This window comes from Ambystoma mexicanum, chromosome 5q (assembly GCF_040938575.1).
Source record: "Ambystoma mexicanum isolate Mex_15411 chromosome 5q, UKY_AmexF1_1, whole genome shotgun sequence".
Classification (NCBI taxonomy): domain Eukaryota; kingdom Metazoa; phylum Chordata; class Amphibia; order Caudata; family Ambystomatidae; genus Ambystoma; species Ambystoma mexicanum.
Genome location: NC_090933.1, coordinates 630,877,910 through 632,031,342, shown reverse-complemented (window position 1 = coordinate 632,031,342; position 1,153,433 = coordinate 630,877,910). Strand labels below are relative to the sequence as shown.

The following is a 1,153,433-nucleotide window of genomic DNA, read 5'->3' as shown; positions in this document are numbered from 1 at the left end:
CTGCCGCCACCGAAGGTAGCAGCCCAGCCCATACTGCTAGGCCAGGTCCCCTCTGCACAGAAAACCAAGCAACCCCAGACATGTTTTGGCCTTGTTGGACCTCCTCAGTGAGGTGCAGCCTGGTTCCCTGTGGTGCAGCGAGCAAGGGACCCACGTCTGGGCATACCCTCTCTCACAGGGAGAAACAAACTGACCACAAAAGTGATGGGTGGAAGGTTTCGAATGAATCTAAACCACTGGCAATTGCTCTGGGCAACCTTCCACACCACCGTTTTTTAGCCCGTCTGCGCCATTGCAAAAGGGGACCAGCTGTGTGCAAATCAGTCAGCAGCTGCCGCCACCGAAGGTAGCAGCCCAGCCCGAACTGCTAGGCCAGGTCCCCTTTGCACAGAAAACCAAGCAACCGCAGACATGTTTCGGCCTGTTGGACCTCCTCAGTGAGGTGCAGCCTGGTTCCCTGTGGCGCAGCGAGCAAGGGACCCACATCGGGGCATACCCTCTCTCACAGGGAGAAACAAACTGACCACAAAAGTGATGGGTGAAAGGTTTTGAATGAATCTAAACCACTGGCAATTGCTCTGGGCAACCTTCCACACCACCATTTTTTAGCCCGTCTGCGCCATTGCAAAAGGGGACCAGCCGTGTGCAAATCAGTCAGCAGCTGCCGCCACCGAAGGTAGCAGCCCAGCCCAAACTGCTTAGCCAGGTCCCCTCTGCACAGAAAACCAAGCATCCCCAGACATGTTTCAGCCTTGTTGGACGTCCTCAGTGAGGAGCAGCCTGGTTCCCTGTGGCGCAGCGAGCAAGGTACTCACATCTGGGCATACCCTCTCTCACAGGGAGAAACAAACTGACCACAAAAGTGATGGGTGGAAGGTTTTGAATGAATCTAAACCACTGGGAATTGCTCTGGGCAACCTTCCACACCACTGTTTTTTAGCCCGTCTGCGCTATTGCAAAAGGGGACCAGCCGTGTGCAAATCAGTCAGCAGCTACCGCCACCGAAGGTAGCAGCCCAGCCCAAACTGCTAGGCTAGGTCCCCTCTGCAGAGAAAACCAAACAACTCCAGACATGTTTCGGCCTTGTTGGACCTCCTCAGTGAGGTGCAGCCTGGTTCCCTGTAGCGCAGCGAGCAAGGGACCCACGTCTGGGCATTCCCTCTCTCACAGGGAGAAACAAACTGACCACAAAAGTGATGGGTGGAAGGTTTCGAATTAATCTAAACCAGTGGCAATTGCTCTGGGCAACCTTCCACACCACAGTTTTTTAGCCCTTCTGCGCCATTGCAAAAGGGGACCAGCCGTTTGCAAATCAGTCAGCAGCTGCCACCACCGAAGGTAGCAGGCCAGGTCCCCTCTGCACAGAAAACCAAGCAACCCCAGACATGTTTCGGCCTTGTTGGACCTCCTCAGTGAGTTACAGCCTGGTTCCCTGTGGTGCAGCGAGGAAGGGACCCACGTCAGGGCATACCCTCTCTCACAGGGAGAAACAAACTGACCACAAAAGTGATGGGTGGAAGGTTTCGAATGAATCTAAACCACTGGCAATTGCTCTGGGCAAGCTTCCACACCACTGTTTTTTAGCCCGTCTGCGCCATTGCAAAAAGGGAACCAGCCTTGTGCAAATCAGTCAGCAGTTTCCGCCACCGAAGGTAGCAGCCCAGCCCGAACTGCTAGGCCAGGTCCCCTCTGCACAGAAAACCAAGCAACCCCAGACATGTTTCGGCCTTGTTGGACCTCCTCAGTGAGGAGCAGCCTGGTTCCCTGTGACGCAGCGAGCAAGGTACTCACATCTGGGCATACCCTCTCTCACAGGGAGAAACAAACTGACCACAAAAGTGATGGGTGGAAGGTTTTGAATGAATCTAAACCACTGGCAATTGCTCTGGGCAACCTTCCACACCACCGTTTTTTAGCCGTCTGCGCCATTGCAAAAGGGGACCAGCCGTGTGTAAATCAGTCAGCAGCTGCCGCCACCGAAGGTAGCAGCCCAGCCCAAGCTGCTTAGCCAGGTCCCCTCTGGACAGAAAACCAAGCATCCCCAGACATGCTTCAGCCTTGTTGGACGTCCTCAGTGAGGAGCAGCCTGGTTCCCTGTTGCGCAGCGAGCAAGGTACTCACATCTGGGCATACCCTCTCTCACAGGGAGAAACAAACTGACCACAAAAGTGATGGGTGGAAGGTTTCGAATGAATCTAAACCACTGGGAATTGCTCTGGGCAACCTTCCACACCACTGTTTTTTAGCCCGTCTGCGCTATTGCAAAAGGGGACCAGCCGTGTGCAAATCAGTCAGCAGCTGCCGCCACCGAAGGTAGCAGCCCAGCCCAAACTGCTAGGCTAGGTCCCCTCTGCAGAGAAAACCAAACAATTCCAGACATGTTTCGGCCTTGTTGGACCTCCTCAGTGAGGTGCAGCTTGGTTCCCTGTAGCGCAGCGAGCAAGGGACCCACGTCTGGGCATTCCCTCTCTCACAGGGAGAAACAAACTGACCACAAAAGTGATGGGTGGAAGGTTTCAAATGAATCTAAACCAGTGGCAATTGCTCTGGGCAACCTTCCACACCACAGTTTTTTAGCCCTTCTGCGCCATTGCAAAAGGGGACCAGCCGTGTGCAAACCAGTCAGCAGCTGCCACCACCGAAGGTAGCAGGCCAGGTCCCCTCTGCACAGAAAACCAAGCATCCCCAGACATGTTTCGGCCTTGTTGGACCTCCTCAGTGAGTTACAGCCTGGTTCCCTGTGGTGCAGCGAGGAAGGGACCCACGTCAGGGCATACCCTCTCTCACAGGGAGAAACAAACTGACCACAAAAGTGATGGGTGGAAAGTTGCGAATGAATCTAAACCACTGGCAATTGCTCTGGACAACCTTCCACACCACCATTTTTTAGCCCGTCTGCGCCATTGCAAAAAGGGAACCAGCCTTGTGCAAATCAGTCAGCAGTTTCCGCCACCGAAGGTAGCAGCCCAGCCCGAACTGCTAGGCCAGGTCCCCTCTGCACAGAAAACCAAGCAACCCCAGACATGTTTCAGCCTTGTTGGACCTCCTCAGTGAGGTGCCGCCTGGTTCCCTGTGGCGCAGCGAGAAAGGGACCCACCTCTGGGCATACCCTCTCTCACAGGGAGAAACAAACTGACCACAAAAGTGATGGGTGGAAGGTTTCGAATGAATCTAAACCACTGGCAATTGCTCTGGGCAACCTTCCTCACCACCGTTTTTTAGCCCGTCTGCGCCATTGCAAAAGGGGACCAGCTGTGTGCAAACCAGTCAGCAGCTGCCGCCACCGAAGGTAGCAGCCAGCCTGAACTGCTAGGCCAGGTCCCCTCTGCACAGAAAACCAAGCAACCCCAGGCATGTTTCGGCCTTGTTGGACCTCCTCAGTGAGGTGCAGCCTGGTTCCCTGTGGCGCAGCGAGCAAGGGACCCACGTCTGGGCATACCCTCTCTCACAGGGAGAAACAAACTGACCACAAAAGTGATGGGTGGAAGGTTTTGAATGAATCTAAACCACTGGCAATTGCTCTGGGCAACCTTCCACACCACTGTTTTTTAACCCGTCTGCGCCATTGCAAAAGGGGACCAGCCGTGTGCAAATCAGTCAGCAGCTGCCGCCACCGAAGGTAGCAGCCCAGTCCAAACTGCTAGGCCAGGTCCCCTCTGCACAGAAAACCAAGCAACCCCAGACATGTTTCAGCCTTGTTGGACCTCCTCAGTGAGGTGCAGCCTGGTTCCCTGTGGCGCAGCGAGCAAGGGACCCACGTCTGGGCATACCCTCTCTCACAGGGAGAAACAAACTTACCACAAAAGTGATGGGTGGAAGGTTTCGAATGAATCTAAACCACTGGCAATTGCTCTGGGCAACCTTCCACAACACCGTTTTTTAGCCCGTCTGCGCCATTGCAAAAGGGGACCAGCCGTGTGCAAATCAGTCAGCAGCTGCTGCCACGGAAGGTAGCAGCCCAGCCCGAACTGCTAGGCCAGGTTCCCTCTGCACAGAAAACCAAGCATCCCCAGACATGTTTTGGCTTTGTTGGACCTCCTCAGTGAGGTTCCCTGTGGCGCAGCGAGCAAGGGACCCAAGTCTGGGCATACCCTCTCTCACAGGGAGAAACAAACTGACCACAAAAGTGATGGGTGGAAGGTTTCGAATGAATCTAAACCACTGGCAATTGCTCTGGGCAACCTTCCACAACACCGTTTTTTTAGCCCGTCTACGCCATTGCAAAAGGGGACCAGCCGTGTGCAAATCAGTCAGCAGCTGCCGCCACCGAAGGTAGCAGCCCAGCCCGAACTGCTAGGCAAGGTCCCCTCTGCACAGAAAACCAAGTAACCCCAGACATGTTTCGGCCTTGTTGGACCTCCTCAGTGAGGTGCAGCCTGGTTCCCTGTGGTGCAGCGAGCAAGGGACCCACGTCAGGGCATACCCTCTCTCACAGGGAGAAACAAACTAACCACAAAAGTGATGGGTGGGAAGTTTCGAATGAATCTAAACCACTGGCAATTGCTCTGGGCAACCTTCCACACCACTGTTTTTGAACCTGTCTGCGCCATTGCAAAAGGGGACCAGCCGTGTGCAAATCAGTCAGCAGGTGCCGCCACGGAAGGTAGCAGCCCAGCCCGAACTGCTAGGCCAGGTCCCCTCTGCACAATAAACCAAGCAACCCCAGGCATGTTTCGGCTTTGTTGGACCTCCTCAGTGAGGTGCAGCCTGGTTCCCTGTGGCGCAGCGATAAAGGGATCCACGTCTGGGCATACCCTCTCTCACAGGGAGAAACAAACTGACCACAAAAGTGATGGGTGGATGGTTTTGAATGAATCTAAACCACTGGCAATTGCTCCTGGCAACCTTCCACACCACCGTTTTTTAGCCCGTCTGCGCCATTGCAAAAAGGGGACCAGCCGTGTGCAAATCAGTCAGCAGCTGCCGCCACCGAAGGTAGCAGCCCAGCCCGAACTGCTAGGCCAGATCCCCTCTGCACAGAAAACCAAGCAACCCCAGGCATGTTTCGGCTTTGTTGGACCTCCTCAGTGAGGTGCAGCCTGGTTCCCTGTGGCGCAGCGAGAAAGGGATCCACGTCTGGGCATACCCTTTCTCACAGGGAGAAACAAACTGACCACAAAAGTGATGGGTGGAAGGTTTTGAATGAATCTAAACCACTGGCAATTGCTCTGGCAACCTTCCACACCACCGTTTTTTAGCCCATCTGCGCCATTGCAAAAGGGGACCAGCCGTGTGCAAATCAGTCAGCAGCTGCCGCCACCGAAGGTAGCAGCCCAGCCCATACTGCTAGGCCAGGTCCCCCCTGCACAGAAAACCAAGCAACCCCAGACATGTTTTGGCCTTGTTGGACCTCCTCAGTGAGGTGCAGCCTGGTTCCCTGTGGCGCAGCGAGCAAGGGACCCACGTCTGGGCATACCCTCTCTCACAGGGAGAAACAAACTGACCACAAAAGTGATGGGTGGAAGGTTTCGAATGAATCTAAACCACTGGCAATTGCTCTGGGCAACCTTCCACACCACCGTTTTTTAGCCCGTCTGCGCCATTGCAAAAGGGGACCAGCTGTGTGCAAATCAGTCAGCAGCTGCCGCCACCGAAGGTAGCAGCCCAGCCCGAACTGCTAGGCCAGGTCCCCTTTGCACAGAAAACCAAGCAACCGCAGACATGTTTCGGCCTGTTGGACCTCCTCAGTGAGGTGCAGCCTGGTTCCCTGTGGCGCAGCGAGCAAGGGACCCACATCGGGGCATACCCTCTCTCACAGGGAGAAACAAACTGACCACAAAAGTGATGGGTGAAAGGTTTTGAATGAATCTAAACCACTGGCAATTGCTCTGGGCAACCTTCCACACCACCGTTATTTAGCCCGTCTGCGCCATTGCAAAAGGGGACCAGCCGTGTGCAAATCAGTCAGCAGCTGCCGCCACCGAAGGTAGCAGCCCAGCCCAAACTGCTTAGCCAGGTCCCCTCTGCACAGAAAACCAAGCATCCCCAGACATGTTTCAGCCTTGTTGGACGTCCTCAGTGAGGAGCAGCCTGGTTCCCGGTGGCGCAGCGAGCAAGGTACTCACATCTGGGCATACCCTCTCTCACAGGGAGAAACAAACTGACCACAAAAGTGATGGGTGGAAGGTTTTGAATGAATCTAAACCACTGGGAATTGCTCTGGGCAACCTTCCACACCACTGTTTTTTAGCCCGTCTGCGCTATTGCAAAAGGGGACCAGCCGTGTGCAAATCAGTCAGCAGCTACCGCCACCGAAGGTAGCAGCCCAGCCCAAACTGCTAGGCTAGGTCCCCTCTGCAGAGAAAACCAAACAACTCCAGACATGTTTCGGCCTTGTTGGACCTCCTCAGTGAGGTGCAGCCTGGTTCCCTGTAGCGCAGCGAGCAAGGGACCCACGTCTGGGCATTCCCTCTCTCACAGGGAGAAACAAACTGACCACAAAAGTGATGGGTGGAAGGTTTCGAATTAATCTAAACCAGTGGCAATTGCTTTGGGCAACCTTCCACACCACAGTTTTTTAGCCCTTCTGCGCCATTGCAAAAGGGGACCAGCCGTGTGCAAATCAGTCAGCAGCTGCCACCACCGAAGGTAGCAGGCCAGGTCCCCTCTGCACAGAAAACCAAGCAACCCCAGACATGTTTCGGCCTTGTTGGACCTCCTCAGTGAGTTACAGCCTGGTTCCCTGTGGTGCAGCGAGGAAGGGACCCACGTCAGGGCATACCCTCTCTCACAGGGAGAAACAAACTGACCACAAAAGTGATGGGTGGAAGGTTTCGAATGAATCTAAACCACTGGCAATTGCTCTGGGCAACCTTCCACACCACTGTTTTTTAGCCCGTCTGCGCCATTGCAAAAAGGGAACCAGCCTTGTGCAAATCAGTCAGCAGTTTCTGCCACCGAAGGTAGCAGCCCAGCCCGAACTGCTAGGCCAGGTCCCCTCTGCACAGAAAACCAAGCAACCCCAGACATGTTTCGGCCTTGTTGGAGCTCCTCAGTGAGGTGCCGCCTGGTTCCCTGTGGCGCAGCGAGAAAGGGACCCACCTCTGGGCATACCCTCTCTCACAGGGAGAAACAAACTGACCACAAAAGTGATGGGTGGAAGGTTTCGAATGAATCTAAACCACTGGCAATTGCTCTGGGCAACCTTCCTCACCACCGTTTTTTAGCCCGTCTGCGCCATTGCAAAAGGGGACCAGCTGTGTGCAAACCAGTCAGCAGCTGCCGCCACCGAAGGTAGCAGCCAGCCTGAACTGCTAGGCCAGGTCCCCCCTGCACAGAAAACCAAGCAACCCCAGGCATGTTTTGGCCTTGTTGGACCTCCTCAGTGAGGAGCAGCCTGGTTCCCTGTGGCGCAGCGAGCAAGGTACTCACATCTGGGCATACCCTCTCTCACAGGGAGAAACAAACTGACCACAAAAGTGATGGGTGGAAGGTTTTGAATGAATCTAAACCACTGGCAATTGCTCTGGGCAACCTTCCACACCACCGTTTTTTAGCCCGTCTGCGCCATTGCAAAAGGGGACCAGCCGTGTGCAAATCAGTCAGCAGCTGCCGCCACCGAAGGTAGCAGCCCAGCCCAAACTGCTTAGCCAGGTCCCCTCTGGACAGAAAACCAAGCATCCCCAGATATGTTTCAGCCTTGTTGGACGTCCTCAGTGAGGAGCAGCCTGGTTCCCTGTTGCGCAGCGAGCAAGGTACTCACATCTGGGCATACCCTCTCTCACAGGGAGAAACAAACTGACCACAAAAGTGATGGGTGGAAGGTTTCGAATGAATCTAAACCACTGGGAATTGCTCTGGGCAACCTTCCACACCACTGTTTTTTAGCCCGTCTACGCTATTGCAAAAGGGGACCAGCCGTGTGCAAATCAGTCAGCAGCTGCCGCCACCGGAGGTAGCAGCCCAGCCCAAACTGCTAGGCTAGGTCCCCTCTGCAGAGAAAACCAAACAATTCCAGACATGTTTCGGCCTTGTTGGACCTCCTCAGTGAGGTGCAGCCTGGTTCCCTGTAGCGCAGCGAGCAAGGGACCCACGTCTGGGCATTCCCTCTCTCACAGGGAGAAACAAACTGACCACAAAAGTGATGGGTGGAAGGTTTCAAATGAATCTAAACCAGTGGCAATTGCTCTGGGCAATCTTCCACACCACAGTTTTTTAGCCCTTCTGCGCCATTGCAAAAGGGGACCAGCCGTGTGCAAACCAGTCAGCAGCTGCCACCACCGAAGGTAGCAGGCCAGGTCCCCTCTGCACAGAAAACCAAGCAACCCCAGACATGTTTCGGCCTTGTTGGACCTCCTCAGTGAGTTACAGCCTGGTTCCCTGTGGTGCAGCGCGGAAGGGACCCACGTCAGGGCATACCCTCTCTCACAGGGAGAAACAAACTGACCACAAAAGTGATGGGTGGAAAGTTGCGAATGAATCTAAACCACTGGCAATTGCTCTGGACAACCTTCCACACCACCATTTTTTAGCCCGTCTGAGCCATTGCAAAAAGGGAACCAGCCTTGTGCAAATCAGTCAGCAGTTTCTGCCACCGAAGGTAGCAGCCCAGCCCGAACTGCTTAGCCAGGTCCCCTCTGCACAGAAAACCAAGCATCCCCAGACATGTTTCAGCCTTGTTGGACGTCCTCAGTGAGGAGCAGCCTGGTTCCCTGTGGCGCAGCGAGCAAGGTACTCACATCTGGGCATACCCTCTCTCACAGGGAGAAACAAACTGACCACAAAAGTGATGGGTGGAAGGTTTTGAATGAATCTAAACCACTGGGAATTGCTCTGGGCAACCTTCCACACCACTGTTTTTTAGCCCGTCTGCGCTATTGCAAAAGGGGACCAGCCGTGTGCAAATCAGTCAGCAGCTACCGCCACCGAAGGTAGCAGCCCAGCCCAAACTGCTAGGCTAGGTCCCCTCTGCAGAGAAAACCAAACAACTCCAGACATGTTTCGGCCTTGTTGGACCTCCTCAGTGAGGTGCAGCCTGGTTCCCTGTAGCGCAGCGAGCAAGGGACCCACGTCTGGGCATTCCCTCTCTCACAGGGAGAAACAAACTGACCACAAAAGTGATGGGTGGAAGGTTTCGAATTAATCTAAACCAGTGGCAATTGCTCTGGGCAACCTTCCACACCACAGTTTTTTAGACCTTCTGCGCCATTGCAAAAGGGGACCAGCCGTGTGCAAATCAGTCAGCAGCTGCCACCACCGAAGGTAGCAGGCCAGGTCCCCTCTGCACAGAAAACCAAGCAACCCCAGACATGTTTCGGCCTTGTTGGACCTCCTCAGTGAGTTACAGCCTGGTTCCCTGTGGTGCAGCGAGGAAGGGACCCACGTCAGGGCATACCCTCTCTCACAGGGAGAAACAAACTGACCACAAAAGTGATGGGTGGAAGGTTTCGAATGAATCTAAACCACTGGCAATTGCTCTGGGCAACCTTCCACACCACTGTTTTTTAGCCCATCTGCGCCATTGCAAAAAGGGAACCAGCCTTGTGCAAATCAGTCAGCAGTTTCCGCCACCGAAGGTAGCAGCCCAGCCCGAACTGCTAGGCCAGGTCCCCTCTGCACAGAAAACCAAGCAACCCCAGACATGTTTCGGCCTTGTTGGACCTCCTCAGTGAGGTGCCGCCTGGTTCCCTGTGGCGCAGCGAGAAAGGGACCCACCTCTGGGCATACCCTCTCTCACAGGGAGAAACAAACTGACCACAAAAGTGATGGGTGGAAGGTTTCGAATGAATCTAAACCACTGGCAATTGCTCTGGGCAACCTTCCTCACCACCGTTTTTTAGCCCGTCTGCGCCATTGCAAAAGGGGACCAGCTGTGTGCAAACCAGTCAGCAGCTGCCGCCACCGAAGGTAGCAGCCAGCCTGAACTGCTAGGCCAGGTCCCCTCTGCACAGAAATCCAAGCAACCCCAGGTATGTTTCGGCCTTGTTGGACCTCCTCAGTGAGGAGCAGCCTGGTTCCCTGTGGCGCAGCGAGCAAGGTACTCACATCTGGGCATACCCTCTCTCACAGGGAGAAACAAACTGACCACAAAAGTGATGGGTGGAAGGTTTTGAATGAATCTAAACCACTGGCAATTGCTCTGGGCAACCTTCCACACCACCGTTTTTTAGCCGTCTGCGCCATTGCAAAAGGGGACCAGCCGTGTGTAAATCAGTCAGCAGCTGCCGCCACCGAAGGTAGCAGCCCAGCCCAAGCTGCTTAGCCAGGTCCCCTCTGGACAGAAAACCAAGCATCCCCAGACATGCTTCAGCCTTGTTGGACGTCCTCAGTGAGGAGCAGCCTGGTTCCCTGTTGCGCAGCGAGCAAGGTACTCACATCTGGGCATACCCTCTCTCACAGGGAGAAACAAACTGACCACAAAAGTGATGGGTGGAAGGTTTCGAATGAATCTAAACCACTGGGAATTGCTCTGGGCAACCTTCCACACCACTGTTTTTTAGCCCGTCTGCGCTATTGCAAAAGGGGACCAGCCGTGTGCAAATCAGTCAGCAGCTGCCGCCACCGAAGGTAGCAGCCCAGCCCAAACTGCTAGGCTAGGTCCCCTCTGCAGAGAAAACCAAACAATTCCAGACATGTTTCGGCCTTGTTGGACCTCCTCAGTGAGGTGCAGCTTAGTTCCCTGTAGCGCAGCGAGCAAGGGACCCACGTCTGGGCATTCCCTCTCTCACAGGGAGAAACAAACTGACCACAAAAGTGATGGGTGGAAGGTTTCAAATGAATCTAAACCAGTGGCAATTGCTCTGGGCAACCTTCCACACCACAGTTTTTTAGCCCTTCTGCGCCATTGCAAAAGGGGACCAGCCGTGTGCAAACCAGTCAGCAGCTGCCACCACCGAAGGTAGCAGGCCAGGTCCCCTCTGCACAGAAAACCAAGCATCCCCAGACATGTTTCGGCCTTGTTGGACCTCCTCAGTGAGTTACAGCCTGGTTCCCTGTGGTGCAGCGAGGAAGGGACCCACGTCTGGGCATTCCCTCTCTCACAGGGAGAAACAAACTGACCACAAAAGTGATGGGTGGAAGGTTTCAAATGAATCTAAACCAGTGGCAATTGCTCTGGGCAACCTTCCACACCACAGTTTTTTAGCCCTTCTGCGCCATTGCAAAAGGGGACCAGCCGTGTGCAAACCAGTCAGCAGCTGCCACCACCGAAGGTAGCAGGCCAGGTCCCCTCTGCACAGAAAACCAAGCACCCCCAGACATGTTTCAGCCTTGTTGGACCTCCTCAGTGAGGTGCCGCCTGGTTCCCTGTGGCGCAGCGAGAAAGGGACCCACCTCTGGGCATACCCTCTCTCACAGGGAGAAACAAACTGACCACAAAAGTGATGGGTGGAAGGTTTCGAATGAATCTAAACCACTGGCAATTGCTCTGGGCAACCTTCCTCACCACCGTTTTTTAGCCCGTCTGCGCCATTGCAAAAGGGGACCAGCTGTGTGCAAACCAGTCAGCAGCTGCCGCCACCGAAGGTAGCAGCCAGCCTGAACTGCTAGGCCAGGTCCCCTCTGCACAGAAAACCAAGCAACCCCAGGCATGTTTCGGCCTTGTTGGACCTCCTCAGTGAGGTGCAGCCTGGTTCCCTGTGGCGCAGCGAGCAAGGGACCCACGTCTGGGCATACCCTCTCTCACAGGGAGAAACAAACTGACCACAAAAGTGATGGGTGGAAGGTTTCGAATGAATCTAAACCACTGGCAATTGCTCTGGGCAACCTTCCTCACCACCGTTTTTTAGCCCGTCTGCGCCATTGCAAAAGGGGACCAGCTGTGTGCAAACCAGTCAGCAGCTGCCGCCACCGAAGGTAGCAGCCAGCCTGAACTGCTAGGCCAGGTCCCCTCTGCACAGAAAACCAAGCAACCCCAGGCATGTTTCGGCCTTGTTGGACCTCCTCAGTGAGGTGCAGCCTGGTTCCCTGTGGCGCAGCGAGCAAGGGACCCACGTCTGGGCATACCCTCTCTCACAGGGAGAAACAAACTGACCACAAAAGTGATGGGTGGAAGGTTTTGAATGAATCTAAACCACTGGCAATTGCTCTGGGCAACCTTCCACACCACTGTTTTTTAACCCGTCTGCGCCATTGCAAAAGGGGACCAGCCGTGTGCAAATCAGTCAGCAGCTGCCGCCACCGAAGGTAGCAGCCCAGTCCAAACTGCTAGGCCAGGTCCCCTCTGCACAGAAAACCAAGCAACCCCAGACATGTTTCAGCCTTGTTGGACCTCCTCAGTGAGGTGCAGCCTGGTTCCCTGTGGCGCAGCGAGCAAGGGACCCACGTCTGGGCATACCCTCTCTCACAGGGAGAAACAAACTTACCACAAAAGTGATGGGTGGAAGGTTTCGAATGAATCTAAACCACTGGCAATTGCTCTGGCCAACCTTCCACAACACCGTTTTTTAGCCCGTCTGCGCCATTGCAAAAGGGGACCAGCCGTGTGCAAATCAGTCAGCAGCTGCTGCCACGGAAGGTAGCAGCCCAGCCCGAACTGCTAGGCCAGGTTCCCTCTGCACAGAAAACCAAGCATCCCCAGACATGTTTTGGCTTTGTTGGACCTCCTCAGTGAGGTTCCCTGTGGCGCAGCGAGCAAGGGACCCACGTCTGGGCATACCCTCTCTCACAGGGAGAAACAAACTGACCACAAAAGTGATGGGTGGAAGGTTTCGAATGAATCTAAACCACTGGCAATTGCTCTGGGCAACCTTCCACAACACCGTTTTTTTAGCCCGTCTGCGCCATTGCAAAAGGGGACCAGCCGTGTGCAAATCAGTCAGCAGCTGCCGCCACCGAAGGTAGCAGCCCAGCCCGAACTGCTAGGCAAGGTCCCCTCTGCACAGAAAACCAAGTAACCCCAGACATGTTTCGGCCTTGTTGGACCTCCTCAGTGAGGTGCAGCCTGGTTCCCTGTGGTGCAGCGAGCAAGGGACCCACGTCAGGGCATACCCTCTCTCACAGGGAGAAACAAACTGACCACAAAAGTGATGGGTGGGAAGTTTCGAATGAATCTAAACCACTGGCAATTGCTCTGGGCAACCTTCCACACCACTGTTTTTGAACCTGTCTGCGCCATTGCAAAAGGGGACCAGCCGTGTGCAAATCAGTCAGCAGGTGCCGCCACGGAAGGTAGCAGCCCAGCCCGAACTGCTAGGCCAGGTCCCCTCTGCACAAAAAACCAAGCAACCCCAGGCATGTTTCGGCTTTGTTGGACCTCCTCAGTGAGGTGCAGCCTGGTTCCCTGTGGCGCAGCGATAAAGGGATCCACGTCTGGGCATACCCTCTCTCACAGGGAGAAACAAACTGACCACAAAAGTGATGGGTGGATGGTTTTGAATGAATCTAAACCACTGGCAATTGCTCCTGGCAACCTTCCACACCACCGTTTTTTAGCCCGTCTGCGCCATTGCAAAAAGGGGACCAGCCGTGTGCAAATCAGTCAGCAGCTGCCGCCACCGAAGGTAGCAGCCCAGCCCGAACTGCTAGGCCAGATCCCCTCTGCACAGAAAACCAAGCAACCCCAGGCATGTTTCGGCTTTGTTGGACCTCCTCAGTGAGGTGCAGCCTGGTTCCCTGTGGCGCAGCGAGAAAGGGATCCACGTCTGGGCATACCCTTTCTCACAGGGAGAAACAAACTGACCACAAAAGTGATGGGTGGAAGGTTTTGAATGAATCTAAACCACTGGCAATTGCTCTGGCAACCTTCCACACCACCGTTTTTTAGCCCATCTGCGCCATTGCAAAAGGGGACCAGCCGTGTGCAAATCAGTCAGCAGCTGCCGCCACCGAAGGTAGCAGCCCAGCCCATACTGCTAGGCCAGGTCCCCCCTGCACAGAAAACCAAGCAACCCCAGACATGTTTTGGCCTTGTTGGACCTCCTCAGTGAGGTGCAGCCTGGTTCCCTGTGGCGCAGCGAGCAAGGGACCCACGTCTGGGCATACCCTCTCTCACAGGGAGAAACAAACTGACCACAAAAGTGATGGGTGGAAGGTTTCGAATGAATCTAAACCACTGGCAATTGCTCTGGGCAACCTTCCACACCACCGTTTTTTAGCCCGTCTGCGCCATTGCAAAAGGGGACCAGCTGTGTGCAAATCAGTCAGCAGCTGCCGCCACCGAAGGTAGCAGCCCAGCCCGAACTGCTAGGCCAGGTCCCCTTTGCACAGAAAACCAAGCAACCGCAGACATGTTTCGGCCTGTTGGACCTCCTCAGTGAGGTGCAGCCTGGTTCCCTGTGGCGCAGCGAGCAAGGGACCCACATCGGGGCATACCCTCTCTCACAGGGAGAAACAAACTGACCACAAAAGTGATGGGTGAAAGGTTTTGAATGAATCTAAACCACTGGCAATTGCTCTGGGCAACCTTCCACACCACCGTTATTTAGCCCGTCTGCGCCATTGCAAAAGGGGACCAGCCGTGTGCAAATCAGTCAGCAGCTGCCGCCACCGAAGGTAGCAGCCCAGCCCAAACTGCTTAGCCAGGTCCCCTCTGCACAGAAAACCAAGCATCCCCAGACATGTTTCAGCCTTGTTGGACGTCCTCAGTGAGGAGCAGCCTGGTTCCCGGTGGCGCAGCGAGCAAGGTACTCACATCTGGGCATACCCTCTCGCACAGGGAGAAACAAACTGACCACAAAAGTGATGGGTGGAAGGTTTTGAATGAATCTAAACCACTGGGAATTGCTCTGGGCAACCTTCCACACCACTGTTTTTTAGCCCGTCTGCGCTATTGCAAAAGGGGACCAGCCGTGTGCAAATCAGTCAGCAGCTACCGCCACCGAAGGTAGCAGCCCAGCCCAAACTGCTAGGCTAGGTCCCCTCTGCAGAGAAAACCAAACAACTCCAGACATGTTTCGGCCTTGTTGGACCTCCTCAGTGAGGTGCAGCCTGGTTCCCTGTAGCGCAGCGAGCAAGGGACCCACGTCTGGGCATTCCCTCTCTCACAGGGAGAAACAAACTGACCACAAAAGTGATGGGTGGAAGGTTTCGAATTAATCTAAACCAGTGGCAATTGCTTTGGGCAACCTTCCACACCACAGTTTTTTAGCCCTTCTGCGCCATTGCAAAAGGGGACCAGCCGTGTGCAAATCAGTCAGCAGCTGCCACCACCGAAGGTAGCAGGCCAGGTCCCCTCTGCACAGAAAACCAAGCAACCCCAGACATGTTTCGGCCTTGTTGGACCTCCTCAGTGAGTTACAGCCTGGTTCCCTGTGGTGCAGCGAGGAAGGGACCCACGTCTGCGCATTCCCTCTCTCACAGGGAGAAACAAACTGACCACAAAAGTGATGGGTGGAAGGTTTCGAATTAATCTAAACCAGTGGCAATTGCTTTGGGCAACCTTCCACACCACAGTTTTTTAGCCCTTCTGCGCCATTGCAAAAGGGGACCAGCCGTGTGCAAATCAGTCAGCAGCTGCCACCACCGAAGGTAGCAGGCCAGGTCCCCTCTGCACAGAAAACCAAGCAACCCCAGACATGTTTCGGCCTTGTTGGACCTCCTCAGTGAGTTACAGCCTGGTTCCCTGTGGTGCAGCGAGGAAGGGACCCACGTCAGGGCATACCCTCTCTCACAGGGAGAAACAAACTGACCACAAAAGTGATGGGTGGAAGGTTTCGAATGAATCTAAACCACTGGCAATTGCTCTGGGCAACCTTCCACACCACTGTTTTTTAGCCCGTCTGCGCCATTGCAAAAAGGGAACCAGCCTTGTGCAAATCAGTCAGCAGTTTCCGCCACCGAAGGTAGCAGCCCAGCCCGAACTGCTAGGCCAGGTCCCCTCTGCACAGAAAACCAAGCAACCCCAGACATGTTTCGGCCTTGTTGGAGCTCCTCAGTGAGGTGCCGCCTGGTTCCCTGTGGCGCAGCGAGAAAGGGACCCACCTCTGGGCATACCCTCTCTCACAGGGAGAAACAAACTGACCACAAAAGTGATGGGTGGAAGGTTTCGAATGAATCTAAACCACTGGCAATTGCTCTGGGCAACCTTCCTCACCACCGTTTTTTAGCCCGTCTGCGCCATTGCAAAAGGGGACCAGCTGTGTGCAAACCAGTCAGCAGCTGCCGCCACCGAAGGTAGCAGCCAGCCTGAACTGCTAGGCCAGGTCCCCCCTGCACAGAAAACCAAGCAACCCCAGGCATGTTTTGGCCTTGTTGGACCTCCTCAGTGAGGAGCAGCCTGGTTCCCTGTGGCGCAGCGAGCAAGGTACTCACATCTGGGCATACCCTCTCTCACAGGGAGAAACAAACTGACCACAAAAGTGATGGGTGGAAGGTTTTGAATGAATCTAAACCACTGGCAATTGCTCTGGGCAACCTTCCACACCACCGTTTTTTAGCCTGTCTGCGCCATTGCAAAAGGGGACCAGCCGTGTGCAAATCAGTCAGCAGCTGCCGCCACCGAAGGTAGCAGCCCAGCCCAAACTGCTTAGCCAGGTCCCCTCTGGACAGAAAACCAAGCATCCCCAGATATGTTTCAGCCTTGTTGGACGTCCTCAGTGAGGAGCAGCCTGGTTCCCTGTTGCGCAGCGAGCAAGGTACTCACATCTGGGCATACCCTCTCTCACAGGGAGAAACAAACTGACCACAAAAGTGATGGGTGGAAGGTTTCGAATGAATCTAAACCACTGGGAATTGCTCTGGGCAACCTTCCACACCACTGTTTTTTAGCCCGTCTACGCTATTGCAAAAGGGGACCAGCCGTGTGCAAATCAGTCAGCAGCTGCCGCCACCGAAGGTAGCAGCCCAGCCCAAACTGCTAGGCTAGGTCCCCTCTGCAGAGAAAACCAAACAATTCCAGACATGTTTCGGCCTTGTTGGACCTCCTCAGTGAGGTGCAGCCTGGTTCCCTGTAGCGCAGCGAGCAAGGGACCCACGTCTGGGCATTCCCTCTCTCACAGGCAGAAACAAACTGACCACAAAAGTGATGGGTGGAAGGTTTCAAATGAATCTAAACCAGTGGCAATTGCTCTGGGCAATCTTCCACACCACAGTTTTTTAGCCCTTCTGCGCCATTGCAAAAGGGGACCAGCCGTGTGCAAACCAGTCAGCAGCTGCCACCACCGAAGGTAGCAGGCCAGGTCCCCTCTGCACAGAAAACCAAGCAACCCCAGACATGTTTCAGCCTTGTTGGACCTCCTCAGTGAGGTGCCGCCTGGTTCCCTGTGGCGCAGCGAGAAAGGGACCCACCTCTGGGCATACCCTCTCTCACAGGGAGAAACAAACTGACCACAAAAGTGATGGGTGGAAGGTTTCGAATGAATCTAAACCACTGGCAATTGCTCTGGGCAACCTTCCTCACCACCGTTTTTTAGCCCGTCTGCGCCATTGCAAAAGGGGACCAGCTGTGTGCAAACCAGTCAGCAGCTGCCGCCACCGAAGGTAGCAGCCAGCCTGAACTGCTAGGCCAGGTCCCCTCTGCACAGAAAACCAAGCAACCCCAGGCATGTTTCGGCCTTGTTGGACCTCCTCAGTGAGGTGCAGCCTGGTTCCCTGTGGCGCAGCGAGCAAGGGACCCACGTCTGGGCATACCCTCTCTCACAGGGAGAAACAAACTGACCACAAAAGTGATGGGTGGAAGGTTTTGAATGAATCTAAACCACTGGCAATTGCTCTGGGCAACCTTCCACACCACTGTTTTTTAACCCGTCTGCGCCATTGCAAAAGGGGACCAGCCGTGTGCAAATCAGTCAGCAGCTGCCGCCACCGAAGGTAGCAGCCCAGTCCAAACTGCTAGGCCAGGTCCCCTCTGCACAGAAAACCAAGCAACCCCAGACATGTTTCAGCCTTGTTGGACCTCCTCAGTGAGGTGCAGCCTGGTTCCCTGTGGCGCAGCGAGCAAGGGACCCATGTCTGGGCATACCCTCTCTCACAGGGAGAAACAAACTTACCACAAAAGTGATGGGTGGAAGGTTTCGAATGAATCTAAACCACTGGCAATTGCTCTGGGCAACCTTCCACAACACCGTTTTTTAGCCCGTCTGCGCCATTGCAAAAGGGGACCAGCCGTGTGCAAATCAGTCAGCAGCTGCCGCCACGGAAGGTAGCAGCCCAGCCCGAACTGCTAGGCCAGGTTCCCTCTGCAGAGAAAACCAAGCATCCCCAGACATGTTTTGGCTTTGTTGGACCTCCTCAGTGAGGTGCAGCCTGGTTCCCTGTGGCGCAGCGAGCAAGGGACCCACGTCTGGGCATACCCTCTCTCACAGGGAGAAACAAACTGACCACAAAAGTGATGGGTGGAAGGTTTCGAATGAATCTAAACCACTGGCAATTGCTCTGGGCAACCTTCCACAACACCGTTTTTTTAGCCCGTCTGCGCCATTGCAAAAGGGGACCAGCCGTGTGCAAATCAGTCAGCAGCTGCCGCCACCGAAGGTAGCAGCCCAGCCCGAACTGCTAGGCAAGGTCCCCTCTGCACAGAAAACCAAGTAACCCCAGACATGTTTCGGCCTTGTTGGACCTCCTCAGTGAGGTGCAGCCTGGTTCCCTGTGGTGCAGCGAGCAAGGGACCCACGTCAGGGCATACCCTCTCTCACAGGGAGAAACAAACTGACCACAAAAGTGATGGGTGGGAAGTTTCGAATGAATCTAAACCACTGGCAATTGCTCTGGGCAACCTTCCTCACCACTGTTTTTTAGCCCGTCTGCGCCATTGCAAAAGGGGACCAGCCGTGTGCAAACCAGTCAGCAGCTGCCGCCACCGAAGGTAGCAGCCCAGCCCGAACTGCTAGGCCAGGTCCCCTCTGCACAGAAAACCAAGCAACCCCAGATATGTTTCAGCCTTGTTGGACCTCCTAAGTGAGGTGCAGCCTGGTTCCCTGTGGCGCAACGAGCAAGGGACCCACGTCTGGGCATACCCTCTCTCACAGGGAGAAACAAACTGACCACAAAAGTGATGGGTGGAAGGTTTCGAATGAATCTAAACCACTGGCAATTGCTCTGGGCAACCTTCCACACCACCGTTTTTTAGCCCGTCTGCGCCATTGCAAAAGGGGACCAGCCGTGTGCAAATCAGTCAGCAGCTGCCGCCACCGAAGGTACCAGCCCAGCCCGAACTGCTAGGCCAGGTCCCCTCTGCACAGAAAATCAAGCAACCCCAGACATGTTTCGGCCTTGTTGGACCTCCTCGGTGAGGTGCAGCCTGGTTCCCTGTGGTGCAGCGAGCAAGGGACCCGCGTCAGGGCATACCCTCTCTCACAGGGAGAAACAAACTGACCACAAAAGTGATGGGTGGAAAGTTTCGAATGCATCTAAACCACTGGCAATTGCTCTGGACAACCTTCCACACCACCGTTTTTTAGCCCGTCTGCGCCATTGCAAAAAGGGGACCAGCCTTGTGCAAATCAGTCAGCAGCTGCCGCCACCGAAGGTAGCAGCCCAACCCGAACTGCTAGGCCAGGTCCCCTCTGCTCAGAAAACCAAGCAACCCCAGACATGTTTCAGCCTTGTTGGACCTCCTCAGTGAGGTGCCGCCTGGTTCCCCGTGGCGCAGAGAGAAAGGGACCCACGTCTGGGCATACCCTCTCTCACAGGGAGAAACAAACTGACCCCAAAAGTGATGGGTGGAAAGTTTCGAATGAATCTAAACCACTGGCAATTGCTCTGGGCAACCTTCCTCACCACCGTTTTTTAGCCCGTCTGCGCCATTGCAAAAGGGGACCAGCCGTGTTCAAACCAGTCAGCAGCTGCCGCCACCGAAGGTAGAAGCCCAGCCCGAACTGCTAGGCCAGGTCCCCTCTGCACAGAAAACCAAGCACCCCCAGGCATGTTTCGGCCTTGTTGGACCTCCTCAATGAGGTGCAGCCTGGTTCCCTGTGGCGCAGCGAGCAAGGGACCCACGTCTGGGCATACCCTCTCTCACAGGGAGAAACAAACTGACCACAAAAGTGATGGCTGGAAGGTTTCGAATGAATCTAAACCACTGGCAAGTGCTCTGGGCAACCTTCCACACCACCGTTTTTTAGCCCGTCTGCGCCATTGCAAAAGGGGACCAGCCGTGTGCAAATCAGTCAACAGCTGCCGCCACCGAAGGTAGCAGCACAGCCCGAACTGCTAGGCCAGGTCCCCTCTGCACAGAAAACCAAGCAACCCCAGGCATGTTTCGGCCTTGTTGGACCTCCTCAGTGAGGTGCAGCCTGGTTCCCTGTGGTGCAGTGAGCAAGGGATCCACATCTGGGTATACCCTCTCTCACAGGGAGAAACAAACTTACCACAAAAGTGATGGGTGGAAGGTTTCGAATGAATCTAAACCATTGGCAATTGCTCTGGGCAACCTTCCATAACACTGTTTTTTAGCCCGTCTGCGCCATTGCAAAAGGGGACCAGCCGTGTGCAAATCAGTCAGCAGCTGTCGCCACCGAAGGTAGCAGCCCAGCCCGAACTGCTAGGCCAGGTTCCCTCTGCACAGAAAACCAAGCAACCCCAGACATGTTTCGGCCTTGTTGGACCTCCTCAGTGAGGTGCAGCCTGGTTCCCTGTGGCGCAGCGAGCAAGGGACCCACGTCTGGGCATACCCTCTCTCACAGGGAGAAACAAACTGACCACAAAAGTGATGGCTGGAAGGTTTCGAATGAATCTAAACCACTGGCAAGTGCTCTGGGCAACCTTCCACACCACCGTTTTTTAGCCCGTCTGCGCCATTGCAAAAGGGGACCAGCCGTGTGCAAATCAGTCAGCAGCTGCCGCCACCGAAGGTAGCAGCCCAGCCCGAATTGCTAGGCCAGGTCCCCTCTGCACAGAAAATCAAGCAACCCCAGACATGTTTCGGCCTTGTTGGACCTCCTCAGTGAGGTTCCGCCTGTTTCCCTGTGGCGCAGCGAGCAAGGGACCCACGTCTGGGCATACCCTCTCTCAAAGGGAGAAACAAACTGACCATAAAAGTGATGGGTGGAAGGTTTCGAAGGAATCTAAACCACTGGCAATTGCTCAGGGCAACCTTCCACAACATTGTTTTTTAGCCCGTCTGCGCCATTGCAAAAGGGGACCAGCCGTGTGCAAATCAGTCAGCAGCTGCCGGCACCGAAGGTAGCAGCACAGCCCAAACTGCTAGGCCAGGTCCCCTCTGCACAGAAAACCAAGCAACCCCAGACATGTTTCGGCCTTGTTGGACCTCCTCAGTGAGGTGCAGCCTGGTTCCCTGTGGCGCAGCAGCAAGGGACCCACGTCTGGGCATACCCTCTCTCACAGGGAGAAACAAACTGACCACAAAAGTGATGGGTGGAAGGTTTTGAATGAATCTAAACCACTGGCAATTGCTCTGGGCAACCTTCCACACCACTGTTTCTTAACCCGTCTGCGCCATTGCAAAAGGGGACCAGCCGTGTGCAAATCAGTCAGCAGCTGCCGCCAACGAAGTTAGCAGCCCAGCCCGAACTGCTAGGCCAGGTCCCCTCTGCTCAGAAAACCAAGCAACCCCAGATATGTTTCAGCCTTGTTGGACCTCCTCGGTGAGGTGCAGCCTGGTTCCCTGTGGTGCAGCGAGCAAGGGACCTGCGTCAGGGCATACCCTCTCTCACAGGGAGAAACAAACTGACCACAAAAGTGATGGGTGGAAAGTTTCGAATGAATCTAAACCACTGGCAATTGCTCTGGACAACCTTCCACACCACCGTTTTTTAGCCCGTCTGCGCCATTGCAAAAAGGGGACCAGCCTTGTGCAAATCAGTCAGCAGCTGCCGCCACCGAAGGTAGCAGCCCAACCCGAACTGCTAGGCCAGGTCCCCTCTGCTCAGAAAACCAAGCAACCCCAGACATGTTTCAGCCTTGTTGGACCTCCTCAGTGAGGTGCCGCCTGGTTCCCCGTGGCGCAGAGAGAAAGGGACCCACGTCTGGGCATACCCTCTCTCACAGGGAGAAACAAACTGACCCCAAAAGTGATGGGTGGAAAGTTTCGAATGAATCTTAACCACTGGCAATTGCTCTGGGCAACCTTCCTCACCACCGTTTTTTAGCCCGTCTGCGCCATTGCAAAAGGGGACCAGCCGTGTTCAAACCAGTCAGCAGCTGCCGCCACCGAAGGTAGAAGCCCAGCCCGAACTGCTAGGCCAGGTCCCCTCTGCACAGAAAACCAAGCACCCCCAGGTATGTTTCGGCCTTGTTGGACCTCCTCAATGAGGTGCAGCCTGGTTCCCTGTGGCGAAGCGAGCAAGGGACCCACGCCTGGGCATACCCTCTCTCACAGGGAGAAACAAACTGACCACAAAAGTGATGGGTGGAAGCTTTTGAATGAATCTAAACCATTGGCAATTGCTCTGGGCAACCTTCCACACCACTGTTTTTTAACCCGTCTGCGCCATTGCAAAAGGGGACCAGCCGTGTGCAAATCAGTCAACAGCTGCCGCCACCGAAGGTAGCAGCCCAGCCCGAACTGCTAGGCCAGGTCCCCTCTGCACAGAAAACCAAGCAATCCCAGGCATGTTTCGGCCTTGTTGGACCTCCTCAGTGAGGTGCAGCCTGGTTCCCTGTGGTGCAGTGAGCAAGGGATCCACGCCTGGGTATACCCTCTCTCACAGGGAGAAACAAACTTACCACCAAAGTGATGGGTGGAAGGTTTCAAATGAATCTAAACCATTGGCAATTGCTCTGGGCAACCTTCCATAACACTGTTTTTTAGCCCGTCTGCGCCATTGCAAAAGGGGACCAGCCGTGTGCAAATCAGTCAGCAGCTGTCGCCACCGAAGGTAGCAGCCCAGCCCGAACTGCTAGGCCAGGTTCCCTCTGCACAGAAAACCAAGCAACCCCAGACATGTTTCGGCCTTGTTGGACCTCCTCAGTGAGGTGCAGCCTGGTTCCCTGTGGCGCAGCGAGCAAGGGACCCACGTCTGGGCATACCCTCTCTCACAGGGAGAAACAAACTGACCACAAAAGTGATGGGTGGAAGGTTTCGAATGAATCTAAACCACTGGCAATTGCTCTGGGCAACCTTCCACAACATCGTTTTTTAGCCCGTCTGCGCCATTGCAAAAGGGGACCAGCCGTGTGCAAATCAGTCAGCAGCTGCCGCCACCGAAGGTAGCAGCCCAGCCCAAACTGCTAGGCCGGGTCCCCTCTGCACAGAACACCAAGCAACCCCAGACATGTTTCAGCCTTGTTGGACCTCCTCAGTGAGGTGCAGCCTGGTTCCCTGTGGCGCAGCGAGCAAGGGTCCCACGTCTGGGCATACCCTCTCTCACAGGGAGAAACAAACTGACCACAAAAGTGATGGGTGTAAGGTTTTGAATGAATCTAAACCACTGGCAATTGCTCTGGGCAACCTTCCACACCACTGTTTTTTAGCCCATCTGTGCCATTGCAAAAGGGAACCAGCCGTGTGCAAATCAGTCAGCAGCTGCCGCCACCGAAGTTAGCAGCCCAGCCCGAACTGCTAGGCCAGGTCCCCTCTGCACAGAAAACCAAGCAACCCCAGACATGTTTCAGCCTTGTTGGACCTCCTCAGTGAGGTGCAGGCTGGTTCCCTGTGGCGCAGCGAGCAAGGGAACCACGTCTGGGCATACCCTCTCTCACAGGGAGAAACAAACTGACCACAAAAGTGATGGGTGGAAGGTTTCGAATGAATCTAAACCACTGGCAATTGCTCTGGGCAACCTTCCACACCACCGTTTTTTAGCCCGTCTGCGCCATTGCAAAAGGGGACCAGCCGTGTGCAAATCAGTCAGCAGCTGCCGCCACCGAAGGTAGCAGCCCAGCCCGAACTGCTAGGCCAGGTCCCCTCTGCACAGAAAACCAAGCAACCCCAGACATGTTTCAGCCTTGTTGGACCTCCTCAGTGAGGTGCAGCCTGGTTCCCTGTGGCGCAGCGAGCAAGGGACCCACGTCTGGGCATACCCTCTCTCACAGGGAGAAACAAACTGACCCCAAAAGTGATGGGTGGAAAGTTTCGAATGAATCTAAACCACTGGCAATTGCTCTGGGCAACCTTCCTCACCACCGTTTTTTAGCCCGTCTGCTCCATTGCAAAAGGGGACCAGCCGTGTTCAAACCAGTCAGCAGCTGCCGCCACCGAAGGTAGAGGCCCAGCCCGAACTGCTAGGCCAGGTCCCCTCTGCACAGAAAACCAAGCACCCCCAGGCATGTTTCGGCCTTGTTGGACCTCCTCAATGAGGTGCAGCCTGGTTCCCTGTGGCGAAGCGAGCAAGGGACCCACGTCTGGGCACACCCTCTCTCACAGGGAGAAACAAACTGACCACAAAAGTGATGGGTGGAAGCTTTTGAATGAATCTAAACCACTGGCAATTGCTCTGGGCAACCTTCCAAACCACTGTTTTTTAACCCGTCTGCGCCATTGCAAAAGGGGACCAGCCGTGTGCAAATCAGTCAACAGCTGCCGCCACCGAAGGTAGCAGCCCAGCCCGAACTGCTAGGCCAGGTCCCCTCTGCACAGAAAACCAAGCAACCCCAGGCATGTTTCGGCCTTGTTGGACCTCCTCAGTGAGGTGCAGCCTGGTTCCCTGTGGTGCAGTGAGCAAGGGATCCACATCTGGGTATACCCTCTCTCACAGGTAGAAACAAACTTACCACAAAAGTGATGGGTGGAAGGTTTCGAATGAATCTAAACCATTGGCAATTGCTCTGGGCAACCTTCCATAACACTGTTTTTTAGCCCGTCTGCGCCATTGCAAAAGGGGACCAGTCGTGTGCAAATCAGTCAGCAGCTGTCGCCACCGAAGGTAGCAGCCCAGCCCGAACTGCTAGGCCAGGTTCCCTCTGCACAGAAAACCAAGCAACCCCAGACATGTTTCGGCCTTGTTGGACCTCCTCAGTGAGGTGCAGCCTGGTTCCCTGTGGCGCAGCGAGCAAGGGACCCACGTCTGGGCATACCCTCTCTCACAGGGAGAAACAAACTGACCACAAAAGTGATGGGTGGAAGGTTTCGAATGAATCTAAACCACTGGCAAGTGCTCTGGGCAACCTTCCACACCACCGTTTTTTAGCCCGTCTGCGCCATTGCAAAAGGGGACCAGCCGTGTGCAAATCAGTCAGCAGCTGCCGCCACCGAAGGTAGCAGCCCAGCCCGAACTGCTAGGCCAGGTCCCCTCTGCACAGAAAATCAAGCAACCCCAGACATGTTTCGGCCTTGTTGGACCTCCTCAGTGAGGTTCCGCCTGTTTCCCTGTGGCGCAGCGAGCAAGGGACCCACGTCTGGGCATACCCTCTCTCAAAGGGAGAAACAAACTGACCATAAAAGTGATGGGTGGAAGGTTTCGAAGGAATCTAAACCACTGGCAATTGCTCAGGGCAACCTTCCACAACATTGTTTTTTAGCCCGTCTGCGCCATTGCAAAAGGGGACCAGCCGTGTGCAAATCAGTCAGCAGCTGCCGGCACCGAAGGTAGCAGCACAGCCCAAACTGCTAGGCCAGGTCCCCTCTGCACAGAAAACCAAGCAACCCCAGACATGTTTCGGCCTTGTTGGACCTCCTCAGTGAGGTGCAGCCTGGTTCCCTGTGGCGCAGCAGCAAGGGACCCACGTCTGGGCATACCCTCTCTCACAGGGAGAAACAAACTGACCACAAAAGTGATGGGTGGAAGGTTTTGAATGAATCTAAACCACTGGCAATTGCTCTGGGCAACCTTCCACACCACCGTTTTTTAACCCGTCTGCGCCATTGCAAAAGGGGACCAGCCGTGTGCAAATCAGTCAGCAGCTTCCGCCACTGAAGGTAGCAGCCCAGCCCGAACTGCTAGGCCAGGTCCCCTCTGCACAGAAAACCAAGCAACCCCAGACATGTTTCGGCCTTGTTGGACCTCCTCAGTGAGGTGCAGCCTGGTTCCCCGTGGCGCAGCGAGCAAGGGACCCATGTCTGGGCATACCCTCTCTCACAGGGAGAAACAAACTGACCACAAAAGTGATGGGTGGAAGGTTTCGAATGAATCTAAACCACTGGCAATTGCTCTGGGCCACCTTCCACACCACTGTTTTTTAGCCCGTCTGCGCCATTGCAAAAGGGGACCAGCCGAGTGCAAATCAGTCAGCAGCTGCCGCCACCGAAGGTAGCAGCCCAGCCCGAACTGCTATGCCAGGTCCCCTCTGCACAGAAAACCAAGCTACCCCAGACATGTTTCAGCCTTGTTGGACGTCCTCAGTGAGGTGCGGCCTGGTTCCCTGTGGCGCAGTGAGCAAGGTACACACATCTGGGCATACCCTCTCTCACAGGGAGAAACAAACTGACCACAAAAGTGATGGGTGGAAGGTTTCGAATGAATCTAAACCACTGGGAATTGCTCTGGGCAACCTTCCACACAATTGTTTTTTAGCCCGTCTGCGCCATTGCAAAATGAGACCAGCTGTGTGCAAATCAGTCAGCAGCTGCCGCCACCGATAGTAGCAGCCCAGCCCGAACTGCTTGGCCAGGTCCCCTCTGCACAGAAAACCAAGCAACCCCAGACATGTTTCGGCCTTGTTGGACCTCCTCAGTGAGGTGCAGCCTGGTTCCCTGTGGTGCAGCGAGCAAGGGACCCATGTCAGGGCATACCCTCTCTCACATGGTGAAACAAACTGACCACAAAAGTGATGGGTGGAACGTTTCAAATGAATCTAAACCACTGGCAATTGCTCTGGGCAACCTTCCACACCACTGTTTTTTAGCCCATCTGCGCCATTGCAAAAGGGAACCAGCCGTGTGCAAATCAGTCAGCAGCTGCCGCCACCGAAGTTAGCAGCCCAGCCCGAACTGCTAGGCCAGGTCCCCTCTGCACAGAAAACCAAGCAACCCCAGACATGTTTCAGCCTTGTTGGACCTCCTCAGTGAGGTGCAGCCTGGCTCCCTGTGGCTCAGCGAGCAAGGGAACCAAGTCTGGGCATATCCTCTCTCACAGGGAGAAACAAACTAACCACAAAAGTGATGGGTGGAAAGTGACGAATGAATCTAAACCACTGGCAATTGCTCTGGGCAACCTTCCACACAACTGTTTTTTATCCTGTCTGCGTCATTGCAAAAGGGGACCAGCCCTGTGCAAATCAGTCAGCAGCTGCCGCCACCGAAGATAGCAGCACAGCCCAAACTGCTAGGCCAGGTCCCCACTGCACAGAAAACCAAGCAACCCCAGACATGTTTCGGCCTTGTTGGACCTCCTCAGTGAGGTGCAGCCTGGTTCCCTGTGGCGCAGCGAGCAAGGGACCCACATCTGGGCATACCCTCTCTCACAGAGAGAAACAAATTGACCACAAAAGTGATGGGTGGAAGGTTTCGAATGAATCTAAACCACTCGCAATTGCTCTGGGCAACCTACCACACCACCTTTTTTTAGCCCGTCTGCGCCATTGCAAAAGGGTACCAGCCGTGTGCAAATCAGTCAGCAGCTGCCGCCACCGAAGGTAGCAGCCCAGTCCCAACTGCTAGGCCAGGTCCCCTCTGCACAGAAAATCAAGCAACCCCAGAAATGTTTCGGCCTTGTTGGACCTCCTCGGTGAGGTGCAGCCTGGTTCCCTGTGGCGCAGCGAGCAAGGGACCCACGTCTGGGCATACCCTCTCTCACAGGGAGAAACAAACTGACCACAAAAGTGATGGGTGGAAGGTTTCAAATGAATCTAAACCACTGGCAATTGCTCTGGGCAACCTTCCACACCACTGTTTTTTAGCCCATCTGCGCCATTGCAAAAGGGGACCAGCCGTGAGCAAATCAGTCAGCAGCTTCCGCCACCGAAGGTAGCAGCCCAGCCCGAACTGCTAGGACAGGTCCCCTTTGCACAGAAAACCAAGCAACCCCAGACATGTTTCGGCCTTGTTGGACCTCCTCAGTGAGGTGCAGCCTGGTTCCCTGTGGCGCAGCGAGCAAGGGACCCATGTCTGGGCATACCATCTCTCACAGGGAGAAACAAACTGACCACAAAAGTGATGGGTGGAAGGTTTCGAATGAATCTAAACCACTGGCCATTGCTCTGGGCAACCTTAAACACCACCGTTTTTTAGCCCATCTGCGCCATTGCAAAAGGGGACCAGCCGTGTGCAAATCAGTCAGCAGCTGCCGCCACCGAAGGTATCAGCCCAGCCCAAACTGCTAGGCCAGGTCCCCTCTGCACAGAAAACCAAGCATCCCCAGACATGTTTCAGACTTGTTGGACCTCCTCAGTGAGGTGCAGCCTGGTTCCCTGTGGCGCAGCGAGCAAGGGAACCACGACTGGGCATACCCTCTCTCACAGGGAGAAACAAACTGACCACAAAAGTGATGGGTGGAAGGTTTCGAATTAATCTAAACCACTGGCAATTGCTTTGGCAACCTTCCACACCACTGTTTTTTAGCCCATCTACGCCATTGCAAAAGGGGACCAGCCGTGTGCAAATCAGTCAGCAGCTGCCGCCACCGAAGGTAGCAGCCCAGCCCGAACTGCTAGCACAGGTCCCCTTTGCACAGAAAACCAAGCAACCCCAGACATGTTTCGGCCTTGTTGGACCTCCTCAGTGAGGTGCAGCCTGGTTCCCTGTGGCGCAGTGAGCAAGGGACCCACGTCTGGGCATACCATCTCTCACAGGGAGAAACAAACTGACCACAAAAGTGATGGGTGGAAGGTTTCGAATGAATCTAAACCACTGGCCATTGCTCTGGGCAACCTTAAACACCACCGTTTTTTAGCCCATCTGCGCCATTGCAAAAGGGGACCAGCCGTGTGCAAATCAGTCAGCAGCTGCCGCCACCGAAGGTATCAGCCCAGCCCAAACTGCTAGGCCAGGTCCCCTATGCACAGAAAACCAAGCATCCCCAGACATGTTTCGGCCTTGTTGGACCTCCTCAGTGAGGTGCAGCCTGGTTCCCTGTGGCGCAGCGAGCAAGGGACCCACATCTGGGCATACCCTCTCTCACAGAGAGAAACAAATTGACCACAAAAGTGATGGGTGGAAGGTTTCGAATGAATCTAAACCACTGGCAATTGCTCTGGGCAACCTACCACACCACCATTTTTTAGCCCGTCTGCGCCATTGCAAAGGGGGACCAGCCGTGTGCAAATCAGTCAGCAGCTACCGCCACCGAAGGTAGCAGCCCAGCCCGAACTGCTAGGCCAGGTCCCCTCTGCACAGAAAATCAAGCAACCCCAGAAATGTTTCGGCCTTGTTGGACCTCCTCGGTGAGGTGCAGCCTGGTTCCCTGTGGCGCAGCGAGCAAGGATCCCACGTCTGGGCATACCCTCTCTCACAGGGAGAAACAAACTGACCACAAAAGTGATGGGTGGAAGGTTTCGAATGAATCTAAACCACTGGCAATTGCTCTGGGCAACCTTCCACACCACAGTTTTTTAGCCCGTCTGCGCGATTGCAAAAGGGGACCAGCCGTGTGCAAATCAGTCAGCAGCTGCCGCCACCAAAGGTAGCAGGCCAGCCCGAACTGCTAGGCCAGGTCCCCCCTGCACAGAAAACCAAGCAACCCCAGACATGTTTCAGCCTTGTTGGACCTCCTCAGTGAGGTGCAGCCTGGTTCCCTATGGCGCAGCGAGCAAGGGGCCGACGTCTGGGCATACCCTCCCTCACAGGGAGAAACAAACTGACCACAAAAGTGATGGGTGGAAAGTTTCGAATGAATCTAAACCACTGGCAATTGCTCTGGGCAACCTTCCACACCACTGTTTTTTAGCCCATCTGCGCCATTGCAAAAGGGGACCAGCCGTGTGCAAATCAGTCAGCAGCTGCCGCCACCGAAGGTAGCGGCCCAGCCCGAACTGCTAGGCCAGGTCCTCTCTGCATAGAAAACCAAGCAACCCCAGACATGTTTCGGCCTTGTTGGACCTCCTCAGTGAGGTGCCGCCTGTTTCCCTGTGGCGCAGCGAGAAAGGGACCCACGTCTGGGCATACCCTCTCTCACAGGGAGAAACAAACTGACCACAAAAGTGATGGGTGGAAGGTTTTGAAGGAATCTAAAGCACTGGCAATTGCTCTGGGCAACCTTCCACACCACCGTTTTTTAGCCCATCTGCGCCCTTGCAAAAGGGGACGAGCCCTGAGCAAATCAGTCAGCAGCTGCCGCCACCGAAGATAGCAGCACAGCCCAAACTGCTAGGCCAGGTCCCCTATGCACAGAAAACCAAGCATCCCCAGACATGTTTCGGCCTTGTTGGACCTCCTCAGTGAGGTGCAGCCTGGTTCCCTGTGGCGCAGCGAGCAAGGGACCCACATCTGGGCATACCCTCTCTCACAGAGAGAAACAAATTGACCACAAAAGTGTTGGGTGGAAGGCTTCAAATGAATCTAAACTACTGGCAATTGCTCTGGGCAACCTACCACACCACCATTTTTTAGCCCGTCTGCGCCATTGCAAAGGGGGACCAGCCGCGTGCAAATCAGTCAGCAGCTGCCGCCACCGAAGGTAGCAGCCCAGCCCGAACTGCTAGGCCAGGTCCCCTCTGCACAGAAAATCAACCAACCCCAGAAATGTTTCGGCCTTGTTGGTCCTCCTCGGTGAGGTGCAGCCTGGTTCCCTGTGGCGCAGCGAGCAAGGATCCCTCGTCTGGGCATACCCTCTCTCACAGGGAGAAACAAACTGACCATTAAAGTGATGGGTGGAAGGTTTCGAATGAATCTAAACCACTGGCAATTGCTCTGGGCAACCTTCCACACCACTGTTTTTTAGCCCATCTGCGCCATTGCAAAAGGGGACCAGCCGTGTGCAAATCAGTCAGCAGCTGCCGCCACCGAAGGTAGCAGCCCAGCCCGAACTGCTAGGACAGGTCCCCTTTGCACAGAAAACCAAGCAACCCCAGACATGCTTCGGCCTTGTTGGACCTCCTCAGTGAGGTGCGCCTGGTTCCCTGTGGCGCAGCGAGCAAGGGACCCACGTCTGGGCATACCAGCTCTCACAGGGAGAAACAAACTGACCACAAAAGTGATGGGTGGAAGGTTTCGAATGAATCTAAACCACTGGCCATTGCTCTGGGCAACCTTAAACACCACCGTTTTTTAGCCCATCTGCGCCATTGCAAAAGGGGACCAGCCGTGTGCAAATCAGTCAGCAGCTGCCGCCACCGAAGGTATCAGCCCAGCCCAAACTGCTAGGCCAGGTCCCCTCTGCACAGAAAACCAAGCATCCCCAGACATGTTTCAGACTTGTTGGACCTCCTCAGTGAGGTGCAGCCTGGTTTCCTGTGGCGCAGCGAGCAAGGGAACCACGTCTGGGCATACCCTCTCTCACAGGGAGAAACAAACTGACCACAAAAGTGATGGGTGGAAGGTTTCGAATGAATCTAAACCACTGGCAATTGCTCTGGGCAACCTTCCACACCACCGTTTTTTAGCCCGTCTGCGCCATTGCAAAAGGGGACCAGCCGTGTGCAAATCCGTCAGCAGCTGCCGCCACCGAAGGTAGCAGCCCAGCCCAAACTGCTAGGCCAGGTCCCCTCTGCACAGAAAACCAAGCATCCCCAGACATGTTTCAGCCTTGTTGGACATCCTCAGTGAGGTGCGCCTGGTTCCCTGTGGCGCAGCGAGCAAGGGACCCACGTCTGGGCATACCAGCTCTCACAGGGAGAAACAAACTGACCACAAAAGTGATGGGTGGAAGGTTTCGAATGAATCTAAACCACTGGCCATTGCTCTGGGCAACCTTAAACACCACCGTTTTTTAGCCCATCTGCGCCATTGCAAAAGGGGACCAGCCGTGTGCAAATCAGTCAGCAGCTGCCGCCACCGAAGGTATCAGCCCAGCCCAAACTGCTAGGCCAGGTCCCCTCTGCACAGAAAACCAAGCATCCCCAGACATGTTTCAGACTTGTTGGACCTCCTCAGTGAGGTGCAGCCTGGTTTCCTGTGGCGCAGCGAGCAAGGGAACCACGTCTGGGCATACCCTCTCTCACAGGGAGAAACAAACTGACCACAAAAGTGATGGGTGGAAGGTTTCGAATGAATCTAAACCACTGGCAATTGCTCTGGGCAACCTTCCACACCACCGTTTTTTAGCCCGTCTGCGCCATTGCAAAAGGGGACCAGCCGTGTGCAAATCCGTCAGCAGCTGCCGCCACCGAAGGTAGCAGCCCAGCCCAAACTGCTAGGCCAGGTCCCCTCTGCACAGAAAACCAAGCATCCCCAGACATGTTTCAGCCTTGTTGGACATCCTCAGTGAGGTGCAGCCTGGTTCCTTGTGGCGCAGTGAGCAAGGGATCCACGTCTGGGCATACCCTCTCTCACAAGGAGAAACAAACTTACCACAAAAGTGATGGGTGGAAGGTTTCGAATGACTCTAAACCACTGGCAATTGGTCTGGGCAACCTTCCACAACACCGCTTTTTAGCCCGTCTGCGCCATTGCAAAAGGGGACCAGCTGTGTGCAAATCAGTCAGCAGCTGCCGCCACCGAAGGTAGCAGCCCAGCCCGAACTGCTAGGCCAGGTTCCCTCTGCACAGAAAACCAAGCAACTCCAGACATGTTTCGGCCTTGTTGGACCTCCTCAGTGAGGTGCAGCCTGGTTCCCTGTGGCGCAGCGAGCAAGGGACCCACGTCTGGGCATACCCTCTCTCACAGGGAGAAACAAACTGACCACAAAAGTGATGGGTGGAAGGTTTCAAATTAATCTAAACCACTGGCAATTGCTCTGGGCAACCTTCCACAACACAGTTTTTTAGCCCGTCTGCGCCATTGCAAAAGGGGACCAGCCGTGTGCAAATCAGTCAGCAGCTGCCGCCACCGAAGGTAGCAGCCCAGCCCAAACTGCTAGGCCAGGTCCCCTCTGCACAGAAAAGCAAGCAACCCCAGACATGTTTCAGCCTTGTTGGACCTCCTCTGTGAGGTGCAGCCTGGTTCCCTGTGGCGCAGCGAGCAAGGGTCGCAGGTCTGGGCATACCCTCTCTCACAGAGAGAAACAAACTGACCACAAAAGTGATGGGTGGAAGGTTTTGAATGAATCTAAACCACTGGCAATTGCTCTGGGCAACCTTCCACACCACAGTTTTTTAGCCCGTCTGCGCGATTGCAAAAGGGGACCAGCCGTGTGCAAATCAGTCAGCAGCTGCCGCCACCAAAGGTAGCAGGCCAGCCCGAACTGCTAGGCCAGGTCCCCTCTGCACAGAAAACCAAGCAACCCCAGACCTGTTTCGGTCTTGTTGGACCTCCTCAGTGAGGTGCAGCCTGGTTCCCTGTGGCGCAGCGAGCAAGGGGCCTACGTCTGGGCATACCCTCTCTCACAGGGAGAAACAAACTGACCACAAAAGTGATGGGTGGAAGGTTTTGAATGAATCTAAACCACTGGCAATTGCTCTGGGCAACCTTCCACACTCCGTTTTTTAGCCCATCTGCACCATTGCAAAAGGGGACCAGCCGTGTGCAATTCAGTCAGGATCTGCCGCCACCGAAGGTAGCAGCCCAGCCCGAACTGCAAGGCCAGGTCCCCTCTGCACAGAAAACCAAGCAACCCCAGACATGTTTCGGCCTTGTTGGACCTCCTCAGTGAGGTGCAGCCTGGTTCCCTGTGGTGCAGCGAGCAAGGGACCCACGTCTGGGCATACCCTCCCTCACAGGGAGAAACAAACTGACCACAAAAGTGATGGGTGGAAAGTTTCGAATGAATCTAAACCACTGGCAATTGCTCTGGGCAACCTTCCACACCACTGTTTTTTAGCCCATCTGCGCCATTGCAAAAGGGGACCAGCCGTGTGCAAATCAGTCAGCAGCTGCCGCCACCGAAGGTAGCGGCCCAGCCCGAACTGCTAGGCCAGGTCCCCTCTGCATAGAAAACCAAGCAACCCCAGACATGTTTCGGCCTTGTTGGACCTCCTCAGTGAGGTGCCGCCTGTTTCCCTGTGGCGCAGCGAGCAAGGGACCCACGTCTGGGCATACCCTCTCTCACAGGGAGAAACAAACTGACCACAAAAGTGATTGGTGGAAGGTTTCGAAGGAATCTAAACCACTGGCAATTGCTCTGGGCATCCTTCCACACAACTGTTTTTTAGCCCGTCTGCGCCATTGCAAAAGGGGACCAGCCCTGTGCAAATCAGTCAGCAGCTGCCGCCACCGAAGGTAGCAGCCCAGCCCAAACTGCTAGGCCAGGTCCCCTCTGCACAGAAAACCAAGCAACCCCAGACATGTTTCAGCCTTGTTGGACCTCCTCAGTGAGGTGCAGCCTGGTTCCCTGTGGCGCAGCGAGCAAGGGACCCGCGTCTGGGCATACCTTCTCTCACAGGGAGAAACAAACTGACCACAAAAGTGATGGGTGGAAGGTTTAGAATGAATCTAAAGCACTTGCAATTGCTCTGGGCAACCTTCCACACCACCGTTTTTTAGCCCATCTGCGCCATTGCAAAAGGGGACCAGCCGTGTGCAAATCAGTTAGCAGCTGCCGCCACCGAAGGTAGCAGCCCAGCCCGAACTGCTAAGCCAGGTCCCCTCTGCAAAGAAAACCGAGCAACCCCAGACATGTTTTGGCCTTGTTGGACCTCCTCAGTGAGATGCAGCCTGGTTCCCTGTGGCGCAGCGAGCAAGGGACCCACGTCTGGGCATACCCTCTCTCACAGGGAGAAACAAACTGACCACAAAAGTGATGGGTGGAAGGTTTCGAATGAATCTAAACCACTGGGAATTGCTCTGGGCAACCTTCCACACCACTGTTTTTTAGCCCGTCTGCGCTATTGCAAAAGGGGACCAGCCGTGTGCAAATCAGTCAGCAGCTGCCGCCACCGATAGTAGCAGCCCAGCCCAAACTGCTAGGCCAGCTCCCCTCTGCAGAGAAAACCAAACAACTCCAGACATGTTTCAGCCTTGTTGGACCTCCTCAGTGAGGTGCCGCCTGGTTCCCTGTGGCGCAGCGAGCAAGGGACCCACGTCTGGGCATACCCTCTCTCACAGGGAGAAACAAACTGACCACAAAAGTGATGGGTGGAAGGTTTTGAATGAATCTAAACCACTAGCAATTGTTCTGGGCAACCTTCCACACCACCGTTTTTTAGCCCATCTGTGCCATTGCAAAAGGGGACCAGCCGTGTGCAAATCAGTCAGCAGCTGCCGCCACCGAAGGTAGCAGCCCAGCCCGAACTGCTAGGCCAGGTCCCTTCTGCACAGAAAACCAAGCAACCCCAGACATGTTTTGGCCTTGTTGGACCTCCTCAGTGAGGTGCAGCCTGGATCCGTGTGGCGCAGCGAGCAAGGGACCCACGACTGGGCATACCCCCTCTCACAGGGAGAAACAAACTGACCACAAAAGTGATGGATGGAAGGTTTTGAATGAATCTAAACCACTGGCAATTGCTCTGGGCATCCTTCCACACCACTGTTTTTTAACCCGTCTGCGCCATTGCAAAAGGGGATCAGCCGTGTGCAAATCAGTCAGCAGCTGCCGCCACCGAAGGTAGCAGCCCAGCCCGAACTGCTAGGCCAGGTCCCCTCTGCACAGAAAACCAAGCATCCCCAGACATGTTTCAGCCTTGTTGGACGTCCTCAGTGCGGTGCAGCCTGGTTCCCTGTGGCGCAGCGAGCAAGGGACCCACATCTGGGCATAACCTCTCTCACAGGGAGAAACAAACTGACCACAAAAGTGATGGGTGGAAGGTTTCGAATGAATCTAAACCACTGGCAATTGCTCTAGGCAACCTTCCACACCACCGTTTTTTAGCCCGTCTGCGCCATTGCAAAAGGGGACCAGCCGTGTGCAAATCAGTCAGCAGCTGCCGCCACCGAAGGTAGCAGCCCAGCCCGAACTGCTAGGCCAGGTCCCCTCTGCACAGAAAACCAAGCAACCCCAGACATGTTTCGGCCTTGTTGGACCTCCTCAGTGAGGTGCCGCCTGTTTCCCTGTGGCGCAGCGAGCAAGGGACCCACGTCTGGGCATACCCTCTCTCACAGGGAGAAACAAACTGACCACAAAAGTGATTGGTGGAAGGTTTTGAATGAATCTAAACCACTGGCAATTGCTCTGGGCAACCTTCCACACCACAGTTTTTTAGCCCGTCTGCGCGATTGCAAAAGGGGACCAGCCGTGTGCAAATCAGTCAGCAGCTGCCGCCACCAAAGGTAGCAGGCCAGCCCGAACTGCTAGGTCAGGTCCCCTCTGCACAGAAAACCAAGCAACCCCAGACCTGTTTCGGTCTTGTTGGACCTCCTCAGTGAGGTGCAGCCTGGTTCCCTGTGGCGCAGCGAGCAAGGGGCCTACGTCTGGGAATACCCTCTCTCACAGGGAGAAACAAACTGACCACAAAAGTGATGGGTGGAAGGTTTTGAATGAATCTAAACCACTGGCAATTGCTCTGGGCAACCTTCCACACTCCGTTTTTTAGCCCATCTGCACCATTGCAAAAGGGGACCAGCCGTGTGCAATTCAGTCAGGATCTGCCGCCACCGAAGGTAGCAGCCCAGCCCGAACTGCTAGGCCAGGTCCCCTCTGCACAGAAAACCAAGCAACCCCAGACATGTTTCGACCTTGCTGGACCTCCTCAGTGAGGTGCAGCCTGGTTCCCTGTGGTGCAGCGAGCAAGGGGCCCACGTCTGGGCATACCCTCCCTCACAGGGAGAAACAAACTGACCACAAAAGTGATGGGTGGAAAGTTTCGAATGAATCTAAACCACTGGCAATTGCTCTGGGCAACCTTCCACACCACTGTTTTTTAGCCCATCTGCGCCATTGCAAAAGGGGACCAGCCGTGTGCAAATCAGTCAGCAGCTGCCGCCACCGAAGGTAGCGGCCCAGCCCGAACTGCTAGGCCAGGTCCCCTCTGCATAGAAAACCAAGCAACCCCAGACATGTTTCGGCCTTGTTGGACCTCCTCAGTGAGGTGCCGCCTGTTTCCCTGTGGCACAGCGAGCAAGGGACCCACGTCTGGGCATACCCTCTCTCACAGGGAGAAACAAACTGACCACAAAAGTGATGGGTGGAAGGTTTCGAAGGAATCTAAACCACTGGCAATTGCTCTGGGCATCCTTCCACACAACTGTTTTTTAGCCCGTCTGCGCCATTGCAAAAGGGGACCAGCACTGTGCAAATCAGTCAGCAGCTGCCGCCACCGAAGGTAGCAGCCCAGCCCAAACTGCTAGGCCAGGTCCCCTCTGCACAGAAAACCAAGCAACCCCAGACATGTTTCAGCCTTGTTGGACCTCCTCAGTGAGGTGCAGCCTGGTTCCCTGTGGCGCAGCGAGCAAGGGACCCACGTCTGGGCATACCTTCTCTCACAGGGAGAAACAAACTGACCACAAAAGTGATGGGTGGAAGGTTTAGAATGAATCTAAAGCACTGGCAATTGCTCTGGGCAACCTTCGACACCACGGTTTTTTAGCCCATCTGCGCCATTGCAAAAGGGGACCAGCCGTGTGCAAATCAGTCAGCAGCTGCCGCCACCGAAGGTAGCAGCCCAGCCCGAACTGCTAGGCCATGTCCCCTCTGCAAAGAAAACCGAGCAACCCCAGACATGTTTTGGCCTTGTTGGACTTCCTCAGTGAGGTGCAGCCTGGTTCCCTGTAGCGCAGCGAGCAAGGGACCCACGTCTGGGCATACCCTCTCTCACAGGGAGAAACAAACTGACCACAAAAGTGATGGGTGGAAGGTTTCGAATGAATCTAAACCACTGGGAATCGCTCTGGGCAACCTTCCACACCACTGTTTTTTAGCCCGTCTGCGCTATTGCAAAAGGGGACCAGCCGTGTGCAAATCAGTCAGCAGCTGCCGCCACCGATAGTAGCAGCCCAGCCCAAACTGCTAGGCCAGGTCCCCTCTGCACAGAAAACCAAACAACTCCAGACATGTTTCGGCCTTGTTGGACCTCCTCAGTGAGGTGCAGCCTGGTTCCCTGTAACGCAGCGAGCAAGGGACTCACGTCTGGGCATACCCTCTCTCACAGGGAGAAACAAACTGACCACAAAAGTGATGGGTGGAAGGTTTCGAATGAATCTAAACCACTGGCAGTTGCTCTGGGCAACCTTCCACACCACAGTTTTTTAGCCCTTCTGCGCCATTGCAAAAGTGGACCAGCCGTGTGCAAATCAGTCAGCAGCTGCCACCACCGAAGGTAGCAGGCCAGGTCCCCTCTGCACAGAAAACCAAGCAACCCCAGACATGTTTCGGCCTTGTTGGACCTCCTCAGTGAGGTGCAGCCTGGTTCCCTGTGGTGCAGCGAGCAAGGGACCCACGTCAGGGCATACCTTCTCTCACAGGGAGAAACAAACTGACCACAAAAGTGATGGGTGGAAAGTTTCGAATGAATCTAAACCACTGGCAATTGCTCTGGACAACCTTCCACACCACCGTTTTTTAGCCCGTCTGCGCCATTACAAAAAGGGGACCAGCCTTGTGCAAATCAGTCAGCAGCTGCCGCCACCGAAGGTAGCAGCCCAGCCCGAACTGCTAGGCGAGGTCCCCTCTGCACAGAAAACCAAGCAACCCCAGACATGTTTCAGCCTTGTTGGACCTCCTCAATGAGGTGCCGCCTGGTTCCCTGTGGCGCAGCGAGCAAGGGACCCACGTCTGGGCATACCCTCTCTCACAGGGAGAAACAAACTGACCACAAAAGTGATGGGTGGAAGGTTTTGAATGAATCTAAACCACTGGCAATTGTTCTGGGCAACCTTCCACACCACCATTTTTTAGCCCATCTGTGCCATTGCAAAAGGGGACCAGCCGTGTGCAAATCAGTCAGCAGCTGCCGCCACCGAAGGTAGCAGCCCAGCCCGAACTGCTAGGCCAGGTCCCCTCTGCACAGAAAACCAAGCAACCCCAGACATGTTTTGGCCTTGTTGGACCTCCTCAGTGAGGTGCAGCCTGGATCCGTGTGGCGCAGCGAGCAAGGGACCCACGACTGGGCATACCCCCTCTCACAGGGAGAAACAAACTGACCACAAAAGTGATGGGTGGAAGGTTTTGAATGAATCTAAGCCACTGGCAATTGCTCTGGGCAACCTTCCACACCACTGTTTTTTAACCCGTCTGCGCCATTGCAAAAGGGGATCAGCCGTGTGCAAATCAGTCAGCAGCTTCCGCCACCGAAGGTAGCAGCCCAGCCCGAACTGCTAGGCCAGGTCCCCTCTGCACAGAAAACCAAGGATCCCCAGACATGTTTCAGCCTTGTTGGATGTCCTCAGTGCGGTGCAGCCTGGTTCCCTGTGGCGCAGCGAGCAAGGGACCCACATCTGGGCATAACCTCTCTCACAGGGAGAAACAAACTGACCACAAAAGTGATGGGTGGAAGGTTTCGAATGAATCTAAACCACTGGCAATTGCTCTGGGCAACCTTCCACACCACCGTTTTTTAGCCCGTCTGCGCCATTGCAAAAGGGGACCAGCCGTGTGCAAATCAGTCAGCAGCTGCCGCCACCGAAGGTAGCAGCCCAGCCCAAACTGCTAGGCCAGGTCCCCTCTGCACAGAAAACCAAGCAACCCCAGGCATGTTTTGGCTTTGTTGGACCTCCTCAGTGAGGTGCAGCCTGGTTCCTTGTGGCGCAGTGAGCAAGGGATCCACGTCTGGGCATACCCTCTCTCACAAGGAGAAACAAACTGACCACAAAAGTGATGGGTGGAAGGTTTTGAATGAATCTAAACCACTGGCAATTGCTCTGGGCAACCTTCCACACCACAGTTTTTTAGCCCGTCTGCGCGATTGCAAAAGGGGACCAGCCGTGTGCAAATCAGTCAGCAGCTGCCGCCACCAAAGGTAGCAGGCCAGCCCGAACTGCTAGGCCAGGTCCCCTCTGCACAGAAAAGCAAGCAACCCCAGACCTGTTTCGGTCTTGTTGGACCTCCTCAGTGAGGTGCAGCCTGGTTCCCTGTGGCGCAGCGAGCAAGGGGCCTACGTCTGGGCATACCCTCTCTCACAGGGAGAAACAAACTGACCACAAAAGTGATGGGTGGAAGGTTTTGAATGAATCTAAACCACTGGCAATTGCTCTGGTCAACCTTCCACACTCCGTTTTTTAGCCCCTCTGCACCATTGCAAAAGGGGACCAGCCGTGTGCAATTCAGTCAGGATCTGCCGCCACCGAAGGTAGCAGCCCAGCCCGAACTGCTAGGCCAGTTCCCCTCTGCACAGAAAACCAAGCAACCCCAGACATGTTTCGGCCTTGTTGGACCTCCTCAGTGAGGTGCAGCCTGGTTCCCTGTGGCGCAGCGAGCAAGGGACCCACGTCTGGGCATACCCTCTCTCACAGGGAGAAACAAACTGACCACAAAAGTGATGGGTGGAAGGTTTCGAAGGAATCTAAACCACTGGCAATTGCTCTGGGCATCCTTCCACACAACTGTTTTTTAGCCCGTCTGCGCCATTGCAAAAGGGGACCAGCCCTGTGCAAATCAGTCAGCAGCTGCCGCCACCGAAGGTAGCAGCCCAGCCCAAACTGCTAGGCCAGGTCCCCTCTGCACAGAAAACCAAGCAACCCCAGACATGTTTCAGCCTTGTTGGACCTCCTCAGTGAGGTGCAGCCTGGTTCCCTGTGGCGCAGCGAGCAAGGGACCCACGTCTGGGCATACCTACTCTCACAGGGAGAAACAAACTGACCACAAAAGTGATGGGTGGAAGGTTTAGAATGAATCTAAAGCACTGGCAATTGCTCTGGGCAACCTTCCACACCACCGTTTTTTAGCCCATCTGCGCCATTGCAAAAGGGGACCAGCCGTGTGCAAATCAGTCAGCAACTGCCGCCACCGATAGTAGCAGCCCAGCCCAAACTGCTAGGCCAGGTCCCCTCTGCAGAGAAAACCAAACAACTCCAGACATGTTTCGGCCTTGTTGGACCTCCTCAGTGAGGTGCAGCCTGGTTCCCTGTAGCGCAGCGAGCAAGGGACTCACGTCTGGGCATACCCTCTCTCACAGGGAGAAACAAACTGACCACAAAAGTGATGGGTGGAAGGTTTCGAATGAATCTAAACCACTGGCAGTTGCTCTGGGCAACCTTCCACACCACAGTTTTTTAGCCCTTCTGCGCCATTGCAAAAGGGGACCAGCCGTGTGCAAATCAGTCAGCAGCTGCCACCACCGAAGGTAGCAGGCCAGGTCCCCTCTGCACAGAAAACCAAGCAACCCCAGACATGTTTCGGCCTTGTTGGACCTCCTCAGTGAGGTGCAGCCTGGTTCCCTGTGGTGCAGCGAGCAAGGGACCCACGTCAGGGCATACCTTCTCTCACAGGGAGAAACAAACTGACCACAAAAGTGATGGGTGGAAAGTTTCGAATGAATCTAAACCACTGGCAATTGCTCTGGACAACCTTCCACACCACCGTTTTTTAGCCCGTCTGCGCCATTGCAAAAAGGGGACCAGCCTTGTGCAAATCAGTCAGCAGCTGCTGCCACCGAAGGTAGCAGCCCAGCCCGAACTGCTAGGCCAAGTCCCCTCTGCACAGAAAACCAAGCAACCCCAGACATGTTTCAGCCTTGTTGGACCTCCTCAGTGAGGTGCCGCCTGGTTCCCTGTGGCGCAGCGAGCAAGGGACCCACGTCTGGGCATACCCTCTCTCACAGGGAGAAACAAACTGACCACAAAAGTGATGGGTGGAAGGTTTTGAATGAATCTAAACCACTGGCAATTGTTCTGGGCAACCTTCCACACCACCGTTTTTTAGCCCATCTGTGCCATTGCAAAAGGGGACCAGCCGTGTGCAAATCAGTCAGCAGCTGCCGCCACCGAAGGTAGCAGCCCAGCCCGAACTGCTAGGCCAGGTCCCCTCTGCACAGAAAAACACGTAACCCCAGACATGTTTTGGCCTTGTTGGACGTCCTCAGTGAGGTGCAGCCTGGATCTGTGTGGCGCAGCGAGCAAGGGACCCACGACTGGGCATACCCCCTCTCACAGGGAGAAACAAACTGACCACAAAAGTGATGGATGGAAGGTTTTGAATGAATCTAAACCACTGGCAATTGCTCTGGGAAACCTTCCACACCACTGTTTTTTAACCCGTCTGCGCCATTGCAAAAGGGGATCAGCCGTGTGCAAATCAGTCAGCAGCTGCCGCCACCGAAGGTAGCAGCCCAGCCCGAACTGCTAGGCCAGGTCCCCTCTGCACAGAAAACCAAGCATCCCCAGACATGTTTCAGCCTTGTTGGACGTCCTCAGTGCGGTGCAGCCTGGTTCCCTGTGGCGCAGCGAGCAAGGGACCCACATCTGGGCATAACCTCTCTCACAGGGAGAAACAAACTGACCACAAAAGTGATGGGTGGAAGGTTTTGAATGAATCTAAACCACTGGCAATTGTTCTGGGCAACCTTCCACACCACCGTTTTTTAGCCCATCTGTGCCATTGCAAAAGGGGACCAGCCGTGTGCAAATCAGTCAGCAGCTGCCGCCACCGAAGGTAGCAGCCCAGCCCGAACTGCTAGGCCAGGTCCCCTCTGCACAGAAAACCAAGCAACCCCAGACATGTTTTGGCCTTGTTGGACCTCCTCAGTGAGGTGCAGCCTGGATCTGTGTGGCGCAGCGAGCAAGGGACCCACGACTGGGCATACCCCCTCTCACAGGGAGAAACAAACTGACCACAAAAGTGATGGATGGAAGGTTTTGAATGAATCTAAACCACTGGCAATTGCTCTGGGAAACCTTCCACACCACTGTTTTTTAACCCGTCTGCGCCATTGCAAAAGGGGATCAGCCGTGTGCAAATCAGTCAGCAGCTGCCGCCACCGAAGGTAGCAGCCCAGCCCGAACTGCTAGGCCAGGTCCCCTCTGCACAGAAAACCAAGCATCCCCAGACATGTTTCAGCCTTGTTGGACGTCCTCAGTGCGGTGCAGCCTGGTTCCCTGTGGCGCAGCGAGCAAGGGACCCACATCTGGGCATAACCTCTCTCACAGGGAGAAACAAACTGACCACAAAAGTGATGGGTGGAAGGTTTCAAATGAATCTAAACCACTGGCAATTGCTCTGGGCAACCTTCCACAACACTGTTTTTTAGCCCGTCTGCGCCATTGCAAAAGGGGACCAGCCGTGTGCAAATCAGTCAGCAGCTGCCGCCACCGAAGGTAGCAGCCCAGCCCAAACTGCTAGGCCAGATCCCCTCTGCACAGAAAAGCAAGCAACCCCAGACATGTTTCAGCCTTGTTGGACCTCCTCTGTGAGGTGCAGCCTGGTTCCCTGTGGCGCAGCGAGCAAGGGTCCCACGTCTGGGCATACCCTCTCTCACAGAGAGAAACAAACTGACCACAAAAGTGATGGGTGGAAGGTTTTGAATGAATCTAAACCACTGGCAATTGCTCTGGGCAACCTTCCACACCACAGTTTTTAGCCCGTCTGCGCGATTGCAAAAGGGGACCAGCCGTGTGCAAATCAGTCAGCAGCTGCCGCCACCAAAGGTAGCAGGCCAGCCCGAACTGCTAGGCCAGGTCCCCTCTGCACAGAAAACCAAGCAACCCCAGACCTGTTTCGGTCTTGTTGGACCTCCTCAGTGAGGTGCAGCCTGGTTCCCTGTGGCGCAGCGAGCAAGGGGCCTACGTCTGGGCATACCCTCTCTCACAGGGAGAAACAAACTGACCACAAAAGTGATGGGTGGAAGGTTTTGAATGAATCTAAACCACTGGCAATTGCTCTGGGCAACCTTCCACACTCCGTTTTTTAGCCCATCTGCACCATTGCAAAAGGGGACCAGCCGTGTGCAATTCAGTCAGGATCTGCCGCCACCGAAGGTAGCAGCCCAGCCCGAACTGCTAGGCCAGGTCCCCTCTGCACAGAAAACCAAGCAACCCCAGACATGTTTCGGCCTTGTTGGACCTCCTCAGTGAGGTGCAGCCTGGTTCCCTGTGGTGCAGCGAGCAAGGGACCCACGTCTGGGCATACCCTCCCTCACAGGGAGAAACAAACTGACCACAAAAGTGATGGGTGGAAAGTTTCGAATGAATCTAAACCACTGGCAGTTGCTCTGGGCAACCTTCCACACCACTGTTTTTTAGCCCATCTGCGCCATTGCAAAAGGGGACCAGCCGTGTGCAAATCAGTCAGCAGCTGCCGCCACCGAAGGTAGCGGCCCAGCCCGAACTGCTAGGCCAGGTCCCCTCTGCATAGAAAACCAAGCAACCCCAGACATGTTTCGGCCTTGTTGGACCTCCTCAGTGAGGTGCCGCCTGTTTCCCTGTGGCGCAGCGAGCAAGGGACCCACGTCTGGGCATACCCTCTCTCACAGGGAGAAACAAACTGACCACAAAAGTGATGGGTGGAAGGTTTCGAAGGAATCTAAACCACTGGCAATTGCTCTGGGCATCCCTCCACACAGCTGTTTTTTAGCCCGTCTGCGCCATTGCAAAAGGGGACCAGGCCTGTGCAAATCAGTCAGCAGCTGCCGCCACCGAAGGTAGCAGCCCAGCCCAAACTGCTAGGCCAGGTCCCCTCTGCACAGAAAACCAAGCAACCCCAGACATGTTTCAGCCTTGTTGGACCTCCTCAGTTAGGTGCAGCCTGGTTCCCTGTGGCGCAGCGAGCAAGGGACCCACGTCTGGGCATACCTTCTCTCACAGGGAGAAACAAACTGACCACAAAAGTGATGGGTGGAAGGTTTAGAATGAATCTAAAGCACTGGCAATTGCTCTGGGCAACCTTCCACACCACCGTTTTTTAGCCCATCTGCGCCATTGCAAAAGGGGACCAGCCGTGTGCAAATTAGTCAGCAGCTGCCGCCACCGAAGGTAGCAGCCCAGCCCGAACTGCTAGGCCAGGTCCCCTCTGCAAAGAAAACCGAGCAACCCCAGACATGTTTTGGCCTTGTTGGACCTCCTCAGTGAGGTGCAGCCTGGTTCCCTGTGGCGCAGCGAGCAAGGGTTCCACGTCTGGGCATACCCTCTCTCACAGGGAGAAACAAACTGACCACAAAAGTGATGGGTGGAAGGTTTCGAATGAATCTAAACCACTGGGAATTGCTCTGGGCAACCTTCCACACCACTGTTTTTTAGCCCGTCTGCGCTATTGCAAAAGGGGACCAGCCATGTGCAAATCAGTCAGCAGCTGCCGCCACCGATAGTAGCAGCCCAGCCCAAACTGCTAGGCCAGGTCCCCTCTGCAGAGAAAACCAAACAACTCCAGACATGTTTCGGCCTTGTTGGACCTCCTCAGTGAGGTGCAGCCTGGTTCCCTGTAGCGCAGCGAGCAAGGGACTCACGTCTGGGCATACCCTCTCTCACAGGGAGAAACAAACTGACCACAAAAGTGATGGGTGGAAGGTTTCGAATGAATCTAAACCACTGGCAGGTGCTCTGGGCAACCCTTCACACCACAGTTTTTTAGCCCTTCTGCGCCATTGCAAAAGGGGACCAGCCGTGTGCAAATCAGTCAGCAGCTGCCACCACCGAAGGTAGCAGGCCAGGTCCCCTCTGCACAGAAAACCAAGCAACCCCAGACATGTTTCGGCCTTGTTGGACCTCCTCAGTGAGGTTTGTTTGTTTGTTTGTTTGTTTGTTTTATTATTTATAATGCGCAAGCGTACCCGGGGGTATCAGGGCGCAGACTTTACAAGAATTTTCGAAGCTTGGTTACACTACACGAGGAAAATACATAATACAAATATAGGTGCACAAATGTTATATACAATATATACAAATCAACAGTAGGCCAGCAGGCCGTAATGTAATATACAGATAAGCAAGAGGCACACGTGGGTACGATGTGTGCGTGTAGCGCTGGACACTACCTGGTTTTAGTGGGTCTCCAGTTTCAGCCAGGAGATTAACTTGGAACGGAAGTTCTGATAGGGCAAGTCTGCTCTGAGGTTTGGAGGCAGGGAGTTCCAGAACTTGGCAGCTTTTACCGGGAAGCTGTTGCCTCCTATAGTGGCCCGTTTGTAGTGGGGGACAGATAAGCAATCTTTGTATGCGGTTCTGATGGGTCTTGAGGTGGATAGTTTGTGGAACCTGTTGATCAGGTAAGTTGGGGCTGCGTTGTTGAGAGACTTGTGGGTGAGGGATGCCGTTTTTAAGAGAATTTTATCTCTGGTGGGGAGCCAATTGTTCTGTTGGCTGAATCCTGTAATGTGTTCTCTTCTGGAGATGCCCAGAGCTGCTCTGAGAGCGTTGTTCTGAAGGGTTTGCAGTTTATTGGTGATGGCCTTGGTGGATCCTAGGTAGAGGGCGTTACAATAGTCAAGGCGAGACAGTATGAGGGCTCTGGCGAGTGTCAGACAACTAGTGTCGGACAGGAAAGGTTTGGCTGCACGGATTAATTTGCACGTGTAAGCCGTGGAGGATGCAAGGGAGCTCACTTGTCTTTTGAGGGAGAAATTGGAGTCTAGATAGAATCCCAATGTTTTGACCTCCAGTCCGACTTTGATGTTGTTCCCGTCAATCATGAAGGATTTATAAGCCGGGCCAAGTTTCTTTATACTGATTGTGGTGCCTAAGATGATGAGTTCTGTTTTATCATCATTCAGGCATAGTCCATGAGTAGCCATCCATGCCTGGATGATGATGTACACCCTATTTAACAAGGCCAAATCCTTTCCATAATCTCCTGAAAGCGGAAGGAGGATCTGAGTATCATCTGCATAGTTAGTGTAGGTGATACCAAGATGATCCAAATCATCGAAAAGGGGCTTGGTAAATATGTTATATAATGTGGGGGAGACACAAGAGCCCTGAGGAACACCACAGGTGATGGGTATAGGGTCTGCTGCCGCCGTGGGAGAGAAGACCCTCATAGTCCTGCCGTTAAGGAAGGATGTGATCCAGGTGATGGCCTCGCTGGAGAAATGAGCCGAGGAGTGGAGGTGTGAGCAAAGGACGGAGTGATCGACCAGATCGAAGGCTGCAGATAGGTCGAGGAGGAGGAGTAGGGCGGCTTGTCCGTTGTCTCTGAGCGAATCGATCTGCGCTTTCAAGTCAATAAGGGCGGTTTCAGTCCCGTGTTGGGGACGGAATCCAGATTGTCTAGAGCCTAAGAGGTTGTGTTCTTCCAAGTGCTTCTGTATTTGTACATAGGCAACCTTGTCCAGAATTTTTAGTAGAAAGGGAACAGTAGTTATGGGTCGGTAGTTTGTGGGTGTGGCTGGGTCGAGTGTAGGTTTTTTCAGTAGAGGTAGTACCCAGGATTGTTTTAGGTTAGTAGGGATGGAGCCAGTGGCAAAGGAGGCATTGATCAATTTTGTAATGAAAGGGGAGAGGTCGCGGGCAGCATCTTTAATGAGCTGTGCAGGGCATAGATCTCCCTGGCAGTTAGACGGTTTCAAGGACAGGATAATTTTTTCGACTTCCAGTATGTTGACTTTGGTGAATTGGAAGCGGGCTAGGTCAGTGGGTGTGGGTTTGTCCGGAATTATTGAGTTGAGGGTGTCATTCAGGGATGCTCTTTTGCTAGTGATTTTACTTTGAAGAGTCGCAATCTTGATGGCTAGGGCACTTTGAATTTCTGAGCACCAGTTTTTATCTTTGGTGCACGTGTCAAGGGGTGCTATGGGGGTTTCTATTTCTTTGAGGATGGAGAAAAGTTCTTTCATGTTAGATTTCGCTTGGGATATACGAGAGTCAAAGGAGGCTCGTTTGGCCAGGTAGATTTCTTTTTTGTAGAGTGCGGCTAGTTTGGAGAGTTTTAGTTTATTAGAGACTGAAGGGGATTTTTTCCAGATGGCCTCGCAGTTTCTTTTTTGCTGTCTTAGTTTTTTGAGGAATGGTGAGTACCATTTGTTGAGGTGCGTTTTCGGTTTACTAGATCTCAGTTTAAGGGGGGCGATGCGGTCCAGTGAGGTGGCCATAATCTTGTTATATTCTTCAACTAAGGACTCAGGGTCCAAGTTATCAGGAAGTGAGTTGAGAATGGGGAGGAGGTCAGGGATAAGTCTTTCTACTGTCATGTTCTTCTTGTTTCTAGTGAGAGTGGGTGGGGCCTTGATGGTGGGCGGGGGTGGGGGTCTGTCGGTGGAGAGCATGAATGATACCAAGTGGTGGTCGGTCCAGGCTTGGGGTGAGATATTAGTGATGTTCACTAGGCAGTTATGGTCGGCCACCCAGTCAAGTGTTCTACCTTTCGTGTGCGTAGGTGTCATACATCTTTGCACAAAGCCTAATTCAGTAAGAGTATTAGCTATGGTACTAGCGGAATGGTCTTCTAAGTCATTGTAGCCCAAGTTAAAGTCTCCTAAGGTGAGGGCTTGAGTGGAGCTTTTGAGGTTGCTGGATAGGATGGAGTTAAGGTCTTCATCGAAGGTGCCGATGGGGCCTGGCGGACGGTAGATCAGGTAGATGTTAAGAGTTTGGGAGTTAGTGAGTGGTATTTTGACTGCTAGTGATTCGCAAGAGAGGGCGTCGGTCGAGGTGGTTAGTCTCATGGTAAGACTGCACTTGTGGATAAAGGCGACACCACCTCCTCTAGAGTTAGGGCGGTCTTGTCTCAGGATAGAATAGTTATCTGGGACTGCCAACATAAGCATAGGGCCTGCTGCTGGGTGTAGCCAGGTCTCAGTGATGGCGAGGAAGTCAAGGTTTTCGGTGAGTATTAGGTCTGCAATTTCTGTAGCATGAGCTACTAGCGACCTGGCATTGATCAAGGCTCCCTTGATATTGGGGCTAGCTTTGTTTTTAGAGATGGTAGCTATATTTTTTGAGGTAGTAGTATGGCGCTTGTCTTGTGTAAGTTTAGGGGTACCCTGGTTGCGGGAGTTCTGAAGGGTTTGTAGTGGGTTACTGGGTTGTGTAGAGGTAATAGGTCGCGGTGGCAGCGATCTAGAGTTATGTGTAGTGGACAGTGAGCGGGCAAGTGGTTCATGGATTTTGGCTAGTCTAGCTCTAAGTCCTAAGTTCCTTTCTGTGGTGGTGCGAGGGTGACTGGAAGATAGTGTCTGAGAGGCGTTTAAATCTGAGTAAGGTACTTGGTTGTTACGCCTGGGTAGGGCTGGCATGTTGGGTAGGTGTGGAGCCATCTTGGTCGGAAATGTGGTATTGAGGCTGGTCATGACGTAGGCAAGCAAGATGGAGGTGAGTAGATACATGCTAAATGGTGGGGTCGAGAATGTTATGGAAACGCTGAGTAATACCTGGTTAAGGTGACCGTGTTTGGGATGGTCTATGTAGCCCCTAGAAAGGTAGTTGATAGGGTTGTGATGCCGGGGGTCTGGCCGTCGGCAGGCACTGGCGTGTAACAGGTATGAAATAGGCACCCGCCTTGTTTCAATAGTGTGGTCTAAATACGACCATAGGCACAACACAGTAGTGTGGTCTAAATATGACCATAAGGCACAACACAGTAGTGTGGTCTAAATACGACCATGAGGCACAACACAGTAGTGTGGTCACTATGCGACCATAAGGCACAACACAGTAGTGTGGTCTAAATACGACCATGAGGCACAACACAGTAGTGTGGTCTAAATACGACCATAGGCACAACACAGTAGTGTGGTCTAAATACGACCATAAGGCACAACGCAATAGTGTGGTCACTATGCGACCATAAGGCACAACACAGTAGTGTAGTCTAAATACGACCATAAGGCACAACACAGTAGTGTGGTCTAAATACGACCATAAGGCACAACGCAATAGTGTGGTCACTATGCGACCATAAGGCACAACACAGTAGTGTAGTCTAAATACGACCATAAGGCACAACACAGTAGTGTGGTCTAAATACGACCATAAGGCACAACACAATAGTGTGGTCACTATGCGACCATAAGGCACAACACAGTAGTGTAGTCTAAATACGACCATAAGGCACAACACAGTAGTGTGGTCTAGATACGACCATAAGGCACAACACAGTAGTGTGGTCACTATGCGACCATAGAGTAGAACACAGTAGTGTGGGCACTGTGCGACCATAAGGTACAGCACAGTAGTGTGGTCTAAATACGACCATAGGCACAACACAGTAGTGTGGTCTAGATACGACCATAAGGCACAACACAGTAGTGTGGTCTAAATACGACCATGAGGCACAACACAGAAGTGTGGTCTAAATACGACCAAAAGGCACAACGCAGTAGTGTGGTCTAAATACGACCATGAGGCACAACACAGTAGTGTGGTCTAAATACGACCATGAGGCACAACACAGTAGTGTGGTCTAAATACGACCATGAGGCACAACACAGTAGTGTGGTCTAAATACGACCAAAGGGTGTGTGACTGGTAGTAGTGACCATAGACCATCTCAGTAGAGGTGGCTAAAAGTACATGCATGCAGTAATGTCCCGGTACTTGCAGGAACTTACAGTACGTTCTCCTTATGCGAGAGGGTTCTGGTGGAGGGTAGGGTGTAAGTTGAGCCGAGTTGAGGTGCAGCCTGGTTCCCTGTGGTGCAGCGAGCAAGGGACCCACGTCAGGGCATACCTTCTCTCACAGGGAGAAACAAACTGACCACAAAAGTGATGGGTGGAAAGTTTCGAATGAATCTAAACCACTGGCAATTGCTCTGGACAACCTTCCACACCACCGTTTTTTAGCCCGTCTGCGCCATTGCAAAAAGGGGACCAGCCTTGTGCAAATCAGTCAGCAGCTGCCGCCACCGAAGGTAGCAGCCCAGCCCGAACTGCTAGGCCAGGTCCCCTCTGCACAGAAAACCAAGCAACCCCAGACATGTTTCAGCCTTGTTGGACCTCCTCAATGAGGTGCCGCCTGGTTCCCTGTGGCGCAGCGAGTAAGGGACCCACGTCTGGGCATACCCTCTCTCACAGGGAGAAACAAACTGACCACAAAAGTGATGGGTGGAAGGTTTTGAATGAATCTAAACCACTGGCAATTGTTCTGGGCAACCTTCCACACCACCGTTTTTTAGCCCATCTGTGCCATTGCAAAAGGGGACCAGCCGTGTGCAAATCAGTCAGCAGCTGCCGCCACCGAAGGTAGCAGCCCAGCCCGAACTGCTAGGCCAGGTCCCCTCTGCACAGAAAACCAAGCAACCCCAGACATGTTTTGGCCTTGTTGGACCTCCTCAGTGAGGTGCAGCCTGGATCCGTGTGGCGCAGCGAGCAAGGGACCCACGACTGGGCATACCCCCTCTCACAGGGAGAAACAAACTGACCACAAAAGTGATGGGTGGAAGGTTTCGAATGACTCTAAACCACTGGCAATTGCTCTGGGCAACCTTCCACAACACCGTTTTTAGCCCGTCTGCGCCATTGCAAAAGGGGACCAGCTGTGTGCAAATCAGTCAGCAGCTGCCGCCACCGAAGGTAGCAGCCCAGCCCGAACTGCTAGGCCAGGTTCCCTCTGCACAGAAAACCAAGCAACTCCAGACATGTTTCGGCCTTGTTGGACCTCCTCAGTGAGGTGCAGCCTGGTTCCCTGTGGCGCAGCGAGCAAGGGACCCACGTCTGGGCATACCCTCTCTCACAGGGAGAAACAAACTGACCACAAAAGTGATGGGTGGAAGGTTTCAAATGAATCTAAACCACTGGCAATTGCTCTGGGCAACCTTCCACACCACAGTTTTTTAGCCCGTATGCGCGATTGCATAAGGGGACCAGCCGTGTTCAAATCAGTCAGCAGCTGCCGCCACCAAAGGTAGCAGGCCAGCCCGAACTGCTAGGCCAGGTCCCCTCTGCACAGAAAACCAAGCAACCCCAGACCTGTTTCGGTCTTGTTGGACCTCCTCAGTGAGGTGCAGCCTGGTTCCCTGTGGCGCAGCGAGCAAGGGGCCTACGTCTGGGCATACCCTCTCTCACAGGGAGAAACAAACTGACCACAAAAGTGATGGGTGGAAGGTTTTGAATGAATATAAACCACTGGCAATTGCTCTGGGCAACCTTCCACACTCCGTTTTTTAGCCCATCTGCACCATTGCAAAAGGGGACCAGCCATGTGCAATTCAGTCAGGATCTGCCGCCACCGAAGGTAGCAGCCCAGCCCGAACTGCTAGGCCAGGTCCCCTCTGCACAGAAAACCAAGCAACCCCAGACAAGTTTCGGCCTTGTTGGACCTCCTCAGTGAGGTGCAGCCTGGTTCCCTGTGGTGCAGCGATCAAGGGACCCACGTCTGGGCATACCCTCCCTCACAGGGAGAAACAAACTGACCACAAAAGTGATGGGTGGAAAGTTTCAAATGAATCTAAACCACTGGCAATTGCTCTGGGCAACCTTCCACACCACTGTTTTTTAGCCCATCTGCGCCATTGCAAAAGGGGACCAGCCGTGTGCAAATCAGACAGCAGCTGCCGCCACCGAAGGTAGCGGCCCAGCCCGAACTGCTAGGCCAGGTCCCCTCTGCATAGAAAACCAAGCAACCCCAGACATGTTTCGGCCTTGTTGGACCTCCTCAGTGAGGTGCCGCCTGGTTCCCTGTGGCGCAGCGAGCAAGGGACCCACGTCTGGGCATACCCTCTCTCACAGGGAGAAACAAACTGACCACAAAAGTGATGGGTGGAAGGTTTCGAATGAATCTAAACCACTGGGAATTGCTCTGGGCAACCTTCCACACCACTGTTTTTAAGCCCGTCTGCGCTATTGCAAAAGGGGACCAGCCGTGTGCAAATCAGTCAGCAGCTGCCACCACCGAAGGTAGCAGGCCAGGTCCCCTCTGCACAGAAAACCAAGCAACCCCAGACATGTTTCGGCCTTGTTGGACCTCCTCAGTGAGGTGCAGCCTGGTTCCCTGTGGTGCAGCGAGCAAGGGACCCACGTCAGGGCATACCTTCTCTCACAGGGAGAAACAAACTGACCACAAAAGTGATGGGTGGAAAGTTTCGAATGAATCTAAACCACTGGCAATTGCTCTGGACAACCTTCCACACCACCGTTTTTTAGCCCGTCTGCGCCATTGCAAAAAGGGGACCAGCCTTGTGCAAATCAGTCAGCAGCTGCCGCCACCGAAGGTAGCAGCCCAGCCCGAACTGCTAGGCCAGGTCCCCTCTGCACAGAAAACCAAGCAACCCCAGACATGTTTCAGCCTTGTTGGACCTCCTCAGTGACGTGCCGCCTGGTTCCCTGTGGCGCAGCGAGCAAGGGACCCACGTCTGGGCATACCCTCTCTCACAGGGAGAAACAAACTGACCACAAAAGTGATGGGTGGAAGGTTTTGAATGAATCTAAACCACTGGCAATTGTTCTGGGCAACCTTCCACACCACCGTTTTTTAGCCCATCTGTGCCATTGCAAAAGGGGACCAGCCGTGTGCAAATCAGTCAGCAGCTGCCGCCACCGAAGGTAGCAGCCCAGCCCGAACTGCTAGGCCAGGTCCCCTCTGCACAGAAAACCAAGCAACCCCAGACATGTTTTGGCCTTGTTGGACCTCCTCAGTGAGGTGCAGCCTGGATCTGTGTGGCGCAGCGAGCAAGGGACCCACGACTGGGCATACCCCCTCTCACAGGGAGAAACAAACTGACCACAAAAGTGATGGGTGGAAGGTTTTGAATGAATCTAAACCACTGGCAATTGCTCTGGGAAACCTTCCACACCACTGTTTTTTAACCCGTCTGCGCCATTGCAAAAGGGGATCAGCCATGTGCAAATCAGTCAGCAGCTGCCGCCACCGAAGGTAGCAGCCCAGCCCGAACTGCTAGGCCAGGTCCCCTCTGCACAGAAAACCAAGCATCCCCAGACATGTTTCAGCCTTGTTGGATGTCCTCAGTGCGGTGCAGCCTGGTTCCCTGTGGCGCAGCGAGCAAGGGACCCACATCTGGGCATACCCTCTCTCACAAGGAGAGACAAACTTACCACAAAAGTGATGGGTGCTAGGTTTCGAATGACTCTAAACCACTGGCAATTGCTCTGGGCAACCTTCCACAACACCGTTTTTTAGCCCGTCTGCGCCATTGCAAAAGGGGACCAGCTGTGTGCAAATCAGTCAGCAGCTGCCGCCACCGAAGGTAGCAGCCCAGCCCGAACTGCTAGGCCAGGTTCCCTCTGCACAGAAAACCAAGCAACTCCAGACATGTTTCGGCCTTGTTGGACCTCCTCAGTGAGGTGCAGCCTGGTTCCCTGTGGCGCAGCGAGCAAGGGACCAACGTCTGGGCATACCCTCTCTCACAGGGAGAAACAAACTGACCACAAAAGTGATGGGTGGAAGGTTTCGAATGAATCTAAACCACTGGCAATTGCTCTGGGCAACCTTCCACAACACCGTTTTTTAGCCCGTCTGCGCCATTGCAAAAGGGGACCAGCCGTGTGCAAATCAGTCAGCAGCTGCCGCCACCGAAGGTAGCAGCCCAGCCCAAACTGCTAGGCCAGGTCCCCTCTGCACAGAAAAGCAAGCAACCCCAGACATGTTTCAGCCTTGTTGGACCTCCTCTGTGAGGTGCAGCCTGGTTCCCTGTGGCGCAGCGAGCAAGGGTCCCACATCTGGGCCTACCCTCTCTCACAGAGAGAAACAAACTGACCACAAAAGTGATGGGTGGAAGGTTTTGAATGAATCTAAACCACTGGCAATTGCTCTGGGCAACCTTCCACACCACAGTTTTTTAGCCCGTCTGCGCGATTGCAAAAGGGGACCAGCCGTGTGCAAATCAGTCAGCAGCTGCCGCCACCGAAGGTAGCAGCCCAGCCCGAACTGCTAGGCCAGGTCCCCTCTGCACAGAAAACCAAGCAACCCCAGACATGTTTCGGCCTTGTTGGACCTCCTCAGTGAGGTGCAGCCTGGTTCCCTGTGGTGCAGCGAGCAAGGGACCCACGTCTGGGCATACCCTCCCTCACAGGGAGAAACAAACTGACCACAAAAGTGATGGGTGGAAAGTTTCGAATGAATCTAAACCACTGGCAATTGCTCTGGGCAACCTTCCACACCACTGTTTTTTAGCCCATCTGCGCCATTGCAAAAGGGGACCAGCCGTGTGCAAATCAGTCAGCAGCTGCCGCCACCGAAGGTAGCGGCCCAGCCCGAACTGCTAGGCCTGGTCCCCTCTGCATAGAAAACCAAGCAACCCCAGACATGTTTCGGCCTTGTTGGACCTCCTCAGTGAGGTGCCGCCTGTTTCCCTATGGCGCAGCGAGCAAGGGACCCACGTCTGGGCATACCCTCTCTCACAGGGAGAAACAAACTGACCACAAAAGTGATGGGTGGAAGGTTTCGAAGGAATCTAAACCACTGGCAATTGCTCTGGGCATCCTTCCACACAGCTGTTTTTTAGCCCGTCTGCGCCATTGCAAAAGGGGACCAGCCCTGTGCAAATCAGTCAGCAGCTGCCGCCACCGAAGGTAGCAGCCCAGCCCAAACTGCTAGGCCAGGTCCCCTCTGCACAGAAAACCAAGCAACCCCAGACATGTTTCAGCCTTGTTGGACCTCCTCAGTGAGGTGCAGCCTGGTTCCCTGTGGCGCAGCGAGCAAGGAACCCACGTCTGGGCATACCTTCTCTCACAGGGAGAAACAAACTGACCACAAAAGTGATGGGTGGAAGGTTTAGAATGAATCTAAAGCACTGGCAATTGCTCTGGGCAACCTTCCACACCACCGTTTTTTAGCCCATCTGCGCCATTGCAAAAGGGGACCAGCCGTGTGCAAATCAGTCAGCAGCTGCCGCCACCGAAGGTAGCAGCCCAGCCCGAACTGCTAGGCCAGGTCCCCTCTGCAAAGAAAACCGAGCAACCCCAGACATGTTTTGGCCTTGTTGGACCTCCTCAGTGAGGTGCAGCCTGGTTCCCTGTGGCGCAGCGAGCAAGGGACCCACGTCTGGGCATACCCTCTCTCACAGGGAGAAACAAACTGACCACAAAAGTGATGGGTGGAAGGTTTCGAATGAATCTAAACCACTGGGAATTGCTCTGGGCAACCTTCCACACCACTGTTTTTTAGCCCGTCTGCGCTATTGCAAAAAGGGACCAGCCATGTGCAAATCAGTCAGCAGCTGCCGCCACCGATAGTAGCAGCCCAGCCCAAACTGCTAGGCCAGGTCCCCTCTGCAGAGAAAACCAAACAACTCCAGACATGTTTCGGCCTTGTTGGACCTCCTCAGTGAGGTGCAGCCTGGTTCCCTGTAGCGCAGCGAGCAAGGGACTCACGTCTGGGCATACCCTCTCTCACAGGGAGAAACAAACTGACCACAAAAGTGATGGGTGGAAGGTTTCGAATGAATCTAAACCACTGGCAGTTGCTCTGGGCAACCTTCCACACCACAGTTTTTTAGCCCTTCTGCGCCATTGCAAAATGGGACCAGCCGTGTGCAAATCAGTCAGCAGCTGCCACCACCGAAGGTAGCAGGCCAGGTCCCCTCTGCACAGAAAACCAAGCAACCCCAGACATGTTTCGGCCTTGTTGGACCTCCTCAGTGAGGTGCAGCCTGGTTCCCTGTGGTGCAGCGAGCAAGGGACCCACGTCAGGGCATACCTTCTCTCACAGGGAGAAACAAACTGACCACAAAAGTGATGGGTGGAAAGTTTCGAATGAATCTAAACCACTGGCAATTGCTCTGGACAACCTTCCACACCACCGTTTTTTAGCCCGTCTGCGCCATTGCAAAAAGGGGACCAGCCTTGTGCAAATCAGTCAGCAGCTGCCGCCACCGAAGGTAGCAGCCCAGCCCGAACTGCTAGGCCAGGTCCCCTCTGCACAGAAAACCAAGCAACCCCAGACATGTTTCAGCCTTGTTGGACCTCCTCAATGAGGTGCCGCCTGGTTCCCTGTGGCGCAGCGAGTAAGGGACCCACGTCTGGGCATACCCTCTCTCACAGGGAGAAACAAACTGACCACAAAAGTGATGGGTGGAAGGTTTTGAATGAATCTAAACCACTGGCAATTGTTCTGGGCAACCTTCCACACCACCGTTTTTTAGCCCATCTGTGCCATTGCAAAAGGGGACCAGCCGTGTGCAAATCAGTCAGCAGCTGCCGCCACCGAAGGTAGCAGCCCAGCCCGAACTGCTAGGCCAGGTCCCCTCTGCACAGAAAACCAAGCAACCCCAGACATGTTTTGGCCTTGTTGGACCTCCTCAGTGAGGTGCAGCCTGGATCCGTGTGGCGCAGCGAGCAAGGGACCCACGACTGGGCATACCCCCTCTCACAGGGAGAAACAAACTGACCACAAAAGTGATGGGTGGAAGGTTTCGAATGACTCTAAACCACTGGCAATTGCTCTGGGCAACCTTCCACAACACAGTTTTTAGCCCGTCTGCGCCATTGCAAAAGGGGACCAGCTGTGTGCAAATCAGTCAGCAGCTGCCGCCACCGAAGGTAGCAGCCCAGCCCGAACTGCTAGGCCAGGTTCCCTCTGCACAGAAAACCAAGCAACTCCAGACATGTTTCGGCCTTGTTGGACCTCCTCAGTGAGGTGCAGCCTGGTTCCCTGTGGCGCAGCGAGCAAGGGACCCACGTCTGGGCATACCCTCTCTCACAGGGAGAAACAAACTGACCACAAAAGTGATGGGTGGAAGGTTTTGAATGAATCTAAACCACTGGCAATTGCTCTGGGCAACCTTCCACACTCCGTTTTTTAGCCCATCTGCACCATTGCAAAAGGGGACCAGCCATGTGCAATTCAGTCAGGATCTGCCGCCACCGAAGGTAGCAGCCCAGCCCGAACTGCTAGGCCAGGTCCCCTCTGCACAGAAAACCAAGCAACCCCAGACAAGTTTCGGCCTTGTTGGACCTCCTCAGTGAGGTGCAGCCTGGTTCCCTGTGGTGCAGCGATCAAGGGACCCACGTCTGGGCATACCCTCCCTCACAGGGAGAAACAAACTGACCACAAAAGTGATGGGTGGAAAGTTTCGAATGAATCTAAACCACTGGCAATTGCTCTGGGCAACCTTCCACACCACTGTTTTTTAGCCCATCTGCGCCATTGCAAAAGGGGACCAGCCGTGTGCAAATCAGTCAGCAGCTGCTGCCACCGAAGGTAGCGGCCCAGCCCGAACTGCTAGGCCAGGTCCCCTCTGCATAGAAAACCAAGCAACCCCAGACATGTTTCGGCCTTGTTGGACCTCCTCAGTGAGGTGCCGCCTGGTTCCCTGTGGCGCAGCGAGCAAGGGACCCACGTCTGGGCATACCCTCTCTCACAGGGAGAAACAAACTGACCACAAAAGTGATGGGTGGAAGGTTTCGAATGAATCTAAACCACTGGGAATTGCTCTGGGCAACCTTCCACACCACTGTTTTTTAGCCCGTCTGCGCTATTGCAAAAGGGGACCAGCCGTGTGCAAATCAGTCAGCAGCTGCCGCCACCGATAGTAGCAGCCCAGCCCAAACTGCTAGGCCAGGTCCCCTCTGCAGAGAAAACCAAACAACTCCAGACATGTTTCGGCCTTGTTGGACCTCCTCAGTGAGGTGCAGCCTGGTTCCCTGTAGCGCAGCGAGCAAGGGACTCACGTCTGGGCATACCCTCTCTCACAGGGAGAAACAAACTGACCACAAAAGTGATGGGTGGAAGGTTTCGAATGAATCTAAACCACTGGCAGTTGCTCTGGGCAACCTTCCACACCACAGTTTTTTAGCCCTTCTGCGCCATTGCAAAAGGGGACCAGCCGTGTGCAAATCAGTCAGCAGCTGCCACCACCGAAGGTAGCAGGCCAGGTCCCCTCTGCACAGAAAACCAAGCAACCCCAGACATGTTTCGGCCTTGTTGGACCTCCTCAGTGAGGTGCAGCCTGGTTCCCTGTGGTGCAGCGAGCAAGGGACCCATGTCAGGGCATACCTTCTCTCACAGGGAGAAACAAACTGACCACAAAAGTGATGGGTGGAAAGTTTCGAATGAATCTAAACCACTGGCAATTGCTCTGGACAACCTTCCACACCACCGTTTTTTAGCCCGTCTGCGCCATTGCAAAAAGGGGACCAGCCTTGTGCAAATCAGTCAGCAGCTGCCGCCACCGAAGGTAGCAGCCCAGCCCGAACTGCTAGGCCAGGTCCCCTCTGCACAGAAAACCAAGCAACCCCAGACATGTTTCAGCCTTGTTGGACCTCCTCAGTGACGTGCCGCCTGGTTCCCTGTGGCGCAGCGAGCAAGGGACCCACGTCTGGGCATACCCTCTCTCACAGGGAGAAACAAACTGACCACAAAAGTGATGGGTGGAAGGTTTTGAATGAATCTAAACCACTGGCAATTGTTCTGGGCAACCTTCCACACCACCGTTTTTTAGCCCATCTGTGCCATTGCAAAAGGGGACCAGCCGTGTGCAAATCAGTCAGCAGCTGCCGCCACCGAAGGTAGCAGCCCAGCCCGAACTGCTAGGCCAGGTCCCCTCTGCACAGAAAACCAAGCAACCCCAGACATGTTTTGGCCTTGTTGGACCTCCTCAGTGAGGTGCAGCCTGGATCTGTGTGGCGCAGCGAGCAAGGGACCCACGACTGGGCATACCCCCTCTCACAGGGAGAAACAAACTGACCACAAAAGTGATGGGTGGAAGGTTTTGAATGAATCTAAACCACTGGCAATTGCTCTGAGAAACCTTCCACACCACTGTTTTTTAACCCGTCTGCGCCATTGCAAAAGGGGATCAGCCGTGTGCAAATCAGTCAGCAGCTGCCGCCACCGAAGGTAGCAGCCCAGCCCGAACTGCTAGGCCAGGTCCCCTCTGCACAGAAAACCAAGCATCCCCAGACATGTTTCAGCCTTGTTGGATGTCCTCAGTGCGGTGCAGCCTGGTTCCCTGTGGCGCAGCGAGCAAGGGACCCACATCTGGGCATACCCTCTCTCACAAGGAGAAACAAACTTACCACAAAAGTGATGGGTGGAAGGTTTCGAATGACTCTAAACCACTGGCAATTGCTCTGGGCAACCTTCCACAACACCGTTTTTTAGCCCGTCTGCGCCATTGCAAAAGGGGACCAGCTGTGTGCAAATCAGTCAGCAGCTGCCGCCACCGAAGGTAGCAGCCCAGCCCGAACTGCTAGGCCAGGTTCCCTCTGCACAGAAAACCAAGCAACTCCAGACATGTTTCGGCCTTGTTGGACCTCCTCAGTGAGGTGCAGCCTGGTTCCCTGTGGCGCAGCGAGCAAGGGACCCACGTCTGGGCATACCCTCTCTCACAGGGAGAAACAAACTGACCACAAAAGTGATGGGTGGAAGGTTTCGAATGAATCTAAACCACTGGCAATTGCTCTGGGCAACCTTCCACAACACCGTTTTTTAGCCCGTCTGCGCCATTGCAAAAGGGGACCAGCCGTGTGCAAATCAGTCAGCAGCTGCCGCCACCGAAGGTAGCAGCCCAGCCCAAACTGCTAGGCCAGGTCCCCTCTGCACAGAAAAGCAAGCAACCCCAGACATGTTTCAGCCTTGTTGGACCTCCTCTGTGAGGTGCAGCCTGGTTCCCTGTGGCGCAGCGAGCAAGGGTCCCACATCTGGGCATACCCTCTCTCACAGAGAGAAACAAACTGACCACAAAAGTGATGGGTGGAAGGTTTTGAATGAATCTAAACCACTGGCAATTGCTCTGGGCAACCTTCCACACCACAGTTTTTTAGCCCGTCTGCGCGATTGCAAAAGGGGACCAGCCGTGTGCAAATCAGTCAGCAGCTGCCGCCACCAAAGGTAGCAGGCCAGCCCGAACTGCTAGGCCAGGTCCCCTCTGCACAGAAAACCAAGCAACCCCAGACCTGTTTCGGTCTTGTTGGACCTCCTCAGTGAGGTGCAGCCTGGTTCCCTGTGGCGCAGCGAGCAAGGGGCCTACGTCTGGGCATACCCTCTCTCACAGGGAGAAACAAACTGACCACAAAAGTGATGGGTGGAAGGTTTTGAATGAATCTAAACCACTGGCAATTGCTCTGGGCAACCTTCCACACTCCGTTTTTTAGCCCATCTGCACCATTGCAAAAGGGGACCAGCCGTGTGCAATTCAGTCAGGATCTGCCGCCACCGAAGGTAGCAGCCCAGCCCGAACTGCTAGGCCAGGTCCCCTCTGCACAGAAAACCAAGCAACCCCAGACATGTTTCGGCCTTGTTGGACCTCCTCAGTGAGGTGCAGCCTGGTTCCCTGTGGTGCAGCGAGCAAGGGACCCACGTCTGGGCATACCCTCCCTCACAGGGAGAAACAAACTGACCACAAAAGTGATGGGTGGAAAGTTTCGAATGAATCTAAACCACTGGCAATTGCTCTGGGCAACCTTCCACACCACTGTTTTTTAGCCCATCTGCGCCATTGCAAAAGGGGACCAGCCGTGTGCAAATCAGTCAGCAGCTGCCGCCACCGAAGGTAGCGGCCCAGCCCGAACTGCTAGGCCAGGTCCCCTCTGCATAGAAAACCAAGCAACCCCAGACATGTTTCGGCCTTGTTGGACCTCCTCAGTGAGGTGCCGCCTGTTTCCCTATGGCGCAGCGAGCAAGGGACCCACGTCTGGGCATACCCTCTCTCACAGGGAGAAACAAACTGACCACAAAAGTGATGGGTGGAAGGTTTCGAAGGAATCTAAACCACTGGCAATTGCTCTGGGCATCCTTCCACACAGCTGTTTTTTAGCCCGTCTGCGCCATTGCAAAAGGGGACCAGCCCTGTGCAAATCAGTCAGCAGCTGCCGCCACCGAAGGTAGCAGCCCAGCCCAAACTGCTAGGCCAGGTCCCCTCTGCACAGAAAACCAAGCAACCCCAGACATGTTTCAGCCTTGTTGGACCTCCTCAGTGAGGTGCAGCCTGGTTCCCTGTGGCGCAGCGAGCAAGGGACCCACGTCTGGGCATACCTTCTCTCACAGGGACAAACAAACTGACCACAAAAGTGATGGGTGGAAGGTTTAGAATGAATCTAAAGCACTGGCAATTGCTCTGGGCAACCTTCCACACCACCGTTTTTTAGCCCATCTGCGCCATTGCAAAAGGGGACCAGCCGTGTGCAAATCAGTCAGCAGCTGCCGAGACCGAAGGTAGCAGCCCAGCCCGAACTGCTAGGCCAGGTCCCCTCTGCAAAGAAAACCGAGCAACCCCAGACATGTTTTGGCCTTGTTGGACCTCCTCAGTGAGGTGCAGCCTGGTTCCCTGTGGCGCAGCGAGCAAGGGACCCACGTCTGGGCATACCCTCTCTCACAGGGAGAAACAAACTGACCACAAAAGTGATGGGTGGAAGGTTTCGAATGAATCTAAACCACTGGGAATTGCTCTGGGCAACCTTCCACACCACTGTTTTTTAGCCCGTCTGCGCTATTGCAAAAGGGGACCAGCCGTGTGCAAATCAGTCAGCAGCTGCCGCCACCGATAGTAGCAGCCCAGCCCAAACTGCTAGGCCAGGTCCCCTCTGCAGAGAAAACCAAACAACTCCAGACATGTTTCGGCCTTGTTGGACCTCCTCAGTGAGGTGCAGCCTGGTTCCCTGTAGCGCAGCGAGCAAGGGACTCACGTCTGGGCATACCCTCTCTCACAGGGAGAAACAAACTGACCACAAAAGTGATGGGTGGAAGGTTTCGAATGAATCTAAACCACTGGCAGTTGCTCTGGGCAACCTTCCACACCACAGTTTTTTAGCCCTTCTGCACCATTGCAAAAGGGGACCAGCCGTGTGCAAATCAGTCAGCAGCTGCCACCACCGAAGGTAGCAGGCCAGGTCCCCTCTGCACAGAAAACCAAGCAACCCCAGACATGTTTCGGCCTTGTTGGACCTCCTCATTGAGGTGCAGCCTGGTTCCCTGTGGTGCAGCGAGCAAGGGACCCACGTCAGGGCATACCTTCTCTCACAGGGAGAAACAAACTGACCACAAAAGTGATGGGTGGAAAGTTTCGAATGAATCTAAACCACTGGCAATTGCTCTGGACAACCTTCCACACCACCGTTTTTTAGCCCGTCTGCGCCATTGCAAAAAGGGGACCAGCCTTGTGCAAATCAGTCAGCAGCTGCCGCCACCGAAGGTAGCAGCCCAGCCCGAACTGCTAGGCCAGGTCCCCTCTGCACAGAAAACCAAGCAACCCCAGACATGTTTCAGCCTTGTTGGACCTCCTCAGTAAGATGCCGCCTGGTTCCCTGTGGCGCAGCGAGCAAGGGACCCACGTCTGGGCATACCCTCTCTCACAGGGAGAACCAAACTGACCACAAAAGTGATGGGTGGAAGGTTTTGAATGAATCTAAACCACTGGCAATTGTTCTGGGCAACCTTCCACACCACCGTTTTTTAGCCCATCTGTGCCATTGCAAAAGGGGACCAGCCGTGTGCAAATCAGTCAGCAGCTGCCGCCACCGAAGGTAGCAGCCCAGCCCGAACTGCTAGGCCAGGTCCCCTCTGCACAGAAAACCAAGCAACCCCAGACATGTTTTGGCCTTGTTGGACCTCCTCAGTGAGGTGCAGCCTGGATCTGTGTGGCGCAGCGAGCAAGGGACCCACGACTGGGCATACCCCCTCTCACAGCGAGAAACAAACTGACCACAAAAGTGATGGGTGGAAGGTTTTGAATGAATCTAAACCACTGGCAATTGCTCTGGGCAACCTTCCACACCACTGTTTTTTAACCCGTCTGCGCCATTGCAAAAGGGGATCAGCCGTGTGCAAATCAGTCAGCAGCTGCCGCCACCGAAGGTAGCAGCCCAGCCCGAACTGCTAGGCCAGGTCCCCTTTGCACAGAAAACCAAGCATCCCCAGACATGTTTCAGCCTTGTTGGACGTCCTCAGTGCGGTGCAGCCAGGTTCCCTGTGGCGCAGCGAGCAAGGGACCCACATCTGGGCATAACCTCTCTCACAGGGAGAAACAAACTGACCACAAAAGTGATGGGTGGAAGGTTTCGAATGAATCTAAACCACTGGCAATTGCTCTGGGCAACCTTCCACACCACCGTTTTTTAGCCCGTCTGCGCCATTGCAAAAGGGGACCAGCCGTGTGCAAATCAGTCAGCAGCTGCCGCCACCGAAGGTAGCAGCCCAGCCCGAACTGCTAGGCCAGGTCCCCTCTGCACAGAAAACCAAGCAACCCCAGGCATGTTTTGGCTTTGTTGGACCTCCTCAGTGAGGTGCAGCCTGGTTCCTTGTGGCGCAGTGAGCAAGGGATCCACGTCTGGGCATACCCTCTCTCACAAGGAGAAACAAACTTACCACAAAAGTGATGGGTGGAAGGTTTCGAATGACTCTAAACCACTGGCAATTGCTCTGGGCAACCTTCCACAACACCGTTTTTTAGCCCGTCTGCGCCATTGCAAAAGGGGACCAGCTGTGTGCAAATCAGTCAGCAGCTGCCGCCACCGAAGGTAGCAGCCCAGCCCGAACTGCTAGGCCAGGTTCACTCTGCACAGAAAACCAAGCAACTCCAGACATGTTTCGGCCTTGTTGGACCTCCTCAGTGAGGTGCAGCCTGGTTCCCTGTGGCGCAGCGAGCAAGGGACCCACGTCTGGGCATACCCTCTCTCACAGGGAGAAACAAACTGACCACAAAAGTGATGGGTGGAAGGTTTCAAATGAATCTAAACCACTGGCAATTGCTCTGGGCAACCTTCCACAACACCGTTTTTTAGCCCGTCTGCGCCATTGCAAAAGGGGACCAGCCGTGTGCAAATCAGTCAGCAGCTGCCGCCACCGAAGGTAGCAGCCCAGCCCAAACTGCTAGGCCAGGTCCCCTCTGCACAGAAAAGCAAGCAACCCCAGACATGTTTCAGCCTTGTTGGACCTCCTCTGTGAGGTGCAGCCTGGTTCCCTGTGGCGCAGCGAGCAAGGGTCCCACGTCTGGGCATACCCTCTCTCACAGAGAGAAACAAACTGACCACAAAAGTGATGGGTGGAAGGTTTTCAATGAATCTAAACCACTGGCAATTGCTCTGGGCAACCTTCCACACCACAGTTTTTTAGCCCGTATGCGCGATTGCATAAGGGGACCAGCCGTGTGCAAATCAGTCAGCAGCTGCCGCCACCAAAGGTAGCAGGCCAGCCCGAACTGCTAGGCCAGGTCCCCTCTGCACAGAAAACCAAGCAACCCCAGACCTGTTTCGGTCTTGTTGGACCTCCTCAGTGAGGTGCAGCCTGGTTCCCTGTGGCGCAGCGAGCAAGGGGCCTACGTCTGGGCATACCCTCTCTCACAGGGAGAAACAAACTGACCACAAAAGTGATGGGTGGAAGGTTTTGAATGAATCTAAACCACTGGCAATTGCTCTGGGCAACCTTCCACACTCCGTTTTTTAGCCCATCTGCACCATTGCAAAAGGGGACCAGCCGTGTGCAATTCAGTCAGGATCTGCCGCCACCGAAGGTAGCAGCCCAGCCCGAACTGCTAGGCCAGGTCCCCTCTGCACAGAAAACCAAGCAACCCCATACATGTTTCGGCCTTGTTGGACCTCCTCAGTGAGGTGCAGCCTGGTTCCCTGTGGTGCAGCGAGCAAGGGACCCACGTCTGGGCATACCCTCCCTCACAGGGAGAAACAAACTGACCACAAAAGTGATGGGTGGAAAGTTTCGAATGAATCTAAACCACTGGCAATTGCTCTGGGCAACCTTCCACACCACTGTTTTTTAGCCCATCTGCGCCATTGCAAAAGGGGACCAGCCGTGTGCAAATCAGTCAGCAGCTGCCGCCACCGAAGGTAGCGGCCCAGCCCGAACTGCTAGGCCAGGTCCCCTCTGCATAGAAAACCAAGCAACCCCAGACATGTTTCGGCCTTGTTGGACCTCCTCAGTGAGGTGCCGCCTGTTTCCCTGTGGCGCAGCGAGCAAGGGACCCACGTCTGGGCATACCCTCTCTCACAGGGAGAAACAAACTGACCACAAAAGTGATGGGTGGAAGGTTTCGAAGGAATCTAAACCACTGGCAATTGCTCTGGGCATCCTTCCACACAACTGTTTTTTAGCCCGTCTGCGCCATTGCAAAAGGGGACCAGCCCTGTGCAAATCAGTCAGCAGCTGCCGCCACCGAAGGTAGCAGCCCAGCCCAAACTGCTAGGCCAGGTCCCCTCTGCACAGAAAACCAAGCAACCCCAGACATGTTTCAGCCTTGTTGGACCTCCTCAGTGAGGTGCAGCCTGGTTCCCTGTGGCGCAGCGAGCAAGGGACCCACGTCTGGGCATACCTTCTCTCACAGGGAGAAACAAACTGACCACAAAAGTGATGGGTGGAAGGTTTAGAATGAATCTAAAGCACTGGCAATTGCTCTGGGCAACCTTCCACACCACCGTTTTTTAGCCCATCTGCGCCATTGCAAAAGGGGACCAGCCGTGTGCAAATCAGTCAGCAGCTGCCGCCACCGAAGGTAGCAGCCCAGCCCGAACTGCTAGGCCAGGTCCCCTCTGCAAAGAAAACCGAGCAACCCCAGACATGTTTTGGCCTTGTTGGACCTCCTCAGTGAGGTGCAGCCTGGTTCCCTGTGGCGCAGCGAGCAAGGGACCCACGTCTGGGCATACCCTCTCTCACAGGGAGAAACAAACTGACCACAAAAGTGATGGGTGGAAGGTTTCGAATGAATCTAAACCACTGGGAATTGCTCTGGGCAACCTTCCACACCACTGTTTTTTAGCCCGTCTGCGCTATTGCAAAAGGGGACCAGCCGTGTGCAAATCAGTCAGCAGCTGCCGCCACCGATAGTAGCAGCCCAGCCCAAACTGCTAGGCCAGGTCCCCTCTGCACAGAAAACCAAGCAACCCCAGACCTGTTTCGGTCTTGTTGGACCTCCTCAGTGAGGTGCAGCCTGGTTCCCTGTGGCGCAGCGAGCAAGGGGCCTACGTCTGGGCATACCCTCTCTCACAGGGAGAAACAAACTGACCACAAAAGTGATGGGTGGAAGGTTTTGAATGAATCTAAACCACTGTCAATTGCTCCTGGCAACCTTCCACACTCCGTTTTTTAGCCCATCTGCACCATTGCAAAAGGGGACCAGCCGTGTGCAATTCAGTCAGGATCTGCCGCCACCGAAGGTAGCAGCCCAGCCCGAACTGCTAGGCCAGGTCCCCTCTGCACAGAAAACCAAGCAACCCCAGACATGTTTCGGCCTTGTTGGACCTCCTCAGTGAGGTGCAGCCTGGTTCCCTGTGGTGCAGCGAGCAAGGGACCCACGTCTGGGCATACCCTCCCTCACAGGGAGAAACAAACTGACCACAAAAGTGATGGGTGGAAAGTTTCGAATGAATCTAAACCACTGGCAATTGCTCTGGGCAACCTTCCACACCACTGTTTTTTAGCCCATCTGCGCCATTGCAAAAGGGGACCAGCCGTGTGCAAATCAGTCAGCAGCTGCCGCCACCGAAGGTAGCGGCCCAGCCCGAACTGCTAGGCCAGGTCCCCTCTGCATAGAAAACCAAGCAACCCCAGACATGTTTCGGCCTTGTTGGACCTCCTCAGTGAGGTGCCGCCTGTTTCCCTATGGCGCAGCGAGCAAGGGACCCACGTCTGGGCATACCCTCTCTCACAGGGAGAAACAAACTGACCACAAAAGTGATGGGTGGAAGGTTTCGAAGGAATCTAAACCACTGGCAATTGCTCTGGGCATCCTTCCACACAGCTGTTTTTTAGCCCGTCTGCGCCATTGCAAAAGGGGACCAGCCCTGTGCAAATCAGTCAGCAGCTGCCGCCACCGAAGGTAGCAGCCCAGCCCAAACGGCTAGGCCAGGTCCCCTCTGCACAGAAAACCAAGCAACCCCAGACATGTTTCAGCCTTGTTGGACCTCCTCAGTGAGGTGCAGCCTGGTTCCCTGTGGCGCAGCGAGCAAGGGACCCACGTCTGGGCATACCTTCTCTCACAGGGACAAACAAACTGACCACAAAAGTGATGGGTGGAAGGTTTAGAATGAATCTAAAGCACTGGCAATTGCTCTGGGCAACCTTCCACACCACCGTTTTTTAGCCCATCTGCGCCATTGCAAAAGGGGACCAGCCGTGTGCAAATCAGTCAGCAGCTGCCGAGACCGAAGGTAGCAGCCCAGCCCGAACTGCTAGGCCAGGTCCCCTCTGCAAAGAAAACCGAGCAACCCCAGACATGTTTTGGCCTTGTTGGACCTCCTCAGTGAGGTGCAGCCTGGTTCCCTGTGGCGCAGCGAGCAAGGGACCCACGTCTGGGCATACCCTCTCTCACAGGGAGAAACAAACTGACCACAAAAGTGATGGGTGGAAGGTTTCGAATGAATCTAAACCACTGGGAATTGCTCTGGGCAACCTTCCACACCACTGTTTTTTAGCCCGTCTGCGCTATTGCAAAAGGGGACCAGCCGTGTGCAAATCAGTCAGCAGCTGCCGCCACCGATAGTAGCAGCCCAGCCCAAACTGCTAGGCCAGGTCCCCTCTGCAGAGAAAACCAAACAACTCCAGACATGTTTCGGCCTTGTTGGACCTCCTCAGTGAGGTGCAGCCTGGTTCCCTGTAGCGCAGCGAGCAAGGGACTCACGTCTGGGCATACCCTCTCTCACAGGGAGAAACAAACTGACCACAAAAGTGATGGGTGGAAGGTTTCGAATGAATCTAAACCACTGGCAGTTGCTCTGGGCAACCTTCCACACCACAGTTTTTTAGCCCTTCTGCTCCATTGCAAAAGGGGACCAGCCGTGTGCAAATCAGTCAGCAGCTGCCACCACCGAAGGTAGCAGGCCAGGTCCCCTCTGCACAGAAAACCAAGCAACCCCAGACATGTTTCGGCCTTGTTGGACCTCCTCATTGAGGTGCAGCCTGGTTCCCTGTGGTGCAGCGAGCAAGGGACCCACGTCAGGGCATACCTTCTCTCACAGGGAGAAACAAACTGACCACAAAAGTGATGGGTGGAAAGTTTCGAATGAATCTAAACCACTGGCAATTGCTCTGGACAACCTTCCACACCACCGTTTTTTAGCCCGTCTGCGCCATTGCAAAAAGGGGACCAGCCTTGTGCAAATCAGTCAGCAGCTGCCGCCACCGAAGGTAGCAGCCCAGCCCGAACTGCTAGGCCAGGTCCCCTCTGCACAGAAAACCAAGCAACCCCAGACATGTTTCAGCCTTGTTGGACCTCCTCAGTAAGATGCCGCCTGGTTCCCTGTGGCGCAGCGAGCAAGGGACCCACGTCTGGGCATACCCTCTCTCACAGGGAGAACCAAACTGACCACAAAAGTGATGGGTGGAAGGTTTTGAATGAATCTAAACCACTGGCAATTGTTCTGGGCAACCTTCCACACCACCGTTTTTTAGCCCATCTGTGCCATTGCAAAAGGGGACCAGCCGTGTGCAAATCAGTCAGCAGCTGCCGCCACCGAAGGTAGCAGCCCAGCCCGAACTGCTAGGCCAGGTCCCCTCTGCACAGAAAACCAAGCAACCCTAGACATGTTTTGGCCTTGTTGGACCTCCTCAGTGAGGTGCAGCCTGGATCTGTGTGGCGCAGCGAGCAAGGGACCCACGACTGGGCATACCCCCTCTCACAGCGAGAAACAAACTGACCACAAAAGTGATGGGTGGAAGGTTTTGAATGAATCTAAACCACTGGCAATTGCTCTGGGCAACCTTCCACACCACTGTTTTTTAACCCGTCTGCGCCATTGCAAAAGGGGATCAGCCGTGTGCAAATCAGTCAGCAGCTGCCGCCACCGAAGGTAGCAGCCCAGCCCGAACTGCTAGGCCAGGTCCCCTTTGCACAGAAAACCAAGCATCCCCAGACATGTTTCAGCCTTGTTGGACGTCCTCAGTGCGGTGCAGCCAGGTTCCCTGTGGCGCAGCGAGCAAGGGACCCACATCTGGGCATAACCTCTCTCACAGGGAGAAACAAACTGACCACAAAAGTGATGGGTGGAAGGTTTCGAATGAATCTAAACCACTGGCAATTGCTCTGGGCAACCTTCCACACCACCGTTTTTTAGCCCGTCTGCGCCATTGCAAAAGGGGACCAGCCGTGTGCAAATCAGTCAGCAGCTGCCGCCACCGAAGGTAGCAGCCCAGCCCGAACTGCTAGGCCAGGTCCCCTCTGCACAGAAAACCAAGCAACCCCAGGCATGTTTTGGCTTTGTTGGACCTCCTCAGTGAGGTGCAGCCTGGTTCCTTGTGGCGCAGTGAGCAAGGGATCCACGTCTGGGCATACCCTCTCTCACAAGGAGAAACAAACTTACCACAAAAGTGATGGGTGGAAGGTTTCGAATGACTCTAAACCACTGGCAATTGCTCTGGGCAACCTTCCACAACACCGTTTTTTAGCCCGTCTGCGCCATTGCAAAAGGGGACCAGCTGTGTGCAAATCAGTCAGCAGCTGCCGCCACCGAAGGTAGCAGCCCAGCCCGAACTGCTAGGCCAGGTTCCCTCTGCACAGAAAACCAAGCAACTCCAGACATGTTTCGGCCTTGTTGGACCTCCTCAGTGAGGTGCAGCCTGGTTCCCTGTGGCGCAGCGAGCAAGGGACCCACGTCTGGGCATACCCTCTCTCACAGGGAGAAACAAACTGACCACAAAAGTGATGGGTGGAAGGTTTCAAATGAATCTAAACCACTGGCAATTGCTCTGGGCAACCTTCCACAACACCGTTTTTTAGCCCGTCTGCGCCATTGCAAAAGGGGACCAGCCGTGTGCAAATCAGTCAGCAGCTGCCGCCACCGAAGGTAGCAGCCCAGCCCAAACTGCTAGGCCAGGTCCCCTCTGCACAGAAAAGCAAGCAACCCCAGACATGTTTCAGCCTTGTTGGACCTCCTCTGTGAGGTGCAGCCTGGTTCCCTGTGGCGCAGCGAGCAAGGGTCCCACGTCTGGGCATACCCTCTCTCACAGAGAGAAACAAACTGACCACAAAAGTGATGGGTGGAAGGTTTTCAATGAATCTAAACCACTGGCAATTGCTCTGGGCAACCTTCCACACCACAGTTTTTTAGCCCGTATGCGCGATTGCATAAGGGGACCAGCCGTGTGCAAATCAGTCAGCAGCTGCCGCCACCAAAGGTAGCAGGCCAGCCCGAACTGCTAGGCCAGGACCCCTCTGCACAGAAAACCAAGCAACCCCAGACCTGTTTCGGTCTTGTTGGACCTCCTCAGTGAGGTGCAGCCTGGTTCCCTGTGGCGCAGCGAGCAAGGGGCCTACGTCTGGGCATACCCTCTCTCACAGGGAGAAACAAACTGACCACAAAAGTGATGGGTGGAAGGTTTTGAATGAATCTAAACCACTGGCAATTGCTCTGGGCAACCTTCCACACTCCGTTTTTTAGCCCATCTGCACCATTGCAAAAGGGGACCAGCCGTGTGCAATTCAGTCAGGATCTGCCGCCACCGAAGGTAGCAGCCCAGCCCGAACTGCTAGGCCAGGTCCCCTCTGCACAGAAAACCAAGCAACCCCATACATGTTTCGGCCTTGTTGGACCTCCTCAGTGAGGTGCAGCCTGGTTCCCTGTGGTGCAGCGAGCAAGGGACCCACGTCTGGGCATACCCTCCCTCACAGGGAGAAACAAACTGACCACAAAAGTGATGGGTGGAAAGTTTCGAATGAATCTAAACCACTGGCAATTGCTCTGGGCAACCTTCCACACCACTGTTTTTTAGCCCATCTGCGCCATTGCAAAAGGGGACCAGCCGTGTGCAAATCAGTCAGCAGCTGCCGCCACCGAAGGTAGCGGCCCAGCCCGAACTGCTAGGCCAGGTCCCCTCTGCATAGAAAACCAAGCAACCCCAGACATGTTTCGGCCTTGTTGGACCTCCTCAGTGAGGTGCCGCCTGTTTCCCTGTGGCGCAGCGAGCAAGGGACCCACGTCTGGGCATACCCTCTCTCACAGGGAGAAACAAACTGACCACAAAAGTGATGGGTGGAAGGTTTCGAAGGAATCTAAACCACTGGCAATTGCTCTGGGCATCCTTCCACACAACTGTTTTTTAGCCCGTCTGCGCCATTGCAAAAGGGGACCAGCCCTGTGCAAATCAGTCAGCAGCTGCCGCCACCGAAGGTAGCAGCCCAGCCCAAACTGCTAGGCCAGGTCCCCTCTGCACAGAAAACCAAGCAACCCCAGACATGTTTCAGCCTTGTTGGACCTCCTCAGTGAGGTGCAGCCTGGTTCCCTGTGGCGCAGCGAGCAAGGGACCCACGTCTGGGCATACCTTCTCTCACAGGGAGAAACAAACTGACCACAAAAGTGATGGGTGGAAGGTTTAGAATGAATCTAAAGCACTGGCAATTGCTCTGGGCAACCTTCCACACCACCGTTTTTTAGCCCATCTGCGCCATTGCAAAAGGGGACCAGCCGTGTGCAAATCATTCAGCAGCTGCCGCCACCGAAGGTAGCAGCCCAGCCCGAACTGCTAGGCCAGGTCCCCTCTGCAAAGAAAACCGAGCAACCCCAGACATGTTTTGGCCTTGTTGGACCTCCTCAGTGAGGTGCAGCCTGGTTCCCTGTGGCGCAGCGAGCAAGGGACCCACGTCTGGGCATACCCTCTCTCACAGGGAGAAACAAACTGACCACAAAAGTGATGGGTGGAAGGTTTCGAATGAATCTAAACCACTGGGAATTGCTCTGGGCAACCTTCCACACCACTGTTTTTTAGCCCGTCTGCGCTATTGCAAAAGGGGACCAGCCGTGTGCAAATCAGTCAGCAGCTGCTGCCACCGATAGTAGCAGCCCAGCCCGAACTGCTAGGCCAGGTCCCCTCTGCACAGAAAACCAAGCATCCCCAGACATGTTTCAGCCTTGTTGGATGTCCTCAGTGCGGTGCAGCCTGGTTCCCTGTGGCGCAGCGAGCAAGGGACCCACATCTGGGCATACCCTCTCTCACAAGGAGAAACAAACTTACCACAAAAGTGATGGGTGGAAGGTTTCGAATGACTCTAAACCACTGGCAATTGCTCTGGGCAACCTTCCACAACACCGTTTTTTAGCCCGTCTGCGCCATTGCAAAAGGGGACCAGCTGTGTGCAAATCAGTCAGCAGCTGCCGCCACCGAAGGTAGCAGCCCAGCCCGAACTGCTAGGCCAGGTTCCCTCTGCACAGAAAACCAAGCAACTCCAGACATGTTTCGGCCTTGTTGGACCTCCTCAGTGAGGTGCAGCCTGGTTCCCTGTGGCGCAGCGAGCAAGGGACCCACGTCTGGGCATACCCTCTCTCACAGGGAGAAACAAACTGACCACAAAAGTGATGGGTGGAAGGTTTCGAATGAATCTAAACCACTGGCAATTGCTCTGGGCAACCTTCCACAACACCGTTTTTTAGCCCGTCTGCGCCATTGCAAAAGGGGACCAGCCGTGTGCAAATCAGTCAGCAGCTGCCGCCACCGAAGGTAGCAGCCCAGCCCAAACTGCTAGGCCAGGTCCCCTCTGCACAGAAAAGCAAGCAACCCCAGACATGTTTCAGCCTTGTTGGACCTCCTCTGTGAGGTGCAGCCTGGTTCCCTGTGGCGCAGCGAGCAAGGGTCCCACATCTGGGCATACCCTCTCTCACAGAGAGAAACAAACTGACCACAAAAGTGATGGGTGGAAGGTTTTGAATGAATCTAAACCACTGGCAATTGCTCTGGGCAACCTTCCACACCACAGTTTTTTAGCCCGTCTGCGCGATTGCAAAAGGGGACCAGCCGTGTGCAAATCAGTCAGCAGCTGCCGCCACCAAAGGTAGCAGGCCAGCCCGAACTGCTAGGCCAGGTCCCCTCTGCACAGAAAACCAAGCAACCCCAGACCTGTTTCGGTCTTGTTGGACCTCCTCAGTGAGGTGCAGCCTGGTTCCCTGTGGCGCAGCGAGCAAGGGGCCTACGTCTGGGCATACCCTCTCTCACAGGGAGAAACAAACTGACCACAAAAGTGATGGGTGGAAGGTTTTGAATGAATCTAAACCACTGGCAATTGCTCTGGGCAACCTTCCACACTCCGTTTTTTAGCCCATCTGCACCATTGCAAAAGGGGACCAGCCGTGTGCAATTCAGTCAGGATCTGCCGCCACCGAAGGTAGCAGCCCAGCCCGAACTGCTAGGCCAGGTCCCCTCTGCACAGAAAACCAAGCAACCCCAGACATGTTTCGGCCTTGTTGGACCTCCTCAGTGAGGTGCAGCCTGGTTCCCTGTGGTGCAGCGAGCAAGGGACCCACGTCTGGGCATACCCTCCCTCACAGGGAGAAACAAACTGACCACAAAAGTGATGGGTGGAAAGTTTCGAATGAATCTAAACCACTGGCAATTGCTCTGGGCAACCTTCCACACCACTGTTTTTTAGCCCATCTGCGCCATTGCAAAAGGGGACCAGCCGTGTGCAAATCAGTCAGCAGCTGCCGCCACCGAAGGTAGCGGCCCAGCCCGAACTGCTAGGCCAGGTCCCCTCTGCATAGAAAACCAAGCAACCCCAGACATGTTTCGGCCTTGTTGGACCTCCTCAGTGAGGTGCCGCCTGTTTCCCTATGGCGCAGCGAGCAAGGGACCCACGTCTGGGCATACCCTCTCTCACAGGGAGAAACAAACTGACCACAAAAGTGATGGGTGGAAGGTTTCGAAGGAATCTAAACCACTGGCAATTGCTCTGGGCATCCTTCCACACAGCTGTTTTTAGCCCGTCTGCACCATTGCAAAAGGGGACCAGCCCTGTGCAAATCAGTCAGCAGCTGCCGCCACCGAAGGTAGCAGCCCAGCCCAAACTGCTAGGCCAGGTCCCCTCTGCACAGAAAACCAAGCAACCCCAGACATGTTTCAGCCTTGTTGGACCTCCTCAGTGAGGTGCAGCCTGGTTCCCTGTGGCGCAGCGAGCAAGGGACCCACGTCTGGGCATACCTTCTCTCACAGGGACAAACAAACTGACCACAAAAGTGATGGGTGGAAGGTTTAGAATGAATCTAAAGCACTGGCAATTGCTCTGGGCAACCTTCCACACCACCGTTTTTTAGCCCATCTGCGCCATTGCAAAAGGGGACCAGCCGTGTGCAAATCAGTCAGCAGCTGCCGAGACCGAAGGTAGCAGCCCAGCCCGAACTGCTAGGCCAGGTCCCCTCTGCAAAGAAAACCGAGCAACCCCAGACATGTTTTGGCCTTGTTGGACCTCCTCAGTGAGGTGCAGCCTGGTTCCCTGTGGCGCAGCGAGCAAGGGACCCACGTCTGGGCATACCCTCTCTCACAGGGAGAAACAAACTGACCACAAAAGTGATGGGTGGAAGGTTTCGAATGAATCTAAACCACTGGGAATTGCTCTGGGCAACCTTCCACACCACTGTTTTTTAGCCCGTCTGCGCTATTGCAAAAGGGGACCAGCCGTGTGCAAATCAGTCAGCAGCTGCCGCCACCGATAGTAGCAGCCCAGCCCAAACTGCTAGGCCAGGTCCCCTCTGCAGAGAAAACCAAACAACTCCAGACATGTTTCGGCCTTGTTGGACCTCCTCAGTGAGGTGCAGCCTGGTTCCCTGTAGCGCAGCGAGCAAGGGACTCACGTCTGGGCATACCCTCTCTCACAGGGAGAAACAAACTGACCACAAAAGTGATGGGTGGAAGGTTTCGAATGAATCTAAACCACTGGCAGTTGCTCTGGGCAACCTTCCACACCACAGTTTTTTAGCCCTTCTGCACCATTGCAAAAGGGGACCAGCCGTGTGCAAATCAGTCAGCAGCTGCCACCACCGAAGGTAGCAGGCCAGGTCCCCTCTGCACAGAAAACCAAGCAACCCCAGACATGTTTCGGCCTTGTTGGACCTCCTCATTGAGGTGCAGCCTGGTTCCCTGTGGTGCAGCGAGCAAGGGACCCACGTCAGGGCATACCTTCTCTCACAGGGAGAAACAAACTGACCACAAAAGTGATGGGTGGAAAGTTTCGAATGAATCTAAACCACTGGCAATTGCTCTGGACAACCTTCCACACCACCGTTTTTTAGCCCGTCTGCGCCATTGCAAAAAGGGGACCAGCCTTGTGCAAATCAGTCAGCAGCTGCCGCCACCGAAGGTAGCAGCCCAGCCCGAACTGCTAGGCCAGGTCCCCTCTGCACAGAAAACCAAGCAACCCCAGACATGTTTCAGCCTTGTTGGACCTCCTCAGTAAGATGCCGCCTGGTTCCCTGTGGCGCAGCGAGCAAGGGACCCACGTCTGGGCATACCCTCTCTCACAGGGAGAACCAAACTGACCACAAAAGTGATGGGTGGAAGGTTTTGAATGAATCTAAACCACTGGCAATTGTTCTGGGCAACCTTCCACACCACCGTTTTTTAGCCCATCTGTGCCATTGCAAAAGGGGACCAGCCGTGTGCAAATCAGTCAGCAGCTGCCGCCACCGAAGGTAGCAGCCCAGCCCGAACTGCTAGGCCAGGTCCCCTCTGCACAGAAAACCAAGCAACCCCAGACATGTTTTGGCCTTGTTGGACCTCCTCAGTGAGGTGCAGCCTGGATCTGTGTGGCGCAGCGAGCAAGGGACCCACGACTGGGCATACCCCCTCTCACAGCGAGAAACAAACTGACCACAAAAGTGATGGGTGGAAGGTTTTGAATGAATCTAAACCACTGGCAATTGCTCTGGGCAACCTTCCACACCACTGTTTTTTAACCCGTCTGCGCCATTGCAAAAGGGGATCAGCCGTGTGCAAATCAGTCAGCAGCTGCCGCCACCGAAGGTAGCAGCCCAGCCCGAACTGCTAGGCCAGGTCCCCTTTGCACAGAAAACCAAGCATCCCCAGACATGTTTCAGCCTTGTTGGACGTCCTCAGTGCGGTGCAGCCAGGTTCCCTGTGGCGCAGCGAGCAAGGGACCCACATCTGGGCATAACCTCTCTCACAGGGAGAAACAAACTGACCACAAAAGTGATGGGTGGAAGGTTTCGAATGAATCTAAACCACTGGCAATTGCTCTGGGCAACCTTCCACACCACCGTTTTTTAGCCCGTCTGCGCCATTGCAAAAGGGGACCAGCCGTGTGCAAATCAGTCAGCAGCTGCCGCCACCGAAGGTAGCAGCCCAGCCCGAACTGCTAGGCCAGGTCCCCTCTGCACAGAAAACCAAGCAACCCCAGGCATGTTTTGGCTTTGTTGGACCTCCTCAGTGAGGTGCAGCCTGGTTCCTTGTGGCGCAGTGAGCAAGGGATCCACGTCTGGGCATACCCTCTCTCACAAGGAGAAACAAACTTACCACAAAAGTGATGGGTGGAAGGTTTCGAATGACTCTAAACCACTGGCAATTGCTCTGGGCAACCTTCCACAACACCGTTTTTTAGCCCGTCTGCGCCATTGCAAAAGGGGACCAGCTGTGTGCAAATCAGTCAGCAGCTGCCGCCACCGAAGGTAGCAGCCCAGCCCGAACTGCTAGGCCAGGTTCCCTCTGCACAGAAAACCAAGCAACTCCAGACATGTTTCGGCCTTGTTGGACCTCCTCAGTGAGGTGCAGCCTGGTTCCCTGTGGCGCAGCGAGCAAGGGACCCACGTCTGGGCATACCCTCTCTCACAGGGAGTAACAAACTGACCACAAAAGTGATGGGTGGAAGGTTTCAAATGAATCTAAACCACTGGCAATTGCTCTGGGCAACCTTCCACAACACCGTTTTTTAGCCCGTCTGCGCCATTGCAAAAGGGGACCAGCCGTGTGCAAATCAGTCAGCAGCTGCCGCCACCGAAGGTAGCAGCCCAGCCCAAACTGCTAGGCCAGGTCCCCTCTGCACAGAAAAGCAAGCAACCCCAGACATGTTTCAGCCTTGTTGGACCTCCTCTGTGAGGTGCAGCCTGGTTCCCTGTGGCGCAGCGAGCAAGGGTCCCACGTCTGGGCATACCCTCTCTCACAGAGAGAAACAAACTGACCACAAAAGTGATGGGTGGAAGGTTTTCAATGAATCTAAACCACTGGCAATTGCTCTGGGCAACCTTCCACACCACAGTTTTTTAGCCCGTATGCGCGATTGCATAAGGGGACCAGCCGTGTGCAAATCAGTCAGCAGCTGCCGCCACCAAAGGTAGCAGGCCAGCCTGAACTGCTAGGCCAGGTCCCCTCTGCACAGAAAACCAAGCAACCCCAGACCTGTTTCGGTCTTGTTGGACCTCCTCAGTGAGGTGCAGCCTGGTTCCCTGTGGCGCAGCGAGCAAGGGGCCTACGTCTGGGCATACCCTCTCTCACAGGGAGAAACAAACTGACCACAAAAGTGATGGGTGGAAGGTTTTGAATGAATCTAAACCACTGGCAATTGCTCTGGGCAACCTTCCACACTCCGTTTTTTAGCCCATCTGCACCATTGCAAAAGGGGACCAGCCGTGTGCAATTCAGTCAGGATCTGCCGCCACCGAAGGTAGCAGCCCAGCCCGAACTGCTAGGCCAGGTCCCCTCTGCACAGAAAACCAAGCAACCCCATACATGTTTCGGCCTTGTTGGACCTCCTCAGTGAGGTGCAGCCTGGTTCCCTGTGGTGCAGCGAGCAAGGGACCCACGTCTGGGCATACCCTCCCTCACAGGGAGAAACAAACTGACCACAAAAGTGATGGGTGGAAAGTTTCGAATGAATCTAAACCACTGGCAATTGCTCTGGGCAACCTTCCACACCACTGTTTTTTAGCCCATCTGCGCCATTGCAAAAGGGGACCAGCCGTGTGCAAATCAGTCAGCAGCTGCCGCCACCGAAGGTAGCGGCCCAGCCCGAACTGCTAGGCCAGGTCCCCTCTGCATAGAAAACCAAGCAACCCCAGACATGTTTCGGCCTTGTTGGACCTCCTCAGTGAGGTGCCGCCTGTTTCCCTGTGGCGCAGCGAGCAAGGGACCCACGTCTGGGCATACCCTCTCTCACAGGGAGAAACAAACTGACCACAAAAGTGATGGGTGGAAGGTTTCGAAGGAATCTAAACCACTGGCAATTGCTCTGGGCATCCTTCCACACAACTGTTTTTTAGCCCGTCTGCGCCATTGCAAAAGGGGACCAGCCCTGTGCAAATCAGTCAGCAGCTGCCGCCACCGAAGGTAGCAGCCCAGCCCAAACTGATAGGCCAGGTCCCCTCTGCACAGAAAACCAAGCAACCCCAGACATGTTTCAGCCTTGTTGGACCTCCTCAGTGAGGTGCAGCCTGGTTCCCTGTGGCGCAGCGAGCAAGGGACCCACGTCTGGGCATACCTTCTCTCACAGGGAGAAACAAACTGACCACAAAAGTGATGGGTGGAAGGTTTAGAATGAATCTAAAGCACTGGCAATTGCTCTGGGCAACCTTCCACACCACCGTTTTTTAGCCCATCTGCGCCATTGCAAAAGGGGACCAGCCGTGTGCAAATCAGTCAGCAGCTGCCGCCACCGAAGGTAGCAGCCCAGCCCGAACTGCTAGGCCAGGTCCCCTCTGCAAAGAAAACCGAGCAACCCCAGACATGTTTTGGCCTTGTTGGACCTCCTCAGTGAGGTGCAGCCTGGTTCCCTGTGGCGCAGCGAGCAAGGGACCCACGTCTGGGCATACCCTCTCTCACAGGGAGAAACAAACTGACCACAAAAGTGATGGGTGGAAGGTTTCGAATGAATCTAAACCACTGGGAATTGCTCTGGGCAACCTTCCACACCACTGTTTTTTAGCCCGTCTGCGCTATTGCAAAAGGGGACCAGCCGTGTGCAAATCAGTCAGCAGCTGCTGCCACCGATAGTAGCAGCCCAGCCCGAACTGCTAGGCCAGGTCCCCTCTGCAGAGAAAACCAAACAACTCCAGACATGTTTCGGCCTTGTTGGACCTCCTCAGTGAGGTGCAGCCTGGTTCCCTGTAGCGCAGCGAGCAAGGGACTCACGTCTGGGCATACCCTCTCTCACAGGGAGAAACAAACTGACCACAAAAGTGATGGGTGGAAGGTTTCGAATGAATCTAAACCACTGGCAGTTGCTCTGGGCAACCTTCCACACCACAGTTTTTTAGCCCTTCTGCGCCATTGCAAAAGGGGACCAGCCGTGTGCAAATCAGTCAGCAGCTGCCACCACCGAAGGTAGCAGGCCAGGTCCCCTCTGCACAGAAAACCAAGCAACCCCAGACATGTTTCGGCCTTGTTGGACCTCCTCAGTGAGGTGCAGCCTGGTTCCCTGTGGTGCAGCGAGCAAGGGACCCACGTCAGGGCATACCTTCTCTCACAGGGAGAAACAAACTGACCACAAAAGTGATGGGTGGAAAGTTTCGAATGAATCTAAACCACTGGCAATTGCTCTGGACAACCTTCCACACCACTGTTTTTTAGCCCGTCTGCGCCATTGCAAAAAGGGGACCAGCCTTGTGCAAATCAGTCAGCAGCTGCCGCCACCGAAGGTAGCAGCCCAGCCCGAACTGCTAGGCCAGGTCCCCTCTGCACAGAAAACCAAGCAACCCCAGACATGTTTCAGCCTTGTTGGACATCCTCAGTGAGGTGCCGCCTGGTTCCCTGTGGCGCAGCGAGCAAGGGACCCACGTCTGGGCATACCCTCTCTCACAGGGAGAAACAAACTGACCACAAAAGTGATGGGTGGAAGGTTTTGAATGAATCTAAACCACTGGCAATTGTTCTGGGCAACCTTCCACACCACCGTTTTTTAGCCCATCTGTGCCATTGCAAAAGGGGACTAGCCGTGTGCAAATCAGTCAGCAGCTGCCGCCACCGAAGGTAGCAGCCCAGCCCGAACTGCTAGGCCAGGTCCCCTCTGCACAGAAAACCAAGCAACCCCAGACATGTTTTGGCCTTGTTGGACCTCCTCAGTGAGGTGCAGCCTGGATCTGTGTGGCGCAGCGAGCAAGGGACCCACGACTGGGCATACCCCCTCTCACAGGGAGAAACAAACTGACCGCAAAAGTGATGGGTGGAAGGTTTTGAATGAATCTAAACCACTGGCAATTGCTCTGGGCAACCTTCCACACCACTGTTTTTTAACCCGTCTGCGCCATTGCAAAAGGGGATCAGCCGTGTGCAAATCAGTCAGCAGCTGCCGCCACCGAAGGTAGCAGCCCAGCCCGAACTGCTAGGCCAGGTCCCCTCTGCACAGAAAACCAAGCATCCCCAGACATGTTTCAGCCTTGTTGGACGTCCTCAGTGCGGTGCAGCCTGGTTCCCTGTGGCGCAGCGAGCAAGGGACCCACATCTGGGCATAACCTCTCTCACAGGGAGAAACAAACTGACCACAAAAGTGATGGGTGGAAGGTTTCGAATGAATCTAAACCACTGGCAATTGCTCTGGGCAACCTTCCACACCACCGTTTTTTAGCCCGTCTGCGCAATTGCAGAAGGGGACCAGCCGTGTGCAAATCAGTCAGCAGCTGCCGCCACCGAAGGTAGCAGCCCAGCCCGAACTGCTAGGCCAGGTCCCCTCTGCACAGAAAACCAAGCAACCCCAGACATGTTTTGGCTTTGTTGGACCTCCTCAGTGAGGTGCAGCCTGGTTCCTTGTGGCGCAGTGAGCAAGGGATCCACGTCTGGGCATACCCTCTCTCACAAGGAGAAACAAACTGACCACAAAAGTGATGGGTGGAAGGTTTCAAATGAATCTAAACCACTGGCAATTGCTCTGGGCAACCTTCCAAAACACCGTTTTTTAGCCCGTCTGCGCCATTGCAAAAGGGGACCAGCCGTGTGCAAATCAGTCAGCAGCTGCCGCCACCGAAGGTAGCAGCCCAGCCCAAACTGCTAGGCCAGGTCCCCTCTGCACAGAAAAGCAAGCAACCCCAGACATGTTTCAGCCTTGTTGGACCTCCTCTGTGAGGTGCAGCCTGGTTCCCTGTGGCGCAGCGAGCAAGGGTCCCACGTCTGGGCATACCCTCTCTCACAGAGAGAAACAAACTGACCACAAAAGTGATGGTGGAAGGTTTTGAATGAATCTAAACCACTGGCAATTGCTCTGGGCAACCTTCCACACCACAGTTTTTTAGCCCGTCTGCGCGATTGCAAAAGGGGACCAGCCGTATGCAAATCAGTCAGCAGCTGCCGCCACCAAAGGTAGCAGGCCAGCCCGAACTGCTAGGCCAGGTCCCCTCTGCACAGAAAACCAAGCAACCCCAGACCTGTTTCTGTCTTGTTGGACCTCCTCAGTGAGGTGCAGCCTGGTTCCCTGTGGCGCAGCGAGCAAGGGGCCTACGTCTGGGCATACCCTCTCTCACAGGGAGAAACAAACTGACCACAAAAGTGATGGGTGGAAGGTTTTGAATGAATCTAAACCACTGGCAATTGCTCTGGGCAACCTTCCACACTCCGTTTTTTAGCCCATCTGCACCATTGCAAAAGGGGACCAGCCGTGTGCAATTCAGTCAGGATCTGCCGCCACCGAAGGTAGCAGCCCAGCCCGAACTGCTAGGCCAGGTCCCCTCTGCACAGAAAACCAAGCATCCCCAGACATGTTTCGGCCTTGTTGGACCTCCTCAGTGAGGTCAGCCTGTTTCCCTATGGTGCAGCGAGCAAGGGACCCACGTCTGGGCATACCCTCCCTCACAGGGAGAAACAAACTGACCACAAAAGTGATGGGTGGAAAGTTTCGAATGAATATAAACCACTGGCAATTGCTCTGGGCAACCTTCCACACCACTGTTTTTTAGCCCATCTGCGCCATTGCAAAAGGGGACCAGCCGTGTGCAAATCAGTCAGCAGCTGCCGCCACCGAAGGTAGCGGCCCAGCCCGAACTGCTAGGCCAGGTCCCCTCTGCATAGAAAACCAAGCAACCCCAGACATGTTTCGGCCTTGTTGGACCTCCTCAGTGAGGTGCCGCCTGTTTCCCTGTGGCGCAGCGAGCAAGGGACCCACGTCTGGGCATACCCTCTCTCACAGGGAGAAACAAACTGACCACAAAAGTGATGGGTGGAAGGTTTCGAAGGAATCTAAACCACTGGCAATTGCTCTGGGCATCCTTCCACACAACTGTTTTTTAGCCCGTCTGCGCCATTGCAAAAGGGGACCAGCCCTGTGCAAATCAGTCAGCAGCTGCCGCCACCGAAGGTAGCAGCCCAGCCCAAACTGCTAGGCCAGGTCCCCTCTCCACAGAAAACCAAGCAACCCCAGACATGTTTCAGCCTTGTTGGACCTCCTCAGTGAGGTGCAGCCTGGTTCCCTGTGGCGCAGCGAGCAAGGGACCCACGTCTGGGCATACCTTCTCTCACAGGGAGAAACAAACTGACCACAAAAGTGATGGGTGGAAGGTTTAGAATGAATCTAAAGCACTGGCAATTGCTCTGGGCAACCTTCCACACCACCGTTTTTTAGCCCATCTGCGCCATTGCAAAAGGGGACCAGCCGTGTGCAAATCAGTCAGCAGCTGCCGCCACCGAAGGTAGCAGCCCAGCCCGAACTGCTAGGCCAGGTCCACTCTGCAAAGAAAACCGAGCAACCCCAGACATGTTTTGGCCTTGTTGGACCTCCTCAGTGAGGTGCAGCCTGGTTCCCTGTGGCGCAGCGAGCAAGGGACCCACGTCTGGGCATACCCTCTCTCACAGGGAGAAACAAACTGACCACAAAGGTGATGGGTGGAAGGTTTCGAATGAATCTAAACCACTGGGAATTGCTCTGGGCAACCTTCCACACCACTGTTTTTTAGCCCATCTGCGCTATTGCAAAAGGGGACCAGCCGTGTGCAAATCAGTCAGCAGCTGCCGCCACCGATAGTAGCAGCCCAGCCCAAACTGCTAGGCCAGGTCCCCTCTGCACAGAAAACCAAGCAACCCCAGACATGTTTCGGCCTTGTTGGACCTCCTCAGTGAGGTGCAGCCTGTTTCCCTGTGGTGCAGCGAGCAAGGGACCCACGTCTGGGCATACCCTCCCTCACAGGGAGAAACAAACTGACCACAAAAGTGATGGGTGGAAAGTTCCGAATGAATCTAAACCACTGGCAATTGCTCTGGGCAACCTTCCACACCACTGCTTTTTAGCCCATCTGCGCCATTGCAAAAGGGGACCAGCCGTGTGCAAATCAGTCAGCAGCTGCCGCCACCGAAGGTAGCGGCCCAGCCCGAACTGCTAGGCCAGGTCCCCTCTGCATAGAAAACCAAGCAACCCCAGACATGTTTCGGCCTTGTTGGACCTCCTCAGTGAGGTGCCGCCTGTTTCCCTGTGGCGCAGCGAGCAAGGGACCCACGTCTGGGCATACCCTCTCTCACAGGGAGAAACAAACTGACCACAAAAGTGATGGGTGGAAGGTTTCGAAGGAATCTAAACCACTGGCAATTGCTCTGGGCATCCTTCCACACAACTGTTTTTTAGCCCGTCTGCGCCATTGCAAAAGGGGACCAGCCCTGTGCAAATCAGTCAGCAGCTGCCACCACCGAAGGTAGCAGCCCATCCCAAACTGCTAGGCCAGGTCCCCTCTCCACAGAAAACCAAGCAACCCCAGATATGTTTCAGCCTTGTTGGACCTCCTCAGTGAGGTGCAGCCTGGTTCCCTGTGGCGCAGCGAGCAAGGGACCCACGTCTGGGCATACCTTCTCTCACAGGGAGAAACAAACTGACCACAAAAGTGATGGGTGGAAGGTTTAGAATGAATCTAAAGCACTGGCAATTGCTCTGGGCAACCTTCCACACCACCGTTTTTTAGCCCATCTGCGCCATTGCAAAAGGGGACCAGCCGTGTGCAAATCAGTCAGCAGCTGCCGCCACCGAAGGTAGCAGCCCAGCCCGAACTGCTAGGCCAGGTCCCCTCTGCAAAGAAAACCGAGCAACCCCAGACATGTTTTGGCCTTGTTGGACCTCCTCAGTGAGGTGCAGCCTGGTTCCCTGTGGCGCAGCGAGCAAGGGACCCACGTCTGGGCATACCCTCTCTCACAGGGACAAACAAACTGACCACAAAAGTGATGGGTGGAAGGTTTCGAATGAATCTAAACCACTGGGAATTGCTCTGGGCAACCTTCCACACCACTGTTTTTTAGCCCATCTGCGCTATTGCAAAAGGGGACCAGCCGTGTGCAAATCAGTCAGCAGCTGCCGCCACCGATAGTAGCAGCCCAGCCCAAACTGCTAGGCCAGGTCCCCTCTGCAGAGAAAACCAAACAACTCCAGACATGTTTCGGCCTTGTTGGACCTCCTCAGTGAGGTGCAGCCTGGTTCCCTGTAGCGCAGCGAGCAAGGGACTCACGTCTGGGCATACCCTCTCTCACAGGGAGAAACAAACTGACCACAAAAGTGATGGGTGGAAGGTTTCGAATGAATCTAAACCACTGGCAGTTGCTCTGGGCAACCTTCCACACCACAGTTTTGTAGCCCTTCTGCGCCATTGCAAAAGGGGACCAGCCGTGTGCAAATCAGTCAGCAGCTGCCACCACCGAAGGTAGCAGGCCAGGTCCCCTCTGCACAGAAAACCAAGCAACCCCAGACATGTTTCGGCCTTGTTGGACCTCCTCATTGAGGTGCAGCCTGGTTCTCTGTGGTGCAGCGAGCAAGGGACCCACGTCAGGGCATACCTTCTCTCACAGGGAGAAACAAACTGACCACAAAAGTGATGGGTGGAAAGTTTCGAATGAATCTAAACCACTGGCAATTGCTCTGGACAACCTTCCACACCACCGTTTTTTAGCCCGTCTGCGCCATTGCAAAAAGGGGACCAGCCTTGTGCAAATCAGTCAGCAGCTGCCGCCACCGAAGGTGGCAGCCCAGCCCGAACTGCTAGGCCAGGTCCCCTCTGCACAGAAAACCAAGCAACCCCAGACATGTTTCAGCCTTGTTGGACATCCTCAGTGAGGTGCCGCCTGGTTCCCTGTGGCGCAGCGAGCAAGGGACCCACGTCTGGGCATACCCTCTCTCACAGGGAGAAACAAACTGACCACAAAAGTGATGGGTGGAAGGTTTTGAATGAATCTAAACCACTGGCAATTGTTCTGGGCAACCTTCCACACCACCGTTTTTTAGCCCATCTGTGCCATTGCAAAAGGGGACCAGCCGTGTGCAAATCAGTCAGCAGCTGCCGCCACCGAAGGTAGCAGCCCAGCCCGAACTGCTAGGCCAGGTCCCCTCTGCACAGAAAACCAAGCAACCCCAGACATGTTTTGGCCTTGTTGGACCTCCTCAGTGAGGTGCAGCCTGGATCCGTGTGGCGCAGCGAGCAAGGGACCCACGACTGGGCATACCCCCTCTCACAGGGAGAAACAAACTGACCACAAAAGTGATGGGTGGAAGGTTTAGAATGAATCTAAAGCACTGGCAATTGCTCTGGGCAACCTTCCACACCACCGTTTTATAGCCCATCTGCGCCATTGCAAAAGGGGACCAGCCGTGTTCAAATCAGTCAGCAGCTGCCGCCACCGAAGGTAGCAGCCCAGCCCGAACTGCTAGGCCAGGTCCCCTCTGCACAGAAAACCAAGCAACCCCAGACATGTTTTGGCCTTGTTGGACCTCCTCAGTGAGGTGCAGCCTGGATCCGTGTGGCGCAGCGAGCAAGGGACCCACGTCAGGGCATACCTTCTCTCACAGGGAGAAACAAACTGACCACAAAAGTGATGGGTGGAAAGTTTCGAATGAATCTAAACCACTGGCAATTGCTCTGGACAACCTTCCACACCACCGTTTTTTAGCCCGTCTGCGCCATTGCAAAAAGGGTACCAGCCTTGTGCAAATCAGTCAGCAGCTGCCGCCACCGAAGGTAGCAGCCCAGCCCGAACTGCTAGGCCAGGTCCCCTCTGCACAGAAAACCAAGCAACCCCAGACATGTTTCAGCCTTGTTGGACATCCTCAGTGAGGTGCCGCCTGGTTCCCTGTGGCGCAGCAAGCATGGGACCCACGTCTGGGCATACCCTCTCTCACAGGGAGAAACAAACTGACCACAAAAGTGATGGGTGGAAGGTTTTGAATGAATCTAAACCACTGGCAATTGCTCTGGGCAACCTTCCACACCACTGTTTTTTAACCCGTCTGCGCCATTGCAAAAGGGGATCAGCCGTGTGCAAATCAGTCAGCAGCTGCCGCCACCGAAGGTAGCAGCCCAGCCCGAACTGCTAGGCCAGGTCCCCTCTGCACAGAAAACCAAGCATCCCCAGACATGTTTCAGCCTTGTTGGACGTCCTCAGTGCGGTGCAGCCTGGTTCCCTGTGGCGCAGCGAGCAAGGGACCCACATCTGGGCATAACCTCTCTCACAGGGAGAAACAAATTGACCACAAAAGTGATGGGTGGAAGGTTTCGAATGAATCTAAACCACTGGCAATTGCTCTGGGCAACCTTCCACACCACCGTTTTTTAGCCCGTCTGCGCCATTGCAGAAGGGGACCAGCCGTGTGCAAATCAGTCAGCAGCTGCCGCCACCGAAGGTAGCAGCCCAGCCCGAACTGCTAGGCCAGGTCCCCTCTGCACAGAAAACCAAGCAACCCCAGGCATGTTTTGGCTTTGTTGGACCTCCTCAGTGAGGAGCAGCCTGGTTCCTTGTGGCGCAGTGAGCAAGGGATCCACGTCTGGGCATACCCTCTCTCACAAGGAGAAACAAACTTACCACAAAAGTGATGGGTGGAAGGTTTCGAATGACTCTAAACCACTGGCAATTGCTCTGGGCAACCTTCCACAACACCGTTTTTTAGCCCGTCTGCGCCATTGCAAAAGGGGACCAGCTTTGTGCAAATCAGTCAGCAGCTGCCGCCACCGAAGGTAGCAGCCCAGCCCGAACTGCTAGGCCAGGTTCCCTCTGCACAGAAAACCAAGCAACTCCAGACATGTTTCGGCCTTGTTGGACCTCCTCAGTGAGGTGCAGCCTGGTTCCCTGTGGCGCAGCGAGCAAGGGACCCACGTCTGGGCATACCCTCTCTCACAGGGAGAAACAAACTGACCACAAAAGTGATGGGTGGAAGGTTTCAAATGAATCTAAACCACTGGCAATTGCTCTGGGCAACCTTCCACAACACCGTTTTTTAGCCCGTCTGCGCCATTGCAAAAGGGGACCAGCCGTGTGCAAATCAGTCAGCAGCTGCCGCCACCGAAGGTAGCAGCCCAGCCCAAACTGCTAGGCCAGGTCCCCTCTGCACAGAAAAGCAAGCAACCCCAGACATGTTTCAGCCTTGTTGGACCTCCTCTGTGAGGTGCAGCCTGGTTCCCTGTGGCGCAGCGAGCAAGGGTCCCACGTCTGGGCATACCCTCTCTCACAGAGAGAAACAAACTGACCACAAAAGTGATGGGTGGAAGGTTTTGAATGAATCTAAACCACTGGCAATTGCTTTGGGCAACCTTCCACACCACAGTTTTTTAGCCCGTCTGCGCGATTGCAAAAGGGGACCAGCCGTGTGCAAATCAGTCAGCAGCTGCCGCCACCAAAGGTAGCAGGCCAGCCCGAACTGCTAGGCCAGGTCCCCTCTGCGCAGAAAACCAAGCAACCCCAGACCTGTTTTGGTCTTGTTGGACCTCCTCAGTGAGGTGCAGCCTGGTTCCCTGTGGCGCAGCGAGCAAGGGGCCTACGTCTGGGCATACCCTCTCTCACAGGGAGAAACAAACTGAACACAAAAGTGATGAGTGGAAGGTTTTGAATGAATCTAAACCACTGGCAATTGCTCTGGGCAACCTTCCACACTCCGTTTTTTAGCCCATCTGCACCATTGCAAAAGGGGACCAGCCGTGTGCAATTCAGTCAGGATCTGCCGCCACCGAAGGTAGCAGCCCAGCCCGAACTGCTACGCCAGGTCCCCTCTGCACAGAAAACCAAGCAACCCCAGACATGTTTCGGCCTTGTTGGACCTCCTCAGTGAGGTGCAGCCTGGTCCCCTGTGGTGCAGCGAGCAAGGGACCCACGTCTGGGCATACCCTCCCTCACAGGGAGAAACAAACTGACCACAAAAGTGATGGGTGGAAAGTTTCGAATGAATCTAAACCACTGGCAATTGCTCTGGGCAACCTTCCACACCACTGTTTTTTAGCCCATCTGCGCCATTGCAAAAGGGGACCAGCCGTGTGCAAATCAGTCAGCAACTGCCGCCACCGAAGGTAGCGGCCCAGCCCGAACTGCTAGGCCAGGTCCCCTCTGCATAGAAAACCAAGCAACCCCAGACATGTTTCGGCCTTGTTGGACCTCCTCATTGAGGTGCCGCCTGTTTCCCTGTGGCGCAGCGAGCAAGGGACCCACGTCTGGGCATACCCTCTCTCACAGGGAGAAACAAACTGACCACAAAAGTGATGGGTGGAAGGTTTCGAAGGAATCTAAACCACTGGCAATTGCTCTGGGCATCCTTCCATACAACTGTTTTTTAGCCCGTCTGCGCCATTGCAAAAGGGGACCAGCCCTGTGCAAATCAGTCAGCAGCTGCCGCCACCGAAGGTAGCAGCCCAGCCCAAACTGCTAGGCCAGGTCCCCTCTGCACAGAAAACCAAGCAACCCCAGACATGTTTCAGCCTTGTTGGACCTCCTCAGTGAGGTGCAGCCTGGTTCCCTGTGGCGCAGCGAGCAAGGGACCCACGTCTGGGCATACCTTCTCTCACAGGGAGAAACAAACTGACCACAAAAGTGATGGGTGGAAGGTTTAGAATGAATCTAAAGCACTGGCAATTGCTCTGGGCAACCTTCCACACCACCGTTTTTTAGCCCATCTGCGCCATTGCAAAAGGGGACCAGCCGTGTGCAAATCAGTCAGCAGCTGCCGCCACCGAAGGTAGCAGCCCAGCCCGAACTGCTAGGCCAGGTCCCCTCTGCAAAGAAAACCGAGCAACCCCAGACATGTTTTGGCCTTGTTGGACCTCCTCAGTGAGGTGCAGCCTGGTTCCCTGTGGCGCAGCGAGCAAGGGACCCACGTCTGGGCATACCTTCTCTCACAGGGAGAAACAAACTGACCACAAAAGTGATGGGTGGAAGGTTTCGAATGAATCTAAACGACTGGGAATTGCTCTGGGCAACCTTCCACACCACTGTTTTTTAGCCCGTCTGCGCTATTGCAAAAGGGGACCAGCCGTGTGCAAATCAGTCAGCAGCTGCCGCCACCGATAGTAGCAGCCCAGCCCAAACTGCTGGGCCAGGTCCCCTCTGCAGAGAAAACCAAACAACTCCAGACATGTTTCGGCCTTGTTGGACCTCCTAAGTGAGGTGCAGCCTGGTTCCCTGTAGCGCAGCGAGCAAGGGACTCACGTCTGGGCATACCCTCTCCCACAGGGAGAAACAAACTGACCACAAAAGTGATGGGTGGAAGGTTTCGAATGAATCTAAACCACTGGCAGTTGCTCTGGGCAACCTTCCACACCACAGTTTTTTAGCCCTTCTGCACCAGTGCAAAAGGGGACCAGCCGTGTGCAAATCAGTCAGCAGCTGCCACCACCGAAGGTAGCAGGCCAGGTCCCCTCTGCACAGAAAACCAAGCAACCCCAGACATGTTTCGGCCTTGTTGGACCTCCTCAGTGAGGTGCAGCCTGGTTCCCTGTGGTGCAGCGAGCAAGGGACCCACGTCAGGGCATACCTTCTCTCACAGGGAGAAACAAACTGACCACAAAAGTGATGGGTGGAAAGTTTCGAATGAATCTAAACCACTGGCAATTGCTCTGGACAACCTTCCACACCACCGTTTTTTAGCCCGCCTGCGCCATTGCAAAAAGGGGACCAGCCTTGTGCAAATCAGTCAGCAGCTGCCGCCACCGAAGGTAGCAGCCCAGCCCGAACTGCTAGGCCAGGTCCCCTCTGCACAGAAAACCAAGCAATCCCAGACATGTTTCAGCCTTGTTGGACCTCCTCAGTGAGGTGCCGCCTGGTTCCCTGTGGCGCAGCGAGCAAGGGACCCACGTCTGGGCATACCCTCTCTCACAGGGAGAAACAAACTGACCACAAAAGTGATGGGTGGAAGGTTTTGAATGAATCTAAACCACTGGCAATTGTTCTGGGCAACCTTCCACACCACCGTTTTTTAGCCCATCTGTGCCATTGCAAAAGGGTACCAGCCGTGTGCAAATCAGTCAGCAGCTGCCGCCACCGAAGGTAGCAGCCCAGCCCGAACTGCTGGGCCAGGTCCCCTCTGCACAGAAAACCAAGCAACCCCAGACATGTTTTGGCCTTGTTGGACCTCCTCAGTGAGGTGCAGCCTGGATCTGTGTGGCGCAGCGAGCAAGGGACCCACGACTGGGCATACCCCCTCTCACAGGGAGAAACAAACTGACCACAAAAGTGATGGGTGGAAGGTTTTGAATGAATCTAAACCACTGGCAATTGCTCTGGGCAACCTTCCACACCACTGTTTTTTAACCCATCTGCGCCATTGCAAAAGGGGATCAGCCGTGTGCAAATCAGTCAGCAGCTGCCGCCACCGAAGGTAGCAGCCCAGCCCGAACTGCTAGGCCAGGTCCCCTCTGCACAGAAAACCAAGCATCCCCAGACATGTTTCAGCCTTGTTGGACGTCCTCAGTGCAGTGCAGCCTGGTTCCCTGTGGCGCAGCGAGCAAGGGACCCACATCTGGGCATAACCTCTCTCACAGGGAGAAACAAACTGACCACAAAAGTGATGGGTGGAAGGTTTCGAATGAATCTAAACCACTGGCAATTGCTCTGGGCAACCTTCCACACCACCGTTTTTTAGCCCGTCTGCGCCATTGCAAAAGGGGACCAGCCGTGTGCAAATCAGTCAGCCGCTGCCGCCACCGAAGGTAGCAGCCCAGCCCGAACTGCTAGGCCAGGTCCCCTCTGCACAGAAAACCAAGCAACCCCAGGCATGTTTTGGCTTTGTTGGACCTCCTCAGTGAGGTGCAGCCTGGTTCCTTGTGGCGCAGTGAGCAAGGGATCCACGTCTGGGCATACCCTCTCTCACAAGGAGAAACAAACTTACCACAAAAGTGATGGGTGGAAGGTTTCGAATGACTCTAAACCACTGGCAATTGCTCTGGGCAACCTTCCACAACACCGTTTTTTAGCCCGTCTGCGCCATTGCAAAAGGGGACCAGCTGTGTGCAAATCAGTCAGCAGCTGCCGCCACCGAAGGTAGCAGCCCAGCCCGAACTGCTAGGCCAGGTTCCCTCTGCACAGAAAAGCAAGCAACTCCAGACATGTTTCGGCCTTGTTGGACCTCCTCAGTGAGGTGCAGCCTGGTTCCCTGTGGCGCAGCGAGCAAGGGACCCACGTCTGGGCATACTCTCTCTCACAGGGAGAAACAAACTGACCACAAAAGTGATGGGTGGAAGGTTTCGAATGAATCTAAACCACTGGATATTGCTCTGGGCAACCTTCCACAACACCGTTTTTTAGCCCGTCTGCGCCATTGCAAAAGGGGACCAGCCGTGTGCAAATCAGTCAGCAGCTGCCGCCACCGAAGGTAGCAGCCCAGCCCAAACTGCTAGGCCAGGTCCCCTCTGCACAGAAAAGCAAGCAACCCCAGACATGTTTCAGCCTTGTTGGACCTCCTCTGTGAGGTGCAGCCTGGTTCCCTGTGGCGCAGCGAGCAAGGGTCCCACGTCTGGGCATACCCTCTCGCACAGAGAGAAACAAACTGACCACAAAAGTGATGGGTGGAAGGTTTTGAATGAATATAAACCACTGGCAATTGCTCTGGGCAACCTTCCACACCACAGTTTTTTAGCCCGTCTGCGCGATTGCAAAAGGGGACCAGCCGTGTGCAAATCAGTCAGCAGCTGCCGCCACCAAAGGTAGCAGGCCAGCCCGAACTGCTAGGCCAGGTCCCCTCTGCACAGAAAACCAAGCATCCCCAGACCTGTTTCGGTCTTGTTGGACCTCCTCAGTGAGGTGCAGCCTGGTTCCCTGTGGCGCAGCGAGCAAGGGGCCTACGTCTGGGCATACCCTCTCTCACAGGGAGAAACAAACTGACCACAAAAGTGATGGGTGGAAGGTTTTGAATGAATCTAAACCACTGTCAATTGCTCTGGGCAACCTTCCACACTCCGTTTTTTAGCCCATCTGCACCATTGCAAAAGGGGACCAGCCGTGTGCAATTCAGTCAGGATCTGCCGCCACCGAAGGTAGCAGCCCAGCCCGAACTGCTAGGCCAGGTCCCCTCTGCACAGAAAACCAAGCAACCCCAGACATGTTTCGGCCTTGTTGGACCTCCTCAGTGAGGTGCAGCCTGGTTCCCTGTGGTGCAGCGAGCAAGGGACCCACGTCTAGGCATACCCTCCCTCACAGGGAGAAACAAACTGACCACAAAAGTGATGGGTGGAAAGTTTCGAATGAATCTAAACCACTGGCAATTGCTCTGGGCAACCTTCCACACCACTGTTTTTTAGCCCATCTGCGCCATTGCAAAAGGGGACCAGCCGTGTGCAAATCAGTCAGCAGCTGCCGCCACCGAAGGTAGCGGCCCAGCCCGAACTGCTAGGCCAGGTCCCCTCTGCATAGAAAACCAAGCAACCCCAGACATGTTTCGGCCTTGTTGGACCTCCTCAGTGAGGTGCCGCCTGTTTCCATGTGGCGCAGCGAGCAAGGGACCCACGTCTGGGCATACCCTCTCTCACAGGGAGAAACAAACTGACCACAAAAGTGATGGGTGGAAGGTTTCGAAGGAATCTGAACCACTGGCAATTGCTCTGGGCATCCTTCCACACAACTGTTTTTTAGCCCGTCTGCGCCATTGCAAAAGGGGACCAGCCCTGTGCAAATCAGTCAGCAGCTGCCGCCACCGAAGGTAGCAGCCCAGCCCAAACTGCTAGGCCAGGTCCCCTCTGCACAGAAAACCAAGCAACCCCAGACATGTTTCAGCCTTGTTGGACCTCCTCAGTGAGGTGCAGCATGGTTCCCTGTGGCGCAGCGAGCAAGGGACCCACATCTGGGCATACCTTCTCTCACAGGGAGAAACAAACTGACCACAAAAGTGATGGGTGGAAGGTTTAGAATGAATCTAAAGCACTGGCAATTGCTCTGGGAAACCTTCCACACCACCGTTTTTTAGCCCATCTGTGCCATTGCAAAAGGGGACCAGCCGTGTGCAAATCAGTCAGCAGCTGCCGCCACCGAAGGTAGCAGCCCAGCCCGAACTGCTAGGCCAGGTCCCCTCTGCAAAGAAAACTGAGCAACCCCAGACATGTTTTGGCCTTGTTGGACCTCCTCAGTGAGGTGCAGCCTGGTTCCCTGTGGCGCAGCGAGCAAGGGACCCACGTCTGGGCATACCCTCTCTCACAGGGAGAAACAAACTGACCACAAAAGTGATGGGTGGAAGGTTTCGAATGAATCTAAACCACTGGGAATTGCTCTGGGCAACCTTCCACACCACTGTTTTTTAGCCCGTCTGCGCTATTGCAAAAGGGCACCAGCCGTGTGCAAATCAGTCAGCATCTGCCGCCACCGATAGTAGCAGCCCAGCCCAAACTGCTGGGCCAGGTCCCCTCTGCAGAGAAAACCAAACAACTCCAGACATGTTTCGGCCTTGTTGGACCTCCTCAGTGAGGTGCAGCCTGGTTCCCTGTAGCGCAGCGAGCAAGGGACTCACGTCTGGGCATACCCTCTCTCACAGGGAGAAACAAACTGACCACAAAAGTGATGGGTGGAAGGTTTCGAATGAATCTAAACCACTGGCAGTTGCTCTGGGCAACCTTCCACACCACAGTTTTTTAGCCCTTCTGCACCATTGCAAAAGGGGACCAGCCGTGTGCAAATCAGTCAGCAGCTGCCACCACCGAAGGTAGCAGGCCAGGTCCCCTCTGCACAGAAAACCAAGCAACCCCAGACATGTTTTGGCCTTGTTGGACCTCCTCAGTGAGGTGCAGCCTGGTTCCCTGTGGTGCAGCGAGCAAGGGACCCACGTCAGGGCATACCTTCTCTCACAGGGAGAAACAAACTGACCACAAAAGTGATGGGTGGAAAGTTTCGATGAATCTAAACCACTGGCAATTGCTCTGGACAACCTTCCACACCACCGTTTTTTAGCCCGTCTGCGCCATTGCAAAAAGGGGACCAGCCACCAGCCTTGTGCAAATCAGTCAGCAGCTGCCGCCACCGAAGGTAGCAGCCCAGCCCGAACTGCTAGGCCAGGTCCCCTCTGCACAGAAAACCAAGCAACCCCAGACATGTTTCAGCCTTGTTGGACCTCCTCAGTGAGGTGCCGCCTGGTTCCCTGTGGCGCAGCGAGCAAGGGACCCACGTCTGGGCATACCCTCTCTCACAGGGAGAAACAAACTGACCACAAAAGTCATGGGTGGAAGGTTTTGAATGAATCTAAACCACTGGCAATTGTTCTGGGCAACCTTCCACACCACCGTTTTTTAGCCCATCTGTGCCATTGCAAAAGGGGACCAGCCGTGTGCAAATCAGTCAGCAGCTGCCGCCACCGAAGGTAGCAGCCCAGCCCGAACTGCTAGGCCAGGTCCCCTCTGCACAGAAAACCAAGCAACCCCAGACATGTTTTGGCCTTGTTGGACCTCCTCAGTGAGGTGCAGCCTGGATCCGTGTGGCGCAGCGAGCAAGGGACCCACGACTGGGCATACCCCCTCTCACAGGGAGAAACAAACTGACCACAAAAGTGATGGGTGGAAGGTTTTGAATGAATCTAAACCACTGGCAATTGCTCTGGGCAACCTTCCACACCACTGTTTTTTAACCCGTCTGCGCCATTGCAAAAGGGGATCAGCCGTGTGCAAATCAGTCAGCAGCTGCCGCCACCGAAGGTAGCAGCCCAGCCCGAACTGCTAGGCCAGGTCCCCTCTGCACAGAAAACCAAGCATCCCCAGACATGTTTCAGCCTTGTTGGACGTCCTCAGTGCGGTGCAGCCTGGTTCCCTGTGGCGCAGCGAGCAAGGGACCCATATCTGGGCGTAACCTCTCTCACAGGGAGAAACAAACTGACCACAAAAGTGATGGGTGGAAGTTTCGAATGAATCTAAACCACTGGCGATTGCTCTGGGCAACCTTCCACACCACCGTTTTTTAGCCCGTCTGCGCCATTGCAAAAGGGGACCAGCCGTGTGCAAATCAGTCAGAAGCTGCCGCCGCCGAAGGTAGCAGCCCAGCCCGAACTGCTAGGCCAGGTCCCCTCTGCACTGAAAACCAAGCAACCCCAGGCATGTTTTGGCTTTGTTGGACCTCCTCAGTGAGGTGCAGCCTGGATCCTTGTGGCGCAGTGAGCAAGGGATCCACGTCTGGGCATACCCTCTCTCACAAGGAGAAACAAACTTACCACAAAAGTGATGGGTGGAAGGTTTCGAATGACTCTAAACCACTGGCAATTGCTCTGGGCAACCTTCCACAACACCGTTTTTTAGCCCGTTTGTGCCATTGCAAAAGGGGACCAGCTGTGTGCAAATCAGTCAGCAGCTGCCGCCACCGAAGGTAGAGGCCCAGCCCGAACTGCTAGGCCAGGTTCCCTCTGCACAGAAAACCAAGCAACTCCAGACATGTTTCGGCCTTGTTGGACCTCCTCAGTGAGGTGCAGTCTGGTTCCCTGTGGCGCAGCGAGCAAGGGACCCACGTCTGGGCATACCCTCTCTCACAGGGAGAAACAAACTGACCACAAAAGTGATGGGTGGAAGGTTTCAAATGAATCTAAACCACTGGCAATTGCTCTGGGCAACCTTCCACAACACCGTTTTTTAGCCCGTCTGCGCCATTGCAAAAGGGGACCAGCCGTGTGCAAATCAGTCAGCAGCTGCCGCCACCGAAGGTAGCAGCCCAGCCCAAACTGCTAGGCCAGGTCCCCTCTGCACAGAAAAGCAAGCAACCCCAGACATGTTTCAGCCTTGTTGGACCTCCTCTGTGAGGTGCAGCCTGGTTCCCTGTGGCACAGCGAGCAAGGGTCCCATGTCTGGGCATACCCTCTCTCACAGAGAGAAACAAACTGACCACAAAAGTGATGGGTGGAAGGTTTTGAATGAATCTAAACCACTGGCAATTGCTCTGGGCAACCTTCCACACCACAGTTTTTTAGCCCGTCTGCGCGATTGCAAAAGGGGACCAGCCGTGTGCAAATCAGTCAGCAGCTGCCGCCACCAAAGGTAGCAGGCCAGCCCGAACTGCTAGGCCAGGTCCCCTCTGCACAGAAAACCAAGCAACCCCAGACATGTTTCGGCCTTGTTGGACCTCCTCAGTGAGGTGCAGCCTGGTTCCCTGTGGTGCAGCGAGCAAGGGACCCACGTCTGGGCATACCCTCCCTCACAGGGAGAAACAAACTGACCACAAAAGTGATGGGTGGAAAGTTTCGAATGAATCTAAACCACTGGCAATTGCTCTGGGCAACCTTCCACACCACTGTTTTTTAGCCCATCTGCGCCATTGCAAAAGGGGACCAGCCGTGTGCAAATCAGTCAGCAGCTGCCGCCACCGAAGGGAGCGGCCCAGCCCGAACTGCTAGGCCAGGTCCCCTCTGCATAGAAAACCAAGCAACCCCAGACATGTTTCGGCCTTGTTGGACCTCCTCAGTGAGGTGCCGCCTGTTTCCCTGTGGCGCAGCGAGCAAGGGACCCACGTCTGGGCATACCCTCTCTCACAGGGAGAAACAAACTGACCACAAAAGTGATGGGTGGAAGGTTTCGAAGGAATCTAAACCACTGGCAATTGCTCTGGGCATCCTTCCACACAACTGTTTTTTAGCCCGTCTGCGCCATTGCAAAAGGGGACCAGCCCTGTGCAAATCAGTCAGCAGCTGCCGCCACCGAAGGTAGCAGCCCAGCCCAAACTGCTAGGCCAGGTCCCCTCTGCACAGAAAACCAAGCAACCCCAGACATGTTTCAGCCTTGTTGGACCTCCTCAGTGAGGTGCAGCCTGGTTCCCTGTGGCGCAGCGAGCAAGGGACCCACGTCTGGGCATACCTTCTCTCACAGGGAGAAACAAACTGACCACAAAAGTGATGGGTGGAAGGTTTAGAATGAATCTAAAGCACTGGCAATTGCTCTGGGCAACCTTCCACACCACCGTTTTTTAGCACATCTGCGCCATTGCAAAAGGGGACCAGCCGTGTGCAAATCAGTCAGCAGCTGCCGCCACCGAAGGTAGCAGCCCAGCCCGAACTGCTAGGTCAGGTCCCCTCTGCAAAGAAAACCGAGCAACCCCAGACATGTTTTGGCCTTGTTGGACCTCCTCAGTGAGGTGCAGCCTAGTTCCCTGTGGCGCAGTGAGCAAGGGACCCACGTCTGGGCATACCCTCTCTCACAGGGAGAAACAAACTGACCACAAAAGTGATGGGTGGAAGGTTTCGAATTAATCTAAACCACTGGGAACTGCTCTGGGCAACCTTCCACACCACTGTTTTTCAGCCTGTCTGCGCTATTGCAAAAGGGGACCAGCCGTGTGCAAATCAGTCAGCAGCTGCCGCCACCGATAGTAGCAGCCCAGCCCAAACTGCTAGGCCAGGTCCCCTCTGCAGAGAAAACCAAACAACTCCAGACATGTTTCGGCCTTGTTGGACCTCCTCAGTGAGGTGCAGCCTGGTTCCCTGTAGCGCAGCGAGCAAGGGACTCACGTCTGGGCATACCCTCTCTCACAGGGAGAAACAAACTGACCACAAAAGTGATGGGTGGAAGGTTTCGAATGAATCTAAACCACTGGCAGTTGCTCTGGGCAACCTTCCACACCACAGTTTTTTAGCCCTTCTGCGCCATTGCAAAAGGGGACCAGCCGTGTGCAAATCAGTCAGCAGTTGCCACCACCGAAGGTAGCAGGCCAGGTCCCCTCTGCACAGAAAACCAAGCAACCCCAGACATGTTTCGGCCTTGTTGGACCTCCTCAGTGAGGTGCAGCCTGGTTCCCTGTGGTGCAGCGAGCAAGGGACCCACGTCAGGGCATACCTTCTCTCACAGGGAGAAACAAACTGACCACAAAAGTGATGGGTGGAAAGTTTCGAATGAATCTAAACCACTGGCAATTGCTCTGGACAACCTTCCACACCACCGTTTTTTAGCCCGTCTGCGCCATTGCAAAAAGGGGACCAGCCTTGTGCAAATCAGTCAGCAGCTGCCGCCACCGAAGGTAGCAGCCCAGCCCGAACTGCTAGGCCAGGTCCCCTCTGCACAGAAAACCAAGCAACCCCAGACATGTTTCAGCCTTGTTGGACCTCCTCAGTGAGGTGCCGCCTGGTTCCCTGTGGCGCAGCGAGCAAGGGACCCACGTCTGGGCATACCCTCTCTCACAGGGAGAAACAAACTGACCACAAAAGTGATGGGTGGAAGGTTTTGAATGAATCTAAACCACTGGCAATTGTTCTGGGCAACCTTCCACACCACCGTTTTTTAGCCCATCTGTGCCATTGCAAAAGGGGACCAGCCGTGTGCAAATCAGTCAGCAGCTGCCGCCACCGAAGGTAGCAGCCCAGCCCGAACTGCTAGGCCAGGTCCCCTCTGCACAGAAAACCAAGCAACCCCAGACATGTTTTGGCCTTGTTGGACCTCCTCAGTGAGGTGCAGCCTGGATCCGTGTGGCGCAGCGAGCAAGGGACCCACGACTGGGCATACCCCCTCTCACAGGGAGAAACAAACTGACCACAAAAGTGATGGGTGGAAGGTTTTGAATGAATCTAAACCACTGGCAATTGCTCTGGGCAACCTTCCACACCACTGTTTTTTAACCCGTCTGCGCCATTGCAAAAGGGGATCAGCCGTGTGCAAATCAGTCAGCAGCTGCCGCCACCGAAGGTAGCAGCCCAGCCCGAACTGCTAGGCCAGGTCCCCTCTGCACAGAAAACCAAGCATCCCCAGACATGTTTCAGCCTTGTTGGACGTCCTAAGTGCGGTGCAGCCTGGTTCCCTGTGGCGCAGCGAGCAAGGGACCCACATCTGGGCATAACCTCTCTCACAGGGAGAAACAAACTGACCACAAAAGTGATGGGTGGAAGGTTTCGAATGAATCTAAACCACTGGCAATTGCTCTGGGCAACCTTCCACACCACCGTTTTTTAGCCCGTCTGCGCCATTGCAGAAGGGGACCAGCCGTGTGCAAATCAGTCAGCAGCTGCCGCCACCGAAGGTAGCAGCCCAGCCCGAACTGCTAGGCCAGGTCCCCTCTGCACAGAAAACCAAGCAACCCCAGGCATGTTTTGGCTTTGTTGGACCTCCTCAGTGAGGTGCAGCCTGGTTCCTTGTGGCGCAGTGAGCAAGGGATCCACGTCTGGGCATTCCCTCTCTCACAGGGAGAAACAAACTTACCACAAAAGTGATGGGTGGAAGGTTTCGAATGACTCTAAACCACTGGCAATTGCTCTGGGCAACCTTCCACAACACCGTTTTTTAGCCCGTCTGCGCCATTGCAAAAGGGGACCAGCTGTGTGCAAATCAGTCAGCAGCTGCCGCCACCGAAGGTAGCAGCCCAGCCCGAACTGCTATGCCAGGTTCCCTCTGCACAGAAAACCAAGCAACTCCAGACATGTTTCGGCCTTGTTGGACCTCCTCAGTGAGGTGCAGCCTGGTTCCCTGTGGCGCAGCGAGCAAGGGACCCACGTCTGGGCATACCCTCTCTCACAGGGAGAAACAAACTGACCACAAAAGTGATGAGTGGAAGGTTTCAAATGAATCTAAACCACTGGCAATTGCTCTGGGCAACCTTCCACAACACCGTTTTTTAGCCCGTCTGCGCCATTGCAAAAGGGGACCAGCCGTGTGCAAATCAGTCAGCAGCTGCCGCCACCGAAGGTAGCAGCCCAGACCAAACTGCTAGGCCAGGTCCCCTCTGCACAGAAAAGCAAGCAACCCCAGACATGTTTCAGCCTTGTTGGACCTCCTCTGTGAGGTGCAGCCTGGTTCCCTGTGGCGCAGCGAGCAAGGGTCCCACGTCTGGGCATACCCTCTCTCACAGAGAGAAACAAACTGACCACAAAAGTGATGGGTGGAAGGATTTGAATGAATCTAAACAACTGGCATTTGCTCTGGGCAACCTTCCACACCACAGTTTTTTAGCCCGTCTGCGCGATTGCAAAAGGGGACCAGCCGTGTGCAAATCAGTCAGCAGCTGCCTCCACCAAAGGTAGCAGGCCAGCCCGAACTGCTAGGCCAGGTCCCCTCTGCACAGAAAACCAAGCAACCCCAGACCTGTTTCGGTCTTGTTGGACCTCCTCAGTGAGGTGCAGCCTGGTTCCCTGTGGCGCAGCGAGCAAGGGGCCTACGTCTGGGCATACCCTCTCTCACAGGGAGAAACAAACTGACCACAAAAGTGATGGGTGGAAAGTTTCGAATGAATCTAAACCACTGGCAATTGCTCTGGGCAACCTTCCACACTCCGTTTTTTAGCCCATCTGCACCATTGCAAAAGGGGACCAGCCGTGTGCAATTCAGTCAGGATCTGCCGCCACCGAAGGTAGCAGCCCAGCCCGAACTGCTAGGCCAGGTCCCCTCTGCACAGAACACCAAGCAACCCCAGACATGTTTCGGCCTTGTTGGACCTCCTCAGTGAGGTGCAGCCTGGTTCCCTGTGGTGCAGCGAGCAAGGGACCCACGTCTGGGCATACCCTCCCTCACAGGGAGAAACAAACTGACCACAAAAGTGATGGGTGGAAAGTTTCGAATGAATCTAAACCACTGGCAATTGCTCTGGGCAACCTTCCACACCACTGTTTTTTAGCCCATCTGCGCCATTGCAAAAGGGGACCAGCCGTGTGCAAATCAGTCAGCAGCTGCCGCCACCGAAGGTAGCGGCCCATCCCGAACTGCTAGGCCAGGTCCCCTCTGCATAGAAAACCAAGCAACCCCAGACATGTTTCGGCCTTGTTGGACCTCCTCAGTGAGGTGCCGCCTGTTTCCCTGTGGCGCAGCGAGCAAGGGACCCACGTCTGGGCATACCCTCTCTCACAGGGAGAAACAAACTGACCACAAAAGTGATGGGTGGAAGGTTTCGAAGGAATCTAAACCACTGGCAATTGCTCTGGGCATCCTTCCACACAACTGTTTTTTAGCCCGTCTGCGCCATTGCAAAAGGGGACCAGCCCTGTGCAAATCAGTCAGCAGCTGCCGCCACCGAAGGTAGCAGCCCAGCCCAAACTGCTAGGCCAGGTCCCCTCTGCACAGAAAACCAAGCAACCCCAGACATGTTTCAGCCTTGTTGGACCTCCTCAGTGAGGTGCAGCCTGGTTCCCTGTGGCGCAGCGAGCAAGGGACCCACGTCTGGGCATACCTTCTCTCACAGGGAGAAACAAACTGACCACAAAAGTGATGGGTGGAAGGTTTAGAATGAATCTAAAGCACTGGCAATTGCTCTGGGCAACCTTCCACACCACCGTTTTTTAGCCCATCTGCGCCATTGCAAAAGGGGACCAGCCGTGTGCAAATCAGTCAGCAGCTGCCGCCACCGAAGGTAGCAGCCCAGCCCGAACTGCTAGGCCAGGTCCCTTCTGCAAAGAAAACCGAGCAACCCCAGACATGTTTTGGCCTTGTTGGACCTCCTCAGTGAGGTGCAGCCTGGTTCCCTGTGGCGCAGCGAGCAAGGGACCCACGTCTGGGCATACCCTCCCTCACAGGGAGAAACAAACTGACCACAACAGTGATGGGTGGAAGGTTTCGAATTAATCTAAACCACTGGGAATTGCTCTGGGCAACCTTCCACACCACTGTTTTTTAGCCCGTCTGCGCCATTGCAAAAGGGGACCAGCCGTGTGCAAATCAGTCAGCAGCTGCCGCCACCGATAGTAGCAGCCCAGCCCAAACTGCTAGGCCAGGTCCCCTCTGGAGAGAAAACCAAACAACTCCAGACATGTTTCGGCCTTGTTGGACCTCCTCAGTGAGGTGCAGCCTGGTTCCCTGTAGCGCAGCGAGCAAGGGACTCACGTCTGGGCATACCCTCACTCACAGGGAGAAACAAACTGACCACAAAAGTGATGGGTGGAAGGTTTCGAATGAATCTAAACCACTGGCAGTTGCTCTGGGCAACCTTCCACACCACAGTTTTTTAGCCCTTCTGCGCCATTGCAAAAGGGGACCAGCCGTGTGCAAATCAGTCAGCAGCTGCCACCACTGAAGGTAGCAGGCCAGGTCCCTTCTGCACAGAAAACCAAGCAACCCCAGATATGTTTCAGCCTTGTTGGACCTCCTCAGTGAGGTGCAGCCTGGTTCCCTGTGGCGCAGCGAGCAAGGGACCCACGTCTGGGCATACCTTCTCTCACAGGGAGAAACAAACTGACCACAAAAGTGATGGGTGGAAGGTTTAGAATGAATCTAAAGCACTGGCAATTGCTCTGGACAACCTTCCACACCACCGTTTTTTAGCCCATCTGCGCCATTGCAAAAGGGGACCAGCCGTGTGCAAATCAGTCAGCAGCTGCCGCCACCGATAGTAGCAGCCCAGCCCAAACTGCTAGGCCAGGTCCCCTCTGCAGAGAAAACCAAACAACTCCAGACATGTTTCGGCCTTGTTGGACCTCCTCAGTGAGGTGCAGCCTGGTTCCCTGTAGCGCAGCGAGCAAGGGACTCACGTCTGGGCATACCCTCTCTCACAGGGAGAAACAAACTGACCACAAAAGTGATGGGTGGAAGGTTTCGAATGAATCTAAACCACTGGCAGTTGCTCTGGGCAACCTTCCACACCACAGTTTTGTAGCCCTTCTGCGCCATTGCAAAAGGGGACCAGCCGTGTGCAAATCAGTCAGCAGCTGCCACCACCGAAGGTAGCAGGCCAGGTCCCCTCTGCACAGAAAACCAAGCAACCCCAGACATGTTTCGGCCTTGTTGGACCTCCTCATTGAGGTGCAGCCTGGTTCTCTGTGGTGCAGCGAGCAAGGGACCCACGTCAGGGCATACCTTCTCTCACAGGGAGAAACAAACTGACCACAAAAGTGATGGGTGGAAAGTTTCGAATGAATCTAAACCACTGGCAATTGCTCTGGACAACCTTCCACACCACCGTTTTTTAGCCCGTCTGCGCCATTGCAAAAAGGGGACCAGCCTTGTGCAAATCAGTCAGCAGCTGCCGCCACCGAAGGTGGCAGCCCAGCCCGAACTGCTAGGCCAGGTCCCCTCTGCACAGAAAACCAAGCAACCCCAGACATGTTTCAGCCTTGTTGGACATCCTCAGTGAGGTGCCGCCTGGTTCCCTGTGGCGCAGCGAGCAAGGGACCCACGTCTGGGCATACCCTCTCTCACAGGGAGAAACAAACTGACCACAAAAGTGATGGGTGGAAGGTTTTGAATGAATCTAAACCACTGGCAATTGTTCTGGGCAACCTTCCACACCACCGTTTTTTAGCCCATCTGTGCCATTGCAAAAGGGGACCAGCCGTGTGCAAATCAGTCAGCAGCTGCCGCCACCGAAGGTAGCAGCCCAGCCCGAACTGCTAGGCCAGGTCCCCTCTGCACAGAAAACCAAGCAACCCCAGACATGTTTTGGCCTTGTTGGACCTCCTCAGTGAGGTGCAGCCTGGATCCGTGTGGCGCAGCGAGCAAGGGACCCACGACTGGGCATACCCCCTCTCACAGGGAGAAACATACTGACCACAAAAGTGATGGGTGGAAGGTTTAGAATGAATCTAAAGCACTGGCAATTGCTCTGGGCAACCTTCCACACCACCGTTTTATAGCCCATCTGCGCCATTGCAAAAGGGGACCAGCCGTGTGCAAATCAGTCAGCAGCTGCCGCCACCGAAGGTAGCAGCCCAGCCCGAACTGCTAGGCCAGGTCCCCTCTGCACAGAAAACCAAGCAACCCCAGACATGTTTTGGCCTTGTTGGACCTCCTCAGTGAGGTGCAGCCTGGATCCGTGTGGCGCAGCGAGCAAGGGACCCACGTCAGGGCATACCTTCTCTCACAGGGAGAAACAAACTGACCACAAAAGTGATGGGTGGAAAGTTTCGAATGAATCTAAACCACTGGCAATTGCTCTGGACAACCTTCCACACCACCGTTTTTTAGCCCGTCTGCGCCATTGCAAAAAGGGTACCAGCCTTGTGCAAATCAGTCAGCAGCTGCCGCCACCGAAGGTAGCAGCCCAGCCCGAACTGCTAGGCCAGGTCCCCTCTGCACAGAAAACCAAGCAACCCCAGACATGTTTCAGCCTTGTTGGACATCCTCAGTGAGGTGCCGCCTGGTTCCCTGTGGCGCAGCAAGCATGGGACCCACGTCTGGGCATACCCTCTCTCACAGGGAGAAACAAACTGACCACAAAAGTGATGGGTGGAAGGTTTTGAATGAATCTAAACCACTGGCAATTGCTCTGGGCAACCTTCCACACCACTGTTTTTTAACCCGTCTGCGCCATTGCAAAAGGGGATCAGCCGTGTGCAAATCAGTCAGCAGCTGCCGCCACCGAAGGTAGCAGCCCAGCCCGAACTGCTAGGCCAGGTCCCCTCTGCACAGAAAACCAAGCATCCCCAGACATGTTTCAGCCTTGTTGGACGTCCTCAGTGCGGTGCAGCCTGGTTCCCTGTGGCGCAGCGAGCAAGGGACCCACATCTGGGCATAACCTCTCTCACAGGGAGAAACAAATTGACCACAAAAGTGATGGGTGGAAGGTTTCGAATGAATCTAAACCACTGGCAATTGCTCTGGGCAACCTTCCACACCACCGTTTTTTAGCCCGTCTGCGCCATTGCAGAAGGGGACCAGCCGCGTGCAAATCAGTCAGCAGCTGCCGCCACCGAAGGTAGCAGCCCAGCCCGAACTGCTAGGCCAGGTCCCCTCTGCACAGAAAACCAAGCAACCCCAGACCTGTTTCGGTCTTGTTGGACCTCCTCAGTGAGTTGCAGCCTGGTTCCCTGTGGCGCAGCGAGCAAGGGGCCTACGTCTGGGCATACCCTCTCTCACAGGGAGAAACAAACTGACCACAAAAGTGATGGGTGGAAAGTTTCGAATGAATCTAAACCACTGGCAATTGCTCTGGGCAACCTTCCACACTCCGTTTTTTAGCCCATCTGCACCATTGCAAAAGGGGACCAGCCGTGTGCAATTCAGTCAGGATCTGCCGCCACCGAAGGTAGCAGCCCAGCCCGAACTGCTAGGCCAGGTCCCCTCTGCACAGAACACCAAGCAACCCCAGACATGTTTCGGCCTTGTTGGACCTCCTCAGTGAGGTGCAGCCTGGTTCCCTGTGGTGCAGCGAGCAAGGGACCCACGTCTGGGCATACCCTCCCTCACAGGGAGAAACAAACTGACCACAAAAGTGATGGGTGGAAAGTTTCGAATGAATCTAAACCACTGGCAATTGCTCTGGGCAACCTTCCACACCACTGTTTTTTAGCCCATCTGCGCCATTGCAAAAGGGGACCAGCCGTGTGCAAATCAGTCAGCAGCTGCCGCCACCGAAGGTAGCGGCCCAGCCCGAACTGCTAGGCCAGGTCCCCTCTGCATAGAAAACCAAGCAACCCCAGACATGTTTCGGCCTTGTTGGACCTCCTCAGTGAGGTGCCGCCTGTTTCCCTGTGGCGCAGCGAGCAAGGGACCCACGTCTGGGCATACCCTCTCTCACAGGGAGAAACAACTGACCACAAAAGTGATGGGTGGAAGGTTTCGAAGGAATCTAAACCACTGGCAATTGCTCTGGGCATCCTTCCACACAACTGTTTTTTAGCCCGTCTGCGCCATTGCAAAAGGGGACCAGCCCTGTGCAAATCAGTCAGCAGCTGCCGCCACCGAAGGTAGCAGCCCAGCCCAAACTGCTAGGCCAGGTCCCCTCTGCACAGAAAACCAAGCAACCCCAGACATGTTTCAGCCTTGTTGGACCTCCTCAGTGAGGTGCAGCCTGGTTCCCTGTGGCGCAGCGAGCAAGGGACCCACGTCTGGGCATACCTTCTCTCACAGGGAGAAACAAACTGACCACAAAAGTGATGGGTGGAAGGTTTAGAATGAATCTAAAGCACTGGCAATTGCTCTGGGCAACCTTCCACACCACCGTTTTTTAGCCCATCTGCGCCATTGCAAAAGGGGACCAGCCGTGTGCAAATCAGTCAGCAGCTGCCGCCACCGAAGGTAGCAGCCCAGCCCGAACTGCTAGGCCAGGTCCCTTCTGCAAAGAAAACCGAGCAACCCCAGACATGTTTTGGCCTTGTTGGACCTCCTCAGTGAGGTGCAGCCTGGTTCCCTGTGGCGCAGCGAGCAAGGGACCCACGTCTGGGCATACCCTCCCTCACAGGGAGAAACAAACTGACCACAACAGTGATGGGTGGAAGGTTTCGAATTAATCTAAACCACTGGGAATTGCTCTGGGCAACCTTCCACACCACTGTTTTTTAGCCCGTCTGCGCCATTGCAAAAGGGGACCAGCCGTGTGCAAATCAGTCAGCAGCTGCCGCCACCGATAGTAGCAGCCCAGCCCAAACTGCTAGGCCAGGTCCCCTCTGGAGAGAAAACCAAACAACTCCAGACATGTTTCGGCCTTGTTGGACCTCCTCAGTGAGGTGCAGCCTGGTTCCCTGTAGCGCAGCGAGCAAGGGACTCACGTCTGGGCATACCCTCACTCACAGGGAGAAACAAACTGACCACAAAAGTGATGGGTGGAAGGTTTCGAATGAATCTAAACCACTGGCAGTTGCTCTGGGCAACCTTCCACACCACAGTTTTTTAGCCCTTCTGCGCCATTGCAAAAGGGGACCAGCCGTGTGCAAATCAGTCAGCAGCTGCCACCACTGAAGGTAGCAGGCCAGGTCCCTTCTGCACAGAAAACCAAGCAACCCCAGATATGTTTCAGCCTTGTTGGACCTCCTCAGTGAGGTGCAGCCTGGTTCCCTGTGGCGCAGCGAGCAAGGGACCCACGTCTGGGCATACCTTCTCTCACAGGGAGAAACAAACTGACCACAAAAGTGATGGGTGGAAGGTTTAGAATGAATCTAAAGCACTGGCAATTGCTCTGGGCAACCTTCCACACCACCGTTTTTTAGCCCATCTGCGCCATTGCAAAAGGGGACCAGCCGTGTGCAAATCAGTCAGCAGCTGCCGCCACCGAAGGTAGCAGCCCAGCCCGAACTGCTAGGCCAGGTCCCCTCTGCAAAGAAAACCGAGCAACCCCAGACATGTTTTGGCCTTGTTGGACCTCCTCAGTGAGGTGCAGCCTGGTTCCCTGTGGCGCAGCGAGCAAGGGACCCACGTCTGGGCATACCCTCTCTCACAGGGACAAACAAACTGACCACAAAAGTGATGGGTGGAAGGTTTCGAATGAATCTAAACCACTGGGAATTGCTCTGGGCAACCTTCCACACCACTGTTTTTTAGCCCATCTGCGCTATTGCAAAAGGGGACCAGCCGTGTGCAAATCAGTCAGCAGCTGCCGCCACCGATAGTAGCAGCCCAGCCCAAACTGCTAGGCCAGGTCCCCTCTGCAGAGAAAACCAAACAACTCCAGACATGTTTCGGCCTTGTTGGACCTCCTCAGTGAGGTGCAGCCTGGTTCCCTGTAGCGCAGCGAGCAAGGGACTCACGTCTGGGCATACCCTCTCTCACAGGGAGAAACAAACTGACCACAAAAGTGATGGGTGGAAGGTTTCGAATGAATCTAAACCACTGGCAGTTGCTCTGGGCAACCTTCCACACCACAGTTTTGTAGCCCTTCTGCGCCATTGCAAAAGGGGACCAGCCGTGTGCAAATCAGTCAGCAGCTGCCACCACCGAAGGTAGCAGGCCAGGTCCCCTCTGCACAGAAAACCAAGCAACCCCAGACATGTTTCGGCCTTGTTGGACCTCCTCATTGAGGTGCAGCCTGGTTCTCTGTGGTGCAGCGAGCAAGGGACCCACGTCAGGGCATACCTTCTCTCACAGGGAGAAACAAACTGACCACAAAAGTGATGGGTGGAAAGTTTCGAATGAATCTAAACCACTGGCAATTGCTCTGGACAACCTTCCACACCACCGTTTTTTAGCCCGTCTGCGCCATTGCAAAAAGGGGACCAGCCTTGTGCAAATCAGTCAGCAGCTGCCGCCACCGAAGGTGGCAGCCCAGCCCGAACTGCTAGGCCAGGTCCCCTCTGCACAGAAAACCAAGCAACCCCAGACATGTTTCAGCCTTGTTGGACATCCTCAGTGAGGTGCCGCCTGGTTCCCTGTGGCGCAGCGAGCAAGGGACCCACGTCTGGGCATACCCTCTCTCACAGGGAGAAACAAACTGACCACAAAAGTGATGGGTGGAAGGTTTTGAATGAATCTAAACCACTGGCAATTGTTCTGGGCAACCTTCCACACCACCGTTTTTTAGCCCATCTGTGCCATTGCAAAAGGGGACCAGCCGTGTGCAAATCAGTCAGCAGCTGCCGCCACCGAAGGTAGCAGCCCAGCCCGAACTGCTAGGCCAGGTCCCCTCTGCACAGAAAACCAAGCAACCCCAGACATGTTTTGGCCTTGTTGGACCTCCTCAGTGAGGTGCAGCCTGGATCCGTGTGGCGCAGCGAGCAAGGGACCCACGACTGGGCATACCCCCTCTCACAGGGAGAAACATACTGACCACAAAAGTGATGGGTGGAAGGTTTAGAATGAATCTAAAGCACTGGCAATTGCTCTGGGCAACCTTCCACACCACCGTTTTATAGCCCATCTGCGCCATTGCAAAAGGGGACCAGCCGTGTGCAAATCAGTCAGCAGCTGCCGCCACCGAAGGTAGCAGCCCAGCCCGAACTGCTAGGCCAGGTCCCCTCTGCACAGAAAACCAAGCAACCCCAGACATGTTTTGGCCTTGTTGGACCTCCTCAGTGAGGTGCAGCCTGGTTCCCTGTGGCGCAGCAAGCATGGGACCCACGTCTGGGCATACCCTCTCTCACAGGGAGAAACAAACTGACCACAAAAGTGATGGGTGGAAGGTTTTGAATGAATCTAAACCACTGGCAATTGCTCTGGGCAACCTTCCACACCACTGTTTTTTAACCCGTCTGCGCCATTGCAAAAGGGGATCAGCCGTGTGCAAATCAGTCAGCAGCTGCCGCCACCGAAGGTAGCAGCCCAGCCCGAACTGCTAGGCCAGGTCCCCTCTGCACAGAAAACCAAGCATCCCCAGACATGTTTCAGCCTTGTTGGACGTCCTCAGTGCGGTGCAGCCTGGTTCCCTGTGGCGCAGCGAGCAAGGGACCCACATCTGGGCATAACCTCTCTCACAGGGAGAAACAAATTGACCACAAAAGTGATGGGTGGAAGGTTTCGAATGAATCTAAACCACTGGCAATTGCTCTGGGCAACCTTCCACACCACCGTTTTTTAGCCCGTCTGCGCCATTGCAGAAGGGGACCAGCCGTGTGCAAATCAGTCAGCAGCTGCCGCCACCGAAGGTAGCAGCCCAGCCCGAACTGCTAGGCCAGGTCCCCTCTGCACAGAAAACCAAGCAACCCCAGGCATGTTTTGGCTTTGTTGGACCTCCTCAGTGAGGTGCAGCCTGGTTCCTTGTGGCGCAGTGAGCAAGGGATCCACGTCTGGGCATACCCTCTCTCACAAGGAGAAACAAACTTACCACAAAAGTGATGGGTGGAAGGTTTCGAATGACTCTAAACCACTGGCAATTGCTCTGGGCAACCTTCCACAACACCGTTTTTTAGCCCGTCTGCGCCATTGCAAAAGGGGACCAGCTGTGTGCAAATCAGTCAGCAGCTGCCGCCACCGAAGGTAGCAGCCCAGCCCGAACTGCTAGGCCAGGTTCCCTCTGCACAGAAAACCAAGCAACTCCAGACATGTTTCGGCCTTGTTGGACCTCCTCAGTGAGGTGCAGCCTGGTTCCCTGTGGCGCAGCGAGCAAGGGACCCACGTCTGGGCATACCCTCTCTCACAGGGAGAAACAAACTGACCACAAAAGTGATGGGTGGAAGGTTTCAAATGAATCTAAACCACTGGCAATTGCTCTGGGCAACCTTCCACAACACCGTTTTTTAGCCCGTCTGCGCCATTGCAAAAGGGGACCAGCCGTGTGCAAATCAGTCAGCAGCTGCCGCCACCGAAGGTAGCAGCCCAGCCCAAACTGCTAGGCCAGGTCCCCTCTGCACAGAAAAGCAAGCAACCCCAGACATGTTTCAGCCTTGTTGGACCTCCTCTGTGAGGTGCAGCCTGGTTCCCTGTGGCGCAGCGAGCAAGGGTCCCACGTCTGGGCATACCCTCTCTCACAGAGAGAAACAAACTGACCACAAAAGTGATGGGTGGAAGGTTTTGAATGAATCTAGAGAAACTGGGAAGATTCACTGCAAAGCACGGTGAATGAACTGAGGCACAGCAATAAGCAACAAATGTTGCAATGATTCAATTATATGTAAGGAAACATCAATGAGTATAATGTAATCAAAGTAATTCAAATAATAAACAATTGTGTGAAGTACACAATTCAGTGTTCCATTTTTTATAAACAACATATACTGGTATTTCAACATACACTAGTTCTTTAGTTGGTACAAATTCTAATAACAGTGAAAGAAACTGCTTCAAGTGCTTTGTATTTCAACAGCAACTTCATTAACATAGTAACCATCTCATGACAAAAATTCAAAAATTCAAAAAGTATCAAAAAAATCAAAAAAATCAAATCAAATCCCAATATATGAGTAGACTTCAATTGTGTGATGTTTATATTACAAATGTCTTCTCTTCTTAACTACGCGTTTCGGGCGGTAAACACCCTTCTTCAGGTTATATATATTGGGTGAAGGCTCTCTAAATCCCTCCTGCAAATAATTACAAAAAATATTTCAATAGGAGTTACCATTTTTAAGTATATAAGTAATAATACTGAATTCCTTAACGGCATAAAATGGCACTAACCTTGTTGGTGGACCTGGAGTTAAGTCCAAATATTTACATTCTGGTAGACTGTAAATTAACTGAAAGACATATGTGCATATGTGTTATTCAGAAATGGAAAAGTGTGAATTGTGGCTAAGGGGGAGCAGGCGCCATCATTATAGCGCTGGGTCCCCCTGTTGCCACACATGGTTAAATACAACAATGCAAATATACCAACTGAAAACAGTCTAAATCTTACCTAAAAGTTATATATGACCAAAGTCAATCTGTTTAAGTCGGCAAAGGAAACTTGGTGGATTCTCGAAGTGCCGGATTAGGTTCAAATACCGGACCTGTAACATATATTATATGCTAAATTACGAAATTCACTAACATATTTCGATATGTATGTAATTAAAGAGAGACAGCCTACCTGTCTCAAGAGCAGCATTCAGTGTATCATCTGTCCTGCTGCGAGTCACGACAAAATCACTCAATTCACTCGTGTATACGAGTTGAAGAAAAAAGTCTCTGCTGCAAAACCAAAACAGAGTATGCGATATGCGGATGCTGTATATGTGGCCATAGCTTTAAATAATTGTTTTCTGTCTCATAATTTGAAGATACCTTGAACATATAAGTCCACTCAGAATTCTTTTCTCTGCACGATCCAATGTCTGTTTACCTCCGCCGTCTCAATTGAAGAAACGCGGGTTCCATAGTAATGTTTCTACCTTAAATGTCCTTCTATTATTTCTATGACTACTCGAGTACGGGCGCCATCTTAGAATGGATCAGGATGCTGATTCCATAGTAATGTTTGTGCCTTAAATATCCTTCTATTGTTTCTATAACTACTCAGGCGCGAGCGCCATCTTAGAATGGATCAAGACGCAAATAGATGTGTACGTCTAATTTTCTGCCTGGTCTATTTATGCTCGTAAACGATACCAAATTTTTGGGGAAATATTATTATGATGTAAGTAGTTCAAAGTATAACTTATGTTTTGTTGTGATATTTCAACATCAATATAACAAAAAAATACATCATAATACTGCAGGTGACAACAAGGGTAACTGTTTTAACAAAGCCCCCTATCACAACACAAAATCAGTTGACAAATATACAGTGCATACCACTTACTAAGTGTGGGTACATGGTTCCAAAGAGGCACAATGGTGTACTGTACCTATATATTAGCTTCAGAAAAAGAGAATCTCAATCCATTTAGCGCTGATTTCAACAGAATTGCATTTTCACATCACTTCCCACTTAAAATATCACAAAAAACAATTCAAATCCCAGTCAATATTCATTCCACGGGGATACATAGTATCAAGTTTCTCGATCCAAAAGATCTCTCTCTGTTGTAATAATTTCATCAGATTGCCCCCCCTTCTGGGGAGTTTAACCGATTCCAAAATCACAAATTTCATCTGTGCAATGGTGTGTCTTTCTGTCATAAAGTGTTGTGCTACCGGTGACTTTGTAGAACAATTCCTAATGTTTGACTTATGTTCTCCCCATCTCACTTTAGCTTTTCTACTGGTGAGTCCGACGTAATATATGCCACAAGGGCATTTTATTCCATATATTACATTTTTCGTGTCACAGGTAGATGTATGAAATAATGAAATGTTTTTACCATTGTGTGGATGGCAAATAGAATTTCCCCTCAATACATTATTGCAACAATTGCAATTGTTGCATGTTAGTGTGCCCCTGTATGTTTGTTCCACTTCAGTTTTTTGCGAAAAATCAGATTTTATTAAGTGGTCTTTCAACGATTTGCTCTTGCTGTAAGCAAAAAGTGGCGGAGTAGGGAATAATTTTTCAAGTGTTGGATCCAGATTTTATTAAGTGGTCTTTCAACGATTTGCTCTTGCTGTAAGCAAAAAGTGGCGGAGTAGGGAAGAGCAAATCGTTGAAAGACCACTTAATAAAAAATGGTAAAAACATTTCATTATTTCATACATCTACCTGTGACACGAAAAATGTAATATATGGAATAAAATGCCCTTGTGGCATATATTACGTCGGACTCACCAGTAGAAAAGCTAAAGTGAGATGGGGAGAACATAAGTCAAACATTAGGAATTGTTCTACAAAGTCACCGGTAGCACAACACTTTATGACAGAAAGACACACCATTGCACAGATGAAATTTGTGATTTTGGAATCGGTTAAACTCCCCAGAAGGGGGGGCAATCTGATGAAATTATTACAACAGAGAGAGATCTTTTGGATCGAGAAACTTGATACTATGTATCCCCGTGGAATGAATATTGACTGGGATTTGAATTGTTTTTTGTGATATTTTAAGTGGGAAGTGATGTGAAAATGCAATTCTGTTGAAATCAGCGCTAAATGGATTGAGATTCTCTTTTTCTGAAGCTAATATATAGGTACAGTACACCATTGTGCCTCTTTGGAACCATGTACCCACACTTAGTAAGTGGTATGCACTGTATATTTGTCAACTGATTTTGTGTTGTGATAGGGGGCTTTGTTAAAACAGTTACCCTTGTTGTCACCTGCAGTATTATGATGTATTTTTTTGTTATATTGATGTTGAAATATCACAACAAAACATAAGTTATACTTTGAACTACTTACATCATAATAATATTTCCCCAAAAATTTGGTATCGTTTACGAGCATAAATAGACCAGGCAGAAAATTAGACGTACACATCTATTTGCGTCTTGATCCATTCTAAGATGGCGCTCGCGCCTGAGTAGTTATAGAAACAATAGAAGGATATTTAAGGCACAAACATTACTATGGAATCAGCATCCTGATCCATTCTAAGATGGCGCCCGTACTCGAGTAGTCATAGAAATAATAGAAGGACATTTAAGGTAGAAACATTACTATGGAACCCGCGTTTCTTCAATTGAGACGGCGGAGGTAAACAGACATTGGATCGTGCAGAGAAAAGAATTCTGAGTGGACTTATATGTTCAAGGTATCTTCAAATTATGAGACAGAAAACAATTATTTAAAGCTATGGCCACATATACAGCATCCGCATATCGCATACTCTGTTTTGGTTTTGCAGCAGAGACTTTTTTCTTCAACTCGTATACACGAGTGAATTGAGTGATTTTGTCGTGACTCGCAGCAGGACAGATGATACACTGAATGCTGCTCTTGAGACAGGTAGGCTGTCTCTCTTTAATTACATACATATCGAAATATGTTAGTGAATTTCGTAATTTAGCATATAATATATGTTACAGGTCCGGTATTTGAACCTAATCCGGCACTTCGAGAATCCACCAAGTTTCCTTTGCCGACTTAAACAGATTGACTTTGGTCATATATAACTTTTAGGTAAGATTTAGACTGTTTTCAGTTGGTATATTTGCATTGTTGTATTTAACCATGTGTGGCAACAGGGGGACCCAGCGCTATAATGATGGCGCCTGCTCCCCCTTAGCCACAATTCACACTTTTCCATTTCTGAATAACACATATGCACATATGTCTTTCAGTTAATTTACAGTCTACCAGAATGTAAATATTTGGACTTAACTCCAGGTCCACCAACAAGGTTAGTGCCATTTTATGCCGTTAAGGAATTCAGTATTATTACTTATATACTTAAAAATGGTAACTCCTATTGAAATATTTTTTGTAATTATTTGCAGGAGGGATTTAGAGAGCCTTCACCCAATATATATAACCTGAAGAAGGGTGTTTACCGCCCGAAACGCGTAGTTAAGAAGAGAAGACATTTGTAATATAAACATCACACAATTGAAGTCTACTCATATATTGGGATTTGATTTGATTTTTTTGATTTTTTTGATACTTTTTGAATTTTTGAATTTTTGTCATGAGATGGTTACTATGTTAATGAAGTTGCTGTTGAAATACAAAGCACTTGAAGCAGTTTCTTTCACTGTTATTAGAATTTGTACCAACTAAAGAACTAGTGTATGTTGAAATACCAGTATATGTTGTTTATAAAAAATGGAACACTGAATTGTGTACTTCACACAATTGTTTATTATTTGAATTACTTTGATTACATTATACTCATTGATGTTTCCTTACATATAATTGAATCATTGCAACATTTGTTGCTTATTGCTGTGCCTCAGTTCATTCACCGTGCTTTGCAGTGAATCTTCCCAGTTTCAGTATTTTCTAGTAAAGGTAGCACTTTACTCTCTGGGAGCACCTAAAGTTGTTTAGTAAAATCAACAAATCAGACTGACTTTAGAACTTAAAATCATAAATTCCTTAAATCTAATGGTGTGCATCTCTACACTTCACCCACTTTGAATGAATCTAAACCACTGGCAATTGCTCTGGGCAACCTTCCACACCACAGTTTTTTAGCCCGTCTGCGCGATTGCAAAAGGGGACCAGCCGTGTGCAAATCAGTCAGCAGCTGCCGCCACCAAAGGTAGCAGGCCAGCCCGAACTGCTAGGCCAGGTCCCCTCTGCGCAGAAAACCAAGCAACCCCAGACCTGTTTTGGTCTTGTTGGACCTCCTCAGTGAGGTGCAGCCTGGTTCCCTGTGGCGCAGCGAGCAAGGGGCCTACGTCTGGGCATACCCTCTCTCACAGGGAGAAACAAACTGACCACAAAAGTGATGGGTGGAAGGTTTTGAATGAATCTAAACCACTGGCAATTGTTCTGGGCAACCTTCCACACCACCGTTTTTTAGCCCATCTGTGCCATTGCAAAAGGGGACCAGCCGTGTGCAAATCAGTCAGCAGCTGCCGCCACCGAAGGTAGCAGCCCAGCCCGAACTGCTAGGCCAGGTCCCCTCTGCACAGAAAACCAAGCAACCCCAGACATGTTTTGGCCTTGTTGGACCTCCTCAGTGAGGTGCAGCCTGGATCCGTGTGGCGCAGCGAGCAAGGGACCCACGACTGGGCATACCCCCTCTCACAGGGAGAAACAAACTGACCACAAAAGTGATGGGTGGAAGGTTTTGAATGAATCTAAACCACTGGCAATTGCTCTGGGCAACCTTCCACACCACTGTTTTTTAACCCGTCTGCGCCATTGCAAAAGGGGATCAGCCGTGTGCAAATCAGTCAGCAGCTGCCGCCACCGAAGGTAGCAGCCCAGCCCGAACTGCTAGGCCAGGTCCCCTCTGCACAGAAAACCAAGCATCCCCAGACATGTTTCAGCCTTGTTGGACGTCCTAAGTGCGGTGCAGCCTGGTTCCCTGTGGCGCAGCGAGCAAGGGACCCACATCTGGGCATAACCTCTCTCACAGGGAGAAACAAACTGACCACAAAAGTGATGGGTGGAAGGTTTCGAATGAATCTAAACCACTGGCAATTGCTCTGGGCAACCTTCCACACCACCGTTTTTTAGCCCGTCTGCGCCATTGCAGAAGGGGACCAGCCGTGTGCAAATCAGTCAGCAGCTGCCGCCACCGAAGGTAGCAGCCCAGCCCGAACTGCTAGGCCAGGTCCCCTCTGCACAGAAAACCAAGCAACCCCAGGCATGTTTTGGCTTTGTTGGACCTCCTCAGTGAGGTGCAGCCTGGTTCCTTGTGGCGCAGTGAGCAAGGGATCCACGTCTGGGCATTCCCTCTCTCACAGGGAGAAACAAACTTACCACAAAAGTGATGGGTGGAAGGTTTCGAATGACTCTAAACCACTGGCAATTGCTCTGGGCAACCTTCCACAACACCGTTTTTTAGCCCGTCTGCGCCATTGCAAAAGGGGACCAGCTGTGTGCAAATCAGTCAGCAGCTGCCGCCACCGAAGGTAGCAGCCCAGCCCGAACTGCTATGCCAGGTTCCCTCTGCACAGAAAACCAAGCAACTCCAGACATGTTTCGGCCTTGTTGGACCTCCTCAGTGAGGTGCAGCCTGGTTCCCTGTGGCGCAGCGAGCAAGGGACCCACGTCTGGGCATACCCTCTCTCACAGGGAGAAACAAACTGACCACAAAAGTGATGAGTGGAAGGTTTCAAATGAATCTAAACCACTGGCAATTGCTCTGGGCAACCTTCCACAACACCGTTTTTTAGCCCGTCTGCGCCATTGCAAAAGGGGACCAGCCGTGTGCAAATCAGTCAGCAGCTGCCGCCACCGAAGGTAGCAGCCCAGCCCAAACTGCTAGGCCAGGTCCCCTCTGCACAGAAAAGCAAGCAACCCCAGACATGTTTCAGCCTTGTTGGACCTCCTCTGTGAGGTGCAGCCTGGTTCCCTGTGGCGCAGCGAGCAAGGGTCCCACGTCTGGGCATACCCTCTCTCACAGAGAGAAACAAACTGACCACAAAAGTGATGGGTGGAAGGTTTTGAATGAATCTAAACAACTGGCATTTGCTCTGGGCAACCTTCCACACCACAGTTTTTTAGCCCGTCTGCGCGATTGCAAAAGGGGACCAGCCGTGTGCAAATCAGTCAGCACCTGCCTCCACCAAAGGTAGCAGGCCAGCCCGAACTGCTAGGCCAGGTCCCCTCTGCACAGAACACCAAGCAACCCCAGACATGTTTCGGCCTTGTTGGACCTCCTCAGTGAGGTGCAGCCTGGTTCCCTGTGGTGCAGCGAGCAAGGGACCCACGTCTGGGCATACCCTCCCTCACAGGGAGAAACAAACTGACCACAAAAGTGATGGGTGGAAAGTTTCGAATGAATCTAAACCACTGGCAATTGCTCTGGGCAACCTTCCACACCACTGTTTTTTAGCCCATCTGCGCCATTGCAAAAGGGGACCAGCCGTGTGCAAATCAGTCAGCAGCTGCCGCCACCGAAGGTAGCGGCCCAGCCCGAACTGCTAGGCCAGGTCCCCTCTGCATAGAAAACCAAGCAACCCCAGACATGTTTCGGCCTTGTTGGACCTCCTCAGTGAGGTGCCGCCTGTTTCCCTGTGGCGCAGCGAGCAAGGGACCAACGTCTGGGCATACCCTCTCTCACAGGGAGAAACAAACTGACCACAAAAGTGATGGGTGGAAGGTTTCGAAGGAATCTAAACCACTGGCAATTGCTCTGGGCATCCTTCCACACAACTGTTTTTTAGCCCGTCTGCGCCATTGCAAAAGGGGACCAGCCCTGTGCAAATCAGTCAGCAGCTGCCGCCACCGAAGGTAGCAGCCCAGCCCAAACTGCTAGGCCAGGTCCCCTCTGCACAGAAAACCAAGCAACCCTAGACATGTTTCAGCCTTGTTGGACCTCCTCAGTGAGGTGCAGCCTGGTTCCCTGTGGCGCAGCGAGCAAGGGACCCACGTCTGGGCATACCTTCTCTCACAGGGAGAAACAAACTGACCACAAAAGTGATGGGTGGAAGGTTTAGAATGAATCTAAAGCACTGGCAATTGCTCTGGGCAACCTTCCACACCACCGTTTTTTAGCCCATCTGCGCCATTGCAAAAGGGGACCAGCCGTGTGCAAATCAGTCAGCAGCTGCCGCCACCGAAGGTAGCAGCCCAGCCCGAACTGCTAGGCCAGGTCCCTTCTGCAAAGAAAACCGAGCAACCCCAGACATGTTTTGGCCTTGTTGGACCTCCTCAGTGAGGTGCAGCCTGGTTCCCTGTGGCGCAGCGAGCAAGGGACCCACGTCTGGGCATACCCTCCCTCACAGGGAGAAACAAACTGACCACAACAGTGATGGGTGGAAGGTTTCGAATTAATCTAAACCACTGGGAATTGCTCTGGGCAACCTTCCACACCACTGTTTTTTAGCCCGTCTGCGCCATTGCAAAAGGGGACCAGCCGTGTGCAAATCAGTCAGCAGCTGCCGCCACCGATAGTAGCAGCCCAGCCCAAACTGCTAGGCCAGGTCCCCTCTGGAGAGAAAACCAAACAACTCCAGACATGTTTCGGCCTTGTTGGACCTCCTCAGTGAGGTGCAGCCTGGTTCCCTGTAGCGCAGCGAGCAAGGGACTCACGTCTGGGCATACCCTCACTCACAGGGAGAAACAAACTGACCACAAAAGTGATGGGTGGAAGGTTTCGAATGAATCTAAACCACTGGCAGTTGCTCTGGGCAACCTTCCACACCACAGTTTTTTAGCCCTTCTGCTCCATTGCAAAAGGGGACCAGCCGTGTGCAAATCAGTCAGCAGCTGCCACCACTGAAGGTAGCAGGCCAGGTCCCTTCTGCACAGAAAACCAAGCAACCCCAGACATGTTTCGGCCTTGTTGGACCTCCTCAGTGAGGTGCAGCCTGGTTCCCTGTGGTGCAGCGAGCAAGGGACCCACGTCAGGGCATACCTTCTCTCACAGGGAGAAACAAACTGACCACAAAAGTGATGGGTGGAAAGTTTCGAATGAATCTAAACCACTGGCAATTGCTCTGGACAACCTTCCACACCACCATTTTTTAGCCCGTCTGCGCCATTGCAAAAAGGGGACCAGCCTTGTGCAAATCAGTCAGCAGCTGCCGCCACCGAAGGTAGCAGCCCAGCCCGAACTGCTAGGCCAGGTCCCCTCTGCACAGAAAACCAAGCAACCCCAGACATGTTTTGGCCTTGTTGGACCTCCTCAGTGAGGTGCAGCCTGGATCCGTGTGGCGCAGCGAGCAAGGACCCACGACTGGGCATACCCCCTCTCACAGGGAGAAACAAACTGACCACAAAAGTGATGGGTGGAAGGTTTTGAATGAATCTAAACCACTGGCAATTGCTCTGGGCAACCTTCCACACCACTGTTTTTTAACCCGTCTGCGCCATTGCAAAAGGGGATCAGCCGTATGCAAATCAGTCAGGAGCTGCCGGCACCGAAGGTAGCAGCCCAGCCCGAACTGCTATGCCAGGTTCCCTCTGCACAGAAAACCAAGCAACTCCAGACATGTTTCGGCCTTGTTGGACCTCCTCAGTGAGGTGCAGCCTGGTTCCCTGTGGCGCAGCGAGCAAGGGACCCACGTCTGGGCATACCCTCTCTCACAGGGAGAAACAAACTGACCACAAAAGTGATGAGTGGAAGGTTTCAAATGAATCTAAACCACTGGCAATTGCTCTGGGCAACCTTCCACAACACCGTTTTTTAGCCCGTCTGCGCCATTGCAAAAGGGGACCAGCCGTGTGCAAATCAGTCAGCAGCTGCCGCCACCGAAGGTAGCAGCCCAGCCCAAACTGCTAGGCCAGGTCCCCTCTGCACAGAAAAGCAAGCAACCCCAGACATGTTTCAGCCTTGTTGGACCTCCTCTGTGAGGTGCAGCCTGGTTCCCTGTGGCGCAGCGAGCAAGGGTCCCACGTCTGGGCATACCCTCTCTCACAGAGAGAAACAAACTGACCACAAAAGTGATGGGTGGAAGGTTTCGAATGAATCTAAACAACTGGCATTTGCTCTGGGCAACCTTCCACACCACAGTTTTTTAGCCCGTCTGCGCGATTGCAAAAGGGGACCAGCCGTGTGCAAATCAGTCAGCAGCTGCCTCCAAAAGGTAGCAGGCCTGCCCGAACTGCTAGGCCAGGTCCCCTCTGCACAGAAAACCAAGCAACCCCAGACCTGTTTCGGTCTTGTTGGACCTCCTCAGTGAGGTGCAGCCTGGTTCCCTGTGGCGCAGCGAGCAAGGGGCCTACGTCTGGGCATACCCTCTCTCACAGGGAGAAACAAACTGACCACAAAAGTGATGGGTGGAAAGTTTCGAATGAATCTAAACCACTGGCAATTGCTCTGGGCAACCTTCCACACTCCGTTTTTTAGCCCATCTGCACCATTGCAAAAGGGGACCAGCCGTGTGCAATTCAGTCAGGATCTGCCGCCACCGAAGGTAGCAGCCCAGCCCGAACTGCTAGGCCAGGTCCCCTCTGCACAGAACACCAAGCAACCCAGACATGTTTCGGCCTTGTTGGACCTCCTCAGTGAGGTGCAGCCTGGTTCCCTGTGGTGCAGCGAGCAAGGGACCCACGTCTGGGCATACCCTCCCTCACAGGGAGAAACAAACTGACCACAAAAGTGATGGGTGGAAAGTTTCGAATGAATCTAAACCACTGGCAATTGCTCTGGGCAACCTTCCACACCACTGTTTTTTAGCCCATCTGCGCCATTGCAAAAGGGGACCAGCCGTGTGCAAATCAGTCAGCAGCTGCCGCCACCGAAGGTAGCGGCCCAGCCCGAACTGCTAGGCCAGGTCCCCTCTGCATAGAAAACCAAGCAACCCCAGACATGTTTCGGCCTTGTTGGACCTCCTCAGTGAGGTGCCGCCTGTTTCCCTGTGGCGCAGCGAGCAAGGGACCCACGTCTGGGCATACCCTCTCTCACAGGGAGAAACAAACTGACCACAAAAGTGATGGGTGGAAGGTTTCGAAGGAATCTAAACCACTGGCAATTGCTCTGGGCATCCTTCCACACAACTGTTTTTTAGCCCGTCTGCGCCATTGCAAAAGGGGACCAGCCCTGTGCAAATCAGTCAGCAGCTGCCGCCACCGAAGGTAGCAGCCCAGCCCAAACTGCTAGGCCAGGTCCCCTCTGCACAGAAAACCAAGCAACCCCAGACATGTTTCAGCCTTGTTGGACCTCCTCAGTGAGGTGCAGCCTGGTTCCCTGTGGCGCAGCGAGCAAGGGACCCACGTCTGGGCATACCTTCTCTCACAGGGAGAAACAAACTGACCACAAAAGTGATGGGTGGAAGGTTTAGAATGAATCTAAAGCACTGGCAATTGCTCTGGGCAACCTTCCACACCACCGTTTTTTAGCCCATCTGCGCCATTGCAAAAGGGGACCAGCCGTGTGCAAATCAGTCAGCAGCTGCCGCCACCGAAGGTAGCAGCCCAGCCCGAACTGCTAGGCCAGGTCCCTTCTGCAAAGAAAACCGAGCAACCCCAGACATGTTTTGGCCTTGTTGGACCTCCTCAGTGAGGTGCAGCCTGGTTCCCTGTGGCGCAGCGAGCAAGGGACCCACGTCTGGGCATACCCTCCCTCACAGGGAGAAACAAACTGACCACAACAGTGATGGGTGGAAGGTTTCGAATTAATCTAAACCACTGGGAATTGCTCTGGGCAACCTTCCACACCACTGTTTTTTAGCCCGTCTGCGCCATTGCAAAAGGGGACCAGCCGTGTGCAAATCAGTCAGCAGCTGCCGCCACCGATAGTAGCAGCCCAGCCCAAACTGCTAGGCCAGGTCCCCTCTGGAGAGAAAACCAAACAACTCCAGACATGTTTCAGCCTTGTTGGACCTCCTCAGTGAGGTGCAGCCTGGTTCCCTGTAGCGCAGCGAGCAAGGGACTCACGTCTGGGCATACCCTCTCTCACAGGGAGAAACAAACTGACCACAAAAGTGATGGGTGGAAGGTTTCGAATGAATCTAAACCACTGGCAGTTGCTCTGGGCAACCTTCCACACCACAGTTTTTTAGCCCTTCTGCGCCATTGCAAAAGGGGACCAGCCGTGTGCAAATCAGTCAGCAGCTGCCACCACTGAAGGTAGCAGGCCAGGTCCCTTCTGCACAGAAAACCAAGCAACCCCAGACATGTTTCGGCCTTGTTGGACCTCCTCAGTGAGGTGCAGCCTGGTTCCCTGTGGTGCAGCGAGCAAGGGACCCACGTCAGGGCATACCTTCTCTCACAGGGAGAAACAAACTGACCACAAAAGTGATGGGTGGAAAGTTTCGAATGAATCTAAACCACTGGCAATTGCTCTGGACAACCTTCCACACCACCGTTTTTTAGCCCGTCTGCGCCATTGCAAAAAGGGGACCAGCCTTGTGCAAATCAGTCAGCAGCTGCCGCCACCGAAGGTAGCAGCCCAGCCCGAACTGCTAGGCCAGGTCCCCTCTGCACAGAAAACCAAGCAACCCCAGACATGTTTTGGCCTTGTTGGACCTCCTCAGTGAGGTGCAGCCTGGATCCGTGTGGCGCAGCGAGCAAGGACCCACGACTGGGCATACCCCCTCTCACAGGGAGAAACAAACTGACCACAAAAGTGATGGGTGGAAGGTTTTGAATGAATCTAAACCACTGGCAATTGCTCTGGGCAACCTTCCACACCACTGTTTTTTAACCCGTCTGCGCCATTGCAAAAGGGGATCAGCCGTATGCAAATCAGTCAGGAGCTGCCGCCACCGAAGGTAGCAGCCCAGCCCGAACTGCTAGGCCAGGTCCCCTCTGCACAGAAAACCAAGCATCCCCAGACATGTTTCAGCCTTGTTGGACGTCCTCAGTGCGGTGCAGCCTGGTTCCCTGTGGCGCAGCGAGCAAGGGACCCACATCTGGGCATAACCTCTCTCACAGGGAGAAACAAACTGACCACAAAAGTGATGGGTGGAAGGTTTCGAATGAATCTAAACCACTGGCAATTGCTCTGGGCAACCTTCCACACCACCGTTTTTTAGCCCGTCTGCGCCATTGCAAAAGGGGACCAGCCGTGTGCAAATCAGTCAGCAGCTGCCGCCACCGAAGGTAGCAGTCCAGCCCGAACTGCTAGGCCAGGTCCCCTCTGCACAGAAAACCAAGCAACCCCAGGCATGTTTTGGCTTTGTTGGACCTCCTCAGTGAGGTGCAGCCTGGTTCCTTGTGGCGCAGTGAGCAAGGGATCCACGTCTGGGCATACCCTCTCTCACAAGGAGAAACAAACTTACCACAAAAGTGATGGGTGGAAGGTTTCGAATGACTCTAAACCACTGGCAATTGCTCTGGGCAACCTTCCACAACACCGTTTTTTAGCCCGTCTGCGCCATTGCAAAAGGGGACCAGCTGTGTGCAAATCAGTCAGCAGCTGCCGCCACCGAAGGTAGCAGCCCAGCCCGAACTGCTAGGCCAGGTTCCCTCTGCACAGAAAACCAAGCAACTCCAGACATGTTTCGGCCTTGTTGGACCTCCTCAGTGAGGTGCAGCCTGGTTCCCTGTGGCGCAGCGAGCAAGGGACCCACGTCTGGGCATACCCTCTCTCCCAGGGAGAAACAAACTGACCACAAAAGTGATGGGTGGAAGGTTTCAAATGAATCTAAACCACTGGCAATTGCTCTGGGCAACCTTCCACAACACCGTTTTTTAGCCCGTCTGCGCCATTGCAAAAGGGGACCAGCCGTGTGCAAATCAGTCAGCAGCTGCCGCCACTGAAGGTAGCAGCCCAGCCCAAACTGCTAGGCCAGGTCCCCTCTGCACAGAAAAGCAAGCAACCCCAGACATGTTTCAGCCTTGTTGGACCTCCTCAGTGAGGTGCAGCCTGGTTCCCTGTGGTGCAGCGAGCAAGGGACCCACGTCTGGGCATACCCTCCCTCACAGGGAGAAACAAACTGACCACAAAAGTGATGGGTGGAAAGTTTCGAATGAATCTAAACCACTGGCAATTGCTCTGGGCAACCTTCCACACCACTGTTTTTTAGCCCATCTGCGCCATTGCAAAAGGGGACCAGCCGTGTGCAAATCATTCAGCAGCTGCCGCCACCGAAGGTAGCGGCCCAGCCCGAACTGCTAGGCCAGGTCCCCTCTGCATAGAAAACCAAGCAACCCCAGACATGTTTCGGCCTTGTTGGACCTCCTCAGTGAGGTGCGGCCTGTTTCCCTGTGGCGCAGCGAGCAAGGGACCCACGTCTGGGCATACCATCTCTCACAGGGAGAAACAAACTGACCACAAAAGTGATGGGTGGAAGGTTTCGAAGGAATCTAAACCACTGGCAATTGCTCTGGGCATCCTTCCACACAACTGTTTTTTAGCCCGTCTGCGCCATTGCAAAAGGGGACCAGCCCTGTGCAAATCAGTCAGCAGCTGCCGCCACCGAAGGTAGCAGCCCAGCCCGAACTGCTAGGCCAGGTCTCCTCTGCACAGAAAACCAAGCAACCCCAGACATGTTTCAGCCTTGTTGGACCTCCTCAGTGAGGTGCAGCCTGGTTCCCTGTGGCGCAGCGAGCAAGGGACCCACGTCTGGGCATACCTTCTCTCACAGGGAGAAACAAACTGACCACAAAAGTGATGGGTGGAAGGTTTAGAATGAATCTAAAGCACTGGCAATTGCTCTGGGCAACCTTCCACACCACCGGTTTTTAGCCCATCTGCGCCATTGCAAAAGGGGACCAGCCGTGTGCAAATCAGTCAGCAGATGCCGCCACCGAAGGTAGCAGCCCAGCCCGAACTGCTAGGCCAGGTCCCCTCTGCAAAGAAAACCGAGCAACCCCAGACATGTTTTAGCCTTGTTGGACCTCCTCAGTGAGCTGCAGCCTGGTTCCCTGTGGCGCAGCGAGCAAGGGACCCACGTCTGGGCATACCCTCTCTCACAGGGAGAAACAAACTGACCACAAAAGTGATGGGTGGAAGGTTTCGAATGAATCTAAACCACTGGGAATTGCTCTGGGAAACCTTCCACACCACTGTTTTTTAGCCCGTCTGCGCTATTGCAAAAGGGGACCAGCCGTGTGCAAATCAGTCAGCAGCTGCCGCCACCGATAGTAGCAGCCCAGCCCAAACTGCTAGGCCAGGTCCCCTCTGCAGAGAAAACCAAACAACTCCAGACATGTTTCGGCCTTGTTGGACCTCCTCAGTGAGGTGCAGCCTGGTTCCCTGTAGCGCAGCGAGCAAGGGACTCACGTCTGGGCATACCTTCTCTCACAGGGAGAAACAAACTGACCACAAAAGTGATGGGTGGAAAGTTTCGAATGAATCTAAACCACTGGCAATTGCTCTGGACAACCTTCCACACCACCGTTTTTTAGCCCGTTTGCGCCATTGCAAAAAGGGGACCAGCCTTGTCCAAATCAGTCAGCAGCTGCCGCCACCGAAGGTAGCAGCCCAGCCCGAACTGCTAGGCCAGGTCCCCTCTGCACAGAAAACCAAGCAACCCCAGACATGTTTCAGCCTTGTTGGACCTCCTCAGTGAGGTGCCGCCTGGTTCCCTGTGGCGCAGCGAGCAAGGGACCCACGTCTGGGCATACCCTCTCTCACAGGGAGAAACAAACTGACCACAAAAGTGATGGGTGGAAGGTTTCGAATGAATCCAAACCACTGGCAATCGCTCTGGGCAACCTTCCACACCACCGTTTTTTAGCCCGTCTGCGCCATTGCAAAAGGGGACCAGCCGTGTGCAAATCAGTCAGCAGCTGCCGCCACCGAAGGTAGCTGCCCAGCCCGAACTGCTAGGCCAGGTCCCCTCTGCACAGAAAACCAAGCAACCCCAGGCATGTTTTGGCTTTGTTGGACCTCCTCAGTGAGGTGCAGCCTGGTTCCTTGTGGCGCAGTGAGCAAGGGATCCACGTCTGGGCATACCCTCTCTCACAAGGAGAAACAAACTTACCACAAAAGTGATGGGTGGAAGGTTTCGAATGACTCTAAACCACTGGCAATTGCTCTGGGCAACCTTCCACAACACCGTTTTTTAGCCCGTCTGCGCCATTGCAAAAGGGGACCAGCTGTGTGCAAATCAGTCAGCAGCTGCCGCCACCGAAGGTAGCAGCCCAGCCCGAACTGCTAGGCCAGGTTCCCTCTGCACAGAAATCCAAGCAACTCCAGACATGTTTCGGCCTTGTTGGACCTCCTCAGTTAGGTGCAGCCTGGTTCCCTGTGGCGCAGCGAGCAAGGGACCCACGTCTGGGCATACCCTCTCTCACAGGGAGAAACAAACTGACCACAAAAGTGATGGGTGGAAGGTTTCAAATGAATCTAAACCACTGGCAATTGCTCTGGGCAACCTTCCACAACACCGTTTTTTAGCCCGTCTGCGCCATTGCAAAAGGGGACCAGCCGTGTGCAAATCAGTCAGCAGCTGCCGCCACCGAAGGTAGCAGCCCAGCCCAAACTGCTAGGCCAGGTCCCCTCTGCACAGAAAAGCAAGCAACCCCAGACATGTTTCAGCCTTGTTGGACCTCCTCTGTGAGGTGCAGCCTGGTTCCCTGTGGCGCAGCGAGCAAGGGTCCCACGTCTGGGCATACCCTCTCTCACAGAGAGAAACAAACTGACCACAAAAGTGATGGGTGGAAGGTTTTGAATGAATCTAAACCACTGGCAATTGCTCTGGGCAACCTTCCACACCACAGTCTTTTAGCCCGTCTGCGCGATTGCAAAAGGGGACCAGCCGTGTGCAAATCAGTCAGCAGCTGCCGCCACCAAAGGTAGCAGGCCAGCCCGAACTGCTAGGCCAGGTCCCCTCTGCACAGAAAACCAAGCAACCCCAGACCTGTTTCGGTCTTGTTGGACCTCCTCAGTGAGGTGCAGCCTGGTTCCCTGTGGCGCAGCGAGCAAGGGGCCTACGTCTGGGCATACCCTCTCTCACAGGGAGAAACAAACTGACCACAAAAGTGATGGGTGGAAGGTTTTGAATGAATCTAAACCACTGGCAATTGCTCTGGGCAACCTTCCACACTCCGTTTTTTAGCCCATCTGCACCATTGCAAAAGGGGACCAGCCGTGTGCAATTCAGTCAGGATCTGCCGCCACCGAAGGTAGCAGCCCAGCCCGAACTGCTAGGCCAGGTCCCCTCTGCACAGAAAACCAAGCAACCCCAGACATGTTTCGGCCTTGTTGGACCTCCTCAGTGAGGTGCAGCCTGGTTCCCTGTGGTGCAGCGAGCAAGGGACCCACGTCTGGGCATACCCTCCCTCACAGGGAGAAACAAACTGACCACAAAAGTGATGGGTGGAAAGTTTCGAATGAATCTAAACCACTGGCAATTGCTCTGGGCAACCTTCCACACCACTGTTTTTTAGCCCATCTGCGCCATTGCAAAAGGGGACCAGCCGTGTGCAAATCAGTCAGCAGCTGCCGCCACCGAAGGTAGCGGCCCAGCCCGAACTGCTAGGCCAGGTCCCCTCTGCATAGAAAACCAAGCAACCCCAGACATGTTTCGGCCTTGTTGGACCTCCTCAGTGAGGTGCCGCCTGTTTCCCTGTGGCGCAGCGAGCAAGGGACCCACGTCTGGGCATACCCTCTCTCACAGGGAGAAACAAACTGACCATAAAAGTGATGGGTGGAAGGTTTCGAAGGAATCTAAACCAGTGGCAATTGCTCTGGGCATCCTTCCACACAACTGTTTTTTAGCCCGTCTGCGCCATTGCAAAAGGGGACCAGCCCTGTGCAAATCAGTCAGCAGCTGCCGCCACCGAAGGTAGCAGCCCAGCCCAAACTGCTAGGCCAGGCCCCCTCTGCACAGAAAACCAAGCAACCCCAGACATGTTTCAGCCTTGTTGGACCTCCTCAGTGAGGTGCAGCCTGGTTCCCTGTGGCGCAGCGAGCAAGGGACCCACGTCTGGGCATACCTTCTCTCACAGGGAGAAACAAACTGACCACAAAAGTGATGGGTGGAAGGTTTTGAATGAATCTAAACCACTGGCAATTGCTCTGGGCAACCTTCCACACCACTGTTTTTTAACCCGTCTGCGCCATTGCAAAAGGGGATCAGCCGTGTGCAAATCAGTCAGCAGCTGCCGCCACCGAAGGTAGCAGCCCAGCCCGAACTGCTAGGCCAGGTCCCCTCTGCACAGAAAACCAAGCATCCCCAGACATGTTTCAGCCTTGTTGGACATCCTCAGTGCGGTGCAGCCTGGTTCCCTGTGGCGCAGCGAGCAAGGGACCCACATCTGGGCATAACCTCTCTCACAGGGAGAAACAAACTGACCACAAAAGTGATGGGTGGAAGGTTTCGAATGAATCTAAACCACTGGCAATTGCTCTGGGCAACCTTCCACACCACCGTTTTTTAGCCCGTCTGCGCCATTGCAAAAGGGGACCAGCCGTGTGCAAATCAGTCAGCAGCTGCCGCCACCGAAGGTAGCAGCCCAGCCCGAACTGCTAGGCCAGGTCCCCTCTGCACAGAAAACCAAGCAACCCAAGCATGTTTTGGCTTTGTTGGACCTCCTCAGTGAGGTGCAGCCTGGTTCCTTGTGGCGCAGTGAGCAAGGGATCCACGTCTGGGCATACCCTCTCTCACAAGGAGAAACAAACTTACCACAAAAGTGATGGGTGGAAGGTTTCGAATGACTCTAAACCACTGGCAATTGCTCTGGGCAACCTTCCACAACACCGTTTTTTAGCCCGTCTGCGCCATTGCAAAAGGGGACCAGCTGTGTGCAAATCAGTCAGCAGCTGCCGCCACCGAAGGTAGCAGCCCAGCCCGAACTGCTAGGCCAGGTTCCCTCTGCACAGAAAACCAAGCAACTCCAGACATGTTTCGGCCTTGTTGGACCTCCTCAGTGAGGTGCAGCCTGGTTCCCTGTGGCGCAGCGAGCAAGGGACCCACGTCTGGGCATACCCTCTCTCACAGGGAGAAACAAACTGACCACAAAAGTGATGGGTGGAAGGTTTCAAATGAATCTAAACCACTGGCAATTGCTCTGGGCAACCTTCCACAACACCGTTTTTTAGCCCGTCTGCGCCATTGCAAAAGGGGACCAGCCATGTGCAAATCAGTCAGCAGCTGCCGCCACCGAAGGTAGCAGCCCAGCCCAAACTGCTAGGCCAGGTCCCCTCTACACAGAAAAGCAAGCAACCCCAGACATGTTTCAGCCTTGTTGGACCTCCTCTGTGAGGTGCAGCCTGGTTCCCTGTGGCGCGGCGAGCAAGGGTCCCACGTCTGGGCATACCCTCTCTCACAGAGAGAAACAAACTGACCACAAAAGTGATGGGTGGAAGGTTTTGAATGAATCTAAACCACTGGCAATTGCTCTGGGCAACCTTCCACACCACAGTTTTTTAGCCCGTCTGCGCGATTGCAAAAGGGGACCAGCCGTGTGCAAATCAGTCAGCAGCTGCCGCCACCAAAGGTAGCAGACCAGCCCGAACTGCTAGGCCAGGTCCCCTCTGCACAGAAAACCAAGCATCCCCAGACCTATTTCGGTCTTGTTGGACCTCCTCAGTGAGGTGCAGCCTGGTTCCCTGTGGCGCGGCGAGCAAGGGTCCCACGTCTGGGCATACCCTCTCTCACAGAGAGAAACAAACTGACCATAAAAGTGATGGGTGGAAGGTTTCGAAGGAATCTAAACCAGTGGCAATTGCTCTGGGCATCCTTCCACACAACTGTTTTTTAGCCCGTCTGCGCCATTGCAAAAGGGGACCAGCCCTGTGCAAATCAGTCAGCAGCTGCCGCCACCGAAGGTAGCAGCCCAGCCCAAACTGCTAGGCCAGGCCCCCTCTGCACAGAAAACCAAGCAACCCCAGACATGTTTCAGCCTTGTTGGACCTCCTCAGTGAGGTGCAGCCTGGTTCCCTGTGGCGCAGCGAGCAAGGGACCCACGTCTGGGCATACCTTCTCTCACAGGGAGAAACAAACTGACCACAAAAGTGATGGGTGGAAGGTTTTGAATGAATCTAAACCACTGGCAATTGCTCTGGGCAACCTTCCACACCACTGTTTTTTAACCCGTCTGCGCCATTGCAAAAGGGGATCAGCCGTGTGCAAATCAGTCAGCAGCTGCCGCCACCGAAGGTAGCAGCCCAGCCCGAACTGCTAGGCCAGGTCCCCTCTGCACAGAAAACCAAGCATCCCCAGACATGTTTCAGCCTTGTTGGACATCCTCAGTGCGGTGCAGCCTGGTTCCCTGTGGCGCAGCGAGCAAGGGACCCACATCTGGGCATAACCTCTCTCACAGGGAGAAACAAACTGACCACAAAAGTGATGGGTGGAAGGTTTCGAATGAATCTAAACCACTGGCAATTGCTCTGGGCAACCTTCCACACCACCGTTTTTTAGCCCGTCTGCGCCATTGCAAAAGGGGACCAGCCGTGTGCAAATCAGTCAGCAGCTGCCGCCACCGAAGGTAGCAGCCCAGCCCGAACTGCTAGGCCAGGTCCCCTCTGCACAGAAAACCAAGCAACCCAAGCATGTTTTGGCTTTGTTGGACCTCCTCAGTGAGGTGCAGCCTGGTTCCTTGTGGCGCAGTGAGCAAGGGATCCACGTCTGGGCATACCCTCTCTCACAAGGAGAAACAAACTTACCACAAAAGTGATGGGTGGAAGGTTTCGAATGACTCTAAACCACTGGCAATTGCTCTGGGCAACCTTCCACAACACCGTTTTTTAGCCCGTCTGCGCCATTGCAAAAGGGGACCAGCTGTGTGCAAATCAGTCAGCAGCTGCCGCCACCGAAGGTAGCAGCCCAGCCCGAACTGCTAGGCCAGGTTCCCTCTGCACAGAAAACCAAGCAACTCCAGACATGTTTCGGCCTTGTTGGACCTCCTCAGTGAGGTGCAGCCTGGTTCCCTGTGGCGCAGCGAGCAAGGGACCCACGTCTGGGCATACCCTCTCTCACAGGGAGAAACAAACTGACCACAAAAGTGATGGGTGGAAGGTTTCAAATGAATCTAAACCACTGGCAATTGCTCTGGGCAACCTTCCACAACACCGTTTTTTAGCCCGTCTGCGCCATTGCAAAAGGGGACCAGCCATGTGCAAATCAGTCAGCAGCTGCCGCCACCGAAGGTAGCAGCCCAGCCCAAACTGCTAGGCCAGGTCCCCTCTACACAGAAAAGCAAGCAACCCCAGACATGTTTCAGCCTTGTTGGACCTCCTCTGTGAGGTGCAGCCTGGTTCCCTGTGGCGCGGCGAGCAAGGGTCCCACGTCTGGGCATACCCTCTCTCACAGAGAGAAACAAACTGACCACAAAAGTGATGGGTGGAAGGTTTTGAATGAATCTAAACCACTGGCAATTGCTCTGGGCAACCTTCCACACCACAGTTTTTTAGCCCGTCTGCGCGATTGCAAAAGGGGACCAGCCGTGTGCAAATCAGTCAGCAGCTGCCGCCACCAAAGGTAGCAGACCAGCCCGAACTGCTAGGCCAGGTCCCCTCTGCACAGAAAACCAAGCATCCCCAGACCTGTTTCGGTCTTGTTGGACCTCCTCAGTGAGGTGCAGCCTGGTTCCCTGTGGCGCAGCGAGCAAGGGGCCTACGTCTGGGCATACCCTCTCTCACAGGGAGAAACAAACTGACCACAAAAGTGATGGGTGGAAGGTTTTGAATGAATCTAAACCACTGGCAATTGCTCTGGGCAACCTTCCACACTCCGTTTTTTAGCCCATCTGCACCATTGCAAAAGGGGACCAGCCGTGTGCAATTCAGTCAGGATCTGCCGCCACCGAAGGTAGCAGCCCAGCCCGAACTGCTAGGCCAGGTCCCCTCTGCACAGAAAACCAAGCAACCCCAGACATGTTTCGGCCTTGTTGGACCTCCTCAGTGAGGTGCAGCCTGGTTCCCTGTGGTGCAGCGAGTAAGGGACCCACGTCTGGGCATACCCTCCCTCACAGGGAGAAACAAACTGACCACAAAAGTGATGGGTGGAAAGTTTCGAATGAATTTAAACCACTGGCAATTGCTCTGGGCAACCTTCCACACCACTGTTTTTTAGCCCATCTGCGCCATTGCAAAAGGGGACCAGCCGTGTGCAAATCAGTCAGCAGCTGCCCCCACCGAAGGTAGCGGCCCAGCCCGAACTGCTAGGCCAGGTCCCCTCTGCATAGAAAACCAAGCAACCCCAGACATGTTTCGGCCTTGTTGGACCTCCTCAGTGAGGTGCCGCCTGTTTCCCTGTGGCGCAGCGAGCAAGGGACCCACGTCTGGGCATACCCTCTCTCACAGGGAGAAACAAACTGACCACAAAAGTGATGGGTGGAAGGTTTCGAAGGAATCTAAACCACTGGCAATTGCTCTGGGCATCCTTCCACACAACTGTTTTTTAGCCCGTCTGCGCCATTGCAAAAGGGGACCAGCCCTGTGCAAATCAGTCAGCAGCTGCCGCCACCGAAGGTAGCAGCCCAGCCCAAACTGCTAGGCCAGGTCCCCTCTGCACAGAAAACCAAGCAACCCCAGACATGTTTCAGCCTTGTTGGACCTCCTCAGTGAAGTGCAGCCTGGTTCCCTGTGGCGCAGCGAGCAAGGGACCCACGTCTGGGCATACCTTCTCTCACAGGGAGAAACAAACTGACCACAAAAGTGATGGGTGGAAGGTTTAGAATGAATCTAAAGCACTGGCAATTGCTCTGGGCAACCTTCCACACCACCGTTTTTTAGACCATCTGCGCCATTGCAAAAGGGGACCAGCCGTGTGCAAATCAGTCAGCAGCTGCCGCCACCGAAGGTAGCAGCCCAGCCCGAACTGCTAGGCCAGGTCCCCTCTGCAAAGAAAACCGAGCAACCCCAGACATGTTTTGGCCTTGTTGGACCTCCTCAGTGAGGTGCAGCCTGGTTCCCTGTGGAGCAGCGAGCAAGGGACCCACGTCTGGGCATACCCTCTCTCACAGGGAGAAACAAACTGACCACAAAAGTGATGGGTGGAAGGTTTCGAATGAATCTAAACCACTGGGAATTGCTCTGGGCAACCTTCCACACCACTGTTTTTTAGCCGGTCTGCGCTATTGCAAAAGGGGACCAGCCGTGTGCAAATCAGTCAGCAGCTGCCGCCACCGAAGGTAGCGGCCCAGCCCGAACTGCTAGGCCAGGTCCCCTCTGCATAGAAAACCAAGCAACCCCAGACATGTTTCGGCCTTGTTGGACCTCCTCAGTGAGGTGCGGCCTGTTTCCCTGTGGCGCAGCGAGCAAGGGACCCACGTCTGGGCATACCATCTCTCACAGGGAGAAACAAACTGACCACAAAAGTGATGGGTGGAAGGTTTCGAAGGAATCTAAACCACTGGCAATTGCTCTGGGCATCCTTCCACACAACTGTTTTTTAGCCCGTCTGCGCCATTGCAAAAGGGGACCAGCCCTGTGCAAATCAGTCAGCAGCTGCCGCCACCGAAGGTAGCAGCCCAGCCCGAACTGCTAGGCCAGGTCTCCTCTGCACAGAAAACCAAGCAACCCCAGACATGTTTCAGCCTTGTTGGACCTCCTCAGTGAGGTGCAGCCTGGTTCCCTGTGGCGCAGCGAGCAAGGGACCCACGTCTGGGCATACCTTCTCTCACAGGGAGAAACAAACTGACCACAAAAGTGATGGGTGGAAGGTTTAGAATGAATCTAAAGCACTGGCAATTGCTCTGGGCAACCTTCCACACCACCGGTTTTTAGCCCATCTGCGCCATTGCAAAAGGGGACCAGCCGTGTGCAAATCAGTCAGCAGCTGCCGCCACCGAAGGTAGCAGCCCAGCCCGAACTGCTAGGCCAGGTCCCCTCTGCAAAGAAAACCGAGCAACCCCAGACATGTTTTAGCCTTGTTGGACCTCCTCAGTGAGCTGCAGCCTGGTTCCCTGTGGCGCAGCGAGCAAGGGACCCACGTCTGGGCATACCCTCTCTCACAGGGAGAAACAAACTGACCACAAAAGTGATGGGTGGAAGGTTTCGAATGAATCTAAACCACTGGGAATTGCTCTGGGAAACCTTCCACACCACTGTTTTTTAGCCCGTCTGCGCTATTGCAAAAGGGGACCAGCCGTGTGCAAATCAGTCAGCAGCTGCCGCCACCGATAGTAGCAGCCCAGCCCAAACTGCTAGGCCAGGTCCCCTCTGCAGAGAAAACCAAACAACTCCAGACATGTTTCGGCCTTGTTGGACCTCCTCAGTGAGGTGCAGCCTGGTTCCCTGTAGCGCAGCGAGCAAGGGACTCACGTCTGGGCATACCCTCTCTCACAGGGAGAAACAATCTGACCACAAAAGTGATGGGTGGAAGGTTTCGAATGAATCTAAACCACTGACAGTTGCTCTGGGCAACCTTCCACACCACAGTTTTTTAGCCCTTCGGCGCCATTGCAAAAGGGGACCAGCCGTGTGCAAATCAGTCAGCAGCTGCCACCACCGAAGGTAGCAGGCCAGCCCGAACTGCTAGGCCAGGTCCCCTCTGCACAGAAAACCAAGCAACCTCAGACATGTTTCGGCCTTGTTGGACGTCCTCAGTGAGGTGCAGCCTGGTTCCCTGTGGTGCAGCGAGCAAGGGACCCACGTCAGGGCATACCTTCTCTCACAGGGAGAAACAAACTGACCACAAAAGTGATGGGTGGAAAGTTTCGAATGAATCTAAACCACTGGCAATTGCTCTGGACAACCTTCCACACCACCGTTTTTTAGCCCGTTTGCGCCATTGCAAAAAGGGGACCAGCCTTGTCCAAATCAGTCAGCAGCTGCCGCCACCGAAGGTAGCAGCCCAGCCCGAACTGCTAGGCCAGGTCCCCTCTGCACAGAAAACCAAGCAACCCCAGACATGTTTCAGCCTTGTTGGACCTCCTCAGTGAGGTGCCGCCTGGTTCCCTGTGGCGCAGCGAGCAAGGGACCCACGTCTGGGCATACCCTCTCTCACAGGGAGAAACAAACTGACCACAAAAGTGATGGGTGGAAGGTTTCGAATGAATCCAAACCACTGGCAATCGCTCTGGGCAACCTTCCACACCACCGTTTTTTAGCCCGTCTGCGCCATTGCAAAAGGAGACCAGCCGTGTGCAAATCAGTCAGCAGCTGCCGCCACCGAAGGTAGCTGCCCAGCCCGAACTGCTAGGCCAGGTCCCCTCTGCACAGAAAACCAAGCAACCCCAGGCATGTTTTGGCTTTGTTGGACCTCCTCAGTGAGGTGCAGCCTGGTTCCTTGTGGCGCAGCGAGCAAGGGATCCACGTCTGGGCATACCCTCTCTCACAGGGAGAAACAAACTGACCACAAAAGTGATGGGTGGAAGGTTTCAAATGAATCTAAACCACTGGCAATTGCTCTGGGCAACCTTCCACAACACCGTTTTTTAGCCCGTCTGCGCCATTGCAAAAGGGGACCAGCCGTGTGCAAATCAGTCAGCAGCTGCCGCCACCGAAGGTAGCAGCCCAGCCCAAACTGCTAGGCCAGGTCCCCTCTGCACAGAAAAGCAAGCAACCCCAGACATGTTTCAGCCTTGTTGGACCTCCTCTGTGAGGTGCAGCCTGGTTCCCTGTGGCGCAGCGAGCAAGGGTCCCACGTCTGGGCATACCCTCTCTCACAGAGAGAAACAAACTGACCACAAAAGTGATGGGTGGAAGGTTTTGAATGAATCTAAACCACTGGCAATTGCTCTGGGCAACCTTCCACACCACAGTTTTTTAGCCCGTCTGCGCGATTGCAAAAGGGGACCAGCCGTGTGCAAATCAGTCAGCAGCTGCCGCCACCAAAGGTAGCAGGCCAGCCCGAACTGCTAGGCCAGGTCCCCTCTGCACAGAAAACCAAGCAACCCCAGACCTGTTTCGGTCTTGTTGGACCTCCTCAGTGAGGTGCAGCCTGGTTCCCTGTGGCGCAGCGAGCAAGGGGCCTACGTCTGGGCATACCCTCTCTCACAGGGAGAAACAAACTGACCACAAAAGTGATGGGTGGAAGGTTTTGAATGAATCTAAACCACTGGCAATTGCTCTGGGCAACCTTCCACACTCCGTTTTTTAGCCCATCTGCACCATTGCAAAAGGGGACCAGCCGTGTGCAATTCAGTCAGGATCTGCCGCCACCGAAGGTAGCAGCCCAGCCCGAACTGCTAGGCCAGGTCCCCTCTGCATAGAAAACCAAGCAACCCCAGGCATGTTTCGGCCTTGTTGGACCTCCTCAGTGAGGTGCAGCCTGGTTCCCTGTGGTGCAGCGAGCAAGGGACCCACGTCTGGGCATACCCTCCCTCACAGGGAGAAACAAACTGACCACAAAAGTGATGGGTGGAAAGTTTCGAATGAATCTAAACCACTGGCAATTGCTCTGGGCAACCTTCCACACCACTGTTTTTTAGCCCATCTGCGCCATTGCAAAAGGGGACCAGCCGTGTGCAAATCAGTCAGCAGCTGCCGCCACCGAAGGTAGCGGCCCAGCCCGAACTGCTAGGCCAGGTCCCCTCTGCATAGAAAACCAAGCAACCCCAGACATGTTTCGGCCTTGTTGGACCTCCTCAGTGAGGTGCCGCCTGTTTCCCTGTGGCGCAGCGAGCAAGGGACCCACGTCTGGGCATACCCTCTCTCACAGGGAGAAACAAACTGACCATAAAAGTGATGGGTGGAAGGTTTCGAAGGAATCTAAACCAGTGGCAATTGCTCTGGGCATCCTTCCACACAACTGTTTTTTAGCCCGTCTGCGCCATTGCAAAAGGGGACCAGCCCTGTGCAAATCAGTCAGCAGCTGCCGCCACCGAAGGTAGCAGCCCAGCCCAAACTGCTAGGCCAGGCCCCCTCTGCACAGAAAACCAAGCAACCCCAGACATGTTTCAGCCTTGTTGGACCTCCTCAGTGAGGTGCAGCCTGGTTCCCTGTGGCGCAGCGAGCAAGGGACCCACGTCTGGGCATACCTTCTCTCACAGGGAGAAACAAACTGACCACAAAAGTGATGGGTGGAAGGTTTTGAATGAATCTAAACCACTGGCAATTGCTCTGGGCAACCTTCCACACCACTGTTTTTTAACCCGTCTGCGCCATTGCAAAAGGGGATCAGCCGTGTGCAAATCAGTCAGCAGCTGCCGCCACCGAAGGTAGCAGCCCAGCCCGAACTGCTAGGCCAGGTCCCCTCTGCACAGAAAACCAAGCATCCCCAGACATGTTTCAGCCTTGTTGGACATCCTCAGTGCGGTGCAGCCTGGTTCCCTGTGGCGCAGCGAGCAAGGGACCCACATCTGGGCATGACCTCTCTCACAGGGAGAAACAAACTGACCACAAAAGTGATGGGTGGAAGGTTTCGAATGAATCTAAACCACTGGCAATTGCTCTGGGCAACCTTCCACACCACCGTTTTTTAGCCCGTCTGCGCCATTGCAAAAGGGGACCAGCCGTGTGCAAATCAGTCAGCAGCTGCCGCCACCGAAGGTAGCAGCCCAGCCCGAACTGCTAGGCCAGGTCCCCTCTGCACAGAAAACCAAGCAACCCAAGCATGTTTTGGCTTTGTTGGACCTCCTCAGTGAGGTGCAGCCTGGTTCCTTGTGGCGCAGTGAGCAAGGGATCCACGTCTGGGCATACCCTCTCTCACAAGGAGAAACAAACTTACCACAAAAGTGATGGGTGGAAGGTTTCGAATGACTCTAAACCACTGGCAATTGCTCTGGGCAACCTTCCACAACACCGTTTTTTAGCCCGTCTGCGCCATTGCAAAAGGGGACCAGCTGTGTGCAAATCAGTCAGCAGCTGCCGCCACCGAAGGTAGCAGCCCAGCCCGAACTGCTAGGCCAGGTTCCCTCTGCACAGAAAACCAAGCAACTCCAGACATGTTTCGGCCTTGTTGGACCTCCTCAGTGAGGTGCAGCCTGGTTCCCTGTGGCGCAGCGAGCAAGGGACCCACGTCTGGGCATACCCTCTCTCACAGGGAGAAACAAACTGACCACAAAAGTGATGGGTGGAAGGTTTCAAATGAATCTAAACCACTGGCAATTGCTCTGGGCAACCTTCCACAACACCGTTTTTTAGCCCGTCTGCGCCATTGCAAAAGGGGACCAGCCATGTGCAAATCAGTCAGCAGCTGCCGCCACCGAAGGTAGCAGCCCAGCCCAAACTGCTAGGCCAGGTCCCCTCTACACAGAAAAGCAAGCAACCCCAGACATGTTTCAGCCTTGTTGGACCTCCTCTGTGAGGTGCAGCCTGGTTCCCTGTGGCGCGGCGAGCAAGGGTCCCACGTCTGGGCATACCCTCTCTCACAGAGAGAAACAAACTGACCACAAAAGTGATGGGTGGAAGGTTTTGAATGAATCTAAACCACTGGCAATTGCTCTGGGCAACCTTCCACACCACAGTTTTTTAGCCCGTCTGCGCGATTGCAAAAGGGGACCAGCCGTGTGCAAATCAGTCAGCAGCTGCCGCCACCAAAGGTAGCAGACCAGCCCGAACTGCTAGGCCAGGTCCCCTCTGCACAGAAAACCAAGCATCCCCAGACCTGTTTCGGTCTTGTTGGACCTCCTCAGTGAGGTGCAGCCTGGTTCCCTGTGGCGCAGCGAGCAAGGGGCCTACGTCTGGGCATACCCTCTCTCACAGGGAGAAACAAACTGACCACAAAAGTGATGGGTGGAAGGTTTTGAATGAATCTAAACCACTGGCAATTGCTCTGGGCAACCTTCCACACTCCGTTTTTTAGCCCATCTGCACCATTGCAAAAGGGGACCAGCCGTGTGCAATTCAGTCAGGATCTGCCGCCACCGAAGGTAGCAGCCCAGCCCGAACTGCTAGGCCAGGTCCCCTCTGCACAGAAAACCAAGCAACCCCAGACATGTTTCGGCCTTGTTGGACCTCCTCAGTGAGGTGCAGCCTGGTTCCCTGTGGTGCAGCGAGTAAGGGACCCACGTCTGGGCATACCCTCCCTCACAGGGAGAAACAAACTGACCACAAAAGTGATGGGTGGAAAGTTTCGAATGAATTTAAACCACTGGCAATTGCTCTGGGCAACCTTCCACACCACTGTTTTTTAGCCCATCTGCGCCATTGCAAAAGGGGACCAGCCGTGTGCAAATCAGTCAGCAGCTGCCCCCACCGAAGGTAGCGGCCCAGCCCGAACTGCTAGGCCAGGTCCCCTCTGCATAGAAAACCAAGCAACCCCAGACATGTTTCGGCCTTGTTGGACCTCCTCAGTGAGGTGCCGCCTGTTTCCCTGTGGCGCAGCGAGCAAGGGACCCACGTCTGGGCATACCCTCTCTCACAGGGAGAAACAAACTGACCACAAAAGTGATGGGTGGAAGGTTTCGAAGGAATCTAAACCACTGGCAATTGCTCTGGGCATCCTTCCACACAACTGTTTTTTAGCCCGTCTGCGCCATTGCAAAAGGGGACCAGCCCTGTGCAAATCAGTCAGCAGCTGCCGCCACCGAAGGTAGCAGCCCAGCCCAAACTGCTAGGCCAGGTCCCCTCTGCACAGAAAACCAAGCAACCCCAGACATGTTTCAGCCTTGTTGGACCTCCTCAGTGAAGTGCAGCCTGGTTCCCTGTGGCGCAGCGAGCAAGGGACCCACGTCTGGGCATACCTTCTCTCACAGGGAGAAACAAACTGACCACAAAAGTGATGGGTGGAAGGTTTAGAATGAATCTAAAGCACTGGCAATTGCTCTGGGCAACCTTCCACACCACCGTTTTTTAGACCATCTGCGCCATTGCAAAAGGGGACCAGCCGTGTGCAAATCAGTCAGCAGCTGCCGCCACCGAAGGTAGCAGCCCAGCCCGAACTGCTAGGCCAGGTCCCCTCTGCAAAGAAAACCGAGCAACCCCAGACATGTTTTGGCCTTGTTGGACCTCCTCAGTGAGGTGCAGCCTGGTTCCCTGTGGAGCAGCGAGCAAGGGACCCACGTCTGGGCATACCCTCTCTCACAGGGAGAAACAAACTGACCACAAAAGTGATGGGTGGAAGGTTTCGAATGAATCTAAACCACTGGGAATTGCTCTGGGCAACCTTCCACACCACTGTTTTTTAGCCGGTCTGCGCTATTGCAAAAGGGGACCAGCCGTGTGCAAATCAGTCAACAGCTGCCGCCACCGATAGTAGCAGCCCAGCCCAAACTGCTAGGCCAGGTCCCCTCTGCAGAGAAAACCAAACAACTCCAAACATGTTTCGGCCTTATTGGACCTCCTCAGTGAGGTGCAGCCTGGTTCCCTGTAGCGCAGCGAGCAAGGGACTCACGTCTGGGCATACCCTCTCTCACAGGGAGAAACAAACTGACCACAAAAGTGATGGGTGGAAGGTTTCGAATGAATCTAAACCACTGGCAGTTGCTCTGGGCAACCTTCCACACCACAGTTTTTTAGCCCTTCTGCGCCATTGCAAAAGGGGACCAGCCGTGTGCAAATCAGTCAGCAGCTGCCACCACCGAAGGCAGCAGGCCAGGTCCCCTCTGCACAGAAAACCAAGCAACCCCAGACATGTTTTGGCCTTGTTGGACCTCCTCAGTGAGGTGCCGCCTGGTTCCCTGTGGCGCAGCGAGCAAGGGACCCACGTCTGGGCATACCCTCTCTCACAGGGAGAAACAAACTGACCACAAAAGTGATGGGTGGAAGGTTTTGAATGAATCTAAACCACTGGCAATTGTTCTGGGCAACCTTCCACACCACCGTTTTTTAGCCCATCTGTGCCATTGCAAAAGGGGACCAGCCGTGTGCAAATCAGTCAGCAGCTGCCGCCACCGAAGGTAGCAGCCCAGCCCGAACTGCTAGGCCAGGTCCCCTCTGCACAGAAAACCAAGCAACCCCAGACATGTTTTGGCCTTGTTGGACCTCCTCAGTGAGGTGCAGCCTGGATCCGTGTGGCGCAGCGAGCAAGGGACCCACAACTGGGCATACCCCCTCTCACACGGAGAAACAAACTGACCACAAAAGTGATGGGTGGAAGGTTTTGAATGAATCTAAACCACTGGCAATTGCTCTGGGCAACCTTCCACACCACTGTTTTTTAACCCGTCTGCGCCATTGCAAAAGGGGATCAGCCGTGTGCAAATCAGTCAGCAGCTGCCGCCACCGAAGGTAGCAGCCCAGCCCGAACTGCTAGGCCAGGTCCCCTCTGCACAGAAAACCAAGCATCCGCAGGCATGTTTTGGCTTTGTTGGACCTCCTCAGTGAGGTGCAGCCTGGTTCCTTGTGGCGCAGTGAGCAAGGGATCCACGTCTGGGCATACCATCTCTCACAAGGAGAAACAAACTTACCACAAAAGTGATGGGTGGAAGGTTTCGAATGACTCTAAACCACTGGCAATTGCTCTGGCCAACCTTCCACAACACCGTTTTTTAGCCCGTCTGCGCCATTGCAAAAGGGGACCAGCTGTGTGCAAATCAGTCAGCAGCTGCCGCCACCGAAGGTAGCAGCCCAGCCCGAACTGCTAGGCCAGGTTCCCTCTGCACAGAAAACCAAGCAACTCCAGACATGTTTCGGCCTTGTTGGACCTCCTCAGTGAGGTGCAGCCTGGTTCCCTGTGGCGCAGCGAGCAAGGGACCCACGTCTGGGCATACCCTCTCTCACAGGGAGAAACAAACTGACCACAAAAGTGATGGGTGGAATGTTTCAAATGAATCTAAACCACTGGCAATTGCTCTGGGCAACCTTCCACAACACCGTTTTTTAGCCCGTCTGCGCCATTGCAAAAGGGGACCAGCCGTGTGCAAATCAGTCAGCAGCTGCCGCCACCGAAGGTAGCAGCCCAGCCCAAACTGCTAGGCCAGGTCCCCTCTGCACAGAAAAGCAAGCAACCCCAGACATGTTTCAGCCTTGTTGGACCTCCTCTGTGAGGTGCAGCCTGGTTCCCTGTGGCGCAGCGAGCAAGGGTCCCACGTCTGGGCATACCCTCTCTCACAGAGAGAAACAAACTGACCACAAAAGTGATGGGTGGAAGGTTTTGAATTAATCTAAACCACTGGCAATTGCTCTGGGCAACCTTCCACACCACAGTTTTTTAGCCCGTCTGCGCGATTGCAAAAGGGGACCAGCCGTGTGCAAATCAGTCAGCAGCTGCCGCCACCAAAGGTAGCAGGCCAGCCCGAACTGCTAGGCCAGGTCCCCTCTGCACAGAAAACCAAGCAACCCCAGACCTGTTTCGGTCTTGTTGGACCTCCTCAGTGAGGTGCAGCCTGGTTCCCTGTGGCGCAGCGAGCAAGGGGCCTACGTCTGGGCATACCCTCTCTCACAGGGAGAAACAAACTGACCACAAAAGTGATGGGTGGAAGGTTTTGAATGAATCTAAACAATTTCTCTGGGCAACCTTCCACACTCCGTTTTTTAGCCCATCTGCACCATTGCAAAAGGGGACCAGCCGTGTGCAATTCAGTCAGGATCTGCCGCCACCGAAGGTAGCAGCCCAGCCCGAACTGCTAGGCCAGGTCCCCTCTGCACAGAAAACCAAGCAACCCCAGACATGTTTCGGCCTTGTTGGACCTCCTCAGTGAGGTGCAGCCTGGTTCCCTGTGGTGCAGCGAGCAAGGGACCCACGTCTGGGCATACCCTCCCTCACAGGGAGAAACAAACTGACCACAAAAGTGATGGGTGGAAAGTTTCGAATGAATCTAAACCACGGGCAATTGCTCTGGGCAACCTTCCACACCACTGTTTTTTAGCGCATCTGCGCCATTGCAAAAGGGGACCAGCCGTGTGCAAATCAGTCAGCAGCTGCCGCCACTGAAGGTAGCGGCCCAGCCCGAACTGCTAGGCCAGGTCCCCTCTGCATAGAAAACCAAGCATCCCCAGACATGTTTCGGCCTTGTTGGACCTCCTCAGTGAGGTGCCGCCTGGTTCCCTGTGGCGCAGCGAGCAAGGGACCCACGTCTGGGCATACCCTCTCTCACAGGGAGAAACAAACTGACCACAAAAGTGATGGGTGGAAGGTTTAGAATGAATCTAAAGCACTGGCAATTGCTCTGGGCAACCTTCCACACCACCGTATTTTAGCCCATCTGCGCCATTGCAAAAGGGGACCAGCCGTGTGCAAATCAGTCAGCAGCTGCCGCCACCGAAGGTAGCAGCCCAGCCCGAACTGCTAGGCCAGGTCCCCTCTGCACAGAAAATGAAGCAACCCCAGACATGTTTCAGCCTTGTTGGACCTCCTCAGTGAGGTGCCGCCTGTTTCCCTGTGGCGCAGCGAGCAAGGGACCCTCGTCTGGGCATTCCCTCTCTCACAGGGAGAAACAAACTGACCACAAAAGTGATGGGTGGAAGGTTTCGAAGGAATCTAAACCACTGGAAATTGCTCTGGGCAACCATCCACACAACTGTTTTTTAGCCCGTCTGCGCCATTGCAAAAGGGGACCAGCCGTGTGCAAATCAGTCAGCAGCTGCCGCCACCCAAGGTAGCAGCCCAGCCCGAACTGCTAGGCCAGGTCCCCTCTGTACAGAAAACCAAGCAACCCCAGACATGCTTCGGCCTTGTTGGACCTCTTCAGTGAGGTGCAGCCTGGTTCCCTCTGGCGCAGCGAGCAAGGGACCCACGTCTGGGCATACCCTCTCTCACAGGGAGAAACAAACTGACCACAAAAGTGATGGGTGGAAGGTTTCAAATGAATCTAAACCACTGGCAATTGCACTGGGCAACCGTCCACACCACAGTTTTTTAGCCCATCTGCGCCATTGCAAAAGGGGACCAGCCGTGTGCAAATCAGTCAGCAGCTGCCGCCACCGAAGGTAGCAGGCCAGGTCCCCTCTGCACAGAAAACCAAGCAACCCCATACATGTTTCGGCCTTGTTGGACCTCCTCAGTGAGGTGCAGCCTGGTTCCCTGTGGTGCAGAGAGCAAGGGACCCACGTCTGGGCATACTCTCTCTCACAGGGAGAAACAAACTGACCACAAAAGTGATGGGTGGAAAGTTTCGAATGAATCTAAACCACTGGCAATTGCTCTGGACAACCTTCCACACCACTGTTTTTTAGCCCGTCTGCGCCATTGCAAAAAGGGGACCAGCCGTGTGCAAATCAGTCAGCAGCTGCCGCCACCGAAGGTAGTAGCCCAGCCCGAACTGCTAGGCCAGGTCCCCTCTGCACGGAAAACCAAGCAACCCCAGACATTTTCGGCCTTGTTGGACCTCCTCAGTGAGGTGCCGCCTGGTTCCCTGTGGCACAGCGAGAAAGGTACCCACGTCTGGGCATACCCTCTCTGACAGGGAGAAACAAACTGACCACAAAAGTGATGGGTGGAAGGTTTCGAATGAATCTAAACCACTGGCAATTGCTCTGGGCAACCTTCCACACCACCGTTTTTAGCCCGTCTGCGCCATTGCAAAAGGGGACCAGCCGTGTGCAAATCAGTCAGCAGCTGCCGCCACCGAAGGTAGCAGCCCAGCCCGAACTGCTAGGCCACATCCCCTCTGCACAGAAAACCAAGCAACCCCAGGCATGTTTCGGCTTTGTTGGACCTCCTCAGTGAGGTGCAGCCTGGTTCCCTGTGGCGCAGCGAGAAAGGAATCCACGTCTGGGCATACCCTCTCTCACAGGGAGAAACAAACTGACCACAAAAGTGATGGGTGAATGGTTTCGAATGAATCTAAACCACTGGCAATTGCTCCTGGCAACCTTCCACACCACCGTTTTTTAGCCCGTCTGCGCCATTGCAAAAAGGGACCAGCCGTGTGCAAATCAGTCAGCAGCTGCCGCCACCGAAGGTAGCAGCCCAGCCCAAACTGCTAGGCCAGGTCCGCTTTGCACAGAAAACCAAGCAACCCCAGACATGTTTCAGCCTGTTGGACCTCCTCAGTGAGGTGCAGCCTGGTTCCCTGTGGCGCAGCGAGCAAGGGACACACGTCTGGGCATACCCTCTCTCACAGGGAGAAACAAACTGACCACAAAAGTGATGGGTGAAAGGTTTTGAATGAATCTAAACCACTGGCAATTGCTCTGGGCAACCTTCCACACCACCGTTTTTTAACCCGTCTGCGCCATTGCAAAAGGGGACCAGCCGTGTGCAAATCAGTCAGCAGCTGCCGCCACCGAAGGTAGCAGCCCAGCCCGAACTGCTAGGCCAGGTCCCCTCTGCAAAGAAAACCGAGCAACCCCAGACATGTTTTGGCCTTGTTGGACCTCCTCAGTGAGGTGCAGCCTGGTTCCCTGTGGCGCAGCGAGCAAGGGACCCACGTCTGGGCATACCCTCTCTCACAGGGAGAAACAAACTGACCACAAAAGTGATGGGTGGAAGGTTTCGAATGAATCTAAACCACTGGGAATTGCTCTGGGCAACCTTCCACACCACTGTTTTTTAGCCCGTCTGCGCTATTGCAAAAGGGGACCAGCCGTGTGCAAATCAGTCAGCAGCTGCCGCCACCGATAGTAGCAGCCCAGCCCAAACTGCTAGGCCAGGTCCCCTCTGCAGAGAAAACCAAACAACTCCAGACATGTTTCGGCCTTGTTGGACCTCCTCAGTGAGGTGCAGCCTGGTTCCCTGTAGCGCAGCGAGCAAGGGACTCACGTCTGGGCATACCCTCTCTCACAGGGAGAAACAAACTGACCACAAAAGTGATGGGTGGAAGGTTTCGAATGAATCTAAACCACTGGCAGTTGCTCTGGGCAACCTTCCACACCACAGTTTTTTAGCCCTTCTGCGCCATTGCAAAAGGGGACCAGCCGTGTGCAAATCAGTCAGCAGCTGCCACCACCGAAGGTAGCAGGCCAGGTCCCCTCTGCACAGAAAAGCAAGCAACCCCAGACATGTTTTGGCCTTGTTGGACCTCCTCAGTGAGGTGCAGCCTGGTTCCCTGTGGTGCAGCGAGCAAGGGACCCACGTCAGGGCATACCTTCTCTCACAGGGAGAAACAAACTGACCACAAAAGTGATGGGTGGAAAGTTTCGAATGAATCTAAACCACTGGCAATTGCTCTGGACAACGTTCCACACCACCGTTTTTTAGCCCGCCTGCGCCATTGCAAAAAGGGGACCAGCCTTGTGCAAATCAGTCAGCAGCTGCCGCCACCGAAGGTAGCAGCCCAGCCCGAACTGCTAGGGCAGGTCCCCTCTGCACAGAAAACCAAGCAACCCCAGACATGTTTCAGCCTTCTTGGACCTCCTCAGTGAGGTGCCGCCTGGTTCCCTGTGGCGCAGCGAGCAAGGGACCCATGTCTGGGCATACCCTCTCTCACAGGGAGAAACAAACTGACCACAAAAGTGATGGGTGGAAGGTTTTGAATGAATCTAAACCACTGGCAATTGTTCTGGGCAACCTTCCACACCACCGTTTTTTAGCCCATCTGTGCCATTGCAAAAGGGGACCAGCCGTGTGCAAATCAGTCAGCAGCTGCCGCCACCGAAGGTAGCAGCCCAGCCCGAACTGCTAGGCCAGGTCCCCTCTGCACAGAAAACCAAGCAACCCCAGACATGTTTTGGCCTTGTTGGACCTCCTCAGTGAGGTGCAGCCTGGATCCGTGTGGCGCAGCGAGCAAGGGACCCACGACTGGGCATACCCCCTCTCACAGGGAGAAACAAACTGACAACAAAAGTGATGGGTGGAAGGTTTCGAATGAATCTAAACCACTGGCAGTTGCTCTGGGCAACCTTCCACAACACTGTTTTTAGCCCGTCTGCGCCATTGCAAAAGGGGACCAGCCCTGTGCAAATCAGTCAGCAGCTGCCGCCACCGAAGGTAACAGCCCAGCCCAAACTGTTAGGCCAGGTCCCCTCTGCACAGAAAACCAAGCAACCCCAGAGATGTTTCGGCCTTGTTGGACCTCCTCAGTGAGGTGCCGCCTGTTTCCCTGTGGCGCAGCGAGCAAGGGACCCACGTCTGGGCATACCCTCTCTCACAGGGAGAAACAAACTGACCACAAAAGTGATGGGTGGAAGGTTTCGAAGGAATCTAAACCACTGGCAATTGCTCTGGGCATCCTTCCACACAACTGTTTTTTAGCCCGTCTGCGCCATTGCAAAAGGGGACCAGCCCTGTGCAAATCAGTCAGCAGCTGCCGCCACCGAAGGTAGCAGCCCAGCCCAAACTGCTAGGCCAGGTCCCCTCTGCACAGAAAACCAAGCAACCCCAGACATGTTTCAGCCTTGTTGGACCTCCTCAGTGAAGTGCAGCCTGGTTCCCTGTGGCGCAGCGAGCAAGGGACCCACGTCTGGGCATACCTTCTCTCACAGGGAGAAACAAACTGACCACAAAAGTGATGGGTGGAAGGTTTAGAATGAATCTAAAGCACTGGCAATTGCTCTGGGCAACCTTCCACACCACCGTTTTTTAGACCATCTGCGCCATTGCAAAAGGGGACCAGCCGTGTGCAAATCAGTCAGCAGCTGCCGCCACCGAAGGTAGCAGGCCAGCCCGAACTGCTAGGCCAGGTCCCCTCTGCAAAGAAAACCGAGCAACCCCAGACATGTTTTGGCCTTGTTGGACCTCCTCAGTGAGGTGCAGCCTGGTTCCCTGTGGAGCAGCGAGCAAGGGACCCACGTCTGGGCATACCCTCTCTCACAGGGAGAAACAAACTGACCACAAAAGTGATGGGTGGAAGGTTTCGAATGAATCTAAACCACTGGGAATTGCTCTGGGCAACCTTCCACACCACTGTTTTTTAGCCGGTCTGCGCTATTGCAAAAGGGGACCAGCCGTGTGCAAATCAGTCAGCAGCTGCCGCCACCGATAGTAGCAGCCCAGCCCAAACTGCTAGGCCAGGTCCCCTCTGCAGAGAAAACCAAACAACTCCAAACATGTTTCGGCCTTATTGGACCTCCTCAGTGAGGTGCAGCCTGGTTCCCTGTAGCGCAGCGAGCAAGGGACTCACGTCTGGGCATACCCTCTCTCACAGGGAGAAACAAACTGACCACAAAAGTGATGGGTGGAAGGTTTCGAATGAATCTAAACCACTGGCAGTTGCTCTGGGCAACCTTCCACACCACAGTTTTTTAGCCCTTCTGCGCCATTGCAAAAGGGGACCAGCCGTGTGCAAATCAGTCAGCAGCTGCCACCACCGAAGGCAGCAGGCCAGGTCCCCTCTGCACAGAAAACCAAGCAACCCCAGACATGTTTCAGCCTTGTTGGACCTCCTCAGTGAGGTGCCGCCTGGTTCCCTGTGGCGCAGCGAGCAAGGGACCCACGTCTGGGCATACCCTCTCTCACAGGGAGAAACAAACTGACCACAAAAGTGATGGGTGGAAGGTTTTGAATGAATCTAAACCACTGGCAATTGTTCTGGGCAACCTTCCACACCACCGTTTTTTAGCCCATCTGTGCCATTGCAAAAGGGGACCAGCCGTGTGCAAATCAGTCAGCAGCTGCCGCCACCGAAGGTAGCAGCCCAGCCCGAACTGCTAGGCCAGGTCCCCTCTGCACAGAAAACCAAGCAACCCCAGACATGTTTTGGCCTTGTTGGACCTCCTCAGTGAGGTGCAGCCTGGATCCGTGTGGCGCAGCGAGCAAGGGACCCACGACTGGGCATACCCCCTCTCACACGGAGAAACAAACTGACCACAAAAGTGATGGGTGGAAGGTTTTGAATGAATCTAAACCACTGGCAATTGCTCTGGGCAACCTTCCACACCACTGTTTTTTAACCCGTCTGCGCCATTGCAAAAGGGGATCAGCCGTGTGCAAATCAGTCAGCAGCTGCCGCCACCGAAGGTAGCAGCCCAGCCCGAACTGCTAGGCCAGGTCCCCTCTGCACAGAAAACCAAGCATCCGCAGGCATGTTTTGGCTTTGTTGGACCTCCTCAGTGAGGTGCAGCCTGGTTCCTTGTGGCGCAGTGAGCAAGGGATCCACGTCTGGGCATACCATCTCTCACAAGGAGAAACAAACTTACCACAAAAGTGATGGGTGGAAGGTTTCGAATGACTCTAAACCACTGGCAATTGCTCTGGCCAACCTTCCACAACACCGTTTTTTAGCCCGTCTGCGCCATTGCAAAAGGGGACCAGCTGTGTGCAAATCAGTCAGCAGCTGCCGCCACCGAAGGTAGCAGCCCAGCCCGAACTGCTAGGCCAGGTTCCCTCTGCACAGAAAACCAAGCAACTCCAGACATGTTTCGGCCTTGTTGGACCTCCTCAGTGAGGTGCAGCCTGGTTCCCTGTGGCGCAGCGAGCAAGGGACCCACGTCTGGGCATACCCTCTCTCACAGGGAGAAACAAACTGACCACAAAAGTGATGGGTGGAATGTTTCAAATGAATCTAAACCACTGGCAATTGCTCTGGGCAACCTTCCACAACACCGTTTTTTAGCCCGTCTGCGCCATTGCAAAAGGGGACCAGCCGTGTGCAAATCAGTCAGCAGCTGCCGCCACCGAAGGTAGCAGCCCAGCCCAAACTGCTAGGCCAGGTCCCCTCTGCACAGAAAAGCAAGCAACCCCAGACATGTTTCAGCCTTGTTGGACCTCCTCTGTGAGGTGCAGCCTGGTTCCCTGTGGCGCAGCGAGCAAGGGTCCCACGTCTGGGCATACCCTCTCTCACAGAGAGAAACAAACTGACCACAAAAGTGATGGGTGGAAGGTTTTGAATTAATCTAAACCACTGGCAATTGCTCTGGGCAACCTTCCACACCACAGTTTTTTAGCCCGTCTGCGCGATTGCAAAAGGGGACCAGCCGTGTGCAAATCAGTCAGCAGCTGCCGCCACCAAAGGTAGCAGGCCAGCCCGAACTGCTAGGCCAGGTCCCCTCTGCACAGAAAACCAAGCAACCCCAGACCTGTTTCGGTCTTGTTGGACCTCCTCAGTGAGGTGCAGCCTGGTTCCCTGTGGCGCAGCGAGCAAGGGGCCTACGTCTGGGCATACCCTCTCTCACAGGGAGAAACAAACTGACCACAAAAGTGATGGGTGGAAGGTTTTGAATGAATCTAAACCACTGGCAATTGCTCTGGGCAACCTTCCACACTCCGTTTTTTAGCCCATCTGCACCATTGCAAAAGGGGACCAGCCGTGTGCAATTCAGTCAGGATCTGCCGCCACCGAAGGTAGCAGCCCAGCCCGAACTGCTAGGCCAGGTCCCCTCTGCACAGAAAACCAAGCAACCCCAGACATGTTTCGGCCTTGTTGGACCTCCTCAGTGAGGTGCAGCCTGGTTCCCTGTGGTGCAGCGAGCAAGGGACCCACGTCTGGGCATACCCTCCCTCACAGGGAGAAACAAACTGACCACAAAAGTGATGGGTGGAAAGTTTCGAATGAATCTAAACCACTGGCAATTGCTCTGGGCAACCTTCCACACCACTGTTTTTTAGCGCATCTGCGCCATTGCAAAAGGGGACCAGCCGTGTGCAAATCAGTCAGCAGCTGCCGCCACTGAAGGTAGCGGCCCAGCCCGAACTGCTAGGCCAGGTCCCCTCTGCATAGAAAACCAAGCATCCCCAGACATGTTTCGGCCTTGTTGGACCTCCTCAGTGAGGTGCCGCCTGGTTCCCTGTGGCGCAGCGAGCAAGGGACCCACGTCTGGGCATACCCTCTCTCACAGGGAGAAACAAACTGACCACAAAAGTGATGGGTGGAAGGTTTAGAATGAATCTAAAGCACTGGCAATTGCTCTGGGCAACCTTCCACACCACCGTATTTTAGCCCATCTGCGCCATTGCAAAAGGGGACCAGCCGTGTGCAAATCAGTCAGCAGCTGCCGCCACCGAAGGTAGCAGCCCAGCCCGAACTGCTAGGCCAGGTCCCCTCTGCACAGAAAATGAAGCAACCCCAGACATGTTTCAGCCTTGTTGGACCTCCTCAGTGAGGTGCCGCCTGTTTCCCTGTGGCGCAGCGAGCAAGGGACCCTCGTGTGGGCATTCCCTCTCTCACAGGGAGAAACAAACTGACCACAAAAGTGATGGGTGGAAGGTTTCGAAGGAATCTAAACCACTGGAAATTGCTCTGGGCAACCATCCACACAACTGTTTTTTAGCCCGTCTGCGCCATTGCAAAAGGGGACCAGCCGTGTGCAAATCAGTCAGCAGCTGCCGCCACCCAAGGTAGCAGCCCAGCCCGAACTGCTAGGCCAGGTCCCCTCTGTACAGAAAACCAAGCAACCCCAGACATGCTTCGGCCTTGTTGGACCTCTTCAGTGAGGTGCAGCCTGGTTCCCTCTGGCGCAGCGAGCAAGGGACCCACGTCTGGGCATACCCTCTCTCACAGGGAGAAACAAACTGACCACAAAAGTGATGGGTGGAAGGTTTCAAATGAATCTAAACCACTGGCAATTGCACTGGGCAACCGTCCACACCACAGTTTTTTAGCCCATCTGCGCCATTGCAAAAGGGGACCAGCCGTGTGCAAATCAGTCAGCAGCTGCCGCCACCGAAGGTAGCAGGCCAGGTCCCCTCTGCACAGAAAACCAAGCAACCCCAGACATGTTTCGGCCTTGTTGGACCTCCTCAGTGAGGTGCAGCCTGGTTCCCTGTGGTGCAGAGAGCAAGGGACCCACGTCTGGGCATACTCTCTCTCACAGGGAGAAACAAACTGACCACAAAAGTGATGGGTGGAAAGTTTCGAATGAATCTAAACCACTGGCAATTGCTCTGGACAACCTTCCACACCACCGTTTTTTAGCCCGTCTGCGCCATTGCAAAAAGGGGACCAGCCGTGTGCAAATCAGTCAGCAGCTGCCGCCACCGAAGGTAGTAGCCCAGCCCGAACTGCTAGGCCAGGTCCCCTCTGCACGGAAAACCAAGCAACCCCAGACATTTTCGGCCTTGTTGGACCTCCTCAGTGAGGTGCCGCCTGGTTCCCTGTGGCACAGCGAGAAAGGTACCCACGTCTGGGCATACCCTCTCTGACAGGGAGAAACAAACTGACCACAAAAGTGATGGGTGGAAGGTTTCGAATGAATCTAAACCACTGGCAATTGCTCTGGGCAACCTTCCACACCACCGTTTTTAGCCCGTCTGCGCCATTGCAAAAGGGGACCAGCCGTGTGCAAATCAGTCAGCAGCTGCCGCCACCGAAGGTAGCAGCCCAGCCCGAACTGCTAGGCCACATCCCCTCTGCACAGAAAACCAAGCAACCCCAGGCATGTTTCGGCTTTGTTGGACCTCCTCAGTGAGGTGCAGCCTGGTTCCCTGTGGCGCAGCGAGAAAGGAATCCACGTCTGGGCATACCCTCTCTCACAGGGAGAAACAAACTGACCACAAAAGTGATGGGTGAATGGTTTCGAATGAATCTAAACCACTGGCAATTGCTCCTGGCAACCTTCCACACCACCGTTTTTTAGCCCGTCTGCGCCATTGCAAAAAGGGACCAGCCGTGTGCAAATCAGTCAGCAGCTGCCGCCACCGAAGGTAGCAGCCCAGCCCAAACTGCTAGGCCAGGTCCGCTTTGCACAGAAAACCAAGCAACCCCAGACATGTTTCAGCCTGTTGGACCTCCTCAGTGAGGTGCAGCCTGGTTCCCTGTGGCGCAGCGAGCAAGGGACACACGTCTGGGCATACCCTCTCTCACAGGGAGAAACAAACTGACCACAAAAGTGATGGGTGAAAGGTTTTGAATGAATCTAAACCACTGGCAATTGCTCTGGGCAACCTTCCACACCACCGTTTTTTAACCCGTCTGCGCCATTGCAAAAGGGGACCAGCCGTGTGCAAATCAGTCAGCAGCTGCCGCCACCGAAGGTAGCAGCCCAGCCCGAACTGCTAGGCCAGGTCCCCTCTGCAAAGAAAACCGAGCAACCCCAGACATGTTTTGGCCTTGTTGGACCTCCTCAGTGAGGTGCAGCCTGGTTCCCTGTGGCGCAGCGAGCAAGGGACCCACGTCTGGGCATACCCTCTCTCACAGGGAGAAACAAACTGACCACAAAAGTGATGGGTGGAAGGTTTCGAATGAATCTAAACCACTGGGAATTGCTCTGGGCAACCTTCCACACCACTGTTTTTTAGCCCGTCTGCGCTATTGCAAAAGGGGACCAGCCGTGTGCAAATCAGTCAGCAGCTGCCGCCACCGATAGTAGCAGCCCAGCCCAAACTGCTAGGCCAGGTCCCCTCTGCAGAGAAAACCAAACAACTCCAGACATGTTTCGGCCTTGTTGGACCTCCTCAGTGAGGTGCAGCCTGGTTCCCTGTAGCGCAGCGAGCAAGGGACTCACGTCTGGGCATACCCTCTCTCACAGGGAGAAACAAACTGACCACAAAAGTGATGGGTGGAAGGTTTCGAATGAATCTAAACCACTGGCAGTTGCTCTGGGCAACCTTCCACACCACAGTTTTTTAGCCCTTCTGCGCCATTGCAAAAGGGGACCAGCCGTGTGCAAATCAGTCAGCAGCTGCCACCACCGAAGGTAGCAGGCCAGGTCCCCTCTGCACAGAAAAGCAAGCAACCCCAGACATGTTTTGGCCTTGTTGGACCTCCTCAGTGAGGTGCAGCCTGGTTCCCTGTGGTGCAGCGAGCAAGGGACCCACGTCAGGGCATACCTTCTCTCACAGGGAGAAACAAACTGACCACAAAAGTGATGGGTGGAAAGTTTCGAATGAATCTAAACCACTGGCAATTGCTCTGGACAACGTTCCACACCACCGTTTTTTAGCCCGCCTGCGCCATTGCAAAAAGGGGACCAGCCTTGTGCAAATCAGTCAGCAGCTGCCGCCACCGAAGGTAGCAGCCCAGCCCGAACTGCTAGGGCAGGTCCCCTCTGCACAGAAAACCAAGCAACCCCAGACATGTTTCAGCCTTGTTGGACCTCCTCAGTGAGGTTCCGCCTGGTTCCCTGTGGCGCAGCGAGCAAGGGACCCATGTCTGGGCATACCCTCTCTCACAGGGAGAAACAAACTGACCACAAAAGTGATGGGTGGAAGGTTTTGAATGAATCTAAACCACTGGCAATTGTTCTGGGCAACCTTCCACACCACCGTTTTTTAGCCCATCTGTGCCATTGCAAAAGGGGACCAGCCGTGTGCAAATCAGTCAGCAGCTGCCGCCACCGAAGGTAGCAGCCCAGCCCGAACTGCTAGGCCAGGTCCCCTCTGCACAGAAAACCAAGCAACCCCAGACATGTTTTGGCCTTGTTGGACCTCCTCAGTGAGGTGCAGCCTGGATCCGTGTGGCGCAGCGAGCAAGGGACCCACGACTGGGCATACCCCCTCTCACAGGGAGAAACAAACTGACAACAAAAGTGATGGGTGGAAGGTTTCGAATGAATCTAAACCACTGGCAGTTGCTCTGGGCAACCTTCCACAACACTGTTTTTAGCCCGTCTGCGCCATTGCAAAAGGGGACCAGCCCTGTGCAAATCAGTCAGCAGCTGCCGCCACCGAAGGTAACAGCCCAGCCCAAACTGTTAGGCCAGGTCCCCTCTGCACAGAAAACCAAGCAACCCCAGAGATGTTTCGGCCTTGTTGGACCTCCTCAGTGAGGTGCAGCCTGGTTCCCTGTGGTGCAGCGAGCAAGGGACCCACGTCAGGGCATACCCTCTCTCACAGGGAGAAACAAACTGACCACAAAAGTGTTGGGTGGAAAGTTTCGAATGAATCTAAACCACTGGCAATTGCTCTGGACAACCTTCCACACCACCGTTTTTTAGCCCGTCTGCGCCATTGCAAAAAGGGGACCAGCTTTGTGCAAATCAGTCAGCAGCTGCCGCCACCGAAGGTAGCAGCCCAGCCCGAACTGCTAGGCCAGGTCCCCTCTGCACAGAAAACCAAGCAACCCCAGACATGTTTCAGCCTTGTTGGACCTCCTCAGTGAGGTGCAGCCTGGTTCCCTGTGGCGCAGCGCGCAAGGGACCCACGTCTGGGCATACCTTCTCTCACAGGGAGAAACAAACTGACCACAAAAGTGATGGGTGGAAGGTTTCGAATGACTCTAAAGCACTGGCAATTGCTCTGGGCAACCTTCCACACCACCATTTTAGAGCCCGTCTGCGCCATTGCAAAAGGGGACCAGCCGTGTGCAAATCAGTCAGCAGCTGCCGCCACCGAAGGTAGCAGCCCAGCCCGAACTGCTAGGCCAGGTTCCCTCTCCACAGAAAACCAAGCAGCCCCAGACATATTTCGGCCTTGTTGGACCTCCTCAGTGAGGTGCAGCCTGGTTCCCTGTGGCGCAGCGAGCAAGGGACCCACGTCTGGGCATACCCTCTCTCACAGTGAGAAACAAACTGACCACAAAAGTGATGGGTGGAAGGTTTCAAATGAATCTAAACCACTGGCAATTGCTCTGGGCAACTTTCCACAACACCGTTTTTTAGCCCGTCTGCGCCATTGCAAAAGGGGACCTGCCGTTTGCAAATCAGTCAGCAGCTGCCGCCACCGAAGGTAGCAGCCCAGCCCAAACTGCTAGGCCAGGTCCCCTCTGCACAGAAAACCAAGCAACCCCAGACATGTTTCAGCCTTGTTGGACCTCCTCAGTGAGGTGCAGCCTGGTTCCCTGGGGCGCAGCGAGCAAGGGTCCCACGTCTGGGCATACCCTCTCTCACAGTGAGAAACAAACTGACCACAAAAGTGATGGGTGGAAGGTTTCGAATGAATCTAAACCACTGGCAATTGCTCTGGGCAACCTTCCACACCACTGTTTTTTAGCCCGTCTGCGCCATTGCAAAAGGGGACCAGCCCTGTGCAAATCAGTCAGCAGCTGCCGCCACCAAAGGTAGCAGCCCAGCCCAAACTGCTAGGCCAGGTCCCCTCTGCACAGAAAACCAAGCAACCCCAGACATGTTTCGGCCTTGTTGGACCTCCTCAGTGAGGTGCAGCCTGGATCCGTGTGGCGCAGCGAGCAAGGGACCCACGAATGGGCATACCCCCTCTCACAGGGAGAAACAAACTGACCACAAAAGTGATGGGTGGAAGGTTTTGAATGAATCTAAACCACTGGCAATTGCTCTGGGCAACCTTCCACACCACTGTTTTTTAACCCGTCTGCGCCATTGCAAAAGGGGACCAGCCGTGTGCAAATCAGTCAGTAGCTGCCGCCACCGAAGGTAGCAGCCCAGCCCAAACTGCTAGGCCAGGTCCCCTCTGCACAGAAAATCAAGCAACCCCAGACATGTTTCGGCCTTGTTGGACCTCCTCGGTGAGGTGCAACCTGGTTCCCTGTGGTGCAGCGAGCAAGGGACCCGCGTCAGGGCATACCCTCTCTCACAGGGAGAAACAAACTGACCACAAAAGTGATGGGTGGAAAGTTTCGAATTAATCTAAACCACTGGCAATTGCTCTGGACAACCTTCCACACCACCGTTTTTTAGCCCGTCTGCGCCATTGTAAAAAGCGGACCAGCCTTGTGCAAATCAGTCACCAGCTGCCGCCACCGAAGGTAGCAGCCCAGCCCGAACTGCTAGGCCAGGTCCCCTCTGCACAGAAAACCAAGCAACCCCAGACATGTTTCAGCCTTGTTGGACCTCCTCAGTGAGGTGCCGTCTGGTTCCCTGTGGCGCAGAGAGAAAGGGACCCACGTCTGGCCATACCCTCTCTCACAGGGAGAAACAAACTGACCAAAAAAGTGATGGGTGGAAAGTTTCGAATGAATCTAAACCACTGGCAATTGCTCTGGGCAACCTTCCACACCACTGTTTTTAACCCGTTTGCGCCATTGCAAAAGGGGACCAGCCGTGTGAAAATCAGTCAACAGCTTCCGCCACCGAAGGTAGCAGCCCAGCCCGAACTGCTAGGCCAGGTCCCCTCTGCACAGAAAACCAAGCAACCCCAGGCATGTTTCGGTTTTGTTGGACCTCCTCAGTGAGGTGCAGCCTGGTTCCCTGTGGCGCAGTGAGCAAGGGATCCACGTCTGGGCATACCCTCTCTCACAGGGAGAAACAAACTTACCACAAAAGTGATGGGTGGAATGTTTCGAATGAATCTAAACCACTGGCAATTGCTCTGGGCAACCTTCCACAACACCGTTTTTTAGCCCGTCTGCGCCATTGCAAAAGGGGACCAGCCGTGTGCAAATCAGTCAGCAGCTGCCGCCACCGAAGGTAGCAGCCCAGCCCAAACTGCTAGGCCAGGTCCCTTCTGCACAGAAAACCAAGCATCCCCAGACATGTTTCAGCCTTGTTGGACCTCCTCAGTGAGGTGCAGCCTGGTTCCCTGTGGCGCAGCGAGCAAGGGACCCACGTCTGGGCATACCCTCTCTCACAGGGAGAAACAAACTGACCATAAAAGTGATGGGTGGAAGGTTTCAAATGAATCTAAACCACTGGCAATTGCTCTGGGCAACCTTCCACACCACCGTTTTTTAGCCCGTCTGCGCCATTGCAAAAGGGGACCAACCGTGTGCAAATCAGTCAGCAGCTGCCGCCACTGAAGGTAGCAGCCCAGCTCGAACTGCTAGGCCAGGTCCCCTCTGCACAGAAAATCAAGCAACCCCAGACATGTTTCGGCCTTGTTGGACCTCCGAGTGAGGTGCCGCCTGTTTCCCTGTGGCGCAGCGAGCAAGGGACCCACGTCTGGGCATACCCTCTCTCACAGGGAGAAACAAACTGACCATAAAAGTGATGGGTGGAAGGTTTTGAAGGAATCTAAACCACTGGCAATTGCTCTGGGCTACCTTCCACACAACGTTTTTTTAGCCCGTCTGCGCCATTGCAAAAGGGGACCAGCCCTGTGCAAATCAGTCAGCAGCTGCCGCTACCGAAAGTAGCAGCCCAGCCCAAACTGCTAGGCCAGGTCCCCTCTGCACAGAAAACCAAGCAACCCCAGACATGTTTCGGCCTTGTTGGACCTCCTCAATGAGGTGCAGCCTGGTTCCCTGTGGCGCAGCGCGCAAGGGACCCACGTCTGGGCATACCTTCTCTCACAGGGAGAAACAAACTGACCACAAAAGTGATGGGTGGAAGGTTTCGAATGACTCTAAAGCACTGGCAATTGCTCTGGGCAACCTTCCACACCACCATTTTATAGCCCGTCTGCGCCATTGCAAAAGGGGACCAGCCGTGTGCAAATCAGTCAGCAGCTGCCGCCACTGAAGGTAGCAGCCCAGCCCGAGCTGCTAGGCCAGATCCCCTCTGCAAAGATAACCAAGCAACCCCAGACATGTTACGGCCTTGTTGGACGTCCTCAGTGAGTTGCCGCCTGGTTCCCTGTGGCGCAGCGAGAAAGGTACCCACGTCTGGGCATACCCTCTCTCACAGGGAGAAACAAACTGACCCCAAAAGTGATGGGCGGAAGGTTTCGAATGAATCTAAACCACTGGCAATTGCTCTGGGCAACCTTCCACACCACCGTTTTTTAGCCCGTCTGCGCCATTGCAAAAGGGGACCAGCCGTGTGCAAATCAGTCAGCAGCTGCCGCCACCGAAGGTAGCAGCCCAGCCCGAACTGCTAGGCCAGATCCCCTCTGCACAGAAAACCAAGCAACCACAGGCATGTTTTGGCCTTGTTGGACCTCCTCAGTGAGGTGCAGCCTGGTTCCCTGTGGCGCAGCGAGCAAGGGACCCACGTCTGGGCATACCCTCTCTCACAGGGAGAAACAAACTGACCACAAAAGCGATGGGTGGAAGGTTTCGAATGAATCTAAACCACTGGCAATTGCTCTGGGCAACCTTCCACACCACTGTTTTTTAACCCGTCTGCGCCATTGCAAAAGGGGATCAGCCGTATGCAAATCAGTCAGGAGCTTCCGCCACCGAAGGTAGCAGCCCAGCCCGAACTGCTAGGCCAGGTCCCCTCTGCACAGAAAACCAAGCATCCCCAGACATGTTTCAGCCTTGTTGGACCTCCTCAGTGAGGTGCCGCCTGGTTCCCTGTGGCGCAGAGAGAAAGGGACCCACGTCTGGGCATACCCTCTCTCACAGGGAGAAACAAACTGACCACAAAAGTGATGGATGGAAGGTTTTGAATGAATCTAAACCACTGACAATTGCTCTGGGCAACCTTCCTCACCACCGTTTTTTAGCCCGTCTGCGCCATTGCAAAAGGGGACCAGCCGTGTGCAAACCAGTCAGCAGCTGCCGCCACCGAAGGTAGCATCCCAACCCGAACTGCTAGGCCAGGTCCCCTCTGCACAGAAAACCAAGCACCCCCAGGCATGTTTCGGCCTTGTTGGACCTCTTCAGTGAGGTGCAGCCTGGTTCCCTGTGGCGCAGCGAGCAAGGGACCCACGTCTGGGCATACCCTCTCTCACAGGGAGAAACAAACTGACCACAAAAGTGATGGATGGAAGGTTTTGAATGAATCTAAACCACTGACAATTGCTCTGGGCAACCTTCCACACCACTGTTTTTTAACCCGTCTGCGCCATTGCAAAAGGGGACCAGCCGTGTGTAAATCAGTCAGCAGCTGCTGCCACCGAAGTTAGCAGCCCAGCCCGAACTGCTAGGCCAGGTCCCCTCTGCACAGAAAACCAAGCAAACCCAGACATGTTTCAGCCTTGTTGGACCTCCTCAGTGAGGTGCCGCCTGGTTCCCTGTGGCGCAGAGAGAAAGGGACCCACGTCTGGGCATACCCTCTCTCACAGGGAGAAACAAACTGACCACAAAAGTGATGGGTGGAAAGTTTCGAATGAATCTAAACCACTGGCAATTGCTCTGGGCAACCTTCCTCACCACTGTTTTTTAGCCCGTCTGCGCCATTGCAAAAGGGGACCAGCCGTGTGCAAACCAGTCAGCAGCTGCCGCCACCGAAGGTAGCAGCCCAGCCCGAACTGCTAGGCCAGGTCCCCTCTGCACAGAAAACCAAGCAACCCCAGACATGTTTCAGCCTTGTTGGACCTCCTCAGTGAGGTGCAGCCTGGTTCCCTGTGGTGCAGCGAGCAAGGGACCCACGTCTGGGCATACCCTCTCTCACAGGGAGAAACAAACTGACCACAAAAGTGATGGGTGGAAGGTTTTGAATGAATCTAAACCACTGGCAATTGCTCTGGGCAACCTTCCACACCACCGTTTTTTAGCCCGTCTGCGCCATTGCAAAAGGGGACCAGCCGTGTGCAAATCAGTCAGCAGCTGCCGCCACCGAAGGTAGCAGCCCAGCCCGAACTGCTAGGCCAGGTCCCCTCTGCACAGAAAATCAAGCAACCCCAGACATGTTTCGGCCTTGTTGGACCTCCTCAGTGAGGTGCCGCCTGTTTCCCTGTGGCGCAGCGAGCAAGGGACCCACGTCTGGGCATACCCTCTCTCACAGGGAGAAACAAACCGACCATAAAAGTGATGGGTGGAAGGTTTCAAAGGAATCTAAACCACTGGCAATTGCTCTGGGCAACCTTCCACACAACTGTTTTTTAGCCTGTCTGCGCCATTGCAAAAGGGGACCAGCCCTGTGCAAATCAGTCAGCAGCTGCCGCCACCGAAGGTAGCAGCCCAGCCCAAACTGCTAGGCCAGGTCCCCTCTGCACAGAAAACCAAGCAACCCCAGACATGTTTCGGCCTTGTTGGACCTCCTCAGTGAGGTGCAGCCTGGTTCCCTGTGGCGCAGCGAGCAAGGGACCGACGTTTGGGCATACCCTCTCTCACAGGGAGAAACAAACTGACCACAAAAGTGATGGGTGGAAGGTTTTGAATGAATCTAAACCACTGGCAATTGCTCTGGGCAACCTTCCACACCACTGTTTTTTAACCCGTCTGCGCCATTGCAAAAGGGGACCAGCCGTGTGCAAAACAGTCAGCAGCTGCCGCCACCGAAGGTAGCAGCCCAGCCCAAACTGCTAGGCCAGGTTGCCTCTGCACAGAAAACCAAGCAACCCCAGACATGTTTCGGCCTTGTTGGACCTCCTCAGTGAGGTGCAGCCTGGTTCCCTGTGGCGCAGCGAGCAAGGGACCCACCTCTGGGCATACCCTCTCTCACAGGGAGAAACAAACTGACCACAAAAGTGATGGGTGGAAGGTTTCGAATGAATCTAAACCACTGGCAATTGCTCTGGGCAACCTTCCACAACACCGTTTTTTAGCCCGTCTGCGCCATTGAAAAAGGGGACCAGCCATGTGCAAATCAGTCAGCAGCTGCCGCCACCGAAGGAAGTAGCCCAGCCCAAACTACTAGGCCAGGTCCCCTCTGCACAGAAAACCAAGCAACCCCAGACATGTTTCAGCCTTGTTGGACCTCCTCAGTGAGGTGCAGCCTGGTTCCCTGTGGCGCAGCGCGCAAGGGACCCACGTCTGGGCATACCCTATCTCACAGGGAGAAACAAACTGACCACAAAAGTGATGGGCGGAAGGTTTCGAATGAATCTAAACCACTGGCAATTGCTCTTGGCCACCTTCCACACCACCGTTTTTTAGCCCGTCTGCGCCATTGCAAAAGGGGAACAGCCGTGTGCAAAAAGTCAGCAGCTGCCGCCACCGAAGGTAGCAGCCCAGCCCAAACTTCTAGGCCAGGTCCCCTCTGCACAGAAAACCAAGCAACCCCAGACATGTTTCAGCCTTGTTGGACCTCCTCAGTGAGGTGCAGCCTGGTTCCCTGTTGCGCATTGAGCAAGGGACACATGTCTGGACATACCCTCTCTCACAGGGAGAAACAAACTGACCACAAAAGTGATGGGTGGAAGGTTTCGAATGAATCTAAACCACTGGCAATTGCTCTGGGCCACCTTCCACACCACTGTTTTTTAGCCCGTCTGCGCCATTGCAAAAGGGGACCAGCCGTGTGCAAATCAGTCAGCAGCTGCCGCCACCGAAGGTAGCAGCCCAGCCCAAACTTCTAGGCCAGGTCCCCTCTGCACAGAAAACCAAGCAACCCCAGACATGTTTCAGCCTTGTTGGACCTCCTCAGTGAGGTGCAGCCTGGTTCCCTGTTGCGCAGTGAGCAAGGGACACATGTCTGGACATACCCTCTCTCACAGGGAGAAACAAACTGACCACAAAAGTGATGGGTGGAAAGTGTCGAATGAATCTAAACCACTGGCAATTGCTCTGGGCAACCTTCCTCACCACCGTTTTTTAGCCTGTCTGCGCCATTGCAAAAGGGGACCAGCCGTGTGCAAACCAGTCAGCAGCTGCCGCCACCGAAGGTAGCATCCCAGCCCGAACTGCTAGGCCAGGTCCCCTCTGCACAGAAAACCAAGCACCCCAGGCATGTTTCGGCCTTGTTGGACCTCCTCAGTGAGGTGCAGCCTGGTTCCCTGTGGCGCAGCGAGCAAGGGACCCACGTCTGGGCATACCCTCTCTCACAGGGAGAAACAAACTGACCACAAAAGTGATGGATGGAAGGTTTTGAATGAATCTAAACCACTGACAATTGCTCTGGGCAACCTTCCACACCACTGTTTTTTAACCCGTCTGCGCCATTGCAAAAGGGGACCAGCCGTGTGCAAATCGGTCAGCAGCTGCTGCCACCGAAGTTAGCAGCCCAGCCCGAACTGCTAGGCCAGGTCCCCTCTGCACAGAAAACCAAGCAACCCCAGACATGTTTCAGCCTTGTTGGACCTCCTCAGTGAGGTACCGCCTGGTTCCCTGTGGCGCAGAGAGAAAGGGACCCACGTCTGGGCATACCCTCTCTCACAGGGAGAAACAAACTGACCACAAAAGTGATGGGTGGAAAGTTTCGAATGAATCTAAACCACTGGCAATTGCTCTGGGCAACCTTCCTCACCACCGTTTTTTAGCCCGTCTGCACCATTGCAAAAGGGGACCAGCCTTGTGCAAACCAGTCAGCAGCTGCCGCCACCGAAGATAGCAGTCCAGCCCGAACTGCTAGGCCAGGTCCCCTCTGCACAGAAAACCAAGCCCCCCCAGGCATGATTCGGCCTTGTTGGACCTCCTCAGTGAGGTGCCGCCTGGTTCCCTGTGGCGCAGCGAGCAAGGGACCCACGTCTGGGCATACCCTCTCTCACAGGGAGAAACAAACTGACCACAAAAGTGATGGGTGGAAGGTTTTGAATTAATCTAAACCACTGGCAATTGCTCTGGGCAACCTTCCACACCACTGTTTTTTAACGCGTCTGCGCCATTGCAAAAGGGGACCAGCCGTGTGCAAATCAGTCAGCAGCTGCTGCCACCGAAGTTAGCAGCCCAGCCCGAACTGCTAGGCCAGGTCCCCTCTGCACAGAAAACCAAGCAACCCCAGACATGTTTCAGCCTTGTTGGACCTCCTCAGTGAGGTGCAGCCTGGTTCCCTGTGGCGCAGCGAGCAAGGGACCCACGTCTGGGCATACCCTCTCTCACAGGGAGAAACAAACTGACCACAAAAGTGATGGGTGGAAGGTTTTGAATGAATCTAAACCACTGGCAATTGCTCTGGGCAACCTTCCACACCACCGTTTTTTAGCCCGTCTGCGCCATTGCAAAAGGGGACCAGCCGTGTGCAAATCAGTCAGCAGCTGCCGCCACCGAAGGTAGCAGCCCAGCCCGAACTGCTAGGCCAGGTCCCCTCTGCACAGAAAATCAAGCAACCCCAGACATGTTTCGGCCTTGTTGGACCTCCTCAGTGAGGTGCCGCCTGTTTCCCTGTGGCGCAGCGAGCAAGGGACCCACGTCCGGGCATACCCTCTCTCACAGGGAGAAACAAACTGACCATAAAAGTGATGGGTGGAAGGTTTCAAAGGAATCTAAACCACTGGCAATTGCTCTGGGCAACCTTCCACACAACTGATTTTTAGCCTGTCTGCGCCATTGCAAAAGGGGACCAGCCCTGTGCAAATCAGTCAGCAGCTGCCGCCACCGAAGGTAGCAGCCCAGCCCAAACTGCTAGGCCAGGTCCCGTCTGCACAGAAAACCAAGCAACCCCAGACATGTTTCGGCCTTGTTGGACCTCCTCAGTGAGGTGCAGCCTGGTTCCCTGTGGCGCAGCGAGCAAGGGACCGACGTCTGGGCATACCCTCTCTCACAGGGAGAAACAAACTGACCACAAAAGTGATGGGTGGAAGGTTTTGAATGAATCTAAACCACTGGCAATTGCTCTGGGCAACCTTCCACACCACTGTTTTTTAACCCGTCTGCGCCATTGCAAAAGGGGACCAGCCGTGTGCAAAACAGTCAGCAGCTGCCGCCACCGAAGGTAGCAGCCCAGCCCAAACTGCTAGGCCAGGTCCCCTCTGCACAGAAAACCAAGCAACCCCAGACATGTTTCGGCCTTGTTGGACCTCCTCAGTGAGGTGCAGCCTGGTTCCCTGTGGCGCAGCGAGCAAGGGACCCACGTCTGGGCATACCCTCTCTCACAGGGAGAAACAAACTGACCACAAAAGTGATGGGTGGAAGGTTTCGAATGAATCTAAACCACTGGCAATTGCTCTGGGCAACCTTGCACAACACTGTTTTTTAGCCCGTCCGCGCCATTGCAAAAGGGGACCAGGCGTGTGCAAATCAGTCAGCAGCTGCCGCCACCGAAGGTAGCAGCCCAGCCCGAACTGCTAGGCCAGGTTGCCTCTGCACAGAAAACCAAGCAACCCCAGACATGTTTCGGCCTTGTTGGACCTCCTCAGTGAGGTGCAGCCTGGTTCCCTGTGGCGCAGCGAGCAAGGGACCCACCTCTGGGCATACCCTCTCTCACAGGGAGAAACAAACTGACCGCAAAAGTGATGGGGGGAAGGTTTTGAATGAATCTAAACCACTGGCAATTGCTCTGGGCAACCTTCCACAACACCGTTTATTAGCCCGTCTGCGCCATTGAAAAAAGGGTACCAGCCATGTGCAAATCAGTCAGCAGCTGCCGCCACCGAAGGAAGTAGCCCAGCCCAAACTACTAGGCCAGGTCCCCTCTGCACAGACAACCAAGCAACCCCAGACATGTTTCAGCCTTGTTGGACCTCCTCAGTGAGGTGCAGCCTGGTTCCCTGTGGCGCAGCGCGCAAGGGACCCACGTCTGGGCATACCCTATCTCACAGGGAGAAACAAACTGACCACAAAAGTGATGGGTGGAAGGTTTCGAATGAATCTAAACCACTGGCAATTGCTCTGGGCCACCTTCCACACCACCGTTTTTTAGCCCGTCTGCGCCATTGCAAAAGGGGACCAGCCGTGTGCAAATCAGTCAGCAGCTGCCGCCACCGAAGGTAGCAGCCCAGCCCAAACTTCTAGGCCAGGTCCCCTCTGCACAGAAAACCAAGCAACCCCAGACATGTTTCAGCCTTGTTGGACCTCCTCAGTGAGGTGCAGCCTGGTTCCCTGTTGCGCAGTGAGCAAGGGACACATGTCTGGACAAACCCTCTCTCACAGGGAGAAACAAACTGACCACAAAAGTGATGGGTGGAAGGTTTCGAATGAATCTAAACCACTGGGAATTGCTCTGGGCAACCTTCCACACCACAGTTTTTTAGCCCGTCTGCGCCATTGCAAAAGGGGACCAGCCGTGTGCAAATCAGTCAGCAGCTGCCGCCACCGAAGGTAGCAGGCCAGGTCCCCTCTGCACAGAATACCAAGCAACCCCAGACATGTTTCGGCCTTGTTGGACCTCCTCAGTGAGGTGCAGCCTGGTTCCCTGTGGTGCAGCGAGCAAGGGACCCACGTCTGGGCATACCCTCTCTCACAGGGAGAAACAAACTGACCACAAAAGTGATGGGTGGAAAGTTTTGAATGAATCTAAACCACTGGCAATTGCTCTGGACGATCTTCCACACCACCGTTTTTTAGCTCGTCTGCGCCATTGCAAAAAGGGGACCAGCCGTGTGCAAATCAGTCAGCAGCTGCCGCCACCGAAGGTAGCAGCCCAGCCCGAACTGCTAGGCCAGGTCCCCTCTGCACAGAAAACCAAGCAACCACAGACAATTTTCGGCCTTGTTGGACCTCCTCAGTGAGGTGCCGCCTGGTTCCCTGTGGCACAGCGAGAAAGGTACCCACGTCTGGGCATACCCTCTCTCACAGGGAGAAACAAACTGACCACAAAAGTGATGGGTGGAAGGTTTCGAATGAATCTAAACCACTGGCAATTGCTCTGGGCAACCTTCCACACCACCGTTTTTTAGCCTGTCTGCGCCATTGCAAAAGGGGACCAGCCGTGTGCAAATCAGTCAGCAGCTGCCGCCACCGAAGGTAGCAGCCCAGCCCGAACTGCTAGGCCAGATCCCCTCTGCACAGAAAACCAAGCAACCAAAGGCATGTTTCGGCCTTGTTGGACCTCCTCAGTGAGGTGCAGCCTGGTTCCCTGTGGCGCAGCGAGCAAGGGACCCACGTCTGGGCATACCCTCTCTCACAGGGAGAAACAAACTGACCACAAAAGTGATGGGTGGAAGGTTTCAAATGACTCTAAACCACTGGCAATTGCTCTGGGCAACCTTCCACACCACTGTTTTTGAACCTGTCTGCGCCATTGCAAAAGGGGACCAGCCGTGTGCAAATCAGTTAGCAGCTGCCGCCACGGAAGGTAGCAGCCCAGCCCGAACTGCTAGGCCAGGTCCCCTCTGCACAGAAAACCAAGCAACCCCAAGCATGTTTCAGCTTTGTTGGACCTCCTCAGTGAGGTGCAGCCTGGTTCCCTGTGGCGCAGCGAGAAAGGGATCCACGTCTGGGCATACCCTCTCTCACAGGGAGAAACAAACTGACCACAAAAGTGATGGGTGGATGGTTTCGAATGAATCTAAACCACTGGCAATTGCTCCTGGCAACCTTCCACACCACCGTTTTTTAGCCCGTCTGCGCCATTGCAAAAAGGGGACCAGCCGTGTGCAAATCAGTCAGCAGCTGCCGCCACCGAAGGTAGCAGCCCAGCCCGAACTGCTAGGCCAGATCCCCTCTGCACAGAAAACCAAGCAACCCCAGGCATGTTTCGGCTTTGTTGGACCTCCTCAGTGAGGTGCAGCCTGGTTCCCTGTGGCGCAGCGAGAAAGGGATCCACGTCTGGGCATACCCTCTCTCACAGGGAGAAACAAACTGACCACAAAAGTGATGGGTGGAAGGTTTCGAATGAATCTAAACCACTGGCAATTGCTCCTGGCAACCTTCCATAACACCGTTTTTTAGCCCGTCTGCGCCATTGCAAAAGGGGACCAGCCGTGTGCAAATCAGTCAGCAGCTGCCGCCACCGAAGGTAGCAGCCCAGCCCGAACTGCTAGGCCAGGTTCCCTCTGCACAGAAAACCAAGCAACCCCAGACATGTTTCGGCTTTGTTGGACCTCCTCAGTGAGGTGCAGCCTGGTTCCCTGTGGTGCAGCGAGCAAGGGACCCACGTCTGGGCATACCCTCTCTCACAGGGAGAAACAAACTGACCACAAAAGTGATGGGTGGAAGGTTTCAAATGAATCTAAACCACTGGCAATTGCTCTGGGCAACCTTCCACAACACTGTTTTTTAGCCCATCTGCGCCATTGCAAAAAGGGGACCAGCCTTGTGCAAATCAGTCAGCAGCTGCCGCCACCGAAAGTAGCAGCCCAGCCCGAACTGCTAGGCCAGGTCCCCTCTGCACAGAAAACCAAGCAACCCCAGACATGTTTCAGCCTTGTTGGACCTCCTCAGTGAGGTGCCGCCTGGTTCCCTGTGGCGCAGAGAGAAAGGGACCCACGTCTGGGCATACCCTCTCTCACAGGGAGAAACAAACTGACCACAAAAGTGATGGGTGGAAAGTTTCGAATGAATCTAAACCACTGGCAATTGCTCTGGGCAACCTTCCTCACCACCGTTTTTTAGCCCGTCTGCGCCATTGCAAAAGGGGACCAGCCGTGTGCAAACCAGTCAGCAGCTGCCGCCACCGAAGGTAGCAGCCCAGCCCGAACTGCTAGGCCAGGTCCCCTCTGCACAGAAAACCAAGCACCCGCAGGCATGTTTCGGCCTTGTTGGACCTCCTCAGTGAGGTGCCGCCTGGTTCCCTGTGGCACAGCGAGAAAGGTACCCACGTCTGGGCATACCCTCTCTCACAGGGAGAAACAAACTGACCACAAAAGTGGTGGGTGGAAGGTTTCGAATGAATCTAAACCACTGGCAATTGCTCTGGGCAACCTTCCACACCACCGTTTTTTAGCCTGTCTGCGCCATTGCAAAAGGGGACCAGCCGTGTGCAAATCAGTCAGCAGCTGCCGCCACCGAAGGTAGCAGCCCAGCCCGAACTGCTAGGCCAGATCCCCTCTGCACAGAAAACCAAGCAACCAAAGGCATGTTTCGGCCTTGTTGGACCTCCTCAGTGAGGTGCAGCCTGGTTCCCTGTGGCGCAGCGAGCAAGGGACCCACGTCTGGGCATACCCTCTCTCACAGGGAGAAACAAACTGACCACAAAAGTGATGGGTGGAAGGTTTCAAATGAATCTAAACCACTGGCAATTGCTCTGGGCAACCTTCCACACCACTGTTTTTGAACCTGTCTGCGCCATTGCAAAAGGGGACCAGCCGTGTGCAAATCAGTCAGCAGCTGCACCACCGAAGGTAGCAGCCCAGCCCGAACTGCTAGGCCAGGTCCCCTCTGCACAGAAAACCAAGCAACCCCAAGCATGTTTCGGCTTTGTTGGACCTCCTCAGTGAGGTGCAGCCTGGTTCCCTGTGGCGCAGCGAGAAAGGGATCCACGTCTGGGCATACCCTCTCTCACAGGGAGAAACAAACTGACCACAAAAGTGATGGGTGGAAGGTTTCGAATGAATCTAAACCACTGGCAATTGCTCCTGGCAACCTTCCATAACACCGTTTTTTAGCCCGTCTGCGCCATTGCAAAAGGGGACCAGCCGTGTGCAAATCAGTCAGCAGCTGCCGCCACCGAAGGTAGCAGCCCAGCCCGAACTGCTAGGCCAGGTTCCCTCTGCACAGAAAACCAAGCAACCCCAGACATGTTTCGGCTTTGTTGGACCTCCTCAGTGAGGTGCAGCCTGGTTCCCTGTGGTGCAGCGAGCAAGGGACCCACATCTGGGCATACCCTCTCTCACAGGGAGAAACAAACTGACCACAAAAGTGATGGGTGGAAGGTTTCAAATGAATCTAAACCACTGGCAATTGCTCTGGGCAACCTTCCACAACACCGTTTTTTAGACCATCTGCGCCATTGCAAAAAGGGGACCAGCCTTGAGCAAATCAGTCAGCAGCTGCCGCCACCGAAAATAGCAGCCCAGCCCGAACTGCTAGGCCAGGTCCCCTCTGCACAGAAAACCAAGCAACCCCAGACATGTTTCAGCCTTGTTGGACCTCCTCAGTGAGGTGCCGCCTGGTTCCCTGTGGCGCAGAGAGAAAGGGACCCACGTCTGGGCATACCCTCTCTCACAGGGAGAAACAAACTGACCACAAAAGTGATGGGTGGAAAGTTTCGAATGAATCTAAACCACTGGCAATTGCTCTGGGCAACCTTCCTCACCACCGTTTTTTAGCCCGTCTGCGCCATTGCAAAAGGGGACCAGCCGTGTGCAAACCAGTCAGCAGCTGCCGCCACCGAAGGTAGCAGCCCAGCCCGAACTGCTAGGCCAGGTCCCCTCTGCACAGAAAACCAAGCACCCGCAGGCATGTTTCGGCCTTGTTGGACCTCCTCAGTGAGGTGCAGCCTGGTTCTCTGTGGCGCAGCGAGCAAGGGACCCACGTCTGGGCATACCCTCTCTCACAGGGAGAAACAAACTGATCACAAAAGTGATGGGTGGAACGTTTCGAATGAATCTAAAGCACTGGCAATTGCTCTGGGCAACCTTCCACACCACCGTTTTTTAGCCCGTCTGCGCCATTGCAAAAGGGGACCAGCCGTGTGCAAAAGGGGACCAGCCGTGTACAAATCAGTCAGCAGCTGCCACCACCGAAGGTAGCAGCCCAGCCCGAACTGCTAGGCCAGGTCCCCTCTGCACAGAAAATCAAGCAACCCCAGACATGTTTCGGCCTTGTTGGACCTCCTCAGTGAGGTGCCGCCTGTTTCCCTGTGGCGCAGCGAGCAAGGGACCCACGTCTGGGCATACCCTCTCTCACAGGGAGAAACAAACTGACCATAAAAGTGATGGGTGGAAGGTTTATGGGTGGAAGGTTTTGAAGGAATCTAAACCACTGGCAATTGCTCAGGGCAACATTCCACACAACTGTTTTTTAGCCTGTCTGCGCCATTGCAAAAGGGGACCAGCCCTGTGCAAATCAGTCAGCAGCTGCCGCCACCGAAGGTAGCAGCCCAGCCCAAACTGCTAGGCCAGGTCCCCTCTGCACAGAAAACCAAGCAACCCCAGACATGTTTCGGCCTTGTTGGACCTCCTCAGTGAGGTGCAGCCTGGTTCCCTGTGGCGCAGCGAGCAAGGGACCCACGTCTGGGCATACCCTCTCTCACAGGGAGAAACAAACTTACCACAAAAGTGATGGGTGGAAGGTTTCGAATGAATCTAAACCACTGGCAATTGCTCTGGGCAACCTTGCACAACACTGTTTTTTAGCCCATCTGCGCCATTGCAAAAGGGGACCAGGCGTGTGCAAATCAGTCAGCAGCTGCCGCCACCGAAGGTAGCAGCCCAGCCCGAACTGCTAGGCCAGGTTGCCTCTGCACAGAAAACCAAGCAACCCCAGACATGTTTCGGCCTTGTTGGACCTCCTCAGTGAGGTGCAGCCTGGTTCCCTGTGGCGCAGCGAGCAAGGGACCCACCTCTGGGCATACCCTCTCTCACAGGGAGAAACAAACTGACCACAAACGTGATGGGTGGAAGGTTTCGAATGAATCTAAACCACTGGCAATTGCTCCGGGCAACGTTCCACAACACCGTTTTTTAGCCTGTCTGCGCCATTGCAAAAGGGGACCAGCCGTGTGCAAATCAGTCAGCAGCTGCCGCCACCGAAGGTAGCAGCCCAGCCCGAACTGCTAGGCCGGATCCCCTCTGCACAGAAAACCAAGCAACCAAAGGCATGTTTCGGCCTTGTTGGACCTCCTCAGTGAGGTGCAGCCTGGTTCCCTGTGGCGCAGCGAGCAAGGGACCCACGTCTGGGCATACCCTCTCTCACAGGGAGAAACAAACTGACCACAAAAGTGATGGGTGGAAGGTTTCAAATGAATCTAAACCACTGGCAATTGCTCTGGGCAACCTTCCACACCACTGTTTTTGAACCTGTCTGCGCCATTGCAAAAGGGGACCAGCCGTGTGCAAATCAGTCAGCAGCTGCCGCCACCGAAGGTAGCAGCCCAGCCCGAACTGCTAGGCCAGGTCCCCTCTGCACAGAAAACCAAGCAACCCCAAGCATGTTTCGGCTTTGTTGGACCTCCTCAGTGAGGTGCAGCCTGGTTCCCTGTGGCGCAGCGAGAAAGGGATCCACGTCTGGGCATACCCTCTCTCACAGGGAGAAACAAACTGACCACAAAAGTGATGGGTGGAAGGTTTCGAATGAATCTAAACCACTGGCAATTTCTCCTGGCAACCTTCCATAACACCGTTTTTTAGCCCGTCTGCGCCATTGCAAAAGGGGACCAGCCGTGTGCAAATCAGTCAGCAGCTGCCGCCACCGAAGGTAGCAGCCCAGCCCGAACTGCTAGGCCAGGTTCCCTCTGCACAGAAAACCAAGCAACCCCAGACATGTTTCGGCTTTGTTGGACCTCCTCAGTGAGGTGCAGCCTGGTTCCCTGTGGTGCAGCGAGCAAGGGACCCACGTCTGGGCATACCCTCTCTCACAGGGAGAAACAAACTGACCACAAAAGTGACGGGTGGAAGGTTTCAAATGAATCTAAACCACTGGCAATTGCTCTGGGCAACCTTCCACAACACCGTTTTTTAGCCCATCTGCGCCATTGCAAAAAGGGGACCAGCCTTGTGCAAATCAGTCAGCAGCTGCCGCCACCGAAGATAGCAGCCCAGCCCGAACTGCTAGGCCAGGTCCCCTCTGCACAGAAAACCAAGCAACCCCAGACATGTTTCAGCCTTGTTGGACCTCCTCAGTGAGGTGCCGCCTGGTTCCCTGTGGCGCAGAGAGAAAGGGACCCACGTCTGGGCATACCCTCTCTCACAGGGAGAAACAAACTGACCACAAAAGTGATGGGTGGAAAGTTTCGAATGAATCTAAACCACTGGCAATTGCTCTGGGCAACCTTCCTCACCACCGTTTTTTAGCCCGTCTGCGCCATTGCAAAAGGGGACCAGCCGTGTGCAAACCAGTCAGCAGCTGCCGCTACCGAAGGTAGCAGCCCAGCCCGAACTGCTAGGCCAGGTCCCCTCTGCACAGAAAACCAAGCACCCGCAGGCATGTTTCGGCCTTGTTGGACCTCCTCAGTGAGGTGCAGCCTGGTTCTCTGTGGCGCAGCGAGCAAGGGACCCACGTCTGGGCATACCCTCTCTCACAGGGAGAAACAAACTGATCACAAAAGTGATGGGTGGAACGTTTCGAATGAATCTAAACCACTGGCAATTGCTCTGGGCAACCTTCCACACCACCGTTTTTTAGCCCGTCTGCGCCATTGCAAAAGGGGACCAGCCGTGTGCAAAAGGGGACCAGCCGTGTGCAAATCAGTCAGCAGCTGCCACCACCGAAGGTAGCAGCCCAGCCCGAACTGCTAGGCCAGGTCCCCTCTGCACAGAAAATCAAGCATCCCCAGACATGTTTCGGCCTTGTTGGACCTCCTCAGTGAGGTGCCGCCTGTTTCCCTGTGGCGCAGCGAGCAAGGGACCCACGTCTGGGCATACCCTCTCTCACAGGGAGAAACAAACTGACCATAAAAGTGATGGGTGGAAGGTTTCAAAGGAATCTAAACCACTGGCAATTGCTCTGGGCAACCTTCCACACAACTGTTTTTTAGCCTGTCTGCGCCATTGCAAAAGGGGACCAGCCCTGTGCAAATCAGTCAGCAGCTGCCGCCACCGAAGGTAGCAGCCCAGCCCAAACTGCTAGGCCAGGTCCCCTCTGCACAGAAAACCAAGCACCCCCAGACATGTTTCGGCCTTGTTGGACCTCCTCAGTGAGGTGCAGCCTGGTTCCCTGTGGCGCAGCGAGCAAGGGACCCACGTCTGGGCATACCCTCTCTCACAGGGAGAAACAAACTTACCACAAAAGTGATGGGTGGAAGGTTTCGAATGAATCTAAACCACTGGCAATTGCTCTGGGCAACCTTGCACAACACTGTTTTTTAGCCCGTCTGCGCCATTGCAAAAGGGGACCAGGCGTGTGCAAATCAGTCAGCAGCTGCCGCCACCGAAGGTAGCAGCCCAGCCCGAACTGCTAGGCCAGGTTGCCTCTGCACAGAAAACCAAGCAACCCCAGACATGTTTCGGCCTTGTTGGACCTCCTCAGTGAGGTGCAGCCTGGTTCCCTGTGGCGCAGCGAGCAAGGGACCCACCTCTGGGCGTACCCTCTCTCACAGGGAGAAACAAACTGACCACAAACATGATGGGTGGAAGGTTTCGAATGAATCTAAACCACTGGCAATTGCTCTGGGCAACCTTCCACAACACCGTTTTTTAGCCCGTCTGCGCCATTGAAAAAGGGGACCAGCCATGTGCAAATCAGTCAGCAGCTGCCGCCACCGAAGGAAGTAGCCCAGCCCAAACTACTAGGCCAGGTCCCCTCTGCACAGAAAACCAAGCAACCCCAGACATGTTTCAGCCTTGTTGGACCTCCTCAGTGAGGTGCAGCCTGGTTCCCTGTGGCGAAGCGCGCAAGGGACCCACGTCTGGGCATACCCTATCTCACAGGGAGAAACAAACTGACCACAAAAGTGATGGGTGGAAGGTTTCGAATGAATCTAAACCACTGGCAATTGCTCTGGGCCACCTTTCACACCACCGTTTTTTAGCCCGTCTGTGCCATTGCAAAAGGGGACCAGCCGTGTGCAAATCAGTCAGCAGCTGCCGCCACCGAAGGTAGCAGCCCAGCCCAAACATCTAGGCCAGGTCCCCTCTGCACAGAAAACCAAGCAACCCCAGACATGTTTCAGCCTTGTTGGACCTCCTCAGTGAGGTGCAGCCTGGTTCCCTGTTGCCCAGTGAGCAAGCGACACATGTCTGGACATACCCTCTCTCACAGGGAGAAACAAACTGACCACAAAAGTGATGGGTGGAAGGTTTCGAATGAATCTAAACCACTGGGAATTGCTCTGGGCAACCTTCCACACCACAGTTTTTTAGCCCGTCTGCGCCATTGCAAAAGGGGACCAGCCTGTGCAAATCAGTCAGCAGCTGCCGCCACCGAAGGTAGCAGGCCAGGTCCCCTCTGCACAGAAAACCAAGCAACCCCAGACATGTTTCGGCCTTGTTGGACCTCCTCAGTGAGGTGCAGCCTGGTTCCCTGTGGTGCAGCGAGCAAGGGACCCACGTCTGGGCATACCCTCTCTAACAGGCAGAAACAAACCGACCACAAAAGTGATGGGTGGAAAGTTTCGAATGAATCTAAACCACTGGCAATTGCTCTGGACGATCTTCCACACCACCGTTTTTTAGCCCGTCTGCGCCATTGCAAAAAGGGGACCAGCCGTGTGCAAATCAGTCAGCAGCTGCCGCCACCGAAGGTAGCAGCCCAGCCCGAACTGCTAGGCCAGATCCCCTCTGCACAGAAAACCAAGCAACCACAGGCATGTTTCGGCCTTGTTGGACCTCCTCAGTGAGGTGCAGCCTGGTTCCCTGTGGCGCAGCGAGCAAGGGACCCACGTCTGGGCATACCCTCTCTCACAGGGAGAAACAAACTGACCACAAAAGTGATGGGTGGAAGGTTTCGAATGAATCTAAACCACTGGCAATTGCTCCTGGCAACCTTCCACACCACCGTTTTTTAGCCCATCTGTGCCATTGCAAAAGGGGACCAGCCGTGTGCAAATCAGTCAGCAGCTGCCACCACCAAAGGTAGCAGCCCAGCCTGAACTGCTAGGCCAGGTCTCCTCTGCACAGAAAACCAAGCATCCCCAGACATGTTTTGGCCTTGTTGGACCTCCTCAGAGAGGTGCAGCCTGGTTCCCTGTGGCGCAGCGAGCAAGGGACCCACGTCTGGGCATACCCTCTCTCACAGGGAGAAACAAACTTACCACAAAAGTGATGGGTGGAAGGTTTCGAATGAATCTAAACCACTGGCAATTGCTCTGGGCAACCTTCCACAACACCGTTTTTTAGCCCGTCTGCGCCATTGCAAAAGGGGACCAGCCGTGTGCAAATCAGTCAGCAGCTGCCGCCACCGAAGGTAGCAGCCCAGCCCGAACTGCTAGGCCAGGTTCCCTCTGCACAGAAAACCAAGCAACCCCAGACATGTTTCGGCTTTGTTGGACCTCCTCAGTGAGGTGCAGCCTGGTTCCCTGTGGTGCAGCGAGCAAGGGACCCACGTCTGGGCATACCCTCTCTCACAGGGAGAAACAAACTGACCACAAAAGTGATGGGTGGAAGGTTTCAAATGAATCTAAACCACTGGCAATTGCTCTGGGCAACCTTCCACAACACCGTTTTTTAGCCCGTCTGCGCCATTGCAAAAAGGGGACCAGCCTTGTGCAAATCAGTCAGCAGCTGCCGCCACCGAAGGTAGCAGCCCAGCCCGAACTGCTAGGCCAGGTCCCCTCTGCACAGAAAACCAAGCAACCCCAGACATGTTTCAGCCTTGTTGGACCTCCTCAGTGAAGTGCCGCCTGGTTCCCTGTGGCGCAGAGAGAAAGGGACCCACGTCTGGGCATACCCTCTCTCACAGGGAGAAACAAACTGACCACAAAAGTGATGGGTGGAAAGTTTCGAATGAATCTAAACCACTGGCAATTGCTCTGGGCAACCTTCCTCACCACCGTTTTTTAGCCCGTCTGCGCCATTGCAAAAGGGGACCAGCCGTGTGCAAACCAGTCAGCAGCTGCCGCCACCGAAGTTAGCAGCCCAGCCCGAACTGCTAGGCCAGGTCCCCTATGCACAGAAAACCAAGCAACCCCAGACATGTTTCGGCCTTGTTGGACCTCCTCAGTGAGGTGCAGCCTAGTTCCCTGTGGCGCAGCGAGCAAGGGACCCACGTCTGGGCATACCCTCTCTCACAGGGAGAAACAAACTGACCACAAAAGTGATGGGTGGAAGGTTTCGAATGAATCTAAACCACTGGCAATTGCTCTGGGCAACCTTCCACACCACCGTTTTTTAGCCCGTCTGCGCCATTGCAAAAGGGGACCAGCCGTGTGCAAATCAGTCAGCAGCTGCCGCCACCGAAGGTAGGAGCCCAGCCCAAACTGCTAGGCCAGGTCCCCTCTGCACAGAAAATCAAGCAACCCCAGACATATATCGGCCTTGTTGGACCTCCTCAGTGAGGTGCCGCCTGTTTTCCTGTGGCGCAGCGAGCAAGGGACCCACGTCTGGGCATACCCTCTCTCACAGGGAGAAACAAACTGACCATAAAAGTGATGGGTGGAAGGTTTCGAAGGAATCTAAATCACTGGCAATTGCTCTGGGCAACCTTCCACACAACTGTTTTTTAGCCTGTCTGCGCCATTGCAAAAGGGGACCAGCCCTGTGCAAATCAGTCAGCAGCTGCCGCCACCGAAGGTAGCAGCCCAGCCCAAACTGCTAGGCCAGGTCCCCTCTGCACAGAAAACCAAGCAACCCCAGACATGTTTCGGCCTTGTTGGACCTCCTCAGTGAGGTGCAGCCTAGTTCCCTGTGGCGCTGCGAGCAAGGGACCCACGTCTGGGCATACCCTCTCTCACAGGGAGAAACAAACTGACCACAAAAGTGATGGGTGGAAGGTTTTGAATGAATCTAAACCACTGGCAAGTGCTCTGGGCAACCTTCCACACCACCGTTTTTTAGCCCGTCTGTGCCATTGCAAAAGGGGACCAGCCGTGTGCAAATCAGTCAGCAGCTGCCGCCACCGAAGGTAGCAGCCCAGCCCAAACTTCTAGGCCAGGTCCCCTCTGCACAGAAAACCAAGCATCCCCAGACATGTTTCAGCCTTGTTGGACCTCCTCAGTGAGGTGCAGCCTGGTTCCCTGTTGCGCAGTGAGCAAGCGACACATGTCTGGACATACCCTCTCTCACAGGGAGAAACAAACTGACCACAAAAGTGATGGGTGGAAGGTTTCGAATGAATCTAAACCACTGGGAATTGCTCTGGGCAACCTTCCACACCACAGTTTTTTAGCCCGTCTGCGCCATTGCAAAAGGGGACCAGCCTGTGCAAATCAGTCAGCAGCTGCCGCCACCGAAGGTAGCAGGCCAGGTCCCCTCTGCACAGAAAACCAAGCAACCCCAGACATGTTTCGGCTTTGTTGGACCTCCTCAGTGAGGTGCAGCCTGGTTCCCTGTGGTGCAGCGAGCAAGGGACCCACGTCTGGGCATACCCTCACTAACAGGCAGAAACAAACCGACCACAAAAGTGATGGGTGGAAAGTTTCGAATGAATCTAAACAACTGGCAATTGCTCTGGACGATCTTCCACACCACCGTTTTTTAGCCCGTCTGCGCCATTGCAAATAGGGGACCAGCCGTGTGCAAATCAGTCAGCAGCTGCCGCCACCGAAGGTAGCAGCCCAGCCCGAACTGCTAGGCCAGATCCCCTCTGCACAGAAAACCAAGCAACCACAGGCATGTTTCGGCCTTGTTGGACCTCCTCAGTGAGGTGCAGCCTGGTTCCCTGTGGCGCAGCGAGCAAGGGACCCACGTCTGGGCATACCCTCTCTCACAGGGAGAAACAAACTGACCACAAAAGTGATGGGTAGAAGGTTTCGAATGAATCTAAACCACTGGCAATTGCTCTGGGCAACCTTCCACACCACAGTTTTTGAACCTGTCTGCGCCATTGCAAAAGGTGACCAGCCGTGTGCAAATCAGTCAGCAGCTGCCGCCACGGAAGGTAGCAGCCCAGCCCGAACTGCTAGGCCAGGTCCCCTCTGCACAGAAAACCAAGCAACCCCAGGCATATTTCAGCTTTGTTGGACCTCCTCAGTGAGGTGCAGCCTGGTTCCCTGTGGCGCAGCGAGAAAGGGATCCACGTCTGGGCATACCCTCTCTCACAGGGAGAAACAAACTGACCACAAAAGAGATGGGTGGATGGTTTCGAATGAATCTAAACCACTGGCAATTGCTCCTGGCAACCTTCCACACCACCGTTTTTTAGCCCATCTGTGCCATTGCAAAAGGGGACCAGCCGTGTGCAAATCAGTCAGCAGCTGCCGCCACCAAAGGTAGCAGCCCAGCCTGAACTGCTAGGCCAGGTCCCCTCTGCACAGAAAACCAAGCATCCCCAGACATGTTTTGGCCTTGTTGGACCTCCTCAGTGAGGTGCAGCCTGGTTCCCTGTGGCGCAGCGAGCAAGGGACCCACGTCTGGGCATACCCTCTCTCACAGGGAGAAACAAACTTACCACAAAAGTGATGGGTGGAAGGTTTCGAATGAATCTAAACCACTGGCAATTGCTCTGGGCAACCTTCCACAACACCGTTTTTTAGCCCGTCTGCGCCATTGCAAAAGGGGACCAGCCGTGTGCAAATCAGTCAGCAGCTGCCGCCACCGAAGGTAGCAGCCCAGCCCGAACTGCTAGGCCAGGTTCCCTCTGCACAGAAAACCAAGCACCCCCAGACATGTTTCGGCTTTGTTGGACCTCCTCAGTGAGGTGCAGCCTGGTTCCCTGTGGTGCAGCGAGCAAGGGACCCACGTCTGGGCATACCCTCTCTCACAGGGAGAAACAAACTGACCACAAAAGTGATGGGTGGAAGGTTTCAAATGAATCTAAACCACTGGCAATTGCTCTGGGCAACCTTCCACAACACCGTTTTTTAGCCCGTCTGCGCCATTGCAAAAAGGGGACCAGCCTTGTGCAAATCAGTCAGCAGCTGCCGCCACCGAAGGTAGCAGCCCAGCCCGAACTGCTAGGCCAGGTCCCCTCTGCACAGAAAACCAAGCAACCCCAGACATGTTTCAGCCTTGTTGGACCTCCTCAGTGAAGTGCCGCCTGGTTCCCTGTGGCGCAGAGAGAAAGGGACCCACGTCTGGGCATACCCTCTCTCACAGGGAGAAACAAACTGACCACAAAAGTGATGGGTGGAAAGTTTCGAATGAATCTAAACCACTGGCAATTGCTCTGGGCAACCTTCCTCACCACCGTTTTTTAGCCCGTCTGCGCCATTGCAAAAGGGGACCAGCCGTGTGCAAACCAGTCAGCAGCTGCCGCCACCGAAGTTAGCAGCCCAGCCCGAACTGCTAGGCCAGGTCCCCTATGCACAGAAAACCAAGCAACCCCGGACATGTTTCGGCCTTGTTGGACCTCCTCAGTGAGGTGCAGCCTAGTTCCCTGTGGCGCAGCGAGCAAGGGACCCACGTCTGGGCATACCCTCTCTCACAGGGAGAAACAAACTGACCACAAAAGTGATGGGTGGAAGGTTTCGAATGAATCTAAACCACTGGCAATTGCTCTGGGCAACCTTCCACACCACCGTTTTTTAGCCCGTCTGCGCCATTGCAAAAGGGGACCAGCCGTGTGCAAATCAGTCAGCAGCTGCCGCCACCGAAGGTAGCAGCCCAGCCCGAACTGCTAGGCCAGGTCCCCTCTGCACAGAAAATCAAGCAACCCCAGACATATATCGGCCTTGTTGGACCTCCTCAGTGAGGTGCCGCCTGTTTTCCTGTGGCGCAGCGAGCAAGGGACCCACGTCTGGGCATACCCTCTCTCACAGGGAGAAACAAACTGACCATAAAAGTGATGGGTGGAAGGTTTCGAAGGAATCTAAATCACTGGCAATTGCTCTGGGCAACCTTCCACACAACTGTTTTTTAGCCTGTCTGCGCCATTGCAAAAGGGGACCAGCCCTGTGCAAATCAGTCAGCAGCTGCCGCCACCGAAGGTAGCAGCCCAGCCCAAACTGCTAGGCCAGGTCCCCTCTGCACAGAAAACCAAGAAACCCCAGACATGTTTCGGCCTTGTTGGACCTCCTCAGTGAGGTGCAGCCTGGTTCCCTGTGGTGCAGCGAGCAAGGGACCCACGTCTGGGCATACCCTCTCTCACAGGGAGAAACAAACTGACCACAAAAGTGATGGGTGGAAGGTTTTGAATGAATCTAAACCACTGGCAATTGCTCTGGGCAACCTTCCACACCACCGTTTTTTAGCCCGTCTGTGCCATTGCAAAAGGGGACCAGCCGTGTGCAAATCAGTCAGCAGCTGCCGCCACCGAAGGTAGCAGCCCAGCCCAAACTTCTAGGCCAGGTCCCCTCTGCACAGAAAACCAAGCAACCCCAGACATGTTTCAGCCTTGTTGGACCTCCTCAGTGAGGTGCAGCCTGGTTCCCTGTTGCGCAGTGAGCAAGCGACACATGTCTGGACATACCCTCTCTCACAGGGAGAAACAAACTGACCACAAAAGTGATGGGTGGAAGGTTTCGAATGAATCTAAACCACTGGGAATTGCTCTGGGCAACCTTCCACACCACAGTTTTTTAGCCCGTCTGCGCCATTGCAAAAGGGGACCAGCCTGTGCAAATCAGTCAGCAGCTGCCGCCACCGAAGGTAGCAGGCCAGGTCCCCTCTGCACAGAAAACCAAGCAACCCCAGACATGTTTCGGCCTTGTTGGACCTCCTCAGTGAGGTGCAGCCTGGTTCCCTGTGGTGCAGCGAGCAAGGGACCCACGTCTGGGCATACCCTCTCTAACAGGCAGAAACAAACCGACCACAAAAGTGATGGGTGGAAAGTTTCAAATGAATCTAAACCACTGGCAATTGCTCTGGACGATCTTCCACACCACCGTTTTTTAGCCCGTCTGCGCCATTGCAAAAAGGGGACCAGCCGTGTGCAAATCAGTCAGCAGCTGCCGCCACCGAAGGTAGCAGCCCAGCCCGAACTGCTAGGCCAGATCCCCTCTGCACAGAAAACCAAGCAACCACAGGCATGTTTTGGCCTTGTTGGACCTCCTCAGTGAGGTGCAGCCTGGTTCCCTGTGGCGCAGCGAGCAAGGGACCCACGTCTGGGCATACCCTCTCTCACAGGGAGAAACAAACTGACCACAAAAGTGATGGGTGGAAGGTTTCGAATGAATCTAAACCACTGGCAATTGCTCTGGGCAACCTTCCACACCACAGTTTTTGAACCTGTCTGCGCCATTGCAAAAGGTGACCAGCCGTGCGCAAATCAGTCAGCAGCTGCCGCCACGGAAGGTAGCAGCCCAGCCCGAACTGCTAGTCCAGGTCCCCTCTGCACAGAAAACCAAGCAACCCCAGGCATATTTCGGCTTTGTTGGACCTCCTCAGTGAGGTGCAGCCTGGTTCCCTGTGGCGCAGCGAGAAAGGGATCCACGTCTGGGCATACCCTCTCTCACAGGGAGAAACAAACTGACCACAAAAGAGATGGGTGGATGGTTTCGAATGAATCTAAACCACTGGCAATTGCTCCTGGCAACCTTCCACACCACCGTTTTTTAGCCCTTCTGCGCCATTGCAAAAAGGGGACCAGCCGTGTGCAAATCAGTAAGCAGCTGCCGCCACCGAAGGTAGCAGCCCAGCCCGAACTGCTAGGCCAGATCCCCTCTGCACAGAAAACCAAGCAACCCCAGGCATGTTTCGGCTTTGTTGGAAATCCTCAGTGAGGTGCAGCCTGGTTCCCTGTGGCGCAGCGAGAAAGGGATCCACGTCTGGGCATACCCTCTCTCACAGGGAGAAACAAACTGACCACAAAAGTGGAAGGTTTCGAATGAATCTAAACCACTGGCAATTGCTCCTGGCAAGCTTCCACACCACCGTTTTTTAGCCCATCTGTGCCATTGCAAAAGGGGACCAGCCGTGTGCAAATCAGTCAGCAGCTGCCGCCACCAAAGGTAGCAGCCCAGCCTGAACTGCAATGCCAGGTCCCCGCTGCACAGAAAACCAAGCATCCCCAGACATGTTTTGGCCTTGTTGGACCTCCTCAGTGAGGTGCAGCCTGGTTCCCTGTGGCGCAGCGAGCAAGGGACCCACGTCTGGGCATACCCTCTCTCACAGGGAGAAACAAACTTACCACAAAAGTGATGGGTGGAAGGTTTCGAATGAATCTAAACCACTGGCAATTGCTTTGGGCAACCTTCCACAACACCGTTTTTTAGCCCGTCTGCGCCATTGCAAAAGGGGACCAGCCGTGTGCAAATCAGTCAGCAGCTGCCGCCACCGAAGGTAGCAGCCCAGCCCGAACTGCTAGGCCAGGTTCCCTCTGCACAGAAAACCAAGCAACCCCAGACATGTTTCGGCTTTGTTGGACCTCCTCAGTGAGGTGCAGCCTGGTTCCCTGTGGTGCAGCGAGCAAGGGACCCACGTCTGGGCATACCCTCTCTCACAGGGAGAAACAAACTGACCACAAAAGTGATGGGTGGAAGGTTTCAAATGAATCTAAACCACTGGCAATTGCTTTGGGCAACCTTCCACAACACCGTTTTTTAGCCCGTCTGCGCCATTGCAAAAAGGGGACCAGCCTTGTGCAAATCAGTCAGCAGCTGCCGCCACCGAAGGTAGCAGCCCAGCCGGAACTGCTAGGCCAGGTCCCCTCTGCACAGAAAACCAAGCAACCCCAGACATGTTTCAGCCTTGTTGGACCTCCTCAGTGAAGTGCCGCCTGGTTCCCTGTGGCGCAGAGAGAAAGGGACCCACATCTGGGCATACCCTCTCTCACAGGGAGAAACAAACTGACCACAAAAGTGATGGGTGGAAAATTTCGAATGAATCTAAACCACTGGCAATTGCTCTGGGCAACCTTCCTCACCACCGTTTTTTAGCCCGTCTGCGCCATTGCAAAAGGGGACCAGCCGTGTGCAAACCAGTCAGCAGCTGCCGCCACCGAAGTTAGCAGCCCAGCCCGAACTGCTAGGCCAGGTCCCCTCTGCACAGAAAACCAAGCAACCCCAGACATGTTTCAGCCTTGTTGGACCTCCTCAGTGAGGTGCAGCCTAGTTCCCTGTGGCGCAGCGAGCAAGGGACCCACGTCTGGGCATACCCTCTCTCACAGGGAGAAACAAACTGACCACAAAAGTGATGGGTGGAAGGTTTCGAATGAATCTAAACCACTGGCAATTGCTCTGGGCAACCTTCCACACCACCGTTTTTTAGCCCGTCTGCGCCATTGCAAAAGGGGACCAGCCGTGTGCAAATCAGTCAGCAGCTGCCGCCACCGAAGGTAGCAGCCCAGCCCGAACTGCTAGGCCAGGTCCCCTCTGCACAGAAAATCAAGCAACCCCAGACATATATCGGCCTTGTTGGACCTCCTCAGTGAGGTGCCGCCTGTTTCCCTGTGGCGCAGCGAGCAAGAGACCCACGTCTGGGCATACCCTCTCTCACAGGGAGAAACAAACTGACCATAAAAGTGATGGGTGGAAGGTTTCGAAGGAATCTAAATCACTGGCAATGGCTCTGGGCAACCTTCCACACAACTGTTTTTTAGCCTGTCTGCGCCATTGCAAAAGGGGACCAGCCCTGTGCAAATCAGTCAGCAGCTGCCGCCAACGAAGGTAGCAGCCCAGCCCAAACTGCTAGGCCAGGTCCCCTCTGCACAGAAAACCAAGCAACCCCAGACATGTTTCGGCCTTGTTGGACCTCCTCAGTGAGGTGCAGCCTGGTTTCCTGTGGTGCAGCGAGCAAGGGACCCACGTCTGGGCATACCCTCTCTCACAGGGAGAAACAAACTGACCACAAAAGTGATGGGTGGAAGGTTTTGAATGAATCTAAACCACTGGCAATTGCTCTGGGCAACCTTCCACACCACTGTTTTTTAACCTGTCTGCGCCATTGCAAAAGAGGACCAGCCGTGTGCAAATCAGTCAGCAGCTACCGCCACCGAAGGTAGCAGCCCAGCCCAAACTGCTAGGCCAGGTCCCCTCTGCACAGAAAACCAAGCAACCCCAGACATGTTTCAGCCTTGTTGGACCTCCTCAGTGAGGTGCAGCCTGGTTCCCTGTGGCGCAGCGAGCAAGGGACCCACGTCTGGGCATACCCTCTCTCACAGGGAGAAACAAACTGACCACAAAAGTGATGCGTGGAAGGTTTCGAATGAATCTAAACCACTGGCAATTGCTCTGGGCAACCTTCCACAACACTGTTTTTTAGCCCGTCTGCGCCATTGCAAAAGGGGACCAGGCGTGTGCAAATCAGTCAGCAGCTGCCGCCACCGAAGGTAGCAGCCCAGCCCGAACTGCTAGGCCAGGTTCCCTCTGCACAGAAAACCAAGCAACCACAGGCATGTTTCGGCCTTGTTGGACCTCCTCAGTGAGGTGCAGCCTGGTTCCCTGTGGCGCAGCGAGCAAGGGACCCACGTCTGGGCATACCCTCTCTCACAGGGAGAAACAAACTGACCACAAAAGTGATGGGTGGAAGGTTTCGAATTAATCTAAACCACTGGCAATTGCTCTGGGCAACCTTCCACACCACTGTTTTTGAACCTGTCTGCGCCATTGCAAAAGGTGACCAGCCGTGTGCAAATCAGTCAGCAGCTGCCGCCACGGAAGGTAGCAGCCCAGCCCGAACTGCTAGGCCAGGTCCCCTCTGCACAGAAAACCAAGCAACCCCAGGCATGTTTCGGCTTTGTTGGACCTCCTCAGTGAGGTGCAGCCTGGTTCCCTGTGGCGCAGCGAGAAAGGGATCCACGTCTGGGCATACCCTCTCTCACAGGGAGAAACAAACTGACCACAAAAGAGATGGGTGGATGGTTTCGAATGAATCTAAACCACTGGCAATTGCTCTGGACGATCTTCCACACCACCGTTTTTTAGCCCGTCTGCGCCATTGCAAAAAGGGGACCAGCCGTGTGCAAATCAGTCAGCAGCTGCCGCCACCGAAGTTAGCAGCCCAGCCCGAACTGCTAGGCCAGGTCCCCTCTGCACAGAAAACCAAGCAACCCCAGACATGTTTCAGCCTTGTTGGACCTCCTCAGTGAGGTGCAGCCTAGTTCCCTGTGGCGCAGCGAGCAAGGGACCCACGTCTGGGCATACCCTCTCTCACAGGGAGAAACAAACTGACCACAAAAGTGATGGGTGGAAGGTTTCGAATGAATCTAAACCACTGGCAATTGCTCTGGGCAACCTTCCACACCACCGTTTTTTAGCCCGTCTGCGCCATTGCAAAAGGGGACCAGCCGTGTGCAAATCAGTCAGCAGCTGCCGCCACCGAAGGTAGCAGCCCAGCCCGAACTGCTAGGCCAGGTCCCCTCTGCACAGAAAATCAAGCAACCCCAGACATATATCGGCCTTGTTGGACCTCCTCAGTGAGGTGCCGCCTGTTTCCCTGTGGCGCAGCGAGCAAGGGACCCACGTCTGGGCATACCCTCTCTCACAGGGAGAAACAAACTGACCATAAAAGTGATGGGTGGAAGGTTTCGAAGGAATCTAAATCACTGGCAATTGCTCTGGGCAACCTTCCACACAACTGTTTTTTAGCCTGTCTGCGCCATTGCAAAAGGGGACCAGCCCTGTGCAAATCAGTCAGCAGCTGCCGCCAACGAAGGTAGCAGCCCAGCCCAAACTGCTAGGCCAGGTCCCCTCTGCACAGAAAACCAAGCAACCCCAGACATGTTTCGGCCTTGTTGGACCTCCTCAGTGAGGTGCAGCCTGGTTTCCTGTGGTGCAGCGAGCAAGGGACCCACGTCTGGGCATACCCTCTCTCACAGGGAGAAACAAACTGACCACAAAAGTGATGGGTGGAAGGTTTTGAATGAATCTAAACCACTGGCAATTGCTCTGGGCAACCTTCCACACCACTGTTTTTTAACCTGTCTGCGCCATTGCAAAAGAGGACCAGCCGTGTGCAAATCAGTCAGCAGCTACCGCCACCGAAGGTAGCAGCCCAGCCCAAACTGCTAGGCCAGGTCCCCTCTGCACAGAAAACCAAGCAACCCCAGACATGTTTCAGCCTTGTTGGACCTCCTCAGTGAGGTGCAGCCTGGTTCCCTGTGGCGCAGCGAGCAAGGGACCCACGTCTGGGCATACCCTCTCTCACAGGGAGAAACAAACTGACCACAAAAGTGATGGGTGGAAGGTTTCGAATGAATCTAAACCACTGGCAATTGCTCTGGGCAACCTTCCACAACACTGTTTTTTAGCCCGTCTGCGCCATTTCAAAAGGGGACCAGGCGTGTGCAAATCAGTCAGCAGCTGCCGCCACCGAAGGTAGCAGCCCAGCCCGAACTGCTAGGCCAGGTTCCCTCTGCACAGAAAACCAAGCAACCACAGGCATGTTTCGGCCTTGTTGGACCTCCTCAGTGAGGTGCAGCCTGGTTCCCTGTGGCGCAGCGAGCAAGGGACCCACGTCTGGGCATACCCTCTCTCACAGGGAGAAACAAACTGACCACAAAAGTGATGGGTGGAAGGTTTCGAATGAATCTAAACCACTGGCAATTGCTCTGGGCAACCTTCCACACCACTGTTTTTGAACCTGTCTGCGCCATTGCAAAAGGTGACCAGCCGTGTGCAAATCAGTCAGCAGCTGCCGCCACGGAAGGTAGCAGCCCAGCCCGAACTGCTAGGCCAGGTCCCCTCTGCACAGAAAACCAAGCAACCCCAGGCATGTTTCGGCTTTGTTGGACCTCCTCAGTGAGGTGCAGCCTGGTTCCCTGTGGCGCAGCGAGAAAGGGATCCACGTCTGGGCATACCCTCTCTCACAGGGAGAAACAAACTGACCACAAAAGAGATGGGTGGATGGTTTCAAATGAATCTAAACCACTGGCAATTGCTCTGGACGATCTTCCACACCACCGTTTTTTAGCCCGTCTGCGCCATTGCAAAAAGGGGACCAGCCGTGTGCAAATCAGTCAGCAGCTGCCGCCACCGAAGGTAGCAGCCCAGCCCGAACTGCTAGGCCAGGTCCCCTCTGCACAGAAAACCAAGCAACCACAGACAATTTTTGGCCTTGTTGGACCTCCTCAGTGAGGTGCCGCCTGGTTCCCTGTGGCACAGCGAGAAAGGTACCCACGTCTGGGCATACCCTCTCTCACAGGGAGAAACAAACTGACCACAAAAGTGATGGGTGGAAGGTTTCGAATGAATCTAAACCACTGGCAATTGCTCTGGGCAACCTTCCACACCACTGTTTTTTAGCCTGTCTGCGCCATTGCAAAAGGGGACCAGCCGTGTGCAAATCAGTCAGCAGCTGCCGCCACCGAAGGTAGCAGCCCAGCCCGAACTGCTAGGCCAGATCCCCTCTGCACAGAAAACCAAGCAACCAAAGGCATGTTTCGGCCTTGTTGGACCTCCTCAGTGAGGTGCAGCCTGGTTCCCTGTGGCGCAGCGAGCAAGGGACCCACGTCTGGGCATACCCTCTCTCACAGGGAGAAACAAACTGACCACAAAAGTGATGGGTGGAAGGTTTCAAATGAATCTAAACCACTGGCAATTGCTCTGGGCAACCTTCCACACCACTGTTTTTGAACCTGTCTGCGCCATTGCAAAAGGTGACCAGCCGTGTGCAAATCAGTCAGCAGCTGCCGCCACGGAAGGTAGCAGCCCAGCCCGAACTGCTAGGCCAGGTCCCCTCTGCACAGAAAACCAAGCAACCCCAGGCATGTTTCGGCTTTGTTGGACCTCCTCAGTGAGGTGCAGCCTGGTTCCCTGTGGCGCAGCGAGCAAGGGACCCACGTCTGGGCATACCCTCTCTCACAGGGAGAAACAAACTGACCACAAAAGTGATGGGTGGAAGGTTTCAAATGAATCTAAACCACTGGCAATTGCTCTGGGCAACCTTCCACACCACTGTTTTTGAACCTGTCTGCGCCATTGCAAAAGGTGACCAGCCGTGTGCAAATCAGTCAGCAGCTGCCGCCACGGAAGGTAGCAGCCCAGCCCGAACTGCTAGGCCAGGTCCCCTCTGCACAGAAAACCAAGCAACCACAGACAATTTTCGGCCTTGTTGGACCTCCTCAGTGAGGTGCCGCCTGGTTCCCTGTGGCACAGCGAGAAAGGTACCCACGTCTGGGCATACCCTCTCTCACAGGGAGAAACAAACTGACCACAAAAGTGATGGGTGGAAGGTTTCGAATGAATCTAAACCACTGGCAATTGCTCTGGGCAACCTTCCACACCACCGTTTTTTAGCCTGTCTGCGCCATTGCAAAAGGGGACCAGCCGTGTGCAAATCAGTCAGCAGCTGCCGCCACCGAAGGTAGCAGCCCAGCCCGAACTGCTAGGCCAGATCCCCTCTGCACAGAAAACCAAGCAACCAAAGGCATGTTTCGGCCTTGTTGGACCTCCTCAGTGAGGTGCAGCCTGGTTCCCTGTGGCGCAGCGAGCAAGGGACCCACGTCTGGGCATACCCTCTCTCACAGGGAGAAACAAACTGACCACAAAAGTGATGGGTGGAAGGTTTCAAATGAATCTAAACCACTGGCAATTGCTCTGGGCAACCTTCCACACCACTGTTTTTGAACCTGTCTGCGCCATTGCAAAAGGGGACCAGCCGTGTGCAAATCAGTCAGCAGCTGCCGCCACGGAAGGTAGCAGCCCAGCCCGAACTGCTAGGCCAGGTCCCCTCTGCACAGAAAACCAAGCAACCCCAAGCATGTTTCGGCTTTGTTGGACCTCCTCAGTGAGGTGCAGCCTGGTTCCCTGTGGCGCAGCGAGAAAGGGATCCACGTCTGGGCATACCCTCTCTCACAGGGAGAAACAAACTGACCACAAAAGAGATGGGTGGATGGTTTCGAATGAATCTAAACCACTGGCAATTGCTCTGGACGATCTTCCACACCACCGTTTTTTAGCCCGTCTGCGCCATTGCAAAAAGGGGACCAGCCGTGTGCAAATCAGTCAGCAGCTGCCGCCACCGAAGGTAGCAGCCCAGCCCGAACTGCTAGGCCAGGTCCCCTCTGCACAGAAAACCAAGCAACCACAGACAATTTTCGGCCTTGTTGGACCTCCTCAGTGAGGTGCCGCCTGGTTCCCTGTGGCACAGCGAGAAAGGTACCCACGTCTGGGCATACCCTCTCTCACAGGGAGAAACAAACTGACCACAAAAGTGATGGGTGGAAGGTTTCGAATGAATCTAAACCACTGGCAATTGCTCTGGGCAACCTTCCACACCACCGTTTTTTAGCCTGTCTGCGCCATTGCAAAAGGGGACCAGCCGTGTGCAAATCAGTCAGCAGCTGCCGCCACCGAAGGTAGCAGCCCAGCCCGAACTGCTAGGCCAGATCCCCTCTGCACAGAAAACCAAGCAACCAAAGGCATGTTTCGGCCTTGTTGGACCTCCTCAGTGAGGTGCAGCCTGGTTCCCTGTGGCGCAGCGAGCAAGGGACCCACGTCTGGGCATACCCTCTCTCACAGGGAGAAACAAACTGACCACAAAAGTGATGGGTGGAAGGTTTCAAATGAATCTAAACCACTGGCAATTGCTCTGGGCAACCTTCCACACCACTGTTTTTGAACCTGTCTGCGCCATTGCAAAAGGGGACCAGCCGTGTGCAAATCAGTCAGCAGCTGCCGCCACGGAAGGTAGCAGCCCAGCCCGAACTGCTAGGCCAGGTCCCCTCTGCACAGAAAACCAAGCAACCCCAAGCATGTTTCGGCTTTGTTGGACCTCCTCAGTGAGGTGCCGCCTGGTTCCCTGTGGCGCAGCGAGAAAGGGATCCACGTCTGGGCATACCCTCTCTCACAGGGAGAAACAAACTGACCACAAAAGTGATGGGTGGATGGTTTCGAATGAATCTAAACCACTGGCAATTGCTCCTGGCAACCTTCCACACCACCGTTTTTTAGCCCGTCTGCGCCATTGCAAAAAGGGGACCAGCCGTGTGCAAATCAGTCAGCAGCTGCCACCACCGAAGGTAGCAGCCCAGCCCGAACTGCTAGGCCAGATCCCCTCTGCACAGAAAACCAAGCAACCCCAGGCATGTTTCGGCTTTGTTGGACCTCCTCAGTGAGGTGCAGCCTGGTTCCCTGTGGCGCAGCGAGAAAGGGATCCACGTCTGGGCATACCCTCTCTCACAGGGAGAAACAAACTGACCACAAAAGTGATGGGTGGAAGGTTTCGAATGAATCTAAACCACTGGCAATTGCTCTGGGCAACCTTCCACACCACCGTTTTTTAGCCCGTCTGCGCCATTGCAAAAGGGGACCAGCCGTGTGCAAAAGGGGACCAGCCGTGTGAAAATCAGTCAGCAGCTGCCACCACCGAAGGTAGCAGCCCAGCCCGAACTGCTAGGCCAGGTCCCCTCTGCACAGAAAATCAAGCAACCCCAGACATGTTTCGGCCTTGTTGGACCTCCTCAGTGAGGTGCAGCCTGGTTCCCTGTGGCGCAGCGAGCAAGGGACCCACGTCTGGGCATACCCTCTCTCACAGGGAGAAACAAACTTACCACAAAAGTGATGGGTGGAAGGTTTCGAATGAATCTAAACCACTGGCAATTGCTCTGGGCAACCTTGCACAACACTGTTTTTTAGCCCGTCTGCGCCATTGCAAAAGGGGACCAGGCGTGTGCAAATCAGTCAGCAGCTGCCGCCACGGAAGGTAGCAGCCCAGCCCGAACTGCTAGGCCAGGTTGCCTCTGCACAGAAAACCAAGCAACCCCAGACATGTTTTGGCCTTGTTGGACCTCCTCAGTGAGGTGCAGCCTGGTTCCCTGTGGCGCAGCGAGCAAGGGACCCACCTCTGGGCATACCCTCTCTCACAGGGAGAAACAAACTGACCACAAACGTGATGGGTGGAAGGTTTCGAATGAATCTAAACCACTGGCAATTGCTCTGGGCAACCTTCCACAACACCGTTTTTTAGCCCGTCTGTGCCATTGAAAAAGGGGACCAGCCATGTGCAAATCAGTCAGCAGCTGCCGCCACCGAAGGCAGTAGCCCAGCCCAAACTACTAGGCCAGGTCCCCTCTGCACAGAAAACCAAGCAACCCCAGACATGTTTCAGCCTTGTTGGACCTCCTCAGTGAGGTGCAGCCTGGTTCCCTGTGGCGAAGCGCGCAAAGGACCCACGTCTGGGCATACCCTATCTCACAGGGAGAAACAAACTTACCACAAAAGTGATGGGTGGAAGGTTTCGAAGGAATCTAAACCACTGGCAATTGCTCCTGGCAACCTTCCACACAACCGTTTTTTAGCCCATCTGTGCCATTGCAAAAGGGGACCAGCCGTGTGCAAATCAGTCAGCAGCTGCCGCCACCAAAGGTAGCAGCCCAGCCTGAACTGCTAGGCCAGGTTCCCTCTGCACAGAAAACCAAGCAACCCCAGACATGTTTCGGCTTTGTTGGACCTCCTCAGTGAGGTGAAGCCTGGTTCCCTGTGGTGCAGCGAGCAAGGGACCCACGTCTGGGCATACCCTCTCTCACAGGGAGAAACAAACTGACCACAAAAGTGATGGGTGGAAAGTTTCGAATGAATCTAAACCACTGGCAATTGCTCTGGGCAACCTTCCTCACCACCGTTTTTTAGCCCGTCTGCGCCATTGCAAAAGGGGACCAGCCGTGTGCAAACCAGTCAGCAGCTGCCGCCACCGAAGTTAGCAGCCCAGCCCGAACTGCTAGGCCAGGTCCCCTCTGCACAGAAAACCAAGCAACCCCAGACATGTTTCAGCCTTGTTGGACCTCCTCAGTGAGGTGCAGCCTAGTTCCCTGTGGCGCAGCGAGCAAGGGACCCACGTCTGGGCATACCCTCTCTCACAGGGAGAAACAAACTGACCACAAAAGTGATGGGTGGAAGGTTTTGAATGAATCTAAACCACTGGCAATTGCTCTGGGCAACCTTCCACACCACCGTTTTTTAGCCCGTCTGCGCCATTGCAAAAGGGGACCAGCCGTGTGCAAATCAGTCAGCAGCTGCCGCCACCGAAGGTAGCAGCCCAGCCCGAACTGCTAGGCCAGGTCCCCTCTGCACAGAAAATCAAGCAACCCCAGACATATATCGGCCTTGTTGGACCTCCTCAGTGAGGTGCCGCCTGTTTCCCTGTGGCACAGCGAGCAAGGGACCCACGTCTGGGCATACCCTCTCTCACAGGGAGAAACAAACTGACCATAAAAGTGATGGGTGGAAGGTTTCGAAGGAATCTAAATCACTGGCAATTGCTCTGGGCAACCTTCCACACAACTGTTTTTTAGCCTGTCTGTGCCATTGCAAAAGGGGACCAGCCCTGTGCAAAGAAGTCAGCAGCTGCCGCCACCGAAGGTAGCAGCCCAGCCCAAACTGCTAGGCCAGGTCCCCTCTGCACAGAAAACCAAGCAACCCCAGACATGTTTCGGCCTTGCTGGACCTCCTCAGTGAGGTGCAGCCTGGTTCCCTGTGGTGCAGCGAGCAAGGGACCCACGTCTGGGCATACCCTCTCTCACAGGGAGAAACAAACTGACCACAAAAGTGATGGGTGGAAGGTTTTGAATGAATCTAAACCAGTGGCAATTGCTCTGGGCAACCTTCCACACCACCGTTTTTTAGCCCGTCTGCGCCATTGCAAAAGGGGACCAGCCGTGTGCAAACCAGTCAGCAGCTGCCGCCACCGAAGGTAGCAGGCCAGGTCCCCTCTGCACAGAAAACCAAGCAACCCCAGACATGTTTCGGCCTTGTTGGACCTCCTCAGTGAGGTGCAGCCTGGTTCCCTGTGGTGCAGCGAGCAAGGGACCCACGTCTGGGCATACCCTCTCTAACAGGCAGAAACAAACCGACCACAAAAGTGATGGGTGGAAACTTTCGAATGAATCTAAACCACTGGCAATTGCTCTGGACGATCTTCCACACCACCGTTTTTTAGCCCGTCTGCGCCATTGCAAAAAGGGGACCAGCCGTGTGCAAATCAGTCAGCAGCTGCCGCCACCGAAGGTAGCAGCCCAGCCCGAACTGCTAGGCCAGATCCCCTCTGCACAGAAAACCAAGCAACCACAGGCATGCTTCGGCCTTGTTGGACCTCCTAAGTGAGGTGCAGCCTGGTTCCCTGTGGCGCAGCGAGCAAGGGACCCACGTCTGGGCATACCCTCTCTCACAGGGAGAAACAAACTGACCACAAAAGTGATGGGTGGAAGGTTTCAAATGAATCTAAACCACTGGCAATTGCTCTGGGCAACCTTCCACACCACTGTTTTTGAACCTGTCTGCGCCATTGCAAAAGGTGACCAGCCGTGTGCAAATCAGTCAGCAGCTGCCGCCACGGAAGGTAGAAGCCCAGCCCGAACTGCTAGGCCAGGTCCCCTCTGCACAGAAAACCAAGCAACCCCAGGCATGTTTCGGCTTTGTTGGACCTCCTCAGTGAGGTGCAGCCTGGTTCCCTGTGGCGCAGCGAGAAAGGGATCCACGTCTGGGCATACCCTCTCTCACAGGGAGAAACAAACTGACCACAAAAAAGATGGGTGGATGGTTTCGAATGAATCTAAACCACTGTCAATTGCTCCTGGCAACCTTCCACACCACCGTTTTTTACCCCTTCTGCGCCATTGCAAAAAGGGGACCAGCCGTGTGCAAATCAGTCAGCAGCTGCCGCCACCGAAGGTAGCAGCCCAGCCCGAACTGCTAGGCCAGATCCCCTCTGCACAGAAAACCAAGCAACCCCAGGCATGTTTCGGCTTTGTTGGACCTCCTCAGTGAGGTGCAGCCTGGTTCCCTGTGGCGCAGCGAGAAAGGGATCCACGTCTGGGCATACCCTCTCTCACAGGGAGAAACAAACTGACCACAAAAGTGATGGGTGGAAGGTTTCGAATGAATCTAAACCACTGGCAATTGCTCCTGGCAAACTTCCACACCACCGTTTTTTAGCCCATCTGTGCCATTGCAAAAGGGGACCAGCCGTGTGCAAATCAGTCAGCAGCTGCTGCCACCAAAGGTAGCAGCCCAGCCTGAACTGCTAGGCCAGGTCCCCTCTGCACAGAAAACCAAGCATCCCCAGACATGTTTTGGCCTTGTTGGACCTCCTCAGTGAGGTGCAGCCTGGTTCCCTGTGGCGCAGCGAGCAAGGGACCCACGTCTGGGCATACCCTCTCTCACAGGGAGAAACAAACTTACCACAAAAATGATGGGTGGAAGGTTTCGAATGAATCTAAACCACTGGCAATTGCTCTGGGCAACCTTCCACAACACCGTTTTTTAGCCCGTCTGCGCCATTGCAAAAGGGGACCAGCCGTGTGCAAATCAGTCAGCAGCTGCCGCCACCGAAGGAAGCAGCCCAGCCCGAACTGCTAGGCCAGGTTCCCTCTGCACAGAAAACCAAGCAACCCCAGACATGTTTCGGCTTTGTTGGACCTCCTCAGTGAGGTGCAGCCTGGTTCCCTGTGGTGCAGCGAGCAAGGGACCCACGTCTGGGCATACCCTCTCTCACAGGGAGAAACAAACTGACCACAAAAGTGATGGGTGGAAGGTTTTGAATGAATCTAAACCACTGGCAATTGCTCTGGGCAACCTTCCTCACCACCGTTTTTTAGCCCGTCTGCGCCATTGCAAAAGGGGACCAGCCGTGTGCAAAACAGTCAGCAGCTGCCGCCACCGAAGTTAGCAGCCCAGCCCGAACTGCTAGGCCAGGTCCCCTCTGCACAGAAAACCAAGCAACCCCAGACATGTTTCAGCCTTGTTGGACCTCCTCAGTGAGGTGCAGCCTAGTTCCCTGTGGCGCAGCGAGCAAGGGACCCACGTCTGGGCATACCCTCTCTCACAGGGAGAAACAAACTGACCACAAAAGTGATGGGTGGAAGGTTTCGAATGAATCTAAACCACTGGCAATTGCTCTGGGCAACCTTCCACACCACCGTTTTTTAGCCCGTCTGCGCCATTGCAAAAGGGGACCAGCCGTGTGCAAATCAGTCAGCAGCTGCCGCCACCGAAGGTAGCAGCCCAGCCGGAACTGCTAGGCCAGGTCCCCTCTGCACAGAAAATCAAGCAACCCCAGACATATATCGGCCTTGTTGGACCTCCTCAGTGAGGTGCCGCCTGTTTAACTGTGGCGCAGCGAGCAAGGGACCCACATCTGGGCATACCCTCTCACACAGGGAGAAACAAACTGACCATAAAAGTGATGGGTGGAAGGTTTCGAAGGAATCTAAATCACTGGCAATTGCTCTGGGCAACCTTCCACACAACTGTTTTTTAGCCTGTCTGCGCCATTGCAAAAGGGGACCAGCCCTGTGCAAATCAGTCAGCAGCTGCCGCCACTGAAGGTAGCAGCCCAGCCCGAACTTCTAGGCCAGGTCCCCTCTGCACAGAAAACCAAGCAACCCCAGACATGTTTCAGCCTTGTTGGACCTCCTCAGTGAGGTGCAGCCTAGTTCCCTGTGGCGCAGCGAGCAAGGGACCCACGTCTGGGCATACCCTCTCTCACAGGGAGAAACAAACTGACCACAAAAGTGATGGGTGGAAGGTTTCGAATGAATCTAAACCACTGGCAATTGCTCTGGGCAACCGTCCACACCACCGTTTTTTAGCCCGTCTGCGCCATTGCAAAAGGGGACCAGCCGTGTGCAAATCAGTCAGCAGCTGCCGCCACCGAAGGTAGCAGCCCAGCCGGAACTGCTAGGCCAGGTCCCCTCTGCACAGAAAATCAAGCACCCCCAGACATATATCGGCCTTGTTGGACCTCCTCAGTGAGGTGCCGCCTGTTTAACTGTGGCGCAGCGAGCAAGGGACCCACATCTGGGCATAGCCTCTCTCACAGGGAGAAACAAACTGACCATAAAAGTGATGGGTGGAAGGTTTCGAAGGAATCTAAATCACTGGCAATTGCTCTGGGCAACCTTCCACACAACTGTTTTTTAGCCTGTCTGCGCCATTGCAAAAGGGGACCAGCCCTGTGCAAATCAGTCAGCAGCTGCCGCCACTGAAGGTAGCAGCCCAGCCCAAACTGCTAGGCCAGGTCCCCTCTGCACAGAAAACCAAGCAACCCCAGACATGTTTCGGCCTTGTTGGACCTCCTCAGTGAGGTGCAGCCTGGTTCCCTGTGGTGCAGCGAGCAAGGGACCCACGTCTGGGCATACCCTCTCTCACAGGGAGAAACAAACTGACCACAAAAGTGATGGGTGGAAGGTTTTGAATGAATCTAAACCACTGGCAATTGCTCTGGGCAACCTTCCACACCACTGTTTTTTAACCTGTCTGCGCCATTGCAAAAGGAGACCAGCCGTGTGCAAATCAGTCAGCAGCTACCGCCACCTAAGGTAGCAGCCCAGCCCAAACTGCTAGGCCAGGTCCCCTCTGCACAGAAAACCAAGCATCCCCAGACATGTTTCAGCCTTGTTGGACCTCCTCAGTGAGGTGCAGCCTGGTTCCCTGTGGCGCAGCGAGCAAGGGACCCACGTCTGGGCATACCCTCTCTCACAGGGAGAAACAAACTTACCACAAAAGTGATGGGTGGAAGGTTTCGAATGAATCTAAACCACTGGCAATTGCTCTGGGCAACCTTCCACAGCACTGTTTTTTAGCCCGTCTGCGCTATTGCAAAAGGGGACCAGGCGTGTGCAAATCAGTCAGCAGCTGCCGCCACCGAAGGTAGCAGCCCAGCCCGAACTGCTAGGCCAGGTTCCCTCTGCACAGAAAACCAAGCAACCCCAGACATGTTTCGGCCTTGTTGGACCTCCTCAGTGAGGTGCAGCCTGGTTCCCTGTGGTGCACCGAGCAAGGGACCCACCTCTGGGCATACCCTCTCTCACAGGGAGAAACAAACTGACCACAAAAGTGATGGGTGGAAGGTTTCGAATGAATCTAAACCACTGGCAATTGCTCTGGGCCACCTTCCACACCACCGTTTTTTAGCCCGTCTTCGCCATTGCAAAAGGGGACCAGCCGTGTGCAAATCAGTCAGCAGCTGCCGCCACCGAAGGTAGCAGCCCAGCGCAAACTTCTAGGCCGGTCCCCTCTGAACAGAAAACCAAGCAACCCCAGACATGTTTCAGCCTTGTTGGACCTCCTCAGTGAAGTGCAGCCTGGTTCCCTGTTGCGCAGCGAGCAAGGGACACATGTCTGGACATACCCTCTCTCACAGGGAGAAACAAACTGACCACAAAAGTGATGGGTGGAAGATTTCGAATGAATCTAAACCACTGGGAATTGCTCTGGGCAACCTTCCACACCACAGTTTTTTAGCCCGTCTGCGCCATTGCAAAAGGGGACCAGCCGTGTGCAAATCAGTCAGCAGCTGCTGCCACCGAAGGTAGCAGGCCAGGTCCCCTCTGCACAGAAAACCAAGCAACCCCAGACATGCTTCGGCCTTGTTGGACCTCCTCAGTGAGGTGCAGCCTGGTCCCCTGTGGTGCAGCGAGCAAGGGACCCACGTCTGGGCATACCCTCTCTCACAGGGAGAAACAAACTGACCACAAAAGTGATGGCTGGAAAGTTTCGAATGAATCTAAACCACTGGCAATTGCTCTGGACAATCTTCCACACCACCGTTTTTTAGCCCGTCTGCGCCATTGCAAAAAGGGGACCAGCCGTGTGCAAATCAGTCAGCAGCTGCCGCCACCAAAGGTAGCAGCCCAGCCCGAACTGCTAGGCCAGGTCCCCTCTGCACAGAAAACCAAGCAACCACAGACAATTTTCGGCCTTGTTGGACCTCCTCAGTGAGGTGCCGCCTGGTTCCCTGTGGCACAGCGAGAAAGGTACCCACGTCTGGGCATAACCTCTCTCACAGGGAGAAACAAACTGACCACAAAAGTGATGGGTGGAAGGTTTCGAATGAATCTAAACCACTGGCAATTGCTCTGGGCAACCTTCCACACCACCGTTTTTTAGCCCGTCTGCGCCATTGCAAAAGGGGAGCAGCTGTGTGCAAATCAGTCAGCAGCTGCCGCCACCGAATGTAGCAGCCCAGCCCGAACTGCTAGGCCAGATCCCCTCTGCACAGAAAACCAAGCAACCACAGGCATGTTTCGGCCTTGCTGGACCTCCTCAGTGAGGTGCAGCCTGGTTCCCTGTGGCGCAGCGAGCAAGGGACCCACGTCTGGGCATACCCTCTCTCACAGGGAGAAACAAACTGACCACAAAAGCGATGGGTGGAAGGTTTCGAATGAATCTAAACCACTGGCAATTGCTCTGGGCAACCTTCCACACCACTGTTTTTGAGCCTGTCTGCGCCATTGCGAAAGGGGACCAGCCGTGTGCAAATCAGTCAGCAGCTGCCGCCACCGAATGTAGCAGCCCAGCCCGAACTGCTAGGCCAGGTCCCCTCTGCACAGAAAACCAAGCATCCCCAGACATGTTTCGGCCTTGTTGGACCTCCTCAGTGAGGTGCCGCTTGGTTCCCTGTGGTGCAGCGAGCAAGGGACCCACGTCTGGGCATACCCTCTCTCACAGGGAGAAACAAACTGACCTCAAAAGTGATGGGTGGAAGGTTTCAAATGAATCTAAACCACTGGCAATTGCTCTGGGCAACCTTCCACACCACCGTTTTTTAGCCCGTCTGCGACATTTCAAAAGGGGACCGGCTGTGTGCAAATCAGTCAGCAGCTGCCGCCACCGAAGGTAGCAGCCCAGCCCGAACTGCCAGGCCAGGTCCCCTCTGTACAGAAAACCAAGCAACCCCAGACATGTTTCGGCCTTGTTGGACCTCCTCAGTGAGGTGCAGCCTGGTTCCCTGTGGCGCAGCGAGCAAGGGACCCACGTCTGGGCATATCCTCTCTTACAGGGAGAAACAAACTGACCACAAAAGTGATTGGTGGAAGGTTTTGAATGAATCTAAACCACTGGCAATTGCTCTGGGCAACCTTCCAAACCACAGTTTTTCAGCCCGTCTGCGCCATTGAAAAAGGGGACCAGCCGTGTGCAAATCAGTCAGCAGCTGCCGCCACCGAACGTAGCAGGCCAGGTCCCCTCTGCACAGAAAACCAAGCAACCCCATACATGTTTCGGCCTTGTTGGACCTCCTCGGTGAGGTGCAGCCTGGTTCCCTGTGGTGCAGCGAGCAAGGGACCCACGTCTGGGCATACTCTCTCTCAGAGGGAGAAACAAACTGACCACAAAAGTGATGGGTGGAAAGTTTTGAATGAATCTAAACCACTGGCAATTGCTCTGGACAACCTTCCACACCACCGTTTTTTAGCCCATCTGTGCCATTGCAAAAGGGGACCAGCCGTGTGCAAATCAGTCAGCAGCTGCCGCCACCGAAGGTAGCAGCCCAGCCCAAACTGCTAGGCCAGGTCCCCTCTGCACAGAAAACCTAGCAACCCCAGACATGTTTCAGCCTTGTTGGACCTCCTCAGTGAGGTGCAGCCTGGTTCCCTGTGGCGCAGCGAGCAAGTGACCCACGTCTGGGCATACCCTCTCTCACAGGGAGAAACAAACTTACCACAAAAGTGAGGGGTGGAAGGTTTCGAATGAATCTAAACCACTGGCAATTGCTCTGGGCAACCTTCCACAACACCGTTTTTTAGCCCGTCTGCGCCATTGCAAAAGGGGACCAGTCGTGTGCAAATCAGTCAGCAGCTGCCGCCACCGACGGTAGCAGCCCAGCCCGAACTTCTAGGCCAGGTTCCCTATGAACAGAAAACCAAGCAACCCCAGACATTTTTCAGCCTTGTTGGACCTCCTCAGTGAGGTGCCGCCTGGTTCCCTGTGGCGCAGAGAGAAAGGGACCCATGTCTGGGCATACCCTCTCTCACAGGGAGAAACAAACTGACCACAAAAGTGATGGGTGGAAAGTTTCGAATGAATCTAAACCACTGGCAATAGCTCTGGGCAACCTTCCTCACCACCGTTTTTTAGCCCATCTGCGCCATTGCAAAAGGGGACCAGCCGTGTGCAAACCAGTCAGCAGCTGCCGCCACCGAAGGTAGCAGCCCAGCCCGAACTGCTAGGCCAGGTCCCCTCTGCACAGAAAACCAAGCACCCCCAGGCATGTTTCGGCCTTGTTGGACCTCCTCAGTGAGGTGCAGCCTGGTTCCCTGTGGCGCAGCGAGCAAGGGACCCACGTCTGTGCATACCCTCTCTCACAGGGAGAAACAAACTGACCACAAAAGTGATGGGTGGAAGGTTTTGAATGAATCTAAACCACTGGCAATTGCTCTGGGCAACCTTCCACACCACTGTTTTTTAACCCGTCTGCGCCATTGCAAAAGGGGACCAGCCATGTGCAAATCAGTCAGCAGCTGCCGCCACCGAAGGTAGCAGCCCAGCCCGAACTGCTAGGCCAAGTCCCCTCTGCACAGAAAATCAAGCAACCCCAGACATGTTTCGGCCTTGTTGGACCTCCTCAGTGAGGTGCCGCCTGTTTCCCTGTGGCGCAGCGAGCAAGGGACCCACATCTGGGCATACCCTCTCTCACAGGGAGAAACAATCTGACCATAAAAGTGATGGGTGGAAGGTTTCGAAGGAATCTAAACCACTGGCAATTGCTCTGGGCAACCTTCCACACAACTGATTTTTAGCCTGTCTGCGCCATTGCAAAAGGGGACCAGCCCTGTGCAAATCAGTCAGCAGCTGCCGCCACCGAAAGTAGCAGCCCAGCCCAAACTGCTAGGCCAGGTCCCCTCAGCACAGAAAACCAAGCACCCCCAGACATGTTTCGGCCTTGTTGGACCTCCTCAGTGAGGTGCAGCCTGGTTCCCTCTGGCGCAGCGAGCAAGGGACCCACGTCTGGGCATACCCTCTCTCACAGGGAGAAACAAACTTACCACAAAGGTGATGGGTGGAAGGTTTCGAATGAATCTAAACCACTGGCAATTGCTCTGGGCAACCTTCCACAACACTGTTTTTTAGCCCGTCTGCGCCATTGCAAAAGGGGACCAGGAGTGCGAATCAGTCAGCAGCTGCCGCCACCGAAGGTAGCAGCCCAGCCCGAACTGCTAGGCCAGGTCCCCTCTGCACAGAAAACCAAGCAACCCCAGACATGTTTCAGCCTTGTTGGACCTCCTCAGTGAGGTGCAGCCTGGTTCCCTGTGGCGCAGCGCGCAAGGGACCCACGTCTGGGCATACCCTCTCTCACAGGAGAAACAAACTGACCACAAAAGTGATGGGTGGAAGGTTTCGAATGAATCTAAACCACTGGCAATTGCTCTGGGCCACCTTCCACACCACCGTTTTTTAGCCCGTCTGTGCCATTGCAAAAGGGGACCAGCCGTGTGCAAATCAGTCAGCAGCTGCCGCCACCGACGGTAGCAGCCCAGCCCAAACTTCTAGGCCAGGTCCCCTCTGCACAGAAAACCAAGCAACCCCAGACATGTTTCAGCCTTGTTGGACCTCCTCAGTGAGGTGCAGCCTGGTTCCCTGTTGCGCAGCGAGCAAGGGACACATGTCTGGACATACCCTCTCTCACAGGGAGAAACAAACTGACCACAAAAGTGATGGGTGGAAGGTTTCGAATGAATCTAAACAACTGGGAATTGCTCTGGGCAACCTTCCACACCACAGTTTTTTAGCCCGTCTGCGCCATTGCAAAAGGGCACCAGCCGTGTGCAAATCAGTCAGCAGCTGCCGCCACCGAAGGTAGCAGGCCAGGTCCCCTCTGCACAGAAAACCAAGCAACCCCAGACATGTTTCGGCCTTGTTGGACCTCCTCAGTGAGGTGCAGCCTGGTTCCCTGTGGTGCAGCGAGCAAGGGACCCACGTCTGGGCATACCCTCTCTCACAGGGAGAAACAAACTGACCACAAAAGTGATGGGTGGATAGTTTCGAATGAATCTAAACCACTGGCAATTGCTCTGGACGATCTTCTACACCACCGTTTTTTAGCCCGTCTGCGCCATTGCAAAAAGGGGACCAGCCGTGTGCAAATCAGTCAGCAGCTGCCGCCACTGAAGGTAGCAGCCCAGCCCGAACTGCTAGGCCACGTCCCCTCTGTACAGAAAACCAAGCAACCCCAGACATGTTTCGGCCTTGTTGGACCTCCTCAGTGAGGTGCAGCCTGGTTCCCTGTGGCGCAGCGAGCAAGGGACCCACGTCTGGGCATATCCTCTCTCACAGGGAGAAACAAACTGACCACAAAAGTGATTGGTGGAAGGTTTCGAATGAATCTAAACCACTGGCAATTGCTCTGGGCAACCTTCCAAACCACAGTTTTTCAGCCCGTCTGCGCCATTGAAAAAGCGGACCAGCCGTGTGCAAATCAGTCAGCAGCTGCCGCCACCGAAGGTAGCAGGTCAGGTCCCCTTTGCACAGAAAACCAAGCAACCCCAGACATGTTTCGGCCTTGTTGGACCTCCTCGGTGAGGTGCAGCCTGGTTTCCTGTGGTGCAGCGAGCAAGGGACCCACGTCTGGGCATACCCTCTCTCAGAGGGAGAAACAAACTGACCACAAAAGTGATGGGTGGAAAGTTTTGAATGAATCTAAACCACTGGCAATTGCTCTGGACAACCTTCCACACCACCGTTTTTTAGCCCATCTGTGCCATTGCAAAAGGGGACCAGCCGTGTGCAAATCAGTCAGCAGCTGCCGCCACCGAAGGTAGCAGCCCAGCCCAAACTGCTAGGCCAGGTCCCCTCTGCACAGAAAACCAAGCAACCCCAGACATGTTTCAGCCTTGTTGGACCTCCTCAGTGAGGTGCAGCCTGGTTCCCTGTGGCGCAGCGAGCAAGTGACCCACGTCTGGGCATACCCTCTCTCACAGGGAGAAACAAACTTACCACAAAAGTGATGGGTGGAAGGTTTCGAATGAATCTAAACCACTGGCAATTGCTCTGGGCAACCTTCCACAACACCGTTTTTTAGCCCGTCTGCGCCATTGCAAAAGGGGACCAGCCGTGTGCAAATCAGTCAGCAGCTGCCGCCACCGAAGGTAGCAGCCCAGCCCGAACTGCTAGGTCAGGTTCCCTATGAACAGAAAACCAAGCAACCCCAGACATGTTTCAGCCTTGTTGGACCTCCTCAGTGAGGTGCCACCTGGTTCCCTGTGGCGCAGAGAGAAAGGGACCCATGTCTGGGCATACCCTCTCTCACAGGGAGAAACAAACTGACCACAAAAGTGATGGGTGGAAAGTTTCGAATGAATCTAAACCACTGGCAATAGCTCTGGGCAACCTTCCTCACCACCGTTTTTTAGCCCGTCTGCGCCATTGCAAAAGGGGACCAGCCGTGTGCAAACCAGTCAGCAGCTGCCGCCACCGAAGGTAGCAGCCCAGCCCGAACTGCTAGGCCAGGTCCCCTCTGCACAGAAAACCAAGCACCCCCAGGCATGTTTCGGCCTTGTTGGACCTCCTCAGTGAGGTGCAGCCTGGTTCCCTATGGCGCAGCGAGCAAAGGACCCACGTCTGTGCATGCCCTCTCTCACAGGGAGAAACAAACTGACCACAAAAGTGATGGGTGGAAGGTTTTGAATGAATCTAAACCACTGGCAATTGCTCTGGGCAACCTTCCACACCACTGTTTTTTAACCCGTCTGCGCCATTGCAAAAGGGGACCAGCCGTGTGCAAATCAGTCAGCAGCTGCCGCCACCGAAGGTAGCAGCCCAGCCCGAACTGCTAGGCCAAGTCCCCTCTGCACAGAAAATCAAGCAACCCCAGACATGTTTTGGCCTTGTTGGACCTCCTCAGTGAGGTGCCGCCTGTTTCCCTGTGGCGCAGCGAGCAAGGGACCCACGTCTGGGCATACCCTCTCTCACAGGGAGAAACAAACTGACCATAAAAGTGATGGGTGGAAGGTTTCTAAGGAATCTAAACCACTGGCAATTGCTCTGGGCAACCTTCCACACAACTGTTTTTTAGCCTGTCTGCGCCATTGCAAAAGGGGACCAGCCCTGTGCAAATCAGTCAGCAGCTGCCGCCACCGAAAGTAGCAGCCCAGCCCAAACTGCTAGGCCAGGTCCCCTCTGCACAGAAAACCAAGCAACCCCAGACATGTTTCGGCCTTGTTGGACCTCCTTAGTGAGGTGCAGCCTGGTTCCCTCTGGCGCAGCGAGCAAGGGACCCACGTCTGGGCATACCCTCTCTCACAGGGAGAAACAAACTTACCACAAAAGTGATGGGTGGAAGGTTTCGAATTAATCTAAACCACTGGCAATTGCTCTGGGCAACCTTCCACAACACTGTTTTTTAGCCCATCTGCGCCATTGCAAAAGGGGACCAGGAGTGCGAATCAGTCAGCAGCTGCTGCCACCGAAGGTAGCAGCCCAGCCCGAACTGCTAGGCCAGGTCCCCTCTGCACAGAAAACCAAGCAACCCCAGACATGTTTCAGCCTTGTTGGACCTCCTCAGTGAGGTGCAGCCTGGTTCCCTGTGGCGCAGCGCGCAAGGGACCCACGTCTGGGCATCCCCTCTCTCACAGGGAGAAACAAACTGACCACAAAAGTGATGGGTGGAAGGTTTCGAATGAATCTAAACCACTGGCAATTGCTCTGGGCCACCTTCCAGACCACCGTTTTTTAGCCCGTCTGCGCCATTGCAAAAGGGGACCAGCCGTGTGCAAATCAGTCAGCAGCTGCCGCCACCGACGGTAGCAGCCCAGCCCAAACTTCTAGGCCAGGTCCCCTCTGCACAGAAAACCAAGCAACCCCAGACATGTTTCAGCCTTGTTGGACCTCCTCAGTGAGGTGCAGCCTGGTTCCCTGTTGCGCAGCGAGCAAGGGACACATGTCTGGACATACCCTCTCTCACAGGGAGAAACAAACTGACCACAAAAGTGATGGGTGGAAGGTTTCGAATGAATCTAAACAACTGGGAATTGCTCTGGGCAACCTTCCACACCACAGTTTCTTAGCCCGTCTGCGCCATTGCAAAAGGGGACCAGCCGTGTGCAAATCAGTCAGCAGCTGCCGCCACCGAAGGTAGCAGGCCAGGTCCCCTCTGCACAGAAAACCAAGCAACCCCAGACATGTTTCGGCCTTGTTGGACCTCCTCAGTGAGGTGCAGCCTGGTTCCCTGTGGTGCAGCGAGCAAGGGACCCACGTCTGGGCATACCCTCTCTCACAGGGAGAAACAAACTGACCACAAAAGTGATGGGTGGAAAGTTTCGAATGAATCTAAACCACTGGCAATTGCTCTGGACGATCTTCCACACCACCGTTTTTTAGCCCGTCTGCGCCATTGCAAAAAGGGGACCAGCCGTGTGCAAATCAGTCAGCAGCTGCCGCCACTGAAGGTAGCAGCCCAGCCCGAACTGCTAGGCCAGGTCCCCTCTGCACAGAAAACCAAGCAACCACAGACAATTTTCGGCCTTGTTGGACCTCCTCAGTGAGGTGCCGCCTGGTTCCCTGTGGCACAGCGAGAAAGGTACCCACGTCTGGGCATACCCTCTCTCACAGGGAGAAACAAACTGACCACAAAAGTGATGGGTGGAAGGTTTCGAATGAATCTAAACCACTGGCAATTGCTCTGGGCAACCTTCCACACCACCGTTTTTTAGCCTGTCTGCGCCATTGCAAAAGGGGACCAGCCGTGTGCAAATCAGTCAGCAGCTGCCGCCACCGAAGGTAGCAGCCCAGCCCGAACTGCTAAGCCAGATCCCCTCTGCTCAGAAAACCAAGCAACCACAGGCATGTTTCGGCCTTGTTGGACCTCCTCAGTGAGGTGCAGCCTGGTTCCCTGTGGCGCAGCGAGCAAGGGACCCACGTCTGGGCATACCCTCTCTCACAGGGAAAAACAAACTGACCACAAAAGTGATGGGTGGAAGGTTTCGAATGAATCTAAACCACTGGCAATTTCTCTGGGCAACCTTCCACACCACTGTTTTTGAACCTGTCTGCGCCATTGCAAAAGGGGACCAGCCGTGTGCAAATCAGTCAGCAGCTGCCGCCACGGAAGGTAGCAGCCCAGCCCGAACTGCTAGGCCAGGTCCCCTCTGCACAGAAAACCAAGCAACCCCAGGCATGTTTCGGCTTTGTTGGACCTCCTCAGTGAGGTGCAGCCTGGTTCCCTGTGGCGCAGCGAGAAAGGGATCCATGTCTGGGCATACCCTCTCTCACAGGGAGAAACAAACTGACCACAAAAGTGATGGGTGGATGGTTTTGAATGAATCTAAACCACTGGCAATTGCTCCTGGCAACCTTCCACACCACCGTTTTTTAGCCCGTCTGCGCCATTGCAAAAAGGGGACCAGCCGTGTGCAAATCAGTCAGCAGCTGCCGCCACCGAAGGTAGCAGCCCAGCCCGAACTGCTAGGCCAGATCCCCTCTGCACAGAAAACCAAGCACCCCCAGGCATGTTTCGGCCTTGTTGGACCTCCTCAGTGAGGTGCAGCCTGGTTCCCTATGGCGCAGCGAGCAAAGGACCCACGTCTGTGCATACCCTCTCTCACAGGGAGAAACAAACTGACCACAAAAGTGATGGGTGGAAGGTTTTGAATGAATCTAAACCACTGTCAATTGCTCTGGGCAACCTTCCACACCACAGTTTTTGAACCTGTCTGCGCCATTGCAAAAGGTGACCAGCCGTGTGCAAATCAGTCAGCAGCTGCCGCCACGGAAGGTAGCAGCCCAGCCCGAACTGCTAGGCCAGGTCCCCTCTGCACAGAAAACCAAGCAACCCCAGGCATATTTCAGCTTTGTTGGACCTCCTCAGTGAGGTGCAGCCTGGTTCCCTGTGGCGCAGCGAGAAAGGGATCCACGTCTGGGCATACCCTCTCTCACAGGGAGAAACAAACTGACCACAAAAGAGATGGGTGGATGGTTTCGAATGAATCTAAACCACTGGCAATTGCTCCTGGCAACCTTCCACACCACCGTTTTTTAGCCCATCTGTGCCATTGCAAAAGGGGACCAGCCGTGTGCAAATCAGTCAGCAGCTGCCGCCACCAAAGGTAGCAGCCCAGCCTGAACTGCTAGGCCAGGTCCCCTCTGCACAGAAAACCAAGCATCCCCAGACATGTTTTGGCCTTGTTGGACCTCCTCAGTGAGGTGCAGCCTGGTTCCCTGTGGCGCAGCGAGCAAGGGACCCACGTCTGGGCATACCCTCTCTCACAGGGAGAAACAAACTTACCACAAAAGTGATGGGTGGAAGGTTTCGAATGAATCTAAACCACTGGCAATTGCTCTGGGCAACCTTCCACAACACCGTTTTTTAGCCCGTCTGCGCCATTGCAAAAGGGGACCAGCCGTGTGCAAATCAGTCAGCAGCTGCCGCCACCGAAGGTAGCAGCCCAGCCCGAACTGCTAGGCCAGGTTCCCTCTGCACAGAAAACCAAGCACCCCCAGACATGTTTCGGCTTTGTTGGACCTCCTCAGTGAGGTGCAGCCTGGTTCCCTGTGGTGCAGCGAGCAAGGGACCCACGTCTGGGCATACCCTCTCTCACAGGGAGAAACAAACTGACCACAAAAGTGATGGGTGGAAGGTTTCAAATGAATCTAAACCACTGGCAATTGCTCTGGGCAACCTTCCACAACACCGTTTTTTAGCCCGTCTGCGCCATTGCAAAAAGGGGACCAGCCTTGTGCAAATCAGTCAGCAGCTGCCGCCACCGAAGGTAGCAGCCCAGCCCGAACTGCTAGGCCAGGTCCCCTCTGCACAGAAAACCAAGCAACCCCAGACATGTTTCAGCCTTGTTGGACCTCCTCAGTGAAGTGCCGCCTGGTTCCCTGTGGCGCAGAGAGAAAGGGACCCACGTCTGGGCATACCCTCTCTCACAGGGAGAAACAAACTGACCACAAAAGTGATGGGTGGAAAGTTTCGAATGAATCTAAACCACTGGCAATTGCTCTGGGCAACCTTCCTCACCACCGTTTTTTAGCCCGTCTGCGCCATTGCAAAAGGGGACCAGCCGTGTGCAAACCAGTCAGCAGCTGCCGCCACCGAAGTTAGCAGCCCAGCCCGAACTGCTAGGCCAGGTCCCCTATGCACAGAAAACCAAGCAACCCCGGACATGTTTCGGCCTTGTTGGACCTCCTCAGTGAGGTGCAGCCTAGTTCCCTGTGGCGCAGCGAGCAAGGGACCCACGTCTGGGCATACCCTCTCTCACAGGGAGAAACAAACTGACCACAAAAGTGATGGGTGGAAGGTTTCGAATGAATCTAAACCACTGGCAATTGCTCTGGGCAACCTTCCACACCACCGTTTTTTAGCCCGTCTGCGCCATTGCAAAAGGGGACCAGCCGTGTGCAAATCAGTCAGCAGCTGCCGCCACCGAAGGTAGCAGCCCAGCCCGAACTGCTAGGCCAGGTCCCCTCTGCACAGAAAATCAAGCAACCCCAGACATATATCGGCCTTGTTGGACCTCCTCAGTGAGGTGCCGCCTGTTTTCCTGTGGCGCAGCGAGCAAGGGACCCACGTCTGGGCATACCCTCTCTCACAGGGAGAAACAAACTGACCATAAAAGTGATGGGTGGAAGGTTTCGAAGGAATCTAAATCACTGGCAATTGCTCTGGGCAACCTTCCACACAACTGTTTTTTAGCCTGTCTGCGCCATTGCAAAAGGGGACCAGCCCTGTGCAAATCAGTCAGCAGCTGCCGCCACCGAAGGTAGCAGCCCAGCCCAAACTGCTAGGCCAGGTCCCCTCTGCACAGAAAACCAAGAAACCCCAGACATGTTTCGGCCTTGTTGGACCTCCTCAGTGAGGTGCAGCCTGGTTCCCTGTGGTGCAGCGAGCAAGGGACCCACGTCTGGGCATACCCTCTCTCACAGGGAGAAACAAACTGACCACAAAAGTGATGGGTGGAAGGTTTTGAATGAATCTAAACCACTGGCAATTGCTCTGGGCAACCTTCCACACCACCGTTTTTTAGCCCGTCTGTGCCATTGCAAAAGGGGACCAGCCGTGTGCAAATCAGTCAGCAGCTGCCGCCACCGAAGGTAGCAGCCCAGCCCAAACTTCTAGGCCAGGTCCCCTCTGCACAGAAAACCAAGCAACCCCAGACATGTTTCAGCCTTGTTGGACCTCCTCAGTGAGGTGCAGCCTGGTTCCCTGTTGCGCAGTGAGCAAGCGACACATGTCTGGACATACCCTCTCTCACAGGGAGAAACAAACTGACCACAAAAGTGATGGGTGGAAGGTTTCGAATGAATCTAAACCACTGGGAATTGCTCTGGGCAACCTTCCACACCACAGTTTTTTAGCCCGTCTGCGCCATTGCAAAAGGGGACCAGCCTGTGCAAATCAGTCAGCAGCTGCCGCCACCGAAGGTAGCAGGCCAGGTCCCCTCTGCACAGAAAACCAAGCAACCCCAGACATGTTTCGGCCTTGTTGGACCTCCTCAGTGAGGTGCAGCCTGGTTCCCTGTGGTGCAGCGAGCAAGGGACCCACGTCTGGGCATACCCTCTCTAACAGGCAGAAACAAACCGACCACAAAAGTGATGGGTGGAAAGTTTCAAATGAATCTAAACCACTGGCAATTGCTCTGGACGATCTTCCACACCACCGTTTTTTAGCCCGTCTGCGCCATTGCAAAAAGGGGACCAGCCGTGTGCAAATCAGTCAGCAGCTGCCGCCACCGAAGGTAGCAGCCCAGCCCGAACTGCTAGGCCAGATCCCCTCTGCACAGAAAACCAAGCAACCACAGGCATGTTTTGGCCTTGTTGGACCTCCTCAGTGAGGTGCAGCCTGGTTCCCTGTGGCGCAGCGAGCAAGGGACCCACGTCTGGGCATACCCTCTCTCACAGGGAGAAACAAACTGACCACAAAAGTGATGGGTGGAAGGTTTCGAATGAATCTAAACCACTGGCAATTGCTCTGGGCAACCTTCCACACCACAGTTTTTGAACCTGTCTGCGCCATTGCAAAAGGTGACCAGCCGTGCGCAAATCAGTCAGCAGCTGCCGCCACGGAAGGTAGCAGCCCAGCCCGAACTGCTAGTCCAGGTCCCCTCTGCACAGAAAACCAAGCAACCCCAGGCATATTTCGGCTTTGTTGGACCTCCTCAGTGAGGTGCAGCCTGGTTCCCTGTGGCGCAGCGAGAAAGGGATCCACGTCTGGGCATACCCTCTCTCACAGGGAGAAACAAACTGACCACAAAAGAGATGGGTGGATGGTTTCGAATGAATCTAAACCACTGGCAATTGCTCCTGGCAACCTTCCACACCACCGTTTTTTAGCCCTTCTGCGCCATTGCAAAAAGGGGACCAGCCGTGTGCAAATCAGTAAGCAGCTGCCGCCACCGAAGGTAGCAGCCCAGCCCGAACTGCTAGGCCAGATCCCCTCTGCACAGAAAACCAAGCAACCCCAGGCATGTTTCGGCTTTGTTGGAAATCCTCAGTGAGGTGCAGCCTGGTTCCCTGTGGCGCAGCGAGAAAGGGATCCACGTCTGGGCATACCCTCTCTCACAGGGAGAAACAAACTGACCACAAAAGTGGAAGGTTTCGAATGAATCTAAACCACTGGCAATTGCTCCTGGCAAGCTTCCACACCACCGTTTTTTAGCCCATCTGTGCCATTGCAAAAGGGGACCAGCCGTGTGCAAATCAGTCAGCAGCTGCCGCCACCAAAGGTAGCAGCCCAGCCTGAACTGCAATGCCAGGTCCCCGCTGCACAGAAAACCAAGCATCCCCAGACATGTTTTGGCCTTGTTGGACCTCCTCAGTGAGGTGCAGCCTGGTTCCCTGTGGCGCAGCGAGCAAGGGACCCACGTCTGGGCATACCCTCTCTCACAGGGAGAAACAAACTTACCACAAAAGTGATGGGTGGAAGGTTTCGAATGAATCTAAACCACTGGCAATTGCTTTGGGCAACCTTCCACAACACCGTTTTTTAGCCCGTCTGCGCCATTGCAAAAGGGGACCAGCCGTGTGCAAATCAGTCAGCAGCTGCCGCCACCGAAGGTAGCAGCCCAGCCCGAACTGCTAGGCCAGGTTCCCTCTGCACAGAAAACCAAGCAACCCCAGACATGTTTCGGCTTTGTTGGACCTCCTCAGTGAGGTGCAGCCTGGTTCCCTGTGGTGCAGCGAGCAAGGGACCCACGTCTGGGCATACCCTCTCTCACAGGGAGAAACAAACTGACCACAAAAGTGATGGGTGGAAGGTTTCAAATGAATCTAAACCACTGGCAATTGCTTTGGGCAACCTTCCACAACACCGTTTTTTAGCCCGTCTGCGCCATTGCAAAAAGGGGACCAGCCTTGTGCAAATCAGTCAGCAGCTGCCGCCACCGAAGGTAGCAGCCCAGCCGGAACTGCTAGGCCAGGTCCCCTCTGCACAGAAAACCAAGCAACCCCAGACATGTTTCAGCCTTGTTGGACCTCCTCAGTGAAGTGCCGCCTGGTTCCCTGTGGCGCAGAGAGAAAGGGACCCACATCTGGGCATACCCTCTCTCACAGGGAGAAACAAACTGACCACAAAAGTGATGGGTGGAAAATTTCGAATGAATCTAAACCACTGGCAATTGCTCTGGGCAACCTTCCTCACCACCGTTTTTTAGCCCGTCTGCGCCATTGCAAAAGGGGACCAGCCGTGTGCAAACCAGTCAGCAGCTGCCGCCACCGAAGTTAGCAGCCCAGCCCGAACTGCTAGGCCAGGTCCCCTCTGCACAGAAAACCAAGCAACCCCAGACATGTTTCAGCCTTGTTGGACCTCCTCAGTGAGGTGCAGCCTAGTTCCCTGTGGCGCAGCGAGCAAGGGACCCACGTCTGGGCATACCCTCTCTCACAGGGAGAAACAAACTGACCACAAAAGTGATGGGTGGAAGGTTTCGAATGAATCTAAACCACTGGCAATTGCTCTGGGCAACCTTCCACACCACCGTTTTTTAGCCCGTCTGCGCCATTGCAAAAGGGGACCAGCCGTGTGCAAATCAGTCAGCAGCTGCCGCCACCGAAGGTAGCAGCCCAGCCCGAACTGCTAGGCCAGGTCCCCTCTGCACAGAAAATCAAGCAACCCCAGACATATATCGGCCTTGTTGGACCTCCTCAGTGAGGTGCCGCCTGTTTCCCTGTGGCGCAGCGAGCAAGAGACCCACGTCTGGGCATACCCTCTCTCACAGGGAGAAACAAACTGACCATAAAAGTGATGGGTGGAAGGTTTCGAAGGAATCTAAATCACTGGCAATGGCTCTGGGCAACCTTCCACACAACTGTTTTTTAGCCTGTCTGCGCCATTGCAAAAGGGGACCAGCCCTGTGCAAATCAGTCAGCAGCTGCCGCCAACGAAGGTAGCAGCCCAGCCCAAACTGCTAGGCCAGGTCCCCTCTGCACAGAAAACCAAGCAACCCCAGACATGTTTCGGCCTTGTTGGACCTCCTCAGTGAGGTGCAGCCTGGTTTCCTGTGGTGCAGCGAGCAAGGGACCCACGTCTGGGCATACCCTCTCTCACAGGGAGAAACAAACTGACCACAAAAGTGATGGGTGGAAGGTTTTGAATGAATCTAAACCACTGGCAATTGCTCTGGGCAACCTTCCACACCACTGTTTTTTAACCTGTCTGCGCCATTGCAAAAGAGGACCAGCCGTGTGCAAATCAGTCAGCAGCTACCGCCACCGAAGGTAGCAGCCCAGCCCAAACTGCTAGGCCAGGTCCCCTCTGCACAGAAAACCAAGCAACCCCAGACATGTTTCAGCCTTGTTGGACCTCCTCAGTGAGGTGCAGCCTGGTTCCCTGTGGCGCAGCGAGCAAGGGACCCACGTCTGGGCATACCCTCTCTCACAGGGAGAAACAAACTGACCACAAAAGTGATGCGTGGAAGGTTTCGAATGAATCTAAACCACTGGCAATTGCTCTGGGCAACCTTCCACAACACTGTTTTTTAGCCCGTCTGCGCCATTGCAAAAGGGGACCAGGCGTGTGCAAATCAGTCAGCAGCTGCCGCCACCGAAGGTAGCAGCCCAGCCCGAACTGCTAGGCCAGGTTCCCTCTGCACAGAAAACCAAGCAACCACAGGCATGTTTCGGCCTTGTTGGACCTCCTCAGTGAGGTGCAGCCTGGTTCCCTGTGGCGCAGCGAGCAAGGGACCCACGTCTGGGCATACCCTCTCTCACAGGGAGAAACAAACTGACCACAAAAGTGATGGGTGGAAGGTTTCGAATTAATCTAAACCACTGGCAATTGCTCTGGGCAACCTTCCACACCACTGTTTTTGAACCTGTCTGCGCCATTGCAAAAGGTGACCAGCCGTGTGCAAATCAGTCAGCAGCTGCCGCCACGGAAGGTAGCAGCCCAGCCCGAACTGCTAGGCCAGGTCCCCTCTGCACAGAAAACCAAGCAACCCCAGGCATGTTTCGGCTTTGTTGGACCTCCTCAGTGAGGTGCAGCCTGGTTCCCTGTGGCGCAGCGAGAAAGGGATCCACGTCTGGGCATACCCTCTCTCACAGGGAGAAACAAACTGACCACAAAAGAGATGGGTGGATGGTTTCGAATGAATCTAAACCACTGGCAATTGCTCTGGACGATCTTCCACACCACCGTTTTTTAGCCCGTCTGCGCCATTGCAAAAAGGGGACCAGCCGTGTGCAAATCAGTCAGCAGCTGCCGCCACCGAAGTTAGCAGCCCAGCCCGAACTGCTAGGCCAGGTCCCCTCTGCACAGAAAACCAAGCAACCCCAGACATGTTTCAGCCTTGTTGGACCTCCTCAGTGAGGTGCAGCCTAGTTCCCTGTGGCGCAGCGAGCAAGGGACCCACGTCTGGGCATACCCTCTCTCACAGGGAGAAACAAACTGACCACAAAAGTGATGGGTGGAAGGTTTCGAATGAATCTAAACCACTGGCAATTGCTCTGGGCAACCTTCCACACCACCGTTTTTTAGCCCGTCTGCGCCATTGCAAAAGGGGACCAGCCGTGTGCAAATCAGTCAGCAGCTGCCGCCACCGAAGGTAGCAGCCCAGCCCGAACTGCTAGGCCAGGTCCCCTCTGCACAGAAAATCAAGCAACCCCAGACATATATCGGCCTTGTTGGACCTCCTCAGTGAGGTGCCGCCTGTTTCCCTGTGGCGCAGCGAGCAAGGGACCCACGTCTGGGCATACCCTCTCTCACAGGGAGAAACAAACTGACCATAAAAGTGATGGGTGGAAGGTTTCGAAGGAATCTAAATCACTGGCAATTGCTCTGGGCAACCTTCCACACAACTGTTTTTTAGCCTGTCTGCGCCATTGCAAAAGGGGACCAGCCCTGTGCAAATCAGTCAGCAGCTGCCGCCAACGAAGGTAGCAGCCCAGCCCAAACTGCTAGGCCAGGTCCCCTCTGCACAGAAAACCAAGCAACCCCAGACATGTTTCGGCCTTGTTGGACCTCCTCAGTGAGGTGCAGCCTGGTTTCCTGTGGTGCAGCGAGCAAGGGACCCACGTCTGGGCATACCCTCTCTCACAGGGAGAAACAAACTGACCACAAAAGTGATGGGTGGAAGGTTTTGAATGAATCTAAACCACTGGCAATTGCTCTGGGCAACCTTCCACACCACTGTTTTTTAACCTGTCTGCGCCATTGCAAAAGAGGACCAGCCGTGTGCAAATCAGTCAGCAGCTACCGCCACCGAAGGTAGCAGCCCAGCCCAAACTGCTAGGCCAGGTCCCCTCTGCACAGAAAACCAAGCAACCCCAGACATGTTTCAGCCTTGTTGGACCTCCTCAGTGAGGTGCAGCCTGGTTCCCTGTGGCGCAGCGAGCAAGGGACCCACGTCTGGGCATACCCTCTCTCACAGGGAGAAACAAACTGACCACAAAAGTGATGGGTGGAAGGTTTCGAATGAATCTAAACCACTGGCAATTGCTCTGGGCAACCTTCCACAACACTGTTTTTTAGCCCGTCTGCGCCATTTCAAAAGGGGACCAGGCGTGTGCAAATCAGTCAGCAGCTGCCGCCACCGAAGGTAGCAGCCCAGCCCGAACTGCTAGGCCAGGTTCCCTCTGCACAGAAAACCAAGCAACCACAGGCATGTTTCGGCCTTGTTGGACCTCCTCAGTGAGGTGCAGCCTGGTTCCCTGTGGCGCAGCGAGCAAGGGACCCACGTCTGGGCATACCCTCTCTCACAGGGAGAAACAAACTGACCACAAAAGTGATGGGTGGAAGGTTTCGAATGAATCTAAACCACTGGCAATTGCTCTGGGCAACCTTCCACACCACTGTTTTTGAACCTGTCTGCGCCATTGCAAAAGGTGACCAGCCGTGTGCAAATCAGTCAGCAGCTGCCGCCACGGAAGGTAGCAGCCCAGCCCGAACTGCTAGGCCAGGTCCCCTCTGCACAGAAAACCAAGCAACCCCAGGCATGTTTCGGCTTTGTTGGACCTCCTCAGTGAGGTGCAGCCTGGTTCCCTGTGGCGCAGCGAGAAAGGGATCCACGTCTGGGCATACCCTCTCTCACAGGGAGAAACAAACTGACCACAAAAGAGATGGGTGGATGGTTTCAAATGAATCTAAACCACTGGCAATTGCTCTGGACGATCTTCCACACCACCGTTTTTTAGCCCGTCTGCGCCATTGCAAAAAGGGGACCAGCCGTGTGCAAATCAGTCAGCAGCTGCCGCCACCGAAGGTAGCAGCCCAGCCCGAACTGCTAGGCCAGGTCCCCTCTGCACAGAAAACCAAGCAACCACAGACAATTTTCGGCCTTGTTGGACCTCCTCAGTGAGGTGCCGCCTGGTTCCCTGTGGCACAGCGAGAAAGGTACCCACGTCTGGGCATACCCTCTCTCACAGGGAGAAACAAACTGACCACAAAAGTGATGGGTGGAAGGTTTCGAATGAATCTAAACCACTGGCAATTGCTCTGGGCAACCTTCCACACCACTGTTTTTTAGCCTGTCTGCGCCATTGCAAAAGGGGACCAGCCGTGTGCAAATCAGTCAGCAGCTGCCGCCACCGAAGGTAGCAGCCCAGCCCGAACTGCTAGGCCAGATCCCCTCTGCACAGAAAACCAAGCAACCAAAGGCATGTTTCGGCCTTGTTGGACCTCCTCAGTGAGGTGCAGCCTGGTTCCCTGTGGCGCAGCGAGCAAGGGACCCACGTCTGGGCATACCCTCTCTCACAGGGAGAAACAAACTGACCACAAAAGTGATGGGTGGAAGGTTTCAAATGAATCTAAACCACTGGCAATTGCTCTGGGCAACCTTCCACACCACTGTTTTTGAACCTGTCTGCGCCATTGCAAAAGGTGACCAGCCGTGTGCAAATCAGTCAGCAGCTGCCGCCACGGAAGGTAGCAGCCCAGCCCGAACTGCTAGGCCAGGTCCCCTCTGCACAGAAAACCAAGCAACCCCAGGCATGTTTCGGCTTTGTTGGACCTCCTCAGTGAGGTGCAGCCTGGTTCCCTGTGGCGCAGCGAGCAAGGGACCCACGTCTGGGCATACCCTCTCTCACAGGGAGAAACAAACTGACCACAAAAGTGATGGGTGGAAGGTTTCAAATGAATCTAAACCACTGGCAATTGCTCTGGGCAACCTTCCACACCACTGTTTTTGAACCTGTCTGCGCCATTGCAAAAGGTGACCAGCCGTGTGCAAATCAGTCAGCAGCTGCCGCCACGGAAGGTAGCAGCCCAGCCCGAACTGCTAGGCCAGGTCCCCTCTGCACAGAAAACCAAGCAACCACAGACAATTTTCGGCCTTGTTGGACCTCCTCAGTGAGGTGCCGCCTGGTTCCCTGTGGCACAGCGAGAAAGGTACCCACGTCTGGGCATACCCTCTCTCACAGGGAGAAACAAACTGACCACAAAAGTGATGGGTGGAAGGTTTCGAATGAATCTAAACCACTGGCAATTGCTCTGGGCAACCTTCCACACCACCGTTTTTTAGCCTGTCTGCGCCATTGCAAAAGGGGACCAGCCGTGTGCAAATCAGTCAGCAGCTGCCGCCACCGAAGGTAGCAGCCCAGCCCGAACTGCTAGGCCAGATCCCCTCTGCACAGAAAACCAAGCAACCAAAGGCATGTTTCGGCCTTGTTGGACCTCCTCAGTGAGGTGCAGCCTGGTTCCCTGTGGCGCAGCGAGCAAGGGACCCACGTCTGGGCATACCCTCTCTCACAGGGAGAAACAAACTGACCACAAAAGTGATGGGTGGAAGGTTTCGAATGAATCTAAACCACTGGCAATTGCTTTGGGCAACCTTCCACAACACCGTTTTTTAGCCCGTCTGCGCCATTGCAAAAGGGGACCAGCCGTGTGCAAATCAGTCAGCAGCTGCCGCCACCGAAGGTAGCAGCCCAGCCCGAACTGCTAGGCCAGGTTCCCTCTGCACAGAAAACCAAGCAACCCCAGACATGTTTCGGCTTTGTTGGACCTCCTCAGTGAGGTGCAGCCTGGTTCCCTGTGGTGCAGCGAGCAAGGGACCCACGTCTGGGCATACCCTCTCTCACAGGGAGAAACAAACTGACCACAAAAGTGATGGGTGGAAGGTTTCAAATGAATCTAAACCACTGGCAATTGCTTTGGGCAACCTTCCACAACACCGTTTTTTAGCCCGTCTGCGCCATTGCAAAAAGGGGACCAGCCTTGTGCAAATCAGTCAGCAGCTGCCGCCACCGAAGGTAGCAGCCCAGCCGGAACTGCTAGGCCAGGTCCCCTCTGCACAGAAAACCAAGCAACCCCAGACATGTTTCAGCCTTGTTGGACCTCCTCAGTGAGGTGCAGCCTAGTTCCCTGTGGCGCAGCGAGCAAGGGACCCACGTCTGGGCATACCCTCTCTCACAGGGAGAAACAAACTGACCACAAAAGTGATGGGTGGAAGGTTTCGAATGAATCTAAACCACTGGCAATTGCTCTGGGCAACCTTCCACACCACCGTTTTTTAGCCCGTCTGCGCCATTGCAAAAGGGGACCAGCCGTGTGCAAATCAGTCAGCAGCTGCCGCCACCGAAGGTAGCAGCCCAGCCCGAACTGCTAGGCCAGGTCCCCTCTGCACAGAAAATCAAGCAACCCCAGACATATATCGGCCTTGTTGGACCTCCTCAGTGAGGTGCCGCCTGTTTCCCTGTGGCGCAGCGAGCAAGAGACCCACGTCTGGGCATACCCTCTCTCACAGGGAGAAACAAACTGACCATAAAAGTGATGGGTGGAAGGTTTCGAAGGAATCTAAATCACTGGCAATGGCTCTGGGCAACCTTCCACACAACTGTTTTTTAGCCTGTCTGCGCCATTGCAAAAGGGGACCAGCCCTGTGCAAATCAGTCAGCAGCTGCCGCCAACGAAGGTAGCAGCCCAGCCCAAACTGCTAGGCCAGGTCCCCTCTGCACAGAAAACCAAGCAACCCCAGACATGTTTCGGCCTTGTTGGACCTCCTCAGTGAGGTGCAGCCTGGTTTCCTGTGGTGCAGCGAGCAAGGGACCCACGTCTGGGCATACCCTCTCTCACAGGGAGAAACAAACTGACCACAAAAGTGATGGGTGGAAGGTTTTGAATGAATCTAAACCACTGGCAATTGCTCTGGGCAACCTTCCACACCACTGTTTTTTAACCTGTCTGCGCCATTGCAAAAGAGGACCAGCCGTGTGCAAATCAGTCAGCAGCTACCGCCACCGAAGGTAGCAGCCCAGCCCAAACTGCTAGGCCAGGTCCCCTCTGCACAGAAAACCAAGCAACCCCAGACATGTTTCAGCCTTGTTGGACCTCCTCAGTGAGGTGCAGCCTGGTTCCCTGTGGCGCAGCGAGCAAGGGACCCACGTCTGGGCATACCCTCTCTCACAGGGAGAAACAAACTGACCACAAAAGTGATGCGTGGAAGGTTTCGAATGAATCTAAACCACTGGCAATTGCTCTGGGCAACCTTCCACAACACTGTTTTTTAGCCCGTCTGCGCCATTGCAAAAGGGGACCAGGCGTGTGCAAATCAGTCAGCAGCTGCCGCCACCGAAGGTAGCAGCCCAGCCCGAACTGCTAGGCCAGGTTCCCTCTGCACAGAAAACCAAGCAACCACAGGCATGTTTCGGCCTTGTTGGACCTCCTCAGTGAGGTGCAGCCTGGTTCCCTGTGGCGCAGCGAGCAAGGGACCCACGTCTGGGCATACCCTCTCTCACAGGGAGAAACAAACTGACCACAAAAGTGATGGGTGGAAGGTTTCGAATTAATCTAAACCACTGGCAATTGCTCTGGGCAACCTTCCACACCACTGTTTTTGAACCTGTCTGCGCCATTGCAAAAGGTGACCAGCCGTGTGCAAATCAGTCAGCAGCTGCCGCCACGGAAGGTAGCAGCCCAGCCCGAACTGCTAGGCCAGGTCCCCTCTGCACAGAAAACCAAGCAACCCCAGGCATGTTTCGGCTTTGTTGGACCTCCTCAGTGAGGTGCAGCCTGGTTCCCTGTGGCGCAGCGAGAAAGGGATCCACGTCTGGGCATACCCTCTCTCACAGGGAGAAACAAACTGACCACAAAAGAGATGGGTGGATGGTTTCGAATGAATCTAAACCACTGGCAATTGCTCTGGACGATCTTCCACACCACCGTTTTTTAGCCCGTCTGCGCCATTGCAAAAAGGGGACCAGCCGTGTGCAAATCAGTCAGCAGCTGCCGCCACCGAAGTTAGCAGCCCAGCCCGAACTGCTAGGCCAGGTCCCCTCTGCACAGAAAACCAAGCAACCCCAGACATGTTTCAGCCTTGTTGGACCTCCTCAGTGAGGTGCAGCCTAGTTCCCTGTGGCGCAGCGAGCAAGGGACCCACGTCTGGGCATACCCTCTCTCACAGGGAGAAACAAACTGACCACAAAAGTGATGGGTGGAAGGTTTCGAATGAATCTAAACCACTGGCAATTGCTCTGGGCAACCTTCCACACCACCGTTTTTTAGCCCGTCTGCGCCATTGCAAAAGGGGACCAGCCGTGTGCAAATCAGTCAGCAGCTGCCGCCACCGAAGGTAGCAGCCCAGCCCGAACTGCTAGGCCAGGTCCCCTCTGCACAGAAAATCAAGCAACCCCAGACATATATCGGCCTTGTTGGACCTCCTCAGTGAGGTGCCGCCTGTTTCCCTGTGGCGCAGCGAGCAAGGGACCCACGTCTGGGCATACCCTCTCTCACAGGGAGAAACAAACTGACCATAAAAGTGATGGGTGGAAGGTTTCGAAGGAATCTAAATCACTGGCAATTGCTCTGGGCAACCTTCCACACAACTGTTTTTTAGCCTGTCTGCGCCATTGCAAAAGGGGACCAGCCCTGTGCAAATCAGTCAGCAGCTGCCGCCAACGAAGGTAGCAGCCCAGCCCAAACTGCTAGGCCAGGTCCCCTCTGCACAGAAAACCAAGCAACCCCAGACATGTTTCGGCCTTGTTGGACCTCCTCAGTGAGGTGCAGCCTGGTTTCCTGTGGTGCAGCGAGCAAGGGACCCACGTCTGGGCATACCCTCTCTCACAGGGAGAAACAAACTGACCACAAAAGTGATGGGTGGAAGGTTTTGAATGAATCTAAACCACTGGCAATTGCTCTGGGCAACCTTCCACACCACTGTTTTTTAACCTGTCTGCGCCATTGCAAAAGAGGACCAGCCGTGTGCAAATCAGTCAGCAGCTACCGCCACCGAAGGTAGCAGCCCAGCCCAAACTGCTAGGCCAGGTCCCCTCTGCACAGAAAACCAAGCAACCCCAGACATGTTTCAGCCTTGTTGGACCTCCTCAGTGAGGTGCAGCCTGGTTCCCTGTGGCGCAGCGAGCAAGGGACCCACGTCTGGGCATACCCTCTCTCACAGGGAGAAACAAACTGACCACAAAAGTGATGGGTGGAAGGTTTCGAATGAATCTAAACCACTGGCAATTGCTCTGGGCAACCTTCCACAACACTGTTTTTTAGCCCGTCTGCGCCATTTCAAAAGGGGACCAGGCGTGTGCAAATCAGTCAGCAGCTGCCGCCACCGAAGGTAGCAGCCCAGCCCGAACTGCTAGGCCAGGTTCCCTCTGCACAGAAAACCAAGCAACCACAGGCATGTTTCGGCCTTGTTGGACCTCCTCAGTGAGGTGCAGCCTGGTTCCCTGTGGCGCAGCGAGCAAGGGACCCACGTCTGGGCATACCCTCTCTCACAGGGAGAAACAAACTGACCACAAAAGTGATGGGTGGAAGGTTTCGAATGAATCTAAACCACTGGCAATTGCTCTGGGCAACCTTCCACACCACTGTTTTTGAACCTGTCTGCGCCATTGCAAAAGGTGACCAGCCGTGTGCAAATCAGTCAGCAGCTGCCGCCACGGAAGGTAGCAGCCCAGCCCGAACTGCTAGGCCAGGTCCCCTCTGCACAGAAAACCAAGCAACCCCAGGCATGTTTCGGCTTTGTTGGACCTCCTCAGTGAGGTGCAGCCTGGTTCCCTGTGGCGCAGCGAGAAAGGGATCCACGTCTGGGCATACCCTCTCTCACAGGGAGAAACAAACTGACCACAAAAGAGATGGGTGGATGGTTTCAAATGAATCTAAACCACTGGCAATTGCTCTGGACGATCTTCCACACCACCGTTTTTTAGCCCGTCTGCGCCATTGCAAAAAGGGGACCAGCCGTGTGCAAATCAGTCAGCAGCTGCCGCCACCGAAGGTAGCAGCCCAGCCCGAACTGCTAGGCCAGGTCCCCTCTGCACAGAAAACCAAGCAACCACAGACAATTTTCGGCCTTGTTGGACCTCCTCAGTGAGGTGCCGCCTGGTTCCCTGTGGCACAGCGAGAAAGGTACCCACGTCTGGGCATACCCTCTCTCACAGGGAGAAACAAACTGACCACAAAAGTGATGGGTGGAAGGTTTCGAATGAATCTAAACCACTGGCAATTGCTCTGGGCAACCTTCCACACCACTGTTTTTTAGCCTGTCTGCGCCATTGCAAAAGGGGACCAGCCGTGTGCAAATCAGTCAGCAGCTGCCGCCACCGAAGGTAGCAGCCCAGCCCGAACTGCTAGGCCAGATCCCCTCTGCACAGAAAACCAAGCAACCAAAGGCATGTTTCGGCCTTGTTGGACCTCCTCAGTGAGGTGCAGCCTGGTTCCCTGTGGCGCAGCGAGCAAGGGACCCACGTCTGGGCATACCCTCTCTCACAGGGAGAAACAAACTGACCACAAAAGTGATGGGTGGAAGGTTTCAAATGAATCTAAACCACTGGCAATTGCTCTGGGCAACCTTCCACACCACTGTTTTTGAACCTGTCTGCGCCATTGCAAAAGGTGACCAGCCGTGTGCAAATCAGTCAGCAGCTGCCGCCACGGAAGGTAGCAGCCCAGCCCGAACTGCTAGGCCAGGTCCCCTCTGCACAGAAAACCAAGCAACCCCAGGCATGTTTCGGCTTTGTTGGACCTCCTCAGTGAGGTGCAGCCTGGTTCCCTGTGGCGCAGCGAGCAAGGGACCCACGTCTGGGCATACCCTCTCTCACAGGGAGAAACAAACTGACCACAAAAGTGATGGGTGGAAGGTTTCAAATGAATCTAAACCACTGGCAATTGCTCTGGGCAACCTTCCACACCACTGTTTTTGAACCTGTCTGCGCCATTGCAAAAGGTGACCAGCCGTGTGCAAATCAGTCAGCAGCTGCCGCCACGGAAGGTAGCAGCCCAGCCCGAACTGCTAGGCCAGGTCCCCTCTGCACAGAAAACCAAGCAACCACAGACAATTTTCGGCCTTGTTGGACCTCCTCAGTGAGGTGCCGCCTGGTTCCCTGTGGCACAGCGAGAAAGGTACCCACGTCTGGGCATACCCTCTCTCACAGGGAGAAACAAACTGACCACAAAAGTGATGGGTGGAAGGTTTCGAATGAATCTAAACCACTGGCAATTGCTCTGGGCAACCTTCCACACCACCGTTTTTTAGCCTGTCTGCGCCATTGCAAAAGGGGACCAGCCGTGTGCAAATCAGTCAGCAGCTGCCGCCACCGAAGGTAGCAGCCCAGCCCGAACTGCTAGGCCAGATCCCCTCTGCACAGAAAACCAAGCAACCAAAGGCATGTTTCGGCCTTGTTGGACCTCCTCAGTGAGGTGCAGCCTGGTTCCCTGTGGCGCAGCGAGCAAGGGACCCACGTCTGGGCATACCCTCTCTCACAGGGAGAAACAAACTGACCACAAAAGTGATGGGTGGAAGGTTTCAAATGAATCTAAACCACTGGCAATTGCTCTGGGCAACCTTCCACACCACTGTTTTTGAACCTGTCTGCGCCATTGCAAAAGGGGACCAGCCGTGTGCAAATCAGTCAGCAGCTGCCGCCACGGAAGGTAGCAGCCCAGCCCGAACTGCTAGGCCAGGTCCCCTCTGCACAGAAAACCAAGCAACCCCAAGCATGTTTCGGCTTTGTTGGACCTCCTCAGTGAGGTGCAGCCTGGTTCCCTGTGGCGCAGCGAGAAAGGGATCCACGTCTGGGCATACCCTCTCTCACAGGGAGAAACAAACTGACCACAAAAGAGATGGGTGGATGGTTTCGAATGAATCTAAACCACTGGCAATTGCTCTGGACGATCTTCCACACCACCGTTTTTTAGCCCGTCTGCGCCATTGCAAAAAGGGGACCAGCCGTGTGCAAATCAGTCAGCAGCTGCCGCCACCGAAGGTAGCAGCCCAGCCCGAACTGCTAGGCCAGGTCCCCTCTGCACAGAAAACCAAGCAACCACAGACAATTTTCGGCCTTGTTGGACCTCCTCAGTGAGGTGCCGCCTGGTTCCCTGTGGCACAGCGAGAAAGGTACCCACGTCTGGGCATACCCTCTCTCACAGGGAGAAACAAACTGACCACAAAAGTGATGGGTGGAAGGTTTCGAATGAATCTAAACCACTGGCAATTGCTCTGGGCAACCTTCCACACCACCGTTTTTTAGCCTGTCTGCGCCATTGCAAAAGGGGACCAGCCGTGTGCAAATCAGTCAGCAGCTGCCGCCACCGAAGGTAGCAGCCCAGCCCGAACTGCTAGGCCAGATCCCCTCTGCACAGAAAACCAAGCAACCAAAGGCATGTTTCGGCCTTGTTGGACCTCCTCAGTGAGGTGCAGCCTGGTTCCCTGTGGCGCAGTGAGCAAGGGACCCACGTCTGGGCATACCCTCTCTCACAGGGAGAAACAAACTGACCACAAAAGTGATGGGTGGAAGGTTTCAAATGAATCTAAACCACTGGCAATTGCTCTGGGCAACCTTCCACACCACTGTTTTTGAACCTGTCTGCGCCATTGCAAAAGGGGACCAGCCGTGTGCAAATCAGTCAGCAGCTGCCGCCACGGAAGGTAGCAGCCCAGCCCGAACTGCTAGGCCAGGTCCCCTCTGCACAGAAAACCAAGCAACCCCAAGCATGTTTCGGCTTTGTTGGACCTCCTCAGTGAGGTGCCGCCTGGTTCCCTGTGGCGCAGCGAGAAAGGGATCCACGTCTGGGCATACCCTCTCTCACAGGGAGAAACAAACTGACCACAAAAGTGATGGGTGGATGGTTTCGAATGAATCTAAACCACTGGCAATTGCTCCTGGCAACCTTCCACACCACCGTTTTTTAGCCCGTCTGCGCCATTGCAAAAAGGGGACCAGCCGTGTGCAAATCAGTCAGCAGCTGCCGCCACCGAAGGTAGCAGCCCAGCCCGAACTGCTAGGCCAGATCCCCTCTGCACAGAAAACCAAGCAACCCCAGGCATGTTTCGGCTGTGTTGGACCTCCTCAGTGAGGTGCAGCCTGGTTCCCTGTGGCGCAGCGAGAAAGGGATCCACGTCTGGGCATACCCTCTCTCACAGGGAGAAACAAACTGACCACAAAAGTGATGGGTGGAAGGTTTCGAATGAATCTAAACCACTGGCAATTGCTCTGGGCAACCTTCCACACCACCGTTTTTTAGCCCGTCTGCGCCATTGCAAAAGGGGACCAGCCGTGTGCAAAAGGGGACCAGCCGTGTGAAAATCAGTCAGCAGCTGCCACCACCGAAGGTAGCAGCCCAGCCCGAACTGCTAGGCCAGGTCCCCTCTGCACAGAAAATCAAGCAACCCCAGACATGTTTCGGCCTTGTTGGACCTCCTCAGTGAGGTGCAGCCTGGTTCCCTGTGGCGCAGCGAGCAAGGGACCCACGTCTGGGCATACCCTCTCTCACAGGGAGAAACAAACTTACCACAAAAGTGATGGGTGGAAGGTTTCGAATGAATCTAAACCACTGGCAATTGCTCTGGGCAACCTTGCACAACACTGTTTTTTAGCCCGTCTGCGCCATTGCAAAAGGGGACCAGGCGTGTGCAAATCAGTCAGCAGCTGCCGCCACGGAAGGTAGCAGCCCAGCCCGAACTGCTAGGCCAGGTTGCCTCTGCACAGAAAACCAAGCAACCCCAGACATGTTTTGGCCTTGTTGGACCTCCTCAGTGAGGTGCAGCCTGGTTCCCTGTGGCGCAGCGAGCAAGGGACCCACCTCTGGGCATACCCTCTCTCACAGGGAGAAACAAACTGACCACAAACGTGATGGGTGGAAGGTTTCGAATGAATCTAAACCACTGGCAATTGCTCTGGGCAACCTTCCACAACACCGTTTTTTAGCCCGTCTGTGCCATTGAAAAAGGGGACCAGCCATGTGCAAATCAGTCAGCAGCTGCCGCCACCGAAGGCAGTAGCCCAGCCCAAACTACTAGGCCAGGTCCCCTCTGCACAGAAAACCAAGCAACCCCAGACATGTTTCAGCCTTGTTGGACCTCCTCAGTGAGGTGCAGCCTGGTTCCCTGTGGCGAAGCGCGCAAAGGACCCACGTCTGGGCATACCCTATCTCACAGGGAGAAACAAACTTACCACAAAAGTGATGGGTGGAAGGTTTCGAAGGAATCTAAACCACTGGCAATTGCTCCTGGCAACCTTCCACACCACCGTTTTTTAGCCCATCTGTGCCATTGCAAAAGGGGACCAGCCGTGTGCAAATCAGTCAGCAGCTGCCGCCACCAAAGGTAGCAGCCCAGCCTGAACTGCTAGGCCAGGTTCCCTCTGCACAGAAAACCAAGCAACCCCAGACATGTTTCGGCTTTGTTGGACCTCCTCAGTGAGGTGAAGCCTGGTTCCCTGTGGTGCAGCGAGCAAGGGACCCACGTCTGGGCATACCCTCTCTCACAGGGAGAAACAAACTGACCACAAAAGTGATGGGTGGAAAGTTTCGAATGAATCTAAACCACTGGCAATTGCTCTGGGCAACCTTCCTCACCACCGTTTTTTAGCCCGTCTGCGCCATTGCAAAAGGGGACCAGCCGTGTGCAAACCAGTCAGCAGCTGCCGCCACCGAAGTTAGCAGCCCAGCCCGAACTGCTAGGCCAGGTCCCCTCTGCACAGAAAACCAAGCAACCCCAGACATGTTTCAGCCTTGTTGGACCTCCTCAGTGAGGTGCAGCCTAGTTCCCTGTGGCGCAGCGAGCAAGGGACCCACGTCTGGGCATACCCTCTCTCACAGGGAGAAACAAACTGACCACAAAAGTGATGGGTGGAAGGTTTTGAATGAATCTAAACCACTGGCAATTGCTCTGGGCAACCTTCCACACCACCGTTTTTTAGCCCGTCTGCGCCATTGCAAAAGGGGACCAGCCGTGTGCAAATCAGTCAGCAGCTGCCGCCACCGAAGGTAGCAGCCCAGCCCGAACTGCTAGGCCAGGTCCCCTCTGCACAGAAAATCAAGCAACCCCAGACATATATCGGCCTTGTTGGACCTTCTCAGTGAGGTGCCGCCTGTTTCCCTGTGGCACAGCGAGCAAGGGACCCACGTCTGGGCATACCCTCTCTCACAGGGAGAAACAAACTGACCATAAAAGTGATGGGTGGAAGGTTTCGAAGGAATCTAAATCACTGGCAATTGCTCTGGGCAACCTTCCACACAACTGTTTTTTAGCCTGTCTGTGCCATTGCAAAAGGGGACCAGCCCTGTGCAAAGAAGTCAGCAGCTGCCGCCACCGAAGGTAGCAGCCCAGCCCAAACTGCTAGGCCAGGTCCCCTCTGCACAGAAAACCAAGCAACCCCAGACATGTTTCGGCCTTGCTGGACCTCCTCAGTGAGGTGCAGCCTGGTTCCCTGTGGTGCAGCGAGCAAGGGACCCACGTCTGGGCATACCCTCTCTCACAGGGAGAAACAAACTGACCACAAAAGTGATGGGTGGAAGGTTTTGAATGAATCTAAACCAGTGGCAATTGCTCTGGGCAACCTTCCACACCACCGTTTTTTAGCCCGTCTGCGCCATTGCAAAAGGGGACCAGCCGTGTGCAAACCAGTCAGCAGCTGCCGCCACCGAAGGTAGCAGGCCAGGTCCCCTCTGCACAGAAAACCAAGCAACCCCAGACATGTTTCGGCCTTGTTGGACCTCCTCAGTGAGGTGCAGCCTGGTTCCCTGTGGTGCAGCGAGCAAGGGACCCACGTCTGGGCATACCCTCTCTAACAGGCAGAAACAAACCGACCACAAAAGTGATGGGTGGAAACTTTCGAATGAATCTAAACCACTGGCAATTGCTCTGGACGATCTTCCACACCACCGTTTTTTAGCCCGTCTGCGCCATTGCAAAAAGGGGACCAGCCGTGTGCAAATCAGTCAGCAGCTGCCGCCACCGAAGGTAGCAGCCCAGCCCGAACTGCTAGGCCAGATCCCCTCTGCACAGAAAACCAAGCAACCACAGGCATGCTTCGGCCTTGTTGGACCTCCTAAGTGAGGTGCAGCCTGGTTCCCTGTGGCGCAGCGAGCAAGGGACCCACGTCTGGGCATACCCTCTCTCACAGGGAGAAACAAACTGACCACAAAAGTGATGGGTGGAAGGTTTCAAATGAATCTAAACCACTGGCAATTGCTCTGGGCAACCTTCCACACCACTGTTTTTGAACCTGTCTGCGCCATTGCAAAAGGTGACCAGCCGTGTGCAAATCAGTCAGCAGCTGCCGCCACGGAAGGTAGAAGCCCAGCCCGAACTGCTAGGCCAGGTCCCCTCTGCACAGAAAACCAAGCAACCCCAGGCATGTTTCGGCTTTGTTGGACCTCCTCAGTGAGGTGCAGCCTGGTTCCCTGTGGCGCAGCGAGAAAGGGATCCACGTCTGGGCATACCCTCTCTCACAGGGAGAAACAAACTGACCACAAAAAAGATGGGTGGATGGTTTCGAATGAATCTAAACCACTGTCAATTGCTCCTGGCAACCTTCCACACCACCGTTTTTTACCCCTTCTGCGCCATTGCAAAAAGGGGACCAGCCGTGTGCAAATCAGTCAGCAGCTGCCGCCACCGAAGGTAGCAGCCCAGCCCGAACTGCTAGGCCAGATCCCCTCTGCACAGAAAACCAAGCAACCCCAGGCATGTTTCGGCTTTGTTGGACCTCCTCAGTGAGGTGCAGCCTGGTTCCCTGTGGCGCAGCGAGAAAGGGATCCACGTCTGGGCATACCCTCTCTCACAGGGAGAAACAAACTGACCACAAAAGTGATGGGTGGAAGGTTTCGAATGAATCTAAACCACTGGCAATTGCTCCTGGCAAACTTCCACACCACCGTTTTTTAGCCCATCTGTGCCATTGCAAAAGGGGACCAGCCGTGTGCAAATCAGTCAGCAGCTGCTGCCACCAAAGGTAGCAGCCCAGCCTGAACTGCTAGGCCAGGTCCCCTCTGCACAGAAAACCAAGCATCCCCAGACATGTTTTGGCCTTGTTGGACCTCCTCAGTGAGGTGCAGCCTGGTTCCCTGTGGCGCAGCGAGCAAGGGACCCACGTCTGGGCATACCCTCTCTCACAGGGAGAAACAAACTTACCACAAAAATGATGGGTGGAAGGTTTCGAATGAATCTAAACCACTGGCAATTGCTCTGGGCAACCTTCCACAACACCGTTTTTTAGCCCGTCTGCGCCATTGCAAAAGGGGACCAGCCGTGTGCAAATCAGTCAGCAGCTGCCGCCACCGAAGGAAGCAGCCCAGCCCGAACTGCTAGGCCAGGTTCCCTCTGCACAGAAAACCAAGCAACCCCAGACATGTTTCGGCTTTGTTGGACCTCCTCAGTGAGGTGCAGCCTGGTTCCCTGTGGTGCAGCGAGCAAGGGACCCACGTCTGGGCATACCCTCTCTCACAGGGAGAAACAAACTGACCACAAAAGTGATGGGTGGAAGGTTTTGAATGAATCTAAACCACTGGCAATTGCTCTGGGCAACCTTCCTCACCACCGTTTTTTAGCCCGTCTGCGCCATTGCAAAAGGGGACCAGCCGTGTGCAAAACAGTCAGCAGCTGCCGCCACCGAAGTTAGCAGCCCAGCCCGAACTGCTAGGCCAGGTCCCCTCTGCACAGAAAACCAAGCAACCCCAGACATGTTTCAGCCTTGTTGGACCTCCTCAGTGAGGTGCAGCCTAGTTCCCTGTGGCGCAGCGAGCAAGGGACCCACGTCTGGGCATACCCTCTCTCACAGGGAGAAACAAACTGACCACAAAAGTGATGGGTGGAAGGTTTCGAATAAATCTAAACCACTGGCAATTGCTCTGGGCAACCTTCCACACCACCGTTTTTTAGCCCGTCTGCGCCATTGCAAAAGGGGACCAGCCGTGTGCAAATCAGTCAGCAGCTGCCGCCACCGAAGGTAGCAGCCCAGCCGGAACTGCTAGGCCAGGTCCCCTCTGCACAGAAAATCAAGCAACCCCAGACATATATCGGCCTTGTTGGACCTCCTCAGTGAGGTGCCGCCTGTTTAACTGTGGCGCAGCGAGCAAGGGACCCACATCTGGGCATACCCTCTCTCACAGGGAGAAACAAACTGACCATAAAAGTGATGGGTGGAAGGTTTCGAAGGAATCTAAATCACTGGCAATTGCTCTGGGCAACCTTCCACACAACTGTTTTTTAGCCTGTCTGCGCCATTGCAAAAGGGGACCAGCCCTGTGCAAATCAGTCAGCAGCTGCCGCCACTGAAGGTAGCAGCCCAGCCCGAACTTCTAGGCCAGGTCCCCTCTGCACAGAAAACCAAGCAACCCCAGACATGTTTCAGCCTTGTTGGACCTCCTCAGTGAGGTGCAGCCTAGTTCCCTGTGGCGCAGCGAGCAAGGGACCCACGTCTGGGCATACCCTCTCTCACAGGGAGAAACAAACTGACCACAAAAGTGATGGGTGGAAGGTTTCGAATGAATCTAAACCACTGGCAATTGCTCTGGGCAACCGTCCACACCACCGTTTTTTAGCCCGTCTGCGCCATTGCAAAAGGGGACCAGCCGTGTGCAAATCAGTCAGCAGCTGCCGCCACCGAAGGTAGCAGCCCAGCCGGAACTGCTAGGCCAGGTCCCCTCTGCACAGAAAATCAAGCAACCCCAGACATATATCGGCCTTGTTGGACCTCCTCAGTGAGGTGCCGCCTGTTTAACTGTGGCGCAGCGAGCAAGGGACCCACATCTGGGCATAGCCTCTCTCACAGGGAGAAACAAACTGACCATAAAAGTGATGGGTGGAAGGTTTCGAAGGAATCTAAATCACTGGCAATTGCTCTGGGCAACCTTCCACACAACTGTTTTTTAGCCTGTCTGCGCCATTGCAAAAGGGGACCAGCCCTGTGCAAATCAGTCAGCAGCTGCCGCCACTGAAGGTAGCAGCCCAGCCCAAACTGCTAGGCCAGGTCCCCTCTGCACAGAAAACCAAGCAACCCCAGACATGTTTCGGCCTTGTTGGACCTCCTCAGTGAGGTGCAGCCTGGTTCCCTGTGGTGCAGCGAGCAAGGGACCCACGTCTGGGCATACCCTCTCTCACAGGGAGAAACAAACTGACCACAAAAGTGATGGGTGGAAGGTTTTGAATGAATCTAAACCACTGGCAATTGCTCTGGGCAACCTTCCACACCACTGTTTTTTAACCTGTCTGCGCCATTGCAAAAGGAGACCAGCCGTGTGCAAATCAGTCAGCAGCTACCGCCACCTAAGGTAGCAGCCCAGCCCAAACTGCTAGGCCAGGTCCCCTCTGCACAGAAAACCAAGCATCCCCAGACATGTTTCAGCCTTGTTGGACCTCCTCAGTGAGGTGCAGCCTGGTTCCCTGTGGCGCAGCGAGCAAGGGACCCACGTCTGGGCATACCCTCTCTCACAGGGAGAAACAAACTTACCACAAAAGTGATGGGTGGAAGGTTTCGAATGAATCTAAACCACTGGCAATTGCTCTGGGCAACCTTCCACAGCACTGTTTTTTAGCCCGTCTGCGCTATTGCAAAAGGGGACCAGGCGTGTGCAAATCAGTCAGCAGCTGCCGCCACCGAAGGTAGCAGCCCAGCCCGAACTGCTAGGCCAGGTTCCCTCTGCACAGAAAACCAAGCAACCCCAGACATGTTTCGGCCTTGTTGGACCTCCTCAGTGAGGTGCAGCCTGGTTCCCTGTGGTGCACCGAGCAAGGGACCCACCTCTGGGCATACCCTCTCTCACAGGGAGAAACAAACTGACCACAAAAGTGATGGGTGGAAGGTTTCGAATGAATCTAAACCACTGGCAATTGCTCTGGGCCACCTTCCACACCACCGTTTTTTAGCCCGTCTTCGCCATTGCAAAAGGGGACCAGCCGTGTGCAAATCAGTCAGCAGCTGCCGCCACCGAAGGTAGCAGCCCAGCGCAAACTTCTAGGCCGGTCCCCTCTGAACAGAAAACCAAGCAACCCCAGACATGTTTCAGCCTTGTTGGACCTCCTCAGTGAAGTGCAGCCTGGTTCCCTGTTGCGCAGCGAGCAAGGGACACATGTCTGGACATACCCTCTCTCACAGGGAGAAACAAACTGACCACAAAAGTGATGGGTGGAAGATTTCGAATGAATCTAAACCACTGGGAATTGCTCTGGGCAACCTTCCACACCACAGTTTTTTAGCCCGTCTGCGCCATTGCAAAAGGGGACCAGCCGTGTGCAAATCAGTCAGCAGCTGCTGCCACCGAAGGTAGCAGGCCAGGTCCCCTCTGCACAGAAAACCAAGCAACCCCAGACATGCTTCGGCCTTGTTGGACCTCCTCAGTGAGGTGCAGCCTGGTCCCCTGTGGTGCAGCGAGCAAGGGACCCACGTCTGGGCATACCCTCTCTCACAGGGAGAAACAAACTGACCACAAAAGTGATGGCTGGAAAGTTTCGAATGAATCTAAACCACTGGCAATTGCTCTGGACAATCTTCCACACCACCGTTTTTTAGCCCGTCTGCGCCATTGCAAAAAGGGGACCAGCCGTGTGCAAATCAGTCAGCAGCTGCCGCCACCAAAGGTAGCAGCCCAGCCCGAACTGCTAGGCCAGGTCCCCTCTGCACAGAAAACCAAGCAACCACAGACAATTTTCGGCCTTGTTGGACCTCCTCAGTGAGGTGCCGCCTGGTTCCCTGTGGCACAGCGAGAAAGGTACCCACGTCTGGGCATAACCTCTCTCACAGGGAGAAACAAACTGACCACAAAAGTGATGGGTGGAAGGTTTCGAATGAATCTAAACCACTGGCAATTGCTCTGGGCAACCTTCCACACCACCGTTTTTTAGCCCGTCTGCGCCATTGCAAAAGGGGAGCAGCTGTGTGCAAATCAGTCAGCAGCTGCCGCCACCGAATGTAGCAGCCCAGCCCGAACTGCTAGGCCAGATCCCCTCTGCACAGAAAACCAAGCAACCACAGGCATGTTTCGGCCTTGCTGGACCTCCTCAGTGAGGTGCAGCCTGGTTCCCTGTGGCGCAGCGAGCAAGGGACCCACGTCTGGGCATACCCTCTCTCACAGGGAGAAACAAACTGACCACAAAAGCGATGGGTGGAAGGTTTCGAATGAATCTAAACCACTGGCAATTGCTCTGGGCAACCTTCCACACCACTGTTTTTGAGCCTGTCTGCGCCATTGCGAAAGGGGACCAGCCGTGTGCAAATCAGTCAGCAGCTGCCGCCACCGAATGTAGCAGCCCAGCCCGAACTGCTAGGCCAGGTCCCCTCTGCACAGAAAACCAAGCATCCCCAGACATGTTTCGGCCTTGTTGGACCTCCTCAGTGAGGTGCCGCTTGGTTCCCTGTGGTGCAGCGAGCAAGGGACCCACGTCTGGGCATACCCTCTCTCACAGGGAGAAACAAACTGACCTCAAAAGTGATGGGTGGAAGGTTTCAAATGAATCTAAACCACTGGCAATTGCTCTGGGCAACCTTCCACACCACCGTTTTTTAGCCCGTCTGCGACATTTCAAAAGGGGACCAGCTGTGTGCAAATCAGTCAGCAGCTGCCGCCACCGAAGGTAGCAGCCCAGCCCGAACTGCCAGGCCAGGTCCCCTCTGTACAGAAAACCAAGCAACCCCAGACATGTTTCGGCCTTGTTGGACCTCCTCAGTGAGGTGCAGCCTGGTTCCCTGTGGCGCAGCGAGCAAGGGACCCACGTCTGGGCATATCCTCTCTTACAGGGAGAAACAAACTGACCACAAAAGTGATTGGTGGAAGGTTTTGAATGAATCTAAACCACTGGCAATTGCTCTGGGCAACCTTCCAAACCACAGTTTTTCAGCCCGTCTGCGCCATTGAAAAAGGGGACCAGCCGTGTGCAAATCAGTCAGCAGCTGCCGCCACCGAACGTAGCAGGCCAGGTCCCCTCTGCACAGAAAACCAAGCAACCCCATACATGTTTCGGCCTTGTTGGACCTCCTCGGTGAGGTGCAGCCTGGTTCCCTGTGGTGCAGCGAGCAAGGGACCCACGTCTGGGCATACTCTCTCTCAGAGGGAGAAACAAACTGACCACAAAAGTGATGGGTGGAAAGTTTTGAATGAATCTAAACCACTGGCAATTGCTCTGGACAACCTTCCACACCACCGTTTTTTAGCCCATCTGTGCCATTGCAAAAGGGGACCAGCCGTGTGCAAATCAGTCAGCAGCTGCCGCCACCGAAGGTAGCAGCCCAGCCCAAACTGCTAGGCCAGGTCCCCTCTGCACAGAAAACCAAGCAACCCCAGACATGTTTCAGCCTTGTTGGACCTCCTCAGTGAGGTGCAGCCTGGTTCCCTGTGGCGCAGCGAGCAAGTGACCCACGTCTGGGCATACCCTCTCTCACAGGGAGAAACAAACTTACCACAAAAGTGAGGGGTGGAAGGTTTCGAATGAATCTAAACCACTGGCAATTGCTCTGGGCAACCTTCCACAACACCGTTTTTTAGCCCGTCTGCGCCATTGCAAAAGGGGACCAGTCGTGTGCAAATCAGTCAGCAGCTGCCGCCACCGACGGTAGCAGCCCAGCCCGAACTTCTAGGCCAGGTTCCCTATGAACAGAAAACCAAGCAACCCCAGACATTTTTCAGCCTTGTTGGACCTCCTCAGTGAGGTGCCGCCTGGTTCCCTGTGGCGCAGAGAGAAAGGGACCCATGTCTGGGCATACCCTCTCTCACAGGGAGAAACAAACTGACCACAAAAGTGATGGGTGGAAAGTTTCGAATGAATCTAAACCACTGGCAATAGCTCTGGGCAACCTTCCTCACCACCGTTTTTTAGCCCATCTGCGCCATTGCAAAAGGGGACCAGCCGTGTGCAAACCAGTCAGCAGCTGCCGCCACCGAAGGTAGCAGCCCAGCCCGAACTGCTAGGCCAGGTCCCCTCTGCACAGAAAACCAAGCACCCCCAGGCATGTTTCGGCCTTGTTGGACCTCCTCAGTGAGGTGCAGCCTGGTTCCCTGTGGCGCAGCGAGCAAGGGACCCACGTCTGTGCATACCCTCTCTCACAGGGAGAAACAAACTGACCACAAAAGTGATGGGTGGAAGGTTTTGAATGAATCTAAACCACTGGCAATTGCTCTGGGCAACCTTCCACACCACTGTTTTTTAACCCGTCTGCGCCATTGCAAAAGGGGACCAGCCATGTGCAAATCAGTCAGCAGCTGCCGCCACCGAAGGTAGCAGCCCAGCCCGAACTGCTAGGCCAAGTCCCCTCTGCACAGAAAATCAAGCAACCCCAGACATGTTTCGGCCTTGTTGGACCTCCTCAGTGAGGTGCCGCCTGTTTCCCTGTGGCGCAGCGAGCAAGGGACCCACATCTGGGCATACCCTCTCTCACAGGGAGAAACAATCTGACCATAAAAGTGATGGGTGGAAGGTTTCGAAGGAATCTAAACCACTGGCAATTGCTCTGGGCAACCTTCCACACAACTGATTTTTAGCCTGTCTGCGCCATTGCAAAAGGGGACCAGCCCTGTGCAAATCAGTCAGCAGCTGCCGCCACCGAAAGTAGCAGCCCAGCCCAAACTGCTAGGCCAGGTCCCCTCAGCACAGAAAACCAAGCACCCCCAGACATGTTTCGGCCTTGTTGGACCTCCTCAGTGAGGTGCAGCCTGGTTCCCTCTGGCGCAGCGAGCAAGGGACCCACGTCTGGGCATACCCTCTCTCACAGGGAGAAACAAACTTACCACAAAGGTGATGGGTGGAAGGTTTCGAATGAATCTAAACCACTGGCAATTGCTCTGGGCAACCTTCCACAACACTGTTTTTTAGCCCGTCTGCGCCATTGCAAAAGGGGACCAGGAGTGCGAATCAGTCAGCAGCTGCCGCCACCGAAGGTAGCAGCCCAGCCCGAACTGCTAGGCCAGGTCCCCTCTGCACAGAAAACCAAGCAACCCCAGACATGTTTCAGCCTTGTTGGACCTCCTCAGTGAGGTGCAGCCTGGTTCCCTGTGGCGCAGCGCGCAAGGGACCCACGTCTGGGCATACCCTCTCTCACAGGAGAAACAAACTGACCACAAAAGTGATGGGTGGAAGGTTTCGAATGAATCTAAACCACTGGCAATTGCTCTGGGCCACCTTCCACACCACCGTTTTTTAGCCCGTCTGTGCCATTGCAAAAGGGGACCAGCCGTGTGCAAATCAGTCAGCAGCTGCCGCCACCGACGGTAGCAGCCCAGCCCAAACTTCTAGGCCAGGTCCCCTCTGCACAGAAAACCAAGCAACCCCAGACATGTTTCAGCCTTGTTGGACCTCCTCAGTGAGGTGCAGCCTGGTTCCCTGTTGCGCAGCGAGCAAGGGACACATGTCTGGACATACCCTCTCTCACAGGGAGAAACAAACTGACCACAAAAGTGATGGGTGGAAGGTTTCGAATGAATCTAAACAACTGGGAATTGCTCTGGGCAACCTTCCACACCACAGTTTTTTAGCCCGTCTGCGCCATTGCAAAAGGGCACCAGCCGTGTGCAAATCAGTCAGCAGCTGCCGCCACCGAAGGTAGCAGGCCAGGTCCCCTCTGCACAGAAAACCAAGCAACCCCAGACATGTTTCGGCCTTGTTGGACCTCCTCAGTGAGGTGCAGCCTGGTTCCCTGTGGTGCAGCGAGCAAGGGACCCACGTCTGGGCATACCCTCTCTCACAGGGAGAAACAAACTGACCACAAAAGTGATGGGTGGATAGTTTCGAATGAATCTAAACCACTGGCAATTGCTCTGGACGATCTTCTACACCACCGTTTTTTAGCCCGTCTGCGCCATTGCAAAAAGGGGACCAGCCGTGTGCAAATCAGTCAGCAGCTGCCGCCACTGAAGGTAGCAGCCCAGCCCGAACTGCTAGGCCACGTCCCCTCTGTACAGAAAACCAAGCAACCCCAGACATGTTTCGGCCTTGTTGGACCTCCTCAGTGAGGTGCAGCCTGGTTCCCTGTGGCGCAGCGAGCAAGGGACCCACGTCTGGGCATATCCTCTCTCACAGGGAGAAACAAACTGACCACAAAAGTGATTGGTGGAAGGTTTCGAATGAATCTAAACCACTGGCAATTGCTCTGGGCAACCTTCCAAACCACAGTTTTTCAGCCCGTCTGCGCCATTGAAAAAGCGGACCAGCCGTGTGCAAATCAGTCAGCAGCTGCCGCCACCGAAGGTAGCAGGTCAGGTCCCCTTTGCACAGAAAACCAAGCAACCCCAGACATGTTTCGGCCTTGTTGGACCTCCTCGGTGAGGTGCAGCCTGGTTTCCTGTGGTGCAGCGAGCAAGGGACCCACGTCTGGGCATACCCTCTCTCAGAGGGAGAAACAAACTGACCACAAAAGTGATGGGTGGAAAGTTTTGAATGAATCTAAACCACTGGCAATTGCTCTGGACAACCTTCCACACCACCGTTTTTTAGCCCATCTGTGCCATTGCAAAAGGGGACCAGCCGTGTGCAAATCAGTCAGCAGCTGCCGCCACCGAAGGTAGCAGCCCAGCCCAAACTGCTAGGCCAGGTCCCCTCTGCACAGAAAACCAAGCAACCCCAGACATGTTTCAGCCTTGTTGGACCTCCTCAGTGAGGTGCAGCCTGGTTCCCTGTGGCGCAGCGAGCAAGTGACCCACGTCTGGGCATACCCTCTCTCACAGGGAGAAACAAACTTACCACAAAAGTGATGGGTGGAAGGTTTCGAATGAATCTAAACCACTGGCAATTGCTCTGGGCAACCTTCCACAACACCGTTTTTTAGCCCGTCTGCGCCATTGCAAAAGGGGACCAGCCGTGTGCAAATCAGTCAGCAGCTGCCGCCACCGAAGGTAGCAGCCCAGCCCGAACTGCTAGGTCAGGTTCCCTATGAACAGAAAACCAAGCAACCCCAGACATGTTTCAGCCTTGTTGGACCTCCTCAGTGAGGTGCCACCTGGTTCCCTGTGGCGCAGAGAGAAAGGGACCCATGTCTGGGCATACCCTCTCTCACAGGGAGAAACAAACTGACCACAAAAGTGATGGGTGGAAAGTTTCGAATGAATCTAAACCACTGGCAATAGCTCTGGGCAACCTTCCTCACCACCGTTTTTTAGCCCGTCTGCGCCATTGCAAAAGGGGACCAGCCGTGTGCAAACCAGTCAGCAGCTGCCGCCACCGAAGGTAGCAGCCCAGCCCGAACTGCTAGGCCAGGTCCCCTCTGCACAGAAAACCAAGCACCCCCAGGCATGTTTCGGCCTTGTTGGACCTCCTCAGTGAGGTGCAGCCTGGTTCCCTATGGCGCAGCGAGCAAAGGACCCACGTCTGTGCATGCCCTCTCTCACAGGGAGAAACAAACTGACCACAAAAGTGATGGGTGGAAGGTTTTGAATGAATCTAAACCACTGGCAATTGCTCTGGGCAACCTTCCACACCACTGTTTTTTAACCCGTCTGCGCCATTGCAAAAGGGGACCAGCCGTGTGCAAATCAGTCAGCAGCTGCCGCCACCGAAGGTAGCAGCCCAGCCCGAACTGCTAGGCCAAGTCCCCTCTGCACAGAAAATCAAGCAACCCCAGACATGTTTTGGCCTTGTTGGACCTCCTCAGTGAGGTGCCGCCTGTTTCCCTGTGGCGCAGCGAGCAAGGGACCCACGTCTGGGCATACCCTCTCTCACAGGGAGAAACAAACTGACCATAAAAGTGATGGGTGGAAGGTTTCTAAGGAATCTAAACCACTGGCAATTGCTCTGGGCAACCTTCCACACAACTGTTTTTTAGCCTGTCTGCGCCATTGCAAAAGGGGACCAGCCCTGTGCAAATCAGTCAGCAGCTGCCGCCACCGAAAGTAGCAGCCCAGCCCAAACTGCTAGGCCAGGTCCCCTCTGCACAGAAAACCAAGCAACCCCAGACATGTTTCGGCCTTGTTGGACCTCCTTAGTGAGGTGCAGCCTGGTTCCCTCTGGCGCAGCGAGCAAGGGACCCACGTCTGGGCATACCCTCTCTCACAGGGAGAAACAAACTTACCACAAAAGTGATGGGTGGAAGGTTTCGAATTAATCTAAACCACTGGCAATTGCTCTGGGCAACCTTCCACAACACTGTTTTTTAGCCCATCTGCGCCATTGCAAAAGGGGACCAGGAGTGCGAATCAGTCAGCAGCTGCTGCCACCGAAGGTAGCAGCCCAGCCCGAACTGCTAGGCCAGGTCCCCTCTGCACAGAAAACCAAGCAACCCCAGACATGTTTCAGCCTTGTTGGACCTCCTCAGTGAGGTGCAGCCTGGTTCCCTGTGGCGCAGCGCGCAAGGGACCCACGTCTGGGCATCCCCTCTCTCACAGGGAGAAACAAACTGACCACAAAAGTGATGGGTGGAAGGTTTCGAATGAATCTAAACCACTGGCAATTGCTCTGGGCCACCTTCCAGACCACCGTTTTTTAGCCCGTCTGCGCCATTGCAAAAGGGGACCAGCCGTGTGCAAATCAGTCAGCAGCTGCCGCCACCGACGGTAGCAGCCCAGCCCAAACTTCTAGGCCAGGTCCCCTCTGCACAGAAAACCAAGCAACCCCAGACATGTTTCAGCCTTGTTGGACCTCCTCAGTGAGGTGCAGCCTGGTTCCCTGTTGCGCAGCGAGCAAGGGACACATGTCTGGACATACCCTCTCTCACAGGGAGAAACAAACTGACCACAAAAGTGATGGGTGGAAGGTTTCGAATGAATCTAAACAACTGGGAATTGCTCTGGGCAACCTTCCACACCACAGTTTCTTAGCCCGTCTGCGCCATTGCAAAAGGGGACCAGCCGTGTGCAAATCAGTCAGCAGCTGCCGCCACCGAAGGTAGCAGGCCAGGTCCCCTCTGCACAGAAAACCAAGCAACCCCAGACATGTTTCGGCCTTGTTGGACCTCCTCAGTGAGGTGCAGCCTGGTTCCCTGTGGTGCAGCGAGCAAGGGACCCACGTCTGGGCATACCCTCTCTCACAGGGAGAAACAAACTGACCACAAAAGTGATGGGTGGAAAGTTTCGAATGAATCTAAACCACTGGCAATTGCTCTGGACGATCTTCCACACCACCGTTTTTTAGCCCGTCTGCGCCATTGCAAAAAGGGGACCAGCCGTGTGCAAATCAGTCAGCAGCTGCCGCCACTGAAGGTAGCAGCCCAGCCCGAACTGCTAGGCCAGGTCCCCTCTGCACAGAAAACCAAGCAACCACAGACAATTTTCGGCCTTGTTGGACCTCCTCAGTGAGGTGCCGCCTGGTTCCCTGTGGCACAGCGAGAAAGGTACCCACGTCTGGGCATACCCTCTCTCACAGGGAGAAACAAACTGACCACAAAAGTGATGGGTGGAAGGTTTCGAATGAATCTAAACCACTGGCAATTGCTCTGGGCAACCTTCCACACCACCGTTTTTTAGCCTGTCTGCGCCATTGCAAAAGGGGACCAGCCGTGTGCAAATCAGTCAGCAGCTGCCGCCACCGAAGGTAGCAGCCCAGCCCGAACTGCTAAGCCAGATCCCCTCTGCTCAGAAAACCAAGCAACCACAGGCATGTTTCGGCCTTGTTGGACCTCCTCAGTGAGGTGCAGCCTGGTTCCCTGTGGCGCAGCGAGCAAGGGACCCACGTCTGGGCATACCCTCTCTCACAGGGAAAAACAAACTGACCACAAAAGTGATGGGTGGAAGGTTTCGAATGAATCTAAACCACTGGCAATTTCTCTGGGCAACCTTCCACACCACTGTTTTTGAACCTGTCTGCGCCATTGCAAAAGGGGACCAGCCGTGTGCAAATCAGTCAGCAGCTGCCGCCACGGAAGGTAGCAGCCCAGCCCGAACTGCTAGGCCAGGTCCCCTCTGCACAGAAAACCAAGCAACCCCAGGCATGTTTCGGCTTTGTTGGACCTCCTCAGTGAGGTGCAGCCTGGTTCCCTGTGGCGCAGCGAGAAAGGGATCCATGTCTGGGCATACCCTCTCTCACAGGGAGAAACAAACTGACCACAAAAGTGATGGGTGGATGGTTTTGAATGAATCTAAACCACTGGCAATTGCTCCTGGCAACCTTCCACACCACCGTTTTTTAGCCCGTCTGCGCCATTGCAAAAAGGGGACCAGCCGTGTGCAAATCAGTCAGCAGCTGCCGCCACCGAAGGTAGCAGCCCAGCCCGAACTGCTAGGCCAGATCCCCTCTGCACAGAAAACCAAGCACCCCCAGGCATGTTTCGGCCTTGTTGGACCTCCTCAGTGAGGTGCAGCCTGGTTCCCTATGGCGCAGCGAGCAAAGGACCCACGTCTGTGCATACCCTCTCTCACAGGGAGAAACAAACTGACCACAAAAGTGATGGGTGGAAGGTTTTGAATGAATCTAAACCACTGTCAATTGCTCAGGGCAACCTTCCACACCACTGTTTTTTAACCCGTCTGCGCCATTGCAAAAAGGGGACCAGCCGTGTGCAAATCAGTCAGCAGCTGCCGCCACCGAAGGTAGCAGCCCAGCCCGAACTGCTAGGCCAGATCCCCTCTGCTCAGAAAACCAAGCAACCACAGGCATGTTTCGGCCTTGTTGGACCTCCTCAGTGAGGTGCAGCCTGGTTCCCTGTGGCGCAGCGAGCAAGGGACCCACGTCTGGGCATACCCTCTCTCACAGGGAAAAACAAACTGACCACAAAAGTGATGGGTGGAAGGTTTCGAATGAATCTAAACCACTGGCAATTTCTCTGGGCAACCTTCCACACCACTGTTTTTTAACCCGTCTGCGCCATTGCAAAAGGGGACCAGCCGTGTGCAAATCAGTCAGCAGCTGCCGCCACCGAAGGTAGCAGCCCAGCCCGAACTGCTAGGCCAAGTCCCCTCTGCACAGAAAATCAAGCAACCCCAGGCATGTTTCGGCCTTGTTGGACCTCCTCAGTGAGGTGCCGCCTGTTTCCCTGTGGCGCAGCGAGCAAGGGACCCACGTCTGGGCATACCCTCTCTCACAGGGAGAAACAAACTGACCATAAAAGTGATGGGTGGAAGGTTTCTAAGGAATCTAAACCACTGGCAATTGCTCTGGGCAACCTTCCACACAACTGTTTTTTAGCCTGTCTGCGCCATTGCAAAAGGGGACCAGCCCTGTGCAAATCAGTCAGCAGCTGCCGCCACCGAAAGTAGCAGCCCAGCCCAAACTGCTAGGCCAGGTCCCCTCTGCACAGAAAACCAAGCACCCCCAGGCATGTTTCGGCCTTGTTGGACCTCCTCAGTGAGGTGCAGCCTGGTTCCCTGTGGCGCAGCGAGCAAGGGACCCACGTCTGTGCATACCCTCTCTCACAGGGAGAAACAAACTGACCACAAAAGTGATGGGTGGAAGGTTTTGAATGAATCTAAACCACTGGCAATTGCTCTGGGCAACCTTCCACACCACTGTTTTTTAACCCGTCTGCGCCATTGCAAAAGGGGACCAGCCATGTGCAAATCAGTCAGCAGCTGCCGCCACCGAAGGTAGCAGCCCAGCCCGAACTGCTAGGCCAAGTCCCCTCTGCACAGAAAATCAAGCAACCCCAGACATGTTTCGGCCTTGTTGGACCTCCTCAGTGAGGTGCCGCCTGTTTCCCTGTGGCGCAGCGAGCAAGGGACCCACGTCTGGGCATACCCTCTCTCACAGGGAGAAACAATCTGACCATAAAAGTGATGGTTGGAAGGTTTCGAAGGAATCTAAACCACTGGCAATTGCTCTGGGCAACCTTCCACACAACTGATTTTTAGCCTGTCTGCGCCATTGCAAAAGGGGACCAGCCCTGTGCAAATCAGTCAGCAGCTGCCGCCACCGAAAGTAGCAGCCCAGCCCAAACTGCTAGGCCAGGTCCCCTCAGCACAGAAAACCAAGCACCCCCAGACATGTTTCGGCCTTGTTGGACCTCCTCAGTGAGGTGCAGCCTGGTTCCCTCTGGCGCAGCGAGCAAGGGACCCACGTCTGGGCATACCCTCTCTCACAGGGAGAAACAAACTGACCACAAAAGTGATGGGTGGAAGGTTTTGAATGAATCTAAACCACTGGCAATTGCTCTGGGCAACCTTCCACACCACTGTTTTTTAACCCGTCTGCGCCATTGCAAAAGGGGACCAGCCATGTGCAAATCAGTCAGCAGCTGCCGCCACCGAAGGTAGCAGCCCAGCCCGAACTGCTAGGCCAAGTCCCCTCTGCACAGAAAATCAAGCAACCCCAGACATGTTTCGGCCTTGTTGGACCTCCTCAGTGAGGTGCCGCCTGTTTCCCTGTGGCGCAGCGAGCAAGGGACCCACGTCTGGGCATACCCTCTCTCACAGGGAGAAACAATCTGACCATAAAAGTGATGGTTGGAAGGTTTCGAAGGAATCTAAACCACTGGCAATTGCTCTGGGCAACCTTCCACACAACTGATTTTTAGCCTGTCTGCGCCATTGCAAAAGGGGACCAGCCCTGTGCAAATCAGTCAGCAGCTGCCGCCACCGAAAGTAGCAGCCCAGCCCAAACTGCTAGGCCAGGTCCCCTCAGCACAGAAAACCAAGCACCCCCAGACATGTTTCGGCCTTGTTGGACCTCCTCAGTGAGGTGCAGCCTGGTTCCCTCTGGCGCAGCGAGCAAGGGACCCACGTCTGGGCATACCCTCTCTCACAGGGAGAAACAAACTTACCACAAAGGTGATGGGTGGAAGGTTTCGAATGAATCTAAACCACTGGCAATTGCTCTGGGCAACCTTCCACACCACCGTTTTTTAGCCCGTCTGCGCCATTGCAAAAAGGGGACCAGCCGTGTGCAAATCAGTCAGCAGCTGCCGCCACCGAAGGTAGCAGCCCAGCCCGAACTGCTAGGCCAGATCCCCTCTGCACAGAAAACCAAGCACCCCCAGGCATGTTTCGGCCTTGTTGGACCTCCTCAGTGAGGTGCAGCCTGGTTCCCTATGGCGCAGCGAGCAAAGGACCCACGTCTGTGCATACCCTCTCTCACAGGGAGAAACAAACTGACCACAAAAGTGATGGGTGGAAGGTTTTGAATGAATCTAAACCACTGTCAATTGCTCAGGGCAACCTTCCACACCACTGTTTTTTAACCCGTCTGCGCCATTGCAAAAGGGGACCAGCCGTGTGCAAATCAGTCAGCAGCTGCCGCCACCGAAGGTAGCAGCCCAGCCCGAACTGCTAGGCCAAGTCCCCTCTGCACAGAAAATCAAGCAACCCCAGGCATGTTTCGGCCTTGTTGGACCTCCTCAGTGAGGTGCCGCCTGTTTCCCTGTGGCGCAGCGAGCAAGGGACCCACGTCTGGGCATACCCTCTCTCACAGGGAGAAACAAACTGACCATAAAAGTGATGGGTGGAAGGTTTCTAAGGAATCTAAACCACTGGCAATTGCTCTGGGCAACCTTCCACACAACTGTTTTTTAGCCTGTCTGCGCCATTGCAAAAGGGGACCAGCCCTGTGCAAATCAGTCAGCAGCTGCCGCCACCGAAAGTAGCAGCCCAGCCCAAACTGCTAGGCCAGGTCCCCTCTGCACAGAAAACCAAGCACCCCCAGGCATGTTTCGGCCTTGTTGGACCTCCTCAGTGAGGTGCAGCCTGGTTCCCTGTGGCGCAGCGAGCAAGGGACCCACGTCTGTGCATACCCTCTCTCACAGGGAGAAACAAACTGACCACAAAAGTGATGGGTGGAAGGTTTTGAATGAATCTAAACCACTGGCAATTGCTCTGGGCAACCTTCCACACCACTGTTTTTTAACCCGTCTGCGCCATTGCAAAAGGGGACCAGCCATGTGCAAATCAGTCAGCAGCTGCCGCCACCGAAGGTAGCAGCCCAGCCCGAACTGCTAGGCCAAGTCCCCTCTGCACAGAAAATCAAGCAACCCCAGACATGTTTCGGCCTTGTTGGACCTCCTCAGTGAGGTGCCGCCTGTTTCCCTGTGGCGCAGCGAGCAAGGGACCCACGTCTGGGCATACCCTCTCTCACAGGGAGAAACAATCTGACCATAAAAGTGATGGTTGGAAGGTTTTGAAGGAATCTAAACCACTGGCAATTGCTCTGGGCAACCTTCCACACAACTGATTTTTAGCCTGTCTGCGCCATTGCAAAAGGGGACCAGCCCTGTGCAAATCAGTCAGCAGCTGCCGCCACCGAAAGTAGCAGCCCAGCCCAAACTGCTAGGCCAGGTCCCCTCAGCACAGAAAACCAAGCACCCCCAGACATGTTTCGGCCTTGTTGGACCTCCTCAGTGAGGTGCAGCCTGGTTCCCTCTGGCGCAGCGAGCAAGGGACCCACGTCTGGGCATACCCTCTCTCACAGGGAGAAACAAACTTACCACAAAGGTGATGGGTGGAAGGTTTCGAATGAATCTAAACCACTGGCAATTGCTCTGGGCAACCTTCCACAACACTGTTTTTTAGCCCGTCTGCGCCATTGCAAAAGGGGACCGGGAGTGCGAATCAGTCAGCAGCTGCCGCCACCGAAGGTAGCAGCCCAGCCCGAACTGCTAGGCCAGGTCCCCTCTGCACAGAAAACCAAGCAACCCCAGACATGTTTCAGCCTTGTTGGACCTCCTCAGTGAGGTGCAGCCTGGTTCCCTGTGGCGCAGCGCGCAAGGGACCCACGTCTGGGCATACCCTCTCTCACAGGAGAAACAAACTGACCACAAAAGTGATGGGTGGAAGGTTTCGAATGAATCTAAACCACTGGCAATTGCTCTGGGCCACCTTCCACACCACCGTTTTTTAGCCCGTCTGTGCCATTGCAAAAGGGGACCAGCCGTGTGCAAATCAGTCAGCAGCTGCCGCCACCGACGGTAGCAGCCCAGCCCAAACTTCTAGGCCAGGTCCCCTCTGCACAGAAAACCAAGCAACCCCAGACATGTTTCAGCCTTGTTGGACCTCCTCAGTGAGGTGCAGCCTGGTTCCCTGTTGCGCAGCGAGCAAGGGACACATGTCTGGACATACCCTCTCTCACAGGGAGAAACAAACTGACCACAAAAGTGATGGGTGGAAGGTTTCGAATGAATCTAAACAACTGGGAATTGCTCTGGGCAACCTTCCACACCACAGTTTTTTAGCCCGTCTACGCCATTGCAAAAGGGCACCAGCCGTGTGCAAATCAGTCAGCAGCTGCCGCCACCGAAGGTAGCAGGCCAGGTCCCCTCTGCACAGAAAACCAAGCAACCCCAGACATGTTTCGGCCTTGTTGGACCTCCTCAGTGATGTGCAGCCTGGTTCCCTGTGGTGCAGCGAGCAAGGGACCCACGTCTGGGCATACCCTCTCTCACAGGGAGAAACAAACTGACCACAAAAGTGATGGGTGGATAGTTTCGAATGAATCTAAACCACTGGCAATTGCTCTGGACGATCTTCCACACCACCGTTTTTTAGCCCGTCTGCGCCATTGCAAAAAGGGGACCAGCCGTGTGCAAATCAGTCAGCAGCTGCCGCCACTGAAGGTAGCAGCCCAGCCCGAACTGCTAGGCCACGTCCCCTCTGTACAGAAAACCAAGCAACCCCAGACATGTTTCGGCCTTGTTGGACCTCCTCAGTGAGGTGCAGCCTGGTTCCCTGTGGCGCAGCGAGCAAGGGACCCACGTCTGGGCATATCCTCTCTCACAGGGAGAAACAAACTGACCACAAAAGTGATTGGTGGAAGGTTTCGAATGAATCTAAACCACTGGCAATTGCTCTGGGCAACCTTCCAAACCACAGTTTTTCAGCCCGTCTGCGCCATTGAAAAAGGGGACCAGCCGTGTGCAAATCAGTCAGCAGCTGCCGCCACCGAAGGTAGCAGGCCAGGTCCCCTCTGCACAGAAAACCAAGCAACCCCAGACATGTTTCAGCCTTGTTGGACCTCCTCGGTGAGGTGCAGCCTGGTTTCCTGTGGTGCAGCGAGCAAGGGACCCACGTCTGGGCATACCCTCTCTCAGAGGGAGAAACAAACTGACCACAAAAGTGATGGGTGGAAAGTTTTGAATGAATCTAAACCACTGGCAATTGCTCTGGACAACCTTCCACACCACCGTTTTTTAGCCCATCTGTGCCATTGCAAAAGGGGACCAGCCGTGTGCAAATCAGTCAGCAGCTGCCGCCACCGAAGGTAGCAGCCCAGCCCAAACTGCTAGGCCAGGTCCCCTCTGCACAGAAAACCAAGCAACCCCAGACATGTTTCAGCCTTGTTGGACCTCCTCAGTGAGGTGCAGCCTGGTTCCCTGTGGCGCAGCGAGCAAGTGACCCACGTCTGGGCATACCCTCTCTCACAGGGAGAAACAAACTTACCACAAAAGTGATGGGTGGAAGGTTTCGAATGAATCTAAACCACTGGCAATTGCTCTGGGCAACCTTCCACAACACCGTTTTTTAGCCCGTCTGCGCCATTGCAAAAGGGGACCAGCCGTGTGCAAATCAGTCAGCAGCTGCCGCCACCGAAGGTAGCAGCCCAGCCCGAACTGCTAGGCCAGGTTCCCTATGAACAGAAAACCAAGCAACCCCAGACATGTTTCAGCCTTGTTGGACCTCCTCAGTGAGGTGCCACCTGGTTCCCTGTGGCGCAGAGAGAAAGGGCCCCTTGTCTGGGCATACCCTCTCTCACAGGGAGAAACAAACTGACCACAAAAGTGATGGGTGGAAAGTTTCGAATGAATCTAAACCACTGGCAATAGCTCTGGGCAACCTTCCTCACCACCGTTTTTTAGCCCGTCTGCGCCATTGCAAAAGGGGACCAGCCGTGTGCAAACCAGTCAGCAGCTGCCGCCACCGAAGGTAGCAGCCCAGCCTGAACTGCTAGGCCAGGTCCCCTCTGCACAGAAAACCAAGCACCCCCAGGCATGTTTCGGCCTTGTTGGACCTCCTCAGTGAGGTGCAGCCTGGTTCCCTATGGCGCAGCGAGCAAAGGACCCACGTCTGTGCATGCCCTCTCTCACAGGGAGAAACAAACTGACCACAAAAGTGATGGGTGGAAGGTTTTGAATGAATCTAAACCACTGGCAATTGCTCTGGGCAACCTTCCACACCACTGTTTTTTAACCCGTCTGCGCCATTGCAAAAGGAGACCAGCCGTGTGCAAATCAGTCAGCAGCTGCCGCCACCGAAGGTAGCAGCCCAGCCCGAACTGCTAGGCCAAGTCCCCTCTGCACAGAAAATCAAGCAACCCCAGACATGTTTTGGCCTTGTTGGACCTCCTCAGTGAGGTGCCGCCTGTTTCCCTGTGGCGCAGCGAGCAAGGGACCCACGTCTGGGCATACCCTCTCTCACAGGGAGAAACAAACTGACCATAAAAGTGATGGGTGGAAGGTTTCTAAGGAATCTAAACCACTGGCAATTGCTCTGGGCAACCTTCCACACAACTGTTTTTTAGCCTGTCTGCGCCATTGCAAAAGGGGACCAGCCCTGTGCAAATCAGTCAGCAGCTGCCGCCACCGAAAGTAGCAGCCCAGCCCAAACTGCTAGGCCAGGTCCCCTCTGCACAGAAAACCAAGCAACCCCAGACATGTTTCGGCCTTGTTGGACCTCCTTAGTGAGGTGCAGCCTGGTTCCCTCTGGCGCAGCGAGCAAGGGACCCACGTCTGGGCATACCCTCTCTCACAGGGAGAAACAAACTTACCACAAAAGTGATGGGTGGAAGGTTTCGAATGAATCTAAACCACTGGCAATTGCTCTGGGCAACCTTCCACAACACTGTTTTTAGCCCATCTGCGCCATTGCAAAAGGGGACCAGGAGTGCGAATCAGTCAGCAGCTGCCCCCACCGAAGGTAGCAGCCCAGCCCGAACTGCTAGGCCAGGTCCCCTCTGCACAGAAAACCAAGCAACCCCAGACATGTTTCAGCCTTGTTGGACCTCCTCAGTGAGGTGCAGCCTGGTTCCCTGTGGCGCAGCGCGCAAGGGACCCACGTCTGGGCATCCCCTCTCTCACAGGGAGAAACAAACTGACCACAAAAGTGATGGGTGGAAGGTTTCGAATGAATCTAAACCACTGGCAATTGCTCTGGGCCACCTTCCAGACCACCGTTTTTTAGCCCGTCTGCGCCATTGCAAAAGGGGACCAGCCGTGTGCAAATCAGTCAGCAGCTGCCGCCACCGACGGTAGCAGCCCAGCCCAAACTTCTAGGCCAGGTCCCCTCTGCACAGAAAACCAAGCAACCCCAGACATGTTTCAGCCTTGTTGGACCTCCTCAGTGAGGTGCAGCCTGGTTCCCTGTTGCGCAGCGAGCAAGGGACACATGTCTGGACATACCCTCTCTCACAGGGAGAAACAAACTGACCACAAAAGTGATGGGTGGAAGGTTTCGAATGAATCTAAACAACTGGGAATTGCTCTGGGCAACCTTCCACACCACAGTTTCTTAGCCCGTCTGCGCCATTGCAAAAGGGGACCAGCCGTGTGCAAATCAGTCAGCAGCTGCCGCCACCGAAGGTAGCAGGCCAGGTCCCCTCTGCACAGAAAACCAAGCAACCCCAGACATGTTTCGGCCTTGTTGGACCTCCTCAGTGAGGTGCAGCCTGGTTCCCTGTGGTGCAGCGAGCAAGGGACCCACGTCTGGGCATACCCTCTCTCACAGGGAGAAACAAACTGACCACAAAAGTGATGGGTGGAAAGTTTCGAATGAATCTAAACCACTGGCAATTGCTCTGGACGATCTTCCACACCACCGTTTTTTAGCCCGTCTGCGCCATTGCAAAAAGGGGACCAGCCGTGTGCAAATCAGTCAGCAGCTGCCCCCACCGAAGGTAGCAGCCCAGCCCGAACTGCTAGGCCAGGTCCCCTCTGCACAGAAAACCAAGCAACCCCAGACATGTTTCAGCCTTGTTGGACCTCCTCAGTGAGGTGCAGCCTGGTTCCCTGTGGCGCAGCGCGCAAGGGACCCACGTCTGGGCATCCCCTCTCTCACAGGGAGAAACAAACTGACCACAAAAGTGATGGGTGGAAGGTTTCGAATGAATCTAAACCACTGGCAATTGCTCTGGGCCACCTTCCAGACCACCGTTTTTTAGCCCGTCTGCGCCATTGCAAAAGGGGACCAGCCGTGTGCAAATCAGTCAGCAGCTGCCGCCACCGACGGTAGCAGCCCAGCCCAAACTTCTAGGCCAGGTCCCCTCTGCACAGAAAACCAAGCAACCCCAGACATGTTTCAGCCTTGTTGGACTTCCTCAGTGAGGTGCAGCCTGGTTCCCTGTTGCGCAGCGAGCAAGGGACACATGTCTGGACATACCCTCTCTCACAGGGAGAAACAAACTGACCACAAAAGTGATGGGTGGAAGGTTTCGAATGAATCTAAACAACTGGGAATTGCTCTGGGCAACCTTCCACACCACAGTTTCTTAGCCCGTCTGCGCCATTGCAAAAGGGGACCAGCCGTGTGCAAATCAGTCAGCAGCTGCCGCCACCGGAGGTAGCAGGCCAGGTCCCCTCTGCACAGAAAACCAAGCAACCCCAGACATGTTTCGGCCTTGTTGGACCTCCTCAGTGAGGTGCAGCCTGGTTCCCTGTGGTGCAGCGAGCAAGGGACCCACGTCTGGGCATACCCTCTCTCACAGGGAGAAACAAACTGACCACAAAAGTGATGGGTGGAAAGTTTCGAATGAATCTAAACCACTGGCAATTGCTCTGGACGATCTTCCACACCACCGTTTTTTAGCCCGTCTGCGCCATTGCAAAAAGGGGACCAGCCGTGTGCAAATCAGTCAGCAGCTGCCGCCACTGAAGGTAGCAGCCCAGCCCGAACTGCTAGGCCAGGTCCCCTCTGCACAGAAAACCAAGCAACCACAGACAATTTTCGGCCTTGTTGGACCTCCTCAGTGAGGTGCCGCCTGGTTCCCTGTGGCACAGCGAGAAAGGTACCCACGTCTGGGCATACCCTCTCTCACAGGGAGAAACAAACTGACCACAAAAGTGATGGGTGGAAGGTTTCGAATGAATCTAAACCACTGGCAATTGCTCTGGGCAACCTTCCACACCACCGTTTTTTAGCCTGTCTGCGCCATTGCAAAAGAGGACCAGCCGTGTGCAAATCAGTCAGCAGCTGCCGCCACCGAAGGTAGCAGCCCAGCCCGAACTGCTAGGCCAGATCCCCTCTGCTCAGAAAACCAAGCAACCACAGGCATGTTTCGGCCTTGTTGGACCTCCTCAGTGAGGTGCAGCCTGGTTCCCTGTGGCGCAGCGAGCAAGGGACCCACGTCTGGGCATACCCTCTCTCACAGGGAAAAACAAACTGACCACAAAAGTGATGGGTGGAAGGTTTCGAATGAATCTAAACCACTGGCAATTTCTCTGGGCAACCTTCCACACCACTGTTTTTGAACCTGTCTGCGCCATTGCAAAAGGGGACCAGCCGTGTGCAAATCAGTCAGCAGCTGCCGCCACGGAAGGTAGCAGCCCAGCCCGAACTGCTAGGCCAGGTCCCCTCTGCACAGAAAACCAAGCAACCCCAGGCATGTTTCGGCTTTGTTGGACCTCCTCAGTGAGGTGCAGCCTGGTTCCCTGTGGCGCAGCGAGAAAGGGATCCATGTCTGGGCATACCCTCTCTCACAGGGAGAAACAAACTGACCACAAAAGTGATGGGTGGATGGTTTTGAATGAATCTAAACCACTGGCAATTGCTCCTGGCAACCTTCCACACCACCGTTTTTTAGCCCGTCTGCGCCATTGCAAAAAGGGGACCAGCCGTGTGCAAATCAGTCAGCAGCTGCCGCCACCGAAGGTAGCAGCCCAGCCCGAACTGCTAGGCCAGATCCCCTCTGCACAGAAAACCAAGCACCCCCAGGCATGTTTCGGCCTTGTTGGACCTCCTCAGTGAGGTGCAGCCTGGTTCCCTATGGCGCAGCGAGCAAAGGACCCACGTCTGTGCATACCCTCTCTCACAGGGAGAAACAAACTGACCACAAAAGTGATGGGTGGAAGGTTTTGAATGAATCTAAACCACTGGCAATTGCTCTGGGCAACCTTCCACACCACTGTTTTTTAACCCGTCTGCGCCATTGCAAAAGGGGACCAGCCGTGTGCAAATCAGTCAGCAGCTGCCGCCACCGAAGGTAGCAGCCCAGCCCGAACTGCTAGGCCAAGTCCCCTCTGCACAGAAAATCAAGCAACCCCAGACATGTTTCGGCCTTGTTGGACCTCCTCAGTGAGGTGCCGCGTGTTTCCCTGTGGCGCAGCGAGCAAGGGACCCACGTCTGGGCATACCCTCTCTCACAGGGAGAAACAAACTGACCATAAAAGTGATGGGTGGAAGGTTTCTAAGGAATCTAAACCACTGGCAATTGCTCTGGGCAACCTTCCACACAACTGTTTTTTAGCCTGTCTGCGCCATTGCAAAAGGGGACCAGCCCTGTGCAAATCAGTCAGCAGCTGCCGCCACCGAAAGTAGCAGCCCAGCCCAAACTGCTAGGCCAGGTCCCCTCTGCACAGAAAACCAAGCAACCCCAGACATGTTTCGGCCTTGTTGGACCTCCTTAGTGAGGTGCAGCCTGGTTCCCTCTGGCGCAGCGAGCAAGGGACCCACGTCTGGGCATACCCTCTCTCACAGGGAGAAACAAACTTACCACAAAAGTGATGGGTGGAAGGTTTCGAATGAATCTAAACCACTGGCAATTGCTCTGGGCAACCTTCCACAACACTGTTTTTTAGCCCATCTGCGCCATTGCAAAAGGGGACCAGGAGTGCGAATCAGTCAGCAGCTGCCGCCACCGAAGGTAGCAGCCCAGCCCGAACTGCTAGGCCAGGTCCCCTCTGCACAGAAAACCAAGCAACCCCAGACATGTTTCAGCCTTGTTGGACCTCCTCAGTGAGGTGCAGCCTGGTTCCCTGTGGCGCAGCGCGCAAGGGACCCACGTCTGGGCATACCCTCTCTCACAGGAGAAACAAACTGACCACAAAAGTGATGGGTGGAAGGTTTCGAATGAATCTAAACCACTGGCAATTGCTCTGGGCCACCGTTTTTTAGCCCGTCTGTGCCATTGCAAAAGGGGACCAGCCGTGTGCAAATCAGTCAGGAGCTGCCGCCACCGACGGTAGCAGCCCAGCCCAAACTTCTAGGCCAGGTCCCCTCTGCACAGAAAACCAAGCAACCCCAGACATGTTTCAGCCTTGTTGGACCTCCTCAGTGAGGTGCAGCCTGGTTCCCTGTTGCGCAGCGAGCAAGGGACACATGTCTGGACATACCCTCTCTCACAGGGAGAAACAAACTGACCACAAAAGTGATGGGTGGAAGGTTTCGAATGAATCTAAACAACTGGGAATTGCTCTGGGCAACCTTCCACACCACAGTTTTTTAGCCCGTCTGCGCCATTGCAAAAGGGCACCAGCCGTGTGCAAATCAGTCAGCAGCTGCCGCCACCGAACTTAGCAGGCCAGGTCCCCTCTGCACAGAAAACCAAGCAACTCCAGACATGTTTCGGCCTTGTTGGACCTCCTCAGTGAGGTGCAGCCTGGTTCCCTGTGGTGCAGCGAGCAAGGGACCCACGTCTGGGCATACCCTCTCTCACAGGGAGAAACAAACTGACCACAAAAGTGATGGGTGGATAGTTTCGAATGAATCTAAACCACTGGCAATTGCTCTGGACGATCTTCCACACCACCGTTTTTTAGCCCGTCTGCGCCATTGCAAAAAGGGGACCAGCCGTGTGCAAATCAGTCAGCAGCTGCCGCCACTGAAGGTAGCAGCCCGAACTGCTAGGCCACGTCCCCTCTGTACAGAAAACCAAGCAACCCCAGACATGTTTCGGCCTTGTTGGACCTCCTCAGTGAGGTGCAGCCTGGTTCCCTGTGGCGCAGCGAGCAAGGGACCCACGTCTGGGCATATCCTCTCTCACAGGGAGAAACAAACTGACCACAAAAGTGATTGGTGGAAGGTTTCGAATGAATCTAAACCACTGGCAATTGCTCTGGGCAACCTTCCAAACCACAGTTTTTCAGCCCGTCTGCGCCATTGAAAAAGGGGACCAGCCGTGTGCAAATCAGTCAGCAGCTGCCGCCACCGAAGGTAGCAGGCCAGGTCCCCTCTGCACAGAAAACCAAGCAACCCCAGACATGTTTCGGCCTTGTTGGACCTCCTCGGTGAGGTGCAGCCTGGTTTCCTGTGGTGCAGCGAGCAAGGGACCCACGTCTGGGCATACCCTCTCTCAGAGGGAGAAACAAACTGACCACAAAAGTGATGGGTGGAAAGTTTTGAATGAATCTAAACCACTGGCAATTGCTCTGGACAACCTTCCACACCACCGTTTTTTAGCCCATCTGTGCCATTGCAAAAGGGGACCAGCCGTGTGCAAATCAGTCAGCAGCTGCCGCCACCGAAGGTAGCAGCCCAGCCCAAACTGCTAGGCCAGGTCCCCTCTGCACAGAAAACCAAGCAACCCCAGACATGTTTCAGCCTTGTTGGACCTCCTCAGTGAGGTGCAGCCTGGTTCCCTGTGGCGCAGCGAGCAAGTGACCCACGTCTGGGCATACCCTCTCTCACAGGGAGAAACAAACTTACCACAAAAGTGATGGGTGGAAGGTTTCGAATGAATCTAAACCACTGGCAATTGCTCTGGGCAACCTTCCACAACACCGTTTTTTAGCCCTTCTGCGCCATTGCAAAAGGGGACCAGCCGTGTGCAAATCAGTCAGCAGCTGCCGCCACCGAAGGTAGCAGCCCAGCCCGAACTGCTAGGCCAGGTTCCCTATGAACAGAAAACCAAGCAACCCCAGACATGTTTCAGCCTTGTTGGACCTCCTCAGTGAGGTGCCACCTGGTTCCCTGTGGCGCAGAGAGAAAGGGACCCATGTCTGGGCATACCCTCTCTCACAGGGAGAAACAAACTGACCACAAAAGTGATGGGTGGAAAGTTTCGAATGAATCTAAACCACTGGCAATAGCTCTGGGCAACCTTCCTCACCACCGTTTTTTAGCCCGTCTGCGCCATTGCAAAAGGGGACCAGCCGTGTGCAAACCAGTCAGCAGCTGCCGCCACCGAAGGTAGCAGCCCAGCCCGAACTGCTAGGCCAGGTCCCCTCTGCACAGAAAACCAAGCACCCCCAGGCATGTTTCGGCCTTGTTGGACCTCCTCAGTGAGGTGCAGCCTGGTTCCCTATGGCGCAGCGAGCAAAGGACCCACGTCTGTGCATGCCCTCTCTCACAGGGAGAAACAAACTGACCACAAAAGTGATGGGTGGAAGGTTTTGAATGAATCTAAACCACTGGCAATTGCTCTGGGCAACCTTCCACACCACTGTTTTTTAACCCGTCTGCGCCATTGCAAAAGGGGACCAGCCGTGTGCAAATCAGTCAGCAGCTGCCGCCACCGAAGGTAGCAGCCCAGCCCGAACTGCTAGGCCAAGTCCCCTCTGCACAGAAAATCAAGCAACCCCAGACATGTTTTGGCCTTGTTGGACCTCCTCAGTGAGGTGCCGCCTGTTTCCCTGTGGCGCAGCGAGCAAGGGACCCACGTCTGGGCATACCCTCTCTCACAGGGAGAAACAAACTGACCATAAAAGTGATGGGTGGAAGGTTTCTAAGGAATCTAAACCACTGGCAATTGCTCTGGGCAACCTTCCACACAACTGTTTTTTAGCCTGTCTGCGCCATTGCAAAAGGGGACCAGCCCTGTGCAAATCAGTCAGCAGCTGCCGCCACCGAAAGTAGCAGCCCAGCCCAAACTGCTAGGCCAGGTCCCCTCTGCACAGAAAACCAAGCAACCCCAGACATGTTTCGGCCTTGTTGGACCTCCTTAGTGAGGTGCAGCCTGGTTCCCTCTGGCGCAGCGAGCAAGGGACCCACGTCTGGGCATACCCTCTCTCACAGGGAGAAACAAACTTACCACAAAAGTGATGGGTGGAAGGTTTCGAATGAATCTAAACCACTGGCAATTGCTCTGGGCAACCTTCCACAACACTGTTTTTTAGCCCATCTGCGCCATTGCAAAAGGGGACCAGGAGTGCGAATCAGTCAGCAGCTGCCGCCACCGAAGGTAGCAGCCCAGCCCGAACTGCTAGGCCAGGTCCCCTCTGCACAGAAAACCAAGCAACCCCAGACATGTTTCAGCCTTGTTGGACCTCCTCAGTGAGGTGCAGCCTGGTTCCCTGTGGCGCAGCGCGCAAGGGACCCACGTCTGGGCATCCCTCTCTCACAGGGAGAAACAAACTGACCACAAAAGTGATGGGTGGAAGGTTTCGAATGAATCTAAACCACTGGCAATTGCTCTGGGCCACCTTCCAGACCACCGTTTTTTTACCCGTCTGCGCCATTGCAAAAGGGGACCAGCCGTGTGCAAATCAGTCAGCAGCTGCCGCCACCGACGGTAGCAGCCCAGCCCAAACTTCTAGGCCAGGTCCCCTCTGCACAGAAAACCAAGCAACCCCAGACATGTTTCAGCCTTGTTGGACCTCCTCAGTGAGGTGCAGCCTGGTTCCCTGTTGCGCAGCGAGCAAGGGACACATGTCTGGACATACCCTCTCTCACAGGGAGAAACAAACTGACCACAAAAGTGATGGGTGGAAGGTTTCGAATGAATCTAAACAACTGGGAATTGCTCTGGGCAACCTTCCACACCACAGTTTTTTAGCCCGTCTGCGCCATTGCAAAAGGGGACCAGCCGTGTGCAAATCAGTCAGCAGCTGCCGCCACCGAAGGTAGCAGGCCAGGTCCCCTCTGCACAGAAAACCAAGCAACCCCAGACATGTTTCGGCCTTGTTGGACCTCCTCAGTGAGGTGCAGCCTGGTTCCCTGTGGTGCAGCGAGCAAGGGACCCACGTCTGGGCATACCCTCTCTCACAGGGAGAAACAAACTGACCACAAAAGTGATGGCTGGAAAGTTTCGAATGAATCTAAACCACTGGCAATTGCTCTGGACGATCTTCCACACCACCGTTTTTTAGCCCGTCTGCGCCATTGCAAAAAGGGGACCAGCCGTGTGCAAATCAGTCAGCAACTGCCGCCACTGAAGGTAGCAGCCCAGCCCGAACTGCTAGGCCAGGTCCCCTCTGCACAGAAAACCAAGCAACCACAGACAATTTTCGGCCTTGTTGGACCTCCTCAGTGAGGTGCCGCCTGGTTCCCTGTGGCACAACGAGAAAGGTACCCACGTCTGGGCATACCCTCTCTCACAGGGAGAAACAAACTGACCACAAAAGTGATGGGTGGAAGGTTTCGAATGAATCTAAACCACTGGCAATTGCTCTGGGCAACCTTCCACACCACCGTTTTTTAGCCTGTCTGCGCCATTGCAAAAGGGGACCAGCCGTGTGCAAATCAGTCAGCAGCTGCCGCCACCGAAGGTAGTAGCCCAGCCCGAACTGCTAGGCCAGATCCCCTCTGCTCAGAAAACCAAGCAACCACAGGCATGTTTCGGCCTTGTTGGACCTCCTCAGTGAGGTGCAGCCTGGTTCCCTATGGCGCAGCGAGCAAAGGACCCACGTCTGTGCATACCCTCTCTCACAGGGAGAAACAAACTGACCACAAAAGTGATGGGTGGAAGGTTTTGAATGAATCTAAACCACTGGCAATTGCTCTGGGCAACCTTCCACACCACTGTTTTTTAACCCGTCTGCGCCATTGCAAAAGGGGACCAGCCGTGTGCAAATCAGTCAGCAGCTGCCGCCACCGAAGGTAGCAGCCCAGCCCGAACTGCTAGGCCAAGTCCCCTCTGCACAGAAAATCAAGCAACCCCAGACATGTTTCGGCCTTGTTGGACCTCCTCAGTGAGGTGCCGCCTGTTTCCCTGTGGCGCAGCGAGCAAGGGACCCACGTCTGGGCATACCCTCTCTCACAGGGAGAAACAAACTGACCATAAAAGTGATGGGTGGAAGGTTTCTAAGGAATCTAAACCACTGGCAATTGCTCTGGGCAACCTTCCACACAACTGTTTTTTAGCCTGTCTGCGCCATTGCAAAAGGGGACCAGCCCTGTGCAAATCAGTCAGCAGCTGCCGCCACCGAAAGTAGCAGCCCAGCCCAAACTGCTAGGCCAGGTCCCCTCTGCACAGAAAACCAAGCAACCCCAGACATGTTTCGGCCTTGTTGGACCTCCTTAGTGATGTGCAGCCTGGTTCCCTCTGGCGCAGCGAGCAAGGGACCCACGTCTGGGCATACCCTCTCTCACAGGGAGAAACAAACTTACCACAAAAGTGATGGGTGGAAGGTTTCGAATGAATCTAAACCACTGGCAATTGCTCTGGGCAACCTTCCACAACACTGTTTTTTAGCCCATCTGCGCCATTGCAAAAGGGGACCAGGAGTGCGAATCAGTCAGCAGCTGCCGCCACCGAAGGTAGCAGCCCAGCCCGAACTGCTAGGCCAGGTCCCCTCTGCACAGAAAACCAAGCAACCCCAGACATGTTTCAGCCTTGTTGGACCTCCTCAGTGAGGTGCAGCCTGGTTCCCTGTGGCGCAGCGCGCAAGGGACCCACGTCTGGGCATACCCTCTCTCACAGGGAGAAACAAACTGACCACAAAAGTGATGGGTGGAAGGTTTCGAATGAATCTAAACCACTGGCAATTGCTCTGGGCCACCTTCCAGACCACCGTTTTTTAGCCCGTCTGCGCCATTGCAAAAGGGGACCAGCCGTGTGCAAATCAGTCAGCAGCTGCCGCCACCGACGGTAGCAGCCCAGCCCAAACTTCTAGGCCAGGTCCCCTCTGCACAGAAAACCAAGCAACCCCAGACATGTTTCAGCCTTGTTGGACCTCCTCAGTGAGGTGCAGCCTGGTTCCCTGTTGCGCAGCGAGCAAGGGACACATGTCTGGACATACCCTCTCTCACAGGGAGAAACAAACTGACCACAAAAGTGATGGGTGGAAGGTTTCGAATGAATCTAAACAACTGGGAATTGCTCTGGGCAACCTTCCACACCACAGTTTTTTAGCCCGTCTGCGCCATTGCAAAAGGGGACCAGCCGTGTGCAAATCAGTCAGCAGCTGCCGCCACCGAAGGTAGCAGGCCAGGTCCCCTCTGCACAGAAAACCAAGCAACCCCAGACATGTTTCGGCCTTGTTGGACCTCCTCAGTGAGGTGCAGCCTGGTTCCCTGTGGTGCAGCGAGCAAGGGACCCACGTCTGGGCATACCCTCTCTCACAGGGAGAAACAAACTGACCACAAAAGTGATGGGTGGAAAGTTTCGAATGAATCTAAACCACTGGCAATTGCTCTGGACGATCTTCCACACCACCGTTTTTTAGCCCGTCTGCGCCATTGCAAAAAGGGGACCAGCCGTGTGCAAATCAGTCAGCAGCTGCCGCCACTGAAGGTAGCAGCCCAGCCCGAACTGCTAGGCCAGGTCCCCTCTGCACAGAAAACCAAGCAACCACAGACAATTTTCGGCCTTGTTGGACCTCCTCAGTGAGGTGCCGCCTGGTTCCCTGTGGCACAGCGAGAAGGGTACCCACGTCTGGGCATACCCTCTCTCACAGGGAGAAACAAACTGACCACAAAAGTGATGGGTGGAAGGTTTCGAATGAATCTAAACCACTGGCAATTGCTCTGGGCAACCTTCCACACCACCGTTTTTTAGCCTGTCTGCGCCATTGCAAAAGGGGACCAGCCGTGTGCAAATCAGTCAGCAGCTGCCGCCACCGAAGGTAGCAGCCCAGCCCGAACTGCTAGGCCAGATCCCCTCTGCTCAGAAAACCAAGCAACCACAGGCATGTTTCGGCCTTGTTGGACCTCCTCAGTGAGGTGCAGCCTGGTTCCCTGTGGCGCAGCGAGCAAGGGACCCACGTCTGGGCATACCCTCTCTCACAGGGAGAAATAAACTGACCACAAAAGTGATGGGTGGAAGGTTTCGAATGAATCTAAACCACTGGCAATTGCTCTGGGCAACCTTCCACACCACTGTTTTTGAACCTGTCTGCGCCATTGCAAAAGGGGACCAGCCGTGTGCAAATCAGTCAGCAGCTGCCGCCACGGAAGGTAGCAGCCCAGCCCGAACTGCTAGGCCAGGTCCCCTCTGCACAGAAAACCAAGCAACCTCAGGCATGTTTCGGCTTTGTTGGACCTCCACAGTGAGGTGCAGCCTGGTTCCCTGTGGCGCAGCGAGAAAGGGATCCATGTCTGGGCATACCCTCTCTCACAGGGAGAAACAAACTGACCACAAAAGTGATGGGTGGATGGTTTTGAATGAATCTAAACCACTGGCAATTGCTCCTGGCAACCTTCCACACCACCGTTTTTTAGCCCGTCTGCGCCATTGCAAAAAGGGGACCAGCCGTGTGCAAATCAGTCAGCAGCTGCCGCCACCGAAGGTAGCAGCCCAGCCCGAACTGCTAGGCCAGATCCCCTCTGCACAGAAAACCAAGCAACCCCAGGCATGTTTCGGCTTTGTTGGACCTCCTCAGTGAGGTGCAGCCTGGTTCCCTGTGGCGTAGCGAGAAAGGGATCCACGTCTGGGCATACCCTCTCTCACAGGGAGAAACAAACTGACCACAAAAGTGATGGGTGGAAGGTTTCGAATGAATCTAAACCACTGGCAATTGCTCCTGGCAACCTTCCACACCACCGTTTTTTAGCCCATCTGCGCCATTGCAAAAGGGGACCAGCCATGTGCAAATCAGTCAGCAGCTGCCGCCACCAAAGGTAGCAGCCCAGCCCGAACTGCTAGGCCAGGTCCCGTCTGCACAGAAAACCAAGCATCCCCAGACATGTTTTGGCCTTGTTGGACCTCCTCAGTGAGGTGCAGCCTGGTTCCCTGTGGCGCAGCGAGCAAGGGACCCACGTTTGGGCATACCCTCTCTCACAGGGAGAAACAAACTTACCACAAAAGTGATGGGTGGAAGGTTTCGAATGAATCTAAACCACTGGCAATTGCTCTGGGCAACCTTCCACAACACCGTTTTTTAGCCCGTCTGCGCCATTGCAAAAGGGGACCAGCCGTGTGCAAATCAGTCAGCAGCTGCCGCCACCGAAGGTAGCAGCCCAGCCCGAACTGCTAGGCCAGGTCCCCTCTGCACAGAAAACCAAGCAACCCCAGACATGTTTCAGCCTTGTTGGACCTCCTCAGTGAGGTGCCGCCTGGTTCCCTGTGGCGCAGAGAGAAAGGGACCCACGTCTGGGCATACCCTCTCTCACAGGGAGAAACAAACTGACCACAAAAGTGATGGGTGGAAAGTTTTGAATGAATCTAAACCACTGGCAATTGCTCTGGGCAACCTTCCTCACCACCGTTTTTTAGCCCGTCTGCGCCATTGCAAAAGGGGACCAGCCGTGTGCAAACCAGTCAGCAGCTGCCGCCACCGAAGGTAGCAAACCAGCCCGAACTGTTAGGCCAGGTCCCCTCTGCACAGAAAACCAAGCACCCCCAGGCATGTTTCGGCCTTGTTGGACCTCCTCAGTGAGGTGCAGCCTGGTTCCCTGTGGCGCAGCGAGCAAGGGACCCACGTCTGGGCATACCCTCTCTCACAGGGAGAAACAAACTGACCACAAAAGTGATGGGTGGAAGGTTTTGAATGAATCTAAACCACTGGCAATTGCTCTGGGCAACCTTCCACACCACTGTTTTTAACCCGTCTGCGCCATTGCAAAAGGGGACCAGCCGTGTGCAAATCAGTCAGCAGCTGCTGCCACCGAAGTTAGCAGCCCAGCCCGAACTGCTAGGCCAGGTCCCCTCTGCACAGAAACCCAAGCAACCCCAGACATGTTTCAGCCTTGTTGGACCTCCTCAGTGAGGTGCAGCCTAGTTCCCTGTGGCGCAGCGAGCAAGGGACCCACGTCTGGGCATACCCTCTCTCACAGGGAGAAACAAACTGACCAAAAAAGTGATGGGTGGAAGGTTTCAAATGAATCTAAACCACTGGCAATTGCTCTGGGCATCCTTCCACACCACCGTTTTTTAGCCCGTCTGTGCCATTGCAAAAGGGGACCAGCCGTGTGCAAATCAGTCAGCAGCTGCCGCCACCGAAGGTAGCAGCAAAGCCCGAACTGCTAGGACAGGTCCCCTCTGCACAGAAAACCAAGCAACCCCAGACATGTTTCGGCCTTGTTGGACCTCCTCAGTGAGGTGCAGCCTGGTTCCCTGTGGTGCAGCGAGCAAGGGACCCACGTCTGGGCATACCCTCTCTCACAGGGAGAAACAAACTGACCAAAAAAGTGATGGGTGGAAGGTTTCGAATTAATCTAAACCACTGGCAATTGCTCTGGGCAACCTTCCACACCACTGTTTTTTAGCCCGTCTGCGCCATTGCAAAAGGGGACCAGCCATGTGCAAATCAGTCAGCAGCTGCCGCCACCAAAGGTAGCATCCCAGCCCAAACTGCTAGGCCAGGTCCCCTCTGCACAGAAAACCAAGCAACCCCAGACATGTTTCAGCCTTGTTGGACCTCCTCAGTGAGCTGCAGCCTGGTTCCCTGTGGCACAGCGAGCAAGGGACCCACGTCTGGACATACCCTTTCTCACAGGGAGAAACAAACTGACCACAAAAGTGATGGGTGGAAGGTTTTGAATGAATCTAAACCACTGGCAATTGCTCTGGGCAACCTTCCACACCACCGAAATTTAGCCCGTCTGCGCCATTGCAAAAGGGGACCAGCTGTGTGCAAATCAGTCTGCAGCTGCCGCCACCGAAGGTAGCAGCCCAGCCCGAACTGCTGGGCCAGGTCCCGTCTGCACAGAAAACCAAGCAACCCCAGACATGTTTCGGCCTTGTTGGACCTCCTCAGTGAGGTGCAGCCTGGTTCCCTGTGGTGCAGCGAGCAAGGGACCTACGTCTGGGCATACCCTCTCTCACAGGGAGAAACAAACTGACCACAAAAGTGATGGGTGGAAGGTTTCGAATGAATCTAAACCACTGGCAATTGCTCTGGGCCACGTTCCACACCACCGTTTTTTAGCCCATCTGCGCCATTGCAAAAGGGGACCAGCCGTGTGCAAATCAGTCAGCAGCTGCCGCCACCGAAGGTAGCATCCCAGCCCAAACTGCTAGGCCAGGTCCCCTCTGCACAGAAAACCAAGCATCCCCAGACATGTTTCAGCCTTGTTGGACCTCCTCAGTGAGGTTCAGCATGGTTCCCTGTGGCGCAGCGAGCAAGGGACACACGTCTGGGCATACCCTCTCTCACAGGGAGAAACAAACTGATCACAAAAGTGATGGGTGGAAGGTTTCGAATGAATCTAAACCACTGGCAATTGCTCTGGGCAACCTTCCACAACACCGTTTTTTAGCCCGTCTACGACATTGCAAAAGGGGACCATTTGTGTGCAAATCAGTCAGTAGCGGCCGCCACCGAAGGTAGCAGCCCAGCCCAAACTGCTAGGCCAGGTTCCCTCTGCACAGAAAACCAAGCAACCCCAGACATGTTTCAGCCTTGTTGGACCTCCTCAGTGAGGTGCAGCCTGGTTCCCTGTGGTGCAGCGAGCAAGGGACCCACGTCTGGGCATACCCTCTCTCACAGGAAGAAACAAACTGACCACAAAAGTGATGGGTGGAAGGTTTCGATTGAATCTAAACCACTGGCAATTGCTCTGGGCAACCTTCCACACCACCGTTTTTTAGCCCGTATGCGCCATTGCAAAAGGGGACCAGCCGTGTGCAAATCAGTCAGCAGCTGCCACCACCGAAGGTAGCAGCCCAGCCCAAACTGCTAAGCCAGGTCCCCTCTGCACAGAAAACCAAGCAACCCCAGACATGATTCAGCCTTGTTGGACCTCCTCAGTGAGGTTCAGCATGGTTCCCTGTGGCGCAGCGAGCAAGGGACACACGTCTGGGCATACCCTCTCTCACAGGGAGAAACAAACTGATCACAAAAGTGATGGGTGGAAGGTTTCGAATGAATCTAAACCACTGGCAATTGCTCTGGGCAACCTTCCACAACACCGTTTTTTAGCCCGTCTACGACATTGCAAAAGGGGACCATTTGTGTGTAAATCAGTCAGTAGCTGCCGCCACCGAAGGTAGCAGCCCAGCCCAAACTGCTAGGCCAGGTTCCCTCTGCACAGAAAACCAAGCAACCCCAGACATGTTTCAGCCTTGTTGGACCTCCTCAGTGAGGTGCAGCCTGGTTCCCTGTGGTGCAGCGAGCAAGGGACCCACGTCTGGGCATACCCTCTCTCACAGGAAGAAACAAACTGACCACAAAAGTGATGGGTGGAAGGTTTCGATTGAATCTAAACCACTGGCAATTGCTCTGGGCAACCTTCCACACCACCGTTTTTTAGCCCGTATGCGCCATTGCAAAAGGGGACCAGCCGTGTGCAAATCAGTCAGCAGCTGCCACCACCGAAGGTAGCAGCCCAGCCCAAACTGCTAAGCCAGGTCCCCTCTGCACAGAAAACCAAGCAACCCCAGACATGTTTCAGCCTTGTTGGACCTCCTCAGTGAGGTGCAGCCTGGTTCCCTGTGGCACAGCGAGCAAGGGTCCCACGTCTGGGCATACCCTCTCTCACAGGGAGAAACAAACTGACCACAAAAGTGATGGGTGGAAGGTTTCGAATAAATCTAAACCACTGGCAATTGCTCTGGGCAACCGTCCACACCACCGTTTTTTAGCCCGTCTGCGCCATTGCAACAGCGGACCAGCCGTGTGCAAATCAGTCGGCAGCTGCCGCCACCGAAGGTAGCAGACCAGACCGAACTGCTAGGCCAGGTCCCCTCTGCACAGAAAAGCAAGCAACCACAGACATGTTTCGGTCTTGTTGGACCTCCTCAGTGAGGTGCAGCCTGGTTCCCTGTGGCGCAGCGAGCAAGGGACCTACGTCTGAGCATACCCTCTCTCACAGGGAGAAACAAACTGACCACAAAAGTGAGGGGTGGAAGGTTTTGAATGAATCTAAACCACTGGCAATTGCTCTGGGCAACCTTCCACACCATCGTTTTTTAGCCCATCTGCGCCATTGCAAAAAGGGACCAGCCGTGTGCAATTCAGTCAGGAGCTGCCGCCACCGAATGTAGCAGCCCAGCCCGAACTGCTAGGCCAGGTCCCCTCTGCACAGAAAACCAAGCAACCCCAGACATGTTTCGGCCTTGTTGGACCTCCTTAGTGATGTGCAGCCTGGTTCCCTCTGGCGCAGCGAGCAAGGGACCCACGTCTGGGCATACCCTCTCTCACAGGGAGAAACAAACTTACCACAAAAGTGATGGGTGGAAGGTTTCGAATGAATCTAAACCACTGGCAATTGCTCTGGGCAACCTTCCACAACACTGTTTTTTAGCCCATCTGCGCCATTGCAAAAGGGGACCAGGAGTGCGAATCAGTCAGCAGCTGCCGCCACCGAAGGTAGCAGCCCAGCCCGAACTGCTAGGCCAGGTCCCCTCTGCACAGAAAACCAAGCAACCCCAGACATGTTTCAGCCTTGTTGGACCTCCTCAGTGAGGTGCAGCCTGGTTCCCTGTGGCGCAGCGCGCAAGGGACCCACGTCTGGGCATACCCTCTCTCACAGGGAGAAACAAACTGACCACAAAAGTGATGGGTGGAAGGTTTCGAATGAATCTAAACCACTGGCAATTGCTCTGGGCCACCTTCCAGACCACCGTTTTTTAGCCCGTCTGCGCCATTGCAAAAGGGGACCAGCCGTGTGCAAATCAGTCAGCAGCTGCCGCCACCGACGGTAGCAGCCCAGCCCAAACTTCTAGGCCAGGTCCCCTCTGCACAGAAAACCAAGCAACCCCAGACATGTTTCAGCCTTGTTGGACCTCCTCAGTGAGGTGCAGCCTGGTTCCCTGTTGCGCAGCGAGCAAGGGACACATGTCTGGACATACCCTCTCTCACAGGGAGAAACAAACTGACCACAAAAGTGATGGGTGGAAGGTTTCGAATGAATCTAAACAACTGGGAATTGCTCTGGGCAACCTTCCACACCACAGTTTTTTAGCCCGTCTGCGCCATTGCAAAAGGGGACCAGCCGTGTGCAAATCAGTCAGCAGCTGCCGCCACCGAAGGTAGCAGGCCAGGTCCCCTCTGCACAGAAAACCAAGCAACCCCAGACATGTTTCGGCCTTGTTGGACCTCCTCAGTGAGGTGCAGCCTGGTTCCCTGTGGTGCAGCGAGCAAGGGACCCACGTCTGGGCATACCCTCTCTCACAGGGAGAAACAAACTGACCACAAAAGTGATGGGTGGAAAGTTTCGAATGAATCTAAACCACTGGCAATTGCTCTGGACGATCTTCCACACCACCGTTTTTTAGCCCGTCTGCGCCATTGCAAAAAGGGGACCAGCCGTGTGCAAATCAGTCAGCAGCTGCCGCCACTGAAGGTAGCAGCCCAGCCCGAACTGCTAGGCCAGGTCCCCTCTGCACAGAAAACCAAGCAACCACAGACAATTTTCGGCCTTGTTGGACCTCCTCAGTGAGGTGCCGCCTGGTTCCCTGTGGCACAGCGAGAAGGGTACCCACGTCTGGGCATACCCTCTCTCACAGGGAGAAACAAACTGACCACAAAAGTGATGGGTGGAAGGTTTCGAATGAATCTAAACCACTGGCAATTGCTCTGGGCAACCTTCCACACCACCGTTTTTTAGCCTGTCTGCGCCATTGCAAAAGGGGACCAGCCGTGTGCAAATCAGTCAGCAGCTGCCGCCACCGAAGGTAGCAGCCCAGCCCGAACTGCTAGGCCAGATCCCCTCTGCTCAGAAAACCAAGCAACCACAGGCATGTTTCGGCCTTGTTGGACCTCCTCAGTGAGGTGCAGCCTGGTTCCCTGTGGCGCAGCGAGCAAGGGACCCACGTCTGGGCATACCCTCTCTCACAGGGAGAAATAAACTGACCACAAAAGTGATGGGTGGAAGGTTTCGAATGAATCTAAACCACTGGCAATTGCTCTGGGCAACCTTCCACACCACTGTTTTTGAACCTGTCTGCGCCATTGCAAAAGGGGACCAGCCGTGTGCAAATCAGTCAGCAGCTGCCGCCACGGAAGGTAGCAGCCCAGCCCGAACTGCTAGGCCAGGTCCCCTCTGCACAGAAAACCAAGCAACCTCAGGCATGTTTCGGCTTTGTTGGACCTCCTCAGTGAGGTGCAGCCTGGTTCCCTGTGGCGCAGCGAGAAAGGGATCCATGTCTGGGCATACCCTCTCTCACAGGGAGAAACAAACTGACCACAAAAGTGATGGGTGGATGGTTTTGAATGAATCTAAACCACTGGCAATTGCTCCTGGCAACCTTCCACACCACCGTTTTTTAGCCCGTCTGCGCCATTGCAAAAAGGGGACCAGCCGTGTGCAAATCAGTCAGCAGCTGCCGCCACCGAAGGTAGCAGCCCAGCCCGAACTGCTAGGCCAGATCCCCTCTGCACAGAAAACCAAGCAACCCCAGGCATGTTTCGGCTTTGTTGGACCTCCTCAGTGAGGTGCAGCCTGGTTCCCTGTGGCGTAGCGAGAAAGGGATCCACGTCTGGGCATACCCTCTCTCACAGGGAGAAACAAACTGACCACAAAAGTGATGGGTGGAAGGTTTCGAATGAATCTAAACCACTGGCAATTGCTCCTGGCAACCTTCCACACCACCGTTTTTTAGCCCATCTGCGCCATTGCAAAAGGGGACCAGCCATGTGCAAATCAGTCAGCAGCTGCCGCCACCAAAGGTAGCAGCCCAGCCCGAACTGCTAGGCCAGGTCCCGTCTGCACAGAAAACCAAGCATCCCCAGACATGTTTTGGCCTTGTTGGACCTCCTCAGTGAGGTGCAGCCTGGTTCCCTGTGGCGCAGCGAGCAAGGGACCCACGTCTGGGCATACCCTCTCTCACAGGGAGAAACAAACTGACCACAAAAGTGATGGGTGGAAAGTTTTGAATGAATCTAAACCACTGGCAATTGCTCTGGGCAACCTTCCTCACCACCGTTTTTTAGCCCGTCTGCGCCATTGCAAAAGGGGACCAGCCGTGTGCAAACCAGTCAGCAGCTGCCGCCACCGAAGGTAGCAAACCAGCCCGAACTGTTAGGCCAGGTCCCCTCTGCACAGAAAACCAAGCACCCCCAGGCATGTTTCGGCCTTGTTGGACCTCCTCAGTGAGGTGCAGCCTGGTTCCCTGTGGCGCAGCGAGCAAGGGACCCACGTCTGGGCATACCCTCTCTCACAGGGAGAAACAAACTGACCACAAAAGTGATGGGTGGAAGGTTTTGAATGAATCTAAACCACTGGCAATTGCTCTGGGCAACCTTCCACACCACTGTTTTTAACCCGTCTGCGCCATTGCAAAAGGGGACCAGCCGTGTGCAAATCAGTCAGCAGCTGCTGCCACCGAAGTTAGCAGCCCAGCCCGAACTGCTAGGCCAGGTCCCCTCTGCACAGAAACCCAAGCAACCCCAGACATGTTTCAGCCTTGTTGGACCTCCTCAGTGAGGTGCAGCCTAGTTCCCTGTGGCGCAGCGAGCAAGGGACCCACGTCTGGGCATACCCTCTCTCACAGGGAGAAACAAACTGACCAAAAAAGTGATGGGTGGAAGGTTTCAAATGAATCTAAACCACTGGCAATTGCTCTGGGCATCCTTCCACACCACCGTTTTTTAGCCCGTCTGTGCCATTGCAAAAGGGGACCAGCCGTGTGCAAATCAGTCAGCAGCTGCCGCCACCGAAGGTAGCAGCAAAGCCCGAACTGCTAGGACAGGTCCCCTCTGCACAGAAAACCAAGCAACCCCAGACATGTTTCGGCCTTGTTGGACCTCCTCAGTGAGGTGCAGCCTGGTTCCCTGTGGTGCAGCGAGCAAGGGACCCACGTCTGGGCATACCCTCTCTCACAGGGAGAAACAAACTGACCAAAAAAGTGATGGGTGGAAGGTTTCGAATTAATCTAAACCACTGGCAATTGCTCTGGGCAACCTTCCACACCACTGTTTTTTAGCCCGTCTGCGCCATTGCAAAAGGGGACCAGCCATGTGCAAATCAGTCAGCAGCTGCCGCCACCAAAGGTAGCATCCCAGCCCAAACTGCTAGGCCAGGTCCCCTCTGCACAGAAAACCAAGCAACCCCAGACATGTTTCAGCCTTGTTGGACCTCCTCAGTGAGCTGCAGCCTGGTTCCCTGTGGCACAGCGAGCAAGGGACCCACGTCTGGACATACCCTTTCTCACAGGGAGAAACAAACTGACCACAAAAGTGATGGGTGGAAGGTTTTGAATGAATCTAAACCACTGGCAATTGCTCTGGGCAACCTTCCACACCACCGAAATTTAGCCCGTCTGCGCCATTGCAAAAGGGGACCAGCTGTGTGCAAATCAGTCTGCAGCTGCCGCCACCGAAGGTAGCAGCCCAGCCCGAACTGCTGGGCCAGGTCCCGTCTGCACAGAAAACCAAGCAACCCCAGACATGTTTCGGCCTTGTTGGACCTCCTCAGTGAGGTGCAGCCTGGTTCCCTGTGGTGCAGCGAGCAAGGGACCCACGTCTGGGCATACCCTCTCTCACAGGGAGAAACAAACTGACCACAAAAGTGATGGGTGGAAGGTTTCGAATGAATCTAAACCACTGGCAATTGCTCTGGGCCACGTTCCACACCACCGTTTTTTAGCCCATCTGCGCCATTGCAAAAGGGGACCAGCCGTGTGCAAATCAGTCAGCAGCTGCCGCCACCGAAGGTAGCATCCCAGCCCAAACTGCTAGGCCAGGTCCCCTCTGCACAGAAAACCAAGCATCCCCAGACATGTTTCAGCCTTGTTGGACCTCCTCAGTGAGGTTCAGCATGGTTCCCTGTGGCGCAGCGAGCAAGGGACACACGTCTGGGCATACCCTCTCTCACAGGGAGAAACAAACTGATCACAAAAGTGATGGGTGGAAGGTTTCGAATGAATCTAAACCACTGGCAATTGCTCTGGGCAACCTTCCACAACACCGTTTTTTAGCCCGTCTACGACATTGCAAAAGGGGACCATTTGTGTGCAAATCAGTCAGTAGCGGCCGCCACCGAAGGTAGCAGCCCAGCCCAAACTGCTAGGCCAGGTTCCCTCTGCACAGAAAACCAAGCAACCCCAGACATGTTTCAGCCTTGTTGGACCTCCTCAGTGAGGTGCAGCCTGGTTCCCTGTGGTGCAGCGAGCAAGGGACCCACGTCTGGGCATACCCTCTCTCACAGGAAGAAACAAACTGACCACAAAAGTGATGGGTGGAAGGTTTCGATTGAATCTAAACCACTGGCAATTGCTCTGGGCAACCTTCCACACCACCGTTTTTTAGCCCGTATGCGCCATTGCAAAAGGGGACCAGCCGTGTGCAAATCAGTCAGCAGCTGCCACCACCGAAGGTAGCAGCCCAGCCCAAACTGCTAAGCCAGGTCCCCTCTGCACAGAAAACCAAGCAACCCCAGACATGTTTCAGCCTTGTTGGACCTCCTCAGTGAGGTTCAGCATGGTTCCCTGTGGCGCAGCGAGCAAGGGACACACATCTGGGCATACCCTCTCTCACAGGGAGAAACAAACTGATCACAAAAGTGATGGGTGGAAGGTTTCGAATGAATCTAAACCACTGGCAATTGCTCTGGGCAACCTTCCACAACACCGTTTTTTAGCCCGTCTACGACATTGCAAAAGGGGACCATTTGTGTGTAAATCAGTCAGTAGCTGCCGCCACCGAAGGTAGCAGCCCAGCCCAAACTGCTAGGCCACGTTCCCTCTGCACAGAAAACCAAGCAACCCCAGACATGTTTCAGCCTTGTTGGACCTCCTCAGTGAGGTGCAGCCTGGTTCCCTGTGGTGCAGCGAGCAAGGGACCCACGTCTGGGCATACCCTCTCTCACAGGAAGAAACAAACTGACCACAAAAGTGATGGGTGGAAGGTTTCGATTGAATCTAAACCACTGGCAATTGCTCTGGGCAACCTTCCACACCACCGTTTTTTAGCCCGTATGCGCCATTGCAAAAGGGGACCAGCCGTGTGCAAATCAGTCAGCAGCTGCCACCACCGAAGGTAGCAGCCCAGCCCAAACTGCTAAGCCAGGTCCCCTCTGCACAGAAAACCAAGCAACCCCAGACATGTTTCAGCCTTGTTGGACCTCCTCAGTGAGGTGCAGCCTGGTTCCCTGTGGCACAGCGAGCAAGGGTCCCACGTCTGGGCATACCCTCTCTCACAGGGAGAAACAAACTGACCACAAAAGTGATGGGTGGAAGGTTTCGAATAAATCTAAACCACTGGCAATTGCTCTGGGCAACCGTCCACACCACCGTTTTTTAGCCCGTCTGCGCCATTGCAACAGCGGACCAGCCGTGTGCAAATCAGTCGGCAGCTGCCGCCACCGAAGGTAGCAGACCAGACCGAACTGCTAGGCCAGGTCCCCTCTGCACAGAAAAGCAAGCAACCACAGACATGTTTCGGTCTTGTTGGACCTCCTCAGTGAGGTGCAGCCTGGTTCCCTGTGGCGCAGCGAGCAAGGGACCTACGTCTGAGCATACCCTCTCTCACAGGGAGAAACAAACTGACCACAAAAGTGAGGGGTGGAAGGTTTTGAATGAATCTAAACCACTGGCAATTGCTCTGGGCAACCTTCCACACCATCGTTTTTTAGCCCATCTGCGCCATTGCAAAAAGGGACCAGCCGTGTGCAATTCAGTCAGGAGCTGCCGCCACCGAATGTAGCAGCCCAGCCCGAACTGCTAGGCCAGGTCCCCTCTGCACAGAAAACCATGCAACCCCAGACATGTTTGGCCTTGTTGGACCTCCTCAGTGAGGTGCAGCCTGGTTCCCTGTGGCGCGAGCAAGGGTCCCACGTCTCGGCATACCCTCTCTCACAGGGAGAAACAAACTGACCACAAAAGTGATGGGTGGAAGGTTTCGAATGAATCTAAACCACTGGTGATTGCTCTGGGCAACCTTCCACAACACCGTTTTTTAGCCCGTCTGTGCCATTGCAAACGGGGACCAGCCGTGTGCAAATCAGTCAGCAGCTGCCGCCACCGAAGGTAGCAGCCCAGCCCGAACTGCTAGGCCAGGTCCCCTCTGCACAGAAAACCAAGCAACCCCAGACATGTTTCGGCCTTGTTGGACCTCCTCAGTGAGGTGCAGCCTGGTTCCCTGTGGTGCAGCGAGCAAGGGACCCACGTCTGGGCATACCCTCTCTCACAGGGAGAAACAAACTGACCAAAAAAGTGATGGGTGGAAGGTTTTGAATTAATCTAAACCACTGGCAATTGCTCTGGGCAACCTTCCACACCACTGTTTTTTAGCCCATCTGCGCCATTGCAAAAGGGGACCAGCCATGTGCAAATCAGTCAGCAGCTGCCGCCACCAAAGGTAGCATCCCAGCCCAAACTGCTAGGCCAGGTCCCCTCTGCACAGAAAAGCAAGCATCCCCAGACATGTTTCAGCCTTGTTGGACCTCCTCAGTGAGCTGCAGCCTGGTTCCCTGTGGCACAGCGAGCAAGGGACCCACGTCTGGACATACCCTCTCTCACAGGGAGAAACAAACTGACCACAAAAGTGATGGGTGGAAGGTTTTGAATGAATCTAAACCACTGGCAATTGCTCTGGGCAACCTTCCACACCACCGAAATTTAGCCCGTCTGCGCCATTGCAAAAGGGGACCAGCTGTGTGCAAATCAGTCTGCAGCTGCCGCCACCGAAGGTAGCAGCCCAGCCCGAACTGCTGGGCCAGGTCCCGTCTGCACAGAAAACCAAGCATCCCCAGACATGTTTCGGCCTTGTTGGACCTCCTCAGTGAGGTGCAGCCTGGTTCCCTGTGGTGCAGCGAGCAAGGGACCCACGTCTGGGCATACCCTCTCTCACAGGGAGAAACAAACTGACCACAAAAGTGATGGGTGGAAGGTTTCGAATGAATCTAAACCACTGGCAATTGCTCTGGGCCACGTTCCACACCACCGTTTTTTAGCCCGTCTGCGCCATTGCAAAAGGGGACCAGCCGTGTGCAAATCAGTCAGCAGCTGCCGCCACCGAAGGTAGCAGCCCAGCCCAAACTGCTAGGCCAGGTCCCCTCTGCACAGAAAACCAAGCAACCCCAGACATGTTTCAGCCTTGTTGGACCTCCTCAGTGAGGTTCAGCATGGTTCCCTGTGGCGCAGCGAGCAAGGGACACACGTCTGGGCATACCCTCTCTCACAGGGAGAAACAAACTGACCACAAAAGTGATGGGTGGAAGGTTTCGAATGAATCTAAACCACTGGCAATTGCTCTGGGCAACCTTCCACAACACCGTTTTTTAGCCCGTCTATGACATTGCAAAAGGGGACCATTTGTGTGCAAATCAGTCAGTAGCTGCCGCCACCGAAGGTAGCAGCCCAGCCCAAACTGCTAAGCCAGGTCCCCTCTGCACAGAAAACCAAGCAACCCCAGACATGTTTCAGCCTTGTTGGACCTCCTCAGTGAGGTGCAGCCTGGTTCCCTGTGGCGCAGCGAGCAAGGGTCCCACGTCTGGGCATACCCTCTCTCACAGGGAGAAACAAAATGACCACAAAAGTGATGGGTGGAAGGTTTCGAATAAATCTAAACCACTGGCAATTGCTCTGGGCAACCTTCCACACCACCGTTTTTTAGCCCGTCTGCGCCATTGCAACAGGGGACCAGCCGTGTGCAAATCAGTCGGCAGCTGCCGCCACCGAAGGTAGCACCCCAGCCCGAACTGCTAGGCCAGGTCCCCTCTGCACAGAAAACCATGCAACCCCAGACATGTTTCGCCTTGTTGGACCTCCTCAGTGAGGTGCAGCCTGGTTCCCTGTGGCGCGAGCAAGGGTCCCACGTCTCGGCATACCCTCTCTCACAGGGAGAAACAAACTCACCACAAAAGTGATGGGTGGAAGGTTTCAAATGAATCTAAACCACTCGCAATTGCTCTGGGCAACCTTCCACAACACCGTTTTTTTAGCCCGTCTGCGCCATTGCAAAAGGGGACCAGCCGTGTGCAAATCAGTCAGCAGCTGCCGCCACCGAAGGTAGCAGCCCAGCCCGAACTGCTAGGCCAGGTCCCCTCTGCACAGAAAACCAAGCAACCCCAGACATGTTTCGGCCTTGTTGGACCTCCTCAGTGAGGTGCAGCCTGGTTCCCTGTTGCACAGCGAGCAAGGGACCCACGTCAGGGCATACCCTCTCTCATAGGGAGAAACAAACTGACCACAAAAGTGATGGGTGGAAAGTTTTGAATGAATCTAAACCACTGGCAATTGCTCTGGGCAACCTTCCACACCACTGTTTTTAACCCGTCTGCGCCATTGCAAAAGGGGACCAGCCTTGTGCAATTCAGTCAGGAGATGCTGCCACCGAATGTAGCAGCCCAGCCCGAACTGCTAGGCCAGGTCCCCTCTGCACAGAAAACCATGCAACCCCAGACATGTTTCGGCCTTGTTGGACCTCCTCAGTGAGGCGCAGCCTGGTTCCCTGTGGCGCAGTTAGCAAGGGACCCACGTCTGGGCATACCCTCTCTCACAGGGAGAAACAAACTGACCACAAAAGTGATGGGTAGAAGGTTTCAAATGAATCTAAACCACTCGCAATTGCTCTGGGCAACCTTCCACAACACCGTTTTTTTAGCCCGTCTGCGCCATTGCAAAAGGGGACCAGCCGTGTGCAAATCAGTCAGCAGCTGCCGCCACCGAAGGTAGCAGCCCAGCCCGAACTGCTAGGCCAGGTCCCCTCTGCACAGAAAACCAAGCAACCACAGGCATGTTTCGGCCTTGTTGGACCTCCTCAGTGAGGCGCAGCCTGGTTCCCTGTGGCGCAGTTAGCAAGGGACCCACGTCTGGGCATACCCTCTCTCACAGGGAGAAACAAACTGACCACAAAAGTGATGGGTAGAAGGTTTTGAATGAATCTAAACTACTGGCAATTGCTCTGGGCAACCTTCCCCACCACAGTTTTTTAGCCCGTCTGCGGCATTGCAAAAGGGGACCAGCCGTGTGCAATTCAGTCAGGAGCTGCCACCACCGAAGGTAGCAGCCCAGCCCGAACTGCTAGGCCAGGTCCCCTCTGCACAGAAAAGCAAGCAACCACAGACATGTTTCGGTCTTGTTGGACCTCCTCAGTGAGGTGCAGCCTGGTTCCCTGTGGCGCAGCAAGCAAGGGACCTACGTCTGGGCATACCCTCTCTCACAGGGAGAAACAAACTGACCACAAAATTGAGGGGTGGAAGGTTTTGAATGAATCTAAACCACTGGCAATTGCTCTGGGCAACCTTCCACACCATCGTTTTTTAGCCCATCTGCGCCATTGCAAAAAGGGACCAGCCGTGTGCAATTCAGTCAGGAGCTGCCGCCACCGAATGTAGCAGCCCAGCCCGAACTGCTAGGCCAGGTCCCCTCTGCACAGAAAACCATGCAACCCCAGACATGTTTCGCCTTGTTGGACCTCCTCAGTGAGGTGCAGCCTGGTTCCCTGTGGCGCGAGCAAGGGTCCCACGTCTCGGCATAGCCTCTCTCACAGGGAGAAACAAACTCACCACAAAAGTGATGGGTGGAAGGTTTCAAATGAATCTAAACCACTCGCAATTGCTCTGGGCACCTTCCACACCACCGTTTTTTAGCCCGTCTGCGCCATTGCAAAAGGGGACCAGCCGTGTGCAAATCAGTCAGCAGCTGCCGCCACCGAAGGTAGCAGCCCAGCCCGAACTGCTAGGCCAGGTCCCTTCTGCACAGAAAACCAAGCAACCCCAGACATGTTTCGGCCTTGTTGGACCTCCTCAGTGAGGTGCAGCCTGGTTCTCTTTGGTGCAGCGAGCAAGGGACCCACGTCTGGGCATACCCTCTCTCACAGGGAGAAACAAACTGACCACAAAAGTGATGGGTGGAAGTTTTTGAATGAATCTAAACCACTGGCAATTGCTCTGGGCAACCTTCCACACCACCGTTTTTTAGCCCATCTGCGCCATTGCAAAAGGGGACCAGCCGTGTGCAATTCAGTCAGGAGATGCTGCCACCGAATGTAGCAGCCCAGCCCGAACTGCTAGGCCAGGTCCCCTCTGCACAGAAAACCATGCAACCCCAGACATGTTTCGGCCTTGTTGGACCTCCTCAGTGAGGCGCAGCATGGTTCCCTGTGGCGCAGTTAGCAAGGGACCCACGTCTGGGCATACCCTCTCTCACAGGGAGAAACAAACTGACCACAAAAGTGATGAGTAGAAGGTTTCGAATGAATCTAAACTACTGGCAATTGCTCTGGGCAACCTTCCCCACCACAGTTTTTTAGCCCGTCTGCGCCATTGCAAAAGGGGACCAGCCGTGTGCAATTCAGTCAGGAGCTGCCACCGCCGAAGGTAGCAGCCCAGCCCGAACTGCTAGGCCAGGTCCCCTCTAAACAGAAAACCAAGCAACCCCAGACATGTTTCGGCCTTGTTGGACCTCCTCAGTGAGGTGCAGCCTGGTTCCCTGTGGCGCAGCGAGCAAGTGACCCACGTCTGGGCATACCCTCTCTCACAGGGAGAAACAAATTGACCACAAAAGTGATGGGTGGAAGGTTTCGATTGAATCTAAACCACTGGCAATTGCTCTGGGCAACCTTCCACAGCACCGTTTTTTAGCCCGTCTGCGCCATTGCAAAAGGGGACCAGCCGTGTGCAAATCAGTCAGCAGCTGCCGCCACCGAAGGAAGCAGCCCAGCCCAAACTGCTAGGCCAGGTCCCCTCTGCACAGAAAACCAAGCAACCCCAGACATGTTTCCGCCTTGGTGGACCTCCTCAGTGAGGTGCAGCCTGGTTCCCTGTGGCGCAGCGAGCAAGGGTCCCACGTCTGGGCATACCCTCTCTCACAGGGAAAAACAAACTGGCCACAAAAGTGATGGGTGGAAGGTTTCGAATAAATCTAAACCACTGGCAATTGCTCTGGGCAACCTTCCACACTACCGTTTTTTAGCCCGTCTGTGCCATTGCAAAAGGGGACCAGTCGTGTGCAAATCAGTCAGCAGCTGCCGCCACCGAAGGTAGCAGCAAAGCCCGAACTGCTAGGCCAGGTCCCCTCTGCACAGAAAACCAAGCAACCCCAGACATGTTTCGGCCTTGTTGGACCTCCTCAGTGAGGTGCAGCCTGGTTCCCTGTGGTGCAGCGAGCAAGGGACCCACGTCTGGGCATACCCTCTCTCACAGGGAGAAACAAACTGACCACAAAAGTGATGGGTGGAAGGTTTCGAATGAATCTAAACCACTGGCAATTGCTCTGGGCCACGTTCCACACCACAGTTTTTTAGCCCGTCTGCGCCATTGCAAGAGGGGACCAGCCGTGTGCAAATCAGTCAGCAGCTGCCGCCACCGAAGGTAGCAGCCCAGCCCAAACTGCTAGGCCAGGTCCCCTCTGCACAGAAAACCAAGCAACCCCAGACATGTTTCAGCCTTGTTGGACCTCCTCAGTGAGGTTCAGCATGGTTCCCTGTGGCGCAGCGAGCAAGGGACACACGTCTGGGCATACCCTCTCTCACAGGGAGAAACAAAATGACCACAAAAGTGATTGGTGGAAGGTTTCGAATGAATCTAAACCACTGGCAATTGCTCTGGGCAACCTTCCACAACACCGTTTTTTAGCCCGTCTACGACATTGCAAAAGGGGACCATTTGTGTGCAAATCAGTCAGTAGCTGCCGCCACCGAAGGTAGCAGCCCAGCCCGAACTGCTAGGCCAGGTTCCCTCTGCACAGAAAACCAAGCAACCCCAGACATGTTTCAGCCTTGTTGGACCTCCTCAGTGAGGTGCAGCCTGGTTCCCTGTGGTGCAGCGAGCAAGGGACCCACGTCTGGGCATACCCTCTCTCACAGGAAGAAACAAACTGACCACAAAAGTGATAGGTGGAAGGTTTCGATTGAATCTAAACCACTGGCAATTGCTCTGGGCAACCTTCCACACCACCTTTTTTTAGCCCGCATGCGCCATTGCAAAAGGGGACCAGCCGTGTGCAAATCAGTCAGCAGCTGCCACCACCGAAGGTAGCAGCCCAGCCCAAACTGCTAAGCCAGGTCCCCTCTGCACAGAAAACCAAGCAACCCCAGACATGTTTCAGCCTTGTTGGACCTCCTCAGTGAGGTGCAGCCTGGTTCCCTGTGGCGCAGCGAGCAAGGGTCCCACGTCTGGGCATACCCTCTCTCACAGGGAGAAACAAACTGACCACAAAGGTGATGGGTGGAAGGTTTCGAATAAATCTAAACCACTGGCAATTGCTCTGGGCAACCTTCCACACCACCGTTTTTTAGCCCGTCTGCGCCATTGCAACAGGGGACCAGCCGTGTGCAAATCAGTCAGCAGCTGCCGCCACCGAAGGTAGCAGCCCAGCCCGAACTGCTAGGCCAGGTCCCCTCTGCACAGAAAAGCAAGCATCCACAGACATGTTTCGGTCTTGTTGGGCCTCCTCAGTGAGGTGCAGCCTGGTTCCCTGTGGCGCAGCGAGCAAGGGACCTACGTCTGGGCATACCCTCTCTCACAGGGAGAAACAAACTGACCACAAAAGTGAGGGGTGGAAGGTTTTGAATGAATCTAAACCACTGGCAATTGCTCTGGGCAACCTTCCACACCATCGTTTTTTAGCCCATCTGCGCCATTGCAAAAAGGGACCAGCCGTGTGCAATTCAGTCAGGAGCTGCCGCCACCGAATGTAGCAGCCCAGCCCGAACATCTAGGCCAGATCCCCGCTGCACAGAAAACCATGCAACCCCAGACATGTTTCGCCTTGTTGGACCCCCTCAGTGAGGTGCAGCCTGGTTCCCTGTGGCGCGAGCAAGGGTCCCACGTCTCGGCATACCCTCTCTCACAGGGAGAAACAAACTCACCACAAAAGTGATGGGTGGAAGGTTTCAAATGAATCTAAACCACTCGCAATTGCTCTGGGCAACCTTCCACAACACCGTTTTTTAGCCCGTCTGCGCCATTGCAAAAGGGGACCAGCCATGTGCAAATCAGTCAGCAACTGCCGCCACCGAAGGTAGCAGCCCAGCCCGAACTGCTAGGCCAGGTCCCCTCTGCACAGAAAACCAAGCAACCCCAGACATGTTTCGGCCTTGTTGGACCTCCTCAGTGAGGTGCAGCCTGGTTCTCTTTGGTGCAGCGAGCAAGGGACCCACGTCTGGGCATACCCTCTCTCACAGGGAGAAACAAACTGACCACAAAAGTGATGGGTGGAAGTTTTTGAATGAATCTAAACCACTGGCAATTGCTCTGGGCAACCTTCCACACCACCGTTTTTTAGCCCATCTGCGCCATTGCAAAAGGGGACCAGCCGTGTGCAATTCAGTCAGGAGATGCTGCCACCGAATGAGGCAGCCCAGCCCGAACTGCTAGGCCAGGTCCCCTCTGCACAGAAAACCATGCAACCCCAGACATGTTTCGGCCTTGTTGGACCTCCTCAGTGAGGCGCAGCCTGGTTCCCTGTGGCGCAGTTAGCAAGGGACCCACGTCTGGGCATACCCTCTCTCACAGGGAGAAACAAACTGACCACAAAAGTGATGGGTAGAAGGTTTCGAATGAATCTAAACTACTGGCAATTGCTCTGGGCAACCTTCCCCACCACAGTTTTTAGGCTGTCTGCGCCATTGCAAAAGGGGACCAGCCGTGTGCAATTCAGTCAGGAGCTGCCACCACCGAAGGTAGCAGCCCAGCCCGAACTGCTAGGCCAGGTCCCCTCTGCACAGAAAACCAAGCAACCCCAGACATGTTTCAGCCTTGTTGGACCTCCTCAGTGAGGTGCAGCCTGGTTCCCTGTGGCGCAGCGAGCAAGTGACCCACATCTGGGCATACCCTCTCTCACAGGGAGAAACAAATTGACCACAAAAGTGATGGGTGGAAGGTTTCGATTGAATCTAAACCACTGGCAATTGCTCTGGGCAACCTTCCACACCACCGTTTTTTAGCCCGTCTGCGCCATTGCAAAAGGGGACCAGCCGTGTGCAAATCAGTCAGCAGCTGCCGCCACCGAAGGAAGCAGCCCAGCCCAAACTGCTAGGCCAGGTCCCCTCTGCACAGAAAACCAAGCAACCCCAGACATGTTTCCGCCTTGTTGGACCTCCTCAGTGAGGTGCAGCCTGGTTCCCTGTGGCGCAGCTAGCAAGGGTCCCACGTCTGGGCATACCCTCTCTCACAGGGAAAAACAAACTGGCCACAAAAGTGATGGGTGGAAGGTTTCGAATAAATCTAAACCACTGGCAATTGCTCTGGGCAACCTTCCACACCACCGTTTTTTAGCCCGTCTGTGCCATTGCAAAAGGGGACCAGCCGTGTGCAAATCAGTCAGCAGCTGCCGCCACCGAAGGTAGCAGCAAAGCCCGAACTGCTAGGACAGGTCCCCTCTGCACAGAAAACCAAACAACCACAGACATGTTTCGGTCTTGTTGGACCTCCTCAGTGAGGTGCAGCCTGGTTCCCTGTGGCGCAGCGAGCAAGGGACCTACGTCTGGGCATACACTCTCACACAGGGAGAAACAAACTGACCACAAAAGTGATGGGTGGAAGGTTTTGAATGAATCTAAACCACTGGCAATTGCTCTGGGCAACCTTCCACACCACCCTTTTTTAGCCCATCTGCGCCATTGCAAAAGGGGACCAGCCATGTGCAATTCAGTCAGGAGCTGCCGCCACCGAATGTAGCAGCCCAGCCCGAACTGCTAGGCCAGGTCCCCTGTGCACAGAAAATCATGCAACCCCAGACATGTTTCAGCCTTGTTGGACCTCCTCAGTGAGGTGCAGCCTGGTTCCCTGTGGCGCAGCGAGCAAGGGACCCACGTCTGGGTATACCCTCTCTCACAGGGAGAAACAAACTGACCACAAAAGTGATGGGTGGAAGGTTTTGAATGAATCTAAACCACTGGCAATTGCTCTGGGCAACTTTCCACACCACCGTTTTTTAGCCCATCTGCGCCATTGCAAAAGGGGACCAGCCGTGTGCAATTCAGTCAGGAGCTGCCGCCACCGAAGGTAGCAGCCCAGCCCGAACTGCTAGACCAGGTCCCTGTGCACAGAAAACCAAGCAACCCCAGACATATTTCAGCCTTGTTGGACCTCCTCAGTGAGGTGCAGCCTGGTTCCCTGTGGTGCAGCGACCAAGGGACCCATGTCTGGGCATACCCTCTCTCACAGGGAGAAGCAAACTGACCACAAAAGTGATGGGTGGAAGGTTTTGAATGAATCTAAACCACTGGCAATTGCTCTGGGCAACCTTCCAAACCCCCGATTTTTTGCCCGTCTGCGCCATTGCAAAAGGGGACCAGCTGTGTGCAAATCAGTCTGCAGCTGCCGCCACCGAAGGTAGCAGCCCAGCCCGAAATGCTGGGCCAGGTCCCGTCTGCACAGAAAACCAAGCAACCCCAGACATGTTTCGGCCTTGTTGGACCTCCTCAGTGAGGTGCAGCCTGGTTCCCTGTGGTGCAGCGAGCAAGGGACCCACGTCTGGGCATACCCTCTCTCACAGGGAGAAACAAACTGACCACAAAAGTGATGGGTGGAAGGTTTCGAATGAATCTAAACCACTGGCAATTGCTCTGGGCCATTTTCCACACCGTTTTTTAGCCCGTCTGCGCCATTGCAAAAGGGGACCAGCCGTGTGCAAATCAGTCAGCAGCTGCCGCCACCGAAGGTAGCAGCCCAGCCCGAAATGCTGGGCCAGGTCCCGTCTGCACAGAAAACCAAGCAACCCCAGACATGTTTCAGCCTTGTTGGACCTCCTCAGTGAGGTTCAGCCTGGTTCCCTGTGGCGCAGCGAGCAAGGGACACACGTCTGGGCATACCCTCTCTCACAGGGAGAAACAAACTGACCACAAAAGTGATGGGTGGAAGGTTTTCAAATGAATCTAAACCACTGGCAATTGCTCTGGGCAACCTTCCACAACACCGTTTTTTAGCCCGTCTACGACATTGCAAAAGGGGACCATTTGTGTGCAAATCAGTCAGTAGCTGCCGCCACCTAAGGTAGCAGACCAGCCCGAACTGCTAGGCCAGGTTCCCTCTGCACAGAAAACCAACCAACCCCAGACATGTTTCAGCCTTGTTGGACCTCCTCAGTGAGGTGCAGCCTGGTTCCCTGTGGTGCAGCGAGCAAGGGACCCACATCTGGGCATACCCTCTCTCACAGGGAGAAACAAACTGACCACAAAAGTGATGGGTGGAAGGTTTCGAATAAATCTAAACCACTGGCAATTGCTCTGGGCAACCTTCCACACCACCGTTTTTTAGCCCGTCTGCGCCATTGCAACAGGGGACCAGCCGTGTGCAAATCAGTCCGCAGCTGCCGCCACCAAAGGTAGCAGTCCAGCCCGAACTGCTAGGCCAGGTCCCCTCTGCACAGAAAAGCAAGCAACCACAGACATGTTTCGGTCTTGTTGGACCTCCTCAGTGAGGTGCAGCGTGGTTCCCTGTGGCGCAGCGAGCAAGGGACCTACGTCTGGGCATACCCTCTCTCACAGGGAGAAACAAACTGACCACAAAAGTGAGGGGTGGAAGGTTTTGAATGAATCTAAACCACTGGCAATTGCTCTGGGCAACCTTCCACACCATCGTTTTTTAGCCCGTCTGCGCCATTGCAAAAGGGGACCAGCCGTGTGCAATTCAGTCGGGAGCTGCCCCCACCGAATGTAGCAGCCCAGCCCGAACTGCTAGGCCAGGTCCCCTCTGCACAGAAAACCAAGCAACCCCAGACATGTTTCGGCCTTGTTGGACCTCCTCATTGAGGTGCAGCCTGGTTCCCTGTGGCGCAGCGAGCAAGTGACCCACGTCTGGGCATACCCTCTCTCACAGGGAGAAACAAACTGACCACAAAAGTGATGGGTGGAAGGTTTTGATTGAATCTAAACCACTGGCAATTGCTCTGGGCAACCTTCCACACCACCGTTTTTTAGCCCTTGGTTTTCTGTGCAGAGGGGACCTGGCCTAGCAGTTCGGGCTGGGCTGCTACCTTCGGTGGCGGCAGCTGCTGACTGATTTGCACACGGCTGGTCCCCTTTTGCAATGGCGCAGACAGGCTAAAAATCGGTGGTGTGGAAGGTTGCCCAGAGCAATTGCCAGTGGTTTAGATTCATTCAAAACCTTCCACCCATCACTTTTGTGGTCAGTTTGTTTCTCCCTGTGAGAGAGGGTTTGCCCAGATGTGGGTCCCTTGCTCGCTGCGCCACAGGGAACCAGGCTGCACCTCACTGAGGAGGTCCAACAAGGCCGAAACATGTCTGGGGTTGCTTGGTTTTCTGTGCAGAGGGGACCTGGCCTAGCAGTTTGGGCTGGGATGCTACCTTCGGTGGCGGCAGCTGCTGACTGATTTGCACACGGCTGGTCCCCTTTTGCAATGGCGCAGACGGGCTAAAAAACGGTCGTGTGGAAGGTTGCCCAGAGCAATTGCCAGTGGTTTAGATTCATTCGAAACCTTCCACCCATCACTTTTGTGGTCAGTTTGTTTCTCCCTATGAGAGAGGGTATGCCCATATGTGGGTCCCTTGCTCGCTGCGCCACAGGGAACCAGGCGGCACCTCACTGAGGCGGTCCAACAAGGCCAAAACATGTCTGGGGTTGCTTGATTTTCTGTGCAGAGGGGACCTGGCCTAGCTGTTCGGGCTGGGCTGCTACCTTCGGTTGCGGCAGCTGCTGACTGATTTGCACACGGCTGGTCCCCTTTTGCAATGGCGCAGATGGGCTAAAAAACTGTGGTGTGGAAGGTTGCCCAGAGCAATTGCCAGTGGTTTAGATTCATTCGAAACCTTCCACCCATCACTTTTGTGGCCAGTTTGTTTCTCCCTGTGAGAGAGGGTATGCCCAGACGTGGGTCCCTTGCTCGCTGCACCACAGGGAACCAGGCTGCACCTCACTGAGGAGGTCCAATAAGGCCAAAACATGTCTGGGGTAGCTTGGTTTTCTGTGCAGAGGGGACCTGGCCTAGCAGTTTGGGCTGGGCTGTTACCTTCGGTGGCGGCAGCTGCTGACTGATTTGCACACGGCTGGTCCCCTTTTGCAATGGCACAGACGGGCTAAAAAATGGTGGTGCGGAAGGTTGCCCAGAGCAATTGCCAGTGGTTTAGATTCATTCGAAACCTTCCACCCATCACTTTTGTGGTCAATTTGTTTCTCTCTATGAGAGAGGGTATGCCCAGATGTGGGTCCCTTGCTCGCTACGCCACAGGGAACAAGGCTGCACCTCACTGAGGAGGTCCAACAAGGCCGAAACATGTCTGGGGTTGCTTGGTTTTCTTTGCAGAGGGGATCTGGCCTAGCAGTTCGGGCTGGGCTGCTACCTTCGGTGGCGGCAGCTGCTGACTGACTTGCACATGGCTGGTCCCCTTTTGCAATGGCGCAGACGGGCTAAAAAACGGTGGTGTGGAAGGTTGCCAGATCAATTCCCAGTGCTTTAGATTCATTCGAAACCTTCCACCCATCACTTTTGTGGTCAGTTTGTTTCTCCTTGTGAGAGAGGGTATGCCCAGACGTGTGTCCCTTGCTCGCTGCACCACAGGGAACCAGGCTGCACCTCACTGAGGAGGTCCAACAAGGCTGAAACATGTCTGGGGTTGCTTGGTTTTCTGTGCAGAGGGGACCTGGCCTAGCAGTTCGGGCTGGGCTGCTACCTTCGGTGGCGGCAGCTGCTGACTGATTTGCACACGGCTGGTCCCCTTTTGCAAAAGCGCAGACTGGATAAAAAACAGTTGTGTTGAAGGTTGCCCAGAGCAATTGCCAGTGGTTTAGATTCCTTCGAAACCTTCCACCCATCACTCTTGTGGTCAGTTTGTTTCTCCCTGTGTGAGAGGGTATGCCCAGACGTGGGACCCTTGCTTGCTGTGCCACAGGGAAACAGGCGGCACCTCACTGAGGAGGTCCAACAAGGCCGAAACATGTCTGGGGTTGCTTTATTTTCTGTGCAGAGGGGACCTGGCCTAGCAGTTCAGGCTAGGCTGCTAGCTTCGGTGGCGGCAGCTGCTGACTGATTTGCATACGGCTGGTCCCCTTTTGCATTGGCGCAGACGGGCTAAAAAACGGTGGTGTGCAAGGTTGCCCAGAGCAATTGCCAGTGGTTTAGATTCATTCGAAACCTTCCACCCATCACTTTCGTGGTCAGTTTGTTTCTCCCTGTGAGAGAGGGTATGCCCAGACGTGGGTCCCTTGCTCGCTGCGCCACAGGGAACCAGGCTGCACCTCACTGAGGAGGTCCAACAAGGCTGAAACATGTCTGGGGTTGCTTGGTTTTCTGTGCAGAGGGGACCTGGCCTAGCAGTTCGGGTTGGGCTGCTACCTTCGGTGGCGGCACCTCCTGACTGAATTGCACACGGCTGGTCCCCTTTTGCAATGGCGCAGATGGGCTAAAAAACGGTGGTGTGGAAGGTTTCCCATGGCAATTGCCAGTGGTTTAGATTCATTCAAAACCTTCCACCCATCACTTTTGTGGTCAGTTTGTGTCATGATTGCTTACATGACATGCTTACAAAAGATCAGGACTTGCCCGACTCCCTTGGAAGCAGACCCATAACCCGTTTCCGAGTGCCAGCCAGTCCCAATTGGGACCTTTTGGACCTTGTCCTGGCGCCAGTGGCACCAGGCTCATAAAGATGCCCAGTCCCAGCGTTGGAAGCGCCGGGCTCATAATGCTTGGGTGGACTTACCTGCAGCAGACCATGCTGCTTACTTACCTGCCAGTTGAACCCCTGATCCTCTTCTGTTTGGGACTACTTTTCCTGTTGGGTGGGGCAGGAGCCACTCCCTAGGTTCAGAACACTGGAACTCTTCTGGAAAGCAGGAACTCTTTTCTTACCTAGGCGTGGCTGTGGAAGGAGACACCTAAGCACTACAGGAGGCTATTTAAACCACACCCAATGGATGAATCTTGCTTTGCGTTATTCTGCATTCTCTGCAGCAGAACGCTCATCGTGTCTTCTGCTTCTGATCCTGGGCCTAAGGGAACAAAGGCTTACCATCCTGGAATCCAGTCTTCAGCAGCACCTGTAAAGACAAAGAAAGAACAGGTTAGCACTACGGTCTTCAGTGGCAGCGCATCTCTTACCTGGTCCATCGGCTGTCACCAACGCCTCGCGCTGCATTCCGGCATCTGAAAGACAAAGGCTTACCTACTCTTTGCATGCACCGGAGGTCTTCGCACTGCATTCCGGCATCTGAAAGATAAAAGCTTACCAGCTCTTCGCACGCTCCGGAGGCCTTCGGCGCTGCATCCCGCATCTGAAAGACAAAAGAAGGTGCGTTTAAAGACATTGGGCAACTTTATTACTCACATGCCATTACTCCTTCCCACGCCGAATCCAGTGGGTATTCCAGCACCCTTCAGCTTCTCTAAAGCTCCGAACTTGTACCTGCAAGATAAAAGGGACAGTTAGTGCGCATCGTGAAGCAGGCTACAAGCGCTTACTTACGTGCTTCCAGGCGCTTCTATTCCTCACGCGGGTTCGATCCTCAACTCTCATCAGCCCGCCATCCGCCATCGCCGGAACCCTGCAAAACAAGGGATATCATTACAAAAGACTTTTAAGACATTTGAAGTGCCCAGAACTTACCGTTCGTGCAGTTAACGACGGACAGCAGTCCTCTGAGGTCAAGAGGCCTGCACCCTTATCCAGTGAAGAAACTGGTTACGGCACCCTGCCCCGAGGCAGATGGAGAGCTTGGCTTTCACTTACCTAAGGTGAGGGCGTTAACCTTTGGGGTTCTACAGGAGAAGAGAAAGGGAAGAGGAGAGAGGCACCCAATAACCCCAGTTCATTAATCCCATATTTTCTATCTGCAGACATCTTACTCTTCGAGTCAGACATACTGTGCACAGAGGTCCAGCCCAAAGAGCCAACCGTGTGTTACACATCACCTTTGAAGATACGGCATTCACCCAGTCAAGACCGGCGCCTCTGCGGGAATCAGGTGAGCGTTACAGAACGCAAAGCCTACCGCAAAACTCCCACCCAGGCGCCATGGAAACCTCGGATACCGACCAGCTAGCCCAGTTACTTGGGGAACTAAGAGCAGAAGTGCATGCAGCCTGTCAGGAAACAAATGCTCTAAGAAGGGAACTGATTATTTCCAAGGAGCGAACAGACGATCTCGCTAGACAATTGCTACAGTCACAAGCCGGACAAACTCCGTTACCCGCATCAGGGGCAAATCTTCCTTCAACATCCTCTACGAACCCAGTGCAGATCAACCTACCTGGGAATGTACCTCTGGCTCCGCCCGAACGATTTTCTGGTGACCCAAAGAGGTTTGCAGTATTTATTAATCAGTGCCGGTTGCACTTCTTATGCCGGCCAGCAGCCTTTCCAACTGATCAAGCTAAGGTAGCTTTCGTGCTTTCGTACCTTAGTGGGAATGCGGCAGACTGGTTGATCCCTCTAGTTAATCAAGATGATCCGGTTCTCCATGATTTTCAAGTTTTTCAGCTCAGTATGGAAAAACTGTTTGCAAGACATTCACAGGGGCAGGCCTTGGACAATGAGCTCCTTTCATTGCGACAGGGTAATCAAGACCTTTTGGCTTATATTGCGTCTTTCAACAGACTGATAGTGGAAACTCGATGGCCTGAGGACAAAAGGATTACACTGTTTTATAGAGGTCTACGTGGAGAGCTCAAAGATGTGTTAGCCCAAGTAGTGAATCCCCCGCAAGACTGTTCGGACTATATTGACTTAGTCGTTCAAATTGACCACAGACTGCAGAACAGGAAGGCCGATCGTTCCAAGTTTGATGCTCGAGTATTTTCCAAACCACCAACTCCTACCAAAGGAGTAGACTCCGGGGAACCCATGCAAATAGGGGGTCTGAAAGGACCACTAACACAAAAGGAGCGGGAAAGGAGAAAACAGCTGCAATTATGCCTCTATTGCGGAAACTCGGGGCACTTTCTTCGAGACTGTCCGGTGAAACCAGCCAAGAAGGCAGTAGGAGCTGCAGTTACCAGGGTCACAAACTCTGAGCAGGGAAACGACCTCGCCCGACAAGAATAGAGGTCCTCTTGCCGAGCGTTAAAACCAGTTCCGTGACCTCGCATTTCGTGATACCTAAGGTCCTCATTAGCCCTGAACATCTGGATCGATTACATGCGATTGAAGCTTACGTCGACAGCGGTGCCATCGGCAATTATGTGGATCATGAAATGGTTTTGAGGATGAATCTGACTCTTTGTCCAAAGGCTGTAAAGGACGTCATTACTACGGTGGATGGTACGGAGATAGCCTCCGGACCAGTAACGCATACCACCCAAGAAGTGACGCTAGTAAGTCAAGATGGACACCATGAGAAGATCGTGTTCGATGTGATCAAGGCCCCTCAGTTCCAGATTATTCTAGGAATTCCTTGGTTAGAGAAGCACAATCCTCAGATCGATTGGCGAGCAAGAACAGTTCAGTTTCCAGAATGTGTCTCTACTTGTCACCCTCGACCTGGTGTTGCACTGGCAGCAATTTCCTCGGAGGCTCCCCAGTTACCTGCTGAATACCTAGAATTCCAAGATGTTTTCCGGAAGGATCAGGCTAACTCTCTACCTCCTCATAGGTCTTATGACTGCCAGATAGACCTGATACCTGGATCTACTCCTCCTTGTAGTAGAATTTATGCCCTCACCGAGCCTGAGAATCTTCACCTCCGACAATACCTGGATCAATACCTAGCGAATGGGTTTATTCGCCCTTCCAAGTCCCCTGCTTCCTCAGCTTTGTTCTTCGTTCCAAAAAAAGAAGGGGACCTTAGAACTTGTATAGATTATCGCACCCTGAACCAGATCACCGTTAAAAATAGATATCCGTTACCTTTGATCCCTGAACTCCTGGACCAAGTCAGAAAAGCATGCATATATACAAAGCTGGATCTTAGAGGAGCCTACCACTTGGTACGAGTAAAAGAGGGCGATGAATGGAAGACAGCCTTCCGCACCAAGTATGGGCTATTTGAATATCAGGTCATGCCCTTCGGACTTTGCAATGCCCCGACCGCCTTTCAATATTTTATGAACGATGTCCTCAGAGAGCTCATAGATGTGTGTGTTGTTGTTTACATTGACGACATCCTCGTTTATTCTTCATCGGAAACTGAACATCGGAAACACGTGAAAATGGTCCTCGAGAGATTGCGGCAACACAAACTTTTCGCTAAGTTGGAAAAATGTGTTTTCAACGTGACTGAAGTTGAATTCTTGGGATTCATATTATCACCTAGCAGAGTGCGTATGGATTCAAAGAAGGTCGATGCAATTCTCAAATGGCCATCGCCATCCTCCGTAAAAGGTGTTCAAAGCATGTTAGGCTTCGCTAACTTTTATCGCAGGTTTATCCCCAAATTCTCTCGAATAGTCCGGCCCATCACCGCCTTGTTAAAGAAAAACAAACGTTTTGAATGGTCTACCGATGCGGAACAAGCTTTCTAGGATTTGAAGACTAGATTTATCTCTGCACCGATCTTAAAACATCCTCGCCCAGAACTCCCCTACATCGTTGAAACTGATGCTTCGAGCCTTGCCATGGGGGCAGTTCTATCACAAAAGGACCCAGTAACGAATCAGTTGCATCCCGTGGCATTTTGGTCCCGCAAATTCTCGCCTCCTGAAATCAATTACACTATTACTGATAAGGAACTTCTAGCTATCAAGTCCGCCTTTAAGGCTTGGCGGCATTATCTTCTGGGGGCCCGACACACCGTTACTGTGATTACAGATCACCGAAACCTGCAATATTTGAAAACCGCAAAAGCTCAATCCTCTAGGCAACTCCGTTGGGCACTATTCTTTGCCGAGTTTGACTTCATAATTACATATCGACCTGGTACAAAAAACGGTAAAGCTGATGCCCTTTCTCGGATGGGAGTGGAAGAACATTTGATCAATCCTAAACCTGTACCTATCATTCCCGAACAAAGAATTCTAGGTGTAATCGCCACACAATCCATAGAGGAAGTTAAGGATAAAGCCAGGCTACTGGTAACTCCAGCAGACATACAGAATTGGCATCTGCAGGGAAAGGACTTTACGGTGAAGGACAACCTATTATATTTCCAAGAACGGTTATACCTGCCCAGCACAGATTTACAGAAAAAGGTAATCTCTTGTTATCACGATTCTTTAATGGAAGGACATCCCGGTATGACCAAGACCTCGGAAAAGATCAAGCGCTACTTCTGGTGGCCGTCTTGGAAAAAAGATATCAGAGACTTTATAATGTCCTGTGGAGTATGCGCCCAAAACAAGAGTCAAAAGGAAAAACCAGCCGGCCTCTTACGCCCTATTGACATCCCGCCTCGCCCTTGGCATACGCTTTCTATGGACTTCATCACCGATCTACCTCCATGCTCCGGATACAATACGATCCTAGTAATCGTGGACCTATTCTCCAAGATGGCGCATTTCATTCCACTCAAAGGCTTACCAACAGCAGCAACTCTGGGCCGAAAATTTCTCGAAAACATCGTCCGACTGCACGGTTTTCCTTCAGTTCTAATTTCGGATCGAGGTAGTCAATTTATTTCTCATTTTTGGCGAAGTTGCTGTCGGTCGGCTCAAATTGATGTGAGACTTTCGACCAGCCACCCCCCTCAAACCGACGGACAAACCGAGAGGACCAATCAAACTCTGGAACAGTATTTGCGCTGCATGCTACAACAAACTGAAAAAACTTGGAAAGATATCCTTTGGATAGCCGAATATGCCTACAATAACTCTGTCCACTCGGGAACTGGGAAGACCCTGTTTTTTCTGTTATACGGTAGTCACCCTCGAACCTCGGAGTTGGATCCACTCCAAGATCTTGGAACACCAGCAGTAGACCACCTGCATTCTACAATCACCCAAGCCTTTAAGGAAGCCGTTTCTCACCTTCAAAGGGCTAAAGAACAATACAAGAAAGGAGCAGACCAACATCGGAAGGAAGCCCCCCAATATCAAGTAGGAGATCAAGTCTGGTTATCCACCAAATATCTACCTCTAAAAGGACCACGCACATTCAACCCAAGATACGTTGGTCCCTATTCCATCACTACCATAGTAAATCCAGTAGCGGTCAAGTTGGACTTGCCCCCTCACATGAAGATACATCCGGTCTTCCACGTCTCTCTATTAAAACCCGTGCAACCTCAAACCCGACTAACTACATCTCCAAAACCTATTCTAGTTGATGGAGAACTCGAGATTGAAGTCAAAAGCATCCTGGATTCCAAGATCTCCAAATCTAAACTATTTTACCTGATTGACTGGAAAGGCTATGGTCCCCAAGAAAGATCCTGGGAACCTGCAGAATATGTCCACGCGCCTCGTCTAATCAAAAGATTTCATCGAACATTTCCTAACAAGCCCAAACCCCCGGAGAAGCCCGGTTTGGGAGGGGCCTTGAGGGGGGGTGCTGTCATGATCTCTGCTTCCAAAAGATCAGGACTTGCCCGACTCCTTTGGAAGCAGACCCATAACCCCGGTTCCGAGTGCCAGCCAGTCCCAATTGGGACCTTTTGGACCCTGTCCTGGTGCCAGTGGCACCAGGCTCATAAAGATGCCCAGTCCCAGCGCTGGAAGCGCCGGGCTCATAATGCCTGGGTGGACTTACCTGCAGCAGACCATGCTGCTTACTTACCTGCTAGTTGAACCCCTGATCCTCTTCTGTTTGGGACTACTTTTCCTGTTGGGTGGGGCAGGAGCCACTCCCTAGGTTCAGAACACTGGAACTCTTCTGGAAAGCAGGAACTCTTTTCTTACCTAGGCGTGGCTGTGGAAGGAGACACCTAAGCACTACAGGAGGCTATTTAAACCACACCCGATGGATGAATCTTGCTTTGCGTTATTCTGCATTCTCTGCAGCAGAACGCTCATCGTGTCTTCTGCTTCTGATCCTGGGCCTAAGGGAACAAAGGCTTACCATCCTGGAATCCAGTCTTCAGCAGCACCTGTAAAGACAAAGAAAGAACAGGTTAGCACTACGGTCTTCAGTGGCAGCGCATCTCTTACCTGGTCCATCGGCTGTCACCAACGCCTCGCGCTGCATTCCGGCATCTGAAAGACAAAGGCTTACCTACTCTTCGCATGCTCCGGAGGTCTTCGCACTGCATTCCGGCATCTGAAAGACAAAAGCTTACCAGCTCTTCGCACGCTCCGGGGGCCTTCAGCGCTGCATCCCGCATCTGAAAGACAAAAGAAGGTGCGTTTAAAGACATTGGGCAACTTTATTACTCACGTGCCATTACTCCTTCCCACGCCGAATCCAGTGGGTATTCCAGCACCCTTCAGCTTCTCTAAAGCTCCGAACTTGTACCTGAAAGATAAAAGGGACAGTTAGTGCGCATCGTGAAGCAGGCTACAAGCGCTTACTTACGTGCTTCCAGGCGCTTTTATTCCTCACGCGGGTTCGATCCTCAACTCTCATCAGCCCGCCATCCGCCATCGCCGGAACCCTGCAAAACAAGGGATATCATTACAAAAGACTTTTAAGACATTTGAAGTGCCCAGAACTTACAGTTCGTGCAGTTAACGACGGACAGCAGTCCTCTGAGGTCAAGAGGCCTGCACCCTTATCCAGTGAAGAAACTGGTTACGGCACCCTGCCCCGAGGCAGATGGAGAGCTCGGCGTTCACTTACCTAAGGTGAGGGCGTTAACCTTTGGGGTTCTACAGGAGAAGAGAAAGGGAAGAGGAGAGAGGCACCCAATAACCCCAGTTCATTAATCCCATATTTTCTATCTGCAGACATCTTACTCTTCGAGTCAGACATACAGTGCACAGAGGTCCAGCCCAAAGAGCCAACCGTGTGTTACGCATCACCTTTGAAGATACGGCATTCACCCAGTCAAGACCGGCGCCTCTGCGGGAATCAGGTGAGCGTTACAGTTTGTTTCTCCCTGTGAGAGAGGGTATGCCCAGACGTAGGTCCCTTGCTCGCTGCGCCACAGGGAACCAGGCTGCACCATTGCCATTGCAAAAGGGGACCAGCCGTGTGCAAATCAGTCAGCAACTGCCGCCACCGAAGGTAGCAGCCCAGCCCAAACTGCTAGGCCAGGTCCCCTCTGAACAGAAAACCAAGCAACCCCAGACATGTTTCAGCCTTGTTGGACCTCCTCAGTGAGGTGCAGCCTGGTTCCCTGTGGTGCAGGGAGCAAGGGACCCACGTCTGGGCATACCCTCTCTCACAGGGAGAAACAAACTGACCAAAAAGTGATGGGTGGAGGTTTCGAATGAATCTAAACCACTGGCAATTGCTCTGGGCAATCGTCCACACCACCGTTTTTTAGCCCGTCTGCGCCATTTCAAAAAGGGGCCAGCCGTGTGCAAATCAGTCAGCAGCTGCCGCCACGGAAGGTAGCATCCCAGCCCAAACTGCTAGGCCAGGTCCCCTCTGCACAGAAAACCAAGCAACCCCAGACATGTTTCAGCCTTGTTGGACCTCCTCAGTGAGGTGCAGCCTGGTTCCCTGTGGCGCAGCGAGCAAGGGACCCACGTCTGGGCATACCCTCTCTCACAGGGAGAAACAAACTGACCACAAAAGTGATGGGTGGAAGGTTTCGAATGAATCTAAAGCACTGGCAATTGCTCTGGGCAACCTTCCACACCACCGTTTTTTAGCCCGTCTGCGCCATTGCACAAGGGGAACAGCCGTGTGCAAATCAGTCAGCAGCTGCCGCCACAGAAGGTAGCAGCCCTGCTCGAACTGCTAGGCCAGGTCCCCTCTGCACAGAAAAACAAGCAACCCCAGACAAGTTTCGGCCTTGTTGGACCTCCTCAGTGAGGTGCAGCCTGGTTCCCTGTGGTGCAGCGAGCAAGGGACCCACGTCTGGGCATACCCTCTCTCACAGGGAGAAACAAACTGACCACAAAAGTGATGGGATGAAGGTTTTGAATGAATCTAAATCACTGGCAATTGCTCTGGGCAACCTTCCACACCACCGTTTTTTAGCCCATCTGCGCCATTGCAAAAGGGAACCAGCCGTGTGCAATTCAGTCAGGAGCTGCTGCCATCGAATGTAGCAGCCCAGCCCGAACTGCTAGGCCAGGTCCCCTCTGCACAGAAAACCATGCAACCCCAGACATGTTTCGGCCTTGTTGGACCTCCTCAGTGAGGTGCAGCCTGGTTCCCTGTGGCGCAGCGAGCAAGGGACCCTCTTCTGGGCATACCCTCTCTCACAGGGAGAAACAAACTGACCACAAAGTGATGGGTGGAAGGTTTCGAATGAATCTAAACCACTGGCAATTGCTCTGGGCAACCTTCCCCACCACAGTTTTTTAGCCCGTCTGCGCCATTGCAAAAGGGGACCAGCCGTGCGCAATTCAGTCAGGAGCTGCCGCCACTGAAGGTTGCAGCCCAGCCCGAGCTGCTAGGCCAGGTCCCCTCTGCACAGAAAACCAAGCAACCCCAGACATGTTTCGGCCTTGTTGGACCTCCTCAGTGAGGTGCAGCCTGGTTCCCTTTGGCGCAGCGAGCAAGGGACCTACGTCTGTGCATACCCTCTCTCACAGGGAGAAACAAACTGACCACAAAAGTGATGGGTGGAAGGTTTTGAATGAATCTAAACCACTGGCAATTGCTCTGGGCAACCTTCCACACCACCGTTTTTTAGCCCATCTGCGCCATTGCAAAAGGGGACCAGCCGTGTGCAATTCAGTCAGGAGCTGCCACCACCGAAGGTAGCAGCCCAGCCCGAACTGCTAGGCCAGGTCCCCTCTGCACAGAAAATCAAGCAACCCCAGACATGTTTCGGCCTTGTTGGACCTCCTCAGTGAGATGCAGTCTGGTTCCCTGTGGCGCAGCGAGCAAGGGTCCCACGTCTCGGCATACCCTCTCTCACAGGGGGAAACAAACTGACCACAAAAGTGATGGGTGGAAGGTTTCGAATGAATCTAAACCAGTGGCAATTGCTCTGGGCAACCTTCCACAACACCGTTTTTTAGCCCGTCTGCGCCATTGCAAAAGGGGACCAGCCGTGTGCAAATCAGTCAGCAGCTGCCGCCACCGAAGGTAGCAGCCCAGCCCGAACTGCTAGGCCAGGTCCCCTCTGCACAGAAAACCAAGCAACCCCAGACATGTTTCGGCCTTGTTGGACCTCTTCAGTGAGGTGCAGCCTGGTTCCCTGTGGCGCAGCGAGCAAGGGACCCACGTCTGGGCATAGCCTCTCTCACAGGGAGAAACAAACTGACCACACAAGTGATGGGTGGAAGGTTTTGAATTAATCTAAAGCACTGGCAATTGCCCTGGGCAACCTTCCACGCCGCCGTTTTTTAGCCCGTCTGCGCCATTGCACAAGGGGAACAGCCGTGTGCAAATCAGTCAGCAGCTGCCGCCACCAAAGGTAGCAGCCCAGCCCGAACTGCTAGGCCAGGTCCCCTCTGCACAGAAAACCAAGCAACCCCAGACATGTTTCGGCCTTGTTGGACCTCCTCAGTGAGGTGCAGCCTGGTTCCCTGTGGTGCAGCGAGCAAGGGACCCACATCTGGGCATACCCTCTCTCACAGGGAGAAACAAACTGACCACAAAAGTGATGGGTGGAAGGTTTCGAATGAATCTAAACCACTGGCAATTGCTCTGGGCAACCTTCCACACCACCGTTTTTTACCCCGTCTGCGCCATTGCAAAAGGGGACCAGCCGTGTGCAAATCAGTCAGCAGCTGCCGCCACCGAAGGTAGCATCCCAGCCCAAACTGCTAGGCCAGGTCCCCTCTGCACAGAAAACCAAGCAACCCCAGACATATTTCAGCCTTGTTGGACCTCCTCAGTGAGGTGCAGCCTGGTTCCCTGTGGTGCAGCGACCAAGGGACCCAGGTCTGGGCATACCCTCTCTCACAGGGAGAATCAAACTGACCACAAAAGTGATGGGTGGAAGGTTTCGAATTCATCTAAAGCACTGGCAATTGCTCTGGGCAACCTTCCACACCACCGTTTTTTAGCCCGTCTGCGCCATTGCACAAGGGGAACAGCCATGTGGAAATCAGTCATCAGCTGCCGCCACCGAAGGCAGCAGCCCAGCTCGAACTGCTAGGCCTGGTCCCCTCTGCACAGAAAACCAAGCAACCCCAGACATGTTTCAGCCTTGTTGGACCTCCTCAGTGAGGTGCAGCCTGGTTCCCTGTGGCGCAGCGAGCAAGGGACCCACGTCTGGGCATACCCTCTCTCACAGGGAGAAACAAACTGACCACAAAACTGATGGGTGGAAGGTTTTGAATGAATCTAAACCACTGGCAATTGCTATGGGCAACCTTCCACACCACCGTTTTTTAGCCCGTCTGCGCCATTGCAAAAGGAGACCAGCCGTTTGCAAATCAGTCAGCAGCTGCCGCCACCGAAGGTAGCAGCCCTGCCCGAACTGCTAGGCCAGGTCCCCCCTGCACAGAAAACCAAGCAACCCCAGACATGTTTCAGCCTTGTTGGACCTCCTCAGTGAGGTGCAGCCTGGTTCCCTGTGGCGCAGCGAGCAAGGGACCCACGTCTGGGCATACCCTCTCTCACAGGGAGAAACAAACTGACCACAAAGTGATGGGTGGAAGGTTTCGAATGAATCTAAACCACTGGCAATTGCTCTGGGCAACCTTCCCCACCACAGTTTTTTAGCCCGTCTGCACCATTGCAAAAGGGGACCAGCCATGTGCAATTCAGTCAGGAGCTGCCGCCACCGAAGGTAGCAGCCCAGCCCGAGCTGCTAGGCTAGGTCCCCTCTGCACAGAAAACCAGCCAACCCCAGACATGTTTCGGCCTTGTTGGACCTCCTCAATGAGGTGCAGCCTGGTTCCCTGTGGCGCAGCGAGCAAGGGACCTACGTCTGTGCATACCCTCTCTCACAGGGAGAAACAAACTGACCACAAAAGTGATGGGTGGAAGGTTTTGAATGAATCTAAACCACTGGCAATTGCTCTGGGCAACCTTCCACACCACCGTTTTTTAGCCCATCTGCGCCATTGCAAAAGGGGACCAGCCGTGTGCAATTCAGTCAGGAGCTGCCGCCACCGAAGGTAGCAGCCCAGCCCGAACTGCTAGGCCAGGTCCCCTATGCACAGAAAACCAAGCACCCCCAGACATGTTTCGGCCTTGTTGGACCTGCTCAGTGAGGTGCAACCTGGTTCCCTGTGGCGCAGCGAGCAATGGTCCCACATCTCGGCATACCCTCTCTCACAGGGAGAAACAAACTGACCACAAAAGTGATGGGTGGAAGGTTTCGAATGAATCTAAACCACTGGCAATTGCTCTGGGCAACCTTCCACACCACCGTTTTTTAGCCCGTCTGCGCCATTGCAAAAGGGGACCAGCCGTGTGCAAATTAGTCAGCAGCTGCCACCACCGAAGGTAGCAGCCCAGCCCGAACTGCGAGGCCAGGTCCCCTCTGCACAGAAAACCAAGCAAACCCAGACATATTTCAGCCTTGTTGAACCTCCTCAGTGAGGTGCAGCCTGGTTCCCTGTGGTGCAGTGAGCAAGGGACCCACGTCTGGGCACACCCTCTCTCACAGGGAGAAACAAACTGACCACAATAGTGATGGGTGGAAGGTTTCGAATGAATCTAAACCAGTGGCAATTGCTCTGGGCAACCTTCCACAACACCGTTTTTCAGCCCGTCTGCGCCATTGCAAAAGGGGACCAGCCGTGTGCAAATCAGTCAGCAGCTGCCGCCACCGAAGGTAGCAGCCCAGCCCGAACTGCTAGGCCAGGTCCCCTCTAAACAGAAAACCAAGCAACCCCAGGCATGTTTCGGCTTTGTTGGACCTCCTCAGTGAGGTGCAGCCTGGTTCCCTGTGGCGCAGTGAGCAAGGGACCCACGGCTGGGCATACCCTCTCTCACAGGGAGAAACAAACTGACCACAAAAGTGATGGTTGGAAGGTTTTGAATTAATCTAAAGCACTGGCAATTGCTCTGGGCAACCTTCCACACCACCGTTTTTTAGCCCGTCTGCGCCATTGCACAAGGGGAACAGCCGTGTGCAAATCAGTCAGCAGCTGCCGCCACCGAAGGTAGCAGCCCAGCCCGAACTGCTAGGCCAGGTCCCCTCTGCACAGAAAACCAAGCAACCCAAGACATGTTTCGGCCTTGTTGGACCTCCTCAGTGAGGTGCAGCCTGGTTCCCTGTGGCGCAGCGAGCAAGGGACCCACGTCTGGGCATACCCTCTCTCACAGGGAGAAACAAACTGACCACAAAAGTGATGGGTGGAAGGTTTCGAATGAATCTAAACCACTGGCAATTGCTCTGGGCAACCTTCCACACCACCGTTTTTTAGCCCGTCTGCGCCATTGCAAAAGGGGACCAGCCGTGTGCAAATTAGTCAGCAGCTGCCACCACCGAAGGTAGCAGCCCAGCCCGAACTGCGAGGCCAGGTCCCCTCTGCACAGAAAACCAAGCAAACCCAGACATATTTCAGCCTTGTTGAACCTCCTCAGTGAGGTGCAGCCTGGTTCCCTGTGGTGCAGCGAGCAAGGGACCCACGTCTGGGCCCACCCTCTCTCACAGGGAGAAACAAACTGACCACAAAAGTGATGGGTGGAAGGTTTCGAATGAATCTAAACCAGTGGCAATTGCTCTGGGCAACCTTCCACACCACCGTTTTTTAGCCCGTCTGCGCCATTGCACAAGGGGAACAGCCATGTGCAAATCAGTCATCAGCTGCCGCCAGCGAAGGTAGAAGCCCAGCCCGAACTGCTAGGCCAGGTCCCCTCTGCACAGAAGACCAAGCAACCCCAGACATGTTTCAGCCTTGTTGGACCTCCTCAGTGAGGTGCAGCCTGGTTCCCTGTGGAGCAGCGAGTAAGGGACCCACGTCTGGGCATACCCTCTCTCACAGGGAGAAACAAACTGACCACAAAACTGATGGGTGGAAGGTTTCAAATGAATCTAAACCACTGGCAATTGCTATGGGCAACCTTCCACACCACCGTTTTTTAGCCCGTCTGCGCCATTGCAAAAGGGGACCAGCTGTTTGCAAATCAGTCAGCAGCTGCCGCCACCGAAGGTAGCAGCCCAGCCCGAACTGCTAGGCCAGGTCCCCTCTGCACAGAAAACCAAGCAACCACATACATGTTTCGGTCTTGTTGGACCTCCTCAGTGAGGTGCAGCCTGGTTCCCTGTGGCGCAGCAAGCAAGGGACCTACGTCTCGGCATACCCTCTCTCACAGGGAGAAACAAACTGACCACAAAAGTGATGGGTGGAAGGTTTTGAATGAATCTAAATCACTAGCAATTGCTCTGGGCAACCTTCCACACCACCGTTTGTTAGCCCATCTGCGCCATTGCAAAAGGGGACCAGCCGTGTGCAATTCAGTCAGGAGCTGCTGCCACCGAATGTAGCAGCCCAGCCCGAACTGCTAGGCCAGGTCCCCTCTGCACAGAAAACCATGCAACCCTAGACATGTTTCGGCCTTGTTGGACCTCCTCAGTGAGGTGCAGCCTGGTTCCCTGTGGCGCAGCGAGCAAGAGACCCACGTCTGGGCATACCCTCTCTCACAGGGAGAAACAAACTGACCACAAAAGTGATGGGTGGAAGGTTTTGAATGAATCTAAACCACTGGCAATTGCTATGGGCAACCTTCCACACCACCATTTTTTAGCCCGTCTGCGCCATTGCAAAAGGGGACCAGCCGTTTGCAAATCAGTCAGCTGCTGCCGCCACCGAAGGTAGCAGCCCAGCCCGAACTGCTAGGCCAGGTCCCCTCTGCACAGAAAACCAAGCAACCACAGACATGTTTCGGTCTTGTTGGACCTCCTCAGTGAGGTGCAGCCTGGTTCCCTGTGGCGCAGCAAGCAAGGGACCTACGTCTCGGCATACCTTCTCTCACAGGGAGAAACAAACTGACCACAAAAGTGATGGGTGGAAGGTTTTGAATGAATCTAAACCACTAGCAATTGCTCTGGGCAACCTTCCACACCACCGTTTGTTAGCCCATCTGCGCCATTGCAAAAGGGGACCAGCCGTTTGCAATTCAGTCAGGAGCTGCTGCCACCGAATGTAGCAGCCCAGCCGGAACTGCTAGGCCAGGTCCCCTCTGCACAGAAAACCATGCAACCCCAGACATGTTTCGGCCTTGTTGGACCTCCTCAGTGAGGTGCAGCCTGGTTCCCTGTGGCGCAGCGAGCAAGAGACCCACGTCTGGGCATACCCTCTCTCACAGGGAGAAACAAACTGACCACAAAAGTGATGGGTGGAAGGTTTCGAATGAATCTAAACCACTCGCAATTGCTCTGGGCAACCTTCCCCACCACAGTTTTTTAGCCCGTCTGCGCGATTGCAAAAGGGGACCAGCCGTGTGCAATTCAGTCAGGAGCTGCCGCCACCGAAGGTAGCAGCCCAGCCCGAACTGCTAGGCCAGGTCCCCTCTGCACAGAAAAGCAAGCCACCCCAGACATGTTTCGGCCTTGTTGGACCTCCTCAGTGAGGTGCAGCCTGGTTCCCTTTGGAGCAGCGAGCAAGGGATCTACGTCTGGGCATACCCTCTCTCACAGGGAGAAAGAAACTGACCACAAAAGTGATGGGTGGTGTCATGATCTCTGCTTCCAAAAGATCAGGACTTGCCCGACTCCCTTGGAAGCAGACCCATAACCCCGGTTCCGAGTGCCAGCCAGTCCCAATTGGGACCTTTTGGACCCTGTCCTGGCGCCAGTGGCACCAGGCTCATAAAGATGCCCAGTCCCAGCGCTGGAAGCGCCGGGCTCATAATGCTTGGGTGGACTTACCTGCAGCAGACCATGTTGCTTACTTACCTGCCAGTTGAACCCCTGATCCTCTTCTGTTTGGGACTACTTTTCCTGTTGGGTGGGGCAGGAGCCACTCCCTAGGTTGAGAACACTGGAACTCTTCTGGAAAGCAGGAACTCTTTTCTTAGGCGTGGCTGTGGAAGGAGAAACCTAAGCACTACAGGAGGCTATTTAAACCACACCCGATGGATGAATCTTGCTTTGCGTTATTCTGCATTCTCTGCAGCAGAACGCTCATCGTGTCTTCTGCTTCTGATCCTGGGCCTAAGGGAACAAAGGCTTACCATCCTGGAATCCAGTCTTCAGCAGCACCTGTAAAGACAAAGAAAGAACAGGTTAGCACTACGGTCTTCAGTGGCAGCGCATCTCTTACCTGGTCCATCGGCTGTCACCAACGCCTCGCGCTGCATTCCGGCATCTGAAAGACAAAGGCTTACCTACTCTTCGCATGCTCCGGAGGTCTTCGCACTGCATTCCGGCATCTGAAAGACAAAAGCTTACCAGCTCTTCGCACGCTCCGGAGGCCTTCGGCGCTGCATCCCGCATCTGAAAGACAAAAGAAGGTGCGTTTAAAGACATTGGGCAACTTTATTACTCACGTGCCATTACTCCTTCCCACGCCGAATCCAGTGGGTATTCCAGCACCCTTCAGCTTCTCTAAAGCTCCGAACTTGTACCTGCAAGATAAAAGGGACAGTTAGTGCGCATCGTGAAGCAGGCTACAAGCGCTTACTTACGTGCTTCCAGGCGCTTCTATTCCTCACGCGGGTTCGATCCTCAACTCTCATCAGCCCGCCATCCGCCATCGCCGGAACCCTGCAAAACAAGAGATATCATTACAAAAAACTTTTAAGACATTTGAAGTGCCCATAACTTACCGTTCGTGCAGTTAACGACGGTCAGCAGTCCTCTGAGGTCAAGAGGCCTGCACCCTTATCCAGTGAAGAAAATGGTTACGGCACCCTGCCCCGAGGCAGATGGAGAGCTCAGCGTTCACTTACCTAAGGTGAGGGTGTTAACCTTTGGGGTTCTACAGGAGAAGAGAAAGGGAAGAGGAGAGAGGCACCCAATAACCCCAGTTCATTAATTCCATATTTTCTATCTGCAGACATCTTACTCTTCGAGTCAGACATACGACATACAGTGCACAGAGGTCCAGCCCAAAGAGCCAACCGTGTGTTACACATCACCTTTGAAGATACGGCATTCACCCAGTCAAGACCGGCGCCTCTGCGGGAATCAGGTGAGCGTTACAGAACGCAAAGCCTATCGCAAAACTCCCACCCAGGCGCTATGGAAACCTCGGATACCGACCAGCTAGCCCAGTTACTTGGGGAACTAAGAGCAGAAGTGCATGCAGCCCGTCAGGAAACGAATGCTCTAAGAAGGGAACTGATTATTTCCAAGGAGCGAACAGACGATCTCGCTAGACAATTGCTACAGTCACAAGCCGGACAAACTCCGTTACCCGCATCAGGGGCAAATCTTCCTTCAACATCCTCTACGAACCCAGTGCAGATCAACCTACCTGGGAATGTACCTCTGGCTCTGCCCGAACGATTTTCTGGTGACCCAAAGAGGTTTGCAGTATTTATTAATCAGTGCCGGTTGCACTTCTTATGCCGGCCAGCAGCCTTTCCAACTGATCAAGCTAAGGTAGCTTTCGTGCTTTCGTACCTTAGTGGCAATGCGGCAGACTGGTCGATCCCTCTAGTTAATCAAGATGATCCGGTTATCCATGATTTTCGAGCTTTTCAGCTCAGTATGGAAAAACTGTTTGCAAGACATTCCCAGGGGCAGGCCTTGGACAATGAGCTCCTTTCATTGCGACAGGGTAATCAAGACCTTTTGGCTTAAATTGCGTCTTTCAACAGACTGATAGTGGAAACTCGATGGCCTAAGGACAAAAGGATTACGCTGTTTTATAGAGGTCTACGTGGAGAGCTCAAAGATGTGCTAGCCCAAGTAGTGAATCCCCCGCAAGACTGTTCGGACTATATTGACTTAGTCGTTCAAATTGACCACAGACTGCAGAACAGGAAGGCCGATCGTTCCAAGTTTGATGCTCGAGTATTTTCCAAACCACCAACTCCTACCAAAGGAGTAGACTCCGGGGAACCCATGCAAATAGGGGGCCTGAAAGGACCACTAACACAAAAGGAGCGGGAAAGGAGAAAACAGCTGCAATTATGCCTCTATTGCGGAAACTCGGGCCACTTTCTTCGAGACTGTCCGGTGAAACCAGCCAAGAAGGCAGTAGGAGCTGCAGTTACCAGGGTCACAAACTCTGAGCAGGGAAACAACCTCGCCCGACAAGAATAGAGGTCCTCTTGCCGAGCGTTAAAACCAGTTCCGTGACCTCGCATTTCGTGATACCTATGGTCCTCATTAGCCCTGAACATCCGGATCGATTACATGCGATTGAAGCTTACGTCGACAGCGGTGCCATCAGCAATTATGTGGATCATGAAATGGTTTTGAGGATGAATCTGACTCTTTGTCCAAAGGCTGTAAAGGACGTCATTACTACGGTGGATGGTACGGAGATAGCCTCCGGACCAGTAACGCATACCACCCAAGAAGTGACGCTAGTAAGTCAAGATGGACACCATGAGAAGATCGTGTTCGATGTGATCAAGGCCCCCCAGTTCCAGATTATTCTAGGAATTCCTTGGTTAGAGAAGCACAATCCTCAGATCGATTGGCGAACAAGAACGGTTCAGTTTCCAGAATGTGTCTCCACTTGTCACCCTCGACCTGGTGTTGCACTGGCAGCAATTTCCTCGGAGGCTCCTCAGTTACCTCCTGAATACCGAGAATTCCAAGATGTTTTCCGGAAGGATCAGGCTAACTCTCTACCTCCTCATAGGTCTTATGACTGCCAGATAGACCTGATACCTGGATCTACTCCTCCTTGTAGTAGAATTTATGCCCTCACCGAGCCTGAGAATCTTCACCTCCGACAATACCTGGATCAATACCTAGCGAATGGGTTTATTCGTCCTTCCAAGTCCCCTGCTTCCTCAGCTTTGTTCTTCGTTCCAAAAAAAGAAGGGGACCTTAGAACTTGTATAGATTATCGCGCCCTGAACCAGATCACCGTTAAGAATAGATATCCGTTACCTTTGATACCTGAACTCCTGGACCAAGTCAGAAAAGCATGCATATATACAAAGCTGGATCTTAGAGGAGCCTACCACTTGGTACGAGTAAAAGAGGGCGATGAATGGAAGACGGCCTTCCGCACCAAGTATGGGCTATTTGAATATCAGGTCATGCCCTTCGGACTTTGCAATGCCCCGGCCGCCTTTCAATATTTTATGAACGATGTCCTCAGAGAGCTCATAGATGTGTGTGTTGTTGTTTACATTGACGACATCCTCGTTTATTCTTCATCGGAAACTGAACATCGGAAACACGTGAAAATGGTCCTCGAGAGATTGCGTCAACACAAACTTTTCGCTAAGTTGGAAAAATGTGTTTTCAACGTGACTGAAGTTGAATTCTTGGGATTCATATTATCACCTAGCGGAGTGCGTATGGATTCAAAGAAGGTTGATGCAATTCTCAAATGGCCATCGCCATCCTCCGTAAAAGGTGTTCAAAGCATGTTAGGCTTCGCTAACTTTTACCGCAGGTTTATCCCCGAATTCTCTCGAATAGTCCAGCCCATCACCGCCTTGTTAAAGAAAAACAAACGTTTTGAATGGTCTACCGAGGCGGAACAAGCTTTCCAGAATTTGAAGACTAGATTTATCTCTGCACCGATCTTAAAACATCCTCGCCCAGAACTCCCCTACATCGTTGAAACTGATGCTTTGAGTCTTGCCATGGGGGCAGTTCTATCACAAAAGGACCCAGTAACCAATCAGTTGCATCCCGTGGCATTTTGGTCCCGCAAATTCTCGCCTCCTGAAATCAATTACACTATTACTGATAAGGAACTTCTAGCTATCAAGTCCGCCTTTAAGGCTTGGCGGCATTATCTTCTGGGGGCCCGACACACCGTTACTGTGATTACAGATCACCGAAACCTGCAATATTTGAAAACCGCAAAAGCTCAATCCTCTAGGCAACTCCGTTGGGCACTATTCTTTGCCGAGTTTGACTTCATAATTACCTATCGACCTGGTACAAAAAACGGTAAAGCTGATGCCCTTTCTCGGATGGGAGTGGAAGAACATTTGATCAATCCTAAACCTCTACCTATCATTCCCGAACAAAGAATTCTAGGTGTAATCGCCACACAATCCATAGAGGAAGTTAAGGATAAAGCCAGGCTACTGGTAACTCCAGCAGACATACAGAATTGGCATCTGCAGGGAAAGGACTTTACGGTGAAGGACAACCTATTATATTTCCAAGAACGGTTATACCTGCCCAGCACAGATTTACAGAAAAAGGTAATCTCTTGTTATCAGGATTCTTTAATGGAAGGACCTCCCGGTATGACCAAGACCTCGGAAAAGATCAAGCGCTACTTCTGGTGGCCGTCTTGGAAAAAAGATATCAGAGACTTTATAATGTCCTGTGGAGTATGCGCCCAAAACAAGAGTAAGAAGGAAAAACCAGCCGGCCTCTTACGCCCTATTGACATCCCGCCTCGCCCTTGGCATACGCTTTCTATGGACTTCATCACCGATCTACCTCCATGCTCCGGATACAATACGATCCTAGTAATCGTGGACCTATTCTCCAAGATGGCGCATTTCATTCCACTCAAAGGCTTACCAACAGCAGCAACTCTGGCCCGAGAATTTCTCGAAAACATCGTCCGACTGCACGGTTTTCCTTCAGTTCTAATTTCGGATCGAGGTAGTCAATTTATTTCTCATCATTGTCGGTCGGCTCAAATTGATGTGAGACTTTCGACCAGCCACCACCCTCAAACCGACGGACAAACCGAGAGGACCAATCAAACTCTGGAACAGTATTTGCGCTGCATGCTACAACAAACTGAAAAAACTTGGAAAGATATCCTTTGGATAGCCGAATATGCCTACAATAACTCTGTCCACTCGGGAACTGGGAAGACCCCGTTTTTTCTTTTATACGGTAGTCACCCTCGAACCTCAGAGTTGGATCCACTCCAAGATCTTGGAACACCAGCAGTAGACCACCTGCATTCTACAATCACCCAAGCCTTTAAGGAAGCCGTTTCTCACCTTCAAAGGGCTAAAGAACAATACAAGAAAGGAGCAGACCAACATCGGAAGGAAGCCCCCCAATATCAAGTAGGAGATCAAGTCTGGTTATCCACCAAATATCTACCTCTAAAAGGACCACGCACATTCAACCCAAGATACCTTGGTCCCTATTCCATCACTACCATAGTAAATCCAGTAGCGGTCAAGTTGGACTTGCCCCCTCACATGAAGATACATCCGGTCTTCCACGTCTCTCTATTAAAATCTGTGCAACCTCAAACCCGACTAACTACATCTCCAAAACCTATTCTAGTTGATGGAGAACTCGAGTTTGAAGTCAAAAGCATCCTGGATTCCAAGATCTCCAAATCTAAACTATTTTACCTGATTGACTGGAAAGGCTACGGTCCCCAAGAAAGATCCTTGGAACCTGCAGAATATGTCCACGCGCCTCGTCTAATCAAAAGATTTCATCGAACATTTCCTAACAAGCCCAAACCCCCGGAGAAGCCCGGTTTGGGAGGGGCCTTGAGGGGGGGTGCTGTCATGATCTCTGCTTCCAAAAGATCAGGACTTGCCCGACTCCCTTGGAAGCAGATCCATAACCCCGGTTCCGAGGGCCAGCCAGTCCCAATTGGGACCTTTTGGACCCTGTCCTGGCGCCAGTGGCACCAGGCTCATAAAGATGCCCAGTCCCAGCGCTGGAAGCGCCGGGCTCATAATGCTTGGGTGGACTTACCTGCAGCAGACCATGCTGCTTACTTACCTGCCAGTTGAACCCCTGATCCTCTTCTGTTTGGGACTACTTTTCCTGTTGGGTGGGGCAGGAGCCACTCCCTAGGTTCAGAACACTGGAACTCTTCTGGAAAGCAGGAACTCTTTTCTTAGGCGTGGCTGTGGAAGGAGACACCTAAGCACTACAGGAGGCTATTTAAACCACACCCGATGGAGGAATCTTGCTTTGCGTTATTCTGCATTCTCTGCAGCAGAACGCTCATTGTGTCTTCTGCTTCTGATCCTGGGCCTAAGGGAACAAAGGCTTACCATCCTGGAATCCAGTCTTCAGCAGCACCTGTAAAGACAAAGAAAGAACAGGTTAGCACTACGGTCTTCAGTGGCAGCACATCTCTTACCTGGTCCATCGGCTGTCACCAACGCCTCGCGCTGCATTCCGGCATCTGAAAGACAAAGGCTTACCTACTCGTCGCATGCTCCGGAGGTCTTCGCACTGCATTCCGGCATCTGAAAGACAAAAGCTTACCAGCTCTTCGCACGCTCCGGAGGCCTTCAGCGCTGCATCCCGCATCTGAAAGACAAAAGAAGGTGCGTTTAAAGACATTGGGCAACTTTATTACTCACATGCCATTACTCCTTCCCACGCCGAATCCAGTGGGTATTCCAGCACCCTTCAGCTTCTCTAAAGCTCCGAACTTGTACCTGCAAGATAAAAGGGACAGTTAGTGCGCATCGTGAAGCAGGCTACAAGCGCTTACTTACGTGCTTCCAGGCGCGTCTATTCCTCACGCGGGTTCGATCCTCAACTCTCATCAGCCCGCCATCCGCCATCGCCGGAACCCTGCAAAACAAGAGATATCATTACAAAAGACTTTTAAGACATTTGAAGTGCCCAGAACTTACCGTTCGTGCAGTTAACGATGGACAGCAGTCCTCTGAGGTCAAGAGGCCTGCACCCTTATCCAGTGAAGAAACTGGTTACGGCACCCTGCCCCGAGGCAGATGGAGAGCTCGGCGTTCACTTACCTAAGGTGAGGGTGTTAACCTTTGGGGTTCTACAGGAGAAGAGAAAGGGAAGAGGAGAGAGGCACCCAATAACCCCAGTTCATTAATCCCATATCTTCTATCTGCAGACATCTTACTCTTCGAGTCAGACATACAGTGCACAGAGGTCCAGCCCAAAGAGCCAACCGTGTGTTACACATCACCTTTGAAGATACGGCATTCACCCAGTCAAGACCGGCGCCTCTGCGGGAATCAGGTGAGCGTTACAGGTGGAAGGTTTTGAATGAATCTAAACCACTGGCAATTGCTCTGGGCAACCTTCCACACCACTGTTTTTTAGCCCATCTGCGCCATTGCAAAAGGGGACCAGCCGTGTGCAATTCAGTCAGGAGCTGCCGCCACCGAAGGTAGCAGCCCAGCCCGAACTGCTAGGCCAGGTCCCCTCTGCACAGAAAACCAAGCAACCCCAGACATATTTCAGCCTTGTTCTTAGACCGGCTTAGTGAGGTGCAGCCTGGTTCCCTGTGGTGCAGCGAGCAAGGGACCCACGTCTGGGCATACCCTCTCTCACAGGGAGAAACAAACTGACCACAAAAGTGATGGGTGGAAGGTGTCGAATGAATCTAAACCACTGGCAATTGCTCTGGGCAACCTTCCACAACACCATTGTTTAGCCCGTCTGTGCCATTGCAAAAGGGGACCAGCGGTGTGCAAATCAGTCAGCAGCTGCCGCCACCGAAGGTAGCAGCCCAGCCCGAACTGCTAGGCCAGGTCCCCTCTGCACAGAAAACCAAGCAACCCCAGACATGTTTCGGCCTTGTTGGACCTCCTCAGTGAGGTGCAGCCTGGTTCCCTGTGGTGCAGCAAGCAAGGGACCCACGTCTGGGCATACCCTCTCTCACAGGGAGAAACAAACTGACCACAAAGGTTATGGGTGGAAGGTTTCGAATTAATCTAAAGCACTGGCAATTGCTCTGGGCAACCTTTCACACCACCGTTTTTTAGCCCGTCTGTGCCATTGCACAAGGGGAACAGCCGTGTGCAAATCAGTCAGCAGCTGCCGCCACAGAAGGTACCAGCCCAGCTCGAACTGCTAGGCCAGGTCCCCTCTGCACAGAAAACCAATCAACCCCAGACATGTTTCGGCCTTGTTGGACCTCCTCAGTGAGGTGCAGCCTGGTTCCCTGTGGCGCAGCGAGCAATAGACCCATGTCTGGGCATACCCTTTCTCAGAGTGAGAAACAAACTGACCACAAAAGTGATGGGTGGAAGGTTTCAAATGAATCTAAACCACTGGCAATTGCTCTTGGCAACCTTCCACACCACCGTTTTTTAGCCCGTCTGTGCCATTGCACAAGGGGAACAGCCGTGTGCAAATCAGTCAGCAGCTGCCGCCACAGAAGGTAGCAGCCCAGCTCGAACTGCTAGGCCAGGTCCCCTCTGCACAGAAAACCAATCAACCCCAGACATGTTTCGGCCTTGTTGGACCTCCTCAGTGAGGTGCAGCCTGGTTCCCTGTGGCGCAGCGAGCAATAGACCCATGTCTGGGCATACCCTTTCTCAGAGTGAGAAACAAACTGACCACAAAAGTGATGGGTGGAAGGTTTCAAATGAATCTAAACCACTGGCAATTGCTCTTGGCAAAATTCCACACCACCGTTTTTTAGCCCGTCTGCGCCATTGCAAAAGGGGACCAGCCGTTTGCAAATCAGTCAGCAGCTGTCGCCACCGAAGGTAGCAGCCCAGCCCGAACTGCTAGGCCAGGTCCCCTCTGCACAGAAAACCAAGCAACCACAGACATGTTTCGATCTTGTTGGACCTCCTCAGTGAGGTGCAGCCTGATTCCCTGTGGCGCAGCAAGCAAGGGACCTACGTCTGGGCATACCCTCTCTCACAGGGAAAAACAAACTGACCACAAAAGTGATGGGTGGAAGGTTTTGAATGAATCTAAACCACTGGCAATTGCTCTGGGCAACCTTCCACACCACCGTTTTTTAGCCCATCTGCGCCATTGCAAAAAGGAACCAGCCGTGTGCAATTCAATCAGGATCTGCTGCCACCGAATGTAGCAGCCCAGCCCGAACTGCTAGGCCAGGTCCCCTCTGCACAGAAAACCATGCAACCCCAGACATGTTTTGGCCTTGTTGGACCTCCTCAGTGAGGTGCAGCCTGGTTCCCTGTGGCGCAGCGAGCAAGGGACCCACGTCTGGGCATACCCTCTCTCACAGGGAGAAACAAACTGACCACAAAGTGATGGGTGGAAGGTTTCGAATGAATCAAATCCACTGGCAATTGCTCTGGGCAACCTTCCCCACCACAGTTTTTTAGCCCGTCTGCGCCATTGCAAAAGGGGACCAGCCGTGTGCAATTCAGTCAGGAGCTGCCTCCACCGAAGGTAGCAGCCCAGCCCGAACTGCTAGGCCAGGTCCCCTCTGCACAGAAAACCAAGCAACCCCAGACATGTTTTGGCCTTGTTGGACCTCCTCAGTGAGGTGCAGCCTGGTTCCCTGTGGCGCAGCGAGCAAGGGACCTACGTCTGTGCATACCCTCTCTCACAGGGAGAACCAAACTGACCACAAAAGTGATGGGTGGAAGGTTTTGAATGAATCTAAACCACTGGCAATTGCTCTGGGCAACCTTCCACACCACCGTTTTTTAGCCCATCTGCGCCATTGCAAAAGGGGACCAGCCGTGTGCAAATCAGTCAGCAGCTGCCGCCATCGAAGGTAGCAGCCCAGCCCAAACTGCTAGGCCAGGTCCCCTCTGCACAGAAAAACAAGCAACCCCAGACATATTTCAGCCTTGTTGAACCTCCTCAGTGAGGTGCAACCTGGTTCCATGTGGTGCAGCGAGCAAGGGACCCACGTCTGGGCACACCCTCTCTCACAGGGAGAAACACACTGACCACAAAAGTGATGGGTGGAAGGTTTTGAATTAATCTAAAGCACTGGCAATTGCTCTGGGCAACCTTCCACACCACCGTTTTTTAGCCTGTCTGCGCCATTGCAAAAGGGGACCAGCCGTGTGCAAATCAGTCAGCAGCTGCCGCCACCGAAGGTAGCAGCCCAGCCCGAACTGCTAGGCCAGGACCCCTCTGCACAGAAAACCAAGCAACCCCAGACATGTTTTGGCCTTGTTGGACCTCCTCAGTGAGGTGTAGTGTGGTTCCCTGTGGCGCAGCGAGCAAGGGACCCACGTCTGGGCATACCCTTTCTCAGAGTGAGAAACAAACTGACCACAAAAGTGATGGGTGGAAGGTTTCAAATGAATCTAAACCACTGGCAATTGCTCTGGGCAACCTTCCACACCACCTTTTTTTAGCCCATCTGCACCATTGCAAAAGGGGACCAGCCGTGTGCAAATCAGTCAGCAGCCGCCGCCACCGAAGGTAGCAGCCCAGCCCGAACTGCTAGGCCAGGACCCCTCTGCACAGAAAACCAAGCAACCCCAGACATGTTTCGGCCTTGTTGGACCTCCTCAGTGAGGTGCAGCCTGGTTCCATGTGGCGCAGCGAGCAAGGCACCCACGTCTGGGCATACCCTCTCTCACAGGGAGAAACAAACTGACCACAAAAGTGATGGGTGGAAAGTTTCTGTACATGAAGATAATCAGTTACGTTATGAAAATTGTCAGGTAATACCACTGTTTTTTTGTTTACTTCACTTTCCCTGTATATGCTCTCTTTGTATGTGTTGTTGTCTGTTTGTGTTTTGTGTGCAGTAATGCAATAATGTAGTAAGTGGGTTTTATTAGCTACCTATTAGATGTTTCACAGTAACCAAAACTCTAATAAGAAAGCAGTTATCATTTCACTTTTCAACATGGCAAGATTATGAATATTGCACCTTCATCATATATGCTGCACACACTGCCTATGTTTCTGCATGAGTAGCTTAGTATACTGGATAGAACTTTATAATAGAATGCTATTTATATCAAAGCATTGCTTAATGTACTAATTAGCTCATGATATGTATTCCAATGATCCTTGACACTATTTTGTCAACATTACAATAAGAATCCCTTCCACAGAGTTTTCATGAAAAGTAAATGCACTTGTGATGTCATCAGTGATGTCATCAATGACATTTGTGATGCCATCTTTGATGTCTTGGGTGTTAGTCTTAGCAGTGCACTGTGGTGGCGCAAGTTATGGTTGGTTAGCTTACCATAACTTACGAATTTCAGGGGTTTTTTGGTTTTATTTGGAACCATAACGTCCCTTTAACAAAGTTTTTTTACTGAATTTCATAGGTTTTTAGTAGCGCAACTTAACCATAACATCCCTTTAACAAAGTTTATTTACTGAATTTCATAGGTGTTTAGTAGCACAACTTAACCATAATATCCCTGACTTTATATACATGTAACATAGAACATATTGAACCACCAGCTAGTGATTTTGATGTCTGCGGACTGTGCGTATGTCCGCGGACGGACGCGGACAACACCAACACTACCCAAAAACTCAGGGGTATCTTGAATTGTTATATTGTGCCATATGAACAGTGTACAAGTTCAAAAACCAGCACACAAACACACTAAGAGGCCGATTCATGGAATTAATGTGCGCTGAAAAGTGTGCGAATCGCAGCGCAAGTGCGAAAATCGCAGCGAAACCCGTGCACAGCGATTCATGGAAGTCTGTGCGCGTGTAAATCCATGGATGTGTGCTAAAATCCTGCGTGGCGCACGCTGGCGCACACGTCTTCAAACAGCATGCGCTATGCGCACAGCGGAAGCGCACATAGCAAAGCGCACACAACAAAAGTAGGCGTAACACGGGGCCTAACATGCGGAATGGGGAACAACGTGTGAAAATGTGGGCGTCACGGGGGAAGTACAGGAGGCAAATGCGCGGAACGCCCACACGCGCGCCTACAACACGTATTCATGGAATCGAATGGGGCTAACGCGTGCGCCAAAAAAGACCCGCTAATCCGGAAACACGTACGCCAGCAGGAAGCAGGCGTATGTGGACCCGCGCAGCATAAAAGTGCGCGCAAACAACAAACAAGCTCAGACGCCAAGATGAATACACCGTTCCTCGCAGCAGTGGTCGTGGGATACCGCAGGAGGAGGAGGAGGATAGTCAGGCCCAGAATTTTTACACCCAGAACCAGCCTTTTTGGGAGGCCTGATGACCAGGTGTATGGGAGGGTACAGGTTTCCACCTCACATAATACTCGACCTGGTGAGTGAGTGGGAGGATGACCTCACATCACCCACCCTGTGCTCTGCTCCCAAGCACTGAGCCCCTTGTAAAAGGTGCTCAATGTACTGCACTTCTTGGCCACTGGTTCATTTCAGCGGACTACTGCCATAGTGGGGGGAGTATCACATGCCATGCAGTCACGCTGCCTGCACCAGGTGTTGGCCATCATGACTGTACGCCCATCAGTGCGCAGGCACATATACCTGCCCAGAACACCTGCAGAAAGGCAGGCTGTCGTCCAGGATTTTTACGGGGTGGCACACTTCCCCAAAGTGCTAGGTGCCATTGACTGCACCCATGTGGCTCTACGTCCTCCCAGGGCAACTGAGCACATCTACAGAAACCGCAAGCACTGGCATTCCATCAACGTGCAGGTAGTATGTGATGCCAAGGGAATCATCACCTCAGTATATGCCAACTATCCAGGGTCCACCCATGACAGTTTCATTTACAGAAGGTCAACCCTAAACCGGGACCTAGAAGCTGGGCGGCATGGCGATACATGGCTGCTTGGTGAGTATAAATGCCCCTCCACATGCATGCATGTCAGATACTGAGTAATGTCACAACCCCACTAATGATACCCATCATTACCTCCCCAGGGGACAGTGCCTACACACTGAGCACCCACATGATGACGCCAATTCGGAACCCCCCCACATCACCCGAGGTAAGATACAACACAGCCCATATTGCAACCCGGGGCATAGTGGAGCGCACATTCGGAGTGCTCAAGTCACGCTTTCACTCCCTTGACCGCTCTGGTGGGCAGCTGCTATACGCGCCCTGAGTAGTGTGCAGGATCATAGTGCAGCATGTGTCCTGCACAACGTTGCAACGTGCTGGGGCCTGACTGTGGACACGGTGGTGCCCCCACATCCCCAACAACAAGCACGCCCGCTGCGCATGGGAGGGGAAAGGGCACGTGGTGAGGCAGCCCGTACGCAGCGGGTGGCTAATTACTTCACCTAAAATCACACCCCTGTGGAGTGCACACAGCCCTGGCACATACCAGCTGACAATCAATGATGATGACATAAGGAACAGTCAACTGTCACAACCAGACCAGCCTGAGATTGGTCACCTGGAATTGTTACATTGTGTGCATCCCTACCTGCCGAAAGACAACCAATGCTGTGTCACAAAAAAATCACACATTTATGCTGCCTGAATGACTACCCCCTTGCAAAATACAACATGAAAATAGCGCCATGTCACCCAACCCCTCCCCAGCTCTGCCACCCAACACACCATGGCATGTCATGCAATGTGAAAGCAAACAAAGCAATGCACAAGACCTGACACAAGTGTCACAAAGTGCACTGTCCCAAATGGAAACTGCCCACAGACAATATGCTCCCAGTAATCAATAACAAACAGCACACATGAACAAATACTTACCAGCAACACAATACAGCAACACACCATGAAACATTGCAAAAACATGACAGTACTAAGTCAAAGTAGTAGTAGTCTTACAACCTGAATAAGCCAGCACATCGACCCCTTCCAACTGTAGAGTGTTGCTGCCACGCAAATGTGTCAGTGTACTGCATACAACATGAACTCCATCTGCAAAGGAGATGGCCTTGTGAAGACATGAGGAAGGAACCTGCAAATTAGGAGGAAGACATGGATGCACAAGCACATATCAATACACCATGCAGTGTACAATACAACAATACCCACTAGGGATGTACACACAGTATTGACTACAGACTGCCCACACAGCTCATGGGAGCCCAATGTCACTGTGTAAGTCACTGCCACTTGGTCACACCCTTTGCAAGCCCATGGAAACGGGAAGCAGGAGGGGTGTGTGTGTCACAAACCCAAGCATCTAACCCAAACTCAGGACAAGCCTGCATGCGCCCAGCCGGAATACAGTGGATGCCCACGGGAGCCACACAAGGCAACACACTGGAAAAAAAATTACAACATTTTAAAAAATGACCATGTGGGGACCAGGGGGGGGGCACCCAGGAGGTTCGAGGACAGGGTGCACACCAACACCCACCTGCCTGGATGTTGCGAAAAAAAACATACCTCCATGGGCTCATGGCCTGCACGGCTATGGCATTGTGGGAGAACTGCTGTCGCTCTCTTCACCCTCTGCTGCTGCATCAGGAGGTGGCAGCCCACGCAAAGCCCTGGTATGGTCCTCCATGGCAGCAAGCATGCGGGTCTGGAAGGTCTGATTCTGGAGGATTAAAGTGCAGAGATCCCCATGCAGCACGTCACAGGTTGAGCCTGCAGCTCAGCTGAGAGCGAACGTGTGAGCTGCTCCAGCTGCTGTTCTGCCCTAACATTTCGGGAAGCCTCAAGTTCAAGCAGACTCTGCCTGAGGTTATGGAGTTCCACCCTCAGGGCTTCCCTGTGGCCCTGTGACTCTATTGATATGGATTCGCGCAGAGTCTCCAGTGCCGCCCGTCGGTCCCTGTTGGACACCAACATGTCTTCCCTGTGTTATTGGCAAATGGAGTCTGTTGCCTGCTGTTGTTGCTCCATCTGCCTTTCAGGGGGGATAATGAAAGTGGCCACCCTCTCCATTGCCTGAGCCATCATTTCTACTGATTCTGCCTGTTGGGTTGCCATACCGTACATGGAGTTTTCCCATACAGTATTGCCTAATGGCGCACGGCCACCGCGTCGGCGGGCACCACACCTGTTTGGGGCAAGGCAATCTGCACCTTGCTGTGCTGGCACTGCCTGAGGCTGCAGGACTGCATTCCCTCTCTGTTCTGCTGGCCCAGGAACAGGATCAGATGCTGTGGAGTGTGACCCTGCATCCGTGACCGCCAAAGGCGGACCTACCAACACTGACATCCCCATAGAGGGTTCTACCCTGGTCCAGGTGGGTTGGACAGAACAGAATCCCTGCCAGAAGCACTGACCTGCGACAGCACGTCTCATCATCCGACTCGGCAGCTGAATAGAGGTCTGGGGAGCTGCACCCAGAGTAACCCCTCGACAGTACGGTCTGCAGTACCAACGTGTTTTCACCCACCACCACACCAGGTCCGCACTGGTGCCTGGTTGTGGCTGAGAATCCTCCTGGGTCTGCACCATCTCCTGAACCTCACCAGCATCAAGTGCGTCGTCACCTGCAAAAACAAGAAACACAAGAAATGGAAACAGGCATGAGCACCATAGCACACACATAGGCCTGACAAGACAGAGATCCTGTACATGGTTAACACATGTCCCACATGACCATAACCCTGGCATGCATGCGCTGTCAATGATTCTGAAGGGGAGTCAAAAAGGAAGACAATGAGGACACCAAGATGGAAAAGCAACACATTCGCAGCATGTCGTGTAGCACTGGCATCACACATCAGCCTGTGAGTGGCATGTCCAATACACATACATGACACATGCCAGCACACAGTTGTCATGTAGCAGAGCCATGGTAAATTAGACAACTACAGCAATATGTCAGTGAATGAGTACTGTCACACATCCATGTCACATGGACATGATAAGAAGATTAATGCAGGATAGTGTTACAAAATATGCATGTGCCGCACACTGCAACACATCCAGTGTACAGTTAGATAGTGATTGTAGGCAGATGTACACATCAATGGTTGGTCACTTCAACATGACAGGAAACAACTATCATGTTCCACATGCAAACAGGCCCTAAAAATAAATTTCAGCAGGCCAATACTCCCTCTCCCTGAATGGTTTAAACATTCACATAACCAGGTAACTAAAGTGGCACAATGTGGGGTGTAAACAATGACAGAAGCATGTCACATATGTGGCATTAGGTATGAAAAAAGCATATGAAAAATGGGATAATCTAAACAATCAGCCTGAATGAACACAGAAAAAATCAGAATAATGTTGTTACAAGATGATAGTTCAAGTGCAACAGCAGTAATGTGGGGCTAATTGGCTATTGTGGGCAGAAGGGATACTGTCATACCCAAATCAAAGGCACATGAATGTATTGGAGGAAGCACATGGGTGACCCATGAGTACACACCCTCACCTGGCACTCAATCAAAACCCGTCACCCAAACAACATACACATGGATTACACACACATGCATGGGCACTCGCCGGACAATGCCTCGTAATCAGGTAGCTCTCCCACGCCTTGGGTCTGGTGGAGACCCACCGCCAGTCACCAGAGTAGCGGCATGATTTCAGGCCAGCTTGTTCTTTGCTCTGCGTTTCAGGTCATTCCACCGCTTGTAGCAATCATCAGCTGTGCGCCTCACAAATCCAAGGGCACTAATGTGGTCCGCGATGGTCTGCCAGTGTGCCCTATGTTGACCAGGTATGGTCTTGCACCCTGCAGTCACCACCATTTCGCGGCTATGTGCCGACACATAGGTCACAAGTGCATCAAGTTCGGGGTCATTAAAGCTAGGCTTCCTTGACGTGCCGGACTGTGTAGCCGTGTCTGGGGTCTCAGCCTGTAGTGCCAGAGCACCCTTCTTCCTCTTTTTCAAATGTGGAGCAGAGCCTGAGTGGCTTGCGCCACTCTGGTCAGTAGGGGCAGAAGCACAGGTGGACTGGGTACTGGGAGTGTGCGAAGGCATTGGCTGAAGTGTGATGTTGGCAGGGGCAACGTCAGTTTGATGGACCAGGACCGACACTGTCCTGGCTGGGAGACTCAGATCTGGGGTGGATAGAGCTGCAGCTGCCCCTGCAGCCTCCCCACCCTGCCTACTTGGGGCAGCAGATGACATCGCTGCCCCAGATCCACGTGGCCTGGTGACACCAACTTGCACCGGCACATGTGGCTTAGACTTGCTGACCTGGAAGTCAGCCTGGGAGTCATCCTGTGCCAGGTCAGGTGCCACAATGGGCTGGTCCAACAAGGGCTGAGCTGGGATGGTATCAGCCACGTTTCCCTCAACCATGGGGGGGTATGGGTGTCCCTGATTGGTCCTCCACACATGGGGGTCTAGGGGCACCCTGCAAATCCTGGCCACGTCACCTACCGCGCCCACCATGCCCACCTTTTGGAGGTCCGCCATCTTTGTCTCCCTTACCGCTTGGTCGCCTCCCAACCATGGCACTGATGTTGTTGTGCGTATGGGAGTTGCAGTAAACAATTGTCCTGGGCTATTGGGGGCGAAAGGGGGTGGGTACTAGATGGAATTCGTACCCTAGTGCTCTAGCAAGGCTCTCTGTGACCCCTGGGGGAACATGACGGGTCATGCAACACACAGGCACCCCGAAAACAAAAAGTAACGTGCACGCAACCCCTCATAGACCATGTGCGTGGAAAAATGAACCCGCACTACGCTGTGGCACCCAGAAACACAAAAATAAGCGTATGCGTGTTACACGCAGCCTACAATGACCTCTGATGGGGTATGCGACACACGGGGCAAGCACAGTTGGTAAATGCGTGCGTGACTCACCGTCTGCCTGGAAAAAGAACGTGAAAAAAACACGCGTGTGTGCGTTGGCAACACCCCCGCCAAAAGAAGATTTGTACACTGTCTGAGGAGACAGGACAAAAGAAGAAGTGAACGCTATTTGAGGAAACAGGCCCAAAAAAAAATGAACGCTGTCAGAGGTAACAGGGAGTACGAACGTGAAACGTTGTGAAGTAATCGCGTGTGAACCGACAAGAAGTACAGAATTCACCCACTCGCTCTCCACGAAAAGCACATACAAGGAAATGGGGTCCTACACATACCTTTTAAAGCAGCCCACACGTACAGCGTCACTTACGTGTGTATGCGCTAAGGCCCTTTCCTCCAATTACACGAGCTGACACTCGGACGTGCAGTTTTTGGACGTGTACGATGAACATGCACCCGTGTTGATGGAAACGCCCGCGCGCGTCACGTCACTTATGCGCGTAGGCCCTTTCCTCCGATTACACGCATTCACACGCGGGCGTGCAGTTTTTCACGTGCGCTGAACCACTATGCCCACGTCATGAGGGAAATGCCTGCGCGAGTCACGTCACAGAAGCGCTTAAGCACTAAGGGCCTTTGGTCCAATGAAACCACGTACGTGTGCTGACGCGGTTACGCGTGAATGGCCTTTCCTCGAATTACACGCAGACATGCAAGATTTTCACGTGCCAAATCACTCCGTATCAAGCTGGCCATGCAACAACACCCGGAAGACCACGCTCCTGCCCAGAAGGCCGAATTACTGCCCCCCAGAGCCCCGAGCATGCTCCCACCTGCCATCTGCTGCTGCCTGCCTGCCTGCTGCCCACGTGCCCTGCTATTTACTGCCTGCACATCATCCATCTGCAGGGGTGCAGTTGTTGTGACCCCCCCTGCTGGAACTGAAGACTCCCGACTGGGATACCATCGCTCCACAGCCCAGCCCCAGGACCCAGTTGCCCACCCACACCTGCCTCTGGGGTTGCCATGTCGGGCACACCACCATCTGGCACCTCTGACAACCCCCAGCCAGAGAGGCAGAGGGCCACCAGCTTCAGTGCCAGGGAAGTTGGTGTCCTGGTGGAGCAAGTCCTGGGGCAGTATGATGCCCTCTTTGGTAGTTCTTGCGCCGACTATGAAGAACGGACCAGGATCTGGATGGACATTGTGACTGCCATCAACCAGGAGGGGGTGGCAGTCGGCGACTTCAAACATGTCAAAAAGCGCTGGGAGGACTTCAGGTCCAGGACCCTCGACAAGGCCCGGCGCCTCTTGAAGGCAGCGGATGCCAAGGGGCGACGGGGCCACCTGTCCGACCACCAAATGAGGGTCCTGGAACGCATATGCCCAGCACTCCACGTCCAGGTCCTTGAGAGGCAGACCCGTCTGGAGTCGAGCGGTAAGTGTACATGCATACTGATTGGATGCTGTGCGTGTCGTGGTGTGCCAGTAGTGTGCAAGTTGCACATGTGTTTTTGTAGGGCCATGTATGGATGTGTATGTACAGGGGCGTGAGGCTGACACATGCGAGTCCTGTCATGTGTGAGGCACATGGATGGTGTATGTGTGGGCAAGCATGCAGGCCAAATGCAGATGTGGGAGCACATATGTTTGAATTACTGTGTATGTACTTTGGCATGGTTGTGGTGTCACACATGGATGTTTGGTCCAGCTGCATGTATCTGCACAGTGTACATGTGCATGTGTGTGTATTTGACAAGTGTGCAACTGTGATGCAACATGGATGCATGTGGCACTGACATGTAGAAGGCTGAATGACAGATGTGACATGGATGGTGATCTCATCACTCTGACAGTTGGTGGACATGCACACTTGCATTTAAGTGTGTTGGTGTGTGTGCATGTGTTGTGTACTCCCCGTGTTTCATGTGATGTTAGGCTCACCTTCGGATGCTGATGCTGTTGTATGTGTATGGATGGTGCAATATTGCTGTGGAATAGCTCATGTGTGTGAGTAGAAATGACATATGTGTCAGGGAGTGTGATGCCATGTCTGAAGTTTGAAACTGACACTCATGTACAACTGTCATGTGTGTATCAGTCCATTGTACAGTGCCCTGATGCCTGTGTTCTATCTCTCCCTGACTGCAGCGTCAACTGATGAAGAGGGCAGAGAGGGTGCTGTGGAGCAAAGCAGCAGGGATCGCACCACCAGCCGGAGACACAAGGCCCGGCTCCCCTCCCAGATTGTCATCTCTTCGGGGAGTGAGGAGTCTGGTGCTGCGTCCCAAGCCCCAGCTGCCGAGGGTAGGTCCAAAAGACAGAGGTGGGAGATGGACTCCTCGGCAGCAGAAGGGGCAAAGAGAACGTACAGGGTAAGACGGAGGAAGATGACATGGAGTCATCCAGGTTGGTGGGGGGTTTGGAGGAGGAGGAGGCCGTGGAAGGGACACACATGGGGTCTGGAGGTGGGGATTCCACTGGTGCCAGTGGTGAAGTGCAGGGGCACGGACAGGAGGCAGCACAGGCCGCCGCGGAGGTTCCTGTGTGTAATCTTGTCCCTGATCCTGTGACTGCATCATCCTGCACCAGCAGGGATGCCTAAGTCCAGACCCATTTTCAGGGAGGGGATGGGCGCACAACAACTGGCCTTCCTCTCCCTGCGGACGTGGCTATCCGGGACCGTGTTGAGCCTGTCCTGGCTGGGATAGCGTTGCGTCAACGGGGCATGCGAGTTGACCTGCAGTGTTTTCGTGAAGACACTGCACGTCATCATGGATGCCTCTTTGACCGTGTTGACCTACTGGGACGGGTTACCAGTGCTGGATTCCTCCATGTGCTGGACCTTCTTGCGACCCCTCCTCACCTGAACCCCCTACGCGCCAGTCATCCTCCATGCCATCTTCCCACCCATGTATCACCAGGGTACCCTGTGGAGCTGCCTCTGACCCAGCGGCCAGGCTGGTGGAGGACACATCCCTGCCACAGTCGGGAGTCAGACGTCCAGCAGGGGTGGCCACCACGACAACTGCACCCCAGCCGGAGGAGGATGTGCAGGCAGCAAGAGCCAGGGCGCAGGCACAGGCACAGCAGCAGCAACATGGTGGGAGCAATGATGGCTCGGGGCCTTCAAAATCGGAGGGGCAGGCATCGGCCAGAGGGCAGGAGGACTGTTGCGCTCACCTGGCTCCCACAGAGGCGTCGATCGGAACTGGACAGCTGCGGGCTCCACCAATGTGACGCATAGGGACGAGATGACGGACTGGACTGGCCCACCTAGCTTAGTTTGCTTGGCCCGTAGGAATATTCTTCTGCAAATGGAGAAAGGGAATTAACCACCCGTGGAGTTGAATGTAAATCCCCCCACCCCCGCTGTTCTCCCCACAGATCATCTTTGATGTCCCCTCTTATAGTCTCGCCTGATGGTTTGAAAAGATGAGCTCTCCATCCTGCATTGAGCGCAGGGGCGCGTTGATAACCAGTTGCTTCACTGGCTCGAAGGAATTGGTGAGTTCCAGAACAATATTGACTCCGAGATTCCCGGCAAGATGTCGTACGTATAAAGTTCGTAAGAGTTCAAATACCTGACTTTCACTCTTGTCCGATTCCTTGCAGGTTGCAGCTTGATCCTAATGAAGAGTTCCTCGTGGCAACCGGTAGTATTCTGGTAAGGATTTGTATTTTCCAAAACAGTTCGATAAAATAATGTCAATATGTAACCTGTTGCTTTCTCCCTTACTCAGGCGCTGAGAGAAAGTATGAAGTCTTGCTTGGGGAATAATACCTCTGGCGGTAAAATCAGGTAAGTCTATTGTGGTGAGGAAGGTTCCCCTTGTTAGTCCCTTTGTTTCACCTTGCTGTCCTTTTGTTTCCCCTTAGGGGCCGGGGTTCAGCGAAGATGCAGTCGAAGCTGCGCCGACCCGTGAAGAGGAATAGTACCCCGGGGGTAAAATCAGGTAAGTCTATGAGAGGGTAACTAATATTCCTCTGTGTATTCCCTTGGCTCACCTTGCTGTTCTTGTCTTCTCCTTAGGTGCCGGAGTGCGGCAGGAACATACAGGAGGATGCGGTGGAATGTGAAGATGCTGCGAAGACCGGTGAGTTCAGCGCGGCGCTGCAGCAGGCGAGGCGACATGCATAAAATAACTTCTTTCTTCCAGCTCGAAGGCGCGATGGATCGGGAATTCAGGTAAGGATTAAAGGTATTGCTCTTGTTCTAACCCTTTCTCCTTCTTTCTCCCTTTTTCTAGGAGCTCCAAACTCGAGGCGGGCGTGGCAGAAGGCTGGATGCAGACTTGCAGGCACGGTGAGCGTTACGCTGCTGGATGCAGAATAACGCGAAGCGTGTTCTGCTCTTCGGGCGTGGTTTAAATAGCCTCCAAAGTATGGCGCCAGGACTGACTCTCCATATGAGCCTGGCGCCATAGGCGCCAGGACTGGACCCAAATAGCCCCTAGCAGGGGTTGTTGGGCTTGCTTAGGATAACTTGATGCCTGCTTCTGGGGTTGCTGGACGTGGTCTGGGTGCCCGGGGGAAGGCATCATGACAGCACTCCCCCCCCCAAGGCCCCTCCTAAAGTCGTTCTTCCCTGTGGTTTCGGTTTTTCTGGGAAATTTCGGTGGAATCTTTTCACCAATCGGGGTGCATGAACATGGTCACTAGGTTCCCATGACCTTTCCTGTGGTCCGTAACCTTTCCAGTCGATTAAATAAAAGAGTTTTGACTTTATCAGCTTGGAGTCCAGGATGTTCTTAACTTCAAATTCGGGTTCTCCGTCTACAAGGATAGGGTCTGGTTGCTTGGTTAGTCTTGTCCCTGGTTGCACTGGCTTCAAAAGTGACACATGAAAGACGGGGTGAATACGCATATTAGCAGGTAAGTCCAACTTGACAGCCACCTGGTTGATAATGGCCTTAATAGAGTAAGATCCCAATTATCTGGGGTTAAAGGTCCGTGTTCCCTTTAGAGGTATATGTTTTGTGGCTAACCATACTTGGTCCTCTATCTGTTACTGTGGAGTATCACTTCTATGCCGATCAGCATTTTTCTTGTATTTTTCTTTCGCCTGTTTAAAATGTGTAGTTGCTTCCTTAAAGGCTTGTGTAATTGTAGCATGACGATGGTCCACTGCAGGCATTTCTAAGTGGTGGGGTGAGTCAAGGTCTGAGGTTCGAGGATGGTGCCCATATAAGGTATAAAAGGGGCTTTGTCCAGTTCCAGAGTGTACTGAATTATTGTATGCATATTCGGCGATCCAAAGAATGTCTTTCCAATTACTCTCAGTCTGATGTAGCATACAACACAGGTATTTTTCAAGAGTCTGGTTGGTCCTCTCCGTTTGACCATCGGTCTGGGGGTGGTGACTGGTCGATAACCTCACATCGATTTGCGCCAATTGACAGCATTTTGTCCAAAAATGTGAAATGAATTGACTGCCCGGTCAGAGACCAATATGTATGCAAACAATGTTTTCGAGGAACTCCTTGGCCAGGATTGAAGCTGAAGGTAGTCCCTTTAAAGGAATAAAGTGGGCCATCTTGGAAAAAAGATCCACAATAACTAGAATGGTGTTAAATCCATTGCATGGGGGTAGATCAGTAATAAAGTCTAACGATAAGGTGTGCCATGGTGTAGGCGGAATGTGTAAAGGTTGTAAGAGTCCAGCTGGTTTTTTCTTTTGACTTTTGTTTTGGGCGCAAATGCCACAAGACATCACAAATGATTTAATATCCTTACGCCAGGTGGGCCACCAGAATTATCTTTTAATTTTAGCTTCAGTTTTTGCAATACCTGGGTGCCCCTCCATTAGGGTATCATGATAACGGGAAATGACTAGCTCTTGTAGTTCCTTGTGTGGCAGAAATAGCCGCCCTTGGTGATAAGGCAGATCATTGGTGACAGAGTAGTCCGGGCCTTTTTTTACCCAGTCCTGCAGGGCTGTAGGATCAAAGAGTTGCTGGATCTTTACCTGAATGTCCTCTAGTGTCTGTAGAGTAGTCATGCCAAGAATTCTTTGTTCGGAAATTATAGGTACTGGTTCTGGGTTCACTTCTGCCTCTCCCATCCCTATTCGGGATAAGGCGTCAGCTTTACCATTCTCACAACCTGGTCGATAGGTTATTACGAAATCGAACTCAGCAAAGAACAATGCCCATCGGAGTTGACGTGACGATTGAGCCTTGGCTGTCTTTAAATACTGTAAGTTCCGGTGATCACAGTAATGGTATGCCTGGCACCGAGAAGATAGTGCCGCCATGCCTTGAAGGCGGATTTAATGGCTAATAACTCCTTGTCGGTAACCGCATAGTTTAACTCGGGTGCCGAGAACTTTCTGGACCAAAATGCTACTGGATGAAGCTGGCCAGTTTCCGGGTCCTTATGAGACAGGACAGCTCCCATGGCTAGACTGGATGCATCAGTTTCCACTATGAATGGAAGTTCAGGGTGCAAGTGCTTTAATACAGGTGCAGACGTGAATTTCGCTTTCAGCTCTTGGAAGGCATTTTCAGCTTCTTCAGTCCACATAAAGCGTTTATTTTTTTCTCAAGAGTGCTGTGATCCGGGATGAATCTGCGGTAGAAATTGGCAAAGCCGAGCATGCTTTGTACTCCTTTAACTGAACTTGGTGATGGCCACTTAAGGATTGCATCCACCTTTCGTGAGTCCATTCGGACTCCCTTTGGGGTCAGGATAAACCCAAGGAATTCAACTTCTGCGGCATGAAAAACGCATTTTTCCAGTTTTGCATATAGTTTGTGCTGGCGCAATTTTTCAAGGACTGCTCGGACGTGCTTCACATGGTCAGATTCTGAAGAGGAGTATACTAGAATATCATCGATATATACGACAACACAAACGTCAATGAGTTCACGAAGGACATCGTTCATGAAGTATTGGAAGGCTGCTGGTGCATTGCACAACCCAAAAGGCATCACCTGGTATTCGAATAACCCATACTTAGTGCGGAAAGCAGTCTTCCATTCGTCGCCTTCTTTTACACGTACCAGATGGTATGCCCCCCGGAGATTTAATTTAGTGTATATACAAGCGTCCTTCACTTGGTCTAGTAGTTCAGGTATCAGAGGCAATGGGTATCGGTTCTTAACAGTTATCTGGTTCAATGCGCAGTAATCTATGCACGTTCTGAGGTCACCTTCCTTTTTTGGCCACGAAGAACAAAGCTGAAGATGCAGGTGACTTGGATGGGCGGATAAAGCCATTGGCAAGGTACTGGTCTAAGTATTGTCGTAGGTGAAGGTTCTCAGGTTCCGTAAGGGCATAGATCCTGCTACAAGGGGGTTGTGCACCGGGTATGAGATCGATTTGACAATCGTACGTTCTGTGAGAAGGTAAGGTGTTTGCCTGTTCTTTTTGGAAGACATCCTGGAATTCTTGGTATTCTGGAGGTAGTTGCATGACTGCTGTGGTTACTGTGGCCAGGCCTGCGTTCTGACTTTTCTTTGGGTGACAGGTTTGTGCATAATCCGGGAAGGTTATTCTCTTCTCTCGCCAATCAATACAAGGATTATGTGTTTCCAACCAAGGTATCCCCAGTATTATTTGGAACTGTGGGGCTTTGATTAGATCAAACACAATAGTCTCTCGATGACCATCCTGACCCAATAGTGTCATCTGTGCGGTGGAATGAGTTACAGGCCCAGAGGCAATTTCAGTTCCATCGACTGTGGTGATGACATCTGAGGTGGTTTTTCGGCAGAGAGGTAGATTCATCCTGGAAGCCAATTCATAGTCCACATAGGTTCCTATGGCCCCGCTATCAATGTATGCCCTTACTGCGTGCATACGCGATGGCTGCCCTGGATCTATGAGGACCATTGGTATGATGAAATGCGAGGTCTGAGTATCCTTCTTCAAGCTCGGCAAGCGAACCTCTACGCTTGTCGAGCGTGGTCGTTTCCCGAGTCTGACTCCATATGGCTTTTATCAGCAGCTCCTACCACCTTCTTGGGTGGTTTTACAGGGCAATCCCGTAGAAAATGCCCAGAAGTCCCACAATATAGACACAATTGCATTTGCCGTTTCCTTTCTCTTTCCTTCTGGGTTAAGGATCCTTTAACCCCTCCGATTTGCATGGGTTCTGAAGCATCTGTTCCTTTGGGTTTAGCGTGGGTTTTGACCAACACCCGATTCTCAAACTTGGCTCGATCAGCCTTTCTGTTCTGAAGTCTGTGATCTAACTGGACCACTAAGTCTATATATTCAGCGCAGTCTTTAGGTGGGTTCACGACTTGAGCCAAGACATCCTTGAGTTCTCCTCGAAGCCCTCGATGAAATAACGTGATTCGTTTTACCTCAGGCCATCCAGTTTCCACTATCAACCTATTAAAGGTTGCGATACTTACCTGGGACTACTTTGGAGGCTATTTAAACCACATCCGAAGAGCAGCACACGCTTCACGTTATTCTGCATCCAGCAGCGTAACGCTCACCGTGCCTGCAAGTCTGCATCCAGCCTTCTGCCACGCCCGCCTCGAGTTTGGAGCTCCTAGAAAAAGGGAGAAAGAAGGAGAAAAGGTTAGAACAAGAGCAATACCATTAATCCTTACTTGAATTGCCGATCCATCGCACCTTCGAGCTGGAAGAAAGAAGTTATTTAATGCGCGTCGCCTCGCCTGCTGCAGCGCCGCGCTGAACTCACCGGCCTTTGCAGCATCTTCACATTCCACCGCATCCTCCTGTATGTTCCCGCCGCACTCCGGCACCTAAGGAGAAGACAAAAATGCCTGCTTCCGGGGTTTCTGGACGTGGTCTGGGTCCCCGGGGGTAGGCATCATGACAAGGACACAGGATTGGAAGTGTCTTCTGTGTGGCAGCGGTTGGGCCACGCCATAGATGCAGAGCGGCAGTGGGCAGAAGAGGCACGGCTCACAATGGTCAGGGCGGAGAGCTCCATGCGGAGGGCACTGAGGCGGGCCGAGTGCCTCGAGGCAATTCGCAGGGAGTTGGAGGCCAACATGTCATCGTCCCTGCGAACCCTCGGGGCCATGGAAGAGGACCGCCTCCAGGACATTGAGCGGGAGTTCGATGATGCCCTGGCCCGGGACATCCAAAAGTGAGCTGTCGGACTAGCCCGCTGCCATTGTAAATAGTTAGTTAGTTAGTGTTAGGTTTCATTTTGGTTTTCATTTTGTTTTGGGGCGCTTGGACAATACCCCACATGTTTGTATATAGTTCTTCATTAGTTAGTGTATTTTTGTAGGTTTCATTTGGACAGTTGGGCTCATGGACCCAGGATTTCATCCTTGTAAATAGTTGGAGTGTGGATTTGTCGGCATTTTCTTTTTTGATTTTTCCATGGAGCAATGGATTTTGCTTTTTCATTTCTGTTTGGATTTGCTTTGTTGGAAGGAGACTTTGGAGACATTTTTGATTTCATATATTTTGGATTATGATTTCCTTTTTTTATCATTATGTGACATTCTGCATTGTTTTCCTTATGTCCATTGTTTGGTATTTGATTTTCTTTCACCACATTTTTTGTTCAATACATTTGTTCCCGTACTTCAATGTGTGGTATTCTCTCATTAGTTTCATGCATGTCATGATGTGGGTTTTCACATTCACTGGCACCCATTGTGTGTGTGTGACAGACATGTGTTGATGTAAATCCATGCCATTTGGGTTGTTTTATGTAATGGGCATTTCAATGTGGGGTGTATGTTATGCTTGGTTGGTTATTTGGGCAGGGGTGGCGTTCTGTGGGATTTTGGTGGCCATGAGGGCCATGATTGTGGGTCATGTTGACATGTTGGGGGGGATATGAGTGGGGGCCTGCTGGCAGGTGCCCCTCACTGCTGGGGGGTGGGGGTGCTGGGGGACATGAGTGGGACATGAATGGGGGCCTGCTGGCAGGTGCCCCTCACTGCTAGGGGGTAGGGATGCTGGGGGACATGAGTGGGGGCCTGCTGGCAGGTGCCCTGCACTGCTGGGGGGTTGGGGTGCTGGGGGACATGAGTTGGTGATCACTAGTGCAATGTGACACGTGGCCTGGCTGGGAGGCATGGCCATGGTGGACGGGCTGCCTGCGGGACATGTCCAGCGGTGCAGGGTAGTCCCCTGTGGTGTGGGCTGCCTGCAGGGGCCATGGAAGGGGTAGAGGGGACACCTGGGAGGACCCACACTGCCAATTCACGTGTAGGACGCCCCGCGCACCACACTGGATACACGTAACCCGCTCTGACAGCAAATTCGTGTGTGAAAGTTCGCACGCACCCCAGTAACACACGTACCACGCTCGCACAGGGCCAATCGCGTGTGAAGGTTCCCGCGCACCCCAGTAACACATGTACCCTGCTCGCACAGGGACAATCGCGTGTGAAAGTTCCTGCGCACCCCAGTAACACACGTACCCCGCTCACGCAGGGCCAATCGCGTGTGAAAGTACCCGCACACCCCAGTAACACACGTACCCCGCTCGCACAGGGCCAATCGCGTGTAAAATGTTCCTGCGCACCCCAATTACACACGTACCCTGCTCGCACAGGGCCAATCGCGGGTGAAAGTTCCCGCACACACCAGTAATACACGTACCCCGTTCGCACAGGGCCAACCGCGTGTAAAAGTACCCGCACACCCCAGTAATACACGTACCCCGCTCGCACAGGGCCAATCGCGTGTGAAAGTACCCGCGCACCCCAGTAACACACGTACCCCGTTCGCACAGGGCCAATCGCGTGGGAAACTCCCCGCGGCGGGGTGTACATGTATTCCAAGGGGTGCGCGAGGAGTTTTACTGGCGTTTTCATGGTTCGGGGCCTGTGCGCCATGTACAGGATTTGGGCGCTATGCATGGCGCATGGGGAGGGGTTGGGGGCGTAACTGGCGCTGCTGCAGGTTCGCAACCACGGCTGGTTTTGGAGGCTAAAATCCATGAATACGCTGTGCGTGGAAATGGATTTTAGAGCACGCGGCTGGCGCAGAAAGTCGCACGCGCACACTGTGCGCCAGCCGCGTGCGCCACTTGTGCACTGAATTCTATGAATTACCCTGTATATGTAGTAATAAATAAGAAATAGAACCTATATATCTAACACATCAACCATCCATTTAAATACCATATGTACTAAATGGAATATACCAAAATAAAAAAAGATAGCCTTCAACTTAATTACCTCACAGAAACTGCACAACTAGGAGCAATAGCAGATCTACAGACCACTAAGAACACTACTTACCAGAAGCTAGTAAGTGTACTTTATTTTTCTTATATATTTCTAAAATTTCTGTATTAGATACAATAAAAGTAATATTTTTTTTTCTCACAGAAATGTCCAGTACTTTGGAGTGGCTTGAGGAGAATTTCCCACGTGAGGAAATGTCTGAAGATAGTGACACTAATGGTAGACACTTCGCTATATAACCAAATTAATAAGCATTACTTTATGTACACTTAACATATATATATATATATATATATATACATATATATATATATATATATATATATATATATATATATATATATATATTTTTTTTTTTTTTTAACAGACCATACAAACGTTGAAAATAGTGCACCAAAGATACATTGGATAAGACTCTCCAGCGCATGGAAGAAAAAATGGACATGCTCATGGCAAATTTCAACCATTTGAAGAACTTTGTAGAGGACCACATAAAAGGAAAAACTAAATATCATTGTCCCACATGTACCTGTCCCCCTTCTCCATATCCCAGTCAATTACCTCCATATCCTATCTACAAACAAAAACGTTTTGATGAGACTTCCATCCCTTCATCTCCTCCTATCCATCCTCTTGAAACCCCCAATTCCCCTGTGTTTGTATCAGTTTCTGCTTCCCCTTCTCTTTCATAAATTGTACATCTATATATAATAAAACAAAAATATCATGTGTCTTAATTCAGTTCTTTTTTGTGTGTTTTTTTTAAAAAGGTAGTTGGGGTGTCCGCGGACAGCGCGGGTGTCCGGGATGTCCGTAATTAACCAAAACGGGGGTGTCCTAAGGACACAATACCTGTCCGTACTGTCCGCAAGCAAAATGCAACCGTTCTTAGAACACACTCGGTTTCCGGGATGTCCGCAATTAACCAAAATGGAGGTGTCCTAAGGACACTATACCTGTCTGTACTGTTCGCAGGCAAGTTGAAACTGTTCTAAGAACACACTCGGTGTCCGGGATGTCTGTAAAACCCAAAATGGAGGTGTCCTAAGGACACTATAACTGGCCGTACTGTTCGCAGGCAAGTTGAAACTGTTCTAAGAACACACTCGGTGTCCGGGATGTCCGTAAAACCCAAAATGGAGGTGTCCTAAGGACACTATACCTGTCTGTACTGTTCGCAGGCAAGTTGAAACTGTTCTAAGAACACACTTGGTGTCCGGGATGTCCGTAAAACCCAAAATGGAGGTGTCCTAAGGACACTATACCTGTCCGTACTGTTCGCAGGCAAGTTGAAACTGTTCTAAGAACACACTCGGTGTCCGGGATATCCATAAAACCCAAATGGAGGTGTGCTAAGGACAGTATACCTGTCTATACTGTTCGCAGGCAAGCAGGCATGCTGATCGTGTGTTCAGAATTGCAGACACTTTCCGGGACCCCGAACATATTTAAAGTGCATTTTCAGGCTATCCACAGTATCTTATAGTAAACATTCACCATAGCACATGTCCCAGACAATCACCCTGATTCTCTACATACTTTTTGGAACTTTTTGAGCCTTTTTGGGATATTTGATCTGTCCACGAACGGTGCAGGTGTCAGCACACGCACCCCTATAAAAGGCCACACCCCAGAGCTCATCCTCATTGTGCTTTTGGCTATTTGACAAAGCATTGTCTACTGGTATTTTGCTGCCAATCTTCAGATTTTTCTGAAACCTGATGGCATCCATGGCTCCTCTACTGCCACCTGGTGCTACATCTGCCTCAGCACCACGCCTACCCCCTCCACCACCACCACCTCCCCAAGGGCCTGAAGAGGGGAACAGGATTGAGGATGAAGAGGAGGATGAAGAGGATGACGAGGATGAGTAAGTGGAAGTCCCTACTACCAGCACTAGCCGTCATTGTTGGGTGTGGCGGGTATTTACCATTCATGGTAACGTACCCAAGGCGCGTGCGAACAAAGTAACCTACAAGCAGTGCAAAATGGTGCTGAGTCGCGGGAGGCTTGGTTCGTACAGCTTTGGTACAACTACTATGAAGCGACGCGTAAGGTTGTTCCACGGTCGTACTGTTCGCAAGGTTGTACCTTGCGAGGAGCGTAGTAGGTTGAGTTCCTCTACTTAATCCTCCGTTTCCGCTCCTCTCACCACAAGAGACACCCCTGTGGGAGAGCGCATGCCTCCAGCTGCCTCACAGGCCATTCACAATGCTGATGAAACTTACCTTTCGAGGGTCACAGTTTTGTGTATGTACTGCGACACAGTACTCTGCAGGGGGAGAGACTTCAAAGTTCTTTCAAGACTACAGTCTCGCAGCACGAGAAGACCTGCCCACTACCTAAGTAAGGCCCACCCTACATCTTCCTCTCTCCACCCGCCCTTTCTTATCCCCGTGGTTGGTGTCCCCCTTTCCCTATTTAACCCTCCTCTCCTAGTGTGTCGTGTATAAAAAACGAAAAAAAAAATAAAACAACAAAAATAAAAAAAGGCTCTTTTCAGAGCCGCCTTTCACAGTCAAAAAATAGAAGTGGCAAATAAATTGAGCAGGCTCCTGTGTATTTTTTTTTTTAAGTCCGCGGACAGTTCGCGGTCATCAACAATGATGGGGTGCTGCCCTATCAAAATGATTGCACTTTTCTCTGGGAGGAAGTAGTGGCTCTGAAAAGATCCTTTTGGTGGTGTTTTTTTGTATTTGAAAAACTTGAAATAATCAACACCTACTGCAAAAAAGATGGCTGTAATTCCACAAAAGGACGCAATGCATTTTGTAAATTTCTCAGAAAAATCTGATTACCAGCATAAGTAAGATGAACTCCATCTCTACAAAAAATGTATGTGCTACGAAACATAATATTTTCATTGTGAAACGAGGACATGCCAACATCTCTTAGAAAGGCACAAACAGCCTTATTGACATTGCGCCTCGCTTTCTCCATTTGTGGACCAAATGAAGAAGAACGCAGCCACATTTGTCTCTGCGCAGTACGAGAAAATATTACTTGGGAATTTGGAAACATGTCCATGACCTTCTCAAGTCGTTCTTTCATCGCAAATTGCAAAGAAATTCCTGACACATGTCCCAAACTGTTCCCTCCACAATGAATTATAATTATGTCTGGATGATGCTCTGTCTGCAAACTAGCACAGAGAGGTAGCAAGTCTAGCCACTTCATTCCGCGCACTCCACGCCAGTGCAATTCCACTTGAGGGAATCCAAGATCTGCAGCTACTCCACACTGTTGTGCATGCACTTCCAACCAATGTATCCATGAGTCTCCCAAAATCCACACAATCTGTTTTCTGAAACATACAGCCATAGCTAACTGTTCTTCTCTCAGGAAAAAGACTTTCTGACAAACTCTCTCCTTAAAGAACACACCCACTAAACTTTACTAACCAATCAATTACTGTGCTCACTCTCATTTACATGCCTCTCCACCCCAAAATCCCTGTATGTAATACGTGATGTCCGCGGACTACCGCCATGTACGCAGACATATCGTAACTTGGACAGTTCTCCTACCATTTCCATTTCACTCTCTGTGCATTCCCTCATTGGATAAGCTAACCAGTCACACGACCATCCACCAATCACATCTACGAACTCTACATCTAACTCCATCATCAGAGTTCAGCACTTCAAATGTACTGTTGATCACTCTGAGTACAAGTCTCATATCATTGGAAAGCACCTACTACAAAAACTGCTCTACAAGTCTCCAAGATTTCTATTTGCAGCTGCATGCATATCCACATGCATGAATACAAACTACAGGTATGCATATTTTCTGCACAGTACATTTACAACTCTTATAAATGCATATAAAGAGAGTAACTGCCACTTAAACTGTATAACCTATAAAATGATGAATTTACTGTCATTTATCCCATCTGATATAATCAACTGTCACTTCCAAACCTGTCTACTATCTAATTTTCTTTTTACACACACACCTATCTAAAACATTATAATATTAGAAGATGGGAGAAATAACAATATAATAGCGGAAAAACACTTAGTAGTGTATTATAAAATTATACAAAGCCAGTAAAAGGTCATGCATCTTCATACACTCACACACATAGACACTATAATTGAAAAGCTCCCAGCTGCAATAACTCCAATACCTGTAAATCACATCCTTCTGCTTTATTACCCACACTTTCACAAATGCATACAATCAATGCATTTCTATACAGTTTCTGTCATTTACCTTAAAAAAATTGCAAAATAAATAATATATCATTATTTCTTCTTTCTCCCAACATCCTTTAACACAGCTTTAAAAAACCAAGTGAGTTTCATACACTTAATATTCTACTCATTTGCAAAGCATGTTTAACTAACATATTGTAAATGAAATATGAAGGCTGAACATAGTAAAATGAAACTGCATGCATACACTATGTTCAGATATCAAACACGAATACTACTACAAAAACATAAATATGAATCTCTCACTTAACATCACTGCTATAAGCACACAAAATTACTAACTTATTTCTTTTACAATTGCAGGGAAGATCACTCTCCTGGAAAACAACAACATCTGAACTACAAACACCAACTACAAAGAAACCTGCTCATTCCACAAAAAAAGATTAAGTACAATAGTACCATACTTTCTCTGCCTAGCCTTTAAATCTCTCCACAATCTCGCTCTCCCTTATCTCTCCTCTCTCCTCTCTTTCTACACTCCCTCCCACTCCCTTCACACTGCTGGCCACTTTCTTCTCACTGTTCCTCCTTCCCCTTATACCACACCCCATTTCTGCTCCTTTCATCTCCTAGCCCCCCTGCACTGGAACTCCTTGCCTCTCTCACTCCACTCTATTTCTACCTTTTCCTCATTCTAAACTTTACTCAAATCTCTCCTTCTCCATTCCCCAACATGAAACCCCTCCCACCTTCTTCACACTCCCCCCTTGCCTTATCTCCTTAATCATCTCCCTCCCCTTCCCTCTCGCCCCATTCTCACCTTTAACCCCATCCGTTTCCCTCCTCCTCCTCTTTCCCACCCTTCCCTCTCACTTCTACTGCACTACTCACCTTCTTCCCTTCACTTTAATTGGTCTACTTACTGTTTTCTTGGTCTGATTCTCAATTTTAAATTGTTTCCACTGTTACTGTTATAATTTAACTTGTTATATTTATCATCTTGTTATTAAAATATATTACTCAAACACACAGTGCAAGTGATTCATGTAATTTGTGCACCAAAAAAACAAACATTTGTGTACCATTCTACCCACAAATCACCATTTATTAAACAGGGATTAGAACGTAGAATGGCAGACACATCTCTGTTTTTCAGAGCACAAATGACATAACTCAGCCCCTAGAATATTAGTATTACAAAACAAAGAATAGTTTTAATTTTATACCATTTGATTTACTATTAGTGCTTATCCTCACCACTAGCTCACTTTTACTATCATCTGAACCGCACTATAGTAACACACATATAGAAGAGTAGCCTTCCCAACTAATTGTAGCTGCCCAATGCACAATCACACACCACCAGATACATCTTTACAATCATACTCAAACACTCATGCATACAGCACACATACATTGCACAACAGCCCAACCCATGCCTTCTATTTTTTTGTTTCAACAGACCCCACAGAATGCCTACCAGAAAGCAAGTCCGTAGAAAGCAACGCAGAAATAGAGCAAATGAAAATAAAAATGTCCAAAATAAGCATCCATCTCTAGCAGAGTTTGTACATAAAGTTCAAAGAAAACAGCTAATACAGTCATTTAGCAAAACTAAACAATCTTCCAGTACAGAAACTTTGCCTCCTCTGTCAAAATGTAAAAGAAAACAGAAAATGATTAACAGAAATACAGGCACCACTACTGCTCAAACTGCTCCTATAAATCTTGATATAGCAGGAAGTAATCATACCAAAAAAAAGTATATTAACAAAAATGTTCCGCCACAGAGTCCTTCAGAATCTTATAAAATCAGGAGACAAATCATGCACAACCCTTAAAAACTACAGTAGAAAATTAATCTTAGAAGCTTTGATAGACAGTGCAATCCTTCTCAAAAGAAAGTTATTTATTTTAGTGTTAAACAGAATGAAACCACTAACAAAACTAACTACTAAATTACAAAAAAAGCTTCTCAATAAACGGAATGTTAACAAAAATAACTTCTTAAATATCTGTGGAGGTGAATGGAGTCACACCACTAGCATAGAAACATATTTCAATGAAGAAGCATATAAACAAAATCAAACAAACACAATTGCCATCCATAGCAGTGAACGAGGTTATGAAAAACCTAATAATACCATTATGGAACAAGAAATACTGCTTATAAAAATACCTCCAAAGAACTCAGAATCAATTCTCCATTTGACTGAACCAGAACGTCCAGTATACAAATGGCCATGCACGTCAATGTGTAACATTGTCAAAAAATCTTTCAAATCTTTACGCCAGTTCCTCAATCAATATGTGAAAGGCAAAGACAAAGTGCCTCATTACGACCCAGGCGGTAAGTTACCGCCTGCGTCGTACCTTTACCACCATGGCGTAAACTACGTTTACGCCATGGTGGTTGGCGGATTTACCGCCCCATTCCAATGTGAGTGGGGTGGTAAATCCCCATTTCCCATTTACCCTTCCCCATTCCCATTTTTGCCCCATAGGGCATAATGGGAGTGGGGAAGGAGATAATTACGGCACCGTAAATTACGGTGCCGTAATTATCTCCAAGGTCCCTTAGCGCCATGGATTTTAACGCCTGCAAAAAGCAGGCGTTAAACTCACCATGGCGCTGAGGGACCTTGTAATCAGGCGTTAAGGGTCGGCGCCGTTTACGGCGCCGTAAACCCCTTAACACCTGACTCGTAATGAGGCCCAGACAGATTTCTACTTGCATGCAGGGAAAAAGCGCTATTTCTCAGTTCACAGTTCAATCATGAAAACACACAGCGCACAGCGAGAATATTTTATATGGTGGGAGGAGGAAGAGCGCAGGACAAACAGTGGCATGCAAGAGAATCTGATTGCAATTAGAGTAGCAGTATGACAGGGTTAACATGACATGCTATATGCACAATTAATATACAGAAACACACACGCATGTTCCCTAATTACATGAACATCATGTTGCTTGGAATGTGTGCGTGATGCTTATAAATCTTACCAAAATTGTGTACTTCCACTGCACGCATGAGCGTATGTTGTGAATTCTCCAGCCAATTCCCTCTTTCAGGGTGTCAAAGTTTATCTGAGGGGAGGTCCTCCAGGGGGCCCATGGTTATCCACTGCTGCTGACTCATGTTCCTTTTTAACTCATGCCTGAGTTGAACCAATAGGCTGATCTTTGAAGCAGGTCCGCACATCCAGATTGTGTATCCTTTGGGGTAACAAATCCTGCTGCTGCCAATGCATTTATTGACCTAATGCAACAGGTATGTATAGACAATCTGTCAGAAATAACACCATCTTGCGGCATGTACTATTTTTGATGATGATGGAGCTTTTCATGATGGCATTGATCTATGCCGGCGATTTTAATGCACCCTACGTTTTTCCCCAACTCCAGCAGAATCATTTCCCTCAAACTTCCAGGGCTGCAGTGTGGTGTATGGTTCTCCTGCAGTCACAAAAGGAGTCGATACCATTGGTGGTGGTGTGCCTGTACATTATTCCTGCAGGCAGTGCATCAGTTATAATTGCTGCTCTGTTAGTGAATTGGGGTTTGCTGTTTTATGGGGCGTAATATTAAATTAAACAATTATATAATGGCATGTTATGTATGTAGTGCTTTTTTCTTTCATACTGACTTAACGATACAATATAATATTAGCCCAACTATGAGGCATGGTGTGTATGTATATTCTTTACGTATTTGACATAACCTGCTTATCTGGTGTTCTATGTCCGTGTCCTAGCACTGGTTGTCCTGTAAATGTGTGACTGGATGTAAACTGGTCTCTCTGATCCCCATTTTCGAGCAATAAGCAACTGTACCACCGCTAAACAGGTGACTTGACTTTTTTTCTTTTCTCATTTAACTTGATTCTATTCCTTGTAACCTTGTATTTTTCTTCTCGGCATTTCCGCAGAATTCGATTAGTCTTTCTTACAGCTGCATACATTTCACATGCTTGACTGTGAGTAGCAGACTTGCTCTTGGATGTCACACGTTGTTTTTGTATATTCCTTGAAAAACATTCAATAGCAATGTTTGAACAAAGGAAATAGTAAATGAACGTTAAAATTGGCATGATCACTTCCCTGTTGGCGAGAAGGGAAAGGACGCTTGCTGTAGCAAACGTGGCTCATTATTTCATATATGGTGTGCACTTTGAGAAAGATAATGGTCCAGCAAGTAATACGTTCCCATCATGCTATCATTATTATGTTGTTTCAAATGGCGAAGATTGCATAGCAACATGGCCAATGCAATTTAATGGAGAAGGGCATTACCGTGTACACCGAGGAAAAGGTATTTTATTGTATCCCACACGACTTTCATATTTCTGATTTTGACAATGATGGCTCTACTAATTATGATATATTACTATTGCAGCACACTACACACATTCCATTAGGTACTGCAAACGTGTAAACCCAGCAATCAAACCTAGATTGGACTCAAAACATCAACAGGATGGGGCAGCATTTATGCATCAGTATATCAAGCTCTACAATTACAGTTATAATTGCAACAGTGAGAAAGATTAATGACATTTCGATTGAATATGGTGGGAGGCTTCCTAGATTAACTATGTATATATCTTTAGTGGTAATACTGTATAATTGACCAATGCTTGTCAGTACATTGGCTTTGCTGTAAAAAATGAAACCAGCATTGGATTAGGCAACAATTTGTAATGTTCTGGGTGCATTTACCAGCAATTCAGAATATACCAGATAGTGCCAGCATGTGCCTAGTTCTTGCCATCATTGTCCAGGAATCATCACGATGTCTACTGGCACTCACATGAATCATAGCGACTAATATATGGGCTCCCCTGCTTATTTGATTTTTTTCTCACTGGCACTATCCCCCCTTCCAGGAAGCTGCCACCAATTGTGCCAATTTTCAAGAAGGGAGATTGTGCTGAGACTGACCATTATAGGTCGACATCCCAAATGGATGTTTTTTGCAAAACATTTGAAAAGGCCCTGCTTGTTCGGATTCTCTCTTAATTCCATGATTCCTTCTTTTGACCCAGGTGACGGGCAGCGGGCTTGCCTTTCATAACCAATTAGTAGCTTCACAATCAACGGCACTTATTCATACACGAGGCAAAAGCATTAACATCTGATGTATATTCGAGTGAGTTGTTGGGACCTGCCCATATTTGCCCCATTATAGTGGAAAAAAACAAAGTGCTCATCCCTATAACTGGCAGTACCCCCTCATTGTTAGCTAGAGACAACACAACCTGGGGAGTCTGGTGATCTACCAAGCAGTGGTCCTAAAGCTCTTATTCCTGTGGTATTAAATTGGTTCTAAGCTAGGTCACCTAGTTCATAAAATGCACTTTAATTATGTTAGAGGGGTGCAAAAACAATGCCTTGGCTATCCCTCATAAAACCCAGGGATTTGAGACATAGCTTACAGCAAGCATGGGAGGATTGAACTTCCATCCAGAAGGAGGTTGTGGGGGGTCTAAGGGAGTTGAAAGTGTGTTACTGGGAATGGGAATGATCCAATAATATAGGTTTATTTTGACATTAGGATGTGCCCCTCCTTGGAATATTACTTTGAACACACACATGGTTGTCCTGAGGTGAGGGAAGCATCTATACAAATAAAAATGCTTAGGTATGTTTCCATATTCAGCTGATGCAATTTATCAGTGTTAGGTTGCCCTCCGCTGTGTAAATGTCAATCTGTAACTCTGTGTACCATTCCACTTCAACAACAGCTATCATTTTAACAAACAGAATTAGCACAGTTCGACATGGTCACTGTCACCTTCCACTATTGCAAACATTTGGTATAATTTCAAGTTACTCCTTCGCAACCCCACTTCACTCTACAAAGGGCAAGGCAGTTCCAGTGTCAATGAACAGTTAATTACTGGCTAAATAGTTCAGTCTCTAAAGAGTGAAACGCTGTAGGACGAATGCCTCCTCATGAGCTAAAACTGAAAGTAGGTGCAGATATGATGCGCTGTAATTATGCTACTATGCAATCTATGCCATCACAGGAACTCTGCAATGGACATTCTGTAATGAAACAAGGATGAAAATTACACGTCTAGAAAGGCACATCATAGAGGCATGTCTAACCAATGGATTAAATTTAGATACTGTTCTTCTACAACGCATACCTCTTATTCCATCTGATACAAATATGCTTTTCAAATTCAAAAGAAGTAATTTTCCTATTCGTTTAGCCTTTTCAATGACCATTAATAAGTCACAGGGGCAGAACTTTGACAGAATCTGCCTATATCTTCCGAAACCGGTATTCAGTCAAGGGCAACTATATGTTGCTCTCTCAAGAGTTTGATCATTCTGCTCAGTAAGTGTTGTATCCAAGAATAAAAAGATTGTTGTGTTAACAATGACATATATGAGTGAATAAATATATAAAAGTTCAATGGTATGCCAGATACAGTTAATATGCAAAATTGAGGCTCAGAAAAATCCTTGTAATAGTACATACTTGGAAATAGTTTAGGCCTGAAGCATGTGATTTCCTTTGCCCTCAGGGGTGTTCAAGTCAGGATTCTTCAATTAAGATATTATTCTTATACTCTGAATACCAGGTGCTATGAAGCAGATGGTTGAGGCCTTTTTAGTGGAGGCAGGTGTGTGCCACGGAAAAGAGGCTCTTTTTGTGGCAGGCTTGGGGATTAAGGCATAAAGTGTGGATGAAAAAAGTTTAAAAACCAGGTTGATGCAGTTAAGTTTGAAGGGTGCTCCTCCCAAAGGGGGTACAGCTGTAGACATGATTGTTTTATAATGAGGGATGTTTGTTGTTATAAACATGTAAAGATGGATGCAATTCTTATTGTGTCATAAAAACAACGTTTTTATATTGTGTTATTGCCAATTATGGCATTGATTATTCAAGGTGTGAATCCTTGTTTTTTCGGATAAATCTGAATAAAGCTGCATCTTGTTGTCGTTTTTAACAGGCGTTGCTATTGCATACCAAGTATATTTCGATAGCAAATATTGTACTTACTCCAATGACAGGTGTTTCAATTAAAGTCATATCTACTGACACCACTGGTAGTGTTTTCCAGCAAATGCCCATATACATACATCATTGCCTGGGATGATATGTCTGGCTTGGTGTATGCATTAGGATTCTAGCAATAACTCTGGGGACCACTGCAGACCAGATGGGTGACGCTTAGTGTATGGGAGGAGCCAAGTGCCCACCTCCAACTGCCCCACCCTTATTGCCTCTAGAGTGGGAAACAAACTATGTGACTTATGTGGAACAGTTGAACCAGCAAAGACCAGAGCGTGGACTCTGTGCAGTACCCATAAGAGTACCAGTACCTAATAGAATCTGGGAGGCAAGCTACCCATTGAGAAAACTGTACCTGCATGCAAGACAATATGATGGCCATTTGAATGAGATTCCTGAAGAAGCAGAGCAGATGAAAGGCAAGGATGAATGGTGACATCACACACAAGGAGATGACGCACAGAGAAGAGATGCAGTGACCAGAGAATGCAGATATTCTATAAGGCATCAAGAAAGTACCAAGGATAAGTGACATTTTGGGATCAAGGTGAAGAAGCCACAGACAGACATGAAGACATTAAGCTAGTTTATATGTGTAGAGATGCCACAGAAACGCAAGCAGCAAAGTGATCTTGAAAGTTAGCTTCAAGCTTAATAGTAAATAGATTGCGGTAAGCGCCAAAATATATGTAGATGATTATGAAAAAGGGAGGGTGCTCATATTTGCGAAAAGATTTGACACCTTAAGACAAAAGCTCCCAAAAACAACATCAATTCCCGAGAATGAAGCATCCAGCGCACCATCATACTCTGATGTTGATACCACAGAGAGTGAAAACGAACAGCCCCAAAGAAAGTTGAATTTTTTAGAAGAGATAAGACTCTTAGGAATGGATGGCAGAAGCAGCAATATCAGCAAAAAAACAAGAGGAAGAGGACGGGGGAAATCAACCAAGTCACGAGGAACAAGAAAACAAGGAGGAGCAACCGCCTCAGATGCCATAGAAATTGACAAAACAGGCAGACAAACACGCTCTGGGACAAAAAATTGATGGTAACACAAAGTAAATTACCAGACATGTCCATTATCAACTTAACGTCACGCAATTTCTCGTTGCAAGAACAAAAAGTGTTAAAACTTGGTTTGAATTTCTGTCCCTCCTCTCCCTACAACTACGCAGAAACAAGAATTGATTTTGACAGCTATATGCGTAAGATACGCTTAAAGAAATTCTTCGCCTCCAACCCTCCAAAAGCCAAAGACGATGAACCTCTATGTGGGTACATGCCCTTGGTTATAGAAGACATGCATGTATTGAGAGTTCTCATCCATTTGAAGACTGAATGGCAAGAAAATGAAGATATCAGTGACCCACAATGGGATCTTATGAACATCTGTACTGATTGGCCCTGCAAGAGCAATCTTAAACTAAAATCACGCTTTAATCCCATGTTCAATCCGGGGGGAAATATTGAGGCTTTCCAAGATTTGGTTATCAATGATCTCAAGAAGTTTAGAAAAACAAAAACTTACACCAAAAAAAATCTAACTCACCGAGAAGAGGAGATCCTGTCCAGTATCTGTGCATTGGAAGACTATGTCATTAAACCTGCTGATAAAGGCACCAACATAGTCATAATGAATCGGGAGGACTATACTACTGAAGCAAATAGACAATTGAAAGATCCCAAATGCTACAAGTTACTGGACAAAGACCCCACGCCAGACATGAATGACAAACTGTTTGAATTATTGATGAGATGGAAAGAGAAAGGCTTATTGGAAGAAGATATGTGCAAAAATCTGCATCCTAAGTTTCCAGTGATGCCCACTATTTATTTCCTGCCTAAGGTTCATAAAAGTAAAACTGGACCACCTGGGAGACCCACAGTGACCCTATGTGGGGCACTCCTCAAAAACGTGTCAAAACTAGTAGATGAAACACTGATCAAGTTTGTTACCAGCTTACCGTCATATCTATGAGACACCAAGGATTTCCTTAACAAAATAGATGGTATACCTTGGGAAAAAACCTATCTACTAGCAACACTAGATGTGGTGTCCCTATACACATCAATAAAACATACAGATGGCCTGAAGTCGTGTGAGTATTTTCTAAAAACGAGATCATTGAACTATTTGGAACACGGAAAGATGATTTTAGAGATGATCAACTTTGCCTAACTAACAATAGTTTTTATATTCAATAAAAACTTTTACACTCAGTTTCAAGGAACAGCCATGGGTACAACATTCGCCCCTCATATGCAAATTTAACGATGGGCTGGTGGGAGAAGTTTGCAGTATGGATCCCTTCCAATAGCCACTAAACGGACAAAGTGGTCCTTTGGTTGCGCTATATAGATGCCTCATTTGTAATTTGGAATGGAACAACAGATGAATGGTTGGAGTTTGTTAAGTCGCTTAATGTAAATGAATATAATTTGCAGTTCACCGAATGCCACAGCAAGACTGACATTGTTTACCTAGATATTCGTGTAGGTGTGGCACAGGATGGATTAGTTACTGAACTTTATCGCAAACCAACTAGCTACAACATTCCCCTGCATGCCAAAAGCAGTCATCCCACAGCCCTCAAGTGGAGCATCCCCTATGGTGAATTTATCTGCATAAGATGGAACTGTTCGCAACTGGACACTTATGACAGGAATGCAGAGATATGGCCTTAAGGTTTCAACAAAGAGGCTATCCTAAAAAAGTACTGGAAAGAGTGTACATTAAAGCACGGCAGAAGGATAGTGCCCAAAATTCAATCTGAGAGTGTATTGGAAGAAACAGATACACGACTCATTTTGACTTTCAGTAAAGCTTCCAAGCACATTCGCCATATAATACACAAACATTGGCATGTACTTTAGCAAGATGAACATCTGGGGAGCATTTTGGGTCCTAATGTCAACATAACATATAGACGCTCGACCTCATTGAAAGATGACTTATTTTCCAGTTACATGAGTCCAAAAAATTCACAAACTGCCTCGAGCTGGTTAAATGCCAATCCAGAGGGCTTCCAGAAATGTGCAAAATGTAAAGCGTGTAAATTTGCTAGAAACACTAAAAATTATCGACACCCTGTACTACAAAGAAATGTGACCATAAAATCTAGAATCACATGTGAAACAGAATATGTTGAGTCCGTGCTCACATGCCCATGTGACAAATGGTATGTGGGGAGTACGATCGTCAAACTTAAACTCAGGATATTGCAACACATAAGAGCCATCAAAAATCCTATGGCCTTACATTTCCAAGAGAAGCATGGAGGCAAACTAGAGGGCTTTGGATATTTTGGCATTTACACCATTCCAAAAACAGCAAGAGGTGGTAATCGGGAACTCTTTCTTAGACAATCAGAAACCAAATACATTTTGGACCTCGAAACCAAGAAACCCAAGGGCCATAACCTAGATGAAGAATTGTACACTTTTCTAGGCACTTAAATTGTCTTAGATGATACAACAGCATTGACTACATAGACTTTAAAGAAGATCCCAGACTCCCACACTTTGTTGGGAGGTCCTGTTTTTCCTATAAGCATGTATTTTTAAGAGACTTTTCTTATTACTACAATTGTATGCCTAGTCTTCCTCTTTCCCTTGCCTACTTTTCAAATACGTGTAAAGGCTTCATCTCAATTGGAGTTTACATGAATTTGTCACAGGTTAATGTTTTCCACTAATATTTAAGGACAGAAGGTCTATCGATTTAAGAAAAACTTTTATATCGACTAAGAAAATTGAATGTATTTCAGAACTTTTTCTATCCTTTCCTTCTTGGTTTTTACTCTTCTTTTACTCAACAACCCCCCCCTTTTTTACTTCTCACCTTTTATAGAGTAAGCAACATATTTATTGTTGAAATACTGATGAAACACAGGCAAACTAACAGTCGCACTCACATCACCCTTTTTAGCCATGATTTGATGTTTGTGATTTTAATTCTGATGCGACAACATGACCTAGGAGTTTTTTTTTGATACATGTGTAGTAATGATATTCAGTGCAGTGGGTAATGATTGACATGTATACGTAAAGCACTAAGCACTTTATTTACTTCCGAATGAGGATTATTATGATGATGCTGCTAATGCACGTTGCACTTTACCAACAGTCTGTTGGACTCCCTTGCTGCTAATAGCACAATCACTTTATCAACAATTAGGTTGAATATTGCAGATTTGCACAGTCAGTCATAATAGGTATTCAGGGAAGCAATTCCAATACCTGTCAACCACAGCACATCATGGTCAGGTGCACTAAGCACTTAATCTCTAACATTATATTATATTGTTAGTACTAATAGTGATTACTGACATACACTACATGCTGTAAGAGCATCAGTGCACTTCATAGAGTGCAGTACTTAGCTTTGCATTAATGAGCATATGCGTAAGATCAAGAAAGTGACACTATACGGACAAAGGGTTATTTGTTTCTTTTTAGTTTCCCTCTGTCAATTGACATTGAGCACCATTGTTCATAACCTGTGCGAGATTGAAAACTTACCGGTTAGCAGTTACGCTTGTTTTGGAATTTTTCCATGACAGCGATTACTGCATGAACTTTCAAAGTAGCAACACATAAAATAGCGTGCATTTATTTGCCTTCTGCTTTCCGGTTCCTAAATAGAATGAACTGTGCTGTGCACACAATCTAATATTGATCTCCGCATATAGTTCACAAATGGTTATGTTGCAAATGTTACAATGTCTGTTTATGCAATGCTCGATAACAAATATGACAGTTTGTATTTTAAATGTAACGAACTATGCAAATTACACCATTCAAACATGGCGGCCCTTTAACTGTAAGACTGTGTTTGTAAAAGCGACTCTCTATATTGAAACCATAGAGATGAAGTTAGTTTATAAGTCCCTTTTCTGTGTTTCTTACCCTCAATGTGAACAAGCGGTTTGTTGCTACGAGACGCGTCGTTGTTTTTCGTGTTGCTATCTCTGTCCTGGACATTATATTAATTAAAGCTACTTTTTGTACCTGTAACACCCTGGCTTCCTGTTTCTATGTTTGGAGAAGACTATTAGCCTCAAACTTCTTCCTGGAGTGCCATCCACTTTCTTTGTACTTTTGTACAGAGACCTTTTGAAATATATATATATATATATATATATATATATATATATATATATATATATATATATATATATATATATGCATATGGACAAATAAAAGATGGATGATTCCACTACACACTATAAAGCAGTGGTGCTGAACATAAATGAGAAGGCCTCACTTCAGTGTGTTGCAGTTTAAAGCAATTTTAATTACAAATGAATCTCAGCAGAAGGCGTTGGATGAGCCAAGAAGCCAAAGTCTTATCAAACAGGAATTGGCTGACATTGGATACAAATTATGTGAAGGAACAAGAGGCTCCTGTTCAGAAGGCTTGAGCAAATCAAAAGACATCAGAGGACTATTAAAAAATAATATTAAATACACAAAAAGCTCGATTCCATGGTGTCCAGTCATGGGAAAGGAAGAAATTGGACGATCGAGGTTGTCACACTTACGCAGGCTGTGCCTTCACTCCTTAAAAAGTCTCAGAGCACAGTAAAAACTCAAGGCCAAAGCACTAATTGACACAGGACCATTGAGGTGATGCTGGTTTGATATATTAATTGGTGGGAAGCTAGTGTTTAGATATGCCCGCTAGCACCTGGATGTTCAGTCTGCGTGCTGCTAGCCATAGATGGAAAAGTACTGACGGGGGTTAGAAGCCAACCAATTGTAGAGGACCATGTAATCTATGGTCCTATAGTTTGTGCAGCCAATGAAACGTTGTGTATTTAGTGATGTTCATAGTGGCCATTTTGAGGGGCGGGCTTAGTTGCCCCGCCTGCTGTTAAGTACCCTATCACTCTCCTTCATGGTTCTATACTGATATGGAACTTATGCTTATATATTCACTAAGAGCCTATCACTTTCCTTGATAGGTTTTGTAGTTTGCCACATAGGTAGTGACGCAGGTCAATACGTCACAGATGACGATTTTATGCAATATAACCTCCATTTCTACTAAAATGAGTTCAGTAAGAGGAAAGAATATTGATGTCGTTGTACTCCCTGTTTTATATACTTGTTAATAAAATGGACTCCCCTTTTGCCAAACTACCTGAGTCATTTTGATTATTGATGTATGAATAAAATCTGCATACCCAACCATCTTTAGGGTATTGCTACTCATCGTAAATGGCTGGGCAACCCAGTTCATTATCTTCTGGACACATGATCATCCACTGCAATTCTGACTTTACCAGTGTGTCTATCTGTACTTGTTAAAGTAACTGAAAATTCTATGCGGAATCCCAGCTGGTTTGCAGTGTGACCAGCTATTTAGTACTGCTGGGCTATTGTCTCAGACTGCAGGAAAAGACCTCAATAACACACACATGGGTGCGCTAACTTCCTCAAAAATGTACAAATATCACATATATAACAATGAAAGAAATGGCAGGAGGAAACACAACGCTCATAAAGGGGTATACAACTTTTACACCACATGATCTTCAGATGATGAACATTTGTGTGCAAACCAGTTACCGCCATGTGCATTGTGGCCACTGGTTAGAATGATGGTGACTTTCACGTCGACAGGCTTGACTGAAATGAAAATGTGCATGATGAGGCAACACTCGTATTGCCACCTACTTGTGTGCACTTGGGTCCATTGCACCATTGAAAGGTTATTCGTCCATCATCATTATCCTATCTGTCTCTCCAAAGTATCAACCAGTGCAGCCACTGTCTAAATCCTAGCACCAAACGCATTATCTAGTTTTTCTGCCTCAATCTATTTGACATTAAAACATTCACATCTAGACAGGGGACAAAGAGTATACAACAATTTTGGATGTGATTATCACTGTTGTCAATTTAGTACAATGTGTTACCACTTGGGACAATTTACCACTTAGGAGAACAATTTATTTACCTCTAACAACAAGCAGAGCTACTCAATTCTGTCACTACACTCACAAACTGGAGGGTTATCCTCAATCTATTCAGCTCCACCAAGCAGAAAAGATACTGCCTATCCTCTAGGCACTCTTGTAAACTGGTGGTTCTACCGGTAATTGCCCAAAATGTCACCCTCAGAATTCCGACTCCTGAAATTTTCGACCCCCTTACACCACACATATATATATGTGGGGCGGTATGAGATATAATAGTAGTATGGGGGCTGCAGGGGTCTCCCCCCGCAATTGTATTTGTGTAAAGGGGGTTTACTTATTTTATTATTAAGTCAGCATTTTTGAACGTCGGTATTCTGTGGGTCGTAGTGATCACATACATCCGTTCTACCTTAATGTATTTGGCTATACTACAACATCCTGGGTTCACATCATTACATTTTTGTCTCATTCAATCCATTTAACATCAACCTTATATTAAATGGCCATTATTCCTTAATCTATTTGGCTATACTAACCAGCAGAGCAACCGTCCATGTCCTAGTACCATACTCACAAATGCAATGTCTCTCTCAATATATTTGGCTCTTCGAACCAAAGGAGTCATTTTTGACTCCAAGTACTGTGCTCAGAAATAGGATGGTTTCCTTCAATTTAGTTAATTCTACCAGTCAACGAAGTGGATGTCAACATCGCCGCACTCATTAAATGGAGTTTCTGCCTGAATGTATTTGGCTCTACCTTGACGCAATGCTGCTCCAGTAATTTTGTGGGCTGTCCCAGATTTCCATGTTTCTGCTTTTCTGCATCTTTTGCCCAATCATTTGCAAGAGAGTATGTTGGGACTGCAGTCCTTGTTTTCCCATGGCAGTCACCACTGCAATGAGATCCAACTACCCTGACTGACATTAGCCAGGAAATGCAGGTATGCCTACATTCCTCATTCCTGTCTCTCCGGTCATGCCCAAATGGCACCCCACCCTGAGACTGATGTTCTTGTGGTTGTAAAGTGGCCCTACTGCCGATGGTGCCTGAGGGGTAGGCTGTGCTGGGCTAGGCATTGGAGGTGGGGGTTTGGAATACATTTGTGCTGGTCAAGAGTCAGGGGCATATTAGAGTTGCATGCTAGATTATGACCAATAACAAACTTGTTGGCGCCTTTGCTCCTGGAGGAAAGTACTGCAGTAGTAGGGTCTTTGCCAGATGATGTCCACTGTCTGTACAAATCATTGTGCCACAGTATTTAGGGCCCTCTAGCTTGGGATAACCTGCTACATTGTCTTCTAGCAGAGGTTGCATATTACACTGTTTGATTGCCTCCTGATAGTAATGCCCTAAAACCTGAAGTAATTCCATTTGCATTACCAAATGGGTGGTTATGTCATAGATGGGAATGTATTTAGAGCTGATTTCACCCTCTGGAGGAAAGCATCAACCTGCAGTGAGTACTTCATTGGGCTGGCACAGGTGCAGTGGCCTCAATCTATGTTTCAGGAGCACCTACAGAGTGACCATCCCAGGTTCATCTGCTGATGCAATGGGGTCTCCTGCAGTACCCCCATTTCCTGTTCTCCTTGATTGCATTGTAATCATGCATATAACACATACATGATTATATACGTAGTTACACAGGTAGAAATTCAAACAACACACAAACACAGACACATCCATATTATAAGAAATACAATTGAATACATACAATAATAAATACTTACAATATATGTGGTGAGCATATGTATTAAATGAAATGGATCAGTATAATATGATACATCAATATTAACTTATGCATTATAATTTAATACATAATTAAATGAAATACATATATATATATAATATGAACAAAAATATAAGTTTAATTAAGAATAATAACAAATATGTTGTATTGTTACGTTCGTGTTTCCATGAGGAGCAGCAATATTGAGATGCTCATAACTTTGGTGTCATTTCATGGATACGCAATAGACTTGGCAAATACAAGCACCTCTAAATTATTGAGGAAAGTTTTACAAAGTTAAAAATTATACAGAGGTTGTAAAAGTTACATTTCCCATACATTTTCAGATTGGGAATTTTTGCTCTACCATAGTACGAGAAATAACTGGACGGTATTGCACCAAATCTTCACAATTAGGCCATTTGGACCAAACGATTTGTTTTTCACATTTAGTAAAAATCTGTGCAGTGCTTTTTTAAATAGTCACACATGTGGAGCATTTTGACAATCCATATTTTGGCAGTTAAACACACAGATCTGTTTTATGAACTGAAAAGCATTTATTTTATTGGATGAAGAGACAATAAATGAATTGGATAGTGTGGATTCGAATTGGTGGATATCCGTGGATCCACACATCCCAGTTAGGTGCATCTGTTGATGATGATCCCTTGCACATTTTGGAACACCAGATATATTAGAGCAGAGGATCTAACACAGGTCCATTGGATCCAAAGCAGGAAAATGCCCCAGAAAAAGTGTAAAAAGGACCATGCAGTAACTGTTGACCCATATGCAGGCAGCAATATACCTTTGTTACTTGCTGGAGACTGTGGATAGCTTGCTCCCTCCTTCCCCAAGTATAATGCCACACGTGTCAGGTGTTGACAATAAAAGGCTGTGGGCTTTTATTTGTACAAATATGGTCATAGCAAACATAGTAATAGTCACATATCAAAGTATCTTGTACTTTTGGGCACCAGGTCCTGAGGTTACCCCCTCTAGCCCGTGCCACCACACCTGGGTTGTTTGCCGGCTGCCCAGGTTACCACAAAAGTCTAGGTTAGTGACAGCCTCTGATATCTAGGGAATTGGTTATTTGCCTATACAAATGCTCGAACCCTACACTGGATAGGTGGGTCCCGTCCTTGTGAAAAAGGTCTGGGTTGCCCAGAGTTATTCTCGTGTGTTTTATGAAACCTAGGCCCCTGGATATACAGAATTTTTTGATCCCTCTGTTCAGCTTTCTTCTAGCTGTGTCCACACATTTGTAACAATTGGTCCCCAGCCATGTTTTCCTGGGCAAAATGGCAGAGAAGTAGATTTCCGTGTCCTTCCAATTGTGGGCGATCTCGGCCAGGGAGGTGCATATCTCCTCCTTCAGCCTTTTTCTCCCCATGTTTACCAGATAATTTCCTCCTAAATGAATGATCAGAAATACTGGCAGTTCCCTGTAGGCGACTAGGTTGGCTAGTTTCTCGTAAATTTCTGGCCAGCAGAGGCCTCTGTAGCCCCACCAGGATGCAATTGTGTTGCTAAAGGCCGGCCGTCTTTAGTTTCTTCTGCCCATCGCCCGGTCCTGAATACAAAAGAGTGCCCGACTATCCAGGCTGATCTTAGCGGGGAATCCTGATCTGTTTAGTTGGGAGGGTGGGGGAGAAAAATCTATATTAGTTTGGGCCTGATATATTTTTTGAAACAGTCTGATTTCCACCCTCCTATGTTCATTACTTGTTACGCTCCCATGCCACCCTGCCATGCGGTAGTTGCTGCCCCAATTCTGAAAGAATGTGTTCCAAATTCTTTATGATCCCAACCTGCTTTACAAATGGTTTTCATCAAGACCCCTATGAACTGGTAGTGGTTTAGCGCTGATGTGTCTCTGTGTATTAAAAACCAACCCCTTACCTTGGGGCGTAGCGTGCAGTAGAGATTGGTTATTCATACTGGGCAGTGAGATGCACCATCTATGCAGGAAATGTTTATTAATATTTTCGTCCCCTGTTTTTGATCATTGGACGTCGATGGTGACGCTGTCCACTCTTAGCCTAGTTACCATCATGCCTAGCCCACTGGTGTTTTTGTGCTGGATGATATGAGCTCTCCTATGCGGAATGCCCCAAAATACACGAGGGAAAAATCTGTTTTAAATAACAGTGTTTCGTACAGGTGTGAGCAGATGCCGTCTAACAAGCTTGTTATTTGTATCAGTTTCTCAAAATCTAACTGGCGCCATGTATCTATTTGGGGTCCCTCGACCTTGCCCAAGCCTTTTAGCGCATAGGAAATTAAAGTACTTGTGGGGTCAGAGTCACCTCGCAGTTTTGAGAAATAAGATACTGCCAAATGGTGTCTCTTTTCCTTTTCTCTTTGACAACCTTGATTGTGAACCCACTTTAAAAAAGCATTTATGTCTTTTATCATTAATAACGCAACATGGTTTTGTACTGTCACTTTAAATACTGTTTGTAAGCACTTACTGTATTGCGCTGTAGTGTTGTCCATCAACGCTTTCTTTGCATCTCTACCCGGAATCCCGTGTCAGGGTTTGTATCTGTAGGCAGAACACTGTGGCACCCGTGTTTGAGGTGCCTGGTTGAAGTTGTGCATCCTGGCCCCAGACATTGGGCATTGGCATTGATGCAAATGTGTCTATTCTTCTAGTATCAACCGACAGTCTCTTGGGATTGGTGTCATCTCTTTCTGGGCGTGTGGCGCTAGCTCTTGAAATTTTGTCCACTGAAAGCAAGATAAAGCATCTGCAATGGTATTATCCACTCCTGCAATGTGTTTTGCTGTGACAACAATGTTACTATAACGTGTGATTTTAGTGATGGCTCTTAGGACCTTGAGCACCAAATGGCATTTGGTTGTTCTTTTGTTGATGATCCCTACCACTTGTCAGAACAAGTAGTGAGTTTGAGTGTTTGCTAGGCGCCTGCCCCATATGTGTAGTGCTAACCAGATGGGTAACATTTTTAGCAGTGTAATGGTTTTTGTCCATCATGCTGCATACCAGGCTTCAGGCCATTGTCCTGCTACCCATTCTGTTTCTAACATGGCCCCAAAGTCCTTGCTCCTGGCTGCATCTGTGAACAGGACCCACTTGGCCCCTGAATTCAATGGTGTGTGCCAAAGTACAGCCCGTTGAAATCTGTGAGGCAATGTTACCACTCCTTCAAATCCCTTTTTACATTATCCCTCAATCTGATGTGCAAATGGGGTTCATTGCATAATCTTGTTTTAAATTCCAGACTCCTGGAAAATATCCTTCCTTGTGGTATTATCCCAAATGCAAAATTTAAACTACCTGCCAGTGATTGTATCTCCCTTACTGTGCCTTTTTCTTTATTGCTTAGGTTCCGTATCTTCTCTAACAGTTCTTCCACTTTCTGCTTTGGGATTCTGCATAGTCCAGCATTGGTGTCTATTTCTACCCAAAAGGAAACAATGTTTTTTGATGGGTTGGTTGTTTTGTTGGCTGCCAGGGGAATGCCCCATTGTGCTGCCAATTTGGTCAATTATTTTAGTGCCCTCCCGAATACTTCTGTGCCAGATGGGCCGATTACCATGAAATCTTCCAGGTAGTGTACCATGTAGTGTAATAACGCAACATGGTTTTGTACTGTCACTTTAAATACTGTTTGTAGGCACTTACTGTATTGCGCTGTGGTGTTGTCCGCCAACGCTTTCTTTGCCATCTCTACTCGGAACTTTGTGTCAGGGTTTGGTTCTGTGGGCAGAACACTGCGGGCACCCGTGTTTGCGGTGCCTGGTTGAAGTTGTGCATCCCGGCCCCAGACTTCCAAAGTTGGCATTGCTGCAAATGTGTCTATTCTTCTGGTATCACCCAACAGTCTCTCGGGATTGGTGTCATCTCTTTCTGGGCATGTGGTGCTAGCTGTTGACATTTTGTCCACTGAAAGCAAGATAAAGCATCTGCAATGGTATTATCCGCCCCTGCGATGTGTTTTTCTCTGACAACAATGTTACTATAAAGTGTGATTTTAGTGATGGCTCTTAGGACCTTGAGCACCAAATGGCATTTGGTCGTTCTTTTGACGATGATCCCTACCATCGCCATGTTGACAGACCAAGCAGTGAGTTGAGTGTTTGCTAGGCGCCTGCCCTATATGTGTAGTACTAACCAGATGGGTAAAATGTCTAGCAGTGTAATGTTTTTGGTCCATCATGCTGCATACCATGCATCAGGCCATTGTCCTGCTACCCATTCTGTTTCTTACATTGCTCCAAAGCCCTTGCTCCTTGGTGCATCTGTGAACGGGACCCTCTTGGCCCCTATATTCAATGGCGTGTGCCAAAGTGCGGCCCGTTGAAATTTGTGAGGCAATGTTCCCAGTCCTTCAAATCCTTTTTTACATTATCCCTCAATCTGAAGTGCAAATGGGGTTTATTGTATGATCTTGTTTTAAATTCCAGACTCCTGGAAAATATCCTTCCTTGTGGTATTATCCCGACTGCGAAATTTAAACTGCCTGCCAGTGATTGTATCTCCCTTACTGTGCCTTTGCCTTTATTGCTTAGGTTCCGTATCTTCTCTAACAGTTCTTCCACTTTCTGTTTTGGGATTCTGCATAGTCCAGCATTGGTGTTTATTTCTACCCCAAAGGAAACAATGTTTGTTGATGGGTTGGTTGTTTTGTTGGCTGCTGGGGGAATGCCGCATTGTGCTGCCAATTTGGTCAATTCTTTTAGTGCCCTGCCGCAGTCTTCTGTGCCGGGCGGGCCTATTACCATGAAATCATCCAGGTAGTTTACCACCCTGGCTTATGGTGCTTGTTTATTTAGCACAGTTCAAATTGCTTACAACACACAAAGGAACATGCATAAGGTGAGGGAGCGGCAAGTACAAAGGAAAGTAAACAATGAGCATCAAGGTGAGGATATGGGCGTTGCTTCCGTATCTAAGCCCAAATCATACAGGTAAAGGTGCAACAGCGTCCAAATGTCTTTAGGGCAGCAAGAAGACGGGACCGAGAGTGCAAAGAGTTCCTCATCATCGTTTACCATACATAGATACTTTAAGAAATTGGCCCTGGTCGAGGCGGCCGCAGACTTCCAACACTTAAGAATACAACGCTTGACAATAATACATGAAATATTAAACAATCGTCTTGTGGTCTCCTTCACTTTACCAATGTCACCAAATAAGTATTTCAGAGGAGAGAGAGTCGCCGGGATCGATGTTATGTCTTCAAGATGTTCCGCAACCTCCCCCCAGAATTCCACAATCAATGGGCACGACCAATACATATGATAGGGCACCGCATCCGAGGCATCACATTTGGGGCAGACACCTGTGCAAATGTCCACAAATTTAGCCAACCTGGCAGGGGAGTAATGGAGTTGGTTTAAGACTTTGAATTGAATTAGTCGGAGCCCAGAATTCATAGAAACAGATCGGGTAAGTAGACAGTAGCGAGCCCAGCGGGTCTCATCTATCTGGGTGCCCACATCCGGCTCCCAGACTTCTCTCATCGTGTTACGTGAAGGGGAGTGGGTTTGCACTAGAGAATTGTCATGATCTCTGCTTCCAAAAGGTCAGGGTTTTCCCAACTCCCTTGGAAGCAGATCCATAACCCAGGTTCCGAGTGCCAACCAGTCCCAATTGGGACCTTTTGGACCCAGTCCTGGCGCCAGTGGCACCAGGCTCATAAATATGCCCAGTCCCAGCGCTGGAAGCGCCGGGCTCATAATGCTTGGGTGGATTTACCTGCAGCAGACCATGCTGCTTACTTGCCTGCCAGTTGAGCCTCTGATCCTCTTCTGTTTGGAACTACATTTCCTGTTGGGTGGGGCAGGAGCCACTCCCTAGATTCAGAACACTGGAACTCTTCTGGAAAGCAGGAACTCTTTTCTTACCTAGGCGTGGCTGTGGAAGGAGACACCTAAGCACTACAGGAGGCTATTTAAACCACACCCGATGGATGAATCTTGCTTTGCGTTATTCTGCATCCTCTGCAGCAGAACGCTCATCCTGTCTTCTGCATCTGATCCTGGGCCTAAGGAAAAAGGCTTACCATCCTGAATCCAGTCTTCAGCAACACCTATAAAGACAAGAAAGAACAGGTTAGCATTACGGTCTTCAGTGACAGCTCTTCACTTACCTGGTCCATCGGCTGTCACCAACGCCTCGCGCTGCATTCCGGCATCTGAAAGACAAAGGCTTACCTACTCTTCATGCGCTCCGGAGGTCTTCACACTGCATTCCGGCATCTGAAAGACAAAAGCTTACCAACTCTTCGCATGCTCCGGAGGCCTTCGGCGCTGCATCCCGCATCTGAAAGACAAAACAAGGTGCGTTTAAAGACATTGGGGAACTTTAATACTCACGTGCCATTACTCCTTTCCACATCTAACCCAGTGGGTATTCCGGCACCCTGCAGCCGCTCCGAACTTGTACCTGCAAAATAAAAAGACAGTTAGAGCGCATCGTGAAGCAGGCAACAAGCGCTTACTTACGTGCTTCCAGGCGCTTCTATTCATCACACGGGCTCCATCTTCAACTCACTTCAGCCCGTCATCCACCATCGCCGGAACCCTGCAAAACAAGAGACATCATTACTAAAGACTTTAAAGACATTAGAATTACTCAAAACTTACCGTTTGTGCAGTAAACGACGGACAGCAGTCCTCTGAAGTCAAGAGGCCTGCTCCCCTTATCCAGTGAAGAAACTGGTTACAGCACCGTGCCCCGAGGCAGATGGAGAGCACAGCGTTCACTTACCTAAGGTGAGAGCGTTAACCTTTGAGGTTCTACAGGAGAAGAGAAAGGGAAGAAGAGAGAGACATTCAATAACCCAGTTCCTTAATCCCATATTTTCTATCTGCAGACATCTTACCCTTCGAGTCAGACATACAGTGCACAGAGGTCCAGCCCAAAAAGCCAGCCGTGTGTTACACATCACCTTTGAAGATACGGTATACGCCCAGTCAAGACTGGCGCCTCTACGGGAATCAGGTGAGCGTTACAAGAATATAGCATTGAGACCCGCTTGCCATGGCTGTTCATGGACACTATAGCACTGATGCATTCATGTCTCAGGGGTTCTAGCGGAAATGTTGGCCATCTTGCCGCAAACGCAGTTCTCATTCGGTGGTATTGAAAGCGTTTAAGCTGGCCCCCGCCCACCGCGCCAATGAAGTTCATGAGGTCACAAAACATGCCATCTGGGAACATGTCCCCCAACGTGAAAAGCCCATTCGGGTCCCAGGACTGTTGAAGGGCCTGATCAAATGTGGGGGAGATACCGGAGAATTTCCACAGGGGGACTTCTGGATCATAGGGGGAGTCCAGACCCATTCTCTTATAAAGCCTGGCCCAAGTGTGAGTGGTTGTGTAAACCGGGTCAAAAGGGCATATGTCCCCGTACCTGGGATTAAGAACGACTGAACGTATGACGTTGGGGCGGATGGAGTGTTTTTCAATTAGTATGTGTGGGGCTGTGTCCTCAGGGTCAAACCAATGTTTTGCGAATTGTGCTTGCGCACACAAGTGATATAGCTCAAAGTCTGGTGCAGCGATACCACCCTGTACAAAGGGTTTAACCATCTTATCCCATCCCATCATGACTGTCTTCCCGTTCCAAATAAAAGAGGAGGCGAGTGATTTGAGTTTCGAGAAAAAGGGCCTACCGGGTCAGATAGGAATATTATTGAAATAATATAGGAGTTTGGGGAGGACCACCATCTTGAGTAATGCCACTCTGCCATATAGGGATAGTGGAAGGTTAGCCCATAACTGGAACTTGGTCGACAGGTTTAGCAACAATTCCCCATGATTATGTGTATACAATAGTTGTTTGTCTCTAGCAACCATGATCCCCAAGTAACAAACCCTGGTGGGCGCGGGCCTGAACCCTTCTATCTCAGTAAGGTCACCCGTACCGCTAGTCAGGGGAAATATTTCGGACTTTGGTACGCTGTTCCTATATCCCGAGTATTCTGAAAACTCATGAATGTCTGACATGATGTGTTGTACATTCTCCTTCGGGTCATGGACGTAAAGCAGGGTGTCGTCTGCATATATGCGATATAATCTGAGGAGGACCGGTCATTCTAAGACCTCTGTGTGAGTGGTTCTGACGTACAAATTCCGCCATTGGTTTTATGGTAAGCACAAAAAGTATAGGTGAAAAGGGACAGCCCTTCCTGGTCCCCCTGTGAAGTTGGAATGTTGGAGATAGAGTGGTATTTGTTAAGACCTTAGCAGTCGGCTGGGGGTATAGTAGCCGTACACAGTTAATGTAGTATTGACCGAAACCAAACCGCTCCAGCACCAAGAAAAGATACATCCAGGACACAGAATCAAAAGCCTTCTTGGCATCTAATGCTACCATGGCCGCCTTAGCATCTGTGTCTATTTGCGCCATTACGTTAAATAGGCGTCGCAAGTTGAGAGCCATAGATTGGGCTGGTATGAAGCCAGCCTGGTCCGGGTGGACAAGGATCGGCATATATGGAAGGAGTCTGGTGGCTAATACCTTAGCGAAATTTTCGCATCAGTGCTTATCAAGGACAGGTGTCTATAGGATGCCATGTCTTGTGCCGGTCTACAGGGTTTCAAAAGGACTGTAATGATTGCCTCCCGCATCGATTCCGGAAGAACCCCATGGATCATTGCCTCATCCCACACCTTTAACAGTAGCGGGGCCAATTCGCCACGGAATTCTTTATATAGTTCCGAACCCAGGCCATCCTAGCCAGGGGTGCAGCCACTTGATAGGGATTTGATGGCTTCTGTAATCTCTTCAACAGTAATAGGCCCGTCTAGTATATTGCGGGTCTCAGTGGTTAGTGTAGGCACGTCAAGATTGTCTAAATATCGAAACGTGTCCTCTTTGTTTTTTTTATCATGATTAGAGTAGAGAGAGGAATCGAACTCAGTAAAGGCGGAGTTAAAGTTAATGTCCCGGTCTCTATTAACCGTTACCCGAGCCAGTGTCTGTGTGCTCGGGATCGGATCGTGGTGTCTATCGGTTCTAAGCATATTGGCCAGGAATTTCCCGGCCTTATTACTTTCCTCATACCGTTGGGCTTTGGCCGGAGCGGCCATGTAAAGGACTTCTCTATTGGCCAGCTCGTGAAATTCTTTTAGCGTAGTGTGAATTTATGACAGGGTTCCCTTGTCCTCCGTGACACTATATTCAGTTTGTAACAAGTCTATTTTAGCCTTGGCAATGCCCAGTTCTCTTCTCACTGATTTCAACATACCCGTAGACTTACCAAGGATAACTCCCCGAACCCAGGCCTTAAATGCATCACACAGGGTGGCATAGGTGGTAACCGAGCCCTTGTTTACTTCCAGAAATTCCACGATCTCCATATGTAGTGATTCACAAATGTTGGGGTCTCTTAGGATCGCGGAGGGCATTCTCCACCTTCTCGCTGGAGGGGGTACATCACTTAGGTTAATGTCGAGTGTTACCGGTGAGTGATCTGAAAGGGTGCGGGGATGTATTTCACAACTAGAGACCGCCCCGGCCAGGGATTGACTGATAAGCCAATAGCCTATGCGCGAGTGGGAATCGTGCACCGACGGATAAAATGTACATTTCCTCTCACACGGGCGTAGTGTATGCCAAGTGTCTATCATGCCCATCTGTTCCATTAATTGTATTACAACAAGTGCGGCTTTGGAGGGGGTTCTGGGCGTGGTCGAGGATCGATCTAGGGAATGATCCAATATCATGTTAAAATCACCAACCCAAATTATTTGGGCCTCCCCCGATGTAGACAGCATATCGAGTATTGTGCAATAAAACTGTGGCTCGTCCACATTAGGTCCATATGTGTTGATCAGAATTATTTGGTGCCCCACCATTTCCCCCCATACCAGAACATATCTACCATGCGGGTCTATTTTGCTGGAGTGATATTTGAAACACAGCTTGGGGTGTATGAGTGTCAACACCCCCCTAGATTGTGTTGAATATTCTGTATAATATCTATGGGGGCCCCATTGTGGCAAGAATTTAGTGTTGACATGCCCAAGTGCATGTGTCTCTTGTATAGAAAGGATGTGGAGATTATGGCGTGTTATATATGCTGCAATCTTCCTTGCCTTCACCGGGTTATTTAGCCCCCGGATATTCCAGGAAAGCAACTTAATATTTAACCCCCTATTAGCCTGTGTCATAGTCGTACCTTGTGATAGTCATCTGCCCATAGCCTTGCCCCTGTCGCAAGGGGTATGGACGTCCTGCTACAAAACTGCTCTCTGGTTTTAACTTTACAACTACTCGGAACAATAACTCCCCAAACAGGCCCGGCATATCGCCAGGCATAACCATGACCCGATCCCCCCTAACCCCCACCTGCATCATCAACCCCAACCAGATGATGTATCCCTTGAGCCATAACCTGGGAAAACTCCTGGGGGTGCGAGCTGCACTCACATGGCCGCCATCCCAGGGAACCATCACGGCTCTACTTCAACAAGTAGTAACAATCAGGGCCGCCTCGCCGCCTTTGGTTTAATGCTTTATATCAGTGCAGCAAGAACAGAAGTGTTCAACCAGTGGGGTCATCAGGCTCTCCTGCACCCTGAGGTGGTAGATTCTGGTTCATGGCCCGATCCCGTGCCGGTAAGGGGATAGAGGCTTTGACATACGACATGGCTTCAATAGGATTTTCAAAGAAGTTAGCCCGACCCCCATACTGAATCCTCATTTTCGCTGGGAAGACGAGCGAGTAGGGAACCTGACGGAGTCTCAATTGTTTCTTAACAGGTTCGTAGGATCTTCTCAGTGTTTGTACATTAGTGGTGACGTCCGGGTATATGTGTATCCTGTTATTCTCGTAAAACAAGGTGCCCTTTTCCCTGGAAATCCACAGGATAGCGTCTCTGTCCCTATAATTAAGGAGGCGGGCTATTATCTTGCGAGGTGGTGCTCCAGGTCTAGGCGGAGGTGCCAAAGTGCGATGAGTGTGCTCCACAAGGAAGTGGTCTGAGGAGTCTGGACCCAGGAGATCTTTCAGGAGTGCTTCCACTTGGCATTCCATTGACACCTTACCAAAGGTTTCAGCCACCCCAACCAGACGGATATTGTTCCTCCTGGAACGGGATTCTAGGTCTTCGCACTTATCCAGGGTTTTTCGAACGTCGCCCTTCAACTGGGCAATGTCGCGGCCGTGTTGTATTATCGAATCTTCATTGATTCCAATCCTATTTTCGGCCTCAGCGATACGTGTGCTTTCTTTATCCACCCTCGCCTTCAGGGAAAGAATTGTTGCCCCAATGTCGTCTAGTTTGGTGTTCACTGCCAGGAAGCCGTTTAGGACCATTGCCATTAGTGGGTCCACTCGCTCAACCATCGGTAGATCCAATTAGGTGTCTGTGTGCTTCGGTGGGGGTGAGGTAGACCCGCTGGGCTGGGTGCTGGCGAAGGAGTCCATTGGGCCTGTTTATCTGGAGCGCACTCCCTTCTGCTCGTGGCGGCCCATATGGTGAGTCGAGTGGCCTGTGTCCTCCCACGTCTCCCGGCACACTTGTAGCAATATTTTATGATTCCTCTGTGCAGGGGTTATAGTGTGGATGGGCCCTACTATCAAGCGTCTCTGTGGACGCTGAAAGGTGTCAGGTGCAATCCAAAAGTGATGAGGGCGCAGGGGTTATGCCAATGTCCAATCTTAAAGGGGTGATGTTTCGGTGGCCTCCGCAGTGAAGGATGCCAGGTTCAAGGTATTCGGACGAGAACCAGCTTCACAAGGTGGCGCTTCGTGCGGATTGCAATGGTGCGCCGTGTACAGTAACCCAGCTCAAGCCACAGGCCGACCCCATGGATTAGTGCAGCGATCAGGGGTCCGCGGCTGGCTGTATAGAGGCTGCCCCCAACTTCGTTTTCCAAGCACACGCGGCCGTGTGTAGTCACTGGCAGGGTGCCCCAGCGATCATGCCGAGAGGGCGTAGGCTGCGCTGCCCGCCTGTTGCGCCGTCTGTGCAGGGTATCTGCCTGTGCCACAAGTGTTTCCTCAATGAATTAGGTATGGGGTGATCGTCTCAGCACATTGCCCCCGGCTGCCGCCCCTCCTTGCCAAAGGTGCGTTACCCAGCGGGGCTCGTGTACAATTAAAGTTTTCTTTCCCCAGCTTTCACTTCGTTATATATTTCCCCCTCTGTGTATGTTGCCCTCCGTGTGCTTACTTGTTTTCCGTGTCGGCGGGACTCTCCCACAGTGGTCAACGGCAGAGACAGGGCGCCCGCCCGCTCGTCGGGGCCGCCAAGGATGGCCGCACAGCAGGGTCAGCGGTCGCAGTGTGAATTTGACCGCCGCCTCCGCGGACCTGCTGCCCACCCCCGCTCCTCGCGGCAGCCGACATGGTCTCCGTAGGCAGTCACGCCTCGGCCGCCGAAGCCGCCCACCGCACCCGAACAGTGCCTCCTCACACGGGTCGAGCAATCCAAAGGTCTTGCCGCTCATTCAGGTCTTCCGTGCCTAAGTGTACCAGCGACCCGAAGGCAGCAGCGCCCAGCCCTCACCACTGGGAACAGCCGCAGCGCGGCCCTCAGCACATCACAGCCCCTCCCCCAGTGGCCCAGAGGGAGAATCCCCCGGAGCTCGCTGACGGCCTGTGTCCCAGCCACAGCCCGCAGGATTTTCCGGACGGCCCCACTCCGGTGCGGTCAGTCTCAGCAGCCTCAAATTTTCACAGCTGGTGCCTGCCATCAAGCGCCACTCATCACTGCGCTTTCCTTGCTCCGTGGGCGGCCCTGAAGGAGGATACGAATAGTAAAGAATTCATACGAGCCGGAGCTCTAGGACTAGGCAGCCATTTTAGACGTGCGCAACAGCGCCCCCCCATGGTGCTCGTTTTTAAATGCCCACTGGAAGAAAGAACTAAATTGCTCAAACAGCGCACAAGACACCGCCCAGCCCATGGGGAGGCATCTGTCAACATAGAATGTTTTATCAAAAGTGAAACCCAACCATTGTTGTGAGTTCGGGTGGACAGGGAGTAATCTGAAAGCAGACTCTATGTCCAGTTTTGCCATCAGAGCCTCCCTGCCACAGTCCTGTATTATCATTAGTGCCTCCTGGAAGTGGATGTAGTTTACCGCAGATTCTGTTTTGGGATGCCGTAATTAAGTGACCGTACCTTGGGGTATGATAAGTGATGGATTAACCTCAGCTTTCCTGACTCCTTTTTTGGTACTAAACCTAGTGGTTATATTATAAACTCATGGAATGGCATTACTTCCCAGGGTCCCCCTATTCTACCCAGTATTAGCTCCTTTGTTATTTTTGCTCTCATTATCTCTGGGTTATTTCTCGCTGAGACCAAATGTTTTGTGATTTTTTGTGATCCTTTCCCCTTGAGAGGAATGGTAAAACCTTTCTTGAAACCATGTTTTATTGCTGTGCAGACTCTTTTATCAGGATATTTTTTTAACGCTTCTGTGAAACCTTTAATGTTAATTGGGGTTCTGCCTGGTTCCAATCTTATTATCTGTCCTGCCTTATTGTTCTTCTTTTTTTTTGTATTTTTACTTGGGGTCCTAGTGCAGGTGTTGTTAGGGTGGTCCCCACCACAGTTGGAGCAGTTATGCTTGTACCCAACATTATTTCCCCCATATGGATTGGTTTTTCCCATAATTCCGTCATGTGATTGTACATTTTGTGGAATTGTGTGGCTTGTGCTGACTGCGGGTATTTGACCTAGCCTCCCAGGGCTGGTTCTTACGAAAGGGCTGCTTCCCTTTCTTATGTTTCTCATGTTCTTGGGCCGTGTTCCCCGTTGGATGGTTTTAGTTGTTTTATTGGTAACTTGAGAGATTTCATCCTCTGATGGAGGTTTGCCATTCATTAGTGTAGATCATTTGGTACTTCATCCCATTCTATGGTTGTTCTCTCCGCCATGTTCCTCCTGAACCTTATGCCGTATGCTAACCAGCCATTTCCTTCAAAACCACTCTTGTTGTCGTTTTTAACACGTGTTGCTATTGAATACCAAGTATATTTCGATAGGAAGTATTGTACCTACTCCAATGACAGGTGTTTCAAATAAAATCATATGTACTGGCACCACTGGTAGTGTTTGCTAGCAAATGCCCAGATACACACATCATTGCCTGGGAAGACATGTCTGGCTTGTTGTATGCATTAGGATTCTCACAATAACTCTGGGGACCACTGCAGACCAGATGGTTGATACTTAGTGTATGGAAGGAGCCAAGTGCCCCCCTCCAACCGCCCCAAACTTATTGCCTCTAGAGAGGGAACCAAAGTATATGACTTATGTGGAACAGTTGAACCAGCAAACAGCAGAGCGTGGACTCTGAGCAATACCCAAAAGAGTACCTAAGAGAATCTCGGAGGCAAGGTACCCATTGAGAAAACCGTACCTGTATGCAAGACAATATGATGGCCATTTGAATGAGATTCCTGAAGAAGCAGAGCAGATGAAAGGCAAGGATGAATGGTGACATCACACAGAAGGAGATGACACACAAAGAAGAGATGCAGTGACCAGAGAATGCAGATATTCTATAAGGCATCAAGAAAGTACCAAAGATAAGTGACATCTTGGGATCAAGGTGAAGAAGCCACAGACAGAGATGAAGGCATTAAGCTAGTTTATACGTGTACAGATGCCACAGAAACGCAAGCAGCAAAGTAATCTTGAAAGCTAGCTTCAAGCTTTATAGTAAATAGATTGCGGTAAGTGCCAATATATAGATATATATATTCAGTGAAAAAAACTTTGTTAAAGGGACGTTATGGTTAAGTTGCGCTACTAAAAACCTATGAAATTCAGTGAAAAAACTTTGTTAAAGGGACGTTATGGTTCCAAGTAAAACCGAAAAACCCTTGAAATTCGCCAGTTATGGTAAGCTAAGCAACCATAACTCGCGCCACCACCGTGCTCTGCTAAGACTAACACCCAGGACATCAAAGATGACATCACAAATGTCATTGATGACATCACTGATGACATCACATGTCTGGTTCCGCCTTTTTTCCTTTACTGACATATCTAGGCCACATGGTTTTCTTCACTAACAGTCAGGAATTAAAAGTGGAAATGGTAGTATATTTGTAGACTTATCCTTCAAGTATGTTCTTACAATAATTCCCTTAGGATCCAGTCATATCATATGAAACATATACATAGGGGAAGACACAAGCTGGAAAGACAGCAATCCTTTCTGTGCATTAAAATAATCAGTAGAGTTGTCAGCACTTTCTGATAGTTCTGTTGTTTTTTTATTACTGTACTTTCCCTGTATATGCTCATATTTTTATATCTTGTATTCACACTACTTTCCTTAGAGACCAGGCACATCATGTGATATATATATATATAGGGTAAGTAGCAGCTTTGAAACAGAGCAATCATTTCTCTGCATAAAGGTAATCAGTTAGGTTATGAACAGTTTTTGCTACTACTTCAATTTCCTTGTATATACTCATATTTGTATGTGGTGTTGTCTCTTTGTGTTTTATTATCTACTTATCACATGTTTCACAGTATGCAAAAGTCTAATAAGAAAACAGTTATCATTTCTCTATTCAACATGGCAAGCTTATGAATATTGCACCTCCATCATGTATGCTGCACACAATGCCTATGTTTCTACATGAGCACCTTAGTATACTGGATGGACTAAATAGCCCTTGATATTTATTCCAATGATCATTGACACTTTTTTTAAAATTAACATTACAATAAGAAACCCTTGTACAGACTTTTCATGAAAGGTAAATGCACATGTGATGTCATCAGTGATGTCATCAATGACATTTGTGATGTCATCTTTGATGTCCTGGGTTTTAGTCTTAGCAGAGCACGGTGGTGGCGCGAGTTATGGTTGCTTAGCTTACCATAACTGGCGAATTTCAAGGGTTTTTCGGTTTTACTTGGAACCATAACGTCCCTTTAACAAAGTTTTTTCACCGAATTTCATAGGTTTTTAGTAGCGCAACTTAACCATAACGCCCCTTTAACAAAGTTTTTTTCACTGAATTTCATAGGTTTTTAGTAGCGCAACTTAACCATAACGTCCCTTTAACAAAGTTTTTTCACGGAATTTCATAGGTTTTTAGTAGCAAAACTTAACAATAATGACTTTGACTTTATATACATGTCATATGGAACTGACTAGATCTCTTCTTATGAACTTGATGTCCGCGAAATTATTTAATGTTCGCGGACATGTTCGGAGAACAGTACCACTACCTAAAAACTTTGGGGGGGGTATGTTTGATTGTTATATCATAATATAAGAACATTTAACAAATTCAAAAAGCAGCACACAAACACATTATATATAGTAATACATAAGAAATGTAACCCATATATGTAACACACTAACCATTCATTTAAATACAATATGTTCTGAAATGGAATATACCACAAGAATATAAATTGGCTTCCAACATAATTACCTCACAGACACAACAGAACTGAGAACAAGACCAGACTCACTGAATACATAGGACTTATCTTACCAGAAATAGTAAGTGTACTTCATGTTACTCATATATTTATAAACTTTCTGTATTAGATTAAAAAATATATTATCTTTTCTTTTTTTTCTCACAGAAATGTCTAGTACTCTGGAATGGCTAGAGGACAATTTCCCACATGAAGAAATGTCACAAGATAGTGAAACTAATGGTAAACACTTTATAATATAAACCATTTAAATATTATTATTTTGTATGCATTTAACATATATATATATTTTTATACAGAGCATAACAAAATAGAAACTACCTCTGAAGAAGCTGTTATGGAAAACACGCTTGACAACATAAAAGAAAAAATTGATTTACTGTTGACCAATTTTAATAATTTGAAAACTTTTGTTGAAGATCATTTTAAAACAAAAACGTCATACCATTGCCCCACATGTACTTGTCCCTCCTCACCATATCCCAGTCAATTATCCCCAAACCCTCTCCATAATCCAAAACGTTTTGGTGAGATTTCCATCCCTTCCTCACCTAATACCAATCATGTTGAAACCCCAAATTCTCCTGTTTTTGTTTCTGTTTCTGCCTCACCTTTTCTGTCATAAATTATTAATATATGTTAAATAAAGTTGAATTTTTATATTGTATTGTGAACAGTTTCTGTTTTTTTTTTAAAAACAATAAAAGTGTCCGCGGACAGTGCGAGTGTTCTGAAATGTTCGTACATAAACGAAAATGGAGGTGTCCTGAAGAACACCACACCTGTTCGTACTGTTCGCTAGCAAGTTGAAACTGTTCTAAGAACCCACGTGGTGTCCTGAAATGTTCGTAAAGAAACAAAAATTAAAGTGTTCTAAAGAACACTATAGCTGTCCTTAATGTTCGCTATCAACTTAAAACTGTCCTAAGAACACAATTGCTTCCTAAAATGTTCCTAAATACACAAAAATGATGTGTCCTGAACAATAGTACAACTGTTCGTAGTGTTCGCTACCCAACTGAGAGTGTTCTAAGAACACAATTGGTGTCCTGAAATGTTCCTACATAAACTAAATTACACGTGTCCTGAAGAACACTATATCTGTCCTTACTGTTCGCTACCAAGTTTAAACTGTTCTAAGAACACACGCGGTGTCCTGAAATATTTGTTTCACGTGTGACGCACTTTTAATTACTTCAGAACCCGAACAGTGTCCGTAGGACATCAATGCGCATGCGCTAACCAATCTCTGTGCACTTGGGGTCCTGCGGACAGGCGCTTCCTTCGCAGACTAGTTCGCAAACAGATCATATGACCGCGCCCACGCTCATCGTGTGTCCTGAAATGCGGACACTGTTTGTGTCCCCGAACAATTTAAAAGTACATTTTCAGTTAATCCATAATATTTTTCAATAAAATCTCACCATGCCACAAGTCCCACATAGCAATCTTGACTTTCTATATACCTTTTGAAACTTTACAATCCTTTTTTTGTGTTCGATCTGTCCGCGCACAGTGCGCATGTCCGCGGACCGCGCACAAGCACCCCTATAAAAGACCACGCCCAAGAGCTTATTCCCATTGTGTTTCTGGCTATTCTTCAGAACACAGTGATTTTTGCTGCCACCTGCAGACTAAACCATCATCGACATGGCATCCTTGGCTGCTGAACTGCCACTTGGTGCTGCACCTGCTTCAGCACCACCCCCGCCCCCTCCACCACCACCACCTCCCCAAGGGCCTGAAGAGGGGACCAGGAGTGAGGATGCGGAGGAGGAAGAAGAGGATGATGAGAATGAGGTAGAGGAAATCCCTACTACCCGCACTAGGCGTGAGTCTTGGGTGTGGCAGTTATTTACCATTCATGGGAATGGTCCTAAGGCTCGTGCGAACCATGTTACCTGCAATGAGTGCAAAATGATACTCAGTCGCAGGAAGCACGGTAACTACAGCTTTGGGACCACTACTATGAAGCGACACCTGAGGTCATTTCACTCTGGGGCTATTCGCAGGGTTGTACCTTGCGAAGAACGTAGCAGGTTGATTTCCTCTACTTCATCCTCTGTTTCTGATCCTGTCACCACAAGGACCACCTCTGTGGGACAGCGTCTTTCTCAAGCTGCCTCACAGGCCATACAGAATGCTGATGACCCTTACCTTTCGAAGGTCACAGTTGTATGTATGCACTGTGACACAGTACTCTGCAGGGGGGAGCGACTTCGGAGTTCTTTTGAGACTATCGTCTCAGAGCACGAGAAGACCTGCTCACTACCCAAATAAAACCCACTCTACCTCTTCCTCTCTCAGCTCGCCCTTTCTTATCCCTGTGGTTGGTGTCCCCCCCTTTACCCTCCTTTAGCCTCCTCTCCTACTGTGTCGTGTCTGAAAAACCAAAAAAATACAAAATTACAAAAATCAAAAAAAAATAAGGCTCTTTTCAGAGCCACCTTTCCCAGTTAAAAAATAGAAGTGAAAATAAATGAAGCAGGGCTCTTTGTATTTTTTAGAAGTCCGCAAACAGTTCGCGAACATTAAAAAAATTGGGTTACTACTCCATCACAAACATTGTAATTTTCTCTGGAAAGAAGTGGTGGCTCTGGAAAGAGCCTTTGAGTGGTGTTTGTAAGTCAAAAATTGTAAATGCTTAACATCTACTTCAAAATCGCTGTTGTAATTCCAAAAAAGGTCGCAATGCATTTTGTATATTTCTCAGAAAAATCTGATTGCCAGCATAAGTAAGATGGACTCCATCTCTGCGAAAAATGTATGTACTACAAAACATAATATTTTCATTGTGAAAAGAAGACATGCCAAAATCTCTTAGAAAGCCACAAACAGCCTTATTAACATTGCGCCTTGCTTTTTCCATTTGTGGACCAAATGAAGAAGAACAAAGCCACATTTGTCTCTGCGCAATCCGTGAAAATATCACCTGCGAATTAGGAAACATGTCCATAACCTTCCTCAGTCCTTCTTTCATAGCAAATTGCAAAAAAATTCCAGTCACATGCCCTAAACTGTTCCCTCCACAATGAATTACAATTATGTCTGGATGTTGCTCTGTCTCCAAAGTAGCACAGAGAGGCAGCAAATCCAACCACTTAATTCCACGTACTCCATGCCAGTGTACTTCCACATGTGGGAATCCAAGATCTAGAGCTACTCCACAGCTTTCTGCATGCACCTTCAACCAATATATCCACGAATCTCCTAAAATCCAAACAATCTGTTTTCTGAAACACACAGCCATAGCTATCTTTTGTTCTCTCAGCAAAAAGAGTATCTCAAAAAATCTCTCCTGGCACAACACACCCACCGAACCTTCCTGACCAATCCCTTTCAGTGCTTATTCTCATTTGCATGACTTCTGAACCCAAAAATCCCCAGATGTAACTCCCGATGTCCTGGAACTACCGCCATGCCCGTGGACATATCGTAACATGAACAGCCCTTCTACCATTTCCACTACACTCTCTCTGCCATTCCCTCATTGGATGTACCTCAAAAATCACATGACCATGCACCAATCACATTCAAGACCTCTACATCTGACTGCATCATCATAGATCAGCACTGCAAATGTACTCTGAATCTCTCTGAGTACAAGTGTCATATCATTGGCAAGCAGCATCTACCACAAATACTGTACAAGTCTTCAAGATTTCTACTTGCAGCTCCACGCATATCCATATGCATGAACACAAACTTCAGGTATGCATATTTTCTGTATAGTACATGACATAGCTCTCAACCATTTTTGTTTTACAGGCGGGTGAAATCACCCGATTTTGTTTTTAGCGGGTGAGACGCCCATTGAAATGAATGGGCGTGCAGGAGGCTTGGCGGGTGAGTCTGCCCTTTACAAGGCGTGTGACACCCGCCAAAAGCGTGTGACTTGAGAGCTATGGTAGATGAACACATTTTCAAACAGACTTTTACCTTGTAAAATCTGTTAAATGAATTTACTGTACTTTTTCAATTTCCTAAAATCAACTACCACTTATACACCTTTATACTTTTTACTTTCTTTAAACACACACACTCAAATCATGTTAAACTAACATTTTTTAAATGAAATATACAGACTACATATATTCAAACAAAATTGCATGCAAACACAATCTATGTTTACTTACAGAAATAGTGGTATTCACTAATATATTATAAATTTCACAAGACATAGTAAAGATATTTTATTTTTGCTACAGTTAGTCATTCAATACAATTTGTTCATTAAGAACATATCATATACACTGAACTGATGCAATGTATCTTATGTAAATAAATTAGTTTAATAGTTTTACAGAAGGCACTGATGATTTCAATTAAAAAAATCAATATCTAAATTAAAAACAGTGCTATATACAAACAAAGTTACTAATTTGAAGCTTTCACAGTTGCAGTGAAGACCAGTTTCCTGAAAAGAAGCAGCCGAATTCGAAGAAGAAAGAAAAACTAAGACGTTACCTGTTAATTAAAAAAAAAAGTAAGTAAAATATCCCCATATTATTTATATTATTAATCAAATATACTATAACATTAATACCAGCTATTTTGATTTCTTAAAATAGAGATTTTGTACCATTTTGTCCAAAGATTTCCATGTCGTAAACAGCGATTTACAACCAGAATGGCCCACAAATTTCTATTTTTGGACACACAAATTAGCCAACTGAATCACTACAATTTTCATATTATAGAACAAACAACTGTTTTAATTGTATACATTACATTTACTATTTGTACTTTTCCACACCATTAGCTTACTTTTTTTTGTCATCTGAACCCCAGTTTAGTGACACATAAATTCAAGAATACCTACCCCTACTAGTTTTAGTTCCCAATGCACAATCACACACCATTACATACATCTTTATCATCTTACTCAAACACTCATGCACACAGCACACATACATTCCAGAACACCCCAACCCATATCTTCTTTATTTTTTTCAATAGACCCTAAAGAATGCCTACCAAAAGACAACTCCATAGAAAGCAACGCAAAATTAGAGCAAATGAAAATAAAGGTGTCCAACATAAGCATCCATCACTAGCAGAATTTGTAAAAAAAAGTTGAAACAAAACAGCTAATACAATCATTTAGTGAAACACAAAAAGTTTCAAGTACAACAACTTCGCTTCCTCTATCAAAATGTAAAACAAACCAAAAAACAATTAACAAAAAATCACCTATCAGTACAGATAAAACTACTTCTTCAAATTTTAATATAGTGCAAAGTAAGCATACCAAGAAAAGTATTTTAGCCAAAATATACCGTCACAAAGTCCTTCAAAATCTTATAAAAACAGGAGAGAAATCAGGTTCAAAGCTTAAAACCTATCGTAGGAAATTAATCTTAGAAGCATTGATGGACAGTGCAATTCTTCTCAAAAGAAATGTATTTAGTTTACTGTTAAACAAAATGAAACCACTAACAAAACTAATTACTAAATTACAAACAAGACTTCTCAATAAGCGAAATGTCAACAGAAAGAACTTCTTAAGTATCTGCGGAGGTGAATGGAATCACACTACGAGCACAGAACCATATTTTAATGAAGAAGCGTACAAACAAAAGCAAACAAATACAATTGCCATAAATAGCAGTGGTCGAGGTTATGAAAAAGTGAATAATACCATAATGGAACAAGAAGTACTCCTTACAAAAATATGCCCTGAAAACTTAGAATTACCCCTCCATTCAATTGAATCAGAACGTCTAGTGTAAAAATGGCCATGCACGTCAATGTGTAACATTCCCAAACAATGTTTCAAATCTTTACACCAATTCCTCAATAAATATGTAAAAAGCAAAGACAAAATCAAGATTAAATTACTGCAAAATATAGATACCTGTCCAGTGCACAAGTACACAGGACTACAAGGACATTCATTGGCCTGCATTACAGGACCTACTTGTAAAACCACTTTCCATGATATCAAAAGTATATCAACACATCATTCAACTATAAGAAATCTAGTCTATAAACTGTACTATGCCAAAAGTCCTGCTTTAGCACTAGCAAAGTTAAATAACATCCTTCTACATGGTACAGCAAAAGACCTACTTGAAGAAATTCACTATATCCAGAAAAAATATTTTGGAAGTGAAAGCCATTTACAGAATGAAATAGCTTTAAACCAATTAAGCAACAATTCTACACATGGCAACCTTTTGCTAAACACATACAAAAAAAGAAATACTAAAATTTAAAAGTACATCAGCTGAAGTACCAAACCATGTATGTGTATGTTGCCGTAGAAATTTTTATAAAAGTAACACAAAAACTGTAGACCTATCATACAAAATAGAAGACAATGAAGATTCTAAATGGTTTGAATTAGCTCTCTACCTTGTAGCAGAAAACAAATACGAAATAACTGAGCCCTTAATACTTTGCAGTTACTGCACTACAAAACTTGACAACAACCAAACTCCTTCACGTGCTATCACAAATAATTTGGAATTGTACCCAGTACCAAAACCCCTACAACAACTTAATTTATATGAGAGCATCATAATTCAAACAGTACACCCATTTCAAGCAATAATACACCTTCAACCAAAAACAGCAAAATTACCTCCCTCTGAATTGGTAAAAGGCACTCGTGTAAAAGTAGTTTATTTACCATTAGATCTAAAAGAAAATGTGCATACTCTAGGAGTGCAACATCCAATGCAGCAATCTTTAATTATCTTAGTAAATGGAGTACCTACAAAAGACAAAAAAATGGCAACAGCTGGTAGATTTATATAAAGTTAGACAAGCCTTCCAATATCTTAAAGAGAATAATGAATATTACAAAGAAATTAATATTGAAGAAAACTTGAGAGATACAACTGAAATAATTCAAGAAACACAAGAAGCTGGTCAATTTGAGCTACTAGATCCCGCTACTATATCAAATACTTTAGACCATTATACAATTCATCCTTTTCACTGTAATGACAGCATAGAAAATGTATTGGAAACTTACCAAATGCGTCAAACAAAAGGATCGCCAATCAGCATATGGGAAAAAAGTATAGAAGCACGTGTCTTTTCCTCTACTCTTTCCTACTGGCAAAGGAGGAAGGTATGATGATAGACCTATTCAAATATCAGCTTCAGAATACCGCTCATTACGGATGTATTCTGAAGATCCCAGATTTAGACAAAATGTGGAATACATATTCCACCTACTCTTTGAAAGTGAACTAGCAACTTTATGTTACGGAGTTGCACACATATTAAAATCAGGATCACACTTTCAAAATATGACAGCTACACAATTATTAGCAAAAGTGCAACTAAAGTATGAGGTTTTACAATCAAATATTACAAATCTATTAGCAAATATGCGTGGTACTAAAGAGTACTGGTTTCGAAGTCATGGAAATGTACGTTGTATGATCAGAAACCTTGGCCCACCCACTTGGTTTGTAACATTAAGTTGTGAAGAATATGCATGGGAAGATTTACATGATTTCCTACGCATATCAAATAAAAACAAAACAAACATAGATATACTAACACCTGGAGAACTTTGTTCTTTGGATCCTGTTAATATTTCAAGATATTTTCACCATCGCTTCATTGCTATGCTACATTTTATTTGTAATAAAACTGTTCCTCCCCTTGGAGAAGTGCAACACTTCTTTTGGAGAAAAGAATACCAAGCCAGAGGAGCACCACATATCCACATGCTTTTATGGATTAAAGATGCTCCTAAATTTGTTCAAGACAGTGATGCCACTGTTTTACAGTTTATTGAAAAATATGTCACTTGTGAAATTCCATCAGAAGCCACAAATAGTGATCTTCATGCACACATTTTACAATTTCAAAGACACAAATGTGGAAAATATTGTCGTTGCAAATACAAAAACAAAGGGAAATACTACACCAAACGCCGATTTGGTTTCCCTAGACCAGTTACAAATACAGGTCAAGTGAACAACCTCATGTCTTCAGTTAGACATAGTGTTAAAGGTAAGTCACCTAAAAATACATATTACATAAAAAGAAAAGAAGAAGAAAAATATATCAATGATTATAATGCAATCATTGCCCACTTATGGAATGCAAACATAGATGTGCAGTACATTGCAGACAATTCTACTGCAGTTGCACGATATGTCACAGCATACTTAACTAAAGCAGAAAAGACAGAGCTCCAAGACCTCTGAAATGACCTGTCATCAGATAAAACAGTATCTCAGAAATTATACAGCTTGGGCATAAAAATGCTCACCCATAGAGAATGTGGATCATATGAAGCAGCTGATCATTTAACTGGTACTGCATTGTATGGTAAATCTGAAAATATAGTATGGCTAAGTCTTGGTCCAGCTAAATCTAGAAAAAGAGTTCTAAAATCATATGAAGATATACAAACAATAGCCAAACATGATCCCAACAGCCAAGAAATTTTAAAAAACAATGTATTGGACACATACTACCCAAACAGAAGTAATACTTTGGAAAACATGTGTCTATACCACATAGCCCAAAACTACACATACAAAAATAATATGAAACCTGATGAAAAAAAAGGTAAATATAGAGTGACAAACTGTGAAGGCAGCTTAGTTAAACTCACTAAACCAAATGTAATTAATCATATCAAATTGTCATTAAAGACTCCTCAACATAAAGAAGTATATTACATGTCCCTGCTACAACTCTTCAACCCATGGAGAAAAGAAGAACAATTACTAGATAACTATGACTCATATGAGGATGCTTTCAAAGCAAATGAAAGCACTATAACTGATGTAAACTTTACACAGTACAAAACAATGTTGCACAATGAACAGCAACACGAAGAAGAACTCCAAGCCCAACTAGATAAGGACACTCTTGACACTAGTCAACCTTCTGTAACAGGAAGCCAAGAACCACTGGGAGAACCACTACTAATAAATGAGCAGAATTAGCTATGATAGAAGTAGAACACACCATGTGTCAGTATGAAGATAAGGAAGACTTAACTATATTACAATCAAAACTAAACAATGAGCAAAGTAGCATTTTTCAAGAAGTAACAAAACAAATTGCACATGGTGTAAAACATGAAAATAAAGAATGTTCCTGCCATAATTATAAACCTATAATACTGTACGTCAGTGGTAAAGCTGGTTCTGGCAAAACATTCCTAATCAAAATCATTAGTAAATTCCTTCAACAATTGACAAACAACAAACTGTCAGCTGTTGTCACTGCCCCCACAGGTTTAGCTGCCTATAACATAGGTGGTGTTACATTACACAGATTACTACTATTACCAGTAGAACACCAGAACAAATTAGACTATTACAAACTTTCTGCAGAAGCAGCAATGGAATTACACAGAGTATTGAAACAAATGAAAATGCTACTAGTAGATGAAGTGAGCATGGTCTCCAACCTGATGTTAGCTTTGATTCACCTTAGATTACAAGAAGTACTCAAAATAGACTATGAAGAGCTCTTTGCAGGAAAACACATTATTGTTTTTGGAGATCTGCTTCAATTAACACCAGTAAAAGGTGAGCCTATTTTTAAAACATTAGGACACAAACTCTGCCGTAAAACTGTTGGCAGCATTAGAAATGTCAACCTTTGGCAACATTTCCAATACAGAGAATTAACAGAAAACATGCGGGAATCTGCAGATCTCACTTATGCCAACATTTTAAAAAGTATCAGAGTTGGTATACTTTCTAAAGAAGCAGAAGCAATATTGAAAACCCGGCACATTAATGCACTTTATGGCGATAATGCATGTGCTACAGATGTTATGGAACAATTAGCACACAAAAATGTCAATTGTATGGCCTTAATGCCAACTCTTGCAAGCTGTTTCAAATTCAATGAAATCATGCTAAGTAAAGAAATGCAACCAATCATGGAAATTAGCGCCACAGACAAACTAGATGTACATGTTATGACACTTCCCATGTGTGAGCAAGCCACAACAAGACTAAATAGTTTAGAAAAATCAATCTCAAACACAGCAGGCTTAGAAAAGATATTAAAATTATCCTTAAATTGCAGAGTAATGCTCAAACGTAACCTTGACGTGGACCAAGGACTAGTTAATGGAGCACTGGGTACAGTTATTGGCTTTCAAACATACCCACGCAACAACAAAATTCAGTTTGTCAATATACTCTTTGACAAACTTTCAGAAGTAAAAAGGATAGGACGCTCAACAGCTAGATTCCTTCTCTTCAAAGATATGTATGTATGCAGAGAACAATTTTCTCTAACTCTTGCATACGCAGTCACGATTCATAAATCACAAGGTCTTACCCTAGACAAAGCAATGATAGATATTGGTAACACAGTCTTTAAAGAAGGCATGAGCTATGTAGCACTATCACGCTTACGTACACTTGACGGTCTATTTCTAATCAACTTTGATGCAAGTAAAATAAACACTGATATTCCTTGCATTTTAGAATACAATAGACTTCGCTCACTATACACCCCCCACCTAAACACATATTCTGTTTCACAAAAAGTAAAACGTTATAAAAGAAAAATAAATCAAACAGAAATGCAACAGGATGTCACTGCAAATCCTCCAAAGAGAGTAAAAGGAACTAATACTTCATCAAGTACCACAAGCAAAAAAGAATCCATTAGGGAAAGTAACCAGGTACTTCTTTAAAGAAGGAAGACAAACTCCAAAAAAGCAGTTAGATACAGAACTACCTGGACCATTTAAATTCTCAAATACAGTTGGTGTAAGTTGCTACGCAAATGTAGCAATGAATATTCTATTTCAATTACCACCAATTGTTGACAACATTTACTTACACAGTACAGACCCATTGTGTTTGCAAATGTTAGTACTTCACAGAAATGCAGCAAACAATCCTGACAACACGTATAGTGTTTATGGAATAAGACAATTGGACTACTGTCTGGAATGGTGAATACACTATAAACTCACAGGAAGATCCACAAGAATTTCTAATGTACTTATTACAAGTACTGGAAAACAAAAACATACCTATAAATGAAATCTTTCAGATTTCATACACGTGGAAACATACGTGCACTCTCTGCAACAATGTGACACAAGAAGAAATCCCCAACGAACGCTTCATATATATATCAATACCAAATTGTGAATCCATTCCATTTCAGCGACTTGTACAACATGCAAACCATGGTAGATTATGCTCTACCTGCAATTCATATAATCGCTCCACGTTAGTAATACAAACACATAGTAAATACATAATACTAATGCTTCTACGTTACAATGCAGATGGTACCAAAAACAACTGCAAGCTGACTGGATTCAAACATGGTCAAATATCACTTGGTAAGAAAACCTTCACAACAATAGGTATAATCTACCATGCAGGAGCCACAACCAATTCAGGGCACTACAATGCATACCTAAAAAAGAAAAGTGGATGGTTTGAATGTAATGATAGTACCATTACTCTAAAGCAGAGATTACCAGGAAATCTTACAAACGCTTATTTGATGTTCTTAAAACCAAAATTTGATAACTAAACTGTATTTAAACCCTAACGAAACTTGTGTTAAAAAAATATGAAACTGTTAGAATACTCCAAAAGCTATCTAACTGCTCAAAGATTCTACAACAACTAATCAGATAAATGAATACCACTAAATTAGACCAAAAAATACACAGTTAGAATACGCCAATAGGTATCTAACTGTCCCAACATTTAACAATATCCAAATAGATAAATCAATACCACTAAAATATATAAAAAAAATAGAGTTAGAATACGCCAATTGGTATCTAACTGCTCCAAAATTTTATAATATCAAAACAAATAAATAATATGTTACTGCTCCCAAAAAATACAAGCCAAGGTATAAAGCATTAGCCAGAAACAACAAGTGAACACTGAAAACAAACAAACAAATTAACTGTAGCATAACAGAAAACGTTTTTTTTAATCCAACATGTTTTTCTTTTCTCCCACAGACCCAATGATTTTAGCAACAAATACAGAAACTGAGCAAATTGCACAGTACTCTGCTTTGTAATCTACTAAATATGAGGGTCCAAAAAAAAAGTATATTGATTATACAATGTAATAAGTCATTATAAAATACTAATACTAACATGCTATTTTCTTTTATCACAGAAATTAACAAGAAATACATGTACTCCGGTTACTAGACCAAACAGTAAGTATACAATAATAAGGAGAACCATAGCAGCATATCACATCCATAGTATCTAATACCTTTGTTCCTTATACATTTGTTTTTCACCCAAAGTTATAAGCAAATATCAATGTGATATGCTGTGGTGGTTGTTGCCAGGGCATAGAGTCTTGGTTGCATGTTCAAATACTAAACAGCACAAATCTTTAAGCCACTCTGTTATATTAGGTATAACAAAAAAAGTAAGAAACCTCTATTCCTTCTCATCCGAAGATCTAGATAGTGTAACATTTCCAATTTCACAGGACCCCTTTTTTGTAGAACTATTTTGCAGTTCATCTAATGCAAAGAAAGCTCTGCTTAAAGAATCGAGAAAACAAACTAGAAAACTACGGACTTGGAATTTCAGTCAGTGGCTCTGAAAATGCCCCTATTGAGAACCTTATTCCTATGGAAACCTCTGATTCTAACCAGGAGAAAGTGAAGACTCCAAATATATTAAAATTGAGTAAGGGGGGAACCCTAGAACAAGAAGTTAAAATACAGGAGAATGTACTCTCTAACCTACCAGAGATCCTTTCCCAAGTACTCCAGAAACTAGGTCTAGGCTCGCAGCAACTTTAGAAAAGACAGCCTAAATGTGATCAGTTGGAACTCGCGGGGTCCCAGCAACATCAAAGCCAAAAATATGCGGATACATCTGTTTACTCATGGAGACATCATCCTATTACAAGAAACGTGGTTAGTAAATCCACTTAACATCGAAGGGTATACAGTATTTCCCATCTGTGAAAGGTACAGTGAGCAAAAAGCGTGTGCTGCAAACTCTCATCTCAGAACAGGTTATCATGCCATGTTCTTTCGGGAGAGGAGCGCCTGCTACCTTTTTTTGAAATATTTGTAAGAACTTGGGGTTAGTCACGCTTAGTTACCTGTGGGCAACCAGACGTGGACTCCCTGCTCACTGTGCTCAGAGAGGCACAGCTTCACCTCACTGATGAGGCCCAACAAGGCTGAAACACGTGTATGGGGTTGCTGGTGGCACTCTTGTTCAGAAAAGCATTGCCATAGCATTTCGGTGCTGGACTGCCCATGTGGGCGGGACAAAGACTGATATGCAAATGGATATTTCCCATCTGTGAAAGGTACAGTGAGCAAAAAGCATGTGCTGCAAACTCTCATCTCAGAACAGGTTAGCATGCCATGTTCTTTTCGGGAGAGGAGCGCCTGCTACCTTTTTTTGAAATATTTGTAAGGAACTTGGGGTTAGTCACCCTGAGTTACCTGGGGGCAACCAGACGTGGACTCCCTGCTCACTGTGCTCAGAGAGGCACAGCGTCACCTCACTGATGAGGCCCAACAAGGCTGAAACACGTGTATGGGGTTGCTGGTGGTACTCTTGTTCAGAGAAGAATTGCCATAGCATTTCGGTGCTGGACTGCCCATTTGGGCGGGACAAAGACTGATATGCAAATGGATATTTCCCATCTGTGAAAGGTACAGTGAGAAAAAAGCGTGTGCTGCAAACTCTCATCTCAGAACAGGTTATCATGCCATGTTCTTTCGGGAGAGGAGCACCTGCTACCTTTTTTTGAAGTATACAGTATTGTGCCTTTCAGCATCTCAAAAGGCACAGGGTAGACCCACAGGTGGCCTTCTTATGGCCTTAAAAAATCAAATATTCCAAAGCATAGTCCCAATATGGGAAAACCATATAGGCATTCAAGCTTGTAAAGCACATTTTGTCCAAGAGGGCAAGTCCGCAATATGGAATTTGATTAATATCTACTGGAACCCTGCCAGCTCTAAACTGATCAACCTCTTAGAAAATCTAGGCCTCCTTCTCGAAAAAATTAAAATAGAGTCAACCTGCAGTCATATAATTCTAGCTCGAGATTTCAATGCAAACTGTGTTCAGCCAAAAGAACGTTCTTTGAAAACTCCCACAAATGAGAATTCAAGTAGGGGAAGAATGTGGCTAGGATTTATGAAACATTGGGACCTGAAAATGGTAAATGGTTCCATAGGTGTAGCCAAGATCCAGCTACGACGTGGCACAGAGGAAAATCTGCGTCTATCCTGGACTATATTTTTGTTTCTGAGAGACTATTTACATCCTCTTTAGTCTTTGGAATAAAACAAGATGGGGCAGTGATCATAGTAGATTAGAGCTTACTTTTCCCAATATTCTTAGTTCTTTAATAAACAATGACATCTGGGAATCAGAATGCAACCCCCAAAGATTTACCAACTTTCTCTGGGAAACTTTACCCCCAAGCGAATTAACAGGTATAGAGAAACAAAAACATTTGCATGCATTTGATGAAGCAACTCAAAAGAAAAAAAGAGAACATAGGAAAGCCATAAGAAAAATCAGAGTATCAGGGTTGCCGGATGATGTGTACAAAATAGAATTAAAAAAAGAGGAAACCAATTATAGATAATGGTCATACCTGCAGAAAGAAGCACAAATGCAAAAAGATGGGGAATATGTTTTAAAAACCCTAACAGAACATAGCTCAAAAGATTTCTGGCCAACAATTAGTCATCTAGAGGGGGGAATAGTCAACTCTTTATGCAATCTGTTTTTGGAAGAGGGCTGGGTGAAATACTTGTCAGAAACCTTTGGAAGTCAAAACAGCCAACAATTTCTGCTAAATCCAGAAACACTATGGAAATTAGATTTTGAGGTAAAAGAAATCCAGGAGATCATAATTAATGCCTCAATCTCTAAAGCAGCAGGCCTGAATGGTCTAACCTATCAAACACTTAAGAATGAACCAGAATTGTGGTCACAATTACTGTGATGTCTTTTCAGAGAAATTCTGAGGAAGCAAGCAGTTCCAATATCTTAGAAAACAGCGTTGGTGATACCACTCTTTAAAAATGGAGATCGTCGAGTAGCGGCCAATTACAGACCAATAGCCCTGCTCGACATTGAGAGCAAAATTTTCATGAAGCTCCTCCTAAACCGTATTTTACATTGGGTAGAGGAATATCAAATACTCTCACGTTATCAAACCAGCTTCAGGAAGGGAATGTCGACAATAATAAATGGTTTGACTTTAAACCTGCTAAGTGAACAGACAAAAAGAGACAATTGTCCCCCTTTATATGGAGCACGGATTGATTTGTCAAAAGCTTTTGACCAAGTTGAAAGAGTTTTACTATGGAATAAACTGTGAAGTTGGGGCTTACCAGAATCGCTGTTGTCCATATTGGTGGAACTGCACAAAAACACCAATCTTAGAGTCCGTTTGGATGAAATGGGCCACTTGTCTGAACTCATAGAGGTAAATAGAGGAGTAAGACAGGGCTATCTGGGAGCACCGCTCTTTTTTAATCTCTTTTTGTCAGACATAGGACCCTTCTTAGAATCATCGGCATTGGCCAGCCCCGTTTTGAACAGGAGGAAGATCTGTTGGTTGGCCTACGCTGATGACATAGTACTCTTAGATAGAACACCAATAGGACTTCAATTGCTAACGAGAATGAACGAGTATGCAAAGATCAATGGTCTTTCAATTAACCCAGCCAAAACAAACATTCTTATCTTTAAACATCTGCAGAAAAAAGTAAAATTTACCAGCTGGAAACTAGGTGGAGAGCAAATAAAAGTGGTAGAAAGGGTAAAGTATTTAGGCTATAACATACATGCCAATACTGCTATATATAAGGTAGAGGGCGAGGTGATGGCCAAGGTGACTCAAGCAGCATCACAAATGATCAAGCTAAACCACAACCTCTGCAAATATTCCATTATACCACTAGTGAGGTACTATTTAGCCAAAGTAGTACCAGTAATCTTGTACGGTTTAGAAGCAAGACCAGGTTTATGGTCTACAAACTGGGAGCTTTTTGAGGGGCGACTATGGAAAAAGGCCCTAGGACTCCCAAACTGTACATCCATCGGCAGTTTGAGAATTGAGCTAGGACTCAAATCTATAAGATGTATGGCCAACTGGAAATTAATCAGCTTATACAGAGAGATAGTTATAGGAAAAAGAAACAAGTCTATACAGTGATATGAGAAAGCACATGATAAGCTGTAAATCAGATATCCTCTTGGCCCTAAAGGGAAATGTAATCAAAGCATTAGCTACAACTGAACTTGATATAGAAACACTAGTCTCAAATCCACTTAAAATTAAAAAAGAACTTGAAATCCTAGACTGGATAGAGACAATAGAAAAAGTAAGAAAGGCTCCAGTAGCAAACCCATTTTTAAGGGGAGAAAAGAAGCTTGGGTGTCTCTCAAAATACTTGATGAAATCTCCTGACAGGAAACTCCGCACAAATATTCTCAGAATGAGATTAAATTTAGTTTGCTGTGGGGAAGTGCTGGAGAAATGAAATCAGGGACACAGGGCCAAGAGGTTATGCTCAAACTGTATAAATCCAGCCAAACAGACATTAAGACATCTATTAATGGACTGTGAAGGTTCATGGAAATGCTGTCTCAAATTCTTTGGAAATTTTGTACGAAAGGAAAATGACATCATTTCAGAATTTCTGTGGGATAGAATCACTTCAGGTTCAAATGTTTTGCTCGCTGCAGCCGCAATTCAGGTGTTAATAAATTGTGAAATTGATGTTTAGAGAGATAGTGTTGTAAATAGATAATTTGGATTCCTTTGACCAGTGAATATGTGGTTCCAGTAAAAGGACTGGGGAGCAAAGCAGAACTGAAAAAACAAGCATTTTTGTTGAGCAACCTTATGGGTTGGAACATTTTAAAGGCAGCTTTAGGCTGGATTTATTGTATTTATTGTATTTTTTTAATGTATGTAAAATTGTTCTTGTTGGTCTGTCTGGTATGTTTTGTAAAGACTCATTGAGTCATAAACAAATACAACATTTTTTAAAAATAACAACAGTACTATAAGGAAGTGTTTATAACCTTACTGATCATCTTCATACATAGACAGCATTGCTGTCTTCCAAGTCTGTGTTTTCCCTTATGTATGTTTCATATGCAGTGAGTGAAACCCAAGTGAATTACTGTAAGAACACATTTGAAGTATAAGTCTACAAATATAGTACTTTTTGAATTTTTACGTCCTGACTGTTACTGGCCTAGATTTGTCAGTAAAGGAACAAAGAGGGAGCCAGGCATGTGATGTCATCAGTGATGACAAATACACAAAGCCCAATAATCACATCACAACCATCATCACCTCTCCAGGGGACAGTGCCTACCCTCTGTGTCGAAATAAAAAGTATATCGGGCCTCCTATTGTAATAAATATATTTAATATTGGCCTACGCCAAGCTGCTCGAAAGTCGCTTGCGAAAGAAATCTGTGTTGCAAGGTCCTGACCTTAAATCCATGTAGGCCGCCATTTTAGGTCAAACCGCCATTTTAGGATTTGTGTGTAAGAGTCACCCTGTGAGCTAAAATGGTGGATGATGTCATTGCAAAATAAAACATGGCCGTCTTGACCTCTGTACATAGCTAATGTGTAATCTGCCTGCAGGCCACTTGTTGAGGTCATGAACTGAGACATTGTCCTTCACTGACCCATGTGTAGAAGGATTACTCGTGCAATGAAAACTAATCCGTGCAATGAAAGCTAATCCATGAGCATATGTCGAGACATTGTATTCAAATACTGAACAAAGAACATCTGTTTAACTACGTTGTATTGTGCACTATATAAATAAATTAAATTTAAAAAATACAAATATAAAATAGGAGGAGTGTGTGCTGGGTAATGTACGAGAGCGACCCAGAGGGTGATAACAAATGCGCAAAGCCCCAGGTGTTCCAGGACATGAGTGACCAGTATCATTGTTTATTCATAGCCATGGGCAAAGAATCTGCCAATCATTTCAGCATTGTTTGAATGTCTGAGAGCTGAACCTTGTCTTTGGCCAGGAGATGGGCTGCTGCTGTTGAGGCACTGTTACTGGTTCCTGTGTTAACATGTAGTGAAGGATACATTCAGTCCTCCTAAGCGTACGACTCAACCTACCCTGCCAAGAGACGTGTACGGAAATTTCAAAGAAGTTGCACCGTGGTCTTATGCTTGCAATGGATTGCCGAGACATTAGGGTTGTTACTAGGGCTTTGACGAACTCAAAATCTTCAGATACCAGCACATGCAATTGCGCTACTAAGTGTAAGCGTGCCAAAAAGGCTGTCCGGGATAACCGTTTATCACAGGATTTTTGGTTGGTGTTCTTAATTGTGCACACTTGCCTTCCTTCCAGGAATAGTGTCAGTGCAGGTCTCGTTTTCAAGTTGTACACCCTTCTTGATATTAGGGCTAAAGGGTTGGCTCCTTTGGGACACATTTGGGGTAGAGTTGTTATCAGGAACCTTGGAGGCAGGTTGTGAGGTTTTTGAGTCTAGACTTATATCGTGGTGTTCCAGTGAGGCATTGGGCATATCCACCGAATGTCCCCGCAATGACCAAGCTTGTTAAGTTGGCCAGACTTGTTTCCTGGCGTTTACTATGCACAACCTTTTTGCACACATTTTAGTTTTTTAGCTGTTATGTCTGTAGGTCGTAATGAAGCACCCACCTCACAAGGAATTTTGTGGGCTGCCGCCCGTCTTACTGGACAGTGTTGTTTACATGAAAAAAAGATGGCTGATGAATCAGAAAAGTCATCGTTCACAACAGATGGAGGGGATGGCATAATTCTCCTTTTGTGCTGTGGAAATAGGAGCATTTGCTAGCTGCACTGCTTCTGTGGCAGGCAGCTGATTGGCCGTGTTGCAGGGCGGCTGAAGATGTTCATGAATGCAGCCACAAAGCTTCAGGAGAATTTTCATAGCAAACTGTATAGAAGTCATAAATGATTGCAGTTCTGCAAAGGCTGCCTCATTGTTGATAGAGATTTCCGGCTGTATTGAATCTTTGATTTGCACAGGCCCGGTGGAATCTATAACAAAGGTCGGGGAGGCCGAGAGGCGAGTGGAGGCCACGTTAGAGTCGGGACTCCCCTCCGCTCTGATGACCTGGGCACTCAGAACGAAAGGATTCTCCCTTTATGGTGGCTGATTCTCTGTTACTGCAGCCATATTTTGCTGAATAGTCAAACAGATATCTAGTAAGGAATTATTGTCTATGTCCTCAAATTGAGCAAGTCATTAGATAGACACCCCTCCTGTGTGGGCCATTACGTTATTTCGGGGGCAACCGGGAGGTTGCTTGCAGGTTGTTAGCTTTGAAAGAGTGAGGGCATGGTCCACCTCTGGTGTGTAGTAGCAGCTTTACCTCCTTCCTGCCCATTACCATACCTACTGGTCGAAGCCTGGGTAAGATCATTGTGACTACCACACCCCCGCATTCTCAGGTTGTACCAGGCACTTTTTGGTGTGTTTGGATAAGGCATTTTAGATCAAGCGCAGGAAATTTGACACGTATAGTATTCCACCAAGGCCATGTATGCAAGAAGAATGTAATATCACAATAGGGCGTACAGGCTATGGTGTTAAAAGGTTACCCACCAAACTCCCGACACGCCTATTGTGCTCAAGTCGTAGAGAAGGGCTATGGCGCATAGCTACCACATTCCTGCCATTGCCCCTGTGAGTCTTGAAGAGATGATGGCTCGTTTCAATATAAACACTGTCCAACAGTGAGAAATGGGCTTGCAATAAAACTCTCCAGTCAAACAAACGTGTACCTCTGTATGCACAATTATGAGTAGGAATAAGTTCAAATGGAGGCACTGTAACTGGGTAGCTGGAAAATGAGCTGTGAGAGAGAGGGGGCCGGACTGGGCCTGTGGACCCAAGCTTCAGTGCCTCGCCTGGATTGGCGAAACGTCGATGCCATGATAACACGAAAACACACATGCACACTGCACACTCCATGTAGGGATGTGTTTTTAAGGCCCAGCCTCCAGCAATTGATAGAAAATGTGGACAGACGTCCACTTGCATCCAGGGAAAAAGCGTTCCTTTTCAGCTCACAATTCAAACACGAAAACACATGGCGCACACTGCACGCTCGCATAGGGATGTGTTTTTAAAGCCGAGCCTCCAGCAATTGATAGACAGAGTGCCTCATTAGGACCCAGGCGGTAAGTTACCGCCTGGGTCGTACCTTTACCGCCATGGCGTAAACTACGTTTACGCCATGGTGGTTGGCGGATTTACCGCCCCATTCCAAGGTGAGTGGGGCGGTAAATCCCCATTTCCTATTTACCCTTCCCCATTCCCATTTTTGCCCCATAGGGCATAATGGGAGTGGGGAAGGAGATAATTACGGCACCGTAAATTACGGTGCCGTAATTATCTCCAAGGTCCCTTAGCGCCATGGATTTTAACGCCTGCAAAAAGCAGGCGTTAAACTCACCATGGCGCTAAGGGACCTTGTAATCAGGCGTTAAGGGTCGGCGCCGTTTACGGCGCCATAAACCCCTTAACGCCTGACTCGTAATGAGGCCCAAAATCAAAATAAAACTGCTGCAAAATATGGATACTTGTCCAGTGCGCAAATACACAGGACTGCAAGGACATTCATTGGCCTGCATTTCAGGACCTATTTGCAAAAGCAGCTTCCATCATGTCAAAATGATATCAACACATCATTCAACTATAAGAAATCTAGTCTATAAACTGTACTATGCTTTAAAGTCTTGCTTTAGCACTAGCCAATTTACATAACAATCTTCTACATGGTACAGCCAAAGACCTACTCGAAGAAATCAACCATATCCAGAGTAAATATTTTGGAAGTGAAAACCACTTACAAAATGCAATAGCTTTACAACAGACTAGCAACAATTCTGCACATGGCAACCTTCTACTACACACATACAAAAAAGAAATACTAAAATTCAAAAGTACATCCGCTGAAATACCAAACCATGTGTGTGTGTGTTGCCGCAGAACTTTTTATAAAAAAAACACAAAAACTATAGACATAACATACAAAATAGAAGACAATGAAGATTCCAAATGGTTTGAATTAGCTCTCTACCTTATAGCAGAAAACAAATACGAAATAACTGACCCCTTAACAGTTTGCAGTTACTGCATTACAAAACTTGACAACAATCAATCTCCTTCAGGTGCTATCACAAATAATTTGGAATTATTCCCTCTACCAAAATGCCTGCAACAACTCAATGTATATGCAAGCATCATAATTCAAACAGTATACCCATTCCAAGCAATAATACGCCTTCAACCAAAAACAGCAAAAATTGGTGAAAGGCATTTGCAGCAAAGTAGTATATTTACCATTAGATCTAAACAAAAATGTGCAGACTCTGGGAGTGCAATGTCCAATAGAACAATCTTTAATTGTCATAGTAAATGTTGTACCTACAAAAGACAAAAAAAATTGGCAACAACTGGTAGATTTACATAAAGTTAGACAAGCCTTGCAATATCTAAAAAACAATAATGAATACTACAAAGAAATAAATATTGAAGAAAACTTAAGAGAAACAACTGAAATAATACAATAGTCACCAGAAACTGGTAAATTTGAACTTCTAGATCCTGCTACAATATCCAATATTTTAGACCATTATACAATTCATCCATTACACTCTGAATACACCATAGATGATTCACTAGAAAGGTACCAAATGCGACAAACAAAAGGATCACCAATCAGCAAATGGGAAAAAGTATAGAAGCACATGCTTTTCCTTTACTCTTTCCTACTGGCAAAGGAGTTAGGTACGATGATAGACCCACTCAGATAACAGCATCAGAATACCGCTCATTAATAATGTATTCTGAAGATCCCAGATTTAGACAAAATATGGAATACATATTCCACCTACTCTTTGAAAGTGAACTAACAACTCTATGTTACGGAGTTGCACACACATTAAAATCAGGAACCCACTTTCAAAATATGTCAGATACGCAATTACTACAAAAAGTGCAAGAAAAATATGAAGTTTTACAATCAAGCATTACAAATCTGTTTGCAAACATGCGTGGTATGAAAGAGTACTGGTTCCGACATCACAGAGATGTACGATGCATGATAAGAAACCTTGGCCCCCTCACTTGGTTTGTTACATTAAGTTGTGCAGAATATACATGAGAAGATCTACATGATTTCCTACGCATATCAAACAAAAACAAAACCAACATAGATATACTAACACCTGGAGAACTTTACTCTCTAGATCCTGTTAATGTTTCAAGATATTTCCATCACCGCTTCATTGCTATGCTACACTTTATTTGTAATAAAACTGTTCCTCCCGTCGGAGATGTGCAACACTTCTTTTGGAGAAAAGAATACCAAGCCACAGGAGCACCACATATCCACATGCTTTTATGAATTAAAGATGCTCCTAAATTTGGTCAAGACAGTGATGCCACTGTTTTACAGTTTATCGAAAAAAATGTCACTTGTGAAATTCCATCAGAAGCAACAAATAGTGATCTTCATGCACAAATTGTTCAATTTCAAAGACACAAATGTGGCAAATATTGTCGTCACAAATACAAAAACAAAGGGAAATACTACACCAAATGCCGTTTTGGTTTCCCTAGACCGGTTACAGAAACAGGTGAAGTGAACAACTTCATGTCTTCAGTTAGACATAGGGCCTCATTACGACCCAGGCGGTAAGTTACCGCCTGGGCCGTGACTTTACCACCATGGCGTAAACTACGTTTACGCCATGGTGGTTGGCGGACTTACCGCCCCATTCCGACCTTGGCGGGGCGGTAAGTCCCCAATCCCCATTTACCCTTCCCCATTCCCATTTTTGCCCCATAGGGCATAATGGGAGTGGGGAAGGCGTTAATTACGCCACCGTAAATTACGGTGGCGTAATTAACTCCATGGTCCCTTAGCGCCATGGATTTTAACACCCGCTAAAAGCAGGTGTTAAAAGCACCATGGCGCTAGGGGAACTCGTAATTGGCGGTAAGGGGTCGGCGCAGCTAACGCTGGCGTTAACCCCTTACCGCCAGGGTCGTAATGAGGCCCATAGTGTTAAAGGTAAATCACCTAAAAATACATATTACATAAAAAGAACAGAAGAAGCAAAATATACCAATTATTACAATGCAATCATTGCCCTATTATGGAATGCAAACATAGATGTGCAGTACATTGCAGACAATTCCACTGCAGTTGCATGATATGTTACAGCCTACTTAACAAAAGCAGAAAAAACAGAGCTTCAAGACCTCTGGAATGACCTGTCATCAGACAAAACACTGTCTCAGAAATTGTATAGCTTGGGCATAAAAATGCTCTCCCATAAAGAACGTGGTTGCTATGAAGCTGCAGATCGTTTGACCGGTACTGCTTTGTATGGAAAATCTGAAAATATAGTATGGCTAAGTCTTGGTCCTGCTAAATCTAGAAAAAGATTTCTCAAATCATACGACGACATAGAAACAATAGCCAAAAATGATCCGAACAGCTAAGACATTTTAAAAAACAATTTAATAGACACATCGGGCCTCATTACGACTCAGGCGGTAAGGGGTTTACGGCAGCGTAAACAGCGCCGACCCTTACCGCCTGATTCCGAGGTCCCTTAGCGCCATGGCGGATTTAACACCTGCTTTTAGCAGGTGTTAAAATCCATGGCGCTAAGGGACCATGTTGTTAATTACGACACCGTAATTTACGGTGGCGTAATTAACGCCTTCCCCACTCCCATTATGCCCTATGGGGCAAAAATGGGAATGGGGAAGGGTAAATGGGGATTGGGGACTTACCGCCCCGCCGACCTCGGAATGGGGCGGTAAGTCCGCCAACCACCATGGCGTAAACGTAGTTTACGCCATGGTGGTAAAGGTACGACCCAGGCGGTAACTTACCACCTGGGTCGTAATGAGGCCCATACTACCCAAACAGAAGTAACACTTGGGAAACCATGTGTCTATACCACATAGCCCAAAACTTCACATACAAAAATAATATAAATCTAGATTTAAAAAAAAGGTAGATACAGAGTGACAAATTGTGATGGCAGCTTAGTAAAACTTACCAAACCAAGTTTAATTAATCATATCAAATTGTCATTAAAAACTCCTCTCAACATAAAGAACTATATTACATGTCCCTGCTACAACTCTTTATTTTTTTAAACTTTGGTTTTTATTAGCATTTTTTGATAAAACAAACAATCGTAGAAAACTGAGTGACCCCTTACCCCGCACCGCCTCCATCTCCCCACCCCAACCCCAGCCCACCCTCCTACCCTGTGTCCAGATCAGTGCATTCGTCTAGGGAGGCTCCTAGTGTTCTCTCCCTATCCTGTGCCTCGGAGATGATGCAATTAGTGACTGTGTGGCCGACTGACTTAGCGCCGCCATTCCCCGGGTCGTGGGTCCCCAGGTCGATTGTCATGCATCTCGGGACTAATCCCGCCCCGCTCGGGCCAGGATCTATACCTCAGATTCAGTGAACGTCCCAACCCCAGGATTGTTGCACTCCATACCAGTTCGTGAGGAATGAACTAGTATCATTGTTCACCATAGCAGTCAGTTTGTCCATCAAAAACATGTTTTTCACCTTTTTCAGCCAATCTTCATTTGAGGGGGTTTCCGGGATCTTCCATTTCTGAGCGAGAGCTACTCTGCCCACCCTCAGCATGGTTTCCCACATCCTTGGATATCGGTATAGTTCAGTTTCCTCCGGGGGGGAGACCCAGTAACATCGTTAGGGGATTAAGTGGTAAATGTTCCTCTGTTACTTCCGCTATCCAGCCCCTCACCGACCCCCAGTAGGCCTGTACTTTCGGACAGTGCCACCACATGTGGCATCTGGAGCCTGTCTGACCGCATCCCCTCGGGCACCTTGGTGACACCCCCGGAAACATCTTTGACAGTTTTGCTGGGTCCCTGTGCCACCCCTGCAAGATCCTAAAATTATGCTCCATGTCTGAGGTGAATAAGTTCTCATGAAATGCTATATTGAAAATACTAGCCCAGGCGTCCTCTGAGATCTCTTCTCCCACCAGATCATTCCAGAACATGCGGAAGCTCCTCCTACCCTGAAGGTTATAAGTATTTAAAATGTTATACATACTAGATACCGCACCCTTTCTCGAGGTCGCCGAGTTGAGGAGCTTCTGGAAGGGGGTTAACTGTCTCCTCAGGTTTGGACCCCATGACTGGTCGCAGAGGATGCTCTTAAGGCGGAGGTATTCGAAAATGGAAAGAGACCCTCGTCCGAGAGCGTCCCTCAGGTCCTCGTAGGATAGGAATTTGCCCTCTCTGACCATCTGCCCAGCTCATTCCATTCCCATGTCTGACCAGTTTTGGGAGTGCCGGAACCCTTTACTACCCAATTTGAGGGGGTGGCCCCAGAGAGAAGTCATTGGGGATGGCCATGTGGTAAAGTATGCAGTCTGGGGGCCCTCTTTCCAGATGTCCCAGAGAACTCCCAGGGTTGGTGGGTTTTTAGGTGTTTCGGGATCGTCTTGCGCGGGGCCCATAGGAGGTCACGCACCTTTAGAGGGTGGGCGTCCATATCTTCTAAATATGACCAATACGTTCCCAGTCCTTCTTTCATGTGCTCTAGGAGGACACGCAGTTGGGCGGCACAGAAATAAAGGTGAAAATCCGACAACCCAAATCCCCCCTCCTCCCTCGCTAGAGTCAGGGTGGCCCTCCCGGTCCTTGGGGTTTTCCCCTGCCATACAAAGTCTCGTACCGCATTTTGTAGATCTCTAAAAGTCTGTGCTGGGACGGTGGTTGGGAGAGCTGTGAAAAGGTACAGAAGCCGAGGCAATATGTTCATCTTTACTGCAGTCATCCGGCCATACCATGAGAGGATCATCTTACCCCATCTCCTCAGATCAGATGTGATCTCTGTCATTATGGGGTCATAGTTAGTGGTGCCCAATTTCGATATGTCTCTGGTGAGAAGGACCCCCAGGTACCTTATAGCGACCTTCCCCACTGTAATCCCATGAAACCTGTCCAGGGGGTCTAGCTCTGGGTCCATTGTTCTCATTGGAAGCAAGACAGATTTTGCAGTGTTAATTTTCAGGCCCGAGAAGCACCCAAACGCAGCCACCAGGGTCAGGAAGGGGGAGCGAGGAGCCAGGGTCTACCAGAAAAGCTAAAATATCATCCGCAAACAGGGACAGCTTGAATTCAACCTCACCCCTTCTAATTCCCTTGATGTCCGGGTGAGCTCTGAGCGCTATGGCCAATGCCTCCATCGTAAGGACATATATCAGGTGGGAGAGTGGGAAGTCCTGCCTTGTCCCTCGGGAGAGGGGGAATGATTCGGACAGCTTCCCATTCACCTGAAACCTTGCCGTGGGGGCTCTGTAGAGGGCCGTTTCCCAACTCATAATGTGAGTCCCGAAGCCCATTCTTTGGAGGAGGAGTTCCATATATCTCCACTCGACCCTATCGAAGGCTTTCTCCGAGTCTAGGGAGAGGACACATGCATCGAGCTCCGATGTTTGGGCAAAGTGAAACAGGTCTATTGTTTTGCGAATATTATCTGACCCTTGCCTTCCCCTAATGAAGCCCACCTGGTCCCCACGGACTAGCTTTGGCATTATCCCCTCCATCCACCTCCCCACCACCTTGGCCAGGATCTTAACGTCAATGTTTAACAGCGATATGGGGCGGTAGGAGGAACATTCTGCAGGATCCTTCCCTTACTTAGCAAAACTGCTATCATGGCCCCCATCATGGACTCGGGGAGGATGCCCCCCTCCAGCACGGATTTGAAAACTCTCACTAGGTACGGGGCCAGGGAGGAGTGAAATCTCTTGTAAAAATAAACAGTAAAGCCGTCTTCCCCGGGGGAAGTTCCCACCTTCATCCCACTAATCACCTTGTCCACCTCATCCTCGGTCACTGGGCCCTCCAACCCCTCTGCCATCTCCCTCGGTAGGGATGGGATCTGTATGGAGTTCAGGAAGTCTTCTATCCGAGTATCATCTCCGTCATATTCTGACGAATAGAGTGTCTTGTAGTATTGGCGAAAGGCCTCTCCAATATGGGGAGAGTCACAGCCAAGGGACCCCTGGGCGTCCCTTACCTCCTTCACCCTTCTACTTCTCTGGACCTCCCTCAACTTCCAGGCTAGGAACCTATCCGCTTTGTCCCCTTTATCATAATATTTTTGTTTGACCATTTGGAGACTCCTCTCTGTTTTGTGTAGGAGTAGGTCTTTTAGCTGGAGCCTGTAGTCCTCCAGTGCGGCCACCCGGTCGCGCTCCAGGGCCTGATCCGGGGAGCCCCCCGGCTGGAGACAGGCTATTTCTTCTTGCAGGGCTTTCTCCTGGGCCTCTCTCTCCCTTTTCTTCCGAGCTCCTATTTTTATGAGGACTCCTCGTAAGGTTGCCTTGAAGGCGTCCCAAAGCGTGTGCGTGTCCACCTCCCCGTTATCATTAAGCTCAAAGAACTCTGTTATGGCTTGCAGGGCATCCTGGGCGTGAACCTCGTCTCTCAATAGGGCATCATTAAATTTCCAGCGTCCTCTGCGTTCTCTACACCAACCCACCGCTAAGGTAACTCGGACCATGTCGTGGTCTGACCAAGGGACTGGGTCTATCCTATAGCCTGCGACATATGGACGGAGGATCTCGTCCACAAAGATGTAATCTATCCTAGAGAATGAGTTGTGGATGATCGAGTAGTAAGTAAAGGACGGGACATCTGTTCTGGGGGTCGGGATTGTATCCACCAGGCCAAGATCCTCATTAACCCTCCGAAAGTTTCGCGCCATGGCTTCAGCTGCGGGTCTGAGGTTTTGAGGGCCTACCCGCTTTCTGTCTTTGGTTGGGTCTAGAACCATATTGTAATCCCCCCCACCACCAACAGGCCTTGTACAAACAGCTTGAGCCTGTCCCTTACTTCTTCCCAGAATTGGGCTTGTCCTTCGTTCGGGCCATACACTACTGCCAGGGTTAGGGGGGAGCCCTGTAGGGAGCCCCATACAAACAGGTATCGGCCCTCGGGGTTTTTCAGGATGGCCTCTTTCTCGAAGCCTACGTCCCTTGCTACCAGTATGGCCACCCCTCTTTTTTTTACCTTATGGGAAGCGTGGAAGACCTCTTCGATCCCCCCCTCGCATTTTAGGTTCTTTCCCCCTCGCCCAGTGTGTCTCTTGCAGGAAAAGCAGGTCTAGTTTCGCCCTCCTGAATTCCCTACAAATCAGGGACCTCTTCCTGGTGGTGTTCAGCCCCCGCACATTCAGGGTACCCACACCCAGGGCCGGCCGGCCGGCCATCAGCCATAATATATGTTTCCCTCTCTATTGGTCAACAGCATCGCATCGTTACTCCCTTCTCACTCCCATTGTCTCACCGTTTGGACACTTTTATAACGTTGCCCCAACTGCTCCCCAAATCCCCTCCCAAACAAACAAACCCCAACTAATTTGTGTGCCCCCACCGTGTTCCTCATTCTCGCACCTTTGCTGGTTGGGTCCCCTAGGTGCTCATCCCTCAGAGTCGTTCCGCTCCCCTTCCTTTGCTGGAGAAGGCGTGTTCATGTTTCTGAATTTCCTTGCGCTATTCTTCTTTCTTCGTCCACCCGACGGGCCCGGGCCGTTTGCTCGACCCTGAACTGGCCCAGTTCGTCCCCTTCGGGGGGGTCGGTTCCGTCACATAGTCCTGGATGGCTCCCTTGATGTCCTCCTCTGTGATCAACATCATCCGCTGGCCCAGGTATTCGAAGACTAGGGAGAAGGGGTAGCCCCATCTGTATCGTACCCCCTTCTCTTTCAGCAGATGAGTGAGGGGGCGGCACATCCTACGTTTGACCAGTGTATATGTGGAGAGGTCCTTAAAAATTGAGACCTGGGAATTGTTGTATGTAATCACCTGAGCTTTCCTGGCAGCCTCCAGCACCCATGTCTTTTCCGAGCAGTAGTGGAACCGGATCAGAATCGATCGGGGTCCCCCTGCCCGTCCTCCTGCTCTGTGCACCCGATCAAAAGTGAGTTCAGAAGTCATCTCTTCTTCAAAGAGGAGGGCAATAATGTCTCGCACCACTTGAGTGACCTCTCTCTCCGTCTCCCACTCCACCTCGGGGACCCCGAAAAATCTAAGGTTGTTTCTCCTTTCCCTGTTTTCAAAATCGTCCATTTGTCTCGACCTCTCCTCCTCCCTTTTCTCAAGGGCAGATAGCCTCATATTTGTCTCTACCTCTAGGGTTGCTGAGGACGATTGGTTGGTTTCAATCTGAAGGAGCCTGTCCTCGACTTTGTCAACCCGGTGATCAATTTTTTCAAATTTTTGGGCAATGTCGGAGCGCATGTCCCTTATCTCTTGTAGAATTGAGGCGAAGCCCCTCTCCATTGCCGCCGTTGAGGGTGCCGAGGCTTCCAAATGGGCCATTTCTCTGTCGTGGGACGGGCTGTTATCGTGGGGTCCTGCCTCTTGGTAATGATATTTTTGTAGATTCTTTTGCCAGTTCATCTGGTTACCCCCCGGGCTCGCCGTTGGGTATACCTCGGTTCTGTGGGGGCCACAGGATCACCTCGTATGCTGGCCGGTGCTGTGTAGGTGGGGGCACCCTCCCGGGGAGGGTGGGCAAACAGGGACCACCCCCTCTCGCTTCGGTGGTCCTACGTGGATCTTGGGGGATCGCTATCGGGCAGGCACACGCCCTGTCGGCTTCTGGCGGGTGCCTCGCACCCAGTGCAGATGCCCCAGGGCCTTCGGCGACTTCTGTGCACTCCGGGGAGGGGAGGTTGCTTTGTTCGCCGCGGGGGGGTGGGCTGTGATCCCGTCCAGTTTATGATATTGACGGGGGCCCGTCTGAGCACACTCTCCTGCTGTCTGTTCCTCCTCTGGTGGTGGGGTTGGGAGCCGGGCCCCGGCGAAGGAAGAGGGGAGGGAGTGCCTCTCCCGTGCATGTGCAGCGGTGCAGTCTCGAGGGTCCCCTCACCCAGTGCCAAAATGTTGGTTGCTTCTTGGGGCTGGCAGGCGCGGTGGTGGAGGGGGGATTCCCAGCGCCGGCGCCACCACCCCTTCTTACCTGGGCCTGGTCCGGGGGAATGCGCCTTCCTCCTATCCGGGCACGGGTCTCCGGCGCCTCTCTCCGCCCACGCGGATGAAGTGTAGGGAGGCCGCCGCCTCGATCGGGGGTTGTGGGACCGTTCCATGGGGGGCCCGGTGTCCCCGCTCTGTGGTCCACTCACTTGGGGGCTGGGGGCCAGTCCCGACAGGGAGGGCCGGTCCCTCCCACGCAGTCCTCCAGGTTTGGCGAGCTACGGCTCCTGCTCAGGCCCCGCGGCCACTCAGGTCTCCCGTGGCGTCTTCGCTGCTGAGGCCACGGTTCCGGTTCTCTGCCTTACGGGGGTCCCCGGATGTCGCTGTTTCTCTCAGAGGGAGCCCTGGGGGTTCACTGCCCGCTCAGGCTCTTTTGTTCTCCTTGGGGGAGTCTCGGAGGGGGCTCAATCCCCGTTGCGACCTGGCTTTGGCGGCAGCTTGGGAATCAGGCAGCCATCGCCTGGCGCCCCCTGGTGGCCTCGCTACAACTCTTTAAACCATGGAGAAAAGAAGAACAGTTACTAGATAACTATGACTCCTATGAAGACACTTTCAAAGCAAATGAAAGCACTATCACAAATGTAAACTTTACACAGTACAAAACAATGTTGCACAATGAACAGCAACATGAAGAAGAACTCCAGACTCAACTAAATAAGGACACTCCTGACAGTAGTCAACCTTCTGAAGAGGAAGCCAAGAACCACTGGGACAGCCACTAATAGCAAATGAGGCAGAATTAGCTATGACAGAAGTAGAAAACGCCATGTGTCAGTATGAAGATGCAGAAGACTTAAGTACACTGCAATCAAAACTAAACAATGAGCAGCATAGCATTTTTCAAGAAGTAACAAAAGAAATTGCACATGGTGTACAACATGAAAATAAAGAATGTACTTGCCAAAATTACAAACCTATACTATTATACATCAGTGGTGAAGCTGGTTCAGGCAAAACATTCTTAATCAAAATCATCAGCAAGTTCCTTCAACAATTGACAAACAACAAACTGTGAGCTGTTGTAACTGCCCCCACAGGTTTAGCTGCCTACAACATAGGGGGTGTAACTTTACATCGATTACTACTCATACCAGTAGAAAACCAAAACAAATTAGAATATTACAAACTTTCTACAGAAGCTGCAATGGAACTACGCAAAGTGTTAAAACAAATGAAAATGCTACTAATATATGAAGTGAGCTTGATCTCCAACCTAATGTTGGCTTTGATTCACCTCAGATTACAAGACGTACTCAAAACAAACTACAAAGAGCTCTTGGAGGAAAACACAGTATTGTTTTCGGAGATCTTCTTCAATTGACACCAGTGAAAGGTGAACCAATTTTTAAAACCTTAGGACACAAACTCTGCCGGAAAACTATTGGTAGCATAGGAAATGTCAACCTTTGGCAACATTTCCAATACAGAGAATTAACAGTCTACAGACCTCACCTACGCCAACATTTCAAAAAGTATTGGAGTTGGTGTACTATCTCAAGAAGCACAAGCAATGTTAAAAACCCGTTGCATCCATGCACTTTATGGGCACAACTCATGTGCTACTGATGTTATGGAACAATTAGCACACAATAATATCAATTTTATGGCTTTAATGCCAACTCTTGTAAGCTGTTCCAAATTCAATGAAACAATGTTAAAAAAAGAAATGCAACCAATAATTGAAATTTCCGCAACAGACAAACTGGACGTACATGGTATGACACTACCCATGTGTGAACAAGCCACAACAAGACTAAATACCTTAGAAAATTCTATCTCCAACACAGCTGGTTTGGAAAAAATATTAACATTATCCTTAAACTGTAGAGTAATGCTTAAACGTAACCTTGACCTTGACGTGGAGCAAGGACTAGTTAATGGAGCACTGGGTACAGTTGTTGGCTTTCAAACATACCAACGTGACAATAACATTCAGTTTGTCAATATTTTCTTTGACAAACTTTCAGAAATAAAAAGGATAGGCCATTCAACAGCTCGATTCCTTCTCTTTAAAGACATGTATGTACGCAGAGAACAATTTTCTCTAACTCTAGCATACACAGTCACCATTCATAAATGACCTGGTCTTACCCTAGACAAAGCATTGATTGATATTGGTAACACAGTCTTTAAAGAAGGCATGAGCTACGTAGCACTATCACACTTACGTACACTTGACGGTCTATTTCTAATCAACTTTGATGCAAATAAAGAAAACGCTGATACTCCTTGCATTTTAGAATACAATAGACTACGTTCTCTATACACCCCCAACTAAAAACATATCCTGTTCCACAAAAAAGAAAACGTTGTAAAAGAAAAATAATTCAAACAGAAATGCAACAAGATCTTACTGCAAATCGTCCAAAGAGACAAAAAGAAACAAATACATCATCGATTACCACAACCAAAGAAGAACCTATTGCTCAAAGTAACTCATGTACTTCTTCAAAGAAGCACTCCGAAAAAATGACTTGGACACAGACCTATCTGGTCCATTCAAATTTTCAAATATAACTGGTGTAAGGTGCTACGCAAATGTAGCAATGAATATTCTATTTCAATTACCACCAATTGTTGAGAACATTTACTTACACAGTACAGACCAATTGTGTTTGCAAATGTTAGTACTTCATAGAAACGCAACAAACAATCCTGACAACACGTCTAGTGTTCATGGAATAAGACAAGAATTAGACTACTGGGCTGGAATGGTGAAATTCACTATAAAATCAAAAGAAGAGCCACAAGAATTTCTAATGTACTTACTACAGGTACTGGAAAACAAAAACATACCTATAAATGAAATCTTCTAGATTTCATACATGTGGAAACATACATGCACTCTCTGCAACAATGTGACACAGGAACAAATCCCTAATGAACGCTTCGTGTAGGTATCCATACCTAATTGTGAATCCATTCCATTTCAGCAATTTGTACAAAATGCAAACCATGGTAGATTATGTACTACCTACAATTCAGATAATTGCTCCACCATACTAATACAAACATATAGTAAATACATAATACTAATGCTTCTATGTTACAATGCAGATGGTACCAAAAACAACTGCAAACTAACTGGATACACACATGGTCAAGTATCACTTGGTAAGAAAACCTTCACAACAATAGGTATAATCTACCACGCAGGAGCCACAATCAATGCAGGTCACTACACTGCATATATTAAAAAGAAATGTGGTTGGTTCGAATGTAATGACAGTACCATTACTCTAAAGCAAAGATTACCAGCAAATCTTACAAACGCTTATTTAATATTCTTAAAACCAAAATTTAATAACTAATCTGTACTTAATCATGAACAAAACTTCAATTAAATAACTATAAACTATTTCAATACGCCAAAAGGTATCTAACTGCCCCAACATTCTACAACAACCAAACAGATAAACGAATACCACTAAATTATAACAAAAAATAGACAGAATACGCCAGCAGGTATCTAACTGCCCCAATATTTTGCAACAACCAAACAAATAAATCGATACCACTAAATTATAACAAAAAATAGACAGAATACGCCAACAGGTTTCTAACTGCTCCAAAAATGTGCACCAAGCCAACAGATAGAACATTAGTAAAAAAACAACAAGTGAACAGTAAAAACAAACAAACAAATAGACTGTAGCATACAGGCACAACCGATGCAGGTCACTACACTGCATATGTTAAAAATAAATGCGGATGTTTTGAATGTAATAATAGTACCATTATTCTAAATCAGAGATTACCAGCAAATCTTACAAACACTTCTTTAATCTTCTTAAAACCAAAATGTTCTAACTAATCTGTACTTAAACATTAACAAAACTTCAATTAAAAAACTATAAACTGTTAGAATATGTCAATAGATATCTAACTGCCCCAAGATTCTATAACAACCAAACAGATAAATAAAAACCACTACATTATAACAAGAAACAAACAGTTAGAATATGCCAACAGGTATGTTACTGCCCAAAGATTGTCAACAACCAAATAGATAAAACAATACCACTAAATTATAACAAATAAATAAACAGTTACAATAAACCAACAGGTATCTAACTGCTCCAAAAATATGTAACAAACCAACAGATAGAACATTAGCCAGAAACAATAAGTGAACTCTGAAAACAAACAAACAAATAGACTGTAGCATAACAAAAATTAAAAAAATGTAATCCGACATGGATTTTCTTTTCACCAGAGACCCAATGATTAGAAAAACAAACACAGAAACTGAGCAAATGGCACAGTACACTGGTTTGTAATCTACTAAATATGAGGGTCAAAATGAATAAACAATGTCTATTATTCAATGCTATAAGTCCTTACAAACTACCAATACTAACATGATCTTTTCTTTTATCACAGAAATTGACAAAGAATATATGTACTCCAGTTATCAAACCAAACAGTAAGTATATTATAGTAAGTACAACTCATAAATACTGCTCCATAACACAACCATTGAAGCAAACATGTAACCGTACACCACAATGCAAAATGTTTACTTCCATGGATATGTTATACTGCAGTGCTTGTTACCAATCTCTACAATCTTAATGGCATGATGTAGCCAAAACTTCACATACAAACTATACAAATCAAACAGTGCATAAACTGTAGATTTGCAAATATTTCACACATAAACGGCCTTCGGCCATGCACTCAAGACTCTAGGCCCTGGCCACAACCACCGCAGCATATCACACCCATAGATCACACCCACAGAATCAAACTTTTTAACCATGCAGTATGGGCATTCTTTATGTCCGCGGACACCCAAAGTGTTCTAAGAACAGTTTCAACTTGCCTACGAACAGTACGGACAGGTACAGTGTCCTTAGGACACCTCCATATTTGTTTTTTTTAGAGACAACCCAGACACCATGTGTGTTCTTAGAACAGTTTCAACTTGCCTACGAACAGTACGGACAGATACAGTGTCCTTAGGACACGTCCATATTTGTTTTTTTTACAGACAACCCGGACACCATATGTGTTCTTAGAACAGTTTCAACAGTTTCAACTTGCCACGAACAGTACGGACAGGTACAGTGTTCTTAGGACATATCCATTTTCATTTAATTACGGACATCCAGGACACCGTGTGTGTTCGTAGAACAGTATCACCTTGCCTGCGAACAGTACAAACAGATATAGTATCCTTAGGACATCCCCATATGAGTCGATTACGAACATCGAGGACAGCGCGGCTGTCTGCAGACACAACGAACACAACAGCGGTGCCTACCACCTAAATAGATACAATATTTGAACCATCTCTTACCCCCCATACCCCCAAACAGTCTTACAGATCAACACATTTGCCAAAATTATATTTCCCCACCATTTGTCACTGCGCTGTCCGCAGACGTCCACGGATACAAGATGGCGGACGTTTCCAAAAATCTGACGCACCCCATGCTCTCCACCATCCAATCGGCAAACACGCTGCATGTCCGCGGACATGACGTAAGTTAATTAGCCAATCAGGACACTGTCTGCGGACCAAACATAGATATCACTAAATTTTTTTACCTACTTTTTGGTCATTTTAAAAAAAAATACTGGACAGATTTTCACCAAATTCACAAAAGCACACTTTTGGGACCAAGCTGCTGCTCCTGCCGCAAATTTGGTGAAAATCCGTCCAGCGGTTTGAGCTGTAAGCATGAGCAAAATTTTTCCCCCATTCAGTCTATGGGCAAAAAAGACATTTTGGGACCTCCCCTATAACTTTGTCCCCCCAGACCAAACATCACCAAACTTAAAAATACCAAAATAAAATTCAGAGTGCACCATATATAAGTTTGGTGAGGATTCACTACGCGGCCACTACCATGGCCGTGTTAAATAAATATATATATATATATATATATATATATATATATATATATATATATATATATATATATATATATTCAGTGAAAAAACATTGTTAAAGGGACGTTATGGTTACAAGTAAAACCGAAAAAAAACCTGAAATTCGCCAGTTATGGTAAACTATGCACTGTGTACTGCTAAGACTAACAGCCAGGACATCAAAGAAGACATCACAAATGTCATTTGACATCACTGATGACATCACATGTCTGGTTCCCTCTTTTTTTGTTCACTGACATATCTAGGCCAGGTGGTTTTCTTCACTGTCAGTCAGGAATTTAAAAAAGTAAAAAGTACTATATTTGTAGACCTTACCCTTCTCATATGTTCTTACACTACTTTCATTAGGGTACAGTCACATCATATGATACATATACATAAGAGAAGAAGGAATCCTGAAACACAATAATCCTTTCTGTGCATGAAGTTAATTAGTTAGGTTATGAACACTTTCTGGTAATAATGCAGTTTTTTTGCTTACTTTACTTTCCCTGTATATGCTTCTATTTGTATGCATTGTGGTCTCTTTATGTTTTGTGTATAGTAGTACAATTATGCAGTAAGTGAAGCATTGGTAGGTACTTATGTTTCACAGTATGCAACACCCTGAAATGAAAGCATTTATCATTTTACTATCCAACATGGGAAGATTTTGAATATTGCACCTCTATGGTGCATGCTGCAGACAATGCCTACATTTCTTCATGAATTTGTTCATGTACTGGAAAGAACTCAGTAATGCAATGGTGTTTATAGCAATGCATTGCTTAATAAACTATTTGATACATGATAGTTCTTCAATGATCTCTGATACTTTTCTGTCAACATTATAATGACAATCCCTTGTGGAGGTTGTGCATGAAAACTAAATGCACATGTAATGTCAACAGTGATGTCATCAATGACATTTGTGATGTCATCTTTGATGTCCTGGGTGTTAGTCTTAGCAGTGCACGGTTGTGGCGCGAGTTATGATTGCTTAGCTTACCATAACTGGCACATTTCGGTTTTACTTGTAACCATAATGTCCCTTTAACAATGTTTTTTCACTGAATTTCATAGGTTTTTAGTAGCGCAACTTAACCATAACGTCCCTTTAACAATGTTTGTTCACTGAATTTCATAGGTTTTTATTAGTGCAACTCAACCATAACGTCCCTTTAACAACGTGTTTTTTGCTGAATTTCATAGGATTTTAGTAGCGCAATTTAACCGTAACATCCCTTAAACAATTTATTTTCACTGAATATAGATATAGATATCATGAAATTCATAGGTTTTTACTAGAATACCCCTAGTTTATATAGATATACCATACAACATACTGAACCCCCTGTCCCATGCTAGTGGCTGAAATGTCCGCAGACCATGCGAATGTCCGCGGATGGACTTGGTCAACATCAGCACTATCCAAAAGCTCACGGGGTAACTTACATTGTTGTATCATACAACAAACACACTGAACATGTTCAAAGACCAACCTATAAATAAATTACCTTTAAAAATAAATAAGAAGTACAAACTGTATATGTAAGGCACCTACAGTCCAATTACATGGCAGGCATATGAAACATAATGGAACCTACCAACAAAAAAAAATAACATATGCCTCCAGCAGAAATACCTCACTGATACTTTATACAGAAACTGCACAACAAATATTAACAGCACACCTACAAAGCGCTAACAGGAAAACTGAAAAACAAACTGGTAAGTACACTACATTAATTCCTATAGTTATAAACTTTCTTTAGTAGGATACACTAAAAAATCATTTATCTTTTTTTTACACAGAAATGGCTAGCACTGTGGAGTGGCTTGAAGAAAATGTTCCCCGGGATGAAATGAGTGAAAACAGTGATACTAATGGTAGACACTGCAGTTTTCGAAGCAAGTCAATTAATACACATTATTTTCTATGTACCTAACACATCTTTTTCCTTCAACAGAACATACAGAATATAAGAATAATACTGAAACAGACACTGTGGAAAATCATCTACAGCATTTAGAACAAAAAATGACTCAATTAATGACCAATTTCATTATTTTGAAGCACTTTGTGGAAAACCATATCATGGAAAAAATTAAATATCACTGTCCCACATGCACCTGTACGCCTTCTGCATGTCCCAGTCAACCATCCCCAAAAAAATCACCAAAAACGTTATGAGACTTCAATCCCTTCCTCCCCTACCATCCAACATGTAGAAAACCCTAATTCCCCTGTATTTGTCTCCATTTCTGCGTCCCCCTCTCTTTCATAATTTCTACATTTTTGTACAATAATAAAATATTATGTATACTGTTACTATATTTCTCTGTTTTTTTTAAAAAAAAGGCAGTTGGGCTGTCTGCGGATGGAGCGGCTGTCTGCAATTAACCAAAATGGGGGTGTCCTAAGGACACATAACCTGTCCACATGTCCGTAATTAATCAAAATGAGGTGTCCTAAGAACACCCCCCCGTTCGTATTGTCCACAATCAAAGTGGAGGTATCCGTAGAACACTTAACCCGTCTGCATGTCCGCAAAGTTGTGACACAACTTTAATTAGTTCGGTGACCCAAACCCTGTCCGGTGGACACTTGTGCACATGCACATCCCCCTCTCGGGTCCTACCAACATCATGCCTGCCGTAACTGTGTTGCACTTTTAATTAGTTCGGGGACGCAAACACTGTCCATAGAACATCCGTGCGCATGCGCACAACTGACCCTGCACATTCGGTGTCCTACGGACAGCCGTCCCATTTGCAAACGTGTCTGTGATGTCATCATGTGACCGCACCCACGCTAAGCATGGTTCATTGTTCGCGGACACAGTCCGTGCCCCCGGACACCAAAAAAGTGCTTTTTTGAGCAATCCAAGGTATTTTACTGTGAAATGTCACCCTTGCACATGTCACAGACCAAGTCCCTAATGATCTGGATATTTATTGGAACTTTTTGAGCCCTTTTTGGTGTTCGCAGACAGGGCGGCTGTCTGCGAAGGGTGCACCAGCACCCCTATACAAGGCCACACCCCAGAGATGCTTCTCATTCTGTTTTTGGAGTTCCAGGACATACACTGCTCCACATTGCTGGATTACATTGCTCTTGTTTGCTCTTTCCTGTTTGCAGACTGCTCACATCCTGGTGGTTGCTGACACCATTGAAGAAGGCAACCATGGCTGCTGCTAGTTCTGCCTCAGTACCACACCCACCACCACCACCACCTCCCCAAGGGCCTGGAGAGGGGAACAGGCGTGAAGATGCAGAGAGTGATGAAGAGGATGACGAGGTTGTGGTAGTGGAAGTCCCTACTACTAGCAGCCCCCTTGAATCTTGGGTGTGGAGGCTGTTTACCACCATTAGAGGGGTACCCAAAGCTCGTGCGACAAGGTGCGCTGCACTGAGTGCCAGATGGAGCTCAGTCATGGCAAACCGGGTTTGTACAGTTACAGGACTACCTCCATGTGGCGACACCTGACATCGTTCCACACAGGGGCAATTCGGAGGGTCGTCCCCTAAAATAAAAGTAGTAGGTTGAGTTCCTCTACAGAAAGCTCAGTTTCTGCTCCTGTCATCACAAGAAACACTCCTGTGGGGCAGCGCATCCCTGAACCAGTCTCGCAGGCCATACGCGCTGCAGAAGACCCTTACCTTTCGAGTGTCTCTGTATTGTGTGTGTACTGCGACGTGTTACTCTGCAGGGGGGAACAATTTTGGAGTGCTTTTGAGGCTTTGGTCCGGGAGCATGAGAAAAAGTGCCCCCTGCCCAAGTGAGTCTCACCCAACATCTTCCTCTCTCCACCTACCCTCTCTTATCCCCGTGGTTGTTGCCCCTTCCTTACCCTCCCTCCCCTTCCTTGTGTGTCTTGTTAAAAAAACCAAAAAAAATACAAAACAACAAAAAAACCACTAAAAAAGGCTCTTTTCAGAGCCGCCTTTCACAGTTCAAAAATAAAAGTGGCAATGAAATGCTGCAGGGCCCTGTGCATTTTTAAAAGTCTGCGGACATTAAAACCTTTGGGGTGCTGCGCTATCAAAACCATTGCACTCTTCTTCCGGGAGGAAGTGGTGGCTCTGAAAAGAGCCTTTTCGTGTTGTTTTTATGTGTTTCGAAAACTTCAAGTGGTCAACACCTACTGGAAAAAGGATTGCTATAATTTCAAAAAGGGTCGCAATGCATTTTGTATATTTCGCAGAAAAATCTTCTTCCCAGCATGAGTAAGATGTACTCCATCACTGCGAAAAATGTGTGTGCTACGAAACATAATATTTTCATTGTGAAAAGAGGACATACCAACATCTCTCAAAAAAGCGCAAACAACCTTGTTGACATTGCACCTCGCTTTCGCCAGTTGTGAACCAAATGAAGAACACATCCACATTTGTCTCTGCTCAAAAATTACTCGAGAGTTTGGAAACATGTCCATGACTTCCCCAAGTCCTTTCATTGCAAATTGCAAGGAGATTCCTGAGACATGTTCTAAACTGTTCCCTCCACAATTAATAATAATAATCTCAGTGTGGCAGTGTGTCATCAAAGTGGCACGAAGAGGAACCAAATCTAACCACTTCATTCTGTGCACTCCATGCCAGTGCACAATCACATGAGGGAATCCAAGATCTGCAGCCACTCACAGCGATCTGCATACACCTCCAACCAATTTATCCACGAGTCACCCAAGATCCAGACAATCTGGGCCTCATTACACGGACGGCGGTAAGGGTTAACGGTCACCGTTAATGGCAACGGTGACCGTTAACCCTTACCGCCGTACTACGAGGTCGCTTTGCGGGTTGGAGGATTTAACGCCTGCTTCTTGCAGGTGTTAAAATCCAACCCGCTAAGGGACCTCGGAGCTAATTACGGCACCGCAAAATTGCGGTGGCGTAATTAGCGCCTTCCCCATTTCCATAGAGCCCTATGAGGCAGAAATGGGAATGGGGAAGGGCAATGGCGGAAAGGGGATTTACTGCCCCTCCAACCTTGGAATGGGGCGGTAAATCCCCTTTCCGCCAAGGCGGTGCCAGTATTTTACCGGCATGAGCCATGGCGCTAATAGCGCCATGGCTCACTGCCTACCGTGTAATGAGGACCTCTGTCTTCTGAAAGACACTGTCATAGCTATCTACTCTCCTCTCAGGAAACAGACTTTCTGCCAAAGTCTCTCCTTACACATCACACCCAGTAAACCTTATTGACCAATCCCTTGGTCAATAGTGTACCCAACCTCCCCTTTGAGGTTGTTTCTGAAAAAGTCTTTTTTTTGTTTTTTTGAAAGTGCTTATAAAAAAACACCTTTCGTTTTGTTAATTTTTTCCCACTTATTTTCTTCCTGAGGTTTTCACATTGTCCTCTGTAAAACATTCCTTATATTGTGAAATAACATAGCATTTCCCAATATGGATAAAGACATGTCATCTACTTTAAAATATTCACCATTAACAAAATCAATATTGTCATTGTTACAAGACAACATTTCACTGCTAAACAAGAAAGCAGACATCCCACTGTTCACCAAACACCTTGCACAATTTTGCTGCCTGAACCAAGTTTTCAAGAGCACTCAACACACTAGGAACACTGATGTATCCCAAATGGACAGCACCCCCAATGCAGTACAACTACATCTGGACTCTTCCACACACAGAAACTCTTACAAGCTCCAACCAATGCCTACATATTGGAATCAGGCACCGTTGACCAGAAAACCTCCACTCTTTCAAAACCAAAACTGGCAGCCTTATGTTTAAACATTGCATACCTCTCCAAAATAGATCTCCAAAAACCAACACCCTCACTTTCTTCACCTCTGCCATCTTCACTACACACACAGCCTCTCTTCCTGCTGTCACACTCACCTGTGTCTCTGCAGGAACGATGGATGAGCCTCCTTTGACCCCGAGTTCCCACTTCCCCTGAATTCACCTGTTTCCCCTGGGCCCTTCCCTTCTCTTAATTGTGTGCTTTGATGTCCCCTAAGGGCTTACCTTGATTTTTAGTAGGGTGTGCACTCCATCCTGCATTCGCATGGGCGCGATTCACTCATAGGGATGATGCCAATGTCTGTTGGCTGAGTTCTGATGCCACACGCTGCTATATGCCTTCACAGCGAGGCAGAGTGTTCAATGTGCCAGCTTCTTCACCTCTGCCATCTTCACTACACACACAGCCTCTCTTCCTGCTGTCACACTCACCTGTGTCTCTGCAGGAACGATGGACGAGCCTCCTTTGACCCCGAGTTCCCACTTCCCCTGAATTCACCTGATTCCCCTGGGCCCTTCCCTTCTCTTAATTGTGTGCTTTGATGTCCCCTAAGGGCTTACCTTGATTTTTAGTAGGGTGTGCACTCCATCCTGCATTCGCATGGGCGCGATTCACTCATAGGGATGATGCCAATGTCTGTTGGCTGAGTTCTGATGCCACACACTGCTATATGCCTTCACAGCGAGGCAGAGTGTTCAATGTGCCAGCTTCTTCACTAGCTAGAAGTCCTTTCCACAAGTGAACGTTGCACGGAGGATGTTGAGTGTCCAGAATTGTCCGTAATGTCTTTATTTGCCAAGGTAATTTTGGGTGAGTAGCACTACGTGTAGAAGTCAGCCGCTGGTAGGTATGCGCAGCGTCATAGATTCGAGCGCACCTGGTAATGTCTCTCCTTTCCTTTGCAGGTGTGGATTATGGAGCACTAGTGCCTCGAGTCTGGGTTCAGTGCTACTGCAGACTCGGTGATCTGATAAGTATGCACAGGCGCTTTGGTAAGTATGCACCGCGTTATTGAAAATAGCGCAGTGAATAAAATCTCTGCGTTATTGGAGTGAGCGCTATGAATAATGTTTCTTCTTTCTTTTGCAGGACTTTGAGCGCTCGGACTACGGACCTAGAGGATTCCAGCATAGCGGAAAGATTCGGTGAGTATGTGCAGCGTTACTGAAGTGCGCGCGCTAACGCAGTTCTTCTTTATGCTTAGAGGTGCCGGTGTAGGAGACCCCTCTTGACCGGAGATAGCTGTGGCGTGGAGAAAGCACGGGGGTTCATCCAGAGCAGTTAAGCAGAATGATCCGGAGCAGGTAGGCAGAAGCAGGATGATCCGGAGCAGGTAAGCAGAAGCAGGTTGATCCAGAGCTCGGTGAGTGTGTTGCTAATGCAGCTTACAGTAAGCAACACGAAGCACTGGAAAAATCTTGGGTGTGGCTTATATAGCCAGCCACACCTGAACACTAGAGGGCTCATGGACAGTAATGCACTTCCTGTTTGGCAACAGGAAGTGGTAACCAGGAAGTTATCACAAACACCAGAACTGAATTAGAAGAAGGTATCTGCTATGGGTTGTTTGTGTGCCTATGCTAGGCCTGCCAGGCCTCCACCCAGCTTGCCCCGACTAGATGCCTGGTACCCATGACAGTCTTCCGCCTCAAGACCCCTCCTAATGGTGTGTGTGTGGGTTTTGGTTTATCAGGATAGTCCCGATGGAATCTTCACACCAATCGGGGGGCATGCACGTGTGTGCTGGGTTCCCATGATCTTTCCTGGGGTCCGTACCCCTTCCAATCAATCAAGTAATACAGATTCTTTCGTACTATTTTGGAATCTAATATGTTCTTTACCTCATATTCTGGTGCTTCGTCACCCACTTGTATGGGTGTGGGAGGTGTGGCGGTTCAGATTCCTGGGTGTGCTGGTTTTAATAGTGACACATGAAATACAGGATGTATACGCATATGTTGAGGTAACGCCAGTCTCATGGCTGCTGGATTAATCACTGTCTCAATCGTGTCTGGGCCAATGTATTTAGGCTGAAATGTTTTGGGACCTTTTAAAGCATGTGTCTAGTTGCCAGCCAGACTGAGGGCCTGATCACGACTTTGGCGGTAACCCTTAAATCCGGTGGTTGCGCTATTACCGCTGGATTTAAGGGTCTGCCAAATCAGTACTTTGGCGGATTTCGCCCTAGCTCTGAGCTGGGGAGAAATCCGCTGAGAATTCACGCAATTACCGCCGGCGGGAAATCCACCAGCGGTAAGAGTGCAAATTTTCCCCATTGAGCCCAATGGGGAATGGGGCATTCCCGAATGGGCTCAATGGGGAATGGGGAATTACATTACTGCCGAACTCGTGATCCGGCGCTATTAGCGCCGGGAAGTTCGGCGGTAGGGCTAATAGTTACCGCCAAAGTCGTGATCAGGCCCTGAGTCTCCCACTTCATAATCTGGGGCTTTTCATCAATGGCGATCAGCTTTTCTTTTCTGTGCTTCTTTGGCTTGCTCTAGGTTCTTGCTGGCCTCTTTGGCTGCTTTCATGATGCTGGCATGCAGATTCTTCACTGCGGGCATCTCAATGTTTCCTGGCGGGTCGTAGACAGATGTCCTGGGATTTCGACCATATATAGTAAAGAAGGGTATTGCTTGGGTTGATGAGTGTGTTGAATTGTTGTCTGCCATCCATAGTATTTATGTCCAGCTTTGGCTTGTTTGGTGTAACAGACAGTGCAAATACTGTTCCATGGTCTGGTTCGTGCGTTCGGTTTGGCCATCCATTTGAGGATGGTGACTAGAAGACAGACGGATTTCTACTCTTGCCAGGGCACAACATTTCTTCCAAAAATGAGATAGAAAGTGGCTGCCTCTGTCAGAAACAATTACGGTGGGGAATCTGTGTAACTTCACGATTCGGTCTAGAAAAACCTGCGCCAGAGTCAGAGCTGAGGGAATACCTTCCAGGGCTACGAAATGGGCCATTTGGAGAAGAGGTCCACTACTAAGAGGATGGTATTATAGCCTGAGCTAGGAGGTAAGTCAGTGACAAAGTCCATTGATACTGTGTGCCAGGGCACTGGTGGAATGGTGATTGGCTGAAGGAGGCCGGCTGGTTTTTGCCTGGATGTCTTGTATTGTGCACACACCTCACAGGTACCTATGAGCCTGATCACGACTTGGCCGCTACTGCAGTAATAGCCCTACCGCCGGACTCCCTGGCGCTAATAGCGCCGGATCACGAGTTCGGTGGTAAAGTAATTCCCCATTCCCCATTGAGCCCATTCGGGAATGCCCCATTCCCCATTGGGCTCAATGAGGAATTTTCACGCTCTTACCGCCGGCGGATTTCCCGCTGGTGGTAATAGCGCAAATTTCTGGCAAATTTCCCCCCAGCTCAGAGCTGGGGCGAAATCCGCCAAAGTCCTGATTTGGCGGATCCTTAAATCCGGCGGTAATAGCGCTACCGCCGGATTTAAGGGTTACCGCCAAAGTCGTGATCAGGCCCTATGTAGGTAGCAATATCCTCTCACCAAGTTGGCCACCAATAAGATTTGCTTACTTTCTTCATGGTTTTAGCTATACCTGGATGGGCTTCTAACAGCGAGTCGTGATAGTCTGATATAATTGCTTGTTGCAGATCCTTAGTTGGAACGTAGAGACGTTTTTGGTAGTATGGTAGTTTATCTTGAATGGTGAACTGATCTCCCTTCATGTCCCAAGCCAGTAGGTCTTCTTCAGACATATTTTCTTTTATTGTTTCCTGCAGTGTGTGTAATGGAGATGGGCCAATGTAGAAGCCAACAATTTTATGGCTGGGTATGATTTCCACCGGGTAAGGGGCATTGTAGACTTCCTCTCCTGTACCAATGCGGGATAACGCATCCGCCTTCCTGTTCTTAACTCCGGGGTGGTAGGTGATCACAAAGTCGTATTCCATTAAGGATAGGGCCCAACAGAGCTGTCTAGAAGACTGAGCCTTTGCTGAGCATAAGTATTGCAAGTTCCGATGATCTGTCATTATTGTGATGGTGTGTTTCGCTCCTAGTAAGTAATGTCGCCATTCGCATAGTGCACTCTTGATTGCTAGGAGTTCTTTTTCGGAAATAGCATAGTTTAATTCTGCTGGGGAGAATTTTCTTGACCAAAAGGCAATGGGATGAAGGCATCCGGTTTCGGGATTTTGTTGAGACAATACGGCCCCCATGGCAATGCTTGAAGCGTCCATTTCCACGATGTATGGTAAATGGGGCTGAGGTAAATTTTTCCTTGAGGGCTCGGAAGGCTTCTTCTGCCGCTGGTGTCCATTAGAATTTTCGGTGTTTGCTCAGCAAGGACGTAATTGGGTGTACAATATGTGAGAATCCTGGTATGAAGCGTCGATAGAAATTCGCAAAACCTAAGAAACTCTGTACTCCTTTTACAGACGTGGGTGAGGACCAAGTGAGGATTGCTTGCACTTTTCTATTGTCCATCTTGATTCCCTGCGTTGTCAGTACATATCCCAGAAACTCCACCTCGATGACGTGGAAGGAAAATTTTTTCGAGTTTTGCGTACAGTTGGTTTTCACACAGTTTGCAGAGCACTGCTGGCACATGGGTTACGTGTTCTTGGGGAATGGTGGAATAAATCAGAATGTCATCGATGTAGATGACTGCGCAGACATCGAGGAGTTCCGTAACACATAATTCATAAAATGCTGGAATGCAGCTGGGGCATTGCAAAGCCCAAAGGGCATGACCTGGTATTCATACAAGCCATAGCGGGTACGGAATGCAGTCTTCCAATCGTCCCCTTTCTTGATGCGTACCAGGTGATATGCGCCGCGTAAGTCTAGCTTAGTGAAAATCTTCACCTGTCTCACCTGGTCTATGAGTACTGGTATCAGTGGCTGCGATGATTAAGTTCAAAACCCTCTGCATTGTCCACAAGGCCTTCTGGAGCCTGGGGCCTAAATACCTTCAACTCTCTCTTCCTAAATATCTACCTTCCTGAGCCCTTCGCTCACCTGTCTCCAACTCCCTCAGGGTCAGCCGCTTCTCGAAGCAACAAGCTGGGTGTAGATCTCTCTCTGCGGCAGGGGCCTCCCTCTGGAACAGCCTTCCTGCCTCCCTGAAACTTGAGGAGAACCATCTCCGGTTCCGGAAGCATCTCAAATCCTTCCTCTTTGCTTCTGCTTTCTCTCTCCCTCTCCCCTGCTAAATTCTTCACTGAAACTGCACTGAACCTGCACCTGGGCCACTCTCACCGACCTCGGTCCTTGGCCCAGCCACTCTCCACTTGCACTGCCTCCCTGGCAACCCCTGCACTGCGGGATTGTCTCTGTATCCCTACAGCCCCCCTTCCCAGCACTTGTCTGCACTTACCTTGCACTTGCCACCAGCTGGCCCTATTTATTTATTTTTTAATTCTACTTACCCTGTACTGCACTCCTACCCTCCCCTTCCCCTTGCACTTTTCCCTTCCCCCTACCCCTGCACTTTTGCGATCTAAATGAAACCTGGCCTAGTAGGATCGTTGTCTGTCTTCCCCTTGTTCCCCCCTCCCTGCCTCGTCGCGCCTTCAAACACTTGTGTATAGGCGCGTTACAAATGCCATATCATATCATATCATATCAGAGGTAATGGGTACTTATTTTTTATGATGACTTGATTTAGGGCCCGGTAATCAATACACGTTCTTAAATCTCCCTCTTTCTTCGGTAAGAAGAAGAGCGGGGAGGTGGCTGGTGACTTAGATGGCCTAATGAAACCGTTGGCCAGGTATTGGTCCAAGTAGGTCCGTAGATTAGTGTTTTCTTCCTCGGTTAATGCATAAATGCGGCTGCATGGTACTTGTGCCCCTGGTTGCAGATCGATCTGGCAGTCACAGACTCAATGTTGTGGTAGCGTATTAGCTTGCTCCTTCGCGAACACATCCTGGAACTCCTGGTATTCCACTGGTAAGGTGCCCACCAAACCTAAAACTGCTATCTTTTCCTGTGCAGCTAACAATGGGTTTCTTCGGATCCCTTTGTTGTCGTAGCAGGAAGCGCATTCCATGGAAAAGAGTAAGGTTCGAGCTCACCAATCTATTTTTGGGTTGTGTGTCTCTAGCTACGGTATCCCCAGAATCAGCTGGAATTGGTGAGCAGCAATAAGGTAGAATCTAATACTTTCCCTATGGTCATCTTGGCAGATTAGGGTGAGAGTGGAAGTACACTCTGTTACTGGTCCCGATAAAAAGTTGTGTGCCATCCACAGCTGTCACACTTTCAACGGTGTCCTTATGGTGGAATGCCAATCCCAAGGTTTTCGCAGTGTTTATGTCCAAGTAGTTCCCAATAGCCCCACTGTCTATGAAATCCTTGAGGGCATGCATTCGGGTGGGCTGTGAAGGATCTACCAGGACCACAGAAATACTGAAATGTGAGATCTGAGTGCTCCGTTCCTGGCTCGACAGACCGACCTCTACATCTGCCGGGGGATGGAGTTTTCCGCTTCAGTGTCTTCCTTTGTGTTTTCTAGTACACCCATTGTCTTCCGTGGAGATTTAACCGTGCAGTTCCTCCGTTCTCTGTCTGCTTTGGTGAGTGGTCCCCTGAGAACTCCCAATTGCATGGGCTCTGAGTGTGTTTCGGAAGCCTGTTGATTGGACACTTCTTTTGGTCAGACATGCACTGGTCTATGTTCTGATCTGGTTCGATCGACCTTGCGATCCTGCAACCGGTGGTCTAGTTGCATTGTTAGATTGATGTATTCACTACAATCTTCGGGGGGGTTGACTACTTGTGCCAAAACATCTTTTAATTCTCCTCTCAGTCCTCGATAAAATAACGTTATTCGTTTCCCTTCTGGCCAACCTGATTCGGCTATTAGATGATTGAATGTGGCGACATACGAAAATAAGATCGTGACCACCCTGTCGCAGAGAGAGTAGCTCATCATCCAAGGCCTGACCTCGAGTCCGATTGGAAAATAGTTTTTCCAGTGCACGCTGAAAACCTGGGTAATTTCTCAGTAAGGGGTCGTCCCTAAGCACCAACGGGACAGACCAGTCCGCCGCGTGCCCTCTTAAACAGGAAAGGATGAAAGCTACTTTAGCTTGGTCATTCTGAAAAGAGTCTGGTTTGCATATGAAGTGTAGGCAGCATTGATTCATGAACGCTTCAAATCTCTTGGGATCCCCAGAGAAGCGTTCCGGGGATGCTACAGGGATATTGCCTGGAAACAATAGCTGAACGGGTGTGACTACAGGTGTCACGGTAGGCTGCCCCTGAGGGACTCCACCTGGAAGGGGTGCTAGACCAGCTTGGGTCTGTAAGAGCTGTCTTGCCAAGTTGTCTGTTTTGTCCCTGTTGACTACCAGTTCGCGCCTAAAGGCATTTGTCTCAGAGCGGGCTGCATGCACCTCGGCCTGTAGTTCGCCTAACAATAGGGAAAGCTGGTCTACCTCAGAGGTTTCCATCACTCGGGCAGAGGTATTGAGGAGGGCTTTGTGTTCTGTCACACTCACCTGTGTCTATGCAGGAGCGATGGACGAGCCTCCTTTGACTCCAAGTTCCCACTTCGCCTGTTTCACCCGGAGGGATACCTGTCAAATACAAGATGTACACTCAGACCTGAATTCACCTGATTCCCCTGGGCCCTTCCCTTCTCTTTACTGTGTGCTGTGATGTCCCCTAAGGGCTTACCTTGATTTTTAGTAGGGTGTGCACTCCATCCTGCATTTGCAGGGGCGCGATTCACTCATAGGGATGATGCCAATGTCTGTTGGCTGAGTTCTGATGCCACACGCTGCTATATGCCTTCGCAGCGAGGCAGAGTGTTCAATGTGCCAGCTTCTTCACTAGCTAGAAGTCCTTTCCACAAGTGAACGTTGCATGGAGGATGTTGAGTGTCCAGAATTGTCCATAATGTTTTTATTTGCCAAGGTAATTTTGGGTGAGTAGCACTACTTGTAGAAGTCAGCCGCTGGTAGGTATGCGCAGCGTCATAGATTTGAGCGCACCTGGTAATGTCTCTCCTTTCCCTTGCAGGTGTGGATTATGGAGCACTAGCGCCTCAAGCCACTAGAGACTCAGTGATCTGTACAGGAGCTTTGGTAAGTATGCACCGCGTTATTGAAAAGAGCGCAGTGAATAAAGTCTCAGTGTTATCGGAGCGAGCGCTATGAATAATGTTTTTTCTTTCTTTTGCAGGACTTCGAGCACTCGGACTACGGACCTGGAGGATTCCAGCGTAGCGGAAAGATTCCGTAAGTATGCGCAGCGTTACTGAAGTGAGCGCTAACACAGTTCTTCTTTATGCTTACAGGTGCCAGTGTAGGAGTCCCCTTTTGACCGGAGATAGCTGCGGCGTGGAGAAAGCATGGGGGTTCATCAGGAGCAGGTAAGCAGAAGCAGGATGATCCGGAGCAGGTAGGCAGAAGCAGGATGATCCGGAGCAGGTAGGCAGAAGCAGGATGATCCGGAGCAGGTAAGCAGAAGCAGGTTGATCCGGAGCAGGTAAGCAGAAGTAGGATGATCAGGAGCAAGTAAGCAGAAGCAAGTTGATCCAAACCTCGGCGAGTGTGTTGCTGATGCAGTTTACAGTAAGCAACATGAAGCACTGGAGAATTCTTGGGTGTGGTTTATATAGCTAGCCACACCCGAACACTAGAGAGCTCATGGACAGTAATGCACTTCCTGTTTGGCAACAGGAAGTGGTAACCAGGAATTTATCACAAACACCAGAACTGAATTAAAAGAAGGTATCTGCTATGGGTTTTTTGTGTGCCTATGCCAGGCCTGCCAGGCCTCCACCCAGCTTGCCCCGACTACATGCCTGGTACCCATGACACCTGCAAAGAACAACTTCAACACCTGATTGGCTAATCCCTACAGTCCCCTTTCCATGCAGAATTTGCTGAGAAATCCTGGATGTGGCACGCCCTGTCCGTGAACAGTCACGCTGTCCCCAGAACCCACAACACAGGGGCAGCCCTTTTTCCCTTTCCACATCACTGTCTGCACCACTCTCTCATTGGATACACATAAAGAGTCACACAAAGATCAACCAATCACATCCAAGAACTCTACATCTAACTCTGTCATCACAATTCAGCACTTTAGATGAACTGTTCACTCTGACTACAAGTGCCCTGTGATTGCAAAGTACCCACAGCTAAAACTACTGTAAAACTTTTCAAGATTTCTCCTTCCAGATTCAACTACATCTACATACATCAATACAAACTACAGGTATGAATATTTTGTTTACAGTAAACTTGCAACTATTTTATAAATGCATCTGAACAGGGTACCTGCCATTCACCCTGCATATTCTGCAAAAAAGCATACTCTAATTTCTCCCATCTCCTATAATCAAGTTCAGTTACAAATCTGTCTTCTTTCCAAATTTTTATGTACCCATATTACTCATTGCAATGTCCAACCTATAATTCTCTTATTTCCTTCTGTCATTTTTATAACCACTTAGCCCTCAACACACTATTATATATTCCTATAATGTACCCAAAACAGGAGACCAGCTTTTATCTTACAAAAGCATTGCAAGTACAGAAAGGCATTTATTTAAACAGAATGCCTGACACTTGCCATTCTTGCAAAAGCAAACAAATACAAGTGTACATTCAGAACAGTGCTAATAAGAATGTGCATAACAAAGTAAAAGAACTGAAAGGTTTCCAGCACTCATGTAGGATACATCTATGCAGAAAATAATGAATGGAATTACACACACAAAAACATTCTCCCTTTCATTCTGTACATTTTTCCAAGCTTTCTTTCTCACCCTACTTCCACTAATCTATTACCACACAAAACAGTGCAACAGCAACAAATACTTTCAAAAGTGCTCCTCATAGGACACACCTATAAATACTCCACAACCCCTTAGGAATGAAGCTGATGCTCCAAAATCCCTGTTCATATACAAAGCAATGCAATTTAGAACATACAGTACCTCTTCCTATAAAGAATTCCATTTGCAAATGTAACTAATTTATTTTTCAAGGGAATTACTGTGACATTAACACACATATGTACTAACTTCCCTCTTTCTCAATTGCAGTGAAGACCACACTCCTGAAAACCAGCAGCGTCTGAAGTACAAGACAGAACCCAGAGGAAACCTACTCTTTACATCCAACAAAGTAGGTGCAATGCTGTCATAATGTCCTAACTGTTACTCAAACACTGTAAAACTCTAGTATTGTAGGACAAACAACTGTATCAACCCTACAGCATTACATTCAGTATTACTAATTGCACCTCAACAGGTGCACACTTTGTATTGTTATCTCAACACCAGTATAGTAACACACAAATAAGAGAATAGCCTTCCCAACCCGAAGTAACAGCCCATTCAACAATCACACACCTCTACATACATGCCTACCATCATACTCAGACACTCATGCACAATGCCCACATATATTGCACAACGTCCCATCCCAGACTTTCTCTTTTCCTCCAAATGACACCAAAGAATGCCTACCAAAAAGCAACTCCATAGAAAGCAACGCAAAAATAGAGAAAATCAAAATAAAAGTGTACAAAATAGGCATCCACCTCTAGCAGAATGTATTAAAAAAATTCAAACAAAACAGCTAATACAGTCACTAGCTAAGCTAAAGCAGGTTGCAGTAAAGAAACTTTGACTCCTCTTTCAAAATGTAAAACTAAACAGCCAGTTGTTACAAAGACAGCAGATACCACTAGTGCTTACACTGCACCTATACATCTTAATGTAGCCACAAGTAAGCCTACCAAAAAATGATTTAACAAAAAAGTTTCCACCAGTTTTCAGAACCTTATAAAAACAGGAGAGAAATCCTGCTCAACCCTTAAAACCAACTGCAGAAAACGAATCCTGGAAGCTCTGATAGACAGTGCAATCCTTCTCAAAAGGAAATTATTTATATTAGTTTTAAACAGAATGAAACCACTAGCAAAACTAACTACTTAACTACAACAAGGAAAGCTGGTCTCAACAAAGATAGCTTCGCAAACATCTGTGCGAGTGAGTGGAGTCACACCACCAGCACAGAACCATATTTCAATTAAGAAGCATACAAACAAAAGCAAACAAAACCAATTGCCATACATAGCAGTGGACGAGGGTATGAAAAGATCAATAATACCATCATGGAACAAGAAATGCTGTTCACACAAATATCTCCAGCAAACTTAGCATCAACTCTCCATTCCACTGAACCAATACGTCCAGTCTACAAATGGCCATGCACATCAATGTGTAGCATAGGCAAAACATATTTCACATCTTTATGCCAGTTCCTCAATCAGTATGTGAAAGGCAAAGACAAATTGAAATTAAAACTCTTACAAACTATGGATGCCTGTCCAGTGCGCAAATACACAGCACTGCAAGGACATTCATTAGCCTGCATTTCTGGACCTATTTGCGAAAGCACCTTCCATCATATCAAAATGATAGCAACACACCATTCAACTGTAAGAAATCGCGTTCATAAACTGTACTATGCCAAAAGTCCTGCTTTAGCACTGGCCAATTTAAATAACAATCGTCTACATGGTACAGCCAAACAACTACTCTCAGAAATAGAGCACATCCAGAGAAAACATTTTGAAAGTGAAAGTCACTTGCAAAATCCAATATCTTTACAACAGACTAGCAACAACTTTACAGATGGCAACCTTCTCCTACACACATACAAAAAAGAAATACTAAAGTATAAAAGCACATCTGCTGAAGTATCAAACCATGTGTGTGGGTGTTGCCGCAGGACTTTTCATAAAAATAGCACAAAAGCTGTATACATAATGTACAAAATATAAGACAATGAAGATTCCAAAGATTCCAAATGGTTCCAATTGGCTCTCTATCGTACAGCAGAAAACAAATACGAAATTACTAACCCCTCAATACTTTGCAAATAGTGCACTGCAAAACTTGACAACAACCAAATACCTTCACGTGTGATTACTAATAACTTGGAATTATTCCCACTACCAAAACCACTGCAACAACTTAACTTGTATGAGAGCATTATAATTCCAACAGTGCACCCACTTCAAGCAATAATACGCCTTCAACCAAAAACAGCAAAACTACCCCCCTCTGAATTACTAAAAGGCCTTTGTGGCAAAGTAGTTTATTTGCCATTAGATCTTAAAGAAAATGTACACACTCTGGGAGTGCAACGGCCAATGGAACAATCTTTGATTATCCTAGTAAATGGCGTACATACAAAAGACAAAATAATTTGGCAGCAACTACTGGACTTACATTAAGTTAGAAAAGCCCAGCAATATCTAAAAGACAACAATGAATACTACAAAGAAATAGATATAGAAGAAAACCTGAGGAAACCACCGAAATAATTCAAGACTCATCAGAAACTGCCCAATTTCAACTTCTAGATCCTACGACAGAATCCAATATTTTAGACCATAATGCAATTCACCCATTGCAATCTAAAGACACCATAGATGATGCACTGGAAACTTATCAAATGCGGCAAGCCAAAGGAGCTCCAATCAGCATATGGGGAAAAGGTGTAGAAGCATGAGCCTTCCCTCTACTCTTTCCTACTGGAAAAGGAGGAAGGTACGATGAAAGACCCACACAAATAACAGCATCAGAATACCGCTCTTTGCTAATGTATTCTGAAGACCACAGATTCAGATAAAACGTGGAATACATATTCCACCGTCTCTTTGAAAGTGAACTAGCAACTATGTGCTACTGAGTTGCACACACATTGAAATCAGGTACCAATTTTCAAAATATGTCTGCTAGGCAATTACTACAAAAAGTACAGGACAAAGACGAAGTTTTACAGTTGAGCATTACAAACCTTTTAGCAAACATCCATGGTACAAAGAATACTTGTTCCGACGACACGCAGAAGTACAGTGTATGATAAGAAACCTTAGCCCACCCACATGGTTTGTGACATTAATTTGTGCAGAATATGCATGGGAAGATTTGCACGATTTCCTATGCATGGCAAACAAAAACAAAACAAATATAGATATAAAAACACCTGGAGAACTCTGCTCTCTAGATCCTGTAAATGTATCAAAATATTTCCATCATCGCTTTATTGCCATGCTACACTTCATTTGTAATAAAACAGTGCCTCCCTTAGGAGAAGTGCAGCACTTCTTTTGGAGAAAAGAATACCAAGCCAGAGGAGCACCACACATCCATATGCTTTTGTGGATTAAAAATAATCCTAAATTTGGTCAGCACAGTGATGCCACTGTTTTGCAGTTCATTCAGAAATATGTCACTTGTGAAATCCCTTCACAAATTACACATAGTGACCTAGATGCACAAATTTTACAATTTCAAAGACACAAGTGTGGGAAGTATTGTCGGCTAAAATATAAAAACAAAGGGAAATATTACACCAAATGTCACTTTGGTTTCCCTAGACCAGTTTCAACAACAGGTCAAGTGAACAACTTCATGTCTTCAGTTAGACATAGTGTCAAAGGTAAATCTCCTAAGAACACATACTGCATAAAAAGAACAGAAGGATCAAAGTAAATCAATGATTACAATGCAATCATTGCCCTCCTATGGAATGCAAATATAGATGTGCAATACATTGCAGACAATTCCAGTTGCAGTTGGATGATATGTCACAGCCTACTTAACCAAAGCAGAAAAAACAGAGCTCAAAGACCTCTGGGACAACATATCATCTGACAAAACACTGTCACAGAAATTGTACAGTTTAGGCATAAAAATGCTCTCCCATAGAGAATGTGGCTGCTACGAAGCCGCAGACTGGTTAACCGGCACTGCCTTGTATGGAAAATCTGAAAACATAGTATGGCTAAGCCTTGGTCCTGCTAAATCCAGAAAAAGAGTTCTCAAATCATATGAAGACATAGAAACAACAGCCAAGACATATTGAAAAACAATTTACTAGACACATACTACCCAAACAGGAGTACCACTTTGGAAACCATGTGTCTATACCATGTAGCCCAAAACTTCACATTAAAAACTCCTCCACATAAAGAACTTTATTACATGTCTGTACTACAATTCTTTAAACCATGGAGAAAAGAAGAAGATTTATTAGATACCCATGTCTCCTATGAAGATGCTTTCAAAGCAAATGCAAGCACTATAACAGACATAAACGTTTTGAAATATAAAACAATGTTAGACAATGAACAACAACAAGAAGAGCTCCAAGCACAATCAAATGTAGACACTCCTGACAGCAGTCAACCTTCTCTAACAGGAAGCCAAGAACAACTTGGACAACCACTCATAGCAAATGAGGCTGAATTAGCCATGACCGAAGTAGAAAAAACCATGTACCAGTATGAAGAGTCTGCAGAAGACTTTGCTATACTCAAATCACAATTAAACAATGAACAGCGTAGCATTTTCCTATAAATAACAAAACAAATTGAACATGGTATGCAGCACAAAACTAAAACTTGTACCTGCCAAGACTACAAACCTATACTGCTATATGTGAGTGGTCAAGCTGATTCAGGGAAAACATTCTTAATAAAAATCATCAGCAAGATCCTCCAAAAATTGAAAGACAACAAACTGTCAGCTGTTGTAACTGCCCCCACAGGTTTAGCTGCCTACAACATAGGCGGTGTCACTTTACACCGATTACTACTCCTTCCAGTAGAACACCAAAACAAATTAGACTACTACAAACTTTCTCCAGAAGCTGCAATGGAACTACTCAGAGTTTTGAAACAAATCAAAATGCTGCTAACAGATGAGGTGAGCATGGTCTCCAACCTAATGTTGGCTTTGATTCACCTCAGATTACAAGAGGTCCTAAAAACAGACTACAAACAGCTCTTTGGATGAAAACACATTATTGTTTTCTGAGATCTTCTTCAATTAACGCCAATTAAAGGTGAACCTATTTTTAAAACCTTAGGGCAAAAACTATGCCATAAAACTCTTGGCAGCATAGGAAATGTCAATCTTTGGCAACATTCCCAATACAAAGAATTACCTGAAAATATGTGTCAGTCTGCAGACCTCACCTATGCCAACATTTTGAAAAGTATTCGGATTGGTATTCTATCTAATGAAGCACAGAGTATCTTGAATATCAGACACATCCATTGTTAGTCCATACATGGAATAAATGCACAATGACCATATACTCCATGACACTTCAGTCGTGAGGTTCGATTTCCAAACAAGTCTGGTTTTATTCAAAAGTATCTCAGTCGGCCGATTGGGTCCCAACGCCTCACGACATGGGTTCCCAGACACTGTGAGATGTGAGAGAGCGAACAGCGCTCAAGCAGTCATATATATACATAATACATCATCATTTGCTAATGCTATTCGACCCACCCTTATCCATGTCATGCAGGCTAGGGTTCGGTAATTGACAGTTATGACAAGTCTTCATTTAGTCTAAGCATTATTTATTCTAGCAAAGGCTGCAGAGACAGTTTTCTGTTATTAGGAACATGGGGCACTGGCACAGGGAGGATATTGTGTTCTTAGCAGAGAGACATTCCATACAATGTTATCTGTTTGCTGCGGCACATGAGCTAAGGGTCAGACAGTTCTGAGGCAGAGAAAATACCATCCTTCGGGAAGGAGCACCGCCACTTGCATATAATTCAAGTTTAACTGCCTTTTACAACAGCGCTTGCAAGACAAACTGGCACCTGGGCTACTGGGCTCTTGCACAGTTTCAAGGCCTAGTGAGGGGGAAACAATGTATTTCTGCACGGCTCTACATTCCTGTCTACGTTAGCATTTCAGAGTACAAGCTGTGACTTTGCACCGTGTTTGGATCTGAAGCATAGAATATATTTGCAAAGCGTTACAAAAAAGAAAATGGCCGGCATTTACAAAATGTACTCCCTATGGTCACATTCAGGTTTCACAGTTTGCAATGTTTGTCACATGATGCGATTTGCTTCTGGTCAACATACTATTCATATAATTTGGGCTATGTGATTACATTTTCGGTATAACAAACCCTCTTTTGGCCTTAAGCCAATGGCATCATCATCCAAACATTGCGTCCTCATCAGAACAGGTGTCACTTTCTGAACTACCCATGTCACTATCATCATCATCAGAAATATTGATTGCCATACATTCTTTAATTATTTCATTTTCATGTTTCGGACCATCATTTATCATACGAGGAGTAGATTTCACAATGGTTGTACTAATTGTCTGTACACATTTATTTGTAATTATGGAGCAAATGGCTGGCAAGCATTGTATGCAACAACAGCAGAATATGAGGATACCGAATATCATAACCAGAATTGCAATTAGTTTCCATCCCCAGGATCGTAACAGTTCCCAGAACCATGAATTTATGTTTAAATTTCAGCCACCTCTGGGAACATGAATTTCAGAACTTAGGACATGTAATTTCTTAATTGGTTCAAATATTGTAGGGGAGGAGTCACTTACAAATACACAGCATGCTGATCCCACTAATTTGCATACACCCCCACGGTCAGCCAAAATAATGTCAAGAACCATTCTATTCTGAAGTGCAACTAGCCTGATTGCTTTTTGTTCCAGTGTCATATTGTAAAGTATGTCAGTGGTTCCATTTATTGTTTTCTCTAACACCCTGGGCAGTTTTCTAATATTCCATGAGTTTATTGCCTGTCCCCAGAAAGGGATAAATGATTTTGCTATGTCCCCAAAAATGTGCCCAGCAGTATTATCTCGTTGTGGCTGAGATCTAGATATTTTTGCTATTTCAGAAGTTTTGGCGAGGAATACACCAGGTAAAAGTACCCCTAAATAACAGGTACCCTCCCAGTTTCTAGGTAACCATGGATAAGCTTGGTCTCCACATACAAAATAGACAGAACCTCCTATAAATGATGGTTTCTCTTCGTGCTCAAGTACAGCAGTATTCATGCATCTAGTAAATGTTCCCACTGGGTGGGAACCTTTTTTCCGTAAGCAAAATGGAACAGAATGTGGACTATGATTAATAGTATAGGAGGGAGGCATGGCATCCTTGTTTCCAACCAGAGCCATTTTGAAAGTAATTAGGGACTGGTAAGGCCTAGAGAGTCTATCTACGGGACTGGTCGATGCAGTGTTCATTTTGCTCCTATTTGTAAACACGGAACCACCCAGCGGTGTTAATACCAATCTTTCGAATTCATTTGTGTTTGTTCCATCAAAGTTTCCAGTGACACTATCATTCCATCTTCCAAAAAATAGAGCTCTTAATGATGCATAACAGGCAGTACTAAGGGGTAGAGGATGTACATACTAACCCATTCCTCTTTCCCCGTGCTGGGGTAAATGCGAACACACCCAGCAATTGGATCTATTCAAGATAGCATGAGTCATATTCATAATCAGTAATAGATGCATACCAGTATTCTAGTCGAGCATCTCTCGAAAACCTAGCTCTATACATATTACTCGCTCTAACCGACCATCTCCAGCACCCTAGCCACCACCCCTCTTGACAGTGCTATAATCCTTCCAGCCTAGCCCCGATCCTTTGCCAACACAGCCCACCTAGCCTACCCTACCATCAGATATGGTAACCTGGATCTTCATTATGATGTTTCCATTCTGTGTTATCCCACATGACATCCCATGTACTGGGTCACACCACCTATTCTAACCTAATGGCCTCAGCAGACTAGCCTGCCCAAGACATCATCCCATCCCCTGCCTTACCCCCCTTCTTACCCAACACCAACCCATTTGAACTGCCATGCACTAAGCTGCTTAACCTAGACACCATATCCAAAACCCAAAAAGGATTTCAAACCACCTCCCTTACCTTGCCCATTCATAAGAACGACACCACCAAGACTTCCCACCCTAGTACCAGGGCATTAAGACTCAACCGTCTCAGATCTAGAACCTACATATATCCGACCCTGCCCAAACCAGACAGCAATAACAGATCCAAACCCAAACCAGCCTCCCCCCTCATTGTCACCAGAATCAGTGATATCCTTGTCGGAAAAAGTAGACTCCGAATCTCCTCCCTCCCCTAGCTCCTCACCTTCGTCCTTCTTCCTGGAACCCTTCCTCTACTTTCTTCTGATACACTTTTTTTTGTGGAGATAAGGACGACCATGGAAGGAAGCCACTGTACCACCAGATGAGGTGACCAAGGGCCCCCCCCGGGAGCGCCAAGAGGGGAAAAAGCCCGAAGGCACAAAAAACCCCTGAGAGACCTCGGTGTCAGCTGGAGAGATGCGCAGGCGGAACACTCTTGAGACAAATGCAGGGCAAGGTGAATCAATCCAAGGAGAGATGGCAGTTAAGATCCTGGAGGGGTGAAGTCCAGAGAGGCAACTATGACCCAGTACACGGGGTAACAGGCAACCAGCAAGTAGAACATGTAGAATAATGCAATCCAATAGGCAGGCCGGGATCTGGTACACGTGTGAGCAGTAACAGAGAAAAGAAAACCCACGAGAAGCAGGAAGCAGATTCTAACGGGGGCGAAGGCAGAAAAAGGAAGAGGACAGGGAGAAAAAACAGGAAGAGAGGGAAGGCAAGCAACGAAGAACGGAGGAAGAGAAAGAGAGAGATAGACTATAACAAGAAAAAAGGAAACACAGATGAGAATAGAAGGGGGCAAGGAGAAAGGAAAGGAAGAGAGATGCAATAAGGAATGCAAATGAAGAAGAACCGAACAAAGCAGGAAACAAAAGAAAAGGCACTGAAAACAGAGTCGGCGGGCTGGACGGGAACAATGAACACAGGGAGCGATAGCAACAAGCGGAGTAACCGGAAGCGTTGCGACGCATCCGCAACCCGGAAGAGGTGTAATAAATACTCCGGGCCGCGCCTACGTGAAACAACTAGACCAGTGATAGAAAGATTGTGACGGGTAGGCAGCCACAGCACGATGGAAAGACGATCATCTCCTGCACCGCCAGCGGCTCCACAAGCGCCACCCGCCTCGTGGCATGACAGTATGCTCCCTCCTAAAATTCCCTCCCTCCGGTTTACCCGGATGGAGATAATGAAACTTGCGCAATATAAAAGGGGCTGAAATATGCAAGATGGGTTCCCAGGAGTTCTCAGAAGAGGGGTAACCTTTCCACCATACCAAATATTCAAACTTACCTCTACGATACCTAGAGTCGCAGATTTGAGCTACTTCATATTCAGCCTGAGTGGACGCCTGTGGTAAAGCAACTCTCCCAGAATGACGCGACCAGGCGTCTTCATGGAAGGTCTTCAATTGTGAGGCATGAAAGACTGGATGAACCCTGCTAAGGCAATTTGGAAGTCGTAAACGAAAGGCCACAGGGTTCATCTTCTGGGTGATCCTATAGGGCCCTAGAAACTTAGGGGACTGCTTGGAGGGGTGAGCCCATCGAGGTAAATATCTTGTGGAAAGCATTACTCTTGAACACACTTCCCACCCGGGGACTGGTTGCCGGTGTTTATTAGCCTGAATATTGTAACGCCTTTGAGCTGCCCTAAGACCTTCCCCAGTCTTCTTGTGTATCTCTCTGAGGAGGGAAAGTGAGGAATCTATCGAGGGCAGGTTAGTGGAAAGATCAGAGACAGGTAAGAGGATGGTAACCATAGGTGCAGAAAAATGGACTGAAACCCAGAGCGGAGTGTACCGAGTTATTATAAGAGAATTCTGCCAAAGACAATAATGAGTACCAATTGTCCTGCTGGGAGTTGGTAAAACATCGCAGGTACTGTTCAAGGGTACCGTTGAGACGTTCTGTCTGTCCGTTGGATTGCGGGTGGAACCCAGAAGTCAGGGCCCTTTCTATTCCCAGTCTCTCACAGAGGGCTTTCCAAAATCGGGAAGTGTACTGACTGCCCCTGTCTGAAATGATTTTCGTTGGCATTCCGTGTAACCTGAAGACATCCTTAAGAAACACCTCAGCCATTTCTGCTGCTGAAGGGACACGGGGCAAAGGGGAGAAGTGAGCCATCTTGGTGAACAAATCCACTACCACCATTATACACGTGCATCCCTGAGATTTGGGCAGTTCCACCATGAAGTCAGTTGAAATAGAGCTCCAAGGGCCATCCGGCACTGCACAAGATTCCAGCAATCCAATCGGTCTTTGATGTGAATATTTGTTACGAAGGCAGACAATACAAGACCGAACATAATGGTCAACATCTTCTCTCATTCCCGGCCAGTAAAAATGTCTTTGTAGGTACTTGAGAGTGCCCGTTCCGCCTCTATGACCGGCTAGTTTAGAGTGATGACACCAGGTCAATGCCATCTTCCGAAAGGCTGGTGTGGGTAAGTATAGTCTACCCTTTACCAAGTAAAGACCGTCTCTGACATCGTAAGTCAGGTTCTTGGGATGTTTATCAACCTCAAAACGTCCTCCCGAAGCCTCCTTTATCTGCTTCAAAAACTTAGAAACCAGTCCTATACTCTTAGTCAGGGGAAACATCCGTTCTGGAGGAGGCTCTGATTCAGGCAAATAGTCGCAGCGACGGGAAAGAGTCTGCCACCACATTTTGATTATCGGGTATGTATGTTATGTTGAAATCAAATTGTGCGAAACAGTGAGCCCATCGGGCCTGACGTGTGTTGTAACACTCAAATTGCCTGAGGACCTGCAGATTCTTGTGGTCGGTCCGAATGGTAAATGGATATTTGCCACCCTGAAGGAGATGGCGCCACTCCAAGCAAGCAGATTTCATGGCTAGTAATTCACGTTCTATGACTGAGTAGTTTCTTTGGCTGACATTTAGGGTTTTTGAAAAATACGAGACAGGATGTTCTACTCCTTGAAATTCTTGTAAAAGGACAGCTCCTATGGCAGCTGCCGAGGCGTCAGTCTCAAGGATAAAGGACATGCTTTGATCCGGCTGTTGTAAAATGGGTGCCGCACAAAAGGCCTCTTTGAGGTTACAAAAACCGTGTTCAGCTTCAGCAGATCATTTCAACGGTTCTGAAGACTTCTTGAGAAGAGTTGTTATGGGCACGATTTTTTGAGAAAAATTCAGAATGAATCTCCGATAAAAGTTTGCCAAACCCAAGAACTTTTGGATTTCTTTGACAGAAGTAGGTGATGGCCAATCGAGTATGGAAGACACCTTGTGAGGGGCCATCGAGATTCCTTGTTTGGAGAGGATATACCCCGAATAGGGGATAGATTTGGCTGAAAACACACATTTAGCGAGTTTGACTGAAAGATGGTTGTCTCTGAGTCTTCGGAAAACATCTTTGATGTGCTCTTCGTGTTCTTCAGGGATGTGGGAGAACACAAGGATGTCATCGAGATACACTAAAGTGGTTTGACATAACAGATCAGAAAATAGTCTGTCCATAAAACGTTGGAATATGGAAGGGGCGTTAACTAATCCAAATGGCATTACTTGATACTCGAAAAGTCCGAACGGAGTCCTGAAGGCGGTCTTGCATTCATCTCCTGCCTGCACACGGAGAAGATGGTAAGCATTCCTTAAATCAAGTTAGGTAAATACTGTGGCTCCTTGGACTGCTTGTAGGATCTCAGTTATCAACGGCATGGGATACCGATCCTTCACTGTGACCTTGTTTAAGCCCCGATAATCTATACATGGCCTTAATTCTTTGGTTTCCTTCTTTGGAATGAAAAACAAGGAGGCCCCAGCGGGGAACTTCGAAGGCCTTATGAGACCATTAGCCAAATTTCTGTCTAGATATTCTCTAAGAAATTGCTTGTCCTCCTACGAAAGTGAAAACATCCTGCGAAAGGGCACCAGTGCTCCCGGAGTTAGGTCGATGAAACAGTCCTCAGGTCGGTGTGGAGGTAGCTCGATGGGTGACTTTTCTGTCACTACCTCAGTGAATGCCTTGAGGTAATGTGGCAAGCAATTGACAGCTTTAGTCTCGCAACTGCTCGCAATCTTAACTGTTTCAAATTTGGGTTCAGGTAGACATTCCGACTTACAAAAAGAGGACTGAAAACTTAGTAAGTTCTTTGTCCAATCGATGTTGGGGTTGTGCTTGCGTAGCCAACATATTCCCAAGATAAGAGGGAAGTGAGCCGCTCTAATGATGTCAAAAACGATCCTTTCGGAGTGTTGCTGTATCGACAAGGTGAGTTCTTCGGTGGTGTGGGTGATCATTCCTGAACTCAAAGGTTTGCCGTCTACCCCTTCTACCTTCTGATCTTCTTGTTTGGCTATTCTTTTGACACCCTTCTGTTCGGCCCAATGGGTATCTATGAAGTTGCCGACTGCCCCACAATCGAGTACTTCTAAGGTTGTCACTTCAGTCTTCTCTAACTTGAGGGTTACCATGAGCACCATCAAACGTGAGTCTTCGGAAGAACCTGATGAGGATACTGTTAAAGTAGTACAAGGACCTGAATCAACCCCTCGGAAGTGAGTCCCAACACTTACCGAGGGCGATCGTTTCCCGATCTTCTGGGTGGAACTTCAGGACAGTCGCATAACAAATGTGAGGATGACCCGCAATACATGCACAGGCAGCCATCCCTACGCCGTTTGCGTTCCTCCGGTGTGAGTGGGGCTCGAGTAGTGCCAATTTGCATAGGTTCTTCCTTAATCTGTCATGAGAAGGGTACCGATGTGGACGAGTGAGGTTCCAAGGGAGGGGGTACATTGAACTTAGTCTTTTTCTTTTCCATGCGTCGTTCTGTCATTCTGAAGTCGATTCGAAGAGTAGCTGTAAGGAGATCGGCAAAGGATGTAGGTCTTTCAATCCTGGCCAGTTCATCTTTTAGGTCTTCTCTCAATCCACGTTGAAAGATGGCATACTGAGCCTGCTCCTGCCAACCTGCTTCAGCTGCTACCTGTTTAAAGGTGGTTATGTATGTCAGAAGATCTGAATTCCCTTGTCAAATATCAAGAAGATCTTCCGATGCCATAAAAGTGCTTTCGGTACGCAGGAAGGTCTGCTGCATCAAGGCCTTGAACGCACTATAGTCCTGCAGTAGCGGGTCAGGCTGGTTTACTAGAGGGGTGGCCCATGCCAGGGCATTACCCATCATATGGGTAATCATAAACCCCACCTTGGCGTGATCGGAGGCAAAGGCTTGGGGGCGGAATGAAAAGTGTAGATTGCAAGCGTCCAGGAATTCCTTGACTTTCTTCGGAGAGCCGTCAAGTTTTCCCGACACCAGAGGAAGCGGAGGTAGATCTGCAGAGGGTCGTTCCCTCTCAGTCATACGTTGCTGCAAGGTGGTATTAGCTGCTTTTAGGTTCTGTACTTCCAAATTCAAACTCTGTACTGCGGCTACAAGTTCTTGTACTTGTTGCGGAGTGGCCATCTCAATTTCTGTTGGGCTTTGCAAACTGTCACCAGAATCAGTGATATCCTCGTCGGAAAAAGTAGACTCCAAATCTCCTCCCTCCCCTAGCTCCTCACCTTCGTCCTCCTTCCTGGAACCCTTCCTCTCCTTTCTTCTGGTACTCTCCTTTTTTTTGTGGAGATAAGGACGACCAGGGAAGGAAGCCACCATGCCACCAGATGAGGTGACCAAGGGCCCCCCCGGGAGCGCCAAGAGGGGAAAAAGCCCAAAGGCACACAAAACCCCTGAGAGACCTCGGTGTCAGCTGGAGAGATACGCAGGCGGAACACTCTTGAGACAAATGCAGGGCAAGGTGAATCAACCCAAGGAGAGATGGCGGTTAAGATCATGGAGGGGTGAAGTCCAGAGAGGCAACTATGACCCAGTACATGGGGTAACAGGCAACGAGCAAGTAGAACGTGTAGAATAATGCAATCCAATAGGCAGGCCGGGATCTGGTACACGTGTGAGCAGTAACAGAGAAAAGAAAACCCACGAGAAGCAGTAAGCAGATTCTAATGGGGGCGAAGGCAGAACAAGGAAGAGGACAGGGAGAAAAAACAGGAAGAGAGAGAAGGTAAGCTACGAAGAATGGGGGAAGAGAAAGAGAGAGATAAACTATAACAAGAAAAAAGGAAACACGGATGAGAATAGAAGGGGGCAAGGAGAAAGGAAAGGAAGAGAGATCCAATAAGGAATGCCGGTGAAGAAGAACCGAACAAAGCAGGAAACAACAGAAAAGCCACTGAAAACACAGTCGGCGGGCTGGACGGAAACAATGAACACAGGGAGCGATAGCAACAAGCGGAGTAACCGGAAGCGTTGCGAAGCATCCGCAGCCCGGAAGAGGTGGAATAAATACTCCGGGCCGCGCCTACGGGCAACAACTAGACCGGTGATAGAAAGATTGTGACGGGTAGGCAGCCACGGCGCGACGGGAAGACGATCATCTCCCGCACCGCCAGCGGCTCCACAAGCGCCACCCGCCTCGTGGCATGACACTCATACACACCTTAACACCCAGAGACCAGACCCCCACCTGCCCCAACACTTCCTCACTAGTCCACACCGCTGAAACAATCAAAGGTGCACTTATCAATGTGAGATCCTTAGTCGCCCTCAACATAAGGCACATTCAAAACCAATCTTTCCCTTCCGCCGAACTACTCACCATCAAATTGTCCACAACCCATACAAGCACTATTACCATCCACCTTATCTACAGACCTCTAGGCCCCATAATGTCCTTCAACGATGACATAGCTCTCTTACTCTCCAACAACACCAAACACAACTCACAACTTCTCATTCTAGGCAACTTCAACTTAGGTCTCAATGACCAGAAAGACGACAATGCAAATACCATAGCCAACACCATTTACGAACTTGGTTTCACCCATCACATCTCACAACCCACCCACAACAAAGGCCGCATCCTTGACTGGATAGCCGATCTCAACTGCACCACCACCATCCTCTCCAATACTCCATGTGCCTGGACCGACTACCACCTCATCACCTTCACCATCAATAAAGGCACCCAAACACCAGCCCCGGCTCCTAATGCACCACCAACACGCACTAGAAATAGTAAAAACATCACAGTTAAGAAACTCCTTCCTTTACTCCAACCTATCATCGACCTCTCACCCACCATCACCAACCCCACGGAATTAGTAGACCTCTACAACACAACCATCCTCAAGGCTATAAACACCATAGCACCTCTCAAACATCAGAAAGCCAAACCACACGTGCATCTCAACTCCTGGTTCACTCCTGAACTAAAAATACTCTGCAAATCTAAAAGACAAGCTGAACTTCTTTGGAAACAAATGCCCACCACCACCAACAAGACAGCATACACACTTGCCTCCAACACCTACAAGACAGCCATCATCCAGACAAAAAATACATGTACAATGAAAGAATCTGCAATGTCAAATCCAACACCAAAGAGCTCTTCAACATTCTCAGTGATCTCGAAACCCCCGCTCCCACTCCTGATACCTGCAATAAAGACATATCTTGGTGCACCAACATTCAAGATGCACTCCTAGGCAAAATTGCCATGTTACAAGCCAAAATTGTAACTAAGAAAGAAAGCCTCACCTTCTCTGATAACACCGCCCCCTCACCAATTCACATACAGTGGACGCCGACAATCTATTTGAGTTCTCCTCCATATCCATCAAAGATGTGGAAGACATAATTAACTCACTTAAACCATCCAAGTGCCAAGGCGATATCTGCCCAGCGACCATTATCAAAGACGCAGCCAAACATCTTGCTCCCTTCATTACATCACTGATTAACTCATTGTTTACATCTAGCATAGTGCCCAACAATTTGAAGGACTCCTGGGTTCTTCCACTATTAAAGAAGCCTACCCTCGACCCTAGTGTCCCAACAAACTACAGACCCATCACGACTGTCCCCTTCCTCCTCAAAATCGTTGACAGAGCTGCCTATCTACAGAACCACCTAGAGAAAATAACCTTTTAGGACTCAGACAATCAGGTTTCCGACCCAAACACGGCACCGAGACTGCCTTGATCGACCTCAAGACACAAATGGACAACATCAAAGACAATGGCAAACCTGCACTTCTCCTCCTCCTCGACCTATCAGCGGCGTTCGATTTGGTCAACCATGACATCCTCTGTAAACACCTTACCTCAGCAGCCAAATTCTCTGACAAAGCCAATGCTTGGATCCAGTCCTTCCTGAATAATAGAACCATGAGGGTTTTTTCCCCAACAGCCTCTGCCAACCCAGCCCCAGTCACATGTGGTGTCCCGCAGGGCTCCTGTGTCTCCCCCATACTATATAATGTATTCACTAAACCCCTCTTCGACATACTGGACAGTTTGGGTGTCATCTACACGAATTACGCAGACAACACGCAAATACTTATCCCCCTAACAGGCGACTATGCCATTGATAATACAGCTCTCAACAACATCTACTTCATTATCCAAGAATGGATGGCTAAGCACGGCCTATGCCTCAACGACAACAAGACCGAGCTTCTTCTCCTAGGCACCCAACCCAGACTCAAGAAACTAGACAAACTGTATCAGACATTCTCTATCCATGGGAACATCATCTCTGTATCCAACAATGTCAAAACCCTCAGGATCTACCTTGACTCTTCCATCACTTTGACAAGACAAATCAACGCCATCTCTTCTGCCACCGCTTACACCTGTAAACTTATCAATGCCAGGAGACCATATCTCTCACCCTCCAACTGTACCACACTAGCCAGAGAGCTTGTCCTCTCCAAAGTCGACTACTGCAACGCTCTATATCTAGGCACCAGCCAAAAAAAACATCAACAAGCTACAAGTTATTGAAAATAACGCCCTACGAGCAGCTCTTAACGTTGGCAAACATGAACACATATCTGACACCAGAAGATCTTGCAATTGGCAATCTATATCACAGAGAATTGAATACAAAACGCTCTCGCTTACGCACAAGTGCATATCTAACCAAGCACCCAGATACCTATCTGACAACTTCACATTACACATCTCACCTCGCCCAACCAGGTCAGCGCTAACACACTGTCTAACCAACCCCAAATACAAACTCAAAAAAGCAGACGGCGTAAGCTTTCCCGTGCAGGCCTCCAAACCTTGGAACTCACTGCCACTGCATCTCTGATCAGAACCCTCTTTCCATAGATTCAGATACAGCGTAAAATCATGGTTACTAACCAACGAAGCCTGAATTACTGACACTATTCTACTAACTGTTCATACCGCCCACTACCCAGCAATCCATTCACTACGACACGTTACTGATCTTGTTAAAACAAGTTCTTTGACATAACCTATGTTTGCCATACTCTGCATTTATCTGTACTTACCTGTTTAATGTACCAAATCTGTAATGTATTGTACTACTCTGCAATGTTTGTTATCAATCATAGCGCCTGGATGCCCCAGGGCCAGGCGGCGCTTTACAAATAATAAACTAAACTAAACTATAGAGCATTATTATCATAACCTTTTCTGTGTTTCACATCTCATGACGGAAGAGTGTAAGAAAGCACATGAGCTGGGGTACTGGGAGCATTGACAGTTGGCAATAGAGTGTTCATGGGATGCATAGTTTCCAAGTACCAAAACATTGGGATCAATGTAAATACAATACAGATAGATATGATGATCAGGAGCAGGTTAGTCTTTGTAAACCAAGTCTTTCTTGGGGCAGATTTAATGTCAGTGTCTATATGTCTATCAATGGCAGCATCAGTGCAGACGGCAGCAGGAGCGAATACAGACATCATTTATGAAGCTTATTTAAAAAAAAAGTTTTCTCAGTGTCCGTCAGAAAAGTTCTCCATGGCAACACACGTTGTCAGCAAAGTTAAAACAAGTTCAGTTCAGCCTGCTTGGGATGGCAGCAAGCTGGTGTTTACCTCAACAGCTCCAAGAAGGCAGGAACAACTATCAATATACATTTTTCATAGTGTCGGTACCTTTTGCCCCTGCTTGTTCACGCTAGGTTGCGAAGGCCTTCACTTTCAATGATAGCACCGGGAAACTGCGTGTCAAGCTCTCATTCGATACAGCTCATACGCTCCCTTTCCCTAGGCCTCCGTTCCCAGCTCTGTCTGTGAGCTAGAAACAAAGGCGAAACAATAGCTGCTGCTTACTTCCGATTTCGTGAACGCAGATTGTACCTTACAGCTCCAGTTACAGTGTGATCGATGAACAATGCACTGTCGTTGTTTGCAGCAGATGCAAAATCAGTGCCATTGGGTGATGCAATTCGTGATGATGAGGCAGCAGTCGAACAATGTTGAGGTAGCACTGATGTTTCAATTTTCGTTGCAGTCTCCCCAGGCCCCTTCTCGGGCTTAGGAAGGAATTCTGGCTGAAATTCGGCGCTGACTTTGTGATCAATCATGGCTGGCTTACTTTCAACGTCAGGACTATCGATCTCTTTCTCATGTGGCAAAGGAAACAGGATTCTTTTTGTGTGTGTTGCGTGGATCCAATGCTTTTGACCATTCACTCGTACTGCAGTCTGCGTGGCCAGTAGCACCTGGTATGGTCCCTTCCAATGCGGTGCAAGCAAAGATTTTCTTTCAACGTTTTTCACAAGGGCCCAGTCTCCCAGTTGCAGACAATGTCCTAGGCCTGTATATCTGACATGAAGAGCCTCCTGAACCTGCTGATGAATCAAACACAAGTTTTGAGTCAACTGTCTACAATAGTCAGTGAGCAATGGGTATTTAACATCCTTCAATCTCTTTGGACGTGGCACATTCCAGACATTGGCCGGTCTCCCCATGATTATTTCATATGGGGAGAGACCAGTCCTTGCCTGCACAGACGTGTGCATACACAGTAATGCATCGCCCCATTTCAAATTGCTTTCGGTGCATATCTTGGGCAGTTTATTTTTCAATATACCGTTTTGGCATTCTACCAAACCGGCACTCATCGGGTGCCTAGCTGAATGGAATTGCTTATCGATTTGGAGGCCTGCACAAATCTGTAATATCAAGGCCTCTATGAAATGCGGACCATTGTCTGACCATATGACACATGGTAACCCAAACCTGGGAAAGTACTCTTTTAACATGGATTTCGCTGTTGACATGGCTGAACAATCTTTCAGGGGATAGGCCTCCACGCATTTGCTAAATGCACAAACCACTACGAGGAAATATTTATAGTTCTGGCATCTTTCCATTTCTATGAAGTCAAAATGGATTACCTCAAAGGGCATAGACGGAGGACCAAAACTTCCTACTGGTGTCACTGTTCCTTTCCCAATGTTATGTTGCAAACAAGTAATGCAATTCTCAACCAATCTCTCAGCAGTTTTCTTAATGTTGGCATTGTACCATACAAAATCAAGGTGCTGAGACAATTTTTTTCGCGCATATATGCTTTGGACTATGGGCCATGGTAACCATTGCCATAACATATGCATTTGGCAATATCCATATATTATTTTCTTTGTCCACCCAACAACCCTCACGATCTAATTCTGCTGGACCCTCGGACCATTGTTTTATTTCATCTGGAGTGGCTTCTACTTGTATCTCTTAAACTGTCTCAATTCCATCCTCTATAATGCAGGACACTCTCTCTGCTGTTTCGACATAGATTTTTGTGTGCAAATCAGTGGCAGTTTGTTTCGCAATTCGGTCTGCAAATGCGTTTCCCTTTCCTACATTACACGTTATTTTTTTATGTGCATCCCATTTCATTATTGCTTACCGCTTGGGAAGCGCAAGTACTGACAACAGCCTCACTATCAAAGTGGCATGTTGAATCTTAGTTCCATGTAACATCAGGAAGCCCATTTCAGCCCATAATCGGGCAAAATTGTGGACCACCCCAAAAGCATGTTGGCTGTCAGAGTATATTTTCACACTAAGGTTTGCAGAAATTTCACATGCTTTGACTAGCGTTATTATTTCCGCAGCTTGTGCTGAGTTATATGGGATTCATTTGCTCTCTAGAATAGTTTTCTGTGTAGTTATGGCATAAGCAGCAGTTGATGTGCCATTTGGTAGTTTAAAACAAGAGCCATTGCAAAACAGTTCTCCATCTGGCTCTTTCAGGGGAGTATCAGTTAAATCAATTCTTCCTTTTGTCTCTTGCTCAGTAATAATTAAGCAATCATGTGATAATTGTTTCTCACTCCCTTTTTCACTGGGAGGGGGCAATAACTCGGCCGGATATAAAGCGCAACATCTCTTAATTTGAATATGCGGTGCAAATAGGATAATTTCATACCTTGTTAGTCGTGCAGATGTGATCTGTTGCATTTGCGTTCTAATTAGAAGAACGTCTACTGAATGGGGTACCATCACGTTTAAAAAGGGTGACCTAAAACCATCCCCTTGGTTTGTTTTACTGACGCTGCAGTTGCAGCAACAGCTCGCAAGCAACGTGGCAAAGCACATGCAACAGTATCCAACGTGGAAGAAAAATAACCGCATGGTCTATTTCTGCCCCTGTGTTCCTGAGTCAAGACAGCCAAAGCACATCCATCATTTTCATGTACAAATAACATAAAACACTTCTCATAATTTGCCGTGCCCAAAACCGCAGCTGAGCATAAAGCAGCTCTGAGTAGGTCAAAAGCTTTTTGACACTCCATGTTCCATGGCAAAGGTAAGGTAACATCCTTCCTTGTCAATGCCACTATGGGTTTCACAATCATTGAAAAATTAGCAATCCAGTACCTACAATATGAAGCCATGCCAATTAAAGCCCTGACTTCCTTCTGCGTGTTTGGAATAGGCATATCAGAGATGCTTTCTATGCGTTCTGGTGTCAATATTCTTCCCTCCATCGATAGGAGGTAGCCTAAATTGGCCACCCCCTCTTGAAAATACTGGAATTTCTTTAATGATGCCTTGTGACCGTGTGCCGCTAAATGTTTCAACAAAGCGACAGTGCTTTCTTTACAAATGTCCTCTGAGTCTGTTGCTATAAGCAGATCATCAATATACTGTAACAATATACGCCCTCGTAGTAATTCAAGCAAGTCCAGTTGTTCCTTCAATGCTCTATTGTAAATACTTGGACTCTCAGTGTAGCCTTGTGGAATATGTGTGAATGTGAATGAGCGCCCTCCTAATGTAAAAGCAAACAAATATCTACTCTCTGGATGTACAGGAATACTAAAGAATGCGTTCTTCAAGTCAATCACACTGAAGTGTGATGCGGAAGCTGGAATAATAGTCAAAATCGTGGTTACATCGGGGACTAACAGGAATTGGGGATCAACTACTTTGTTAACCGCACGTAAATCAATTATAAAACGGTAAGGGATATCATTACCTCCTTTCTTGTAAACTGGAAGAATCGGGCTATTGCAGACACTACCAGAAATCTCTTCAATTACATTTATAGCAATTAAGTCTGACACAATATATTTCAACGATCTTTCACCCTCACTCAAAATTTTGTATTGCGGAATACGCAGTAATTTAATTCCTTCCTTCAAAATAATTTTCACTGGTTCTACTTTCAAACATCCAACATCATTATCGTTCACTACCCATATACAAGCCGGCACTTCACTCAATTCAGTCGGTAATGGCATGGATACAAATTGCGATACGGGAGTTTGTTGTGGTGAAATCGGCAAATACACTCCATTAGGAGAACAATAAATTACCGCATTCAATTTCTTCAATAGATTTAATCCCAACAAATCTTTGCCGCAATTTGGCATCAAAAGAAATGGGCAAGATTCAGTAAATGGACCTATTGTGATTGCCACTGGTTGTGAAACTGGACTAATTACTGGCATCCCTGAGAACCCTACTGAGACATTTCTATGCCCTGACAGTGGTATATTTGGAACCCGCTGATGGTCGATCGAACATTTTTGTGCACCGGTGTCCACTAGAAAAATGTGCTCCCCATTCCCAACTTTCATTTCTACGTAGGGCTGTTTCTGGTCAATGGGAATAGGCACTGGTTCCAACCCCTTAGGGGAACAGTACATCATGAGATGTAAAGTCTCCAGAGTAATATACATTGGAGGGATTAGCAAAAACATTTCCACCATTCATGGTGTTCTGTTGTTGATTCTGATTAACCTGATTATTCTGAAATTGTGGCTTCATCTGATTTCTATTCAGACCTGCTATTCCTGGATGACCTCTAAACGGTCTTCTCGAAATAGTTCCATTTCTATTATGTAATTGTGAGCACTGTGCTCGCCAATGGCATTCTTGTCTACAATAGGCACATTGATTTATACCTATTGGACCCCCTTGCATGTTGGATGATAATGCAAATTGGACTCCAGACGGTGCGTTCCTGCCACCTCTATTATTTTTGGCTACCTGTTGCAGTAACACTCTGGTTTTCAAATCTCCTTTCTCCCTTATTTCCTTATCCTTTTCTGAATTTACTCGGTTCTCATAATATTGGGCCATATGTAATACTTCGCTTTGTGATTTTGCTTGCTATGCACTTTCAGATGTCATTATTAATGTCTGAATTTTCAGTAACAATCCTTGCACAAACTTATCAATAAATAATCTCTTCCCTGGTTCGGTACTTAGATCTTGACCACTAAAATCTGCAAATACATCTTCAAACCGGTTTAAAAAAATCTGTCTGCCGATTTGCCTTGTAAGCAAGCAGTCAATTTATCCCAAACTATTCTCTTCTCAGGCACTAAAGTTTTCAATTTCTCTACTATCCGTGAAGGCAAAGTTAAATTTACTTGCGGAGGCTTCTCCCCAGCCTTTCTCTCACTATCAACTCTAATCAAAGTTTCCCATGTATCGCTTAACATCGGCGCATCATTTTTATTTCTAATCTGCTTCCATATGGCCGCAGGAAGAATCACAGGGAACAGTAAATCAATGTCACTCAGTGTAAAAACAGATGAATTTAAAACGGATTCAATTTCTGCTTTACAGTATTCACTTCTTGTCTAGAAAAGGGAACATGTACAAACTGTGCGATATAATGTGCTTCTATCATTCGCTCTGGAGTCGCTCCATCGGCAGCAACCTCTACTTTCGGGACAAACGTGGGAGGCACCTCCATCATCGGTAATTGCAAAGTAGGGGATTCTACATCTGTTTGTCTATTAAGCAACAAAGCCAAATCAAGAGAAAGGCAATCGTTCCAGTGTCAGGCTAAAATGCTCTTTTATAAATCATCATTAAATCAGCAGCACAACACACCTTCTTCTTCATACATTCATCCTGTAAATGCTACACCATAACCTGTAACACCTTTCTCTGCATTTTTGGTGTATACTGACTAAACGTATCATGCACTTCAATCGGGGAAATGGCAGCATCCGTAATCCATCTAAGCGCATCTCGCGTACAAATTCGCATCTCTTCATTAACAGGTTTCAACGGCGGAAGAAACCGTTTCTGAACATATGACATATGCGGTTCACGTTTACTCATTATCTCTTTATGAAACCGATCAAGTTCTCGCTTAAATACAAATATTCGCCCTACATGTTTTCGTATTTTCGCTGCATTATCTCGCAAATTAGAAAGGACAATCAAATCACGCAACTCTTGCGGTACCACTGTATTAGTCAAATCACTCCATATTTCAACAAGGTAATCTCCTATACATTCTAACAATACCTGCTTTTTACCAAGGCCTCTATGATCAGATATGGAACTTTGCACAGCCACTTCATTGCCATGATCAATATACGTGTCAGCCCATTGTTTCAGTGAATCTTTCCGTCCCTTGCTAATCGTACTACGAGTCAGTCCAATGCTTCCTCTTTCAGGCCCCATTGATGCAGAACTGCCAGCTAGAGCGTATAACTCATGCTCTGAAGTAGGTAGAGGAAATTATGTCACGGGCGTGGATGGCATGGCTACTGCAGGTGCAGATGGAATCGTGGGAATAGCAACAGGAAGAGGTACATAAGGAAGCGGTGCAACTGGGTCAGTGCTTGGATGTTCATTTCTTCACTCATTTAGTATCTTATTTATCAGTTTGTCTAATGTATGCAAATCTTGTGAAGGATATATTTTCTGTATGTCTAATTGAAAGGCCCTTTCCATGTTCCTAATGGCTTCTGTCTGCTTCTGCTGATCATGCTCTAGCACTTTCTCTGAATTTGATTTATGTCTACGTGCGTGTTTCTCTCTACTTTTTTTTTATAACACATTTTAGTACATTTTGTGCGCTAATACAAAAACATACAAAACGCAACCATATAACTTTGCATACAAATGGCAGAGTAGTACAAGCGGATATGATCTAGATATAAGCAGACGTGGAAACACAGTTGTTGTGAGATATAGATGAGAACAAGTCAGCAAATGGCCGTTTACATACTAGTCTTTCTCAAGCAGCCTCAAAAGGTGATGTTATCGTTCGTGGGTGGCCTTGGCAGAGTTGCGCAACAAGCTTGTTGTCCATTCTGGATCTGAGTTATAATGCCTGTTCCCATTTACCCCAGATTGTGTCTGCTTTGCCCGGACAGCCTCTAGCTTGGTAGACTCGCCGTTCCATTAGGATGATGGCGTCCACATCTGACATCCATTGGTCATATTTCAGGGTAACTTCTGAGCCCCACAATTGCGCAATGTTCCTTTTGGCAATTCCTGTGGCTGACGAGAGAAGAAGCTTTTCAAAGCGAGACATGTCTCCTGCATCTTCAACGCCCAAAGAAGGAGTTTAGGGTCTATTGGGATCGGGCGGCACATAACTTTAGTGAGTCTTTCGCTACACTTATGCCAGAAGTGTTGTATACGTGTACATTGCCAGAGGATATGATAGAAGGTCCCTTCTTCCTGTTTGCAGCGTAGGCATTTGGGGTTGGTCGTTTTGCCCCAATTATACAAAGCTACTCAGGGATAATATATCCTATGAAGAATCTTCAATTGAACAAGCCTGATTCTTGTGGAGATGGCAGAGTCTCTAGGATACATCAGAGTCGAGATCCAGTCTTCAGGTAATATTGGGCCCACATTGCATTCCCATTTCATCTTCAGATTCAGCAGCTCTTTTGTGGCAAATGAGGAGATAGCGTTGTACATAGTAGACGTGACCTTGTTATTCACACTGTCTATGACTATATTCCTTTCCATATTCGTACATTCCGGCATGTCCGCCATTTGGGCCCTATGTAAGGTGAGTGCATGTTGTAATTGTCCATAGTGATAGTGTTCAGTGTCCGGGAGACCATATGATGCCACAAGCTCGGGAAACTGTATCAACTGATCGTTCACGAATACCTGCTGAATGGTCAGTATGCCGGCTGTTACCCAGTTTGGCCATTTCGGGAGATTGCTGAGGCTCGAGAGGTGAGCATTGTTCCAGATGGGTTGGACTGGGGTAATTTTGTTGTCCCATCCTAGGTGTTTGTGTACTTCCTTCCACACCAAGGCTGTATATGCTACTATCGTACATTCAGGAGGGTGAGTCTGTTTACAGTAGAGGCTTTCAATCGGGGACATGCCGTATCGTGCAGCTAATTCGGCTTTTATATGCGGAATGGACGGGTCTCCGTGCAATATATCATTGACTGTTGCCATCTGTGTCGCCCAGTAGTAGATCTGGATGTTTGGAAGTCCTATTCCCCCCTCCCAGACTGGGCATTGGAGGGTTTTGAGGGCAATTCTCGGTTGTTTCCCACCCCAAAGGAGTTTACGTGTTGTTCCATCTATTCTACGGAACTCTTCGGTGGGGACATGGAGAGGGGCGTTTTGAAGGATGTATAAGAACCGGGATAGGGCCAGCATCTTAAAGAGCGCCGCCCTGCCTAGCAATGTCAGTGGCAATGCTTGCCAGGGGGCTGCATCTTGCTCGTATCTTTTAACTAGTGGATGCAAGTTTCGTTTTACATAGCTATCCAGCCCATTGGTGATTAGAATGCCCAGGTAGCGGAACTGAGTGGTTTCTACTTGATATGGGAAGCCCGATGCTGGTATGCAGTCTACCCCTTTTACCGGAAACAGCACATATTTGGACCAGTTTACTCTAAGTCCACTGGAAGGCTCCATAGTTAATCAGTAGTTGCGTGACCACGGGGCAGGAGGTCGCTGGATCGCCCAGGTATACTAAGAGGTCATCCGCATAGAGGGATATCCTATCTTCCCAGTTCGGCCCCCATCTGAAGCCAGTCCACGTGGTGGTGTCCCGCAGAAGGACTGCCAGTGGTTCCATTATTAGTGCAAACACCATTGCCGAGAGCGGGCAACCTTGTCTGGTTCCTTTCCCTAATCGGATATTACGCGAGGGCCACCCGTTTACTCTGACCTCTGCCGTTGGATTGTTGTAGAGGAGTTGTATCCATTACATGAACAGCTCCCCAAATTGCATCGTGCGCATTATTGCCCATAAGGCCTCCCAGTGAACTGAGTCAAATGCTTTTTCAAAATCTATGGCCAACAATGCGAGTGATTGTTGCAAAGCAGGTGCTCTCTCCAGCGCCATGTGCAGCCTGCAAATGTTCATTCTCGTGGACCTTTGAGGCATGAAGCTGCATTGGTCAGGGTGGATCAGTGACGTAATGACCAATTGTAGCCTGTTGGCTAGTATTTTGGCTAGTATTTTGGCTTCACTGTTGATTAGGGATATGGGTCGGTAGGAGGTGCATTCCTCTTGGGGTTTACCCTTTTTGGGGATCACTACGATGGTGGCTTTACGGAGGTCTGGTGGGAGTTCACCCTTGGCTAGGGAGTGTTCGAACATGTTGAGCAAGTGAATGGGTATATCTAGATGGTTCAGCTTTTTCCAGATGTCAAGTAGGAACACATTGGGACCTGGGGTCTTGCCTGTTTGGAGTTGGGCAATGGCTGTTGATATTTCGTCAGCCGTAATTTTGTTGTCAAGAGTGGTAGCTTGTTCTGTGGTAAGTGTTGGGAGGTCAATGTCGTTCAGTATGGTGCTGACTACAGCATTGCTGGGGGGTTTGTAAAGGTCCTCGTAGAATTCTGCAAAACGTTCTGCAATCTCCGCATCGGAGTAGACAAGATCTGCATTCGAGGTTCTGATGCATTTCACCTTCTGTTGTCCTTCGTCGCGCTTTTCCAGCCACGCAAGCATTTTGCCTGCTTTTTCCCCCGTTTCGTACAGACATGCTTTCATAGCAATGTGTGCCTTTTTGGCACAGTTTAAGGCTAAATTGTGGAGCTTCTTCTGGGCCATTATAAGGGCTCTGTTCGTCTCCGGGTGTCTCTGGCAATGTGATCTAATTCCTTGGACGTGACTTCGCTTTCGGCTTCGGTGATTCTCTCGCATTGTACCTTCTTTTTTGCCGATGTCCATGAGATGATTTCACCGCGTAGGACTGGTTTGTATGCTTCCCATAGTGTATTTGGATTGTCAACCGAGCCTGCGTTCAATTCAAAATAGTTGGAAGTAGCTGCCTCCATCTTTTCTTGAAGGTCCGGGAACCCCAAGTAGTAGGTGTTCAGCCGTCACAAGGGGGGTGGTCGTGTACTTGCCATTTCCAGTTCGAGTACCAGTGGGTGTGGTCGGAGATCCCCCGCGGGAGGAAGAATGCGCTGCATACTTTATGAATATTTTGGCATGGTAAGAAGAAGTAGTCTATTCTGGACATCGAGGCGTGGGCCCCAGAATGGAAAGAATACTGTCGAACCTCAGCGTACAGGTCTCTCCACAAGTCACACAGGCCCAATGCTGACATGAAGGAAGCCAATTTGGTAGTGGTGGCGGGATTCCTGGCTCTCAAGTGCGTGCGATCGAGGATATTGTTCGATGGAGATATTGTTCACCTGATCAATCAATTCATCTCTCAGGACACAATTCGCCCTTATACAGGTGCAACCAACAATCGTCACAACTACGTGTCTGGCACAATTTGCGTCACTTCCAGGACTCTAGCCTCGATACTCTCTGGCCGCTGCTTGTCGATCAGGGATCGGCTGTGTATAGATCTGCAGAGGTGTCTCTAATCACTTCTGCAGGGGCACCCCGAACACCTTTCCCGATCCCGGTCCAACAGCTTCGTCCTTGACTCGTCCTTGCCTTCAACATATGAGATGGAGCTTCACAGGGAGGGTTCCTATTCGGGCGCCATCTTTGTTAGTCCATACATGGAATAAATGCACAATAACCATATATTCAATGACACGTCAGTCGTGAGGTTCGATTTCCAAACAAGTCTATTTTTATTCAAAAGTATCTCAGTCGGCCGACTGGGTCTCAACGCCTCACAACGTGTGTTCCCAGACACTGTGAGATGCGAGAGAGCGAACATCGCTCAAGCAGTCATATGTATACATAATACATCATAATTTGCTAATGCTATTCGACCCGCCCTTATACAGGTCATGCAGGCAATGGTTCAGTAATTGACAGTTATGACAAGTCTTCATTTAGTCTAAACATTAGTTATTCTAGCAAAGGCTGCAGAGACAGTTTTCTGTTATGAGGAACATGGGGCACTGGCACAGGGAGGATATCTTGTTCTTAGCAGAGAGACATTCCATACAACGTTATCTGTTTGCTGCAGCTCATGAGCTAAGGGTCAAACAGTTCTGAGGCAGAGAAAATACCATCCTTCCTGAAGGAGCACCGCTAGTTGCATATAATTCATATTTAACTGCCTTTTACAACAGCGCTTGCCAGACAAACCGGCACCTGGGCTACTGATTAGGCATGGCTCATGCACAGCTTCAAGGCCTCAGTGAGGGGGAAACAATGTATTTCTGCATGGCTCTACATTCCTGTCTACGTTAGCATTTCAGAGTTTAAGCTGTGGCCTCGCACCGTGTGTGGATCTGAAGCATAGAATATATTTGCAAAGTGTTACAAAAAAAAAATGGCAGGCATTTACAAAATGGACACCCTATGGTCACATTCAGGTTTCACAGTTTGCAATGTTTGTCACATGATGCGATTTGCTTCTGGCCAACATACTATTCATATCATTTGAGCTATGTGATTACATTTCTGGTATAACACCATGACCTATACGGCCATAACTGATGTGCTACTGATGTCATGGAACAATTAGCACACACAAATGTAAACTGTATGTCATTGATGCCAACTCTTGCAAGCTGTGCACAATTCAATGAAACAATGTTGAAAAAAGAAATGAAACCAATAGTTAAAATTTGCTCCACAGGCAAACTGGACGTGCACGGTATGACACTACCCATGTGTGAACAAGCCACAGCAAGACTAAATACCTTAGAAAACTCTATCTCTAACACAGCTGGTTTAGAGAAAATATTAAAATAATCTCTAAATTGTAATGCTCAAAGGTAACCTCTACGTGGAGCAAGGACTAGTTAATGGAGCACTTGGTACAGTTGTTGGCTTTTAAACATACCCACGTGACAACAACATTCAGTTTGTCAATATTCACTTTGACAAACTATCAGAGGTTAAAAGAATAGGAAGCTCAACAGTTTGATGTTCTTTTCAAAGACATGTATGTACGCAGAGAACAATTTCCTCTATCTCTAGCATACGCAGTCACCATTCATAAATCACAAGGTCTTACCCTAGATCAAACATTGATAGATATTGGCAGCACAGTGTTTAAAGAAGCCATGAGCTATGTAGCACTATCACGCCTATTTCTAGTCAACTTTGATGCAGGTAAAGTAAACGCTGATATTCCTTGCATTCTAGAATACAATAGACTACATGCACTCTACGCACCCCATCTCAAAAACTATCTTGTTCCTCAAAAAGCAAATGTTTGTAAAAGAAAACTAGTTCAGACTCAAATTATACGGGATCTAACAACCATACCTCCAAAGAAATTTAAAGAAGCTAATATTTCATCAATGACCACAACCAAAGAAGGATCTACTGAACAAACAAAACCAATTACATCTTCAAAGAAACAACGCACAGTTCCAATAAATGTCTTAGCCACAGAACTGTCTGGTCTATTCAAATTTTCAAATACAACTCGTGTAAATTGCTATGCAAATGTAGCAATCAATATTCTATTCCAATTGCCACCAATTGAAAACATTTACTTAAACTGTGGGATGTATCAACCCACTCATCCAAGCCCGGCAACATCACTGTGCATTGCTGGCAGCAGAAACATCATAATGGCCGCCGGAAAGCATGCTGCTCGCTAGAAATGAACAGAAATTGCACAGTGAAAACCTGAAAAATAGGCCACCATCTACTTTTGCCTATCTTAGTGAGCACAGTAGATCAATGCCAAAACCACCATTGGGCTACCCACAAAGTAGCCTGAAACCGCTTGGAAATAGCAATGGTGATTGAAAAAGAAACACAGAGCTGTTTGAAAATCCGTTTCCTTGATTGTCAAAAAATTGCTAAAATCATGGCTCACAAATCACCTAAAAGATCCAACCTCTTTGTTGGGTGTTCCACATAATTTACTGCAAGAATCCACACAAATACAATGTCAGCAAAAATCATATGTTCTCAGAACAAAATCCTATTTTAAGGATATTTGATGGAAAGACAGCTGTCAAAATGGGTGTAGTACCGTTAATCGCCTCTGTCAGGTGCTGGCAATTTATAATTCTGACAGGTGAACTGGTGTTTCAGAAGTTAAATATGCCAAAGAAGAGAATTCCATCAAAATGCCATATAGAGTGCCACACAGTGATTTCATGTTGAAAAGGACTTGATTTAAAGATATGTTGCTTATTTTAAGTTTATAAATGTTATTTTTTCACAAGGAACTATGTTACAATTGATCAGAAAGTAACCTGATACAGTTAAAACTCCAAAAGGCTTGCTTCCCCTGAGAAACCTTCACACCTTGTCATTCCCACCAGACGGAGGATGTTGCATTGGCATGCAAATCAAGAGGGGAGGAGATTTTCTCTGCAGCCCGGAGAAAGGAACAGTAGATGCCTTGGACTGAATGGGAATGCTAATTTGGGGTGTAACTGTCCACAAACTGTTGGTAGGAAACAAGACATGTGACCCTCTGAGTCAGCCCAGCTCTAGGAGGCGGATCAGACTGAGATGTGAATTGAATTGAAAGCAAATGTATGTTTTATAAAAATGCTTATAACAAATTGTACCAAGCTGACAAAAATGGGAAACTTTGGGGTTCTTAAAATGAAAAATTCCCACACGATTTAAGACTAAGCTGGACGCCATGTGATTTTCTGAGACCAAACCCCGGAATGTATTCATATTATAGCTGCTGTGTTGTTGCCAAGAACCAGAAAAATTATAGAAATGTGCCCAGGTGGGGTGTGCAGGCATGTCTAAAATTTGGTGCAGAGAGAATATTGGGAAACCCACCAAAAGCGCATAAAGTGGTCATTTCTGAACCCAAGCTCTGAGGAAGAGGAGAGTTATACAGAAATGGATCTTAATTAATCTGGCATGTAATTTATGTAATATTAATAAGTGGTATATATTGTAAATATGTGTTTTATGGAAAATAGGATATCCTGTACAGACACAAAGGGGAGTTTTTTTCCCTAAGCCATAAAGATGACACGCTGATCCTTTCTCCAATAAGGGGACAGGGAATCCTCTAACCTATCAAATCCTTAGAGGGTTGGGCATGTAGAATCAGCTTCCCCACCCACTTTGAAAATATATAAATAGAGAATGCTTAGGACAGATAAAACACACACACTTTTCCACTACTCAACTTTTCTTGGCGAAGCACTCTACAGGAAGACTCCAGACTCCAGATAGATCCAGAGACCAGACTCTGGAACAAAACTCTAGAACTTTGAAGCAGAGAGGAGTAATTCACAAGCTGAACCCTTCTCATCAGGCCTGCAGAATCTAGCAACCTGATTCTAACCCCTAAAACTCCCAAGGGGCTCTCACCTTCCACAGCCGGGCTGAGCTGTTCTATTCTAGCTAAGAACCTTGTGCTAGAACCAAGGTCCAGACCCAGAAAGCAGAGCTGTATCCAGAACCCGTCAGATCCAGTCCAAGAGGCCACCCAGACCGCCGTGCAGTGCTGAGAGCAGAACCCAAAGTGCCTGAGACCTGTCCGGTGGCAGGAGAGTGAAGCCAAACCTTTGACCAGATCTTTGAAGAGGCCAATTCCAGTCCAAAGCCTAGGAGTGAGTATTTAGTCTAGAACTGTCCATAGTCAACTCTTAGTTTAAAGTAATCTTATTCCATTTCAACCTGTCCAGAACTACATTACAGAACCTCTTTTGTCTATCCTAAATTCTTCTCTCCTCCACATAATTCTTGATAATTGTAGCAATAATCATTTTTGCGCTGATATTTTCTGAAGAGGGACATGTGTTTTGACGGACAGAGATCAGAGCGGTGGTGCCACAGTTCTGGTGGCTGCCCGTTGAGTGTCTTGCTTCTTCATAGCTCCTTAGTTTAAGCCTGTCCTTGTTGGTAAATCTTTAAAGCGCGATCAGTCATTTTTGAAATCTTGACTTTATTTCTGAAAAATCTACCTTCACAAAAACATCCGTAACTTTTAAACTGTATGTCCATTTAACTGTCATTTTGAAGTTAAGATCCTAAACTTTCCAACAAACCTAAAACGACATTCAAATTCAGTATAATTTTTCCGTAATCGCATTTCACGCATGCAGAAAAATTGCCGCGAATTGCAATTTAGCTTCATTTCAACACATGCCAAAATAGCTGTTTCTTGTTTGCAACTGCTGAGATTCGTTTTCAATCTGATAATCATTCATGAATCATTGCTAGTGTTGACCTGAACCAATCCAAAGTAACTCTCACTAGTGATGAATATCCTTTAATGAATTAAAATCATTTTAGCATATTTTCCCATTCATTGCTATCCCATTCTAAAGTATTTTTGCCTGTTTTAAAATCGTACTTGTTTTCTCTAAGCTTGCTGGGGGAACTGGGATTGAACTGCATTATTAATTGTATTCCTGAAACCTGTGTGCCCTCATTTCCACCTCTTCATATTGCATACTGGGGGGAGTGAGAAGTCACAGGGGAAAGAGTGATCATATTGTCTTTTGTTGAAATCATATCAAGTTTATTTCTGTGTTGCATTTTTTCCATCTTGCATTTCCTTGAATCATATTAAGTATTCCCTGCTACCTTATCCTTTCTATTCCTACTCCTAAATGATTAAAGAGATTGTTGATATTGTAATTTTACCCATTGCTGATTACAGTTCATATTCATAAGTGTGCTATTCAGATATTATTTTATTCATAAAAGTGTGATATATTGTTCAATTCTTCAAATAAACCTTTGAATTTGCAAAACAAACCTACTTCTTGGCTCAGTGAGGTCGGGGAGATCCAAAGAGAAGGGCGTTATATAAGGGTTCATCATCCAGATTTAAAGAACTTTGACATACAAATATATAAATAAGGGCTTCCATTGGGCATCCCATCCTAAGCATTGACTTAGTTGGAGTGCTGGATTGAAGTCACTTACAAAACGGAACAGACCAATTATGTTTGCAAATGTTAGTCCTTCACAGAAATGCTACCAAGGGCCTTATTACGAGTTTGGAGGTAGCCATGCCGCTATTTGCTGGGGGGAGTGAGAAGTCACAGGGGAAAGAGTGATCATATTGGCCCTCATTACGACCCTTGCGGAAATCAACCGACCGGACCGCCATAGCGTAAATAGCGTTTCCGCCATTGCACGATGGAGCAAAGTGCGGCTCATTCCGACCCATCGGGCACGAGCACCACGCCATGGCGGAAGTGCAAAGTCCGCGATGGCGGAAATGACCCCAAAACGGCCCACACCGCCGCCGTACGGCGCCCTAGGTGCAATACCGCCACCCATCTTAGCGGACACCGCAGTGAGCGCCAACCGGAAAGTACGGTGACCGTAAATATACGGAAACGGAAGTAAAAGCATGGTCCCGGAACGGGAAACATCACGCCGTACACCTATAAAACCACAAAATCCACACAACCATAAAAAATACTACCCTGAGACACATCCCAACCCGTCATCCACCCTAGTGAAACCAAGAAAAATGGGAAAAGTAGCGAAGAAAGCGTGCGACCGCAAGCGGCAGGTCCACTTCTCCCGTGAGGAACTCACGGTGCTCACAGAGACCCTCCAGGAGAATGCTGCCGTCGTCTTCTCCACGCAAATGACCAGGACGGCACTTGCGAACAAGAAGGCCATATGGGCCCTGGTGGCACAGCGTGTAAGTGCGGTGGGGACCGCACCCCGCAACCCACAGCAATGCAGAAAGCGATGGGACGACCTGCGGATACGCGTCCATAGCATACTGTCTGCCAACCGCAACATTGCCAAAGCTACCGGGGGAGGATCGGAATCACCCATCAAGTTGACCCCCTGGGAAGAAATCTGTGCCTCCACCATTGGAATGGAGAGCATAGAGGGAGTCGGAGGGATGGAGAAAGGAGTGCAGACATCCGAAGAATCAGGTAGGTGTCCCAAATAAAACAATGCCAAAACCACAATGTCCAATCATGTGAAGTACCACGTGCCCACATAGTGCAACAGGAACACATGTCCAGGAGAACGTCCACATACATAGGCCTGATAGCACACTTAAAAACTCACATCAAATACATAAATAATTAAAAATCCTAAAAACACCCTCTACACGTGCAGCAGGCACACCCTAACTGCAGGCTGCCAAACAACTGCACCCTCACTCCACACACAAATGAAACCACCTCCAAGGCCCCGACCCAAATCACCCTCAGGTACCACCCCAATGCATGTGATACATTGCCATTCCAATTCCCACAGACCCATTAATAACGCTCGCCCTCCTTTACTCCACCACAGGGTCCGATCCAAACGACGAGCTCCAGGACACCCCTACCAGCACACCAGGATCAAGACACGGCAGCAGCACAAATCAAGTGACAGCACACAGGAGGGAACTCCAACAGGCACCCCAGCAGCCAGCATGCCCACAACACCACCACCACAGGTCCCCCCAATGGATGCCACAGAAGGCACTGCTTCTGGTGGCAGCAGCACCATAGGTGATACTGCATTAATGGCAGCATGCTCCGACACAGAAAACGGGGATGTAGAAGTTAGATCCATCCATGACCTGTCTCAATCCCCCTGTCTGTTCCATCCCGTACACCATGAGGATACCACGCAGGGGCACCCACAAGACGACGACTGGCCATCCCCCACAAGCCCTGTGGCAAGGCAACATGAGGTGATCAGCCCCTCTGTGACACCACCGCAAATGGCCATGGCCCAGCAGAGGCAACAGTCCCTCGACCAGTTAATCGTGCAACAGCAGCAACTGGCCACGCTCCTCAAGGACCATGCCGATGAATGTGGGGGCACTAAGGCAGACATAGAACATCAACTGAGACACTGAGGGCAGAAATGGAGAGAAGTACAGAGACACTAAGGGCACAAATGGAGAGTAGCACCGAGAGCCTGAGAGTACAAATGGAGAGTAGCACCGAGAGCCTGAGAGTACAAATGGAGAGAAGCACAGAGAGCCTGAGGGGGGAACTGCATGCGACGTCCAAAGACGTATGTGCCGAACTTGCCGCAGTGCGCCGTGTGCTCACTGAGCTCTCACAAACCCTTAGGGACATGCATGGACGTGAGCAGGCAGAGACATCATCCGTTGCAAGTTCCGTCCAGGGCAGCCCCCAACGTAGATCTGGGAGGAACCTGCGCTCCACAGGCAGGGGTACCCCTGATACCCGCAGAGGGGGCTTGCAATAGCGACAGCCCACTGACAATGAGCATCTTTGGACACTGGTGTTCGGGGGGGAGGTAGGAGGGTGGAGGGGGTGTGTTGGGCTCACTTGGGTGGCGGGTCGATAGGGTGTTTAACATGATATCACATATGCCATAAACAATGCACGATCATGCAATGAGATGTGTGGACATTGATCTTTGTGTACGAGGCCATTATAGGCGTACAGTCCATATTGTGCATGTCCCAGACACACACAGTGCCACGAGTCCCGTGTCCATGTATCAGCCACCAGGCGTGAGTGCTAGAAGCATGCATCTATGAGATGCTGACGAATGTCACAGCCCTCCTGTGCCTCGCAGACTCCTTGAGGTACTGCCACATCCCCACCCTCATCATGACCATCATCAGGTGCTTGCAGTTCTGCGTCAGGGGGCATGGGCACATTTCTACGTACGCACATGTTGTGGAGCATGACACATGCCATGACCATCTTTGCAACCTTCACATGGCGGTACAGGAGTGCCCCGCCAGACCTGCTGAGGCAGCGGAAACGAGTCTTCAGTAGGCCGAATGCCTGTTCTATGACTACACGGGTACGTGAGTGGGCATGGTTGTAGTCCTCCTCATGCTGGTCCCGTGGGTTCCGGACTGGTGTGAGGAGCCATCTCTTCAGTGGATACCCGGCATCACCTGTATGTGGACAGGAAAGGAATATTGAGGAATGCCATTGCTACGTACGCCCCCCCCCCCTTCCTGCCAGGTCATTGCCGCATCACATACCCCACATCATCATGCATGAAATGAGACTCACCGAGTAGCCAGGATCTGTTCCCTGCGTGTCGCTCCATGTAGCGTGGTATAGTAGAGTTCCTCAAGACCATAGAATCATGGGTTGATCCAGGGAATCTGGCACAACAATGTGTAATGATCCTGTTGGAGTCACACACCATTTGTACATTCAGGGAATGAAATTGTTTTCGGTTGCGGTACTGGGCCTCCATGGCATGTGGGACGACCAATTCCACATGGGTGCAGTCGATGGCACCAATGCAACCCGGTATGCCGGCAAGTGCATGGAATCCCACTTTTGTGTTCGTAATTTCCTGCTCCGAGCGTGGTAGAGAGATGTAGTCGTCTGCGTGCTTCAGGAGGGCATCGAGTACTTGCAATAGTGTCCGTGAGAACAGTGGCTGTGATATGCCATGCAACTGTCCGACTGTGTGCTGGTAGGTGCCTGTGGCCAGGAAGTGTAGTACAGACACCACCTTCAGTAGGGGTGGGATGGCGGTTGGGCTATCTATCATGCTGACAAGGTCAGCCTGTGTCATGTCCACAATGGCGGTTATGGTGTCCCGGTCCAAACGGTAGAGGGTGTGGATCTGCTCATCAGTGAGGTTGAACGGATGTGCTCGGAGGCGTGGGATTGCGGGCTGCCTGCGTGGTGGTAGTGGCTGTGCTGGCGGCCCTTGCTGGCCCTGCCTTGCCCTCCTCCTCCTCCTGCGTCTCCGCCGTGCGGCCGGTAGTAGTTGGTGTTCGTCTTCTTCTTGAAGTTGGAGTACTTGCAGTGCTATCAGGTCCCCCAGGGCCAACATGGCTAGTCCTGCCGGTAGCATTTCGGAGTGGGTGTGGTTGTGGGAGGAGACTGGGTGTGCAATTTATGTGTTTTCAGGCTGTATGGCCTCCACCTGTGGTGATTCATTCCACCTGTGCAAGCTGCACTCCCCTTTGGGCGAGCACGTCCCGCACACAACGCTGCAATTCGACGAATGGCATCTTGCTATTGCAATCATGTATTTGTACCCGATGGCAGTGTAACATTGGTTGATATGTTCATTCGGCTATGGTCCGATTGTTTCACATACTATCTTTGCAGTCGCGAACAGACTTGTGAAGGGTCAGTGGAACGTAGTACTCGAGTAACGGTGGACCCTCATGCAACACTGTACCGAGCTTCACCGACGGGTGGGGCGTTCCATTTGTGAGTGAAGGCAGTTGCCATTTTCACACACAGCCGCACTAGATGGATTAATTTGTGGTTTCAAGCGGCCACAGATGCCTTTTCGACGTGATGTTGCAAATGAGGAATTCGAAGGGCGGCGCTTTCGGTTTTCAGCTAGCGGCGAGGAGATGCCCACAGGTCTGACTGCAAATATAACGTTCTATTGTTCAATGTCCTTGGGACAGGGGCCATGGCGAGGATGCAATGATTGATATGAATAGTATGGGATGCGCAATAGCGACGTGGGCGATGAGGCCGGACGTTCCCAAATACATGTTACTTCACAACACTGGAATAACGGGCTGGGGCACGGTGGATTTTGCAGGCTGCATAACGCACAGACTCAATGGAAATTTCACATGTTATGTGAGTATGGAAACAGGCGTTTTCATTACGGGATGAGGGAATGATGTATGGATGCATGGACAGATGATTTGATACAGAGTTTGCCATGTACAGGGCTTCTTGGAATCTATCCGCCTCCCCTGCGCTATGTGATGCAGGGCTGCCATAGTGGGGCCATCGTCTATCTGGCCTTGTTGAGCCCTCCCTGTCTCGACGCGCCTTCAGACACTTGTGTCTATGCACGTTACCAATCCCATCTGATGGATTCTGTTTTAACAGACGCATGCACAGGTACACTCGTTTGTGATGGTGTTTTCACCTCGATATAGATAGTTATGATTCGCAAGTGGTTTTTGGGTGGTGATGATCCTTTGGAGTGGGCTAGCATGCATATGGCTGTGGATTTGGTGTGATCATTGAAGTGAGTAATTCAAATGTAGTTCTGATGGCCATACTATTCTTTTTCATTTCATTTGGTTGACAGGTATCTCCTCCCCTTTTGCCACTGCCATCTGTATGCCACTCCTGCAGATGGATTTTACTCCCGACACCTGCTGCTTCGTGTTAATCAGTGGAGCAGCATTACGATTTTATGGGACGATCGCCAATGGGCCACATGCCCTTACGCAGTACTAGTGGCTAGGAGCAACATTTCGGCCTTTCAGCTGGACTAGTGCCTCCCTATTGGGACGGCCCTGCGGTTCTAGGCGCTTCCATGTTGCCTTTTCGTACGGGAATGTAGCCCCTGTGTACCATGAAGGAACAGGGCGTCACACAAGAAGTAGCTGGTCATTTATTGCGGATGCAGCCCACGATAATGAAATATATTTTGGAGTTCATGGCCTAATGGCTGTATGGGCTTGGTGGATTTGTTGTGCATTGAATTTCTATTCTGATATGAACCGTGTAGCGTTCTTCTTTGCGAGTGATGTGGCATATTCCTATTTGGGGAGCGATGTATTGTGAGGAGATCTGCATTGGGTTCCAGCTTCGGAGTATAGTTGCGTGGTACTGTGCTGGGCGCGTTTGCCTACGGAGCCCAGTGAGGTCAAGGATAAGGGCTGCCATTATGACTGTTTTGATGATGTCATGCTCAGGGGCGGGGGATTAGCTTTTGTGTAACAGATGCCGGTCAGCCAGTTGGATTGGTGGAATGATGTGATTATCGGAATATTGCTGGTCACAGGTGCCTGTGTTTTCGTGCGTTTCTTGGTGGGAGACTGAGGTTATGTCCATTTGTATAGCTTCTGTATTCGTGCCATCTGTGCCCTGCAGCTCCCATTGGGCACTCTTGAGATTCATTTGTTCGTTGGCAGGCATGGATGACTTGTACATTTCACTGGTTGCATTGTGTGACTTCATTGCACCTACGGGGGGTTGTACAATGTGGCCAGGGAGCGGTGTACAAGCACTCAGTAGGGCCGTTTACGGTTGATTCGCGATGCCGTACTTCTCACCATGGCGGAATGGTACTTTCCGCCGTGCTTGATGGCGTTAGGTGCATGTCCGCTAGGGTCGGAATTCGCGTACCGTTGCGCCATGGTGCTAATTACGGTTTGGCATGGCGCGCGCGCGCGTGCTTGGTGCAGTTAGCGTTGGCGTTCACTACGGTGTCGCTAATGGCATCGTACTTTGCGGTGACGGGTCATGATCGCACCGAGCGCTATTCGATGGCGGTATTGCATTTCCGCCATCGTTTTTCGATTTCCGCCAGGGTCGTAATGAGGCCCATTGTCTTTTGTTGAAATCATATCAAGTTTATTTCTGTGTTGCATTTTTTCCATCTTGCATTTCCTTGAATCATATTAAGTATTCCCTGCTACCTTATCCTTTCTATTCCTACTCCTAAATGATTAAAGAGATTGTTGATATTGTAATTTTACCCATTGCTCATTACAGTTCATATTCATAAGTGTGCTATTCAGATATTATTTTATTCATAAAAGTGTGATATATTGTTCAATTCTTCAAATAAACCTTTGAATTTGCAAAACAAACCTACTTCTTGGCTCAGTGAGGTCGGGGAGATCCAAAGAGAAGGGCGTTATATAAGGGTTCATCATCCAGATCCACCGCACTCGAAATGAGGCCATTAGTGTTTCTGGAATAAGGCAGGAATTGGACTACTGTGCTGGAATGGTCAGATTCACTATAAACACACAAGAAGATCCACAAGAATGTCTAATGTACTTACTACAAGTACTGGAAAACAAAAAAATACTTATAAATGAAATCCTCCAGATTTCATACATATGGAAACATACATGAACTCTCTGCAACCATGTGGCACAGGAACACATCCCTAATGAACGCTTCGTGTATGTATCCATACCCAACTGTGAATCCATTCCATTTAAGCAACTTGTACCAAATACAAACCGTGGCAGATTATGTACTGCTTGCAATTCTGATAATCGTTCCACTTTATTTATTTATTTATTTATTTTATTTATTTAGATTTATATAGCGCGCAAGCAGCCCACGGGCATTGAGGCGCTGTTACTTGTGAGAGCTTAGTTACAGAGGTACAGGAATGGTAGCAGTTGTTGGTACATTATAAGTATTACAGACATAATACAATACTTACAGCTTCTGCGATTGGTCATTACATTCCAGCATATGCAGTGGGTCAAAATGTATAGTATTCATGCTGATGTGAGGGACCTTATGTGAAGAGGATGGTTTTCATAGCTTTACGGAAGGCGATTACAAATACAATCACATAGTGAATACGTAATAGTAATGCTTTTACGTTACAATGCAGATGGTACCAAAAACAACTGCAAGCTGACTGAATTCACACATGGACAAGTATCACTTGGTAAGAAAACCTTCACAACAGTAGGCATAATCTACCACGCAGGATCCACAACCAATGCAGGTCACTACACTGCATACACAAAAAAGAAATGTGGATTGTTCGAATGTAATGATACTTCCATTATTCTAAAACAAAGATTACAAGCAAATCTTGTAAATGCTTACTTATATTATTAATATTCTTAATACCAAAATGTATTCACTAACCTGAGTATAAACATCTACAAAATGTCCTCAACTACCTTTAAACCCACAAACTAATAGAATAGGATATGACAACAGCTATCTAACAGTGAAAAACTATAAACAGTTAGAATACACCAACCGGTAGATGTATTATATTTCCTGCCTTGTTCAGAAATAAACATATTTAAAAAAAAAAAAAGAATACACCAACCGGTATCTAACTACAGCCAGACAACTGCAATATACATTTTTCTAAGGAAACCCTACAACACTTCTTACGTATAAAAATACACTCAACAACTTCAAAACTATCAACAGTTAGAACACGCCAACAGGTATCTAACTGCCTCAAAATTCTGCAACAACCGAACAAACAGATAAAAGAATACTGCTAAAATGCAACAAGAAATAAACAGTTAGAATACGCCAACAGGTATCTAACTGCCCCAAAATTCTGCAACAACCAAACAGACAAATGAATACTGCTAAAATGCAACAAGAAATAAACAATTAGAATATGCCAACTGGCATCTAATTACAACAATAGTACCACCACTTCCAAACCAAAACCATACACCTATTCAATTCCTCCTACTGAAATCAACCACTGAAAAATATTGTATCATTACGTAGAAAGGTTTTTTTAAATCACAGAGAATGAAAAAACAATGTCTGCTCCAATTTCCGATACCATGAAAAAACTACCTACAACGTCAACAAAACAAACAGTAAGTATACAATGACAGGAGTCATAAACACCGCAACATAACACACCCATAGAAGCAAACACCTAACCACTCACCACAACCCAAAATGCTTGCTTGCATGGGTGTTTTATGCTACGATGGTTGTGACAAGTGCCTACAGTCTTGTGTGACAAAACACTGCATACAGCCTCAACAAATCAAACAGTAAGTATACAATGATTGGAATCACAACCACCTCAACATAACACACCCATGCAAGCGAACACCTGACCACTAACTACAACCCAAAATGCCTAGAGTCTTAGATACCAACATTCTAAACACAGTCCAACAAACCAACTACCACACACCATGTCCACTGTCCTATAAATACTATTACACTACTGGCAACCAATACACAACCTTTTGAAAACATACCCCCTATGCAGCCAACATACCACAGTCAAAATATATGCTTGCATGGGTGTGTAATGTTGCAGTGGTTGTGGCCATGGCCTAGAGTCTTGGGTGCAAGCAAACATCTGCCAACTGACCACAACCCAAAAACATAACACAACCACCTCAAAACCTATCCACTTCACTTGACATACTAATACAGCCAATGAACAAATTCTTCAATCCATGCCCTCTCCACCCAATACACAACTAACTACCCAAAACCAATACATCAGAGCATAACAAAATACCCAGTAGTGCAGTCTTGGTTTGCCAGTAGGAAAACTTTTAAACTTATCAGAACTGGGAGCTTGAGCTTTGGAGCCTATGTACCCCTCCACACCCAATTCATTGAAGTAAAATCTGGATCTGGAGAGAGAGAGATAGAGAGATAAAGAGAGAGAGAGAGAGAGAGAGAGAGAGAGCGAGAGAGAGAGAGTGTGTGTGTGTGTGTGTGTGTGTGTGTGTGTGCGTGTGCGTGTGTGTGAGAGAGACATAGAAAGAGAGAGTGAGAGAGAATGTCTGTGTGAGAGAGTGGGAGAGTGTGTGAGAGTGTGTGTGCATGTGTGTGTGTGTGTATGTGTGAGAGAGAGAGAGAGAGAGAGAGAGGGAGAGAGAGAGAAAGAGAGAGAGAAAGAGTGAGAGAATGTCTGTGTGAGAGAGTGGGAGAGTGTGTGAGAGTGTGTGTGTGTATGTGCGTGTGTGGGTGAGAGAGAGTGAGAAAGAGACTGACTAGATGTACAGCACTGCCCTGTTTGGTCAATAAGTGAGAACTCACAACAATAAAGATTCAAACCAAAATATAGGGGGAGGGGCGATGTCGGCCCAGAGAAAAAATGCCTAGGAAAGGGCAGCAAAAATAAGAGCCAGTGGGAGCATGAACAAGACCTAGAACTGAGAAACATACTCACAGGACACAGGTTCAAATGCCAGCAAGATCCTCTCTGCACCCCTGCTGCTTCTCACACTGCTCACCCAGAGCCCAGCAGACTGCTTCTCGGACTCCTCCCAGCACCCCTGTCCTTTTGACACTGCTCACCCAGCCCCCAGCAGACCGCTTCTTGGGCCCATCTCTGCACCCCTGGTCCGTCTCACACTGCTCACCCAGCCCCCAGCAGACTGCTTCTTGGGCCCTTCTCAGCATGTCCGTGAACAGCCGCGGACACCACGATCACATCACAGCCTTTTCCCACCTAAACAAATACAGCATTTGACCCATCTCTCACTCCCCCACGCTCTCCAGCCATTCTGCCACACCAACACACTCCCCAAAATTTAATTTCAGCTCTGTTCCATGCCACGCTCTCCGCGGATATCCGTGGATCCAACATGGCGGGCACATCGAGGAAATGTGACGTTCCTCACGCTTCACTCCAACCAATCAGCGAACATGTTGCCTGTCCGCAGACATGACACACACACATCGACCAATCGGTGTGCTGTCCGCAGAGCGAACAGGGAATTGTGTCCGTGGACAGGACACAGATATCACACATTTTTTTGCACCTACTTTTTTGTTGTTTAAAAAAAACTACTGGACAGATTTCCACCAAATTTACAAAAGCATGCCTACAAGACCAAGCCGCCGCTCCTGCCACAAATTTGGTGAAAATCCATCCAGTGGTTTTGGCTGTAGGCGTAAGCAAAGTTTTTCTCCATTCAGTCTATCAGAAAAAAAATAATTTGCCCCCCCCCCCCTATAACTTTGCAAAGAAATTCAGAGCTGGCCATATACTTTTGTTTGCAAATTTTGGTGAGGATTCGTCCAGAGGGAGCAAAGTTATAAGCCGTCCAAAAAGTGCTCTTCCTATGAGTAGCAGTAGCGGCCTTGTAGTTATGGTTTAAGTTGCTCAACTCATAGGAAGAGCGGTTTTTGGGTGGCTTATAACTTTGCTCCACATGGGCGAATCCTCACCAAACTTTGCAGAAAAAGTATGTGGGCCGCTCTGAATTTTCTTGGGAAGGTTGGTGAGGTTGCGTCCAGGGGGGCCAAAGTTATAGGGGGGTCCCAAATGTTTTTTTTCCATAGACTGAATGGACAAAAGGTTTGGGCACGTGTACAGGTAAAACTGTTGGACAGATTTTCATGAAATTTGCGGCAGGAGCAGCGGCTTGGTCCCGAAAGCGTGATTTTGTAAATTGTGAAATAATCTGTCCTGTTTTTTTGTAAAATTAGGTGAAATATACCTGTCAAAAAATGGGTCATATCTGGTCTCCGCTCCGCTGTCTCATTTCCCTGTTCGCTCAGAGGTCACAAGTCTGATTGGGCTGGAGGGTTGTGTGATGTTGGCGAACATTGGACGTGCCCAGTGGTTGGCTGGAGGGAAGCGTGATGTGCGTCATAATATTTGGTAACGGCTCCATGTTGTATCCGAGAACAGTGCTGTGCCGAAAGGGCTGCAATACATGCTTTGCAGCATCTGGTGGTGGGAAGAAGGTATGACAAGGGTGGGGGAGTGAGAAATGAATAATCTGATATATTTCATTAGGTGGAAGAAGATGGGGGTGTGGCAGCGGTATCAGTGCATTCTGCGGCAATTCGCAAGTACGTCCTTAGGCGAATACCTTGTGTGGCCAATGCGGTTAGCCTTCGTTATGGCTGCATAGGTCCTGAGGTGACCTCTTTCTGTTGTTACTACTGGCAGGCTCCATTGCAGATGGCAAGTGCATAGCACATGACATGAGCATTTTTACATAGGGTGTAGTAAGCTTTGTTGTGTGTGGTAAGCTCCTAGTGCCTTAGATGCATGGCAGCAGGCCTTGGATGCATGGCTGCAGGCCTTGCATCAAAAAGTATGTCCATTGGTTGCAAGTATGTTTCACATTGTTGCCTTGGTGGTATGGTTTGTCAGCATTGTTCACATTGTTGGTTGCATGGGTGTGGTGTTTGTTAGCACGGTCTCCAGTTTTGGGTACATGGCTGGAGATGGTGGAGTGAACATTCCTGCAGTGTGCCCACTGGGTGAAGTGTTGAAATACTGTGTGCATAGAAATGTATATGGTTCCAGTGGATGGTGTATGTGGTTTGGTTGTCACCATTGTGCAGATTACTCAGTACTGAACTGTATTATGCTGTAGTGGTTCTTTGCAATCAATAGAGTGTTGGGGCCAGGGGCAATGGTCTGAAGATTTTGTGGTTTGGTTGGAAGTAGTAAAATGCTATGTGTATGGAAGTCGGTAGGGGTGCCAGAGGCTGTGTTATGTTTGTGGGTTCTGGTACCTGGTTACATGTTTGCATGCATGGCTGCATTATGTTGTGCGGGTTGGGTAGGACTGCTGGTGTCTGTGTTATGTTTCTGGGTTGTGGTACCTGCTCACATGCTGGCATGCATAGCTGCATTACGCTGCAGTAGGTGTGTTAAGCGTACACTGCTATATGGTGTAGGTTACAGTACTTGTTCCACATTAGGGAGCAATATGCCACTACTTGCGTTTGCTGTGGTTAGCCCCTGAAGAGAGCCTTAGTTTAGACAGTGCAGTAAGCTATTGCGACATGAAAGGAGCTGCTCTGCATCACACATTTAAAATATGCAAAATGTACACAGCCACCCACATATAGTTAAGGTTACCTACAATTTACTTTTACCTACATGTAAAAAAGCTAATACCTTCCACATGATGCAATGAATGTACAGCTGCTACAGTATATAAATGTACATTTACAGGTCCTATCTGCTATCTCTATGTGTAGAGTCTTACGACTGAACGCTGTTGGTTGGCTGACTGCCTGTGCGCGATGGCTGAGCATACGTGGGTGGTATGGCCATCTTACGCACTGTAGTGCCTTTCGGCAAGGACATTTCACACCCTCTTGTTCATGAATGAGACACATTACTTTACAACTCCTTTATCGATTGGAAATCAAGTACAATGTCTGCTTTACAGTGAACTGAACTGATTGTGTTGCCTGTGTGGTAGATTATGGCCATTGGTGAGAAGGTTTTGTTGGCAAGTGGTACCTGTCAGTGTGTGAAGGTTGTAAGCGTGCAGTTATTTTTGTTTCCATCTGCATTACATGTTGAAAGCATTCTTATTACGTATTGCCTATGTGAATGTATATGTAAGGTGGAACGAATACCGGAATTGCAAGGCGTACACAATATGGTATGGTTTTCATTTTGTGCGACTTGCTGAAATGCCATGGAATGTCATTTAGGCATAGATACATAGAGTAAGCGTTCATTCAGGACTTGTTCTGGAATGACATGATTGCAGAGAGTGCATGTATGTTGCCACATGTAGGAAGTCTCAAAGATTTCATGTATGGGTATGTTTTTGTTTCCCTATATTTCTACTAACTACATGAGACCTTTCTGTACATACCCTTCTCTGTTCAACGTGGCCTTGCCATTCTAGCACAGTAGTCCCATTTCTGTCTTAATCCTGAGATTCTACGACTGTTTGTAGGATTGTTTGCAGCACTTCGGTGCAGGAGTACCATTTGTAAACACAAGTGGTGAGAGCAGTTTACAGAACAGCTTTAAAAAATTGAGGCATGTGTAATACATCATTGATTGCTACATTTGCATTGTAATGTTCACGACTTGTATTGCAAAATTTGAATGGACCAGGTAGTTTTGTTTTTGCGTAGTAGACTTTACAAACAGGTTTTTTTTACACTACAATGGTGTGTTGCTAACAATTTCATATGGTGGAAGATACTTTTGTAGGCTGGTTCAGAAATGCAGCTTACCAAGTGTACTGGTACTCCTATGTATTTCTGCACTGGACAGGAGTGAAGAGTCTGTAGTATATTAATTTGTCCGTTCTTGTTGCCTGTCATATGGTGGTCGAGGAACGGAAGCAATGACTTGAAAGGTGTGCTGCCCGTTACACGTTGATATTTACTCTGGGTTGCATTTTCAAGGTGAAACGCCACTGCCTTTCAGAACAGAGGTGCTTACGGCAACTGTGAAAGAATATATTAAGAAAATATGTTTCTTAATGGCATACTGAGTGCATGTGGAGACTACAGTACTTGAAAGGGTCAGGGGATGTGTTGGCAGGAAGACTTAGTGTGTATGTGTAATGGGATGGCTTTGTATATTAATGGGATTTTGGCAGCATTAGAACTGTTGGTGAGGGGGCAAAAGCTTCACTTGTGAGTGTGTTGTACGATGTGCAGTTTAGCAAGTGTGTGCATTGCTGTACGGGTATTTACTTTGGAAATGGGTTACTTGTAGTTGTCTGCATATATGTGCTTTCTACATGAGTGGAGCAATTATTTCACTTGTTGGTTTCATTTATCCACATTTACGATTGCTAGTGTTGTGGATGAACAGAAAATGTTTTCTGCTTTTATACGTAATGTCATACTCTGTGCAGTGTGTAAAGTAAGTGGCAGGCACCCTGTTCTGATGCATGCAATGTATGTTGTTGGTTTGGATCAGTAGGGTGCATTAGGTGCTCCTTTGCTGAGACCATTTTACGAATGTTATACGCGATACGTTAGTGCGGACAACAGTTGTACAATTGCCAGAAGAAAAGAAGAGATTCATTATTTGGATATTGCAATGGTTGATATGGGTAAATGAAACATTTCAAAGCCCATACTATTGCAAGTTGTATTTGATGGTAGGTGATGGGAGAAATGAGCGTATGTTTCCTGAGTAGCTTAGAGGCACTTACACCAGATGTGCAAAAGTAATGTATACAATATATTGCTACCCATCCTTTCTGGTGGTGGGTGGTGATGTGCATTAATCTGGATGCATACATTTTGTATACTTTTACAGATGTTTCTACTGCAGGTGCTTCACGATCACACTAGACTTGTACTGTGAGTGGTTTACGGTACATATGGATTGTTGCGTAGAAATAATATTCTTAGATGCCGAGGTCTTGGATGTGATTGGTGGATGCGTGTGTAACTATTTAACAGTACCCTATGAGGGAGTGCTGGCAAAAGTGTAGTGGAAAGGGAAGAAGCACTGCCCCTGCTTCACTAGGGCACAGTCTTCACAGTAGTTGGGGAAGCGCACGTGCCACAGCCTGCACTTGTCAGCATGCTGGGCATGCAAATGGGACTGTGGGGAGTACCCAATTAGGTGGTGAGGGTGTGCCTCAGTGGAAGGGGCAGTAACATTTTTTTTCATTGCTCTGTGTAGTGAGGATGGCAGGGATCGCGAGTCACACTGTGTTGCTCGCGGGTGATGCCTTTGTGCAAGATCTGCACTGGTATGCCCTGGAAAGATGCATTGCTCAAAATTTCGAAATGGAAGGACTGGGGTGCTGTGGTTGCACTTACAGACATGTGGCCACTGTGGCAACTGTTCACGTTGTCGCTGTGCACTATGGGCCTTGCATTTGGGTTACATTCCTTGTGCACGTTTGCTGCGTCAACTCAAGAAGTTGCTCAAAGCAGTGAAGCAGATTTTCCCCACTGCCAGTGTCCTTTTTTCATGTATACCACCAAGAAGAATATGGGATTATTCGAATGTAATTTGTCCGCAGCCAGTGGTCAGAAGGTGTCTAATTAACAGAAGCATGTTTGAATTTTTGTGTGCAGCTGGGATGTTCTACTGGTACAATGACATCCTTAATCCTAGAAATGTGTACTTTTTCCATGCTAATGGCATTTCTTTGACCACCATTGGAAATGGAATTTTGTTTTACAATCTAAAGGAATCTTTGAAGAGGTTCCTGTAAGAATGTGAATGTAAGGAGGAGAAGAAAAGGAAAATCCCGCCCCCAAAAAAGAAAAAGGTGTTTGCTTGCAAGTGCCTATGTAAAAAAAAGAAAAAAAAGGCTATTTTCAGATCCACCACTATAGACGAAAACTGCTACCTTGGTTGAAATGTGTTCCCCCAGGCTGGTATACAGCACGATATGTCTGCGGATAGAGCTGTATTTGCAGGAACGCACATACCTCATCCGAGGTTTTCCAGGATGGTAGTCATGGCAATGGGACTGTGGAGGCTAACGGATTGGCCAGTCAGGTATCTGGGTGTGGTGGGCAGTGTTGCAAACTTGGTGACGTTCGCTCTGCATTTTGGGGAAATTACGGCCCCCTAGCGACTTTGCACTGCAAAAGCGGCTACCGACAAATGTAGATACTTTCTGCCATTGGTTTGGAGACTTACAGTTTTTTCGATTTGTTTGCAAACCCATACAAAAAAAAGTTGCTAGGTTTTTCGGTACCCATGTAGCTGGTAGTTGCCCATTGTTTCTGAGTCAATACAGCTTATCACATTTTATCAAAATCTGGCACTTGCGTGATATTGAAAAAGTCTGGCACAAAAAAGATGGAACAGCCATTGCAACAGTGGGCCACTTCTTCATTGGTGCCTGACACAGTTTTATGGCCCAGTTCAAAAGTGACGCTCACCTAGCAGGGGGTTCTGCAGATCAGAAGCAGCTAGGTGAGGTGCTTTGGCAGAGCAGTGCATGGTGTCAGTACTGGAATTGCCAAATTTCGGGCGCTTTGAGGTTCCATTAGTGTTCAAACCTGTACAGCTATTTAGGGCTGAACTTCTTTCTGGGTTGAAAGCGAACAAGGGCCCAGCATAGGAATTGTATATGTTTTTATTGATTTCTTCCACATTACACGGTCCGCGGTATCGGGCGTGTAGTTATGGTTAAGTTGCTCATCTCATAGGAAGACCACTTTTTGGGTGGCTTATAACTTCGCTCTCTCTGGACGAATGCATATAAAACTTTGCAAAAAAAATTATATGGCGCACTCTGAATTTTTTGGGGAAGTTGGGTGACGATTTGGTGGGGGGGCGAAAGTTATAGGGGGCGCCCCAAAACATTTTCAAATACACTGAATGGAGAAAAGGTTTGCACAGGCCTACAGGCCAAACGGCTGGACGGATTTTCTACAAATTTGCAGCAGGAGCGGTGCCTTGGTCCAGAAAGCGTTCTTTTGTGAATTTGGTGATAATTAGTCTTGTACTTCTTTTAAAAGCTGGTAAAATGTACATGTCATACATTTATTGATATCTAGCTCCACACCGCTGTCCCATTTCCCTGCGTGTTCTGCAGTCAAAAGTCTGATTGGGCTGCAGTGTGGCGTGATGTTGACAGACATTGGACGCGCCCGGTGGTTGGCTGGAGGGAAGCGTGATGTGAGTCATAAGTTTGCATAATGCCACCATGCTGTAGCTGAGAGATAATGCAGCGTCAAAAGGGTCTGGAAAACATGCATTCCGGCATATGGTGGTGGGAAGAGAAGATGGAAAGGGAGGGGGAGTTTATCCTTGCGTACAGCGCCAATTTGCGGGGACATCCTCAGGCGACTAGCTTGTATGGTGACTGCAGGCAGCCTTTGTTATGGCACCCTATACGTCCTGAGGTGACATGTGGTGAGTGCTAGCAGGCTCAATTGAAGATGGATTGCACATGACATGAGCATTTTGCCATAGGATGTACTAGGCTTGTGTGTGGTAAGCCCCTAGCACCTGCGATGTATGGCTGGACATGTGATTGTGCATTTCCGATATTGTGGCCATTGCGCATATTACTGTATTGTACTTTGATGTATTGGTTCGGTGTACTTAATAGACTGCTGGGAGCAGGGGCAATGTTCTGAAGATTTTGTGGTTTGGTTGGCGGTAGAAAAATACTCTGTGAGTGGAAGTGGGTAGAGGTGCCGGAGGCTGTGTTAGGTTTGTGCATTTTCCTACCTACCTACATATTTGTATACATGGCTGTATAATGGTGCAGGGTTTGGGTAGGAGTGCCGGTGGCTGCATTACGTTTGTGGGTTCTGGTACCTGGCCACATGTTCGCATGCATGGCTGCATAACATTGCCGTGGGTGTGCCCAAGTCCTAGGCTCTTTGGTGCATGGGCAAAGGCTGTAGGCCATGCACCGAAGACGGTAGGCCTTGGCCACACCCACCGCAACGTAATGCAGCTATGTATGCCAACAATGTATACTGGTATATGGATTTTGTTTTTGAATTGTATAGAGCCTGTACATTTGGCACAATTCATGCTTAGCACTGCAGCCTATTTTACACTGAGCTTTTCCACTGTTGATAGAGAGGTATGACAGGTTTCCATTTCCGGCCACCAAGCAATTATAAACACAAAATTAAGGCGGTAAAGTGCTACCATTTGATCGTGCATTTCCAATGCTAAGTACTCCACTTATGTAGAACTTCTCTTTACATACATGGAGACATGTTGGTACATTGTACATGGTGCACATAAAATCAAGGCTCACAAATCACCTAAAAGATCCAACCTCTTTGTTGGGTGTTCCACATAATTTACTGCAAGAATCCACACAAATACAATGTCAGCAAAAATCATATGTTCTCAGAACAAAATCCTATTTTAAGGATGTTTGATGGAAAGACAGCTGTCAAAATGGGTGTAGTACCGTTAATAGCCTCTGTCAGGTGCTGGCAATTTATAATTCTGACAGGTGAACTGGTGTTTCAGAAGTTAAATATGCCAAAGAAGAGAATTCCATCAAAATGCCATATAGAGTGCCACACAGTGATTTCATTTTGAAAAGGACTTGATTTAAAGATATGTTGCTTATTTTAAGTTTATAAATGTTATTTTTTTCACAAGGAACTATGTAACAATTGATCAGAAAGTAACCTGATGCAGTTAAAACTCCAAAAGGCTTGCTTCCCCTGAGAACCCTTCACACCTTGTCATTCCCACCAGAAGGAGGATGTTGCATTGGCATGCAAATCAAGAGGGGAGGAGATTTTCTCTGCAGCCCGGAGAAAGGAACAATAGATGCCTTGGACTGAATGGGAATGCTAATTTGGGGTGTAACTGTCCACAAACTGTTGGCAGGAAACAAGACATGTGACCCTCTGAGTCAGCCCAGCTCTAGGAGGCGGATCAGACTGAGATGTGAATTGAATTGAAAGCAAATGTATGTTTTATAAAAATGCTTATAACAAATTGTACCAAGCTGACAAAAATGGGAAACTTTGGGGTTCTTAAAATGAAAAATTCCCACACTATTTAAGACTAAGCTGGATGCCATGTGATGTTCTGAGACCAAACCCCGGAATGTATTCATATTATAGCTGCTGTGTTGTTGCCAAGAACCAGAAAAATTATAGAAATGTGCCCAGGTGGGGTGTGCAGGCATGTCTAAAATTTGGTGCAGAGAGAATATTGGGAAACCCACCAAAAGCGCAAAAAGTGGTCATTTCTGAATTCAAGCTCTGAGGAAGAGGAGAGTTATACAGAAATGGATCTTAATTAATCTGGCATGTAATTTATGTAATATTAACAAGTGGTATATATTGTAAATATGTGTTTTATGGAAAATAGGATATCCTGTACAGACACAAAGGGGAGGTTTTTTCCCTAAACCATAAAGATGACACGCTGATCCTTTCTCCAATAAGGGGACAGGGAATCCTCTAACCTATCAAATCCTTAGAGGGTTGGGCATGTAGAATCAGCTTCCCCACCCACTTTGAAAATATATAAATAGAGACTGCTTAGGACAGATAGAACACACACACTTTTCCACTACTCAACTATTCTTGGCGAAGCACTCTACAGGAAGACTCCAGACTCCAGATAGATCCAGAGACCAGACTCTAGAACAAAACTCTAGAACTTTGAAGCAGAGAGGAGTAATTCACAAGCTGAACCCTTCTCATCAGACCTGCAGAATCTAGCAACCTGATTCTAACCCCTAAAACTCTCAAGGGGCTCTCACCTTCCACAGCCGGGCTGAGCTGTTCTATTCTAGCTAAGAACCTTGTGCTAGAACCAAGGTCCAGACCCAGAAAGCAGAGCTGTATCCAGAACCCGTCAGATCCAGTCCAAGAGGCCACCCAGACTGCCGTGCAGTACTGAGAGCAGAACCCAGAGTGCCTGAGACCTGTCCGGTGGCAGGAAAGTGAAGCCAAACCTTTGACCAGATCTTTGAAGAGGCCAATTCCAGTCCAAAGCCTAGGAGTGAGTATTTAGTCTAGAACTGTCCATAGTCAACTCTTAGGTTAAAGTAATCTTATTCCATTTCAACCTGTCCAGAACTACATTACAGAACCTCTTTTGTCTATCCTAAATTCTTCTCTCCTCCACATAATTCTTGATAATTGTAGCAATAATCATTTTTGCGCTGATATTTTCTGAAGAGGGACATGTGTTTTGACGGAAAGAGATCAGAGCGGTGGTGCCACTGTTCTGGTGGCTGCCCGTTGAGTGTCTTGCTTCTTCATAGCTCCTTAGTTTAAGCCTATCCTTGTTGGTAAATCTTTAAAGCGCGATCAGTCATTTTTGAAATCTTGACTTTATTTCTGAAAAATCTACCTTCACAAAAACATCCGTAACTTTTGAACTGTATGTCCATTTAACTGTCATTTTGAAGCTAAGATCCTAAACTTTCCAACAAACCTAAAACGACATTCAAATTCAGTATAATTTTTCCGTAATCGCATTTCACGCACGCAGAAAAATTGCCGCGAATTGCAATTTAGCTTCATTTCAACACATGCCAAAATAGCTGTTTCTTGTTTGCAACTGCTGAGATTCGTTTTCAATCTGATAATCATTCATGAATCATTGCTAGTGTTGACCTGAACCAATCCAAAGTAACTCTCACTAGTGATGAATATCCTTTAATGAATTAAAATCATTTTAGCATATTTTCCCATTCATTGCTATCCCATTCTAAAGTATTTTTGCCTGTTTTAAAATCATACTTGTTTTCTCTAAGCTTGCTGGGGGAACTGGGATTGAACTGCATTATTAATTGTATTCCTGAAACCTGTGTGCCCTCATTTCCACCTCTTCATATTGCATACCGGGGGGAGTGAGTAGTCACAGGGGAAAGAGCGATCATATTGTCTTTTGTTGAAATCATATCAAGTTTATTTCTGTGTTGCATTTTTTCCATCTTGCATTTCCTTGAATCATATTAAGTATTCCCTGCTACCTTATCCTTTCTATTCCTACTCCTAAATGATTAAAGAGATTGTTGATATTGTAATATTACCCATTGCTGATTACAGTTCATATTCATAAGTGTGCTATTCAGATATTATTTTATTCATAAAAGTGTGATACATTGTTCAATTCTTCAAATAAACCTTTTAATTTGCAAAACAAACCTACTTCTTGGCTCAGTGAGGTCGGGGAGATCCAAAGAGAAGGGCGTTATATAAGGGTTCATCATCCAGATTTAAAGAACTTTGACATACAAATATATAAATAAGGGCTTCCATTGGGCATCCCATCCTAAGCATTGACTTAGTTGGAGTGCTGGATTGAAGTCACTTACAAAACGGAACAGACCAATTATGTTTGCAAATGTTAGTCCTTCACAGAAATGCTACCAAGGGCCTCATTACGAGTTTGGAGGTAGCCATGCCGCTATTTGCGGCATGGTGGCCTCCAAACTCGGGTCCGGGTTCCCAGAATGGGTTTTACCAGCCGCCCTTAGCGGGACCCGCTAAAGGACCTTGGAATGCGGCGGTAAGGGGTTAACAGCACCGGTATCCTTACCGGCGCCGTTAACCCCTTACCGTCCGCACTCGAAATGAGGCCCTTAGTGTTTCTGGAATAAGGCAGGAATTGGACTACTGTGCTGGAATGGTCAGATTCACTATAAACACACAAGAAGATCCACAAGAATGTCTAATGTACTTACTACAAGTACTGGAAAACAAAAAAATACTTATAAATGAAATCCTCCAGATTTCATACATATGGAAACATACATGAACTCTCTGCAACCATGTGGCACAGGAACACATCCCTAATGAACGCTTCATGTATGTATCCATACCCAACTGTGAATCCATTCCATTTAAGCAACTTGTACCAAATACAAACCGTGGCAGATTATGTACTGCTTGCAATTCTGATAATCGTTCCACTTTACAAATACAATCACATAGTGAATACGTAATAGTAATGCTTTTACATTACAATGCAGATGGTACCAAAAACAACTGCAAGCTGACTGAATTCACACATGGACAAGTATCACTTGGTAAGAAAACCTTCACAACAGTAGGCATAATCTACCACGCAGGATCCACAACCAATGCAGGTCACTACACTGCATACACAAAAAAGAAATGTGGATTGTTCAAATGTAATGATACTTCCATTATTCTAAAACAAAGATTACAAGCAAATCTTGTAAATGCTTACTTATATTATTAATATTCTTAATACCAAAATGTATTCACTAACCTGAGTATAAACATCTACAAAATGTCCTCAACTACCTTTAAACCCACAAACTAATAGAATAGGATATGACAACAGCTATCTAACAGTGAAAAACTATAAACAGTTAGAATACACCAACCGGTAGATGTAATATATTTCCTGCCTTGTTCAAACATAAACATATTTAAAAAAAAAAAAAAGAATACACCAACCGGTATCTAACTACAGCCAGACAACTGCAATATACATTTTTCTAAGGAAACCCTACAACACTTCTTACGTATAAAAATACACTCAACAACTTCAAAACTATCAACAGTTAGAACACGCCAACAGGTATCTAACTGCCTCAAAATTCTGCAACAACCGAACAAACAGATAAAAGAATACTGCTAAAATGCAACAAGAAATAAACAGTTAGAATACGCCAACAGGTATCTAACTGCCCCAAAATTCTGCAACAACCAAACAGACAAATGAATACTGCTAAAATGCAACAAGAAATAAACAATTAGAATATGCCAACTGGCATCTAATTACAACAATAGTACCACCATTTCCAAACCAAAAACCATACACCTATTCAATTCCTCCTACTGAAATCAACCACTGAAAAATATTGTATCATTACGTAGAAAGGTTTTTTTAAATCACAGAGAATGAAAAAACAATGTCTGCTCCAATTTCCGATACCATGAAGAAACTACCTACAACGTCAACTAAAAAAAACGGTAAGTATACAATGATAGGAGTCATAAACACCGCAACATAACACACCCATAAAAGCAAACACCTAACCACTCACCACAACCCAAAATGCTTGCTTGCATGGGTGTTTTATGCTGCGATGGTTGTGACAAGTGCCTACAGTCTTGTGTGACAAAACACTGCATACAGCCTCAACAAATCAAACAGTAAGTATACAATGATTGGAATCACAACCACCGCAACATAACACACCCATGCAAGCGAACACCTGACCACTAACTACAACCCAAAATGCCTAGAGTCTTAGATACCAACATTCTAAACACAATCCAACAAACCAACTACCACACACCATGTCCACTGTCCTATAAATACTATTACACTACTGGCAACCAATACACAACCTTTTGAAAACATACCCCCTATGCAGCCAACATACCACAGTCAAAATATATGCTTGCATGGGTGTGTAATGTTGCAGTGGTTGTGGCCAGGGCCTAGAGTCTTGGGTGCAAGCAAACATCTGCCAACTGACCACAACCCAAAAACATAACACAACCACCTCAGAACCTATCCACTTCACTTGACATACTAATACAGCCAATGAACAAACTCTTCAATCCATGCCCTCTCCACCCAATACACAACTAACTACCCAAAACCAATACATCAGAGCATAATAAAATACCCAGTAGTGCAGTCTTGGTTTGCCAGTAGGAAAACTTTTAAACTTATCAGAACTGGGAGCTTGAGCTTTGGAGCCTATGTACCGCTCCACACCCAATTCATTGAAGTAAAATCTGGATCTGGAGAGAGAGAGAGAGAGAGATAATGAGAGAGAGAGAGTGTGTGTGTGTGTGTGTGTGTGTGTGTGCGTGTGCGTGTGCGTGTGTGTGAGAGAGAGAGAGAAAGAGAGAGTGAGAGAGAATGTCTGTGTGAGAGAGTGGGAGAGTGTGTGACAGCGTGTGTGCATGTGTGTGTGTGTGTGTGTGTGAGAGAGAGAGGGAGAGAGAGAGAAAGAGAGAGAGAAAGAGTGAGACAGAATGTCTGTGTGAGAGAGTGGGAGAGTGTGTGTGAGAGTGTGTGAGAGTGTGTGTGTGTATGTGTGTGTGTGGGTGAGAGAGAGTGAGAAAGAGACTGACTAGATGTACAGCACTGCCCTGTTTGGTCAATAAGTGAGAACTCACAACAATAAAGATTCAAACCAAAATATAGGGGGAGGGGCGATGTCGGCCCAGAGAAAAAATGCCTAGGAAAGGGCAGCAAAAATAAGAGCCAGTGGGAGCATGAACAAGACCTAGAACTGAGAAACATACTCACAGGACACAGGTTCAAATGCCAGCAAGATCCTCTCTGCACCCCTGCTGCTTCTCACACTGCTCACCCAGAGCCCAGCAGACTGCTTCTCGGACTCCTCCCAGCACCCCTGTCCTTTTGACACTGCTCACCCAGCCCCCAGCAGACCGCTTCTTGGGCCCATCTCTGCACCCCTGGTCCGTCTCACACTGCTCACCCAGCCCCCAGCAGACTGCTTCTTGGGCCCTTCTCAGCATGTCCGTGAACAGCCGCGGACACCACGATCACATCACAGCCTTTTCCCACCTAAACAAATACAGCATTTGACCCATCTCTCACTCCCCCACGCTCTCCAGCCATTCTGCCACACCAACACACTCCCCAAAATTTAATTTCAGCTCTATTCCATGCCACGCTCTCCGCGGATATCCGTGGATCCAACATGGCGGGCACATCGAGGAAATATGACGTTCCTCACGCTTCACTCCAACCAATCAGCGAACATGTTGCCTGTCCGCAGACATGACACACACACATCGACCAATAGGTGTGCTGTCCGCAGAGCGAACAGGGAATTGTGTCCGTGGACAGGACACAGATATCACACATTTTTTTGCATCTACTTTTTTGTTGTTTAAAAAAAAAACTACTGGACAGATTTCCACCAAATTTACAAAAGCATGCCTACAAGACCAAGCCGCCGCTCCTGCCACAAATTTGGTGAAAATCCACCCAGCGGTTTTGGCTGTAGGCGTAAGCAAAGTTTTTCTCCATTCAGTCTATCAGAAAAAAAATAATTCCCCCCCCCCCTATAACTTTGCAAAGAAATTCAGAGCTGGCCATATACTTTTTTTTGCAAATTTTGGTGAGGATTCGTCCAGAGGGAGCAAAGTTATAAGCCGTCCAAAAAGTGCTCTTCCTATGAGTAGCAGTAGTGGCCTTGTAGTTATGGTTTAAGTTGCTCAACTCATAGGAAGAGCGGTTTTTGGGTGGCTTATAACTTTGCTCCACATGGGCGAATCCTCACCAAACTTTGCAGAAAAAGTATGTGGGCCGCTCTGAATTTTCTTGGGAAGGTTGGTGAGGTTGCGTCCAGGGGGACCAAAGTTATAGGGGGGTCCCAAATGTTTTTTTTCCATAGACTGAATGGACAAAAGGTTTGGGCACGTGTACAGGTAAAACTGTTGGACGGATTTTCATGAAATTTGCGGAAGGAGCAGCGGCTTGGTCCCGAAAGCGTGATTTTGTAAATTGTGAAATAATTTGTCCTGTTTTTTTGTAAAATTAGGTGAAATATACCTGTCAAAAAATGGGTCATATCTGGTCTCCGCTCCGCTGTCTCATTTCCCTGTTTGCTCAGAGGTCACAAGTCTGATTGGGCTGGAGGGTTGTGTGATGTTGGCGAACATTGGACGTGCCCAGTGGTTGGCTGGAGGGAAGCGTGATGTGCGTCATAATATTTGGTAACGGCTCCATGTTGTATCCGAGAACAGTGCTGTGCTGAAAGGGGCTGAAATACATGCTTTGCAGCATCTGGTGGTGGGAAGAAGGTATGACAAGGGTGGGGGAGTGAAAAATGAATAATCTGACATATTTCATTAGGTGGAAGAAGATGGGGGTGTGGCAGCGGTATCAGTGCATACTGCGGCAATTCGCAAGTACGTCCTTAGGCGAGTACCTTGTGTGGCCAGTGCGGGTAGCCTTCGTTATGGCTGCATAGGTCCTGAGGTGACCTCTTTCTGTTGTTACTACTGGCAGGCTCCATTGCAGATGGGAAGTGCATAGCACATGACATGAGCATTTTTACATAGGGTGTAGTAAGCTTTGTTGTGTGTGGTAAGCTCCTAGTGACTTAGATGCATGGCAGCAGGCCTTGGATGCATGGCTGCAGGCCTTGCATCAAAAAGTATGCCCATTGGTTGCAAGTATGTTTCACATTGTTGCCTTGGTGGTATGGTTTGTCAGCATTGTTCACATTGTTGGTTGCATGGGTGTGGTGTTTGTTAGCACGGTCTCCAGTTTTGGGTACATGGCTGGAGATGGTGGAGTGAACATTCCTGCAGTGTGCCCACTGGGTGAAGTGTTGAAATACTGTGTGCATAGAAGTGTATATGGTTCCAGTGGATAGTGTATGTGGTTTGGTTGTCACCATTGTGCAGATCACTCAGTACTGAACTGTATTATGCTGTAGTTGTTCTTTGCAATCAATAGAGTGTTGGGGCCAGGGGCAATGGTCTGAAGATTTTGTGGTTTGGTTGGAAGTAGTAAAATGCTATGTGTATGGAAGTCGGTAGGGGTGCCAGAGGCTGTGTTATGTTTGTGGGTTCTGGTACCTGGTTACATGTTTGCATGCATGGCTGCATTATGTTGTGCGGGTTGGGTAGGACTGCTGGTGTCTGTGTTATGTTTCTGGGTTGTGGGACCTGCTCACATCCTGGCATGCATAGCTGCATTACGCTGCAGTAGGTGTGTTAAGCGTACACTGCTATATGGTGTAGGTTACAGTACTTGTTCCACATCAGGGAGCAATATGCCACTACTTGCGTTTGCTGTGGTTAGCCCCTGAAGAGAGCCTTAGTTTAGGCAGTGCAGTAAGCTATTGCGACATGAAAGGAGCTGCTCTGCATCACACATTTAAAATATGCAAAATGTACACAGCCACCAACATATAGTTAAGGTTACCTACAATTTACTTTTACCTACATGTAAAAAAGCTAATACCTTCCACATGATGCAATGAATGTACAGCTGCTACAGTATATAAATGTACATTTACAGGCCCTATCTGCTATCTCTATGTGTAGAGTCTTACGACTGAACGCTGTTGGTTGGCTGACTTCCTGTGCGCAATGGCTGAGCATACATGGGTGGTATGGCCATCTTACGCCCTGTAGTGCCTTTCGGCAAGGACATTTCACACCCTCTTGTTCATGAATGAGACACATTACTTTACAACTCCTTTATCGATTGGAAATCAAGTACAATGTCTGCTTTACAGTGAACTGAACTGATTGTGTTGCCTGTGTGGTAGATTATGGCCATTGGTGAGAAGGTTTTGTTGGCAAGTGGTACCTGTCAGTGTGTGAAGGTTGTAAGCGTGCAGTTATTTTTGTTTCCATCTGCATTACATGTTGAAAGCATTCTTATTACGTATTGCCTATGTGAATGTATATGTAAGGTGGAACGAATACCGGAATTGCAAGGCGTACACAATATGGTATGGTTTGCATTTTGTGCGACTTGCTGAAATGCCATGGAATGTCATTTAGGCATAGATACATAGAGTAAGCGTTCGTTCAGGACGTGTTCTGGGATGACATGATTTCAGAGAGTGCATGTATGTTGCCACATGTAGGAAGTCTCAAAGATTTCATGTATGGGTATGTTTTTGTTTCCCTATATTTGTACTAACTACATGAGACCTTTCTGTACATACCCTTCTCTGTTCAACGTGGCCTTGCCATTCTAGCACAGTAGTCCCATTTCTGTCTTAATCCTGAGATTCTACGACTGTTTGTAGGATTGTTTGCAGCACTTCGGTGCAGGAGTACCATTTGTAAACACAAGTGGTGAGAGCAGTTTACAGAACAGCTTTAAAAAATTGAGGCATGTGTAATACATCATTGATTGCTACATTTGCATTGTAATGTTCACGACTTGTATTGCAAAATTTGAATGGACCAGGTAGTTTTGTTTTTGCGTAGTAGACTTTACAAACAGTTTTTTTTTACACTACAATGGTGTGTTGCTAACAATTTCATATGGTGGAAGATACTTTTGTAGGCTGGTTCAGAAATGCAGCTTACCAAGTGTACTGGTACTCCTGTGTATTTCTGCACTGGACAGGATGAAGAGTCTGTAGTATATTAATTTGTCCGTTCTCGTTGCCTGTCATATGGTGGTCGAGGAACTGAAGCAATGACTTGAAAGGTGTGCTGCCCGTTACACTTTGATATTTACTCTGGGTTGCATTTTCAAGGTGAAACGCCACTGCCTTTCAGAACAGAGGTGCTTACGGCAACTGTGAAAGAATATATTAAGAAAATATGTTTCTTAATGGCATACTGAGTGCATGTGGAGACTACAGTACTTGAAAGGGTCAGGGGATGTGTTGGCAGGAAGACTTAGTGTGTATGTGTAATGGGATGGCTTTGTATATTAATGGGATTTTGGCAGCATTAGAACTGTTGGTGAGGGGGCAAAAGCTTCACTTGTGAGTGTGTTGTACGATGTGCAGTTTAGCAAGTGTGTGCATAGCTGTACGGGTATTTACTTTGGAAATGGGTTACTTGTAGTTGTCTGCATATATGTGCTTTCTACATGAGTGGAGCAATTATTTCACTTGTTGGTTTCATTTATCCACATTTACGATTGCTAGTGTTGTGGATGAACAGAAACATTCTTCTGCTTTTATACGTAATGTCATACTCTGTGCAGTGTGTAAAGTAAGTGGCAGGCACCCTGTTCTGATGCATGCAATGTATGTTGTTGGTTTGGATCAGTAGGGTGCATTAGGTGCTCCTTTGCTGAGACCATTTTACAAATGTTATACGCGATACGTTAGTGCGGACAACAGTTGTACAATTGCCAGAAGAAAAGAAGAGATTAATTATTTGGATATTGCAATGGTTGATATGGGTAAATGAAACATTTCAAAGCCCATACCATTGCAAGTTGTATTTGATTGTAGGTGATGGGAGAAATGAGCGTATGTTTCCTGAGTAGCTTAGAGGCACTTACACCAGATGTGCAAAAGTAATGTATACAATATATTGCTACCCATCCTTTCTGGTGGTGGGTGGTGATGTGCATTAATCTGGATGCATACATTTTGTATACTTTTACAGATGTTTCTACTGCAGGTGCTTCACGATCACACTAGACTTGTACTGTGAGTGGTTTACGGTACATATGGATTGTTGCGTAGAAATAATATTCTTAGATGCCGAGGTCTTGGATGTGATTGGTGGATGCGTGTGTAACTATTTAACAGTACCCTATGAGGGAGTGCTGGCAAAAGTGTAGTGGAAAAGGAAGAAGCACTGCCCCTGCTTCACTAGGGCACAGTCTTCACAGTAGTTGGGGAAGCGCACGTGCCACAGCCTGCACTTGTCAGCATGCTGGGCATGCAAATGGGACTGTGGGGAGTACCCAATCAGGTGGTGAGGGTGTGCCTCAGTGGAAGGGGCAGTAACACTTTTTTTCATTGCTCTGTGTAGTGAGGATGGCAGGTATCGCGAGTCGCACTGTGTTGCTCGCGGGTGATGCCTTTGTGCAAGATCTGCACTGGTATGCCCTGGAAAGATGCATTGCTCAAAATTTCGAAATGGAAGGAGTGGAGGTGCTGTGGTTGCACTTACAGACATGTGGCCACTGTGGCAACTGTTCACGTTGTCGCTGTGCACTATGGGCCTTGCATTTGGGTTACATTCCTTGTGCACGTTTGCTGCGTCAACTCAAGAAGTTGCTCAAAGCAGTGAAGCAGATTTTCCCCACTGCCAGTGTCCTTTTTTCATGTATACCACCAAGAAGAATATGGGATTATTCGAATGTAATTTGTCCGCAGCCAGTGGCCAGAAGGTGTCTAATTAACAGAAGCATGTTTGAATTTTTGTGTGCAGCTGGGATGTTCTACTGTTACAATGACATCCTTAATCCTAGAAATGTGTACTTTTTCCATGCTAATGGCATTTCTTTGACCACCATTGGAAATAGAATTTTGTTTTACAATCTAAAGGAATCTTTGAAGAGGTTCCTGTAAGAATGTGAATGTAAGGAGGAGAAGAAAAGGAAAATCCCGCCCCCAAAAAAGAAAAAGGTGTTTGCTTGCAAGTGCCTATGTAAAAAAAAGAAAAAAAAAGGCTATATTCAGATCCACCACTATAGACGAAAACTGCTACCTTGGTTGAAATGTGTTCCCCCAGGCTGGTATACAGCACGATATGTCTGCGGATAGAGCTGTATTTGCAGGAACGCACATACCTCATCCGAGGTTTTCCAGGATGGTAGTCATGGCAATGGGACTGTGGAGGCTAACGGATTGGCCAGTCAGGTATCTGGGTGTGGTGGGCAGTGTTGCAAACTTGGTGACATTCGCCCTGCATTTTGGGGAAATTACGGCCCCCTAGCGACTTTGCACTGCAAAAGCGGCTACCGACAAATGTAGATATTTTCTGCCATTGGTTTGGAGACTTACAGTTTTTTCGATTTGTTTGCAAACCCATACAAAAAAAAGTTGCTAGGTTTTTCGGTACCCATGTAGCTGGTAGTTGCCCATTGTTTCTGAGTCAATACAGCTTATCACATTTTATCAAAATCTGGCACTTGCGTGATATTGAAAAAGTCTGGCACAAAAAAGATGGAACAGCCATTGCAACTGTGGGCCACTTCTTCATTGGTGCCTGACACAGTTTTATGGCCCAGTTCAAAAGTGACGCTCACCTAGCAGGGGGTTCTGCAGATCAGAAGCAGCTAGGTGAGGTGCTTTGGCAGAGCAGTGCATGGTGTCAGTACTGGAATTGCCAAATTTCGGGCACTTTGAGGTTCCATTAGTGTTCAAACCTGTACAGCTATTTAGGGCTGAACTTCTTTCTGGGTTGAAAGCGAACAAGGGCCCAGCAGAGGAATTGTATATGTTTTTATTGATTTCTTCCACATTACACGGTCCGTGGTATCGGCCGTGCAGTTATGGTTAAGTTGCTCATCTCATAGGAAGACCACTTTTTGGGTGGCTTATAACTTCGCTCTCTCTGGACGAATTCATATAAAACTTTGCAAAAAAAATTATATGGCGCACTCTGAATTTTTTGGGGAAGTTGGGTGACGATTTGTGGGGGGGGCGAAAGTTATAGGGGGCGCCCCAAAACATTTTCAAATACACTGAATGGAGAAAAAGTTTGCACAGGCCTACAGGCCAAACGGCTGGACGGATTTTCTACAAATTTGCAGCAGGAGCCGTGCCTTGGTCCAGAAAGCGTTCTTTTGTGAATTTGGTGATAATTAGTCTTGTACTTCTTTTAAAAGCTGGTAAAATGTACATGTCATACATTTATTGATATCTAGCTCCGCACCGCTGTCCCATTTCCCTGCATGTTCTGCAGTCAAAAGTCTGATTGGGCTGCAGTGTGGCGTGATGTTGGCAGACATTGGACGCGCCCGGTGGTTGGCTGGAGGGAAGCGTGATGTGAGTCATAAGTTTGCATAATGGCACCATGCTGTAGCTGAGAGATAATGCGGCGTCAAAAGGGTCTGGAAAACATGCATTCCGGCATATGGTGGTGGGAAGAGAAGATGGAAAGGGAGGGGGAGTTTATCCTTGCGTACAGCACCAATTTGCGGGGACATCCTCAGGCGACTAGCTTGTGTGGTGACTGCAGGCAGCCTTTGTTATGGCACCCTATACGTCCTGAGGTGACGTGTGGTAAGTGCTAGCAGGCTCAATTGAAGATGGATTGCACATGACATGAGCATTTTGCCATAGGGTGTACTAGGCTTGTGTGTGGTAAGCCCCTAGCACCTGCAATGTATGGCTGGACATGTGATTGTGCATTTCCGATATTGTGGCCATTGCGCATATTACTGTATTGTACTTTGATGTATTGGTTCGGTGTACTTAATAGACTGCTGGGAGCAGGGGCAATGTTCTGAAGATTTTGTGGTTTGGTTGGCGGTAGAAAAATACTCTGTGAGTGGAAGTGGGTAGAGGTGCCGGAGGCTGTGCATTTTCCTACCTACCTACATATTTGTATACATGGCTGTATAATGGTGCAGGGTTTGGGTAGGAGTGCCGGTGGCTGCATTACGTTTGTGGGTTCTGGTACCTGGCCACATGTTCGCATGCATGGCTGCATAACATTGCGGTGGGTGTGCCCAAGTCCTAGGCTCTTGGGTGCATGGGCAAAGGCTGTAGGCCATGCACCGAAGACGGTAGGCCTTGGCCACACCCACCGCAACGTAATGCAGCTATGTATGCCAACAATGTATACTGGTATATGGATTTTGTTTTTGAATTGTATAGAGCCTGTACATTTGGCACAATTCATGCTTAGCACTGCAGCCTATTTTACACTGAGCTTTTCCACTGTTGATAGAGAGGTATGACAGGTTTCCATTTCCGGCCACCAAGCAATTATAAACACAAAATTAAGGCGGTAAAGTGCTACCATTTGATCGTGCATTTCCAATGCTAAGTACTCCACTTATGTAGAACTTCTCTTTACATACATGGAGACATGTTGGTACATTGTACATGGTGCACTGAAGGTACAGCTGACCCAATATATACATGTACATTTATGGCTCCTATCTACTGTTTATATGGGCAGTGAGTTACGAATCAACGGTGTATGTTGGCAAACACTGTGTGCAATGGGTACACATATGTGGGTGTCAGGGCCATCGTATGGACGTTAGTGCCTTTGCGGAAGGAGGTTTTTGGGCCTGTGCTTCATGAAAGGAAACAAATTCATTTAGAACTGTTTCAAAGATTGTACATGCTTTCTAATGTACGAAGTGTAGTGACCAGACCTGGTTGTGTCGCCTGTATGGTACATTACGGCTATTGGTGTGAACATTTTGTTGCCATACTACACGTGTACATGTGTGAAGGTAGTAAGGTTGCAGTTAATTGTTTTTTGCCATCCGCATTGTATGTTGAAAGCATTCATGTTATGTGTTGCCTATGGTATTGTATATGTAAGGTGGAATAATTATCGGAATTGGAAGGCCTTTACAATATACTATGGTTTGCATTTTGTACCACCTGTTGAAATGGAATAGAATCACAGTTAGGTATAGATACAGAGAGAAAGCGTTCATTAGGGACTTCTTCCGGAATGACATGATTGCAGAGAATGCATTTATGTTTCCACATGTAGGAAATCGGAACAATTTCATTTATGGGTATGTTTTTGCTTTCCAATACCTGCACTAAGTACATTACCACTTCCTGTGGATTTACTTGTCTATTTAACGTGCATTTTCTATTGCAGCACAGTACTCCAATTCCTGCCTTATTTCTGAGCCTCTGTAACGGTTTGCAGGATTGCGTGCAACGTTTTTGTCCAGCCCTATTATTTGTAAACACAACTGGTGTGAGCCGTTTCAATACATGCTTCAAACACTTAGTGCCATTTACAATACACCATTGGTGGGTGGGTGCCGATGTGGATGAATCTGGATGCACAAATCTAGGATAGTTTCACAGAACTGTGTACTGGGATCGCCCGAGACCTGCACTCTGAATGTGTAACGCCATATATGGAGTGTTGTACAGAACTGATAGCGTTACATGGAGAGGTCTTCATTGTGATTGGTGGATGCTTGTGTGACTATTTAACAGTAACCAATGAGGGAGCGCTGCAAAGAAGCTAGTGGAAAGGGCAGAAGGACTGCTCCTGCTTTACTGGGGCATGGCCCCTGCGGTACTTGGGGAAGAGCACTTGCCACATTCTGTGCTTCTCAGCAGGCTGGCCAATGGGAATGGCACTGTAGGGATTATCCAATCAGGTGCTGATGGTGTGATTCACAGGAAGGGGCAGTAATACTGTTTTTCATTACTCTGCCTAGTGAGGTGGGCTGAAATGGAGAGACGCACTGTGTTGATTGTGGGTGATGCCTTTGTGCTAGATCTGCACAGGGAAGCCCAGGAAAGAGACTTTCATGGCGATTTCGGTTTGGAATGAATGGAGACATTGTGGTGCACTGTCTGCAGCTTCGGCGTTGTGCTTGCACTTTGCAGAGAAGTGGCCAGTTTTGCTACTGTTCATGTTGTTGTCATGCAGTATGGCAGCATGCATTTGGGTTTCATGGCTTGTTCATGTTTGTTCCATCAACTGAAGAGTTTGATGAATGCAGTGAATAGGTTTTTTCCCACTGCCCAGGTGCTTCTTTCATCCATACCACAAAGAAGAGTATGGGACTATCCTAATGTATGTTGTCCCCAGCCAGAGGTTGGAAGGTGTCTCATAAACAGAAGCATGTGTAATTTTTTGTCTGCTGGTGGGATGTTCTTCTGTAACAATGAAATCATTAATTCTCGAAATGCTGAATTTTTCCATGCAAATGGCATTTCTTTGTCGACCATTGGTGATGCTATTTTGTTTGCCCATCTACAGAATTTGTTTTGTTTGTTTGTTTTAATATTTATAGCGTGCACAAGACCCAAGGGTATCAGGGCACAGAAAAAGGCAAGAGAATTTTCAGCTTGGTTTCAGTTCTGTACACAATATATAATAGGGTCGTAGACATAGGTATGTGAGGAAATAGAACATCATATGCAGGTGGAGAAAATATACACAAATTATATACAGGTGGGGATAATATACATCATTAGTAACATGATATGATGTACACAACAGTGGGTGACTCTGTACAGTATAGGCTGGTCATGGAGGTCCATTGGTGGAGCATTATAGGTTAGTGGTTATTTTCTTTAAACCAGTTAATGATATTCCGTCGGAAGTGAGGGTAGGTTTGGTGTGTTCTTAGGGCGGGCGGTAAGGAATTCCACAACTGGGCTGTTTTAACTGGGAAGCTACACCCTCTTGAAGGGCGGTTAGAGGACTGTCTTGTGAATCTTTCTGTGAGGTAACACGGGGCAGCATTATTGAGGCATTTATGTGTAGGTGAGGCAGTCTTTAGACAGATTTTGTCATTAGTTGTGAGCCAATTGTTCAGTCTCATTGTCTCAATATCAACTTTTTTTAGAAATACTCAATGCCACTCTGAGGGCGTTATTTTGTAGTATCTGGATTTTATTAATGATTTGTTTGTTGGCACTTAGATATAGGGCATTGCAGTAGTCCAATCCTGAAAGGATCAGGGCTATGGCCAATGTAATACAGCTAGGTGTTGAGAGGAAGGGTTTGGCCGCTCTGATAAGCTTACATGTGTAGGCCGTGGCAGAGGCCAAGGAATTGACCTGTTTAGAGAGTGAGAGGGTGGGGTCTAGGTAAAAGTCTAGTATTCTAACTTCTTTGGCAACTTTGATTATGTTGCCATTGATGTCAAAACTAGAGTATTTATGGCTGAGTTTATTGATGTTGGTGGCGGTACCAAGGATGATGAGCTCCGTTTTTTCATCATTCAGGCATAGACCGTGGGTGGCCATCCCAGGATGGGTTGAAGAGTTTACTGTAAGAATGTGAGGAGGAGAAGAAAACGCAAAACCCTATAAAAACCAAAGAAAAGGTGTTTCTGTACAAGCACCTAAAGAAATTAATTTAAAAAAGGCTCTTTTCAGAGCCACCCCTAAAGACAAAGGGCCTCATTACGACCCTGGCGGAAAGTGACTGACCGGACCGCAACAGCGTAAATAGCGTTTCCGCCATTGCACGAAGGAGCAAAGTGCGGCTAATCACGACCCATCGGGCACGAGCATTACGCCATGGCGGAATCCGAAAGGCTGCGATGGCGGAAATGACCCCAAAACGGCCCTTACCGCCGCCGTACGCTGCACCAGGTGCAATACCGCCACCCATCTTAGCGGTCACCGTAATGAGCGGTCACCGTAACGAGCGGGCACCGCAAATTACGGCCACCGTAAATATACGGAAACGGAAGTAAAAGCATGTGGCCGGAACGGGAAACAGCACGCCGCACAACTATAAAAACCGAATCCCAACACAACCATTAAAAATCCGACCCTGACACACATCCCAACCCGTTAGCAACCCCAGTTAAAAAAATAAATATGGGAAAGGTAGCCAAGAAAGCGTGTGACCGCAAGCGGCAGGTACACTTCTCCCGAGAGGAACTGACCGTGCTCACCGAGACCCTCCAGGAAAATGCCGCCGTCGTCTTCTCCAGTCAAATGACCAGGACGGCCCTTGCCAACAAGAAGGCCATATGGGCCCTGGTGGCACAGCGCGTAAGTGCGGTGGGGACAACACCCCGCACGCCACAGCAATGTCGCAAGCGGTGGGACGACCTGCGGATCCGCGTACGCAGCATACTTTCTGCGAACAGGAACATCGCCACAGCTACCGGGGGGGGTTCAGAGTCGCCCATCAAGTTGACCCCCTGGGAGGATATCTGCGCCTCCACCATAGGAATGGAGAGCATAGAGGGAGTCGGAGGGATGGAGAAAGGAGTGCCGACATCCGGAGAATCAGGTAGGTTGGCCAAGAGAAACAATGCGAAATCCACAAACCACGAACATGTGCAGTACCATGTGACCCCATAGTGCAATACATACTTTGCCCTGACAGCGCCCTCTAAAAGTCAGAATGAATAAACAAATCAATCAAGATGCCATAAACAACCCCTACATGTGCAGCATGCACCCCCTAACTGCAGGCAGCCAAATGAATGCATCCTCAATCCACACGAAAATGAGACCACCTCCAAGGCCCAGTCCCAAATCAGCCTCATGTACCACCCCAATGCATTTGATACGTTGCCATTCCAAATCCGACAGACCCATAACTAACGCTCGCCCCTCTTTACTCCACCACAGGGTCCGATACCAACGACGAGCTGCAGGACACCCCTACCAGCACGCCTGCAAAGAGGGCCAGGACCAACGTCCCAAGAGCCTCCACCTCAGGTGCAAGGATCAAGACACGGCAGCAGCAGGAATCAAGTGGCAGCACACTGGAGGGGACTGCAACAGGCACCCCAGCAGCCAGCAAGTCCACAACCCCAGCACCACAGGTCCCCCCAAAGAACGTATCTGATGGCACTGCCTCTGGTGGTAGCAGCACCATAGGTGACACAGCTGTCATGCCAGCATGCTCCGACACGGAAAACAGTGCTGGCGACGTAGATACCATCCATGACCTTTCCCAATCCCCCTGCATGTCCCATCCCCTACACCATGACGAAACCACGCAGGGGCACCCTGAAGACGACGACTGGCCAACCCCCACAAGTCCTGTGCCAAGGCAACATGTGTTGAGCAGCCCCCCTGTCACACCACCGCAAATGTCCATGGCCCAGCAGAGGCAACAGTCCCTCGACCTGCTGATCGAGCAACAGCAGGAAGTGTCCACGCTACTCAAGGACCATGCAAATGAATGCGGGGGTTCCAGGGCAGCCATGGAAACATCCACCGAGACACTCAGGGCACAAATAGAGAAAAGTAGTGAGAGCCTCAGGGGAGAAATGGAGAGAAGCACCGAGAGCCTGAGAGCACAAATGGAGAAAAGCACCGAGAGCCTGAGAGCACAAATGGAGAAAAGCACCGAGAGCCTGAGGGGGGAACTGCATGCGACGTCCAAAGACGTTTGTGCTGAACTTGCTGCTGTGCGCCGTGTGCTCTCGGAGCTCTCACAAACCCTCAGAGACATGCATGGACGCGAGCAGGCAGAGACATCATCCGTGGCAAGTTCCGTCCAGGGCAGCCCCCAACGCAGATCTGGCAGGAACCTGCGCTCCACGGGCAGGGGTGCCCCTGATACCCGTAGAGGGGGCTTGCAATAGCGTCCAACCACGGACAGCATGCATATTTGGACACTGGTGTTGGGGGGGGAGGTAGTAGGGTGGAGGGGGTGTGTTGGGCTTCACTGGGTGGCGGGTCCATAGGGTGTATAAATCAAATCACATTAACAATACAGCATCTCATAATCATCCAATGACATGTGTGGACATTGATATTTGCGTACGAGGCCTTCATAGGCGTACAGTCCACAATGTGCCTGTACTACACACACACAGTGCCACAGGTCCCCTTTCCGTGTAATGGGCACCATGCGTGGTTGCTAGAAGCATGCATCTATGATGCTCTGTCGGATTGCACGTGCATCCTGTGCCTCATGGACTCCTTGAGGTGCCTCCACATCCCCACCCTCATCATCATCATCATCTTCAGGTGCATGCAGTACAGCGTCAGGGGGCATGGGCACATTCCTACGTATGCACATGTTGTGCAGCATGACACATGCCATGACCATCTTAGAAACCTTCTCATGGCTGTACATGAGTGCCCCGCCAGACCTGCTGAGGCTGCGGAAACGAGCCTTCAGTAGGCCGAATGCCTGTTCAATGACCACACGGGTACGTGAGTGGGCATGGTTGTAGTCCTCCTCATGCTCGTTCTGTGGGTTCCGGATTGGTGTAAGGAGCCATCTCTTCAGTGGATACCCGGCATCACCTGTATGAGACGAATAAAGGGTGTCAGTGGAATGATAGTGCTAAGTAGCCCCCCCCCCCTCCTGCAAGGTCATTGACGCATCAAATGGGCCACGATGTCATGCATGGAATGAGACTCACCGAGTAGCCAGGATCTGTGCCCTGCGTGTCGCTCCATGTAGCGTGGTATTCTTGTGTTCCTCAGGACCATAGAATCATGGGTAGATCCTGGAAATCTGGCACAACAATGCGTAAATATCTTGTTGGAGTCACACACCATTTGCACATTGATTGAATGAAATTGTTTCCGGTTGCGGTACTGGACCTCCATGGCATGTGGGACAACCAATTCAACATGGGTGCAGTCGATGGCACCAATGCAACCCGGGATGCCGCCAAGTGCATGGAATCCCACTTTTGCGTTGGTAATCTCCTGGTACGTGCGTGGTAGTGTGATGTGGTCGTCGGCGTGCTTCAGGAGGGCATCGTGCACTTGGAAGAGTGTCCGTGAGAACAGTGGCTGTGAAATGCCATGCAACTGTCCCACTGTGTGCTGGTAGGTGCCTGTGGCCAGGAAGTGGAGTGCAGACACCACCTTCAGTAGGGGTGGGATGGCGGTTGGGCTATCTATCATGCTCACGAGGTCAGCATGTGTCATGTCCACAATGGCGATTATGGTGTCCCGGTCCAAACGGTAGAGGGTGTGGATCTGCTCAGCAGTGAGGTTGAACGGATCGGCTCGGAGGCGTGGGATTGCGGGCCGCCTGCGTGGTGGTAGTGGCAGTGCTTGTGGGGCTTGCTGACCCTGCCTTGCCCTCCTCCTCCTCCTTCTCCTCCGTCTCCCCTGTGCGCCCGGTTGTTGTACCTGTTGTTGTTCGTCGTCTTCTTGTAGTTGTAGCACTTGCAGTGCTATCTGGTCCCCCAGGCCCAACATCGCTAGTCCTGCCGGTAGCATTTTGGAGTGGGAGTGGTTGTGGGAGGGGTTTGGGTCTGCTATATATGTGTTGTCGGCCTGTATGGCCTCCACCTGTGCTGATTGAATGATTCTGTGGCAGATGCTATCCCTTCTGGCCGAGCACGTCCCGCACGTAAGGCTGCATTTGGCCGCATGGCATCTTGGGATTGGAATCATGTATCAAATCCCGATGGCAGTGTGATGTACTTTGACTGATTTTCATGCTATGCTCCCATTGTTACACATGCTATGATTGCAGCCGCTTACATACCTGTGAAGAGTCAGTGGTATGTAGGGCTCGATCGATGGCCGACCCTCATGCAGCACAGTAACGTACTTCACCGACGGGCGTGGCGTCCCATTTGTGATTGCAGCCAGTTAGCATCATGACACACAGCCGCACTACATTGATGTAATTGTGAATGCAAGCGTTCACAGAAGCCTTTTCGACGTAATGTTGCAAGTGAGGAATTCGAAGGCCAGCATTTTTGGTTTTGAAGTAGCGGCGAGGATACGCCCACAGGTCTGGCTGGAAATGTAACGTTCTATTGTAGAATGTCCTTGGGACATGGCCCATAACGAGCAGGCAATGAATGATATGAATTGAATGGGATGCGCAATAGCGTAGTGGACGATAAGGCAGGACGTTCCCAAATCCATCTTGCTTCACAACACTACAGATCCGGCCAGGGGCACAGTGGTTTTTGCGGACTGCATTACGCACAGACGCGATGGAAGTTTCACATATAATGTGAGTGAATATTCATGCGTTTTCATTGCGGGATGAGGGAATGATGAATGGATGCATGGACTGATGATTCCGTTTAGGGTCTGCCATGTACATGGGTTTTTTGAATCACTCCCCTTCCCCTGCGCTATGTGATGCAAGGCTGCCATAGTGGGACATACGTCTATCTGCCCTTGTCGGATCCTCCCTGTCTCGACGCGCCTTCATACACTTGTGTCTAGGCATGTTACTAATCCCATGTCATGGGTTCTATCTTGACGGACGCATGCACAGTAACCGACGTTGCCAATGGTGTATTTAGCTCGATTGATTTCGTTATGATTCGATACTGATTTAGGGGTGTGTATATTCCTTTGGAGTGGGCTAGCATGCATATGGGTGTGGATTTGGTGTGTTGAATGAAGATTGTAATGCATCATGAGTCCCGTAATGCAATCGGTTAATTTGTGTTTCTTTTGGGTGACAGGTATCTCCTGCCCTATTGCAGATGCCATCTCTACGCCACTCCTCCAGATGGTTTTTACTCTCGACTCCTGCAGCTTCGGGTGAATCAGTGGAGCACCATTTCGATCTTATGGGACGATCGCCAATGGGCCACATGCCCTTACGCTGTACTGGTGGCTAGGTGCAACATTTCGGCCTTTCAGCTCGACTAGTGCCTGCCTCATGGGACGGACCTGCGGTTCTTGCCGCTTCCATGTTGCCTTTTGGAACGTTGATGTAGGCCCTGTGTGCCATGATGGTACAGGGCGTCACACAAGTGGAAGCTGGTCAATTATTGCAGATGCAGCCCTCGGTGATGATGGTTGTTTTGGTGTTATTTTGCAAATTGCTGTGGGGCCTTTGTCATTTGGATGTGCATTTAAATTGTATTCCGATATTTGTCGTGTTGCGTTGTTCTTTGCAGGTGATGTGGCGATTTTCGCTTTGTGGCGGTATGTATTGCGAGATGATCTGCATTGTGTTCCGCCTTCTGAGTTGAGTTGTGTGGTACAGTACTGGCCGCGTTTGCCTACGTAGCACAGTATGGTCACGGATAGGGGCTGCCATTGTGACTGTTTACATGATGTGCTGTTCAGGGGCGGGGGATTGGCTTTTGGCCGACTGGTGCCTGTCAGCCAGGTCGATTGGTGGAATGATGGGATGTTCAGAATGTGGCTGGTCACAGGTGACTGTGTTTGCGTGCGTTTGTTGGAGGGGGACTGGGGTCATGTCCATTGGAATAGCTTCTGTATTGATGCCATCTGTGCCCTGCAGCTCCCATCGGCCCCTCTTGGGATGAGCCTGGCTGCTCAGTCACTCTGCCAACTTGTGTGGTACATGCTTCTGCTGATGGTTGGTTTGTTTACTGGCAAGAGTACAGGGCTGGTGCAATCCCCCTCAGGATGCTGTTTTGGATGTTGCCTTGCGCTGGTGGCAAGCGATGGGGGACTACTGTTGTTTTGTGTCATGTGTTCTTGATTTTCATTTTGATGTATTGTACCTTCACATGCCTGTGCTGCGTCAGTACGGCTATGGTGACATGCCGTACATGGATGCCCACTCACGGGGCGCTTTGAGCCCCTGCATGCTTTTCTACGTTGGCATGCATGGGTGAATTGTAGATTTCACTGGTTGCATAGTGTGGGTACATTGCGCCTGCCAGGAGTTGTGCAATGTGGCCAGGGAGTGGAGTACAGGCACTCAGTGGGCCATTTACGGTTGGTTCACGATGCCGTATTTCTCGCCATGGCGGAATGGTACTTTACGACGTGCTTGATGGCGTTCAGTACATGTCCGCAAGGGTCAGAATTCGCGTACCGTTGCGCCATGGCGGTGATTCCGGTTTTGCAAGGCGCGCGTGCGCGTACTTGGTGCAGTTAGCGTTGCCGTTCACTGCGGTGTCGCTAATGGCATCGTACTTTACGGTGACGGGTCATGATCGCAACGAGCGGTGTTCGATGGCGGTATTGCATTTCCGCCATCATTTTTCCATTTCCGCAAGGGTCGTAATGAGGCCCAAAGTCCCCTACCCTGGTTGCAATTTATTCCCCCAATCCCGCACACAGCATGAATGCCACATCTGGGGCTTTTGAGGATGGCGGGCATGGAAATAGGACTGTGTAGGCTAAGGGATTGTGCAATAACATTTCTGGGTGTGCTGTTTACACAGATCAGTGTTGTACAGAACTGATATTGTTACATGGAGGGGTCTTTAATGTGATTGGTGGATGCGTGTGTCACTATTTAACAGTACCTAATGAGGGTGTGCTGGAAAGAAGATAGTGTAAAGGGAAGAATGACTGTTCCTGCTGTACTGGGGCGCAGCCCTTGCGGTACTTGGGGAAGAGCACGTGCCATATACTACCATTTTCAGCATGCTGGCCATGGGAATGGAACTGTGGGGATTATCGGTACTGAGGGTGTGCTTTACAGGAAGGGTCGTGAATACTGTTTTCCATTACTGTGCGTAGTGAGCCGGGATCACATGGTTGCCATTAGTTGCAAAGGAAATGTAGCATAGCAGAATTGGTCCAAAATCTAGTACAGCTCAAAGCAATGTGGCCCGCTACTCTGTTCTGAAAAGCTACAAACAGAACGCGTAGCAGCTGTGGGGTGTGGCCTTTTGTAGGGCTGCTGTGGAGACCTTGCAACCGGAAAAGAGGCCTAGATCATTCAAACAAATACATAAATGTGCAATGGCACATTGTGGGGTTTTTGTAAGCGTGTACTTTCACAATAACACTCAGTATATTGAAGCACACTGTACTTTTATGCTGTCCGAGGGTCCGGATTGTGTCCGCAAAATAAGGGCCCATGCGCAGCGGTCGCATGGAAACATTGCAAATGTTCTCGATTGGACGGCTGTACGCAGGATGCGTTTTGGATAGAATACTTTGTGCGCATGTGCATAAGTGTCCTATGCACACCATTGGGATCTCTGGACTGATTAATAGTGCGACACATGTGCGCCAACCATTTTGGGACAAGCTGGGTGTTTGTAGGGTATAGCAGCTGGGATGTTTATGTGTACAGCTACGTGGGTGGGCGCCTCAACCTACTTAAAGTTCGTCACAAGTTTCTTTGCATTTGTTGGGCAGGGGCGGTGTTAACAGGCGTCAGAGGAAGAGGTACGCATGCACGTACTTGTGCATAGGACAAACGTCCACTCCCACAACTAATTATAGGTGGTTCACAAGATGCAGACATGCGGTTCGAACTGGCGTTGTATCGATGCCTCCATTATGATTACGGATAGGCCGGGCAGGTGCAGTGTCTGTTGGCTTGATTGTGGTCATTCCCACCGGTTATCAGTCATTTGGTCGAAAACCAAAGGATCGAATGCCATTTGATCGACAGTCAAATGGTCGAAAAAAATGGTCGATTTTTTTTTTATGGGGGCGTTCCCCCCAAACCCCCAGTTTTCTTTATTAAAAATATTTTTTAACCAACCAAAACTAAACATTTTTTTATAAATAAATAAATAAAAAATTCGACCTCTTTTTTTCCGACCATTTGACTGTCGATCAAATGGTCATTCGATCTTTTATTTTCGACCATTTGACTGGACACCATTCCCACCAGTACTGTGCGCTGCTGAGTCATAACGGGATTTTAAGAACAAATGAAAAGCCACATATACACTCAGCAACAATTTACATATCAACCTTTATTTTCACACATTCATAGATACTATTAGGAAAGGGAAGGGGTAGCAGAAGTGGATACATATAGTGGGGAATTGGGGATTTGTACAAGTTGGTCGCGAGGGGAGGAAGGGATTGAGGTATCATCGTAACGTGTCTGATCACATGGAATTTGAGGGGATGGTGGCCTGTGAAATGGGGAAGGGGTAGACGTGCAGGCCAGGCAGTGGTATTTCTTTTTGTCCATAATATGTTCTTGTATGCAATCTTTTAAGGCGGCAACATTGTTCACCAATTCCTCCATTTTGGCTTCCAGGCTGTCCAGTTTGCTATTTACAGAGTTTCTTTCCTTTCCTGTGCCCGTATGCTGTTGAGGAAGGGGTGGTGCTTGTCCTGCATTGCTTTCCTTTCCAATATGTTCGCTTAAAGAAATAAAAATCTGTTAGGTGTACATGAAGCAATAGGTATTAAATATTTTATGTTTCAGACTCCGGTGCGTACCAATGCGGTTACTATCGTAAGTCATTTCGTCATGAGGGAAATTCTCTTCCAGCCACTCTAAGGTGCTTGCCATTGTTGTGTAAAAAAAAGAAACATTATGCTTATCTACTATTGTATACTGCACCACTTGTGCAATTATCAGACAAACTTTAGTGTGCTTACTACATTGTAATGACGTTCTGGTTTTAGCACTTTCCAGTCCTTACTCTGGCCGTTCGTTCTTTCTTCCTATGTACAGCAGCAGTGCGGTAAGATTGTTCAAGGCAGGCGTCACTTCTCTTGTTGGTGCATTCCGTTATGGTGTACTCCCTATGCCTTTGTTCTGTTTGCTTCATAAGTACACATTTTGCAGACCTACTCTATTTTCCCTTGCAATTCACGTACATGGTGCTGTTTGTATATGTTCCTTGTGTTTGCTGAATTGTACCACTATGTAAGAGAACTCCTGACTTTCTGAGCAGGTTGGATGCCACCCGATGTCTGCTGTGCACATTAACATGGCGCCAGCGGGTTCAGTATGTTGTATGGTACATCTTTACAAATTAAGGGTATCCTGGTAAAAACCTATGAAATTCAGTGAAAAAACGTTGTTAAAGGGATGTTATGGTTTAGGTGCCCTACTAAAAAACTATCAAATTCAGTGCAAAATGTGGGCGTGGCTTGGCAGCCATGGAGTAGGCTGTGTCTCCATCATGCTCCGTGATCCGTCTATTGATCCGCAGTAGCGTGTGCTACCAGACAACAGACTGCTGCATGAAAACCACAGCGTAACTGTATGAAGGTGACAGGAAAAGGAAGCATCAACCACGAGTGATTCGTCCCAAGAGAAGGTGAGAACTGATACATTATATCACCGACCGAAGGCGGCCGTATAATATCAAGATGGCGGCCGCCATCGAACAAAGGGACCTGTGAAGCAGCAAGCGCGTATGTGGAATGGGCTGCTGGAGCTACGAGAAGCTCATGGACACAAGAGGACGTGCAGAGGCTGGGTTGTGACCAGGCCGACCGCAGGCAAAGAGAAACGGAGTGAGCGGTACCTGGGGGAGAGTGCGGGCCGTGTGATACGGAGCAGCGCTGTGAATGGAGCGCGCTGAGGCCGGCTGCCGCTCGCGGAAATAGAACCGCGGACCCGGCTCCCTGTCATTGCGAGGGCGCATCCCGGCAGTAGAACCGGCAGCGCGTGCACGCACGCGGCGTGTGTGGCTGATGGCAGAAAACACCCGCGAGACTAGCAGAGCGGAGGGGGCTTGCGGTCCGTGCCCGCGGGCTGATCGCTCGGCACTGAATGCATGCTGCCCACTGAGGCAGGCACTCAGCTGACACACAACAGATGAATGTTGTGTAACTGGCCTGATATGCCCTTAAGTGCAGCACGGTGAGCTGTGTTGCGTTCTTCTCGACTGCCTCTTCCTGTTCTGATTCGTTGCGGGCTGATGGTGAACATTGCGTGATGTAAGATGGGGGGACCCTGCACATCACGAGGCTAGTAAGTGAGGGCAGCTAGACCCCAGTGCTGTGCTTGGGGAGACTCGGCACTGCAGTTGCTGCAGAGGGTTGGCTGTACCCCTACAAGGACCAAAGACAAGCCAGTGGAAGTGGCTAAACACTAATAACAGGGGGAGTGACAGGAGAGTCATGAGCCCCCTCCCCCTCTGGCGTCGGGCAGACTCAGGCGGTACCGAAGAGGGGGATAAGATCACAAATAGCCCCCTGGGAAGTGACGCACCGCAAAGAGGCTGTGTCAGACTTCCCGGTGGCGGTGCTGCGGACATTGGAGCGTGCGATGAGACAATGAACATGTACCTGGGAGAACTGGATACCCGGATGGGCTGAGGTGCAGGTGGCGACACAGCAGGTGACCTGTAAGAATATAACCTCAACGGACAGTGAAGGTACGTGGGAGAACACAACCCACCTGAAATTGAAGCGCAGTGCATGCTGCCATAGACTGCAGCTCTCTGCGGGAGACGTGCCCGGGCCTGGATTGTTCTGGTGTCGTCGCAGAGCGGCAGAGAGACTGAATTGGTACAACATGAGAAGACCAGAACTGGACACGCAGAAAGGGTTGCACTATGTCGGTTAAAGGACTTAGAGCCAAAAGTAAACAACCCACAATGGACGCCTTTGCCAAGACACCGCAAACTCCCACTGCCCCGGCACTGGGCGCAGCGACAGTCTCCGCGGACAGTACTCCAGGGGGAGAGCATCACCAGGTCCTTGCAGCAATAACGGAACTGAGGAACACATGGGGGATAGCAATGGCAGACCTACGAACGGCCTTAGAGAACAAGATTGATGCAGTGGGAATTGAAGTTACCCTGCTGCGACAAGACGTCAGAGCGTTGGCAGAAAGAACAAGTGGAATGGAGAGCGCAGTGAAAACAAATACAGAAACTTGTACAAATAATGCAAAGGAGGTCCACATATTAAAGCAGCAGGTGGCTAACCTGGAGAACCGAGCGGAGGAGGCGGAAGGGAAGGCGAGACGGAATAACATCCGTGTGGTCGGCTTGCCAGATTGGGAGGAGGGCCAGGACCCCATGGACTACGTGGAGAATATGATCCTGCAAGAGATAGGGGCGGACAAGCTCTCACAGGGGTTTACTGTTCAACGAGCACATCGGGCCCTGATGAGAAAACCACAGCCAGGGGCCCCTACTCGGGCGATAATTGTGAAAATATTGAACTATAAAGACAGAGAAAAAATCCTGGAATACTTTCATAAAGGTGGAACGATTGAAAGGGCATCTACCAGCATCACAGCGTATCCTGATTACACAATGTTGGTGCAAAGACAGAGATACAACTATGTGGCAGTCAATAGTAGACTGCGCGTGGCTGGGATCAAGTACATGCTCTTGTACCCTGCGAGGCTAAAAGTCTTTCACAAAAGTAAAGCGATCTTTTTTGAGGCCCCAGAGGAAGCGGCGGCGTGGCTGGACCTGCAGGGCTGCCCGGAACGAGAGAAGGAACGAGATCACGGGAAGCATGATAAGTGAGGGGGATGTGGTAGGATCACTGGGGTGGCAAGCGGGGGGAGCCCCATTGAGATATGTTAGGACATTTGAATTGTATTATGTCACTTTCGGACTTATCGATCCTGTTGGACTGGAATATAGATAACAAAAAGCACAAGTTGACTGGGAAGTACTAGATGTGGTAAATAGGAGCAATAGAATGGAGGCAACCAACCCCCCAGGAGTTAGTAGTAAAACAGCACTAAGGCGATTTGACCCTGCTGAGCTGCGAGTACGGGCTATTGCCAGAAAGGGCTAGATGTGGGGGTGCCCGAGATCCAGGGATGGAGCTGGGCAACAGTTGGGGAGGGTGTTGTTGGGACAGGACAGGGAGGTGGGTGGTTGGGAGGTTGGGGGGTTTGTTGTGTTTTTAGTGGGGAGTTTAAGTTGGGGTACGAGCCTATACAGACGAGTCAAGCAAATGGATTTGGACCAGACAGGGGAAGGGAGGAGAGGGATTCTGCCATGCCATGGGGGAGCTTAAAGTAGTTACCTGGAACGTCAGGGTCTCAATAGTTACTTGAAGAGGAATAAGGTCATGCTATACCTAAGTAGGCAAAAAATCGATATTGCTCTACTGCAAGAGACGCATTTGACGCGAGACAAGTTGGAGATGGTTGGGAAGAAATGGAAGGGGACTGTGGTGGGTTCGTCATATTCGGCGTGTGCCAGGGTGTGATTATCTGGGTGGCGCCACAAGTCCCATTTCAGCTGCTACAGATGCTGGTTGAGGCGGATGGGAGGATGGTTATAATGAGGGGGTTGGTGGAAAATGGGGAGATAAGTGTGGTGAACACGTACGCCCCAAACCAGAATACAGCGGCATATTTTAAAACATTGTGTAATAACCTCAGTATGTGTGCGGGGAGTGCAGTGATCTTGGGGGTGGGGGGCTTCAACTGTGTACTAAACCCTAAAGTGGACAGATGAGACAGGAAAATAGATAGACCTGCCCCAGCTGCTAAAGCGCTGAAAACACTACTAAATGACTTTGGGGGTGAAGATGTATGGAGGGCACAACACCCCCTAGAGAGGCATTACTCACACTATTCTGCCCCGCAGCAATTACATACGAGGCTGGATTATGTCTTTGTCACGCCAGAGATATTGGCAGAGACCACGTACGTTGAGTACAGAGCGAGAGTCCTCTCAGACCACTCGCCTTTGATCCTGGGATGGTAATATCATCCCCCGAGGGTGAGGATACTGACATGGTGCCTCAGAGCGGAGGCGCTGAGGTACCCCCTTTTTAGGGAGGATATGAGGGAGGAGATTGTGAATTATTTCGAGACAAATACTGGTAGCGTGGACTCGGTGGGCACACTTTGGGAGGCCTTCAAGGTAGTGATGAGGGGAGTAGCTACATCAAAATCCAAAGCACTGCAGGGAGAGATCCTGGCTGACCTGCGGGAAGTGGAGGGTGAACTGGAAAGGGCACAGAAAGGAGGAAATAATACCAAAGAAGAGGCCGAAGTGATACTCAGGCTGCAGCAGAGTGTGCTGGGCATTGGGAGAGACTGTGTAACCTTAACTACAAACAATATATAGAGAGACAGCACGCGGGAGGGGATAAACCTGGGAGGATCTTGGCATGGCTGTATAAGAGTGAAACCCCTAAACCCATGATCAGGACGATAATAAGAGAAGACGGTAGGGTGGTTGATACCCAGGAGGGGGTCAACCAGGTGTTCGTAGATTACTACGGGCAGCTGTACAGAGACGATGGGCAGGATAATTGCGTGACGATTGCAGAAACACTAGCGGACATAGGATTGCCACAGATTAGTGCCGAGGAGAGAGAGGCACTAGATGAACCGATCACTCTGGAGGAGCTAGAGGAGGTGGTGAGACAGTTTGCTGACTAGTAAGACTCCGGGAGCCGACGGACTCCCAAGTGAGTTTTACAAAACATTCAAGGGAGAGGTGCTTCCCTCGCTGTTGGATATGCTGAACGAGGCATATGAGCAGGGCAGGCTGCCTGAGTCACTTAGAGAAGCAGTTATAATACCGCTATCCAAACCAAATAAGCCCGGGCATAGCTGCAGTTCATACAGACCCCTATCAATGTTGAACCAAGACAGTAAAATATTGATGGCGGTCTTGGCAAACAGATTGAGGGGGGTCATTGGCAAATTAATACACCCTGATCAGACAGGCTATGTCCCCAATAAGAACATAACCTATTACCTTAGAAGGCTCCACAAAGTCATTGAATACGGAAACGAGAACGAAGGTGAACTAGAGGTGAACTAGCAATTGTGTCATTGGATGCAATAAAGGCCTTTGATTCGGTGAAATGGCCATGGCTGCTGGCGGCCCTGGCCGGCTATGGGATGAGCCATGTATATTTGCAGTGGGCCAAGATGTTATATAGCGAACCACTGGCTAGAGTCAAAACTGGAGCAGTGATATTGGAAAGGTGGCAGCTCCGTAGGGGCACCAGACAAGGTTGCCTATGGTCCCCTATGCTTTATATACTGGCTCTAGAACCCTTAACGATCTACTTGAGGCAACAATACGATACGATAGGCATCGCTGTCGGGGGTGAACGACATCTGATATCATTATATGCAGATGATGTGCTGTTCTATCTACGACATCCGGAAGAAAACCTCCAATACATTCTGGAAGTAATGGAAAGATACGCGGAGATGTCTGGGATAGCAGTGAACCCTCAGAAGTCCAGCATGTTCCCATTAGGCGGATATAAAGGGATCCCCTTGGACCAACTACCGGTGCTACAGATACCATGGGTGGTAGTCACGTTTCGCGATCTAGGGATAGACATATACCACAAGTTGGAAGAGGAACATAGGTTCAACACATAGGTAGCTATCAAGAAAATTGAAAACTGCATGAGGTTCTGGGTAAAGCTGCCTTTAGCAATGATGGGGCGTGGGGCGATGCTGAAGATGGTGGTTCTGCCTAGGCTCCTGCATTACTTTGGGAACATCCCGCACTGGATACCAAAGAAATTCTTCACTAGACTGGACAGTATGTGCAGGGATTTCCTGTTGCATGGCACGCGGAAGAGAGTGGCCCTCTGGAAACTACAGAATTTCCATGAGAAAGGTGGTAAAAAACTGCCCAATTATGAAGTCTATTATGTAGCAAGCCAACTGCAATATGTTGCTAAATGGCTCTCAGATGAAGTGACTTCTAAGTCCAGGCTGTTTGGACAAGATTGTGCCCCATACTACTTGAAAGAGATGATGTGGTTGCCCAAGACAGAAACGGAAGGGCGTCCCAAGTTGATGATTCTTGGGTGGAGGATGTGCCGTAGGGCATCCCAGATGATGGAGAACCCGTCCCCATGCTCCCCACAAGTACCACTAGTTGCACTGGCAGGGGGAGATGTGCAGCTAAGGGGGATAATCAGAAACCACTGGGTTAGCAACAATGGGTGATATCTGGCAAGAGGGGATTATCATAGATTTAGAGGTGCTGGGCGAGGAAACCGGGTTACACACGGGCCAGTATATCACATACCATAGACTGGTGAGGAAAATTAAGATAACATGGCCTGAAGTGGTACTGGCGGAAGAACCAGACGCCACGATAGACGTGATATATGACATAGCGGAGGGGGGACATGAGATATCCAGAATATACGAAATTATGATGTCTAAAGTAGGTAAAGAAGTAACAAAATTGAGACTAGACTGGGAGGAAGAAGTGGGAATCCCGATGGATGATGGGTTGTGGGAACGGGCCCAAGGGTATCACAAGAAGGTCTCAAGGAATGCGAGATTACAGCAGATACAATTGTATGTCACGCATAGGGCGTATATGACAGCCCAGAGGATATCAAGGTTTAAAGATGTAGGACGGCAAGCATGCCCTAAGTGTGATGAAGAGAATGCGGGCATGGCGCATATGTTTTGGTCATGCCCGGTTATTGAGCGCTTCTGGAGCAAAGTGGCACAAAAACTAGCGGAAAGAGGAGTCAAGATTGTAGTGGACACAGTGTGGGCCTGTTTGTTGGGGGGTTCCCTAGACCACGGGAACTTAAGCATGTGAGCAAACTGAAGGACCTGGCATTTGCACTCGCCAAGAGGAGAATTGCTATGGGGTGGAAGACATGCCATGGGCCACGATTAGAGGTGTGGTGGAAAGACTTGCAGAAATGGGCAGAGGCGGAAACAATGGTATTGCTAGGAGCGAGCAATGCCGGGGGGGAGGAGGAGACAGAGACCCTGATGGCCTGGAAATTATTAATAGCAGAGTTGTTTGGGTCAATACAAGACCCGACGGAAACTGTAGAAGAGGAGACCCTATTATATGAAGCAGGAACAGAATATGAGAAGTAGTAGGCCCGGAACGGGGGGAGGGATAAGGGAAGCAGTGAACATGTTTAAGCAAATATTATGGAAATGTTATCAAATATACTGCAAGTTTGGTTTGTATTGTTTGTTAAGCGAATAAAAATTGTTTTAAAAAAATAAATAAATAAATAAAAATTCAGTGCAAAATCTTTTTCAACGGGACATTATACTTACTTTGCACTAATAACAACCTATTCTTATTATGGTTACTAGAAAAACCGAAAACCCCCAAAAATTCACCAGTTATGGTAAGCTAAGCAACCATAACTCACGCCACCACCGTGCACTGCTAACACTTACACCCAGGACATCAAAGATGACATCACAAATGTCCTGGGTGTTAGTCATAGCAGTGCACAGTGGTGGCATGAGTTATGGTTGCTTAGCTTACCATAACTGGCAAATTTCTGGGGTTTTAGTAGTAGCCATAATATGAATAGGTTGTTATTAGTGCAAAGTAAGTATAACGTCCTGCTGAAAAAGATTTTGCACTGGATTTGATAGCTTTTTAGTAGGGAAACTAAACCATAACGTCCCTTTAACAATGTTTTTGCAGTGAATTTGATAGGTCTTCAGTAGCGCAACTTAACCATATATATATTCAGTAAAAAAACTTTGTTAAAGGGACGTTATGGTTAAGTTGCACTGCTAAAAACCTATGAAATTCAGTAAAAAAACTTTGTTAAAGGGATGTTATGGTTCAAAGTAAAACTGAAAACCCCCTGAAATTCATAAGTTATGGTAAGATAACCAACCATAAATCGCGCCACCACCGTGCACTGCTAAGACTGACACCCAGGACATCAAAGATGACATCACAAATGTCATTGATGACATCACTGTACATCTATATATAATAAAACAAAAATATTATGTGTCAGTTCTTTTTTGCGTTTTTTATTTAAAAATAAAGTTGGGGTGTCCGCGGACAGCGCGGGTGTCCGGGATGTCCGTAATTAACCAAAATGGGGGTGTCCTAAGGACACTATACCTGTCCGTACTGTCCGCAAGCAAAATGGAACCGTTCTTAGAACACACTCAGTGTCCGGTATGTCCGTAAAACCCAAAATGGAGTTGTCCTACGGACACTATACCTGTCTGTACTGTTCGCAGGCAAGTTGAAACTGTTCTAAGAACACACTCGGTGTCCAGGATGTCTGTAAAACCCAAAATGGAGGTGTCCTAAGGACACTATACCTGTCCGTACTGTTCGCAGGCAAGTTGAAACTGTTCTAAGAACACACTCGCTGTCTGGGATGTTCGTAAAACCCAAAATGGAGGTGTCCTAGGGACACTATACCTGTCCGTACTGTTCATAGGCAAGTTGAAACTGTTCTAAGAACACACTCGGTGTCCGGGATGTCCGTAAAGCCCAAAATGGAGGTGTCCTAAGGACACTATACCTGTCTGTACTGTTTGCAGGCAAGTTGAAACTGTTCTAAGAACACACTCGGTATCCGGGATGTCCGTAAAACCAAAAATGGAGGTGTCCTAAGGACACTATAACTGTCAGCCGGCAAAATTTAACCATTCTTAGTACACAGGCGGTGTCCGGGATGTCCGTAATTAACCAAAATGGAGGAGTCCTAAGGACACTATACCTGTCCGTATTGTTCGTAGGCAAATGGGGACTGTACTAAGAACACAATCGGTGTCCGGGTTGTCCGCATATATGTAAAATGTGGGTGTTCTAAGGACACTTTACATGTCCTTACTGCGTAAAGAACATCTACGCACATGTGCACCACACCCATAACGTTTCCGAACATCGCGCCTGTCCATAACTGATTGCGTCACTTGTGTCACACTTTTAATTAATTTCAGGACCCTAACACTGTCCGTATAACACCCGTGCACATGCGCACAACCGTTCCTGTGCATTTGATGTCCTGCGGACACCAATTCCCTTCGCGGACATGTTCGCGACGCCATCATGTGACCGCACCCACGCTGATCGTGTGTTCTGAATTGCGGGCACTGTCCGGGTCCCCAAACATATTTAAAGTGCATTTTCATGCTATCCACAGTATTTTATAGTAAACATTCACCATAGCACATGTTCAAGACAATCACCCTGATTCTCTACATACTTTTTGTAACTTTTTGAGCCTTTTTGGGATGTTTGATCTGTCCGCGGAAAGCGCGAGTGTCTGCGGAGCGCGCACACGCACCCCTATAAAAGGCCACACCCCAGAGCTCATCCTCATTGTGCTTTTGGCTATTTGACAAAGCATGGTCTACTTTGGCTAGTATTTTGCTGCCAATCTTCAGATTTTTCTGAAACCTGATGGCATCCATGGCTCCTCTACTGGCACCTGGTGCTACATCTACCTCAGCACCATCCCCACCCACTCTACCACCACCACCTCCCCAAGGGCCTGAAGAGCGTAACAGGCGTGAGGATGCAGAGGAGGATGAAGAGGATGACGAGGATGAGGTAGTGGAAGTCCCTACTACCAGCACTCGCCGTGAGTCTTGGGTGTACACATAGTAAATACATAATACTAATGCTTCTACGTTACAATGCAGATGGTACCAAAAACAACTGCAAACTAACTGGATTCGCACATGGTCAAGTATCACTTGGTAAGAAAGCCTTCACAACAATAGGTATAATCTTCCACGCAGGAGCCACAACCAATGCAGGTCACTACACTGCATATATTAAAAAGAAATATTGTTGGTTTGAATGTAATGACAGTACCATTATTCTAAAGCAAAGATTACCAGAAAACCTTACAAACTCTTATTTAATATTCTTAAAACCAAAATTTAATAACTAATCTGTACTTAAACATTAACACAACTTCAATTAAATAACTATAAACTGTTTCAATACGCCAAAAGGTATCTAACTGCCACAACATTCTACAACAACTAAACAGATAAACGAATACCACAAAATTATAACAGAAAATAGACAGTTAGAATACACCAACAGGTATCTAACTGCTCCAAGAATGTACACCAAGCCAACAGATAGAACATTAGTCAAAAATAACAAGTGAACAGTAAAAACAAACAGACAAATAGACTGTAGCATAACAAAAAGGGTTTTTTATCTACCACACAGAAGGCACAACCGATGCAGGTCACTGCACTGCATATATTAAAAAGAAATGTGGATGGTATGATTGTAATAATAGTACCATTATTCTAAATCAGAGATTACCAGCAAATCTTACAAACACTTCTTTAATCTTCTTAAAACCAAAATTTTATAACTAATCTGTACTTAAACATTAACAAAATTTCAATTAAAAAACTATAAACTGTTAAAATACGTCAACAGATATCTAACTGCCCCAAGATTCTATAACAACCAAACAGATAAATAAATACCACTACATTATAACAAGAAACAAACAGAATACGCCAACAGGTATCTAACTGCCCCAAGATTTTCAATAACCAAACAGATAAAACAATACCACTAAATTATAACAAAAAATAAATAGTTACAATACCCAACAGGTATCTAACTGCTCCAAAAATATGTAACAAACCAACAGATAGAACATTAGCCAGAAACAACAAGTGGACTCTGAAAACAAACAAACAAATAGACTGTAGCATAACAAAAAAGGGTTTTTTTAATCCGACATGGATTTTTTCTTTCCCACAGACCCAATGATTAGAAAAACAAACACAGAAACTGAGCAAGCAGGACAGTACACTGTTTTGTAATCTACTAAATATGAGGGTCAAAATGAATAAACAATGTCTATTATTCAATGCTATAAGTCCTTACAAACTACCAATACGAACATGATATTTTCTTTTAATACAGAAATTGACAAAGAATATGTGTAGTCCAGTTATCAAACCAAACAGTAAGTATATTATAGTAAGTACAACTCATAAATACTGCTCCATGACACAACCATTGAAGCAAACATAGCCGGTCAAGTGGCACAGCGAGTAGAGCGCTCGCTTTGACATCGGTGCAGAGCCTGCGAACGCAGGTTCGAATCCCGGCAGCGCCAAACTCAGCGTTTCATCCTTCCGAGGTCGATAAATGAGCACCACACACCGTGGGTAATAATAAGCAGCGCTCAGATACCTGAGGGTTCGTAGCGCTATATAAATGCCAAATTATTATTATTATTATTATTAAACATGTAACCGTATACCACAATGCAAAATGTTTACTTCCATGGATATGTTATACTGCAGTGCTTGTTACCAATCTCTACAATCTTAATGGCATGATGTAGCCAAAACTTCACATACAACTATACAAATCAAACACTGCATAAACTGTAGATTTGCAAATATTTCACACATATTTGATTCTATGGGTGTGATATGATGCAGTGGTTGTAGCCAGGGCCTAGAGTCTTGGGTGCATGTTAATGGAGTCCTGGGAACAGTTGTTGGCTTTCAAAGATACCCACATGACAATAACATTCATTTTGTCAATATTCTCTTTGACAAACTTTCAGCAATGAAAAGGATAGGCCGGTCAACAGCTCGATTCCTTCTCTTCAAAGACATGTATACGCAGAGAACAATTTTCTCTAACTCTAGCATACGCAGTCACCATTCATAAATCACAAGGTCTTACCCTAGACAAAGCATTGATAGATATTGGTAACACAGTCTTTAAAGAAGGCATGAGCTACGTAGCACTATCACACTTACGTCACTTGACGGTCTATTTCTAATCAACTTTGATGCAAATAAAGTAAACGCTGACATTCCTTGCATTTTAGAATACAATAGACTACGTTCTCTATACACCCCCATCTAAAAACATATCTTGTTCCACAAAAAAGAAAACGTTGTAAAAGAAAAATAATTCAAACAGAAATGCAACAAGATCTCACTGCAAATCCTCCAAAGAGACAAAAAGAAACAAATACTTCATCAATTACCACAACCAAAGAAGAACCTATTACTCAAAGTAACTCAGGTACTTCTTCAAAGAAGCAACAAACACTCTGAAAAAATGACTTGGACACAGACCTATCTGCTCCATTCAGATTTTCAAATATAACTGGTGTAAATTGCTACGCAAATGTAGCAATGAATATTCTATTTCAATTACCACCAATTGTTGAGAACATTTACTTACACAGTACAGACCAATTGTGTTTGCAAATGTTAGTACTTCATAGAAACGCAACAAACAATCCTGACAACACGTCTAGTGTTCATGGAATAAGACAAGAATTAGACTACTGTGCTGGAATGGTGAAATTCACTATAAACTCACAAGAAGATCCACAAGAATTTCTAATGTACTTACTACAAGTACTGGAAAACAAAAACATACCTATAAATGAAATCTGGAAGATTTCATACATCTGGAAACATGCATGCACTCTCTGCAACAATGTGACACAGGAACAAATCCCTAATGAACGCTTCGTGTATGTATCCATACCTAATTGTGAATCCGTTCCATTTCAGCAACTTGTACAAAATGCAAACCATGGTAGATTATGTACTACCTGCAATTCAGATAATCACTCCACCATACTAATACAAACACATAGTAAATACATAATACTAATGCTTCCACGTTACAATGCAGATCGTACCAAAAACAACTGCAAACTAACTGGATTCACACATGGTCAAGTATCACTTGGTAAGAAAGCCTTCACAACAATAGGTATAATCTTCCACACAGGAGCCACAACCAATGCAGGTCACTACACTGCATATATTAAAAAGAAATATTGTTGGTTTGAATGTAATGACAGTACCATTATTCTAAAGCAAAGATTACCAGAAAATCTTACAAACTCTTATTTAATATTCTTAAAACCAAAATTTAATAACTAATCTGTACTTAAACATTAACACAACTTCAATTAAATAACTATAAACTCTTTCAATACGCCAAAAGGTATCTAACTGCTCCAACATTCTACAACAACCAAACAGATAAACGAATACCACAAAATTATAACAAAAAATAGACAGTTAGAATACACCAACAGGTATCTAACTGCTCCAAGAATGTGCACCAAGCCAACAGATAGAACATTAGTCAAAAACAACAAGTGAACAGTAAAAACAAACAGACAAATAGACTGTAGCATAACAAAAAGGGTTTTTTATCTACCACACAGAAGGCACAACCGATGCAGGTCACTGCACTGCATATATTAGAAAGAAATGTGGATGGTTTGATTGTAATAATAGTACCATTATTCTAAATCAGAGATTACCAGCAAATCTTACAAACACTTCTTTAATCTTCTTAAAACCAAACTTTTATAACTAATCTGTACTTAAACATTAACAAAACTTCAATTAAAAAACTATAAACTGTAAGAATACGTCAACAGATATCTAACTGCCCCAAGATTCTATAACAACCAAACAGATAAATAAATACCACTACATTATAACAAGAAACAAACAGAATACGCCAACAGGTATCTAACTGCCCCAAGATTTTCAATAACCAAACAGATAAAACAATACCACTAAATTATAACAAAAAATAAATAGTTACAAAACCCAACAGGTATCTAACTGCTCCGAAAATATGTAACAAACCAACAGATAGAACATTAGCCAGAAACAGCAAGTGGACTCTGAAAAAACAAACATATAGACTGTAGCATAACAAAAAAAGGGGTTTTTTAATCCGACATGGATTTTTTCTTTCCCACAGACCCAATGATTAGAAAAACAAACACAGAAACTGAGCAAGCAGGACAGTACACTGTTTTGTAATCTACTAATTATGAGGGTCAAAATGAATAAACAATGTCTATTATTCAATGCTATAAGTCCTTACAAACTACCAATACACGATACTTTGATACGATACGAACATGATATTTTCTTTTAATACAGAAATTGACAAAGAATATGTGTAGTCCAGTTATCAAACCAAACAGTAAGTATATTATAGTAAGTACAACTCATAAATACTGTTCCACAACACAACCATTGAAGCAAACATGTAACCGTATACCACAATGCAAAATGTTTACTTCCATGGATATGTTATGCTGCAGTGCTTGTTACCAATCTCTACAATCTTAGTGGCATGATGTTGCCAAAACTTCACATACAACTATACAAATCAAACACTGCATAAACTGTAGATTTGCAAATATTTCACACATATTTGATTCTATGGGTGTGATATGGTGCAGTGGTTGTGGCCAGGGCCTAGAGTCTTGGGTGCATGTTAATGGAGCACTGGGAACAGTTGTTGGCTTTCAAAGATACCCACATGACAGTAACATTCATTTTGTCAATATTCTCTTTGACAAACTTTCAGCAATGAAAAGGATAGGCCGGTCAACAGCTTGATTCCTTCTCTTCAAAGACATGTATACGCAGAGAACAATTTTCTCTAACTCTAGCATACGCAGTCACCATTCATAAATCACAAGGTCTTACCCTAGACAAAGCATTGATAGATATTGGTAACACAGTCTTAAAAGAAGGCATGAGCTACGTAGCACTATCACACTTACGTCACTTGACAGTCAATTTCTAATCAACTTTGATGCAAATAAAGTAAACGCTGACATTCCTTGCATTTTAGAATACAATAGACTACTTTCTCTATACACCCCCATCTAAAAACATATCTTGTTCCACAAAAAAGAAAACGTTGTAAAAGAAAAATAATTCAAACAGAAATGCAACAAGATCTCACTGCAAATCCTCCAAAGAGACAAAAAGAAACAAATACTTCATCAATTACCACAACCAAAGAAGAACCTATTACTCAAAGTAACTCAGGTACTTCTTCAAAGAAGCAACAAACACTCCGAAAAAATGACTTGGACACAGACCTATCTGCTCCATTCAAATTTTCAAATATAACTGGTGTAAATTGCTACGCAAATGTAGCAATGAATATTCTATTTCAATTACCACCAATTGTTGAGAACATTTACTTACACAGTACAGACCAATTGTGTTTGCAAATGTTAGTACTTCATAGAAACGCAACAAACAATCCTGACAACACGTCTAGTGTTCATGGAATAAGACAAGAATTAGACTACTGTGCTGGAATGGTGAAATTCACTATAAACTCACAAGAAGATCCACAAGAATTTCTAATGTACTTACTACAAGTACTGGAAAACAAAAACGTACCTATAAATGAAATCTGGAAGATTTCATACATCTGGAAACATGCATGCACTCTCTGCAACAATGTGACACAGGAACAAATCCCTAATGAACGCTTCGTGTATGTCTCCATACCTAATTGTGAATCCGTTCCATTTCAGCAACTTGTACAAAATGCAAACCATGGTAGATTATGTACTACCTGCAATTCAGATAATCGCTCCACCATACTAATACAAACATATAGTAAATACATAATACTAATGCTGCCACGTTACAATGCAGATCGTACCAAAAACAACTGCAAACTAACTGGATTCGCACATGGTCAAGTATCACTTGGTAAGAAAGCCTTCACAAGAATAGGTATAATCTTCCACACAGGAGCCACAACCAATGCAGGTCACTACACTGCATATATTAAAAAGAAATATTGTTGGTTTGAATGTAATGACAGTACCATTATTCTAAAGCAAAGATTACCAGAAAATCTTACAAACTCTTCTTTAATATTCTTAAAACCAAAATTTAATAACTGATCTGTACTTAAACATTAACACAACTTCAATTAAATAACTATAAACTGTTTCAATACGCCAAAAGGTATCTAACTGCTCCAACATTCTACAACAACCAAACAGATAAACGAATACCACAAAATTATAACAAAAAAGTTGGAATACACCAACAGGTATCTAACTACTCCAAGAATGTGCACCAAGCCAACAGATAGAACATTAGTCAAAGACAACAAGTGAACAGTAAAAACAAACAGACAAATAGACTGTAGCATAAAGAAAAGGGTTTTTTATCTATCACACAGAAGGCACAACCGATGCAGGTCACTGCAATGCATATATTAAAAAGAAATGTGGATGGTTTGATTGTAATAATAGTACCATTATTCTAAATCAGAGATTACCAGCAAATCTTACAAACACTTCTTTAATTTTCTTAAAACCAAAATTTTATAACTAATCTGTACTTAAACATTAACAAAACTTCAATTAAAAAACTATAAACTGTTAGAATACGTCAACAGATATCTAACTGCCCCAAGATTCTATAACAACCAAACAGATAAATAAATAACACTACATTATAAAAAGAAACAAACAGAATACGCCAACAGGTATCTAACTGCCCCAAGATTTTCAACAACCAAACAGATAAAACAATACCACTAAATTATAACAAAAAATAAATAGTTACAATACCCAACAGGTATCTAACTGCTCCAAAATATGTAACAACCCAACAGATAGAACATTAGCCAGAAACAACAAGTGGACTCTGAAAACAAACAAACATATAGGCCCTCATTACGACCCTGGCGGAAAGTGACTGACCGGACCGCCACAGCGTAAATAGCGTTTCCGCCATTGCACGAAGGAGCAAAGTGCGGCCCATTCCGACCCATCGGGCATGAGCACCACGGCATGGCGGAAGTGCAAAGTCCGCGATGGCGGAAATGACCCCAAAACGGCCCACACCGCCGCCGTACGGCGCCCTAGGTGCAATACCGCCACCCATCACAGCGGACACCGCAGTGTGCGCCTACCGGAAAGTACGGTGACCGTAAATATACGGAAACGGAAGTAAAAACATGGGCCCGGAACGGGAAACATCCCGCCGTACACCTATAAAACCACTAAAACCACACAACCACTAAAAACACTACCCTGAGACACACCCCAACCCGTCATCCACCCTAGCGAAACCAAGAAAAATGGGAAAAGTAGCGAAGAAAGCGTGCGACCGCAAGCGGCAGGTCCACTTCTCCCGTGAGGAACTCACCGTGCTAACAGAGACCCTCCAGGAGAATGCTGCCGTCGTCTTCTGCACACAAATGACCAGGACGGCACTTGCAAACAAGAAGGCCATATGGGCTCTGGTGGCACAGCGGGTAAGTGCGGTGGGGACCGCACCCCGCACCCCACAGCAATGCCGAAAGCGATGGGACGACCTGCGGATACGCGTCCGCAGCATACTCTCTGCCAACCGCAACATTGCCACAGCCACCGGGGGAGGTCCTGAATCACCCATCAAGTTGACCCCCTGGGAAGAAATCTGTGCCTCCACCATCGGAATGGAGAGCATAGAGGGAGTCGGAGGGATGGAGAAAGGAGTGCAGATATCCGAAGATTCAGGTAGGTGGGCCAGATAAAACAATGCCAAATCCACAAAGTCCATCCATGTGAAGTACCATGTGTCCACATAGTGCAACAGAAACACATGTCCAGGAGAACGTCCACACACATCGGCCTGATAGCGCACGTTAAAACCCACAATAAATATATAAATAATTAAAAACCCCTAAAACACGCACTACACGTGCAGCAGGCACACCCTAACTGCAGGCTGCCAAACAACTGCACCCTCACTCCACACACAAATGAAAGCACCTCCAAGGCCCCGACCCAAATCACCCTCAGGTACCACCCCAATGCATGTGATACAATGCCATTCCAATTCCCACAGACCCATCAATAACCCTCGCCCTCCTTTACTCCACCACAGGGTCCGATCCAAACGACGAGCTTCAGGACACCCCTACCAGAACACCTGCAAAGAGGGCCAAGACCAACGGCCAAAGACCCTCCACCTCAGCTGCACGCATCAAGACACGGCAGCAGCACAAATCAGGTGGCAGCACAGAGGAGGGAACATCAACAGGCACCCCAGCAGCCAGCATGCCCACACCACCACCACCACAGGTCCCCCCAACGGATGCCACAGAAGGCACTGCCTCTGGTGGCAGCAGCACCATAGGTGACACCCCATTGATGGCAGCATGCTCCGACACAGAAGACGGGGATGTCGAAGTCAGATCCATCCATGACCTGTCCCAATCCCCCTGTCTGTCCCATCCCGTACAACATGAGGATACCACGCAGGGGCACCCACAAGACGACGACTGGCCATCCCCACAAGCCCTGTGGCAAGGCAACATGAGGTCAACAGCCCCTCTGTGACACCCCCGCAAATGGCCATGGCCCAGCAGAGGCAACAGTCCCTCGACCAGTTAATCGTGCAACAGCAGCAACTGGCCACGCTCCTCAAGGACCATGCCGATGAATGTGGGGGCACTAAGGCAGACATAGAAACATCAACTGAGACACTCAGGGCAGAAATGGAGAGAGGTACAGAGACACTAAGGGCACAAATGGAGAGAAGCACCGAGAGCCTGGGAGTCCAAATGGAGAGAAGCACCGAGAGCCTGAGGGGGAACTGCATGCGACGTCCAAGGACGTATGTGCCGAACTTGCCGCAGTGCGCCGTGTGCTCACTGAGCTCTCGCAAACCCTTAGGGACATGCATGGACGTGAGCAGGCAGAGACATCATCCGTTGCAAGTTCCGTCCAGGGCAGCCCCCAAAGTAGATCTGGGAGGAACCTGCGCTCCACAGGCAGGGGTGCCCCTGATACCCGCAGAGGGGGCTTGCAATAGCGACTGCCCACTGACAATGAGCATCTGTGGACACTGGTGTTCGGGGGGGAGGTAGGAGGGTGGAGGGGGTGTGTTGGGCTCACTTGGGTGGCGGGTCGATAGGGTGTACAACATGATATCACATATGCCATAAACAGTGCACGATCAACCAATGAGATGTGTGGACATTGATCTTTGTGTACTAGGCCATCATAGGCGTACAGTCCATATTGTGCATGTCCCAGACACACACGCACGAGTCCCGTGTCCATGTATCAGCCACCAGGCGTGAGTGCTAGAAGCATACATCAATGAGATGCTGACGAATGTCACGGCCCTCCGGTGCCTCGCAGACTCCTTGAGGTGCTGCCACATCCCCACCCTCATCATGACCATCATCAGGTGCTTGCAGTTCTGCGTCAGGGGGCATGGGCACATTTCTACGTACGCACATGTTGTGGAGCATGACACATGCCATCACCATCTTTGCAACCTTCACATGGCGGTACAGGAGTGCCCCGCCAGACCTGCTGAGGCAGCGGAAACGACCCTTCAGTAGGCCGAATGCCTGTTCAATGACTACACGGGTACGTGAGTGGGCATGGTTGTAGTCCTCCTCATGCTGGTCCCGTGGGTTCCGGACTGGTGTGAGGAGCCATCTCTTCAGTGGATATCCAGCATCACCTGTATGTGGACGATAAACGTATGATGTGGAATGCCATTGCTACGTACGCACACCCCCCCCCCTTCCTGCCAGGTCATTGCCGAATCACATACCCCACATTATCATGCATGTAATGAGACTCACCGAGTAGCCAGGATCTGTTCCCTGCGTGTCGCTCCATGTAGCGTGGTATTGTAGAGTTCCTCAAGACCATAGAATCATGGGTTGATCCAGGGAATCTGGCACAACAATGTGTAATGATCCTGTTGGAGTCACACACCATTTGTACATTCAGAGAATGAAATTGTTTTCGGTTGCGGTACTGGGCCTCCATGGCATGTGGGACGACCAATTCCACATGGGTGCAGTCGATGGCACTAATGCAACCCGGTATGCCGGCAAGTGCATGGAATCCCACTTTTGTGTTGGTAATTTCCTGCTCCGAGCGTGGTAGGGAGATGTAGTCGTCTGCGTGCTGCAGGAGGGCATCGAGCACTTGCAATAGTGTCCGTGAGAACAGTGGCTGAGAAATGCCATGCAACTGTCCGACTGTGTGCTGGTAGGTGCCTGTGGCCAGGAAGTGGAGTACAGACACCACCTTCAGTAGGGGTGGGATGGCGGTTGGGCTATCTATCATGCTGACAAGGTCAGCCTGTGTCATGTCCACAATGGCGGCTATGGTGTCCCGGTCCAGACGGTAGAGGGTGTGGATCTGCTCATCAGTGAGGTTGAACGGATGTGCTCGGAGGCGTGGGATTGCGGGCTGCCTGCGTGGTGGTAGTGGCTGTGCTGGCGGCCCTTGCTGGCCCTGCCTTGCCCTCCTCCTCCTCCTGCGTCTCCTCCGTGCAGCCGGTTGTAGTTGGTGTTCGTCTTCTTCTTGGAGTTGGAGTACTTGCAGTGCTATCATGTCCCCCAGGGCCAACATCGCGAATCCTGCCAGTAGCATTTCGGTGTGGTTGTGGGAGGAGACTGGCTGTGCAATTTATGTGTTTTCAGGCTGTATGGCCTCCACCTGTGGTGATTCATTCCACCTGTGCAAACTGCTCTCCCCTTTGGCCGAGCACGTCCCGCACACAATGCTGCAATTCGGGGAATGGCATCTTGCTATTGCAATCATGTATTTGTACCCGATGGCCGTGTAACATTGGTTGATATGTTCATTCTGCTGTGGTCCCATTGTTTCACATACTATCTGTGCAGTCGCGAACAGACTTGTGAAGGGTCAGTGGAACGTAGTACTCGAGTAACGGTGGGCCCTCATGCATCACTGTACCGAGTTGCAACGACGGGCGGGGCGTCCCATTTGTGGGTGAAGGCAGTTGCCATTTTCACACACAGCCGCACTCGATGGATTAATTAGTGATTTCAAACGGCCACAGATGCCTCTTCGACGTGATGTTGCAAATGAGGAATTCGAAGGGCGGCGCTTTCGGTTTTCAGCTAGCGGCGAGGAAATGCCCACAGGTCTGACTGCAAATATAACGTACTATTGTTCAATGTCCTTGGGACAGGGGCCATGGCGAGGATGCAATGATTGATATGAATGGTTTGGGATGCGCAATAGCGACGTGGGCGATGAGGCCGGACGTTCCCAAATACATGTTACTTCACAGCACTGGAATTACGGGCTGGGGCACTGTGGATTTTGCAGGCTGCATAACGCACAGACTCAATGGATATTTCTAATGTTATGTGAGTAAATATTCAGGCGTTTTAATCCCGGGATGAGGGAATGATGAATGGATGCATGGGCAGGTGATTTGATACAGAGTTTGCCATGTACAGGGCTTCTTGGAATCTATCCGCCTCCCCTACGCTATGTGATGCAGGGCTGCCATAGTGGGACCATCGTCTATCTGGCCTTGTTGAGCCCTCCCTGTCTCGACACGCCCTCAGACACTTGTGTCCATGCACGTTACCAATCCCATCTGATGGATTCTGTTTTGACAGACGCATGCACAGGTACACTCGTTTGTGATGGTGTTTACACCTCGATATAGATAGTTATGAGTCACAAGTGGTTTTTGGGTGGTGATGAACCTTTGGAGTGGGCTAGCATGCATATGGCTGTGGATTTAGTGTGATCATTGAAGTGAGTTGTTCGAATGTAGTTCTGATGCCCATTCTGTTCTTTTTCTTTTCTTTTGGTTGACAGGTATCTCCTCCCCTTTTGCCACTGCCATCTGTATGCCACTCCTGCAGATGGGTTTTACTCCCGACACCTGCTGCTTCGTGTTAATCAGTGGAGCAGCATTACGATCTTATGGGACGATCGCCAATGGGCCACATGCCCTTACGCAGTACTGGTGGCTCGGAGCAACATTTCGGCCTTTCAGCTGGACTAGTGCCTCCCCATTGGGACGGCCTTGCGGTTGTGTGCGCTTCCATGTTGCCTTTTCGTACGTGAATGTGGCTCTGTGTACCATGATGGAACAGGGCGTCACACAAGTAGTGGCTGGTCATTTCTTGCGGATGCAGCCCACAATGGTGAAATGTGTTTTGGAGTTCATGGCCTGATGGCTGTATGGGCTTGGTGATTTTGTTGTGCATTAAATTTCTATTCTGATTTGGCCCGTGTAGCGTTCTTCTTTGCAAGTGATGTGGCATATTCCTATTTGGGGAGCGATGTATTGTGAGGAGATCTGCATTGGGTTCCAGCTTCGGAGTTTAGTTGCGTGGTACTGTACTGGGCGCGTTTGCCTACGAAGCCCGTGAGGTCAGGGATGGGGGCTGCCAATATGACTGTTTGAATGTTGTCATGCTCAGGGGCGGGGGATTGGGTTTTGTGTAACAGATGCCGGTCAGCCAGGTGGACTGGTGGAATGATGTGATTTTCGGAATATTGCTGGTCACAGGTGCCTGTGTTTGCGTGCGTTTCTTGGTGGGGGACTGTGGTCATGTCCATTGGGATGGCTTCTGTATTCGTGCCATCTGTGCCCTGCAGCTCCCATTGGCCCCTCTTGTGTTTCATTTGTTCGTTGGCATGCATGGGTGACTTGTACATTTCAATGGTTGCATTGTGACTTCATTGCACCTACGGGGAGTTGTACTTTGTGGGCAGGGAGCGGTGTACAGGCACTCAGTGGGGCCGTTTACGGTTGTTTCGCGATGCCGTACTTCTCACCATGGCGGAATGGTACATTCCGCCATGCTTGATGGCGTTAGGTACATGTCCGCTAGGGTCGGAATTAGCGTACCCTTGCGCCATGGTGGTGTTTACGGTTTGGCATGGCGCGCGCGCGCGTGCTTGGTGCAGTTAGCGTTGGCGTTCACTACGGTGTCGCTAATGGCTTCGTACTTTGCGGTGACGGGTCATAGTCGCACCGAGCGCTATTCGATGGCGGTATTGCATTTCCGCCATCGTTTTCCGAATTCCGCCAGGGTCGTAATGAGGGCCATAGACTGTAGCATAACAAAAAAAGGGTTTTTTTAATCCGACGTGGATTTTTTCTTTCCCACAGACCCAATGATTAGAAAAACAAACACAGAAACTGAGCAAGTAGCACAGTACACTGGTTTGTAATCTACTAAATATGAGGGTCAAAATGAATAAACAATGTCTATTATTCAATGCTATAAGTCCTTACAAACTACCAATACTAACATGATATTTTCTTTTATTACAGAAATTGACAAAGAATATATGTAGTCCAGTTATAAAACCAAACAGTAAGTATATTATAGTAAGTACAACTCATAAATACTGCTCCATAACACAACCATTGAAGCAAACATGTAACCGTGTACCACAATGCAAAATGTTTACTTCCATGGATATGTTATACTGCAGTGCTTGTTACCAATCTCTAAAATCTTAATGGCATGATGTAGCCAAAACTTCACATACAACTATACAAATCAAACACTGCATAAACTGTAGATTTGCAAATATTTCACACATATTTGATTCTATGGGTGTGATATGATGCGGTGGCTGTGGCCAGGGCCTAGAGTCTTGGGTGCATGGCCTTTGGCCTTTGGCCATGCACCCAAGACTCTAGGCCCTGGCCACAACCACCGCAGCATATCACACCCATAGATCACACCCATAGAATCAAACTTTTTAACCATGCAGTATGGGCATTTTTTAGGTCCGCGGAAACCCAAAGTGTTCTAAGAACAGTTTCAACTTGCCTACGAACAGTACGGACAGGTACAGTGTCCTTAGGACACCTCCATATTTGTTTTTTTTACGGAAAACCCGGACACCATGTGTGTTCTTAGAACAGTTTCAACTTGCCTACGAACAGTACGGACAGGTACAGTGTCCTTAGGACACCTCCATGTTTGGTTTTTTTTATGGACAACCTGGACACCATATGTGTTCGTAGAAAAGTATCGCCTTGCCTGCGAACAGTACGAACAGATATAGTGTCCTTAGGACATCCCCATGTGGGTCGATTACGGACATCGAGGACAGCGCGTCTGTCCGTGGACACAATGAACACAACAGCGGTGCCTACCACCTAAATAGATACAATATTTGAACCATCTCTTACCCCCCCACCATCCCCAAACAGTCTTACAGACCAACACACTTGCCAAAATTGCGGATACAAGATGGTGGACGGTTCCAAAAATCTGATGCATGCCATGCTCTGCACCATCCAATCGACGAACATGCCGCATGTCCGCGGACATGACGTAAGTCGATTAGCCAATCAGGACACTGTCCGCATAGTGAACAGGGAAGTGTGTCCGCCGACCGAACATAGATATCACACATTATTTTTTACCTACTTTTTGGTCATTTTTAAAAGAAATTACTGGACGGATATTCACCAAATTTACAAAAGTACACTTTTGGGACCAAGCCGCTGCTCCTGCCACAAATTTGGTGGAAATCCGTCCACCGGTTTGCGCTGTAGGTGTGTGCAAAGTTTTTTCCCCATTCAGTCTACGGGAAAAAAAGACATTTTGGGACCCCCTCTATAACTTTGCCACCCCTAGACCAAACATCACCAAACTTTGCAAACATTTTTAGAGTGCACCACATACTTTTTATTCAAAGTTTGGTGAGGATTCGTCCAGGGAGAGCGAAGTTATAAGCCGCCCAAAAAGTGCTCTTCCTATGGAAACAGCAACTTAACCATAACTACACGGCCAGGTACACTAAGAAAAAGCATTGTTAAAGGGACGTTATGGTTAAAGTGCCCTAGCAAAAACCTATGAAATTCACTAACAAAAAACATTGTTAAAGGAACGTTATGGTTAAGTTGCACTACTAAAAAACCTATGAAATTCAATGGAAAAACATTGCTACAGGGACGTTATGGTTACAGGTAAAACCGAACAACCCTAGAAATTTCGCAAGTTATGGTAAGGTATGCAACCATAACTCCCGCTACCACTGTGCACTGCAAGGACTAGCACCCATGACATCAAAGATGACATCACAAATGTCATTGACGACATCGCTGATGACATCACATGTGCATTTAGTTGACATGAAAAGCCTCCAGAAGGGATTGTCATTGTAATGTTGGCAGAAAACTATTAGAGATCATGGGGAGAACTATCATTACATAAGCAGGTCATTAGACAAGGCATTGCTATAAACAGTATTGCATTACACATTTCTTTCCATTACATGACCAAACTCATGTACAAACGTAAGCAGTGTGTGCAGCATGCAACATACAGGTGCAATATCCAAATTCTTCCTATGTTGCATAGTGAAATGATGCATGCTTTCCTTTTAGACTTTTGTGGACTGTTAAACATGTAATACGTAGCTACAAATTCCTCACTTACTACATAAATGTACTACTGCACACACACCATAAAGAGACCGCAACGCACACAAATATGTGTGCATACCAGGAAAGTAAAGTAACCAAAAAAGCAGCAGTATTACCAGAAAGTGTTAATAACCTAACTGATTAACTTAATGCACAGAAATGATTGCTGTATTTCAGACTTCCTTCTTCCCGTATGTATATGTACCATATGATGTGACTGAACCCTAAGGAAAGCAGTGTGAGAACATATGAGAAGTGTAAGGTGTACAAATATAGTACCTTTTCACTTTGTAGTTCCTCACTGTTAGTGAAGAAAAGCACCTAGTGTAGATATGTCACTAAAAAAAATAGAGGTAGCCAGACCTGTGATGTCATCAGTGATATCATCAATGGCATTTGTGATGTCATCTTTGAAGTCATGGGTGTTAGTCCTTGCAGTGCACAGTGGTGGCGCGAGTTATGGTTGCGTACCATACCATACCTTGCACATTTCTGGGTTTTTAAGGTTTACCTGTAAACATAACATCCCTGTAGCAACTTTTTTCCATTGAATTTTAAAGTTTTTATAGTAGTACAACTTAACCATAACGTCCCTTTAACAATGTTCTTTTTTACTAGGGCACTTTAACCATTATGTTGCTTTGGCCTAGTTTTTTCAATAAAGGGGAAATGTTTTTAGTAGCGTAACTTAACCAAAACGTCCCTTTAACAATGTTTTTTCTTAGTGAATTTCATAGGTTTTTAGTAGGGCACTTTAACCATAACATTCTTACATTGTAGTTTTCTGATGAAAGGTGATAGGGTTTGAGTTGCACAAGTGAACCATAGCGTCCCTGTAATAATGTGTCTTTCAGTGAATTGCATTGGTTTTTTACAGGATACGCTTAGTTTGTAAAGATTTACTGTACAACATACTGAAGCCGGTGACTATATAGTAATAGGCACAAAGGTTGGGAACACACTGCATCCGTTTGTGGAGATATGGTGGAGTCCAACATGCCAGAAAGGGAGGGGTGGTCATAAAAAGTAGTAACATGCAGCAAAGATAAAAAACATATACAAACAGCAGCAAGTGCTGCCTTGAGAAAGTTTGTAGAAGAACATATAATGGGGAAAATAAGGTATCTCTGCCCAACTTGCACATGCCCGCCTTCCACATTTCCCAGACCCCCTTCCCTGCAAATTGAGTGCCATGAGAGACGCTTTAATGAGACCTCAATCCTTTCTTCCCTTCACCAGCAGCTTGTTGAAATGACAAAATCCCCAATATATGTATCTGTTTTTGACCCCCTTCCCTTTCCGAATAGTCACTATGAATGTGTGCTAATAAAGATTGATATGTTAATTTGTACTGACTGTGTGTGTCCCTTTTGTTTTCGGTTAACAAGGCCATTGTAAGTGTGAAGGGCACAGCACTAGTGGGGATGATTGCAAGTAAGAAAAATGGAGGAGGCGGACGACCACTGCACCTGGGTTCCCTATGCGCAATCACAATGAAACCATCTGTAGGACGTCACTACGGGCCGCATGTTTGCATGCACACAACTGCCTGTAAATAGTTGCATGAGCGTCCGTTTATCTGTGGCACAACTGCACACATCCGTATATCGTCCTGTGACGCCTGGTAACACTGTCCCTGGTGAACATATGCAAATAAACGTGTGATGTAGTTGTACTAGCTGGAAGTGTGCACCCACGTCCTGTGAGTATTTTTGCATGTAAACAATCCACCTACTGTATCGTGCTCACAGCAAGCGAAGGTAGAAATGTGCGTGTGCCATATGTTTAAGTAGTCTGGGGATGGCAAGAGTATAGATAGGAGAACTATACACGTGGCCACAAAGTAAAAACGGGCAATGTACGTCCGGCAGACAAGCTTGCAAATGGTGACATCACCATGGTAACGGATCAACGGTGCGCGTGGTCGTTATTTGGCAGACACGACCCAGATCCGTACACATTGAAAGAGGAAATGTTTCGGCTCTGTATGGATTGTTACAGTGGTAATGCACCCTTACAGATATCCTCCACTCTTCCTTCTACATGTAGATATTGTAGGGAAAGAGTTAGTGCCACTTTGCAGTGTCACATGCTCCACATCAACCCTATAAAAGGGCACACCCCACAAGTGCTCTGTTTGGCTTGCTAGAGAAGAGCACCGGTGCACATTGGTTGAGGCAGAAATTGCTTTCTCACCAATTGTGTGCCTGCTAACTACTTTGGCAAGTAAAGGCCACCAGACCTTCTGCTACTACCTCTGACTCAGGAGCACCCACACCCTCACCAGCAACACCTCCTTCTGAAAGTCCTGAGCAAGGGGACAGGCATCGTAATATGGAGGGACATCGAAAAGGAAACGAGATTAAAGTAGAAGGAATCCCCATTGCCTACAGTCAGCGCGAATCCTGGGTGTGGAAACTATTTGGGACCGTTGGAGATGTGCCAAAATTGCGTGAAAACCAGGTGCAGTGCACTGAGTACTAACTCGGTCACAGAAAACGTGGCTTGTACAGCTATAGCACCACCTCCATGCTGAGGCACCTGAAAGCTAACCACTGGGCAGCTATTCGGAGGGTAGTCCCCTTCCAAGCAGGCAGTAAGTTACTGTCCTCTACAGCATCCTCTGCATCTGCTCCTGCCACCACTAGGGACACTCCAGTGGGCCACTGCATTCTGCAAGCAGCCTTGGATGACATACCTAGTGCAACAGACCCCTACATTTCAAAGTTCACTGTATTGTGCATATACTGCGACGCAGTGCTGTCTAGGGGAGAACATTTACGAAGTGCTTGTGAGGCTTCTGTCCAGGAGCATGGCAAACACTGCCACCTACCCAAGTAAGGTACACCCCACATCTTCTGCTCTCAATGTACGATTTCTTATCCCTGTGGTTGGTACCCTTTGCCAAATCTCCCTTCCACTGCTGGCTTTTCTGGCGTGTTTTATAACAGGAAATATGCTACACAGCCAGAAGGTTGGGGGAACAAAAAGGCTCTTTTCAGAGCCACCTTGAACTGTTCACAAATAGAAGTTGAATGCAAGCGGTGAATCTGCCTAGAAGTGCTGCGTGCAGAGATGGCAACAATGGGTGGCGGGACGCCGTCAAAAGCATTGTACGCATTTGCTAAAAGAAGTGGTGGCTCTTAAAAGAGCCTTTTTGTGCTGGTTGTATTTTCAACAGTAAAAGTAGTGAACAACCACAGGGAAAATGCTTCCTGCACTTGCAGGAAGCACTACACAGCATTTTGGATATTGCGCAGAAAGATCTAATTGCCACCATCAGTCAGATGAACGCCATCTGTACGAAAAGAAATGTCCTTCTACTAAATGTAATGTTTTCATTGTGGAAGGAGAACATGCCAACGTTGCGTAAAAAAGTGCGAACAGCCTTGTTTACATTGCACCACACTTTCTCGATTTATGGGCCACAGAAGGAAGAACGCAGCCACATCTGTCTCTGGGCAATGCGAAAAAAATGATGTGTGATTTTGGAAACATTTGCATGAGTTGCCGAAATTCACAACAGTAACATTCGTAAATGTGCATAATTAAGTTAAACCCCAAAAGCAATGACTGCACTCATGTACTAAGCATACATATGCAAAGAACTGCATGCAAATGGACGCCCGAAAACATTGTGCTTTGCTCTCTGTACATCTTTCCACACCTTTTGTCTCATCCTTCCACAATGCGCACGACTGCATTTGTGAAGTAAATAGGCCTACACTAATACACACAAGTTTTTCATAACAAGTGATAACAAACATGCTTATGCTCCCAAGCGCCCTCCATATTGTACACCTTCCATTTATACATGCACACTTTGTCTTCCTGCTAAGACATCCCCCTATAGTTTAGAAAAGTGTAATTTACAAATGTAAGCACTATGCCATTAGGCAACATATTTTCCTACTATCTTCTTAAGCAAGAGCAGTGCCCACTTGTCTCTGGAAAGCCACTGGAGTGTGCACTTCAAAATACAGCCTACAATAAACCTAATCTTTGTAATCAACAAAGTAAGTACAATACCAGCATACTCTTGTATGTCTTACTAAACAAGTGCACTATTGTTGTACTGTAGTATATAGATGTGTGCCCATCCAGCAGTATGTACTTCATTGTTACTTGATGACACCACCATTAGAATAATGCCCACATACTAACATAGTGTCCCCAACCTAACCTTACACACCACTGCACAGCCACACACCTGCAATTAAATAGCTGCCTACCCTCCCATTCACCCAATGACACATATTACACACATATACATGTGAAAATGTGCACACCCACACTTTCTTTTCTTCTCCAACAGCTACTACACAATGCCTACCAAATGGCAATTCCGGAGACAGCAACGCAGAAAGAGTGCCACGCAACCTACAAACACAAAGTAGCCATCCACTGCAAGCTCAATGTGAACAGAAAGGTGACGGAAAAGAGGTAATTCAGTCATTAAGGAAAACTGATGCTACCAGTAAAGACAGTGTAGGCAATCTGGCAAAATGTGAGAATGTACAGAAAACCACTACATACACTGGAACACACAGCTCTTGTAGACAGTGCTATAAGCGGGAAGCGGAAATTGTTTATAGTAATTTTGAAGAGCATGAAACCACTAACAAGATTAATTAGTAAATTGCAAGCACAACTTTGAAACAAACGCAACGTGAGCATAGATACCTTTGGCCACATCTGTACAGGTGAGTGGAGTCACACCACCAACACAGAGCCATACTTCAATCAATGAAGAATCATACAAACAACAACAAACTAACCAAATTTCCTTACATCGGAGTGGTCGAAGGTATGAAAAAATACACAATACCATAATGGAAGAGGAAACGCTGCCTTCAGAAATATCCCCATCAAACTTAGATGCCACTCTCCAATACACCATACCAACACGCCTCGCCTACAAATGGCCTTGGACATCAATGTGCAATGTTCGCCAAAGCCTAATCAAAAATTTGCAGCAATTCCTCAATCAGTATGTCAAAGGCAACAACAAAATAAAAATGAAAATACTGCAAACTATGGACTCCTGTCCAGTGCGCAACTACACTGGAATACGAGGACATTCCTTAGCCTGTATTTCTGAACCAGCTTGCAAAAGGACCTTCCACCGTATTAAAATGTTAGCAACCCACCATTCAACAGTCAGAAATCTAGTGTACAAACTGCACTATGCAAAAACTCCAGCTTTAGCACTCCAACATTTAAATGATATTTGCTGCACGGTACAGCAAAACAAGTGCTCAATGAAATTCAGCACATTCAACGGAATTACTGTGGAACTGAAGAGCAGTTACACACTCCAACATTTTCAGCCAACAGTACTGACAACAGTGCAGCTATCAACTTTTTATATCACACATACAGAAAAAAAATACAAAAGTTCAAAAGCACTTCTGCTGAAATGCCAATCCAAGTATGTGCGTGTTGTCATAGAATCTTCTATAAAAAGAGCACCACAACTGTATATATAATGCAGAAAATAGAAGGCAATGAAGAATCCCAATGGCTTCAATTATCTCTGTACCTTCTAGCATACTGTGCACATACTGCACTACAAAACTTGACTATAACCAAAGGCCTTCACGATCAATTAGTAATAATTTGGAACTATTTCCACTGCCAAGCGCACTGCAGTAGCTTAATTTGTATGAGAGCATTATAATACTAACAGTGCACCCATTTAAAGCAATAATACATCTTCAACCAAAAATTGTAAAATTACCTCCCACTGAATTACTTTAAGGCATTCGTGGTAAAGTAGTCTATTTACCGTTAGATCTCAAAGAAAATGTAGATGCTCTAACAGTGCAAAGGCCAATACACAAATCTTTGATTATCCTGGTGAATGGTGTACCTACAAAATACAAAATAAATCGGCAACACCTAGTGGACTTAAGCAAAGTTAGAGAGGCGTTGCATTACCTTAAAGAAAACAATGAATACCACAAGGAAATAAATGTTCAAGAAAACCTGCGAGAAAGAACCGAAATAATTCAGGACTCCTCAACAAGTGGCCAATTTAAACATCTAGATCCTAGTGCAGCCTCCAGTATTTTAGACCACCATACAATTCACCCACTGCACTCCAAAGACACCATAGACGATGCACTAGAAACATATCAAATGCGGCAAGCCAAAGGAGCGCCAATCAATATGTGGGAAAAAGTGTGGAAGCACAAGCCTTTCCTTTACTCTTCCCCACTGGAAAAGGTGGAAGATATGATGAACGAAGCACACAAATAACAGCATCTTAATACCGCTGTTTACAAATGTATTCTGAAGACCGTAGATCTAGACAGAACATGGAGTACATATTCCACCTGCTTTTTGAAAGTGAACTAGCAACGCTAAGTTATGGAGTTGTCCACACATTAAAAACAGGATCCCATTTCCAAAACATGTCTGCTACAAAACTACTTCAAAAGGTGCAAGAGAAGGACGAAGTTTTACAGTCAAGTGTTACAAATCTCTTGGCAAGGATGCGTGGTACGAAAGAGTGCTGGTTCCGGCGGCACGGCGGCACGGTACACAGATGTATGGTGTATGCTACGCAACCTTGGACCTCCCACATGGTTTGTCACTTTAGGTTGTGCTGAGTATGCATGCAAAGCCTTGCACACTTTCCTATGCATAGCAAACAAAAACAAAAGAGGTATAGACAGGAAAACACCAGGAGAGCTGTGCTCTCTCGATCCAGTAAATGTTTCACGCTACTTTCATCATCGCTTCCTTGCCATGCTGCACTTCATTTGCAATAAAGCACTTCCTCCCCTCTGAGAAGTGGAACACTTCTTTTGGCAAAAAGAATATCACGCCAGAGGAGCACCACACATCCACATGCTTTTGTGGATTAAAAATGCTCCTAAATTTGGTGAGGAAAGTGATGAAACTGTTTTGCAGTTCATTCACTAATATGTCACTTGTGAAATCCCTTTGGAAAGTACCTACAGTGACCTACGAGCACACATTTTACAATTCCAAAAACACAAGTGTGGCAAGTATTGTTGACGCAAATATAAGAACACAGGCAAATACTACACCAAATGCCGCTTTGGTTTCCCTAGACCAATTTCAACAACAGGCCAAGTGAACAGCTTCATGTCTTCGGTTCGACACAGTGTGAAAGGAAAATCTCCTAGAAACACATACTGCATAAAAAGGAGCGAAGCATCAAAGTACATCAATGATTACAATGCAATTATTGCCCTCTTAAGGAATGCCAATGTTGATGTACAGTACATTGCAGACAATTCCACTGCTGTTGCACGATATGTCACTGCCTACTTACCCAAAGCAGAGAAAACAGAGCTCCGAGACCTCTGGGATAACATATCCTCTGACAAAACACTGGCACAAGAATTGTAAAGCTTGGCATTAAAATTCTGTCCCATAGAGAATGTGGCTGCTACAAAGTTGCAGACCGTTTAACCGGTACTGTCTTATATGAGAAATCTGACAACATATTGTGGCTAAGCCTTGGCCCTGCTGCATCCAGAAGAAGAGTACTTAAATTGTACAAAGACACACAAACAATAGCCAAAAGTGATCCCAACAGCCAGGACATTTTGAAGAACAACCCATTGGACACATGCTACCCAAACAGAAGTAATACTTTAGAAGCCTTGTGCTTGTACCAGGTAGCCAAAAACTTCTCATACAAAAACAACATTACACCAAACGAGGAAAACGTGAAAAGTTGTGAAGGCATCCTGGTGAGACTTACCAAATGCAGCCTAATTAATGATATGAAGCTGTCCTTAAAAAAACTCCTCAACACAAAGAACTGTACTACATGGCTCTACTGCAACATTTCAAACCATGGTGAAAAGAAGAAGATTTATTAGCCACCTACACCTCCTATGAAGATGCTTTCAAAGCCACTGAAAGTACATTACAGATGAAAACTTTACAAGGTACAAAACCATATTGGACAGTGAACGCCAACAAGAAGAACTTCAAGTACAACTAACTGTAGACACTTCTGAGAGCAGTGAACCTTCGCGAACAGGCAACCAAGAACCAATTGGAGAGCCACTCATAGCAAATGTGGCACAATTAGCTGTGACAGAGGTAACCACCACTATGCTTCAGTATGAGCACTCTACTGAAGAGTTGGAAGTACTTAAATCCCAACTAAACGATGAACAGCGTACCATTTTTGTAGAAGTAAGTAAAACCATTCAACATGGTATACAGCACGAAAGTAAAACTTTCACCTGTGACAACTACACACCTGTACTGCTGTATGTAAGTGGTGAAGCTGGGTCAGGTAAAACATTATTAATAAAAATGATCAGTAAATACCTCAAACAATTAAACAACAATCTTTCTTGTGTTATAACCGCCCCTGCAGGCTTGGCTGCCTACAACATAGGTGGAGTCACTCTACACTGATTGCTACTCCTTCCAGTAGAACACCAAAACAAATTAGAGTACTATAAACTTTCAGCAGAATCTGCAATGGAGCTACGCAGAGTTTTGAAACTTATGAAAACGCTCCTAATAGATGAGGTGAGCATGGTCTCCACCCTAATGTTGGCTTTGATTCACCTCAAGAGGTACTCAAAACAACTACAAAGAACTCTTTGGAGGAAAACATGTCATTATTTTCGGAGATCTCCTTTGAACCTATCTTCAAAACCTTAGCACACAAACAGTGCCATAAAAGTCTTGGAAGCATTGGGAATGTAAAACTTTGGCAAGATTTCTAATACAGAGAACTAACTCAAAACATGTGTCAGTCTGCAGACCTCACCTATGCCAACATTTTAAAAAAACATACGGATTGGTGTACTATCAAAGGAAGCGCAGTCTACCCTCAATAGTAGATGCATCCATGAGCTGTACGGGCTTAACACATGTGCTACTGATGTCATAGAACAGTTAGCTCAGAAAAATGTCAGCTGTATAACCTTAATGCCAACTCCATTAACCTGTGCACAATTTAATGCAACAATGCAGCAAAAATCAAAACAACCACTAGTGCAAATTCATGCCACAGACAAACTGGACGTACACGGTATGACAATGTCTATGTGTCAACAAGGCATAACACGACTACAAGCCTTGGAGAGCTCCATCTCCAACACAGCTGGTTTGGAGAAAAGTTTAACTTTATGTGTCAACTGTACAGTTATGATAAAGCGTGACATTGACGTGGAGCAGGGTTTAGTTCATGGAGCACTTGTTACAGTTGTCAGCTTCCAGACATACCCACGAGACAACAGCATTCAGTTTGTAAACATCAAGTTTGGTAAACTTTTAGAAATCAAAAATATAGGATGCACAACTGCGAGATCCCTTCTTTTCAAAGGCATTTATGTACATAGAGAACAGTTTCCTCTCTCACTAGCTTATGCAGTAACTATTCATAAATCGCAAGGTCTGACCTTGGATGAAGCATTGATTGATATTGGCAACACAGTCTTCAAAGAAGGCATGAGTTACGTAGCACTGTCACGGCTACGTAGACTGGAAGGACTGTATCTAGTTAATTTTGATGCAACTGCAGTCAGTGCAGAGATTCCTTGTATCATAGAGTACAATAGATTATGTGCACTGTACACACCCCATCTAAAAATTTACCATATTCCTCAAAAACCAAAAGGTTTGAAAAGAAGGCTCATTCCATCAGAAGTACTAAATGATTTTGCCACACTACCATCAAAGAAATTGAAAGAAACTCATACTACAGCAATGACCAAAAGCACATACAAAAGGAGTAAAATAGACAAACCATACCCAACTCCACCCACACAAAAAATGCCTCTGCAAAGAAACCACGTACCCTTCCATCAAAGGGCTCAAACACAGAAGTTCCTGGACCATTCAAATTTTCCAATACAACAGGTGTTAATTACTGTGCAAATGTAGCAATCAATGTTCTATTCCAAATACCAGCAGTGGTTGAAAACATGTATTTAAATGGTGCAGACCAGTTGTGTTTGCAAATGCTTGTTCTTCACAGAAATGCGGTAAGTAATCCTGACACCATTTACAGTGTCTCAGGAATAAGGCAAGAATTGGACTACAGTGCTGGAATGGTGAAATTCACTTTAAACCGACAAGAAGATCCACAGGAATTTCTAATCTACTTACTACAAATACTGGAAAGAAAAAACATACTTATAAATGAAATCTTTCACATTTCCTACATGTGGAAACATATATCCACTCTTTGCAACCATGCCATTGAGGAGCAAATTCTTTGTGTATGTATCAATACCCAACTGACTCGATTCCATTTCAGCAACTGGTGCAAAATGCAAACCATAGCATATTGTGTACATCGTGCAATTCTGATATTCGTTCAATGCTACATATACACTCACATAGTCAATATGTGATATTAATGCTCTTAAGATACAATGCCGACGGTACCAAAAACAACTGCAAACTTATTGCCTTCAGTCATGGACAGGTATCACTTGGCAAAAAAACCTTCACAACTGTAGCCATAATCTACCACACAGGCGACTCCACCAATTGAGGCCCCTATACTGCATACATTAGAAAGCAATCGTCATGGTGGGAATGCAATGATACTTCCATCAGTCCAAAGCACAGACTCCTGGCAAATCTTGCTAATGCCTACTTAATATTCTTAAAATGAACTCATTGATGTACAAACGTACTGTACCTTACTCCCCAGCACCAACCAGTACCTTTGTAAGTGGACAAAAAATGTTTTTCCTTCCACACTATCGATCTAAAGCAAAGTACCATACTGAAAGCATTGACGAAATGCACTACAGTGTGTGTTGGACAATGTGTGTTGGACAATTTTATCCCCACTGAACCCAAGGAGTACAGTCACGCAAACAGTACGTGTACCCAAAGCACAATACCAGTATTTTCCACTGGATATGTGGAAGGGAAAATGCCAAGCATGAGGGTTCAAAAGTATCCTCAGTAACTTCTAAAATCACCACGTATACAAATGAGTCACCAGCTCTCTGAGAATGGTCATACAACTCCAACACATATGGACATACCACCTCGTAAATCTTTGACAGTACCACTTCAAAATGTACACAGATGTCCAAGTAACCACAGGAATGCACAAGCTTCTCTACATACCCTTTACAAACGGGACACTGTAAACAGTTAGAATACACCACCTGGTATCTAACTGTAACCTGAATACGACAATGTTATTTGCGGCATCACAATTACTGTGCTACAAACATAGCGTCACACACTTCCAAACTATGAGCAGTTGCAGTACGCCAGCAGGTACGTAACTACAGTCAGAATTCTGCATTAGCACAGAACAATGTCATAATACTTGCAAACCACCAGCAGCAACCAAACACATAAAGAAACAGTGGTACAAAAAGCAGGAAAACATTTACAATCACCATCTGCACAATCACAACGCAACTTCATGCATGCATCAATACATCTTAGATAACTGTCCTAACTGCTGCAACATTTGGCTCCTTGCTTTCCACTGGCACCGTGTAGGCCATTAGGTCATTTTCATTGTTATGAAAACCATTTCCAAGAAACGTATCCAACCCATATTTCAATGAAGCGCATACATCATAGCTCCCCAACAATATAGCAACCATTGCCTTACTGCTTAACTTTTTAAACTTGTTTCCCTTTTTTATTGTGTAAAAGAAAAAACCATTTAAAGCCCATAACCGCCTTACAATGTTAGACAAACTTTCACACTAACTGCTTTCCTTTCCTGAACAGTAGCCCCAAACAAGGTCATGCAGCACAACTCCAAACTGCTTACGATGACCACCCACCAACGTCTTCTGAAACAGCTAACACAGTCTGACATTACCCACCGTTGGCTGTTAACACACTGCACATATAACTGGTCCTTACCTACTGTAAAAGCACATTTTATGTATTTTGCCATCTGTGCATTCATGGGACCATTTGTACGGCACCATAATTTCAACTTGTACATTGCACTACCTTCACCGTAATGAAATACCAACATTAGTAACTACATGCTACAATCGAAACACCTTGCCAGCTGATTCCTTCCTTTTTTTTCCTGCATCATCTCCGGAAATCGAAACCTAACATACCACTTCTTCAACAGAACACACACTCATTATAAAACAGCCTTGAGGGGGAAGCATGTTTAACTCCAAGGTCAGATATTGTATAGAGGTCTAGCAAAAAAGAGAGAACTTACACTGCAGTTCCTCTGTCCATGTGCCCCAAAGGTAGTCTGCAACAATCCCATACGGCGTACAGTGCAATTTCACGCCTACCCAATAAAAGCATGGAATTTGCCGAAATTATGTAAGTACACCTTTACATCACATGTGTATTACAATTAACATTTATTAATGTGCTCCTCAGTATACATATTTAACAATTTACCGCTCACTTCCTCTCTCTACATTACACAGACCTTTGTGACAGCAGTAAAAAAAAAGCTGTGTTACACTGCAATATCTCCGCCGTTCCCAGTAAATTGCAACTGTCATTGTACGTTCTTTTGCTGCCATTCTTCCTGGCCCCCTACTAATGCACACCTACAAGGCAAGACGAACATGGAAACGCCAAGTCGTACAGTAAAGCATCACACCTTCTGCGCACTTATACACTGCTGCATTCCCTGTTCAGCCCTTTGTATGCCCTTTCACACAATTACTACGTCTACCCTCAGTGTTCTGTACTGTACGTTATAACAGCCACAGGTGCACGCAGCGGTCAACCGGCACACACATTGTATTACTTTCTTTGCAGACAGACAGACACATTGTGCCGTGGGTCCAACTACACTCGCTACCACTGTCAACTTTTGTAAAAAGGAAACACATGAAAACAGCATCTAGTCCAAACGGTTCCAAGACATTTTCTTGTGTGCAGCCGTACAATCACAGTATTACCTACAAACCACAGACCAAGGCAGTGGGTTAACATATGATTTATGCAAATGACCTAAGGCAAAGTGAAAGTACTTTTTGTACATATGTCTGCAATCCACATACCAATATCACAGTACTCACATATATAGCAGCATTGCGTTGCCGGTTTGTTACTCCTTCGCCACACCCACTGCAAAGCAATAGACCCATGCAGGGAAACATGTCACCACTTACCTTTTCGGTCCACACGTACGTATTGATTCAGTAATGAACCCAATCAAGGCACCTTTCTGTTACCTACTTCCAACCGGTGCCCACTTCGTCATGTCCAACGACCCCAGCCATGCACACAAGCCGGTATGGGTTTTGCATGCACAATACAATATAGCACTTCAACTGCAAATATCCTCATACCATCTCCAATGAACTCCCCAGCCCCAATGGAGTCTGCCTGCAGTCACCAAAAAATGATAGTCGCCTCTACAAGTACCCACTGAAAAAGTATATATGAGTACCTGTGTACAAATTCCTTCCATGTGCTAATGTCTGACTGCCCTCCCTAAAAAAAGGCTGTGCCCAAGCCCTACACTCTTTGGTACATAGGCGGAGGCCTATGGCCTCCGCCCATACACCCAATAGCCTACTCCTTCAACACACCCACTAAAATGAAATATAAACATGCATACTACCATGTGGTCACGTACCTTTCCTGACTACCGGTACGTATGGTTACACTAACAAACTCACACAACGCTACATTCGCCAAACTACTTCCAACCAGGGGCCAAACTGTTACATGCAATATCCCTAGCCATGCACACAATCCAGTACACCTTTACAGGCACAACACAACATCATAAATAAACTGCAAATACCCTCATATTACCTCCAATTCACTCCCCATCCCCACACTCCCCATCCCCAATGCACTCTACCTGGACTCAAATGCACTCTTTCTATGTATGTGTGCAATTCACACACCATTATCACAGTCCTCCCATACATGCCTACATTGCGTTTCAGGTATTGTGCCGAACACCTATGCTAGTCTTTGTACATATGTGTGCAATCCACATACCAATATCACAGTACTCCCATACATTGCAGCATTTCATTGCGGTTTTATTGCCAACAGCCTGCTCCTTCGTCACACCCACTGCAAAGCAATGGAGCTAATCATGTAAACATGACCACTTATCTTTCCTGTCCACAGGTACAGATTGGTACAATAATGACCCCAATCAAGGCAACATTCTATAAACTACTTCCAACCAGTGGCCACCCTGTTATGTCCAAGGGCCCAAGGCAACATTCTATAACATACTTCCAACCAGTATCCACCCTGTTATGTCCAAGGGCCCCAGCCATGCACACAAGCCATTAGGGGTTTTGCAGGCACAACACAACATAGCACTCCAACGGCAAATATCCTCATATTGTCTCCAGTGCACTCCCCATCCCCAATGGAGTCTTCCTGCACTCACCGAAAAATGATAGTCACCTCTACAACTGGTCACTGATACAGTATATGTGAGTACCGCGGTACAAATTCCTTCCATGTGCCAATGTCTGACTGCCCTCCCTAGACCAAGGCTGTGCCCAAGGCCTAGGCTCTTGGGCACATAGGCCCAACACACCCAGTAAAATGCAATAGAGGCATGCATGGTACCATGTGGCCACGTACCATTCCTGACTACCGGTACGTATGGGTACACTAACAAACTCACACACCGCTACATTCTCCAACCTACTTCCAACCAGTGGCCAGCATGGAAACATGTGACCTCTTACCTTTTCTGTCCACAAGTGCATATCGGAACATTAATGAACCCAAGCAAGGAAACTTTCGGTTACCTACTTCCAACCAGTTCCCACCCTGTTATGTCCAAGGGCCCCAGCCATGCACACAAGCCAGTATGGGTTTCGCAGGCACAATACAACATAGCACTCCGGCTGCAAATATTCTCATATTGTCTCCAATGCACTCCCCATCCCCAATGGAGTCTCCCTGCACTCACCAAAAAAGGATAGTCGCCTCCACAACTGCCAACCAATAAAGTATATGTGAGTACCTGCGTACAAATTCCTTCCGTGTGCCAATGTCTGACTGCCCTCCCTAGGGCCTCCGCCCGTGCACCAAATTGCCTAGTCCTACTACACACCCACTGGAACGTAATAGAGGCATGCATGGGAACATTTCCCACAGTGCTTTCCTGCCTACAAATACGTATATCTACACTAACTGACCCAAACAAGGCAACATTCTCACACCTACTTCCAACAAGTGCCCACACTGTTACGGCCAAGGGCCGTAGCCATGCACACAAGGCAGTAGGGCCTTTGCAGGCACAACACAACATAGTACACCGACTGCAAATATTCTCTTTGGCCCTCATTACGACCCAGGCAGTAAGTTACCGCCTGGGTCGTACCCTTACCACCATGGCGTAAACTATGTTTACGCCATGGTGGTTGGCGGATTTACCGCCCCATTCCAAGGTGAGTGGGGCGGTAAATCCCAATTTCCCATTTTACCCTTCCCCATTCCCATTTTTGCCCCATAGGGCATAATGGGAATGGGGAAAGGCGATAATTACGGCACCGTAAATTACGGTGCCGTAATTATCGCCAAGGTCCCTTTGCGGCATGGATTTCAACGGCTGCAAAAAGCAGCCGTTAAAAGTCATCCCGCAAAGGGAACCTTGTAATCAGGCGTTAAGGGTCGGCGCCGTTTACGGCGCCGTAAACCCCTTAACGCCTGAGTCAGAATGAGGGCCTTTATCTCCAATGCACTCCCCATCCCCTATGCAGTCTGCCTACACTGACCAACATATGATAGTCCTCTGTGCAGCTAACCACCAATGCAGTGTATGTCAGCAGTTGCGGGAATGCTTCACATCGCAAAAGTGTGCCTCCGACAATCCTTCCATTTCTCCATGTCGTTATGGCCTCTCTTGCAGCAACGGTGTACCCAGATTTGGCTGCATACCTAACCGCTAAGTGCCTCACTGCTCTCTCATGCATGGAGGCATTACATTGCGAGGGTGGTGCCCAAGCCCTCTTTCACCCAGCCAATCCTGCAAACCATGTTTTGTAACGCCTTTTGGTGTGCCACTATCCTCCGATAAACCATGGCAGCGTTTCACAACAACTTTCATGCACAGCATGCTTCCCTCCAGCCAGCCACCAGCCGTGTCCAATGTTCGCCGACATCACAGCGTACCGAGGGCCAATGAGACTTCGGTCTACGTAGTGAACAGGGAAATGGGTCCACGTAGCGGACCCAGATATCACTATTTTTTTAGGACATACATTTCAGATTTTGCAAAAAAAAGTACTGGTCCGATTTCTGCCAAACACACAAAAGTTCACTTTCTGACCCAAGCCCCTGCTCCTGCCGCTAATTTGGTGATGTCAGCGAACATTGGACACGGCCTGTGGTTGGCTGGAGGGAAGCGTGCTGTGCGTCAAAAGTTCTGGGAAATGCTGCCACGGCGTATTGGAGGAGAGAGGGCCGGCGGAAGGGTCTTGAAAATATACCGTACGCCATGTGTTGGTGGCAAGAAGGGACAGAAAGGGTTGGAGAGTGAGAAGTGGTTCATGTGAGATATGTGAATAGGTAGAAGACGGAGGAGTGGCTGCAGCATTCATGCGTATTGCGCCAAATTGCGGGTACTTAGACAGGCGACTACTTTGTGTGGCGATTGGAGGCAGCTGTCTTAACGGCCCGATAGCTTGTGCCGCAACCTGTTTGCACCGACCTCTTTCCGTGGTGAGTGGTGGCAGGTGATTTTTAGAAGAGAAGTGATTTGCACATGACATAGGTTGGGTGGGAGCGCGGGTGGATGTGCGGATGTTTGCGCTAGTTGCCCACATGGTGGCATGCATGGGTGCATGAAGTTGCAGTGGGTCTGTTGAAGGGTTAGACTATTGGGTTTAGGTCCCAGGCTGTAGACCGTAGGGCATGCAGTCAAGAGCCTAGGCCTTCAGCACGCCCACCACAGCAATGCATGCCTGACTCTGGATTCGGTGGAGGGTGGTGCTTCCATAGTGTGGTGTGTGCAGATAGGTTGGAGTAGGGGCAATGTTGCGAACAGTATGTGGGGAGGTTGGCAGTGACAGAATACTTTGTGAAAGGAAATGGGTATGCCCATTGTATGTGAATGAAAGTGCACAGGGGTGCAGGAGACAGTGGTTTCTTTCTACATTATGGTAACGGTTACACTTTTTTGCTGCATAGCTCCATGGCGATGCACAGGTTGGGGATTAATTCTGGTGGCAGTGTTGTGCATGTGGATTGTCGTACTTGGTGACATGCATGGTGGCATTACGTTGCGGTGGGTGTGTTCAAGGCCTAGACTATTGGGTGCATGGCCGAAGGCTGTAGGCCATGCACTAAAGAGCCTAGTGCTTGAGCACACTCACGGCAGTAATGAATTTGTGACTCTGCAGTAGAGGGCTCTAGGCCATGCACTCAAGAGCCTGGGGCTTGAGCACACTCACGGCAGTAATGCAGGTGATTTTTAGAAGAGAAGTGATTTGCACATGACATAGGTTGGGTGGGAGCGCGGTTGGCTGTGCTGTGCGGATGTTTTCGCTAGTTGGCCACATGGTGGCATGCATGGGTGCATGAAGTTGCAGTGGGTCTGTTGAAGGGTTAGACTATTGGGTTCAGGTCCCAGGCTGTAGGCCGTAGGGCATGCAGTCAAGAGCCTAGGCCTTCAGCAGGCCCACCACAGCAATGCATGCCTGACTCTGGATTCGGTGGAGGGTGGTGCTTCCATAGTGTGGTGTGTGCAGATAGGTTGGAGTAGGGGCAATGTTGCGAACAGTATGTGGGGAGGTTGGCAGTGACAGAATACTTTGTGAAAGGAAATGGGTATGCCCATTGTATGTGAATGAAAGTGCACAGGGGTGCAGGAGACAGTGGTTTCTTTCTACATTATGGTAACGGTTACACTTTTTTGCTGCATAGCTCCATGGCGATGCACAGGTTGGGGATTAATTCTGGTGGCAGTGTTGTGCATGTGGATTGTCGTACTTGGTGACATGCATGGTGGCATTACGTTGCGGTGGGTGTGTTCAAGGCCTAGACTATTGGGTGCATGGCCGAAGGCTGTAGGCCATGCACTAAAGAGCCTAGTGCTTGAGCACACTCACGGCAGTAATGAATTTGTGACTCTGCAGTAGAGGGCTCTAGGCCATGCACTCAAGAGCCTGGGGCTTGAGCACACTCACGGCAGTAATGCAGGTGATTTTTAGAAGAGAAGTGATTTGCACATGACATAGGTTGGGTGGGAGCGCGGTTGGCTGTGCTGTGCGGATGTTTTCGCTAGTTGGCCACATGGTGGCATGCATGGGTGCATGAAGTTGCAGTGGGTCTGTTGAAGGGTTAGACTATTGGGTTCAGGTCCCAGGCTGTAGGCCGTAGGGCATGCAGTCAAGAGCCTAGGCCTTCAGCAGGCCCACCACAGCAATGCATGCCTGACTCTGGATTCGGTGGAGGGTGGTGCTTCCATAGTGTGGTGTGTGCAGATAGGTTGGAGTAGGGGCAATGTTGCGAACAGTATGTGGGGAGGTTGGCAGTGACAGAATACTTTGCGAATGGAAGTGGGTACGCCCATTGTATGTGACTGAAAGTGCAGAGGGGTGCAGGAGACAGTGGTTTCTTTCTACATTATGGTAACGGTTACACTTTTTTGCTGCATAGCTCCATGGCTATGCACAGGTTGGGGATGAGTTCTGGTGGCAGTGTTGTGCATGTGGATTGTCGTACTTGGTGACATGCATGGTGGCATTACGTTGCAGTGGGTGTGTTCAAGGCCTAGACTATTGGGTGCATGGCCGAAGGCTGTAGGCCATGCACTAAAGAGCCTAGGGCTTGAGCACACTCACGGCAGTAATTAATTTGTGACTCTGCAGTAGAAGGCTGTAGGCCATGCACTCAAGAGCCTGGGGCTTGAGCACACTAACGGCAGTAATGCATTTGTGACTCTGCATCAGTAAGAGGGTGGTGACTTGTACAGAATGGGTGTGGAGCACATTTCAGATGCAATAGAGCAGCAGAAGTGAGCTGACATGTGTGTACGTTTAGTTGCGCAGGTAAGGTCACTGTTAGAACATGGTAAAGTTTTTATATGTGGTTGGAGACGGTGCAGTGAAACGTCACACAGTGTGGGCACTGGGTGCAGTGTTTTCATACTGTCAGTATGGAAGAGGGTTTGGTTGAAGTGCAGCTTATATGTGCTTGGATAGTGTGCTGTGTGCAGATTGCTTGGAGTAGGGGCAATGTTGTGAACATTTTGTGGTTAGGTTGGCAGTGACAATACTTTCTGAGTGGAAGTGGGTAAGACCATACTATGTGAATGAAAGGGCGTAGGTGTGCCGGAGACAGTGTAATGTTTGTACAATATGGTAACTGCTGCATTTAACACTGTGTAGCTCCATTGCGGTGCAGAGGTTGGGTAGGAGTGCTGGTGCCAGTGGTGCGTATGTGCAGAGTGGTAGTTGGTGACATGCTAACATATATGGTTGCATTATGGTGCGGGGAATATGTGCAAGGAGCACACCCACTGCAGCAATGCAGGTTTGACATCAGGGACAGACTAGTGAGCTTTAGAAAATGGGTGTGGAGCACATTGTAGACATGCTGCAGCAGCACACGTGAGTTGAAAAGCGTTTATTGTGCGTTCCATGGTTGTGATGATAGTTGCAACATGCTACAGTATTTGGTGTATGGCAGGAGATGGTGTAGTGAGAAGTTGTGCAGTGTGGACACAGGGCGCAGTATTTATGTAATGTGAGTATGGAAGTATGGTTGAAGTGCAGCTAATATGTGCTTGGTTAGTGTGCTGTGTGCAGATTTATTGAAGTTGCCCCAATGTTGAGAAGCTGTTGTGGTTAGGTTCCAGTGACACAATACTTTGTGGATGGCAGTGGGTAGGGGTGTTGCAGGCTGTGGTATGTTTGTGGATTCTGCTAATTGTGACACATTTTCATGAATGGATGTTCAATGGTGTGGAGGAGTTGGGTAGAAGTGCCAGTACGTATGTTACGGAATCAAACAGAACGTGCACTGACATTGTGTAACGGTAAATATGGAGTGCTGTACAGAAATTATAGTGTGCAATGCAGAGGTTTTGTATGTGATTGCTGCATGCGTGTTTGATAATTTGACAGCATTCAAAAATGCCACTGCAAAGGGAAGAAGTGTTGTGTCTGCTTTACTGGGCCGTGGCCCTCACTGTAGATGGGAAAGCGCATGTGGCACATCCTGCCATTAGGAGCATGCTGGCCATGGAAATTGAATTGTGGGAAATAGGCAATTAGGTGTTTAGGGTGTGGTTGACAGGAAGGGGCGGTACCATATCTTTCCAAGACTGTGTCATGAGGTTGGTGGCGATGGAGAGATGCACAGTGCTTATCGTCGGTGAAACCTTTGTGCACCATCTGCACAGGTGTTGTGTGCAAAGAGGCATTGCTGGTAATTTTGGGTTGGAAGGAGTGGACGTTTTCTGGGGCTGTCAGGGTGACTGCAGTTTCGGCGGGATTGTTCGGCTTTGCAGATATGTGGCCTCCGTCACAAACGTAGACTTTGTCATGGTGCACTATGGAAGTCTACATTTGGGTTACATGTCGTGTGGACTTTTAATCCGTCACCTGAAGAGGTTGCTGAACGCAGTGATGCAGATTTTTCTTACTGCCACCCTATATGAGATCATGAGGTGGTAAAATGTGCAGCAGTTCCACAGAAATGGCATTGATTTCAGCGCCATTGGCAATGTTGTTTTCTTTTACACTGTGCAAGAAGCATTGACCAAAATGTGGTAAAAATGTGAGGAGAGGCAAACTGAAATGCATATAAAGAGAAAACTGTCGCACGCATGTAAAAAAAAACTTTATACATCTACGATGAAAGACTCAATCCCCTACCCAGCTTGATATTGCTTCCCCCGCCACCTCCCCGCCTTCTCCCCTCACCATCACGAAAAGGTAGCGGATTCCGCTGTACTTTCAGGATTACACATGCCACATCCTGGTTGGCCATGTGGATGTATGCGGATGGAGAAATCGTGCATACTTTTACTGAAGTTTGCAGTAGACGTGCTTTGCAATGGCACGACACTTGTACTGTAAATGTGTAACAGTACATTTGAAGTGTTGTACAGGAGTGACAGTGTTGGATGATGGCGACTTCGATGCGATTGGTGGATGTGTGTGTTACGCGTAACCCAGTGAGGTAGTGCTGCAGATATGATAGTGGAAAGGGAAGAAGGACTGCTCCAGTTTTACAGGGGTGCGGCCCTAGCGGTACTTTGGCAGGCGCACGTGCCACAATCTGCCCTTCCCACCATGTTGCCCAATTGACATGGGACTGTGGGGATTGTACAATCAGGTGGTTAGGGTGTGCGGGAATAGGAAGAAGGACTCCTGCTTCACTCGGGCCTGGCCCTTGCCATACTTGGGGAAGCACACATGCCACATTCTGCGCATATGGGACTGTAGGGATTGTCCTGTCAGGAGCTCAGGGTGTGCGTCACAGGAAAGCACACCAATAGGAAGGACTCCTCCTGCTTCACTGGGGCGCGGACCTTGCACTAGTTCGGAAAGCGCACATGCCACATTCTGCCCTTTTAAGCATGCTGGCCAATGGGAATGTGCCCTTGGGGATTATCCAATTAGCTGCTTAGGTTCCGCTTCACAGGAAGGGCCGGTAACATTTTCTTACATTACTTCGTGTACTCAGACTGGCAGAAATGGAGAGACGCAGAGTGCTGTTAGTGGGTGATACATTTGTGGTACATTTGCACAGGTATGCCCAGGGAAGAGACTTGCATGGCAATTTTGGGTTGGAAGGAGTGGAGGCATTGTGGTGCGCTGCCGATGTCTGCAATTTCGGCGTAGTCCTTGAGATTTGCAAATAAGTGGTCACTTTTACGCCTTTTCATGTTGTAATGCTCAGCATTTGGGTTATGCACCTTGTTCATATATGTTGCATCAAGAGATTGATGAAAGCAGTGACGTGTTTTTTTCCCACTGCGAAAATTCTATTTGCATCTGTACCGCCAAGAATAGGGTGGGACTGTTCTAATGCAGTTTGTTCACACCCAGAGGGTGGAAGGTGTATAATGAATGGAAGAATGGCTACTTTTTTGTGAAATTCTGGAATGTTCTTCTGAAACAATGACATCATTGATTTTCAAAATGAAGACTTATTCCATGACAATGGCATTTCTTTGTCCAACATTGGCAATTATATTTTGTTGCTCCATCTACAAGATGCATTGAAGAGCTTACTGTAAGAATGTGCGGAGTACAGAAGAAAAATAAATCTGTATAACAAGCGAAAATCCTTTTCTTATCCATACCACTAAGAAGAGTATGCGACTGTTCTAATGCAGTTTGTTCACAGCGAGAGGGCGGAAGGTGTATCATCAATGGAAGCATGTCTACATTTTTGTATGATGCTGCAATGTTCTTCTGCAACAAGGACATCATTGATTCTAAAAATGCAGACTTATTACATGACAATGGTATTTCTTTGTCCAATAATGGCAATGGTATTTTGTTGTTCCATCTACAGGATGCGATGAAAAGCTTACTGTAAGAATGGGCACAATGCAGAAAAATACAAATCTCTATAAAAACCAAAAAAGTATTTCCTTAAAAGCATCTAAAAAAACAAAACACAAAAGGCTCTTTTTAGAGCCACCACTACATATGAAATCCATTGTCCTGGTTGAACTGTATTCCGCCACGCCCACAGACAGCATGAAAAGTACACAGACACTGCATTACTTCCGGATTCCACGTGCCACATCCGGCCCATTTGCAGAATGGCACGCATGGAAATGTGTATGTAAGAGATTGTGCAATAAGGCTTCTGGGTGTGGTGTGAGCAAGAATGTGTTGGAAGCGTAACGTTTGCAAAATAGTCACCAATTAAATATTATAGCACTGTTTCTTGCTAGCAGGTAATTGCAATAGCTACTGAAAAGGTTGGGCAGGGACTTGGACACGCATTGCGAATGAAAGCCGTAGACTGCAACTCGCTCCTAATATCCACTGTGTTCCTTTCTTCTTGCCTGTGAACAAAGGGCCAATCTACAGGTTGCTATGAACAGTACAATACTACAGTGAATGTATACATCCAACGTCTGATGCACTAGTCCTAAACAGTTTGTGCAGTGGCGCTGCCATATGTCTGAATGTCTCACCACCGGTAATGTGATTTCACAGATATTTATCTGCAGCATATTGTATGACATGGATTCCGCCACAAAACTGCTATTTTTACGTCTTCAAATATAGCAATCTGTGCATCGAAGCAAAAGTACAGTCACTTGATGGCACGACATTAGCCGTATCTGCAGCGTTCATGGAGATGAGTACATTTTGCCACATAGGAATGCTTTTCATCAGGAGACACGCAGTTTCATTAGGCAGAGCAACAAGACAGTTGTTCAAGCAGCTGCACGCAGCCACAGTACCTTTGCAACCAGCACTCATAATATTTGAGATCCAAAGATTTTGTTGTTTACTTAGCTGTGCTTACATTCAACTGTCTGCAAGTTAGCAAACAGCAACAGCGTTAATTTTTCCCAGACTCACTATGGACTGTCATATGTAAAGTGCAATCTTTTATGCACCTGTACAACCCGCAGTGAGCAACTTGCTACGTAACCTCACGGTGCTAAGTGTTGAGACGGTGTGTCAGTTTCACGGGTCATGGAAGGGGAAGCAACTCATCAAAGCAGTGGGCCATTTAACATGCCCACTGTACACTGGAGCATCCTGCTCCTTGCTCCCAATGGGCCTGAGGCAGCCAGGCGTGACACAGCCATAAATCAGTAGCTGTGCAACACAAAATCCGAAGGCGTAGGACTGTTGGAAATGATGTAGCCTGTCGCATGAATCGGTAGGGTTGGTGACAGGGGCGGTATTCCCAGGAGACAGAGGATGACATACGCATACGTATAGCTGTGCAACCAACAGACGTCCGGTGCCACGGCTAATTAAAAGTGAATGAGAAGATGCAGACATGAGACCAGTACTGTAGTCCTACGGATACTTCCATTGTGATGGGACATACGCACTGTACGCTACAGATTCACAATGCAATTACAGCACCACAGCAACAACTACGCACACACTGACAAACAGTTTACATGTGCACGTTTAATTTGTAAGAAACATCGCCAATATTAGGACAGGGTAGTGGTAGTACTAATTGTTTAACATTTTTACGTACAGGCTATATGCTGTTGCGGAAGAGTTGCCGCTTCTGATGCATTCCTTCAATGTAAAGTATGTCCTGTTACACACAAACATATGTCTGAAGTGTATAAAGTAATACATATTGACTACATTACTTTTTGGACTGTGCTGCTTGCCAATGCAGTTACTATCATTACTCATTTAGTGAAGAGGGACGTTCTCTTCCAGCCATTCGAGTGTGCTTGGCATTGTTACGTAAAAAAAACAAATACCATGGTTTGTTATTGTGGTACACTGCAGAAATTCTGCAATCATAGGAGAGACCACGTTGCAGTTACATTCTGCACTCAATACTTTGCATTCCTTACTCTGCTATTTCCTTTTTCGTTTCCATGTACTGTGGCAGTGTGGTAATAGTGTGGTACAATCGACCACCCTTTTGGTGGTCGATTGTAGTAGGAAGAATTGAAAAGGTGTATGGTTTTTGGTTTGGAAGTCGTGGTACTATTGTTGCAGTTCGATACCAGTTGGCGTATTCTAATTGTTTATTTCTTGGTGTCTTTACGCAGTATTCATGTATTTGTTTGGTTGTTGATCTTTTGTTAGTACTGTGGTATTGAACAGTAATGTTTCAGAATTTTGGGGCAGTTAGATACCTGTTGGCGTATTCTAACTGTTGATAGTTTTGAAGTTGTTGAGGGTATGTTTATACGTAATAAGTATTGCAGGGTTGGATTACACTGGTGGACCGTGAAGCGGCCTCATAAGGGTTGGGACGCAGCAAATGAGTATATGCACCTTGTATGTACCATCAGCCTTTGATAGGCGCAGAGACCAGGAAGAAGCATCGAAGATGCAGAAGACAGCACCCTGCTGATAACGGGCACGGACACAGAGGAAATTGTGACACGGAAAGTTACAATCCACCCGAATAACAATTTCAAGTGTAACAATTGGTGTAGGTTGATATACAGAGACCCCAACGACTCGAACAACAACTAAGCAGCACCGGACCGGAGCCTGACACGTGGGCAAGGTTGCATCATGTCGGTGAAAAGTCTGAGAACCAAGACCAAACAACCCACAATGGAGGTCTTCGCGAAAACGCAGAGGACCCCCACATCATCGGAGCGGAGCGCGTCCGTGACTACTGCTGAAGAAGCCCCAGAAGGAGATAAGCACCAAATCCTGGAGGCTATATCGGAGCTGAGCACCAAGAGGGGCGTGGCAATGGCGGACTTACGGACAGCCCTGGAGGGCAAAATCGATGCGGTCGGGACTGAATTTACCCTGTTACAGCAAGATGTCAGGGGGCTGGCGGATAGAAAAAGTGGGCTGGAGAGTGCCGTAAAGACCAATACTGATGTCAGCACAAATAATGCAAAGGAAGTTCATGTGCTAAAACAGCAGGTTGCTAACCTCGAGAATCGGGTGGAAGAAGCGGAAGGAAGAGCGAGGAGAAACAACATACGGGTGGTCGGCCTGCCGGAGGGGGAGGAGGGCAAAGACCCTACAAACTACGTGGAAAACATGATCCTACAAGAAATAGGGGCAGATAAGCTTTCGTAGGGATTCACGGTGGAGCGGGCGCACCGCGCCTTAATGAGGAAACCACGACCTGGGGCTCTGCCGAGACCTATCATCGCGAGGATCTTGAATTATAGAGATAGGGAGAAGATCCTGGAATATTTTCGTAAAGGTGGGACAATACAGAAAGTATCCGCCAACATTACAGCATACCCGGATTACATGATGCTGGTGCAGAGACTGAGATACAGCTACGTGGCCGTCAAGAGGAGGCTGCGAGCAGCAGGCATCAAGTATATGCTCCTGTACCCGGCAAAGCTTAAGGTGCTACATAAGAGCAGAGCGCTTTTTTTGACACTCCCGAGGAGGTGGTAACGTGGCTGGATCTGCAAGGCTGCCCGGAACAAGAAGTGGACCGTGACCGGCAGGAACAGGATGACTGAAAAACTGGTGCCACGGACATTGGAGGGTAAGTGGGGGGGGTACCCGATTATACCGGGAAGCGAGACTGGTTGAACACTGGATAGCATTCGGGCCTTGTGCTCGGCATGGACTGGAATATAGTGGTTAAAATGTAATTGGAAGCTGCATAGGGTTAACACAATGCGTAATAAATTTGGAAATAGGAGCAATAGGATGGAAGCAACCCACCCCCGAAACACTAATAGTTAAGTGGCCATTAGGGCGACTTTACCCTACTGAGCCCTGAGCATAAGTTTGTGCTGGACGGGGCTAGATGTGGGGGTGCCTGAGATCCAGGGATGGAGCTGGGCAACAGTTGGAGGGGGCGTTGTTGGGGAAGGGTTGGGTGGGGGGAGGGAAGGGAGGTGGGAAGTTTGGGGTGTACATAGTTTCGGGGAGTTTAAGTTTAAAAATGAGCCTACATGGAAGAGCTGAAGGGTTGTATCTGCATAGCATGACCGGGAGGGTTCGGTTGGAAATGGGGGAGGAAGATATCAGAGCGCTATGGGAGATCTCAAGATAGTAACGTGGAACGTCAGGGGACTTAACAGTTATATGAAGAGGAATAAGGTCATGCTGTATTTGAAAAGGCAAAAGATAGATGTTGCATTGTTACAGGAGACGCATTTGACGTGGGAGAAGCTGGAGCTAGTTGGGAAAAAATGGAAAGGGATTGTGGTGGGTTCGTCGTACTCTGCTTACGCTAGGCGAGTGCTTGTCTGGGTGGCGCCTCATGTCCCGTTTCAGCTACTGCAGGAAGTGGTGGAGACTGACGGGAGGACGGTTATATTGAGAGGGCTGGTGGAGAATAAAGAGGTATGCATCGTGAATACGTACGCCCCCAACCATAACACAGCGGCATACTTCAGGACTCTGTGCACCAACCTTAGTATGTGTGTGGGAAGCGGGGTTATTTGGGGCAGGGATTTCAATTGTGTAATGAACCCCAAGGTGGACAGATCTGATAGCAGGATTGACAGGCCCACCCCAGCGGCCAAAGCATTGCAGGTGTTACTAGATGATTTCGGCTTGGTAGATGTATGGAGAACAAAACATCGCAATGATAGGCAATATTCGCATTATTCTGCCCCGCAGCAGCTACACACGAGATTGGACTATGTTTTTGCCACGCCGGATGTAATGGCAGAAGGCACTCAAATAGAATACAAGGCGAGGGTCCTCTCAGATCATTCGCCCCTGGTCCTCGGGTGGCAATACTGCCCCCCGAGGGCACGGATCCCGACATGGCGCCTCCGAGCAGAGGCACTCAAAGATCCGGTTTTCGTGAGGACATAAGAGATGAGATCATTAACTATTTTGAGACGAATACTGGTAGTGTTGACTCAGCGGGTACACTATGGGAAGCTTTTAAGGTGGTGATGCACGGGACAGCCATAGCTAAGTCAAAGGGCCTGCAAGGTGGGGTTCTGGCTGACCTACAAAGAGTTGAAGATGAACTAGAAAGAACATTAGAAAATGGCAGTGTGGACACGGAGCTAGTACTTAAACTACAGCAGAAATGTGCGGAACGCTGGGAAAGGCTCTGTAACCTCAATTATAAAAAGTATGTAGAAAGACAGCACGCGGGAGGAGATAAAACGGGTAGGCTTTTAGCGTGGCTGTACAAGAGTGAGACCCCTAGACCCCCGATTAGGACAATAACTAGAGAAGATGGCGATGTAGTAGACACTCAAGAAGGAGTCAACAAGGAATTTGCGGATTATTATAGGGTGCTATAAGGGGACAAGGAGGGGAGTAGTCAAGAGGAGATAACTGAAACACTAGAAGATATAGGACTACCCAAGATAAGTGATGAGGAGAGAGAAGAGCTTGATGCACCAATTACCTTGGAGGAGTTGGAGGAGGTTGTGAGGCAGTTGCCCACCAGTAAGACCCCAGGAGCAAACGGGTTCCCTAGCGAATTTTATAAAGTATATAGAGAAGAAGTGCTCCCCCCAATGTTAGACATGCTTAACGAAGCGTTTGAGATGGGAAGGTTGCCAGAGTCACTCAGAGAAGCGATCATAATACCTCTCCCTAAACCCAACAAACCGGGGTATAGCTGTAGCTCCTACAGGCCTTTTTCGATGCTGAACCAGGACAGCAAGATATTGACGGCTGTCCTGGCAAACAGATTGCAGAGAGTAATTAGTAAATTAATCCACCCGGACCAAACGGGCTATGTCCCGAATAGGAATATAATCCATAATCATAGGCGACTCCACCGGGTGATCGAATGAGCGGATAGGAATGAAGGCGAAATGGCGATTGTATCCCTAGATGCAGTAAAAGCTTTTGACTCCGTTAAGTGGCCATGGCTGCTGGCGGCCCTGGGAGGTTACGGAGTACGGCTGGGTTATATCAGGTGGGCGAAAATGCTAAACAGTGAGCCGCTAGCCAGAGTTCGAACGGGATCAGTGATATCCGAGAGATGGCAGCTTAGTAGAGGCACCAGGCAGGGGTGCCCCTGGTCCCCGATGCTTTACATTCTAGCCCTGGAGCCCCTAGCGATATACCTCATGCAACAATACAATAGGTATTGAGGTGGGGGGGGAGCGGCATCTAATATCCTTATATGTGGATGATTTATTACTATACTTGAAATACCCGGAAGAGAATCTTTAATATATCCTTGAAGTGATGGAGAAGTACGCGGGGTTGTCCGGCATAGCGGTAAATCCTCAAAAATGTAGTATATTCCCGCTAGGTAGCTATAAGGGGACCCCGGAGGAAAGGTTGCCGATGTTACAGATACCATGGGTGATTGGTTCTTTCCGCTACCTAGGCATAGATGTGTATCACACCGCAGAAGAGGAACATAAGCACAACACCAAGGTAGCTGTTCAGAAAATCCGGAAATGCATGAAGTTTTGGGAGAAGCTGCCCCTAGCTATGATTGGACGGGGAGTAATGCTTAAGATGGTGGTCCTACCTAGGCTTTTACATTATTTTAGTAATAGCCCACATATGATACCCAAGAAGTTGTTTGCTAAACTGAATAGTGTGTGCAGGGACTTCCTATGGCATGGTACGCGGAATAGAGTAGCGCTATGGAAGTTGCAGAACTTCTACGAAAAGGGGGGTATCAGGCTGCCCAATTTTGAGGTCTACTATGTAGCAAGTCAATTACAATATGTGGCCAATTGGCTCTCCGACGAAGTGACCCCTGAACATAGGTTGTTATGGCGGGTTTGTACCCCATTTTACTTAAGGGAAATGATATGGTTGCCTGAGACAGATATGAAGGAGCGCCCTAGGATGATGATGTTGGGGTGGAAAATGTGGCGTTGAGCGTGTCGGATGATGGAGGACCCATTCCCGTGCTCCCCGCAAGTACCACTGGTCGCTTTAGCAGGAGGGGACAAGCAGCTGAGGGTGATTATCAGAACCTACTGTGAATCAGTGGGGCTAGTAACGTTAGGGGACATCTGGCAAGAGGGGACCATTAGAGATTTCAAAGAACTTGGGGAGGAGGTTGGATTACATACTGGCCAATATGTTACATACCATAGGATGGTTCAGAAAATTCGGAAAACGTGGCCCGAAACAGTGTTGGCAGAGGAACCAGATGCTACTGTGGGGGCAATATATGACATATCGGAAAGGGAGCATGAGATTTCTAGATTGTATGAGATGGTGATGACCAAGGTGGGGAAGGAATTGACACATTTGAGACCTGATTGGGAGGAGGAGGTGGGGGCCCCAACAGGAGATGGGATGTGGGAACGCGCCCTGGGATATCACAAGAAAGTGTCAAGAAACGCCAGACTTAAACAAATACAGCTGTACATAACGCATAGAGCATACATGACCCCTCTGAGGATATCCAAGTTCCGAAACGCTGGGCGACATGCGTGCCCTAAGTGCGACATGGAAAATGCTGACATGACACACATATTTTGGTCATGCCCAGTAATCGAATGTTTCTGGGGTGAAGTGGCACAAAAATTAGCGACAAAAGGGGTCACGCTCGTCATAGATACGGCCTGGGCTTGCTTGCTGGGAGGGTTCCCCAGACCACGGAAACTTAAACATGTTGAGAAACTGAGAAACTTGGCATACGTGCTAGCAAAACGAGGATCGCCATGGGATGGAAGAAGTGCCACAAGCCACGGGTGGAGGTATGGTGGAAGGAGTTACAGAAATGGGCCGAGGCCAAAACGGTAGTATGGCAGGAGGCGAGCAGCATGAGTGGGGAGGAAGAAGTGGGTACCTTGATGGGATGGAAATTATTAATAGCGGAACTGTTCGGATCTATATCGGACCCAGCGGAATCCGAGGATAGTGAGACCCGGCCACATGTAGCAGATACTTAATGCGAAGTACAAATAGGCTCATAATGGAGGGTGGGACTTGGGGAGCAGTGGCAAAATGGAAATACAAATGGTGTTTAATGGAATTGTTGTAAACTGCACTGCGTGTTGGGTTTGTTTGTATTGTTGTTTGGTTTGAATAAAATTAATTAAAAAAAATTTTTTGAAAAAAGTATTGCAGGGTTTCCTCAAAAAAACCGTATATTGCAGTATTATGTTTGCAGTTGGATACCAGTTGGCGTATTCTGTTTACCATTTTTCACTTCTGCAAGCTATGTTTTCAAGCAAGTTTTTTCTTGTTGGTGGATGTACATTTTCACTGTTAGATAGCTGTTGTCTCATTCTGCCAGTCTGTGGTTTAAAGTTTATTGAGGACATTTTGTAGACGCTCATACTCAGATTAGTGAATACATTTTGGTTTTAAGAATATTAAGTAAGCGTTTGCAAGATTTGCTTGTAATCTCTGTTTAAAAGTAATGGAAGTATCATCACATTCAAACCATCCACTTTTCTTTTTAATGTATGCAATATAGTGACCTGCATTGGTTGTGACTCCTGTGTGGTAGATTATGCCTACTGTTGTGAAGGTTTTCTTGCCAAGTGATACTTGTCCATGTGTGAAGCCAGTCAGTTTGTAGTTGTTTTTGGTACCGTCTGCATTGTAAAGCAAAAGCATTACTATTACGCATTCGCTATGTGAATGTATCTGTAAGGTGGAACGATTATCGGAATTGCATGAAGTACACAATATACCATGGTTTGCATTTTGTACGAGCTGCTGAAATGGAATGGATTCACAGTTAGGTAAAGATACATACACAAAGCGCTTGTTAGGGACTTGTTCCTGCCCCACGTGGTTGCAGAGAGCGCATGTATGTTTCCACATGTATGAAATCTGGAATATTTCTTTTATAGGTATGTTTTTGTTTTCCAGTACTTGTAGTTAGTACATTAGACATTCTTGTGGATCTTCTTGTGAGTTTATAGTGAATCTCACCATTCCTGCACAGTAGACCAATTCCTGCCTTATTCCAGAAACACTGGAAGTGTGGTCAGGATTGTTTGTTGCATTTCTGTGAAGGACTATCATTTGCAAACACAAGTATTCTGTGCCATTTATGTAAATGTTTTCAACAATTGGTGGCAATTGGAATAGAACATTGATTGCTACATTTGCATAGCAATTTACACCAGTTGTATTGGAAAATTTGAACGGACCAGACAGTTCTGTGTCTGAGTCATTTGATGGAAGTGCAAGTAGTTTCTTTGAAGAGGTAGTTGGCTTTGTTTGTGCAGTTCGCTATGCAAGTATATCCTTCTTTGGTTGTGGTAATTGATGAAGTACCAGCTGCTTTTAATTTGTTTAGAGGTGCTGTTGTGAGATCATGTATAAGTTGAGTCTGCACTAGTTTTCTCTTACAAACTTTCCCTTTTTGAGGAACAGGGTACATTTTAAGATGGGGTATGTAGAGTGCACGTAGTCTATTGTTCTCTACAATGGAAGGAATATCAGCGTTGACTTTACTTGCATCAAAATTGACTAGAAACAGTCCTTCAAGTATACGTAGGTGTTACAGTGCTACGTAACTCATGCTTTCTTTAAAGACTGTGCAGCCAATGTCAATCAATGCTTGATCTAGGGTAAGACCTTGTGATTTATGAATGGTGACTGCATATGCTAATGACAAAGAAAATTGTTCTCTGTGTACATACATGTCTTTGAAAATAAGGAATCGGGCTGTTGAGCATCCTATCCTTTTAAATTTATACATTTTTGAATATTGACAAACTGAATGTTGGTGTCACGTGGGTATGTTTGGAAGCCAACAACTGTACCCAGTGCTCCGTTAACTAATCCTTGATCCACATCAAGGTTACGCTCTAGCATCACTCTACAGTTTAAACACAATGTTAACATTTTCGCTAAACCAGCTGTGCTAGAGTTTTCTAGGGTATTTATTCGTGCTGTGGCTTGTTGACACAAGTGTAGTGTCATAGCGTGCACATCCAGTTTGTCTGTGGAGTAAATTTGCACTATTGGTTGCATTTCTTTTTTCAGCATTGTTTCATTGAATTGTGCACAGCTTGCAAGAGTTGGCATCAAGGACATACAGTTTACATTTTTGTGTGCTAATTGTTCCATGACATCAGTAGCACATGTGTTAATTAATTAAACATATTTTATTGATTTTTTGGTGAGGAAATATGTGCAATACAACATGAAATTAAGCAGTGATTCAAACAAGGGAGGGAATGGTGAAGGGGGGAACAGGGAAGAGGGAAGGAACAGACAAAACAACAACAGTCTTCTTGTAGTAACAAACTTTTCGGTGGATGGATGGGTCAAGGCCAGCGACCCAGAGTTTCAGGAAGCAGGGGGGGGTCGCATACAGGGGCTGTCCGTTCAGGCTAGGAGCAGGGAGTTAGTGTCAGTATGATGCTATGGGATTTCAGGGGGGCTTGTAGTCGGCGCTGAAGCGTATGTCTCTGAGGAGTGCCTTCCAGGATTCCAAGGTGCCGCTCTCTGTTTCGCCGCTTGACGTGATTCCTTCTTGCCAGGCTCTGGTTTCGGCTACCGTCCATCTCTCCATCTCTTTGGGCCAGCGTTCATGCCTGGGGCCCGATGGCGTCTTCCAAGCCATCGCAATTGTTCTCTTAGCCAGGATGCATGAGATGTCCATTAACCTGACAGCATGTTTGAACTTGCTAGGTCTGGGGTACTTCCCCAGTAGGCACTCGCCGGGAGTCCATTCGTACCTCGTCATTCCGGCGTCCATGCAAGTCTGTTTGGCTTTGGACCATAGTGTCATCACCCTAGTGCAAGTCCAAAACATGTGGATCATGTCCGCCTTATCATTCCCACACCATGGGCATGATGGGGAGGATGACTTGTTGAAGGAGGTGACCCTATGTGGGGTCATGTATGTCCTATACAGGACGTTCAACTGAATCTGGCCGAATCTAGCATTCCTAGACACTTTTTTGGGGAATATTAACACTCTTTCCCATTCTTTATCCGTGATCGGGGTCTCGAGGTCTGCTTCCCATCTCGCCCTCAGAGCTTCGCCTTTAGGGTTGGGTTTATCGCATAGTCTGTTATAGAGCCTGGAGACTGGTCTCCAGCCATCCGTGAGGTCGTGCATTTCTTGTAGCAGAGGGTCAGGGGAGGGCTCCTCCGGCCAGCGTTCCATTGTTTCTTGGCGGTCTGCTTGAGGCGGTGGTACCAGAGAAACTGGCCCGGGGGTATTCCCTCAGTGGCCTTTAGAGATTCAAAGTCCCTGAATTCCCGTCCTCAAACATGTCACCCAATGTGTATATGCCGGCTTCTTCCCACCTCCTTGTTGTGGAGAGGTCAGCCTCCGTTCGGCAGGTATCTGCCAAGATAGGGTTATCCGGAGAGTACGGGTGTTTCACTCGCCTGATGTAGCAGGACCTGGCCCATATCCTCCTACCTAGGTCAATCACTTGTAAGGTGACCGGGGATTGCCGTGTGGGGTGCCATAGGGTTTCCTTGGGGAATACGTTGTTCGAGGATTGCCTCAGTAGTTCCGTTTCAGCTGAAGGTTCGTCCGAGAGCCATTTCGTTATGTGGCTTAACTGGGCAGCCAGGTAGTATAACCGGAGATCTGGTAGCTTTATTCCTCCCACTTTATGTGGCAGGGAAAGGACGGATAGCGACAGTTTGTGCCTGTGAGGACCCCACAGGAAGTCCTTGATGATCGCCTCAAGTTTCTTGAAGAAGGGCGGTCGGACATAGTGGCAAATATTCACGAAGAAGTATAGGAATCGGGGGAGTACGATCATCTTGACTATCGCTGCTCTGCCTACCATGGCCAATGGGAGCTTGGACCAGAATTTTATAGAGCGTCTAAGACTCGTGGTGGCGACCTCAGTGTTATGTTCATGCGTGAGTAGCGGGGTGTGGCTCACGTTGATCCCTAGGTACCGGAACTTGACCAGTTGCACCCTATTCCTAGTACTGGGAGATCGCTTTCCGATATGCTGCGTAGGCCCGCCAGGGGGAATGCGGAGGACTTACTTCTGCTGAATCTGATCCCCGAGTACTTTGCGTAGTTGTCGAGCACCTCCAGTGCTGTTGGTGCGTTGACCTCGGGGTTTCTTAGATATAGGAGAACGTCATCCGCGTATAGAGATATTATGTGGTGTACATTGCCCACCTTGATGCCAGCGTCGAAGAGCTGCTGTCTGAAGTATAATGCGATTGGCTCCAGGCCCAGTATGTACAGCATGGGCGATAGCGGGCACCCCTGTCTCGTTCCCCTTTGTATTTCCCAGGCTGCTGATACCATTCTTCCCGTTTTCACTCTTGCCATTGGGGAATTATAGAGGACCTCGATCCACCTGATGAAGCCCCCTCCGAAGCCGAATCTCTTCAAGACCTCCCTGATCCATTCCCAATATATGGAGTCGAAGGCCTTGATAGCGTCGAGCGACAACACCGCCAGGTCTTCATCTCTTTCGTATGTTTCGGCCATTACATGTTGTAGCCTCCTAAGGTTAGCTGTGGTGTTGCGCCCAGGCACAAATCCGTTCTGGTCCTCATGGACGATGGATCCCACCACTCTGGCCAGTTTGCCAGCTAATATGGATGTGAGAATCTTAGCATCATAGTTTAGCATGGCCAGAGGGCGATAGGACTCACAGTCGGTGGGTGATTTGTGTGGCTTGAGCATGGGAACGATTATGGTCTCTTTCATGGTGTTGCGGAGAACCCTGTTCGTGTATGCCTCCTGGTAGACTTCGTGAAGAACTGGGGTGAGGATGGGCTCGTACGTTTTGTAGAACTCAGGTGGGAGGCCGTCGCTGCCGGGGGCTTTGCTGTTAGAGAGGGACCTGATTGCCCCTTGCACGTCCTCAAGAGTGATCTCCATCTACAGTTCCTCTCTCTGCTCGGCTGAAATTCGGGGGAGTTCTATCTCCTCAAGTGTTTCTATAATGTCTTCCGTAGGAATTTGTGCCTCGTGGGCATACAATTTGGTGTAGAATCTGGCAAATGTGTCGTTGATCCCCAGCTGTGTCGTGTGGGATGTCCCATCGGCGTCCCGTATCTCCATTGGGAGGTGTTTGGGGTGTTCTCGCTTGCAGAGCCAGGCCAGTAATCTCCCTGGTTTGTCCGATTCCTTGTGGGATCTGATGGTGTGTGTGGTGAAATCGAATTTCTCCAGTCTTTCCCAAGCTTGTTGACATTCTGCCCGAGCTTCCTTTAATTTGTTCCCGGCCTCTGTGGAGTTGTCATGGGTAGACTCTAGTCGGGAGATCTCTGCTTCTTGTGCTTCAAGCGTTGTCTTTAATTGCCTACGAATTCCGCCGGCTCTCGATATAATTTCTCCTCTGGTCACCACCTTCATAGCTTCCCATAATGTGCTCCAGGAGGATACCGACCCCATGTTGATTTCCAGGTAATCTTCCAGTTTTCCGGCGAGGTCTTCCCTGAACTCAGGGTCTTCAAGTGCCGCAGTCGGCATCCTCCACATAGGGATCGGGGGTCTGGGTCCCTTCAGTTGCCATAGCATGGTTAGTGGGGAATGGTCGGAGATCGTTCTCCCCAGATATTCTGTGGCTGCGGCTCGTGGGGCGAGCTCCTTGTTGATGAACAGATAGTCAATTCTTGTATGGACTCCGTGCGGAGCTGAGTAGTGGGAGTAGGTCCTCTCGACTGGGTGGTGTTCCCTCCAGATGTCCACCAGGTTGAGCTGCTCCAGAGTTTCCTTCAGGGCCCGGGGTGCGAGGTTTCTCGGGTGGGGGGGAGTCAGCGATCTGTCCATGCTTGCGTCAGCGACGCAGTTGAAGTCGCCTCCCCATATAAAGGTGCGGTCCCGGTGCTGAGTCAGCTTTGCGATCATTGTGGTGAGGTGGGCCGGTATCCCGTGATGTGGGAAGTATGAGTTGACCAGGCAAACCGGGGTCTGTTCCATTGAGCCCCAAATCACTACATATCTCCCTTCTTTGTCTAGCTCACACCCCTCCATCTGGAAGGGCACATCCGGGCTTATCCATATTAGCACCCCTCTCGCGTATTTGGAGTAGGGGGACCCTCTCACAGTCCCAGCCCATCGGTCTACAATCTTGGACATGGCCTCCGTCGTGAGGTGGGTTTCTTGGAGCAGTGCAATCGAGACTTTCTTCCTTTTGAGATAGGACTGTATGCAATTACGTCTGAGGTATGAGCCCATACCCCTCACGTTCCATGTCATCACGGTAAGCTGTGCCGCCATCGGGTCTGAGTTTTGGGTCTGGCACGGGACTCTGTCCCTAGGGTTTGGCTCTGCTTTAGTCCGCAGTGAGCAGGTTGCGAGGGAGATACCACTGGCTCCCGATCTCCCGGGTCAAGTCTTGGGCCCATCCCGGTCTTTGTTGGCGAGAGAAACATGAAGACTGTACAACTAGTGAAACTAATAACAAAACTCAAACTGGTGCGCCCAGCGACTACAACATTGTCGCGGTGCTCAGGCGCTCTCGAGCCGTCGAAGCCCATCCGGGAGTCAGGCGCGAGCTGGGTCAGGCGGGTGCCTGGACCGACTGGATTCTACGCTGGGGGTGGGGCAAGGGCCTGGCGGCAGAGCCGAGCGAGGCCGTTTCCATATGATAAACTGAAGTTGGATTACCTTCTGTGTTCCGGCGTCGTATTTGCTGGTTCTTACTGTTGCTTGGGGGTCACTTGTGAGATCCGAGGGGGTTAGGCCTCGGTCCGTGAGTTGTCCTTGCCATCGGCCAGGTTATTATCCTCTAGCCACATGTTGGCTGCGTCTGGATTGTCGAGGAATACCACCCTCTCCTTATAGATGACCCTGAGGCGCGACGGGTATAGTAGTCTGTATTTTAGGTTCAGTTGGCGGAGCCTAGCTTTTATCGGGACAAATGAATTTCTCTCTCTTTGCACCTTCTGCATATAGTCCGGGTAAATGGAGATTTTGGAGTCCCCTCTTTCGTTGGGGCCACCCTCCCTGGATCGCCTTAAGATAGTTTCTCTGTCCTGAAAGTTCAGTATCTTAGCAATTATTGGTCTAGGGTGCGATCCCGGGGGGGGGTGCCTCTGGAGGGACCTGTGGTCCCTTTCGACCGAGAATCCCTGTGTCAATTTGCCGGCCCCAATTTCTTGCAGTAGAAGGGTTTCGACGAAGGATGTGGTGTTTGCCCCTTCGTTCCCCTCTGGGACACCCAGGATCCTAATGTTGCCCCGTCTAGCACGGCCTTCGGCCTCTTCCGCCCTCTCCTCCAGGAAGGCGACTTTCCTCCTCAGGAGGGCGACTTCTGACTTTATAGCTGTGGTGGCCGCAGATGTTTCCTCTGTTGATTGTTCAACGGTCGTTACCCTCTCAGCTAAGTTGCGAGCATCCTGGCGAATTAGTTGGATGTCTATTTTGAATTTGTCGATCTTGGAGTCTAAGTGCGCTTTTAGTGAAGCTATGGCTTCAAGTATCTGAGAGTGATTATCGGCGGCCACCCCTTCGCTCGTCTGGGCGACTTCAGAGGGACTGGCCCTGGCTTGAGTGGGGGTCTTCACCTTGGTGGAAACAAAGGAGTCCATGGTGGCGGCTCTGGTTTTGTTCTTGGCGGCCATCTTGAGGTGATGGTTGTGGATGTCCTGGGCCTCAAAAGCTAGGTAGTTTACGGGGTTGCTAGCGAGGCCCTCTTCCTATGCTGGGCTTCGGGCCGTAGACAGTATTTTGCAAGCCCCCGGACCTGGGCGTGTGGCTCCCCGAGGTGGATATCAGAAGAATAGGGATAAGCGGGGGGGCCCCTTTCTCAGGTGTTGCGAGGTCTCACGCACCTTGTCTTGTGGGGCCGGATCGGTAGAGTGACCCTCGTCAGGTCTGTCTTCTCCTTCTGTGCTTCGGGGGCTGGGCGATCCTTGCCGGGATCAGATCTGGCACCGTCCCGGTGAGATGAGCCGCGGTGCAGTCGGTTGCGACTCGGGATTGGGTTTGTCGATGTGTCCTTGTCCACGATCGCCCTGCCGCGGAGGCGTTCACCGTCTCGGGGCTTGGTTCACCTCAGTGGGCCGTGCGTAACTGTGGCGGGGCCCGCGTGGTGCGCTTCCTTAGCACATGTGGTCCGGCCCGGGTGGCCCCCGCGCTGTGCGGTGGGAGGGCGTCCGGGCTGCGGGCTTTGTGTTGGTGCCAGTTGGGCGGCCCCCGGGGGGGTCATTCTCCTTGTCGTGCTTCCACTTCACCCCTCCAGGCCTGGGAGTCCGTTGGGGGAGGGGTTCCCCTCAGAGGCTCCGCTATGCGATGCGAGGCGCCATCTTGGATTCAATCGGAGCGGAGGGGGGGAGAGCCGTCTTAGGGCTACTGTGGTGTCTAGGAGGTCCGATTCAGTGGGCCCGATGGTGGTTCAGATGCAGGTCCGCTTCCCACAACAGCACGTTCTTCTCCGAGGGCTGGAGCCTCACATGAGCCAGAGAAAAGGATCAGGAAACGGCGTCTCGGCCGGAGCTCGGCAGATCACTACCGCTCGCCATCGGCGCCAAGCCACGCCCCCCAGTAGCACATGTGTTATGGTCATAGAGCTCATGGATGCGTCTGGTATTTAATATAGACTGTGCTTCTTTAGATAGTACACCAATTCAAATACTTTTCAAAATGTTGGCGTAGGTGAGGTCTGCAGACTGCCGCATGTTTTCAGCTAGTTCTTTGTATTGGAAATGTTGCCAAAGATTAACTTTTCCTATGCTGCCAAGAGTTCATCTTTCACTGGTGTTAATCGACAAAGATCTCAGAAAACAATGTGTTTTCCTCTAAAGAGTTCTTCGTAGTCCGTTTTGAAGACCTCTTGCAATCTGAGGTGAATCAAAGCCAACATTAGTTTGGAGACCATGCTCACCTCATCTATTAGGAGCATTTTCATTAGTTTCAAAACTCTGCATATTTCCATAGCAGCTTCTGCTGAAAATTTGTAGTAGTCTAATTTGTTTTGGTGTTCTACTGGAAGGAGTAGCAATCGTCGTAAAGTGACACTACCTATGCTGTAGGCAGCTAAACCTGTGGGGGCAGTTACAACAACTGAAAGTTTGTTGTTTGTCAATTGTTGGAGGAACTTGCTGATGATTTTTTATTAAGAATGCTTTGCCTGAACCAGCTTGACCACTTACATACAGCACTATAGGTTTGTAGTCTTGACAGGTAAAAGTTTTATTTTCGTGCTGCACACCATGTTCAATTTGTTTAGTTACTTCTAGCAAAATGGTACACTGTTCATTGTTTAATTGTGATCTGCTTCTGTAGATTGCTCATATTGGCACGTGGCGTTTTCTACTTCAGTCATGGCTAATTCTGCATCATTTGCTATGAGTGGCTGTCCAAGTGGTTCTAGGCTTCCTGTTAGAGAAGGTTGACTGCCGTCAGGAGTGTCTATATTTAGTTGTGCCTGGAGTAGTGGTTCTTGTTGGCATTCATTGTCTAAAATGGTTTTGATCTGCGTAAAATGTATATGTGTTATAGTGCTTTCATTTGCATTGAAAGCATCTTCATAGGAGGCATGGGTATCTAATAAATCTTCTTTTCTCCATGGTTTAAAAAGTTGCAGTAGGGCCATGTAATACAGTTCTTTATGTTGTGGAGTTTTTAATGATAGTTTCAAATGATTAATCAGGCTGTATTTGGTAAGTTTAACCAGGCTGCCCTCACAACCTTTGACTATGTATTTTATTTTTTTCTCATCTGGTTTAATATTATTTTTGTATGTGATGTTTTGGGCTATGTGGTATAGACACATGGGGCCTCATTACGAGTCCGGCGGTAACCGAGGCGGTAAAACCACCTGGTTACCGCTGGACTCGTATTACCATTCCGCCTCCGTGACTCCCGGAAATGCCAGGGCATTACGACCCTGGTGTCCCGGGAATTCCAGAGGCGAAATTCGGTAAATCCCCATTCCCCTTGAGTCCGATGGGACTCAAGGGGAATGGGGAAGTGGAAACACTGGCACCATCTCGTGATGGTGCTGGTGTTTCCACGTCCGCCTGCAGGCGGGCGGTGTTAAACCCGCCAGGTCAGACCTGGCGGGAACATCACCCCCCGCCTGCAGGAGTCGGGATCGGGCAGTCCGGAATTAACAGTGGCGAAGGGTTTACTGCCACTGTTATTTCCAGCCCGACCTGTAACGAGGCCCATGGTTTCCAAAGCAGTACTCCTGTTTGGGTAGCATGTGTCCAGTAAGTTGTTTTTCAAAATGTCCTGGCTGTTGGGATCATTTTTGGCTATTGTTTTCTGTGTCTTGGTATGATTTGAGAACTCTTTCTGGATGCAGCAGGACCAAGGCTTAGCCACACTATGTTTTCAGATTTCCCATACAAGGCGGTGCCGGTTAAATGGTCTGCGGCTTCGTAGCAGCCACATTCTCTATGGGAGAGCATTTTTATGCCAAAGCTGCACAATTTCTGTGACAGTGTTTTGTCAGATGATATGTCATCCAAGAGGTCTTTCAGCTCTGTTTTCTCTGTGTTGGTTAAGTAGGCTGTGACATATCATGCAACTGCAGTGGAATTGTCTGCAATGGCCTGCCCTTCTGAATTTGCATTCCATAGAAGGGCAATGATTGTATTGTAATCATTGATGTACGTTGATCCTTCTGTTCTTTTTATGCAGTTTGTGTTCTTGGGTGATTTGCCTTTGACACTGTGTCTAACCAAAGACATGAAGCCGTTCACTTGCCCTGTTTCTGAAACTGGTCTAGGGAAACCAAAGCAGCATTTGGTGTAGTATTTCCCTTTGTTTTTATATTTGCGCCGACAATACTTGCCACACTATGTGTCTTTGAAATTGCAACATTTGTTCATTTAGGTCGCTATGTGTAGTTTGTGAAGGGATTGCCCAAGTGACATATTTGTGAATGAACTGCAAAACAGTGGCATCAATGTCCTGACCAAATTTAGGAGCATCTTTAATCCATAAAATCATGTGTATGTGTGGTGCTCCTCTGGCTTGATATTCTTTTCTCTAAAAGAAGTGTTCCACTTCTCCGAGGGGAGGAACTGTTTTATTACAAATGAAGTGCAGCATGGGAATAAAGCGATGATGGAAGTACCTTGATACATTTACAGGATCAAGAGAGCAGAGTTCTCCTGGTGTTTTTATGTCTATATTTGCATTATTTCCGTTTGCTAATCTTAGGAAATCGTGCAAGTCTTCCCATGCTTACTCTGCACAACTTAACATCACAAACCATGTGGGCGGGCCAAGGTTGCGTATCATACAGCGTACATCTACGTGACGTTGGAACCAGTATTCTTTCATACCACGCATGTTTGCTAAAAGATTTGCAATACTTGACTGTAAAACTTCATCTTTCTCTTCCACCTTTTGAAGTAGTTGCGTAGCAGACATATTTTGACAATTGGACCCGGTTTTCAATGTGTGTGCAACTTCGTAACAGAGTTGCTAGTTCACTTTCAAAGCGGAGGTGGAATATGTATTCAATGTGTTGTCTGAATCTGGGGTCTTTAGAGTACATTCATAAAGAGCGGTATTCTGATGCTGTTATTTGTGTGGGTCTTTCATTGTACCTTCCTCCTTTTCCAGTAGGAAAAAGTAGAGGAAAGGCTTGTGTTTCTACTCTTTTTTCCCATATTCTGATTGGAGATCCTTTGGCTTGCCGCATTTGGCATTGTAAACAAGGGAATTTACAATGCTGTATTATTGGATTCGCCCCGTCTGGAAATAATAAAAAAATAAATCACGGTTATATCAGATATTACAGACTCCAACAGAGAGGTTCACACAAGCTTGCCTTGTGGCACATTTATTCACACTTAAGTGGGACAGCCAAAATTACAATGACAAAGAGCCATCGTAGCTTACTGACTGACAAATTCAATACAAAATGTTCATGATTATATAGGCAAATATCAGAATTTATCTCAGACATCAGACATTACCCTAGACATCCCGTGATTGATTGATTGATCATCTCTCTGTCAACTCTGCAAAATGATCCTACGTGTCAGGGCAATATATGCATTTCATAGGGCACTCACCTTAGTAGACACCATAAACACATGAGAATCTAAAAAAAATACAGCGCAAATGTGCTTCTGTGTATAAAGGTCAATGGTGAAACCACAAGCTGCTTTCCATTACGAAAAGGGAAGTTCTGCCAGTCCTTTTATTAATACATTAGCTTCTGCATTTTATTGTAATTCTCTATCAAAGTCAGGAGAATCTCACCACATCTTGGGTGATCTAATGTACTTATCTAAATTTAAACAGGTACGCATTCTGTATAAAGGTCAAGCCATGAGCTTCACTTGTTTTAGCTAGAGCCAGCAGCATTTTATGCATCGTGTGTGGAATGTGCTTTGCTGTGAGGCCTAAACATTCAGCTTTCATAAATGGCCTTTAGCAGTTTCCATTATAATAGCAGGTTTCATTGGGATAGCAGGTGATATTCTATGAACTGATGGGCAGAGACAATCGATTTTCCACAAACGGCCCTTCTGAACACCAGTTCTACAATAAGAGGTTCAGACCATAGCTACAGAACAGGCTCAGATATTTCCTCTTCCAGGACAACCGCTTATGACACAGTCAGTGTCACCTCTAGTGGTGCAAGGTGAAGGCGGAGGGGGAAAAGGACGACCACCAATATCTATCTCAGTAATCTCTATTTGCATAATTTCTTGTATGGCAACATCCTGCATCATGAGGGCAATCCCTCTGGCACCACGGTATGGTCGTGGGGCACACGATTGGGCAGGGTATTGGCAGCATGCGTGTAAGCCATTAACAAAGAGGCAGCATCCTAGGATTATTAGGAACACCGTAAGCAGCAACATTCCTATTGTCCAGCCTCACAGGCTAAAGAAACCCCAAATGGAATGGAAAATGTCCCATGAACCAGTGTCTACGTGTAACTGGGAACCAATCTCATGGAGCCTTTTTATGGACCAACACACGGGTACGTATGAGCAGCATGAAGATCCTATACTTTTGCACGTCCCTCCATGTTCAGCCAGGATCATGTCTAGCATCATCCTGTTCTAAAGAATCTGCTATCTCAGAGATTGTGGCCTCCAAGAGCCTAGCTAACTTCCTAATACTATGGGACTTAACAGCGGGGCCAAACCAGGGAATAAAAGCTTTCATCAGGTCACCTGCAATGTCAGCTGCAGTGTCTCCTTGGTTCACCACATCCCTTCTGGAGGATGGTAGGGGCTTAATGGCAGGTTTCCCACTTAAGGTTCAGGTTGCAAAGTTCAGGCGTTGCAAATGAGGTTATGGCATTATACATAACAGATGTGACTTCAGTAGCAATGCAATCAAGCATGATGTTCCTCTCTAACGGTGTACAATCAGGCATGTCAGATAGTACTGGGATATGTGCACGTAGTGCGTGTTTCTGTAACGCTCACCTGATTCCCGTAGAGGCGCCGGTCTTGACTGGGCGTATACCGTATCTTCAAAGGTGATGTGTAACACACGGCTGGCTCTTTGGGCTGGACCTCTGTGCACTGTATGTCTGACTCAAAGGGTAAGATGTCTGCAGATAGAAAATATGGGATTAATGAACTGGGTTATTGAATGTCTCTCTCTTCTTCCCTTTCTCTTCTCCTGTAGAACCCCAAAGGTTAACGCTCTCACCTTAGGTAAGTGAACGCCGTGCTCTCCATCTGCCTCGGGGCAGGGTGCTGTAACCAGTTTCTTCACTGGATAAGGGGAGCAGGCCTCTTGACTTCAGAGGACTGCTGTCCGTCGTTTACTGCACGAACGGTAAGTTTCGAGTAATTCTAATGTCTTTAAAAGTCTTTAGTAATGATGTCTCTTGTTTTGCAGGGTTCCGGCGATGGCGGATGACGGGCTGAAGTGAGTTGAAGATGGAGCCCGTGTGATGAATAGAAGCGCCTGGAAGCACGTAAGTAAGCGCTTGTTGCCTGCTTCACGATGCGCTCTAACTGTCTTTTTATTTAGCAGGTACAAGTTCGGAGCGGCTGCAGGGTGCCGGAATACCCACTGGGTTAGATGTGGAAAGGAGTAATGGCACGTGAGTATTAAAGTTCCCCAATGTCTTTAAACGCACCTTGTTTTATCTTTCAGATGCGGGATGCAGCGCCGAAGGCCTCCGGAGCGTGCGAAGAGTTGGTAAGCTTTTGTCTTTCAGAAGCCGGAATGCAGTGCGAAGACCTCCGGAGCGCACGAAGAGTAGGTAAGCCTTTGTCTTTCAGATGCCGGAATGCAGCGCGAGGCGTTGGTGACAGCCGATGGACCAGGTAAGTGAAGCGCTGTCACTGAAGACCGTAATGCTAACCTGTTCTTTCTTGTCTTTATAGGTGATGCTGAAGACTGGATTCAGGATGGTAAGCCTTTTTCCTTAGGCCCAGGATCAGATGCAGAAGACACGGTGAGCGTTCTGCTGCAGAGGATGCAGAATAACGCAAAGCAAGATTCATCCATCGGGTGTGGTTTAAATAGCCTCCTGTAGTGCTTAGGTGTCTCCTTCCACAGCCACGCATAGGTAAGAAAAGAGTTCCTGCTTTCCAGAAGAGTTCCAGTGTTCTGAACCTAGGGAGTGGCTCCTGCCCCACCCAACAGGAAAAGTAGTTCCAAACAGAAGAGAATCAGAGGCTCAACTGGCAGGCAAGTAAGCAGCATGGTCTGCTGCAGGTAAGTCCACCCAAGCATTATGAGCCCGGCGCTTCCAGCGCTGGGACTGGGCATATTTATGAGCCTGGTGCCACTGGCGCCAGGACTGGGTCCAAAAGGTCCCAATTGGGACTGGTTGGCACTCGGAACCTGGGTTATGGATCTGCTTCCAAGGGAGTTGGGAAAACCCTGACCTTTTGGAAGCAGAGATCATGACAGTTTCAGCTGTATGTACCGGTATCGCTCTGTGTCGGGAAGACCAAATCGAGCAGCTAGATTTTCAAAGGATGCCAGCCCGTCATCCACAATTACATACCCAACCTTGGTTATTCCAGTTGCTTCCCAGCTCAGCCATGCCAGAAGTTTGCCAAGTTCGGGCAGATTTCTGTTCCCCCAAAGCACCTGTATTGGGGTAATTTTCCTAACCCAACCAATATGTCTGTGGGATTCTATCCAGATTAGTGTTGTATGCACTGTCTGTCATGGAGCAAGGGAGTGGGAGTTTCAGTGTTTGATAGAGGCTTCCTAGTGGGGACAAACCCTGCATCCCAGCGATCCCTGCTCTGATGTGGGGTAGTTTTTGTCTCTGTGCAAGATGTCATTCCCCATGCCATCTGACTAGCCCAATAATAGGTCTGCAAATGTGGCAACCCAATACCACCATCCCAGATGGAACGTTGAAGTGTTTGTAGCGCTATCTGCGGGTGTCCTCACTTCCACAAGAGCTTTCTGAGAGTGCTATCGACTTTGTGGAAATCCAAAGCTGGAATATGGAGTGGGGCATTTTGTAAACTATATAGAAACCGAGGTAAGGCTAACATTTTGAATAGCGCTGCTCTCCCCAATAGGGTTAGTGGGAGCGAGACTCAGTGGCGCACATATTCAACAAATCTGTCCGTGATCGGATTTAGGTTACCGACTACATATTCTGTGAGGTTAACCGTGATCTGGATGCCCAGATAACGAAATGTTCTTTTTCATTCCGGTATGGGCAGTTATCCGAGACTACACTCCCTGCATCTTTGACCGAGAAAAGTATGGATTTGGACCAGTTCACTTTCAAACCACTGAAGGACCCATAGCGTTCCAATAGTTGTGTAAACACCGGACAAGAGGTAGTCGGGTCTCCCAAGTATATTAGAAGGTCGTCAGCGTATAGGGATACTCTGTCTTCCCAATCCTCTCACCAGCAGAAACCTCTCCATGATGGTGTGTCTCTAAGTATAATGGCCAAAGGTTCAATCACCAGCGCAAAGAGCATCGCAGACAGCGGGCAGTCTTGTCTTGTTCCCTTACCTAACTGAAAGACTCTCGATGGTCGCCCATTAACTCTGACCTCTGCCTCAGGGGAACTATATAAAAGTTGCACCCAGCCCATAAATTGTTCTCCATATCCCATTCGGAACATAATTTTCCAGAAGGCCTCCCAGAACACGGAATCAAAGGCCTTTTCGAAATCTATCGCCAACAGAGAAAGAGGCTCTTGAAGGGTGGGAGCTCTTTCTAGCGCTAGGTGGAGCCTGCGGAGGTTCATGCGCATGGATCTCTGTGGCATAAATCCACATTGGTCTGGGTGGATCAGTGAGGTTATCACTTTTTGTAGCCTTTTCGCCATTACTTTTGCTAGGATTTTGGTCTCGCTGTTGATTAGGGAGACCGATCTGTATGAGCTGCACCTCTCTGGTGGCTTGCCTTGTTTGGGCATTACGATTATACAAGCTTTCCGCAGATCGGGAAACAGGGTCCCCTTCTCCTTAAGGTGTAGGAAAGTTTTGAGTAAATGTGGGGCCACCTCATTCCCTCCCATCTTTTTCCATGTCAATCGGGAAACCATTCAGTCCCGGTGTTTTCCCCGATTGTAGTTGCGATATGGCTAGTACCAGTTCATCTTTCGTAATGTCATTTTCAAGAAGGCCAGTTTGATCAGCGTTTAAGGAAGGCAGCGTGACCCCTTCAAGCACCGGGGTGTCTACAGGATCTTCGGGGGTTTTGTACAGTTCGGCATAATAGGCTGCAAAACCTTCTGCAATATTGCGGTCATTTTGTAACAATTCTGAGCTCTCTGCTCTAATTTCTCTGACCTGTCGATGTTCCTCATCCCTGTGTTCTAACCATGCCAACATTTTGCCGGCTTTGTCACCCGACCCGTACAATGTTGTATGCATCATTCTATGTGCCTGTTTGGTGCAGTCTAGGACTATGTTGTAAATGCGTTCCTGGGCCAGTAGGAGGGGTCGGTGCGTGTCCGGCGAGTCAGTCGCAACATATGCACTTCTTTGTGCTGCACATCCTGCTCTGCCTCGACTAGTGCCTTATGGTGTGCTCTCTTGTGAGCCGTCGTCCAGGAGAGAATCCTGCCCCGGAAAACCGGCTTGCATGCCTCCCATAGTGTTGCAGGGTTATCCACTGACCCAGTGTTGAATTCACAATATGTGTTTGTAGTTGTTCGGATGCATTCTATGAGGTCTGGGAATCCTAGATAGTAGCTGTTAAGATGCCATGAGAGAGGGGGGAGTGGTCCCTCAGTGGTAAGTACCATCAGGAGAGGAGAGTGGTCCAAGACGCCACGTGGGAGTAAGGTCACCTCTATTGCTCTGTGTGTGTCCGTAGCTGAGAGGAAGAAATAGTCCAATCTCGAGAGTGAGGCATGGGCCCCAGAGTGGTACGAGTACTCGCAGTCTTTGGGGTGCAAGTCTCACCACACGTCTTTCAGCCCAAATGCAGGGGTGAAGGTGGCAAGTTTAATGTTGATTTTAGGGTTTCTTCCTCGTAGATGAGTGCAGTCTACCCCCACATCCATAACTTGGTTGGAGTCCCCTCCTAGTACCAGAATGTCTGCTGTGTTATTAGTAAGTATAGGCATGATATCCCGAATCAGCTTGGTTATAAGTCAGGGCGGGGAGTAGACCGCTAGAATGTCAAGGGATTAGTTCCATATCGTTCCCTGTATGTAGATAAATCTACCCCCCGTATCTTGTGTCACCTTGGATAATTTAAAGGGGAGTCTCTTATGTAGTGATATTAGCACCCCTTTCGAGACCATGGAGAAACCAGCATGCATCGCCATGTGATAATTAGTACGTTGGAACAGGTTGCATGTAGTGCCTGCCAAGTGTGTTTCTGTGAGAAGTACAATATTGGATGAGTATCTGTTTAGGAATGGTGTGACTAGAAGCCTTTTGATCCCATTGGCTAGTCCATTGACATTCCACGTCTGGAATCTTAGGGTCTTCACACCATTCCTAGCCATAGCCATAGCAGATATGTTAGGAGCAGGTGAGTGTGGCACTGTATATCAAGAGTGGTCTACGAGTTGGCAGCAAGGTGGTGCGCTGCATTTGTAGGGCATGTGTGTGATATGATCTGTGAACAACAAATATAACTTCCCTTTCCCCCCTCCCTATACTCCATCCCAACTTGAAGCATCTGTCGCCCGAACAACAAGTGGTACTTGAAAACAAACAACCACTAAACAAACAAGTCTAAACTAAGCTTGTCGCATTCGAATCCCTGAAGCATGTCCAGCCCAACAGCACTGGGGTGACATTCCAGGGGCGCAGGGGGCTTCCGTCTGAGCCGGTCGCCCAACTTTGTGTCTATACGCGACTTACACAGGCGTTCACTGTATGTCACATCAGAGTATCATTCTTGCCTCTTGATCATAGAGGTGTGAGGTTGCCCTTAGCCATCTGTTATCTAGGCATTAGTCCATCCCCTTCTTGCAGCAGTGGTTCATGCTCCTGCACCGGTGGTTGTGGAGCCGGTGGTCCTCGCACCGGCAAAGCTTGGGAGTTTCTGTTTCTGTTGCTCCGCGCTGATCTCGAGTCCCCTTCAATGTGCTATTCCGCCCACCTCCATGCGTCTTTAGGATCTGTAAAATGGACTGTTGTGCCCTAATGATATATTTTAAGTTGAGCCGAGAACATTAAGCCATATTTCACGTTTAGGGATTGCAGCTGTTTAAGTGGGTCAAATGACTGCCTGGCCTTCTGCACTTCCCTGGTGTAGTCTGGGAAGAACGCAATTCTGGATCCGTTGTAAGTTAGTGTGCCTTTGGCACGGGCCATCTGGAGCAGCGCATCTCGATCTCTATAATTCAATAGCTTTGCTATCACAGTGCGTGGTGGTGCACCGGGCACCGGTCTTCCAGTTGGCATCCGGTGGGCTTGTTCGATTGAAAAGAACTTGGAAAACGTCTTCGGTTCGAACATGTCTGCAAGCCATTGTTCCAGAAACAGCTCCATGTTCAGGCCTTCTGCCTTTTCTGGTAGGCCCAGGATTCAAACATGATTACGTCTTGACCGTCCTTCACTTTCATCCACCCTCTCCTCCATCGTTTTCAGATGTGTTGTGACTCTGGCCAGTTGTTCTAAATTTCATTGTCCGTCCTCCGTTCCAGATATGCGCTGTTCTGCTTCTGCAGTACGGGATGTTAGTTTTTGTAGATTGTGTCGAAGTAGTGAGACATTTGTGCTGATGCCATCCATCTTTTGCTCCCTGGAGGCATGCTACTCTGCAATTGCTGACATGACATCTCTTTAGGGATATTGTGATCTCCGCTTCCGCCATGGTATCTGACAGACCTTGTTCCGCCTGGGTATATGTAGCAGGTGTGGTGAACTGGTAAATCCCGCATTGGGTGGTCACCTTTTTTGGACTGGTCTTTGCCCATGATGGGCTCATGTGATGTCAGGCTGCGGTATGAGGTTCTGTTACACGGGGCGGTGTGGGGAACCATTGTCAGGGTTAGCGTATCAATTTAGAGCAATAGCCAGCCCGTGTGTTGCGTTTGTGTTAGTTGTTCAGGCTATCAGCGCTTAGATAGGGTTCATGGTGCGGGTAGCAACCTTCATTCACATCCGTCTGGCCTTGAAAGCTGGTGTGGCACCAGTTCATGTAGGTATAGGAGGTCTATATTCCCTGAATGTGTTCTTCTCCGTCTCCAGTTATGGCATTGGAGCTTCAGAACCGCTAGGTCCCTTCCACGTGCGTGGAGGGCAGGGTTTACGGTGTGATCTGTCCATCACAGTTGTTTGCTTCCCCACTCGGGAGCGCTCCCTTACACCCTACCGTTTGCCAGGAGCTCAGCCCTTGTCCTGTATATTTTAAGTGGAGTAGGTTTGGTCACAATAACCGGAGTGCTGGGTTCTATTGGTGTGATGTCGGGCTCCACAGTAGGTGTACCTTTGCCAGGTAGTTCAGCGGTTAAGGGTTGCAAACCCCCGTTCTTCTTGCGCACCCAGTGTGTTACCAATCTGGGTTGCAATATCTGGCTGGACCACTTGGTTTGCTCGAAGTCACGAGTTGTCAGTAGTGGAGAAAGGGGAGAGGGTTCTCTGCTGCCTCCCGGCACTTAGGTCAGTCTACAATTTCAGTCATCTCTTCTCGTTTCTAGCTCATACAATTGCTATTTCCATGTCCCAATACTTCATTCATATGACCTTTCTGACTCGGAGCAGGTCGGCTTTCACGTTTAAGTGTATGAAAGTATTCTTATGACCATTGTTGTAGAAGCAGATTTTCAGAGGTATTTTGCATATATGCTCCAGGAGCCAGCCTGACATTCAAGGTGCGCAGCTATGAGGGGGTTAGGCAGATTTGCGCTAACGGTCTCACCGAGCGCTTTCACCAGAGACACAGTGTTGGTGTCTGTCTTGAACTGTCTAAGATTAGTCAGGTAGGCACTGCACACACATGGTATCGCTATGCGATGCCAGTTATAACCGCATTCGGTCTAGAGCAGGGGGCTCGCTCCTCTCAGTTGCTGCTGGGGTATTGATTAATGATCTGCAAGGACCGTGATTGCCCGATGGGGAGGAGCAGGGGGGGTGGAGAGAGGTCCAGGTCTCCTCTCCACCCAGGCAGCAGTACACAAATAGGCTTGCTATACTAGTGTGGGGGCCATATGTTGTGAAGACAGTAGGTCTATGAGCAGGACACTTACCAGATCTGCCTTCCTCCAATCACCAGTATCTTCTCGTTATTTGGCCGCACCGGCACTGCTCTGCCATATTTGGTGTGTGGTACACAGTGAGATCGTCGGGGTGGGCAGGGCTCAGGCGGACCCAAAGCCAAGAGGATGGATGATCACCAGTTGGCCCTATCCTCATGTAGGTTCTCCCCTTCCAAGAGGCGGCAATCAGGGTGGTAGGATATGGCCCTGGGGCCCGACTGGTCAGCCTCTCATTCACACTGTGCTGTGTACAGTGTGTTCCAGTAGTCGATCAGGACACTCCGCAATTCGGGGGGAGTTCTTCACTGTTACGCGCCACCTCAGTCCCTCGCCTCCTTTTAAAAAATTGCACAGGCAGTTGGTGTAGGGCAGCTAGTTAATCCAAGGGGGGTCTCCTATGTGTGCCCTCTCTACTGCATGTGTCGGTGGCAGTGTCGGGTACCCGCGTAGTCTCTCCGCTCGTTCTTCCGTGGGTGGCCCGGAGCTGGTGCGGCTCATGCAGAGTTCTATTTGCTAGTGTTGGTGGTCTGCAGGTTAGGCCATGTGGTGATCGGAGGCCAGTACCCCCCCCACTCAGGCACAGAGGGGGGCAGGATGATTATGATTGCTCATTCGCCCCAGGCAGGTAGCACTTTCCTCCAGGCTGTCTCTCTGGCATCGAAGCATGGCGGGCCTCCTTGTTGTTCTCCATCTTCAGGCAGCAGCCCACACAGTCCGCGCAAACGTTGCCGCTGCACAGGCCACAGCCCTCCTAAGCAGTTAGTAGGCAGCTCTTCAGTTCTTGGATCACAGCTCGCCATGCAGCTATTGGTACTCTCCAGATGGCTTCAGGTAGTGCCTTGGACTCTCCTTTGGCGTTTCTGTTCTATACTCGGATTTCTGGGTTCAATTTGCAGCTTGCGGCCATTTTGTTCATTCCTTGCCCTGCTCGAACAGATTTTGTTCCATAGCTCAGGATTTGCTCAAGAGGCTGTTTGCAGTGCTTGCATCTTGGCCATTCATGCTCCATGTGATTATCTCATGGCAGAGATGGTTTTTGTTTGTATCCGTCCCGGATAGCAGGCTATTTACCAGGATGTATTTGGCGGCCTCGGGAGTTTCAGGGATTCACGTCTGCATCGCTCTGCTGTTGGCCACACCCATGGTAAAAGAAAACTTTTAAAGTACACAGCTTTGTAAGTGCCACTTGATGGTTGGAGATGGGACAAATAAAAGTATGCTTATGGAGTACCTTATGCAGGGTAAGTGGCATGTATCCTGTTCACAGGTGTTTATAAAAGAGTTGCAAATGTAGTGTAGAAAATATATGCATACCTGTAACTTGTGTTGATGGATGTAGATGTGGATATATTCTGCAAGCAGATATGTTGGAGAGTTGTACAGTACATTGCTCTGGAGGTGCTTTGCAATCACAGTAGACTTGTAGCCAGATGTTCAACAGTAAATTCTCCACTTGCACTGCCCCCCTGGCTCCCCCTGCACTGTGGGACTGTCACTGTATCCCTACAGCCCCCTACCCAGCACTTGCTCTGCACTTACCTCGCACTTGCCACCAGCTGGCCCTTTTTATTTATTATTTATCATTTATTATTTTATTACGCCACTTACCTTGTACTGCACTTTTCCCCCCACCTCCTCCCCCTGCACTTTCTCCTTTTCCCCTTACCTCTGCACTTGCGCGATCTGAATGACACCTGGCCTAGTAGGATCGCTTGTCCGTCTTCCCCTTGTTTCCCTCCCTCCCTGCCTCGTCGCGCCTTGAAACACTTGTGTATAGGCGCGTTACAAATACCATATCATATCATATCAAATCTAAATGCGGAAAGTGTAATCATAGAGGTAGATGTACAGGTCTTAGATGTGATAGGTGGATGGTTGTGCGACTGCTTAACAATAGCCAATGAGGGAGTGGTGCAGAGAGTGATGTGGAAAGGGAAAAAGGGCTGCCCCTGTGGTACGGGGCCAATGGACACCGCAGTAGTACACAGACAGGGCATGCCACATCTGGGGCTTCTCAGCATGCCTGGCACACAAAGGGGACTGTGGGGATTAGCCAATCAGGTGTTGAGGTTGTGCTTTGTAGGAAGAGAGGCTGTGTGTAGTGAAGATGGCAGAGGTGCAGAAAGTCAGTGTTTTGGTAGTTGGAGATCTATTTGTAAATGTTTTAGAGAGGTATGCTAAGTCTAAAGATATATCTGCCAATTTTGGTTTTGAAGGAGTGGAGGTTTTGTGGTCAACTGTGCCTGGCTCCAATATGCATGCAGTGGATGGAGTTTGTAAGAGTATGTCCATTTGGAACAGTACCGATGTAGTAGTACTGTACTGGGGGTCCTGTCCATTTGGGATATATCAGTGCTCCTACTTTGTTGAGTGCTCTGCAAAAATTGGTTCAGGCAGTGACGGTGGTTCATTCAAGTGCCAAGGTTATTTTTTCTGAAATGCTACCTAGGTTAGCATCAGACAATTGTAATGTTTTCCTGTCCCCCGCAAAATGGTGCAAGGTGTTTGGTTAACAAAGGCATGTCTGTTTTCTTGTTTAGAGCTGGGATGTTGTCTTGTAATAATAAGGATATTGATTCTGTTAATGTTAATTATTTCAAAGCAGATAGCATTTCTTTATCCATACTGGGATATGTCACGTTACTTCGAAATATAAGGAATGCTTTACAGAGGATAATGTAAAGAAATCTGGAGGAAAATAAGTGAAAACCCCCTCAAAAATACAAAATGAAAGGTGTTTCTGTAGAAGCAAGTAGGCTATTTTCAGAGCCACCATCAAAGAGGAAATGGAGTACGCTGGTTGCAATATCTGTCCCCACCCTCACAGATTGCACGATATGTCCGGACACCACGGTAGTCCGCGGATCGCACGTGCAAGATCCAGGGCTTTTGAGGTTGGTAGGCATGGAAATGGGACTGTGGAGGTTAGGGGATTGGTCAATACGTTTTCCTGGCTGTGGTATGGAGTGTGTTGCTGTAGTAATCAATGTAGTGCAGTTACCAGTTTGTTGTTCAGTTGAGCTGTTAGTTCTTTGCAGGTGTGCTGTTGACAGTTGGTTTGCAGTTTCTGTATAAAACAGCAGTGAGGTAATTCTGCTGGAGGCTTAGGTTTTTTTTTGGTGTGTTCCATTATGTTGAATATTTTATGGAATTGCACTATTGTTTTCTTAAGTATAGAGTTTGTATACCTAGTTTATTCTTCTTTGTAATTCAGTTACGTGGTACTCTTTCAACATGTTCAGTGTGTTTGTTGTGCGCTACAACTTTCCAAGAAACTCCCTGAGCTTTTGGGCAGTGTGGATGCTACCCGGGGTCTGCGGACAATCGCATAGTCCGCAGACACTGAACCCATCTGTTTGGGGTCAACGGGTTCAGTATGTTGTATGGTACATCTGTACAAACTAAGCGTATCCTGGTAAAAACCAATGAAATTCAGTGAAAAAAACATTAAAAGGGACATTATGGTTCAGTTACGTTACTGAAAACCTATCAAATTCAGTGCCAAAACTTTTTTAAAAAGGGACCTTATAGTTACTTTGCACTAATAAAAACCTATCCATATTATGGTTACAAGTAAAATTGAAAAACCCCAGAAATTCACCAGTTATGGTAAGCTAAGCAATCATAACTCGTGCCACCACCGTGCACTGCTAAGACTAGCACCCATGACATCAAAGATGACATCACAAATGTCACTGATGACATCACATGTCTGGCTCCCTGGTATAGTCCCTCTGAAGTGTGCTCAGCACAATCCGGTTTCTTTTCCCTCCCCATAAAAATTACCTAGTGGCCCTCTCCACCATCCGGAAGAACTTACTAGAAATACCATATGGGACATTAGCCAGGGGGTACAGTACGCGGGGGAGCGCCACCATCTTCATCATGGCAGCCCTGCCTGCCATTGACATCGCCAATTTTCCCCAGAATTGCATGGTTCTCTCGAGCCCTTCCATTGCCCTGTGTGTGTTTTGCTCATGGGCATCTACCAGGTTATGCCAGATATTTACTGCATGGTACCTAAATGTCCACAGGGACCACTTCAACTCAAATACCGGCAGCTGCCCCTCATCACGGTCCCTCAGGTCACCCATAGGGAACAGACAAGACTTTTCCCTGCCAATTCATATTCCAGAGAGAACTGCATAAATATCTACGACGTCAAATATCAAGGGGAGATTGTCCTAATCGGGTAAAGCAGCATGTCATCTGTATACAACGATATGGCATGTTTCACACCCTTCACTGTGATGCCCGCCTCTGCATATTCTGCTCTCATGAACACTGCCAGTGGCTCTAAAGCCAGGATGAACAGCATGGGAGACAAAGGGCACCCCTGTCTCGTACCCTTTATCAATTCCAAACTTTGAGACATGCTTCCCTGTCTGCACCTTCGCCGTTGGTGTTGCATGGACCACTCGCACCCACCTTAGGAAACCCAGTCCTACGCCAGCGTTGTTTAGAGCCAATCCCACCTGACAAAGTTGAATGATTTCACAGCATCCAGGAAGGCAACTGCGCAGCCCTCGTTCAATAGGTGAAGTCTATTAGGTGATGTAGTCTCCTCAGGTTCCAAGATGTGTTCCTGCCCGGGACATATACCGTTTGACCTGGGTGCACCAGCGTCCCTATTACCTTTTGAAGTCTATTCGCAAAGACCCCCGTAAGGATTTTGGAATCCGAATTTATCATTGAGAGCGGTCTGTAAGAGCCACATTTCAGAGCACCCACCCCAGATTTCGGGATTGGTACAATTATGGATTTCCGTAAACTTTGCAGCAATTCACCCTTCTGGTAGGCCTCCCCAAACATCTCCAGCAATCTGGGCACCAACACCTCTGAATATTCTTTATAAAATTCCCCCGGCAGCCCGTCTGCTGCAGTGTTTTGCCGGTGGGTAGCACCCTCAGGACCTATTGCAACTCCTCTGCTGTTAGTGGAGCATCTAGCATTGTGCTTACACCTCGAGGCGTGGCAATGCAATTTGCAACAGTGCTTCCTCCATTTCATCACAATTACCCCCCTCCTCGTGACAATACATGGATTCCTAGTACTTAGCAAACACTGAGTTTATGTCTAATTGCATCCTTTGCGTGCTCCTTTGGTCATCCTCAATCGCGCAGATCATTCCCCTTTCCTCCTGTCCACAACATAACCATGCCAGTAAGTTCCCTGGTTTGTCACCCCCCCCCCCCATGTAGTTTCAAGTGTTTCAGAGCGTGACAAGGGAGGGGAACAGGGGAGAACCAAACAGCGATCTTACTAGGCCCAGTGACATTGAGAACGTGCAAGTGCATGGGAGAGGGGGAGGGGAAAAGTGCATGGAAGGGGGGAGAAGTGGAAAGTGCGAAGAAGAGGAGAAACAGATAAATAACAATAAATAATAAAGGCAACAGTTTCAGTGCAGCCAGCAATTTGCAAGTGCTAGGTTTAAGGCAGCAGACAGGGTAGGTCTGATAAGTGCAGGAAAAAAGGGGGGGTTTGCATGGGTACAGATACAGACCCCAGTGCAAGGGCTGGCCCAGAGATAGTGCAGGAGGGTGGCAGGGTGAGCAGGTACCTAGGCCCGGACGACAGAGGGTGGCCAGGTGCACGGTGCCAAGAGAGAACAGATCAGCAGGGGAGAGGGGGAGCGAAGGCAGAAGAAAAGAGAAAGGTCTTGAGGTGCTTCCGGAACCGGAGATGGTTCTCCTCAAGTTTTAGAGTGGCAAGGAGGCTGTTCCAGAGGGAGGCCCCAGCCGAAGACCGATCTACCCCCAGCTCGTTTCTTTGGAAAATGACTGACCCTGAGGGATTTGGAGGTAGAGGAGCGAAGAGCTCGAGAGGGGAGGTATTTGCGGAGGGGTAGTTGAAGGTATTTTGGACCCAGGCCCCCAGAAAACCTTGTGGGCAATGCAGAGGGTTTTGAATTTAATCCTTGCATCCACTGGGAGCCAATGGAGAGATTTCAAAGCTGGAGAGATACGATCCCAGGACTTGAGGCCAAGGACAAGTCTTGCAGTCCTGTTCTGGATTAGTTGCAGAGGGCGGAGAGTAGAGGCAGGTAGATTTAGAAAGAGGCTGTGACAATAGTCCAAACTAGAGAGAACCAGAGCTTGGGATACCATGAGCTTCTGGGGGAAGGAGAGGAAAGGCAGAGTACCTCTGAGGAGATGCAGTCGGAAATTTGACTTTTTAGAGACCTCAGATGTGGGCGGAGAAGGAAAGGGTGGAGTCAAAGATGACCCAGAGGTTCTTAGCCTCGCAGGTGGGGGTAGGAGGGGGGCCAAGGGAGGCCAGCCAGAGAGTGAGGGGAAAGGATGGTGAATGTGTGCCAATGAGGAGGATCTCTGTCTTGCTGGCATTCAGACAAAGATAATTGGCGGCACACTAATCTTGAATGGCAGTTAGGCAATCGGAGATGAGAGGGAGAGGTGGCGGCAGAGGGTAGCCTGAAAATGAGTTGAGTGTCATCAGCATAGCACTGGAAATTTGAGCAGAAAGTGGCAATGCAGTGGGCGAGAGTTGCCAGGTATTGGTTGAAAAGCCATGGCGAGAGGTTAGACCCCTGGGGAACACCACAGATAGAGAGGAAGATAGATGAAAGGAAGTTCCCAGGTTGGACCTGGGAGGGTCACCGAGAGGAAAGAGGTCAGCCAGGCCAGAGCCTGATCAGGGATACCCAGGTTTTCACGGAGACGGTTGAGCAGGATGGTATGGTCAACCGTGTCGAAGGCAGAAGAGAGATTGAGGAGGATGAGGACAGAGGGAATGTTACAGTCAAGGTTGGAGAGCAGATCTTCACGGATGTTCAGAAGAGCAGTTTATGTGCCTCTGGCAGCTCTGAAGCCAGACTGGTGGTCATGGAGACAGCCAACAGAAAGTTAAGCTGAGAGATGGCCAACTTTTCCAGGAGTTTGCCAAGAAAGGGAGTAATGGAAATTGGGCGATAGTTAGCTGGACAAGAAGGATCAGCTGTGGGTTTCTTGAGAAGAGGATGCACAAAGGAGTGCTTCAGAGGGGAGGGGAAGGATCCCGAGGCAAAGGAGTGGTTGCAAAAATCAGCAAGGGCGGGAGCGAGGGAGTCAATATGGTCCTTGATGGTTTTAGAGGAACAGGGATCAACCTGTTTTGATGAGGCTTTCATATATCGGACTTGTCTAGCGACCTCATCAGGGAAAAAAAAGAGGAAAGGATGAGAAGAATGGTGGGGGGTGGCTAAAGGAGGGTCAGCAAGCACAGATGGGGAGGGGAGAGGAGGGGTGTGGGTGGAGAGGGTGGACAGGATGTCCTGGGTTTTTTAAATGAAGTGAGAGGCAAGGGTATTGCAAAGACCCTGGGAGGCAACAGGAGGGGTACAGACTGCAGCAGGGTTGGCCAGCTCCTTGCAGATTTTAAAGAGTTCATCCGAGTTGTTAGATGCCGCAGAGACACAAGCTTGAATGCGGACTCTCTTCTTGGTGAGGACAGAGAGTCGGTATTTCCTCTGTAGCAGGCGACAGGCCAGTTTGTTAGAGGATGAACAGGAAGTCCTCCATTTCCTCTCAGCCGCTCTACACTTACGTGTAAGTGTAGCTAGGTCAAGAATCATTCCAGGAATTGCACTTGGCTTTGGACTTGACAGGGGCAAGAGCATCAAGTGTATAAGAAATTTAAGAGTAGAGCAGAGACAGGGCTGTGTCAGGATGTGAGACAGTCAAAGGTGGAGGGGGTGGAGAGAAAGTGGCGGCAAAAGCCTCAACTGACACACGCTTCATGGGCCGGATGTCCGAGATGGTAGGTGGCAGTGTTGGGGTAGGCTTGGCTTGGGGGGTGGGGGAGGGAAGAGAGGGAGAGATGAGAGGAGAGAGGGTGGTCAGAGGGATGGAGAGGGGGGGGAGGTCAGAGGGGGTCAAGACACCAAGTGTGTGCCCTGTAGAGTGAGTTGGGCCAGAGGGGAGGATGGAAAGAGTCGCAGAGGTCATGGAAGAGTACAGAGGAGGAGCAAGGAGAGTCTAAATGTATATTGAGGCCACCGAGGAGGAGGAGTTGAGTGGTAGAGGCCAGGAGGGAAATGAGGTGATTTGACTAGGAGGCCGGCAGATGGTAACCACAGTAAGAGAAGCGGAGTGTGGCAGGTGTGTGTTGCCTGTGGGACAAGCTCTGTGTTTTTTCCTGTTCCATTGCTGAGGGAGGAGCTGAACCAGTAAAACCCGTCCTGACGCGGAGTGTGGCAGGAGTGTGTTGCGTGTGTTCCCTGGGAGCCTGTGGGAGCAAAGGATATGGCAGGGAGAAAGGGGATCCCGTTGACCCGTGCACAGCTGAAACGTGTGGAGCGCGGTGGGACTAGTGGAGGACTCTTTAAAGGTCAGAGAACTCAGCCCCTTCATGCAAATGTGGTGAGTGATGAGTCTCCCTTAGCCTCGTTCACCCTCTCACCCCCCTTTCGCCCTCCCCCCTATTACCTCCTCCTCCCAGAGCCTTCCCAGTACCGCAACATGAAGAAATGAGGGATGTGTATGAACGATGCAGCCAGCCTCTCATGAGCGAGAACGTGAATGCGAGAGAGAATCAGGGTGAACCGACGGTGGGAGGGAGTATGAGCGGGACAGTTGTCTAGTGGAGGGGCTACACGTAAAGGCAGTCTCGTGCAGTTCACCCACGGAAACCATGACTGATATTGAAGCCCTGGCAGCACTGGAAGCCGCAGAGCAGCCGTTCGCTTCCCACCCCCTTGCTTTGTGCTCAACAGACCAGAGTAACCATAAAAACCTGTTGAACTCGAAATCACAAAGAGTTAAAACAGCCGCCCGTAACAATGAATGTAAGAAAACAAAGGAGACGAAAGGAGATTCACATACCTTGAGCCGGCTCTCAGAGCCAGAAACCGAAACGGGGTGGAAATCGCCTGCGGCTCGAGGCGAGAAGCTGAAAGAGGTGGGAGGGGCCGTGAGCGAAGGGAGTGAGGAGGCTGTCACAGAGGAGGATTGTGAGAGAGAGAGAGAGAGGGAGGGAGCACTGTGGCAGACCCAGTGTAATGCTGGATCAAATGCGAGCTCAGAACAGCAAGAGAGACAGCTCTGAGCCAGGAGAAACAGACACTGAACGTGAAGCTAACGTGGAAGCGAATACGAGCAGCCACGAAGGATTTAATTATGCAAATAAGTCTGTAGATCCTCTGAGCTAGTTGCAAACTCTGAAAAATAATATTTGTTCCCTGGAAATATTGGCGTGGAAGAAGGTTGAGGAGGGTAACAATAATGAAATGAAGAAAGGAAAAGTCAGGAACCCTCATGGCAATAGGAATGAAAATAAAGACTTACCGTATAGTGCCCTCGTAAATTGGAAAGAAAGGAGGGGTTTACTTGAACACCATGCTCCAAGGGAGCAAATAAGCATGGATAAAGGCGAAGATAGCCATGATTGTCTAGAGAAGATCCCAATGAAGGCAAGGAGGGGAGCAACACCCCAATTGAGTGCTGAAAAATCGGTAAGAAGACAGAATAAGTGGTGCTGGAGGCATACCCAAGGGCAATTATCAGGCCAAGCATCATCAGACGAACAAGAGTGGATGAATCCATTTGATGGGGGCAACACGACACAAAAGGAAAAGTCATTCTCCGCCCCTACGTACCAACAAATGGAGTCGGAAACATGGGTAAAGGCTTCCACCACAAGTTTGCATTTGGAGACCTCCACAAGCCTTCAGTATCAAACACGAAGAAACTCCATTGCAATAGCGGACCAAGTGATCAGGGACCTGACACTGCTGAACGCCAAAATGGCGACACCAGTCCCGGCGTATACATGTAGCAAAGTGCAGGTTGGGGCAGTAATGAATGGGATCAATCCCGCTCATAGATGTAAACCCCCCCTCCCCCAGACATGACTGCATCGAGACACCAAAACATGAGAGAGGCAAGGAATGACAGTCAAAAAGAACCTGCAATGAGGCAAGCTCGGAAAGTGAATTCTATCACTCCCAGAAACATGCAAAAAATCAGATGCCAAAAGTGAGCATAAACAAACAGAAGAACAGGACTAGCGGCCCGACCGAGAGAGTGGGCTCAATAACATCTTCGACCACGGACACTCCAATGCAGGAAAATCAAATGATGCCCAACAGAAAGATGAGAACTCAAAATTGCTCTTACGAAAAGAACGAGATGGGATGATGGCCTCTAAGGCAGTAATAGAAAAAGTAGTGAATGAACTACAGTCGATACTGATGTCAGCTACAACAATTGCAGTAGCCCCGCTGACAAAACTATATATGAGCAACTAAATGAGACATGTAAGGACCAAAACACTTTAGCACTCAATAAGGCGATCAAAGTGATAAAAATGGAAAGCGATCTGCTTGAAATGACCTTACAAAATAAAACAGCTCGACGTGGTAACGAATACTCGATCTCTGCCCTAAAAGAAGCATTAAAAAGTAATGCCGAGGACAAACGCTTATTAGCAGAGGTCGCAAAACAAGCCTTAACCATACTGAATAAAGTGCAAGAGAGGAGAACGGAGCACGCCTGTATACAAGATCCGAGCGGAAGAGCCCAAAACCACGCCCAGATGACCGCAGGACAGGAGGCTCAAAAGAATCAAAATCAGACAAAACAAATAAGTGAGCCAGCTCACTTTAACAAACCCTCAGGAGGCCAACATGACGAGAGTATACATCATGACAAAGGAGGAACAAAGTCCACCTCAAGCACAATCACCCTCGACAAAGAGGGAGAGCCTCATGAAACAAAAAAGACCAGCGTGCTGGATAAGGATGCACAGCTGGAGACAGCTGATAAAGCAAGCAATGGAGACGCGAGTGAGCAATTGGCGCCCCAGCGCTCCCAAAACGAAGAAGAGCTAACGGCGCCGCCAATTGAGGGATTGAACTCGGTCCCAAGTGTTACAGCAGAGTGCCTAATACAAGCCCAATGGATGAGAACAATGCGCCAAGGGGAACCCCGTCAAAGCAATCGCTGGCAAAAGAGAAACCCACTGAACATGAGTGGTTTGAAATATTTGAAAAACCACATACCTCAAACCAAGGGAAGGAAACCAAAAAGCTAAAAAGGTTGTGAAACTAAGCAAGGCAAATGTAAAAAGAAAACAAAAAATATGGTGGCGCAGAAGAACAAAAACGCAAAAAGTACATTGAACTTCTTTAGAAACATCAAAGCCTTGAATGTGACAATTAATGCAGAGCCGAACAGGGAGGTTGCTAACAAGAAGGGAGCAGAGAAGGGTAAGCAAAATGAACTACCAGATATGCCAACACCAACAGAGAAGTGCAAGATGATGGTGGGGGGCAGCGACCAAGCGAGTGATGGGGAGGAATTGTTGAATATGTCAGTATACAGTATACACGACGACCAAGAGGATGAGATGATAAAAGAGATGGACCAGTCATCATCTATTAACGAGGACGCTCCAGAACCCGCAGAGATAATAACACCAGAGACTGCGAACCCCAAGACCAAACCATCAATTAATAGAATAATTCGGCTAATTGCCTCGCCGGAAAAAGAGAGAGAGGCGAAAGGGTGTGGCAGCGTAGTGGACCCCTCGAATGCAAAACCCTTCTACACAATAGAAGAAAAACTGAAACAAAGCTTGATGAAAAACAAGCTGGAGTCGGAAAAGTGCAAGAAAAAAGGTGGTCACTGAGGAGACTAACGGTGGAGCAATCCACGAAGGAAGTACCATTCCAGATGCGCAATAAAAAGCCAAGATCAGAGTATGAAAAAAAGATGAGTGCCAGACCGGTGGCGAGAAACCTGGAAAGTCAGTGAACCGAGACCATGAAAGATCAATGATGGCAAATTTACTGTTTAGTCTTAATCGAAAGAATTGCGCCAAAAAAGGCCGACCAGCTGTTAAATAGAAATCTGGTGTTACAACTCTTCCATTTTATCCCTGCACTGAGGGCAATCAAGAGTGCAGAAATAAGCCGTGTAGAACTGCTAAATGAAAATGGTTGTGCAAGCGCACTGTTACACATCGAGTCCCTGAAAATAACCCAACAGGTGATGATGTGTGAAAGACTCCTAATAGAAGCCGGATTTCAGATCTATGAAGTAGATAATGCTCTACCAACAAAGCAGAACCCGATAAAGGAAATACAAAGTGCTGACACCATACTCCCTGTAAGGACAGAGAGGCAGAGCACAGAATCCATGAAAGCGCCTCCTAAGGTTGACGAGATGGCTCGGGGAGACGGTATAAAAGTGTCCAAAATTGAAATTACAGTGTCTAACACACCAGAAGCAAATGGAGCTCATAAGCCTACAAAAAAAAGTGATGCCAGCATTGAAGAGGAATGTAAATGGGCCTGGTTAGCAAAGGCCCTAAATGAGCCACAGAGAAGCTAATGTCAAGAGAAAAAAAACCAGGTCAAATGGGCAACCTGGAATACCAGAGGTTTTGCACATCTAGCAGTTCTCTACGTAGAGGTTTTACGAACATGTGACATCATATGTTTACAAGAAACGTGGATGTCTCAATGTCCATGCATTGAAGGATTTGAGGCCACAATAAATCCCGCTGTAGTCCAGAAGAAGGGACGCCCTAAATCAGGCCAGCTCATTTTAGTCAACCGCAATTGCGGATTTGGGATTAAAGCAACGAGAAATCTGTCGCCTAAAATACAATATGCAACATTGGAGTCAAACCCCCAGATGAGAACAAAGAAAAAAACTGTTCACATTTTTAACATCTATTGGAACCATCAGGACCCAAAACAGGACAATCTAATGGACGAACTTCTGGATGCTGTGGACAGTGTGATGGCAAACAATGGCGAGACAAATATAGTAATATATGGCGATCTTAATCTAAAACTGAAAGAAATAGAGGCAAAGAGCATAGTGAAGGCGAGACTCCCGACAGAAGAGGCGAAGATGAAAAAAACATGGCTAGAAGAAATGGATGATCGATCCCTGAACATGATGAATGGAAACATAAAGGGAGGTATCCCACCAGTGGAAACGTGGGAGAGAGGAACGCAAAAGTCAATTTTGGACTACTTCTTCCTAACTGAAGCCATGGCAGCCGAAACTGCAGAGTTGAAGGTGATAAAGACCGCCCAAAGCGATCACAATCTAGTAACGCTTTACTGGAACCAAACTGTTTGCGTTAAAAAATTGCAGCCAAACCAAGCCTTTGAACTGGAACCAGGTCGAAATCGCCTAAGAATGATAGCAAAAGACATAAAAACGTTGGCGGATGTGATAAAACCTCAATCCAGTGAGCCAAACAAACATCCTACGGAGTACCGCAAATTTATGGAAATTTACAGAATGGCATTAAAATGCACAGCGAAGCCTCAATACAAAAAACATACTTTCGACGATCAAATTGCTGAAAGAAAAAGGGAGCCAAGGAAAAATTGCCGTAAAATCAAAAGTGGAAATAAGGCAGAACAGTGGCAACAAATAAGATCACTGAAGAACAAATATAGAAATTGGCCAAAAATTCACAGAGCAACGCTAGAGCAAAAAAAGATGCTGAAATAATGCTGAAGCCACTCGGGCAAAGAAACGCTAGAGGCTTTTGGTCATTGGTGAATGAAGCAGATAACCCGCAAACGGCAGTGATAAAAAACATGGTAACAGAAAGCCAGTGGGAAACACTACACCTGCTTGTTTGAAGAAAAAAGAAATGGTGACCAGTTCTCCTGAGTTCCCCACTATCCAACCCTGGGACCTGTCCTTTGAGCATGATGACATCTAGGAGTGCATTAAAAAATGTAGTGCCTCGCGCACTGCAGGCCCAGATGGTCTATCGAATCAGATGCTAAAAAAAAAAACATAGAAGAATGGACCGAGTTCTGCGTGACGCTATTCAGAAATATTACACAAGAAGCTCGTATACCACTGACATGGAAAGAGGGCATAATTGTACCCATTTTCAAAAAAGGATGTCGAACGGAACCAACTAACTACAGGACGATTGCCCTGCTAGATGTGGTTGGGAAAATCTTTGCCACTCTGTTATTACAGAAGCTGTCAGCGTGGTTGAAAACAAGCAAAGCGATTGATATCAGACCAACTGGCTTCGTAAGGGGAGTAGGGTGCAGTCTAAATCTTCTGCTAATTAATCTATTAAAAATGGAGGCGATCCGTTCAGGCCAGAAGGTTTATTTAACACTAATTGACCTCGCTCACACCTTTGACGGAGTAGATCGAGAAACCCTCTGGCTTAATTTAAAAAGGCGAGGATGTCCCACTAGTCTTATTCTGGCGATAAAGGAGCTGTACTCCCAGACTATAGTGAAGATCCGGCTAGATAACCAAGGCCATTATTCAAAGGCAATTCCAACCGCTCGAGCAATAAAACAAGGGTGCAACGCTGTAACTTTTATATTTCAGAAGTCGGGAAAGCGTTTGAGGGAGTAAGAAGCACACCCCCCACCTTGAATGGCACTCAAATTACCTGGCTCCTATACGCAGACGATATTGTGTTATTAGATCTCACACCAATAGGCCTGCAACGGAAATTCTCAGCCCTAAAAGCATATACAGAGAAAATGGGCTTAGAAGTAAATACGGCTAAATCAGAGATCCTAATCCTTGAAAATCTAAAAGGAGCCTCCTTGAAAAAACAAACATTTCGCTGGACACTGGGGAAGGAAGAACTGAAAAAGGTGAAAAGCGTAGATATCTAGGAGTATACATCAATTCGAGCTTATGTGACGAATCAATGGCCCATAAAATAATAAGCAAATGTAAGCAATTAACAGCACAAGCGTTGGCAGTTCACAACCAATACGGGAAATTCTCGTACAGACCAGTGATTAACTTTTACAAAAGCAAGGCTGTTCCAGCACTAATCTTTGGAGTAGAAAGTATGTTCGGTTGTCCATGTGAAAAATCTGGTCTCGCTGTGAGGGAATGATCTGGAAAAAGATCTTACAAATTCCAGTAAGTTCTCCAACGGCATGTGTCCTGTATGAAGTAGGAGGGGTGACCTCGAACGCCAGAAACACATGCAACATGCTCTCACTATATAGCAAGACAATAGAACCTGCTGGTCCGCAATATGAGTTATTGGCAGAACAAGAATCAGCGCGGACACAGCCGATTCTTCAACAATGGAGAGTGAACTGCAAGAAAATCCTGCAAGATGTAGGGGCTCACGTCAAATTGTTGATAACCAACCCAAATGTGGTAAAGAAGAAACTCTTTGAGCACGATTGGATTAAGACAATACAAAAAAAGAAGTGCTCATAAATGCATGGCTAATAGCCCAGTTGAAGCAAAGGGTGTGAATCAGACACTCCAATACACGGAATTGTTTCCGTGCAAAATTCTAAGGAGGTATTACCTGAGATTCAGATTGAACCTGTTCGAAACACGAGACGTTCTCAGCAACAGAAGAAATTGGACAGGCAAAGACGTGAGATGTCGGTTTTGCCAAGCCGACACCAAAACTCTGAAACACTTGGTAGTGAATTGCACCGGGCTCAAAGATATACGATCCAAATATTTGCTTCAAGAAAGAAATCTGGTTACAACACACAGTACTGAAGACTGGTGGATACGTCTGCACTGCAGTACCCACAAACAATTGTCTGTAGCACTTGCTTTGTTTCTCCAACAGCTAGAAAAAATGATGGATAAAAGAGACAAAGTTTCCCAGGAGCAGCCACCCAGAGGCAGGACGCAATTAAAGTCATAAAAAGAGACTTGTGGTTTATGTGAATGTAAAGCTAAAGAATTTTTATTTTTAGGGAGAACAGAATTATGTACGTATTCGGTAGGAATCATAAAGGAATTTGGTTCGGTCTTTTTTCAAAAGTTTGTATAAACTAAATGAAAAAAAAAAAAAAAAGAATGGGTAGGCGAGAGAAAGCCTACAGACAAGGCATTCAAAAGAGGAGTAGGTCTGAGTGGGAATGATAGAGGCAGGAATCCACTCAGGAAAATCAGGGCTACCCTCCCCCACCGGACCGGGAGGATCTGGGTACTGAGAGGATCTTGTAGCCATCAGGGAGGAGAGTGTCAAAGCTTGTGACAGCTGGCCGTGAACCATGTCTCAGTAAGACCAAGGACATCAAGGTCTAGTTCTTCAAGGAGGTGGCAGATGTGAGAGGAGTGTTTGACAGCAGAGCGAGAGTTGAGAGTGGCAATATGAAGAAGGTTGCCAGCCTTAAAGACCTTCTGGGGAGGGCTGCAGATCCGAGGTACGCCCTGCGGATGAGAAAGAGCCCTAGGAGGGGCAGAGGAGGAGAGAGAGGGCAAGGTAGCCAAGGGGGGAGAGGAGGGGACAGCAGGAGATGAGAGGAAATTGATGAGGCGAGGGAAGCGCCTATCAAAGAGGAGAATATTGGCCTGAGGGCCTTGGACCATGACAGTGCTATTTAGGTAGACATTAATGATGACTTTAGAGGAGTCGAAGGAAGCCATGAGAACTTCCCAGCGAGTGCCACAATTAACGGGAGAGGAGGAGATAGGGCAGAGCACAGAGACCATATGAGGAGTCCATAGATCTGGTGAAGGAACAACAAAGAGGATGTCGTTGAGGGTCTGTCTGGCAGAAGCATTGGAGTAGGTGTCGGCGATAGGAAGACCAGGCTTAGAGGCCAAGATATCCTTTTTGAACTTCTTCCTACCAGACTTAGTGAGAAGGGAAGGAAAGTCAATGGAGAAGCAGTTGGAAAAGATAGGAGAAACAGAAAGCGCCATTGGGGTGGAAGCGAGGAGAGGATGGGGAAACAGTATGCAAGCAAAATACAGAGAATTTTGCAATGGGCAGCAAGATTTGACTTTTTAGCACAAAGCAAGAACAGCAAGATTTGACTTTTCAATCTTGGAATCAGATGTTAGCAAAGGGTTTTAGGAAGCACTGCGCATCAGGAGGACAACATGGGAGTAACAAGCAGAAAGAACAGTGATAGTCAAAGGCGGTAGGAGTGAGTCCATAAGGAGGGAACTAAGCCATAGTTCTGGAGGAGGCAAAGTCAAGGCAGTCCGGATTCCTTAGAGGAGTGAGGTGGCAGCATCATTGTGGTTAAGGTGCAGGGAGGACCCCAATTAGCATTCCGGAAGCAGACAGGGGCCTTAGAAGTGGGCCTTTCCTGAGAGGGCCGGCTGAAGCCTACCGGTCCCCGATTGGATGGAAGAAAACACTCCGCAACCAATGGGCGTGCAGCACAGGGAGCGGTGGTTCAGCACAGCCTGCCTACACAACAAAGAAAACCACGGCGACCATCTTGGAAGGGCCAAATACAGTCAAATGGTGGGGAAAAAACTTGTGCTTTCAAAATAGCAAGGCAGTTCCCGGTATTAAAAAGCTCAAAAATGGCAGCACGATGAAAATGCCAAATAAAACAGTCCTTTCCAACAATTGTATGCAAATTTCGTTTTTCTTTTCTTTTTTGTCTTTTTTTCCAATTTCGATTTTTCAGGATCAATAATTCACAGTAATGCACAGAAAGTGCACCTACCTAATGGAATGGTCAGCAGCCAGGCACAAGCTACACATGTACAGGAGAAAAACAGATGGCCAGGAGGGTGGAAACAGGACCTCACTCTCAGTGAGAAGCAGATGAAAGAAACCAGTTCCAGCCAGTGGGCCTTGCTGAGAGGGCTGGGATGGGTTACCCAACAGTCTGGGATTATTTAAATTTGCAATGTGGTAATGTGGCTGTGCACAATGTCCTCCCCCCCAAAAGATGGTAGACTCTTTCTGACGAGGTAGAGGAATGTTGATGGATTATACTTAATTGCTCATATTATATGTGATGATGTGACCATCATGGACCCAATCAGATTGCAGGGGCCATATGCCAGGACTTAGAGTGAAGGTGACCTCATTTTTGTCTAGAATGATGTGTAATTTCTTGATAGGCCTAAAATGATCTCTGTGGCGCTGTAACATAGGATACAAGAAGATTTATTTGGAAGTATAATTTAAAGTCATCTATAATGTGATGGAATATGATATGTGGATTTAACAAATGTGAAACGACACTTAACTTTATACCCCCCCCCTCTTTTTTCTCCCTATTCCCCTTCACCTTTTGTTGCTCTCAATATTTTGTTGTCCTGATTATGCACAAATTGCACTGGTTCACTGTTATGATGTGTGTAACAGTATTTGAGTAATTGAGTAACACGATTTGATACTGTGCCTTGAGAAAGACCTATTCAGGTCGAAACATGTCAGCATTTTCAGTATCAACTGGTTTGTTAATTCTAGTATCAACTGTATCGGAGTGTTTCTGGAACTGTTTATTCAACAATTTGACCTGTTCACATAATAAATACTCTCTTTATCTCAGTTTGAACTGATCCTTTGAGTATATTCATCGGATAGCGCATACTTGTGGAACTGGTGTGCTATTACCATATTTGCCATAGGCAGGGGTAGCCTATTGTTCCACATTAGCCGCGGCTGTCCTTGTTACACCTATTGCAATAGGACTTCTAATATACATCTAGCCTCGGCACATTCCCAACCTAGGTACCCCAAATACTACCCATATACTACTACTACCTTACTCTAGAGCAAAGGCCTTCTTGCACACAGTTCGGGCATCTCTTCAGCATTTGATAAGGTTTTCAGAAATTAAGTTAGGGGTAAACCATTTAGCTGACTTAATCCTTTGCTAATGGTAGGCAATTTTAAAGATTCAGAGAGCGCCAACAAAAATAAAAATACAGAGGTTCAGTATTTGTTATTGGAGTGGAGAGGTTCAAAAGAGATTTTATGATAGATAGTTGGAACGTACAAGGGCGGGGGTAACATTCAAAAAAAGGGAAACCTCAAAATGGAAGCCCTTAATTTGATGGCAGCTGTATTTGTATCTTGCCATGATCAAGAGGTTCAAGATACAGCTCCATCTGTGGAGCTGTATCTTAGTCCTCCTCTTAATCATGGCAAGATAGAAATTCAGCTCCACAGATGGGAGGACCCTCCATTCTCCATCTCTGGCTGCCTATTAAATCCCATTCAGAACCTGGTTTACGAAAAGTGTCATTTTTTCTAGTACTGTTGACAAACCTGTCAAAAACCTGATTTGTCACAATCAAGGTCTTCAGCTAGATGAAAGCCATGATATTTATTTATAGTTATACTGTTAAATCACTGTTGGCATAGCCGTCAACCTTTACTCTAGAAAAGAGGATATTGGTTCAATTGTAAAACAAATGTAATCAAAACAAGGGAATTAAACCAATAAACAATTAAAAAAAGAAACAAATCACCTACTGCTAATCTGTTCTCATTTCCCATTCTATGCCATGAAGTAAATGTGCAGAAATATTATAGGTGTTCATGTTCACAGATACATGCTCATTGTCTGGAGATGCTTTAGGGTGTCACTCCTACAGTATGTATACTGTAAATGAGCATGTGGACTCAGTTTGGTTGAGGGACAATCAAAATGGAGAATCGTATGCCAAGTATATATATTTAGGGGGAAAACATAGTAGCATCTAACTTTTGTTGACACATGATATTATCCATGTTAACCTTTCATACCTTGCACTTGTCATTGGAAGTTTGATGGTGAATCAAGAGGAACTGGCACCATCTATGATAGAAGAACTCATTCAGCTATTTTAAACTGATGCGGTCTGCTGTTGATAGAAGACCGTGATGGCAAACCACAGTTATGACTGGTGTCAGGAAGTTCACCAGAAATATCTTTGTGTAGTTCTTAAAAAATCGCTATATGCAATCAGCTTCATTAGCAGGAAATGTGCAAACCGATTTGATTTTAGCAGTATTTGTTTTCCAAGCTCATCACTCATCCAATCCAAACCCTGGTAAAATGTTCAGTATAAATAGTAGACAGGTGAAACGTAGACAGGGGAAATGCCTCAAAATGTTTGGAAAACAACAAATAAGCATACATAGTATTGTTTTTATTGTCCATTGTTCTGTAGGTTAATATAGTCATTAAGTGATTGCACATTATTATAAGGAACAGATTAAAAGAACGTTGAACACTGGATTTTATTTTCCACTGTTGTCACCATTTAATTTTAAAGCAAAAGAAAAAGTAAAATAAAAAAAACAGGTAAAGTGAGTGTTCTATAGCAGTTCCAGATTTGCCCTACAACAGGATGGTCAATCTGTATTACTATAAGCCACCCGCAAAACAAGGAGGTTTACCATATACTGAAAATTACAAGTATGCCACTGAAAGGAAACCCTTACACTATTACTGTACATCTAGTTTGAAAAATGCTTCTGCATGAAATAAACAGTACCTACAAAGTAATTGGCCAATACAACAATGCTACAGGATCTTATGAAAGCATTCCTCCGTAGTGTGCCACTGTGTATGGATACTCGCCCCTCATTTATCATACTGTTTAAGGCAAACTGCTAATCCATTTCTTAAGAGGTGCTGTGAAAATCATGGTCAAAGAGCAATATTTGGCATTAAATAGATTACGCATATGTAGACTCGAATTAATAATATACATTAATAATTTCTTGGACGTTGAAGGAAAAGTAAAGGATAAGATAAGCATGCCAAATATGTTTAAAATTCAGAGTCCAAGAAATTTGCTACCAATGCTTCTGTCCGATCAGAAATAGTACAGGATTTACGGGAAATGAATTAATTCTAACTTGGCAGACACCCCACTCCTGTTACGAAACCACATATATACACACACAGATAAAGTGATAAATACAGCATTAAAATAGTCCTTCTGTTTTCTTTTTAATAGCCTGGCAATTTTTAGGACACTTCGACGATATTAAACTTAAGGTAACCACAGAAGCTGGGAAACCTATCTATACACAAACTGATTAAAATACTCGGATGACTTTGTAGTGTTTAATACAATTCAGTTTGTTTTCAAGGGCACAAGACAAAACATTTAACAAAAATAATCACAACCAACTGACGAAAATCAAATGCAAATATATATGAACACAATCTGAAAAAAAGTCTTTATAGGAACATTAACCATTTATTCAAAGTTATGTACGAATTTGAAGGATAAGGTCTTCTTCAACCCGAGGCCATTCTGCAATGGTTTCATTTCTCAGTTCCTCTGGAGTGGGCTGTAGATGGGGAGGGTGAAAAACAAGGTAGCATGCCTCATATAGGCAGCTATAAAGTACAAACAGGTTCAACAGCATCCACCACCAGGCTGTCCTCCACCGTGTCCTCCAAGTGCTGCATTAGTGGTAGCATGCTGGGGTCCAATCTTTATGCCATTTGCCTAACAAAAAAACGCAGGTAGTTATGAGGTTGAAAATATAAGACTGAAAACGTAGCTCAAAACGCAGATATAAAGAACAAATCCCGGTCTCATCACAAAATATACCTGTAAAAACACATCGTTTTCAGAAAGAATTACAAAAATAACCCTTTGCGTCATATCGACATGAGTTCTAACGAACATACACAATGTATAGCAGGCCACTGAAAAGCGGATGGAGGTGGTTTTACTTTGGCCACAGCGCTTTCCACTGCCATATGGAGGTCTCCAAGAACAGGGGGTGGGGGAGCAAGTCACTGAAATGCGAGATGGCATATTACTAAGGAGGCAAATGGCACATAGAATTTGTAATCCGGGTCAGTGGTAAAGCAAAAGAAAGGGGAGAATGTGGGGTGCTGTGGGGGCAGCTGAAATCACTATGAAAAAGCTGAACTAAGCGAGGAAGTGGCAAAGGTGATTTAGTGATAGGACTACATTAAAGTAATAAGGAGTTAAAAGGTTCCAAAATGCAAGTAGCTTTGGGTGAAATTTCTAAAAACCATTCAAGATATTAGTTTCTGGGATACATAATTGTGTATACCGATTTCAGTGTGTGCTTTGTGGAGGTAGTACCTTCTGCATAAAGTGCTGCCTTTGTGACCCTTTCTATAAACATGAAGTATGCAAAACTGTGACCATCACGTTATTTCCATATGCATTGTGCATATCACACTGCGGACACTAAAGGACCAACTTGACGAATTGCACTATGTGGTTTACATTATGAAACACGATAATAAAAGTAACCACCACATTTGCACCACATTAGGTCCTCGTCATGAGTGATATGCCTGTTTTCAGCTAATCCTTTGACGATCATGCCTGAACACTGCTATTGAAACCTGTTCTACATTGATGTTCGAAAATATGGAAAATAAGTGCTTTTTTTTTACTTTAGGAAAACCCCGATTCCCTAGTCCAAAGCTTGTCAGGCAGCTGGAATTAATCGGAAAAAAACAGCTATTCGACTCCGATTAAGTTAAAATTCCTGGTTGCAAATTCAACTACTTAGAAGAGACCTCTTAATCACTAAAGTAGGTCAAACTGTCAACTTGTTTAATTTACCTTTTTGTTAACAACCATATTTAACTCCAAACCTTGCTCCATATGGTTCTCCTCTCAACAAAATATAAACTGGCAATTCATGCTATGTAAGCATCACAGTAGAACACTTGCAAAATGTTATTAGTGTCAGAACTGTTCACAACGAACAGGCTTTTATCACTGTCGTGTATTTATGAAGCAGAAATTCAGATTTCAAGTAACAAGAAAAAATTACCGAGAGTTCAAAAAGCACGTGTTATCGTGTACTGCCAAATAATACGGTTTAATTTTCGTAAACGTTACTTTATAAGCCTAACCATCTCAATCACCCCTCGCACCCATGCCTGGCTCTGGCCCACACTCCACTTACTGTTATCGTTTACATTTACAGTGACAGTCTATTCACAAGGACAGCCTTTACTTGTACGTTGCTTTAACAAGATAAAAATACATCTACTAAAGAAACAAAAAGAAAACATTAATGCTCAAATTCCTCACTGGACCAGTACAATAAAAAGCGTCGTCACATTACAAAAGTTTCCTTTCCATGTTGAATCAGCTGTGCAGGCACGCACAAGTGTTCTATGTCATCAATAATTCCCATCAACCCAAAGAAATGGCGTCTTGCCAAAAACCCACACACGCCGTGTAATTCATTCATCAAACTCACTTACAGCCTAAAGCCGGCTCCCTCAAGTGGATTTTACCTAGAAATACAGCACTTCGAGAAATGTAATACAGACTCTGCAGAAATTAAGCTCTTAAGGAAACTTTGCGTCACAGTAAATCTCGGATTTATGGTGCTTGGCAGTTGTTCTGCAACAGTAGTAGTCTTGGGGTTTCTGGCAAAAGCTCGGTATTGACAACAGCTGATGTGGTTTCTTTTCATTCTTTGACGACTTTAATGAAAAACATGCCCTTCGGCTCATTTGGTTTTGCCCCCTCTAGACTAGTAGCTACTTCTTAAAGAATCAAGTCACAGCCTTGGAAGAAAGCCAGATAAGTAGCATGACCGCTAGCTCTTAAGTGCACATTACATAAATGCTCCAGAAGGGACAGTAAAGCAATCGGCTGCTCCATGAAACAAGGCAGAAACGAGGAAATAACAGTTTAAATACACCCATCAATTACGTTGCAATTTCTACATCACCAGGCTCTGCGGCATCTAGCATTTTCCTTCATCCATCCAGCACACACTACAGTGCTGCCAGAAATACTTCCTCCGTCTATAGAGCAGACTTCTACACAGAGTTCTCAACGCTTTAAACAGGCCAGCATACAGGCGAGGTTTTTAGTTTCAGGACTTCATAGAGCCAAGGGGGTAACCACAATGTAGGTATTGTTGTGACTTGAGCCCCACCTAGGCTCGTGCCAAAGTCACGTGTGTCGCTGTGTGTTGACACTTGGGACACATGTCACCAAGTTAATAAAAGGCGTGCCCAGCCATCCATGCGCCAGTTAATACGGATCATGGCTAAGTGTGTAATGTGTGTGGGCTCTCTGACTCTGGGACCCAGCCTCGCTGGAGCCTGTGACAATACAACAACTGGCGACAAAGTCATAACTTCCTGTGCTGCAGCCAGTCCTCAGCATGCGCATGACTTGCTCCCTGCTGGGGGAGCAATTTGGCTGCAGACGTGGCCCGTAGCTGGACGAGCCTGCTGCACACTCCGGCCTGCCTGGGGAGAGAGTGAGCGCGACAGTCCGCCGCAGAAATTTTGATGACTTCCGACTGGGGGAGTCTGGCAATGATGGCGTGGCCCAGCGACACTGCCAATCAAGCTCCCGCTGGGGGAACGATGGTACGGGTGAGAGGGACCGCGGCCCAGTGCTGTTCCCGCCATTACGTAGAGTGCGATATTGGTGTGGCTCCCAGCCTTCCCCTATGGAACGAGTCAACATTTCTGGCCAGGGGGACAAGGCGTGGCCTTGTGCGGCCTCATTAAGTTATCGCCTCCGACCTGGGGGAGAGAGCGGGTAGCAGCAGTCAAGCACATGGCAGACCAGGGGGACAGAAGAAAGAGGAAAGTGGCGACCTGCGACGTTCAAAGAGAGGCTTCGGCCGGGTGCTTGCCCCTACTCCCTCCACGAAAAGCCCGCGAAGGTCCAACAATGGAACGGGGAGGAGCAAGGGCTTCATAAGCAGCGGTCGCCCGGCACAGGAGCACTTGCAGCTCTTCCAGCAGCCGGGCGCCCACCGACCAGAAGAGGATTTCGTTTAGGATTTGTTGCTGTTCTTGATTACGTGATCCTGTGATGCTGTGGCTGCTGGAGTGCTTTTCCCGATCCAGAAAGATGAGTAGTTCCGGTGTTGGGGCAATTTCCATTGAAGGAGTGGATTGGGTTCCAGCAAGGAGTGTGTGTCGGGTAAGGATCGGGGGTGGATATACGATGTGCCTGCAGCAAGGTAGGGCTACGGGTCATGAAGTAGCTGGGTGCGGAGCTGGTTGGCGGTCGATGTTATGGGAGTTGCTGCAGTGACTTAAGGTTTTAAGCGCTTTTGAAGCAGCAGCGGGCGCATATGGGGTTAATGGCGTGACTATCGGTCGGGGAGCGTCTCAGTGATTTAGCTCCTTCAAGGAAAAAGCATGCCGTGTAAATAACTGATGCACAGGAACAGAGAAGCAGTTAGGGGCTAATGTTGAGCGGCTCACACGGTGTGAAACCAAGCCTACAATTATAGGAGTTAATCGCTGATTCTAGATATGCGAGGATAGTTGGTGGATAAAAGACAGCAGCTGCCTCAGTTAAAAGGAAGACGAACGGTTATTAGTCATGGGCTTGGATGTGCAGCTTGGCAGCAGGCACGGCTTTTGAAGGGGTGTCATGGTATCAGAGCATGATGCGGCCCCTGCGCCGCGTGGTGCCTTTGTCAGAGGAGTTTGTCTTACGGGCTGGGAATCGCCCGAGGTGGAGGGAGTATAAGGAACAAGTTACTTACCTGTAACTGTTGTTCTCCAGCATGGGTCTGGCATGGATTCACATGCTCATGAATATTCCCCGTCGTCAGGCTGGGAATCCTCGGTAAAGAAAAAAACCAGTATCAGTTTCGTTTCTGATCTGTCTTTCGTAGTAATAACCAATCACTGGTCTCTGCGTCATACTGACCACAGCCAATGACTGCCCTCTACCTAAGCACCGCCTCTGGCAGCCATCTTCAGATTTGGAAGCACGTGAAGTGGCAGTATGACCAAGTGAAGAGCCGCAGAGGGGTAGGCGGGAGGTTTCGCATGTGAATCCATGCCAGACCCATGCTGGAGAACAACAGTTACAGGTAAGTAACTTGTTCCTTCTCCAGCATGGGGTCTGGCATGGATTCACATGCTCATGAATAAAGAATACATAGCAGTACACACATGCATAACCACGGGAGGTGGCAACGGCTCAACATTAAGCAGTACATCAAACTCAACATTAAGCATCTTACCTCCTCACCAGGCTCACCTCAGGCGAACAGGTTGCGCAGCACTGCTTGGCCGACCCTGGACTCCTCTCTGGAATCCCGATCGACGCAGTAGAATTTCGTGAAGGTGTGCGTCGACCTCCACGTAGCAGCCCTGCAAATGTCCAGCAGGGGCACACCAGAAAGGAACGCCGTGGTAGCTGCGATCGCTCTGGTGGAATGGGCTCTCGGACGGCCAGGCAGCGGTCGGTTTGCCAACCGATGACAGTACATGATACAGCCGGAGAGCCATCTGGAAATGGAAGCCTTCGAGAGAGCCTTCCCCTGATTGACAGGTCCAAAGTTCACAAAGAGTTGTGACGTCTTCCGAAAACACTTCGTGCGGTCCACGTAGAACTTCAGCGCTCTAGCCACATCCAGCGAGTGCAAAGTCCTCTCAGCCGGCGACGAAGGCGACGGGAAGAACACAGGCAACACCAAGGGTTCGTTGAGATGGAAGTCCGACGGTACCTTGGGCATGAAGGAGGGGTGCGTCCTGAGCACTACCCTCGTGTCGTGAAAAGTCAAGTACGGGGCCTTGCAGGAAAGGGCCTGGATCTCTCCCACCCGTCGTGCGGAGGTGATGGCCACAAGAAACGCTGTTTTCCACGACAGAAACTTCAACGGGGCTGAGTGCAGAGGCTCGAACGGAGGTCCCATGAGCTTGGTCAGCACCACGTTGTGCTCCCACGCCGGGGCCGGAGCTTTCACCGGCAGGAACGATCTGAACAGTCCCTTCATGAACTCTTTCACCAGACGATGAGACCACAAGGACGTCCGGCCCGTGGTTCTGGTGTATCGGGAGATCGCAGCAAGATGAATCTTGATGGACGCGTGTGCCAGTCCAGCTTTGGCCAGCGTCAGCAGGTACGGCAGTACCTGGGGAGCCGTAATCCCTAGAGGGTTAATCTTCTGTGCGTGGCACCAGACAGAGAACCTCTTCCATTTGTGTCCGTAGCATTTAAGAGTCGAGGATGCCCTGGCCTTTGCAAGAACCTCTCTGCAGTCGGCCGGTATGTCGTATCCTCCAAACTCTAGCGCTGCAGGAGCCAGGCCTGCAAGTTCAGCGATTTCGGGTCGTGGTGGAGGATGGCGCCTCCTTCCCTGGAGAGTAGATCCGCGTCCACCGGCAGTTTGATTGGCGGGGACGCTGACAAGTCCAGAAGGTCCGGGAACCATATCTGCCTCGGCCACGCAGGTGCGACGAGGATCATCCTGCACCGTGACCTCTTGAGCTGGTTGACGAGCCGGATTAGCAGTGGCAAAGGAGGGAACGCGTAGAGGAACAGGCCCTCCCAGGGGAACGAGAAGGCATCGCCCATGCTCCTCGCCTGGGGAAACCTGCTGGCGAACCTCCGGCACTTGGAGTTCGTCGCCGTCGCGAACAGGTCGATCTGGGGTGTGCCCCACCGTCGGAAGAGGCGATCCACTAGATCCTGCCGTAGTTCCCACTCGTGGCACGAGCGCAGCTCCCTGCTGAGTGAGTCGGCGATGGTGTTTTTTATCCCTGCCAGATGAAACGGCACCAGAAACATCCTTTGGGCGACGGCCCAATGCCACAGGTCCTGCGCCTCCTTGGACAGCGCTGGGGACCTGGTTCCGCCCTGTTTCCTGATGTAAAACATGGTGGTGGTGTTGTCGGTGAAGATCCTCACCACCTTGCCCTTGAGGGACGGAAGGAAGGACCTGAGGGCCCAGAACACTGCACGGAGCTCCAGGACGTTGATATGGAGGGACTTCTCCGTCGGGAGCCAAAGGCCTCTCGCGTGCAGATTTTCGGTGTGCGCTCCCCACCCTTCTAGGGAGGCATCGGTGGTCACTGTCTCCTGGTGGTCACTGTCTCCTGGTGGTCTGGGGTCTGGAAGTCCATGCCCGCCGTCAGATGCGTGCGGTTGCCCCACCACCGGACCGCTCGGCGGAAACTCTCGTCGAGTGTGATCCTCTCCTCGAAGCTGCCCGTCGTTTGGATCCAGCGCGCGTCCAGGAACTCCTGCAACGGGCGCCTCCGGAGCCTGCACATGGGAATGAGGTAGATGCAGGAAGACATCATTCCGAGGAGGGACTTGATGGACCTCACCTTGGCCGCGTCGGAAACCAACATCCGCTGTACCTTGCCCAGGATGGACCTGGTCCTTTCCTCCGACGGGGAGGCCAGAAGAGACACAGTGTCGAGCTTCGCTCCCAGAAACAGTGCGTTTTGCGCGGGTACCAGGTGAGACTTGGCGTAGTTCACGGAGAATCCCAGGTCCGTGAGAAGTCGGACGGTCCTTGCCGTGTGATCCACGGCGAGCTCCCTCGTCTTGGCTCGGATGAGCCAGTCGTCCAGGTAGGGGTAGACGTGGATCCCCTCGCGGCGCAGCTGCGCCGCCACCGGTGCAAGGCACTTGGTGAATACCCTGGGTGCCGACCGTAGTCCGAAGGGGAGGGCTTTGAACTGGTAGTGACGCCCTTGGACCACAAACCTGAGGAATTTTCGGTGCCCCTTTAGGATGGGAATATGGAAGTAGGCATCCTCCAAATCCAACGACGACAGGAAGTCTCCTTCCTCCAGCTGACCCAGGACGTGCTGGAGGGTGACCATCCGGAACTTTTGCGCCTTGATGAACTTGTTCAGACGTCGCAGGTCCAGGATGGGGCGCCATCCCCCCGTCTTCTTCTTCACGAGGAAGTATCTTGAGTAAACTCCGGAGCCCCGAAGCCTCTTTGGGACGAGTTCGATGGCGCCCTTCCTGAGCATCGCCTTTACCTCCAGGAGAAGTTGAGGGACGTGAAGTTCTTTCCTGGCCACGGGGGGGGACGCGCGGACACCTTCTTTGAAACTCGAGTGCGTGGCCCCGGGCCAAGGCGTCCAGCACCCAACGGTCGGTGGAGATGGACTCCCACACGCTGACGAAGCTCGCCAGCCGGCCTCCCACCGGGGTGCTTCGGTGGGGGCCCGACCCCACGGTCGGTTCAATCCTGCTTCGACGAGGCTTTGCCGCCTTGACCTCCTTGGCGACGACGGCGGGGTCCGCCAGACTTGCCTCGTCCTCTGTAGGCCTCCTGAGCCGACGAGCGGGCTGCTTGACGGTAGGTGGAGAAACCGCCGCCGGAACTTTTGGAGGCGCCTTTGCCTCCGCTGCTCCGAAAGGGCGTCCGTCGTTGTTGCAGAACTCCAAGGGCCCGGGCCGTCTCGGTGTCCGCTTTAATGGCCTGAAGGGAATCGTCCACTGTTTTCCCAAACAGGTTGTTCCCATCGAAGGGCATGTCCAGGACTCTGGTCTGAACGTCTTGACGGAAGTCCGTAGCCTTGAACCATCCACGCCGCCTAAGGCAAACGCCGTTGCCTAACTGGCGGAACCCAGTGTCGGCGATGTCCGTCGCAACGGTAATGGCGTGGTCCTAAGCCACCTCACCTTCCTGCAGGATCTCCAGGGCCTCTGCCCTCTTGTCGTCCGGCAAGAAGTCCAGTAGGGGAGCCAGTTTGTACCAGAGCTCCCTGTCGTAGCGGGCCACGATAGCCAAGGCGTTGGCCGCTTTAATCGTCGTCGCCGCAGACGAGATGACTCTGCGTCCCATAGCGTCCAATTTCTTTCCCTCGCCGTCCGGTGGGGAAGTCGATGTGGAGGCCGCACCCCCCCCCGCTTTTTTCCTGGCCGCCGCGGAGACGACGGAATCCGGGGTAGGCTGCGCCCGGAGGCACAGGGGGGCCGTGTCCGGGACCCGGTACTTCTTCTCGTACCGGTCTCTTCTAGCTGGCGTTGTGGAAGGGTTCTTGAGGAGGGTGAGGCCCTCATCCCAAATGTCGTCCAATAGAGGCACTGAGAGGACCGTCTTCCTCTTGGCCTCGCGCCGCTGATAAAGGAAACCTTCCTTCTTCTCCTCAGGGCAGAGTTGGAAAAGCTTGGATGCCCTGGTGATCATGGAGTGGAACGATCCAATCTCGTCGGGCGGAGAAGCCCTGGTGGGAGGCGACGACGGTACATCCTCGTCGTATACCTCGTCGTCCGTACCCGTCGCTGCCGTGTCAGTCCCCGTATCATCCCCTCGGGTGGACGGGGAGGAGGGCTGGAAGGGGCGCGACGGCTGAAAAGGAGGCGGAGGGTGGATCCTTCTTTTCTTGGTAGGGGGAACACCAGAAGGTCCCGGTTCTGGGTCCCCCGACGGGAGAGGTTCCGTCGGCAACGGTAGTCTCGTCCTTATCTCTGAGCATAAGGACTGTATAGCCAACAAAATGGCCGCCGAGTTGTCTCGCGGCGCTGGCAGAGGGGAATCCGACGGGCGATCAGGGGCCCTGTCGGTACCCTCGACGATGTCGTCACCTGCGTCGGGATCCATCCCGACGGGCCGGTCTTCTTCCACGCCGAGGCCGTGGCTTAAGACTTCGACCAGCTCCTCCTCCGAGGTTGAGGCCGAATCTACGACGACGCCCTGCCCCCCCCTTTTTCTTCCCCACGGGGGATTTCACGGGGGTCCTATCGATGGGCACAAAAGAGGACTCCCTCCGAGGTGGCAGGGAGACTGAGCCCCGAGGTCGCCACCACTGGTGTAGCCTCCACAGGCTGAGCCAGGGCCGCCGCGACAGTTTCGATAGAGGGCTTGGCCAGATGGATTAAGGCCTTCACCACCCTAGGTGCGCTCACCGCCTTATCCTTGAGGGGGGGGACACTGCCTCGCTCCCCCTCCGCCTTCGAGCTCGACCGGGGCCTCTCCAGGAGCTTCGCCGGGTGCTCGGCCTTCCTCTTACCCGACCCAGAGCGTTGGCTCGTGGTTGATGGTGCCGGGGAGGGTGCGCCCTGCCTGGCGCCCATAGAGCCCGACCGTTCGGCGCTCCCGGTGCCAGCGGACTCGCGGTGCTTGGCCTTATGTTGGACCCCCGTCGCCGGGGCGTCCTCAAAGGTCTTAGAAGACCGCTCGGCTTTCTTCCTCTTCTTCTCGCCGGACGGGCTCTTCCCTTCCAGCCAGTTGGCGAGACGTTGATGGCGGTCCTTCATGGTCCGCTCCGACATGTTGCCGCAACACGCACAGTCCTTCTCCACGTGCGTCTTGTCCTCATGTAGGCAGTAAAGACAAAAAGAGTGTTCGTCCTCCTTGAAGACGTTCTGCAGCTGACATCCAGGGCAGACCCTGAACAGCTTTCCGGGCGTCGAGCTCCCCTTCTCCTGGGCCATGACCGGGCCTGAGAAACTTCTGGAGTCCTCCAAAAGCGTAGCTCGACGAAATCTTCACCCTTGAGGGGCGTAGGCGAATCTGACACGGGTCCCCGTTGATCGGATGGAGAATCGGTGGAGCTTGAGGCTCTTCTGACCGAAAAAATGAAGTTTTTGAGAAAAAACGTGAAAAAATAGCACTAACGCTCGAGAGCAATACCACGAGGATCCCAACACATGAACGTGCGGTAAAAATCTGAAGATGGCTGCCAGAGGCGGTGCTTAGATAGAGGGCAGTCATTGGCTGTGGTCAGTATGACGCAGAGACCAGTGATTGGTTATTACTACGAAAGACAGATCAGAAACGAAACTGATACTGGTTTTTTTCTTTACCGAGGATTCCCAGCCTGACGACGGGGAATATTCATGAGCATGTGAATCCATGCCAGACCCCATGCTGGAGAAGGGCAACAAAGGGCAGGAAAGGCTAAGCTGGTCAAGGGCAAATGAGTTGCAATTCGACTTGGCGTGATAGCTCAATGGCTTATTACCCCTGAGGTTGAACTTTGCGGGCAGACCGCGGCCACAGTTCCCAACCCCTGCGCTGGTGAGATCAATAAGGCAAGTGTTCCTGCGTTCAGAGGAAAAGGGCTGGAATTTCAAAAACTTTTGCAATGGGAACATCCACTCAAGAACAAACGCTTTGTAAAGTATCGGTTCTCTTCTCTGGCACATAGGGCATGAGCAGGCTGTCCTCAATATTCCTGGCTGCTACCAAGCATCTTTATCTCTCTTTGTGTTGCTTATATGGGTTACTACCAACTCGAGTTTCTCATTGTTATGTTACCGGACTTGGTTTTGGGCCATGAAGTCTCTATGCTGGGTCCACGTCATCCCGTGGTGTCTGTCCCTTTCGGGGTGCGCTCTAACGCCATTTGGGGTGGAGAGCGGCACGAATGCGGCCTTCAATACAGACCGAAACTGGGTAGTTAAATAGGCGGGAGGAACAAAGCGGGCATCAACATTGTGGGAAGTAGGTGTCAATTCAATTTATGGGGACGGAGAAAAACCAGGGGCCCCCACGCATTTCGGGATGCCAGGTTTTGGTCGGGGGGCGTGCAATAACGTGTATAGTGAATAAGCCCCATACCGCGGGTCAGCAAGAGGTAACGGCCATGTAATGCCGGCGGTTTAACAAGCAATTCATAATGCATTCCATAGTCAGCTCGCACGATGTGAAGGAAAGCACGGCTGGGGTAAGCAGGATGCATAGGATAGGGCGCCGGGTCTACTAATGATGCGAGGAGGAGGTATTTATAACATGCCCCTACATTATGGTAAAGGATAACGTGCCAGGGAGGAGTGTCTACACAATCAACATAAGGAACATTGGGGTCATTTATAGCAAGCCCGCTCACAGGGGTTCACAGGTTAAGGTAGGCACTATATGAGCAGATATAAAGCATCAATGCGCGAGTGTTCGCAGAGGAATGTATGCACAGTATGGAATGCAGCAGAGCGTGCATTTTATTTTGCATATTGCACCTGGGGTTGTCGGGCAAGGAGTACGGATCGTATGCCCACCCAGGGCACAGATGCAGGGAATGTTGCAGTTGGGATCAGGGGTACACAGCACGCTGGTCAGCCAGATGGTTGAGGTAAACCTTTAGTCGGCTCCGACCGCTCAGGGAAAGTTGAGGGCTTCAACAAGCACTGTTTAGACATTCCATAGAGAAATACTAAGGTGTTCTAGAAAGCGGTGCTTATATTCTTCGATTGCGGGTGCTGATGGCCCCCATGGGTTTTGTTTTCATCTTGGCGAGGTGCTTTGTAAAGAATGGAAGGTACACTGCTGTTTGGGGTTCAAGGGAGCCTTTTTACGAAGATTCGAAGGTTGATTGAGCGCTGTTAATGGATGGAAGGCTTAATTTATGGCAAACGGTGGGGTTTAAATCCTGTAGGACGCTGCACCACTCCTTGTTTTCTTGGTCCTATTTGTTCGACTATTGCATTTTCTCTGGTCGGCCCAGCGTTTGGTTTTCTACTGCTATTTTTGATTGCATAAGAAATGTATTGGTCAATAAGGGCAGGAGGTGGTAGTTGGGTTAGAAAGTATGACCGGCCGGGATGGGGTTTAGCGTGCACAGTGGCGCGCAACTCCAACCAGAAGAGGCCATGGGAAAGAATGGGTAGCGAAAGCCTTGGGTCGTGTGGGTTTTAATATCACCCACCCTGCTGGAATGGTAGCTGCAGACATATCCCTTTTTGTGATTGTTCGGAACATTTGGGGTTCCCCCCCTTTTTACTGTTGTTCTGCGGATGATTTAGAGCTTTTGAGGGCTTGCACATCGTCCCCTCTGGGCGGGATAGGCCCAAGACAGGTGAACTTAACGGGCATGTTTGTTTAATAGGTAGAGGTTACGAGATGTACCCACGGGGACTGCAAAGTATTCATTGCTGCGGGCCGATTGTGCAGCTTCCGTTGTTAGACGCAGTTTGTTAACTAAGGAGGGGTGAAGAGCAGAGTTCAGGTGCACCCGCAGCAGGCCTAAGGTAAGCAGGGCTTGGGGATGGTCTGTTGGTGGGGAATAAGTCTTTGTAGCGCAAGTCTAATTGGACAAACTGCACTCCCATATACCTCAAAGGGGTCTGGGCTCGGCGGCAACATTATCACCTTTTGAGCAAAAGGAGACGAAACAGCACAGGGTCAGGCACCGAATACGCTCGGTGAAACTTCTGGGTATTAAGCATGTTATAAATAACGCATCATAGCATATACCAATGGAATTCAGTTAGTTGCGGTTAGGGCTTTGGCTTTCAGGGCCCCTCCTTCGCTCCACCCACACCCGGGGAGGTAATAAGGACACAGAGGTAGTTGGATACCCTTGTAGGCTACGATATCTGAGCAGAAACTTGTGTTCTCGGTATGGGGTATATCTGAATTGGCCAGGGGGTGAAGGTTGCTGGGGTGCTCAGGTCGGTTGCTGATCCACTGAGGTGGATGCACAAGAGGGCTACCCTACAAGGCAGGTTGTCCAGGTTTGGGGCATGGTGGGGTACCTTATCACGGCATAGGCCTGGTAGTTGCTAGGGCACGAAAGCGGGGGAGAGGGCTCAGGCTATCCATTGGGTTTATAGTCATAAAATCAAATGACATTATGTCGAAAGTCATAATGTTGAAAAAAAAGTCGAATATAAAAAATTCAATTTTTTTTACATTGATTTTTGTTCGAAATGGGGGTTCCCCTCCGAACCCCCTTTCTTTTATTTCTTTTTCTGTTTTACCCTCTTTTTTTTTACTCCTGGAACCCAAAATAAACATACAATTTAAAAAAAAAAAAACATTTGATTTTTGTTTTTTTTCGACATAATGTTTTTGACTTTTTGACTGCACACCTATCCATTGGGCTGCAGAGGTGGCCACGAAGGATACTAATACACAACGCAATTTATTGGGGATTGTGCACGTGGGTCAGTTAAGTTGAAACAATATAACACCAGTAGTATGAAACAAAAGGTGGGAGAAGTGTCAATGCAGAATACAAGTTAGTATGTACAGTAGCCTCGTGTTTAGACTCCACTAACTCAGGAGGAATGCCAGGGGCAGAGTGGATTTATTGAGATTGGTGCGCGGAGGCTGTTTAAAAGGTTGTAGGGGCCAATGTATTCCCCAGAGCAGGCTCGCCTTGGTTAAGGCAGAGACCCAAGCAGACAATGCAAGGAACGGAGTCGGACCAGCGCCTCTTGGGAGCCTAAAACGGCAGGGGCGTCTGGTGGTGGCAACGTGGGCTCCGCTTCCTCGAACAAATGGCGCTCTCAGCCCAAAAACACCTGCAGGGGCAGGGGGGTATCAGGCACGGAGGGTTGAGAGAGTTGGGTCTACGAAGGAGATGGTTGGAAGAAAGGGGAGGCAGATGGCCTCAAAGCGGTGGTAGAACCGGGAGCCGGTTGTGCGAGAGCAGGTCACGGTAGGACGGAAATGTGGAGGGGACTGAAGTATCCCTAGATCAGGCACAACCGGCAAAGATGAAATCCCTGGTCAAAGGAGGATAGAAGGAGTTGCACTGGGCAGCAAGGTGTACACAGAACTTCTAGAACTACAAAATAGGAAAAGGGGGAGCCACGGTGGGCGGTAACCCACCTTTGGTGTGGCAGTGTTGTGGCGACCAATGATAAGAGACTCCGAATGAGCCATTGCTAAACCGGAAGGGGCTTCGCTCGTTCTGGACAGCACCTCCTGGGAGCCTAAATGGCAGGGGGGGGGGGTGTCTGGCAGTAGTAAGGGCTCAGCTTCCCCCCACTAAACGGCGCTCCCCAGTCCGCAAATACCAGCAGGGGCAGGCGGTTCTCAGACTCGAAGGTCTTGGGGGAGTTGGGCCTACGATGGACATGGAAAAAAACGGGAAGCAGGATGAGAAGCAGTCACCACACCTTTGGAGCTATTTTGAATATCTATTTGCTGTGGTTGTATATATGTGAAAATAAATCTGCGGCCTTGTTATGCCAAACAAAAAGAAAATGTCTCATGCAGCACCTTACTGGAGGGGAAGGATAAAGGGGCTTACAATAATGAGATATTGGTGATGCATATGGTATAGCAAATGGACAAATGCCCAGGTTATATGTGTGTGGACTCTGACTCCGGGCACCGGCAAGGCCGGAGCCCATGACAATACAACGGGTATAGACAGGGGCACAAACCGTTTCTAAAACCTCGACAGCTCATCGATGCATGAACCCCACCTGAATGATTTCAAATACTTGCATTGATTTACGGCCCTACTCGTTTAAACCATACTTGTAAAGAGGTAGAAAGGCAGATCCCTCTCTGCCCATCCAATGGTCTCTACTCTGAGAACAAATTACATTGTATGTGAGGGTGCTGGACTCCTACACAAAAATGACATCACGGGAAATTAACATTTTAAAGTTAACTATGGAAAGTTAATTCAATTGACCATTCTCAATAGCATCAAGTGCACAGAACAAATATCCGTTTACCTTTCGGGAAAAAAATCCTCAAAATAAATGAAGACGGAAGATGCTCCTAGTATTGGAAGTCAAAGTAGGAAAGCAAAACTTTGGATATGCGGAATTTGTGGCTACGTTTTTACATGGTCTAGTCCTAAGTGCGGGCATGGTAATGTGGTTTTGGCAGAGGCCGTCGAGTGGATGAAGACTTTTTTTATTCCTTGCCTCAAAAACATCGAAAGAGTACAGCGTCAACCCTCTGCAATAAACGTGGGCGGATGCCGTCCACTCATGTGCAACAACCGACATGTCCCCTGCTGTTAATATTACTTCACTAGGTCTACTTTACTGCTGAATAGATGCAGACCCTAGAAGTACGAGATGAAATGTAAGGCTACCGTTTTGATTCCCATGTAAGGACTCGGTTGTTTTTCCCCCAATTAAAATATTCTGTATCTCAAATGCGGGCTTTCATGCGAGTTTGGTCAGTGCTTCCGCGTTTTAGTTAGTCAGCCACAGGATTCTATCAACCGATTTCGGAAATCGTGGGAGTTAGAGCTTTATTTCCTGAACACCTGAAAGTAAGGCAAATGGCGTCCTAAATCATGTCTGACCTGTAGCAGTATCTCTTATGGTCAGTTGGCAGCATGGGCAAACCACAGGACCCACTTTGGGGCAATTGTTAATTTCCTTCCTCTCCATCAACTATTCTGCCAACCATTCCCCATGCAGCCCAGCAAATCCCTTAACTTATCCCACCTATTTGGGCCTAATGATGGAAGCGGTAGCCTAAGTCCTAGACCCCCACCAGTACCTTCGATGGTCCATGCAGGCCCCAAACGCAAGGAATCCTTAAGGGAGTACCAGACCTCCTATGCGTTAGGCTGTGGACAATAAATCTAAACCTCCAGATCTAGTTGCATTCAGCTGCTCCAGGCCATCCTTTCACTTTAGAACTGCTCAGTGCTGTCATAACTGCTTGAGCCTGCACATACCGCCAATCAAATGACCTGCAGCCGTTTGACCCGATCTCAAATACACAAACAAAAAAATTAAGCACATCTTTGGCACTCGTTCCTGACAGCTACAAAAGTTCTCTGAACCACTAACCCTGCTGCCTCACCACTCAAAACAAAGCAGATTACTGTTGCCACAGAAAGTCTTCTCTCCCTTCTCACAGCCTACAGGACAGTCTTGATCAGAATACACTGTCCACTTCAAAAATCCCCATAAAAGTATCCAGATCAAGACTGCTGACATGTTACTATTAGTGGTTTATTACTATAGATGCCCCTGTGTCACCCCCCCCCCCCCGTGTCAACACACGTTTCAACCTCATACAGTCTTCATCAAGACAGGGCTCAATCTCTGTAGCCTCTAGTGAGCTCACACACTATTCACCTAGTTTCTATATAAGGGATCACATTCCCTGCTGTACCTAAAAGATTCTGCTTTTCCTTAAAAGTCCTGGCGGTGTTCCGCATAAGCACGCAAATCTGTTAAAAGATAGGTATTTAGCCACCAACCCCAATTCCTTGAACTTGGCCGTAAGGCTTGAAGACATTGACTCCTACATGAACATTCTAGGAGTGCAGTTCCAGCGTAAACTCCAAAGCCACTCAATTCTGAAGTTTATACACTATTGGTATTGCTGCACAAGTGAACATGGGTACAGGCATTCTGGCCCCGTCGCTTAGTAAACTGGGATTTACATGCACCTGTGTGTGTGTGTGTGTCAGTGCGCAAGACTGTTTCATACACTATATATTAAAGTTCACGTGCATTTTATTGCAAACACCATAAAGAAAATGTAATACATTTTCATCAATCAATTTGTTTCCAAAATTAAAACCAATCTATATTAAATTCATATTTGTTTTAATTTTTTTAAACCCATCAAAATGTCCATCATGCAGTTGTAGATGCTTGGAGGAGCAGCAGTAAAATGGACGTCACTGAATAACGTGTCCAGATCAAAACTCAATTGACATCTGGTCTGTGGAATGCAACTCTTATGAATTCCCACAGGGCATGAGCTCAGAGGAAGGTGGTGGTGTGACCACAGAAGACACATGGTGGACCAGCCGGTCCTACAAACATCGCTGATACCACTGTGATACCGACCAGTTACCCAAACACCGGAGAGAAGAGAGACCACAAGGAGGAACACAGCGACAAAAGCAAGGAGACTAGAGAAAGCAATCGAGGAACAAGGCTCCCATAGAAGTTAACAGGGAAAACAGGCATAACGAGAGGCAGAGAAAGGATCATATCCTGCAACCCACTCGACTCAGCGTAATTCAGGAGATAAAGTTACCATTGAAGCAAATAACCTTACACTGGTGGGATACAAGAGAAGTAATATTAATAGAAAGGTACACTGGATCACAATACCATGGTAGAAGGGGAAAGCCACTGGACATTTTGTACTAGAGAATATATAAAGGAGAGAATATTGTGATCAAGAGTTTATAAGAACTATACAATTTAACCCAGTAAAGAATGAAGTAGGCCAAAGCAAGCCAAGTTATAATTGGCCAGGAGAGAAAGACTATCTGACTATTATCATCTTCCCAAGCTATGCTGAAGACAGCAACCAAGAATCTATACCTTGAAAAAGATTTCCAAAATTGACCCCCAAGTAAAAGGGAAAAGTGTAAGCTGCATCAGTGGAATTAAAAAGATGGATCCAAGAAATCAGGAGAGACTATTAGAGAATTACATATTGGTAAAGAATCCAACACCACTGGTGCTAGAGGTACCTTAAGTAGAAGGGAGTCACTTTCCACTTTATCCTTTTCGACATTCATGACGGACGAGCACCTTGATTAGAAACATAGGTGGGGACCACCCATAAAGATATGGCAACCTAGGTCTTATATATATGATTTGAATGAAAACGTGTGACCCATGTCCACAAAGTGTCCGCGTTCTTCTGACTTGCCACATCTACCAGATGTATGTTCTTCAGTTCTATGATTCCCTGCAGGCCATTTTCACCGTAGCCTGGTTCACCAGGGCCTGGTTTCGGTGCTGCGTGGAATCATTGTTCCCCTTGTGCGCCCCCTCCACCCTGGCGTCTTGCAATGTGAGGGACCCTGTCCTAATCCTCCACCCTCTTCCCCACATAGCCTGTCGCAGATTGAGTGGGGGACCTTAACTCTAAGGCCCTTGCTTTCTCATCAGTTACCACATGCGCAGTAACTGCACAGTGGTGTTCACAAACAGTCCGCCTGTCGGGGAAACAGATTCGAAGTGGGCAGTTCAAGTGTAATTTGGTGTCAATGCCAATCACCTCTTGTAACACTCACCTGACTCCCACGGAGGCGCTGGCCTGGTTCGCGCTGCTGTGACCTCTTCTAAGGTGATGCGCAGGGTTTGGAAGACGGACTGGACCGGGCCCCAAATCTGGCTTGTCTGGCTCGCAGAAGTATCCTTCTGTAGGCGAAAATAGGGGATTAACTGTCTGCGGGGTAATGCAATCGGCCTCCCACTTTCCCCTCTCACCCTCCTTGAAACCTTTCTGCGATTCCCCGTAGCGTCTCACCTTAGGGTTTGGAAGGACGAGCTCTCCATCCTGCTTCTGATGCAGGGGCGCGTTGGTATCCAGTTACTTCACTGGATTTTCGGATTGGTGAGAACCAAACTTGCTTGGCTTCCAGGTAAGTGTTTTTGATAAGAGGTTCCCCTTGTGTCCATGCATTAATGTACTAATGCTAGTCTCTTTTTCCCCTTAGGGGCCGGGGTCCGGAAATGCCAGGATGCGGCGCAGACCCGAAATGAAGAGGGAATGAATCAACAGGTAAGTCTTAACATGGAGATTTAGCTTTCCTTATTCCCTTCTCTCTCTCACCTTTTGTTCTTGTCTTTTTTCCCCCTAGGCGCTGGGGCGTGACTGCGAATCCGGATGATCGCTGCTGAACATGGAGGCGCCCTGTAAAGGTGAGTGGAATGCGGCGCTGCAGCGATCGGCGCGATGAGCTTTTAAATAAAAGTCTTCCTTTTCAGGATTGTCGGCGAGATGTCTCCGGGATGCGGATTTAGCAGGTAAGGACTTTTCCTTCTTCTGTTCTCTTCTTCTCTTCCTTTGCAGGTGATCCAGGATGCTGGCAGGCGTGGCAGAAGTCAGGATGCAGGAGCAGACACGGTGAGCGTCCAGCTGCTAGATGCAGAACAATGCGAAGCACGTGTGGCTGTTCGGGTGGGGTTTAAATAGCCTTGGAAGAAGTTCCAGGTATGTATCCTTCCTCCAATCAGGTATGTATCCTTCCCCGACCACGCCTGGATGGTAAATTAGTCCCACAGGTAAAGTAGTTCCTTTCAGGCCTCAAGGAGGTCGGGATCCTGCAGCATGGTCTGCATCAGGTAAGTGAACCCAAGCACTCCAATAATGAGCCTGGCGCCTATGGTGCCAGGGCTGATGTCTTTTATGAGCCTGGCGCCATAGGTGCCAGGACACTGTCCAAAGGGCCCCTATATGGGGTTGCTGGGTCCTTCCTTGGGGACTGGATGTCCGCTTTCAGGGACGCAGGGCTTGAACCGGCTCCCCGGGAGCGGGCATCATGACACCTCTCTCCACTGAGGAACTTCTAAATGTCAAGGATTGTTAGTGATGGTAAATTGTTAGTGATGATAAATGCAAAGGAGCCAATAAACCAAGTTCTACAGATGCGTCCAGCACTTTTGACAGGCTGTTTTATACCACTTCAGATTTGTTTCTTGCCTCACTCTGCTGGCTCTGTCCAGTTTATACAAGAGTTGGCAATTTCCTGACGAGACAACATCTTTAGAAATCTACCTGGATTCCGTGTCTGGATAACCAGCAAAGCGGCAGGCCTGGCAGCTTATACAATATTAAGAGAGTCTTTGGCCCAATGATGTTAATGAACCATTTACCAGTGCAGAGAAGCCACAAGTTCGTATGGAAAGCCGCCTTGGCTTCAAAGCCCAATGTACTTCCCGCTTTTAGGGGGAAAATGACTTATTACTCTAAAAGGATTTAACTCCAAGTCTTGAGGTGTCAGGCGATGCATCTGAGAAATTGCATCCCGACAATTTGGGGTATACAGAGTTCTGGGACCTTTGCAGGACTCTCCCATCTTACATGGATGTCTGCTGCTACAGCTTTCCAGCGGTTGTCCTGATCTATAAAATGGGTGGGTTCTGAGACCAGAAGATATTTCTATTCAGTTAGGTTTAGAGGAAGGGAAAATCAACATGTGTATTGGCTGCATGGCCCATTGTACACCCACCTTGTGCTGCATCAGTGTAGGTAACGGTTCCTCACTTGTTCTGTAGAGTCTATTTGGGTCACTGAGGGTTGGCGGTATAAAGCAGGACACAGGGCTTATTATCTGGAAACAAAACACTCACAGGACTTTGGTACCTCACAGATGATGAAGCACTGGGATAAACAAACCATGAGCATTTGAATCCTGTGGCAAAATAAACCCATTAAACAGGCATGTGACCTCAGGTGCCAACAAGTAGGAGCATAGTATACAATAAATTGCACAAATATACTGGTTGGAATTCAGCAGTACCTTTACCTCAAAGAGTGCACTCAATTTTAGACCTGCTTTTATGCTTTAGGTGGTGTTCCCGGTTTCTGAAGTGGCAGATACCGCAGAGCTGCGAGGACACACTGGAAAGTGTGGGTTTGTTGTGTGTTATATTTCTTACCTTTCTGGTTTTAAAAAAACATTTATTTCCTTTTAGGCGGTACTGCGCCAGGCGGCTGACTGGACGCCGTGGATCAACAAGCAAACTATTACTATTACATTTTATTCTACTTGCTTATCTTGTTTTAAATCTTTATTGGTTTAGTAATTTCCTTGTATACGGCGTATAGCGGTTAAGTGTGCCTGGACTTGGGGAGACTGGTGCTCGTATCAGGGCTTCATCTCCCAGCTTTTGTTACATTCCACACATGCATGCATTGTAGAAGGCGAGCATTTCCTTGCTTTCTACTACAAGCTCCGGCCTCCTTTGGTCATTGGCCTCTAAAATGTTATGGCTGCATTACTTACGAGACAACGCTGGGAGCGTAGCGACCGTGCCAGCCAAAGTCCAGCCAAAGTCCAGCCAAAGTCCAGCCAAAGTCCAGCCAAAGTCCAGCCAAAGTCCAGCCAAAGTCCAGCCAAAGTCCAGCCAAAGTCCAGCCAAAGTCCAGCCAAAGTCCATGCTTTGGGCACAGTATGCTGCTGGTAAGTTTGCTACTCGTGCGGAAATACTTGCCTTGGCTCCACCCGACACTATTCCCAGCTGGCTGGCGGGAAATGCAAGCGCAGTTGTTGCCTGAGCTTGGGACACTCTACCCTCTACCCTCTTGTACGCTTGTCTGATGAACACCACTGCCCTGACTCTGTGTTTGTCACGGAAACATGGCTACCCGATTCTTCTGGTCCTGATATTATCCAAGCGTTAGGGAGGGGTTTTACTGATTTATAATATGGAATATGAGCGTTCATTGCTGCCAAGTTCTTTGGAGGCAGATATAGAACATTTATTGGTCAGAATTATAGTAAATGCTGCCTGGGTGTGTCATCTTATGCTAGGCTATCGCCCTCCTTCAACTAATCTCGCTACCTTTTCTAGAGTCTTTGTGAATGATGCTTCTAATTTATCATTACACTATAAGAACGTAATTATTCTAGGTGATTTTAACCTATGGGCAGAGGCGGTATTAGTCCAAGCCAATAAGGCTTTTCTGAAAGCTATGAAGCAAGTGCAATCAGTACAAGTAATGGGCCCTACCCATGTTAAAGGCCATAATTTGGATCTTAGATTTACTTCCCCTTCGCATGTGAGCATTTTCCCGAGTCACCCTCTTACCTGGTCGGACCACCATGCAGTCCCTTTTACGATCCAGGCAGTGGGGAAACCTAAACACATTTGAAACCACAGTGTCCCCACTCTACGACATAATTGGTCAAGAGTAGACCCTGGTCTTGTTTTTTCCGAAGTTGTTCAGCATTACGCAATGGCCCCTCGTGATCTGGGCCCTGTGCTCTCAGATACATCCAGACTGGCCAATATTATGGAGTCAGTAGCAGATGAATTGGCACCATTTCAAATGTCAAAATCTACTCTACATTGTGCTCCCTAGTATACGCCAGCGCTGCGTTTGCTGCGCCTTGAGACTCGACGGGTAGAACGCAAATGGTGGAATCATTATGATCTTCAAATGTTTAAAGGTTTTAAGAAACAACGTACAGCCTATCACAACGCCTTGAAAGAAGCCACATTTTATTTCGCTGACTATTCAATCAGCTGTAAATGCCCCCCAAAAACATTTTGAAATGCAAAATTTGACAAAACCTGGTGTCAATCAAGTTGATTTAGTTAGCTCGCAATCACTGTGATGATCTTTCAGGATTCTTCATCAACAAAATTGAAGCGATTAGGAAAGAGATCACGGACAAAGCTAAAATTGAACTAAATATTAATGGGACCCCAGAAAGTGCCATTCTGCTATCCTCCATAGGAGCAGAGGCGGTCACCCTTTTCTCTGCTTTTGTTCTGACAAATAAGGACAAAATTAGTAAGGTGGTAGTGGATCTTAAGTCAGCTTCTCCTCTTGATGATATTCCCTTCAACCCACTAAAGCTGGTGCCCAAGGACTTCTTTCAGACTCTAGCCGAAGCAGTGAATTCTTCCCTGGCTTAGGGTCAAATCCTCCAAAAATTTGAAGCAGCCCTGGTAATACCTTTACTGAAAAAGCCATCTCTGGATGCTTCCGTCTTAGTTAACTATCGTCCCATTTCGCTCCTATCTTTTCATATGAAGGTATTGGAAGCAGTGCTTACCCCACAGCTGAGGGCTTCCTTGAAAGAAATAATATCTTCGCTGTCGGATGGGCTTTCACCCCATGATGGGAACTTAGTTGGTTCTTGTGTCGGTACTCGACGATCTTACTATGATCAGAGAAGAGGGGAGCACGGCAGGTCTCATTTTGTTGGACCCGTCGGCCGCCTTCGATACCATCGATCATGAGATTCTGATATCTAGGTTGAAGGAGGCAGGTTTCTTGGGTCGGTATTGGATTGGTTTTGTACTTTTCGTTTTCAAACAGTTGCCCTTCTCCCCCCCCCCCCCCTATAGCTCGTCCCCGGTTGCAGTGACCTGTGGTGTTCCACAGGGCTCAGCCTTGTACTCTTCACTATTCAATTTGTATATTCACCCACGTTTGGCACTTATTTGGTCCTTCAGTTTCAGAATTTCTTCTTATGCAGATGACACCCAAATCTTGTTTAGATTACATCCAGAACAGGCAGATGTAGGCGAAAAAGACTACAAAATTGCTAGGGCACCATTCAGGGTTGGATGGAGGCAAATTGGCTCAAGTTGAATGGTGGGAAGACAGAGAACCTGATCACTGGCCCGCCAGCCAAAGTGGTTCGTAATTTGAGTATTAAAATACCTTTATCACGGTCTATGGAGGCCCAGGTTAGTACAGTGTGTGTGCTGGGGCTTCTTAAACTTAAGCAGTTGAAAAAGGTCCTCCCTTTCATTCCTGAAAAATGTCACGCCCAAATAGTGTCAGCGTGTTTGAATGGGTTTGATTAGTGCAACTTGATTTACTTAGCACAACCATCTTACCTTACCCAGCACCTTCAAGTGCTGCAAAAAGCAGCAGTCCGTCTGGTGAAACATTTTCCGTTCGGATTGAGTGCAACCAGGGCACGTCAATCCCTTCATTGGCTGCCTATCAATGCTAGGGTTGAATTTAAAGCATGATGCTTGATTCACTGTGCATTGATGGTAAAGGATGTTTAGCCATCCAGGAGAAGCTTCACAGCTATATACTAGGCCGGACACAGATCCACCAACACAGCATTTCTGCACGTGCCCAAATATAGAAAGGAGTGGCTCGGTGGTAGAGCCTTTTCTGTGGCTGGGCCTAGGCTCCAGCACTTGCTGCCTTATCAGCTAAGAACCACTGCACATTTTGTACTATTTAAACAAAAACTCAAAACGGTCCTTTTCACTGAGTCAACCTCTGTCTTTCCTGGTATCTCCCAACAGCACCATGATGCCTTTGGTGACAGTGTGCTATAGAAGAAACAGATTGAGAGACCTTAATGGCAGATGGGAAGTTGCTTATTTAGAACAAAGTCTCAAAAGGTTCATTGGATCTAGCTTCCAAATCTTATGTTTCAAATAAACAAAATTACAGATACGACAGTCAATGGGCAGTGTAATAATGGTGTGGGTAATCTACTAACAACCGAAATGTTAATGCAAGTGTTGGATCAGTGGGTGGTAGAGCGGGAGTTCCCTGCTGCCCAGGGAGCATAACAGACTCGGGCACAGAATGGCCATGCAAGCCTGCCACTGAAAATGTGAAGTTGGTAACAATATTCACTCAACTCTCAGCCAATAGCTAAGCAATAATATACAATTCCAAGATTTCCTGGCAGGACCAACAAAGGATCAGTTTTAAGGGGGCTGCAGGGTCGGGTTACATACAGTGATAGGTGAGCACCCACTGTTTGGGTCTCCTTCTCTTCCCCTATGAAACAATTAACCTCTTAGTAGGGATTATACAAAAACCCTGCCACCCCCTGGCTCCCAGTGTTCCATTCCTCTCAGCATGATGGGACTCGCACTTAAAGAGCAGTTATACTGGCTCTACCTGGATACACTAGCATCTGGTACAGGAACCAATTGAATGGGCCCCCTAATGTATAGAAACTGCATACAACATGTTGACCTTCCCCTTGAGGAAGAATTGGTGCACTGTGTTCTCCTTTTAGAGAGAAAGTCAGTCCCTCTCTAACACTCAGGTGCTGGACTTTCTTCAGCCTCTTCACAGGCATGATTGTAAAGCAAAAACCGCACCTCTGAAGGGCCCCTCTACCATCAATACAGATCTTTTCAGGTTTTATCCTACTCTTCCCCCTCGGACCTCAAACAATCAGAGGGTCTGGAAGGAGCATACTGGTAATGGTCATCAAGGTCTCTACAGGGAAGATCCCAATGGAAGACAGTGCCTTGTATAGCTGTGTCTTTCCTTTACACAGACTGTACCAAGCCCTAATCTATTCTCACTTTGAATCCAAGAACTGACTAGGCAAAGGCCACAAACACTTACATATAGGTGCCTTTCCTGGTGTGGAGGTGTCCCAGGGCTGGCTCTCATGGCAACGTTGGGGGAAGGGGCCGAAGGAAGTAAAACTCCCATACAGTCAAAAGTGTATTTCTCCTGCGTGCCGTAGGCAGGAGACAGTTCGCTCACTGTGGGACGCTATACATTACTTACTGCATTCGCATTTCTGATGTAGGCAGACATCTAGTGGTAGACTATTGCACATGTTTTAGAAAGTACGAAAACGTTGTGCAGGACGTTGACTGGGCGGATTTAGAATATCATCCCTAGTGTGAGGTCTACTGTACCCACGATACCTCACACGTCGAAGTTCCTCAGATCGTTTTGTTTCTGACATGTGGGGGTATGAAGTTTATGCGTGGAGATGGGTTGAGGTGTGAAACATTATGATTTGCCCTAGAACCTTCAACTCCAAGAGTGGAGGCAGTGTGGGCGCATGTGAAAAGGTTAATCTGCATTTTTTCATGTTAAGTTTAGCGTGGACTAATCCATTCATTCATGCATCCATTTAGTATAAGCTATGTTTAGCATTATAGTTTGGTTTGATTATAGATTGATATTTTCGGATAGCCATGCAAAACATATTTCGTGTTTTCTAAGCGCTATATTGTGGGTTTTGTCCACCATGAATCCGGCTCATGCTGAGCGCGGAGGGCAAATGTGTTCGCAGCCGAACACAGTGTGAGAGATGTTATCATAAAGTGTCTATTGGCAGACTGTCAGATATAGCCAGCACAGTGAAACAACCTTGGTTGGCTGTAGAGAAATGTTTTTGTTCCTGCATTTGGACTGTCTCGATGCAAAGACCAAGGAATGTTACACAATATGCTTGCTGTTCTTCTTAGAATAGAATATACGAGAGCATGTCATGTCACTGTGTTCTAGTACAGTACACAATTATGTTATATTGAAATTATGTATGCACGCATGTAGCCGTAGAAGGCACGTAGGTTGTCGTAGAATGCTTTTTATGTGTGCAACTGTAGAAATGCGTCATTGCTCTGTAGAACAGTAGACTGCTGTTCTGTGGGGGTCGGGGGGGGTAAGGCTGTCTTATAGCTGGCCGAGAGGCTCAGAGAGAAAGGCAGTCTCTCAGTCTCAGAGCTAGAGAAGCTGGCTGTGGGGGTACAGTAGAGCTGGGGGCTGGGATGCAGTGAAGGTTGGGTTTGCTAAAAGCACTCCTAGCTAGAGAGTGCTGATTGTTAGTGATTAGTGACTATTTGCCATGGATAAATAAAGATGCATTCTGTTTGAAATATCGAATTTGTGTCTTTGTGATCTTCTATTTTGTTTCCACAGCATATTTAGTTTCATAAATCTAAGCAGATACAAGCATCAGAAGAACAAGTTACTTTTTTACCTGGTAACGTTCTTTAGATGGGATGGTCCGACAACGTATTCCATATCTATGACAGTAATCACCACAGCTGTGCTGCTTCGGAAAATTCTTTCGGCGTCTGCGTCGATGACGTCGATACGCCGTCCTCGAGGACCTCCTCCGACGGCCGACGTCACCAGAAGTTATAAGTAGGACGCACGACGCTCGTAGCCGCCGTTGTAGTTTTTTCCTAGAACATGTGGCACCAATCTTCTGCCAGTATGACCACAGAAAGCCTTGCGGAAATGTAAGCTGCAATCGCATAAGAAATTCTGTAGTGGGGTAGGCAGGGAGGGAGCGATATGGAATACGTCATCGGACCATCCCATCGAAAAAACATTACCAGGTAAGAAAGTAACTTGTTCTTCAAGGGGATTGGGTCCTCCGACGTATTCCATATCTATGACAGACTCCCAAAGTACCACCAGCGTAAGGAGGTGGGAAAAGAATTTAGAATATACAAATGTACAATGCCCAATCAAATTGTTGAGTAAAGGATCGCCTTGCCAAAGGACAGATCCTGCCCCCGGATAGAATCGAGGGAGTAGTGACGTACAAAAGTATGGACTGAAGCCCAGGTGGCTGCATCACAGATGTTACGAATAGGAACACCCCTCTGCAGGGCAGTAGAGGCAGCCATATCCTTGGTAGAATGGGCCCGTAAGCCTACCAGAGGGTCCTTACCCGCCAAGCAGTAACATTCGGAAATTGCCAAGATGATCCATCGAGACAAAGTCTGCTTACTAACAGCTTGTCCCAAACGCCTTCCAGCGTAACCAATAAAGAGTTGATCGTCCACTCTGACCCAGGACATGCGTGAAATGTAGAAGCTTAAAGCTTATCCTAGTATCCAGCCTATGGAGCCTCTCCTCTTCCTTACCAGGATGTGGAGGAGGATAAAATGCCGGAAGAATAACCTTCTGGCTTAAATGAAATTCCGACACCACCTTCGGAAGAAAGGAAGGACGAACTCTAAGGACAACCCTGTCCTTATGAAACACAGTGAAGGGTGGCTTAACTGAAAGTGCCTGTAACTCACTCCCTCTGCGAGCAGAAGTGACCGCCACTAAAAACACAGTTTTAAGGGTTAACAGTCTCAAAGGACAAGAATGCAAAGGCTCAAAGGGAGCACCCATTAGAAACTTGAGAACAAGGTTCAGATCCCAACCGGGCACCTGGAAAGGTGACGGAGGAACATATTAGTGAGCCCTTTCAGAAACTGAGAAATTAAAGGGATTTTAAAATAAGAACACTCCTCAGACGAGAGCTTAAATATAGACAGCGCCACCAGGTAACCTTTAAAGGTACCCACTTGCAGGCCCTTGTGGGCCAAAGCAAGCAAAAAAGACAGAACGACAGGAATGTCACATGAAAAAGGATCCACATTCTGAACCCTGCACCAGTCGCAGAACTTTCTCCAACGACAACGGTACAGGGACTTTGTTGCCGGCCGTCTGGCCGGAAGCAACACCTCCATCACGCTTCAGGGAGGTCCCAATCCTTATACCTCAACCTTTCAGAAGCCAAGCGTGAAGGTTGAGGGATCTGACCTCTGGATGGAGAACCTGACCCCCCTCCCGTGAGAGCAGATCATCTCGGTAGGGAAGACGACATGGAGGGCAGATGGACAAGTCGAGAAGGTCCGGGTACCACGTCCTCCTGGCCCATGCCGGAGCAATGAGGATCATCCGGGAACCGAACCTCCGTAACCTCTGCAGCACTTGAGGGATGACGGGGACTGGAGGAAATGCGTACAGCAGCGGGAATGACCACTCCACCACGAACGCATCTCCTAAGGCTCCTCTTGGAGGAAATTCCCGCGAGCAGAACCTTTCGCACTTCCGGTTGACACTGGAGGCGAAGAGATACACTTGAGGGGTCCCCCAAAGGGCAAAGATCTCCAGGAGAATCTCCGGAGCCAGCTCCCACTCGTGAGAGATCGTGCTCTGCCTGCTCAGAGCGTCCGCCGTCTCGTTTTCGTCTCCGGCCAGAAGAATTGCCGAGATCGAAATTTCCTGCTGGATGGCCCAGTACCAGAGCTGCATCGCCTCCCTGCACAGAGGAAGTGACTCTGCCCCCCCCCCCTCCTTTTTGTTGAGGTGGTGCATGGCCACCGTGTTGTCCGTCAGAATCGGGACATTCTTTCCTCGCACAGTCGGCAGAAAAGCCTTCAGGGCAAGCCTGACAGCCCTCAGCTCCAACAGATTGATATGGAGTCTGGACTCCTGACAGAGACCAACGACCGCTGACTGTCAACTCGTTGGCATGCGCTCCACATCCCGTGAGGGATGCGTCCGTCACGATCGTCACCTCCGGCCAGTGTAGCCAAAATGGAGCCTCCCTCATCAGATTGCCTTTGTTGGCCCACCACAGAAGATCCTGGGCGATCGAGGGCGGCACCTGAACGGGGTCCGACATCCTGCCGGAGGACTGAGACCACTGGAGCTTGAGAGCCCATTGCAGAGATCACATCACATCTGCAACCTGGCCTCCGGCACCAGAAGAATGCAGGATGCCATGAGGCCGAGCAACCTCAAGAACTCTAACGCTGGGAGACTCTGGGCATGTTGAAACTTGTGCACCATCTGCTGAATGTGGTGAGCCCTCACCTGGGGAGGAAAACCCTGCCCCAAGGACGTGTCGAGCACTGCTCCGATGTACTGGAGCCGCTGAGTTGGCGTCAAGTGGGACTTCTTTAAGTTGAGGGAGAAGCCCAGCTTGTGGAGGGAGTGGCAGGTGACGGACAGATGATCCAGGACTTGCTCGGGAGAGCACGCCCTGATCAACCAATCGTCCAGGTAGGGGTAGACGTGAATCCCCCCTTTCCTGAAATACGCTGCCACCACCACCATGAGCTTGGTGAAAACCCTCGGGTGGAGGTCAATCCGAACGGCAGGACCCGAAACTGAAAGTGCGAGTCGCCAACCGCGAACCTCAGCTACTTCTTGTGCTTGGGATGGATCGGCACATGAAAATAAGCGCCCTTGAGGTCGAGAGACACCAACCAGTCCTGAAGTTGAAGGGCCTGGAGTACTTGAGTGTAACCATCTTGAACTTGTCCTTCCTGAGGAGCTTGTTCAAACCGCGCAAGTCCATGATGGGTCTCAATCCCCCGTCTTTCTTCGAAATAAAAAAATAAGGGGAATGCCATCCCTTGTTCCTCTCTGCTAGAGGCACCAGCTCTATGGCACCTTGCAGGGATTGAATTTCCTGCGCAAGGAGCGGATCCGGACTCTTCAAAGAGAGATTCCCTGGTGGATTGTCGCGAGGCCTCTGCCGGAAAGGAAGACAGTAGCCGTGGGCTATGATCACCAGAACCCACACATCTGAAGTAATGGCATGCCATTCTACAAGATGCTGTGCCAGCCTGCCCCCAACCGGCGAAGCATGGGCCTCATGACTGAGCACACGTGGGTGCGGCGTTGCCTGAGGGTAAAGAGGCAACTGCTTGCACGGCCTTGGCACCGCGAGTACCTTGTTTTCCACCTCTGGCACTCCTACGGTTGCCCCTTTGACTCGCAGCTCTTCTCGCTTTACTAAAGGAACCTCCCCTCCATTGCTGTCCCCTAAGACGAAAAGGCAGAGGTTGGCGGACTGCAGCGCCCAACAACTTCGCTGCAGCTTTGGAGGTCTGCAACCTCTCAAGGCTCTCGTCAGCCATGCTGCCAAAAAGATGTTCACCATCAAAGGGCATGTTGAGGAGCCTGGCTTGCACATCAGGAGCAAACCCTGACTTCCTCAACCTGCGTGTTACGGTGCTCGCCGCCATGGACCGGCTGACACAGTCTGCCATGTCCAAACCAGACGGAACGGACTCACACATGGCATCCTTGCCATCCTGAATAATAGCAAGAAAACCATCCCATTCGTCCCCTTTGGGAATATGTTCAGCCGCTAAGGAAATACAGTTCCACAGAGTGTGCGTGAAACGTGACAAGGCACATACGGAGTTGGCCGCCTGAAGAGACACAATCATCCCTGTCGTGGGCCTCCCCGAGGCACCAGAGGCAGGCGTCGTGCGAGTCCGTCACCAACATCTTGGACCCGCAGTCCCCACACTTCTTGAAGCCCGGACGCGATGGAAGAAGAGGAAGACATCCCGATAACACTTCACAAACGAACAGGTTCAAAGAACCGAAAGAACAGAAACTCCAAAGAGTCGAGGCGCACCGAGATCTCCGAAGCGAACACATTCGTGGAAAAAATGGAACTGAGGCTACGGGCATCGTGCATCCTACTTCTAACATTTGGTGACGTCGGTCGTCGGAGGAGGTCCTCGAGGACAGCGTATCGACGTCATCGACGCAGACGCCGAAAGATTTTCCGAAGCAGCACAGCTGTGGTGATTACTGTCCTAGATATGGAATACATCTGAGGACCCAATCCCCTCGAAATATGATTACAGTAAGTAATGTATGCCTTCTGAGGCTTGTGGATCTGCTTCGAATCACATGCTTTGCATAGATTAGCGAGCGATACTGTGAGAAGGTGGAGGGTTATTTGAAGGAAGAGCAGCAAAAAGAGGTTGTAACACTGCTTGACCCACCTGTTGTCACCCTTAAAATGTGCATCTAAACAGTAATGTTGTGTGAAGGTATGAATGGAACTCCAAGTGGCAGCTTTGTAAATGTCTAATGCAAATTTGCTATGAAAACTAGAGTAGCCCTGCTCAGAGTTGTGTGCTCTGGGCGTGAAGGTTAATGTTCTCTTGGCAAGAGAATAGCAAAGGTGGATGTATCTGACAAACCATTTTGAGATAGCCGATTGAGAGATGGGATCACCCCCTCTCCCTGTGGCTAGAGTCTGTTTTTCTGAGTGGATTAGTCTTTTGAAGGTAATACATGATATGCCCTTCTGACATCCAGGGTATGTAGGCTTTTCTCTGCTGCATTATTTGGGTTTTGGAAGAAAACAGAAAGTTCTATAGATTGGTTTACATAGTACTTGGAGATGAATTGGAGAAAAGCGAGGATGTGTGCATAGTACCACCTTGTCCTTAAGAATAATGACAAAGGGATCTTGCACTTTTTAACACCCTCCATGAATGCTTTCACCACAAGCCCTTTCCACCATGAAACTTTACTTTGTGATGTGGTTTAGGCTGAGAGAGTAGCTAGATGCACTCTTAAGCAATTGAAGAATAAGCCAGAGTCGAAAAGATATAGTAAATAGTGTACTATTTGCGAAGGTGAGCAGTCAATTGGATTGATGGTACGTGCTTTACACCCTAAAACAAAACGTTTCCATTTGTTAGAATAGCAGTATGTTGTATTAGGCTTGTGTGCTTTCTTGAGAATGTCCATACACCTTTGGTTTAGGTTTAGATGACCAAACTGTGACCTTAGGAGCTAAGCTGCTATAACCAGCATCTGAGGGCCTCGGTGGCGTGTTGTCCCTTGGTTCTGTGATAAGTTCTATGGGCACAGTAGTTTCATTGGAGGACAAAGACATCTTCAGTAGGTGTGAAAACAATGTTTGTCGCACCCACATAGGAGCAATCAGGATCAAGGTTACTTGTTCCCGGAGTAGCTTGTGGACTATGCTGTTGAGTTTGGGGGAAAAGTATACGCAAATTTCCCTAACCAGTTAATTAACAGAGCGTTCCCTTCGGATTTTGTCTGGGGAAACCTGGATGCGAAGTCGTTGCATTGTGTGTTTTCTTATGTAGCAAAGAGGTCTAAGTCTGGAACCACCCCCAGTTTGTGAAGATGTGCAATACCTCTGTATTCGTGTTCCGATGACAGTTCTGCACTTCTGCTGAGTACGTCTGCTAGAGAAATGTGTTCCCCTGGAACAGGTTGTGCCAGGAGAAGAACAAGTAACTTCTTATCTTTTAACGTGCTTTCGATGGGATGTTCCTCCGACGTATTCCTTATCCTTGATAATTCGTCTCCAGCTTGCTGGCCTCTGATTTTTTTTTTCTGTAGAGGGCGCTGCGTGTCGACGTCCGAGTCTATGTCCCTCGACCGCCACCTTATCGGCGCCGACGTCACCATGCCCATAAATAGCCACGCGCGGCGTCCGTTGCTCAGTTCCGTTTTGTAGCATAAGATAAGTCATGCCTGAATTGGTTATTGACCTTGAAGGAGCGTAAGCTGCAACCACAAGGGAAGTATTACTGCGGGGATGGATGGGAGGGGCGATAAGGACTACGTCCGAGGAACATCCCATCGAAAGAACGTTACAAGGAAAGAAGCAACATGTTCTTCGAAGGGATTGTGTCCTCCGAGGTATTCCTTATCTTTGATAGACTCCCATAGCAGTGGTATGTAATTGGAGATGGGAGTAATAATGTCATGTATCCCTTTTAGGAACGAACCGAATGTAATACGGCTTTGCCAAATCTGGTCTCTTGACTAGTGGAGGAATCCAGGTTGTAAAATTTTGTGAATGTATGTGCGGGCGACCATGTGGCAGCCGCACATATGTCTCGGAAAGGTACCCCTCTTTGGAGTGCTGAAGAGGCTGCGCTACCCCTGGTTGAATGAGCCCCAAGATTTCGGGGTGGCTCTTTCCCTGCCAGTTTGTAACATTCCAGAATGGCCAAAATAATCCACCTGGAAATGGTCTGTTTTGTTATGGGTAGTCCCAACTTGTGACCCGAGTATCTTACAAAACAGTTGGTCTGCTTGCCTAATCCTAGCCAGTCTGCTGATGTAAAAGCTCAGAGCTCGCCTTGGGTCCAGCCTATGTAGCCTTTCTTCCTCTTTCCCCGGATGGGGAGGAGGGTAGAACGAAGGTAAGGTAATTTTCTGAGTGATGTGAAATTCAGAAACCACCTTTGGGAGGAAATTAGGCTTCACCTGTAGGACAACTTTGTCCTTACGGAAAATTGTATTTGGGGGGGGGGGCGGGGTTTACAAGAAAGAGCTTGTAATTCGCTCACCCTCCTAGCAGATGTTAGTGCTACCAATAGGACAGTTTTAAGAGTGAGAAATCTCAGCGAACAAGAGTGGAGTGGTTCAAATGGAGTACCCATTAGGAAATTTAAGACTAAATTTAAGTCCCATAAGGGAACTTGGATTGGTCTTGGAGAATAACATTAGTTAATTCCTTGAGACATTTTATTACTAGAGGTAGTTTGAAATACGATGGTTCCTCTGCAGTGCGCTTGAAGATTGAAAGCACTGCGAGATAGCCTTTTACAGTGCCAACTTGAAGGCCTGAGTTTGCCAAGTAAAGTAGAAACGATAACACCGTTGGTGTACCACATGAAAAAGGGTCGATATTCTCTTCTCTACACCAGCTGCAAAATTTGTTCCAACGGCAGCGGTATAAAGACTTTGTTGCTAGCCTTCTGGCCAAAAGCAACACCTCCATGACGTCATCAGGGAGGTCCCAATCCTTGTACCTCACCCTTTCAAAAGCCAAGCGTGAAGGTTGAGGGTTCTGATGTCTGGATGGAGAACCTGACCTCCCTTCTGTGAGAGAAGATTCTCTGTGAGTGGAAGACGGATTGGAGGACAGATGGACATATCTAGAAGGTCCGGGTACCACGTTCTCCTGGCCCAGTCAGGGGCAATTAGGATCATGGTTTTCCGGAATCTTCTCAACCTCCTGATCATTTGAGGAATAACAGGGACTGGTGGAAACGCGTAAAGGAGTGGGAACTCCCAGTCCTCTACGAACGCGTCCCCCAGAGCTCCTCTCGGGGGAAATTCCCTTGAACAGAACAGAACAGATCTCACTTCCTGTTGGTGCTGGTGGCAAACAGATCCACCTGAGGGGTTCCCCAAAGGGCGAAGATCTCTTGAAGGACTTCCTGAGCTAGCTCCCACTCGTGGGAGACTGCTCTGCCTGCTCAGAGCGTCCGCTGTCAAGTTCTTCTCTCCGGTTAGGTGGACTGCCGATGAGAGAGATTCCTTCCTGAATTGTCCAAAACCAGAGCTGCATTGCCTCTCTGCACAGTGGCAGTGACCCTATGCCTCTTTTGTTGAGGTAGTGCATGGCCACCGTGTTGTCCGTCATTATCAGGACATTTATCCCCTGAACTGATGGCAGGAAAGCTTTCAGCGCTAGTCTGATCGCTCTCAGCTCTAATAGGTTGATGTGTAGTCTGGACTCCGATGGAGACCAATGACCGCTGATGGTCAAGTCGTTGGCATGGGCTCCCCACCCCGTGAGTGAGGCGTCTGACTATTGTTCTCTCCGGCCATGGTTGCCAAAACAGTTCTCCTTTCGAGATGTTATCTGGATAGGCCCACCACTGAAGGTTGTGGGCTACCTTGTCCGGAATCCGGAGGAGATCTGTCATTCTCCCTGAGAATTGCGACCAGTGAGTTCTCAGTGCCCACTGAAGAGATCTCATTCTCAGGCGAGCCTCTGGCAAAAGGAAGATGCAGGATGCCATGAGGCCTAGCAACCTCAAAAAGTCGAAGGCTGGGAGACGTTGGGCATTTTGAAACTTGGTGACCATCTGCAGAATATCTTGAGCCCTCACCTCTGGTGGCGAGGCTTTTCCCAGGGAAGTGTCCAGGACCGCCCTAATGAACTGGAGTCTCTGTGATGGTCTCATCTGTGACTTCTTTAAATTGAGGGAGAAGCCCAGTTTGTGAAGGAAGTGGCAGACATAATCTAGCTGGATCTGAGCTTGTTCCGAAGATACAGCTCTGACCAGCTAATCGTCCAGGTAGGGGTAGACGTGGATCTCTTCCCTCCTTGGACTCGCAGCCACTACAGACATTAGCTTGGTGAAGACCCTCGGGCGGAGGTCAGCCCAAATGGCAGAACTCGAAATTGAGAATGAGAGCCGCCAATTGCGAACATCAGGTATTTCCTGTGTTTGAGATGGATTGGCACATGGAAATAAGCATCCTGAAGGTCCAGAGATACCAGCCAGTCCTGGAGCGGGAGGGCCTGAAGGATCTGAGAGAGTTACCATCTTGAACTTGTCCTTCCTGAGGAACTTGTTTAATTCTCCCAAGTCCAGGATGGGTCTCAGTCCTCTGTCCTTCTTTGGTATGAGAAAGTAGGGGGGGAGGGGGGGGGGGGGCGGGGGAGTACCAGCCCTTGTTCCTGTCTGCTACAGGTACCGGTTCTATGGCACCTTTCTCTAGCAGGTCTATAATTTCCTGCAAGAGGAGCGGATCTGGAACTTTTAGAGAGCTGTGCCCCGGTGAATGACTCTGAGGGATGTGTAGAAAGGGTAGGCAGTAACCCTGGGCAACTGTCTCCAATGCCCAAGCATCTGACGTAATAGCCTGCCATTCCGTCAGATGGTGAGTTAACCTGCCCCCTAGAGGTGTTTTGTGTGGAAAGACCTCAGAGTGGTTTGGGGGCGGCTGATGCAGATGCCGAGGGTAAAGAGGCACCTGCTGCTGCTGCGGCTTTAGTACTTTTGACCCGTCCACCTCGGGTGGATCTCCTTTGGCCTCTTTGAGCCGGCTGTCCTCTGCCTTTCCCGAATGCGGAATAATAGCGAAAGGACTTTCCTCTCCCAGAGGTTACTGAGGGGCGAAAAGGAGTTTGGTGGATTGCAGCTCCTAAAGATTTTGCTGCTGCTTTAGATGTTTGCAACTTTTCCAGACTGTCATCAACCTTTTTACCGAATAAAGAAGAGCCGTCAAAGGGCATATTCAAAAGTCTGGCCTGTACATCTGGAGCAAAGCCAGACTTCTCGCAACCACGCATGCCTGCAGATTGTCGTACTTGCCGCCATGGCCCTGCTGATACTGTCAGCGGAATTGATGCCAGTTTGAAGTGACTCACACATGGCATCTTTTCCATCTTTAATGATGTTAAGGAAGGCTTCCCTTTCCTCTCCTTCCGGTATGCAGTCAGCCGCTGATGAAGCACACTCCCACAGTGTGTGACTGAACCTGGCGAGTGTACAGGTGGCGTTGATGGACTTCAACGCCATACTACAAGCAGAAAATACTTTTTGCCATAGAATCATACCTTTTTTCATCTCTATCCTGTGGGACAGTAGGGTAAGCGGATCTGCTGCTTGATGAAGTTGCCGCTTGAACCACCAGGCTCTCTGGAGTCAGGTGTTTTGATAAGTATTCAGGGTCAGCCGCAGCTACCCTATACTTGGCTGACAATCTTTTATTGACTGCAGGGATAACCTCAGGAGTTTCCCAATTTGATGAAATCTTCCTTTGCAAGGCTGCATGGAAGGGGACCACAGGATCCTCCTGTGGACCTTTGTCTAGTATGTCTGTCAGGTCATCCTGTTGAAAAACAGGTGAAGGCGCAGACCAACCCATAAATTCAATACTCCTTGCCACCAGGGTTCTATAGGCTGTTTCTGCATGTTCCCCTGGGTCTGGTTTGACAAATTCCACTTCTGGGGAAGTGTCCAGCCCACTTGCCTCATGTAATGATTCCTGTAGGTCTTTCAATCTTCTTTCCTCAGAGTTAAATCCTCTGAAACAGGTAGTGTAGTCCTCTGCAACACGAAGGTTTCCTGGTCAGAATCCTCCCCTTCTTCATAGATTGAAGATAATCCGGGGTTACTCTGACCTCGGAAATGGTGTAAAACCCATTTCTAAGGCAGAAGGAGCCAAACTCGTCATTATTGGGCGAGAAAACGTCAATGTCGTCGACGCCGATGTGACAGGCTTCGAAGGCGCCGAGAAAGGCATCGAGAAAACTGGAAGAGGCATCGAAGAACTCGAGAGGATCGGGATCCTAGTCGAGGATGTCGACGACGGTCTCAGCGTCGTGCCGGAGGCTCTTGGTATCACCGTTGGCTGTGAAGTAGCCGTGGTTTTCTCTTTTATCGGCGCCGATGTCGAAGATGGTGCCTTCTTACCCGATGGCGCGTGGCGCTCTCGGGTGGACTCTTTCACCAGGTGCAGCGACTCGCTGCGTTTCGATTTTTTGTGTTTTTTCACCCAGGGTATCATCCTCAGCTGTCTTCGAGGGGGTCGAGGCCGCTTTCTCGAAGACGCTTAGCATTTTCTTCCTCCCACTCAGCCTGAGAGCTGTGTTTTGTGGGGCAGGAGATCCTTTCTGGGGAAACAGAAGATGACGAGGAAGGGGATTCTTCACCATCTCTTCTTTTAGTGTCTAGATCTCGACGAATGGTGGGAGCTACTTCGAGACCTAGAATGGGAATGCTTTCAACGGCGAGGAGACTAATGCCTCGAATCGGCCGAAGAAACTTTTGAGGCGGTTTTGACTGAATTACCTCTCTCGAGCTTCCCCTTGCGCTCCTTCAAGGCTTTCGCCGTCATGGACATGCAGTCCTCACACTCCGAACAATGGTGCTCGACTCCCAAGCACCACAAGCAGATCCTGTGTGGATCCGTTAGACATTTTCTTTCCGCAGTCTCGACATTTTTTGAAGCCGGACCGCGGAGTCGTCGGTTCCGATGAAGAAGCCATCGAGAACGAGTTGGTATTTCGAGTAAATAAGAGGTTTTATCTGACTGAACTGAGCAACGATATTCCGAGGCCCCACGAAGCGTGGAAAAACGGAACTGAGCAACGGACGCCACGCATGGCTATTAATGGGCATGGTGACACTGGCGCCGATACGGTGGCTGTCGAGGGACATCGACTCGGCGGACGTCGACACGCATTGCCCTTTACAGAAAAACAAATTCCGAGGCCAGCAAGCTGGAGACGGATTATCAAAGATAAGGAATACGTCGAAGGACACAATCCCTTCGAAACATGTTTATGTGCCCACAGCCAAATATTTTGGGGTAGTTTGGACAGCCCTGGAGAGTGTGTTCTTCCTACATGTTTATGTAGAACATGGCTGTGGTGCTGTCTTTTAGTATGAGCACTGTCTTCTCTACCAGCGGTTGTTTGAATGCTTGTAGAGCTTTGAAGTCTGCTAGCAGTTCTAGAAGGTGGATATGTTTCTTGGTTAATGCTCATGTCCCCACCCTGTGTGCAGTGTGTTGGAGAAAATTAGCTCCCCACGCTGATAGCGACGTGTCTGTAATTAGAGTGGCCTTGAGTGCTTTCTTTGTCCACCACTGTAGAGACAGAACAAAAGGATGCAAAACCACCACTAGATCTTCCCACTGACTGATTGCTTGCGACCATTGTTTTGTTAACAACTTGCACTGTACGCATGCGCAACCGGGTGTGCGGCACAAGGTAAATGCAGGAGGCCATCATTCCCAGAAGGCGCATGGCCTGTCGCATGGTTACCCGACTATGTATTGAGGGATTGGAAACAGCATGTTTTCAACCCTCTCATTGGGAGGGGAAGACCAGGCAATTTTCCGTTCGAATTAGTGCCACTAGAAATTATTTTACCTTACTGGGCACTAGAGTTGACTTTCTCGTTGATTGAGAAGCCTAATTGAAACAGTAGATGGACTGTTTTGCTGACACAACTGAGATGTGTCTCCTGTTATTAGCCAGTCTTCTAGGTAAGGGTACACTGGAATGGACTGCCTTCGTAGGTGTGTGGCCACCACTGTAAGGACATTTGTAAACACTTGTGGTGCTAAGGCTATGCCAAATGGTAGCACTATGAATTGGTAGTGCTTGTCTAAAACTTTGAATCTTCAGTATTTTCAGTGCGTTGGCAACATTGAAATATGAAAGTATGCATCTTTCATGTCTAATGTTGCCATGTAACCTCCCTGTTTTGACATACGTGTATGCAGGGCGCAGGTCTATTGTTAGGTCTTTCTTTGGAACAAGGAAGTACACTACATAAATACCCTTGTTTTTTTCCAGAGGTGGAACCAACTCTATCGCTCCCTTCTGTATTAGTGTTAAAACTTCTTCTAAAACCAAGTGATGTTCCAACGACCTTCTTGACCGAGGAAGATGATGGCGATGTGTTTCTAAGAATTCTACTGAATAACCCTTGGCTACGGTCATTAGCACCCTGCAATCCGATGTTATCCGCTCCGATGTGTGGGTGAAAGATGTTATGGGACCACCTAATGAGGAAGCACAGGAGTGTACATTGAATGGAGGGTCATTTGCTGTAGGGAACAGTAGAGTCTCTAGAGGCTGCAACTCTTCCCCCAACATTTACCTCTCCTAAACCCTCCTTGACTGCTTTGAAAAGAGGAGGATTGGTATTGGGAATTGTACCAAGATGATGAGGAGGCTCTTTTAGGGCTTCATGCTCCTTCTTGGTGGTCAGGGTCATCTTGAACATAGTTATTGGGATCATCTTACCACACGTCTAGCTCTTCCTCACCCCGATCTTGATGAGTCATGAGCGGCTTGAGTGTCAAGATAAGGTTGCTCAGTAATGTCCACAATAGTATGAGTGGGAGATGGGGGATTTAGCTAAAGGCTGTCCCATTTCCAAGTCTAAGGCTATTTTGCCTAATTGGGTACTTACCCAGAATGTTACAAAAGCCCTCTCTAGACAAAGTTCCTGTCTTGGGTGTTTCAGGTAGAGTGAACACAATAGCTTCAGGGTCTTCCCTAGGCCTTTTCCTTTGGAGAAACTGAGATAAAGGGGAGGTAGCCCCAGTATATACTGGCACAATTTGTGTGGCATAGGGGTGCATGTGAGATGTGTTCGAAACTTTCAATGGCGTTTTTCCCTGCTAGAATGAATTTCATGGGATTTTAACATGTCTTTCAGTGTTTGTGAATCATCTGTCAAGGGACTCTGATGCATGTACACTAGCGCATGTTTAGTGTTTTCGCCCTGTGCTAGATGCGGGTGCGGAAGCTGTTAGGACAGTTTTACTAAAGTCATACCAGACTTCATAATAACCATATCTAAGGCAGTACATATGTTCTACTCTTAGTATAAGGCTGTACCACCTGAGAATGTTTTGGTAGCATAGACAGAGCAGAAAGGCTCATCTTAGAAGCGAGAGAGGGCTGTAGCTTGGTACGAAGAAATTGTAGCATACATATGGTCCAAAGAAACAAACACCATGTATTTTTACAATCCATAGTTTAAATACAAGTAGGCCCAGAAAAATCTTGAGGAAATAAGTACTATAACATATCATATAAACACAATTATAAAAACCAACCCAGTACTTCTGGGATTACAACCCAAAGTATAACCTTGTTTAGAGGAACAAGAAGCAAGTCAAGGTGAGTCAAACCTATGAAACGTTCAGACTGGCTGTCAGCTATTCATGGGGAGTAAAACATGTTATATATGCTTTTTGAATACAATCAATAGTTCATGGGTAGTAGACGTAGTCAGTCATGCAGTGACGCTCAGTTATGAAATCACATAATAAACCAAACTTGTTACAAGTATAATCCTTGCAACATTACTTATATTTTTTTTAAACTGTTTATTTTTGCAACAGAGCAGAGTAAAAACATTACAAGCAAAATCAGCACATGGCAGTCAGCCCCCAACCCTTAAAATCCCCCCCTATGATGCTTTTTCCGTTTGTTTCTGTCCCTTCCAGAATTCTCGTGGTGTTCCAGGGTAGGTGGGTTATGGCCGGGAATCTACAGTTATAAATCTAGGAATGGGGCCCAAATGCCCCGAAAGTGGTGCAGGGTCCCGGCTCGGGCCGCTGTTATCTTCTCTGCAATCAGAATGTCAAACATTTTCCCTCACCACAGCACCATCAGTGGTCCCTCAGAGGTCTTCCAAGTACGGGCCACCACAATCTGCACTGCCAGGAGACATTGATTCAGGAGTGTGGCCTTTCTTCCTGATCTTGGGTAGCATCCCGGGACCAGGGCCCCCAGAAGGATAGTTTCAGGTTCAAGTGGGATTGCCTTCTGGGTGATGTCTGCGAATGTGGTCACTCATTGGGACCAGAAAAGTTGAACCTTCGGGCACGACCACCACATGTGGTAAAAGGAACCTGGCTGTCCACATAGTCTCCAGCATTTATGTGATGAAACCTTGGGGGGGGGGGGTAGGTTAGTACCACCGTAGTTGGAGTTTGTATGCGCATTCTCGGTTTGTGATGCAGGAGAATGATGAATGAGTTTGTGACCAAATATCCACCCAGTTCTGTTCAGTTAGCAGGTGCCCTAGGTCTGCCTCCCATTGGGCCATTGCTTGGGTTTTGGAGCTGAGAAAGTCTCCCAAAAAGCGTTTATATGAGCTGAGATCCTTCCCCGAGTCGGGAGATCTTGCAGTGTTAGTTCGAGTGGTGTTGGCGTGCGCGTTGCTGCTTGGTGGGCTTGCGGGTGAGATCACCAGTGCCGAAGTTGAATATAGGTAGACCTGTGTTTTTCGGCCGGAAGGTATCTTTGCATTGTTCAAATGTTCGCGGGTGACTCCAAGCCTCCTCTTATCCAGTTCTTGAAATTATGGGGATTGGTTCCAGGGGCAAAAGAGGGGTTCATAAAGACTGAGGAGAGGGGGCTAAAACCCTTCGGGATCTTTTGTCGCTGCCGCACCCAGTCCCAGGCTTTTAGCATGTGTTTGGTGTAAAGTAGTAGTTCGTCTCTGCTTTGTTGGAGGTGAGGTGGAGTGTGTGGGAGAAATCGTAGAAGAGACAGCCGGGATTGTTTTATCTCCACCCATCGGGGGCAGCCTGAAGACATTAGCCAGGCGTGTGTGTGTGGGCTAGTTGGGCCGCTATTTGGTAGTTCTGAAGGTCGGGTACTCCTAGTTCTCCCAGGCGTGCGTTTCCCAGCATCGTTCTTAGGGGGATTCAGGCCTTTTTGCCTTTCCAGATGAATTGCAGCAGTTTCCTCTGGAGTCCCTGGAGGGCGGCCGACTGAATCGTTACGGGGAGAGCAGAGCATGCATACAGGAATCTGCGAAGGAGATTCATCTTGCTCGCTGTGATGTGCCCCATCAAGGAGATTTCATGCTTTGCCCACCTCTTCATGTCTTTTTCCAATTCACGAAAAAGTGGGGGGAAGTTTGCTTGATAAACCGCTTTAGGGTCCGCCGGGATCTGGACTCCTAGATAGGCGATAGAGTTTTCTCTCCATTGTACGGGGCATAGTGAGGAGAGGGCCTCTTGGTCGCCCGGCGACAGGCCAGACCCCAAGGCTACTGACTTGTGGTAGTTAATAGAGAAGCCTGTGACCTTCCCATAGTGGTCTATTTCTGTCAGGGCGTGGCGCAGGGAGCGAGCGGGTTCCGTGAGAGTGAGCAGGACATTGTCTGCATAGAAGGCTATTTTGTGTTGAGCGAGGCCAATCTGAGGGCCTTTGATGTTGGGGTTAGCGCTGATCCTCTGTGCGAATGGCTCCATCACCATGGCAAAGAGTAATGGGGATAGCGGGCATCTCTGCCTGGTCCCGCAGCCAAGCGGTATCGGAGTGTAAAGAGCACCATTGACTCTAAGAAGGGTTTTTGGAGTTTTGTAGTTCACCAAGACCATCTTCTGGAACATGTGTCCGACGTGGAAGGCTTCCATAGTTTGGCCCATAGCGGTCCAGTCCACCCAGTCGAAAGCTTCGACAGTGTCCAGGGCCACTAGGACTAGTTTCTGCAATTTCCGGGCTGTAAGATCAATCAAGTTTAAGGTCTTCCGTAGATCTATTGACGATAAAGCCAGATTGGTCCAGGTGGATTATTTTGGGTAGGATGGCTGAGAGGCAGTTGGCCAGAATTTGAGTAAATGTTAGCGTCAATGTTCATTAAGGCGATGGGTCTATATGAGTCTGGGTCTTTCGGGTCTTTTCCTGGCTTGGGTAACAGGATTGTGATGGATTCTGCCATCGAGGGAGTGACCGTGCCCGAGTCCCTAAAAGAGTTAAAGAGGGCGACCATAGGGGCCACCAGTTGCAGCCGGAAGATTTTGTAGAATCTTGCTGTGAACCCGTCGGGCCCCGGGGCCCATGCTCTGAGGGTTTTAATGACCTCCTCAACTTCCTCGCTTGTGATAGGCGCATTGAGGTTTGTTCGGGCTGCCTCCTTCAGGTGGGGTAGAATCGCCTTTTGTAGGTATTCCCTTTGTTTGCTTCGGTCTCTGGGAGTGGGAGACATCACTTGAGCCAGATGGTCCACCGCCAGTTGTTTCACCCGCTCTGCATAGTGGACCCTACCCTGGGAGTCCCGTAGCCCAGTGATGGTGTTGGTCTGTCTTGCTTTGGCTAATTTGCTCACTAATAGTTTATTCGCTTTATTATTTTTAGCATAGTAAAATTGCTTCGCCTTGGCCAGGAGATTAGCTGTGTGTTCGGCGTAATGCGCCTCGATCTTATTGCGGGTAGTGCGGATCGCCCGTTGTGTCTTCGGGGACCACACCAGCTTGTGTGTTTTTTCTGCTTCTTGGAGCTCCTTCTCAAGGGAGAGGCGGGTTTGGTGCCTAGCTTTATGATATGCAGGTCCCTGGGCGATGAGTCCCCCCCCCCCGGACCACCGCTTTCATAGCATCCCATGTGTTCGCCGCAGAGGTGTCTTCATTGCGGTTTTCCTTGAAGTTACGGATCGTGGAGGCGAGTGCATCTCTCAGGGGCATGTCGTTGAGGATTGGGTCAAATAGAGCCCAGTGGCACGGTGGAGGGGGTGTAGCCTGGTGGGCTCGGAGTTCCAGGGTTACTGGTGCGTGGTTTGAAAGTGCGTGTTCGAATCGAGATTTCCTTGGCGTAGGCCAGAGTTTGCGGTGAGGTTAGGAGGTCAATTCTGTGGACGTATGAGTAAAAGGAAAAGTCCATTTCTGTGGGATGAAGCGCCCTCCAGGCATCCATCACCTCCAGGGTCCTGAAGAGGCGTAGGATTCCCAAGGCTGTGTTAAGATCTTTAGAGGAGGGGGTGTGCGACTTGTCTTTCATAGGGTCCGGGACGCTGTTGAAGTCACCTCCAATCACCTTCAACCCCTCTGAGAAGGAAGAAAGGGTCAAGCCCAAGGAATCGTAGAAGGCCGTCGGGCCCACTTTAGGAGCGTAGGCGGAGACCAGCGTGTAGAGTTGGCCCAATAGGAGGCACTTTATTGCCACATAGCGGCCCTCTGGGTCTATTTTGGTGTTTAGGATCTGTGGGTCTAGGCCCCTTCTGAAGAGGATCGCCGTCCCTCCTTTTTTTGTGCCATCCAAGGCCAAGAACTGAAGAGGGAAGTCTTTAGATCTAAGGCGGCCAAAATCCCCTGGGAGCAGATGGGTCTCCTGCAGCAAGGCTACTCCAGTGTCTTCATCTAAGAGTCGCTGGATGATCGATTTGCGTTTAGCCGGGGAGTTCAGGCCCTTGACGTTGAGGAAGATAAATCGGAGGGTTTGAGAGCCCGGGGGTTCCATCGTGGCGGAGGGAGGAGGACTAACCGTCATTATAGAGGGGTTGCAACTGCTGGTCACTCTGTCTCCGAACTTTTAAATGGAGCCTCCAACGGGAGTGCCCTAACTTGTACAACGTTGGGGTGGGGGGGGGGGGCTGGGGTTTCAGAAACAGACCCCACCCTTGGCCAATTTGGCCATAGCCATGCACTCCGCCGACGTGGCAGGGTCTGGCAACTGCGTGAAAAAATAATTCCAAGGTCTCATTGGTGGTCTGTACCTCGGAAGTGGGTATGAGCCGTGGGGGGACCCGTCGATCGGCTTATTTTTAGAAGCTGAGGAGTTGGTGTTTTCGGGAGGGTAAGTCAGGGGTTCTAGAGGATTCGAGGAGGGAGCGTGCGGGGAGCGTGCAGGTAGTCATTTTCTTTTCCTGCATCTCGGGACCCTGGATTTTATTGGGGGGGGGGGGCTGGAGCTTCACCGTTGTTGTCGGTTGCTGTGCGCGCTGAGGTGCCTTCAGGGGAGCCCGAGTGTAGGATCTTCTCAGCGTCCTCCAGATGGGTAATTCTACAGAGGGATCTGTTGTGGGTGAACTGAAGAGCCGTAGGAAAGAGCCACCTGTATCGGATCTGGCGGTTTTGGGGGAAAAGGGTGAGAGGGCAGAGGGCTTTTCTCTTCTGTAAAGTGAGGTGAGAGGTCCTGGTAGATCTGAAGAGGGGACCCCTGGAAGCATAGTTCATCTCGGGTGCAGCTTATCTCCGAGATGGCTTCCTTAGTTGTAAAGAAGTGCACTCTGGTTATCACATCAGGAGGAGAGTCTGTTGACACACCCCGTCGAGGGCACATCCTGTGGGTTCGGTACAATAGAAGCAACGATTTGTCTAGGTGGGGGAGGAGGGCTTGAAAAAAGTTCCAGAGGTATTCAGGGAGATCTTTGTCCAGGATGGAGGCTGGCATACCCCGGATTTGGAGATTGTCGTGACGAGCCCTGTTTTACAAGTCCTCCTGTTTAAACTCTAGAATCTCACACCTATTTAGCAGGGACTGGATCGAGCGTTGGATCTTCCCCCATTGATGTTGACTGGTCCTGAGAGCGATCTTCAATTTCCCCTATACGCTGTTCCACTTCTGTAACCCTTTGGTTGGTGTGTTCAAGTTTTGTAGTGAGTTCCGTCATGCATGATCTGAACTCAGTTTTGATGTCTGCCATAAAGGCCTGGATGTCCTCTTTGGTTTCTAGGGATTCCTTATCATCCAATGTCTTTTGTGGGGCCATTTTGAGGGGGGGGGGGGGGGAAGAGGGGAGTATCAGTTTTCTTGGCCTTATCGGATTCCAGTAGCATTGTGGAGATGTCCGCATTTTTATTGGCCTTTGACTGCTTCGCCATGGTGGGTTCCTGTTAGAGGGGGGGGGGGGTGTCAAGGTGTTTGTTTTTGACTAGCAGGGGCAGCCAGGTGGAGGTCATTCAGCTCTGCTGGATGGGCAGGGGCGCCCCAGGAGTAAGTTGACGGGTCCGGTAGGCAGGCTTTGGGGGGGGGGGCTGCCGTGGATGGAAGCATTTTGTACTATGTGGGTGCGGGGGGGGATGGGGAGATCAATGCAGGGGTTCACTCCTCTCCCTGGAGCCGTTGGGGCGCCTCAGCAGGACAGCTGGGTGGGCCGGGGTGCCAGGACAGGCGGCAGTAGGGGGGGGGCGTGCCCTCCGGGGCCGGGTCCCTCTCCAGGCCAGGGCAGGAGGCAATGGGAGCCTCTGGTCCAGGCTATGGGCAAGGGGCTCCTCCCCTAATCCGCTCGAAGAGGACACTCAGCGGGGCTCTGTTCTTTTGTGCCAGGAGACCGCGTCAGCGCGGGTCCCTGGCCGCCATCTTGTTCTCCTCAGCTCCCGGAGCGCAATGTCGCCGGAGGGAATTCGAGGTCCCCGGGGCACCGTGAGCCTTCAAACTCGCCCTCTGAGGTCTTTGGGTCCTCCCATGGCGCAGTGTAGCGGGAGAGCATGCAATTTGGTGTCAAACTCCATTAACTCCACATTCTCGGCGGGCCAGGCACAGAGGCTCTCAGAGGAGCAGCCGCATCGTTGGCGCTCCAAGCCACGCCCCCTTACAACATCACTTTTTAGAACTCCGCTCAGAGCTAGTCAATCACCCCATACCTTCTGGAGTGCCCTCAGGCTACTCAATGATAAGTATGAACACAAAAACTATTTTAGAATGCACAAAGCAAACCAAAACCTGATTACACTTTTAAGACACAATGTATTTCAAACTAGGTAATTGACCCTATGACTATTTTGGAAATGCTCTAAGCAGTTTCATGGGAGGCACAACCCAGTGTTACAAGTTGAGAAGAGCAGCAGCTATTCAAGCCAAGTAACCATATACTTTTTTTAAGAGGGACTTCAAGCAACTCATAACACAAGTGTTACCTTCTAGACTGTTTTAGTTTTGTATAAAACAAATCGGGGGTAGCAAACCCCTATTACACTCTAAGATGAAAACAATGTTATTCCAGGTAGGTAAACCCTATTGGTAAGCTTTTACAATCATTCAGTATAGCAATGATAGAACAGTACTAACACTTATTAATTTTCATAAGGGGGAAACACCATTCAAAAGTAAAGCAACTTATATACTTTTTAGAGGGCACAGTGCAACTCAGAGTTAAGTATAACTTAAGGACACTTTGTAACTTCTTTCACAGAGATAGTTACCACACTAATTCTTTCAGCAAGTAAGTACTTTTACACTGGTTATAGTTTTCAGGGCAGAAGCCTTTTCTTATCCAGACCCCATGTCTACTATGCAAGTCCTCTCAGAGGCAGAAGAGGGACACTAATGGTCTGGGTGCCAGTTGTAGGCAGGTCGAGATAGGTTTCAGTTGTAGGAAATTCAAATACTGCAGAATAATGCACTTTGAGCTGCCTTAAATTTACCAAGAAGAGAGCACATCTCAGCAATAAGAAGACAACACAAATGGCTCTCCATAAAGGAAAAAATTGAGCTAAAAACCTTGTGTCTTACCTATAAATCCCTTAACCACACAGCTCCACCCTACCTAACTAAAAAATTAACTATCAGATCCTCCACACAGGCCACCAGATCGGCTAACACGCCTTGCCTGCTAGTCCCGAGATACAAATTAAAAAGATCAGGAGAGAGCAGCTTCCCCGTCATGGCGGCTCAATTGTGGAATACCCTCCCACCTGCCATCAAGACAACCCAGTTAGTCCCCAACTTCCGGAGAAGCGTCACCTCTTGACTAATTTAAGAACTAACCGAGATATGGAGTTCTTACCCACATTTCCTTAACAAATGTAACTATTTGTCTACTACATGACTTTGACTATGACTATGACTACATGACAGACTATGTCTGATTAAACTGCATCCCCATGCTCGTTCAACTGTATTCTAACCTTATGAGCTTCTACCTATGTAACTGCAATCTGACTACACTGCCTATGTCTGTAACAATATTACTTATGACCTAATGCGCCCAGATACCTCAGGGTCATGTGCGCCATATAAATAAAATAAACAAACAAAAGTTCCACAGGAGATCTTCTTAAAAAATAAGTATTCACTTTCAGAGGTAAAGTTTTCAGGTACTACTGAGAAGGCTCCCTATATGTGTTCCAGCATTAGGCCTGGGCAAGTGGTATGGGCAAACTCCCAACCACACGAATCACCTGCTCAGCCCGACAGGATGCACACCAGACTGAAGGTAAGTATTCCCCAAGCCCACGCAGTACCTTAGGGGAAAAGAAGAGGTTCTGGGTGGATACCTTCAGGATGCAGCAGCACAGGACCCTGTCCCTGGATTCTTGGCCTGGAGACGAAAGAACTAGACGAGAGATTGTAGCAGTCAGAGGAGGCTTCCAGCAAAATATTTCTTCACAGATTCTTGCAGCTTTGTGGATTTGGTGCTGTTTTACAGCAGCCAGATAAAGAATGAATATCACCAGTCGGATTCTCGTCACTCTCTTGGTCCTGCAATCTGGCAATGGGACTTCAGGGATTCGAATCGTGTCTCTGGAGAGCCAGGACGAGGCCACCAAAGTTTTGGACGGATTCTGACTTCAGAAACCATGCATCGCACAATGGCCCGAGGTCCCAGGGCATTGGGGTATTGCTGCCCAGCAAGGTCGCAACACGTCGCAGGATAGCTCAAAATGCATGTCTTCATGAGACATTGATCTCACCAGCCTCTGGGTAGGAGTCGTGTGCAGGACCACCAGGTCGATTCGAAGAAAGTGTTACATCAGGCTGTGGTTACACAGCAGGCTCTCTGGTCGCTGGAAATCACTACAGACGTCCTTTCCTCATCTTCCTCTTTGGTTTCAGCGTCAGTGGTCGACTTTTCAGCAGCTTCCAGGTTCTGAGTATTTATCAGGAACTACAGCACAACTTCTGCATATTGAGCATCAGAGGAAAATGTCCTCATTGCAGTGGCAACAACAAGCCCACTGGTCACCAGAGACGGGTCAGGGAATTTTGCGCCCTGATGCCTCCGGGCCTGATGGTCTGCGCGTTACAAATAAACAAATACAAATACATGGTTCACATGCAATGTGGTCTTGTTGCACAGAGTTTCTTATTTTATGTGCGGACTGCATGTTAAAGTGGCTATATTTTATGAGATTGGATGTCATTGATTTGATCTCGTGTTCACTTCTTAATTGCACATTAGTTAACTATTCTAGAACTGAATCTTGTTTTATAAGGACTAGCTCCATCTTTAGTGTTTGCGTTTTTTAAAAAGAATGGAACTATATTGTTTTCTACTGTTTTCTACCCAGCCCAAGCTGAAGCCTTAAAAAGGTAATTTCCTGGCTTTCCGGGCTCTGCGCTTTATCATCTTATACTCCAAGTTTGCGGCAGGCACAAAAGACTTGCATCAGCGAAGCCTGTTTGTGCGTTTCAATGGTCAACGCAACGTGCTGTGTAACCAAACACTCACATCCTCCTCTTTTGGCACCGTACGGTCTGTGTCTGGTTTGTCTCTACTTACTTGACTCATATTATTTTATATATGCTATATCTCTGACATACATCGACTAATATCAAAGTGCTTAGTTGTAAGCATAGTTCAATACACATATGATGCTCTTTTACAATTAAACAATGAACAAGGTTTGTTTATTCTTAATAAACTTAGGCACCTAGATATGTATAAAACTACAGAAAACGTACTGGCCCAGTCAGTGGGGAACACCAAAGAGGAAAGATGATCTCTGCATGCTGTATTAATTAACGCAAGGTCAGCTGTTAAACATGCAATTGCACTTAAAGAACTAATTGACTCTTGATTTAGATTTACTTTTTGTTAGGATGAGGACACTGGGTCAAGTGTAGCTTTATAATATACTTTATTCATAAGTTCAAAGTAATAAGGAACAAGTTACTTACCTGTAACTGTTGTTCTCCAGCATGGGTCTGGCATGGATTCACATGCTCATGAATATTCCCCGTCGTCAGGCTGGGAATCCTCGGTAAAGAAAAAATCAGTATCAGTTTCGTTTCTGATCTGTCTTTCGTAGTAGTAACCAATCACTGATCTCTGCGTCATACTGACCACAGCCAATGACTGCCCTCTACCTAAGCCCCGCCTCTGGCAGCCATCTTCAGATTTGGTAGCACGTGAAGAGGCAGTATGACCAAGTGAAGAGCCGCAGAGGGGTAGGCGGGAGGGTTCGCATGTGAATCCATGCCAGACCCATGCTGGAGAACAACAGTTACAGGTAAGTAACTTGTTCCTTCTCCAGCATGGGGTCTGGCATGGATTCACATGCTCATGAATATAAGAATAAATAGCAGTACACACATGCACAACCACGGGGGGGTGGCAAAAGGCTCAACATTAAGCAATACAAAAAACTCAACATTAAGCATCTCTTACCTCCTCACCAGGCTCACCTTAAGCGAACAGGTTGCGCAGCACTGCTTGGCCGACCCTGGACTCCTCCCTGGAATCCCGATCGACGCAGTAGATTCTCATGAAGGTGCGCGTCGACCTCCACGTAGCAGCCCTGCAGATGTCCAGCAGGGGCACATCAGATAAGAACGCCGTAGTAGCAGCGATCGCTCTGGTCGAATGGGCTCTCAGACGGCCTGGCAGCGGTCGGTTAGCCAACCGCTGTCAGTGCATGATGCAGCTGGAGAGCCATCTGCAAATAGAAGACTTCCAGAGAGCCTTCCCTTGATTCACAGGTCCAAAGTTCACAAACAGCTGTGATGTCCTCCGGAAACTCTTCGTGCGGTCCACGTAGAACTTCAGCGCTCTAGCCACATCCAGCGAGTGCAAAGTCCTCTCGGCCGGCGACGAAGGAGACGGGAAGAAAACAGGTAACACCAAGGGCTCGTTAAGATGGAAGTCCGACGGCACCTTGGGCATAAAGGAGGGGTGCGTCCTAAGCAACACCCTCGAGGCATGGAAAGTCAAGTACGGTGCTTTGCAGGATAGGGCCTGGATCTCTCCCACTCGTCGTGCGGAGGTAATGGCCACCAGGAATGCAGTCTTCCACGACACAAACTGCATCGGTGCGGAGTTTACGGCTCAAATGGGGGCCCCATGAGCCTGGTCAGCACCACGTTAAGTTCCCACGCCGGGGCCTTCACCGGCGGGAACGACCGGAACAGTCCTTTCATAAACTCTTACCAGTCGATGGGACCACAGGGACGTCCGTCCTGTGGTTCTGGTGTATCTGGAGATCGCCGCCAGATGAATCTTAATAGAGGCATGGGCTAGCCCAGCCTTTGCCAGCGATAGCAGGTACGGCAGCACTTGAGGGGCCGTAATCCGTAGGGGGTTGATCTTCTGTGCTCGGCACCAGATAGAGAACCTCTTCCACTTATGACCGTAGCATTTGAGAGTCGAGGACGCCCTGGCCTTTGCAAGAACCTCTCTGCAATCGGCCGGTATATCGTAGCCTCCAAACTCTAGCGCTGCAGGAGCCAAGCCTGCAGGTTCAGCGACGCCGGGTCGTGGTGGAAGATGGCGCCTCCTTCTCTGGAGAGAAGGTCCGCGTCCGCCGACAGCTTGATGGGAGGGGACGTTAAGTCCAGAAGGTCCGGGAACCAGATCTGCCTCGGCCACGCCGGTGCGACGAGGATCATCCTGCACTGGGACCTCTTGAGCTGGCTGATGAGTCGAAGCAGCAACGGCAACGGAGGGAACGCATACAGGTATAGGCCGTCCCAGGGGAACGGGAATGCATCGCCCATGCTTCTCGGCTGGGGAAACCTGCTGGCGACCCTCTTGCACTTCGAGTTCGTCGCTGCTGCGAACAGGTCGATTTGGGGTTTGCCCCATCGTCGGAAGAGTTGATCCACCTGATCCTGGCGCAGGTCCCACTCGTGACACGCGCGCAGCTCCCTGCTGAGCGAGTCAGCGATGCTGTTGCTTTCTCCTGCCAGGTGGAAGGGAACCAGGAACATCCCCTGGGCGACCGCCCAGTGCCACAGATCCTGTGCCTCCTTGGATAGGGCTGGGGATCTGGTGCCTCCCTGCTTCCGTATGTAAAACATTGTCGTGGTGTTGTCCGTGAAGATCCGCACCACCTTGCCCTTGAGCGACGGGAGGAACGATTTGAGAGCCCAGAACACGGCTCGGAGTTCCAGGACGTTGATGTGCAGGAGCCTCTCCTCCGGGAGCCAGAGGCCTCTTGCGTGAAGATCTCCGGTGTGGGCGCCCCAACCTTCCAGGGAGGCGTCCGTCGTCACCGTCTCCTGGTACGCCGGCGTCTGAAAGTCCTTGCCCGCCGTGAGGTGCGCTCGAACGCCCCACCACTGAATCGCCCGCCGGAACACCTCGTCGAGGGAGACCCTGTCTTCGAAGGTGCCTGTCGCCTGCATCCAACGGGCGTCGAGAAATTCTTGAAGAGGGCGCATCCGTAGTCTGCAGAGGCGCACCAGGTAGATGCAAGAGGACATCATCCCCAGGAGGGACTTGATGGACCTCACCCTGGCCACGTCCGTGGCTAGCAGGCGCTGCACTTTGCCTAGAATGGTCTTCGTCCGTTCTTCCGACGGGACCGTCAGGCGCCTCACTGTATCAAGCTTCGCTCCCAGAAACAGGGCCACCTGCGACGGCACCAGGTGGGACTTTGGGTAGTTTATGGCGAATCCCAGGTCTGTGAGTAGCTGGACGGTCCTCGCGGTGTGTTCGACGGCGAGTTCCCTCGTCCTTGAGCGGATGAGCCAGTCGGCCAGGTAGGGGTAGACGTGAATCCCCTGCAGGCGCAGCCGCGCCGCCACTGGTGCTAGGCACTTGGTAAAGACCCTGGGGGCCGACTTCAATCCGAACGGCAGTGCTCTGAATTGGTAGTGGCGTCCCTGGACGACGAACCTGAGGAACTTTCGGTGACTTTTGAGGATGGGAACGTGGAAGTATGCATCCTCCAGGTCCAACGACGATAGAAAGTCGCCTTCCTCCAGCTGTCCCAGTACGTGCTGGAGGGTGACCATCCTGAACTTTTGTGATCTGATGTATTTGTTCAAACGACGAAGGTCCAGAATGGGGCGCCAGCCGCCCGTCTTCTTTCTGACGAGGAAGTACCTTGAGTACACCCCGGAGCCTCTTCGGGACAAGCTCGATGGCGCCTTTCCTGAGCATGACTTCCACACGCCGACGAAATTCGTCAGCCGGCCTCCCACCGGGGTGCTTCGGTGGGGGCCGAGACCATGGGCGGTTCAGTCCTGCTTGGAGGTGGTGGCCTTGCCGCCCTGGCCGCCTTGCCGACGGCAGCGAGGCGCTCCCTGCTTGCCGCGACCCCTGTAGGCCTCCTGAGACGAGGAGCGTGCCGCCTGGCGGTAGGACGAGCCACCGCTGGATCCCTTGGAGGCATCCTGTCTGCCTCCGGAGCTCTGAAAGGGCCGTCGTTGCTGAAGGGCTCCTAGGGCGCGGGCCGTCTCCGTGTCTGTTTTTATGGCTTGGAGGGATTCGTCCACCGCCTTCCCGAACAAGTTGCTGCCGTCGAACGGCATGTCCAACACACTGGTCTGGACGTCCTGATGGAAGTCGGTCGCCCATGGCCAACCCCGTCGTCGTAGGCAAACACCGTTGCCCAGCTGGCAGAACCCGGTATCGGCAATATCGGTTGCCACCGTTATGGTGTGGTCCGACGCCACCTCGCCCTCTTGCAGTATTTCCAGGGCCTCGGACCTCTTGTCGTCCGGCAGGAAGTCCAATATGGGGGCCAGCTTAAACCAGAGCTCCCTGTCGTAACGGGCCACGATCGCCAGGGCGTTGGCCGCTTTGATAGTCGTCGCCGCCGACGAAATGACCCGCCGCCCCATGGCATCCAACTTCTTTCCCTCGCCGTCCGGCGGGGAATTCGACGTCGAGGCTCCTGACCCCGCCGCTTTCTTCTTCGCCGCCGCCGAGACGACCGAGTCTAGCGTTGGCTGGGCCCTGAGGCACAGGGGCAGGGGAGCGGTTTCGGAGACCCGGTACTTCTTCTCGTACCGGTCCCGTTTGGCTGGTGCCGTGGAGGGGTTTTTGAGAACCGACAGGCCCTCCTCCCAGATGTCATCGATTAGAGGCACTGCGATGACAGTCTTCCTCTTGGCCTCCCGGCGCTGATAGAGGAAACCTTCCTTTTTCTGCTCCTCCGGGCAGAGCTGGAACAATTCGGACGCCCTGGCGATCATGGCGTGAAATGAGCCAATCTCGTCGGGCGGCGAGGTCCGTGCGACGGGAGACCCGTTCCGTCGTCGTCGCCCTCAGAACCCATCGTCGAGCCCAACGCACCGTCATCTCCCGACTCGTGGGAGGATGAGGAGGGAACTGTAGGCCTTCCGGGGGCGAGCGGAGGAGAGGGTTGGGTCCTCCGTCGTTTGTTCTGAGGACTTCCCGACGGGCCAGGTTGCGGGTCCTCCGGCCTGGGCCGTGGGAATCTCGTCCTTATCTCAGAGCATAAGGACTGGATCGCAGACAAAATGGCCGCCGAGCCATCCTGAGGCCTAGGTTCCGGCTGCGCCGGAAGGGAAGGCTGCTCTTCCTCGCCATCGTCGTCTTCCTCGGTTATCTCCCGAGGATCTTCCTTACGGGATCAAACCTTATCGAATTGGGCTTCGAGGTTCCTCACGGCCTCGGTCAGTTCCTCCTCCGAGGCTGACTCCGAGCTCGAGGAGGCTACCGTGCCCCCCCTCGCTTCTTCCATCATGGCGGCCACGACGATGGGCTGAAAAGAGGATTCCCTCCTTGGCGGCAGGGAAACTCTAGTCCCGGAGGCAGTCTGCGCTGGCGGGGTCTCTGCCGGCTTGGCCAGAGTCGCCGCGATCGCCTCAATAGAGGCCTTTGCCTGCCGAGTAGGGGCCTTCACCACCTTAGGTGTGTCCCGGGCCTTCTCCTTCGGGGGAGGGGCGACGCCTCGCTCCCCCTCTTCCGAGATCGGACAGGGCTTCTCCCGAAGCTTACCCGGGGTCTCGGACTTCCTCTTCCCCGAACCGGTGCGCTGGCTCGTGGTTGACGGTGCCGGGGAAGGTGCGCCCTGCCTGGCGACCGAAGAGCCCGACCTTTCGGCGCTCCCGGAGCAAGCGGACTCGCGGCGCTTGGCCTGGTGTTGGGCCCCCGTCGCCGGGGCGCCCGCACAGGACTTAGAAGCCCGCTCAGACCCTTTCTTCTTCTTCTCACCCGTTGAGCCCTTCTCCAACCAGCTGGCGAGACGGGATCGACGGTCCCTCATGGTCCGCTCCGACAAGTTCTTGCAGAACTGGCAGTCCTTCTCTACATGAGTCTTGTCCCCATGAAGATAGTAGAGGCATTGCGAATGTTCGTCTTCCTTAAACACATTCTGCAGCCCGCATCCAGGGCAGCTGCCAAACAGCTTGGGTCCGGGCGACGAACTTGCATCCTGGGCCATCTCGAAGTAGGCCGCGAATCTTCTGGAATCCTCCAAGAAGTTGATTCGACGAAATCTTCACCCTTGAGGGGCGTAGGAAAATCCCGCAACGGGTAGCCGTTAACGGGAGTAGAAACGGTGGAGCTTGAGGCTCGATTAACCGAAAAAATGTGAAATTTCACCAAAAAAAGCACGAAACACGCAGTAAAAGCTTGAGCTAAGCACGAGGACTCCCAACACTTGAACGTGCGGTAAATATCTGAAGATGGCTGCCAGAGGCGGGGCTTAGGTAGAGGGCAGTCATTGGCTGTGGTCAGTATGACGCAGAGATCAGTGATTGGTTACTACTACGAAAGACAGATCAGAAACGAAACTGATACTGATACTGATTTCTTCTTTACCGAGGATTCCCAGCCTGACGACCGGGAATATTCATGAGCATGAGCATGTGAATCCATGCCAGACCCCATGCTGGAGAAGGACCCCCAACTCAGCCAGCAGAGCCACAGAGAAGCCTGTAACTCTCCAACTGCCCAAACATGGAATCCTTACAAATATAAACATCAACACTAAACAATAGTGGAACCTCAACCTGGAACCTCAACCTGGCAACACTCTCCATGACCATGCAACACTCTGCATGACAACAACATGTTCCACTCAAGCCAACATTATAAACACATCTCCCTCCTTTTAACTTATATACAATCACATAACTAAACACAATCACTCAACACCACTCTTCACCACCGCAATTCTGTATTTGTTCCACACCTGACCACCAGACACACAAACTGCTCCCTTCAACACAGCGACCACCCTCACAGAATCAGAATACAAGGAATCACCCTTCCTCTTGACCACTCCTTTCCGAATCCTTACCAGATCACAACACACGATCCTCAACTCCTTCTTGCCCCTCTCGATGTACTCACGCATCACCCATTCCTCCTCCTTCAACATCTTCCTCACCCCATTCCCAACTAAAGCCGAATCCCTGCTCCTACCCAACCACGGTGGACTCATTGTGGTGTTTGGTTTGCCACCCCTCATCAATTCAAAAGGGCAAATACCAGTAGTTTAACGCAGAGACATGCGCAGAGACCACAATCTATCCTGTATTGCTACTTTGTCATACCCGCACTCTTGCGCCATATGTATGCTCTCCATCACAAACCTTCATTCTTTACACCATGCCATTGGACTCTGGGTGGTATAGGGCCGATCTCTTATGCTTCACTCCACACTCCTGCAAATACTTAACAAAACAACCTCCCATTAATTGTGTACCATTCTCCATAAGAATCCTTTCCAGCACAACTTCCCTCGCAAATGCCTCCTGAAGCATAGTAACCATACTTTCTCCAGAAATCTCCCCAACAACCTTGAACTCACACCACCCAGAAAACAAATCCACGAGAAGGACAATAAATTTCCCTCTACCATAACCAAGATCCACAGGGCCCAAAATATCCATGGCCATATCTGTTCATACCGCCAGGGGAACACCCATTTCCACCACGGGTTGCGTCCTCGCCTCCAAGCCTTTACCGGATTTGATGCACAACGAACATTCACTCAACCTCTTCTCAATATCTCTATCAAATCCCGGCCACCAATAGTCACATCTTAGTACTCCTTTTGTTTTTGTAATGCCAATGTGGCCACAATGAGCCAAATCAATCACCCTACCACAAATACTGACGGGAACCACAGCACACTCCCATCTGAATAACGCACCATCAACTACACACATGTCATCTCTCACCTCCCAAAACAACTTCTCCGCCTCCAGTAAATCAACCCTCTTGGGCCAAACAGGTGATACTACATATGCCATCACCTCATCTTTACTTGCCTCCTCTAACCACTCTTCCTTGTACACAATGCCTTCAGTATTAACAAATACCATGTCCATGTCCTCAACATCTGAACTTGTTGTTACCTTCAATCTCGACAAACTATCCGCCAAGACATTTTCCCTTCCGGAGACAACCTCCATTTTAAAAGGATGACATTGCATTCTGGTGACCCATCCAGCCACCCTCCTCGTAACCTTGTCCAACCCCTTGTACTCAAAAATGACCTTATGATGCTTATGATCCGTTCGAATAATACAATCTGTGCCCCACACAAAGTTCTTCAATCTCTCCACAGCCCCGTAACATGCTAACGCCTCCTTCTCCAACACACAGTATCTCGTTTCTGCCCCTCTCAACCCTAGAGATGCATGGGCAATTATTTAGTCACTCCCATCAACACAAACCTGCGATAGCACAGCACCAATACCTCCATCGCATGCATCTACCGTATTAACACTTGTTCACCTTGTACCATAACAACCCAAAGGCTGCTCTAAGTCAATCTCCCTTATTATCCTCACAAATTCCTCTTCACAACCCTGACTCCATAAAAATTCAACACCCTTTTTTAACATCTTCCTCAACTCAATGACCTTGGCTGCATCATTTTCAACACATTTTTGGTAAAACTCTCATTCCTAGAAAGGACCTCAGTTGCGCCTTGCTGGCAGGAGCTTTCACTTCCTTTATGGCATCAACCAAACTTTCCTTAGGTTTGACCCCATTTCTAGACACTTCATGCCCTAAATACTCAACCATGGACACCCTAAACTTACATTTCTCCTATCTCAATGTAATTCCTTTCTTCTCAAATATTCTCAACACGGTGTCCAAAATCTTGTCATGCTCCCCCATTGATTTACCGCACACAAGAACATCGTCTTCAAAACAAAATACGCCCCCTTCACTCCTCCAGCAAGTCTGTCCATTAGCTTTTGGAACACCGATGAGGCCGACACCAAACTGAATGTCATCTTAAACGGGAAATCCCCTCCATGCGTGATAAAAGCTGTAAGCTTGCAACATCCTTTCTCTAACTCTACCTCATGGTACGCCAACGCCATAGCCAGTTTCGAAAATATCTTTCCATGCCCCACTCTCACTAGCATCTCTCCCATATTCGGGAGCGGATGACGGTCGACCAACACACTTGTTGAGCTCACTCAAATCCACACAGTCAATTAACCAGACCCCTTTTTTTAACACTACCACAAGCGAAGTCCAATCCACTCCCCCTGCTTTCCCAATAATGCCCATCTGCAGCAATTATTTTAGTTGGTTCCTTCTTAACTCCATTCCTTAAGGCCAATGGAACCAACCTTAATTTGGCAACAACAGGCATGCTTGCTTTTTTCAAAACTATTTGATGTTGGACCCCTTTTATTTTCCCAACACCCTTCTTGAAAACATTGGGATGGACCTTCCACTGGTTTAAACCCCACCTGTAATAATTGATCAACTTCATTTGGATCGAGCCTTATCTTCAAATTCTTTTGCTCTCTCCACCCCAACAATGCAAGGCCCTTCTTGGTTACATATATTTTCCCTTCACTGTGGCGACCCTTAAACTCAAACTTTCCAATGCAATACCCCAACAACTCAATTCTGTCCCGATTGTATCCACTAGGATTAATATCGGGACTTAAATTCTGGACATCAGGGTAATCTTAGATCCTGAGTCAGCCATCATCCAGATTTCATTACCATTGACCAGTATGCATGCATACGGATGCTCACTTGTCATCAACATACTCATTACACACAACATTTATCGTATTGACAGTTCTGTTTTCCACAGGGAATGATTCTTCATCCGATGACCTCCATTCACCTTCGTCATTGACATAGAACACTCTAAATTGACCAAATTGGTAGTTCTTACAACAGTTCGCGAAATGCCCCCTTCCCTTGCATCCTCGAACGAAACTGGGCTTTGGAAGCGCACACCTTACAACAACGGGAGGTTCAGATGGGACAGAGGGATTTCGGAAACGCCCGGGCAGAAGCAGAATGTATCAGGTGAGGCACGATGCAGCAACGCGTCCCACAATGGCTGCTACAACGCATAAAGCGAAGCAGCAAAGCTGCCCATAATAATACAGTGACTTCTTCCTGCTGGGGGTCCAATCATCAAGGATCCTCGTCGCCAATGTTAGGATGAGGACACTGGGTCAAGCGTAGCTTTATTCATAAGCTCAAAGTAATAAGGACCCCGAGCTCAGCCAGCACAGCTACAGAGAAGCCTGTAACTCTCCAACTGCCCAAACATGGAATCCTTACAAATAGAATCAACACTAAACAATAGTGGAACCTCAACTTGGCAACCCTCTGCATGACCATGCAACACTCTGCATGACATTACCATGTTCCACTCAAGCCAACATTATAACACTTTTCCAAAGAGAAACTTGGTTTAATGCCTGCTCTACCGCTCACTTTCACCTATTAGTTGCTGATAACTACCAAATCAAATGGCTAAGGAGAGAGACACAAAAAGGTGGCAGTGTTGCCATTATTGCTAAATCTTCCCAGGAGTTATTAAATGCAAAGGTCTTGAGTTGGGATGGAACGTCCCAAATGTATGCTTCCACCCTCCCTTTATCTTCTAATGAATCCTACCAGCTTATTCTTTAATATAGACCACCTGGCCCGACTGACACTTTTCTAGAAAACCTTGATGTTGTTTTGGGCACGGAAGCCCTGCAGTATTCTAATCTGATTATTCTTGGCAACTTTAATGTTTGGTGTAATGTTCCAGATAATCCCGACTGCATCAAACTTAAGGAGATCTTATTGTCACGTGACCTTATTACTTACGGACTCTGCCTCCCATATAGGAGGTCATTGTTTAAACCTTGTACTATTTTGAGGCAAATGCCCATCTCTTGCAAAAACTATTCCTGCGGTCTGGTCTGATCACTTTGCGGTTCTATTTTCCAGCCCAGCAAAGCTCATAGATTCCAGTAAAAGTTCTACACTAAGGACATCTCTGTCACGGAGTAAAAAGGATCACGATGCGGTCACAAGTACTCAACTCTCCATGGGGTTGATCCCACTTCTACCCAATACTAATTGTACTGAGTTCGATCAGACTAATATATCACTCGTAAAATAAAATTGTGATCTCATTGCACCATTAAAAATCATAAGTAGACCCTTAAAGAAAAACAATCAGTGGTATTCGGAGTTATTAAAAAGGCTTAAAAGGGACTACCACAAGAAGGAGAACAAATGTCAAGAGATCCCGGTGATTGCCAGGATGTTCAAACAGCCCTAAGTACTTGAAAAAAATAAAAAAGGGCATTTTATCTGCCAAATCTCAATTTCTTCAGAAGCAAGTAAATATGGCAGATAATAGAACTAAAGTGCTTTTTGTCACTATTAAGAACTTAGCTTGTCTGCCCTGCACTAGACCTAGTCTTATACCCTCACTCTCCAAGGCCAATGAATTCAATAATTTTTGCTTGGATAAAATTCACGCCATCAGGTCCAATATCGACTCTCAATGTGCCATTCATCAAGTTCCTATATCAGACCTTGATGTTCCAACAGTTGATTTTTGTTCCTCACCCCTTTTCACTTTTTGTCCGGTCCTGTTGAACGAAGTGATTAAACTCATTTTAACTACGACCCTATTCTTGCTCATCTTGCCAAGAAACATGCGTCTTCAATTGTTGAGTTTATTTGTTCCTTTATGAATGCTTCTTTGCACCAAGGATTCGTACCACCCGAGCTTAAAAAGGTACTGTCTCTCCTCATTGCTAAAAAAGCAATCTCTTGATCATAAGACACTATCTATCGACCAATTGCTGGCATTCTATGGCCTGCCAATATTTTGGAATAAATGGCGATAGTTCAACATCAACATTTTTTGGAAGCTCATTGCATCTTTGATACCCACCAATCAGGTTTTTATGCCAGTCCATGGCACCGAAACCACGCTCGGGGTGATATTAGTATGCTGGCCATGCTCGACTTGTTGGCAGCATTGGATACTGTCAATTTTGATATCCTTATCTCAAGATTCGCAACAGTTGCATGAGTTTCAGAGGACTCATTGAAATGGTTGGTTTAATTTCTATCTGATCGTTCACAACAGGTTAAAATGGGACCATTTTTGTCTGACTATTTAGCAGTCAATTGTGGTGTGCCACAGGGGTCCTCTGTCTCCCCATCATTATTCAATACTTACATTTGACCTCTCGTGAATATCTTTTCCCAATATGACATGGAGTTATCATTCCTATGCGGATGATACTCAGATCTATGTTAGACTAAACAACCTAAAGATGCTATAGACAGAGTGCTAGCCTGTGCTTGTAAAATCAAACACTGGATGTTAAAAAACAAACTTCAACTTAATCCGTTGAAAACAGAGGTTATAGTTTTTGGAGCCAAGAAGCAGCTTACTGATATATATTCAACCATCTCCTGTCCAGCACTTTTTGATGTTCCTGCAGTTTTTGCATCTAAAGTGAAAAATCTCTGCTGCATATGGCAGGCGAACCTGCATTGTAATCTCTACGCTAGTGAGATTGTTAAATCTGTTTATTATTAATTAAGATTACTAAACACCTTTGCTGCCCTGATGTCCTAGTAGGACTGTCCTGGTGTTGTAGGGGTCCTGGTTGACTCGAAATAAGACTATTGTAGTGCCCTTTTGATGGGCATTCCTAAGAATCAACTACAGCATCTTCAAGATGTCTGGAACTGTGCCATTAGACTTCCTTTTTCTCTTCCTAGAGTTGCTGCCATTTCCAAATATCGTAAGAGCCTACACTGGTTGCCAGTTTAAAAGAGGGTCCCTTTTAAGACTCTTTTATTGGTTTTAAAGTGCCGCCATAGTCTGGCCTCTCACTACCTTTCAGCAAAAATTTCGTCCCATCAACCACACTGCACCCTTCGGTCCGTGAGCCAGAACCTCTTGATGACCCCTCCCCTCCACCTCTTCTTAATTTGTTCCCCACAGTGAGAGATGCTTTTCCATCTTTGGCCCGTGAGCCTTGAGTGTCCTACCAGCAGATTGTTGCGAAGCTAACTCCCTTTCATGGTTTATAAAACATTTCTTTTTCAATAATTAAGCACGGCTGCATGAATTCAGCTTGTGTCTCTGAATATTAATATCTATGTCCAGATGCAGTTTCTTCCTGGTTCTTCGGATATGCGCAATATTAATTTAAAATACCAAATACAAAAATCAAGCATCAGAGGAGGGCTTCCTCGTTGCAGTGGCAGCAACACGCCCACTGACCTTCAGAGAAAGGTCTGGGACTCAGACATATGTATATTAAGTATCAGAGGAAAGCATCCTCATCGCAGCGGCAGGGAAAAAACCACCAAGGGCCTGAGAAGAACTTGGGACTTTTCTAGGAACCAAGAGAAGAGAGTCATTCTCCTGGTTCTGAAAGTTGAAGGAACAAAGCCCTTTTGGATCCAGACATGCCAGGGGAACAGAGTCATTCCCCCTGGCGTTGGTGCAAACTATACTAGAGTCTGGACTGTACTGGAGTGTGTGAACCATTATCAGGAGAAGGGAGTCATTCCCCCCTGGCATCCTTTTTGCCAAAGAACATTTTTGGGAATACCACCCAAATACCACGAAAAGGGAGTCATTCTCCTGGAGAAGGAACTTTTCTGTTGACTTATTCTTTAGTTGTAGTGTTAGGGATAGGAGTAAGTTATGACAGGACAGTGGGGAGCGATTTCGACTGACATTCTGACAGATGCTTTTGTTTTAGTTTGAGGCAGGCAAACCACTCTTAGAAGACTGGGATAGTGAGTTTTATTTCCGTTAATAAATACAGGTTCTTGCCAACCAGAATCCCATCCTTGTCTCAGCATCCTTCTTTGACACCCTTGCAGTACACTTTCAGTGGGTGAAAAACTCAAGGCTTGCCTGGAAAACACCCAAGCAAGTACCAATAAACCTAGCAAATCACACACATGATATGGAGCAGCACATTTCTGGACTTAATGGTTCTAAGGCTTTGGAGAACTCAGTTGGACTTTGGAGAATTGGGTTTGAAGGAATCAATCTCCAAACAAATCATTGCTAAAAAGGGAGACTGAGGGCAGGACACCGCATAGAATACCAGACACAAATAGCAGAAGGAACAGGCAGCTTGACTCTGCTTGCTCCAAGATCAGTACACACCACATCCCTATGGCTGAAAATGGAATACAAAAATTCATATGGCCAACAATTTTCGAAAAGAGAAATGGAAGCAGTCTACAGGGTTAAAAAATGTCAATCCTGCCGGATTTTACAATGCCAATGCAAAGAGCATGCATTTTTTAGTGAGCTACAGGACATCTCGAGACACTGTCAGATAAAATATGTAAGCCTGTTCTCAGCTGTATCTTGCAAGGTAACACAGGGAGGACACATGTCTTTCAGACTGTTGCAGTGAAGACATTTCTAGAGAAAACCCTTACAGTGTGGCAAATAACACCGAAAAACAGACGTGGGAGCAATAATGAATGACCACGTGGCAAGAACAAACTACTTTTATTGTAATCCCGCTGCATCATCCACAAGGCTTTCCTGGGCCTGGGACCTTGCTACATCCAACTTTCTCTCCCTAAATACCTCCTTGCTAGAGTCTTTCGGTCCTCTAGCTCCGACTCTCTGCAGATCAGACGTTTCTCCAAGCAGAGAGTGGGGGGTAGATCTCTTTCTTCGGCAGCAGCCACCATCTGGAACGGCTTTCCCGCCCCCCTCAGACTTGAGCTGGATCTCCAAGTTCCAGAAGATTCTCAAGACTTTCCTTTTCTCCTCCTTCCCTCTCCCCCTCCCTTGCTAATGTACCCTTGCCGCTGCGACTGGTTGCTTGGTCCACTGTGAGTCTTACAGGGCCAGGCACTCCTCGATCAGTCAACCTCAGCACCCCTTTAAGCAGCACTGGCCCTTGGGCACCTTTTCCCTGACTAGCCACTGTGTCTGGTCCACTGCTGTCCTCGCAATATTGACCCTTATCCCTTGTTCCCTGGCTACTTGCCCTCTTGGGATCCCCTTCGCACTTGCCCAGCCCCCAGGACTCCCTCTTGCATTTCCCCTTCCACTTTCCCATCCTTCTTCCACGACCTGTCCCCTCCCCCGGCACTTCTTTTCACTGCACTTGCACAATCCGAATGTCGCATGGCCTAGTAGGACCGTTATTGTTTTTCTCCTCTACCCCCCTAACCCTGCTCCATTTTTTGCCTTGTGGCGCATGGAAACACTTGCTGTATAAACACCATACACATTCTCAACAAATAAATAAAAATAAAGAATCTGAGAAGATATTAGAATACTGAAAGAAAACCAATGTGCTCTCTTTCTAGTGGCTAAATGGGTCATGTTTGCTGGCACAGACCCCAAGCACATACCCCAAGTTGAAATGCTGTTAGAGATTAGAGATACGACTATGGGGAGAATTTGTAACCACTGTGGCACAAAAACGTTGGTTAGAATGTTTATATCTTTAATAGTAAAATGGTCCATGTTGGGGCCACCATGGAAGATGTGATTTTAGCAAATTGCTGGAGAAGGCAATGGCAAATAAAGAAAGATACTTATCTTACCTGGTGACTTTCTTTCGATGCGATGTTCCTCCGACGTATTCCACATCTATAAACGTAATGACGACAGCTGGTGCTGCCTCGGAAATGTTTTCGGCGTAGGCGTCCTGTGTCGATGACATTGATACGCTGTCCCTTGAGGGCCTCCGTCAAGGGTCGACGTCACCGGATGTTATATCTAGGATGCACAGCGCCCGTAGTCTCAGTTGTATTTTTTTCCCAGAACGTGTGGCACCAATCTTCTGCCAGTATGACTACAGAAAGCCTTGCTGAAACGTAAGCTGCAATCGCATAAGAAATTCTGTAGAGGGGCAGGCTGGGAGGGTTCGATGTGGAATACGTCGGAGGAACATCCCATCGAAAGAACATTACCAGGTAAGATAAGTAACCTGTTTTTCGAGGGGATTGTGTCCTCTGACGTATTCCACATCTATGACAGACTCCCAAAGCAGTACCAACGTATGGAGGTGGGAACATTTTTTTACAAATTTAGAATTTTAGAATGCCTAATCAAATTGCTGAATATAGGACTGCCTTACCAAAGGCCAAATCCTGCCCAAGGATGGAGTCCAGGGAATAGTGTCTCACAAAGTTATGGACAGAAACCCATGTGGCTGCTTCGCAAATACTGCAAATTGGAACGCCCCTCTGTAGAGCCGTGGAAGAAGCCACACTCCTAGTAGAGTGAGCCCGTAAGCCTACTGGAGGGTCCTTACCCGCCAAACGATAACACTCAGAGATCGTCAAAATGATCCATCTGGACAAGGTCTGCTTGGAAACAGCCTGACCTAAACGCCTTCCAGCATAACCAACAAAAAGCTGATCGTCCACTCTGACCCGGGACATCCGTGAGGGATAGAAACTCAAAGCTCTCCTAGGATCCAACCTATGGAGCCTCTCCTTACCAGGATGCAGAGGAGGATAAAATGCCGGAAGAATCACCTTCTGGCTTAAATGAAATTCTGACACAACCTTCGGAAGAAAAGGACGAACCCCAAGGACAACCCTGTCCTTATGGAACACCGCGAAAGATGGCTTGGCGGAAAGTGCCACAACTAAAAATACAATCTTAAATGAACAGTCTAAACGGGCAAGAATGCAAGGGCTCAAACGGAGCGCCCATTAGGAACTTTAAGACCAAATTGAAATCCCATCCTGGTGACGGCGGAAACACATTAGTTAGCCCTTTTAGAAACAGAGAAATCAAAGGGATCTTAAAATAAGAACATTCCTCAGACGAGCACTTAAATATGGACAGCGCCACCAGGTACCCCTTAATGGTACCCACTTACAGGCCCTTGTGGACTAAAGGAAGCAAAAAAGACAAAACCAAAGGAATGGTACATTGAAAAACGATCCACATTCTGTAGCCTGCACCAGTCACAGAACTTTCTCCACCCTGCAACGGTACAGGGATTTTGTTGCAGGCCTTCTGGCCGAAAGCAACACCTCCATCACGTCTTCAGGGAGATCCCAAACCTTATACCTCAACCTTTCAGATACCAAGCATGAAGGCTGAGAGACTTGACCTCTGGATGGAGAACCCAACCCCCCTCCCGTGAGAGCAGATCGTCTTGGTAGGGAAGACGGCGTGGAGGGCAGATGGACATGTCTAGAAGGTCTGGGTACCACGCTCTGCTGGCCCATACCGGAGCAATGAGGATCATTCAGGAACCAAAACCTCTGTAACCTCCTCAACACTTGCGGAATGACGGGGACTGGAGGAAACATACAGCAGTGGGAAGGACCACTCCACTACGAACGCGTCCCCAAAGGCTCCTCTTGGAGGAAATTCCCGCGAGCAGAATCTTTCGCACTTCCGGTTGACACTGGTGGCGAAGAGATCCACTTGTGGGGTTCCCGAAAGGGCGAAGATCTACAAAAGAACTTCCTGAGCCAGCTCCCACTCGTGAGAGACCGTTCTTTGCCTGCTCAGAGCATCCGCCGCCGCGTTTTCGTCTCTGGCCAGATGAACTGCCGAGATCGAATTCTCCTGCTGGATGGCCCAGAACCAGAGCTGCATCGCCTCCCTGAACAACGAGAGTGACCCTGCCCCCCCCCCACCTTTTTGTTGAGGTAGTGCATGGTCACTGTATTGTCTGTCATAATCAGGACATTCTTCCCCCGCACGGACGGCAGAAAAGCCTTCAGGGCTAGCCTGACAGCCCGCAGCTCTAACAGATTGATGTGGAGTGTGGACTCCGATGGAGACCAACGGCCGCTGGCTGTCAGCTCGTTGGCATGAGCTCCCCACCTCGTGAGGGATGCATCCATCACGATTGTCACCACTGGCCATGGTTGCCAAAACGGAGCACCCTTCATCAGATTTCCTTCGACGGCCCACCACAGAAGATTCTGTGCGACCGAGGGCGGAATCTGAACGTGATCTGACATCCTATCGGAGAACTGCGACCACTGCATCTTGAGAGCCCACTGCAGAGATCTCATCCGCAGCCTGGCCTCTGGCACCAGAAAAATGCAGGATGCCATGAGGCCGAGCAACCTCAAGAACTCGAACGCCGGGAGACTCTGGGCACGTTGAAACTTGTCCACCATCTGCAGAATGTGATGAGCCCTCACCTGGGGAGGCGAACACTGCCCGAGGGATGTGTCAAGCACTGCTCCGATGTACTGGAGCCGCTGGGTAGGTGTCAAATAAGACTTCTTTAAATTGAGGGAGAAGCCCAGCTTGTGAAGGGAGTGGCAGGTGATGTACAGATGATCCAGGACTTGCTCGGCAGAGCGCGCCCTGATCAGCCAATTGTCTAGGTAGGGGTAGACTTGAATCCCTCCTTTCCTGAGATACGCTGCCACCACCACCATCAGCTTGGTGAAGACCCTCGGGGCGGAGGTCAATCCCAACGGCAGGACCCGAAACTGAAAATGCGAGTCGCCAACTGCGAACCTCAGGTACCTCCTGTTCTTGGGATGAATCGGCACATGAAAGTAAGCATCCTTGAGGTCGAGAGACAGCAACCAATCCTGAAGTTGAAGGGCCTGGAGGACTTGAGAAAGAGTAACCATCTTGAACTTGTCCTTCCTGAGGAGCTTGTTCAAACCACGCAAATCCATGATGGGTCTCAAGGATAAAAAAATATGGGGAATACCATCCCTTGTTCCTCTCCGCTACAGGCACCAGTTCTATGGCGCCTTTCTCCAGCAGGGACAGGATTTCCTACGCAAGGGGCGGATCCGGATGCTTCAAAGAGAGCTTCCCCGGTGGATTGTTGTGAGGCCTCTGCCGGAAGGGAAGAGAGTAGCCGTGGGCTATGATCTCCAGAACCCCTAGGACAAAAAGGCAGAGGTTGGCGTACTGCAGCGCTCAAAGACTTTGCTGCAGCTTTGGAGTTCTGAAACCTCTGAAGGCTTTCGTCAGCCTTGCTGCCAAAAAGATGGACACCATCAAAGGGCATGTTGAAAAGCCGGGATTGCACATCAGGAGCAAACCCCAACTTCCGCAACCATGTGAACCTGCGCATCACGGTGCTCGCCGCCATGGACCGGCTGGCACAGTCTGCCATGTCCAGACCCGACTGAACGGATTCACACATGGCATCCTTGTCATCTTGGACGAGGGCTAGAAAACCATCACGTTCCTCTCCTTCGTGAATATGTTCAGCCGCCAAAGATGCACAATTCCACAGAGTGAGTGAATCTTGTCAAGGCACAAAATGAGTTGGCTGTCTTTAAAGCCATACCCCCAGAAGAAAATACCTTCTTCGCCAAACCATCAAAGCGCTTGTTGTCCCTATCAGGAGGGACAGTAGGGTATGCAGCCTGCTTTGCTGGGGCCGTAGCCGCCTGCACCACCAAACTCTCCGGAGTGGGGGGCGTTGACAAGTAGCAGGGGTCACCACTGGCTGGACGGTACTTTTTCGGAAGCGACTTATTCACTGCCGGGAGACTCTCAGAGCAGTCCAAGCCGCCGCCGCCACCCTTTTCTGCAAAGCCAAATGAAATGGCAACACCGGGTCAGTGGGTGGACCTTGGTCCAAGATATCCGTCAGGTCATCCTGCAGAAAATCAACAGGTGGAGCAGACCACCCAAAGTACTCAGTCACCCTCGACATGAGACGCCTATACGAGGATTCGGCATGTGTACCAGGCTCAGGCCTGCCATACTCAACCTCCGGAGAGATGTCAAGACCACTGGCGTCATGTAAGGACTGACGTAGGTCTTCCATTTGACTGTGACCAGACAACAGGTCATCAGGAATCTCAAGAGGCACAACCCCCTCCTCATCCGACCCTTCTTCCACCTCTGAAATGTAATCCAAAGGCTGGAATAAATCCATCCTGGGGGGGTGACCAGAGAAGGGCTCAAAAACAGGCCTCACTGACTTACTGAGAGTATTCCTCTGAGTTTCCACAGCCCTCCCTGGCACCTCCGGTAAATACTCCTCAAAAGGCGTCGACGTCGGCCAAGGCGCCGATGACTTTGACAACTGCTTCAAGGCCGGAGCCCCGAGAGTGTCCTTCAACGGCCTCGGCCCGATGCCTTCTTAGAAGGCCTCACAGGTTTCAACAGTATCGAGGGTGTCGAGGACTGGGACCGGGACCTGGCACGGTTATGGCGCCGACTCCCCCCTCCCCCCCCGAGCCCAAAGATGTGCGAGCGGTGGCTCTAGCTCGTTCCTTGCCGGCTTCTCTCGAAGGCGCTGACGGAACAGTGCCCTGCGATTCGAAAATCGCCATCATCTTCTGGCGGAATGCGTCCCATTTGGTGGGACAAGTCACCTGCCGTCTGGCAGAGTCCTCCCACGAGGACGGGGAAGGCGACGGCGCTTCCAAGAATGCTTAGAAGAGACAGAGAAATGGCGGGACCCACTCCGAGACCAAGACCCCCTGGACTTATGCCGACGCGGAGAGTCGCTTCTCGAGTCGTCGGGCGAAAGCCCAGCAGATTTCAATTTACGGGATTTAGAGACCCTACCTACCGATGATATCTTCTTCCGCAAGGCCTTCGATGTCATGGACTGGTAGTCATCACAGTCGTCGGTGGCGTGGCTTTCACCGAGGCACCAGAGGCAGATGTTGTGCGGGTCCGTGATGGACATTTTGGAACCGCAGTCCCGACACTTTTTGAAGCCAGACTTCGGGGTAGAAGACGGCGAAGACATTTTCTCAATTCAAAGTATATGAAACAAGCACGCGGAGATTCTGAAGCGAACATGTTTGCAGAAAAAACGGAACTGAGGCTACGGGCACCGTGCGCCCTAGATATAACATCCGGTGACGTCGACCCTCGACAGAGGCTCTCGAACAGCGTATAGATGTTATCGACGCCTACGCCGAAAAGATTTCCGAGGCAGCAGAGCTGTGGTCATTACTGACAGATGATGAATACTTCGGAGGACACAATCCCCTCGAATTATACGTTACTCACCGTAGTGATCATCGTACTCCTAGTCCATAGTCCCCTTTCCTCCATACTGCATGGGCGTCCCTCGCTAGGGACGGGAGACAACCCTTTTCACCAGAAAAAAAACCTTCCTCTTTAAATTTAGAGCCGGGGGGGGAGGGGCGTGGTCCTGGGAGCATGCGCTCCCCTGACTCTGCCCACCGGTGCCACACCTCAGTCCCCATTGACGCGTCAACAATATCATCATTGCCCAATGAAACCATTTTTATTAGGGGAAGGATGGTGCGATGTATGGAGGAAAGGGGACTATGGACAAGGAGTACATTAGTCACCACGATGAGTAACTTATAATTACTCCTACGTCCCGTCCCCTTTCCTCCATAATGCATGGGCGATTACAACTGAATGCAGCCCCAGGGTGGAGGTGAACCTCTTTAAGAAAACAAGTTCCTTAATACTACCCGTCTGAAAGACACGCCTGACCTAGAGCCGGCATCCAGACAGTGGTGCTTGCAGAAGGCCGAATGAGTGGCCCGTGTGGCCGGCCTGGTGATGACCTGCCACGGGACGGGTCTCTGGAATGCAACTGGCTCTGACAGCGTGGGCATGCATGTTAGCTGGCAGTGGTTTGTGCTGCCCTTCATAGGCCTCCTTGATGGCTGAAACCATCCACCTTGCTATAAAGGCCTTGGAAGCCTGATAACCCAGCCTTGACCCCCCCCCGGCGCCGAAGGTGACAGAGCATCAGACTTGCGGAAGCTCTTGGTCCTGTCCAGATAAAACCTCAGAGCATGCCTGACATCCAGACAGTGCAGGACCCTCTCAGCATCATCCTTAGGATGCGCCAAGAACGTAGGTAAGACTATCTCCTCGTTTAGATGGAAAGAGACTACATTAGGCAAGAATGCTGGATGCGTTCTCAGGACCACCTTATGTCTGTGGAAGGTAGTGTATGGTTCTCAAGCCACTAGCGCCTGGATCTCACCAACTCTGCGTGCGGACGTAAGATCCACCAAGAGAGCTGTTTTAATGGAGACCAGCCTGATGTCCACAGATACCATGGGTTTGTGACGTTTGTGCGCCAGGGCACCCAACACCACATTGAGGACCCACATAGGGTGTGGTTTCTTGATGGACGGGTAGAGCCTGGTGAGGCCCGCCTGATGTCGCTTAACCACAAGGTTGGAGGAAGAGAATATTTCCTCCTCCGAGTTCCGGTATGTTCCTATGGCCGCCAGGTACATGTGGCACATGTCTATTTGCACCCCTGAGTGTGCGAGGTTTGCAGAGAAGGATAGCACGTCATCCAACGTGCAATTAAGCGAGTGAATCTCCTTATAGTCCGCCCAGTGACAGAACCTAGTCCATTAACATTTGTACTGGCTCCTAGTAGCATCGCTCCTAGCGCCCTGAATGATGTATAGGCTAGCCTGCGACAGCCCCAGATGTTTTATTGTGACCTGCTCAGGAACCATGCTGCACCCTGCTGCGATAGAAGGTGAGCCGGGCCCAGTGGCAGTTGAATGGGAGGCCTGTCCGAGAGGCTGAGCAGCTCTGAGAACCATGGTCTTGCTGGCCACCAAGGAGCTATCAGAATGATGCTGAGGTGACACGATTCCCTTATCTTGCAGATCACCCTGTGGACCAGAGGAGTGGGAGGAAATGCATATGCTGTCATGCAGTTCCACTGTATCTGGAAAGCGTTGCCCAGGGAGCCAGGGCCCTGCCCCTGCCAAGACATGAACTGCAGGCACTTACTGTTGAAGCAGGTGGCAAAGAGATCCACCTGAGGATGCCCCCATCTGCTGAAGATCCCCAGCAGGACCCGATCATTCAATTGCCATTCGTAATTGTCCGCTCCCAGTCTGCTGAGCCTGTCCGCCTCCAGGTTGGACTCCCGCAGGAGGTGGACTGCAGTCAAGTAGCTGTTCTCCAGGGCCCACTCCCATATGCCGACAGCTAGACTGCACTGAGGGGGGAACCTGGTGCCACCCTGCTTGTTGATGTAATACATGCTGGTGGAGTTGTCCGTTTGAATGCGGGCCACCTTGCCGCAGATGAGCAGCAGGAAGGCCTTGAGAGCAAGCCATAGAGCTTTCAGCTCCAGCCTGTTGATATGGGACTCCTGCTCCTGGAGGGACCAGACTCCATGGAAGCTGTGGTTGTCCAGGGTGGCGCCCCAGCCTTAAGGGGACGAATCCGTGGCGATGGTGACTTGAGGTGCTGCCTGCTGGAAGGGCTTGCCCGTCCGCAGGTTGCAGTCTGTGGACCACCAGACAAGGTCCTAGTGGAGCAAGGGAGGAATACTTACAAGCTTGTCTTGGAAGCCCCGCTCCAGATTCCATGAGGCTGCGAAGTGCAGCTGTAATCTCCTCATCTTGAGTCTCGTGTGCAGTACAGCCAGTAGGAACGCTGCCATGATACCCAATAGCTGCTGGTACCACCAGGCTGAGGTCACCTCTCTGCTGAGAAAATGACCTGTGGCCCTCTTGATGGCTGTGATCTTGCCCTCTTAGGGGAATACTCTCTTGGAGCTTGTGTCCCAGGTGAGGCCCAGAAAAGTCAGGCTCTGTGAAGGCTGCCGGTGAGACTTCTTGAGGATGATCGAAAATCCCAGTTTGTGGAGTGTGATCATAAGGGCGGAGGAAGTGTGGTGTACCGCCTCCGGGGATCTCGCCCTGACGAGCCAGTCATCCAGGTACGGGTAGACATTCAGTCTCACCTTGAAACTCGTTCCCCACCTGCTCTGCACCAAGGGGCGGTATTGGACAAGACACGGTTTTGTCTGGTGCAAAAGCCATTTTGTTGGGCTGCGTGCCACGTGCCAAAGTCGTGGTACTTGCCTCACTGGGCCCGGCCTCCTCCAGGACTGAGACCTACCCTGCACCTCAGGACGGGACCTGGCAGGTGTGTGGCCCTCGGCCGCATCGCCAGTAGTGCTGCATACAGGCGCCCCCTCGGTCATCTATCCAGTACTAGGGCGTAGCCCCTTGGGTGCACACCCGGTAAAAGAAGCTTGCGGTCCCTCAGCACTGTCCCCGAAAGGACTAATGACCCCTCGCCCTGGTGGCCGGTAGCTGAAGTAGCCTCGGTACCTGTGCTGTTGTGAGAACCTGACCGATTCCTCCCGCTCGGGCGTTTCCTTGGGAAGGAGTCATCCTTGTGGGGTGCGATGGAAAAAGCAGCCCTAACTTGGGCCTTGACTTATGCCTAACGAAGTCCTTCAAGTCCCCTGGAGGTGACTTCTTGAAGAGCTTCCTCCACCGAGCTATCCTGTGCTTCAGAGCATGCAGTATAATGCACGTCACATGCGGTACAACCCTCCCAGCCGTGATCGGGGCCAAGGTAGCGGAGGCAAAGAGTGTGGGGGACAGAAGTAAGGAAGAGCCCTTTGCAGTCTGGACTCCTGCTGAAGCCTGCTGATGTTGACATGCGCCGGGGAGGAGCGTGGTGCCAGAGGACCGAGTATCTGATTAAGACCAAAAAACAGAAGACAAAAGACAGAAGAAAAGTATCCGGGGAAAAGCGCGTGGTATTAAAAATTTCGAAGCCAAACTCAGGAGCGCTGGTGAAAAGTGGCCCGTTCCCGTGGATGTGGAAAAGGGGACGGAGGAGTGGTGCCGGTGGGTAGAGTCAGGGGAGCGCATGCTTCCAGGGCCGTGCCCCCCACGCGCTTCTAAATTTAAAGGGGAAGAAGGATTTTTCTGGTGAAAAAGGTTCCATCTTCCATCCGTAGTGAGAGACGCCGATTCAGTATGGAGGAAAGGGGACGGGACGTAGGAGTAGGATAGATTTTCATTTTTTTAAATGAATGACTGGTGGAAGCTGGGAGGCACCTATGACTGAATCACCCAATCAAGTCTAGGAATGTGTGGCCGTTTATCTGGAGAGGCATACAGTAATCATTGCAGAGATACTTGTTCAATTAGACTTTACCAGAGAAATGGGATGTCAGATATTTCTCTCAGCTTTGAATTTGAGAGGTATGCCATTTCAATTCATAAACCCCAAATTTAAAATACATAAAGTAAAGATTCAATGGGGAGGCATTTGTTGGTCTCCTGTAATGTGATGCTCGTGAATGTACATACTTCAAATATTGATTAAATATCAACTACTGAGTGCACTGACTTCTACGAAACTGGCAAGGAGACTGCAGAAATGTGTTGAACCACGCATGCTTTGGGTGAGGCCTTTAATAAACCATTTTAAGAGTAGATTAGGAAAGGTCTCAGTTCTCAATGAACAACTAATAACAAAAGTAACCGATAAACTATTTCAAACATTTAAGAGGTAGATGTAAAATGAAAGTGAGGCAATACACATAGGTGTATTTGTAAAGCACATACTCGCCCTCCGGTATCGTGGCACTGAATAACAGATGTTTACTACCCTACTCAACACAATACCACCTCTCTTTATCGACCTTGTAAGACTAGAGGGCTGCATGGATCTGCCAGGATTCGGACCAGTCACAAAGAAGTCAAACACAGATCCATGCAATGGATGCATTAGTTCACCGAGCCACAGACTGGTGTTCACATTTTAAATCAGTGGATGATGCCGCTTTGATGTGCTGTATGTTGCGAGTTGCAGAAAGTTGTTGCACTGAGTTAGAGACCATTATTCTCGCAGGATTTTTGCAGAGGGTGCATAAAGACCGGAAAGGTCGATTAAACCAGTTTACAGCCCTCACGACAGCTGGAGGTTCTGCTCAAATCCTTGCAGTTAGCATTGTGCACTGGTCGAAAGCTAGCTAGGGTAGACGAACGCGGGAGGTGGAATGTTGGGAAATGTCTTGCCAACATTCCAATGTTTTAATATAGGATGACAAAACAGCTCATAACAGGATATAATAGAGCATATCAATTTGCCCCATTCAAAAAGGTGCATATTCAAAACAGTGCATACGTGTTGGAGAACAGAGCAAGCATGGTCCCTGCACTCTTTAGTACTCTGAGTCCTTCTGTTATGACAATATATTAAGTGAACCTGGAGCAGACTTGGTCTACTTTAATTAGATGTATGGCACCATATTCATAACAAGCGTTTAATAAACACGTTAGACACCTTGGGATTGTGTTGCAGGATCTTCAGCAGGCCCACCTGACCTTAAAGGCTACCAAGGGCCAGATTGGTCAGGGTTCAGTACCTACCTTGGGCATGGGGGGTGATTGGGGCAAGATTCAGCATCTTCCCAGTAAAGTACAGGTTGTAAAAGAGTGGGTAACCCCCACAACCCAAACCCAGGTAGAGCTTTTCTAGGCTTCACTGGATATTACAGAAATGTCTTTGCAGACTATGGAATCATAATTGCCCCTCTGACTGCCCTAACACCTAAGAAACCAAAGAAAATAACTTGTGAGGATTGCAGGAAGGCCTTCCAAGGCTTGAAGGATTCCATTTGTCATACCCTTGTTCTCAGGGTACCTGATTATCAGAGATCTTTTACTGTGCAGACAGATGCCCCCGACACTGGTATAGGTGCTGTCCTTTCACAGTTAGATGACAAAGGCAGAGATCTTCATAAAGGTTTTCTTAGTCGCCATTTATTGGCAATCCCAAGGTGTACAACTGAGTATTTGTTTTGGTGTATACCTCTGTAAAGTACCCCGTTGCTTCTCATAGCTAGGCCCTCGCTCAATAAGTACAATAATAATAATAATAATAATAATAATACGAGCTCAGGTGGGCGAACATGGAAAAGGGATATTTTTCTATTCTCTGGGCCGTTCCGAAGCCGAGACCTTACCTCTTTGAATCTCACTTCACGGTGCAGGCTCACCATAAGCCCTTAAAGTGGCTAATGAACATGAAGAGAGAATCTTAAATCACTCATGTGGTCCATAAGCCTTTGACTACACTACTGATCATAGTCCAGTTGAACAATATAGCAATGTTGATGGGCTGTCCAGAACCTTGACTGGACTGGAACAGAAAACCCATGCAGAGGTGGATTAGACCAGACGGTTTTCAAGTCTGGGATGGCAAGGGTTAGGAAAGATTCCTCTTTTACTAACTTTCCCTCCATATTTCTATTGACCCCCAATTTGTTTGCTTTGTTTTTGAATCTGTTGTGACTTTTTGAGGGGAAGTATGCTTTCAGCTACACTCTACAGGCTTTGGCTAATTTTGTTATGGGAAAAGTGATCAGTCCTTCACATGATCAGTACTTGGAAACTGTTTCCTTTTTGACATTTACACTTTTGGAATGTTTTAACATTGCACACAACATCTTACAATGTGGATACTTTTGTATCACCATAGACTTGATGCTTGGGATTTTTGTTCACTTATATATGCGCCTAAAGACAAGGTGGTGGCAGCAATTATGTTACAATTTTTGTGATATTTCTAGTGTGTACATTCGAGTTTGCCACGTATGGCTACTAAACGTTGCTAGTGCCCTGAAATGGCCACGGCACAAGATATCTGGTCCTACTCCACATCTGTGGTGCCAAAAAGTCTGGGTGTGGGGCATGAGTGAAACCAATAATTGTGCCTGATTGGACAACTATTGGTTGTTTGAACTGTGCAGATCCGTACCATTACCCAAGCCTTCGGAAACATCTGTGGAGCACTGGTGGACTGTTCAGCTCTCCAGTGGGCTACCTTGCTAGATCTGTCGCTGTTTCCGCGTTTACACCCAGAACTTTGGTGGTCGCCAGCTTGTGGTATAAGTCGCCTTCCTGCTGAACTTCAGCCTCCCAACCTTAAGGGATCCTGTTCTGGAAGAACTTGTATAACCGCGACTGGAATGACACCTGCTATTGTCTGTTTGCAGTGGCCATTGCTGGAACTCACCTTGTTGCCATTGCTGGAACTCACCTTCCCCCGTCCAATGAAGTGTCCTGAAGAGGGCTGCATCGGTGAATCTTGCCTTTCTCCATCACCAAGGGTTGCACTCTGCTCCTGGACCAGACCAGAAGAATCTTTGCACCTGCAGCTCCTGGGTACCTCTTACCGGAACCAATGTTGTGAAATCCAGCCTCCAGTGACCCCACAGTCGACCCATCAAGTCACCTGGGAAAAATGGGAGACAGGGGGGTTAAGGAAACGCAGAGCATTTGTCTCCCCCTGTCCTCCATAGGATAACATTGAGAACATGTCTCTTTATATCCTTCCATTTCACTGACTTTTTGTCGTCGAATCTGAAAGATAAGAACACATTTTACTTACCTAGTAACTTTGTTGCTTCTCTTTGTTGCTTGTCTTCTTTTAAACAATCACCAACACAAGTAGCTTACCTGCTACAGATACATTCTGGGGAGAAGCATTGTGGCTTCTGTCACCTTTGGGCACAAGGCCCTGTCCTCCTTAGGGATTAGACTGCTGAAGTTAGGGAATATCACTTGTGACTTGGTTTCATCTTTACTGCATCAATTTGATTAGCTTTTTCGTTGATTTAAGTCATTGAATGCATTTTAAGACCCTTTGGTGAATGTTTATGATTGAGTATTGTGCAAGGTCACCTGCTCGTTTCATTTTTTTAGTGTGCGTTAGTTAAAGGCCTAGAATAAATTAAGCATTTTTATGCAATTCTGTCGAAATTGAATTGTGTGCTTCACTGTGTGGACTCACTGTGGACCCCTGACCCCCATTCTCAATTATCCTGAGAGCCTTGAATGCTCTCCACGTTCATCTTGATTGGGTTTTGGCTAAGCTCTGAGTCCCCCTGTTCACTCTAACTAGGGTGGCCTCCAAAATCTGTCCACCAAGACAGATCCAAGAAATCCCACACACTCATTTGAACAGGAAAACATACACGGAACCTTTCCTTCATGCTACTAGATCATTTTCAACCTGCTGTTCAGCAAACATTTTTAGGATGGAAGTTTTTACATAGAAAAGGTGATTAGTGAGTACAGTTGTTACTCAGTGAGAAAATAAGTTACCTTACCTGAAAAAAAGGCAATAGTATATTTGACAAATTCATATTAATATCTGAATATTACCGAACATCAGCTACAAACCATATAGTCAACACGGGCGGATGCAGGGAGGTTTAAATATGAATCTTTAGAAGGCACCAATTCTGGAGAATTATGTTTATGGGAAATGTTTCTTCTACATTCACATGCTTATTTGACTATAATAACGAGCAGTGTATACCTGGGAGGTGCGTACACAGGGTGCCTAACAAGATTTTTAGATTTTCCTTTCCTACTTGGGTGTGTGTGTATGTTATGTCTCTGAACTGGGTGTTTTTTTAGGAGCACAACGGACTCCACTTTCTCTTGGAGTGTGTCCAGTGGCTTGGTCTGGCCTCTGTTGATGAGCCTTTTTATGGGAAAAATGTTACGCAATCCAGAAACCATTTGGTTATCACAGCTTTTGCAACTATAGGACCCATCCTTAAAGTACCATAAACAATAAACTAGTTGCAATGTTTGTCTGAAAGCTTCTGCTCTCCAACTGAACAACAAATGACTCTTTATATCCCATAAAAGAAAATTGACAATAATAATACTGGTTTAGGTGGAATTCGAGATTAGCCTTCATCAGGAACCTTGCACAGGTACGTAATGCCTTTTCTGCTTGGATTTTGATGCACAACTCCTCTGCTAAGGCGGCAAGGATTTTACTGCCAGTGGTTTGAAAGGGGGAACTTTATATAACAACCCTCTGAGAAGTGTTCACACAATGGTACTCCAGGACAGGACTTCTTGACCTTTGTCATCCCTGGAGATTGCTGCCAGGTGGACTCTATTGATCCAAGTTGCACTCCTTAATTTGACAAATTAAAGGGGTAAGAAAGGTTCTTCATGCAACTTCAGTTAGGTGAGCATTGTAACACCACAAGCAAAATCGCTTCCATTCCCTGAAGTAGGCGATGATAGTGGATCTTGCTTTAGCTAGTATCCCTACCTTTGCGACAGTTGGAGAGGTCTGACTTTAGGAGCCAAGCAGCCAGATTCAGTGAACCTGGGTTGTGGAATAATATCAGGCACTTATCCCACAAAAGTAATAACAGGGTGTGTGTTCAAAGTGGAATGTGGACTGTTTTTGGCAGATGGGGTTAGTTGGTGTACAATGTATGACTGGTCAACGTAGGCATGATGAGAATAATTTAGCAGTGAAATAATTACAGTTTGACTAGCAAGCAGGGAGTCAGACATTGGTGGAATTGCTTACCAAAACACTCTATCCAATGCGTAAGAAGATGTCTTTGCAGTCATCAATTCCTATGGGAACCTGGTATCGAACACTCAATTCATGTTTGCTAATGTGTCCATGAACAGAACTACTTCGGGCACAGAGTATTTCATGCAAAATAAATTCCTTCTTTGCAGCCAATCCAAGAGTCCATGTGAAGTTTTTGTATCGTTTTTGAACAAACAAATTTGGTGACAAGCGCCCTAAAGTGGGCTAGTCAACCTTCCACTGAGGTATCAGGAAGGTTTAAGTTACTTAGCTGTCTTCTCCAGCAGAGGTCTGGCATGGATTCACATGCTCATGAATATTCCCCATCGTCAGGCTGGGAATTCTCGGTAAAAGAAAACACTAGCTTTGCTTGAAAACTGTATTTCTCCTCTAAAACAATCACTGTCCTTTGGGTCATACTGCCTCCATCCAATGACAGTCTTCCATCCAATGGCCCCTGTTGGCCATCTTCATATTTGGTAAGCAAGTAAAGTGGCAGTATGAACCAAGAAGAGCCACAGAGGGGAAGGATGAAGGGTTCTCATGTGAATCCAGGCCAGAAACATGCTGGTGGATAAGAGTAACAGGTAGGTAACAAACCTCCAGCATGGTCTTGCATGGATTCAAATGCTCATGAATAAACATTACACAGCAGTACAAATACACAACCACGGGAGGTGGCAAGGTTCAACGGAAGTAAAACAGCCACCCCTGGAACAGACTCCCCTCAAGTGAACAGGTTGCATAGCACCGTTTGGCCGACCTGGGACTCCTCCCCGAAATCCCTGTTGACGCAGTAGAACCTTGTGAATGTGTGCATGGACCTCCACGTATCAGCCCTGCAGATGTTGAGCAGTGGTACACCAGAGGGAAACTTTCGTTGCTGCGATGGAATTGGCTATCGGCCAGCCTGGAAGAGGTCTGTGAGCCAGCCAATGGCAGTGCACGATGCAGCGGAGAACCACCTGGAGATGGAAGCCTTTGACAAGGCCTTTTACATGATTCACAGGTCCAAAGGTCATGAACAATTGAGAGGTCTTCCCAAAACACTTTGTGCATGCCACGTAAAATGAAGGCACAAGCAACGTCCAGTAAATTCAAGGCCCTCTCTGCTTGCGACAATGGATTTGGGAAGAAGACAGGCAACACCAAAGATCCACCTGGTCCTGGCAAAGTTCCCACTCGTGGCAAGAACGCAGCACCCTGCTTAGCGAGTTTGCATTGGTGTTCTTGATGCCCGCCAGGTGGAAAGGTTTGAGAAACATATCCAGATGAATGGGCCAGTGCCACAGATCCTGGGACTCCTTGGAAAGGGCCGGAAGGACAGGTCCCGCCCTGCTTTCAGCTGTAGAACATGGTGATGTTGTCCATGAAGTTATCACCTTTCCCCTCAGCGACGGCAGGAAGGACTTGAGGGCCCAGAAGACGGCGCGAAGTTCCATGACATTGATGTGGAGGGCCTTTTCTTCTGGCAGTCAGAGGCCTCTGGCGTGCAGCAGTACGGTGTGGGCTCCCCAACCTTCCAAAGAAGCATCCATGGTGACAGTCTCCCAGTAAGGAGGAACTTGGAACAGGTCCCCTTCTGTGAGATGTAGGCATACGCCCCACCACTGGATCGCCTGACGGAACTCTTTGTTGAGCGAGATCTTGTCCGTCCAGCCCCCCCTTGTCCAGCCCCCCCTCCCCAAGACTTGAAGCCACCTCCCATTCAGGAACTCCCGGAGAGGCCTCATCTGTAGTCTGCAAAGTTTGCCGAGGTTGATGCAGGAGGACATCATGCCCAGCAGCGACTTGATGGCCTGCACCGTGGCGGTCTGTGCCGATGACCGGCGCTGCACCTTCCCCAGGATGGCCAACACCCTCTCTCCCGAGGGGGATGCCAAACAAGTCACTGTGTTGAGAAACTGGGCGTTCTGCAATGTCTCCAAGCATTTGGATCGTTTATGGAAAATCCCAGCTCCGTCAGAAGATGCAGAGTCCTCGTTGTGTGCTGCCTCGCCAGTCAGTGGGACCAGGATCTCAAGACAAAGATGCGCTGCCAATGAGGCCGAGCACTTTGTAAAGACCCCTGAGGCTGATTTCAGACCAAAGGGGAGTGCCTTGAACCGATAGTGACGTCCCTGGACTAGTAACTGCAGGAACTTCTGGTGGATGGGGACATGGAAGTAGGCGTCCTCCAGATCCAGCAACGTCAGGAAATCGAATTCCTCTAGTTGGCCGAGCACATGCTGCAACATGACCATCCGGCATCTCTGGGACTTCAAGTACTTGTTCAGGCATCTTAGGTCCAGCATCAATCTCCATCCTCCCGACTTCTTTCAGACAAAAAGAAAGTATCTGGAGTACACTCCTGAGCACCGGAGGTACTACAAGGCGGGCTCTATTGCCCCCCCTTTTTTTTCACATGACGTGGACCTCCTGCAGCAGCTGCGCCATGTGGTGTTCTTGTCAAGCCACTGGGGGAATATGAAGACACTTGCTTTGGAACTCCAAGGTGTGCCCCTGTTTGATAGCGTCCAGCACCCATCTGTCAGTGGTGACTGTCTTCCACGCGCTGACGAACCTCACCAGCCGGCTTCCCACTGGGGTGCACAAGTGGGGGCTCGAGTTCACAGCCGTTTCAGGCCTGTTTATGAGCCAAGCCCTGCCTTGTGGGCAGTGCCAACGCTGTCACCCACTGCCCTATGTCTGCGAGCGACCTCTGGACGCTGCTTGTGTCGTGGAGCGGGAAGGCTGCCGGTATGAGAAGGTATATCCTCTGGAGGACCTGCCGGGCTTTCCACTAGAGGAATGACGACCGGTGTGGTTACAGAGACCCCAAGGATCGCACCATCTCCGTGTCAGTCTGGATGGTTTGCAAAGACTAGTCGACGGTCTTGCCAAAAAGGTTTTCACATCAAAAGGCATATCCAGCACCTTACCTGAACGTCTGGACGGAGGTTGGTAGCCTTCAATCATCCTCGCCGATGAAGAGACTCCTTGCTGCCCATTTGGTGGAATCTAGTGTCAGCGATGTCCACCGACATAGTAATGGCATGGTCAGAGGCTACCTCCCCATCCTGGTACAGGGCCAGGGCCTCGACTTTCTTGTCCTCAGGCAAAAATTCCAAAATAGGGCCCAACTGATACCATAATTACTGGTCATAGCAGGCCAGAATGGCCAGTGCATTGGCGGCCTTAATGGTGGCCTTAATGGTGGAGGCCACTGTATAGATTCCCCTCTTGCCCATCGCAGCCAGCTTCTTCCCCTCTTGGTCTGGAGGCACCATGGACGCAGACTGGGTCGCCGCATGCTTGCGGGCTGCGGCCAAGACCACTGAGTCGGGAGAAGTTTGGGACCTTATGCAGTTGGGGTCGATCCAGTTTCGGTGGGGCGTGCTTGGGTTCTTCATCAGCGCCAAGCCCTCCTCCCAGACATCATCTAGCAAGGGGACACACATGGTCTTCCAGCTGGACTTGCGCCGCTAGTACAGGAAACCCTCCTTGGGCACAAGGTGCAAGAGGTCAGAAGTCCTGAACATCATGGAATGAAAAGAGCCAACTTCGTCCGGAGGAGAGGACATGGGGAACCCTTGGGTGCGGACAAACCCCACCCAAGGGTTCCCCATCAGCTGGCATATAGTCATCGGTGCCCGTCGCCGTAGTGTATCTGTGCCTGTGTCAGTGTGCAGTGCCAGAGGCCAGGTTCCGGTTAGGTCGCTATGTGGCGGGGGGAGAGAGGGTGGGTTGGCTGCCGCAGTGGGCCAGCTGCGTCCTTAGACTTCCTCTTTCGACGAGCTGAGCTCATGGCCAGAATCCCCAGGGGATTCTGAGGTAGAGCAGGCCCCAGTGTCGGGGGTAGTCTCTGCTGGATTTCCGACAACAGCATGTGCAGAGTTGTAAGAATATCCAGTGACACATCCCTTAGTTGGGGTGTGAAAGGAACCAAAGGTGTAGGATCGGGGCCGACGTGCCTCCTTTTGCATACAGGAGACAAAGGCTCATCCCCGGGAGGCCCCCCCACATCCTTCGTGGTCTGTATAGTATCTGGTAGATAATCCTTGCCCCCGTCAGAACTTTTATAAATCTGCACCAACTTCTATGCAGCACCACGTGGGTCCGCACCCTGCTTAGCCTCAAAAGGAGGGGACTTACTCCTTTCTCTCTCAGGAGACTGAGTGGTATGGTTAGAGGGGCTGCCCCAATCCCTGGGGAGCCCGCCGTTTTCGCTGCCGCAGCTGTAGATTAGCGTGGTGGTAAAGACACCCGTAGAGCAGCCGTCATTGTCAGCCCCTCCTTCGATGAAGATGTGGTGGTCGTCGACGATGTGGTCGCCGGGGTCTTCGTCGACATTGCCAAACTAGTCGACGAGTAGGTTGACTTGGGAGGCTGAGCAGCCGACAGGGCCGTTTTGCCAGACAGTCGTCCTGGACGGTGGCGTAGCCGAAGGTGGTAGTGAGGGGCCACCTCCATATTTCTCCTATGGCTTGTCCACTGGCGGTAAACAGTTTTGACGGAGCAGAGACTTTCTCTTGGAGGGAGCACCCCTCACCAGAAGGCTCACTGTGGAGGTAGATGGCGCTCTCCCAGAAATGGGATCTGCATCTGCAGCAAATCCAGTATCACTAGTGTTGTGGAGCTTGGTCTTCTTTTGTACTTCCGCAGGTTGGGCATCCTCAAAGGATCTCGACCTCCTCGCGGAGGGTGATGGCTCGCGAGTGTGGCAGGTCCTGGGTTAGTCATGACCGAGCCTGGAGGCAGGGTCAGGGGTCTTGCTCGATTTATGCCACGCTTCCAGTCTGCTGTCGTGATCCTTCTTGGTTTTCTTTGAGAAACCACAGCAGACTGCGCATCACTCAACATGGTCTGGATGCAGGCAATACAGACATTATGTCGATCCTCGATGCACACATTTCTCAATTAACACTTCGCACAGAGTTTGAAGAGGCTCCTCTTCTCCTCAGACATAGTGGAAAAAGCACGAAGTAGGCCCAATCCCGGGCTTTCTCAATACTTCGATGAAGATCCGGGATGTAGATCTTTGCAGACAGTGGATCCCTGCTGCCGGTAATTGACCTCCAGTCGAAGGATGAACACAAATCGGATAAAAATCGCAAACGTTTGCTGAAAAAAACTTGTATGAAGAAAAAAAATAGCTGGGAGAGCAAGAAAAGGACTTGCAACAGTAAAGCGTGCAGTAGCAGGTCCGATAGCACACCGAGTTGAGCGCTCGCTTTGACATCCGTGCAGACCCCACCTAAGCAGGATCGAATCCTGGCAGTGCCAAACTCAGCCTTTCATCCTTCCGAGGTCAATAAATGAGCACCACACACTGTGGGTAATAAGCAGCGCTCAGATGCCTGAGAGTTCGTAGCACTATATAAGAGCTAAACTAATATTATTATTAAAGATCTGAAGATGGCCACCAGGATCTCAGGGAGAGGACGGTGATTGGATGGGGGCAGTTTGATCCAGAGGACAGTGATTGGTTTAGAGGAGAAATACAGTTTTCCAGCGAAAGTGAAACTTTCTTTTACCGAGGAGTCCCAGCTTGATGACTGGGAATATTCTGGGGCATGTGAATCCATGCCAGACCCCATGCTGGAGAACATTTGCATTCTGATTCATTTGCTGAGATTTTTTAAATCATTTTACCATCATCAGTAAGCAGGGAGAACACTTTTCTTGACCCCATTTAAAGAACTGGCACAACTCCTTGCTATTTTCTCGAGTTGTCTACTTTATGAGCAGGAAAAGAGGTGCGTTGGTGGTTATTGAGTGAAAAGGAGTATTGGGGGGAGGTTCAAGAGGGTTTTTTTCAGATGCCAGGAGTTTTTCTATGATTTAGTATTTGTAGGACTCATCCAAATGTACTAGTAAGCTAGTTATTGGTGTAAAAGTTATTTTGGGCTCTAGCATGGTCCATTTCTTGATGAAAGGAAAGTGCAGGTTTGTGCCTATTGCATTTACAGTACCTGTAACCACTTTGATTACTTGAGCAGCCTTCTCCACTTCTTTACCAACCAGACATGCTGCAATGAATGTTAAGTTTAATACTTTTGCCTGGACATTGAATCATAAACCTGAACCCTTCAGCGAGGAACCCTGTTGTCCCCCAAGCCCAGGGTACTCTTCATTGCATGTTTAAAGGCTAACAGTTTCTTGAAAGGCTTCATTGGCCTCTTCTTGCCTTTTTTTGATAATAAAAAGGTATTAACTTCAGTACATTTTCCTATTAGCCCTCATCATACATTGCAAACATCACAGCTGCTTTACAAGATAGGCTTTTTAAAGGAGGCAGTTGACACCCTCTTCTGGCCCAGGCCCAACTTACATCAAGTTGTAGATTTAGGTTTAGATTATCTACAATAATGCAGTTATTCTCCTAGTGGAGTCTTGTCAAAATAAAAGTGCCTATATTAAAAAAATATATATACTATTGCCATTCTTTACAGCTAATTTACAAATAGTGTGGGGGGAAGTTCATGAAAAAGAAAGAAGGGTTCACAAAATAATATGGGCAGATGTTTCATACATTGGCCTCACGTCCACACATTTGCAGCACGGGGTAGGGCGGTTCACTCGAGCAAAGCACGCACTCTGGCTTCTTCGACATGAGGATTCATTTCTATTTCCAGCAACAGGTCCTTCTGTGCCCAAGTCTCTTTTCTCATCAAAGTCTCTTGATTCAGAGGGCCTGATGCACACAAAAATAATATACACAGTTCTGTTCTTCTTATAAGTCTTCAACTCGGGTGCTTCACCCTGGATCCCCTTAGCTGGGCTCAGATCCCTGTTATTTTACAGTCATTACGGAGGATCCCCCTCTTCCGGGCTCTTCAGATCCTACTTTTTACAAAGTTTATAGAATATTTGTTCTTTTGGGCAACTCATGGTTCACCCCAGAACCCCCTCAGGCGGCCTCAGATCTGTCCCATTTTCCAATTAGTCTCCCTCAGCCGGGCTGGGACCAATTGTAGTTCACCTTGATTTATCAAACACTTTCGAATGTGCTCAGGGATTAGCTTCACCCGTTGCAGGACCACTTCGATACAAACTTCTGTTTTACAATAAAATGTTTTTATATAGCGCTTTGGCGTAAAGCGCTATATAAACATGTAATAAATACGAATACAAATACAATATAGTCACCATTCAGTTGGATAGAGACCTTCGAATGAGCACCGACGTGGTGCCAGACCACTCTGTATATGGCATCTTGCTTGGATTCCCTAAAGTTCATTCATTCTTTTGGTTTCCAATGATATCCGCGTCGCTCTCCCTCTCTGGATTTCTTCACACAATGTTGCTGCTTGCAACCTTTGTTCAAACACAAGCTGGTTTATCATCAGTCTCTCTGACTCATCGGCTGTGCCATCTTTACTGACTTTGCTTTGTTGTAGGGGCCAATGACAGTACCACTGCAGCAGTCTTATCTCCCTGCCTTGGCCATCGACGCAGGAGATCCCATGGTACCTCCATTGCACAGTGTAGGTTTGCCCAGCTTTAGTTCCCAGTCTTAGGCTTCTTACTTTCCAAGGTTCGCGAAAACTAACTGTCTTTATAGGTCAAGGACACTTCCCTTCTTGCAACCCTCAATGGTCTCGCCGTCGTTCTCCTTATATTAAACTGCCATCTTGGAACTGCTGTTTCCTCATGTGCCTTTCCTCGCTCAGAGTGTGCTTTCGTGCTCCACCTTGTATCCATGTGGGGATGTCTGATGGAAGTCAAGTGTGTGTAATGATCGGGAGGGGGGTGGGTGCTGCAGGGGAGGTGGATAAGTTCCTAGTTATCCTACCTGGTAGGATGGAGAAAAGGTGTTACAGGGAAGGGGATACTGTGTGCCACCACCCGGTGCCCAACTTACACTCCGAGAAGACCCCCCTCATCCAGGTGATCCTCCCGTACTGGTCCAACCACAGGAACTGGATCCAAAAGCGATGGCCGTGTCCTGGCCAACTGGATGACAGATAACCGGGGACTAGCGGGAGAGACACCTTCAGGTTTCTCACAGCTCCCACTGAAACATTGCCATCCACCAGTGAAGATAGGGCAGTAGGAGAGGTAGTATTGGGATCCTGTCTGAGACCCCGTCTCCTGAGCACAAATGACCGCCACGTGGAGCTGGAGGTGCCACATCTTGAAGCGAGCTTGCTGTACCGTGAGCATGTAGGAAGCCATCAGGCCCAGAAGGTGCTGGAACCACCATGCCGAGGTGGTCGAATGGGTCGGAAAGTGTCCCACCCCCTGTGGCGGGACAGGATCCCATCGGGTGTGGGGAACCCTTGCTGAACGGTTGTGTTCCAACGCACCCCTAGGAATACCAGGTCCTGGGATGGGTACAACTGACTTCTTCTGGTTGAGGGAGAACCCCAGTTGATACAGGACATCCGACAATCTCTGGCAGGAGTGCACTACCCTCTCGGGCGTTCCCCCCCCAACCTCCCACACCAGCCAGTTGTACAAAGGAGGGTATAGATGTTGGCCCTCCAAGTGGAGAATGCCCACCGCTGCGTTCATCAACTTCATGAAGACATGAGGGGCCGAGTTCAGGCCAAAGGACAGCACCTTGCACTGAAAATTATATGACATAATCGTGAACTGCAGAAACGTCCAATGGTAGATGGGGAAATACAGGTACGCATTCTTGAGGTCCATGGAACACATCCAGTCCCCAGCACTCAGAGACTCGGTCATGTGTGCGGCAGTAATCATCTTGAAGCGTTTGAGCAGTAAAGACATTCAGAAATGACAGGTCCAGGACAACCCTCAGGCCAGCCTGGTTTTTCTTGGGTACCGCAAAAATCCTGGAATAGTACTCGGAGCCCCTGTCTGAAAGAGGAATCGGTTCTATCGCCTGCATCTCCAAGAGCGAATAGACCTCCCGTAAAAGACCCAGGCACCCGCTCTGACGAAGAGGCGCAGAGGATGGTAGAGGGAAAGGAAGAGGAAGACTGAAGCCTGTGGAGACTACAGTTAGGATCCATGGGCTGTTGAAAAGATGCTTCCAGGTGTCCTGCAAAATAGCTAAATGTCCACCCACAGGCGTACTGTGTTCCCCGACCTTGGCATCACTGCTTCTTGTCAGAGGCAGGTGTAGAGGGGGGGAGCGGAAAAACCTGCACAAAGTCCTCTGCTGCTTCCTCCTGTTGTCGCTGGGTGTACCGCGGTCCCGAAACCCCTTGAAGCCAGAAAAGCATGGGGTTTGAAAAAGCTCCACGACCTCGAAGCGCAGAACCAGGATTCACTCTTGCACGTCAGATGAGCACTTGTTTGCATCTACCCAGTCCTCCTCATCTAGGCACCAAGAAACAGTCCGCTGCTAGCTGTGTCAATGTGGGAGACCGAAGACTCCATTAGGTCCTGCGCAATGGCCCGGGCATCTGCCAGACCGACCTTGAAGGAGGCTTGCTTGTCCGAAGGGAGGCCAGGCTGAAATTCCCAAGATCCTGCCACAGCTTCTGGTTAGCCGCAGCCAAGAGGGCGTCTGTGTTGGCTTTCCATAGGTGCAGTCCTGAGAAATGGAATAACAGCGTTTGCCCAAGGACTCAAAGACCTTGTCCTTCATGGAAAGGCAACTGGAGGTGGCTGCCGTGGAGGAAGACGACGGTTTACAATATAATGAGGCTGCAGCCACCACTGAAGAATAAGGCTGCGGGTGGGAGGCAGGAGGATTGGCTCCCCGTCGGTCAGCCTGAGCCTGCTGTCCAGCTTCTTGTTGATCTTGGTGTTGGCCCTGTGCTTCTCCCAGACCTTTCTCGCCACCTACAGGACATCCTTCTGGAGGGGGATGCCAGACCGGATCGTGGTGCGCTTGCCCAAAACCTCTGCTAGCAGTCCAGCCACCTGGGCGGCTTCCTCAGACATAGGGACCCCTCCCCTCCCCCCAGGACCTGAACCATGCTGTGAAGGTGGTCATGAAAGGCCTTAACAGATGCAGAGGGTCATTGTCCTGGGCATCCTCATCACCATCGTCCCCATCTCCCCCTCCCCATTTTTTCATAGACCCAGGGGAGTCGGATTGGGGTTAATGAAACACATGAAAGGATGCTAGAGGACAGTTTGCCAGTGTTTTATGGGTTTTGTTTGAGCTCTTAGGAAGATGAGCAGGATGTGTGCTGGAGGCTGTATGATCGGAGATGGTAGTCGCAAATAAGGTAACGTGAAGGAATGTTTAAAAAGTAAACATGGGACGCCAGCGTGTCTAGGATGATCAGATGTTTATTGCTTTATCAAAAACATGGTTGGTTGCTTCTCTCCCTCCTCTTGTTTGAAGTGTTCTTGTAAAAGCCTAACACGTACTGGGTTAAAGGTTTCCTGCCAAATGGGACAAGTCATAAATTGAATTGCTTTTAAATAATGTTTAGAATGTCATGACGGATTATGGAAAGAAAGCATGTCGGGGAAAGGGATTGTGTTTGGTCAAGGTGTCCGATGGGGCTTGAGAATTTAGGACGGGGGGGGATTAGATTTCCTTGTACAGGGTTAGCCATTGGGATTTTGAGAGATGACAATGTGTGATTATGTAAATTGTTCAAATGTGTATAAAAGCAGAGACTTTGTTGAGCACTGGACGAAACCGTTCATTTTCAGCTTCACAAGGCCAACTAACCACTTCTGGTCGACAACATGCAATAAGACATGCATTACTTACCGTAAAAGCATTTCTGATGATTGTATCTGCTTAGATTCACATGCTGTGCATATAGTCCGACATCCAGTGGTCACCGCGGAGTATTGCATCTTGTCTTTCGGGGACCGAAAGGGGACGTCGGCATAGGCGTGTCTGTAACACTATCCCTATAGTGTCGTGCAGTGTATCCAAAATCCCTCACGCGCCGAGGTCCCTCTGATTGTATTTTTTCTGCCATGAGGGAGCATTATGACGAACGTGAGCGAGTACAGAAAAGAGAGAAAAGTAATAGGACGTCTATGTTCCTTCTATCTGAGCGGGGAGGAAGGGTGGGCGCATGTGAATCTAAGCAGATACAATCATCAGAAATGCTTTACGGTAAGTAATGCATGTCTTCTGATGTTTGTTCATCTGCTTAGAATCACATGCTGTGCATAGACTAGCGAGCAGTACCCGGAGTTGGAGGTGGGTTGTGAGAAGGAACAGTAGAGCAAAGATTTCTTAGTACTGCTTGTTCCACCTGGGAATCAGATCTAGAATGGGCATCTAGACAATAGTGTTTTGTAAAGGTGTGTACAGAACTCCAGGTTGCCGCTTTGCAAATGGACTCAAGGGGAACATTTGCAATGAATGCTATGGATGGGCCTCAAGTAGAGTGCTCTAGGCTTGAAGGGCAGTTTTCTCTTAGCAAGAGTGTAACAGAGTGATGCACTGGACAATCCATCTAGATATAGTGGATTTGGAAACTGCATCCCCTTCTCTTCCTGCCGCCACTGAGACAAAGAACGGATTAGTCTTTCCTAGTGGTCGAGTTCTTTCCATATAAAACATGACCACCCTGCACACATCAAGTGTGTGCAGGCTCTTCTCTGCCAAGTTTTATGGCTTTTGAAAGAATGTTGGTAGTTCTACTGACTGGTTGACATGGAACTTTGAAATGAATTTAGGTGAAAACCTAGGGTGTGTGCGCAGAACCACCTTATCTTTGTGAACTGTTAAAGGGGTCCAAGATTGAGAGCGCCTGTAGTTTACTCACTCTCCTAATGGAGGTGATAGCTATCAAGAAAGTCTTAAGAGTGAGATCCTAAAGGCTCGCTTTATGCATGGGCTCGAAGGGGGAGCCCATTAGTCTGCTTAACACAACGTTCAGGTCCCATCCGGGATCTGGGTTAGATACAGGAGGGTAAATTCTTTTCACTCCCTCTATGAAGGCTTTAATAACTGGAACCTTCCACCATGACACCTTATGTTGTGACGTAGTGTAGGCGGAGAGTGCAGCTAGGTTAACTTTAATTGAATTAAAGACTAAACCTGAGTCCAGCAGGTGAGTCAGGTATAAAACAATATGCGTGGGAGAGCAGTCAACGGGGTTGATGCTCCTGGAGTTAAACCAGATGACGAACCGTTTCCATTTACTAGAGTAGCAGTAACGAGTGTTTGGTTTCCTTGCCTCCCTGAGAATGTCCATGAATCTCTGAGGGAGCTGCAAATGTCCACATTCTATGACCTCAGGAGCCAGGCTGCCAAGTTCAGGGTCTGTGGGCATGGGTGCAGCGTTTGGCCCCTGTCCTGCGACATGTTTTACGGGCAGGGTAGTTTCACTGGTGGAGATAGTGACATCTCCATCAGATGAGCGAACCAGGGTTGGCAGGCTCACATGGGGGGCCACCAGTATCATGTTAACTGGTTCCTGGTGCATCTTGTGTGCTTTGTGAGCCCACTTCCAGATGTTCTGGGACAGCTTGGACAGACCTGGAGAGTGAGTGCCCCTCTGCTTGTTCAGGTGATATAGGGCTGTGGTGCTGTCCATGAGGATCAGCACTGTCTTTCCTTGCAGGTGTGTCTGGAAGGCCTTCAGTGCTTTGAAGACCGCCAACAATTCCAGAAGGTTTATATGGTTGTACGCCACACTTGAAGTCCACACTCTGTGCGCCGTCTGATGGGATAGGTGAGCCCCACATCCTGTGAGGGATGCGCCTGTGGTTAGAGTGGCTTCCACTGCGGGGGTGGTGAAGGAGTTCCCCTTCACGAGATTCTCATTCGAACACCGCTGCAGCGAAAGAACCAGGGCTTGCAAGAAAACCACTAGGATCGTCCCATTATCCGCTGGCCTGACACCACTGGCTGTTCAGCCACTCTTGCATTGGGCGCAGGCGCGCGTGAGGAACCAAGTAAATACATGACGCCATCATTCCCAGCAATCGCATGGCTTTGCGTACCGTCACCTCTCGATCGGCTACATATTGAGGGATCTGAAACAGCATGTTTTGGACCCTCTCGGAGGGGAAGGCGAGGCCGTCCTTTGTTCGAATTAGAGCCCCTAGGAATTGCTTAACCTGGCTGGGATCTAGACTGGACTTCTTCTCGTTGATGGAGAAGCTCAGGTGGAACAAGAGGTCTATAGTCTTTTGGGTATTTGAGAAGCATGTTTCGAAAGAATCCCCTGTAATGAGCCAGTCGTCGAGGTAAGAACCAGAATTGACAACCTGTGCAGATGAGCCGCTGCCACTGGCAGTACTTTCATGAATACCCTTGGCGCTGAGGCTATGCCGAAGGGTAGCATTTTGAACTGATAGTGTCTGCCTTCTATCATGAACCCGAGGTATTTTCTGTGCGCTGGCAACATTGAAATATAAAAATATGCATCTTTCATGTCCAGTGTTGCCATGTAATCCTCCTGTGTGAGCAGGGGGATTACTTCCTGCAGAGTCACCATACGAAATTTGAGGTTTTACAAATTTGTTCGCTGGGTGCAGATCCAATACAGGGCGCATGGTTAGATCCTTTTTGGGTACAAGGAAGCACACTGAATAAATACCTTCCTTTACCTGTGACAGAGGCACAACCACTATGGCTCCTTTTTCCAGCATTGATTCTACTTCCTGAAGAAGGATGAGAAGGTGTTCTGGTGTGAGACGTCTTCCCTTTGGAGGTCTGAATGTCGGGGACAGGCTGAATTTGATACAGTAGCCGTGGGCTATTGTTGACAGTACCCAACGGTCTGTGGTAATTCCCTCCCATGCCTGGAGAAAGCATGTTAACCGGCCCCCGACCGGAGAGGCATGGGAGGGGACCCAGATCTGCGGGTCATTTAGTGGCGGTGGCCGTGGATCCCCTAGGAGTAGAGCCCAGCCCCCTTCCTTTGCCACGACGTTGGCCTCTCTGGGCATACTCCGTGTTGTAATTACTGGTTCCTTGAGGGGAGGACCAGTTGCTGCCTGAGGCATACTGTTGCTGGGGCTGGCGTTGGCTACGAAAAGGCGTCTATTGCTAGACCCGCGCCTGTTGGAGGGCTTAGAGATCTGGCCCAAGGTCTTTAAGGTCTCATGTTCCTTTTTTGCTGTTTCCAGGGCGTCATCCACCGCGTTTCCAAACAAGTTGGAGTCCTCCAGGGGTTTATTAATGAGGGACGCCCGAGTTTCTGGCTTGAAACCTGAGTTTCTAAGCCATGCATGTCTTTTAAGGAGTATGCCTTGGACTAGGGAACGCCCAGCCGTTTCCGCAGAATCCAAGGTGTTCTTAATGATGCTTTGGTTCACTAGGGTGCCGTTGGTAACTGTGGCCAAAAGACGGGTGCGAAGTGGTTCAGGAACTTCCTGTAGGCCTTCGCATAATAGGGCCCACTGGGAATCAGCATAACTGGCCAACAAGGTTGTATTGTTGGCAATACGCGTAGCAAAAGCCGCCAAGGCCGTAACCCTTTTCCCAAGTGCATAGAGCCTCTTCCCTTCCTTATCAGGGGTGCTTCTCCAGTGGCTAGATGAACCCCCGCCCTTTTCCTCATGGTGGTCACCGCCAGAGAGTCTGGGATGGAGTGACCCAATATATAGAGGATCAGAGGGGGAGGAGCTGAAGAGTTTCTCAATTCTTGGGTTAACGCCCCTGACCAAGGCTGGTGTAGACAAAGAGGGCGCAAGGTGCCTTTTGATGGAGGCGAGGAGAGGAATGGCCTGGCTAGTTGGCTTTTCTTTAATCATTTTTTCCACAAAATCGATCTCAGGGGTAGTCTCCCCCGTATCGATCTCAAAGTGTGCTGCAGCCTTGCGTAGCATGGCATTAAAAGTGGGCTGATCGTCCACAGGTGAAGGCTCCCTAACAAGAGTAGTCTGTGGGGAGGCGAAATCCACAGTATTAGGGTCAGGTGACAAAGGAGACTGCCATGGCTGTGGGTCACATGTATCTGGGTCACATGTATCGGGGTCTACCCCCCAGCCCTCAATAGGATCTTGCAAGTTTTCAGAGTCCATGAATTGGTTTTCTTCCTGGGTGTCCACATAAGGGTCATCTTCAGTGAGGTCATATTTATAGATTTCCTCATCCTGGGGGGGTCGAAAAGTCTTGGGAATTTGGCTTGAGGGCCCGGAGGATCTTCATCCCTTGGCCTCCTAGGTGTGGTCAGGTCAGAACAGGACACAAACCTATCTATCCTGTCCATACAGGTCTCAAATCTCTCCCTGGTCCAATGGGAGGACCCGGAAGGGTCTCGCAGTGGAAAAATGTGTTCTTCCTCCTCTAAACGTCGAGATCTCTCCCACAAAGTGGAGGAAATCCCCCCCGTCGCCCACCGAGAAACCTTCTTGTGGGCCAAATGGTGGAGGAGTGTTTGAGTCTCTCCTTCGACCTAGGGGAGGATTCCAATGCTCCCCACGCACCTTTGCTAGGTTTCGGCGTCTCCTTGGCCTTCTCAATAGGCTTCTGCGATTCTCTCGCCCGCCGTTTCTGATCATCAGAGACGATTCTCGCAATGCTCTCGGCAACCATCCTCCCAGCCGGGAGCTGATCGTGTGGAGTTTTCGGCGGAGGCGGAACCTTACAGTCGACGGATGCCTTCTTTCGATGCGTCTCGCTGGCGACTGATACTTTGGGGGTAGCGCCTTAGTATTTATGGGCCCAGTTGCTAAGCACGATTGCGGCTGTGGGGAGGGCTGCCGACCCTTATGATCGGCGTGGACCGCCAGCTGGGCCGGTGTCCCCGCTGGCGCAGAGGCCTTCTTCGACTTAGTCGAGGAATGGCCAGGGGTTGTGTATTTTGTGACGTGAAATGGTCCGTCAGCGTCGCCGGGGTGTACATCCCCCAAAAGCAGGGCCAGAGCCGTGCCCATCGGGACCGGGGACAGACACCGCGGAGCGAGAGCGCTCCGTCAAGAGGTCTACAACCTCCATTGCGGAGGTTGTGTCGCCACTGTCACCCTCGTCACATTCAGCGGTCGTGGCGGCGGGCGAGGAATCAGCCTTCGACATCGCGTAGGCTGCCCACCTTTTCACCTTGCGCTCCTTCAGAGTTTTAGGGTGGAGGAGCTTGCAGGCCGCGCAAACAACCTCATCATGCTCGAGGGGTAAGCAGCGGTTACACCGCTTATGTCTATCCACGGGAATTTGCCTTTACAACTTGAGCAAAATTTAAATGGAGTCCTCTCCATAGCTTAGGACGTTACCAGTGACGACCAAAAAGGAAAGGTAGGAGAAAGGGAAAGGCATTCTCAGTATGAGACAGAAATGTCCACCCCGACCCCACTCGCCCTACTGTGTAGGCCTCGAAGGCCTGGCCACGTGGTCGGCAGCGCCGATGAGGCCGAGATCTGGAACGTTCGTTGAAGAGAGGGCCGGTAGGTGGTTTTATAAGACAATATTTAAACAAATCAACCAAAGGTCAAAGGGACAAAGGCAAAGTCTCTTTATGAGCTCCGCTTAAGGCGACCAGTATTCTGGGCAGAAAAAAACAATCGCAGGGACCTCTGCTCGTGAGGGATTTTGGGTACACTGCACGTGACTAGAGGGATAGTGTTACAGACATGCCTATGCAGACATCCCCTTTCGGTCCCCGAAAGACAAGATGCAATACTCCACTGGATGTCGGACTATATGCACAGCATGCGATTCTAAGCAGATCAAGAAACATCAGAAACATGCTTTTCTTTTTTTTTTTAAACTTGTTTTTATTCAGCTCGACAACACACAGAGATACACAGTTAATACAAGCAAATCAAGAAATCAGTTTACAACCCACAACACAGAGGCATCACTATACAAAGCATCAGATCTAAACAAAGCACAGGTGCATGTAATCAGGGAGGACTTGCAGCCAGAGTGAGGACAGTATATACCTCATAGAGCGTTACTGAGAGGAGTGTGGCGGAGAAGAGGTCTCCGAATCCGAGGCCAAGGCAGACATATAATCACGAAATCTGCACCAAATGTCCCTTGGTCTTGAATGCGAGTGTTGTATCGCCCCCCAGGCTTCCTCAGTATCATGTGCCCAGGTGACTGCCCGGAGCCACTGCGCATGTGTGGGTGCATTGGGGCGAAGCCAGCATAATACTATACAGCGAACCGCCAACATCAGACAAAGCCCTGCCAACTTCTTTGAATCACGTTTCAAACCGTGGAGGTCATGAAAAAGGCAGCGCATTGGAGAGGGGTCTATGGTGCAGTCTAATATGTCTGATATAGCGGAGCATACGTCCTGCCAATATTGTGTCAGGTGTGGGCAGTTCCAAATCATGTGTATGTAATCAGCCTGGTCAGTGCCGCATCTGGGACAATTAGGAGAGGTCTCATGAAACATACGATGCAGTCTAGTCGGTGTGTGGTGATACCTGTGTAACAACTTGAATTGCAGTAGTTTAAATCTGGAGTTATAGGATACCTCTTGGGTACGTGCACACATACGGGCCCAACGCACATCGTCAATCTCAACTCCAAGATCTTCCTCCCACTTCATTTTAAGTTTAACAAATGAGGGGGCGGCCCTGGTCTGTATTAAATTATAGAGTCTGGATACTTTCCCTCTGAAGGAATCGGATGCACAGAGTTCGGCTATCAAAGGTTCATCTGGTGGAACCGAAGGAAATTCGGGAAATTTAGTTTTTAGGACCTTCCTAAGCGAGGAGTATTGTAGCCATGCCGATGGCCTACGCTTGAGCGCCAGAGGGAGATCCGACCACTCCAGGAAATTGCCTCCCACAAAGACCTCACGAAGAGACAAGAAACCTGCCATCGTCCAACGAGCGACTATGGATTGAGGGATACAGGGGACATCAGGGAGGAAATTCCAGAGAGGGAGGTCACCATGAAACGGGTCAGGGGTAGCAACCATGTTCCACATTTTAATAAGAGCAAGTGATGTGCTCAGCACAGGGTCTATAGAATCGGGATCTGGCGGGGCTGGCTTAAAAATGAGGGAACCAATCGCACGCTCCTTAACCTTAAGTTTCTCAAGACGGACATGAGGAGGGGGATTCGATGTGTTGAACCAACAGGAAGCAAATTGGGACTGAGCTACTATCCAGTATCTAAGAAAGTCAGGGGCACCGAACCCGCCCAGTTCCTTGGGAGCGGTGAGCGTGTTTAGTTTGAGTCTGACCGCTCCAGAGTGCCAGAGAAAGGAGTTGACAATGCCGCGAAGCGTCTTAAAGAATCCCTCGCCTGGCCACAGTGGAATGTTTGTGAAACGGTATAGGAGTTGGGGCAAAACAATCATTTTTAGAATTCCTATTCTGCCAGCAAGGGAAATAGGGAGACGGGCCCAACTCGCTGTTTTGATGGTCAGAGCGGCTAGGTAATTCTGATAGTTATCAGCGCGTAGTTTCTCAGCGTGGCGTGAGACCAGGACTCCCAAGTAGGTGAAAGTGGATTGGGACCAAGTAAGGCCCAACAGGTCGGAAGGTGGTTGTGTGCTATCCTTGAGTGGGAATATGGACGATTTAGAGCAGTTAACTTTAAGACCAGAGATATGTCCAAAGCGGGTGACATCATTAAGAATTGGAGCGAGGTTCGTTTTGGGAGAGCGGATGTAGAGCAGGGCATCGTCCGCGTATAGGGAAACAATGTCTGCTTGTCCCGCTGAGCGCAGGCCTCTATGAGAGTGCGAATGGCGCATCATGTCGGCAAAGGGTTCAATTGCTATTGCAAAGATCAATGGGGAGAAAGGGCACCCCTGTCGCGTCCCTCTAGCTACCTGGAAGAGGGCGGAACACCTATCTTCAGTGCGTACTCTTGCCACTGGGTTGGTGTATAGTAGTCTGACCCAGGACCGAAAATTGGGGCCAAATTTGCATTTTTCCATGACTCGCCACAGATACTCCCAGGACACCGAATCAAATGCCTTCTGCATATCCAGTGTGACTGCCACTGCTTGTGTTCGGGGATTAATTCTGCTGATCACGTTGAAAAGCCGTCTAAGGTTTAGTGATGTGGACCTACCTGGGACAAATCCCGCCTGATCAGGGTGTACGATATCAGGCATGAACACGGCTAGGCGGTTAGCCAGTAGTTTAGCAAATATTTTTACATCGCAGTTTATTAGCGAAAGGGGGCGGTATGAGCCACACCGAGTAGGTGGCTTACCTGGTTTAAGAAGGACAGTAATCATGGCCTCGCGGAGTGAAGGGGGAAGCGTGCCCATTTCGCAAGCCTCCTCCCACAGAGCCAGCAAGTGCGGCACCAGGATTGATTTATAACGCTTATAGAAGTCCGTAGGGAGACCATCCGGGCCGGGGGCCTTCCCTGCAGCAAGTGACTCAATGGCCCTAGTCAGCTCATCCGGCGTGAAGGGTCTGTCCAGGGAAACGGTGGCGTCGAAGGATAGGGCTGTAAGAGGGAGCTCCTCGAGGTAGCCGTCGATTTCTGAGACATGGGGTCCATCCACCTTCGAGTAGAGGGACGCATAGAATGTAAGAAACTCTGTGTTGATGTCTTGGGGCGAAGTGGCTAGTGTACCGTCGGATCTCTCTATTGCTGGGATGTTGGGCACTCCAAACTCGTGCCGAATTAACCTGGCCAGCACCCGGCCCGGCCGCTCGCCCTCCCCGTAGCTGCCTGAGGATTGTCAAGGAATTTAACTTCGCGCTCAGCAAGATTGCGGAATCTATCTAGTTCACGACCCAGTGATGCCAGTGCGTCAGGGGAGTGGTCGTGTGTGTATTGGGTTTCCAATCTTGCGAGGGTCGACTCGCTGTCAGCGATGTCCTCACGGATACCCTTCAGGATGCCACTCCCCTTGGATAGGGCAATACCCCTGATATAGGCCTTGAATGATTTCCAAAGGGTAGCTCGGAGGGGGACTGAATCCATGTTGACCTCGAAAAACTCCTCAATAGATGACTCCAGTTCGGAGGCGAAGGTATGGTCAAGGAGGGCATAGGGTCTCATTCTCCACTGCCGTGACCTTTTGAGGTCATGTCCCCACTTCAGGGAAATGACCACCGGGGAGTGATCCGACAATGTTCTAGGTAGGATTGCCAGATGGGTAAGGCATCTAATCAGTATATCTGACAATAGCCATCTATCTATCCTAGAATGAGAGTCGTGGACCGAGGAGTAGTAGGTATACGTGCGAGAGTCAGGGTGCATCAGTCGCCAGGCATCTGCTACCGCCAGCCGGGGGAGGGTTGTCAGGATTGTGTGAGCTGCCTTCGATAGCTGGCGAGGTCTGGAACCCGATCTATCTAAAGTGACATCCAAAATCGTATTGAAGTCCCCGCCCCATATAATTGGGATCTGCGGGTAACTCTCAAGAAGTGATGCTAGGTTAAGAAAGAATTCAGGGTCGTCAATGTTAGGACCGTATATATTAAGGATAGCTACATTTTGATTCTGTTATGTACCAATAATGAGTACATATCTGCCGAGGGGGTCAATATGTGATTGGGAACAGCTAAATTTCAGGTTTCTGTGGATTAAGACGAGGACGCCTCTGCTCTGGGTGGAATAAGTTGTGTAATATCTCTGGGGTCCCCATCGCCTGGCAAACCTCTCACATTGTTTAGCACAAGCATGTGTTTCTTGTAAGCAAAGGATTCGTGTACCATGACGCTCTGCGTAGAGTTGTATTTGCCTCATCTTTTTGTAATTGCCCAGTCCCCTAACATTCCAGCTCATAAAAGTTATGTTGCTATCCACCATTAATATGGAGGGTATGTTTAGGTTGTGCTCTGCATATGAGGGTAGGTTCCGCAAACTGCAGCAAGAACCAACATACTATTCGATTTATACCTCTGTGTTGCAATGGTGAACCGTGCGTGATTCCTCTGGTAGGCGTCGAGACTTTTTTAAACATAACTCCCCATCCACCCAGTACCCACCCACATCCCTCCCCAAACCTGAGGGATGAGTCCCAAACCCCCCCACAACAGTAACAACTTCTCGGCATCAGCGCCTGGGGGGCTGTTAGCTGACCGAGCAGTGGCGCAACAGACTATAGAGGGTAAGCAAAGAATACATACAGCTGGAGTCTCTAACAGGCCAAGTGAGGACCGTATGAGAAGCGAACATGGTATTACCAACAAAAAGGAGACTCGATCATAACATATTAGTGCATTCCCACAAACGCTGAACATGACATTCGGCACATTTAGTGTATAATGCACCGCTAGGGTTCCAATAACCAATAAACATAGTGAGCAGATACCGCCCCGAGGGGCCATGGTTGAGAGGATGAATACAACAATAATAACATAGCAACGGGCTATCATGAATAAAGTGAAATACGGGCTATTGCCAACCCGACCAACTCAGCAAGAAACTTCCAAGGCTGGACTGAAGATGATAAGGAGTTAGCCGGGAAAGTGTTCATCCAGGAATTTAGAAGCCTCCTCTGGGATCGTAAAGAAAAAGGTTTTGTTGGAGTGTTCGATGCGCAATTTTGCAGGAAACAGCATGGAGTACTTGACTCCTAGGTCTCAGAGTCTTCTCTTCACAGCCACAAATGTCTGACGTTCACGTTGCACCGCCACCGAGTAATCCGGGTAGAGGTGGATTCTGGCCGCTCCAAGGGTAAGGTCGCCCTTGATCATGGCTGCCCGCAGAAGGGCATCGCGGTCCCGAAAGTTCAGAATCCTAGCTATAATGGGCCGAGGAGGGGCGCCTGGTTTGGGTTTCGCTGTCAATGCTCGATGTGCTCTTTCAATAGTGAATTGTGGGGATAATTTAGGAGAGTCTAGGAGTGTCATGAGAATCCGTTCCAAGTAATCTTCCATCGGTTCTGCAAGATTGTCCTCCGGTATGCCAACTATACGCAAATTATTACGTCTCGAGCGAGACTCGAGGTCATCATTTTTCTTCTCTACTACTGCCACACGGTTGGTTAGCGTGGAGACCTCGGCCCGCAGAGAGCCCAGCACATCCTCGGCAGCCCCCAGTCTAGTCTCGACCTCTGTTACTCGCCCATCCGTCTTTTCAATGTGGGCTTTTATGGAGGAAATAGACCCATTCATATCGTCTAGTTTGGTATGCAGAGTGGTGAAGCCATCACGGATGTACTCCAACAACTTTTGTGAGTCATCTGAAGTCAATGGGGCCGAGATGGAAAGGGGATCCTCAGCATCATCGGAGGGCGGCTTGGATGGCGTTTTAGCAAACATGTTTAACGAACTTTGCTTTTTCCCCGCACCGGCTCCCTTGGTCATGATTAAAACCGGAGAAGGACAGGGGTCCAAGAAGAAAATGCGTGGGCAAGTGGCGTAGCACCCGGTAGTTCGGGACGGTGGGTAAGAGCCAAGCGTCCCGCCTGTGATGTAAATTGCCCTCCAAAAGAAAAAAATTTTAGCACGGTAAATACCTGCTGCAGTAGGTCGAGTCCACAGCTGAGGAGCACAAGGATGGGGCACGGTTACCGGTAACGCCGCAACCCCTGCCCCGCAAGGCCTCAAAACACTCCGGCCCGGGCTCTCCCCGACCCCAAAGCCCGCGAGTATGTATTGCGGTGCTGATCAAGGTCCACAGGGCGGATCCGTCGATGAAGGTACTAGCGTAAATGCGGGCCGAGGCTGGCGATGAATTGGAGGGGAGGGGGGGGGGGAGAGCTCCCAGCTTGGTGAAGTGGGGAGGCAGCACCTGCCGGGGCCCAAGTGTACCAAAACAGGGTTGCACCACAGAGTCCGAAACTCGCGGGAAGCCCCGGACAGAGGTCTCCCAATGTGACGCTAATGATGGGCCCTGTAGTCCCACGCAGTCCTCCGTGGTATCTAGAGAACGGTAGGAGCTCACCGTCAGCAACCAGGCCCCCTTACCTTATTAAGGTAGTGTTCAGGAACGCCCCGGAGAGGGGGACATGGGCGGCCGTGGGTAGACGAACAAGCCCGCTGCGTAGTGCTGCGCAGTCCAAGGCGGAGGGAGCTAGCAAGTATCAGCACAGGGCAATCCGAGTCCTCCCGCCGGTCCGGTAGACTGGCTGCAGGGGCGCCCTGCGCGCCTCCGAGGCTTCAGCGCCTCTCCCACACAGAGGCCGCACACGCCGGGGCGTCGAGTAGTGGCGCGGATCCGCAACCCCCGGAGCTCTGCCCGGGGGAGAGCCAGGCGTCCGCGGCGCCGCGCCCCCAACAACAACAGCAGGGCCCACGGATGGTCTAGGGGTCTCAAATTCAGGATATCGGTAGAGTGTCAGCTCTTGCCGCGGCTGTAGTAATGATGGTTGGTAAAGCTGTATTTTAGCGGTCAAATTAGCAAAGATGTGCCCTCGTCGTCCGGAGCTTCACACTCAGGCGGCCATCTTGTTTCGGCGCAACAGCGCCCCCCCAGAAACATGCTTTTCTGACAAAGTGTATTTACTCTCTGTTGGAGCTGTTTTATTTTCGCATTGGATTTTGGAGTCACATTCATATATGTACCTTACTGAACCAACATAATAGCACTAGGACATAGAATTCCCACAACACGAGATTAATCAGAAGACTCCTACCACAAGATAAGGGTTTTCATCTAGCAGACAATTAAAGTGCCAAATTTGGGGGCCCTTGTTTAAATGGGTACCAAAGCCTGTGCCTCAGAAATTGCCTACAGTCTCTACTGGATAATTTGCCTGGTCTGTACAGGCACTGTTGGAAGAATCGGTCATTTTATGACCAAATACTTGGGTTGCAAAAATAGTAGCTTTGAGACCCTCCCTAAGGGTCACTTAGTAGTGATGATCGGCAGGGCTTATAGAGCCACTTAATTTGTGCTCTGCTTAGCAACCGACTAGTGTGGAGCAGGAAGAAGCCAACATCTCTACACCCATTCTCTGAAACAGGCACAGAAAATACAGACAGAATGCTTTCAGGTATATTGTTGCCTTCGAAAACTTCACAGTAATGTAACAAATGTGCTTATACTTCTCCAGTTACTACTGTTTTGCTCTCCGAGCGTGGACATCTGTATCTGTCCTAGCTTGTGTGAAAAAAGGATATCAAGAGTGAAGCACATAGGAGATAGATTGAGCAGGTCGTGAAATACTGACATGCATCTTTGGACTGCCAATACTATCATTTTGTGAAAGTGCTCAGTAAAAAGGCAGCTGCCAATGTGCCCCATTCATGAAGAATAAAACAGAACATTTATAGATGCACATTGTGGTAGGTTTTGGATCATGCAATTAAGGTTATGAGAAAGTGCATTAACTAAAGGGGTCCATCCTCCTGTTTTACTGCATCTTGAAAGTTAAGACACTATTAGCCTGAGGACAAGTTTTCTTTTAAAGAACTAATAGACCACACATGACACTATGGAAACAAATGAAATGAAACAAGAACACAGAAAAAGTGGGCAAGCAGAGGAGGGTAAACTAGCCCTGCAATTTGGCTTCTCCAAGACATTACGGTCCAGCCTACATGAAATAAATAGGCCTTGTGGTAATGGACAGAGATGGAGATTTGTGTGGAAAAAAAACATTAAAAAAAAGGAAACTTGTGAATGTAGAGGACAAAACAGAGGTAAAGAACTGGAGGGATTCAAGAAATGAGGACAGACGAGATTTATCGTGCAGGATTGGTGCCATTCATTTTAAGTAATTAGAAAAGGAGAGGGAGAATGGACCACCTGTAGGAACTAGGGCAGGTTCTAGAACACAACAGACAGCAACTCTACAAATGCGTCAGTCTAAGGCCAATTCAAACTTGCATCTTTCCCATTCCTTGGGCTCAAGTCTTTACCCAAAGTGCCTCTTGTTTAAGCTTATTAAGTCTGTCCTGTTCCAGACACTTGCACTAAAACACAAAGTTCAAACAGATGTGGGCAATATAACCTTAATGAGTGCTATTAGCCCCCGGCTAACTATGCAAAAACACAAAACAAAATAGCTTGTTTGGGAATTCTCCCACTGGCTGCTGTTGAAAATATGTGGAACTGTAACGTTATGCCCACATGCCCATTCCGCTTTACAAATATTGAGGATATGAACCATTTATCTTGTTTGCCCGTTCTATACCGATTTGAAGAGTAGTTTTCTTAAACCCCTTTTTAGGGCTTGTGGAATTGAATCTATTGTTAGGTCTATCTGCTAAGGATACTCTTGCAACTCATGCCTTTGTTAACTATTTACTCAGGGTTTGGAGAAGATCAAAATATGTCCAGTAGTTTGTACTGGTTTGTAATTTTATATTAAGTGGGGTTCTTCCTTGCAATGATCACAACCAGTGTAATATTTGGCTTTGAGATTTTTAGAAATATGTACCATCGATGTGTACTGTATTTAATGTTTTTATATAGTTGAATTTAACAGGCTGTGTGATTGTATACCTTATTGTGGTCAATGTTATACTTGTTTTATTCTATTTTAATAGTTTTAATTGTATTTTGTTTATCCATTGTATGCATTTGCTTTTATGGCATGATCTGCCAAAATACAGCATTAACGATGACTAAAACAAAATAGCTCTGGGAAACAGAAAAAGGTTTTTCATTTTGGAGAGGGGGGGGGGGAAATCACATTTTTCCCATACCAAACCCCCCAAAAAAAGACAAAAAAAAGCAAATTCTTTTTCTGATCCTTTTGGTTCGAATGGATTGTATTCGACCTTTTTGTATTCGAAATAATGACTGGACACCCTCTCTGGTTTCTCAGCTCTCACAGACTTGTTTCATTCTTCATAGGTAGATCTGTCAAGAACTTTTCCAGTGGCTAAATTAGATGTGGCTCATTTTCAAATGAGTCCATGAGGTGACAACCACAAACATTGGGAATGAAAGGGGATAAACATTCTGTACATTACAATAACCACAGAAGTTTCTAATTTGGCATTAGCATTACAAGTCATTATCCAATGATAAAAGAGGGAGGGAATTTACTGAGTTAAAGATTCACTTGTTGGTATTTTTGTGGCTATGAATAAAATCATTATAACTGTCATTATCAATAGAGGTTTAAAACAAACACCCCCCCCTGCCAAGTTAAACATTGATTTGGGGATCAATGTGGAGGAGCTTTCACTTGAAAGTCGACTTGCTTTACAGCTCCAATCGAATTTGGTTGGCGTCAACGAAAAAAAGCATATGTCGGCGATAGAAAAATCCATTATTGATAAACAAAAAGAATTTTCAGCTTCATTGTCTTCTTCAGAACAATCTTTGCTTTCAGCGTTCTATAAACCAATTCCCAACAAAAATAACACTGAACGATCAAACCCAGAGCAGGAAGTTCCCTCAGAGCCCGGGAATCGGGCACTGCAGAGGCAAGAGGAAACTTACGCAAGTCCACCATCCGTAGAGTCAAGAGTGCAAAACTAACACCCTGCAGACCGTTGACCAACGACAACTCACCACAAAAGTTGTCTTTAGTACATCCTGAAAATAACGAGACTCCAATGTGCACGGTGGTACCTGCTTTTCCCTCAAATGACACGAAACACCCAACTCAAAGAAATGAGTCTATGAATAATTTTGAATGTGAGGCCATGACTAAAAAATCTCAATCCATGCATGGTATACCCATGTCGAGTATCTTGGGTTGGATTAGTGCACCGGAAGTAAATGGAGAACAAGACGTAAATCAATCATTCATGTTGCAGACCTTTAAAAAGATTCCAGCTCTAAGAACGCTGGTATCCAGCGATATTATTTGGATTACGCTTCCTTATATAAAAAAAAAATCATAGGATGGTATTCGAATTGCAATCCCCAATAATTGCCAAACTAATAGGGAACCATAGAAGAGAGCTCAAAATGCTAGGATTATCTATGACCCAAATCCAGACGATTGAAGAAGCAAAAATCTTCAACGAAACTGTTCCGCCAATCGCAGTGAACACAAATAACCAATCAGTAACACCCATTACTTCTTATTCTTTCGGAAGCTGCCGGCTTGGCACAGTTGGTTGCAATTTCTGCCATCTCCAAAGACTGGACTTGGTTATCAGCACTATTGGGGTCCCAGAAGGACTCAACAAAAACCGAACACTCATAGTAGCAAAGAGCTCCTACGCATAATGTCATGGAACTCATGTGGAGTAAAAAATCTAAAAATGTGGGTATTTAGGTATGCCCCTTGTGAAATTGCAGACATAGTGTTGTGTCAAGCAACAATGGCTGTTAAGCAACTTGAAATTAGCGGGTTTGTTTCGTATTCTACTCTTGCTACGCGATTGTTGAAAGGTAGACCATCGGGTGGAATCACCATTTTGGTAAACACAGGGCTAGCTTTCACCTTGGTACTGACACGTACAACATATTCCTATATTGCGATTTTAATTGAACTAGGAATATGTAAAAACAGATCATGTTCTAATAGTCTCATTGTATTATAATCCTCTAGTTACCTCAATAACCAAATTTTTAATGATCTTGATGTTCTGTTCCATGAGGTCTTTTGCAAATGGCCTAATGTAAAAGTAATCCTAGGGGGTGATTTTAATTCCAACTGTCTCCAAGCTCCCCTCACTGAATTACAAACTCCTTTCCAAAATCAACCTCTGATGAACAGGAAAAGAGGGATACTCTTTCAGCTCTTTTTGGGCGCTGGAATATGGTCTGGCTTCCCTTTCTTTCAAAAGAGAATGTATATACATGGTGTTGAAGTAACAGAAAATCATGCATTGACTATATTGCGGTATCTGTGGAACTATCCTCAAGCTGTAGGTAGTAGAAACTGCCATGATTGAATTGAGTGATCATTGTATTCTATATTCAGAAATTCAATTAACTATCCCAACATTGGTACAAGATCCATTAAGCACTTTTATCTTGGAAGATCGACCAGGTGCATCATTAAGATGGAATGTGAAAACGTGCAAAAAGCTAAATGCAATCATTAAAATGTTCCCACTGAACTGAATGAATTGTTGTGACCCAACCATCAAAGGGACGATAACACTACAAAATACAACCATCATTACAACAGCACTTACATACCTGGTCTTGCTTAAATCAAAAGAAAAACCACAGCCTCCAGCTGTCGATTTACTTGCCGCTAGAATTAAAATCTTAAAAAAAACAAAAAATTCAGGATATTGTGCACTAACCAAAATGGGATCACCGAACTCTGAATACCAAATTACAAAAAGAAAAGTAATCAATAAATATCACAATAATATAAAGAACTATAGAATCTATCTTCATCACTCTACAAATCAAACAATGATAGCATCACTGTGTTACAATGATAGGCGATCCACTTGGGCTCTTTTAAGGGGTAATGAATATTCACGAACGGTCGAGCAATCTTAGTGCAGAAACATGGACACATTTCTGTAAGGATAAATTCGCATTACCCGAAAGATTTTCAGAACCATCGACCAAGTTCAACCAGTATTCAGTAGAGGAACTTAAGGGCTGGTCTCTAGAGGATATTACATGGGCCCTTGGAAAGCTAAATAAATCAAGAGCTCCCTGCCCGGACTGTATCCCTCCATGTGTACTTAAAGAAAACGTGCAATTATGGGCCCCAGTGCTTAAACTTCACTTTGACGAGATCATCTTGTGGTCCTCCTTCATGGTTGCAATCTGTCATAGTTCCCATTCATAAGAACGGCGTTAGAACAAACCCCGGCAATTTTCATCCCATTGCCTTGATTGATGCGAGTGCCAAGACCTTTGCTGTTTTATTACTACAGCAACTAAAAGAGATTATAAACCTTGCTATTCTCTCACCATTTCAGATCGGTTTTCGTGCCAGAATGGGAACTGTGCTGAATGCAACTGTTTTAGCGCACTTGATTGCCCAAACGAAAATTCCAAACACAGGTGCCCTATACATGGCATCCGTTGATTTATCCACAGCATTCGACTGCGTGATTAGGAATCTACTTTGGGAGAAACTTGAAGCAAAGGGGATACCACATTGCCTAATTGCTATGCTGGCTAAATTGCACCAAGGCACTTCATATCTGGTTCGCTTCAACAACTTTGGTTCAACAACAATTCCTATTCCAACTGAGGTGGGGGTTAAACAGGGCTGCAACCTGGCAGCTACCTTGTTTAACCTCTACCTCTCTGATATTGAACAAATATGGAAAGCTGAGATCACCTATCCAGCAATATTGGGACATTTGAGGATTCAATGGATTGCATTTGCGGATGATGTGCTAATTTTCGATCGTACACCATATGGCTTAAAAGAAAGCTCGTAATATTTGCAGAATATTTATACAAACACAATTTAACATGTAATGTGGAGAAATCAAGTATCTTCATCTTAAAAAACATGAAAAAGAGAATCTCTACAATGAAATGGTCTATAAACTCTATCCCCATGGCTATTAACTTGAATCTGAGATATTTGGGCTATGATGTGATAGATTCCCCCTCAAGAAAAACCTGGCTACTAAACTTAAATGCAAAAAAAGCTGTTTTGATGATACAGATGCGGATTGTATTCATGAAATACTGTAAATTCTCAATAGCACCACTCTTGCAATTCTATATGCTGAAAGTGGAAGCCATCTTATTATATGGACTTGATCTATGCTTGTGTAACATTGATGCAATCCTGGACCAAGTTCAAGGTCAATTATGGAAATCCACTCCGAGAATATCAAACTCTTTACCAAACTGTATATTGCGACAGGAGCTAGGCATCTCAGCTCTATCAGAGAGATTCCACTGGCGACAGTTCACAAACTATGGAAAAATGTTGTTTCCACCTCACCAATCGCTCTACGAGGAATTCCTAATTATGATCAAGAATCGAGCGCCTACCTCGTTGGTCACTTTCTCAAATCTCATGATTAATAAACTCGATGAATGTGGCTCAAAACCAATAGATCTCGAATATCGCTCGGTTTATGTAAAGAGACGATAATATGAGCATGATTGGCTAATCACACTGAATGATATGCATTCAAAAAAATTATACTCTGAGGCAGCCAAATTTGCTGAACACCTCGTAGAGCCTACCTGTTAAAATTTCCGGCTACTTCCTATCGCGATTTATATTTGAGATTTAAGCTCAACCAACTTCACACTTTCGAAAAAACAGTTAATTGGAACAAGCACTCTGCGACGAGACAGATTCCATGGTGTAGATTTTGTGATGGAAATATCTGCAGGGAAAATTTAAAACATCTAACCATGTACTGTGTGCACTTTGAAGCCCTGAGATATTCACTTATTGGTCCTAATGTGCTAGGCATGACACAAGAAGCCAGAGAATGGTGCTGGAAGAAATGTATGTGCGGATATTCATTTAAAGTAATTGTCTTATTGTGCATATTTCTTGAGAGTTTGGTTGTGGAATTAGACAAGAAGGAAAAAAAAAATATTATCCTATACCAATGAATTATTCATCTAACTAAAAAAAAAAAAAGAAAAAAATGCACTATTCCTCCAAGTAACATTTAAAATTTTATATGGAATTGAATGTTAACCATTTTTTGTTATGTATAATGAATTTATTAATGAATCATCAATATCTTTTATGATGTAAAAGTTTGTTAACCAAACTAATAACACAACTCTTTAAAAAAGATTTTTTTTTAAATAGAGGTTTAAATAACTTTTATAAATTCTACACTGTAAAATCATGATTTTATACTATCATTTTACAACAAGTGTACACTAATCAAATTACAACCAGCATATGAGCATTACCTCATTATTAATATCAAAGACACCTTCTTGTATTTTCTCGAAAATTTCCTTTGCTGTATTAATGAATGCCTAGTGAGAAATGGTAGAAAAAGCATTAGTAAATCAAATAACTTGAATAGGTGTGAAAGGTCACAACATTTTGCAGGTAGTACAATGATTACATTAAATAGCCAGCATGTTAATCTCACATGGCAATTAAGTATCGGTTAAAGGTTATGATCTTAGCTAGCAGTTGGAGTGCCAAGACAACTTAATTGCAACTAGGAGGTTCTGTGGAACGCCTTTGTTCGACCACAGCTGTTGCAAAGCTCATAAACTACATACTTATATGGTGTGCAAAACCTCTGCCATGTCTCTTTGCTTTATTATGTGGAATCACTGAGCAGTTTGAATTAAATAGCTTGCATACCTCTTACAATTAATAACCATGTTTTCTAGATCAATGAACACTAGCTCGTAAATATTGAGGTGGATGTAGCCCCTTAAACTTTGACAGCCAATTGGATCAGTCCTTGATCTGGTAAACATTTATTTAGACCAGGCTGAAACTGGATCCATGGTCGAGAATTGTACTAGTACACGTACATGGGAACCTTGGTTCATCTACCTTGAAGCAAGATTAGATAGATTTGCATACAATAGGACCCTTGGAGGATATGCAAGCAAATCTCAGACTGCCCACAATCGATGCTGGCTGCCAGCACCTCCTCCACCTGTCCACCATTTTTCTGCCACTTCCCACTCCTTTCTGCCTGAACCTCTCTTACATCCCTCAGGTTCAATTAATACTTGGCTGCCACCACAGTCATCACCCAGTTGCATTGCTTTAACGGAAGACAGCCATTGAAATGCAAGTGTGTATAGTTTTTCATGTGCTGGCCACTCAAGATTTTGACGGAAAAATAATTAATGGTGTAGTGGAAAATAACCCTTGGCTATTCCGGTGGATTGTTGAACAATTTATTATTAAAAGCAATAACAGAACAAAACAAACCAAAAACAGTATGAGACTTCAACGCAAGTAAGAACCTCCTTCCCTTACGAGCGCTGTTCTCTTCTACCCAAAGGAACACATGCATTTCAATGGAAGGGGTGGTCTAGACAGGAAAAGGAATCATACTGAAACAATGTTGCAAGCAGGGAACAAAGCTTGACTATGCACATTTGTTATACCAGCTGCGTTCTTACTTGTTAAGACAGTCCTATCATGGAGAACAGCACAACATGATATTTTTTAGTGAAAGTGAATATGCTTCTCAAAGATTCTCAGACGCTCTGAGGCAAGCGAGAACGCTTACACAGTATGACGACTTTGGTCTAATAAAGCTCATTTTCCTAAGAAAGCGGGAGCCTAAAGCAAGCTTACATATGCCAACACATCAGAAGCCAGAGGTGTGAAGGCGAGCATAGCTACATACTAGGCGAGGAGCCTTAATCACAAAGACATGCACAGCAAAGCCTAAAGCCTCTCCTCCAACAAGCAAGAAAATATGTTTAAACATGGCAGTTTGCAGCGTCTGCTCAATATTATAGTGCAGTGATGTGCAAGGGAGTACATAACATTTTCAATTCCAAACTTTCCCCCACAATGGTAGTAACAGAATTTAGCACTTGTAAAGACCCCCTCCTAAAGCAATACTGCCTACCACAGTGGTTATTATTGTCAAAATGTGAATCTAAGAATACTAGGTTTTAACTGTATATGCTACACCTTGACAATTACTGGTATAAAATGTTGCCAATATGTTTTCTCTCTTGCTCACCTGCTCTCTCGTATTACCTAGGGACTGAATGGTGGCGAATAGGCCTTTATTCCATCATGGACTCACAGTAAGTAGCTGCCCACCACCAACTTGTTCAACAATAACCACTGTTACCCGTGCCATGTGTGAGAAATCCATCCAATGCTGTGGTTGCCTTTTAAATTCTGTGGTAGTTTCTTTCTCATTTCAAATTTAGGAAAGTCACAATTCTTAGAAAAAAAACACAACTAGATGGCCATCTCACATACAACAAAGTGAATCGTGAGTAATCTGTATTTACAAGGGTCGGAAACCTTTGAAGTTTTGGAATTGAATGCTCTAAAGTCCACATTTAATGGTTCTCCACTCACTTTAGTTTACGGATCATTGACCTTATGTAGTAGAGCTCTTGAGAAATGCTGGTGCAAGGCCCACAAACCGGGGGCTCTTCCATCCCAAGTCCTTATGTGTGAAATGACGCAACCGGCTATCCAAAGCCAAGACTACTTAATACGCCACCACCATTTGAGTAGCCCCTATGAGGAGCAAAGCCTTTTCCATGGCTGTCAAATACGGCTTTAAAACTCCATACTTGAACCAGGGGGTACAAGCATCCCATGTAAAGCTTGAGGGTACTGATACGTTCTTTGTCAACAAGATCAATACCATCGGTACTATCAGGCTCCATACCAAAAGCTCCAAATCCTCCGACTGTCCCCTCCCAACTCCCCCAACATACCGTTCAATCCTTGACCAACATCTTTCCCCCTCGCATCCCAAGGACCTCTTATACATTTGCATTCTTAAAACTGACCTCTTGCACAACATCCACCAGACCACCATCCTAAAGAAAAAGAGAAAATAAAATGTGTCGGTCCTTCTCCAACTGCTCTTGTTAGTATAGTCCATGCCATCCTCATTGGGCCTATCCAAAACACCTTCAAAGTAGAAGATAGCTACCAGTCGATCACAAGCCTCATTAATAAAAGTGATAAGAAGGTGGAATCTTCTCTTGGGGCAGAGGCTCACACCAGTCAAATAGTCAAAAGTTGGCAGTACCACCTTAGACTGTTCAGCACATCAGACCTTTTGTGTCTGAGATAAACTGTACCACATTAGCCTGAGCAATCATTCTACCAAGAATTGAATACTGCAACACACTTTTGGCTAGGGCAAATAAAGACTGCATACAAAGACTGCAAGTCTTACAAAATGATGCCATCTAAATTGCAAAGAATGTTCCCTAGAGAACTCACATTTCCAACATTGGGAAAGGCATGCACTAGTTGCCAGTGGCTGCCCGAATATCATTTTAAGTGGCTACTCTGTTACATAAAATCTCCATGCCAAAGCCCCTGTTTATCTTCAGGAAAAGCTTTTCAAATATGTACCGAAAAGAGCCCTGCCATACTGCAACACGTATCTCCTGTGTTGTCCTAGATTTAAACGGACTAAAGGAAAGGGCAGATCATTCTCAGTCAAGGCAAGCATAGTCTGGAACGCACTACCTCCAAAACATAAGGCAGGAGGAGTCCTCTTTTCGTAGATTACTGAAAACTGCATTGTTGAACTAAATCCCCGTTTTCCGTCACTCACAGAATAGACCTCTCCATTGTCTTGTTTGTGTCTCACGTGTCTTTGTGCACCCTGATGACTGCAAACATTTGGCGAATTATAAACATAAATCAAAATAAATTTAAAAAGTTGTAACAAACTACTTAAAAAAATCTATTCTGTAAAAAGCAATTTCGTCTGCTACAGGATTCTCAATCCAGGTTCTGCCCCCAAACACTGCACTGAAACAGCCACCAACCAAGCTGTAGACAACACCCTTTAGATTCTCAATGAAGGGGACTTGTGCCTACTAGTCCTCAGAGCATTCAGCTGTGTTTGATACAATTGAACATCATACACTACTAACCTTCCTTACAGACAGGGTGGGCTTCTCTAGCACCATCTTGAAATGGTGCACATCCTACCTATCTGGCAGACAATGCTGAGCACCTCCGATATGAACGCTGCCCTGTCACCTGTGGAGTCTTTCAGGATTCCATTCTTTCCAGGTCATCTTAAAACCTACATATGGAACTGCTAGGCTCACTCCTAAGCTACACCAACATTGGGATGCACCAGACTGCAGACTATACACAGCTGTACCTAAAGGTCAAGGGCCCCGTAGATATTGATCACCTTCACTTATGTGTTGCAACCATTCACACATGGAAGACAAATGCCTATTTAAAGCTGAATCCCCACCAATACTGAACTCTTACTCCTGGGACAACCCACCAAGCAGGAACTACTCTTAGGGTGGCTCAACGAAATGGTCAACCCTTTAATTTTGGCTAGCAATCTATCTTTCCAACAGATCGCAAAAAAGGCTCAAACTACTTGGTATCCGATCTCTCTACTTTGCAAAATCAAGACCTTCCGAATTGTGGTGCATGGTCTAGTGATCTCATATCGACGTAGGCAACTCCTTCATTGCAGAGCTCCCAGCTGTTCATCTGCCACCCCCCTTCCTCCACCTCCCTTAAATCAGTACACCATGCAGCTTGCCTATCACCCCCACCTGGCACAATTCATACCGGCTCCCCATTCCAGCTAGAATCTGGTTCAAAGTGCATGCCTTACCTACAAGGCAACAACCGCTGGCATGCCGGCCAAACAAAATTATATAGCACAGAGTCATCTTTTATTCAGATCATCACCTGAATGGAAACTGGACTCGCTTGGCAGGAGTAAATTAGAAACATAAGGCATACAATAAGCAGTGTTGCATAGCAATTTGCTATTCAATTATGTAGGTTTGCTAATTAAATTGGCACTTGTGTAGCACAATTCGCTATTGAAATTACCCTGTTGAATGAATTCAAGCACCTTGCATTCCTCTCTTGCCCTCCGGTCTCCCTCCATGCTCTTTTCTCGGCTTGCTGCAAGTTCAAAGGGGCTAAAAGAGAGAGTGTGCAGCTGAAAATCATTTCCTGGGCGACGTAGACATTGTCATCGTAAAATATGTCTTGGTCCTCCTGGTCCCGATAATACTGGTCCCCTTGAGAGCCAAGATCAAGTGTACCCGAGGTGTCAACAAAATATAAGTCCTGAGAGGAGAGCGGGATCCAAGCGGGATCCAAGCGGTAGACTGGCTCTGGGAGGAGGTGCTGGGCTGAACAGTGTCCAGGCGTGCTTTCTTGGCTGCTGGTTAATCCCTAGCTGTGTGAGATGTACCCTCAAGACTCAACAGTTCTGTAGGGTGCTAGTCCATGAAGTCTACAAAAGAGGACATCTCCCTCAAGACCGTATCTAAGCTTTCTGGGGTCCACTCAGATGACTGTGGGAATACGGAGGTAGGGGTGTCCTTTAAGGGTGTAGGCTCCTTGGGGTGCATGGTCGCAGAAAGGGTGTCTGAGGGTGTAGGTGTGTCTCTAGATTTAAAGGGGGCCACTATCTTGGGAAGTGGAAGGCTTAGTCAGTAGACGCATAGAATGTATAGTAGATTGACGTCTTGGACTTTAAAAGAGGGACCACAACATGTTTTTAATGAGTTGTCTCAATTTTGAGGTGTTTGCAGGGGCTGTCGAAGTGCCTTTTGACGCATGCCTATCGGCATGCGAAAGGGCTTCTGTTTTATGCGCAGTGCCAGAAACTGACTTGTGTGTCTGTTTCGGAAGCCGGTCATGCGACATACGGGAGTGCGATTGCCCAGAGGACAGGGATGTTTTCAAGGACTTTTTTTGTTTTTACATAACTTTTTATTGTTTGAAATAAACATTGGTTAATATACAAGCATGCTGCCTTGTTTGGTAGAACATCCACAGAGTTATATTGTGAACGTTTTGTCGCACAACAGGGTGAAACAGTAATATTAAACCAGAACTTCTCATAATCAAAGAAAAGAACGCTTTGACCCTGCATCAGCCCTCCCCCACCCACCGACACCACACCTTCTGCAATTTCTGGGGACAGCCCTGGCATTATACACTCGCCTTTCTAGCGACACACACCTAATCTCTGCGGACTACAGGCTGAGTCTAGGGCGATCCGCTGATCCCACACTGCAGCAATAATTCTTTTGGCCAGTCCGAGTATTACTGAAAGAAATGTCCTTTCATATCTGTTGAACCCCACCTCTCCCCAGATTACCAGCAGGGCCATCTTCGGGTCACAAGGCACCTGGGATCCCACCAGTTGTGTTAACCTGTGAATGCACTTCCGCCAGAAAACCTGGATTTGTTCACATTCCCATATGTGGAAAAAAGGTACCCGCCTCTCTCCCACACCTCAAAGTGTCCGAATTGGCCACCCCCCCACCCCCTAGTGCACCAGTGCCGTCCACGAGTAATACATTCAATCTAAGATTTGAAATTGAATTAAGCGTAGTCACGCAGCAATTCAGATTGCACGTGGTAACATAAGGGCTGTCTCCCACTACTCTGGGTCTAGTGGGCCAATGTCCTCCTCCCATGTACCCTAGAGTCGGGTCAGTTTGTGGGCCCCAAATGCAGTCAGCACCTGGTACAGTGTCAAGGTGATCTTTGTGTCAATGAAAGCCTGGAAAAAACGGGCTTTCAAGGGACGAACACTTCGGGACCTCTGTCAGCAAGGGGAACTGGGAACTAATGGCGTGAGATCGCTGCAAGTACCTGTATTGTTCATTGCCCGCTAGCCCATATTCTGCTTAAAGCACCCCAAACGAGATGAGCTGTCCATCCCGCACCACATCAGCCAGAACCTGCACACCTCTTTCCTCCCAGCTTTTGAACTGGCCCAGTTTGACTAACTATGGGAAGTACTAAATATTCCAAAAGGGGCTTATCTAGTGTGGTCTTCTCTCCACACCCAATGTATTGGAGCGCATCGGCCCATACCTGCCAAACGTGTTGTGATATCGGAGGGAGATGCACCTACCTTCCTCCCCCCCTGTAGTTTGGTTGGTGTCTGTCCCATTTTAACTCCAACGCTTTAGGGGGTATCCCAGGGTTTCCATGAAGCCAGTTCTACACCGTCCCCAATTGTGTGGTCCAATAGTACCTACAAAGGCAAAGCAGTCCGATCCCTCCCTCCCATACAGAGCATTGCAATGTACGAACAGCGATACGCAGCTGCTGCCACCCCCCCACAGCAGCCTCTGCATCATACAATCGATGCAAATGTCGACCTGGGAACAGAAAGAGGGGCATTTTGTTGCATGTACAGAAACCTAGGCAGTGTAAGCATTTTAAAGATCTGCTTTGCCCAGCAGCATCAGCGTGAGAGACTGCAAATATACCACGTCCAACGAAAATCTGTCCATCACTGTGTCCAGATTCAGACGAAGTCAGAGGACCGTGGACTCACACGGATGCCCAGATATTTGATACCTGAGACTGAAACTGATTAAGGACAAGAGCGGGGATAGCATTATCTCCTATCTGCAGTGGGAAAAGCTTAGACGTCTGCCAGTTAACCTTCAGCATGCTGAATTCCTGATACTGCGCCAGGATAGTGGTCACCACTGGGCAAGAAATGGCAGGGTTGCTCATGTAACTCAATAGGTCACCGGCATAGAGTGAGACCCGGTGTTAGCCGCCCCCCCCCCCAGGTCCATGTGAATCCTGCCCAATTCTGGACAGCCCTGCGCTTAACTGAGTGGGTTATTGGCCAAAGTAAACAACAGTGGGCAACCCTGCCTTGTCCCTCACCCCAGGGTGAATTCCCCCAAAGATTTGTAATTGGTTATTTATAATGCGCTTAATACCCAGAGGTTTTCAAAGCACGGACCCGGAGATCAAACCTGTGTTGATCCGCATTGTCTTGCTTCCAAGGAGAGCACGTTGCCCCTGAGCTATCTTCACGAGTCAACTAACACAGGCCCCTGCCTCCAGGGATGTATAAAGCAGCCAAATCCATGTCAGAAAGCCTACCCCGAACCCTATCCGACCCATAATCTCCCAGAGGGACTCAAGAGACCATATCAAAGGCCTTCTCGAAAATCCACCACCATTAGGGCCAGTGGGTCAGATATCAAGACTAACCAGCAGTTGAAATCTGCAAAGGTTCATTTGTGTAGATCTAGTATGCATGAAGTCGTACTGGTATGGCTGAATTAGAGAATTTATCACCCCCAACAGTCGATTGGCTAGGACTCGTGCCAGTGTTTCGTCTTCCCCATTTATCAGCAAGATCGGACTATAGGAGGTACAGAGGTCATGGGGTTTCCCAGTTTTTGGGAGCACCACAATACAGGCCTCCTGAGGTCAGGCGGCAGATGCCCAACCTGCCGATACCTTAGAAATAGGCAATGCATTAGCCCGGTAACCAGGTTCCCCGAGCCGCTTCCACGTTTCCACCAGGAATTTGTTAGGCCCTGGGGTTCTACCCGACTGCAGCTGTGAGAGTGCCACCGCTACCTCCACCTCTGAGGTCAGCCTCCAACCCCAATGCCTTTGTTGCGTAAGATGCAGGAGCGTCACAGAGACAAGAAGGTTTGGTGCCTCCTTTGCAGACTCCTGCAGAGGGCTGTACAGTGTCTCATAAAAGGCGGCAAAAGCATCGGTTATATCCGTGTCTTCCATCAGCGTTTCCCTTTCGCATCTAATATGGCTCGCACCTGCCCATTTCCTCTATTCTGCCTTTCCAGTCAGACCAGCATCTTACCGGCCTTGTCCACTGGTTTGTGAATCTGGCTCTGCACAGCCAAATGGGCCAATCGAGCATTATCGAGTGCCACATTGCGAAGGGCTTCCTGTGCCGTGACCATCTGTGGAGAGTCTGTTCTCGCAGTTTTTGAGCCTCTGTCGGTGGTCCACAGCCGCCGATGTCAAGTTCCCTTTTTCAATGTCTTTGGGCTGTAAGAAGGTCCCTACTCTGCTTCCTCATCATCCATTGCCATCTTTCTCCAGCCTGGGCTCTGTGGCGTAGGCTGGTCTTTCGTCTGAGTCAAACAGGACTGGGGATCGACTAGGGTCCGCATCTTGCTGTGGTCGCCCACATAGTTGCTGAGTTTTGGGTAGCGACAGCATTCGAGTTCTGAGCCATGTCCATGCTTCCCGTGGGTTGTGGAAAAGGTGCACTGTCCCATCGTAGTACACCTTGAGCTGTGCTGGGAAGAAGAGAATTAATGTAATAACCAGAGTGAAGCTTTTACTTCATTGAGTCGAACGATTGGTGTGCCTTCTGGACATATCTGGTGTAATCCAGAAAAAACCCAATTCAATGGCCATTGTATGTGATGGGGCCGTTAGCCCACGCCATCTGCTATATGGCATCACGGTCACGGAAGTTTAGGAGTCGTGCAATGATTGTACGGGGGGCGCTTCCGGAACAGGGCGACCAGTAGGGATCCTGTGTGCTCTTTCTATAGAGAAGAAGTTTGAGAAGTGTGTAAGTTCCTGGGTAACCATTGCTAGTTGTTTCTCTAGCTGTTTGATTGCGTCCTCAATATGCAATCGGCAGCACAGGACACTTCACAGAAAATGAACAGAACAGAATTGTCAGTGATTTGGGAACATACACCCATGGTAACACTCTGGAACAATGTTCATCAATAATAGATATGTTGAGGGCCGATTTGCATGTGTAATAATGGAATATTGACAATGTTCGATCTCGTTTGTACCGTAATGTAAAATGCATACTGACATAGTAAATAGTGTTTTCTGTAAAGCTAGAGAGCAAAAAAAACAACATTAACAGCTTTGTTATCCAGTATCCCATCAATGTTAAAGTTCTATTAACTGGAAGCTTCCACTTCCAACAATGGTACCTTTACGGTTAGGAAAGTCTTGGTTAACAACTTGGAATCCAGATAGCCGAGTATCTGGACTGTAGAAAGCCAGTTAACAGAGTAGACGGTCAGGAAGCTTTGTCATCTGGCAAATCTTTTGTTTTGCGGCTCTCTGCCATCTCAATAACCAACGTTTGATAATCTGGCAGATTTGATTATCCAGCGCCATTGGTGCCATGCAGGATTACTGGAACTATTACTGTACATACGCAGAAAATGATTTTTATATTCAAGTGAATAAGTGCATTCCTGTCCCAAGTTCCCACATTCCATGCAGGAGGTCAACCAGTTCTAGTAATTTTTTTCGATTACGTAACTAGTTTTCCTTTTGCTATTTACAATTGAGGGCTACAAATTCCATAATTATAAGAGAAATCCACTCACGCTTGGAATGGGGGTATTTCTGTGTGGGTATCTACTTGCGGGGCAAAGTCAAAGACATGTTTGATGTGCGACATCTCATAGCCACTTAACTTACAAAGCATAGGTAAGCATTTCTGTATCAAAAACGAAAGTGCACACGACTACAATATCGTTGGCAAAAGTTTAATTTTATACAAATTAACACATTTTCTTGAGTGCACGAAATAAAACACCGCAATTTTACTATGTCAGTATGCATTTTATATTGCAGTACAAACGATATCGAACATTGTTCCAGAGTGTTACCATGGGTCATGTAGATTCCCCAATACTGGCAATTGTTCATTTAGCACCTTACGCCAATTCAAGTGAACTGGCCTGTGCTGCCGATTGTATATTTGACTAAAGGAGTACCTGACGCTGGCTAGCAATGATGTACATCTTGAGGTGAAAGACGAAAACCCACTACAAGCCCAGGTTGGCATTTCTAGTCTCCCCTTCTCAGAATGCCAAGCATTCGCCCTTCCTGTCACCAAATCTTTAACAAGCATTTTAAAACCCAGATGCTCAGGTTAACGCGTTAAAGAATTAACACAAGGCGCATGCAATGCATGAGACGCCCTCGTCCATAAACTTTCAATTTTTAGCAATTCCATAAAAATGTTAGGATGGATTGGGCAACATCAGATTGACAGTCGTTGAATACAGGCAATCAATAGCGGCAAACTGTAATAGAACTTCTGCAAATTCACCCAGAGAGGTTCTACTTCCCCCAAAGCCTAGATCAAATCTTAGAAAGTAAACAGCGTGAGAGGAACACATCATACCTTTCCTCAATTCCACGCTGCGAGCATTTGACTGCTGAACTTGCCACCAGAGCTTTGTTTTCTAATTAACAGGACTGATCTGTTTTCACCTTTAAAGGCCTTACAGCTCCCCAGAGTAATCAATCCACTGCAGCTCAATTACTGCAGCAGGAGCACACCACTGCTAGAAATGCGGCAGGCTCCTGAATCTATGAATATGCATCAACTCTAAGTGGGTGATCGAATCATCAGAGGGTCATGAGAATTTGCAGCAATATAATGAGAAGAATTAATCATTGCAGATTCACAAGGCACTTAGGATGCGAGTGTTTTTTTTTGTTTTAACGCCAAGCGTTTGTTAAGAGTTTAGGGGATACGTGGAGGAGGGGGGGGGGGGCGGAGGACTGGCTTTCAGCCAGCTTTGAATTGATTCACATTCTTCGGAATGAAGATTTCAATTTCACTAAAGAAAATATTTCATCTCCGTTTTCGATTAACATACCAATTATCGCAGGGATCTAACAAAAACAGGCTAATTGAAAACCATGGTCAGAAGCTCCATAAATTCACCCAACTGGGTTTCCTTATGGGGCAGTCACTTGCTTAGATTAAGTACATTAAACAGAGCCACGCATCCCTGAAAATATGTTATGATAACAATGTAAACAGACACTTAACTTGGCGCCTCCCCCTCTGTCTTTTTTAATTACAATAAACACATGTATACTATAAGGAAATCCCATAATCTTGGGATAACTCATTGCTGTTGTGAACAAGCACAAATTAATAGCAAACGTCTGGGCACTTGTGAAGTTTGAAAATAAAGGATAGCGTAAATCAGAAAATCTACACTAAGTGAACATTAACATATCAGTGATTATAATCCATTTACAGCAATGCATTATACACATAGGATGTACAGAATTAAAAAGAAATATGTAAATGGATCCCGTATTACACTCTGGCTGCGACGTCGCTATGATGTTGCTACTCTACAGGCACTATTACAGTTGTTCTCGAAGGTCACAATGCCAGCTACCAGCTGATTATTAATCATCAAAAGCAGCTCTTGCTGAGGAATCCCCAAACATTTAACCCAAATAGTCTCCTTTGTGTTGGATAACCGCCATGCAATTAAGAGTTTGCCAGATCCATAGCTAGTAATGCAATAACGGAAAAGCTCCAGCGAACATTCTTAGTATACAACCAGTCCAAATGTTCAGTAAAATAACCTTTCTTAACCAAAGACACTGAATCAACAATCACAAAAGTCTAAAATATAGGCATCACAAATCACAACTATTACCATTTCCACATAAAGCTGCCCGAATGAGCAAAGTCATTTTACAAAACCCACAGAAAAATTAGACCAAAGTATTTTTACATTATAGTCAAGGAAGAGATCCTGAACGTCTGCTGGTATTTGATATGGTAAACACGTGTAGAGAACCGGATTGTCATTTCTTGGTTTGCTGAAGCACACCTAGTCATAGAAAAGTAATAAATCAAGATTGGTGAAACAAGGTCGGTCAGCTAGTACAAAACTTTGCTATTATGGCAGGGAATGACATGCCTAGTTCACCCATTCATACTAGCTACCTATTAAATGCTCTCCTTCTGAAGTTTGCATCACAAGTTACTTCCAGTAGTGATTCATTTATTCGAGTCCATAGACCCCTTTTCGACATACATGTGGGATTTTGCTCCTCCAACAGGAACGTACCCAAAACGATTTTGCAGCAAATTATGCAAAACAGTGGTGTGGGTGTGCCGGGTCCTGCCCCTACCATACAGGTCCCCCCCAGTTTAGCAAACCGAGTAGGTAGGGACCTACCAGATAGCTAAGTGTTGGACAGGGACTGTGGGTGATAAGTGGCATATTGACGTCTGTCCAGTAGCAAGTAAAAGGTACATGCAAATATAGTTCTTCATAATGGGCATCCTCTTTAAAAAATGAATAGCTCTGCCTATGATCTCAGAACCTTTTCATAAGGTTTAAGGTACTTACCTGTAACTCATGTTCTCCAGCATGGGTCTGGCATGGATTCACATGCTCATGAATATTCCCCGTTGTCAGGTTGAGAATCCACAAGAATAGAAAAAACTGTTGCACTTTCGCATGAAAACTATTTCTCTTCTAAACCATTCCCTGTCCCCTGGGTCATACTTCCCCCATCAAATGATAGTCCTCTACCTAAGCTGCAACCCAGGTGGCCATCTTCAGATATGGTAAGCACGGAAAGTGGTAGTATGAACCAAGAAGTGCCACAGAGGGAAAGGAGGGAGGGTTTGCATGTGAATACATGCCAGACCCATACTGGAGAACAACAGTTACAGGTAAGTAACTTAAACCTTCCCCAGCATGAGGTCTGGTATGGATTCACATGCTCATGAATAATGATTACACAGCAGTACAAATACACAACCACGGGGGGTGGCAAGCTCAACCGAAGTAAAACACTCACCCCTGGAACAGACTCACCTCAAGTGAACAGGTTGCGTAGCACCGCTTGGCCGACCCGGGACGCCACCCTGGAATCCCTGTCGACACAGTAGAACTTCATGAAGGTGTGCGTGGACCTCCACATAGCAGCCTTGCAGATGTCGAGCAGGGCCACAACAGAGAACGCAGTCGTTGCTGTGATGGCTCTGGTGGAATGGGCTCTCGACCGGCTTGGAAGAGGTCTGTGAGCCAGCCGATGACAGTGCATGATGCAGCCGGATTGACACCTGGAGATGGAAGCCTTTGACAAGGCCTTTCTGTGAATCACAGGTCAAAAACCTACAAACAACTGAGAAGTCTTCCGGAAACACTTTGTGCGTGCCAAGTAAAAACTTTAAGGCACAAGCAACATCCAGTGAATGCAAGGCCCCCTCTGCTGGCGACAACGGATTCGGGAAGAAGACCGGCAACACCAAAGGCTTGTTGAGGTGGAACTCCGACAGCACCTTCGGCATAAAGGTAGGGTGTGTTCGCAGTATCACCCTTGTAGTGTAGAAGGGCAAGTACGGCTGCCTGCAAGACAGGGCCTGTATCTCCCCATCCCGCCGGGCCGATTGCCGCAAAGAGTCGCTTTTCACTAGAGAAACTTCAGTGGGGCCCGATGCATTGGTTCAAAGGCCCCCCCCCCCATGAGTTTAGCCAAGACGACACTGAGTTCCCAAGCTGGGGCCAGAGTCTTCACCATAAGTCCTGAAGAGGACCTTAGAGAACTCCTTGATGAGTCTCTGCAACCACAGGGAGGGTCTACCCAGTGTCCTGGTGTAACGGGACATGGCAGCCAGGTGTACCTTGACAGAGGCATGAGCTGGCCCAGCCTTGGCCAAGGTATGGTAGAAGCTGCAGCGCTGTGACACACAGACAAATAATCTTCTGTGTCCGGCACCATACAGAAAAGTGCTTCCACTCATGGCCATAGCACATCAACGTTGAGGAGACTCTGGCCCTGGCCAGGACGTCCTTACATTCTGCTAGCAAAGCATAATGACCACATTATAGGGCTGCAGGAGCCAGGCCCTGAGGTTCAGCGATGCAAGGTCGTGGTTTATAGTTGCTCCACCTCCTCTCACGAGAAGATCAGGAAGTAGTGGCAGCCCAATAGAAGGGGACGCAGAGAGACGTAGCAGATCCGGGTAACAGATTTGTCGCGGCCACGCCAGGGCAATGAGAATTATCCTGCAGTGACACTGGTGTGTTGATCACTCGTAGCAGGAGAGGGAATGGAGGGAAAGCGTATAGGAAAGTCCCTCCGACCGTAACAATAACGCATTCCCCATGCTCCTCGGCTGCGGCAACCTGCTCTCTCTCTCCCTACTTCCACCAAAATCCTTCTCGCAATCAACTTTTGACTAGCTTGTAGGCCAAATTCTGATCAAGTACCAGATTTAACTGATGTCACATCTCCATTGGAGACCTGAATTATCCACTTGTGGTTGCACAGTCCCTCCAAAACGTGCTCCTATGCGAATGAGTGCAGCTTCATCCTTCACACCATTATAACCACAGCTAGCATTACTTACTTGTCTACACATTTATCTATAGCCTTGCTCCTTACCTTCTGTTGTGCACCTTCAAAGCCAATCCGCAACTGCATTACGCTTGCCAGGTAACTCTACCATTAATTTGAAGTCCACCAATTCAACTACCATCGCAATATTTGGGGCGATACATTGCTAAAGCTCTGCCTTATATAAGGTTCTTAAAGTGTTGCACTGCAAACGCATTATCTAGGACGCCAACTGCACAGTAAACCCGCAAGGTGCTTTTAGGCAAACGCTATGGTCAAAAATGTACCAAAAGGATACAGAGTAAAGCAGACACCGAACCTTGGGCATAAACACCCAATTAGATAGCTTTTGGCAGAAGCATCAAGCACTTTTAGTCTTCGCATTCCCTTTCCAACAAGCAGTCAACATTGTTTGGGGTTGCCTGCATGGTAGAGCACTCTTAAAAATGCTTCAAATAGTCCTTCATCTCTAGGCAAGCAATCATTCATAGGTTTCTGTGATGGATATGAGGGAGGGATTCAGAGCCAGCTTCAACCCTGTAGGCAGATCACTAAGCAAGGCCCCAATCCCTAGGTGTTCACCCTATTGTGCCGAAATGTTTGTCCATACTGCGCTATACTCATGCCATGCCTCAGCAAAATGCTCGCCAGTCTCATCTTCTCTTTTACAGGAACGCGATGCCTGAACGAGACCAGAGAGCTGAGCAAACCGAAGGATGAGCGAGACAGATCTCTGGGGGCAAGCAGACTATGCACCAAACCAAAGAGGAGAGTGCGCCCCAGCACGGGGAATATGCTGCAAGCCTTGCACAGCTTCTGACCTGCACAAACAAAGTTGTGCAACACCCAACGTTACCTCTTGCTCACTGGGGACTGGAAAGGGACAAGGACCCATCCTCCCATTGGCCTTTCCAGGCTGCCAGCCTCAATACACTGCAAGCCCATGAGGAGAAGGTAGGTGGAGATTAGCTCCCCATTTTTGAGTGTTACACAAGCCCAGAGTGGGGAAGACTGGGCCAGAATGGCCAACGAGGATTACGCTCAGCAGACGTGAGGGGGATTTAAGCAGGAGACATGTGTGGGTTTTCAGGTGAGGTCAGTGGAGGACAACAAAGTTACTAGCAGGAGGAGTGGCAGAGTGTGGAGGCGATTTGAAGAGGTGAGGTATTGGCTTAGGAGTGAGACTGGTTCTGCAGTTTAAACGTGCGTGATTGCCAAGTGTGTAGGGAGGCTATGATATGATATGACATAACGCACCTATACATAAGTGTTTCAAGGCGCGACGAGGCAAGGGAGGGGGAACAAAGGGAGGACAGACAACAATCCTACTAGGCCAGGTGTCAGATTGCGCAAGTGCGTGGGATGGGCAAAGGGGAAAGTGCAGGGGGAAGGGACAGTGCAGTACATAGGCATAGAATAAAGACAATAGTAAAGTAATGGCCAAGGTGGCAAGTGCATATGTAAGTGCAGAAATCGGGTGGCAAGTGCTGGTGGTGGGACTGTAGGGATACAGAAACAGTCCCCAAGTGCGGGGGTTGCCAGGCATGCAGTGCTGGAGTGAATGACTGGCTGATGTGGAACCTGGGTCTGAGAACAGAGGGTGGCCAGGTAGCCAGTGCAGATACAGTTTCAGTCAGGAGGTCAGCAAGGGAGAGAAGGAGCAAAGGCAGAGGCAAAGAGAAAGGTTTTGAGGTGGTTCTCAAGTTTCAGGGAGACAGGGATGCTGTTCCAGAGGGAGCCCCGAGTCGAAGAAAGAGATCTACCACCAACTCGTTGCTTGGAGAAGCGAATGACCCTAAGGGAGTTGGAGGCGGATGAGCGAAGAGCTGAGAGTAAAGATATTTAGGAAGAGAGTTGAAGGTATTGAGGCCCCAGAAGGCCTTGTGGACAATGCAGAGGGTTTTGATATGATATATGATATTTTATTTCTATCGCACTCGTACACAAGTGTTTCAGAGCGCGACAAGGCAAGGGAGGGGAGGGGAACAGGGGAGAAGAAAACAGAAATCTTACTAGGCCCAGTGACATTGAGAACGGGCAAGTGCATGGGAGAGGGGGGAGGGGAAAAGTGCATGGAAGGGGGAAAAGTGGAAAGTGCGACGCAGAGGAGAAACAGATAAATAACAAATAATGAAGGCAACGAACAGTTTTAGTGCAGCCAGCAATTTGCAAGTGCTAGGTTTAAGGCAGCAGACAGGGTAGGTCTGATAAGTGCAGGAAGAAAAGGGGGGGCTGTATAGGTACAGATACAGACCCCAGGGCAAGGGGTGGTCCAGAGGCAGTGCAGGAGGGTGGCAAGGTGAGCAGGTACCTGGGCCCTAAGGACAGAGGGTGGCCAGGTGCACGGTGCCAAGAGAGAACAGATCAGCAGGGGAGAAGGGGAGCGAAGGCAGAAGAAAAGAGGAAGGTCGTGAGGTGCTTCCGGAACCGGAGATAGTTCTCCAAGTTTTAGAGTGGCAGGGAGGCTGTTCTAGAGGGAGACTCCAGCCGAAGACAGATCTAGCCCCAGCTCGTTTCTTTGAAACACGACTGACCCTGAGGGAGTTGGAGGTAGAGGAGCGAAGAGCTCGAGAGGGGAGGAATTTGCGGAGGGATAGCTGAAGGTATTTTGGACCCAGACCCCAGAAAGCCTTGTGGACAATGCAGAGGGTTTTGGATTTAATCCTTACATCAACTGGGAGCCAATGGAGAGATTTCAGAGCTGGAGAGATACAATCCCAGGGCTTGAGGCCAAGGACAAGTCTCGCAGTCCTGTTCTGGATTAGTTGCAGAGGGCAGAGAGTAGAGGCAGGTAGATTTAGAAAGAGGCTGTTACAATAGTCCAGGCTAGAGAGAACCAGAGCTTGGGATACCATGAGCTTCTGGGGGGAAGGAGAGGAAAGGCAGAGTACCTCTGAGGAGGTGCAGTCGGAAATTTGACTTTTTAGAGACCTCAGATGTGGGCGGAGAAGGAAAGGGTGGAGTCAAAGGTTCTTACCCTTACAGGTGGGGGTTGAAGGAGGGCCAAGGGAGGCCGGCCAGAGAGTGAGGGGAAAGGATGGTGAAGGTATGCCGATGAGGATCTCCGTCTTGCTGGCAAACAGACAAAGATCTTTGGCGGCACACCAATCTTGAATGGCAGTTAGGCAATCAGGATGAGAGAGGGAGAGGAGGTGGCAGAGGGCAGTGTGAAAATGAGTTGAGTGTCATCAGCGTAGCATTGGACATTTGAGCAGAAAGTGGCAATGCAGTGGGCGAGAGTTGCCAGGTATTGGTTGAAAAGCCAGGGCGAGAGGTTAGACCCCTGGGGAACACGACAGGTAGAGGAAGATAGATGAAAGGAAGGACCCAAGTTGGACCTCGGAGGGTTGATCTGAGAGGAAAGAGGTCAGCCAGGCCAGAGCCTGATCAGTGATATCCAGGTTTTCACAGAGACGGTTGAGCAGGATGGTATGGTTGACCGTGTCGAAGGCAGAAGAGAGATCGAGGAGGATGAGGACATAGGGAATGTTACAGTCAAGGTTGGAGAGCAGATCTTCACAGATGTTCAGGAGAGCAGTTTCCGTGCTTCTGACAGCTCTGAAGCCAGACTGGTGGTCATGGAGACAGCCAACAGAATTAGAATGAAGGTTAAACTGAGAGATGGCCAACTTTCCCAGGAGTTTGCCAAGAAAGGGAGTAATGGAAATTGGGCGATAGTTAGCTGGACAAGAAGGATCAGCTGTGGATTTCTTGAGAAGAGGATGCACATTTGAACTTGATCCTCGCAGCCACTGGGAGCCAGTGCAGATATTTCAGTCCTGGAGAGATACGATCCCAGGACTTGAGGCCAAGGACAAGTCTCGCAGTCCTGTTCTGGATGAGTTGCAGAGGGCCGAGAGTAGAGGCAGGCAGATTTAGAAAGAGGCTGTTGCAGTAGTCCCGCCTGGATAGAACCAGAGCTCTGGAGACAGTGAGCTTCTGGGGGAAGGAGAGGAAAGGTAGAATACCTCTGAGGAGGTGCAGCTGGTAGTGTGACTTCTTAGAGACATCTGAGATGTGAGGAGAGAAGGAGAGTGTGGAGTCGAAGATGACCCCAAGGTTTTTAGCCTCGCGAGAAGAAGCAGGAGGGGGGGACCAAGAATGGCCGGCCAGAGGGTGGCAAGAAAGGAGGGAGCGGGTGTGCCGATGGAGAATCTCAGTCTTACTGGCATTGAGACAGAGGTCATTGGCGGCACACCACTCATGAATAGCAGACAAACTAACAAAGATGAGAGACGGAGAGGAGGTGGCCAAAGGTAGTCTGAAAATGAGCTTAGTGTCATCTGCATAGCATTGAAAGTTGGGGCAGAGGGCGGCAATGCGGTGGGCAAGGCGTGTTGGGTATAGGTTGAACAGCCAGGGAGAGAGGTTAGACCCCTGGGGGACACCACAGGCAGAGAAAAAGATAGTGGAGAGGAAGGACCCAAGTTGGATCTAGGAGGGTTGGTCAGAGAGGAAAGCAGTCAGCCACACCAGAGCCTGACCGGTGATACCCAGGTTATCACGGAGACATTTTAGCAAGATGGCATGGTTGACTGTGTGAAAGGCAGAAGAGAGATCAAGCAAGATGAGGACACAGGGGGTGTTTGAATCAAGGTTTGAGAGCAGGTCTTCACAGATGTTCAGGAGAGCAGTTTCCATGCTTCTGGCTGCTCTGAAGCCAGACTGGTGGTCATTAAGACAACCAACAGTGACCAGTTTTTCTAGAAGTTTGCCCAGGAAGGGAGTGATGGAGATTGGGCGGTAGTTATCCAGGCAGGGAGGGGTCGGCAGAAGGTTTCTTTAGAAGAGGGGGCACGGGGGCAGGGGGGTGGTAAGAATCCAGTGGCGACAGAGTGGTCGCATAAGTCGGCCAGGGAAGGAACCAGGGAGTCGATGTGGTCCTTGATGGTTTTGGAGGAACAGCGGTGAACCTGTTTTGATAAGACTTTAATAGATCGAACTGGTCTAGGAACCTTGTCTGCGGAGAACAGGGGAAAGGCAGAAGGAGGGAGGAGAGGTGGCTGCTGAAGGACCAGAGGAAGAGCAGGGAGTAGAGGGGAGAGGAGGAGAGTGAGGATGTCCTGAGTTTTAGAGATGTAGTGAGAAGCCAGTGCTGTGCAGAGGGCCTGGGAAGGGACAGGAGAGGTAGAGACTGCAGCAGGTTTGGCCAGTTCCTTGCAGATTTCAAAGAGTTCAGCCGAGTTGTGGGATGCCACAGAGACACGGGCTTGGATATGAGCTCTCTTCTTGGTGAGGACAGAGAGTCAGTATTGCCTTTGGAGCAGGCGACAGGCCTGTTTGTCAGAGGATGTACATGAAGCACGCCATTTCCTCTCGGCCACCCTACACTTGCGTTTAAGGGTGATGTGGTCCGAGTCGTACCAAGAGTTGCACTTAGCGTTGGGCTTCATGCGGATTCTCTTGACAGGTATCAGATATAGCAGAGTGTAGCAGGGAAAGGGCTGTGTCTGGGTAAGAGTCAGCCAGAAAGGGTGCGGGGGGTGATAAAGTGGCGGCGAAAGCGTCAACTGAAACACGCTTCATGGGTCGGATGACCGAGAAAGTTGGTGGCAGTGATGGAGTTGACTTGGCCTGAGGGGTGAAGAGGGTGAGATGGGAGGAAAGGAGAAAGTGATCACTCCAGGAGCGAGAAGTGGTGAGCGGGGCAGAAAGAGGAAGTGGGGGAGGGAAGGAAAGGAGAAGAGGGTCAGGGAAGCAACGAGACCAATCGCGGCCCTGGGGGGACCTCCAAAGTGGAATAAGGGCAAGCAAAGGGCCCAGGAGGGTCACAACAGCACACAACTAACCTGGGTCGCCACGGGTGAAAAGTGGCAATAACCCCAGCCGTGCTGGAACAGGCACTAACACAGAGCTAAGCGTTCAGCCAATCAGGGGAGGCTAGTGTAAGGAATGATTGGGAATCAAATGTTAGCGTGAAAGCAGTGTGTTTGTACAGTTCAGAGTAATGTAGAGGAGGGAGTAGCAGTGTTAAGGAAGTAGCAATAGAACAGGGTGGTAGTGGGGTAGTGCAACAAGGAAAAACATTGATTGGGGGAGTCAATATCTAGGAGTGAAAACATCTAAGGGATACAAGAGTGGTGAGAGGCGTGAGACTGAGGGAAGAAGAGGAAAGCAGAGTAGGGAGAGGCGATATGGGGCATATCTTAGAAGCCTGAATTAAAAAGGTATTTTGTAAGGCACCATCCCACCTCCCAGTAGATCAACGACTGGCTATAGTAGGAACAGTTAGGAAGTCCCTGAGGGAGTTTAGTCAGCCTGCTTTTAGATTACCATTTTTAGAGCACTTCGGCTCTTTAGATAGAAGAGGGTCCACACTTCAGTAGCACTAACCTGGGGTTTAAGGACACCTGGGCTGGGCAGGAGGTTCCTTACAAGACAAGAGTGAGGGACGGCCCAAGGGCCCCTCCTAACTTCAATAAAGACACTTAAACCAACTCAGAGTTGGAGTTATGCTTGTGTCATTTGTGACACTGTCTACTGTGGTAGGCTCCGCAGTAAAGCCCTAGACTCAAACTGGGTCACAATCTTGATGAGGAAATGTACACATTCTTGGGTACCTGAAGTTGGAAATCAGGAGTTGATATATTATGTATTATATTTGATACTACGTGCAATTACAGCTTTCTACACATATATTTCACTGTTTAGTTTTGGACACCTGAAGCTCCTTTTAGAGCTAGGTATGGGATTCTCTGACATAAGACACGGCGGCTTAAATTAAGAACGGTACAATATAGGCTTGCATGTTTAGGAGCCGGGACTGCTTTTCTGATGTAATGTAGGTACATATATATATATATATGACATTTTATGACAGACTTTATATAGATTTATTGAATGTATTTTAGATTACCACAATTTGTAAACATATTTTAAATTTGTTCTTTTTTCCAGGGTGGGCAATGTATTTGCCTTTACATATGGATACATAGGTCAGCTTGTTTTTATTAATCTCTTCATATATCCTTTGCTATACATTTAATTGGCTTTGGTTGGGCATGTAGACATTTGGTATTTTAGCCGTATTGTGATGCGGTAGGACTTGACACCGCCGCCATTGGACTTAGCCATATGAGTTGCACTAGCACTTTTCAAAGAGATTGTAGTAAGAACCTAGCACTTTATGAATTGCTGCGATCATATACATAGCACTTTGCTATAAAAGTATAGTTACCAAGCTGCTAGAAGCACTATGCACTGAGATTAGGCATCTTATAGCATATTTGCACTCACTGCATCACTTTTGAGCTGGCAGTGGACTCTTATCACAGAGTCTAATCATTACTAAGCGAGTAACTAATGGGAGTCTGCATAGTATAAAGAACGCGTAAGATCATAGATATTTGACAGGGTTGACAGTTCACTACACACCCGCACTTCATAACGGCAGGCCAAACATACGCACTAGAAAAATAAAGCCAACACAGGAGTTTCCCATTGCAACCGCCTCCCGTTTACATTTATGCCATTTGCGCAGAACGGAGACGGTTTTCGTTTATGTTTTTGTATTTGTGATCGAAATGGGAAATTACTACAATACATGACGACAGTAGTTTGTTAACTATGCACATGGTTTTATTTATAAAAATAAGTTTGCATGTATGAGTGGACTGCTATGGAGTTAGACATTTGAATTAGTGTCAATATTACTTAACTGTCTTAACTACAACATGCAATGCAGACTGAATATTACATACCCTGCTTACTTGTTGACCGCCTCATAACACTGTTTCAAGATGTCTGACCTGATACCAATGTAATTAAGGCTAGCCATATACTGCATACTATCCCACAAGGGATGACCATAGTGTGTATGAGAGCTTTAAAGTCCTGTATCTATGTTTACACCCTGAACGTGACCAAGCGGTGTGTACCGCGAAACGCGTCATTTTTGCAGTGCTTTTCTTTTTTCCATGACATTATATACTCAATAAAGGAACATTTTTTTGCCTGGCATACTTCTGGTGATTGGACTTAGGGTTCAGAGAACAGTTCCTCCTCTGGACTGCTCTTGGAGTGCACAATAGTCAGGTGAGTAGGGTTAGTAGAACAAACAAAACCCTAGATAAGGTGAGGGTCTGAACAAATCATTTAATTCTAATGTGTCTGGTGGTCATATGTCATTAAAGGTTTGCACTTGGTTGACTAGTTTCAAAGAACTTTTTTTCAAAGGATGATACTCAGGACTATACCATACATTTTGGCAATATTACACCAAGTTGTCCATACAGTATTTTCAATAGAAAACTATTTTAATTCTTTCAATCAATGTATATCTGAATACAATTCATATATTTACTGCAGTCATAGGGTTAAGTGGAATCTGTAGCGCATTTAAACATTTCTCAGTTTAAAAAAAAATACGAATCTTATATCAATGAATAACTTAGTTAAGACTCATTTTTTTTAACTTCTTTCATACATTCCATACTCTTGCATTCGTTCCATTCTGCCCAACATGTTTCATTCCTCCTCTCAATTTATCAAATATATATTTGTCAGGAAATTCTTCAGGGGGGCACTACCCGCTTATCCGCAATCCCTATTATTCCATTGTTTTACTTTGTTGAATTTGCCACTTATTTTCAGATTGTTCTTCAAATCTTGTTTCTTTTACTTTGGAATTTGCATTCATCTAGTTTTCTAGGCTTTTATTTTTCAATGACTCTTCAACACCGTTTAGTCAACCCGTGTTTACTTGTAATGACATATTGAAGGTTTTAATGTAACCGTCCTTATGGGTACATTTAATTTATACCAGTTACAAATATAATTTAATGAAGAGAGATTAATTCCCCTTTCTATTTCGGCTTTATGTGAAAGGCAAAGTACTCTTACCAACCAACTTTTGGCAACTGTATTTAGTGCAGTATTTCTCAGTTGCTTTTTGCTCGGTTATGGTATTGCGCGTTTTTTTTCTTCTAACCGGTCCGGGTTGATGACAAATAACGGGAATGTCGCATTATGGAGTGTATTTGTTTTACTGGTGTTAGTTTGTTTCTGTATTATTGACCTTTTTGTCATTTTCCAGTACTTAAGAGCTCACCATTACTGCGGCCGTCATTCACACAGTAGCTGGATTGTTTCCGGGTCTACCATTTTTTGCTTCAGCGTATGCACATCCATCTGTTACATTGGTCTGCGCCCTATACTAAGAGCAACATGAAAAAGAAAACCGACCAGGCTTTAGAATACAGTGTGTTCTCTTTACACTCCTATTTCACTATGCACAGATACCGCTAAATATAGCCCCTCTGGATTATCTGTCTACATGCCAATTTTCTTACCTGTGCTTGCATACTCTTTACTCGGTCTCTTCGTATTTCCGCAATACGGATCCTCACTATGTCATACTGTTCCTATAGTGGCCACGTCCGTTGGGCATGTTCCTAGGTGCTTTTCTCTAATTGACGCATCTAGTGTATGCACGTTACCATGGAAATTGAGTATTTCGATCTCCATATTCCTCTAGCTTTATAAAAGGTACAGTATGGCAATGCATTACTTACCGTAAAAGCATTTCCGATGGTTGTATCTGCTTAGATTCAGATGCTGTGCATAGTCCGACATCCAGTGGTCACTGCAGAGTATTGCATTTTGTTTTTCGTAGTCGAAAAGGGGACGTCGACAAGGCGTGTCTGTAACACTATCCCCTATAGTGACGTGCAGTGTACCCACAATCCCTCACGCGTCGAGGTCCCTCTGTATTTTTTTTGCCCTGAGGGAGCCTATTAGACGTGAGTGAGTACAGAAAAGAGAGAAAGATAAGGATATCTATGTTCCTTCCATCCGAGCGGGGAGGAAGGGTGGGCGCATGTGAATCTAAGCAGATACAACCATCAGAAATGCTTTTAGGGTACGTAATGCATTGTCTTCTCAGGTTTGTTAATCTGCTTAGAATCACATGCTGTGCATAGACTAGCGAGCAGTACCCGGAGTTGGAGGTGGGTTGTGGGAAGGAACAGTAGAAAAAAAAGGTCTTAACACTGCTTGCCCCACCTGGGAATCGGATCTAGAGTGGGCATCTAGACAGTAGTGTTTTGTAAAGGTGTGTACAGAACTCCAGGTTGCCGCTTTGCAAATGGACTCCAGAGGGACATTTGCAATGAATGCTATGGAAGAGCTAGTGCCTCAAGTAGAATGTGCTCTTGGCTTGAAGGGTAGTTCTCTCTTAGCAAGAGTGTAACAGAGAGTGATGCATTGGACAATCCATCTAGATATAGTGGATTTTGAAACTGCATCTCCTTCTCTTCCTGCTGCCACCAAGACAAAGAACTGATTAGTCTTTCTCAGAGGTCTAGTTCGTTCCATATAAAACATGACAGCCCTGCGCACATCTAGTGTATGCATGCTCTTTTCTCCCAAATTTGAAGGGTTCTGAAAGAACGTTGGTAGTTCTATTGATTGGTTGACATGGAATTTAGAAATGAATTTTGGTGCAAACCTAAGATGTGTGCGTAGAACCACCTTATCCTTGTGAACTGTTAGAAAGGGGTCCAGGATAGAGTGCTTTTAGTTCACTCACTCTCCTAATGGAGGTGATGGCCATTAAGAAAGCAGTTTTAAGAGTGAGGTTCTTAAGGGATGCTTTGTGCATGGGTTCAAAGGGTGAGCCTATAAGCCTGGTAAGTACCACATTTAGGTCCCATCCGGTAGCTGGGTTAGCTATAGGAGGGTGTATTCTCTTTACTCCCTCCATGAAGGCCTTAATAACTGGGACTTTCCACCATGACACTGTGTTGAGAAATGGTGTATGCGGAAAGTGCAGCTAGATGAACTTTAATGGAATTAAAGACCAAACCGGAGTCTAATAAGTGAGTCAGTTAAAGAATAATCTGTGTGGGAGAGCAGTCAACTGGGTTGATGCTCTTATCTCTACACCAGATGACGAATCTTTTCCATTTGCTGGAATAGCAGTAACGAGTGTTAGGTTTTCTAGCCTCCCTAAGAATGTCCATGCATCTTTGAGGGAGTTGTAAATGTCCAAATTCTAGGACCTCAGGAGCCAGGCTGCTAAGTTCAGGGTCTGTAGGCATGGGTGTAGTGTTCTGCCCTTGTCCTGTGACAGCATGTTGTACGGGCAGGGAAGTTTCACTGGAGGAGATAGAGACATTTCCGTCAAGTGAGCGAACCATGGCTGCCGGGCTCACATAGGGGCCACTAGTCTCATGGTAACTGGTTCCTGGTGCATTTTATGCACTATCTTGTTGAGAAGGGGAGTTGGGGTAAAAGCGTAAACAAATTTCCCTGACCATGGTATCGATAGACCGTTCCCCTTGGATTGGTTCTGGGGGTACCTGGAGGCGTAATCTTGGCATTGGGAGTTCTCCACAGTTGCGAACAAATCTATTTCTGTGAATCCCCATTGTGTGAAAACAAAGACGATGTCTTCTTGTAACCGCCATTCGTACTCTGGGGTGCCGAGGGAAGTCTCTGCTGAGTTGTCTGCCAGCAGATTGAGTTCCCCTGGTACATGTTGTGACAACAGGAACATGTTGGGTTTGAGAGCCCACTTCCAGATGTTCTGGGACAGCTTGCACAGTGCTGGAGAGTGAGTGCCCCTTGCTTGTTCAGATAGTACATGGCTGTGGTGCTGTCTGTGAGGACCATCACTGTCTTCCCTTGCAGGTGTGCCTGGACAGCCTTCAGTGATTTGAAGATCGCTAGCAGTTCCAGCAAGTTTATGTGTTTGGACGCTACACTTGGAGTCCAAACTCTGTTTGCAGTCTGATGGGATGGGTGAGGCCCCCCCATCCTCTGAGGGATGAGTCTGTGGTTAGAGTGACCTCCACTGCGGGGGTGGCGAATGGTTTCCCCATTACAAGGTTTTCCTTCGACCACCACCGTAGCGAGAGAACCAAGGCCTGCAAGACCACCACTAGATCGTCCCATTGTCCGCTGGCCTGACACCACTGGCTGTTGAGCCACCCTTGCATTGGGCGCATGCGCAGTCGCGCATGAGGTACCAAATATATACATGACGCCATCATTCCTAGCAAACGCATTGCTTTGCGCACCGTCACCTCTCGACCGGCCACATATTGAGGGATCTGAAACAGCATATTTTGGACCCTCTCGTTGGAGGGGAAGATGAGGCTGTCCTTTGTTCGAATTAGAGCCCCTAGGAATTGTTTGATCTGGCTGGGGTCTAGGCTGGACTTCTTCTCGTTGATGGAGAAGCCCAGTTGGAACAAAAGGTCTACAGTCTTTTGGGTATTTGAGAAGCATGTCTCGTAAGAATCCCCTGTTATGAGCCAATCGTCGAGGTAAGGGTATACTGGGATGGACAACCTGCGCACGTAGGCAGCTGCCACTGCCAGTACTTTCTTGAATACCCTCGGCGCTGACGCTATGCCGAAGGGTAGCACTCTGAACTGGTAGTGTTTGCCCTCTATCATGAACCTGAGGTATTTTCTGTGCGCTGGCAACATTAAAATATGAAAGTATGCATCTTTCATGTCCAGTGTTGTCATGTAATCTCCCTGCGAAAGTATGGGGATTACTTCCTGTACAGTCATCATGCGAAATGTTTGCGGTTTGACAAATTTGTTCGCTGGGAGCAGATCTAGTACAGGGTGCATGGTTAAGTCCTTTTTGGGTACAAGGAAGTACACTGAATAAATACCTTCCGTTGACTGTGATAGAGGCACAACCTCTATTGCTCCTTTTAGTAGCAGTAGTTCCACTTCTTGAAGAAGAATGGCGAGGTGTTCCGGTGACAGGCGTCGTCCCCTTGGGGGTCTGTATGTGGGGGACCGACTGAATTCTATACAGTACCCGGGGGCTATAGTTGACAATACCCATCGGTCTGATGTTATTCCCTCCCATGCTGGTAGGAAAGATGTTAACCAGCCCCCGATCGGTGATGCATGGGAGGGGACCCGAATCTTCGGGTCATTTGGTGTTCGTAGCCGGGGAACCTCTGGGAGTGGGGCCCCGACCTCTGCCCTTGCCACAGCGCTGTCCTATTTGCGTGTACTGGCCACTGGTTCCCTGAGTAGGAGGACCAGTTGCCTGCAGTGTACTGCTGCTGTTGCTGCTGTTGTTGGCGTTGGCCTCGAAAAAAGCGTTTGTTGCCGAATCCTCGCTTATTGGGAGGCCTTGAGATTTGGTCTAAGGTCTTGAGGGTGTCTAACTCCTTCTTCGCAGTCTCCAGTGCGTCGTCCACTGCCTTCCCAAAGAGGTTAGACTCCTCTATTGGTTATTAATGAGTGACGCCTGGGTTTCTGGCTTGAAACTGGAATTGTGGAGCCAGACATAACGCTTCAGAAGAATTCCATGTACTAAAGAACGGCCAGCCGTTTCTGCATCATCAAGAGTGTTTTTAATGATGCTCTGGTTAACCAGAGTTCCTTCTGTTACTGTGGCCAATAAGCGAGTTCTTAAGGGCTCAGGGACTTCCTCTAGGTCTTGCCGTAATTTTCCCCATTGGGCATCAGCATAACTTGCCATTAGTGTATCATTGGCAATTCTGGTTGAAAAAGCTGCCGAGGCTGTAATTCTTTTACCCAGGGCATAGAGCTTCTTTCCTTCTTTGTCTGGGGGTGCTTTGCTGGTTGACAGCAGAACCCCTGCTCTTTTCCTTGTGGTAGTTACCACCAAGGAGTCCAGAATTGAGTACCCCTAATGTATAATGGGCCTGAATGAGAGGGAGTAAACTATTTTTCAATTCTGGGATTGACCCCTCTTACCAGTGCAGGTGTGGACAGCAATGGAGTAATTTGTCTCTTAACTGAGGCGAGGAGGGGAATGGTTTGACTAGTCGGAGGTTTTTCTTTAATGATTCTTTCTACAAAATCAGTATCAGGGGTAATTTCACCAGTTTCAATCTCAAAATGCGCTGCTGCCTTCCAAAGTAGCGCGTTAAAGGTGGGTTGATCATCAATTGGTGATGGATTCCTGACCGGTGTGGTCTGAGGAGAGGGAAGGTTTATGATGGCAGGGTCTGTAGACTCTGTTGGTGACTGCCAGGGCTGTGAGCCACCTTCATCTGCGTCTTCCTCGAAACCCCCCCCCCCCAACCATGTTAGTGTTTTCATGAAAACCTTCTATTCCGAGGTCTTGTTGGTCTTCACTATTTAAGAACTCCTCATCTCCCTGGAAGTGAGAGTCTTCTTCAGTGAGGTCATAAGTATTCATATCCTCTTGAAGGGGGTTAAATATAGGATATTTTTTTTTTATTTATTTAATGTGTTACAGTTTGGTTAATAAACTTTACACATACGTGGCAACAAGAATACAATAATGAAATTAAGATTACACAATTAAATAAAATGGCAATACTAATAATAAATAAATAAATCTAGCCTGGACACAATCATACATGCTAAGACCTAAAACAACCTAAATCAAGCCCTATATATATCACATCAGAACTCACCAGGATACGAAATACTGACAATATTAGGAAGAAACAATTTGGAGTTAGAGTTCACAATTACATAGTAACGCATAGCCCAAAAAGGGTTCTCGTATAGGTGTATCCCATCACTACTCCTAAGTGTAGATAAGGCCACCTATTCAAATCGTAATGCCCAATTTTCCCTCTATGACCAACCAGATGTTATATAAAGCAGTTAGAATATGGATATTTTCAGAATTTAGGCAGTGATGCCAAAATAATGCCTTAGAGGTTGCTGCAGAATCATGAGTATACTTTCCCATATGTTGATGTATTATGTCTGTCATACTACTACATTGTGTCAGAACATGTTGTGCTGTCTCTAAAACATTATTGATTTTACACAATCTGCAAATCCTTAGTGCCGACAGCATTTGATCTCTCCGGCCCGTGACCCATAGAGTCGGGAGTTGATCCAGTCTTAATAGGAGTACAAAGCGTCGCAGTCTTTTGCAAGGGCATAAGTTAAGGTAGTCTTGCGGTCTCATATATATGTACAACCTGAATTTCACAAATTCATAACTTTTCAATGCACTGAGGTGGGCAAAATTCTCCAGCCAGTCCCACATATCTATTCGCTTGTCAAGGGCTCTCTGAACTTGCCTGGTATAGTCCCCTTCGCGATACATCCATCCTATATCAGCAAGATATCTTAATATTATAGCAGCGGGTGAGAGGGAATTTTGTTTTTTACATATTTCCTTATCCACAGCAATCAATACTGGATTTGTTGTACCACTACGCATTTTAATGAAAAGCCCCAATCTCTTTTTCATCACTATAGCTTTCAATGAAGGTATTCCCAGCTCTAGGCGTATAATGGCCATTGGAATTCCTGGGGCTAGTCCCAAGACCCGCCGCCAGAATTTCCCTTCTATTACTTGTAGCCAGCTAAGATCTAGGTCGAACAGGGCCTCTAGTCCGTAGGTCACCATGGGTGTAAAAACCTGCACATAGAGTTGGCGAGTGCCCCATAGCGTAAAACCTCCTTGCTTGTTAGTGAAGTTCGCAACCAGCGATGTGACCTGCGCTGCTCGCATCTTCCGAGAATATTTGCATATACTATAGTCGCCGCTAGGCTCTAAATCAATACCCATATACCGATATTGTGGGGCGTAAGGGATTATGTTCTTACCCACCATAAGATTTACGTGTGACACTCTTTTATTGGTAAATCGCAATACCTTAGTCTTATCAAGATTGATAGTAAGGCCATTATGATTCATTTAGTCCTGGGGTACTCTTGAAGTGCCTCCCTTGGTCTCTTGGGCGTTTTATTTTCTGGAGTGGACATGAATCTGTCCAGCTTGTCCATACATGACTGGAATCTCTCAACAGTCCAGTATGGTAAACCAGAACGGTCTGGAGGCGAAAAAGGAGGTTCCTCTGCCTGTAGCCATCTAGGTCTGTCCCATAATGTCGAGGATAAGGCCCCTTCGCCTTCTGAGAAACCTTCTGGCAGGCTAGGGCCTTCTTTCGGCGGCAGGAGCGGTCCCTGCCTTCCTTCCGGCATCCTTGGCGCTTCCCTGGCATTGTGAGCGGTTTTCAGCGTGTCACTCGCCGTCCGTCTCTGGCCGTCCTTGGAAACTATATGCGCCAAGCTCTCGATGATTAATTCCTCCGAGGGTAGGTCTGGCGTCGCTTTGGGCGGTGTCGAGTCTCTTGCGGCGACGACCGCACTCTGACGAGGCGCGTCGCCTGTGTCTTGGTCTAGTGCCCTCGTCTACGGGCAGCCCAGTCGCTAGACGCGTCTGCGGTGGCAGGGAGGGCTTGCGGCGGTCGGTGGTGGTCGCCAGTAGGCCCAGTGTCTCCGTTGATGCTAGGGCTGTCTTCATCTTCGACGAAGACGTGCCGTAGGTTGTGTGCTTATGTTTGTGTTTTCTGTGTTCGTCAGCGTCGCCGGGGTGTTCATCCCCATAAGCAGGGCATGAGCAGAGCTTGTCGGGGCTGGGGACAGACGACGAAGAGCGGGAACGCTCTCTAGAGAGGTCTACAACCTCCAAAGCGGAGGTTGGGTTATCACTATCCTCGTCACACTCGGTGGCGGGTGAGGAATCAGACCTAGTCATAGCATAGGCTGCCCACCTCTTGACCCTGCGGTCCTTTAAAGTCTTTGGTTTAAGAAGCTTACAGGCTGCACAGCCGTCCTCTTTGTGGTCGAGGGGTAAGCAACGTTTACACCGTTTGTGCTTGTCTTTCCAAGTAAATTTGCCCTTGCAGCGGGGGCAAAATCTAAAAGGGAGTCCTCTCCATAGCCGAGGAAACAGACGTGATAACGACCCTGAAGGAAGGGGAGGGGAAAGAGAAAGGCATTCTCAGAAAGAACAAGAAATGTCCCACGACCCCACTCTCCCTGTCGTCTTAGGCCAGCGAGGCCAGGCCACGTGTTCGGCAGCGCCGAAGGATCTCCTCCGTCTAAGTCACTGCCGTCGAAGTTCTTATTCGGCGGTGAAACAGCTTCGCAGCTACGACGTCGAAGGAGGGATCTAAAGTAATGTATAATCTTAAATAACGACCCAAGGGTCGAGTACATGTTTTTGCAATTTCTCTCGAGGAGCTCCGCGTAAAGGCGACCAGTATCTGGGCGGAAAAAAACAATCTGAGGGAACTCGATGTGTGAGGGATTGGGTGTACACTGCACGTCACTATAGGGATTACAGGGTGTTACAGACACGCCTTGTCGACGTCCCCTTTTCGACTACGAAAAACAAAATGCAATACTCTGCAGTGACCACTGGATGTCGGACTATGCACAGCATGTGATTCTAAGCAGATTAACAAACATCAGAAATATTCTTTTACTGGACATTAGTTATTCTGTCCATTCATTTAGTCTTTTCTCAGTGCTTTTAGTTAGGAAAATCAGTTTTTTCTTTTTGTGTTAGTTTCCTTTTGTCTATATTGATGTCAGGTCCTTGTTTTATTTGGTATATTATAGTTCATTTAAATGTTTCTGCTTTGTGTATATATTCAATGAAATGGCTCACTAATGGCGCTGTGTGTATTCTGTTTTTTATACAGCTCTTGTGTTCAGTAATTCAAGTTTTTATCTGAATCTACTTCTGTACTCCTGCTTGTTTGGCTAGTTTCCACATGGGCTATGACCTTTGGGGCATTGTAGTCCCCAACTTTTATTGAGGGTTGGCTGTCTCTTCAATTGAAAGTTGATATTGTTTTGCTTTACTTGGTCTTTGATGCCCTTACTTCTTTTGAATGCTGTTAGGGGTCTTTTCAATGGGGGTTTCCCCATTTCCATTATTTTCCAAGTTTTAAGAATAATTTTTTTGATCTGATTCAAGAGGTTGCTGTAGGTATTGACAAACACAAGGTTGTCATCATTTCTATTAGATGTTTTCCTAGTGTGGTTTAATAGTGCTTCACGGTTATGGTTTGCTAGTTTCATTGTTTTGGCTGTCAATTTGGAGGGCTAACCTGTTTCATGCAATTTCACCATTCGTTTAAATGCTTCTTGTTTGTAGTCATTTCGATGGGTACTGTTCCTCTTTAGCCATAGAAATTTCCCTTAAGGGAAATTATCCCATACATGTCGTGGGTGAAAGCTGTTGTAATGCAGTATGGAGTTCTTATCAGTCAATTTATTATATGGTTTAACAAATAAATTCCCTTTCTCTACATCTGCTTTGATAGTGAGATCTAGGTAGCTTATTTCGTTTGTCTCGAGCATAGGTGAACTTTAGATGCCGGTCTTGTTTTACCCATTCGAAGAAAGAGGCTGCCTCTTCTTCATTCCCTGTCCATAGGATAAAAAACATCAACTATGTACCGTCACCTATGTTTTTTGAATGGGTTAGTTTCAGTATATATTGAACTCTTTTCAAAGAACTCCATATACAAGTTGGCTATGCTCGGTGGTAGTGTCGCCCCCATGGCAGTACCTTGGATTTCTTTGTAAACATTTCCATTGATGTGCAAATAGTTTTCTGTTAGAGCAATCTCCGCTCACCATAGAATAAACAATGGGGGGTTTTGTGTATCCATTGATTCTTGCAACAGACGTTCCTCTAACATATCCAATGATACTCCTTGTGGTATACTTGTATATAGTGCTACAACGTCTAAGCACATTAGTATTTCCTTATTTTGATCAAATGCTATACCTTCTATTTATTTGATCATTTGTGTTGTATCTTTAATTTACAACGTCATTTTCTTAACTGGGGGTTGCAGGTATATATCTGCTCATTTTGACAAGGTTTCTAACACGCAACCTAGACCAGGGACTATTGGCCGTCCATGTGGTTTTGTCAATGTTTTATGTATTTTGGGGAGGGTATAGAATTGATGCATTCTTGATTTATCCATTACTAGAAAATCAGCTTCCTTTTTTTAAATCCAAGCTCTTGTGTGCTTTTTCCATTTTCTGACTGATCCATTTCTCTAGTTTGTGAGTAGGATCATCTTTCAATGTTTGATAGTTCTTTGTCCTCTAGTGGGTCTGAACAACTAAACCAATTGGATACAAGGCTCTCCCTACCCCCCTCCATGTTTTTATAGGTTCCCAAGCTTCATAGATGATTCTTGGTTCTGTACAAGACCTCTAGTCTAAATACATTGGCTCAAACCTACTCTTTAGCAGTCCTGAGCCAATGATCCCTAATCTATTAAACAGAATGTGTCAATGATGGCCCAACAGTCTAAAACCTCCTCAAAAGTCCATTGCTAAAGACCTTTTTGGCTGGGTCTTTAGTAAGCCCCTGTAATCCCTTGCAGTACTTCACAAGCATGGGCCACTTGGAAGCCTAGGAAGTGAACCCGGTAAAACGCGCAGCACCAACAAGTAGAGTTATTTTCAGTCACAATCTTCAGGTATTGCCCTTTAATGCCTTGGGTGTGTGGTGCACCAGTATTAGCATCACTCAGGAGCCTCTGGCATGCCCCTAAAGATGTAGTCAGCCACACAAAACCACACTTGGGCCAGTGGCATGTGGATACGTGTGACCGGGGTGGGGCAGTGAATAGAAAATGTGAGCAACAATGGAACTTCTTACAGAGTTTAAAGTCGCAGTCTGGAAACATCAAGGTATTCTGACACGCGAGCGCACTGGTCAAACGCAGCACGTCTGGAATTATAGGGCCTAGACGCTGTGCATAACAAACGAGATTTTGAGGCATGAACATACGTAATGCCAAAGTCACCAATTATAAGAATTCTAAGCGGCCACCAATCGTACACAAACTATTCGACATTGTCAAAATCCTCTCCAAACCATCATCCACACCTTCAGTACCCTAATACACTGCAGTATTCAACTGCCTCATGGACTACTTCCACTGCAAAATAATCAGGCAAGCTCTTCCAATCCAAAAATCCCTTCTCCCAAACATTCAAACACATGGGATTCCATCCAATCGTCAGTGACACCCTCATCAGCCTAACTGCCAAAATAAAACCTGCAGACTTCCTGAATGATGCATGCCCACCTCAAGCTGTATCCAACTGCATCACCACCCTTGCTCCACACTGGCTCATTAAAATCAATTCCGGTCTCTCACATAGTAGTATCCCCATTGCATTGAAAACAAGTCTAAACCTCACCCCTCTGCAAGAAAACATCCCTCAACCCCCATAGTCCCCGACAACTACTGCCCCATTACTATGCTACCATACCTCAATACTTTATCACTACCCAACTGCAACAATAAATCACCATGAACAACCTACTCAAACCCTTCCAATCTGACCTGGACACAGCACAGAGACCGCTACACTTGATGATCCCCACAACATCACAGACATAGGACATACATCATTACTCGCCTCTCTGCAGCCTTTAACATCGACAACCCCATTCCGCTAGCCACCCACCCTTTTACAAAACCACACCCTCAAAAGCTGTCTCTCCACCATCACCAACTAGATGTCCAGTCACTTCCTCAAACTCAACCGTTCCAAAACCGAATACCTCCTTATCCCCCTCACCCCCCAGCCCCTCACCACCTCCCCCTGGCACAAACCCGTCCTCACCTTCTGGAACCAAGAACCTGTAATACACCACACACATCCCTCTCCACACCTGTCAAATCCCTTGCCTTCACCATCAACCCCCACACCTTTCCTTTACACACCACATAGCACTTCTCACCAAAATATGCACAACTACATCTATGCAAGATCAGACACATCCTTCCCCCCTGGTAACTTCTGCACCACAGTCCAAGTGCCGTTTCTGTCCCAATTCGGGCCATGGCAAAGCTTTCTCTACTGATCTCCCCAACAGGACACGTACCCATGGAAACCATACAAAGCACAGCTGCAAGACCCATCCTCCATCTACCCAAACAGTCACACTTCAACCCTGCTCTTGCCCAGCTCCACTGGCTCCTCGTATCTGACAACTGCCTTCAAAAGGACTCTGTATTGTATTCAATGCCATCCACCACAAAGCACCATCTTACCTTCACAACAAATTCAAACTCAGGCACACAAACACCAAACAAGCCAGCCAACACATTTTACACATTCCACTCTGCAAACTAACATGCACACACAAACAAGCATTTACCCACCAAGCACCCAGAGCATGAGAACCAATACCTCTGCATATCTGCACAGCACCACCTATCCATCCATCATCATTTTCAGATAGGAAAACGGGTATGTTTTGAGGCTCTAACACATAAACCCTGACCTCCTCCACTGATACCACTTTCCTATCCTAAACTTCCTATCCAATTCTGAAAACATTTTGTAGCTTCTTTTTCAACTCTGACATTTTCAACCTTTGAACCAAGACTCCAAGACCATCTGGGTAGGGCCAGCGATGAACAAAAATTCTAATAAAATAAATGATACCCCCTGCAACAAGGAAACCCAATCTCAAAGAATAAGCAAAGGTACTGGTTTACAAAGCCATCAGTGGAAAAGGACATTAGCGCGAGTGAGTGGCAAGTGAGCCATGCAAAACAACCAGCATCAACCATCTATACAAGTCCATCACCATAGATGGCATCAAAATCAAGGTAGCCAAAGAAGTTAAAACCTTAGGTTTTTACTTAGATTCAGCCCTTACCCTCAACAAGCAAGTTAATGCTACTGCCTCATCAACTAGTTACACCTGCAAACTTATTCACGCCTGTAAACCATACCTGTCTACAGACAGCTGCACCACCATAGCACGAGCCCTCATACTCTCTAAATTAGACTACTGCAACGCACTGTACCTGGGCACCAGCAAACACCAGCAAACTCCAAACATTGCAGAACAACGCCCTTAGAACAGCATTAGGCATTCCCAAAGGGCAACACATCTGATCAAAGAAGAGCCGCTAACTGGCTGGCCATCAATGACCTTATCAAACTTAAAACCCTGAATATTACACACAACTGTCTGAACAATACAGCACCTGCATACCTCAAAGAGAAATTCAGAAAGTACACCTCTGAACGTCCCATCAGAAAGGCCCAATCAAATAGTATCAAAATTCCCAACTTCAAACTGAAAAGAACTGGAGGATCCAGCTTCCCAGTACTAGCAGCTCATCTTTGGAACTCCATCCCAGATTCACTTAAAGTTACTCCTTCCTTCCATGTGTTCAAGCTAATGTCAAACTCTGGCTTCACACCAATGACTGCTAAAGGCAGAGCTCCACTAAATACTCTGTATATTTAATGTAAAATATTTGAAACTGTAACATATCCTAACCGTAATCATGTGACTTTGTAACAATTAATGTTTGATATGTAACATAAGAAATGTAAATATTTATGTACCTGTAACCCAAGACTTATTTCTTGTAAGCGCCCAGTTGCTTAACGGCCCGGTGCGCTATATAAATGAATAAACAAAACAATAGTTGGCTAACATAGGCTATGTAGCACAGGAAGGCCAGGGCCGAGTCCACGCATGTGCCCCAGCTATGAGACTTCAAATGTATATTTGTGTATGGAAAAGAGCTCCGTTTTCAGACCTGTTGAGGGCTGACATCCAACTAGAACGGCGGAAAATGGCAATAACTGATTAAAAATACGGTTTCACTGTTGCCAATTAACGATCTATCAACTAACCTTATTGCACTTACATGTTCAACCTCAGAGGCAGCCCTACAGATAAGTGGTAACAGACACATTTACTGTCGTAAAATAGGCAACTACTCAAAGACAAGCAGGGAGTAAAAACTCTGCCAACTAAAAATAGGACAGACACAAGGGCCCGTGCGCCTGCTTTCACCCACACAGCTCAACACTTTTGTTTGGATCAATAGTATACATAGTGCCACAGGAAGAAACTCCACTATAACTGCTCCAGAATGTGTAGATGTACACATATTCTTAATGTGCATGAATAACTAGGTGCAAAGAAATATAACAATATTTCCGTTTGAACTGTCAAACACTTTCTCACTTTAAAAAATGCTCCCATTTCAAATAGGACTTTCTCCCACAAAAATAATTCTCATCCAAATTTTAAAAAACGGGGACTCCCACGTCAAAATCTTAGCTGGAGCACTGCTTATAAGAATAAAAGACTTGGCCATGGCAAGATTCAATAAACTCAACTGCATGTTGAATTCAGAGTTCTGCTACAACTGCATTCACCATTAATCAAGAGAGCCATTGTAAGGGTGTTGACATTAGGTTGTCATATTACTCTGCAGTACCTGACAAAAGCAGTCAAATTGGCTGAAAATGTTTTTCCCATAAGGCAGTAATTGCCTATTGAACGTGCTCCAAATGCAATGTTTTAGAGCATAGAGCAATTGGAGGAAAGTGCTTAATAGCTACACAGCAAATAATGTTTGCACCGCAAAACCCGAAAAAGAAAATACAATACAGCTTTTTCCCATTCTTGAGACAGTGGCAGAGGAAATATTTGGCCTTAGCGAGTGCACAGCACCAGATGTTAATGCTAATGCACAAAGTGCACCAGGAAATTCAGACTGCTAACATCAATGGGTTAAACTAATATATCCCTAATGTATTCCACATTTCAACAAATTTGACATTTCATGTAATATGCCATTTTCCATAATTAGATGATAAATTGTGGGCACTTGTGGTTTACGATGTAATAACTACAACCAGCACGCAAACTCGGAGGCGAAAGGACAGTGTGTGTATTAGTCCAGATCAGTAAAGCTATTACAGAGTTACGTTATTGCAATCATTATAAAACTTCCCAGAGAACTACGTTTATAAAAACTACAGATGTTTCCGTTTTTTCAGCCACCTTATGATGAAGGCATAGCTCTTGTTAGGCAAACTATAAAAAGAAATCCTCAAATACTTTGTGGCAGAACTTTGATCAACTTAAATTTTAGCACAGGGACAAACTTATGGTGGACAGAAAAGGTAGGTTAATTTACAAATGCGTTGTTTCTATCGTTTTATTTCAGTAGGAATTGATGCAGGTTCACCATTGTGAAAAAGTTTCAAAGCATCCTTTCAAACGTCGAATGAGTAGATAGCATAACAAGGAGAAAGTGCACAACACTAGACTTATCTGTAACCAACATGGACACACAGAATTCTGCTTTCACGCGAGAAGGCCCATAAAAGTTTGTGATTTTTTATATACGTGTTTGTTCGATTTATGCGCCGGCACTTAAAAATCTGTTATTTCCATAGCACCACTCTTGGAAATAATTTGTAACTATTGAAACTGTTAACCTGAAAGCTTGCAAACTCTATGCATCATGCAAGGTTTGTTAGTCACAGTTTGGGTTCAGGTTTTTGTACCTAAATACCGGACCACGGAAAGCTGCAACTAACATGATGGCGAATATTCATCCAGTGAAAATGTCAACACCAATGGAGGCTTAGCCACCTATCCATAACAGTTAAAAATGACCAGCAGTGACCAGCCAAGAAACGCAAGGCACCTTCAATGGAAAAGTGTTCTGGACTAGAGTCCCAAGGTGCAGTCAGCCTGCGATTTAGAGGGAACAAACGCTTCAGGAGTCAATGAGCACAGAACCTACAGCACACGTATCATGTTGAAATACTGGCCTGCCAACCAATCAGGATGCCTTAAAGGAATTTTCGGGAATGCTAAAGCACGAACTTGCTTTTCCACAGCGAACGGCAGGATTCAAAGACCAGAGAACCCCTTTTCAAAAGACGAAAGCCTAGAAACAGGATTAAAGCTAGTCCAATGTTATTTATCACTCGTTCGAACAGACACAGACACTAAGTCAGACCTATGGCTGTCATCTCTGCAAAAAAAGCTTGATAACCCTCAACTCTGAGACCATATGGTCTGCACAGCTAGCGCGTGAATTTGCCTTCCGAATTCTAGCTTTTCTAAATTTGCCTTCTCAATTTGGCCAACCAAAAATAAAACAAAGCGGAATGGTAAAAGGGTTAAAAGATAATACAGAAGAACTAGTTACTCTTACCTTGTAACGTTCTTTCGATGGGATGTTCCTCCGACGTATTCCTTATCTTAGATAGAAATCCTTCAGCTTTGCTGGCCTCGTAAAATTTTTTCGCCAGAGGGCGCTGCGCGTCGATGATCGCCAAGTCGATGACCCTCGACGGCCTCCGTGCCGACGTCGACGTCATCCTGCCTATAAAGGCCGCGCGCAGCGTCCGTTGCTCAGTTCCGTTTTGTAGTCCCCAGTAATGTTTTTGGATTAGACTAATCACCTTGAAGGAGCATAGGCTGCAAACCCACAGGAAGTCATACTGCGGGGATGGATGGGAGGGTCGATAAGGAATACGTCGGAGGAACATCCCATCGAAAGAACGTTACAAGGTAAGAGTAACTAGTTCTTCGAAGGGATTGTGTCCTCCGACGTATTCCTTATCTTAGATAGACTCCCATAGCAGTGGTATTGTGACTGGAGGCGGGAGTAATAAAAGTTATGTTACCCTTCCAGAATGGACAGAGTGTAACACAGCCTTGCCGAATCTAGTTTCTTGACTAGAGGAGGAATCCAGGCTATAGAATTTGGTAAATGTATGTGCGGACGACCATGTGGCAGCCGCACATATATCTCGAATTGGCACCCCTCTTTGAAGGGCTGAGGATGTTGCGATACCCCTGGTAGAATGAGCCCTTAGATTTTGAGGAGGCTCCTTTCCTGCCAATTTGTAGCACTCCAGAATGGCTAAAATAATCCATCTGGAGATGGTTTGTTTTGTTATTGGAAGGCCCAACTTATGTCCTGCATAACCTACAAAGAGTTGGTCTGCTTGTCTGATCTTAGCCAATCTGCTGATATAGAAGCTCAAGGCTCGCTTAGGGTCCAGCCTGTGCAGTCTCTCTTCCTCCTTCCCCGGATGAGGAGGAGGGTAGAAAGAAGGTAATATAATCTTCTGAGTGATGTGAAACTCCGAGACTACCTTCGGGAGGAAGTTAGGCTTCACCTGAAGAACAACTTTGTCCTTGTAAAAGATTGTATGTGGAGGTTTACACGATAAGGCTTGCAACTCGCTAACCCTTCTAGCAGATGTCAATGCTATTAGCAAAACAGTTTTGAGGGTGAGAAGCTTCAATGAACAAGAGTGTAGTGGTTCAAAAGGGGCACCCTTTAGGAAGTTTAAAATTAGGTTTAAATCCCATAAGGGAACTTGAAAAGGTTTCGGGGGATAAACATTAGTTAATCCTTTTAGGTATTGTATTACCAATGGAATTTTGAAGTATGAAGGCTCCTCTGCAGTGCGCTTAAAGATTGATAGCGCTGCGAGATAGCCCTTAATTGTGCCAACCTGTAGGCCTGAATTAGCCAGGTAAAGTAAGAATGACAACACCATAGGTGTACCACAAGAAAAGGGTTCAATATTCTTTTCTCTGCACCAGCTGCAAAATTTGTTCCAACGGCAGCGGTATAGAGTTTTAGTTGCCGGCCTTCTGGCCGAAAGCAACACCTCCATAACATCATCCGGAAGGTCCCAATCCTTGTACCTCAACCTTTCAGACACCAAGCGTGAAGGTTGAGGGTCTTGATGGCTGGATGGAGAACCTGACCTTCCTTCTGCGAGAGAAGATCCTCTCTGTATGGCAGTCGAATTGGAGGGCAGATGGACATGTCTAGAAGGTCCGGGTACCACGTTCTCCTGGCCCAATCCGGGGCAATTAGGATCATGGTCTTCCGAAACCTTCTCAACCTCCTGATCATTTGAGGAATGACAGGGACCGGAGGGAACGCGTACAGAAGTGGGAACTCCCAGTCCACTACGAACGCATCTCCTAGAGCTCCTCTCGGGGGAAATTCCCTTGAGCAAAATCTGTCGCACTTCCTGTTGATACTGGTGGCGAACAGATCCACTTGAGGGGTTCCCCAAAGGGCGAAGATCTCTTGAAGGACTTCCTGAGCTATCTCCCACTCGTGAGAGACTGTGCTCTGCCTGCTCAGAGCGTCCGCTGTCAAGTTCTTCTCTCCGGCTAGGTGAATTGCCGATAGAGAGATTCCTTCCTGAATTGCCCAAAACCAGAGCTGCATCGCCTCTCTGCACAGTGGTAGTGAGCCTACGCCTCCTCTTTTGTTGAGGTAGTGCATGGCCACTGTATTGTCCGTCATTATTAGGACGTTTCTTCCCCGTACAGACGGCAGAAAAGCCTTCAGCGCTAGTCTGATGGCTCTCAGCTCCAACAGGTTGATATGTAGTCTGGACTCCGATGGAGACCAACGACCGCTGATGGTCAAGTCGTTGGCGTGAGCTCCCCACCCCGTGAGTGAGGCATCCGTGACTACTGTTATCTCCGGCCATGGTTGCCAAAACATTTCTCCTTTCAGGATGTTCTCCCGACAGGCCCACCACTGAAGGTCTCGGGCTACTTTGACCGGGATCCGAAGGAGATCTGTCATCCTTCCTGAGAACTGTGACCACTGAGTTCTCAGTGCCCACTGGAGGGATCTCATTCTCAGGCGAGCCTCCGGCACGAGGAATATGCAGGATGCCATGAGGCCTAGCAACCTCAGAAAGTCGTAGGCTGGGAGATATTGGGCATTCTGAAATCTGATGACCATCTGCAGAATATCTCGAGCCCTCACCTCTGGTGGCAAGGCTTTTCCCAGGGAAGTGTCCAGGACTGCTCCAATGAATTGGAGTCTCTGTGATGGTATCATCTGTGACTTCTTTAAATTGAGGGAGAAGCCCAGCTTGTGAAGGAAGTGGCAAACATAATCTAGTTGTCTCTGAGCCTGTTCCGAAGATACAGCTCTGATCAACCAATCGTCTAGGTAAGGGTAGACATGAATCCCTTCCCTCCTTAGACTTGCAGCCACAACCGACATTAGCTTGGTAAAGACCCTCGGGGCGGAGGTTAGCCCAAATGGCAGAACTCGAAATTGATAATGAGAGCTGCCAATTGCGAACCTCAGGTATCTCCTGTGCCTGGGATGGATCGGCACATGGAAATAAGCGTCCTGGAGGTCTAGAGATACCAACCAGTCCTGAAGCTGGAGGGCCTGAAGGATCTGAGAGAGAGTCACCATCTTGAACTTGTCCTTTCGGAGGAATTTGTTCAATTCCCGTAAGTCTAAGATGGGTCTCAGTCCTCCGTCCTTCTTCGGTATTATGAAGTAGGGGGAGTACCAACCCTTGTTCCTTTCCGCTACAGGTACCAGTTCTATGGCACCTTTCTCTAGCAGGTCTAAAACCTCCTGCAAGAGGAGCGGATCTGGAAGCTTCAAAGGGTTGTTCCCCGGTGGATGACTCTGAGGGATATGTAGGAAGGGCAGGCAGTAACCTTGGGCTACTGTCTCCAGAGCCCAAGCATCTGACGTAATAGCCTGCCATTCCGTCAGATGGTGAGTTAACCTGCCCCCTACTGGTGTTCTGTGAGGGGAGACCTCAGAGTGGTTTTGAAGCGGCTGATGCAGTTGCCGAAGGTAAAGTGGCTCCTGCTCCTGCGGGTGCGGCTTTCTTTCCCCTACCCCGTCCACCACGGGTAAATCTTCCTTGGCCTCTTTGAGCCGGTCGTCCCCTGCCCCTTCCATATGAGGAATAGTAACGAAAGGACCGTCCTCTCCACGATGATCCCGAAGGACGAAAGGTATTCTGACGGATAGCAGCTCCCAATGACTTGGCTGCTGCCTTGGACGTTTGCAGTTTCTCCAAACTGTCATCCGCCTTCTTTCCAAAGAGGGTAGAACCGTCAAAGGGCATATTCAAAAGCCTGGTCTGCACGTCAGAGGCAAAACCAGACTTCCTCAACCACGCATGCCTGCGGATTGTGGTACTTGCCGCCATGGCCCTGCTGATACTGTCAGCAGAATCTAGGCCAGTTTGTAGGGTCTCGCACATCGCATCTTTACCATCCCTGATGATGTTTAAAAATGCGTCCCTTTCCTCTCCTTCTTGGAGGCAGTCAGCCGCTGATGAAGCGCACTCCCAAAGGGTGTGGCTGAACCTAGCGAGCGTACAGGTCGCGTTAATAGACTTTAACGCCATGCTACAGGCAGAAAAAACCTTCTTAGCCATGGCATCATATTTTTTGTCATCCCTATCCTGCGGAGCAGTGGGGTATGCAGATGTGCTGCCTGATGAGGTTGCAGCCTGTACAACCAAGCTCTCAGGAGTAGGGTGTTTTGACAAATATTCAGGGTCAGAACTAGCCACCCTGTATTTTGTTGACAGTTTTTTATTTACTGCCGGGATAATTTCTGGCGTTTCCCAGTTTGTCAAAATCCTTCTCTGTAGAGCAGAGTGAAATGGAACCACAGGATCCTCCTGTGGGCCCTTGTCCAGTATGTCAGTGAGGTCATCCTGCTGAAAGGCAGGAGAAGGTGCAGACCAACCCATAAATTCTATGATTCTAGACATCAGAGCTCTATATGGAGTCTCCGCATGTTCTCCTGGGTCTGGTTTGATAAATTCTGCCTCAGGAGAAGTGTCCAAGCCACTAGCTTCCTGAAGTGCATCCTGAAGATTTTTTAATCTTCCTTCCTCAGAGGCGAAAGTCTCTGGCTCTGGTGATGTGGTCCTCTGTAAATCAATATCTTGGTCTGAATCCTCCCTTTCCTCAAAAATCGAGGTTAAAGGGGGATACATTGGTTTTTGGAATGGTATAAACCCCATTTCCAATGCAGAAGGAGCCATCATCACAGGCCTTGAAAACGTCGATGTCGTCGACACCGACGTGAAAGTACTCGAAGGCGCCGTGAAAAGCGTCGAGAAATGTGTACTAGGCCTCGAAGAACTCGAAAGGATCGGAGTCTTGCTCGAGAACGACGTCGACGTTCTCGGCGTCGAGTCGGAGGTCTTTTGTCTAACCGTTGGCTGTGGAGTAGCCGTGGTTCTTTCCTTCACCGGCGTCGATATCGGCGTCGACGTCGGCGTCGACTCGATCGACTGATGCGCCGATGAATCCTTCGACAACGGCGTCGATGGCGCCGACCTCTGTTTCGAAGGAGTTTTCGACGATGGCGTCGATGATGCTTTATCTCCCGATGGCTCGAGGCGCTTTCGGGTTGACTTTTCCGCCGGGTACTGCGACTCGCGGCGTTTAGATTTTTTGGGTTTTTTACCCGGGGTATCACCCTCAGCTGTCTTCGAGGGGGACGAGGCCGCTTTCTCGAAGACGCTTAGCATCTTTTTCCTGAATTCCTCCCACTCAGCTTGCGAGCTGCGTTTTGTGGGGCAATGAACTCTCTCAGGAGAACTCGACGAAGATGACGAAGGGGATCTCCTACGTCTCTTCTTCGAGTGTCTCGATGTCGACGAGTGGTGGGAGCCACTTCGTGATCTAGATCGAGAGTGTTTTTTATGGTGAGGAGACGAACGTCTCGACTCTACCGAAGAAGCTTTCGAGGAAGTTAAAGTTGACCTACCTCTCTCGAGCTTCCCCCTACGCTCCTTCAAGGCTTTCGCCGTCATGGAAAGGCATTCCTCACACTCCGAACTCTGGTGCGTGATTCCCAGACACCACAAACAGACCCTGTGAGGGTCCGTCAACGACATTTTCTTCCCGCAGTCTCGGCACTTTTTGAAACCGGACCGAGGGGTCGTCGGGTCGGAGGAGGATGCCATCGATATCGAGGTAAATAGTAGTTATTATATACGTTATCTTTGACGAGAACTGAGCAACGGTGTTCCGAGGCACAACGAAGCGCGGAAAAACGGAACTGAGCAACGGACGCTGCGCGCGGCCTTTATAGGCAGGATGACGTCGACGTCGGCACGGAGGCCGTCGAGGGTCATCGACTTGGCGATCATCGACGCGCAGCGCCCTCTGGCGAAAAAATTTTCCGAGGCCAGCAAAGCTGAAGGATTTCTATCTAAGATAAGGAATACGTCGGAGGACACAATCCCTTCGAAACGTAGTTCTGTAGGGTAACACCCAAGAAAAATCTGCTCATTTTTGTCCTACTCATCCTAAGCTGACCGATAGGGGTACCAACTGTGTCTTTACCAAGTTCCCCAGGGTCTGCAGCCGAAACAATGGTTTGGGCTGCAGCAGTCTGAGGGTCAGCAATCAAAGGGTTAAAGTATGTCGAGCAGAGTTGTCACATGCTTCATGACACCAGAGAGGAGTACCAACAAACTCAGCCATTCAACACCATAATGTTATGGACTGAAAAAGCATAAGAACCTCGTGGTATGCACATAAGAAATGTGTTTTGGGTATGCACCTTAATAACTACAAGAGCTGGAGATATGTACTTGAAGGGCTACCAACCACTGGTCAACATTTACCAAACATGGCACATCTGAAAACAGTTTGTGCAAAAGGATGAAACCTGGTTCACCACAGGTACATAATTAGAAGATGAGGCAAACTGTAGCACATTGTATGGCTCATTGTAGGAAAGACATTCTACATCCCTTGCAGGCAAGAGTCTGCTCATTGCGCTGACCAGAGGCTGTCACATCAATCTTGGATGACCTGAGTTGGCAGAGGGTGCGGGGGGGACCAGGATGGCACCAGGGCACTAGTCCTCCTGTATCTATCCACTACCTTTGATACAGTCTACTATGTGTGACGAATCTAACCAAGTCGTCACTGTTTCTCTGGGGGAAATCTCCCCTCATGTGGCTAGGGAAAGGCAGAAGCTACCTGACTGACCCTCTGGGTGGCTATCTGTGCGAGGACCACATGGGGGAGAACAATCCTCAGGGAAGCATAGTGAACAAACTAGGTCAAGCCAGACCCCTACCTGTATTCCTTGATGACACCCATTTGTCGCCCGCACCCCAAGCATGCATAGCATATTGTAGTGTGGATAAATCTCCATGTTGTTCTGAACACCAATCTTGCTTACCCCTCCCCCCCTTTCATAATACTGAGACGAGGAAGAGGGACGAAGTAAAGAGGATCACTAGAAGCGACAAGCCAACACAGCGTCCTAGTTGGTGGAGCTTAACAAGTGCAGGCACATTTAAAATTGGCACACCTGAGCAGGGTAGGAGACTTGCATCTCCCAACGCTGATTTGGATACTGCTGGCGAAAGAGGCGTGCAGGAAAGTCACACGGAGAGGGGTCGGGGGTTAGCTACACCGTTGCCACTGACAGCAGGAGCTGCTGAACGAATGAGAAGGCAAATCAGGAACCACAGAGCTGACCAGTCGCGCTCCCAGTCCTCAAGCAAGCAGCAAAGGAAACAGTGAGACGCTGAAGCTGCCAACGAACACCGGTAAGCCCAGAGAAGAAGATTGGGACACTGAGGCCTTCAAGGCGAATGCTGCATACAGTTACCAAGGCAAGTGAGCCCAAATAAGGGAGCTGGGACATGTGCCGAGATTAAGACTGTGCCAAGAAGGCCGAAGACCCAATACATTAAGAACATCATTTCCTGGATACAAAAACTAGTGAATGTTGAATGGATAAAGCCCTGGCAAGAGAGTATACCAGGGGCACAAGAAATGAAAGGAAGAATTTCCCAATTGTGAAATTTGTAGCAGTAAAAGTCAGAAAGGGAAGAACCATACCCCCTTTTCTGAAAAGGACATTTGAGGTCCAAAAAGCGAGTAACTAACTGTAGGTGTAAAAATACTACGATTAGAAGAAACTCAAGGGAAGAATCCACCGTGGGAGTGGTAAACAGATTAAAGTAACAAGGTAGCAAGAACTTAAAACCCTGGTAGGAGAGAGTAAACCAGGTGTGGGAGAGGGGAGAATACCCCTGCATGTGAATTAAAGATTGAGAAGGTTAAGGGGGACAGAAAAGCCTTCTTGAAAGTGTGGATTAGTACAAATCAGAAAGGGATGGAACATACCCCTTTGCAAAAGGACATCAGAGGTCCGAAGAGAAAGAAGTTGTATATTTGGAAAAACTCAAGGGAAGAGCTATCCCCCTCAGGGTTGTGAAGTATATTAAAGCTGTAAGAATGGAACTGGGCCTGACCTCTTTGGCGGCAGTGGTGGAGTGAAAAACTATCTTTCTATAGTAAATGTATTTATGAATCGACAAAGGGTGGCTTCTTGTGTTTGAAGAAAGCATTGGCGGAACAGAAAGCACCTGGGCTGATCCAGTGGGAAGTAAAGTGCCATAGTCTTCTTCTGAATCTGGGGGGAATCATTGGAAACCCCAATTGGTAACCCAGATAAAACAAAAAAACTATACTCCCAGGACTGGTTCAGAGTAGGATAGACCGCGATGTAGATCCTACGGGAAACCAATGGAGGAAAGCCGGAAACCAAATTCGTTGCCGAACTATCTGCAATGCTTTCCCCATTGGTTTTTCAGAGACCAATCCTTTAGATTTCGTTTGAATCTATTAAAAACGAAAGCGACCATTAAGCGAAGGGTCAATGATTTGGATGCTCAGGTCTGTAGACTTTGTAAAGAGGACAATTCAAGTCAAAATCTGCAACATTTGGTGATGGACTGTGCGTCCTTTTCACATCAGAGAGCTTCTATTCTCCGATTTGATCAACAAGTATGGTCATAGACATAAGGACTTATGGTGGAAGATTCTGCTTTCAGGTGAAAAGATTCGAATAACTTTGGCTTTCGTGAAATTTTTATTCAGAAAAGGTTGACAAACAACTGCTGAATGTTTTTTCTTATTCTGGCCAATAGTGCTCTTTTTTTTGTAAATTTTTTTTTTTATCTGTGGTTAAAGGTGATTGCAAATCACGTTAAATAAATAAAAAAAATAATATTAAAGCTGAAGAAAACTCAGGGGAATTGTCATCACCCTTGAGTGTGAAACTTTGTTGCTTCTGTACAAACCGATTAAAGTGACAATTTAAAAAGGAGTCAGAAGAACCCCAGGAGAAGGAAGGACCCCTTTCCTGGTGGAACATTATTGGTTTTCTTCACCTTTTTGAGCTTTATGTTTTGGAACATTGGAAGAAAGCTGCAGGTTTACAGCTAACAGACATCCCCATTTTCACGTTATATTAAGTTTAGTGTGTGAGGGTCAGTTTGGGGTTTGATTAAGACATCCCGACACAGTCCTTAGTTTTGTTGAGGCAGGGAAACCCATTTTAGGTAGGGATGGGTATGATTTCCCTCAAACCCCTCTTGTTTTGATAATAAAAGTCTTTAACCATCACAGAAGCTATTACTGTGTCAGAGTTTTACTCTTGATCCCTTACACAAGACATTCTACTTTTAAGACCAAGTGAGGCAGAATGCAGTGGTAATGGACTTGTTCCTTTCCATCAGGTCAGCAAGAGACTGTCTCTCCGCCACTATTTAATTCTCTAGTGTAGCTTTAGACTGCAGTGTCCCCCAAGATACTGCTCTGTCCCCATGTTTGTTCAATATTTATATCAGTACACATCTCCGTCTGATTAAGACATTTCTATCCTGATGACATCCAGCTCGTCTTTATTTTCAGTACTGTTTCGCTATCAGGACTCTAGTCTTTCTCAGGTTGTCTGTTGACTTTCCACAGTTGGATGCATACTAGATTAAAAATCATCCCAGCAAAGATCAAGATTATGGTTGTAAGCAATTAAGTAGGATGATGGCCTATTCATTTTAGGCCATCTCAGCTTGGAATAAACCTCCCAACTGACTTCCCAGGTTAGGAAATAAGAGTTATTCACTATAGTGACTTCTGTGCTCCTAGTTTACAGTCCTTTCTTCCGTACATATGGAGTCAATCCAATGGGGGACGTGGCCAGAGCCTTTTGCAAAGCAAAAAATACAAAAAAATATGGAGCACAACTGCAGGGCCGTGGCTAGCCCCGCTGACCTCACCCACTAGCGCTTTTGGTGGTTGAGCAACAGGGGGAAATCACTCTGGTTCTGTTCTGCACCCATGGTTTGGGCAGTTTCTATGCACAGTACCTGAAGGGATTTTATTTTCATTTCATAACTTCAAGATGCACATATTCTGAGACGTGGGTAAGTGCAGTCTGTAACATGCTGAACTTCTGTGCCATTAAGGAACATTTTGAGTGCGTTGCTGGGATTTATTCTTTATTCTGGAATACCACAATTTGGATCTTTTTTTAGGTTCACCTCTAATGTTCAAAGAGGTCAAGATTGTTTGTTTATTATTTATAATGCGCATCATACCCGGGGGTAACAGGGCGCAGCGGTAACAAGTATATGCGAAGCTTAGTTACACAAGTATATACAGGATACATACAGATACAAATTATATACAGAGGCATATTTATAGGCATGGTATGCAACAGGAGAATATACAGCTCATTCCCAAAAAGCTGTGTGCGAAAAGAGGTCTGGGAGAGGGATAATTATACGCTACAGCTGTAGCAGTGAGCATAGTATGATGGTAGTTAGGAGTGCTGGTTGTTGGATTTTAGCCATATGATGGCGTTAGCTCTAAACTTGTGGTAAGTTTGATCTGATCTTAGGCTAGGAGGCAGAGTGTTCCATAGTTTGGACGCTTTCACCGGGAAGCTGTTACCTCCAATTGTGGATCGTTTGAAGCTTGGTATGGCAAGACGATCTCTATTGGCAAGTCTTATTGGTCTAGTGGATATCTGCTTGTGAAATCTCTCAGCCAGGTAGATGGGTGCAGCATTGTAGGTCAGCGATAGAGTTTTTAGGAGGACTTTGTCTTGGGTTGGCAGCCAATTATTCTGTCGACTGGACTCAGATATGATCTCTTCTAGATATGCCGAGGGCCGCTCTAAGAGCATTATTTTGTAGAATTTGGATTCTTTTGATGGTGGCTTTGGGTGATCCTAGGTAAAGGGCATTACAGTAGTCCAGGCGTGAGAGGATGAGGGCTCTGGCCAGAGTAATACAACTGCTATCAGAGAGGAATGGCATACCAGTGCGTATCAGTTTGCACGTGTAGGCTGTGCGGATGCTAGGGAGTTGAACTGCTTGTTAAAGGAAAGGTTAGAATCGAGGTAGAAGCCAAGTGTTTTTACCTCATGTTCTACTTTTATGATATTGCCATCAATTGTGAATGATGAATATTTTGGACCTCGTTGTTTTAGGTTTGATGGGGTGCCCAAGATGAGGAGTTCAGTTTTATCATCATTCAGGCATAGACCATGAGTGGCCATCCATGCCTGGATGATAATATACACTCTGTTCACCAAGGCCAAATCCTCTTCATGATCCCCTGAAAGCGGGAGGAGGATCTGGGTATCATCTGCATAGTTAGTGTAGGCGATACCGAGATGATCCAAATCATCGAAAATGGGCTTAGTCAAAATATTGTAGAGTGTCGGCGAGATGCATGAACCCTGGGGCACACCGCATGTGATGGGTATGGGGTCTGCAGCAGCTAGTGGCGAGAAGACCCTCATTGTTCTGCCATTTAAGAAGGATCTGATTCAAGTAACAGCTTCATCAGAGAAGTGTGCTGCTGTATTTAGATGTTACAGAGGATAGTGTGGTCGACTAGATCGAAGGCAGCCGAGAGATCTAGAAGGAGTAGTGCTGATTTCCCGCTGTCTTTAAGCTCGTCGATTTGGGTCTTCAAATCGATGAGGGCAGTTTCTGTGCCATGCTGGGGACGGAAACCTGACTGTCTAGCTCCTAACAAGTGCTGTTGTTCCAGGTGTTTTTGAATTTGAGTGTATGCTACCTTATCCAAGATTTTTAGAAGGAAGGGCAATGTAGTAATGGGTCTATAGTTGGTTGGCGTAGCTGGGTCGAGGGTAGGTTTTTTTTTTTTTAAGAGTGGGAGTACCCAAGATTGTTTTAGGTTAGTAGGGATACTGCCCGTAGTAAAGGACGCATTAATGAGTTTAGTGATGAATGGAGATAGGTCCCGGGCAGAGTCCTTGATGAGCTGCGCAGGGCATAGGTCTCGCTGACAGTTCGAGGGTTTAAGGGACAGAATAATTCTTTCCACTTCATGGATGGAGACCTTGGTGTAGTTGAATCGCGTAGATTCATCTCTGCTACACTCACCAGTTGTGTTGGAGGCAGGGGGATCCTTTAAGGCAGTTCTTTTGCATGAAATTTTATTTTGCAAGGTGGCTATTTTATTGGCTAGGGCGTATTGGATATCTTCACACCATTTTTCATCTTTTGTGCATGTGTCAGGTGGTGCTATTGGAGTCTCTATTTCTTTAAGAATGGTGAACAGTTCCTTTGTGTTTGAGTTGGCATTGGAGATGCGTGTGTCAAAGGATAGTCGTTTTGCTAGGCATATTTCTTTTTTGTAGAGGGAGGACAATTTAGTAAGTTTGAGTTTATTGACTTCAGATGGATGTTTTGTCCATGTCACCTCACAGTTTCTCTTTTGTTGTCTTAAGTTTTTTAAAAAAGGTGTGAACCATTTCTTCAGATGAGTTTTCTGCTTACTTGGTCTTAATTTTGCTGGGGCAAGGAGGTGGTCATAATTTTATTATATTCTTCAACCAATCTCTCAGGGTCAGTGTTATCATGGAGTGAGTTGAGAGTGGGAAGTAGTCTTGGGATAAGCCTATCTATAGTAATGCTTTTTTTTTCTGGTTAGTGTAGGTGGAGCCCTGAGGGCTGTAGTTGGTGGAGGTCTATTGGTGGAGAGAATGAAGGACATTGTAGGAAATTGTATTCTTTGGTGGGTGCTAGTATACGCAGGCTTTTTGCAGATAGCAGGCACAATTTCTTAACCCTTCAGTCTCAGAACTGGGACTACTCTAGTAATGTAGGGAGGTCGTTAGTACAGAAATAAAAAAAAAAGGGTTGGACTGAGGTACCACCCGTGGCCCACCTCATTCCTATTTAAAGGTCCCAGTTCGCCTATTCTTAATCTTTACCTCACAGCTGATTCAGTTGTACATTGATTTTTATTAGGTCACAAGTTTTCCCCTCTAGTTTCAGCCTACAGGAATTTGAGGTTTAGTGCAGGGTGTCAGATTAAATGAAACGTTTTTGGAAAAGCTATAAAGCAAGCACATCATTTCCCCTTGTTTTTGTTCTTTACATATTTGATCAGGGTCTGCAATGTGAACGTATAGTCTGGTGTTTGAATAGGAATCCCATCTGACTCGTACGCAACATGCTACTGTTGATTAGGAAGTATTTTTTGGTACATGACACTGCCAAATTGTTTGCCACGGTTACGGTTTACAAAGTTTCCCCTGTAGTTGCTTGGGTTTAGGACGTCACCATCATCTTTACCGATAGGTGTGATGAGCCCTTTGGTTCAAGGGTCTAGGAACTGGTCAGACTGAAGAATGCTACTGAATAGTTCACTAGTGCTTTTTGCATTTAATTTTAATAAGGTTTTGGATACCGTCTTTTAATTCCTCAATTATTATAGGTTTAGCTATTGAGTTTTTCTAGTCTTCAATTGTCTCTGTGAGATTCAGCTATGTCAGGGCATTGTTCTGGGCCTCTGAGGTTTTCAGCAGGTGGATTGGGGGGGGCAGGGAGGGGTCTTAGTATAGGCTTCTAACGTAGTTTCTTTTATCCAGGAAAATATGTGGGGCAGAACTTGCTGTGAAGTATCTTTTAGCTGACCCTGGTTTTATTTTATGTATATACGCAGTTGGCAATTACCTGAGTGTTCATTGCTCTTTGAAAAGCAAGCCATTGATATGAGGCAGCTAAATCAGTGATCCCATAATCTATTATGCTGCTGTCTTGGATTGAATTGAAAGTAAATTGTCCAAATTGATCACCTTTTGTCCTCCCCTTCAGGGTTTACAAACCTACACACTCTAGCACAGGTGTAGTCATTTTTTTCCATTCAATTTAGTGGTGTTGTCACAGATGTGTGCTGATAGGCTATACTGCTAGGTAGGGTGTATGCTCTTGAGAATGCAGGGTTTTCTCATTGGTTTGAGATCAAGTCGAAGTCTGAATGTGCATTGACGCCTCCTTCAAGATTATTCCCCAAGTCTTTAAAACTGAATCTTGATAATTTAATCTGTATCAGTCTAAAGGGGGCATCTACATTGCACAGAAGCAAGCATTTGATTGTATATTAATAAATCTTTAGCTATTTTCATACACATGCTTGTAGGGCCCTTCTTTTGAGCAACTGCCACTGTACTACATGTGGAGTGTGCCTTTGAAGTTAAAGGAAGATGCTGTTGCGCTAACAGTGAAAAATCCACCTAGTGGTGTGGAGTTTTTTTTGACGGGTCAACCTCTCTTACTGTTGCAAAAGAGACAAAGAGGTTTGTTTCATGCAGTGCTTTGGTTTTTACTTTAGCAGATCATTATTGCTCTTTGAACATCAAATGTGTAGTGTTTTCGCCCCTCTGCTTTGTGAATTTGTGATGAAGACAGTCAGTTCTATAGACTAGTTTGCAGAAATATTTGAGATGTATTTGGAGAAACAAAGAACACCGTTTGTGGGTAGAGACAAATAGTTCATCCACTGAAAATGTGTACCTTGCTTACCCTTCCGACGATGTTCTAGCAATGAGGAACACTAACCTGTATGTGGGACCCTTTAGAGAAACTTTACGCATTACCTCATATGGAGGGCTGAGTTTGTGAAGAACAGCATTTAGATCTCATCTAGGCAAGGGGTGCATGACTGGTGGGTAACTGTGCTTTACCCCTTCCATAAAAGCCTGGATAACTGGTACTTTCCATCATGAAACCTTTTGTTATGAGGCAATATATGCTGCCAGTGCAGCTAGGTGCACTTTATGTGGGTTGTAAACTAAGCCTGAAATGAGGAGCTAAACCAGTTAGGTGACATCTTCAGAAGAACAGTTGACCGGATTGACGTATTTCTCTGTGCACCATAGCAGTGCTTTGTGTTGCCCTTTCGTGCCTCGCACAGTGTCTCCAAACACGTGGCGGCAGGTTGAATTGAACCAACTCTGTGCCTTGAGTAACCAGACTGTCAAGTTCACAGCTAGTGTGTTATGTTGTGCCAGGTGTTTCTGAAGTGGACAAAATGACATGCGCAAGACGTGCGAATACGACGGCTGCATTACCCATGTTGGGGCAAGGAGTATGAAGTAGCTTGTCAATCTCCCAGTAAAAATGCTTTTGGTGGGCGGAAAAGTATACACATCACTGACCGATTAATAGATGGTGTTGATTAGTGACCGGTGTTGTGGGTACCTGGAGGTGAACAATGGGCTTTCAGGTTCTGTTTTGTTGCAAACAGGCACATTTGTGATTAGCCCCAAACTGGGAAAATCCGAGTTTGCTTGTGTTTAGTTATCAGTCTTCAAAACAATTGTGCACCATGGCACATGCCGTGCCTGCATCAATGCCAGATGTACTGTGCGAAAACAAGAGCAGCTTTGAGTGTGTTTAGCTTTGCTTTTTTATATAAAACATTGCCGTAGTGTTGTCTACGTTAATGATTCTTTTGTTTGGTGGATGTGTTTGGGTGGTGCGTAAAGTAATTTTAATTGGCAGCAGCTCCAAAACACTTATGTGCTGTGACGCTTGCTGGGCTGTCCACTTGACTTGTGCACCCCCAAACCTGCTTTCGGTGAGTAGTAATGGTCACTTGCACTGGCTGTCAAAGGTTTTCCATTTTAACCGGTTTGTCACTGTCCACAACTGCAATGTGTGATTGAAAAACAGCGAATGCTGCACTTTTGCTGTTTTCAGTCATCATCTAGATGAGACTAAACTGCGATGTTAAGGCAGCACAGATGGACTGCTACCACCGTGGGAACCTTTATGAACACGAGGTGCTGATGCAATCCCAAAAGGAAGTACTTTGAACTGGAATCGTGGGTCCAATTTGAAGTACCGATATTTGCAATGGATTGGGAACATTGAAATAAAGTATGCATCTTTCATTTCCGAAGTTGGCCTGCAATCTCCCCGTTTTAGTGGGGGGGAGCACTTCTTACAGTGGTCATTCTGAACTTTTGAGGGTTTGCAAAATTGTTTGCTGTATGTAAATCTAAAACTGGGTATTATTAGGAAATACAGTGAATACATTAATGTGTTTACCTGGTTTCTGGGGACTGGCTTGATGGCTCGCCTTAACTTCTTCTGGTAGCCTAAGTATTTCCTAAAACCCCTGGTTCTGAGATGCATCTGTGTCAGCCACTGTTTCTGAGATGTGTCAGTGTCAGCCATTGTCCTCTTATGATGTACCTGGAAACAAAACTGATTCCCAGTTTTTATTTTTAATATCTTCTAGGGAAAAGCAGCAAGTGAGCTCTGTGAGGGGTTAGGAACGCGAGACGGACATAAAGGTATTGTTTTCTCATTATTTGCCATTTATCAAAATAAAAAAGGGTGAGATAAATAACTATCTTTCCAAACGAGAATATCTCTGCCTAGCAAATTAAAACTAAAGAAAGATGACCTAGAGTACAAAGGTCTCTGAACCTCAAACTAATACATACAACACAAGTGTACAAAGAACATTTGGCGGTCTTCAGTTCAACAAAACCGTGCAAAGGTTCAAACATAGTTTTTAGAAAGTGCTCCTTGTGAAAAGGGTTCAGCTCTCTTCCACTGGATCAATTCAGGAATACCCTTGTAAAAGTTCTGATTTAACCAAGTTCTGTTCAGTTCAACAGAAACATTTCCTTTCCATCCACTGCATCCTTCCACTTGGTAAAGTAAATATCTCTTTCACAAACACTTGTTAACAATTGCTTTGGTTTTTATTTCTTCCACGGTATCCTTCCTCGTAAGGCAAATGTCTCTTTCACATAACACTAGTTCATAAACCAAGGCAATTGTTATCCTCCACACAATGGCCCGCATTACGAGTCTGCCGGTCCGGACTTAACGTTACCAGTATAACCATACCGGCACCGTTTACCGGACCGGCGAATTCCAACCTTCGATCCTGGAAATACCACCACCCGAAACCGCCACCGCGGATTCAACGCACCAGATAACTGTGTTGGCAGACACAGCGCGACGACACCCTTCAGTTCCTGGCAATAAGTAACACCGTGCGCATTACGAGTAGAACTGACACAGAAACTCTGCCACAAAAATGGCAGAAACACCGTGGACACCGTGTTGGTATCGCCGCCACCGCGGAGATGATGTTAAACAGTGCCTGGTGAGCTGAATCAGGCCACAGGTGAACCAAATGAGCCCAGCAGGCCACTGGGAGCCTACAAAAGGGTCACACCAAGGCCAAATCCAAACACAACTATGCAGGCAGCTGCTGTAGCAGCATTGGGACTGGGGCTATTGAACCTACAGGCAGCAGTGCACATGGTGGCAGCAATGGTGCAGAGTAGGAGGCGGCGGAGGCGGCACAGGCGGCAGTTAGCAAACCCTGCACCCATGCCAAACCCAATTGTACAGCTGGCGTGGCCCTGCAGGCAGCCTGCAATACACCGCATCAGAGCCTCACTTCGGAACCTGACCCCAGGATAGATCCATACATTATACCAGCTGGACCGTCCAGCAATCATGTACATCACCGCCATGATTGAGGACATCAGCAGCCGCATTGGCATTTCGAGGGCAATTACCCCCCCCCCCCCCTTCTGAAGGTGGTCTTGGTACTGCATTTTCTTGGAACTGGAACGTATCAGCACACTGTTGGTAAGCTGCACGGGCTCTCACAACCCTGTTTCTCAAGACTACTGGGGCTAGGTACTGGATGCCCTGCTGCGCCATTTGTCGGAACACACCACCCTACCCTGTACCCTTCCCCAGGTCATTGCCACCAAGTTGGCCATTGCTGCCATGCCAAATTGCATTGGTGCAGTAGACTGCACGCACCCACATAGAGCTGACAGTACCACGTGAAATGGAGATGGTGTACCGCAATAGGAAACTATACCACTCACTGAATGTACAGATGGTATGTGACGCTGGACAAGTGATAACACATTGCTGCACACGTTTCCCGGGGTCAACACATGACTCAATGGTCCTGCAGAATTCGACATTGCTACGGTACATGGAACGCTATGCTGGACAAAGCACCTGGCTATTGGGTGAGTACAACTGCCAATGCACGGCCCCTGTGAAAGGTGGCTGGGGGATGTCCAGGGCAATGACCTGTGTGACTGGCCTGCTACAACTGCCAATGCATCACCCCCTGGCCCATGTAATGGGCAGTCACGACAACCCACACATCACAAAGCTACACGACAGGTGGGCAAGGTGTGCCCGTACATACCCTGCCAAATGAGATGCACAACCAGGACACGTTCTGGTAGCACAAGCCAATACGACATGAGCCACTTAATACACCCACCCACACTATGCACCACTGCCCCCCCCAATGCACAGGATGTGTGCACATCAGAGAATCTGCATCGACCATATCACAGTGTCTATTGACCGACTCCTCCATGTGTGTACATCACTGCACAATACCATAATCGCCAACCAATACTGGCCACAAGGGCAACTTCATATGCACAGCAAGTTGTTGGGCAATGTCCAAGCACCAATGTGGACAACAATGACCCAGGAATGGTAATCATCCACTGGTCAGACCACTGCTTGCCCCATATGGATGAATGACTAATGACATGATTGCACTGCATCTGCTCAAGACATGTATACCACAAACACTGGCATTTCCCCTCCATTTACATCCCATGTAGGTGATGCAGGATATGCACTCACGCCATGGCTGATGACGCCCGTACGGAGGCCAAGGAACAGGCATGAGGAGGCCAACAACAGGGCACACGTCCACACATGTGGCATGATCAAGAGGACATTTGGCCTACTGAAGGCCAGGTTCCGCTGCTTGAGCAGATCTGGCGGAGCACTGCTGTACAACCCAGTGAAGACGGGTAAAATAGTGCTTGTGTGTGCCATGCTGCACAATCTGCATGCGCAGGAACATTCCACTGCCCCCAGACACAGTGGATGATGAAGGAGATGAAGATGGGATGGGATGGCTCCACTCCCTCGCAGGGTGGCACAAGATGGTCAACATGCACGGGATGCACTCATTCGCATTTACTTTTGAGAGACTGCACATGAACAGCATTGCATGAATATGAGGATGCACGTTAATAAATGGACTGATTGCAAATGAAATTACGGATGTCCATTCGTGAAAGAGTTTTCAAAGGTTATTTATTGTAAACAAAGCAGGAAAGAAGGTGTATTGGATAGGAAAGCTGTGCACCTTTGCTCACCCACCACCCAAACGAACCCACCCCCAAGGGGATAAGGGGGGGGAGGAGAGGAACAAAACAATTTGACTACCTTAAAGGGTCAGAGACTGTTCAAGGTTGTGCTGGGGAGGGAGTGGGAGGAGAAGACAAGGAGGAAAAAGGGGGGGGGCAGACAAGCTTTTATCAGAGGTCCAGGGACAGTGATAAGAGTAAGTGCTAAGATAAAAAGAAAGGTGGGGAAGGGGTAGGATGACTGTAGAAGGAAGGTGGCTACAAATTACTATGCCTGACAGCAATTGGGGTAGTGCCTAATTTACACAGAGCAGGAGAGGCAGAGGAAGAGGGTGAGGGGGAAGAGGTTGCAAAAAAACAGGCGACTACAGATTACTATGCCTGACGGCAATTGGGGTAGTGCCGGAGATAGACAGAAAAGGAGGGCAGGGAGGAGAAGAGGGGAGAGGGGCAGGGATGCAAGGCAGGAAAGGGGTTGGTGGGGAGAACAGATGGGCAAGGGGAGGGTGGTAGTTGGATAGCTGGGAGAAGGGGAGCGCAAGGGGTGAGGATGGGACTATGAATGAGGCAAGGTGGTGAGGAGGGAGCCCTAAGGGTTTCAGTGAGGGGGGTACACAGACACTCGGGGCAGGAGGGGGTATCCCAGATCGGTACTTGAAAAGGGTGAGGAGGAAACACATTAGCGAGTCCTTTTAAGAATTGTATTATCAAAGGAATTTTGAAGTAGGAGCATTCTTCCGATGAGCGCTTGAAAATGGAAAGCGCCGCAAGGTAACCTTTTATTGTTCCGATATTCAGACCTCTATGTGCTGGGGTCAGAAGGAAAGATACTACTTCCGGAATAGAACATAGAAAAGGATCGACATTCTTTTCTCTGCACCAGTCGCAAAACTTTTTCCAATGGCAACGGTATAGAGACTTTGCTGCTGGCCTTCTTGCCGAAAGCAACACCTCCATAACGTCATCTGGAAGGTTCCAATCTCTGTATCTCAACCTTTCAGATACCAAGCATGAAGGTTGAGCGTTTTGACCTCTGGATGGAGAACCTGACCCTCCATTTGAGAGAGAAGGTTCTCTCTCTGAGGAAGACATACTGGAGGACAGATGGACATGTCTAGAAGGTCCGGGTATCACGTTCTCCTGGCCCAATCCGGGGCAATTAGGATCATGCGGCTCCGAAACCTTCTCAGCCGCCTGATGACCTGAGGAATGACAAGAATCGGAGGGAACGCGTACAATAGTGGGAAATTCCACTCCACTATGAACGCGTCCCTCAGGGCTCCTCTCGGGGGGAAAATTCCCTTGAGCAATACCTTTCGCATTTTCGGTTGAATCCGGTTGCAAACAGGTCTACTTGAGGAGTTCCCCCAAAGGGCGAAGATCTCTTGAATGACTTCCTGAGCCAGTTCCCATTCGTGGGATACCGTGCTCTGCCTGCTCAGAGCATATTCTCTTCCCCGGCTAGATGAATTGCCGGTAAAGAGATTCCCTCCTGAATTGCCCAATACCAGAGCTGCATTGCCTCTCTGCACACAGGTAGTGACCCCACACCTCCTCTTTTGTTTAGGTAATGCATGGCCACCGTATTGTCTGTCATTATCAGGACATTCTTTCCCCTGACGGATGGCAGGAAGGCCTTCAGCGCTAGTCTGATCGCCCTCAGCTCTAAAAGTTGATATGTAGTTTGGACTCCGATGGAGACCAACGACCGTTGATTGTCAATTCGTTGGCATGAGCTCCCCACCCCATGAGTGAGGCGTCCGTCACTATTGTGATCTCCGGCCATGGTTGCCAAAAAAGTTCTCTGAAGAAGATCCGTCATTTGACCCGAAAATTGAGGCCACTGAGTCTTTAGAGCCCATTGGAGGGATCTCGTCCTCAAGCATGCCTCTAGCACCAGGAAGATGCAGGATGCCATGAGGCCGAGCAACCTAAAAAAGCCTGGAGATTTTGGGCATTTTGAACTTTGTAAACCATCTGAAGGATGTCTTGAGCCCTCGACTTGGGAGGCAAGCTCTTTCCCAAGGACGTGTCTAATACAGCTCCTATGTACTGAAGCTGTTGGGAAGGTGTCATCTGTGACTTCTTGAAATTGAGGGAGAAGCCCAGTTTGTGGAGGAAGTGGCAGGTGACTTTCAGATGATCCAGTGCTTGCTCGGCAGAACGCGCTCTGATCAACCAATCGTCCAGGTAGGGATAGACATGAATCCCCCCTCTCCTGAGGTGCGCTGCCACGACTACCATTAACTTGGTGAAGACCCTCGGGGCGGAGGTCAACACGAATGGCAGGACTCGAAACTGATAATGTGCGTCGCCAACTACGAACCTCAGGTATTTTCTGTGTTTGAGATGAATCGGCACATGAAAATAAGCATCCTGGAGGTCCAATGACACCAACCAGTCCTGAAGTTGAAGGGCTTGAATGATCTGAGAAAGGGTAACCATCTTGAACTTGTCCTTTCTGAGGAACTTGTTCAAGTTTCTGAAGTCCAAGATGGGTCTCAATCCTCCGTCCTTTTTGGGGATCAAAAAATACAGGGAGTACCATCCCTTGTTTCTCTCCGCTGCAGGTACTGGTTCGATGGCACCTTTCTCCAGCAGGGTTAAAACTTCCTGCTGTAGGAGCGAGTTTGAAGACTTCAACGGGTGTCTCCCCGGTGGATTGCTTTGAGGTTGCGTTAGAAAAGGAAGGCAGTAACCTTGGGCTATTATTTCTATAGCCCAAACATCTGAAGTAATGGCTCGCCATTCTTGCAGATGCTGTGAGAGCCTGCCCCCTACAGGTGTTTTGTGATGCAAGTCCTCAAAGCGGTTTTGTGGCGGATGTTGCAGCCGCTGATGACAGAGAGGCTGCAGCTAGAGCTGGTTTAGCACGTTTTCCTCGTCCACCAAGAGTGGCCTTTTCTGGCCCCTTTGACTGGCCATTCCTCTTGCCTTTTCATATGAGGTGTAGTAGTAACGATAGGATCGTCCCCTCCATGACTGTCCTTCCGCATGAAAAGGCTGAGGTTGCCTAATAGCAGCTCCTAAAGATTTGGCAGCTGCCTTTGAGGTCTGCAACCTCTCAAGGCTCTCGTCAGCCTTGTTACCAAAAAGGTGAGACCCGTCAAAAGGCATGTTCAGAAGGCGGTTATGTACGTCCGATGCGAAACCCGACTTCCATAACCACGCAAATCTGCGCATTACTGTGCTAGTGCCCATGGACCTGCTTACACTATCCGCAGTGTCCAATCCAGATTGAAGGGATTCCTTCATGGCTTCCTTTACATCTCTAACGATGGCTAGGAACCCTTCCCTTTCTTCCCCTTCTGGTATGTGCTCCGCCGCCATTGCAATGCACTCCCAAAGAGTGTACGAAAATTTTGCCAAGGCACATGTGGAGTTGGCAGATTTTAATGTCATGCTCCTGGCTGAAAATACCTTCCGTGCCCAACCATCCACACGCTTATCGTCCCTGTCTGGAGGGATAGAAGGGTATGCAAGTTTGTTAGAAGCTGTGGCTGCCTGTATGACCAGACTCTCGGGAGTTGGGTGTTTGGACAGATAGCCGGGGTCGCTACTGGGCGGGCGGTATTTTGAGGCGAGGGATTTATTTACCGGAGGAATAGAATCCAGAGTTTCCCAATTCTTGGCCACCCTATTTTGCAGGGCTACATGAAAGGGTAGTACTGGGTCTTCGGTGGGACCATGGTCCAAAATATCTGTTAAATCATCCTGGATGAATTGGGCTGATGGTCTAGCCCATCCTAAGTAATACACTACCTTTGTCATTAATGGACGGTATGATGGATTGGCATGCTCTCCTGGATCTGGTCTGCCAAAGTCGTTTTCAGGAGATGTGTCAATGCCACTTGCATTGTGTAATGATTCCACCAAGTCCCTCATTCTGCTTTCTTCTGAAATCAAGCATTCTGGGACATTTGGGGTGCCATATTCCAGCCCAAAAGGTACATTCTCCTCATCAGATCTCTCCTGTTCCTCAAAAATTGAGGTCAGGGTTTTGAAAAACTCCTTTCTGGGGAGAGGCTTGAAAACCTTCTCCGGGAGAGGAGGAGGAAGAGGTCTAGTACCTGGCTCTGAGGACAATACAGCTTTTGTAACCTTATCCTTCTCTTTTTCTGGCTTCCCTGGCTTGGCTGGAGCCTTTGACACCGTGGTAGTCGACAGGGTCTGCTTCGAGGGCGTTGCGGCGAGCTTCGAAGATTTTCCCTTCGAGGTATGATGCGTCTCGGACAGCATTGATGACCTCGGTCGACGCAAGTGTTTTTCACTCGGCGTCCTGGACGGTTCCCTATCCTTCCTTTTTCGATCACCCGGGCTCGAGGGCGCACGAGTGTCGGAGCGATGACGCTCCCGGCGGCTTCTGAAGAAGGCACGTACCAAGGCTTCGCTTTTTCAAACACCTCCATCATTTTGGCCCTGAATGCTTCCCACTCTTCGGCAGACAAATATTTCGTGGGGCATTTCATCTTTTTTGGAGACTCGTCTGACGACGAGGTAGAGGGAGACCTGTGGCGCTGTTTCTTCGATCTTTTTGACGAAGACGACAAGCGATGGGAATTGCTACTGGACCTGGATCGATGCCTTTCGAGTCGAGGAGAATTCTCCTCACGGGATCTCGACTCGACGCTAGAGGTTTTTCGATTAGTTTTTTGACCTACCTGTAGGTTTCCTCTCCACTCTCGCAAGGCCTTCCCAGTCATCGCCTGACACTTCGTACAGGCCTCCATGTCGTGGCCTTCTCCGAGGCACCACAAACACTCTCGATGCGGGTCCGTGATCGACATTTTTGACCCGCACGATTTGCACTTTTTGAATCCCGATTTCAGGGTCGTGGTCGGCGTCGATGACGAGGACATATTCCGTTATTTATATATTCTCACAGAACTCGAGGCGCGCCGATGTCCGAAGCAACGTATACTGCGGAAAAACGGAACTGAGGCCAACGGGCGCCACGCGTGTTACTTATACACCCGATGACGTCACCCTTGACTGAGGCCTTCGAGGGACCATCGACTCGACGACACCGATGCACGGCGCCCTCTGCCAAAAGAATTCCCGAAGAGCAGCAAAGCTGGATGGAATACATCCAAGATGAGGAATACGTTGGAGGACACAATCCACTCGAACAAGTGTTATTACTGACCCCAAATGACATCACTCAATGTGCTGCAATATGTATAAAATATGAAAAAGTGTACTCACCTGCTTTATTGCTCTTGTTGAATTGAACCCTAACTTTGGGATTAATGTTACTGCTTTTTAAAGATAGTCTAAATATCCTTGTGTGTGTATATATATGTGTGTGTGTATATATATATATATATATATATATATATATATATGATACATTACTCACCGTAATCGTATTTCTGATGCTTGTATCTGCTTAGATTCACATGCTGTGCATAGGCCGACATCTAGTGGAAGCTGCGGAGTATTACAGTTTGTTTTTTGAAACTCGAAAATAGGCGTCGACACAGGCGTGCCAGTAATACTATCCCTAGTGTGACGTCCACTGTACCCAAGATCCCTCACGCGTCTAGGATCCTCAGATTGTATTTTTTCTGACATGAGGAAGCATGAGGAGTAGCGTGAGTACAGATAATCCAAGCAGATAGACAGAGCTAACACTGCAAGCAATCATGCGCCTTCTCTCGGAGGGGAGGAAGGGTGGGTCGCATGTGAATCTAAGCAGATACAAGCATCAGAAATACGATTACGGTGAGTAATGTATCCCTTCTGAGGCTTGTGGAATCTGCTTAGATCACATGCTGTGCATAGATTAGCGAGCAGTACCAGAAGAAGGAGGTGGGATGTGAGAAGGGTCATGATCAAACAGTTGTCTTAGAACCGCTTGTCCCACTTGTGTATCTGTCTTGGAATGAGTGTCAATGCAGTAATGCTGAGTAAAAGTGTGAATAGAGCTCCAAGTAGCTGCTTTGCAAATGGTGTCGAGGGGGACATTTGCAATGAAAGCCAGATTGGCCCCAATGCCTCTAGTAGAATGGGCCCTTGGCGTAAAAGGCAGAGTTTTTTCAGAAAGAGAGTAACACAGCTGTATACAGTTGATAATCCACTTCGAGATCGCGCCTTTAGAGACACGATCCCCCTCTCTGCCTGTAGCTACGGAGACAAACAGTTGATCTGTTTTCCTTAGCGGTCTGGTTTTATTTACATAGTAGAGGACCGCCCTACGCACATCAAGGGTGTGTAGTTTCACCTCAGCTGAGCTTTGCGGGTTCTGGAAGAAAGCCGGAAGCTCGATGGACTGGTTTACATGGAACTTAGATATAAATTTAGGTGAGAACCTAGGGTGTGTGCGTAAAACCAGTTTGTCTTTGTGGATAGTAAAGAAAGGATCCTGCACTGACAGAGCCTGAATTTCACTGACCCTTCTTATAGAGGTAATGGCTACTAAGAAGGCCGTTTTATAAGTCAGGTGTTTGAGACTACTTTTATGCATGGGTTCGAAAGGGGGGCCCATGAGCTTAGCTAGCACCACATTGAGGTCCCATCCTGGCGGTGGGTTCGAAATAGGAGGGTGAAGTCTCTTTACTCCTTCCATGAAGGCTTTAACTACTGGTACTTTCCACCACGATACTTTGTTATGGGATGTGGTGTAAGCCGAGAGGGCTGCCAGGTGTACCTTCAGAGAGTTAAAAACCAAACCTGCGTCCAGCAGGTGGAGCATGTATGTTACAACGTTGGAAGGAGTGCAATCAACTGGGTTGATTTGTTTATTCTGGCACCAAATAACGAATCTCTTCCACTTGTCAAAGTAACAGTGCCTTGTGTTTGGTTTCCTGGATTCTTTTAGGATGTCCATACACCTCTGTGGTAAATTGAGATGCCCAAACTCTATGACCTCAGGAGCCATGCTGCCAGGTTCATTGAGTTGGGTTCTTGGTGCACTGTTTGACCTTGTTGCTGGGACAGTAGGTTGTACCAGGCTGGGAGTTTGATGGGCTCGCACACCGCCATCCTGCGTAGGTGTGGAAACCATGGTTGTCTCGCCCACATGGGAGCAACTAGAATGAGCGTCATCGATTCCTTGTTCATCTTGTACACCACCTTCCTGATGAGAGGAGTTGGTGGGAAAGCGTACGCAAACATCCCTGACCAGTTCATCCACAGGGCGTTCCCTTGGGAGTCTGGCTGGGGGAACCTGGATGCAAATCCTGGGCATTGTTTGTTTTCGCTTGTGGCGAATAGGTCTATAGTGGGGAAACCCCATTGAGAGAAGAGATCTTCTACGATATCTCTGTGAAGGACCCATTCGTGTTCTTCTGGGAGGGAGTCTCTGCTTAGGGCATCCGCTAGGGAATTGAGCTCCCCTGGAACATGTTGTGATGACAGGAAGATGTTCCGTCTGAGTGCCCATATCCAGATTTTCTGGGCAAGCTTGGACAGATTTGGCGAACGAGTCCCTCCTTGTTTGTTCAGATAGAACATGGCTGTCGTGCTGTCCGTCCGGATTTGCACCGACAAGTTTAGCAGATGGGGCTCGAACGCCCGAAGCGCTCGGAATACTGCCAGAAGCTCTAGCAGGTTGATGTGGTTCTTGGCTACTGAGTGAGACCAGAGACCCTGAGCTGTGTGGTGGAGATGGTGAGCTCCCCACCCAGTCAGGCATGCATCTGTAGTCACCACTGCCTGTACTTCGGGATCGTAAAAGGGTTTTCCCCTTGCGAGATTCTCTCTTGTCCACCAGTGTAAGCTCTGTACGAGTGTTGGCGAAACGACCACTAGATCGTCTCACTGACCACTTGCCTGAGACCACTGTTTCGCCAACCATTCCTGCATGGGACGCATGCGCGTGGGGGACCAGGTAAATGCATGACGCCATCATGCCCAGTAACCGCATTGCTTTGCGTACCGTTATTTGTTGACCTGACTGATAATGTGGAATTTGCAGCGAATTCTCTCTTCCGAAGGGAAGGTCAACCCTTTCTGAGTATCTAGGATTGCTCCTAGGAACTGTTTTGAGGTGCTTGGCACCAGACTGGACTTCTTCTCGTTGATAGAGAAGCCTAATTCGTGGAGGAGGTCGATAGTCCTCTGAATGTTTGAACTGCAGATTCCTGGGGTTTCCCCCGTTATGAGCCAGTCGTCCAGATATGGGTACACTGGGATTGCCTCCCTGCGTAGGTGTGCAGCTGCCACCGCCAGTACCTTGGTGAATACCCTTGGTGCTGAAGCTATCCCGAAGGGCAGTACCTTGAATTGGTAGTGGCGACTGTCCACCTTGAAGCGTAAGTATTTTCTGTGCGCTGGGAGCATGGAAATATGAAAATAAGCATCTTTCATATCCAAGGTTGCCATGTAATCCCCCTTTTTTAGGAGGGGGATTACCTCTTGTAGCGTGGTCATACGGAATTTTTGGGGCTTGACATACTTGTTGGCAGGCCGTAAGTCCAATACTGGGCGCATTGTCAAATCTTTCTTTGGCACAAGGAAGTAAGTTGAATAGATACCCTTGTTTACCTGGTGTCCTGGGACGAGTTCTATCGCGTCCTTTTCTAGCAGAATGGTGATCTCCTCGAGAAGGATCTTCTGATGTTCTAAGGAGTGTATTCTTTGTCGTGGAGGGTGGTTCCGGGGACGCTGCAGTAATTCTATACAATATCCTGTGGACACTGTTGACAGCACCCATCTGTCTGAGGTGATCCCTTCCCAAGCCTGGGTGAAGTTGGAAATGCGTCCCCCTACTGGGGTTGCGTGAGAAGGGACCCTGAACTGAGCGTCACTGCTTTGGTGGAGGCGTGCCACCTCCCTTGTTGGGGCTGCCTCTGCCTCTTCCACGACCTCTCTTGTTACCCCTGCCGTAACTTTGGGTAGACTGCTGGTTGTTGTTCCATTGTGTACCCTGTCCTTGGGCATAGTTGCCTCTTTGTGAATTTTGGCCGCGTGGGCGACGAAAATTACTGTTCCCCCTCTGGTTAGGGGGTTTGTTGGTAAGCTGGCCAAGGGATTTGAGAGTCTCGTATTCGTCCTTGGCATTCTTAAGTGCGTCTTCGACCGCTTTCCCAAACAATAGATCGGGTTCCACCGGCTTGTCTATTAATGAAGCCTGGGTTTCTGTTTTGAACCCCGACTGCCGTAACCATGCATGTCTCTTGATAACAGTACCTTCTGCTATCAATCTTCCTGCGTTGTCCGCGCCGTCGAAAGTTGCTTTTAATATGCAACCAGACACGGCTCTCCCTTCTGCCGAGATCCGAGCCAACTGGCCCTTTAACGGTTCAGGAGCAGAGGCTATGAGCGCCGCGACCTCTTCCCATTGATGGCAGTTGTAACTTGCCAACAGGGTGGTGGAGTTTGCAATCCTTGCTTGGTAGGCGGACGTTGAGGCTACCTTCCTGCCAAACCCGTACAGTTTTTTGCTCTCCTTGTCGGGAGGAGCTTCTGACGACGATAAGGGTGTCCCAGCCCTCTTCCGAGTGTTGGTAACCACTAGGGAGTCTGGTTTAAGATGTCCTCTTATATAAAGAGGGTCAGACTGGGCTGCCCGAAAAAGTTTTTCGACTCTGGGGTTGACGGCTCTGGTGAGGTTAGGATTCACCAGGGATGGATCTATTCTACGTTGGATGGATTTAAGGATAGGGATGGTCTGAGCGACCGGCCTCCTCTCTCCCACCAACTCTTCTGCGAAGTCCCTTTCCTCCTGTACACCGTGGGTGTCGATGTGAAAATGTTCTGCTGCGCGAGCGAGAATTCATTAAGGAGGGGCTGGTTATCAACTGGCGAGTCGGTAACTGGGGCTTCGCTCTCTACCGGGGAATCTACTCTGTAAATTTCCTGCTCATCTTCTACCTCCTCCAGGTCCTCATCATCCGCATAGTATTCAGTCCCGGTTTGTTCCTCCATAATTTTAAACTCCTGGTCCCCTTCAGGGAAAGGCTGTCCTTGGTATCTGGGGTGTGGAGTAGAGTATGGAGTAGAGTAAGGCTGCACCTCGAAGGGTTCAGGTCTTTCGAACCGGGCCTTTTTACTTAGGGGGATAGGATCAGAGGAGCCTGAGGGTGTGGCCCCTTGAGGGTCATACGAAAGGAAATGTTCTGGGTTTTTGTCATAAAAATCAGCTAAGGAAGACATCCTTGACATGACCCTGTCTATGTCTTCACTGGACCATTCTTTGGAACAGGGTATGACCTTAGTAGGCAACTTAGAGGACTTATCAAGGGTACCCTTGCTGAATGTTGATGTCCCAGTAGATATATGTTTGTCTGTCTGCTTAGGGTGGAAGGATGGTCTTACAGGAGTGGAAGGCTGTGCTTTCCGCTGTTTCCCCCCCTCCCCGTGCGTGGAAAAATGTTTTCCCTGCCCCTTGGAGGCCCCAGAGACTTTCGACGCCTGGCGTCGAGGGTCGGGAGAGGCATCTGTGTGTTTAGAGCGTGGGGCCTCGCTGGTGTTAACTGCGGCCTCGGTCTCCTGGAGCGCGGCCTGGGGGTGGAAGTCGTCTTCGTCTTCCGACGATCGAACTTCCGTTAATCTAGGGAGCGAGGCACTCTTGGCAAGAGTGGATGATTGCCTTGCGTCATGAGGCGATCTCGATTGAGAGCGCCCAGAGGACACCGAGTCGGACCGTTCTATCTGTGCCTCTTTCCGAGAAGTCGACGTCGTCGAGGTTCGGTTGGACTTAGTGTGCTTAGTGTGTGAGGTTGTGTAGCGCTTGCGTCGCCGGGGGTCTTCCCCATAGCCGCCCTGCCGGACAACCATCCGAGGTCGGGGACCTGCGCTCGGCAGTCTTTCGACGCCGTAATGCCCTCGCCGTCCGAAAGTACGGCGTCGCTGCCATCGCTGAAGGCGCCCTCCGCTGCCATGGCCGCCTGCCTGGCGTGGTGGGCCCAACGCTTTGTCGAACGGTCCTTAAGTGTCTTAGGCTTAAACCTACTACACGCTCTGCAGTTCGCTTCGGGGTGGTCCCTCGGCAAGCAGAGATTGCACGTGGCGTGCCTGTCGACCCAAGGGTATTTGCGGTTGCACTTGGGGCAGAATTGGAAAGGGGTACCCTCCATATGCACCTTGAGGCAGCGGGCTGGTAAGTGTAGGAAATATATAAGGTGTACCTATATACCAAGAGTGAAGAGTATGTACCACCCCCCACTCTCCCTACTTGCAGTGCCGAGGCCAGCGGCCTACTAGGCCCGGGCCGAGGCCAGCGGCCTTCCGAGGCCCAGATCCGTCGTGCAGCAGCCGACGGTCGATGTCTTCTCCAGCCGTCGTCGAGGGTCGACGTTGGGGTGGGGAAGGATGTCAATAATAATTTTAAACTTCAATAATTAGCAAAAGTATGGCTAAGGCCAGGGGACTCCGCAAGATGCTTCCGACCAGTATGGCGGAAAAAAACAATCTGAGGATCCTAGACGCGTGAGGGATCTTGGGTACAGTGGACGTCACACTAGGGATAGTATTACTGGCACGCCTGTGTCGACGCCCATTTTTGAGTTTCGAAAAACAAACTGTAATACTCCGCAGCTTCCACTAGATGTCGGCCTATGCACAGCATGTGATCTAAGCAGATTCCACAAGCCTCAGAAATATATATATAAATAAATATGTATACTATAACTTTAAGTGTTTTAAGTGTTTACCTGTATTTACTGATTTAATTGTACAGCTCACATTACCCCTCTTTAAGGAGGAGCCTGGCTGTTCAGTCACACTACCAACTTGTGTACTACGGGCATATATTAAAAAGGTGGGTTACCTTATACCAAGAGAAGTCTTGTAAAGTCCCACGCCAGTTGGACTCTAGAAATTCTTTCCTAACAACCGCCTCCCCATGAACCGATAAGGATAACTGCAAAATGCCTTTTTACTCATGGTGGAAAGGAGGCTGGTACTTGAGTCAGTACACGTGTGAGGAGGAAGGGTGTTTTTGTATGCGAGAACCACCCCCCCTTCCTGTGCCCCGCTGGTGAAGCTATTCTTGCCCTTTGCAAGCTCTACATTGGAAGCATCTTTTTATTTTTGCCTAGATATTTCGACTTCCTCATCCTCAGAATCAGAGTGCTGAGGGGCACTTTTCTTAGAGCATCTGACAAAGGTCCCATCAGGACTAGATTGTGTGTTTTCTCCACTGCCGTGTTCATCGTCGCTGAAGAAGCTCGTTTCATGTCCTGTGATACTTTCTGAAATTGGGACGAGTGAGAATCACTTGAGGCCGAGCACTTATGTCCAGTCTTATGCTTCGGCGCAGACACTGGAACAGGTGCTTAACATTTAAACTCGAGGACTCCCAACACTTGAACGTGCAGCAAAAATCTGAAGATGGCTGCCAGAGGAGGGCCTTAGGGAGAGGGCAGTCATTGACTGGGGGGCAGTATGACCCAGAGTGCAGTGATTGGTTTAAAGGAGAAATAGTTTGTAAGTGAAAGTGAAACTTTTTTCTTTTACCAAGGATTTCTGGCCTGACGACAGGGAATATTCATGAGCATGTGAATCCATGCCAGACCCCATGCTGAAGAACTTTGTATTTTTGCCTAGATATTTCGACATCATCTTCAGAATCAGAGTGCCGAGTAGTACTTTTCTTGGTGCATCTGATAAGGGTCCCACCAAGACTAGATTCATGTGTTTTCTCCACTGCTGTGGTTATTGTCACTGAAGAAGCTTGTTTCGTGTCCTGTTATACTTTCAGAAATTGGGACGAGTGAGAATCACTTGAGGCCGAGAGCTAATGTCCAGTCTTATGTTTCGGCGCCATGTCCGTCTCGCCATGTTTATTCTTGCTCAGTGTCAGTCCTTCCACCACCGGTCTAGTACACCTTAGTGATGTGTGTGTTATGTGTATAGTCTGTGATGATTCACCAGGTATAGTCACCCACAGTACTCCCCGGGGCGAGCCCTTTCCCATGAGCCTAAGGAGGTGCGGCCGCTACCCAATAGTTCCCCTAAAGGTTGTTGAATGTGGCAGGACCTCATGGGGAGGGACTCCCATTCTGGGGACAGGGACAACCACCTAGGGTACAGCCAGTTGAACAGCGTCACACCCAAACATTCCCCACCCTCCCCACCCTTCCAAGCCACTTGCTTGATAGTAGAACAATGCATTATTCTAGTACTTGTGATACAGACAGTACTAGGACAAAGAAGAGCACAGAAAACGAAGATTACTGACCATGCTCGTACTTGTATGAGGTAGCAGCAATAAGCTCACTGACCAGCAGAGAAGGGTCTGCAACCCCAACATAAGACCTGAACATCCGAGGACAGCATCATCGTCACAGTGGCAGGGATAAGTCCACTGAAAACGCAAGAAGGATTTTGGACTCTGAAAGTGGCAAAATAAACATCAATTCGAAAGATAAACGAACTGTCAAACACCAGGAGACGGGAGTCAATCTCCTGGTGAGAAACTGACGCCCTTCCAATATATTCAAGTGACTCCAGGGAAGGGAGCTATTCCCCCCGGCATGGATGTGAACTATTTCGGAGTGTGTGGCCCAATACCAGGAGAAGCGAGTCATTCCCCTGATCCCAAAGGTTGACTGGTACAAACATTTTGTTGGAAACACAAGCTAGGGGAAGGGAGTCATTCCCCCTGGCATCCTTTTGGCAAAAGAACATTTTGGGACACTACCCGAATACCAGACGAAGGGAGTCATTCTCCTGGAGAAGGAACTTTCAGTTGAATTATTCTTTAGTTGTAGTTAAGGGATAGAAGTAGGTTGTGACACAGGACGGTGGAATTCGATTTCGATGAACATTCCGACAGATCCTTTAGTATTCGTTTGAGGCAGAGAAGCCCCTCTGACATAAGGATAGAGAGGGTTTCTTTTTACTATCAATAAAAGTTTTTAGCAACCAACATGCCACCTTTGTGTCAGCTTCCTTCTTCGACACCCTTACAAGTCTTAGAGTCACCACGGGTAGTCTCCTTAGCTAGGTCTGACACCTTACTTCTGGAGCTGATGACTGGCTTATGGGAATCAGAAGGTTCCCCAACATCGGTCTCCTCAGTTTCACTTTCTAAACCAATGCTCTCCCCATTGGCCTCGGTCTTCTGCAACTGCGGAAGGCACAATGATTGCCTCAGCCTGCATCGCGTAGGCCGTCCAAGGCTTCAAACGACCATCTTTAAGTGTCTGTTTTACAGAGATTGCACCCTCAACACCTCTCCACCTGGTGATCCAGTGGAAGGCAGGAATTACACTCTGTAATTCCAGGGACACTGATTACAGGAGGGGCACCATTTGAGTATTGGTTGGAACACAGGGAGACTAGTATAAATAATGGGAAAATTAAAAAAGGCATTGTGCGATAGTGTTACTTAATATGCAATGTCTTTCTCCGACTCTCCCTACTGTAACACCTTAAAGGCCAGGAGTAGTAATAGACTGTTGATTCTCTGAATTCAGAACAGCAGGCACCGGAGATAAGTTGCCGGGCATGGAGTCTTTGTCGAAAGGCAATCAGTTGGGGTGAATTAGTAATATTTCTCAATATTGAGCGCTAAAACAATAACTATAGCAGAACTCAGAGTAGGGTGACCAACCAGATAGCGGAAAAACAAATCTGAGGACGATGACCTAGAAAGGATCGTAGGTACTGTACACGTAATGGTAGGGATAGTAACAGGATTGCTCTGTCAACGCCTTTTTTTTTACTTCAAAAACAATGTAATACCCTGCACCAACCACTATATACCGGCCTATGCAAAGCATGCGATTCTAAGCAGATCCATAAGCTTCAAAAATATTTTTTACGAAACTTGATTGGAAATTCTTTTATTTGGGACTGCTCTACTTTACTGTTTGGGTTGCTGATGAATCACATTAATGCAGCTTTTTATGAGTATAGTCTTCCCAGTCTCACGTTACCACAAAAGGCGAAGGCGGCATCTCTCTTAACTGTGCCTGCTTTACCTTTATGATTGGGTTCACTCTTGGTTTGTAGAAGTGTGGGGGCTGAGTAGGCACATGAGCCTCTACTCATCCTTGTACTCCTGCAGGGAAGAAGTCAATTCGTCACACCCACCATATAGTCCTTTCAAAAGAACCCATTTAACAGTTTTCAAACAATCGTTGTGAAAAATAATGTAGAATCGGATTCGAATATCATGGGTGAAAAGAAATGATTTGGTTAATAAGGTCCATAGAATCAAGGATATAGGTGAATGTGCTCTGAACTAGAGATTATGAGAAAAGTCCAATGTAGATTCCTAATGGTTGTAATAAACCATTGGTACCTGGCACTATCAGGCTACCAGACGGATGTTTGAAGTCTTTGTGAATCCTCTGACGAACATAAAGCACAGGCGCCAAAGGATGTTGTGTCCAAGTATTGACTTGCCTCTTCCAATAAAATGTGTAACATTGTGTACAGGTGAGCTCTTGATCAAGTTTCAGATACACATATACACATGTATGTCATTAGGTAGCCTCAAAGATTCAAGTTCATAATATGTAGCCCATATTTACCAACGCCACCTTACTGACAGGCTTAAAAGTAATTTCAAGATTATATGATAAAGATTTTACCACATTGCAGGATACTAAATAAAGAAATCCTTTGAATCACATTTATCTAGTGTCACATGTCATTGCGTGGCCTTATTTCAATGGTATGCACTATTGTGGTCTCTAGGTCCACCAACCTTCGCTCTACCATCAAGACTTTGCTATGTATATCGCATAAAGAGTTCAGTATTTCCTATTTGTAAAACAAGTTGGACACCATCTGTTGAAAGTTAGAGCAGGGGTCTGAGCGTTCCAAGGGGGATTTATCCTAGGTTCCAGGCACAGCCTCCATCAGATATGTCTTAAGCACATTTTGAGAGCAAAGCAAGTACTTGATTTTGTGGAACAGTGATTCATGAACCAGTCGACCCAAACACCCTTGATGTGGACAACTCCCTTTGCTTCAGAAGAGTGGGCACTGGAGGTAGGCTCAGAATTCCCCTGGGGGTTCGTGGCAGAGGGAAGGAAAGGACAGACATCACTCTCCCCCATGATACGATATGATGGGTTATTTAGAACGCTATTAATACCCAGAGGTTTCTAAAATCGTACCCGGTGATCGAACCTGTGTTGCTCTGTGTCGTCTTGCTTCCAAGGTGAGCACATTGCCTCTGAGCTATCCTCCCGAGACAATAAGTCATTTATAACGCGCCTGTACACAAGTGTTTCTAGGCACGACAAGACAAGGGAGGGAATATAAGGGGCGGACAAAACAAACAATCTTTCTAGGCCTTGTGTCATTCAGATTGTACAAGTGTGATAGCTCAAAGTGCAGGGGGAGGAAGAAGGGGGAGTGCAAGGGAGCGGAAAGTGCAGCCAGGGCCGCGTTGCCCAGAGTAAGTGCAAGGAGGCAGGGGACTGTAGGGTTACAGTTACAGCCCCGCGGTATGCCCAGAGGCAGTGCAGGGGTGACTGATCATGGAGGAGCCTGGTACCCAGTGGGACTGAGGGTAACCAGGCCACCAGTCAGCGCAGCAGACAGGTAGGTCAGCAGGAGAGAGAGGGGGAGAAAGTAGAGGCGAAAAGGGAGGTCTTAAGCTGCTTCCGTAACTTCAGGTGGTCCGGCTCAAGTTTGAAAGGGGCAGGGAGGCCCCATTCCAGAGGGAGGCACCTGCAGAGGAGAGTGGTCTACCCCCAAACTCTCTACCTGGAGAAGCGTCTGTCCCTCAGAGTTAGAGGTGGCTGAGCGAAGGGCTCGAGAAGTAAGATGTTTTGGAAGAGAGTTGGATGTAGTGCGTGCTCCGGCCCTGGACAGCCTTGTGGACGATGCAAATTTGATCCTTGTAGCCACTGGGAGCCAGTGGAGATATTTCAGGGCTGGAGAGATACAGTCCCTGAACTTGAGGCCAGGGACAAGCCTTGCAGTCCTGTTTGGGATTAGTTGCAGAGGGTGGACAGGAGAGGAAGGCAGATTGCGAAAGGGGCTGTTGCAGTAGTCCAGTTTAGAGAGAATCAGGGCTCCGCAGACAGTGAGCTTTTGGGGGAAAGTGACAAAGGAAAAATACCTCTGAGGTGGTGCAGCTGGTAGTGCTCCTTCTTGGCAAGGTCTGTGATGTAAGGAGAGAAGGAGAGAATAGAGTTGAAGATGACAGCAAGGTTTTTTGCCTTCGAGGAAGGCAAAGGAAGAGGGCCCAAGGATGGCGGCCCGAGTGAGAGGGAAAGCAGGGGTCCTAAATGAGAAGGATCTCAGTCCAACTGGCATTAAGGCAGATCGTTGGAGGAGAACCAATCCGTTATCGCACATACAGTCAGGAATGACAAAGTGAGGCGAGGAGGCTGAGGGGAGCCTGAAAGAGAGCAGAGCGTCATCCGCACAACACTGAAAATTAGAGAAGAAGGTAGAGAGAAGGGGGGCAAGTAGACATTGAAGAGCCAGGATGAGAGGGTAGAGCCCTGGGGGAACACCACATGGAGAGAGAGGTGGTGGAGAGAAAGAATCAAAGATGGACCTGGTAGGGTCAGTCCAGGAGGAAGGAGGACAACCACCCCAGGGTCTGATCCATGATGCCTAGGTTCTCACTGAGTCGATTGATCAAGATGGTGTGATTGACCGTGTCAAAAGCACAGGAAAGGGCAAGGAGGATGAGGACAGAAGAAAGGCTTGAATAGAGATTAGTGAGCAGATCTTCACGGGTGTTCAGGAGAGCAGTTTATGTGCCTCCGGCTGCTCTGAAGCCAGACTGAAGGTCATGGAGACAACCACCAGATTCAGTGTGGAGAGTAAGCTGGGAGATGGGCAGATTTTCTAGGAGTTTGCCCAGGAAAGGAGTGATGGAGATCAGGCAATAGTTTGCCGGGCAGGTAGGATCAGCAGGAGGCTTTTGAAGGAGGGGTGCACAAGGGAGTGTTTGAGGAGAGGGGAAAGTTCCAGTGGGAAAAGAGTGATTGTAGAAATCAGCCAAGGCTTGAGCGAGTGTGTCAATGTGGTCCTCGATGGTTCTGGAGGAGCAGGGGAGCACATGTTTGGATGACACATTCATAGATCGGACTGGTCTAGAAACATCAGGTGTAGTCATAGAGAAGGAGGAGGAGAGAGATGGCCACAGGGGGGGAGGAGAGAGGGAGACGAAGAGGAGAGAGAACAGGATGCCCTGGGTTTTAGAGGTGAAGTGAGAAGCCAGAGTCGTACAGAAGGCCTGGGAGGTAACAGGAGATGTGGAGACTGCAGAAGGATTGGCTACCTCCTTGCAGATTTTAAAGAGTTTGGCTTTGTTGTTAGAGACCGCAGAGACACAGGCTTGGATGTGGGCTCTCTTTTTGGACAGGACAGATCGTCTGTATTGCCTTTAGGGCAGTCGGCAGGCCAGTTTGTCAGAGGATGCGCACAATGCCATCCAATTCCTCTCAGCCACCCTACACTTGTGTTTCATGCCAAAAGTTGCACTTGCAGGTATGCTTCAGATGGATTCTCATGACGGGGGCAAGGACGTCCAGAGAGTTGGAGATAGAAAGATGCACGTTAGAGAGGGCTGTGCCAGAGTGAGTCAGCCGCAGGTGTGGGAGGAGCAGAGAAAATAGCAGCTAAGACGTCCACTGACACGCGCTACAGGGGCCGAATGACCAAGAAGGTAGGTGGCAGTGCAGGGGTGGGCTTAGCCTGGGGGACAGAGCGTCATGTGAGAGGAGAGCAGAAAGTGGCCAGTCCAAGAGAGAAGAGTGGTGAGAGGGGGGATTTCTGAGGAGATGGGAACATCCAAGTTATGCCCGGCATAGTGTGTCAGACTAGAGGGTAGAATGGAAAGAGTGTCCAAGTTTGCAGAAGAGCCCGGAGGAGGAATTAGAGGCATCCAGGTGGATGTTGAGATCTCTGAGGAGAAGTTGAGAGGTAGAGGCGAGGAGAGGTCAGCCCACAGAGAAAGAGAGCGACATGGCCAGGTGGCCTGTAAATGGTGGCCACAGTCGGAGATAGGCCAGGCGAGATAGAGAACCTGCACACCAGGGATTAAAAGGAGAAGGCCTGCATAGGAATGACGGAAGCAGGGACCCACTCCAGAAAGAACCAAGCTACTCGGGCTCTGGGCAGGTTGGTTCTGGGTTCGAGGGGATCTTGTAGCCATCAGGCAGAAGAGTGTCAAAACTCGTGACTGTGAATCATGTCTCTGTGTGAACGAGGACTTCCAGGCCAAGTTCTTCGAGGAGGTGGCAAGATGTCAGAGGAGTGTTCGATAGCAGAGCGAGAGTTGAGTAGCGACGTGGAGCAGGCTGCCACATTTGAAAAGATTTCTGTGGTGGGGCACAGGCTTGAGGTACGCCCTGCAGAAGTGGTAGAGGGTCCTGAAAGTAGGCTGAGGTGGTAGGAGGAAGCATTGTAGCCAGAGAGGAAGAGGGGGGTGCCAGAGAGGCGGCAGGAGGAGGTGGCGGAGGAGCAAGAGAGGTGCTATTAGGGGTAGCAGGTGAGGGAATGAAGTTGATAAGACGTTGGAGACGCCCATCGAAAAGGAGGAGATTGGGCTGAGGGCCCTGGACCAAGACGGTGCAATTCAGATAGACATTAATGATGATCTTGGAGGAGTGGAAGGAGGCAAAGAGGGCCTCCCACCGAGTTCTACTGTTAATGCGAAAAGAGGAGAAAGAACAGAGACCATATGAGGGGTCCATAGGTCTGGGGAGGGAACAACAAAGGATGTCGGTGAGAGTGTCTGGAGGAAGCACTGATGTAGAGATCAGCAAAAGGGTGGAGTGGGTTGGAGACCAGGATGTCCCTCTTTAACTTCCTCCTTCCCGACTTAGAGGGATAGGATAGGAGAAAGAGTAGCAGTTCGATAAGATGGGGAGACAGAGAGCACCATGGAGGGTGCAAGGGAGAAGTAGGAGGAGGGAGCGGAGGAGGGGGCGAAAGAGGAGGGATGCACAGCCCAGCGCCACACAGCACAGGAAGCGATTGGGGGGGGGGGGGAATTCACAGTGGGAACACACAAAAGGGGCACACAGGTACACTGAACAGTACAAAGTGGGTGGGGACCTAGAGAGCGGGATAGAGCCTAATGAGACAAGTTAACAGTACCACAGTTACCACAACGCAAACCAGATTCAACTTTCCTAAAAAGAGGGGGAAAAAGGCCTTGTTTTTAAGCACAGAAGCAATGCCAAAGAATGGCAATTCAACATCTAGGGACGGTGCATGCTATGTCTCTGACCTCAACTTTGTGCCCCTGCACCAGGTGCAGTTGTTCGTGTCCCTTATAGTTGGCTCAGCTGACGACGGTCCGTTGGGGGCGCCAGTGTAGTTTCCCGAGCAATCTCACATGCCGAAGAGGGACACTCCAAGATGTCGCAATTAATCGTCAGAAGCTTCCTCAGAGGGGGCACTTATTTATTCACAAATCATGCTCAATGTACGTACCAATGAGCATCTGGCGCTTCAGTCCACACAACCTGGCAAATTATTTCCCCAAACCTGTTCCCAACCAACATAGGGGAGGGATTCTCTATGATGGGGCCAGTCCTGCAGAGTGTCTTGGCAACCAGCCACCCATGGCAAGGCCAGAGGGAATGCTCCAGGACTACACCTATTCTCTGTGTCATTGTTGGCAGCTCTCGGCCCTACTATTAACGTACTCCCATCACCACCACTCAAGTGTTTGGACCCCATTTCGAATACAGACGGGTGCCCGGCTGAGAGTCTGAATACTGGCACATTTCTCAGCTCCCAACACACGTGGGGCACCTCATTCTTTGGTAGACGAAACCAATTAAATGTTTTCTTCAGTTAATTTTGCAATACAGTTATTACCCTTTTTGGATATTCCATCACTTTTCTAGGGCTTTTCGGGAGCATTACTATGCTATCAAAAGCTTGGGTAACGTAGATTCTGGTTTGCATTATTGCACCGTTAGAAACAAATTAAAAGCACCAACACACCCTTCTAGGTTTCATTTGTGGAATTAGTTTATGTAATAAAGCCTCAATTTCCTACTGTTTAGAGCTCTTTTTCACACACATTCTCAAAACCGTTGAGTCTGCTATCCATAAAGGATGGTAGTGAATTATTCAGGGTAACCACATCAGAAAAATGCGGATGGGGAAGAGGGGAAAAAGGTCATGTATATTGGAACATTGCCCCTACGGGGAGAAAGGTCTACACATGAAACCATGGAAATGGGGCCTAATTACATAGTGACAGTACAATATGGTTGGCTTCTTTCTGGCAAATGTTGGCAAATAATTTTAACTGCGAAGAACAAATTACTTCCTTTCTGATGGACATTCCTCTCACAGACTCATCTTTGAAATCCATGTCCCAGCGCAGCTACTCTCCAGAAACATCGCCGCCGTCAGGGATCACAGCGTGGCTCCGCCCGATGCCTCTATGCACCGGATACATCAGGACAAGTATAGATTAATGAGCCCTGTGACCTCAGTTCCACCCTTTTTCACCTAGCACTCTGATGCCGAAGGAACGCAGAACCAACGTGTACGAGCCAGTTGCTAATAGGGGCAGGGAGGGCAATGAGGAATCCATGGGCGCAACGTCCATCAAAAAGAATTTCTGAGAAGCAAGTAATTTGTTCTCCTAATCGACTCATTCCTCTCGCGGACTAATCTCTGATAAGACTACCAAAGCAGTACAGAGTCCCACAGGAGGAGAGCAAGCATACCACCTAAACCAGAACTCTTTGAAGGACCATTCTCCCAAAACAAGGGTACTGACCAGACAGAGAATCCAAGCAGTAATGCTTTGCGAACATTTCCAAAGAAGTCCACGTCACTGCCTGGCATATGTTCCAAACAGGGACTCCACATTGAAGAGCAGGGGCAGCAGCCAGTCATCTTTTGGAATTTGCTCCAGGACCCTCAGGCACATCCTCACCCGCCAGAAGCATTATGAGATGCAGAGGATTATCCACATTGACAGGGGTCGGTTTAGTCAGATCCCTGCAGCACGGCAATATAACCAACGAAAATCTGGCAATCTGTACTGACCTCTCTCATCCGAGAGACTTAGTCACTGGGGGCCCGCACCAGGTCCAGGAGGTGGAAACATTCCTCTGCCTAGGAAGGGTGAGGTGCAGGAAAATACACAGGAAGACATACCTTTTGAGAGAGATGGAAAACATCTCGCTATCAATGGGCTCCCCTTCCTAATCATAAATGTCCTCCAAGCGAGAAATGAATGTACCCCCAGGGAGCGGGTGTACTCTCGAGGAATTCCGGCATCACCAATGTCGGTCGGCACTGGAGCGGAAGGAATGGCCAAGTGTCATGATGCCTACCCCCGGGCATCCGGATCAAGCCCATCAGCCCCGGGAGCAGGCATCCAGACATTTACAAAAACCACAGCTAGGGGCTGTCTGGGTTCAGTCCTGGCGCCGTAGGCACCAGGCTCATAATAAAAATCAGTCCTGGCGCCATAGGCGCCAGGCTCATAGACATTACTTACCTCATGCAGACCATGCTGCACATAAATCCAAGCCAACGTGAGGCCTGGATGGGACTATTTTACTACAGGGACTATTTTTTACTCGGGTGTGGTCCTGGGGAACTTCTTTCCTGGGACTACTTTGGAGGCTATTTAAACCACGCCCGAACAGCAGCACATGCTTTGTGTTATTCTGCATCCAGCAGCGTGACTCTCACCGTTCCTGCAGCCAGCATCCAGTCTTCTGCCACGCCCGCGTGCCTGCAGCCAGCATCCAGTCTTCTGCCACGCCCGCCTCAAATCCGGAGCTCCTAGAATAAAGAGGAAGAAAAGGACAAGGTTAGAAAACAAACGTATTTCAAATTCCTCACCTGATTCCGGATCCATTTCATCTCCCGACCTGGAAAGTTCATCAGACCTGCACGCTTCACTTCGCCAGCTCCAGCACGGCGCCAAACTCACCAGTTCTCACAGCATCTTTCGATCCGGCACTGTCTCCATTTCTTCGCTGTACTCCGGCACCTAGGGGCACAAGAACAACAAGGTGAGCCAAGGGAATCAACAAATACCTCTTACCACCATAGACTTACCTGATTTACCACCGGCGGTATTATTCTTCATATCTTCATATGCCGCATCTGTAAAGAGGGAGAAAAACAACACATTAACGCATGCAATAGTTACCGGACAGCGTTGGGTAACACAGACTCTTACCTGAACGCCAGCAGCAGCTACGAGACCTTCTCACGAACTCAGTTGCAACTTAAGGAAGGGGACAAGAGTGAACATCGGGCACATTGAACTTGATACTTACCAAACCCGCCTCGGACTTCAGAGTCAATGCTTACCGGAACTCCCCCAACGCCTTCAAACAGTGAAGTAACTGCTATCTACGCGCCCCTGCAAGACACGCAGGATGGAGAGCTCATCTTTTACAAACATAAGGTGAGGTTACTAAGGGGATATCGGAGGTGATTAGTGGGGGAGAGCGAGAACAGTTGGGAGGCCATCACTAAAACCCACGGTGGCTAATCCCTGTCTCCACTTGCAGGAAAATACTTCTTCGGGTCCAGCAGACAAGACTAGGCGGGCCAGTCCAGACAGTCATCTCTGCACTACGCATCACGTTGACGGAGACCGCAGCTGTCCGGGTCCGATCGACACCCCTGTGGGGTCCAGGTGAGCGTAACACCAAGGCCGAAGGACAGGCATCTGAAGAATGAGCCTCTAGGTGGGATCTTCTCAGTCTTTCACACGTTTGGGTACAAAGGTGCAAGATAATGTGATTTGACAGCATCTCTGCAGGCTCATCAAGGTGCAGTGGACTCAGTCAGTGCTGAGGCTGAAACCTTCGATCCAGAGGTCACGGATGCCAGGGCCAAGGCTGCCAGGGCATTGGCAAAGATATCTAGTATCTTAAGCCTGAAGGCCTCCCATTCCTCTGCAATAGAAGATTGGGTTGGCAAAGGAAACCGAGGAGCCTGGTCATCAGGGGAGTCCCTGCACTGGTTGCTCCTCCTCTTCGATGAGGAAGAAGAGTGGTGCCTCGAAGAACTACTGCGAGACCTAGACCTCTTGCAGTGCTGCTTTTTCTTTTTGTTCTTACGGAGCAGGGACTACAATGGACACCGGGCGACCTCAAAATAAGTTTGCTTGTCACCATTCTCCTTGTGGAGGAAGGTGAACTGTTTTGCTTCCCGTTCACAAAGCGCCCTGGGGCGCATCGACTGACACGACGTGCAATCCTGTTTATCCTACCCATCACAGAGGCAATAAAGACGGATTCTAGGAGGATTCGATATGACATCTGACGTATGAAGTCCATGGAGTGTTTAAACACCAATGTCTTTGATGGATTTGGCATGTCATCGAACACCAAAAACATGAGAAAGGCTTCGAACAAGTGATGTTTCGAAAGCGAGTAGAGTGCGCAGAAAAAAAGGAAGTAAGGTAACGGGGCGCAGCGGTAATATATACTAGCACCAACATCATATATGGCACAGGCACCTAAAGGCGAACAGCCCTGACGTGGCGCTGCACTCACTGGTGGCAGAAAGGTTTCCAAAGACTAGCTACTCTGGGAGATCGATAAATAAGAGGAACCCGTGGGATTTCGGCCCCTCATGTCGTACCACACTAGTAACCTCTTCAATCCAGAAGTAGATCAGAAGCCACTTGGATTTGATCTCTCGTATACAAGCTCAAGGTTCATGCTGTTGCCAGACTAAATAAGGGTAATTGCAGCAAACAGATTGAGGAAGGGAAGAAGTGGTATATGCAGATGAATCCCAGAAGAGATCAGAGCTTGCTGGAGTCAGGGCCTGGCTTCACAACACCACAGGAACCCAAAAAAGGAAACTGGCAGGTAGTCTGCAGTACAACAGGCATAGCACTCCGTTGTGACCTTTCAAACCGCAGCCTATCCTCGTTCTAAGGTGTCCCACGGGCCACCCAGCTATCAAGCTGATAGACCTAGATTTTAGGGTACAATTGTAACTCTTGTGGACCTAGGGTTCAGTGCTCCAGCACAGACCGTGGTGCAACAATGCGTCCTCTGGTTGTTGGCATATCAGAAACCATGCAAAACAGCAATAAAAGCAAAGATTATTTTATGTCCGGGTAGTGTAAACATTTGCCACATGTATAGCTCAGGGGGATAGCTCAAGAATGTTATGGTATTTGGGATAGATAATAAAGGTTTAAACAGTAGAGTCAAACTCGGAACACGTGGGATTCCCGCGGTAATGGTTTGAAAGTAACATTTGGCACCCGAAAAGCAGAAACCATGCTTGATTTTGTTTTGTCTGACCAGATTTGATAAATGCGTTCATCATCTTCAAGATTGTCCCTTGTATGCAATGTTGTCTTTTGGGCAGAAGAATGGGACTATGAATCAAAAATAAATGTAGATACAATTGATGGTCCTTGTAGCTATGTACCTTTGTCAACCGTCAAACAGCCCTTAGATCTAAAGCGGTACGAATTAGACTGAATTCCTTTTTAAAGAGGTCTATCATTTACTAGCGGTTTGAGAGGTTTTACGGGATGATTTATTATTACTTAAAATTCTAATAAGCCAGACTAGTGGACATCGTGAGAAAGTAGGGTTAGTCTCAACAGAGAACGCCCTTTAACACATGTTGTAGATGTCTTCATGACTGCAACTGCCTTGTAATAAATAACTTGCACGAAGGAGTACAGGAAGTTGATTTACTAGTTCTCACATTAAGCTTGTGCAGAGTACCTGAACTGTTAACTGCCTGCCTCCACTCTACTTAATCTAGTGGAATTACATAGCAGGGACTTCAGGCAAGATTCTTTAAATTCTGCTTGGAACATCTAGGCCGGTAGCAGAAGTGGAGTTTAGCTAAAGATGCAGGTATGTTTTTTTAAATGCTCATCTAATATGAAAACAGTTGGTGGTTCAGTCTAATGTACTGTGCAGTCAAAAGGAAATGATGATCTCATATGAATTGTTTCTAGGTGTTCGAGAGGAACCAAAATTGGTTAGAATTTAGTAAACCAGTGCAATTAGTTTTGGCTGCCACAAGCGTGTTTTAGCAATGACTAGCAAAGTGTACAGATGCATTGTTATGGCTTCTTAACACGTGGTCCTCCACTGATTTTGGGATACAAGAACTTTTTGTATGAATTATTTGTTTCAAATGACTTAACAGATTTATGCATAGTGTTTGGGTTGGCAATTTGTCTTTTTTTTTTTACAAATGATTTTCCTTCACTTAACACACCTTAACAGCAATGTCGTTTTTCCCGAGACAGGGGCAACCAATGATAACACATACTTGACACATAAAACCCCTTGATACTTAAGACATACATTTACATTGCAAAGAATGTTGCACTGTAGAAAATGTTGGTTGAAAAGGTGTCATAATACAAATGACAAGAAAATACAATACTTTGCACACAGTTCACATGACAACAACATAGGTTCACCAACTAATAATCCTATGAAAACAGGTGACATTCTACAAGTGTCTAGTGATATCACCATTCACCTCTAGAGTAACTGCTGGCCATATGTGATTGCCCACTTCTGTACACTAGAAGGCAGGCAAGTGCATGCATGATGCCTGCTTGCAGTAAAAAGCAATACTCTTCACTCAGAATACACAATTAATGAGGAGAGGGACTCCATTCAGTTTGTGTCTATTGCTTGTGCACTATTTCGCAAAATCACATGTACCAACACAAAGGAGGGCCTGTAGCGTGAAAGAAAAAAGATGCGGGATAAAAGATAAAGATTAAAAGGTAACAAAAAGGAGAAAAAGAAAACAGCGGGAAGAAGAGATAAAATGGTACAAAATACAAACGTAAAAGAATAAAGGGTTAAGCAGGCTCGGAATTTTCATTCATCACTAGTCATTGACAAGTAAGAAATGATGTGCTATGTGCATGTGGAAAATGCACAAGCAGGGTACATTTGTATGGCTATCTAGTTGAATAGAACATGAAATTATTCCCTCGGGTTAAAGAATACAGGAAGTCAGTAAACTATAATCTTGGGTGTCGAGATTGTCAAGTTCTTTAATGGGATGGGTTACAAAGTAGAGGTCACTGAAAACTTTGTAAAGAATTTGAAGAGAAGGCAGCTATTTGGGACAGAAATAACCGATTATGTAGGTTATCTGGGGAAACTACTTATTCATTATATGTACATATATAAAGCAAGGTTGCCCCATTAATACCCCCAATTAAAGCTACATTAAGAAACTCAAAAATTCTAATGTGGGGCTTTTTATTATGCTGCTTAGAATTGGCCAACTGCCAACGCTTTCACGGACAGGTGCTTGGACTCCAATTTCACACGCATAACGGAAACGCCATGATATATGTTGACAGTAGTATACTTTCAGATGCATATACCTCCTATGATTTGCGATATATGCACACTGATCAATTTTGGGGACTGGTCTATCTATGCTGGCAACCAATGCTACTATATGTTCAAAGTAGTAATGCAAACCTTTTTTCCACTTAATATGTTACTAACCTCCACCTATTCCAAACTGTGATGTTTAAAAACAATTTCAATGTTGTGTTGAGGTTTGGCTCAAGAAAACCCTTAAATAGATTTTGTGTTTAGACCCATTGTTTTAAAAAAATGTGTAAATAAATTGTTGTTTTTACTGTAATCTCTTCAGCCTCTCTCTTCTTCCGCCAGCATATATACACTGGCTACCTGCTCCCTCACAGCCTACCCTTTTATATGGTTAGATTAGGGGAAGCCTATGACTCTTCCTTTTTCCTTCCTATACTATCTATGCTGGTGAAAATTTGTTTATGAATTTTACTAATTATATTTGGCAAAAGATTTTTGGACAATTAAAGGGTTATATTTAACCAATAAAACACAGAATAAATAAACTAATTTTGAAAAATGGGTAGGTGTCCGCATGCATATGGAGTGCTTTATGTGCAATAAGAAATTGAAAGGGAACTAACTAGTTTTAAAAACACAATTTGGCGGCAGGACCTCAGAAGGATCTGCTACAATTCAAAAAGCTTAAGTAACGAAGGAAATGTAATAAGGAGCTGTGTGGCTTATGTAACTAAGTTGGCCTACGATACAGGGGTTGAGGTCTAAATCTATTCGAAAATATACCTGGATTACAATGAGAAACATATATACAAGAAAAAAGTTATTCAAGTTTGGAATATAATGTGTTCGTTTAGTCAAAGATTCACTAAGATTAAAATATTCAAATAAAAAGACAGAGCGACATGGATCAATGCAGGTGCTGCAGAATAGCTCAAAGCGTGAAAGTGCCTGCTGCAGAGATATGCTTGTCCCAGTAAGATAGATCAAAGGGTCTAAAAAGGGCTCCCTTTGTATGTTAACAGATTCAGTCGTGAGGGTTCAGCTCAACCGTGGCAGATGCAGCATATTGTGAGTGCTAATGTGCAAGGGCATTGCCAGGGCTCATTCTCAGGGCTGAAAGTGAATGCAGTCAAGGTCCAGCTCTCGAAGCCTTGATTATCAGGAAAAAAGAACCCCCGTAACACCCCTCCCAAATAGCATATCAGCTTAGAGTTTACTTTATTAAAGGCACTGGGCGTGATGGTCTCATTTGCTTACAGAATTTCAGTCTTGACATTTTGTTGCACAGGTGGATTGCCTGTGTTGAATAGAATGGTGAAGTAATAATCTAAGCAGAGCTGCCTAACATCTGGGATTGGCCCACAGACTAAGGGTTTTTGAGCTTTTCTTCAGGTCATGGGATAGCGCAAGACCTCTGGGATTTCATGTGTGCTGAAAAATGTTTTGTGGGGCATGCGGGAACAAAATCATGCTTTTATGCCTAAAAAAAGAATCTAACAAAGGGGGCATTACAGCGTCAAGGGATTATGTAACTCTCTGAGCTATCTTGCCAGCAGTTTCGTGAGCTTTGGGGTCTTGTCCTGACCACCGTGTTCCTCACTGCCACATAATTTCAAACAGATGGGGAATTATGTGCATAAACGGGAGGCGGTTTAACCGTGGATATCAGAGCCTACCCTTGCCCAAACGAACAGTGTTCAGAGGATGCCTGTTTATGTAATACAGGATAACTGAAGCACATGACCTTGGATTCTGGTAATGTTAGTCTTCCAATCAAGGTGAGGAGAATACAATCGTACCTTTTAACTGCCATGGGGTTTCCCCCCCAGTGCCAAAGCCTTTTTTGGTGATTTTAGTATTTCACCATTGAATGCCTTCTAATGTTTCCCGTTTCATTAACCCCTTAAGTGCCAAGGAGCTAATCACAAGGACGAGATACCTCGCCCTTGGCACTTATTAATCTATTTCTACAGGCATTTATACATTTGTCAAGTTGGTTCATTTCATTATGATTTGTGTTTTTCAAATGATCTCTTAAAATTCACACATTGTAAACATTTCTGCCAACTAAACCTGAGAAAACATGAGGTCAAGTGATAGTTGTGGACTTCACAAATTAACTCAAGTGTGCGATCCTGAGCAAATCAGTTTTTCCTTATGTGCCTTATCCACAGGTGTTCTACTGTGCACTAAATAAGCCCATAACACAATTAGAGACAGGGATGGAGGAAGAAAAAGGAGAGGAAAGAAATAGAAAAAGAAAGAGCGGCTTTAATTATGGGAAATGTTACCACATTCCCCCCTCCACCCCCAAGCCCACTCCACCCCCACCTTGCATGAATTACACTGGCTCCCCATCCCGGCTAGAGTCTGCCTCAAAACATGCCTCAACTACGAAGCAAACACCGCCGGTATGCGTTCCTACCTGATGGACAAATTAAATAACCAGCGGCATCTTGCAGTATGAGCATGACCAGACTGGAAAGTAGGCTGACTTGCCAGGAGTAAACTAGGAAAGTCCTTCTCATGCTACGCTCTAGTCCTTTGGTACTCCATCCCAGTGACAGTCTGGACTGCTCAAAGTCTCATTTAGTTTAGCAAAGGCTCTTCTAAAAACAACTTGGAGTAATCTAGATTCTTGCTATCTTGTGCACACTTTCATGCATATATTTACGCTGTGATAATAATTACTAATACACATGTGTAATGAAAACAATGCTTAAAACGACAAGCAGCAAATACTGACAAGACATCGGCACTGTCAATGGGACTGACACCGGGATGTAAATAGGTGGTGTGTCGTTAGAACCGACATAAAACTGCAGAATCATTGAGCAGATTTCACCCATGGCATACATTTCCCAGTGGAATAGTGATTTTGTTCTTTTTAGTTAATGCTGCCATCTAGTGGCCGCAAAAATCCCAAACCACTCACAATAAATTTACTCAGAATTTAGGGCTACCACCGTTTGGGAAGACGGGAGAGCGTCCCTAAAATGTTAAAGTCAATATTAAACTGTTCCGTAGGTCAATAGTAGAAATTGATGCAGAAGACAACAGATTATACATGCCAACTGTTTCATGCTTAATTTAGGGATACCTGAGAAAGACAATGACTACAATTCTTCATTCGAACTGAGATGGATGTTTGCATGCATTACTCAAGTTTGATGTTTTGATGTGTAAGAAGGAACAAGTTACTTACCTGTAACTGTTGTTCTCCAGCATGGGTCTGGCATGGATTCACATGCTCATGAATATTCCCCGTCGTCAGGCTGGGAATCCTCGGTAAAGAAAAAACCAGTATCAGTTTCGTTTCTGATCTGTCTTTCGTAGTAATAACCAATCACTGGTCTCTGCGTCATACTGACCACAGCCAATGACTGCCCTCTACCTAAGCACCGCCTCTGGCAGCCATCTTCAGATTTGGAAGCACGTGAAGTGGCAGTATGACCAAGTGAAGAGCCGCAGAGGGGTAGGCGGGAGGGTTCGCATGTGAATCCATGCCAGACCCATGCTGGAGAACAACAGTTACAGGTAAGTAACTTGTTCCTTCTCCAGCATGGGGTCTGGCATGGATTCACATGCTCATGAATAAAGAATACATAGCAGTACACACATGCACAACCACGGGAGGTGGCAAAGGCTCAACATTAAGCATCACATCAACTCAACATTAAGCATCTTACCTCCTCACCAGGCTCACCTCAGGCGAACAGGTTGCGCAGCACTGCTTGGCCGACCCTGGACTCCTCCCTGGAATCCCGGTCGACGCAGTAGAATTTCGTGAAGGTGTGCGTCGACCTCCACGTAGCAGCCCTGCATATGTCCAGCAGGGGCACACCAGATAGGAACGCCGTGGTAGCTGCGATCGCTCTGGTGGAATGGGCTCTCGGACGGCCAGGCAGCGGTCGGTTTGCCAACCGGTGACAGCACATGATACAGCCGGAGAGCCATCTGGAGATGGAAGCCTTCGAGAGAGCCTTCCCCTGATTGACAGGTCCAAAGTTCACAAAGAGTTGTGACGTCTTCCGAAAACCCTTCGTGCGGTCCACATAGAACTTCAGCGCTCTAGCTACATCCAGCGAGTGCAAAGTCCTCTCAGCCGGCGACGAAGGCGACGGGAAGAACACCGGTAACACCAAGGGTTCGTTGAGATGGAAGTTCGACGGTACCTTGGGCATGAAGGAGGGGTGCGTCCTGAGCACTACCCTCGTGTCGTGGAAAGTCAAGTACGGGGCCTTGCAGGAAAGGGCCTGGATCTCTCCCACTCGTCGTGCGGAGGTGATGGCCACAAGAAAAGCTGTTTTCCACGATAGAAACTTCAACGGGGCCGAGTGCAGAGGCTCGAACGGAGGTCCCATGAGCTTGGTCAGCACCACGTTGAGCTCCCACGCCGGGGCCGGAGCCTTCACCGGCGGGAACGATCTGAACAGTCCCTTCATGAACTCTTTCACCAGACGATGAGACCACAAGGACGTCCGGCCCGTGGTTCTGGTGTATCGGGAGATCGCAGCAAGATGAATCTTGATGGACGCATGTGCCAGACCAGCTTTGGCCAGCGTCAGCAGGTACGGCAGTACTTGGGGAGCCGTAATCCGTAGAGGGTTAATCTTCTGTGCGTGGCACCAGACAGAGAACCTCTTCCATTTGTGTCCGTAGCATTTAAGAGTCGAGGACGCCCTGGCCTTTGCAAGAACCTCTCTGCAATCGGCCGGTATGTCGTATCCTCCAAACTCTAGTGCTGCAGGAGCCAGGCCTGCAAGTTCAGCGACTTCGGGTCGTGGTGGAGGATGGCGCCTCCTTCCCTGGAGAGTAGATCCGCGTCCGCCGGCAGCTTGATCGGCGGGGACGCTGACAAGTCCAGAAGGTCCGGGAACCATATCTGCATCGGCCACGCAGGTGCGACGAGGATCATCCTGCACCGTGACCTCTTGAGCTGGTTGACGAGCCGGATTAGCAGAGGCAAGGGGGGGGGAACGCGTAGAGGAACAGGCCCTCCCAGGGGAACGAGAAAGCATCGCCCATGCTCCTCGTCTGGGGAAACCTGCTGGCGAACCTCCGGCACTTGGTGTTCGTCGCCGTCGCGAACAGGTCGATCTGGGGTGTGCCCCACCGTCGGAAGAGGCGATCCACCAGATCCTGCCGTAGTTCCCACTCGTGGCACGAGCGCAGCTCCCTGCTGAGTGAGTCGGCGATGGTGTTTTTTATCCCTGCCAGATGAAACGGCACCAGAAAAATCCCTTGGGCGACGGCCCAATGCCACAGGTCCTGCGCCTCCTTGGACAGCGCTGGGGACCTGGTTCCGCCCTGTTTCCTGATGTAAAACATGGTGGTGGTGTTGTCGGTGAAGATCCTCACCACCTTGCCCTTGAGGGACGGAAGGAAGGACCTGAGGGCCCAAAACACTGCACGGAGCTCCAGGACGTTGATATGTAGGGACTTCTCCGTCGGGAGCCAGAGTCCCCTTGCGTGCAGATTTTCGGTGTGCGCTCCCCACCCTTCCAGGGAGGCATCCGTGGTCACAGTCTCCTGGTGGGCTGGGGTCTGGAAGTCCATGCCCGCCGTCAGATGCGCGCGGGTGCCCCACCACCGTATCGCTCGTCGGAAACTCTCGTCGAGCTTGATCCTTTCCTCGAAGCTGCCCGTCGTCTGGATCCAGCGCGCATCCAGGAATTCTTGCAACGGGCGCATCCGGAGCCTGCACATGGGAATGAGGTAGATGCAGGAAGACATCATCCCGAGGAGGGACTTGATGGACCTCACTTTGGCCGCGTCGGCCACCAACATCCGTTGCACCTTGCCCAAGATGGTCCTGGTCCTCTCCTCCGACGGGGAGGCCAGAAGGGACACTGTGTCGAGCCTCGCTCCCAGAAACAGTGCGACTTGCGCGGGCACCAGGTGGGATTTGGCGTAGTTCACGGAGAATCCCAGGTCCGTGAGGAGTTGGACGGTCCTTGCCGTGTGGACCACGGCGAGCTCCCTCGTCTTGGCGCGGATGAGCCAGTCGTCCAGGTAGGGGTAGACGTGGATCCCCTCGCGGCGCAGCTGCGCCGCCACCGGTGCAAGGCACTTGGTGAATACCCTGGGTGCCGACCGTAGTCCGAAGGGAAGGGCTTTGAACTGGTAATGACGCCCTTGGACCACGAATCTGAGGAATTTGCGGTGCCCCTTTAGGATGGGAATGTGGAAGTAGGCATCCTCCAAATCCAACGACGATAGGAAGTCTCCTTCCTCCAGCTGACCCAGGACGTGCTGGAGGGTGACCATCCGGAACTTCTGCGCCTTGATGAACTTGTTCAGACGTCGCAGGTCCAGGATGGGGCGCCATCCTCCCGTCTTCTTCTTCACGAGGAAGTATCTCGAGTAGACTCCGGAGCCCCGAAGCCTCTTTGGGACGAGTTCGATGGCGCCCTTTCTGAGCATCGCCTTTACCTCCAGGAGAAGTTGAGGGACGTGAAGTTCTTTCCTGGCCACGGGGGGGACGCGCGGGCACCTGAATCCGACACGGGTCCCCGTTGATCGGATGTAGGATCGGTGGAGCTTGAGGCTCTTTTGACCGAAAGAATCGAAGTTTTTTGTAAAAAGCGCGAAAAAATAGCACTAACGCTCGAGAGCAATAGCACGAGGATCCCAACACATGAACGTGCGGTAAAAATCTGAAGATGGCTGCCAGAGGCGGTGCTTAGGTAGAGGGCAGTCATTGGCTGTGGTCAGTATGACGCAGAGACCAGTGATTGGTTATTACTACGAAAGACAGATCAGAAACGAAACTGATACTGGTTTTTTCTTTACCGAGGATTCCCAGCCTGACGACGGGGAATATTCATGAGCATGTGAATCCATGCCAGACCCCATGCTGGAGAAGTTGCCTAGTTTGTCGCATACTAAATTAGGCACATAAACAATGTGATTTATGAAACATTACCAGCCAAGCGGGCTTAAAAAGATAAACACTGGTTACGAAGGCCACCAAGCGGCCGCACTCGCCGGGAGGGCCAGGGTATGAGGCAGCGCTATAGAACCGTCTCCTACCCAGCTCCCACCGACCGAACCAACCTTGGGTCCTACACAAGTGTCAGTGAAGTCTAATTTTGTTTTTGGTTTAATCTTTTTTATTTTAAAACCAAAGAGCAGAAATAATAGTTTTGTTGCAACACCGTTGCAATCCAAGTAAAAAACAGACGTGACATTTCTCCAAAATGAATTCGATTTAACAAAGGGTGCAGTCCTCTGAAGGCAAGGTACGCCCCTTGCCAAACAATAAGTCCAATTCGGCCACTTGCGCACCAATCCCGCGCTCTCCACCATGCGCCAAGAAAGGCTGCGTCTTGCAGGCGCAGCGTCGTGACCGGATAGATCAGGTACCATCCACCCGACACAGCCCATCCAACGCACCGCTGCCAGGTCCTTCATCGCTGCCAAATGATAAGGGTCCCTCCACAAAACTTTCTATAACAAGCTGTTCAGACCTTACAGATCCGCCAACTCCCAGAAGTGGTCAGCTTGCACAGAATTAGAAAGCCACTTGAAAGTACTGCGTTCCAGCAAGCATAACTTGGCAAGTAGAGCGCTCCGTGACATCTTGGTGGGTGGGGTATCGGCTTTCCAGTGGAGGATCGGGAGTTTGCGGTTGCATAGAGCATTACGTGAATGAGCTTGCAAGTTATGCGGTCCTCATGCCATTCGACCCATTCAGCTCCAAATAACATGGGGCCCGAGATGCGTGCAACCTGTATGGATCATGCGCCAGTATGCCTCAATCACAGGGCAGGACCGCAGGACGTGCCCCATAGATCCCAGACCCCACAGCGTCACCAACTTGCTTGTGTGTGCGTGAAGCCCATCTCATATAGTTTACTAGGCGTGTAATACAATTGCTGCATCATTTTGAACTGAATCTCCACATTTATGATACTGAAGGAAACCTCAGGAATGCCAGCAAAAAAGTCGTAAATATCCCCTGAGTCGAGTGTGATCCAGAGGTCACTAGACCACATATTCACCAGTGTGCGATTCCTCCCCACATTGTTGGGAGTACAGATGGTGTAAAATGTGCACAAGTGTGGGAAGGTGGTTTTATTTTGCTCCATTTCTAATTCGTCTGTGGTTGGCCCGACCTGACTGGATTGTTCCATAGTTCACAGATAGCAAGGTCCTGTATTAGAACCAGTCTGTCTCCCCCATTTTCAGCACCTGCCAAGTTTCAAGAAAGGCTTCCATGGTATCCCCCTCAAAAGTCCATTGCCCTAATGTGCAGCCATACAGTATCTTGTTTGGGTTATATAAAGTGCTTGATCCTTGAGGAACCTATCAAAGGGTACCTGGGAATGGACCTCAGCGCCCTCTTTCTTATAGGAAAACCTTATTTTGAAGTCGCATGAAGGAATGGTAACAACGGAGTAAATTGGTTCCTCAACTCCGTTCTGATAGGATATTGCGTTTCTGGTTACTCTTAATTATATTCATGCGCCAAAAACCAGGAAAAAGAAAACACATGAACCCGATGTTTTTGGATTATAGTTTGTGGTCTAGTCCATATGACAAATGTTCTAATGATGCGGATCCTAGTGGGAGGAAACCCGAATGGACGAGCCTAATGCAGACCTCATTTTATGCCATTGCATGAGCATTGGGCCAATCATTGGGTGCGCCCTGATCCGACCAGGCAGTCTGACCAGCGGGATAGCCAGTATCTCAGATAGTAAGTGCAGTGCTAGCAGGGTGAGCTCCATATCCTTCCAGCTGGTCGCGTCCTCCGTATTAACCCACTGCTTGGCCCAACACACTTGAGCAGCCGGATAATATATGCTCCAAGCCGGCAGAGCCAGCCCTTCATCGGCCTTGGATGCCTCATCTTATTAACAATATTAACGATAGCACATCGTAGGCCAAACAGCATTTTGGTGCTGCAGCAAAGCCATGATAGTCAACTGGGAGAGGATATCAATTAAACAGAAGAGTCTTCAAAAGGCGGCAAAAAGAGATGATCATTAGTGGAACGTAGCAGCTGCGGACGTGCATTCCAGGTACTTGGATAGTGGGAGATTCTTGAGAACGCAAGGGGCGATTAGGCACATAGGGGTGGAATTTAAGCTGTAAATATTACGGCCCCACTGCCATAAAAAGCCTGGTGCACTATGCACATGGCCTTGAACTGGACTCTGAGCAACAGGAAGCCAGTTTAATAGCCTCAGAGCAGGAGAAATTTGCTTAGAAAAGGGAGTCTGGGTTACCGGCCTAGCTGCAGCATTTTGCAGGAGCTGGAGGCGGCGTATTAGAAAGAGGCTTAGTTAAATGGAGGGAGTTGCTGTGCTAAGCACAAGCAAAGCTAATGTAGGAGCATACAGCTTTGATGGAAGAAAGGCCAACACCTTATTCAGGATCCTGAGCTTATTGGTCAGATTGGCATACTGATGCAATGTGTGCCTCGAGAGACAAGGAAGATGACAACCCGACATCTAAATCCCTCACAGATGCCACTGGTGTAGGACATAGACCGAACCAGTGAGGCCAGAGGAAGGAGTCCATAAAGAAAGGGCAGATGGGGGACCCACCACCAGCATCTGTCTTGTCCCCATTCAACTTCAGCCAGTTGTCACTCATCCACTGACCCACGGCCTACAGGTATGCCCACATCCGAGAAGCTGGGCCAGGACCAGACGAAAGATTAGCAGAGTATCATCAGCATATGAATAACACCAGAGGCAGTGAAATTAGACGAGTTCAACCAACAGCTGGATGTATATGTTGAATAAAGTGAGGGACAAGGTAAACCCCTGATAAACACCACATGATAGTGCGAGAGAGGAAGAATGAAAAGGGGGGAGTGAAAGATTGGGCCAAGTCAGAGACTTGAACCAGCCCAGCACCTGCCTGGCAATCCCTGCCCTGGCCAGGCAATTAAGTAAGATGGAGTGGTCAAGGGTATCAAAGGCCGCCAACAGATCTAATAATATGAGCGCTCTCACTCCACCCCAATCGGAAAGACATGCAAGGTCATCTAAAGCCCTCGCAGGACAAGGCTGCAGTGGTGAGCAACGCAGGTGCACAAGAGACACTGCCCAACGAAACGTAGCACATTTGCCCTGTCAACGCCTATAAGAACTGAGGCACGGACCCTCTGCGGCAAAGACCTTGCAGGACAAAGCTGGTGTTGAGCAATGCAGGTGTTTGGCAGAGAAGGGGATGTGGCGCAGGCAGTGAGCGCGGGCGACTCACCCTCCTGTCTCCGGGTGTCGGGTAAGAAGGTGCGGCGAGAATTAGCTTGCTTTTCTCCATGTAACCCCCTGACCTGGTGCCCCCATCTGACCCTGCAACTTGCGCAGTTTCCTCAGTGACCTGTACCTGGCCCCCATCCCCTTGCTCGATGTCGCCCGTTCACATTACATCCTTGAAATCCCCAATCGCGTGCGCTCACTCGCACCCTAGGCCGCATTTGCTCCCTCTCATCCTAGGCCCTCTACTGGGGCCGCATGTGCTCCCTTGCATTCTAGGACTGCGTTGCTCTCTTGTGACCATAGCCGCATACGTTCCCCATGCAACCTTAGATTGCATGAGCTCCTTGGTGCCTAGGCCACGCGAGTTCCAGCACATTCCCTGATCGTGTGCACGCCTCGCGTCCTTGGTAGTGTGCACTCCTGCGCATTCCGATTGTGTGTGCTCTCGCGTCCTTGGCTATGTGCGCACCGGCGCATTCTCCAATTGCATACGCTCGCTCGTGCATAGGCCACGTGTGCTCCTCGCATTCCTTGATCGCGTGGGCTCCTCGCATCCTGGGCCGCGTGGGCTCCCACGCATTCCCAGATTGTGTGCGCTCCCTCCTGCATAAGCCGTGTGCGTTCCCTTGCATTTCTTGATCACGTGTGCTCCTCGCGCCTTGGCCATGTGTGTTCCCGCACAGTCCTGGATTGCATGTGCTCCCTCCAACTTAGGCTGCGTGCATGCGCTCCCTCCCAACTCTAGGCCAACGGTTTACTCTGATTTTCTTCTCCATGGTTTGCAGTATTCTTTCCCTCTAGTTTCCCTTGGTAGCTGTCCTGCCTTGGGTTGTTTACTATTCAGGGTTGCTTGCTTATATCGTACTGCCTGCATCCTTGCTATTCTTTCTTTACTAGGTTCCCCGGTTGATTGCTCTGTCTAGCCGGTTTTTGCTTCGCCTGGTTTGCGTCACTGCATCCCTGCTGTTCTTTCCTTTCTAGGTTCCCTGGTTGATTGCTCTGTCTTGCCGGTTTTTGCTTTGCCTGGTTGTTTGCGTCATTTTATTGCCTACATCTTGCTGTTCTTTCCTTCTCTCAGTTTCCGGGTTCGTTTGCTCCGTTTTCTAGCTGCGTTTTTGCTAGTTTGCTGGTCTATATTTGTATATGAATTTGGTCATTGTTCTTCCGCTTTGTGCCCCCTCCTGTGTCCTCCCCACATCCTAGTGTCTCCCCCCCACCCTGCCTGCCCCCTAGCCCATCTCCCACCCCTCCTTTCCACTCTCCCCTCCCCCCACTCTGCCCTCTGCACCCCCTATGGTGCTCTCCATCTGCCCTATCTTCTCTAACTGTTTTACCATCAACTACCCTATCCTTCTGACCAAGTCTGGTAGGAGGAGGCTAAAGAGGGATATCCTGGTCTCCAACCCAGGCCTCTCCATCGTCGATACCTACACTAGCGCTTCCTCCAGACAGACCCTTACCGACATCCTCTTCGTCATTCCCTCTCTCCGCCTATGAACCCTCCATATGGTCTCTGTTCTTTCTCCCTTTTCTTCTTCACCCATTAATGGTGGCACTCGATGGGAGGCCCTCCTGGACCCCTTCCACTCCTCCAAGACCATCATTTATGTTTATCTAAAGGACACCATCTTGGTCCAAGGCACTCAGGCAAACCTCCTTTTTGATAGACGCTTCCCGTGCCTTATCAAATCCTTTCTTCTCCTGCTGTCCCTTCCCTCTCCTCTTTGGCACCTCTGCCTCCCTCCTCCTTGGCCACCCCTATGGCTGCCCCTGCTGCTTCTCCGGGCACCCCGTTGCCTCCTCCGTCTGCCACCCTTCTGGCACCCACCTCCTCTCCCTTGGCTAACTTGCCCTCTCCTCCTTCCTTTTCTGCCTACCCTTGGACACCGCTACCACCTCCTCAAGGCATACCTCTGATCTGATCCGTATCCCTCCACGCAAGTCTTACAAAGGTGGCAACCTGCTCCGCATGGCTACTCAACTCTCGCTCAGCTGTCAAACACTCCTCTGACATTTGCAGTCTACTTGAAGAACTATCTGGATGTCTTCAGTCTGACCGAGACATGGTTAACGGCCAGCTCTCATGAGCTTGGCCACTCTCCTTCCTGGTGGCTACAAGTTCCTCATCGCACCCAGAACCAACCGTCCCGGTGGGAGTGTAGCCTTCATCTTCCCGGAGTGGATCCCTGCTTCTATCATTCCTATGCAGGACTACTCCTCCTTTGAATGCCTGCTCTACAGAATCTCTCTCTGGCCACCATCTACCAGCTACTCGGCCAGGTAGCCACCTTCCTCTCCGAGTGGGCGGATCTCTCCTCCTCACCTCTACCTCTCAGCTTCTCCTCCTCGGAGACCTTAACATCCACCTGGATGCTTCTTGTCCTTCTGCAGGACTCTTTTGCAAACCTCTGCAACTCCCTGTGGCTCTCAATTCTTCCCTCTGGCCCGGCTCTCTGGATCGTCTGATCTCTGGATCTTCTGATCTCCCTCCACCCTCTCCACCCCAGGCCAAGCCGATCCCAGCACTGCCACCTTCCTTCTTTGTCATTTGACCCCCAAAGCATGTGTCAGTTGAGGCTTTTGCTGTTACTTTCTCTCCTCCTTCTGCAGCTTTGGCTGACTCACATGCTGACATCGCCCTCTCTAACCTCCATCTTTCTAACTATGACACTCTTGATGTACTGGCCCCTGTCACGAGGATCTGCTTGAAGCCTAAATCCAAGTGCAACTCTTGGTACGATTCTGAGCTTGTCACCCTGAAACTCAAGTGCAGGGTGGCTGAGAGGAAGTGGAAGGCTACTGGTGCACCCTCTGACAATCTGTCCTGCCACCTGCTCCAAAGGCAGTTCAGACTGTCCTCGCCAAGAAGAGCACACGTCCGAGCCACGTCTCTGAGACATCTAATAACTCGGTCGAACTATTCAAAATCTGCAAGGAGCTGGCCAACCCTGCTGCAGTCTCCACCTCTCCTGTCCTTCCCAGGCCCTCTGCACGGCCTGACCTCATTTTATCACCAACTCTCTGGACATCCTGTCCACAGTCTTCCTCCTCCTCCTCTTCCTCTTCCTCCTCCTCCCACACCTGGGCCGCCTGTGGCCTCCTCAACTCCTACCTTCTCTTCCTTTCCCTTGTTCACCCCAGACAATGTTTCTAGACAAGTCTGATCTATGAACGTCTAGTCAAAATAGGTTCTTCCAAAACCGTCAAGGACCACATCGACACTCTTGCTCTGGCCCTGGCTGATTTCTGCGATCACTCTTTTGCCACAGGAATCCCCCCCCCCCCCACCAACCTCCAAACCCCTCTGAAGCACTCACTTGTTCACCCCCTCCTCAAACCGCCCCAGCTGATCCTTCCTCTCTGGCTAACTATCACCTGATCACCATCACTCCTTTCTTGGGCAAACTCTTGGAAAAGCTGGCCATCTCCCAGCTTAAACTTCACACTGAATCTGTTAGTTGTCTCCATGACCATCAGTCTGGCTTCAGAGTGACCAGAAGCACAGAAACTGCTCTCCTGAACATCTGTGAAGACCTGCTCTCCAACCTTGACTCTAACCGTCCTTCTGTCCTCATTCTCCTTGATCTTTCTTCTGCTTTCGACACGGTCAACCATGCCACCCTGCTCAAGTGCCTCTGTGAAAACCTAGGTATAACTGATCAGGCCCTGACCTGGCTGACCTTTCTCACCGACCGACCCTCTCAGGTCCAACTGGAGTCCTTCCTCTCATCTATCTCTATCTCTATCTCTCTCTCTCTCTCCCTCTCCCTCTCTACATGCGGTGTTCCCCAGAGGTCTAACCTCTCTCCCTGGCTGTTCAACCAATAGCTGGCTCCTCACGCCCACCGCATAGCTCTCTGTTCCAACTTTCAGTGTTATGCGGATGACAGCTTTCTTTCAGGCTCCCCTCGGCCGCCTCTACTCCTCATTCCTGACAGTCTGTCTGCAATTCAGAAGTGGTGTGCTGCTAATGATCTCTGCCTCAATGCCAGTAAGACGGAGATCCTCCTCATCGGAACCCACAATAGCCCGCTTCTAAATCTTACTGCCTCTACTCCCCATTCTCTACAACTTATCCAGAACAGGACTGCGAGACTTGTCCTTGGTCTCAAGTCCAGGGAACGTATCTATCTAGCTCTAAAATCTCTTCATTGGCTCCCAGTCAAGGGAAGGATCAAGTTAAAGACCCTTTCGGGACTGGGTCCGCACTACCCCCAAAACCCTCTTCCCAAGTATCTCCCTCCTCGAGCTCTCCACTCATCCACCTTTAACTCAGAGGGTCAGCCGCTTTTCCAAGCAGAGAATTGGGGGCAGATCTTTCTTCGGCTGGTGCCTCCCTCTGGAACAGCATCCCTGCCTCTCTCAAGCTTGAGCAGAACCATATTTGGTTCCGGAAGCAACGCAAGACCTTCTTTGCTTCCGCTTTCTCTCTTCCTCTCCCCTGCTGATGACCCGTCTGTTCCACGCACCTGGTTTACCTGGCCACCCTCTGAACTTGGGACCAGATACCCGTATTTCCAGTTGCACCTTGCACTGCCTCTTGGCCCCCTAGCACTTGTGGTCTGTATCTGTAACTTGACAGGCCACCCACTCTCTGCACTTATTAGCCACCCGCTGGCTGCACGCTCCGATTACTGGCACTAAGCCACCCGTTGGCTGCTCTCCGTTACCTGCACTTCTCCCTCTCCCCTACCTTGTGTACTTCTCCACTCTCCATACCCCGTCTTGCACTCTCCCCGCCCCCCCCTCCCTCCCTCCCTGCGCTTGCACGATCTGAATGACAGAAGACCTAGTAAGACCGTGGTTTTTGTCCTCAATTTGTTTCCCCACCTTGTCTTGTCGCGCCTAGAAACACTTGTGCACAGGCGCGTTATAAATGCCATACCATTTCATCTACAACAGATACCAGCATGCTCTCAGTGCCACGGCCTCGGCAGAAGCCAGATTGAAAAGGATCAAACAATTGAAAAGATTCCAAGAATAGAGTAAGATGTAGAGAAATTAAGGACTCCAACAGTTTAGTGAAGAAAGGGGTAAAGAAATAGGGCGAATGTTGGACAGACAGAAGAGTTCAGTGAGGTTTTCTTTAGAAGAGGAATCACCAAAGCTTGCTTAAGATCAGAAGGAATAATACCACTTGCAAGAATGGTTCACTGCCTGGGCAACCAACCAACAATGCAATAGTTGGCATAACATCTTTACATATGGCCAACAGGAGTCAAGAGGGGATGCAGATTTTAATCTGGCACTAGCCAGCATTACATCCCCCAGGAAAACTAGTGAAAAGACGACCATGGACTAGCCGGTGCAGATAGAGGATGAATAGAAGCAGGTTTGCCAGTCTTCAAATCAGACAGTGATTTGATCGCAAATAGACATGACCTTAGTGTTAAAAAAAGGTTGATAAGGAATCGCAAAGTTCTGGGGATGGGGTAATCCCAGCACGCTCGGCAGGAGAGAAGAGGAGAAGAAGATAGAACACGATAACGTGAAGTACCTCCAGCTTAAGCCGTGCCTTCCTGCCCCTCCAAATGAATTTGGACATGTGTGTATCTTTGAACATTTGCCGTATAGGAGTAGAGGGCAGCATTATCGCCAAATAGATCAACTTCGATAGGGAGTTCATTTTGAAAATGTTTATCCTGCCTGTAAGGGAGAGCGTCAGTGTGTCCCATCTAGTTAAATCCTGTTTAATTATCTGCAGGATCGGGGGATAGCTCAATTCTAGATTATAGCTCAGGGTAGCGCCGATATTCACAACAAGATATTTAATGTGGTGCAATTAGAAGGGACCAGCCTGTAATCTATTCTCCAGTAGCTAACATGACTGTTGGAATAGACTGTGTAATCCCTCTGCCGTTCGTGTGCGAGCCACCAGGCATCTCTGAGTCTAAGATCACCCATAAGGGAGCTAAGGGTGGCCATCTTGTGCGGGGTAGTACATGGAGTTGTGGTTGTGCTCTGCTAGTCCCATAGTGGATCCAAAACAACGTTCAGCTCTCCCCTGACCACTGTCAAAGCCGCCATGTAGTGAGCGCACTCTAAAAACGTGTGTGAAAAATGTTGGTGTGTCAGTCGTGGGTGCATAAATGTTGAAGGTGATGAGCTGCTGCTGAATGCCACCAGAACATATCTCCCTTCCTTGTCTACCTGCGTGTTGAGAACCTGAAAGGGGACACGCCTATGGATCAATATTGAAACCCCTCTTTTCCCCTGACATGGAGAATGCATCGCCACCCCAACCGACCCATAACCCAGATTCTCGGATTCGGTTGCATTGAGGTGGGTTTTACAAAAAGATGATGTCCCAATGGGCTTTGCCATGTAGTTGAGCATCCGCCTCCTCTTAATGGGATGCCTCAGAACTTGGATATTAAGTGTTCTAAGCGTGAGTGAAGTTATTTCATCCATAACGGAGGTGTCATGATCTCTGCTTCCAAAAGGTCAGGGTTTTCCCAACTCCCTTGGAAGCAGATCCATAACCCAGGTTCCGAGTGCCAACCAGTCCCAATTGGGACCTTTTGGACCCAGTCCTGGCGCCAGTGGCACCAGGCTCATAAATATGCCCAGTCCCAGCGCTGGAAGCGCCGGGCTCATAATGCTTGGGTGGACTTACCTGCAGCAGACCATGCTGCTTACTTGCCTGCCAGCTGAGCCTCTGATCCTCTTCTGTTTGGAACTACTTTTCCTGTTGGGTGGGGCAGGAGCCACTCCCTAGGTTCAGAACACTGGAACTCTTCTGGAAAGCAGGAACTCTTTTCTTACCTAGGCATGGCTGTGGAAGGAGACACCTAAGCACTACAGGAGGCTATTTAAACCACACCCGATGGATGAATCTTGCTTTGCGTTATTCTGCATCCTCTGCAGCAGAACGCTCATCGGGTCTTCTGCATCTGATCCTGGGCCTAAGGAAAAAGGCTTACCATCCTGAATCCAGTCTTCAGCAACACCTATAAAGACAAGAAAGAACAGGTTAGCATTACGGTCTTCAGTGACAGCGCTTCACTTACCTGGTCCATCGGCTGTCACCAACGCCTCGCGCTGCATTGCGGCATCTGAAAGACAAAGGCTTACCAACTCTTCGCACGCTCCGGAGGCCTTCGGCGCTACATCCCGCATCTGAAAGACAAAACAAGGTGCGTTTAAAGACATTGGGGAACTTTAATACTCACGTGCCATTACTCCTTTCCACATCTAACCCAGTGGGTATTCCGGCACCCTGCAGCCGCTCCGAACTTGTACCTGCAAAATAAAAAGACAGTTAGAGCGCATCGTGAAGCAGGCAACAAGCGCTTACTTACGTGCTTCCAGGCGCTTCTATTCATCACACGGGCTCCATCTTCAACTCACTTCAGCCCGTCATCCGCCATCGCCGGAACCCTGCAAAACAAGAGACATCATTACTAAAGACTTTTAAAGACATTAGAATTACTCGAAACTTACCGTTCGTGCAGTAAACGACGGACAGCAGTCCTCTGAAGTCAAGAGGCCTGCTCCCCTTATCCAGTGAAGAAACTGGTTACAGCACCCTGCCCCGAGGCAGATGGAGAGCACGGCGTTCACTTACCTAAGGTGAGAGCGTTAACCTTTGGGGTTCTACAGGAGAAGAGAAAGGGAAGAAGAGCGAGACATTCAATAACCCAGTTCATTAATCCCATATTTTCTATCTGCAGACATCTTACCCTTCGAGTCAGACATACAGTGCACAGAGGTCCAGCCCAAAGAGCCAGCCGTGTGTTACACATCACCTTTGAAGATACGGTATACGCCCAGTCAAGACCGGCGCCTCTACGGGAATCAGGTGAGCGTTACAGGAGGGGCCTGATCGACATGCACTTGGACAGTGGGCACCAACGCTACCAGCCATACCTTCAGCAATAATGGAGGCATATACGCAAAAATATTCCCAACAATATAAACACCCCAACTTAAACAACCAGATAAACCTTGGGATTGGTGAACGATTTCCCAATACAGAACTAGTAGAGCACATGCCTGGGGCCGGACGGGGTAGAACCGAGGACCATCTCTGTTCGCCAAGCATACCAGTGCCCCTACCAGGGGAGCACTGGCGATCTCACAAAACCAGTACATTATTAGAACACTGTAGAACCGGGGGAGGTTCAGATGAGCCCAGGGTGGCGAGCAGTGCTTCGCACGCCATCCCATCAAAAGTCTGTCATCTAGTCCGGCGGAGGAAATTCATGCACTGCTAGTTAGGAGCTGTGCAACACATCTTGTGTATAGCTGGGTGATATGTGGACACTGCTGTGGCACAAATGAGGGAGTTCCTCCAGCACCATAGATCACATGCTTATTAATACTCATGGGCAAGAGTCCACCTTGATCGTTTCCATCATCATCATCATCATCATCATCATCATCATCATCATTTCACCATCCCGTGCGGTCAGCGATCCGGGCCCGTCGGCCGCTTGCCTGCTCTTTTGCATCTTCCTTTCGGCCGCGATTGGCGCTGCAGCAGTTATGAAACACGGGCAGAGTGCAAACCCTCACTGTCAGTGTTGGGAAAGTTAGTGGACACCAGATCCTGCTGCATCAAAAAGTGCTAGGCTTCCTCCAGCTCCTCAAACTAGTGCCATTGTCTTTGAAGCTGTATGCACCAAATATCTGGGAATTTTAGATAGAATCTGTGCTACATGCCCTTCAGTGCCTCAAATAGGGGATTAATCCCCTAACTGCATCGGGAGACCTCGATGCAGTAGTCATTGATGATTTGGATGTCTGAGCTGCCCACACGCACAGTCCACGCTGACCAGTACGCCTTCAAAACTGCCCATTTATGCTTAAAGTTAAGCAGGTGCATAGAGATGATACATGGGCGTTCGCCCGCAGCAGGCTTAGAAGTGGCGGCCCTGTGCACTATCAAGGATATAGTTACTCAGGTCCAGGATGTGGCGTGTCTCCTGGAGGAAACCGTAGATGTAGGACTCCAAGTCAGACTCTTCTGTGTGTTCCGGAAGGCCCACCAGGTGAAGGTTTTTGCGCCGAGACGCATTTACTTGGTCCTCCTTGATTAAGCCGCCTAGATCTGTGGCAGTCCTTCCATAATTGTCTTCTAGTGAGCTGATGTGCTGCTCATTGTTGGCAGTTTGTTCCGCCTGCAAATTTATCCTGGTGTGGACATCCTGCAGGTCCCATTTGATGTCCAGGATGGTGGTGTTAAGTTTCCTGCGTCCGTTGCCCGATAACTAATTTCAGCCAATATTGCTTGCAGCTGTGTCTAGAGCTCCATCTTGAGACACCTTCAGGATGAGCAGCGTAACAGTGTGCCGGCTGCAATAGTATTGTCAGCGCCATCAGAAATGAAGTCTGGTGCAGACCATAGCATGCCAGGTGAATGCAGGGGTCAGCGCGAGCTCTTGAGGGGCAGCGATCCGGTGGTGGCAGACAGCTCCAGGGCTGCCCAGAGACAATATAGGCACCTATAGCGAAGAAGACTTGCCAGTCGTTCAGCTCAGTATCATATGTTAGAGCAGTTCATTAGGTGGGTAGCGTCCGGAGCCAATTCCCTGCGATGTAAGCTTACAGGTATAATGTAGCAGCCTATTGTGTGCGCATCATCTGGTGGCAATCTTCAGCTATGTGAGAGTGTAGGTGCACCCCTTTGTTCACGGTGTGCTTCATCGACATGAGTCTGAGTAAGCCCATTCCCTGTGTCACTGTGGCCTCATTTGCAATCATGCTCCATGGGGGGCACCCTAAATCATCTGTGCATGCAGGGCATACCTCTGTGAGCCTTATCAGAGCCGGCGGGGCCTCGGCCGCTGTGTGGCAGCAAGTAGTTGGGCTGGTGCCCTTCACCCCAGTGCCGATGATGCTGTCGCTCCTGGCAGCAAGGGCTCTGTGATATCATCAGGGGCTGAACTGTGCCAAATGGAGGCACAAGACCAGGCAACTCCAGCGCCAAAAGGGGGCCCTGTCGCTCAGTCAACCGATTAAGTGTGACCTGCAGGTCCACCTCCCAGTAGAGCATCAGAAGCTGGAATCGTGCTTTGGGTCCATGTTGCCCCCACTGCAGCTCCCCTGTAGGATCAGGCAGGGGATAGAAGGTGCGTGGTTGCTGCATGGCAGTGGGGTCAAGGCAGCCAAGAGCAGAGGGGTAACCTGTGACAGTGGCTACACTGCATCTTACGTCAGGCAACCCTCAGGGTCCCCCCGTCAGTCCTCCGTCGCTGGACTTCACCACCGCTGGTAGTCCGGGACATGGCAGCCAGCTTGTTACAGATCCGGCACCAATCATAGGCAACTGCATGGGCCAGCCAACATGCTGCTGCAGCATCAATCACACAGCCAGGTGCCTTGTGGGGCCACAATCCGTCAGTTCGCCCCGCCAGCAACACCTGAAGCCCCACATGAACTGTGACACCATAGCCTGGATCGGATCCCCCGCAGCGGATGGCTCCCGCCATCCTCCATTATGCAACGCAAGCAGTGAGCGGGAAGGTGCGTGGCAGTTGTAGGCCACCATGAAGAGAGGTCCCCTGGAATGCCCCTCACCCCCATGAGCAGGACGGCCCGAAGAGTCAAAAATGCACAAAGCCGCTCATTATTCAGACAGCCCCCAGGAGGACCAGTGTCCGATACGCATGCAGAAAGATATTCTCTTGGCAGCCATTCAAACCTTATCCAATCAATGTCTATATGGATACAGGTGCTTCAACATTGGTCATGGACTCAAATGCCTCAATGGACGACATTGACTAATGCTGAGAAAACCAATATGCCGACCACTTCAGCGATACCATGACATAGCCACGTCAGTCACGAAGTACACTCGCGGCCATGCACAAAGTTACACAAACACACACGAACACACGAAGATCATGCTTACATAGTTCTGTACATAGAAGACAGACACATGTACATAGTGTCAAAAGCTTTTATTATTTTTCTCCTTAGCCAAGGCAATGAATAGATGCAGAGCAAGCTTTCAGGTGCTTATGGCAACTAACCTTATAAAACTACAGGATCACATAAGGAGCCTAGAAGGACCAAATACGACAAACCTATGGGAAACATAGCACAGTATAGATAGGTAGAAATCATAGTACAAGTATAACGAGGATCACATAAGGACACAAGCTGCAGGATTAGAGAAGAAGGAAAGCAGAACCAGGCTGCACTGAACAGCAGGCCAGGGCTTGCAGCCAAGGTCAGAGACAAGCAACATATTCCAAACCTAAAACAACAAAGGGCCATCTGCAGACAAATTGAATAAATCCTCAAATTGCAGACCAGAAGAGCTTGATTTCATGGTCCACAACCACATGGTGCAGCCGAGCTAGACAATGGTTATTCATCCAAGGTGGGAAGATGAACGGTTCTCAGCAACACAGACATGAAGTGACAAATGGACTTGTTAATGTTGCAAAGTTGAAGGCACACTCGCAGACAAAAGTGGTACTGCTAACAGATACATTGGGAACACAGTCCGGTGCACAGAGCGCTGAGAACCGAGCTGGGTCCCAAGCCTGGGGAGACCGGTTACAGCCGATCAGGGGGACATAAATCCAGGGGTGGATGGAAGAGGAAAAGGGCCAATGGTAATCCTGCGACCCTGCAACAATGTAATAGATAGTTTCTTGGGGAAGGGGCAGGCGAGCCACCTGACATGCGAAGGCCAATCAACTAAGATCCATAGGGGAAATCTATAAATTATACCACTTTGATCACCCAAACAGAAAGAGTGATCGGTTTTTCCAGAAAGGGACCATGTTGTGACGCTACGTGCACTCCTGTATAAAGAAAGACGTTAACTGTAACCTTGCCTAAGTGCAACTATTCGTCTAATTATGTGACTTTCCTGTAATTATGAATGTATGTAACCTACTGCTCAAGATATGCGCCCGGTTGCCTCTGGGCCTGGCTGCGCTATACAAATAAAACAAATACAAATACTTTACAACAAAACGGGCCGACACGGATTTGGAAGCAGCGACTCGAGATTTTTGAACGTCCTGTATGATCCATGTTGGTTTTTGTAATAAGCGACAGTTTTAACTTGCCCTTGGCTGAGTCCTCAGTTATTGGGGGAGGGTTGTTTGGCCCTGGGAGCTGAACAGATAATCCCGTAGTAACCCTCAGACCTCTGGCATAACATACCAAGCCACCAGCCGGGGCCTGCACCTGCGATATCTCGACTATCAAATCGGCTTCCAGGACGGTATTTGGGCTAAGCTTGCCCTGACATTACCGCATCCAGTATCTGGCATCACAGAGCAGATTTCGCCAAGCAGAGCGGGATATATTTAGTTTGTCTGCCCCAGAGCTCTGTCACCCTGCGGCCACCTTGCTCCAGTGACGTTGTTCTTATTCATAGATTGACAATTGTGGAGTAAAACAATATTTTCATCTATTTTGTTACCACCAGATACATTTTTTTAAAATTTCAACTGTATGGAAAATGGCCTTTGATTGAGCAATTCCAAATATTGAGCTTTCTAAATTGGGGAAGCTGTTGGATACCGTGGCATTGAAAACTAAATGCGGTAAACACTCACCTACATTTTACAATTCCATAGTGAGCACGAGAAGGATCCATAGTGTCCGCTGAATTTCAATGTTTGATTGTGGTTTCTGTGCCGTATGTCAGATTTTATTTTAATGGCATTATAAATCGCGAAGAAACCCAGACTATAGTACAAATATAGGATCTGTGTGATTTGGCCATGACAGAATTGTTTGCAGCGGAATTGACAGTAGTAAATTACGCCGCAAATACAATTTTACTGCGGCCTGCGGCCAAACCCCCAAAATCTATGTCCCCTCAACCCTCCAATAACCCCCCCCACTTACCTTTTGCACGCACACTGCCTCTCCTGACTCTGCCCCGTCAGTTCTGTCCCTCTAACATGGGTCGGATCCATCGCCGCAGGGTACCCTTTTCTCCTTTTTCCCCAGCATGCAATGAGAAAACTAGGAATTGCTTGAGGTGTCACGCATGGAACTAGGAAACTTGGAAACTATGTAACAGAGAATATTGAAGTCTGGTAAATCTTCTATGAGTAGCGCTTCGTGTAGTGCAGGATAAAGTAGGGCTGGGACAAGTCCTGATATTTTTCAGATAAACCAGAAGCTGTTTGGCATAGATGAATTTATTGTGCCCTACATATATTTAATTGCCGTCTCCAGTGACACAAAGGCTTCATGGTTGATCTAAACCATTTCAGAACTCCAGAGAACAAACATCAATAGCAAGTGCAGTACAAATCAGATACGGCAGAGTTCTAAAAGTTACCCAAGTGAAGAAAAAAAATGGCAAAAATCCACCCACTTTTGCCATTTTGCCGAACGAGCAACATGTCAATTTTGACCATTTTGAGGCCCGAAATTGTATATTGCTGGATTTTACATTTAGCAGGCCTTGCAAATTCTTAAAAATCCCACTAGGTCTGCAGGGCAAGCTCCTTAGTTTACATACTCGACCTAAGAGAAATGCACTTGCCACAAGGTGACTGGTGACAAAATATTTACATGGGCTTTTTGTAAAATGGTGCATGGCGCCATAAGTACACTTCATATTTGGTACAAGGCTTTCAAGCATGGACAGTGAAGCTTGTATTAGCCATTTACTGACTACAAAGTGTGTTTGCAGTAAATGACAAATAAGTTTCTAACATCCCCATACTCACCAGCAAGGTAGAGTATCATGCAAATTAAAATCAACCTTTATAAAAAAAACGACTCGCCAATGCTAGTGGGCTAGTAGATTTTGCAAGCCCTGTTTAGGCATGTGGAATTTCAGCCAATTAGGGAGCCGCAAAACATTTTGGCCCTCTAATTGGCCACAATTTCACACACCCACCAGAAAAGTGGTAGAACACGCTGAAATCTGCTGAGCCAGTGAAGTGTAATATTAGGACAATTTTGCCTGTTTCGCTGGCTGTAACTTCACTGACCGCTAACCACCAACTCCAAGTAGGTAAAATGCAAAATATTATCCAGAAAGATCCTGCCTCATGTGGAGTATTGGAACCAGAGAGTATTCAGAGTCTTCCCTGGATATTCCACTATGATTATGAGACCATAATAGCTCTACTGGAAGAGGTAACCTGCAAAAAAATTGCCACTTGACTTCTGTAACAAATTCATTATCCAAACCGATGCCTCATGGTGTGAACTGTCCTGGTCTTTCCCTTCAGCTTGTTTGGCTCTTCCCATCTCCTTCTCGTACTCTCCTGCAAGTCCCTCACTGGTCTCTATATCCTGCCTCCCTTTTCATTCCTCACACCTTTCTAGCCATTACTTCCACTTTTCGCTTTCATGATCCTTTCTTTCACACTTCTGAGTCTTGCCTCTCGCACGTACATGTATATTTTAACCTTTTCATCCGTCACCGTCTCTCCACTTCTACTTCCACTCCTCCTTCCATCTCCCTTCTCCATTACACATAAGTGTCTCTCTCAAACCATCCTGTCTCTTGTATAACCGCCTGCATCACCATCAGCAAGTTTGCTCTTTTAGCCACTACTTGCACACAAACTGTCTCCGGCACTCAACGATCTGAGTTTCCTCATCACGGTTGGCTCACATTTCCATTGTTGCCGGTTTCCTGTCCAGTGCCCTTTACAGTGCCACCACCTGTGCCCTTATCGCACTCTCTCTCCTAGGCCACCTTTTATCCCCTCCTCCACGCTATGCAACTTTTTGACCTTTCCCATTCATTCCCACATCCACCTCGATCTTCTCACCTTTGTCTCACCCAGTCAACATCACCCTTCACCAACTTTTATCTATCCAGGTCTCCCTCCCACCTTCCCCTCAATCCGTCTAAAGCTATCAACTTTATTTCACTTTCACTCAGGACCCCATCCCACTCATTGTAAGACTCGCCTAAATTCTTGCTACTTTTAGTATCATTCCACCAACATGCACCATTTCTCATTCTTCTCCTTCCAGTCTCTTTCTTTTATCATAGTCATATTTCCCTCACCCCTATCAGTCTATTTGACTCAGCACATCGAGTTTCTACTTCTTCCCACGCTTCAGGCACTGGAGTGTATGGACTCCACTGTTCCACCTATCCTGCTCCCTTTATTTTATTTCCCATCCTTCGTTCTGCTTTGCCATTACTGAATAGCATTAAAATGGGTAAGGACACCTATGTTGTAGTGCTTGCAAAGAGGAAGGCTCCATCATCAAGGGCTAAATAAGGCGATTTAATAAACTGATTATCGGTGACTATTAATAACAAAACACAGTTCATGTATGTTTAGCTCTTGCTACCATGGTTTTTGCAGTGTACACAACAGGTGTTACGATTACACAATGCAATTGTATGCAGCAGGTGAAACACATCCCAGAAGTACGGCACTTAGCTTTGTCTTTTATGTGACCAGCTAACTATTGGTTAGGGTGATTTTGGTGCAAATGCACCTGTAAAAGTATGTACAAAAAAAGACGAGAGACAAATAAAGGCCAAATGTCATTACCTGGATTAACGATTATATATTTTAGCAAAGGAAATTACATTTTTGTCCATCATCCAGGTTGACAAGCATATTGAAAAGCTACTTTGTTACATTTACAACTGTTGATAAATGCCCCAGCCCACGTACAATAGTTACATGAAAAGTAGAAAGCCCTTTCACAATACTATTGCCAAATCGACTAATATTTCAGCATGATGTTCAAAGCTGTACACTTTCTTATTATGCCATTTTGTAGTCCTGGGGTTTAGACATGAACTGAAAATAAGGTGAGCACCAGGCCTGTAGAAATTAATGGTTTTGTCAGCACCATAAATAAAGCAACATATGCCATAGGCAGCGCTGGCCAATGGGCAGTCACTTGCTGTGTCGGAGATCCAGCATCAGATGTCTTACCGGATCTCGGGACCCAGCCTGGCAGCTCAGTGATCAAACCTGCTCTCTGCAAGCGCACGCAGAGCAGATTACATTGCCGAGCCCCCGACTTCGCCGAGTGACCACACACAAAGCTGGGGGCTTGGTGAAACATGCCAGCAAGGGTTCTGGTATTGCAGTCTCTCAGTCAAGATAGGGGTGGCGCGGCAGGAATATCACAATTGTACACATTTTGCTACCATATTTCGCCTTAAGTTTATAAAAGATGGCTTGAAAAGTACACAAACAAATCTATACATCCTTAAGTATATTTCTGAGGAGGGAAGACAGGAGTGCAAGTGAGTTGTGAATATTTGCCCAGGATGTCACGTGGCAAAAGAGTTTACAATCCTGGATACTGGAGCAGTTATTTTCCCCAATTGAGGCCATGTGCTGCTTTTCAGGGCACAGGCAAAGGATACATGTGGGTGGACAGTTTTGCTTTTTTTTCCGCAGAGGGAAGACAGCACCATTTGTGTGTTTTTTAGGCTGGCAATCTTGGTCAAGTGTTTGGCTACCAGGATTTCACCCAGGTTGTGCATTCCTAGTGTTGACACTTACCCACAAGACCACACAAAATTGTCATGTAAGCACAGGTCTCATATTTGGATATTTTGTTTTCTAGGGAATATTGCACTATAGAATGCTGGTGCAAACCTTTTTATATTTTGACAGCATAGTTATTGGGAGAAGCAGCATGAAATTCCACCATTTTAAAACTATTTTGAACATTTCCATTGAGAGAGGTTCAACTGCCAGCTCTGCCACAATGAACACTGCCGCCTCAGAACCCTGCCGCCTCCTCCAAACTCCACCCCCACCCCATTGTGGGATCCCCCTTTAAATTATTTCCATTTCCGCCACTGGCTATAGGAAGATCTTTGGAATGTCTATCTTGCCGCAAACACAGGGGAGCGTGAATGAGACAGATTATCAGCTGCTGATCGGTGTAGTGCAGGTAATTACACCTTTTTGTACCTTGAGCTGCCAAGACCCAGCCTCCCAGCATGAACCGGTTTTCTTTGTTTAGAACTTGCAATAACTCTGCAAGCCTGTCCAGTCGATGACTCCAGGCTTCAGCATGCCTCATTCATAATGCTCAACAGAATGTATGCTGCTCGCCTTGCATAGCGTCTGCATGTGAATGGCACCCAGGTTTATGGTGGGCTCTTCACCCGAGGCCCTGGGAGTGATTAGCACCTACCTCTGTTATGCCTCTTCCCCCAATGCGCCCCAAGCAGCCACCTGTTCGGCCCGCCCATAGGCACGGCTCTGAACAGGTCAATCGCTCACCGCCGATATGGGTAGCGAATAGGTCTGTTAAGTGGGCAGGGTAGACGGGTACACCCACCGCGCAGGTCTAGCAGCGCTGATCTCTTCAAAGAAATCAATCCAGTGCCGCTGGCATGTATAGTGGTTGTCAGTCTGAGTGGCGTCTGTGGGGTCCATTGCTTATAAGGACAAAAGACTCTTTATTCCACAATACTCACAACCTCTTTGAGTGCTTGGATCATTGCATACTTTATTTGGCGACGAGGATGGGATTACCTTGATCCCTTCAGAACCCCACAACACTCTTACTCTTCGTGTAGAAGGCAGTCTGTGCGTTCCTGCCGCAATCGGCGTGCTGACTCCAAAAGGAAGGAAGAGGGGCGAGCTGCAAACGGGCCAGGGAGAGGAAGCCAGCGCATGCAAGTGAGGGACAAGCTGCTACGGGCCTCCGTGTGGGAGAACGAGTGCTGCAGTCCAATGTGTTTGAACCCGTACAAGTTAGGAGCTGAAGGAGGAGTTGGCCACATTTCGGACTCTACATTAGGCTTTTAGCGCAGCCTATAAGCTTTAAGAGGCACGCAAATGCGCACTGGAACATGCACGTCATTGTTTATAGTCCCCTAGTAACCTCACGCTCCTCCAGGTTGAAGAAGGCACCGTACAACGTAGTGGACGTGCGGCAGCAATTTTGGAACGTGTGTTATATGGTTACTGTGACAACCAGTTTCCAACTAGCAAAACGATCGTAGTGTGCCAACAAGCGATTTCTTTAACCAAGACATAACGCTAGATGGGCATTATTTACAATACGCATTATTAAGCTAAAGGCTTACTCTAAATAAATAAAACCAATTGGAAACCCCCCCCAATTCCATGGAGAGAATGGAAAGAGTATTGGGGCAACTACATTGGAACAATTGAAAATGAAAACTTTACACAAGAAAAAGTTACTTTTACACTCTTTGTGTCCTGAAGGACAGAGAACTACCACCATTGAGGATAGGCAAATGGGATGAATTTGATGAAGTTTGGATATATACTATCCCAAAACGAATGTGGTTGTACACGGGTACTATTTCTACACCAGAAAACAGGAGCCAGATGAAACAGTTGACTATGTCAGTGAACTCAAAAAATTGGCTGCAACGTGCCATTTTGGAAGGGGATTAACACAGTAAGACCTTATCAGGGGTCAAATCTTAATACATACCAATAACAATGTGATGCAGGAAAGAGTACGGATGTGTGGAAATCCTTCACTAGACGAGACACTTGCCATAGCGAAAAAGGAAGCGCACACTATGATTTGCACCAAAGCTTTTAAGTAGAAGGACAAGTAGATTGTCACGTCCGGAAATGTCACAGCTGTCAGGCCCAAAGAAGTGAAGGACACATTAGTGAACTATAACTAGCACAAAAATAAAGACTACACTAGAGGGGGGAAATCAGAAGAAACTATACACAGAGAAAACAATAGCCAATGGAAAGTGCCATCGTTGTGGTAGGAAAGGACATTACGCCAATTCTCAATTTTGGCCAGCCTTGAATAGGAACTGCTCCAATTGCGGCCTTAAAAGGTCATTTCGGTGTTGTATGCAGGAACGAAAAGCAGGGAAGTCAAGTTAAATGGATTCAAGAAGATGATAATTACAATGATGAACAAGAAGTGGAAGTTGTTATCATAGTACATGGCAACACAAGGAGTGCTAAAAAAAGAAATCACCTTTAAGATTGACAGCATAAACACTGAATTAAAGGTAGATTCTGGTTCACCATATACCATCATTGAGACGGAAAGAATTGTGCAAGAAAGGATTCAAGCCAGAACTCAAAGCCTGATATAAGGAACCCTGGCGCATCTGAAGGTTCAACAATTAAATTGATGGGTTACCGAATGACTATCACTGAATTTAAAGAGAGACTAGCAGAAGTGAAGGGGTATGTTGCAAGAAAAGGAGTAAATGTTTTAGGTTGGGAAGACCAAGCTAAATTAAAAATGAAACTCAGTTCAGGCAGTATAGAACCAGTATCGATTGTATTACCTAATGGTGTAAGTACTAATGAATATGCGCAAGACAAGAAGAAGGAAATGTTCCCTGGAGTGTTCACAGATAACATTGTAATTAAAAGGGTACTCACATAAGATTGAGATCAGACATGGCACTAAACCTATGATACATAATGTAAGTCATCTACCTGTTGCCTTGAGAGGAGAAGTTAAGACAGAACTATGTAGGTTGAAAAGGGAAGGTGTGATTGAAGAGGTGGATGCTTCACAGTGGATCTTTCCCATAGTAGTGGCAAGGAAGGCAAATGGTAAGGTCAGGATTTACATGGAGCTCAGAGAGCTAAACAAAGTGATTGTGGAGGAAAAATAGCCCTTACCAGTTATATCACAGATGTTGAACCTAGTGGGCAATGCGGACATTTTCTCAACAATGTATTTATCAGCAGTGTATCACCAGATACAGTTGCATACACATTAGAGGCATGCTACATTTATAACACCTTTTGGATTATACCACTACATACGCATGCCATTTGGTTTAGCTTCAGCTGCAGCAGTATTTTAAAGGGTAATGACGCATTTATTAGAAGGTATACCAGGCGTACAGGTTTTCCAAGATGACATCTTGGTGTATGGTCTGGGGGAGGATGAACATAATGAAAGATTATGTAAGGTGTTAGGAAAGCTTGAGGAAAAAGGTTTGACAGTGAAATACAGTAAATGCAGATTTTGAAGAAATTAAGTGGATTAGTTAGGGCACACTATCCAAAGGCGGTTATAAACCCAGGTTCAAAGACATGGAGGCAATTGAGAAAGCACATTACCCGGGTAATAAGGAAGAATTAAATTCTTGTTTAGGTTTAGCTGAATATTATAATAAAATCATTCAAAGATTTTGAGTTTTTCAACGTCTTTCCTTTGAGGAGGGTGTCAGTGAGTTCACTCATCTTTGAATTTTTACCAGGGGCCGCCGACATGTCTTTCGATGCATTGTCGCCAGAACCTGAGGACTTTCCTGATTTGCTTGTGGCGTCAGAAACAGACTTTGGCATCTGTTTCGGACGGCCTGTTATGTGGAGATTGCGACCAAAATGGCCCACAAAACAGGGATTTTTCCGACCTTCCTTTCGACACTGCGTGTGGCGCCATGGCCAACTGTTGGTCGTGGGTGGTGTGTTTAGTGTGGCATGCAGTAAGGGTGCCTTTGCAACCAGGTGTCGCCTACATAGCAGAACCGCTGACCTGCCTGTTGGAGTCGGGGCTCACATGCGGGAATCCATCGGGTCCCGATCACCCTCAGTGTCACTTACGACGCTGCCATTGCTGGAGGCTCCCTCAACGTCCATGGCGGTCTCGGCCTGCATGGCGTGGTGGGCCCAGCGTGTAATTTTCCAGTCCTTTAAAGTTTTTGCCCTAAAAAGTCGGTAGGACTTGCACTGTTTTTCGGCGTGATCCCTAGGGAGGCAAAGGTTACACACTCGGTGTGAATCCTTCCAAGGGAACTTCTCTAAATGGTGTGTTTTCCATAGTATGAAAAGATGACAGCCTGGCGAAATAAAAAGGAAGTATAGAGGAATAGGCATTCTCCAAATGAAATGGATTATGGACCCCCCCCCACTCTACCTACGTTGGGGCCTGGCTACAAGTTAATTGAGACGAGCTGTTTGTCGACAAATGGTCTTGTCCTCGAAAGCCATTGCCGGAGAAACTGCGGTGTACGGTCGTCAAAAGGACAGAAAGAAAGTCTAACTTTAAACTTTACATAACTAATGGCGCCACCCAGAAGAAGGAACTCTGCAACTTGCGTTCGACTATGATGGCGGAAAAAAACAATCTGAGGGACCTCAACATGCATGAAGGACAATGTGTACAGTGAACATCACACTAGGGATAGTATTACTTGCACACCCTGTCAACGTCCCTTTTTGAGTTTCGAAAAATGTAATACTCTGCGGTTACCACTAGATGTCGGCCTACGCATAGCATATGATCTAAGCAGATCCACAAGCCTCAAATACTTGTACGTACACGTTATAGCTTATAGCACGCATCATTCTGTGATCTTGCACCTTCATTTTCCTACTATAAACTTAGACCTCAAAAAAAGCAGACTGCACTTTGACTATAGGCTAAACGCGGGGACTGGCTGAGCATTTCACAAGGTAATAACAAAGGAGCTCCTAACAAACTCACTCATACCTGTCATTTCCAGTAATAAGACATGAACACTTTACTTAATAATGCAACACTCACATCCTGAAAAAAAGCTCACTCAAACTATTGTTAATTAAATCTATTCAATTTAATTTCTCAAGAGGAGTTCATTGATGTGGCCCAACTAATGCTGCCTCTTAAAAAGAATCTGATTTAGAAACAATGTAGACATATACTGTGCAATACTAAAGTGCAATAAACCATGAATTAAAATACTTGTGCTGAAAATGAAACCAGATCAAAACTAAAAAAGATACAAATACAAAACTACTCAAAAATAATAATGCATACACGCAACATAAGCAAACCACGTTGAAAATAGTAATTAATACACTGAAAAAAGTTGTAAACAAACACGCATCAGCTCATTGTTCATGCATGGTTCAAAATAAATGTAACCAAGATGCACGATTTGAAATGAATTAACCAGGGAGTTGCTAACTGCTGCACTCCATTTGTGCTACTCAAGCATAGTGACCAGGGTCCATGACCAACTAATCTTATGCCTACTTCCTCACTCAATGTATGTGCGCAAGTGCCTGAATAAATGTGCACTACAAACTAGAATTCCTGACGCCTATATAACAAAGGAGTTAGTGACTCATCACTGGGACGTTTCAGCAGAAGAACAAGTTACTTCTTACCTGGTAACGTTCTTTCAATCGGATGTTCCTCCGATGTATTCCTTATCTTGATAGATCATCGCCAGCTTGCTGGCCTCAAACATTTTTTCAGTAGAGGGCGCTGCGCGTCGACGTCCCTTGAGCCGATATCCCTCGACAGTCTCCGTATCGGTGCCGATGTCATCATGCGTATAAATAGAGTCACGCAGCGTCCGTTGCTCAGTTCCGTTTTGACGTTTAACAGTTGCTTTACATGAATTGGTTATTGACCCTGAAGGAGCGTAAGCTTTAACCACAAGGGAAGTTTTACTGAGGGGATGGATGGGAGGGGCGATAAGGAATATGTCGGAGGAACATCCCATCGAAAGAACGTTACCAGGTAAGAAGTAACTTGTTCGAAGGGATTGTGTCCTCCGACGTATTCCTTATCTTGATAGACTCCCATAGCAGTGGTGCGTAACTGGAGGTGGGAGTAAAATTGCCATGTTTCCCTTCAAGAATGAACAGAGTGCAATACAGCTTTGCCAAATCTAGTCTCTTGGCTAGAGGAGGAATCCGGGTTGTATAATTTTGTGAAGGTATGTGCAGACGACCATGTGGCAGCCGCACATATGTCTCAAATCGGTACCCCTCTTTAGAGGGCCGAAGAGGCTGCGATACCCCTGGTTGAATGAGCCCTAAGATTTTGAGGAGGCTCTTTCCCTGCAAGTTTGTAACATTCCAGAATGGCCAGAATAATCCATCTGGAAATGGTCTGTTTTGTTATCGGTAATCCCAATTTGTGCCCTGAGTAACCTACGAACAGTTGGTCTGCTTGCCTAATCCTAGCAAGTCTGCTGATGTAAAAGCTCAAAGCCCGCCTTGGGTCCAGCCTATGTAGCCTTTCTTCCTCTTTCCCCGGATGGGGAGGGGGGATAGAATGAAGGTAAGGTAATATTCTGAGTGATGTGGAATTCAGAAACCACCTTTGGGAGGAAATTAGGCTTCACTTGTAGGACAACTTTGTCTTTAGGAAAAATTGTATGAGGGGGTTTACAAGATAGAGCTTGTAATTCGCTCACCCTCCTAGCAGATGTCAATGCCACTAATAAGACAGTTTTAAGGGTGAGAAATCTTAGCGAACAAGAGTGGAGTGGTTCAAAAGGAGTACCCATCAGGAAATTTAAGACAAAATTTAAGTCCCATAAGGGAACTTGGAATGGTCTTGGAGGATAGACATTGGTTAATACCTTCAGAAATTGTATTACTAAGGGTAACTTGAAATACGATGGTTCCTCTGCAGTGCGCTTGAAGATCGATAGCGCTGCGAGATAGCCCTTGATAGTGCAAACCTGAAGGCCCGAATTTGCCAAATAGAGTAGAAAATATAACACCGTTGGTGTACCACATGAAAAGGGATCTCTACACCAGCTGCAAAATTTGTTCCAATGGCAGCGGTATAAAGTCTTTGTTGCTGGCCTTCTGGCCGAAAGCAACACCTCCATGACGTCATCTGGGAGGTCCCAATCCTTGTATCTCAACCTTTCAGATACAAAGCGTGAAGGTTGAGGGATCTGATGTCTGGATGGAGAACCTGACCTCCCTTCTGCGAGAGAAGATCCTCCTTGAGTGGAAAACGAATTGGAGGGCAGATGGACATGTACAGAAGGTCCGGGTACCATGTTATCCTGGCCCAGTCCGGGGCAATAGGGATCATGGCTTTCTGGAACCTTCTCAACCTCCTGATCATTTGAGGAATGACAGGGACTGGAGGAAACGCGTACAGAAGTGGAAACTCCCAGTCCACTAAGAACGCGTCCCCTAGAGCTCCTCTCGGGGGAAATTCCCTTGAACAAAACTGTTCGCACTTCCTGTTGATGCTGGTGGCGAACAGATCCACTTGAGGGGTACCCCAAAGGGTGAAGATCTGTTGAAGGACTTCCTGAGCTAGTTCCCACTCGTGGGAGACTGTGCTCTGCCTGCTCAGAGCATCCGCCGTCAAGTTTTTCTCTCTGGCTAAGTGAGCTGCCGATAGAGAGATTCCTTCTTTGATTGCTCAAAACCAGAGCTGCATCGCCTCGCTGCACAAAGGCAGTGATCCTATGCCTTCTCTTTTGTGGAGGTAGTGCATGGTCACTGTGTTGTCTGTCATTATCGGGACATTTTTCCACTGTACAGATGGCAGAAAAGCCTTCAGCGCTAGTCTGATTGCTCTCAGCTCTAACAGGTTGATATGTAGTCTGGACTCCGATGGAGACCAACGACCGCTGATGGTCAAGTCGTTGGCATGGGCTCCCCACCCCGTGAGTGCATCTGTGACTACTGTTATCTCCGGCCATGGTTGCCAAAACAGTTCTTTCAAAATGTTCTGCTGACAGGTCCACCACTGAAGGTCTCGAGCCACCTTGTCCGGAACCTGAAGGAGATCTGTCATTCTCCCTGAGAATTGCGACCACTTAGTGCCCACTGAAGAGATTTCATTCTCAGGCGAGCCTCTGGCACAAGGAAGATGCAGGATGCCATCAGGCCTAGCAACCTCAAAAAGTCGAAGGCTGGGAGACGTTGGGCATTTTGAAACTTGTTGACCATCTGCAGAATATCTTGAGCCCTCACCTCTGGTGGCGAGGCTTTTCCCAGGGAAGTGTCCAGGACCGCTCCAATGAACTGGAGTCTCTGTGATGGTATCATCTGTGACTTCTTTAAATTGAGGGAGAAGCCCAGTTTGTGAAGGAAGTGGCAGACACAATCTAGCTGGATCTGAGCTTGTTCCGGAGATACAGCTCTGATCAGCCAATCGTCCAGTTAGGGGTAGACGTGAATCCCTTCCCTCCTTAGACTTGCAGCCACTACCGACATTAGCTTGGTGAAGACCCTCGGGGCGGAGGTCAGCCCAAATGGCAGAACTCGAAATTGATAATGAGAGCCGCCAATTGCGAACCTCAGGTATTTCCTGTGTTTGAGATGGATTGGCACATGGAAATAAGCATCCTGAAGGTCCAGAGATACCAGCCAGTCCTGGAGCTGGAGGGCCTGAAGGATCCGAGAGAGAGTACCGGTTCTATGGCACCTTTCTCCAGCAGGTGTACAATTTCCTGCAAGAGGAGCAGATCTGGAACTTTCAGAGAGCTGTTCCCCGGTGGATGACTGAGGAATGCGTAGAAAAGGCAGGCAGTAACCTTGGGCAACTGTCGCCAATGCCCAAGCATCTGACATAATAGCCTGCCATTCCGTCAAATGTTGAGTTAGCCTGCCCCCTACTGGTGTCTTGTGAGGAGAGTCCTCAGAGTGATTTAGAGGCGGCTGATGCAGATGCCGAGGGTAAAGAGGCACCTGCTGTTGCTGCTGCGGCTTTTATATTTTTACCCCGTCCACATCGGGTGAATTTTTTTTTGACCTCTTCGAACCGACTGTCCTCTGCCTTTTCCGAATGTGGAATAAAAGCGAAATGACTTACCTCCCCAAGAGATTCCTTAGGGGCGATATGGCGTTTGACGGATTGCAGCTCCCAGGGATTTTGCTGCTGCTTTGGATGTCTAACTTTTCTAGGCTGTCATCCGCCTAATTACCAAACAAAGAAGAGCCGTCAAAGGGCATATAAATAAATACATCTGAAGCAAACCCAGACTTTCGCAACCACGCAAATCTGCGGGTTGTAGTACTTGCCGCCATGGCCCTACTGATACGGTCAGCAGAATCAATGCCAGTTTGAAGGGATTCGCACATTGCGTCTTTACCATCCTTAATGATGTTTAGAAAGGCTTCCCTTTCTTCTCCCTTTGGGAGGCAGTCAGCCGCTGATGAAGCACACTCCCAAAGTGTATGGCTGAACCTTGCGAGCGTACAAGTAGCGTTAATAGATTCCAACGTCATGCTAAATGCAGAAAAGACTTTCTCAGCCATAGAGTCGTATCTTTTGTCATCCCTGTCCTGTGGAACAGTAGGGTATGCTGATCTACTGCCTGATGCTGTTGCTGCTTGAACAACCAGACTCTCTGGAGTTGGATGTGTAGACGAAAATTCAGGGTCAGTAGCAGATACCCTATATTTGGCTGATAACTTCTTGTTAACCGCCGGGATAACCTCAGGAGTTTCCCAGTTAGCCAATATTTTTCTTTGTAATGCATCGTGAAATGGAACCACGGGATCCTCCTGTGGGCCTTTAACTAAAATGCCAGTAAGGTCATCCTGTTGGAATGCAGGTCAAGGTGTAGACCAACCATGAATTCTATAATCCTTGCCATTAGAATTCTGTACGGGGTCTCGGCATGTTCTCCTGGGTCTGGTTTGGCAAATTCTATTTCTGGGAAGTATCTAACCCACTTGCCTCATGTAAGGATTCTCGAAGGTCCTTTAACCTATTTTCCTCAGAGGTATAAATTCCTCTGGTTCAGGTGTTGTAGTTCTCTGCAACCCAAAGGGTCTTTCTTGATCTGAATCCTCCCCTTCTTCATAAATTGAGGACAAAGGTCTGAAATAATCAGACCTTGGAAGTGTCTTAAATCCCATTTCCAGAGCAGAAGGGGCCAAATTTGTCGTAATTGGTTGAGAAAACATTGACGCGGACGTTAAAGGCTTGGAAGACACCGGAAAAGGCATCGAGAAGATCGGAAGAGGCCTCGAAGAACTCAAGAGGATCGGAATCCTACTCGAGGTTGTCGATGACATTCTCGAAGTCGTGTTAGAGGCCCTGGGTATGACCACTGGCTGCGAGGTAGTGACGGCCGTGGGTTTGTTCTTTTTCGGCGTCAGTGTCGAAGACGGCGTCGATTCAATCGACCTATGCGTCGATGAGCCCTTCGATAATGGCGTCGATGACGCAGACCTGTGCGAAGGGACTTTCGACAATGGCGTTGATGGCACTGTGCCTTTGTTCGAGGGTTTGTGACGCTCTCGAGTAGTTTCTTTCGCCGGGTGCAACGACTCGCGGCGTTTCGATTTTTTGGGTCTTTCACCCAGGGTATCACCCTCAGCTGTCTTCGAGGGGGTCGAGGCCCCCTCGAAGACGCCAAGCATCCTTTTACGGAATTCCTCCCACTCAGCCTGAGAGCTATGTTTTGTGGGGCAGGTGACTCTTTCCGGGGAAACAGAAGACGACGAGGAAGGGGATCTTCGATGTCTCTTACTCAAATGCTTGGATCTCGAAGAGTGGTGGGAACTGCTTCGAGACCTAGAACGAGAATGTTTCCCGTGTCGGCGAGGAGACGAATGTCTCGACTCTGCCGAGGAAACTTTTGAAGGAGTTTTAACTGTCTTACCTCTCTCAAGCTTCCCCTTACGCTCCTTCAAGGCTTTCGCCATCATGGACATGCAGTCCTCGCACTCTGAACATTGGTGCTCCGATCCCAGACACCACAAACAGATCCTGTGAGGATCTGTCAACGACATTTTCTTTCCACAGTCTCGACATTTTTTGAAGCCGGACCGTAGAGTCGTCGGTTTGGATGAGGAAGCCATCAAGTAAGAGTTGGTATTCGAGGAATAATGAAGAATATACCTGACTAACGAACTGAGCAACGCGATTCCGAGGCCCACGAAGCGCGGAAAAACGGAACTGAGCAACGGACGCTGCGCGAGTCTATTTATACGCATGATGACGTTGGCGCCGATACGGAGGTTGTCGAGGGACATCGGCTCGAGAGATGTCGACGCGCAGCGCCGTCTACTGAAAAAATGTTTCCGAGGCCAGCAAGCTGGAGATGATCTATCAAGATAAGGAATACGTCGGAGGACACAATCCCTTCGAATATATGTTTACAGCACCACCTTCTTCGTGGGTAGTACTTCATGGATCAACCCTGCAAGCAAACATGTAAGCTTGTAGCATAAGTAGCTCTGGCTACATGTAAAATATGATTATTAGACAGTGTGTGTGTTGCCAAAGCCAACTGATCAACAACTGACCTTATCTTGAAGCTCCAAGCACAGTCACCAACGCGACCCTCATTCCCAGTCAAAGGGCAGGCTAGTGTAGGAATTGATTGATTTTTTTATTTATTATGGGCCTATACACAAGTCTTTCAAGGTGCAACTAGGCAAGGGAGAGGGAACAAAGGGTGGACAAGACAACGATCTTACTAGAGTCTTGAGGAGCTTCCGGAACTTAAGGAGATCCGGCTTAAGGCGGAGAGAGGCAAGGAGGACTCTCACCTGCAGAGTTAGAAGTAGATGAGTGTGCCAAACTGGATTTTAATCTGATGTGTTATCGTGAGATAAATCCATTCCATTTCGTTCATGTACGCATTTTGACCGTGCATTTTACTAGAAAAATAAGCTACATTTTACAATGGGTAGCCTTAGCTACAATGAGTGCCATATTAGCTGTCAGTCATGCATTTATATGTAATTATGTATACTGGTCATAATAGTATAGTGCTTTAAAGTGCTTCTACGAGCTAGACCGAGAGCTGCTCTGTCTGTTCCATTCTGAATCGACTTCACTGTGCGCGATTTGTTGATGTACAGTGTGAGAGTGGAATGATAACGGACTCTTCTCTCTGGCCTAGCAGAAATAAATGACCTTGTCGCAGGAGCAGGCGAAGGAAGGAGGGAATGTGCCTTTTCGGTGAAAAGCACACTAGGAGAAAGATTGTTTTGGGGTTTGCGAATATGCTGTCTCCGTCTCCATGTTATGAGCAAGACACAATATGATGTCCTGTTTTGAGAACATAGACAAGTCATGTCAAATTTTTGCAATATGCAATGATGGCGAAATTGTATGTATTACGCACACTGCCATTTGCGTCATTGCAATGTATAACTGTGGGGTTTCTGTTGAGTCGATTCTGTCTGGCTGTCTGAGGAGAGTGGGAGTTTGGCATTTGGGGAAAGCAGCAGACTCCTCAATAAATCAGAGGGGAGTCTCTCTATGTCTCTTGGATGGGCGTCATGATGTGTGTGGCTGGGAGAACTGCTGTTAGAGAGCTAGTGGGAAGGGGAGGCGTCTCATTAGGAGCTTGTGTGTGGACAGGGAAATGCTGAGAACTAGCAGGGGTATTGCTATTATGCTAAAGATACAGTAGCATAGCTCAGCTGGTCTGAGAGCTTGTTGCAAAGAGACAGGCAAGAAGGGCTGGGAAGGTTGCAGTAGCTTGCACTTATGCTTAAGGAGTGCTGATTTTGCTCGCTTATGTAGTAATTTGCTGTGATTAGTGTCATGCAAGGCATGAAAAAAGTATGTTAAGAATTGAACCGATTTCTGTGTCTCATTTCATGGTTTGTTTGTTCAATAGCATAGCAATTTTGCTGTAGTTTCTCAGATGCATCTCAGTAACAGTGCACCATTGTTTTCTAGTTTCACAAGCACAGGGCTCTCGGAGGAAGGTATTTGGGAAGAAAGTTGAAGGTAGTGAGTGCCACGGCGACAGAAAGCCTTGCGGACTATGCAGAGGGTCTTAAACTTGATCCTTGCAGTCACCGGGAGCCAATGGAGGGATTTCAGGGCTGTAGAGATGCAGTCCCTGGGCATGAGGCCAAGGATAAGCCTTGTGGTCCAGTTCTGAATGAGTTGAAAAGGGCAAAGAGTAGAGATAGGCAGATTGAGAGAGAGGCTGTTGCAATAGTCCAGCCTAGAGAGATCAAGGGCTCTGGAGACAGTGAGCTTCTGGGGAGGAGCGAAGAATACCTCTGAGGAGGAACAGCTGGAAATGGGCCTTCTTGGCAAGGTCTGTGATATGTGGAGAGGAGATTGGAGTCGAAGATGACCAAGCTGTTTTGCCTCACAAGAGGGTGAGGGCAGAGGGCCCAAGGAGGGCGGCCAGAGTGAGACGAAAAGAGGGAGCAGGGGTCCCAATGAGAAGGATCTCTGTCTTACTAGTGTTAAAGCGTTAAAGCAGAGACCGTTAGAGGCGCACCTTGCCTGAATAGAGGATCGACAGTCAGGGATGAGCAAGGAGGAGGCCGAGGGTAGCCTGACGAGAGCTGCATGTTATCCGAATAGCACTGAAAGTTGGAGGACAAGGTAGATCTCAGGAGGGCAAAAGGGGCCAGATAGACATTGAAGAGCCGGGGGTGAAGATAGAGGTCTGGGGAACACCACATGTGTAGAGAGAGGTGATGGAGAGAAAGGACCCAAGCTGAACCTGGGAAAGTTGGTCCAGGAGGAAGGTAGTCAGCCATGCCAGAGCCTGATCCGTGATGCCAAGGGTCTTGTGGAGAGCAGTAATCGGGATGTTGTGGTTGACCGTGTCAGAAAGGTTGAGGATAAGGAGGACAGAGGGAGAGCCGAAGTGAAGATTAGAAAGCAGATCTTTACGGGTGATCAGGAGTGCAGTTTCCATGCCTCAGGCTGCTCTGAAGCCAGACTGATGGTCATGGAGATGACCAACATATTCAGTGTGGAGGGTTAGCTGGGAGATGGCAAACTTCTCCAGGAGTTTGGACAGGAAAGGACACGTCAGTTCTAGGACCTTGTAACACGAGAACATAAATATGTGCTGTAGTTAGGGGCATATAGCGTATACCGACCTGATCCCTGAATCTATTCAGCAAGTACGGTCTCCTCCTTACCCAAGAGCAAGATGGAGTATGCACAGCTTTCATCGTATTCTGACGGCTCACAGTCGCCAGAGCTTACTAAACCAAATTCTGCTCATTTAAGAAAAGCAAAAACAAAAATGGAAGTCATGTAGACCCACTTTTATTGTGTGCGACTAACCAGCCCTTGCAAGTCCCCCCAGTTCTATCTAAAACTAATGCTTGTGCTGCTATAACTCACCTCAACTTGCTTTTAATCATCCATTCAAAAATCAGTAAATTACTTCCTTTATTGCTGGCCTCAGAGTCTTTCCCTCGCGATATGAAGTTAACCCCGTCACACTGAAAAGACGGGAAACCTATTTAGCACTCCCCTTACTTCAAAGCAATCCTATATGGAATAGTAAGTGCAAAAATTGAAATTCAAGTGGCTACGGACATTTTCAATGTCAGCGACAAAATGCTGCTTAACGTATGTGTTTTCATTTGAGAACAACATTGCACTAGAATGAAACCTGGATGCCAGGTGTGGTCTCTAGAACACCGATAAACGGTGTTCTTTTTAATTAATCAAAACAGACTCCTGTTTTCTATGTGTTTTAAGTTGTGAAAATGCAAAGCAAAGAAAGCAATTAAAAGAAATTTCATTTGCGAAGCTCATTTCCCACCATACATTTTCGTGGCAGGATGAAAACCTTTAGGGCCTGCGTAGTTGGAGTGAGTGCCAGCAGGTTTTGGGAAGCCGCCCTTGCGCGTCTGGTAGGTTGGTAGCAGGTAAGACCTTTGGAAAACTAAAAAGGGGTATACAGGCAATACACGGCTTTGTGCAAAATACACTATGATAAATTCAACCAGTTGTTTTAGAGGCAGCACATGGAGGGTTTTTGTAATCTGTGCGTTATGGTTTGACTTTATTTTAGTTCAAAGGCAAGAAGGTTTGCATGGTGTTTTGCCCTCTAAAGATTATTGAGAATTTATGACGGGAGACTAGCAGACAGGATTAATCAATTCAGAATAGGACTACTGCTAGAACAGACAACCTTTGGGCACCTGGACGAAGGGGAGGATACCAAGCACGAACTTCAGGTGATATATGGTAGACTGAGTAACAACATTTTTGAGGTGCAACAGACAGTTTAAATACAAGTCACATATGTTCAAGATAGACGTTTGGTTTGGGGTATGGTTCCCTGTAAGGAAGCCACGAAAGTCTGATGTCTGAATCGCCAGGCCCACTCAGGAGGATTGATGTCTTTGTGACATTTAGGAAAAGGCAGTTGGAAGCCATCTATCTTTGTATATGAAGTAGATAAATTGCCACCATCTGCCAACATGCTGAATTTTGAGATGTAGTTGAATATTTTAAGAATGGAAGTGTAAACCAAGCTCACAACTTTAGTATTTGGGAAAGGGGTACATGTAAACACTGGGCAGTATCAGTGATAGGTTGCCAGAGGTTCTCCACAACGGACCTTGGTACACAGGGACTAAAAGGACCCAAATGTACTTGGTGAGTGCATGCGGTCAAGGAGACAAACCATTTTAGGAAAGCGCCTTCAATAACAATCCCCTTTTCGAACAATGGCAAAAATCGTCTTCCCAGTGATTGGGAAAGATTTAAGCAAGTCAATAGATCCAATATTTGTTCAGTATGGGGCTTTGTTTTCTTTTTGATGAGGAAATGACTCCGGATACAATATCTCCTTATCCAGTTAAATGCATCACCTCTGCTACACCAGATTCCATATATAATCATCGAAGAGAAAGAAAGCAGTGTGAAAAAGCCATGTGTTCACCAGTTCTTTAAGTGAAGGACTCTGCACTCTTGAGTCATCTCCAGTACACAATGTGAAACATTTTCTCATTGCTTGAGAAAAACAAATACAAGAATGTTAAATGTCCCATAATAGTTTTAAAAGGTTTTGAGAAACAAGGGCGGCTGAGAACACATGCCCTGCAGATATTCTGGCAGGAACATTCCAAACCCTCTATGTGGCGAGTATTGAGAACAATTGGCAAACCAGGCAGTTAGTCTAGAGATGGGCCTGATCTCCTTATCCGCTCTCATTGAATTTAATAGGGCAAAGCTGTATATAACATTTTTATTTGCTTGTCCCGATTCCCATTAGCTAAACCGAGCTATATAGTCCTCTTTTTATGGGCTGTGTGGGTAAGGACCCAAAATATCAAAAATAAACAATTCCACAAAAACGGCTTCCTTCCTCTAGGCTATGAGCTTGTATATAACAACTGTCTGCTACACATATACGTTACCCATTCAATGTACAGGTAGAGACACAAGACCTTGTAAAAAAATTTCACATTTTAATGTCTATCACATTCATAAAAACTATAAAACACACAGGTACATATAAAAAGGAAACTTAATGGTTCACACAAAAAAAAGAAGCATCTTTGAGTATGCGTCTGAGCATCACCGGTCAGGTTTGTATAATCAAACAACACTCTGGACACACTACAGTAATGCGTTCGAAAAATATATTCTCCTCTTCTTTGGGAGAAAATAGACGTGTCAACACCGAACATGTGTTTCTAGAACCTATGCAGTACTGTCTAAGAATACAACCAAATCGATTTCCTTTGTAATTCTTCATAGATTCGGTCTTCAGGACACCGTTTCTTTCTCACGTAGTCAAGTTGAAAACGTGTTGCATACTGAGGACACCCATGTTGTACCCACAATTCAATCTAAGAAAAATTAAAAAACAAGGCAGACATCTATATCAAATGTCATGTGTGATATCATATAACAAGACACAGCTGTTATCTACATACACTCATATTACTTATTAGCCCTTGGACCAATGATCTAATCAGGCTATGGTCACACTTTGATCAAAGCCAAAAACAAACTGCCAACATCAGTGTGGTGCTTCATATATGGATCCGATTTCAAATTACATATCTATATCACATATAATTACTTAGTTTCTATACATAATAGTTCACACCTGAGAGACATGTACACATACAGTATCTATTATTCACCTTGTGCATTTCATGTTCACTCACTTCATAGATGTTACGTGCAATGCTTCCACTTTTTAGCTGCCTCCTTCTAGGCACTATAGAAACCTCCTTAAAAAAACGGTTTCTGCTGTATGGCCACGTCCTCCTAACTTAAGTGAGTGAACATGAAATTCACAAGGTGAATAGTAGATACTGTATGTGTACATGTCTCTCAGGTGTGAACTATTGTGTATAGAAACTAAGTAATTATATGTGATATAGATATGTAATTTCAAATCAAATCCATATATGAAGCACCACACTGATGTTGGCAGTTTGTTTTTGGCTTTGATCAAAGTGTGACCATAGCCTGATTAGATCATTGGTCCAAGGGCTAATCAGTAATATGAGTGCATGTAGGTAACAGCTGTGTCTTGTTATTTGATATCACACATGACATTTGATTGGGTGTCCTCAGTATGCAACACGTTTTCAACTTGACTACGTGAGAAAGAAACAGTGTCCTGAAGACAGAATCTATGAAGAATTACAAAGGAAATCGATTTGGTTGTATTCTTAGACAGTACTGCATAGGTTCTAGAAACACATGTTCAGTGTTGACACGTCTATTTTCTCCCAAAGAAGAGGAGAATATATTTTTCGAACGCATTACTGTAGTGTGTCCACGGAGTGTTGTTTGATTATACAAACCTAACCGGTGATGCTCAGACGCATACTCAAAGAATTGGGAAACAGATGCTTCTTTTTTTGTGTGGAAACCATTAAGGTTCCTTTTTATATGTACCTGTGTGTTTTATAGTTTTTATGACTGATAGACATTAAAATATTTGATATTATTTGAAAAAGTCTTGTGTGTCTACCTGTACATTGAATGGGTAACTTATATGTGTAGCAGACAGTTGTTATATACAAGCTCATAGCCTAGAGTAAGGAAGCCGTTTTTGTGGAATTGTGTTTATTTTTGTCCCGATTCCCTCCTGTTTATTTTTCAAGTTTTCTTGGAGGGTGGGAAAACTGGGGTTCTGAACAAATTTAAGGATAGAAACCTTCAATTTTTTGAAAAAATCGGTTGGACACCATGTTGGGAGTATGGTGAAGGAGTTTTGCTTAAATTCCTCAAAATGTGCTTAGGAAAAATAGGACTTGGTAATGAGCCAAGTCACAAGTATGAGATCATTGGCCTCTTTCTCGATTTTGTTTGAACACAAACAGCCCCAAAAGTATCAGAGGCTCTTGTCCTCACCTAACACTTGGAGAATATTCCTGAATATACGATTTAATCGACTGGATATTCTTGAGAACAAGGGGGCCTGGGCTGGTATTCCAGTTGAGTAGAGGACGTATATGCTATGTCTTGATGTGAACTCCATCGAATCAGCTAGACATGTTTTGACTAGTTGTCCAAAGATGAGATCTGTGTACGAAATGGATTTTGCCAAGCGTGTGCCTAATCCCGAGCTCAACTCTAGTGAACATTTTTGGCTGGGGTGCCTTGCTGGCTATAGTAAAGGGCTTATCATTGCCATCACTCAGGTTTGGAAGAATGTGAACTAACACTTGCGGAAATTTGAAGAGGATGTCAAATTATTAGCAGATCTGGAATCCTCTGTTGGATGCTACGATGTTTGATGCTGTTTCTCTTCCCCCGATGACTTATTAGTATTATTATTATCAATTAGTTGTTTGTACAAATAAGGAACAAGTTACTTACCTGTAACTGTTGTTCTCCAGCATGGGTCTGGCATGGATTCACATGCTCATGAAAATTCCCCGTCGTCAGGCTGGGAATCCTCGGTAAAGAAAAAACCAGTATCAGTTTCGTTTCTGATCTGTCTTTCGTAGTAATAACCAATCACTGGTCTCTGCGTCATACTGACCACAGCCAATGACTGCCCTCTACCTAAGCACCGCCTCTGGCAGCCATCTTCAGATTTGGAAGCACGTAAAGTGGCAGTATGACCAAGTGAAGAGCCGCAGAGGGGTAGGCGGGAGGGTTCGCATGTGAATCCATGCCAGACCCATGCTGGAGAACAACAGTTACAGGTAACTAACTTGTTCCTTCTCCAGAATGGGGTCTGGCATGGATTCACATGCTCATGAATAAAGAATACATAGCAGTACACACATGCACAACCACGGGAGGTGGCAAAGGCTCAACATTAAGCATTACATCAAACTCAACATTAAGCATCTTACCTCCTCACCAGGCTCACCTCAGGCGAACAGGTTGCGCAGCACTGCTTGGCCGACCCTGGACTCCTCCCTGGAATCCCGGTCGACGCAGTAGAATTTCGTGAAGGTGTGCGTCGACCTCCACGTAGCAGCCCTGCATATGTCCAGCAGGGGCACACCAGAAAGGAACGCCGTGGTAGCTGCGATCGCTCTGGTGGAATGGGCTCTCGGACGGCCAGGCAGCGGTCGGTTTGCCAACCGATGACAGTACATGATACAGCCGGAGAGCCATCTGGAAATGGAAGCCTTCGAGAGACCCTTCCCCTGATTGACAGGTCCAAAGTTCACAAAGAGTTGTGACGTCTTCCGAAAACACTTCGTGCGGTCCACGTAGAACTTCAGCGCTCTAGCCACATCCAGCGAGTGCAAAGTCCTCTCAGCCGGCGACGAAGGCGACGGGAAGAACACAGGCAACACCAAGGGTTCGTTGAGATGGAAGTCCGACGGTACCTTGGGCATGAAGGAGGGGTGCGTCCTGAGCACTACCCTCGTGTCGTGGAAAGTCAAGTACGGGGCCTTGCAGGAAAGGGCCTGGATCTCTCCCACTCGTCGTGCGGAGGTGATGGCCACAAGAAAAGCTGTTTTCCACGATAGAAACTTCAACGGGGCCGAGTGCAGAGGCTCGAACGGAGGTCCCATGAGCTTGGTCAGCACCACGTTGAGCTCCCACGCCGGGGCCGGAGCCTTCACCGGCGGGAACGATCTGAACAGTCCCTTCATGAACTCTTTCACCAGACGATGAGACCACAAGGACGTCCGCCCCGTGGTTCTGGTGTATCGGGAGATCGCAGCAAGATGAATCTTGATGGACGCGTGTGCCAGACCAGCTTTGGCCAGCGTCAGCAGGTACGGCAGTACTTGGGGAGCCGTAATCCGTAGAGGGTTAATCTTCTGTGCGTGGCACCAGACAGAGAACCTCTTCCATTTGTGTCCGTAGCATTTAAGAGTCGAGGACGCCCTGGCCTTTGCAAGAACCTCTCTGCAATCGGCCGGTATGTCGTATCCTCCAAACTCTAGCGCTGCAGGAGCCAGGCCTGCAAGTTCAGCGACTTCGGGTCGTGGTGGAGGATGGCGCCTCCTTCCCTGGAGAGTAGATCCGCGTCCGCCGGCAGCTTGATCGGCGGGGACGCTGACAAGTCCAGCAAGTCCGGGAACCATATCTGCCTCGGCCACGCAGGTGCGACGAGGATCATCCTGCACCGTGACCTCTTGAGCTGGTTGACGAGCCGGATTAGCAGAGGCAAGGGAGGGAACGCGTAGAGGAACAGGCCCTCCCAGGGGAACGAGAAAGCATCGCCCATGCTCCTCGTCTGGGGAAACCTGCTGGCGAACCTCCGGCACTTGGTGTTCGTCGCCGTCGCAAACAGGTCGATCTGGGGTGTGCCCCACCGTCGGAAGAGGCGATCCACCAGATCCTGCCGTAGTTCCCACTCGTGGCACGAGCGCAGCTCCCTGCTGAGTGAGTCGGCGATGGTGTTTTTTATCCCTGCCAGATGAAACGGCACCAGAAAAATCCCTTGGGCGACGGCCCAATGCCACAGGTCCTGCGCCTCCTTGGACAGCGCTGGGGACCTGGTTCCGCCCTGTTTCCTGATGTAAAACATGGTGGTGGTGTTGTCGGTGGAGATCCTCACCACCTTGCCCTTGAGGGACGGAAGGAAGGACCTGAGGGCCCAAAACACTGCACGGAGCTCCAGGACGTTGATATGCAGGGACTTCTCCGTCGGGAGCCAGAGTCCCCTTGCGTGCAGATTTTCGGTGTGCGCTCCCCACCCTTCCAGGGAGGCATCCGTGGTCACAGTCTCCTGGTGGGCTGGGGTCTGGAAGTCCATGCCCGCCGTCAGATGCGCGCGGGTGCCCCACCACCGTATCGCTCGTCGGAAACTCTCGTCGAGCTTGATCCTTTCCTCGAAGCTGCCCGTCGTCTGGATCCAGCGCGCATCCAGGAATTCTTGCAACGGGCGCATCCGGAGCCTGCACATGGGAATGAGGTAGATGCAGGAAGACATCATCCCGAGGAGGGACTTGATGGACCTCACTTTGGCCGCGTCGGCCACCAACATCCGTTGCACCTTGCCCAAGATGGTCCTGGTCCTCTCCTCCGACGGGGAGGCCAGAAGGGACACTGTGTCGAGCCTCGCTCCCAGAAACAGTGCGACTTGCGCGGGCACCAGGTGGGATTTGGCGTAATTCACGGAGAATCCCAGGTCCGTGAGGAGTTGGACAGTCCTTGCCGTGTGGACCACGGCGAGCTCCCTCGTCTTGGCGCGGATGAGCCAGTCGTCCAGGTAGGGGAAGACGTGAATCCCCTCGCGGCGCAGCTGCGCCGCCACCGGTGCGAGGCACTTGGTGAATACCCTGGGTGCCGACCGTAGTCCGAAGGGAAGGGCTTTGAACTGGTAATGACGCCCCTGGACCACGAACCTGAGGAATTTTCGGTGCCCTTTTAGGATGGGAATGTGGAAGTAGGCATCCTCCAAATCCAACGACGATAGGAAGTCTCCTTCCTCCAGCTGCCCCAGGACGTGCTGGAGGGTGACCATCCGGAACTTCTGCGCCTTGATGAACTTGTTCAGACGTCGCAGGTCTAGGATGGGGCGCCATCCTCCCGTCTTCTTCTTCACGAGGAAGTATCTCGAGTAGACTCCGGAGCCCCGAAGCCTCTTTGGGACGAGTTCGATGGCGCCCTTTCTGAGCATCGCCTTTACCTCCAGGAGAAGTTGAGGGATGTGAAGTTCTTTCCTGGCCACGGGGGGGGACGCGCGGGCACCTTCTTTGAAACTCGAGCGCGTGGCCCCGGGCCAGGGCGTCCAGCACCCAACGGTCGGTGGAGATGGGCTCCCACACGCTGACGAAGCCCGCCAGCCGGCCTCCCACCGGGGTGCTTCGGTGGGGGCCCGACCCCACGGCCGGTTCAATCCTGCTTGGACGCGGCCTTGCCGCCTTGACCTCCTTGGCGACGACGGCGGGGTCCGCTAGACTTGCCTCGTCCTCTGTAGGCCTCTTGCGACGACGAGCGGGCCGCTTGACGGTAGGAAGCGAAACCGCCGCCGGAACCTTTGGAGGTGCCCTTGCCTCCGCCGCTCCGAAAGGGCGTCCGTCGTTGCTGCAGAACTCCCAGGGCCCGGGCCGTCTCAGTATCCGCCTTGATGGCCTGAAGGGAATCGTCCACTGTCTTCCCAAACAGGTTGTTCCCGTCGAAGGGCATGTCCAGGACTCTGGTCTGGACGTCCTGCCGGAAGTCCGTAGCTTTGAGCCATCCACGACGTCGAAGGCAAACGCCGTTGCCCAGCTGGCGGAACCCAGTGTCGGCGATGTCCGTCGCCACGGTGATGGCGTGGACCGAGGCCACCTCACCTTCCTGCAGGATCTCCAGGGCCTCCGCCCTCTTGTCGTCCGGCAGAAAATCCAGCAGGGGAGCTATCTTGTACCACAGCTCCCTGTCGTAGCGAGCCACGATAGCCAAGGCGTTGGCCGCTTTAATCGTCGTCGCTGCCGACGAGATGACTCTACGTCCCATAGCATCCAATTTCTTTCCCTCGCCATCCGGCGGGGAAGTCGATGTGGAGGCCGCACCCCCCCCCGCTTTCTTCCTGGCTGCCGCGGAGACGACGGAATCCGGGGTAGGCTGCGCCCGGAGGCATAGGGCGGCCGTGTCCGGGACCCGGTACTTTTTCTCGTACCGGTCTCTTCTAGCTGACGTCGTGGAAGGGTTCTTGAGGAGGGAAAGGCCCTCATCCCAAATGTCGTCCAACAGAGGCACTGCGAGGACCATCTTCCTCTTGGCCTCGCGCCGCTGATAAAGGAAGCCTTCCTTTTTCTTCTCCTCAGGGCAGAGTTGGAAAAGCTCGGAAGCCCTGGAGATCATGGAGTGGAAAGATCCGATCTCGTCGGGCGGAGAAGCCCTGGTGGGAGGCGACGACGGAATATCCTCGTCGTATGCCTCGTCGTCCGTACCCGTCGCTGCCGTGTCAGTCCCCGTATCATCCCCTCGGGTGGACGGGGAGGAGGGCTGGACGGGGCGCGACGGTTGAAAAGGAGGTGGTGGATGGATCCTTCTTTTCTTGGTAGGGGGAACACCAGAAGGTCCCGGTTCTGGATCCCCCGACGGGAGAGGTTCCTCCGTCGGTAACGGTAGCCTCGTCCTTATCTCGGAGCATAAGGACTGTATGGCCAACAAAATGGCCGCCGAGTTGTCTTGCGGCGCTGGCAGAGGGGAATCCGACGGGCGAGCAGGGGCCCCGTCGGTATCCTCGACGATGTCGTCGTCGTCACCTGCGTCGGGGTCCATTCCGACGGGCTGGCCTTCTTCCACGCCTAGGCCGTGGCTTAAGACCTCGATCAGCTCCTCTTCTGAGGTTGAGGCCGAATCTACGACGACGCCCTGCCCCCCCTTCTTCCCCACGGAGGGTTTCACGGGGGTCCTATCGATGGGCACAAAAGAAGACTCCCTCCGAGGAGGCAGGGAGATTCTGGGCCCTGAGGTCGCCACCACTGGTGCAGCCTCCACAGGCTGAGCCAGGGCCGCCGCGACCGTTTCGATAGAGGGCTTGGTCGGATGGATCAAGGCCTTCACCACCTTAGGTGCGCTCACCGCCTTATCCTTGAGGGAGGGGGCACTGCCACGCTCCTCCTCTGCCTTAGAGCTCGACCGGGGCCTCTCCAGGAGCTTCGCCGGGTGCTCGGCCTTCCTCTTACCCGACCCAGAGCGTTGGCTCGTGGTTGATGGTGCCGGGGAGGGTGCGCCCTGCCTGGCGCCCGTAGAGCCCGACCGTTCGGCGCTCCCGGTGCCAGCGGACTCGCGGTGCTTGGCCTTATGTTGGGCCCCCGTCGCCGGGGCGCCCTCAAAGGTCTTAGAAGACCGCTCGGATTTCTTCTTCTTCTCGCCAGACGGGCTCTTACCCTCCAGCCAGTTGGCGAGACGTTGATGGCGGTCCTTCATGGTCCGTTCCGACATGTTGCCGCAAAACGCACAGTCCTTCTCCACGTGCGTCTTGTCCTCATGAAGGCAGTAAAGGCAGAAAGAGTGTTCGTCCTCCTTAAAGACGTTCTGCAGCTGGCATCCAGGGCAGACCCTGAACAGCTTTCCGGGCGTCGAGCTTCCCTTCTCCTGGGCCATCTCTCTTCACCCTTGAGGGGCGCAGACGAATCCGACACGGGTCCCCGTTGATCGGATGTAGGATCGGTGGAGCTTGAGGCTCTTTTGACCGAAAGAATCGAAGTTTTTGTGAAAAAAGCGAAAAATAGCACAAACGCTCGAGAGCAATAGCACGAGGATCCCAACACATGAACGTGCGGTAAAAATCTGAAGATGGCTGCCAGAGGCGGTGCTTAGGTAGAGGGCAGTCATTGGCTGTGGTCAGTATGACGCAGAGACCAGTGATTGGTTATTACTACGAAAGACAGATCAGAAACGAAACTGATACTGGTTTTTTCTTTACCGAGGATTCCCAGCCTGACGACGGGGAATATTCATGAGCATGTGAATCCATGCCAGACCCCATGCTGGAGAATTAATTTTTGTTTTATTAATTGGAATTTTATGTGATATTTTATGTTGGAGAATTTAAAGGATGCCATTAATGTTGCATGTTCTTTTTCTGTTTTTGCTTTTGCGTTATACTGTATACCTTTTAATCTCTGATCTTAGGATGAATGTATATCTAGTGCAGTTACAATGAATCTATTTTATTTTTTTGTACAGTATTTCAATATGCATTTATATGGATTTGTGTACAAGTTTTATAACTAAATACACACAAAAATAAAATTGAAAAACAACCATCCATCACTTGGATTGCACCATTCTTGCTGAAAGTAATGTTCTTGTATAAAAATAATTTTTTATCTCAATAAAAGATATGGGAGACTTCTCATCTGTGTAAGGTACTTGCTATAGTGATTACTGTACTCCCGAGTCTGTAGTCCTCTTTTGTCCACAGTAATGGGACGTCTGGACCACAGAGATGGCACCCGAGTCAATTTTGCACAGCAAACTCTGAAATGTAACAACGAACACACGCACTGCTCCATGCCTTGCCCAGTCCTTTTCCATCTGCCTACACTGGGAATAACAGATCGAAAACATTATTGGAGAAAAAGATAGGATGTATGAATGAAAACGGACTAGCAGAACAGTAGTCACTAGGGTGTGTAACTTTTCCTCCATACTAATGGAAGTTTACCCAAGCATATATTGATACAGAGGCTGGACTAATATTCAGCCAAAAAGGTTGCGCAAGACAGCTTACATCCACAGAGCAGCATTTAAAAAAAGGACAGAGTCAATGATTACCTTGCTACTTTGCAGGCAACTTCAATGGGTACATGTCCTTGAAAGGCCACAGAAACCATATTCGCTCTAACTGCTCAGGCATGGAGACATTTAAGAGAAGAATGATCTGGCAAAGGGGGCGCTGCTGCACAGCAACATGGCTGCTTGACAGAAGAGCTCCTCTCCGGCAATGAATCATTACTAAAAATACCCTATATATGAACCCCCCCGAACCACAAAGACCACGGAGCGGTCGTCGCTGGGCATACCGATACCTTTACACGCAACGGGTGAAAACAGTCGCTGCATCCCTGAATACGGCCAGGGGTGGGGAGGAGCAGCTCCGGACCGCCCCGTAGTTCCACACGAAACTGCGTGAGAACTGCAGCTTTCATCCGCGCATGGGCCTCTCCGGGGGCGGAGCTGGCCAAGCGGATGGCACAGACCGAGAGCGAGGGCACTGCTGATCCGGTCCGCTGTGGGTGCGGGAGGACGCCGGGAGAGGCTGAAACAAGGCGGAAATTATCCGGTAGGAGCAGCGCCAACCCCGCACCCCCCCTTTTTTTCGGCCATCTTTCTGCAGTCATCCGGCGGCCCACACGCGCCTCTCCTGGCGTCCCTCCTGCGTCCGCTGTGCTTGCCGGGGCCTCTGCTGCACTGGCTCCCACACCACGAGAGGAGCCGCCTCCCTGGGGAAACATAACTGTGGATGCCGGGGGCACAACTGGCACACCAGTATCCCACTAACCTGACTGCAAGCTGGGACAATATAGTTAAACTGTACCTAGACACGCAATCTCCTCTACAACAGCACACCGGAGGAGTCATTAAAAGCAACCCCTCTATCATCATCATAGGGGATAGCAAAGGTGGATAACTGGGCTGGTGGAGACAAAAAGAACTCACCATACCATGGTGGGATTCAGGCGGATACCGGACCACTTGGGTACCACACAACCTTGCATCTCACCCCAAGGCAAAGGAGAAGATATCACCCAACTGGATCCATATATGTTATGAGAGTGTCAGATACAGGCTCAATGCTACGCAGAGAGGAACCAGTGTACCCATACACAAGCACACCACCTAATCAGCACAACATCCTCAACCAGGGAAAATCCTCCTATGTGTAAGGCCTACGGTGTGGCAATATATAACAGCCACACATTGCCCCCGAGGCACTCATAACCGGAAGGCGAAATATCCTACAAAACCAAGAAATAACCTCACGGTGCAGGGATACGTGGGAGGACACAGCCCACTCTGGAAAATGGTAGCAAACCACGCTAACCAAACCCATAATTCCTGTTCAGCTCAAAATTGAAGGAGTCAATACTGGACTAAACAATTGACCTTGCAAGCAAAACCTAGTGAAACAGGGAAGGGTGAGGAGGGCCCTGGCGCCAACAACTGCAAAATAAAGGGCTGAGAAGGGGATAAGAACCACAATCCCAGTATATTCGGTCTCGTGGTCGCACTCTCTGATCACTCCCCGGTCACAATTGAGGTATCCATGCACAACATAAAGCGCCCCATCCCGCGATGGAAAATGCCCCTAAATATATTAAAAGACCCGAAGATTGTAGAATTGCTACACGTGGACATGGAGGAATTCTTCCAATTGAATACAGGATCAGTGAGCCAATGTTCCACCATATGGAAAACATTCAAGGTCTGGGTGCAGGGCAACTTAATCTCTAGAACCACTGGACTCCTCAAATCTGTCAGGATAGAACTAGATAGAATGGAAGCCTATCTGAAGACACTCGAAACCACCTATAATGCAACACACAACAAACATACACTAGCTGACATCAATTCTTACCTTCAAAACTTCAACGACCTAGCAACCAAAGAACAACAATACATGGCTACGCCAGTCAGAGCCCGGTGAGACGGAGAGGGCAACAGAGCGGGACACCATCTGGCTCGCCTACTACAGAATACGCACAGCCACTCCCCAATCACCAGTATCCTAACAAACGAGGGAATAGCAATACATGGGGAAGAAGACATCAACATTGAATTCGCTGACTACTATAACACACTATATGCCAACCAGGACACACGCACTCAGGAGGAAATAAAGCGATACTTGAATACGGTCGACCTTCCCAAATTCTTGTTAGAAGACAATCTGATCCTTGAACAACAAATCACTAGCGAAGAGATTGCTGAGGCGATCAAATAACTAGCAGCAGGCAAGACGCCAGGACCAGATGGCCTGAGTTCTGAACTCTATAAAACATACTCCACGACACTTGCCTCGATCCTAACCCTAGTGTGGGAGGAAGCCATGAGCACTGGCTCACTCCCCGACACACTGACGGATGCAGTCATAACGGTACTGCTGAAACCTAGACGCCCCGCACATGACCGCTCCTCCTAGCGCCCACTCTCCCTGATTAACACAGACGCTAAAATATACGCAAAAGTACTCGCTACCAGACTGTTGCCTAAAATGACGACACTAATACATCCTGACCAGTGCGGCTTCATCCCAACGAGGTCCACCGCTCTAAACCTACGCAGATTATTTAGCGTCATATCACAGATCAAACTGGGAGTCTAGGCGGTGGCAGTATCATTAGACGCTGAAAAAGCTTTTGACTCGGTCTCATGGATATACATGTTCGAGGTCCTTAACAAATTCAGATTTGGCCCATACTTTAAGCAATGTGTCAGGCTGCTCTACAATGCACCCAAAGTCCTAACAAACCGCACACTATCCACCCACTTCACTCTACATAGGGGCACTAGACAGGGGTGCCAATTGTCCCCCATTCTTTTTGCCCTCACGATTGAGCCGGTGGCGGCTGCGATTAGACTGGAACAAGAACTCAGGGGCATAAAGATGGCCGGCGCCCATCAATCCATATCATTATATGCGGATGATGCATTATTATACATACGCAAACCAGAAACGAATCTAGTACTGACAGTGATGGAAGACTTCACTGCACACTCCGGTTACAAAATCAACCCAACTAAATCTGAAATCTTCCCACTGACACAGGCCACTATCTGTCCGACACACACCTATGGTTTGAGATGGGCCCCCAATCATATCAGATACCTAGGAATCCTACTATCCAGAGACAAAACCTCCCTATTTAGTGATAACTATGAACCCACACTACAGACCATCTATACCAAACTCCAAATTTGGACCAAACTTACCATATCACTTGCAGGCCGAGTCGCAGTGCTCAAAATGGTAGTGCTCCCTAAACTCCTGTAGATCTTCAGCAACGTCCCAATATGGCCAAGCAAACCCTTCTTCGAAAACCTACGCTCCATGGCGACCACCTTCGTATGGAACGGCGGAGCTAACAGGCTGAAATGGGACAAACTATTAGAGCCCTATGAAATGGGGGGCTTTGCCGCACCCGACTTTGAACTGTATTATCAAGTGGCGCAGGCACAATACGCCAAATACTGGCAAGACTCAGCCGAAAATGTCCCCATTGAACGCCACTCGGTTCGCCCATCAGACCTAAGAGCAATAATTTTAACGAAATCTCAGACGAATGTAAATTCAACCCCGCATCTTGCCCAATCGCGGCATGTGCCGCAATCAGCAAACGGCTCCATATTGAAACACCCTGTGACTCACAAGCCCCGTTATGGAACTTTCCAGGCATTAAACCAACGTACGACATAAGCATACAAAAGACCTGGCTCCCGGAATAAGAGTTCAAAATGAAAGCCATGTTCCCAGATGGTAGGTTCGTAACCCCACAGGAATTTGCAGACACAGTGGGGAGTAACCAACTTGTCACCCTGCAATAGCACCGCATGAAGGCAGCATTCAAGAAACGATGGCCTACATTCCCACTAGAATCGCCTGAACAACCGTGCTATCAATCACTGTACTCACAAACAGGTACAGGGGTATCCATACTATATAACATAATTCAAACGCACACAAAATCATCCAACATCAAAACCTCATGGGAAAAAGACATCGGGGCAACAATAGAGGAAGGAACATGGTCCAGGTACTGTCTCCTTACCAAGAAAATTTCGCTGAATGCAGGCCTAAGACTCATACAGTTCAAAATACTGAATAAACTCCACTATACCCCAATCAGAATGGTGAATGGTGAAATTCCATAAATCTGTATCCGGAAATTGCCCGAAATGTAACAACCCCTCTGCGGATGCATTCCACATGTACTGGGCCTGCCCCTTGATAGCCAAATTCTGGCGTGAAGTTGGGAACATCTTAGAAGAGAACACAAATCCCAGCGCAGTTCAAACCTCAAAAATACCTCTTCGGCGATATAGGGAAAACCCCAGAAATAACCAGGAGACTGTTCAATGTAGCCTTTGCAGTAGCCAAGAAATGTATCCTCCAAAATTGGAAGAGAACCATGCACCACGCATAGAACAGTTCCTTAGAACCTTAGCATATATAAAGGAATGTGAGGAAACCTACATAGGAATGGTATCCCCTCCTTGTAGACCGAAAGATATCTAGTCCCCGTTTAGAGCATAACTGGGCACCACCCCATCGGACACGGAGAACTCTGATGGTGAATGAACTCTCAATAAAACTCATCAACCCGTAACCACAGTATGAGCAAAATGTTGTAAACATATGTATGTGTATGTGTCGAAGTGCTCTGGGAGAGAGAAGGGGGGAAAACTTTTATTGTAAAATATATGCGATCAGATGTCAAGGGGAAGTTGAAGCATGTGTGATGTGATTTGCAAGCCAAAAAAGAATTTAAAAAAACAGGCTCTCAGAGCATGTGAGCACTTTCAAATCTTCCAATGAAGTCTAGATAAAAACCTTTCCCAGCAATATTAGTTAAAAACCAATGCATCACCCATGAGGGACAGTAAGAATCAAAGTCAATGGATTAGAAGAGTCTGCACGGGGCCAGGTCAGCCAAAGACAATTGGAGCAAAGTCTATGGAGCTGGGGCATTTTTCTTAGATAGCAAAATGACTTTCACAAAGTTAGAGAGTGTGTTACAGAAAATCACTGCAGGGCCACAAGCTGTTACACTTGTGAAAGTTAGAGCTGCAATCAACTCTAGAAAAGCAGCTACTGCAAATCTCAACTGAGAAGAGCAAGTTACAGATGAAGTAAGTACCCCCAACATCAGAACAGTACCTTTGGTTAGAAGAAAAGGATCCAGCTGGCTTCTGTCTGGTTGCAGCGATTCAGATGCTGTGTTCCTGGGCCTCAGTCATGGGGACAAGAGGGAGGGCGCCTGGAGGACTCCTGCACAGCAATTCAAAGATCGGTGGCAGCTACGGCGTTCTTAGGATCAGCGGCATTTTGCGGTTTTAGCGCTCTGTAAATAGCACCACCTCGGATCTTGGACACTAGCTGAGCTTCCTTCACTCCCTGAGTCCAGCACTCTGGTGAGATGACTCTAGCTTAGGTCATCCTTCGGGAGGGTCCTCAGGAGACTACTGGAGCTTTTGGCTGGCTTACAGACATTGCACTCTATTAACGGATATCTCGACCCCTGGCACGCGGTTCTAGCAGCAGCAAAGAAGTACAGCCAGTGGGGAAGGTCTTCCAGCAAAGTCAGTCTACGGGGTTAGTTGGTCCCACTAACCCAAATGAAGACATTGTTCCGTCTGGAGCTTCTCTTGTAGATTGAAAAGTAGTTTCAGCACAGCAGCAGGGCTTCATCGGGCAGTTCAACGGTCCAGGAGGATGCAACAAGCTTCGCTCACGCTTTCTTCATCGGGTTGCTCTTCCCAGTACTCGACTCAGTCTTCAGTCCAAGAAGCATCGCCTTTTATGCAGGTTTCTCCCATTCATGCACAGCCTAGCTGTCACTCACACAGCAGGGTGGCTGTCCTACAAGGACAGCCATCCAGCCAATCAGGACTGGGTGCATTCAAGTAACCACTGAGACAAAGGACAGGGGAGTTTCGTCACCTCTCCCATTTCCTGCCGTTCCAGACACACTGGAGCCAGAGGCGGGTTTCAGCACTGAAGCCTGCCACAGGCAAAATGAAAAACGGGCTCCCACCTGGTTTGGTGCGCAGAGTAAAACCCAAGAAAGACCTCACAAACAAGAAATGGCAAAAAAGAAGAAGACCGGCCCATTTTGACCCAATGGTCACCCATGGGTACTATACTGCAGCTGAGGATTCAGCCTGTGGTAGAAAAGCACAATGGTAGGAAAATTAAACCACTGCCACCAGCCATTTAAAGTAGTGAGGGTAACCGAATTCTTTTTTTACATGAGTAAGTAGGAAAAGGGGCTACTAAGTATCCTCCCAGCAATCCTCATAAAATGGTGTGTGCTGGACCTAGAAAGAAAGAAGGTAAGTAAAGTCAATTTCACTTTACTATTCTTGGGAACAGTAGTTCTCACAAGAAAGGGTATTTAAACCTTCAGAGAAATCTAAAGGTTTTCTCTGTGACACTGCACTGAAGGAGCTGTGTGTCGCCATACAAAAAGTAGATGCCTATTGAGTTTGTCAGACTCCAAAAACAAAGGAAACAGATAATCCAAATCAGATCAAAATACCAGAGAGTGAGAAACAAAAAGGGCTCACGTTTTCCAGGGTGAAAATTAAAAAGTCCCAAAGACCAACAGAAGAGCTGAGGTTCTCTAAGGTTGAAGGGAATTAGCACAGAAGAACAAGTTACTTACCAACTGTAACGTTCTTTTGACTGGATGTTCCTCCCACATATTCCTCATCTTGTGATATTCGTATTCGCCAGCTTCGGAATTATTTTTTCGGCAGAGGACGCTGTGCACGTGGCGTCGATGTCCCTCGACGGGCTAAGTACCTTGTCGACGTCACCGTCAGTATAAATAGCTCGTGCCGCACCCCTTGGCTTCAGTTTTGTTTTTGAGGAAATATTCGAGGAACACCCAGGCGTGTCCCGTGACTGATACTCTTCGTGAAATGAAAGTTTAAGAAAGGCAAACTGTACTGCTGGGTAGGATGGGAGGGTCGATGAGGAATACGTGGGAGGAACATCCAGTCGAAAGAACGTTACAGTAAGTAACTTGTTCTTCGAATGGATTTTGTCCTCCCACGCATTCCTCATCTTGTGATAGACTCCCATAGCAGTGGCAAATTTGGAGGTGGGAGTACTAGTTATTGTTCTCATGGATGGAATGAAGTACTGCCTTAGCAAATAAACCCTCATTGGAGGAGGAGGCATCTAAGCAATAATGCTTGATGAAGGTATGCATTGATGCCCATGTTGCAGCTGAACAAATATCTGCTGCAGGGACTCCCCTCTTCAGAACCGCAGCAGTAGCCATCCCCCTAGTGGAATGGGCTCGAAGCCCATCCGGTGGGTCTTTTCCCGCCAATCTGTAGCACTCAATTATAGCAAGAATGATCCAGCGGGATAAAGTCTGTTTTGTCACCACTAAACCCAATTTATGGCCTGTATAACCCACAAAAAGTTGGTCATCTTGACGTAACTGACATTCTTGAAATGTAAAAACTGAGGGCCCTTTTGGGGTCCAGTCTATGTAGTCTCTCCTGTTCTTTGCCCAAATGAGGAGGAGGATAGAATGCTGGTAAAATTATTTTTTGTGACAAATGGAAGTCAGAAACTACTTTTGGTAAGAAAGATGGTTTAACTTTAAGAACTACCTTGTCCTTGTAAAACGTAGTATATGTGGGTTTACATGAGGGAGCCTGTAGTTCACCAACTCTGCGTGCTGATGTTAAGGCTACAAGAAGAACAGTTTTTAGTGTTAGAAGCCTCAAGGGACAGGCGTGCAGAGGCTCAAATGGTATACAAGTTAGAAACTTAAGTACTAGATTTAAATCCCAAGTTGGGACATGAAACGGTACTGGAGAGTATACATTAGTAAACCCTTTCAAGAATTGAATGATTAATGGAATTTTGAAGTAGGAAACCTCTTCCGAGGAGCACTTGAAAATGGAAAGCGCAGCAAGATATCCTTTAATTGTTCCAATCTGGAGCCCCAGATTGGCTAGATGCAGTAGGAAAGAGCCCCATTGGGGTGCCACATTGAAAAAGGGTCCACATCCTTATCATTGCACCAGTTACTGAATTTGTTCCAACGACACCGGTATAAAGATTTTGTTGCTGGCCTTCTGGCCGAAAGCAAAATCTCCATTACGTCATCTGGAAGATCCCAATCCTTGCATCTCAACCTCTCAGAAACCATGTGTGAAGGTTGAGTGTCTTGACCTCTGGATAGAGAACGCGACCTTCCTCTTGTGAGAGAAGGTCCTCTCTTTGCGGAAGATGTATTGGAGGGCAGATGGACATGTCCAGAAGGTCCGGGTATCACGTCCTCCGGGCCCATCCGAGGCAATTAGGATCATGGTTTTCCTGAACTTTCTCAACCTCCTGATTACTTGAGGAATCACGGGGACTGGAGGAAATGCGTACAGCAGAGGAAACTTCTAGTCCAACACGAACGCATCTCCTAGAGTTCCTCTAGGAGGAAATTCCCTTGAGCAGTACTGTCCGCACTTCCGGTTTACCATGGCCACGAACCGATCCACTTGAGGGGTTCCCTAAAGGGCGAAGATCTCCAGAAGGACTTCCTGAGCTAGCTCCCACTCGTGGGAGACTGCTCTGCCTGCTCAGAGCGTCTGCCGCCGTGTTCTGCTCTCCGGCTAGGTGAACTGCAGATAGAGAGATTCCTTCTCGTATTGCCCAGAACCAGAGCTGCATTGCCTCTCTGCACGCTGGCAGTGACCCTACGCCTCCTCTCTTGTTGAGGTAGTACATGGCCACCGTGTTGTCTGCCATTATTAGGACATCTTTTCCCTGTACAGAGGCAGGAAAGCTTTCAGCGCTAGTCTGATTGCTCTCTGCTCCAATAGGTTGATGTGTAGTTTGGACTCTGATGGAGACCAACAACCGCTGATTGTCAGATCGTTGGTATGGGCTCCCCACCACGTGAGTGAGGCGTCCGTTAATACTGTTATCTCCGGCCATGGTTGCCAAAAAGATTCTCCCTTGAGGATGTCTTTGTTGCAAGCCCACCATAGTAGATCCTGAGCAACTGCGCTCGGGACATGCAGAAGATCCGACATACTCCCGGAGAACTGGGACCACTAAGTTCTGAGGGCCCACTGAAGGGATCTCATTCTCAATCTGGGCTCTGGCACCAGAAAGATGCAGGATGCCATGAGGCCGAGCAACCTCAGAAAATCAAAGGCCGGCAGATGGTGGGCATTCTGGAATTTTGTAACCATCTGCAGAATGTGGAGAGCTCTCATCTTGGGAGGCGAGGCTTTGCCCGAGAAAGTGTCCAAAACTAACGATAAACTGGCGGTTTTGGGATGATATCATGTGGGACTTCTTGAAATTGAGGGAGAAGCACAGGTTGTGAAGGAAGCGACAGGTGATTGACAAATGTTTGAGCTTGTTCGAGCGAACATGCTCTGATCAACCAATCGTCCAGCTAGGGCTAGACGTGAATCCCCCTTTCCTGAGACTCGCTGGCACCACCGCCATCAGCTTGGTGAAAACCATCAGGGCAGAGGTCAGCCCGAATGGCAGAACTCGAAACTGATAGTGAGAACAGCCAACTGCGAAACTCATGTACTTTCTGTGCCTGTGATGGATTTGCACATGAAAGTAAGCATCCTGAAGGCCCAATGATACCAACCAGTCTTGGAGCCACAGTCGCCAGTTCGATGTTCTGAACCTAGGCACTAAGGACAAATGTGGTGAGGATCTGTTATCGACATCTTCGAACCACAGTCGATACAATTCTTAAACCCAGTTTTGGGTGTAGAAGGAGTAGATGAAGATGACATTTTCTGACAGAAAATTTCGAAGCACACCATTCGAGAGCGAAGCAATCGGAAAAACGGAACTGAAGCCAACGGGTGCAGCAGAAGTTATTTATACTGATGGTGACGTCGACACGGTACGGAGCCCGTCGAGGGACATCGACGCCACAACCTCGTGCACATCGCCCTCTGCCGAATTTTTTTTCTCCGAAACAGCAAAGCTGGCGAATACGAATATCACAAGATAAGGAATACGTGGGAGGACACAATCCATTCGAAATGAGAATTCTCCCCAACATGATCAAAGAGGGCAAGGAGGAGAGGAGCAAGACCATAAGTTTAAAAACAATAGTGAGAAAGTAAAAAAAGAAGGCAGAGTGAAGAAAAGAGATACAGGGAGGAGGTAATGGAGGTATGTGGCCTTAGAGAGAAGATTAGAATAATAGGCGAGTTGTATGCAGGATGGAGAAGGTTGAGATAAGAAGTAGGGAGACCAATCAAGAGTGCAGAATAGTCAATACAAGAGAAGCTGAGAGATACGTTTGGTAGCATAGAAAGACAAAAGGCGAGCAGGACAACTGTTGAAGAGATGAAAATGGCAGACATGAGCGGAGTTAGATGTGTAAATAGAAAGATGGAGTAATCAAAGAGGACACCAAGGTTCCTAGCAGAGGACAAGAAAGGGAGGGACAGAGGGGGAAATGGCAGAGTGGAAAAGGATGGGGCGGGCAAGTGTTAGGGGGAATGAATAGTAAATCAGTTTAAGCAGGTTTGAGATGGAGAAAGTGGGAGGCCATCCAAAATTGGATGGCAGAAAGGCAGTTGGAAACAGTTTGGGAAATCAGTGAAGGAGGAGAATGAAAAAAGATTGGAGTGCCATACGCATAGAAATTACATAATAGAGAAGAAATTAGTTCAGATAAGGGGATAGTGTAGAGGGACAAGTACAGAGCCTTGGGGAACTCCATGAAGCATCAGATAGGGAAGCATTAACACCAGCCCAAGAGAGTAGGTACGGTCCGACAAGTTGGATTGAAACCGTTTGAGTACTGAACCGCAAAAATCGAGAGAGGAGAGGGAAGATAAGAATGCAATGATTAGCAGTATTGACAGCGGCATAGTAAGCAGAAAGGAGAGCATTTGCAACATGAAAAAGAGCAGCCTCTGTAGATGAGGGTAGAAGGGAAGGAGGAAAACCAGACTGGAGAGAAGGAAGGAGTAAGAACATTCAGGTAAGAGGAAACCTGTTAATAAACCATGCACTCGAGCATATTTAAGATTTGTAAAGGACAAAAGCACAAAGATGTGGATGTGTCACTGGCAACAAGAAACCCAACCACCCCTTGCTACTGCCAATTAAGCGCCAGATACCCTTTTAGTCTGCATGTTCATAATGCCCAAGGAGAAGAAGTTGAGAACACATGCTAGTAGGCAATATTTAACCATGTGATTTGTTCTTCTAATGGCTACATTGCTTTCAGATTCCTCACCGCTGAAAACTCCCAAGGACATGCCGTACAATTACATGAGGTGGGAAATGTTTGAGGAAGAACTAAAACCTTTGATGCACCGACATTTCAACCTTAGCATCCTCTCTGCATGAGTGTTGAGGTGGTAGTGTTTGTACAAGTCTAGCAGAGGCAAACCTGTGAAGGGCAGAAGTGTTGCTGCCCGACTCTTCGAATAGACAGAGGGATTGTGGGATCACCTCGTGGGTCAGCTCACAAAAAGCTTTGATGCAAAGAACTAAACATTGTGAAATGGTTTGCTTGGAGACTCGAGAAGTCTTTCTGTGACTTCAAATAACTAGTCATCAATCCTGAGCTCAGGCTTTTAAAAACAGATCAACAAGGAAGGTCAGGGGTTCATTGTATGAAATAGTTTACCAACCAGAAGGTGTTTTTAGGTTGTTGCTGATAAACTGTTGAACAAAATTAATCACCTCTTTAAAATGCTTCACAATTACAGGTAACAAAAAAGTAGGAATCAGCAGGTATGGAGGGAAAACTTATATCAGGCCGAGCCCCCAGAGAATCACTAGCGATCAGGGCACCAAGAAGTGACCTTCTTGCACTTCCTGTTTTGGCTGAAGAGCACTGGTCACGTTGGGGAAACCCACCAAAGTGCCAAAACATTTACTACACTCACAGTAGTTGTACACAGTAAGCAACAAATTACTTGCCTCTTCTACATTGGAAGCAGTTTTTGCTGATGTTTCCATAAAGATGAGGCCATGTTCTCGTGCAAATGCTTCACCCTCTTCTCTTTTCACTTCTCTTCTTGATTCCAAATCACTAAGATGTGCAAATTAAATACAAATTCTGTTACACAAAGAAAAGAAAACAAAAAAACCTGAAACTTGCAGAGGAGAATAGCAAAATATACTATAATGTTAACCATTTATATACAAACTGGGAAGTATCGTGCTTAAGTAATCTGCTTTATTGAGTAATAGCATCATTTTGTCATCTCTGAAGGATGAAAGACAGAGGCGCACCTCCTCAACCGCAATAAAACGCATACCGATTACTCAGATTTGCCAATCAGGTGCACTAGCCCATTGACCCTACTCACAGAAATTACGTGCAACATTGCAACTGTTATAATGAAAGAACACCAACACATACAGTGAACTATTTTCATAAGTCAAAAAAACATTACTATTGACCGTGTACTGCAGCAAACTTTGGTGTTCCCAAAAGCACCATATTGGCTGCAATTGTTATAACTTTTATACCCAATTAGCTAGAAGCTTTCTGAGACAGCAAGCTCCCCCCTAACTCTGAATGGCAGGACATTCAATTTGTTTTAATGTATAGCTCACATGTCACCTTTGGAAGCTTTGTGGCATCCAGGGAAATACTAGATATATAGAAAATAAAATGGCGACATTGAAATCCGGAGATTAACACATGCAAAAAATCAATAAATAAATAAAAATAAAAAAGAAATCAGATTTTAAGTACGCATCAGCGAGTCAAGTAGTATTAATGTGTCAAAGCTCATGAAGAGGAGACTGTAAAGAATGTACATGCCATATGTGACGACTTAACAATTGTTGCTTTTCTGAGAATGATAAGTCACCAATCCCAAGGTCCACTGGTGAAAATTACATTAGGCCTCCAACCGCTTTAGTTTTGCTGTGGGTATAGAGCTAAAAGAAATAAGAGATTCAGCCTTCAGAAGTCTGATCCATGCACCTCTGACAAGAAGGTCGAACAAGGGATTTAGAGGGTATGCCGAAACATAGTCCAGATGGCTTTTATAAATGTCATTTAAATGGACTAGCACAGAGTTTTGCAGATCAGATCCTGAATGAACAGATTGTAAGCCTCGTCTGAGATGCGAAAAGCTACCAGTCCCAACAGGGATCGGAGTTAAAGGGGCGTAGTTTTAAATAGAGTTTAGTGCGCTGAACTAACCATAAAGACCTAATGGATGGTAGGTCAAGCTCGCATCTTTAGTCATCAAGAGGCACAGTATTAGGGACACCCAATATTGAACTCCATTACCCCTCAATTTCTTCTAGCCATGTAGTGTGGCCTGTTGAAAGGGCCCCCAGCCCATATAAAATGGCTGGGGATAATGCTCTTTGTGTGTAAGGTAAGGAGGCCTTCTATGTTAAAGGTTCCTTTCCTGGCAATACTTTTTGATTATAAGGCATCTTTTCATAACTTTGGGCATGATGAATTCACCGTAATAAGGGGTCGCCAGTCTGATTTAACAGGGGAGCCTAGACTTATAGGTATTTATTTACTGTTGCCAATGTTGCATTTGCAGATTTCCAGTTGAAATCGAATTCTTTTCTTGACCTACCCACAATTATCAAAATGATTGATTTAGCAGGATGGATCTTCATGTCATTAGCAGTGGCAAAGTCATGAAGAGCATTCATGGAATGCTGGAGACCTATTGGAGTGAGGTAAAGTAACACTCTCGTCAGCATAAACCAAACACGGGACTGTCTCCCTTCCACAATTAGGGGGAATTTTGGAGGAAGATCGAATTGCATCGTCCATATCAGAAACGCAGATATCAAAAGGCAGGGGGGGCAAGCATGCAACCCGGCTTAAGGACTTGGTTTGTTTCAATTAGCCGAGTGATGGCACCATCTTGACTGTTGTCTCTGTATGCAATAGCCTTATAAAGTAGAGCAAATAGGATGAATGGGACGGGAGACGCAGTCAAAAGCCTTCAAGCAGTCGATGAAACATAATAATAATTCCTGGTCAGGCCGACTGAGAATTTGCTCCACCACGCAATGTAGCGCACAAATATTATCCGCTCTGCTGTGCCAACGTCTGAAGCCAGCCTGATGCTTTTTTAAAGATATTTCCCCTCAACCCACTTGTTGAGTTTTCTTAATATTAGGTAAGAGAATATTTTTGCACTGGAGTTGAGCATTGCAAGAAGCCGATAGTTGGAGGGATCCATCCTGTCCCCATTTGGATCTACTCGGACCAGGATTTATTCACTCGAGCTAGGCGGTATGGCACCCAATAAAATGATACCATCAAACAGTTGCTTCAACAGAGTGGACCAGAAATTAGGATAGGCTTTTTTTACTACATTAGCAACTGTGTCCAGGCCAAGGGCTCGGGAAGCCTTGAGCTTGTGAATGAACTCTAAAATATCCTATACTTCAAAATCCTCCATTGTATTGCAGGCCAGGTATGGAATTTCGAGTCCAGCCCCAGCTATATTATAGTTGTAGTAAAGCTTGATAATCTGGTTAATCCTGGCCGATTCCGAAATGGGGTGATGCCCCAAAAATACAGTGCCCACTAGTAATCTATAACCATACCAATTTAAAAAATAAAATGTTTTACTTTGGTTATTAGCATTTTTGCAAAACAATAACAGGGACTTCCGGAATAGCTCTGTGACACTTCATATATTGTCAATTAACAATCGAGCTTTCCCCCACTATCCCTGTTCCCCCTACGCATCCCAATCCCCCCCCACCCCCCAACTGAGGTTTCCTCGAACTTAAACCTCAGGAGCTTGATGGGCGGCATTGTGCTTTAGCGCTGTGACATTCAGAGCAAACCTCTTCGCAGATGCCCGAGAACTTGCCCGAAAATGATTCTCGTAGTGATCTATATCTTGTCTGCTTTGCGCCGGATCGTGGGTCTCCCCTCTGCGCTCCTCACCCCCTGACTCTCACCTCCCGTTTTCGGTGACCACCTTCCCCGTTTCGGGTCCGTCAAGGCATTAGTATTTCAATGAACTTCCCATCCCCATGATTGTCTCACCCCCGTCCCAATTTGATCGAAAGTTGCTCGAGTCATCATTGACCATTGCAGTCAATTTGTCCATGAGGAACATGCTCTTCTTTCTTTGCCACTCCTCTTTAGACGGGGTCACCAGGCTCTTCAATTTCTGCACCAGGGCCACCCTCCCCGCCCTCAGCATTGTTTCCCACATTCTGGGGTATCTGTATATGTCTGAGTCCCTCAAGGGCCGGCATAGTAGTATCGTCAATGGATCTTGTGGGAGCATGTCACTGGTGACCTCTGCGATCCAACCCCTCATATCCTCCCAGTACCTCTGAATCCGCAGACAGTGCACCCACATGTGTTCCTTGTTCACACCTAGCCACATCCCCTCGAGCATTTCAGAGAGACCCCCAGGAACATCTTCGATTGCTTTAGTGGGTCTCTGTGCCATCCCTGTAGGAGTTTGAAGTTGTGCTCCATGACTATTGTGAATAGATTCCTACGAAAGGCTATTTTGAAAACCTTGTTCCATGCCTCATCTGAGAGAGCCTCCCCTGTCAGGCCATTCCAGTAGCTACGGAACCCTCTCCTTTCTGTGAGACTGTTGGCATTCAGTATCTTATACAGTTTTAGACACCATCCCTTTTCTTGACTTTGCAGTCTCTACATTTTCTCAAAGGGAGTCCAAGGTCTCCCGAGTCTTTGCCCCAAAGTCTGTTCACATAGGATGCCCTTCAGCCAGAGATATTCAAATATAGGGATCGACCCCTGACCCAACATCTCTACCATTTCCTCGTATATCAAGAAGTCTCCCTCCCTCAACAGCTGGCCCACACTTTCCATACCCCTGTCAGACTAGACTGCGCATTCTTTAATTCCCTGCTACCCAACCTGAGTGCGGGCCCTAGGGCGAAGTTAACGGGGAGGTGGTCAGGTGGTTGGTTTGTGCCCCCTCTTTCCAGATTGACCAGAGTGCCCCTAGCGTTGGGTGGTTCTTTACCCTAGTCGAAATGGTCTTTCGCGGAGCCCAGAGTAGTTCCCGCACCTCATGTGGGTGAATGTCCATGTCCTCCAGGTAAGTCCAATAGGTACCTTTGCCCTCTCATGTGTTCTAGGAGCACCCTTAACTGGGCTGCACAGAAGTAAAGGCGAAAGTCCGGTAGCCCAAAGCTTCCTTCCTCCCTAGGAAGGGTGAGAATAGTCCTCAGGATTTTACCCTGCCAGACAAATTCTTGAAATGATTTCTGGAGATCTTTAAAGGTCTGGTCGGGACGCGCGTGAGAACCAATTTCTTTTTTTACTGTTGCATACTTTCAATAGGCGAAATAGGAACTTCCAGTGTGCATTACTGACCGAGCATTTGTGGTGTTTTAGCCAATTCTTATAGCAGGTGGAAAGGGAGGCTATTTGAGACTCCCTGTCCACACGCAACAGACAATCCCAAGAGAGGCAACCAACTTCCAATAGTACTCTTTCTTTTGATGTATGAACAGGTCAAACAGCCCCTAGTTACCTTTGTCATGGCAGATTCATGGTTGTTGTAACCTTAACATTCACAAACACATCCATTATGTCTCCAATATCCCACTTTTTTTGCTGCCAATAGGTTTTCGGGATCGTATTGACCAGTACATATCAGCAAATTTATTTTCTTAACACTGGAGTCAGACCAAATGAGGGGGTTAGCATGGAAATTTACTTTTACATCAATACAAGAACGATTAGATCGCTTGGGTTCCGGCAAGGTCTGAAACAATGTTCGAAGAGCATGGTCACCGATAGTGGTGAAACTAGTGTGCAGAGTGCTATATCACCTCCACTGAATGGAGTCATCAAATACATAGTCAATGCAGGTGGCAACTTATCCATTAGTCCAAGTCTTCTCAAGCAACTTGCCCCCGCACTCCTCCCCAAAACCTTTGTGTTTAAGCAACAAAAAGGTATTCAAAAATTGTTGCCACCCACGATCACCCAAGTTTCTCAGTACCTTTGAGGAGCAATAGGCATCGTCGACAACATTTACTTACAACGTCCAAGGGAGAAGGATAAAAGGCATTAAAATCACCATTGAGGATCACATTTTTGCCAGGATGCTGGTCTCACCATTGGAGTCGTAACTTTTCAATGGCTTTCTATGCGGTTTTAGTAGCTACGCCTCCAGGAGGATCGTAAAGGTTTATAAATCAGGCACCTGTTTGTTGGATTAGAGGGATCCTTGAGGACTGCAGACAAAACATGCGGGACCAGTGGGTCCTGCAGTGTATTCTTTTAATATAAATTGAACCTTAGCCCCGATTGTCTGCCCCACAATAGGGCAGCCCCTCGGCTTGGAGTTGCTAGTCGACAAATTATACTATAACCATCAATACTGAAGTGGCTGTTCGCCATATTATCCAGAAGGAGAAAGACATCTCTAGGTAGTAAATGAGAAGAACCCTAAGGGTGAAAAAAGAAAGGCTCTGAATCCACCGATGTTCCAAGAGAGCCATTTGATGTGATCTGACGGTCAGTGCTTCAGTGATTACTGGCACCCAATAGGCCCGGAATCAAGCACTCAATTTTTCAACATCTGGGGTGATTTTCCACCGGCTTATTAAAAGAACAACGCTAACTGACTCTTTCCGTACTAGGACTACCACCTGCTGTGAGCCGCTCCAAATGATGGTCCAAAACCTCTGCCCCAACATTTATACATTTGTCCATTGGGCCCTGCAGAGCGACCTGGAGAACGGTGCCATCTTGAAGTGTCCTAGTAATGATAGTCTTTCCAGGAGAAATTTGCTTTTCCGAAGTACATTGACATTTACTAGCTGGTTTGATGCCTTTAGAAAAAGTCACTGCTTTATGGGTTATCTGCATATTACTATTAGTGAACAGAGTCCGTCTCCGGTGCATTTTTTTCCTGGCCGTATTGGGCTGCGGAGAAGCAACAATAGAGATGGCATCCTTCTCCAACAGCAAAGGAGATACCGGGGTGACCACAGGCTCCACTTTAGCTGTCATCATGGCCCCTATCGGTTCCAACGCACTTGAATTCGAAGCAGGATCTCCCACGTAGCTATACAGGATGACAAAACAGAGGGGGGGGGGTCTTTGAAACTCTCTACCAGCACGAACACAGCCCATTGACTTGTGCTTGGGTGGATGGCCCCTGGGAGAGTCTCAACCAAATCTTTAGCTCACTGTTCTTTTCACAGAGAAGAAATGTCCCCACATATCAGTCTTTGTCCTGCCCTGGGGCAGTCCAGCACCAAAATGCTAGGCAATTCTCCTCTGAACAAGAGTACCACAGCATGACGTCGATCACTCGGGCAAGGATTCGCTTCATGTCGGACTGCTCCGTAGCCATTTCTTTTAGCATAGCCCGAACGGGGCTTCCACAGGAGCTGCTATAGCGCTCGTGAGGGGGAGGGGGGGTTGGAAGTAAGGTCTTGAGATAGGAAAACTGATGAGAAAGATGAAGAGACCACCTCACTATTGCTAGCTGAGGAATCAGAAGGGGGGGCAATTTTGTCAAAGTCTGGAGTGGTTGAGAGATGGGTGCCAAATGTGTTGTCAGAATGCTCTGAAATGTCATTTATCGCATCCACTCCAGCCAGAGCATCCCTTTTGCAGGCCGAGACAGAGATTCACTAAATTATAAGTTACTCACCGTAGTGAATAACGTACTCTTAGGCCTTCGTTAGTCACCTTTCCTCCATACTGCATGGGGGTCCCTTCCAAAGGACGGGAGACAGAACCTTTTTCACCAGAGAAAAACAACTTCCCTTTTAAATTTAGAGGCGCGCAGGGGTGCGGTCCTGGGAGCATGCATTGCCCTGATGCCGCCCTTCGGGCCCACCCCTTAGTGCCCATAGACGCATTGACAATCGATTAACATTGCCTAATGACACCAGTTTTATTAGGGGGGAGGATGGTGGGACGTATGGAGGAAGGGGGACTAAGGACTAGAGTATGTTAGTCACTACGGTGAGTAACTTATAATTACTCTTGCGTCTCGTCCCCTTTCCTCCATACTGCATGGGCGATTACAACTTAGTGTAGCCCCAGCATGGAGAGGATACCCTCCTTAAGCAAATAGGTTTCTAAGAACCGCCTGTCCGAAAGCCGCGTCTGATCTAGAGCCGGCATCCAAACAGTTGTTCAATTGCCTGCTCCCAGTTTGCTGAGCCTGTGCGCCTCCAGGTTGCATTACCTCGGAAGGTGGACTGCCGTGAGGTAGATGCTCTTCAGGGCCCCTTCCGGCATGCTCACCGCCAGCCTGCACCACAGAGGGAAAATGGTACCTCCCTGCTTGTTGACATACATGCTGGTTGGGCTGTCTGAGGACAACCTTGCCCTAGACAACCAGAAGGAAGGCTGTGAGAGCTAGCCAGATGGCCCTCAGTTTCAGCCAATTGATGTGGTACTCCTGCCTGGTCCAGGTGCCATGGACGCAGGGTGTCCAGGGTGGCCCCCCATCCCTCGAGAGTGGAGTCCGTAGTGCTGGTGACCTGTGGGGTAGGCTGCCAGAAAGGTTTGCCCGTCTGCAGGTTGCAATCCCTGGACCCCATGTGAGGTCCGGGTGAAGAGAAAGAGGAACGTTGATCATCTCCGCCGGAGAGCCCAGCTCCTGGTTCCAGGATGCTAGGAAGCGCCGCTGTGTCCTCCTCAACCTGAGTCTCGTGTGGGGGGACGGCCAGAAGGACCACTGCTCTGAGACCCAGTAGGTGTTAGCACCACCAGGCCGATGTCACTTCTCTGCTGAGGAAGTGCGCGGTGGCCCTCTTGATGGCCGTGATCCTGTCCTCTGAAGGAAAAACTCTCGGAGCATGTGTCCAAATGAGCCCCAAGAAGGTCAGACTCTGTTCATAAGAGCGTGGGAAGTGCAGTGAAACACTTCTGGAGATGAAGCCCTGACGAACCAGTCGTCGAGGTACAGGTACATGTGGTGGCCCTGAGCCTTAAGGAGGGCCGCCCCTGTATTCATCAGCCTGGTAAAGACCCTGGGGGCCGAGTTGAGGCTGAAGGGAAGCACCTTGCATCTGAAATCGCAGCCCATAATCCTGAATCGTAGAAAAGAATGATGAGGCTGCCAAATCGGGACGTGTAAGTGCACAACAATTAGATCCAGGGAGCATGTCCAGTCTCTCTGCCATCAAGGCTGGCGTAACCATCTTGAATTTTTGTAGGGGTAGGGAGATGTTGAGGGTGGAAAGGTCCAACAACTCTCAGGCCATCCTGGTTCTTCTTTTGTATGGCGAAAATCCTGAATAAAAGACCCAGCCTCGCTGGGAGGTTGGGATTTCTTCCACTGCCTGGCTCCGAGGAGCGACCGGTTCTCGGTCAGCAGAAAGCTGCCAAAATTGCAAGTGAAAGGCAGCCTGCCCCCCACTGGAGACACGTGGACCCAAGGGGCAAGTCATGCCTCCTTTCCCTCCGAGGCTGTTGCGGAGGAGGGGGATTGGACCGCCCCTTTGCCCCCATCCCCTTTGTGGTTTCCTCCAATGCTGACTAGGAAAACCGTCAGGTTGTCTGGACCTTCGTTCCTGGAAGCCTCGGAACCCGCCAAACGGCCACCCCTTGTCGAAGCGTTGCAGCGACTGGGTGTAGGCCTTGGACATGGCCTTAGAAAGAATAAAGACTTCTCGGTTGGCAAGCTGTCCTTTTTATTCAATTCCTCCTCTGTGGTGGAGTGGAAGAGGTCACTGCCCTCGAAGAGAAGGTCCAATATGCGTTTCCTGGACATCGGGATTAACTTAGTAGCCCGGAGCCAGGCAGTCCTTGTCATGTCCATGGCAATGCGGATGGCACAGGCAGAGGTATCGATGTGGACCACGAGGGAGCTTCAAAAAACCATACGCTACCAACCTGTATTCTCCTAGTCCCGCCCTGAAGCAAGTTTGGCTCTGTGCCGGAGGTTCTCTGGGAGGAAGTCCACAGTTTCCCACCCGAGCCCTTGGTTAGCAGCTGCCAACATGGCATCTGTGATGGCGTGCCGCAAGTGCCAGGAGGCGTAGGTGTACAGCTTCTTCCTGTACATCTCCAAGAACTTGCTTAGCAGCATCGAGGAAGGGGTGGCTGAGGAAGACTGAGGCTTGGACTAGAGTGACGCTGCAGCCATCACTGAAGAGTGCGGTTGAGGATGCGCTGAATGCAAGAGTGTGTCCCCATCCATCTGCCTGTACCTAGCACAGAGTCGCCGATTGACAGGCCGGGCCGAGCGTGGCTTGCGCCACCCCCCCTTACTGGCCAGGGCAACTACGTCTTTCTGCATTGAGATCCCCGTTTTGGTAAGGGGTCTTGAGGAGAGGACTTCTGCTAAGACCCCCCCCCCCTCCCCGGGCTGCTCTACCTCAGGCTGAGGAAGGCCCAGCTACTCTGCCAAACCTGCAAGGTGTTCATGGAAGGCCCTGATGGAAGATGACGTGTCGGGGTCCTCCTCGTCCGTGTCTGCCAGGCCGGGGGTCCGGAGCTGGTGGAGGAGTGCTGGGCGCCGTGGGCAGTGGAGTGTAGACCGGAGCCGGTGGCTGTTGCGGCAGCTGTTTGTGGAACCGCCGGTACTGTGGAAGGCCGAGGAGCTGGAATCGGAGGAGCTGGCGGGGCAGCAGAGTCTGCGCTGGAGCCTGTGGTACCAAAGCAATCGGAGGAATGACTTTGGGTGCCGGTGGGGCGACCTGAGGGAGCATGCCCGTGACGGCCTCCCGGAGGATGCGTCCCGCCCCCTCTCCGGGGAGTTCGCCTCAGCCCTCATAACCTTTGCAAGGAACTTTTCTTAGGTGGCAGGTGATATATTGACAGAACGGTCCAGGGCATCTGGGGCCGGGGCACTCTCTGACTGGGGTGCAGGGGAAACCTACCCTTCGCTGCTGATGGATAAACTGTAGGCCACACACCTGGTTGACAACAGTCAGACCTTGTGACTCCTTCCTCCAACTGCTCAGCAAGAGGGGATATCGGATGAGCGGCCATCTTGATTGGCACGTCAGCCAATTTGTCGAGCTGCATGGCACGTGCCAAAGTCGTGGTGCCTTGCTCGCTGGAACCAGCCCCGTCCAAGACTCTTGGTGTTGCAACCCAAGGTATTTCCTGCACCTCAGGCCGTGACCTGTAAGGCGTATTGCCCTCGCCAGTTCTGCATATATGCGGCACCTCGGCCATGTTGCCGGTACTAGGGCGTGGCCCCTCAGGTGAAGAACCTTTTCCGGTCTATCAGCACGGTCACCAGGAGGATCCACTGACCCCCCACCTCAAACTGCCGGCCGGTAGCTGACTTAGAATCAGTACTCGTGCTGGTATAAGAACCCGAGCGGTCCCTCCCACGCGGGCGATTCCTTGGAAGGAGTCTGTTAGGCAGAATCATATGCAGTACCCCTTTGGAACACTACACACAATTAAGACTACAAGTGTAAGTACAATTTCACCTTTGGTACAAGCCTGTACTACATAGTAATGGGGTAGCAGTGACTGAGCAGCCAGACTTATCTCAAGAGTAAAGTGAGCAGTACAACAGGTTACACAAAGGACCAGCAAATACAGTGATTCAAACACTTACTCAAGGTTTCTTGGTAAAAGAAGATACATTTATTTACACACAGTCATTTGGAAATTTCCCACTAGTAAGAGCAGCTCAATATCACAATCTAATATACAACCAATCAGTTTCTGAACAAGTTCAGCTCCCCTGAAGTGGGAGCAAAATGGCACTTCAGTTACTTTAAAAGGTTGTAAAAAGACAAGGTGATAAGAATCAACAGCACAAATAATTTTTCATAAGCAGGGCAAAGGGTTTCAGTTCACTACAACCAGCAATTCAATTCAATAAGCCTGGGCCAAAGTAAATGGTTTAGAGTCTTGTATAGGATAGCACAGTTCTGGTATAAACCGGTTAAGTCTTTGCCACGGATCTTAGAAGAATTAGGTCAAAGTTAGATGTTGGTTTACGGAAGGACAAGCCTTCAAAGTCAGGAAAGTTTCACAAACTTTCACTGCAGCCAAACGGGGTTCTGCACCGCACTTGCACAGTACCTTGTAAGTGAAGAAAAGCTGTAGCTGAGGCAGTTGTTCCTGGCAGTTCCTGCAGATCTCGCTGTTCCTGAGCTTCAGTCGTGGGGACAAGGAGGACGTCGGGAGGTTCCTGCACTGCCCAGGGAAGAGGGCACAAGCTTGGCAAAACGTCGGTTTCAGGTGTGAGTGCCTTTAAATCCACAAACTGGTTTCCTTCCCCCTGGCTATCCGGTTTTCAACAGCACTCTGAAGAAATTCCGACCAGGTTGGGGACGGTGTCCAGGTGGCTTACGAGTTGGTTGTTCACGCCAAACTCAAGGGAAGAAGTTAACCTTGAAGGGATTCTCTGTCGATGGAATTTCAGGCAATTCGGACCTGCAGCAGGGCTTCACCGGTGGACCAGGAGTTGCAGCAGTCGTCTTCCTTCAGCTCGTCTTCGTTCTTTCGCTCTAGTGGTCGACTCTGCTTTTTAAGTCCCAGAGACCTGCTTTTAAACAGTTTTCCTCCATTCATTCCAGCCTGGCTGTCACTCGCAGAGCAGCCGGACAATCACGCCAGAGTGCATTCAGGTCTCCTAGGAGACTAAGCACAGTCGGGCACCTCCCTCACATCCTGTCCACCCGAGACACTCAGGCGCCAGAGGAGGGCTTCAGCACTGAAGCCCGCCAAAGGCCAACGAACAAAGGGACCAAACCTGGTTTGGCGCGCAGAGACAAACACAAGAAGGACCTTTCCAAAAAGAAATGGCGAAAAAAGTTGACCAGAGTCTGCTTTTACAGCTAGGTCTTGGGCGCAATATTGGAAAACATGGCTGACCTGATTTTTAGCTACCGGTGTTCGCAGTCGGGAAAAATCATGGTAGTTTGTTTTAAACCACTGCCACCAGCCATTTCAAGTGGGAAAGGGTAACATTTGACTGTTACATGAGTGTTTAGACTCAGGGGAAGCTAGGCAACCACTCCAGCACTCTATAGGAAGATAGTGTGTGCTGGGTCAGTAAATTTAAAAAGACTAGTAAAGTCCATTTAACTTTACATGCTCTGGGAGACAGTAATCAGTCCGAGAGAAGGTATTTAAACATTGGGGAGTCTGAAAGACACCCCTGTGCCACTGCACTGAAGGTGCTGTGCGACACACAGAAAAAGATGATGCCTATGGAGTGGTTTTAAAACTCCATACCAAAGCACACAAAAGTAAAACACATCAAAATACACGGAGGAGTGGGAAAAAAGGCTCACACTCTTCCCAGGTAAAAAATCAAATCCTAGAAATCCAGCAAAGTTGCTGGGGGTCTCAAAACGTAAGGGAAATTAGCACATTCTTGAGAATTCTCCCTAACAGTCTCCCTTGCGGTGTGCGCTGGAAAGAGCTCCCTCCACCTGGCTAGTCGGTTCTTCAGAGACCTCAAGAAAAGCGCGTTACACGCGGTACAAGCTTGCCAGCTGTGGTCTAGACCAAGGAACGTAGGCAGAGGGCGAGGGTGTATGAAGCTGGAAAGGGGCCATCGCAGGATGGACACCTACAGAGCCCTGTAGACATCGACATGCGCCGGGGAGGAACGTGACGCCTGAGGACCGAGACCTGAATGATAAAAAAGACAGACAGAAAGACAGAAGAGAAGTAGTATCTGTGCATGGAATTACATGGCCGAAGCCAAACTCAGGAGCGCTGGTGAAATCAACCTGTTCCCGTCGACGCGGAAAAGGGGACTGAGGTGTGGCGACGGAGGGCGGAGTCAGGGCAGCACATGTTCCCGGGGCCGCACCCCTGCACGCGTATAATTTTAAGGGGAAGAAGGTTTTTTTCTGGTTAAAAAGGTTCCGTCTCCCGTCCATAGGAAGGGACGCTCATGTAGCATGGAGCCACCGTCGCAGCCACTGAGGGCAGAAGCCCCTGCTGCTGTATGCGCCGAATCAAAGAGGATCAGCTGAGTCTGCCGCACCCGCCGTAGCCTTGGGGGTAAGCTTGAGGCTCTCTATGCTTCACTTTGGACGTTATCAGTGCTAACCATCCGACTTGCCCATTAACCAGCCCACTGCAACTGCAGGCTTCGAGCACCACGAGGAAGCCAAAATGGTAGTGCCCTTATCCCGTGATTTTTATTATTGCCACTACGCTGCCTAGCAACGTCCGCTCAGCAGCTGATTGGCCGCTCTAAGATTACCTCGCCTACATCCGGCCTCCACTAGCACCGGAAGGCGAGAGCCGAGGTCCACCCACAAAGGACCACCACAAAAGGACAGAGCACCTGTCTTTGCCTGTCCATTACACCGTCGCAGCCGCCGAGGGCAGGAGCCCCTGCTGCTGCATGCATCGAATCCAGGAGGATCAGATGAGTCTGCCGCACCCTCTGCCGAATCCAGGAGGATCAGCCGAGTCTGCCGTACCCTCCATAGCCTTGGGGGTAAGCTTGAAGCTCTCTATGCTTCCCTTTGCACGTTATCAGTGCTAACCTACACTTGCTCTGCCCATCTGACTTCCCCATTAACCAGCCCACTGCAACTGTGGGCTCCGAGCACCACGAGGAAGCCAAAATGGCGGTGCCCATATCCCGTGATGTTTATTGTTGACACTACGCTGCTTAGCAATGTCCGATCAGCAGCTGATTGGGCGCTCTACGATTACCTTGCCTACACCCGGCCTCCACTAGCACTGGAAAGCGTTTGCCGAGGTCCACCCACGAATGACCACCACAAAGGACAGCGTGCCTGTCTTTGTCCGTCTTGCTGCATCGTCGCAGAGTGCAAGCCCATGCCAGACTGACTGTCGCTAAACTGTATGCCATCTACCGGCGGTAAGCGAAATAATCACTTGCTGGACATCTAACTTCTCTTACGCGCACATGTACTCATAACCAACCTTATTGCCAAATGCCTAGAAATTGCGCTTCAGACTTCGCCCGATTTGTTTACGGCAAATCCCAAAATCAGAGCCAGGCACGCTGCCTAAATCATTCCTTCTGCGCAACTGTAGCTGCACAACTATCATTCTGACATCATGCGCCTGCCCCTTCGTGAACAATGTGAAATGTCTTCATGAACTCAAATGTATTCTGCCCAGTGTCACATCATAATGTTCTATGCCTGCTATGTGAAGTGATACCAGCTTATTTTGCCTCGACTATATGTAGTGATACTGTGCTCACACACTCCCATGCGTAGTTATATTGTGCCCATGCCTTCGCGGCAAACTTAATGTTAAGTGATCTCAAGTATTAACTGTGTACTGTTAAGCTAATACCCACCCAACTGCTAAGCCATTACCGGAGTATACATGCACTTGTTTTGCCACAGTATCCAGATTGTGCCTATATTGATGTCTAACTCGCATTTTCTGTGAACTGCACAACACGGATGAAAAACTGTTGCCTACCTTGCTGTGTTGTACTGTCACACAATTGTGGATTACATTAGTATAAGATTTACTGCAAAAAAAGTGTTACCGACCATACTGTCACTGTATCTAGACACAACTGCAATCCTGTATTAACGGCCTCCTTCCCACGCTCTCCTACATATCTAACCACACTGCTCTGTTCGCCATTTTCTTTCTACAACTCCACTCGAGTCATGCAGATCCTCCACAAGTTCGCTTGCTCTCTATCATATACCATCATTTCTATACTCGCTTTCGTCCTCACTCCGTCCGTTCACTACCCCATCAAGACTCACACCAACATCACTTGCATCCCCCACCACCACATCTCATCACACCTCTCCTTCCACTCGATACCTGTGCTCTCCACCCAGCCGCAACCATGCCCACGCTCCTTCACACACTCAAACCTACCCAAACACAAAGCCTTGCACTGCGCACTTCACCTCAGACGCACTAAACTTAGAACTCGCACCCTTCCACTAGTAATCCGCTCCCACCCTACAACCACTACATCCCATAATCTACATCTAGGATCACGCACCACCTTCATTAGCTCTCCACACACTCAACATACACCCACACCTAAAAGTTCACCCTCATCTCAGCCATCTAGACCCATCCACCCCACTCCACCCATAACCATGAAAACTGCCAACCACCATACCTCCAAGACCAAATGCTCTCCTACACCACTCCTGAAATGCGCCCTTCTTAATGTACTATTTCTCCCGGCGCATGCCCTAGAAATCTATGACCTCTTAGACACCCTTAACCTGGACCTATTGACTATCACTGAAACCTGGCTACACGAAGCATCAGGTCCCTCAGTTGCTCTTGCACTCCCGCCAGGCTACACCATCCACAGACAAGACAGACCAGCACACATAGGAGGCGGAGTAGCTCTCATCTCCAAAGAAACTCTCCCTTAGACCCATTAATCACCCCAGGGACAGCAACTCAGACACTATCAGTCATACTTGCACTATCCCCATACAGTACCATCAACATTCACATCCTCCACCGCCCCCCTGGCCTCCCACCAGATTTTCAGTGTCACCTCCTGCATCTACTCAGCAACAACATCAAAGGAGGATCCACTAAGACCTTACTTCTTGGAGACTTAAACCTCGGTACTAATGACCCTAAAGATAAAGCTGCCAGTACCCTCACCAAGGAACTATAGTCTCCGGCCCCACACATACCAAAGGCCGCACCCTAGACTGGGTCGCCGACCACAACTGACACTCCTCCATTACCGCTAACTCAGCGCTGCCTTGGACCGACCACTATTGTATCGAGTTCAGTTTTCCAACTTCCTCCAGTACTAAAATCCTCACCCAGCCTCTCCAGCTCAAGTGAGAAGCTCCAAAAAACTTAGAGGGCAGCCTTCGCTCACATCTTAACATCCCAGCTCTAGCCCCACCCTTCTCCAATGACCCAAACACTGTAGCAGACATCTACAATGATGCGCTATCCAAAGCTATCAACTCCATTGCGCCACTTGTATCCAAAAAGGTTAAAAAAAAAAAACTACACATGAACTCCTGGGTCACTGATGAATTACAGTCCTTACGCTCCCGCAAAAGGGAGGCGCAAAAAACTGGATAGCACACCCTAGCGATAACACAAAAAACTGCTTCAACCAAATGTCCCGCCAGTATAAAGATGCCATTACTAAAGCCAAAGCTAAATCCTTCAATGTCCGTATTACTAATGCTAAATCTCAGTCCAAAGAAATCTTTGACACCTTCAAGGAACTCATCTCGCCACCTAACACACCGGATGAGATTATCAAAGACGAAGCCTGGTGCACAGGTATCGAAACTGCCATGCTAAACAAAATTGCACTCCTTCAAAATAAAATTCAGGGTCATCACAAAGCCTTACCAAAAACTCCAGGACCTACACAACCAGTCTCCTCTCCCCCCTCAACTAACACCAAACCACTCTGTTTAAAGACATCACAGAACTGGAAGTCACTAATCTCCTCAGAAATCTAAAACCGTCTACGTGTAAAGGAGACATCTTTCCCCCTAAACTCATCAAGGACTGTGCAGACATCCTTGCCCCACTTATAACAGCATTCACACAGGAACTATCCCCGACAGCCTCGAAGAAGCATGGGTTCGCCCCTTTCTAAAAAAGCCCACCCTTGACCCCACCCAACCAAATAACTACAGACCCATAACTACGGTGCCTTTCCTCCTCAAAGTCCTGGACAAAGCCGCCCACTGCCAAATTCAACAATTCCGTGAAACCCACTCCATTCTCGGAGAAAGGCAATCAGGGTTTCGTAAAGGACATGGCATGGAAACAGCACTGGAAGACTTAAAAAACCAGATCACTCAAATCATGGACAAGGGCAAGCCAGCCCTACTGCTACTCCTTGACCTCTCAGCTGCTTTCGATCTTGTAGATCACAAGACGCTTACCTCACACCTTACACACTCAGCCAACTTCTCCAATGAAGCAGCACTTTGGGTCACTTCCTTCTTAGAAGGCAGGGCAATGAAAGGGTTTTCAGACAAAGCTAGTGCTGCCCCAACCACTATCCACTGTGGAGTCCCACAGGGATCATGCACTGCACCCACCCTCTACAACTTGTTCACAAAGCTCATCTTCGACAAGCTTGACGCCCTAGGTATCGCGTACACAAATTGCGCTGATGATACCCAAGTACATCTACCTCCCACTGGCTCATACACCAGAGACGCCGAAGCACTTCACACAATATACTCCACCATCCAGGCTTGGATGGCAGCCAACGGCCTCTGCCTTAACGGGGACAAGACCGAAATCATCATCCTAGGCCTAAAAACGACATTAGCCAAACTTGACAATTTGTACTCTAACTTCACCATTGACAACACCATCATCCCTGTATCCACCTCAGTTAAGACCCTAGGCGTGTACTTAGACTCCACACTGTCCATGTCGAGACAGGTTAGCGCCATCACCTCCTCCTCAGCTCGCACAACCAAACTCATAAATGAAGTAAAACCTTACTTATCCAAGCCCAACTGCCTTACCATAGCCAGAGCCACTATCGGGGGGATAAACTGGACTACTGCAACGCCCTTCTAGCAGGTACATCTAAAAACCTCAACAGACTTCAAATTACCCAAAATAATGCGCTCAGAGCCGCACTAAGCCTTCCTAAAAGAGAACACATCCCCAAGGCGAGAAAGGCAGTGCACTGGCTCCCTGTCCAAGAACGCATCAGCTTCAAGATCCTCACACTCGCACATAAATGTCTAAGCCTCACAGCACCTTCATATCTGGCGCAAACCATAGCCAAACCTGCACACAAGACCTATCAGGACCCATCACTCCAACAAACTACTCACACCCCACATCTACAGATCCAAAGGGGGAGGACTTGGCTTCCCCTATTTAGCCCCAAAGCTATGGAACACACTACCCACAGACAGATCAGAAAACTCTCTCCTCACCTTCCGCAAAAAACTCAAAACCTTCCTCTTCATTTGACCCCATGTATGTTCTTTCACATCCCCATATATGCCGGGTTATTTCCTCCTCTTTGTAAATACTAATGCACTGCAATTGTTATCCCCTATGTAACGAATCTGTCTGTAACCAGCACGACAATGCCTCCGGGCTACTGCACGCTCAACAAATTCGAATAAAGGGGACGGGACGTAAGAGTAAAGAGTTATCAATAGATGGTGAGATAATAAGTCCAGATGCGGTTATGATGAGACTTGGCCGAGAAAGACGTGTGAACTGACTGTGCTTCTTTTTCCGTTGCTTGGTTGCCCATACCAAAGAAAACCGTTATTTTAGATTGTGCGTTTGGGGTGCTATCAATTTTGTCCTTCTTAGTGCGCGGAATGTCAGTGTTCCAACATTGCGCTGCTGCGGGACTGCGCAAGTGTTTGCCAGAGCACATGGGATTACCTTGCAGCGCATACACACTGGGTTTAACAAATATCATTTTTCTATTTTTTGTATACTAATAAAGATTGATTCACCACAGCTCCTGTATCTTTCTCCGCCACAAGGCAGTTAGACACTCAAATGCATGTGCGCCGACGCGCATCGGGCTGCTATGAGTGCGAGTTGGGTCTGGATAGGCGAGAGCCGAGCCGCAGGATCAGGGAGGCCAGAGCAGCAGGTAGCCGAAAAATTGATCCACTTCAAAAGTAGCATGCAGGTCCAAGCAAAATCCAAGGTCCAAGCAAAATCCAAACAGTTAGGAACACCAGAACATCCACACAGAGTACCAGAAAGTAAGGCACACTTCACTCGCCAACGTAGTTTCATTCTCTGAGCCCAAGTAGTTCGGTTTCAGCCATGACGCACACTCCAGCTCCTGCCTCTGCATTTCCCACTCGTACAAATGATCAGGTGGTTCTAAAAGTAGACCACAAATCTGTTAGACGTACATTTTGCACACTTCTACCATACCAGAGGTCACAGTGCAAGACGCCAGTCAAACACTAGGAAGAGTTGAATTTAGAGAAAGCCAAGACACACTTACCAAGGACCTGTTGGTCTTTTTACTGGATCCCATTATGCAATCATTTTGGTACATCAGCTAACGGTAAGAGATGCAATGCATTCAATATATGTGTACAAGTGAAGCTAGGAAACCAGAGTAGAGAGCAATCATGATAGCACACCTGGATACCGCAATACAACTTAACAACCACACTCCAACAAACTACATACACTGCCGAACCAGGTGAGCAGAATGTCAATGAACATTTGAAAGTGTGTTCACAGGAAAGCAGTAACTCAGAACACACTGAACCGGTTCCATGTGAAGTTCTCACCTGCAAAATGTCAGGGAGGTGATTTCTGTTCCTGACTCCCTAAAATACTTTGATCAATTATTCTAGGAGGGGTGTTATTTACGAGATTTATACTGGATACCACTGTACCATACACTAAATTTACTGGAACAAAGGCATGGTGCACATACAAAATATTTCCTTATCGCACTGAACACCAATGAGCATCTTCCCAACTTTGGCATTCCCACGCACAACATAGGTTTAGAAGGCTGTAATAAAATACAATGGTGGTCCGAAAGGGATAGGAATGTTGTGGATGAATGCTGTGCTAGTCCAATATGTTCTGCCTGTGGCAGGATGTAATGTTTTTAGCGCCAAGTCTTAACAGGGTTTTTTGCACTACCATTTCCCTGAATGCAGTTTCAGATTTAGATAGGTTAGGGGTAGCTAACCTGTTTCTATTTTGGCCTACAGCTCCCATGATCCATCATCAGTAAGTATTCTGGTGGGGCAGACTGGAGCTGTAGGCTAGAATATCTGGAGGGTGACAGGTTGGCTGTTCCTGGTCTATATATAACTATTACCACATTGGAGAAAGTTGTAAAGAACTACAGAATGTAAGACTCTCTGCGTTCAGGGAATGACCTGCCATAGAACATTATGGCAGAACATTCCCTGAACGCAGAGAGTCATACAATTCTGTAGTTCTTTTCAACTTTCTCCAGTTCATATCATAGGCGTCAGGCTTGCAACAGTATTTTTCCTTGCTTTATTCCATGATAACCAGCAGCTTAATGTTGCCATTGGGCTTGGGCACCTGCAGCCATTTCTCTTTCTATTCAGCAAGGGTCTCTACAGTGTCCCATGTTCATACTTTACAACAAGCCACAAATTCTGTAGTGTTTTTGTTTCCAGATTTCAATTGAGGTCTCATCAATGTGGCATTTGAACTTGCAATCTTACCAAACACTTAACAATGCTTTTCAAGGTTACCTCTTCTGCACTCTAACACCATACTTCAGTCAAAGTTGCGAGAGAGCAGGAGCACGAGAGACCACACGTATGAGAGTCAGCATGTATGAGATAGTTAGTTTGCGTGGCCTTGCTGTTCTTCCGGAGTGGTGTGGCCACCGTGCTCTGGAAGGCAGATGCGACGAAATGACTACTGCGCTGCAGGAGTACAGGGACGAGCAGTGGCTAAATTCACTACTCAGCCTCGCAGTACTGCTAAACCAGCATTGATCCCAATCAAAGTTAACATACAGACAGCCCGACTGGTACACCTCTTTCGCCTTTCGTGGTGACATGGGCTGGGGCAGACTATACTATTCAGGATGAACGCGAAGTAACAGTAGCAACCCAAACTTCAATAACACAAACAATCCAAAATTATAGAAGGTCCTATCAAGTTTCTAAAAATATATACTTTAAACAACAAAAAAATGCAATTAACTAAAGCCACTTCCCACTCGAGCAAAGAGAACACAGAAAATTAAAACATATCTAGTATGGCACTTTGGGTACTAGCAGGGTGTTCAGGCAAGAACAAATGATGTCACTTTTCAAAGTTATATGCTTGAAAAACGAAATGTAAAAGGGGGCATACATGTTACTAGGATTCCAGAAAGTGGACCAGGGAGACATGATTTCTTAACAGTACATTATTCTCGTCTTTAGTCTTTATGCGGCTCAATCAGATCATGCCAGGCTTTTTGGCGCTTCAGCTGTAGTCGAACCGATATCGAGATGGATCCAGTCGATGCAATGCAATTACACTGGTAGTTGGCATTCGAAGGTGCAGGTTCCTGAAGAGTACGGTCGGCGTTCGAGACAGCGAAACAGGGTCTTCAACAATTCAAGTAGCAGTCGAGTCGGCAGCGAGTCGCACTTCTGATGGGTTGAGTCTGCGCTTTTGAAGGAGTATGATGTCTTCCAGCAGGTCAAGTCGGTACTCATGTTAGTTGCTCCCTACAAGGAGAAGCCTGCAGTTTGGGTTATTCACAACTGTCTGCAGCAAATGGTCGAGCTGGCATGTGTGGCTTGAAATGCAGCAAGTGGTTCGAAGTTGTCTTAAGAGTGCCAAAAGTAGCACTGAGTCCCGTGGTGGATAGAAGGATATCGAACACTGTCAAAGTAGCTCGAAGACTGTTCAAAGCAGTGCAGTGCAAGAGGATTCCAGCTGCTTCAGAGTGCTGCGAGTCCCACTCCATAGACTCTAGGACAAGGTCCAGGGAGCTTAATTGGCACCTACAGGGGGGGTTCCTTCACCTTCAGTGTGCAGCCTGATCCATATGCTGCTGGCAGTGTGGCAGGCCTTGGGCCACAGCAGTTCACCCTCAATGTGCTTTATTGGATGTTTGGAGAGCGAAGCGTTCCCCTGCCGTGAATGCATTCAGGTATCACCTCGATGGAGGACTCTGGAATGGACTGCACTCCTAGAGGTCCAAAGATGTATTATTCTTCCTAGGGTTCAAAAACAAATCAAGTCAGGCGTGGGAAGCCCCTTACTTATAAAAAGTAAAATGTCAGAGTCCAAAGCAAGCCTGCTGTAAGCAGCCCAATCCCTCTTGATGTAACAAGTTACTCTTGCCTTCTGGCGGCATACTCAAGGTGCCTTGTCATGAAGGAAATGGAAAGAATGGGAAGAAAGAGCCCCGACAGAAAACCAAGATGGTGGGGCCGCTTTCGCAGGCCTGCAGCCTTTTTCTTTTGTTTTTTGTTGGGGGGGACTGCGGGGGACACCCCAGCAGCCCCCAGCACTGAATGCGTCATCTGGTGGAACTTTTCGGCCGTTCGAAATTTTCGAACGGCCGAATATCGGCCAAATCACGCATTCAGACATTTATTTCCGGTCATTTTGGCCTAAACAGGGTTGAGTGGGGACAGACAGGTTAACCATGAATCAACATTGCCCTGACATAGGTAGGCCTGCGCTCACAAGGTTGACACTTGCACAATGTTGAATTGCTGTGGCTGTGATAATTATGTGCTTTCATCAGTCCTCCATGCCACAACTAGACCTACTATTCAGAGAGTACGGCAGACAAGATTTTAGATCAGCGGTGCAAAGGTTAAAACGCTGCCTCTGCTTGCAGTGACCTAGGGCCACAGCAGCTGAAAGGGATGCGCAGGTTATCTTTGAATCTGCCTTGTGCCACTGAAAAGCAGGAGCTGCAGAGGTCAGGAGACTGGTGCAGTGAAGTCACATGGATGTACTATGTGCTTGACTTTGACCTTATAAATGGACATTCATTTCCAAACCGCAATGAAAGTCTATGTTGCTGTAAGATCAGTTAGAAAGCAGGCATGAATTCTGCAACAAGATGAGCTCACTATGAAAAATAGTTGTTTTATTGTTCGCTTAAGGACAAGCTGAGAAGGGAGTTGGAGATGTGCAGGTGCAGTGATAAGGGGTGCTGGGAACGAGCGTGTGGGAGACAAACAGGTTTTCTCCACTACTAGCTGTATTTTTCCACTCTGTGCCTCACATGCTTGCTGACTGTCCTTTGGGCGGGGACGGTTGGTAACCTAGGAGGGGCGTGGATTTTTACCCATAAGAGGAGAGGTATCTTGGTGATAGATTGAGAATTGGAACCCCAGGTGAGGCAGTCTTGCTGCGAGGGAGGACACTCTGCTCCAGACCCCGTTAGTACCCGTGATCTCTCCCACCTGCCTTGGGATTGGGTTGTGTTGTCGTGGCCGAGATTAAGTTTTCTCTTGCAACTACACGAACAGTGAAGTAGAACTGTTGTAACTGTCCTTGCTTGTGTGTTTATGTATAACCACTTATATGTATGATTAACTGCATTTATACTATTGGTTGTTTGTATTCCTATGTGTGAATAAAGGGCCTGTAAAGAGCCAATTATATTTCAATGAATGGTCTAGGTATGTATTATTGCCTTCTCCGGTCCAAGAACTTTTTAGTCCGTGTAATATAGTGATTGGCCCTATAGTCAATGCATGGGTCATAAAAGCAAAACCACTACTTATCCCTACCTATTGTTGTGCACGTTTCAGCCCTTTTATCCTCTGGACATTTAGCTGTTCCTAGATGCCCAGTACATAGCAAAATTATTAAGCCTAGAATTCCAAATACTAATGGTGCCGATTCTTCTAAACTTAATGGATGCTGCTAAAAGCTCCTTCAGCTGTTGCAAACACTTTGGCAATACATGACCCCACTTTATATCAACGTGATATTTTGTGGGTTTCTAAAAGCGGATCCAGTTTTAGTCCTTGCAACAGCTCCTTGATTCACACGACCAACTAGAAAGTCCAGCCAGTGGTCAAGGAGTACATTTTAAAAATCAGTATCAAATTAGTGTTTTATATTTTATTATTTCCAATTACATTTTCTACTTTGCAAATGTGGTTAGGTTATTTATATTTTTGTTTTATCTTATGCCATCTATACCTCACACCACTAAAACATCAATGTCCGATTTCCTTTGGCTTGTAATCTGTGGCCCATTCTAATATTCCTTTTTTGGGTGATTTTTAGTTTACACTGGGACACAAACAGGTGACCCTCTGCACATTTTGCTTCAATACTTTATTCAAGGGAAATATTCATGAATTTGTTCAGTCTGATAACATAAATACAATATTTTGGATTCATTTCAGAAAACATGGTTATCCCCTTTTTCCTTCAGATTAGTCTTATAACATCTCAATTCTTCTTTGACCAGATAGCAGTTCTACTTCTTTAAACACTCAATCTCTATCGGGTCATTCATTTTAAAAGGTCTCCTCAGTTTCATTGAATGAATTCTTCCATTCATATCTGCAACAAATATATTCCCCTAATTTCTAGAGGGGTTAATTATTTTCCTCAGAATCTCACTCTTTACCTTCCTGCCTAGCCAATATGCTTACCGCACAATGAATACTGAAAACAAAAATATTGTCTCATATACCCCCTTGTATACTTCAAAGCTCGGGGTTGAAAAATCACTAACTTAGCCAATGCAGTGAGAAACAGAGTTGAGCAAAGATCTACAATAAATGAAATAAAAATGATTCCCCTCCCTCCCAACTTCATAGCCTCTGTGCAGCCTAGAAATTGCACATCATCTTTGGCAAATCTGCCGATTTTCAGACCTAAATCATCAATGTAGCAAACCGGCTCTACAAATTAACATTGTTAATCCCTCTAATAGCACACTTTTCTTAACCACACAAGGTTGATCTTTTCAACACTTAAAATGCCCCACATACCGAGGTTATGGTCCCCTTAGTCTACTACATCCATTATCACAGCTTTCTCTTGTTCAGTTCCCATTTGGGAAACTCTTTTCTCTTTCTGAATCAGAGGTTATCAATCTTGTTATCTATGAAGGCCACATCCTATTCTAAAAATCCCCTTTCAGCATACTTGATTGGGTTTATCCAAAAACCAGTCTCTTTTTCCCCCCCATCTCTAATGGATGTCCCTTAATCAAGGGGTTTGCCAATGTTGCCTAAATAGGCAATAGCTGTCCTTGGTAAAAAAAATAACAATTACAAATATAGTCAGGCCTTGATCCTTTCAATCGTGTCATCTATCGCCCTACCACTGGCCTACCTTTTTTGGAAGGCTTTCTAGAGAAGCGTGCAGCAGTTTTACTATCCCATTACCTATAAAATCACTCCCTTTTGCAGTACAGTAGGCTGGATTGCTGCTGCGGGGGTGTGGTGGTCTGCTCATTATCCTAAATAGTTCAGTGGTGTTTTAGAAAGTCAATCATGAGGTTCCAGTTAACATCTTATTCTCCCAGCTGGGTTTGGACATATCCGTATTAGCTTGGTTCTCCTAACTTGTGCAATCATATACCGTGCAATCATATGGGAGCTGCCTAGCCAGATTCCCCTGCCTACGCAGTGTGTAAATACTCAATGTTTGATACCATCTTCCCTGTTTAATATCTAAAGTAAGCCAGTGGCATCCAGTTTTACCTTAGAGTGTCACTCGTTACTGATTAGGGGCAGTGTGCACCATGCAGGATTTCATGCCTCAACATTCACTAAAGAGTTTCCGTGGGTTTCTTCAGCTTCATGCCCCACTTAACTTTTTCATGAGTAGCTTGTCATCACTCCAAACCGGGTGATCTCTGTAAAATCTTTTGGTGGCACTATTCTTTTCAATCTGTACTTTAAATAACCTTTTTTTGTTAGCCACTCTCACAATCCTGTTTTTTTCAGTTAACTTTAAAAAACGTCAAACATGTACTCCCCCTTGGACTTTTGTGCCGAGCAGTTTCAAGTTTGGATGGCAGAAATGATATCTTCATGGGACTTTGCTCTACCACTTTTGACCCTGTGAACATTTTGCAATCCACTGCTGTTCTAGTCTCAGGTGTTCGAAAGTGTGAGTATATCACCACTGTGTTGCTCTCTTCAATGACTCTAAATTCACTGCAGATCATTTTCAAGATGTTGCTTCACATAAAAAGCAGTGATAATAGCTGACAAAGTGAGGATTGACAGAAGATCAAGACTTACCAGAAGCACTGATATTTAGCTGTTAGTTATTCAAAGCTTCAGCACAAGCTTTTTTTGGCACTAGTTCCTCACACGTTCAATGTCATGCCTTCCCTCATTTTCTTGAGGTTAGGAAGGCTCCCAAACCCCATTTGTTTCAACCTGCCTAGCCCCTTAATCTTATTTTCTTTTATTGAATTTTAGGATTCTGCTGCTGTTGCATATTTATACTGTACATAAAGTATTTTTACAAATGCATTTTCGAAAATGTAAATTGTTGTGCGCAGCACCCCAATGCCTTTAAGTCTATGTTTGTGCTATAAGATTGTAAACTAAAATAAACTGGGCAAGCAGTTTTACAGTGAGGCTCAAAGTATCATCCACTGTTACATTGCACTTGGGTTCCCACTTTCTATTTATAACAGGGTTGGAAAAAGGTTTTATACATATTTGTGGAGCTATGTCTTAGCACATACTGTACAGATGAAATGCCTACCTCTAGGTTTGTACAAGGAGTAAAATACTGGCTTCTAGAATATAGTATCCTCTGGCTAGATTATTAGGTTATCCAGTGATGTGTCCAAGAACTTTTAACTTAATTTCATACAACTTGCCTCAGCATGCCCCAATACTTGAACTCGCAATTGACGAATGACAACGTACTCTTGCGAGTAAGAACGTGTGTGCTGTGTGAATGCATACAACTGAGGGTAGAGTGACTTTATGATTGGCGGGTAGCTTGCAAATTAAAATGTTTGGCTCGGACTTCAGGATCTGTATATGGACCGATAGTGGGTTATTGCAGCTGAAACGCATAATGCCAGGGAGGAACACACCAAGCAAGGACTCTTACAGGACCAGAAAGGGTAACTGTTGCAACAGTTGGTTAAGAGAGTGCAGTCATAGGTAAGGGTGCTCTTGTGAAACTCGAGGATGAGGTTCTTAAAATAGTCACTCACCCTGGTAGACATTTTGTCGTCTGGGTGCCTTGTGAAATCTCCATGGGGGAATTAGGCACTATGCGACCTAGGAGCCCATGGTCTTGGAGTCCAAGCCTGGGAAGGCATGGAAGGGTAGCTGGTGTTGGACTACCAAATCACAAAATATGCATCTCCTGTGCCTCTGAACCAGAGTCTTGAAACTGCTTTTCTTTTCTTTGACAGAACACAAAAGTATATACTTATATGATCTTCCACCTGGAGGTTAGCCTCCCAACAACCTTGGTATAGGTACACCAGGTCAGCAAATATCTAGGTGAGGATGTTGGACTGTGTGTCTAGAAGGAAGAGCCCTTTCGAGCAGAGGAAACATGATGTAAGCCCCATTGGGAAGTTCATTGAAACAAAACCACAGAAGGATATGGGAGCATGTTTCACAAGACTGAACCTAGACAATGGGTCTCTGGAGTAACCTTGTGAAAGCATCACAAAGCAGGTGCTGCAAAAGTCAGAAACTAAAGTAACTGTAACCATCTAGGAAGAACCAGTCACAAGGGGATACTAAACTAGAGATAACTATTTTACTCACCTTCTGGTTTTTAGCGTCTTTTAAGCTGAGCAAGCAGAAGAGACAGGTTTTCAAATACTTCAGCATACAAGTAAAGCCTGTTCTTGGGATGGGGAAAGGGGACTTGCAATAACGGAAGATCAAAGGAACTGGATACTTAATTGTGCCGTTGCACTACAGAAATCTGCACTGAACAGCCCTGGCATTGTTAAAGCAGAAACGATGAGGCATAAATAAAGTGAAGAAACTGTGGACCAGAGTGAAAAAAGCCACCCGAATACAAACTAAAAATATACATGCCAAAGCAGATCACACTCTGCAATACAACACCAATTAACCAGGAAGTGATTCCAGTAGGAAAGCAGAGGTATGCCTGAAGGGAATCAGTGGGAGCAATTGACGAAATGAAACTGCATAGAGGCTCACTTACTTGTGGTTGACAGTAAATGCTGCATCTTAGTCAGAGGATTATGGCTATCCCAGGAATCTGGGGGAAGAGGAACAAGTCTTACTAGGGCAGTGTACTTTCTCCCATTCCTTATTGCGTCACTGACTGGATGACCGCAGGTCCCTACTTTTGTTTGTTTTCTCATGGGGAAGATTTGGCCAAGTCGGACACTAAAACATTCTAGATGGGTTGGAGTTGCTACTTACTGTGACATGTTGAAGATCTTATTCCAATGTAGAACTGCACCCTTTCAGATTTTTTGAAAGTGTTAGCTAGTTCCATATTTGAAACCTACAGCACAGTAACCTAGGCACACTTTTCCTTCCCATGGTCATGTGCGGTTCTATGCGATTTTAATGAAAACATTTCAGAGGTAGGTTTTAACAAAAATTAAAAAACAGAATGAAATCACCAAATTCTTTTTTCTACTTTGGGGAGGTGGGGTCCCAATCCCCTATGATTTTAGGACCCCTCCCCAAACATTTTAACCCCTTACCCCCACCTCCCATATATAAACTAAACAATTCAGTGTTTTTTCGTTATTACTGTTTCAGTAAAACATCTCTCTGAAAATGATTGTCAAACTCAATGGATACCGACTGCAGTTACCAGGTGTTGAGACTGCAGGAAGAACACACATCTAGTCCCCTACACTGATTTAAGATGTTTGGTAAGTGCACCTCTTCCATTTTGGGCATACTCACAAGTTACTGGAGGTCGTCATGGATGAGCCTCAGGTGGCAATTTCAGCGATTTTAAATCCTATGCAAATTCACCATTTATGACACTAATGGCTTTTTCCTAGAATGCAAGCGTTAAATAGAGGGGACATATGCCAGACTATGGAGAGTCTTAGCACCTTCACCTTCAATTCTCATCCAGAATTGAAGAATCCCTGGGGTGTAAAGGGAGGCACTCAATATCCCTATGGTGAAAGAACAAGGGTAATTTTAAGCATATTTACAATAGGCAAAACTATGTTTTTGTAAACTGAGAAAAAGTGGCAAAATGGAAGTGTTAAATAATAGAGAGGCTATGATATCACCACAAGAGACTGGACCATCAGCAGCAAAGTTTAAACTATTCATCTAAGCGAGCTTAGAATCAAGCAAATTCCATGCTAGTTTGTCTAATCAAATTCTCGTTCTGGGATTTGGAAAAACTGATGACTGGGCAGGGATACTAGTGGTGAGGATGTCATCCTTGATGCAGAGAAGGAGGGGTTTGTTCACAATCGTATCCGAATCCAGACTAAAAGCCATCAGTATGTTTCACGACATGTAATTCTTCAACAGTGAATTGACTGCACACTAAAAATTCATAACAAAAGGAAGAGAAAGTTGATGATTTTTAATGGACTTTTGATCAACATCAACTTATTGCCTTGAATGGCCATACCTGTGCCTTTAAATACTTTATCTTTGCATCATTTCTCCATTTACAATATAGAGGAAAGGGCTGCACTAAAAATTACCTTTTATTTCCAATCAGCATAATCACCATGTTGGAATTTGAATGCTGGCGTGCGTCTTCAAGCCACGTTGTCAAGTGGTTGAATGTGTCCCTCCTGTGCATAAATAACAAAAGTATTTATTTACACATACAAAATAATACATTTCAAAATGTGACTTCATCAGTTTCTACACTAAGATAATCATTGATGTAACCTGGTAACACATGGCTAAATTCAGAACATGTCAAATATTTGTCAAAAAGGAGGCCCAAATGATGCATCTTTCTTTAGGTCAAAACTGCCAGCCGAATAACTCGCATGCTGTCCTTGCCCATACGCCAGATTGCCCTAGGCAGAGTTCTGCAGTCAGCAAAGAAACAAAAAAGGCCTGGTATACAAGTGGAGTAGCAACCCCTTCCCTTTGACATATATAAAAGTGATCTGAAGAATAAGATGTTGGGCCCTCTAACTCGGGGCTCTGCAACATTTGGGTCTGCAACATTTGGGTCTCCAGATGTTTTGGACTACAAATCCCATCATCCCTCGCCAGTATAGCCAATAGTGAGAGACCATGTGAATTTTAGTCCCAGAAATCTGGAGGCCCACAGGTTGCAAACCCCTACTCTAACTGTATGTAGTCTCAGCCATATTGCCTGCCAAATCTCATCAGTACTCGGGGGAGAAAGGTATTCCTCAGGCCACTTTCAACTGAGCAACGAAGGGGAGTGATACGTTTATACGACAAATGACTGGGGTCATGCATAACTCATAATTCTGATGTAGGCAGAGTATGAATGTTGTTTGTGGATTCCTGGTGAACTATTTGTCATGACAGCTAAAACTGCACCAACTGACTGAGGCGGTGCAGGAGAACAATGTAACCCAAAGAAGTATGTACCCTCGAAATAATAAGTTAAACTGTATTACAAGTCCTGCCTCCCTTTGGGAAGTAAGGTGGCCGATTAAGGTTGACGGATCCATCTAGATTTGCAACATCTGGATCTTCACCGATTCCCTTTGTTTATGTTTACGTTTATTGAATTCATATATCGCTTTAAGCCAAAACACTTTACAATATAACAGGTACAAAGTGAGAGAAGCATATTTACAAACATGAACAGGTCATTAGAACAATAAGAAGAACTATTTACAAGGGGTGCGGGGGTGGGGATAGGGTCAAGGAGGCAGTAGGTGAAGGGAGTTACGGTGTAGGAATTGAGGTAGGGGGAGGGAGGAGGGGAAGGGAATGGGGTGTGATCTGGTGTCCTCATTGCCTTTAAGTAGATTTGTTACTAATTTAAGGTCAGAGGGGAAGGAGAGAGGATGGTGGGAAAGAAGGGGGCAAGGGTAGGAGAGGAGGGGTAGGGAAGTTGGGCGGGGGAGTGTAGAAGATGAGCTTTCAGGGAGTGGCGGAAGGATGAGTAGGTAGGGGTGGAGCGGATGGAGAGCGGGAGGGAGTTCCAGTGTAGGGGGGCCAAGAGTTGGAAGGAGCGGAAGCGTGAGGAGGCACATGGGGCTGGGGGTAAAGTGAGGAGGTAGAGATTTGCTGAGTGGGAGGGGGAGTAAAATGAGAGGAGGGAGGAAAGGTAGGGGGGAACCTTGTTAAGGGCGCCCTCTACATAAACATAATTCATAAAAAAGGGTCACTAAACAGATGTGAGGAAGCTCTTAAAAGAAATACGCTCCAGGCCTACAATAGATATTCAGGCCAGGAGCTGACCAATACGGATTGCAAAATGCTAGGACTCATCACAAAGTAAAGGATATTGCGTCCAGTAGTTTGAAAAATATGTTTCCCAAAATGATAGCTACATCGCCCATGCATTTGCAGCACACAGGCCTTTCAGGACTGAAAAGCTACCATTCATTTTTTTTGTCCGATGCAAGCGATATTCACGAATATTCAGGGTAATATTTGGGGTTAGCCGAAAAAGGAAAAGTTGAAAAAATGCCATTTGGAGGAGGAAAAAGAATGAAATGGCATCAGGCTGGAGGGGCGTGGGGGGTGCGCAAGAGGACACCATGTGAAACTGGGGAGTTGAGGGTAAAGGGGGAGCATGAGAACAAGTTCAGAACTTGAACGTTTTCACATATTCAAGGTTATTTTGTCATATTCAAGGTTATTTTTTAAAGTGCGTCACACCTAGGGTAACCGCAAATATTTTTGAAATATTCAGGGTTATTTGTAGTTCATTGCCGATTTAACCAGAACATGTGGACACGGCCAAAGGCCATGGCTAGTGGCCCGTATAAAAACAATGGTATAACAAAACCCATGAAATTCACTGAAAAAAACCTTAAAGTGCAGTTAAGTTGAGCAGATTCAACAACTAAATACTTGAAATTCAGTGGGTGTGGGGAGTCATGACCAGCCTAATTCTGCACGATCCTGTTGCAAATCCAATGGGCACATACATATTATAAGAGAAGGGAGTCACAATGAAATACAGAATGGCATTTTGGGGAACAAGACATTATGCGAGACATCAACAGGAGTGTGCAGAGTTAAGCTGGTCATGACTTCCCACATCTGCTGAATTGCAAGGGTTTTGTTGTGAAATTTGCGCAACTTATCTTTACTAAGGTTTTTCCAGTGAATATGTTTGTCCCATATATTATATATAGACTATAATAGTCTTCCAGATTTTGTATCGGTTTAGATTTGCATTCTCTGCATAGGCCGACATCTAGTGGTTGGTGTGGAGTATTACATTCGAAATCGAAAAAAGGGATATCGACAGGGCGTGTCTGTAATACGATCCTTAGTGTCACATGTACTGTACCCATGGTCCTTCACACATCAAGGTCCTTAGATTGTTTTGTTTCCACCATAGTATTGGTCGCATTTTGCAATTTCAGGGCTACTACTCTTCACTGAGCCTTTACATTTATAGTATTTTAATAACACTTCAGATTACTGCCTTCGGCGATCACGCTCAACGCAACTTGCGGCACTCTCCGACAACTCTTCAGGCTTCGGCCTACACAGTAGGGAGAGTGGGGAGGGCAAACATTTAGTACATTTTTAGAGAAGGTCTCCATACATTTCCCCCATAATGCGCTTCGTCTCGTCACTGTCCCCCACCGTTAATAAGGAACAAGTTACTTATCTTTAACTGCTGTTCTCTAGCATGGGTATCTTACATGGATTCACATGCTCATGAATATTCCCTATCATTAGGCTGGGAATACGCAGTAATATTAAAAGCTGCTTTGCTTTAAAGTTAAAAACTGCTCGGCGCTTTTACAGCCTGTTGTCACTTTGGGTCATGCTGCCCAAGCCAATGGCATTTGTCCTCCTCAGCTCAACCCCAGTGGCCATCTTCAGATTTAGAGGAGCATGTGAAGCGGCAATAGGAACCAAAATAGCCATAGAGTGGTATATGCGAGGGTTGCATTTGAATCCATGTAACACACCCATGCTGGAGAACAGGAGTTACAGGTAAGTAACTTGTTCCTTCTCCAGCATGGGATCTTACATGGATTAACATGCTCATAAATATGATTATACAGCAGTACATACACAACCATGGGAGGTGGTGCAGGCTCAACAGAAACAATACAATAACACCTCTGGAACACACTCCCCTCAATTAAACAGTTTGCGAAGCACTGCTTGGCCGACACTAGACTCAACCGTGGAATGTCCGTTGATGCAGTAGAATCTTGCGAAGAAACGAGTCAACCTCCACGTGGCAGCCCTGCAAATGTCTAGCAGAGGAACACCGGACAGGAACGCCGTAATAGCAGCCACAGCTCTGGTGGACTCAGTCTTCCTGGCACCGGCCCGTTTGCAAAGCAGTGGAAAAACGTGATACAGCCAGAGAGCCACCTGCAAATGGAAGCCTTGGAAAGGGCTTTCCCTTGCCCCCCCAGGGTCAAATGTCACAGACAACTGAGATGTGCAGAAAATCTTAGTTTGCGCAACATAGAACTTCAAAGCAGGCGCCACGTCCAGAGAATGTAAAGCCAGTGGTTCAGGAGAGTACGAATTGTGGGAAGACGACAGGCCCAACTAAAGGGTTGTTAAAATGAAAGTCTGATGGACCTTTTGGCATAAAGGACGGACGAGTCCATAGCATCACCTTGGACTGATGGCAAGACAAATAAGGTGGTTAGCAAGAGAGTCTGTAATTCTCCCAGACGTCTGGCTGATGTGATAGCCACCAGAAAGGTAGTCTTCCAAGACGAAAACTTTACAGAAGCAATGTGAAGAGGTTCAATAGGAGGACTCATCAAGTTTAACAAAACAACGTTGAGGCACCTTCACAGGTGGGAACACCCTTCAGGAATTCTTTAACAAGTTTGTGACACCAAGGCTTGCCTGGCGTTAGAGTGCATCGGGAGATAGGAGCCAGGTGTGCCTTGATAGATGCGTGAGCAAGGCCTGCCTTTGGCTAGGGAGAGCAGGTATGGCACGATTTGAGGAGCTTTTATGCGAAGGGAAAAATACCAGCGAATTACACCCTAGCGAGAAGCGTTTCCATTTGTGCTAGTAGCATCAAAGTGTAGAGGGTGCCCTAGCTTCAGCCAGAATATCCTTTCATGCTGCGGGCAATGATTAATGGACAAAATCTAGATTTGCAGGAGCCAAGCCGCCAGTTCCAAGGACCCTGGGTCATGGTGGAAGACAGATCCTGCCTCTCTGGAGAGAAGGTCTGGAAGAAGAGGCAGCTTGGTGCATGGGGCCACAGACAGGTGGATAATGTCTAAGTACCAGATCTGCCTGGGCCTTGCAGGAGCAATTAGCATCATTTTGCAATGGGTCTCTTTGCGTGCCCTTATCACTTGCAGAATCTGGGGAATCGGCAGGAATGTGTAGAAAAAAATCAGCCATCGCAGGTGAATGAGAAGGTGTCCCCTAGACTCCTTGACTGCGGGCACCGGCTGGCAAACTTGGGGCAATTTGCGTTTTCTGCCATGGAAAATCGATTTGAAGGTGACCCCACCTGGAGAAGAGGAGAACAACTTGATTCTGATGAAGCTTCCACTCATGGCAGGATCATAATTCCAGGCTGAGCAAATCTGTAATGGTATTGTGAATGCCCGCCAGATAGATTTTAAACATCTTTTGATCCATCAGCTCCTTTCGACATTGCTTGGGTTTCCTTGGATAAAATGGGGGAGAAGGTTCCCCCCTGCTTTCTGATGTTGAACATGGTGGTATCGAAAATGCTAAACTACCTTGGCTTGAAATTGAGGTTTGAGAGCCCAGAACACTGCTAGCAGCTCTAAGATGTTGAGGTACAACTCTATCTCTGGTTGCCACAAGTCCCTGGCGGGAAGTTGATCTGTGTGAAATCCCCACCTTCCCAGTCACTGTCCCTGTGGCCTGATACACCAGAAGGAGCAACAGAGAGCCTTGTGTGAGACGTTGACCAACGGACCACCATTGCAGGGTCTTCCTGAACAATGGAATGAGGGTGTTCTCGTCGTTCCAGGAGCCTGATATTTAATGCCACCTGGCATCCAGGAACTGATGTAGAGGTCTCATTTGCAGCCTGTAATGAGGGACCAGGAGGGATGCATGAAGACATCATCCCTAACAGCGATTTGATGGAGCCGACAGATGTCACTCGAAGAGTTGAGGGGCTGTCGCACTTTGCTCAAGAAGGCATTGACCCTCTCCTCTGAAGGCGAAGCCAGACAAGTCAGTGTGTTGAGACGTGATCCCAGAAAGAGGATTCTGCGATGGCACCATGCATGATTTTGGAAAGTTGATCGAGAATCCCAGCGAAGTTAGGCGCCTGATGGTCTCTTCGGTGTGCTGCAAGGACGAGAGCGGGTGCGGATCAGCCAGTCTTCCAGGTAGGGGTAGATCCCTGAATGCCGCAGATGGGCTGCCACTGAGCCAGACACTTTGTGAAGACCCTCAGAGCTGACTTGAGGCTGAAGGGAAGAGCCTTAAACTGGTAATGTTTGACAAACAGGAGGAACCCTCAGTGTCTGCGATGACTGCCAATATAAAGTTAGGCATCCTCTAGGTCTAGGGTGGCCAGGAAGACTGTTCTAGTTGCTTGAGCACTTGCTGTGAAGTGACCACCCAGAAATGCGGGGAAATGAGAAATGTGTTGAGTTGTTTTATGTCGAGGATGGGCCTCCAGCAACCAGACTTATTTCTCACCCAAAAGTATCTGCAGTGCACCCCGAAGATGCTTTGGCACTGTCTCTATTGTCCCCTTCTTTAACAGTGCCTTGATCTCTTGCAAGAGCAGAGGCAGGAGTTGCTCCGGTCTAATAGTGGGTGGAATAGAGGGGCATTTGTCCAGGAACACGAGGGTGCGACCTTGCTGGACAATGGTGAGCACCCACATGTTGGTGGTAATGTGCGCCTCTCGATGACAAACTGCGATAGCTGGCCTCCCATTGGCGTGCTGAAGAGGGGGACCAGGTCCTGGACCCGATTAGGCCTGTTTCATCGTCTGTATCCTGGAGGATGTTCCATGTCAACACACTGTACCCCGTCTGTAGGACTGCAAATGCCCTCCGTACACCTCTTGCATGCTGGAGCGAAAGGTTGATATGCTGATCTGTAGTCCTTTGTGGACCTGGAGAAAAGTCCCTTGGATGGACGAAAGGACTGCCTTTGTTGTTGAAGAGTACCCAGCGACCATGCTCTATCTGTATCACCTTTATGGACTGTAGAGTGTCATCTACAGCCTTACCGAAAAGGTCCACGCCTTCAAGCGGCATATCAATAACTTTCGATTGTACGTCAGGGTGAAAGTTAGTGGCCTTCAACCAGCCTTGCCTGCGGCAATGTCCAGACCGACTGATCGCGTGTTCATAAGGCCAACAACTCCTTGTCCTCCAGGAGGAAGTCTAAGATGGGCCTCAGCTTATACCATAGCTCCCTATCATACCTGGAGAGTATGGCCAAAGTGTTAGCCGCTTTAATGGTGGAAGCGGCAGTGGTGGTGATGCATTTCCCAAACGCGTCCAATTTCGTACCCTCCTGGTCAGGTGTAACCCTGCATTGAGAGGAGCGATCAGTGGAACTCCTCACAGCAGAAACCACAGAGTCGGTGAAGGCTGGGCACGAAGACACTTCAGGCAGAATGAGATATGTATTCCTTCGCTAGGCAATCCTCCTTTGGAGGGACGAGAAAGGAGTTTTCATGACCAATAAGCCATCTTCCCATAGATCATTGAGCAGTGGTATTGATACAACAGACTTCCTAGAGGACTCGCTCCTTTGGAAAAGGAAAGCCTCAATTTTATTCTATAATTTTGCTGCATGGGTCAACAGTGCAAGAAAGGATCCAATCTCATCATGAGGTTCACCATTAGCCGGAATCGGATCCTCAAACTAATCTATACCTTGAGTGCCTTGTGAGGTGTCAGTGTCCCGATTAGTGCCTGTGTCTGTGAGGCTAGCCGCAGGGACAGAAAACAGCCTCGGAGGAGATGGAGGAGTATGTCCTAAAAGTGGCCTCATCCCAGAGGGCAATGGTGGACTTCCAGAGGGAGCAGGACTTGATGGCAATGGTGGACCTGCTGGAGACGGGCGCTGCTGCAGCTAAGAAACCAAGGTGTACAGAGTATACAGGATGTCCAATGCCCATGGGGTCAGCAGCCAAAGTCACAGTTGGCAGAGTTGGTTGTGGCTGCGGAGAGCAATGAGGTAGTTGTGCCTCAGAAGAGTGATGAGGAGAATGGGGTCAGAGAATCATCAACCTCTTCCAGATCAGAGGAGAAAGACCCTAGAGGCTTGTCGTCGGAGAGAGTGTCTTCATGCAGCAATTGAGCAGGAGGTAACGCTCCTGGAGGAACTAGCGACGACAGGGTGAAGAGTGGTTGAGCCTTGGTTGGCCTATGGAGAACAGAGACACTTGGAAGGAGGCAGACTGGAGCCTGTGGCATTGTCAACATGTGGGATATATTTATCCACTCAGCAGTACTCTTCCCCCCCCACCCCCACATCCCATCAAGCTACACTTCAGGAGAACCAGCAAAATGGCTGCGCTGGCTCCTTTGAGCACCAGGCAATTGCATCAAAACTGCGTTTTTGCAGCTATAAAAGGATGGCTGCACTGTTTTGCCAAACAACATTGAGCAAGTTGGAACAGGGAGCACCCCGAGAAAGGCTGCCACGGTGTGTTCTTGTGTGTACTAAAGAAGCAAAATGAAAAGCTGCACCGCTTTGCTGCTAGCCCAAGGTTTCCCAGTGAAACAGGGAAATATTTTACAATTAAAAAGATGCGAGCTCTGATGCCCTTTTCATCTGTTCTATATTACTCTGCTTTTATCATTAAGGCCCTGCCATGGCCATCCATATTCAGATTGTGCCCCAGCAGGGGAGAGCATTATTCCTGAATGGCAGGCTGTGTCAGACCAAATCTGGGAAATCAACAGAAACGTCATTTCAGCGCAGGGAAAAACGCTAGACTTTTGGGCTACAAAATGTCATAAATCACCGCTTCAAAAGAAACCCTAGCTCTAAGAGCATGTCAATTTCAGTGGACCTTAGTCTTAAACAGATTGCTGTATAAGTGAAACGGACTAGGGCTGCAAAACAATGTTTGGAATCCAGATGAGAGAGAAAAAACAAATTTGAAAGGGAAATCCCAGCAGCATTCACCACCACTCCGGTGGTGATAGTGCGCTGTACAAATGTCCTTTAACATTAACGTGTCAAAATGGGTTTTGAAAACCAAGAAAAATGCCTGTTTTTAAAGTACAATGTTGAAAAGGGTTTTTGCTGGGAAACATATGGTATGTTTTATTTCAATAGGCTTGCTTCTGATTCAGAACAAAATAAAATAAAGAATTAAATGCATTGGTTTGACAGCGGAAGCTCCAGAACAGGTTTTTCTGCTGGCTAAACTGAGGCCTTCCCCCAACAGGAGCCACACTAGATTCTGGGACACCTACCTGTTAACTGCTACCTTTGAAATCTTTGAATGGACCAAGACAAAGAAATGTCACACGCTCGTCAGACATTTGTCTGGGCTTCAGCTTGAGACAATAGATCTGGGACACCCATATGTGAAGTGGACAAAGTGTCAATAAACATTCAATCAAACTGGGAAACCCCCCCCATGGCCACCCTGGGCTGAAACAGTTGGTGGTAGCTGAAGAAAAAATATTGTCTCAGTTGAAGGACAAAGGCTGACCAAATACTATTCGATGAATACACTTTTAAGACTGTTAATTCTGTAATCGGAGAGCGCAGAAATGTAAAAGTTGTACAGTTTAAATGTGATTTTCGTGGCTTCTGAACAAGATATTGCGGCCGTCCATAACATGTATGGGACACACACCAGGAGAATGTAAATCATGGGGAAAGTACGTATGGTGGAACGTTAAAAATTAATAGAAATATGCACTATGATAATATGCACACACACCTAAAGTTGTGGGATTTTGGGTGAAGCGGTTCTTACGAAAAACCATTAGAAGGGTGAAACAATGGCATACAGACCTGGGAGTGGAAACACCATGCTCTGTATAAAATATGTAATCTGCGTATGTAATTTGGTGAAGTCCCACAACTGTACAAATGTGTAATAATGGCAAGAATGATTTTTGGCAAAAAGCACTGTGGCAAGGCTTTGCACCTCATAAAATCACAACCCCTAAACTGAGTGCCCTCTTAGAGTAGGCAACCAACATTGGCTGACCTCTCCAGTGTTTGGGGGTAGGTCTAGTTTAGTTCTGCCCAACCATGAACCGGATTAAGTCACCTGCTTTATGTAAGTGGTGGGAGCTCACAGGGACACTCTCTCTCCTGAATTTCCAGTGCCTGCGTATCCTGACATTCCAGATAACCTTTGCAAGATTCCAGACTCCGAGCAAAGCCAAAGCATAGCTGATCCTATCCCAGCAAGGCCATTGATCCAGAAATTCCACTAAAATCCTAATAACAAAGGGGAAAAGCTGTGGTACCCTTTTGGGAGCATCCTGTGACCAGACCGGCTTTTTGCCCACTACCTGCATGCCCGCTGTACCCTTGCCATCATCCAGTGACCAGACTTGCCCAGCTGTTTGCTGTAAGGGGTGCCTGCTATACTGTGACCAGAATCTTGAGTCCAGAACCGGTTGACTGTCCAAATCCCCAAACTCAAGTGCAGATTGTGAGTATTTCCCAATCCCATAGCCACACATCTTGATATTTTGCCTGGGTGCTACTCCTCAAGTAATCCTATCCATACCCTGGTAACTTGTCCAAAACTGTCAGAATTCTCTGTGCATCTGATTCCTAGTGTCATGATGATATATGACATTTATAACGCGCCTATACACAAGTGTTTCAAGGCGCAACGAGGCAGGGGGGGGGACAAGGGGAGACAGACAGCGATCCTACTAGGCCAGGTGTCATTCAGATCGCGCAAGTGCAAGGTGGAGGGGAAGGGAAAAGTGCAAGGGGAAAGGGAGAGGAGAAGTGCAGTACAGGTTTAGTAGAACCAGATAATTAATAAGGGCCAGCCGGTGGCAAGTGCAAGATAAGTGCAGACAAGTGCTGGGAGGAGGGGCTGTAGGGATACAGAGACAGTCCCACAGTGCAACGGTTGCCAGGGAGGCAGTGCAGGGGAGAGTGGCAGGGCCACGGACCGGGATAGGCGAGTGGCCCCGTAGCAGATTCAGTGCAGTTTCAGAAATATTAACAGAGGAGAGGGGGAGAGAAAGCGGAGGAAAAGAGGAAGGTTTTGAGGTGCTTCTGGAACCAGAGATGGTTCTCCTCAAGTTTCAGGGAGGCAGGAAGGCTGTTCCAGAGGGAGGCCCCTGCTGCGGAGAGAGATCTACACCCAACTCGTGGCTTGGAGAAGCGGCTGACCCTGAGGGAGTTGGAGGTGGATGAGCGAAGAGCTCGAGAAGGAAGATATTTAGGAAGAGAGAGTTGAAGGTATTTTGGCCCGAGGCCCCAGAAGGCCTTGTGGACAATGCAAAGGATTTTGAACTTAATCCTCGCAGCCACTGGGAGCCAGTGTAGCGATTTCAGTCCTGGAGAGATACGGTCCCTGAGCTTGAGGCCAAGGACAAGTCTTGCAGTCCTGTACTGGGTGAGTTGCAAAGGGCGGAGAGTAGAGGCAGGCAGATTTAGATAGAGGCTGTTACAGTAGTCCAGCTTCAAGAGAACCAGGGCTCTAGAGACTGTGAGCTTCTGGGGGAAGGAGAGGAAAGGAAGGATACCTCTGAGGAGGTGAAGCTGGTAGTGTGACTTCTTAGAGACGTCAGATATGTGATGAGAGAAAGAGTGTGGAGTCGAAGATGACTCCAAGGTTTTTAGCCTTGCAGGTAGGAGCAGGAAGAAGGCCAAGAGAGGCCGGCCAGAGAGCTGCAGGGAAGGAGGGAGTGGGTGTGCCGATGAGTAGAATCTCAGTCTTACTGGCATTAAGGCAGAGGTCATTGGCGGCACACCATTCCTGGAGAGCAGAAAGACAGTCAGAGATGAGGGAAGGAGAAGAGGAGGCCGAGGGTAGCCTGAAAATGAGCTGGGTATCATCCGCATAGCACTGAAAATTGGGGCAGAGAGCGGCGATGCGGTGGGCAAGAAGTGCCAAGTACTGGTTGAACAGCCAGGGAGAGAGGTTAGGTCCCTGGGGGACACCACAGGTAGAGAAAACGATGTCAGAGAGGAAGGACCCCAGTTGGACCTGAGAGGGTCGATTGGAGAGGAAAGAGGACAGCCACGCCAGAGCCTGACCAGCGATACCCAGGTTATCACGGAGACGGTTGAGCAGGATGGTATGGTTCACAGTATCAAAGGCAGAGGAGAGATCAAGCAAAATGAGAACACAAGGAGTGTGAGTCAAGTTTCGAGAGCAGGTCCTCACGGATGTTCAGGAGAGCAGTTTCCGTGCTTCTGGCAGCTCTGAAGCCAGACTGATGGTCGTGAAGACTACCAACAGATTCAGCATGGAGATTAAGCTGGGAGATGGCCAGTTTCTCCAGGAGCTTGCCCAGGAAGGGAGTGATAGAGATTGGACGATAGTCAGCCGGGCAGGAGGGGTCGGAGGAGGGTTTCTTAAGAAGGGGGTGCACAAGGGAATGCTTGAGGGGGGATGGGAAGACTCCAGAGGTGAAGGAGTGATTGCAGAAGTCAGCCAGGGCAGGAGCCAAGGAGTCGATGTGCTCCTTGATAGTTTCGGAGGAGCATGGGTGGACCTGAATTGACGAGACTTTCATAGATCGGACTTGTCTCGAAACCTCGTCAGCAGAAAAAAGGGGAAGGGCAGAGAATGAGGGAGGAGGGGTGGCTGCAGAAGGGCCAGAGGAAGAGCAGGGAATAGAGGGGCAGACGTGATAGGAGGAGAGTGAGGACAGGATGTCCTGAGTTTTTTAAATGAACTGAGAGGCCAGTGCCGTGCAGAGGGCCTGGCAGGGGACAGGAGCGGTAGAGTCTGCAGCAGGGTTGGCCAGCTCCTTGCAGATTTTAAAGAGTTCGGCCGAATTATTAGATGCCGCAGAGATGCGGGCTTGGATAAGGGCACTCTTCTTGGTGAGAATGGAGTGCCGGTATTGCCTTTCGAGTAGGCGGCAGGACAGTTCGTCAGAGGATGCACATGAAGCACGCCATTTCCTCTCTGCCACCCTGCACTTGCGTTTAAGGGTGACGAGATCCGAGTCATACCAGGAGTTACATTTGGCTTTGGGCTTCAGGCGGATTCTCATGACAGGGGCCAGGATATCAAGAGTATCAGATATAGCAGAGTGAAGAATGGGGAGGGCTGTGTCAGGGTGGGAGTCAGCCGAACGGGGTGGGGGGGGGGGGGACGAGAAGGTGGCAGCGAAAGCCTCAACTGACACGCACTTCATGGGTCGGATGACCGAAAAGGAGGGTGGCAGTGATGAGGGTGGCTTTGCCTGTGGGGTAGGGAAGGTGAGGTGTGAGGATAGGAGAAAGTGATCATTCAAGGAGAGAGGAGTGGAGAGAGGACAGAGGGGAAGGTCAGAAGAGATCAGAGCATCAAGAGTGTGCCCTGCAGAATGAGTCGGCCCAGACGGGAGAATAGAGAGTGAGAGAGCGGCGCAGAGGTCGCGAAAGAGTACAGAGGGGCGACCGGAGGCATCCAGGTGGATGTTGAAGTGTCCAAGAAAGAGGAGTTGAATGGTTGAGGACAGGAGTGAGGAGGAGAGGTCCGCCCACTCTGAGAGGAAGGAGGAAATTTGACCAGATGGTCGATAGATAGTAGCCACGGTAAGGGACTGGCTAGGAGAGAGAGTCGGCAGACAAGGCATTCAAAAAGAGGAGTAGGTCTGTGTAGGCGTGACAGAGGCAGGAATCCACTCGGGGAAGTTAAGGGCCACACCCCCCCAGCACGGTTGGGCCTGGGCTCAGAGAGGATTTTGTAGCCGTCAGGTACGAGTGTGTCAAAGCTGGTGACAGAGCTGGCTGTGAACCATGTCTCGGGGAGACCGAGGACGTCAAGGTCCAGTTCCTCAAGAAGGTGACAGATGTCAGAGGACTGTTTGACGGCAGAGCGAGAGTTAAGAGTGGCAATGTGGAGAAGATTGCCAGCATTGAAGGATTTCCGGGGAGGGGTACAGATCAGAGGTACACCCTGCGGAGGTGAAGGAGCACAAGAAGGGAAGGAAGAGGCTGCAAGGGGAGGGGGGGGGGAGAAAAAAGTGCTCAGAGCGCTGGAAACAAATGTTAGCGCCATTCTTTCATTCACCCCATTCTTTCATTCACCCCATCTTGTAACTCATTAGCAATATTTGGAATAATTTAAATTCCCACATAGATCTGAACGAGGGGTGAAAGGGTCAAGTTGCAAATTAACCTTGTATCGTACCGTGTCTTTCTTTAGCAATATAGTCTAGTAATTTAGTTTAAGTAAAACTTGCATTTCCTTTTCAAAACCGATTTTCTTTTTTTAACAGCTCTATTTTCCTAAAATCGAACCTCATTCCACCTTGAAAGTCTCATTCAATTCTCCAGCTATAGTCACTCTTTCACATTCATATTGTCCCTGTGATATGCATCTATCACGCAGCCTAAAACTGCATTCCGATTGTGTTTTAATCCAGTTTTTAAAAGAAATAAAGTTTTTGATATTTAAATCTACAAAAAAAATGCAACTTTTCCATGTGCGATTTGGCTGCACTGTGTTTTCAATTTAAACCTGCTTTGTGAACTGTATGCCTTTTGTGATACCTTAGCTTATTGTTGCTAGTGATAAAACATCCCTGAGAATGTGATAAAACATATGTACATCATCAGTTAATTACACATATAATTATTTGTTAAAGTCCAAGTGTCATTTTAGGCCATTGCACATTTTGTGAGGGAAAGTCGGATTTTGATTCTGCTTGCTGCCTCATATCCTCGAACACCTGCTGCTTCTTTCTATTCACTCAGAATTTGAGTAATTGTGGGTTGAGGGAACATTGCAGGGGGAAACCTTAACTTGGGTGCCATCTATCCCAATTCAAAAAGTGCTCCTATTCATTTGTGCTTTAGATATGTTCTTGTAGAAGGTTACCCAAGTGTATTTCAGTGGTTTTCATTGTAATTATCACCCCATTGGTGACTGCTGCTCCATAAAACGACTGATTTACTTTGAGAGTAAAATAAATATTGTATTTCTACCAACCAGCCTGGTTCACGCTCCATTATGACCCAGGGTATTTGTAAAAAGGGTGTGTGAGACAGGTCGGGTATCTGCTCAATTTGAATTCGTTGAAAATAAAGAAAAAAGTATTCTAATTGAGCGCTACATCCTAGGCTAAGGGAAAGAGTCCTGATCCAGTGTGTGACGCCCTGTTAGAATCCGTCGCAAATAGAGCTGAGATGGGACGGATGGGGTGGCCGTAGAGGTAGAGCAACCTTGTGGATGGTTACCGTAGTTGTGGAGGTAGTCGCCGCTGGCGCAAGCTGTAGATGTAGTCAAAGCGGTCGATGAGACAGTAAATGGAGAAGCCGTCGACTAGGTGGAGACGAAGATTTTGGTCGAGGGACAGGTGACGATGAGTTCATGAACTCTGAGACTTGAGTTTCGATGACCGGATACGAACGTGACCCTTGGAGTGACTGCTCATGGATGGTGCTCTACACGTCGAGCAGAGAGGTCGCCTTGGGAGACGTCGACAGAGAAAGTTTTAGAAAGGAACTTCTTGTCCTTTTTAGGCCTCTTCCCCAGGGAAATGTCCTCAACAGATCTCAACCTCTTAGTAGAGGGAGCGCCCTCAGCGGATCTGCCAACTCAGGCAGAGGCATGACTTTTCACTGAGGTGTTGTCAGAGGCCGTGGCAAACTCCACCAGTCAAGCCACCAACCTTCTGTGATGATCCCGCCGGGTTCGAAGGAGAAGAATTTGCAGATCGAACAATTGTCCCCATTGTGATCTGGGTTCAAGCAGTAGAGGCATTTATCATGTCGATCGGCCACAAAGACGTTCTTCAGGTTGCATTTGGACCAGGCCCTGAAGACTATTCTTGCTGGCATCCAGCATGCTGCGCGGTGAAGGCCCAAGTCCAAGGAGAAGGTCTAACACGAAGAAAGAAGATCCGACGATAGAATGAACGTTAACCGGCAACGGGTACCCACCGCCAGAGGTCATCAATTTGACCGGAGATGAAAAACTATTAATAAATTCCACAAAAATAGAATATTGAGATTTTTGAGAAGTGAAGTCCGAAAAATCCCAACAAGAAAACGTGCATTAAAAATCTGAAGATGGCCATTGCCGGTGGAGCGGAGGACAAATGCCACTGGCTTGATCAGTATGACCCAAAGTGACAGCAATAGGCTGTAGAAGAGCCAAGCAGTTTTTAACTTTAAAGCAAAACTGCTTTTAATATTCATGGGCATGTGAATTCATGTAAGATCCCATGCTGGAGCATGGAAAAGATTCCTTTTCAATTTTGCCAGTCATGTAATCGAAAATTTCCCTGGAAGGACAAACATAGCACGTGTAACCATGGTCTTCCTAGAGACGGCCAGGAGACTAAATGTGTAGCGTGTAAGCTATTCAAGCCAAAAATATGTAAAGATCAGCAGCCAAATCACTGGGCAGACTAAACGATGCAAGCTCAGGCATCGACAGAATATCCCACCAGCGAGGATGAATCAGAGGCAGAACAGGATAGTCTCTGCAGTATTAGGGAGGCCGGTGAGATTGCCGAGTGCCAGTCCCCAGCTCCGAACGGCATGCATCCCGCACTGCTATGGAAGTTCTCCTGGCGACAAAGGCAGACATATATTAAAGGCAGACATATATTAAACACACGGTAGGGTCAGGGTTGGCGCATGGGGCACCGACGCACACGAAACACTATTGGACACAGACACCTCACCCTCAACACACATTTTGATGCAATCGTCAAAAAGTTTAAAGACTGCAGCCTGTTTCATCACGTGCAAATTCATGACAATCGCACAAGCAATTGAAGTGCAAACCATTTTTTTTTTTTAAAAAAAAAAGGTAATGGTCATCTTTTAGCCACTGGGTCAGAATTTTTATTTTTAAGGACAGTCATGGTTGCTTTTTCATGTGCTAGTTTTCTGTTGCCCAATGGGTCTAAATTCGAAATAGGGTATACATTTGTGGTTGTGGTGTTTTTTGTGTGCACTTTAAATTGCTCATCAGATTGTCACAAATTTGCACACAATGAAACTCACGATTGTTTGTGATGGATTTGCACTTCAGCTCACTGAAATTTGATTGTGCTATATTTGTGTTGAACGTGTTCTCCTTCCAATATCACGTACATATGGATTAATGGCCATTTACCATGAATGGAAGCCATAGGTACGATTGATCCCATGATGGCAGTTTAACCGTGACTGCATTTCAATATGCCGCCTACATTTGTAGAAGAGCAGAATGTTTTGTTCTATTCTTTAAGTCACTTGACTTTTAACTTCACATGCTCGGATGGAAGGTCCCGTCAACCTTTTTAAATTGTGAGCTTTTGTAAACGGTTATTGACATAACCTGAAGTCCTTGTATGGACGGAACGTGTGGCGACATTTAAAATGTCCTACATGTAGTGTGTTCATACTATGATGTACCTATATCCAGCTTTAGAACTGCTGAATTGAAGAAACTTGTAGTCTATTACACACTGACATGAACAAGTGCCCGGGGGGGGTTCTTAGAAGCCTGTGATGGTTGAGAGCATTGCCGCAACCCATATGAAGGATTTTCAAAGCTGCCCCCCGGAGGCACCCCTTGTATTTAAAGAGGATGAGCGCTTCGTATAAGAAAGCGGAATTTAAAGATATACATCATACATTACTTACCGTAATCTTATTTCTGATGCTTGCATCTGCTTAGATACACATTCTGTGTTTTGCATAGGCTGACATCTAGTGGTAGGTTTGGAGTATTGTATGACTTGTATTCGAAGTTTGGGCAGGTTTGTATTACTATCCCTAGTGTGAAGAGTACTGTACCTCTGGTCCTTCACGCGTTGCGGCCCCTCAGATTGTTTTTTTCTGCCATTGTGGTTGGTCACTCTTACGCGAAGTCTGTAGCTTTCGCTACTTTGATATTATTAAGTTAATTGTCCACTTTCTCACGTCTTTTGACTGACGCATGTTATGTTATTTGGCATTTAAATAGCGTTCTATACATCATTGGTATGACCTCAAAGCGCTGCTAGGTTGAACGCCCTCAGGGACCGTAGTCCAGGTCAGTTGAGAGAGTGAAGTGTCATAGGGTGCTTGGGTGCACCAATTATGTGCGCAGCTGATGCAAGTGCCCGATGGTAGCTGCAGACTAGCATTAAGTGTGGTGGTATTTGATATCAGTTGAATGTTTGCAGGATGGACATCAAGACTGGGTTATGGCTGCATTAGTCCTGTGTAGGACGCATGTGTGCAGCTAGGCCGGTTTTCATGGGGTGTAGCTGTGTTTTATTAGAATGATGAGGTGTTCGTATGGGAGCAGCTAGGCCGAAATTGATCGAGGGGTGTATCTGCACTCTGTGTGTTGGTGTAGAGTAGAGAGTAAGCATAGTGATATGGGAGGTGAGAGTTTGGGTGTAGTTATGAGCTAAGGAGCTTGCTATTCCGGATTTCAATTGCACGTTTGCTTAATAGTGACTAAATAAGTGTATTCAGTGGTGTCATAGCTCGGGATCTCATTGAGCATTTGTCATCGGGTTGCAGGTCTTAGTTGCCACGGATGGTTATAGTCTGCATTACGGAAAGAGCCATGTTTTTAGAGCTTTGCGGAAGGCCATATAGTTGTGGGTGTGTCGAATATGTGGGGGGAGTGAGTTCCACAGATTTGGGGCCAAGGTTGAGAAGGCAGATCCTGCGATCCTGGCAGAGTTAGAGGTTGGATCACTAGAAAGAGGGTAGTGCTTCATCTCTGGGTGTGAGATGGGAGGCACTCTTCTCTTGTAGGTACGTTGGGCCGGTCTTGTGCACTGCTCGGTGAGTGATGCATAGGGTCTTGAAATTGGCCCTTCGTCCGACTGGGAGCAAGTGGAGGGATCGGAGAGCGGGTGAGATGTGGTCTGTGTCCCAGAGAGAGGAGCAGTTATTCGGCAGCGTTTTGGATTCTTTGGAGTTTGTCGAGTTGGTATGCCGGTGCTCCGAGGTATAGAGAGCTGGCATAGTCCAGTCTCGACATCACAATAGAGATAACTGCAGCAAGTCTATTGGGGTAAAAGAGGTAGGAAAAATGCATCTGAGAAGTTTGAGATGGTAGTGACAGCATTTTGACATGTTGTTGATCTGACAGGAGAGGGTTAGGCCTGAGTCAACAGTGCAGCCTAGGTATTGGACTATGGCGGGGGGTGGGAGGGGAGCTATGGGAGTGGATGTGGGAGAAGGGCAGAATTGCTACACACCATGATTTCAGTTCAGTTTTATCAGGGTTCAGGAGGAGGTGGTTTTTGGCATCCATCTGTCAATTTGGGCATCAGCGTAGTTTTAACAGGAGAGGTTGTGCATGCAGATGATTCCTGGTAGAGCGGTCATATAGAAGTTGAACAGGAGAGCAGATAGGCATGCGCCTTGTGGTACCTCAGAGTTCAGAGTGAGCAGTTGAGACAAAAGGGCAGAGGAAGGTTATGTGTTTCCTGTTGCTGAGGAAGGAGGCAATACATTTGAGAGCAGTGCCAAGGATTCCTAGGGAGTGGAGGCAGTCAAAGAGGATCGAAAGGTTAACCGAGTCTAAAGCTGCAGAAAGATCGAGGAGAATCAGTGCTGTGCAGCCCTCAATCTGCAGTGACCTTGAGATCATCCCAGATCGAGGTCAGAGTGGTTTCTGTTCCATGTCGCAGTCTGAAGCCTGATTGTGCGGGGTCGAGGAGACCGTTGGATTCTACAGAGGAGTTGAGCTGGGAGCATGCAATGCCGTCAATGAGTTTCGCGAGAGGTGTTGGAGATCAGCCTGTAATTCTTAGTGTCAGGGTGCTCAAGGGATGCCTTTTTTAGAAGTGGCTTGACATGCGCTATTTTGAAGGCTTCAGGGAAGATGCCAGAGGTGAGGGAGTTTAGTATGGCTCTTGCATGTTCTCCTGCGCAGGCAGAGGAGAACATTTCTTTCAGGCCAGAGGAAGGGCAGGGGTCGAGGGGTGACCCGCAGGGTTTGCTGGCTGATGGAAGGTTAAGGAACTAGTCACTGGAGACTTGAAGGAGTCGAAAGTAGGTAAAGTGGGCGTCGGGGCAATGGGATCAGGAGGGGTCAGTGAAGGTGGGCGGGGTGGGGGAGCAAGGGCAGTTTGGTGTTAAGGGTTGCATCCTGTCAAATGCAATGTTGTAGAAGTGTAGCGAGAGGGAGCGACTGAGTGGGGGGTGGAATGGGTAGAGGTGCACTTGGGTTTCTCAAATTCTGATATGATCGTGTGGAGTTCTTTGCTGCAGTTGCCACAGTTCAGAATTTGCTTATTATAATAGCCTTTTTTGGCCTTTCAGATTTCTAATTACGGTGGTGCAAGGTGAACATGGACCTGCTGAGACCGGTTTTAGATGCTCTCCATATGCGTTCGAGAGTTATTTTGTTTTTTGGCAATCCTCAGGTGGGGCATGAACCATTTGGGACGGTCCTTTGCGTGAGGATGCGGGGCAAGAGGGGGTGAGAGGAATTAGTGAGTCTTTAAGCAAGGAGTCGAAGGAATCGATGGTTAAGGGTCTATCACAGGGTAGCGTTGCAGGGGGACGGAGGGAAGGAGTGGCTGGGATGTCTGTGCTGAGAAGAAGGGAACCAAGCAGTGTCGGAAAGGAACAAGTTACTTACCTGTAACTGTTGTTCTCCAGCATGGGTCTGGCATGGATTCACATGCTCATGAATATCCCCCGTCGTCAGGTCGGGAATCCTTGGTATAGAAAAAATCATTATCAGTTTTGTTTCTGATCTGTCTTTCTTAGTAGTAACCAATCACTGGTCTCTGGGTCATACTGCCCCCAGCCAATGACTGCCCTGTCCCTAAGCCCCGCCTCTGGCAGTCATCCTCAGATTTGGTAGCAAGTAAAGTGGCAGTATGACCAAGTGAAGAGCCGCAGAGGGGTAGGCTCAACATTAAGCATTAGATCCAAAACTCAACATTCTTACCTCCTCACCAGGCTCACCTTAGGCGAACAGGTTGCGCAGCACTGCTTGGCCGACCTTGGACTCCTCCCTGGAGTCCGGATCGACGCAGTAGAATCTCGTGAAGGTGTGTGTCGACCTTCACGTCGCAGCCCTGCAGATGTCGAGCATGGGCACACCAGAAAGGAACGCCGTGGTAGCGGCGATCGCTCTGGTCGAGTAGGCTCTCGGACGACCGGGCAGCGGTCGGTTTGCCAACCGGTGACAGTGCATGACGCAGCCAGAGAGCCATCTGGAAATGGAAGCCTTCGAGAGAGCCTTCCCTTGATTCACAGGTCCAAAGTTTACAAACAGCTGTGATGTCTTCCGAAAACTCTTCGTGCGGTCCACGTAGAACTTCAGCGTTCTAGCTACGTCCAGTGAGTGCAGAGTCCTTTCAGCCGGCGACGAAGGAGACGGGAAGAAAACTGGCAACACCAAGGGTTCGTTGAGGTGGAAGTCCGACGGCACCTTGGGCATGAAGGAGGGGTGCGTCCTCAGCACCACCCTCGTGTCGTGAAACGTCAAGTATGGCAGCTTGCAAGATAGGGCCTGGATCTCTCCCACTCGTCGTGTGGAGGTGATGGCCACGAGAAACGCTGTTTTCCACGACAGAAACTTCAACGGTGCCGAATGCATAGGCTCAAATGGGGCCCCCATGAGCCTGGTCAGTAAAACGTTGAGCTCCCACGCCGGGGCAGGGGCCTTCACCGGCGGGAATGATCAGAACAATCCTTTCATAAATTCCTTCACCAGTCGATGAGACCACAAGGACGCCCGTCCCGTAGTTCTGGTGTATCGTGAGATGGCAGCCAGATGTATCTTGATGGAAGCGTGAGCTAATCCAGCCTTGGCCAATGACAGTAGGTACGGCAATACTTGAGGGGCCGTAATCCGCAGAGGGTTAATCTTCTGTGCACGGCACCAGACAGAGAACCTCTTCCATTTATGTCCGTAGCACTTGAGAATTGAGGACGCCCTGGCCTTTGCAAGAACCTCTCTGCAGTCGGCCGGGATGTCGTCCCATCCAAACTCTAGTGCTGCAGGAGCCATGCCTGCAAGTTCAGCGACTCTGGGTTGTGGTGAAGAATGGCACCTCCTTCTCTGGAGAGAAGATCTGCGTCCGTCGGCAGCTTGACTGGTGTGGACGTTGACAAGTCCAGAAGGTCCGGGAACCAGATCTGTCTCGGCCATGCCGGTGCAACGAGGATCATCCTGCACCGGGACCTCTTGAGCTGGTTGATGAGCCGGAGCAGCAACGGCAGCACAGGGAACGCATAAAGAAATAGGCCGTCCCAGGGGAACGAGAAAGCATTGCCCATGCTCCTCGGCTGGGGGAACCTGCTGGTGAACCTCCGGCACTTGGAGTTTGTCGCCGTCGCGAAGAGATCGATCTGGGGTTCGCCCCATCGTCGGAAGAGTCTATCCACTTGATCCTGGCGCAGTTCCCCACTCGTGGCACGAGCGCAGCCCTCTGCTGAGTGAGTCGGAGATGGTGTTTTTTATTCCTGCCAGATGAAAGGGCACCAGAAACATCCCTTGGGCGACAGCCCAATGCCACAGATCCTGGGCTTCCTTGGATAGGGCAGGGGATCTGGTTCCGCCCTACTTCCGGATGTAGAACATCGTGGTGGTGTTGTCGGTGAAGATACTCACCACCTTGCCCTTGAGGGACGGAAGAAAAGACCTGAGGGCCCAGAACACTGCGCGGAGCTCCAAGATGTTGATGTGGAGCGACTTCTCCTCCGGGAGCCAAAGGCCTCTCGCGTTAAGATCTCCGGAGTGCGCTCCCCAACCTTCCAGGGAGGCATCCGTCGTCACTGTCACCTGGTGAGCTGGGGTCTGAAAGTCCGTGCCCGCTGACAGATGAGAGCGGGTACCCCACCACCGAATCGCCTGACGGAACGTCTCGTTGAGAGGGACCCTGTCCTCGAAGCTGCCCGTCGACTGGACCCAGCGGGCGTCGAGGAACTCTTGTAAGGGGCGCATCCGAAGCCTGCAAAGGCGCACCAGATAAATACAGGAGGACATCATCCCGAGGAGGGACTTGATAGATCTTACCCTGACCATGTCCGTGGCCAGCAGACGCTGCACCTTGCCCAGAATGGTCCTGGTCCTTTCCTCCGACGGCGAGGCCAGCCGCGCCACTGTGCCGAGCTTGGCTCCCAGAGACAGGGCGACTTGCGACGGAACCAGGAGGGATTTTGGAAAGTTGATGGAGAACCCCAGGTCCGTGAGCAGCTGGACGGTTTCGCAGTGTGCTCCACGGCGAGCTCCCTTGTCCTTGGCCGAATGAGCCAGTCGTCCAGGTAGGGGTAAATGTGGATCCCCTGTAGGCGCAGCCGCGCCGCCACTGGTGCGAGGCACTTGGTGAACACCCTGGGTGCCGACTTCAATCCTAACGGGAGGGCCTTGAACTGGTAGTGCCGCCCTTGGACCACGAACCTGAGGAACTTTCAGTGTCTTTTTAGAATGGGGATGTGGAAGTACGCTTCCTCCAAGTCCAACGACAACAGGAAATCGCCCTCCTCCAGCTGTCCCAGCACGTGCTGGAGGGTGACCATCCAGAACTTCTGCGCCTTGATGTACTTGTTCAGTCGTCGCAGGTCCAGGATGCGGCGCCATCCTCCTTTCTTCTTTTTTATGAGGAAGTACCTTGAGTAAACTCCGGAGCCCCGAAGCCTCTTTGGGACGAGCTCGATGGCACCTTTCTTGAGCATCGCCCTTACTTCCAACAGTAGTTGAGGGACGCGATTTTCCTTCCTGGCCACGGGTGGAACGCGAGGGCACTTCTTCTGGAACTCGAGGGCGGGCCCTTGGGCCAGGGCGTCCAGCACCCAACGGTCGGTGGAGATGGACTCCCACACGTTGACGAACCTCGCCAACCGGCCTCCCACCAGGGTGCTTCGGCGGGAGCCCGACCCCACGGTCGGTTCAATCTTGTTTGGAGGCCGTCTTGCCTCCTTGACCTCCCTGTCGACAACGACGGGCACCACCTGACTTGCCGCGTCCCCTGTAGGCTTCCTGGGACGAAGATATTGCCGCTTGGCGGTACGTGGAGGAGCCACTGCCGGATCCCTTGGAGGCACCTTGTCTGCCTCCAGAGCTCTGAAAGGACGGCCGTCGCTGTTGGAGCACTCCAGTGCCCGGGCAGTCTCCGTGTCTGTCTTGATGGCCTGAAGGGACTCATCAACCGCCTTCCCAAACAGGTTGTTCCCGTCGAAGGGCATGTCCAAAACCTTGCTTTGTACGTCCTGGCGGAAATCCGTCACCTTGAGCCATCCTCGTCGTCTCAGGCAAACGCCGTTGCCCAACTGACAGAAACCGGTGTCGGCGATGTCCGTTGCCACCGTGATGGCGTGGTCCGAGGCAATCTCACCTTCCTGTAAGATTTCAAGGTACTTAGCCCTTTTGGCGTCCGGAAGGAAGTCCATCAGAGGGGCGATTTTGAACCACAACTCCCTGTCGTAGCGGGCTACGATAGCCAGGGCGTTGGCCGCCTTGAAAGTCGTCGCTGCGGATGAGATGACCCGTCATCCCATCGTGTCCAGCTTCCTGCCCTCGCCGTCCAGCGGGGAAGTTGATGTTGAGGCCGATGCCCCCCCAGCTTTCTTCTTTGCCGCCGCCGAGACGACCGAATCCGGGGTAGGTTGCGCCCGAAGGCACAAGGGGGCACCGTCAGGGACCCAGTACTACTTCTTGTACCGGTCCCTCTTTGCCAGCGTCGTGGCAGGGTTCTTGAGGAGGGCGAGCCCCTCATCCTTGATGTCACCAAGAAGTGGTACGGCGAGGACCGTCTTCCTTTTAGCCTCGTGCCGTTGGTAAAGGAACCCCTCCTTCTCTTCTGGGCAGAGCTGGAAGAGCTTGGATGCCCTGGAAATCATGGCATGGAAGGATCCAATCTCATCGGGCGGGGACGCCCGAGCAGGGGAGTGACGGGGGGACACGTCCCGTCGTCGCCTCCATCGTCATCTGTACCTGTCGTAGCCGTGTCCGTGCCTGTATCATCCCCGTGGGTAGTAGACCGGGGGAAGGCAGAGCAGGCTGCAGAGGTGGGAGAGGTGGCGTAGGATGCGTCCTCTTCTTATGCGGTGGACTTTCCGAAGGTCCCGGCTCCGGTTCCACCGTCGGGTCTGGCTCAGGTACCTCCGTCAGGGGGAGGGGCAACCTTGTCCTTATCTCCGAGCATAAGGACTGAACCGCTGACAAAATGGCCACCGAAGTGTCCTGCGGCACTGGAAACGACGGGCGCGAGGGCTCTTGAGGAACCTCGTCGGCGACACCATCGCTCTCGTAGTCGCCCTCGTTGGGATCCCTCCCGATGAGTTGGGCCTCTTCCATGACTTTGATGAGCTCTTCTTCAGAGGTCGTGTCCATATCCACGATGGCCACCTGCCCTTCCCCCAACTTTTCCAACGAGGACTTCGTGTGGGTCTTCTCAATGGGCCTGAAAGACGACTCCCTCTGCGGTGGCAGGGAGACTCTGGGTCCTGAGGTCGCCTCCACTGGCGTAGCCTCCACAGGCTGAGCCAGGGCCGCCGCGACATCCTCAATCGAGGTCTTAGCAGGGTGAATTAAGGCCATTGTCACCTTCTGTACGCCTGAGGCCTTCACCTTGGGGGGAGGGTCCGAGCCTCGCTCCCCCCTCTGCCGGAATCTTCGAGACCGACCGGGGCCTCTCCAGAAGCTTCGCCAGGTTCTCGGACTTCCTCTTACCCGAGCCAGAGCGTTGGCTCGTGGTTGATGGCGCCGGGGAGGATGCGCCCTGCCTGTCAGCCAACGAGCCCGACCGTTCGGCGCTCCCGGTGCTTACGAACTCGCGGTGCTTGGTCTTTTGTTGGGCCCCTGTCGCCGGGGCGCCTTCACAGGACTTAGAAGACCGCTCGGACTTCTTTTTCTTCTTCTCGCCTGACGGGCTCTTTCTTCCCTTCCAGCCAGTTGGCGAGACGGAGGTGGCGATCCTTCATTCATGGTCCGCTCCGACATGTTCCCACAAAACACACAGTCCTTCTCCGTGGGCGTCTTGTCCTCATGGAGACAGTAGAGGCATAACGAATGCTCGTCCTCCTTGAAAACATTCTGAAGCTGGCATCCAAGGCAGGTCCTGAACAGCTTCCCAGGCGTCGAGCTTCCTTTCTCCTGGGCCATGTCCGGGGTAGGCCTCGGAACTTCTGGAATCCTCCAAAAGCATAACTCGACGAAATCTTCACCCTTGAGGGGCGTAGAAAACTCCGAAACGGATCCCCATTGATCGGATGTAAAAACGGTGGAGCTTGAGGCTCTATTTAACCAAAAAATGAGAAAAATCTCCTGAAAAAGCGCGAAAACGCAGCAAAAGCTCGAGAGCTACAGCACGAGGACTCCCAACACTTGAACGTGCGGTAAAAATATGAGGATGGCTGCCAGAGGCGGGGCTTAGGGAGAGGGCAGTCATTGGCTGGGGGCAGTATGACCCCAGCCAATGATGTTTTCTATACCGAGGATTCCCGGCCTGACGACGGGGAATATTCATGAGCATGTGAATCCATGCCAGACCCCATGCTGGAGAAGGTAGCGATGCAGGTCTTTCGTGGTGGTCTCCGATGTCGGTTTACTACGTCCGCTGTGGCTGCTCCACGAAGATTAAACTTGCTGTTGACCTCAACAAGGCCTGACTGAAGAAGATAAGACCCATGGCAGTCGAGGATGACTTTCAGTGGTGACAGGTGTAGTGGCAGAGGTAGGTTTCAGGTTTTCACAGTTTACCGACTTTTGGTCCTTTGGTGCTGCAGCCGCAACACGGACCTCAGGATGGCTTCTTGAGAGCTGGACAGGACCACTGGATTGGACTGCAGACCCTCACCAAGTCTGGACACTCGGGACATCATCTTTGGATTTTGTTGGCAGGAAAACCACTGGACACTTCACGGCAGGCAGTGACCCTGGCCCGTCTCCGGCATGGACAGATGACATGGCAGGAGGAATGCTCCTTTAAGGTTTCTTCAGTGATCTGGAACTGTCACAGCTACGGGTATCAAGCAGCACTATGCCAGGATACCAGCTCTTCTGGGTGATACTCAGCAACTTAGCTTCCAGCCGCCATGAACACTACTCCGGACTCTGGGCGACACAGATGACCTTCAGGCACTCTCTTCTGGACCCACATAGATCCCTTCTCCAGATGGCAGGCAACCAGGACTGGCTTCCAGGACACTTCAGGTGAAGAGCAGAAGTTGCACTATGTCCCCTCATAGCTATGGAAAGAGGCCGCCTATCCAGGTCCTCTGGTTCTGTCCTTTAATCAGCACGGCAGCTTTCAGATTAGATGAAGAGATGCAGCCACAGACTTCTTCCTCCAGCTGGATTTCAGGATGCAAGCTTAAGATGACTTCAGCTTCTGTTTCAGTGTGAGGCCCCCGGTTATACAAAACACTCCCATTCAGTCAGGCTGAGCCAGGCTCAGTCAGCCAATCACACAAAAGTTCATTCCTGCAGGCAGACCCCAATCAGGCTCACAGGTATTCGGGCCATTCACCAGAAACCAGACACCCGCAACATAGGATGTGGATTGGAACCTACTCCCCAGCCTTTCAGGCCAATACATTGCATTCATTACAGTTTCAGTGAGGGCTGGCTCAGGCATTGTGTCACATAACCAAAACCAGACACTCACACCACATATGTATATAGACTACTCACTCCATTCAGGCAGGCTTCACCCCAAGAGTGTTTCCACAACAAGCAACCCCAGGAAAGGCTCGAGGCAGTCTGGCAGCAGACAGACCAAGAGCCATATATGGTCCATCCACGTAACATCCATTCAGGGCAAGGGAACAGAGCCAGAGCTTTGTAGGACTTTCAGAAACAAGGGGGTAAGGCAAAGAAAACCAAGAGGCCACCAGTGGCCATCTTGCCTTTGTGTAGGAATCCATTGATTTCTATGGCAAGCCCTGGGTATCCCAAAATGGAGGCTACCTAGAGCCTCTGTTACATAAGCTGCCACCAGCCCATACCTTGCACTGTGGCCAACACACATGTACCCAAAACATACAATATGGGTACAAGGGTGTACAAGTTACCAGAGTTGTCCGCTCCATGAAGGTCTCTTCTAAACAGGTTTCCCCTTGCTCATCCAGGACCATCAAGGATAACATTGCTCTCTAGCCCCTGCACTCGCTGATTTCTGCAAATCACTCTTAACACTGGATCTTTCCCGCTCCTCCCTTAAGCACTCCCTTGTGCGCCCACTCCTGAAACAACCTTCAGCAGAACCTACCTGCCCTGCCAACTACTGGCCTATTTCCATCACCCCCTTCCCGGAGAAGCTGCTGCAGAAGTTGGCATTGCCCAAACTCAACTCTCACACTGAACTTGTTGGTGGTCTCCACGACCATCAATCTGGATTCAGAGCATCCAGAGGCATAGAAACTGGTCTTCTGTCCACCCGTGAAGACTTGGTCGCATCTCTGAACTCCAACTCCCCTGCTGTTCTCATCCTTCTCGAGCTCTCCTCTGCCTTTAACACAGTCAACCATTCCAACCTCCTACACAGGATCCACAATACCCTTGGTATCTCGGAAGGGGCACTGGACTGGCTGACATCCTGTCTGACATTTTTTCGCAAATCATCCTGGGCACCTTCTCTCCTACTGCCTTCTCCACCTGTGGTGTCCCCCCAGGTTTCTATTCTCTCACCTTGGCTCTTTAACATCTACCTTGCTCTGCTTGCACGCCTCATCTCCTCCAACTTCCAGTTTTACGCAGATGGCACACAGCTCCTTTTCAAACTGCCTGCTGACCCTCTTGCAACCTCCATCATCCCCAACTGCCTATATGCCATCCAGTCCTGGTGCACCTCCAATGATCTCTGCCTCAATGCCTGTAATACTGAGATCCTTCCCATCGGGACCACTGCTCCATCCTTGTTCCCTTGACTCTGACCTTCCTCATTGGACTCTCCCCGGCTCCTCCTCCTGAAGCCAGAAACCTTGGAGTCATCTTCGACTCCTCCCTCACACTCAAGACATTGCCAAGAAGTCCCACTTTCAGCTCTTCCTTCTCAAAGGAATTCTCCCTTTTCTCACTTTCCCAGAGAGGCTCAACATTATCTAAGCCCTGGTTCCCTCTAGGCTTCACTATTGCAATAGCCTTGTGAATCTACCTTCTTCCACTCTGCGACCCCTTCAGCTAATCCAGAAGGGGGCAGCAAGACTTATCTTTGGCCTTAAGCCAAGGGACCACATCTCTCCCCCCTGCCCCCTAAAAGACTACATTGGCTCCCGGTTAAATGTAAATCCCTCTGCATCATCCATAAGGCTGGCTGGGCCCGAGGACCACACCATCTTCAACTTTATCTTACTAAATACTCTCCCTCAAGACTACTACGTTCCTCTTGCACCAACTCTGTGTGTAAAGCGCTTTGCTAAACAGAGTGCAGGTGGTTGATCGCTTTCCTCAGTTGGCTCCCTTCTATGAACAGCCTTCCCCTGCCTCTGCACCTTGAGCAGGATTTCCTTAAATTCCGGAAGCTGCTCAACACTTTCCTCTTTACCTCCTTCCCTTCTTCCCGTAGTCCACAGCTGTAGGCGCTCCCTTAAGTATACGCAATGTTAAGTCCGATCCTTGTCATGTATCTGTGATCAGTTATACCCTCCATGCTCTTCGAATGGCAAATGTCTGTGCTGCATTATATACTGTATTATATATTGTATTCACATGTATGCACCTGCCTGTGACAGGCAATGTAACTAAGCTTCGAGACTTCTTGTACTGCTGCGCCCAGCTGCCTAAGGGTTTGGTGCGCATTATCAAATTAATAAAACAAATCTGTATTCTAATCCAATAGTCCAAGGGAAAACAGTAGTTCCAGAGAATGGTTATGTTCACTTTCCATTTAATGTGAGGCCCAAGACAAAAATCAAAAGGACTGTATTTTCAAAAGCTATTTTTCTATGGCAATGAGACAAGCCATGAGTGGTGCGACAGATTCATGGTCACTTAAGGCACGATAATAGGCCAAATATTACGATGTCTATTTGCGCTGCAACTCTAACGTCCATTTGAACTCCTACAGAAGAGAATTTGTGTATCACTTGCTTGCAACCACCTTCCCAGTGCTAAGAATGTGACATACTTGTTATGAATTAATTTATTGCTAATTGACCATAGCAATGCAGAGAAATGTACGCAGCAGGAAAGGGGTTAAACGTTTTTTCGTCAATATATACAGAAATATTTTAGACAGCAATTAACAATTGCAAAAGTCCATAGCCCAAATGCTCCCAGTTTACACTTTTTCTCTGTGACCCAGAGTAAGCCTGGACACCACCAATCGCAAAACCCATTACTGCTCATTTTTCGTCCAAATAAACGATCCATCGGCCAAATCAGAATCAGGTCAGCTTATCAACAGAAGGCCCGAAAATCAGCCTTTACACTGCCTACAGAGTTTTAAAGTGATTGCCAAGAGAAATGTATCGCTCTACAAAACAACTAAAACGTGCGACTGAGCTTTTAAGTAACAAGTTTAAATAGCAAAATTTGATTTACATGCTAAAAAAGTAAAACAGTAATCCTAGTACTGAAATCGTTACCACTCTAAGTAAAACGGTGGAGAGAGACCAGTACGGGAGGTACATGCAACTAAGGGGTACTTTATGAGGGGAATCCCTATGTATAAATCAACCTCCACGCCCTGCCGACACTGCAGATGGAGAAACTTGACTTGGTACAGGCGTTACTATTCAAGCATGGGGGAAATAGTGATTGGAGATTTCAACGACACAGCCATGCTAGAGCTGGATTGGTCGTCACATGGCGTCAGGATCAGCAGCCCACACACACAATTGCACACTACCATCGAGGCCACTGCGCTCAGACATCTGAGGGAACAGAGGCATTCCTTTTATTCAAACGTGCACACATCCGTCTCATGGTTAAGACTACTTTATGCTACCTGGCACACTAGCGGGTAGGGTAGAATCAGCCACTCTCTCCCCAGAGGCATCTCTGACTATGCCCCTTTGATCATTAGCATTACATGTAGGGAGAGCAAGCACACAGGGCCAAAAACTCAATGCATTCTACCTTATAAACCGTGACATAGCAGACCAACTTCACAAGGGAACAGAGGAATACTTCCACATTAACATAGGAACTGTCGATAGCTACTCTACATTGTGGGAGGCATACAAGTCGGTCATGAGGGGGCAAGCCATTCAGGAAATCTGACACTTCAAGAGGGAAAAGCAGCCACAACTGCTACAGTTGCAGGCAGACGTGGAGGCAGCAGAGAAGAAACACCTAGACCAGAACACACTGGAGATGAAGAGGGGCCTTGTTAGGGTGGCGAGTCTCTACAGATCAATGGTGCTAGATGAGGCCAAAGTGGCATACTGGGATAAAAGGGTTAGGATATATACGATGTAGGGGACAAATGTGGGAGAATGCTGGCCTTGCTAGAAAACTATAAGTTACTCACCGCAGTGACTAACATACTCTTAGTCCATAGTCCCCCTTCCTCCATACTGTAAAAAATCTTCCCCTTTAAATTTAGAGGCGCTAGAACATGCGCTGCCCTGACTTTGCCCACCAGTGCCACTCCTCAGTCCCTATAGATGCATCGACAATATTAACGTTGCCTAATTATACCAGTTTTATTAGGGGGGGGATGGTGGGACGTATGGAGGAAAGGGGACTATGGGCTAATAGTACATTAGTCACTACAGTGAGGAACTTATGACTACTCTTACGTCCCGTCCCCTTTCCTCCATACGGTATGGCGATTACAACTCAAGGTAACCCCAGGGTGGAGACGTGACCCTTAAGAAAACAAGTTCCTTAATACTGCATGCCCGAATGCCACGTCTGACCTGGAGCCGGCATCCAAACAGTAGTGCTTACAAAAGGCAGAGGGAGTGGCTCACGTCGCTGCACTGGTAATGAACTGCCACGGAACGTGTCTCTGGAATGCGACCACCGTGGCCTTGGCTCTGACAGCATGGGCATGCATGTTTGCCAGAAGCGGCTTGTACTGCCCCTCATACGCCTCCTTAATGGCTGCCACCATCCATCTTGCTATGGAGGCCTTGGAAGCCCGATATCCTGGCTTTGAACCGCCAAAGGTGATATATAGAGCATCAAATTTGCGGAAGCTCTTGGTCCTGTCCAGATAGAACTTTAGCGCTCTCCTAAAATCTAAACAGTGCAGAACCCTCTGTGCATCGTCCTTGGGGTCTGCAAAGAAAATAGGGAGTACTATCTCCTCGTTTAGGTGGAAGGCCGAGGCTACCTTAGGAAGGAATGCAGGATGCGTTATGAGGACCACTTTGTCCCTGTGAAAGGTAGTGTATGGCTCAGAAGCCACTAGAGCTTGTATCTCAGTGACACGACGGGCAGACGGAACACCCACCAAAAGGGTTGTATTCATGGTGACCAGCCGGATGTCTGCAGATGTCATATGCTCAAAAGGCTTTTGCGCCAAGGCGCCCAACACTATATTGAGGTCCCACACGGAGCGTGGCTTCCTCATGGGCGGGTAGAGCCTAGTGAGTCCTGTCAAATGTCTTAACCACCAGATTGGCAGAAGAGAAAACATCCTCCAAATTCCGGTAGGCTCCAATGGCCGCCTGATAGGTGGGGCATGTGTCAATCCGCACTCGAGTGTGCTAGGTGTGCAGAGAAAGACAATACATCGTCCAGTGAGCAAGTGAGAGGATCTACTTCCTTGGACTCAGCCCAGTGGCAAAACCTAGACCACTTGCTTTTGCACTGGCTCCTAGTGGCATCACTCCTAGCACCCTGAATGATGTCTAGATTAGCCTGCGAGAGGCACAGATACCTCAGAGTGACCTGTTCAGGCACCACGCTGCAAGGGCTAACTTCTGTGGGGCGGGGTGTATCACCCTGCCCCCTTGTTGGTCCGACAGGCTGAGTAGCTCCGAAAACCATGGCCTCGCCGGCCACCACGGAACTATCAGAATGATACGGAGGGGCCGGGACTCTTATCTCATCTTATCAGTGCTGATAAAATCGCTCAGCGGATTGAGCACTCGTTGCGACCTGAGCGTGATCTGCAGGTCGCAGGGTCGAAACCCGGCAAGGCAAACCCAGCCTTTCATCCTTCCAAGGTTGATAAATGAGTACCAATTTCGGTTGGGTGATATTGTATGTAAATATGTGCTCTGTAAAGTGCTTTGGATTAAGGAGCTATATAAATAAAACATGATTATCATCTTGCATATCACCGTGTGCACCAGTGGAGTGGCAGGGAAGGCCTCAGCGTTCATGCTGTTCCACTGAATCTGTAACGCATCGCCCAGTGAGCCTAGACCCTGTCCCAGCCAGGATTTAAACTGAGGGCACTTCCTGTTGAACCAGGTGGCAAAGAGATCCACCTGAGGATAACCCCATCTGTTGAAAATCTGCTGAAGGACATGGTCGTTCAACTGCCATTCGTAATTGTCTGCCCCCAGCCTGCTGAGCCCCTCCGCCTCCAGGTTTGACTCCCCCAGAAGGTGGATCGCCGTCAGATGAATTCATTCTCCAGGGCCCATTCCCAGATGCTGACCGCGAGGGTGCACAGGGGAGGGGTCCTGGTGCCACCCTGCTTGTTGAGATAATACATGCTGGTGGAGTTGTCTGTCTGAATGAGGATCGCTTTTTCTGCTGATGAGCAGTAGGAAGGCCTTGAGAGCCAGCCAGATGGCCTTCAGCTCTAGCCAATTATTGTGTGCTTCGTGTTCCTGCAGAGACCAGACTCTGGACACTGGTTGTTCAGGGTAGCCTCCAGGGACGAATCCATGGTGATGGCGCTGCAGGTTGACGGAAGGTCCTGTCTATCCTCAGATTGCAGTCGTGCTCCAACAGACTAGGTCCTGGTGTAGGAAGGGAGGAATGCTGATGAGTTCCACCTGTGAGCCCTGCTCCTGATTCCACGAGGCTGCGAAGTGCAGCTGTAATTTCCTCATCTTAAGTCTTGTGTAAGGTACCGCCAAGAGGCAAGCAGCAATGATAGCCAGGAGGTGCTGGTACCACCATGCTGAAGTCAATTCTCCGCTGAGGAAGTGGCCAACGGCCCTCCTGAGGGCTGCGATCTTGTCTTCCGAGGGAAAACTCTCTCGGATCTCGTATCCCAGATGAGGCCGAGGAACGTTGGACTCTGCGTTGGCTCCAGTTGAGACCTTTTGAGATTAATGGAGAATCAAAAGTCTTGCAACATGTTCATGAGGGTGGAGGAGGAATGCTGAACCACTTCTGAAGAACTCGCCATGACCAGGCTGTCGTCTAGGTATGGGATAGACATTGGGCCCCGAGAAGGGCTGCTACTGCGTTCGTAAGTCTGTTAAAGACAATTGGGGCTGAAATGAGGCCAATGGGTAGCACCTTGTATTGAAAATGGAAGCCCAAGATCCTGAACCAAAGGAGGGACCGATGGGGCTGCCAAATAGGGACGTGTAAATACGCGTCCTTCAGATCCAGAGAGCATATCCAGTCTCCCATGCACAGTGTCTCTGCAATAAGCGCTGGGGAAACCATCTTGGGAAAGGTCCAACACAACTCTCAGGCCCGCCTGGTTCTTCTTGTGTGTGGCGAAAATCCTGGAATAGAAGCACATGCCCCACTGGGAGGCTGGGATTTCTTCCACTGCCTGGCTATCTACGAGCGATCAGAGTTGCTGGCCCAATCTGTGGGAGGAGAGAGGAAAGGGGGTACTGGTAGGCTGTACCCCATGGACACTACTGATAGGATCCAGGGGTCCGCAAACCTTGCGTGCCAATTGTGTGCGTGGAAGCCTGCCCTTGCCCTGAAGGGAGCGTCATGCCTTCTTTCCCTCGGAGGCTGAGGAGCGGGACTGAAAGACGCCCTTATTCCCCTTCCTCTGCTGCTTGCAGCAGTGTTGGCTTGGAGATCGGTCAGGCTGCCTGGACCGGTGTTCTTGGAAGCCCCGGAACCCGCCGAAGGCCCTACCCATGTTGGAACGCTGGTGCGTTTGACTGTAGGTCTGGGGCATGGACTTTGTGAGGATGGATAAAGACTTTGCAGTCTGTGTTGGAATGGAAGAGGTTGCTACCCTCAAATGGAAGGTCAAATATGCGTTCATGGACGTCCAGGTTGAACTTTGTGGGCCAGAGCCAGGCCATCATGTGCGTGGCGATGCAGAAGGCCCGGCCTGAGGTGTCAATATGCACCACTGTAGACTCCATGATATCTCTAGCCACCATCTTCACTTCTGCCAGCCGCACCTTAAAACACACCAGACTGCACCGCAAGTTCCGGAAGGAAGTCGGCTATTTTCCACCAAAGCCTCCGATTAACAGCTGCGAACATGGCATCCGGATTAGCCTGACGAAGGTGCAGAGAGGTGTTGGAGTAGACCTTCCCATACGCCTCCAACATCTTCTCCTCCTTACCTAGCAAAGCCAAGGACGTGGTGGCCGATGACTATGGAGGCTTCGGGTATATGGAAGCTGCGGCAGTCACAGAGGAGTGTGGTAGAGGGTGTGCTGACAACTAGAGTGTATCCCCCCCGTTCAACTGGCGTCGAGGCGCATGTTTGTGGGCTATGCCGAGTGGGGTTTCAGCCATCCCTTTTTCGCCAGAGCGACAAGGTCCTTCTGCATCGGAATATCTGTTCTAGCAGCAGGGCATAGAGTGAGGACTTCGGCCAGTACCCCCGCCTACGGTTTGTTCAACCTCTGGTTGTGGAAGCCCCAAGTATTCCACCAAACCTGCAAGTCGATCATGGAAGGCCTTGGCTGACGTTGGCCTGTCTGGGTCGTCCTCATCAGTGTCCACTAGGGTGTCTGACCAGACTGGGGCCGGCGGAGGAGTGCTGAGAGTCGTAGGCTGAGGTGTGGGGATTGCAGCCAGAGGCTGCTGCAGAGGCTGTTGTGGAACGGCCTGAGCTGTGGAAGGCAGGGGAGCCGGAATCGAAGGCAGCTGGGGCTGCCCATGGGCCCGAGACACCAGAGCCCTAGGAGGAATGACTATGGGTGCTGGCAGAGGGACTGGTGGTCGCATGTCCCTGATAACATCCCAAAGGATGCAGCTCATCTGAGGTGACCCCATCAGCGTGAGGAACTTCTCAACTGTCCTCACAGGCTGGTGAGGTGGCAGGGGGTACTGACGAAGTAGCGGCTGGCAGCTGGGGCCTGTGCATACTCTGCCTTGCCGGTTGCAGGTGTTACCTGCCCCGCGATGAAGACAGATAAGCTGTAGGCCACGTACCTGGTTGACCCCAGTCCCACCTGGACACTCAATCTCCTACCTGGACACTCGATCTCCTACCTGCTCCCCAAAAGGGGTCGGTGTCTGACGAGCGGCCATCTTGTCTGGTGCAGTGGCCATCTTGTCGAGCTGCATGTCACATGCCTGCGTCGTGGTGCCTGGCTCGCTGGGATTGGCCTCCTCCAGGACTCTTGACGGTGGAGCTTGAGGCCTACCCTGCACCTCAGGACAAGATCTGGCAGACGTAGAGACCTCGGCTGAAACGCCAGTAGTGCTGCGTACAGGCGCCTCCTCAGACATTTGTAAATTACTAGGGTGTAGCCCCTCAGGTGTACACCCGGTAAAAGAACCTTGCAGTACCTCAGCACCGTCTCCGGTAGGATCAAGCGACCCCTCAGCCTGGCGGCCGGTAGCTGGATGAACCTTGGTACCTGTGATGGTGTGAGGACGGGTATGGTCCCTCCCGCTCAGACGCTTCCTTGGGAAGGAATCACCCTTGCGGGGTGAAATGGAAAATTAGAGGCCCTGCCTTGGACCTTGATCTGCGCTTGACGAAGTTCTTCAAGTCCTCTGGAGGCGACTTCTCGAAGAGCTCCCTCCACCTTGCTAACCTGTTCATCAGAGCACGAGGTGTGAGCATCACACGCAGTACAGCCCTCCCAGCCGTGGTCGGACCTAGGCAGCGGAGGCACAGAGCGTGGGGTTCGGATGTAGGGAAGAGCCTTTTGCAAGCTGGACACCTGCTGAAGCCCAAGGACGTCGACATGTGCCGGAGAGGAGCGTGGCGCCAGAGGACCGAGTACCTGGTTAAAGATTAGAAGAAAAGGCAAAAAGAAAGACATTATCCAGGGAAGAGCACGTGGAATTATAAGGCCGAAGCTCCACCCGGGAGCGCTGGTGAAAACGGTCCATCCCCATCGACACGGAAAAGAGGAGTGGTGCCGGTGGGCCAAGTCAGGGGAGCGCATGCTCCCGGGGCCTGACCTCTGCACGCCTCTAAATTTAAATGGGAAGAAGATTTTTTTCTGGTGAAAAAGGTTCAGTCTCCCGTCCCTAGGAGGGACACTCATACAGTATGGAGGAAAGGGGACGTAAGAGGGAGGAAGGATCCAGCTGGGGAAGAGAAATCCTGCCTGTGGGAAGGGGTGGGGGGAGACAGAGGTGGCACGGAAAGGGGAGGAGTTCACCAAAGCTTTTGCCTGACACTATCATCAGCTGTGTAGGGAGAAGGGGACGTCTGATGTGTGAGACGTCAACTACCTTAAGGAGATCCAACAGAGGTTGGAATTGAGCAGAACTTGGACAAGATCCAGAGAGCGGTGAGCCAGCGCCAAACCAAGAAAACCCCGAGACCAAATGGGCGCCCAAGAGAATTCTGGAAACGAGCTGGATCCGAGGTGAAGGGGATAATGTTTATAGAAAGCCTTACCAAAGGCAGTTTGCCGGTAGATTTAAGACAGGCATTGATAGTTTTTTATATGAACGGAAAACCCCCTGAACGATGTGCTTATTGCCCCATCTTGCTGCTCAATGGGGAGTCCAAGATACTGGCAAAGCTCTTGGCGAACAGGCTAGGTAAAGTGATGCAATGTGATCCATTGGGAACAACGTGGGTTTTGCAGGGCAGAGTTACTAGAATTAACCTCAGAAGGGTTAACAATGCCCTAAGCGAGTCATCACGATTGTTGGGCCCGCACGCTGTGGTGGCTCTTGACTCGGAAAAGGCCTTTGACTCTGTACAGTGGGACTACCTCTGGGCGGTTATGGAAAAAAATTAGAATCGTCCCCAAATACATCAACTGGGTTAAATTACTCTATGCTAATACGGAGGCCAGGGATATACATCTAGATCATTCACGCTACAGAGGGGAACCAGGCAGGGGTGCCACCTCTTGCCGCTTTTGTTCCTACTGGTCACTGGTCATGTAGTCTATGGCAGCAAAGTGAGATCTGACCCCTGCATCATATGTTTCTCTTGCCCCGGGTGACCGGGGTGGGGCGGGGGGGTTGTAGACTGCATCTCACTATAAGCAGACAATGTTTTGATTTACATGGGAGACCCTAAGGTTACCAACTCAGCGGTAATGGAGGTATTACAGAAATTCAGACTTAAGTGGTCTCTGTATTAACTGGGATACGTCAAATTATGCTGGTGAAGGAGGAGAAGGAGGCCATACCAGACAACTGCCCTCGAAAAATAGGCAGGGAATCTATCAAATACCTGGGTATCCGAATAGGGACAATCTGGATCAAGAGGTTGCAAGGTGACAGCAGGTACTGGGCAGCCCTCCCCATCTCGATGATGGGCAGGTTCAACCTGATAAAAATGATGGCATTACCTAGGCTCCTTTATGTCCCTCAGAACACTCCAGTGAAGATCCCCAAAAGGTGCTCTGAGCCATAGAAAACATTCAAAGGGAGATCATATGGGGCATATCTACTCCGACAATAGCACACGGACTAGATCGGTCTGGGAAGGTGGGCTGGGATTTCCTAACATACAGAAATGTTACTGGGCTTCTCATTTCATGGCAATGAATGAGTGGGTATTTGGCAATAGAGCGCTGGCGCATATCAGGTTCAGAGAGGGAAGGAATTGGTATCCGCCCTCCCCTGCAATTGATATAAGGCCATCCTCAGATACAAATGACCAACTGGGTGTACGCACACTTGCAACACTGAGGGATACACTTAAGGCAATGTGTTGGGAGGGTATTGTGACATTGGAAGCACCACTGTGGGTTAACGATCTTCCAGATGTAAATAAATTGGGTCTCCAAAATAGGAGATAGCCACTGGGGGCGGGGGGGGAGGGAATCAGGAAACTACAGCATGTCATAGTACAGGGCCAACTGTCTTCTTTCTAATACATACGGTCTAACGCACAGAGATCGTTATACGTACATACGACTGCAACATGCTATGACACAAGAACAAAGATAGATGGGATATCCCTGAACGCTCTCCTATAGAAGCCAATCTCTTGGCAGGGGAAATCGCGGGAAAAGCAACTACTGTGCTCCATCATGTGATAACCAATTTCACCTCAAACCTCTGGCCAAACTGAAAGGCAAATCGGAGGCAAACATAGCGGAAGAGGAAGATTGGATAGAGGTTGTAGGCTCATCCAGGGAAGGTTGTATAACATGCAGGCTGTGCATCGTTCAATATAAAATACATATATATAAAATGTGTGCAAATTGTAGCCCAGAGAGGCTACATTGCATGGGAAGGGCGGCTGACCTGTTCTGTTTTGTTTTGCGGTTAAAGAGCACAACCAGCAGATTTTTCCACACAATTTGGGAATGCTCCACTACACAGGTGCTCTGGCGCTCGATCGATGAATCTGGAAATTGCATCCCTGATCTCCCGTGCCAGACTGCCCCAAACTAGGGCTGCTACACATCTAGGTTGACACAGGCATTAACCCCAGGGAACAGAGCCTTATCAAGACGGCTCCGATAGGCAAAAGTGACTTGGCAGTTTGCAGGGGTAGTCCCATCACACCAAGTATACATAAATGGAGAGAGGGGGCGGACTACTGTTGTGATTTGGAACAGAGGGTATACAGGGATAGGGGTGCCCCCAGAAACACGTACAAATCTGGAGCCAATGGATAGAGGCGGTATGAATTGGTGGAACACGAGGCGGTTAGGCCGGATCATGGGTCAAGGGGAGGTGGGGGGGGGGGGCTTATGGATGTCTTAAAGGGGAAGGGGCTGGTAACTGGTACCACGGATCACAGAACATCGATCAGCGATGTGGGATTGTACTGAATGTTGTCTCATGTTGTGTTGTTTTACTTCCCTGCAATGGAAAAAAAACAAAATCAATAAAATATCTTGGAGAAAGATAAAAAAGAAAAAATGTTTTACAGTGTGTACTGTGTTTTCTATAGGAAAGAGGAGCATTTAGTTATTCAATCTATCTTCACGTATACAAGATTTTATATTAATAAACTGCATGGGTGACCGTGAATTACACACCTTGTAATGTCATACACCAGTAACGCTCCAGCAGCCCCTCTGTAGTACGACCTTGTGATGGAACGAAAGGATTCCTGCCCAGCCTAGATAAAGCAAAAAGGTTGCATTGTTTTAGAATAGGTATGCGTTGCAGAAAAACAAACCAATAAGCAGTTGAATTTTCAGTTTTTCTATGCAGGCTGATGAAAAGGAGACGAGGATGCATAAGGAAAACACATTCTTGTTGATGTCGAGACCCATAGTTCGTACTCTAGAAAAAAAATTCTTTAACAAAACTTCGAAATCTTTTTTGGCAAAGCCAGACTACCAAATTGCCTGAATGGCTTCACAATACATAATCACCCCCTTAGAGCACAGAATGGACACCTAGCAACTAAACTCGAAAGACAAATCTGAAAGGAAGCAAATAACCCAAAGGTCCACATTTGAATTCAATAACCTGCTTTCTGGGACACTAGAAAAAATTAAACCCATTGTCCATAAAGGATGAACGACATCTTAACGCCCACCATCTGCTGGTGTAAATGTTGTTAGCAGGACAAAGAACATTTTATGTATCGCTAGGTTCAACCAACAGTCCACAGAATAAGTTTGGGACTCTTCATGTGACCATTTTGATGCAAGAGAAAATAAAAAATTTAAATGTTGCGGTCCATTCCATATCCTGCACAATATAGCAGTAGGCATGCTCCAGTGAACTAGTTTCCTTTTTGATAATTCACTCTTAACAGAAAGCTAAACAACTCATTTTACACCGACAGGAATATAGAAGCAACATTATGCACAATCTGCAAGATTGTGCATCTTTTGGCAGTGCGCTTTGTAAATAATTATCCGTTTATAGGAATTTCAGACTGGCAACACTTCTTTCTATTATATTGAAGAACAATGACAGATCTACAAAACGCAAAGCTATTCTTGATGTGGAGTTGCGCATTAACTCATTGTTTACATTTCTTCTTTCTTCCATTGCTACGAAGTAAAGTATGTTGGAAAGCATCAACAATTAGGAAAGAACAAATGATAATCACCACGCCTGACAAAGAACATATACTTTCTTTTTGTAGTTGCTTCTTGCTTGACAGTAGACTGGCCCCACATTATTAGACAGTCCTGGGATACTTATCCAGTGGATCACTCAGTTGTCATGGGCTTTGACCTACCCTCCACGAGTCCTAACACCAATAAAATAGACAGAAGATACAGTCCAACTAACAAGATATTGAATGACAGATTTTAAGAGGATGTGCCCCCAATTCATTCTATTGAGCAGGAGTCACTGAAGACAGTGAAGTCGGGAACAGGGTTGGCCACTTTTAAGTGAGGGACAATATGGTGGAGAACTAAGTGTAAGAGACACTAGTGGTCTCCTGGTTACAGCATTTTGTCTGCTGTATGCATCCCTGGTTGCAACTAAATAGAGACGAGTCGGTATCAGGTAATAATATCCCCATATATATGGTTGCCGTAAATAATATCGGCGGGAAAATGTCGTGGCAATATTATTTGGGTGACCATATATATATGGGGACGGGGCAAAAAAAAATCTTTTTAAAAAAAAGAAAAAAAAATAATGTTTGGGGGTTGCGGGGGTGTCCCCCGCATGTTCCATGCAATGTTGCCACAAAGAAACGGCCATTTTTCGGCGATATTTTTGCATGGCGAGATTTTTGTGGCGGCATTATTACATGGAACCGACGAGTCACACTTTCAAGGCGGTGCATGGTGCTGAACGACAGAGCGCATATTGCCAGCCAGCCATGATCCCTCAAATTCCCCCTGCCTCCAACCCCAGGATGAGATGGAAGGTCTGACTTTGTTGCAACAATGACAATGAACCCTGTCCCCCTCTGCGCAGCCGCAGGCTCTAGACCGAACCCAACACAGGCCTCATATTGCGAGCCCCAGGCCCATAGTGGACTACCTTCAGAACGTGGCTGGTATCGCATTGAAAATTCCAGAAAGGCCCAATAAGGCGAAGGAGCATGCCACAGACCTTAAGCCAGCCAAGCAACTACACAGATCTTTGCTGAGCATGGGGCATCAATGTGCCTCTTCATGCCAAACAAGGCTCAGGGGGAGATGTCAAGTGCCACACACAACCACAGGTGGTCGCTATACCAGCTCAAACAGCAATGATGGGACCCAGCTCTTCCATGGCATGTTCCATGCCGGTAAAATACCTCAGCGAGTTGAGCGCTTGCTGCTGCGTTCTGTATGTGATCTTGCAGGTTTTAATCCCAGCAAGACCAACTCAGCCTTAAGTCGATAAAGGAGTATCAACTTCGGTTGGGATAATGAATGTATGTATGTAATATGTTCTATGCACAGCACTTTGGAAAACCGCTTTATAAATAAGACCTACATTACTCACCATAATTGTATTTCTGATGATTGTATCGGCTTAGATTCACATGCTGGGCATATAGTCCGACATCTAGTGGTAATCACAGAGTATTGCATTTTTCTTTCTAAGATCAAAAAGGAAAGTCAACATGGCCGTGACCAACACTAACCCTAACGTGACGTGTAGTGTAGTGTACCCAAAATCCTTCACGGGTCGCGGTCCCACTGGTTTTCAATTAAATATGTGCTCAGCCACTGGCTTTACATATTACATACATATTTACATATATTCTGATAAGACAAAACTTTAAAAATCTCAAACAATCTAAAACAATTTGTTAATATCCTCTTAGAATAAAATACCAGCCGACAATTCTCTTAAAATGGATAAACTTAATTTGTAAAATTTCATCATATGATATATAAGAATATCATTTCCACCCAGGAGATTCTGCCTCATTGTCTCAAAATGTTCTACCTTACATGAATTATCATATCGCTTCAGATAGTTCACTCAACTAGTTTAGGCTTTCACAATCACTCATTAGGTGTTTAGCTGTTTCTATCTTTTCATTACCACATAATCGACATAGTCTCAGCATTCGTGTAATTCCAAGTCTAGCTCCCAGAACTTCCATAGTATCACATTTGTTAAATTTAAACAGCAGATATAATCTCACTGTCGTCGGGTGGGGGAACGCTTTTTGATAATTGGGTATTCCTCCATTTATAGACCAATTTTCGAGGAATAACCCATCCGCAGACACAGATGCTAAATGTATCATGTCTCGTTCTTTTGCTTGAGTATATATCGCCATTTTCAAAAGACTTTTTGCTTTTACATGTGGTACAAACATCCATCTTAACATATTCTCCTTAGCCCATTTGATATATATCATACATATGTTGTGAATAGTTTGGAGTTTACAAAAATTCAGTCTTATTGAATATTTTCATCAGGTATACCATAAATGTGTTATTATTCAGGGTATATAACTTCACAAACATTGCCGATTTATATTCTAAAATGTCGCTGGCATATCCAAAATTGCATTCAAGTAAAAGGTATTCACATGATACATTAGTTGGCAGTCTAAAAAGCGGTCTTAAAATATTTCCTTCAAACTTGTTAAGATCATTTTTAAAATTCTTTCCCCACACTTCAGCTCCGTATAGAAGACATGAAACAATTTTAGCAGAGAACAACAATACAATCGTTTGCACAGAAAACCCACCCTGTCTGCCTTTAAATTGGTTCAGTGCACCTGCTATTTTTTTACATTTCAATTTTGTCTCTGACCAGTGTTGATTCCATAGCAACATATGGTCTACGACGACTCCTAAGTATTTATACCATTCCACAAGTTCAAGCTGAGTCTTATTCACAAACCACTTATAGGTGTTAGATCGACTCAGTTTGCTGTTACCTAAGAATGCCATCACCTTTGTTTTACCAATATTTATAACAAGACCACTTTTCTCTAGATATTCTACCAATGCATTCAATTTAGTTTGTAGTCCAGCAGGGGTATAATCTAGTGACACTAGGTCATCTGCATACCCAAGCCAACCCAATTGCAATGAAGAGATCTTAACATCATCAGTTCCTAATCCATTAATTGAATCTGGGATATCTGCCAGGTAAAGGTTGAACAGTGTTGCGGCCAGGGTACAACCCTGCTTAACACCACGACAGGTAGGTATCGCTTCAGATAGTTTACCTTCTCCATCTAACCTAATCCGTACAGGAGGTATCTGAATATAGTAGTTGGATCATATGTAGGAGCCCAGACGGGATCCCCATTTTCTTAACTTGATCCATAATTGCCTCTTAGAATAGTGTCAAATGCTGCACTTAGATCAAAAAATAAAGCATATACAGGAAGTTTCCGTACCGCCCATGAATATTCTACTGCAGTCACTAGATTGACAATATTATGGATAGTTGACGATTGAGCTCTAAAACCAGATTGATTACCTGGTAACATGTTATTATTACTAATCCATTCATTCAATTCATTCAACAGCACTTTAGCGAATATTTTAGCAGGAATGTCTAACATCTGGTAGTTTGCAGGTTCTTTCCAATCTCCTTTTTTATGGACCGGAAGAATTATACTTTCTCGCCATGAATTAGGGATATTCGCATATTTTCCAATCCAGCGAAATAATGTGAATACGGCTTTCGCCCACAGCTTTGGCGCCATCCGTAAAAGGGCATTACAGGTCTGGGCCTGTTGCCCTCGAGATTTTTAATTGCTCTATCAGTTTTGTTAAACTGTCAACCGTAAAACTACCATGCCATCTAGCGTTAACTATTTCACACCCTTCACTATTGGGGCCATCTAATCCAAGTGTATTTCTAACATGTGTAATCTATAGATTTTCAGGTACACCATTAATAGACAAACAGCTCTTTGTTCTATTGATTGCAGCCCACATCGCCTGATGATCATTGTTACGGGCATGTGTAGCAATACCGCACCAGATTTCATTAGCCTTAAGTGTACGATATTGTCTATGCCAGCTATGATGTTTTTTGGCAGCTTTTATCAGATTAGTTGCATCACTCGTTTGGGCATTCTTTATATCATTGATTCTATGCCTAAGTTGTTGTTTTGCCTTTTGAATTGACCAATCAAAAACAGTGTTTTTTTTACTAGAATGATTCCATCTTTCATTCGTGCCAACATTCTTTTTGTGATTTGAGACCGCTTTGATATTATTAACTACCTGTTCAAATTGAATTATTATTTCATTAGTATATTCCTCGGCACATTCAGCCATCTGCTCATTAAATAGTTCGATTCCGGCTTCAGCTATCACTTTGGCTTTACCTAATTAAGTAGGGTTCTATGTGATCCGATTTGCTGAGCTGTTCATTTCAATATTGCCGTTAAGTTGGTAGGAGGTCTCTTCTTTAATACATTTCATCAGCAAATAGAGAAGAAAGTGACCATCTTCCACTCTAACACCAATTGACATATCAAACACTAAATCATTGGCACTATCGTTCACCATTATATAATCAATTGTGGATAAACTTCGACCATTCACACGAGTCGCGCTACGATTAGGATCACTACATGTAATAAAATTCAGCATTTTCAGGTGATACTTGAGAAAGCCCAGGGTTTCCTATGTCTATTTGAAAAACCATGGACTATCGGCCCCAAACAGACATCATCATTCATTACATTCTCAGGTATCACTATCTTTGCATTAAAGTCGCCAACTAATATACAGGGCAAGTCTTCTATCGCTTCATTTAAGATTTTGGTCACCGTACCAAGGTTGATTTTATTAAACGCCCCATTCGGAGGGTTATAAATATTCACTAACAGTTTGGGTATCTCGGGTATGTTAGTCCAAATCTCTACTGCCAGCACCATTTTTGTGGACCATTTTGTATTCTTCCCAACCCATGGGTGTCTAATGGCTGTAAGCAATCCACCTTTTGAGCGGCCTCTTGGTCCCTTCACTGCCAGAAATTGTATAGTGCACGTCACAAGGTTTGTGCAACCATGTTTCTTGTAATGCGATCATACAAAAGGAATCAAGATTCACTAGCAGCCAGTCTTCAGCTATATAGTGATGGTTACCTCTTGTATTCCATGATAGCATTATACCTATCTCGTCAGGGACGTTGTTCAAAATGACATTTGAATGCTATGGGTAGCCATTGCCAATATCCATTGGTCTCTATGGTATTCGTAGGTATGTCCGACTGTTTTGCCTTCATGTCTGTCAGACTCCCAGCTTTATTTGCATCAGAGTTATTCATTCCTCCACTTATTCCCCCATTTATATTAGAATTGTGTGTCGGTATAATTGACACATTATCTTCTTTTGTAGTTCTGTTTTTAATAGGTTTCAGACCGGACAATATCTCCTGATATTTAACTTTTTGCATTTTTGTTTCCTTACAGGAGTAACCAAGTTGGCTAAATAAATCACTATGGATAAGGATGTAATCCAAAGTGACATTATAAGTACACCACACATTGGTGATGGCCACGCTTGGTGTAACTAATTGGTCTACTATCTTGAAATCTCTAGAAGATATCATCCGTAGTGGTACAATGGCTGCGCATAGCTCTAGTAGGCGCCTTCTATTCAGTATCTCAACTATATCAGACTTAGCAGTAGCCTGGAACTGCAGAGCTCTGACATAGTTAGTTGGGTAATTTTTATGGGTAGAGTAGCTATCATCTAACATAGTCTTCGTTTGCGCGCATGGCAATTCAGTAGTAGAAGCATCCGCTTTATTTCTCTTACCCATTTTTGATTTCATATTATCTGATTTGTCTATGTTGGGCTCTACAAATAACCTTTGCATGTCTAGCAGTATTGTATCTGCTATACGCCCTTTCTTTTTTATTAATTTCTTCTTTTTGGTCGTTGCTAGCCATTCATCTAACGTTGGGCGTATATTAACTGGTACAGGTCTCATATCTTGCAAATTTGGTCTAGAGTTCACATTTTTCAATAGCCGTTTTTTTTTTTAACGGGTCTTTCGCTGACTGTTCATGTATGTACACTATGTGGTCTCCAACAAAATTGGGTTCTTTAGTTAGTGGAATCGGTCTAGGTGGATTAGGAACATTGAGGGTAGTGGTAGAGAGAAAAGGGATAGGCTCCTCTACAATACTCACACCAATCGCCGCTTTGACTATACATCAATTTTTGTAACTCTCCCACTACCACTACCACTACTGTACATGGCAGCTTGAGATATAGCTTTCTTTTTCGGTAGTCTACTCTTTTTTAGTCTCCTGGCAGCCTGTTCAAAATTTGCAGCCTTGGCCATATCAGGAATAGTATAATCAGCTGTCTCAGTGTCAACTGACTCTACTAGCTGCAGCTAATTTATCTATATTTGCCATTAGCGTCTTCTTGGCTCTGTTAATGCTCTTATGGAGTAGGACAGAGTGTCCATCTAGCTTACGCTCAATAGTATCACATTTGTCTACCAGATTAGTTATAGCAATCTCCAACGCTTCTAATATTTCCTCAGAGCTCTTAGGGACAACGCTCAAATTAGAAGGGGAAACTGTTATCCCTTCGCTCATTATAGACAGATTAGTCACCTTAGCAGGTACACTTTCCACACCTTTATAGCTCTGCATTTGCCCATCTTCATGTGTAATTATTCCAGTGATTGGGTCAACCACTAATCTATTTTGTGGATTAGGTTTATCAAAGAAGATCGACTTTTCGCGTATTGCAATCGTTGTACAATCATTCACTATGTCACTCTGGAATCCATTCACACATCTCTTTTCATTATTCATGTGCTCTAAATCATTAGGCTCTTGAGGTATTTCAAGAAACAGTTTAGCACCAATACACGGTAGGCTACTTGCAAGTTCTTCAATTAACTCATTCATAGTATTTACCTTATCTCCAGCACTCAACTGGGCGGGAATTACTCCACTCGCTGAATCAATTTTATTGAAAAAGCTGGTCATTTTGGCTAGCTTACTGTCGGTAAGTAGACCTGGTTTGGAGATGATTTTCCGTTTGCACGCTCTACTCAGTCTATTTCCAGACTCTAGCTGGGGAGCTTCAACTTTCGATTTCATATTGTGTTTTAGGACTCTATCTTGGGTACTACCAACTGATCGTAATTCCATACAATTTGCTTTCAACAGCGTGACTCACACGGCTCAAGTGCCACTTTCTCTTAACAAATCTGAATTTGCCAGGGACCAATAGTATTAAAAACTATGGCACACTGCACGCTGCATAAAGCAGCAAACAGCCAACAGCGCTACGTAGAAAAGCTACTTCCGGAAAGCGCGTGCGCCGGAAAGCGCGCAGATGGTTGAATAAGTAGATTCCTTTGTGGAGGGAGCGGAGTTACAGCTGTATATTCTATAAATCAATAGAATATTAATCAGTATCCAAATAATGTCCACAATAATGTCCACAGGGTCTACTTTCATCAAGGAGAACATCCACTGTCTTTGGAGTGCTTCAAAGGGCACGTAAACATGGATCGTACCGTAGCAGCGTACGACTAATTCAGAGCAGCGCTTCCTCCCAGCCAACAGCACTACTTAGAAAAGCTACTTCCAGAAAGCGCGCGGTTGTTTTTGCTCTGCCATGGGGGAGCCTTACAGAATGCATGAGTGAGTACAGAAGAAAAGAAGGTGTAATATGTCCATGTTCCTTCTACTCCAAGAGGGGAGGAAGGGTGGGCTCATGTGAATCTAAGCAGATACAATCATCAGAAATACTATTACGGTGAGTAATGCACGTCTTCTGATGCTTGTGAATTTGCTTAAAATGTCATGCTGTGCATAGACTAGCGAGGAGATGGTAGTGGGATGTGTGAAGGAACAGTAGCAAAGAGATGTCTTAGCATCGCCTGTCCCACCTGAAAAATCAGACTTGATTGTGTCTAAGCAGTAATGTTGAGTGAAAGTGTGAACAGAGCTCCAGGTAGCTGCTTTACGAAGTGAGGCAGACAAGTGGCAGTCTGCAGTAGGCACATGGCAACGGCTTCTGTGGACATATACTCCTTGACACTGCTCTACTCCAGAAGCCTTCACCAAGTATAACTGTGACCCTTTCTAAATAACCTGTGAACTCTAACAAGAGCCCTCAACCAAGTTCCCGGCAGGGCACCTGCAGTTTGCTTACCTTGGGACTCCCCACTGCTTGGTTATCGAGTGGACCAGTGCGCTCTATAGTAGCTCACTTGCCCGCTGCACAAGAGGACCTGGGTAAAAACGGTGCCAGTAGGGGATTTAATTTGGAACGCCCAGGGTCCACCAGGAGCCTCTCCCCTGGGGCTGACATTGGACAAGCTCAGTCTCTTTCTTCGGACAAAGGGGGCGTAGGCTTCCGTTGTGAAACAGTCCCTTGGAAATGTCCGTAAACACATGCATGTGTGCAGTTGGTGGGCGCAAGGCCAAATGTAACAACAACAATACGGTAAAAAAATGCTGTCTCTTTCAATCCAGTAACAGCATGGAGGCGACCAACTCCACGGCTCAACTGAATGAAGCCCTGCCAGGGCTGATAACGGCTTTCTTTCCCGTAGCATGGATTGAAGTGGTGGCACAAATTAACAACATCGCGCATGAGCCCCCCGACCTGCCGGTCTTCCCTGATCTCAGAGCTGGAAGTTAGCTCCAACATGAGCAACAGACAATAACTCCCTCCTGGACCTTTGCTACTCTGTCCAGGATAGTCTGCTGGGGTACGTGAAGCCAGAATTACCCTGTACTACCAACCTCGAAGCCACCTTAGCTTCAACTAAAGATCCTACTCAAATGAATCAGACCCCGGATGTCAGGCTTTCAAATTCCCCTAACATGTGCCCCGATTTGGATGTTTCCATCTCCTTTTCCACACATTGTCCATACTGACCAGCTCACCGTCAACCCTACAGTTCGCAATGAAAATCCTGCTTAGGTTTGTGGCTGTATACATGCCAACCAGACTGGGCAGAAGGAACAAGTTACTTACCTGTAACTGTTGTTCTCCAGCATGGGTCTGGCATGGATTCACATGCTCATGAATATTCCCCGTCGTCAGGCTGGGAATCCTCGGTAAAGAAAAAACCAGTATCAGTTTCGTTTCTGATCTGTCTTTCGTAGTAATAACCAATCACTGGTCTCTGCGTCATACTGACCACAGCCAATGACTGCCCTCTACCTAAGCACCGCCTCTGGCAGCCATCTTCAGATTTGGAAGCACGTGAAGTGGCAGTATGACCAAGTGAAGAGCCGCAGAGGGGTAGGCGGGAGGGTTCGCATGTGAATCCATGCCAGACCCATGCTGGAGAACAACAGTTACAGGTAAGTAACTTGTTCCTTCTCCAGCATGGGGTCTGGCATGGATTCACATGCTCATGAATAAAGAATACATAGCAGTACACACATGCACAACCACGGGAGGTGGCAAAGGCTCAACATTAAGCATCACATCAACTCAACATTAAGCATCTTACCTCCTCACCAGGCTCACCTCAGGCGAACAGGTTGCGCAGCACTGCTTGGCCGACCCTGGACTCCTCCCTGGAATCCCGGTCGACGCAGTAGAATTTCGTGAAGGTGTGCGTCGACCTCCACGTAGCAGCCCTGCATATGTCCAGCAGGGGCACACCAGATAGGAACGCCGTGGTAGCTGCGATCGCTCTGGTGGAATGGGCTCTCGGACGGCCAGGCAGCGGTCGGTTTGCCAACCGGTGACAGCACATGATACAGCCGGAGAGCCATCTGGAGATGGAAGCCTTCGAGAGAACCTTCCCCTGATTGACAGGTCCAAAGTTCACAAAGAGTTGTGACGTCTTCCGAAAACCCTTCGTGCGGTCCACGTAGAACTTCAGCGCTCTAGCTACATCCAGCGAGTGCAAAGTCCTCTCAGCCGGCGACGAAGGCGACGGGAAGAACACAGGTAACACCAAGGGTTCGTTGAGATGGAAGTCCGACGGTACCTTGGGCATGAAGGAGGGGTGCGTCCTGAGCACTACCCTCGTGTCGTGGAAAGTCAAGTACGGGGCCTTGCAGGAAAGGGCCTGGATCTCTCCCACTCGTCGTGCGGAGGTGATGGCCACAAGAAAAGCTGTTTTCCACGATAGAAACTTCAACGGGGCCGAGTGCAGAGGCTCGAACGGAGGTCCCATGAGCTTGGTCAGCACCACGTTGAGCTCCCACGCCGGGGCCGGAGCCTTCACCGGCGGGAACGATCTGAACAGTCCCTTCATGAACTCTTTCACCAGACGATGAGACCACAAGGACGTCCGGCCCGTGGTTCTGGTGTATCGGGAGATCGCAGCAAGATGAATCTTGATGGACGCATGTGCCAGACCAGCTTTGGCCAGCGTCAGCAGGTACGGCAGTACTTGGGGAGCCGTAATCCGTAGAGGGTTAATCTTCTGTGCGTGGCACCAGACAGAGAACCTCTTCCATTTGTGTCCGTAGCATTTAAGAGTCGAGGACGCCCTGGCCTTTGCAAGAACCTCTCTGCAATCGGCCGGTATGTCGTATCCTCCAAACTCTAGTGCTGCAGGAGCCAGGCCTGCAAGTTCAGCGACTTCGGGTCGTGGTGGAGGATGGCGCCTCCTTCCCTGGAGAGTAGATCCGCGTCCGCCGGCAGCTTGATCGGCGGGGACGCTGACAAGTCCAGAAGGTCCGGGAACCATATCTGCCTCGGCCACGCAGGTGCGACGAGGATCATCCTGCACCGTGACCTCTTGAGCTGGTTGACGAGCCGGATTAGCAGAGGCAAGGGAGGGAACGCGTAGAGGAACAGGCCCTCCCAGGGGAACGAGAAAGCATCGCCCATGCTCCTCGTCTGGGGAAACCTGCTGGCGAACCTCCGGCACTTGGTGTTCGTCGCCGTCGCGAACAGGTCGATCTGGGGTGTGCCCCACCGTCGGAAGAGGCGATCCACCAGATCCTACCGTAGTTCCCACTCGTGGCACGAGCGCAGCTCCCTGCTGAGTGAGTCGGCGATGGTGTTTTTTATCCCTGCCAGATGAAACGGCACCAGAAAAATCCCTTGGGCGACGGCCCAATGCCACAGGTCCTGCGCCTCCTTGGACAGCGCTGGGGACCTGGTTCCGCCCTGTTTCCTGATGTAAAACATGGTGGTGGTGTTGTCGGTGAAGATCCTCACCACCTTGCCCTTGAGGGACGGAAGGAAGGACCTGAGGGCCCAAAACACTGCACGGAGCTCCAGGACGTTGATATGTAGGGACTTCTCCGTCGGGAGCCAGAGTCCCCTTGCGTGCAGATTTTCGGTGTGCGCTCCCCACCCTTCCAGGGAGGCATCCGTGGTCACAGTCTCCTGGTGGGCTGGGGTCTGGAAGTCCATGCCCGCCGTCAGATGCGCGCGGGTGCCCCACCACCGTATCGCTCGTCGGAAACTCTCGTCGAGCTTGATCCTTTCCTCGAAGCTGCCCGTCGTCTGGATCCAGCGCGCATCCAGGAATTCTTGCAACGGGCGCATCCGGAGCCTGCACATGGGAATGAGGTAGATGCAGGAAGACATCATCCCGAGGAGGGACTTGATGGACCTCACTTTGGCCGCGTCGGCCACCAACATCCGTTGCACCTTGCCCAAGATGGTCCTGGTCCTCTCCTCCGACGGGGAGGCCAGAAGGGACACTGTGTCGAGCCTCGCTCCCAGAAACAGTGCGACTTGCGCGGGCACCAGGTGGGATTTGGCGTAGTTCACGGAGAATCCCAGGTCCGTGAGGAGTTTGACGGTCCTTGCCGTGTGGACCACGGCGAGCTCCCTCGTCTTGGCGCGGATGAGCCAGTCGTCCAGGTAGGGGTAGACGTGGATCCCCTCGCGGCGCAGCTGCGCCGCCACCGGTGCAAGGCACTTGGTGAATACCCTGGGTGCCGACCGTAGTCCGAAGGGAAGGGCTTTGAACTGGTAATGACGCCCTTGGACCACGAATCTGAGGAATTTGCGGTGCCCCTTTAGGATGGGAATGTGGAAGTAGGCATCCTCCAAATCCAACGACGATAGGAAGTCTCCTTCCTCCAGCTGACCCAGGACGTGCTGGAGGGTGACCATCCGGAACTTCTGCGCCTTGATGAACTTGTTCAGACGTCGCAGGTCCAGGATGGGGCGCCATCCTCCCGTCTTCTTCTTCACGAGGAAGTATCTCGAGTAGACTCCGGAGCCCCGAAGCCTCTTTGGGACGAGTTCGATGGCGCCCTTTCTGAGCATCGCCTTTACCTCCAGGAGAAGTTGAGGGACGTGAAGTTCTTTCCTGGCCACGGGGGGGACGCGCGGGCACCTTCTTTGAAACTCGAGCGCGTGGCCCCGGGCCAGGGCGTCCAGCACCCAACGGTCGGTGGAGATGGACTCCCACACGCTGACGAAGCCCGCCAGCCGGCCTCCCACCGGGGTGCTTCGGTGGGGGCCCGACCCCACGGCCGGTTCAATCCTGCTTGGACGCGGCCTTGCCGCCTTGACCTCCTTGGCGACGACGGCGGGGTCCGCTAGACTTGCCTCGTCCTCTGTAGGCCTCTTGCGACGACGAGCGGGCCGCTTGACGGTAGGAAGCGAAACCGCCGCCGGAACCTTTGGAGGCGCCCTTGCCTCCGCCGCTCCGAAAGGGCGTCCGTCGTTGCAGGACTCCAAGGGCCCGGGCCGTCTCAGTATCCGCCTTGATGGCCTGAAGGGAATCGTCCACTGTCTTCCCAAACAGGTTGTTCCCGTCGAAGGGCATGTCCAGGACTCTGGTCTGGACGTCCTGCCGGAAGTCCGTAGCTTTGAGCCATCCACGACGTCGAAGGCAAACACCGTTGCCCAGCTGGCGGAATCCAGTGTCGGCGATGTCCGTCGCCACGGTGATGGCGTGGTCCGAGGCCACCTCACCTTCCTGCAGGATCTCAAGGGCCTCCGCCCTCTTGTCGTCCGGCAGAAAATCCAGCAGGGGAGCCATCTTGTACCAGAGCTCCCTGTCGTAGCGGGCCATGATAGCCAAGGCGTTGGCCGCTTTAATCGTCGTCGCTGCCGACGAGATGACTCTGCGCCCCATAGTATCCAATTTCTTTCCCTCGCCGTCCGGCGGGGAAGTCGATGTGGAGGCCGCACCCCCCCCGCTTTCTTCCTGGCTGCCGCGGAGACGACGGAGTCCGGGGTAGGCTGCGCCCGGAGGCATAGGGGGGCCGTGTCCGGGTTCTTGAGGAGGGAAAGGCCCTCATCCCAAATGTCGTCCAACAGAGGCACTGCGAGGACCGTCTTCCTCTTGGCCTCGCGCCGCTGATAAAGGAAGCCTTCTTTTTTCTTCTCCTCAGGGCAGAGTTGGAAAAGCTCGGAAGCCCTGGAGATCATGGAGTGGAAAGATCCGATCTCGTCGGGCGGAGAGGCCCTGGTGGGAGGCGACGACGGAAAATCCTCGTCGTATGCCTCGTCGTCCGTACCCGTCGCTGCCGTGTCAGTCCCTGTATCATCCCCTCGGGTGGACGGGGAGGAGGGCTGGAAGGGGCGCGACGGTTGAAAAGGAGGTGCTGGATGGATCCTTCTTTTCTTGGTAGGGGGGACACCAGAAGGTCCCGGTTCTGGATCCCCCGACGGGAGAGGTTCCTCCGTCGGTAACGGTAGCCTCGTCCTTATCTCGGAGCATAAGGACTGTATGGCCAACAAAATGGCCGCCGAGTTGTCTTGCGGCGCTGGCAGAGGGGAATCCGACGGGCGAGCAGGGGCCCCGTCGGTATCCTCGACGATGTCGTCGTCGTCACCTGCGTCGGGGTCCATTCCGACGGGCTGGCCTTCTTCCACGCCTAGGCCGTGGCTTAAGACCTCGATCAGCTCCTCTTCTGAGGTTGAGGCCGACTCTACGACGACGCCCTGCCCCCCCTTCTTCTTCCCCACGGAGGGTTTCACGGGGGTCCTATCGATGGGCACAAAGGAAGACTCCCTCCGAGGAGGCAGGGAGATTCTGGGCCCTGAGGTCGCCACCACTGGTGCAGCCACCACCGGCTGAGCCAGGGCCGCCGCGACCGTTTCGATAGAGGGCTTGGTCGGATGGATCAAGGCCTTCACCACCTTAGGTGCGCTCACCGCCTTACCCTTGAGGGAGGGGGCACTGCCACGCTCCTCCTCTGCCTTAGAGCTCGACCGGGGCCTCTCCAGGAGCTTCGCCGGGTGCTCGGCCTTCCTCTTACCCGACCCAGAGCGTTGGCTCGTGGTTGATGGTGCCGGGGAGGGTGCGCCCTGCCTGGCGCCCGTAGAGCCCGACCGTTCGGCGCTCCCGGTGCCAGCGGACTTGCGGTGCTTGGCCTTATGTTGGGCCCCCGTCGCCGGGGCGCCCTCAAAGGTCTTAGAAGACCGCTCGGATTTCTTCTTCTCGCCAGACGGGCTCTTACCCTCCAGCCAGTTGGCGAGACGTTGATGGCGGTCCTTCATGGTCCGTTCCGACATGTTGCCGCAAAACGCACAGTCCTTCTCCACGTGCGTCTTGTCCTCATGAAGGCAGTAAAGGCAGAAAGAGTGTTCGTCCTCCTTGAAGACGTTCTGCAGCTGGCATCCAGGGCAGACCCTGAACAGCTTTCCGGGCGTCGAGCTTCCCTTCTCCTGGGCCATCTCCGAGACAGGGCCTGAGAAGCTTCTGGAGTCCTTCGAAGTGTAGCTCGACGAAATCTTCACCCTTGAGGGGCACAGATGAATCCGACACGGGTCCCCGTTGATCGGATGTAGGATCGGTGGAGCTTGAGGCTCTTTTGACCGAAAGAATCGAAGTTTTTTGTAAAAAGCGCGAAAAAATAGCACTAACGCTCGAGAGCAATTGCACGAGGATCCCAACACATGAACGTGCGGTAAAAATCTGAAGATGGCTGCCAGAGGCGGTGCTTAGGTAGAGGGCAGTCATTGGCTGTGGTCAGTATGACGCAGAGACCAGTGATTGGTTATTACTACGAAAGACAGATCAGAAACGAAACTGATACTGGTTTTTTCTTTACCGAGGATTCCCAGCCTGACGACGGGGAATATTCATGAGCATGTGAATCCATGCCAGACCCCATGCTGGAGAATGTGGAGATTTCCGCCCATGTAAATGTTGGGCACCCCTTTGCCCCATTCCAGCAACTTTCAGTTTTGCCTCCTAAAGCACTGCTGAAACACGGCTACTCAAATGATATCCCAAAAATAACAGGCACTGGCCCGGGTGCAGAGCGTAGTGTGTAAATGGGAGAAGAGATGATGAATATCTCGGGGACAGCTGCCCCCAGGGACGGCTCTGGCCATGCTCCTATCGACGAGACTCGCAGGGAAAAACGACTGGCTAGCAAAGCTTCCTTAAAACAAAACTTGTTGACAAAAAAGGCTGGGATCGCCCCCCTTAGGCAGACTGCCCAGGGGAAAAGAAAAATATTTAAAAATGCGCAGAAAAAGGGCGCCCGCCAGAAAAAGGACAGGTAAAAGTACCAGCACCCTAACCAGCTGGATCTTGCCCAGTGACAAGTCAAGAGAAGACAGCGATTTGGAGGACTGTGGCCGTTGTGGAAACGCCAACAGGCAAGGTGAGATGAGGCTGAATGCCTGTTCCACTCCTGAGAATCCGATGCCCATTGAGGTTTCTAGCCCTCCTCTTCGGCTGGCTGCAGATATGGTGACGTCAGGGGGAAGAGCGATCCTGACCTGCCTATCTTCACTATTAAACAAATCCACCAGTCGAAGCGTGATAGGTGGGTTAATCATTCTGAGTTTCTCTCCTAGTTACATCAAATACCTTTGCTGAGGGTTTTAGTCTCTGAAGACTTCGCCTTTGTTGAACCGCTTAAATGCCTCAATGCCAACGTCTCCAGAATTCACTGCATGTTCTCCTACTCAATCTTGCTGATCTGCAACCACAACGATCAACTGTACAAACTCTGTATTGATCTGGACATTGACACAGACTCGCGACCCTGCTATTCCTATTCCAGGGAGGAAAACCTCTCCCAACCATCAGATATCTAAGCGGAAGTCGGAAACTCGGTTGGAGGGGGAGGCTAACATTGACTAAATACAAAGATTTCTGCAATGGTTAACAGCAGCCTTCCCAACACTAACTACGAAGGACCAATGAAGGCTCTCTATTTGCTCCTGGAATACCAGGTGGTTTACTCACCTGACAGACTGGTGCATCATTGCATTGCTTGGCAGACAATCATATCCTTATGCTGCAGGAGACCTGGTTGCAGGACCCTTGGGTCGATGTCTTGTATATTAGCCAGGTCTTTGCCAAACAAATTGTGGGTGGTCGGCCATATGGTGGCGGTCAGACACCCCCTGAAACTGCTTGGAACCATCCAGACTGACTCCTTGGACTAGTTTTGGTGGAAAAATGTGCAGTTATTGTTGGGCCAATGAGTCCCCATTATTGGTGGTCTGCCTGTATGACCCCCACACCCCCAGGGGGTACGCAGACAGCTGGTATACAGAAATCTTTGGCAAATTTTTTCGCCTGATGGTTATGTGGAAATGGGGGAGGTTTCATCATTATCGGGGTGGGGGCAGGGGGGCCTTCAATGCACACTGTAGATGCCCCCATAGTACTGACCCTAGCAGTAATGTTGCCAGCATTTCTAAAACGACCTTACCTTATCAACATGCACAGGGTGTCAAATGGTTGAACTTCCTCTCGGATTGGAATTTGTATATGCTGAACAGTCGCTTGAAGGGCGACATACCGGGTCTGCCTCCATGAAAGGTGGGCAATAACCAAGATACGCTGGATTATTTTTTCACCAATCCAGCTCTCCCTTCAGATGAGAATACAGACTAACTAGCGTAGTGACCATGCCACCCTATTCTTAAAGGTTGAATTGAATAAGTCTACTGTTGTGCATCCCCAGTTAGGGAAACTACGAGTCAACCATCCTGGTAATAGAGTGAGCTGGTCTGAGAAAAACATCCTGCTTGCTAATAGCCTCTTCTGTACCAGCCACAACTCGACCTCTGTCAATATAACCAATATGACGGTGGATGAAATTGAGGGCTGGTTTTCAACTACAATTCTAGCTGTAGCAAAACATCTCCCTGCGCAGCACTCTAGTCCGCCAAACTCCACCATTATGACAAAAGGATCAGAGATTGGAAAAGGGAAATGAGAAGGGAAATTCGTGAGGCAAAAGTCAAGATCTCTGTGCACAGACTCTCTGACAACCTTAAAATTATTATTTTTTTAAAACGGTATCGACACTGGGTGCAATGGTTCTACTATTCCCTAAAACAATGTGGTTGGCAAAAAGATGGTTGCAGTGCTGTGCTCTGGTGACATGAGTAAAATATGGCAGGCGCTGAGCGGGGCAAAAGGTAGCTTGTCCAAAAACATTATTAATCCTGTGAGCGAAGCACAATGGATCGCCCACGTTGAGACTACCTCTCTCCAGTTCAGAATCAGGTCATGTCAGGGAATTGGCAAAAGGATCGATTCAAGATACACCGGGAAGCCATCTCCTTCAAGAATGGGAAGCTTAAATCTTCCAAAGCGCCTGGTCCGTATGGCCTGGCAGCCTTGGTGTTAAAGAAAAATGCTCCTGAGCATTGGGCAACAATACTGGAAATCTTGTTCGAGAAGGTGATGCAGGAAGGGCAGTATCTCGATCTCATGGCTACCAGCAATACTTATTCCCATGTACAAGAAGGGAGACCGGCTGCTACAGGCTAACTATCGCCTTCTGGCTGTGCTAGATGTTCCCAAAAAGCTGCCTCCTTTCTATCGGATCACCTAGAGATATGGCAAGATTCCAATAGGATTCTGGATCGTTTCCAGACGGGCTTTTGCCTGTGAATCTCCACTACCCACAACCGGAGGGCTATGGATTCATTAATTGGGGGCACAAGAACTAGGGGAGGCCACGGCCTGTACACATTATTTATGGACTTCACGTCCGCATTTGATCTGGTTCCCAGGGAGAGGCTTTGGGCTAAACTAGCAGCCAGGGCTGTCCATCTGTCCTATTCCACTTATTGAAACTGCTTCACTCTGATAATACTGTGCAGGTGAGGCTGGATAATGAAGGGACATTGTCAAGGCCTATGGCCAGCTCCATTGGGGTTAAACAGGGGTACAGACTGGCCCCTTTCTTGTTTAATATGTACTTAGCGGACCTGCCAGAATACCTTGAGAGGCTGGATACCTGCCCGCCCAGGATTGGTTTGGCCCCTGTCCAATATCTTGCCTATGCCGATGACCTGGTCCTTATGGACATGACCTTTGCGGGTATTAGAAATCTAGCAGAGGGGCTGTGGAGTTATGCATATGAAAACAAGCTAATCATCAATAGGCAAAAGACCCAGGTTATGTTCTTCACTCAAAAAAAAAAAAAAAAAAAAAAAAAAAAAAAGAGTCGCCCGTCCGGCCCTTAAGATGGATGGTTCTTGTGTAGATTACACTGAGAGCTACAGGTAACTGAGGGTGGAGCTGGAGAGTAGAAGAAACATGTCATGTCAAGCTGCCAGCGAAAGGAAGGCAATGCAACTAATGGTGCCGATTGTTGCCTTCAGCAAAAAGTCTGTGGGGGTCACCCTCAATGGCATTTTCAAGCTGTACAAACAGTGCTTCTGCACGGCTGTTCTTATGTCTTGGAAGCTCTAACCCTGGTTGACTTGTCTTGGGTCAACAGGGCCGAGGCTCGCTTTGGACTTCGAATATTGCCCTCCCACCCCCCCAATATCCTGATGGAAATCATGCACCTGGAATGGGGCATTTGCTCGATGGCTCCCATGCTCCTACTGAAACGTGGCCTTATATACTTTAAGGCCCTTACCAATCCACAGTGTGACCTATTAAAATTGCTGGGTTTAGACATGGTAAACAAAGTACAGTCAGGGTTTGCAAAGTCCACTTGAAGTATTTTCAGTGATCTCGGCTGGGCCTCTGATTGGGAACTTGGTTACTGAGAACTCCGGAAGGAGTTCAAGGGAAAAATGTTGGACTGGGACAGGCTAAAGGACCATGCCCATCTCCTGGGCCGGAAGTCCTACGGGTTTACATCCTATGTTCTATATACCCCTTGGAGAGCGCAGCGATATCTTATTTTGTGCCTCTCAAAAAAATGTCTGTAGGTTTCTATTGCTTTTTCGTATAAATAGATTGGGGGTCATTCCGAGGTTGGAGGTAAGGGATTACCGGCGCCTGTAAGGGCACCATTGGCGGTATTCCCTTACCTCCGTATTCCGAGTTCCCTTTGCGGGTCCCTCTTTACCTCCTGCTTTTAGCAGGAGTAAATTACGGGACCCGCAAAGTGACCTTGGAGTAAATTACGGCACCGTAATTTACGGTGCCGTAATTACCTCCTTCCCCATTCCCATTGAGCCCTATGGGGGCAGAAATGGGGATGGCGAAGGGCTATGGTGAATGGGGAATTACCGGTCCATCCAACCTTGGAATGGACCGGAAATTACTCCATTCACCATGCCGGTATTCCATGGAGTAAATAGCTCCATGGTTGCCAACCATGGAGCTATTTACTCCATGCCGTAGTCCTAACTCGGAATGAGGGCCATTGCCTGTATTGAGGAACACTGGGCCTGCCAAGAAACTGAAACTGTCTGAAAGATTCTGTCACCTGTGTAAAAATCATGACTGCCCTGAAACTGGAAAGCACATACTGACAGAGGGCCCCATTATGCTTCCCATGATTGAGTGAAATTTGGGTGATTATGTCCATAATTTGCCCTCTATCAGTGAGCGGGCCTTCTGATTTTGGTGCCTGAATATAGGAAACAAGAGCCTGCAGCTGGCCCTCTCTCGTGTTTGGATATCATTCAAACAGCTGCTGGTGTCTCAACTAGAGCCTTGACTTGGGTAGAGTAATTGTTGCTGACGAGGTCCGTTAAGAAAATCCTGCTGACACGTGTGCGATTGTTTTGCCAGTATGACTCTTCTTTCTGGTTGCTCACTTTAACTTAGTTTGTCTGTTTGTCTGGACGCTTGTTCGCGTGCCAGGAATTCCTGATTGCAAATTCCGCACAAATTATTAATTTGGAATCTTCTTTGAATTGTGAATCTTATTCTGTATTTCACGTATATTTTAAGAGGCCTAAAGTTCAAATTCTGAATTGCAATGTATTTACATGGCATTTTCTTTTTTCAAAATTCCTTGTATTTTTTATTTATCTATATTATCATTATGGATTTTTTTTTCCTTTATGTGTAAAGTCGTTGACTGTATCACATTAAAGTATAAATACAAACATAAATAGAATCAAGAGAACCATTTGCAATAACGGCTATAGTAGCTCCTGTGCCTGGAGTAGAAGGAGCACTAGACGTAAAGGGTAAATGTCTCTTGGCAAGAGAGAGACAGTGTGATGCATTGAACAATCCATTTAGAAATAGCCGACTTAGATACCGGTCACCTTCTCTACCAGCGGAAATAGAGACAAATATTTGGTTTGTCTTTCTTAGTGGTTTAGTCTTCTCAAGGTAATATACCACTGCTCGCCTAACATTTAGTGTATGGAGGCTTCTTTCAACTGAATTGGCGAAATTCTGAAAGAACGTTGGAAGTTCGATGATGATATCGCATTTGTAACACGCCTGTGCACCAAGTGTTTCAAGGAGCGAGCAATGGATTGATTCGAACTTCGATATGAATTGAGGCGCAAAGAGTGGGTGTGTGCACAGCATCACCTTGTCATTTTGGTCACAAATGGGTCTTTAACTGAGAGAGCCTGCAGTTCACTAACTCTCCTTATAGGAGGTTGTAGCCACTAGGAAGGCAGTCTTATAGGTGAGGGCCCAAATGCTGGCCTTATGCATGGGTTCAAAAGTAGGTCCCATTAGTCTTGTAAGAACAACATTCAAGTCCCATTCGGGTGTGGGGTTAGAAATAGGAGGGTGAATTCTCTTTACACCTTTCATTAATGTCTTAATCACAGGAATTTTCCACCAGGAAACCTTGCTCTGAGACGTGGTGTACATAGAGAGGTCAGCAAGGTGGACATTTAGGGAGTTGAAAACAAGTCCCGGAATCTAAGAGAGGTTAGATAAAGGACTATATCTTAAGGTGAACAATCAATAGGGTTGATATTTTTAGTATTGCTCCAAATGACTAAACCTTTCCACTCATTGGGAATAACAATGCCTGCTGTTAGGTTTCAGTGCCTCTTTAAGTAGGTCATACATCTCTGGGGTAGTTTGAGGTGGCCAAATTCTATGACTTCAGTAGCCAAGCTGCTAATTTGAGAGATTGGGCGCACGGGTGCAGTGTTTTCCCTAGGTCTTGTGACAACATGTTGTATGGGCAGGGCTGTTTTCTGGGAGGGAAGATGGACATTCTTATGAGATGAGAACCATGGCTGTCGAGCCCACATTGGTGCTACCAGGATTAACGCTGGTTTAAACTAAGCCTACTGCTGGTAACTGCATTCATAACTAGCCTACTGCTGGTAATTGCATTTATTCGAACTAGCCTACTACTGGTAATTGCATTTATTCAAACTAGCCTACTGCTGGTAATTGCATTTATTTGAACCAGCCTACTGCTGGTAATTGCATTTATTTGAATTAACCTACTGCTGGTAATTTGCATTCTGAACTAGACTATTGGGTATAGCACTTCGAAACATGGCCACACTAAGAAGAGTGACTCTCACTATGGCCACCATCCTCCCCCCTTCTTCCACAATATATCACCCTCCAACCTCCCACCCAACATTTGGCACAAATCAACTCCCTTGACACTGACCGCAGCCCCTCCAGTCGAACCACCGCTTTCACCAGCTGAATGCATCTACAAATTCGCTACCCCTCCTACAGCGCTCGTCCCATGCCCCACACATCTGAGAAACACGACAAGGTTCCCGCTCCAACACGCCCAACGACACTATTCTCTACATCACATGCTCCACACTCTTGAGAATTGCTAGACTAGGCTCCAGCACCGTCAGCATCAAATCCAAATCTCCTATAACTCTCACCCCACACAGAGGGGAAAACAAATCACATCCTTCCCCACTAGTAGCACTTATAGACACTCAACGACCATATTCTCCCCATGCCATCTGACCCCCCACTAGATGAGTCAGCAACTCTTGCCACCATCAAGGGCACCCTTATCAATGCACGATCACTAGTTGCGCATATCCCGGATATTGCTGACGTGATCACATCCAACATTCTGGATTTCCTTGCAGTCACGAAAACATGGCTACATCCCGCTGCTGGCCCTTCACTCTCTATTGCCATCCAAGAGAACCATTCCATCATCCGAGCAGACAGAAAATCCGGGGCACGTGGTGGTGTGGCCATCATTGCAAAATCTAACCTAAACATTAGAGAAGTTACCAATCTAGATATGGCATCCGCAGAACTCCTATCTTATAAACTCCCACTCTCTAACTCCCAAACTATTCTATTTCACCTCATATACAGACCCCCTGGTGCCATTACCTCCTTTGAGGAAGACCTCTCACACCTACTGACAGCTAACACTAAACCAGCCTCGCAAATCATCCTAATGGGCGACTTCAACCTTGGCCTTCAAATAATAATAATAATAATGAATGCTTCCGCGATCAATGATATCACACAACTAGGTCTCACATAACGCATTAACAAACCCAGACACACTAAAGGCAGAAAGCTGGACTGGCTGGCTGACGCCAACTGTGACATCTCCCTGACGGTCATCACACCATGCTCCTGGTCAGACCACCATCTTATCACCTTCGCTATACCTAAAGACACTCAGAAAAATGAACTCGCAACTACCTCACTGCAAAACCTAGCCAAGAACAAATGCAATATCACCATTGAGAACCTTAGAACCCTACTACCTCCCATCACCAACACTGATCACTATCACCAACACTACTCCTACAGCCCTAGTCGAACTCTACAATGACACACTGGAACAAGCTCTGAACCAAATAGCACTTAAATTAAGAAAGATCAAACCAATGGCACACATGAACAAATGGTTTACTGCAGAATTAAAAGCACTTTGCCATATCAAAAGATCAGCTGAATCTAGCTGGAGAAAAGCCCTTTCTATCCCCACCAACAAAAAATTCACCTGTGCAGAAGTCACTTATAAAACTGCTATCATAGATGCCAAAAAAGAGATATTCAACACAAGAATCCACAATGCAAAATCAGGCACGAAAGAGCTACTTTCTATTCTAAGAATTGGAGTCACCAGTGCCCCCTACTGACGACTGCATCAAAGATAAAGTATGGTGTAACAACATCCAACAAGCTCTCTCAAATAAAATAGCTCTCCTGCAAGCCAAGATAGAATCTAAAAAAGCCAATTTTGCCTCCAAAGACTATCCTAGCAACACACAAAGTTCACCCCATCCCAACTGCCCCCTCTTCCACTTCTCTCCAGTCGGAGGATGAAGTAGTTAACAGAATTGCTAGTCTAAAACCATCTAAATGTCAAGGCGATTTGTGTCCAGCCTCAGTCATCAAGGACAGGGCCAAAGACCTAGCTCCCTTCATTACCGCTTTGATCAACTCATCCTTCAAGAAATCATCTGTCCCAGACAACCTCAAAGAGGCATAGGTTCTACCTCGTCTTAAAAAACCTAACTTAGACCCCAATATACCGACTAACTATAGGCCCATCACGACTGTCCCCTTTCTTCTGAAAATAATGGACAGAGTAGCTTGCCTCCAAATACGACATTTGGAAGACAACAACCTTCTAGGCCTGCGACAATCCGGCTTCAGACCCAGGTATGGGACGAACAGCCCTGCTGGAGTTAAAAATCCAAATGCATTAAGCCAAAGATAAGGGCAATCTGGCCGTCTTGCTCTTGTTGGATCTGTCTGCAGCCTTCGACCTAGTCGACCACCAAATACTGATGAAACACTTCTCGGCTGCTGCATTCCCCCAGAATGCCACCAACTGGATTCGGTCTTTGACAGAACAATCAGGGTGTTCGCCTCCTCTGCGGCGGCAGACTCTGTCCCTATCCAATGTGGAGTCCCTCAAGGATCATGTATTTCTCCTACGCTTTACATCTTCACCACGCTCCTCTTCGACCGCCTTGATGACTTGGTCGTCACATACACAAACTATGCTGACGACACAGGTCCTCATCACGCTTACAGGAAGCTATGAGGAAGATGTTGCAAAACTAAATGAAATCTACCACGAAATCCAAGCATGGATGGCTACCCACAGCCTCTGCTTAAACAATGACAAGACAGAACTTCTCGTCAGTTCCCAGGCCCGTCTCAACAAACTCGACCCTAGATACCAGGCCTTCACCATTGATGATAACATTATAAAAGTCTCAAAAGAGGTCAAAACACTGGGGGTGTACATCGACTCCACACTTTTGCTCAAAAAACGAATTAATGCAACTATCTCTTCCACGGCCTATACTAATAAACTTATTAATGCCTGTAGACCGTTCCTACCAATAGCTGCATTACATTGGCCAGGGCGCTGATATTGTCCAAATTGGACTATTGCAACATACTCTTCCTTGGATCCACCAACCTCAATCTGAATTACAGATTCTCCAAAACAATGCCATCAGGTGCGCCCTCAAACTCCCCCGCAAGGCCCACATCTTCACCACCAGTAAGGAGATTCAGTGGCCCCCTATCCGTGAGAGAATCAAACTACGTTCACTCGTCATCACACACAAATGCCTCTCCCCGACAGCCCCACGCTACTGGTCAAACACATTTATGAGAAAACTCGTCTAGACCTACTACATCCCCATATCTGCACCAACTTAACATCCCAAAGTTTAACCTGAAAACGGCGTGAGGAGCAAGCTTCCCTTTGTTAGCAGCTAAATGCTGGAACGCACTCCCCATGGTAATTGGAGCCGACACTTTGTTCTTGACCTTCAGAGCTAAAGTGAAGGAGCTGCTCACTACTCAACAATTGATTGTTACCTGATCTTAGCTCTTTCTTACATCCGGCTAAACCATTGCTCTCCAGTAACTGTAAAAGACAAACTTGTAACCCGGTCTCTTATAGAACTGTCCTACCTCATTGTTATCATGGACTACTATGTAACCTGGTCCCTCATGGTATGTATTGTACTCCACTGTTTGCATCTTATGACATATGTATCATAATTGACTGCCTCTTCGCATGTGCAACTATCTGTAACCCATTCTGTTCTCAAGGATAATGCGCCCAGTTACCCCAGGGTTTGGTTGAGCTATACAAATAAACAAACTAAACTTAACGTGACTTGTTCCTGGTGCATCTTGTGCACTATCCTATTAAGGGGATTTGGGGGCAGGGGGTACGTGGGCAAATCTCCCAGACCATGTCATCCAGAGACCATTCCCTTTGGGCTGTTTGAGGGTACCTGGAGGCGTAATCTGGGCATTGGGTGTTCCTCAGTCGCAAACAAATCGATGTCTGGATGACCCCATTCGACATGGAGTAGGATATGTTCTTGCAATCGCCACTCGTGCTCTACGGATAAGTGCACATCTCTGCTAAGCACGTCTGCTAGAAGATTGTGTTCCCCTGGAACATGTTGCGGTGGTAGGAACATGTATTTGAATGCCCACTTCCAAACATTCTGTGACAGTTTGGATGGCCATGGAGAGCGAGTGCCCCCCATTTTGTTCAGATAGTAGCACATGGCTGTGGTGCTGTCTATGAGGACAAGAACTGTCTTCCCTTGTAAGTATGTTTGAAAGGCTTTCAGTGCTTTGAACACCACCAGTAGTTCCAACAGATTGATATGTATGGATGGTACTGATGGAGACCACATGACGTGTGCCGTCTGTTGTAGGAGGTGTGATCCCCACCCTGAGAGATGCGTCTGTGGTGAGAGTGGCTTCTACTGCAGGTATGGTGAAGGGTTTCCCCTTCAGGAGGTTTTGACAAACTAATGCAGAGACTGAGCGAGGGCTGTCGAGACAAGCACTGGATTGTCCCACTGATCGCTTGCCTGACACCATTGGCTCAAGAGCCACTCCTGCATGGGGTGCATGCGGAATGGCATGTGAAACCAGGAAGATGCAGGATGCCATCTCCAGTAGATGGCTTTCGGTACGGTTATCCGGAGACTGGCTACATACGGAGGGATCTGGAACAAAGTGTTTTGAACCCTCACGTTGGAGTGGAAGACGAGGCGGTCTTCTGTCGGAATTAGTGCTCCTAGAAACTGTTTGACTTGACTGGGGACCAGACTTGGTTTTCTCTCGTTGATTGAGAATCCCAGGTTCAAAGGGAGATCTACTGTCTTGTGAGTGTTCTCGAGACACGTTCCGTACGAGTCTACAGTTATGAGCCAGTCGTCGAGATAGGGGTACACTAGAATGGACTGCCTGCACAGGTGAGCTGCTAATACTGCTAGTACCTTTGTAAATATGCTTGGAGCTGAGCCAATGCCCCAGAGGAGTACCTTGAACTGATAGTGAGTGGTCTCCATCTTGAACCGGAGGTACTTTGTGTGCTGGAAACATTGAAATATGAAAGTATGCATCTTACATATTCACTGTGGCCATGTAATTCTCCCCGTTGCAGCATTGGCATTACCTCCTGTAGAGTCGTCATCCTGAACTTTTGAGGTTTGAAATACTGGTTTGCAAGATGCAGATCAAAAACAGGGTGCATGGTTAGATCCTTTTTGGGTACAAGGAAGTATATTGAATAAATATCCTCGTTTACCCGACAATGTGGGACAACCTCGATCGCTCCCTTCTGCAGTAGGATCTCAACCTCTTCAAGTGGGATTTGTAGATGTTCTGGTGACAACCATCTGCTCTTGGGTGGATGGTAACTTGGTGGTTGAATGAATTCTATGCAGTAACCACCGCTGACTGTTATGAGTACCCACTTATCCGAAGTAATGCCCTGCCATGCGTGGGTAAAAGATGTAATCGCCCTCCTACCGGGGAGACATGGGAGGGGACCGGCACCACCAAGTCATTTGTTGGCTGAGGTTGGGGAGCCTGTGGCTGCAGTTTCTCCCTCTACCCTTTCCGTGCCGAAATTCCCATTGTTGAGGACTGGAAACTGCTGGAAGGGCATTGTCTGGAATACCAACGAGCCCCTCCTGTTCCGTAGTTCCCTTGGGAGGAGCAGGAAAAGGATTGCCAGCGAAAAGACCGGCAAGTGTTAAGCGCACATCGTTGGACAAAGGGCTTGGTTGAGATCTGGTTAAATGACTTCAGCGTCTCATGCTCTTTTTTTTTTTTTTTTTTTTTTTTTTTTTTTTAGAGGTCTCAAGGGCCTCATCGACCGCCGTATCAAAGAGAGCAGAGTCTTCTACAGGTTTATGAGCCTGTGTCTCTGGCTTAAATCGCGAGTTTGTGAGCCATGAACGGTGCTTTAACAGGGTCCCTTGTGCGATAACGCGTCCTGCTGTCTCAGCTGAAACCAGGGTATTCTTGAGACAGTTCTGCGTCACTCGACTGTAGGCTGTGCAATGTTTTGAGGCCCTCCTGCACAAGTCCCCATTGGACGTCGCTATAGGCCTAAATGCCTCCCCTGCACCTTAAATTCATTAACACCAGCTCCACTGGTATTTTATAAGAGCATAACCTATATATTAGTAATATTGGCGTGCACCCACCCTTCCTGTTTATTTTCACTGGATCACTTCAGTGAGTGTGGCACACTTTATGGGTAGCATCCCATCCTGTTCTTTGGAAACCCTTTAACTAGAATGTAATTTTCCCGCATCAACGAGTTAACCGACAAACATGCCACAACACTAGCATTTCATGCAGATGTCGCTAAGCGCATCCTATTGCTCAAAGATACTGATAAAAGTCTACAGAGTACAGCTGGCCCGGACAAATTGATCTTCCAACTGGAAAAATTAATCAGACGAGAGATCTTGCAGAAACTCCATGCGACCACTCTCGTGGAATATTATAAATCACAAAAAATACATAGATGTCTAAGGTTCTACTTAAGACCGAACCTCTGCAGTGAAAATAAAGCTTTTGTGGCCAAATGGGACCAAATTCTAAATAAATGTTCACTAGACCTCATCCTACTCACGATTGAGGAATTATCCAAATCTTTAACTACAATTGACACAGATTGATGCCCCGAGAACGCAACTTTCCAAATTCAATCAGCTGAAGATCTTACAGACCTCTTAGAATAAATTAACGTCAAACTCAGTAGCTATAAGACCGACATCAAACAAAGGAAACTTAGAAAGTTCAAATGCGACACATTTGATTACCTGAATGATATGATCTACACGTGGTAAGAATTCTACCACCCTCATAACCTCAACAGAAGTAGACCACAACACCCAAACTCGCCAAATTCCGGAAGTGACAGCAGCAGTTTAGGAGAGCCTACCGGACAGGCTACAAGTCAACATCACCCCACTAACCAAGGGGAAACAACAGGTAACTCTCCTATAAGACCAAGTGAGTCACAAACAGGTAATACACCAGGTGCTTTGGGTGGGTTTTTTTTAGGCCTAAGGGACCGACAAAGAAAAACAAGACTAGGGAAAAAGACCCCAAAAAGGAAGGAACAAATAAGTGAAAATTTGATAATTAATATCTCGAGTAAAATTCTATCGAGTGTTCAACTATACATCTTGAACCAAGGTCTATCTTTCGTCCCCACTTGTAACACATCACTGTTTGAGGAAAAGGTCTGCCTACACAGGCTACTAAGGAAACTTGGATTGAAAATGTTCTTTGAGGTCGAACCAGGTAGTGAGTCCATCAATCCTGATGATGATAGTCTAGAACTACGACCAAAAAGTATGTTTGATCCCCAGATGCAGAATTCTATTCTAGATCTATTTGAAAAAAGTGTACTAAACGACCTGAAGAGGATCAACTATCATAGAACCTCACTGCTTAACATTAAGAACAGCCAACTGGAACATGTTGAGACACTTGCCAGAGATGAAGATCTTGTAATTAAGCCAGCTGACAAAGTTGGTGCTATTGCTGTAATGGATACAACATATTATACAAACTAATGCCTAGAACAATTGAATGATAACACTACCTGCACCAAACTAGATGGCGATCCTCTCTATAAACTAAAGAAAACAGTGGATAACGCATACGACAATCAATGGATTAGTGAAAAGACAAGCCAATTCTTACCCAACAAACATCCCATAACACCGGTTTTCTATGGCCAACCGAAAATCCACAAAAACAGCAATAATCCACCTTGAGACCCGGTACCGACAGTATTTTCGACCCACTAGCCATCTACATGGACTGTTTACTGCAACCACTTATACAAAACATACCCACGTACCTCAAGGACAAAAACAGATTTGCTGAACGGTCAGAAGGAGATTTCAGCACTTAGCCAGAATGACTTCATCTTCAGTATGGACAAGTGTAGTTTATACACTTCCATGCCTCATGGCGAGGGCATAAACTCGGTACTATGGCTTCTCTAATGCCACACATGGTTCCTAGGGATAGTTTCGAATGGCAAAGTTTCTAATAAAAATGCATAGAAAAAATGCATTTTTTAAAAAGAAATGTCCCCCCAACCCCTGTGTTTTTACCCCTTAACACCCATTTTAGTAAAAAAAACAAAAAAAAAAACAAAAAAAAAAAAAAACACACCTTTACCTACAAAATACATGCATTTTTTCCGATACTTTTGTCATTCAAAACTCTGTTTTCGAAATAACGCCTGGAGCAAGGGGGCAATCCAGAGTTTGTTATTGAACTGTTAGGAGTGATACTACATAACAGTTACTTTCGCTTTCAAGGCAAATACCCCGTGCTCGCAGAGGTACCGGTTCTGTTGAGGGGGCACAGGGAGAGATTGTCGACCGTAACTCCTCTGTTACCGGCCTTGCCGAGGTTCCTCCTTTGGAGGCTAATTCAAGGGACAGGATGTCCAGAAACATCCAAGTCCCCATAGTACCGGCTCTGCCGAGGATCCTTGTGTCAAGGCTAAAATTTCAGTTAAGTCCCCTGACCAATCTGTGGAGTCAACTGCCTCATCTACACATGTGACGCAGTTCTCAGATGTTCACAAAATGGCGGGCCTTCCCGCAAGGACTATGGCGGCCATTTTTGATACTTCCCTCACACCCACGCTATCGACGGCAGGTGCTGGGAACCTTCTTTACGGTAGACAACCTTTTCCACACGACAGTGTGAATCCGTTCCGCCCTTCCTACAACTGGCGTGCTCGGATGCCACTACCACATTTGGTCTTGCTTCCTCCTCCATCTGCCCCATTGGTCTATGTAGATCCGGTTAGTGGTGGGCTCTCTTGGCAGCCCATCTCACTGCGTCCATAGGGTTATGCTCCTCATGAGAGGCCTCTGCCCACTTCAGCGCTTAAGGTCTCGGCAGAGGATGCCTTTTTTGGGCAATGTCAGTTAATGAACTCTGATCCCATGGAGTACTTTAAGGGCCTTTTTAGAGAAATCTGCCTTCAGACTGCGTTGCCTACCCTGACAGTTCCTGTCACTCTGCCACCCAACACTCCGCCGGCTCTTCCGCCACTTCTAGCACTGCCTCCCTTGCCACCGGTGGACAAGACCCCGGCAGAACGTGATGTCAATCTGACGCCGGTCGCATCGTAGCTGGGGGACCCGGATGTTCTAGACGACCCTTTGGCAGATCAGAACAGTGAGGACCAGCCCCGCTCTGTCAGAGCATTTCACGACCGGGTACTAGACATGTCACTCCTTGACATACCAGTGCCTGAGGCACCCGCTCCGCAAGAAGGGGCGCTAACCTTGTCTCCACAAGAGTGTACCGGCCTGTTCCTTCAGAGAGACGTCGGGGCCAAGGCCTGCAAGGTCTGGGAAAAACCCCACACCAGGCTACACATTAACAAAAGGATTGACGGGCATTACAGGCTTCGCACCTGCAAGGAAGTAGCCTTGGCGTCATGTCCACTCCCGTCCTAGACGGTGGTAGCAGCCACCACTCTGCAATCCAAGCCGACCTCTGCGTGTTCTGCATATGCGGCTAAAGTTCTATCCAAGGAGGACCAATTGCTCGATTCCTTGGGCAAGAAGATTTTTGCCAATTCAGTGCTGCAATTGCATCAGGTCAACGCAGAGCTCATCCTGGCGGCGGCGAATACGAAACTGGAGAGATTTGGCTAACTTCCAGGAGTTCATTCCTGTTGACAGGCTAGAAGACTTTAAAGGCGGCTTGTCAGACGCCAGGGTGTTGGCGCACGATATGCTAGAAGCTTCTGCGCACCATGTTGACACCTCAGCTCATGGCCTCATGTGGGGGCGGACACCTCTTATCAGGCTTGGCTTCATGCAACAAAGTTTTTGAAGGAGGTCCAAGATAAAGTTCTGGACCTGCCTTTTGATGGCAAAGAGTTATTTCATTCTTCAACGGATGATGAGCTCACCAAGACTAAGGCGAGCACGCAAACTGCCAAGTCTATGTCGCTGCTCATGAAGGCCCCAGTCAAAGGTTAGAGATCTGGGTCCCTATCTCGATCCTCTTCAGGGTTTAGAGGTTTCCACGATCGCAGGTCGCGCAAGACTGATCCTCCGCCGGGTAACTCTTTCCGGAGGCAGCAACGTGGCCGGTTTTTCTCTCAATCGTCAGCCTCCACTTCGAGGACAGGTAGTCTCTCCACCGAAAAGTCTGCAAAATTATATTTTTTGGTGGGAGGACGAATCTCGTCTCATCTGGAGGCGTGGCAAACCGACACCGACGACAGGTGGGTTTTGTCCATCGCTCCGGCGGGCTTCCGCTTGCCCCTTCCCCCTACACCACCCTTCAATCCTCCCTTTCAGCACAGCCGAGGTCCAGAAGCTTCTAGATCTCAGGGCGGTGGAACCCGTTCCCCTAAGGGAACAAGGGGAGGGCTTCTACTCTAGTCCGTTTACGGTGCCAAAACCCAACCAGGCTAGCCTGCGCACCATTCTAGACCTTTCCCAGTTCAACCTTTCTCTTCCCCAAGAACAATTCAAGAGGATTACGCCCTGCCAAATAAAGTCCTTTCTTCAGAAGGGCGACTGACTCAGCGTTGTGGACCTTCAGGATGCTTATATGCATATCCTGGTCTGGAGCCCGCATCGGAAATATCTGCGGTTCTCCCTGGTCTCAGCTCTGCGGCGTGTGTCTTCGCAAAGATGTCAGTCATTGCGGCTTTTTTTTAAGGCAACAGGGTATTCATGTGTATCCATATTTGGACGACTGGCTTCTGCGCAGTCCCTGTCCGGTGAAAGCCTTGAGCAATCTTCAGTCCCTCCTTCAGTTCCTTTTCAGTATTGGGCTGTCGGTGAACTGGCGGAAATCCTCCATGACTATCTCACAGGACCTGATATTCCTGGGTTTCCGTTGGAACACGATCGACTGCAGGGTATACTTGACGGTGGACAGGATGGCGGATCTGTTAACCACGTGTTAAGTCTTCATTCAGTCGGAGAGCATGGCCGCCTGGTGGTTCCAGAAGCTTCTCAAGATGTGACTTACGCAGTTGGCTCTTCGTAGCTCCTGGCTCCAGGCGGTGGACCCGAACACCAAAATGATCCCCGTTCCACCCTACATGATGACTGATCTCTTTTGGTGGTCGTCTTTCAGCAATCTATCGGTAGGTGCGCCTTTTCAGGAGCCCTTCCCTCAGGTGACCATTACGACAGACACCTCCCTTATCAAGTGGGGAGCGACGATGGATCATCTTCAGGTTTTTGACCTGTGGTCGCCGCAGGACAGACAATTTCACATAAATGATCTGCAACTTCCGGCAATTTTCCTGGCGCTCAAAGCTTTCAAGCCAGGAATTGTGAACAAGGTGGTCCGCATCTGCACAGACAACGCGATATCCATGTTTTATGTCAACAAGCAGGGGGGTACCAGGTCACCTCCCCTTGTAGACCAAACAATTCAGATTTGGTAATGGGCCATTCAGCACAGTGTTTGGCTATTATCGGTACACATTCCGGGCCAGCTGAATGATGGCCGACTCTCAGCAGGCGAGCAGTGGTCAGCTACGAGTGGGAACTGAACACGGAGATCCTCTCCGACCTTTTTTGCCATTGGGGCACTCCAGAAGTGGACCTCTTTGCGACGTCAAAAAGGAAACTTCCTCTTTATGCTTTCAGGAAAGGACTCAGCGAGTCTTCCCTGGGGGATGCTCTCGGAATTCCGTGGCACAACATGAGGGCCTACGCCTTCCCGCCTCCTCTTCTGATTCACTCGGCGTTATGCAAGCTCAGGAACACGTCAAATTGCACTCTCCTGTTCATAGCCTCGTGGTGGTGAGCCAGATTCTGGTTTTCGGAGCTTCAGCATCTGTCAGTCTGCTCACCGATCAGGCTTCCGCTGATTCCCGACCTACTTCACCAGAGCGATCAACAGATGTGGCACACCTCCCCATAATCGTTCAGCTTGACGGCCTGGTGCCTGAATTCAAATCTTTAGAAAGCTTCAATTTGTCCGCAGATAATGTGCGTGTCATCCAGGCAGCAAGAAAGCCTTCGACGAGGTCTCAGTATAGGAGTAAATGGCTTTGTTTCTGTCACTGGTGTTTAGCGAAAAAGCTGGACCCCAGAGAAGCAGTCATCGATACGGTCCTGGCTTTCATTTCTCATCTGGCAGCTTCGGGCATGCATGTCTTGTTGGACTTGTCGGCTATTGCCGCTTACCTGCTCCTTTTCCTTGACAAATCCAGTCATTTGCAGGTCTATTGCATCTATATCCACCTGTGCGCAACCCGCATCCCAAGTGGGATCTTAATGTGGTCCTTACTGCTTTAAGCCATAAACCCTTCGAGCCCATGGCTACGGCAGACTTGAAATTAAATTTCATGGAAAATTGCCTTTCCGATTGCGGTAACTTCGGCAAGGCGTGTAAGTGAGCTTCAGGCCTTGTGGGTAGAGCATCCATTCCTCACCCTTCACAAGGATAAGGTTGTCCTCCGGACCAATCCTTTCCCTCCAAAGGTGGTATCCGATTTTCATCTGAACCAGTCTATTTCCTTACCAGTCTTCTTTTCAGAACCGGCTTCAGATGACAAAAGGGTTCTGCATAATTAGGATGTAAGGCGAGCTGTTAAGTTTTATTAGGACAGAACATCTAATCTTGGCAGCTCTTTGTTTTATTTTTGTTTTATTCGTAATTATTTAGCGCACAACAGCCCGAGGACATCGTGGCACTTGTTACAGTACACAGCTTAGTTACATGGTCATTAGAAATATATATACAGGTTGCAATATAATTACATGGTCATTAGCAGTATATATACAGGTTACAATATAGTTACATTACATTTGTGTTATATTACAATATACATGGCAGAAGTGGAGGAGGCAGTCGTCCACTTGCTAGTTGAGGAGAGTGGCCTTGAGGTTGTTGCGGAAGACAGAGATGGAAGTTTCAGCTCTAAGGGTGGCAGGGATTGAGTTCCAGAGTTTTGGTGCAATATAGGAGAAGCCTAGACCTCCCACTGTGGCTCTCTATGTGTGGTATGTGTAGCTGGTTGGTGTACTGAGCTCTGGTGGGGCGAGTGGATGTGGTCCTTGATATTGCTTCAGATAGGTATGCTGGAGCGGTTTTGTTGATGCATCTGTGAGTGATGGTGAGGATTTTCTGAGTAATACGGTCTTTGACCTGGAGCCACCGGGCTTCACGTCTGGCGTGGGATATATGGTCTCTTCTAGGGATGCTCATGGCGGCTCTGAGGGCATTGTTTTGTGTGGTTTGCAGTCTGTGAATGTATTTGGCAGAGGTGCCAGCTAGGAGAGCATTGCAATAATCGAGTTTGGCTCCTATAGTTGCTCTAGCTATGGCCAAGCGGTTGGGGATGGATAAGTAGGGTTTAATGTCATTGATGAGTTTGGTGCTGAACGCTGATGCAGACGCTATGGCGCTGACTTGTTTGTTCATCGATAGATTTGCATCAATGTGAACACCTAGAGTCTTGACAGAGGATGATACGGAGATGGATGAGTTGTCTATGTTGAAGTTGTTGTATTGGGGGGATTAGTTTCGGTAATGTGTTTGTCTGGCCCAGGATGAGAATTTCAGTCTTCTCCCCGTTAAGACAGAGGCCATTGATTGCCATCCAAGCTTGGATAGTGGCATAGATGTTGTGAAGGGCCGTGGCGTCTTGGTAATAGAGTCCAGATAGGGGTAAAAGCACTCGAGTGTCGTCTGCCTAGTTTGTATATGCAACACCCATGGAGTCAAGTAGGTCGAAGAGGGGTTTTGTGAAGAGGTTATAGAGGGTGGGGGCTGTAATAGATCCTTGGGGGACATCGCAGTTTATAGTGGTAGGATCTGCGTTAGCTGTGTCGGAGTAGACTTCATGGCTCTTTCTTCAAGGGAGGAAGTGATCCAGGATGCTGCTTGATTAGAGAAATGGGATGCATGGGTGAGGTGGGTGGTGAGTGTTTGGTGATCTACCAGGTCAAAAGCAGCTGATAGATCGAGAAGGAAGAGCAAGGCAGGTTTGCCTTTGTCCATGATCTGTGAGATTTGATTTTTTAGGTCTAATAAGGCGGATTCTGTTCCATGCCCGACACGGAAGCAAGATTGTCTTTTGCCTAGTATGGAGTTAGCTTCTATATATGATTGGATCTGGATGTGAGCTGCTTTGTCTAGGATTTTTTTAGGAGGAACGGGACTGTCGTTATCGGTCTGTAGTTGTTGGGTTGCGCTGGGTCAAGTGTGGCCTTTTTTAGAAGTGGCCGCACCCAGGCTTCCTTGAGATTGTTTGGGACAGTTCCTGTTTGGAAAGTTGCGTTAATGAAGGCAGTAATCAGGAGTGCTAGGTCATTGGCGCATTCCTTGATTTTGGGAGGGCAAACGTCTGCTTTGCAGAGGGTTGGTTTGAGGTTTTTGATGCGATTAAGGACCTCAGGTTCAGTGACGTCTCTGAAGGAGAATTGAGCGTGATTGAGATTACTACGCTTGTCTTGACCTTCGGAGACACCAAAGGAAAGCCGGCCTCGAAAGCAACCATTTCCCGATGGATTGTTTCCTGCATCTCTGAAGCTTAAACCGTTCAGGGCCTTCAGTCTACGAAGGGAATTCATGCCCATCTTGTGCGGGACAAGGCAGCTGCCATTGCCTTCCAAAAATATGTTCCCTGGGAAACCAGTGCCAAATCAGCTACATGGGCTTCCCCATCAGCTTTTGTGAAACATTACTGCTAAGATCTGAGCTCCAGGGCTGATGCTCACTTTGGGCAAGCTGTTCTTAAAAACCTCTTTCAATAAAGGAGTTCCATCCACCCGTTATTCTGTAAGGAGTGCTTGGTAATCTCCCAAAAGTATGGAAGAAAGGGGACGGGACGTAAGAGTATAATAAAGATACTCACCGTAGTGACTACCTTAGTAAGTCCCCTTTCCTCCATACGCCCGCTATCCCCTCTAATAAGTATCCTCTATTATTGCTTAAATGGTCTCAGACCTGGCAATAGAAAAGGACTGAAGGAAGTGCGCGGGGTGGAGCGAAGGAGGGCAGGGTTACGGCCGCGTGCGGTAACCCGCGTAAAAAGAGGAACACATTTTCAATTTGATGCTTTTTTACAAAAGTGCTCCAGTCCCGTCCTACAGAATGGAATGTCCCAAAAGTATGGAGGAAAGGGGACTATGGACTACGGGTAAGGTAGTCACTACAGTGAGTAACTTTATTATTCTCTGGGACCAGTCAGGAGCGATCTGGATCAATGTGGTTCCGAACAGGCGCAACCTGCTGGGAACCAGAAGAATGACGGGGATTGGTGGGAATGTATAAAGGAGGTCGAAAATCAACTTGACTGTCAGTTTGTCCTCTGGAGCTCCCCAGCAAGGAAATTCCCTGGAGTAGAACAGCTCCCACTTCATGTTGGTAATGAAAGCTAAGAGTTCCACCTGGGGAGTCCCCCCAATGGGAGAAGATCTTCTCCAGAACTTGTGGAAGGCTGAAGTCTGTCTGCTCAAGGGACCCGCTGTGCCATTCCCACATCCAGAAAGGCATTTCCTTTGTTCCTCACTTCAATAAAACGACTTCCTTCGACTAGTCAGGAAAATTAAACAAACTATTCTTTGATTTATTAGAGTCAATGGAATCACAAGTTGAGTCAATATTTAGAATTACATCCTAAGAGCAAATGTATGCCAACGCTACACAATTCTACTTCAGACACCTTTCAAAAATGTATACTGAATGATCTCAAAAAATGTATTACAAAAAAAATCATAGACTCCCCTGTGCGGTACAGGTTTTGGAGTCATTTGGGGACATCTCGGGTCTGAAAATAAATAAGAATAAATCAGAGATCCAACACTTAGCAGGGAACATAGAACCACTGGAAAGGGGGACGGGATCATTAGGTCTAACAATAGCGGAAGAAGGCATAAAATACCTGGGCATAACACTTACACAAAAAGTAGATGCGCTTTACAAACGGAATTACCCACCTCTACTAACCAGTGTAAAAAAGATTTGGAACGCTGGTGCCCGCTAAATATCTCATGGTGGGGGAGAATACAATCAGTAAAAATGAACTCACTCCCTAAACTGTTAGATTATTTCCATGCCCTTCCGATTATAATCCCGAACCCGTTCTTTAAAGAGCTGGCAAAGACGGTCTCACGGTTCATATGGAATAGGAATCCCCCAAGAGTTGCCAGAGCTGTCCTCACGACCCACGTCAGAGAGGGGGTGACTTGCACTCCCACACTTCAGAAACTATTACCACGCAACGCAACTCTGGGTTCTAAAAGAATGGCTGGGGGACAACCAAATATCGATCTGGGTAACGCAGGATAGGGCGGTAGCAAGAACCCCCTAGAAGATCTCTTATGGAAACTCAAGCAACATAGACACCCAAACCTTCGAATCAGCGAAATCATGAAAGCCACATTGAATGCCTGGGACGAGCAAACGCGGAAAGGAAACATAACCACGACAACCGTGCCATTCACACCGATTTGCAGGAACCCATAGTTCCCACCGGGACTAGAACACGGGGCCTTCGAAAAATGGGAAAGGCAGGGTGCAGGAAAATCAGGGAAATGTTCCAGGACAATGAAATAAGATCTTACGCAGAATGCAAGACCATGTGGAACCTAACGAGTGCGGACAGTAACAAATATGAACAGCTGAGACATTGGCTAACGACGCCGGAGATGATCCAAGCGGCGACCAGGGAACCGACGAGTTTTCAGAAATTCCTCCTTACCAACACAGGAGATAAGAAGCTAGTCTCCACACTATACAACTTCATAAACAAGCAGGAAGAAGGTGCAAAATGGGCATACATGAAAAAAATGGGAAAAAACTCTGGGGGAAGAAACTACGAACCACCAATGGCAGGCGCTTTGGGCTGACATCCCTAAACTAACAAGAGCAGCCCAGACCAGGGAAATGTGGATAAAAATAGTCACACAATGGCACTAAACACCGGAGAGGCTCAACAGCATGTATCCAAATATGCCAAACCAATGCTGGAGGGGCTGCACTGAACCAGGCACCTGGAGGCACATTTGGTGGGACTGTTATAGGGTCAAGGGTTTCTGGACAGAATTGATCTCAGAAATGAAAGATATTCCCAGAGGCGAACCTGGTAGGGGAGAAGGTGTGGCTGTGCAGAATGCAAGACCAACAAATCAGGAAATACACCAAGGCGCAACAGAGAAGTTTCATGGGCCTGGTCATTGCGGCCTCGGCCACAATAGCACAGAGTTGGAAGAAGCAAGACCCACCACTGATTTACACATGGCTACAAAAGGTCTGGTCGTAAATGACAATGGAAAAAATCACGCATAACCTTCAGGGAACACAGGACTCCTTCATGAAAGAATGGGGTGGTGGGGGGGCTAGAATACTTGCAATCGGACTTCATGGTGCAATGATGCCCTCATAATATTAAAATAACTGACATATTCACCTCATGGATAAGCCCGAGGACAACAGAACACTGATACTTCATCCGGAAGGGGGGTGGGTAGGGGGAGGTGGGACTTCTCGGGGGAATGTTGGTATTTTGTGATTGGTTTATATTGTGAAAACAAAAATAAGTAAAGAAAATGTAAAAAATAATCATAAGATTTTTTTACACAGAGAACAAGCTTAAACTCAAATACAAGAAGGAAATTGAACATCAACTTTGCAACACAAATACATATATGGAAGTTGATTGCGATCCAGCTGTTCAAGTGAGGACAATTATCAGATCTGTACTGGATGAAGCAGAGTGCAATGAATTCATCAATCACCACATGAAGGCTTTTTTGATCAACGAACATTCGATAATGCCAGTCTTGTACATTTTACCAACAATCCACAAGGATCTGCCCAAACCGCCAGGACATCCAATAATTGCGGCAACAGTCTGTTGGAACCTTTAGCCAAATATATTGATGTCATCATTCAGCTATTTCCTGACCAAAATTCCCTAGTCTTTACACCAATATTACTCATCAACATGGAATTGAAGCAGTAGAATGGTTACTCCTGGCAACACCTGAAGGTCCTGCACACAAAATCTTTGTCTAAAGTCTATTGAAGATTGTGTTAAACAATAACTTTTTCAGATTTGAAGACCAGTATTTTATTCAGATAGCAGGTACATCTATGGGCTCAGCGATGGCCCCCAGTTATGCCAACACATATATGGCATATCTGGAACAAGAACATATCCTGAACAATGACAACTGGATGGAACACCTTAAGTGTTATTATCGTTACATAGACGATATCTTCAGCATTTGGACAGGATCAACGCAACTACACACATATTTTGATTTCGTCAACCATATAACTCCAAGAATTAAATTCACTATGAAACAGAGTTTGAGCAGACTTTCTCGATGTTGAAGTTTATGTACAAAATAATTGTTAATTACAACAGTTTACACAAAGCTGACAATAGTATTCTACTTGCTACAAGTTTCCATCCAGAAATCACGATTGAAAGTATTCCGTTCAGTCAATTTCGAAGGTATCGATGAATTACTTCAGATAACCAACAATACATCCAAAAATGTTGCGATTTGTCGAACATCTTTCAAAAAAGAGGATACTCCATGAGTAAAAGCCAACAGGCTGCCCAGAAAGTCAAAGAAATCACCCATACTACGCTACGAGTTTAGTACAGAAAGTGAAGGACTCTTGGCTAATTTGGTTTGTGGGACCACCTATTCACACCAGAATTTAAACAGATCAAACAGATCCTAAAATCCAACTAGAACATATTGCTTCTCGATCCCATTTTAGGGAAACTATTCCCAAAATTGCCCAAGTTTGCCTACAAAAAGAGTCAATCTATTTGTGACTTTGTGATCAGAGCAGATATTAGTGCACCAAAAACAAACAAGGGATCCTTTAGGGGCACTCTACCATGCATGAATTGTCAACACTGCAACAATATCATAAAAGGTCAAACTATTAATCATCCTTACAGAGGCAAACCAGTTACCTTGAAACACAACCACTTGTGAAACTATGAATGTAGTTTACGGGATTAGATTTACTTGCAGCATTTACTATGTAGGAATTATTACCCGGAAAGCCAAGACGCGTTGGACAGAACATAAGTCCAACATGCAAACCCACCACTCAGACAGATCTCCAGTGGCCAAACACTAACAAATTCCATCATTCAGTGGCCCAAATGCAGGTTATGATACTGGAACAACTTAGACAACCGCAAAGGGGAGGAGGCTAAGTGAGGATGCTACCCCAGAAAGAGATAGCGTGGATTGAATGCTTGGACATACTAACCACGAGAGGGATTAACACAGAGTATGACCTTGACCGGTTTTCTGAAGTTACAATACCTACTGATAATACTTTCTCTGCTAACTGTCCATCCTTGTAGCCTTGTAGCGTTTTCTCATTAAACAGCGTACGATACTAGTTTAAGCCTACAATATTGGGCCATGAACTTGTATTGTACTATGTTAGATAATTTGAATCAATAAGATCATTTACACCAAACCAACTGGCTTTATACCATGGTTGTATAGTTCTGACTTACACAGTACTGTATTATCTATTTTATGTTTTACCCCATAAAAGGGCATAGGAACGAAATATGCTTGCATTTACAGAACTAATTTACTGACATTTAAAATTTTAGTTAAAGTGTATATCACAGATCTATGTATCAGTACCATATTGTGTTTAACAATTCGAATCGATGGACCTTGTACATCAAATGACGATTTATAGATCATGGTTAACATTATTTTGACCTGTACATGATCACCCGCCTTTCTGATATTAGTCACCTTAACACTGTAAAGGCATGGAAATGGTGTTCCAGAAATTGTAGTTCTGTGTTTAACTTTGAGAATGGCATGCCAGTTATTATCTGTATAGGCACTGAAATTCTGTACCAGTGAGCATGTTTCTGTGTAGAATGACATGCAAGCTAACATTAGTTCTTGTAGTTGAAACACAAGTGAGATAACTATACCAGTTGTATTTATTTTGAATACAGCTGAATCGACTTCAAGATGTCTTTCACCTGCTTTACATTTAACACCCATCCACAGGAATGTCTGAGAATTGCATCAGGTTAGCCTATTTACCTGTGCAACATAACATCCATTGTAAAATGGTCACTTATTTAGTTTGCCTCTTAAACCTCAACACATGCGTAAGAACGCGAGCACATGCCAGGGCCGAACGTTGCTACATGCCCATGTGTCATGTGACTATTTACTTTAAAGCAAACGCGGGCCGGGAGGCTGCGTTTTCGCTGCTGTCCCTGCCTGCGCTGCGCTTCAAGATCACCTCAAATCTAGTGAGTATCATGGTCCAACGGGATATACTTTTTTAAAATTAGATATTTAGACCTGTCACTGACTAAATAGGGAACTCTGATTTACATTACAGCTACATCTGGTGGGAAAAAAAGTGTACAGCAATAGGATATTTGAATGCCTAGGATCATAGCACAAAGTAAGTTAATATCCCTTACTTTTATATTGACGCAAGCAGGCGTCAAACCAGAATATTATCAGTCATTAAACTGACCCTATATTTTAACTCCATAGGGACGGTATTACATCTTGTGAGCTTAAAGGAACATCCAAACTGGTCTTAAGTGACATCCAATACACACCTTTATGGTGTGAGACGCATTCAACCGCAATATCAGGTTAGTTTTCCCTCTTGTTTGAACTGCACTCTAATAAATCTACAAGTTATTATTTATGCTTGTACAACTCACTTATTCATTAGTAACTAGATTTACATTTTTAATTTTTCAGCAATGTTTTGAGTTCATATCACCTGAAAAAGAGATTCAATCTCAAAACGCGCAGTGATAGAAACCTCCATTAGGACAGATTCCTGCCCTTTGTCTACAATCAACATTGGGAGCTTTTCATAATGAACTCACTATTAACTAATGTTTTTTCAATTTGATGACCAATTGTATTTTTGTTTGTCATACTGTTCAAGTTATGATAACAATTAAGTTTTGACGGTACTCGCTTAGAATTATGCGATTTCACTTTTTGTTTACCTAACAATATGACATGCATTACTTACCGTAAAAGCATTTCTGATCGTTGTATCTGCTTAGATTTACATGCTGTGCATATGGTCCGAGATCCAGTGGTAACCGTGGAGTATTGTATTTCGTCTTTCGAGAATCGAAAGAGGACGTCGACATGGGCGTGCCTTAACACTATCCCTATGTGACGTGTAGTGTACCCAAAATCCCTCACGTGTCGAGGTCCCTCCGATTGTATTTTTTCTGCCAAGAGGGAGCCTTGTGACTACTGTGAGTGAGTACAGAAAAGAGAGAAAGTGGTAAGACATCTATGTTCCTTCCATCCGAGCGGGGAGGAAGGGTGGGTGCATGTGAATCTAAGCAGATACAACCATCAGAAATGGTTTTACGATAAGTAATGCATGTCTTCTGATGTTTGTTAATCTGCTTAGAATCACATGCTGTGCATAGACTAGCGAGCAGTACCCGCAGTTGGAGGTTGGTTGTGAGCAGGAACAGTAGAAAGAAGATGTCTTAGTACTGCCTGTCCCACCGGAGAATCAGACCTAGAATTGAGTGTCTAGGCAATAGTGTTTTGTAAAGGTGTGTACAGAACTCCAGGCTGCCGCTTTGCAAATAGATTCAAGGGGAACATTTGCAATGAATGCTATGGATGCCCCAGTGCCTCGAGTAGAATGTGCTCTAGGCTTGAAGAGCAGCTCTCTCTTAGCAAGAGTGTAGCAGAGTGTAATGCATTTGACAATCCATCTAGAGATAGTGGATTTGGAGACTGCGTCGCCTTCTCTTCCTGTCGGCACCGAAATACAAAACTGATTAGTTATTCCAAGTGGTCGAGTTCTTTCCATGTAGAACATGACAGCTAGGCGTACATCCAGTGTGTGCAGGGTTCCTTCTCCCAGGCTTGAAGTATTTTGAAAGAACGTTGGTAGTTTTATTGCCTAGTTCACATGGAACCTTGAAATGAGTTTAGGCGCAAATCTGGGGTGAGTGCGCAGAACCACCTTATCTTTGTGAACTGTTAAGAAGGGATCTAGGATCAAGAGCGCTTTTAGTTCACTTACCCTCCTGATGGAGGTAATAGCTATTAAAAAAGCAGTCTTAAGGGTGAGGTCCTTAAGGCTTGCCTTGTGCATGGGCTCGAAAGGAGCCCCCATAAGCCTAGTCAACACCATGTTTAGGTCCCATCCGGGAGCCGGGTTAGAAATGGGAGGGTGAATTCTTTTCACTCCCTCCATGAAAGCCTTAATAACTGGTATCGTCCACCATGACACTTTCTGTTGTGCTGTAGTGTAGGCTGAAAGTGCAGCCAAGTGCACCTTTATGGAGATGAAGACCAGGCCTGAGTCAAGCAAATGAGTTGGGTATAACGCAACGTGTGCGGGAGAGAAGTTAATTGGGTTAATGCTCTTCGAGTTGCACCAGATGACAAACTGTTTCCATTTACTGGAATAGCAGTATCTGGTGTTCGGCTTTCTTGCTTCCCTGAGAATGTCAATACATCTCTGAGGGAGATGCTGGTGTCCAAACTCTATGACCTCAGGAGCCAGGCCACTAAATTCAATGTCTGCAGGCATGGGTGAAGGGTCTCTCCCCTGTCTTACGACATGTTGTACGGACAAGGCAGTTTGACTGGAGGAGATAGGGACCTCTCCATCAGATGAGCGAACCGGGGTTGGCGGGCCCACATGGGGGCCACCAGTATCATCGCGACTGGTTCCTGGTGCATCTTGTTGAAAAGGGGAGTTAGGGGGTGGGGGGGGGGAAGCATAGACAAATTTCCCTGACCATGTTATCCAGAGTCCGTTCCCCTTGGATCGGTTCTGGGGGTACCTGGAGGCGTAATCTTGGCATGGAGCATTCTCCAGATTTGCAAACAGATCTAACTCTGGGAAGCACCATTCTGCGAAAACATTGGAGACAATGTCTTCGTGTAATCGCCATTCGAACTCCTTGGGCTACGGGAAGTCTCTGCGAGTACGTCTGCCAGTAGACCGAGTTCCCCTGGAACATGTTGTGATAGTAGGAACATGTTGCGTTTGGGAGCCCACTTCCAAATCTTCTGGGACAGTTTGGTCGGCCCTGGAGAATGAGTGCCACTTTGTTAGTTCAGATAGTACATTGCCATGGTGGTGTCTGAGGATCAGGATCGTCTTCCCATGCAGTTGTGTCTGGAAAGCTTTTAGTGCTTTGAACCCTGCCAACAGTTCCAAAAGGTTTATGTGGTTGGATGCTACGTCTGACGACCAAACTGTGTGTGCTGTTTGTCAAAGCAGGTGAGCTCCCCGCCCCTTAAGAGACACGTCTGTGGTTAGAGTGGCTTCCACTGCACAGGTGGTAAAGGATATCCCGTTCAAGAGGTTTTCCCCTCGACCACTACTGCAGCGAGAGAACGAGGGCCGGTGAGGAGACTACTAGATCGTCCCACTGTCCGCTGGCCTGACACCACTGGCTGCTGAGCCACTCTTGCATTGGTCACAGGCGCGCGTGAGGAACCAAGTAGATCCATGACGCCATCATTCCTAGCAGTCGCATAGCCTTACGTACCGTCACCTCTCGACTGGCTACATATTGAGGTATCTGAAACATATTTTGGACCCTCTCGGAGGGGAAGACGAGGCCGTCCTTTGTTCGAATTAGAGGCCCTAGGAGCCATTTGACCTGACTGGGGTGTAGGCTGCATTTCTTCTTGTTGATAGAGAATCCCATACTGAATAAAAGATCTATCGTCTTTTGTGTATTTGACAGACATGTTTCGTAAGAGTCCCCTGTTATGAGCCAGTCGTTGAGGTAAGGATAAACCGGGATGGATTGCCTGCGCATATGTGCTGCTACCACCGCTACTACTTTTGTAAATACCCTTGGTGCAGATGCTATGTCGAAGGGTAGTACTTTGAACTGATAATGCTGGTCTTGTATCATAAATGAGGGTTTTTTTGTGCGCTGGCAACATTGAAATATGAAAGTATGCATCTTTCATGTCCAGTGTTGCCATGTAATCCCTGTGTTAGCAGAGGGATTACTACCTGCAGTGACACCATGCAGAACTTTTATAGCTTTACAAACTTGTTCGCTGGGCGCAGATCCAAAACAGGGCGCTGGTTAGATCCTTTTTGGGTACAAGGAGGTACACTGAATAAATACCCTTTTACCTGTGCCAGAGGTATGATTTCTATGGCTCCTTTCTCCTGTAGAGGTTCTACTTCTTGCAGAAGAATGCGAAGATGGTCTGGTGTCAGCCGTCTTGCTCGTGGAGGTCTGAATGTTGGGGACCGGTTGAACTCTATAGTACCAGTGGGCCACGGTTTTTAGAACCCACTGGTCTGTAGTTATCTCCTCCCATGCCTGAAGAAACAATGTTAGCCGGCCCCCGACTGGGGAGGCATGGGAGGGGACCCGCATCTTCGAGTCATTTTCAGCCGAGGCCAGGGAACCTCTAGGTGTAGAGATCCAGCCTTTTCCTTTGCCACAGCGTTGCCCCCCCCTTTGGGGATACGGGTTGTTGTATCCACTATTTCTTTGTGTAGGATTCCAATTGTTTCCCGATGAGTATTGTAGCTGAGGGAAGCGTTGGCCACGAAAAAGCCGTTTGGATCCAGAACCTCTTCTCGTAGAGGGTCTTTGTGTGATCTGGTCCAGTGTTTTTAAGGTGTCATGCTCCTTTTTTGCGTTTGAGGGCCTCATCCACCGCTTTCCCAAACGTTGTATTCTTCCACTGGTTTGTTTATTAAAGACGCTTGCGTCTCTGGCTTAAATCCAGAGTTCCGCAGCCAAGCATGTCTCTTTAGGAGTGCACCCCGAGCAAGGGAATCGACCAGCCGTTTGGCGGAATCCAAAGTATTCTTAAGAATGCTCTGGTTCACTTGTCTGCCTTGAGATATAGTGGAGAGGAGACTAGTACGGAGGGGTTCGGGAACCTCTTGTATGCCTTCCTGTAGTAAAGCCCACTGGGCATCGGCGTAGCTGGCCATCAAGGTATTGTTGTTGGCAATGCACGTTGAGAACGCGGCAGCAACCGTGATTCTTTTTCCCAGGCCATGAAGTCTTTTATCTTCCTTATCGGGGGTGCCGTGCCAGTTGACAAAGGGACCCCTGCCCGCTTCCGTGTCGTAGTCACCACCAGGGAATCTGGGGTGGAATGCCCTCTGATGTAAAGAGGGTCTGATGGAGAGGAGCAAAAGAGTTTCTCTATTGGCAGGTTCACACCACTTGTGAGAGCAGGTGTCGATAAGGATGGAGCCAGACGTTTTGTAATTGATTTAAGGAGGGGAATGGCCTGGCTGGCCGGTGGCTTTTCCTTAAGGATATCTTCCACGAAGTCAGCTTCGGGGACTGCCTCACCCATAGCAATCTTAAAATGATCAGCTGCTTTACGCAACATTACGTTAAAAGTCAGCTGGTCATCCACTGGCAATGGTGGTTGCCTAGTGGGAGTGGACTGGGGAGAGTCCAGGGACAGGACATCAGTGTCTTGATGATCTGTGGATTGCCATGGATGGGGGTCATCCCCATCTGGACTTTCTTCCCAGCCTTCTATGGGCTCATGCATGTCTTCAGGAGTGATGAAATCTTCATCCTGGGTATGAGCATGAGTGTCCTCTTCTGTTAAATCGTAATTATATATATACTCTTCAAGAGGGGTCAAAAAGAGCTGCACGGAAGGTAACGACTATAACCAGGTGCAAGATATAGGACCCCCCCCCCCTTTTTCACAAATGATTTTAAGACTGTCTATACTCACTTTTTAAGTAAATTAAGGCTAAATAACTAAAATATCAGCCATGTACTCATAAGTATTAAGAAATTATGACCTCACGACTGCAAGACCAACTTCTGGGTTTTCTCTCCTCAGGTAGATGGGATGACGGCTTCTCCGATCTCATCCATATCCTGATCTTACCAAGACAGGCCTGAAATCACGGTCCTGAAGATGATGATAAATGACAATCATCAAAACCGGTCGACCATTTTTAACTAAGGATATCCCAAGAAACCAGCCAGGATACCCTCCTAAAAAAATGAACTAAAGTATATTTGTGGAGGAAGGACCCTCCTAAAGTGCTGCTGTTTTATGGACTCCAAACACCTGAATTGAAATGGAGTGGTAAAATATTAAGGAAAACCAACCACAAAAACAATACTGGATAACAATTTAAAAACAAAAAAGCCAGATCTAACAAAAAATTAATCAAGAGGAGACCAGAACAACAGAGCGGGATTTATGAATCTTTTTAATTACAGAGTGATCCGTGACTTGGGGACCACATACTTCTTCCGAAGGTCAATAAAAGAATAAAGGTCTTATGACCAATGGAAATAGTTGCCCCTCAAATGCGGCCCCAAGATCCTCTGAGACACTAACTCTGAGTCTTACCCTCAGATGGGCAGAAGACCACACCACCCCACACCTAAGGACCGAAGCCCGCACACGTTAAGAGGGCTACCCTAGAAGAAATGATAATTGAGACCAAACACTGAATGGTATCTAAATAACCAATTGCCTCCACGCTAAAATAAGTGGACCCCACGAAGTGTTCTTGTGTGTGAAAAATATGTTCAAAATAACACTTCAGGTTGAACTATGAACTACAATCGAACTTCTCCCTGAGTGTAATTTGGTTGCCTGCAGAGTGAATTAGAGACCAAACAGTATATCTGGGGACCTCTCACTGATGGAAATCATTCAGAAGGTGAAGTCGAAACTTGATGCTTGATCTGAAAGCCGAGCCGGAAGAAGGTTGACTACTGTTACCTTCGATGTAATCTGAAAGCTGCTGTGCCACCGAGGACTGATCCAAGAGAGAACCTGGCTAGGAAACCTCTCCCCGAGCTACGAGGGACCATCGTGCACCAGCTAACCTTCACCAAGGATCCCTGGACATCAGCCTTCGAAAGACTGTCGACCGGAGACATTGCCCGGACATCCGTCTACTGTCGTCAGCCAGGTTTCAGGGGACTGCCGTAACCGATGGAGGCCCGTCAAAGCCGTGTTGCCCAGAAGCAGGGACAGCTAGACGCCGTGCCGCCGACGACCGGAGCCACAAACGCTCCATTGCCTAAGAAAACTTTGAAACAAGGACTCCCTCGCTCATCACCGACAACTGCTTTGTCCCGCCAGAGAAAGTCAAGGCCGCTGACGAACAGAGGAGAATCTGCCGGTGGGTTTCCCGCCACCAGAAGACCTCAAAGACGCTGACGATCCAACACCCTTGCTGGGCCAAAGTTCTTCATTGACTCTTTGCGCAAACAAACTATCATCATCGAGATGCACCGTACGCCTCATCTTCACAGGACATCCACGACCAATGGTCGACGAGCACCGCCAGGACCAAAGCTGCTGCCTCAACGCCTTTGTTCACTATTTCTTCGAGGGATCTCGACGATCCGTGGCTCAGGTCTTAAAGGGAGTCACTCAAGAAGGATCTGTCGACGGTCCGATGTTGAACTCTGCTAAACCAGGTACATTGGGATTTTAGAACTTTTATAGAAGTAAACAAGACTCTTATAAGTAATATATGGACTGGGCTTGTGTTATATCTTTATTTTACAGGTTGCCAAGGTGGGGGGGGGAATCCTCATGCATAACTATGCCTAGTGGTAGGGGCCCAGTATTCTGCCAATTGTTTAACCAATTGTTTTCCTCCTATGTCTATTGGTGATACCCTTTATTAAAAGATTTGTATGCAATTTGAACTGTCTACAGTTGATGCATTTTAATGGAATCTAAGAAGTAATTGTGGTACCACATTGAGACTGTATATATTTATTTTAGATTTACCTGAGCACAAAGTGTGTTATTTTGATTGTGTACATTGCTTGAGCCTTATTTATATAAAAAACTGTTTTCACTAACATAGTGTGTGGACAATTCTTTGTGGGTGCTTGGGGACTACACTGTACTCAAGAACCAGCCTGCATTACCTCCTTAGAGCTTAAGACTTGATTGCTCGTCTACATTAACAAATAGAGAATCTTAGTTGGGGTGCTCTGTGCCTCTACTCTGCCAAATAGAGAGCAGGTTTACAGATACCCCCCTTCAGTCTTTACACATAGTCCACACACTGTTGGGTCTGACAGGTGAGTGCCCCAGCAGATCTGACATGGGTTGGCAACCACCATCACCTGGTGATCCTAAGCTACCTGGTTCGAGACCTGAAGAAAGTCTGGAACTGTGACCATTGGCAATGGCGAAGCCACTAAAGTGATCTCATGAGCAGCCTCGCTTCTGGCACCACAAGGATGCAGGAGGCCATGAAGCACAGAAGGCAGAAAAGCAGAGGCACCAGTTCATTCCTGTTATTGAAGGACATGGACCATCTGGAAGATGTTTGCCACTCGATACTCGGGCGGACAAGTAGGTGCTCTGACACTAGTTCTCGGGAGCGAGCTCAGACGAGCCAGTTGTCCAGGTAGGGAAAGACATGAATGCCTTCCCTCCTGAAGCGAGGTGCTACCACTGTCAGCAGCTTTGTGAAAACCCCAGGAACCGAGGAAATACTGAACATCAGGACCTCGAACTGGTTTTGTCCCACTACAAACCTCAGATACCATGAATCGGCATATAGAAGTAGGCATCCTGATGGTCCAGGGAAACCGAACAGTCCTGCAGATCAAGGGCTTTCAGAATCTGGCCTATAGTAACCATCTTGGAACTTGTCCTTTCGTATGAACAAGTTCATCAGCCATAGATCCAGAATGGGGTGCAATCCTCCGTCATCCTTCCACACCTTAAAATGGATGGAGTACCACACTCTTCCTCTTTCTGAGCGTGGAAACAGCTTGATCATGCTTTTCGCCAGAAGCTGACACAGCTCCAAGGGGACGGGTCTGGAGACAAGAGGGTAGCCAGAGGACCGTGGTCTGGGGGCACTGTAGAAATGGGAGACCTTTACCCTGCCAGGGGACTTGTTCAGCACGAAATAGCCAAAGACCAAGGAAAACCACCCCCCGACCCTCTCCCAACCGCGGAGACGCGTGGTGGTAAAACAAGACATTGAGATTTGGCGCCCTGGGATGTTGCAGGGACAGAGGCTGTGGCAACGCCACACCCTCTCGGCACCTCTCTGCCTCGACGCCTTCTCCCCCCACCCCCCATCTCTTGGGAAGCATCACCTCTTCCTGGGGCAGATTGCTCACAGCCTCTTGGAGCAAAGGCAGTAAAGGGGTGAAAACCCCTGCCTGAGACAACCGGTTGTGTGTAGGGCGTTTGCACAGCAAGCCCCAAGGACTTCACTGTGGGTTTTGATGACTGAATCTTCTGGAGGGTGCAGCCTTATCTCTGAAAAGGTTGTTGCAGTCGAAGGTCATGTCCAACAATCTGGCTTAGACAAGGTCCACAAACCAAGACGTCCTCAGCCCAGAGTGGCAGCTGACCACCTTGCTGGTGGCCATGGCCCTACCCTGTGACGTTCTGCGACGTCCTCGGACCTCAAATTCGATCAAAGTGAGATCCTGACAATTATCAAAAACCTTAACCCCTCGAGAGCACCTGGACCTGACGGGTTGTGAAACTACACCCTGAAACAAAATCTAGACGAGTGGGCTAGTTTCTGTTACATACTATTCAATAGAATCGCTGCCTCCTGCTGAACTCCAAAATCGTGGAAAAGTGCCATCATAGTCTGATTTTTAAGAAAGGAGATAGAACGAAACCGAAGGACTACTGTCCAATTGCACTCTTGGATGTTTTAGGAAAAATGTATGCGACAACTCTTCTACGAAGACTAAACAAATGGTGCCATACAGCTAACCTCAAGGATAAAAGACAGACAGGACTGTGGGATGCATTCTGAATCTGCTGATCGTGAACATCTTAAAAATGGAAACCATACGGTCTGGCAGAAAAACTTACCTTGCGTTCATTGACTTTGCACATGCCTTTGATAGCATTGACCTGAGATCATATGGACCAAATTATCCACCTGGAACTGCCCCATAAGATTCCTACTAGCAATAAGAGAGCTCCACACCGAAACAAACATCAGGATTAGGCTGGATACAGCTGGCAAACTATCTGACGCAATATTTACCTATTGTGGAGTGAAACAAGGATGTCCCCTGGCCTCCATAATCTTCAACTTATTTCTATCTGACATAGACTCGACCCTCGATGAAGCACATTCCTTTCCTCGAAAATAAATGATCATGCAAGTCGACTACTCTACGCGGATGACCTAATTTTATTGTACTTCACCCCTGTAGGCCTACAAAGAAAATTAATGGCACTAGAAGATATGTTCAAACCAACGGCCTCAGCATTAACACGGCCAAAACAGAAATTCTGGTACTTGAAAGACCTTGGAGGGAAAATAGAAAGATCAAGCAAATCTTGTTTGTTTTTAGAGAAGACATCTCTCCAAATTACATTCTCTTATCAGATACCTAGGAATGATCATTAATTCAAATATTAATGACGCTCCATGGGTTGCCAGTGTGAAAGCCAAATGCCAGCAATTGGCAAATCAAGCATCTATCGAACACAAAAAGTATGGTCAATACTCGCTTCTCCCGGTATTAGCTTTTTACAAACAAATGGCAGTTCCAGCGCTTACATATGCAGCGGAATGTGCTCTAGGTGCCTCTCATCAAGTGTGGAACACCCTGGAAAACACCTTTTGGTCTAAAGTTTTACATCTACCACGAGGGACGCCCACAGCTTGCATTCGCTATGAACTTGGTCTCATATCTATCCACCCCAGAATTTGCTGGAACATGTTAAATCTGTACTGCAAAGTGACAAATGAAAATACTCCTTTGCAATTCGAGATTCGACAAAACGCGGAAAACTCTACAGAACAAAACGTGCTGACAACTTGGGTTGACCTCTGTAAAATGATCCTAAAAGATCGATACTGACATTACAACTCTCCACACCAACCCAAAAAAAAACGTCTGTGGAGATGCGATTGGATCGCAACAGAAGACCAGAGAAGAAATCACAAACTAATGAAATATGTGCCCAGGGAAAGGACATTTAACGAGATTCAAAACTACTTGAAGCTCTTTCCAGACTCCCGTCGTCGAGATCTTTACTTCAAATTTCGTCTGAATCTATTTAGGACCCAAGAGAGAATGCTTGTGGCAGAAAAGCAAGACAATCGTAAAGGTTTGCAGACTATGTGCTTTGCATGATGAGGCCCCGAAACATCTCACCCTGTTCTGCACAGCTTTTTGCACAGACAGAACTAACCATCTCAGAGAATTCATCTCGAAAAGACCACTTCGAAACGCTGATGACTGGTGGCAAGTACTGTTCGACGAAACAGAAAGAAAATGAACAGTTGCCCTAACATTTTTCTTGGATGTCTTGAATCAGCAGCTTAATTGTGTAGATGAAGCCTCAAAGACAAAAGAGATCGTAGTCAACCCATAACAATGTGTAATAGCTTCTGGATTGAAATGTAACCATGCAATGTAAAAACTTACATGAATGAAAGCATATTTTAAAGGTTTGTAATAAACCATATAAAATAAAAAAAATAAAAGAAATATAATTGTAATACTTTATTAATGATTGGTGTGAAAGGTTTTTGTAAAACTATATTGCACTTAAAAAAAAAATATTCAAAAAAGTTTATGTATGGGTTTCGAGACCCTTGCTGGGGATGGTGACAGAAATGGAGGTGGGAGCCATCACCATCTGACCATGCCCCTATCACGATGACAATCAAACAGCCATTATACACTGTAGGACTTTGGAGATGGACATATCCGGCACACATCTTTGAAGAGGAGTCTCTGAGGAGGGAAATGAGGGAGGGGGATAGACCATTTCTTCCAAACAAATGAGAGCCAGGATGTAAGTCCTCATGATATGGGATGCCTTCAAGGCCACTATAAGAGGGAAAATAATAGCGATAAAGCCACGCAAAGACAGAACTTCGGTACCTAGAAGAGGACCTAGAAGCTAAGCTGAAGATAATCATGCTTAAGATGGTGGCGAGGTCCACAGGGGAGATGAGGAGGGAATATAGGACAGTCCGAGGCCAACTCAGAACCTTACAAACAAGTAGAGCGGTCCCTCATGCATCTCAAACTGAAATCTTATATCAAAGCAATTAAAGCAGAAAGACTCCAGCAAGGATGCTTGGGAAAAAGGAAATGGAAATGACTATCTGAAGATTTGGACGCCAGGTGGGGGAAGAGCGGACAGACCAGACATCCATCAAGAGGGAATTCATGATATCTTATGGGGAAGCATATAAAACAGATGACCGAGGAGCAGGGCCAAGTAGGGTACCTGGAAAAATGCAGCTTGTCGAGGATAATAGCCCAAGAAAGGGCAGACTTGGAGAAAGAGATAGCCAGGGAAGAAGTTTACAAAGCCATCACCTCACTCCCCATCAAAAAAGCTCTGGCACGACTGTTTCAAGTCGACTTTTACAAATCATACAAGGAGGTCCAGGCTCCTGGCCTGGCCTACCTGTTCAACAAATTCAGGGCGGGGGGAGGGGTGGGCAGGGGATAACACCCTCAATGGAAGCAGCAAAAGTGGTGCTACTGCCCAAGCGAGGAAAGAACCAGACGGCATGCGGCTCATACATGCCAATAACGCTCATTAAAACAGATGCCAAAATATATACTAAAATCTTGGGAAGTCGCCTAGAACCTCTTCTCCCCAAATTAATAGACCTGGATCAATCAGGCTTTATATGTGGCAGACAGACTCGTGACAATACTAGGAGAATCGGTCACATCATAGAAAAAGTCAAATTGCGTACATCGGCCCTGGTGGCCACATTGGACGCGGAGAAAGCCTTTCACTGGGTCAAGTGGCGATTTCTCTTTCTCACCATGCGCAAAACGGGGTTCGGAGAGGCCTTTATGCTTAAAATAGCTGCTAACTACTAAAACCCCTCCCTATGCCTACTCATAAATGGGGACCTTTCCGACTTGGTGGCAGTATCAAGAGGAACAAAGCAGGGTTGCCCCCCCCCCTCCCATCTCCGTTATATGAAATCCACCTAGAACCTCTCCTGAGCACGATAAGAACCACAAAAGACATAGAAGGGGTTCCCTTTGGGGGGAGCTAGCACAAGCGGGCAGCTTTCACTGACATGTTACTAAAAATAACCAACCCAGAGGAATCCCTACAGGCAGTGGATAAGGTGCTGGCCCAGTTCAGGGAGGTCGCCGGCCCAAAAATAAATAGGAGCAAATTCGAGATACTGAACCTACATACACCACTGGAGAGGGAAGGGGAGATGCAATCCAGATTTCCTTACTCGTGGGCCCCCGACAAGATAAACAACCTGGGAATTTACATCATCAGGACCACAGACCAACTTTCCTTTGCTAATTATCCCCTACCGTCCCCCATTGGAATCCATCAAGAAAATGCTTCACAGATTGAGCACCCTGGCCATAACCTGGATGAGTAGGATCAATGCCCTGAAAATGGTCATCCTACCAAAATTGCTATATGCGTTTGTGGCAATCCCCGCAAAGGTCCCAATGTCATTCTTCCGAGCATTACGTAAACATATGCAGGCCTTTATCTGGGAACAGAAGAAACCAAGAGTATCGCACAATTTGATGTTGCTGACCAGGAACAGGGGCAGTAGAAAGGAGGGGCGGGGGGGGGTCCGAGAAGCCTGACCTCATAGCCTAATACCGCGCAGCTCAGATTAGAGTCATTAGGGACTAGACGAGGGACGACCAAGGAAAAAGTGGATAGGGCGGTGGTAGGATCACATTTAGAGAAGGTCTTATGGCCACCTAGGGAAGACAGACCCCGTAACATGTACTGCAGTGAAATCGGATCCCTGGTAGGGAACACATGGGATGAAGTGGTGAAGCAATTTAAGATCACATCGTACCCATATGCCCTCTCCCCGATATTTAGGAACTCACAATTCACAACATGGTGGACCGGGACGGGATTTTTCAAATGGCAGGAAGGGGGATGCCAGAAGCTACGGGACATGTGTTACGCTCACCTGGATTCTACAGGGGCGTCAAACGAAGCTGGACTGCTGCGGTCTCCACCAGTGTGACTCGTAGCAAAGTGATGATCGACTGCACTTGCCCACTCAGTTTAGTCTGCCTGGCCACAAGAATATTTTCCTAAAAGCAGTAAAGGGGATTAGCCACCCGTGGTAGAGAGGTTACACTAACACTATTTTCCCTGAAAACTTCCAGTATTCCCCTTCATAAAGTCTCACCTTATTGTTTGGAAGGATGAACTCTCCATCCTGCGTGGAGTGCAGGGGTGCGTAGAAGTTCAGTTACTTCACTGAGCCGAAGGTATTTGGCAGAGTTCCAGATAACAATGACTCCGAGGTAAGTAGTGTGTAAACCCAATGTATAGTTCTTTTAGAGTTCAAATGTCTTAATTCACTCTTGCTCCTTTTATACCTTTTTACTTGCAGCGTGATCCAAGGAGTGAGTTTGCCTCAATGGATGAAGGTAGCGCTAGGTAAGAGTCAGTTTGTACCAAGCACTGTCTAGCAAGTAATATTGTTCCAAATGTAATTAACCAATCGTTCTCTATCTTCTTTGCAGGCGCGGCGCCTTGCCGAAAATGTCTAACGTAGGATGGTGACCAGCGCTGCCTCGAGCAGTAAAATTCTGAGTATGTATCTTGCGGTAAGTAAAAGAATGTCTTTGGCGGTACCCCGCTAACCTTTTGTTTGTTCTTGTCTTTTCAGATGCTGATGTTTTGGGCAGCGATTCAACGGGTGCTGTGCCGGGTCGTGGAGATGCTCCGAAGACAGGCGAGTATGGTGCTGCGCTGCAGCTGGCAATGCGACACGGTTTATTTTAATGTCTTTTTCCTTTATCCACAGGTGCGGCTGCTCCAAGAAAAGATGATGACCAAATGGAAATCTCCTTGTTCTAACCTTCTCTTCTTCTTTCCTTTTCTCTAGGATCGGCTCCGGACACAAGACGGGTGTGGCTGTAGACTGGATGCTGGACTGCAGACACGGTGAGCGTTACGCTCCTAAGATGCAGAAGAACGCGAAGCGTGTGCTGCTCTTCGGGCGTGGTTTAAATAGCATCAAAAAAGTAGTTCCCAGGTAGGAAGTTCCAGTACCACACCCAAGCAGCAAAATAGTTCCTAAAGGAAAGTAGTCCCTTCATGGCCTCATGATGGCCTGTACACAAGTTCTTTGCAGGATGACCTGCATAGTTTAAAGTTGGCAATATGAGCCTGGCGCCTGTGGCGCCAGGACTGAACCCATATAGCCCCTAGGCAGGGTTTTGGGAGTTCCTGTGTCTTCTTGGGTGCCTGTTCCCTGGACAAGTTTCAATTGGACTAGCCTAAATTGAGCTGGGATGGCTATATCAAGCAGGCACATCAAGGCTTCCTGCCAATCTTCCAGTTACAGTGTACCCACATCATCTTCCCATTTCTGCTTCATTTTAAGGAGGAATGAGACTGGAAGTTGAGGATAACCTGACAAGATAGCCCTCTTAGGGATCAGCTCATTGTTGATGTTGGCCTCTATCGGGGACTGTGCCGGGAGATCATACCCACCCCGGAATTGCATGACAATAGCATTTTCAAACTATGTATACAAGAAATGATCATTTGTTGATCGTGAAAAACGTTGTTGAAGCAGTTCAAAGGGCATTAAGCGTTTCGCAAAAATACATCGTTCAACAAGCAAATGCTTTGAGTGTCAATCTCCTAGCGAAGCACAGTTCATGCATTTTAGGGAGATCTTTATTGTCACATAGGGTGGCACTTAACATTATCACTACTCGCCATCCCAGAACCCGGTAGACGCTCAGGACTTTGGCCCTTTAAGAGTGGAGGAGATTATTACTGTTGCACTTGCTCTCCATGAGCCCCTTTGAACTTACAGTGAACAGGAAAAAAAGGGTGGAGAGACTCCTGAGGGCAAGATAGAAATGTAGGGTGAGCTGTGCTTTCATTAAACAGGGTAATTTAAATAGCAAGCTGTGCTATACAAGGGTCAGTTTCATTTGCAAATCAACAGATAATTGCTATGCGACACTGCCTATTTTATGCCTTGCAAACTCACTATAAATTCAGGCAATCTGGATAAAAATGATGCATCAATGGCATCTCACCCCCAGCAGGTTGTCCAAATTCTATCAAGCGTTGTCCAAGTTATGTTGGAGGGGTTGCGGAGTGGAAGAAATGTTCAATCACATATGGTGGCAATGCCCGAAAAATCCATCCATTTTGGGGGTGATTCAAGGAGCAATAAAGGAAATACCAGGATTGGAGGATGAGGCTAGCATGGGACTATTTATAAAGGGCCTGGGCGGGGGGCTAGAAAAGCTGCCCACAAAGGCTCAACTGAATATTAATGTAATCCTGGTGATGGCCAGGGCCCTGTTAGTAGCTCGCAAATGGAAATCAAAAGAAGTGCCCACGGAACACAAACGGGTGGGGAAAATAGCAGCTATGGAAAGGATAACACGCAATCAGGGGGGATCACCAGAAATTCCTCATGGACTGGGACTTGGTGATGCAGTTCTAATTAAAGACTAAGGGCCTCATTACACGGTAGGCCGTAAGGGTTTACCGGTACCGGTATTTTACCGGTACCGGTAAACCCTTACCGCCTTACTACGAGGTCCCTTTGCGGGTTGGTACATTAACGCCTGCTTTTAGCAGGCGTTAAAAAACAAATCCGCAAAGGGACCGGGGTGCTAATTACAGTACCGCAATTAGCGGTACCGTAATTAGCGCCTTCCCCATTCCCATTATGCCCTATGGGGCAAAAATGGGAATGGGGAAGGGCAATGGAGGAAGGAGGAATTACCGCCTTCCCAACCTTGGAAGAGGGCGGTAATTCCTCTTTCCTCCAAGGCGGTACGGGTAAATTACCAGCATGGACCATGGCGCTAATAGCGCCATGGTTTACCGCCTACCGTGTAATGAGGCCCTAAGAGTACTTGGTGCCCAAGGAAGATGAAACTTCTGGGACTTATCTGACAAGCCACCCCTACAAGGGTCGCAAAGGATGGGGGAGGAGGAAGGGAAACAAACGAAAAGGGAAGATAGGAAATAGATCAGGAAAAGTGATAAGAAAGGCATGGAGGAGTTCAAGATTTAAAGGGATTAAGCGGGGCGGGCTTGGATCATAGGCGGGGGCCGAATAGAACACTCAAGACCTGGGATGGGGGTTGGGGGGAATTAGTTTTGTGTGGTACTTGGTTTGATATAAATGCCAATAAAAAACTTAAATGGAAATAATAGCTGCAACAGTTGACAGTCAAAATCTATAAAGGCTCACTATCCAAATCAATTGATATTTTAAGTTTGTGCATTTGTGCCAAATTTGGTGCATTTCTTTCACAAAATGCACAATTATCATGGATGTTGTGGCTATGCCGCTCCACTACAAAGTATTTATGAAATTTATTTTGGAATGAGACCAATAGAAAAAGTTTTTATTAGCACACTGACTAAGATGGGAAAAGGGGGGGGGGGTAGAAGGTCATTTTAAAAAATGGTCTACAATATGCATTTGAGAAATACATAACTTAACATAAGACAGATAAAACGAATTCTGCTAAATCCTTTTCATTCAAACAATGAGAGCAACAAAAGCTGCAGGTCAATGCTTTAAACCCTTCAGAACCCATTTGGCATAGCTCGTGAAAAAAAATAATCAAACTTTAAGAGAAGAACAAATTATTTACCCTAGTAATGCTCCTTCTACTGGATGTTCCTCTCACGTATTCTCATCTTCGGTATCTTTCATCCAGCATCAGCTGCTGCAGAAACTGTTTTCTCAGCAGAGTGCGCTGTGAGTCCTCTCTCAAAAGCACAGACGTTAGCGAGGCCAAAGAATGACCAAACAATGGAGGAGAGGAAGGTTTAATGTGCAGAAATTCTCCTGAGGGGTAGGATGGGAGGGGCGATGAGAATACGTGGGGGGGAAGGAGGGGACATCCAGTCGAAAGAACTTAGTAATTTGTTCTTCGAATGGATTGGGTCCTCCCACGTCTCCCAAAATCAGTATGCTACTGCATGTGGGAACAGAGACTTAATCCACACTCTGTAAAACAACTTTTTCAAACCTCGCCTCCTGACCCAATGCATAGTCCAGGCAATATTGTTTTGCAAAAGTACGAAGGGAGGACCAGGTTTCAGCACTACAGATGTACTGCATTGGAACCACCCTCTACAGCCGAAGAGGTAGCCAATCCCCTAGTCGAGGGTGCCCGTAATCTAATCGGGACATCGTTACCTGCTAGGTGGCAGCATTCCGATATGCAGAGGATAATCCAGTGGGACAAGGTCGGCTTGTTAACAGCTAAACCTAGATTGTGACCGGCATACCCCACAAAAAACTGGTCGTCCTGCCTAAGCTTTGCCATTCTAGAGATGTACAAGCTCAAGGCCCTTTTAGGATCAAGACAATGAAGTCTCTCCCCATCCTTAGAGGGATGTGGTGGCAGGTAAAAAGGTAGGATGCACAATTTTTTTGTGCCAGATTAAGTTTTGAAACTACCTTCGCAAGAAAGGAAGGGCAGACCCTAAACACAACCTATTCCTTGTAAAAGGTGGTCAATGGGGAATTACAAGATCAAGCCTATAATTCACTGACTACATGCAGAGGTAATGGCCGTTAAAGACAGTTTTGAGAGTCAGCATCCTTAAAGGACATGAATGAAGGGAGTACCCATGAGAAATTTTAACACAAGGTTCAGATCCCAGATGGGAACAGTGAACAGAACAAGGAGGGAAAATATTTGCTAGTCCCTTCAGAAATTGGACAATAGGGATCTTAAAAAATGATCCCTGCTCTGACAAACGCTTAAAAATAGACAGCGCTGTCAGATAGTCCCTTTTAGTCGCATCCTGTAGCCCCTGAAGGGCCAAATAAGGTTAACAAAAAATAATTTAAAAAAACAAAAAAAAGAAGAAGAAACGACAGCACCACCAGTATGTAGCAGGTGAAAGTGTCTACTTTTTTAGCTCGCCGCCAACTGCAAAACTTCAACTGCAGCAGTACAGAGACTTGGTTGCTGGTCTGCTGGCCGAAAGCAACACCTCCATTATGTCCTCCGGGAGGTCCCAATTCTTGTATCCTAACCTCTCAGAAACCAGGCGTGAAAGTTTAGTGTCCCGATTTCTGTTTGAATAATGTGACCCCACCACCCCTTCTTCCGAGAGCAGGTCCTCTCTATGGGGAAGATGAATTGGTGGGCAGATAGACATTTCCAGAAGTTCTCGGTACCAAATCCTCCTGGCCCAATCCGGGGCAATCAAGATCATGGTTTTGCTGAACGTCCTCAACCTCCTGATGACGTGAGGCATGACGGGGACTGGAGGAAACTCATATAGGAGTGGAAAGTACAAGTCCACTAAGAACGCATATCCCAGAGCGAGCCTCTCGGACGAAATTCCCTGGAACAGAACAGGTCGTACTTCCTATGGACACTGAATGCAAACAGATCCACTTGATGAGTTCCCCAAAGGCAGAAGATATCTTGACAGACTTCCTGGAGCTAGCTCCCACTCGTGGGGGACTATGCACAGCCTGCTCAGAGCATCCACCACCGTGTTATCCTCTCCGGCTAGGTGAACTGCCCATATGGAGAGACCTACTTGAAGTTCCAAAACCAGAGCTGCATTGCCTCTCTGCACTGAGGTAGTGACCCTACACCTCCTCTCTTGTTCAGGTATTGCATAGCCAGCGTGTTGTCCGCCATTAGGACATTCTTTTTCCGTACAGAGGGCAGAAAGGCCATTAGCACCAGTCTGATTACCTTCAGCTCTAAAAATGGAGACCAACAACCACTGATTGTCAGATCGCTGGTATGGGCTCCCCAACCTGTGAGGAAGGCGTCCATAACTACTGTAATCTCCGGACATGGTTGTCAAAAGGGTTCCCCCTTCAACACATTCTCCTCTCAGGCCCACCACAGGTGATCCTGCACAACCTTGATTGGGACCTGAAGAAGATCAGTCATTCTGCTGGAGAATTTTGAACACTAGGATCAGAGGACCCACTGAACAGACCTCATTCTCAGACAGGCCTCTGGCACCAGAAAAATGCAGGATGCCATGAGACCGAGCAACCTCAGAAAATCAAAGGCCGCCAGACGTTGGGCATTTCATACTCCCAATACTCCCAACAAAAAATAGGAAAAAGACATGTAGAACCTTGCGCCCCAACTTTCACCCTCACAGCTCTATGGATATTTTTGGACCAGTAGTGCAAGTAGTCCCACAGGAAGAAACTACTATTGTAACTGCCTGATTGGAAGTAGTAAGCATGCAGCTTTTAATGTGCATGAATAACTAAAAACTAAACTAAACTAAAAACTAGATGCAAAGAATTATTACAAAAACATTTGTTTTTTCAGTGAAAAAATATTTTTACTTGCTTATAAAATACTCACATTGGGAAGTGGAGTTACATTTTTACACCCTAAAAAATCATTTTACTCTTACTTTAAAAAAAAAAAAAAATATATAGGGAGTAAAATACTCCTCCAAATCTTATCTGGAGCACTGTGGTGAGCCCTCAACTCAGGTGGTGAGACTTTCCCTAAGGAAGCATCCAGGACCGCGCCAATGAATTAAAGCATCTGAGAAGGTACCATGTGAAATTTCTTGAAATTGAGGGAGCAGCCCAGCTTGTGGAGAGTGTGGCAGGTGATGCTGAGATGCTCTTGGACCCGTTATGGGGAACGGGCCCTGATCAGCCAATCGTCCAGGTAGGGGTAGATGTGAATTCCCTGCCACCATCGCCATTAACTTGGTGAACACCCTTGGGGCGGAGGTGAGCCCTAATGGCAGAACCAGAAACTAAAAATGAGACCTGCCAATGGTGAACCTCAGGTACTACCTGTGCTTGCGATGGCTGGGCACATGAAAGTAAGCATACTGAAGGCAACATCAAACGCTGCAGGTAGAGGGCCTCGATGATTAGGATTAAAGAAAGTTTGACAATCTTGAACTTGTCCTTCCTGAGTAATTTGTTCAAACATCTCAAGACTAAGATGGGTTTCAATCCTCTGTCCTTTTTGGGGATTAAAAAGTGAGTGGAGTACCACCCCCGGTTTGTCTCTGCCACAGGCACCGGCTCGATGGCACCTTTCCCCAGCAGGATGGCAATCTCCTGTAGAAGTAGCGGATCCGGGAGCTTGAGGGAGTGACTCCCTGGCGGCCAATCGGGAGGCCTTCTCAAGAAAGGGAGGTAGTAACCTTGGGCTACAGTTTGCCAGGCCCCAAGCATCAGAAGTAATGCCCCGCCATTCTTACAAATGATGACTCAGCCTGCGCCCACTATGTTTCCGTGGACCAAGGCCTCAGAGGTTTTGGTGTAGCTGTGGTGGCAGCTGATAAGGAGACTGTAGCTGTTTGGGTGGTTTTACTACCTCGACCTAGTCCACTGCGAGGAAATCTTTGGCCTCTTTGAGTGGCCTGGCCCCACGTCTTTCCAAAAGATGAATATCGAAAGGACCAGCCCCTCCAAGGAGCTGGGTGGGTGTGCTGTGGCTAGAAAATTGAGGCACAAAGCGACTTTGCAGCTGCCTTTGATGATGGGAGCTTTTCTAAGCTCTCATCAGTTTTGCTGCCAAACAGTTGGTAGCCATCGAAAGGTATGTTTCCCAACTTCGCCTGAACATCAGGCGCAAATCCAGAGTTGCGCAGCCAAGAGAACCTGCTAGCTGTCATCGCCGGCTGACACCGTCAGCTGAATCAAGCCCCGTTTGAAAAGACTCTCACATGGCCTCCTTCCTATCTGTAATTATGTTTAAGAAACCATCCCTTTCCTCCACTTCTGGGATATGGACTGCAGCCATACTTATCACATCCCATAGTGTGAAGGAAAACATGGCCAGAGTACAAGTAGCAGTGAAAGATTTTAAAGCTGTGCTACTAGCAGCAAAAACTCTTGGTCAAAACTCTTGCGCATCCTCACGCAAAGGACTGTCCTCCAAATGGTTCACACACCACCTGAGGAATGCCAAAAAAATAAAAAACAACTAGAACGCAAATGGTGAGCATCTAAAACCGACCTCAGCAGATCCATGTTCGCCCTACACCACCGTAACTACAAATCTGAAAGGCCAAAAAAAGCCTATTACAATAAACAAATTCTCAACTGTGGCAACCACTGCAGCAAAGAACTCCACATGATCAAATAATTCGTGAAATCCACCCCCACAAAATCACTCTGAAACTCCTAACTACATTTCTACAACACCACACTTGACAGGATGGCAACACTTAACACCAAACTGTCCTTGCTCTCCCCCCTTCCAATCCCTGGCCCGCCTGATCCCACTGCCCCAACGCCCTATCTCCCTACTTTCGACTCCTTCAAACCCATCTCCAGAGACGAATTCCTTGCCAGCAAACCCTCTGGGTCGCCCCTCAACTTCTGACCCCCCCTCTGTCTTGAAATAAATATTCTAGTCTACCTGTGCAGGAGAACATGCAAAAGCCATAATAAATGACTCCCTAGGAATCTGTGGAACTGCTCTTAAATGGATTGCCTCCTTCCTCAGCAAAAGGAAACAAATAACCCTCCTCTACCCTTTTGCCTCAACTGCTCGCTCAGTGAACACTGGAGTACCCCTACAGTTCAACCTCTATTTGACCACTCTACCAGGAATCATCCACACGCACAACATCTACTGTTACAACTACGCTGACGATACCCAAATCATCCTAAGAATCCCCAAAACATGCACCAACCCCTGTCGCAACCTTGAAGCTAGTCTGCGCAATATTGACTGAGGGATGATGACAAAAAAAAATAAATAAAAAAAAATACTTTTGAACCCTGAAAAAAACTTAAATCATGGTGTGTGGCAATACTGTCATTCTCCTACATCTGCTCCCATGGCCCCCGTTCCGAGGCCCACCTCCCCCCACCTCTCCGATATAGTCAAAAACCTAGGCTGCACTATGGACTCTGGCCTAACCCTCTCCCGTCAGATCAACAACGTGTCAAACTGCTGTCACTACCACCTCAAACTTCTCAGATGCATTTTTCCTGACACTCCTACCCGAACAGACTTGCTGCAGTTATGTCTATTGTAATGTCGAGATTGGACAATGCCAACTCCCCAAACCTGGATGCACTGGCATACCAACTCAAACTCCAAAGATCCCAAAACGCTGCTGAAAAACTGCTCCTCGCCCTGGGTCAAAGACCACATTTCACCCGTTCTCTGAACCCTCCACTGACTCACAGTCAGACGAAGGGTTACCTTCAAGACCCCATGTATAACTCAACGAGCAGGGCACAAGACCGTACCAACATACATACAAGAAAAGATAAAACCCTAAATCTCATCTCGCACCCTGCGATCAAGCACTGCCCTCTTTCTAGTCATTCCAAACTCCAACTCGGTCAGGGTCAGAGGATCCGCTTTCTCAACCCAGGATCCAACTCTGTGGAACTCACTCCCCCAACATATTTGACACACCCAAGACTATATTTTGGTAATCAGGGTTTTTTCTCCCCCCGCAGGAATCTCAAACTTAGGTGGCCTCTGTACCTAATACGCACTCATGCACTGGAGGTGCACTGTTCTGTAATGTGGTAAACTAGGGCTGGCCGCTCTCGCACTGCCTGCGTGCTCTCGTATCGTCTGTCCTCCTCCCCCACTCCCTCCTACTCCATGGTGCTCTCTATCTCGCCTATCTTCTCTAACTGCTTCTCTATTGACTACCCTGCTCTCCTCACTAAATCTGGTAGGAAAAAGTTTAAAAAGGACATCCTGGTCTCCAACCCAGGTCTCCCTATCGCTGACACCTACACTAGTGCCTGCTCCAAGGAAACTCTCACTGACATCCTCTTTTTCGTGCCTTCGCCTGACCTATGGACCCTTCATATGGTCTCTGTGCTCTCTCCTTTCTCCTCTTCTCCCATTAATGGTGGCACCCGTTGGGATGTCCTCTTGCCCTCCTTCCACTCCTCTAAGGCCATCATTAATGTCTACGCTAACGGGACAGTCTTGGTCCAAGGCCCTCAGGCCAACCTTCACCTCTTTGACAGACGCTTCCCATGCCTCATTAACTTCCTTTCCTCTCCTGCTGTCCCCCCTCCTCTGTCCTCGGCTACCTTGCCTCTACCCTCCCTCCCTGACCCCTCTCTTGCTCCTTCTACACCTCCACAGGGCGTACCTCTGATCTGTACCCCTCCCCGAAAGTCCTTCAAGGATGGCAACCTTCTCCACATTGCCACTCTTAACTCTCGCTCTGCAATCAAGCATTCTTCTGATATCTGTCACCTTCTTGAGGAACTGGACCTTGATGTCCTCGGTCTCACTGAGACATGGTTCACGGCCAGCTCTGTCACCAGCTTTGACACACTCCTACCTGACGGCTACAAGATCCTCTCCGTGCCCAGGCCCAACCGTGCAAGGGGGGGGGTGTAGCCCTTATCTTCCCTGAGTGGATTCCTGCCACTGTCACTCCTACGCAGTCATACTCCTCTTTTGAATGCCTTGTCTGCCGTCTCTCTCTCTCTCCTAGCCATTCCCTTACCGTGGCTACTATCTATCGGCCACCTGGTCAAATCTCCTCCTTCCTCTCCGAGTGGGCTGACCTCTCCTCCTCACTCCTGTCCTCAAGCACTCAACTCCTCTTTCTTGGTGACTTCAACATCCACTTGGATGTCTCCTGTCCCCCCACGGGACTCTTTCGTGACCTCTGCGACTCTCTCTCACTCACTCTCTATTCTCCCGCCTGGGCCTACTCATTATGCAGGGCACACTCTTGATGCTCTGATCTCTTCTGACCTTCCCCTCTCCGTCCCTCTCTCCACTCCTCTCTCCTGGAGTGATCACTTTCTCCTATCCTCCCACATCACCCTCCCTACCCCACTGACAAAGCCACCCTCACCACTGCCACCCACCTTCTCGGTCATCCGACCCATGAAGCGCGTGTCAGTTGAGGCTTTCGCTGCCACCTTCGCACTCCCCCTCCCCATTCTGCTGACTCCCACCCTGACACTGCCCTCTCCATGCTCCACTCTGCTATATCTGATACGCTTGATATCCTTGCCCCTGTCATGAGAATCCGCCTGAAGCCTAAAGCCAAATGTAACTCCTGGTATGACTCGGAGCTCGTTACCCTTAAACGCAAGTGCAGGGTGGCAGAGAGGAAATGGCGTGCTTCATGTTCATCCTCTGACAAACTGGCCTGCCGCCTGCTCCAAAGGCAATACCGTCTCTCCGTTCTCTCCAAGAAGAGAGCCCTTATCCAAGCCCGCATCTCTGCAGCATCTAACAACTCGGCCGAACTCTTTAAAATCTGCAAGGAGCTTGCCAACCCTGCTGCAGTCTCTACCTCGCCTGTCCCCTCCCAGGCCCTCTGCACTGCACTTGCCTCTCACTTCATCTCTAAAACTCAGGACATCCTGTCCTCACTCTCCTCCTATCACCTCCCTCCCTCTCTTCCTGGCTCTTCCTCTGGCCCTTCTACAGCCACCCCTCCTCCCTCCTTCTCTGCCTTTCCCCTTTTCTCTGCTGATGAGGTTTCCAGACAAGTCCGATCTATGAAAGTCTCATCCAAACAGGTTCACCCCTGTTCCTCCAAAACTATCAAGGACCACATCGACGCCCTGGCTCCTGCCCTGGCTGACTTTTGCAACCACTCCTTCGCCTCTGGAGTCTTCCCATCCCCCCTTAAGCACTCCCTTGTGCACCCTCTTCTTAAGAAACCCTCTTCTGACCCCTCCTGCCCGGCTAACTATCACTCCCTTCCTGGGCAAGCTCCTGGAGAAACTGGCCATCTCCCAGCTTAACCTCCATGCTGAATCTGTTGGCAGTCTTCATGACCATCAATCTGGCTTCAGAGCTGCCAGAAGCACGGAAACTGCTCTCCTGAACATCCGTGAGGACCTACTCTTGAACCTTGACTCCAACACTCTGTGTGTTCTCATTCTGCTCGATCTCGCTTCTGCCTTTGACACTGTCAACCATGCCATCCTGCCCAACCATCTCCGTGATAACCTGGGTATCACTGGTCAGGCTCTGGCGTGGCTGACCTCTTTCCTCTCCAATCGACCCTCCCAGGTCCAACTGGGGTCCTTCCTCTCTGACATCTTTTTCTCCACCTGTGGTGTCCCCCAGGGATCAAATCTCTCCCCCTGGCTGTTCAACCAGTACCTGGCACTCCTTGCCCACCGCATCGCCGCTCTCTGCCCCAACTTTCAGTGCTATGCGGACGATACCCAGCTCATTTTCAGGCTACCCTCGGCCTCCTCCTCTCCTTCCCTCATCTCTGACTGTCGGCTATCCAGGAATGGTGTGCTGCCAATGACCTCTGCCTTAATGCCAGTAAGACTGAGATTCTACTCATCGGCACACCCACTCCCTCCTTCCCTGCAGCTCTCTGGCCGGCCTCTCTTGGCCCTCTTCCTGCACCTACCTGCACGGCAAAAAACCTCGGGGTTATCTTCGACTCCACACTCTCCTTCTCTCCTCATATATCTGACGTCTCTAAGAAGTCACACTACCAGCTGCACCTCCTCAGAGGTATTCTTCCCTTCCTCGCCTTCCCCCAGAAGCTCACTGTCTCATGAGCCCTGGTTCTCTCAAAGCTGGACTACTGTAACAGCCTCTATCTTAATCTGCCTGCCTCCACTCTCTGCCCTCTGCAACTCATCCAGAACAGAACTGCGAGACTTGTCCTTGGCCTTAAGCCCAGGGACCGTATCTCTCCAGGACTGAAGTCTCTACACTGGCTCCCAGTGGCTGCGAGGATAAAGTTCAAAACCCTCTGCATTGTCCACAAGGCCTTCCGGGGCCTGGGGCCTGGGGCCTAAATACCTTTAACTCTCTTCCTAAATATCTTCCTTCCCGAGCCCTTCGCTCATCCGTCTCCAACTCCCTCTGGGTCAGCCGCTTCTCGAAGCAACGAGCTGGGGGTAGATCTCTCTCCGCGGCAGGGGGCTCCCCCTCTGGAACAGCCTTCCTGCCTCCCTGAAACTTGAGGAGAACCATATACGGTTCCGGAAGCACCTCAAAACCTTCCTCTTTGCTTCTGCTTTCTCTCTCCCTCTCCCCTGCTAATTCTTCGCTGAATCTGCACCGAATCTGCAACTGGGCCACTCTCGCCGACCTCGGTCCTGGGCCCAGCCACTCTGCACTTGCACTGCCTCGCTGGCAACCCCTGCTCTGCGGGACTGTCTCTGTATCCCTACAGCCCCCGTTCCCAGCACTTGTCTGCACTTACCACCAGCTGGCCCTAATCATTTTATTATATATACTTACCTTGTACTGCACTTGCCCCTTCCCCTCGCGCTTTGTCCCTTCCCCCTGCACTTGCGCGATCTGAATGACACCTGGCCTAGTAGGATCGTTGTCTGTCTTCCCCCGTTTCCCCCTTCCTGCCTCGTCGCGCCTTGAAACACTTGAAACGCTTGTGTATAGGCGCGTTACAAATGCCATATCATATGACCTTCCATAAAGCTCTAAAAACGTGGCTCTTTCCGTAATACCGAATATGACCTTCTGAGGCGACTGGGTCCTTGCTACCTGATGAAAAATGCTCAATGAGATCCCGGGCAATGACGCCACTGAATATGCCAATTGAAACACTATTAAGCAAAACGTGCACTTGAAATCCGGAATAGCGAACTCCTTAGACCATAACTGCACCCAAACACTCACCCCCATATCACTATGCTTACTCTCTACTCTACACCATCACACAATTAAAATGCAGCTACACCCCTCGATCAACTTCGGCCCAGCTGCTCACATATGAACGTTACTCCATGAACACCTCATCATTCTAATAAAACGCAGCTATAGCCCATGAGTAACGGCATAGCTGCACACATAAGCATACTACACAGGCCCAACGCAGTCTTGATGTCCATCCTCCAGACTGCACACATTCAACTGATATCAATACCACCACACCTAATGCTAGGCTGCAGTTACCATCAGGCAATTGCATCAGCTGCACACAACTGGTGCACCCAAGCACCCTTTGACACCTTACTCTCAACTGACCTGGACGACGGTCCCCGAGGGCGTTCAACCTACCAGCGCTTTGAGGTCATACCAATGATATACAGAGTGCTATATAAATGCCAAATAACATAAGGTGTCAAATCTTTTGTCACCCTTTCGAGTGGTATAGTTGGATAGGCAGCAGCCCTAGATGAGGTGGCAGCCTGGGCTACCAAATCAGGGGACGGATGCTTAAAATTCAGATCCACACACGAAGGCGTATACTTCCTTGTGTGATCTTTAAAAACTGCAGGGTTAGTATCTGTGGCTTCCCAATCGGTCATTACTCTTCTTTAGAGCAGTATGAAAAGGTAGGATGGGATCTTTCTGAGGACCCTTATCCAAATATCAGTTAGGTTATCCTGCTCAGAAACTGGAGCAGTCCTTCCGCAACCTAGATATTCTGATACCCTACTCATAAGTGCCCTGTAAGAGGCATCTGCATGATCAGAGAGATGTGGGCTCGCAAACTCCACCTCAGGAGAGGTGTCAAGGCCACTTGCATCCCTCAATGAGTCTACAAGATGCTGCATCTTAGACTCCTCTGAAATAAAAGCCTCAAGAACATTAGGTGTCCCAAATTCCAAGCCAAAAGGAGGGGTGTCCTGTTTGGAAGCCTCATCCTCCTCAAAAATTGGAGGACAGACTCAAAGTCAATTCTTGGCTGAGGTTTGTAAACCTTCGAGGGTTCGTCAATTATGTCGACGGCTTCGTCGAAGACCTCCATGTCGAAGTAGCTGACCAAAGACTCATTAAAGCAATCTAAGGATGAAGGCTAGGCCTCTCCTTCTCTCAAGGTTTTGAGTCTTTAAGGGGTTGTTTTGGGCCCAGTTACAAGGGCGCAAAAGCAGAAACCTTTTTAAGACATCTTCTCAGCCTTACAAGGCTCGACAGGATTAGAGCTCTTCTTCGGCTCTCTTGAAGGGGCGGAAGAAGCAGCATTCTCAAAAATGTTCAACATTCAGAGGCAAAAATCCTCCCATTCGGCTTTAGAAAGAGACTTACATGGACAAACAACTTTGCTATTGGAGGATGAAGAGCTCAATCTATGACGGAAGACGAAAAGTGATACAATCTACTCCTAGACCACGAGCACTTAACATACTTCCAAGGAAACCTTTTTGAAGGAATTGTCGATGTGGACTTGGAAGGGGGCCTACCCACAGCGAGTTTCCCCTTCCTTTCCTTCAGCACCTTTCCAGTCATGCACTGACCGGAACGGCAGTCTTCTATCTTGTGTTAAGAGTCCCAGGTACCAAAGACAGATGCAGTGTAGTTCTGGAATGGACATCTTCGACCCACACTGAGCACATCTCTTAAAGTCCCTCTTAGGAGTTGACATTTGAAAAACAACCATTGACACAAAGTCAAATAACCAATACAAGGTGAACTGTGCAACAGAAAAATTAAACTAGATAGATAGATAGATAGATAGATAGATAGATAGATAGATAGTTATTTCAGCAACGTGATGCTCGAGAGCGGATGAAGGCCATCAAGGGGGCACGAGTCGACGACGCATAATGCCCCGTGCTGAGAAAAAAAATTATGAAGCAACTGATGCTGGATGGACGATATCAACGATGAGGAATACGTGTGAGGACACAATCGTTTCAAGTGCTAGATTTTTACACACCTTAAATTGTTTAAGTCTATCAGGAGGATGTGAGGGACACGTTGAATCTTCTGCAGAAAAAGGACCATAATACATAACTGAAGAAGGTGTTTTAGATACAATCACAGTGCAGAGTGATTCATACAAAAAGGCACAGCATGTTCAGTCTGGTTCAAAAACGTTTGTTGGTGTTCTGGTACATACTTGGGGCAAATGCAGAAACAACAATACAAGGGTTTTTCTCAGGGCCTGACCCCTCACTCGCATACCCTGGGAGATGCGTCTTCCTGCTTTATTGGCAGTGTTTGTAGTTTGCTCGAGTAGTGTGGGGAGATATCCCAGACCTGCAACCCAGAATGGGTCTTCCTCACCGGGGTGTTCAAAAGGGTGGGCCATAGTTGTCTCCACTGCCCACAGCTTTATGTAGATAGGCCACCCCTCAGTTTACACTTGCATGGTCCTAGATCCTTTCATCACTTCCCTTTCTCAGGGTTTTGGCTCTTTATTCCACCAGTGTAGCCTCTATTTCCACCTGGTTACCATGCCACATGCTCCTACCATTCGGACTACTTTGCTCCTCTCTAAACTGACTTCTACTGCACCTCCACAACACAATGGCACATGTTTGTAAAACCCCACCCACCCCCCTCCTCCCTGCCAGTGTCACCATTCAGACTCGGTTTGCTTTACTAGCCCCGAACAGCTCAGTCGTACCAAGGTTTAACACACACTCCACTCCTGTCCAATCCTTATTACAACCCCACTCCACTTCTGAAACCAATCTAACTGTCTCTCTTCGTTCCAACCGCTGTTGCGCCACACCTCCTCCACCTTACTCTCAAGGCTTCTCTTTCCTGTAAATGCTTCATGGCACTAATCTGCAGGAATAAAGGAGAGCAGTATAACACTGACCAGAGTAAAATTCAGCATAGGCAGTTTAAAAAGAAAAAGGTTTAGCATGCCTCCACCTACCATGTTATGAGGGCTAAGAGGTGCCACAAGATAGGCGACCAACAGATTAATGTATAAAGTTTCCTATCGAATATTATAAACAACATGTATGACATCACTTCCCAGTCAACACTGACACACACACACTTAATAGAATAACAGGATTAAAGACTAAGTGGGTCGACCTGTATGTTTGGGGGCGCTTACGCCCTTAAATCTCCTCCAATGGCTGGCTGTGGAGCAGTACTATGTGGTAGAACCCCAAATGCCACCAAGAAACAAAGTTCAGTAAGAATAATCAATACTGTAAGTCTGCACACTGCCAAATAAAATCTGGTACAATTAAGACATCAGATAAATTATGCAATGGTGCTGAATGATGTGTCTAACAATTAAGCTTCTCAAATCCATTCTGTTTTCCAATGTCATTCTGAATATACATCAGGAAACAGAACGGATTTGAGAAGCTTAATTTTTTAGACGCATCATTCAGCACTATAGAGCCTTGAGAACGACCAGAGGCCGCAACCCGTGTCGGCTGACTATCTGAATAAACCGATCGCATTATTTATCTGATGTCTTAATTGAACCTGATTTTATTTGGCAGTGCCCAGACTTGCAGTACTAATTATTTTTACTGAACTAAACAGAATAACCGGTCTCTTCCGGCAGAGCCGGATTCAAAAACTAGGAAGTCTGTCACACATCAAATGGCAGAAATAAGAGTAAAAACTCCATGCAACTCTTAGCACTTTTCGGCAATAAAACGGATGCAAAAAAAAAAAAAAAAGTTGAATGAATAATTTATTAAACATTTCTTCTATCCCTTGCCATAAACAGGGTACTGCCGGAGAAACCCAATACAAACTGTTTCAATACCATATGGCAGTGACCATGGAGCACCTAAAAGCATGAAAACATTTACACAACGGGCACACTGGGGAATGACCTGTCAATAAGACAGTTAGGGCTAATTGAGGAGACACCTACTGTTACATGTTAACATCAGGATGAAGGGTAAGGCAGATGGATCTGACAAAATCCAGTGTTGTCCTGAGCTTTAACAGACAAATACTTTGATGAGAGAGGAACATTTAAGAAGCCACTAGATGCTCACCATGAAAATGTAAACTGAGACGCTTGAGGGGTCTGTGAAAACACCGAATCTCTTTGGATACAAATATAGTGCTCCTTTCTTTATCTGGGCATTTAAACAACTTATAAACCTTTAACCCCTTAAAGTAACACTTTTTTCCTTGCTTAAAATCCTCTACACAATCCAAGTCTCCCTTAGGTGACAGTAGGCCACAATTCACTGCAAGCTATGCATGGATGTAGCCCCAAGTATTCTCTCGAAGGGAATACCTGACAGCAGAAAGCCATATAATAGAACTGGTTCCATGTTCGTTCATCCCCAGGTTTTTTTCAAATGAGTTTGACAAAAATGTTTTAAAAAAATAAAAAAAAAATCTGTCCCCTCGCCTATAACCACCTTTTATATCTCCTTAGCCACCCCCATATAATTTTCGATTTGTTTTTTCGTGAAAACATTTTCAGCTGAAAACCCATCATAGAAAAACCTGCCGATGAAACAACGTCATACCATAGAGCTCAATGACTGAATTGTATGTTCAGGTGTCCCATCCCAACCAGGGTGAAGAAAGCTTCTGGGGTTTTGCAAGGAAAACCCTTTGCAATAGGACATCATCTGAAACCCTTAACAGAAGCAACAGATCTTAGACGCCAGCTAATTGCTCCCTTAAGAACTCCACTATAAGGCCCAACTGTCAAAATGATGCGCTCTTCACATCAGTCACTGGTTACATCCAAAACAGCACTGCTACCTGATGGGAAAAATCAGTGTAGTGATAACTAGACTTAGTTGAATTGTTTAATACAACAGTTTACAACTAGGAAGTAAGGAAAGCAAACTCTCTACCTCAGAGATTGCAGGGAGAATAGATATATCGGGCATAGAACTACATGGAATAGACCCAACATTCAGAAAGCGGGTCAGCATGGACAATGTAAAAATGTGGGTGATGAGCAGACAACTCGATCCCTCATCTCTTTAAACTAAGCAGCTCTACTCAATCAACTGGTGTACCTATGGTCACATCTTCCAAGTGCAGTAAGAAATTGACAACGGAAGCAATTCTGTCGATCATTTTTAATTCTGCATTTAGGAGCAGTCTCATTAGATAACCTGAAGAGTCCATTGGAAGAACAGTGAAGTTACAAAATGAAAACAGAAATATAGGGATTAGCATTTAGGTCATAATACAAGGGTTACATAATAGCAATTGGAGCTGGCAGCACATATTCTGGAATTGAAAGCACAACAGTGAGTTACGAATATTACACTCAATTTCAGGCCTTTTACGGGGAAGTCTGCGAGCTTCTGTGTGCCTCTGAGCTCCATTATCAAAATGTCATACTTATACATTTTATCAAAGGAGCTGTAAGGCAACATGAATTTATTATAATTGGAAACATTGCTTTGCAAAAGATACTCTTCTTATGTGTCTAATGCAGTGGCCAACGTTATATTACAATCAATACATCAAGAAGGTACTTGAGTTTGTATGTACTTACAGTATCCCATATTTGAAGTTTAATCTGTTTTGAATCAATTGTTATCATTCGAGCACCAAATTCAACACCTGTCAAAAAAGGAATACATAAAAGTAATTTGTGAGATGGTTTACACAAAAGCAAGTAAAGCAGATGGCAGTTTAGGTAGAGGGTATATGTGTAGAAAATGTAGAATTCATGGCTTCATAATGTGAGTTTGAGCACCTTATATGTTGAGATCACTGGACATTCAGGGTGCAAAGAACTTACAATGCAGCATCTACCATCAATTCTTATCAATATTAATGTTCAGGTCTATGCAGTCCTAAAAATGATGCACTGCCAAAACATGAAAAACAAAGAAAGGTTAACCAGAATCGCCTCGAAAAAGATGAAAGATTACTCATGAACACTTACTAGTGGGGAAGAGCAAGAGAGGGACAGAGTGGGCACGACAGGGCGCAAGAGAGTGAGGGCGGGCGCAAGAGACAGCGAGGGCTGGCGCGAGAGAGTTGTATTAGGCTATGGTGCTGCTTGTTTAAACGCAATGCTGCAATTGTTCTCAGTTGTGTGACAAATCCACACATGTCCTACGCGATAGTCCCTCTGGAGATGGTACTCAGTGGGAGGATCACATGGGAAGGGATATCCGTATGGGACCATGGACTATCTCAGGAGAAAGCGGTATTCATCCAACTCCTGCCCCTCCTTCACTCCCACCTTCTCCATCCTTTCCCTCCTCTACTATGCATTTCTCTAGTGCCACAGAAGTAAGCAACACAGACGAGGAGAAATAGGCAGGAGTTAAAGAACTCCATAATAACCACCACTGGGACAAGGAAGAGGTGTGGAGCAATGAAGCACTCTGTGGAACCAACTTGAGCAGTCTAGACAGACTACACCCAATATGAGCACAAGGGTAAATAAATAAAAGCGAAGGACTGACCAGAGAGAAATCCTCCAGGAGGAGCCAAGGCCCAGGAAGTATTCCGGCCTGCCGTGAGAGGAGACTGCTAACCGGGACAAAGAGACCTCTCCAGAAGCATCTCGATTCAGTCTGCAGATCGATGGAAGAGTTGGAAGGAAGGAGGCCAGGCGGAAACCAGACGGTCATGGAGAGAGCCTGAATGGAGTTGTTTGAACGCTCCATCCATACAGAAGAGGCCCAGCATTGAACCCGAAGATACCAGGTTTGTAGGGGAAGATTCGAAAGCATGGGAAACCTGAGAAGCAGGGTCGGGCATCCATATCCATATTAAGAGTGTACTCAGGAGACCCCCGGCCGGCCCATATAGCCGAGGTTCGCTCCGAGTGTTCTTTAAGACAAGATAGCTGCACCTTCAGATGGATGGGGGTGCAGATTTATTACTCCAACACCAATCAATAAGGACAACTCAATGGTTTGGCAAAGGGAGTCCGTTTAATAACAAGTAAAAAAAGTGGGGAGTCATGGCAATCAGCAGTGATGCGATAGTCCGTCTCACTTAAACTCCAACGAACTTCATACAAGCAGTGACATTTATACTCAAAACCTGTGACATGTAACACTCAGTTAACATGCAATTCTATTGGTTAGGAAAAGGTAACAGGTACTATATCTGTATATGGTAACGGAGTGAGGTGATTGGGTACACACTGTCAGGTGGGTGTCTAAGCCCTCCCTTCAAACAGGACTACTGTAGAGGTCACAAACTACGACGTCCCATTGGTTCTACCAACTATAGGACCCTAGATTATTTGGTCGATTGGGTTGGCATCAACCCCATGCATACAGTTCCACTTTGCTTAGCAGCATGCAGAACGGTCAGCCAGGTGCGATGTGCCCCCTAGTTACCTGGCCTTCCTCCAATTAAGGTTACAATCAATCATCACTTCAGAAACTATGTCAATTATTTTATTTACTGTGGTTGGCCTCGAAACTGCATCTTCTGTCTGGAAATGTTTTGATAACTGTCGGAGCGGATGCGAAGCGTAGGTGTGAACCCGTGCTCCTTCGCGCTCGGCTGGTCACGTGTTAACCACACCGTGAATTTTTCTAGTTTCTCTCAGTTTGTGCATTTAATTCTTATTCGGCTTACCACCTGCCTATGCCTCCTTATCTCGACCTTTCAAAGACAGGATATTCTGTTCTTAAGTTTCAATTATATGTAGCTACTGTTCGTTCCTTCTATTATGACCTTGGCTCTCCTGGCACGAGTTGCATCTGCCGAGTTTCGATTCAGCCGCCTCTTCTCGTTTGCTGGAATACGAATCTTGACTTGTTTGGCCTCTAGTAACCCAAGTTGATTCTGCTTTTAGTGCAAAGTAGAATCGCACTTATAATGCTGTGCTTCGTTTTGAGGTAGATTATGTATAATGGCGCTTGCTGCTCTATTCTTCTACTTAGCATAGCAAGCCATACTGTTTTCTTAGCTTTTTTGCGGTTTGTAAGCATATGTACAGGCGTTACCTGGTTGAGTATCTTCATCCTGCTTACAGATTAAGCTTCTTTGTATTTCAACATCGTTTTCTTCTTCTAGGTTCACGATATCCTTATTCATGGCGTTTCGTCTTTGTGTCATCCTTGGGTCGTCATTCCTTCTATCTGCGAATCTGTCCGAGTCCTGGTGACGTTACCATTCATCTTCCATTAAGGCCTTCTTGGTTTCTTCTGGGTCGGTACTTAGGCAATCTTCATTTCATCTCATTTGCTGGTAGGGTTTTTTCAATGGATACCTTACTGTCCGTGGTTTCCTGGGTACTGGCACTTCAATAGGTGTTGCTCTTCTGATGGGTACTGGGCAGAGCCCTACTGCGGCTCTCTGCTGGTTTATTTGCTCATAATGCATCACATTTTGGTGTGAACGTTCCTGGTACTTCAAAATGGGCGACTGGAGTACAGGCTTTATTTGGGACCTCCTCTACAAGAGAATTCATAAAGTAAATTTAGGCATAAAAATACCTGTCAGGGTAGTGAACCAGGTGTACTACTGAGGAAGAGAAGCACAATCCCTCTCAGTCGTCGCAGTACCTGGAAGGGAAGCAAACCAAGTCTACCAACAGGGGTCTGAGAGCCTGCATCTAAGACTGGAAGCATGAGAAAGGCCAGGGGAAGGGAGACATTCCCCTTGGTGTTGCACCAGAAACCGGAAAGCAGTCAGGGGACAGGAAACATTCCCCAGTCAGTTGAGACTGAAATTTTACTTCAAAGAACCTTCCAATTTAGAACTTTATACTTTTTTTCTTGCAACTTGGGGATAAGGAAACAACCCCTCAAGGAAACCTTACCACGTTGGGGAGCTTTATTTTATTATCCAGAGGGAGGGAGCTATTCTTCTGTGTTTAGTAAATGTATACAATGGAATTCGAGAATGTAGGGGATGATTAGATTTCTTCAGGGTTGGACATTGTCAAGGTATAGCCAAGGGGAGCTGGGTTAGTTTGAAACCAACCGCTACCAGGAGCTACTTTATACTCCTGTGGCATGTGGTGAAATACAAACCTAGCTATGCGATATTAACTGTGTATGTTTGCGAATGTATATAAATGAGAATAAAGCACACCTAAGGGGCATTTAGAGCCTATTGGATAATATAAAATGGACAAAAGGTTAGTCTGCATCTTGCGCAAAGTTAGATTTGCTGCACATTATATAGTAGCTCCTGGTTCCCCAGAGGTAGCTCCTGCTTAAATGGTTATGCCCAATACCCAGGAGCTGTGTTTTGCTCCTGGTCAATAAATACCAATTTTGACCCCCATTTCTTTGTATAGGGTTAGCCAAAAGGGATTGTGGCATAAAGTAACTGGTTTGTATAATTATGTTCATCATATAATTTTGTGTATAAAAGCTGTAACTTTGTTGAGCATGTTAAGGAATTGTGTCACAAAGCTGACAAACCCTTTCCGGCCGTTTACATGCAATTTAACTTGCTTTTCTGACAACATGCATTCACTCTCTTTTTGGAGTTTTTTGATTTGGGTTTACGCTTCTACATTTGGTGACCCGCAACGTAATCTCCAGGCCTTCCGAGACGCTGGGGGTTTCTTTGCCGCACAGCTCGACTACAGCACAACTGTGCAGGGGACCAATCCACATGCACACTAAAGCGGGATTTGCAGGCGCCATATTGGTTAAATGCATGCCTGCTCCCTAAGGAGTGGTGCAGTAGCTCAGCTGTGCAGAACACTTTAAGGGACATAGCATAGGAGGACACATTATGTGCTTGCACTTTGCGGGAAAACCGAGGTTAAGAGGGAACTTTATTTGGGATTATGGGAATGAGTGTGGTTGAATGGAGGCCGAGAGGTCATTGAGGATGAATGGAGTCAGAAAGGTAGTTGAGAGTGAAGAGAGAGATAAAGGCAAATGAGTATGGGGGAAATGCATGGAATTGTGAATTGGTTTATGTTCCCAGTCCTTTTTTCCATGTATTACTCGGTTTATTATTTTCTTTTCCCATTGGTAGTAAAAGTAGTGAAGGGCTGTAGTTGTGGTCCACTATACTAAGGACAAGCAGTCCTTTCCCCATAGAGGGGTGTGTGCAGGTGTACACTCATTTTTTTTCGACTGAAGGAGATACGAGGAGGATGTATGGTATAAGTTACTGTGTTTTTTAATTGATGCCATGTTTGCCTTCTATGTAGAGGCATTTAGTGTGGGCCAGCGATAGCCCAGAGCAAGGTGATTGAGGTGTGTTTGAGAGCAAAGTGAGGGATTATTGAGGGGTATAAAAAAGGTGGGGGTTAATAAACTGGGCTTTTGTTTAAGGAATCATTATTTTTTGGAGTGCTGGAGGATCGGCGAGTATGGGACTAGTTGACACTCCCAAGGTACAAGGAAAACATTTTGACGTACCACAGTAGGTACAGGGAGCTAAAAGGTAGGCTGTATTAATCTTAGGCCCAAGAAGGCACGCATGACAAGGGTGTCCTCGAAAATATGTATACTTCTTTATCAGCAAAATGAATGGGGAAGAAATTGAAGAATAGGAAGAGCATAATTGAGTTGTGGACCATACTGAAAGGGTAGCAGAAGAAAGGAGAGGAACATGGTGGGGTGGGGGACCAAGCAGAGAGCAATTACCGTGGACCAGCAGAAAGTTTGCAGAACCGCATTCTTAAATGAAAGGGAGGAGGGGAGATCCTGAACCTCCAGAGATGGCAGAGATAACTGAAAAACATTGGTAGCTGAGATTTCCCTAATCTTGTGGAGCACTAGGTAGTTTTGATGTAGAATAGAATTAAACCTGATATGGGTCATGTTTCAGTGATTATTTTTTGGCCACTTTAACATTATTACAACATTTTAGTATAAGTACTGTGACGAATCTAGTAATATCGTCACTGATTCTTTGGAGGGAAAATTCCCTTACATGGGCAGGGAAAGGCAGAAGCTACCCAACTCTGACTCTGGGGGAAGCCATTTGCAGAAGGACCACATAGGGGAAGACAAACTCCAGAGGCAGGAAAATGCGGGTCCAAAATAAATAACCCTGCAGCCATTATTTCAAATGACACCCATGGGCCTTTAAAAACATGCCTGTATGGCTTATTGTGGGATAAGGAATTCTGGGGGTTTCTCAGTCAAACACTGGTTTACCTGCCTCTCCCCCCAAGCCATTTATAACACTGAGATGCGGAAAAGGGAAGATGACTAGAAGTGGTAATCCAACGCCACGTTCTAGTGTGGAAAAAGTTAACCAATGCCAGGGAGCTTTAAAATTGCCACAGTTGACCAGAGTATGAGAGAGAGGGAGAGAGGCAGAGACCTAAAACAGTTTGCAACTTGTCACAACGCCAGTCAGAACGCCGGCAGTGAGCAGACTGAGAAGCAGCACAGAGGCGGACACGAAAGGCACCAAAGAGACCAAGACGACAGGAGTTCACTGCTTTATGGCCCAGGGAGTAGAGGACGGTCAAAGCAAGAGCTAACCAGCTGACGGAATGCACGCCCAGTCAGCAGACCAGTACAGAGGAAGGAGTAAAGACGCGAGGAACGCCAAAGCCACCCGGTAAGCTCAGGGAGCTGAGAGTTTGCAGCACATGCTTTTTGCTCACTGTACCCGTCACAGATGAGAAATATCCATTTGCATCCGCCTGCTACCTTTTTCAAAATATTTGCGAGGAGCTTGGGGTTGGTCACCCCGAGTTACCTTGGGGCAACCAGACGTGGACTCCCTGCTCACTGTGCTCAGAGAGGCACAGCTTCACCTCACTGATGAGGCCCAACAAGGCTGAAACGCATGTATGGGGTTGCTGTTGGTACGCTTGTTCAGGGAGGAATCGCCATAGCATTTCGGTGCTGGACTGCCCATGTGGGCGGGACAAAGACTGATATGCAAATGGTTATTTCCCATCTGTGAAAGGTACTGTGAGCAAAAAGCGTGTGCTGCAAACTCATCTCAGAACAGGTTATCATGCTATGTTCTTTCTGGAGAGGAGCGCCTGCTACCTTTTTTGAAATATAAATACGAACTTTGTTAAGAAAAGGGTTGGTGACCAAATATTGGAAAAATATCGTTTTGTGGATGAAAAAGAGTGAATGGAGAAAGCAAAAGCCCTGGCAGGTTAGTGAACCAGGCTAACAGTGATTCTGGGAATCACACCCAGAAGGGAGAAGAGAAGTGGATCTGAAATTGTAGAACTGTGATAAACGAATGCAAAAGGGAAGACTCGTACCCCTTTTAAGGATCAATAAGAAAGTTGCAAATGCCCTGGCAGGAGAATATACCAAGGGTAGAAAGTGGAACAGCAAATGGAACAGTGAAGGACCATACCCCTTTGTTAAGCTAATAGAGAGACAGTGTGAGAAAATGAACATTCAAAAGAAATGTATTTAAAAAGGAAACTCCAGGGAAGATTCATCCACCTGGAGTAAAGTCGAACTTTGTTAGAGTATTCAACAAAACAAAAAGAATCAACGGAAGCAGCTTTTTCCTTAAAACTGTGGAAGTGTAACAAGTGGAGAAAGTCAAGGGTGGAGTCATCCCGCACCCCCTTTGAAACTCAAGTGAAATACTGGGAGAGAAGCGAAACGCAGGGGAGGAGCCCCCATCGTATTTGTTTAGAACATTGTTGACCTTTGCCACCAGATACAATGAAAGACTGGAAGACATCTAGGGAAGGGAGGATCTCTTTCTTTGGCAGAACCTTTATTCCATTTCCATTCGGTATCTTAAAACTTTATGCTCAGAACTTTGAAATCCCCTTCTACGTATTATATTGAGTTTGAGCTAAATAAATCAAAGGGGAAGTCTTCTTGCTCCAGAGGAAGGACTTCCTTCCCCTGTACAAAAGGCAGTTCTTTTCTGGACCAGATTCTCTTCATACGGTGACAGCCAACCCTTGGCTGTTGGAGAAGTATCTTGCTTTCCCCTAGCTTTCCTCAGGCTTACAAGTCAGTTCCTTGGTGTCCCTGACCCTGGTTGGCAGTTTGCTTCCTCTGGCCAGCTACTGCACTCCTGAAGAAGAGCCTGGATACTTACCAAGCTGTAATGGGTCCTTGGCCCTTGCAAGCAGACCTGCTTCCCTCCCACCAAGTACTTCCATGAATAAGCGTTGCCTGATGCACTTTCCAGGCTGTAGTGGATTAGACAGGCTTGGTTCACTAACCTACCAAGTACTGTGTGGACCCTCCAATTGTCCTCGTTAGGGTACGAGACCTAGTCTCGCAATTCCGGGTTCATTCTATCCTTTTGTAGACTTGGTTCACTCTCGTGCCAAGCCTTAGTCCATGTACGATTTGGCTGCAAGTTCCACACCCGCCTTTGCGACCATCTTCTTGAGATCATCGTTTGCAGAATTCACTTCCCTCGGTTTCTCTCAATGCGGGATTCACTTCCCTTACTTTTCAACAATTAGTAGATCAAAGACTTCAGGCTGTACAGGGATTTTGCTAGACCTCCTGTATGACCACTTTGACCTATCTTGGCGGCCTTCCTACAGCCTTCCGGTATCTGTAGTTTCGCATTGACAGGGATCGACCAGAGTCTCTGGAGTTAGCACCCACGTGGTGCTGGTTCCCTCTGCAGCTGTTGTCCTTTTAACACTTTTACAGTTCTTTGAACTTGGTTCAATTTGCCACTTTCACGCAACACAGCCCGGCTCTTATTGTTTCTCCCTTCGTCTCATCGGATGAGATGAACCACTTGGCTTTCCTTCTTTCAGAGTCAAGGCCAGTATCACGGTTGCAAGATTCTCCCTCGTTCCTGCTCATCGGCGTAGGCTTGCCCTATGTACCGTTGACAATTGCTGCAAGACACTTTTGCTATTGTTTACAGTATTATGTCCTTTTACACAAAGGTTCTACGGGCCTCGGATGAAAAGGGCAAGGTTGCTTCTCTACTTGCCACTCTCGATTGGGCCACCTTCCTCGTTCTCTTGAACTGTTGTGCCTGGTTAGCCGTCTCATCGTGCTGTGTGCCGTACTCTTACTGTGCTCTTGAGCCACCTTTTATCCCTGTGGGGAAAAGAAAGTCAGGTATTTGTGATTCAGGTTAATTGCCTGACTTTGCCCGACCCTTGAGTTGGGACATTGTTCTGCTCACCTAGTCTCTGCGCAGACGTTGGGGCACGGTTGCAGCCCTCCCTAAACTTGAATCACGCCCTTCAGGCATCTCCCTCAGTATAAAAGCTTTGAGTGTTGGTACGTGGTGATACTGCTCCTGCGTGGAGAGAACAGTGTGTGAATGTGCCAATCTGTGATTGTTGTACCTTCGAACCCTTCACCCCAAAGTACGGTTTCTGTGAGCATACGCCGGCCCATAAAGCTCACCTGTGAATTATGGAAGATAAGCTCTCCGTCTTGCGCCTTCTGGCAGGGGCGCGTCGAATGGGATCCAGTTCCTTCACTGATCCCTGATAAGGATTAGTCCAGTCCAGCTGCAACTATGCTTCTCCTTCTGATTGGCAAGTCTTTCTTGAGGTCTTGTGATGCTGTTCATTCCCGTTTAATGTCTTTATATGTTGCTCCTATTTATGCCCGCAATAATGTCTCTCTTCCGTTTTCTTCCCTTAGATGGAAATGCGGCCTCAATGCAGCTGTGAGACGCGAGACGTGGCCGGATGGAAGATGGATGCTACTGCAACGTTCGACAGCAGGTAAGTGATGGTTTAAGGAAAAGCGCAAAGTATGGCGAACCGCAACCTTAAACTGACTGTTTTTTCGATGTCTAACCTGGTCTTCGGTTTTTCCTTGCAGGCACTGATGTCGACGATGGAGCGTGTCGTGCTGCGGTGCCAAGATGAAGATTTTGGCGTTCCGGAAAGTGTAAAGATAAATACTTGGTTCGCCGAAGAGATGTACAGGTAAGAACAGCTTCCCGCAGTTGGTAAGTATGCTAGCTGGAAACAGGATGTCCAGGAAGCAGGATCTTCAAAGGCAAGTCCGACCTCAGGCGACGGTGAGCGTTACACTGCTTGCAAGTGCAGAATAACGCAGAGCGTCTGCCTTGAGGATCGGGGCAGCTTATATAGTCGATATCGTGGGCACGTCCATTAGGGCCGGTTTACCAGCCACACGCTGCCACTCCTAGAGAGTGAGCACGTGTGAAGGCAATCCATTAGCAGCCACACCCAAGATATACACTTGGGGCTGCTTAATTGATGGAATGTTCAAGGTTAATGCATCCTGCTTAATGGATGAATGTTCAAGGTTAATGCATCTGAAGTGCAATGTCCATAATAAAAGCCTTTTGGTGTTAAATGGATGTTCTTGTTTACTTTTGTTCATGAGCCTGGCGCCAAAGCCACCAGTACAGTGTCCACCCAGGTCTCCTGTGCATCTGACCCCTTCATGCCTGTGCCCCCGACTTCATGACCATGACAGCCATGTCAGGTAAACAGGTTGCATATTCCATGATCTGTCACACTGTAACGAAGTGTTCAGTTAGAAAAAGAGGGTGGTAGATTTTTCAGGTATCCTACAGGGTCAGCAGGGAAAAAGGTTTTACATGGAATTATAACCCTAATATTAGGGTTTGTGGTGATCTCGGAAGGGTATAGTTTGTGAAATAAACAGGAGGGTTTGTGGGAATTGTTGGTTACCTTTGATTGGGAATTCGGAAAATGATCAGAGGGACAGAATTGGTAGGGTTTGTGAAGCAGGGAAGAACTTGGATCGTGAGATGAACAGAGGGAATTGTGGGAACTGTAGTGTTTTGTCGGGAAAACTGGGTGTTTGGGACAGAATAACCAGAGGGATGTGGAAAAGAATGTCCGGGGTTTGGGTGCAGGTGGGTTTGAGATCTTAGGGGTTTTGGTTATGTACAGAGGGGTCATTGGATTAGAGTAAGAGAGTTTTAGTGGGAGGAAGACAGCCCATAAAGGTCTCAGGGATCTCACCCTAGTCTTCTTCCTCTAACATACCACGTCTCCCTTTGGGCATTCTCCTGGGCATAACCCCGGGCGGGCTCCCCTACCCAGATGATCTTTCCCTGCTTGTCTGCCTTCAGGGTTCGGACAATTTCTTGGCCACCTGCTCCCCAGGCAATTGTGCCTTACAAACATGCACACTTGACATCCATTTCGAGTATGTGAGAATGCTAATAAAATGTGGCGTAGGACACATACTACACTTAAACATAATGAATCATATATAAAATGGACAAAAGGCTAAAGTGTGCGTTTCATCCGGAAGTTGCAGTGTGCTGGGTACTCGCTTCTGGATTCCCAGCAGTAGCTCCTGCCTACTGGGCGATACCTTACACCCAGGGGCAGGTTTTAGCTCCCGCTCATCGAATCTTAATTTTGAACCCTGCCAGGTGTAATCATACCGAGAGTAAGGCAGAAATATATGTCAAAGGAAACGGATGAGGGCATAAAGCAGATCATAATGTCACATGAGAACAGGGGAATACAGAAGCATTTCTTGCAAATGCAGGAGTTGTTAAATGCAGATTCTGTGATGTCAAACCCACAGCGTATTCCAAAACGGCAAAAGGGGAGAGGGGGCTTTACAAGGGATGACATGGCACACAGTATCACATGCAACTATTACTAAAGCGAATGGAAGCATTATCATAGACCAACAGTAGGGGATGTGGAGAAATGCGCAGTATAGAAGGAAAGCACATGTTTGCAAGAAGAGACAACAACACAGAGTTAGTAGCCAAAGAAGCAATTTGTTTGCCAATCGTGAGCAATTAGAGAACTAGTGATTACTCCAGATCCCTAAAACAGCCCTTGGTGCCTCACTAGTGTACACTGTGGAAATGCAGGCAAGAGTAGCACACAAAAAAGAATGATTTCCGGATACGAAGGCAATATGCTCTGACTTTTTCTGGAAAAGGAAGAAAAAAAAGGAAGTGCAGGTAAAATACTTATGCCTAGAACTTTATGTAGGGTAGCATTAGCTCAATTGTATTTTTCAGCACATACACGGTGAAGGAGTACATTGAAGTATTACAGGTACAGTATTAATTCAGCTGCATAACACAGTTTAACGAATACAAAAATAAAGCATGTATTTTTACAGAAACAAAAATCAAATTCATTTGGGAGGGTCCCCCAATCCCTCCTCCTTTCGTCCATGTTTAAAACTGCACCCCAACCCCCCCACCAGAATTAACCCATTACCCCACTTTTTTTTAAATTCTGTATTTTTTCATTGTTTCGTTTAAAATTCATTTTTTATTTCTTAAAATCACTGGATACCATTTTTACATTGGGCATTGTTGAATAAATAATTAATTTTAGAAAAATTGTATTGCGTACTGTTTGTATTATCTAAGAATAGATCACTACTGTACATTGTAGCAATTAGTGGTAGGTGGATGCATGCAAACATCTCTCACACCTGCCCGCAGAACTTCAGATGAGCACAATTCAGCTCAGGTTTTAGGTGAGACGTTCCAGGGATAATTTAGGGATTTAATAAAATATGTCAAAGTTATCTCCGAACAGCTCCAACCACATATACAACAGCCATCAGCATCTGAAGGCAGCAATCCAGAGTCCCTTTAGCAACTTCAACTCTTGACAGGAGCGAGAATGTATATTACAACTCTTGTCCGCCGTTGGTATCAACTGAGGTTTCACATGCCATTTGGGTTGTTTTTGCAACTCCCAGTGGGACACTAGCACCAACCCACATCCGCAAGACCAAGACATAGTGGAGACAAACCCAAAAACGAATAAATTAGTTATTCCGAGGAGATTTGTGAAATTATTTAGATTAGGGAGTCCTTGTGGACAAAATGAACGAGGGTTTTTCTTCAGCCACTCAAGGAGCAGCACACAGGTACAAGAACGTTATAATGTATATTTGTCGTTTTTCTCTATTGTCTTTCTTTATTTGTGACAGAAATTGTGCGGGTTGGGATTGGACAGGGTAGGAGTGAAAATATTGATAACGTAGCAGTCATTGATGTATGGTTGCATAACAAAAAAAAGAAAATCGAATGCCGGGAAACGCTGGGCACTTTGAAATTTGGAGACCATCTGTAGAAGGTCTTCAACCCTCACCTCGGGTGGCAAGGTCTTTCCCAAGGATGTATCCAGAACAGCTCTGATGAATTGGAGTTTCTGAGAAGGTGCCATATGGGAATTCTTTTGAGGGAGAAGCCCAGTCTGTGAAGGGAGTGGCAGGTGGCGTTGAGATGATCATGGACTTGTTCGGGAGAATGCGCCCTTATCAGCCAATCGTCCAGCTAGGGGTACCAAGACTCGTCGTCACTACCGCCATCAGTTTGTTGAAAACCCCTGGGGTGGAGGTCAGCCCGAATTGCAGAACTCAAAATTGATAATGAGAACTGCGAACCTCAGGTATTTTCTCTGCTCGAGATGAATTGGCATGTGAAAATCAATGACACCATCCAATCCTGGAATTGGAGAGCCTGAAGGATCTGAGAAAGTGAGACCATCTTGAACTGGTCCTTCCTGAGGAACCTGTTCAAGTATCTCAAGTCCAAGATGGGTCTCAGTCCTCTGACCCATTTGGGTATTAGGAAATAAGGGGAATACCAACCCTTGTTCCTCTCCGCCACAGGCACCAGTTCTATAGCTCCTTTCTCTAGCAGGGTTAAAATCGCCTGCACAAGGAGCAGATCTGGAATCCTCAAAAAGTGGTTCTCAGGTGGATTGTTCTGAGGTCTCTGTAGAAAAGGAAGGCAGTAACCGTGGGCTACAGTTTCCAAAGCCCAAGCATCCGAAGTAATGTCTCGCCATTCTTCTAGATGCTGAGACAGTCTGCCTCCCACTGGTGAATTGTGACTCCAGACCTGAGAGAGGTTTTGAGGCGGCTGATGCAGTGGTAGATGGTAAAGATGCCCCTGCTTGAACTGGCTTTGAACCACTTCCTCGTCCACCATGGGAAAATCTTCTTTGGCCCCTTTAACCAGCCATTCCTCTCGCCCTTCCAACTGAGGAGTAGTAGCTAAAAGATCTACCCCTCCAAGGTTGTCCACTAGGTCAAAAAGGCTGAGGTTACCCAATAGCGGCACCTAAAAGATTTTGCTGCCGCCTTCGAGGTCTGCAACTTCAAGACACTCGTCAGCCTTGCTGCCAAAAAGCAAAAAGATAAGACCCGTCAAAGGGCATGTTGAGAAGTCTGGATTGCACATCCGGTGCAAACCCTGACTTCCGCAACCACGCAAATCTGTGAATAATGGTGCTAGTAGTCTTGCCTCTGCTGATGCTGTCAGCAGAATCCAGACCTGACTGAAGAGACTCTCACATGGCTACGAAGCAGTCTTTCATCCCCTTCAGGAATGTGCTCTGCGCCATGGAAATGCAGTCTAATAGAGTGCATGTAAATTTTGCAAATGCACATGTGAAATTGGCAGATTTGAGTGCCATACTTCCTGCAGAAAAGACCTTCCTTGCCCATCCATCTATTTGTCGTCCCTATCTGGAGGGATGGTGGAGGGATGGTGGGTAAGCCGCTTGCTTAGATGTTGCAGTAGCTGTCTGCACCTCCAGACTCTCTGGAGTGGGGTCACTACTGGAAGGGCGATACTTCTTGGTCAAGTTTTGATTTACAGCCAGATTGGTTTCCTGCGTTTCCCAATTCGTTGCCATCCTTTTTTGCAAGGCAATATGAAACGGTAATATAAGATCTGACCGAGGACCCTTATCTAGGATGTCTGTTAAATCATCCTATTCGAATGGCAATGGATGCCTAACCAACCCCATGGAGTCCAGTAGCTTGGGCATGAGTTGTCTGTAGGATGCATCAGCATGCTCCCCAGCCTCTGGTCTCCCAAAGACCAACTCGGGTGAGGTGTCCACCCCACTTGCTGTCTGTAGGTTGTGAGAGGTCTCTCAAACTTGACTAGTCTGCTATAAAACTCCCTGGTACATTTGGTGTACCATATTGGAGGCCAAATGGAGCCATGCCATCTGATTGTGCATCCTCCTCATATATAGAAGAGTCTTAAAATAGTCTTTTCTTGGCAGATGTACATAAGTCTTCTTAGGTATGAGGGGTTTTACAAACAAAGTATTTGACGCTGGAGGTGTCGTGGAAACATTTTTCATTGGCGCCATAGGCTTTATTAGGGGAGCGCTTGGCATCGAATGCACCACCGGCGTCGATGGAGTCGACGACCTGCCCTTAGGCTTTCGGTTCGACTGATCCTTCAATGTTATGTCATCGGATCGAGGCCTAGACAGCGCCACATGTGCATCTGGCCTTCATCCCAGGCTCGAAGGCGCGCAGGATTTAGGTCGAGCCTTTTCCTTCCCAGCTTCTTTCGTAGGTGCAGTAAGAGCATGGCTTGGAGATTTATGTTTTTTTTATATTTGGAGCATCTCTGCTCTGAAGGCCTCCCACTCGGCCGGAGTGGATTTTTTAGTTGGACAAGATACCCTCTCAGGGGAAGTGTCCAATGATGAAGTCAAAGAAGGCAACCTATGGTGCCTTCTCTTAGACTTCTTCGAGGACGATGAGGAGTGATGAGAGCCACTCCTCGATCGCCTAACCTTCTTCCTCCGCGGAGAGTCGCCTCTCAACTCGTTGATCGAAAGTTTTTTGGCTGGGGTAGGAGATTTAGGGATTCGACCCACCTTCAATTTCCCCATTCGTTCCTTCAAGGCCTTTCCAGTCATCGACTGGCACTTGGAGCAGTCCGAGGTGTTATGGTCTACCCCCAGGCACCACAAACATGTGATGTGGACCGATCAATGACTCGACTCACAATCACAAGACTTTTTGAACGCGGTCGTCGGGGTTGTTGGTGTCGACGAAGAAGAAATGTTCTCTATTCTCTTTCGAAATAACGAAGTCGCCACATAAGTGAAGAAGCGCACCATAATTCTCGAAGCTAAAGCTATAGTGGAAAACTGAACTGAAGCCAATGGGCGCTGCGCGTGCTATATATACTGTCAATGACGACATCCTCGAGACAGAGGCCCTCAAGGGACATCGAGTCAACACCATCAATGCACAGCACCCTCTGCCAAATTTATTTTTGCTGAAGCTGGATAACGAATATCAAAGATGAGGAATATGTGGTAGAACACAACCCATTAGAAATTAAGTGTGGACGGCGGCTCACTATATAATAACGGTCCTGCAGATGGCTCCCTCCTGTGTGAGTGAGATTAAGGGAGCTGGACCACAAAGGGAACAAAATAAAGACCAGAAAAAAAGAAAAGGCAGAAAGTACATTATTGGTGGCCCAGGTTAGATGCATCTATAAAAAGGCAGTTATAACAATGTGAAGATAGCAACAAATCGGACAAAAGTTGTCAAGCAAGTGAGTAGCCATTGCCTCAATCTAAACTTCCAGAGCTGGCATGAAAGGTGCATTTTATGGAAGGAGTGTTCCATGGATATCTTACAGTGCGATGAACAAGGCACGAGCAGATTAAAGCAGGTGATCCGGATGGTCTATTTACTTCCCAAATGGTTAGAGATGAAGGTTGTGAGGAACTATCCACCAAGGATTTGTATGTGTTCGGATTTGAGAGAGGCTTTCAGCCAACAGGACTGATTAGGATAATTATTTTACCGGTAAGGAAATGGGGAATGCTTTGGACAGAATGGCATTAAAAACAAAAGCAGCAATATATCACCCTAAGGCCAAAGGAGATATAGCCACAGTGAACCAATGTCTTGAATGAGGTGGTAAAAATGGCAAAGTAGGGCAGAGGGAATTCTAATTAAGTGATTGTCAAGGATAACTACAATGAGATTCCTGCCTCAAGAGGTACATCTGAGGTAGGTTTTCAAGGGTCTGTGCAATGTAGAAACCCGCCAAAAAAAATACATTAGGCGAAACCAAGGAGCAACAGGAGTCAGGTTTGTTTCCACACAATAGTGACACAGACCCAGGAGAGTAACCCCTTGCCAAGAGGCCCCTTGAACACAGAATTCTTAGTGCATATATAAGGTTTTACACAACGAGTTCATAATGGAAAGTCAGCAAGATACATGGAGTTGTTTCATTAACATTGAACTTCCTAAACGACCATCCACATACCTTGAGTGGCATGGCCGAACAGCACCCTTCTAGGTCTGTACAATTCTGTTCAGCATACTCATGCGACTATCTCTGCTTACAGCAGACCTCTCCATCATAGGTAATGGGCCGTGGTTTGGTGCCAAACTCTCTATGTGTCCTCCTATTGTGGTTTTGGGGCAAGATTATCTCATCCTCCAGTGTGGTTGTACCTGGGCGCTGGGCATAGACTAATGTCTCAGCTGTACAGCCATTTGAGCATGCAGATTCTGGTCAGCCAATCACATTACTGGGTGATCGTGCCTAGTCAAATCCCTATTCATGGCTGTGGTGCTTTTCTGCCCAGAAGACATGCACGATCATTGCTCATAGGAAAACAAAATAGTGTGTGTTAACAGCAGCTTGGATGGAGAGAGAACATGTGTTAAGGCATGAGGCCTGGCACCCTGGTATAGAGAAGTACCAAGTAGGAAGTAGGAAAAAAAAAGCCTAAAATGAGCTCAACATTTTTTTTATTATTATTGTTTTGTGCTTATAGTATTACATTCCTTACACACATTTAATAAACATTTTAACAAAAATCAATACTTTTATTAATAATCGATAGAATTTAATCATTAACAATAGATAAAAACCATTTAAAATTAATCTCAATTCATCCAGTGACTTCAATTTTTCCAGAAATTGTTTCCATATGTAAAATGAGGCAGCAGTTAGTCCCTCTAAAAATAGTTGACCAAAATTGGTCTGTAGGATAATTATTTCCAATACTACAAAATCTACTGTATCCCTTCTTAAACTGGAGAAGCAAAGCTTTGCAGCCAGTAAGGACATGGCGAGCCGTTTCTATATGAGCAGAGCATAAACCATTTCATCTGTACCTCGTCTTCGGGAGGGCTGGAGACCATCCTCTTGTCGGCTTCAGGAGAAGCGCGACCCTTCTCACATGCTGCCTTTCTTCTGGCTGGTAAGCCCGAGCTGCGTCAACATAATTGCTTTTTGAATCGGTCGGTGCACTTGTTCCTGATATTCATGTCTGACCTCAACACATCTATTGCAATCCATCGATCGGCTACTAGTAGCCCCTGGAGCCACCGAACTCGATTTTGCTGCTCTGAATCTACACCATGCGACCATTGAAAAATGGCCACGGCTGTGCTGTGTCCACGTTGCTAGGTCACACCCCCAGCCTGCTCGGAGTATCCGATTGGCAGTGAAATCTTATTTGGCCCAATCAACGTCGCTGGCAGGCAGGAGCCGGCCTCACACCAGAAGGCCCACAGTAACAGGCCAGAGCCTGCCTGTCCGGGCTCCGGGGGACGTTACCCTGCCCATTTACGCCTCTCCCCGTGCGACTGAGAACCTAACCCAGACTATCTGCCATTGTTTACCCTGCAACGTTACGATCCTCAGCGCTACTACAGACCACGCCTCTGCCGATCTCACCTGATACTGCGCTAAGGAAAGAATCTGCATTGGCCTTGGCATAACTTTGATTGCCTTGCAACCAAACGCTAACTGCTGCATGCTGCAAGTATGCATCTTGGAGACACATAATCTGCTTAAAACCACCATTACAAATGTTTCATTAAATGTAAGCAGACCTCTGCCCCGCACAAGCTTCACCTTTTACTTTGAAAGTGACCTTGCATCACGGCAACTGAGGTGCCTTTACCCATGTGTTCTTTTCTCTGCGGAATGCCCTAACGCAATACTCCTGCAACTATCTCGCCCAGATTTGTGCTGCGCCTCTGCTCATCATCATGTTATGATCTAGGATTGTCCATACTGCCTAATGTGGTTATCCAACTATATGCTAGCTTAAAACAGGATTACTGTTATCCGTTACTCAACAAGGTGTACAGTTCACCAATGTACATTCTCTGCTCTTACTCCTATTGCCAGTGCAAACTGATTTAACCATATTCTGATGTAAACTGATTTACGCATGATTCAAATTACGTTTCAATGTTGATTAATGTTGCCTGAACTTTCGTATAACTCGTCTTATGCATATCATAGCTGTTAGGCACCATAGCGAGACACATTCCTTCTTTTCAGCCTATATAGCATACCTGCCACTGCTCCATGTTAGACGTCTTGCTAGACCCCATTGGCATATTACTTTATCCACTACCCTGACTTCTTATACGCACTAGGCCAACCACCGCTCCTCACACTTCTAACAACTAGCCACAGTTCAAAATACGAGACACCACACCTAGCCCAGCATTAGCTTGCCCAGTCATTCATGAACCTGCTCTCATTAATTATCACGAGCATTCTAAACACATTTACTTTGTTATTTTGTATCTACAATGGCATTATTTAAAACAGTCTCCACTGCTATTGGCAAATTTAACACCACTCAGATACACACTAGAGCCTATACTTCATGCAGAACATCCAGCATATCTTATCTATGGCCTTAAGACTACCACTGTCAGACAGTATCAGGCCTACCACTTTTCTACCCTCCCTCGGCCTACAGACAACCAAACCTAATCGCACTGCCCTAATCGTGCTAAGCAATTCTCTGCCACTCACACCAACCCAATGGATCAAACTCTTTGCCACAAGACCCACTCCCAACCAACCTTGTCCAACAAAAAATCAGGAATGCCAGACTTCTAGATTCATGACAGCAAGCCCCCGACCAATTGATGGCATAGGTAAAAACAAACCGTAAACCCACGCCTACAAATTTAAAAGCAATTAAGCATATGAACAGCAAAGTCATTAATACTCCAGCTCTGCGAGAAAACACCACTACTATTAACAACAACAAAAACAAAAAAACAGATAGCACTACCTTCTCCATCAAGGGAGTGCTCAAACGACAGATCCCTGCCAGCTCATGCACTTTATATTGCAGACCTTATAACTAAGAACAACCTTGACTTCTTAGCCATAAGAGACCTGGCTTCATGCTGCGGCAGGGCCTTTACTCTCACTCGCCATACCAGACGAGTACACTATCATCAGACAAGCTAGAGAATCCTCTAAAGACAGCAGTGTTGCCTTTTCTTGTAAAAACCCTACTAGGCCTTCGGTCCATACCCAACCAAACATTCCCTACAGGGGAACTACTATTGATCAAGCTACCCATCACAGCATCACAAATTACAACCATCCACCTTTTGTTTAGACCACCAGAACCACTTGCCTCCTTCGAGGAAGACGTTACTACACTTTTTATAGCAAACACCAAAACAGGGTCCCAAATGATGCTATTATGAGACCTCAACCTAGGTCTGCACGACCCCAAAGACGACAAAGTTCTAGCGGTCGCTAACACTATATCTGAACTAGGCTTCACATATCATATCTCTAACCCTACCCACAACAAAGGGAGAACACTAGATTGGATCGCAGACATCAACTGCAACACTAATATCCTTTCCAACACACCCTGTGCCTGGTCTGACAACCATATTATCCTATTTACCATACAGGACAGCAACAGTCCTAAACACTGCAACCCACGTGCACCTCCTACACTTACTAGGAATAACCACAACATAACAGTAGAGAAACTACTCCCATCCTTAACCACCCCATGCACAACGATGACCCATCCTCTCTAGTTTATCTGTACAACAGCACACTACTCAACGCCATCAACACCAGCGCCACTGAAAATGCGGAAAGCCAAACCCTGCTCCCACTTAAACTCTTGTTCACCCTGTAACTTAGAACCTTGTGCAAAAATAAGAAAACTGCCGAAACACAATAGAAAATCCTTCCCACAACACCCAATAAAAATACATTTATAGAAGTCTCCCTCACTTATAAAGCTGTCATCCTCCAATCCAAAAGCGATTCTTACAATATTAGAATCAAAGCAAAATCTAGCACCAAAGAATTATTCAATATTCTTTGGAACCAGCTGAGACCACCAAAGACCTGCACCAAAGACAGTGGCTGTTGTACCAATATACAGAAAGCGCTACTAGACAAAATTGAGCTTCTTCAAGCCAAAAATGAAAAACCTAGCCTTAACGCTTGACTCTTCCCAAATCCTACCGTCTACATCGTCACCTGATCCACACCTCTCTCCACCAAGGACGTTGAGGACACAATAATGAACTTGAAACCATCAAGATGCCAGGCGGACATCTGCCCAGCAAGGATTATTAAAGAGGCAGTGAGGTATCTCTCATCCTTTATTACTTCAATAATTAACGTCTCGCTTGAAACTAGTATAGTCCCTACCAATCCAAATGACGCCTGGGTCCTTCCCTTATTAAAGAAACTGACGACTATCACATTTGACTCAAAACTACTAAATGACCTATCTAATCATACAAGCTTGGATGGCTAAACACGGACTGTGTCTTAATGATAAAACAGAACTACTCCTGATAGGTTCCCAAACAAGACTCAGACTGTATAAACAGTTAAACTTGTTTAATATTGATGGAAACAACAAAGGTAGCAAGGAAGTGAAAACGCTAGGCATTTACCTTGACTCCTCATTTACATTGACAAGACAGGTCAATACGACAGCCTCGGGCACAGCCTGCACCTGCAAATTAATTAATGCTTGCAGACACTTCTTGTCCGCAACCAACTGCACCACTATAGCCAGAGCGTTGATCTTATCTAAACCAGACTATTGCAACGCCTTATACCTTGGAACCAACCAACACAACTTATAAAAGTTGCAAATACTCCAAAATAATGACTTCCATCTGCTATGCACATCCCCAGATCTCACCATATATCAGAGCTGAGACGCAATGCTCACTGGCTGTCAATCCATCAAAGAATTGTATTTAAAACCTTCTCACTCACAAACAAATGCCTTTCTAACCGAGCACCTACATATTTGAGTGACACATGTTCACGTAACCTCTGACAGGCCAACAAGATCTGCACAACTACAATGTCTTAAGATCCCCAGATTCAAGCTTCAGAAGGCATGGGGCAGCAGCTTCCCGGTTTTAGCAGCAAAAATGTGGAACACATGGCCAATAGCCCTTAGATCAGAATCATCTCATTCCAAGTTCAGGAAAAATGCGGCTTACAATGCAGGAAACACAATAATCTGTATGTTTTAGGACCATGCTCACCTTTGTACCTATCTAGGATGCACTTTATTCAATTCCTGTACTCAATTCAAGTACTCAATTCCTGTATTGTCTCAACTGTATGTAAATATGTAACATATGTTACTGCAAGAAATACGCCCAGATATGTAAGGGTTTGGTTCGCTATATAAACAAAATAAAAACCTACACGTACATTTCTCTCTAGATATCCACGTACCAATGTGTTCTTGCACTGGTAGTATATATTAATATGCAGATGTAATATAAATCTGCATAATTTTACACTAGTCCACTTGGTAAGATAACTCAGCAGGGAATTCAATGGAAAACTCTGCTTTACATATTCAGCATACCTTTTTTTCTCAGTCATCTGTTCTACAGTTTCCACCTTATTATATACAGATTTCAATGTAAATAAACTTTTAGTCTTAAAATGCTCTGTATACTCCAGTGTTAAAATGTTGCCGAAATACATTTGTTGTAAGGCAAATTAGGGTAAACTCCTCTTGGCCGAACTATCTGTTCACCATGTTCTACCAGAATATTCCTCAAAGTACAGTGCATCCAATTTCAGCCGGGTTCTTATGTACAAAATGCAACATGTTCTCAACGATGTCAAGCCCAACTAAAGACGCAGGGCCTCGACAGGCACTGTCTGAGGTACTCCTAGCATGGTACGCAATAAACACCCTTCTAATTGGCACAGCCACAATACATAGCTCTCTGGTAGAGTTTCCAGGCAATACATTATTGCTGGTAGCATGCTTTTCACATAGGCCTCAATATTGGCCCCACATCTCATGTTCATAAAATTCCTGATGACCTGCCACCTACCTAGTGTTTTCAACCCGCGCTAACTCCTTCTATAAAATGATTACTCGGTTGTGAGGAAATAAGACTTCCTAGATAAACATAAGAATTTGCCAAGTCAATTTTGACTCCTCCAAGGTAGCAGCTGGATTTTAAACTTTTCCGTCGTTTCACACCCATAATCATCAGTTTTATTTTCTTTTAGTTTAACTCTAATCCATTTTCCTCTGCATCCATTTCTAGACAGACCATAGATCTTTGAAGGCCCAATGGAGTTTGGTCTATTATTATTATTATTATTATTATTAATAATAATTTTTATAATGTGCAACACTGCCTCAGGCATCAGTGCACAGAGGAAAGAAAAGAAAAAGGTCAAGACACGAGAGCGCCGTGCAGACACAGACTAGTCAAAGTGTAGATGACTGAGAAAGGTAATTGACCTGGCACAATTATTTTTACTGAAACTAGAAAAGACCAAACTTGCTCTCAGAACCTGTTCAAGTGGAAAGGTGTTGATGAAATTGAGGGTCTGCTTCAGAAGGTCAAAAACAAAACAAGATGTTTTTTTTTTTAATTTATTTTTTATTGAAACTTTTATTGAAGCTATAAGATCACAACTTTAAAAAGTCAGTCAAGCATAACTTTTGTTACATAGAAGAAAACCTAAACATCTGAAAAACTTCTTACACCCAGCCATCAAAAAAACATTAACAGAATGACATTGTGTCATGTTTCCATGCAATATCTAGGTTGTTTTAGACTGAAAGAATGCATAAACCTGCAAGGATCAGGTCCAGTTATCAAATAAAGACTTGATTAGGAGTTCGAGTGCTAATAAAATTAAACAACTGGATTCAAATTCTAGAAGTGCCAATGCAAGAAAAAAAAAAAGAGGAAGTGGTTAGCTGAGCCTCAAAACGCAAGCAGAGAGAGTCCAAAAAGTTGACAACAGCACATGTTAATTGTATATCATGTCCGGCAATCACACAGCCCCACCAGTTTGCCATGTCACCGTCAAGTGGGGCAAATTTCCCAAGATGGCATTGTCGTTGAATATTTAGCCCTGAATGTAATGTTAATTTAATACCATTTTCAATAAAATACCTGTGTTGTGTGGCGAATCGGATATAGGAGACAGAAAAGACATGGTTCAAACGTACACGTTTTATTAAAGAAAAAAGAATGCCTCACCTATCCCTGCAACTACGATGATGGAATTTCCCCAAGCTTAAAAAATAAACTGGTGCTAGTCAGGATATCTGAAAGAAACGCAGTCCTCCGTCCGAACATGATCTACCGTAATAACTAACCCTACTATTAACATAGGAAACAAATTTAGCATAGCAAAATATTAATATCAATCTAAATTCCCCCTTCCCAACGACCCATTTCTTGGCTTGCGGGGGCTGGTTCCTGACCCATGTGCATCTTTGGCTCTTTTCCTTCAGGCCTTGACCTGCTGCTTCAGTTCAAAAGAAGTCCTTTTTCCGTTGTCTTTTTGAATAGGGGACTTCAGACGCACACACAAATGTCCTCGTCATTTCAAAGTGATTGTTCCTCAATTAGAGTAACTGGTACTGTAAACCGGCTACTTGCTTCATGCAATAGGCTCTTGACTTAGGTTTACAACCAGCTTCTTGCTCACCCCTGCAGAGTCTCACAGTAACCAGTGAGAAACTGAATTTCTTGGCCTGGGTTGGGACTTCTAGCTCTACAGCCAGTCACAGCTGGTTACTGTTCTCACCCTTCTGTGAGGTACCCGTTTGCTTAGCACAGCAAGGGCTATGTGGCCTTCTTGTTACTCTTATCAGTTAGTGGGTTAACTTGCTGCTCAGCCTCCCTGGGACACCTGGACTTGGTTTCGTAAGCACCCCCTTGTGGGGTATTTCTGTACCTCACCACCCGCCCTCCTACCACTCCTCTGTAAGCTGCGTAACTGGTTCTTGGTGGCGCTGATCTGGGGGAGACGGCTTATCTGGTTGCTGCAGAACAGTGGGCTGCCGTCTTCATGCTCGGATCTTGCAGTTCTTCCTGTCTGCGACTGGCAGGACTCGGCATTGGATCTGCTGAATGCCGGTGTGCAGTGTCTGCAGCTGTTCAGCAACGTTTCACAGACTTCAGGTTTCCTCCACCAACCACGCTAAATGTGTGCCCCTCCCCCCACACCCGCTCCACCTCCAGAATCAGATCTCTACTCTGCACTCTAGTGCAGGATTCTGCTTTGCACCCTCCGGCTGGCTCTCCCCCTGCATGGAACTCTGATCTAGTCCCTCCCTGGAATAGGAGGGGAGACACCATTGTTTCTGCTCTTCAAACATAGAATTGACCAGAGTGGGGTCAGGAGCCAAGCCATTCATTTTAAACAGGCACATTATTTTACTATTCAATTCCCACATAACCACCACACATTTGGGATTCTGCTTTCAAAGGAGGTGCAGTCAAACGTTTCCCTGGGGTTTCCTTGTCACTTAATGGGGTGGGTGGAGGGGGGAATTGTTATGATGTAAGTTAAAGCCTAACATTGTAAGCAAGTTATGTAAATTCTTGTTCATACCTAGGTTAAGCATAAACTCCACTATGAGCTCACTGAATTCTAAGAATGTGCGTGTAGAATGTTTTCACTTAGATTGTAGAAGCAGTTGTGTTGGGGCTTCCGCTCTGACCAGGCCTGCTGTCGCTTACTTAAGAATAAATCTTCAGTGTGCATTACTGCTGTCTGTGGAGCCCTTGATTTCCTCAGGAATCTCCCTCCGCGAGATCCCACTTGCCCTGTCCCCTAGGGGATGTGGAGCATTACGGGCTCACCTCCCCAGTCTGAAAAGGGGGTGACCCCTGATTGTAGAGAAGGGACAGATTCCTTGGATTCATCACAGTTGTCAAAATATTTGGATTATATGGTCAAGGAGTGAGGAGAGTGATAATAGTTATGATAGAGTCAGTCACAGGCTGTATATGTCCAGAGGTCTAAGACACATTGAATCCTCTGATGTCACAATATGTTAAACTTACATATTCCATATGTGGCAGTTCTAGAAGCTGTGGGAGATGGCCAGACTAAAGTTAGGAGCTGTGGTTTTCATGAAGGTTTTGTAACAAAATAAAAATACTTAAATATAGCTTATGTTTGAAGTAATTTTAATTAAAAAAAAATAATAATAAAGAAAACTTACCAATCGTAAGATCGTGCACTGGCTGAAACCTCTTGTCTGTAAACTGTAATAATAAGCATGATTTCCCAACACCTGGAAGAGAGAGGTTTTAATGTAACAATCAAGTGGAAACATGACAATCCCAAACGAACAGATCTCAACATGCTTTTTACTGTTTTTCAAACACTGAATGCACTTAGTCAAACAAAAGGTACTCGGGGGGGGGGGGGGGGGGGGGAACGAAAACACCCACTGGACAGAAAAGAACACATTACCTTGGGTAATGTTACTTATGATGGATACGATTTCCTCAACAGATTTCGCCTTTACTTTTTAAGACCACTCCAGTCAGACCTGATCCGGAAAGCCTCAAAAAGCCCCCAGTTTGTGCTGGGGCAGGCCCTGTCTGGCTCCATCACGATTTCATGTGCAACACAAAATGGAACGTAGCTTGCACATATATGGAAGCACTCATGCTCCCCATACCAAAGTTCCTTTCAGTCCGCAGAAGCCAAAAAGAACTATAGAACTGAAGAAAAAAAAAAAAAGGTCACTAATAAGCCCAGTTAAGGGGTAGGTGGGAGAGTAATGAGGAATTTGGCAGAGGAAAATCGTATCCATCAGAGAGACTATTACCAAAGTTATATAGTTAAATAGTTTATCGTTAAGCAATTGCATTCATCACACAGACGACTCCAAAAAAAAACATACTCCAAACTAGAACTGCTACAAAATGGACAATTCAAAGTAGGTCTCCCCTGCCAACGAATATTAGAAGTAATGATTTGTTAAAGTATTCAGCATTTATTAAGTGGCAGCAACGTAACACGAAACTTCAAGGCAAAAGTAGCCACCAGACACCCCTGATCGAATGGGCAAGAAAGCTCCTTGTTCATTAGCTCATAGCAAGTTTGGATAAACAGAATTCACAAATGGTTTGTTTGTGGAGGATCTCACGCTTTCGTAAGTCAACCAAAGCAGCAACAACAAAAGAAAACATTATTGGTTGTTGTCAATCTGGCACCCCTTGGACCAAGACACAAAAACGGAGTCTAAAGAGGGAAGAAGGTGTACTTTTGAGAGAAGTTAAATGCAGAGATCACGAAGGTCTCATAGTCCGGTCACATTTTCTTTAAAAAAAATGGGGTCTAGAGAAACGGATTGAAACTCACATGGCCTCGGACAGCAATAGCAGCCAGGAGCTCGACCTTCACAGTGAGGAGCATCTGGGGCCAAGAATGCATAGATCTGCAGGAATCCCCCATAAGAAACAAGTGTAGAAGGTCAAGTTCCAAGACCAAGTGAGAAAAGGTTTTGATCAAAATGAGTTGCCCAACCTCTCAAAAACTGCATGAATGTAGTAGTTGGCAAGTACAATCCCACCTCGGGGGTTTTCAAACACAGATTCAAGTATCTGAAGAGACCTGAAATGTCGTTATATTAAGGCAATTCCTGACAAAGAACCAAAGGAAGGCAGGACTCAAAAGTTTATCATTTATAAAGCACATGGTAAACAATAATATGTGTTGCGATTGTGTCTGCCATTACCCTTATTACCTACAGTGCCCCCGAAAGACCGGTTTACACAACACAGAATATTGTTTACCACGTGCTTTGTAAATGCTTGACACTTCTGTGCAATTTATCATATGTCATATTTCTTCTGTTTTATCATTATATCACATTATGTTATGCCGTTTTAATTTCATATCCTGTTTGTCTAAGCTTTGGCTTCACGACTTGCTGTTTGTCAGGTCTTCAATTTGTGCATATGTTAATTTTAAAGGTTTTTATACCGCGCACAGGTGCCACTTGGGTGGTCCCTCAGCACTCTGGTGGATTTGTGAAAAGGAGGGGGTTGGGTTAGTGCGAGGGGCGGGAGAAAAGAGCACGAGAGCTGTGATGTGCTGTTGGCAGCTTCAGTTCGGATGTACCGGTCGCTGAGCTTGGGTGCGAGATTCGGACATCATGTGGTGTTGTGCAAGTTTGTGGGTGCTATGTCTTGTTACAGTTGCAGGGGGTTGATTGTTACTATTCACAATTCTGTCTAGATGTGACGCAAGCCAATATGCACAATTTTGTCTAGATGTGACACAATCCATTATTCACAATTTTGTCTAGATGTGACACAGTGTAATATTCACAATTCTGTCTAAATGTGACAAGCGAATGTTCACAATGTTACCCCATTCATAGCTGGCCAGAATGTAAACTGTGGCTGACTATCCCAATTGGCTTGATGCTACGTATGGTAACCTTACACATTGAGGATAATTTCAGAAAGGCTACCTTATACAAGTGGGGTCACTGCAGACTATAGTTGATAAGCAACAAGTAGGCTGACTGCCTGGGACTACCTTTGTCAATGACCACCATGGAGAACTCTTATTTAACTTAATTACCTTTGTTGTCATATGCTCTTGACTTGGCAGTTTTTGATTTATAAGAGCACAAACAAAGGCAGGTTGGCACAATAATGGGTTCAATACTTAGCTGGTCCATCAATGGGCATACAACAACTAAGTGAAAAGCTCTACAAGCAATAACATCACATCAATAACATCTTCAGATTAGCTCTAACTTTGCTACCTCAGCTTTTTGGTAACCATGCATAGATGTTCACAGAAGTCCAGTTTAGATGAAGTATACGCCAGCCTCCCGCTACCTGCAGAAGACTCGCACCCCTTAGGGGAAGTAAGAGGTCCCGGAGCACTATTTCTTGTGAATGCGGGTGGAGCATTTGGTGGTGGTGGTGAGGCTGGTTTTTCTTTGTTGATGGTGAAGGTGATGAGGTGGTTGTCAGTCCAGACACAGGGTGTGTTGGAAATAAATGTGGTGTCGCAGTATAGCTCTGCTAACCAGTCAAGGGTTCTCCCTTTTTTGTGAGTTGGTTGAGAGATGTGATGAGTTAATCCTAGCTCTGAGATAGTGTTGGCGACCATGTTTGCTTTGTCATCTTTGGTGTCGTTATAGCCGAGTTTGAAATCGCCTAGAATAAGTATCTGTGAGTTGGGTTTGGTGTTGTTAGAAAGCAGGAGAGCAATATCATCGTTGAAGGAAGAGCTGGGGCCAGGCGGTCTATATATAAGATGGATGGTGATAGTGTGTGTTGGTTGTGGATAGTTTGATGGGGAGTAATTCTGCAGATGGGAGTGTTTGGTTGAGGATGTGTCTGATATTGAGGGATATCTTTGCTATGAAGGCGACGCCTCCGCCTTTAGTTGTTTGTGTGTCTAGGCGGTATATGGAATAACCGTTTGGGATGGCTAGTGCGAGGGTAGGTCCTGATGCTCGTGAAGCCAGGTCTCGGTGATAGCTAGGAAGTCAAGGTCATTGGAGGTGATGATGTCAACTATGTCGAGAGCATGTGCGGCTAGAGATCTTGCGTTAATGAGCGCACCTTTGATAGTTTGGGTGGTGGGCTGTGCCTTTCTGTTGAGTAGCAGTGGGGTGGATACCAGTGGGGTGGAGTCATTGGGAGAGGGAATGTGCGAGTTGTCAGGAGGTGCTAGGATGTGTGACAGGAGTAGCAGATTTAGGTTTGCGTTGTGCTTTGATGGGAGTATGTGTTTGGTGTGTCCTAGAACCTAGTCTTAGGTTTCTGGTCATGGTTGTGCAGGGTAGGAAGGTGGAGGGTCTGAGAGCATGTGGCTTAGATGGTGCGAGTGGATACAGTATTGTGTGTAGGTGTTGGGATGAGTCTTTATTGACCATGCTGCAATGATCTGGAAGGCAAGGTGGTAGGAACCAAGTTGGGGCTATGTTATCGGACAGTGTATGGTTTGGCATTGTGGTGCTTGTGATGACGCGTTGACCTTTGCTGGGGTGGTTGCAGGTGGGGACCGTGTTGTGGAATATGAAGTGAGATGTGTGGTGGATGGCTATGTTAAGGAGAGATGTGAGATACCAGAAGACATTAGGTGTCATTCTCGTGTCTGGCATGGTGTGGCAGTCTCCGTTGAATGAGAAGGTTGGAATCCAGATGCAGGAGGTAGAAGAGAGTGAACATTGAGATAGGCAGAAACGTGAGAAAAGACAGCCTGCTCAAGAAGTTTAGATAAGAATGGAAGAAAAGAAACTGGATGAAAGTTAGCAGGAATAGAGGGGTCAAGAGATGGTTTCTTCAAAAGAGGGAGAATTAGTGCATGCTTAAAGAGAAGGAAACCAGGAATTAGAAAGTGAAAATTAAGTGAGAAGTTGGACACATTTGGGGAATAAGAGTAGAAAGATCTTGCATCTCTCATAGCTGCTGTCACAGGGTCTAAATGTGACAGAGTCAGAAGCTTGAGACCATGCCTGTGTCAAAGCCATCTGTGTCTTTCTCATTTTCAACCTCACTAATGATACCACCAGTACACAGTCAGCCATTTACCCCAGTTGTCAATGAAACAACTACACAATCATGTGTGTTGATTGCAGGAAAAATAGAACAAATCTGATGTCGGCCCAGCAATCCTTGTGGTGCCCCGTCTCCAAAATAGATGACTGTATCCCAGGCAAATGCCAAGAAATCGGCCGTTTATAAATTAAACAGCCACCTTAACTTCACCCCCTGTTGTGCAGTATGACCAATGACAACATCACAGAACATCTTTGATGACATCACTGATAAAAATCACTGGTGACATTTACTCTCTACTCGGCCAGAGTAGAATTCCTGCACACGGACACAATTGTATTACATTAATGGATGGTTCTTCAATCGCAGATCCTGACCTTGGACAGCTGGTGCTGTCTCTGTGCTGGACTCTATGGTTCTCGCCATAACGTTACTGCACCCCGTTTCTACCCCTGCTGCGAGACTCAAGTATGACCTATATTGCCATTTAACTCCTCTTCTTCCTTTAATCTTGCCCTAGGTGGTGGGATACGACTCCGGGCGGCAGTGGGTCTCCTCTAGCTCTCACTCCTTCATACTTGTAGTATCACCTTTTACCAATCTACTGGAAATTAAAGCTTCACAAGTAGTGATATGATATATGTGTAGCTTTTGACTACTTTTCACAATGTACTCATTGTTATGAACTATTCTAAAATACTAAAATCACATATGTAGAAATGTAAGAGTGATCGAAATATGTACCTAGAGTGATCTTATGTCTGAGGCCATCAGTTAAAAAATCATTGTTGTCGTAATTATGTTATTATGTTATTAGTGATGGCTACATTGATGCTATCATTGAAGTCATACATGATGGTATTAGTGATGCAACCACAATATGACCACAATTACATCACTAATGACATCTAGGACATCAATGATGAATCACCAATTACAACACAACCGGCCATGGGCAGTGATAACGACATTTGGCCATGCCCACTGTATATTTTAACACAAAGGGTGCCGGTATAATCTATGAAGTCATCATTGTGGTCATAGGCTGCGGGAAGGGGGTGCAAAATTAAGGTGGCTTAAGCTGAATTTCAGAGGTTTTCTTGCATTAAGTTCTCACCTTAACTTCCCTGCAACTAAAGCTTTTTCCTTGAAAATAAAACACACACACACACACACATATATATATATATATATATACATATACACACACACATACACACATATGGGATACATTACTCACCGTAATCGTATTTCTGATGCTTGTATCTGCTTAGATTCACATGCTGTGCATAGGCCGACATCTAGTGGAAGCTGCGGAGTATTACAGTTGTTTTTCGAAACTCGAAAATGGGCGTCGGCACAGGGCGTGCCAGTAATACTATCCCTAGTGTGACGTCCACTGTACCCAAGATCCCTCACGCGTCTAGGATCCTCAGATTGTATTTTTTCTGACATGAGGTAGCATGAGGAGTAGCGCGAGTACAGATAATCCAAGCAGATAGACAGAAAGGTAAGACTACAAGCAATCATGCGCCTTCTCTCGGAGGGGAGGAAGGGTGGGTCGCATGTGAATCTAAGCAGATACAAGCATCAGAAATACGATTACGGTGAGTAATGTATCCCTTCTGAGGCTTGTGGAATCTGCTTAGATCACATGCTGTGCATAGATTAGCGAGCAGTACCAGAAAAAGGAGGTGGGATGTGAGAAGGGTCATGAGCAAATAAGTGTCTTAGAACCGCTTGTCCCACTTGTTTATCTGCCTTGGAATGGGTGTCAATGCAGTAATGCTGAGTAAAAGTGTGAATAGAGCTCCAAGCAGCTGCTTTGCAAATGGTGTCAAGGGGTACATTTGCAATGAAAGCCAGAGTGGCCCCAATGCCTCTAGTAGAGTGGGCCCTTGGCGTAAAAGGCAGAGTCTTTTCAGAGAGTGAGTAACACAGCTGGATACAGTTAATAATCCACTTCGAGATGGCACCTTTAGAGACGCGATCCCCCTCTCTGCCTGTAGCTACGGAGACAAACAGTTGATCTGTTTTCCTTAGCGGTCTTGTTTTATTTACATAGTAGAGGACCGCCCTACGCACATCTAGGGTGTGTAGTTTCACCTCAGCCGAGCTTTGCGGGTTCTGGAAGAAAGCCGGAAGCTCGATGGACTGGTTTACATGGAATTTTGATATAAATTTAGGTGAGAACCTAGGGTGTGTGCGTAAAACCAGTTTGTCTTTATGGATAGTAAAGAAGGGATCCTGCACTGACAGAGCCTGAATTTCACTGACCCTTCTTATAGAAGTAATAGCTACTAAGAAGGCCGTTTTATAAGTCAGGTGTTTGAGACTGCTTTTATGCATGGGTTTGAAAGGGGGGCCCATGAGCTTGGCTAGCACCACATTAAGGTCCCACCCTGGTGGTGGGTTTGAAATAGGAGGGTGAAGTCTCTTTACTCCTTCCATGAAGGCTTTAACTACTGGTACTTTCCACCACAAAACCTTGCTATGGGAAGTGGTGTAAGCCGAGAGGGCTGCCAGGTGTACTTTCAGTGAGTTAAAAACCAATCCTGCATCTAGCAGGTGGAGCATGTATGTAACAATAGTGGAAGGAGTGCAATCAGCTGGGTTGATTTGTCTACTCTGGCACCAGATAACGAACCTCTTCCACTTGTCAAAGTAACAGTGCCTTGTGTTTGGTTTCCTAGATTCCTTTAGGATGTCCATACACCTCTGTGGCAAATTGAGGTGTCCAAACTATGACCTCAGGAGCCATGCTGCCAGGTTCATTGAGTTGGGTTGCTGGTGCACTGTTTGACCTTGGTGCTGGGACAGTAGGTTGTACCAGGCTGGAAGTTTGATGGGCTCGCACACCGCCATCCTGCGTAGGTGTGGGAACCACGTTTGTCTTGCCCACATGGGAGCAACTAGGACGAGCGTCATCGATTCCCTGTTCATCTTGTTCACCACTTTCCTGATGAGAGGAGTTGGTGGAAAAGCGTACGCAAACATCCCTGACCAGTTCATCCACAGGGCGTTCCCCTGGGAGTCTGGTTGGGGGAACCTGGATGCAAATCCTGGGCATTGTCTGTTTTCGCTTGGGGCGAATAAGTCTGTAGTGGGGAAACCCCACTGAGAGAAGAGATCTTCTACGACCTCTCTGTGAAGAACCCATTCGTGTTCCTCTGGGAGGGAGTCTCTGCTCAGAGCATCCGCTAGGGAATTGAGCTCCCCTGGAACATGTTGTGATGACAGGAAGATGTTCCGTCTGAGTGCCCATATCCAGATTTTCTGGGCAAGCTTGGACAGATTTGGCGAGCGAGTCCCTCCTTGCTTGTTCAGGTAGAACATGGCTGTAGTGCTGTCCGTCCGGATTTGCACTGACAGGTTTAGTAGATGGGGCTCAAACACCTGAAGCGCTCTGAATACTGCCAGAAGCTCTAGCAGGTTGATGTGGTTCTTGGCCACTGAGTGGGACCAGAGACCCTGAGCTGTGTGGTGGAGATTGTGAGCTCCCCACCCCGTCAGACATGCATCTGTAGTGACTACTGCCTGTACTTCGGGATCGTAAAAGGGTTTCCCCTGTGCGAGATTCTCTCTTGTCCACCAGTGAAGGCTTTGTACCAGTGTTGGCGAAATGACCACTAGATCGTCCCACTAACCACTTGCCTGAGACCACTGTTTCGCCAACCATTCCTGCATGGGATGCAGGCGCGCGTGGGGGACCAGGTAAATGCATGACACCATCATGCCCAGTAAACGCATTGCTTTGCGTACCGTTATTTGTTGACCGGACTGATAATGCGGAATTTGCAGTAGTATATTCCGAATTCTTTCTTCTGAAGGAAAGGTCAACCCCTCCTGGGTATCCAGGATTGCTCTTAGGAATTGTTTTGAGGTGCTTGGCACCAGGCTTGCCTTCTTCTCGTTGATTGAGAAGCCTAACTCGTGTAGGAGGTCGATAGTCCTTTGAATGTTTGTCCTGCAAATTCCTGGGGTTTCCCCCATTATGAGCCAGTCGTCCAGATAAGGGTACACTGGGATTGCCTCCCTGCGTAGGTGTGCAGCCGCCACCACCAGTACCTTGGTGAATACCCTTGGTGCTGAAGCTATCCCGAAGGGTAGTACCTTGAATTGGTAGTGGCGACTGTCCACCTTGAAGCGCAAGTACTTTCTGTGCGCTGGGAACATGGAAATATGAAAATAAGCATCTTTCATATCCAAGGTTGCCATGTAATCCCCCTTTTTTAGGAGGGGGATTACCTCTTGTAGCGTGGTCATACGAAATTTTTGGGGCTTGACATACTTGTTGGCAGGCCGTAAGTCCAATACTGGGCGCATTGTCAAGTCTTTCTTTGGCACAAGGAAGTAAGTTGAATAAATACCCTTGTTTACCTGGTGTCCCGGGACGAGTTCTATCGCGTCCTTTTGTAGAAGAATGGCGATCTCCTCGAGGAGAATCTTCTGATGTTCTAAGGCGTGTACTCTTTGTCGTGGAGGATGGTTCCGGGGACGCTGCAGTAGCTCTATACAATATCCTGTGGATACTGTTGACAGCACCCATCTGTCTGATGTGATCCCTTCCCAAGCCTGGGTGAAGTTTGAAATGCGTCCCCCTACTGGGGTTGCGTGAGAAGGGACCCTGAACTGAGCGTCACTGCTTTGGTGGAGGCGTGCCGCCTCCTTTGCTGGGGTTGCCTCTGCCTTTACCACGACCTCTCCTATTACCTCTGCCGTAACCCTGGGTAGACTGTTGGTTGTTGTTCCACTGTGTACCCTGCCCCTGGGAATAGTTAGATCCTCTCTGGGAATTTTGGCCGCATGGGCGACGAAAATTACTATTCCCTCTCTGGTTAGGGGGTTTATTGGTTAACTGGCCAAGGGACTCGAGTGTCTCGTATTCGTCCTTGGCATTTTTCAGTGAGTCTTCGACCGCCTTACCAAACAGATCGGCTTCCACCGGTTTGTCCAACAATGATGCCTGTGTTTCTGCCTTAAAACCAGACTGCCGTAACCACGCATGTCTCTTGATAACAGTACCTTCTGCTATCAATCTGCCTGCGTTGTCCGCGGCGTCGAAGGTTGCTTTCAAAATGCAACCAGACACGGCTCTACCCTCTGTGGAAATCCGAGCTAATTGGCCCTTTAACGGTTCAGGAGCAGAGGCTATGAGAGCCGCGACTTCTTCCCACTGATGGCAGTTGTAGCTGGCCAACAGAGTGGTGGAGTTAGCAATCCTTGCTTGATAGGCGGACGTTGAGGCTACCTTCCTGCCGTAACCATATAGTTTTTTGCTCTCCTTGTCGGGAGAAGCTTCTGACGAAGACAAGGGTGTCCCAGCCCTCTTACGAGTGTTGGTGACAACTAGGGAGTCTGGCTTCAGATGTCCTCTTATATAGAGAGGGTCAGACTGTGCTGCCCTGAAAAGTTTTTCAACCCTGGGATTGACTGCTCTGGTGAGGTTTGGGTTCACCAGGGACGGATCTATTCTCCGCTGAATGGATTTAAGGATAGGGATGGTCTGGGCAACAGGCCTCCTTTCTCCCACTTCCGCGAAGTCCCTTTCCTCCTGGACACTGTGGGTGTCAATGTGGAAATGTTCTGCTGCGCGAGCGAGAACCTCATTTAGGAGGGGTTGGTTATCGACCGGGGAGTCGGTAACCGGGGCTTCGTTCTCTACCGGGGAATCTACTCTGTATGTTTCCGGGTCATCCTCTTCTTCTTCCTGGTCCTCATCCCCATAGTAGCCCGTCCCGGTTTGCTCTTGTATCATACCAAGTTCTTGGTCTTCACAAAAGGAAGCCTCTCCTTGATACTGCGAGTATGGAGTTGCGTAGGGTTGCACCTCGAAGGTTTCAGACCTCATCGGGGTCTCAAACCGGGCCTTCTTACTCGGGGGGGATAGGATCAGTAGAGCCTGAGGCCCCTTGTGGATCATACGAGAGGAAATGTTCTGGATTTTTATCATAAAAATCAGCTAAAGAAGACATTCTTGACAAGACCCTATCTATGTCTTCACTGGACCATTTTTTGGAACTGGGAATGACTCTCTCAGCAAGTCTATGGGATCTATCTTGAGTAGCTTTGCTGGTTGTGGACCTATCAGCAGACCTGGGTTTGTCTGTCTGTTTAGGGGGGGTGGAGTGTTTCCCAGGTGTGGAAGAATGTACAGGTAGTTTCTTCTGCTGTTTTCCCCCCTTCCCGTGCGTAGAAAAATGTTTTCCCTGTCCCTTAGTGGCTCTGGAGTTTTTCGACGCCTGGCGTCGAGGATCGGGAGAGGTGTCCCTGTCCTTCGAGTGTGGGGCCTCGCTGGCTTTAATTGCGGGCTCCGACTACTGGAGCGCGGGCTGGGGGTGGAAGTCGTCTTCGTCTTCCGACGATCGAACTTCTGTTAGCCTAGGGAGCGAGGCACTCTTGGCAAGAGTGGATGATTGCCTGGAGTCATGTGGCGATCTTGATCGAGAGCGCCCAGAGGACACCGAATCGGACCGTTCGGTCTGTGCCTCTTTCCGAGAACTCGACGTCGTCGAGTCTCGGTTGGACTTAGTGTGTTTAGTGTGTGTAGTATGTGAAGCGCTTGTGTCGCCGGGGGTCTTCCCCATAGCCGCCCTGCCGGACGACCTTCCGAGGTCGGGGACCTGCGCTCGGCTGTCTTTCGACGCCGTAATGCCCTCGCCGTCCGAAAGTACGGCATCGCTGCCATCGCTGAAGGCGCCCTCCGCTGCCATGGCCGCCTGCCTGGCGTGGTGGGCCCAACGCTTCGTCGAACGGTCCTTAAGTGTCTTAGGTTTAAACCTACTACACGCTCTGCAGTTCGCTTCGGGGTGGTCCCTCGGCAAGCAGAGATTGCACGTGGCGTGCCTGTCGACCCAAGGGTATTTGCGATTGCACTTTGGGCAGAATTGAAAAGGGGTACCCTCCATACGCACCTTGAGGCAGCGGGCTGTTAAGTGTAGGAAATGTATAAGGTGTACCTATATACCAAGAGTGTAGAGTATGTACCACCCCCCACTCTCCCTACTTGCAGGGCCGAGGCCAGCGGCCTACCAGGCCCGGGCCGAGGCCAGCGGCCTTCCGAGGCCCAAATCCGTCGTGCAGCAGCCGACGGTCGATTTCTTCTCCAGCCGGCATCGAGTGTCGACGTTGGGGTGGGGAAGGATGTCAATAGATTATTATTTTATATTTTAGCAAAAGTATGGCTAAGGCCAGGGGACTCCGCAAAATGCTTCTGACCAGTATGGCGGAAAAAAACAATCTGAGGATCCTAGACGCGTGAGGGATCTTGGGTACAGTGGACGTCACACTAGGGATAGTATTACTGGCCTGCCCTGTGTCGACGCCCATTTTCGAGTTTCGAAAAACAACTGTAATACTCCGCAGCTTCCACTAGATGTCGGCCTATGCACAGCATGCGATCTAAGCAGATTCCACAAGCCTCAGAAATATATATACACACACACTTTTGAATCATTAGTGTAACATAGTTGATACAAAAAGAAACATGAAATCCACCATAACAAGTCAACGTAAATACAATACATTCAGAAATCCTCAAAATCAGTGCTATCATAAATGCCAAGTTATTGCCTTTTAAACAGCGCCGCACTCAGAAAGAAGTAGGATGTACTTATTGTCTTGCTACTGTGAACAAACATACTAAAGTGCAGCATATACAAGTCCACAAGCTTATTGCAAGACATGAACAGGTGCCTACATGTTTCTATAAATCCAGACTGGAGACATAAGAAGCAAATACGTTTTTCCCCTAGGTCTGCAAATTCGGGGACCAAGGACAGTGAGGCAGGGCAATATCTTAAGGCAAAGCAGCATTAATTTACACCTATGCACGCAAGAGGGGACCATCATCAAGTAACTTTTTGACTTACTGAATTTGCATGCGATAGTTATGAATTCTTGAACATTTCAAATTTTTCAACAGCTAAAACATTTAGCATGAAATCCCACAGCTTCACTCTATTGATCCGTCCCTTCCTCAAAATAACATAGCGTAATCCCCTAGAGGCCTCAGATCAAATTACAATTTGTTTCTTACGAAGGATCGTGATGCATCTATTCATTGGGCATATATCAATTTCTGAAATGTTCACTAGGAACTGATTTAGAGGCATACATCTAAAACAATGAGTTCCATTAAAATGAGGAGTCTTTTTAACTTGGACAAGACGCTGAATTAAGTAAAGCCAAGTTTGAGTCTTATCAACTGTACACTGATGGAATTACGGTATCTACGCAAAAATAAACCCTCCAGATGGTCAAGCCACTCCAAGCTAGCTAGAGAGGAACACTATGCCATACAGTAATGATATTAGGCTTGGTTTATAAATGCAAATGAAGCCACCATAGCTGTAGCCACCATAGCAATGAATAATGCATACACTGCATACACCTGTATAACAAACAATACTTATCCACTTCGTCTGTAGCTTGTATCCGCTTAAAATCATATGCTTTGCTTTTTTCCGAACTTGTCCAGCTGTGTTTTGTACCGTTCCATCACTTCCTTGTGGTAAGGTTGGACAGGCACATGTGATTGTAAGCAGATACAAGCCACAGAAGACAACTAGTGGGTACGAAATATTTGCCTGTGGAGGCTTGTGAATCAACTTAGATTCACATACTTTACATAGAGTAGTCAGCAGTACCCAATAAAGGTGGTTGGAAAGCTTAAGGAACAGTCTAAATCAAATGCTTTAGAATGGTCTGTCCGAACAGGGATATGCTCTTGCCTGTGTCCACACAACATGGCGTAAACGTGTCTACTCAACACCATGTTACAACTTGCATCTAACAGTACGTTTGCAATGCAAGCCAACATTGCACCAGTGCTGCATGTAGAGTGTGCTTGAGGGGTGAATGAGGGATGTTTGCTTGCAAGGGTATAGTAGAGCTGTATATAATTAACAATACATATTGCATGGTGGCTTCGATAACTGAATCACCTTTTCCTGCTGCCAAAAAATAAAAAGAAAAAAGAAAATAAGGAATTGGTTTGCTTTCTGCCATTCCACGGTTCTACTAGGGTAGAACAAAGCTTCTCTACGAACATCCGGTCTGAATACCCCTTCTTCTCCATTCTGTGGTTTGGGATTAAAGACTGGTAATTCAATTGACTGGTTGACATGTAATTTTGAAATGTATGTTTTTGAAAAAAGGTATATGTGTTCATACAAACATTTAATGCTATGTATGGTGACAAAGGGCTCCGAGTCTGATGGAGCTTGAAGTTAATTTATCTTCCGGATAGATGCAACTACAATAAGGAAAACACCTTGTAATTAAGCTTTCTTAGAGAGGCTTCATGCAATGGCTCAAAATGGAGGCCCTATTAATCTTTGAAGCACTGTATTTAGATCTCAGGCAGGGCATGTGGGGTGCGACTGGTGGGTAAATGCGTTTTACACCTTCTATAAATACCTCGACTACAGGCACTCTGCAACATGACACTTTGCAAGGTGGTATATGCTGCCAAGTGGACCTAGCGAGAGCTATAAACTAAGCCCCAGACAAAAATATATAGCAGGTAGGTTATCTGCTGATCAGTCAAATCGGTTAATCAGTTTCTTTGTACACCCAAGGACTAATCACTTCCACTTGTAAAAGTAGCAGAGTCTAGTATTAGGCTTCATTCCCTCTCGAAAGATGTCCATGCACAGGGGGCAAGTATAAATGACCAAACACGGACTTCAGGAGCCAAGCAGTGAAGTAAGTAGTGCACGAGCATGGATGTGTGAGTCAGTAGGTCTCAAGCTGGGAAGGGTTGGGGGAGGAAGATTATTTGATGCACACAGCAACATGCTCAGGAGGTGGGAGTACTGTGGTGGCTCACCCCCATTGGCACAATAAGAATCCGCGTTAGGTGTTCCTGATGAAATTGGTGTACTCCGTTGCTAAGTAATGGAACTTGGTGGAAAAAGGTATGCAAATATTCATGACCATTTCATTCATGGTATGTTCCATTAAGGATCCCTGTTGCAGGTAGCTTTACTTGAAGTTTGATCATTTTGCATTCTCTACATTGCAAAGAGATCCAATGCTGGCTGACCCCAGACCTAATAGTGTATGCTTGGTCCTGGGTTCGCATACAGGTTTTTATTTTGGATACATTCTTTTTTTTTTTTATTTACAGCAAGCTCAGATGGGCATTCCCATCCCTCAAACAAACAATTGAATAAAACGGAGTAGAGCAGTAGGTCGGTCAAAGAAGAAGTGAGGAGCAGATGGGTGCATCAAGCAACAATCGACAGGTCGGGTCATCATAAAGTGCATGAGTTCCATGATTGGGGTACACAGTTCCTGATAAGGAGCAAGGGAGTTCCCCGAGGGGTGGGCGGGGGAGGGGGCAAAGGGGGTCGGTGCTTATGCCCAAATAGTGCTCTGGGTGTCACCAGGTTATGCGGTGCCAGTCCGTTTACCCCAGACATTCAAGAATTTACCGGGGCAGCCCCTGGCCGAGTAAACGTTTTTCCAGAGACGCACATCTGTCCATCTACTCAGTGTGGGTCCATCAGGCGCACCCAAGTGGTGGCTATGAGTCTTTTAGTGAGGCCCAGTGCAACGGCAAGGAATGTTTTTTCCGCTCGTGTGTTCACCCTCCCCCCCCCTCAAACACCCAGCAGTGTGGCCTTAGGTTCCAGCTGTGCTGGCGTATCTAGGACCGCATTAATTTCATGAATGCATTCATACCAGAATCCGTGTATGACCTCGCATTCCCACAGCATGTGGTAAAAGGTGCCCGTCACCCTACGATATTTAGGACAGTCAGCGTCTTCCACCAGCCCCCATTTAGCCATCGCAGCCCGTGAGTGACAGAGCTGGTGAAGCATTTTGTATTACATAAGCCTTAGTTTGGCGTCTATGCCTATTTCACGAGGGAACATTAGTGCCTCCACCCACTCCTCCAACTCCAGGGGGCCTACCAACCTTTCCAATCTCTCACGCAAACGTATTAAGTCCTGGGACCCAAATGCAGTGATCACTTGGTACAGTGTGGATGTGGGTTTCGCCAGAATTCTTGCGTGTAGGACGTTGACCTCCAGGGGAGAGCTTTTTGGGATGTCAGGGAATTTGGCATGTAGGGCGTGTGCAAGTTGCACATATCTGCAAGTGTCACCCGCGGGAGGCAGAACTCCTCTCGTAGGGCCTCAAACGGCTTCAGATGTCAATCCTGTAAAACCTCCGTTAAGGTCAGCATCCCCCAGTCCTCCCAGGTGGGAAAGCAGCCCATTGTCATGACCTCCAGAATATACCCATTGTCCCACATGGGTTGGCCCATTGTCGCCCGCCTCCCCCATCCAATGTGTTGGAGGTCCTCGTTCCGCACCAACCACATTTGTCGTATCATCGCTGGAAGGTCAGCCACAGCAGTGTCTGTTCCATATAGAACCCGGAGGGGCTTTCTCAGGCTCATGCGTCTGATCTCATTCCAGACATGTGGAAGAGCAGAATCTGCATGGAGCCAATCATTCAAGATGCCCATCTGTGAAGCCCAGTAGTAATCCCAAAGAAAGCGTATGCCCAGCCCCCCTCCCAATCGGACCGCTGCAGCGTGGTCAAGGCGATACAGGATTGTTCCCCCCCCCCCTCCCAATAGGAGTTTCCGGAGAGTAGGGTCTATGGAGGAGAAGGTCTTGCAGGGGATGTGAACAGGAGTGTTCTGCAGGACAGAGAAATCTCGGGAGGGAAAGCATTTTGAAAAGAGCGGCCCTCCCCAGCATGCCCAGGGAGAGGGATTGCCAGTAGGCGATATCCGTTTCAAGCCGGCTCACCACTGGTTGAAGATTAAGCCGAAGAAAATCATCGGAATTGGGGGTTACCTGGATGCCGAGGTAGACGAAACTCTGGATGTAGAACGAGTAAGGACAGTGCAGCATAATCGCGTCAGCCCCCCCTTGGAGCGGGAAAAAAAGATAGTCTTCTGCCTGTTAGTTTTAAGCCCACAAAACTCCTGATATTTCAGAGAGGATTCCGGTGATCTCAGGGCACGAGACCCTAGGGTTGCTCATTTAAATGAGCAGGTCGTCCGGATTGTGAGGGGCTCTATGCCAAGTATAAAAAGAAGGGGGGGGGGGGGGAGAAGGAAGGGGCAACCCTGCCTGGTTCCCCTACCCAGTGGGAAGGGTCTAGAGGAGATCCTGTTCACCTGCAAAACCCCTTCAGGGGCAGTGTATAGTAGTTTGACCCATGCCATGAAGTTAGTCCCAAACCCCATGCGGCCCATAATATCCCATAGACTGAAACGAAAGCTTTTTCGAAGTTCACTGCGAGTAGATCCAGAGGCTCCTTGATGGTGGAAGCTTGGCTAACTGCGAAGTGGACCCTTCGCAGATTCATCCTAGTGGATTTAGCCGGCATGAACACACATTGCTCTAGGGGTGGACTAGGGAGTGGACGACCCCCAGCATTCTGTTGGCCAGGACTCAGGCTATGATTTTAGCCTCCCCCGTTAAGGAGTGAAATGGGTCTATATGAAGCGCAGAGGTCTGGGGGTTTCCCAAGTTTGCGAATTACAACAATTGCGGCCTGCCTGTGGTCATGTGGGAGCATTCCGTCAGTGCAGGAGCGTAGCAGCATGCAGTGGATATGACCCACCACTGAGTCCCCAACTCGCCGCCAAGTTTCCACTGGAAAGCCCTTCGGGCCTGGGGTTTTCCCTGCTTGGAACTGGGACAAAGATACGCGACCTACTCTTCCGTGACCTCTGCTTACATCTTTGCAGTCTGAGCCAAGGAGAGCCTGGGGAGCTCGATGGAGTCCAGGCAGTGCGGGGTTGCCCCTGCAGATGTGATTTCCCTGGAGGCGTAGAGGCTTTTATACAAGGTTGCAAAGGCGTTGGAGCAGGTTCCCTTCAACCCCTTGGATGGCCACGACATGCCCACGTGTATTTCCCTGCCGTTCCAGCCATGCCAAGGCCTTGCCGGCTTTGTCCCCAGTGGCATAAATTTGACTGCGCATGGTCAAGTGAGCAGTCCTAGCATTGTTTAACGCCAGGTTCTTAAAGATTTCTTGGGCCGTGATCATTGCCTCTTTGGACTCCGGTGTGCCGGAAGTTAGAAATTCTTTCTCAGTCCAAGCTGCAGCCTCCTCCTTTTCAGAGATTTCTAGGGTTTGACACAAACGGTGTGTTGTAACCAGAGAGAGGGCCTGCCCCCAGAGAACCACCTTATATCCCTCTCAGAGTGTTATGGGGCTGGCAACCGAGCCTTCGTCCCATACGTGTTCTTGAACCAGAATTCCACTAATGTTGTCTGCAATACAACTATGCTCTATTGGCTCATGAGGAGCCTGGATGAGTAGGTTCTTTCTGATGCACCAGAACCATATGATTTGTCCGAGAACAGATCGCGTTTGAATTTATGCCACCCTGTATATGGAAAACATGGCTGTGGTATTGTCTATGTTGATAAACATGCTCGTTTTACGGTAATGCTTGGACAGAGCAGTTGGTCATCATGACCGCCAAGCGCTTTGGCACATTTATCTGCAGAGTCAGCTGCTGCTCTGTCCATTTGCCCTGCATGGTGAAGTTTCGACAGTGCGCTCTCGCCCGGCCAACTGGTCAATGAGGCATCTGTTGTAATGGTTACCTACACTAGCAGATTTGTAAAAGGACTGCCTTTTAGTTGCCTCTCTCCACCACTGACTGCATTGGACACCTTTTGTGACGCCACCACTAGATTATCCTATATGCCTGACCCCTACAACTATTGGCTTGCAAGCCAGTGCTATATTAAGCGCATGTTCAGACGTGCATGGGAAATGAATAAAATGCATGGCACCATCAAGCCCAGCAGCTTCATTACATTTCAGACTTCTGCCAACCGGCTTTCTAACAAGGGAGCTGAGCTAACTATGCTTGCATATTCGAGAAGGATAAGCTTATTGCCTTATTATTTGTATGCAAGATAGAAACTAAAAAGATATTTACTTTGACATGGTATGAGGCTTCACTTCCGTTTGTGGATTGAAATGCAGAGTTGTTGAAGGAGATATCATGGTTTCCTGCATGTGTATGCGGCAAATTGCTGCGCTCTCACCAGTTATTAGCAAGTGGTCCAGATAAGGGTAAACTGGTATGTGCTGCCACCACCACAAACACCTTTGTGAAGACAAGGAATCCCAAAAGGAAACACCTTGAACTGAAAATGATGGTCTTGTACCTTGGAGCACAGATATTTTGGTTTTCTGGGAACATTGAAATATAAAAGATTGCATCTTTCATATCCAAAGTTGAAATGTGATCCCATTTTATAGAAACAAAATTACCCCTCTGAGAGTAGTCACTCTGAACTTTGTGGCTTTACTTATTGGTTTGCTAGCCTGATGTCTAGTAAAGGCCTTTTGCTTTTGTCATTTTTGCACACAAGAAAATACAGCGAGTTAACGCCTGTGTACTTGGTTTAATTGGCACAACCTCGAATGAGCCTTTTTGCAGCAGCGCTACAACCTCTTCTGGAGCAGTAAAATGTCTCACTGCACCTTCTTAGGTCTCAAGAATAGCTCCACGATTTACTTTTCATAATGTGCTCAAAAGCCACTTGCTAGTACTAATCTCTTCCTATCCATGGTTGAATGATGTTAATCACTCCCCTACAGGTGGAAGTATGGTAGACCTGAATTCATAGTTTTGCAGCAGAGGCGGACGCCTCTTTGGGTGTGGCCACTTCCCACACACTTACCCAATGTTGTTGTTGTGTAGCTAAACTGTTGCATTCCTGTGTTTTAGGACCACCTGTTGCTTGCTGGCTGGCTATAGTCACCTGAAGATTGACCTTATGAGTGGGGAAGAAAGCCATGCCGATTGGAGACTGCTTCCCATTGTTGGTACAGTCGCCTAGTTATTGGACAGTGTTTTTAGTGCATTGTGGGTTTTTTCTTTAGCCATTTTCAAGGGTTATCAATTGGTTTGTCTAACAGGTTTGCCTGTGTCCCCGACTTGAAGCCTATTCCATTAAGCCAAGCATGCCTCAAATGTTGTAGCCCCTGCAACCTGATGGCCGGTTGCCTCTGCTGCATCAAGGGCACTTTTAATAACTGAATTTGTTGTCCGCTTTCCTTCCTATAAAATATTTTGGAAGGCTGGCTTACGAAAGAATCTGGTCTCTCCTTAGCCTAGTCCTTCATTTCATCCCACTGTGCATGATTGTATTGCACCATTAATGCTGTAGCTTAGGCGATGTGTTACGAAGAAGCTGACAGTTTTTCTGCCTAGAGTATATTTTCTTAACCACCCTTTCTGGAGTATTAGTGAGTTGAGGGCAGATTGGGGCGCTATTTCTCTTATGCGTGAAAGTGACAAGGGAATCTGAGGCCAAGTGACCCCATATGCAGGAGAGAGTTTCTATTTCTTCTTGATTCTTGGGTTCACTGTCTTTGTGGCCACCGGATTAGTGAGGGGGCAATTCATATTTTAAATGATCCTGATAGTGATGCAATGGAATATTTTTTCGCTTTCATGAGGTCTTTGATAAAAAACTTACTGCACCCTGGAGGAAGTTGATTCTCCCAATTTTAGCTAGTAATGAAATACGTATGACAAGTTTTTTTTTTATTGCAATTTCTCCTGACATCACATTAGCAGTTGCCAATTTGGTTATGCATGATAAGTCAGATGTAAAACCTTGTAGCAGCATTAAGTGTAGAGCTCCGATTTCTCTATAGGTGTAAAAAGTGTCCGGTAGGTATTTCGAATCTTTTTCTGAAGATTTACTACTAAAGATGTGTATATGTACATTGTTTTTTTATTTAATTATTGCATTTCTTGCTTTAACAGAAATGTATGATTTCTGAACATGGAAAAGATTGAATTGCTTTTTGGCATGCCCATGTAGATGACGAATCTGCATAATCCCTCCAGCTTTTTCTCCAGTCCACCGAAGCCAGATAGATCAACTGCTGAGAACTGTGCGAAGGGACTTGCTGCAGGTAGAAACTGAAGACCTCAATGTTGAGCTAACCTGGAAGGTGGGCGAGCAGGTGTTGAAGAACATTAAGAAAGATATTATTGTTGCTGCTTTACTAAAGACGCTTTCTTTTTGCTTTGTTTTCAATCCCAACCTGAATTTGTGGAAGTAAAGCCTTCAAGCTAGAGCGCCCTGGCTTTGTGCTGATTTTTATGGGTGACTAAATCGGTCCATAAAATATTGGTGCATAAAGCCTAGGGGCATCATTCCGAGTCTGGCAGTAACCCACTGGACTCGGAACACTTTTCCGGGACAAGTCCCGACAGCCCAGGATGTCAGGCGCCAGGAAATAATGTTCCCCATTCCTGTGGAATCCTGTAGGACTCCATGGGAGTGGGGAGATGGAAGCACCGGCACTGTTATTAACAGTACCAGTGCTTCCGTGAAAACTCTGCGGGCGGGTGCTGTTACGCCCAGCAAGTCATACCTGCCGGGCGTACCAGTCCCCGCCTGCAGTCGGGAGTGTTTTGGTCCGGGAAAGTGCCGGTATGTTGCTACCGGCACTCATTTACGGACCGCCACAATCGTAATGCGGCCCTAGGTCTCTATGGATTTCTTGTATTTCACCCTAAAGTGAAAAATTGTATCCTTATACCTTTGTGCTAACTTTAGGAATACAAATACAATGTGTCCAGGATGGGCTGATGGCAGTGGATGTTTGCCAAGTGTGGTTTGAACTTTTTACTTGTGCACTTTTGCATTTGCAGCAAATGGCTACTAAGAGTGGGTAGCACTCAAAGAGGGATGTGCCGCAAGATTATTACCAGTCCTTTCGACATATTGTTCATTAGCATGCTTTCTGCCAGCTCAGGGCCGGAATTACCTTCGATGGAATGCCCTTTCCTGGAAAAGCAGATTTCATGGGCCAAAGGGTGGCCTGTGTGTATGTGGCTGGATGCTGCAGCTGGGACTGCATGGTCTCAGTACACATCCTGGTGCTTGAATGTCTGTTACTGGGCAGGATTGGATAGCCACTGCAAGTTTGAATGGTGCAGATCCTGACAATTGGTGGACTGGGCAAGTTTCCAGTCCAAATCCTGGACAAAAAGGAAGACTCCATGCAGACATTCAACTGATCGGAAAAAATACCCCTACAAAGAAGAGCAGCACATTGACGCCCCACAGAGGACTCCTGCAGCTCACCAGCACCAACTCCAGTGAGGTCCTAGTGAAGCCCTGCTCCTCTGCTGACCTAAAAAAGACTTGTCATTGCTTGGACCCATGGACCGGTGCGAACAAGCAGCTTTGACCCCCCTGCTTTAGGATCTGCGCCTTTGGAAGTGTCCTTGGGCCAACCAGTAGACTGACCAGCTGTTTCATGGGCCACCTGTGTAGCTGCTGCCGTTCTGAGTGCATCCTTGGGACTTGCAGGATCTTCAGCTTGAAGAGCAAGAGGTCTAGTCCTATATTTTCATCCTTCCTGCATCTATGGAAGCCTTTCAGGGCACGCTCCTTTGGTCGTCCATTGAAGAGCACCCGTCTCTGGCAGGCTGTGGTGACTCATGTTGCAATCAGTCTTCTACGCTCCCTGGAGATGTCCCGAGGATGCCTACTCCACAGATGTCTTCATCTTTTCTTCAAAAGTGTGTTCAGCTGGAAGGTGCCTGTAACTAAGCACTGCAACAGACAAACTAAATCCAATGTCCGAAAGAGACCTCTGCACCTGCGACCCGTGGGTCCACCTCGACCGGACCAAGCACAGACGATTGTGTCCCCAACGGATTCCGGAATGTCAGGCGTTGTCTCTGGAGAAATCGAAGTCGGGGGGGGGTAATAAAACATACCTGTTCCATAGGGTTCCATGGGCCTAAAGTCCTGTCCCCATCTCACCCTTTCCAGACTTTGGTTGGTGGAAGACTGGTAAACGATCCTTTCCTAGGCCGATCCTAGTGCATTGGGATTACGCGAGTCCACCGGGCCTTGTATAAAACCAGACCCAAATATCTGCAAGCTAAATTCATTCAATATGTTCCCTCACATTGCCTGCGCTCTTCTTCCATGTTGCAGATTTGGTGTTCCCAATTTTAAACTTTCAAGTGTAGGTGGTCGCATGGTCGCGGCGCAGTTATGGAATTCCCTACCTCTGTCCCTGCAGGAGATTACTGACCACCTTTCTTATCGGCGTGCCCTGAAGACCCATTTTCATCTTGCGTTTTTACAGCCTCCTGACTGCTTCTGTATAGTTTAACCTATGAGCACCATGATGCCTTAGAAAGTGAAGGTAGTGTTTAATAAATGTTCATAACAAATCATGCTCTTACTCCACAACTTGCCATCTTCCAGCTGAACAACATCCCTGAACACTCCTCACTACCAATGGCCCCTTAAATGTACTCTCTCCTTTCAACACGCCACAGGGCCTACAAACCCATACACTTCACCTTCTTCCACCCTGATCAGGTGTGCTTTCTTTTCAAGATCATACCTCTTCTTCATTTTTTCATTTGTACCATCCACTTGCTCTCTCAAAACCTGTTCATCCCATGTAACAAATGTCATCCGTCCTAGCCATGGGGGACACACAGAGGTAGCTGCCTTCTTCTCAACACTTCAAAGGGAATCGACCCTGTTGAGGAATGTAGGGATATCCTGTACGCATACACTGTCCTCCCAATCATTTCCCCCTTGCACAGCCATTCTAATGCTCTGTATGAACGTCCTGTTAAACCTCTCAATAACCCCATTTGTGGATGGGTGGAACAATGAGGTTCTGTGATGTTCAACACAAATGTTTTTCAGAAATTCTTTAATTATTCTTGAAGTAAACTGAATGCTGTTGTCTGCCAACATTTTACCTGGAAACTGCTCACGCTGAAACACCTCATCCCAGAGGGCAGAAGTGATTCTGAAGAGAGGATTTTCCAATCCTTAATTAGTACCTCCAATGCTGAAGCTGTAGATGAGTTGAAAAAGGAGGAGCTTAGGCTCAAACAAATGGAGATCATGATGGTAAAAATGAAGTCGGATATGACTGAGAAAGAAAGTTTCCAGCTGGAATTGGACCAGCTGAACAGGGTTACAGGTTCGTCAAGAGGGTCCGAGAATGGTTTTGGGTCCTCCTCTCATTCAAAATTTCCTAAGGATCTGTTGAATGTTCATGATAGAAAAGAAATGACAAATTGATTGACTGACTGAGCATGCTTGTGAAGTAAAAGAAGCGAAGGAGTCAGACAAGATTGCTGGCTGCGCAGCAGACTTGCTCAGAATGGCTGCAGTGCTATTACAGAGCTGTTGGAAGCCCGAGAGAATTGATTTTGAAAAATGAAAGGAGGCTCTGCTCAAAGTTAAGGAACGCTTTTGTCCAGTACTTAGAGAAGTTTATAGACCACAAGAAAAAAGAAAATGTTACTTCGGTGACCTATGTAAACGATTCTTGGAAGAACTTGAGTAGATGAATTGAAAGCTAAAAGGTAACAACCTTTGAAGGCATCATAGGTCTCGTTCATCTGGAACATTTCTTTGCTTCTTGCTCCCCTGAGCTCTGACAGCAATTTGCACATTCTAAGGCAGGGGGTCTCCAACCTTTATCTTGGCAAGAGCTACTTATAGTTAATGGCCAATAGGCGAGAGCTACTGGGGTGATGTCGTCCAAGATGTTTGTGCGGTTTATTTGCTCTTTATACAGAAAAAGGAATAACATATGCATTTTCCATTATATCGATTTATTAATAACTTCAAAAACCTGTTTATTTCATTCTTTTTTTACTAGAAGCAGTCTCCTAAAAATTGCCAAGCATATCATAATGTAGGAAACTAATCAGGACATTCAATGTGGAGGTTCCATGTAATAACGTTCCTGCAAAAATGCTGCCTGTCGAAAAAGTCGCCAACAAAAGGCTGTTTTTTGCTGGAACATTATTCCGTTGGACATGCATGGGACACCCCTGCAACTCCTGTTCCCTTTAAACCCATATATTTGGTCACCATATATAATGTCCCCACAACCTTTTCCCGGCAACATTATGTATAGCGAATATGGGATACATTACTCACCGTAATTGTATTGCTGATGCTTGTATCTGCTTAGATTCACATGCTGTGCATAGGCCGACATCTAGTGGAAGCTGCAGAGTATTACAGTTTGTTTTTTGAAACTCGAAAATGGGCGTCGACACAGGGCGTGCCAGTAATACTATCCCTAGTGTGACGTCCACTGTACCCATGATCCCTCACTCGTCTAGGACCCTCAGATTGTATTTTTTCTGACATGAGGTAGCATGAAGAGTAGCGCGAGTACAGATGATCCAAGCAGATAGAAGATAGATAAGATAAGACTACAAGCATCCATGCGCCTTCTCTCAGAGGGGAGGAAGGGTGGGTCGCATGTGAATCTAAGCCGATACAAGCATCAGAAATACGATTACGGCGAGTAATGTATCCCTTCTGAGGCTTGTGGAATCTGCTTAGATCACATGCTGTGCATAGATTAGCGAGCAGTGTTAGGAGGTGGGATTTGAGAAGGGTCATGAGCAAATAAATGTCTTAGAACCACTTGTCCCACTTGAGTATCTGTCTTGGAATGGGTGTCAATGCAGTAGTGCTGAGTAAAAGTGTGATAGAGCTCCAAGTAGCTGCTTTGCAAATGGTGTCAAGGGGAACATTTGCAATGAAAGCCAGAGTGGCCCCAATGCCTCTTGTCGAGTGGGCTCTGGGCATAAAAGGCAAAGTTTTGTCAGAAAGAGAGTAACACAACTGGAGACAGTTGACAATCCACTTGGAGATGGCACCCTTAGAGACGCGATCTCCCTCTTTGCCTGTGGCTACGGAGACAAACAGTTGATCTGTTTTCCTAAGCGGTCTGGTCTTGTTTACGTAGTAAAGGACCGCCCTACGCACATCTAGGGTGTGTAGTTTAACCTCAGCCGAGCTTTGTGGGTTTTGGAAGAAAGCCGGAAACTCGATGGACTGGTTTACATGGAATTTAGAAATAAACTTAGGTGAAAACCTAGGGTGTGTCCGTAAAACCAGCTTATCCTTATGAATAGTAAAGAAAGGATCATGCACTGACAGAGCCTGAATTTCACTGACCCTTCTTATGGATGTAATGGCTACTAAGAAGGCAGTCTTATAGGTCAGGTGTTTGAGACTTGTCTTATGCATGGGCTCGAATGGGGGGGCCCATGAGTTTAGATAGTACCACGTTCAGGTCCCATCCTGGGGGTGGGTTAGATATAGGAGGATGAAGTCTCTTTACTCCCTCCATGAAGGCTTTAACCACGGGTACCTTCCACCACGACACCTTGCAATGTGAGGTGGTGTACGCTGACAGTGCTGCCAGGTGTACCTTTAGTGAGTTGAAAACCAGTCCTGCGTCCAGCAGGTGGAGCATGTATGTCACGATTGTGGAAGTAGTGCAATCAACTGGGTTGATTTGTTTATTCTGGCACCAGATAACGAATCTCCTCCATTTGTCGAAGTAGCCATGCCTCGTGTTAGGTTTCCTAGACTCTTTTAGGATGTCCATACACCTCTGTGGTAAATTGAGATGTCCAAACTCTATGACCTCAGGAGCCATGCTGCTAGGTTCATGGAGTTGGGTTGAGGATGCACCTTCTGACCTTGTTGCTGGGACAAAAGATTGTACCAGCCCGGGAGTTTGATGGGATCGCACACCGAGAGTCTGCGTAGGTGTGGAAACCACGGTTGTCTCGCCCACATGGGAGCAACTAGGACAAGCGTCATCGACTCTCTGTTCATCTTGTTCACCACCTTCCTGATGAGAGGAGTTGGTGGAAAAGCGTACGCAAACATCCCTGACCAGTTCATCCACAGGGCGTTCCCCAGGGAGTCTGGTTGGGGAAACCTGGATGCGAATCCTGGGCACTGTCTGCTTGTGGCGAATAGGTCTATAGTTGGGAAACCCCACAGAGAAGAGATCTTCTACGATTTCTCTGTGTAGACACCATTCGTGTTCCTCTGGAAGGGGATCTCTGCTCAAAGCGTCCGCTAGAGAATTGAGATCCCCTGGAACATGTATGAGTGCCCATATTCAAATTTTCTGGGCAAGTCTGGACAGATTTGGCGAACGAGTCCCTCCTTGCTTGTTCAGGTAGAACATGGCTGTCGTGCTGTCCGTTCGGATCTGCACCGACAGGTTCAGCAGGTGGGGCTCAAACATTTGAAGTGCTCTGAAAACTGCCAGAAGCTCTAGCAGGTTGATGTGATTCTTGGCCACTGTGTGAGACCAGAGACCCTGAGCTGTGTGGTGGAGATGGTGAGCTCCCCATCCTGTCAGGCATGCGTCCGTCGTGACTACCGCCTGTATCTCGGGATCGTAAAAGGGTTTCCCCTTGGATAGATTGTCGCTTGTCCACCAGTGGAGGCTTTGTACAAGTGTTGGCCAAACGACCACTAGATCATCCCACTGACCACTTGCCTGAGACCACAGTTTCGCTAACCATTCTTGCATGGGACGCATGCGCAGACGCGCGTGGGGGACCAGGTAAATACATGATGCCATCATGCCCAGCAAACGCATTGCTTTGCGTACTGTTAACTGGCGACCGGTTTGATATTGCGGAATTTGCAGTAGTATATTCCGAATTCTTTCCTCTGAAGGAAAAGCCAACCCCTCTTGAGTATTTAGAACAGCTCCTATGAACTGTTTGGAGGTGCTAGGCACCAGACTTGATTTTTTTCTCGTTTATGGAGAAGCCCAATTCAAAGAGGAGGTCGATAGTTCTGTGAACGTTTGTCCTGCAAATTACTGGGGTCTCCCCAGTGATTAGTCAGTCGTCCAGATAAGGGTACATTGGGATTGCTTCCCTGCGTAGGTGTGCCGCCGCCACCGCCAGTACCTTGGTGAATACCCTTGGAGCCGAGGCTATCCCAAAGGGCAGTACCTTGAACTGGTAGTGCTGACTGTCCACCTTGAAGCGCAGATATTTTCTGTGCGCTGTGAACATGGAAATATGAAAATAGGCATCTTTCATATCCAATGTTGCCATGTAATCCCCCTTTTTTTTTTTTTTTTTTTTAGGAGGGGTATTACCTCTTGGAGAGTAGTCATGCAAAATTTTTGGGGCTTGACATACTTGTTTGCAGGCCGTAAGTCCAATACTGGGCGCATTGTCAAATCTTTTTTTGGCACAAGGAAGTAAGTTGAATAAATACCCTTGTTTACCTGGTGTCCCGGGATGAGTTCTATCGTGTCCTTTGCGAGAAGATTTTCGATCTCTTCGAGTAGGATCTTCTGGTGATCTAAGGAGTGTATTCTTTGTCGTGGAGGGTGGTTTCGGGGACGCTCTAGTAGTTCTATGCAGTATCCTGCGGACACTGTGGACAGCACCCATCTGTCTGATGTGATCCTTTCTCAAGCTTGGGTGAAGATGGAAATGCGTCCCCCTACTGGGGATGCGTGAGAAGGGACCCTGAACGGAGCGTCACTGTTTGGTGGAGGCGTGCCCCCTCCTTTATTGGGACTGCCTCTACCCCTACCACAACCTCTTTTGTTACCCCTGCCATAACTCTGGGTAGACTGCTGGTTAGTGTTCCATGGAATACCCTGGCCTTGGGAATAGTTTGAGCCTCTTTGGGAGTTTTGTCCGCGAGGCCGACGAAAATTGCCATTCCCTCTCTGGTTAGGGGGTTTGTTGGTTAGTTGCCCTAGGGACTTGTGTGTCTCGTACTCGTCCTTGGCATTCTTCAGCGCGTCCTTGACCGCCTTATCAAACAATAGATCCGGCTCCACCGGCTTATCTATCAATGATGCTTGGGTCTCGGCCTTGAAACCAGACTGCCGTAGCCAAGCATGCCTCTTGATGACCGTACTTTCAGCAATTAATCTGCCGGCGTTATCCGCGGCATCAAAGGTTGATTTTAAAATGCAACCTGACACGGCTCTCCCGTCTGCTGAAACTCGTGCCAATTGGCTTTTTAAGGATTCTGGGGCGGAGTCTGAGAGCCGCGACTTCTTCCCACTGGTGGCAGTTGTAACTAGCCAGCAGGGTGGTGGAGTTGGCAATCCTTGCCTGGTAGGCGGAAGTGGAGGCTACTTTCCTGCCCAAGCCATAAATGTTCTTGCTCTCCTTGTCGGGGGAGCTTCGGACAATGACAAGGGTGTTCCAGCCCTCTTACGGGTGTTTGTAACAACCAGGGAGTCCGGTTTGAGATGTCCCCTTATATACAGTGGGTCAGATTGGGCTGCCCTGAAAAGCTTTTCAATTCTGGGGTTTACTGCCCTAGTGCAATTGGGGTTAGAAGGGAAGGGTCTATCCTCCTTTGTCATGACTTAAGGATAGGGATGGCCTGAGCAACAGGTCTCCTTTCTCCCACCAATTCCTCTGCAAAGTCCCTCTCTTCCTGAGCACCTTGGGTGTGAATGTGGAAGTGCTGTGCCGCTCTGTACAGGACCTCATTCAGGAGAGGCTGGTTGTCGACAGGGGAGTCGCTAACCGCGGGCTCTTTCTCTACCGGGGAATCTACCCTGTATGTATCTGGGTCCTCCTCCTCCTCCTCCTCCTCCTCCTCCTCTTGGTCCTCATCCCCATAATAGCCCGTCCCAGTTTGTTCTTCGAACATGCCCACGTCTGGATCCTCAAAGGATGGATCTTCCTGATATTGAGAATAGGGCTGTATATAGAAGGGGTCTGAAGACTGAGTTGGTGCTTCACCCCGGGACTTCTTACTTGGGGGTATTGGATCCTTAGAGCCTGAGGGAATTGACCCCTTCTGGGGTATAAGAGAGAAAGTGTTCCGGGTTTTTGGCATAGAAATCTGCCAATGATGACATCCTTGACATTACTCTGTCTATGTCATCACTGGATCATTCCCTTGAACTGGGAATAACTCTTCCCTGGAGTGCTTTCCCTGTTTTATCCCGACTAGACCTACTGGTTTGAGCAGGGGCCTTATGGACAAGAGACTGAGACTTGTCCGTCTGTTTAGGTGGAGTAGAATGTAGTTTAGGAGTGGAAGTAGGCTGGGACTGCTTACTTCATTGTTTTCCCCCCTCCCCGCGGGTGGAAGAGTGTTTCCCCGATTTTTGGGCCCTATCAGAGCTTTTCGATGCCTGGCGCCGAGATTCGGGGGTAGAGTCCCTGTCTCTGGAGAGTGTAAGGGATTCGGTAGCAGCCTTCGCGCTGCCTGCAGATGCAGACTCCTGGAGTGCGGCCTGGGGGTAGAGGTCGGCGTCGTCCTCCGACGACCGAACCTCAGTCACTAAGGGGAGCGAGGCACTCTTAGCAACAGTGGAGGGTTGCCTGGTTTCATGAGGCGATCTCGAACGCGAACGCCCAGAGGACACTGACTCGGTGGACCTTTCTCTAAGTGCCTCTTTCCGAGAACTCAACGTGCGCGTCGAGTCTCGGTTGGACCTTTGTTTGCTGGAAGTGGTGTGGGTAGCGCTCGTGTCGCCGGGTGTCTTCCCCATAGCTGCCCTGCCGGACAACCTTCCGAGGTCGGGGACTTGCGCTGGGCTGTCCATCGACGCCACATTGCCCTCGCCGTCCGAAAGTACGGCGTCGTTGCCATCGCTGAAGGCCCCCTCCGCGGCCATGGCCTCTTGTCGCCTGGTGTGGTGGGCCCAACACTTTCTCGAACGGTCCTTAAGGGTCTTTGGTTTGAACCGACTGCACGCTCTGCAATTCGCCTCGGGGTGGTCCCTCGACAAGGAGAGGTTACACGTGGCGTGTCCGTCAACCCAAGGATACTTGCGGTTGCACTTGGGGCAAAATTGAAAAGGGGTACCCTCCATACGCACCCTGTGGCAGCAGGCTGGGAGTGTAGGAATATAAGTAATGCACCTATATTAATCAGAGTGTAGGATATGTGCCACCCCCCAGTCTCCCTACTTGCAGGGACGAGTCCAGAGGACTTCCGAGGCCCAGGCCGAGGCCAGAGGCCTTCCGAGGCCCAAATCCGTCATTGTAGTTCGACGGTTGACTTTTCTCTGATCCGGAATTGAGTGTCGATGTTCGGAGACTCGCCGTATAGGTGGAATAAACAGGGAATATATAGCAATATTTGCAAAATCTGACTAAGTCGGGGAACTCCGCTCAGTGCTTCCGACCAGCATGGCGGAAAAAAACAATCCGAGGGTCCTAGACGCGTGAGGGATCATGGGTACAGTGGACGTCACACTAGGGATAGCATTACTGGCACGCCCTGTGTCGACGCCCATTTTCGAGTTTCGAAAAACAAACTAATACTCTGCAGCTTCCACTAGATGTCGGCCTATGCACAGCATGTGATCTAAGCAGATTCCACAAGCCTCAGAAATATATATATCATTACCCGATACCATGTGAAGGCTGACACTGCATGCTATCCACCAGGGCTCAATCTGGTGTGTAGCTTGAAATGGCAACAGCACTCAGATGCTGTCCGACAGTATCATAGTATGATTTCAAGAAGTTAGTCTGAAAAAAAAAAAATCAGATTCGCAGAGATAGGCAATCACATTGGTGGATAGAGCAGATACCCTTCTCGGCATAGTGTTTGCACCCAAATGCACACCTGACATGAATTCAGGACAGTTTTCAAAATCACTTACAACAGACTCTGCCATGGGGGTCACCGTACACTTTACAATTGCACCATCTGTAAAAGTACATTTGTTTTTCATCAAATAATTTGCACCTTTGAATAATGTCTCCAACAGCATTTGCATTGCAGCAAATTCCTTTGGGAAAATTATTTTCATAATTTGCATGTATTATTGCAAAATTCCTATCAACGTTACTATTTTTTTCCCCACTGTAACTTGGGCACCGTACACTGGAAGAAAGTGAATTGACTTCCTACTCTAGATTTTAAATAGCACATCTTTTGCCTTTTGTTGGGTGGTGAATCTGCATCTAGGATTTCAAAAAGGGTAGTTTGTTTTTTGGGGCTGCATGTGCAAAAACAATCTGAGGAGTTTCAATCAATGTGGTATACAATTTTAAAAACAAAAACCAGCATATACCACATTTTGCTTTGTCAAAAAATAAAATCCAAGTCCTGTTTAGCATATCTCAATTCATGCATAATGCACCCAAGGAAAAGTAAGCCAAAGCCTACGTTGTTGATTACCCTTAAAAGTTTGTATGTTGAAATAATTGTCAAGATTGAAAAAATGAACAACATGCGAAAACCATGTGATCAAGTCATATGCAAACACAAGTGTAAATTACAGGGCTAAAACAACATTGTTTTTTTTAGTGATGACTTAAAACATGCACGAATCCTATAACAATGCAACTAGAAAACAAATCGCTACATTAACATTTTGAGCTAAGAGTATGGTTGTAACGATGGCGGCTTATTCATAATAGATGTCAACATGTCACCCGGCTCCCCTGTATGAGGGAGGCAGTATCCCAAAGAACAGCTGACAGGATCGCTGCCTCATGCTGCAGGAATCATGCAGGTTATTCTAGTGCATGACCAATTAGCCATGCTTGGCTTACATGTGCAGCTCTCAGACATATTAACATGAGTCATGTATTAGAGAATCACTGATAAATAGTATTGTGTTTTACCAATTTCTTTGCAAAAACAGTGCTCATAAATTTCACCATTTAAGCCCAGTATTGAAAGGCTTGGAATACCTTGTCAGAATTTGAACACATGCGTAGAGGTTTCCCATAGATCTCTATAGACTCCCAGTTTGTGCAAATAGCCAGAGGATTCCCATGTCTCTCCTCAATGTTCTCTCCCTGTATTCACCTTCCTGTTGTGTAAAGTGCTCTGTTACTTAGTAACTAGGTTTAAGATATTATACATCTGTAAACATCAATATTCACACCACTGCACACTTTTCCCACCCAATTACTTCACTTCTACCATTGTTTCGTAAAACATGGGCTGAAACTGAACTCTCTCACATTAAGTATTGATAGCGCATGTCACTTTACATTCCTGTTCGGTTTTATAAATGTAAGTGGACAAGGGTCCAGAATGCAGTGCAGCTAGTAGTTTTCCAGGTTTACTTAAATGTAAAATTGCTGTTAGCGCTTGAATTCCTATTTTGGGACATCCACAGAGGCGGGCTCCTCCATATCATGGCAAATCCCATCTTAAGCTTTAACACAGTTTGCCTTAAAACTACTCCCTTAAAACAGGGAACTCAATATCGGCAAATTACATTTTTTTAAAAAAACAGTTTTACCATAAACACACAACGCTTGATGTACTTTTTTTCTTGCAAGCTGGGACTCACAGGGATGGTCTTTTCTATACACTCACGCACACACAAACGCAGAGCAAAACAACGATTACAGCTCTACCTTTATTTTCCCATTCCGATTGAAAGCCTACAATTACCAGCATGCAAAATAATACTAACTGAAATAAATCTAAAGTAATACAGTGAGACTGAAACGATCACAGCTTCAGCTTTGGTTTGTTTTGCATAGCATGCAGATGTATGCACCCATGCCCTTTCTAAATCAGCCATCATTTGCACCTCTTGGTCACAATGGCCACAACACACATTTTACTTTTGTAATTGATAGTTAACCCCTTGTCAGAACACTGCCCGAACCCTTCAAGCACAGATGCCTCCCCTCCTCGCCAGGCAGACAGCTTTTGACAGCAAGATAAGCACACAGTACTAATTTTGGTGTCTGATGCAAAGAGCTACTGGGAAGCCTCAGTCGAACTACCAGTAACTCCTGATCTACTGGTTGGAGACCCTGGTGAGGAGTTAGATCCAAAGAAACTGGCCATTGCAGCTGATACACGGTTGTGCCATTAGTACAAGAGTGCTTCAGGTAAGCATGGGGGTTGGGGGGGGGGGGGCAGAAGGAGAAAGAGGGTGAGCCGGCTCCCATAAGACCTACACCATGTTTCATAAGGGGAATTAATCAGATGGAGAACATGTAAAGGGTAGTGGGCCTTAGCATCCAAAGCACCAATGTGGGCACAGTAAGCCTTCAAACATACAAAGATCCTGAGGATCTTGTGTAACAAGTGACCATGTCGAGGAGGACTCCAAACGTAAGATTAAAACCTTGGGGGTCCATTCTGTAAACATGGCATTTCCTCATGATGAGGGAGGTATGTATGCTCACGGGACCAGCCTTCACTTCTGATTTGCGCTGAAGCAGTTACTCTAGTGTGTCTTGGGTTGTGGGAGACACAAGTCACTAAAGCCTATGCTTCCATCCCTGACTAGAACAAGATATTTTAAGAATAGTATACTGGTAGATCGTACAGATATAATTCCTATCGAGAACACTGGAACTAGTCTAACTATGGTGGATTCCACTTTGGCAAAGCCAGAGGCTCCTCTGAAGCCCACTATGTCAGTTGATGCCACCACTCAAAAATTCCCAGTAATGCTTGGCAATATGGCAGGAAATGGAGGAGTGGTAGAAGTTTGTTTAAGTGACCAAAGCTGAGTCCCAAGTAGAGTTTGGCTGGTAAACTCTCAAAGTCTTAGGACATGTGGGCGACAGCAGAAAGGTCTCAAAGAAAACGAAATTGACTAAGCCCAAGGGGAACCCCAAGGCCAAGGAGTCAAAGGTTTCTAAAAAGGGGAAGAAGAGTGCTTCCCCAAGTACCTTCAACTGAAGTTGCGGCATCTGACCAAACCCCTGAACTGGATGAGGAAGAAGAGTTGCCAGAGGTTTTCAATTCCCATGATCACGAAGAGCTGCAGAGTTTATGTGCAGGAAGTGGACCCTCCAAGGAAGAATTCAGTCGAAGAGTGTCCATCTCTGCAAGGACTTGCGAGACTGGCATGTTCCCAGTTGGAGCGAGAATCCCCAGGGAAATATAGGATCAAATGGGAAGACAGGTTACTGTACAGTGAACTCAGTCCACAGGAGGAGACCATAGGAGGTTGGTGGTCACTCAGTATGCAAGACCCTTCCTCCTGCAGTTGGTGCATTAAGTCCCCCTTGCAGGTCCAAGAGGACTAATGAGAGGTTATCCATGCATTTATGTTGGCAAGCAGTAGTTCACTGCAGGAGTTGCACTCCTTGTCAATTGTCTGGCAAAAGTGGAACAAAGCTCTGGGCTCCACTGGGAGACAGCTTGCTTTTGGCATCAAAGCGGCAGTTCAACAAAACTTTTTTAATGTGGCGAACAAACAGTCAGGATGGAAATGGAATAGTCAGTTTATTCTTGTTTTCGGATTGGATTTTTTTAAATCAAGGTAAACAGTAAGCAGCCAAGTGAGCAGTGTGAGGTTTTCATTTTGGAAAGAGGTACAGATAAACGCAGCTTTTAAACAAAAACAAAAAGAAAAACACATAAGCCCCGTGGGTTAACCAACACTCCTGCACCTCACCCCACATACCCATTTAGCTTAGGTGCACTTGTCCATGCAAACCAATTGAAAAGGGGCACATCCAGCAAGGAGGCAAGCTGGGTATGCCCAGCCAGTAGATTATGCACCTCTATTCACCCAGGATTTTGCCCTGAAACTAACATGCTTTCTTGCACAGTGTGCATTTGTTTTTTCATTGATTTTCCTTAAGAAATGGTAAAATGTCTGCCGTTTTCCATAAATTTACATCACATACTTAAGCATTTGTGAAGTGGTCTTTAAAAAAAGAAAAACACAGCCATTCTACTTAAAAACGGCACATCTTGCCTTTCTCCTTCTCGAGTGCTCCATCAAAATCCATTTTTAAACTGAATCTTTCTCGTGTTCAATTCCATGGTTATGCCACAACATATTTGTTTGATCTATGCAGTTTGGGAAAAATCCTGATTAATTTATCTCCACGCTGATAAATTGCAGCAGATTGAAGCTTGGGGCCTGGCCTTTTAAGATGCGTTTCCTAGAATGGGAAAGAGGATATTTTTACCACTAGGTCTCTGTCTAGCTTCCACTTCATCTCGGTTGTGCCCCACTCGATGTACTCTTAATGAAGATTTCTTTGGAATTAGAGGTATCCAAAATGTAACTTAAGGGTTTTTGCACGCACCTTGTTCGATCAGATTTTTCTGAGCTCTCTACATTTTAAATGAGGAAATTGTCCCAACACGATCTGTTCTCCACGTTTTTACACTGAAGGACTAATTCAGAAGTCACCCCAGCTCCTCCACTTTCTAGTCTGCCTCATCTTGCTGGTTGCGGACTTCTTCCAATGCATTATCATTTCTCGCCACTATACGACTCTTGGTAAGTAAGAAATGGTGCGTTGTTTCCATCTATATAACTGATGTGACGAGTGACACTTTTATGGCTAGCTAGTAGCTTTCAACTTGAATTTTTGCCCCCATGAGCTAAGGACTGTATCTCACTCCGCATAGTAACCATTTTTAAGTTGGCAGTTAGCTGTTGAATCTGCTTTTGGAAAGGTTCAGAGGGCATGACCTGAAATGACTGAAGACACTGCTGAAGCTCTTTGGTCAGCACCAATGACAAAGTTACTCACCGTAGTGGCTACCTTACTCCTAGTCCATAGTCCCCTTTCCTCCATACTTGTGGGACATTCCGTCCTTCAGTAAGGGACCGGAGCACTTTTTTAAAATAGCATCAAAAAATTGAATTTGTTTCTCCTTTTATTTTTACACGGGACCACCGCACATGACCATAACCCCGCCTTGCTGAGCTCCTCCCCACGCATCGCCATTCAGTCCTTTTCTATCACCAGGTCTGAAACCATTTAAGCAACAATAGAGGACACTTATTAGAAGGGACGGCGGGCGTATGGTGGAACGGGGACTACGGACTATGAGTAAGGTAGTCACTATGGGGAGTAACTGTCATACTCCTACGTCCCGTCCACTTTCCTCCATACTTGTTCCCAAGCACTGACCATAGGTGTTACGGGGTGGATGGAAATTTCCCTTATTGGAATAAATTCCTCAGAACTGCCTGTCCAAATTGGGCTTAAGCCCACAAGCTCAGGTTGAGACAGTAATGTTTGCAAAAAGCCGATGGGGAGGCCCACGTAGCCGCTTTGGCAAAAGACTCCCATGGGATGTACTTTAGGAAGGCAACAGCAGCCGCTTTGCCCCAGACCAGATGTGCATGAATGCCTTTAGGTGGTTGAAGGCCTTGAATCTTGTAGGCCTGGGAAACAGATGATGCAACCCAGCAGGAGATGGATGCTTTTGAGGCTGGTTTCCTGGTAACAAATAGTTGGAAAGAGCTTCTGAGTTCACTCGTCCCGTCGAGTTAGAACTTCAGAGCCCGTCTGACGTCTAGGTTGTGTAGGACCCTTTTGGCATCAGGAAGAAGACTGGTAAAGATATATAGACTGGTTCAAGTGAAATTCGGAAACCACTTTAGGAAGGGTGGGTGGATGCGAAGCACCACCTTATTCTTATGAAGAGTTAGGAACAGATGTTCCACAGAAAGAGCCTGAAGCTCACTTATCCATCTAGCAGATGTAACCACAATCAAAAAACCTACTTTCCAAGACAGGTACTTGAGTTCGCTAGTAGCCATGGGTTCAAAAGGCTTATGACATAACGCAGTGAGGATCACATTCAGATCTCATTTGGGATGAGGGGCCCGAACCGATGGACAAAGATGATGACCTGTAAAGTGTCTTTTGATGACTGTATTAGCCAGCGAAAAGGAGCAGCTGTCCGTAGACAAAAGCCACAATGGTGGACAAATAAGTCCTGCATGATAAGACATGCATGCCAGAAGCTGCAATGTCAGATACAAAGGACAAAACAGTGTCAATGGACAAAACAGTGTCAATGGAAGCATGAATGGGATCGAGCTCTTTGGCTAGACACCAATGGCAAAAACTGAGTCACTAGCTCCTGTATCTCGTATAGGGCTTTCTTGTTGCTTGAATTATATGCATGTTGTCCTCTGAAAAGGTTGAACTGCGCTACAGTTCGGAACTCGCGCACCAGGCCACCAAGTTGAATGAATGTGGGGAGGGGTGCCACAACTGTTGATTGCACTGGTGACGGTCGGGAATCTGTGGCAACCTGATTGGAGGGGACACCAACAGGTACTGCAGGTCTGAAAACCAGGACCTGGTTGGCCACCAAGGAGCTATGAATAGGAGAGTGCGGTTCAATGCATTCCTGGGTTTTCAAAGTGACCGCTGAATAAGTGGCAAAGGAGGAAATGCGTAAGCTTTCATGTTGTCCCACAGGATCTCAAGGGCGTCCACCAAGGAAGACACTCCGAGCCCGTCCCTGGAAGCATTTAGAGGAAGTTTCCTGTTCAGTGATGTCGCAAAGAGGTCCACCTCTGGGGTACCCCATTGCTGAAAAATCTTGGTAATAACATTGGTGTTCATCTCCCACTCGAACGCGTTGCAGATTGGCGGCTGAGGGAGTCTGCAGCCACATTGATGGGACCCGGGATGTGCACAGCTTGGAGCCAAACGTTGTGTTGGATATCCCAATTCCAAATTTGGATGGCAAGGTCCTCCAGGAGGGGAGACTTGGTGACCCCCCCCCCCCCGTTTGTTGATGTAAAACATTGCTATGGAATTGTCTGTGTGATTGTGAACCACACTGTTGGTGATAGAGGGATAAGCCTTGTGCGCCAGTAAAACTGTCAGGAGCTTCATATAATATGGAAGCGCCGATCTAGAGGCGTCCACAAATCGTACAACTTGAGCAGGCGCAATGCCACTCACCACCCCAGAAGGGAAGGAGTCTGTCGTGACCGTTGCTTGTTGGCAGGGCTCCTGGAAGGAGGACCCCACTGAAAGGTTGCTGGCGGATAACCACCATTGTAGATCTGCTGTTATGCAGGGAGGGACTGGAATAATCTTAGAGTTCGTATCTGTAGCCTGAGAACAGCAGCCCTGAAGAGCAAGCTGAGTACGCCTCATTTTCAATCGTGCAAAATGTAGAGCCAACACACAGGAGGCCACAAGACCCATGAGTTTCTGGAACCACCAGGCCGACATGTGGGAGCAGTGCAGGAAAAGCTGGCACCCGGTTTATGGGTCCGCTATCCTGTCCCCCGTCAAGAAAACATTGGTACCGACAGTATTCCAACAGAAACCTAGAAAGATCAGGTCTTGAGCAACCACCATAGACTATTTCCACCAGTTCACCGACAGTCCGAAAGAGCTAGAGGAGAGACTGAAGGTTAGCCGTAGCAGCTTGTGGGCAAAGACTGCGCAGGAGCCAATCATCCAGATTAGTATATACATGAACTCCCTGCAGTCTGAAGAATGCTGCAATGGCCGCCATTATCTTCGTAAAGACACGGGGCACCAAGCTGAGACCAAAACGGTAGCACACAATGGTTCCGTTACCACGGAGTACCGCAGATATTTCTGATGCGGCTCAAGATCAGGATATGCATGTAGGCATCCTGAAGGTCTACCACACTGAGCCAATCGCCCTTCCGAAGAGTGGACTTTATCTGGCTGGGTGTAATCATCTTGAATTTCTCTTGGGGTAGAAAGAGATTGAAATTGAGGAGGTCGAGGATAGTGCACAGGCCAGCATGGTTGGGTTTGGGCACTAAACAGACGGGAGTAGTAACACACCCCTTGCTTCTGCAAAAGGAACAGGCTCCACTGCTCTGGAGGCCTACAAGTTTCTGTACCTCAGCTCTGAGGGAGGGCGACCCAGTCTGCTGAAGAGGAGGGTGAGAGGGTGGGGTAGGAGGGAGAGGCAAGCAGAAGCCCGCCAGGGAAACAGAAAAAAACCCATCTCTCTTCTATGATGGTCTGCCATGCCTCCAGTTGAGACGATATACGTCCTCCCACCGATGGAAAACAATTTAGATGGTTTATCAGCGGGGAGACCACGGGTTCCTGAAGAGGAGGCTGTTGACTAGAGAAAAACCGGCCACCTTGCATCTGCTTACGGAGAGGCCCACCAGCAGGGGTGACTGCCTGGCGCACATGGCGGTCCCGGAACCCTCTGAAACCAGAGAAGGACCTACTTTAGGACCCCGATCTCTAGTATAAGCGGTTTTAGCAGGGGTTTTGGCAAGAACTAACAAAGACTTAGTTGTTTGAGTTCTTGCCTTAGTTTTGGTGAGCTCCTCATCAGTGGAGGAGTGGAATAGTTCCTTACCTTCGAAGGGAAGATCAAGTACTCACGCTTGGCAGGAGAGGTCGACTCCAACCATTAGACCCCGAGTAGAAGTGTCAACATAATGGGCCGCGGCTTCCAGCAGGTCCTAAACCAGAACCTTGGCATCGGATAAGCTGCCATTAAAAAATCTTCGAGCCTGTCAAGAGGAACCATTCCTGAAACTCTGCAAGCTCCTTCGACAGCTTGAGATTTGCAGCCACAAGGATGACCTCGGTATTCGCAGCTGAAGGGCCGAACAGGAAAATACTTTTTCCTCAAAAGCGTCAAGACGCTTGTCCTCTTTGAAAAGGACTTGGGACACTGTTGTGGAAAGGACTTGGGACGCTGCCATGAAGGATGCAGAGGAGAGCTTAGATTGGAGCGTAGCTGCTGCCACCAGTCGGTGAGGGGTGTGGACATGCAGTCAAGGATATGTCTTCAGACGCGTGTAGCTTGTAGCAAGCATCATTTTCTAGTTAAGATGCAGCCCGGATTGAGGTTTTTCCCAGTCCTTGCAGGCTTCGGCCAGGAAATCCTTTTGAAGGTAAAGGCCGGTGCGCTCCTGTGACGACAGACTAAAGGCTCCAGAAAGTACACCACCTTGGGGAGCCAGAGGTTTGGGTATTGGGATATCTAGCAACGCCATCATATCCACAACCCGGTTGTGAAAGGCTCTAATAGGAGTGTGGCGGGTCATCTCTATCCTGTTCTGCTTGATCTTCATCCAGTGCGGCAGGATCAGAATCTGGATCCACAGCGCATGGTACCTCAGGCCCCGTGGGCAGGCTTGACTGCACAACAGGAGTCTTTAGCACCGGTGAAAGTGGAGGCAGATGAGGCAGTGGGGATGGGGGCCCCACTGGAAGTGGTGGAGGAGGTGGCTCTACCAGGACCTGCAGAGGGATTGCCAGAGCAGGATGCGGTTCAGGTGGCTTTGGATACATTTCCTTGAATAAATCCTTAAAGGTAAGCCTTCATGGGATCAGAGTGCATAAGCGTCTGACACTTGCCAAAAACGCATCCTCAGAAGAAGGCCTAGGCACTGGAGTGGTTAGAGGCCGCTCTAAAGGGGCATACACCCAGGACTTTAAAGAGGATGGCTGTCAGGATGGCCCTCCACCAACTGGATCCATATATACCAAGGGAGCAGACGTCGGAGGGAGCGAGACTGTATGGGGCAGCGGAACCAGAGCACACCAATACATTGGAGGGCAGAACAGAATCTTATTATACACAAAACGTAGCAAAGGATGCTCAGCCTCAAAAACAGGCCCCTCGGTCCCCGACGTTGAGAACATTGGTGTGAGAGAGGTAGTCAAAGTGGCAGCTGCAGACCGCGGGTGTTGGACCACCATTTTGTTACTGCCCGAGGTGAACTGCGTCACGCGTCAGTGAGGTTGTGGTCACCACAGGGGTATCAGGGGGCTTGTGTTCAATTTTAGTCCTGTGACAGGGAACCTCGGCAGAGCCAGTACTCTAAGACGCAAGGTGTTTAACCGGCTTCTTTGCCCCCTTAGCAGGATCGGTTGGACCACAGGCCTGAGTGTGGGAAGGGTTAGGGTCATTCCCTGTAGCCAGAGCGCTTGGAGAGGCCCCCTCGATCTTGCCAGTCTTGCCCCAAGTCGAGGATCCTCAAGGGTTACCCAGGTATGTTTAGTCGCCTTAACGTGACCCTCGAGACAAGTCTCGGTACATTTAGTTCAAGATTGGAATTACCCCAGTGACAACAGTCCCAGAAATACTGGGCTTAACTTTAGCCCCAGATGGGGGAACCTCAGATGAAGATCCAATCCTGTCAGCCCCCTTATGGGGAACCTCAGAGGAAACTCCTGAGTCCAGGTTAGATCACTTTCCGGATAATTCGGAGATCCCTGGTACCAGAGCCACTTGGGCCCCTCCTGGAACCAGGAGACCCCTGGCTGGGGTGCCCTAAAAAAGGAAGGAACTTACAGGCTACTTACTTTTTTCTTCAATGAACTGCTGTAATTGTGGAGGTGGAATCTGCAGGAACACCTCCTCCCACTAGACAAGTCGGCGCCGTAGTGCCCGACACAGAGAGGGAGTCGCAGTAGAAGCACGAGTCCCACTGGTGTTTTGGGCCCAAGCACTCCAGACAGAGTGGGGATCCGCCCTCGTGAAACGATGTACCCACGAAGAACAGGACACGGATCCCAGATGCTCCAGCAAGGACTGGAGCAAGAAGACCATGGAACGAGAGCAGGAATATAAAGGACAAGGGAACAAAAGAAAAATATTCCTTCAGATGCAAGTGCGTCTGACCCAGACCGCACAGAGAAAAGGACTGAAGGGTGATGCGCGGGGGCGGAGCTCAGGAAGGCGGGGCTGCTGTCACATGCGGTGGCCCCGCCTAAAAATTAAGGAGGCTTGTAAAGTGCTCCTGTCCCGTCCCAATGGACCGAATGTCCCACAAATATGAAGGAATGGTTACGGGACATAGGAGTATGAAGTTGGTTGAATGCCACCAAAGCCAAAACTTGGGGCATCATGACCTTTCCTGTACTTGTCCGTCTCCATACTAGATCCGTCAGATTGTGCAAACCCTCTTTTCTGCCACACCAACTTATCACTTTGTGGCGCCTGGCCTTGCATTTCTACTATTTCAATAACAGGAAGTGATGTATATGGAACCTGCAATTATAACTGCATGTTTACAAACGCTGGATGCTCAGGAATATCTGATACTGACAAATAAGCAGCCCGTTTAGCCACAGTGTCTGCTGCTTCGTTTGAGAGAAACTAAATCCACAGCACTTGTGTGGGCGGCGCCTTCACTATTGCGGCGAGCGTAGGCTGTGAAAGAGCATGGATCAGCAGATCCAACAAAGCTGCATGCTGCACCGGGGACCCATCTGCTCTACGGAATCCCCGTCTAATCGATCTCGATAACCCGGAATGAATATTTGTCGTAACATAGGCCACGTCAGAATATATTGTTACTTGGCACCCGTGTGCTGCCACAAACGCTTCAATGTGAGCAATCAATTCCCCTGCCTGTGTGGAATTATGTCTTGGTAGTCTCTGCTGCAAAACAACCTTGTATTCCCCGTCAACTAAACGTAGCACTGCTGCCCCAGTAGGTCACTGGCCTGTCTGCTGGTCAATAATTGAACCGTTAATCAAGAGCACTTCTCCGTCATCTAAAGCATAGTCATGTCCCTTGGGAATATCGTCCTCAGGACCTTCATAGGTGATACAATCCTGCACCTCATCGTCAGTAATGGTTTCAGTCAAAAAGGTAGCTGGATTCACTTTTTTACAACAACAATGTGGATAGACTGGCTTGAAAGAATCACTTCATATGGTGAAGTCCTTTGCATAGTCAAGGTAGATTTTGACCTCTCTAATATCGCAAAAACAGTGTACACCACGTACAATGTCATTGAGCACCCCATGTCAAAAGCTGCATATTTTTCAATGGCGAAGGCGGCAGCAGCAGTCAATGCTTGTTCGCACGGGAACTGTCTTTGCATGACAGAATCTAGCATTCCACTATAATAGACCAAAGGTGTATGGCCCATTGTGCTATGCCAAGTCAACACTACAGTCATCATCTGACCATCAGAATGTGAGAAAAGGTGAAGCCATTTTGTATAATCAGGGGTACCCAATACAGGAGGAGTTGAAATCACATCTTTGAGCTTCTGGAATTTAGTAACCATTTCATCAGTCCAATTAAAAGTGTTTTTCATCCGCTGTGCTTTTTGTGCGCCTGGAGCAATGGTTTAGTGTATGACGTGTAATCAAAAATCCATGACGAGTTGGTGTAGTTGTCAACTATGTAGTTCGTCCTCAATGCCGTTGCCGAAGATCTTGTGGGAGAATGGCTAACAAAGGACAGAAAGAATATGCTAGATTTAATTTTTATAATCAAAAGGAGATAGCCAGAAGGAACTCCGCAATATGCAACAGACAATGATGGTGGAAAAAAAACAATCTGAGGGACCTCGACACGTGAAGCACCATGGGTACAGTAGACATCACACTAGGGTGTGGTATTACTGGCACGCCCTGTCAACGTCCCTTTTCAAGTTTCGAAAACAAATGAATACTCGCACCTTCCACCAGATGTCGGCCTATGCGTAGCATGTGATCTAAGCAGATTCCACAAGCCTCCAAAAAAAAAATATATATATATACATACATACATACATACATACATACATACATACACACACACACACACACACACACGTTGATGCCACTTACCCTGGAATAATCTTCTCAATAAGCATATTCTCTTTTTAACCACTCTAACAAATGCCATTTATGCCAGCACTCTGCACCTGGTAACAAAGTGGCAGTTACTTACATGCACTGGCAACATTTTAAAGTTCCACATACCAAGTGCCACTTAAAAATGTTCTACAAATCTTTCACATCAGCTTTTGCTTTCTTTAACAAAATACACACAGTGCTGCCGTAAATGCACATATGCATTTTTTAACTTTCAGCAAAATCCTCCTAAAAATAAACTTCAATGCGCACCAATTTTCATTTCTCAGACCATACGAACATCAAAGTTTAAAACCTTTCTCATTACATCCCTTATAGTGCCACCATTCTCCACCTGCTCTCACATACGTGTGTACTGCCAAACCGCCCAATTCATCAAATGTTTCGCACATTGCAGAGTGATTTTTCCACTACTAAAAAGTAACTTTGCGCTGCCAACACAAACCCTTATTCATGGTACTGTGCAAAATGTATTTTTGTAGTACAAAGTCAATACAAACTCCCGTTATACTGCAAAAATGAATTGGTACTGACTTTCCACTCAAAAATACACTTTGCACAGTTTCATGAATCAGGGTTTCTATCAGCAGTGTAAACTCACTTTTCAGAAGGGCAAAGCACCAAGCTAAAAATTCCATTAATCAGCCCCACAGTACATATATACAACACTTCTCTTTACAAAAAAACTATTGTTCTTTACCAACCACTACTATAACACACCAAACACTGCTCCAGCTACAATCTGCCATTACCACTGGGCCACAGTGTTTACTATTCTTTAAAAACACTGCAACACCTTACAAATACACTGCACCACAGAGAACTTCTCTTATTAAAATCAACACTAACATAACCTAGATATGCATATTTTTTTTACATACCATTTTTGTCCCACTCCTGATAATGTCACAAACACTACTCATACAGCCGCGTTACGGGATTGCTGGTAAAACCCACCGCTAGCTGGCATGTTGCCATCAACCCTGTATTACCGTTCCTACCACCTGACATCCCAATGCTACTGAAATATCAGAGTCAGCGTCAATATAGCAACTTCCGATTCCCATACAGTCCGAACGATGCCAGCGCTTCAGTGTAACACCTGCTGGCAGTATAGTTCCTACCACTAAAATAAAGAGTAAGCCGGTGCAGAAAAGCTTAAACCACCTTCATTAACTCTTTCCCCCCCAATAACTTCTACTACCTTAATAAACTCTAGTACTTCGCCATTACAACATATACCCACTAACTTTCTTTTACAATTACAGGAAAGAAGAAGATTGAAGAATACAGCTACTGAAGAAAGAATATTCTTTTCTACCCACCAACACTGTATTTCACCATTACTACTTATATTGCAACATTCACACTTTTTCGGTTCCCATCTAAACACTGCTCTTTATTCAAAACACTGCCCATTCCTTACTACCCAACATAGCCATCTCAACAACTTCTAGACCACAATTTACTTCCTTAATATTCCATACCCCTATGAACATAAGGTCCCAATTCCAACGCAACCACTTTGAAACTCTTTGCATTCGAAATCACTGACACACATTAGTGCATACACACAACCCTCACACCTATGCAGTAAATCACACCATTATAACCACTGTTTTCCTCAAAACATCACAATGTCCCTACTTAAATGACCTATTAAACGGTCATTTAAAGGGAGACATACCAGTAAGGTGAACTTGGAAAAGGGGGTTGCAAAGCAAAATATTAGATTCCATGTCAAGACAGGAGGCAAACATTATGCTTTACTTTATTGCTGCCACCTCAGCACTTCAAATCATAAACATTTAAACTGGGTATTTTCCTGTTTTCTTCCAGGACTGCATGAAAAAGGTAAATGCAATGTTTAAAAGTTCAAGAAATCTTCCTTTTAGATAATACTATGCCCATGAGCCTCCTAGTCCCTGGCAGTCCGGAGGCTCTTCTCCTCCACCTATCAGGTGCTTGGCCGGGGTATAACATCCTCTAGCCCCAGGTCCTTTCTCTTTTGCTGCCATAACAGATAAGTGATTACATTTGTACTGAGAGAGTATTCAGTCAGCATAACGTTGTCACATTTCTATGGAATGCAGGCATTTACTTTGTTGAGAATAAGTCTTTATAAGTTAAGGCATATAGTATCACGTAACGTTGTCATGTTTACATAGTGTGTGGGATTTATCCGTCAGTGGAGCGTTAGGATAATTTCATTGAATAAGTTCTTCTACCTAGCTCCATTAAGCAAGGAAAGCAGTTCAACGCGCGCAAGCAAAATTACCTCTTGGAAGGAATAGTTTGTGGTTATGCCGGGGAGTCGGGGGTCGGAGCCACGAGCGAACGCACTCGTAGTAGGCACCCGGCCCTGCTCCTCACATTTCTCTTCACTCGCACAGTGAAGATCGCTAGGACCCAGAGGAGCAGGGAGGCTCTCAAGCTTCCCGGTAGCCTCTGGTTCGGTTTTCGACGGACACATTCATTGCGAACACTGCAGCGGATTGCATAAAGAGCTAGAGTCGGAGTACACAAAGAAAAAAAAAAAAAAAAGGCATCTGTCTGTATTTAGTGCACTGAAGGCACATAGTGTCGTTAGCTGTCTACTCTGCAGAGGAGCCTAATTCTCACAGTTACTGTTGAAAGTTGGGTCTGCCAACCACTAAGGATCATGGCTCATTATGAGGCTCCAAGAGGGTCCCAATCAACAACTCCAAAGTGGAGTGAGGAGGAATGGGGGAAGAGCCCTTCCAGCAGGAGACCAAGTTTTCACTCAGTTTTAAAAAGGTGCTTGGTGACTCACTATCTCAAGCAGTCTCCCAAGGGGTAGAACCCCTAGCACAGAGGCTAGATGTAACGCTTACCTGGACTCCTCGGGAGCGTAATGCCTTCTCAGCCTGTGAACCTGTACCTGGGCACTTTTTGGATTCCTTTTCTGTAAAAATGATAATAGAATGGCTATAGCATCCAATACTGAGAAGGCGCAGCCTAATATATATAGATAGTTCGGCAAGTCTCCCCTCTCACCTGTGTTTATTATGTGTGGAGCTCTCCATCCTGATTTCTACAGGGGTGTGTTGAAATGGAATACCATGGAGTCTTGGAATGCTGAGGGCTCAATAGTCTTTTGCCTTGAAAATGCCTATACTTTTCCAGAAAATGGCTTTGGGTAAGTAACTTGAAATTATCCCTACGTTGGAGAGATCTCTCTTTCTAATAATTAACCTTTCTTTTGCAGGTTGCCTGAATTCGAAAAGGTTTTATGGCTGTGAAAAACTATGAAGTTAGGCTGAGGTAACGTTAAACAACTCAAGTTCAACTTTGCGGAATAACTGCTGTCTTCAGCAAAAGGGCGGAAAACAACTGTGCTGAGAGAAACTTGCAATACCTTCGGTACCTAAGCTTATTTAACTTTTTTGTATTTTTTCTATTGAGTTTGTTAATTAAATACCTCTGTTTATCTGCATATTTCCAGAAAGCTGAGGAAAATGCTTTCGGATGGTGTTCAGGCGGAAGAAACTTTGGACTGAAGATGCTGTGGTTTCGACGAAAACTGCGGTCAGAAGATGCTGTGGGAGGAACGGACATGAGCTGCTGCGGTAATAAACAAACACTGCTAACTGAAGATACTGCTTCGAGGAATACTTTGGTTTGGTCATTTTTTTCTATAAACTATGAGATTATGTGTTTTTTTTCTGTAAAGCTAATGTTTTATATTTCTCTCCTTTGACACGTTTTGTTGAGGAGAAAGCTTTGGTAGCGTTACCCGCTGTCAGCGGAGAAGACGCGAAGCAAGCGTTTCAGCAGAGGCGAGGCTTAAGTAGCTCCCTCTGTAAAAATCAATGGAACGCGCTGTCAGATATGAATGGATCTTGTGGCAGCCATGTTTGGAGTATAATGCCAATGTTAACACACTGAAAGTCCATAGGAACAGATGCTGGGAGTGGTGCAAATGCCATGTATGCCAGGCTAACACCCACTTTCGTCCCAATGACAGAGATAATGTTCCTGGCTTATCTGGGATACCTGAAAGTACACTGTGCTCATTGGCTGGGATCATGACACTAGACATGCTGGAAGCATTGATGGCTGAGCAAAGGGAGCAGCTAGCATCAAGAAAAAGACGGGCAGACAGCCCTGGAGAAAGCACGTCAGCTGGACACCCCCCAAGGACGGGTTGAACAAAAGGGGTGTAAGGTGGCTCGGAAGAGGAAATACTCTTTGACCCTCCCACCCCCGAGCAAAGTGGAAAGGGCAAACGCTGTTCCCAAAGGACAAGACGGCCCGGTGGCCAGATTAAAGAAAGCCTTCCTTACAAAAATGGCAGAACGCCATAACAGATCCCCTGCCACAGAGGTGAATAATTTAGGGGGAAATGATGAGGGCTACTCGCCCGATGACGAAGGCGGAGAGGAGGAGGATGTCCTCAAAAGGGCCCATCGAAGAGAGCATTGCCCCAGAGGAGGAGGTCAATACAGGTGATATGCTCCACCCTGAAGCCATCAGACACCCCAAGTCGTCAGAATGGTGCCATCACCTAGGGTCGTTTTGTATATGACTCCACATATTAGAAAGCCCCTAGACAGAGAAGTGCGGCTGGAGATGCCGGGCAAGTTGGCAGAAACTCCGGACCTCGACCCAAAGATGGTCACCTTTGTGACCAAGGCGGCGAGGGACCTTAGGAAGGGCGTAGACCGCACCTGGAGGGGGGTGTCAGGCTAAGGTCCTAGGCCTAGCCGGGCCGTTGGTCTTCTACGCTAAATCCATAATTTTGGCCAAGGACACAGGATCACCAGTTGATCCCCAAGCTCTGGGTAACTCGGCGCAGCGCACAGTATGCCTCCTAGGCAATGCCAACTATGCCCCCTCTTCGGAAAGCAGAGGTTACAATATATGTACCGAAAACTCAGTGACCTAACCTCCTACAAAGCTGGAGAAGGGGCCAAAGGGCTGCTATTTGGAGAGGCATTTACAAAAGAGATGGCCCAGTTCATCGGAACTTATTCAGCATTGGAGAAAGCGCAGAGCTCCATTAGGAAGATATTCCCAGGGCAAGTTTTTCCCCTGACCGGACGTCACCGGGGGTCGGTCGCTATAACTTCCAATGCAGACCCCCAAGGGCCGCTCGCTCAATATTGGGAGGACAGCAAGACAACTTCCTCCCGACCAAAACAAGATTCCCCAGAGGTCGTAGAGGAAGGGGCTCCTACCGACAGCAGAGTGCCGAAGCCGGTGAGTACAGTATGCGTGCATGTGGGGGGGGGGGTGGCACATGCACTTTTTGAGTGAATGGCAAGCTTTATCGAGCGATGCTTGGGTGCACCAAGCGGTAGCAGGTCTATAGTTGGAATTTGCAAGCGACCCCATACAGAGAGTAGAGCCTCAACCAATACACATGCCACAAGAAGAAGCAACACTATTGCAAAGCAAGCTGTTAAATCAGACAAGAACACGATAGAGCGCGACACGCAAGGGGGAACGGGATTCCTCAGCAATATGTTCCTGGTTCACAAGGCGGAGAAAATAAGGCCGGTGATAAATTTGAAGAGCTTAAACGAATGGCTTGTGTACAACCATTTCAAGATGGAGGGTATTCACCTGCTTCGAGACCTCCTACGTACAGGGGATTGGCTAGCGAGTTTCGATCTCAAAGACGCATAAATCACAATTCCGATAGCGACATCGCATCGGAGATTCCTGCGGTTCCGATGGAACAGGGAGGTATGGCGCTACAAGTGTCTCCCATTTGGCCTAGCATCCGCTCCTTGGGCATTTACCAAACTGATGAGACCTGTGGTTGCAGCCATAAGAGAGAGAAATACGGATTATCCATTTGGACAACTTTCTTGTGCTGGGGCCAGACAAAGTAACACTCACAGAGAATGTTCGTTGGATTTTCAATCTATTATGTTAGCAGGACTTTGTATTAATCTTCGTCAAGTCAAAGCTTAAGCCGGTTCAGAGGATAGAGTTCTTGGAGTTCACAATAGATACCTCAAAGGAAGTTCCCAAACTGCGAGCCACAAAGTGAGAGCTATCAAGAAAGAGTTCAGGACAGTCATAGCAAAGAAGATTATTTAGCTTCGGAGTCTAGCGAGAATATTGGGACTGCTTGTGGCCTCCATTCAGGCAATTTTTCCCGGACTTCTCCATTACAGAGTCCTTCAGAGGCTCAAGATCAGGCATTTACAAGGAGGAGTAGGTTACCACCAGCTTGTGACCCTATATCAGGAGGCGCTCAGCCAACTATATTGGTGGCTTCAGAATATGGAAGCCTGGAACGGCCGAACAATTTCCGGCGACATGCCGACTTGGTGATGAGCCTGACGCAAGCAGATCAGGCTGGGGAGCAAGGTGCAGACAAGCGGAGACAAGTGGGAAATACTCCTAGCGGGTTCATTCGCAGTTTGCGCTTTCACCAAGGACAGGGTCAGATGTTGAGTCTTGCTCAAGATGTACAACATCTCAGCCGTACACTACATAAACAAGCTAGGAGGGACCAGATCCAAGATGTTAGCGGAGTTAACAAAGAATTTCTGGCACCATTACCTTCAACACCATATAGCAGTAGCAGCAGAGTACCTGCCAGAGACCCAGAACAGAGCAGCGGACTGAACTCACGATATCTTGTAGACTCTAGTGACTGGAAGCTACATCCTCGAATATTCAAACGGTTGCAGGAAACTTGGGGGCCCCTAGACACTGATCTATTTGCATCCAGACTGAACGCGCAGATGCACAAGTACTTCAGTCGGAGGATAGACCGGGGAGCAACGGAACGGATGCCTTTTTACACCAATGGAACAGAGCAGTGCCCTTTGCCTTCCCGCTGTTCATGCTCACGAGAGCGCTAGCAAAAGGCTGCAGAGAGCAGGCAGAGATGGTAATGATTGTACCGTTTTGGAAAATCCCAGGTCTGGTTTCCAGTAGCGATGGAACTTTCTTCGGATTTTCCAAGAATAGTTACTCATCGGCAGGACCTTCTCGGCCCAACCGGCCTACCTCATCCGCTGATAGAAGCGCCCATGCCACACCTGCAGGGTTTCAGGAAGCGATGGGAGTTGCCAGACATTTCACAACTCGTTGCAGATTCTATCAGACACTGTTGGGCGCCTTCCACCATTCGGAGCTATGGCGCCTCTTGGGTCCATTGGGCCCAATGGTGTGCGGAACATGGTTTGGATCCCATTTCAGCCCCTGTAAACCACATTCTCAATTTTCTAGTGAATAGATTTTAAGACGGTTGTGCTTACAGAACGCTAGGAGTCTGCAGTTTCAGCAGGGCACGATAAAGCAGAACACCCTGGGGTCATGCAACTCCACAAAAGGAGTTGAAGCTGAAGAGACCGCCAGAACCCAAATACACGGTGTTATGGGATGTCAGATGTATTTCTAAGGTGGCCAGAGAATGGTAGCCTGTCTCGTTCACAGCTTTCAGGGAAGTTAGCGATGCTGCTAGGTTTGGCAGCATGTCGCAGAGCGTCACATGTTAAGGCACTGCAGATAGACAGGAAGGCATTTTATCCAGAAGGAGTAGCTTTTAGCACAGCAAAGAGAACGGAGAGCGATTCGAGAATCATTTCCTACACCTATTTCGCAGAGGATAACAAAATGTACGTGGCGCAATGCTTAAAAGATGAGGAGGCGACAGCGCATCTTAGACCACAGGGTGTAACACAGCTACTTATAGCCCGTAGAAAGCCCCATCACGCCGTAGCCAGAGCAACTATTGCTAGATGGGTTAGGGAGGTGATGCAATGGGCTAGTATAGATTTGTCTTTGTTCAGCTAGGGGAGCGATGGCGTGTAGGGCCTTCGCAGCTGATTTCTCATTACAAGACATAATGAAGTCAGTCAACTTTTAAGACATTTTATTTCAAGCCTTTATCGGAAACAACTAATAGGGTGGTAGCAAGCTTTGAACAAGTATAATGCTTGCCTCCTGTCTTGACATAGAATGAAGATTGCCAGGTTTACAGCGCATGGTAGTCTTGATTCCATTAAAGACACAGAGGCGAGCATTACCACCCAGAATGGCAAAAGTCTTAATGGTTTATTATGTAATTGTATACTGTTCAAGACCTTTAGCGCATTCCCGCCCTCATGGTTCATTTTCCATTCCTCGTAGGAGACGAGCAGAAAGCATCTTGAGGGAATCGTATACTTGGATCATGAGAAGGCACGTTGTCATGTTGGACCAGTGGAGCCGAAGTATCAAGGGACCTGTTGGAAGTTCCTGGCGTTGGGCTAGTTAGTTTGAATAAAGTTGAACGTTTTTAGGAGAAGCGTTATTTGGCAAAGAAAGAGGAAAGGAACTGGGGCTAGAGGATCTTATTCCCCGGGCAAGCACCCGATAGGTGAAGGAGAGGAGCCTCAGGACTACAAGGGACTAGTATTATCTAAAAAGGAAGATTTCTTGAACTTTTAAACATTGCATTTACCTTTTTCTCACAGTCCCGGAACAAAACAGGAAAATACCCAGTTTAGAGATTTATGGTTTGAAGTGCTGAGGTGGCAGCAATAAAGAAAGTAAAGCGTAATGCTCGCCTGCATGTCTTTAATAGAACCAAGACTACCCTGCGCTCCAAATCTGGGCAATCTTCATTATATTTCTGTCTCCAATAATTTCTCTCCATGGTTGATGACATTTGACGTTATTTTAACTAATTGTTGTGATCATAACCTCCTTAAATGTACCTGTTCGTTGACAAAAGGTCAAGTGTCAAAAGCTCTATTCCACTGTGGTTGGTGTTTCCACTAGCAGAAACAGGCCGATAATGAATCCTTAAGAATATCCCCGTTGACTATGGATTCCTAAACTACATGGAGCACACATCAGACGGAGGTCTAGCGTCTGCGTTAGATTATCATAGATTTTAGCGCGATCCGAAAGTGGGTTTGAGGAGAACATTTGTTCATAGACATTCACCGTAGGATTGTTGAAGGCTAAAAAAATAAACGGGAATTAAGGTAAATGAAGGGAGACAACTGTGGCCTCTGCGAACCATAAAGGAAGATTAGGCAGTAGTATAGAAATTTGGTCAAGTCATGCAAATGTGCAATGCTGCAACAGGACTCAAACTATGCTGCAAAAAATACTAGGAAGGAGAACAGGAAAAACGTGGCAGCTAATAAACTTGCTTGCTGTAACTCAGGTCATTTCCAACTGACAGAGCATATATATATATATATTTAACAGCTTTCAAATCCATCAAACCATCAGCATCCAAAAAGTTGAATTAAAACACCTCGTTATTCTCATTTAACAATTTAAAAGTTTCTCCCATTTGGCTCCAAGCAAGTCATGCTGGGAGACTGAGGCAAACAAATGACGCGTTTCGCTACCGCTGGTAGCTAGGTCACATGATCTTGCTTGCATTTGTCCGCCCGATTTATACACACATATTTAACATTTTTCTCTAATAAACTGATCCTCTGGTTTCATTTCATACAAAACCGTAACCAAATGCAGCAGCGTTTATGTATCTAAGGCAATGTAGCCTTATCTATGCCGGCGATTCACTCCATAACTTCCTAGAATATTAAACTGTAAACAATTAAAATAGGTGATTCGAGTGCACAGTAGGAACAACGCAGCTACGTTGGAATACACCTGGAGACAAACGGCGCAATTTACAGGAATGTACACCCTTTTCAGGCATCACAATACAGATAATCTGCCTGCATTAACATTGGACATGCTAAATGTAGTTTAAAATCTCTCCAATTACTTTTCATATGCACTGCACACCATTCCAGTCTCCAAGTAAATTGCCATATATGTTTGAAATAAGGTGCTACATGCATAACATTGTATTTGTCTCAAAGTCTAACATTCTTCAATTACTATAAAGTGCGTAGTGCCGCCAATTTTTAGTGCTATATACTTATGGTTATCCTGATAAATTTTAAAGGGCGCAGTGCTTTTCACATTGATGTTATGTTACAAAACTGTCCAATGTATTGGCCCTTCTTGAACAAAATGTTGATTGCTTTAAATTTACATTGTACATTTATACTATGGAGGTTGCATTTCTCGCATCATGGCTGTTTTGGATTTTGGTAGTCTTCAATTACTATAAAGTACATGGTGCCACCAATTTTATAGGGCTATTTCGTCCTAACCCCTACCTTAAAGAGCAATATGCTTATTATCTTAAATGATAATAAAACGCACAGTGGCTTGCACATAAATATTACCAATACATAACTGAAAATTCGACTACTTCCAACATGATTTCCCTTTCTAGATAAAGTGCAAAGTGCTTTCACTTATATCTGAGTCTTATTGCATCTATAAAGTGATTTAGTTTGAAAGCCTATTAGTGCACAATATCTTTTGATTTATCCAATTATTTTTAGCATAATGCCTCCGATGTGTGTACAATTATCCACCGATCTTTATACTAGGTACTACTTTGTCTACAGAGTTACATGAAAGCTAAAAGGCCCTAAAGTGTGGAGGCATTAGCGTCTATGTTTTCATATGGTATATGGCTACCAGGTGCCCGAGTCTTTATATAGAGTCTCCATGTCTTGATAGGCCGCGTATAATGCGTAGTGCTCCTGGCACCCGAGGATATTTCGCTTCTTACCTTCTCTATAGAAAGCTCCATACCTCCAATCTTGCCTCTTAAGTAAAGGGCTTTGTCCTATGGATACTAATAGTAAATTATATTATACCCCTCAATTTATCTTGTGTAATACTCAATACAATGAGCATATTGCTCGATAAGAAGAGTGTGGACTAATAGGCAGTTTTACGTTAGCAATCACCCGCTAATTTCAATGTTTAATTCAAATTAATTTTCTTGTGAATCTCCTCTACAGTTACTCATGAGTAGGTGTGTATTTGTACTTCAAGTGGGCAATATTTTAAAATTACACTAAATAACTTCACAGTGAAAGGAATTACTACATTTAAGAAAGAGAATCTGCTCATTACCTGGTTACATGGGGTCTCATGAATTTTATCCTATATTTACACAGACTTAGGCCTATCAATTTCTGAATAATGCATCTTACCGACTTTGTCAAGATATATCGCTCTCTTTGAAACTGAAGGCTAGTAACTTTCAGGCCCTGTGCCAGAAAGGGCTGACAAAAGCTATGCTAAAAAAAAGTTCCTGCACTTTGGGGTACTTGCAAGGCATACATTTGTTTCCCAAAATTGATTAGCAGAGTTTGCTAATTAATACTATTAGCCAACAAACCCATTTAATTAGCAAAGTTGTACAAATATCAACAATGCCACACAGAGGCCAGCCCTGCACAGTGAAACTTATTTGACATTTACTGAAAATGTCAAGTTTAAATAAAAGTTTCAAACATCCACTGCAAATGGTATCAGCCCTTCTTAAAATCTACTAGACTATGCGCGTGCATGAGAATACTTTAGTCTGGAGCCCAACTAGAGTGATGGTAGTTCAGTAGATCTATAGAAGATGTACAAGCTGGATGTAAATCGCTGCCATGTGTAAAAATCTTGTTAGCTTGGTCTATTACAAAGAAAGACTGTTGGTGTAGCAGGCAGAGAACTGTGCAAACTAGGTGGAATATTGAAGTTAACAGTCATCTCACTTTCTAGCTGGTATAAAGCAACAGCGTGATAAGAATGTCAAGGAGTACTGGATCAGCTCATGAGTTGAACACAAGTTGCAAGCTTCATGTAACCAATAGGTTACAGAACTAGGTTTGCCACCAAAAGCATGTGACCGTGTGCATTTTCAAAAGCGTCCACTCGTCAATAAGATGCATCTTCCCCAACAAAATGAAATATAGTTGACACCGATATTTAAATACAAAATCTACACTTTACTGTAAAGCATGGAGACAATGCAGTGTTTTACAGTAGCAACGCATTATGTAACAAATTACATTTTTAGAAATGGAATTGAATGACTGCATAAAAAGAATATTGAGTTAACACATACATATACTGGTCTTTGGCAGACATGATACGGTTAGTTTAATAAAAGGTATTATCCAGATTACTTCTGGTTTTCAATTATTTGAAAAAGAAGAACAAGTTACTCTTATTGGTAACGTTCTTTCGATGGGATGGTCCGACGACGTATTCCATATCTACGACAGTAATCACCACAAGTAATCACCACAGCTGTGCTGTTTCGGAAAATCTTTCTGCGTCTGCGTCCTGCGTCGATACGCCGTCCTCGAGGACCTCCTCCGACAGCCGACGTCATCAGATGTTATAAGTAGGACGCACGACGTCCGTAGCCTCAGTTGTAGTTTTTTCCGAAAACGTGTGGCACCAATCTTCTGCCAGTATGACCACAGAAAGCCTTGAGAAACGTAAGCTGCAATCGCAAAAGAAATTCTGTAGCGGGGTAGGCAGCGATATGGAATACGTCATCGGACCATCCCATCGAAAGAACGTTACCAGGTAAGAGATTAATGTTACGCTCACCTGGTATCCACGGGGACGCCACCCAGCTCAGGGGACTCTGGTGCCGTTCTCAGCCGCTTCCTGGTATAATCAGCGGGGAAGTTCTGCCTGGAAAACAGGTGGGCAATGTTCAAGACTGGGCAACTGGGGTAAGAGCCTCCCAAAACCCTGTATGCCCGCAGCCCCTCCCCGGACCTTTCCTCACCTTGTTATGGGTTTTGGCGTGCTCTCCGTCCTGCCTTCTTGGCAGGGGCGCGTTGTCCTTTGTGGGCGAGTGCGATCTAGTTACTTCACTGATGCTGCCCTTTAGAGTCTTTCAGGTAGGTCTTATTACTGTTATACTATAAGCCTTTCTTGGATTCAATAATGTCTTGTCTCCCTCTCCTTAGGTGCGCGGAAGCTCGCTGTGGAACGTTGGCTGAATTTGGACTCACCAGCAGGTGATGGTGTTTCGAGGGAGTCTTGATGCAGTAAATAGGCACTATGCGCAGTGCTATGATGCCTTGCCTTTGCTAACCTGTTGTCTTTTGTTCCCGTAGGTTGCGGTGCTCAACCGGAGCAAGAAGTCCCAAGGCGGTGCTGGTCGATGGGCGAGAGGTAAGCTGCCGGCACAATTGTAAATGTCGAATGTCTTGTTTCTCTCCTTTTGCAGATCTGACGTTCTGGGAGGCTCGCTGTTCCTTGGATGCTGTTTGCAGGAGCAGAGGGCAGCTAGCGGTGGAATCACAGGTAAGCTGCTGCTAATAACTATGTCCCTTTTGTTTTTCCAGGTGCTGTTCTTCCGAGGTTCGCAGATGCTGCTGAACACGATGAACGTCAAGTTGCAGGATTGCAAAGTAACGCGAAGCGTGTTCTCCAAGTCAGGTGTGGTTTAAATAGCATCAAGAAAGTAGTCCGGGTAAAAAAGTCCCTAGGCTACCACACCCAAACACTATCCCGCATAGCTTGGTTCCAGGAGCCAAGCTATGTGGATGCCTCCATGTGGACTGGCATTGAAATAAAGTAGTTCCCAAGCACAAGTCTTCATTAAGTATGAGCCTGGCGCCAAAGGCACCAGGACTGGCCCCAAGAGGCCCTAGGCAAAGGATGCCCAAGCTTGTTGGGGGCCCGAGCCGAGAGCCCTCCTGGCCCACTGGCCTGCCGGGGGGGGGGTTTCAGGAAGTGGGTCCTGACAAGTAACTTGTTCTTCGAAGGGATTGGGTCCTCCGACGTATTCCATATCTATGACAGACTCCCAAAGCAGTACCAACGTAAGGAGGTGGGAAAAGAATTTAGAATATAGAATTTTAGAATGCCAAATCAAATCGCAGGGTAAAGGTCCGCCTTGCCAAAGGCCAGATCCTGCCCCCGGATAGAATCGAGGGAGTAGCAATGTACAAAAGTATGGACTGAAGCCCAGGTGGCTGCATCACAGATGTTACGAATGGGAACACCCCTCTGAAGGGCAGTAGAGGCAGCCATACCCCTGGTAGAATGGGCCCGTAAGCCTACCGGAGGGTCCTTACCCGCCAAGCGGTAACATTCGGAAATTGCCAAGATGATCCATCGAGACAAAGTCTGCTTAGTAACAGCTTGTCCCAAGAGTTGATCGTCAACTCTGACCCAGACATGCGTGAAAAGTAGAAGCTGAAAGCTCTCCTAGGATCCAGCCTATGGAGCCCCTCTTCTTCCTTACCAGGATGTGGAGGCTGATAAAATGCCAGAAGAATAACCTTCAGGCTTAAATGAAATTCCAACACCACCTTCGGAAGAAAGGAAGGACGAACTCTAAGGACAACCCTGTCCTTTTGAAACAGCGTGAAGGGTGGCTTAACTGAAAGTGCCTGTAACTCATTCACTCTGCGAGCGGAAGTGACAGCAACTAAAAACACAGTTTTAAGTGTTAACAGTCTCAAAGGACAAGAATGCAAAGGCTCAAAGGGAGCACCCATTAGAAACTTGAGAACAAGGTTCAGATCCCAACCGGGCACCTGGAAAGGTGACGAAGGGAACACATTCGTGAGCCCTTTCACAAACTGAGAAATCAAAAGGGATTTTAAAATAAGAAGACGACTCAGACGAGCGCTTAAATATAGACAGCGCTGCCAGGTAACCTTTAATGGTAGCCACTTGTGGGCCAAAGAAAGCAAAAAAGACAGAACGACAGCAATGTCACATGAAAAAGGATCCACATTCTGAACCCTGCACCAGTCGCAGAACTTTCTCCAACGGCACAGGGACTTTGTAGCAGGTCTTCTGGCCGAAAGCAACACCTCCATCACGTCTTCAGGGAGGTCCCAATCCTTATACCTCAACCTTTCAGAAACCAAGTGTGAAGTTTGAGGGATCTGACCTCTGGATGGAGAACCTGACCCCCCCCCCCCCCCTCCCGTGCGAACAGATCGTCTCGGTAGGGAAGACGACGTGGAGGGCAGATGGACAAGTCGAGAAGGTCCGGGTACCACGTCCTCCGGGCCCATGCTGGAGCAATGAGGATCATCTGGGAACCGAACCTCCGTAACCTCCGCAGCACTTGGGGGATGACGGGGACTGGAGGAAACGCGTACAGCAGTGGGAATGACCACTCCACCACGAACGCGTCTCCTAAGGCTCCTCTTGGAGGAAATTCCCGCAAGCAGAACCTTTCGCACTTCCGGTTGACACTGGAGGCAAAGAGATCCACTTGAGGGGTCCACCAAAGGGCGAAGATCTCCAGGAGAATCTACTGAGCCAACTCCCACTCGTGAGAGATCGCGCTCTGCCTGCTCAGAGCATCCGCCGTCTCGTTTTCGTCTCTAACCTGATGAACTGCCGAGATCTAAACATCCTGCTGGATTGCCCAGAACCAGAGCTGCATCGCCTCCCTCCACAGAGGAAGTGACCCCCCCCCCCTTTTTGTTGAGGTAGTGCATGGCCACTGTGTTGTCCGTCAGGACAGTCTTTCCTCGCACAGTCGGCAAAAAAGCCTTCAGGGCAAGCCTGACGGCCCTCAGCTCCAACAGATTGATATGGAGTCTGGACTCCGACAGACACCAACGACCGCCAACTGTCAACTCGTTGGCATGAGCTCCCCATCCCGCAAGGGATGCATCGGTCACAATCGTCACCTCCGGCCAGGGTAGCCAAAATGGAGCCCCTTCATCAGATTGCCTTTGACAGCCCACCACGGAAGGTCCTGGGCGACCGAGGGCGGTACCTGAATGGGGTCCGACATCCTGCCGGAATACTGAGACCACTGGAGCTTGAGTGCCCATTGCAAAGATCTCATCCGCAACCTGGCCTCTGGCACCAGAAAAATGCAGGATGCCATGAGGCCGAGCAATCTCAAGAACTCGAACGCAGGGAGACTCTGGGCATGTTGAAACTTTAGCACCATCTGCTGAATGTGATGAGCTACTCACCTGGAGAGGAAAACACTGCCCCAGGGACGTGTCGAGCACTGCTCCGATGTACTGGAGCCTCGGAGTTGGCGTCAAGTGGGACTTCTTTAAGTTGAGGGCAAAGCCCAGCTTGTGGAGGGAGTTGCAGGTGACGGACAGATAATCCAGGACTTGCTCGGGAAAGCGCGCCCTGATCAACCAATTGTCCAGGTAGGGGTAGACGTGAATCCCCCCCCCCTTTACTGAGCTGCGCTGCCACCACTACCATGAGCTTGGTGAAGACCCTCGGGCGGCGGTCAATCTGAACGGCAGGACCCGAAACTGAAAGTGCAAGTCGCCAACCGCGAACCTCAGGTACTTCTTGTGCTTTGGATGGATCGGCACATGAAAATAAGCGTCCTTGAGGTCGAGAGACACCAACCAGTCCTGAAGTTGAAGGGCCTGGAGGACTTGAGAAAGAGTAACCATCTTGAACTTGTCCTTCCTGAGGAGTTTGTTCAAACCGCGCAAGTCCATGATGGGTCTCAATCCCCTGTCTTTCTTGGAAATCAAAAATAAGGGGAATACCATCCCTTGTTCCTCTCCACTACAGGTACCAGTTCTATGGCGCCTTTCTCTAGCAGGGCTTGAACCTCCTACACAAGGAGCGGATTCGGACTCTTCAAAGAGAGATTCCCCGGTGGATTGTCGTGAGGCCTCTGCCGAAAGGGAAGACAGTAGCCGTGGGCTATGATCTCCAGAAGCCACACATCTGAAGAAATGGCACGCCATTCTACAAGATGCTGTGCCAGCCTTCCCCCAACCGGCGAAGCATGGGCCTCATGGCTGAGCAGAAGCAGCGTTGCCTGAGGGCAAAGAGGCAACTGCTTGCGCGGCCTTGGCACCTCGAGTACCTTGTTTTCCACCTCTGGCACTCCTATGGTTGCCCCTTTGACTTGCAGCTGCTCTCGCTTTACTAAAGGATGAGTAATAACGAAAGGAACTTCCCCTCCATTGCTGTCCCCTAGGACGAAAAGGCGGAGTTTGGCGGACTGCAGCACCCAACGACTTCACTGCAGCTTTGGAGGTCTGCAACCTCTCGTGAGCCTTGCTGCCAAAAAGATGTTCACCATCAAAGGGCATGTGGAGGAGCCTGGCTTGCACATCAGGAGCAAACCCCCGACTTCCTCAACCACGCAAACCTGCGTATCATGGTGCTCACCGCCATGGACCGGCTGACACAGTCTGCCATGTCCAAACCCGACTGAACGGACTCGCACATGGCATCCTTGCCATCCTGAATAATAGCAAGAAAACCATCCCGTTCGTCCCCTTCGGGAATATGTTCAGCCGCTAAGGAAATACAGTTCCACAGAGTGTGCGTGAAACGTGACAAGGCACATACGGAGTTGGCCGCCTGAAGAGCCATACCCCCTGAAGAAAACACTTTCTTCGCCCAGCATCAAAATGCTTGTCGTCCCTACCAGGAGGGATGGTAGGATACGACGCCTGCTTTGCTGGGGCCGTAGCCGCCTGCACCACCAAACTCTCCAGAGTGGGGTGCGTGGTCAAGTAGCAGGGGTCAATACTGGCTGGCTGGTATTTTCACGGCAAAGACTTGTCCACTGCCGGGAGACTCTCCGGAGCAGTCCAAGCCGCTGCCACCCTTCTTTGCAGAGCCATATGGAATGGCAGTACCGGGTCAGTGGGTGGACCTTGGTCGAGGATATCCGTCAGGTCATCCTGCACAAAATCAACTGGGGGCGCCGACCACCCCAAGTAGTCATTGACCCTCGACATAAGGTGCCGGTACGATGACTCGCCATGGGTGGCAGGCTCAGGGCTACAGAACTCCACCTCCGATAGATGTCCAGACCAGACGCAAGTCCTCAATCTGGCTATGACCAGAAAGAATCTCATCTGGTACCGTGTCCGGAACCAACCCATCTTCAGAACACTCTTCCACCTCAGAAATATACTCCATAGGCTGGAAAGTGGGCAATGAATAAGGGAGAAAGACATGTTTTGTCTTGGCCAGAGCCTTTCTAGGGGGTTCCCCCCTGCAACAGGGTACCTCCGACATCACAGCCTCGAAAGGCGGCGAGGGCGTCGAGTGAAACGGCATCGAGTGAATCGGCGTCTAGCGCGGCACCGACTGCATCGACGGCTTTGACACAGGCCTCTAGGGCGGAGCCCCGAGCGTGTCCTTCGACAGCCTGGGCGCCGACGACTTCCTCGGAGGCGGAGCCTTGAGAGAGTCCGATGACGACCTCGGCGCCACCGGCATCGACGTCTTCTTCGAAAACTTTATAGGTGCACACGGGCTCGAGCACGTCGAGGACTGGGACGTGGAACGGGCATGACTGCAACGATTCCCCTTGTCCGAGTGGGACCTCTCCCGCGAATCGTGCCGACCACCCGAGGCTGAAGGCGTACGGGCCGCGTCTCCAGTACGGTCACGACCGACCCCTCTCGGAGGCGCGGACGGACCGGAGCCCTGCGATTCAAGAATCGCCAACATTTTCTTCCCTAAGGAAGCCCATTCCCCCGGAGAGGAACGCTTGGTGGGATAAGAAACCCGCCCGAAGAGGCAGAGGAGTGGCGGGACCCACTCCGGGACCGAGGCCCCCTAGACTTACGACTACAATGCGGAGAGTCGCCCCTCGAATCGTCCGTCGAAAGCCTAGTGGACCTCGCCTTCCGGGACTTGGACACCTTACCGACCGACAGCTTCTTCTTACGTTCCCACAAGGCCTTGGAAGTAAGCGACTGGCAGTCGACACAATCATCCGTATCGTGGGCCTCCCCGAGGCACCAGAGGCAGGCGTCATGTGAGTCAGTCACCGACATCTTGGACTCGCAGTCCCCACACTTCTTGAAGCCCGGACGCGGGGTGGAAGACGAGGAAGACATCCCGAGAATACTTCACAAAACGAACAGGTTCGAAGAACCAAAAGAAAAGAAACTCCCTAGAGCTGAGGCGCCCCGAGTTCTCCGAAGCAAACATGTTCGCGGAAAAACAGAACTGAGGCTATGGGCGTTGTGCGTCCTACTTATAACATCCGGAGACTTCGGCCGTCAGAGGAGGTCCTCGAGGACGGCGTATCGACGTCATCGACACAGGACGCAGAAAGATTTTCCGAAGCAGCACAGCTATGGTGATTACTGTCATAGATATGGAATACGTCGGAGGACCCAATCCCCACGAATGAATTTTTTTCGATGCTTTTGCATTCGATGGAATCACCGGATACCTAAAGAAATATGGGTAAAATGTATGCTACAATTGCACCTAAGCCCAGTAAAAATCCATAAACTGTACCCATAAGTATCCAAACTATGCTGGAGGGAATGTGCAATGGTTGGAACTTGGAGCCATGTTTGGTGGGAATGCCACCATATACAAGCGTATTGGGGGGTAATACAGGAAGCGGTAGAGGAAACCCTGGCAGTGAAGGCAGGAAGTAAAAAAGGCATGGCACTGATAGGCCTAGGTGGACCTTTGGATTAACTACATTCGAGAGCAGAACGCAAAGTGTACATGATCCTGATGATGGCGGGGGCACTTGCACAAAAGAGTAAGTCAAACGAGCCTCCCATGGAACACAAATGGGTGGGAAGAGTATGGAATTTCACAGCTCTCAAATGGGTATCTTACTCTCTACAAGGAGACCACCAAGCCTACCTAGCCGATTCGCTCAGGGTGCTTGGGTTTCTACAGCAGGGAGCCAGGGGGACATGGTGCCGAGGAGAATTACTTTTAGGTCTACTGTAATTATCCTGGGACATTGGCACACCAAGAGACCTAGATCCGCCAACCTCTCAAAAAAGAAGGGATCTCAACAAGCAAGTGGATTTTAAAACTCAAAGGAAAAGCAAGATATGGAAGAGGGGGGGGGGGGGGATAGGGGGAGGCGAACGATCAAAATCGGACCGGTGGGGGAAGTTCACTTTATGTGGAAATGTTTTGAAAATGCCCGAAAAAAAAAATTAATTAAAAAAAATAAAGTCCAAGGCACACAGCTAAAAAAAACAAACAGCACCATAAACAAGTATCTGTATTCAGGCAGTGCAGCGTACATAATCTAATCTTGTAGAGTAGAGAGAACCATGATAAAACACGTGTGGGCAACCAAGTATCAATCCACTGTATTCATCATCAGCATAGAACACAGTAGGTTGTAGCATTTTCCTCCACAGACAACAATGGGCATTTGAAACAGCACGAAGACGGTTAGCCTCCGTTCTAGAGGGTCATACTTCAAACTCCTTATCTCCACACATATCGTCATGTGGAATCACTCAAGCTTCAACACAGGGCTTTTATATCTAGACCCACACAAAAACCCAATTAGTTATTCAAAAAGCCACATCACCACAAGCTGCCTTAAACACAGAACTGGATACAATCCATAATGACCTTGGCCTAAATGTTCAAAATATTTCGTTTTTTAAAATTATTTCTTAAACTGGTCCACAATCCCAAAAAGTCCTGCCATTCACATAACCATGAATTTAGGTAAACCTCCACTTGTCAAGGAAGACAAATGCTTAAGAGACATGCTCTATTTGGTACGAAACTTCATTCCACCAATACATTCCTTATCCCAAGGGACAGAGTACACACTGCACCTACTAAAACAAATAGTCTGCTTTGTGGTGTATGTCCAATAGAGAAAAGTGGTACGATTCCCCCATACGGTCACACTTAAACAACTGTAACATCCTATATATTGGACAAATTAATAGCACCAAAAAGGGAGCAAGGAGGACTATGGGTCTCTAGCTAACCGACCATATCCACCCGAACACAAGGACTTGCATTGGCTCCCCAACGTACACAGCAGAATTTTAAAATCCTCTGCACCACCCACTGTACCAACAGGGCAAAAGACCCAAATTGCAGTTGTGCACGCTGGTGCTCAGACCAATGCCAAAACTTTCTTCAGAAGACCCCTTTTTGTGAATAATATTCTGCCAGGCCAAAAAACAAAAACATTTAATCTAATGCTAGTCAGTTTGTTCAGGAGTTAGTAGACTTTAGCAATGCATGGTGTCTTCTAGAGCGATGCCATGCCCCAGATATTCCACTTCAGAGTTCAATTTTTCTATTAGTTGATACGCTGTTATTCTATCAAGACTTTGTTAAAGAGCTTACCATGCTTTTTTTCGATTTGGATCTATGTGATCACCTCAAAAAAATTTCAACAAAAATGCTGATTTATATTTATTTTGTAATTTTAACTGGTTATTTATAATACGCTTAATAGCCAGAGTTTTCTAAGCGCGGACGCGGGGATCGACCCTGCGTTGTTCTGCGTTGTCTTGCTTCCGGAACTATTCTCCCGAGAGATCGATATATATATATATATATATATATATACACACACACAGCACCCCCTGCGCCCCCCATACCCTCCGCCATATTACCATTACCTAGCCCCCCACATATATATGCAGCGAAATGCGGCTGTTTAAATTCTGCCTTTCCGTCGTCAGAATTTTCACGTTCGGTAGGATACCCTCGATTTTAGCCATAGTGCATGTGGCTAAAACAACTTTATCGTTGCACACAGGTAATGTTCATGCATGTATATACTCCACATTACATTATACACAATTAGTTTCCTTCCGAGTCTGAATTTTCGTGTTCAGCCTTGTCTGTCAAGTATTGTTTGTACCTGCCCATATATTTCTAGGCTTGGAGGAGGGCAGCACTGAGTCTATGTATAGTTCTTCTGTGTCATTTGTCCATACCATGTCCCTGTCCCAATCCGCCTTAGTTAGGGGGGTTCGCATTCTTCCACTTCATCAATATTGCTCTCTTGGCTATTAACAGGCTTAAATTTAAAAGTTTGCCATGTCGGATTCATTTTCCCCACCACACCCAGCAAGCATATCCGCGGAGACCATTCCACCGGTTGGTCTGCCATCTCATCTAGAGCTTCACAAACCTCTGCCCAGTAGCCTCTCAACTTTATACATGCCCAGAGCATATGGTATATATTTGCGTTTTCAGTGTTACATCTCGGGCAGGTTCCTGGTGTGGCCGGGTAGATTAGTTTGAGCTTAACAGGGGTGTAATGTGTCCTATGTACTATTTTATAATGAATTAGTTTGCATCGGGAATTGCATGATATTTGTTTGGTCAGTGCACAGATCTGGGACCATTCTTGATCCTTATTTGTTGTCCCAAATCCTGTTCCCACTTGTTCCTAGCAGTGTGATTCTCTGCTGGGCGTGTCTGCACTATAACTTTATACAGTGCTGAGGCTGAGATTTTCTGCATCCCCCCTGTAAACACATATCCAAGCCCCATGTTTATCTCCAGTTCATTTGGGAAGGTTGGGCATGCATTTTGTATGGTGGTTTTTACACGAATACATTGTTGTTTATTTGTATTTCCCACTATATCCTTGATATCAAACAAAGCGCTTTTCCGGAAAGAACTGTCCCCATTGAGCAATGCCCCTGGCGCTCCAATGCATAGCTACCTCCCCATCTATAGGAAAGGTGTTTGGGGGTCACCCCAGAGTGGTATAGCCTATCAGTGCCAAATATGTCAGCTATTTTAGCCCATGCGGTGGCCGTTACCTTCGTGGAATCTATGGCGTTATAGGGCTTGGTCTGGTCATCGTGTGAAGTGCTGTGATTGCTTCCCGTTCCCTCTGGACAGGAGGTGGGGTCCCTGGGTTAAGAAAGTGTGTGGCCCACTGGGCAGCATAGTGTGTTTGCGCTGCCAGGTAGTATAATTTCAGTTCAGGTGCCATCAGCCCACCCCTCGGGTACGTATCGGTTGAAGTCCTCCAGCTCAATCTAGGATGTCCTCCCCAAACGAACGCGACGCAGACACTGTTCATTTTAGTAAACAGGGTGCGACCCGGCCAGACCGGTATTGTACTTAACAGATAGAACAGTTTTGGTAGTATTATCATTTTAATTAGAGCTATTCTTCCCATCATTGATATGGGTAGGGCGCTCCAGCGATTCATTTTTGTGCATAAGGTGTCAGCCAGTACGCTGTAGTTCAGGGCGCGGGATAGTTGGGCCGTTCTAGCAATGTATGCTCCTAGGTACAGGATATGCATCGGGCTCCAGACAAGACCATGTAAGTTTTGGGGTTTTATTGTATTTTCTGTGAGCGGGAATATCTCTGACTTGTTGTGGTTGAGACGTAGGCCAGAGTATTCACCAAACCTTTCGACCTCTGCCAGAACCTTGCCTTATGATTGATCTGGATTCCTTAGATATAGTAAAATATTGTCTGCATATAGAGTTATAATTTGTAGTTTACCTTCTATCCATAATCCATATGGGCTATAGCGTGACCTAAGACTATCAGCCAGAGGTTCTATTACTAGGGCCAACAATAAAGGTGACAATGGGCAGCCCTGTCGAGTGCCTCCGCGTAGCTCTACTTGTCTGTTAAGGTTCCATTGATTCTAATCTTGGCGTGGGGACATTATATAATATTTGTATCCATTTTATAAAATTTGGGCCAAACCCATAGTTTCGTAGTACCCCAAATAGGAAGGGCCAGGAGACAGTGTCAAATGCTTTTCGCATATCGAGAGATACCGCTATTCCTTGGGTTTGGGGGGTTATTGTGGCCAAAATTTTGTGGCACCGTCTAATATTTGTTGCTGTGGATCTGCCCTTAATAAACCCTGCCTGGTCTTCATGGACCATGCAGGGCATCAGTGGTGTTAGTCTGGTTGCTAGTATTTTTGCTAAAATCTTTGTGTCTGTATTTATTAATGACAGTGGCCTATACAAACCACAATCCTCTGGGGTTTCCCTGGTTTAAGCAGTAGCGGGATTAGTGCCTCCCTACTGGTTTCGGGGAGTTCTCCCTCATTTAGGGCTTCCGTCCATACAGCATATAATCTGGGCGCTAACAGGTGACTGAACTCCTTATAAAATTCAGCCCTAAGACAGTCTGTACCAGGGGTTTTCCCCATTGGGAAGTGCCTTTATCGCCTCCACTATTTCTGCTTCTGTGATCGGATGCTCTAATGAGTCCCTAGTGACATCGGCTAGGAGTGTCGTTGGTATTTGAGAGAGATAATGTTCAATCTCACGATCAGGGACGTTGGACTGAGGGGAGTACAGTGTTTTGTAGAATGCATAGAATGTTTCTTCCACCTTACTATAAGCAGTGGTCACTGTGCCATCCGGTGTTTGTATGCATGATATGGTTGTTGGACCTCTTTCCCCCCTTACTGTTCTGGCCAATAGCCTCCCTGGGCTTTCACCCTCCCCATATCGGCGTGCCGCGGTCGGCTTATCGAAATATCTGATCTCCTGGTCCGCTGCCTCTGTATATTCATCTAGTTTAGTCTTTATTTCTGAGCTAAGGTGTGTTGATGGGGTGTGTGCGTACTGGGATTGTAGGGAGGATATTTGTGTCTCTAATCGGTCCAGTCTACCCCCGATATCTTTGAGGATTCCGCATTTTGTGGATATAGAGCTGCCTCTAATGAATACCTTAAATGCTTGCCACAATATTGCCTGGCTGGAAACAGTTTTCATTAATGTCAAAGTATTCATTGACATTAATATGTATTTGCTGCACCATTGTGTTTTTATAGACCAGGTCTCGCAGGGCTGCGGGTTTGAATCTCCATGGTGGTCTGTTCACCGCACTACCGGGAACTCGTAATGTTCGCTGTATTGGGGAGTGATCCGAGTATGTTCTGGGATAGATATGGTCGCTAGTAACCCAAGACAAGACTCTTGTCTACCAGCCATAAATCTATTCTAGAATGCATGTCATGCACTGTGGAGTAGTATGTATATTCTCTCTTAGAACGGTTTAAAGTTCTCTATGCATCCTTTAGATTTAAATCTGCCGTATGTGTGAGTATTTTCTGTGCTGCCTTGGTCAACACCCTAGTTTGTGTTGACGTGCGATCTGAGTGTACGTCAAGGATGGTATTAAAATCCCTGCCAAATATCATATAAGCCGTAGGGTAGTTCGCCAGTTTTCTGAATGTTGTGGAAAAGAATTCTGGGTTGTCTATGTTTGGACCATATACATTAAGGAGGACTATTTCTCTGTCACAGAGTGTGCCATGGAGTAACACACCTCCCCCTTGGGATCACATTCCGCATTCATACATTTAAAAAGCAAGGTTTGATGTATTAAAATCGCCGCCCCTCTCGCCCGTTTGGAATATGTTGTTAAGTAATGGTGTGTTCCCCCATTAGGGACCAGTTGCCCTCCTTGCTGGGGTCCTATGTGGGTTTCCTGCAAAAAGATTATCTTGGGGCTCTGTCTATTGATATATGCCAAAACCTTCCTTTTCTTGATTCTGGATCCCAAGCCTCGCACATTCCAGCTCAGTATTTTAATGTTATCCGTGCCTGCTTTAGCCATTATTTAGGAAGTAATTGTTAACATATGCATGCCAAAATATTTCCGTTATACACTAGATAACCATTGTGCTTAGTACCTGCGTGCTTTTTGTTTTAACACCGTTCTTTCCATAACCAAACCCCAACAGTCCCAACTTGACCCCTCCCTCACAGTTCCCCTAACTTCAACTGTGCTCTTTGAAAGATAACCCTCCCCACCCATCAACCTGCTACAGGGGGTGCTGTGGCATTTTCCAGTGCCCATGCCAACATTGTCCGTATATAGTGTGAACCGGTTCTACGTTGTTGCTCTCACTCATATCGACACATGTGGGGTAGTGCTCATCAACACAATTTGTAGAGTAAGTCATGATCGCCCCCAATGAGAGCCACCCTAAAGGGGGACCTTTGCTTCTGCAGGTCCATGTTATATCATGAACGTGTTTGCTATTACATGACTACAGGGATTCATAAATTCCCCTCTACTCTAGGTTGTCTAGTTGGAGCAGGGATGTGCGTTTCAACAAAGTTCACCGCCTCCTCTGGGAATGCGAAGAAATAGGTTTTGTTCTGATGTTGAATTTTAAGCCTTGCCGAGTAAAGCATAGCATATTGCACTTGTCGTTCTCGTAGCAATTTCTTGACCCCTGCGAAGATTTTCCTTTCTTGCTGCACCGCCAGTGTGAAGTTCAGGAAGATACATATGATGTTGGCCTCCCATTTTAGCTCTTGTTTTTCTCTGGCAGTTTTCAAAATCGAGTCTCTGTAGTTCATCACGCGACCTATGATAGGTCTAGGGTACGCCCCCGGTTTTGGCTTTGGGGTGAGCGACCTGTGTGCCCATTCCACGATGAACATTGGTGACCATCCGGATCTCCCAGGAGAGTGCGGCAGAGGTCTTCTACTGCCTTTTCCATTGACCCTTTCATTGCATCCTCTGGAACTCCAACAATGCAAATGTTATTCCACCGTGACCTCGCCTCCAAATCTTGGCATTTGGACTTCACTGTCCCCAGTTCTATTGCCATTGTGGAGACCGTGTTTTTCAAATCCTCAAGGGCGTCTTCCGTGCCCGATATTCTCGTCTCAGCTTCAGTCATGCGCAATGTTTTATCTAGTTGTGTTTTGATGGAAGCCACATTTGCAGTTATCCCATCCAGTTTGTCGTTGAAGGCTTCAAGAAAGACCGTCTGAGGTTCCATCATCGGTACCGGGGAGGTATGTTGTTCCTGTGAGGGCATTTCCTCGTCCATCTCGAGTTCCGTATCCTTCTGTATTGTATTGGTCAATGGTTCCTCTACCCTTCTTAGGGCCAAAGCTCTTGGGCATTGTTCTTTCTTAGAAGGGATGTATCCTGGGAGTTAGCTCTGCAATCCGGCTTTTTACATTTTCTGTACTTGGTGGGTATGGAGTAAAGCTAGAGCTGACCCTATGTGGGGCGTTTGGTTCACCTTTTGAATTGATTCTGCGCACCTGCAAGTGTTAGTACCATCCGTGCTTTAATGTTGTTACTAGCAGGTCCTTCTTGTGGCCAGCGGTTGACCTCTGTGTGGATTTGCTGTAACTGTTGCTGTGACTAAGAGACTGGTTCGTTGTCGACAAGGTATGAACTTGTGTTGGTCTTGTGCGGGAGGTGCGCACGTCTAGCGCGTTTTGGGACTATATCTCAGACGCCCCTTTTCTTCTTCAAACGGTTCCCCCTACTGGCCAGGTGCGGTGAGGTATGAGTTTATGGCCCGAGCTGTGTGCTTCTGCGCTTTCCTGCTTGGGAGCCAAGTGTATACTTTGGGTTCCTCAATTACCTGACTAAGGAAGCCCTGCAGGGGAAAAAGATCCTAATGTGTGCTCAGTTGTCCCCTCTTGCCCACTTCAGATGGCCTCATGAGTGACCCAGCGCATCTTCTCTTTGGGAATTGGGTGGTAATGGGAAGATGTTGGTTGGTGCCCGCGTGATTCTGTTCAAGTTAGTGGCGCATGAAGTTTCAGAGCGTCATTGACCCGCTCTGGTATGGTCCGCCAATGTTGGTCGTTTGTGCGATAGCAGGCCGTGGTGGGCCCCGTCCCCTGCGGGAATGGTGAGCCTGGCCCAGGGGAGGCGGCGGAGTGTCTCGATTGTCGTGTGGCCTTCGATCATCTAAGGGCCCGCCGTGCAGCTGAAGGGCCGTTTGCTGTTACGTGTGCAGTGGGACGCGTAGCCTCCTCACACCTCCTCGGCACCGCTACCGGGTGCCCCCAGGCCTCGCCTCTTTTGGTGTAGTGACAGCAGTATGTCTGGGGGGTCTGCGGGCGGTCAACGGAGTCCGGAGCGCCCGCGACTCACCCCCAGGCGCTGGTGGACCGTGCGTTCCTCCGCCGCCCCTCGCGCTGATTTGACACCGGGCTCCTCCCTTCAGCCCTTGGCGTGTCTCCGGCCTCCGTCTCCTGCTGCGCGTGGGATCCAAGTAGTGCTGCAAGTCGGGATTCCCTCAACCTCTTGCCACCAAACTTTGTGTGCCTGACCTGTGGGTATTGCGACACGTTCTAGGCTGAATTCTTGAAGAACCGGTTCCTAGTTGCGATTATTACAGCATTGGATTCCGCCGTTGCTCACACGGGGCAAAACGCCACTTTTAAAAAATGTCTCAACACTGGAAGATGCGCCACATTCTTCTGTGAAAAACCACTGGAAAACCAAAGTCAAAATGTGTCATACAGAAGCAACATGGATGAAGAACCCTGATTAAGTAACTGGACAACCTACTTGCATAATACATTGAAAACAAATCGACAACACTAAAGAACATTAAAAGCTACCTAGCATTTCTATTTGTAAACCCGCATTTCCTGTGGGTTGTGTGTGTGCCTGGACTATATGTCCCTTGTTATCTTTCAATGTATGCCCCAGGCCGTCCCATGACAATCACACGCACCTGCATTCAAGAACACTTGGACACGTCTTGACTCTCTGGGGGGGAGGGGGTTTGCCAACTCTGGAGACACAGTGTATAAGGCTCAGTGGCGCCCGGAGGGAGTTGGGTCACCCCTTCAGTGGAAGGGTCCCTCCCGTCAGTCAGTCAGTCAGTGGCTAGTTTTGGCCCAGGTTGTTAAGTTTAGTAATAGACCCGTTCCCTCTGAGATATCTGCACTGGGGGTTGAGACTGATTTAACCAGCCCGGAGCTTGGCACTTCGCCAGCTGGGTGGGGAGGTTGAGAATTCCCACTGGAATCCATTCCTAGGGGACTCGCCTAGCGTATTGCTGAGGCATAATACGGTCCGGTTGTCTGACTGGGTGAATGGTGTAATATTGTGATAAGCGTTGTACGTCCCAGTGGTAGTCTGCAGCTACCTGTAGTGAGGGGACGCAGGTCCGATCAAGGGGATTATTTATTTGCCAAATGTGAATGCGCACGTTATGGGATTCCACTGATGTATATGAATATTTATTTGCCAAATATGAAGGCGCACTCTCTCAGGTGACCGCACAGAGATTTGATTATTTGCCAAATGAGAAAGCGCACGTTCTCAGGTGATTCCACTGATGTATCTGAATATTTACCAAATGTGAATGCGCACGTTAGCAGGTGACCCCACTTCTATCAGTTATTTGCAAAAACTAAAATGAACTTGTCCTCTGGGGCCCCCACAGGACCTACTTCAATATTACTACTTCAACTAAAGTGTAATTAATGCTACGGAAAGTGATGGAATGAGAATTGTTAAGTTTTGGGTCCGTTATGTACTAGCAGAGAGCGCCTCTGTTAGGGGCACTGTATGTTACATGGTCCATGTGTACCAAGGATTGGGTTAAAAGATTGAAAGTACATAAAAGAAAGCAGTTCACACTTGTTATAAGAAGCAAGGCTTTGTTTATTTAACCAGGGGCACAGTGTCAGTCATCTGGGCTGACCGAATCTAGGCCATCATGAGGGGCCATCCATCATCCCCCGGGTCATAATTATTTGCACGTGTGCAGCAAGATGTTGTACTCCTATGCTCACAGCTCCTACGTTGCATTTCACTCATTCTACAGAATGAAACAAAAACAAAACAAAAAAAAAGGGGAGAAATACCTTACATATTCTATTGGGCCTACAAGAATCTACATATTCTATGGGTCTACAAGAATCTATCTGCCCGTCTGTACTTGTTGGCCCCCTCATGTCTACACACTTTGATTTTTACCAGGTCAGAAAGAGGGGCTACCCATTCCGACCTCTCCGACTCTTCAATAATTCCCTTGGAAATTATTCTATGCAATTACTCATGCACTAGAGTTCCACATTCTCTGTGGAGCAATCCCCATTTTAGCAACCATTGGTACAGCAACTTACTTGAGAACCATGAGGTGATCAAAACCAAATAAGTCCAAATTCAGAAATCTACATCTTTAAACTTTTCACGACTGACAGCTTCCGTTTATAATTACTTCCATTACAGGTTTTATGGCATCAAGAACAAATCTTGATATTTTACCCCTTTTGATGTGTCCATCCCATTAGGTTTGCTCCTTCAAGACAACAACAAAGAATATTTGTGTACAATTAAGAATGGTATAGGGCAACACCATTTGAAATAATACTCCAATGGTCTTCCCGTTTGATTGCATAGTCATGTCTCAAGTAGAGCCACGTTTGCAATTGGGATACAATTTTTACGGAGCAATATTTTCGCCTCTCATTTACTTTTGTTTTTGTCACAGCACAAACTTATAAGTTTGAATACCTACATTTATAGGTGACAGCTGTAAATGTGCTCATTAGTTCGCAGTTTTCGGGGGACCAAACATTTTTTATGCCAACCCTTTGGGTTAAAAGAAAAAACACACTTACAATGTTGTATTTACAACTGCACAACCTTTTGTTTGAGTGTCTACATTTTCGGGGCCAACATACATTTGTTTAGTATCTGCTAGGTTCTGGGGTACTAAAAGGTAGTTTTATGCTGCCTATGGGGGTTTGCACAAAACACGCGTGTATTACATTGCAGAACATTTTGGGCTTGGTGGTCCACTTCATGTCGGTGGGTGTGTCGACAGGTATAGGTGTCGCCAATGTGTTTTCGAACGAGTTCTTGAAAGAGGGCATGGATTGATAACCACCAAAAACAACCAATGTTAAAGGCATACTGATTTCACAGAACAGTGGTTACAAGCAGCAACAGGTATTGGTGGTTACTAAACTGAAATTATTTTCAAAAGTGTAATCCAGAATTTAGGATTCTAAAATCCTATAATTTTGGCACTGGACCACAACTCTGCTAATCAGACCTTTAGATGCAATATTGTGCAATATTCTGGCGTTCATTATGTTTATTTAGGACTTTGACAGCTAATCAAGTAACAGGAGAGAATGTGATTGGACAATAGTTCAAACAGTTTCGGCCAAATGGAGGAGCTAGGATTAGAACCCAGTTCTCTGGTTACTGAAGCCATTAAAAGCTTTTCGATATTTTACATTTCATAGCACATTAAACTAGTATTCAGTTTATGTCTTCAAAATCTCAGATAAGGAAACAGCTAGCCGATTTGCTTTTTTTTTTTCTTCTTTTTTTTTTTTAATATATATGATCATGCCCACGACCAGACACTTTTGATCGAATGGGTAAACCGAGATATAGCCATATCATCTTGCTCTAAATAAATGCATTTTGGTTTAATGAAGTACTTCAAATGGCGTTCATTTGGAAGATGAGCAAATGATGAAAGTAGGAAATAGTTTCACAAAAAGCACACCATACGGAAACCAGGATTAAAAGCCATATTTTATGGTTCCAAAGTCGGAAACTCGTCCGCTCGACCCATTTTCCACTTTCTTTCCCACCATCTCTGTCATTCGCCAAACCTTTTCTCTCTCCTTTCCCTGTAATTGCAGTCTATTATTCTTATGATTTGCCTCTGGTTGGTAGGGTAGTGTGAAGGGAGTAGTTTCTTACCTGTAATTCCATTTCTCCAGCGTTGGTATCTTTCATGGATTCACATGCTGTGAATATTCCCTGTCGTCAGGCTGGGAATCTCGGTCATTTTAATTTAGCGTTTTCCTATGGAAAATTGCGACACTTCAGTGTCCTATCAACGTCCTTTTTGGGTGCTTTAGTTCTCACCAATATGACATAGGGTATAAACAGCCCGCCCCCGCGGCTTCCCTTCAGATTTTAACCTCCAAAATAGAGGAACCCCGAACCAGGTTTGCTTGCATGGGCAGCCGGCGGGCACCTGTGAATCCATTAAATTTACCAATGCTGGAGAAATGGAGTTACAGGTAAAAAACTACTCCCTTCTCTAGCATTGGATCTTTCATTGATTCACATGCTGTGAATAGATTACATAGCAGTACCCATCATGCATGGCGGAGTGTAACAGCAAACCAATATAGAAACAGAATCACATACATGAGACAAAGAAACCCACCAAGTGGTCAAGTTCAAAACAAATACCCCTAAGCTGCGGGGCTTACCTTATTGAAACATCCCGACCATGCTGCTGCTCCAGACACTAATGGCGAGTAAAGTATGCAACGCCGCCCATGAAGCCGCCTGGCAAATGTCCACCAGCGGATTCCCCCCGACCACAATACCGCCGACGAAGCCGTAGACCTCGTCGAGTGTGCCCTCGGATTTCTCCCCAAAGGCTTCCAAGCTTTAGTGTGGCAGAATGAGATAGCAGATGACACCCAACAGGAAAGTCCTTGCTTGGAGATTGTGGCTTATGGACCGTCCGTCAAGGGACAGGCAAACAGCCGTTTAGAAAGTCTGAAATCCTGAGTACGATTCAAATGAAACTTCAATGCCCTCTTCACATCCAGCAAATACAAAGCCCATTCTGCAGGTGTGGAGGCTGAAGCAAAGAACGAGGGCAACACAATAGAAGAGAGTTTGTGAAATGGTGTTGGCACTTTATGGATAAAGTGCGGATTTGTAGCCAACACCACCCTGTTTTTGAAGAACCGCAAGTATGGAGAACCAATGCTTGCAACTCAGACATCCTTCTGGCCAAAGTAATGGCCACCAGAAAAGCCACCTTCCAAGACAAAAACTGCAAAGGAGTCGACGACATCGGTTCAAACGGCGGAAACTTCTTGACTGGAGGTAAAGTGCAAAACAACCCCTTCAAGAAATGCTTGATGAGACCATCACTAAACAGAGGCGCCGCATGCCGCCTTCGAGTAAATCTAGAAAGCGCTGCCAAGTATACCTTTATGGAGGATAACGCCAGACCCTTTTTCACCAACTGCAACAAGTAGGGAAGAACTTGCTCCTGTGAAATGTTCAAAGGGTCCACCCCTGGCTGGCCCTTACACCACACTAAATTCTTTCCATTTCCACGCTTAGGAGACGTTCGTGGACGGTGCTCTCGCCGCCTCCAAAATGCACCGACAGTCACTGGAAAGCTTTAGCAGGCCGAACTCTGAGAAGTCATGAGCCAAGCTGTCAGGCTGAGAGATCCCGGATTGTGGTGCTAGACAGCGCCATTGTCCCGAGACAGCAGGTCCAGCGTTGCTTCCAACCAAATCTGCTCCGGACAGATGAAGATCCGAGAACCATGGGTGCCTGGCCCAGAACGGAACCACCAGAATCACCAGACATGGGTACCTCAGAATCCACTGGAGGGTCCATCGAATGAGCAGAAACGTAGGAAATGCATAAGCGAACGGTCTGTCCACGGGAACACATCCCCTAGAGACTCGGGGTGAGCCCACCTGCTGGCGAACTCCTTGCACCGTTTGTTCTCCCTCGTTGCGAAGAGATCCAATGGAGGATGGCCCCATTTCTGGAAGATCATGGACACCTGTTGCTCCTTCAGCTGCCATTCGTGGAGCTGGCCTACATCCCTGCTGAGCGTGTCTGCCTGCACATTCAACACTCCCGGCAGATGAAATGCTACAATGCCAATGTCGTGCAACAAAGCCCAATGCCAAAGTTATTGTGCTTCTTTCGACAGCACCCTGGAATGCTTGCCCCCCCTGTTTCCTGAGATAAAACATTGTGGTGGTATTGTCCGTCAACACCCTCACCACCGAACTGCGTATGCGCAGCAGAAACGATTTCAGGGCCCAACGTACCGCTCTCAACTCGAGCACACTGATGTGGAACCGAGACTCCACCAGAGATGACAGGCCATGAACCTGTGAGCCCTCGAGATGCGCCCCCCATCCCATCTGAGAGGCATCCGCCACAATTGTAAATTGGAACTCCGGTTCCAGCAACGGCATGCCCGGAACCAGATCCTCTGAGCACTGCCACCATCGAAGAGCTTCCATCAGACGGCCGATGATCACCACCTTGTCGGACCACGAGCCGCGACTGAGGCCACCAGTCGGCGAGGATTTCCTGCACCAGCCTCATGAAGAGACAGTTTTTCACCAGCGGAATGCAGGACGCCATGGCCCCCAGCAGTGACATGTAGGTCCATACAGACACCTTTGTACCGATCTTCCACTCTGCCGCCCTTTGCCGGAGCTTCAGAACGCTCTCGCCCGAGGGCTTCACAAGTCCCAGATGAGCTTGAAAATCTGCCCCCGGAAACACCAAGTCTTTGGAAGGTGACGGAAAGGACTTCTCAAAGTTTACGGCGAAGCCGAGCCATTGCAACAGCTGCATGGTAGCGCCGAGATGGTCCTGCGCCTCCCCGGCGACAAACCGCGCACCAGCCAGTCATCCAGGTTCAGGTAGATGGGATGACCCTCCCATCGGAGCCATGGCGCCAAACATTTTGTAAACGTCCTGGGAGACTACTTTAAACCGAACGGGAGTACCCGAAACTGGTAACGATCTTCTCCTACGACAAACCGCAGAAACTTGCATGACGTCAAGGCATGGGAATGGTGAAGTATGCGTCCTGTAAATCCAACGAGGCCAGAAACTCGTCCGGCTGTACAGACCGAATAACTTCCTGCAGCGTTAGCAGCTTGAACTTCAGGCGTTGCAGAGCCTTGTTCAACACCCGAAGATCCAGAACGGGTCACCACTTGCCGTTGGGTTTCTTCACCACAAAGTAGCGGGAATAAACCCCTTGGCCTTTCCTCGGCCACTGAAACCAATTCTATAGCCCCTTTCTGTAGCATAAGTACAACCTCCTGCCGCAGAATGTGAAGGGGAGGTTGCACGGCATACACTGGAGGAATGGGAACCAGGGAACACTTGAACTCCAGCCAGTGGCCCAGAAGCACCGGTGTCCAACATCCAACGTAATCTTGCACCACTCGTCCAGGTGCATTGCCACCCTGCCCCCCAGCAGATTGTCCTGAAGACAGTCATTGTTGTGGCTTAGCCTGCCTCCCTTTAGAGGAGGAGGCCTGCACACCTCTTTTCCTTGAGGCCTGAAGGTCCCGATATTTCTGCGCCGACCTCCTGTACCCCTGAGAGGAATAACCAGACTGACCGTAACCCCGGTCTCTGGTGGAAGTAAACTGGGCATTTCCCGAAGCCCGTCGGAACGGAGGAAAGGAGCAAAAAGAGCGCCCAATCGGCAAAGCTCCCAACGATTTAGCAGACTCAGAGTCCTCCTTCATTCCCTTGAGGGCCGCATCAATTTTCTCTCCAAACAACTGCTCCCCCTCACAGGGCATGTCCAGAACTTTATAATGCACCTTTGGCGGAAAGTCCATGCACTTAAGCCAGGCTTGGCGACGCAGCACAACGCCATTGTTAATCTGCTTAAAGCCGGACTCCGCCAAGTCAACAGCAATATTAATACTGTAATTGGACGCCTCCTCCCCTTCGCGCACCAACAGCATGGCAGCCTTACGGTGAACCTCCGGCAGATGTTCCAACAGAGGCGCTAGCCGATGCCACATCTCCCGATCATAGCGAGCCATGAGCGCCAACGAATTGGCCGCTTTCACTGTCATCACCCCAACAGTCAAAACCTTCTTCCCAAAGGCATCCTGTCTCCTGGCGTCACTGTTCGGAGGGGTAACACACTTGTGCCGACTCCGGGTTTTACGGCTGGCCACCGCTGACACCACTGACTCAGGCGTGGGCTGCAACACCAAGCACTTCGGCGTAGAGTCCAGGGCCTTAAACTTCTTCTCCAGCCTCCTTTTGACAGCTAGTTCTAAGAAGGGATGGCGCATTGTGCGCAGGCCCTCCTGTCAAACGTGGTCCAGGATAGGCACAGAAAACACCGCTTTCTGCTCTTCCTCAGGAGCCAGACCAAGTTCCACACACTCCTTCGCCATCATGGAGTGGAACGCTCCAACATCAGCGGGAGGGGAAGGTTGCGCTGGACTACGAGGCTGTTCCACCTCTCCGCCCGAATCCCGAGTCCCTCGATTGTGACGAAGAGCCAGTAGACATGGTCTCTCTAGGCACATGGTCCGACTTAAGACTCCAGCTGCTCACCCTCCTCAGGATAGGAACGTGGACGATCTTCACTGCCCGGCAGAGGCACCAGCAACCCAGCCGCAGCATGTGGAGGAACACCTGCAGAGTCGACGAAAGGCCCCCACCGGACCACATCAGAGGTGGTAACCTGGAATCCAGCTGGCCCAACAAGGATTGCAGCGCAGTGCGCCAACATAGCCTGTGGGATCACCAACGGGTAACTGGACGGACCAGCCCCCACACCCATCGACAAAGGTCCAACACACTGCAGGCCCAGGGTCGACGGACCCAACACTGGCTCCCGGTCGTCATCCACCTCTGAGGAGACCGAAAAAAAGCAGCCGCCTCTTAATGTAGAAGGGTGTCAGGCATAAGCGAGTCAAAGGCAGAAGACTGCCACGCTCCACTCATCGGCAGCAAGCTGTCCGTATCCATCCTCGACGACGAGAAAAGCATCGGGCCTTTATCAAACCCGGTTGTCACCGGAGCCTATGACACAACCGTTGACGACGGCACCCTAGCTGGCAGAGAAACAGTCGACGACGGGACTCCCGTCGACGAGGACATCGTCGGAACCGCAACCTGCGGTGTAGATTTCCCAGGCGATTCCGCCTGCTTGGCCCCACTGGACCGGTGCTTAGAGGACTCCCTGCTAGAGGATGACCTGTGATGGTCCCCTGAAGAGGAGTGCTTCGACGACGAGTCTTTCTTGTCCTTCACCTGCGACGCCGTCTTCTCGGGCCTACCTCCAGACCCCCGGGAATGGTCCGACCAACCATGCTTGGACGAAGAAGCCCCCTTAGACAGTGGTTTACTCGAAGAGCAACAACCACTCTTCCCAACTTCTGACCCAGGAGTAGGACAAGACTTCTTAGCCGGAGGCTCGGCCGACGCCACCCGACGATGATGATGATGATGATGATGATGATGATGATGATCCTCTGCCTGATCAGGCCGCTCACACGCCAGGCTCCTGACCGACCCTACCTCCAAGGTGGGGTAGGTACCCTCATTCAGCGAACACACCAACCGCCGATTGCGGTCCTTAAGAGTTTTTTGCTAAACCCCTCTACAGATCTCGCAAGAATCAGCCGAGTGACTGTGGTAAAGGCAGTCCATACGCCTGTCCCCCTTATACACCTTCTTCCGCCCGCAAGTCGCACAGGGCCGGAACAGACTTCTTTGGGCCTGAAGACATCGCAACAACCAATAGCACAAGCACATGCAAAAACCACAACAAACACGAGGTGATCCCAAAACTTTGGAGATGGTTGAAATCTGAATGGAAGCCGCAAGGGCTGGGCTATTTATACCCTATGTCCTATTGGTGGGGACTAAAGCACCCAAAAAGGACGTTGATAGGACACTGAAGTGTCAAAGTTTTCCATAGGAAAACACCAAGTTAAAATGACCGAGGTTCCCAGCCCGACGACGGGAAATATTCACAGCATGTGAATCCATGAAAGATCCAACGCTGGAGAAAGAGGTGTATATATGTGTCTGTGAGGTGTGGATGGATGTTTGTGCCATGTCTGTGCATATCTGAGGGGTAGATGACGAGTGGGGCTGTGCCACTCAGGGGCATGTGCATGGTACTACTGGGAACATTTCTGTTGGGACGGTTAGTAGGATAGTGTGCAGGGGTGCGATTCTAGGGCTGCTGCTGGAATATGGGGATGTGGCTTAGGACTGCATCTAATTGCAAGGATTGGGTGGGGCTGGAATAATAAGAAATAAAAAGCCATAGATGTATGATTTGCAATGATTGTTCTCATCTTATCTCGGGCAGGATTAACAAACTATAAAATGGGTAGGTATTGACTACAGGGATATATTCCATGTAGGAGTTCAATATACCATGGAGTTGATAGTTTGTGTGTCCTCCTCCCCATGCATCCCTTTTCTTCCCTTTAGGATTTCAGTCTGTACCAGCATTGCAGGGGTAGGAGAGAAGGCAGGAGTTCACTATGTTCAATATTTTTTTTTAAAAAATGCATTCCTACCCCAAAGAAGGTAGAAGACAAAGTAAATTTCTTTTTTTTTTTATTTAAATCAGGTGTCTTCCCTCTACCTTCCATCAATACTTACTCTCTCCAGCAACCGAAAGTGATCAATATTTAGCCGGTGTCCTTGCCCCCCCCCCCCCCCAAACCTCTTCCTCCCTCACTACCTTTGTGGACAAGCCAAACCTTCCACCCAAACTAAAAACAAGCACCTGGCATCCTTCCACTCTCCCCACCTACCACACTGTGTAGTGTCCACTCCCCGCCCCATCTAGAAGAAAGAAAAAAAAAAATTCTTGCCCTGGCTTTATTCAACCCAACACACATCCTCCACCCCCTCTACCCTACGCGCGAGGTTCCATGTCAAAGCAGGATTAGAGCTACTGTGCGATAACCAGAGCTGCAGCTGAAACGCTGAGTGTGTTTCCGTCAGCGCGGGAATAGTAGCTTGGAAAAAAAAGCCAATGAGCTGCGCCCATGATGACAGGACAGCTGTGGTTTGTTTCGCCCTTCTGGAACCAGGGAAACAGATCTACATGTACTCACTTTCTATGACGTTTCAGCAGTTCATTATGAAAATCAATCCTCTGTTGTGAGGTCACAGCATTTTGATTTAGAAATATTGCTCAAGGCATTGCGTGGAAATCGTATCCACTACAACTTGGTCAATATACCAAATCCCATGCCTGCTTTGCAGTAGCTTGACTCCTTCCCCATTAAATCACCTGCTGTTATTATTGCTGATGCTTTGCCCGCTGTGGGTTGCAAAGTGATGGGAGCTGTTTAGCTGCAGCCTTGGAGATCCTGGCTACTTATGACTCCATATGCCAACTGGTGCCATACAAGACATTACTATGAGATATTAACTGTATGTTTGGAGATGTGTATGAATCAGAATAAAAGGACATACCTAGAGGATATTTGAAGCATAATGCATCCTATATAGTAGAACATATATAGTAGAACAATATGTGCATTTGGACCCCATGTGGACGTTAGATCTGCACTGAGCACTTGCTACTGGTCCTCAGCAGTAGCTGCTGCCTCCGAGGTGAAGCACGATACCCAGGAGGCTGCTTTAAACTCGTATTCATCAAATCTTAAATGTTGAACTCTTCCTGTTGGGGAAGTTCGCAAATATTGTTGATCGCCCTTATATGCAATCACATCAAGTGGCCAGTCTGGCTAAACTCGCCTGTCTTTTTTTATACTGATCAGAGGCAGTGATGGGTGTACATTTGATAAATACAAGGCATGGGAGTGAAACACCCTTAAATTGGCTAGAAATTATTCTGCTTTCCTTCTCAGTTACCCGTTGTGTGTCTAAAATCAGGAAGTAGCTCAATGTTTGTGGGAAATGTGTTTGCCATAAGATGTTGCAGGGCTGCCATGCTCTCCAAGTTACTGCATCCACAGGCCTATTAGTGAGAACACCCCCAGTGAGAGGCCATGCTCATAATGGCTCTTGGAGGGGTAGCGCAACCCTTCCTCACCATTCCTGCTCTGCTTTTGTGTTCTCTGAAGTCTCCTTTATACAGCCAATTTTTTTCTCCGTCAATTCCAACAGCTGGCTTAGCAATGCCTGCCTACAAACAGCTACCAAACAGACCTCTCCACATATTTCGCCCGAGAACATCTCGGCCCATCACAAAACAATGCTACAAATAATGTAAGTTTCACCTTCCAATGTACTAGAAACCGCCATTAGTGGAAGAGTATCGTTAGCACATGTGGAACTTACATTTTGTTATACACCCCTGGCCTTTTTTTTTTTTTTTTTTTTTTAAATATCTCCTAGCTTTTTTTTCCATCAGACATTTTTTCCATTACAATGCAGTTTATTGGTTCGACTTGAGCAATGGCGATTTCCCATCAAACGCATAAGGTAAGACTGAAAAGGGTTGTATTGCAGGAATTGAAGCAAGGACTTTTAGACTCATGCAACTCCATTAACTGGTACGGAAAAGGATTGCTTCAAGCACGCAAATTACGACACAATGGGAGGGGGGTGTATGCCCCTCAGCAGGGCACATTCGAGGAGGTTTGATCATGCTACATAGGAACCAGAGTCTGATATCAAAGAAGGACTAAATGCGATTGTAAGGATGTATGGTGTTTGCAGGAGACAGGATATTCCTGCTGGAAGGCAGAATAACGGTTTCCAGAATGTTCTTACGTTTCAAATTTGTCAGCCGACTAGTGACCTACAAAAAGGTGTGGGGGGGGGTGGGGAGTGGAGGATTGGTCTGGCTACAGCCGTCAGTTCTCCATAGACATTGGATGCTGTGTTCTCGTCTTTCAAGACGAAGCTGTCCCTGTCATCAACCTAAAATGATATGCATGTTTGGTTTCTCCGACACAAAATATTGTTTTTCCCCCACTTTATGTTCAGCGTTCCAAGTGATCCACAGCAAATACCCAGACACGCATTCCTACATTCACTGTAACAGCCCCTCTCCCAGCCACAGCCGCTTGTAAAGCTCCAATTGTTAGTCTGTGTGCCTTCTGTCCGACTCCTCTTTCACACTTCCTCGCACCTTTCCCCACCTTCACCCATCTTCCTTTCCACAAGCAGGCCCCAATGCTGTTGTCCCTGGTGGGTCACAATACACAGCTTCCTAAACAAGCTCAAGGAACGTAAGACCACTAGAGTAGAACTGGGTGCAGTACAAAACCCGATTAACCTTAAGTAACAAGTATAAATCGGGGATGCCCGTGAGCATCTCCACTTTGGCTTCATTGGAAAATATTTGCGATAGTGAACATTGTCTATACAGCAAATTAACGGGCTATAAACAGAACTTAATTGCCTGCAACAATAAGCCATTTTCCTCATGTGTTTTGGATTTGTAGTGCGTAAAGAGGAGAAATGATCGGGGGATGGGAAAATGGAACAGAGAGGCGTGCAAGAGGGAAAGGATAAATGTCACATTCCTGGAGTTGGAGATGTAAAAGAATTTGAGCTGACGCAAAAAAAAAAAAAAAAATACTCCAGCTAGGGCATATGAAGTGTCCGTCTTAGCAGCTTTTAGATAATTCTCAATCAGGAACATTCATGTGAAACATTTTTTTGACTAGCAAGTAAACAATTCCTAAGGATAAAATAACTGGTCGTGTTTAATTGCTACAGGTGGGTGTAGGCACGGTCACTTTCGTCTACACTGGGGCAGGATATCCCTTTTAAACTAAGTTATGCATAAGTAACACCAACAGTAAACCTGTACGCCCAAATAAATACATTTGTGAATGTCAAATAAGCAAGTACATGTGTGCAACATAAAAACGTTTCCTTCCGAGATGCTCTCGAGTGACTTGAGCAGTCGATTTTGATTTCAAAAAGGTGAATGAATACATGCACTTCAGCAGCCTAGAAAATGTAATTAAAGAATAATTAGGTTTCACTGGAGAGGCTCCTTTTATAAAGTGTCTTCTTCTGTTTTAACGGAAGACTTTTTGTTTTTATACAATGGATTTAAAGAAGTGGGGAGGGGGGGTGGAGAAAGAAATAAACGTCTGGCACACATAAAAAAAACAATAAAGTCGAAACCTGGTTTAAATTTCTACACCAGAAATTTCTACAACTCTTTATCCTATTTAGACGACTGGCGGAGAAATTCAAATTGGACAACCTTGTCTTTTCTTCATATTTGTCAAGCCACTGATCAATTATTTGTACTGGTATGACAAGTGCGTATTTCATGAGAAGGTGCAAGTGTCTCCACCCGAATAGCAAACAGGAGCGGTCTTTTGCGTAACTGCATTTTTTGAAATATCCTGATTTGATAAATTACTTTTTTGCTAAATCGGCATTTAACTTTACCTTTATTTGTTCACCTACATGCTCAAAACAGAATCCATAAAAACATTTAACAGGGCCCAGGAGAAGAGAACAAAATAAGGACCAGGAAAAGTGTACCCACTGTGGCTATGAGTTACATTTTGTTTTGGCAACCTTTCCGTTTATGGTCTCCATATTTGTAACCAGACTAGCATAATGTTCAGGAAAGATAACCACTTAAAATGCGCTCGGTGTTAACAGTTGGCTACAGTGCTCCAGATAAGATTTAGAAGTTGGGAGTATTTTACTCTATTTTTTTTAGTTGGGAGTAAAATGATTTTTGTGGGGGGGTCGGGGGTGGGGGGGGGTAAAAAAGGAAGTCTGTTCCCAATGGGAGTGGTTTTCATAATCAAGTACAAATATGTTTTAACTATAAAACAGAAATGTATTTGTAATAAATATGTATTTGAACCTAGTTATTCATTAAAATATAAATGTTTACTGCTTTATATGAGGCAGTAATAATAGAAGTTTGTTTCTGTGGTACTAGGTGTACTGGTGAAAGCGCCTAGGTTTACGTTTCCTATTTTTTGTTGGGGATAGTTGTACTGCTTATTTGGATTTTTTGGGAGCATTTGCCAATTTTTAGGGAGTAAAAGTGGCTGATACACGTAGGGCTGGATGGCTATTATCCGCATAGGCCTCTGGTGGCTTTCGGCCAGAATCATTCTTGGATGGAAAACAAACAAAAAAAAACGCAACAACTGGTATGTTCATCTGGTCGAGCGAGTACTCTGTGTGCTAGCGATTGCAAAAGACTGCATGTGTCAAGGCTGCTCCGACAACATTGCGCAATTACGTTTTTAAATTTAACTATGTGTAGCAATTGCTTGACCGGGGGAAAAAAAAAGCACATAAAATAAGGGTCTGCACTTATTTCTTTAGCTTTTCCATTGTACTCGTAAGAGTGTCTAGTTGTAAAGCCTAAATCAATGTACAGACATTTGCTTAGTCAACATGAGTCTAGTACATTGTGCTCGCAACTGCTGTAATCAATAGCATTTTCCACTACATACAAAAGACAAACATTATGCAGATATACTGAAGCCTGGTGACATGTCCCTATATCAGCGACCACATTATCAGCGCCAGAACCAGCATTGCAGAATAGTGGACAACAGAACAAATATAAATGCACTTCTGAATAGTATGCTCCCTCATACAGGCTGCATTTAACGAATGATGGCGAATTCCAATATTCCTGCGAGACCATAACCTTTGTCTGGGCAGGAGCAGCGATTTTGCCCGTCGATTTCACCCGGAAGAAACGGCTGCCACAACGTGTCACTTGGTATCTGGGGCCAAACGCAGTCAATGACTCAAATAGAGGCACTGCCAAACGGGTTATAGAACTGGTTTCTTTTTTGAAGGCGGCTGTGGGCGTTTTTTACAACCCAATAGCAGCTCGTTATCTTACATGTTTTGTGGGAGACAGCAGAACAGGTATGGGGCAGTGGCCCTTCTGTTTTTAGTGGAAACGAGCACATTAGTGGTGCGCCTCTCAGGGCATTTTTAAATCGAATTAATTTGCTTTTAAGCTCTAGACAAATGTGTTTGGAGTGCTGGCCATGCGTAATAAATCTACTCCCCCCCCCCACGCCTCCACCCCCAATAGCTACTACCAACACTGCAAATCAGAAGGTACCCAAGTTGCTTAAAAAATTTAATTTCAACATTTATGAAGTGTGACATACTTAAAAATGGATAGATTACTGAAAAACACGTGTCACAAAGTTTCAAGGCAGCCTAGAACACAGTTGAATGGACGGTGTACACATAGGGAACTGGGGGATGGGCGAGGACACCCTGTACAGATTCCCAACATACTTTCACACCAATATGTACAGGTGTGGAGCAGCAGTTATATTTTACCATCATCATTTAATGATCACTATTTGACCCTCCAACCAAACTAACTGTCCTTCCAGAAATAGCCCTGGAGGTTTGTGATGTGCCGCCTATCTAGGGTGACCTTACACTCAATCAAGATCAGATATCCCTCCTGGAAAAAGGTTTATCTTTTGTACCCTCTGCTCAACACGATATTTTTCAAACCAGAATAGAAATTGCTTAACTTGTATGTTGGGTGAGCCTGAAACAATTCTACAGTGAAACTACCAGCGAAGAACAAACCAGGGCAACGAATCCGAGGAATAAATAGACTTTCCATCCCCCTCCTGGAGGTATAAGCACAGAATCAGTAACCTTCGAGAAAGCATCATTAAAAGAAATTGGTAGAATTGGAAAATACTCATACACAGGGATTCACTAACTTTTCCGCAAAGGACAAGTCTGCCCTTAAATCCCTGACCAGAAATGAGGATATCAACATTACACCAGCAGATAAAGGTGGGCTACTGTAGTTATGAAAATTATCGATTACTGACAGATGGTGGGTGCTCTACTTAACAATCACACTAGTTACAGAAGACTTGGCAGCAACCCTTCCAGACGAATAAAGGAAATGATAGATCCCATTGTCGATGACACATTACTGAAAGGCTACATCAGTAAGCAAGAGCATGAGTTTCTATTACCTGAATATCCCAAATGCCAGAATTTTATGCACTACCTAAAGTGCACAAATTAATTAATCCACCACCGGCTGGAGCCACAGTCTCGGGGAAAAGATCCATCCTAGAACCAATTCGTGGCAGGTGTAACTGGCAGTTGTCAGCAATGAATGTGCTGGTGGAAACAAGCAAACAAGGTGAAAGGTAGAGGCTTGTGTAGCAGCGGTGAGGAGAAGTTAAAAAAGGACACCTCCCAAGGGTCAGCGTAGCAGCGGGTGTAGCTGGCAGTCAGCAGTTATCAGTGGTGAGCAGGGTGCCCCAGTCTTGCTATGGAGGGTTTGTAACATCAGACTGCCAAATTAAGACAAGCGGCACAGTGTGTTAAAAACTCAAATGGGACCAGGAAAGGTCTGGACTCGATCCATGGCTTCAGGGCCTTGCACAATACCCAAGAAACGCTCTCAGCAAAAATAAATCACCACGTTCTTAATACCAGCTACTAGCTATCAGCAAAATACGGCTTTGCAATTGCACGAAGAAGCTTTTCTCGAGGTGGATGAGGGCAACAAGATTATTGGAGTGGGTAGGGATAAAGAAGAGGCTGAATCATTGCTTCAGCCTGAGTCTCAGCCTCGGCAAGTGTTTTCCCCAGGAAGGTCTTCTAGTGCCAACTGTTGCACACCATCAGCATGTTTCCCCCGTCTGTCATAACCCCAAGTGTGCCTGCTGCAGTAGCATTCAAATCCCTTGGCCCCTTAGTTACTTACTTGGGTGTCTATTCCAAACATGGGTGAAGACTCAGCACTTAAAGGGAAACTTTTGAAGATCTCTCTCATTCCAGCACTTCGACTGCTACATACAGTTGACATGGATCATGTGGCATTTCTTAACTTTTGCACGGACCATGGTCATTTTAATTCTAACTTGGTTGCCCACTTGGTTTGGGAGGAGAGAGAGGCTCTGCGAAGCCTGGGCTATTACTTATATGAACTAGTTGGGCCGACAAAGGTAGAATCCTTTTGGTCTCCTCCTAGGGCCAATGATGCGGATGAGGTTCGGGACCCTATAAAAAAAAAGCTTGCCAGCTGCTTCTACAATTGTTCAGGACCAGGACCGGTCATGGCTAGAGGCATCAGTCAGTACGTTTAACAAAGCCAGAAGAGTCCTCAAAGAGAGTCTTTAACCCAATCCAACAGTGTTTTTCTCTTCCTGGAACGTGTGTGGCTTTAAAAATATCTCTAGATTAAGATCTCCTTTTATTTAATTTTTTTTAATAACCAGGTCCTTTTGTCAGGAAACTATGGCTGACATTTAAACATCGAGGGGTTTGTTACCTACTCCAAGCTGGCTAAAAAGGGCAAAATAGGCAGACCAAGTGGTGGTCTGCTCATTGCCATAGATCAGAGTTTAAACGCCCAATGCTACGAGAAAACTACTGTATTTGATAACATTTTGACAATTGGAGTGAACATGGCACCTTGTGGGAGAACTTAGTTTATCAACTTATACTGGAACCCAGCCATTATTTAAAGATCTGGAATACTGGAGGGGCCGAGTTATATGATAGGCGATTGGTTAGAGGCGGGGCTCCATCATAGCATCATAGTGGGGGAGACTTCAACTCTGTCACCTAGGGGCAAGTTTGGGAAAATATGCGGTGGTCTAAGCTTTCGTTTGGGTTGTCTACATGTGTTTCTGGTCATGTGTGGCATTCGTTCATGTGTTAATGGGAGTTGTCACTGTGTGCCGCAGGGTGTGGGGGAGGGTGAACCAATTCATAGTTAGCACAGATGCGGCACTCGGTCATGGATCAACTACGTTTATCTTTCCAAAGACCTTGAGGCTTTCTGTTGTCCATTGACTCTCACTGACTTATGCATTAGTGACCGTTTGACAATGAACATTGTAATTAACCTGCCAGCAAACATACTGGTGCTACATCCTGCCTCTGCATTTTACGAAGTCGACCATGGCAGTCTCCATAAAACTGAATGTTTCCGCCTGTTTGAAATTTGTAAGGGAACTTCAGAGAGAAGTGGATGTGGGGGGTGTTTTAAAGCATGGAATATCATTTGAATCTTACAATGTATTGATGTAGTGTTTGAGGGCTGCCTCGGGTAGAAAAAAAAAAAAAAAAAAAAGTTACATCAGAGCAGTACTCCCTCTCATGTTTCAGATCTTAGGATAACAAAAGCAAAACTTATAAAGACAACAATTGAGGGAGCTGGGTACGGAAAATATTCCCATTGGATTCTTTCCATCAGACAGCCAAGAAAATAATTCAGTCTCGTTACCGGATCTCTCGCAAATCTATTAGAGATTGAGTAGGCTCAATACGATAACTTGGGAATGCTAGACACACTGAGGTCATGAAAACGTCTGGTCTACCATCAACAAAAAGAGTGCCATCTCTGTGCCTGAATTGGTCTGTACAATACCCGAGGAACATGGGTGGATTTATTTTATTAACAAATTCGCTAGGCCTGATGAGAATTCTACCTGGGAGATCCTCACCCGAGGGTTGAACTTTCTACTCCATTGCCTTGGGCAGAGGAGGATGTTGTATGGGCCATTAATAAGGCAAAGGTCTCCCAGGCGCCAAGTCCAGATGGTCTGGTGCCTGTGGTGATTAAAAGTAATCCCCAATTATGGGCATCAGTGTTGTGTCCCTTCTTTAAGATAATTTGGGAATCCAACTTGGTGCCTATTTCATGACAGAAATCACTGATACATAAAAAGAGAGATGTCGAAGAACCCAAAATCTTTAGACCAATAGCGTTGCTCGATGCTGCGAGTAAAATCTTCACTACTCTTTTATTGAAAGAACTTAACGATTTGTTTCGGAGGTTGGGGGTGAATTCTCGCTACTAAGTTGGATTTAGAGCGGGCATGGGCACGACGTTGAACGCTACTATAACTGCGCAGCTTAGGGCCCTGATCGGGGTTGGCCATGGCTCAGCCTACATGGCCTCACTGGTTAGGATTTCCGTGTTTGACTGTCAATCGTAGTGTACTCTGGCAAAAACTATTGAGTTGGCAGGTTCCCATCAAACTGGTCTTGTTGCTGGAGCAGCTACACACAGATCCATTACTGATGGTGAGGCTTATCAAGGAGAGGGCATATACAGGGCCAGTACCAATCTATGGCCCATCTGCTCTTTCATACCCACCTATCTGACCTAGAGTCATTGTGGACGGAAGACATTACTTTCCCAGTCCGAATGGGACGGTTGAAGCTCAAATGGATGGCATTTGCAGACGACTTATTCTTTTTTTGATCGAATAGCGATCGGTCTGCAAAGAAAGCTTGATCTTTTTTCCATCTAGGCAGCAAAAAAAAAATATATGTTTACTTAATGGCTCCAATTCTAAGGTGGTAATTTTTTCCAACAGAATGAGACCGAAGACCATGTGCTGGGTTGTAGGAGAACATATACTGGAGAAACCAGTTAAATGGCCGAAACAAGGGCTGTGTTGAAGGCAAAAGCAGAACCGTTAGTTTGCAGCTAAAGAGGTTCTACAGTCTTCTCTGTAGGTACTCTAATTTGCTGCGTAAATAGTTTTCCCTAGCCAAGGTCGAGCCAAGTTTTCTGTATGGTCTGGATCTCTCACTATTGAACCTGGATGATAGTCTTGACTCAGTCCGGGGACGGTTTGGAAAAAGAGTTTGAGCTTGCCAATAAAGCATCCGAATGCAATAGTTTGTTATGAGCTATGTCTGGTCTCTTTGAGCTCAAGGTACGTGGAGGCAGCTCGACTGTTATGCCAAGATTGTTAAATCGCCTCTGCATTCATTATACAAGGATTTGGGAGTTATTTGTCAGCACAAGTCGGTTGCCTCGTTGGTTACCTTTAAAAATTCAATGCGTATTCCTTTGGAGTGAAATAAACTTCTGAATATGAGCTGGTGAATAGGCCTGCCATGACAAAATGTAAATTGTTTGTGCTCAATTGGGGCAGAACAATTGACAAACTGGGTTTTTAATCAGGCCTATTGTGAATATGCGAACTTTCCTAGAAAAAGAGGTAATCTGTCAAAGTACCTCTGTGTGTTTTCATCACAGAGAGTCTGACGTCTATACATACGGTTCAAATTAAATCTTCTTCCTACATTGGACCATATTAGCAAATGGGGCGACAACTTGACAGTCCTCAGTTTGTCAACTCTGTAAACAGACAACATGTATTGAATCAGTGAAACACCTCATGCTTCTCTGCTCCAATTTCATTGAACGCAGAACATTTTACATTGGGGATTTCTTGGGGTTGAATGGGGAAGTCTCTGAAGATCTATGTTGGGCCTGACTAAAGTGGGGGAGAATACCTCACTTGTTTAATACTTTACAACTTTCTACGGGAGATACTGGGAAAGCTTAAGGGATGTTGAGAACTGTACTTTATGATGCTTTTTCTTTTCTAGGTATTCTGTTTGGTTTTTCTTTTTTTCTGTTTTTGTGAAAGGCTTGCTTTGTATTTTGTCCATTGTCAAGTAGTAAAACAATCAAAAATAAAAAAAGATAAAAATGTGTGCACTACTTCCTCAAGAAGTCATCGAAATGAAGTCTTATTTGAAGGATTGCACAGCAATCCTCAACCTTAACATTTACTTTTTTATCCAACCAAGCAAATCCAGATGACCCTGGACATAGAATCCTTTTACACTAGAATCCCACAGGAGGCTACTTTAACCATGATTGACCAAATCTTGCTGGAGAAACAACCGCCCCTCAGCATCTCAGTAATATTTATCATGCAAATGGCAGAAAACGCATAGACTAAGAACTTCTTCATCTAGGAGAAAGATGTTTCTAACAAACATCAGAGACAGCCATGGGGCGACTTTCGCCTGAGCTTAGCCAAGTTATATGTAGTTCACTGAGAAAAAAATCATCTATGAGCCAGGAAATCCATACAAGAAACATTAATTTATGGACCAGATACATAGATGACATTTTGATGATCTTCATCATTTCCTATGAAGAACGTACACTTTTATGACATTGCTTAATCCACAGAATGATTCTGAAATTTCACTAAGACTAGGAGCCACCTAGGGATCAGTTTTCTGGACTTGGTCCTCAAAGCACAAAATGGGGAATAAGTACTTTCTACTACAAACTCACTGACGGGAGTTCTCTCCTGCTTGTCCAGAGTTGCCACCTGAGGAGTTCTTAAGGTACATGAGGAACTGCTCACCCTTGATGGAATATCACGAGCAGGAATTAGATACTGGCACAAAAATTAAAGAACCATGGGTACCTTGAAAAACCAAAAAAAAGAAAACAGTCCACCATGCCAAAAAGAGAGCCAAACACATTCCCAGAGATATTACTTTAGAGCAACATGGGAAGAGAAATAATTATCAGGATAACATCACAGCAGTATTCAGCTACACTCCACTCATCAATCCCTTGAAAAAAGGAAGTAATCAAACTCTGGCATATTTTGAACGTGGGTACAGTGAATATTAGGCCCCTCAACTTTGCCATAAAACGGGGACGGAATCTTCGATTTGTTGGAACATACATACATACATACATACATACATACATACATACATACATACAAGGACATTGAAGAAAAGCCAGCTAACACACTTTGTGATACCAACCCAATAGGACATGCCTCTTGCGGACAAAGCGTAATATGCCCATTGATACAATCCATAGAAATTGGTTGGCACTATCCGTGGCAGCAAAAATATGTTACCAATTGTAATAGCTGTAACGTTATTACATGCCCTTGTGCCCCAAGATACGTGGGTATGACTACCCACCCCATTAAAACCTGCATTGGTGAGCATCGGTCTTGCATCAGGACCTAGATAACCACTGCTCCAATGGTGCAACATTTCCTTCAAAAAGGACCTGGGCATGTAGATTTTAAATTATCTGTTTTGGAAAAAAATAATTGTCTCCAGAAGGGAAGGTAATGTGTATTGCCTCCTATTTAAAAGAGAACAACTCTGGATCTATCGCCTACAGACAGACAGGGTAGGTCTCAATGAATAAACGAGTTGGCAGACCTTAGAAACTACATGAGAAGAGCGACAATTCATAATCATTTGACTATATACTGAGGCTGTACCCTGCAACCTGGTTGGTGTATAGCATGAAGAAGATTCAAATTTGCACCAATCTCGGATATTGGCCTCATTTTTTGGAACAAGACAAGTCTATTGCTCACATGACAAATAATATTTGACAGCACATAGAGGGTGTTCCCTGTACTTTTACTAGGTACAGGTTACATGGTGAATGCCCCTTGTCGAATACTGACACAGGACCTCGGGACCCTATGAACAATCTAATATTCATGTCACTTATGTAATTAACAGACCTGGGTTTCCATTTGGTAGTATACATTTTCAGAATTTGAGCTGCTGTGAACAAGCACTCCGACTGTATTCCTGATTTTTCCACATTTAAACAGTGAAATGCACTCTTCATCGCCCACTGTAGACCAATATCGCGAGCTATGGCAACAAAGAACGCATTAACGGTTGCCATAGGAACCAATCTGTGTGAGTAACCAAGGCAATGCCGGTTATGAGACTCTAGTCTATACAGTGCCCTCGGACCTTCACAGAACAATCTCTGCACATCAGGTCTATCAAAGAAATAAATTATTAGGAGCACATTACAGCTATTTAGCCCGCTACGGGCGAAAGAATAATTATACATTCTTGTTTGTATGCAGTCAATAAGCATTCTTTATAAACAATGTAGGTCTATACAGACACGGGTGATTTGCAATAACGGACCAGCGGGTACCACTTCATGGTACCGCCTAGGGGAGCCTACACTCAAACTCCTAGTGAATGAGCATCTACCGTGGCTGTATTGCGCATGTGCGTTCCGACGGCCCCGGGTTGCTGCTCATTAAATGAGGGTCGTGGACGTCAGTCACACTGTTCACCCGTGCAGGTCATCCCCGACCCGTCTGTCACAGACGGATGCATGACAAGATAAGAGAGACTGGAGGGAATCTGGCACCAGCGGGCAGATTACCATACTGCCTTTCGGTCCAATGGTGCCTCCCCATTTGGATTAAATAGTATTCACATGACTTAGATCGCCACAAAATAAAGAAATTAGTGTTTGTGTAAGGCATAAAATAAGCAGTCGCATAGCAATTTGCTATGCAATTCTGTAGGTTTGCGAATTAAATTGCCACTTGTGTATCAAACATAGCTATTTAAGTTACCCTGTTCAATGAAAGCAAGTCATGGGAGGATAGCTCAGCAGCAACGTGCTCGCCTTGGAAGCAAGACGACACGGAGCAACACAGGTTCAATCCCCGGGTCCACACTTAGAAACCTCTGGGTATTAAGCGCGTTATAAATAACCTATCGTATCATATCATAGGTCACCCTGCATTCGTCTCTTGCCCTCAGGCCTCCCCCCACCCATCCTTTTTTCCTCTGTTCACTGCAGTAATTTCCTCCACTCTTACGTGCCAAAGGCCTGTGTGGGAGTGCTAGTCAAGAATTCTTTTACTTCAAATAATTGCAAGCCAAACATAATCGGGATGACACTTTTATTAAGAAAACTATATCCTGTCTGGCAAAGACCAGTATGTGTTAAGTTTATATTTTTTTTAAAGACAGTCCTGCAATTTCATTCCTTGCATAATGGCAGTATTGTCACTGTAAAACACTGCAGTGTCTCCATGCTTTATGGTAAAGTTTAGGTTAGTATATCTAAATCTCTGTAAACTAGATTTTTTTTTATTGGGAAAGATGCATCATATAGACGAGTGAACACTTTTGAAAATGTACACGATTACACAGCCAAATACTTTTGATGGCAAACCTAGTTCTGTGATATACTGTATGCATACATCTTCAACTGGTGCTTAACCCATGAGCTGAACCCATACTCCTGGATGTTCTATCTTATCACCCTGTTGCTTTATACAAGCTACCCTGAAAGTGAGATGGCCACAAACTACAATTTTCCACCTAGTTTGTCTAATTCACTGTCTGATAAGGCTCTTCATTTCCTTGCTCTTACATAATTAATACACAAAGCTAACTAGATATGTTCACAAAGTAGTGGTCAATAGTTCCATCCAGTCTGTAGATCTACAGATCTGCTGCAATACCATCCACCGTATTTAGTCTCCAGAGCTCACTTTGCTCTATGATTGATTGCCTTGTATAACAGCGCAAACATGAGAAGTGGCCAAACTGGTTTCAGACCCTTTTTAATCGTAAATATGTGTCCATTCATGGGGTTAACTTTATACAGACACTCGTCCAGGGCACGCACAGTCTAGTAGATTTTATGAAGGCGGAGTACCATACAGGGCGTTTGAAACTTTTATTCAATATTTACTTTGTTTGCAGTAAATGTCAAATAAAAAGTTTCCCTGTGCATGGCTGACCTCTGGGTGGCAGAACATAAGGCGGATTTTTGGTGACTTGCACCATTTTAAAGAAAGGGCATTTACATTTTTTGTCATTTGTTGCCAAGCTTCAAGCGCATTTCTCTTGGGTTACTAGACCTCTAGGTCTAGCGGAATTTTAAAGAAATTGCAAGGCATGACACTTATTTACTAATGTCAGCGGTACACAAAAATGCTGCATTGTTGGTCATTTTATGTCTTGGGTACAAGCAACTTCTGGCGACATGAAAAATATTAGTATGCCATTGCTCATCAAAAAGGGTTAGTTTGCTAAACAAGAACAATTTAATTAGCAAATTCTGCTAATCAATTTCTTCAAACTAATTTATGGCTTGTTGAGACACCCCTAACTATACCCGACAATACGTTTATGACTGAACAGGTTTTGGAAACCATATAAAACTGAGAGGCCGCCGCACTGCTGGAGCATGATTATAAGATCCTGCACAACTGGGTAAGCATGTGTGGTACAACATCTATAGCAATACCCTATAAAACCACACAAGGTTAACTTATTATATCTAGCCATCTGCCCCTACCCTTCCTGTCTCCTTACAGGTGGCAGAACCCTCCCATGCCTATCATTTAGAAATACATAGGACAATGCATCCAGAGACCACTGATCTCACTAGCTATTCCAGACAAGTATACCGTTATCAGGCAGGATAGAACATCTGCGAAAGTTGGTGGCGTTGCCATCATCGCTAAAACGTACCTAGCCATCAGACTTGCCACCACCACAACCTTCCTTTCCGGAGAACTCTCAATCAAGCTAACCATGTCACCCACGTGAACCATAACCATAATTGTACAGACCTGGCCTTCTAGCCTCCTTTCAGGAAGACACAACCCTACTCTTAACAGCTAAGTCCAAGCAAGGCTCACACATTATACTCTTAGGAGACTTTAATTTAGAACTCCATGACCCAAAAGATCCCAATGCATTAGCCATCGCTAACAACATTGCGATCTAGGCTTTACACAGTGGGTCTCACAAACCACCCACAATAAAGGCAGATTATTAGACTGGATCACAGATATCAATTGCGAGATCAACATTCTCTCTAACCAGCCTTTCGCCTGGACAGACCATCATGCTATTCTTTTCACCATACAAAATGGCATTCAACGTAATTCCGACAAACTAATGGCACCTCCCAGACTAGCCAGAAACATGCAGAATGTAACAGCTCACAAGCTGCTTCCACTTCTACAACCTCTCACCAACCCTACCATCCTTAATGATCACCCTACTGGCTTGGTGGACCTCGATCGCATTTGAACACTTGGTTCACCCCTCACCTAAGAATTCTGCGTAAAAACAAAAGAGCCGCCGAAACCACATGGAAAAACTTTCCTTCTACATCCAACAAAGATAACTTCACCTTAGCCTCTTCCAATTACAAATCAGCAATTTTCCTAGCAAAATGTGACTCCTACAGCGACCAGATCTCCAAAGCTAAATCCAACACAAAAGAGCTTTTTAGCATACTCTGAGAGTTACAATCTCATGTACCAAAGACCTCACATGGTGCAACAATATTTAAAAAGCTCTCTCCTACAAAACCAAGATCCTCCAAACTAAAATTGAGACCAAAAAAGCTAGGTCTTGCCACTAACTTACCCCAACCCGTCACTCAAATTCCGTTACCTGAGCAACATGACCCGTTCAAATCCTCCCCCCTCAGCACTAAGGAAGTTGAGGATATAATTTGAATTTTAAAACCATCCAGATGCCTGGGCGATATTTGTCCAGCAACAATTGTCAGAGACAGAAAAGGAGCTGGCACCCTTTATCACCTCGCTAATAAATGCATCTTTTGCATCCAACACAGTATCTACCAACTTGAAGGATGCCTGGGTCCTGCCACTTTTAAAGAAACCCTCCTTAGACCCCACTAACTACAGACCAATCACCACTGTGCCCTTCCTTCTAAAAATACTGGACAGAGCTGCCAGATTCAGCACCATCTGAATTGAATTGATTGTGTATTTGTATAGCGCCTATTCACAATGTATTACAAAGCGCTTCAAGGAGGGAGGGAACATGGGAGAATACAATTAAATTCTTACAAGTCTTGAAACAATTCAGAATGTGAAAAAAATAACTATCATAATCAGCCTGGCGACATTTCAGATAGTGCAAGGAACAATTAAGGAGAAAATGGGAAGGGAAGAATGAGACAAAACCAGCAGTAACATTACTATGCCTAATGACAATTGATGTAGTGCATGAATACCAGGAAGGGGTGGGGGTTTTACCAAAGGGAGGAGGAGAGGAACAAAACAAGCGACTATCATAATGGGTCAGACAACGATTCTGAATAGCGCTGGGGGGGGGGGGAGAAGACTAAGAGGGAAGGGGAGGGGACACAGACAAGCTGTTATCAGAAGACACGGGACAAGTGATAAGAGTAAGTGCTAATGGACATAAAAAAGGGGTAGAGGGAGGAGGAGAGGGGAAGGTGGCTGTGAAAGACAGGCGGCTACAATTACTATGCCCAACGGCAATTGAGATAGTGCCTGAATTAACTGGGGGAGGGAAGGTCAGGGGAGAGTAGGGGGGGGCAACCAAGACACTCACACAAGGGATGGGGGAAGGGTGGGGGGCACAGACACTCACCAGGGGCATAGAGGTGGGTGGGGGGGCACAGGCACACTCACTGGGGGAATGGGGGTGTAGGGTGAAGCAGCGTACCATGGTGGACAGGGCCTTATGTAGTGGTGGCCGGCTCCCGCCTCCCGGTTGCTCAGATTGGCTTAAAAGCCGATAACCAATGGGAGGGGAGCAGGGCCAAGCCAAGACAGCACATCAGGTGAAAGTTGAACGTCCATGTTGGAGGGCCCAAACGCAAAGAGGCAAAGTAGTAGGTAGCCAAGGAAAATGTCAAAAGCAACAGAAGCAAGGAAAGTAAAAACCTACCAGGGCTCTGCCAATCAGGCTTCCGGTCAAGGCATGGCATGGAAACAGCCCTGTTAGATCTAGTAACACAAATAGCAACTATAAAAGACAAAGGCAACCCTGCACTCCTATTACTTGATCTATCAGTGGCCTTTGACCTAGTAGACCACAAAATACTCAGCAACCACCTCGCCTTGGCGGCACATTTCTCCGACGATGCCATCTCTTGGACTCAATCATTCCTCAACAACAGAACCACCAGAGTATTTGCCCCAACAGCCCCTGCCACACCTATGCCTGTCACATGTGGGGTCCCCCAGGGCTGCTGTGTTTCCCCTACGCTTTATAATATATTTACAAAGCCTCCATTTGACGACCTTTATCACTTGGGTGTCTCATACACAAACTATGCTGACGACACCCAAATTCTGATCCCCATTACAAGCGACTACAATATAGATTCCAAACGCCTAAACGACATCTACACAATCATTCAAGCTTGGATGGCGCAACACAGGCTCTGTCTTAATGATAAGACAGTTACTCCTTGTAGGAACCCAAGCTAGACTTAACAGACCGGAAAAACAGTTTAACTCCTTCACCATTGATGGCAATGGCATCAAGGTATCGAAGGATGTAAAAAACTGGGCATTTACATCGACTCCTTTCTCACCTTATCCAGACAGATCAACGCCACTGCAGCCACCACAGTCTACACCTGCAAGCTCATTGACGCTTGCAGGCCATTCCTAACTACAACTAACTGCATCACCCTAGCCAGGGCACTAGTCCTATCCAAGTTAGACTACTGCAATGCCCTATAACTAGGCACGAGTCAATATAACTTTTTTTTAAAAAATCACAAACATTCCAGAACAACGCGCTCAGAGCAGCAACTAACTTCCCCAGATCACTTCAAATCTCAGAGCCAAGACGCAGCACTCGCTGGCTCTCAAAGAATCAAACTCAAAACCCTATCACTCACCTTTAAATGCTTAAATAACCTAGCTCCGCCATACCTCTGCGACAATTAAATTCAATTCTTCTGATCGACCATTCAGAGCCTCACAAGCCAACCACCTTATCATCCCTAGGCACATGCTTCAAAAGGCTGGAGGCAGAAACGTCCCTGTCCTAGCAGCTAAAACTTGTAACACTCTACCCTCCACCCTCAGAACTGAACCATCATTCCACAAATTCAGAAACAATGTCAAAACCTGGCTCACTATGAACATGGACTAATATCTTCTCCTACGTTACTTTAAGCTGTAAGCTCTTAAAGCTTGCATCCTATGTGATATAATGATTGCACTACCAATCACAGTTCCTGCACATTGATTATCCAACGTGTTATGCAAACACGGCGATGTATATCAAGATAAATGTAAATAATATATATATTTTGCAAACTGTATCCATCTAATCTCATATGTAATATCTCATGCCTATGTAAATACTATATGTAACTGCAAAAAGTATACTATGTAAATATTGTTCGTTCTATGTACCTGTAAGATATGTGCCCAGATGCCTCAGGGCTTGGCGCGCTATATAAATAAATACAATAAGAATAGCAGCAACATAATAAATGCGCTATTATAGCAACAGAAGCATGGCCCACAAAGTTTTTCGTTTCATAATTTAATTTATACAAACACAATGGTGAATCCTGTTTTGAACCTTTTTATATGAATGCACCCAACATGCGGCACATTTTTTTAAATTTTTTTTTTATATAGGGAGTGATAGGGTCAGCCTCTTCAGTGTCCCCTCACCCGTGACAGCCGGCACATCACCAACATCCAGGGCTATTTAACTTATGGAGGGACAGTTAGTTTGGTTGAAGGGTCAAATAGTGCTCATTAAAAGAAGATGGTAAAATAACTGCTGCTCCACACCCGTACACAGTTCACTGGAGACAGTCAACTTCCACCCGAAAAATCATCCCGAGGAGCATGTACATTAAAGTTCTTTGAAAGAGGTAGAAAAAACGTGAAAGGGACAGTAGGCAGTAAATACTATATACACGGGAAGGCTGTGCAGGACCTCCAAAACTGAAAGGAAAACGATTGAACCACCAGTGAAGCGCAATGCATGTTTTTTTTTAGAAGAAGGGGTGCTGGGAGGCACTAGCAAGTCAGAAAATATCTATACTATGGAAAGGAGCATCAGCTATTATTAAGGGTATCAATATATAATTAATTTCAATTTCAGGTGCAGCTGGGCAAATGCCACGAGGCCACTCGGGGCGGTTTAGCAAACTGAAGAACGGAACCGTGTGTTGCCACACGGTAGCCCCATATGCACTCCTATAGGGACAGGATCCCAGGTGAAGTTTAATAGGTCTATAGTCCTGACACCCCAAAGGGAGGGGAACGTACAAGAGTATAAACTATGTCACAAATTCATGCAAAATTAAATACGCTGTAATTAAAACATTGATGACCCGCCCAAAGACGGGTGAGCAGTTTCGATAATATGTGGTAGGACAGCTTGTACCTACCGACTCAATTGTGACAAAGGCTAGGAAACTTTAGACAACTTTTAGCTAAAATATTCTTTTAATATAAAGGAAAAGGTAAATCCACTTCTTCGGCAAATTGCATTTGATTCAATCATAAACAATATATATCAGATGTTTAAAGTACACATCAATACATATATCCAATTCAAATAACTGTCTTCTTGTCAGGTAGAAGAGAAGAACTCAGTTCAACATGTTTTTCAAAATAGATGTATTGGATCACCATCAAATGTGTAGTATCAAAACATAAACAGATAAGATGACTAGTGTTAACAACATCCACACTTAGTCACATAAGGAAAACCTTATCAATCAAGTAAATGATCCCAAATAGCATCATTGGGTCTAATCAGTTGCCAACACGTTTCGGATTTGTAGAGAATCCATCTTCAGGGCTAGGATTGCTATTGGTTCCAAATGAAAAAGTTTTTCGGAGTATGGATTCCTTATGATCCACAAAGTCTTTGCTTGCCTGCTTTCTTGACACTGCCCCGCCGGGCTCTCTCAGGCATGGTGATCCGATGTTACTGCGTTCGAGCTGCGTGGGGAGAAGAAAAGAGAGACCACGGTCCTTTGCTATATGACCGATATGAGTACTTTGCAGTAATGCGTGACCGCACCTCAGCATGATTGGACTCCCCGATAAGCTATCCTTGTGGATCATAAGGAATCCATACTCTGAAAAAAACGTTTTCATTTGGAAACAATAGCAATCCTAGCCCTCAAGATGGATTCTCTGCAAATCCGATACGCGTTGGCAACTGATTAGACCCAATGATGCCCTTTGGGATCATTTACTTGAACTGATAAGGTCTTTATGTGACTAAGTGTGGATGTTGTAAACACTAGTCATCTTATCTGTTTATGTTTTGATACTACACATTGGATGGTGTTCCAATACATTATTTTGAAAAACATGTTAAACTGAACTCTTCTCTTCTACCTGACAAGAAGACAGTTATTTGAATTGGATATATGTATTGATGTGTACTTTAAACATTTGATATATATTGTTTATGTTTGAATCAAATGCAATTTGCCAAAGAAGTAGATTTACTTTATGTTTTCCTTTATATTAAAAGAACATTTTAGCTAAATGTTTTCTAAGGTTTCCTAGCCTTTGTCACAAATGAGTCGGTAGGTACAAGCTGTCCTACCACACATTATCGAAAACTGCTCACCCGTCTTTGGGCGGGTCACCAATGTTTTAATTACAGCGTATTGAATTTTGCATGAATTTGTGACATAGTTTATACTCTTGTACATTCCTCTCCCTTTGGGGTGTCAGGATTATAGACCCATTAAACTTCACCTGGGATCCTGTCCCTATATGAGTGCATATGGGGCTACCGTGTGGCAACACACAGTTTCGTTCTTCAGTTTGTTTTTTTAGAGTCATTTGATTAACTCCCATTGTTCTGAGGGGGTTGCCCCATTTTAAGGTGCATTTGCTCGTTTTAGGGAGGAAAAGTAACTGAGATGCCGCTGTCTGTAGGGAAGGTCCTCGCTATCTCACCTTTTAATGAAGACCACAGCAAGGGAGACAACAGCAGGGATGAAAGAAAGTTCATGACAAATGACATATGAAACTAAGTTACGGAGCTGGATACACGTCTACCGGCTGCATTATTTCATTTGGAAAATCTCATGCAGACATTACGATACTTCAAATATTACACTCTTGAAGGCAAATGATAAACCAGGTGTTAAAACTTGCTAAAGCTCAGGTATAATACTCTTATTAAGTATGCATTACTGGCTAGTATTGTACTTCCATTGTCCCCCTTTCCAATACTAAACTAGACACAATTGAGCTGCAGCAATCCCAACAATTCAGAGTGGAAGTGCACTGGATGAAGGGATACCCTGGAGAAAGTTAACTAAACTGGTGTGCCTTTGTAAGTTACTTCAACGCATAAACCCAGGCCCAAAAAAGGTAAGCTAATCAGGTCTGTGTTTTGGTCTCAATACCGATTTTTTTTACAATGGCGACAAGGTACGGCACACACCAGTTTAGAAAGGAGCAGGACAGATTTTTCAAACGTCATGCAAACCCTTAGCACCTTCTGATTGAGGCATTACTAAGGTTGTGCACAACCGTATAGCACTGGGATTTATTGATACATTTGCCATGCCACACTGTACATATTTATATTTGCCCGTTTAGGCAGCATTCCCATAGATGACGACTGAAGAGCCAACTGTGTCAATATCACTTGCTTGTTCTTGACAATTAGGGTGGCTAACCGTCCCTCTTTTTTTTGGGAACGGTCCTGAATGACAGGTTGGGTCCCGCGTCTGGCAGGCATCCTCTCGAGGATGGGAAAAAGTCCCACTTTTGCTTCGGCGTCCTGATGAAAGCCTTTCTAGCGCTCACAGTTGTGTGAAAATTGGAGACCAGGCAGCACAGCAGCACCCTCAGGGGTATGCAATAGACCTGGGGGAGCCAGGGAATTCCTGCATAGGGCCGAGCCAGCACCGAGTCTGGGGCGTTAGGCCTGGCTCTAGGAACCCAGCACGGGACAAGCCTGGGAAATGGTTGCACAAAACATAGCAGTGCATTCCTCACCTGCTTCCCCCGTCTCCGAGGCGGTTTCTGGGCTAATCATAAAACCTTGTGGGCTCACAGCACCTGCTGCCACAAGGATTGAGGTATCCCGAATATTATGAAAGGAGGATGCGATTTTCCTTTTGGTTGTCAGAGGAGGCCCTGTAATTTTGAGGGAGAAAGACAGGAAAGCGGTAGGAACTTAGAAGTCAAGTCAATTGTAGTTACCAAGTCTTTCGGAGTACGATTAGCTTTTGGAGAAGTGATGGTTTGGGCTTACACCACCGATTTACTACATAAAGCATACATTATGATAGCAAGTGGGCTTCGTGAAGCGTGCAAGTAGGTTCTTGCAGGCAGAAGCAAAGATGAAAGGCATGGATCACAACAATGCAAAGTACAGATCAGGGTTCAAAGACTGGGCTTACTCATCTCATAGCCTAAATCCTTCTCGCCGTCTTCGCCTATTCAAGACTGCACTTCCCTCCGTGTTCCATGCCCACTGGAGGATTTTAAATCCAATGTGTTGCCAAAAATGGTCCGGACTGCCACCACAACCAAGCGTTAGGAGCTGCCTTAAACTACACTCTCCGCCTTCTTGATTAGGCAGTGCAGGATAGTAAGATTCTGCAGGAACAGGAACGGTATTTGTGCGGACAGGAGTGATCTCCTATTCGATGCCCCCTTTGAATAGGTGGGGACGGCATGGCTACAGACGCAACGCGTTCTACATGGGCTTTTAAAAGCACATCCTGAATTCACAAACGGAATGCCTTTATAAAAGCATAGAAAGGAGGGTCCTCCGCCTGCGCTTTTTGAAACAGGTACAGGGGGAGGCGCACCAAGTGCGACAGCTGTGGTTTAATGTCACACTAGCATTGGGATGGACGTTTTTTTTCCCCATTCATTTCACTGAGACGATAATGGCCTGTCTCTGTGAAATGAGCTGCCAGCAACCACTTGGTTGCTGGGAGCATGTCGTACATTAGTATGCAGGAGGGCTTAACAGTGCATCTTTACGCCACTCTCCAACCCCTCCTAAAATGCTCAGGTAACCTTGAAGAATAAATTGACCTGAGCATTTCAGCAATAAGCACAAATGAAAGGAGCGCATTATCTGCTTTTCTTTTATTTGTACTAGTTTATGAGAATCTGGCCATATGCTTTTAAAACCCACGGGAGATTTGTTTAGGTTCACATTACTTTGCATGGTTAATTATGACCTTCCTTGCCGGATGGGGAGAATAAAGCTACACCCATATCTCGTTTTGCTCAATATGTTTCTACGACAATTTATATAGTGCAAGGTTAATTTATTATGAAATTGTAGTTTATTATGTAATGTGTGTTATTTAGAAGTATTAAGCAAATGAAACCCATGGCAAAAACCTAATAAATATGTACATCAACTAATAAATTGCTTAAATTGCCCACGTCCCAGTTTCACCATTTAACCAAAGTGTGTGATCCTGGGCAATTCATTTAATCTCACTGTGTCTTATCTGGAGCCCCAGTAAGTGATTCGGTTCACAGCCCTTGTTAATATATCATGTTACTATAAAAAAAAAAAGCCCCACTTTTTGACTGCCACTCGGAGTGGCGGCGAGTGGCAGTCCTGCAGTATTCTCTTCCGCTGAGACTGCCTTCTCTTCCCACACTTTGGAGGCAGAGCTCTTTCCTCACTGCTCTACAACTACCCAAACAGTCCGCAGAGCGGACGCGGAGTGGCGGCGAGTGGCTGTCCTGCAGTCATGGCTGGCGAGGCTGCGAGGACTGCCGCCCCCCCCCCCCAAACTCCCCGATAGGTGATGTAGAAGCAAGGCGCTGGATGCGTAGCTCGCACCCCCTTTCTATCCTGGAAGAATTGAGGGCTACGAAACGTAGTCAAGACTACTTCTTCCCTACAGTCCGCAGCCCAACAGGAAAAAGAAGCAAACCAGTAACAAAAACACTAAATTACAAACAAATGTGAAAGAAACCAGCTGATTCTCTGACTCCCTTATCAGCCCCGGCAGAAGAAGACCAACGTGTAAAGACCCTCTTGGAATTGCACCACCCGCTGGGGTCGACACCACCGGCCACGGAGGACCCGTTTCTGGAAGTTCCACCGACCGCGAGCTCCGCAGACCCTGTGAACACTGTCCCACCGATCCGCTCACCTGTCGGTCCCAGAGGGGATGACAGGTCCGCGTTGCCCTTAAGGAGTGGATCCAGGTCGGCGGCAAGGAGAGACGCCGCTTAGTAATATCGACGAGCGGCGAGTCCTCAACGCGGGCATTGGCTTTGGCGATCCAGCAGTGACTGAGACTCAAGTGGCCGTACCCTGCAGCCGCATCGCAGTTAAAGCAATCATACACTGCGAAGCGGATGCGGGAGAAGTAAACCGCACACAGGAGGGGCGTTACAACCTGGAACCTGCACCGACGGCCTCTCTTGACCATCTTCCTCCAGAAGGTGTGCCCGATTACAGTCACCCCGGCGCGGACGAAAGCCCACAAATAACGTTAGACAAGCCAAGCACTAACATCACGCCGGCCATGACAAATCAAAGAAAACACCCAAGATACTCGCCGGCAGTTCTCAAAACGGCGAAAAATAAACGACCTGAGCGGGAAAAGAAAGAAAACAAAAAAAAGAGGGCCGTCTCTACACACGGGCTTCGTCACAAAAAAGAACCGCAACGGAATCACTGCCTATTCGAATAAGACTGGGAAGGCAATTCAAACTGCCTCCAATCAAAACCTGCTTACAAGCTTTTTCAACTCTAAAAACATCCAACGCTCACTGTACACAGCAGAGCTCACCAACATTGAAATATTGGAGGCGTTTGAGGCCAGTCAGCCTAAGTCAAAACAGAGGAGGATCGATTACCAGCCATTCTGCCCCCAAACGTTGGCGACCCTGGCCGCCTCCAAACTACACCAAATGCACGAAGAGGTCCCACTTACTAACACTTTAGAGCAGACTTCAACCCCGCTCAAACAGAAATCCCAGGCTCTGAAGGTGGACGGATCGGCGCCCCATATAGACCTCGGCGAACTATTAACGGCACCGCCTGGGACTAACTTTACCATAAACGACGACATTGACCACGGAGATTTCCAAAAAAACAAATGGAAATACTACGGATTCCACATCTGCAACCACCAAAGGACAAGTTCTCATTCCACTTAGCTTTCCCCAAACTTTTCCGGCAGACAAATCATCAAAAGCATCGGTTGGACTAAATTCCATGGCTGATGCCCAGAATCCTGACCTACAACCTTTAACGTCCGAAACCCAAGTACCAACAAACCCTCGAGAGGAGGGACCTCAACTGGACCCTGAACTTCCCCGGTTATCATCAAGGCTATTGGTTGACCAGGCACCTCCATCTATTTCACCACAAAAAAGCCCAAGAGGCCAATCAAATTCTCCTACAAAAGCTCCACCAGAGAAAAAACTCGATATCTTTTCCATCATGTCAGCAATATCAATAGGTTTTACTCCGTTTACAAAACTTCACGAATCTTTGAACGAGACCCTAAAAGACCACACTTCAATCCAGGCGATGATGTACACTAAGCTCATCTTCTTAGAGGGCTACGTGATGGCCCACGAAGAAAGCATAAAACAGACTAAAGAACAAAAACGTTATTTTGCATCATCCCAAGATCAACTTAGAGATTCAAATTCATCAATTGCAGACTTGAGGCAACTCAAAACCTTTAGAGAGATGGGGGAACAAACCTCTCCGTTCATAGATTTGACTGTGCAAACCGCTTACAAACACTCGCAAACCCAAACCAACACAATTCAAACGAAAACGAAAACTGCAACTTGTGTCGAAGCAGGGAGAAAAGATGTGGTGTTGGTAGTAGACATCATCCGCTCGGATTCAGGAAATACTTCTGCGGGCCAAAGTGCCGACCAACCCTTCCTGATCTTTAAGAAAAATAAAATAGAAAAGGACCAAAGCAAAAAGAGTGAATCACAAACTCCGAAGCTGACGAAGCAACAGGCACCTCGGTCCAAACCTAGAACGAAAGTGAGCAAAGACAAGTCCACACAAGTAAGGAGGGATATTAGTCCTCCATTGACTCAGATCGCTCCAACCACTCAAAGTACTAATACGCAATCTTCCAAAACGACTGAAGACTCCATGGACCGGGATCCCTTGATGAACATCAGTCAACATCTTGATGAATCAAACAAACCTCATGGATGAAATAGCCAATACTCAAAGAAGAACGGTAACATTTGTGGGTCAGTTTCAAAGTTCAGCCGACATATCAGAAGATGAAAAGACAAACCAAACTTCACCCTTATTTACTCTAGAAGAACGCCGCAACAAATTAAATCAAAACCTGAAGGAACCTCAAACGAACGCTAGTAACTACTCGCCTATAAACCAGAGCAAGAACCAACATCCAACAGCTCCTCCTCTTCAAACGGCGAATGACTCTAGACAAAGTTCTACCTCACACAGAAACTGCACCGGGACGCACGCCACTCAAAAAGAGGATCAGTTGCGTGAGAAAGTAACCTCCAAGGCAAAATCTGATATAGGCTACCGAAAACCAGGGACAAATACACCCCACTACCGATCCAAAACAGAAAAATACAGCAAGACCTCTAACTCCCTGCAGAAACAGCGGTGGGTTCTAAAACTCTAAAACTAGAACAAATCCAGGGAAACCATGATGACGTGATTCTAAACCGAAGTTCAGTGCTAATCCTATTCAACCACGTGGCAAAGTTGAGGAAAATAAAAACAGACGACCTAAAGATCGTCGATGCGAGCCATAGGAAAGGAAGGGCGCAAACATATCTTCACGTTACATCAGCAACGGTCAAAGACTTATTAAGAAGCGAAACTAGAGATTTACTGAGGCTGGGCTACGATCTTACTGAGTCAAAAAACCACAGTAAACACCCAAGCAACAACACTCACACTTCAAGGGGAAACGAAAACCAACAAACAAAGTACCCAGCAAGTAAACCAACCTCTCAAAGGACGCGGCAAAGAAACAGAGCTACACAGTAACAGAAACTAAGAGCAAAAAAAAGACACTACAGTGCATGCCCCTGTTCCTCCCAACTGTGGAAAATCATCCCTGAGGGGGCAAGATAAACTAAATTCAAGGTTCGGCGAAAAGGGTAAAAAAACTGATACAAATACCCGTCCGACCAACATCAGCAACTTATCTCTGCAGATTCTGAGTAAAACTTTTAGCCAATCGGTTCAATCCTTGCCAATGAATCAAGGTGCAAACCTGCCCAAGCCGACCGTTACGGGCCTATGGTACTGGCTTCCCAAAGCCCTCATATCAAGGAAATCTAAATAGCAACTCAAGAACCCCGACAATAACTACAAAGAACAGCAGCAACCAGACAGCGTCAGACACACAATCAGTCTTTGTTCTTGGAACACCAGGGGCTTTCTACATTTGACCTCCCCGGGCGAAATTCACCTTGGGGAGTACGACATACTCTGTTTACAAGAAACGTGGCTAACTAAACCTCCAACTTTAGATGGCTATGAACTCTCCCTGGCGCCGGCCCTAAAAAGTACAAAAGGCCGTCCATCGTCTGGCCTCTTGACAGCTATTCGCATCGGCCACGGCTTAAAAATGGAAAGAGTTTTAACAGCAAACCAGCATCTTCTAGCGGTGCTTCTGCAATGGACCCACCAGAGTGACCTTGACAAGAAAGAACAAAGCACGCCCCTAGCCATCCTAAACACATATTGGAACCCAGCGACAATAGAAGCGCCAGCTTTCCTCAGTGAAATGGAAATGGACAAGATCTTAACACACTCAGTGACACATATTCTAATCTGTGGAGATTTAAACGCTGCATGCTCAGAGCTAAAGCCCAAAAAACCTTTGACCCTGGCGGACCTCAGAGGTAAGCAGTGGAAAGATCTTATGAAATCTAGACACTTCCAAAGCCTGGACGTGGTTTTTCCTGATCAGTCACGCACTGACTTGGTCAAACGGAGTCTCTCAGTCATCAATTGACCACATATTTATCTCACGATTGCTTTTGGATCTAATCTTGTCTGTTGAGGTGAAACAGACCATGGCCAGTGACCACAACCCTCTAATTGCATCGTGGCAAAGTACCAACGATCAAGTGACCACGTTGACCTACCAACCTGAGCTAAACTCGCAAGGAAACAGATTACGCCTCTCTGCGAAAGACATCAAAAGACTTATCGAACAAGTATAACAAACCCAAATCAAGTGAACTGGAGTTTGTGACTGATTATGGCCCTCTGTTAACAATATACAAGAAACCTGGCCAAACAGGATCCCTTTCGACATCTGTGAAACACTCGTACGACATTACTAGTGGAAAAACGACGTGTATACCGCAAAGCCATTAGAGCCTCAACCAAGCTCGACACAAATCAAGCGAAAGGTGCCAAAGCAAAAGCAAAATCCATCTACCGCTCTTGGCTAAAATCCCATCGATGAAGTCAATACCAACAGGACTCTGAAGCAATATTGAGATCGATCTGTATAAAAAACTCGAAAGAATTTTGGTCATTGTTAAACTCCAAGCAAACCTTCAGGAGCTCAAACATCTAAAATGTGATTGGCGAAGAAACCTGGGAAAAGTATATAAAGGATACGTTCAGACTACCCGGAGACCAGAACCTCGCTAAACTACAGAGCCAAGATTCTCCGTGGGTTAAACTCAACGACCAGGAAGAAATTCTCGATCCAATAAGCAAGCTGAAAAATTCAAGGGCACCAGGACCCGAAGGTATCACCAACATCGACCTAAAGTCGCATCCAGAAGCCTGGTCGACCTTTATCAGCCAAGTTTTTCTAAGATGCTCAAAATCAAAATCAATACCTGCTTCCTGGACAACAGCTACGATCGTGCCAATATACAAGAAGGGCAATATCAACGACCCGGCCAATTACCGACCTATAGCACTGCTTGACCCTATAGGAAAGTTATTTGGATCTCTGCTATTGAAAAGGTTCCAAAACTGGGCTCGGGAAGCTCCGTGCAACGATCCATTACAATCTGGATTAAAAAAAAAAACCTGGGAACTGTAGCCAACATCTTTTTAATAAGCATCCTGAAAACTAAAGTGCTTGTAGGAGGACCGCGGCTACACTTGGCTTTCATGGACTTCACCCAAGCATTCGACAGTCGACAGGACCCTCTATGGAGTAAATTGAAAAACTGGACCTGCCCAGAAGCCATACTAAACCCTATCAAACTGCTTCACACGAACACATCAGTAGAGTTAGACTGAACTGTCAAGGATCAGTATCCAACTCTATCATGATCCAAAGGGGAGTTAAGCAGGGGTGTCCTCTGGCCCCCACCCACTTTTTGGCTTATCCTGGCGATTTCCAAACATTAGAAATTTCTGTGAGATCGTTCCCCACACACAATCAGCAGACTACTTTACGCGGACGATCTCATCCTGATTGATCAAACACCCATTGGATTACAACGCCAACTTGAAAACGTAACAGCCAACAACAGGTAAAACAAAAATAATTACCTTGGAGAAAACAACAAAGAAAACTGAAAAACTAAAATGGTTTTTCCAATCGGCAGAGATCGAAACAGTCCCAAACTTCAAGTACCTTGGGATTATACAAAAAAAGAAATATCCATGCAAGAGCACCTAAGAACAAAAACCAGGAAACTAGCCACTCAAGGAAAAGCAATCGATCAAAAACTAGGTTGCTTCTCAGCGATCGACTTCTATAAAATGAAGGTGGTTCCTGCCTTAACCTACGGCACAGAAGCGATGATATTGCTCCCAGGTGAAATCTGGCCCAAACTTGAGGCTTACTACTGGCGAACAGTTCTCGGTCTGCCGGCTTCTACACCAGTAGCTTCTATTCACAGAGAACTGAGTCTTTTGTCGCTACAAGGGATCCTGAACTGCAATTCCTTAAGACTTTACAGGAAAATCCTACTCCCTGAAAGCCCATTGCTATACAAAATCATTAAAACAGAACTAGCAGTTGAATCAAACAAACTTGTACAAACCTGGAAGTCGTATGTCTCCTTGCGGATATCGAGTGTGATGAAGACGATTTTGATTCAAAATCCGGCAAAAATTTTGAAAAAAAACCAAAGAGTTAGACTGGATAACGACACTCGCAAAAGCTTCAGAAAACAAGTTAACGCAACATCTGCCCCCAAATACTAAGAAATTAAACGAACTGCAGGGATACCTCAAACAATTTCCTAACAGAAAAGCAAGAATTACCTTTTAAGAGCGAGACTAAACCTGCTACCTACAAATGAAATTAAAACCATTAGGGGCCTGTCCAACTCTTCACAATGTAGACTATGTCGCAAGATAAATGAAAAAGAGACAGTAGCCATCTGCTTCTGGGCTGCCCTGAAACAAAACAACTCAGGACGGCTTACATGCAGCATTTTTCTTCGGACCCTACTTTGGAAAGTGAATCTTGTTGGTGGTCAAGAATGATCAGCGGAGACAAACCAACTTGGCTTATGGCCACATCTCAACTTGTGCAGCAAATTATGGCTAAACTGGACACCTTGGCACCTTCTGAATCGATCTCTGCAGACCGAGATTCCTCGCCGATCTTCTACTACCCGAGACTCTAGGCGACTCGACACCTTGACCTCCCAGTGCAAGTTCAAATTGGCCTCAAAAAGGCTGAAAACTCCAGCTGTTCCACTTCTTTTGTTCTTTCGTTCAAACGAAGTTTGCTCCAAAGGCAAAACGAGAAACGGACTTTGAAATGTTCTTTGTAACAATCAATTTTCTTTTTGATTCATACAAATAATTAAAAATAAAAAAAAGCCCCACTCATGGTTTAATGAGTATAGAGTTGCTCCATATATAATAGTGTCTTTCATGCATTTCTCACCAGAGTTATTCGCCACTCTGCTTACTTATGGTAACTTCTTGTAATGTCACTGCCCCTGCTGCATCCAAGTGTCAAAGACTGATGATGCTCCTTGTAATGGCCTTTTCTGTTAAGTCATTTCTACTGGTGTCACATATGCAAATTAGGAGGTTGCATGCATTTTGCTCCACGGGGCAGGGACAGAGTTCCAGCAGGTGAGTTTCCTGCATGTACAATGGTCCTACAATTGTATTTTTGTGTACAGTTTATGTGTTAAAATACCTGCCAGTGGTGTTACCCAAAACATTGATTGGGGGTTGGGGGGGTACGCATGATACTGTATGCAACCGCACTCACTGCAGATCACTTCTGATGTTCTACCACATCTAAAGTGCCCTACGAAACCATTTTGTAAAGACGGTTTTGTCAAGCACGCACATGGGTTTAAGAGAAACCTACGCAGATAGCCCATGTTAGAAAAAGATGTGGCAGTGGGCAATAGTTTCACTGTACACTAAAATCGAGAGTGCAGATTGATTGCCATCACATTTCCAAAACATGACACCTAACAGATTGCCTGAAAAGTTCTATGTTGCACCATTTACCAGGTCATTACTCACAGATCTTCTCTACACTTCCCGTAACAGTTGGAATGCTAGAAACATTTACTGCAGTAACTGAAGTCACATTTGATTAAAACTTAGCTCCGATTTTGGTCAATTATCCGAAATTCCTTCCCATCATGAGCTTAAAGTCATCAATATGAAGCCATGAACCACATGCATGGCGGTGCTGGATAACATTATCCTAATGAATTGAACTAAATACCACAAACCCCACTGAATGCACAATAAGCCTGTAAGCGTACCCTGCCAATGACTGCTACCGATTGAGATACCACCTTAATTAACACACGTGAAGTTGTCACCCCCATCCAAGTGGAGGGTGTCGGCTATTATTCCTGCTTTGCCCCATTAAAGCTCTATGCACCAAGCCTCCCAATGTACTTGTGACAAGCACAACTTCACTTACGCCACTTTTCTCTAAAGCAGGATAAATATGCACTTCATTGTGTGTACATGAAACGCTGCAGTCGATATTCCTTGCATGCAGCCAGACGTACCCACGTGAGGCCGACACTTGTCCAATGCACATAGAAGCATACGTGGTGGCGACATGCATGCATGCACCCGACAGTTCAGGTAGATAAACACAAAAATGTATAATTTTGTTCACGTGGCACAACCCCAGGGTGCTCTGCGTTTATATAGAGCATATCTACAGGTACCACTCGATACATCACGGTACGTGAGTTGATGTAAATGCACGGGTCACGTTCGGCCGAGTACCACATGAAAAAGAATTGGGCAAATTGGTGTTGCCATGTATCCGGGAGCGGTCAGGGTTATGCTACCACCCTTCCTTCCTCCATTCTTGCAAGGGGAGGAGGGCGGGCATCACGCTGTCACACGTCATAAGTTCCAACACTGCGGAAATACAGGAGACATCCGCCCCGTCTTCCACACCCCTGCTTATTTCCCGGGGAGAGATTCTCACCTGTGTCCCCAATGATGATGTACTTAAAGAGGTACGCATATGCCATGGCGCCGCCGCCTTCTTGCTGTTCCTGGCCGCTACTGGGCTTTTTGTCGGGTGTATGCCCCACTGCGTGGAGGAGTCGCGATCCTTTCGCCTGCCCCTGCCTGTGGACTCGGATACAGAAAAAAAAGCCAGTCCCGGACACAAGAGAGCAGAACAATGACAGCCGGGACCCGCAGCAGTTCCAGGGCACGTCACGTAGCCTCGCTCTGGATCTCTTCCTCTTCCGGAAGTGCTGACAGTTCAACCAGCTGTTCAGCGCCTGCGCCTGAGTACCGTCGATGTGGCTCCTGCTTCTGGGTCGGGCCGCTCCCCTGAACAATGTAAGCTGAGCCTCAACTGCGCTTCTCTGGCTGAGCATGCGCTGCGGCAAAGAATGGGTTCCGTCTCGATCGGTCGACGACATGCTAAAGTCAGGCCGAACGTTCAGCGTCTTCTCGGCGGTTTAAGAACAGAGTGGTTGCCTGACTTTAAAGGGACAGGAGAGTGTCCATGCTCAAGTGAGCAGATGTGATGGTGGGCGTGAGCATGTATATATGGCCGTTACCAACCTACATCATGACATGGGCCAGATAATTTAACATTTGTACCGTGCTAAAAATTTAGCAAATTCATTTAAATTGAGTTTTGCTGTTTGTTTGAAATGGAGCAGACAGGTCTTGGCCAAATCTGTGTTATCTAAGCATTTTTGTAACTGGCAAATTAAGCAGTCTGTTATTTGTGCTTTGCACCACTGTATGAAAAGAAACAGCTTTTCTCTTTCACAAATTCCCACTTGTTTCATTGGTTACTGCTGCTGTTTTTGTAGTTTTCTTGCCTTGTCTCAAAATGTATGTATTGGGTAGGGGGATACATGCCAACATTTTGGAACACGGGGAAGGGAGATTTATTCCCAGAAAGCAGGACAACTGTATTTCCCATTGGATTGCATAGGGGTTAGAATTATTTTTGGAGGGACAAAGTCTAAAATAGCAATATGTTTGATAGAAAAAACGTGACTCTCCCACCCTATTCGAGAGGGTTGGCATTTATGATGGGGTTATAACTACATTTATAACAAGCCATAGTTGCTTTTATTCTCTATCACGCTGGTAGAAAAAATGGGCAGACCCAAGTGCAGGTTAAGTGCAGTCAACGGCGGTGCAAGACTGACTTATCTTGGATTTGAAATCGAAACGGTTGACGGGGTAACCAGACTGCCAGTAGGGAAGGTCACAACATTCTACGAGAACATTATGTCTGTGGTGAACAAGGAGAAGGCAAGCCTAAAAGAGATACATTGCTGGGAGGCTAAATTTTTTGCAGCCAAAGTGATTCCTGCGGGAAAGGTATTTGCGCGTCGGCTAGTGGCAGCCACAGGTGGGGTGACGAATGGGAGGCACATGGTGCATCTCAGATCAGGGGTGAAGGAAGATTTAAGGATGTAGGGAGAATTTTTAAAATAATTTAATGGGGTACGAATATGGCAGGCGCCATGGGTGCCCTGCAAGCAAGAAAAATTGTTTACCGATGCAGCGGGTAAACACGGGTTTGGAGCGATATTGGGGCAAGCTTGGTGTAGTGCAGATTGGCCGAACAAATGGGTGAAAAAAGGGTGGTGTAAAAACATATGTGCCTTGGAATTATTCCCAGTACTGGAAGCACTATGCACATGGGCTGAAAAGTTGACTGGGAAAAGGCTTACGGTTTGGTCAGATAATATGGCTATAGTACAGGCGATTAATAAGCAATCTGCACAGTGCGCAACAACATTAGGCCTGGTCAGACACTTGGTTAGGGTAGGACTCCAGTGCAACCCGGACCGAGGGCTAGACATGTACCGGGCATCCAAAACATAGCAGCTGGTGCTCTTTCTCGTTCACAGATGGGAAGGTTCAGACAGGCTTGGCCGCAGGCAGAGAGGGAGATGACAAAGTTCAACGAGAACCTATGGGAGTTGGCGAAGTGGAAACAAGATTGAGAAGGATAAAAGAAGAAGCGTTGGGAGGGGGGGGACAAGAAGGAAATATAACAAATGCATCAAACTGTTTGATGAAATATCACCGGAGACGGGAGGTCAAGGGTGGGAGAACAGGGTTATCGTGTGGGCCAAAAACAAGGGGAAAGACAAGAGCTGGTTAAAAAACTACTTGGCATCAGCGTTTTATTCACAGCTTGGGTGGAGGGCGGACACAACCAAGAGCTTTCTTGTTAGAACAGCAGTGCAGGGCTGGGATACAGGGAGCGCGAGAATGATAGACAACAGGCTACTTATCACCATCAGCACATTAAGTTTGCTGATGGACAAACTAGAAGGGATTTGCAATTCAATTTTCGAAACAGTATTGTTCAAAGCTTGTTTTGCATTGGCATTTTTCGCTGCTTTAAGGATTAGCGAGTTGGTACCTAGATCCAAAAAACGATTGCAGCAACAGGGCATTGAAATAAGGAACATGGGGAGGTGGAAATCAAGCAGGTTCAATGGTTACATCATGCCAGGTACAATGGAATAAAAAAATTTTTTTTATATATATATATATATATATATATATATATATTAAACTAAGGGATTACAAAACAAGGAAAAGCATAAGATAGGGCACAAATACCATGGCCATTAGCGGGATAGGATGAGGAAGGGTAGCCCGCAACAAGACAAATAATATCATTCTCGTTTTTCCTCAGGGACAACTGTGGTATGGGTGATGGGTCACTCTTTCGTCAAAAGAGCAGCCAGAGGAACCAGTGAAGGTGATTGGAATCGTTATCTAGGCCTGGCGAATACAGAAGTGCGCTAAGGGGGGGATGTTATGGGGTCAACTGGAAAAAGAGGTGGAGAAGGGGACGGAGAGATACGGAGCACCAGATATATTGATTATACACCTGGGGGGAAACGATTTAGTGGAAATGATGAGGAAAGGATTGTCGTAACAGATGAGAAGCACGATGGTGAGATTGGGGAGGGGGTTGCGCTCCACAGACCTATTATGGTCAGAAATTATCCCACGGCAGAACTGGAGGGGGGGCGCGCGACCAAGGAATGGTAGAGGAGTCGAGGAGGAAGCTGAACTAAGAGTTCAAGAAATTCTTAACAGGAATGGGGATGGGGGCCATAAAACACACATTAATTTCCCTATGGTCACCAGGATACTTCGCAGGGGATGTGGTGCACATCTCTGGAGTAGGAACCGAAATTTTCAAAATGAACCTCAGGGAAGCACTGGAAAATGTGGGGTGCACATACAGAGGGAAGATGGCCAGTATGGGGATATAAAAAAAAAGCCAGGGGAGTGGGGCCGCCGTGAAAAACGAAGGATACAGGCACAATACAGGCAGGGGGGACCAGAATGAGGCAGGTGGGGGAACTCTTGGGTGCCGGAAGCCGCACAAGAGTCATGGCGGAGGACTATGCAACTGACGGTATGGGCTGGCAGGCACAAGGAAACAGGGCGCAAGGGAATCCAAGTAGTCAAAAAAGGGGGAAGGGGACACATGTACGCAAACTGGTGCAGCCACTTGAGTTGGCAGAGTGCTAGTGGTCATGGGGGGGTGGGGGGAGGAGAAGCCCAGGCGAGCGAGGGACAGACAACGGGGGTAAGGGAAGGGGGAAAGCGCAAGGGGGAATGAGGGGAACAGGAAACCTAATGGGGGTATGCAAGAGGGTAAGTCAAACAAGCAACGGGGAGCGAATAGTAGGCATGGAGACCCGGTGGAAAAGGAGGACGTTAGGTACCAAGGGAGGGGATGGGTGAGGAGGCGAGAGAGTTACCGGACCCCGAGGGCGAAGAATAAGATAGGGACCTGGAAGCTGGGGGTCGGTGTATGAAAGGGTTGGGTGAAGGGAAAGTTTAGAGCACTTAACCTGGCCAACAGGGAGCAAAGGGGGGGCAGGCAACGGGGGTGAAAAGTGTTAAGACTGATTTTCTATACTCTGGCCTGGTGGACAGATTTATAGAAGGCCAACCTATATTGTGACAGGGACAACTCTGGGAAGCTGTTTCGAAACCAGTTTAAGGTAGCAGTGACAGGTGGTCTAGGCTAAGATCTTCAGAGGGGTGAGAGTGTAAAGGGTCCACAATGAGGTCACACAATGGGAATCACAAATTACACTTAGACAGGATGTATTAAAATACAGTTATTTAAATATGGCCAAACACAGTATAAGAAAAATGACTGCAAGCAGGTGGACTTATCAACCATTGCCATCAAACTAAAATCATATATACAGTCACAGGTTCAAGTGCATAATACAATCAAAATACTCCTGCAAGGGAATGAATAGGTGAGTATCACACACAAAAAGGTCCACAGAGGTAATCCCTAACTAATATTGTCCAACCCTAAATTGCCTGGGGCCTTGTGCCCCATTGTTCAGGATACAAAGACACATCACTCTGGAGGCAGGAAAACATGTAGGAAGGGTCTTTGGGGTCCAGTGATGGATTCTTAGAGCCAGGGTTCAAGATAGACAAGTGTCCAAAATTATCCCCAACAGTTAGAAGTCTTGCCAAGGCAAGTATTGGCAAAACCAATAGGTTTAGGTTAAAGGATATTATAAGTCCATTGACTTACAATGGGAGTGTAGGGGTAAGTTAAAAGATCAGTAACTTACCCCCTCACTCTGAATCTTCCCAAGACTTTCCAGAACCAAGGAAGGGTGTCCTGGCTTGCATTTCCCACCCAATTTCGCGGTCCTTGCTTTTCACAGGTTGCAGGTTCGAGTGATTCTCCGGTTAGGATCTTTTGCTGGTGCAAGGACTCTTGATGAAGAAATGCAGAAATAAACAATGCAGCACCATTCTCGGGACTAGAGGCGGGTCAGAAAAGCAGGTTTAGGACCGTGCATGCCGCGCACAGCGATGCAGCAGGACTCACTAGCCGCGGTCGGACTTTACGGTCTTTCTTGGGTCCCCTTGGTGCTAGGACGCCAACATTTCGCAGTGGGTGTCATTGCAGTGTCAGCTGAGGGTGTGCCAAGTGTCAGGCGGAAACTCGGAATGGCAACGAAGATAACCCGGTAGCCCAAAAAACGAAGCTGGTCAGCCACAGGACGATTCCCGGGCACTTCCAAAGGCGGTTATTGTGCTGGGCACCGAGTAGGCTTCGGGAATGGATGGTCCCTCCACTCCTGGGGTCGTAGCACCTTCGCAGGCCTACTGGAGATCAGGAGACAGACAGGGCTCCACCAGGACTGCAGCAGAAGTTGGTTGCCAGGCCTCCTTCAGACAGGTTACAGGTTTCTTTGCGGGTCTTCTCAGCTGGACGGATTCTTGGCTCCTTCAGGTTCTTCCAGGATCTCTGAAAAATGCATTCAGGGGCCCTCTTCTTATCCTTAAAGCCAGGTAGGAGTCGAAACTTCCACTAGCCAAAGGCAGAACTACCCCACACACACACACCCCATAGTGGTCCAATCAGGACCACTGGCGGGAACACTCATGCATACCACTCAGACACACAGATACCAGGATGTGTATTGGGGTCAGACAGACCCAGCCCACATCGTACCTGCAAACACACAAAGCTCTCCAGTAGCCCGCCAAAAGCTCCTGCTTTCCCGGGCACTGGAAGTCCTTATAAGGATCTTTCTGGCCTCTGAGGCCAGGAAGAAGGCTAAACAGCAAGATGTAAAAAGAATGGAAGAAAAACCTCGTGGCACGGCCATGTTTGGCCAGTAGCCACAGTAAGTAGCCAAACGCGTTAAACACGGTTAAGCTAACACGAAATTCCCCAAAAAGTGGGGAAAAGTCACTGCTGCTACCAGCCCATCTTTTAAGCACCTCAGAATAACCAAAAAATCCTTTGAGTGTTAGTCTAGGGCAAAACAAAAATGATCCCCATTGCACTGGAGTTTAAGCTGCTGTGTGCAATGATAAAAAGTTACCACATGTGATACAAAAGTAACCACAAGTAGCAGCACAGTCACAAGACTAAGGGAAACCCTGTTTCCAAGTACTGACAGCCTTAAGGACAATTCAGTTTCCCCATAACATGTGAGCAAAGGCCAGTACAGTGAAGGTTAAGGCTTCCCTGTACTGCAAAAAGTACAGGTCAGATTGAAAAATAAAAGCAAAAAGTTTGGGGGTTCCATAGGAAAGGTGCAGTAGAGAGAATCTTTCCTAACAAAAAGAAGTTTAACGATCCTGCACCTCGGAAAGTAGTAAAATGGCATTGGCTCAAAGTAAAGCCGTTGCCGAAATGGGGAGTAACGGCGTCAGTTCCGCTTAACGGATGCTGCTCACCATCAAGTTTGAGCTCATGATAAGTAAAGTGGAAAAATAACGGCGTCAGCTCCGCTTAACGGAAGCTACTCGCCATCAAGTTTGGGAGTTCATGCTAATTTAAAGTGGAAAAGTAACGGCGTCAGTTCCGCTCAACAGATACTGCTCACCAACAAGTGGGGAATGTAAGGGTGTGCTGCTCAGAGTAGAATATCCTGAAGCAGTACTACTAAATTCGAGTAACGGAGCACCTGTAAGCTCCCCCCTGCAGAATAAAGCACCTGCTGCCTATACATCCACAAACGTGTCAGTGTATTATTTCAGGTGGGGGGGTTGGTGGAGGGCAGTGGAGAGGGGAATGTATGGAGGGCTGCAGAAGAAACAAAGTCGCTTCAGGACTCAGATACCACAATGCAGGACCCGGGATGGCAGTGTGGGGTGTGGCGGCTAAGCGCCTGAGTATCGTCGATGCGGCTCCTGCTTCTGGGGCGGGCCGCTCCCCTGAACAATGTAAGCTGAGCCTCAACTGCGCTTCTCTGGCTGAGCATGCGCTGTGGCGGAGAAGGGGTTTCGTCTCGAACGATAGACGACATGCTAAAGTCCGGCTGAACGTTCAGTGTCTTCCCGGCGGTTAAAGCACAGAGTTGTTGCCTGACTTTAAAGGGACAGGAGCGTGTCCATACTCAAGTAAGCAGATGTGATGGTGGGCGTGAGCATGTATATGGCCGTTACCATTCTCCATCATGGGCCAGATGATTTAACATTTGCACTGTGCTAAAAATGTAGCAAATTCATTTAAATTGAGTTTTGCTGTTTGTTTGAAATGGAGCAGACAGGTTTTAGGCAAATCTGTGTTATCTAAAGATTTTTGCAACTGGGCAAATGAAGCAGTCTGTTATTTGTGCTTTGCACCACTGTATGAAAAGAAACAACTTTTCTCTTTCACAAATTCCCATTTGTTTCATTGATTACTGCTGCTGTTTTTGTAGTTTTCTTGCATTGTCTCAAAATGTAATGTATTGGGTAGGGGATACATGCCAACATTTTGGAAAACGGGGAAGGGAGAATTATTCCCAGAAAGCAGGACAACTGTATTTTCCCATTGGATTGCATAGGGGTTAGAATTATTGTAGGAGGGAGAAGGTCTAAAATAGCAATATGTTTGCCAGAAAAAACGTGAGTCTCCCACCCTATTCGGGAGGGTTGGCATTTATGAAGGGGTTGTAACAAATTTATAACAAGCCATAGTTTCTTTTATTTTCTATCACGCTGGTAGAAAAAATGGGCAGACCCAAGTGTGGGTGAATTGCAGTCAATGGCGGTGCAAGATGTACTGCTGTTCAGGAGACAGTAGCAGCTGGAGATTACAAGCGCCCTCTGCGCAGACCAAGTATGGGTTAAGTGCAGTTAATGGCAGTTGGCGGCAGAAGGACCAGGGTTTTCTTGCAGTGCCGTTCCCACTGTGAGGGAAATTTCACCATCCAGCAATAATCCAATCCACAGAGGGTTGGTGAGCATCTTTAATGGCAGTCCGCAAAGCAGCATACAGACATCGACAGGAAAGGACAACAGCACCATCCCAGTGTTCAGACAGAAAGCAGAACAGCAGCTCCCCCGCCCCGGAATACATTTTGTTTATACCTACACATAACCACAGTTTTCTTTGGAAGGGGGGTTGCCAGACAACCTTCGATGACAATAACATAAAATGTATCAGGTTGTCTCTTTTGCTTTTGATAGAGTGCACGGACAACTCTTATTTCTCTCAGCAATACACTGAATGAAAAACCTTGAACACAAGGAGGCAATGATATATATACATACATACCCACTATTAGCTAAATGATAAACTGGATCTTACACAGCCTTTTATTCACCAAAAAGCATACATAAACGAATAAAGGCAACCCGAATAAATGAAGCAAAGAAGTCTAAAAAAAATACGTCACTTGGCACATCTTTAAGGAATTCCCTCATCTTGCCAGAATCAGCTGAGAATTGCCCGAAAACAGTCAGGCAAGAGAACACGGCAGCCAACAGGCCCAGAGCAAGGTGCCTCCCCCCTCCAGGATGAAGCTTTCTGCCTGACCCTTTCAGTGCCCTGCATTTTAAGACCGCTGCAAAGGTGGGGTGGCACCTTCTAGAATCTTCTGGTGTGAGTCTCTGCTCGTTCACAGTTTCCGTGTGCCGCCGGCCAAGTGACCCCTGGTAATCTCAAGAAGCAGGACTCTTCCCTTTCTCAAGAAAGCAGCAAAAACAACCCTGTAACTCATCCTCAGTTTTGACAATGTCCATGGCAACCTTATCAGGTACCAGCTAGCACCTGCGTATCCCAGCCTTTTCACGCACAGTGTCCTTGGATGAGCAATGCAAACCAACATAAGCTACGAATAACGTTGAAAACATGTTTTGCAGTGAAATAGTGCGAACGATGCTGAAAATATGTTTAGAGTTCACTTCAAGTGCAGATTCCACTGGGACATGGAGCAAATGTCCATTATGGCCTTGAGCACACCAGAATGCACTGTGCACCAGTGCCATATTTTAGCTCAAAGCATTACATTGTCTCCTACCTACCTTACAGTCTTCTCATAGCAATGTACATAAACTTCAACTACCTTCCTAAACCTGGGTGAACATATTTGGACCATGGATCAGACATATTATGATACATTTTCAGTAAGTCAGCAGTATCTAGTGCAGACTACAGTTCTGACATGACTCGAGTGACTCCTGTCCCACCTAATGTTACTCATTCTACACACTTGAGACAAAGCAAAGACAGGGTGGTACTCTGAATCTCGGCGCCAAAAAGGAAATTCATAAGAGGTGTACAAGCTATGAAGTGGGCTTCTTCTAGCCGCTTCGCCGATACATCTCTGTGGTTAAGGCATGCACACAACTACATGGGTTAGGCATAATAAAGGCAGAGCAACGCAATTCAATATGACTGATGCCCGCAGGGCTTAGCAAGGTAAGTATGGCATGTAGGATAAGAACAATAGCACCAAAATGATAATTTTCATCACACTGCTCTTCCTTACACAATAAGTAAACTGTGCTGCTACTATTATGACCTTTGATTTCTGAAAATGGCAGGTCATTTGAAATCATCATATAATCTTTCCAGTAAGTTCAATCTTAGTCAGCAGTCTATGCAGCTGCATACAGTGGAACTTAACAGAGCAGCATCAAGCCCACACACGGTTATGTGTCTCTCACCTCAGCCTATAGTGATTTGGAAAATGTAGTAATGGTAGTGGATGAAATTCCAATAGTCACTCAAAGTAAGATTACTTACTTTTTCTCAAATAAAAACCACAATCAATTGACACCTGTTGCCACAGTCAAACGGGGAGGAAGCAGGAGGGTCACATGAGAGTTTTACCTCCTTGTGCCATCATTTTATCAGCTAAGTATCAGTTTGTGCATGGAAAATTAGAAGCAAAATGTGGGTTTTGATTTGCAAAATGTATATCAGGGTAAAAACATTGGCACCGTGGGGAAGGATGGGCTGAGTGAAAAGGTTATGCCAGCTGTTCACTATTTTCCCACCATCCCACAGTGGAAGCCTTATGCAGTTGTCCTTCCAGAGTAACCTTGGTACTGCAACCATTATGGCCCCGCCAGTGCAACTGTATGATAATATCAGTGAAGAAGTAAAGTATCACTCTGTGCGCCTTCCATAGATGAAGGAACAAAACCCCAGTTCATGTGACTCTCTGGTCAGTCAGATGGTTCTTGCACTTCAAGTGACAGCAATTTGGAGACTGACTAGCGGGTGCTGAGTCATGGTTCCTAGCCTTAAGCACAGGCCACATGCCACCTAAGGACGCTCTTTCATGATCAAAACATATACATGTACTGACGAGTTAATGTCCATGGGTCGCCTTACAACAGTTTAATTGTCTTTTAAATTTGATGAATTACATTCATCAATTGGAATAAAAAGAGATTGTGAATGAATTAAATGATTTTGTGGTTGTCACTTGAAGGGCAAGAACCGTTTCATGTACCAGAGTGTCAAATAAATTGGAACTTTGTTGCTTCATTAGATATGATCCATGACCAGGATCTGTATGCAAGGGGAGGGATATTAGAATGAGTGATATTGAGTGCAATTGAAAATAAAAACCGTAATTCTCTTTACATAAAGATAGCAGCTAACAGATACACATTATACACTGTTTGTCAGTCACCACCATATATAGATGATCGTTATCGCAGAAAATCATCCCGCCAAGACGTTTCTGAAGTCTATTCAGTTTGGGGATCCGGTGGCATCAGAGAATACAGTGGGCCAAATGGAATAACTAACCTTGAAAAAGGGGGGAAAAACAAAGACATTTGTAATTATAAAAAAATGGTTCAAAATATCCATATTCAAAAGCAGTGTATATTAACATCAGACTTAAACCACACGGGGTCACCCAGAGGAGGATCAAATTGCAATGGAGGAGCCATCTCCACGCAGGCTGGAATCTATTCAGAAAGCTGACTACGTTGGTTTGTTTGAATGGTCAAGTTTGGTGACTTTGTAACATGCAGAATGTGAACCTATGGGTAGTAGGCTGTTGAGTTTTGAAGTCCTAATTGGTGATGGGAAATATACTCCCTTAAATAGGTCGAAGTTATTACATATTGTTTCGCAAATTCCAGTTCCGAGGTTAATTGAATCTAAGGGCATTGATTTGGTGGTATCTAATTCGGGCTGGTTAGACCCGATAATTGTGCACTTCAAAGCCAGTATTGTGTCAAGTACTATTATGAAATACACAGAGAACTTTGTTTTGGGGATTGTCAGTATTTCCCTGTCCCTCTGCTTTAAAGCAGAGAAGAAATTCTTAGGAGAGGATTGGAGCAAACAGAACAGATAAGAGTTGAGGATTGAACCGGCCAAACTTAAGAATACAGTATGAAAGGAATAGCATGGGGAGAGGTTGTTGTAGCATCCGAGATCTTTAGAGGATTGGTCTTGGCTGCCTGGCTCCCGTTCGGGAAAGCATTCGACATACAAAACTGATTTGTCGCTTTAAACAGGAAACATGTAAAATACTATCTTGGAATTGCTGAGGGTTGGGACATTTTCTAATCGGCTTGCTTCTCCTATCACTGTTTATGGTATAATTTTGCTTCAGGAACATTTTAGGGCCAAAGTTGGGATTCACAGAGCAGGAGCTCGACGTAGCTCCTGGATGACATGATTTTCCTATGACCAGGAGCTATGCTGAGATTTTAAAAATAATTTCTTTTTTTGTTAGTTTATTACAAACATTTTAAAAACTGTCATAAATCCTCATTCAACAAACACAATTGAAGAATATATATATATGTATATAATCAGTAAAAAAACTTTGTTAAAGGGACGTTATGGTTAAGTTGCGGTACTGAAAACCTATGAAATTCACTAAAAAAAACTTTAACGGGACGTTATGCTTCGAAGTAAAACCGAAAAACCCTTGAAATTCGCCAGTTATGGTAAGATAAGCAACCATAACTCACGCCACCACTGTGCACTGCTAAGTCTAACACCCAGGACATCAAAGATGACATCACAAATGAAATATTAGCGTTGAACATGGGTGAATCTAGTGATAGCCTACAAACGCAGAGAATCTACACTCTCCATAATTTAAAAAAAAATGACAACTACACAGAAAGATAGTACTTCCGTTACATTGCCAAAATTAATGTTCAGGTAATAAAAAATAAAATGTGATTTCAAAAAAGACAAAAAGAACGTGGAAACTGATACACAAATCGATGTCGTCATACATGACATTGTAAAGAAATATTAGCGTTGATCATGGGTGAATCTAGTGATAGCCTACAAACGCCGAGAATCTGCACTCTCCATAAGTAAAAAAAAATTACAATTACACAGAAAGATAGTACTTCAGTTACATTGCCAAAATTAATGTTCTGGTAATAAAAAATTAAATCTCGTCCCGGTGTAGAGTTGTCAAAAGTAAACTTACACGATATTTACCGTCTCCATTGTCTTCCTGAAACTCAGACAGCAATGTACTTGCACCAAAGAATCTTCTTGAACTGATATTACATGTGCCTTACAAACGGTTTAAATACATAACCTTATCAAATGGTATTTTTTGCAAACTTTCACTCCCTGCATTCTTACTGAATTTTCCCTTTCGCTCAATGTCAAAAAAACAATGGACCCTTATGGGTTCAGTCGGATGCGTGCGCCTACTTAGCTCGCAACCAAAAAAGCAAACCAAGTGACCTTCACTCAGAATGCAAATACATTCTGACTTTGAAACAACATGTCTCAATGCATTCATGAGAACTGCTACTCCCATAAACTTGCAGACCCGCTGTTTCCATCAAACAGTGCAGGTGGCTGCCTCAGATTTCAAACTCTAGGACGCCAGTCTGACTGCAATATTATTTTAAATACATTGTAACACAGACACAGTAATTCTTAGCCTGTACTTAACGGACACTATATTGAGCAGCAACTTCCAATTTGCCTTATGACTTTGGTGACAAGAAAAGACCACTTTTTGACTTCCTGCAGCCACATCCCATCCCAGCCTCATTAACCCTCACCTTCTGAGACAGTATTTTATAAGTTTAACAAGTGCAATGTTGTGTTGGTTTATATGTGTTAGCGGCGATGTCCGCGTACACCAAAACACAAATGAAAGATGGCGGGCGCAGCGAAACAATCTAACGCACTTCACGCTTCAACATCCAATCAGTGAACGCGTCACATGTCAGCGGACATGACGCTATGGATTAGCCAATCGGTATCTTGTCCGCGGAGCGAACAGGGAAGTGTGTTTGCATAGGGGACATAGATATCACTAATTTTTTGAGACATACTTTTTGGTAGTTTTAAAGGAAACTGCTGGATGGATTGGCACCAAATTTACAAAAGCACACTTTCGGGACCAAGCTCCTGCCGCAAATTTGGTGAAAATCCGTCCAGCGGATCCTGAAGCAGTACTACTAAATTCGAGTAACGGAGCACCTGTAAGCTCCCCCCTGCAGAATAAAGCACCTGCTGCCTATACATCCACAAACGTGTCAGTGTATTATTTCAGGTGGGGGGGTTGGTGGAGGGCAGTGGAGAGGGGAATGTATGGAGGGCTGCAGAAGAAACAAAGTCGCTTCAGGACTCAGATACCACAATGCAGGACCCGGGATGGCAGTGTGGGGTGTGGCGGCTAAGCGCCTGAGTATCGTCGATGCGGCTCCTGCTTCTGGGGCGGGCCGCTCCCCTGAACAATGTAAGCTGAGCCTCAACTGCGCTTCTCTGGCTGAGCATGCGCTGTGGCGGAGAAGGGGTTTCGTCTCGAACGATAGACGACATGCTAAAGTCCGGCTGAACGTTCAGTGTCTTCCCGGCGGTTAAAGCACAGAGTTGTTGCCTGACTTTAAAGGGACAGGAGCGTGTCCATACTCAAGTAAGCAGATGTGATGGTGGGCGTGAGCATGTATATGGCCGTTACCATTCTCCATCATGGGCCAGATGATTTAACATTTGCACTGTGCTAAAAATGTAGCAAATTCATTTAAATTGAGTTTTGCTGTTTGTTTGAAATGGAGCAGACAGGTTTTAGGCAAATCTGTGTTATCTAAAGATTTTTGCAACTGGGCAAATGAAGCAGTCTGTTATTTGTGCTTTGCACCACTGTATGAAAAGAAACAACTTTTCTCTTTCACAAATTCCCATTTGTTTCATTGATTACTGCTGCTGTTTTTGTAGTTTTCTTGCATTGTCTCAAAATGTAATGTATTGGGTAGGGGATACATGCCAACATTTTGGAAAACGGGGAAGGGAGAATTATTCCCAGAAAGCAGGACAACTGTATTTTCCCATTGGATTGCATAGGGGTTAGAATTATTGTAGGAGGGAGAAGGTCTAAAATAGCAATATGTTTGCCAGAAAAAACGTGAGTCTCCCACCCTATTCGGGAGGGTTGGCATTTATGAAGGGGTTGTAACAAATTTATAACAAGCCATAGTTTCTTTTATTTTCTATCACGCTGGTAGAAAAAATGGGCAGACCCAAGTGTGGGTGAATTGCAGTCAATGGCGGTGCAAGATGTACTGCTGTTCAGGAGACAGTAGCAGCTGGAGATTACAAGCGCCCTCTGCGCAGACCAAGTATGGGTTAAGTGCAGTTAATGGCAGTTGGCGGCAGAAGGACCAGGGTTTTCTTGCAGTGCCGTTCCCACTGTGAGGGAAATTTCACCATCCAGCAATAATCCAATCCACAGAGGGTTGGTGAGCATCTTTAATGGCAGTCCGCAAAGCAGCATACAGACATCGACAGGAAAGGACAACAGCACCATCCCAGTGTTCAGACAGAAAGCAGAACAGCAGCTCCCCCGCCCCGGAATACATTTTGTTTATACCTACACATAACCACAGTTTTCTTTGGAAGGGGGGTTGCCAGACAACCTTCGATGACAATAACATAAAATGTATCAGGTTGTCTCTTTTGCTTTTGATAGAGTGCACGGACAACTCTTATTTCTCTCAGCAATACACTGAATGAAAAACCTTGAACACAAGGAGGCAATGATATATATACATACATACCCACTATTAGCTAAATGATAAACTGGATCTTACACAGCCTTTTATTCACCAAAAAGCATACATAAACGAATAAAGGCAACCCGAATAAATGAAGCAAAGAAGTCTAAAAAAAATACGTCACTTGGCACATCTTTAAGGAATTCCCTCATCTTGCCAGAATCAGCTGAGAATTGCCCGAAAACAGTCAGGCAAGAGAACACGGCAGCCAACAGGCCCAGAGCAAGGTGCCTCCCCCCTCCAGGATGAAGCTTTCTGCCTGACCCTTTCAGTGCCCTGCATTTTAAGACCGCTGCAAAGGTGGGGTGGCACCTTCTAGAATCTTCTGGTGTGAGTCTCTGCTCGTTCACAGTTTCCGTGTGCCGCCGGCCAAGTGACCCCTGGTAATCTCAAGAAGCAGGACTCTTCCCTTTCTCAAGAAAGCAGCAAAAACAACCCTGTAACTCATCCTCAGTTTTGACAATGTCCATGGCAACCTTATCAGGTACCAGCTAGCACCTGCGTATCCCAGCCTTTTCACGCACAGTGTCCTTGGATGAGCAATGCAAACCAACATAAGCTACGAATAACGTTGAAAACATGTTTTGCAGTGAAATAGTGCGAACGATGCTGAAAATATGTTTAGAGTTCACTTCAAGTGCAGATTCCACTGGGACATGGAGCAAATGTCCATTATGGCCTTGAGCACACCAGAATGCACTGTGCACCAGTGCCATATTTTAGCTCAAAGCATTACATTGTCTCCTACCTACCTTACAGTCTTCTCATAGCAATGTACATAAACTTCAACTACCTTCCTAAACCTGGGTGAACATATTTGGACCATGGATCAGACATATTATGATACATTTTCAGTAAGTCAGCAGTATCTAGTGCAGACTACAGTTCTGACATGACTCGAGTGACTCCTGTCCCACCTAATGTTACTCATTCTACACACTTGAGACAAAGCAAAGACAGGGTGGTACTCTGAATCTCGGCGCCAAAAAGGAAATTCATAAGAGGTGTACAAGCTATGAAGTGGGCTTCTTCTAGCCGCTTCGCCGATACATCTCTGTGGTTAAGGCATGCACACAACTACATGGGTTAGGCATAATAAAGGCAGAGCAACGCAATTCAATATGACTGATGCCCGCAGGGCTTAGCAAGGTAAGTATGGCATGTAGGATAAGAACAATAGCAGCAAAATGATAATTTTCATCACACTGCTCTTCCTTACACAATAAGTAAACTGTGCTGCTACTATTATGACCTTTGATTTCTGAAAATGGCAGGTCATTTGAAATCATCATATAATCTTTCCAGTAAGTTCAATCTTAGTCAGCAGTCTATGCAGCTGCATACAGTGGAACTTAACAGAGCAGCATCAAGCCCACACACGGTTATGTGTCTCTCACCTCAGCCTATAGTGATTTGGAAAATGTAGTAATGGTAGTGGATGAAATTCCAATAGTCACTCAAAGTAAGATTACTTACTTTTTCTCAAATAAAAACCACAATCAATTGACACCTGTTGCCACAGTCAAACGGGGAGGAAGCAGGAGGGTCACATGAGAGTTTTACCTCCTTGTGCCATCATTTTATCAGCTAAGTATCAGTTTGTGCATGGAAAATTAGAAGCAAAATGTGGGTTGTGATTTGCAAAATGTATATCAGGGTAAAAACATTGGCACCGTGGGGAAGGATGGGCTGAGTGAAAAGGTTATGCCAGCTGTTCACTATTTTCCCACCATCCCACAGTGGAAGCCTTATGCAGTTGTCCTTCCAGAGTAACCTTGGTACTGCAACCATTATGGCCCCGCCAGTGCAACTGTATGATAATATCAGTGAAGAAGTAAAGTATCACTCTGTGCGCCTTCCATAGATGAAGGAACAAAACCCCAGTTCATGTGACTCTCTGGTCAGTCAGATGGTTCTTGCACTTCAAGTGACAGCAATTTGGAGACTGACTAGCGGGTGCTGAGTCATGGTTCCTAGCCTTAAGCACAGGCCACATGCCACCTAAGGACGCTCTTTCATGATCAAAACATATACATGTACTGACGAGTTAATGTCCATGGGTCGCCTTACAACAGTTTAATTGTCTTTTAAATTTGATGAATTACATTCATCAATTGGAATAAAAAGAGATTGTGAATGAATTAAATGATTTTGTGGTTGTCACTTGAAGGGCAAGAACCGTTTCATGTACCAGAGTGTCAAATAAATTGGAACTTTGTTGCTTCATTAGATATGATCCATGACCAGGATCTGTATGCAAGGGGAGGGATATTAGAATGAGTGATATTGAGTGCAATTGAAAATAAAAACCGTAATTCTCTTTACATAAAGATAGCAGCTAACAGATACACATTATACACTGTTTGTCAGTCACCACCATATATAGATGATCGTTATCGCAGAAAATCATCCCGCCAAGACGTTTCTGAAGTCTATTCAGTTTGGGGATCCGGTGGCATCAGAGAATACAGTGGGCCAAATGGAATAACTAACCTTGAAAAAGGGGGGAAAAACAAAGACATTTGTAATTATAAAAAAATGGTTCAAAATATCCATATTCAAAAGCAGTGTATATTAACATCAGACTTAAACCACACGGGGTCACCCAGAGGAGGATCAAATTGCAATGGAGGAGCCATCTCCACGCAGGCTGGAATCTATTCAGAAAGCTGACTACGTTGGTTTGTTTGAATGGTCAAGTTTGGTGACTTTGTAACATGCAGAATGTGAACCTATGGGTAGTAGGCTGTTGAGTTTTGAAGTCCTAATTGGTGATGGGAAATATACTCCCTTAAATAGGTCGAAGTTATTACATATTGTTTCGCAAATTCCAGTTCCGAGGTTAATTGAATCTAAGGGCATTGATTTGGTGGTATCTAATTCGGGCTGGTTAGACCCGATAATTGTGCACTTCAAAGCCAGTATTGTGTCAAGTACTATTATGAAATACACAGAGAACTTTGTTTTGGGGATTGTCAGTATTTCCCTGTCCCTCTGCTTTAAAGCAGAGAAGAAATTCTTAGGAGAGGATTGGAGCAAACAGAACAGATAAGAGTTGAGGATTGAACCGGCCAAACTTAAGAATACAGTATGAAAGGAATAGCATGGGGAGAGGTTGTTGTAGCATCCGAGATCTTTAGAGGATTGGTCTTGGCTGCCTGGCTCCCGTTCGGGAAAGCATTCGACATACAAAACTGATTTGTCGCTTTAAACAGGAAACATGTAAAATACTATCTTGGAATTGCTGAGGGTTGGGACATTTTCTAATCGGCTTGCTTCTCCTATCACTGTTTATGGTATAATTTTGCTTCAGGAACATTTTAGGGCCAAAGTTGGGATTCACAGAGCAGGAGCTCGACGTAGCTCCTGGATGACATGATTTTCCTATGACCAGGAACTATGCTGAGATTTTAAAAATAATTTCTTTTTTTGTTAGTTTATTACAAACATTTTAAAAACTGTCATAAATCCTCATTCAACAAACACAATTGAAGAATATATATATATGTATATAATCAGTAAAAAAACTTTGTTAAAGGGACGTTATGGTTAAGTTGCGGTACTGAAAACCTATGAAATTCACTAAAAAAAACTTTAACGGGACGTTATGCTTCGAAGTAAAACCGAAAAACCCTTGAAATTCGCCAGTTATGGTAAGATAAGCAACCATAACTCACGCCACCACTGTGCACTGCTAAGTCTAACACCCAGGACATCAAAGATGACATCACAAATGAAATATTAGCGTTGAACATGGGTGAATCTAGTGATAGCCTACAAACGCAGAGAATCTACACTCTCCATAATTTAAAAAAAAATGACAACTACACAGAAAGATAGTACTTCCGTTACATTGCCAAAATTAATGTTCAGGTAATAAAAAATAAAATGTGATTTCAAAAAAGACAAAAAGAACGTGGAAACTGATACACAAATCGATGTCGTCATACATGACATTGTAAAGAAATATTAGCGTTGATCATGGGTGAATCTAGTGATAGCCTACAAACGCCGAGAATCTGCACTCTCCATAAGTAAAAAAAAATTACAATTACACAGAAAGATAGTACTTCAGTTACATTGCCAAAATTAATGTTCTGGTAATAAAAAATTAAATCTCGTCCCGGTGTAGAGTTGTCAAAAGTAAACTTACACGATATTTACCGTCTCCATTGTCTTCCTGAAACTCAGACAGCAATGTACTTGCACCAAAGAATCTTCTTGAACTGATATTACATGTGCCTTACAAACGGTTTAAATACATAACCTTATCAAATGGTATTTTTTGCAAACTTTCACTCCCTGCATTCTTACTGAATTTTCCCTTTCGCTCAATGTCAAAAAAACAATGGACCCTTATGGGTTCAGTCGGATGCGTGCGCCTACTTAGCTCGCAACCAAAAAAGCAAACCAAGTGACCTTCACTCAGAATGCAAATACATTCTGACTTTGAAACAACATGTCTCAATGCATTCATGAGAACTGCTACTCCCATAAACTTGCAGACCCGCTGTTTCCATCAAACAGTGCAGGTGGCTGCCTCAGATTTCAAACTCTAGGACGCCAGTCTGACTGCAATATTATTTTAAATACATTGTAACACAGACACAGTAATTCTTAGCCTGTACTTAACGGACACTATATTGAGCAGCAACTTCCAATTTGCCTTATGACTTTGGTGACAAGAAAAGACCACTTTTTGACTTCCTGCAGCCACATCCCATCCCAGCCTCATTAACCCTCACCTTCTGAGACAGTATTTTATAAGTTTAACAAGTGCAATGTTGTGTTGGTTTATATGTGTTAGCGGCGATGTCCGCGTACACCAAAACACAAATGAAAGATGGCGGGCGCAGCGAAACAATCTAACGCACTTCACGCTTCAACATCCAATCAGTGAACGCGTCACATGTCAGTGGACATGACGCTATGGATTAGCCAATCGGTATCTTGTCCGCGGAGCGAACAGGGAAGTGTGTTTGCATAGGGGACATAGATATCACTAATTTTTTGAGACATACTTTTTGGTAGTTTTAAAGGAAACTGCTGGATGGATTGGTACCAAATTTACAAAAGCACACTTTCGGGACCAAGCTCCTGCCGCAAATTTGGTGAAAATCCGTCCAGCGGTTTGAGCTGTAGGCGTGCGCAAAGTTTTTCTCCCATTCAGTCTATGGGAAAAAAAAATCTTAGTGGGCCATATACTTGTTTTGCAAAGTTCGGTAAGGATTCGTCCAGGGGGAGCGAAGTTATAAGCCACCCAAAAAGTGCTCTTCCTATGGAAACAGCAACTTAACCATAACTACACACCCACTACCGTGGCCGTGTAATATATATATATATATATATATATATATATATATATATATATATATATATATATATATATATCCTTGCATCCATCACTAAAAAGTCACAATTACGACCAGACAAAGAAAAAGAAGACGACAAAATCAAAAGGCAGAGAGAGAGAGGAACCAAAAGACTATTCATCACTCACGATTACTTTGGTCTTTGTTTGGGCTTTTGACCGAGCATCTTGATAAGGTAGTTGATAACTGCGCACGTTAGCATCTGATTATTACCTGCCAGTATACTCAACCACTAATCGTCCATGTGTCCGTTCAGTGGAGCAAATTTCCTCAAAGCCACAGTTCTTATTGAATTTAATGCTAAACATTCAACAACCAAATGTTTCAAGGATTCTACTTTGTGCTGGCAGAATCGACAGCAGCTATACATGGTGTTCTTCTCATGTTTTAACAACAGCATCTCCTTAGTCGGTAGTTGGTTCAGTCTCAACCGGAGGAACCGATCCCGGTGATGTCTTGATGGACATTTTTGTAGATAACTCGGGACTTGCTTAACAAACACCACGAGATTATCCATTAAGATCAAGACTGGATTTCAACTCAGCTCTACGATTGATGGTATTAATCCAGTCGCAGTGCAACCCTTTTTTTACTGCACACGGATTAACATGTAGTAACTCAAGATTCGCCCCAACATACTCTAAGAGTCTTAATATTTTACATGACCAATCTTTTATCAGACCTTGATAGAGTTTGTCTGGAGTTTCTTTTAAGATCTCATATGGACGGGCTGAATCTTTCATCGTCATCTTTTGCAACAAGTAGATTGATTTCCACAGGACTGTGGAGCTGAGGGATTGTAGTCCCAATTCATATCGAATGGCGGCATTTTTAGACAACCTTAAAACTCTTTGCCAAAACTGGCCTTCTAGCTGATTGCACAAGGTGTGATTGATAATCCATCCAGCTTCACTTCCAAATGTGATTGCGGCCACTACGTTTTGACGATAAAATGTAATTACTGGAAGGAGCGTGAATTTACCAAATTCACAATGGAGTTTTGCATCTTGAAGTTTCAGATTAGTCATTTAACATATAAGCTCTTCAGTCTTCAGCCATTCTCTTATTGAAGTGTTGAAAATGATTCTGAGATATTTTATATTTTGTGTACCCTCCAGGTTTTTTCCGGCTGTGTGCCATTTGAAGTTTCTTCCTTTGGTCCCCTGCTTAGTTCCGAAGACTACAATCTTTGATTTCGCAAAGTTAATTTCCATATTGTTAGCATCTACATAAGATTCTAGCTTTGTTAATAGGTATTGAAGGCCTATTTGTGTTGTGTCTGCCAAGAGCAAATCGTCGGCATAAGTTGCCCAGCTGATCTGGTATCCATTTATTCGTGGTGGAAAGCCTTCACTGTGGAAACGGCGCCAGGCATGTCTGCGATGCAAAGTTTGAAAATGAAAGCCGCAAGAGGGCATCCTTGCTTGACGCCCCTTTCAGTTTGAATACTTTCGGTTAACTCACCCTTTACGTTTAGTTTTACGCGAATTGAGGTATTAGTGTGAAGTTCTATGATGGTTTGCAGTAAGTCAGTTGGACAATTCCAACTTTGCAGCTTCTTCCACATGAGCGCTCTATTAACTCGGTCGAATGCTTGATGCATAACGATAAATGCCAGGAAAAGATTTTTAATATTTTTCATTGCATCTAGCTTCAAAAGATTGAGTAAGATAATGATTTTTTCCTCCATTGCCCA

At 48.5% G+C, this 1,153,433-nt stretch overlaps 1 protein-coding gene across 1 annotated transcript; it reads right to left on the bottom strand.

Annotated features, from left to right (window-relative positions):
* Window positions 1-588,038: 588,038 nt before the first annotated feature.
* RAB2A (RAB2A, member RAS oncogene family) lies at window positions 588,039-1,132,009 on the bottom strand. Its single transcript, XM_069621096.1, has 8 exons — window positions 1,131,559-1,132,009; window positions 1,017,594-1,017,665; window positions 992,199-992,266; window positions 916,971-917,053; window positions 877,328-877,420; window positions 848,280-848,391; window positions 698,681-698,749; window positions 588,039-589,376 (listed from the first exon to the last, which is right to left on the bottom strand). The coding sequence occupies exons 1-8, from the start codon at window positions 1,132,004-1,132,006 to the stop codon at window positions 589,284-589,286; spliced, it is 1,038 nt and encodes a 345-aa protein (XP_069477197.1). The 5' UTR covers window positions 1,132,007-1,132,009; the 3' UTR covers window positions 588,039-589,283.
* Window positions 1,132,010-1,153,433: the final 21,424 nt, after the last annotated feature.

Coding starts and splice junctions, on each gene's coding strand:
- RAB2A (XM_069621096.1), bottom strand. CDS start 1,132,006: ATGTCGTCGACCGATCGAGACGGAACCCATTCTTTGCCGCAGCGCATG. Junction 917,054..992,198: donor AACTTCAAATATGGGATACT/GTAAGTACATAC, acceptor TGCTTTATCTAG/GCTGGGCAGGAATCCTTTCG. Junction 877,421..916,970: donor CTGGTGTATGACATTACAAG/GTGTGTAATTCA, acceptor ATTTATGCACAG/GAGGGACACATTCAACCACT.